The 1,067,631-nt window shown below is 43.9% G+C and overlaps 22 protein-coding genes, 2 long non-coding RNA genes, 1 other non-coding gene and 3 pseudogenes across 74 annotated transcripts in view; 19 read left to right on the forward strand and 9 right to left on the reverse strand.

Annotated features, from left to right (window-relative positions):
- LOC126936548 (roundabout homolog 3-like) overlaps positions 1-2,400 on the forward strand; it is a 5,243-nt gene extending 2,843 nt beyond the window's left edge. Inside the window, exons 3-6 of the mRNA XM_050759277.1 lie at positions 552-878; positions 1,194-1,351; positions 1,737-1,857; positions 1,954-2,400. Of these exons, the coding sequence (XP_050615234.1) occupies positions 552-878; positions 1,194-1,351; positions 1,737-1,857; positions 1,954-2,096 (749 nt within the window). The 3' untranslated portion in view covers positions 2,097-2,400. The remainder of the gene's footprint in view (positions 1-551; positions 879-1,193; positions 1,352-1,736; positions 1,858-1,953) is intronic.
- LOC126936549 (roundabout homolog 3-like) lies at positions 2,319-8,511 on the forward strand (the record flags this gene model as incomplete). Its single annotated transcript, XM_050759278.1, has 12 exons — positions 2,319-2,517; positions 2,804-2,928; positions 4,178-4,349; positions 4,680-4,885; positions 5,104-5,185; positions 5,491-5,656; positions 5,864-6,030; positions 6,572-6,702; positions 6,885-7,110; positions 7,326-7,447; positions 7,721-7,892; positions 8,042-8,511. Coding segments are annotated over 12 exons (2,238 nt in total), but the record flags the coding sequence as incomplete, so codon positions are not given.
- LOC126934791 (roundabout homolog 3) lies at positions 7,938-13,276 on the forward strand. Of its 2 annotated transcripts, XM_050755607.1 has the most exons (12): positions 7,938-8,227; positions 8,941-8,964; positions 9,047-9,089; positions 9,299-9,438; positions 9,714-9,908; positions 10,075-10,213; positions 10,380-10,592; positions 11,010-11,161; positions 11,284-11,394; positions 11,605-11,766; positions 12,239-12,423; positions 13,049-13,276. In XM_050755607.1, exons 4-12 carry the CDS (start codon positions 9,306-9,308, stop codon positions 13,058-13,060), a joined length of 1,302 nt encoding a protein of 433 aa, XP_050611564.1. In that variant the 5' UTR covers positions 7,938-8,227; positions 8,941-8,964; positions 9,047-9,089; positions 9,299-9,305; the 3' UTR covers positions 13,061-13,276. The 2 variants fall into 2 exon arrangements, with proteins under 2 accessions (XP_050611564.1, XP_050611566.1); XM_050755609.1 differs by lacking the exons at positions 7,938-8,227; positions 9,714-9,908 and adding an exon at positions 8,623-8,712.
- Positions 13,277-16,124: 2,848 nt separating this feature from the next.
- On the reverse strand, positions 16,125-30,198 carry ROBO4 (roundabout guidance receptor 4). Of its 4 annotated transcripts, XM_050755660.1 has the most exons (18): positions 29,649-30,198; positions 28,887-29,216; positions 28,488-28,645; positions 28,172-28,292; positions 27,759-27,886; positions 27,430-27,658; positions 27,053-27,165; positions 26,175-26,343; positions 25,790-25,975; positions 25,619-25,661; positions 23,548-23,684; positions 23,181-23,444; positions 19,629-19,736; positions 19,257-19,398; positions 18,876-19,112; positions 18,363-18,721; positions 16,947-17,153; positions 16,125-16,819 (listed from the first exon to the last, which is right to left on the reverse strand). In XM_050755660.1, the coding sequence occupies exons 1-18, from the start codon at positions 29,716-29,718 to the stop codon at positions 16,797-16,799; spliced, it is 3,024 nt and encodes a 1,007-aa protein (XP_050611617.1). In that variant the 5' UTR covers positions 29,719-30,198; the 3' UTR covers positions 16,125-16,796. The 4 variants fall into 4 exon arrangements, with proteins under 4 accessions (XP_050611617.1, XP_050611614.1, XP_050611616.1 ...); XM_050755657.1 differs by having other exon boundaries at positions 27,759-28,292; XM_050755659.1 differs by lacking the exon at positions 29,649-30,198 and adding an exon at positions 29,498-29,568 and having other exon boundaries at positions 27,759-28,292.
- A 14,789-nt stretch (positions 30,199-44,987) lies between these two features.
- HEPACAM (hepatic and glial cell adhesion molecule) lies at positions 44,988-588,771 on the reverse strand. 2 transcript variants are annotated; one of them, XM_050755709.1, is made up of 8 exons: positions 588,768-588,771; positions 61,360-61,451; positions 50,434-50,775; positions 49,435-49,716; positions 49,048-49,141; positions 48,483-48,556; positions 48,126-48,196; positions 44,988-47,183 (listed from the first exon to the last, which is right to left on the reverse strand). In XM_050755709.1, exons 2-8 carry the CDS (start codon positions 61,442-61,444, stop codon positions 46,881-46,883), a joined length of 1,251 nt encoding a protein of 416 aa, XP_050611666.1. In that variant the 5' UTR covers positions 61,445-61,451; positions 588,768-588,771; the 3' UTR covers positions 44,988-46,880. The 2 variants fall into 2 exon arrangements, with proteins under 2 accessions (XP_050611666.1, XP_050611667.1); XM_050755710.1 differs by lacking the exon at positions 588,768-588,771 and having other exon boundaries at positions 48,126-48,193; positions 61,360-61,881.
- LOC126934876 (putative cancer susceptibility gene HEPN1 protein) lies at positions 45,496-46,439 on the forward strand (annotated as a pseudogene). Its single transcript, XR_007719129.1, has one exon. The product of XR_007719129.1 is annotated as a putative cancer susceptibility gene HEPN1 protein (transcript).
- On the forward strand, positions 78,887-177,087 carry CCDC15 (coiled-coil domain containing 15). 9 transcript variants are annotated; one of them, XM_050755668.1, is made up of 18 exons: positions 78,887-79,137; positions 79,487-79,672; positions 83,895-84,044; positions 84,596-84,784; positions 101,716-101,829; positions 104,106-104,228; positions 113,341-113,487; positions 113,729-114,487; positions 117,354-117,473; positions 117,716-117,838; positions 118,857-118,964; positions 119,461-119,535; positions 119,848-119,970; positions 130,402-130,494; positions 131,643-131,746; positions 174,072-174,248; positions 174,566-174,714; positions 176,207-176,958. In XM_050755668.1, exons 2-18 carry the CDS (start codon positions 79,496-79,498, stop codon positions 176,326-176,328), a joined length of 2,853 nt encoding a protein of 950 aa, XP_050611625.1. In that variant the 5' UTR covers positions 78,887-79,137; positions 79,487-79,495; the 3' UTR covers positions 176,329-176,958. The 9 variants fall into 9 exon arrangements, with proteins under 9 accessions (XP_050611625.1, XP_050611626.1, XP_050611633.1 ...); XM_050755669.1 differs by having other exon boundaries at positions 78,897-79,137; positions 176,933-177,087; XM_050755676.1 differs by lacking the exons at positions 174,566-174,714; positions 176,207-176,958 and adding exons at positions 170,828-170,919; positions 171,574-171,614 and having other exon boundaries at positions 78,897-79,137; positions 174,072-174,225.
- Positions 197,161-223,573, forward strand: SLC37A2 (solute carrier family 37 member 2). Of its 2 annotated transcripts, XM_050755693.1 has the most exons (18): positions 197,161-197,519; positions 211,245-211,326; positions 211,666-211,759; positions 211,886-211,964; positions 213,544-213,679; positions 214,116-214,192; positions 215,007-215,173; positions 215,818-215,855; positions 216,151-216,303; positions 216,640-216,730; positions 218,200-218,262; positions 218,605-218,690; positions 219,189-219,237; positions 219,432-219,505; positions 219,761-219,839; positions 219,944-220,041; positions 220,321-220,385; positions 222,456-223,573. In XM_050755693.1, the coding sequence occupies exons 1-18, from the start codon at positions 197,461-197,463 to the stop codon at positions 222,469-222,471; spliced, it is 1,506 nt and encodes a 501-aa protein (XP_050611650.1). In that variant the 5' UTR covers positions 197,161-197,460; the 3' UTR covers positions 222,472-223,573. The 2 variants fall into 2 exon arrangements, with proteins under 2 accessions (XP_050611650.1, XP_050611651.1); XM_050755694.1 differs by lacking the exon at positions 211,245-211,326 and having other exon boundaries at positions 197,361-197,519.
- Positions 229,862-244,557, reverse strand: TMEM218 (transmembrane protein 218). 14 transcript variants are annotated; one of them, XM_050755746.1, is made up of 6 exons: positions 244,403-244,557; positions 243,757-244,095; positions 235,551-235,626; positions 234,949-235,135; positions 234,025-234,127; positions 229,862-230,559 (listed from the first exon to the last, which is right to left on the reverse strand). In XM_050755746.1, exons 4-6 carry the CDS (start codon positions 235,056-235,058, stop codon positions 230,425-230,427), a joined length of 348 nt encoding a protein of 115 aa, XP_050611703.1. In that variant the 5' UTR covers positions 235,059-235,135; positions 235,551-235,626; positions 243,757-244,095; positions 244,403-244,557; the 3' UTR covers positions 229,862-230,424. The 14 variants fall into 14 exon arrangements, with proteins under 14 accessions (XP_050611703.1, XP_050611698.1, XP_050611709.1 ...); XM_050755741.1 differs by lacking the exon at positions 243,757-244,095 and adding an exon at positions 243,324-243,382 and having other exon boundaries at positions 234,949-235,145; positions 244,370-244,557; XM_050755752.1 differs by lacking the exons at positions 243,757-244,095; positions 244,403-244,557 and adding exons at positions 234,267-234,344; positions 237,778-238,324 and having other exon boundaries at positions 234,949-235,145.
- On the forward strand, positions 244,703-574,681 carry PKNOX2 (PBX/knotted 1 homeobox 2). 7 transcript variants are annotated; one of them, XM_050755704.1, is made up of 14 exons: positions 244,703-244,886; positions 258,209-258,307; positions 375,392-375,462; positions 473,355-473,462; positions 493,046-493,154; positions 509,672-509,811; positions 527,491-527,662; positions 539,743-539,931; positions 552,062-552,191; positions 552,654-552,751; positions 553,607-553,726; positions 570,294-570,370; positions 571,244-571,422; positions 572,465-574,681. In XM_050755704.1, exons 5-14 carry the CDS (start codon positions 493,068-493,070, stop codon positions 572,689-572,691), a joined length of 1,419 nt encoding a protein of 472 aa, XP_050611661.1. In that variant the 5' UTR covers positions 244,703-244,886; positions 258,209-258,307; positions 375,392-375,462; positions 473,355-473,462; positions 493,046-493,067; the 3' UTR covers positions 572,692-574,681. The 7 variants fall into 7 exon arrangements, with proteins under 7 accessions (XP_050611661.1, XP_050611662.1, XP_050611658.1 ...); XM_050755705.1 differs by having other exon boundaries at positions 258,209-258,295; XM_050755701.1 differs by lacking the exons at positions 244,703-244,886; positions 258,209-258,307 and adding an exon at positions 305,869-306,016.
- On the forward strand, positions 418,294-418,399 carry LOC126936655 (U6 spliceosomal RNA). The gene has a single exon (XR_007719485.1). It is a non-coding gene; the product is annotated as a U6 spliceosomal RNA (small nuclear RNA).
- On the reverse strand, positions 588,004-639,256 carry FEZ1 (fasciculation and elongation protein zeta 1). Of its 4 annotated transcripts, none has more exons than XM_050755711.1 (10): positions 639,048-639,256; positions 632,531-632,886; positions 624,561-624,660; positions 606,270-606,383; positions 602,958-603,126; positions 597,982-598,253; positions 596,323-596,403; positions 594,510-594,585; positions 590,731-590,796; positions 588,004-588,360 (listed from the first exon to the last, which is right to left on the reverse strand). In XM_050755711.1, exons 2-10 carry the CDS (start codon positions 632,839-632,841, stop codon positions 588,344-588,346), a joined length of 1,206 nt encoding a protein of 401 aa, XP_050611668.1. In that variant the 5' UTR covers positions 632,842-632,886; positions 639,048-639,256; the 3' UTR covers positions 588,004-588,343. The 4 variants fall into 4 exon arrangements, with proteins under 4 accessions (XP_050611668.1, XP_050611670.1, XP_050611669.1 ...); XM_050755713.1 differs by having other exon boundaries at positions 606,270-606,356; positions 639,048-639,255; XM_050755712.1 differs by lacking the exon at positions 639,048-639,256 and adding an exon at positions 638,761-638,839.
- Positions 638,207-639,762, forward strand: LOC126934872 (putative uncharacterized protein MGC39545). The gene is given in 2 exon segments (XM_050755738.1): positions 638,207-638,533; positions 639,427-639,762. Coding segments are annotated over 2 exon segments (591 nt in total). The 5' UTR covers positions 638,207-638,246; the 3' UTR covers positions 639,731-639,762.
- Positions 639,763-684,196: 44,434 nt separating this feature from the next.
- Positions 684,197-699,808, forward strand: EI24 (EI24 autophagy associated transmembrane protein). Its single transcript, XM_050755722.1, has 11 exons — positions 684,197-684,379; positions 687,225-687,335; positions 690,008-690,153; positions 691,041-691,101; positions 692,263-692,329; positions 692,941-693,065; positions 693,744-693,863; positions 695,213-695,324; positions 696,308-696,419; positions 697,445-697,519; positions 698,657-699,808. The coding sequence occupies exons 2-11, from the start codon at positions 687,294-687,296 to the stop codon at positions 698,817-698,819; spliced, it is 1,023 nt and encodes a 340-aa protein (XP_050611679.1). The 5' UTR covers positions 684,197-684,379; positions 687,225-687,293; the 3' UTR covers positions 698,820-699,808.
- On the forward strand, positions 689,457-689,556 carry LOC126936667 (uncharacterized; annotated as a pseudogene).
- A 7,893-nt stretch (positions 699,809-707,701) lies between the features above and the next one.
- On the forward strand, positions 707,702-737,342 carry STT3A (STT3 oligosaccharyltransferase complex catalytic subunit A). Of its 3 annotated transcripts, XM_050755686.1 has the most exons (18): positions 707,702-707,820; positions 710,780-710,902; positions 711,976-712,036; positions 717,513-717,634; positions 718,022-718,167; positions 719,366-719,456; positions 720,817-720,923; positions 721,484-721,648; positions 723,270-723,450; positions 725,529-725,684; positions 727,482-727,573; positions 728,559-728,714; positions 728,957-729,145; positions 730,047-730,163; positions 730,281-730,383; positions 734,364-734,552; positions 735,999-736,114; positions 736,760-737,342. In XM_050755686.1, exons 2-18 carry the CDS (start codon positions 710,815-710,817, stop codon positions 736,796-736,798), a joined length of 2,118 nt encoding a protein of 705 aa, XP_050611643.1. In that variant the 5' UTR covers positions 707,702-707,820; positions 710,780-710,814; the 3' UTR covers positions 736,799-737,342. The 3 variants fall into 3 exon arrangements, with proteins under 3 accessions (XP_050611643.1, XP_050611641.1, XP_050611642.1); XM_050755684.1 differs by having other exon boundaries at positions 735,999-737,342; XM_050755685.1 differs by lacking the exon at positions 707,702-707,820 and adding an exon at positions 707,842-707,860 and having other exon boundaries at positions 735,999-737,342.
- Positions 737,343-740,093: 2,751 nt separating this feature from the next.
- On the forward strand, positions 740,094-774,888 carry CHEK1 (checkpoint kinase 1). 2 transcript variants are annotated; one of them, XM_050755687.1, is made up of 13 exons: positions 740,094-743,468; positions 744,208-744,290; positions 745,049-745,272; positions 746,647-746,711; positions 746,806-746,875; positions 750,835-751,023; positions 753,224-753,328; positions 755,254-755,349; positions 759,809-759,917; positions 760,107-760,284; positions 760,527-760,658; positions 769,903-770,004; positions 771,379-774,888. In XM_050755687.1, the coding sequence occupies exons 1-13, from the start codon at positions 742,854-742,856 to the stop codon at positions 771,472-771,474; spliced, it is 2,064 nt and encodes a 687-aa protein (XP_050611644.1). In that variant the 5' UTR covers positions 740,094-742,853; the 3' UTR covers positions 771,475-774,888. The 2 variants fall into 2 exon arrangements, with proteins under 2 accessions (XP_050611644.1, XP_050611646.1); XM_050755689.1 differs by lacking the exon at positions 740,094-743,468 and adding an exon at positions 743,680-743,991.
- Positions 750,972-756,921, reverse strand: LOC126934882 (uncharacterized). Its single transcript, XR_007719134.1, has 3 exons — positions 756,836-756,921; positions 755,187-755,379; positions 750,972-751,052 (listed from the first exon to the last, which is right to left on the reverse strand). It is a non-coding gene; the product is annotated as an uncharacterized LOC126934882 (long non-coding RNA).
- On the forward strand, positions 765,843-765,985 carry LOC126936761 (uncharacterized; annotated as a pseudogene).
- A 16,029-nt stretch (positions 774,889-790,917) lies between the features above and the next one.
- ACRV1 (acrosomal vesicle protein 1) lies at positions 790,918-799,730 on the reverse strand. 2 transcript variants are annotated; one of them, XM_050755734.1, is made up of 4 exons: positions 799,463-799,730; positions 796,556-797,014; positions 794,996-795,115; positions 790,918-791,302 (listed from the first exon to the last, which is right to left on the reverse strand). In XM_050755734.1, exons 1-4 carry the CDS (start codon positions 799,512-799,514, stop codon positions 791,178-791,180), a joined length of 756 nt encoding a protein of 251 aa, XP_050611691.1. In that variant the 5' UTR covers positions 799,515-799,730; the 3' UTR covers positions 790,918-791,177. The 2 variants fall into 2 exon arrangements, with proteins under 2 accessions (XP_050611691.1, XP_050611690.1); XM_050755733.1 differs by having other exon boundaries at positions 796,454-797,014; positions 799,463-799,638.
- A 52,247-nt stretch (positions 799,731-851,977) lies between these two features.
- On the reverse strand, positions 851,978-854,745 carry LOC126934881 (uncharacterized). The gene is made up of 3 exons (XR_007719133.1): positions 854,640-854,745; positions 853,778-853,918; positions 851,978-853,307 (listed from the first exon to the last, which is right to left on the reverse strand). It is a non-coding gene; the product is annotated as an uncharacterized LOC126934881 (long non-coding RNA).
- Positions 854,746-877,841: 23,096 nt separating this feature from the next.
- Positions 877,842-880,412, forward strand: PATE1 (prostate and testis expressed 1). 2 transcript variants are annotated; one of them, XM_050755754.1, is made up of 5 exons: positions 877,844-877,895; positions 878,203-878,238; positions 878,942-878,977; positions 879,264-879,386; positions 880,170-880,303. In XM_050755754.1, the coding sequence occupies exons 1-5, from the start codon at positions 877,844-877,846 to the stop codon at positions 880,301-880,303; spliced, it is 381 nt and encodes a 126-aa protein (XP_050611711.1). The 2 variants fall into 2 exon arrangements, with proteins under 2 accessions (XP_050611710.1, XP_050611711.1); XM_050755753.1 differs by lacking the exon at positions 878,942-878,977 and having other exon boundaries at positions 877,842-877,895; positions 880,170-880,412.
- Positions 880,413-909,910: 29,498 nt separating this feature from the next.
- On the reverse strand, positions 909,911-1,018,520 carry PATE2 (prostate and testis expressed 2). 2 transcript variants are annotated; one of them, XM_050755755.1, is made up of 11 exons: positions 1,017,963-1,018,520; positions 1,011,280-1,011,377; positions 993,364-993,427; positions 953,082-960,420; positions 952,704-952,954; positions 952,463-952,603; positions 914,197-914,393; positions 913,968-914,090; positions 913,798-913,821; positions 913,142-913,270; positions 909,911-912,786 (listed from the first exon to the last, which is right to left on the reverse strand). In XM_050755755.1, exons 8-11 carry the CDS (start codon positions 914,017-914,019, stop codon positions 912,650-912,652), a joined length of 342 nt encoding a protein of 113 aa, XP_050611712.1. In that variant the 5' UTR covers positions 914,020-914,090; positions 914,197-914,393; positions 952,463-952,603; positions 952,704-952,954; positions 953,082-960,420; positions 993,364-993,427; positions 1,011,280-1,011,377; positions 1,017,963-1,018,520; the 3' UTR covers positions 909,911-912,649. The 2 variants fall into 2 exon arrangements, with proteins under 2 accessions (XP_050611712.1, XP_050611713.1); XM_050755756.1 differs by lacking the exons at positions 952,463-952,603; positions 952,704-952,954; positions 953,082-960,420; ... (1 more) ...; positions 1,011,280-1,011,377; positions 1,017,963-1,018,520 and adding an exon at positions 952,028-952,307.
- PATE3 (prostate and testis expressed 3) lies at positions 930,031-933,627 on the forward strand. The gene is made up of 3 exons (XM_050759280.1): positions 930,031-930,169; positions 931,256-931,543; positions 932,507-933,627. The coding sequence occupies exons 1-3, from the start codon at positions 930,031-930,033 to the stop codon at positions 932,629-932,631; spliced, it is 552 nt and encodes a 183-aa protein (XP_050615237.1). The 3' UTR covers positions 932,632-933,627.
- On the forward strand, positions 949,192-1,049,828 carry DDX25 (DEAD-box helicase 25). Of its 2 annotated transcripts, XM_050755696.1 has the most exons (13): positions 949,192-949,195; positions 1,034,345-1,034,417; positions 1,035,052-1,035,118; positions 1,035,393-1,035,437; positions 1,035,914-1,036,049; positions 1,037,756-1,037,848; positions 1,037,961-1,038,063; positions 1,039,922-1,040,036; positions 1,040,892-1,041,069; positions 1,043,715-1,043,952; positions 1,045,321-1,045,483; positions 1,047,939-1,048,127; positions 1,049,549-1,049,828. In XM_050755696.1, the coding sequence occupies exons 2-13, from the start codon at positions 1,034,355-1,034,357 to the stop codon at positions 1,049,608-1,049,610; spliced, it is 1,452 nt and encodes a 483-aa protein (XP_050611653.1). In that variant the 5' UTR covers positions 949,192-949,195; positions 1,034,345-1,034,354; the 3' UTR covers positions 1,049,611-1,049,828. The 2 variants fall into 2 exon arrangements, with proteins under 2 accessions (XP_050611653.1, XP_050611652.1); XM_050755695.1 differs by lacking the exon at positions 949,192-949,195 and having other exon boundaries at positions 1,034,216-1,034,417.
- Positions 985,421-990,880, forward strand: PATE4 (prostate and testis expressed 4). The gene is made up of 3 exons (XM_050755757.1): positions 985,421-985,478; positions 989,935-990,051; positions 990,376-990,880. The coding sequence occupies exons 1-3, from the start codon at positions 985,421-985,423 to the stop codon at positions 990,495-990,497; spliced, it is 297 nt and encodes a 98-aa protein (XP_050611714.1). The 3' UTR covers positions 990,498-990,880.
- Positions 1,016,577-1,030,821, forward strand: HYLS1 (HYLS1 centriolar and ciliogenesis associated). 4 transcript variants are annotated; one of them, XM_050755731.1, is made up of 3 exons: positions 1,016,578-1,017,167; positions 1,021,535-1,021,583; positions 1,029,526-1,030,821. In XM_050755731.1, exon 3 carries the CDS (start codon positions 1,029,551-1,029,553, stop codon positions 1,030,448-1,030,450), a length of 900 nt encoding a protein of 299 aa, XP_050611688.1. In that variant the 5' UTR covers positions 1,016,578-1,017,167; positions 1,021,535-1,021,583; positions 1,029,526-1,029,550; the 3' UTR covers positions 1,030,451-1,030,821. The 4 variants fall into 4 exon arrangements, with proteins under 4 accessions (XP_050611689.1, XP_050611688.1, XP_050611686.1 ...); XM_050755729.1 differs by lacking the exon at positions 1,016,578-1,017,167 and adding an exon at positions 1,018,496-1,018,636; XM_050755732.1 differs by lacking the exon at positions 1,021,535-1,021,583 and having other exon boundaries at positions 1,016,577-1,017,167.
- PUS3 (pseudouridine synthase 3) lies at positions 1,023,660-1,034,082 on the reverse strand. 3 transcript variants are annotated; one of them, XM_050755700.1, is made up of 5 exons: positions 1,033,902-1,034,082; positions 1,032,999-1,033,198; positions 1,026,099-1,026,519; positions 1,025,416-1,025,981; positions 1,023,660-1,024,473 (listed from the first exon to the last, which is right to left on the reverse strand). In XM_050755700.1, the coding sequence occupies exons 3-5, from the start codon at positions 1,026,471-1,026,473 to the stop codon at positions 1,023,972-1,023,974; spliced, it is 1,443 nt and encodes a 480-aa protein (XP_050611657.1). In that variant the 5' UTR covers positions 1,026,474-1,026,519; positions 1,032,999-1,033,198; positions 1,033,902-1,034,082; the 3' UTR covers positions 1,023,660-1,023,971. The 3 variants fall into 3 exon arrangements, with proteins under 3 accessions (XP_050611657.1, XP_050611656.1, XP_050611655.1); XM_050755699.1 differs by having other exon boundaries at positions 1,032,999-1,033,330; XM_050755698.1 differs by having other exon boundaries at positions 1,032,999-1,034,082.
- Positions 1,049,829-1,067,631: the final 17,803 nt, after the last annotated feature.

Below are 1,067,631 nucleotides of genomic sequence, written 5' to 3' on the forward strand. Positions count from 1 at the left end.
TCACTCCCGTCTTCCCTTTCATAAGGGATCCCAGGCCAGTCCACATTCCCAATTTCACTGGGCTGGGACCTTGCAGAGGTCACCAATTGTTGGCTCCAGTGCACAGTTTGTGGTCGTTCACTGAGCAAGGACGATCCGTGAACCAGTGCAGGTAGGAGATGGAAACCAGTGGGTAGGAAGTGAGGGAGGGGTCTACTCTTCAAGTGGTGGTTCAGCCACTCCCGCTTAAACTTGGCGGGAGAGGAGATGGAGGTCTCTAAGTGGTACAGAAAGCCGGCCTAGAAGTTTATGTCCCGATTCCTCTACTAACCAGCCTGTCCGTAGGCATCTTCTTTTGAGACCAGGAATGCGGAACGTCTGCCAATAGGGAGATATTGGATCCTGCAGAGGGAGAGGGTAGGCGGGGAGGGGGTGGGGGTGGGGGCGGGGACTGAGCTCCAGCAGAGAAGCACAGGAGAAGGGACGACCAGAGGATTATCTTTCCCTCTGGAGCCTCAATCTGCCCCCACAATGTCCGGGTCTGAGCCCTCTGCGTCACCCCCTGTCCCCAGGGTCAACGGTAGGACCGGAGGACGCTATGCCCCGCATCGTGGAGCAGCCGCCAGATCTGCTGGTCTCCCGAGGCGAGCCCGCCACGTTGCCCTGTCGCGCTGAGGGCCGACCCCGACCCAACATTGAGTGGTACAAGAACGGGGCGCGTGTGGCCACTGTGCGCGAGGACCCGCGTGCGCACCGCCTGCTGCTGCCCAGCGGCGCCCTCTTTTTCCCGCGCATCGTGCACGGGCGCCGCGCGCGGCCGGACGAAGGTGTCTACACTTGCGTGGCTCGCAACTACCTGGGGGCAGCAGCGAGCAGAAACGCCTCGCTGGAAGTGGCAGGTGAGAGTCAGTTGATCGTCAGCTGGTTGCTTCCACAGCCCAGGGTAGGCGGGAGGGCACTGGGCAATCAGACCCAGAACCAGCCTCAACGACCTCAGCCCATTCAGCATCCTCCTTTGGGACCGCGACCTTTGATCTCTAATAGCCACACCACGGCCAGCCTGGATCTGACTCCAGGCTGGTATTTTCTCACCTGGGAACGAATTCCAGTCTGCGGTGATCAACCCCCTCTCAAGACACCACTTTCCTTGTGTACTCAGCCAGTTATGTCACTTTACACCCTGCTTATTCTTCCCCGCCCCCCGCCCCATCCAGTCCTCCGTGATGATTTCCGGCAGTCTCCTGGAAACGTGGTGGTGGCAGTGGGGGAGCCAACAGTACTGGAATGCGCGCCCCCCCGCGGCCACCCGGAGCCTTCCGTGTCCTGGAGGAAGGACGGTGCAAGACTCAAGGAAGAGGAAGGAAGGATCACGGTGAGGGGCGGGATTATGACTGGGGATCCCACCAGGAGAGGGGAAATAGGGTAGGGGCCTGGGACAAAGCTCAAAGGCCCAGGAAGGGCCTTGGAGGTTTCAAGGCTGGAGATTGAGATCAGGGAAGTAGTTCACCAGAGACTAAGAGTCAACAATACAGTGAGGGATAAGGAAGATTGAATTGGTATAAAAAAAGGGGCGGGGCATGATGCCCCAGGAACTTCCCATGTGATACGTGGGTCAGCTTCCTTGGCCATCTTTATCAGCTTGCTGTGAGGATCAAATAAACTTTATACATATGTATATACACACATATACACCATATATATATATATATACACTGTGATAGCTGAAACGGACCAAAGTTACCATTATTACTCTGCAGATCCGTAGAGGGAAGCTGATGATGTCACATACACTCAAGAGCGATGCAGGCATGTATGTGTGCGTGGCCTCCAACATGGCGGGAGAACGGGAGAGTGCGGCAGCTGAAGTCGTGGTCCTGGGTAGGCACAGGGAATTTTGAAATTATGGGAACAGGTAGCCTGGAGAGTAAGTAGCCCTACAGACACTCTGACTGTTCATTCACTACCACTCCATAGAGCGTCCCTCATTCCTGCGCAGACCAGTGAATCAGGTGGTCCTGGCTGATGCCCCTGTGAATTTCCTATGTGAGGTGAAGGGAGATCCCCCACCTCGTCTACACTGGCGCAAGGAGGATGGGGAACTGCCCACAGGCAGGTGAGAGGCCCTCTTCTGCCTATAGGAAGACCCAACCTGATCAAGAGATTATTCTGCCCTAGAAAACTGGAAGGCAGGCACATTGTCACTTGAGAGCACAGAGAAGTCTGTTCCCTAGAGCCTGTGGCCCCAGTCCTATCCAGTCCCTACCTCCATTGATTTGTCCATGGGTAACCAGCTTCTGTCCCTGCTGGGTCCTGCCTGTCTTTATGTACCTTGACCCTGGTGTCTGTCCTGGGGGAGAGAGAAGGGGTCTATAGCTGTGGCCAACCCAGCCTGGGGTGGGGAGTGGAGCAGGTATGAGATCCGGAGTGACCACAGCCTTTGGATTGGGCCTGTGAGTGCCGAAGATGAGGGAACCTACACCTGTGTGGCGGAGAACAGTGTGGGCCGCGCTGAAGCATCTGGCTCCCTCAGTGTTCACGGTGAGGGCTGTGCTTGGGACTGCCTGCAGCAGGAATGGTAGGAGGGAAGAAGGAGGATGGTTGGCAGGAGACTGAGGGAGAAAGGGCAGAGCAGGGCATGTGGGTGGGACACCTGAGACTTCTGCAAGGAGTGGGAGGAGGAGAACGCTAAACAGGCTGGACAGGAAGAGATGGATATCTGCTCCTATACACTTGAGCTAAGCTGGAGCTTCTCTCTCCTGTTCCTGCAGTCTCCTTTCTTAGTGCCTCTGACTCCCTGTTCCTTTTTCTCATCTTCCCTTCCCAGTCCCACCCCAGTTGGTGACCCAGCCCCAGGACCAGATGGCAGCTCCTGGAGAGAGCGTGGCTTTCCAGTGTGAGACCAAAGGAAACCCCCCACCTGCCATCTTCTGGCAGAAGGAGGGGAGTCAGGTGGGTGGCCATCTCCAAGGAGCTTCCCATCAGCCTTCCTCTGTGGCTCAACCTCCCTCCGCAGCTCAGCCTCCCTCCCTCTACATTCTGCAAACTTCTCTGTGGGACTTCTGTTTTATCTTTGGGAGCCCCCAGAAACCCTTGCAGGTTATTTGAGAGGATTAAATAACATAATGAATATAAAAGGCCTGGAACACATTGGGACACTTTTTAATAAATGATAATAATACACTTAGGTGGTAGAGAACAGTCCTGGATGGTAGTTTCTTAGAGAATCTTTCTGTTTCTGGCAAGGCTATCCTGAGGATGTAACAAACTCGATTTCTCTCTCCTCCTTTAGACGCCTTGAGCTTTGGCTTTGGACATGACACACTGTTCTGGAAACACTATTGAACCAAAGCTGCTCAGGGTAGAAAATTACTTGCTCTTCTATTTATAGTGGCCACAAGGGACTTTCACAAGGGAGAGCTCACAGTCATTCCTTTTGAACCTTGCAAACAAATCTCAAAATCCAGAAGCAGAATGAACATTAACTGAAGTTACAACATAAATAACTCTCTCTAAAGGAAGGGTAGGAATTTTGCTACTGGAAACAGGGTCAGCAAGATAAAATAAGTATGACAAGCTCCACTCTGCTGGAAAACAAGGCAACCTGCTACCTCATTCCAAATCGACAGCCACAATTTTCTAACATCTTTTCTAGCACCTGGGACTGCTGAATTCCAATTAGATTCTCACCCGAATAAAAACGGTGATGGTTAGTAGCGGGTGAAGCAGGTGTTAGTCAGGTCTCGGCATGGTGCCCTTTATCCTGAGGCCCAAACCTGCCTCCCTATCTAATCTAATGGATTATCTTCCATGGATCTATCTAATGAAAATCGTTAAAGCAGGAAGAAGAGGAATGTGTTTACCACAATGTGTTAGAAGACTTTCATATGATTCCTTCATGTGATCTTTCTAACTATCCTCTAAACGTCAAATTTGGGAAACAGGTTAAATAGCTTGTTCAGGGTTTCCCAACTAGTAAGTCACAGAGCTGGGAAGTAGACTCGGAAACTGTTGAATACAATTCCCTGATTTATTTTGTGAATAAATTTAACTACTTTGCCCAAGGTCACATCACTGCTGGAGACAGACAATGAACTAGAATCTTAGGAATTCTCTGAATTTTGAGATTGACAGGAATGGGGACCTCTCCCTGCCCAGTTGCCTGCTCATTCCCTACCCTGGTTCCTTGCTCTGTCTCCAGGTCCTGCTTTTCCCCAGTCAGTCACTTCAGCCAACAGGGCGCTTCTCAGTCTCTCCAAGAGGCCAACTCAACATCACTGCGGTGCAGCGTGGGGATGCTGGGTACTATGTGTGCCAGGCTGTCAGTGTGGCTGGCAGCATCCTGGCCAAGGCCTTGCTGCAGATAAAAGGAGGTATGTGCCCATGGAGATAGGGCTGGACCCATGGCTTGGGAGGAAATAATGGCCTAAAGTGGTGTGTTTCTCTTGGAGTCCATATACTATGTCTGCAAGAGGAAAGGTGTGTTCCTGAGGCATGTCCTTGAAGTTTGGAAACCAGCAGCAGAAGCCACTAATAATGGCTCGTCCTGGGCAGAGACTTAGATGATTATCAAAGCCCCCTCTGATCACCAGAAGTTTCAGAGGGTGGGGGAGGGAGGGTGAAGGAGTGGAGAATGAGGACAAGGGGCTGGCCGCCAGGCCCTAAGCTCCTCCCCTGAGGTGCACACGGTCTTCCTCTCTCAGCCTCTTTGGATGGGCTGCCTCCTGTCATCCTCCAGGGACCAGCCAATCAGACGCTGGTGCTTGGCTCCTCCGTGTGGCTGCCATGCAGAGTGACTGGGAACCCTCAACCCAGTGTCCGATGGAAGAAGGATGGGCAGTGGCTGCAGGGGGATGACCTCCAGTTCAAGCCAATGGCCAACGGTACCCTGTACATTGCCAACGTGCAGGTGAGTGTCATCCCTGGGGCCCTAGTAGCTGAGAATGGCTATCTGCTCCACATTCCTTACACAAGTAAGTACTCACTGGGCCTGTAGCCCCATCTTTACCCCTCTGTTCTCTCAGAGCACCCAGTGTCCAACATCTTCCCATCCTTCTGCTACCCGCCTCCACTCCCTCACTGGATCTTGCTGCACTCTGTTTGCCAGTGCTCTGCCCTCTCTTACAGGAGATGGACATGGGCTTCTACAGCTGTGTGGCCAAGAGTTCCATAGGGGAAGCCACATGGAGTGGCTGGCTTAAGATGCGGGGTGAGTTTTTTCTTTGTTCCCTTATTTTGATAATACCTTCCTCCAAACCTGCTTCAACAGGGAGTCAATACCCCCTCAAACTCTGGGATTAACTTTATGTCACAAATGCCATGGTTACGGTGGTGAGGATGAGGAGGACAGTAGTGGTGCCCATGGGAGGCAGATGTGAGTAGGGGTTCGTATACTATAGCCCACTCTGACCATCACCACTGCTCAGAGCTCCATAGCTCCCCTGGGAAGGAGACAGGTTCCACTAGGGTTATCCTTTTCCTATCCTTCTACTTAAAGATTATCTCCCACTGCAGAAGATTGGGGAGTATCACCAGACCCCCCTACAGAACCCAGTACCCCTCCGGGGCCACCCTCTCAGCCAGTGGTCACTGAGATCACCAAGAACAGCATTACCCTGACCTGGGAGCCCAACCCACAGACTGGGGCTGCAGTCACATCTTATGTGATAGAGGCTTTCAGGTATGGAGACAGTTTTGAACGCAAACCTGGAGAGTTAAAAGGAGGGGATCCTATACCCTTAGGGTCTTTGCTATTGTGAGGCGGGGTTCTCCAATACCCTCTCCCAAGGGGAAGACACAATGGTGGTTCATAGAGAGTGGATGAGATGGAGTAGGCAGGTTGGGAGTTCCTGGCTTAGGCAACCCTGTCATCTCCTTCCTGTTGTAGCCCAGCAGCTGGCAACACGTGGCGTACTGTGGCAGATGGCGTGCAGCTGGAGACACACACAGTCAGTGGTCTGCAGCCCAACACCATCTACGTGTTTCTGGTTCGAGCAGTGGGAACCTGGGGCCTCAGTGATCCCAGCCCTGTCTCTGAGCCTGTCCGTACACAGGGTAAGGTCAGAGTCCCTGGGCTCATGGGCATGAAATGTTACATCGTAGAGCATCCCTCTCCCCCAAAACCATGACACCATGGCAGTTCATAAAGTTCTTTCCTGCTATGCCAGGTCTATACTGGTGGCCCGGCCTGGAATAGGAGATCACATTTGCCTCTCATAGAAGAGACAAGGGAGGAGGAAGGCAGGGAGAGGGGAGGAGGGAAGAAGGAAAGAGAGAGGTATTCATGCATTTTGGCAGCTTCTGACTTCTGAGCCTTTCACCCATAAATAATATAGATTATTAAGACCAGAAGGGACCATGGAGGGGCCATCTTCATCTTAGAGATGAGGAACTGAGGCCTTTAAAGGATGCATGTGTAGTTATGCTAGCTGGACACCGAGGCCCACATCTGGAAGCTATTGCCCTGACCAGTCCCCTCCTGAGCATGGGGTGTGCTCTACTAAGTGGAGCAGGGCAGAGGTAGGACACGAGCACACTCTCAGTCATGTCTCCCTGTCCCTGGTGGCCTCTGCTGAGTGGGTTCTTTGGTCAACAGACAGCAGTCCCTCTAGGCCAGTGGAGGACCCATGGAGAGGCCAGCAGGGACTGGCTGAAGTGGCTGTGCGCCTGCAGGAGCCCATAGTGCTGGGACCCCGGACCCTGCAGGTGTCCTGGATTGTGAGTGTGGTATGGGGAGGAGATTCAGGGTGGGGAAGATTATGAGGCACATGAGGGCCTCCAAGTGTGAGTATGGGAGAGTGGGAGGTGAGTGGCTGGGGAAGGCCGCGTGAGTGGAGGAGGGGCTGGGCCTGGAGGGCCTGTATGGCCCCAGCCTCCCCCTCTGGTGTGCCTTGTCCTGTCTCCCACAGGTGGATGGCCCAGTCCAGCTGGTGCAAGGTTTCCGGGTGTCTTGGAGGGTAGCAGGCCCTGACAGAGGAAGCTGGACAATGTTGGACCTACAGTCCCCAAGCCAGCAAAGCACTGTGCTAAGAGGACTCCCTCCAGGGACCCAAATCCAGATCAAGGTGCAAGCCCAAGGCCAGGAGGGGCTGGGAGCTGAAAGCCTCTCTGTGACCAGGAGCATTCCTGAGGAGGGTAAGGAGGGCCACCGAACAGATGGATGGACAAGAGGGAAGAAAGGGTAGGGGTGGAGGGGGGATGAAAATTTGCAGGATGAGAGCAGGGTGAGTGGGTGGGGAGGAGGAATGGCTCTCAGTTCCCTAAGATGTAAGAACAGGGAATGTTGGGGTAGGAGGGGCAGCTTGCAATGACTATTTGTGTCCTTCTCACCATGCTCCACCCTGGCCCAGCCCCCAGTGGCCCCCCCCAGGGAGTGGCGGTGGCCTTGGGGGGTGATGGCAACAGCAGTATCACTGTGACCTGGGAACCTCCACTCCCCTCCCAGCAAAATGGGGTCATCACGGAGTACCAGGTAGAGGGACTGAGAAGGGACTGGATGGGAGGGCCAGGCTGGGAGGGAGAGGGAGGAACTAGTGGCTAGAATTAGGGTGGAGGAAATCTATTATAGGTTTGGCTTTAGGGTTGGGGATGAGTTTAGGGGAGAAGAGAGAGGTTTCCAAGTGTTGTTTCCAGGTTGAATTACATTACATCTGTCTAAGGCTCCTCTACCATTTGAAGCCTTAAGTTTGCCGGTGAGGCTAAGAACCCCATTTCTGACTCTAAATCCGGGACTCGGCCTCCCTAGATCTGGTGCCTGGGCAATGAGAGCCGCTTTCACCTCAATCGGTCTGCAGCAGGCGGGGCACGCTCCGCAATGCTCCGAGGACTGGTGCCCGGTCTCCTCTATCGAACCCTGGTCGCGGCGGCCACCAGCGCAGGCGTGGGCGTGGCCAGTGCCCCGGTGCTGGTGCAGCTGCGTGAGTCCACCGGAGGGCAGTGCTGGGGATCGTGGCGGGGGCGGGGCAAGCCCCCAACTGGGGTAGCTGTGCCTGCCAGGTCGAGAATGACTCTTTCCCAGTTCCAGGGTTTCGCGCCCCTCCTCCCCTCACCTCTCTGACCCCCACAGCGTCCCCGCCGGACCTGGAGCCCGGGCTGGAGGTGGGCGCCGGGCTGGCGGAGCGGCTAGCGAGGGTGCTGCGGAAGCCCGCCTTCCTCGCGGGCAGCGGCGCCGCCTGCGGGGCGCTACTGCTCGGGCTCTGCGCCGCCCTCTACCGGCGCCGGAAACAGCGCAAAGAGCTCAGCCACTACACGGGTGAGCGCCCGGCCCCTGAGCGGACGGAGCCAGGAGGGAGCCAGGCGGGCCATGGGGAGGGGCAGGGGCTTAGCCGCTGGCGAGTGAGGACCGGGTCGGGAGGAAGGGGTCTCACCTGGAGTTCAGCCTCTTGGGTAGGGGTGGGATACGCGGGGCGGCTCGAGTTGCTGCCAGGACTGGGAAGAGTTGCGGGCCAAGACGGGGCGGGACCTGATCTGGGGAGAGGGGTGACTTTTGCCCCTAAGACGCCGCAAGGAGGCCAGGCTTTGCAACCGTCTCCATAAAGAAGGGGCAAGTTCGCGGACTGAAAGCCCACTCCAAGGGCAGGGGGCGGGGCCTGGCTAGAGGGGGTGTGGCCAGGATCCCAGGCAGTAAATTGAGAGGCGGGATCTGAATGGAAAGGCGGGGCTCCCTGAAAAGAGGCGACCCGAGTTCTGCTACTCCCTAGTAAGGGACGTCTCTGGAGAGAATCTGAGGTGTCTGAGGTCAGTGGTTTTCAATCTCGGTCGGCTATACATAGGAATCACTTGGGGAGCTTGAGAAAAATACCGATACCTGAGTTCCACCCCCCAGAAATTCTGATGAAATCGATCCAGGGTGCAGCCTGAGTGGTGGAACTGGGACCGGGGCCGAGGAGTGGACAAGTATAGGGGTATTTCTGACCCTTCTCCTCATTTCCCCTCTTCTTTCTCCCACGGGTTCCTTTCTGGAAGCCTCTTTTGCCTACACACCGGCAGGTAAGCCATCTCTGCCCCATTGGGGTTCAGACCCCCCAGGAAGGGCCCTTCTCTCACACATTCTCCCCTTCATTTTCCCCAGTGTCCTTCCCGCACTCAGAGGGCCTCTCTGGAGCCAGTTCCAGGTAATTCTCTTAGCCCATCTCCCCAGGATGACCTCCACCGAGAGGCCACTCTTCTTCCTCCCCGCTGCCGCCCCAGGTGGAGGGAGCATGGCCACTTCCCACCCCAACGCCACCGCCACTGTCCCGCGACTCCCAAATATCGCCACCTCCCTTTCCTTTGCTGGCCTCTTCAGGCGCTCCGTCCCCAACGCTCACCTGCTCTCACTCAGGCCACCCATGGGCCTTGGCCCCGCCCCCTACCCATGGCTGGCAGATTCGTGGCCCCACCCATCTCGAAGCCCCTCAGCCCAGGAACCCAGGGGAAGCTGCTGCCCCAGCAATCCTGACCCGGACGACAGATATTACAATGGTGAGGAGTTCTCATTCCCTCATCTGGCTTCAGCACACTTCTCCCGACTACTGGGGCAAACTGAAGGGCGCCTGGGAGCCCAGTCTCTCTGAGGTTGGTCAGTCCCTGGGGAGGATGTGAGCTGGGGGAGCCTCTCTGACCTACCTCCACCCTGGTTTAGGATGTAAGGCTTGTGTGGAGGACGAAGTTGATCCCGTGGGATCTCCCTTTGCCCTCCATTCTGTTGTCCTCTATTTTTCTGTCTCTGTCCCCCGGGCCTCCCTCCTTCTCTGCAGAAGCAGGAATCTCCCTGTATCTGGCTCAGACGGCCCGGGGCACGGCCGCCCCGGGCGAGGGTCCTGTCTACAGCACCATTGACCCAGCGGGGGAGGAGCTGCAGACCTTCCATGGGGGCTTCCCCCAACATCCCTCAGGGGATGCGGGCCCCTGGAGCCAGTATGCTCCTCCAGAGTGGAGCCAGGGGGACAGTGGTATGACTCCAACTCCTGAAACCCCGTTTAGCCCTGACCAGGGTATTCCCAAAGAGGATCCTCCTCCCTGACCCTCTAGCACCTAGCCTGGCACTTCCTTCTGACCCGTCTCATCTCTGGCTCTTTCCTGCCTGTTGTCCGGGTGTCCCCATCCTATTCTCCTCAGGAGCCAAGGGAGGCAGAGTGAAGCTTCTGGGGAAACCTGTGCAGATGCCCTCTCTCAACTGGCCAGAAGCCCTGCCCCCACCTCCTCCTTCTTGTGAACTGAGCTGCCTAGAGGGGCCCGAGGAGGAGCTGGAGGGCAGGTAGGGATGCTCCCTGCTTCCAGGCCCACACACCTGCGGCCAGACCATGGGCTGCTGGGGGATGCAGAGAGGCCGGCAGAGGAAGGGGAAGGGGCAGCAGGGAGGCCAAAGGGAAAGTATGGAAGCAACTCAGCCCTTTCCTTCTCTTCTGCCTCTTTGACACTAGCTCAGAGCCAGAGGAGTGGTGCCCGCCAATGCCTGAGAGAAGCCACCTGACGGAGCCCAGCTCCAGTGGAGGGTGCTTGGTCACTCCATCCCGAAGGGAAACCCCCTCTCCCACACCCTCCTATGGACAGCAGTCCACAGCCACTCTTACCCCCTCACCTCCTGACCCTCCCCAGCCCCCAACTGACATGCCCCATCTCCACCAGATGCCCAGGTAGGGAGGTATATAGTACCTCACTCATTGCAAGCCCTCTACACATATCTACTCAGTAGATGACTGAGTGGAGGGAGGGATGGATGGATGGATGGATGGATGGATGGATGGATGGATGGATCTGGGGTACAGAAGTCTCAGGGCTGTGTCAGGGTGGAAGTGTAATTTGGACAGGAATAGGGAGGCTGACAAGATCTCTCATGCCCATTAGACTGGCTCTCGGTGGAGTGGTCAGCAAGCTTCCTGAGACATTTCAGATATGGCTCTCCTCATGCTTCTCTAGCTTGGGAGGACTTATGGGGGGACGGGTTGTGTCTCATTTATCTGTTAGGCTGGGTGTCTACCACAGTGCCAGGCCCATAGTAGGCACTCAGGTTTTGTGGAGGGAACAGATGCTGAGGCCTCTTGTCATTGCAGGAGGGTGCCCCTTGGGCCGAGTTCCCCTCTCAGTGTATCCCAGCCCATGCTGGGCATCCGTGAAGGGAGGCCTGCTGGCCTGGGTGCTGGCTCTGCAGCCTTGCCCCACCTCAGCCCCAGTCCTGCCCCTAGCATAGCCAGCAGTGCCCCAGGTAAGTCTGTACAACCTCCTTTTGTCCCCTGACCCCCTCCAGTGCTTGCTTCCCCTTCACCTTAGGCCCCTTTCCTGATCTTTGCCCTTACCCGTTCCTCTTCCCGTCTCCTAATGCTACAGGCAGAACCTGGCAGGGGAATGGGGAGATGACTCCCCCACTTCAAGGACCCCGTGCTCGATTCCGGAAGAAACCCAAGGCTCTTCCCTACAGGAGGGAGAACAGTCCTGGGGGTGAGGGAGGATGCACCTGGGAGATGGTGACAGAAATGGTGGGGGGACAGGCAGGAAACCAAGGGTGCACTCTGGGGGCTGGAGGAGGGAACAGGTGAACCCCAATCTTGGGCTGTTCGTTGGCAGCCTCCTGGTGCCAGGGAATGCAGGTAAGAGAAAGATAGTGACAGGAGTGGCAGGAGGCTCCACTGAAAACAGCTCCCTCCCCAGACTTGCCCCCACCACCCTTGCCACCGCCAGAGGAAGAGGCGAGCTGGGCCCTGGAGCTGAGGGCAGCAGGCAGCATGTCTTCCCTGGAGCGGGAGCGCAGTGGAGAGAGGAAAGTGGTACAGGCCATGCCCCTGGCAGCCCAGCGGGGTCCCCACCCGGATGGTAAGCAGGGCCAGGGCAGGCAGGAGGGCTGCTGCCACCAGAGACTGTGGGCTTTGGGACTGGGGTCTGATAGTAGACCAGCTCAGCCCTCCCTTTAGTTAGGTCCATGCATTTGATCCACATCAAACTCCCCTGTCTCTCTAGCTCTCTCTGAGCACAATCCCGTGAAGTCCCAAGTTGTGTTCATTCCCAGGATGGAAGCCCAGATGAGAGGACTGGGGTCTAGGTGCTCTGTCCCCGCTCCCTACAAGGCTCCCTCTGATTGGGAGCTTCCCCGCAGTGTTCTGAGTACCCGTGATGTCAAGGCCATGTGCCAGGCACTCTGCTGCTCCTCAGTCCCAGGCTGGCTGAGCTCTGTGCCTGCCCTTCCATCTTCTTCCAGAGCTGCGCTTGTGGTCAGGGTGGCAGGGTGGGTGACAGGGAAGTTCTGCTCCCTGCCTGCACCCGGCTGCCTTTCGCTCTTGTGCTGCAGAAGAGGCCTGGCTCCCGTACAGCAGACCAAGCTTCCTTTCCCGGGGCCAGGGCACCAGCACCTGTTCCACGGCTGGCAGCAACTCTTCCAGGGGCTCCAGCAGCTCTAGGGGATCCCGGGGCCCTGGCCGGAGCCGGAGTCGGAGCCGGAGCCAGAGCCAAAGGCCGGGACAGAAACGCCGAGAGGTAGGGGCTATAGATTGCAGAAAAATGAGGGGAGAGGACTAGGGAAGGGTGGACCAAGGGGTAAGGAAAACAGGAAGGTAGGCAAGGGCTTGTAGAGGAGTGTCAAAAGGAGGGGATCGAGAGAGTGAGGGGGAGGGAGGAATCCTGTAGAAGTGACAAGGGGACTGAGTGTGGTGGCTCATGCCTGTAATCCTAGCACTTTGGGAGACCGAGGCGGGTGGATCCCTTGAGCTCAGGAGTTCGAGATTAGCCTGGGCAATATGGTGAAATCCCATCTCTACAAAAAAAAAAATACAAAATTAGCTGGGCGTGGTGGTGTGCTCCTGTAGTCCCAGCTACTCTGCAGGCTTGAGGTGGGAGGATAGCTTGAGCCTGGGCAGTCAAGGCTGCAGTGAGCCATGATCACACCACTGCTCTCCAGCCTGGGCGACAGAGCGAGACTCTGTCTCAAACAAAACAACACAAAACAAAAGAAATGACAAGGGGTAAGGACAAGATGATACATAATCGAGGAGTCTGGGTCACCATAGGAGAACTGGGTTAGGAGAGAGAAAGCCCGAACCCCTCTTGGACTTGTTTGCCCTGGGCCAGGGTTTTACAAAACAGCATCTCTCTGTCTCCCTAGGAACCAAGATGACCCTTGTTGGGGCATTGAGAATATCAGGAGTGCCACAGGGAAGGGTAGTAGGGATGTCTTTTCCCTCCCAGCAGTGATGAGTGGGGCTAACTGAAGCCCATTGCTTTCCACGATTTCAATTGACTGAGAAGGCAGAGAGCTAGCTCCTCCCTTTCTTTCTCTTTCTACCTGAGACTTGTTTATAAAAAACAAAACAATAAAAAGAGTCTGATCAGAGCCCGGGGCCATGTCTGTCTGGTTCTGTGCAGAAGGCTGGGAAGAAGGCGACTACAGGGTCCTATATATCAGCACACACTGGTAGCTTCTGCTTCCCTTTCCACTCTGTCAAAAGTACTAAGTTAGGCACAATGGCTCACACCCAGCACTTCAGGAGGCTGAGGCAGGAGGATCACTTGAGCCCAGGAGTTTAAGACCAGCCTGGGCAACCTAGCAAGACCTTGTGTCTACACACACACTAACTAACTAAATACATAAATAAATTAGCCAGGTACGGTTGTGTGCACCTGTCATTCTATCTGCTTGGGAAGCTGAGGCAGTAGTATTGCCTAAACCCAGGTGTTAGAGGTTATAGTGAGCTATGATTGTGCCACTGGACTTCATCCTGGGTGACAGAGTGAGACCCTATCTCAAAAACAAACAAACAAGCAAACAAACAAACAAACACAAAAAAAACGAAAAAACACTAGGTGGGGACTGTACTGTCCTGCTTCTTAAAGGAGTAAGAAGCTCACTGTCCCCGAGTTACAACCATAGACTTTCCAAATGCCCAGTAATAAGACACATGTTCTACCTCTGGAAGGTCAAGCCAGGCCCTTCTTTAGTGCCCTCCTCTGGGATCTACTTTCCCACAAGAAAATACACCCCTCACAAAAAACTATCTTGAAAAACTCAAAGAAAGGAGGAGCTTATGGGAGAAACCCCAGGCAAGAAGGAAGAGCATGCTTTTTCAAACCCTCTGACTCCGTCACAGAGGACAAACAGGCACCTCTTGCTGGGCCCAGATGTGATTGGGTTGACAGGCACAGAACTGTTAAGACTTTTTTGTGGTGACTGCCATGGTCCTCGTCACCTCCTGCCCCGCATCCCGTGTACTCACCGGTGACCTGAGGTTTTGTTCCTTCTCACTTGCTCTACCCTTGACTCAGTGACTTCCCTGGACTCTCTGGGCTTGGCGGCTGCCCTCCAGGCCCAGGCCCTGACCTCGTCTGCCCCTTTGACCTCTAAGTGTACAAATCTCTCTGTCCCTTTCAGTCTGGCAAACAGGGTTGGAATGTTTTCAAAAGGAATTTTACCAGGAAGCTAAAAAAAAAAAAAAAAAAAAACCCCAAAACAACCCCCACCCCCCACCGCCTCACAAAATCCAGAAAACGAAAAGCAAATACAGAGGAACGGATGTGTATGTGGAACACTGATTCTTCCTCCTGAGACCACAAAAATCTGGCCCAGACTGTTCTGATTAATGTGATTCAGGAAGCCCCCAGTCCCCACGGTCCTGCCTCACTCAGCCTCTCAACTCCCAGTGGCCTCCAAGTAGAGCTGCTGGGTTTGAGGGATGAGTACCTCCTTTTAAGCTCTGCTTCCTGCGGCCCTGTCATGCTCTGTAGCATCCCCTCCAACTTGTGGATTCTGCCCCTGACCGAAATTTCCCGCCAAGGGAGGAAGATGCAGGCCTGCCTGCCCTCCAGCGCCTCCTGTGGCTCAGGCCCTGGAAGTCCTGCTTGGAGGTTCGTCTCTCTGTTCTGTTTTTTTCTTTGAAGGGTGTTCCCAAGCCAACTGTGACAGGTGGTTCTGCCTTTTGTGGAGTTTAGCAACTTTGTCTATTTTAAGAAACCATCTGGGATGGCTGAAAGCAGTTGTCTCCTCAGGATGGGTGAAATCAAGGGGTTAATTTGATCAAGTCGGCCTGGCCTGCTTGCTTTTTGGTTTTTCCCTTTTTCCATGACGCACAAGGCTTTGGTAGCTGAAGGAAACAATCTTCACCGGCTACTTTATGGATAACATTCATAGGTCACCATGAGAATGGCGCTACAGTCATTTTTCAGGAACTTGGGACAGCTCTTGTCCAGCACAAACCGATCGAGACCACCGACCTTTCAACTAGACCTCTGCAAGTACTCCAGGGGTGGCCTTTTGACATCAGAGGGCCAAAAACTCCACCCTCAGATCACAACACAACCATTTTCTTTTCTTTCTTTCTTTCTTTTCTTTCTTTCTTTTTTTTTTTTTTTTTTTTTTGAGACCGAGTCTCTCTCCGTCACCCAGGCTGGAGTGCAGTGGTGTAATCTCCACTCACTGCAAGCTCCACCTGCCAGGTTCGTGCCATTCTCCTGCCTCAGCTTCCTGAGTAGCTGGGACTATGGGCGCCTGCCACCATGCCCGGATAATTTTTTGTATTTCTTTTTTAGTAGATATGGGGTTTCTACTAACACGGGGACCACCCGTGTTAGACAGGATGGTCTCAATCTCCTGACCTTGTGATCTGCCTACCTCCACCTCCCAAAGTGCTGGGATTACAGGTGTGAGCCACCGTGCCCAGCCAGCACAACAATTTTCTACACATATATCCTTATGAAATGCCATGAACCCCAACTACACTTGGGCAGAACGAACCTATTACTTAAATTTTCCCCACTCCCAATCACCCTTCCCCATGCCTTAGACTATCCCACTTCCCTCAGCCATAAATATCCCTAAGGCTTATCTTGGGGAGGTGGATTTGAGAGCTGTTCTCCCACGTCCTCACTCAGCAGTCTTGCACATAAATCTTTCCTATTTTGCAAAACTTGTCACAGTGATTGATTCACTGTGTGCAGGCAGACGGGCCCTGGACCTGGCGGTAATATAAGTTGCCAGGACCAGCAGACCCTGAAACTTCCCACCCCTGCCCTTCCTATATTCTGCTTAAAATTTGGTGGATGAACCTATTCTTCCTTTAATTGCAGAACAGAAATGTGTTCTCCCTGAGTGTCAATGAATGCCTGATCCCTACCTAACGCAGGAAACTCTTGCCATCTCTCCAGGTGCTCCCCTAAAAATGGTGCTCCGAGGAATGATCTCACAGAACTCAAGTCTTGACCATTTTATGATATCAAATATCTTAAGCTCATAGTGACAACAGTACAAGGACGGTGCTTTGGACCTATGGTCTCACACTTCCCTTCCTTCAGCATCCTCCCTAGACCCAGCCTTGAACCCGTTGCTTGGCATGAGGTAGGGCCTCAGTGCCTCAGTGGCATTCATAATTATTTTCTTTACATGGTGAAGTTGGGAGAGAGTTGAGCTTTTCTCTAGAGGAGGGGCCCAGGTAAGGCTGAGAGGGGGCTCCGAGAAGCTCCTTCCTCCACAGCCCTCTCCCAGCAGCCACTGTTGTTCTCCATGAAGGCACCTCTGGCTCCTCTACTTCCTATGATCCAAATGGGTGGGGACAGCAGGAGACTGGGCTGTTCTTCAGGCCAAAGCGACCTGGTAGTGGGAGTGGATGGCACAGAGGAGAAAGCAGTGGCTAGGAGTCAGGTGGAGATGATGTTTTGCCCCCTGAGGGCTCCAGGTCAGCTTTGCTCTAATTTTGTTTTCACTTGTTTTCACAATCCTGGAGGGAGAAGTGTCCAGAGGCTTGGGAAGGTGGACCCCAACTGCGGAGAAACACAGGCCAAGACCCACACACCACAGCCCAGGTCTTGTGGGTGGACAGGAGAAGTGGTTCTGATTCCCGTCTGGGCAGTCTCAGGGACACAGTTCAGGAGTAATCTACAGGAGAAGCTGAAGGACAGTGGAGTTATCTTCCCTGCTCCTTATCTCCCTTCCCCAATGACAGGCTTCCTCCTGGCTTCTTCCCAGAGGCCCTCTGGTCAAGATGGACACATTAGCCAGGAAGACAGACACTCACCACCAGCCTTGGGCACAGGACAGTGGAGCTGACTTCTCTGGGAAGAGATCCGAGAGTCAGGGGACCAGGGAGGCATCCCCCTTCCCAGCAGCTGGGTGTGGTTGACCTCCATGTCTTCCAACCAGTCTGGCCTCCACTCCCACAGGGGCAGGGAGAGGTTGGGGGTCAGGAAGATGTCATCCCTTGGGGAGGGAGGTGATGAGGCATCTGTCAGGGAGGGTAGAGGTGTCTGTGGGGGGTTGACCTTCAGCCCCTAGAGGCCAGTTTAGTACAGGAAGCTTAAGACCAGCTCAGGGCATGTACCCAGCCCTAAACAAACCTAGCCCCAACTCAGCCCATCAGTCCCAGAGGCCACATCCCCAGGGGCCTGATCCATTTGTTTCTTTAGGGAGAAGTGATTGAACTGTTTCCTCCCAGCCCAGCTCTGGCCTTCTATCTGCACTGTCCTTGCACATCCCCATTCCCTGGGCATTCTTCTTTTGCCATCATGGGCACCTCTGTCCTGGATAATCCTTGCCCTCCCATTTAGCACAATCCTGGTTGTTTTTCTTGGGGGCAAAGGGTAGAGTTAGGGTTAGTAAAATGGGGATGGGGGATCTGATGGTGCATGTGGGGAAGGGACACCAAGCAGCCAGGACCCTGCACTACCTTCTACTGACATGGAGATAAAGGTCCCACTCTGCTGGGAATGTCAGGGGTGAGCCCAGTGGCTCCTCAGCCCCAGCCACTGACAGGGCAGGAGGATGGAATTGGAAGAGGATGGAGCAGCCTTTCATGGAGACTCAAGTCAGGGTAAGAGGGGAGTCCTAGAGGCAGGAAAATGGACCTACAGTTGGCTGCCTTTAGAACTGGACAATTTAGGCCAGGCTCAGCGGTTCATGCCTATAATCCCAACACTTTGGGAAGCTGAGGCGGGCAGATCACTTGAGGTCAGGAGTTCAAAACCAGCCTGGCCAACATGTAACCCCGTCTCTACTGAAAGTACAAAAAAAATTAGCTGGGCATGGCAGGTGCCTGTAATCCCAGCTACTCGGGAGGCTGAGGCAGGAGAATCTCTTGAACCTGGGAGGCGGAGGTTGCAGTGAGTTCAGATCATGCCACTGCCTGGGCAAAACAAACAAACAAACAAACAAAACAAAAACAAACAAACGAATTGGACAATTTGTCCTTGTTCTGTGGGTGACCTTGAGCAAACTAATAAAACTATCTGACTTAACGTTTCCTCATTGGGATAAGAGGGATAAAGAATATTCCACATAGACTTTCAATATTAAATGTATGCAAAGCACTTATCATAGTACCTGAGATACAGTAATCGTTCAATAAAACTAGTTGTTTTAACAACGATGACATTATGATGGTTGTTAGAAAGGCAAGGGGCATGAGTGAGGAGTAAGATGGGGAGACCTCACCTACCTGTGAAGACGCAGTCTGCCTCCCTGGGCTCTAGACCAAAACCAAAGCTATCCACTGCCACTGCCAGGGCCCGGGCAAAGTGGGCATCAGCGAGGAAGGAGCCATCGGAGGAGCTGACAAGGCTGGCTCTGGCGCTGGCAGCATTGTCCTCAGAGGCTGAGCCCCAACCATTGGCTAAGGAGCCCTCGCTGGGGGTGGGGGTGAGGCAGGGCCGAGGTGGGCACAGCAAGACTCCCCCCTCGGACCCCACCCCTCCTCCGGTCCTGTCCATGCCCGTGAACTCTGAGGCTGTTGGGGTGCTGATATACCCATAGGTGGTGGGGGGTGAAGGAGCTCTTGGCATGGGAGAGACGCTGTTCCTAGGGAGATGCAAAAGGGGAGACAGCAATGGTTTGGGTGGAATGGGGGTTGTAGTAGCAGAAAAGCCCCAGTTGAGGGAGGGCGGAATGGGTGGAGAGGCGCGTGCTCCCGTAGCTTTTCTGTAGTTCTTTGGCTATCTCTCAAGCCACTCACCTGGGAGTCTCCTCACCCTCACTGAGTTCCAAACACAGGGCTACCTCCTCAGGGGTCAGCACGCTGTCTTGATCCTCCCCCAGGGATGACAGTGAGGAGCTGGATAGGTGACTGGAAGCTGGGCTGGGGCCAGAGAGGGAAGAGGTCTGAGGGCTAGGGGGACTGCAGGGGCTAAGGATGGGAATGGGGGCTGTTGCCAGCAGGATGGAGGAGGGAGCCTGTGGTGCCACCGGAGGCCTGATCAGGGTGAGAGAGTGACGGCACAGTGGTTAGTACAGCTCTTCAAGTCCTTTCTCCCCTTCCCCAGCCTGTCCAATCCCAGTACACACTCCCCACACCCCCTCTCTCCCAGCCCTGCTTCCGGACCCCATACCCTCTTACTGGGTCTGTTGACTCTGAGTTTGGGGAGTTTCATGAGGAAAGAGGGGTGCTGGAGGGAGAGGACGAGTAACCAGCTCATTTGAGGAGCTGAGGAGTTTCGGTCCCAGGGCCCGCCAAGCAACCAGAGCTTGGGGCACAGCTCCTGAGGAATAGAAGCCTGGTGTGAGAACTGGCATCTCCATCTGCTCTGGAGCTCAGCCTGCCGACCCCCCCACCAGCCCCCTTAGCTACCTGTCCCCTACTCCATCCAACCCTCATCAGCCTCCTCAGGGAAAGGAGGATGAGCCTGTGGGAGGGGCCTGGGCTGGTGAGCCCCTGCACCCCTACACCCTATCTCGCCCCTTCACTTCCATTTCAGGGACCTTCTCTCACCTGGGCTTTGGGAAAGGTTCTTGGAACCTCTATTTCCCAACTCACAGGCCCGGAGCTCCAAGGGTTGGCTGCCCCGGAGCAGTGGGGAACTGTTGACATGCTGCAGCTCTGCAAAGAAAGGGTTGGTGGTTGCGGGGCCCAGGATGGACCATTCAGACCCCAGCTGCTGTCTCCATTTTCAGTCTTATTCAATTCAGCCTGCAGGACCCGGAACCCAGAGAAAAGAGAGGGAAACCCCCCTGAATCCCTTCCACACCCCCATCTTCATCCAGCAGCTGCGATAGGGTAGAAGGAGCACTAGGCTTGGAGTCAAAAGACCTGCCCAGCTCAGCTGTGTGACCTCAGCGCAGTCCATGTACCTTTCTGAGTCCCAGTTTCATGTGTAAACAACCACTTTGAATGATGGTCTTGACAATTAAGTAAAACAGATTGTGCCTTGATAGATACTTTAAAAAACAACTTCCTTTTCCTTGACTGTATTCATTCCAATCTTCCTGATCTCTATACCCTCACATTGCTACTCTCATGAATTTTGGCTCAGTAAGAAAAATACTCCTTCTTTTCTTGGAGAGAATCTATGAATTTCCATTTCTCACATTGCAAGTATCTCACATGGCTCTGGATAGCCCTGCTCTGGGAAACTCGACTGTCTCTCACTTGAAAGGTGGGGTAGACTGTCAGGTTGAGCTGAGTGAGTAAGACAAAAACAGGGATCGACACACAATGTCGGCTGTGACAGGAGACAGTTGGCTAGTAGGAAGAGGAACTTCAGAGTAGGAAAAGGTATTGGTCTTTGCCAGGGAGGCAATGCCCTGCCCATAGCTATTCAATACTTTTTGTTGAATGGAAGAACGAATGCATGGGTGATACCAGAAATGTGGATATAAACACACAGTGGGAAGAATCACCTACAAGATGGAAGCTGTCATCTGGCCCACATGGGCAGTGGAGAGACAGGGCTCTGAGTGAACTTTCACAATGGAGAAGCTGGAAATGAAAGAGACAGCCCCAATTGTGTGCAGTGACCTGTGATCATGCTTCTTGGTCAGGCCAGAATGCAAAAGGGATCTAAGTTTAAGCCAGACAGGAATAGGGTAATAGAGGAAAGAGATTTTTCCAGGACCAGGAACCTGAAGACCATCAAAGGAGAAAAGAAACAGCCTTTAGATTAGTGTCCCATGACCAGAAGCCCAACTAGGAAAGGGTTTCCCATCTTGGTGGACCAGGGACTAGGCAGGACCCTCAGGGTAGAGCTATCTAGTCAGTCTCGTATCAGAGATCTGGAGGCCACTATGGGCAGCTTCAGAGCAAGGAAGTGAGCCAGGCTTTGGCACTGACCAAGACCCCATTTATGTACTAGTGGCCAGACCTTCTGATCCTTTGGGATGGAAACTCATCAATGACTAGACTCCCTCCATCAAAGTTTCCTTTGGTACTTTGGCTGTTTGGTTTTTGTTGATTTTCTATAGCTTTCATATGACCCAGGTAGTCCTGGGAGCCAACTTCTGGGTTGGTGCGCCAACTCTGCTATCATCAGCTTCGTCTTGTCTAGTGCCTGGCTTCTTGACTAAGCTCAGAAATGTGAGCACAAGTTGGTTGACTGGTTTGAGTGGAAAGGGAAAGAAAACAGCCAGGTCTGGAAAAGGCCACTTTTATCCTAGCCTGTTTCACTTCCTCTAAGGGACCCTGGTAACAAAAGCCATCCTCCTACATTGCTTGGAGTTACTTGGACTTTAGTTTCAATTCTAATTGAATAAACTATACAAGAAAAATGTTATCAAGGTGAAAGGTTGAAACTCATTGGCCAAATTGCAATAAATATTTGTTTGAATAAAATAATGAATGAATGAGGTTATTCAGTGCATGTATCTGGCAAAGTGAGCAGAACTAAGGACCTGTTATGATGGACGAGAGACAGGAGGCTGCAATTGTGAGGATATCAGCACTAGAGAAGAAACCCCAACTAAGGCCAAATAATAAGAAAAAGGAACAAGCAGATAAAGGGGAGTGGGGGGCAATGGGAGAGGCTGCCAGTTTTAGAAGAGGAAGAAACAGCAGTAGAATCAGCTCCATGGCTCTGCAGAAGACCATAGCATGATCTTGCTGCTGCTGAGGTCCTGGGAGGTAGAGGTAGAATATCTAGTGTCCACCAGCCAAGGAGTTGCTGCGGTTGACCTATCCTGGGGACAGTGGTGAGATGGGGCTAGAGTGAGGAGAAACAGGGAGTGAAGTAAACCACAGGCTAGGAAGCTTCATCTCCAAATTGGAACCCTTCTTAAGAACTGGCTGTAGAAAACCACTCACCTCTTTCCAGTAGCATTACTGTTCTATGAGGGGCTATCCTTTCCATTAAAGTCGGTGTAGTTCTTCGTGGGAAGGCTGTTTTTCAAATGAGACTATTCAACCTCTTTTTATCTGGTGTTTCATTACCACCAAGGATTTATAATCCAATAGCTCTGAGGCAAAGCTGGTAAGAATGCCAGCTTCACTGATATTTAGAGTCATAAAATTCTGGATATTGAACAAGCTCTTAATTATCTTAATCTATCTTTGTCTTATTAAAAGTTGGATTAAATCCACTTAAAAAAAAAGACGTGGCTGTAGAACACTTGTTAGGTCTTACTTATCAGTACAGAAGACTCAAGAAGACAGCAGGTGGAGTGCAGGCCAATGTTCTGCAGGCCAGAAATAGGAAAAAATACTCAAAGAGGGAATCAGATTTCCTGAGGGAGCTCCAGAGAGACTCAGAATCGCCCTCAGAGGCAGACTGTCCTGCCTTCACGTTTGAGTCCTGTAGCTAATTACTTGCAGAAGTTTGAACTAGTAACTCAATCATTCTGGCCCTCTTCCTGTCTGTAAAATCAGAGAAATAGTAGCCAGCCAATCTATTGTGAGGATTAAATGAAGTAACAAATATAAGTAAAGCACCCAGTATATAGTCATTGATCAAGAAATGGAGGCTATAATTATTTTTTTCTGGAAAGTCAAAGAAGGCAGCTGGGAGTCAGGAGAGAAACCTCTCCAGAAAGGAAATGCCCATTCCTCTCTGAGAAGTGAGTTGGAAGTCGGTGCCCAAGCACACCTGTATATAGTACACCAGGAGATGAACTCATGGGAGCCTGAGGCTTCGTGGCAGCACTGGTCACATTCCTCTAGGCTCTAGCATTACTTGTATGCTAGTCAGCACTTTCGTTAGGCCCTGAACCCTTAGAAGTCAAGGGCTGTATCTGGTATCTCTTGTGTTCCCCATGTCTGGCATGCAGTGGTGCTTATTAAATGTTTGCTGAGTTGAATTGACTGCAGAATTAGGGCTCACTGCTGGTGTAGCCAAACTGAAACAAGAGGACAGTGCAAAAAGCTGAGGCTATTGCACCCCTAGCTGAGTGCTCTGGTGGTAGGAGAAAGAGGTCTTGTGTCCACCTGGAGAGAAGAATGGAAGGAGGGTATGGAGGTTCACCTCACTCCAGGCTTTGAGGTCTCATTCCCATCACATTCCCACTCCTAGGCCCCTCTACCACCAGCTCAGGCTACGTCTATTCTCCCTCTCCTTACCCTGCTTCTTTTTGGCCTTCCAAGCCTCTGTAGGTGCCAGAGACAAGCGTGGAGAAGAGAGTCCCCTGTGGCTGCAGAGGCTGTCTGAGCTGGAACAGGGGCTGGAAAGTCGGGCCAGCTGGGGTGGTAGGCGCCTGACAGCTGGGACCTGGGGACTTGGCCTGGCTGGGGGACTGGAGGGCAGCTCAGCGATGAGGGAGCCATAAAAAGTGCTGGTGTCTGGAAGTAGGGGCACGCCGGGGCTTCGGGAGTCCCAGGAGAGCACTGTGATATAAATGACAGGAGGAATTATGGTGAGCATGTCCCACTCTCCATCCCTGGGATCAATGCCCCCAGCTAGGCCCTTGCCCCCACTGAGCATGCTCACAGGAGCGACGACAGTCTAGCGGGTCCCGGGGGTCCGCCCCCAGCCTACTGCTGAGGCTGCTGCTGCTGCTCAAGTCCCGAGAGCCAGAGGTGGAACGCCAAGTGTCTGCCAACCACTGGGAGTCACTGTGATCCATCCTGGGGCAGTGGAGGGAGGGGGTGAGGCCGGGAGAGACAGGGAGAAGTGAGAACCTTATTGGCCAAGACCTCCTGTTCAGAGGGCAGCAGAAGAGGGCAAGGAGTTGGTGGTATCTGCTTTATCCTTACTACTGCTTCTCAGCTTTTCACAGACTCCTTAAGATCTCTGACCCATCCCCCAAACTCAGCACCCCTTTCTATTCCTGGATGAGGGGAAATCCAAGTCACCCAGAGCTGGGAGGTAGTAATGACAGACAGCTATGTTTACTGAGGTGAAAAGAAGACCTGAAGACAAATCTGGTTTGACAATCCCTATCTGTCACAGCTTAGCTTGGGTATGTACATCTGTTGTACTTGGGTAAATACATCCTCTCTAAGCCCCAGTTTTCTCATCTGTAAAATGGTAACAATAAGACCTTCTACACTCAAGGCTGATGGTCTGAGTTTAAATGGGGGAAATCTGAGATCACTCAGCTAGCAGAGCAGGAGCTTGCTCCATGGATGTTGGCCTCTGGCTGCCTGAGTGATCTTTTAAGAACAGGGATCTGAGCAAGGAGTTTCTCTGCATAAGACCTTCAACGGCCCCTCATTTACCACGGTAGAACCCAGGGACCTAGCATGGCTAACAGGACTCTCCTTGGTCTGGTTTCCAACTCCCTAACTATATCCTTTGCTCTGACCCATCTCTCACCCTATACCCGAGCTAGAACAAATGGTTTGTCTTTCCCTATGGACATATCTGGCTATTACTTGCTGCTTCATTGCTTTTCCCTCCACCCTCTTCTTACTCTCAGGGTACTGTGGAATCTTCTTTCTCCTATGTTTTTCCACAATGACCCCCTCCATGTGTCTTGTACCCACTTCTGCGTGGCCAGTACAGGATTGCACTCATATCCCCTCATGCCTGTCTCTGCCTACACTGAGAGATCCTGGCAGGTGGAGGCTATTCCAAAGGAATGAATGAACCAAAGATCAGAATGGAATCTCCCTCCAGGACAGAGCAGGAGTTCCCAGGGAAGCCAGAGAAAGCTTAGGGCAGAGCAGACAAAGCCAGGAGGTAGCTGAAAGAAAGAAGACAGTGAACTCAGAAAAGGTCAGAACACAACACCAGCCGGCTTGGACCCCTGCTCTGGGCTGAGGACCTGACAGTGAAATGGCAGCTCTAGGCCTGGATGTGCTGGCACACAGTAGGTGCTCAGTAACTTCTGTGGATAGATGCAGACCTGGAGTGGGAAGCCTCCCAGAGGAGATCTAATGAAGTAAAGAGCCAAGAAAGCAGACAGAGAGATGAAGCGGTTACTTAGTACAGAACTCAGAGAACGGGAGCAAGAAGGATGTGTTCTCTATCAGCACGATGTCCCAAAACTGCAGACTTGTCCTGGCAGCCAAATATACCGGAAGCAGAAGGGCCTATGGGCAGATCCTGTTTTTGAGAACGGTGAGGAAGAATCTATGATGTAGGCACCGAACAGCCTCTGCTGTAGCTGCGGGTGGATTATGATGCGGGCACAATGGCTCAGTGAGAGAATTACTGAGTGCAAAGGCACTACTTGGTAGACCTTGGGTGCACACATAAGATGAGACATTCGAGCTGGTCGTCTCATGCTGATTATTCTCCACCTAGCAGGGTTAGGCAGCAGGAGAGGTGGGGTGACAAGAGCCCTGGACTGGGGATTCAGAAGGCCAGTCTCTAGTTGGGCAGCCTTGAGCAAAGTCACTCAAGTTCTATGAGTTTCAGTTTACTAGTCTGTCAAGTGGTGTGATAGGAATATTAATGACAGAGAAATGAACTCTCAGTTGGAGTTACAGGAGAGATTCATGTACGAGAGTCCCAAACTGCCTGGCAGGTCGACTAGTCCTCCGTTCTTCTCTGTTGCAGCTCCACTGTCCCTTGCCACCCTCCCTTACTACAGACCTCCCCCTTCACCTCTCACCTGTGTTTTAGGATGGCGTCCTTACTGGTATATCTGTACAGACCTGGGAGAAGGCAGGAGGAAGGCTAAATCCAGAGGCTGGATCACCTGGCCAGAGATCCAAAGCCCCTGCACCAGTCTGACTGGATGCTGAGGAGGCCTGTATATGTGTGGGACCCCTCAGAATCTCACCTGGGCCCAGGTGCACCCCAGCTCGGCGCCGGCGGTGGATACACACAGCGGTGCCCAGAAGCAGCAGCCAGAGCACAACACCACAGGTGGCAATGACCTCAGGCCGCTTCAAGGTGGCCCTCAGCTGCTCCAGGGTCCAGGGACCATGCTCACTGGGTTCTCGGGTGGCTCGCTCCATGGCCTGCTCTGTATGGGATGCAGAGCTCAGGGGGAGGGGGAGTCGAGGCAGTGAGGGCCTGGCAGGCAAGGGGGAAGAGCTGGAAGTGTGAGGTAGGAGCAGGGAGAGAGGGAGGCAGGAGCAGGGAGACAGGGAGGCAGGAGCAGGGAGAGAGGAAGGCGGGATGCAGGCTGAAGGGTAGGGCGGGCCTGTGGGCACTGCTCTCACCTAAAAGGAGGCAGACAGGGCTACTGGGTTCCCCAGCTCCAGCACCAGTGACTGCAGCCACTTGCACACAGTAGGAGCCTGGCATGCGGGTGGCGATTTCCAGCTGGGTCTGCTCACCAACCACAGTCCAGTTGGCTGGGGGCAGTGACGTGTTGCCCAGGCTCCAGACCTGAGGCACAAGAAGAGGTGAACAGCTGCCCCAGGCACCATCCCAGAAGCTAAGCCCTTTGTCTGCAGATCAGACTCCAGGGATGTGGTTATTCGGCCCTGCCATCCACTTGGGGAATGCACCCAATTTCCTATTCCCCTCCTATTCTCCTAGCCAAGTGAGAGCTACCTCTCTCTAGATGAACAGAAGAAGGGCAAAAGCAATCTGCTAAAATACATGTAACATAGTAGTTCTCAAACAACAGCAGCCTTCCAAGTCACCTGGAGGGCCTGCTAAAGTATAGTTTGCCAGGCCCGTCTCTGAGTTTCTGATTTATTAGCCCTGAGAAAGGATCTCAGGGTTTGTGTTCCTAACAAGTTCCTGGGTGAGGCTGATGTTGCTGCTCTAGAAGTCACACTTTGAGCACCACTCCCTTATTCACAGCCTGGTTTGATCTAGTCTGTTTCTTATTCCTGTGGCCTTAGCCCCACTTTCCATGTCTGTACACTGGGGATAATACCCCAGGGTGGACTGTGAGGTGAAACGGGATCAGGGAGGTCAAGTGCTTGGCAGGGTCTGGCACAGTGGGTCCTTGCTCAGCAAAAGAAGGTTTTCTTTGCTTCTCTGCCCAGGTGCCTTTCTCAGTGCACAGAGCAAGGGTATGCAGAACTCTAGAGAAAAGAGATGTCCTGGCAGCACTAAGAAGGGCTATGTCAGTTTGTGGGGGTACCTGGTAGCCACGGATGATGCCATTGTGGTTTTCAGCAGGTGGTGGGACCCAGCTCACAAGGACACTGCCATTGCCAGGTTTTAGGGTCACCTCCTGGGGTGGGGCACTGGGCACTGGAGGGGTGGAAGAGAGGCTATGAGGGGCTCTGAGGGAGAAGACGCTAGGGAAAGGAGCTGGGATGGGGGACACAGAGTCAGAACCCCACCAAGGAGACAAGAAGCCTCTCGAAGCTCTGCTGGCCTGGCCAGGGCAGAAGGGAGTTCCAGAGTAGGACCCATAATCTCCCCCCAAGACTGAAGCAGAACAGTCCAGGGGCCCCCAGATAAGAAGGAGTCAGAGGGCATATTTGTTGGGTTCCAAAGGGATCAGGCCCTGACCTTTTTCCGGCAGCCTCAGGAGCAGCACGTTGCTGTCAGGGCCTCGAGCCCGGCCGGAAGATGGTCTCACTTTGAACTCATAGTCTTGGCCCCAGTGGAGGCCTCCAAGCTCTGCGCTCTGCCAGCCGGCCAGCAGCTCCTCTGCCCATGGAGCTCCCTGGTCTCCCGGGGCAGTCTGGGTCCTGAACAAGGCCGTGTAAGATTGGGCAGGTGCAGCAGGGCCGCTCACCTGGGAAGGAGTTGCGAGGAAGGGCGAGGGGTCAGAGAACTCAGGAACAGCCCTTTCTTGAGCTCTGGACTGGCTTTCACCCTTTGCACCTGGCCCTTACCTTCCAGCTGAGCCACACAGCCGGTCCAGGCTTGGGGCCCTTTGCGGGGTCCGGGTTCAGCAGTGTCACATTTTCCAGCTGAATTCGCACAGCCAAAAGCTCCACAGGCTCTGTGTAGTCCTGGGGCTCTGGGGGGAGGATGGGGCTGGGCTGGGGCCTACAGGCCGGAGTGACAGAACTGAGGTGTGGAACATCCCTCAGCCAGGGAGGAACCCCAGGGAACCCGAACTCCCAGAGTCTCCAGGTCTTGAGCATTCCGATTTCTACTCTAGCAGGGGGGAACCTCCCACTACATGAGACCCCCAGCACTTTGACCCTGACCCCACATACCTTAACCCCAGCCCAAACCAGAACATACCACCCAAACTGGAGCCCGCAGCCTGGCCCTGATTTTAGCCGACCCCTGTCCTTACCCTGGATGGACACCCGGGCTGCGCGGCTCTCCCTGTGTCCTGCGCTGTTGGTGGCCACACACATGTAGGCCCCTGAGTCACTCTTCTCTGCTCTTGCCATCAGCAGGGACCCCCCGGACACCTGTCAGGGCCAGGTTCACTGTGAAGTCTCCTACGTGGGGAGGGGCTCTGAGCTGGGGGGAAATTTGAGGTCCCCCTGCTCTCCCCTCCTTAAATTCTACTGGAGGATGCGGGGCTGGAGGGCAGGTCAGTCCCTCAGGGTGTGCCCAGGTCTGCCCAGGCCAGGATGAAGTGTGGGAGAGGGGGCCACACTTACCGTGTACCTTCCGGGCTGGAGGACCAGGGGTTTCCCATCTTTCCACCATGAGACTGTGGGCTCTGGGTGGCCCCAGGGCGGCCCACATTCCAGAGTTAACTGCTCACCCACCACAGCTACCATGTCCCGAGGCTGGATCTGGAAATCCTCCCGGAGGACTGTGGAGAGGATGGAAGGTGACAGGGAGCAGGGCCCAGGCCTCCTCTCCCTCCCTTATCACTCTTGCCCCCTTCTGCTTTGCCCACCTTCCTGGCCTCCCATTTTGGGCCAGCCCCACCCCAGCTTGCCCTCCCAAGCCTTGCAGCCCGGGCCTCTGCTCTCAGATGTTCCCTTGAACATTCAATTCATATGTCTCCACCCAGGTTTGCCCCACCCTGAAGCTCCCCTCCCAGACCTCACCAGCCACAGAGAGCCGAGCGCCTCTGCTGACTGCTGTGCCCAGCCGGTTGCTGGCCTCACATGTGTAGACACCAAGGTCTGTGGACAGGGCCTGGCCATCGTGGGCATGTCCCCGGGCAGGGGGCTGCAGCAGCAGAAGGGTCCCATCAGGCAGGAGGTGGTGTGGGTCTGGGGGCACCATGCTCAGGGGCTGCCCATTCAGCAGCCAGCGGATGGTGGGAGGTGGCTGGCCCGAGGCTCGGCAGCTCATCCTGGCAGGGCCAGGGCCCTGGAACAGCTGGTCTTGCGGGTGGACTAGGATCTGGGGCGGGGAGTCCTGAGCCATGCCTCCTGGGAGGGAAAGGGAGCAGAGCCCAGTCTGATCATCAGCAACACCCCAAATTCCTGGCACCCCCTCATCTGTCTTCTCTTGTGTGCGAGTTTGCCAGATGACCTGTACTCTGAACTACTGAAGGCTGCCCCTCAAAGAACGAGCTAGCTGGTAGGAGAGAGGGCCAGCATGCACAGCATACAGACCAGGGCTTGCATAGTATGTTCTCTCTCTCTCTCTCTCTCTCTCTATCTATCTATCTCTGGCGTGTGCGCACACGCACAAACACACATACACTTACACACGTTAATCATCATCATCATCATCGTCATCATCATTCTCATCTCTGGTCCCCCCACTGCAAAAGGGAAGTAAGCAGTCAGCAGGCCTCTTCTGCCCTGAGCAGGCCTTGGATGGAGGGAGCATGGGCCAGGAGAGGGAGAGCAACTCACCCATGATGAGCAGGAGCAGCAGAGGCCGGGAAGCCCGGGACCCCCGGAGGCTTTCTCCTCCAGAGCCCATGGCTACTCTCAGCCTTCTGTCCTTGTCCCGAGCACTTTGTCCTGCTGCTCTGAGCTCACAGCGAAGAGGGAAGGAGGGGCGGGGTGGGCTGGTGGTGGTTGTTTGTGACCGAGACTCTGCCCCAGGAGGGAAGCGGCTTTGAGGAAACCGATGCTTCCTGCCTGGCCCTCAGTGCCTTGGAGAACTGGGAGGAGACCAGAGGCGAGAAACTCTCTGACCTCGACCCTTTAGCTGTAACCTCCGACCCTAACTTCAGCGCTAAGCTTTATCTCATGATCTAGTCGGGGATTTCTTACAGGGTATCTTTACACTAACCATAACTCCAATCAGAGCCTTAATCCTCTATTTAAATCTTATCCCTGGATCCCAATCCTTATCCTTTTGCCACCTGCTAGAGAGGAATGAAAACCCCAGGAGTCTCAGGACACAGCAAGAAGCTGAGGACAGAGGGCAGTGGGGCTGCAGGCTGGGGAGGCTGAGTGAAGTGGAGCAGGGGTGGATTGTAACACCCTGGTCCATTTCCCCAGGGGCAGATGAACCAGAAGTTGGAGTAGAGTGGGAGACAGGAAGGACTCAGAGCCTCTGGGACAAGCTGGGAGATTCCCACAGGATGTGTCCATATTCAGCTCAGAGATGGATGAAATAAGCTTCTGTGGAGACCTTGGGCAAGTCAGTTTCCTTCTCTGTAAAATGGAAATAATAATAGTAGTTCCTACTTTGTGGGATAAAGTAATCATGAAACACATAAAGGATAAAACCACCGGCATCTGGTGCCTGACGCATTAAGAGTGATCCATAAAGCTGAGCCAACATTGTGTATTTGTTTTTAGGCCCATCTTATCACTGAAACTATTGGAGGATCCTCGGCAGGAGTATTTTTCAGGCCCTGGAAAGGCGGTTGGAGTAAAAGACCTTTTAAGAGGCTTTCCAGTCCCAAGAGCCTGTGTTCATGTCTGTAGCAGGCAGGCCTTGCAGCTTTTGAGCCTACAATGTCGGCTCTTGCCCGCTGCCCCCTTTCACCCACAACCTAGACAGAGGCCACACTCCCCTCTCAGATCCCAGCTCGTGTTTACCGGTCTCTTCCTTCCAAATCTGGAATCTCAGCCATTTCCTGGAGCTGTTCCCGGAAGGCCAAGGCCAGGCTCTGGGGCTCAGCGGAAGAGTATCCAGCCTTTGTTCCCAATTGTTCCTGGCTGGCTTCTCTGCAGGGCCCCTAACCCAGCTGACGCCCTCCCTTCCCCCCTCCCCATTCCCATCCTGGCTTCAGTGCCAGCCACAGCTTAACAGCCTGTCAAGTAGAAGGCTCCTTCACTCCTCTTTCCTCTCAAACTCAGACCAAGACTGACAAAGACAGAATTGGAGCAAGGAAACACCACGGTCTCTACAAACTGGGGCGTTCGCAGAGGCTAAAGAATAGGCAGAGTGAAAGTCATAGGGTGGCAGAGCTGGAAGGATAGGAATTGGGGCCAGGGAACAGAATGTCACTACCCTTAACACCTCTAATTCTGAAATCCCAGTTTTTGTTCTCTGGACCCAATTCCTATCCCAAATTCTGTGGGTGTGTCCTTACACTAACCATAACTCCAATCAGAGCCTTAATCCTCTATTTAAATCTTATCCCTGGATCCCAATCCTTATCCTTTTGCCACCTGCTAGAGAGGAATGAAAACCCCAGGAGTTTCAGGACACAGCAAGAAGCTGAGGACAGAGGGCAGTGGGGCTGCAGGCTGGGGAGGCTGAGTGAAGTGGAGCAGGGGTGGATTGTAACACCCTGGTCCATTTCCCCAGGAGCAGATGAACCAGAAGTTGGAGTAGAGTGGGAGACAGGAAGGACTCAGAGCCTCTGGGACAAGCTGGGAGATTCCCACAGGATGTGTCCGCATTCAGCTCAGAGTTGGATGAAATAAGCTTCTGTGGAGACCTTGGGCAAGTCAGTTTCCTTCTCTGTAAAATGGAAATAATAATAGTAGTTCCTACCTTGAGGAATAAAGTAATGAAACACATAAAGCACAGAACCACTGACATCCAGTGGCTGGCGCATTAAGAGTGATCCACAAAGCTGAGTCAACATTGTGTATTTATTTTGGGGCAGGCAGAATGGAGTCAAGTTTATGGGGTCCAGGATCTGTGAGGCCAGAGTGATGAAGGGGAGATTCATATGGACACTGAAGTCAGCTGAGGATGAGACAGGAAAGGATGTGGTGGGACTGGAGGATTTACTGCACAGAAGGCCAATTTGGGATTTCCCAGGTACAGAGTCTCCAAGACTGTCTGACTCCCTGACTGCCAGCTCCCCAAGAATGTCACTCTCAGCGGTCTGCCTTTAGACTCCTCTGCTTCTACGTTGGACCTGGGGAGACTAATTAAGGCTCGCTAACGCTTTAATGCCAACTAGATTTTACTCCAGTCTTCACAATGCAGAAAGATGGTAGGTTTCCCTCAGGGGAAAATAAGGCAAGTTTCAAAGGAATTCCAATCCATCACTAGCCCTGTCCTCAGCAGGGTGAGAAAGGAGAGGTGAGATGGCCTGTGTGCACCGCAGGGACAGAGCCCCAGAGGCTCCCGCAGCCTGAGGAATGGCCCCTGCCCCACGGACACACGCCCCCCGGTGCCTGGAGATCACCTTCAGCACAGCCTTGCCCTACTCCCAGGTTCTGGGGAACCAGGTGCTAACACCTGAAGGCGATTGGAGGGGCAGATTCCTCAGTTGTTCCTGCAGGACACTAGAACTTTTTCTCCAGGGCACTCAGAGTGACATGCGGTGGTGGCCGAGGGGACTTCCCAACAGTAGGGTATGTCTGGATGGCTCCCAGAGACTGCCCGGCTCATTTCCAGCAACCCGGCGCATCCGCATCCTCATTGTCTCATTTCCACAAACTGTGGAAGAGCCGACTGCATGAGTCATGGGGATGATGTGGCTTGGTGGGAGCCGCCTCCAATTGCTATTTCAGGGAAGCTCTGTTCTGGGGCTCTGGTGATGTGCAGTCCCGGTGACCAGTTTAAGCAGTGCCTTCCTTCACCCCTAGTTCCAGTGTTTTGTGTTTTCTAACTCCCCCTGCATTGCTTGTAAGAGGGAGAAGAGAGGGGAAGTACCAAGTGCCCTTCTGAGCAAACCTCCAGAGGAAACTTCTCTTCAATCTCTGGCTCCTGGCTTCTTTGGCTTTCTGCTCTGTGATCTCTGAAGATGCAATCTGAGACTCCTGCTGGCCAAGCTGGTGGAGAAAAAGGGATAAACTCAGGTGGGATTTGGAGTCAGTTACACTGAGGTTGAGATCCTGCTTCCACCTCTTATTGGCAGAGAGATCTTGAGTACGTCACATAACCTCTCTGAGTCCCACTTCCCTCATCTGTAAAATGTCTGCATGAGGTTTACAGACAGTACACATGGAAGTTCTTTGAAAACACTAGATAGGTGTGAGTTGTCCTTTGAGTGTTCTGGGATCAGCATGCCTGACCAACACAGCCATAGCCAATACCAGCTACCCCTTGATATTCTTTGTGGATTTGAGACTCACACTTTTTGCCTTCTTGTTTTTTCCCCTTCTTTGCTTGAGTCTGCTTGGTCTCAATCTATAAATTCTCATGTTTGTTCCAAGATGCCAACAGCTGGAGGGAAATTGAGTCAAGAGAGAAGACAGTAATGACTTCCTCTTAGCTGGCTGGAAAACTCGCCCTAAGGCCACTTCACTCTACAACTTCTATTCCCTAGTTTCTGGTCCCATCAACATCATGGGTGATTTTAGGTCCCTGGAATCTAAAATCACATTGAATACTCTCAATCCTACATTTTCACAACTTTCTCGACACCAGTGACTATGGCTCATACTACATTTTCTCAACTTTCTCAACACCAATGACTATGGGTCACACCTAGCTTAAACATTGCCCAGTTGGAGATTTCAAGGAGTTCTGACATCAATATTTAACCATTTTCTCCCATGTCCAGGAAGAAGGGGAGATCAGTTACTGTTCTTTGTGTTCACCCTGTCAATGCCCTCCAGTCAAAGACCATCAGGAACATACCTATTGTTGAACAAGTTGATTTACTCCTTGTAGCTTGAGAGAGTGCATGCCATGGAGAACTATGGAATATCTCAGTAAGAATGCTGTTAGAAAGAACCTATTCTAGGATTTGGGCTTTGATTGGGTGATTTCGAGGAGAGTCCAGGGAAGTGAGGCTTCACTCAAAATTGGGTGCTGTTGGGAAGAAAGGACATGCAATGATTCTTTGCAGAGGAGTGTCTTTGTAGTATACCAACTGGTTCTTTTTCTTGTATGTGTGGTATATCAAGTGGTTCTTTTTCTTCTTTTTCTATTATAAACAGTGCTGCTCTGAATCTTTATTTTATATGTCCCCTAGTATAACTGTTTAAGAGTTTCTCTAGGAAATAAAAGTAGGAGTAGAAATATCTGGGTCTTGAGGAGTACAAATATTCCACTTCAGATGAAATTAGCAGATTGTTTTCCAAGTCAATTGTAACAACGTCCTTGAGCCATGTCCTCAGAGCAGTTGGTGGACTTCTTAATTTTTGTGAGTCTACTAGAAGAAATGGTATTTTATAGTTGTTTAATTTGCATTGCCTGTTTAAAAAATAATGAAGCTGAGCATCTTTTCAAGGGTTTACTCACAGTTTAGGTTTTATCTTCTGGGAAATATCTACTTCTACCTTTTGCCCACTTTTCTATTGCTTATTTGTCTTTTTCTCAATAACTCTTAGGAGTTTTTATGTATTCTGGGTAATAATTCTCTGTGGAGTAAAGATGTTTTAAAAACAAGTTTGATCTCATATTTTATTTCTTTATAATATAACAGAAATTGTTAATTTTACTGTAGATATATTTATTAATATTTATTTTTATGTTTAGTGTATTCTTTCTATTTTTAAAGGAAACTTAATCTACACTAAAGTAAATACATTATTCCACATTTTCTTCTAAAAGTTTAAACATTTTACCCTACGATTTTTGAACTATCGCTAATTGATTATTTTATATGGCTTGAGGTAGGGATCTATTTTTTCAGATGGTAACCTATTATCCCAGCTTAATCTCAGTGACCTGCTATGATTTATTCATACATCAAATGTTCATGTATACATAGCTTGTTTCATTAGCCTATTGTCTATTCCTGCATGAATACCACACTTTGTATATTACTAGAGATGTAATAAGTTTTGCTATCTGGTAGGGTGTTTCTCCTCCCTCTTTCTTTTCCAGGAGTGTCTTGGCTATTCTTGGGTCTTCTGCTTGTTAAGTTCTTTGAAAATATTGTGAAATTTTTATTGGAATTGTTTGGAATCTATAGAAAGAACTAGCATTTAAGTCTTCATATTCAGGAACATGTATACCTCTTTTTAAATTTAGGTCTTCTACTTTACAAAACTTCTATAATAAAGTTTTATAAATCACAATATATAGATTTTACACATATTTTGCTATATGTATTCTTAGCGTACTTGTTATACATTGTGTTGCAGATTATCCATAAAGATAGCTGCAATAATCCCTACCATCCTGATGCATATCCATTTACAATGCTTTTTTCCTATCTCATGAAGAATAAAATTTATTTCCAGCCCCCTGAAGCTGGGCTAGCCTTGTGAATTGCTTTGGCCCACAGAATATAGTAGAAGTGATAACACAGAACTTTCAAGACTAAGTTTTCAAACTAATTTTGTTCTCTCATGATATAGTTTGGATGTTCATCTGCTCCAAATCTCATGTTGAAGTATGTATTAGTCAGTTCTCACACTGCTATAAAGAATTGCCTAAGACTAGATAATTTATAAAGAAAAGAGGTTTAATTGACTCACAGTTCTGCATGGCTGGGGAAGCCTCAGGAAATCATGGCAGAAAGGGAAGAGGCACATCTCACACGGCAGCAGGTGAGAGAGAGCAAGTGCGTGAAAAAGGAACAGTCAGACACTTATGAAACCATCAGATCTCATGAGAACTCAGTCACTATCAGTCACTGAGAACAGCATGGGGGACATGTCCCCATGATCCAATTACCTCCCACCAGTTCTCTCCCTTGATGCATGGGGATTGTGGGGATTACAATTCAAGATGAGATTTGGGTGGGGAACAAAACCTAAACATGAAAATGTAATCCCCAGTGTGGGAGATGGGGCCTGGTGGGAGGTGTTTGGGTCATGGGAGTGGATCCCTTACAAATGGGTGGGTGCTGTCCTCACGAATTCTCTCAAGATCTGGTTTTTACAAAGTGTGTAGCACCTCTTTCCCTCTCTCTCTTGCTCCTGCTCTTGCTGTGTGATGTGCTGGCTCCTCCTTCACCTTCCGTCATGGTTGTATGCTTCCTGAGGCCCTCACCAGAAGCAGATTTCTATGCCATGTTTCTTGTACAGCTTGCAGAACTGTGAGCCAATTAAACCTCTTTTCTTTATAAATTACCCAGCCTCAGGTATTTCTTTACAGCAATGCAAGAATGGCCTAACACACTGCATTTTGCCATTGGCCAAATTCTAGTCTTCCATTATAATGCTAATACAAATATTTGCCCCGGGTTATCTCACATTTTCTTTCATTTTAGTTTAGTTTAGTTTTTTTTTGAGACGGCGTCTCGTTCTGTTGTCCAGGCTGGAGTGCAGTGGCGCATTCTTGGCTCACTGCAAGCTCCTCCTCCCGGGTTCACGCCATTCTCCTGCCTCAGCCTCCTGAGTAGCTGGGACTACAGGCGCCCACCACCATGCCTGGCTAATTTTTTGTGTTTTTTAGTAGAGATGGGGTTTCACCATGTTAGCGAGGATGCTCTTGATCTCCTGACCTCGTGATCCACTCACCTCGGCCTCCCAAAGTGCTGGGATTACAGGCATGAGCCACTGTGCCCAGCCTCATTTTAATTTTTGTAGGTACATAGTAGGTGTACATATTTATGGGGTACATGAGATATTTTGATACAGGCAAACAATGTGTAATAATCACATCAGGTTAATGGGTATTTACCTTTTACCCATAAAAGTTTTTATTCTTTATCCAAATAATCCAGTTATACCCTTTTAGTCATTTTAAAATGTACAATAAATTGTTGTTGACTGTAGTCACCGTGTTGTGTTATCAAATATTGGATGTTATTCATTCTGCTTGATTATATTTTTGTACCACTTAACCATCTCCACTTCCCCACCTTTACCCTACACTACCCTTCTTAGCCTCTGGTAACCATCATTCTACTCTCTATCTCCATGAGTTCAATTATTTTCATTTTTAGCTCCCACAAATAAGTGAGAATGCATGAAGTTTATTTTTCTGTGCCTGACTTATTTTACATAACATAATCACCTCTATACTTCTATCCATGTTGTTGCAAATGACTGAATCTCATTCTTTTTTATGACTGAGTAGTATTCCCTTGCATATATATAGTATATGTACTACATTTTCTTTATCCATGTATCTATTGATGGACACTTAGGTTGCTTCCAAATCTTGGCTATGGTTAATAGTAATGCAGTAAACATGGGAGTGCAGATATTCCTTTGATATACTGATTTCCTTTCTTTTGGAAAGGAAAGATATATCTAGCAGTGGGATTGCTGGATCCTATGGTAGTTCTATTTTTAGTTTTTTGAGGAACCTCTCAACTGTTCTTTACAGTGGTTGTACTAATTTACACTCCCACCAACAGTGTACAAGGGCTTCCTTTTCTTTACATCCTTTCCTGCATTTGTTGTTACCTGTCTTTTGGATAAAAAGCCATTTTAACTGTGGTGAGATGATATCACATTGTAGTTTTGATTTGCACTTCTCTGATGATCAGTGACGGTAATTACTTTTTCATATGCCTGTTTGCCACTTGTATGTCTTCCTTTGAGAAATGTCTAGTCAGATCTTTTGCCCAAGTTATTGAATTATTAGACATTTTTCCTGTTAAGTTGTTTGAGCTCCTTACGTATTCTAATTATTAATCCTTTACCAGATGGATAGTTTGCAAATATTTTCTCCCATTCTGTGGATTTTCTCTTCACTTTGATAATTGTTTCCTTTGCTGTGCAGAAGATTTTTTTTAACATGATGTGATCCTATTTGTCCATTTTTGTTTTGGTTGCCTGTGCTTATGAACTATGACTCACTAAATCTTTGCCCAGCCCATGTCCTGGAGAGTTTCCCCAATATTTTCTTGTAATAGTTTCAGTTTAAGGTCTTAGATTTAAGTCTTTAATCCATTTTAATTTTATTTTCATATATGGCGAGAAATAGGGTTCTAGTTTCATTCTTCTGCACATGGATATTAGTTTTCCCAGTACCACTTATTGAAGAGACTGTCCTTTCCCCAATGTATTTTTTTGGCACCTTTGTAGAAATCAAGTTCACTGTAGATGAATGGATTTGTTTCTGGATTCTCTATTCTGTTCCATTGGTCTATGTGTCTGTTTTTATGCCAGTATCATGCTGTTTTAGTTACTATAGCTCTGTACTATAATTTTAAGTCAGGTAATGTGATTCCTCCAGTTTTGTTCTTTTTGCTCAGGATACCTTTGGCTGAAGAATGTCACTGATATTTTGATACAGATTGCACTGAATATGTAGATTGCTTTGGGTGGTATGAACATTTAAACAATATTGATATTTCCAATCCACAAATATGGAATATGTTTCCTTTTTTGTGTGTCCTTTTCAATTTGTTTTATCAGTGTTTTACAGTTTTCATTGTAGATATCTTTCACTTTGGTTAACTTAACTCTTAGATATTTTATTTTATTTGTAGCTATTGTAAATAGGATTACTTTCTTGATTTCTTTTTCAGATTGTTTGTTGTTGGCATATAGAAATGCCATTGATTTTTGTATGTTGATTTTGTATTCTGTCACTTTGCTCTTTTTTTTTTTTTTTTTTTTGGGTGCAGTCTTTGGGTTTGTCCAGATATCATCTGCAAACAAGGATACTTTGACTTCTTTCTTCCCAGTTTGGATGCCCTTTATTTCATTCCTTGTCTGATTGTTGTAGCTGGGACTTCCAGTAGTATGTTGAATAACAGTGGTGAAAGTGGGCATCCTTTTCTTGTTCCAGATTTTAGGGTAAGGGCTATCAGTTTTTCCACATCAGTATGATACTAGTTGTTGGTCTATCATATGACTTTTATTGTGTTGAGGTATGTTTGTTCTACACCCAGTTTTTTAAGGAGTTTTATTATGAAGGGATGTTGAATTTTGTCAAATGCTTTTTCAGCGTTGGTTAAAATGACGATAGGGTTTTTGTTCTTCGTTCTGTTGATATGATGTATCGCACTGATTAACTTGCATATGTTGAAACATCCTTGGATAAATCCCAGTTAGTTATGATTAATCATGTTTTTAACATGTTGTTGAATTTAATTTGCTATTATTTTGTTGAGGATTTTTGCATCAATGTTCATCATGGATATTGGCCTGTAGGGTTGTGGTTTTTTTGTTTGTTTGTTTGTTTGTTTTGCATTTTTGCATTTTTGTTGGATTTTGGTATCAGGGTGATACTGGCCTGGTAGGATGAGTTTGGAAGTATTCCCTCCTCCTCTGTTTTTGAGAATAGTTTGAATAGGATTAGTATTTGTTCTTCTTTAAACATTTAGTAAAATTCAGCAGTGAAGCCATTGGGTCCTGGGCTTTTCTTCGTGGGAAATGTTTCATTACAGCTTCAATCTTGTTACTTTTTTTTTTTTTTTTTAGACAGGTTCTCGCTCTGTTGCCCAGGCTGGAATGCAGTGCTGCCATCACAGCTCACGGCAACTTTTACCTCCTGGGCTCTAGTGATCCTCCCACCTCCCCACCTCAGCCTCCTGAGTTGCTGGGATCACAGGTGCACCACCATGCCTGGCTAATTTTTGTATATTTTGTACAGACAGGGTTTTGGCATGTTGTCTAGGCTGGTGTCAAACTCTTGGGTTCAAGCAATCCTCCTGCCTGGTTTTTACTCGGACCATGCTGGCAGTTGATAAGATTGTTCCCACTCAGATTAAGGGTGGGTCTGCCTTTTCCAGTTGACTTGCTCAAATGTTAATCTCTTTCGGTCACACCCTCACAGAAACACCTAGGAATAACACTTTACATCCTTCAATCCAATCAAGTTGACATTCAGTATTAACCATCACAGTGACCTTCTTTGTCTCTTTTTATAGTTTTTGTCTTGAAATCTATTTTGTCTGATATAAGTATAGTTACTCCTGCTCTTTTTTGGTTTCTATTTGCATGGAATATTTTTTCCATCTCTTTATTTTCAGCCTATGTGTGTCTTTATAGATGAAGTATGTTTCTTGAAGGCAAGGAATTGTTGGATCTTATTTTGTAATCTATTCAGCCACTCAACTTCTTTTGTTTGGAGAGTTTAGTTTATTTACATTCAATGTTATCATTGTTAAGTAAGGACTTATTTCTGCCATTTTGTTATTTTTTATTCTGGTTGTTTCATGGTCTTCTTCTTTTCTTCTTTCCTGTCTTCCTTTTAGTGAAGGTGATTTTCTCTGATGACATGTTTTAATTTATTGCTTTTTATATTTTGTGTATCTGTTGTATGTTTCTAAATTTGAAGTTACGATGAGGCTTGCAAATAGTATCTTATAACCTATTGTTTTAAACTGATGACAACTTAACAGTGATTGCATAAACAAACTAACAAATAAGTAAAGAGAAACTAATAAAAACTCTACACTTTAACATCATGCCCCTACTTTTAACTTTTTGTTGTTTCTACTTATATTTTATTGTAATGTCTTTGTCTTGAAAAGTTATAATTATTATTTTTGATCACTTCATCTTTTAGTCTTCCTACTCAAGATATGAGTAGCTTGCACACCATAATTACAGTGCTATGATATCCTGTTTTTTTTGTGTACTTACTATTACTATTGAGTTTTGTGCCTTCAGATAATTTCTTATTTTTTATTAATGTCCTTTTCTTTCAGATTAAGGAACTCTCTTTAGCTTTCTTATAGGATAGGTCTGGTGTTGATGAAATCTCTCAGCTTCTGTTTGTCTGGGAAAGTCTTGAATTCCTTCATGTTTGAATAATATTTTCACCAGATATACTATTCTGCAATAAAAGTTCTTTTTCCTTTGGCACTTTAAATATATTATGTCACTCTTTCCTGACCTGCAAGGCTTCCACTGAGAAGTCTGCTGCCAGGCATATTGAAGCTCCACTGTATGTAATTTGTTTATTTTCTCTTCCTACTTTTAGAATCCTTTATTATTCACCTTTGGGAGTCTGATTATTGAATGTCTTGAGTTAATGTTATTTGGGTTAAATCTGCTTAGTAACCTTCTTGCACTTGAATATTGATATCTTTCTCTAGGTTTGGGAAGCTCTCTGTTATTATCCCTTTGAATAAACATTCTACCTTCATCTCTCTATTTCCTCTTCAAGGCCCAAAACTCTTAGATTTTCCCTTTTGAAGTTATTTTCTAAATATCATAGGCATACGTTCATTCCCTTCTATTCTTCTTTCTTTTGTCTCCTATAACTGTGTATTTTCAAATAGCCTGTCTTCAAGCTCACTAATTCTTTCTTCTGCTTGATTAATTCCACTATTAATAGACTCTGATGCATTCTTTAGTATTTCAATTGCAGTTTTTAACTCCAGAATTTCTACTTGATTCTTTTAAATTATTTCAATCTCTTTGTTAAATTTATCTGATAGGATTCTGAATTCCTCTCTGCATTCTCTTGAAATTTCTTGAGTTTCCTCAAAAGAGCCATTTTGAATTATCTGTCCGAAAGGTCACACGCCTCTCTCTCTCTCTCTGGGATTAGTCATTGGTTACTTATTTAGTTCATTTGATGAGGTCATATTTCCTGAACGGTCTTGATGCTTGTGAATGTTCATTGATGTCTGGGCTTGTTTGTACCCTTCCTTCCTGGGAAGGCTTTCTAGGTATTCAAAGGAACTTGGGTGTTGTGATTTAGTTTTTGGTGACTGCAGCTGTATCTGCATTAGAGGGCACCCCAAGTCCAGTAACACTGTGGCTCCTACAGACTTGAAGAGATACCAACCTATGGTCTTAGATAAGATCTAGAAGAATTCTCTGGATTATCAGACATAGACTCTTATTCTCTTCCTTTTCTTTCTCCAAAACAGAGTCACTCTCTTTCTCCTCTCTCTCTCTCTCTCTCTTTCTCTCTCTGTCTCTCTGCCCCCCTTCTCTCTCTCTCTTTGTGTGTGCTGAGCTGCCTGGAGCTAGAAGAAGGGTGACACATGTACCCCTGTGGCCACCACAATGGAGACTGTGCTGAGTCAGACCCAAAGCCAGCACAGCACCAGGTGTCACCAAAGACCTGTGGTAACCACTGTCTGGCTACCACCTATGTTTGCTCAAGGCCCTAAGGCTCTAGAGTCAGCAGGTGGCAACGCCAACCAGGCTTGTATCCATTACTTCAGGATGCCAAGTTTCCAACAGTCCGGGGCAGGTCCACGGATGCCATCTGGGAGCCAGGACCTGGGGTGAGAAACTTTAGGAATCTACCTGGTGCTCTATTCTACTGCAGCTGAGCTGGTACCCAAGCCCAAGGCAATGTCTTTCTCATTCTTCCCTCTCCTTTCCTCAAGCAGAGTTGTCTCTCCCCTTGGCCACCACTGCCCCAGGCCCACGGTGAATACTGCCTGGCTACTGCTGATGTTCATTCAAGGATCAAGGGCTCTTGAGTCAGCTTTTGAATGCTGCCAAGCACAGGACTTTCCTTTCAAGGCAGTGGACTCCACTATGGCCACTGGGGCAGGTCCAGAAATGCCATTGAAGAGCCAAACCCTGGAATTGGGGACCCCAAGAGCTCACTTGGTTCTCTACTCCACTGAGGCCACACTGGTACCTAAGCTGCAAGACAAAGTCCCCTTTATCCTTCCTTCTACTTTTCTCAAGGAGAAGGAGCCCCTTCCCATAGCCACTGCAGCTGGAAAGGTGCTTGGTGACATCTGAAGTCAACATGTCTCTTAGTCTCACCCAAGGCCAATGGCAAGTTCTTCCTGCAAATTATTGAGGGTCCCTGGCCTCTAGAGTGAGCAGGTGATGAATGCTGCTGGGACTGGGTCATTCCCTTCAAAGCAATGGGTTTCCTTCTGGCCCAGAGTGTCTAGAAATGTTGTCTGGGAACTAGGGCCTGAAATGGGGGACTCAGGACTCTGTCTTATGTCCTATCCTACTGTGGCTGAGCTGACATCCAACTTGCAATACACAGTCCTGTTTACTCTTCCTGCTCCTCTCCTCACGCCACACAAAGGAGTCTCTTTCAAAGCTGCAAGCTGTGATGCTTGGTGTTGGCAGAGGGATGATGCAAGCACTCCCTTGGCTACACCAGCTGGTGTCTCACTAGATCATATGCCCCCCAAGTCCACTGGCTTCAAGCCCAGCACAACATCAGGAGTTCCCCCTAGAATTGCAGTCCTTGTGACCTAAACAGACTTTTAAAAGTTTCTTTAGGACCCCAGAGCACTTCAACCTATGGTCGTGAATCTTTTTGGAACTCAAGTTCCAACCATTGGGATGTGTAATTCCTCTCTGGCAAGGGCTGGTCTAAATGCTCCCTCCGTGGGTGCTGGCTGAGTTCTGCCTGGTGTTGTTTCTTGCTGTGACAGAGCAGCACTGGGTTCCAACGCAAAGCCCCACAATGACTGCACTATTCCTCCTGCAAGTGCAGAGATTCTCTCTCTGTTCCATGCGGCAGCTGCTGGGTGATGAGGGAGGGGTGGTGTCAGCAATTCAAGACTGCCTTTCTTACCTTTATTACCTCTTTCAGTGATATGAAGTTAAAACCAGGTATTGTGATCACTCATTGGATTTTTGGTTGCTATGAGGGTGCTTTTTTTGTGTGGATAGTTGTTCAATCTGGTGTTTTTGCAGGGAAGACAATCAGTGGAGGCTTCTATTCAGCCATCTTGCTTCACCTCCCTTGGTAATCTCACATTTAATGAGTGCTAAGTACTTTGAGCTCACTGTGCTTTTAAATTTTGTTTTACTTCTGGCTGCTTAAAAATTTCCCCATCTCTGGCCAGGTGCCGTGGCTCACGCCTGTAATCCCAGCACTTTGGAAGGCTGAGGTGGGCGGATCACGAGGTCAGGAGTTTGAGATCAGCCGGGCCAACACAGTGAAATCCTGTCTCTACCAGAAATACAAAAATTAGCCAGACATGGTGGCATGTGCCTGTAGTCCCAGCTACTTGGGAGGCTGAGGCAGGAGAATCACTCGAACTGGAAGGCAGAGGTTGTAGTGAGCCTAGACTGCGCCATTGCATTCCAGCCTGGGTGACAAGTGTTGACACTCCATCTGAAAAAAAAAAAAATTCCCCCATCTCTTGAAGCCAGCAATGCAAAACAAATATCATTTAAGCAGGACCTAGTTGTTTTGAAACAGGAAGACCTCTCAAACATCTAGTCTCAAGTATTTAGCAGAGAAGTTCCACATATCACTTTTTACCTATTGCAATCTGGCTTTAACCCCCACTACACGTCGAAACTACTTATGCCAAGTCACTCAATGTTTTAATTGTTGCCAAGTTTAACATGCGCTTTTAACTTATTTTCATACGTAAGCCCCCTGCCCATGCAGACCCGAATGCTCCCTTTTTCTTGAAACTCTTTTGTTCTTTTGATTGTGTGGTATAGTTATCTCCTATATATTCTCCTATCTTACTGGCTGTGCCTTTTTTAGCCTTCTTGGGGAGGTCCTTTTAACCTTTCTACACATACTGATGTCCTCAGAAATCTATCTGCAGCTTTCTTCACCTTCTACTTTGCATACTTTCCTGAAATAATTTCATCAACTGCTAGGCTCAGTATGCTGAATTCCCCCCATCATGTCTTGCACTTCCAAGCTTTTATACATGCTTCTCCCTCTGCTTGGAGTGTGTCCTCTCATACTTTTGAAAACCAGATTAACAAGTCTTTCTAAGAAAGACTCAACTCAGGTCTGTTCTCCAAGATGCCTTTGCTGACATCTAACCTACATGCTTCCACAGCACCTTGTATCTACCTCCGCCATTGCATTTTACACACTATATAGTAATCATCTGTTTACTGATTTGTCTTCCTGACATAGTTATGCTGTTCAGCAGTGTCTAGCACAGGGCCTAGTCCATGGTAGATAAACAAATGTTTGTTGAATAAATAAAAGAACATCCAAATAAGCAAATGAATGAATGGTTAAGTGATTCTGGAATGGACAATTTGGGGTTTGGAAAGAGGGTAAAGGATGTGAAAGAAAAGCAGAAGAAAAAACGGGAAATGACTGGTGTATTTAAGCAGCTTGTTTTGTTACCCTTGTTTACGTGGAATAAAGTTGTCATTTCATTTCATCAAAAGTTTATTGAGCATCCAGTATGTGCTAGGCACTCTGCTGGATGCTAGTAATACAAAGATGAAGATGAAAACAACACAAAAACAAACAAACAAACCCCAATTCCTTACTAACCCCTCCCCACCCCCAATTTAAGGCAGATTTGGCTTAAGCCTGGGAAGCTGGCCCCTCAGGGATTCAGCACCAGGTATAGCATGCTCTCATCTCACCCTCACCTTCACCTGTGCATCTCAAGGCTGACCAGCAGGTACTCCTTCTCCAAGTCCTGCTGCCTCTTCCACCTTCCTGAGAAACTTTCCCCTACATTCATTATCTCATTATGGATGAGGCACCTGGGAAGTTTAGGGGCACTGCGAAGGCACACCTGCTCAAATGAACCTGGGGAAGTGCCGAGGGACAGGGAGCTGAGACAGGCATGCTGTTGGGGTAAGGGCAGAGGGGGCAAACTAGAAATGTCAGTGCTTCTGGGGCTGAGACAAAACTTGACCTGGTGTGTAGGTGATGGGTAACGGGGGCCTTGGAATAGCTCCATGGGATGATGGAGAATCAGAGCTAGAGTTTAGGAGGTTGGGAATGGGCCAGGGATGCAGGGACCCTTGGAGGCATTAAGGAGGAGGGGATGGAATACACAGAGGGCCTCCTTCTCTTTCAGATTGGTAATTGCCCTCTCTCCTGACACAGTAGATTACTGCCACTCCTATGAATGCCACCAATAGGTGGTGGCATGGGCATGTCCTGGCTACACAGCGGCCCAGTCTCTTTATTTTGATGTTAGTGTGATTAGGGAGTCTGCCCTTGTTCTGTGCCCTGGGACCCGAGCATGTGGGAGCAGGGCAGATGGGTGGCAGGAGGCCAGGGGTTGGATCATGTTCCCCTGAAATGCTGGGAAGCAATAAGCCTCCTCCTCCCCCCACCATTTTTCTGGAGATTAGGACTTATTCTCACAGCTGGAGGAAGCTCAACAACTGAGGTTCCTGAGGACAATGATTGTTTGAAAGGCTTGTTTTGTAAGGAAGCCAGGACGAATGTATAAGTTAGATGAGCTAAAACAGTTCCTCACTTGGTCTAGTTTTCTGGGCCAGGGGAGTAAGTGGAATTCACTTCTCTATACGAATAAGCCCATCCATCTCTTCTGTTCATGAACAGAGACAGAAAGAATGCTTGGCATGACATGCCTCTGAGGGAGGCTCTGGGAGGAGGCCAAGCTGGCAGGTTCGGGTTCTTTGCCCTTGCTAGGGCCTAGGTCAGAGGGAAAAGAAACATACTTGTACCCTTCCCTCACCACCTCGTAGGTCCCCAGGTACAAGGTGCCCAGGGAAGAAGGCCTTCACAATGATCCCCCAGCTCAGAACAGCCCCTGCACACCCACTAACCGGCATCTGGCTTCTCCTTAGCTTCGTGCAGCTGTGGATTTTGGGAAAGTGGCCTCTCTAATCTGAGCTTGCCAAAAAAAAAGTGCCCCAGCACTCAGGCATTTGTTCAGTGGGAAGCGTGGCGGGTGGGAAACAACACAGCTCCCTGGGAAGAGCACAGGATAGTCACGGGCGGGTTAGGTTACTGATGTTAGTTTCCATAAAACGCTTTTGGGTGTTGGGCCAGAAATTTAATAATCTATGTGGTCCTAATAGGGCACAACCTATACCAAGTGAGAACACAGCCTGTAAACCGGAAGCAAATGCTCCCCGGTTTCACCACCTCAACACTGCCGCCTCCGCGCACCCGCCTCCGTCTGCGCATGCTCATACGCGTCCACACCCGAGACACCCGCGCCCCGCCGGGACCTCCCCTAGCCCCTAGTGCGCCGCGCCCCGGCTTCGCAGCCCCAGCCCTCCCCCCGGGCCGCTGGCCGCAGACCGCGGGCGCCTCTCAGGGGGTCCCGAGGCGGCTCAGGCGCTGATCTCCACCGGGCCGGCCTCGTCTTGCTCGCGGATTATGTGCACGCCCGCAGTCCGCAGTGTGCGCGAGGCGCTGCGCGAGCGGCCGGGCGAGCTCGGGGCCCGGGGCGGCGACGTGTGCGTCCGGCCGGTGGCTGGGGAGCGCGCTGGGGAGCGCGGGTAGCGGCGGGCGGAGCGGATGGGCAGCCCTGGCGAGCGGCCGGGCACTGCGGGCGACACGGAGTAGCCGGGCGGGCCGGGCTCCGTCGCGCTTCGAGGCTCCGGGGACGGGTTCTCCTCGGGCTCCGGGGAGTCCTGCAAGGACACGCGCCGCAGGGGTCAGGGGACAGTCAGCCCAGACTGGGAGCGCGCCTGGTGTTAGAGCTTGCTGGAATTCTGAGGGGAGGGACCCAGTTTCCCTCTGCACGCCCACCTCCTGGAAGGCTGCAGGCAGGTCTGGTTTTCCTGGCGATATGCCACACTGAGCATGGGGCCTCCTAGCACGTAATAGGTGTTCAGTAAATGTTGAAATGCGATGATTTGAGTGTTTTTCCCCTTTACTGTCCTCTTTCTACCCATCGTGGACAACCTGGGACAGAGTTAGTTGTGGAATACTGGGGAAATCACCAGAACTGGTGTCCAAAGACCTAGGTTTGAAACCTAGATCTGCCACTCATTGATTTGTTTAATCCTGAGCAAGTCATTTAATCTCACAGCCTTGTTTTTTCTAATCTCTAAAATGTGCATGACACAAATATTTCACAGGGTTATTCTGAGTACTGTAAAGCAGGGGTCCCCACCCCCAGGCCGAGGACTGGTACTGGTCTCTGGCCTGTTAGGAACAGAACGGCAGAGCAGGAGGTGAGCGGTAGGCTAGAGAGCAAAGCTTCATATGTATTTACAGCCACTCCCCATGGCTTGTATTATCGCCTGACCTCCGCCTCCTCTCAGATTAGTGGCTGCATTCAATTCTCATAGGAGCACAAACGCTATTGTGAATTGTGCATGCGAGGGATCTAGGTTGCGCGCTCCTTATGAGAATCCAATGCCTGATGATCTGAGGTGGAACAGTTTCGTCCTGAAACCACCCCCACCACCATCCATGGAAAAATTTTCTTCCATGAAGCCAGTTCCTGGTGCCAAAAAGGTTGGGGACTGCTGCTATAAAGGGATAGGAATATAGTATGGCTCCCTAGAACCAGGCATGTGGGAGGGGCTCACTGCATGTTTCTGGGCACCCAGCCCAGAGCTGCTCACCTTGTCCTTCAGGATGTAGAGTGCCATGGGGTTTTTCCGTTCCTGATCACCACTTCGAGGGAGGGTGTCTGCTGCACAGGGGAGAGAAGTGGGTGGCTGGCCCAGGTACAGATTCTCCCCACCAACCGGCACCTACTCTCTGTGCTTCCCAAATGGCCCGCCACAACCTCCACCAACATATCTGAATATCCTGGCTCCTACCTTGGCCAAACCTCTCCCTCCTCTGCAGTCTTCGTGCAGTTGGTGGGGGAAGGGTCCCTGCAGAGCTGTTTTCCTTGTCGCCCAGTTCTGCCTTTTCCCAGCAGCCCACTGATCTGAGTGTTGATGGGATGGGTGAATGGGTGGCTGGGAGCTCACCTTCTGGTTTCAGGCGGTCATCATTCTGATCCATGTATTCCAGGGAGTTTTGCTTCTCTAGCTTCTTCTGTTTCCTGTGAATCAATCCAGCCCCACCATGAGCCGAACTATTGAACATGAGCAGAAGATCTAGCGGGGACACAGGGAGGGATCTGATGGCCATAAAAGAGGCCTTGTGACAGGAAGATGGGCTGGGTACAGTTCATGAGCTTTGGAATGAATCACATCTAGCTTTGCACCTTGAGTCTGTCACTAGCGTTGTGACTGTGGGCAAGTCATTTAACCAATCCTAGTCTCAGTGTCATTATCCGTTAAACTGCAGATAATCATACTTAAAAGGTAGCCGGCTAATCACAGCCACAGTGCCTGGCCCCAGAAAAGGTGGTTGGCAAGCAAAAAAACTATTGTTACTGGTGCTGTGGTTGTGGGGGCTTGGGAGCACAAGATGCTGTTGCATACACAATGGAAGAATGGACCTCTTGGGAAGAGATGCAGAGCCCTGGGATGAAAGGCATAGGTTTGGGATGGATTGAAGGACTCAGGTGCTCAGGAGAGTTACCCAGACCTTTTGGAAGGTTTCCAGCAGGCACAGACTGTCACCAAGGTCACAAGGAGGAAGATGCCTCCTGTAGACAAGATGATGTAAAGGGAACTTCTTCCTAGGGAGAGAGAGAAGCAGAGAGGCAGGAGGGACTTCAAAGGGGCAAGGTGTGGTAAGCAGAACTTCTGCCATGGACGCAAGAGAGGGGGAGCCCCAGGCTGCATGCCTTGCTGATGCTGGTGGTGGAGCTTGCACAGAACCCACTGCCCACCTGTTGGTGTCCTCCATGGATAGTTGGCCTATCGCTGTCCCCCTCCTCCCAGTGACATTCTCTGGGATGTCCTCAGTCCCTCATGGTCACCTGCCTCTTGGGGCTTTGAGTCCTAAAGGAAAGCCTGCAGGAAAACTCACTGTATACGGTGATCTTGACAGGCAGGCTGCGACCCTGGCTGATGGGGTTCTCTACCACGCAGCTGTACAGGTCGTCGTCCTCCATAAGCACGCGGGTGATGGTGAGCACCTTTTGGTCCGGGGACAGGAGCATTCTCGAGTCATTGAGGAGGGGCTTGCCGTCCTTCAGCCAGGTGTAGCTGGGCTTGGTGCCATTCTCGTGTGAGCAGTTCAAGGTGAAGGCCTCGCTGAGTTCCAGCACAGTGGTTGAAGCCACCAACACCTGTGGCCTCGAAATGGGCACTAAGCCACAGGAATGGGGGAGCCTGTGAGTCATTGGCTAAGAAGTGTCTCCCTTCCCCTTTTTAGCTCCTTGCCTTCGAACACACCTTTAACGCTACCTTCCAACTCAATCTGTGGGCTGAGAAGACTTCAGACATCCTAAGTCCAGTCCTTTCCCATCACTTATTCATTTGTTTCACTGATTATTTATGGAGCACCAACTAGGCATAGTGGGTACAATGCTGAACAATGCAGACATGGCGTTGCCCTCATTCCCTCTTTCTAAATGCCTTCCCATGAACCCTGGGCTTTAATGTCTTAAACTGACCCAGCCAGGAAGATATTTTAGTTGGGCTAAGCCTGGGTCCTACTGTTTAGGTTCAAATCTTGGCTCTATCACTTCTAGCTGTGTGACCTTGGGCAAGTTATTGAACCTTTCAGTAGCTCACTTTCCTCATCTGCAAAATGGGGATGATGATATTAACTATCCCCAGATTATTATAAGCATTAAGTGAGTCAACATATGCAAAGCACTTAGAATAGTTTCTGGCACATGGCAATCACTCTACATGTTAGCTGTGCTGTGCCTGTCTGCCAACTTCTAACGTCCACTTGCCTCATTCTCAGCTCCCAAGTGCCTTTTGGGTTGGTTTTCCCTTGGTCTAGCTGGTGCGCTGGGCAGACCCTTCCCCAGTCCCACCTGCCAGTCTTGCCTCTTTCCCTGCCAGAGCACTTTACCATCTACAGTAAGGTTGATGGTCTTTTCCCCAGTGAAGGTGTCGTCGGTGATGGAGATCTCAACCTCATAGGTGCCCTCATCAGCCAGCTGCAGGTCGCTGAGAAGCAGGGAGCCATTTTCAAAGAGCCGGATACGATCTCGATAGTCAGGCCGCAGGGTGCCGATGACCTCCGTGCCAATGGACTGCACCACGGTCACTGGCTTGTCCCGCTTCAGCTGCCACTTCACTACAGGCCTGTCGCTGCTGGTACTGCTGTACTGCACAGAAAGCAGAGCCGACTTCCCCACGGTGCCATGGATCAGACGCACAGGGCTGGTGATGTTCACCCCCTCCAGGGGGTCTGTGAACAGAGGCCCATGAGGAAGAGGGAAGCGTCAGACCCTGGGCTCCTTAGCCCACTCCCAACTTTAAGTCTTCTGATCTCCCAAAGCCTCGCCCTCTGGCTCTTCACTCCCTGCCAATCCTGGCTTCTTAAGCCTGGGTGCTATCTCCTCCCCCATAGTAGCTCTGTGCACTTCTGCCCCTTTGTTCTCTCTCACAGCCATCTCACAGCCTTCAGTCCTTCTTCTACCTGGCCCTTTGCCTCTCTGGCACTTTGTCCATTGCCTTTCTCTTGTGGAAGAGTCTAGCACACCCACACCCTATGAGCTCCATTCGTAAAAATATTGAACGTCTCCTATCTGCCAGACACTTTTCTTTGTCTTTAGGATATATCAATGAGCAAAGCCGACAAAAATCCCTACCCCCATGAAGCTTATAAGTCATTAGACCTCTGGGTGAATTTGTCAGATCTTCTCGATTGGGGATTGGGAGGGTGAGGAGATGGTGAAAGCACGGAACACAGATTCACAAAGAAAGGAGTAGGTCATGAGACAGTGCCAGTAAAGGGAAAGCTTAGGGGCCTGAAGACAACTTGACCACTTTCTAGTTATACCAGGAGCCTCCCCTGTCTTTTTTGCAGATGCATGTAGTGTCTTACTAGGCCCACTCAGTGCAGAACAGTCCTGCAACTAGGAAGGTGGTTTTCGGAATTCACCCAAACTCCAGCCCAATCTGGACCCCTAGAAGAGGGATTTGGGATGGGCAGAACAAAGAGCTGAGAATCAGAAAAGCTTTTTCAGGCTGGGCTCTACCTACCTCTTACTGGCTATGTGGATTTGGGTACATAATCATTTTAAGCCTCATTCTTCTCATTTGTAAAATAAGGATAATAATAACAAGGCTGGGCACGGTGGCTCACGCCTGTAATCATAGCACTTTGGGAGGCCAAGACAGGAAGATCACCTGAGGTTAGGAGTTTGAGACCAGCCTGGCCAACATGGCAAAACCCCGTCTCTACTAAAAATACCAAAAAATTAACTGGGCATTGTGGCACGCTTCTGTAATCCCAGCTACTCGGGAGGCTGAGACACGAGAATCGCTTGAACCCGGGAGGCAGAGGTTGCAGTGAGCTGAGACAGTGCTGCTGCATTCGAGCCTGGGTGACAGAGGACTCCTCCATCTCAGAAAAAACAAAAACAAAAAAAACCCCAACAGCAACTGCCTTATCAAGTTCACAAGATTGGAAAGTACAATATGCATATTTGTCATTGTCATATAGCAGACAGAACACAAAACTGAGCAGAGTTTTGGGCCCTATTATTGATACGTGACTTAGGAGGGTCCCATCTCCTTGGAGCTCAGATTTCCCATAGATAAAAGGAGTAGTAGGCTGGATGGTCTCATTGGTTTGTTCCAGCCCTGTAATTCTGGGATTTTACCACTTGTCCAATGGATGCCCTATCCAGAGGGCATTTCAGAGACCTCTTAGGAGCTTTGGGACCTGAAAAGACACTGCTATTTGATGTCACCTAGCCTTGCAGAGCAATCCTACCACCCGAAGGAGGGTCTTCTGGAGAGGACGCCAGTTGGGAGCTGAGCTGAATTTAGCTGAACAGGCACATACATGCCAGATTCTCAGTCCCTCTGCACCCGCTGCCACTTTCTTTGGCAGTCATTCCCTCTGAAGCTCCCTCTTGCTTTCTCACCCTTATTTCTCACTCTGCTGCTGCTGCCGTTCAGTGCTGAGGAAACTGAGCTGTACCTTTTCATTCCTTATTTCTCTCCTTGTGCTTAGAGGGCCAGACCAAACCAAGAGGCAATTAAGCTAAAAGGTTGGTGGTGAAGATCAAAGCAAATTTTATTTACTAAACATATGAGATCAATTTTTGGAAAAAGTGCTTTGCTAAGTAGTAAGCTCCTCATCTTTGGAAATGGCCAAGGAAAGCCCAACTGGCTATTTTTACACTTTGCTGGGCCTCAGCTTCCTCCTCTGTACATTGAAGTAGCAGGACCAGAAGATCTCTAGGGACCTTCTTAGCTCTGACTTTTTTTTTTTTTTTTTTTGAGACAAGGTCTCACTCTGTCACCCAGACTGAAGTGCAGTGGCACGACCGTGGCTTACTGCAACCTCTGCCTCCCAGGATCCAGTGAACCTCCCACCTCAGCCTTCCAAGTAGCTGGGACAACAGGCATGTGCCACTATGCCTGGCTAGTTTTTTTTTTTTTGTATTTTTTGTAGAAACGGGATTTCACCATGTTGCCCAGGTGGCTGGTCTTGAACTCCTGAGCTCAAGCAATCCACCTGTGTTGGCCTCCCAAAGTGCTGGGATTACAGGTGTGGGCCACCACACCTGGCCCTAGCTCTGACATTCTACGATCCGCTACCTGCCAGGAATGTTAGAATGATAAAACCTTAAAAGTAGAAGAAACAGGTTGGACGTGGTGGCACATGCCTGTAATCCTAGCTCCTCGGGAGGCTGAGGCAGGAAAATCACTTGAACCCAGGAAGTGGAGGTTGCAGTGAGCTAAGATTGCACCACTGCACTCCAGGCTGGGCGACAGAGCCAGACTCCATCTCAAAAAATAAATAAATAAGTAAAATAAAGCAGAAGAGACAGCTCTACTGATTAAAGCTGAATGTGTGAATATCATATGCTTGCTGTTGAATGAAAATCTTAATTTGGGGCAAGCAAAATGAACAACATAAACTATTTTCAGACTTTTAAAAATTAATGATACTTTCTTCTCACAAAATCTTAAATAAAAACGGACAAATGAAATATGGTTCCATCTCACCTGCTTTGGTAGAAGAGGTGGTGGGGATGAGTCCTGTCCCCCTCAATAACCTAAGGAGCAACTAGGAATCCCTACTGGCTCTGTGCATCAGACTAAAGTCCATTTGACCACAGGATCCATAAGGTTTCTTCCAATTCTTAATTTTTGTGATTAAGAAATTAGGTCCAAGGCATGGCTTGATTTAGAAAAGCAAACTTTCAAATTTCCCTGAGTAGGCAAATAGGCTTTGGTATGTATAACAAGAGGTGGTCCTGAAAAAAGTCATGAGCTTTATTAAAGGCCACTGGGGTGATGATCAAATAGCTGGGGAACATCTACCTCCTTTCTTGGGACCCAATGTGCAGTAGTATGCTATTTAGGTGAGGGTTACATATGCAGAGGCATCCTGGAGTTTAGTAAATTGGTGTGTAAAAGGAAAATAAATCTTGGGGCTCCAAAATCACTAAGCTAAAGGGAAAAGTCAAGCTGGGAACTGCTTATAGCAAACCTGCCTCCCATTCTATTCAAAGTCACCCCTCTGCTCACTAAGATAAATGCATATCTGATTGCCTCCTTTGGAAAGACTAATCAAAAAAAGAAACTCAAAATAATGCAACCATTTGTCTCTTATCTGCCTATGACCTGGAAGCCCTCTCCCCACTTAAGAGTTGTCCCACCTTTCCGGACCAAACCAATGTTCGTCTTACATATGTTGATTGATGTCTAATGTCTTCCTAAAATGTATGAAACCAAACTGTGCTCTGACCACCTTGGGCACATCTCATCAGGACCCCCTGAGGCTGTGTCACAGGCATACGTCTTCAACTTTGGCAAATAAACTTTGTAAATTAACTGAGACCTGTCTCAGATATTCGGGCTTCACAGGTATAATGACCCCAAGCACCAAACTTTGAGGATTCTCATTTCCTTCTTCTACAGTCTGGACAGTGACAACCTCAAAAACAAGTAGAAGGGATTTCCCCTTTCGCTTCTATCTTCTGTGGCCTCCTGGAGCTTTCCTGGCTTTCACGCTCTCCTGTCCCATCCAAAGTCCTAGGAGCCTTTTCGCTATCTATTTCTCCCTGAGGCCTTTCTGCCCATTTAAAGTAGATTTGTTCTGGATAAGAATATTGGAGGAGTTATGGCCTACAGATTGCCTGAGGCCTTACCCTCCTTTAGATAAGTCCCCTCATCATGCCTGTGAACATGGGCATGTCCGTGGGTCAAAAGGGTGTATCACATGTGTTCATAAGTGAATGAAGGAGTCTTTCTTGAAAGCTGACAGAGCAGTTTGCTGAGCAAACACTGTTTCCCAAAAACTGTAGCCAAAATCATGCTCTGTATTAAGTTCAGGGTTCCACAACTTTCAAGGGACACAGAGAACTGGGACAGGAGCCAAAGCACGACACAGAAATGAGGAAATAGCTCACAACTAAGGTCCAGAGTGGAAATAAAAGGACTAGGACCGCTCAACCTTGAGAAGCGATTAACTTAATCATTGTCTCCAAGGCATCATAATGTAGAAAGTTTCTGTTCCCACCAGAGGCTGAAGAAAAGGAAATGAGAGCTCAGCAAGTTGTACCTTATCAACCTCAACAATGCAGTACTGGAGTAGGTTGTTGGGCACTCCTCAGGTAGGATTTTGAGCTGCTGTGATGCTGGGGAATGTCAAACTTTAGGGTATAAGAAGGCATCTGCAGATAGCCTTGGCTTTTCTTAATAGGGTAGTCCCTTAGAGAAATCACCATCCACTCATTTTTATGTGTTCCCTTTGCTGAGCCAAAGTTTCCTTTCGCCAGTATTTGTCTTAAATTTACCTTTTAAAAGTGCCAATGTGGGTAGTGCCAAATATGTGTTCTAGGACTTGGTCTATACACACCTTATCCATATTCCTAACACCAAAGGTTGCTGCCATGTCCCTTTTCATCTGAAAAGTTTTTGGTTTAGTTTGGGTCTGTCTCCACAAAGAAGTCTCTTCATCCTTTTGGCCGTCATAGATACCCTTCCTTGGGCTTTCTCCAACTGTATTATTTCCTTTTATGGTGTGGTAGCCAGAACTGCATCTAATAATCCAAGGGCAGAACACCTCGGTTTCCTAAAAGGAAAACATATTGTTTCTGCTTTTGGTTTTTAATATTATTCCTAATTAATGAGGATCTGAGAAAACCACCCCCTTCCTTTGCTGTTACTGTATAGGTGCATCACTTATTGTGTGGATATTGGGGCTGCTGTGTTGTATTCTTATGTTGTTATCCTGTTGAGGCCTACAAGTCATTTGAAGCGCCAGTTATTCAGGGATGTGAGAGAAAACCAGGAAACAGAAGCTGTGAAGAAGGCTTTTGGGATCCAGAAGGAAAGGAGCTGGTAGCTTTTTATCTACAATCTAAGGAGTGTAGATGTTCAGGAATGTGTACCTAGTTAATAGGTATCAAGATGGCACACAGAGATTTACCATGTTTGTGGACTGGAACAGTTACTCTTGTTAAGCTGTCAATTCTCCTAAACTGATTTACAGTTTAATACAATGCCAATCAAAATCCCAGGAGGTTTACTTTGTGATCTTGACACGAAGATAGACAAATAGATCAATAGAAAGTCTGAAAACAGACTTAAATATGATTGCTCAAATGATGACAAAGGTGATACTGCAGTGCAGGGAGAAAAGTTCTTTTCACAAAATAGTGCTGGGCCATGTAGGATAAAAATGAATTGACCCTTACCTCACACCTTACACAAACATTACCTTTGGATGGATTGCAGATCTAAATATGAAAGGTAAAACAACAACGTTTGAAAAAGAAAACAGACTACGTCCTTGACTTGAGGGCAGACACAGATCTCTTATAAAGGACACAAAAGTGGTAACCATCAAAGAAGGAAATGATACATTAGACTCAATAAAATTAAGAGCTTCTGTTCATCAAAAGATACTATTATGAAAATGAAAGGCAAACCATAAAGTGGGAGGAGATGTTTGCAATACATATATACTATAAAAGGCTCATAAGCAAAATATATAATTTAAACTCCCACAAGTTCACAATTTTAAAGAAATTAAAACAACACAATAGGAAAATTGGCACATTAATTTTAATAGAAATACAATTTTAAACTTTTTTTTTTTTTTTTTCCAGCGACAAGGTGTCACCCTGTTTCCCAGGCTGGACTGCAGTGGCATGACCATACCTCACTGCAGCCTCAAACTCCTGGGCTCAAGAGATTCTCTTGTCTCAACCTCCCAAGTAGCTGGGACTACAGGAACACACCACCACATTCAGCTAATTAAAAAAAATTTTATAGGGAAGAGGTCTTACTACATTGCCCACGCTGGTCTTGAACTCCTGGCCTCAAGCAATCTTTATGCCTTGACCTCTTAAAGTGCTGGGATTACAGATGTGAGCCATCATACCAACCTTAAACCAGAATTTGATACTGGTTCATACCCACTAGGATGGCCAAAAGGAGAAAAAGAAAATACAATTATTGGGAAGATATGGATCATCTGAAACTCTCATACATGTTGGTAGGAGCGTAAACTGATACATTCATTTTTGAAAACCGTTTGGCCATATCTATGAAAGCTAAACACACAAATACCCTATAATTAAGCAATTCTACTCCTAGGTGTATCCCCGAAAGAAATGCCCATATCTGTTCTCCAAAAGACATGTACCATTATAGGATGTATAATAGTAACAACTCTATTCATAAAGCCCCAACAGGGCTAAGTTGGTTGGGTTGGTTTGGAAACAACCAAAGTGTCTATCAAAGTTGAATAGAGAAATAAATTGTGGCATATTCATACAATGGAATACTATACAGCAGTGAGACCAAAAAAACTAAGACAACAACATAGATGAATCCTACAAACTTGATGTTCAGACATAGAAGATTGAATACATATGATACCACTTATAGAAAGACATGCAAAATTAATTTGCATTAGAAGTTAGGATACCACTATAATCCCAGAGGGAAGACAGTAGTAACTGAGATAGTATGAGGGTGATTCTGAGGTGCCAAAATGTTGTTTCTTGATCTGGGGGTTGATTACATGGGTTTGTTAACTTTTTAAAGGCTCGCCAAACTGTATCTTTATGCTAAATGTACTTTCTTGTATGTAATTTTTAATAAACAATTTTAAAAATGACAGCACCTGCAATGTGGGGGTGAACTTGGGGCTAAAGAGCATGGAACCCAGGTAAGAGACTTGTTTCTATTGGGTGCCTAGAGGATGGAATCTCTTGTATTCCAGACAATAAAACCATGGAAATCAGATTACCTAGATTTATGGCATGCTGTGCCTATGTCTGTCAGTTAATGTCCTGGTCTCTAGAAAATTCTTATTTGAACGTTTCATAAATTGGAATTTAAAAATTGGGAAATAAAAATGATGAATTTAGAAAAGCTTCATTTGTCCATGTCAGGGCCAGACTGTTAAAGACTGTGTGCTCTGTGACGCCTCAGGGCTAGCTTGGTAGTGTCTGCCATAGTACAAGATTAAGGTAAATCTTGGGGAGCCAGGGCCACATGGTCCAGTCTCCCCTTTAGTGCCAATCTTAAAAACTACATTTCCCAGCCAGCTTCCCTTGCTGTGAAGTATGGCCATTTGACTGAGTCATAGCAAAGAGAACTAGTGCAAGTGATACATATCACTTACAGACCTTGTTTAGCAAAGTCTTCCTTGTAGTATGTCTCTCCATTAAAAAAATAAAATAAAATTCTCTACCTGGAAGAAAAGAAGATAAACCTCATGGTGATCTTTGGAAGCACATGTCAAAGTTGATAGGGCTCCATTGGCTTGGTCCCTGAAAAACTTCATGGAGTAGAGTCCTTCCTCTTCCCAGGCCTAGTCTGAAACTACAATGGACTATCACATAGTTAATGCCAGGAACTTAAATTTTGGAATTTATTGTTCCCAGAAGCAGACATTTTCCTAAATAATATATTAGGGATGGGAGGGATTCCTTCTAGAATCTCAGCTCTTATTACTCTTTAGTCCACAGCAGTACAATGGCCTCTCCCAGCACTTACCTCTTATCTATCATAGGTCATTAACTAATATCCTATCAGCATAACTTACATTATAACTTTTTTTTTTTTTGAGAAAGGTTCTTGCTCTGTCACCCAGGCTGAAGTGCAGTGCCATGATCATGGCTCACTGAGGCCTTGACCTCCCTGGTTCAAGAAATCCTCCCACCTCAGCTTCCTGAGTAGCTGGAATTACAAGCGTGCACCACTAGGTCTGGCTAATTTTTACATTTTTATAGAGATGGGGTTTCACCATGGTGCCCAGGCTGGTCTCGAATTCCTGGGCTCAAGCCATCCAACTGCCTAGGTCTCCCAAAGTTCTGAGATTACAAGCATGAACCACCACTCCTGGCCACATTTAGAATGTTTTGATGTATTTACTAAGTTACATTTTTCCACATACAATATCCTTGATCACCTTTTGTTTTGTCCCAGTCTTACTGACTGATGTGATCTTTCTGTAATTTTTTCCCTACCATTTGATGACCAGAAAGAGTTTAGGGTCATCTCTGCTTTGTATATTTGTGTCATTCCTATTCTCAACTCACTATCTCCATACCTTCAGCTCTCGTTATTTCTTCAGCTCATTGTCATTTCACCAAAGCCAACAGTAACTTCTTAATTGCCTTATCCAATGGGCTCTTTCAGGTCTTTGTCACATTCAGTGGTGTTGGTTTACTCCTGAAAACTCTCAACTCCCTTGATTTTCTGGACAGTACCACAGGCTTCTAGTCCTTCTGTCTCTCTGACTGTTCCCTCTTTGTCTCCTTAATAGGCATTTCTTCCTCTGCCTTCCTCTACAAATCTTGAGGTTACATGATGTTTCATTTTCATCCCATGTTTTTCTCCTCCTAAGTAATATTATCTATTTTTATTGTTTTAACTCTCACCTATGGCCTGACAGCTGCCAAATACCTCTCTCCAACCCTGACCTCTCTGCCACCCAACTCCAGGCTATGTAACATCTTCACACGGAAGCCTCATAGGTATTTCAATCTAAACATGTATGATATTCATTTTTTTATTTAAGGTTTCACACAGCAATCCTCCCTCCCTCCCTAAATCCTCCTACTTCCTACAGGTCACTAGCTCCTGACTTTACCTCTAAAACATTTTCTCAGCGTGCCTCATTCCCTCTATCTTTATTATAATTTCAGTCCATGTTATTTCTCTTATTTCTCTCCTGATCTATTGCAATAGCTTTTTGACCTGTGTTCCCCTCAAATTCATACGTTGAAGTCCTAACCCCCAAGTACTTCAGAATGTGATCTTATTTGTCAATGGGGTTACTGCAGATCTAATAAGAAGGGATCATAATGGAGTAGGGTGGACCTAATCTAGTATGTGTCCTTATAAAAAGGGGAAATGTGGACACAGACATGCAAACACGGAGCATGCCATACCAAGACTGGAGTGATGCTGCCACAAGTCAAGGAATTACCAGAAGCTAGGCGAGAACCCTAAGGCAGAACCCTCCCTAGAAGCTTCAGAGAGAGCATGGCCCTGCTGACACCTCGATCTCCCACTTCTGGCTTCCAGGACTTTGAGATAATGCATTTCTATTGTTTAAGCCACTCGGTTTGTGGTATTTTGTTACAGGAATCCTAGAAAATGAATGCAAACTTCCTTTCTTATTTTATTTGCCTCCAGTTTCCCCTGCAATGGTCCCCTGCAGACTGAGTAAGCTATCTGAAAGGTATGTGTAACCCCGACAGTCCCCAAATTAAAAACCGCTCACTCCCCCACCTCTCAACCCCCAGATTATGAGTCTGGTTTACAAAGCTCTTGCCTAACTCAATTCATGCTTTTCTCTCCAGCAGTGATGAACTGCTGGGCTCCGACTAAACACTTGATGTTATTTCAAGCTGTTGACCTTTGCTCATTTCCCAACCCTAACACCCACTTATACTCCTACCTTTTTTCCCCATCTTTTAAAATTCAGTGCACACATTCCTTCTACCAGAAAACCTCCCCCTGATATTCCCACACCCTGTGTCCTACCGTATCAACCCCCACTCCACCAGCACCACCTTCCCGGATGGGGTAGGTGACCTTTCTCTGATTGCTTGCATTCTCTGCATAATTGACTTACGATAGTTCCTGCAGTTTAGTAAAAAGATCTCTGCATCTCTTTGCCCCACTAAGTTGTGAATTCCTCAGCACTCTGTAACTGTGTGTGTGTGTGTGTGTGTGCGCGCGCGCGCATATGTGTATGTACTCATAAATAGGTATACTTAAATAAGATCACTTCTCGAAGGATTGGTAGGGGGCGGTAGAGGAGGTAAGCAGCTATGGAGTGGAGTGAATTATGGATAGATGGGTATGGCTATCCCACACTAGGAGGCTCATTATCTCCAAAGATTCTATCATCTGCCTTACTCTTCCACACTCAGAGAGGCCCGAGTCGGGGACTGGGGAGGTACAAAAAGAAGATTTCCCCTACCCCCGCCCCTCAAGCCCCACCACAATCCCTTGGAAAGAATGCCGGACTGGCCCACGCCAACAAGTCATCCCATACGAAATGGCCCAGTGCCCGCCATCTAATGTACTGAATGCCGTGGGAGCTCCAAAGTCATGCAGCCTTTTGGGGGAAGGGGGCAGGGGCCGCGCGGGAGGCACACGGAATAAAGAAATATGCTCAACACTAATGCCTGAATTCCCTGAGATGCTTCCCACGGCAGCTGAGCTCTCCCCCACTCCCGCCCCAAAGGCATTCAGGCCCTCCACTCTCCCCTCCCTCTGCTGCAAAAGCCCCGGGTCCTTTCTTCAGACCCTTTCTTACCCTCTGGCCTCCTACCTGTCTGGATCAGAAGAAGGTAGACAAAAGGAGCGAGGTGCAGGGCCCTGGAGGCTCTGGACAGGGCTCCCCTTTCTCTCTTCATTTTGGATGGCGTTCTCCAGCTCTAGTGGAGACAATTAGCATGATTTCTCCACTCTGGGCACGTCCCCTTTGTACCACTCGGAGTTTCTCTGCCCGAACACAACCCTGCCAACTTCCCTCTGAATACACAGAGCTCTGTGTATTGCTGGACTTGTTCTTTCCTCTCCCTCAGACCTGGCATTTTCTAGTTTCCTAGCCCTACATCCCCAGTTTGGAAGCGGGTATCTGCTTAGGAGGTAATCTCCAACTCAGGTTCCCACATGGGGGGCGCCGGCAGCCCAGCAGTTGGTTGCTTGTCGGTGCTGAGCCCCACTACCTGGGGAGATGAGGATCTGGGCTCAGAGCACTGAGCTGGGACACACACTTAACTGGACTTTGTGTCCCAACCTACCCTGTCTCCACCTCACAGTCCTTCTCCCTGAGGAGGAGGGTACATGCCAGGACAGACCTCCAATAAGCTCTGAAAAGGGAGGGAGAAGAGCTTTTAAAAAACTGGGAAGTGAAAGACTCCAGAGAATTGCTGAAGAAATGGAAAACCCCTGTTCCATCCCAAAGGAAGAAGACTGGAAAACAGCTTGAATTCTATTATTTTTACACTTGTCTTTCTCTGGCTTGGAATTTTCTCTTCTATCATAGAACCACATAGATGCTGGAGACCTCTTTCCAGAAGCCACTCTGTTCATTCCCCTGCTTTCAGCCAATTTTCTAGAACATGTCAGAGCAAAATGAAGGTAATGTCCTAATAGCCAGCATCCTAGGGTTCTATTATCAGCTTAACAGCCTAGCTTTGCGCTCCTGTCTCAAGGCTGTGAAGAGGAGAAACACCCTAGCTCTACTCTGACCCCCATTCATGTGTTCACACCATTTCATGAGGGCGGCCAAGGGAATGGATGCCTAGTAACTGTGATCTTGGGATGGGCTTGCAACCTCTTTGAGCCTCCAATTTCTCATCTGTAAAATGGGGAAAATAATAGCTTTCTTGAGGGGAATTGTTGGGAGGATTGATGAAGAGTTGGTATAGAAGAGTACCTAGCAAATCTTTTGTTACAGAGATGATATTTTAAATTTTTAAAAAATTGCCTTTTCTTGTTTCTTTTTTCATTCATGCTGGGATCTTTATATTTTTGGGAGACCAAACTTCACAACTTCCTTCTTGATCATCCCTAAACCCTGGTCTTGGTTTTGTAAATGCAGCAATTATCTCTCTGAATATTCTTCAACTTTCCAGAACTGAAGCATTATTACATAGCCCTTCTGAGCCTCGGCAGAGGGAGAAGAGTTGGGAGGCACTGAACTTCACAGAACTCTCCGAAAACATTCTGAAATATATAAAGGGGATTCTTTTTGTTTTTTTTTTTTTTTGAGACGGAGTCTCGCTTTGTCGCCCTGGCTGGAGTGCAGTGGCCGGATCTCAGCTCACTGCAAGCTTCGCCTCCCGGGTTCACGCCATTCTCCTGCCTCAGCCTCCCGAGTAGCTGGGACTACAGGCGCCTGCCACCTCGCCCGGCTAGTTTTTTGTATTTTTAGTAGAGATGGTGTTTCACCATGTTAGCCAGGATGGTCTCGATCTCCTGACCTCGTGATCCACCCGTCTCGGCCTCCCAAAGTGCTGGGATTACAATAAAGGGGATTCTTTTTTCCTTTTGCATTTTGGTGTTTATGACTCAAGGCACCTTTCTTCCACTGGAAGAGCTAATGTTATTATAGCAGTACACAAAAAGAAAGAGTCAATATGCGGCTTCTGACATTTAAAATAGCATTTCAAAGTCCATAGTAAGATGAAAGGCTTAGCCAGTCTTTGTAAGGGACAAAAGAGTATTCTAATTTCTTTTATCTACCCCTTGACATATCATAGATCAGCCTGTGGACTAGATCTCAGAGTCCTTCTGGAGTGTAGATAAATGGCCCCTTGGCCTGTGATAGCTGGGCCTTGAGGCTTATGGATGGGAGTAAAAGGAGGATGCAGTGTTTGGAAAATAGAAAGCCTGAAGTCTGCCCTTGTTATCCTGAAGCACTGTGGAAAGAAAAATGTGCTAGAGGGAGACTAAGAGGATCTAAGTTCTCAATATCCCCACTTCCCTGCCCCAGAGGTGGCTCTTTATACCTGCACAGAATTTGCAAGGGTTTCTAGGTTTCCAGAAGCCCTTGAGGAGACTCAGAAGTGCCGAGAAGATAAAGAACTGGCAGGAAGCAGAAGACTGAGCAAAGGCACTGCCATGTACAGGGATTCTAAGGCCAGAGGCAACAGCTGGGGCCACCTACTGCTGTGCTGGGAGCCTCAGGTAGCTCACCAGGCCAGGAAAAAATGTTGACTCCGAGTAGAGACTGGTGGGAAACCTGAGAATACCACACAGGTCCACAGACACCGTCTCCCTCTGTTGCCACAAGGTTACTTCAGCCACAAGGTTACCCCAACTCTTATTAGAGAGGAGCTGGTGTTGGGAGAGGACAATTGGAAAGACTGCTTGAACAATTGCCTGAGCTGTCCAAGCAGAGACTGAGCTACCTAAAGACAGTGTGAAAATGGTTGGATCAGACTGGGCTTACTGAGATGGAGTGATATTTTCCTCTGCTACCCTGGGGGGTGAGAGGCTCATGTGGAAGATCACAGCAACTACAAAGACATAAAGGCATTCCCTTTCCTTTGTACGTCTGAATGTACAAGGAGCAATTTTGCAATCTTGCTTCCAGTGAATGAGTAGGCCTTTAGAAACTTGTAATCATCTACTTATGTGCCTTTCTCTCCTAACAAAGAGTTCTTTGATTTAAGAGCTGTCTTATTTGTCTCTCTGTCCATAGTACCGAATACAGGGCAGGAACATAGTAGGTGCTCAACAGGCAGTTGCCAAATATTGAATGGATAAGCCCTTGCCTTAGTTCCTTTACAGGGGCTTCTCAAGCAGCTGGACAACTGGGGGTTGGGGAGGGGGGTGAGCAAGGGAGTGAGGCTACAGTTTATGGACACATATGAGGCACCCCTTGGGAATTCCCAGAAATAACCGGGGCTCACTTTGAGTGGGGACACTGATCCAATAGGCAATTGACTTACAGAAACATAAAGTAACAGCCTCACACATGACACGGAGTGTTTATCTCAGCTGTCTTGGCTCGCCTTATGTTATCCTTCCTTGTGTTCTTTGAGTTTTTTCCTCTGGGTGTGTCTGTCTCATGTAATTGTTGATGATGCTGGCTGTTTTATTTTTTTAAAGGGATATTCTGACTATTAATGTCACATTTCTTTAATGTCAAAAATATATTTATATGTGTTAGTCCACATGTCCAATTTTTGGATCAGAAAGTGTGGTTATTGTGGCCATTTCCTCATGAGCCTGCAAGCCTTTCTGGAGCAGGGAACGTAATTCTTCATTCCTCTGGGTCTCCCCATGGGGCCCAATTCTGAGTTCTGCATAACGAGGCAGCTCCAACAATGGTGTCGGCAAACTGCTTGACTGATGGCAGTCATCCCTTGCTCAGCCAAGGCCCACGGCCCTGCCTTTCCTGAGCTCTCTGACAGATTCATTTCTGAGGGCACTGTCCTCTTCTGAGCAGCGTAGCCCAGTTCTCTTGGCCCCTTCGCTGCACACAGTTGCTTCAGAATACTCCTTATTTGGAAACCCCTCTGGGTCTCTGGAATCGACTTCTCTCCCCTGCAACAGCGGCAGCCCTGGCTGCTGGTCCTCACACCTCTGCACTGAGCACCCAGACAGAGCCCCTGCAGCTCAAGATGGAGCACCTCAACACAAATTCACCACCAGCAGAAACTCAGAAGTATCTGTCTCTAGAATGGGAGGAAGGAGGAAGAAGCTAGTGATTTTAACCGAATCACCATCCGATGCAAACCTCTGTGACAGCAGGCCAAAACAATAAATAAACAAACAAACGAAAAAGGAGGCTAAGAAATTGTAAAACTGAACTCTGTCTTCCAAGAACTGAAGGTCTTGTAACAGTCACAGAGCAGCGGACTCACTGTGCAGCAAGAGACACTTACGGTAACCTTGTCTCACTTCTCCATTTTTTCCGATGAGGAAACCAAGGAGTAGCAGGGTTAAGTAATTTGCCCAAAGGTAAACGGCTATCTACTGATGGACCCTGGACTCCCAATGTTACTTAAAAACAAATGAACAAGCAAAAATCATTTAAAAATTACTTAATAGTAAAGGCAAGAAAAAATAACACACACATGAATGACATGTGAATAAGTACCATTTTAAGTAATTCTACTATTAGAAGTAAGAGTGTCCCCACCCACCTGGCCTGTTCCTCTGTCTCCAGGGAATAATGATAATACTACAAGAGAGGTTTAGAAACCACGCTTACTAATAATATCCCATCAGTGGTGGCTTTTATGTTTAGCATGCCTCCTCCTCCCCTTCATTCACTTCCTGCTATTAATTGAGTTGTATCTGTCTCCTCCACTAAATCCTGAATCATTATTGGTAGCAGAACGAGAAAAAGCCTTCCAACTAATGGCACCAAAATTCCTATGAGTGAGGAAATTTTCTTTAGCGAGAAAGTTACCTTGATATGCCATATGAAGTAGAAGGTAAGATCTTGAGCATTAAGAGTCAAGGAACACAAAGATAAATTGCTCCTCGTTAGAAATAAAGAGGAATTTGGGGGCAAGGAAAGTACAAAGAGAAGAGAGATGAAGACAGGAAGAGGGGATGGTGGGGAATTGAAGAAAATTTAAGAGCAGCTTGCATTGTTACACTGTATACCTCCCCTCCTTTGTCTTCTTCAAAACTTCAACTTGAAGAAAACTTCTTCTTCAAAACTTTACTACACTCAAATGCAGTATGTGTGTGTGCTTCTAGCCAATAAAATATGGCAAAGGTGATGGGATAGGCACCCTCTTGATTAGGTTACAACATGGAAGACATAAACCAGAGAGAGATTGTCTAGTGTACTACCATGGCATGAGAGGCCCCTGTGGCAAGGAACTGCTGGCCTCCTCTAGGAGCTGAGAGCAACTGTCAGTCAACAGCCAGCAAAGGAAAAAAAACAAAAAACAAAACAAAAAAAGGAACCTCAGCGCTACAACCACAAGGAACTGAATTCTTCCAACAACCATATGAGCTTGGAAGAGGCCCCCCGCCACCAGGCTTCAGAAAGGAACTTGGACAGCTGACACCTTAATTGAAGTCTGGTGAGAGACCCTGAGCAGCAGACCTATCTAAGCTGTGCATGAACTCCTGACCCAAAGAAACTGTAAGAAAATAAATGTATTCTGCCAGGCATGGTGGTTCATGCCTGTAATCCCAGCACTTTGAGAGGCTGAGGCAGGTAGATGGCTGGAGCCCAGGAGTTGGAGACCAGCCTGGGTAACATGCAAAACCCTGTCTCCACAAAAAATACAAAAAATTAGCTGGGCATGATGGTGTGTGCCTGTAGTCCCAGTGACTCTGGAGGCTGAGGTGAGAGGATCCTTTGTGCCCAGGAGGTTGAGGCTCCAGTGAGCTGAGATTGTACCACTGCACTCCAACCTGGGTGACAGAGCCAGAACCTGTCTCAAATAATAATAATACATGTATGCTGTTTTAAGCGGCTAAATGTGCAGTACTTGTTATGTAGCATAGAAAATGAATACAATTAGCATGTGTGCATTTATACTGACAAAGAGGACTGAGTTCTAGGTTTGGTACAACATGGTATGGAAAAAGGACGGCATATGTAGAACTGTGAAATGAGCTCTAAACTGACTAATTCAGCTGAAGCAGGAGAACGGAGTCAGGGATGATCTTGAAAACCTAGGCCTTCAAAAATTTGAAGAAATATTGGTATCTTAATTTGGGTTTCCTCAGAGGCAAATCCTAAGTCAAGAAGTCAAATAGTTTATCCAAAAGGTAATTGCAGCAGAACCAGGTAGTATATTGGGGGAATGAAACTGGAAGGAAAGGAAGCCAGTAAAGGCTGCATATAAAGTAAATCACTATTGTGGGCAGCTACAGCTTATTCTTCCTGCGAGCCCTGGGTGGTAGTAAAGAATATGCCTCCTAGGGGATAGGGAGCTGGGGTATTTATCCACCAACTGCCATCAGATATGAGGTAAGGGGCTGCTTCTGAGGGGTAAGGAGAGGTTAATTTCTGAGGCTTCTTACCTCCCTGTTCTGTTTCTCTCTCTCTCTCTCTCTCTCTGTGTGTGTGTGTGTGTGTGTGTGTGAGAGAGAGAGAGAGAGACAGAGATAGTACTACTCTGCATTTGACACTGTTAACCACTATATATATATATATATATATATATATATATATATATATATATTTGCTTATTTATTTCTTCCAACCCTATCTTACAAACAAGAAAACAAACTTCTGAGAGGTCAGCAGCTTGTTGAGGTCACATAGCTGTTAAATGGCAGAATTTGGATTAGATCCCAGACTGATCACCAAAAAAGGTTTTGACCAACCCCTAATGCACCAGTAGGAAGTCCTCCTCCTGGTATAAGCTTTTACTGTCCAGGACCTACTCCCTGACTAAGCTCTGGATATGAATCAGCCCTCTCTCCCCACTCCTTGGACCTGCTGGTATTGGTGAAGGTATTTTCTTTTTCTTTTCTTTTTTTTTTTTTGAGATAGAGTCTTGCTCTGTCACCCAGGCTGGAATGAATGCAGTGGCATGATCTCTGCTCACTGTAGCCTCCGCCTCCCAGGTTCGAGCACTTATCTGCCTCAGCCTCCTGAGTAGCCGGGACTACAGGTGCCCGCCATCACGCCTGGCCAATTTTTTTCATATTTTTAGTAGAGATGAGGTTTCACCATCTTGGCCAGGCTGGTCTTGAACTCCTGACCTCATGATCCACCCACCTGGGCCTCCCAAAGTGCTGGGATTATAGGTGTGAGCCACCACGCCTGGCCTAGTGATGAAGGTATTTTCATTTTTATTTTTTGTTGTATAAATCTATATGCAAATGGTACTGGTGTTGTCTCTACCATAAGTTTGATTTCTCCTAAAGGACAGAGGACTCGGGAGGCAAACACCAGTCAGAGAATTTGTAGAGCTGCAGCACATTGCCTGGGAAACAACGAGTTTGTATGAGGCTTTGTGTTGAGAGGAGGCAGGCCCCAGCTCCTACAGCAACCTCTGAATAAGAGACAGATTAGCCAGCTCCCTTCGGAACAAAACAAGCTTTCTGTATGCCTGGACAGTGAGGAATGGCCCCCCTCCAAGAACCTTTTTTTTCTATTCGTTTTCTTTCTAAAGTTCTCCTAGGTGGTCCTACTCTGGGGGCCTCTGAAAAATATCAAATAGAAAGTAGAAATGGAGTCAAAAGGCACCTTCATCCTGAACATTGGTTTTGCTGGCTGCAGATTTCTGTAAACATGAAGAGTTACTCAGATGAAAAGGGTTCTGCAGAGATATGGTGTCTCCACAAGATGTGGAGTTTGTTGGGAGAAATACATGATCCCGGGGGTGGCATGGGGTCCTGGGTAAATTTTGGAAGGGCAGCAAGGAGGTGCTCCCATTTCTCTACTGAAAACAGGAGAACATCAAAGTCTTTTATACTGAGAGTAAATATTTGATTTTTGAATAGAATTCCGGCCCCCTCAGAAACTGAGAGGGACTCAGGCTTGTGTCCATGGTTGCTAAACGTGCTCTATTCAGCCACTCTCCAGAGGAACAAAGAGGAGAAATTAATTGGCATTAAAGGGCTGGAAAGATCCAGCTTTTGCTGACCTACTTAAGATGCAGCAAGGACATTCTGGAGAATGTCTCTGGAGATCTGTTCTTGTAAAGCTTCAGTGCTCAAATACAAACAGGTTGAAAAATCATGGGGAAGCCACAAATTACACCCCAACTCATGAAAGGCTTCATTGTTTCCCTTCTCCTAGATCCTCAGATGGTGTCGACCCACCAACCGTGTCAGGGGAAGGATTCGCCACACTCTGCCGTTGTTCACCCTCCTACCAAAGAGGGGGGCTCAGAAATGGGAATCAGCTGGCTAGCATCTGATAATTGCCTACTGTGTGAAGAACACTCTATGTTCCAAACATTAATAAGAGTGGTGGGATGTGGAAGAGGAGGAAGGCGGCACATTCAAAAGTAATAGACGACAGGATCCCTGGATCCCTGTCTAGGAGCTGAAATATATTATAGCCGGGAAGGCTGCGCCTACATCTATAAGCAAGTATAATTGATAAAATATTTGCATTACTCTTTACAAATTATCTTTTAGAGTATTTTTTATTTAACCTTCTAACAACACTATGCAGTGGGATTTTTTTTTTTCTTCATTTTTTCCAGGAGGATCGTGAAGCTTAGAGAGGTTAAATAACCTGCTCCAAGTCACACATTTTACAAGTTGGCACAGCCTAGACTTAACTGTGCTTCCTGTCTAGTGTTCATAATGCTGTATGCCTGAAAGAGGTTGCCTTTACATTTTACAAGTTGGCACAGCCTAGACTGAGCTGTGCTTCCTATCTAGTGTTCATAATGCTGTACCCCTGAAAGAGGTTGCCTTCAGTCAGGCCCAGAAGTAAAAACTAAGTAGGGAAAGGAGAGTTCTGAAACAAGATGTGAGAAAAGGGATCAGGCAGGTGACAGGACCGTCAAAAACAAAGCTTAGTCAGCAAGGGAAACAGAGCCCCCACTGGTTAGGCCAGGGACACTAAGAAGATAGATTTGTGATACACAGGATTCAACATGGGGAGGAACCACATTTCTTCAAAGAAGGCCCTAGCTAAGTTGTTAGCAGAGGTGGCTTGAAGACAGCCCCCAATTTTTCCCCTTGTTGCAGTACTTACAGGATTTGGCTTTGTCTAGTTTAAAGATTCTTGCCAAAGTCAGGCCTCCAAGATTCTGCATCTGGTTTGTTGCCCAGCAAACTAAGGAATGTGATTTGTCAAGATCATCTGGTTGTAAGTGCCTGAAGTTCAACTGGAGCTATCTGAAACAAACAGGGAAGAATTTCTTGCATTATGTAAGAAAATTTTTCAGGGAGCAGGAATAATTGGAAATAAGGCAGTATGCTGTATCTGTACTGCCAAATATAGTAGCCATTAATTAGCCCATGTGGCTAGTGGGACTGAGGAAATACATTATAAATTCCATTTAATTGTAATTAACACACGTATCTAGTGGTTAACATATTGGACAGTGCAGCTTGTCATGCAGGCAGGAGAAGAAGACTCTTGATGGAGCTAGTTGAAAAATAATCTTGGCAAAAGGCTGTGGCTTATGTCACATGCACAGCTCTGGATCAATCACTGTAGCAAGGAGACTAGAACACTATCCCAGGCTGGGCCATGTACTTAACCCCACAGTCACAGGTGGGGCCATTGCTAGAAAAAGTGGGAGAAGAGATGCTGGGAAGACAAATCAAAATCTTCTAAGGTTTTATGACTTCTATCTTGCTTCCTAAAAGATATATTAGCAAGCATTCACTGAAAGTCTATGATGTCTGATATATTTTACATGTGTAACATTACTTCTCACAAAACACAAACCCTGAAGGGTCAATTAATATTACATATGTTACATATCTAGAAATAAAGACTCAGATAATGTGACTTGACCACAGACAGTGAATTGCAGAACTGGAGCATAAGCCCAAGTTGGTCTTTAAAACCCCTTTCTCCACTGTAATATGCTATCCCCAAAGATTTGGGATATAGAAAATGTGACTCTTAATAGTAGATAATTTAAACAATTACAGCAGAACACACACAAATGAATAACCTGGCTTTCTCCAAATAGTTATCTAGAGAGCCTTACTGCTTTTTTTAAAAAATAAAATTCTATTTTCATTTATTTTTATTGTGGTAAAATATACAAAATATACAGTTTATCATTTTAACTTTTTAAGGTATACATTTTAGTGGGATTTAGTACGTTCACACTGCTGTGCAGCCATCACACTATCTTCTCCAGAACTTTTTCCTCTTATTTTCTCTTTTAAGGCCTCATGTCTTACACCTTTTAGGGGTTACATTTTTAAAATTCCTTTTCAAAAATTGCTGTTAGAGCCGGCAAGCTATTTTTTTTTTGACACGGAATCTCACTCTGGAATGCAGTGGCGCAGTCTCAGCTCACTGCAAGCTCCGCCTCCGGGTTCACGCCATTCTCCTGCCTCAGCCTCCTGAGTAGCTGGGTCTACAGGCGCCCGCCACCATGCCCAAGCTAATTTTTTGTATTTTTAGTAGAGACGGGGTTTCACCATGTTAGCCAGGATGATCTCAATCTCCTGACCTTGTGACCCGCCCACCTTGGCCTCCCAAAGTGCTGGGATTACAGGCATGAGCCACCATGCCCAGCCCTGCAACCTATTTTTAAAGTATCTTTAATGACTAGAACTTTTATACTTCAAGAGATTTTTTTTTTTTTTAAAGTCAAGCATAGAGTGAATAATGTAAGTAACAAGGATAGATAAAATAATGTTGGCTAAAACTAGCTTCAAAGGAAAAGTCTCTCCTGACCAACATGGCGAAACCCTGACTCTACTTAACACAAAAAATTAGCTGGGCATGATGGCACACACCTGTAATCCCAGCTACTCGGGAGGCTGAGGCGGGAGAATCTCTTGAAGTTGGAGGCAGAGGTTGCAGTGAGCCAAGGTTGCATCACTGCACTTCAACCTGGGCGACAGAGAATTTGTCTCAAAAAAAAAAAGGAAAAGTCTCCTACCTTAGTCAAGCTTCTTTGGCTTTTAAGAATAGATATCCCAGTGAAGTACCATCAGACAAGAGGCATATTGCATGAATACATAAGACCTGGATCTGGAATTGGAGGGCTCAGTTTTGAGGCCACTCCAGGAACCAGTTTTTGTAGGTAGCTCTGATTCATTCTGCTTGTCTCTTTTAGTCTCCAATATTTACCAATGGACTCATCTCAGAGCTCGTTTATGGTCTACGTTACAAATCATATAAAACCTAATGCAAATTTGCATTAATAATAAATAACTTTATTGGCTCATGTATTTAGAAAGACTAGAGATGGGGTAGCATTGAGGTAATTCAGAGGCTCAACAGTGTCAACAGGGAATAGAAAGAAGGATTTATTTATTTATTTATTTATTTATTTATTTATTTATTTCTGATAGAGTCTTGCTCTGTCACAGAGGGAGCAGACAGCCAACAAGCCCTTCCTTGGAAGATCTGGATAGTGCATCTCTCAACTATCCTAGATGAATATTTGGCAATATAGAGAGATGCTGAAATCCCTGTTAATTTTCTTTTAATCACACACCAAGAGTAAGGAGAAAAAGACTTCTGCATCCGTGGTAAAATTAGAGAATCTTTTGCAAAAAGTATACAGCAGATGCTGTTGAGAAAACTGGGCTTAACTGGAGCAATCTGCTATTGGTGCCATTTACAGTGAAATGCTACTGCAGAGACCTGGTCTGCACAGGCAAGCAGAAGGACTCCTCTAGTTATCCTAGTTAAAAAGGTTATTTTGAGAGGTGAATAAGGAGGAGGAAGAAAAAGGACAGTGCTATGGTCCATTTTCAGGAAATAGCCCAGAATATCAGTTAGCCCTAGAACACCCTGCTGAAACTTGGGAGAGGGGCTGAAAGTGGGCATGACTCAGCTGCCTGAGGCTTCATTCCCCAAAATCCAGTTCCCCTGAGAGTAGAGATAGGCAGGTTTCTCACTTCTATAGATGTTCTCCTTAGGCTATGCCCTGAGAACTGACATGTGACCAAGTTTTCTAATTTGTTACAGGTGTGGGTCAGCCAGCAACAAATAGGAAAGTAGTGACCAAAAATGCAAACTGCTCCCTCATGCTCATGAAACAATCGGTTCTGTATGGGGTGGACCGCTGCCAAGGACCCAATGACTCGGGGCTTTGTGCGGACATGTCCAGGGATCCCCCAGACACAGAAAAGGGATTATATCCAACTCTGATGAGGAGTGCTCTGGAGCAGGGCCTCAACACTTGGGTGCCAGCAGCATCCATTCTTTTAAGTTCCTGAGGAAGATAGACATTTCTAAGCAGTTTCCTTGATGAGAAACCAACTCTGGTTATATAGAATATAAGCATTCCTGAAGAGGTCAGAAAAGGGGAACAGGGCCTTAGATGTGAATTCTCTGGACATATCAAGAATGTAGATTTTTGACTGGGTGTGGTGTCTCACAGTTGTAATCCTAGCACTTTAGGAGGCCAAGGTAGGCAGATCACCTGAGGTCAGGAGTTCAAGACCAGCCTGGCCAACATGGTGAAACCCCCGTCTCTACTAAAAATACAAAAATTAGCTGGGCATGGTGGCGGGTGCCTGTAATCCCAGCTACTGGAGAGGCTGAGGCAGGAGAATCACTTGAACTCAGAAGGTGGAGGTTGCAGTGAGCCAAGATAGTGCCACTGCACTCCAGCCTGGGTGACAGAGCAAGACTCTGTCTCAAAAAAGAAGAATGTAGATTATGAAACCACTGGCCCAGTTGCTAGTGGGAGGCACAGACCTTGAGGTGGAGAGTTGAAGAAAGCAAGGAGATACCTAACAACACTTCTTCCCAAGTGTTGGTGTGCATGTATGTGTCTGTGTATGGAGGTGTGCAATTCAACCTCTCTGTTGCCTTCTCAAGTATTAGGTTGGTGCAAAAGTAAGTGGGGTTTTGGTACTAGCCACTGCAAAAACATACCAAATTGTAAAGACCATAAACACTATGAAGAAACTGCATCAACTAACGGGCAAAATAACCAGCTAGCATCATAATGACAGGATCAAATTCACACATAACAATATTAACCTTAAATGTAAATGGGCTAAATGCCCCAATTGAAAGACACAGACTGGCAAATTGGATAAAGAGTCAAGACCCATCAGTGTGCTGTACTCAGGAGACCCATCTCATGTGCAAAGACACACATAGGCTCAAAATAAAGGAACAGGAGAATATTTACCAAGCAAATGGTAAAGCAAAAAAAAAAGCAGGAGTTGCAATCCTAGTCTCTGATAAAACAGACTTTAAACCAACAAAGATAAAAAGAGACAAGGGTATTACATAATGGTAAAGGGATCAATGCACCAAAAAGAGCTAACTATCCTAAATATATATGCACCCAATACAGGAGCACCTAGATTCATAAAGCAAGTTCTTAGAGACCTACAAAGAGACTTAGACTCCCACACAATAATAGTCGGAGACTTTAACACTCCACTATCAATATTAGATCAATGAGACAGAAAATTAACAAGGATATTCAGGACTTTAACTCAGCTCTGGATCAAGCACACTTAACAGATATCTACAGAACTCTCCACCCCAAATCAACAGAATATACCTTCTTCTTAGCACCACATTGCACTTACTCTAAAATTGACCACATAATTGGTCGTAAAACACTCCTCAGCAAATGCAAAAGAACGGACATTATAACAGTCTTTCAGACCACAGTGCAATCAAATTAGAACTCAGGATTAAGAAATTCACTCAAAACCACACAACTACATGGAAACTGAACAACCTGCTCCTGAATGACTACTGGGTAAACAATGAAATTAAGACAGAAATAAGTTATTTGAAACCAATGAGAACAAAGACACAATGTACCAGAATCTCTGGGACACAGCTAAAGCAGTGTTTAGAGGGAAATTTATAGCACTTAAATGCCCACAGGAGAAAGCGGGAAAGATGTAAAATCGACACCCTAACATCACAATGAAAAGAGCTAGAGAAGCAAGAGCAAATATCAGAAGACAAGAAATAACTAAGATCAGAGCCGAACTGAAGGGGATAGAGACACGAAAAACCCTTCAAAAAATCCATGAATCCAGGATCTGGTTTTTTGAAAAGATTAACAAAATAGACTGATGATGGGTTGATGGTTGCAGCAAACCACTGTGGCACGTGTATACCTATGTAACAAACCTGCATGTTCTGCACGTGTATCCCAGAACTTAAAGTATAATAATAAAAAAAAAAAAGTAATTGCGGTTTTGGACCATGAATTTTAAGTGATTATAACTAGGCTCAAACACATTTTTATTAATCAAAATAGAACCATTACAATCAGCACCTTTTTGCCAATAGGAAATAAGTTCGTTTATTCCTGTAGTGTAAGAAGCTGTGCTTCGGGATTCGCTGAACTCTTAAAAAGCATTTTCTGCATCCTGCTGGTTGTAGAAGTGTTTTCCCTGCAAAAAGTTGTTGAGATGCTTGAAGAAGTGGTAGCTGGTTTGGCCACAGGTCAGATGAATATGGCGGATGAGGCAAAATTTCATAGACCAATTTGTTCAACTTTTGAAGGGTTGGTTGTGCGACAAGTACTCAGGCATTGTTGTTGTTGTGGAGAAGAACTGGGTCCTTTCTGTTGACCACTGTCAGCTGCAGGTGTTGCACTTTTCAGTGCCTCATTGATTTGCTAAGCATACTTCTCAGATGTGATGGTTTCACCAGGATTCAGAAAGCCACAATGGATCAGACGGGCCGCAGACCACCAAACGGTGACCATGACTTGTTTTGGTGCTCTGGGAAGTGCTGTGGAGCTTCTTCTGGGCCCAACCATTGAGCTGGATGTTGCCAGCTTTGTATAAAATCTACTTTTCATAGCACGTCTCAATCCAAGTGGAGAAATGTTTCATTGTTGTGTAGAACAAGAGAAGACAACACTTCAAAATGATAATTTTTTGATTTTCAGTTGGCTCATGAGGCACCCGCTTATCGAGCTTTTTCACCTTTCCAATTTGCTTCAAATGCCAAGTGGCCATAGAATGGTCAACATTGAGTTCTTCGGCAACTTCTCCTGTAGCTAGGAGAGGATCAGCTTCAATGATTGCTCTCAATTGGTCATTGTCAACTTCCGATGGCCAGACACTATGCTCATGATCTTCAAGACTCTCATTTCCTTTGCAAAACTTTCTTTCTTTCTTTTAAAATTGAGACAGAGTCTTGTTCTGTCACTGGAGTACAGTGGCATGATCTCTGCTCACTGCAACCTCTGCCTCCCAGGTTCAAGCGATTCTCCCACCTCAGCCTCCTGAGTAGCTGGGATTACAGGTATGTGCCACCATGCCCAACTAATTTTTGTATTTTTAGTAGAGAAGGGGTTTCATCATGTTGGCCTGGCTGGTCTCAAACTCCTGACCTCAAGTGATCTGGATGCCTTGGCCTCCCAAAGTGCTGGGATTGCAGGTGTGAGCTGCCACACCTGGCCATCCTTTGCAAAACTTCTTGAACCACCACTGCACTGTATGTTCGCTAGCAGTTCCTGGGCCAAATGCATTCTTGATGTTGCAAGTTGTCTCTGCTGCTTTACAGCCCATTTTGAACTCGAATAAGAAAACTGCTTGCATTTGTTTTTTTGTCTAACATAATTTCCATAGTCTAAAATAAACATAAACAGCAAGAAATAAGTTATTAGCAAAAAAAAAAGTGAGAAATGCCCATTAAACTGATGTATAACATAACCACATTTATTCAAGCATGTATTCCAACACGAAATGGCAAATTCCAACAATGCAAAAACCATAATTACTTTTGCACTCACCTAATAGTAGCTGTTTTTTGTTCCTTGCCCCTCTGGGTGGAGGTGGGATGGGTTTCCTTCTTGCTATGCAGTTACTCAGTGCTATTGCTAAACCACCTCCTCCCTTTTTCTTAACCTCACCTACAACTTTGAATCTCATGTCACCAGACTATACCATGCTTGGGTTTCCAAGTTATACTTATCCACCAACCTCCAAGCCTTTTCAAGATTGTTGCTTCTGGCTCTCTCCAACATCATTCTTGTTATATTTTTTGGTGATTTCGGTATCCTCATGGATCATCCAATCAATGCTCTGGTGCTCGGTTTCTATCCCTTCTCCAGTGATCTTGTTCTTTAACCTACCTTAGCTTTCCCTTGTTTGGTCATACCATAGACTTTGACAGCACCAATAAGCACAGCCTCTCCATACACTCAGCTCCAAGCATCCTACTCTCAGACCACAAGCATCCTACTCTCAGACCACCACCTCTTATCTTAGCACATTCTTTTGAGTATCCTGTTCTAACAAACCTTAGACCACCACAGGGACCTACAACTTCTTGACTCTACCAACTTTTCACTGTCCCTTACCTTCTACTTCTCATTGTATAACAAATGACCCTCAAATTTAGCATCTTAATACAACAAACATTATCTCACAAAGTTTCTGGTTGGGCGGTCTGGCTCAGGGTCTCTTATGAGGTCATCTTTAAACTCATGATGGAAAGAATTGTCTAAAATTGCTGTCTCCAATTCCTTCTCCTACTCTTTCTTGCCTAGCCCATCAGGCTTTTGCTCTCCAACTGCTCTAAAGACACTGCTCTTTTAAAAGTTATCAATGACTTCCACATGGTCAAATCCAATAGTCAATTTTCAGTCCTTACCTTATTTGATCTGTCAGCAGGATTTAACACAGATGGTCTGCCCTCAATGGAACATTTCTTTTTCACCTGGCTTTCAAGGTATCACACCCTTGTGGTTTTCTTCCTTGGTTTACTGATTAATCCTTCTCAATCTCTTAGCATTCTCCTCCTCTTTTTCTCAGCCTCTGTAATACTGAAATACCCTGGGGCTGTTTTAGGATTTATTCTTTCATCTGTCTCTATTCAACCCCTTGATGAGTCCATCCAGTCTCATGGCTTTCAATCTACAGGCTAACAACTCTTAAATTTGTATTTGCAGCCCACCACTCTTCGGAATTTTTTTTTTTTTTTTTAAATTCTAAAAGCCTCCGTTGAAGAGCACAGTGGCCTCTTCTATTATCTCATTTAAGTCTTTGCTGAAAAGTATCGCAGTGCAGCTTTCTCTGGACATTCTAATATTTCATCCTTCCCATTCCCACCCTGCCCGCCACACTCCCTCTCCGCGTTCTTTGCTTTTACTCCACATCACAGACATTTACTTACTCATTGTTTATTCGTTTATTTCCCCTCACTCTATTGTGAATTCCCTGAGCAGGGATATTTGTTTCGTTCATAGCTACGTATCTCCGGTGCTTGGAACAGCACTGGTATATAAAAAGCTCGTAGTAATGTATGTTAACTGAATGAATAAATTACCCTACAGAGATAGTCGAGTGTCTCTGGATTACAGCAGAGCTTGCAGCAGAGAGGGAGACCACTCAAGAGGCTGTGATGTCCAAATACAATAACACGTACGAAACAGCGTTGTAAAATGAGCTGCACAGAGGATGCGAAAAATTTGTTAGCTTAATTTGTCTCCCCAGGAAGCCGTGCCAGGCTCGCCTCCCTCTTTCATTCTTTTCCCGTGGTTCCCTCTACTGGGACCCCTGGCCCGCCCAGTCTGCCAGATCACAGGCCCAACGCATCCCTTTCCGGAGGGATTTAGGAGGTCTCGGCGGTGGTCCAGCAACTACATTCCCACCACGCCTCAGATGGCGCATTACCTAGCTACCGCGCATACCCAGACGTTCCCGCCCCCTCAGCCGGGCAGGAAGAGGAAGTGGAGATACCACGGACTCTCAAAACCCCACCTCTCACGCCTTCCCAGCTCCGGGAGGGGACGCGGAGTCCGGAAGGGGCGGGCATAAGGCTACGGAGGGGCGGGACGGAGCAGCCCGCCCCAAAGTGGCGGTTTACTTGAGGCGGTTACCTTAGTACACCGAGTAGACTGAGTCTGTGGCGAATTGCGGGCCGATTCCCGGCCAGTGCCATCTCAGCCGGAGTGGACCTCGGGGCCTCAGAAGCAGACTTTTATCTGGCCCGAGGCTCCCAGCCGTTCAGCGCGTCTTCCCATAACCGGATACCGATTATTGGGACTCTCAGCTGCAGACACAGGTCCCCGCCCCTCCCTCTTTCTCCGGTCTGCTGCTGTCATTCCTCCCTTCCCGCCTCGCTGCGCCCACAGCGGGGCACAGTCATCGTTCTGTCATTCCCATCCTTTCTCTTCCCTCTCATCGCCATTTCTTCTAGAAGGCAACTTAAAAACCTTTCCTTGCCTCTTTATGCTCATTTCTCTTCCCTTCTTTTCTTCCTTTTTCTCTAGAATACTTGTGTTTCCACTCCGTGCCAGGCTTCTGCCTCCAGGGCTTCTCTCCTTTTCATGGGCCTGTGGCTCATGTGTTAGGAGGTTGAACTTTTAATGCAGTCGTTTGAAGATTTTAAGCTTTTTCTTTCTCCTAACCAGGAGTCACAGATGCTGGGAAGTATGGCCCCAAAGAAACCTCGAAATACCACAAGGTTGCCCCTGGCTTTAAACCCCCTGAAGAGCAAGGACGTGTTGGCAGTGCTGGCTGAGAGGAACCAGGCTATAGTACCAGTTGGGGCATGGGTGGAACCTGCCTCACCAGGTAGCTCGGAAATCCCAGCATATGTGAGTGTCAGTTTGATCCAAATATGGTGGGGTTCCCCACCACCGTTTTTATTAGTCTTCTCTAATCCTGGGTGCTTAAAGATGAACAGTCCGAGGATGCTGTTTCTATTCTGCCATAAATAGTTTATGTTCTTGCATCAGGATTATAGAACAAACAAGTATTTGCCAAAACTTGACTGCAGCTTTAGTTGGCATAATCAAATGCTTATTACTCACCTACTATAATATATAGAACATAATCTACATGGAACAGGTTATATAGATATATATCTGTATATCAGTTTACGTCAGACTCTTGATTGCTTGCTCTGCCCAAGACATAGGCACTATCTACATCTTCCAGACACTGCAACTTAGTATGGATGATAGTTGGCATACTTTAAGTAACATTAATTGGTTGCTTAAGGTTTATGATAAATTTTCTAATGAGGATTCAGGCAAAATGGAGTAATAGAATAAAGGAGAAAGAGATGAACTTTGGTAATCTGAAAAAGTCTAACTAGAAATTCCACGGTTTCTGATGGTCTTTCACCAGACTGTGCCCCATAGCTATTTGTTCAAATTTAACTTGGCACTTACCACATTGTGTTATAGTAGATTGTTTATATATCTTTTCCTTATGCAGTGTGAGCTCCTTGAGCATAGAGAACAAATCTCATTTATCATCACATTCCCACTTTTATCTTAAATACTGCCTAATATAGACACTCATGAAATATTTATGAAAGGCACAAAATGTCATCTGTATGTGTAGACAAGGTGCTGAACATGGATGAAAAAAGGATAAGGTATGTTCCCTCAGTGTACTTGATCTCAGAGGAGAAATGAGACATGTTTAAATGTTAAAGCAATGCAATATACTATATTCATTCATTTTATTTATGTTTGCACATATGTATGTATATTCATTGATTTATTTCTACCCTGCCTATTTCCAAAAAGGATTTTAAGAGTCTAGGTGGTATATCTATACAAGTTCTAAGAATATAATGCTTAATCAAGAAGCTATGACATTGGGTTGATGTGACCCAGGAAAGTGTAATGAATAATTTGATCGGAGAAGGGAAGGGAAAGATTCTCCTATTAAGGAGAATGAGGAGAGTAAAAAGTAAGCAAGGTTGAGGATTCTAAGGGTAGATTAGATCGATTGGAGTGGAAAGTTTAGTAGGAGAATGGTCATTGACAGGATTATGGAAAATAGGGATGGTGGAGTACCATAGGAAATTTTGGAGAAGGAATTGACTTTTTAAAATATTTACAGGTGAATGTCATGATCAACCAGTGTTTTGATTAGATTAATTGCTTCAAAGGTTTTGAAGGATAGGGAGTGATTGGATCCTGGGGATAAATTAGAATATAATTATAACAATTTACGCATGGAGTATAGCATCAAAACTTTGTTAGGGGTAAGAAATAGAGAAGAAAAGCCTTGAAAAAGGATGGTTGAAGTGCTTGAGCCACGAGTTTTAGGCTGCAGTGAGCTATGATCATGCTACTGCACTCTAGCCTGGGAAACAGAATGAGACCCCATCTCTGGAAAAAAAAAAAGTGGAATGAGAAGGGATGAATGCAAGAAACACCCCACAAGTCTCGATAAGATTTGGTATAAAGATATTTTGGTATTTAAGTTGTTGACACCTTTTTAATTGCTCAAGTTATATCTGTATAATATCAGTAGTGTATCAAACTTTTTCTATGTTAAGAAGTATTGAATATCGTATTCACACACATTAACTCAAAATATTAAAGTCTTGGAACATGGATAAACACATCTCCTTATCTCCTTTTCCTGATTTAAAAATTTCTGATCAGTTCCAGCCAAAGGGAGTTTGATCAAGCATCTGATAGAACTCCTTATAGCTTTAGCATATCTAGTGTGGGTATCCACCCTTATTAATGGATATAGCTCTCTCAGCTCAAAATAAATGCTGAATAGTTACTTCTAAAGCTTGGCCCTTAGATCATTTCTGTTCTAAAGGGGAACTTCTACTCATTTTTCTCCCCAAAATTTCAGGAGGCCATCAGGATTCCTAAAAATGTCATAGCTTTAGACTACCTCCCCCCAATAATTATTAATAAATTAGCATCAAAAGACACTGCTGTTCTATCATCATATATGGGATTGCATTGTTTTATAATTTGTTCTGGTTAGCTTTTGCTGTGTAACCAGCCACCCCAGAACTTAGTGGTATAAAGCAAATAATACTATGTATCAGGAATTTGAGCAGGGTACAGTAGTAATGGCTTGTCTCTGCTCCATAGTATCTGGGGCCTTAGCTGGGGCTCAAATAACTGGACATGTCTGAGTCACCTTGACTATTTTCTAGCTATTGGTTGGAGCTAGAAAATAATCAAGCTGTCCCAGTCATGTGGCATCTGCTGGGCTGTAATGTCCAAGATGGCTTTCTCATTCATATAGCTGACACTTGGGCTAGGATAACTAGAATGTCTGGGTGCTGGCTAGATACATTTCTCTTTTCTCATGGGCTTCTCTATTTGACTAACTTGGGCTTCCTCACAGCATGGTAATCTCAGGGTAGTATGAATTTTTATATGGTGCTGACTTCCTTCAGAATGAGCACTCTAAGAACCCAGGTGGAAGTTTCTTTATGACCTGACTTGTAATCTTGTGGAGTAAAAGAGGAGCAGAGAAAATGGAGGTAAAAGAAAGAGGCTGAATGGCTTAAACTTGTCTGGGCCTTGAGTTAAGCTGAGTCAGTTGTTCAGGCTTCATTATGTATATATCTCTCCACTGGAATTTTTCTACCTAATTGTTCTTTGACAGTTGTACACTCTACTAGAATAGTTTATGGGATAGACACCTTGGAAATTTTAACTTAAATTGAAATTTGAATGCATTTGATTTTGAGAATTTAATGACAGCCTGTAAAATGATCAGAGGCACCCTTCAGAGTTAGAAGTCAGAATCACTGAGTTAGAAGGAATAGGTAGGAGATATGATGATGATTTTATTTAATTTGAAAATTCCTAGTGAAAGAGAGACATATGCAGTCTAGAGTAAAGCAGTGTAGAGAGGAACATAATTGTTGGAGTCAGAAACTTCTAGTTCTGCTACTAGTTAGCTATATTAAAATTACTTTATCTTCCTGAACCCCAGTTTCCTCATCTGTAACATAAGGGATAAGAATACCTACTACCAAAGGTGGTTTTGAGAATAGAGTGCTACAATGTAGTTAAAATACTTGTCACGTAATAGATCCATAATAATGATAAGTGCTGTTATGATGATGACTATGATGATTATTATTCAAAGCACTTAGAGGAGATAAATGCAGATCAAGAACTCAAGTGGGATAAAGTGTTCCAGATTATTTAGAACAAGCTTGTCCAACATGCGGCCATGGGCCACATGTGGCCCAGGATGGCTTTGAATGCGACCCAACGTAAATTAATAAATTTTCTTAAAACACTATGCATTTTTTTGTGATTTTTAAAGTTTATTTGTATGTTTTAGTTCATCAGCTACTGTTAGTGTTAATGTATTTTGTGTGACAGTTCTTCGAACATGGCCCAGGGAAGCCAAAAGATTGGACACCCCTGGTTTAGAATATGTTTTGGAATTCAGCAATTATATAAATATATATTGATTACCCTTATAGTCAAGGCTCTCTACTACATGCCGTAGGGGAAATAAAGGAGAATTGAATACATATCCTGTCCTCAAAGAGTTCATAATCTAGTAGGGAAGTCAAGAAGTACTATACTCAGTTAACATTGGTGAAATGAGAAGTGTTATAGCATAAGAGGGTTTAGAGGAAGAAAGTATTGTGGAAGGTACTGGGGAGTGGGTATTAAATGGTTGTGAAAACTGAGTAAGCCTTTACTAGGTGGAGATGAAAGGAAGGGCATGCTAGGTTAAAAATGGAGCATAATGCCGAATATGAAGACATTTTACAACATGACATACTTGCTGAGTGGTAAGTAACCTGGTGTGTCTTGACTATTTACTCCATTTTAGAAAGTGTGTAACATATGGTAGGTTTTATTTGGTTCATTAAGATTTAATGAGACATCATTAGTTCCAGTTCAATAAAAAATTTAAGATTTGATTTGAGTACTCATACATTCCAATTTTTTTGTACAGAATGGAATTACTTTTTTTCAGGATTGTATCCTTATCCTGACTGTTCTGTGTTTAAAACAGCCCTAATGGACAAAACTGCTGACATTTAAGTTCATTTTCTATCTTTCGTCTTTAAAGACATCAGCATATTTGATTGAAAAAGAACTAAAGGAACAGCTAAGAAGAAAACAAGAAGCTTTGAAACATTTTCAGAAGCAAGTTAAATACCGAGTAAATCAACAAATTAGGTTGAGAAAAAAGCAGCAGCTTCAGAAGTCTCATGAAAGAGTAAGTTCAAAAGTGAGCCTGAGTAAAGACTGAATGGAAAATATGTATGTTATGAGATAAGCTATTAGGCAGTAACAGAATTACTTTCCTTTGATTACATGCCTAATATAATCTGATGAACTAGTGAGGACAATAGACTTTTTTTGTAGAGAAATAATGTTTTATTCCTGTGTTCTGACTCCATTTTTTACTTTTACCAAGTAGTTAAAAGCAATGTCAGAAGTTTGGGTTCAGACTTGAGTTTGAATTCTGGCTTTGCCACTTAATAGCTATTGACTTTCGGGTAATTACTTTACTTCACTGATTGTAGTTTCTTCATCCATAAAATAAGGATATGATACTTCTCTCATAGGACTGCGTGAGAGTTAGATGAGATAACCTAAATTATTAGCACATGGGAGGTGCCTGGTAAATGTTCATTCCTCTGCCAGCTAAAGCCTCTCCCCTACCCCCCACCCCAATTTAAAATCTCTTGAACTGCTTTAGAGGCATTATTTGATTGCCCTGGATTGGGGTAGAATGTTACTCTCCCCCTTTCTTCCTTTGTGTAGGCAGAAAAAGAAGGCTCTGTAGCCATGCAGTCTTCAGCAGCACGCTTAACTTCCAAAAGGACAAGTGTTTTTCCAAACAATTTGAATGCTGCTATTGGAAGTTCTAGGTTACCTCCTTCCCTGATGCCTGGGGATGGAATAGAGGATGAAGAGAATCAGAACGAATTATTCCAACAACAAGCCCAGGCTGTAAGTACCTGTTCATTTTATTTTATGTCTATGATATTTTCCCCATCCCCTAAACTATAAATACGACATCTGGGGTATGAGGTAGGGATTAAGAGTTAGCACACTCAGCTTCACTTTTTATAATCACCTCTTATTTTTTTTAGCTTTGTAAAGTGGGGAATAGTGGGATAATGCTTTTTAAAAATTTTAAATATACATCTATTTGTGTTTGGTAAGACACTCTAAAATTATCTAAAGAAAGGTGCCAAAGTGTTAGAATTCAAAACTTATTAGAAAGCACTTTAGGTCAAGAACATGGATTTTCCCAGTTATATTGAAATTACATTCTAGGTAAGCTACTATTTGTAGTATACAGAGAGAAATAATTCTTAGCTTTGTTGCAAAGAAATTCAGTACACATAGGTGGCATTTCATTTATTATTTCTTTTTGTCTCATTTTTCTTATTGTTTTTTAATCTGATTATCACAATAAATGAATCTATAGTTGTAGGTTAAAGAATAATATAGTAAATTCTTAACATATCCAGAGTTTTTGGAAAAATGTAATTTTTATTTAATGACTCATTTGATATACCCAATATTTAAAAATTAACCACTGTGAGTAGATTCATCCATTCAAATTACTTGACTCTGTCCATTTAGCCCCCACTTTAGTATACCTGAGCTTTTGTCCAGTTGATACAGTCTTCAACTCTGCTTCAGTAATTGTTCTTCATCTTATTTAAGATGTATTCCTAGAAATAATGAGAGGAAGAGAGAAAATGTGGAAAATTATGAGTATGTGAAAATAAAAGCTGTGTTACTGCTTAACATATTTTGTCATAATTTAATTGCGCTATTAATATAAATAGGAAAAGCTTTAGAAGCACACATTATCATGTTGAAATACTGTTAACATTTTTTTCTTTGTCCACAACTATTTGACTCTTTCTTGTCATTGTTCAGTTTGTAATAATCATTTTTATTTGTTAGCAAATATTTATTGAGCCAGGCACTGCATAAAGTACAAGAAATAGAACATTGACTTAAGACAGACACAGTCCTTGCTTTCGTGGTGCTTGTAGCTATTAGTCCCACTGTAGTGATGATTTAACTTCACCTGTGTAATACATAAATAGAACTCATCAGTCAGCAGTATTTGCATATGCTATTTGTTATGGATTGTAGCGATACTAAGGAAATGTGAACTAGGACACTCCATGGGTTTATATTTTCAGGTAGAAATACAAAACTAATAGACCACTCGTTATATTATATAATAATATAGAGAAATTTTCTGTGTTTTGCAATAAAGTTGTGCTATGGGAGTTCAGAAAATTTTAAGAAAACAGTAGGGGAAGAATTCATGGGAGAGATAGAATTGAACTACACATTTTGAGTTGGTAAATTCAAGATAATTTGTTTTTCTTAGAGACAGAGTCTCACTCTGTTGCCCAGGCTGGAGTGCAGTGGTGCAGTCTTGGCTTACTGCAACCTCCTCCTCCTGGGTTCAAGAGAATATCCTGATTCTCCTGCCTCAGCCTCCCGAGTAGCTGGATTAGGTGCCTGCCATGCCTGCCACCATGCCTGGCTAATTTTTATATTTTTAGTAGAGATGGGGTTTCACCATGTTGGCCAGGCTGGTCTCGAATTCCTGAGCTCAAGGGATCCGCCTGCTTTGGCCTCTCAAAGTGCTGGGATTACAGGCATGAGCCACCGCACCTGGTCAAGATAATTTTTTCTTAAAAAACAAACAAACGAAAAGCCTAGAATCTGCAGTGAGCTTGGTGTATTTGGGAATAAGTGATGGAAACTTTCTAATTGATAGTTTGTAATGGAGAATAACCAAAAATGGGGTTGGATAGGGAGGAGGAAATCAGGTTATGAAAAACCTCAAATGTCACAAGATTTTTAAAAGTTTTTATAATACCCCTGCATTTTTTTTTTTTCTAGAAAGGATATGAACTACTGAAGAATGTTCAGTGACTTTGAGCCTGTAAACTTTGACCATATGACTCCATGACAATAGATGCTTTTTGATCTTACCACGTCTGTTGCAGTTTTAATCCACTAGATGTCACCATAAAACTAGGCAATGAGACAGTTCGGGCACGAACTCCCTTAGTTTATCTAGAACTGGTTGGGTAAATGGTACACATAATTCACTTTCTGAATGTTTAGTACACTGCTCAGTTTTCTTGTGTTGGTGTTATAGAAACATGGGATCTTGGAGTTGGAAGAGTTTTAAAAATTGATCTGACATATTGAAATATTTATGCATGAAACTGTTTGATGTCCGGAATATACTTAAATGATAAAAGAATGAGGTAAAGAAGGGAGTTATGGATGAAACAAGATTGGCTAGGATTTGATAATGCTAAAGTGAAGTATCCATATCTCTCCATGGTGGTTCATTGTAGTGTTCTGATTACTTCTGTGTGTGTTTGAAGTTTTCCATAGGTTTGAATTTATTTACACTTTTATTAAATGTTAGAAAAGGATATTATCTGGTCCTTTCTTTCTCCAAGGAATTCTATTCTTTTTTTTTTTTTTTTTTTTTACTTTAAGTTTTAGGGTACATGTGTACAACATACATGTTTGTTACATATGTATACATGTGCCATGTTGGTGTGCTGGACCCATTAACTTGTCATTTACCTTAGGTATTTCTCCTAATGCTATCCCTCCCCTGCCGCTGCAGCCCACGACAGGCCCCAATGTGTGATGTTCCCCGCCCTGTGTCCAAGTGTTCTCATTGTTCAATTCCCAACTATGAGTGAGAATATGTGGTGTTTGGTTTTCTGTCCTTGAGATGATTCACTCAGAATATGGTTTCTAGCTTCATCCATGTCCCTACAAAGGACATGAACTTGTCCTTTTTTATGGCTACATAGTATTTCTTGGTGTATATGTGTCACATTTTCTTAATCCAGTCTATCATTGACAAACATTTGGGTTGGTTCCAAGTCTTTGCTATTGTGAATAGTGCCGCAATAAACATACGCATGCATGTGTCTTTATAGTAGCATGATTTATAATCCTTTTGGTATATATCCAGTAATGGGATCGCTGGGTCAAATGGTATTTCTAGTTCTAGATCCTTGAGGAATTGCCACACTGTCTTCCACAATGGTTGAACTAGTTTACAGTCCCACCAACAGTGTAAAAGTGTTCCTATTTCTCCACATCCTCTCCAGTACCTGTTGTTTCCTGACTTTTTAATGATTGCCATTCTAACTGGTGTGCGATGGTATCTCATTGTGGTTTTGATTTACATTTCTCTGATGGCGAGTGATGATGAGCATTTTTTCATGTGTCGGCTGCATAAATGTCTTCTTTTGAGAAGTGTCTGTTCATATCCTTTGCCCACTTTTTGATGGGGTTGTTTGATTTTTTTCTTGTGAAGTTGTTTAAGTTATTTGTAGATTCTGGATGTTAGCCCTTTGTCAGATGGGTAGATTGCAAAAATTTTCTCCCATTCTGTAGGCTGCCTGCTCACTCTGATGGTAGTTTCTTTTGCTGTGCAGAAGCTCTTTAGTTTAATTAGGTCCCATTTGTCAATTTTGGCTTTTGTTGCCATTGCTTTTGGTGTGTCAGTCATGAAGTCCTTGCCCATGCCTAAGTCCTGAATGGTATTGCCTAGGTTTTCTTCCAGGGTTTTTATGGTTTTAGGTCTAACATTTAAGTCTTTAGTCCATCTTGAATTAAATTTTGTATAAGGTGTAAAGAAGGGATCCAGTTTCAGCTTTCTACATATGGCTAGCCCATTTTCCCAGCAGCATTTATTAAGTAGGGAATCCTTTCCCCATTTCTTGTTTTTGTCAGATTTGTCAAAGATCAGATGGTTATAGATGTATGGTATTATTTCTGAGGCCTCTGTTCTGTTCCATTGATCTGTATATCTGTTTTGGTACCAGTACCATGCTGTTTTTGTTACTGTAACCTTGTAGTATAGTTTGAAGTCATGTAGCATGATGTCTCCAGCTTTGTTCTTTTGGCTTAGGATTGTCTTGGCAATGCGGGCTCTTTTTTGGTTCCACATTAACTTTAAAGTAGTTTTTTCCAATTCTGTGAAGAAGGTCATTGGTAGCTTGATGGGGGTGGCATTGAATCTATAAATTACCTTGGGCAGTATGGCCATTTTCACGATATTGATTCTTCCTATCCATGAGCATGGAATGTTCTTCTATTTGTTTGTGTCCTCTTTTATTTTGTTGAGCAGTGGTTTGTAGTTCTCCTTGAAGAGGTCCTTCACATCCCTTGTAAGTTGGATTCTTAGGTATTTTATTCTCTTTGAAGCAATTGTGAATGGGAGTTCACTCATGATTTGGCTGTGTGTTTGTCTGTTATTGGTGTAGAGGAATGCTTGTGATTTTTGCACATTGATTTTGTATCCTGAGACTTTGCTGAAGTTGCTTATCGGCTTAAGGAGATTTTGGGCTGAGACGATAGGGTTTTCTAAATATACAGTCATGTCATCTGCAAACAGGGACAATTTGACTTCCTCTTTTCCTAATTGAATACTCTTTATTTCTTTCTCTTGCCTGATTGCCCTGGCCAGAACTTCCAACACTATGTTAAATAGGAGCGGTGAGAGAGGGCATTCCTGTCTTGTGCCAGTTTTCAAAGGGAATGCTTCCAGTTTTTGCCCATTTAGTATGATATTGGCTGTGGGTTTGTCATAAATAGCTCTTATTATTTTGAGATACATTCCATCAATACCTAGTTTATTGAGATTTTTTAGCAGGAAGGTCTGTTGAATTTTGTTGAAGGCCTTTTCTGCATCTATTGAGATAATCATGTGGTTTTTATTGTTGGTTCTGTTTATGTGATTGATTACTTTCATTGATTTGCGTATGTTGAACCAGCCAGCCTTGCATCCCAGGGAAGAAGCCACCTTGATCTTGGTGGATAAGCTTTTTGATGTGCTGCTGGTTTCTCTTTGGCAGTATTTTATTGAGGATTCTCACATCAATGTTCATCAGGGATATTGGTCTAAAATTACCTTTTTTTGTTGTGTTTCTGCCAGGCTTTGATATCAGGATGATGTTGGTCTCATAAAATGAGTTAGGGAGGATTCTCTCTTTTTCTATTGATTGGAATAGTTTCAGAAGGAATGGTACCAACTCCTCTTTGTACCTCTGGTAGAATTCGGCTGTGAATCCGTCTGGTCCTGGACTTTTTTTGTTTGATAGGCTATTAATTATTGCCTCAATTTCAGAACCTGTTACTGGTCTATTCAGGGATTCAGCTTCTTCCTGGTTTAGTCTTGGAAGAGTGTACGTGTCCAGGAAATTATCCATTTCTTCTAGATTTTCTAGTTTATTTGCGTAGAGGTGTTTATAGTATTCTCTGATGGTAGTTGGTATTTCTGTGGGATCGGTGGTGATAACCCCTGTATCATTTTTTATTGCGTCTATTTGATTGTTCTCTCTTTTCTTTATTAGTCTGGCTAGGAGTCTATCAATTTTGTTGATCTTTTTGCAAAACCAGCTCCTGGATTCATTGATTCTTTGAAGGGTTTTTTGTGTCTCTATCTCCTTCAATTCTACTCTGATCTTACTTATTTCTTGCCTTCTGCTAGCTTTTGAATTTGTTTGCTCTTGCTTCTCTGGTTCTTTTAATTGTGATGTTAGGGTGTAGATTTTAGATCTTTCCAGCTTTCTCTTTTGGGCCTTTAGTGTTACAAATTTCCCTCTACACACTGCTTTTAATGTGTCCCAGAGATTCTGGTACGTTGTGTCTTTGTTCTCATTGGTTTCAAAGAACATCTTTATTTCTGCCTTCATTTCGTTATTTGCCCAGTAGTCATTCAGAAGCAGAGTTGTTCAGTTTCCATGTAGTTGTGCAGTTTTGAGTGAGTTTCTTTTTTTTGTTGTTGTTGTTGTTGAGATGGAGTCTTGCTCTGTCGCCCAGGCTGGAGTGCTGTGGCTGGATCTCAGCTCACTGCAAGCTCCGCCTCCCGGGTTTACACCATTCTCCTGCCTCAGCCTTCCAAGCAGCTGGGACTACAGGTGCTCGCCACCTCGCCCGGCTAGTTTTTTTGTATTTTTTTTAGTAGAGACGGGGTTTCAATGTGTCTGCCAGGATGGTCTCGATCTCCTGACCTCGTGATCCGCCCGTCTCGGCCTCCCAAAGTGCTGGGATTACAGGCTTGAGCCACCACGCCCGGCCATTGAGTGAGTTTCTTAATCCTGAGTTCTAATTTGATTGCACTGTGGTCTGAGAGAGAGTTTGTTGTGATTTCTGTTCTTTTACATTTGCTGAGGAGTGCTTTACTTCCAACTATGTGGTCAATTTTGGAATAAGTACAATGTGGTGCTGAGAAGAATGTATATTCTGTTGATTTGGGGTGGAGAGTTCTGTAGATGTCTATTAGGTCTGCTTGGTGCAGAGCTGAGTTCAAGTCCTGGATATCCTTGTTAACATTCTGTCACATCGATCTGTCTAATATTGACAGTGGGGTGTTAAAGTCTCCCACTAGTATTATGTGGGAGTCTAAGTCTCTTTGTAGGTCTCGACTTGCTTTATGAATTTGGGTGCTCCTGTATTGGGTGCATATATATTTAGGATAGTTAGCTCTTCTTGTTGAATTGATCCCTTTACCATTATGTAATGGTCTTCTTTGTCTCTTTTGATCTTTGTTGATTTAAAGTTCTATTTTATCAGAGCCTAGGATTGCAACTCTTGCTTTTTTTTTTGTTTTCCATTTGCTTGGTAGATCTTCCTCCATCCCTTTATTTTGAGCCTATGTGTGTCTCTGCACGTGAGATGGGTCTCCTGAATACATCACACTTAACTCTTTTTTCAGTTTGCCAGTCTGTGTCTTTTAATTGGGACATTTAGCCCGTTTACGTTTAAGGTTAGTATTGTTATATGTGAATTTGATCCTGTCATTATGATGTTAGCTGGTTGTTTTGCCCGTTAGTTGATGCAGTTTCTTTCTAGCATCGATGGTCTTTACAATTTGGCATGTTTTTGCAGTGGTTGGTACTAGTCGTTCCTTGCCATGTTTAGTGCTTCCTTCAGGAGCTCTTGTAAGGCAGGCCTGGTGGTGACAAAATCTCTTAGTATTTGCTTGTCTGTAAAGGATTTTATTTCTCCTTCACTTATGAAGCTTAGTTTGGCTGGATAGGAAATTCTGGGTTGAAAATTCTTTTCTATAAGAATGTTGAATATTGGTCCCCACCGTCTTCTGGCTTGTAGAGTTTCTGCTGAGAGATCTGCTGTTAGTCTGATGGGCTTCCCTTTGTGGGTAATCTGACCTTTCCCTCTGGCTGCCCTTAACATTTTTTCCTTCATTTCAACCTTGGTGAATCTGTCAATTACATTTCTTGGGGTTGCTCTTCTTGAGGAATATCTTTGTGGTGCTCTCTGTGTTTCCTGAATTTGAATGTTGGCCTGCCTTGCTATGTTGGGAAGGTTCTCCAGGATGATATCCTGAAGAGTATTTTCCAACTTGGTTCCATTCTTCCAGTCACTTTCAGGTACACCAGTCAAACATAGATTTGGTGTTTTCATGTAGTCCCATATTTCTTGAAGGCTTTGTTTGTTCTTTTTACTCTTTTTTCTCTAAACTTTTCTTCTCACTTCGTTTCATTAATTTCACCTTCAATCACGGATACCCTTTCTTCCACTTGATCAAATCGGCTACTGAAGCTTGTGCATGTGTCACGTAGTTCTCGTGCCATGGTTTTCAGCTCCATCAGGTCATTTAAGGTTGTCTCTACACTGTCCATTCTAGTTAGCCATTCGTCTAATCTTTTTTCCAGGTTTTTAGCTTCCTTGTGATGGGTTCGAACATCATCCTTTAGCTCAGAGAAGTTCGTTATTACCGACCTTCTGAAGCCTACTTCTGTCAGCTTGTCAAAGTCTGTCTCCGTCCAGCTTTGTTCTGTTGCTTGCGAGGAGCGATCCTTTGGAGGAGAAGAGTCGCTCTGGTTTTTAGAATTTTCAGCTTTTCTGTTCTGGTTTCTCCCCATCTTTGTGGTTTTATGTACTTTTGGTCTTTGATGATGGTGACCTACAGATGGGGTTTTGGTGTGGATGTCCTTTTTTTTGATGTTGATGCTATTCCTTTCTGTTTGTTTTCCTTCTAACAGTCAGGTCCCTCAGCTGCAGGTATGTTGGAGTTTGCTGGAGGTCTACTCCAGACCCTGTTTGCCTGGGTATCACCAGTGGAGGCTGCAGAACAGCAAATATTGCAGAACAGCAAATATTGCAGAACAGCAATTATTGCTGCCTGATCCTTCCTCTGGAAGCTTTGTCTCAGAGGGGCACCTGGCTGTATGAGGTGTCAGTCGGCCCCTACTGAGAGGTGTCTTCCAGTTAGGCTACACAGGGGTCAGGGACCCACTTGAGGAGGCAGTCTTTCCATTCTCAGAGCTCAAACTCTGTGCTGGGAGAACCACTGCTCTCTTCAGAGCTGTGAGACTGGGACGTTTAAGTCTGCAGAAGTTTCTGCTGCCTTTTGTTTAGCTATACTCTGACCCCAGAGGTGGAGCCTACAGAGGCAGGCAGGCCTCGTTGAGCTGCAGTGGGCTCCACACAGTTCGAGCTTCCTGGACACTTTGTTTATCTACTCAAGCCTCAGCAATGGTGGATGCCCCTCCTCCAGCCAGGCTGCTGCCTCACAGTTCAATCTCAGACTGCTGTGCTAGCAGTGAGCAAGGCTCCATGGGTATGAGACCCACCGAGCCAGGCACGGGGTATAATCTCCTGGTGTGCTGTTTGCTAAGACCATTGGAAAAGTGCAGTATTAGGGCGGGCGGGAGTGTCCCGATTTTCCAGGTACCGTCTGTCATGGCTTCCCTTGGCTAGGAAAAGGAAATCCCCCGACCCCTTGCGCTTCCCGCCTCACCCTGCTTCAGCTCACCCTCTGTGGGCTGCATCCACTGTCTAACCAGTCCCAGTGAGATGAACCAGGTACCTCAGTTGGAAATGCAGAAATCACCCGTCTTCTGCTTGGATCACGCCGGGAGCTGCTAGACCAGAGCTGTTTCTATTTGGCCATCTTGGAACAGACCCCCCACAATTCTTTTTATGTTATCTCTATATATGGGCATCTAATTCCTGCCACAACACCTCCACTATTGGATAACTCACTACTTTTTCAGACTGGTCCTTTTATTTTTAGAAGACTTGAAATTATTACACCTGTTTTTTCAACATGTTGAGTCACAAATCTTCTTCCCTATAACTTTTATCCATTGGTCTTAATTTTGCCCTCTCAGGTAATAAAAAATAAAATACCATCTGAGAGCACTTCAAGTATTTGATTATAGTTATCATTTTTCTTTTTTGGGTTTCTATATTCCTAATGCCTTGTTGATTTCTTCTGAATACTATTTTGTTTTTCAATATTCTTCTGAAATAGGACCTCAAAAACAACACAATACAGTATTTCAAATATGATTTGGCCACTGTTGCTCTTAATCCATACCCCCACCTCACCCTCTACTTGATAGTACTTGGTATTACCTACTTGTTCAAAGGTCAATTAAGATTAGTTGCCTAAAGTTAGGAGCTAAAATTATAGACTGGAAGAAATTTCAAGTGCTCTTATAAAATAGAAGCAGTATTTTCTTTTCGTTAGGACTGATATTTATCTTTAGGGATTGAGTTTCTGTGATGTCCCTTGACAGCTGCATTTTGGTGAGGAATTAAAGAACAACTGATCATTGTTTTAGTCTTAGCATATGATAACTTTTTATTGATCTGTCCCTATTCGGTTTGCTACTGTTTTCTGGCATGGTTTATTCCACTTTTTGTTTCTCACTGAATCTTTTACTATCTTATTTCTATTTTTATTGTCTCTTTACAGTGCTAGTTTTCCAGCTTTTTAAAACCATGGAAATAATTACTTTTTGTAGTAAAGCTTTAAGTAATGTGAAATAGCCTGCTAAATTCTTGTAATCTACCATTGAAAAAACCAGTATTTCAGTCAGGCACTTTTGGCTGCAAGAACTCAGGCTAACCCAAACAAGGGGAAGTTTATTTTAAGAATACACATGGGTTAATAAGGGAAGAATCAGAATCTTATACAAATCCAAACTCCCTTCAGGAATGCAACTGGAGAGTTTTTCTGGATGTGAGGTAGCTCCAGTAACCTCAAGAGCATGAAATCTTTGATCTTCACACTCATATTTAATCAGTAGCTTGATTGATTCAGTTCTTGTCATAGGGTGACCAACCTGCCCTATTAGTGTAAGATCGAGGGGTTTCCAGCACATGGTACTTTCAGTGCTAAAACTGAGACAGTTCTAGGTAAACTAGTATAGTTGGTCCCCTTGTTTCTACGTGTATGCTTCCCTCTTATTTTCTCATTTTTCTACCACTAACTGGTATTGTCATCTCTTCATCATAGCTTCATAACTTTGGTATCCTTGAGGACCTGTTAGTCTCTTTTTTCCAATTTAGGACCTTTTATGTTCAGGTCCTCTCTCTAACTTTTCTCTGGATATTTCCTAGTTTATTATCTGAGGTAATGAATATTTATTGGCCCAGCTTGCCTTTTTGCATTAGGTCTACATTACTGGCCATCTTATAGATTGATAGCAATTGTGACAAAAGAAAGATAATGCAACTCGCTGCATTGCATTGGGATTCATGGGTTATAAAAAGTGGCTCATGTGAGTTCAACTTTTAATGTATAGTATTTTCTGGTCACTGAAAAGTCTCACACATTTAAAAATCAGTATGATATCATTTGCAAATAAACTACATCGTACTTGAATAAAATTCAACTTTGATTAGATTTTTATGGCATTAAGAATACACTTTAAATTGGTTTTGGTCTTCCATGACAATAAAGTAGGTGAAATTCTATAAATATTAGATCTCATCTATACTCTTTTCCCATGACCTACATAGTATTACTAATTGTCTCATTTATACATTACATATAAATTCTGTCCTATCCTTGATTGGCTAAAAAATTGCACAAACAAGTTAAAAAGAACTGAAGAATATATGAACAGTGTCATAGATATCCATATTTCTCAAATTTTATCCTTCATATTTGCTTGATGTTTTAAATTTTACTATCTAATCATTGTTTACTTTAGATTTTAAGATTTAAATCTTAAAATTTACATAGTACAATTTTTGTTTTGTTACAAAGAAGTGCTTTTGCTTATTGTTAAAGTTATGTTTCTGTGTGCAAAATAGACATTTTTTTTTGGTGTGCAGAAGGCATTGCATCAAGGCCTGTTTTTATTTGATATACTACTACACAACCCTTGCTCCAGTCAGCTAAGGCTAGGGAGGAAGTTGCCTAAGGCTACACCTTTAATAGGACTTGTGGGCCTGGCAGTATTCCTTAGAAGGTACTGTGATTTGGTTGTCTGGTATATCTGGGATATAGTCTCTAGGGGTCAGTGCAAGTGAAGTTTTGCTGTCATTGGTTTGTTAGGAGAACTAACAAACAGAAAGGAATAGCATCAACATCAACAAAAAGTACATACACACCAAAACCCCATCTGTAGGTCACCATCATCAAAGACCAAAGGTAGATATAAACCACAAAGATGGGGAGAAACCAGAGCAGAAAAGCTGAAAATTCTAAAAACCAGAGTGCCTCTTCTCCTCCAAAGGATCGCAGCTCCTCGCCAGCAACAGAACAAAGCTGGACGGAGAATGACTTTGATGAGTTGACAGAAGTAGGCTTCAGAAGGTCGGTAATAACAAACTTCTCCGAGCTAAAATGTAGGCTCATGTTCTCTAGGATATTCCTGAGGTCTGATATATGTACATATGTATTTATATATGCAATATGAGAACAAAAAATGCATTTATATGTTTATGTTGTTCATGGAGAGGAAGCTTTTTGAGAGAGATTGTCTGGGATTTTTTTTTCTCATTTTTTACACTGAGTTTTATTAAAAGTATATATGTACGTAGTTTGAACAAGTAAACAGTTGTGTGCATTGTTATTAAAAAAGATAAGTACTTTGCCCATTTCCTCATTTCTTTTTTTCTTTTTTTTTTTTTAATTATACTTTTAAGATCTAGGGTACATGTGCACAACATGCAGGTTTGTTACATATGTATACATGTGCTATGTTGGTGTGCTGCACCCATCAACTCATCAGCACCTATCAACTCGTCATTTACATCAGGTATAACTCCCAATACCATCTCTCCTCACTCCCCGCTCCCCACAATAGGCCCCGGTGTGTGATGTTCCCCTTCCCATGTCCAAGTGATCTCATTGTTCAATTCCCACCTGTGAGTGAGAACATGCGGTGTTTGGTTTTCTGTTCTTGCGATAGTTTGCTGAGAATGATGGTTTCCAGCTGCATCCCTGTCCCTACAAAGGACACAAACTCATCCTTTTTTATGGCTGCATAGCATTCCATGGTCTATATGTGCCACATTTTCTTAATCCAGTCTGTCACTGATGGACATTTGGGTTGATTCCGAGTCTTTGCTATTGTGAATAGTGCCGCAATAAACATACGTGTGTGCATGTGTCTTTATAGCAGCATGATTTATAATCCTTTGGGTATATACCTGGTAATGGGATGGCTGGGTCATATGGTATTTCTAGTTCTAGATCCTTGAGGAATCACCATACTGTTTTCCACAATGGTTGAACTAGTTTACAATCCCACCAACAGTGTAAAAGTGTTCCTATTTCTCCACATCCTCTCCAGCACCTGTTGTTTCCTGACTTTTTAATGATTGCCATTCTAACTGGTGTGAGATGGTATCTCATTATGGTTTTGATTTGCATTTCTCTGATGGCCAGTGATGATGAGCATTTTTTCATGTGTCTGTTGGCTGTGTGAATGTCTTCTTTTGAGAAATGTCTGTTCATATCCTTTGCCCACTTTTTGATGGGATTGTTTTTTTCTTGTAAATTTGTTTGAGTTCTTTGTAGGTTCTGAATATTAGCCCTTTGTCAGATGAGTAGATTGCAAAAATTTTCTCCCATTCTGTAGGTTGCCTGTTCACTCTGATGGTAGTTTCATTTGCTGTGCAGAAGCTCTTTAGTTTAATTAGACCCCATTTGTCAATTTTGGCTTTTGTTGCCGTTGCTTTTGGTGTTTTAGACATGAAGTCCTTGTCCATGCCTATGTCCTGAATGGTATTACCTAGGTTTTCTTCTAGGGTTTTTATGGTTTTAGGTCTAACATTTAAGTCTCTAATCCATCTTGAGTTAATTTTCGTATAAAGAGTAAGGAAAGGATCCAGTTTCAGCTTTCTACTAATGGCTAGCCAATTTTCCCAGCACCACTTGTTAAATAGGGAATCATTTCCCCATTTCTTGTTTTTTTCAGGTTTGTCAAAGATCAGATGGCTGTAGATGTGTGGTATTATTTCTGAGGGCTCTGTTCTGTTCCATTTGTCTATATCTCTGTTTTGGTACCAGTACCATGCTGTTTTGGTTACTGTAGCCTTGTAGTATAGTTTGAAGTCATGTAGCGTGATGCCTCCAGCTTTGTTCTTTTGACTTAGGATTGTCTTGGCAATGCGGGCTCTTTTTTGGTTCCATATGAACTTTAAAGCAGTTTTTTCCAATTCTGTGAAGAAAGTCATTGGTAGCTTGATGGGGGTGGCATTGAATCTATAAATTACCTTGGGCAGTATGGTCCATTTCCTCCTTTCTTCTTCCTCAAAAGCAACTATTTGAATTCTTTTATATTTTGGTGTTAATACTCATATTTCCAAGTAACATGCTAGTAGTATTCCTTCTTAATTAAAACAAAATTAGGCATTTTTATTGATTTTCCACTAGGAAGGATGAGGATTTATTCCTCTTGCTATCTGCTGCCACCACTACACATGCACTCTTTCCACCCCGTCCTCTCTTTATAGTTTTATTATAATTTTGCTGAGATCTATGTTAAGCATTTATGTTGTTATGACTATATAAACATTAATCACAACTGATCCATGAGTAAACTATGATTACTTTTCCTTCTATGTATGGCTTTTTGTTTTATCTGGAGTTATATTGATTTTTCATTTGCTAGGTATTCTATTTATCTAATTATGAGTAATTCATCTCCATCAGGGAATCTAAGCCTTAGTCAGAGATTTAATGGTAGTCTTTGTTAATAACAGTTAACAACTACAAAAGAATCAATAGTGTGCCTAAGGTTCTAGATAGAAAAGACTTTTGGTCAAATTTTATGTTTTGAATGTTGACATACATATAACATATGCACATATGCATATGTACATTTAAACATATATATGTAAGTATACATAAAAATGTGTATATGTATACCACAAACATTCACACAGTTACACATATATGTAATGACCACCATCATCTTGAAGAGAAATGTGCTTGTCTACTTGTTCATTTTAATTATTACATAATTTAATTTATAATATCCCTCTGGGTTCTATGTTTTTGTTAAATTGCTTGTTAACATTAACTTTAGTCTTTGTATTAGTTTCTGGTGACTGCTGCACATTAGTTCAAAGTTAATGACTTAAAAAATTACAGAAATTTATTATCTCTCCGTTCTGGAGGCCAGAAGTCCAGAATCAGCTTCACTAAACCAAAATGAAGGTGTCATCAGGGCTGTGCTCCATCCTCAGGTTCTAGGGGAAAGTTTGTTTTTTGACAATTCCAGCTTTTGGTGTCTGCTGGCATTCCTTTTCTTATGGTTACATCACATAAATCTCTGCATGCAATTTTCACATCACCTTCTCTTCTGTATGTTGAATCTCCCTCTACTTCTCTCATAAGGACACTTTTGATGGCATTTAGGACCCATATGGATAATCCAGGATTATCTTCTCAATGTCCTTAAGATCTCAAGATCCTTAACTTAATCACATTTGCAAAGGCCATTTTTTCTTATAAAGTAATATTTACAGGTTCTAGGGATTAACACCTGGTATCTTTGGGTGGCCATTATTCACCCTATGACAGTCCTCAAAGCATGTCATGGAAAAAGCCTTTCCAAGATTGAGGCTTGGTGAAGGGTTATGGTAACTGTAGAGAAACGGAAGAAAAATAGTGTATATTCTAGCTGCTGAACCAGTTGAAATATCCTGCTTAAGGGCCTATAATCAATGTGACTCTAATAGAGGTTTGGATTTGATGGGAAGTGAAAATTCCGAACCCCTATTTCAAATTTATTACAATGGGGATTTTTGAATCCTTGGTCACATGGTGCAGGGCAATAACACCTACCTTAAGTGGCAATGAATAAAACAGACATAGTCATGGGGCTATTTTTTTTTTTTATAATTTCAGCTACACATATCTCTTTTTGCATTGTGAACAACTCTATCTTGATTCTCTTTGGCCACTCGGCAGCTGAACAAATCTATAAGCCTTCCTCTTGGCAAAACAAAGAGTAGTATATTTCAAGCTGATTTCTCTGGGTAGAGGTATAGGCCCCTAGAAACAAGTATAAATAGAGGTGATGTGCTGTAAAAAATCCGGGCTGGTAGAGTGTTTTCATCCTTAGGTAATTATTAGCAAAAGCCATAAAGTTCATTTTATTTTTTTTTTAGACAGAGTCTTGCTCTGTCATCCAGGTTAGAGTGTAATGGTGCAATCTCGGCTCACTTCTGCCTTGATCTCCAGGCTCGAGCAATCCTCCCATCTCTCGCACCTCAGCCTCTTGAGTTACAGACTACAGGCGTGTCTGTAACCACGGCAGTTTTTTTTTTTTGTATTTTCTGTGGAGAAGTCATAGTCATCATTTCTCTTCAAGGGAGAATTGATATTATTAAACTTTCAGTGAATGGGTTAGTAGTGGTCTTGGCTTTGCCATAATTTTACTGACTGGTACAAGATATACTTTTCCTCCACGTGATACAGTGCTTATCTTTATTTTTTTATTTGTATTTTTATTTATTTATTTTTGAGATGGACTCTCTCTCTGTTGCTCAGGCTGGAGTACAGTGGCATGATCTCGTCTCACTGCAGCCTCTGCCTCTTGGGTTCAAGCAATTCTCTTTCCTCAGCCTCCTGAGTAGCTGGGATTACAGGTGCATGCCACCACGCCTGGCTAATTTTTGTATTTTTAGTAGAGATGGGGTTTCACCGCATTGGCCAGGCTGGTCTCGGTCTCAAACTCCTGACCTCAGGTGATCCGCCCGCCTCGGCCTCCCAAAGTGCTGGGATTACAGGTGTGAGCCACTGTGCCCGGCCTACAGTGCTTATCTTAAAAATGATATGTATTTTATTTCTTTGTTTCCCTAATGAGATATTCTTTGCAAATTTGTGAGATATAAAATAGGCTGTGCCTCTCTGAAAAATAAATAAAAATAGCTGCATACTGAAATTACTAGAGATAAGGAATGAACACGAAATCAACATTTAATATTAGTAGTCATTTATTAGGTGTTACTTAAAGTAGTTGAAACAAATTGGTTCTTTTGAGATGTTTGAATTTGTGTTCTATGTTAATTTAGGAAGGCTTCTTGGAGGAAGAGGAAGGGAGATTCAAGAAAAGACTTTAAGTAGCTATATATAGTCTTCAAATGTTGAGGGTGGAGAAGGGAGTCATGTAAATTGGGGATAAAAGGACTTTAAGGAAACTAGGAATAGAGTCTCCTAGCAAGCAGTGATGAAAACAATTAAGCGTATATGGAGCACTTGAAGAAGTAACTCCTTATTGAAAAAGGTGGATAGAAGGTAAGGAATGTGTCTGGTCAGTGATCTTCAAGTGTATTAATTCAGACTTTAGGTTCTCATATTTTTGTGTACATGCTTTATATAAAGTATACATAATTTCTTAAAGAACTGTTTGAGTAACCGCCCTTAAACCAAGTTACGAAGTACAATCTCTAGAATAATGACAATAATATTGTACCACACTATCAGCAGATCAAAGTCTCCTTTGCAAGTAGTCTTGTTGTCTTAGATCTGACATTTTTTAAATAATAGGGACCTGTTTTCCTGTTGGCATACTTGGCGCATTTGGTATTAAAACTTACCCTGCTTTTGTTTGCTTTTTTCCCCCTTTCCCTGGCAGCTTAGTCAAACTATGAAACAGGCACGTCACCGGCTAGCATCCTTTAAAACTGTGAGTGAAAAAAAGGGATCAGTGTTTCCAGATGATGGAAGGAAAAGCTTTCCCACCCGAGAGGTAAATTAATTTCTAATACATGATTTAAAAAAAAATACAGGTAAAAAATACAGATAAAGATTTACTTATATCTCAGCATAATTTAGAACTGTAAAATAATTGGAAATAGCCTTAAATACCCAATAGTAGGGGATGCTTGAGTAAATTTTGACATATCCATATGCAGTCTTTCTAAAAATATAATTTTCAAAGAATATCTGAAGATAAGGGACAGTGTCTGTGATATAAAGTTAAGAAAACAGTTGGATACGAAATTAAGAATGAGATGATCTTAATGAAAATATATGTATATATATTCAACAAATACTTATGGAATGTCTGTGATTGCAGCATTGTTCTAGAAACAGGACTAATAGTGGTGAAAAGATAGACAAAGATCCCTTAAGGAGCTTCTGTGCTAGTAGGGAAGCATATAATCAACAAGCAAATAAATATAGAATATAATTTCAAGTGATAAGTGCTATGAAGAGAAATGCAGCAAAATAAAAAGATGAAAAGACTTCCATGTGCATAGACAAAAGCCTAGGTAGAAATGGCACAAGAGGTTAATACTGATTATTTCTGGGTAGTAGTATTACAGGTGATTTTCTTCTATTTTTTATTTTTAAAAGTTGTCATAAAGTATGTTACTTTCTAATCAGGAAAAAAATTGATACTATTAATTTTTAAAAAGAAAAATTCTTTTGGTTCAAAACTTAAGTGAGAGTGTAGAGGTAGGCTTAGGAGGATATTTAAGTCTACACTTATAAAATGACATTGTTTTGGTGCCTACCTCAGAATTCACAAATTTGGATCCTAAATTTATGTGTTTTCCTGTGTGTACTTAGTTTTGGCATTAATTTCAATGTTTGATAGGCAGCATCTAGTAAAATAGACCATTAATTTATTTTTTAATTTTTTTTTGCCATCATCAACTGCCTCATTTAGTTCTTTCCCAGTTTTACTTCCTAATTAGTATACTCTTATATTTTCCTGGAATATACATATAATATATAAATATACTTATATGTGACATATGTATTTTTTATATATATAATTTTTGTATTTATTTGTGTATCTTGACACAACCATCAAAAATGTTTGTCTCATATGTGTTGGCAGTTGGTTGAATACTAAACTGTAATGTTTTTCTCTTATTATAACTAAGAAATTTATAGTTAAATTTAAAAAACAAGTGGACATAGATATGTGTCCACATATGACAACGTATCCCACATGCCTTCAGTATGGTTGTCTTTTTCTGGCTTTGCCTCATGGCTCCCCAGATAGAGTTTCTTTTGTACCTCAATTATTTTCAGATGTTGGTTTTGTGACAGTTTTCATACCTCTTGTGGTTTGGCAGTACAATGGTTTGGGCCATTAGACTGACTCCAGGGTTCTGTTAGATGAGGTGATTAGACACTTTCTACTAAATCAAAAAAAAAAAAAAACAGACAGTTACAAGATCTTAGAGATGGTCATTTATATTGTTTGGAAACATGCTCAGACCTTTCAACTGGTGTTTTTCCAGAAGGTGTACTATATTCACAGTTCTGACTGAAATAATTATCCAGTAGACAGGAGGATTAAGTCTGAGATAACATCTTTGTATAAACCAGTTTTATACGTCAGAGGTGCCATATAAGTGTAATTCTTTATTGTTATGGTGATAATGATGAATTCAGGCTACCTACTTGCTTCCAAGGAATGCATATATGTTTTTCAGGTAAAAATATGAAAAACAAATCTACTCAATACAATTGGGAATGATCTAAGAAATTGGGGAAATTTTTCTTATTACTTGTATCAAGTCTTTCCCTCAAATCTCAACAATTTTCTACCCTCTTAGTTGTGTGAAGTGGGAATTTGCAAGTCAGAAAGAACAATCTATGATTGGGTTGAACCCTGGTTTCATTTCCTTGTTAGTTTTAGTGACATTAGAACCTGTCTGGTTGTTATTGATTCGGATTTGGAGATACAAGTAGAACACATACTTGCTTGTACTCTGTCAGGTCGCCAAGACTAAAATCATGAGTCTTCTGAAATTGTTACTGGCTAGAATAGGTGCCAGTTGTCATTTATAAAGTTATTATATTCTCCTGTTTCATTCCATATGTTTTTATATGTGACTGCTTTGTTTGTACAGATGAAGTAGAACTCATGTTTTTTCCCTTTGTTGACTACCAAAACCTAGTAAGATAATTTTAGATCTTTCACAGAAACTCAACTTAGTCTCATGAATATGTTGCTTCCTCTAGACCTATTTATATTTGTAGTAATTTTTTTTTTTTTTCCAGAAAGTGCTTTCTAGGAAACCAGCATCCACTGGGATAAATACAGGAATAAGAGGAGAGTTGCCCATTAAGGTTCATCAAGGTCTTTTAGCTGCTGTACCTTACCAGAATTATATGGAAAATCAGGTAGGGAAATATAAAAAGTAGAGGGGAAAGATACTGGCTTATTAGAACTATCCACAGCTAACTAAGGATAGGATAAAGGGTTAAGATGTCCAATATTTTTTTTAATGGACTTTATTGAGATATAATTCATATACCATACAATTCACCCATTTAAAGCAATTGATTTTCAGTACACACAGTTTGCACAGGGTTGTGCAGCTGTACCACAATCTAATTTAGAGCATTTTATTTTTAATTTTTAAATTAATTTTTAAAAATAACTTTTATTTTAGGTTGAAAGGTACATGTGTAGATTTGTTATATGGGTACATTGCATGTTGCAGGGGTTTGGTGTACAGATTACTTTGTCACGTGACATTACCTAATAGGTAGTTTTCCCATCCTCACCCTCCTTTCACCCTCCACCCTCAAGTACGCCCTGATGTCTGTTGTTTCCTTCTTTGTGTTCATATGTACTGAATGTTTAGCTCCCACTTATAAGTTAGAACATGTGGTATTTTGATGTTCTGTACATGAATTAGTTTGCTTAGGATAATGGCCTCTAGTTTCATCCATGTTGCTGCAAAAGACATGATCTCATTCATTTTTATGGCTGCATAGTATTCCATGGTGTATATGTACCACATTTTCTTTATCCAATATACCATTGATGGGCATTTAGGTTAATTCTGTGTCTTTGCTATTGTTAATAGTGCTGCAGTGAACATATGTGTGCATGTATCTTTAAGGCAGAGCGATTTATTTTCCTCTGGATATATACCAGATAATGGGATTGTTGGGTTGAATGCTAATTCTGTTTTAAGTTCTTTGAAAAATCACCAAACTGCTTTCCACAGTGGCTGAACTAATTTACATTCCCCTTAGTGGTGTATAAGCTTTCCTTTTTGTCCACAACCTTGCCAGCATCTGTAATCTTTTGGCTTTTTCTGACTGGTGTGAGATGTTATCTTGTGATTTTGATTTGCATTTCTCTAATGATTAGTGGTGATAAGCGTTTTTTCACATGCATTGGCCATGTGTATGTCTTCTTTTGAAGTGTCTGTTAATATCCTTTGCCCTCTTGTATGGAGTTGTTTTTTGCTTGTAAATTTGTTTAATTCCATGTAGATTCTGGATATCAGACCTTTCTTTGATGCATATTTTCTCCCATTCTGTAGGTTGTCTGTTTACTCTGTTGATGGTTGCTTTTGCTGTGCAGAAGCTTTAGTTTAATTAGATCCCATGTGTCATTTTTTTTTTTATTGCAGTTGCTTTTGGCATCTTCATCATGAAATCTTTGCCTGTTTCTATGTCCAGATTGATATTTCCTATGTTATCTTCTAGTGTTTTGTACGCTTTTACGTTTTACGTTTAAGTCTTTAATTCATCCTGAGTTGATTTTTATATATGGCATAAGGAATGAGTCCAGTTTCAATCTTCTGCATATAGCTAGCCAAATATATCCCAGCACCACTGAATTGGGAGTCCTTTCCCCATTGCTTGTTTTTGTCAGTTTTGTTGACGATCAGATTGTTGTAGGTGTGCAGCATTATTTCTGGGCTCTCTATCTGTCCCATTGGTCCATGTATCTGTTTTTGTACTGATACCATGTTGTTTTGGTTACTGTGGCCTTGTAGTGTAGTTTGAAGTAGGGTAATGTGATTCCTCCAGGTTTGTTCTTTTTCTTAGAATTGCCTTGGCAATTCAGGCTCTTTTTTGTTTTCATATGAATTTTTAAATAGTTTTTTTCTAATTCTGTGAAGAATGTCATTGGTAGTTTGATAGGAATAGCATTGAATCTGTATGCTGCTTTGGGCAGTATGGCCATTTTAACGATATTGATTCTTTTTATCCATGAGCATGGAATGTTTTTCCATTTGTGTCATCTCTGATTTCTTTTAGCATTGTTTTAAAATTGTTATTATAGAGGTCTTTCACCTCCTTAGTTAGCTGTATTCCTAGGTATTTTATTCTTTTGTGGCTATTGTGAATCGGATTGCATACTTGATTTGGCTCTTAGCTTGGATATTGTTGGTGTATAGGAATGCTACTGATTTTGTATCCTGAAACTTTGCTGAAGTTGTTTGTCAGATCAAGGAGCTTTGGGCAGAGACTATGGGGATTTCTAGGTATAGAATCATATCTTCTGCGAACAGGGATAGTTTGACTTCCTCTCTTCCTACTTGGATGTCATTTTTTTCTTTCTCTTGCCTGATTGCTCTGGCTTATGTTGAATAGGAATGGTGAGTGAGGACATCTTTGTCTTGTTCTGGTTTTCAAGGGGAATGCTTCCAGTTTTGCCTATTCAGTATGATGTTGGCTCTGGGTTTTTGTTACAGATGGCTATTATTATTTTGAAGTATATTCCTTTGGTGCCTTATTTGTTGAGGGCTTTTAACATGAAAGGCTGTTGAATTTTGTGAAAGCCTTTTCTGCATCTGTTGAGATCATTCTGTGGTTTTTGTTTTTAGTTCTGTTTATGTGGTGAATCACAATTAATGATTTGTGTATGTTGAACCAACCTTGCATCCCAGGGATAGCTTTATTATGGTGGATTAGCTTTTTGATGCACTGCTGGGTTTGGTTTGCTAGTATTTTGTTGAGGATTTTTGCATCTATGTTTATCAAGAATATTGGCCTGAAGTTTTTTGTTGTTGTTGTTGTTGTTGTGTCTCTGCCAGGTTTTGGTATCAGGATGATGCTGGCCTTGTAGAATAAGTTAGGGAGGAGTTCCTCCTCCTCAATCTTTTGGAATAGTTTCAGTAGAAATGGTACCAGCTCTTCTTTATAACATCTGGTAGAATTCAGCTATGAATGTGTCCGGTCCTAGGCTTTTTCTGGTTGGTAGGCTTTTTATTACTAATTCATTTTAAAAACTTGTCATTGGTCTAGTCAGGGATTCAGTGTTTTCCTGGTTCAATCTTGGGAGGTTGTGTGTTTCCAGATATTTAGCCATTTCTCCCAGATTTTCTAGCTTGTGTGTATAGAGGTGTTCATCATAGTCTCCGAGGGGTTTTTTTGTATTTCTGTGGGGCCAGTGGTAATCTCCCCTGTGTCATTTCTGATTGTGTTTATTTGGCTTTTCTCTCTCTTTTTAATTAGTATAGCTAGTGCTCTATCTTATTACTTCTTTCAAAGGACCATTTCCTGGATTAATTGATTTCTTGTGTGTTTTTTGTTTCTCAGTTTTTATCAGTTCAGCTCTGATTTTGGTTATTTCATGTCTTCTACTAGCTTTGGAGTTGGTTTGCTCTTGTTTCTCTAGTTCTAGTTTGATGTTAGGTTGTTAATTTGAGACCTTTCTAACTTTTTGATATGGATGTTTAAAACTATGAACTTCCCTCTTAACACTGCCTTGGCTGTGTCCCACAGATTCTGGTATGTTGTATCTTTTTCCTCATTAGTTTCAAAGAATTTCTTGATTTCTGCCTTAATTTCATTATTTACCTGGAAGCCATTCAGGATCTGGTTGTTTAATTTCCATATAACTGTATGGTTTTGAGTGATTTTCTTAGCACTGATTCCTATTTTTATTGCATTGTGATCTGAAAGTGTGGTTGATTTTTGTTTTTTTTTTAATTTGCCGAGGATTGTTTTATGGCTGATTGTGTAGTTGATTTTAGAGTATGTGCCATGTGCAGATAAGAATGTATATTCTGTTACTTTGGGGTGGAGAGTTTTGTAGATATCTATAAGGTCCATTTGGTCAAGTGTTGAGCTCAGGTCCTGAATATCTTTGTTAGTTTTCTGCCTCAACGATCTCTTTTTCTTTTGGAGATGGAGTCTTGCTTTGTCACCCAGGTTGGAGTGTAGTGGCATGATCTTGGCTCACTGAAACCTCCGCCTCCTGGGTTCAAGCGATTCTCCTGCCTCAGCCTCCTGAGTAGTTGGGACTACAGGCACCCACTACCATGCCTGGCTAATTTTTGTATTTTTAGTAGAGATGGGGTTTTACCATATTGGTCAGGCTGGCCTTGAACTCAGTGATCTCTTTAATACTGTCAGGGAGCTGTTGAAATCTCCCACTGTTATTGTGTGGTTATCTCAGTCTCTCTCTCTTTTTTTTTTTTTTTTGAGACAGGGTCTCACTCTGTCGTCCAGGCAGGAGTGCAGTGGCATGATCTCAGCTCACTGCAGTCTCCGCCTCCTGGGTTCAAGTGATACTCCCACCTCAGCCGCCTGAATAGCTGGGACTACAGGTGCACACCATCATGCCTGGCTAATTTTGTATTCTTTGGTAGAGATGGGGTTTCTCCATGTTGACCAGGCTGGTTTTGAACTCCTCATCTCAGACAATCTGCCCACCTCGGCTTGCCAGAGTGCTGGGATTACAGGCGTGAGCCTTCGCACCTGGCCTGAGTCTCTTCATAGGTTTCTAAGAACTTGCTTTATGAATCTGGTTGCGCTTGTGTTGGGTGCATATGTATCTAGGATAGTTAAGTCTTCTTGTTCAATTGAGCTTTTTACTGTTATGTAATACCCTTCTTTGTCTTTTTTAAAATTGTTATTTGTTCAAAGTCTGTTTTGTCTGAAATTAGAATAGCAACCCCTACTTTTTGATGGTTTCCATTTGCTTGGTAGATTTTTCTCCATCCCTTTACTTTGAGCCTATCTGTGTCTTTTCATGTGAGATGAGTCTCTTGAAGACAGCATACCATTGGGGTTTGCTTCTTTACCCAACTTGCCACTCTGTGCCTTTTAATGGGGCATTTAGTCCATTTATATTCAAAGTTAGTATTTGGTGTGTGCAGATTTGATCCTGTCATCATGTTGTTAGCTGGTTATACAGACTCGTTTATGTGGTTGCTTTTTAGTATCACCGGTCTATGTACTTAAGTGTGTTTTTGTAGTGGCCAGTAATAGTCTTTCCTTTCCATGTTTAGCACTCTCTGCAGCACCTCTTGTAAGGCAGGTCTGATGGTAATGAATTCCCGTAGCATTTGGTTGTGTGAAAAAGATCTTATTTCTTCTTCACTTATGAAGCTTAGTTTGGCTGGATGTGAAATTCTTAGTTGTAAATTCTCTTCTTCAAGAATGCTGAATATAGGCCCCCAATCTCTTCTGGCTTTTAGGGTTTCTTTCTGCCAACAGACTTGCTATTAACCTGATGGGATTCTCTTTTTAGATGACCTGCCTCTTCTCCCTGGCTGCCTTTAACATTTTTTCTTTTATTTCAACCTTGGAGAATCTCATAACTGTGTGTTTGGGGGATGGTCTTCTTCTTGTGTAGTATTTCGCAGGGGTTCTCTGCATTTCCTGGATTTGAATGTTAGCCTCTTTAACCAGGTTGGACAAATTTTCATGGATGATATGAAAATATGAATACATTTTGCAAGTTGCTTGGTTTCTTTCCCTCTCAGGGATGCCAATGAGTCATAGATTTTGTCTTTTTATATACTTCCATATATCTTGGAGGTTTTATTTATTCTTCTTTATTCTTTTTTCTGTATTTTTGTCTCACTGAGTTATTTTGGAGAGCCAGTCTTTGAGCTCTGAGGTTCTTTCCTCAGCTTGGTAATTCTGTAATTAATACTTACGACTGCATTATGAAATTCTCGCAGTGTGGTTTTTCAGCTCTATCAGATAAGTTTGCTTCTTAAAATGGCTGTTTTGTCTATCAGCTTCTGTATCGTTTTATTGTAATACTTAGATTCCTTGGACTGGGTTTTGACTTTCTCCTGAATGTTGATATTTTTGTTCCTATCCATGTTCTGAATTCTATTCCTGTTATTTCATCCATTTCAGACTAGTTAAGAATTATTGTTGGGGAACTAGTGCAGTCATTTGGAGGTAAGAAGACATTCTGGCTTTTTGAGTTCTTGCACTGGTTCTTATGTTTGTGGACTGTATTCCTTCAGTCTCTGAAGTTGCTGTCCTTTGGATTTTTTTAAAAATCCTGTTTGATGTCCTTGGGGGTTTGATTCTGGTATAAGGTGGAGTCAGTTGACTGGCTTCATTTCTGGAAGATTTTAGGGGCCAGGACTCAGCTCATGACTCTTGGACTGTGTGCTCTAACTCTGGGGGACTGGTATTGGCCCTGGCTTTGTTCTCTGGTCCCTTAAGGTTAGGAACCTGCCACAATGGAGGAGCTAAGGTGTTCCCAGGCTGCTGGTCACAACACACTGATGGATGGTGCCAGCCAAAACACTTTTTTGGGTGGTGGCAGTGGGATTCATGCTTGTTTTTATGTGCCAGCAGCAGTGGCAGCATGGCAGGGTGCATGCCATGGTGGGATGCTGGCAGGTGCAGGGGTACTGGCCTCATTGTAGGCATTTGCAGTCGTGGTGGTTGCAGTGCTGCACCAGAGGATGGAGCAGTGGGGGTGGGGCCTACTGGCATCATTGTGCATGTTCACTCTGGTGGCAGTGTCAGCATGTCATGGGCTGCTCGCAGGCATGGGGCTGGTGCCCTCCATGTAGGCACTCATGTGCAGCAATGGCTGTGCAGGGCAGGGGGTGGGGCTACTCGTCTCCTTGCATGCCTTTGCATTGGCAGTAGCGGCACACTATTGCAGGCAGGGTGCACTCACATTGGCAGCAGTGGCATGTGGAGTGTATGCACACTGGTGGGGAAGGGGAGGCGAGGTCTGCCTGCACACACACGTGAGCAAAATGATGTTGGGGTTGCTGTGGGTGAGTGCATGCTGGAAAAGTGGCATGAGGGAGGATGCAGTGGGGGAAGGGCATAGGCAGGCTCATGCTGGTTGGTGTGGTTCGCTGTGATGGTAAGGCATGGTCTGCCAGCACAGGAGCTATTATGTGGGCCTCTGGGAGGCACCCCGGTGGGCATCTGAGGTTGTACTGCAAGCACGTGCAGCCAGGCTGGTGCCCTGGGAGAGGCTGGTAGACGGGTGCACTCATGTAAAACTGGCCCTGTCTCACGGACAAGATTGCCCTGCACTGTTCACGTCCAACAGTTCCTCTATGGCTAATGTCTCCTAGGGGAGCAAAGTGGGCCTTGGGGGATGGGCAGCCTGACCATGCCCCACTACAGATACTCCTGTACCAAAACCTCTAGGCTTTGCACTGGCTGGAATTCTACCCCACCACCTCTCTAAGCAGCTCTCCCTGATAGCACAAGTGTCGGTGGGGGTTGTGGCGTCTCCTGCTGCCAGGATTCCAGAGGTCTGTGGAGTAAGCAGGTCGCTCCTTACTTGTTCAATTCATCCCTTCCTCAGGAGCCACTGGGGGCCAGGGACGAGTCCTGGTGCACGGTAGCCCCATTCAAGGTTCCCAGCTTCCTCCCCTTTTGGCCCAGTGTCTGTGTCTTCCCTCTGTCCACTCTTAATGCCTTCCCTCCAAAGATCTGCTAGGAGTGTACCATCTTCCTAATGTTCCAGTGTCTCGGTAGCAGATGTTCCTCTGGGCTGCTTCTAGCCAGCTATCTTGCCTTTGGGATTTGCTCTAGAGCATTTTCTTCTCTCCTTAGAGAAACCCTGTACCTCATTCTCTCCTTGCCCTTAACCTCAGTCCTGGGCAACTACTGATCTACTTTTTGTCTGTATAGGTTTGCCTATTCTGGACATTTCATATGAAAGCTATTATATGATATATTGTCTTTTGTGACTGTTTTTTTCTCTTTGCATAATATTTTAAAGTTCATCCACATTGTAGTGGATGTATCAGTACTTCATTCTTTTTATTGATGAATAATTTATTGTATAGATGTACCACATTTGGTTTATCTGTTTATCAGTTGGTAGACTTTGGGGTTTTTTGGTGTTTGTGAATTATGAATGATTGTGTATGAGCAGTTGTGTACACATTTTTGTGTGGACATTCACTTCTTTTAGGACATTCATTTCTAGGAGTGAAATTGCTGGATCATATAGTAATTCCATGTTTAACATTTCAAAGAACTACTAAACAGTTTTCCACCAGCAATATGTGAGGGTTCCCATTTCTCTGTATCCTCTCCAACACTTATTATTGTCCTTCTCTTCTGTTATATCTATCCTAGTAGGTGTGAGTTGGTATCTCACTGTACTTTTGATTTGTAGTATATTTTCCTGATGACTCATGATCTTCAGTATCTCTTCATGTGCTTGTTGCCCAGTTGTATAACTCTTGTGGATAAAACGTCTATGCATGTGCTTTGCCCATTTTTAAAATTGAGTTGTCTTTTTGTTATCAAATTGTTAAGTGTTTATATATAAATTTATACATAAAATATATATATTCTGGATACAAGTTCCTTATCAGATAGTTGATTTGCAAGTATTTTCTCCCATTCTATAGACTGTTGTCTTACTTGATTAATAGTATTGTTTATGGCACAACATTTTTAAATTAGTCACTTCTTTTTTTCTTATGTTGCTTGTGCTTTTGATGAATTATCTAATAATAATTGTTTATCTTAAGATCATGAAGATTTACTCCTATGTGTTCTTTTAAGAATTTTATAATTTTTAGCTCTTGATTTTAGGTCTGTGATCCATTTTGAGTTAATTTTTCTGTATGCTGTAAATAAGTGGTTCATCTTCATTCTTTTGAATATAGGTATCTAGTTGTCTCAGCATCATGTGTTGAAAAGACTATTCTTTCCTCATTGAATTTTCTTGGTACTCTTGTCAAAAATCAATTGACTATAAATTTGAGGGTTTATTTCTGAACTTTCAGTTCTGTTGCATTGTTCTGTATGTGTCAGTATTACAATGTCTTGATTCCTTTAACTTTTGTGGTAACTTTTGAAATTGGGAGGAGTGAGACCCTTATCTTTGTTCTTCTTTTTCAAGAAGGCGTTTTGCTACTGTGCGTCCCTTGCATTTCCATGTGAATTTTATGATTAACTTATTAATTTCTGCCAAGGAAAAGCCAAGTGGCATTTTGATAGGGAGTGTTATAAATTTGAGAAATATTACCATCTTACCAATCTTTACTCTTGATCCATAAACATGTTATGTCTTTCCATTTATTTTGATCATCTATCATTTCTTTCATTTATCTTTTTAGTTTTCATTATACAATCCTATACTGTAAACATTTTATAACATTTGAACATTTGACTATGCTGACCTACTAAAATTATAATAGCAGTGACCTGAAGCCTAGAATTTTATTGCAATCACATTATGTCTGTAATAGCTACATTGTGTGTGTGTGTGTGTGTACGTTTTCATTGTTTTTTTCTTTAGGAACTTGACTATGAGGAACCTGACTATGAGAAATCTTCATCTCTTGTAACTGATGAGAAAGCGAAAGAAGATTTATTTGGGAGAAACCAGCAGGACCAGCAGGATATCCTTTCCGAAGATAAGAACGAACCTTTCAGCAGAGTTCAGGTAAAGCAACAAGAAATTAAATTAACTGTGATTTGGACTAGGTATTGCCAGTAATGTTGTATTGATTTAGGATTGTAGATTTAGCTTTTGTTAAGTTGGACAAAGATTATAATTTCACATTTTATTCTAGTAATTTGCTTCACTGCCATATCATTTTGAGATTATTTTAGGAATCTTTTGGAAAACCTAGAGTATTGCTACTAACTCACATTCTGTATTTGGTGTTTATGTTCACTTTTAGAAAGTAAAATTCAAAAATCCATTATTTGTTCTGATGGAAGAAGAACAACAAAAGCAGATACATTTTGAGGGCCTTCAGGATATTCTGCCAGAAGCTCAGGATTATCTTCCAGAAGCCCAAGGTGATTTGCTGGAAACCCAGGGTGATTTGACAGGAATCCAGAGTGTTGAGCCAGATACCCAGGCTGTTGAGCTGAAGGTTCAGATTACTGAGCCAGAAGGCCAGGCCACTGAGCCAGAAGGCCAGCCTATTAAGACAGAAACTCAGGGTATTATGCTGAAAGCCCAGAGTATTGAGCTAGAAGAAAGGAGTATTGTGTTGGAAACTCAGGATTTTCTACCCCCAAATCAGGCTTTTCTAACTAAAAACCAGGATGTTTTACTCAAAGACCACTGTGTTCTCCCTAAAGACCAGAATATTCTACTCAAATATCAGGACCAGGATTTCCTACCCAGAGACCAACATGTTCTCCCCAAAGACCAAGATATTCTACCTAAATATCAAGACCAGGATTTTCTACCTAAAGACCAGGATTTTATATGTAGAGACCAGCATGTTCTCCCTAAAGACTGGAATATTCTACCCAAACGTCAGGACCAGGATTTTCTACCCAGAGACCGAGGTTATCTTCCCAAAGACCAAAATATTCTACTCATATGTCAGGACCGGGATTTTCTCCCCAGAGACCTGCATGTTCTCTCCAGCGACCAGAATATTCTATCCAAATGTCAGGACCAAGATTTTCTACCAAAATATCAGGTAAAATAGAGTGGAAAGGAGACACAAGAAGAAGAAATAAGTTACTTAGGGTTTTGAGGAGGGATTTGTAAGGACTACAAGTATACCTTGGAGATATTGTGGGTTCAGTTCCAGGCCATTGCAATAAAGCAAATATTGGAATAAAGTAAGTCACACAAATTTCTTGGCTTCCCATTACGTATAAAAGTTATGTTTATATTATACTGTAGTCTATTAGTGTGCAATAGCATAATGCCTAAAAAAAATACATACCTTAATTTAAAAATACTTTATTGCTAAAAAAAAAAGCTTACGATTATCTGAGTCTTCGGCAAGCCATAATCTTTTTGCTGGTGAAGGGTCTTGGCTCAATGTTGATATCTGCTGACTAATCAGGGTGGTGTTTACTGATGTTTGGGGTGGCTGTGGAAGTTACTTAAGACAATAATGAAGTTTGCCACATCATTTGACTCTTCCTTTCATGAAATATTTCTCTGTAGCATGTGATAATGTTTGATAGCATTTGATCCACAGCAGAACTTCTTTCAGAATTGGAATCAATTCCCTCAAACCCTGCCACTACTTTATTAACTAAGTCTGTGTAACATTCTAAACCCTTTGTTACCATTTTAACAATGTTCACAGTAGATTCCATCTTAAGAAAACACTTTCTTTCCTCATCATAAGAAGTAACTCCTCATCCATTTAAGTTTGAACATGAGATTGCAGCGATTCATTCACATCTTCAGGCTCCACTTCTAATTCTAGTTCTCTTGCTGTTTCTACTACATTACTATTACTTCCTTCACTGAAGTCTTGAATGCCTCAAAGTTCATGAGTTCAAATCAGCTTCTTCCAAACTCCTGTTAAAGTTGATATTTTGACTTCCTCCCATGATTCATGAATGTTCTTAATGGCATTAAGAATGGTGGACCCTTTCCAAAGGGTATCAACTTACGTTGTCCATATCTATCAGAGGAATCGCTGTCTATGACAGATAGGCCTTAAGAAATGTATTTATAAAAAGCAAGACTTGAAAGTCAAAATTATTTCTTGATCCACAAGCTACAGAATGGATGTTGTGTTAGCAGGCATGAAAAAACAACATTAATCTCCTTGTAGATCTTCATCAGAGCTCTTGGGTGACTAGGTGCATTGTCAATGAGCCGTTTAAAAGGCATCTTTTTTTTTTTTTTGGAACAGTTGGTTTCAACAGTAAGTGTAAAATATTCTGTAAAACATGTAAACAGACGTATTGTCATCTTGGCTTTGTTATTCCCTTCACAAAGCACAAGAAAAGTAGATTTAGTACCATTCTTAAGGGCCCTAGGACTTTTGGAATGGTAAATGAGCATTGGCTTCAACTTAAAGTCACCAGCTGCATTAGCCAGTAACAAGAGAGTCAGCCTGTCCTTTGAAACTTTGAAGCCAGACATTGATTTTTTCTCTCTAGCTGTGAAACTCCTAGTCATCTTTTTCCACTATAAGGCTGTTTTGTCCACACTGAAAATCTGTTGTCCAGTGTAGCCACCTTCATCAGTGATCTTAGCTATATCTTCTGGATAACTTGCTGCAGCCTCTCATCAGCACTTGTTGCTTCACCTTGTGCTTTCATGTTATAGAGACACCTTATTTCCTTAAACCTCATGAACCAACCTCTGCTAACTTCCAACTTTTCTTCTGTAGTTTTTTCACTTCTCTCAACCTTCATAATGTTGAAGAGAGTTAGGGCCTTGCTCTGGATCAGACTTTGACTTAAGGAGATGTTGTGGCTGGTTTGATCTATCCATACCGCTAAAACATTTTCCATATCAGCAATAAGGCTTTCTTACTTACCATGTATTCACTGGAATAGATTTTAATTTCATTCAAGAACTTTTCCCTTGCATTCAAAACAAGGCTGTTTGGTACAAGAGGTCTAGCCTTTGGACTGTCTTGGCTTTCAACAGGCCTACTTCACGAAGCTTAATAATTTCTAGCTGTTGCTTTAAAGTGGGAGACATGTGGTTCTTTCTTTCACTTGAACACTTAGAGGCCATTGTAGGGTTATTAATTGGCCTAGTTTCAATATTGTTCTGTCTCAGTGAATAGGGAGGCCTAAGGAGAGGTGGGGGGTGGCCAGGTGGCAGAACAGTGAGAACACACACAACATTTATCAGTTAGGTTTGCTGTCTTATATGAGTGTGGTTATGGTGCCCCAAAACAATTAGGATAGTAACATCAAAGATCACTGATCACAGATCACCATACCAGATACAATAATAATGGAAAAGTCTGAAATATTGTGAGAATTTCCAAAATGTGACACAGAGACATTACGTGAGCACATGCTATTGGAAAAGTGACGCCAGTGGATTGACTTGACATATGATTGCCACAGACCTTCAGTCTGTAAAAAACACAGTATCTGCAAAGCATAATAAAACCAGGTATGCTGTATATTGTACCTGATTTGGAGATCCATACTTGGAAAAAATAGTTTCTTGATTGGTTTCTCAAAACTCCAAATCTGTTACTGAGTGTTATAGTATTACCAGCAGCATATTACTCCAAATAAACAATTTGCTGTTTCTTTTCTTTTTCTATCTTTAGTTTTTTAAATCAACACTCTACCCAGATTTTATGAACAATTTAACTTTTTATTTTTAATCTTCTTCATTAGGAAAAAATTTCTGGCAACAAGGAAGAAGAAAGAGAGCAACAGGAATTAGATTACTTAGGGTTGTGGTTGGACTTTTGTGCAATGGAGTGTAGTTTTTTGTTTTATTCCATAAGGTGCTCAGTTATATTCTGATCTTAGTTAACTCCAGAATTCTCACTAAAACCTAAAGTCTTAACCTGTCATTCTTAACTGAACAATTGGTATGTTGTGTTTATTCTTTTTTAGAAAGCAGATCTGAAGCAGCCAACATCCATTTTGATAGATAGGAGAGGGAGAGAGGCGCTTCCTCTGGATGTCCATCAGGATCTTCTATGCAGGCATCATCAGGCCTCCATCAGAGGCAAGGTAGAAAAGAAAAAAGAGACCAACAGGAACTGAATTATTTAGAGTGTAGTTTGAAGTTTTCAAAGGTTGTTCTTAGCTAAACTTTGGAATTGACAAAAAGTATGGGTTTCTCTTTTATTCCATAATGTCTTAAATTATCCTGAAAAAAACTACCCTTTGGCCTTCAATGAAGCCTAGAATATTATTGCTATCATGTTAGCCTTACTAGACAATTTATAGTTTATGATTATTTTCTCTTTTAGAAAGTACACTTTAAGGAGCCATACTCTGATATGACAGATGAGAAAGGGAGAGAAGACTTGTCTCTGGCAGATTATCAGTGTTTGCCTCCCAAATCCCAGGACCAGGATGACATCAGAAATCAGGTAGAGCAGAATGAAAAAGATATAAACAGGAAGAAAGTACCCGGGTTTTATACATCCCAACAACTGGTAATTTAGAATGAGGGACTTTGGAGCTAACCTAAGAAAATAGTGGCTTTTTTTTTTTTTTTTTTGATGGAGTCTTGCTCTGTCGCCCAGGCTGGAGTGCAGTGGCATAATCTCGACTCATTGCAACCTCTGCCTCCTGGATTCAAACGATTCTCCTGCCTCAGCCTCCCGAGTAGCTGGGATTACAGGCACATGCCAGCATGACCGGCTAATTTTTGTTTTTTTAGTAGGGACAGGGTTTCGACATGTTGGTCAGACGGGTCTCGAACTCCTGACCTCAGGTGATCTGTCTGCCTCTTCCTCCCAAAGTGCTGTGATTACAGGCGTGAGCCACTGTCCCTGGCCAGAATATAGTATTTTTTATTCCTTCCCACATTAGTGGGAAGATTATCCTAAGTCCTATTAGAACAGAGGAACTGCTCTTCAGGAGCATAGAGTGTTAAACCCTAAACAATTCAGTTTCTCCTGGTTTCCTCTTTTTTTTAATTTTTTTTTATTTTTCTCTTCTACTTTGTACTTCAGTGGTACAAAAGACCCTGGTCTAGGGAACTATATGAGTCAAAATCAGTTCTGTGCTTTCTGAGGCTGATGTATCATGTTCGTATCTTATTCCAGAATCAGTTGACTATTTTAATTTAACAAGATAATTATTCAGCTCTTACCAAAGCCAATAGTATTGCTGCAAGTATATGCCCCTACATGAACAATGTAGGATCTGGAAGATACTTAGGATTTGGTGAGTTCATCAGACTGTTCTGTCCATGATGGGATTAAGAATTAAGGTCTACATAGTTGAGCTAAAAGTGTAACATCTCCCTCATATCAAAATATATCAGAATATTTTTACCTAGTTTCATTTCTCTGGAGTTTTCACTGATGCTTATGATATTATGATTAGCATTACACAATTTTTTTTCTATTGTTGTTTTTCCTTTAAAACATGTTTCTCAAGCAACCTGCATCTTTTATGAGAGAAGAGAGAGTGAGAGAAGAATTGCCTCTGGACTGTCATCAATATGTTGTACCTAAAATCCAGGACCAAGACTCTCCTAGAGAACAGGTAGAACCGAATACAGTAGGAGGACTGTGTACTTTCTAAAAGAGGAACAAGGCTAAATTATATAACATTGAGGCCGAAGCCTGTCAAACCAGCTTGTTTGTGGGATACATAGAATTAAGGCCTCCAGAATTAAGCTAAGAGTATAATGTTTTTGGTTATTTCAAAATGTGCCAGAGTAATCTGGAATTTGTTTTAAAATACTCCAGGAGAAACGTTGGAGAAGAGATAGATTAAAAAGCAAAATGTTGCTAATTGTTGAATCTGTGTAATTGTTGAATCTTGAGATTCATTATACTTTTTTTTTCCTACTTTGAGGCATGTTTGGAAATTTTTATGTTGAAACACACACACACACACACACACACAGAGCTTTAACTGTGTTCTGTTATCCTCATCTAGTGTCATTACTCTGGGATTGTCACTGAAGTCTATAATATTGTCACTAGCCCATCATTTCTGCTTAGACAATCAGTTTTGTATTTTGTTGTTCCTTTAGAACAAGCATTTCAAACCACCCTCATCTTTTGAGAAATGGGAGATTGCAAGAGGAAATACTCCTGGAGTGCCATCGGTATGTTTCACACAATATTCAAGATCTAGTCTCTCCTAGAGAAGTAGAGCAGAATATATTGAGTAAGTAGCAGAGTGTAAATTGCTTTTTTTTTGGCCGAAGATTGACAGGGCAGTGTAACTGCTTCAGGAATTTAGCATTAAGGTCAGTAATAATGGGCAAAGAATATAACATTCTTTTGTTCTGTGATGTATCACACCATTCTGACCTATTGAAACTACTTCACTCGTCTTCACTGAAGCTTTTACTATTGTCACAGGAAGGATGATCCTGCTTGGATAATTTATGTTCAATGTTTATGTTGTCTTTTAGCACAGGAACTATGAGCAGACCTCACATGATATGACAGATGAGAGATGGAGAAAGGAGTTACTTCCAGAGCGCCATGGATATATTTTACATGAAATCCGAGATCCAGGCTCTGCCAGAGAGCAGGTAGAGCAGGGTATATTAAAGAGTAAGCAGCAGAAAGCAAATTAGTTAGAGTTTCAGTTGGGCTTATCATAGATTCATTACCAAAAAAGATCATGATGATCGTGTTATTTGTTTTTTATATTAGCAATAGTATTATTAATATTATGAATAACAGCTTACATTGATTGAACACTTACCACATCCAAAATGGTTTTAGAATTTTATATGAAGTATCTTGATTTTCATAATAACCATAGAAGATAGATACTGTTATTATCATTGGTTTATAGATGACATTTAAGATTGCTTTGCAGGTAGAGTTAAGATCCAGAACGGTGACAAGAAGTATAATGTCTACTTTTATGCCATAATATATCAGACTATTCTGACTTACTTAGATTACTTCAGGGCTATCATTGAAGCCTACAGTATTATCACTACTGAGATACCACTGCTCACACAATTTGGGAAGTGTTTTTGTATCTTTTAGAACTTAGACTTTAGGCAGCAGCCATCTGTTTGGTCGGTCAGCTGAAAGATGGCCAGAGGATTTGCTTCTGGGTGGCCATTACCACCTTTCACCCACGCACCAGAGAGATACTTCCGGCAGACGACAGGTAGAGCACACCATAGGGTATGAGCAGTGGAATTTAAACAAGATTGTAGGTACCTACTAAACTGGGAGTGGTCAGGCTGATCAAGAAGCACATTCCTGTTTTATTTCATACAGTGCAAAATGTGTCCTGAGATTATTATCCTAATCCTAAGATTATTTGAGGTCTGTCATTGAAACCTAGGGTATTTTGGGGAGCATTTATTGCCCATTTGAAAAACTATAATTTTATATGTATTTTTATAAAAGGCATATTTCTGATGGCCATTGTCCTTTACAGTGTGAGAGGGGAAGAAATGAGCAGTTCTGAGGGCGGGGATTATGAGGATCTTCCACCCCATGGCCAGGGCTAGATCGCCATCAGTAAGCTGGTAGAGCATAAGGCAGGAGCATCAAGAAATAAACTAATCAGGTTTGGGCTGGAGCTTGTTAGGTTCCTCTTGCCTAAGGTTTGGGGGCATTGAGTTAAGATCTGTAGTTTTTCAAGAAAATGTTACAATGTCCTGGCCTACTAAGATTTTTCTGTGGCTTAACTGAAGTTTGGTTTTTATCACTGGAATTTTACCCCTTTCTGCATAATTTTTATTTTCCGATTTTATGTTTTGAAAAACAAAGGCTTACGGCAACCAGCAGTGTTAGGCTGTATGAAAGAGCCTGGAGGGACATTTTCTCTCGGCCTCTTTACGAGAGCAGAATTCTAAGGAGGCGAAGAAGCAGAAAAGAGAGTTTGGGCTGAGGTTTTCAGGACTGAACTGCAACTCTTGGTGATTTGTAGTTTGGGTCTATAAGGTTGGCCTAAGGGTATGCTGCTGTGTTTTAGTCTACATTGTCATTTATACATCCTGAGCCCTGCCAGGCTCTTTCCTACCTCCGGTCTTTTGCATATGTTTTTTCCTCTTGTCTGGGTAGTCTTCCCTTTTTCCTTCATAAAGTCGGTCCCTTCTTATCCTTCAGGTTTCAGCTTAAATGTCACCTCCTTGGAAAAGACCGTCCTTACCACCTTATCAAAAATAGATCTCCTCTTTTCTGTTTTTCTCTATCCTTGCATTCTGTTTTTCTTTATCCTTGCATTCTGTTTGTTTCCTTTTCAGTGCAAAACAATTTGTAGTTAGTTACTAGTTTACTTGTTTTCTTATTGTCTAGAGATTTCCCACTAGCCCATAAGCTTTGTGAGAGAGGTACCATACCTGTTTTATTTACCATTATATGAACAGCACTTGGCACAGTGGCTGGTACCTAGTAGTCACTCGGTAGATATGTTTTGAACGGATTAGCCAATCAATCAAACATCTATTGAGCACCTTTTAGGTTTTAGCCATCGTTTAAATACTAAATATCAAAGATACAGTTGTGAGCAAGACACAACACTCAAATTTCAGGTAATCTAAAGAAGAGAGACTGATACATAAACATAATTATGAAGCAGCGTAATTAGCAATAGAGGACATATAGGGCATTCACAAAGCACACAAGAGGGGTACTTACTCCAGACTATTCAGTTCAGGTTACAGCTTTGGTGGTCTGAGTCTCTTGTCCTCCTGCTGTTACTGTCCCTGGAAATTTTCAACCCTGGAATAGCCTTTTCTCCTTTTTTTTTTTTGAGACAGAGTCTCACTTTATCACCTAGGCTGGAGTGCAGTTGTGCAATCTCAGCTCACTGCAACCTCTGCCTCCCAGGCTCAAGTGATTCTTGTGCCTCAGTCTCCTGAGTAGCTGGGACTACAGGCATGTCCTACCATACCTGGCTAATTTTTGTATTTTTAGTAGAGATGGGATTTCGTCGTGTTTGCCATGCTGGTCTCAAACTCCTGACCTCAGGTGACCCTTCCGCCTGAGCCTTCCAAAGGTGCTGGGATTACAGGTGTAAGCCACTGCGCCTGGCCATCTTTTCTCCTTCTACGCTGCCAAATAATCTAGCCTTTTTGAACAAAACACTTTAATAGTATAGATTTATACCATATTCATACTTAGGGTTTCCAGTCACAGCTAGGTTCCCAGGGCTGCTTAGTATTTTTTCTTGCCTATTCCCTACCACCTTGCTCTCCAGTGCTCTACACTGACTATTCTAAATCTTAAACACTCCTTAAACTTCTTGCTGCACCTGCATATTCTCAACTTTCATACAGAAAATAAAAGCTATCACACAATAACTGCCTTAACCATTTACTTTCTTTTTGTTGCTGTTATTACTTATTCTTACTATCTCGGAGGAAAAGTTTTCTCTTCAAGCCCCACCTGCTATATTCTCTGCTCTTCAAAGTTAATCACTGTCAAGAGTTGTATGCATCCTTTGAGTCCTCTTTATAAGCATTTATACACATGTAAATGTAGACACATTAAAAAATTGTGATAAAATATACATATAAAATTTCCCATTTTAATCCTTTTTAAGTATACAGTTCAGTGGTGTTAGGTACACTCACATTGTTGTGCAACCATCACCACAATCCATCTCCAGAGTTTTTTTCCATCTTGTAAAACTGAGACCGTATACACGTTAAACAGTAATTTCTCAGTCTCTTCTCCCCATGTCCCTGGCAACCACTATTCTACTTTCTGTCTTCATGAATTTGATTACTCTCGGTACCTCATGTAAGTGAAATCATACAGTATTTGTCCTTTTATGCCTGCCTTATTTCACTTAGCATAATGCTATGGCATATTATAGGAGTTACTTCCTTTTTAAGGCTGAATAGCATTCCACTGAATGTATATACTACGTTTTGTTTACCCATATATCCATTGACTCTTCACAATCCGTTTTCTTTGTTCTAGACCTTCCTATACAGTATGAATCCTGTTGTGTAAGGTTCCTTTTACTCAGCATAATGTTTCTGAGATTCATTCATGTTGCTGCATCAATAATGTGTTCTTTGCATTGCTGTGTAGCATTCCATTATTTGAATATATCACAGTTTGTTTATTCAATCTCCTATTGATGGACATCTGGGTTGTTTCCTGTTTGTAGCTATTTGGTACTGGGAATGGGGTGCTGCTACAACAAATATTGAAAAAATGTGGAAATGGCTAAAAAAAATGGGTAATGGATAGAGGTGAAGAATTTTGAGGCCCCTGACAGAGAAAGCCTTTATCATTTTTAAAATTATTGTTGTATTTTGAAACAGACTCTCACTCAGTTGCCCAGGCTGGATTGCAGTGGCATAATCATAGCTCATTGAAGCGCAAATGGGTGGCTCAAGTGATCCTTCTGCCTCCGCCTCCTAAGTAGCTAGGACTACAGGTTGTGCTACCCATGCTTGGCTAATGTTTATATTTTTGTGGAGACGGGGTCTTGCTGTGTTGCCTACTCTGGTCTTGAGCTCCTGGCCTCAAGTGATCCTCCTGCCTGAGGAGGCTGAGGAGGATCCCAAAGTGTTAGGATTGCAGGTGTGAGCCACTGCTCCTGGCCGTCATTTTAGAGAATATCTTCATTTTTAGAAGCAAAATATTGGTGGAAATGTGTACATTAAAGATACTGCCAGCTGGGCATGGTGGCTCATGCCTATAATCCCAGCACTTTGGGAGGCCGAGGTGAATGGATCACTTGAGACCAGGAGTGTGAGACCAGACTGGCCAACATGGTGAAGCCCTGTCTACTAAAAATATAAAAGTTAGCCAGGCATGGTGGCATGCACCTGTAATCGCAGCTGCAAGGGTGGCTGAGGCACAAGAATCACTTGAACCCAGGAGGCGGAGGTTGCGGTGAGCCAAGATCGCACCACCGCACTCCAGCCAGGGCGACAAGAGCAAAACCCTGTCTCAAAAATAAATAAATAAATAAATAAATAAATAAATAAATAAATAAAATAAAAAATAAAAATACTGCCAGTGAAGCTCAAGGAAATGAGGAACATGTTATTGGAAACTGGGGGAAAGGTAATCCTTGTTATTTAGTGGTAGGAAGCTTAGCTAAATTGTGTCCTACAGTTGTATGGAAGGCATAACTTGCAAGCAATGAACTTGGAAATTTAGCTGAGATTTGCAAGCAAAATGCTAAAGGTACAGTGTGGTTTCTTCTTGTTATTCCCCAGAGAGGCTGCCAAGGTCTGTCTGGAATCCCTCTCTCCATGTCGTGTACTAGAAATTATTGAGGCGGTAAGCTGGGACAATTGTAGTGCTGACCACATTTGTTTCCTGTCTATGAGAAATAATTATCCTGTGCTTCCGTATAGCCAGTGTTTAAAAACCATTGTCTTATAGATTTTTGTTTGTTTTTTGTTTCTTCAGTCTTCAGGAGGAAGGTAAATTCTGTTCTATTATTGTACTGTGGCTTCAAGCAGAAGTCTCTTTATTTGAATATTACTTAATTTCATTCTAATTGACCTATTATCTTTTTGGCTCTATCTCTTCATATTATCTTATAATGGTTGCTCTGAGGATTACAGTATACATACTAAACCTTTCACAGTCTACTTTGAGTTAATAGTTTACCACATTAAGTAAATGTAGAAGCTTTATAATCAGACAGGTCATTTTACCCTTTCCCCTTTATGTTAAAATTGTCATAGGTGTTCCATCTGCCTACACTGAAAACTCCGTTTTTTTTTTTGCCTTCAATAATCATACATGTTTTTGTGAAAAACTTGAGAGAGTCTCTACCTTTTTTTTTTTTTGAGACAGAGTCTCTGTTGCCTAGGCGGGAGTGCAGTAGTGTGATCTCGGCTCAGCAACCTCTGCCTCCCGGGTTCAAGCTATTCTCCTGCCTCAGCCTCCTGAGTACCTGGGATAATAGGTGCATGCCACCATGCCTGGCTAATTTTTGAATTTTTAGTAGAGATGGGGTTTCGCCATGTTAGTCAGGCTGGTCTCCAACTCCTGCCTGGTGATCCACCCGCCTCCGCCTCTCAAAGTGCTGGGATTACAGGTGTAAACCACTGCGCCCGGCCGAGAGTCTCTACTTACTGACTCTTTTTGTTGCTTGTCTTTCATTCCTGAAGTTTCAAATTCCTCCCTGGTATCATTTTCCAGCTAACTTTCTTTACCTTTTCTTGTGGTGCAGGTCTTGTAGCAATGCATTTGCTTAATTTTCTTTCATCTGAGAATATCTCTTTTGTCATCAGTCCTAAAATTTATTTTTACTGGATATGGATTTCTGGATTGACGGTTCTTTTCTTTCAGCACATTAAAAATACTGTTCCACTGTCTTCTGGTTTCCAGGCTTTGATAGCAAATTTATAATTATTTGAGTCATTGTTCTTCTATATGTAATATGTCTATTTTTTCTGGCTGCTTTCAAAACTCTTGTTATTTTTTGGTTTCCAGCAGTTTAATTATGATGTGTCTAGGCTTAATGTTTTTTAGTTTATCCCATCTCAGGTATGATGAACATTTTCAATCTGTAAATCTGTATCTTTGACCAAATTTGGGAAGTTTTTTGCCATTATGTCTTCAAATGTTTTTTATGTACCAATTATTTTCTCCTTTCCTTCTGCAACTCCATTGACACAAATGTTAGACCTTTTGATATTGTCCCACAGATGCATCATCGACATGCTGTTCGGTTTTTTTCCAGTCTTGTTTTTTCTCTTTGTTCTTCACATTGGATCATTTATATTGATCCAGTAGATTCAAGTTCGCTGACTTTTTTTTCATTCTTCTATTGAGTCTATCCAGTGAAATTTTGATTTCACGTATTGTGTTTTTCTGTCTCTAAAATTTGGATCTGTATTTTTAAATAATTTTTATTTTTGTGCTGAGAACTTCTGTATTTTCTTTCACTTCAATTGGGTTTGCCTTTTCCTCATAGATATAGTATTAATCACTGCTTTAAAGGTTTTGTCTGTTAATTCAACATCTGGGTCATGGTCACATCTTCCTGCTTTTTTCTATGTCAACTAACTTTAAGTTGTATCCTAGACTTTTTTTTTTTTGAGATGGAGTCTTGCTCTGTCATCCAGGCTGGAGTGCAGTGGCGTGATCTCGGCTCACTGCAACCTCTGCTTCCTGAGTTCAAGTGATTCTCGTGTTTCAGCCTCCCTAGTAGCTGGCATTACAGGCGTGTGCTACCACTCCTGGCTAATTTTTTTATTTTTTATTTTTAGTGGAGACAGGGTTTTGCCATGTTGGCCAGGCTGGTCTTGAACTCCTGACCTCAAGTAATCCACCTGCCTTGCCCTCCCAAAGTGCTGGGATTACAGGCATGAGACACCATGTTAGCCACCAGGCTAACATTTTTAATATTATATTTTGAGACTCTGGTTTCTGTTAAAATCCTCTGAAGAATATTGTCTCTTTTGTTGTTTATTCTAGCAGGCAGTCAGCCTGGTTAAATTCCAACTGTAAGTGATCTCTCCTGTGCACAGTGGCTCCAATGTTTAGTTAGTTTTCAAAGCTTTTAATATATTCCTATAGGTCTGTCCCATGCACGCACAGTTCAGGGGTGATTCTGAGATATGTGCGAGTTCACACACAGAATTAAGGGGTCCACTTTCTAGCTCACTTCTCTCTAGGTTACCCCCTACGCTCTCCAGATCCCAGGAGCTACATTTCCTAGAAGTCTTAGTTACAATCAATGAGAGCAAGAGAGAGAGCCCAAAGTGTGCTTCATCGTTGGCGAGTACTGGGAGTCCAGTTTTCTTTATTGAAAACAGAAAGTAATTTCATTTTTATTATAGAGAAGATAAGCACAAATGAAAAAGATAACCAAAATTTTAGAGATACTTCTCATTAACATTTTGCTGTATAGATTTTCAGACTTTTAGAGTCACAAAACAAGTAACTTTTAAAATAATAATAGCTTTATTGATGTAAACAATTTATTCTTGTTATTCATAGTAGTTGTGTTATATAAAGTTGTTACAAACACTGAATCAGGAAATACTGAATTTTTGCTCCTAGGGGAGATAACTGGGTTAGATTCCTGCAAGCCTCTGGTCATACAATTTTTGTTAGCTAATCACTACATAGCCTTATTTTATATATATTTCTCTTTAAAACACCTTATTTAATATACATGGTTGATCTGTTAACATGAACTCACAGCCAACAGCACTGTAACTCATGCTGGAATGAAGCTTATCTAACACGCATATTTTTTCCATAAGATACACCACTGCCTTTTTGTGCTTAGTAATAATAGATAGTACTTCAGCTATGCATGGGGACCATTTTAACAGTGAAATCACCAACATAGAACACAAACATGCAAACACGTGGCACCAAATAGACTGCAAAAAGGACACTTGTTTACAGCATGACAGCTGAAACAAAAAGGCAGAGTATCACCTTGGTCAGCCTCAGTTGGCAACATGCATGTTGGGTGACTCACATTTTTCACAGCTCTGTGCATGTCTGCAAAGGCCTACAAAAACACCTTGAGTACTGGGATTACACACAAATTTTAGTGAATAGGCAAATTTGCAAATATATAATATGCAAATAATGAATGATTGTAATTCACATACCATACAATTGACCTATTTAAAGTATACAGTGTTTTTAGTATTTACAGGGTTGTGCAAAAATCACAGGTTGTGTTTGTGGCATTAACCACAATCAGTCTCAGAACATTTTCATCACCCGCTAAAAGTCCTGTACCACTCCCCTTTTCCCTTTAGCCCCACCTCCAGTCCTAGGCAACCACTAAGCTATTTTCTGTCTTTACAGATTTGCCTGTTCTGGATAGTCTGTGCAAAGGAGACCATGAAAGATATGACCTTTTGTGACTGGCTTCTTTCACTTAGCAGATGTTTTCAAAATCCACTGATGTAGCATATAGCAGTACTTCGTTCCTATTCACTGCTGAGAAATATTCTATTTTGTGCATATAGCACATTTTATTCATCAAATGATGGAAGTTTGGCTTATTTCTTGGCTGTTAGGAATAATACTGCTGTGAACATTTGTGTACAATTTTTTTTTGTGGGCATATTTTTCACTTCTCTTGGGCGTATACCTCATAGTGGAGTTGGTGGAATGTATGATAACTGTGCTTGACCTTCTGAGGACCTGCCAAACTGATTTTTCCAAAGTGGCTGCACCATTTTTCACTCCCACCAGCAGTATGCGAGGGCTCAAATTTCTTTACATCCTCATCAACACTTGGTATTATCTGTATTTTTAATTATTGCCATCCAAGTGGGTGTGAAGTAGCACCTCACTATACTTTTGATTTGTATTTTCCTGATAGCTAATGATGTTGAACACCTTTTCATGTGCTTACTGACCATTTGTATATCTTGCTTGGAGAACTGTTAGATGCTTTGCCCATTTTGTAATTGGGTTATTTGTGTTGTGATTATTGAGTGTGAGAATTCATAATATGTTCCACATACAAGTCCCTTATCAGATACATATGATTTGCAGATGTTCTCCTGTCTGTGTGTTGCCTTTCACTTTCTTGGTGGTTTCCTCTGCAGCACAAAAGTTTTTAGTTTTGACAAAGTCTAATTTGTCCACTTTTTCTTTCATGGTTTGTGCTTTTATTGTCATATCTAAGAACCCATTCCCTAAGCCAAAATCATGAAGATGTACTCCTATGCATTCTTCTAAGTCTTATAGTATTAGCTGTTATATTTAGGCCTATGATCAATTTTGAGTAAATTTTTGTGTATAGTGTTAGGGAGAGGTCCAACTTCATTCTTTTGCATGTGCATAACCTGTGTCCCAGAATCATCTGTTAAAAAGACGTTTATTTTTCAATTGAATTGTCTTGGCACTCTTATTGAAAATCAATGCATTATAAATGTAAGAGTTTATTTCTGAACTCTCACTTTTATTCTATTGATCTATAGCATATCTATCCTTGAATTAGTACAGTTTGTCTTGATTATTGTATCCTTGTAGTAAGTTTTGATGTTAGGAAGAGTCCCCTAACTTTGTTCTTTTTCAAGACTGTCTTAGCTATTCTGGGTCCCTTGCATTTTCATAAGAATTTTAGGATCATCTTGTCAATTTCTGCCAAGAATCAACTGACATTTTGATGGAGGTTTATTAAATTTGTTGATCGATTTGGGGAATGCTGCCAATATTAGGTCTTCCAGTCCATAAGCGTGGGATGTCTTTCCATTATATAGGTCATCTTTCATTTTTTTTAAACAATGTTTTGTGTGTTTCAGAGTGTAAAATTCACACTTCCTCTGTTAAATTTCTCAGTGTTTTATTCTTTTTTAAGATATTGTAATTGTAAATTTTTTCTTAATTTACTTTCTAGATTTTTCTTTACAAGTATAGAAATACAATTGATTTTTGTATATTGATCTTGTATCCTGCAACCTTGTTGAAAGATAAATAACTTTTAAACTTTAGAGATTAAATAATTTTAAACTTTTTATTTCTAAAAGTTGGAGATCATCATTTGACCTATATAATGTCCAAGTAGATATACCAAGTTATAAGGCTTTCCCAGTAAACATGGGTGGAAATTAGCCTGTTTCCTCCATGCCATTCCAGTTGTTGATATCATATTTTCTCTCAACTCATGCACACTAAGAGGGTTTCATAAATTCAAAGTGATCATATGTAGAATTGAAATATTAAGGAATCTGGCTATTTATCCTAGATTCTATTCCAAGTACACTCATGACAGTGATTTCAAGTGACCACTTTAAAAGAATTTTCATTCTGAACATTTTAATTTTTTGTTTATTCCTATTTTTGACCTGAACCCTTTTCTTCGATTTATTATTTTGTGTTTGGTTAATTCCTTCTGAAATGGCTTCCTTTCATTCTTTTTTGATTTTATTCTTTATATCCCCCTTTTAATTTGTTTATTTATTTTTTGCTTCTTTATCCAATTGAGCCCAAGTTTGCAAAAGAAAAGACTAGATAAAAATATCAAAATGGCTCATGAGGTAGTTTTTGGTAATTTTGTCACTTTGTGTGACTGGACCTTCTAACAGGCTTATGATGGATATCGATCAGGATTGAGCACTGAATTCCAAGCTCCACTCGCATTTCAGTCTGGCGTAGATAAAGAAGAAGATAAGAAAGAGGTATGTAATGATACTGCTTTTGGACACCAATATTTCTACTATGATAGTATTAATATATGAGAAATTGGAAACAATTTGTTGTGTCCTAACACATAAAAGAGCTAATACCACAAATTTCATAAATAAAATAAAAGTTGCTTCACTCGTTATAATGTGTTGAATTTTTTTTCCAAGCTCCTATGAGTTGGGGTACATTGATATGAAACCAATTATTTGATACTAATAAATTTCTCCAGCTAATGTATATTTGCCACTATAACTTATTTAAAGGAAGATAATTACTTTATGGCTTTCTTTTTTTTCTCTCTCTCTTTTCAATCTAAAGTTAGTTTAAACCAATAGTTCTTAAACCTGGCCATGCACCAGAATCAGATGGGAAGTTTTTTTCAAAATACAAATATGCCTAGATCTAAACCAGATACACCAGATCAATATCTGAAAACGGAGGTTTAGGGCATTTTTGTTTTTTAAAAATACCACTGGTGATTCTGATGCATCCTCAGTATTGAGTATAGACCTTCAATAATTTTTAGCAAAAAGCCCTGTACTACTCTGGTATATACATAGACATGCTTTTTGCTCATTGAATAGCTTGTGTATTTAAAAGAGTGTATATAAATCCAGAGGTACGAACAGATCACATACAGTCTAGTAGGACTTGCTTTTATTCTACTCATGTTGTTTATGAGTCTGAGGCTTTATTATACCTCAGCCCTTCTACCCTCCTCTGTGCCATATTAGGCTAGGCTTAGAGTATGCTTTTGTGATACTGTTTTAATTTTGAAAAGTTAAAGTAACTGTTGTTCTGTTACAAAATATCTTCTACATTCTTTCTGTGGCCCTGCTTTTATGGTACTTACTACTTGGGAACACAGAATAAATATTTCAGAGTAACACAGAGTAAATACTTTCTCTGGTTTGCCTATTAACATATAATAGCTATGTGCTTGAAAATATAAAATTCTTGTGTATGTGACATCCTGAGTGACCACAGACAGAAGGAAATTAAAGACTTAATCCCATGTAACTTCTATATCATCTATTTTTGTTTGCTCGGTGTTTGTTTTTGTCTATGGTATAAGAATATTTTTCTTCCTTGGAAATTCCTCTGAAAGCAGAATCTTAGTAATTTTAACTTCTTTCCTTAGCGTCAAAAGCAGTACCTGAGACATAGACGACTTTTCATGGATATTGAGAGAGAACAAGTAAAAGAACAACAAAGGCAAAAAGAACAAAAGAAGAAAATTGAAAAGTAAGTTATTTGATCTGCCCTGTGAGCCTTAAATTGCCAGTTAAGATGTTTTTGGAAGATGAAGTTTAGAAAAAGGTAATGGTTTTGCCCTCTGATCCATGTTGAAAACAGCTGTTTTTAACGATCTGGGGGAAGTATTGGAAGATGGTGAAGAGCTATGGTTTGGTTTTTTGGTTCGATTTTCTATTAGACTTGATTTTTTAAGGGCAGTTGTAGGCTCACAGCAAAATTGAGCAGAAAGTACAGAGAGTATACCCTCTGCCCCACAAACGCTTAGCCTCTCCTACTGTCACTATCCTGCACCATAGTGTTACAATTTATTAGAACTGATGAACCTACATTAACACATTATTATTACCCAAAGTCCATAGTTTACGTTAGGGTTCACCTTTAGTTTTAGGCATTCTATAGGTTTTGACAAATACATAATGTCATGTGTCTACCATTATGGTATTACAGAGAGTACTTCCACTTCCCTAAAATCCTCTGTGCTTTGCCTATTCCTCCCTCTTTATACCCTATCCTGTGGTAACCACTGAACTCTCTACTGTCTCCGTGGTTTTGCCGTTTCCAGAATGTCATATAGTTGGAATCATACAGTACGTATGTAACCTTTTCAGATTGGCTTTTTATACTTAGAAATATGCATGTGCGTTTCCTCTAGTGCTTTTTTTATGACTTGATAGCTCATTTATTTTTAGTACTGAATAATATCCCATTATCTGAATGTATCACAGTTTAGTTGTTCACCTACTGAAGGACATATTGTTTACTACCAATATTAGCAAATATGAACAAAGCTACTTTAAAATCTATGTACAAGTTTTTGTGGGGGCATACTTTTTAGCTCATTTGAGTAAATAACAAGGAGTATGGTTGCTGAGGGAGTATGATTGCTGGATCATATGGTAAAAATATATTTAGCTTTATAAGACAATACCAAACTATCTTCCAAAGTGGCTATACCCATTTTGCATTCCCACCAGCAAGGAATGAGAGTTCTTGTTGCTCGACATCCTTGCTAGCATTTGATATTGTCAGTATTTTGGATTTTGGCCATTCTAGTAGGTATTTAGTCGTATCTCATTGTTTTAATTTTCACTTCTCTAATGACATATAATATGGAACACCTTTTCACATGCTTATTTGTCATCTGTATATCTTCTTTGATGATGTGTCTGTTCAGATCTTTTTCCAATTTTTTGAGTCATTTGTTTTTCTTATTGTTGAATTTTAAGAGTTCTTTGTATATTTTGAATAACAGTGCTTTATCAGTCTTTCGTAAACATTTTTTCCCCGGTCTGTAGCATGTCTTCTCGTCTGTTGACAGTATCTTTTGCAGAGCAAAATGAAGTCCGCCTTATCAGTTCCTTCTTTCATGGATTGTGCCTTTGGTGTTATATATATAAAAAAAGTCACTGCCATACCCAAAGTCACTTAGATTTTCTCCTGTGTTACCTTCTAGGAGTTTTGTAGCTTTGCATTTTGCATTTTTCTCTGTGACCCATTTTGTTAATTTTTGTGAGAGGTGTAAGATCTGTGTTTAGAGTCATTTTTTTTTGCATGTGGATGTCCAGTTGTTCCAGCAGCATTTGTTGAAAAGACCATCTTTTATTAATCGTATTGCCTTTGCTCTTTTGTTAAAAATCAGTTGACTGCATTTATGTGGTTCTGTTTTTTGGACTCGGTTCTCTGTTCTGTTCCATTGATCTCTTTGTTCTACTCCATCGATCTATTTGTCTTTTGCCGTACCACACTATCTTGATTATTATAGCTTTACTTACATATTTTTATTGATACATAATAATTGTACATATTTATGGGATACATGTAATATTTTGATACCATGCAATGTATATGATCAAATGTGTGATGTGTAATGATCAAATCAGAGTAATTAGGATATCTGTCATCTCAAACACTATGATTTCTTTGTGTTGGAAACATTTCAAATCTTCTAGCTGTTTTGAAATATACAATAAATTATTGTTAACTAGAGTCACCCTACTGTGCTACCAATAAGTAGAATTTATTCTGCCTATCTAACTGTATGTTTATACCCATTAACCATTAACCCATTCTTCATCCCCTCCTCACTTCCCACTCTCTGGTTAACTCTCATTCTACTTTCTACCTCTACGGGATCAGCGTTTTTAGCTCCCACATGTGAGTGAGAACTTGCGATGTTTGCCTTTCTGTGCCTGGCTTGTTTGATTTAACATAATGACTTCCAGTTCCATCTGTGTTGCAGCAAATGACAGGATTTCATTCTTTTTTATGGCCGAATAGTATTCCATCGTGTATATATACCACATTTTCTTTGTGTCCCTCTGTTGAGGACACTTAGGTTGATTCAGTATCTTGACAATTGTGAATGGTGCCGCAGTAAACATGGGGGGAGGTACAGGTAGCCCTTTGATACACTGATTTCTTTTCCTTTGAATAGATACCCAATAGTGGAGTTGCTGGATCATCTGGAAGTTCTGTTTTTAAGTTTTTTTTTTAAGAAATCTCCATACTGTTTTCCATAGTTTCTGTACTAATTTACATTCCCACCAACAGAGTATAAGAGTTTCCTTTTCTCTATATCCTCACCAGCTTTTGTTACTTTTTGTTGTTTTGATAATTACCATTCTAACTGTGGTGAGATGGTATCTCATTGTGGATAAGATAAGTGGTTGATCCCCAGGCACCCAGATGACAAACATGAGTGCCTGCATTGGCAGTAGTGGGTGAGGCAGTCCTGTCCTCAGGCCCTTTGGTTCTCTACCTGGGTGCTGGCGTAAGTGGGTGTGGCGTGTAGCTTTATAATAAGTCTTGAAGTCGGGTAATTTCAGTCTTTCAATTTTGTTTTTCTTCTTTAATGTTGTGTTGGCTTTACCTCTCTACATAAACTTTAAATAAGTTTGTCAATATCCTCAAAATAACTTGTTAAGATTTTTACTGAGATTGCAGTTAATGTATATATCAAGTTGGGGAGAACTGACATCTTGACAATATTGAGTCTATCCATGACCATAGATTATCTCGCCATTTTATTTAGTTGTCCTTTGATTTCTTTCTTCAGTGTTTTGTTGTTTTTGCTCCTATAGATCTTACATATATTTTGTTAGACTTATTCCTAGGTCTTCCATTTTGGAAATCATATAAATGGTATTGTGCTTTTAGTTTTAAACTCTACCTGTTCATTGCTGGTATATAGGAAAGTTCATTGCTGGTATATTTATATGGTATTATGCTTTTAATTTTAAACTCCACCTGTTCATTGCTGGTATATAGGAAAGTGATTGACTTTTGTATGTTAAACTTGTATCCTTCAACCCTGCTGTAATCACTTAGTAGTTCCAGTAGCTTGTTCAATGACTTTTTTGTTATTATATGATCATATCACCTGTGAACAAAGATAGTTTTATTTCTTCTTCCCTGATCTGTATGCCTTTTATTTCCTTTCGTTGCCTTATTTCATTAGCACAGACTTTCAGTATGATGTTAATGAGAGGGTACATCTTTGCCTTGTTTCTTATCCTAGTGGGTAAACTTACAATTTATTACCATCAAGTATGATGTTAGCTGTAAATTTTTTGTAGATGTGCTTTATCAAGTTGAAGAAGTTCTTCTCTATCAGTTGCATTTCTTTTCTTTCTTTTCTTTTCTTTTTTTTTTTTTTTTTTTTTTTGAGATGGAGTCTCTCTCTGTTGCCAAACTGGAGTGCAGTGGCGCAATCTCAGCTCACTGCAACCTCTGCCTCCCTGGTTCAAGCGATTCTCCTGCCTCAGCCTCTTGAGTAGCTAGGACTACAGGCTATGGGTTTTTACTGTGTTCCTTAGAGCTCAACCCCATTGTCTTGACAAACTTCATTGTGCCTACTGACTTATAAACAATGCATAAAAAGTTATAATGAGCCAGGCACGGTGGCTCACGTCTGTAATCCTAGCACTTTGGGAGGCTGAGGTGGGCAGATCACCTGAGGTCAGGAGTTTGAGACCAGCCTGGCCAACATGGAGAAACCCCATCTCTACTAAAAATATAAAATTAGCTGGGTGTGGTGGCTCATGATTGTAATCCCAGCTACTTGGGAGGCTGAGGCAGGGGAATTGCTTGAACCCAGGAGGCAGAGATTGCAGTGAGCGGAGATTACGCCATTACACTCCAGCCTGGGCAACAAGAGCGAAACTCCGTCTCAAAAAAAAAAAAAAAGTTATAATGAAATCTAATATGAGGATTTACTTCATCAGATGTTATTGACATACTATGCATAACGCACTAAACAAAGTGCTAATATGTGTAATAGTTTGAAATTTGTGAAGTGCTATAAAGTATAAGGCAATAACACTTTTATTTTGAAATACTGTATATAATACTATAACAAAATCGCTATAGGTTACTGTAAAGTGCTAGAAATGTGTTCAAATAGCATAATGAATAGTTTTTGGGGTCTTTTTGGTTTTGTTTTTTATAATTTCAACTTCTATTTTAGATTCAGGGGGTACAGGTGCTGGTTTGTTATATGGGTATATTGCATGATGCTGAAGTTTCTGGTACAAATGATTCTGTCACTCAGATAGTGAGTATAGTACCCAATAGGTAATTTTCAGCCCTTGCTTCTCCCCTCTCCCTCCCTCTAGTAGTCTTCAGTGTTTATTGTTTTCATTTTTGTGTCTATGTGTACCCAAAGTTTAGCTTCCACTTATAAGTAAGAACATGCAGTATTTGGTTTTCTGTTTCTGTGTTAATTTGCTTAGGATAATGGCCTCCAGCTACATCCATGTTGCTGTAAAGGACATGATTTAATTCGTTTATATGGTTGCATAGTATTCCATGGTGTATACATACCACATTTTCTTTATCCAGTTCACCATTGATGGGCACCTAGGTTGATTCTGTGTCTTTGCTGTTGTGAATAGTGGTGCGATGAACATATGAATGCATGTGTCTTTTTGGTAGAAGGATTCATTGTACCAAATAATAGGATTGCTGGGTCAAATGGTAGTTCTAAGTTCTTTGAAAAGTCTCCAAACTGCTTTCCACAGTGGCTGAACTAATTTACATTTCCACCAACAATGAATAAGCATTCCCTTTTCTGTGCAGCCTTGCAATTATCTGTTATTTTTAGACTTTTTAGTAATACCTGTTTTGACTGGTGTTAGATGGTATCTCATTTTGGTTTTGATTTGCATTTCTCTGATGATTAGTGATGTGGAACATTTTTTCTTTATTGGCCACTTGTATGTCTTCTTTTGAGAAGTATTTGTTCATGTCTTTTGCCCACTTTTTAAATGGGGTTGTTTTTTGGTTTGCTTGGTGTTTTTTTGTTTTTTTTTTTTTTTTTGAGATGGAGTCTCACTCTGTCCAGCAGCACATTCTCAGCTCACTGCAGCGTCTGCCTTTCGGGTTCAAGTGATTCTCGTGCCTGTCTCTCGAGTAGCTGGGACTACAGGCATGTGCCACCGCGCCTGGCTAATTTTTGTATTTTTAGTAGAGACAGGGTTTTGCCATGTGGGCCAGGCTGGTCTTGAACTCCTGACCTCAGGTGATCCACTCGCCTTAGCCTCCTAAATTGGGGGAATTACAGGTGTGAGCCACCACGCCTGGCCAAATTGTTAAATTCCTTACAGATACTGGATATCAGACCTTTGTCGGGTACATAGTTTGTAAATATCTTCTACCATTCTGTAGGTTGTCTGTTTATGCCCTTGATAGTTTCTCTTGCTGTGAGGAAGCTCTTTAGTTTGAGTCCAATTTGTCAGTTTTTGCTTTTGTTGCAGTTGCTTTTGAGGATTTAGTCATAAAGTTTTTGCCAAAGCTGATGTCCAGAATGGTACTTCCTGGGTTTTCTTCTAGGATTTTTATAGTTTGAGGTCTTACATTTAAATATTTAATCCATCTTGAGTTAATGTTTGTGTATAGTAAAGGTAGGAGTCCAGTTTCATTCTTCTGCATTTGCCTAGCCAGTTACCCCAGCAACATTTATTTAATAAAGAGTCCTTTCCCTAATAGGTCGTCATTGGACCTAAAAGTTTCCTAGTTCCTTTTCAATGCTATTTCATCTCAGTGAAAAAAAAAAACAAAAAACCTTTTAATTAGTAATCCATTTCTTCTCTTGTATTACTAATAAGTTTTCCTTCATCTTAATGGGCAGCTGTTTCTGTAATAGAAGTATTCTTTATTTAGAACAATTCATTTAAAAAAACAGTGACTGCTGGTATAGTAGCCATGTCAAAGGAAATATTTATTGTGTTATTTTAAGTGCTTTCACATGTATTTTCATTTATGTATAGTTTATTCATGGAATAATTGATTTAAACCTGCCTCTAATATTTGCGGTACTGGGCTCACGTTACAAATACAAGTTTATGTACCTTACATCTAAGTATTTAAATGTTATAAGCTGAGCTAAAAAAAAACTGTTAAATGACAGATATTCTATTGTCCTACCTTGACAAATATGATTTCATAGTGACTAGAAGGTCAGACTCAAATTTGTAATTCTTCAACTCCCCTGAGTTACTTGAAGTAACATGAGTGGCAGTTTGGGGAGAGTCAGCCTCCAGTCCACCTGCTTTCTATTCTTACTCATGCCTCTATTTTGTACTCAAAGAATTTTGGATACATGCTATGGTTCAACTCAGCCCAGATTTCCAAGTTCTAAGTATATGCCTTGTAAGTAGTCACCCCTTAATGTCCCATTGAGCCTAGATGCACACGAGAGTTGCAGTCTGCTCTGAGGAAGACAAAGGTGGGGAACAGAACTGTGTATACCCTAAAAATGGCCTTGGAAAGTTTGAGTAAAGAATTCCAGGGGCCTGGGTACTTGGAGCAGAGTATAGATGGGCAGTCATAGGCTTCAGGTGCATACCTTCCCCTAGTCGCTTAGTCTCTGAGGACTATGGGAAGAGATATGGTCAGAGACAGGCCAAAGTGGGACTATTAAAAATGTGGGTCTCGTGATAAGCTCTCCTCTCTTACCCAGGTCTAAGAGGGATTCTGCATTTATTCAGAAAACATTTATTTTTTATCTTCCATATCATAGGCACTGTCCTAGACTCAGATGATACAAAGATAAATAAAATTCATTCCTTTTCTTGAAGAACTCATAATCTTAAGTTGGGGAGGGAGGATGAGAAACAAATTATTCAAATTAGTAATATAATTAGTGCAGTTGCAGAGATAGGTACAGAGTCCATGTGAGCACAGAAGAAGGGGTTAATGATTTTATCTGGAGAGTTAGAGAAAATATTATACTTCAGTTGGGTGTGGGTGGATAAATACATGTTTTGCAGGGAAGGGGATAAGGATGGTGAATTAGGAAAACATACATAAACAGAGTCAAGGTGAGAGGAAATAATAGTAGTATTCATGCAGAATTTTGTAATTGACAAGGAGTATCATATATTATCTTGTTTAGTACTTTTCAACAACAAAGCAAACATTTATTGAAAACTTACAACATGCCAGGGACTGTCCTATATGCTAAGAATATAAAACTAGAATATATGACAGGATAGTACATATTTACAAATGGACTTAAGTTTGAATGTATCCCATATGAACTTCGTAAACTTAAGCAAGTAACTTCATCTCTGAGCGTCAATATCCTTAAATATATAATGGAGATTATAATATTGATATTCTAGTTTGTTGATAGCATTAAATGGAGAAATAGTACTTAACATTGTATCTGACATTTAATAAGATCTCAATAAAAAGTACCTGTTACTACCATGATGATGTAGTGGTGGTAGTAGTGATGATGATGAAGATTAATAGGATGAGCACCAAGAGAGGACAGACAGTAGGAGAAAAAGAGATAATAATTATAATGCTTAAAGTGAGGCAGGGATAGTCTAGGGAGGTCAAGAAATGCTTTATAGATGAGTTAATACTTAAGCTACATCTTAAGGATGTAGGATCTTAAGGATCCTTAAGGATCTTAAAGGATCTTAAAGGATGAATTGAAGTTTGTCAGATGGTCAAGGAGCTTCGTATGAAGCATAAGGTATGTCTGGGAAATAAAAATTTGGGGTGGCTAAACCCCAAGTGAAGTGAAGTGGCAGAGAATCTATAACGAAGTTGTTGAAAGATTTTAAGGCAAAAGTCCTATAATCTGACTAGAATCTCAGAAAGATCAGTCTGGCAGCTGCATATAGAATAATCTAAAAAAGAAAACTAAGGCAGAGTCCAGTTAAGAAGTTATTGTAGTAGTTGTGGGGGATGATGAGGGCACTGGGAACAGAGAGTGACATATTTAATAATATTTAAGAAGTAGAATCCATAGATTTTTGATAACCAAATTCTTAGTCTTGATGGCTTTGGTGTTGAGAGAGGGGTCAAGGGTAGTTTCTAACTTTTTTCTTAGATAATTGAATGAACGGTTAGTACCATTAACATAAATAGGGAATGTTCAAAGAACAGGTTTTTCGGGAAGCTAGTGAGTTCAGTTTGTGACCATGAGCTTAAGGAGCATGTGAAATATTAAGGGAGGTCTGATTTATATGCATGTGAAAATAACTAAAGTTCTGGGAACAATAGGAACTAAATATTTCTTAAGGAGTTTTCAAAATATGTTTCAGCGTGACATTGGATAAGGTACAGGGCTGCTGCTGGATGACAGAAACAAGCAGAGATTTTGGTGGTCTTAAGGAGCTGCAGTAACAAAATTGGAGACTCGAGGGTCTCAAACATTTTATCAGTTTTCTCCCCAAGACATTTGTCAAAGTCTAAGAAAACATGAAGGCTAAATGGAAAATATGTGGAAAACAGACTAAGAATCTATTAGTCTGTGATGACAAGGAGATGTAGAGTTCAGGACCCACTGGGTTAGGGGAGGGGAGAAAGGGCTCAATGTACATACCAGGCTTTCAGGTGAGCTAGGGAGAGCATACACTAAGAACATAGTCTAGCTGGCAATAGAATAAATTGTACCTAAATTACAAAGCAGCCTTGATTCTGCTGATGTCTGGACTAGATTAAGATGATGAACTGTGTACTTTGTGCCTAGCTGAGAAAAGTATGAACTTTCTCTGGTTATGGATAATATCATTTAGAGCCTCTAAAAAATTAAAACAATATTCAGTGTTCAATCAAAAGTTTCTAAGTACATACTTGGAACTAGATGTCCAAAAGCCAAGAGAAAGAAAAGACAACAGAAGCAGACTCCAGTGACACAAGATACTAGTATTAGTAGACTTTAAAATAATTGATGAATGTGCTCAGGTAACTAGAGGAAGAGATGGAGAAAATTGATGAAAATATGGAGAATTTCACCAAAGAACTGGAATCTATAAAATAGAATCAAATACAAAAATATAATCTTTTTTTTTTTTTTTTTTTTTTTTTTTTTTTTTTTTTTTTTTTTTTGAGACGGAGTCTCGCTCTGTCGCCCAGGCTGGAGTGCAGTGGCCGGATCTCAGCTCACTGCAAGCTCCGCCTCCCGGGTTCACGCCATTCTCCTGCCTCAGCCTCCCGAGTAGCTGGGACTACAGGCGCCCGCCACCTCGCCCGGCTAGTTTTTCGTATTTTTAGTAGAGACGAGGTTTCACCATGTTAGCCAGGATGGTCTCAATCTCCTGACCTCGTGATCCACCCGTCTCGGCCTCCCAAAGTGCTGGGATTACAGGCTTGAGCCACCGCGCCCAGCCAAAAATATAATCTTAAAATAAGAACTCACTATATACACAATGAGGTACCACTTCAGACTCACTAGATTAGCTTAGGGAGGGAAAGGCAACAAACTTAACAGTACCCGATAGTGGCAAGGATGAAGAACAGCTGTAACTCATGTATTAGTATCATATGTAGAAAAGAGCACAACCACTTTGGAAAACTGTTTAATATCTTATACAGTTAAATATAGACCTACTATATGACCCAACCAATTTGTGCCTAGAAATTTAAGAAAAGTGGAAACATTTGTAAAAACACTGAATCGTGACAGAATGTATTCCTATCAAGTGCCCATGGAACATTTTCCAAAGTTGATCTTACTTTGGGTTATTTTTCAGTCTGTTCTGTAACTTTAGTGATATTACACTAGAAATCAATAAGCAGTGTATTTCTAAAGGATCATGGATCAAAGAAAAAGTTATAATGGCAATTAGGAAATACTTTTGAGAAAATAATAATGAAGATAAATCATATTAAAACTTTTTAGATGTCGCTGAAGCAGTCCTTAAAGGGAATGTCAGAGCCTTGATTACAATTAATATAAAATAAAAAAGGCTACAAGTCAATGTTTTAACCTTCCATCTTAAGCTTGGGAAAAACTGCCAATTACATCAGAAAAAAAGAAGCCATAGGAATAAGTGCAGAAATCAGTGAAATTTAAAACAAATCCATAACAGAGGAAATCAAAGACAAAAGTTGGTTCTTTTAAAGATTTTGTTTTGCCAAGGATATATCACTTTTACTAATCAGTAAAAAGAAAAAACACAATTTACCAGTATTAGGAATAGAAAAGGAGCCATTACTACAGAGCCTACAGACATTAAATCACAATAAGAGAACATTATAAACAACTTTACATTTTAAAAATTTGAAAATTTTAATAAAATAAACTCCTATGGAGATAAAACAGCTAAAATGGACACAAGAAGAAATTGAATATTTGAGTAATCCCATATCACTGAAAGGAATAAAATCAGTTATTAAAAATCCTGAAAGAAAAATCCAGGTTCAGATTCAAGCTCATATATCTTCACTGGGGAATTCTTTTTAAATATATAAGGGAAAAAATAACAAAGTTTTACATAAATTCTTCCAGAGAATGGAAAGTAGAATATTTCTCAAATAATTATAGAGACCAGCATAACCTTAATACCAACGTGACAGGGACATTACAAGAAAGCAGCATTACAGACTAATTTTTCTTGTGAGCATAAATGAAAAAAGCCTCAAGTGAAATATTGGCAGTGATCTTTGAGGGGCACTGCTGCAGGCCCCTGTACTTGCAGCTTTTGCCTGAGCCTCCGCCTCTAGCCCCAGGGCAGCTTCTTAACCGCCCCTGAACTTCTCCCAAGCTGTGGACCAGATGGAAACAAAGCTTTTTGCAACAACAACAATCATACAGTGAATAACATACTGAAATAAAATATTTGAAGATGTTAAAGAATTGTCTGTGGATGATAAATCATTTTTTCCTATCTTTCCTGTATTTCTTAATTTCTCAAATATTTTATCACTAGTTTGTTTGACATTGGAAGACTAAGCAGTATCTGCATGATTGAGGGCCTCTTGCCGCTGAATATCCTGTTTATTGTGTATAAGAGGGTACAAGGACTCCTGAAATATTAATGTGGCATCCCACTAGTGAAAACAGATTTCCTGTGAGGTGTTTAGTATTCCCTTTGTGTATGTTTTTTTCCTCACATGCTTTTTTCCCCCTTGAAATATAATACTGTTGTTCTAAAAGCAACCTGACAAAAACTGTTGCAATACTAATGTAAATGACGAGTTAATAGGTGCAGCACACAAACATAGCACATGTATACATATGTAACAAACCTGCACGTTGTACACATGTACCCTAGAACTTAAAAAAATAAGTAAATAAAATATAAAAATAAACTGAGGTCATAGAAAGATTTGCGTATGCAAACTAGTTTGAATTAGACAGAAGACATTGTAATTGTACTTTATATAAAGAATAAATGGCCAATGCAAAAAGACAGTGGGAGAACTGCAAACCCACTGACCATGCTATTCATGTTATTTAATTAAAATGTCCATTAATAACTTCAGATATGGCATGAAAACAAACAAAATCCATGCTGTAGGGCGCGCCCAAGATGGCTGCATAGGAACAGCTCCAGCCTCCAGCTCCCAGCGTGAGCAACACAGAAGACGGGTGATTTTTGCATTTTCAACTGAGGTACTGGGTTCATCTCACTGGGGCGTATCGGACAGTTGGAGCTGGTCCGCGGGTGCAGCCCGACCAGCGAGAGCTGAAGCAGGGTGAGGCATCGCCTCACCTGCGATGCGCAAGGGGGAAGGAAATTCCTTTTCCTAACCAAAGGAAATTGAGACACACAACACCTGGAAAATCGGGTAACTCCCACCCTGATACTGCGCTTTACCAAGGGTCTTAGCAAATGGCACACCAGGAGGTTATATCCCACACCTGGCCCAGAGGGTCCCCCGCCCATTGCTAGCACAGCAGTCTGAGATCTAACTGCAAGGTGGCAGCGAGGCTGGGGGAGGGGTGCCCACCATTGCTGAGGCTTAAGTAGGTAAACAAAGCTGCCGGGAAGCTTGAATTGGGTGGAGCCCACCACAGCTCAAGGAGGCTGGCCTGCCTCTGTAGACTCCTCCTCTGGGGACAGGGCATAGCTAAACAAAAAGCAGCAGAAACCTCGGCAGAGGTAAATGCCCCTGTCTGGCAGCTTTGAAGAGAGCAGTGGATCTCCCAGCACGGAGGTGGAGATCTGAGAATGGATAGACTGCCTGCTCAAGTGGGTCCCTGACCCCCGAGTAGCCTAACTGGGAGATATCCCCTACTAGATGCAGACTGACACCTCGCACCTCACATAGTGGGGTACACCCCTGAGACGAAGCTTCCAGAGCAAGAATCAGACAGCAACACTCGCTGTTCAGCAATATTCTATCTTCTGCAGCCTCTGCTGCTGATATCCAGGCAAACAGGGTCTGGAGTGGACCTCAAGAAAACTCCAACAGACCTACAGCTGAAGGTCCTGACTGTTAGAAGGAAAACTAACAAACAGAAAGGACACCCACACCAAAACCCCATCAGTATGTTACCATCATCAAAGACCAAAGGCAGATAAAACCACAAAGATGGGGAAAAAGCAGTGCAGAAAAGCTGGAAATTTAAAAAAATCAGAGTGCATCTCCCCCTCCAAAGGAACGCAGCTCATCGCCAGCAATGGAACAAAGCTCGATGGAGAATGACTTTGATGAGTTGAGAGAAGAAGGCTTCAGTCGATCAAACTTCTCAGAGCTAAAGGAGGAACTACATAACCAGTGCAAAGAAAGTAAAAACCTTGAAAAAAGAATGTATGAATGGATAACTAGAATAATCAATGCAGAGAAGACCTTAAAAGAACTGATAGAGATGAAAACCATGACACGAGAACTACGTGACAAATGCACAAACTTCAGTAATCGACTCGATCAACTGGAAGAAAGAGTATCAGCTATTGAAGATCAAATGAATGAAATGAAGCAAGAAGAGAAGTGTAGAGAAAAGAGAGTAAAAAGAAATGAACAAAGCCTCCAAGAAATATGGGATTATGTGAAAAGACAAAATCTGCGTCTGATTGGTGTGCCTGAAAGTGACAAGGAAAATGGAACCAAGTTGGAAAACACTCTGCAAGATATCATCCAGGAGAACTTCCCCAACCTAGTAAGACAGGCCAACATTCAAATTCAGGAAATACAGAGAACACCACAAAGATACTCCTTGAGAAGAGCAACTCCAAGACACATAATTGTCAGATTCACCAAAGTTGAAATGAAGGAAAAAATGTTAAGGGCAGCCAGAGAGAAAGGTTGGGTTACACACAAAGGGAAGCCCATCAGACTAACAGCAGATCTCTTGGCAGAAACTCTCCAAGCCCGAAGAGAGTGGGGCCCAATATTCAACATTCTTAAAGAAAAGAATTTTCAACCTAGAATTTCATATCCAGCCAAACTGAGTTTCATAAGTGAAGGAGAAATAAAATCCTTTACAGACAAGCAAATGCTTATTTTGTCACCACCAGGTCTGCTCTACAAGAGATCCTGAAGGAAGCACTAAACATGGAAAGGAACAACAGCCATTGCAAAAACATGTCAAAATGTAAAGTCCATCGATACTAGGAAGAAACTGCATCAACTAGTGAGCAAAATAACCAGCTAATATCATAATGACAGGATGAAGTTCACACATAACAATATTAACCTTAAAGGTAAATGGACTAAATGGTCCAACTAAAAGACACAGACTGGCAAATTGGATAAAGAGTCAAGACCCATCAGTTTGCTGTATTCAGGAGACCCATCTCACATGCAGAGAAACATAGGCTCAAAATAAAGGGGTGGAGGAAGATCTACCAAGCAAATGGAAAACAAAAGAAAGCACGGGTTGCAATCCTAGTCTCTGATAAAACAGACTTTAAACCATCAAAGATCAAAAGAGACAAGGCCATTACATAATGGTAAAGGGATCAATTCATCAGGAAGAGCTAACTGTCCTAAATATATATGCACCCAATACAGGAGCACCCAGATTTATAAAGCAGGTCCTTAGAGACTTACAGAGAGACTTAGACTCCCATACAATAATAATGGGAGACTTTAACACCCCACTGTCAACATTAGACAGATCAACGAGACAGAAAGTTAACAAGGATATCCAGGAATTGAACTCAACTCTGCACCAAGTGGACCTAATAGACATCTACAGAACTCTCCACCCCAAATCAACAGAATGTATATTCTTCTCAGCACCACATCGCACTTATTCCAAAATTGACCACATAGTTGGAAGTAAAGCACTCCTCAGCAAATGTAAAAGAACAGAAATTATAACAAACTGTCTCTCAGACCACAGTGCAATCAGACTAGAACTCAGGACTAAGGAACTCACTCAAAACCACTCAACTACATGGAAACTGAACAACATGCTCCTGAATGACTACCGGGTACATAACGAAATGAAGGCAGAAATAAAGATGTTCTTTGAAACCAATGAGAACAAAGATACAACATACCAGAATCTCTGGGACACATTTAAAGCAGTGTGTAGAGGGACATTTATAGCACTAAATGCCCACAAGAGAAAGCTGGAAAGATCTAAAATCTATACCCTAACATCACAATTACAAGAACTAGAGAAGCAAGAGCAAACACATTAAAAAGCTAGCAGAAGGCAAGAAATAACTAAGATCAGAGCAGAACTGAAGGAGATAGAGACACAAAAAACCCTCCAAAAAAATCAGTGAATCCAGGAGCTGGTTTTTTGAAAAGATCAACAAAATTGATAGACCACTAGCAAGACTAATAAAGAAGAAAAGAGAGAAGAATCAGGTAGACGCAATAAAAGATGATAAGGGGGATATCACCACCAACCCCACAGAAATACAAACTACCATCAGAGAATACTATAAACACCTCTATGCAAATAAAGTAGAAAACCTAGAAGAAATGGATAATTTCCTGGACACATACACTCTCCCAAGACTAAACCAGGAAGAAGTTGAATCCCTGAATAGACCAATAACAGGCTCTGAAATTGAGGCAATAATTAATAGCTTACCAACGAAAAAAAGTCCAGGATCAGATGGATTCACAGCTGAATTCTACCAGAGATACAAGGAGGAGTTAGTACCATTCCTTCTGAAACTATTCCAATCAATAGAAAAAGAGGGAATCCTCACTAACTCATTTTACGAGGCCAACATCATCCTGATACCAAAGCCTGACAGAGATACAACATAAAACGAGAATTTTAGACCAATATCCCTGATGAACATCGATGTAAAAATCCTCAATAAAATACTGGCAAACCAAATCCAGCAGCACATCAAAAAGCTTATCCACCATGATCAAGTGGGCTTCATCCCTGGGATGCAAGGCTGGTTGAACATATGCAAATCAATAAATGTAATCCAGCATATAAACAGAACCAAAGATAAAAACCACAGGATTATCTCAGTAGATGCAGAAAAGGCCTTTGACAAAATTCAACAGCCCTTCATGCTAAAAACTCAATAAATTCGGTATTGATGGAACGTATCTCCAAATAATAAGAGCTATTTATGACAAACCCACAACCAATATCATACTGAATGGGCAAAAACTGGAAGCATTCCCTTTGAAAACTGGCACAAGACAGGGATGCCCTCTCTCACCACTCCTGTACAACATAGTGTTGGAAATTCTGGCTAGAGCAATCAGGCAAGAGAAAGAAATAAAGGGTATTCAGTTAGGAAAGGAAGAAGTCAAATTGTCCCTGTTTGCAGATGACACGATTGTATATTTAGAAAACCCCATTGTCTCAGCCCAAAATCTCCTTAAGCTGATAAGCAACTTCAGCAAAGTCTCAGGATACAAAATCAATGTGCAAAAATCACAAGCATTCTTAAACATCAGTAACAGACAAACAGAGAGCCAAATCATGAGTGAACTCCCATTCACAATAGCTTCAAAGAGAATAAAATACCTAGGAATCCAACTTGCAAGGGATGTAAAGGACCTCTTCAAGGAGAACTACAAACCACTACTCAGTGAAATAAAAGAGGACACAAACAAATGGAAGAACATACCATGCTCAATGATAGGAAGAATCAATATTTTGAAAATGGCCATACTGCTCAAGGTAATTTATAGATTCAATGCCATCCCCATTAAGCTACCAATGAGTTTCTTCACAGAATTGGAAAAAACTACTTTAAAGTTAATATGGAACCAAAAAAGAGCCTGCATTGCCAAGACAATCCTAAGCCAAAAGAACAAAGCTGGAGGCATCATGCTACCTGGCTTCAAACTATACTACAAGGCTACAGTAACCAAAACAGCATGGTACTGGTACCAAAACAGAGATATAGACCAATGGAACAGAACAGAGCCCTCAGAAATAATACCACGCATCTACAACCATCTGATCTTTGACAAACCTGACAAAAACAAGAAATGGGGAAAGGATTCCCTATTCAATAAATGGTGCTGGGAAAATTGGCTAGCCATAAGTAGAAAGCTGAAACTGGATCCTTTCCTTACTCCTTATACGAAAATTAATTCAAGATGGATTAGAGACTCAAATGTTAGACCTAAAACCATAAAAACCCTAGAAGAAAACCTAGGTAATACCATTCAGGACATAGGCATGGGCAAGGACTTCATGTCTAAAACACCAAAAGCAACGGCAACAAAAGCCAAAATTGACAAATGGGGTCTAATTAAACTAAAGAGCTTCTGCACAGCAAATGAAACTACCATCAGAGTGAACAGGCAACCTACAGAATGGGAGAAAATTTTTGCAATCTACTCATCTGACAAAGGGCTAATATCCAGAACCTATAAAGAACTCAATCAAATTTACAAGAAAAGAACCAAGAACCCCATCAAAAAGTGGGCAAAGGATATGAACAGACATTTCTCAAAAGAAGACATTCATACAGCCAGCAGACACATGAAAAAATGCTCATCATCACTCACCATCAGAGAAATGCAAATCAAAACCACAGTGAGATACCATCTCACACCAGTTAGAATGGCGATCATTAAAAAGTCAGGAAACAACAGGTGCTGGAGAGGATGTGGAGAAATAGGAACACTTTTACACTGTTGGTGGGACTGTAAACTAGTTCAACCATTGTGGAAAACAGTGTGGTGATTACTCAAGGATCTAGAACTAGAAATACCATTTGAGCCAGCCATCCCATTACTGGGGATATACCCAAAGAATTATAAATCATGCTACTATAAAGACACATGCACACATATGTTTATTGCAGCACTATTCACAATAGCAAAGACTCGGAATCAACCCAAATGTCCATCAGTGACAGACTGGATTAAGAAAATGTGGCACATATACACCATGGAATACTATGCAGCCATTAAAAAGGATGAATTCGTGTCCTTTGTAGGGACATGGATATAACTGGAAACCATCATTCTCAGCAAACAATCGCAAGAACAGAAAACCAAACACCGCATGTTCTCACTCATAGGTGGGAATTGAACAATAAGATCACTTGGACACAGGAAGGGGAACATCACATACCGGGTCCTATTGTGGGGAGGGGGGAGGGGGGAGGGATAGCATTAGGAGATACACCTAATGTAAATGACGAGTTAATGGTTGCAGCACACCAACATGGCACATGTATACATATGTAACAAACCTGCACGTTGTGCACATGTACCCTAGAACTTAAAGTATTTAAAAAAAAAAAAAAAAAAAACTGTGCTGCCGTAAAATTAGGAAAAGGTTTGTACTGTAAAGATTTGAAATTCACTTGATAATGAGGCCTGAGGGGAAAGAGTATAAAGCACTAGTACAAATAAAAGCAGCTCTTAGAGCTATCAAACATAAAATGTAGACTGAAGTGTAATAGCAGGAAGCCTATTTATTTTAAGAGTCCTTTTTGAGCTTACTGCTAAAACAACAACAACAAAAATCAAAACAAAACAAAGGATTCAATTGGATACCTAGTCAGTTTCTTATATTATACAGCTTTTCTACATGGGGGTAGATTAAATTAAAAAATAAAACTATAACAAAACTATGCCACAAAATATTTAATTCATTAGTACTATATTGTAATATTGAGAGCACAAGGCATACAGGTATTTTACAAAGAGGCAGGACCCATTTGACTTGGGAAAGGACAACAGCCCTGGCATTACTTATGCCCCACCCTCTACCCATTCACTCGGAGGAGGGTGCAATTAGAAAATCAAAATGAGTGACTATTCTTAATATTGTTGGGCATCAAATTAATTTAATGAGACTTTAGACTATAATCCAAAATAGGGAAGGATTTAGATTTTCTTTTAGAATAATAAAGACATAATTTATTGCATGATGGAGGTGATCTAATGGGAAAATATATCATATATAAAACATCTGGGAACCCTTGGTAATTTGGTCAGTCAGTTCCCAAATTGCCACAAGACATCAAAGAGCAAAGTTAGCTGAACTTGGGAAAATAACACCTGTTGGATGTACGAGTGTAGGTCTGTATGTGAGACTGTTTAAATGGTCTGTGTGTTTTTCCTTCAACTTTTCTTCTCCTGTATGGTCTCAATATAATAATAAATTTTAAGTAAATAAAAAAAAGTGTGTGAAATGGGGTTGGGATGCTTGGAAAAAGAAATCTTCATCAAGTTGTCTAGTGTGACTTTTAAGCAGAATTCTCTTTAAATATTTCAAAGAACTTTTCTATTTTTAATGTTCTTTAGAGCTGTAGTATAACAATTTCAGCATCTAAGCATGTTGATGCTCAGCTCAGGAAGTTCACTCTCTCACCTAGGCCAGATTTGTCTTATGATAGCCTAATCTTTTAGCTGTAATTGTGATCTGATCTGCATCAAAAGATCTTTTCAGTTCTGTATTGCTCATATGTAAGCATTTTACAGGCTAACAGGTAAAAGACAAAATGGAAATTTAGTCCAGTTCATTTAACTGAAGCCAACACACCCCTGCTGTGGGTGTTTGATGTCTAACCTAAATCTTCTCATGACACGCCTACCACATGGCATAGTCAGTGGGAGACTTTTCTTGAGCAATACTTCTGACCTTCTTTGAAAGCTTTTCTGCTAAAGGCTTTTGTTTTATCGCCATTTCCTACTGGATAATCTTTTTCTTCTTGGGTTTATACTCTTGACCTCAGAAAAAATATGAAGGACTGATTGCTTTACAGATGATATCAGAAGACTTAATCTTGTATTGCTAGTTGGCAAATAATTAAAAATTAATTTTGCCTTTTACTTATTGTTGAAACTAAATCATTTATGCCTTCTTTGCATGGAAGTTATATAATTTAACTTGAAGACAGAACCACCTTAGCAGCATTCTAAAATAATCATACATCTGTTTTATAAACAGTAATACTTTACCTCACTTAGTGGTTATAAGAATGAAATGATATGGTTTCATTCATTGATTTAGCAGCTATTTATTGAGCATCTGTTAATTGGTAGGGATGGTGCTAGACATAGGGTATGCAAGAAATGAAAAGACATAATCCCTATCTTCAAGAATCTAGCTAGATAAGTTTGACTAACCAATGGGGAAGTAGATAAATACTGTCATGCCCCACATAAAGATGTTTTGGTTAGTGATGGACTGCACATACACTGTTGGTCCCATAAGATAATAGTGGAGCTGAAAAATTCCTGTCACCTAGTCATGTAGCCATTGTAATGCATTCCTCATGTGTTTATGGTGATGCTTGTGTAAACCTACTGTGCTTCCAGTTGTGTAAAAGTATAGCACATACAGTTAGGTACAATGCATAATAGTTGATGACGATAATAAACACCTATATTACTAGTTTATATATTTACTGTCATATTCTAAAAGAAAAGTTAACTGTAAACCAGCCTCAGCCAGGTCGTCCTTCAGGAGGTATTCTAGAAGAAGGCATTATCATAGGAGAATACAACTCCATGAGTGTTATTGCCTCTGAAAACCGTCCAGTGGGACAGGATGTGGTGGCAGAAGACAATAATATTGATGATCCTGACCCTCTGTAGGCCTAGGCTAACATGTATTTATGTCTTAGTTTTTAACAAAATAGTTTAAAAAGTTTAAAAAAATTTAATAGAAAAAGCACATAGGACAAGGATACAAAGAAAGAAAATATTTTTGTACAGCTGTACAACATGCTTGTGTTTTAAGCTAAGAGTTATAAAATAAGAGTCAAGTAAAAAAATTCAGTTTATAAAGTTAAAAAGTTACAGTAAACCGAGGTTAATTTATTATTGAAGAAAGAAAATTAATTTTTGTAACTTTAGTCTAAGTGTACAGTGTTTATAAAGTCTACAGTACTGTATCATCATGTCCTAGACCTTCACATTCACTCACTACATGCTCAGTGACTCACCCAGAGCATCTTCCAGTCGTGCACGCTCCATTCATAGTAAGTGCCTTATTTAAGTATACTGTTTTTAATCTTTTATACTGTATTTTTGCTGTACTTTTTCTATGTTTAGATACACAAACACTTACCATTGTGTTACAGTTGCCTACAGGATCCAGTCCAGTAATGTGTTGTACAGGTTTGTAGCTAAGGAGCAATAAGGCTATACCATAAAAACAAGAGTTTTTAAGTTGTTGAAATTGTAAGAAAATATATTTTAAATCCAGTTTCCCTTTGATGTCACCTTATTTTCATTCTCTTCGAAATGTAAATATTGACATATTTTTTAGTCTAGGTTTGTGGAAGGACACTCTATGATGTTTTCATGACAAAGATGCATTTTTTTAAAGAATGTTATCTCCATAATTGGGTGACACATGACTGGAAATAGATCATTATAATACCATATATTTAGTATTATAAGACAATACAGCACATGGTTAAGAACATAGGGAGATATGTTTCCAAGTCCCAGCTCTGCCACCTACCGGCTGTGTGACTTTGAGAGTTACTTCTGTAATCCTCAGTTTCCTCTATATACAATGAGGATAATAATGATATATACCTCATAAAGTTCCTGCAAGGATTAAATGCGGTAACATGTAAATGTGCTTAGTACAGAATCACAAGTATAGTATGTGCTCAATAAATGTTAGCTGCTGCTTATCATTAGAAGGAAAAAAGTACAAGAATATGTGGTAGCACAGAGACTGTTTTAAAGCCAAAGTTGGGGATATGGGGTGGCGGACTTCCTGAGCTGAGTTTTGAAGGATTTGTGGGAATAGTATAAGACAAAATGGGAATTTGAGAGGGGAAAGGCTGGACAGGAATTCCAGAAAAAAGGAATAGCATTGCAAAAGCAGTGCTTCATGAAAGAATGTGACACCTCTGAATCTGATGTGATTGGAGCTAAAGGAATGGCAATAGGTGAGCCTGAAGAAATAAGGATAGACATGACTGTAAAGACCTTAGTATGTCATGAGAAGAAAATTTGACTTTATCTTAAAAACAGGGAGCTCAGTGGCATCGTGGGGATAAGATGAAATGACTGTTAGGAGGTTATTGAAATAATATATGTAGAGAAGAGAGGTGAAATTAATTTTTTAAAAGATCGTTATGTAGTAAGTCCTTCCTGTGTGTCAAGCACTTCGCATAGATTATCTCCTCTTAATGGACACAGTAATCCTGCAAGGTAGCAGCAGTTAGCATTCACTGAGTGCTTACAATGTGGTAGGCGTAGTGTTGAGTGCTTTAGAGGCACTAGGTTATTTACTTGTTTCAATAACCTTTTAAGGTAGATTTTATTACGCATTTCATTTTACAGATGAGAAAATGAGCCCTAGAGAGGTTAGGTAATTTGCCTAGGATTAAGGGTACATTTAGCAAGTGGCAGAACTGGGATTCAACCCCAGATTTATTTGACTTTATCACCTAACGTCTTTGAAGTTTATAACATGGCCTGCCACATAAGACAAGGCCAGGGAGGCAAAGAGGAGGAGGTAGTTTTAAGAGTGGTTAAGAGACTTGATAGGATTTTGTCAGAGGAGAATTCAAGGATAACTACCAGATTTATGGCATAGGCCACTGGGTACATGTTGTACTATAAAACAGATTTGCCAGGAAGGTGGTAGAGGTGACGAGGATAAGTTTAGTTTGGAGCATATTGTGCTTGAAGTGCTAAAAGGAAATCCAAGTAGAGAGTACTGGTAGGAAATGTTAAATTATTCCTATTAGTGATTTCTCTCTTTTTTGATACATTATATTTGTACATATTAGTACATATTATGTGAAATTTTGTTATATACATAGGATACGTAATGATCAAATCAGGGTATTTGTCATTTCTATGTGGGGGGTACATTTCAAGTCCTCTCTTCTAGCTATTTTGAAAGATACAATATATTGTTACTAACAGTAGTCACCCTGCTCTGCTATGAAACATTAGAATTTGTTCCATTTGAAGTCATAAGGAAGAATACTGTCAGAATCATGGAACTGGGAGACAAGAGAAAGGTTGAACAGAAAAAACAGGAACAGCAGGAAAAAAAGTTAGACTTCTAAGTTAGACCTTCATCCTGTTATATCAAAGAGGCAGATTTCTTCCACTTCCTTGGGAAGTTATTTTTCCAACAGGGCACCTCTTTTACTCCTGAAGTAAATAAGCTTGTTTCTTAATCTTAGAAGCAGAAATCCTTTTATTTGAAAGTATTGATGTTGGCAGATTTCTGTGATTGCTTTGGAAATAGTCCTTGCTTTTGGTTCTAGGTCTCTATTTCAACTTGGATTGAAGGATTAGTGCTGTGGCATTATATGAAAGACAACTAACAAGAGTTTTTAAGTTGTTGAAATTGTAAGAAAATATATTTTAAATCCAGTTTCCCTTTGATATCACCTATTTTCATTCTCTTTGAAATGTAAATATTGACATATTTTTTAGTTGTGCAAACACCCAGTATAGTACTTTATAAACCTGTTTGCAGTCTTTTATATTCTTAACCTCTCTTTTACTGAAAGCCTGATGCTGGTTTCAGAATACCTTTTGGCATGGCCAGAGAATCACTATAATTGTATTCACACCATTGCTCTAGGAGAAACAGATAAATTGACATATTGATTTCTGATCTAGTCTAGTTTCTATTGTGTATCAACTAAAACATGTATTTACAACAGAGGCTTTGAAGACATTGGAGAATAGAAACTTGTTTATGGAATAATTGTTTTTTAAATCAAACAAAGCAGTGGTTCTTAACCTGTGAAACTGACCAAAGCTGTGAATTTTTTTTCCTAAGAGAATACCTGTGAGACATCAAGTGGAGATGTCCAATTCGCAGGTAGATAAATAGGCTTGACTCTCAGAGGAATGATCTGTGATGGTGCTATAGCTTTGTGAGTTATAGATGGTAGTGTATAGTAACTGAAGCAGAGGGCATACATAAAATCACCTGGGGGGAAGGTATTGAGTAAGAAAAGGAGAAGGCCTGAAATTGAGCTTTGAGGAACACCTAGTGTAGAGCAGATGAGCTTGCGAAGAACAGAGAAGGATGGTCTAAGGAAGAATATGAGGAAATTCAGGGAAAGTATTGTGTCACAGAGGCTAAAGAACAGAACAGTCTCCGGAAGGAGGGAGTGGTTAGCAATAGTAAATGTGTCTGAGAGGGCAAGTAAAATTCGGACTGAAAAAATGTTCCATCAGTGTTTCTCAACTTTTTCTTAATTATGGTCCCCCTATTGAACCTTTTTAGACATTTTTTTCTGACTGCCACCCCAATATAATTTTAATACACAGATATAACTCTGTTTATGTACTGTGAGTTTTTGGAGAGCCACAGATTAATATCTAAGGGTTTTTTTTGCCTCTTTGGGGACAATATTACACCTAATAAAAATGCATGTACTGGATGGATTAAGTGACCTAGTGACTGGTGATTAAGGTCACCAGTTGTTTTGGTGGAGTGATGGTTCTTAAGGCCATATTGGAGCAGATGGATCTTAAGGCCATATTGGAGCAGATGAAGAAGTGAGGAAATAGAGACAGAAAATCTACTCACTCCTGAGATGTTTGTGAAGAGAGGAATATCTGTGAGGAGAGGAATAGCTACAAGGAGAGGGATGGGGCTGACTCCATCGTTTCTAGTAACCATTCTGTTACCAAGACCTATGGTGTTGACACTTGAAAAACAATGGTGACATGTTCCCTTAGCCCTTAGTTTACTGGTATAGAGAATAATTCATATAGAGAATTATACCAGTAACTAAACTTTTCTGTCATCATTGACTTGGCTCTGCCAAGTCAATTAAATTCCATCATTGAAAACTTCAATTTGATTCATTATTTACAGGAAAATCTTTTATCATTTACTTTTTTCCACAAGGTTGGAGTTACCAAACTTAACAAATATAAATGTCTTCAAAATGCTTACTCTTCTTTACTGGCTCTTATTGGAATAAGATCTCTATATATGCAGATCCCTAGCCAAGAGCACCTGTGATCTTAGGCTCGTCTTTTAACTTTTGTACTCTTAATAGTTTTCTTTCATTCTTTAACTTATTTTACACATGATCTTTTAAGAGAGCAAGATGACATATATTTTAAAGTCAAGTGTGATATGTTTATATGTCTGTTTTGGCCTTTTTCTATATTGCCTTCCTCACATTCCTAGTACACTGCTTTATATGCCTTTAAATCTTTATCTTCACTAGTATAAAAGCATCTCCCTCTGCCCAAGCTGCAATAATATTTTTCACGTCTCCCCTATTACAACTTTATGTTGCTTTTGAGTTTGAATCATACCATAAAAATGATGTTTATGTCCTGTACTATTTGAGGAATAGTCAATTAGGTTTACAGTTGTTGCTCAGGAAAGACTGGTAAATATGGTAGAGTAGTTGTAAGAAAATCTTTGTTTAAAGTGGCTTTGTCACTTTGCTAGAGATGGCCAGTGATTAGCTGTCAGAATCTGGACAGACTTGGTTTCACAAATACCACTTATTGTGTGTTTTTCCAATGCCTGATCTTTCAGCCTTCGTAGGATGTCTTCCTGGTTTTTAACTTATACCTGTGTTAATCTAACAAAATGGAAGGCTGTAATTCCCCTGGAGTCAATAGCCTGCCACAAATGGATAGAGGCCCAGAATTTTCACCAGCACATAACTCAGTTATGAGTTCTAGTCTTGAGTCAGTCATATTTCTTAACAAAAGTTCTTTACGTACTTTTTTGATGATTTTCTCACTGAGCTGCTTATTTCCTCTCTACATGTTAGTAGGAATTTTTAAATAGGTATACTTGACGTACAATACACTGTACATATTTAAAGGATTTGATATGTTTTTATGAATTTCTGTTTTTCAGTTTGTTCTTTTATGGATTGTGCTTTTGATGACTTATTTAACAAGTCTTTGCCTAACCCAAGGTCACAAAGATTTTCTTCTGTTTTCTTCTAGGAAGATTATAATTTTAAGTGTTACATTTACTCTGTGATCCAGTTTGAGTTAATTGTCATGTATGGTGTGAGGCTTATTTTTTGTATGTGGATACCCATTTGTTGAAAAGGCTATATTTTCTTCATTGCATTGCCTTTGTGTGTTTGTCACAAATCGGTTGTCCAACAAACAATAAAGGAGAAGATTGATAAGTTGGACTTCATCAAAATTAAAAACTATCAGGAAAGTGAAAAGACAGCTACAGAATGGGAGAAAATATTTATAAATCATATATCCAATAAGGGACTTATATCTAGAATATATAAATAACTCTTACAACTCAATAATAAAAAGACAATTAATCCAATGTAAAAGTGGACAAGGATTTAAATTAACATTTCTCCCAGGAAAGTATACAAGTGGCTAATAAGCACATGAAAAAATGCTCAAATCATAGTTATTGGGAAATGCACATCAAAACCATGAAATACCTGCTCATACTCACTAGATTGGCTATAATTTAAAAAAAGACAGATAGCAGTAAGTTTTGGTGAGTATGTGGAGAAATTAGAATTCCCAAATGTTCCTAGTGAGGAATGTAAAATGGTACAGCCACTTTGGAAACTTGCACCCCAGATGTCCAATAGCTGATGAATGGAAAAATAACGTGTGGCATATCTGTACAAAAGAATGTGGGCATAAAAAGGAAAGAAGTATGGCTATAATTTGGGTAGACTTTGAAACTCTTCTGCCAAATGAAAAGCGAATCCAAAAAGACCACATATTGTGTGATCCCATTTATATAAAATGTCTAAACTAGGAAAATCTATAGAGATGGAAAAATTAGTGGTTGCTAGGGCTACAGATGAGAGTGTGAGAGTGACTGCTAATAAGTATAAGCTTTCTTTATGGCATAATAAAAATGTTCTCAAATCACATTATGGTGGTGGGGAACTTTATGATATGAAAATTACATCTCAATAACATTAAAAATGAGTCATCCATATATATACATATTTATATATACATACGTACATTCATCTCTCTATATGCATTTATTCCCAACTTTCTCTTCTTTCATTGATATATTTGTCTATCTTTATGTTAATACTATGAGGTTCTGATTAGTCCAGTTCTATAATAAAGCTTGAAATCAGATAGTCTTAGCCCTCCAATTTTTGCTTTCAGAGTTTTCTTGACTATTCTAGGCCTTTTGCATTTTTGTGTGAATTTAAAAATTAGTGATTCCATTTCTACAAATAGCATTTTTAGATTTTGATTGGGATTATGTTCAATCTAGAAATAATTTGGGAAAATTTAGAATTGAAATCTTAGCAATGTTGAGTCTGCTGACCCATTAACATTTATATAGTCCTTCTTTAAGTCCTTTTTCTCAGCCGTATGTTGTCGTTTTCAGTGCATGGGTCACTCGTGTCTTTTGTCAAATCTATCCCCAAGTGTTTTATATTTTCCGTGCTACTATAAATAGTGCTGTTTTTTAAATTCCCATTTCTGGGAATTTTGCAGCCATTGAGAATGACATGCTCTGTAAATAGGTATTAGGTCCATTTGGTCTGTAGTAAAGATTAAGTCTAATGTTTCCTCGTTTTCTTCTGAGTAATCTCTCTAATGCTGAAAGCGGGGTGTTAAAGTCTCCAGCTAGTATTCTTTCTCTCTCTAGTTGTAATTATATTTGCTTTATATACCTGTGTGCTCCAGTGTTGGGTGTATACATATTTACAATTGTTATATCCTCTTCCTGAATTGACTCATTTATCATTATATAGTGACCTACTTTGTCTCTTTTTATAGTTTTTGTCTTGAAATGCATTTTGTCTGATATAAGTGTAGTTACTCTTGCTCTCTTTTGGTTTTCATTTGGATAGAATATCTTTTCCCATCCCTTTAGTTTCAGACTATGTGTGTCTATAGGTGAAGTTTGTTTCTTGTAGGCAACAAATTGTTGGGTCTTGTTTTTTAATTTGTTCAGCCACTCTACATGTTTTGATTGGAGATTTTACTCCATTTTCATTCAATGTTATTATTAACAAATGTGGGCTTACTCCTGCCGTGTTGTTATTTGTTTTCTGTTTTTATTTTTTTGGTAGTGGTCTTCTCTTCTTTCTTTCCTTCCTTCCTGACTTTTTTTTTTTTTTTATTGGTAGTATGTTTTAATTTCTTTCTGTTTTTTGTGTGTGTATCTGTTGTATGGTTTTAGATTTGAGGTTACCATGAGACTTGCAAATAGTATAACCTATTATTCTAAACTGATGACAACTTGACATTGATTTCATAAACAAACTAACAAAAAAGCAAAAAGAAAACTAGTAAAAACTCTACCCTTTAACTTTGTCTGCCTGCATTTTAACTTTTTGTTGTTTCTATTTATATCTTATTATGTTGTCTGTGTCTTGAAAAGTTATTATTTTTGATTGGTTTATCTTTTCATTTTTCTACTTAAGATGTAAGTTTACACAGCACAATCACAATATTATAATATTCTGTGTTTTTCTGCATACTTACTACTATCAGTGAGTTTTATACCTTCAGACGATTTCTTATGGCTCATTAACATCCTTTTCTTAATGTCAAATTGAGGACGACCTCCCTTTGGCATTTCTTATAGGACAAGTCTAGTGTTGATGAAATCCCTCTGCTTTTTTTTTTTTCTGAAAAAGTATTTCTTCTTCATGTTTGAAGGATGTTTTTGTGGATCTAGTATTCTAGGGTAAAGGTTTTGTTTTCCTTCTGCGCTTTAAATCTATGTTCTGCCACTTGGCCTTGGCCTGAAAGATTTCCACTGAAAATTCTGCTGTCAGATGTATTAGAGCTCCATTGTATGTTACTTGTTTCCTTTCTCTTGCTGCTTTTAGAATCCTTTTAAAATATGTTATTTGTTTCTTTTCTGTTGCGGCTTTTAGGATCCTTTTAAAATATTTGACCTTTGGGAGTTCAATTATTAAATGCCTTGAAGTAGTATTTTTTGTGTTAAATCTTCTTGGTGTTTTATAACTTTCTTGTACTTGAATATTGATGTCTTCTAGGTTTGGAAAGTTCTCTGTTATTATCCTTTTGAATAAACTTTCCACCTCCTCCCTCTGCCTCCTGTTTAAGATCAATAACTCTTAGATTTGCCCTTTCGAGGCTATTAGTTTTTAGATTTTGTAGGTATGCTTCATTCTTTTCTGTTCTTTTTTTCTTTTGTCTCCTGTGACTGTGTATTTTCAAATAGCCTTTCTTCAGGCTCACTAATTCTGTCTTCTGCTTCATCATTTCTGCTACTAAGAGACTCTGATGCATTCTTCAGTATGTCAGTTGCAGTTTTTAAGTTTAGAATTTCTGGTGTTTTTTTGTTTTGTTTTGTTTTGTGTGTGTTTTTTTTTTGTTTTTTGAGATGGAGTTTCACTGTTATCGCCCAGGCTGGAGTACAATGGCATGATCTTGGCTCACTGCAACCTCCACCTCCCGGATTCAAGCTATTCTTCTGCCTCAGCCTCCCGAGTAGCTGGGATTACAGGTGCCCACTACCACGCCCGGCTAATTTTTGTGTTTTTTTAAGTAGAGACGGAGTTTCACCATGTTGATCAGGCTGGTCTTGAACTCCTGACCCCAGGTGATCCACCTGCCTCGGCCTCCCAAAGTGCTGGGATTACAGGCATGAGCCATTGTGCCTGGTTGATTCTTTTTAATTATTTCAATTTTTGTTGAATTTATCTGATAGGATACTGAATTCCTTCTCTGTGTTATTTTGAATTTCCTTGAGTTCCTCAAAACAGCTATTTTGAATTCTGTGTCTGAGAGGTCACATATCTCTATCTCTCTGTGATTGGTTCCTGGTGCCTTATTTAGTTCATCTGGTGCCGTCATCTTTTTCTGGATGGTCTTGATGATTGTGGATGTTTATCAGCGTCTGGCTATTGAAGAATTAAGTATTTATTGTAGTCTTTGCAATTTGGACTTGTTTGTACTCATCCTTTTTGGGAACGCTTTCCAGGTGTTCAGTGATACTTGCGTGTTATAATCTAAGTTTTTGGTCACAGTAGCCATATCTGCATTAGGAGGTATCTGAAGCGCACTCACGCTGTGGTTCTTGCAGACTTGTGTAGGTACAACCTTGGTGGTCTTGGATAAGATCTGGAACAATTCTCTGGACTACCAGGTAGAGACTCTGTTGTTTTTTCTTAGACTCTCAAATAAATGGAGTTTGTCTCTGTGCTGAGCTGCCTGGAGCTGGGAGAGGGGTAACACAAACACCCTTGTGGCCACCACCACTGGGATTACTCTGAGTCTGACCTGAAAGCAGTATCGCACTGGGTCTTTCCCAAGGCCAGCTATAACTACTATCTGGCTACTGCCTGTGTTTCCTCAAGATCCTAGGGCTCTACAGTCAGCAGGTGGTGAAGCTAGTGAGTCTTGTGTTCTTCCCTTAAGGGTCGTGAGTTCCACCTGGCCCTGGGTGGGTCCAGAGATGCTGTCTGGGAGCCAGGACCTGGAGATGGGAACCTTAGAAATCTACCTGGTGCTCTATTCTGTTATGGCTTGAGCTAGTGCCAAAACTACTGGATAAAGACCTTCCCACTCTGTCCTCCCCTTTTTCCCAGGCAGAGGAGTCTTTCCATGTTTACCATCACCATGGGCTCATGGGGAGTACTGCCACAGTACTGCAGTGTTCACTTAAGGCCCATGGGCTCTTGAGTCAGCTTGTGGTGAATGCTACTGGACCTGGGACTCATCTTTCAGAGCAATGGGCTCCCCTCTGGCCCAGGGTAGGTCCACAGATCTTGTCTAAGGGCCAAGGCCTAGAATCGGGAACCCCAAGAGTCGATTTAAGGCTCTTCCCCACTGTGGCTGAGCTGGTACCTGAGCTCAAGATAAAGTCCTTTTACCTCTTTCCTCTTCTTTTCTCATATAGAAGGGGATCGCTCCTTGTAGCCACCACAGTTGTGAATGTGTGCTGGGTCACGCCTGATTATTCAGGGCCCAAGGGCTCTTTAGTCAGCAGGTGATGAATCCTGCTAGTACTGGGTTCTTCTCTTCAAGGCTGCATGTTACCTTCTGGTCTAGAGTCTGTCTAGAAATATCATCCAGGAGTTATGTCAGGCCTGGAATGGAGGCCTGACAATGCCCAGTGCCCTATCCTATTGTGGCTTAGCTGGTATCCAAGTTGCAAGACAAAGTCCTTTTTACTCTTTTCTCTTCTCTCCTCAAGCAAAGATAGGGTTCTATTTTGGAGCTGTGAGCTATGCTGCCTGGGGTTGGGGGAGGGGTGGCACCTGGACTCCCTTAGCTACCCCAGCTGGCATCTCACTAGCTGGCTTTGAGCCCTGAACAGCAATAGTACTTGCCCAAGAATTGTAGTTTTTGTGACCTACACAGCCTTTCAAGTTTGTTTAGGACCCCAGAGCACTTTAGCCTGTGGTGGTGAGGTGTGCTGAAACTGAAATTCCAACCACCTGGATGGACAATTCCTCTCTGGCTGAGGCTGGTCTAAATGCACCTTCTTTGGCCACCAGCTGCGTTCTGCCTGGTGTTAGCAGCACTGTGTTCCATTACAGAGTCCCACAAATGCTCTACCTCCCGACCCCCAAGTGCATAGATTCTCCCTCTACACCATGTGGTGTCTGTCGGGGAATGAGGAAGGAGTAGTGTAGGTAATTCAAGACTGTCTTTCCTACCCTCTTCAGTGCTTCTTTCGGCAATATGAAGTTAAAACCAGGTTCTGTGATTGCTCACCCGATTTTTGGTCCTTTGGAAGATGCTTTTTATGTAGATAGTTTTAAAATTTGGTGTTCCTTTGGGGAGGATGATTGGTGGAGGCTTCTATTTGGCTATCTTGCCCTGCTTCCTCCACATCTGAAATTCTGTACCTGTTAAGCAACTCTTCTTACCTCCAGCTCCTGGTAACTACCGTTTTATGTTGTTTGTTTGTATTTATTTATTCTTTAAATTTTATTTTATTTCAGTAGCTGTTGGGGAACAGATGACTTTTGGTTACATGGATAAGTTCTTTAGTGATGATTTCTGAGATTTTGGTGCACCCATCATCCGAGCAATGTACACTGTACCCAATATGTAGTCTTTTATTTCTCACCCCTTCCCACTCTTCCCCCAAAGCCCCAGAAGTCCATTCTATTATTCTTACGTCTTTGCATCCTCATAGCTTAGCTCCCACTTATAAGCGAGAACACACATATTTGGTTTTCCATTCCTGAGTTACTTCACTTAGAATAATAACCTCCAACTCCATCCAAGTTGCTGCAAAAGCCATTATTTTATTTCATTTTATAGCTGAATAGTATTACATGGTATATATAAACACATTTTCTTTATCCACTCATTGGTTGATGGACATTTATGTTGGTTCCATATTTTTGCAGTTGCAAATTGTGCTTCTATAAATATGCCTGTACCGGTGTCTTTTTCATATAATGACTTCTTTTCCTTTGGCTAGATACCCAGTAGTGGGATTGCTGGATTGAATGGCATTTCTACTTTTAGTTCTTTAAGGAATCTTCATGATGTTTTCCATAGTGGTTGTACTAGTTTATATTCCTACTAGCAGAGTAAGTGTTCCCTTTTCACCACATCCATGCCACATCTATTTTGTTTTATTTTTAAAGTATGACCATTCTTGCAGGAGTAAGGTGATATCTCATTGTGGTTTTAATATGGATTTCCCTGATAAGTAATGATGCTGAGCATTTTTTCATATGTTTGATGGCTGTTTGAATATCTTCTTTTGAGAATTTCAAATTCATGTCCTTTGCCCACTTTTCAATGGGATTATTTGGTTTTTTTCTTACTGATTTGAGTTCTTTGTAGATTCTGGATATTAGTCCTTTGTTGGATGCACAGTTTGCAATTATTTTCTCCCACTCTGTGGGTTGTCTGTTTGCTCTGCTAATTATTTCTTTTGCTGTGTAAAATCTTTTTAGTTTAATTAGGTACTGTATATTTATTTTTGTTTTTGCTGCATTTGCTTTTGGGTTCTTAGCCATGAATTCTTTGCCTAAGCCAATGTCTAGAACAGTTCTTTTGATATTATCTTTTAAAATTTTTATAGTTTCAGGTCTTAGGTTTAAGTCTTTGGTCCATCTTGAGTTGATTTTTTATAAGCTGAGAGATGAGGATCCAGTTTTATTCTTCTACATGTGGCTTGCCAGTTATTCCAATGCCATTTACTGAATAGGGTGTCCTTACCCTATTCAGTTGGCTGTAAGTATTCAACTTTATTTCTAGGTTCTCTAATTTGTTCCATTGGTCTATGTGCCTGTACCATGTATGTACTACAGGTACTAAGTATGTACGCATACTATGCTGCTTTGGTATCTATAGTCTTGTATAGTTTGAAATTGAATAATGTGATGCCTCCAGGTTTGTTCTCTTTTCTTAGTATTGCTTGGTCTATGTGGGCTCCTTTTTTGTTTTCGTATGAATGTCAGCATTCTTTTTTTCTATTTCTGTGAAGAATGATGGTGGTATTTTGATGGGAATTGCATTGAATCTGTAGGTGGCTTTTGGCAGTATCATCATTTTAACAATGTTGATTCTACCTATCCATGAGGATGGGATGTGTTTCCATTTGTTTATGTCATCTATGATTTCTTTCAGCAGTGTTTTATAGTTTTTCTTGTAGAGATCTTTCACCCCTTTAGTTAAGTATATTCCTAAGGTTGGTGTTTGTTTGTTTGTTTGTTTGCCGCTGTTGTGAAAGGGATGGAGTTCTTGATTTGATTCTCAGCTTGGTCATTGTCGGTGTATAGCACTACATTGATTTTATATCCTGAAACTTTACTGAGTTCATTTATCAGTTCTAGGAGCTTTTTGGATGAGTCTTTAGGGTTTTCTAGATATATGATCATATAATCAGCAAACAGTGACAGTTTGACTTCTTCAAGTTTAGATGTTATTTCTTTCTCTTGCCTGATTGCTCTGGCTAGGACCCATTTCATTTTCTAATTCTATGAATTTGACTGCTGTGTTAGGGTTCTCTAGAGGGACGGAACTGATGGAATAGATAAATATATATAAGGGGGAGTTTATTAAGTATTAACTCACATGATCACAAGGTCCCACAATAGGCCATCTGCAGGCTGAGGAGCAAGAACAACCACTCTGAGTCCCAAAACAAAAGAACCTGGAGTCCGATGTTTGAAGGCAGGAAGCATTCAGCACACAAGAAAGATACGGTCTGGAAGGCTAGGCTGGTCTTTCTTTTTATGTTTTTCTGTCTGCTTATATTCTAGCCTTGCTGGCAGCTGATGAGATTTTTGCCAACCCGGAGTAAGAGTGGCTCTGCCTTTCCCAGCCCACTGACTCAAATGTTAATCTCCTTTGGCAACACCCTCACAGACAGACCCAGGATCAATACTTTGTATCCTTCAATCCAAGCAAGCTGACACTCAGTATTGACCATCACAAGTCTACCCCTTGTCAACTTGAGCCCATACACATCTCCTGAGATCATACATAATCTTCAAATAAAGACAAAAATAAGATCCTAATTATGCCTAGCTTCAACTGTTCTTCATACAACCGGAAACACAAATCCCCAACCAAAATACTATTACATAAAGTTAACAATACTTAAATGCTGATGTGAAATCAATAAATCTATGTCACATGATAAAGGAGAGAGGAAATAAAATGAAGATATTTTATTAGTACAGGTGTATACTTGCACAAACATGTTTTTAACAAAAGAAGGAGGAAATACTCATGACAGTTGCAGTCCTTGTTTCTGCACTGGTCACATGATTGTAGCTGGTATGATGACCACCTTCTTCTACTTGCCTTCAGCAAGCACCTCAGAGGGTCTTGGTTTTTTCCTGGTGGGGTGACCCAAACCTTCACTCCTGAAGGGTCTGGGTCATTTGTAGTCCTGCCTGGATTGGGCTGTTGTAGTTTCCCATTGACCTTAATCACAGGGCATGGTAATACTAAGAGACGCCCTAATAGACCTCCTGTATTCCATGCATACTCCTTACCTCTGTTGAGGAGTAGTAGACTGATTTCATCTCGAAAGTCCAGGTCGGTCACCCCAGCCAACACTGTATCTCCCTTTTTAGCCTATTGACTTAAAGGCAGGAGGAGCCCAAAGTGTCCAGGTAGCCAGGTTAACTTCCAGTTGATTGTGTCTCCTGATGGCAGCATTCCTCTGGAACTAAGACCTCTAGGCCAGCAGAATGTAATATCGTGGGAACAGGAAGCAAAAATTTTGCTAGTGGATCACTAGGGGTGATGGTGAGTGGTGCCACCTCCACCCCTTGATTCCTGGACCCATTAATCCTGGCTATGGGAGGAACAGTACCATATATTGGAAGCTGATTCAGAGCATACACAGCCTTCTGGAGAACTTTGCCCCAGCCCTGCAAAGTATTGTCACCTAGTTGGCATTGTAATTGTGACTTCAAAAGGACATCCCATCGTTCTATCAATCCAGCTGCTTCAGGATGATGGGAACTGATAAAACCAGTAAATTCCATGAGCAGAAGCCCACTGCTGCACTTCTTCAGCTGTAAAGTCAGAGGTAATGCTGTGTAGAATACCATGACGGTGGATAAGGCATTCTGTGAGTACACAGATGGTAGTCTTGGCAGAAGCATTGCGTGCCGAATAGGCAAACCCATATCTGGAGTCAGTGTCTATTCCAGTGAAGACAAACCTCTGCCCTTTACATGATGGAAGAGGTCCAGTATAATCAACCTGCCACCAGATAGCTGGCTGATCACCCTGAGGAATGGTGCCATATTGAGGGCTCAGTGTTTCTCTCTTCTGCTGGCAAAGTGGACGCTCAGCAGTGGCTGTAGCCAGGTCAGCCTTGGTGAATGGCAGTCCATGTTGCTGAGCCCATGTGTAACCTCCATCCCTGCCACCATGGCTACTTTGTTCATGGGCCCATTGGGTGATGATGGGTGGCTGGGGAAAGAGGGTGAGTGATGTCCACAGAATGGGTCATCCTATCCACTTCATTATTAAAATCCTTCTCTACTGAGTTCACCTGTTGGTGAGCACTCTCATGGGATACAAATATCTTCACAGTTTTTTACCCCTCAGAGAGGTCCATTCACATAACTCTTCCCCAGATTTCTTTGTCACCAGTTTTTCAATCATGCTTCTTTCAAGTCCCTGACCATCCAGTCAAACCATTGGCTACAGCCGATGAGTCAGTATATAATGGCACATCTGGCCATTTCTCCTTCCATGCAAAGTGCACAACCAGGTGCACTACTCGAAGTTCTGCCCACTGGGAAGATTTCCCTTCACTGCTGTCCTTCAGGGATGTCCTGGAAAGGGACTGAGGTTCTGCAGCTGTCCACTTTCGGGTGATGCCTGCATATTGCGCGGAACCATCTGTGAACCAGGCCCTAGTCTTCTTTTCCTCTGCCAGTTGATCATAGGGAACTCCCCAAGAGGCCATTGGTGCAGGCTGGGGGAGAGAAGGCAGGGTGGCAGGAATGGAGACCATGGGCATTTGAGCCACTTCCTCATGCAACTTACTTGTGCCTTCAGGACCTGCCCAAGCCTGATCACGTATATACCACTTCCATTTGATGATGGACTGCTGCTTTGTATGACCTGCTTTATGGCAGATGGGTCATAAAGCACCCACTTCATGATAGGTAGTTCAGGTCACATGGTAACTTGATGATCCTTCAGTTTTCACCAAAGCCCAGTAACAGGCTAGGAGCTGTCTCTCAAAAGGAGAGTAGTTATCTGCAGAAGATGGCAGGGCCTTGCTCCAAAATCCTAGAGGCCTGTGCTGTGTTTCACCTATGGGGGCCTGCCAAAGGCTCCAAACAGCATCCTTATCTGCCTCTGACACCTCAGGCACCATTGGATCTGCTGAGTCATATGCCCCAAGTGGCAGAGCAGCTTGCTCAGCAGCCTGGACCTGTTGTAGAGCCTTCTGTTCTGGATCCCACTCTAAACTGGCAGCCTTTCAGGTCACTTGAAAGTAAGTATTAACTCACATGATCACAAGGTCCCACAGTAGGCCATCTGCAGGCTGAGGAGCAAGGAGAGCCAGTCTGGGTTAACACACCTAAATGAGGAATGTGTCGACACCAAAATCCAAATCGGCCCACTAGGCATTGTGTCTCTTTTGTGATTGTAGGAAGGAATATCTTGACAGGCCCCACACCACTGGACCCCTAGACATTTTACTGAGGTAGAAGTTCCCTGAATTTTAGTCAGATTTATTTCCCATCCTCTGGCATGTAAATGTCTCACCAATAAATTCAGTGTGTTTGCTACTTCTCGCTCACTGGATCTAATCAGCGTAATGTCATCAATGTAGTGGACCAGCGTGGTATCTTGTGGAAGTAGAAAGTGATCAAGATCTCTCTGAATAAGATTATGACAAAGCCAGAGAGCTAATACACCCCTGAGGTAGGACAGTAAAGGTATATTGCTGGCCTTGCCAGCTGAAGGCAAGTTGCTTCTGATGGACCTTACGGACAGGAATGGAGAAAAAGGCATTTGCCAAGTCAATGGCTGCATACCAGGTACCAGGAGATGTGTTAATTTGCTCAAGCAATGAAACCACGTCTGGTACAGCAGCTGCAATTGGGGTCACCACTTGGTTAAACTTATGATAATCCACTGTCATTCTCCAGGATCCATTGTCTTCTGCACAGGACAAATGGGAGAGTTGAATGAGGATGTGGCGGGAATCACCAACCCTGCATCTTTCGAGTCCTTGATCATGGCACGAATTGCTGCAATCCCTCCAGGGATGCAATATTGTTTTTGATATACTATTTTTCTAGGTAGAGGCAGCTCTAATGGCTTCCGTTTGGCCTTTCCCACTATAATAGCCCTTACCCTACCAATCAGCCAATGTGGGGGTTCTGCCTGCTGCTGAGTATGTCTGTGCCAATTATACATTCTGGCACTGGGAAAATGACCACAGGATGAGTCTGGGGACTCACTAGACCCACTGTAAGTCAGACCTGAGCTAAAACTCCATTAATTACCTGACCTCCATAAGCCCCTTCTTTAACTGGAGGACCACAATGACGTTTTGGGTCCCCTGGATTCAGTGTCAGCTCAGAGCCAATGTCCAGTAGTCCCCGGAACGTCTGATCATTTCCCTTTCCCCATTGCACAGTTACCCCGGTGAAAGGCCAGAGGTCTCCTTGGGAAAGGATGGGAGAAAGATTCACTGCATAAATTGTCGGTAATGTAGTGGGGTCCTTCCTCAAGGGGACCGGCCTCCCCTTTATCCAAGGGACTCTGGGTCTGTAAACTGGCTCAAGTCTGGAAATTGATTGAGGGGCCATGATTCTCTGTTTTTATACTTCAAATTAATCTTTTGTCCATTTGACATAGAAGTTTTCTGCTTATATAAATTAAGTAGGAATGCAATAGGCTTCCTGTCAGTTTCACTTCTAGGAACACCATGAGTAATCAGCCAATGCCAGAGCTCTACATAAGTCAGACTATTCTAATTGCCACTTTGCCTCTGCTGTCTATTACAGTAGCTACACCCACGTTGCCTTTGATGATTGAGTGCTGCCACTTGGCCCCTGCCACTTTGGAATCCAATTATTCCCATTGTATTTAAATTTTGTAGTTAAGTGACTGTGGTTCCCACTGTTAGATCTGACATACAGAGAAGAGCAATTGCAGGACTCTTCAAAGATGTAGGTGCTGCCCTTACAAATCTGTTTCGCAAGACATTGGTCAAGGTTATATCTTCTGGACCCTCCCAGTTGGGATGAGTAGGTCTAAAGTGACTAATCCACTCCATCATCTCAATCTCCATAAGCCTTTGGATCCCTTCCTGTACGTTAAACCAAGGGAGATCAGGCATTTCCAGCTCACTCACAGTGGGCCATCTTTTACTCCATATTTCAGCCAACCAAGCAAATAAGCTATTAGAACCTTTTTTAACTCTCTGAGCTGCAACATTAAACGCAGAGTCCCTACTTAGTGGGCGAGCCCAAATCAATAAATTCAGCCTGATGCAACTCTATGTTTCTTCCACCATTATCCCACACCCTTAATATCCATTCCCGTGCCTGCTCTCCAGATTTCTGTTTACATAAATTAGAAAACTCAAGCAGTTCTTTTCGAGTGTAGCACACTTCTTCATGGGTCACACTCTCAACCTGACCTCTAAGGGCCCACCGGGACTTTAATCCAGTTATAGGTCTAGAAACAAACAGGATTTTGGGGGTGGCTCCTGAGGAGAATCAACATTATCTTGCCTGGCAACTGCCTCAGGGGAGGCCATCACTGTTGCCTCATGCATCACAGGGTTTATCTCCTCAGACAAAGGTGGAAATGCTGATGGCAGCATGGGTTGGGGAGGGGATGTTGCCACTATCCTTGGGGATGGGGAAGCTGTTTCTTCTGGCAAAAAAGGTTCATCAGAGTTTACAGGCTCAGTGTCCCCAGTGTCATCAGGGTCCTCCCACACGTCCCCATTCTGAGTTGCAGGGTCCCATTCTTTTCCAATCAATGCCTTCACTTTAACAGTAGACACCTGTCAAGGCTGTGCATGCAACTTTCATTGCAGGTCAGCCACTTGCATGATAAGAGCTTATGTCTGATTTTCCACAATTTCAGGTCTTTCTCTACAGGTGATAAGACTCTTACTCAGGGCAATCTTAGAAGATTTGAGGCTCAGTATCTGCTTCTGAAGTCAGGAGTTAGAATCCGTGAGTTCATCATTTTCTTTCATCACTTTGTCCAGTGAACTTAGGAGTAGCCAACCAACTTCATTATGTTCCTTGATGCTCCACATATGGTCAAAGGTATTTTATATAGAGTCACTAAACTCCTTGCCTCTCACGAGCGATGAATTGCGAATGTCAAATGGATTTATTTGACATAACTCTTTACACAGTTCACGCCAAGGACTATCAGTGTTCTTCATACTATTAGAAGTAGAGTCCTTAGCATTTTTGGGTTTCATCATATTAAATAGCCAACTGCAGAAACCCCCAAACCAACAAAAGAACTCCATCTTTAATACTCTGTTCCTCTGGAACCACTCCTGGTACCAAAATCTATATTAGTCAGGGTTCTTTAGAGGGACAGAACTAATGGAGTGTGTGTGTGTGTGTGCGCGCGCGCGTGCATGCGCACACGCGCGCAAAAGGAGTTTATTAAGTATTAACTCACATGACCACAAGGTCCCACAATAGGCCATCTGCAGGCTGAGGAGCAAGGAGAGCCAGTCCTAGTTCCAAAACTAAAGAACTTGGAGTCCAATGTTCAAGAGCAGGAAGCATCCAACATGGGAGAAAGATGTAGGCTGGGAGGCTAGGCCAGTCTCTCTTTTCACATTTTTCTGCTTGCTTGTATTCTAGCCTTGCTGGCAGCTGATTAGATTGTGCCCACTGAGGTTAAGGTGAGTCTGCCTTTCCTAGCCCACTGACTCAAATGGTAATCTCCTTTGGCAATGCCCTCACAGACACACCCAGGATCAATACTTTGTATCCTTCAATCCAGTCAAGCTGACACTCAGTATTAACCATCACAGCTACTTTAGACCTTCATGTGAGTAGAATTATACATTATTTGTCTTTTTGTAACTGGCTTATTTCACTTAGTATTGTGTCCTTAAGGCTCATCCATGTTGTTTAATGTGACACAGTTTTATTTTTAAGGCTAAATAATATTCCATTTTATGTATAGAATATATTTTGTTTATTCATCCATCAGTGGACATTTGGACTGATTCTGCCTCTTACCTATTAAGAATTAGCACTGTTAGGAACATGTGTGTACAGACATCTCTTGGAGACTCTTGCTTTCTTTTGAATATGTACCCAGAAGTAAGATTATATGGTGGCTGTGTTTATAGTTTTTTACGGAACGTCTATGCTATTTTCCATAGGGGTTATACCATTTTATAGCTCCAACAACAGTGTACAAGGCTTTCAATTTCTCACATCCTCACCAACACCTGTTATTTTTTATTTTTTTGATAGTAAGTATCCTATTGGGTGTGAGGTGATCATTTCATTGTGGTTTCAGTTTGCCTTTTTCTGATGATTAGTGATGTTGAGCATCTTTTTGTATGCATGTTAGCCAATTTGTATATCATCTTTGGAGAAATGTTTATTCAAGTCCTTTGTCCATTTTTAATATGATTATTTTGGTGTTATTTTGTACTCTTTTTGTCATTTCAGATTTTTTTTGTGTGTTTCACTTTGGATGGTTTCTATTGTTATGTTTTCAGATTTACTTCTGCAATATCTATGCTGGTAGTATTCCCATCCACTGTTTTTTAAATCTCGAATCATAGTCTTAAAATTGTAGTTTTCATCTTTAGAAGTTTGATTTGTCTTTTTTATATCCTAACATTTGGAACATATAAAATATATTTGTAGTAACTACTTTAGTGTTTTTCTCTGCTAATTCTAACAACTGTCAGTTCTAGGTCATTTTGATTGATTATTCTCCTGATTGTGAGTTGTGTTTTTCTGCCTCTTTGTGTTCTTAGTAATCTTCGGTTGGATGCCCAATGTTGTGAGTTTTACCATGTTAGTTGCTGGATGTCTTTACATTCTTGAACCTGGTTTTGGCATACAGTCAAGTTCCTTTGAGGACTTGCTTTTATAACTTGTCAGGTGAGTCTGGTGCAGTACTCAGTCTAGGATTAGTTTTTATTCCCTACTGCTCAGATAAGATCATTCTGAATACTCTACCTAATGTTCTGTGAAATACAAGTTTTTCAAGTTTGATTGGTGGAAATAAGGACCAATTATTCCTGGAGCTATGTGGACTCTAGTCACTGTTCTCTTTTATTTTGGATGGTTCTCTCCCTAGCCTCAGGTTATTTCACCGCATACATACACCAATCAGTGCTCTGCTGTGTACCAGGAGACTCTCTGTTCATCTCTGGGATGCTGTCTCTGGGCAACTTTCTTCTCTCTGGTACTTTGTCCTGTGAACTCTAATTGCCTTTGTCTCCCTGCACTCTTAACTCCATCTCTTCAATTCATAGAGCCCATCAGGCTTCACTTCAATTTCCCTGCCCTGCGCCACTGCCTGGAACCTTCCAAGGCAGTAATCTCTGGCAGTTATAGGGTTTACTTCACTTGTTTCCCGTCTGTCAAAGAGCAGTGTCATTTGTTACCTGGTGTCCAATGTCTTGAAAACCATCATTTCTTGTATTTGTTTGATTTGTGTACTTTTTAAAACTTTTAAAATTTTTTTGGTGGCTTAAGATTGGAGGGCAAATGTGGTTCCTGTTACTCTGTTTTGGTCAGAAGCAGATTTGGTCAGAAGCAGAAGCCCTGTTTACTTGTAGTTTTAATCTGAAAAGACTGTTGTGCTACATTCTTACAGAAAAACTTTTTTTTTTGAGAATAGAAGTCTTGCTCTGTCGCTCAGGCTGGAGTGCAGTGGTGCAATTTCAGCTCACTGCAACCTCTGCCTGCTGGGTTCAAGTGATCCTCCAGCCTCAGCCTCCTGAGTAGCTGGGATTACAGGCCCGTGCCACCACTGCCTGGCTAATTTTTGTATTTTTAGTAGAGATGGGTTTTCACCATGTTGGCCAGGCTGATCTGGAATTCCTGGCCTCATGTTATCCATCTGCCTTGGCCTCTCAAAGTGCTGGGATTACAGGCATGAGCCACCACACCTAGCCTGGAAAAACTCTTCTAATAGTAGCTATTGCTCATTTCTCTTTGAGAGGAGATAAAGCAGCCAGCAGAAATTTTTGAAGATATCCTTGGGATATTAAACTGATTTCCTGACTCCTTAGTTTCTGGGAATTTCTTGAGTTATTTGGATAAAGAAGCTAATTTTAAATAATAATTTTAGGAAATTCCTAACCATGTTATGATTTTATTCTCAGAATTAAGAAAAAGAGAGAGCAAGAACGTTATGCTGAAGAGCAGAGGATCCTAAGAATGAACTTTCATGAAGATCCATATTCAGGAGAGAAAATGAGTGAGATATTAGCCCAGTTACAACTTGAAGAAATAAAAGGAGCCAGAGAAAAACAACAACAGAGAGAAAAAGAATACCTGAGGTAATTTGAAAAAGTCTTCATGATATTCTGGCTCTAGAGGAGACTTGGTAGAAAGTCATTGTTCTCATTTTCCTTAGAAGAGAATTGATTGTGTCTTTTCATACTTTTCCTCATTTAGGAGTTAATAACTTAACCAAATTTTTTGATTGCCTAATACTTCTTGGGTGTAGCCCTGCATTTTTCCCAGTACAAAGAGGAAATATCAAGGCTCAGAGATATGAAATAGATTTAACAGTTAAAGCTGGCTGTAAAGTCAGGATTCATGCTCACTTTCTTTCTAGTAGTTCACTTTGCCTGATCATACTTTATTTTTACAGATATGTAGAAGCTTTACGAGCCCAAATCCAGGAGAAAATGCAGCTGTATAATATTACTTTACCTCCACTATGTTGTTGTGGTCCTGATTTTTGGGATGCTCATCCTGATACCTGTGCCAACAACTGTATTTTCTATAAAAACCACAGGGGTAAGTTTCTTGAAGGAATAGTCAGGGCCTAATGGCAATAAGAAAAATCAATAAGAGTAGTGGTAGTAGTAATTTACCATTTATTGAGTGCTTACTATGTGTCAGAGACTGTTATAAACCCTTTTTAAAATAACTATATGAGGCAATGAAAAAATTATAATGAGTTATATTTCTCTTGGAGATCTGTTATCTTCTTGTCTCCATTTATGCTGGGGAAATATTTTCAGCTCATTCTACTGTAGAAGGACTTCAGTTCCAGGTCCTTTAACTGAAGACTATTAGAATTTGCCTTTTATGTAAGTTAGGACTCTATCCAGTTGAATTCCCTGTTACCCAAATACTTTAATGGTATGTAACATGGATGTATTACCATGTATATCCACATTAGATTGCTGGTTCTGCCAGGAGGGACTGAGGAAAATAAGAAACAGTATAAACTCTATCAGGAGCATCCCAGGTAGAGAAAACTTAGTCCTTCATATTGTCTTTAATATTTCTATTTCCTATGCATCCTTAAATACATTGATTTATATAGTGTAAAGATTATGTAGCCCTCATGTATACACTAGGAATACTGCCAGTATATATATTCCTAGTGCTTCATCTGTATGATATGAGTTTCTTACCAGCTTTATTTTAAAAAACACAAATCTAATTATGCCATATCCCTATTCTAAAACCTCTAGGGCTCCCCATTGCGGTATAAGATGCATGGCATATTTGGTGTATTTTCTCTCTGGCTCTGGGCCCTACTCCAGCCTTATCAAAGTTGCTATTCCCAGTATGTGCCATATTGTTCACTCCTTTTGCACCTGACATACTGAGTTCTCTGTGTTCTTTCCTTTACTCTTGTTATTTCTTCAAAACTCATCTTAAGTGTTACCACTTCTGGGAGTCTTCCATCCTGTCCTAGGTAGTTGTACATTCATTCCCAGCTTCATTCTATGATGACTTTTTTTTTTTTTTTTCGAGACAGTCTTGCTCTGTCATCCAGGCCAGAGTGCAGTGGCACGATCTCAGCTCACTGCAACCTCTGCCTCCTGGTTCAAGTGCCTTAGCCTACCAAATATCTGGGATTACAGGTTTGCGCCACCACATCCAGCTAGTTTTTGTATTTTTAGTAGATATGAGGTTTTGCCATGTTGGCCAGGCTGATCTCGAACTCCTGACCTCAAGTGATTCGCCTGCCTCAGCCTCCCAAAGTGCTGGAATTACAGGTGTGAGCCACTGTGCCTGGTCTATGATAACATTTTGTATATACCTCTGGTTTGGAAGTATTACATGGCAACTTAATTATTTTTGTGTCCATACTCTTTATTATCTTTTCTGTCCTCACAGAGTGCTTGTCATATAGTAAGTACTCAATAAATATTTATTCGATAGATAGTTACTTGTAAGACTCTTGGTAGAGAAGCAGTACTAATAAGATGGAGGCTGGTAGAGTTGTTTAGAATTTGACTTTATTCATTGCTGTGCAAACCTTTTTTTGCAGCATATACTCGGGCACTACATTCATTCATCAATTCCTGTGATGTCCCTGGGGGTAATTCAGCTCTTCGAGTCGCAATTCATAATTTTGCTTCTGCACACAGGCGGACTTTGAAAAATCTATAATAAGAATCTGAAATTAACTGGTATTATTTTGGCTTTTACTTAAAATCAGCCCTGAGAGATTATTTAAGAAAAGCTGTTCAAGTTATAAAATATATACTCTGGAAAGAAATACTGTCTCATGTAATAACTGTCTTTATAATTAGATTGTAATCATTGTTTTAATCTGCCTTGGAACCAAGATTGAAAGCTGACTTACTCGTCTCTTCTTTCTTGTGAACCATATGGAGCCTATTATTTTAAAATATGATCAGACAAGTAAGGCTTCTCTTACTTTGCTCTGCTCTGATCAGAGAGCTCATGTGAAATCTTTGAGATTCTCTCATTTATCATCTTTCTAAAACTGTGTTTTTGAGCTTGACAATACTGAAAATGTCTGGATGAAGCAGAAAAGAAAGTGATGAAATGTGTTTCTGAACATCAGTGGCCATCTATATTGCCATTACCTTTTCTAGATGTATATAAGAATTCAAGATTATAAGAATTTAAATTTGTTGCACTTTTTTTTCTCAAAATTTTTTCTCTTGTTTTTAAAAATATATTGCCTCTTTCCCCATTCAGTGACACTAGACATAGGAATTTTTAATTGTGTAATTTTCTGTTGCAGAAAAGGTAAATAAATCCTTTGTCTTTTGAATATCCTCTATGTGAAATAATTGTGAGTGACATTTGAAAAAGTGAATCTCAAGTCAAAGTGAGTAAATTCTTTATTTCCCTATTTTTAAAATCCTGGTGAATGACATGGCTACAGGGCAAATAAAATAAAAATTGCCGTAATTTTTTGTTATTTCCTTGCAATTTTTCCTGATACAAAATATGAAAAGGTTTAATATTATGATTGAATATACATACTGACAGTTTCTTTTTTCTACTTTCTCTGATGTACAGTGCTGAAGAAGCACTTAGGCTTGTGCTCAAAATAAATAAATAAAAGCCTAAACATCTAGCCAAGGCTTTGAAAATAATTAGAATTACATGAACAAGATTGAATAGTTATGTAACCAGATTATCTAGTTCAGCCAAAATCCTTGAAGTAATTATAACTTGATTCAGCCTTTAAGCATTGTATTTTTTAACAGCTCTATTGAGATATATCATTCACATATTATATATAATTGACACATTTAATGTGTATAATTCAGTGGTTTTTAGTATATTCACTGGTTGTGCAACCATAACCACTATAAAATTTTCACTCTAAAATAAGAAGCCCCCATGATCCAGCAATCTCATTTCAAGGTATATCTCCAAAAGAATTGAAAGTAGAATCTCAAACAGGTATTTGCACACCCATGTTTATAGTGGCATTATTAATAATAGCCAAGGTGGAAGCAACTCAAATGTCCATCAGTGGATAAATAGTAAATAATATATGATATATTCAATAAAATATTCAGTCTTAAAAAGGAAGGAAACCCTGTCACACACTGCAACACTATGCTAAGTGAAAAAAGCAGTCACAGAAGGACAAATACTGTCATATGCAGTACTTTAGGTAGTCAAATTAGTAGAGACAGAAAGTAAAATAGTGGTTGCCAGGAGCTGGAAGTAGGAGGATATGGAGAGCTTTGTTTAAGGAGTATACAGTTGCAGTTTTGCAGGATGAAATGGCTCTGGAGATCTGTTTCACAACAATGTAAGTACACTTAACACTACTGAACTGTACACTTAAAAAATGGTTATGATGTTAAATTTTAGGTTATGTGTTTTTACCACAATTAAAATTTTTTTAAATAGAAAATAAAGGAATCCCTCATACCCATTGGTAGTCATTCCCCGTTTTCTCTCCCAAAATGCCCCTCCAACCATAGACAATCACTAATTACTTTCTGCCCTATAGATTGGCCTATTGTGGACTTTTCATGTAAATGGAATATATCAGATGTGATCTTTTGTGATAGATTTTTTCATTTAACATGTTTTCAAACATATCTGTCTTGTAGCATGTATCAGTATTTCATTGCTTTTCATTGCTGAATAGTGCTTTATTCTATGGATATACCACATTTTATTTATCCATTTATCAGTTGATAGACATTTGAATTGTTTCTACCTCTTGGCTATTACAAACACTGGTATGACCATTTGTTTGCAAGTTTTTCTGTCGACATATATTTTCATTTCTTTTGGATATATACCTGGGAGTGGAATTACTGGGTCTTCTGGCAGCTCTGTTTAACCTTTTGAGAAACCGCAAACTTTTCAAAATGACTGCAGCATTTTACATTTCCACCAACAATATATAAGGGTTCAGATTTCTTCACATGTTCACCAACGCTTGTCATTATCTGTGTCTTTGCTTATAGCCATCCCAGTGGGTGTAAAGTGATATTTCACTGTATTTTTAATTTCCATTTCCTCATGGCTGTTAATGTTGAGCATCTTTTCATATACTTTAAGTCTTTCAGAGAACTGGCTTTTCAGATCCTCTGTTCACGTTGTAGTTGGGTTACTTGTCTTTTTATTATTGAGTTGTAAGTGTTCTCAGTGTATTCTACGTATAAGTTTCTTATCATATGTATGATTTGCAAATATTTTCTCCCATTCTGGGGATTGTTTTTTCACTTTCTCTGTGATTTTCTTTGCAGCACAAAAATTTTAAATTTTGACAAAGTCTATTTTATCTACTTTTTGTTTTGTGGTTTGTGCTTCTGTTGTCTTGTGTAAGAAACCATTACCTAATTCAGGGTCACAAATATTTACTCCTAAGTGTTCCTCTAAAAGTCGTATAGTTTTAGCTCTTATATTTAGGTCTGTAGGCCATTTTGAGTAAGTTTTTGCATATGGTGTTAGGTAGTATTCCAGCTTCATTGTTTTGTATATAACCAGGATCCCAACACTATTTGTTGAAAAAGACTATTATTTGCCCCAGTAGATTGAAAATACACATGAACTTCTATTTCTGAACTCTCAGTTGTGTTCCATTGATTTATATGTTTTACTTCACGCCAGTGCAATCTGTCTTGATTACTGTAGCTCTGTGGTGAGTTTTGAAGTTTGGAAGTGTGAGGCTTCCAACTTTGTTCTTTTTCAAGATTGTTTTGCTCCTCTGAGTCCCTTGCATTTTCATATGAATTTTAAGATCACCTTCCTACAAAAAGCTGGCTGGGATTCTGATAAGGATTACATTAAATCTATTGATGAATTTGGGGACTGTTGCCATCTGACTTATGAACATAGGGTGTCTGCCCATTCATTTAGATTTTCTTTCATTTCCTTCAACAATGTTTTATAGTTTTCAAAGCATAACATTTGCATTTATTTTCTTAGGTTTATTTCTAAGTATTTTATTCTTTGATGCTCTTGTAAATTGAATTGTTTTCTTGCAGATTGTTTATCACAGGTATAAAGAAATACAGTTTACTTTTTTGCACTTATTAGTTTTTTAGAGAAAACCTTAGGATTGTTTATATATAAGATCTTGTCATCTATAAATAGCCTTTTATTTATTTTCCTTGCCTAATTGCCCTGGCTAGAATATCCAATACAATGTTTTATAGAAATGGCAAACTGGACATCCTTGTCCTGTTTCTGATTTTAAGTGGAAAGCATTTAGTCCTTCACCACTATATAGGATGTTAACAGTGGATGTTCTTTTTCAAGTTGAGGAAGTTTCTTTCTATTACTAGTTTGTTGAGTGTTTTTATTATGGAAAGGTGTTGAATTTTGTCAAATACTCTTTCTGCATTTATTATTATCATGTATTCTTTGTCCTTTTTTTCTGTTAATATGCTTTATTACATTGTTTTCAGGTGCTAAATTACTTTGCATTACCAGGATAAGTTGTATTGGTTTTTATTTCTTTCTTTGGTCTTATACAACAATTTTATTTTGCTTGTTTGATTATACTATTTTTTTTTTTTTGGTTTGGTAATCTGAAACAGGTGAATTGATTTGTTTGACATCAAGTTAGTAGTAGAATTATGATGGGATTAGATCTTGCATTAGATTAGGAGTCTTTCAAGTCTTCTTTTAGCCTATGAATATAAATTTCATCTGAGAATATGTGTGCTTTTGCATTATAATTTGGTTATATGTAGACAATGTCTAATGATTTATGTTTGTGAAGTTAGAGAATGCTGAGTAGCAGCTACCAACGAGGAAACCTGAGTCTCATGACCCTTTGTGATGGTAATATGGTGAATCCTGTTTGGATTGGATCAGTGTACTTTGGAAAGGAGACTGGAATCTTAAGTGGTTTTTTTTTGTTTGTTCTGTTTTGTTTTGTTTTTTAGTTTACAAGTGTGTGAAATCAGAGTTGTATGGAAATATTCTACCAATTTTCTAGATTAGCAGGGGCCTATAAGAAAGAAGAGGTAAAGATAAAGAACTGAGCCAAAATGAGTAGATTTTGATTTGGGCAGTAGGAGTGCAAGGGGGACAGGATTAAATTTGAGTCCCGAATTTCAAACAGGGCAAATGGCAGGCATTTCAATTGAAAAATGATTAAGTAAGAATGAACATTTCCTAGATGACTGTTTCATCTTACTCAAACTTTCCTCAAACTTCCTATAGGTTTTTCCTTACCTTCACTACCAGTTGGTGACAGTGCTTCCTGTGTCACTGAAAAAATAAGCAATCAAAAGGAAACATCACAAGTTTCCACCATCATACCTACCCACCTACTTGCATCTGTTAATTCCTGTTAATGTGGATGAACTGTTCGTTCTCCTATCTTAGGCCTACCCTGACATGTGGCTAGATCCAATTCCCTCCCATCTACTCAAGGACATTTCTTCAGCATTTCTTCCCTCTCTCTTCTGCATCATCAGTTTTTCTTCTGACTACTAGAGTATTACTATCAGTTTATAAGCATATTTAATTTGGCCCATCTTAAAAACCAACCAACTAAAAAAAAAAAAAAAAGGAGAGAGGAAGGAAAAAAAAAACACCTTTCTTTATCCCACATCTTCCTTCAGCTGCCACTGAACTTCCCTGCTTCCTTTCATAACAAAAATCCTTGAGTTGTGCGTATTTGCTGCTCCTATTCCTCTCCTCACATTGTCTCTCAGGTGCATTTTAGTGAGACTATTTGCCTTTACCTCTTAATAAAAGTACCCTTATTAAAGTCACCCAAAACTTCCACACTGCTAAATCCAATGGTCATTCTCAGACTCCATCTTATTGTCTTACTTACTTACCTGTCAACAGAATTAAACATAATTAATCAATCTTTTTTTTTTTTTTTTTGAAGTACCTTATTACCTGGTTCCTACAACACTAGAGCTTTTTATTTTTCTTCCAACTTCAACTGGCTATAGCTTCTTAGGTTTTTTGTTTTTGTTTTTGTTGTTGTTGTTTTGCTGTTTCTCCCCCATCTTCAGTCCCTTAATATTGGAGTATCCTGGGGCTCAATCCTTGGACTTCTTTTCTGTCTTGCTTTTCACTTGATCTTTTGGTGATCTCTTCTTATCTCATGGTTTTAAATATTATCTATATACTGATAGCTCTCAAACTTATATATCTGGTCTGCAGCTGTTCTCTAACCTCCGGACTCATCTAACCCTGACTGCCTACTTGACATTTAGTTTTTCACAGATTTGCTCCTCCCACAGTCTTCCTCATATCAGTTAATAGCAGTTGCATCTTTCTAGTTATTGAGGCCAAAATCCTCATGAAAATCATTGACTCCCTCCTCCGCTGCTCATCTTTCATCACTCCATCAGCAAATCATTTCAGTTCTACCTTCATAATAGATCTGCAGTTCTCATGGCTCCCTTTGCCATATGCCTGATCCACCTACCATTCTCTCTCTCATGGATTATTGTAAGAGTTTCCCAAGTAATCTTCCTGTTTGCACCTTATGTATTTTCTCAATACAGCTGCCATACTTAATATTAATATATCCCAAAACCAACCTTCTGATCTCTATCATTGCACACACTCACCAATAAAACGAACCAACAAAAAAATGTTTTCCTTACTATAGTCTTCCCCATCTCAGAAAACAACAACTCCATCCTCTGTTTCTTGTGGCCAAAAAAAAAAGTGTGGAGTCAACCTTCATTCTTTTCTTAAACAACCCATATCCAATCCTTATTGGCTCCACCTTGAAAATATACTCAAAATGTAATTATTTTTCAGTGCCTTCCCCACTACAACCCTGGTCCAAGTCATCATGATATCTCATCTGAGTTCTTGCAGTAGCTCCCAAGTTGGTTTCTTGCTTCCATACTTGCCTCCTATAAACTGCTCTTAGCACAGCAGCCAAAACAGTGAAAATAATTAAGATCATGCCATTTCTCTGCTCAAAGCCTCCTTTGGCTATGCATTTTGCTCAGGGAAAACTGGAGCCCTTACAATGTCATACAGGCCCTACACAATCTGATGCCTGTTACTTCTGAGGCTTTATCTCCAACTGCCCTTCTCCTCATTCACTCTACTCAGCCACATTGACTTTATTCTTCTTTGGACATTCTAGGGACACTTTTACTTCAGGGCTTTTTCATTTGTTGTTTGCCTGGAGACATGTCTTCCTTAGAAAATTTTTGGCCACCTCCTTACCTCCTTCAAATCTTTGCTCAAATATGGCTTATCAGAGGGCCTTCCTTGACCATGCTATTTTTAAATGCAGTCTTCCCCCTGGCCCCCAAACGCAGGTACTCTATATCCCCTTTCCTTTCTTTTTCTTCATGACACTTATAGCTGTATGACATACTATATATTTTGCTAATGTTTATTTTCTCTCTGTCCCCACTAATTTGTGTACTTCATGAGGACAGAGATTCTTGTCTCTTTTTGTTTAATGCTGCAGCCTCAGTTCTTAAGGCTATGCCTGCTGTGTAATAGGCTCTCGATCAATACTTGTTAAATGAATCAATAAATTTGTCTTTAAAACATTCCAAATATTTCTACATGATTAGTACTTTTACCTAATATGCTGTTTACTAAAAAGGAATCATTTTACTTTGTTTTCCAGGTTTTCATTGCCATAGTGATTTGGAGCAAATAATTTGGTTTCTCTGGGCAGCACTTTCCTCTTTTGTAAAATAAGAGGGTTATACTAAGTGGCCTCCATCTACCCTATAGTTCTAACTTTCTAGGGATTTATTATTTGTTTTATAGTTTTGACCTCACTGTTTCTCATTTTTCAGTTCATTCGTTCTTCATGCTGATATGTGGAGTGATGGTAGGTTTTACTTGTGGACAGTGAGATAAGGGTGGAACAAGTTTATTCTCCTCTACTGTAACTCCAGGATTGATTGTGTTGTCTGAGTAGATGCAATTTCTGTAGGTCACAGTGGAATAGAAGGGCAGAACAGACGGCTACAGGATCATGTGGACATGAGCCCACCAAGAGAGGCACAACCCCATGAAAGCTTAGCTTTAGCTCTTACCTAGAAGGGAACTTTATTAATTTCCAGAACCCATAGCAAGAGGTGAAAATGTATATGTGATAGAGTTAATTCCAGGATTATGGTAGTAGCAGGGGATATATATGCTGTACTTTTCCTATAACAACAATCAGAAAGCACGTATGACATGTTTTCCTAGGCATGCAATGTGAAACAGCTTGCTCCAGTTGCTTTGACTTAGTAAACTTCTGTGTCCTCTCCCTTCCATTGTTCCTGGATATTACTTAATTGTCCAGGCCTCACCCTTACCTATTTAACACTTTTATGATGGACAGTCAACAACTTTATTGATGACCCACTGGGTACAGAGGCTAGAAACTCTTGCTTTTATATCTTCTAGACATTTAAGGTTTGATAAAGGAGGCAGCAGGTATTATTTTTCTGTGTTTATTTACTTAGATTCTGTTTTTAGAAGTAAAATATGTCCTTCAGTTTCTCTCTGAGTGTGGTGAGCATAATTTACTTGTGCCCTATCTTAAACATTTTTTCATGCTTCTTAGAAAAAAAAACATTTGGGAGATTGCAGCTGTTATAGAGGAAGAGAAAAGCAAATAGCCTCCTGGCATGCTGGACCCACTCTGTTGGGTGAAAGAGTTTAAATATGTTGGTTCAGATTTTTATAGTTCTCTTAAGGTGGAAATGAATGGTCCATCTCTGGTCTTGTTCTCTGTATTACTGACCACTGTTTGAGGTGAGCTGTATGGAAGCTCTCTAACATAGCTCACACCCTGCCAAGGAGAAGCCAAAGTGATTCCTTTTGATTAAAACAACGTGGTGTTGTACCACATGAGTTATCTTATATAGGCACCAAGATGAGCCTACTCCTGGTAGAAGTTACCACTCAATTCTTGTCATAGATTCTCCCCATGCTCAGATGACTACAACAATAATTAATGGATGAACTTGTTAAATATGGCCATCTGATGTAATGCAGTATGAATCTTGCAGTGCCTTCTATAAAGTATTTTTGCCAAATAAAATGTCGAAACTAAATACAATCAAGCTTGTCAGTCGTTCTCACTTGGTTTTTGGGAGAAAAGCCCTAATGTTCTAAGGAATCCATTGTATATAATAAATTAACTTCTCTCCTGTTGATCTAGAATGGTACTAGTTATTTATGAACCATCCTTGAGGGAATTAAGAACATAATCACTCAACTATTTTGTGGTTTAGATGATGATAATATGTAACGAGAAAAGCCGTGAGGATTCCATTTATAGGAAATACAAGGAAACAAGTTAGATTATGCCACGAAAAAGCAGAAATCCAGAATATGGGAAATTCTCTAGGAAAATTAAGCCAATTTGTTTGGCAAGTTAAGGGCTTGAATTTTAAAAATGAGGGGATGGCTCTAGACAAATGTATAGAGTTAGCAACCACTAAATATAATGTATGGACCTTGTTTGGATCCTGATGTGAAGAAACAGTCTGAAAAAAATAACTTTGAAGCAATCAGAGGAATTTGAATAGAATCTAAGTGATTCATTTTGTTAGGTACGTTGATGGCATTGTGGTTATATACAAGAAATATACAGAGATGGCTTCTGAAGTATATAGGGATGAAATTATGTTTGAGATTTACTTTAAAATAATTCAGTAAAATGGGCCAAAAAGATAGATGAAGTAAATGTGGCCACAGCTTGATGATAGTGAATCTAGGTGACAAGTTTGTGGAGTTTCATCATGCTATTCTCTATTTTTGTGTATGTTTGAGTTTTTTAAAGTTATTTACTTCAAAAAACTTAAATCTGAAATAATTTTATTGACTGTATAATTGTCTTCCTTTTCACTCTCCCAAATATTAGGAGATTTGGATGGGAAAGTAGTATCCCTTAGTTCTGGGACTTCTAACATAGTTATTATTAGGTGGTGACTAGAACCTAGAGGCTACAGTGGTTTTTGACCTTTCTATAAGAAAGACTGATTAAATAGAATTGAGGTTTATTCAAGAGACCAGAAGCTCCCTCGCATAGCTCACATCCTAAGTAATTAGATAGGCACATAGCTACCTGGTTTTATAAACTATAACTAGTGAATTCCAAGGCATATAAAAGTTGAGAAATCAGGGATGAAAGACCATGGAGAACATTAATGACAGAAAGAATGAAATGGTAATTTTGTAAAAGCAGTTTTGAAACCTTAGGGTGAGTTGGGGGTAAGAGAGAATATGTGATTCAATTCAGAGATGGTAAAAGTCCTTTGTATTTCTCTCTTCCCTCTGAATAGAGTCTGTAGAGATTGAAAAATTGCTCTTTCTTGTCAGCTTTTTCTTGCTGTCTTCAAAGGCCCTGTTTCTATGGGATAGTTTGTAGTGGTTAGGATTGTGTTCACAGTTTAAATTCTGGTTTTATCATATATCAGCCATGTGACCTTAAGCCAGTTATTAATATTTAGGTCTGAGCCTCAGTTTTATCATCTGCAAATTGAGAATAGTAATAGTACTTACCTCATAGAGTTGTGGTGAGGATTACATGAGAAAGTAGTTAGCATAGTGCCTGGCACATGGTAAGTACAGGAAGTGTTGGAAACTAATAATCAGAATTAGTATCTTTATTATCATAATTACTACCACTATTACATGTCCTCTGTCCTGCATATGTGAATATTACTACTCATTTCTCATAGTTCTTGCTTAACAGTTCAAGAGGGGAGGCCTTCTTCCCTTACATTGGCTACATGTGGAATCCTTGATGTTTCAGATATTTTAGCCAGAATAAGCTAGTTAGGCATAGGAACACAGGGACATCCGATTTGGCTTTTTCAGTTATTGCCTAAGAGAGGTTTTCTATGTTCCTAGGTTATGATGACATTAACATTTGATTTGCATTTGGCTATTTGATCTTATTCAGTGCTCCATCCTACACTGAGCCTACTTACCACTAAAACCAGATTTTTGTTTTGAAGGTAGAGGAGCAAAGGAAGAGTTTGCCCAATGAATGGGTGTGCCATTTAGATTGCAAATTAGCATGCCTTCTTTATTGCTAAACCTGATGGTTAGATGATGCCTGTGTTTAAATCCTTCCTGGTTCAAAGCTGTAGGTACCCTCATCTGACAAGTTACACCCATCTTATCACATTGCGAGAATTGAGTTATGGTTCAGCTGGAGGAAGAGGACATGTCTGTCCTTTTTTGCCAGGTGGGCACAGTGTTTTCTCTAATGAGTTCAAAGCATTTGCCATACACATGATCAATACCACTTTTTCTTTCACACATGAAGACGTTACATCCTACACATAAACCTTGACTCTGATATAGCTCTGTCTTTTAGGGCTTAGAGTGTTTTCTCACATGGCTGTAACTCCTTGTTCTTACCTTATAAGTAACTTGGGTCAGGGATGGTAGATAAGGGGGGATCCGAAACAGAGCTAAGACTAAGAGGGGGATAACACAGATACAAGGCAAGGACCAGGACTGAGCTAAGATTAACAATGAAAAACAGAGTTTGAAGTAGAGCAAGATTGGAACTTAAGCCAACACAATAGGAATCAGTAGTTTAGCTAGACATGGGTCTCTGAAAACTGTACAGTGGCTCACGTTGGAAAAATCCATTCATCAAGGAATGTAATCTGATGCAGGTAAACTATGATAGCTGGAGACTGAGTTAATGCTTTGTGAATATGTATTTTTATATGTATTACATTTTCTGAACCCCTGACCTACCTCTTCCTTTTCACCATTAGCAAAATAGAAAGGTAGAGATGAATAGCTGTTAATACAGCTTAGTTTGACTCCAGAAGTAGGATATAATTGGATCCATATCACTACTACCTGGCCCACTGAGGCAGCAGGGATAGGGAATTTATTCAGGTTGTGGTATAGCGTGTGGTATATAGTTCTGCTATAGGACACACAGGAAGTGGGTTGTGATGCTTATTTCAAGACACATTGCTTTGGATCCATGAGCCGTTTATCCCGGTTACCATTACACGTCATGCTTCTGTGTTTCCCAGGAGCCTTTCTTCAATTGAATAGTTGGGACTCTAAGCCTTGCCAGGTAGGATGATAGATTCACTGGGATTGGTTACAAGTTGGGTATTGCCCCTGCGTGAATCACATGGGACTGAGTCCGGCCTCTCCTTGGGGACTCTAGAAGCTGGCTAGGTCCATTACCAGGAGAGTCCCTTAGGATTAACAGGCCTTTTGTTTGCCTGAAATGTTCTTCAAATTCTCAGTCTTAAAATTCTAATAACTCTTAAGGCAAAGTACTAGTACCATCGTAACTATTTAGCATAGAAGTTTTCTGAATTATATGATAATGTTTATATATCTTAAAAGATAATTTTCATAAAAAGGTAAAATAATGACTCATACAGATATAAAGGTGAACATGCATTAAACATTTAATTCATGAGGGAAATAAGTAGATGTTTCAACTGGGTCCAAGAAAAAAGGAAAAAAATGCACAAATTTATATAGATAAAGGAATGTTGGATTGAATGTGCAAATGGAGGCAAAACTGATCTTTTTCACATTTATCTACAGTTTGCAGAATTGGTAAACCAAAGAGAACTTTAGGCTAAAATCAGATCACTTTAGAGGAGTGTCCTCTAGTTAATACATTATTTTCCACTGAAACATAAATTTTTTTCTACATCCTCTCCCATTTTGATCAAAATAGTCTCAAAGAAAGACTATGCTTGATCACAAAATAAGGCTAGTCTCATTAGAGTGGATCTCATTATAAGTACGGTAAGCATGTTAATTTACCATATAAGTCTTCTTCAGTTTACATTGCTGGAAGTTTTCATAAGGAATTTCAGATTTAACTTTTAAAATACTTGTTAACTGGACTGTGTATTTGTTCATAGTGCATCTGTTTTCAACGTGATTCGATTGTTAAATTTTGAGGGGTGTGTGTGTGTGTGCGCACGCGCCTTAAATTTCATTCTGTGCAGTAGACAAGGACTTGATAAGACAAGAACTTGAAAGAAACTGAAGTGTTTTCTGGCTTTTCTAGAGATATCTGGGCATGTCCGTTTCTCTCTAGCTGAAACTCTGTCATCATAAACTAGGAAGTACTTGTTTCAATTCATTACTAAGAAGGGGGAGAAAAGGTTTAGTAACAGTGATCAGAAAATACCAGACACGCTGGACATGGTGGCTCTCACCTGTCATCCCAAGGCTGAAGGGGGAGGATCACTTGAGGCCAGGAGTAGAGACCAGCCTGGGCAACATAGTGAGACCCTTATCTCTAAAAAAGCAAAAATAAAAAAAATAAATTAATTGGGCATGATGGTACATGCCTGTAGTTCCAGCTACCCAGGAGGCTGAGATGAGAGGATCACTTGAGCCCAGGAGTTCGAGGCTGCAGTGAGCTATGGTAGCACCACTACACTCCAGCCTAGGTGGCAGAGAAAGATCCTGTCTCTAAAACAAATTATTTTAATTAAAAAAAAAAGAAAGAAAATAGAAATTACTAGAGCATGCTTTGGCATACAGTGAACATTTGGATGTTACTTAATTCTGAAGAAAGAAACATTTGGGCTTGAGAATGAGTTTCTAAGAAGGTAGAGTGGATCAGCACTCTTTTCCCAGAAATTTCCATCTTGATCTTGATTCCTGAGTCTTGTAGCCTGTCCTTCATATATTTTACAATAAGGAATGCCAACCGTGTACTAGGAGCCAGGGCTCTCAGGCCAATGTTGAAGAGTTGTAGGGAAATTCTAGGATGAAGCTTTTGCTGGGACAAAGCAGATGGAAGAGTCAAGTTTTTCCAGATCTGGGGCCTACCTGTTGGGGCTGCTGTAGACATCTAGAGGCAGCAAGGATATCTTCAGGCTTTATTGTGTAGTGCTGTTTTGTTTATTCAGACCTTCTTTAATCTGACTAATAAAACTCTTCCCTTGAAGACCTTTCAGTCCTTGCCTGTGAAAAGCATCATAGTTCTTGAAGTCACATGCTTTTGATTTCTAAACCCATTTCCATTTTCATTTGTTCAACCTGTTCTCCCTGTTTCATTCCTCTTGCTTCATGATGTTACAATGAGAATACATTCCTAGTTGTAGACCTGAGGAGCAGTGTAAGGCAGGGAGGCATTCCCACAACTTCCTTGAGCCTATCTTAGGCCTAATGAAGCCTATCATAGGCTTAATTGGTCACAGAAACAGAGGTTAGTCCCACATGATAAGAAGGAATCTGCTCCTACAAATGGAGTGGCCCTTGGGGAGAGCTTCTATCTCATCTTTCCACCAACATCACTGTGTGAACCAGGCATGTCTGTTCTCTGCAAGTTAAATTTGTTTGTCTGAGTAATAGGAAGGAGTATTCTAGAGGTGCCGATGAAGCTGTTCGATAAAAGCGGAGTTACACCTTTAAAAAAAATAGCTCAACATCACTGATCACTAAAGAAATGCAAATCAAAACCACAGTGAGATACCATCTCATGCCAGTCCGAATGGCTATTATTAAAATGTCAAAAAACAGATGCTGGCAAGATTGCAGAGAAAAAAGAACCCTTTTACACTGCTGATGGGAGTATGAATTCGTTCAACCATTGTGGAAGACAGTGTGGCAATTCCTCAAAGACCTACAGACAGAAATACCATTTGACCCAGCAATCCCATTACTAGGTATATACCCAACGGAATATAAATCATTCTGTTATGAAGATATATGCACAGATATGTTCATTGCAGCACTATTCACAACAGCAAAGGCATGGAATCAACCCAAATGCCCATCAGTGATAGACTGGATAAAGAAAATCTGGTACATATGTGCCATGGAATACTATGCAGCCATAAAAAGGAACAAGATCTTGTCCTTTGCAGGAACATGGATGGAACTGGAGGCCATTATCCTCAGCAAACTAATGCAGGAACAGAAAACCAAACACTGCATGTTCTCACTTATATGTGGGAGCTGAATGATGAGAACACACAGACACATGGAGAGAACAACACACTGGGGCCTGTCAGAGGCGGGGCAGGGGTGGGGGTGGCACTGGCAGGGAGCGGAGGGAGAAAACCAGGAAGAATAGCTGGGCTTAATCCCTAGGTGAGGGGATGATCTGTACAGCAGACCATCATGGCACATATTTACCTATGTAACGACCCTGCACATCCTGCACATGTACCCCTGAGCTTAAAAGTTGAAGAAAAAAAACAAGTATTACAACTTGGAATCTAAGGCACAGTACTGAAATCTGTATTGCTAGTGAGGTACTTGAGTTACTATGGGCAGCTGACCATGCTGCTCCATAGCATATTCTCCAAAGGAAAGATTTCTACTTAAAAGGTGAATTTCTCCCATCCTGTTTCTGGAATTAGAAAACTGAGAACTACTAAAAGGAAATTAAAGTTGACATAGAGCTTTCTCTTTCAACTTTGTAAGACTTTTATAAACTAAGGATAGATTCACAGGGAGTTACAGAAACAGGTCAAAGAGTTTGTGGTTCCTTTACAGTTTTCCCCAGTGATTACATTTGACATAACCATAGTACAGTATGTCTGTGTCTGCTGTTTTATCACATGCATTGATTTGCGTAAACACCAATGCAAACAAAACAGAATTATTCCATCACCACAAAGACCTCCCTTGTGTTACCCCTATAAAGTTACACCCCTCTCAGCCACCACCTTCCTTAACTCCTGTCCATCTCTAATCCCTTTTCCATTTTTATGATTTTGTCATGTTGAGATTGTTATGAAATCATACAGTATGTGACCTTTTGAGATGGATTTTTTTTCACTTGGCATAATGCCATTGTGTCAATAGTTCATTTCTTTTTATTGTTGAGTAGTATTTCATGGTATGAATGTACCACAATTAGTTTAACTTTATTGAGGGGCATATTTGTTATTTCCAGGTTTTTGTTATTATAGATAAAGCTGCTATGGACAATTCATGTACAGGTTTTTGTATGGATGGAAATTTTCAGTTATCTGGGATAAATGCCCAGAAGTGCAGTAAATGTATGGTAAGTGTATTTTGGTTTCTTAGAAAAGTGACAGCATGTATTTGGGTAATGTTTTTTATCTCCTCTGCCAGGGGTTGGGGGGTGAAAGTCCAGGTTTCCTATTTGGCCTCTGTTAACATCCCTGGTGGAGGGAGGCAGGGCAGGGCACCTCATTACTGCTTGAAAGGGTGGGAGTTCTGGCTCTCCACTAGGCCTCCATTGATATTGCCCTGTATGGGCTCCTTACTGCTCCCCATGTGACCTCCAATGACACCTTGGTGGTTGGGGTGGGGTGCTCTTTACCATTGGAAAGTGGTGAAAGTCCTGCTTTCCCATTGGAGTTCTCTGATACCAGCCAGGCGGTGGGCGGGGGGGCACCCCTCATTACAGCCAGGTGCAAGTGGAAGTCTAGGTTCCCCACTGGCCTTTGCTGATAAGGTGGGGTGGGGCTGCAGTGTTTTCTGTGAGGTTTAGTTGGAGCAGGGTGGTTATTGCTAGGCTGCCCCTTCCTTGGTCCCGTGGCTAGACAGAGCCAGCATTTCTTTGAGCTTTGGTGTTCTGTCTGTGTCATTGGTGCTTCTGGATTTCCTGGCTTCTTCAGCACCCAGTCTGAGATATATGAAGCCAAAATCAAACCCAGATAACTCACCACCGTGTCTTTCCTTAGATCTCAAGGTCCCTCACTGATCTGTCTTCTCTCCACTTTTCAGAGTTTTCTTATGCTTGCTTTATATATAATGTCCATGGTTTTTAATGGTACTTAGCAAGAAGAATAGAGAGAAGTGTATCTCTTCTGTCTTCATCCAGAACTGGAAGTCTGACAAAGCCCCGTTAAATGGCCATTTCTCCTCTGAAAACATAAATCTGATCCTGTCTTTACCCTTCTAAAGCTGTCTTATAGCAACCAACTCTCTAAAGAATACAGTTCCAACCCCTTATTGTTGACATTGAAGGTTCTTCACTGTCTCACCACATGTAATAAGTCTCATCTTCTGCAGCTCCCCACCTTGCACACGTACTCACCAGCTACAAAGAATGTCTCATGCACCATTTCTTCAATGTACCGTGCTTTTTCATGATTCCTTGTTTTGCACATGCAATTTTCCGGTTCAACCTTTTTCCTCTTCGCTTGGTATGCACTTAGCTATTCTTCAAACCTAGTTCTTATATTGTCTACAGTAAGCCTTCTGAGAGTCTCCCGGAGTTATTTGATCAGTGCCACCATATGAACATTTTCTTCTTTATATAACGTATTTCTTGTTTGAGTTGATCTCTTCTGCCAAGTTGTTTGAAGTGGGATTATCTCTATACATCTCTGTCCCATTTGACTGTAAATTCTTTGGGATTAGGGACTATGTCTGACTTTTTTTTTGAGACGGAGTCTCGCTCTGTTGCCCAGGCTGGAGTGCAGTGGCTCGATCTTGGCTCACTGCAAGCTCCGCCCCTCCAGCTTCACGCCATTCTCCTGCCTCAGCCTCCTGAGTAGCTGGGACTACAGGCGCCCACCACCATGCCCAGCTAATTTTATTTTTTGTATTTTTTTTTTTTTTTAGTAGAGACGGGGTTTCACAGTGTTAGTCAGGATGGTCTCGATCTGTTGACCTGGTGATCCGCCCGCCTCGACCTCCCAAAGTCCTGGGATTACAGGCGTGAGCCACTGTGCCCGGCCTGTCTTTTTCATTAATGTATCCTCAGCACATAGCACTGTGCTTGGCACATAGTTGTCACTTAACAAATGCTATTTACTTATTTATTTATTGAGACGGACTCTTGCTGTGTTTCCCAGGCTGGAGCCCAGTGGCACGATCTCAGCTCATTGAAACCTCCGCCTCCTGGGTTCAAGTGACTCGGCTGCCTCAGCCTCCTGAGTAGCTGGGATTACAGGCGCGTGCCAGCACACCTGGCTAATTTTTGTATTTTCAGAAGAGACGGGGTTTCATCTTGTTGGCCAGGCTGGTTTTGAACTCCTGACCTCAGGTGATCCTCCCACCTTGGCCTCCCAAAGTGCTGGGATTACAGACAACAAATGTTTATTAAGCAAGTAAGTGAATGGTTACTTTCAGATACTAGAACAACTAAAAACTGTCCCCAGCTGTGTGACCAGGCTGAGACTACCTCACTTTTGTCATTACCATATATTCCTTTTAATTTTTCCTCTAAACAAGGTGACTTTGGGAAATTTTAATAATTTAACAATTTCTCCATCCTTCTCTTCTCTTCCTAAAGACTACTGGCTGTCAGGCTGTCTTTGTATATACCTGCTGTCACTACTGGTATCCTAAGGAGGTTGACCATTTGAAAGCAGGGCTGCCCTGTCAGTGGACTGATAGGTCTCCAAAGCCCATTCTTCAGGCCATTATGAACCATCAATCTAGTCTTCAGTACATTGAAGCCCCTACTTTTGGCCAGTTATATAAGGGCTGGAATGTTCTTTGCTAAGCATTCCAGAAGTTTGACTTCTATTGAGAAATAAAATATTTTTGAATACCTTTGGTCACCTTGCTTATCTATCTTTTGACTGTGTTAGCCGGGAAGAATTTAGTAGTAATTCTTAGTGAGATTTCAGCATCCAACATATTTAAGACAATAACTTCTTTCATTTTTATGACACTCTACTCAAGCCATACACACATCCTTGTCAACCCCAAATTATTCAACATGTATTACCACAAAACTTACAATAACTCAGTGGGTTAAGTTGTATATATATACATACATACACAGATACACACACAAGCACACGATATTAAGGATTTTGCAGGTCAAAAATTTATTTTGTTATACCCATTGGTCCTTTTTAAGAATTTTGATCCTTTAACCCCTGTATTTTGTTCTCATTTATGACAGTCATTGGTTTCTGTCAGCTGCAGTCAATATCTGACCCTAATACCAATATATTAGCTCCTGCACACGTAATTGCTCCATTTGCCAAACCTACTTAATATGGCCAGGCACTGTTACACTTTTTATATGCACGAATGTTTGATTCTTACAGCACTCTGTAAGGTAGGTGCTGTTACACACATTTTACAGAGGAGGGAACTGAGGCTTAGTGAAGTAGTAAGTATCTTGAACAGACTTGGTTCTAACTCCAAGCCAATGTTCTTTTTACTGCACCACTCTGCCTCTCAATAAAAGGGCCTAATATGAAATTGAATATTTAAAAGATTGAATAATTACAATTTATCCTAATATCCCAATTCTTACCCCCTTGATCAAGACTCTGGGTCTTGATTGTATTACGAAAAAATATGCTTTTCTCTGTTAAGACAGAAGTGGAAGGAGGCAAATATGTTCAAAAACTGATGCTTGTGGATGGGATAAAATTTTGGAGTTCTGTTACCTAGTGGCCTATTCTCATGGCATTTGTCCTCATAGACTTAAGCATTTGGATCCTTCTGTCTCTTTGAAAAAACAGGGAAGACACTTGTTGTTGTGTCTTAAAGGGCATAAAACACCAATTGGCTACCCCAACAGTCCTGTGGGTGGTCATGGAACTTGCTAGCAGTAGGGACTGTTATTTGATCGGTAAAATGGCTTCTTTCTCACCAGTGTCTTATACTGAACCATAGGAAGCATTTTTGACAGAGTATAAGGCTATCCATATAAGAACTGAGGATCTTTTCCTTTAGCGTTTGATTCAGTAGCTCCTCCCCTCCCTCTTTATTTCCTTCAGATCCTGTCCACATTCTGCAGGGTTTGAGGAGGTGGTTGTGGGAGGGGGACCTGATAATAACAAGAAGGTGAGTTGGGAGTGGTGAGGTTGTGTAGGTGAGTGAAGGCACTCCCTGAGGCACAATATCCCTCTTTGCCACTCCCCCAAGCAGTAGGAAGCAAAGAGATCGGCCAGCTCACCAACAGGAGCGAGCAGGAAAGAGTTCCATCATTGGTAGGAGTGTTCCCACTGCCACCCTGGCCCCTGAACAGGGATACTTGGCTGGAATTCACAGGAAGTAACTGTGACAAGGCAAGTCTGTTTCAGGACCGGCCCTGCTCCCAGCTACTTGGTGCACTGTGAACAATAGCCGTACTACCATGAGGGCATATTCCTAATGCCTTTCTGAGAGTCCAGCCTCAGACAAGCATGGTCTCCTGTGAGGCAGGAACACAGCTTCCTGACAAATGAGAAGGAGTGACCCTTATTCTTGGCTTCTGTCTGTCTCAAATGGAAAGACAGATGTTCCACACTACTGAAGTCTGGACAGCACCTCTGAAGCTCTGGAGATGGTCTCTTCCCTTCCTCTGGTGATGTCCACCTACTCCTGAAATGTAGCATCAAGGAACTTCAGCTGCTTGCTTGGCTCAACTGGATTCCAATTTTATCCTTCCCTTTAGTCCCTCAGAAATAAGCAGCGGAGAAATAATTCCCTTCCTGGGGATATCAGCTCATTCCTCTAGTGTATTTGCCACCCCTTAAAGGAGCACCTTAACCTGGGGTACTTGTGATTATTGACGCTAGAGTGGGTCCCTCCTAGATTCTGGGACAGCAGGTGTCTCCTGGGATTGTCCCAGGCAAACCAAGACATAGAGTCACCTTACCTAGCTGGATAATAGCCACCTAACTGACTTGTAAGAGTGAAATGAACATACCCCCAGGCACAGTGAGTGGTCTAATCAGGTTTGATTCAGTGAATCGCCACTAATGACACTGGTCCTTTGGTGTTTCAAGCCTCTGCACCTTATTTGGGCCTCCTTTCTACTTATTGCCTTTCTTCTTTTCTCTATTCCTTTACCTTTTGTCGTTGGCATGTTACCGTCTTCATTTCTGCCACTAGACCTATGCCCCTGACTGCCTGGGATTAACAGAGGCTTTTACAACTCTGCTTACCCTCTTTTTCTTGATTCTAGGGCTGGTACCAGCCAAGCCCATTATTCTGGGTCCTAATCTGTTTGGTGGAGTTGTTACTCCACTTCTCTGACCTTGCACATAGGGCCTGGGCACTCCTAGGAATTAGGGGCAGGGTGGGGTTAGGGTTGAAACCCATTTGCTCAGACACTCCTATTTTATGTTCTATTAACTTTATTCCTCAGGGGAATACTTCCCTTTGCAGTCCTTTGTAGTTCACCCTTGGGTTCATATACAAGATCTCACAATTATCAGTGGAAACATACCCTGAAATCTTCAGTTTAGAGGCAGTCACTTTCAGGACCACAGAAGTCTCTGCCTGGTGGCTGCTTGCCTCCAGAAGGCAGAGCAGGAGTGACTGCCACATTGTCATGGCGGGAGCGCGTGAGGGCTAGTGTCTGTGAAGTGGGGGAAGAGTGGGGTCCTGTGGAATATGAGCAGGGCAGGAAGCCCCAGCCTGAACCTGTGCTGTGTTTGGGCCAAATATTGTCGCCCCCCGCCCCCGCCCACGAAAAAAACTCCTGCGCTCCCAGAAGGTGCGAGTACTGAGATTAGTGTCATGCGGGGCCGCTGAGTGTGACTTCCAACCCTCCAGCATCTCGTGTCCCACTCGTGTCGGAGCCCACGGCTTTTCAGGACAGGAAGCGCTGCGGGGTAGTGCGGGCAGGCAGGCACGTCACACCGGACAGCGACCAGATTGCTGCTTTCGGTTCCCCGGCGGGCGGTGAGGCAGAAAGCGCAGGGCGGAAAGGGGAGCCCCAGCACTTCAGAGCTGTCGGGCTGTGGCCAGGAAGCAAAGCACCGGAGCGCTGCGGTGCCAGCGGCCGGACTAGGGATGACCGGCAGGTTTGCGCTGGACCCAACCCCGAGGGCGGTCAGGCGCAAGGGGGCGGGCGCTGCCGTACTGCGGCCGCGGGGTCAGGGCGGGCCGGCCGGCGGGGCATTTAAACCCCGCTGACAGCCAGTCCCGCCCGGGACACGCGCCCAGCTCCGAAGCCTCCTCCGTCGACTCAGCCTTGGGTACCGGTCGGGCAAAATGCGGTCCTCTCTGGCTCCGGGAGTCTGGTTTTTCCGCGCCTTCTCCAGGGACAGCTGGTGAGCGGGGCAGGGGACGGAGGCGCACCAGGACCTCCCGGGCTCGGGGCTTGCGGGGGGCCGCGAGGGGCCTCGGAGATCACCCCCAGATCGGCCCTGGCGTCGCCGCTTGGCCAGGGGTGCTGGCGGGACTTGGTCGCGGGCTCCTCCAGCGGCGCCCACCTCGGAGGTTGATAACCCTCCCTGCCTAACTCCGCCCGCCCTCCCCCAGACCCCGCGACGCTGACTCTGTGACACTGGTGAAGAACAGGCTGCCGGGGAGAGTCTCCGCAGGCCAGAGTTTTTGTTTTTAACAACCGAGAACTGTCTCAGAAAAGCACTGTACTGAGTAATTGCTCTCGGGCATAGGCTTCTGATGGCACCACTTAGACAACATTAAGAACGTACTAGTGGACTGAGTCAGGAGTTCCAGAACTCTTTAGTCAAGGAGCAGATAAGTTTTTGAGATTGCTAACCCAAGATTCAGCGGGACAGAATTAATCACACTGGACCGCATGAACTGGTGAGGGATGGCTGTCTTCTAGGTTCAGAATATTGTTGATGTTGTTATAGTGTTCTATCTTCTGGACATATAAGGAAGACCTTTCTCTTTCTTCTTAGGCTATATTAACCCATAACAACTTAGTAGATTCTGCTTTCATAAACTGAAATGAAACACTTATAAATATATTTTTCTCCCTACCTGACTCCTCAGAATTCAGAAACTCTCATGGAATCTTCTTGCTTTTCATGGCAATATGGTTATTTGCACGGGCTGAGTAAGATTTTTTTTTTTTTTTAACCAGTATATAATTAGAAAAATCGGTTATTCAACCAAGACCTTGCCTGGATGTTGTATTTCATCAGGATGTCTATTTAATCAGATACAACCAGCCTCCTTTAAAAACTGAGGTTCGGCCGGGCGCGGTGGCTCAAGCCTGTAATCCCAGCACTTTGGGAGGCCGAGACGGGCGGATCAGGAGGTCAGGAGATCGAGACCATCCTGGCTAACACGGTGAAACCCCGTCTCTACTAAAAAATACAAAAAACTAGCCGGGCGAGGTGGCGGGCGCCTGTAGTCCCAGCTACTCGGGAGGCTGAGGCAGGAGAATGGCGGGAACCCGGGAGGCGGAGCTTGCAGTGAGCTGAGATCAGGCCACAGCACTCCAGCCTGGGCGACAGAGCGAGACTCTGTCTCAAAAAAAAAAAAAAAAACAAAAACAAAACAAAAACAAACAAAAAAAAAACTGAGGTTCACTCTATGGAGCCAATACTAAGAAAACCCTCCCAAGAAAACGGGCTTACTGGGTTTCCAGGTTTACAAGCCAAAAGGAAGGTCACTCCCTGGCTAGCCCAGAAACTTTAGGATATTTTGGGGACCCTGAGAAGAGGAATTTGCCCAAATATATCAGTACAGTAGGTAAAACCTGGTGGAGACAGTTTCTTGACTCAGCTTCTAATGTCAGGACAATAAATAATTAAAGGCTTTAAAAAATCTAATCTAGGATTCCTCATGAAAACTTCCAGTCAAGTTTATTAACTTAACAAGGGCTATAGGGTAAAACACACTTGTAGTACCTATGTACATAATCAAGTCAAATTCAATGAGACCAGCTTTATCTTGTGATCAAGAATAATCTTTCTAGGAAATTTTAAAAAAATCAAAACAGGAGAGACTGTAGAAAAACAATGTATGTCCGTGGAAAACTATGCCTTGTCTAGCGGATAGTCCTCCAGGTTATCAGATTCCAGCTTTTAATTGACCTTGAGCTATTATAAAATTCTTTGAAGTGGTAGGTAACTGAGAAGTCACGCAAAATATGCCTGTGAAGATTATTTCAGTAGTCTTCCCTCACAACCTGTAGAAGACCATTTAGTCTCAATATTCCTAACCTATATATGAATATATTCTTTAGATTCTCTTTTTGAAATTGTAAAATATACATTATGTAAATTTTGCCATTCTAACCATTTTCAGTCTACATTTAAGTGGCATTAAGTATGTTCACATTGTCTCTCAACCATTACCATCATCCATTTCCTGAACTTGATCATGTTCCCAAACTGAAACTCCATACCCATTAAACAATAATTCCCCAATCCCCCTCTCTAAATTCTCTTTTGAACCGAAATCTTTAACATGGGTTCATTTTTATGTCTTTGTGAGAGTCAGAATTTTAACCTTTTTCTGAAAAATAACTTTTAACAGTCTCCAACTCAAAAAACACTAGGTAGATAATCTAAATTAGTGAAGAAGGCTAGAATTGATGAGAGCTCTCAACAATTAAAAAATGTGTAGGGTAGCCAATTGTCTCGTTTCGCCCAGGATTGAGAGGGTTGCCGACAAAAGACTGTTTCAAAACCAGGACAAATTGGCCATTTTAATAGCATCTGCTGTATCTAAAGGGGACTCCTCAATCCTGTTCATTTAATTTGGAAATTTAGGCCCAGTATTGCCACATCATCCATTTTTCTTTTCTTTCCTTTTTTTACTTATAGAGACAGGGAGGGGTGTGAGTGGGGAACCGGGGTGGGGGGGTGGTGGTGGTCTGGCAATGTTGGCCAGGCTGGTCTCAAACTCCTGGCCTCCTTCAATTCTCCCATTTTGGCCTCCCAAAAGTGGTGGGATTACAAAGATGAGCCACCATGCCCGGTCCACATCGTCTGTTTTTCAAGAGAAGTCTGGAATCTAGCTATTTTTGTTAAATTTTATTTGTAAATAATGGTAACTAACACAATATTTTAAAAACTGTGCAGACCAAACGGACTGCTCCAGTGGCTGACTGCCTCTAAGAGTGGCTGAAACCCCTCCACCACACCTTGCAGCCCAACATGTGGTCCCTGCGGTCAGGAAGAGAATCACTGTGAAGCCCCTCGCCCATTGCTGAGGGGCTGCCCTGCTCTGCTCTGAGAGCTGTGCCCTTTCCAGGCGCTGAAAGGCCTCCAGACGAGCTCCCAGGACCACTGAGTTCTGGCCTTGGCGTTCGAAGGCTAAAGGGGACCAAGAGGGACGCTCACAAACCCCAGTGGCCACCCCTTTCCTCTACCATCCCCTGGTCTCGGTTCCCCAGCCTGCGAGCCCAGGTTCCCCAGCTGCTCAACTACAGAAAGGCGCTCTGAAAGCGCCCTGGGTGTGTGTTAGGAGGGGAGGATGGAAACGGGAAACGCTGGAGGCATGCTTACAGTCCCAGCTACTCCTGAGGCTGAGGTGGGAGGGTCCCTTGAGCCCAATAGTGTGGGACTGTAGTGCACCATGATCATGCCTGTGAATAGCCAGTGCACTCTAGTCTGGGCAACACAACAAGATCCCATCTCTTAAAAAACAAAAAACAAAAACTCCCCCTCTATTCTATAACTGAATACAGAGCCCTTAAGAAGCATCAGAGTAAAATAAAAACTCTCTGTAGGTGACAGAGACTCAAAAAGTGTTGATTAACTTATTACTGATAATTTTCAAGAATGAATGATCTGATAAGAATTCATGACAAGAATAATGCAACTGACAAGGAAATTTGGTTGCTTCTGTGGTATGCAAAACAAAAAGATGCTAATCCAAACAACAAAAAAATCTAGACAATGTCTAACAATATAAGGCTAATTTCAAAAAACACAATGAACATGATATTAATTTATAAAAATGAACATGACTTTTACAGAGAAAAAATCTTATAATAGATAAAATTTCTGAGATATAATTTACACAAAATGCCAAGAATATCGACTGAAGATACTCAGTGAGCTTGAGGTAAGTCCTGAACATCTGTATTTTAATAAAACTGCATAGGAAAGGCTGATGTACAACTCCAGTTGAAAACCAGTGGCCTGGAAGATGCTAGATTTAAATTAAAGAAGGAAAGTTGCAGCCCAGTAACTTATTTTATTATTTTATTTTATTTTATTTTTTCGAGACAGAGTCTTGCCCTGTCACCCAGATTGTAGTGCAGTGGCACAATCATAGCTCGCTGCAGCCTCAAACTCCTGGGCTCAAGGGATCCTCTTGCCTCAGCCTCCTAAGTAGCTGGGACTACAGGCATGCACCACCACACCCAGCTAAGTTTTTTATTTTTATAGAGACAGGGTCTGGCTATGTCGCCCAGGCTGGTCTCAAACTCCTGGCCTAAAGCCATCCTCCTACCTTATCTTCCCACCTCATCCTCCCAAAGTGCCAGGATTGCAGGCGTGAGCCACTGTGCCCAGCCTCCAGTAACATTTTAAATAATAATTGAAATCGTGACTAGTAACACATATATACTGTTGTCATCAGGGAAGGCACCATCAGGGTGCTGATAAATAGAAACATGTCATGTACAGAGAGGGCATTGAGAAATCTGCACAACTCTCATATAGCATATAATTTCTCAAATATTTAGATAAATAGTAATATTTTACCAATATAGATTTAACCTAGAGAAGGCTGAGCATATCTTCTGACTTGACAATTATTTCTAAGCAATTGATCGATATTAACATATTAAATAAATCTAATTATTTCTAGCACCTCTCTTTTTAAAAGATGAAAGAACAAATCTTTGTGGTTTTCCAGGAGCCCTCCCTCTTTTTAAATTAAATATTCAAACTCATCAAGATTTTGCCAACTTTGGCAAAATTTTAACGCATTTAATTGCTTATTTTCAGACTTATTGTTTGCATGTAATATAATCTAAGACAAATCAAATTTTCTTTCTACAGACCTACAAATTTATCCATTCAGATTTGAGCTTCACTGTTCTCTTTCTTATTCTGGAACAACCAGTCATTTTTCTTATGTGTAATATTTTTCCTTTTAATAAACAAAAACAGGTTTCAATACGATATATACAAAGTCATACTTCTCTGCCACTATTGCACCTAGTAGAGTCTCATTCAAGTATATTGGTTATATCTTTTAACCAAAGTAACTAACATTTCAGAGAGAATGGGGAGTGGGGAGGGTGGATCATCATAAACCATCTAGAACACACTAGCATTCTAGAAGGCTCAGTAATACACATAACATGACTTTCTCTAGCCTCCAGCACTCTTCACTTTCACACTTCTCAAGGTGTGAATTCAGCTACTGTGTTCCCCAACATCTCTGGGATTTAAGACAGACCTGGGTTGAAATCCTTTCACCACTGTGAGCCTTGAGTTTGCTGAGCCCCAGTTTCCTCATCAGTAAAAGTCAGATGGGTTCTTGAGGATAAATGTGATAATATAAGGAAATATTCTTGACGTCTTGTGGCTGATTGAGGGTACTCAATAGGTATCCTTTTACTTCCTTCCAGATAAGTTTAGGTTTGGATTCCTATCAAACACTAAATGTCACGTAGTTCTTCTGTAGGTCCATTATTATGCTGAGCTCTGAGGCCTGCAAAGACAGTCAAGACAGGGTTCTACCTTCTTGGAACTAAGAATCAAGCCGGAGAGAGGGTGTGTACACATAGTCAGCAATTTTGGAAGGCTCTGCTCTGCTTATTGAGTGCCAAAGGATGACATTTCCCATGTGCCATGTCATTCAGAGGACCAGCAAGGGGAGTGCAGAAGTCGGTTGGGGAGATTTTGAAGAAAACGACTTGTTGAGCATTTAACACATAAAAGGTTAGATATTATGTGTATACATTGCCTGGCATACAGGAAGCATGGAATACGTGGCGGCTTTTACTATCATTATTAGTGATGATGATGTTATTATTACAGATACATATTAACCCAATTCACCTTTCCTGTGCTAATCAAAATACAGTCCAGGGTGGAGACAAATAAAAATAAAGACTTATAGTCTGAAAATGAGAAATCAAGTCTCTGTCACATTTAACTGCTTTCACATGTCCCCCATTTAAGAAGTGAAGAAGACGGAACAGGAAGCTGAAAGTGGATTGGCCCTGGGCCTTGGACTCCTCCTCTGTAAAATGAGGGTAATAATAATACCTGTATCACACGAGTGTTTTGAGGTTGAAATGAGGTACTATGTGTAAGGTACTTAGGTCAGTGCCAGGCTGATGTGAAGCACTGAGTAAACACTAATGATTGACTATATTCTATTTGCTTTTCCTACTACTTTGTGCCAGGCATTGTTTATTTGTAATTCTTGTGGAACTGCAAGGTGAATGTTAGCTTCCCTGTGGAACATATGAGTATAATGAGGCACAGAGCAGTCATGTAAGCCTGTCCAGCGCCACACAGCTGATAAATGACTGAGCTGGAGTTGGAATCAAGATTAGTCTGACTCGTAAGCCCATGGTCTTTCCACTGCCTTCCTAATGATAGCGTTGGGTGGGGAAAAGATTACATGGCCATTTGGCCTTGGACAAATCACTTAACATCTCCAATAAGGCTCAATTTCCTTATCTATGAAATGGAAATAATGATGTACCTATATCACAGGGTTTTGGTGAAGTTAAATGAGAAACTGCTTAAAGCACTTAGCCCAGTGTCTAGCATACTTGGTGTTGGCTAGGTGCTTATATATTTCTGTGAAGGGAGAGATTCATCTCCATTAGGAGAAGGAAGTCTTTGACTTGGATCTGGAGGTGTTCTGAGCAGAGGTCACAGAGCCGGCAAAGGCATGCAAGTGGAGACATGGCCCGTCCCCTGTCTATGAAGTAGTAACATGTAGCTCCAGCTGGCAGGAGCAAAGGGCACCCCTGGACAGGAGGCTTGGAGTCATATGGCGCCAGGTGTGTGGAGACAGCTGCAGACATCCAAGCAAAAGTCAGAGACGGCGGAGTTTCTGCCCAGGAAGATGTTGCTGTCCTCCTCCTGTTAGGCCTTCTTTGTCAGGATGATGATGAGTGGCTTGTCCATGGCGTTTCAGAGCCACAGAGCACCGGAGGTTCCCCAGCCCAGAGCCTGGCTGGTTCCTGCCTTTTGTGCCAGTGTCTGTGCGGGTGTGTCTGGGAGCGCCTGGCAGCATGGGAAATGACTGCGGCTGGTCCTTATGGGGCTGGGCCCATTTCCTGGGGCCCTCTGAGGGGACAGCCCAGAACGTGCATAAGAAAAGCCTGTGGGAGGAAATACCAGGGTGACCACAGCTGGATGAGCAGGAATGGGCAGGAGGGCTAATTGGGCAGGCAGGAAAAGCAGGAGCTGTGAGCTTCCCACACCTCGATCTTCCCCTGTGAGCTGGAAAAGGCCACAGCTGAGCTAGGACGGATGGTTCTGCCCTATGGAGTTAGCTAAGGGCTTTCACTGCCGGTTCCTGGTGCCCACCCTGAGGAGGACGCAAGAGAAAGACATTCAAACGCATACCGAGAGATAACCTGTGTGCCAGACACTTTCACATCCAGGATATCTCATTTAATCTTTATAACACTCTCGTTCAGCAGGAGTGTATGATCTTATTTAAAGGAAGATCAAACTGAGGCTTAGAGACGTACAACAACTTGCCCAATGTCACGTGAAGTGGCAGAACCAGAAATAAGGACTCAGCCAATTTTGCTTGAAGTCTGAGGTCCGTTTCCTTGTTCTGTGGGCTAGCTCTCTCATATCTTACTTTCCTGCTGACTGCAAAGAGGTGCATGGTAAGGGCAGCAGAAAGGGCTGCTTAAAATGAGCTTTGATGGGAAGAGGCTGCTTGGAATAGGAAATGAGGGCTCCTGGGGAGAACCTGGAGGCTCAGCCCGTGATCCCTACTCTGGCCCCCCAGAAGGGGCATGTGAGCCTGTGGAGGTCCCATCCCCCACCCCTCGTGACAGCAGCTTCTCCCCCAGCTGCTTTTTGGGCTTCCTCTTCCACCCTGCTGTTTCCTCTTTCCCTCCCTACAGTGGACTGGCGTGCACCTCACTGGCCTGGGGTGGGGCTATCTGACTCAGGCCCTGTGGGCTGGTCTAGAAGGTAGCAGCAAGGTTTTGAAATAGTCTGTATGGTTGGCCAAGGCCTTGTTTTTTCCAGTCAAGTTTCTGTATCAACTGAGAGCTGGGGTCGGAGTTGACAGTCCCAAAGTAACAGCAGAATTGAGGACAGACACCAGGCGTAGAGTCCCTGAAGCCCAGGACGTCCTATCTGAGTCACTAACAGACACAGACACTAAGTTGGTGTGTGTGTGGGGTGGGGCGGGGGTGGGGGGCCAGTGTTACTACTCTCCTGTTGGCTTTTGGCTCAGGTCTTGTCCCCTGGACCATTCCTGCTCAGGAGAAGGAAGGCCATCCTCCTACACCTCTAAGCAGGACTGCAGCTCTGCCATCATCAACATGCTTCCATCAGTGCTATTTACACAACCTTTCTTCAGAAGAGACACCGAGTTAAAACCTGTTGGCTGCCTCTTCTGAGCTCCACCAACACTCCCACCCTCCCCGTTATTCCGGCTGCTGATCAGAGCCCCTGCTGCAGCATGAAGCCTGTCTTCATTCTGCCTGACCATTCAGGGTCCCCTACTCAGCTTTCTTCCCAAAGCAAAACCATCTGTCCTGTATTTTCCTCTTTCCTAAAACAGATTGTCATCTGAGCCACCAATCTCTTCTCAAATGTCCTGAGTTCCTCGTGGCTCCTGGCCAATGGCTTCTTTCTCTGGGAAGGCTCTCGGGGCAAGCTCTGAGCCAACTTGATCTCTCTGAGCCAACTTGATCTCTCTGAGCATGCGCCCACGTCCCAGCTGGAGGAAGGACAGCAAACAGAGGGTTCCCTGAGGGGCTGGCTGCTGCCCTGAGAGAGCTTTGCGCCTCCCAGAGGGAGCCTTGTCCTGTCTTGCATGCTAAAGGCCTGGCTTAGGGCTCTGCCCCTGTGGTATCTGTTCCTGGCTGGCTTTTTCCTAGCAGGATATCTCCCAGTGCTGGTGGAGGGCTTGGCGGGGGGAGGTGGGCACTGTCACCATTGACCCCAGCCAGGTTCTTACTGTACCCAGCCCTCTATCCTTTTCAGATCTGCTTAGTCTCAGAACAGTCACATCCGAGAAGAGGCCACTGAGTCCATTTTCTCAGGACAAGTGCCAAAGTCACCTGTAGCCACAGCCAGTCCAGCCTGGGACGGGGGAGTGGCTAGGGAGCTACTGGGGAACAGGGGCTTTCTGACATCCCGGGAGCAGCGTCCCTCTGCTGGGCTGTTTCTTGGTTTTTGCTGTTGCAGTGGTGGTGGCAGTTGGTCTTTTGGGGGTTTTGTTTGTTTGTTTCTAATCTGTTGCTGCTTTGGGAGATGCCATTTCTTGATTTTTACCCCAGAAGCATTCCTAGTGCAAAGTCTCAACGAGGTCAATAAAGTTATTATCGGGCTTCTTCGAAAGAGTAGGTTGGACTGTCAGCTAATAGTTAAGAGATAGCTAGTCGACCTCTCTATCTAACTTGGTTATTCAGTAACCAGTATCCGGTGGGGGGAGGTGGGTTCTGAGAAGTGCCACCTCTTGCTAACAAAGTCTTTGAGGGCCATGAGACAGCCACCCCATCTGGAGCAGCCAGGGATCTTCCCCTCCATCCTTTGGTCATTGGCCTACTTGCCCAGCCTGGCCCAGCCTGGCCCAGCCCCTGGGTGGCATCCTCCCTGTCATAGCCACCCTGGGGCCAGCTAGGCAAGGCCTGACTCTTCATATTCTGTGCCCTGCTTCTTTTCTGGGACCTCTTGACTCATGAGGGAAGGACTGGTGACAGGAGAAGTGAAACCTGTGGGTTCTAAATGCAGGAGCGCATCAGCTGCCTTCCTGAAGCTAGTGTGAGCTTGGCAGTCTTGGCCTCCGTCTAGCCTAGCCCTTAGCCTGACCGAAGTTCCCAGTCTCCTGTGGACCATGGCACCTTGATCTTTCTCTTAGGAAGAGAAAGGGGAATGGATAGAGCACCAGACTCGGAGGAGGCCCTGACAATGGGGAATGGATAGAGCACCAGACTCGGAGGAGGCCCAGCTCCAACTATGCCATGCCCAGCGAGTGGTGTGACTTTGAGCTCGTCCCTCCATCCCTCTGGAGGCCAGGAAGGAAGTCCCAGAAGTGGCCAGTGCCAGGCCTAGTGTCACAAAACACAGCTGAGGACCCCCTGCACCCCCAAGACTCATGACTCTCCTGCTACCTTGGGTGTGTCAGGTTTTCTACCGGCAGATCATGGGGGACTCCAGGTGGTGGATTTCAGGGAGTTGGGGTCAGAGCTGACAGGGATATCAGGCCACCACCTGGAGGAGGGCAGGGCTGGAATCTTGGAACCTACCAGGTCAGGATGCAAGTGGGGACCCCTGCTGACATTCCTGTCTGCCCAGGGGAGCAGGTGGGAGGGCCCCAGGGCTGGAGTCTCCCCTATGTCCCACTGTAGGCTCCCCAAGAAGCCCTAGAGCCCACCACAGGCAAGGCCAGAGCTCTAGGAGCCAGAGAATCCTTATGTTCATCTAGACCCAGCTATGCACAGTGGGAGGTGGGGTGGAGGGTCCCAGGCTGGCAGCCACATCTCTGCCTTCCAGGTAAATCCAGGGCCTAGAACCTCCACTTCCCAGGAGAGTTTGGTTCAGCTCCTGACCCCACTTGGCTCCCCTAACAGAGCAATGTGGGCTGCCTCCACCCCTCCAGCCCTTCTTCCTCGTCTGAAAATTGGAAGCACACTAGCTGTCATCTAAGCGCTTGCTGGGCATCAGGAGCAATTTCAGACTGGTTAGGTGCATCTCACTAACCCATTAGTAGTTCTGAGAAAGGTGACAGACTCTGCTTTTCCGATGAGTAAAAAGATATAAGGAATGAAACCAACTTTTGCCTGATTCCCAAGTCCTTACTCTTTTCTCTTATAGACATCCACCACCTGGGGTCCCCTGTGATGCTGCCATGTGCCTGGGAGTGGCTGGCAGGATGAAAAAGGCCCAGGGAACTGGCCTTGAGCCTTAGTGAGGAAGCCTGTCTGCGCTTCCCACCAAAACCTACAGGGCACAGCCCTGGGTCTTCACCTGGCTTAGGCTGGCTGGGGTTCAGAGCCGCTGACCTGGGAACTCCCGCTCTCTTCAGTGGCTTCCCATCACCTCCACAGATAGCCTAAATGCCACAGCTTGGCATCTGAGGCCCTGTGCCATGCCACCTGAGGCCCCTGCCCTTCCCAGCCACCTCTGCTCCTCTGCTTGACTTAGTTTCACCCTTCAGATATCCCCACCGAGACAGAGTTCCCCAAACAGGTAGTGTCATTTCACACCTCCATGCCTTCGTGCACGCTGCTTCCTCTCCCTGGCAGTCCTCCCTGCCCCAGCTGTGCTTGGCTTGGCCTCGTCCTGCTTGTTTTTGAAGCCTCAGCTCCAGGAATCCTTTCCCGACACTGCTCCCTCCTTCTGGCTCGGAGTCTCTCCTCTGTGTCATCTAGGGCTCTCTCTTATAGTGTCATCACACCAGGTCTAACTGTTTCCCGGCTGACCTGTGCGCCCAGGCAGGTGGAGATCCCGCTCATAGATTCTCTTGCTAGTGCTGGATTGTAGCATGGTGCCTGGTGCAGGATGGGCACAGGGATGCATGGGAGAGCAGCCTCGCTTCGGCCAAAGAGAATCAAGATGTTAGAAATGGGCACAGCTCCTCCTACTGAGGTTGGCAGGGATAGGACTCCAGACAAAAGGGCCATGGGGCAAATAAGGAAGAATACCTGGGGCCACAAGCAGCGGAGTCGGGGAGGGCAGGCTGGAGTTGACACAGTGCAGCGGGGGGAGTGGGGTGGGAGGGGAAGTGGTGCTAGCAGCAGGCTGTGCCTCCAGGCCCCCATTGGCTCTGACCAGCCCTGGGAGGGCTCAGCGTGAGTGTGGAGGTGCAGTCTGGCTTCCTAGTCAACACCAGGCTACGTAGCCAGCAAGGGCTTCACTGCCGAGCCTGTGATGAAAGAACAGTCGTAGCTGGGGCCCCGAGGCCCCCAGGGATCTTTCAGACACTGAGAGGATCTGATTTGTCACCATGATCAGTGGTCAAACATCTTGGCAAAGGCCCTGGCGCGTCCATGTGGTCATGAAGGCTGGTCCCACTGACTGGGGGGCCTCAGCGGCAGTATAACCAGGGACCTGGGGACTGGGGGAGAGTCATGCTGTGTTCTCTTGTGGGACAGACAGGGTTGATGCTAGCAGCCATGTGTAACTGATGAGGAAACCAGAGGCAAAAAAAAAGGCTTAGGGATTCCCGGGAGGCTACACAGGCAATTAGTGAGAGGTGCCACGCAAAGCTTCCCGCCTCCCCCTGAACCAGGTGCATCCCAGGCAGGGCTTGGTGGGTGCTATCTGTAGGGCTGCAGGGTTCTTCCATCCATTGCTCTTTACAGAAGGCCAGCTGGACAACCTCTTCAAAGTCTCTCAGAGGATTGCCCTCAGATTCTAGAAGTCCCTGAACTAAGAGTCATGAGCCGTATGGCAATAGGTGGAACCTGGAAAACATTGTTGCCACAAGCTTGCCCATGTCAGTCACTGTGACAGGCACTTGGAGTAGCCCCAGCTTCCCTAGACAACCTGAGTCCCTAGAGGACCTCTCTGACCCACATGTGCACCTTTGGGAACCGGTGGTCCGAGAGGCTGGGGTGTGGAACCGCCTGGATTCCAGACTGCACTGTTGCACCTTCATGCCGGATGGGATGGAAAGGCACTGAAAGCATTTTAGCAGAGCCGTGGAGGGGGCAGGAGTAACTTCAGTCTCTCAAGAAGACAGACTGTGGGGACTCAGGTAGGAAGCTCAATCCAGGGGCAAAGTGAGAAGGAGCCTTGTAGCCCAAGCCCATTCAGGCTTCGCGGAAATGCCCCTTTATTTCCCAAGTGGTAGTGGGTGTTGCTTCATGCCACATTTGGGGGAAGTGGGTTTGAAGGAGGATTCTTAGGCAGAGGGAGCATCCAGTGTCCCCCCCTTGGGCTCTCAGAGCCAGGACAGAAAGAGCTTCAGGAGCCCTCCCACCCTTTTTCCTGACCTTTCTCCATGAAGTCTTCAGTGAGCCCTGGGTCTCGCCTAACTCCTGGCCCCTTCTCCTGGACTGGGGCTCCACTCTGAGGCCTATTTTCCATGCATGTCCTGGCTCCTGGCTGCAGCAAGGAAGCAGACAGTGACTCAGCAGGGCTCTGGGGTCCTTCCCCAGGCCTCAGGCTCGGGGAGCAGCCAGGGCGCAGTGGAAATGCTGAGTGCCACCCAACTGGACTGTTCTTTCCATCCTGGGCCAGGGCATGGGATGAGACGTGAGGAGTGGGAGACAGCACATGTGTGTGAGTCACAGATGGAAAGAATGGGCTGTATCCAGTGGGATGGACAGACTGAGACTAAGAAGAAGGCTTGGGTCTGTCACCGGCTGTCCCACTGCCACCTCTTTTCCAACTACCACCTGGCTGAAAGAGGTGCTGTGTCTGCCTGGTGGAAGCTTCAGAGAAGTGTCGACCTCATTTTAAAAGCAGACACTTCTCCTGACTGACTCAGTCTCCTTCCTACCGCCAATCATTTCAGACATGTGAAAACCACTCGAACTCCCTGCCCCCACCTCTGCTGCACACACGCACACACACACGCACACACACACGCATACACACACACACACGCACACACACACACACACAGGCGCCCTGACCTCAGGGAGGCCGACGAAAAGCAGAGGTGCTGCCAGCTGGTCAGAGCAGGCAGAGGTGCTTCCTGTGGGCTGGGGCTGAGCCAGCTCCAACAGAGGCCTCAGGAGTTGGGACCAGGGAGACAGGTCCCCTGAGCACCCTGGCCTCTGGGCATTTTTTCCCAGCCTCCCCTTGGCCTCTGCACCAAGAAGGAAAGAGCTGGTGGTGCCCAGGCCCTGGGACTGCCAGAGGGGACACGGGTCGGGGATGCTGGCCCAGAACTTCCAGCCGGGGCTGACTTCCCACTAACACAGATGCCGTCCCTTCCTGCAGGTTTCGAGGCTCCATCCTGTTGCTGACCTTCCTCATTTACACCTGCTATCACATGTCCAGGAAGCCCATCAGTGTCGTCAAAGTGAGGCTGGCTGGCAGCAAGGAGGAGTGCAGAAGCATACTGTCATAACCGTCCTTACCCCTTCCCATGGCCACCGAGGCTCCTTTTGAGTTTATTCCCTAAGACAGTTGTGTGGGTGGCTGTAGATGGAATAAGCGTGCAGGGCCCCTGGGCTGTGTGGATGCTGCTCATGGCTCTGATGTGGCCGCTTTCCCCTGCAGCCAGTTCCTGCAGGAGGAGGTGCCAGTAGGGGGACATGGAATCTGGTTAGGAGGCAGTGTCTCTGGTATGGTTGGGGCAGGTGGTTGCTTGCTCCCCTCTGGGTCAACCCCTGACCTGTGTGTCCCATTGCCTCTCCAGAGCCGTCTGCACCAGAACTGCTCGGAGCAGATCAAACCCATCAATGATACTCACAGTCTCAATGACACCATGTGGTGCAGCTGGGCCCCATTTGGTAAGCACAGGGCAAGGTGCTCTTCCCATTTCCCATTCCCTCTTCCTCGAGAAGGGGGTGTCCAGGGAGGGCTTCCTGCAGGGGCATCCATGCAGTCAGCTTTCTGTTCCTCCCATCTGCTTTCAGACAAGGACAACTACAAGGAGTTACTGGCGGGCGTGGACAACGCCTTCCTTGTCGCCTATGCCATTGGCATGTTCATCAGGTAAGGACAGAGGCTAAGCCTGTGACCAAGAGGAGGATTTAGAGCGGCTGCCTCCCCTTAAGGAACCTGGGGGCAGCTGGGTTGAAGCGAACTCCCACCAGGGAGTGATGGCTCCCCAACGTGGGAGTGAGATCAGGGATGCTGCACATACAGTCCACCCACAGCCATCCTCCGTGCCTTACCACGGTCGCAGGACTGCTCCTTCGCCTGGTAGACTCCCACTGGTAGCAGCTCTTTTGCCTGGAAAGGTTTTCCTGGATGTTGCCTTTGTGTCTGTTCACTCAGATAGCACAGTTGGTGGGTATGGACTGGGACCCTTTAAGGATGGCCCTGTGTGCATATATAGCTGGGAGAATCCCCGTCCTCTGCTGCATCCAAACCAGCGCGGGAAGCATGCTGTTCCTTGCCAGGAAGCCATGATCAATAAGGCTGCAAACTGCCTCCAAAGAGCTCACAGGCTAGTGGGGGCAATGGATGCATCGGCAGCTGGTGCTAAAACTGTGGCCGGCTCCATGACAGACGTGGCCATCGGGTGTTCTGGGAGCTCTGAGGTCGTTACTCAGTCCAAGCTGAGCTAGAGCAGAGGGGTCAGGGAAGGCTTCTTGGAGGAGATGGTGCCTGACCTGATGCAAGGGACTTGGGCACGGCGGAGCAGATGGAGACCTGGGCAGAAGGAATAGCAGGAGCAAGTAGGGCAAATGTGAAGAAGCAGCATGACCTACGGGAGGAACCGCGGGCAGGTGTATGGAGGGAGTGACAATGTAGGGAAGGTAGCAGCAGGGCTGAGGGCTGAGGGCTGAGGTCGTTTGCACATGAGGTCCACAGGCAGAGATGCATGGAGGGGTTTTCGCCAGGGCGTCCCATCCAGATGGGCATTTCTGAGAGTGATGCTGAGGGACCAATTTGACAACAGCCCAAGCTGTTGAGCTTGTGTTACTATAGTGGTGATAGAGGTGGAAAGAGGCGATGTACTGGAGTACTAGCTGAGAGGTAGCCCGGTGAGTCTTGGAGACTGAATGTGAGGGGTGGGGAGGAGGGACGGGAGTCTGAGGGAGCTCTGAGCCTGGCTTGAGTGGCCAAGGGGTGGCATTCACTCAGATAAGGGTAGCAGGATGATGAAGGGGTCAGGGCGGTTGGCAGGAGGAGGAAGAGGAATTCGGCTTAAGAGCACTGGGTTTCAAATGCCCCAGGGGCATCTGAATAAAGGAGGCACCTGGCTGCGACTGACTGTGAAGCTCTGGGAGACAGATCAGGCCTGAAGATATGCATGTGGAGCTATTTAGCCTATGGGTGGTTGTTACAACCATAAAAGTGATACAAAAGGCTGCTCCGAGAGGAAAATCCACGACAGGGAGCGGCTGGCCAAGCGAGGAAGATGGGCAGGCTAAAGTCATGGAGCATGGCCAGGTGTCACAGAAGCAGTGGGGGACAGAGGTTGGCCCCGTCACATGGCCACACAGAGGTCATTGGTGGGACCTTGGCCAGAGCCACTTCCTAGTGTGGTGGGGGCAGAAATGTGGCAGGGAGTTGAGGTGGACTCAGAGGAGCTTAACCGCAGATCCAACTTTCTCTTCCCCAGTGGGGTTTTCGGGGAGCGGCTTCCGCTCCGTTACTACCTCTCAGCTGGAATGCTGCTCAGTGGCCTTTTCACCTCACTCTTTGGCCTGGGATATTTCTGGAACATCCACGAGCTCTGGTACTTTGTGGTCATCCAGGTATGAGTTACCATCTTGCACTTGGGCCTGTGTTCCCGTCTCGGGAAGGACCTGGGAGACTGCCGCTCACAGCGGATGGGAGCCTGTGTTCCTGGCTCCCTGTCTGGTGCTCTCTATTACACTGCACTGGGTTCCACCTCCTGGTCCTGCTGCCCCCGCATTTATTCACTCAGAGAGTTGGCCTTGAGCACAATGCCGTGGTCACTTCTAATGCCTGAGAGGCTTGGTCTCTGCTTGAACAATCTTGAGCGAGAGAAGCCAGCTCATGACACTGGGGAGGTGTGGCATGTGTGTAAGGGAAGGGCAAGGTTTGTAGTGTGGGGTATGGAGGGCTCCTTGGCCATAAAATTGAACCTCCTCAGCCCAGAGTGGTCAGAGCAGGGAGCCAGTTGCTCAGCCCAGGTCTGCTCCCACCCTCCCTCCCCTCTCCCTGCAGGTCTGTAATGGACTCGTCCAGACCACAGGCTGGCCTTCTGTGGTGACCTGCGTTGGCAACTGGTTCGGGAAGGGGAAGTGAGTGTGACAAGGGAGGAGGAGTGGGAAGGATTGGGAGGGCTGGGGGTCCCGAGCTGGTCACTGTGGCCTCTGATGTGATTTCAGAGGGAAGGGTCAGAAAGCGGCCTCTGAGTTGCTGTTCACATGCTTAGCAGTGGCTAAAAGCAGGACTGATTTTCTCAGTGATGAGGCTTTAACCCATAGAGCAGGCAACCTTAGTTATGCTTTTTTCTAATAATAGATGAATTTCTATTTTCAACAAAGACAAAAAGCCTATAAAACGTTTTCCCCCCCTTAATTGGCTTGTGTGCAAAACAAAGTTGCTTCGGAGAAGGGATTTTCGACGTTGGCACTACTGACTTTCTGGGCTATTGGACCCTTGTTTGGGGACTGTCCTACCACTGCAGGCTGTTTAGTAGTAGCCTTCCTGGCATCTGCTCACTGGATGCCGTAGCACACCCCGAGTTGTGACCATCAAAAATCTCTAGCTGTTACCAGATGTCCCTGGTTGAGCACAGTGCTTTAGAGTGACATGGTGGGACAGAAAAGAACGAGGGCCGGGCCCCCATGCCCTCGGTGTGGCTCGAGCTCCCATTGGCACTCACTCAGGGAGCTGGGCAGGGGGAGCGAGACCGCAGGCCCTGCAGCCACCTGCTTGACACCACCCAAGGTCTCCCACTCCTTGCTGACTTGCAGCTTTGGGGCTCAGTCTTTGGTGCCTTGGGGAAGCTGCAGTTGGCCCAGCTTTAGAGCTTGGTTGGGGCCGTTGCTATGAACAATGTGCTTTGCTTTTTACTTTTTCTCCCTCTTCCTTTCTCTCCCTCCCTTCCAGGCGGGGGTTCATCATGGGCATCTGGAATTCCCACACATCTGTGGGCAACATCCTGGGCTCCCTGATCGCCGGCATCTGGGTGAATGGGCAGTGGGGCCTGTCGTTCGTCGTGCCTGGCATCATTACCGCCATCATGGGCGTCATCACCTTCCTCTTCCTTATCGAACGTGAGTGGGCCCCTCACTCTCCACAGAGCCCACAAGTGAGCCTAGAATGTCTCGATTTCTGGGAGAAGGCAGCTAGATCTACTGGAAAGATTGCTGGTCACAGAGTGGGAGGACCAGCCTTGAGACTTTGGACAATCCCTCAGAGCCTTTATTTTCTCATTTGTAAAATAATAATAGTAATAATAATGTCTATTTTGTAGGATTTTTGCAGGCTTAACTGAGACACCATAGTTAAAATGCCTGGCCCATAGTAGGTGCTTGGCAAGCACTGGTTGAATCTGAGAGGTGTGAGCAAGGAAGGTGGAGTTGAAGGGACATTTTTACAGTGACCAGGCTCTCCACTTGCTGCAGGTGGCTTTGTGCACTATCCAGGCCAGGTATGAGAGCCACTCTGTAGCTAAGAGTACTAAAGTCTAAGAGGCAGTAGTGACACAGCTGGTTGTTAGGAAAGCCAGGCCTAGAAAGCTGTCTCCTGAGCCCCAGGCCCTGCTCCCTTCTGCTGGGACACACACTGGCCACCTTAGGAGTTGGAGGTGGGGCCGGTTCCTGGGATGTCTTAGACCCAGTGCGAGGTGAGGGCCTGGCAATCACCTTGGGACTGGGGGGGTTGGGAAGCTTCTTAGAAGGCGTTTTTTTTTTTCCAGACCCAGAAGATGTGGACTGCTCCCCTCCTCAGCACCATGTGAGTGTGAGCCCTCCCAGCCCCATCCCTGCCCTCCAACTCCATCCAGAGTGCTGGACGCAGAGAGGCCTGGGGAGCTAGAGCAGAGAGTTCTGGCCCTCACTGACCTCACAGACCCAGTGCTAGGCACATGGGTTGGCCCTACAGCCTGATGGGTCTGGCAGGTCAGTCCAGCCCGAGATGAACATGTGCCTCCCCATCCTGGGGGCCAGTGTCTCTTGCCTGGGCTGCACCTTCAGCTGGTGGGAGGCAGCACACAGACGTACCCACATCAGGGCTCGTCTCCTCTGCTCAGGGTGAGCCAGCTGAGAACCAGGACAACCCTGAGGACCCTGGGAACAGTCCCTGCTCTATCAGAGACAGTGGCCTTGAGACTGTGGCCAAAACCTCCAAGGGGCCATGCGAAGAGCCTGCTGCCATCGACTTCTTTGGGGCGCTCCGGATCCCAGTAAGAAGTTTGTGGAATGGAGGAAAGAGAGGGGCTCTCCATATTTTTCTGTTGGCGATGAGGAGATGGGGTGCTTGGGTGATCTCTTTTTCTAGAACTTCTTTATAGGGGAGATGTAAGCTGGGCAGCCTGCCTGGGGAGGGCAGTGTGGGAGACTTGTCTCGAAACGACCTTGCACAGTGGTCATGTTGCTTTTATTGGGACTGGATGTGTTGGAGGCTGCCTTGTGTGGCAGGTGATGGAAAGTACTGGGGTGGTGCTGAGCACCCCTCGGGGCCACCACTGAACCCAGGACCTCTGGACCCCTTCCCATGTGCCCCCTGTTGCACTCCCCAGGGCGTGGTCGAGTTCTCTCTGTGTCTGCTGTTTGCCAAGCTGGTCAGTTACACCTTCCTCTACTGGCTGCCCCTCTACATCTTCAATGTGGGTAAGTCCAAGAGAAGGGGAATGAAGGGGCCTCTGAGGAGGCAAGGCCACCTCTGGTGGGAGAGGAAGCCCGTCGTGGTGATACCTGTGATTCCAGTATATAGACAGAATTCCTGCTGAACCTCTCCTAGAGTGAAAGGAGCTTGATTTAGTTCTTTATTTAAATGAAAGCTAAACCCAGCGCACTACCGCCTAGACCCTGACCCCAGCCACCTTCCCTCCGTTGGAACTGAGCTGAGGATTAGGAACTCAGAGCTCTGTTCTGCAATTCTTGCTGTCTTCTTCTCTAGCCCTTAGTGTAGGAGAAGCCCCCTCCAGGCTGCTTGGCTCATAGGTGGTAGGGTTGGGAGGTGCTAGGAAAGGCCTGCCTGCCGGATCCGTCCCCAGTCCAAGGAAGAGGGCCTGATGAGCGACCCCACTCCTTGTAGCCTGGTGGTGACCATGGTGGTCTCCCAGTGGGACCTCATGGGATTGATGCCCCTATGCCTGGGTCTGCTGGGCTGCACTGGTGTTCTGCCCTGTCTCACAGACCTACTCCCTGCTGCCCCTGCCCAGGGATGTACAGATGAGAAGAGATCACTTGAAAAAGGATGTTTCATGTCCACCTGGCCTGGGTCTCGGCTTTTCCATAGGTCGGGCTACCAAAGAGCAGCCCACCCCGCCCTGCCCAGCCCCCAGGAGCCTCCAAGCTCCACCAGGGCTGAGGACCTCTCACCCAGTACTGCTCCCTTCCCTCCCAGCCCTGGGGAGGAACAACAGCGCCTTGCCACACGTGCTTGCTCTGAACAGGATACTGTAGGAATTACTCATGGCCAAGTCTCAAGCCGTAGCTTGCCCTGCAGCTCTGTCGGGGCCTCTCTCTGTGACAGTGTGGAGTGCTAGGGCAGCTTCTTGGACACCGTGACTCTTTGTTTTGTGGCCTTGGTGCTGACTTCAGAGTATGAGGCAATCTCGAGGGTGGGGCTACAATCTCGGCTTCTGGACATTCCTTTTTTAAAACATGGAGCCAAGGCCTGTTACCTGAGGCCCCTGTGTCCCTGCAAGTCTCCTTCCTGGCTCTGTGTATGAGCACAGCCTCAGGTAAACGGGAGGAGCGCCTAGTGCTGCTAGGGCCCCAGTGAAGCAGAGAAAGGGCTGGGCTGAGCCTCAGGTTGCGTTCCAGGGGAAAGGTGGCCACGGGACAGCAGGCTTGGGGGCCAGATCCCAGGGCTTGCCAGGGAGGGCTTGTTCTGGGAGGTGAAGGTCATCCTGCAGGGGAAGAGGGCAGTACAGGACGGGACCAGGAGGGCATCTGTCCAAACTGCTGCACTCTCACCCTGTGGCCCTGGCCAGCCTGCTCCACACGTCCCTAGCTCTTCCTCGGAAAAGGGGGCAGTGGCCTGGATCATGCTCTGCGGGGCTTCTAGCTGTGACGCTCAAGGACGTTTGTCCTGAATCCCAGGTCTGACCACATACCTGTGTTTTCCACAGCTCACTTTAGTGCCAAGGAGGCTGGGGACCTGTCTACACTCTTTGATGTCGGTGGCATCATAGGTGAGGCCCTGCCCTGCTCTGCCAGCAGTCTCCCTTCCCCTCTTTTCTTGTGGGGTGCAGGAAGAAGTGACAGGTCCAATGGGCTATGACCCGGGTAGGTGGCACCAGAGGAAAAATGGCTCCTGGGTTTATTCTCAGTTCTGCTCCTGCCTGGCTGGGTGGGCCTAAGAAAGATGCCCTTTTGTTTGGTCTCCAGTAGTGATGGGCACTAGAGGAAGGGGAGGGCTGCAGACAAAGCAGCTCTGCTGGTTCTTGCTGGCAGGCCCAGGCCAGCACTGGGCACAGGTGAGGGGATGGGTGGTCCTGTCTGGGAGGCAGTGTGTGAGTGGGTGTGTGTTCCAGGCGGCATCATGGCCGGGCTCATCTCTGACTACACCAATGGCAGGGCCACCACTTGCTGCGTCATGCTCATCTTGGCTGCCCCCATGGTGCGTATAACCTCGAGGGTAAAGTGCAAATGCATGTGAGCAGGAGCCTGTGTGGGCCTCTGGCCTGTGTGCACGTCCACGTGTTACACACATGGTTGTCTCTGTGTACACGTGCACGTGCATCCCTGTGCGCACACGGGGGAGGAGAGGCGAGGGTCAGCAGAGGCACCTTGGAAAAAGAGCCAGACTGCAGACTTTAGAGGGAGATTCATGACTGTTTGGCCTTGGTAGAGAAGGAGACCACCTCCTAAACGTCTTGATCAAGGAAAGAAGAGATTGAGGTTGAATCTGAGAGAAGACTGTTGGGAGAAAGGGAGATGATAGAGTACCACGTTTTAGGCCGTCCATCCTGGGACATTTAAAGACCAGAGAAATCTGGGTATGCGAGGGAAAAGGAATAGGATGCCTTCAGGGCAGGAGACGGTTGTTCCAGACCTCAGGGCTCCAGGCTGGCAAAGGGATTCTGGGTGACTCTGCCTCTCCCCTCTCCTCTCTCAGATGTTCCTGTACAACTACATTGGCCAGGACGGGATTACCAGCTCCATAGGTGAGGAGGAGGTTGCAAGTCCTGCCAGGCCATGGGAAAGGCACTGCCTTGGGGGCCCCATGAGGCCAGCCCACGTGGGGGCACTGGCAGGTGGAGGGGCTGGGAGGGCTGAAGGCCAGAGGGTGCTCCTGCCCTGGGGCTGGGGCTGTGGGTGGTGCCTCCTCTCTGACTGGGCTGTCTCTGTGCCGTCCCAGTGATGCTGATCATCTGCGGGGGCCTGGTCAACGGCCCATACGCGCTCATCACCACTGCTGTCTCTGCTGACCTGGTAAGTGGGGCCACCTCCCGAGGGCCAGGAACCACTCTGGGGGCTTGGTCATGGCCACCATCTCCAGGTCCATTTCCCACTGTCTCCCATCCCGCAGAGGAGAAACCATCAAAGTCCTTCAGAATGTACCATGGGCCCCTCTCCTCTCAAGCCCAGACCCCAGTCACCACCTTCCCTGAGTCAGCCCCTCTCCTGTCCTGGTTCCGCTCCTGCAGCCGCTTGGCTGGGCTTTCCCACTCCACTGTCTCTCTCCAGGGCACTCACAAGAGCCTGAAGGGCAACGCCAAAGCCCTGTCCACAGTCACGGCCATCATCGACGGCACCGGCTCCATAGGTCTGTGACTCTAGCTCTGTTGTGGGCCGGCCCCTGGGCATAGTGCCCTCCGGTGGGCAGGGGAGGTGCAGGTCCCCCTGCTCACGAGGCTGTGCTCTATTCAGGCGCAGCTCTGGGGCCTCTGCTGGCTGGTCTCATCTCCCCCACGGGCTGGAACAACGTCTTCTACATGCTTATCTCTGCCGACGTCCTAGCCTGCTTGGTAAGAGTCTTGGGGTACACAGATAGGTATTGAGGGATGCTCCGTCCTGCGAGGCTGCAACCCTGGAGGTCCAAAGCATTGGCCATTGGGGGTTCTGGGGTAATGAGAGCAGCTGCCCTTTGCTCAGAAGCACTCTCCCTTCCCCCGAGTGACCCCTTGCCAAATGGAAGTGTGTCTCTCCCCCTTCTCCACTGCCAGTCCACGGGTCACCTGGCGCTGGGCACTCAGTGCTCAATGCTAACGGTGCCCTCCCTTCCCTCTGCGCCTTGTGCTCCACAGCTCCTCTGTCGGTTAGTGTACAAAGAGATCTTGGCCTGGAAGGTGTCCCTGAGCAGAGGCAGCGGGTGAGTCCTCCGGGGAGCTGAAGTTGCCCCCCTCTGCCAAAGCCACTTCTCATGGGAATCAGCCCAGGGCTCAGTTTCTCCAAACGCAGGCTGAGGCTCCTCCAGCCCAGACCTGAGGAGCACTGAGCCAGTCCCTGGGTGGCCCCGCCCTGCTAACCTGTCCCCTGTTGTCCCCATGTGTCTCCATAGCTCTAGTGTGGTCCTAACCCACCAGCGATAGTATTTCCCTCAAGTCCCATGACTTTTGTGAGTATTTACTTCGAGTCTGTGACTCAAGCGCCATTTGAATGGGGGCTGCATGCAAATCCTCTGTCCTGCAGTATGACTTTTTCCAACTTTCTCGTTTTTCTCGGGGGCCACTTGTAAAGACTTTCAGCCTCAGCAGAGCATAGTGCGTGGGAAGCGTTTGCCAAGGGGTCTGAGATGCCACAGAGGTTGGCGGCCTCTTCCCTGAGGGACAGTGTCAGAACTTTGGACGTGCCCTCTGGGGACAGAGGAGGCAGAAATAGGGAAACCAGTTTCCCTCTGAGCTGAGACTGAGTTGCAAGTGCCTCCTGAAGTTCAGAAACCAAGGTCATCTGGCCCCTCTGCCTGGGGTATGCAGAAAAACAGCAACTACCAATCAAAGTCTCTGAAACAAACGTGAATCAAACATGGGTGCTGGCCTGGTGTGCTCTCTGCCTCCTGTCTGGTGGTGGTGGATGTGGTGGTGGCACCAGTAGGTTAGTGGCTGAGGCTGCACAGTGCTGGTGGTCGGATGGTGGGCGGCCCTCTCCCGCTGGGCGTCCTGAGCAGGAGCCTCGTGCTAACAAGGAGGCCGCTAATGAGCTGGCCGGAGCCGTGGACCTGGGCTGGATGGCAAACGTGAGGAGGAACCCCCTGGGTCATGGTAACCAGCACGCATCCGGGGACGCACTTCCACTTAAGGAAGACACCACGCAGGGGAGAGAAAGTGAGAGCAGGAAGACACACGACACAGGAAGCACACAGAGCACCTGTCCTGTCCTGCCCTGCCTGTCCTGGAAGGGCAAAGTTCCTGTGCCTGTGCTCCTTGGAGCCAGGCCTGAGGGTGGGAGGGGAAGAAGAGCAGCGGAAAGTGAGGAGTATTTAGTGAGCAACTGCTCGGTGCCTGGAGTTGTGTCTGGCTTTCGATGTGTGAGCTTGCCTCACAGCAGCCTCTCATTGGAGGTGAGAGGCAGAGACTCAGAGCTCGGGCACAGCCTAACACTGAACCTGGGCCTGGGGGTTGTTTGCTTTTCTCTGGGCTGCCACCACTGTCCCAGGCTGGTCCTTCTCCACGGGGAGCCTGTGTGTGAGGTGTGCAGTGATTTGTCAGAGCAGACAGAGCACTGGACTTGGAATCCAAAAACCCCTGGACAGTCCCGCTTTCTCCACTCACTCCATGAGACCTTGGGCATAGCATCCAGATTCTCTGAACTACCACATCTTTATGTATGAATGGGGATGCTTATCCCTGAATACCCGGCAGAACTGACCTGAGGCTGAGATAAGATGGGATATGTGATGTTGCTTTGTAAAGCTGTCAAATGTGGCATGAACATTGTAAGGTTTTAATTTCTTTCTTTTTTTTTTTTTTTTTTTTTTTTTTTTTTTGAGGCAGAGTTTCACTCTTGTTGCCCAGGCTGGAGTGCAGTGGTACAATCTCAGTTCACTGCAACTTCTGCCTCCCAGGTTCAAGTCATTCTCCTTCCTCAGTCTCCCGAGTAGCTGGGACCACAAGGCAAGCGCCACCACGCCCGGCTAATTTTGTATTTTTAGTAGACAGGGTTTCTCCATGTTGGTCAGGCTGGTCTTGAACTCCCGACCTCAGGTGATCCGCCCGCCTCAGCCTCCCAAAGTGCTGAGATTACAGGTGTGAGCCACCGCGCCCGGCCAGGTTTTAAGTATTAATGTGGCTTAATATTTCCTGCCTGAGAGGTCTAATTACAGAGAACTGAGATGAAAGCAATGACGACGGGACCCTGGGACCCTGTCTTTCCTCTCCCCAGTCAGCAGGAGCTTATGAAGTCGTCTCACTTTCTCTTCCGCCCCTCTTTCCTCTTCATGCAGGTATAAAGAAATATGAGGCCCCAGTTGGAAGAGCAGCATGGAAGGCCCCAGTTGGGTCCCCAGTGTGCTCCCCATGGGCAAGACAATGAAAACTTCCACAAGTAAGGGAAGCAACCCCTCTTAACTGAACATCAGCCAGCCCAGTCCAGACCCAGGGCTGCCTAAGGACACAGAGATTCTCCATGGGAAGGGGACTGCCAAGCATGAGGAAGTAGAAGATTCAGGGGCCTGAGCTCTGGAAGCTACAAGCAAAGGGCATGGGACTGGGGCTGAGTTGTGTCTCCATTTTGATAAGGGAAGGATATGCTCAGACTCTTGCTTGTTCAGATTCCAAGACAGAAGGCTTCACAAGGCCAAGGCCTGGAAAATGTGCATCTCTCCTTCCCATGTTAAATTTTAATCTCTGTAATCTGCCTGTATCTGTAGGTGGGCATCTCACTCCGTCAAAGGAGCCCAGCCTCTCTTTGTCCCTCTATCCATGAAACAGTCTTCTCTGTGCATTTCCCCAAGCTGGGCCCTCTTCTACCCTCCATTTAGGCCTGTTGATAGCTCCCTTACCTGCCCATCACTGCTTTCTCCAGGGCCAACACTCGGGCGAGGCAGGGGAGCTGCCTTCAGTACATAATTTGAGGGGGCACTCCCTCTTGGGCACAGGCCGGCCCTGAGTGCCTCCCTTGCCTCACTCTGATCCTGGCCCCGTAATGTCCTCAGTGGAAGGTGACTGGGGGCCAGTGCTGTGGGGAGAGTAGAAAGAGGAGTTGGCATGACTAAAAATACCAGTATGTGTATTAAGTATTTTGAGAATGAAATGCCAAGGAGTGCCTACTGTATGCCAGCTCTGCTCTAGGAATGGAGTAGACAATGGACACAAGAAGGACTTACGCCCTGAGCACAAGTGCCAGCGGTGACAAGACTGGCAAGATGTGAGGGCATGCATGGTTCATTCAGGCAGTTGCTGCAGGTGTGGTCGCCTGGCGCCATCTGCCGCTCCCTTTTCCACTTTTCTGTATCCTCCTTCCACCCCAAGTCCTGGATCACTCAGTCTTCTGGCTAGCTCTTGGCACCTCCATCTGACCCTAAAGTTGCCCATTGGCACCAATAGATTCCCTTTGACCTGCTGCACCCATGCTCATCCTTGTTGGGGCTTAGCTCAGTAGTGAGTGGGGCTCGCATGGGCTGCCGAAGTGGGGTCCCAGGACCACCAGGGGGGTAGGTTAAAGCTGCTGACAGTGGGCATTCCTGAGGGGGATGCTCAGGACACTGATGATGTATGGGCAAACTGGGAGCTTAGAGCGCCATACAAGATACAAGCCTTGCATTTCCTGGGATGTGGTGGCTGGTGCATTAGCCAGATACACACCCTTCCACGCTGGAGCAGGCTGCACAGGCGCCAGTGGCAACCAACAGGGAAGGCTCCTCCTGCCTGCAGTCACTTCAGCTCTGAGCGTAGGAGTCAGCCAGGGACTTCCAAGTCCTCAGAGCCCACAGGGGCAAGAGCTATACTCTGGCCTTATGTTCAGCATTCACGAAAGCTGCTCTCCGCTGCTCTTTGACATTGAGAATGAAATGAAATTAGTTATTCATTTAATTTAACTTCACATTTGGTCTCAATTAAGCTTAAAATGTTCTTCCTTATAGATGCTCCAATAGCACTTGTAATTAAGGAGCTTAAGGAGAAGCTGTGTTGCTTACATGAGCCACTAGATGGTGACCCAATCCCATCATACAGCCCAGGGTGGGCTGTGGTTCCATCCTGCTTCCCAGAAGAGAGACAGGAGCAGGCGCCTTTTGACTTTTCAGACTTTCAACTTGCTTTCTTCTTCAGAGGGCAGGGGAAGAGGAATGGGTCTCTGGAGGTCTTCTCTTCGCCGGCTCACTGCTTACTAACTTTAAGCCTGTTTCGTCATCAGGAAAATGATGACATTACCTACCTCATAGGATTGGTATGAAGGGAGACAAACATCGTCATCACACTCCTGCCCTTGGAGAACTTGTCTAGTTAGGGGATAAGTAGGAAAATACACGGCGACAGTGGCTCCAGGTGAGAGCTACGCTGTTCATTAGTCCAGCCATGCAGGAACAGGGCTGGCAGGAGGGCGATTCCAGGGGCAACGGCAAGAGTCCTTCTTCCTTATGAAGGCAGAATTCTCAGGACTTGGATGATTCATTTGATAAGGTAGTGAGGGGTAGTGGAAGAGGGAGGAAGTTAACATGAATACTTATCCAACTCCTACGATGTTAGGCCTTAGAGACTGAAAACCAAACAAATGGCATTGGCTCCTACCGGCAGGTAAGTGTAGCGCTAGATACATGCAAAAGGCATTGTGGGAGCTCAGGGTCTGGCCTCAGAAATGAGGACTTAGGCTGTGGGTAGGGAGTTGGGAAAAATACCGAAGGTTGGCGGAACCCCAGCCCTGAGATCTGCCTGTCTGCACCCATCTCCCAGGTCCCAGGTTGCTGGCCCTGTTTGGGCAGCTCTGGGCACAGCCTGTTCACCAGAGGCCTGGTACCTGCCTTCTCCCTGGGTCTCAGCACTCACACGGGGCCAATGCAGGAGCATTACGTTAATTAGTTATTCATTTAATTTAACTTCACATTTGGTCTCAATTAAGCTTAAAATGTACTTCCTTATAGATGTTACAATAGCACTTGTAATTAAAAAGCAATAACTCTCTGCGTTTCTCCCTTAGAGATCCACTGGGAAGCTGGGCGAGTGTGTGTGGGGTGGCTTGGGGAGGAGGAGGAGGCAAGAGGCAAAGAAAAGAAAGGGAAAGAAGCTCTTGGTCGGTCCTAACACCATGAGGCCACAACTAAGACTGAGGCTGGCAGGAGGAACTCAACACGTCCTGGGTGTCTGAGTGGGGGTGGGAGAGTTGCTGTTGGGAATCCTGAGACGTAACAAAGGAGCAGACCTCCTACTGAAAGGTGTGGAGGTAGGGAGGGTGGCCGATGGGGGTGGAAGGAGGCCATGCTTAGAGTTACAGAAGGGGCCCTATATTCTGTGGTAGGTACAATGTGCCCCCACAAGATGTCCACATCCTAATTTCCAGAACCAGTGAATGTTACCTCACATGACAAATGAGATTTTTGCATATGTGATGAAGGCTCTTGAGATGGAAAGACTGATGGGTGGACCCAGCGGAATCAGGGCTCCGTGTGAATCAGAGGGAGGCAGGAGTGATGGGGATAGGCAGATGCCGCTCTGCTTATCTTGAAGACTGAGGAAGGGTCCACCAGCCAGGGGGACGGGGGTGGCCTCTAGAAGGTGGCAAAGGCAAGGAAAAGGGTTCTCCCGAGTCTCCAAAGCCTTTCCTTTACCCCCGAAACCCATTTCTGGTTTCTGACCTCTGGAGCGATAAATGTTAATTGTTCGAAACCAGTAAGTCTATGGCAATGTTACAACAGTAATAGGAAATTGATAATATTCCCAGTGTAAAACTGGGGTATGACCAGTTTAAAGGCAGGAAAATAACCACAAGCAAACAAAAGAAATCCCCAAAGCTTAAAACAAGTGAAGGGGCTGGCCCCGTAACAGTTAGGCACAGCGTAAGGGCTACTGTGTGACGACCTCACCCAAGAGTTTTCCGAGGGCAGGACTTGGACTAAATGCACAGACTGTATCATCCCCAGCATGATGTGATGAAAATGATTAAAAACACACTTTCTCATTCTGTCTGTGGCACTGAGCCTGATTTCGATCCCAGCTCTCATTTCTTTGGTGGCAGGAAACTGAGAAAAGGTCGGGGAAGCGGGGGTTGAAGGGGGGATAGGGACTCAGAATTTTTTTTTTTTTTTTTTTTTGCATAAACGGTCACCACCAATAATCTGCTAGAGACAGAGGTCAAGTAGAAAACAAAACAAAAATTCCTAGTGTGTGGCTTTGATTCTGCCACTGGCACCTCTGAAAACCAACCCAGTCTCAACCTTCCAGCTGAATGGTGCTTACAAGAGAGGTGGCCGTGTTCTTGAAACTTGAAAACCTAGTCTACTAGCAGCTCAGCTGTTTAGTAGCTCTGAGCAAGGGGAAAACCAAAGTCTAACAGCAGAGACCTGCCAGAAACACGGGGCTAACGCGTGAAGCTCTCTCTGAGGCCTGCGTGCCTGTTCACGCTTTCCCCCAGACTCCTGCACAATTCCTAAGGTTCTGGTTTTTCCACCAGGCTCAGCCGCTTTTCCTTGGTATTTCTATCAAGTGGATTTTCACTGCCTGCCCTTGCCCCTCCTTTTCCTTCGAGTTTATCTTATGGAGCGACACCCTATAACAGAAAGTAGTCAGGCTCTTAGACTCTAGAGCCAAACTGCCTGACTTCGGATCCTGACTCCTGTTTACCCCTACCACCCTGTGCCTGTTCCCCATCTGTGAAATGGGGATATGAAGAGTACCTACTTCATAGGGCCAATATGAGGAAGACATAGTACTGACAACACACTTAGAAAAATGCCTAGCATATGTTTGCTAAATGTAACAAAAATTGTTATTTTGACATGTGGAACCGTAGACTTATTTCCAAGTATTGGGATGGAAATAGAGATTAAAGGTTGAACTTTATGAACTATAAAATCTCTTCCAATCCTGAGTTCTTATGCTCCTATGAGGATAATCAACACTTTTCCAGATTCGTTTCCATACGGTTCTGATTCTCACATCTGGAAATTCATTTCTATGTAACAGCCAGATATTAAAGGTTTAAGCAAAGGAATGATGATTGAATGTTTGTTATTTCTACTAAAAATGATCATTAGAATCCTTTAATGAAACTTTTACCTTTTTGGGTATGTGTTAGGAAAATGTCAGGTAAAAATAACTAAGAAACACTATTAACCAATGTAAAAATAAGGAGTTACTTGAAAGCCAAAAGTGATCTTTAAACTATTTGAGAAATGAGATGTCAGGAATCCTGATGTCAAGTTGGAGCCCCACTTCTAATTAACTGTGAAACTTTTTAAATCCCTTGTCCTCTCTGCCTGTTTCTCATCTGTAAAATAATCACAGCAGGTTTCTTTACACATTGAGCAAAAAATAAACCAGAAACACTTCAACTGCAACAACCATGAAATAGAGTTGATACTAAAGTTTCTGTTAAATAACAGAACAAAAAATGGATTGCTTTATGTTAGAATAAAAACATTTAAAAATAAATTGGATGCCCTCCTTCCAGGATGGAGAGAGGAAGACAGTCTAGACACCTCACAGCCTAGTTCTCTGATGGGCTTACTCCACCAGGACTAGTGCTTTACACCCTACAGGCTACATGCTGAATGAACAGCAGGATGCGAGAATGAATGGCTGTGTACTCCCTAGTACCTGGACATTGCTATGGTAATTCTGATGCAGTTTTACATTAAATTTACATTGTACACAAAGAATGGTAGCTTTACTTCCATTTTTATAAGTGAAAAATTTAAGGAACTTATCAACAAATCACCCATTGTGATTTCCATTGTGGGGATAGGGTGGTGTCCTGCTAACTCAGCTTTTGTCAGGATACAATTTTAAGAAGCTAAGAAATCACCTATTTTCTTATATAGAAACCGAGATTTACTCTCCCTCTCCACCTTCTAAACAGTGGGGATCACCAGTCTACCACAGGATCCCCTCTGGGTAGGGAAGAGTGGAGGAGGGAACATGCTCTAAGGCCACTGATCGCAGAATGGTTCTGAACACTAAGATGACTTCTGTCTGTGTTTAAGGAATGACCTCTGAGCCCTGTCTCCAAGAAGGCCACGAGCATACAGGATACCATAACAGACATTGACTATAGGGTTATCCCATGCCAAACTCTCAGTGAAATTCATTTTGAGCCCTCTCAGCCTTCTACGTCTTATCCCAACCCCGTGGGGATTTTTTGCATAACTGCACTGAGTATGCAGGTAGAAAGAAATCTATCATTCATTTCACCACAGCTGGTAATTACAGACTCCAGGTCTGTAGACGGTAGGTCAAGTCAAGCTGAAATAAACTTTGCACAGAGTATTTCTTTTTTGCCTAAAGCCAATCTTTAACATATAAGCCTGTCACTTACATCAGGCCAAAAAAAAAAAAAAAAGAAAACAGTAGTATTAAGGATAGAATTTAGTTTCCAACCTTAATATACTTTCCTCCATCTAGATAGTCACCCAAAACCTCACAGTTATTATCCATTGATCTAATAGTTGAGTAACTTTTGGGGGGAATAAAAAAGGTGGATTCATGGTCAGGAACCTATAAGAGTTTTCCCGGAGTTACTTTTTTAGCAAGGCTCTCAGAAGAAGGCAACAATTGGCAGCTTGTGTTTGTTAGGAGCCAAGCTTCCACTTGGGCTACAGGGAGACTCACAGAGTAACACAATAGCATGAGGATCCCAGCTTGTCTCACTTCCCTCAAGACTTACGCATTCTTTTTTCTCTCCCTCAACCTGCTTAGAGGATGTTTCTTCTTTTCTTACCTGTGTGCCCTAGGCCAGATTAGGAAACTATTCCCTTTGAAGTTTTCTGTACAAAGCCTTATCTGCAAAGTTTTTACAAACTAAGTAGGATAAAGGAAATGGTTCGATGTAGGGATAACTATACCTGCCCCTCACCAGCCCATGACTCTCAATGGTTACCTGTTCTTTCTTCTTGGAATTTAGAGCTTAGTTGCCTCTGGGGTGGCAGGACTGGGTACCTTCTCTACCCTGAAAACAGGACTGAGGAAAGAAAGTGAAGGAACAGTGGCCTTAACCTACCTCAAGCTCTCAGAGTTCCACAAAGCCTCGTGTGTTTTCTTTCCGAGACAAGCCCTGGGGCCTGCCACACCTGGGTTTGCACACTGGCTGTCAGGTGAAGCTTGGGCAAGTCAGTTGATCTCTTTAAGCTTCCGGTTTTTCTACTTTAAAGTGGGGATGATAAAAATGAGACTGTTGTAAAAATTAAATAAATTAAACCTCAAAGGAATTAGTGTGCCACTGGCATAGAGCACGTACTCCATCAGTGATCTCTTTCCAACTTGTTTTCTTGGTTCTTAATTTTAAGCCAGAAGACTCTTTTTCAAATGGCTCTGGGAAGTCAGGATCAGACTTCCAAAGTGGAACCTGACCAGAGCCCCTCCATTTAATGCAAATTTCATTTGGTCTCGGAGATGAGATAAGTATAAAGATATCTAATGTTGAGAATATACCTTCCTCACTAGCTTTGGAGAAAGGGCTACAAAGATGAAAACAGAAGACACCCCAAAATGGACTCATGGTAATTAAATAAGGCACACAGAGCCCACTACATCATAGAAGAAAAAAACCTATAGATACATGGCAAGACCAAACAACAACAACAACAACAACAACAACAAAAGACAATATTTCCATACCTTTTCTCTAATCCCAAGGAAACCTAAAGATACTTGATTCAAAAGGCCACGGTCAAGAGTTCAAAGTGAAAGTCAGCCCTTTAGCTATTATTTATTGCTTTATTAGAGCAGAGGGAAGTGACACTCATTGCCTTTATAGAGCTCTGCAGAAATACATGCACAGAGTGGTCAATGACCAACATTTGAGTAAGTCTTCCAAATTATCACATTAAAATAACCTTTCGAATTTGAATGCCTCTCCTTTGCAAACGACCGCAACTTCATAATGAAGAATTTTATATATTATCAAAAAGAACCAGAAGCCCATGTGCTCCTTTCCCCAAAATCCACTCACTAAGGACTTGAGTGAAAATCCACTCTAAGCAGATCACTGTTACTATTTCCCTTTCAAAACAGTTGGAAATCCTAAGGTCCGGGTACTAAGAAGATAGCAATATCCTTCTTAAGCTGGTAAGAATCTAGCCCCACAGGGACAATTTGGCAATCCTGTTTCTGGAAGCCAGGACTCAGGAGATTTGTCTTCGTGATGGACGGACACTCCTCCAGTCTTACGGCAGGAGGGCTGTCAAGGCTCTGAATAGTGTCTTTCTGCTCATCGATGTCATCACAATGAAGGAGAGAACAGGTTTTCGTTTTCGCGAAGAGTGGTCAGTAGGAGCGCAGTGGTTTGGCATAGATGGGCTCCAAAACATGATGGATTAAAACCAAGAAGAGGCTTCCAAGGAAGATGGCGCTAAGAAAAGCCAGCAGGACATAGCGGCCAATGAAAAAGTCATCCACAATCTGGAGAAAGAAAACATCAAAATGAAATTACTACCAGTTAGGCACCCTGGCTGGGTTAATCTGAACTCTGTGATGAGTGGGCCAAGAGCTAGTTCATGAGTGTAACTTCCAGTAACATCCTGCCCTGAGTCTCCTCTGTACGTGGAGAAAAAAGAATCTTTTCCTCAACTCCCTGAGCAGAAGACACAGGTCAAGAAGGGATCAATGAGGTACAGGGAACAAATGGCTCAATTTAGGAGGTTGGTAGACACTTTGAAGTCCCTGGATGAATTATTTTATATTCTGAAATCCATTATCTGAAAGAGTTAATGAGAAGCTTTTGCTGGGTCCTAGAAAGGCACATTTTTGTTGTTGCTAAAACACATTTTATTACAGAGAATTTTAAACATACATAAAAATGCAATAGTATAATAAACTCCCATGTATCTAAGACCCAACCCCCAAAATCATCAATCCATTGCCATTTCAGGAGGGTTCATTTTCAAAATGAAAGGTGACTTAACTTTAAAGCTGTCAGCGGGAGAGTCCCTTGCCACAGGGCAGGGAAAATGGTAATTTACCTGAGATACTAAAACACTAAGAGGATAGGTAACTTGCCCCAAAGCAGACAATGGGCTGCCTGGCCTTACACTCGAGGCCCCAAAGATGTTGGTCTTTGCTGACAAAACCCTGTAATTGGTGTTGGCGCTACCCACTTGTTCACTGTCCCCTTCCAGAGACCCACTCTCCCCAGATCCAAATGGTGGTGCTTAAATTTGAGCAGGAAAAAGCAATTTAATCTACAGACCTAATGGAGCAACACCACCAACCAAGTGGCTGACTGACTTCACAGGTTTGAAATCCCAGTACCTAGGAGAGAATCCAAAACACCTGAAAGGCAATTATGGTAGACAGAATAACGGCCCAAAGATATCCACATCCTAATCCCCAGAAATTGTGAATAAGTTAGATTATATGTTAAAGGAGAATTAAGATTGCCAATCAGTTGCCCTTAAAAAAGGCGGGAATAACCTGGATTATCCAATCCAGGTGGACCCAATGTAATCACAAGGATTCTTCTAAGTTGAATAGGGAGGTGGAAGAGAGGGTCAGAGCAAGAGAGGTGAGGATGGAAGCGTCAGTGAGGTGTGATGTCACTGGCTCTGAAGATAGAGCAAGGGGGCTGTCAGCCAAGAAATACGAGCAGCCTCTAGAAGCTGGAAAGGATAAGGAAGTGGATTATCCAATAGAACCTCCAGAAAGGAATGCTGCCCTGCCAACCCCTTGGTTTTAGCCCAATGAGACTGATTTTGGACTCTAACCTACAGAACTGTAAGATAATACATCTGTGTTGTGAGCCATTAGTTCACACGATTTGTTACAGCAGCGATAGAAAACTAACACAGCGGCCATACGCAAAGCACCTCTCAGACCCAAGCCCTGGTGGGATCACCGAGATCCAAAGACACCTCAGCTGCTCCAGAGATTACCCCAACAGTCAACTTACAACAAAGGTCAGTTTGATAAAACAGCTCTAACATAACTTTGACCTTGGCTCCGGTACTGAACAAGTCTCTTGCGGGCCACATGTTTGCTCGTTCGACACGTTTCACTTTTTAATTAGCCAATTAGCAGGCCCTGGGTGCAGAAGGCCCAGGCCATGTATTATTGATACCGCATTGAGCCAGGCTGCTGCAAAGGCCAGCTCTCAAAACCTGAAAATTAGAACTCCAATTCTGTCGGCCATGCTGACAAAAGTATTTTGCTCAAACCCCATTCTTGCCTCCTGGGTCTGAAACTCATATGACAGAGAATAGAGGGATTGATTTCAAAAATGTGTTTGCTCTGTGCCCTTCTCCCAATGTTTATATCTGCAGCATCCAAAAATGTGGCAGCCTATATCACTCTCCCCCTTAAAAGACAAGGAAAGCGACCGGATTCAGTGGCTCACATCTGTAATCCCAGCACTTTGGGAGGCTGAGGCTGAGTGATCTGAGGTCAGTTCGAGACCAGCCTGGCCAACATGGTGAAACCCTATCTCTACTAAAAATAAAAAAATTAGCTGGGTGTGGTGGCACATGCCTATAATCACAGCTACTCAGGAGGCTGAGGCAGGAGAATTGCTTGAGCCCAGGAGACGGAGGTTGCAGTGTGCTGAGATCGTGCCACTGCATTCCAGCCTGGCTGACAGAGCGAGACTCTCTCTCAAAAAAAAAAAAAAAAAAAAAGATAAATGAGGTGGGAATTTGCCCCGGCTCACACACGTGGTACTCAGACCTCCAGAGTATTTTCCAAATACTGACAACAAACTGGCATCAATGGAAATAATTCCTTAATTGCGTGTGGTAAGTACTATTTCCCTTGGAGTTTAATTTCCTTCCTCTTGCCATAGTTAATCCTAGAGTGTCAATTTTAGTTCAAAAGTTACACGTATATTCTTGTATACTGTTGTCGTCTAGTGTCAAAATGCTAACCCATGAGCTCTCTGGGACTGCCCTGGATATTCTGTTGAGTTCTCAACGATGAAGATTTTGAAGACGGACCTCAGCTTGAATCCTTGTTCTGCCTCTTGCTATGTGGCCTTGGGCAAGTTACCTTAACCTCTGACAGACTCAGTGTTCTTACCTACAAAATGGGGATAATAATGGTACCTATGTCATACTACTTAGGGCTGTCCTGAGGTTTAAATGAGACAATGCAAACAAAGTGTTTGGCACAGGACCTGGCACACAGAAATCCCTTAAAGAATTTTAGCTATTTTCATGCCTATCACTTAAAACATCAAAATGAAGCTTAAGAGGAAAGCTGTGAGAAGGAGTAGTGGGACAGAAGAGGTCAATGCCATTGTCAAGATCCCATGGGTCTGAGACCAGCCAGGCATGGCAATGCCATGGTAAAGAACTCCAGAGAAGGACTCTGAGAGAGATGATAAAAATCCATTTAAAGACGTGGGTGCTGGCAGGTATGGTCCCAGGCACGAGGACCAAAGAACTCCCAGAAGACCGTTGGGAAGATTCTAGCACATGCAGTTGGAGAAGCATGTCCTCAGCACCCTCAGGGCACCACATCAGTTTCAGTCCAGGATCTGCGGTTAGGAGCCCAGGCTGCCAGGAATGGGAACCCTTCCACCTCGGGCGCAGGCCTGTGACTATCCTTATTTCATTTTCTTTTTTTTTCTGTCCGCATGGTACGATGTGGCTTTCCCACAGGCTGTTTTCAACTTGATGCAAACTGGAGATGAGACCAAATCAGGCAAATAACTGCCTGGTGGGCTTAGAGGTGGAATTCAGAGTAAGATTATTTTCCTGAGTGAAGGGGCAGGGAAACTTAAAACTCTCTCTGAACGTTCCCTACCATTGGTTGAACTTTACATTTCTGACATCTTGGGAAACCCGGTGTCAGAGAACATCGAGGGCAGGATGGACATACAGATGAAGAGAAACAAGAGTTACAGCTCAGGAGGCAAAACAAAACCAACAGCTTTACCTTAACTTCCACCTCCGGGGCTGGGAATTCACCAGCTCGTGGGAAAAGCAACAGAACTGACGTGATGATCACAGCACCGAAGAATAAAAAAATGACAGAGAACCTGGGGTCAAAAAGACATATATTAAAAGCACTGTTTACAGTTTTTTCTCTGATCAGTTAGGTCTGGAAAGACTCTTCCTTGGAGCCAATATTCTATGTTTCAGTCCCTTAACAATGTCCAGAGACCTGCTGTCAATAACCTCTTCATACCAAAGTCCTTCTTCCTAGACAGGCACCAGCTAGGTGCATTCCCGTTTATTCTTGGTAATTCCCAATTCCTAGGAACGGAAATGGGTAGTTTTTATTTTTACTTCTGCCCAAAGTCATAATCGAGAAAAACCAAAGCATCCCCTCTCCACCTCCACTTCTGTTGTTTTTAGAACAGAATACTTCAGAAAATTCTACAACTCTCTGCTTCATACTAACACTATCTTGGTGCAACTCTACAGTTTTTTCAGAGTCGGTTTATGGCCTAACCCTGTTCTGAAGGCAACGCGTGATATAGCAAGCAGGCCCAACTCATCACATGTTGCTTTAGTTTTCCTGGGTCCAGGGCTAGAGCCTCGGGGACCGGACCAAGCCTCTGCCATAAATCTGAACAATTCATAAACACACACACGTGCGACCTCCAGAAATTCAATCAGCAGTGAAAGCAGAATTTCCTGCCACAGTTAGAACTCAAGAACACCGCTTCCTTCTCCCATCTCGGCTTCCAAGCATAAATAACACAGTTCGTGCTTATAAAAAGAGGTTAAAATGCAACTCATTCAAACTGCCAGTAATTACAAAACTGATCTCTTAAATTCTAAATGTTTAATGAGCATCAGCGATTTTGCCTCTAATTGCTTTACCTGGGACTCCCAGCTGGAAAGAATGCCTTACCTCGCCGCCCCGGAGGCCCTGGACAGCAGCACACACAGCAGCAGCACTGACACCCACAGCAGGGCTAAGATGAACACGCCCGCACCGACTCCCAGCACAGTGCCAGCCATCCCGCGGGGAGGCAGCGGCGGCCCCCCGCCCTGCGCGCCGCACGATCAAGTGTCCTCTGTGCTCCAGCGCCGCCTTCCTGCCACACACTCCCATGAAGGCATTCAGACAAATACAGAAAGCCTAAACTCAGTACAGGGAATTTTCTGATGATCAGTGTGTTAGGAGGATTACTCAGTACAGGTCATTAATTTTCAGAAATGTCCAGGCCCAGAGTCCCTTAATGGAAACTGGAAATGTAGAAGCCAAAGCCTTTCTCTTTGGCGGGGACCGAGAGGCGTGTTTTCTGCTCTGCACTCAGAAGGTCTTTCTGAGGGTTTCCCTTCAAATTCGGTACCTGAGTTCTACTTTGACCTCTTCCCCCAGCCCACGGGAGAAAACGGAACCCTCTCTTGATACAAAACCCTAAGAACTGTTAGAAGACACCGGGGCATGGGAAGGAACTCCAGGGCCAAAGCAGAAGTTGGAGCTCTCAGGTGTGAGCTTTGACTCACCAGGCAATCGATCACAAGACAGTAAGTTCTCAGTCTATTGTCGAGTTCTTATTCAAGAGGACGAAAACTCTCAGTCCTTAAACAAGAGGAACAGCCATCACTATATTTGAACATTTATGTGTGCTAAGTGCCATGCAAACATATCTCATTCAATCCCAGCGTGAAGCTTCTGAGAAAAGTATGACTATAGCCATGTTACAGATGGGTGAAATATAAGCGCGATGGGGTACCTATTAGTTTCCTAATTAGCGGCTCAAAATAGAAATTTGTCTTCTCACAGTTCTAGAGGCCAGCAATCCAAAATAAAGGTGTCAGCAGGGCTGTACTCCCTCCAAAGGCTCTAGGGCAGGGGTCCCCAACCCCTGGGCCATGGACTGGCACTGGTCCATGGCCTTTTAGGAACTGGGCTGCACAGCAGGAGGTGAGCAGCAGGCAAGCCAGCATTACTGCCTAAGCTTCGTCTCCTGTCATATCAGTGGCGGCATTAGGTTCTCATAGGAGGACGAACCCTATTGTGAACTTCATGTGCGAAGCATCTAGGTTGCAGATTCCTTAGGAGAATCTAATGCCTGAAGATCTGAGGTGGAACAGTTTCATCCTGAAACCATCGCCCTGCATCCGCCTGTGGAAAAACTGTCTTCCATGGAACCAGTCCCTGGTGCCAAAAAGATTGGGGATGGCTGCTCTAGGGGAGAATCCTTCCCTGCCTCTTCCAACTTCTGGTAGCTCCAGGTACCGTTCATTGGCTTTTAACTCACAACACCAGTCTCTGCCTCCATCTTCCCATGGCATTCTGCTGTGTCTGTCTTCACCTTTTCTGGCTCCTGTAAGGGTACTTGTCATTGGATTTAGGGTCTGTACAAATAATCTAGTATTATCTTGAGATGCTTAACTTAATTAAATCTGCAAAGACCCTTTTGTCAAACGAGGTCACAGTCACAGATTCCAGGGGTGAGGATGTAGACATATATTTTTGGGGAGCACCATTCGACTCACAGCAGAGGAACAGCACACCGCACTGCCCCCCCTGGCTTTCCTTTTCAGCATCGGAGACAAGTCTTAAGCAAACACACTCCTCAAGGTTGCTGGTTTTCTTTACCCTCATGGCTTAAATACCACGAAAACAGTAGCTATGAGAAGTTATAAAGTTATGGGAAAGGAGGGTCTAAGTATGAACTGCTAAAAAAATACATTTATTGAATCAACATTTATGATGTGCCTGCCATGTAAAGCACTGCGCTATAAGCTGGGGATGCCAAAGGTGAATAAGGTATCTTCTGACAGAAGCTCAAGGTCTATTGGAGAACACTGTCCTGAAAACAAGTGTCCATATTACATTCTGAGTGATGGTAAAAGCGAAGTGCAGTGGGAACGGCAATAGTGAGAGGGGCTTTACAAAGGAAGTACTCCGCACAGGCACGTTTAAGAAAGAATCAGAGTGAGGGGAGATGGGACCTGGGGCCCACCTGCATGCCTAACTTCTCTGGGGAGCAGTCTGCCCCCATTAGGGCCACATGGGCACCATCTCAGTCACTCTAACACGCCCAGGGTTTCCCCATCTCTGGGTCTTTGTACTTGCTGTTTCCAATGCCTGGAACTAACTCTCAACCCGAAGCACGCCTGCTACTATTTGTAGGACTGGCTTTCCTCAGCCTTCTGATTTCTGCTTAAATGTCACTCCTCAGTGAGGTGTTCCCTGAGTGTCTTCTCTAAAGTAACCCTCAAACACTGACTCTCCATCACTCTATTTCCTTCAGAGCACTTTTCACAGAACTAGTTAATATTTTCATTTATTTGTTTACAAGTTTATTTTCTCTCTCTCCAACTAGAATAGTAAACTCCACGAAGGCAGAGACCTGGTATCTTTCTCACTGTGGTAACCCCAGTTCTTAGCACAGAGATTATACACGACAAGTATCTGTGGGAGGAATAAATGACACAGTGCTAACAAGTCCACAAACATCAGGTGAGGGAGTGAAAGGATCATACGGAGTTTTAGAAAGATGACTGTAACATCTGGTCAATATGCTGGACGGAAGTTAACAAGGGAAGTGCCTCATACAACAGCAAACACAGAAATGTTCAGTAAAATGGAACAAGAAGAATTTAGTACACAGCAGAGCTTGAAAACAATAAAGAAAAATCATTAAGTGCTATAAAAAAAAATGTAACTCAAGGCCTGAGCTGAGCCTAAAAGTCTATGGGGGTACTGTTGCCTGATACAGACCTTCAGGGTGATTCTCTTCAAGGCAGATAAGGTCTCAAGCCCACAATGGCAAAGAACTCGCAATGGGAACAAGGCAGAAAGCTGGGCCCTCACAGGGCTGACCAGCTCTTGAAATAGGGTCTAAAAAATTTGCTACTGACTTAGCTGGAGGAAAGCTGGCTGAGTGCTTCAGGCCACAGGTCAAAAAACAACAGCCCAAGAGAAATCTGATTCCCCACCCCACATCATATCCATGTGTGAGATTCAATACTACCAGTGTGATACGGGAATCCCAAATAGAAAGATTAACATGAAAACTAGACTAAAAGTGAGAACCCACTGGATCCCAGCAGAGACAAAACTAAACCCACAGGCTGGCATGTAAGACTCCCTCAAGAGTAAGTGTAAAATAAAGATGTTTTCAGACATACAAAGGGTGAAATGTAGTTCATCTCTCATGGATCCTCAGTGGAAGAGCTACTCAGAGACATATTTCAGCAAGAAGGAAAATGAACCAAGAAAGGAGGTATGAGATGTAGGAAGATTGGTGAGAAAAATACTAAGAAATATTGACAGTAAAGAGTTCTGTAATAATGACAATTTTTGAGGGGTTAAAAGTCAGAAAGAACTAAATATTACTCAACAGTTATTTGGTAGATGGAAAAGGATAGTTCAAAGTTAAAGCATTCTACAGTTATTTTGTTTTGGAGGAGGTATATGTTTTTTAAGCTAAGTATACAAGTTTAAAAAAACATAGGTAAACAGCAAGCAACAGAAATAGAAAAAATAGCTCTATACTAGTAAAGTGAAAAAAAAGTAAAGAAAACAGAAAGTGGGGCAAGGGTCAGTGGTAGTGAGGTAGGTGGCAGAACAAAGAATAAGCAAGGAAAATGGAAAATACAAAATAAGATTGTAAAAATGAGCCCAAATACAGCAGTAATCGTAGTACAAGGAAACATTATATTTGGCTACTAAAAGAAATTCTCTTAGATTTTTCTTTTTAAAAATAGCTGTGTACAAAAGTTCTACAGAAAGTATAATGAGAGGCTGAAAATAAAGAGATTGAGAAAGACATGCAAAGCAAATATTAACAAGACAAAAACCAGGGAAGGAGGGAATAGGGAGATCATCAATGAGTATAGAGTTTCAGTTTTGCAAGATGAAAACGTTCTGGAGCTCTGTTTCACAACACCGTGAATATACTTAACACTGCTGATCTGTACTCTTAAAAATGGTTAAGACAGGAAATTTTATGTTTTTTTGTTTTTGTTTTAAGCCACAGTTGAAAAAAAAAACAAGCGAAACAAAATAAAAGCTACTGAAGTAATATTAGTACCAAGCAAAATAGATGTAAAGCTCTGAAAAATAATAAGAACAGTCACAAAAGGAACAATTCAGTAAAAAGATACAACTTGAAACAAATGTGAACCTAACAACAAAACCTCCAAATATATAAAGCCAAAACTGACAGAAGTACTATAATAAATGGATAAAACCACTAATTTAGTGAGAGATTTTAAATATGTCTCAGAAACTGATAGATCAAGCAGATAAAAAAGAATAAACACTTGAGAAAGAGGATACCTGAATGAGAATAAATATGTAAAAAGGTGCTCAACTTCATTAGTCATCCAGAAATTGCAAATGAAAACCAAATTCAGTAGCTTCATATACCCACCAGAATGGCTAACATGAAACGACAGACAACACCAAGTGTTGACAAAGATGTGGAGTAACTGGAACCTTCATATACGGCTGGCAAGGGCCGTAATTTGTTAACCACTGCTTTGGAGACTATTGGAAGTATCTAATAAAGCTAAATATAAATGCACCCTACATCCAGCTCTTCTATTCTTAGATGTATTCCCAACAGAAATGCACACCTAAGTTCAAAACAAAGATTGCAGCCCTACCTGAAATAGCTAAAACATTAAACAATCCAAATATCTACCAATAGAGTGGATATAGTACTCTACAATCCATTCATACAGTATATAAAGCATTATGTAGTATAAAGCAATGAGAATAGTATAAAGCAATGAGAAAGAACACACTATAACTATACTCAACAATGTGGATGAATTTCACAAATATTGAATGAAAAAAAAGCTAGAGGCTAAAGAGTTCATAGTATATGATTCCATTTATATAATGTTCAAAAACAGGTCAAACTAATTTTAGGCGCTAGAGGTCAGGGGTTTGGTTGGCTTGTGAAACATAGTGACTGTAGGGGGTTCAATGAGATGCTGATAAAATTCTGTTTCTTGATCTGGGTTTTGGTTACCTGGCTTTATTCATACGGTGATGTTGTATCTAACCATGCACTTAGGATTTATATACTTTTCTGTATGTGTATTACCCTTCACTAAAATGTTTACTTTACAGAAAGAATATCAAGAGATGTGTCAGCCAAGTGTAGTATACGGACCCTTATTTGGTCCTGATTCAAACAAAGCATTGCAAAAACCTTTTATGAAATGATTGGGGAAATCTGAAGAATATCCAGATAATTGATAGTATTAGGAAATTACTGTTTGTATTTTCAGTGAAAAAACATTATTGAAAAATATGCTATTATTATGTTGTTAAAAGAGTATGATAAAGATATATGCATACACACATGTAGCACATTACAGATAACAGAAAAGGGTTTCTGGGAGCTTTCTATTATCTGAGTGAGAGGAGGTGAAGGGGCTGGCATAAAACACGACTGGTCATGAGCTAGTTGTTGAAGCTGGGTAATGAGTATGTAGATGTTTGCTATCCTGGAATTTTCTATACATCTGAATATATTTGAAACTTTCATAACAAAAAGATGTGGATATGTATATGTATATCTGTATAAATATGACTATAACAAAAGATGTATATGTATATCTGTATAAATATGACTATAACAAAAGATGAGTAAGATTTGTATAGCTAAAATTATAAAACTTTATTCAAAGACAAAAAAAAAAAAGAGAGAGAGAGAGACCTGATTAGAGAAATAAAGCAGACCTGAACAGTAAAGACCTGGGTAGAGAAATAAAGCAGACCTGAACAGAGAAATAACCTGTGTTCCTGGATGGGATGGTTCAATTAAAAAATCTCAATTTTCCTTAACCTATAAATTCAATGCAATTCTAACCAACGTCTAAAAACAATTTTTTGTGGAACTTGAAAACAGATCCTAAATTCATATGGAAGAGCAAAAACCCAAGAATAGCCAAAACAATTTTGAGAACTAGGATGGCAACTTGCCTTTCTTGTTACCAACTGCCGCAAGACACATTAAAAAACCAAAGTAATTAAAACAGTGTGATAGTGGCACAAAGACACATGGCCCAGTGGTATAAAATCAAGAACCCAGAAACAGATCCGTGCATTTGTGAGAACTTCCTATAAGCACAGAGCTGGCTTTATGATTCAGTGGGTAAAGAACTTCATAGATAGTGCTGGGACAAATGATTCTCCAATAGGAAAATAATAAAACTAGATCTCTGTATGATATACAGAAGTCGATTTTAAATGGAAAGTAATTTGTAATGAAATAGCATATGTTTAAATATACAAATGTTCAGGCTGACTACACTAGAATACATAATGAAGTACAGTAGTCAGATGCTTGCACCTAAACTTAGAATCACCACAAACGCAAAAGCTTCAAATGCAGACTATGCAGGTGTGTTGTTCTGGCAACTCAAATACCACGAGCTGTGCTGCCTTCAGTTATGTGATTTGCTAGAGTGATGAACAACTCTTGTTAAAGTTCCAAACCACAAATAAGTATAATTTTCCTCTGATTTACATTAGAGCTGCATTCCTGGAAATTTTACTATATTAAACTGTGCCAAAAAATACATTATGTTTATACAAAAACTGGAGTTTGGCTCTAGACTCAGATAATTATAAATGAGTATCCTGTGGGATACTCAAAAGTTGCACAGGATACAGGACAATTCTTCGTTGTGAGGACTGTCCCATACATTACAGAACATCCAGTATCCCTCATTCCTGATCTGTAAACCCCAGTAGTGCCTCCAATCAAAGAGTAACAAAATACATCTTCACAAATTCCAAAACACCCTAAAACAGGCAGCAACATCTCTTTGGGGAACCACTGTTCTAGAAAGTTCTTGCATAAAGAGACATGTACAAGGTGTTTATTGCAGCTTTGTTTACAATAGCAAAACATCAGGAAAAAATTTAAATGTCTATCAATCAGGGAACAGATACAATATTATATATTCATAATGAATATTTAAAACGAAATTGATCTGTATGTATTGATGTGAATATATCAAAAAAACAATGTTGAGTGACAAAAACAAGTTGCAAAATGGAACCCACAGTATGATACTACTTGTATTTTTTAAATTAAATACAATTTAAGCAGTAATATGTATTGTTTCTGACGTACATATATACGGCAAAAGTATAAAAACATGGGCATAAATGATGTATGACAATTTCAAAAGACTGTTTGCCTCTGGAGAGGGAGGAAGGAAAGGGAATGGTGTTGGGAGTGGAAATAAAAGGGATCTGAACTAAATCTGTGATGTTTTATTTCTTTAAAATAAAAAACTTGAACGGGTGTGCCAAAATGTTAATATTTATTAATCTGATTGGTGAAACATAGATATTATACTACCCAATGTACTATTTTCTGTTTTTAAATTTTTTGTGATAATTTTTAATTTTTAAAAAGGTAATGGGCAGCAGAATGCATATGAATTGGGTGATCAGTTAAGAAACGCAATTCTCCAGATAAGAGATGAGGGTCTGAACTCCAGTCTTAGCTGTGTCAAGGGAGAAGGTGTTAGAAATGACACAAGTTTCTAGCTTAGTTGTCTGACCTGATGGTACTGCCCTTAAGAAAACAACTATTTAAATTTAATTTGTGCTATTCTGGATATTACACAAATAACCTAGAAGACTTGGATCAACTCTAACAGTTAGAATAGAGGGCAAATGGTAGTTGAAGCTGGCTGGCACCATTAGAAATGTTGCCCTTCAATCCCCCTTAGTAGCTTAAGAGTTCATGAGACATTGGTTTACATATGGTATGGCTTTAAAGTAAATAAGATAAATATTCCCAAGCTCTTTTAAGAATGGAGCTCACAACTTTATAAGCAAACTATACATTTTCTTACAAAGCATAGAAAAGAAGAGCTGGGTATAGTATAGAGTGCTGCTATAGGGGAAGAGAGAACATCTAGTCATTTTCATCTTATTTCAATGTGATAATATCTGTGATAATTTCCCATATTAGAATGGCTAAATTATTGTTATTGAGTACAATACAATAAAATATTAAAACGGAAGTGTTTTTATTTACTGTTCACGCCATCAGTAAACCTTCTTTGAGAAGTGATGGCTTGGCCAACCTGATTTCAAGGGTAATTAAAGCAGGTAGATTGGAGTGGAAAAAAATAATTTAAATTTGAACCGTTCAGCAGCTGACAAGAGCAACTACAAGGCCAATGTTTTCCTTCTGTGCTCAATGCTGTGAGGTTTTTCTCTGGAAAGAGTTTGTTCAAAACCTTTTAGATGTGTGTGTTCATTTAACGATTGTTTCTACATACCCTTTCATCCAGCTGTCAGAGAAAATAGGAATAAATTGACTGATCCCTGCACAGGTAACCTAATGGATTAAAAACACAGTACTCATCACCAGGCTGATCATCATGAGTGAGAATACTAACGGCCACTATAAGATGACTTACTACCTAAGACAAATGTGGATTCCTCAGAGGGTAATGTGGCCTAAGTGCTGCTGCTGGTGGGAGATATCTCACCCATCCCCCGATTTTCACACTGACTCAAGCCCTTGAAAGCAACAGAAAACAGTGGGTTACAGGAGTGAAGTGCTCTTCTGGAACAGTTCTTTCCACTTTGCTTTATAGCTGTTTTCCAACCCTTCAAAAATAACTGGGCGGTTCCTTTCACACTTTTATGTATCTACTTTAAATACTTCACTATCTTTTGAATTTTAAAATATTAGAATAACGCCTCTACCTTTGTAATGAGATAAAATGCAAGCCTGGGAAAAAAATCAGTTGCCAAGCTCCCAAAATGCCACCGATGTAGCATCTGCTCTTAACACGTTGATAGAAAAGGAGGATCAGTAAACCTAGGTCTCGTCCTTGCATCTCTCTCCTGGACGGTGTTGTGGGTTGGAACGGCTGCAGAGCCTCGGTCTCTCCGCTCTCTGCATCTCACAGCACTGCAGCCTGGGAACACTCTACTGGAACTCTAAGCTTCTCCCCAACTCTGTTGCAGATTCAAACTGGCGACAGGAAAACGATACCCCCCATGTCTCGTCTTCAGAATGTTCACCTGGCCACCTCCCAGTAGCTGGAGAGGGATTAAGGTCTTGATCATAAGAGATCTGAATCAGGCACTGACACTTTCTTTTCTTAAGAGTATGAAACACAGAACAGCCCTTCCTTCTCTGCCTCACATTAAGTATTTATTAGCCGGGCCTTGGGGCCAGATCAGCTGTAAGGGCGGTCTGCGAGGTCCGTGCACCGCCGTCCGCCCACGCCTTCTTCCAACCACCTCAGCCCGACCCGCCACTTTTCTCCCTTCTCCGCAGCCGCCCTGCTTTCCTCACCTCTGCCCGCCTCACCTGGATCCCACTGTCCACCCAGGCAGTACTCACACCTCAGATTCCGGCCGGTTCCAGCCCACCGGGCTCCAGTTTACTTAGGGCGAATCACAAGTGGGCTTTCATTCAGGTGATTTAACATTCACTAATCAGCGTCGCTCTCTCAACGCCCAACTTCTTCCTTATTAGCTTACGCCTAGCGCGGCTCCCGGCAACGCCGAGCGCGGTGGGTTGGCTCTTCACCCTTTGTTACGCCCTCCGATTGGTCGGTGCCTGTCGGCCCTTGGCCCGACCTCAGTTCGGTTGGGTAGCAGCGGTCCGAGCTGCACGCCACACCCCCCCCATGTCAATCACATAATCTCTCCGTAACTCGTTGGGCCATTGGTCAGTCTAGCCCGAGGGCGGGTTGTTGGGCGGAAGAGAGAGGCTTCTTCCGGCCCACTCGCTGTCACCATAGAGATTGCGCATCCAGGCAGCGAAGCGGCGGGGCTGGGAGGCTCAGATCTCAAACTCCGGAGAGCTGCACAGTTGTCTAGACGTAAGTGCGTTTTCTGGGGTCTGATGAACATCTCACTCCCCAACCCACTGGCTCGAGTGGGGCGCAAGATGTGGGGGACAAGTCAGCTTAGGCCCGGTCATTAGGTGCCCCAACAACCCTCCTGGAGGGAACTGAGGACGAAGTACCAGTTATAATAACAGCACGCTTCATTTATCTTTATCTCGCCTTATTTTATTTGGCATTTAATTCTTCCATTAGCCTTGCGAAGCAGACTAAGGCAAGGATCATTCTACCCACGGGACAGACTGGGGAAGCGGCCCTGGGTCCATCAAGTAAACCCTCTGCCGCCAGGCTGCTGGAACTGGAGTTGGCCCACGCTATTGGCAGACTGCTGTTACCTTACTGCCAACTAAAGCTTGCCATGACTTTGCTTTGAGGCTATGGCCTGTTAGACCAAAAGATGCATCAATCAGGACAACCAAAGGAAGTAGGACAGACAGGCTACGTGCTCCACCACTGAATCAAGAAGGGAAAACAAAAATCAATACCAAATTGGAGAGTTGCACCGTTTGAACCTTTGACCCTAAACAAAATTCAGAAATACCATGAAGCAAACTATTCAATCTTAGAGCACTGCATCTCTGATTGAAGGAATTCTCCTGAATCACAGCTTTATGAACCAAAAAGAAGAAGATGCTTGAATTTCATCAACTGCACGTCTCAAATTTATTCTACTTTCAAGGCTTCATTTGCAGTCATATAACATAACCAATGATTTGTTGTGTGTTTAGCAACTTAACATTACTTGGCCCAGTGAGAAGCTCTGTGGCTAAGAAATCCATTATTTTGATGAATTCATTTCACTGGAATTGAGTGTTGACTGCAGCTATGTTCTGTCAGGAACTGTGAAGATATACCAGAAATGAGATGTGACTCCTGTCTTAATAGCCTGTGGTTTTGTAATGTTAGGTCAACAACACATGAAACAACTAGGAAACACTTTAAAACAAGATATAACAATGGGCCAACCCTATTGTACAATTAATTTCTCCAAAATACAATAATACTTCATATTTGCAGATCATTTTGTAGTTTCCAGAGCACTTCTTCCCTTGTATTATTTGGGGGATATTTTGTTATGGCTGGAATTAGCATGTATGTCTTTATCATAGAGCTAGAACTAATGCTGGGTCGTAGCATATGAGTAGGAACAGGAAAGGTGGAACAGAATCCAGGGAGAGAGAGTAGTTTGAGCAAAGAGGCCAAGGCAAGAATGAGCACTGAGTATCTGGAGAATAATATGGAGACAAATGATGGAAAGTAATGTGTAGACTAGTTGGTCAGAACTGACTCTGAGACCTTAATATTTTGGAGGAAAGTGGTCAAAAGTTCAAAGTTTGAGATTGGAAAAGTTAACTTTCTTACACTTCTAATGTTCATACTGGCTTCAGTTAAGCTATAAATTAAAAATGGGCTTGGCTCAACAGAACTTGAGTCCTGTCATATGGCTTTTCTCCTTAGGTAGCATGAGCTTCACCATTTGCTTTACCACCTCCACCAACTACCAGTCCCTGCACTCCATCCAGCCACACAGCCATATTGTCTGGTCCATCAGCAGCGCAGCCAAAGTCTATGCAGGCCTCAGGGGCTTGGGCTCCTGAACCTCAGTGTCCTTCTCCATAAGCTTCTGGGGTGGCTGGGGGTCTGGAGGCCTGGCTGCAGGGATGGCCAGGGGTCTGGAAGGAATGGGGGACATCCAAAATGAGAAGGATACCATGCAAGGCCTGAATGACTGCCTGGCCTTCCTACCTGGACAGAGTGAGGACTCTGGTGACTAAAAGTCAGAGGCTGGTGAGCACAATCTGAGAGTACTTGGAGAAGAAGAGACCCCAGGTCAGAGTCTGGGGGCATTACTACATGACAATCAAGGACTTGAGGGCTCATATCTTTGAAATTCTGTGGACAGTGCTTATGTTGTTCTGCAGATTGAGAATGCCCGTCTTGCTGCTGATGACTTTAGAGTCAAGTATAAGACAGAGCTGGCCATGTGCCAGTCTGTGGAGAGCAACGTCCATGGGCTCCACAAGGTCATTGATGACACCAATGTCAGTCGGCTACTGCTGGAGACAGAGATGGAGGCTCTCAAGGAGGAGCTACTCTTCATGAAAAAGAACCAAGAGAAGGAAGTAAAAGGTCTACAAGCCCTGATTGCCAGCTCTGGGTTGACCACGGAGGTAAATGCCCCCCAATCTCAGGACCTCAGCAAGATCATGCAGACCTCCTGGCCCAGTATGATGAGCTGGCTCAGAAGAACTGAGAAGAGCTGGACAAGTACTGGTCCCAGAAGACTGAGGAGCACACCACAGTGGTCACCACACAGTCCACCAAAATAGGAGCTGCTGAGATGACATTCATGGAGCTGAGCTGTATAGTTCAGTCCTTAGAGATAAACCTAGACTCAACGAGAAATCTGAAGGCCAGCTTGGAGAACAGCCTGAGGGAGGTGGAGGCCTGCTATGCCATGCATATGGAGCAGCTTAGTGGGGCCCTGCTGCACCTGGATTCAGAGCTGGCACAGGCCCAGGCAGAGGGGCAATGCCAGGCCCAGAAGTATGAGGCCCTGCTGAACATCAAGGTCAAGCTGGAGGCTGAGATTGCCACCTACTGCTGCCTGCTGGAAGATGGGGAGGACTTCAGTTGTAGTGATGCCCTGGACAGCAGCAACTCTGTGCAAACCATCCAAAAGACTGTCCAGGATAGTGGATGGCAAAGTGGTGTCTGAGACTAAAAACACCAAAGTTCTGAGGCACTGAGCCAGCAGAAGCAGGGTACCCTTTGGGGAGCAGGAAGCCAAGAAAAAGTTCAGAAGTCGTTGGATGACAAAAATAAATAAATAAATAAAAGAATGGACATGAATGAGGAGATACTCCAAAGCTTTTTACAGTTTCCTGAATGGATATAACATTATTAGGTTTTCTCTCTCTTAAGAGGGGACCCGCCTCCCAAGTACTTCCCAATTGCACCCCCTAACTAGGAGAGGGGTGTTATTAATAGTTTTCTAATTAAATGATATCATACCCTCTCAATGAGATTGAAAGAAGTGCTGTCATCTTAGTGCTTCATCTTTGCTGTCTCAGAATCAAAACTGTGTCCCTCACTCTAAAAAAGACTGGTTATTTGATTATCTAATTTTTCTCTTTTAAAAAATTGTCTTCCCTGGATGGGCATGGTGGCTCATGCCTGTAATCCTAGCACTTTGGGAGGCCAAGGCAGGTGGATCACCAGAGGTCAGAAGTTTGAGAGTAGCATGGCCAACATGGTGAAACCCCATCTCTACTAAAAATACAAAAATTAGCCAGGCGTGGTGGTGCACACCTGTATTCCCAGCTACTGGGGAGGCCAAGGCAGGAGAATCTCTTGAACCCAAGAAGCGGAGGTTGCAGTGAGCCAAGATGGTGCCACTGCACTCTAGCCTGGGCAACAGAGTGAGACTCCATCTCAAAGAAAAAAAAAGTCTTCCCCATGCCATGTTATACAGCACCACTACACATTGCTCCACATCTCTACTGTGTATGTATTCTTCATACTATACTTGTAGAATGCACATAGATGGCATATATGAATGCAAGCCATGTTCTTAACTTATTTTGTTCTCTCCTAAACAAAAATATCAAAGCAATAATGACAAAAGCCAGTGTTTCATTTCCTCCTCAAATGTGTACAATCACTCGTTATGCTGCCTAGCAGAGGGTAAGAGTACAAAGAGGCCACTAGCGTTAGCAAGGGCATGGAATGATTTCAAGAGAAGATGTAAAGTTTTCTTGCTCATTTTATAGGTATCAAAACTTTTTCTGCCAGTGAGCCCTGAATTTTTTGTACACAATTTCTTGTGTGATTATGTTAGCATTTCTACAGGTCTGAAAATGTAGCAAAAACTAAAGTAATTGTTGGTTATTGGCTGAGGCTCAAAAACTACTAATTTTGCTAATTGAGAAACCAAGTAAACAAAAATGTCCTCAATGGCTATTGTAAGTAGTTGAAGGCAAATTACTGACCTTCCAAGGCCACCCAGAATTACCACCTTGATTTTCAGGATCACAGTATTCATCTGATGTTATAGATCAAGGGTTGGGAAACTATATGGCCTGTGGGCTTACTCTTAGCTTGTACAACCTGCAAGCTAAGAATGATATCTACATTTTTAAATGCTTGAAAAAAAACAAAAGAAGAAAAGCGCTTTGTGATATATGAAAATGATATCAAATTTAAATTTTGATTTCCATAAGTAAAATTGGACTGGAACCCAGGCATACTCATTTGTTTATGTGTTGTTTGTGTCTCCTTTTGCTTTATAACAGCAGAATTGAGTAGTTACCACAAAGACTATATGGCCCATAGCCTAAAATATTCACTATTAGGCCCTTTAAGTAAAGGTTTTAATTCTTACTACCTTAGAGATTCCTAATGAATCATGTCTGATAAACTGTTGGAATTGAAACAAACTTTGGAAATCATTTAGTGTTAAAGATCTCACATTGATAGAGCTATGCTACCTCTTGCTTAAAATCGCATAGTCAGTAGATGGAGGTGGTATTAATACTAGAACCCCAGTTCCCCTGGTCCTGGGTTTTTTCGTCCAGACTGCGTCTTTCCTCATGTAGAGTTTATTTTATGATGGGATAGGTGTTAGATAGGCTGGAAGCAAGGAGAATTCATCAAAATTTTTCCAAGTTTTGATCTCATGTCTTATTTACACAACTGCAGTGCAGCATGCATCAATTTATGAATCCTTGGGCCTTCATTATTTATTTCAGCTCATTTGAACTGCCTTCTGTTTTCCATTTTTCTTACTTCTCAGAAAGTATATGGCCATCATAAAGAAACTTTCTCACTTTTATGCTCCTTCTCTCTTTAAAAAAAAATGTTTTCTCTTTCTCCTTCTACAAAGGATTTTGGAGGTGACTGAATTTCTATTCCAGCCTAAAGTTCTTAAAGGAAGTGAGGATGGTTAGAAAATAAGAGGGCACCTAGCTTTGACGTTGGAATCCATGATGGGCCATATATATGGAGAGGAGAGGGAGCGTCCTAAATTTTGTGTGTAGTGTACATGGGCATATATGGGCTTTTCCAGGGAGAGTATTCATAGGTCACATAAGATTTGTAAAAGAGTCCATGACCCTAATAAGATTTGGAACTATAGATGTAAAGGAGATGTATTTTGAGGAGAAAGCCGCCCAGATGTGTGGTGGTGGAGATCCACCCAGGTTCCCAGGACTGTCAGACCTCACCCAATGTGAGGGGAGAGCTCTCTGCCCAGTTACATCAGCCCACCCAAGTCTTACCTTTTCTGCCACTTATAGAGATGATAAAAATTCATCAAATTCACAGAATGATTGAACTCAGATGGTGATGAAATCTCAGTATAATTCTTTCCAAAGAAGGTTCTGATTCATAGAAACTGCAGAGGAACTAATTTTATGAAAATAGCAAATGGGATTGTTTCATTGAAGCAAGCGGGAGAGCAGGAGCTGATGCCAAGCAGGAAGATGCAAACAACCACATTGTGCAGAGCTGACAGCTCCAATCTTGCCGCTTATTTATTAAATGTCTTTCCGCTGTAAATTATTAAGCCTGGATTTTTTGAGATGTGGGAGCTGACAGAATAAGACAATAGAACGGAAAGCAAACCTGGAAAGCTTCCTTCAGTTTTAATGCAGTATTGTACTTTCTGAAAAGCCTTTGCCCCGCTCTGGTGTTGGAGAAGGGGGAGGATTCTCTCTTTGGTGGGACTCAGAGATGGATGAGACAAGTAACAGGCTTTTAATTTCTGAATTATTTGCCAGTTCTTACAAAACAGAATTGTTTTCAGAGAAAATTCAACCTTTTGGCTCAAAAACTGAATGCCAGATATTTTGTCTATTCTCTGAAAGGGCTGTTTCAGATGAGGAGCTTGGTTTGCCTTAACATTATGAAGTGCTGAATTATATGTTTTAGGGCACTCAGTGGCCACAGGATTGGGTTCATTTGGCTTATTGGGTAGCTGGGAAGGTGTCTCACTCTGAGAAAGAGTTCTAAGGTCTATTTCTTTTTTTCTCTTTTCTTTTCTTTCTTTTTTCTTTCCTTTTTTTTTTTTTTGAGGTGGAGTCTTGCTGTGTCGTCCAGGCTGGAGTGCAGTGGTGTGATCTCAGCTCACTGCAACCTTTGCCTCCCGGGTTCAAGACATTCTCCTACCTCAGCCTCCCAAGTAGCTGGGATTACAGGCATGCACCACCATGCCTGGCTAATTTTTGAATTTTTAGTAGAGACAGGATCTCACCAAGTTGGCCAGGCTGGTTTCGAACTCCTGACCTCAGGTGATCCCCCACCTTGGCCTCCCAAACTGCTGGGATTACAGGCATGAGCCACTGCACCCGGCCCTAAGGTCTGTTTCTTAAGCTGAAGAGTAGGAAAAGACTGATGGACAGAGAGGGAGTTGAACTCTATGCTGGGCATCATTTGAAAAGCTGGAGTTCTGGTAAATGGGAGAGTAGCTACTTTATGTGAATTTTAGGTTCAATTTTAAGTCCTCTGTTTCCCTGACAGCATAATGGAGGGCAGTGGGCCATATTTCTTGGCCAGGCACCAGGCAAGTAACAGTATGTGCGTTAGTATGGATGCATAAGAGGAGGGCCCTTCATTCATTGTGTGTCCATTCATTTGACAAATATTTATTGATTGTTACTGTGTGCTTTGAACTGTTCTGGATAATGGGGAGAAAGAATGAACAAAACCAAGTCCTCCTCTCATGGAACTTACATTCTGGTGGGAGAAGCCAGATAATCAACAAATAAATGTATCAGCTATCTGCTGGTTTTCAGTGCTGTGAAGAAGCAAAGTGAGGAAAAGGAATGAAGAGTGATGAAGGGGCATGTAGGGTAGGAGGGCACCATTTTATATAAGGTGGTCAAGGCAGACCTCTCTGATAAGGTGACATCTTAGCAGTGACCTGAAGGAAGTGAGTGAGCTGGCAGCTGTTTGGGGAACAGCTAAAGGTCGAGCAGGCATAAGAGGCCCTGAGACAGGCAGGCACTGGGTGTACTCCAAGAACTGCAAAGTTCAGGGAGGATCTCCATAGAGGGCCTTGTGGGCCACTGAGGGAGCTTGGACTTTCTTCTGAGTAAGATGGGAAGTTGAAGGAGTTTTGAGCAATGGTGTGACAAGATCTGACTTACCAAAAACCAAAAAGAAAATGTAAAGCCCAAAAAACAGTGAATGCAGTCTATGGTCAGGGGGGCCTAATTCCCATAATACCAAACCCTTGGATGATTCCTCCCCAGTATGTGGAATGGGAAGGCTCATTTCAGTTCTTCTTTGCAGGGCGGGCAGGATTTCTCTTATCTGTAAAATGACATCCTTTCCTGGAGAGTGCCAAGGGTGATGATAATCTGGGGTTAATGTCCCTTTGTTCTATAGAAGAGGAGGAGGATATAAAGCCATCAAACATCAAAAGAATCTGTCCCCATTGGCCCTGCCCAGCCGCTGTGTTTGCCATCTGGGCATCTTTTCTAGGGAGCAGATATCAACTGACTGGCCAGAGGAGGATTCTGTGAGTTCTGATCCCTTCAGCTCTTGCAAAGGAGATTACCTGTGCTTGAGAGGCAAAATACCAGGCAACAGCTAGGAGGATCTATATTGCAAACTCGGCTGGAGCCTACAGAGAAACATTTGGTCGCGGGGGTTAGAAAACTCATGATACTTTATGGGAAAGTGTAAGAGTCTTAGAAGAACTACAGGGTTTCTGTATCAGCAGATGTCTTGAGGCATCGTTACAGCACATGACAAGGCTGAGCCCGCACTTCATTATGAAGTTTGAAGTTCACTGTGCAGCTGGAAAGTATTCCCGTTCAGGTGGGTTCACAGCAATGACCACTTTCTATCTGTTCTGTCTGACAGAAAGGTATTTCAGAACAAGGTCAAGCTGAAGCTGTGAGCAGTGTGACCACTGTTCTTGAGCTCTGAGTAAGAGGACATGGCCAGACTCAGAACTGAGAGATTTTAAAATATGGGGACGAATCTTATTTGAGCTCTCAGTTGCTCAAACTGAAAAGCTTTTTTACAGATCAGTGCTGTATTCTAGGACTGAAAAACCAAATAATTGAGATGGAAATCTAAGAGCTAAATCAGGATTAGGAATAGAATATTCTCAGAAGCTCACAAATTCCTAGGTGTGGCCCAGCTTGGGAATGTAGTCTCACAAATATTCCACTTTTTTTCCTTTCTTTTCTTTTTTTTTGGGGGGGGGCGCTGGGGGACACTGTCCATAAGGAGGAGAAGAAGCCTTGAAGATTTCAGTTCTGGGACTTTCTGCCCCAGAACCCTGCTTTGCTAACCTCTGTGGCACCATGCCAAACAATTCTCAATGGAAAATATTGACATTATGAGTTTGCTACAAAAACTCAGAGGCCTTGAAGGCAGTAGATGTGATTTAAATTAATAAATGATGATACATGGACTCACTGCTTTGATTACATAGCCAGTGAAGCCCCCAGGTTGAGACAGTCAGGGGGCATTAGCCAACATGTAGGCAGGGGACAGGGAGAAGAAAGGAGGGGAGTGACAAAGGGCAGGAGACTTGAGCAATGAAGAGAATGAAGCCAAAGCCCCTAAAGAAAAAAGGAAGCCCAGTGTGCAGTCCTTTAGGTGGTACATGGTTGAGAGGGATCGCCATGCCTTCAACTGGTCAAGATTTCCCACACCCTCTATTTCTGAAGGTCATTGCCCACTGGGTAGACTCCAGATTCTGCGTGACCCCTTGGTCATGTTTTGACCTAAGGAATAAAGGCCTGATGCAATTCACTTCAAAAGCTGAGCATTCTCCCATCCATCAGGCAGATTCTAGAAATGGGGGATAGGGAGATAAGACACAGCCCCTTTCTTCACATTGTTCACATTCCACTGTGTGACGCAAACAACAAAAACCAAGAGGTAGCAAATTGAGGCTGCTTCCTAGGTACACAGGAGGAAACTAGAGGGCTTGGGGATGGCTTCCAAGGTGACATTTCTAAGGTGACACAGCCTCTCTGGATGAATGCAGATTAGCCAAAGTGAGCGAGCGGGAAAAGGTTCCAGGCACAATACTGAGTGGCGTGAGAGAGCATGGCAGAACAGGTGCTGGGCAAGCAGAGTGGAATGTGTTTGGTATGGGACATACTGGAGCCGAAAGCAGAGGAGGGAGTAGAGGCAGATGACCAGGAAGGAGGTCATTGGATCTAGATCACAACAGCTTGAATAACATGGTAAGGAATTTAGACATTATCTTGCAGATTCTGTTGAACCACTAAAAGATTTTACAAAGGAAGGTATTTATGCTTCATAAAACAAAACAAAACAATAAAAAGACTATTTTTCCATGAATCTCTTATCTAGTCTTTGGCCTCTGCTTGAGCATGTTCAAGGTTGGGGAGCTCCCAACCTCCCAAATCTGCCCACTTCCCTGTTGGATGACCAGAAATTTTAGAAAGTTCTTTCTTACACTGAGCCAAACTCTGTCTCCTCACAATTCCTATTCATCCTGTCTAGTTTTACCATTTGTAGCAACACATAAAAGGCCATTTAAAAACAACTGAAGATGTCTCTCAAACTTTCCCTTAGTTTTCAGTTTTTCAAGTGTCCAGGTTTCCACAGAGCTCCCTCATTCTTTGTCTATTTCATTGTTTCTAGACTCCTTTACCAGTCTGCTCACAGTTTTCTGGAGGAACTGTGACTTATCAGTGTATCTTTTAGAATCTTGTGCTAGAATGACTCATAATCCTTTAAATCAGCCCTGAAAGGCGTGAAGTGCAGTGATGCTACTAGGATGCTTCTTCTGCGCTGGACGCCTATGACCATTAGTGATTCCAATGTCCTTAGATTGTTACTGGTCACATCTCACTGCTTTTAAAGCTTTTGATTAACCAAAACTTCTAACTCTTCTGCACATTAATTGCTGCTGTGTCAAATCTCCACCATACTTGGTATGTGCAATTTATTTTTAAAATTTACATATAGGCCTTTACACTTACTTAAATTTTACCTTGTTTTACCTTGTCAGTTGGAGCCCAACATGTGAGCCAGTTAGATTCTTTTTTTTTTTTTTTTTTTTTTTTTGAGACGGAGTCTCGCTCTGCCACCCAGGCTGGAGTGCAGTGGCCGGATCTCAGCTCACTGCAAGCTCCGCCTCCCGGGTTCACGCCATTCTCCTGCCTCAGCCTCCCAAGTAGCTGGGACTACAGGCACCCGCCACCTCGCCCGGCTAGTTTTTTGTATTTTTTAGTAGAGACGGGGTTTCACCATGTCAGCCAGGATGGTCTCGATCTCCTGACCTCGTGATCCGCCCGTCTCGGCCTCCCAAAGTGCTGGGATTACAGGCTTGAGCCACCGCGCCCGGCCAGATTCATTTTTAAGGTCTCATTTTTGTTTCCTATGATATCAGTATGTCTCCTTTCACATCTGATAAAAATTCTTTGTATGTTTTAATCCAAGTCACTAATAAAAATGTTGCCTTGGATAGAACTTGGTAGCATTGGAGACCTCCTTCCAGTATGAGTATGTGTTCAGGCAGCTTCAATTTTCCTAATGACCCACTGTATAACATTATTCATAATGTTGAAGATTTAGTAAACAGTCTGTTGAAATCCTGAGAGATTTATTAAATATTCTGTTTAAATGAAGTTACACTGTATTTGGTATTTCCTCTCATTCACATCAATAAACATATATTGGTTGACCTCCTATCTTCTAGATTCTTTGTTAGGTGTTGTAGAAACAAAAATGACAAAGATACTAGTTTTGTCTTTAAGAGGTGACATCTAGCAGAGATGACAGACATATATACACCAGATTCAAATTAATATAGGTATAGTTAATGTATGTGTTACCTCTAATTTGCATTAAAGGCATAGATATATATGATAGATATAAATATACAACATAATAGATAATGTAACATCTCATATGTATTACATTATACAGTAGCAGTATAAACAAAGTATATTGAAAACCTAGAGAAAGAGGAGATTAATTCTTCATGGTGAAGAAAGAGAAAGGAGGGCTTCACACACACACACACACAAAGTGACATTTGACTGAGCCTTGAAAATACAGAGTTTTTTAGGCTGGGCATTGTGGCTCATGACTGTAATCCCAGCACTTTGGGAGGTGGTGGATCATTTGAGGTCAAGAGTTCAAGACCAGTCTGGCCAACATAGTGAAACCCTGTCTCTGCTAGAAACACAAAAAAATGAGCCAGGTATGGTGGCATGTTCCTATAATCCTAGCTACTCAGAGGCTGAGGCATGCTAATCGCTTGAACCCAGGAGGCAGAGTTTGCAGTGAGCTGAGATCACGCCACTGCACTCCAGCCTGGGTGACAGAGTGAGACCCTGTCTCAGGAAAAAAAAAAAAAAAAAAAAAAAGGAAAGAAAAGAAAATACATAGGGTTTTCATGAGATAAGTAGAGAATGGAGATAGGAAGAAATTCCAGAGTGGAGAAATAGGAGAAGCAAAGCATGGAGGAATGAATGTCTTCAGTATGGTTCAGAAACAGCAAATATTCTAGTGTGAGTTAAGTACCAGGTTCAGGGAAATGTGTGTCAAGAGATGAGAAAGTGTGTGAAGGGTCTTGAATGCTAAGATAAGGAATTTTGACTTTATCCTGTAGGTGAAGGGTTTAGCTAAGTCAGAAGTATTTAAGCAGGAGAGTAAGCAACATGATCAGATTTATCAACTTCACAACTCTATTGCACAAGGAAATAAGTTCAACATAGCAAAACTTATTCTTAGTGAACCCACTTTGGTTCTAGCATGAATTGACCACTAAACATCTGATTAATGAGTACGTCAACCTTTTTTGTGTGTGTTTTGCCCTGCTATTGTGTTTTTCCTGACTTTCACTTTGACCTATTGGCCTCTTGGCTTTATTTTTCCCTTAGGCATCTGGGTTCTGCATTCCCTTGGTTTATTTGTCCGCCCACAGCTTGCTCTGACCTTTATTATTTAACGTGTCCTCTGACTTTGGCTTACCTACAGGATTCAGAGCCACGGCAATTCCTTGACCTCAGTCCTGGACTTGCCTCTGCTTTGGAATTCCCACCTGATTTCAGTTGCCCAATTCTGCTGTGACCTCTGCATTCTGTCCTGCCTTGGATCTAACCTGGTCTCATCCTTTGTGTTGCTGTCTCTGCCTCAGTTCTTCTAGTCTAGCTCCTTGGCTGCAAGTTGGACACACTGTTTACTCACCTGGGCTCCAGTACTGGCAATAAAATGTAACCTGTCCTTTCTAGAAGCTGTGGTGTGGTTGAAGAGATAGTGCTAACATGCAAGAAAGTATAAGTTCTAACTGATTGCCAAACTGGACTTGCTAACTAAAAGTGTTATACGAGCTTAGAGAAAGACTGAACTGGGAAATTCAAGACCCTTAGGAGGATTGTTCCTTTCTAGGCAACTTCCTTTCTGAAAGGTTTGGATATCTGGAGCACGGGCATTTCTTCGGAAGGAGAAAGGGAAATGTAAGGCAGGACTTCCTCTGGACTTTCCTATCATTGGCTCCAAAGCTGCCTATCTTTGAGGAGCTACCTTGTCGGTGCCATCTAGTGGCTGCTGCCACCAGAAATCCTACCCGCCTCAAGGAGAGAGCAATTTAACGCCATTTCCAACTTAAGCACCATATCTACAGGGCGTGAAATTAGTTCCAGCAAGCAGCAAATTTGCTGCTAATAAAAATATTTAGCGATTCACTTGTCTTTAAATCAGCAGCAGAATATTCTTTTACTTGCATCAGTGCTTGTTTCTCCCAATTCTAATATTTGATAATCAAGCCTAGACGTGTTTAGCTAAAGCTATGAAACAGCAAGTTCTTCAGCTCTGCAAAAATTTTTTAGTTTCCTGAGCAAGAATTTTTATTTCCTTTTTTCTCTTCGTCAGAAATAGGCCTGGGTGTTCCTTGGATCATAGAGATGGAGCACTTCCAGTGATTTGAGAGTCTTAGAAATAAGTTTTCATTCTCTTCTGTCTGCCAACATTAGCTCCTGCGTCAAATGATTCTTAGAAATAAGTTTTCATTCTCTTCTGTCTGCCAACATTAGCTCCTGCGTCAAATGATTCTCCTGCCTCAGCCTCCCGGGTAGCTGGGACTACAGGCGTGTGCCACCACACCAGGCTATAAACACTTCTTTACTCTGTCTCAGTGCCAAACTCATTTCAGTTCCTTTTCTGTGTCTTTTAGCCTCTACACCGGAGCTAGAGTTCTCTGAATACCACAGAGATATTGTAGAATGCTAAAACTACTTTTCATTAAACTTGAAGAATATTTATTGGGCACTTTCCATGTGCATCCATTGTTCTAGGTCCTGTTTGGGGTCAGAAGTGTTCCAAGAAGCCTAGCATGATAGCCAGATGAGAGACTGACATGGCAGATGACACCTCTTCTCCAGGTCGCTGAAGCAGTGAGTCAGATAGACTTCTGTGTATTTTTCTTCTCCTTAAGGAGCTCATAGAAGGAACAAAGTGCGTCAGACATTCTACCCTTCATCACTTCATTAGTCTAAGAGTCTCTGTTTGAGCAGATCACTAGTTCCAAAGTCCAAATAATTTTTTTTTTTTTTTTTTTTTTTTTTTGAGATTGAGTCTCCCTCTGTCGCCCAGGCTGGAGTGCAGTGGCACACTCTTGGCTCACTGCACCTCCCCATCCTGGTTTCAAGTGATTCTCGTGCCTCAGCCTCTGGAGTAGCTAGGATTACAGATGTGTGTCACCACACCCAGCTAATTTTTCTATTTTTAGTAGCGATGGGATTTTGCCATGTTAGCCAAGCTGGTCTTGAACTCCTGGCCTCAGGCAATCCGTCCACCTCAACCTCCCAAAGTGCTGGGATTACAGGCATAAGCCACCATGCCTGGCCCCAAATAATCTTTAAAAAGAGGATAGTGGTCCTGTGGGAACTCTGTCTTCTGCCCCAGAGGAGCCCTGGCTGGATTATCCTTCTTTAGCTCCTGGCAAGAAATCAATTTTGATCATCCTGGTAGGAAATCAGGATACAGGACAGCTTCAGACAGGAGTACCACATCCTTCTCAGAAATCAACCAACGTGAGATGCTGAGTGAAAGCTGGTCTCTTGGTTAAGAGAGGGGTGTAGGTAGGGCTGATAGCAAGTAGTTGGAATCAAAGACTCAAACTAAACCTGCTAGCTAACACCAGCTTCACTGATGGAGATACCAGAGCAGATAGGTTGCAGAGAGGGAATGACATTTGACAATGGTCAAGAGACCAACATGGAGGTTCTCATTGGAGCCTCCAAAATGGAGGCTCTCCAACAAGGAGCTACAATGGTTTGGGGATCAGAGCATCTGGGCTCTATTCTTGGCCCTTTCTCTCAAGTTCATAACTCTAATACAGCCCCTTCTCCCCTTTGGCATCAGTTTTCTCATCTATAAGAAGGTATAATAAATTTTACTCCCCATCCCAGGTCCCCTTACTGCAGTATGAGAAGGGTGGGATAGGGCCTATTTTAAAGGGTTGTGAGAGAGTCTCCAGAGGGGGCTGTGATGAACATCTGTATTCCTCATGGAATGGACAGCCCAGGAGGATGGTGCATTTAAGTAAGACAAAGCAAGACTCTTCTGATGGTAAGGGATGTAAGACCAGTAAATTGGACCATGTGCCCTGGATGATATGTAATTCCCCCATAGTGCTCTAGCCTCAAAATCCCAAATATCTGTTACTCAGTGAGCATCTCCCGAAGCTGCTAATGTCAAAAACCTTGATTTTACTGTAAAGTGATGGAAATCATTAGCTTCAAATTACTGGGGAAATATAAAAAGCGATTTGAGGAATAAACTCTATCAATTACATACTTAAGCAAGAACTAGACTCAAGATCAGGAAAAAAATAAATAAATAAAACCAAATACTTTCATAATCAGAATAAAAGATGTTCTCCAGTCCTGATCCCGTCTTTCTCTTGTGTCCACATGTAATCAAGAAAGACTTTCCGAGAGTGAATATCCAAGGAAACAGGTAACTTGGTGGATGCAGATTGAACCTAAGGCATCTAAGATGGAGCAGAGCACAAGGCCACTGGGGACCAGGGAACATAAGCCGCAGATAAAGGACCTATGAGAAGAATTGGAGAGAAAGGAGGGAGCTGGGAGATGAAAGCCCTGGGGACTTCTGTGAGTCCCTGGACCCTAGAGGCAGAGCTGCCAGAGGCTGAAGAGAGGAACGAGGAGACCAGAGCAGGGGTGCAAGCTCTTTCTGCAGGGCAGCCTGGTCCGTTGGCACTCTCCCCGTTGCTTCTCATCTTAATGTCCTTTAGGTCAGTGGTTTGCTTCTCCATTTCCCATTCTAGCAGCTTTACCTTGGCCAGCTACCACACAGACAAGAGATTGCTAGCCTACGGCCCTCCTGCTGTCGGGTGCCAGAGTTGGGTCAGAAGTCATGCAGGTTCTGTGGATGAATTAAGGTGTCTAATTCCCCTATGTTTCTCAGGCATTTCTCATGACAGCATGAATCATGGGCCAGTCATCAGGACTCCCAGTCATCAGGATTCCCAGAGTTCTTGCATTGATGCACATGAAAGGTAGTACCTTAGCAGCACCTCTGCAAAGTCCTGATAAACTCAATCCTAGGAGGTTGATAATTCCAAACCTAGGCTGAGCAGAGCACATAATCAGGGATCAGAAGTCAAAAAGGCCTTTATGGATAAAACGAATAGTGCTCAGAGGCATTCACTTATTCTGCCATCTCAGAAAGGTACATGGGTAATACGTTGGTTCATAAAACAGGCTGGCCATCTGCAGAATTTCTAAGTGGTTAGATTGCTGATCTTCATTAAAACTAGTTGTCTCAGAGGTCATAGATCGGGTACTGTAGTTAGTTTTTCTTTAAGGAAAGCTTGATCATCTCCCTACTCCTTAGCATCAAGGATATAGATTATTGAAATCAAGACTGGACATTGCGTGTAAAGGGGAGAAGATATGTGCAGTACAAGACTGTCAAAAAAAAAAAAAAAAAAAAAAAAAAAAAAAAAAAGCCTCTGCTGGGACACAACACTCCAGAATGGGAAGGTCATTTGAAGACTGTCAAAATGAGAAATAGAAGCAACTTTTAGAGGTCCCTTAAAGGCAGCATGGCATCCTAATAATAATACAGGTACTCTTGTCCAACTGCTTCAGTTGGAATCCTGGCTCTACCCCTTACTGGCTGTGTGATTTTACTTTACCTCTCTGTGTTTCTGTTTCTTCATCTGGAAAACTAGAAAAAAAGTTACCTACCTCAAAGGTTAGTTTAAGAAAGTAAATGTAAGATATTAACACCTTTAGTGATTGACCCATGGCAAATATTTGCAAAGCTCCTCAAAATGAACCATACTATTTATTTATATAAGCTCTCTCTCCTTAATGTAACTAAAAAACTTTAAAAAAAAAAAAAACCAATTAGATTGACTACACATTTATACTATTTAAGCTTGAGGGGCAGGCTATATATCTGCTGGAAACTTCTTCTACCTATTTCTTGTTGACTTTTAGTGAAATTCTCTTAATAATTGTTCATCTAAAGAGCATGGTTTCCCAACCTTGGCACTATTAACATGTTGGGCAGAATAATTCTTTCTTGTGGGGGCTTTTCTGTGTACAGTGATCCCTCCCTTAGCTGCATAGGATATGGTCCAAGACCCCCAGTGGATGCCTGAAGCCACAGACAGTACCAACCAACCCCTATATACATACTATGTTTTTTCAATCTGTTAACTAAGACAGCTACTAAGTGACTAATGGGCCAGCAGCAGATACAGCTAGACACACTGAGAAAAAGGATGATTCATGTCCCTGGCAGGATGGAGTGGGTTGGTGCAAGATTTCATCATACTGCTCAGAACAGCTGGCAATTTAAAACTTTTGAATTGTTTATTTTTGGAATTTTTCTTTTGTATTTATTTATTTATTTTTTATTATACTTTAAGTTCTAGGGCACATGTGCACAACGTGCAGGTTTGCTACATATGTATACATGTGCCATGTTGCTGTGCTGCACCTGTTAACTCATCATTTACATTAGGTATATCTCCTAATGCTATCCCTCCTCCCTCCCCCACCGCACAATAGGCCCCAGTGTGTGATGTTCTCCACCCTGTGTCCAAGTGTTCTCATTGTTCAATTCCCACCTATGAGTGAGAACATGCGGTATTTGGTTTTCTATCCTTGCAACAGTTTGCTCAGAATGATGGTTTCCAGCTTCATTCATATCCTCACAAAGGACATGAACTCATCCTTTTTTATGGCTGAATAGTATTCCGTGGTGTACATGTGCCACATTTTCTTAATCCAGTCTGTCATTGATGGACATTTGGGTTGGTTCCAAGTCTTTGCTATTGTGAATAGTGCCACAATAAACATACATGTGCATGTGTCTTTATAGTAGCATGATTTATAATCCTTTGGGTATATACCCAGTAATGGGATGACTGGGTCAAATTGTATTTCTAGTTCTAGATCCTTGAGGAATCGCCACACTGTCATCCACAATGGTTGAACTAGTTTACAATCCCACCAACAGTGTAAAAGTGTTCCTATTTCTCCACATCCTCTCCAGCACCTGTTGTTTCCTGATTTTTTAATGATTGCCATTCTAAATGCTGCGAGATGGTATCTCATTTTGATTTTGATTTGCATTTCTCTGATGGCCAGTGATGATGAGCATTTTTTCATGTGTCTGTTGGCTGCATAAATGTCTTCTTTTGAGAAGTGTCTGTTCATATCCTTTGCCCACTTTTTGATGTTTTTTTTTTTTTCTTGTAAATTTGTTTGAGTTCTTTGTAGGTTCTGGATATTAGCCCTTTGTCAGATGAGTAGATTGCAAAAACTTTCTCCCATTCTGTAGGTTGCCTGTTCACTCTGATGGTAGTTTCATTTGCTGTGCAGAAGCTCTTTAGTTTCATTAGATCCCATTTGTCAATTTTGGCTTTGTTGCCATTGCTTTTGGTGTTTTAGACACAAAGTCCTTGCCCATACCTATGTCCTGAATGGTATTGCCTAGGTTTTCTTCTAGGGTTTTTATGGTTTTAGGTCTAACATTTAAGTCTCTAATCCACCTTGAATTAATTTTCGTATAAGGTGTAAGGAAGGGATCCAGTTTCAGCTTTCTACGTATGGCTAGCCAGTTTTCCCAGCATGATTTATTAAATAGGGAATCCTTTCCCCATTTCTTGTTTTTGTCAGGTTTGTCAAAGATCAGATGGTTATAGATATATGGTATTATTTCTGAGGGCTCTGTTCTGTTCCATTTGTCTATATCTGTGTTTTGGTACCAGTACCATGCTGTTTTGGTTACTGTAGCCTTGTAGTATAGTTTGAAGTCAGGTAGCGTAATGCCTCCAGCTTTGTTCTTTTGGCTTAGGATTGTCTTGGCAATACAGGCTCTTTTTCGATTCCATATGAACTTTAAAGTAGTTTTTTTTTCCCCCAATTCTGTGAAGAAAGTCACTGGTAGCTTAATGGGGATGGCATTGAATCTATAAATTACCTTGGGCAGTATGGCCGTTTTCACGATATTGATTCTTCCTATCCAAGAGCATGAAATGTTCTTCTATTTGTTTGTGCCCTCTTTTATTTCATTGAGCAGTGGTTTGTAGTTCTCCTTGAAGAGGTCCTTCGCATCCCTCGTAAGTTGGATTCCTAGGTATTTTATTCTATTTGAAGCAATTGTGAATGGGAGTTCACTCATGATTTGGCTCTCTGTTTGTCTGTTTTTGGTGTATAAGAATGCTTGTGATTTTTGCACATTGATTTTGTATCCTGAGACTTTGCTGAAGTTGCTTATTAGCTTAAGGAGATTTTGGGCTGAGATGATGGGGTTTTCTAAATATACAATCGTGTCATCTGCAAACAGGGACAATTTGACTTCCTCTTTTCCTAATTGAATACCCTTTATTTCTTTCTCTTGCCTGATTGCTCTAGCCAGAATTTCCAACACTATGTTGTACAGGAGTGGTGAGAGAGGGCATCCCTGTCTTGTGCCAGTTTTCAAAGGGAATGCTTCCAGTTTTTGCCCATTCAGTATGATATTGGTTGTGGGTTTGTCATAAATAGCTCTTATTATTTTGAGATACGTTCCATCAATACTGAATTTATTGAGAGTTTTTAGCATGAAGGGCTGTTGAATTTTGTCAAAGGCCTTTTCTGTATCTATTGAGATAATCCTGTGGTTTTTGTCTTTGGTTCTGCTTATATGCTGGATTATGTTTATTGATTTGCATATGTTCAACCAGCCTTGCATCCCAGGGATGAAGCCCACTTGATCATGGTGGATGAGCTTTTTGATGTGCTGCTGGATTTGGTTTGCCAGTATTTTATTGAGGATTTTTGCATCGATGTTCATCAGGGATATTGGTCTAAAATTCTCTTTTTTTGTTGTGTCTCTGCCAGGCTTTGGTATCAGGATGATGTTGGCCTCATAAAATGAGTTTGGGAGGATTCCCTCTTTTTCTATTGATTGGAATAGTTTCAGAAGGAATGGTACCAGCTCCTCTTTGTACCTCTGGTAGAATTCGGCTGTGAATCTGTCTGGTCCTGGAATTTTTTTGGTTGGTAGGCTATTAATTATTGCCTCAATTTCAGAGTCTGTTATTGGTCCATTCAGGGATTCAACTTCTTCCTGGTTTAGTCTTGGGAGAGTGTATGTGTCCAGGAATTTATCCATTTCTTCTAGGTTTTCTACTTTATTTGCGTAGAGGTGTTTATAGTACTCTCTGATGGTAGTTTGTATTTCTGTGGGGTTGGTGGTGATATCCCCTTTATCATCTTTTATTGCGTCTACCTGATTCTTCTCTCTTTTCTTCTTTATTAGTCTTGCTAGCAGTCTATCAATTTTGTTGATCTTTTCAAAAAATCAGCTTCTGGATTCATTGATCTTTTGGAGGGCTTTTTGTGTCTCTATCTCCTTCAGTTCTGCTCTGATCTTAGTTATTTCTTGCCTTCTGCTAGCTTTTTAATGTGTTTGCTCTTGCTTCTCTAGTTCTTGTAATTGTGATGTTAGGGTGTCAATTTTAGATCTTTCCTGCTTTCTCTTGTGGGCATTTAGTGCTATAAATGTCCCTCTACATACTGCTTTAAATGTGTCCCAGAGATTCTGGTATGTTGTATCTTTGTTCTCATTGGTTTCAAAGAACATCTTTATTTGTGCCTTCATTTTGTTATTTACCCAGTACTCACTCAGGAGCAGGTTGTTCAGTTTCCATGTAGTTGAGAGGTTTTGAGTGAGTTTCTTAATCCCGAGGTCTAGTTTGATTGCACTGTGGTCTGAGAGACAGTTTGTTATAATATCTGTTCTTTTACATTTGCTGAGGAGTGCTTTACTTCCAACTATGTGGTCAACTTTGGAATAAGTGCGATGTGGTGCTGAGAAGAATGTCTATTCTGTTGATTTGGGGTGGAGAGTTCTGTAGATGTCTATTAGGTCCGCTTGGTGCAGAGCTGAGTTCAATTCCTGGATATCCTTGTTAAATTTCTGCTCGTTGATCTGTCTAACGTTGACAGTGGGGTGTTAAAGTCTCCCGTTATTATTGTATGGGAGTCTAAGTCTCTTTGTAAGTCTCTAAGGACTTGCTTTGTGAATCTGGGTGCTCCTGTATTGGGTGCATACATATTTAGGATAGTTAGCTCTTCTTGTTGTATTGATCCCTTTACCATTATGTAATGGCCTTCTTTGTCTCTTTTGATCTTTGCTGGTTTAAAGCCTGTTTTATCAGAGACTAGGATTGCAACCCCTGCCTTTTTTTGTTTTCTATTTGCTTGGTAGATCTTCCTCCATCCCTTTATTTTGAGCCTATGTGTGTCTCTGCACATGAGATGGGTCTCCTGAATACAGCACACTGATGGGTCTTGACTGTTTATCTAATTTGCCAGTCTGTGTCTTTTAATTGGACCATTTAGCCCATTTACATTTAAGGTTAATATTGTTATGTGTGAATTTGATCCTATCATTATGATGTTAGCTGGTTATTTGCTCGTTAGTTGATGCAGTTTCTTCCTATCATTGATGGTCTTTACATTTTGGCATGTTTTTGCAGTGTCTGGTACTGGTTGTTCCTTTCCAAGTTTAGTGCTTCCTCCAGGAGCTCTTATGGGGCAGGCCTGGTGATGACAAAATCTCTCAGCATTTAATTGTCTGTAAAGGATTTATTTCTCCTTCACTTATGAAACTTAGTTTGGGTGGATAGGAAATTCTGGATTGAAAATTCTTTTAAGAATGTTGAATATTGGCCCCCACTCTCTTCTGGCTTGTAGAGTTTCTGCCGAGAGATCTGCTGTTAATCTGATGGGCTTCCCTTTGTGGGTAACCCGATCTTTCTCTCTTGCTGCCCTTAACATTTTTTCCTTCATTTCAACTTTGGTGAATCTGACAATTATGTGCCTTGGAGTTGCTCTTCTCGAGGAGTATCTTTGTGGCATTCAAATTTCCTGAATTTGAATGTTGGCCTGCCTTGCTAGGTTGGGGAAGTTCTCCTGGATAATATCCTGAAGAGTGTTTTCCAACTTGGTTCCATTCTCCCTGTCACTTTCAGGTACACCAGTCAGACGTAGAGTTGGTCTTTTCACATAGTCCCATATTTCTCGGAGGCTTTTTTCATTTCTTTTTACTCTTTTTCCTTTAAACTTCTCTTCCTGCTTCATTTCATTCATTTGATCTTCAGTCACTGATACCCTTTCTTCCAGTTGATCGAATCGGTTACTAAAGCTTGCGTGTTTGTCACGTAGTTCTCATGCCATGGTTTTCAGCTCCATCAGGTCATTTAAGGACTTCTCTACATTGGTTATGTTAGTTAGCCATTCGTCTAATCTTTTTTCAAGATTTTTAGCTTCTTTGCAATGGGTTCAAACTTCCTCCTTTAGCTCAGAGAAGTTTGATCGTCTGAAGCCTTCTTCTCTCAGTTCGTCAAAGTCATTCTCTTTCCAGCTTTGTTCTGTTGCTGGCGAGGAGCTGTGTTCCTTTGGAGGGGGAGAGGTGCTCTGATTTTTAGAATTTTCAGCTTTTCTGCTCTGTTTTTTTTCCCATCTTTGTGGTTTTATCTACCTTTGTCCTTTGATGATGGTGATGTACAGATGGGGTTTTGGTGTGGATGTCCTTTCTGTTTGTTAGTTTTCCTTCTAACAGTCATGACCCTCAGCTGCAGGTCTATTGGAGTTTGCTTGAGGTCCTCTCCAGACCCTGTTTGCCTTCGTATCAGCAGCAAAAGCTGCAGAAGAGTGAATATTGCTGAACAACAAATGTTGCTGCCTGATCGTTCCCCTGGAAGCTTTGTCTCAGAGGGGTACCCGGCCGTGTGAGGTGTCAGTCTGCCCCTACTGGGGGGTGCCTCCCAGTTAGGCTACTTGAGGGTCAGGGACCCACTGGAGGGGGCAGTCTGTCTGTTCTCAGATCTCAAACTCCATGCTGGGAGAACAACTACTCTCTTCAAAGCTGTCAGACAGGGACATTTAAATCTGCAGAGGTTTCTGCTGCCTTTTGTTTGGCTATGCCTGTCCCCAGAGGTGGAGTCTACAGAGGCAGGCAGGCCTCCTTGAGCTGTGGTGGGCTCCACCCAGTTCAAGCTTCCAGACTGCTTTGTTTACCTACTTAAGCCTCAGCAATGGTGGGCGCCCCTCCCCCAACCTTGCTGCCACCTTGCAGTTAGATCTCAGACTGCTGTACTAGCAATGAGGGAGGCCCCGTGGGTACAGGACCCTCTGAGCCAGGCAAAGGATATAATCTCCTGGTGTATCATTTGCTAAGATCCTTGGAAAAGTGAAGTATTAGGGTGGGAGTGACCTGATTTTCCAGGTGCTGTATGTCACAGTTTCCCTAGGCTAGGAAAGGGAATTCCCTTACCCCTTGTGCTTCCTGGGTGAGGTGATGCCTCACCCTGCTTTGGCTCTTGCTCAGTGGGCTGCACCCACTGTTCTACACCCACTGTCCAACAAGCCCTAGTGAGATGAATCCCCTACCTCAGTTGGAAATGCAGAAATCACCCATCTTCTGATCTTCTGTGTTGCTCACGCTGGGAGCTGTAGCCTGGAGCTGTTCCTATTCCGCCATCTTGGAACCGCCCCCCAGAATTTTTCTTTTAATATTTCTGCACCACAGTTGACCATGGGTAACGGAAACCATGGAAAGTAAAACTCACGGGAAAGGAAGGCTACCGTATTCTGTATTGTAGGGTGTTTAGCAGAATCCCTGGCCTCTGCTTACCAGATGCCATGTCCCTTCATGACAACCAGACATGTCTCCAGACATTGCCAATCATCTCTGGGGGGCAGGGGGCAAAATCACCCCTGGTTGAGATGCACTATTTTTCATCTTCCTCAAGCTTGCAATCTCACCTTCAGAAACCCACTTTCTGTTGATAATTATGTCTCCTGTTTTCCTTAAAAAGACGTCATCTGATCTAGGTTTTAAAAATATCCCTTTCTTCCATTCAAAATTCTTCCAGATAGTCACTCATCCCTTCCTCTTCTCCTTTAGTCTAGAATTGCCCTCTTTTTCAAGATGAATCACTGCACGTCCATCTTTCATTAAAGTCCATCCCAGCCGTGCTGGCCTCCCGCTGTCAGTTACAGTGCTTCTCTGCTTCTTAGTCATCTGGCTCTACTGAGCCTTCACTTCAGTCTAGACACCATTTCCACATTTTTCCCCAAACACCTTTAAGACCTTTAGTTATCTTCATTAAGCTACTAGCCTTTTTTTCCCTCCATTTAATCATCATGTTTCTCTGAAAAATAGACATCAGCAACAGCTAGTCTTTGTGGAGCACTTACAATGTGCAGGTGTCATCAGGGAGGTGTGGCTGCTTCAGCCCCCATGGTATCCTGACTTCTGCATTAACTGGCTTTCCACCCTTGCCCAGCACTGTTACTTTCTCAATGATCACCCAACTGCCCAATCCGGTGGCCTTCTCTTGGTCTTCAGTTCTTTACCATCTCTAAAGCTCTTAACACTGTTGACCACCCCTTGGTTGAAACTGTTTCTTCCCTAGGATTTTAATTTATCTGGGATTCAATTTGGTTAGCTGAAAGTTGGAGGATTTAATTTAAGTAAGTGATTTCTAAGACCTCCTTTGGTGCCTGAATCCTATACATTTAAAATCCTCTCGGTTTTTGTTTGCCAGACAGCTGCAATCAGAATACCGTACTTCAGAACCCCAGAGGCTCAGCAGAGGGGCGGGCAGAGGGGCGCCCCCACCACCGGGCACTGCTGAGGTGACCTTTATCTAGATCTTCCGTGCAAGCCTCTTCTTTGCTTTTTTCCCCAACCACTGTTATTATTCAAACACAGGCTGAAAACCACAGAGTGATTTCCTTTGTTTATGTGTGTTTTATGCTTCCCTTTCCCTTGCTGTCCACATAATCAGCTCCCAAATCCAGCTTCCAGAGTGTGTCTCAACTCCATCTCCTGATTTTCATCTCCAGCAGCCGTTATTCAAACCCAGGACTCCTTATTACCCTTTTAAAATTACCGTTTTCTTACAGCATTTAATTCCATATTTTCTAAAAAAATCCTGCTTCTAATTCTTGATTTCCACCCCCCAACTTTGATATTATCTTTACCTTCTTCCTCTGGAAGATGATAATTTAACTTTCTAACAATTATGACACATACACACACACACACATATATATACACGCATATAACACATACACATGTATACACACACAATGCATACCACACACATATATGCACATATAAGAAACATACATATATGCATATAACATGCAGTGCATTTCTACACATACAACACATACAAATATATGTATATAACACATATAGACACATATAACATACACAACACATACACATATATACACACATGACACATACATATAGACACATGTAATACGTATATATAATACATACATATATACTCATATAATACATACATACACATAGCACACACATACATGCATATAATACATACAGATATGCATATAACACATATATACACTTATACATATATACACATCTAATACACATATACACATATAATACATGCACATGTACACATATAATACATACATATATACATAATACATATATATACACATATAATACAAATATACACATGTAACACATACATCTATACACATAAAATGTATACATATATACACATATAACAAATACCATATATATACTTCTCCCTCAATCCTCCTAATTTAGTTACTCTATAATTTTTGGTCAAATTGGTGTTCAGTATTCATAGTATTGTAACTATGGAAATATTGCTTGTAACTAAGTCATGTGGTATACTATGATGACATTTCCTCTCTTGTATGTTTTCTTTTCTTTTTTTTTTAGTTAATACTGGTTCTTTGTTCATTTGCTTAGTTTTATAGGTACTTATCGTTGTGTGCCCCAGACTTTCTAGGAGAACTGTGACTTGTCTCCATTTTGGTCATGCACATCAGATAATTTCTCAGTTTGCCATCAGTTCGGTTCCATCTTATTTTGTCTGTGGCTACGCCACCTGGATCATCGATCCTCTTGCTCCAGTCTAGACTAGTCTTCTCAAGGCCTGTAGCACTCCTCTGCATCAGCATTTTGGGAATTCCCTTCCTTCCTCTCCTAAATGAGCCTCTTGTTTCTCAGATCCTGGGACTCTTTTTTCTTAGTTTACTCCCTTATTTTGGAAGCATATCTTCTACAAGTCTTCACAGAAAGGATTCACTGGGGTGAATATTTTTTAGTTCTTGCATTTTTGGAAGTGTCTTTGTTCAACTTTACAGCTGATTAATAATTTGTTAAGGTATAGAAATAGTAGTTAAAAGTTCTTTTCCCTCAGATTTTAAAAAATGTTATTGTTTCATTATTTGTGTATCTAGGCCTGTATTTAAGAAGTCCAATGCCATTCTGATTCTTATTCTTTAATATGCGACCTTTTTACCTCTGGAGTTTTTAGGACTTTCTTCTCTTTTTCTTCCCTTTTTTTCCCTCCTTCCTTCCCCTGTCTTTTGCTCTCCCTTCTTAATGTGTCAGCTTTATTGAGATATAATTCCTATACCATCTAATTCACCCATTTAAAGTGTACAAATGGTTCCTGGTATATTCACAGATTGTGCAACCATCCTGACAATCAATTTTAAAACATTTTATTACCCCCCAAAAGAAACCAACCTCATACCCACACCCATTAAGCAGTCAGTCTTCATTTCCCCTCAGTAACCCCCAACTCCAGGCAACCACCAGTCCACATCCCATCTTGATAGATTTGCTTCTTCTAGTCATTTCTTATAACTAGGATCATATAGTATGCACCCTTTTATTACTGGCTTATTTCACTTAGCACAATGTGTCAAGGCTCGTCTATGTCACAGCTTGTCTCGGTACTTCATTCTTTTGTTTTGCCATTAATTAGGTAATGGACATTTGGTTTGTTCCACTTTTTCACCATTATGAATAATGCTTTCATGAATAGATTTTGTTTTAATCCCTGATCTTCTGAAGTTCAACAGTGGCATTCCTTGGTGTCACTTTTCCATTCGTTGAGCTGGGCACTGAACAGTCCCTCTCAGTTTGGGGAACGGTAGCCTTTAGTTCTAAGAAGTGTCCTAATATTGCTTCTTTGATAATTTCTTTCTATCAATTCTCTCTTCTTCTTTTCTAGAACCCCTAAAAGTTGGATTTCAGAACTCCTAGACTGGTTCTCAAATCTTATCCCTTTTCTGTTCTTCTTTTTTTTTTTTTTCCTATTTTCTGGGAGAGCTCCTCAACTCTTTTCCAACTTTTCTATTTAATATTTTATTTTAATATTAAAAAGCTCTTTCTTGTTCTTTGTTCTTTTTCATAGCATCCTTTTGGGGGAACACAGTGTTGTCTCTTGATTCTCCTGAGATTGCAGTTGTTCATTCTATTTTTGAAGTTGTTTTTTTCTTTCTGAATGGTCTGTTCCATCAAAGTTCTTTTATTTTGACTCCTGTCTTTCATGTTAGAGATTTCCCTCAAATTTTTAGTGATCACTACCTGTTATTAGGATTTAAAAATGATGCCCTAAAGAGCAGACTGGGATTGTGTGTGTGTGTGTGTGTGTGTGTGCGTGCGCGCACGCACGTGTTTGTATAGGGCTTGGTCTTGGTGACTAGTGGGCCTTACAGTTGAGTGACTGGACAGGGATCAGGCCCTATAGCCGAGGGCCCTTAAATGTCAATGTTGGTCAGTGTTATCTCTTGAGTTAGTATGTTTCCCAATAAAGGAGCTCTCTTCTGCCTGAGGAGGTAAGCGTAAGTCTGCCTGCTGGCATCTGGGAAGCCTGGCTAGAAAAGGTAACTATGGGATGTCACAATTCAGTATAAAATCTTCTTAATCCCCTGGTTTCGGAATGATGCCTCACCTCCACTGTCAGCTGCCACATGTCTCTGTGTGTGGACGTCCCTCTAGTTCAGTCTCCCCAGGGAGTCCTGTCATCTGCTGGGGAGGGGGGTGGGCGACGGGGAGAAGGCAGTTACCTGACTCCCTGTCTCAAGCCTCATCCAGGTTTTTGGCCTTTGGAGGCACCTGGGGAATTCCAAATCAGATTTGTCAGCCTCTCTCATCAGCTGTTTCTCCTCTCCCATCATCTTGGTCTTTGAAGACTTACGTCTTTCTGGTTCACTTATTGTCATTTTGGTTGGGTTTTCTGAGAGTGTACAGATAACAACCAGGAGTCCTCACTGCTTCTGACTGAATTGTCCCTTCAGGCTCAGGCTCAGTTCCTTGAAAGTTGATTCTATTTTGACCCAATCTCTACATTTCTGCCAGATTAGTCTTTCTAAAGCACAGCTGTAATTATATAAATCTTCAGTTGAAATCCTCCACTGCTTCCCCTTGTGACAGTAGAATCTTAACATTAGACAAGGCTGTACAGCTTCCTTGTGCCTGCTCACTGCTTGAGGCACGAATCCTCTGTCCATAGTGGCTAGTCGTGGAGCCTCTGCTTGGACATTTCTAGTGAAGAGCTTACTTCCTCACCAGCTCATCCATTCTATTATTGCACAGGTCTGTTTGTTAGAAGGTCCTTTCCTATATGGAACTGAAATACCACTCTTGAAACTTCTAATTATTGACCCAAAATTTGACCTGTGATCTTCAAATTAAAAGTCGACTCTCTCTTCCTCATGATAGCACATTTTACAATTGAATTAATGCTACTGTGTGCTCCCCGGATATTCTCTTCTTCTAGCAAAAAATCCCAAATTCCTTCAGCCATTTTTTATCTGGCATTGCTAATTGGATAATGTCCAAAATAACCACACTCCTATATTTAGGGCCCTCTGTGATATGACTCCAACCTCCTCTTATGACATCATCGCTCATCTTCTACTTTTGCCATGCACTCCAGGCAAACGAATTGCCTTTTCTCATCTTTGTTTACATCCTGTTCTTTTCCTGTGATACCCCTCTCATCTCTTCCTGCTAAAGTCATTTCCATCAAAAGACAAGGGCTGATGATACATACCAAACTGTTATAGTAGTTATTTAGGGGGATGGAATGGGATGGATGAAGGAGAATACTGATATCTTACTTTATATATTTTTTCAAAAGGCAGTACAAGTGTTGATAATCTTATTTTTTAGGCTGGTCAATGTATTTCCCAAATACATTAAAATTAACTTTAAAAAATCAACAACAAATGCTAGCTCTCAGTTGTAATTCATTTCAAGAGCTGTAGAGCCCTGGAAGCCTTCTTTGATTCTTCCCTCTGGAGTGAATTTCCTTACTCCGACACCCAAAGCATCTGAGGAGTGACCTTCTTATTGCTGTCATCACGCTACACTTTTATCATAGGTATCTGTGTGCAAGCCTTACCTGTCTAGCAGGCTGCAGGCTCCTGGAGACTAGAGATTGTCTTACTTACTGTGGAAGCCCCTGCCTTATGTGCTGCAGAGCAGGAGCTCCATACATTTTTGTTGAAAGACTGAATCAGTGAGTTCGCATTATAATTTTTTTATGCTCCTTCAAACATGCTCCTCTATATTTCTTTAAATAAGAAGAGGGAGAATTCTGGGCACTCCAGCCTGTGGTGAGCCATTCCCATAGATCACTTGGCCTCTCTGGAGGCACAGGAATTCTCTCTGCAGCCTCTCTGCTTCAGTGCCTGGGTGTGTGAGCTCACCAAGACTCTCGGAAACGCTGACAAGGGCGAAGGACTCTGGAAGTGGGGTTGGGGGAGTGGAGAGGAGGTGGGCTGAGTCAGGGCCCAAGGAAGTGAACATGTCTCCACCACGGAAGAGTATGGAACCCGTGACACCTGAGAGTGAGCAGAGGGGAGAGGCGGGATGCATGGGGGGTGGAAGGCAGGGCCTGATGTCCAGCTTTGTGAGGCAGAACAAGCTGCACCCCAGATGTGAGGAGCCGGTCCCCACAAGTGCCGGAAAGTGCCAGTCCTGCTCCTATGGTGCTGCAGCCAATAGCAAGACCAGGATCTCTGTCTCTGCTGAATCTTGGGTTGTTCCCTGCCTGAGGTGGAGACACGTTCTCTGTCTCTGTCTCTCTTTCTTACACACACACATGTCAACACACACACCACTCTACCCCACCACACATACCCCACACCCTTTTGCTTCCTCCTTCCCTGACTGAGCAGGATGGAACCATCTCTCACAGCTCCTTGCAGCAAGAATAGACTAGGGCCAAAGGAGAACCACCCCCCACCCCTCAATCCCCTGATGCTTGAAGATGTCCCCAGTTACAAGGACAAAAAAATGCGTCCTTGACCATCACTTGTTTCCAAGTCTGTTACTTTGTCACCAGTGGCATGTGGGCAGAAGATTAACTGATGTTGAGCTACAAAGTGAACAAGGGAGGGACAGCTTGCATATGGTCACAGGTAGATGTTATGTTTCCCATCTTTTTATTTTACATTTTGGACTCGGGGGACACATGGTAGAGTTGATTGTACTCCTCATTTGATGGTGTGTTGTCATCATTGTTGATAATTTACTGAATTCTTGTTTTCCCAAGTTCTTATTTTCCCCATCCCGTTTCTGTTCTCCTTTCCCACTAAAGGCTCTCACTCTTGATGATTTAATGTGTCTTTTAGACGGGGCTCTCTGGAATCAAGTTCTGAGATGGGAGTGACAGGCAGATGTACTCATGAGTGCCCTCCAGAGATACACTTGTTGGGAAATAAGGGAGGTCGGATTGCACTGGAGGGGAAGGGGATCCCCCTGTGGTTGCAGCTGAGCTGAGCCTTTCATTGTTTTTGTAAACTGAAGTAAAGGGGGGACTAGTGTTTTATATCTTGGAATCAGCCAGTGACCACGGGCCTTTCCCTAGGAGACGCATAACCTTAGACGAAGCAGCTCCTTGTGGCTGAGCAATTCCCCTGAGGGACACTGCCTCGCGCCTCAGTGCAAATATTCCCAGCAGCCAAGGACTCAGGTGGATGGGCCTGAAGCGGGGCTGCGGGTGAGCACCACCTCATCCACTGTAATGTATGTCCTTCTGATCCACCTTCTTTAAGTTTATTCTTGAGATATGTATACTGCTGCTTTGTGTCTTTAAAAAAGTTACATAATTGGTATCATGCTAGAAATTTATTCTCACTCCCCATTCTTCCCAAATCTGATTTGGAGCCTCATCCATGTTACTGTACATGGATCTATCACGTTCCTTCATACCACTGCACAGTGTTTCACCGTTTCTGTTTACTGCATTTCACCCTTCCATTCCCCTGGTGAAGAGCACCCAGGTTGCCACCAATACTTTGCTACCACCATCGGCAAGGGATGAACATTTCTGTGCTTCTGTGCCAGTTTCTCTAGGGCATATAAACCCACCACGAGGCAATGCTGGGTCATAGGCTATCCGCATTTCTCCTTCCACTGTGTTCTACCAAACGGTGCTCCTAAATAACTGCTCCAGAGTTCACCTTCATCAGCTGTTCCTGGTGAACATCTTTGCTAGCACTTGGCATTATCAGGCTTTCTAACTTTTACTGATTTGTTAGATGTAAAGTGGGATCTTATTTTTGTTTTGTGTTTTTCATATTACTTGTGAAATTAAGCATCACCTCAAATACTTATTAGGCTTTAAGACTTCCCTTTCTATGAACTACGTAATCACATACTTTGCTCATTCTTCTATTGTTTCCCATCCTTTTTTTTTTTTTTCTTATTTGTTGGGATTCCCTGAACAATTGTTAGTTGCAAATGTCTTCTTCCAGGCATTACCCATCTGTTAACTCTGTCGATGGTGTACTTCACTGAACAGAAGTCCTTAATTTGGGTGTAAAATTCATCCATTTTTCTCTTTATGGTTTTGCTTTTGGATCTTGTTTAAAAAATCTTTTCCTGCTTCAAGGTCACAATATACTGTCATATATTTTCTTCTATTAGTTTATGGGTTTGCCTTTCATATTTAGGTATAGAATCCATATAGGGTTTATTTTCATATCCAGTAATAAGATAGATATTCGAATTTATTTCATCACTTATAAAATACTTCATCTTTTCACCCTTTGATTTATGATGCCAGATTCACCATATGCCAGATTTTCATGCACACGTAAGTCTATCTGCACTTGCACATTGTACCAGCCCATTTATCTGTTCTGTGCCTACCACACTCTTTCAATAACTCTGTTCTTGTGATATTTCTTAGTGTCTGGTATAGTCTGATTCTCCTTTTTGCTCTTTTTTTTTAAGTTGACTTGTATTCTTCATCACCAATTTTAAATGATTGTCAAATTTATCCCCCCCTCCTCAGTCTACCGGGATTCTTATTGGAATGAATTAAATTTACAGACTATTTTGGGGGAATTGGCATTGTATAAAGTCATCCCATTCATAATTATGAAAGATTCTTTCATTTATTCAGGTTTTCTTTTATGTTTTCTAATGGGGTTTAAAATCTTTCTCTATAAAAAGTGATATATATTTTTTGTTAGACTACTTCTCATATGCTTTACAATTTTGTTGCTATTGTAAATGATATGCTATTTTACATTGAATCTTTAATTTGTCTTTACTTGTAAAAAAGGATTGTATTTCATTCTCTATTGGTAAGATAGTTTGATATTTCATGCACTAGGCTATAGAATACAAAAATAACCCAATAGTTGAGCAGCCTCTTACCTTTTGATGTCAAAAAACCAACTACTCTGAAATTGCTGCTGCAGTCTGGGAATAACAAGTGTCTGAATTGCCTCCTAAGATGTCACGAATTTATATTTCCATGCTATTTTTTCAAAACATGCTTACTTGGCACCAATGCACACCCTAGTCCCCTCCACTTCTGCTTCCTCTCCTTCAGAGAACTCGGCCCCTGAAATGTCTGATTGAATTGTGCCTGCCTGCGTTTTACTTAAGTAGGTCCAACCTTGAATGCAAAACTGCTGATTAGAAAGTTGGGCCAGGCCAGAGCCGGAAAAAACTGACAAGTGTCTTCCCCATTAAGTGATATCATTTCTGTCTCGTTTCTCCAACTAACTCAGAAGGGGCTCCTGGGAGGCAAGAGAACAGAGGAAGCAGAGAGGGGGCCTGGACAGAACAGAAAGGCCTATGACTAACACCTTCATGGAGCATGGATGGTCAGACTGCCCAGAAGGGTCTCTGAGCTAAGCCAGGTACCACTGGGCTAAGTACAGGTTCCTTCCTCTATCCTCTTCCTCCTTCTCCTCCCTGATGTCTTCTTAGGTTAACCATGACGGAACTGACAGCTCTTTGGTCTCAGTGAGTTCAAGCATGCAAATCCAAGAACAATATGCCTCAAAGTAGACTGCTTACCATTTATTAAGATGTGATGGAAAAACACTTTTCTTAATGGTTTCTAAATGGTTAAATTTTTGACATAGTTATTCCACACCCATTATCTTGTTTGATCTGGAGATAATGGGTGTGGAATAACTAGTGCAAAACTAATTTTTTTTTTTTTTTTTGAGACAGGGTCTTGCTCTGTCGCCTAAGCTGGAGTGCAGTGGCATGATCTCAGCTCACTGTAACCTTTGCCTTTTGGGTTCAAGTGATTCTCCTGCCTCAGCCTCCTGAGTAGCTGGGACTATAGGTGCCCACCACCACACCTAGCTAATGTTTGTATTTTAGTAGAGATGGGGTTTTGTCATGTTGGCCAAGCTGGTCTCAAACTCCTGGCCGCAAACGATCCATCTGCCTCAGCCTCCCAAAGTGCTGGGATTACAGATGTGAGCCACCGTGACAGGCCTATAATCCCTGTTTTCAAGTTGACACTGAGTAAGTCACAGCCTTGCCCACGCTACCTAGTGAATTATGTGAGGATTAGGTCCCTGAGCACTCAGACCTTCTAGGCTGAGTTCTTCCAGCCTCCCATTGTTTCTCATATTTGATTAATGTTCACACCGTTTTTAAAAAAGGGAGAATATTCCCCCAGATATCTAATATTGACCTACATTATTTATATCATAGTGTAACCTAAAAAGTACAAACCAAAACTAGGTAACTTCCCAGTGTTTGTAGCTGTATTATAACTATGAATTAATTGAATGGGAACAAAATTCTAAAGCCAAAAAAAATTAAGTTAATGATATGAGTCCAAATTGAACCATTACGTAGTTTTCCTGAAATGAAGGCATTGCTGTGGACGGGCCCGTGGCCACGGCTGCTCTGCTGCAGGCCATGACTCCGTGGGCTCACCATTCTTCCCTGGTCCAACTCCTGCAGAACCTTCATTTCTCTAAAACACCGTGACACCGGTGGGCCTGCACTTGCCACAAACACATCACTGAAGGGGTGAAGCTGCCTCTGTCTTTTGCCCTTTCAAAGTTCATTCCTTCCTAAGGAAAAGGCAATTAGCAATTCTTATTAAACCTGGCTTTCCTTCATGAACCATGGTGGAATTAACCCTTTGCATCATGGGAGAGAATTAATCATTTCTAGATTTGGGGTCGTTTTAAAAAAGTGATCAGATGTTCCTCTTTGGGCAGGGGGTGGAAAGGGGGAAGATAAATACTGAAGAATTCAATTTGGCTGTGTGAAGGCCTCGTCTCTGACAAGTAGTTAATCTATTTGTTGATACTGTGAGAGCAGAGGCTCCAGCAGGGAGAAAATTAAAAAACGCTCAGCGCCAGGTGCTACTCTGATGAATCTCATGCAATTATTTAACAGGACACTGCTTGCTGGGTAGACCTTTTTTTATTGTTTTAATTTTAGTTTGTTCTCTGTTATTTGTCATATCATTATAAAAGTTTTCTGAATTAAGAAATCCTTTCAGTCTACCCTTTTTCATTCGGCCACCATTGATTTTTTTGCTTCTGTGTTCATAACTGAGTTTGAAATTAATGTAGGATTATTATTGATTTATGTATTTATTTATTTTCTTTCCGCTTGGAATGTAGCAGCTTAGAGGCTGGATTCTGAATAGAATTTGAAAGAGCATCCACTGCAGGAGGAGAGTTTTAGGTCAGGGAAGGATTGTTTGGAGTTATGTGAACTGGGAAGGACTGGAGAAAAGTGTTAGTTACACTCCTCAGAAGGACTGAGGCAAGCTGCTCTCCCCGGGGAGAAAATTCTTATTGGTTTGGTTTAGGCCTCGCTAGCCTCTGAGACTCCTGTGGATGTAGAAAAAAGGCAGTTTTTCCCTCTGGGGGAGTCGCTGTGATCTTGCCGAATTCTGGTTCCCTCCTAAAGGCACTGGCAGAGATGAAGCTTCGGCCAAGCTCCCCCGTGGCCCAGGGTGCCTGCAAATGACGCTGCTCTCCTAACCCCAGCTACAGCTGGGACACACTGATTGGACCTGGGCATGGGTAAGGCTCCATGGTATGTTGTAAGACTCCGACCTCTGAGGTCCATAAGGGTGCCCTGGCCTCACCCAATTTGTGACATAAGCCTTTTTTTTTTTTTGTGGTCACCACCCCAATCCCTTGGACCCAGGAATAGGGATGCCAGACAAAATACATGCTAGCCAGTCAAACTTGAATTTCAGATAAATGATGAATGATTTTTAACATGTTAGTGTAGCGTACCCCGAAGATCACAAAAGACAGATGTATGGCTCTGTTCCTCTCCACCCTGCTCTGCACACACACACAGAGCCAGAGGCTTGCCCCCTGCTCCATTTTCCCTTGAAGCCTCTAACCTTCAGCAACCTTGATTCCTTCCTCCTTCAGTCTCCTTGCCTCCAGCTGGGAAGCCAGGCTCCCCGCTGCTCAGCACTGCTGGTGATGCTTACAGGCCAGGGTAAGGGTCCACATGGAGGCCCTGGCCTCAGGCCCCCCGCTGCACCCCGCTGCTGATACTTGCAGGCTAGGGGAAAGGTCCATGTGGAGGCCCTGGCCTCAGGCCCCCTGCCCCACTCCAGTTCTTGGCCCTAGCGTTATTCTGTTTGAGGAGCCTGTGGGCCTTGGCCTTAGCTCTTTCCACACTCCACCCCCACCTTCACCCAGACAGCTGTCCCTTGGCCCGCCTGCGCACCTGCCATGTGGTCTGGAATGGGGAGGGCGCTCCTGGAGAAGAGCCTTTGTGGGCTCTCTGAAAAGCACAGGGTCAGGCAGAGACCCAGCGTGGGTCCCAGTGCTGCAGCTCCTGCTGCAGTTCTGGAGAGCCTGCGTGGCCATTCTTTTGGCCGGTGGCCACTGCTCCTGGATTTCTTCATTCTCCTTCAGAGGTTCCCGTGAAGACCAAGGCATCGGCTCGTTTACCCTCACTGCTGCGTCCCTGCTTTCGCCCTCCTTCCCCGCCTCAGCTACCATCTCCCTTCCTCTATCTGGGACAGGATGTAGGGTTTCCATTCCCTTGAACACACAGGTCATTGGGGTGGAGGGGAAGTCACCAAATTTAATTTAACGAAATCTTCACAACCCACCAGTTTCAGTTTAGTGTGTTCTTAAGGCAACAGAGGAACAGATAGAAGGGAGAAACGAGCGTGTGGAGAGCCATTGTTATTTGGGAAAGAATTCAACCAGTTTTCACTCCCTTCCCCCTCCCTCCTGCTTTGGGCAGAATTCTGCTAGCTATTTTCCAATCCGGTTGTGTGTATAGACACACCACAGCTTCTTTGATCCCCGCCTTTCCTCCTAATAGACAAACTGCTGCCAAAGCTTCCAGCTTCTTTCTCCATGGTGACCAAGCCCCTCATTTCCATTTAATCTCAGCCTCCACCTCCCCTGTACCCCACCCCCTCCTTCATGTGGAGCTGGTTATTTCCTTTCCCTTCTCTCATTTCTCTCCCCTTCCCCCAGCAGTTCACAATCCTTTTCAAAGTTTCAGGGGTAAATATCAATGTGTCATGGTTTCTTCCTTTCTCCCCAGCCTGCCTCTTTCTACTCTCTACTCCTTTTCTCTGGTGGCTCCCAAATCTTTGCTCCTTTTGGCTCTTCAAACACATTCCTCTTAGTTCCCCCTCAAATTCCCTTTCCTGCTCCAGTCTCTGGCCTAAGAGATGTGAAGATGCAGAGGAGGGAGGCAGGAGGAAGGGGCTCTCCATCTCCTCCCTCGTCCTCTGTCTCAGGGCTCTACCTGCGCTCGGGTTCACGTGGGAGAAGAGGAATCTGCAGCACCAGCCCCTGCCCGTTTCCCACAGCCAGGGTGGCCAAGCCCTCAGGGCTCTATGGGACAATCCTCAGCATCTGCTGCTGCTGCTGGAGCCTTCTCAGGGTGTCCTTTACTGGCAGACAGGCTTTACACACAGGTGAGCAGAACTTGCCACCAGTGAGAAAGCTGGCCGTCTCACACCTTGCCTAGTTTGTGAAACCCAACTCATTCCACCAATGTCGCCTCACGGACTGGCTTTGGAAATTCCATTAATAGCTCCCCTCTGGCCTTGAAGCCTTGCTACCCTAATCCATCAATGACCATTTCACAACTGGGGAATGATATCTGTCCATGTACTCACTTTTTATGGTCCGGTCCTTTACAGCCTACACACATTCTTCCCAAAGATCGCTTACTCGATCCTCATGATAATGAAATTCCAACTGTGCAGAGGGAAACTGAAGCTCGCAGAAATTAAATACGTTACCCAAGTATCTGAACAAAGAAGTAATCGGTGGAGCCAGGACAAGAACCCAACTCATCCCATTCCTAGTTCCTTCCGCCTCCCTTCTTCAGGGGTCTGCTGGAAGGAAGTAGGGAAGTGGGAGGCCGCACGCTCCGGCACAAGGCAAAGGGGTTAACAGGAGTGCGTTGACGTTTGTCCTTCTGCCAAGTCCCCTCACGTCCAATTTACATTGTTATACAATGCTGATTCGTACCATTCTTGTTAATGTTTCTTTATAGATGTTTTAGTTATGTCTGCCCCATATGTGCATCTGATATTTTTCGTAGCCTCTGAGCTAGCTCCTTGCTGCACAACTACCCTGGGAATCAGAACACGTTTCCGCATGCAGCTCTTTGGTGAGAGTGACTTAGGGCCCCTCGAGGGGCATGAGAAAACGATTTTGATACCGTGAACACTCGGGCAGGTAGAAACCCAACTTATTCCAGCTTTTCCATCTTCCTGCCAGGCCCTAGCCGGACTTCCCAGCCTCCTCGTTAGCCTCTGTGAGAAATTAAAGCCCCAATAATCAAATCAACCCTTGTAAATTCTCTAAAAGCCGCTCCAGAGCACCAAGGAGCCAGCAAAACCCAGACCCAAATCCATGTCAAATTTCATAGATATAATTTAAGCAGGGATCAAAACCCACACTAACCTAGTAACTAAGGCTGCTCAAAATGCACTTTATAGTCCATCTGCCTCTCTGCTTCAGGGAGTCTGTATTAAATTTATTGCAAAGTAAAACAAATAAACCCAGGCAAAGGCAAGATGGAAATCTGCATACTGTCAGAGAATTAGCAGCCCTCTCGGGTTAGGAAGGCTGCCTCTCAATTTGCATCTCTAAGGAGTTGTGACTGGGCTGGGGGCTGGGATGGTCGGGGCAGGACGGAGACTCGGAGCAGGCCTGCCCCCTGCTGGCTGACTTTAGAACTACAACCCTCTGGCCGCGGGGGTGGGCGCTGCAGGGCTCGCCTCACCAGCTTTTGAAAGAGAATCTGCAGCTGAAATAAATGTTGAAAAGGTGTGGAATTGGAAGAGCAGGTAGTAGAGAGAGGGGAGGAAAGAGCTCTGTGGGGAAGAGATCCTCATTTCTAAACGTAAGGCTTGAGGAAGGAAGGCGGGAACTTGAAGTGGGTGGCTGTAGAAATTCAGAGCTGTCTTTTCAGTTGTAGGAACAAGAGACCGCGGTACATTTCTTGACTCCTCTTCCCCTTCTTTTCCTTCTCCCCCTCCCTTGCCCTCCATAATCACAAAACGCATAAGAAAGACCGCAGTGCAGGCGGCAGGGGTTCTTGCATGGCACTGTTGGCTTTACTGTGTGACCCTTGGAGAGAGCTGTGCCTTAGACCAGCGTGAGGCCTTGCTTGAAGGGTGGTGCTGGCGGGTGGCGCCTGTGTGGCTGGAGAAGGGGTGCTTCCTGAAATTCCGCTTCACCGCAGGCCTGGCCCTGCTCAGTTGGCTCACCTGCGAATAGACAGGGCCTCTGAGGCTGCTTTCAGAGTGAGTATCTGAATTTGATGACTCTGGTCCGAGAGCTCAGGCATCAATCACAGACTTTGCAAGGAAGCTCCAAGGATCCCCCATACTCTCCTAGGATATTCCCATCATACCCTTCAGCGCTGGCTCCAGTGGTACCCTTGCTAGGGAGAGGCTTCCCCTGACTTCTTTAGGCAGAGATGGGCTGTCTTCCTTGTACTCCTTTTATAGGTAGGTAGATGGCAGGTAGATAGGTAGACAGATAGATGTAGGTATATTGATATACTTGTAATCACACTGTAATAATTTATTTATCAACTCCATCCCCTTGAATGCAAAGTCCTTGAGCTCCATGGACAAGGGGAAGGAGTAAGGCCTGGTGAGTGTCATGGCCAATATCAGTATCTACCCACTCCCCAGTTCCTGCTTTTCCCAGCCAGCGCCTGAAACACAGTATGTGTCAAATAAACGAAAGAATTAATGAATGAAGAGTAAAGTGGCAGGCCGAGCTCACGCCTGTAATCCCAGCACTTTGGGAGGCCAAGGTGGGCGGATCACGAGGTCAGGAGATCGAGACCATCCTGGCTGACGTGGTGACATCTTGTCTCTACTAACAATAAAAATTAGTTGGGCGTGATGGCACGCACCTGTAGTCCCAGCTACTTGGGAGGCTGTGGCAGGAGAATCGCTTGAACCCGGGAAGCTGAGGTTGCAGTGAGCCAAGACTGCACCACTGTACTCCAGCCTGGTGACAGAGCGAGACTCCGTCTAAATAAAAAAATAAATAAATAAAATAAAGTGCCAGAAGATGATGAAGATGTGGCTGCACAGATGACCTAGAAACCTGGCTTTGCCCTTTGGCTTCCTATTGTATCCCTTATTCTTCGATTACCCCCATCATGGTCCTAGCTTGTCTGCCTCCTGAGTGGTCCTCAAACTCTTCTGCTTCTCCTCTTTTCCCTCAAGAGGCAGCCCTGCTAAGTGTGAACAGCAGAGACCATGGCATCAGGAAGACCTCAGTTCTAGGTCAGGAAGACCTCAGTCCTGGCACCCATGCTTAACCTAGCCAGGGGAACCTAGTCAAGCCTTAGTTTCCATCTTTTTGTTTGTTTGTTTGTTTGTTTTTGGACAGCACAGCATAGTGGTTAAGAGCATAGACACCCAAGCTAGACTGCTCGGGGTTTTTTTGTTTGTTTGTTTGTTTGAGACAGGGTCTCCCTCTGTCACCCAGGCTGGAGTGCCATGGCGCAATCTTGGCTCACTGCAACCTCCACCTTCTGGGTTCAAGTGATTCTCCTGCTTCAGCCTCCCAAGTAGCTGAGACTACAGGCGCCCACCACCACGCCTGGCTAATTTTTTGTATTTTGGTAGAGATGAGCTTTCACCACGTTGCCCAGGACGGTCTCGAACTTCTGAGATCCGGCAGTCTCGGCCTCCCAAAGTGCTGGGATCACAGGCATGCGCCGCCGCACCCAGCCAACTGCCTGGGTTTTAATCCTGCCTCCTCCATTTGTTATCGGAGTGGCCGTGGGCAAGTGACTTTTTAATCTCTCTGTGCTTCAGTTTCCTCATCCATAAATTAAAATTAATAGAATCTACTTCATAGTGTTGTTGTGAGGATTAAAACAGCTAATACACATAAAGCCCCTAAAACAACACCTGGGACATGGTTAGCATTAACTAACGCAATAAACACTAGCAATTATTAATAAAAAGCAAAGGAATTTCACAGAACTGAAGGCAAGCACCAGAAGAGGCAGTCCCAGAAGAGGCTTTGAAAGGAAAGGAGGAAGCTTATGGATGAACAAGCAAAGCATTTCCACAGGGAACACATGCAGTGATGCTGAGGAATGATACAGCCAACTCGGTGGCAAGGAAAAGCTCACGACTTCTTGGAACCTGCAGAGCCCAAGTTGGCATTTTTTTCCAGCAGAATCAGAAGCATCAATGAGGTGAGTCCGAAGTGTTGAAAGGTAGAGCAGCTTGTTGGTCTCTGGGATCTTCAGGGTGTTTGCTTATGAAATGTCACCCATGCTGCCGCCCCCCCCGACCTCCTCAGCCTCATTCCACCCCTTCTTCCTCTTATCCTCCTCGATCCATCCATGAAGAAACGTGTTCAGGTCCTCTAATAGAACTTGCTCCTCCTCACTCAGGGTCTCCACACGTGTAGGCGTCCTGCCCTGAGTACTCTTTCCTGTTTGCACCTGTTAATCCTCCCTTCAAGTCTATATTTGAACGGCAGGTTCTCTGGAAAACCTTCCCTCCCCCTGTCGCCTGGGTGGGGCGGCCCTAATCTGTGGTCCCATAACGCTGTGCCCTTCCCTGCTTACCCCTGTATCAGTCAGCTCCAGCTGTGTAGCAAAATACCACAGACTGTGGGGCTTAAACCACAGACATTTATTTTCTCACAGTTCTGGAGGCTGGATGTTCAAGATCAAGGTGCTAGCAAGGTTGGTGTCTGGGGAAGCCTCTCTGTTTGGCTTGTAGGTGGCTGCCTTGTCCCTGTGCCCTCCCATGACCTCTTTGTGCACAGGTTGGGAGAATGAGGAGGAGGGAATCTCTGTTTTTTCTCTTTTTATAAGGACACCAGTCCTATTGTATTAGGGCCCCACCCTTGTGACTTTTTTAACCTTAATTACTTCCTTAAAGACCCTGTCTCTGTGGGGGCGCAGTGGCTCACACCTGTAATCCCAGCACTTTGGGAGGCCGAGGCAGGCAGATCACCTGAGGTCAGGAGTTCAAGACCAGGCTGGCCAACTTGGTGAAACCCCGTCTCTACTAAAAACACAAAATTAGCTGGGCGTGGCGGCAGGTGCCTGTAATCCCAACTACTCAGGAGGCTGAGACAGGAGAGTCACTTGAACCTGGAAGGTGGAGGTTGCAGTGAGCCGAGATCGCACCATTGTACTCCAGCCTGGGCAACAAGAGTGAAACTCCATCTAAAAAAAAAAAAAAAAAAAAATTAGCAGTGAAGGTTTCAACATATGAATTTGGTGGGGGATGCAATTCAATCCATAACACCCCATTGGACAATAAATTCCATGAGGGTAGGACCTTGTCTATGGCTATGTGTTCCCAAGCACTGAGGCTTCACCCTATCGCCTCGTGATTCTCTAATTTCTGCAGTACCTGCTCATAGCAAGGGTGCAATAAATATCTGTTGAGTGAATGAATGAATAAGTCAATTACTTGTGATGACAGCAGGAGTTTGGGAAACATAAGAACTCATAATCTAGTTTGAGGTTCTCTTTTTACAGAAGAGGAAACTGAGGCATGAAGATCCTTGCTAGTTCATGGCAGAATGAGAGTTGGCAGTCTGATTCTCTGTCCCTCCTGCTGCTCTGAGTCCATGCTTTTTTCATTTGGACCAAGAGCTGTCAGACAGCTATATAAAACTGCTGGTAAAAAAAAAAAAAAAAAAAAAAAAAAAATCCTTGTCCAGAGTTTCCTTAGACAAAAAAAGTCTTTGGGGTGGCCATGGTAGCTCACGCCTGTAATCCCAGCACTTTGGGAGGCCGAGGCGGGTGGATCACTGAGGTCAGGAGTTTGAGACCAGCCTGGCCAACATGGTGAAACCCCATCTCTACTAAAAATAAAAAAATTTGCCGGGCGTGGTGGCGGGTGCCTGTAATTCCAGCTGCTGGGGATGCTCAGGCAGGAGAATCACTTGAACCCGGGAGGCGGAGGTTGCAGTGAGCCAAGATTGCGCCATTGCACTCCAGCCTGGGTGACAGGCTTAAAAAAAAGAAAGAAAGAAAGAAAGAAAAGTCTTTGGTTTTTCATTGACAAGCAAATGAAACTGTCTCTCTGATGAGGGTCTCATCTTATTCTAGCAACTTAGTCTGGTAGGACTAAGCAATCTGTTAAGGCACTTGAAATGTGTGTCCTCCTTCACCTCTTGTTGGAGACCTGGAATTTGGTCTGGGCGAGGGCAGGGACTTCCTTGCCACAGGCTTTGATTCTGAGCTGACTACCCAGGTGTGCGGCTCTTTAGATTCCTGCCTCTCTGCTAATGGGTTTTCTTAACTGTTTGTCATTTGCTTATGCAAATCTACCTCTTTCTGCATTAAAATGAACCCAATTATAAAGTGAAATTTCACAATTAAACCACTTAGTGAAGGACATTAAGCGACCAGAAGGAATTGATTTGTAAAAACTTCAGCGATAATTACCAAATGTTTCTGAAATGTGACTAAGTTCTAGGTTTTTCTTTAAACAAACACACATACTTGCACATTTTCATATGTGTACTGCACAGACACTTGCACATATTTTCACACACCTGGTTTCCATCTTCTCACTGTGGGACTTGTTCTTGCTCCTTCTCTGGGTCTAAATTTTCCCCAAATAGAGGAAATTCCACCAGCCATCAGATCATGTCTGCAAAGTTCTTGGAAACCTTCCAAAAGAAATGGCCACTGGGCCGAGGAAGCTGGGGTGGGCAGGAAAATAAAAGGCATAGTGGTTTTAATAAAGTCTCTTGGCCACCTTGGTGATTGATTGATATATTTTGGCATTTGCTTCCCTGCTCTGCTGTAATCGATAGCAGTTGTAGGAGGGGCAGGAAAGGGTGGGAAGGTGGGATGGGGGCAGTATTGATTGATCTTTACAGGAAAGAGGCTTGCCTGGTGATTGCAGTGCTGTGGCCACAAGAAACAGGACCTCGTGGTGCCAGGGAAAGTCACTTTCCTTGTACCCCCTCCCTCCCCTGCCAGGCAGGGTGGCATGGCGTCCAGAAACTTGGAGATGGATAAGAATACATCGGCATCCACCTAAAAACATTAGCCATGCTGGTGTTTGGGAGAGCTGAAGTCACACTCACCTCTCCACTCGCACCCTCAATTAGAGCGCAGAAATCACAGTCTCCCGGGCTGCTGCAGGACAGGGTGGAAAGCGTCTTTAAGGGTGAGGAGGTGATGAAATGCTTATGGGTTCCAGGTTACATCTATATCCCGGAATGACTCCAACTCACTTGGCAGCATGCTGCTGCTCAGGCCATATAATGTAGAGGTGACTTCAGCGCAGACTCTGGAGCCAGCTTGCCTGCGTTCAAAGCTGTCCTTCCACTTCCTGTGCCACCTTAGATGGGTTCACTCGCCTTCCTTGTACCTTGATTCTCCCATCAGTAAAATGGAGGTGACAACAGTACCTATTTCCTAGGGTTGCTGTGATAGTGATGAGAGTTAATGCTTGTAAAGGACTTGGAAGGGCCCTGGCAGAAAGGAAATGCTATGTATTAATATATGTTGCTATTATTATCTGATGGTGGCGAATACCCACGCTGGCATCCATGATTTATGGGTGGAAACTTAAAGACACAAGTTTCTCTAATCAAACAGGGTCATCACAGCCTTTGCCTTCTGGTGCTGAGAACAAAAGGCTCAGGACTTCGCATCTGCTAAATAATTCTCTTAGTACATCAGCCTATTAGCTACAGGATTTCTCAACCCTTTAGATTAATACGTTTTCCTCAAAGCTTTCAAAAATAGCAGAAAAACAGGAATAACTTGGATTGGGAATGATAGTTTCAGTGTCCAAGATGTACGACTAAGACAGATGTTCATTTATTTAACAAACACCAAACTCCTACGAAGTGCAAGACAGTGTCAACTGATGTGATGGTTTCCATCCGTGAACCTGAACTTAGTGCAGATACATTCAGATGTGTAATCACGACTCTCTGCAATGTCATAAGTAGTTTTCATGTAACTGGAGATCCCTCTGTCAGAGCAACATGCTCGAAATAGAAAATGGTTTAAGAAGCATTTGCCATGTAACATTTTTGTTGAAAACATATTCATCTTTGAAGCATAGTTGTATTTTCTTCTATTGACATGGCTTTATGCTTGGTTTTTAGAAATTCATTTTAGCACATGAAGTGACTTTGGGGCTTATTTTCTTTCTAATCATAGAGCTGGATGCCGTGACTAATGGCAGCTGGCAGATTGGCAAGTGAGTACTGAGGAACCCAGGTTGAGGGGTTCCATGACAGGCTCTGAAGAAGTGAGAACTGGAAGGAGCCCCAGGGATTATTGAGGTCATCCCTTTCATTTGAAAGCTGAGCCCAGGGTGGTGGAATGGCTTTTCACAGCTGAATTGGAACCCAGGCCTCTTGATTCCGAGCATGGTGCTATTTCCCGTGCTGTGAGCCTGTTGTTGATGTCCTCCCAGCTCGGCAGCAGGCCCTTTGCCTTCTTCAAATCGCCTTCTGATCTTAGGTTTCTGTATCAGGCTAAGTTATTATCTGACAATCAGTTCAGGTCCATGAAGATGCTCTGAGTACTTGACTTGGTGCCAAGCATTGTGTTAGGGCCGGGATATAAAAATAAGATGGGGAACCTACCCAGGAGACTGTGATAGATGGTATTAGTGCGCCCAATTATGTGCTGCCTTGCCCTGTAAAAGGCTTATACTTATCTGTGACGTTACAGAGACCTATAAGTCACATGACCAGGTCTGACGTCAGATCTGGTCATGTGGCTTGCTTTGGCCAATGAAATTTGAGCGGAAGCTTTCTACTCAAAGCCTGAGCGGGAGGTTTCAGGGACTTGTTGTGGTCCCACTGCATTTTCTCTTTTCTATCTTCTAGAAGAATGGCATGTCCAGAATAGGGCCAGGCCTCTCCAGCTGGGTCCCACAATGAAGAGAAGACATGGAATGCCAGTGCCACAGCCGACGTGTAACATAATGAGAGATAAACCTTTGCATGGTGAGCCACTGAGATTTTATGGTTTATCCTGCAGCATAACCAGCATAAGCTGATGGCCATAGAGAGAATCACACATCAGTTGGAGAGACGGTTTATTTACAACCGAAACACAGGGTGATGGATGCTTTGCTAGATGCGTACACAGAAGATTCAAAAAACAGGTGAAAAGAGGGAATAACTCTCTCTTTGGGAAGGAGGGATCAGGAAAGGCTTTCTGGAAGAGGAGATAGATTGGAGGTGTTTAAAGGTTGAAGAGATGTCCACCACACTCGGTGATTAGAGCTTTATTTATTGAGGCACTCTAATCAGAGAGGCCAGCATGCACAGACATGAAATATCACAGCAGATTTGAGAATTGGCTGTACCATCCATAGCTCTAGGCTAGGGTCAGGTTTCTTTATCTTTGTAGTCTACTGGCCTCCAACCACTGCGTTGGGTCCCCAAGGGGTATCTGCAGAAACGCGGATAAAGATGCATCGTTTATTTTGGTCAGAGCTTTGACCACAAATCCTCATCTGATCCCACACCCTGAAAAACCGAGCTGAGATGTGTGCAAGCCATGTAGACTCTTTTATAAAAGTTTAATTTTTGTTTATCAAAGAATATAGTTTGGAAATCAATAGTGGCCTTGCCTTACCTCTGCACGCTCCCAAGTCCTGCCCCAAGGCAGTCGCCATCAACTCTTACATCTCATTTCTTTTTTGTGTATATCACTGTGTTTCTATATAATATGCTGATATTGTTACTACTTACTTGACCAATTTTAGGAATTATTTATCGATTTACTGCCATGTAGAGAACTTAATTCTCTCATGGTGTTCTCTCCCAATTCCATCCTTGTTCTTCCCCTCCTCCTACTTCTTCAACATAAACTTACTTTTTTGTTCAATCACTATTTGGTGTTTATATGCTAATGACTATGCAAATATAATTTGCTACCAAGTCAAGTAGCACACTGTGACCTTTGTCCTTTATCGTACAATCTATTGTTTTTCCTGGAATTTACTTTCTGTGCATTCAAGTTCATTTGTTTTATTTTTTCCCCCTATAGTATCCCTCCAAGAATCTTGTGTTTTTCTGTTTCAACCTGGATTAGCTGCATAGGAATGCTGTTTAACTGTCATCCAGAGGCTTCAATTTACTATCATTTTGAATTTTTCCTTTATTGTCTTCCTGTGGTAAATACCCTATTTCCTGAATTCCACGTATTCTGTGTTGCCCTATAGTCTAACTTTATTAAACCCCATCCTCCAATAACTTCCTAAGATAGGGTGCCTAGGAGGTCATTTTCTTGAGTCATTGAATATCTGAAAATATCTCTAGACTACTGTGATATGTGACTGACAATTTATTTGGGTATTGGATTTTAGATTAAAGAACAGTTTCTTTCAGAATGTAAAAGGCATTTCTCTGATATCTTTTAACATCTGAGGTTGCTCTTTTTAAAATTTGATGTTTTTATTCTTGTTTCTTTTACCTGTGTTTTAGGAACTTTTAAAATGTTTCATGTTCTAAAATGTCATGATAATGAAGTGGTGGGCATTGGTATATATCTTTTCTATTCTTTGTGCTGGGCTCATTAGGAGACTAATGTCTTTTTTTCCCCCTCTCCTATTATCCATCTCTTTACCATTTTGCTTCACTCTTTGAAAGATTTCTTCAACTTTATCTTCTAAACCTTACATTCAATTTTTGAAAAAATTTTAGTTATATTTTTAATTTCAAAGAGGCTTTTAAAATTAAAAATTTCTCTTTTCATTGTAATCTCTTCATGTTTTATGAATACAATTTTTCTTATTTTTGAGAGTGTTTTTGAAGCATTACTGCTCTTTTGAAAGTTTCTTTTATTCCTTACAAGAGCTCTATTGCTCCAGTCCTCCTTTTTTTTGTTTTTTTGTTTCAGTTTCCCTTTTCCATGTTTGCAAATTTCTTTAAATATCTGGTGATCCTCTGTTTGTTCATATTTAAGAAAGAGGCACTAAAAGTTGATTTTTGGGAGCTTGGGATGTAACTGGGCAGTTTATTGACCAGTGGGCTTCTTGTAGGTTATTGGGTCACAAGCCAACCTTTTTATTGACATGCCTTCCATACCAGTAACTGCAGTTCCCTCTGGGGCTGTACAACCCTTCCAATCTACTGGCTAAGGTTGGTGGTGTTGGGGAGCTGCTAGGAGGCCGGGGAAAGGATGGAAGGGCACTTGACCTCTTGAGCATGCAGACCTCTCCTTAATTCTTTTCACTTTCCACCATACTTGGTGTTCCCGAATCCAGTATTGTTCTTATTCAGTTTTTTCAAATAAAAAAGTTCATTTCCTGGAGACAGAGGAGACTGGCTGAGTGGCTGTGTGGGGTGCATGGAGCCCTCTTTTAAAAACTGACTTCCCACCATCCTCTGCTGTCCAGCCGGGAGCCTGACCCTAGGCCACTGTGCTTGGTGCCTCCACCCCTCAGGGTTCTACAGAGTAGCTCAGCCCCACCACAAGCTCTGGGCTTGTGACTTCTTTCTGTGGAGCCAGTTACCATCTTTCTTTCTTTCTTTCTTTCTTTCTTTCTTTCTTCCTTTCTTTCTTTCTTTCTTTCTTTCTTTCTTTCTTTCTTTCTTTCTTTCTTTCTTTTTTTTTTTTTTTTTTTTTTTTTTTTTTTTTTCCAGAAAAACAAGGGTGGAACTCTCTCGTCCACTGTTTCTATGTTTATTCTTTCCTCTCCCGTTCCTGTTGCCTTTGGTGATGACCTTTGCAGTTTCCAGAGGTTGGGCTGGTGATTCACAGGCTTCTCTGGGATGACAGCCACAATGCCAGAGAAGAAGGTGGGGGGTGACCAGCGCCATTCTGCATGTTACAGCACTCTGGGCGTTCCTCAGTCCCACTGGTGGGCTCCTCTTCTGTGAGTTGTCCTTTCAGTATTGGTGTTCCTCTGGCTGCTGCCGCATATGGACTCTTGCACCTTTTGCATGAGATGAAGCCTGGGACAGGCCCAAGGTCTGCTCCCTGGCCCCTTTCTCTGAGTGCACGTCCTGTTGTTGGCTCCTGAATTAGACAGGAGGAGGCAGAGCTGGATGGCACCAGCTGCTCAAGGACTCGGGGCTTCACCTCCTTTGGGCCCCACCTGGAGCCTGTCTGGCTTTTGGTTTCCATGACCCCAAACACAAGGGGCTTCCAGTTTGGCCCAATTACACCAGCCTCCTGGGAGGGCAGAGAGGTAGAGAATACCCCTTTTCTTGGTCTGGTTCTGTTCACTGATTCCAAAATTAGTCAGACACTGCTCATGGTGTTGAAATCATACTTGTGAGCACAGCAGACTGGATCTTACCTTCATGGAAGTTACAATCTAGTTTCAGAAAAGATAATAACAATGAAACAAAAACACTCTACTCCATCGTATAGTGGCCTCATTGGGGTCACTCCGCCATCTGTGTGTCCGGGCGGTTTTTTTTCTTTTTTTTCTTTTTTTCTTTTTTTTGAGACAGGGTTTTGTCCTGTCTCCCAGGCTGGAGTACAGTAGTATGATCATAGCTCACTGCAACCTCAACCTCACAAGCTCAAGTGATCCTTCTGTCTCAGCCTCTCGAGTAGCTGGGACTACAGATGCACACCACCATGTTTGGTTAATTTAAAAAAAATTCTTTTTTTGATCGAGATGGGGCCTTGCTAAGTTGCCCAGGCTGGTCTTGAACTCCTGGCCTCAATCATTCCTAAAGTGCTGAGATTACAGGCATAAGCCACTGCTCCTGGCCCCATGTGGTTCTTATCCAATTCTTGAGCTCCTTTTTATTAAGACAGGAATGGGAGGAGTAGGGGAAGTCATGGAGGAAGCAGGGAGCTTTTGAGTAGGTGGCCAGAACACACAACACTGTTTCATGCCTCCATGCATTTCCACCTAGACAGACGTTCCAGACGAGATCGGGTGCATTCAGAGTGGGATGGCTGTAGACTGGACTTTCCATTCCTTGTCATCTTGGCAAATTCCATTTGTTCCTCAAAACTGTTCCATAATCCCTTCCTGTGCAGTCTTCCCTAACCCCCTTCCCTCTCAGCATTAACCCCACACTTTCCTGTACTCCTTCCTGACTGTATAATCAGCCGCTCCCTGAGGTAGGCGCTGCTCCAGGTGCTGAAGGTCCCCCTGGAGCAGTGTGTGGAGAGCAAGCGTGAGCTTTGGGGCCACACCAGTTCAGGTTGAGTCCCAGCTCCCCCACATGCTAGCTTTGGCATAAGCAAATGAATTAACCTCTCTGAGTCTCAATCTTCTCAGCTGTGAAATAAGAATAGTGGAACCTATCATGAACCGCTGTGGTGGTGAAGTGACTACAAAGCGCCCAGTGACAGCAGCTAATTGGCACTCTAATGTTGGTTCCCTTTCTTTTCTCCCTTTAAGGAGTTCCCAGTCTGAAGAGGGGAGAAAAGTAAACAAACCAATAAATACAAGAATTTGTCATAGGTGCTAAAGGTGATAAAGAAACGTGAAATAAGCAATCATGAATAACAAGCATGGATTTATGAGTCTGCTGCACTAGACCATGAGAGCCTCAGGAGCAGGGCCACATGATTCTGTTCTTTTCAGCCCTGTGCCACTAGCACCTGGCACAGCCCCTGGCACATAGTAGCTACTCACTAAATGTCTGAGCAAATGAAATGGGAATGGCTCCTGCTTTACCTGATCGCAGTCTGATGGGCAGAGCCTGCCCAGCTGTTCCCACTTCAGAGAAGGGAAAAGTATAATTTATCAGCCAGCTGGGATGAGAATCTTCACTCTTCACTAGAGGCTAATTTTTCCAAACATTCTCACAGTTTGGGACATGAGCACTGCCCCACCCCTCTTGTATTGTGGGAACAAGGTACCAGAGATGAGGGGTGACTCGACTCATCCACTGTCCTCCTGTGAGGCCAGCCTTTCTCGGTCTCTCTGAGCACCCAGACATGCAGACCTCCACTGGCTTATCCATCCTATTCAAATGAGTCTGTCTCCCAAGAACCAAACATTTTCTCTCCCTGGCCCTGGCTTGAAATGAAACAACTTAGCCCATAGACAGTTTTATGGTCCCTCGCCCTCCATTCCTCTTGTCGAGCTGCGCTGGTGAGAGCCCAGCCCAGGCTATGATTTATACAGCTCTCCCAGGCCCCTGTTGGATTCTGAGTCTGGAACAATGAGACAGGGCTATCCATCACCCCTCTGCTCATGTCTCCCTGGACTCATTGGGAAGCAAGGAGGGGTTGGTGGCAGAGAAGACAGCCTCAGGGGTCCTGCCCAGAGAGCATTTGTCACACTGATGGAATGCACAGGGCGGGGGTGGGGTGGGACAGTGGAGGCTTTTTATTTCACCCTAAGCCTGCCCTGTGACAGCCGGGATGGAGTGAGCCTGGGACGGGTGAGAATACACCTGGGGGTGGGGGTGGGGGTGGGTGCAGGAAGAGAATTAGAGCTCAAAAGTTGATCCCCACTGAGGATGCTGCCCCCACGCCTGCTCCAGCTCAGAATGCAGTAACTGCCTGGGTCAACACCCTCCCTGTGCACCCTCCCTGTGCAGCATAGTCCCCAGCGTCAGCAGGCATGCCACACAGATAGGTGTTCACTCACTGACTACATCCCCTTTCCCCCTTAATCTGTCACCTGGCCTTGGGATCAGAGTCATTCGGAGAAGTCCTTACACACTGTGTGACTGTGTGCTTGTGTGTCCCTGTGACTGTGTGGTTGTATGATAATGTGTCAGTGTTTCCATGTGACTTTGTGACTGTGTGATTTGTGACTGTGTGACTGTGTGTCAGTGTTTCTGTGTGAACTTATGACTGTGTGTCTGTGTGATAATGTGTCAGTGTTTTCATGTGACCTTGTGACTGTATGAGTGTGTCTGTGTTCTGTGTGAATGTGTGTCATTCTGTGTCTGTGTTCTGTGTGGATGTGTGTCAGTGTGACTGTGTGTCTGTGTGACCATGTGACCATGTATCAGCGTCTCCATGCGACCTTGTGATTGTGTAATGCTTCTGCATGGCTGTGTGTTTGTGTGACTATGTGTCTGTGTTTCTATGTGACCATGTGTCAGTGTGACTATGTGTCTATGTGATTGTGTGACCATGTGATCATGTATCAGTGTTTCCATGTGAACTTGTGACTGTTTCTGTGTGACTATGTCAGTGTGATTGTGTCTGTGTTTCTGTGTGAACGTTTGTCAGTATGATTGTGTGACTGCATGCCAGTGTGACTGTGTGTCTATGTGACCATGTATCAACATCTCCATGTGAGCTTGTCACTGTGTAATGTTTCTGTATGACTGCGTGTTTGTGTTTCTATGTGACCATGTGTCAGTGTGACTGTATATCTATGTGATTTTGTGACTGTGTGTCAGTGTTTCCATGTGAACTTGTGGCTGTGTTTCTGTGTAATTGTTGGTCTGTGTGACTGCATCTGTGTGTCATTGTGAACATGTGTCAGTGTGACTGTGTATCAGTGTGACTATGTGATTGTATGACTGTGTGACCATGTGTCAGTGTCTCCATGTGACCTCGTGACTGTGACTATTTCTGTGTGACTGTTTGTGTGACTCTGTGTCTGTTTCTGAATGACCATGTGTCATTGTGACTGGGTGTCTGTGTGATTGTGTGACTCTGTGATCATGTGTCAGTGTTTCCATGTGAACTTGTGACTGTATTTCTGTGTGAACATGTGTCCGTGTGACTGTGACTGTATTTCTGTGAGACCGTGTATCTATGTGATTGTGCGTCTGTGTGACCATGTGTCAGTGTTTCCATGTGAACTTGTGACTGTGTTTCTGTGTGAACACGTGTCAGTGTGACTGTGTGTCTTTGCCTACCTGTCCATATGTGATGAGTGCATACCATGCGTGTGTTTGCAACTGTGCACAGGTTCACAGGAGTCCGAGCAACAAGACCTTTCTGAGAGTCAGGCATTTACATTCTTGAGTGGGTGACCCAAGGGAAGCCATGACTTTGGGTTCTGTGAATAATTCAATGCTCTAAGCCTGGGGCTGAAGAGGTGCCACCCAGCCAGGAGGAAAGGAACCGGGACCCTGTACATGATCTTCTGTGCTTTCTGACCTTGCTCACCCAAGGCAGAAAGGAGCTCGTTATGTGGTGATTGTCTGTAAGCAACTTGAAATTGCCAGTTTTTCTAGGAGTCCCCACCCTTTGGTTTGGGAGCCTGTCCCACGAAAAAAAATTGTGGTGGGGATGGGACCCAGAGCTGTGAGAACAGAGAGTCCGTGTACCCCGACCTGTGCAGAGGGAAGGCTGCGATGCATTGTCTGCCGCTCTGGCAGGGTGCACATACCCTGGAGACAGCGTTTTGGTTGTCAGGAAATTAGAGGCTTTGTTCAAAGCCAAGAAAAAAAAATTGATTCCCAAATCCAGGAGCTGAGGAAGAGAGAATTCCAGGGCTGTAGTGCGGTTGTGTCTTTGTTGTGTCTTTTTCGTTTAGTGCTGCTGAAGCAATAACATGTAATGACCTGAGCGTTGCCGCCTTTCTGCTGCCAGCTGCCTCCAGCGCCTGGGAAGTTGGCTGACCTGAGGAGAAGCCAAGGGTGGCTAATGAGTCATTAAGAGTCTTTATCAAATTAGGATTATAATCCATCTCAACATGCAGAGGAAAATGTTTCAAATTATCTACTTTCTTAATTGCAACTCAAAGATTTGGCAGGAAATTATCATGAGAGATAATGTCTGGAAATTGATGGATTGTGCTGATGTGTGTCTAAGCTTCCCTAACTCTAATAGCTGTAGAACTCATCCACACACACACACGTACATATGCTTACACTGACACTTTGTATACACAAACACCCCTGCTATCCATACGTGTTCAAATTACTGCCCAGGCAGACACATACACACTCGTGCACACACAGATTATGTCTGCATAGCAGGTCAAGAAATTTGCATTTATTAGTTAATTTGAATAGGCTGAGATTGTTACCAGATGCTGAGAAAATGAGAGATTGGGAAGGAGAAGGTAGGATATAAAAGAAACACTTAGTCCTTGCCTTCATGAAGTTCAAAAGCTGCTTGAATTTTAAGACGTATTTGAAATTTAAGAACATGTACAAAGCAACATACAAATGTATACTACTATGGTGGGAATGTGATCACATAAGCTCTGGGGACATAGGACATAGGTGTCTTGAATTAAGTAGTTTCTGGAGTGGTTGAGTTTTGATTTGGGTGTGGACATTACCACTGGGTATTGTGAAAGTAGCCAATGGGAATAAAGGTAGAAAGGGATGTACCAAGTCTGTCAAAAGGACCACACAGGCAAGCAGTGACACAATATATACCCAGAGTCTCTGAAGATGGTTGAGGCTGGAAGACAAACCCTGATTTGTGTTGAGAATCCAAGTGGATTCTTACTTGACTGTTAAATTGGGAGAGATTGGAACTTCACCCTTTCCACGTCCCTCCTACTAGGCCTCAGTTTCTCTGCTGTAAAATATGGATGTGATCTGAAGGCAGAATTAGGCTTTTCCACATCTCTCATGGCCCCCGAAAACCTTTAAGATTTCTGTGAGTTCAGGGATTGTGATTTACTCATCTTCATAGCCCAATGCCTTCTATGTGCCTGGACAGCCTAGATGCTGAATGGGAACCAATGAGCTGGTAGGTTTCTTAGAGGCTATCAGTGTATGCATGCTGAATGAGTGAATCAGTGAATAAAGGAATGGATGAGGGGGGCAAGGGAGTGAAAGTTTATGCTTTATGAAGGAGCAATTCAGAATGGTGGTTTGGAGTGTGGGTTCTGATGGCAGCCTGTCTGAGTTCATGCCTGGCGATAAGTCCCTTCACTTACCTAAGCCTTAGAGGGTGCTGTGGAGACCTGATAAACAATGCATGTTCGGCACTCCGCATGGAGTCTGGCACCCAGCAAATAAGCAACACATATAAGCTATTATTATTGCTGTGGTTTTGTTTTGTTCTTCCTTGCTAAGTAAACCGTGGTCCCTATGCGAGGTAAGCTGGGGGTTTCTTGTTCCCCCATTCAGTCACTCTTCTTCACTGTCCCCTTCTAATGCGATAAGACAGGACCACCTTCTGCAGGACATGTGGCCTTCACCTCTTCCCAGGGTTGTTGGTTGCTCCTCTGAGCCCTGCAGTCTGGCTGCCATGGGGCCCGGCTGCCAGAATGAAGTTGGGAGCCCAGCCATGCAAAATCCTCAGCTCAGGAGGCTTAGAGTTTGGATGCAGCATCAAAGGCAGCAAATGCTGATAGGGTTCCTTCCTGGGGACAGGGCGGAGAGGGTCCACTGGGTGAGCAGAAGGATGCAGATGGTTCTGTGTGAGGCGGTGGTGATGCGAGTGGTGAGAATGGAGATGGGGCTGAAGGAGAGTATGATGGCAGCAGGAGTGACAGTTGTGATGGCTAGGAGGGTGCTGAAAAGGAGACAGGAGACAAGGGGCTCAGGGATGGATCCTTCAGTCCAAATGGGAGAGGTGGTTTTTGTTTGGTGAGAATAACACTTTCAAAACTCTATGTAACCCTGGGCAGGGGTTGGGGGTGGGGAGTTCTTAGCCACCTCTGCAGTCTGACGGAGGCCCTGAATAGCCTAATGATCTCCTTTCATGCTGGTCCTCTGTGGGGTCGGCAGAAGCAGAAGAGATGGAGGAGCTGGAGAGCTGGAGTGATACATGATAAATAATAAAGGTTTCAGCATCCAAACATAGCTTCTACCAGAACAAAAACGAAGCCTGGAAGGGAGACTTCAATAAATGGAATGCAAGTCACATAGTAATTTTAAACTTGCTAGTGGCCACACTGAAAAAGTAAAAGAAACAGGTGAAGATATTTTTAACGGCCTATTATATTTTTATTTAACTCCATGTATCCAAAATATTACTATTTTAATATGTAACACATATAAAATAATTCTTAATGAAATGTTTCACATTCTTTTTTATAGATGAAATTTTCTAAATTTATTACACACACAGCACATCACAGTTAGGTCTCGCCACCTTTCAAGCACTCAGGGCCTGCATGTGGCTAGTGGCTGCTGTAGTGGACAGCACAGGTTTAAATCCTTCTTTCTCAAATGTTTTTGGCCAAACTTTTGGGATGGCATTTCCCAGAAATGACTCTTTTTGGAAATCATCATAACATTCTCTCTTGTCTTCCTAAATATAGTAGAAATATTCTCTCTTCCAATCTCTCTCTTTCTCAGTTCTTTCAAGCTGGCTGTGATCCTTCCCACCCCTTGCTAGAACCTAGAAAGAACTTTGAAATTACTCAGAAATCTTCTTTTTCCTTTCCTGCCACCCACAGATCCTCTTATCTGGAGCTAAGGCCCGGACAGCTCCCACCTGAGAGCTGGTATCTCTGTGTGTGTGTGTGTGTGTGTGTGTGTGTGTCTGTGTGTGTGTCTGTGTGTGTGTGTGTGTGTGTGTCTCTGTGTGTGTGTGTCTGTGTGTGTGTGTGTGTGTGTGTGTGTGTGTGTGTGTGTGTGTGTGTCTGTGTGTGTGTCTCTGTGTGTGTGTCTGTGTGTGTGCGTGTGTGTGTGTGTCTGTGTGTGTGTGTGTGTCTGTGTGTCTGTGTGTGTGTCTCTGTGTGTGTGTGTGTGTGTGTGTGTCTGTGTGTGTGTGTGTGTGTCTGTGTGTGTGCGTGTGTGTGTGTGTCTGTGTGTGTGTGTCTGTGTGTCTGTGTGTGTGTCTCTGTGTGTGTGTGTCTGTGTGTGTGTGTGTGCGTGTGTGTGTGTCTGTGTGTGTGTGTGTGTGTGTCTGTGTGTGTCTCTGTGTGTGTGTGTGTGTGTCTGTGTGTGTGTCTGTCTGTGTGTGTGTCTGTGTGTGTGTGTGTGCGTGTGTGTGTGTCTGTGTGTGTGTGTGTGTCTGTGTGTCTGTGTGTGTCTCTGTGTGTGTGTGTGTGTGTGTCTGTGTGTGTGTGTGCGTGTGGACTTGGGGTGGGGTGGGGAGATGCTTGGGATAAGTAAGGGATGGGGAGGAGACAGTGCTTGAAGAAACTTCCCCAAAGTGCATCAGCACCATAAAGAAGATGGGTTTTTAAAAAGCTTTGGGGATTATATTGCGCCTATATTAGAGGAGCTGGTTAAAGGCATGACCCAATTAATTGCCTATCGTGTGCCCAAAGGACAGGCTGCTGCTTCCCCCTGCTTCAGAGGGTGGGAGTGGGATGAGGGAGCCGAGAGGCTTTCCCAGGGCCAAAATAAATAAATAAATAAATAAATAAAAATTCTGAGATGGGCGAGGGGCCTGGACATCCCAGCTTCCAGCTCACAGCAAAATCCTGGACCCCCACTCCGTTATGGAGGAGTTCTAGCATCTGAGTTTTTATACCTCTCAGGTCCCCCCTGTCTGCCCACCCCTTTCTCCAAAGGATGTGCCCTTCCTGCATTATTTCATCAGGAGCAGAGCCTTCTTCACTTGGCCTTGGCTTCCCCCCTCCCTGCCACAGCCCCACCTGGATCCAGGGTCAGGAAGGAGGCCTTAGGTAGAGAGAAGGTCCCCCTGCCCTCATTTCCTTGCTGCCATTATCCATGTTGCAGCCCTCAGGGCCTGTGGCAGCCTTCTCCGTAAACAATATCTCCCTTCCTCAGGCCAATTAAATCAGCACTATAATAAAGGCAAAGGCAAAGGCAAATGCAAAGCACTGGGCAGCCCTGGGTAAAGGGCTATTAAACCTAATGCTGCCATTCATTTATTGAAGAGCCTCCCATGTGCCAGGGACTGTGCTAAGCTTGTTACATTTGTGATTTTATTTAATCCCCATGGTCCCATGAGTTGGATTCTATTATCATCCTCATTTCACAAACACAGAAACTGAGACTTGGCACTCGCCGGTAACGTCCCAGATAGCTGGCCATTTCATTACAGGGTGGAGAGCTGAGCCAGGGCCTGGTGATTCCAGAGCTGGTGTTCTCTTTTGGGGGATCCAAGGATCCTTTGAAGAGAGGTGATATATCTGTGAAAGCTTAAAAGCAGATAGGATTCGGAAGATAGGAAAAGGGGGAATGAAAACCCAGGGCTGAAGGAAGAGCGTGAGCAAGTACAGGAAGGGCCCAGAATCCGGAATGTGTTCTGGGGCCCATGAGCTGGAGCAGGAGTGCTGGGTAGAATGGAAGTTCCCAGACCTCACAACTGCAGTGGCTTTTAAAATAAGGGCTCCAAGACCTTTCTCCAGACTGATTTCTCTAGGGGTGGAACCCGGAACCCTGAATTATAAAGAAGTTCCCCCGGGGGGTTGGGGTGGGGGTTCTGATGCAGGGTGGGGGTTCTGATTCTGGAAATCACTAGAAGGTAGAGTTGGAGAGGTGTTAGCAGGAATGCAGGAGATTAGCCTGAAAGTGAATGAGGGCCAGATGAGGAGGATGAACTTGAAGGCCATGCTAAGGAGTGTGCCATTCAAGGTTCTTCTTTTTATTATAAGGCCCAGTAACTTTTCAGGTGAAATCCTATAAGCAATGGAAAGCTACTGATGATTTTCAGGGGAAACCAAGGTGTGATCCAACCTTTGTTTTAGGAAGAACATCCTTCTGCAAGTGTACAGGAGGGATTGGAGATACTGGAGGCATTTAGACCATTTAGAAAATAATCAAAATATTCCAGGTGGCTGGTGACAAGTCTGTCAACTAGGACTGGAACAATGATGGAGAAATATGTTTCATTCCGTTCACTCCAACAAGCATTTCTTTAATATGTTTTCTGGATTGTGCACCAGACCAGGTTTTAGGGATCCTAAGATGAAATCAGATATTGTCCCCATCTTCAGGGAACTCACAATCTATCAATATTCATTAAAAATAATTAAGTTGAGAGTGAAGGGAACTGGTAGTTGGGGGTATAATGAACTAAATTGTGCCCACCACCCAAATTAATATGTTGACACCCTAACCCCCAAGGGTGACTGTATATGAAGACAGGGCCTTTAGGGAGGTTAAGCGAGGTCATAAGGGTAGGCCACAATCCAACAGGACTGTCCTTATAAGATGAGGGAGAGACCACCAGAGCTGTCTCTCTACCTGTGTACACAGAGAAGAGGCCACGCGACGGCACAGTGAGAAGGTGCCATCCACAAGCCAGGAGGAGAGGACTCTCCAGAAACAACTCTGCTGGCACCTTGATCTTGACCTTCCAGCCTCCACAACTGTAAGAAAATCAACGTCTCTTGTTCAATCCATCCAGTGTATGGCATTTTGTTATGGCAGCTTGAGCAAACCAATACAGCCAGGTCTTAAATTTTTATTCATAGTGTGACATTGGCAGAATTCAGTTGGGCCGTTGATCACCCACATTGGAAGCTTGGAGGAGACAGCATGGGCTGGTGTGGGCTGCTGATACCACAGATAAAGTGCGGGTAGAGTGAGAAGAGGGCCCAGAACCAAACAGGAACTCCAACATTTAGGAGTGATAACTAGGATTTGTAGAAACTTCTATTTGTTTATAATGTCAGTGTGTTGACGGTTTATACAATACAACATGTACATTCATCTCCATTCTCTTCTTCATCCTCAGAGGGATGATGGGGAAGAAATTGTAGAGTATCTGTAGTGCATTCTTAATTTCTACTCTATCTCTTCTCTACTCATTGACAGAGCCAGAACTGAGATGTGGAACTCAAGGAATTTGACGTACTGACAACTCATTTGTTCATTAATTATTTACTAGCTTGTGTCTTCTGTTGATTCCTGTATTATCGCTACTTAATGTTTTACATATTGGTGCTTTGTCTTCTTCAACAAATGAATGCTTCTTGAGGACAGGAGCCATAACCGGAGCCTCTTTGCTTCTGCTGTTTACTCTTAGTGCTAGCACACAGCAGAGCTTCTGGTGGGTGCAGGGAAAATATTTGCTTTCCGTGATTATAAAAATGATGGTTATATTTTGGATAATCATTTTTTAAGCTCTTGCAAATGACAAAAATAGTCAAAGCAAGATATATTTACTTAAAACTACGATGTGCAGTTTAAAGCACCAAAAAGGTATTAGTGAAAATCATAATATTTAAAGACTCCAAAAATTTTAATAGCTCGTGGCAATGGAGCTCCCATATCAGGAAAGTGTTGGGCATTGAACTAGATTTCAGAAAACGAGGGGTGTGACAGGTGTAAATCAGTGATGCAAGGCTGTTGCCTGCGGTCCTATTTATGGCTCACTGACACCTCTCTGATGGAGTGAATTCAGCCTGATTTTCCCCTCTGACTCGGCAGGCTGTAGCAACTCACTGGGAGCCATGGGAAAGAGAAAAACCCCTCCCTCCAGAGGTCCTGGGCAGAGACAAATGGATCTCCCCTCCCCCTCCCTTATCTGAAGAGGGCTTCCCTCTGAGAGTTTATGGCAGCCTGACCTCCAGCCTCTGGGTTGGAGAATCTGGCCGCTTCTGTACCACATAAAAAGGGCAAGTGCATTCATTATTATTATATTATTATACAATGTATAATATATAATAGCGATTATGCTGTCAGCAGCCAGAGACTCTGATCAGATCAGAGGCTAGGGTGACATAAATCCACCTAGTGAAGTTTTTGGAGGTTGTGTGTGAAGGTGAGAGGATTCTACTTGGTCTATAATGGGGGCTACCACTGAAGAGTTTCTCCCACAAGCAGCGGTGGAGGGTGGATTTGGGGGTACTGGGAGGATCTGGACAAACAGTAGTGTGTGTATCTGGGATGTGATGTAAGCAGGATCTCAGCTGCCTCTCCTGAGCCAGGCAACGCTAACAGCTCTCATCCTTGCCCATGACGGAGGCAGGTGAGCAGCGACCCAGAGGCCTGAGAAGAGCTCAGGGTCAGCTTCGACTTCTTGAGTCAGATTCTTTACTGAAAAGCCGGTGGCTGGGTTTCACTTTCTGCTTTCCCGCTTATGTTGGTGTCTTTGTCTGGGCTTCATCCAGGCCCCCTGCCTGGCCTGGGGTCAGAGGATCAATGGCTGCCTGACTGGCTGAAAGGGCTCCTCTATGGGGAGCAAGAAACAAACTTCCAGAGGCAGAAGGGGTTCTCTTGTCCCTTTATGCGGAGGGCCATGTGCTAAGTTGTGGAAGCAAGCATGCGTGCTCTGGTGTGTGGCTCTTAGTAGGACTGTGATCTCTGTTGAGTGAACGGAGGCACTTGTGGGTCTACACATGCCTGCTTTTGTCTTCCACTGTAGACAGCACATAACGAGCCCATTTCCGCCCTGATGTAGATGAAGCCACCCCAGCAGGCCCAGGCTGAAACAGCCCAGCTGGTCTCTCCCTATATGACTGCACCTCTGCCCCCAGAACTCTGGGAACTCACTGAGTTTCTTGAGGACTTTTTATTAGAATGAAATAGCAGTGGCTTAGAGCAGGCTTGCCTGACATTTGCAAAGAACTACTATACTGACAAAACCTCTCCACTCTTTCCTCTCTCCCTCTGCCCCACCTTGAACCAGACATCCCGGGAAGCCCCCAGCAGAAAAAGCTCTTGAGACCAGGAATAACTAACCAGAGTGTCATCTGAACACCTTTTCTGGGGCCAGGGTAATGAGAATTATTCAAATGCAATCATAAAAATGAGGCCAGCCAGGCAGGAAAGGGGGAGGGGGAGTGCTGGTGGAAGGAAGGATTTCTTGCCCGTTTTAAGTTTCATCATTTCTGGGGAGTTCTCTTGGGGTCCACAGAAAATCTCACCTCATCTCAGTCCCCTCAGCACCGGTGATATCTTGGAACTCGGCCCCGGTTGTTCGCTAAGGGGGACTTGGCTTGGAGGAGGGAGGGTGCTCCTGAGTTCCTGGGGGTCCACCGCGCTCCCCATCCGAGGCTCCTCGCGAGTGAAGCCGCTTCTCCAGGCCGCCCGCCTCCCCGCCTCAGGAGCAGGCCCGCGCCCGCCGCCCGAGAGCCTCCAGTAGAGGGAGACACTCCAGCGGCTCCTCCGACTTGGCAGCGGCCGGGCCGGGAGTGGGTGGGGGTGATGGGGGGTGGGGAGAAAGGGGGAGTGGGGAGAGGGGAGGTGTGAAGGGGGGGTTCGGGGGGCGGGTCCCTGTGCCGCTGACGTCCCGAGCAGTGCTGGGAAGTATAGGCTGTGTTGTCACGCCGGTGTCAGTCTGATGAAGATTGGCATCAGGTAAGCTGTCATTCATTTCCATGTCAGAGACGCTTTTGCAGGCGGCGGCGGCGGCGCGGCGGCGGCTGCTGCTGCGGGCGGCTGCCTCAGAGCGCGTGTGTTTTATTCCAGTCCCCAAGCCAGAGTATTATTCATTGCGACAGGGCAAGGAGGAGAGAGGGAGAGAGGGAGGCAGCAGGGAGGAGAGAGAGGGAGGCAGCAGGGAGGAGGGAGGCAGGGAGCAGCGAGGGACGGCGGGAGCGTACAGAGAGAAGCTGGGGAAGCGCCGGGAGAGCGCGGAGCGGAGCAGCGTGAGGGGCGGCGAGGCCAGGCACGGAGGCTGCGAGAGCCCCGCGGGCCGCCCGCTTCCCTGCCCGGCCAGCGCTCAGACCCGCTGCCGCCGCCGCCTCGCCGCGCTTGGGCCCGTGGCCGGCCGCGCATTGTCCGCGGGTGCAAGGAGCCTGGCTGCGGACTCGGATCGCCGCGGGCCCAACCCCGTAGCTGGCGGGCGGGGAGCTGTGCGCCGGGAGCGCCAGGGGACCCCAGAATAGGAACAGGCACGCCGGCCGGAGACCGGGTGCCGGAGGCTCCCGGCTGGGCGCTCCGCGGGGCAAGGCTGGGAACCGCGGGCAGGCTCCAGGTTCTCTTTCTCCCGGCTTCGGGCGTCCTTGGGGCCGGCGCTTATTCGGCGCCACTAGCCTAGAGCTGCTTTCCAGCGGCTGGAAGCGGGAGCGGTCCCAGGCTGGGGCCGGGTGACCGAAGGAGTGGAGGAGCCGCGGCCGCGGCCGGCCGGGCCTGGAGAGGCAGGGCGAATGGGGGTTTGCGGGCGGATCGGTGCAGACAGGGGAACACCGGCGGGGTCCGGGCAGCCAGGAACTGAGGGACTACGCGCAGGGACCCTCACCCAGGGAGGAGCGAGAATGTGTAGGGTCACCGGCTTTCCGTGATTGTTGGGGATCTTTGGTGAGGCGGGCGTAGGGGCCCGCGCGAGGCTTGGGAATCGGGAGCCCTTCTGGCTCGAGAACTAGGGGATGAGTTCGTAAAAGAGGGGACTGAAAGCGCTCGGGAGCGGAGAGCTGAGGGGGATGGGTCAGGGTCCCGAATCTGCCGCGCAAAGTTTGCATTTCTTTCGGGTTAGGTGACGGGGCTTTCCTGGCTCCCGATTCCCAGGAAGAAACGAGCGAAATGGGCCGCCCTTTCCCGGGGCTCTTCACCGCGGAGCCGGGGGTTTCCGCGCGGTGGGTAGACTCTGGTTGGGAACTGAGGGGTAGACGCTTTGTGGATCGGCCCTGAATTAGGGCTGGGTTTTAGGACCAGGCTGGAGTTTGGTTTATAGGATCCAGACTGTTTACGGAATCGGGATTGAAGGGCCGATAAGTAGTTTACACGCCGGCCAGAGCAGAGTGCTGGAGGTCGGAGTTGGGGGCTGGAGAAACGGGTGGCGTTTTTAGGATTCAGTAACAGGATCACAGCTTTTTCTTGTGGTCGAGGCTATTGGAATTTGGGGAGGGTCGCACGCGGGGGTCCTGGACCTCTGCGTGTGAAAAAGTGTTTAGGTAAGCGACGAAAGTAGTTGATCTGAGCCGTGGCAGGGGAGCCCCGAATTTTTGCTGCTTCCCCCCGAAAGTGTTTAGGAGGAGAGGACTTGGGCCACACAGGACCCGGTCCTAGGAGAGCGATTCCGGGAAGCGGACAGATCGAAGAGACCACCTGGGCGAAGCGGCAGGGCAGCCTCGCCGGGCTGGAAGTGGATCGGAGGACCCGACCCAGGCGGCTCAGAGTGCTCCAGGAGCCACTTGGGTCTGCGGGTGCAGCGCGGCGGGGCGGGAACGGTGGCCCCCAGGGGCCGCGGCCTGCGATAAAGGCGGGGAAGTGGGGGCAGCGCTAGCAGCGAGGTGCCGCAGTGGGCCGGGAGTCTGGGCTGTGGCCCAGGGTAGGACTGGTTCGAACTCCAGTGCCCTGATTGGAGCCGCTTCCTGTGCTTACCCTCGCCGGGCTGAGAAGCCCACAAACCCGGCCTTTGGTGCGCCCGGGGGAGAAGGAAGCTTGGGGTGCCCTACTGTCATCTCTCCTGTCCTGAGACTTCAGGATATTGGCTTTTCGGGTTTCAAATGCTCTATAACTGGTGGAAGCCAAAAGCTTCGCATTTTAGGCAGATTAGACGATCTTCCCCGCCCCAGATCTGAGAATGATGGTGTTCAAACATAACACGGTCTATTACCTAAAGCCCCTGCCCCTGCCCTCCTGCTCTCTCTGCCGTTCTGGCCTTCTGAGGCCCCAGAACCTTGGTGGAAGCGAGGAGGGAGGGTCCCGTTTCTGGTCTCATAATCTCCCACTCCGGCTGCATACCCATAGCTTAGGCCTAGCTCTGGGGTGTGGGATGGGAAGGGGTCCCGACCAGGGAGGTAGGTTATTCTCTGGGCATCTAGAGAAAGAGTGTGTGTGGGGGGGGGAGGAGGGTATTGAGGGGAGGAAGATTTGAGATTTCCTCCTTTTAATATTAAATCCACCTTCCCAGCCCCCTGCACCCTTGGCAGGGAGAGCCAGACAGCCCTTACAGGACACGGAAGACGCACGACCCACGACCCACGAGTGGCCTCGGCGGCCCGGGGCGCGGCGACTGCCGCCGCGGAGCTCCAAGGCTGTTGTTTTGCAGGCTTGGAATTCGTGAGAGCTCTCTCCCGCTGAGAGCCCGAGGGGGGAGGGAGCCGTGACCCCACGGAGACTCCCTGGTCACCGCCTCCTCTTTGTGAGCGGGAAAGGCATGAAAGCCAAGAGAAAGAGAGGCTGCTCAGAATGAGGGGCAGGGGGTTACTGGAGGGAGATGGGCCCGACCACCGCTCACAGTAAAATGCCTCGTGCGAATTGCACTGAAGTATACCCAACTTGATACTGGCTGTTTTATGATCCTCTCTGGGAGTTTACTGCTCTCTGCTTTAAAGTCTATAGATTGCTTTAAGTTAATGAAAGTGCTGCTTTCAAAAGGGGCTTTTATTGTGCGGCAGTGGCAAATCCAGTACCTCCCCTTTACTCTTCCAAAATGGGTCTGTTTAAAAAGAGGGAGCTTGCTGGAGTTCCCACATGGACACAGCTTGGGGGAGGTTGCCATGTGACAATGGAATTAATAAAAGTTAATGTCCAAGTGATTCTGTAAGACGAGTTTGCTTCTTTTCCAGTCCGGTTTCATCTGTTCATTTTTGTGTTGCCTTTGGGCTGTCACTGAGTCTGCCTTTAAATGTTGCTTGGTGCCTCCTCAGCAGCCTCTCCCAGCATTGCTTTAGGTAGGCCTGACCCTGTTCAATTAAACCCAAACTGGATTTCAGGATTTCAGCCCAGCTGCCAATTCCAACTGCAACTAAAATATTTACTCGGGGCTGGAGGAGGGGCTCGCCTCGCGTTTAGTAAGATAAACGTGTTTAAATGGCTGGGAACCTTGAGAAGGAACAAGGCAGGCTGGTTTTCAGTGCTTTTTGCTTTTTCAGTCTGTTTGGCACAAAAGGTGAGATGACAAGGTTTTTGACTAGGTCCTAACACAGAAACTGCAGTGGGCTCAGGCTGTGGCTTTGACCGCATGTCATAACCATTTAAACTGTGGTTAGTTGTTCAAAGCTCAAAGCTTCTCCAAGCTGGGTTTCATTAACTCTACACCAGTTGCCTGGAAGTTCAGTAGCAATAAATTGTATAAACACATTTGAAGTAAGTTAGTGATGAAATAAGGAGAATTACTGTCTTGTGAGTGGAGAATCCTGAATTCATGGAGTTCTAGCTTAACTGGAAACATACCTCCTCTCCCTTGGCCTTGAAGTTTATGGGTGCACCAGAGTGTGTGTTAAATTTCTTTCTGCCATGTCCATCTTCAACCTGGGCTGTAACTCATTAGAGACCAAGGCATGCCTAGAAAGCAAAACGGCTGGATTTTAAAGGGGTCTCTATTAGCCTGGTTTAGGAACCAAACCAGACCGATCGACCTGACTTCCTTACCTTCCGCGAATCCAACGTGCAACGTAAACAGCAGCGGAGCAGGACAAAATTAGATGTCTAAATGTTAGAGTCTTAATAATACTGCGTTGTTAGCATTTGAATTTGTTTTTATTAAAGAAACAACCAATAAAATTTATAGGCTTCCAACATGTTGCAAGACTTCCTTGCTATTTATTTAGTTCCCCCCTCCCTACTTTCTGAAATTCTATCTCTAATCTCAGACTTTTGTTCCCGATTTATTTAATCTGGAGCACATTTTCTAAATTAGTTCGAGGAGGGTGAGAAAGGCTGTTATGAGTTTTCCTTTTTCCTACGCTGTGTGGCACAAGGACTGCGATGCTGTAAGATATATATAAACGTGTGATGCAATTGCTGGAGGTGACGGCATGTGAAGCCAAGTGTCTGGATCAAACAAAACGCAGATCCGAGTATGGAGAGGGTGAAAACGATGCTGCAGAGGAAAAACTGAGGAAGTTCTAATGGAAAATGAAATCATCATGAACCACGTTAGCCTGAGTCTAGCCAACACACCATGCTTTGTATAAAACACTTCACGTGAGATCTGTGACTTATTGAAGATTGAATTATATTGAGAAGCAGAATTTAGAGGGAGGAGCTCCATGGGCTGGGTTCTATCCAGGCAGCATGGCCAGGATTGTTGTGATGGGGATCTGCTAATTTAATTAAATCTAATACCTGATGGGAAAGGGAGGAAGGAGGGAGGGAAGTGGTGGGCAGATAATCAAGGTTGGCAGGTCGGCATGCTGAGCTAGTGTTTAGGCTGAAATTTAGTGGCCTGGTCTCTTTTCACTCTGTTATTGCCTGGGCTGCATGACTCCAGGGGTCATCTAGCTTCTGGGCCTTGGTTTCTTCATCTGTAAAGTAGAATGTATCACACACAGTTCTCACTAGGGTGAGAGGATGGGCTCGATCAAGCACAGGCTGCGCTCTGAGTAAAGAAAATGGGAGACAGAGGCTTCTCAGCAGCAAAGTCACATTCTTCGGTGTGTTTTCTTTCCTCGCCTGGCTCCAGGACCTTCCCCACAACTCTCAGCAGTTCTTAGGCTATAGTAAAGCGGCTGGATTCCTGCCTTGCATTACATCCTAGAATTGGAAAGGCCTGCTGTGATTCCAAAAACCATTTACACTTTACCAAGAGGGGCAATTTTGGCTGAGCTGGGGGATCCAGCCCGCTTCTTCCAAATGGTGTTACCTGGAATAGCTTTCACGCATCAGATGAATGCAGAATCTGACTTATCAAAAATGCAGTCCCTTCTCTTTATTCCACTGGGAAGGCAAGACTTGAGCCCTGACTGGTGTGTGTGACATCTGGTTGGCTGCGGCGGGGGGTGGGTACTGGTCTGGAGCTAGCCATGGCCTGAACCTTTCTTAGCAGTCTCTGCTGGCAGATCAAAGCAGATTCTGGGCCAGAAAGCCCAAGAAGTTACACCCGGCACTTACACAAAACTGTGTGCGCGCTCATAGACTCCTTCTGTTCCGGTGTCTGATTTGTAAAAGCTAGCTCTGATCCTGGAGACGCGGCTCCGGTGGAATGCTTGTCTTTAATTCTCCCTAGTCTGTGGGGATTCCTTGGGGTAATTTTTCCTCCGCATATCCTTCTCAGCCAGTCACGGGCAACATCTTAGTCTCCATTTTGATTGGGGGTGGGAGACAGGGCTGGAGATTGAGGGAGCAACAGTTGGAGGCACAGTCTTTCTAACTGAACTCCAGCTTTTCCTCCCGTCCAGAACCCCCAGGAGAGAGGGAGAAGCAAGCCTGGGACAGCTCAGTTAGTCTCATGTGGTCAAGCAGAGCTTGAGAAGAGCTTGCTGCAAACGTGTTGTCTTCAGGGGGATCTGCTGTTTGGCTTGGATGCCTCACTGCAGGCCCGGCCTGCCTGGGTTTCTAATTACAAGAAGGACGTTTCTGCTAAGACCTATCTCACTAAAAACACATCCCTGCGTGTAATAAGAAACCCTAAACCAGGCAGGATATTTTAAAACTGAAGCAACGAAGATTAGATTAAGTCTCCACCAAACAGCTTCGTTCTTGTATTATTTTTGGCTGGAATGTGGAGAAAAGCAGCTGGCCCTGGGGCCCAGAGCAGACTCTGGAGGGTTCGGATAGGGCTGGGGTGGGTGGCGTAACTGTTAGTTCTCTGCTCAGTAGGAACCTGGCCAATTTGAGTACAGCTCAGTCAAGGCAGTGGGGGTGCCCAGTGCGGGAGGGGGAAGGCTGGGGTGGAGGAGGAGCCAGATCCAGATGGGCCAGAAAGCGGCCACAGAAGCAGCAGGTCACAGGGCACTGAGGCTTGTAAATCCTCCACCTCATTAGGATGTAGTCTTTTGTGTTCAACTTACGCCTCTGCTCACACCCCCATCCCAAACCTAGTAAACATGGCTTTTGGAGGAACATTAATAGACAGGATACTTTTCTAGGTGGAGAGAGGGAACAAATAGTTGTTGAAGATTCTTGGAAATAGAACCGAGTAATCTGGCATCATGGGCAGGTGTCCTGCCATGCTGGGGAGGGGCAGCATGGCATTCATCCATTCCCTTTGTTCTTCCATTCAGCAAATATTTATAGAGTGTCTTCTATGTCCCCAGCACAGTCCTAGGCATTGAGGAGACAGCAGCAAAAACAAAGCAAACACATTGCCATAAAGTCTGTCTTCAAGGAGCTTGCTTGTGGTGGGGCAGTGTTGAGTATGGGCTTTATTTAGCATCAGGCAAAACTTCATTTAGAGCCTAGCCCTGCTCTTACCTATCATATGGATCTAGACAAGTTGCTTAACATCTTCGATCCAGTGACCCCATTTGTAAATTGGGAAGTAAAAGCACATAGCTCGTAGGACCGTTGAGAGGGCATCCGTTAAGTCCTAGCACGGTGTCTGGCACAGAGGAGAGGCTCAATCATGGTTTACTCTCCTCTGTCATGTTATTTTGGAGCTGATGATCCAGTTGGAGGATTATCCCTTTCCCTTTCCTTTTGCTTCCCCAGAACCTGGCTTGGGCCCTTTCCCGGGTCACTGGTACCTTCAACCAGCATTGCACAAATAGCCAGTCAATGCTGTGGCCTGGTGCTGCCCGCTGTGCACAGCCCTGGCAGCGGCTGCAGTAGAAAACAGGTATACAGACCCTGAGGACACTTTGCGGACGAGGGGTGTTTGGGGTTCACGGTAGAGGGGGCACATACAACACACAGACATGAGAGATGATGGACAGAGGTGACGTGGAAAAAGCCACCAACCAGGTGTTAACCACAGGAGGCAACAGTGGGGCAGGACGTGGAGTGACCAGGACAGAGTGGAGTCACAGGGCAGACTTCTGGGGGGAAGGGGGTCTCTGCAGAGTGTTAGAGGAGGACTGGCTGAGCGGCTGGCCAGCGGGGAAGTGAAACATGAGCCTCCTAGGTCATGGTGCTCTGCGCTGTCCTGGGGACTGCAAAGGAGCAGCCTGGACTAGAAGGAGGAACTCAGCCCCCTCTGCCTATCCCAGGCGGCCAGAAGTGGGCTGTCCCTGCCCCAGGAGCGCCAGGTAGGCCTCCTTGTTGGGGTCCAGTTTCCCTTACACACCGAGGGATTTCCGAGCCGGCCTTTCCATGTTGACTTCTCAATGGGTAGAACTTAGACCAGTGAGTTGGTGCATGAGGCAAACAAACTCGCTTCACTCCTTGTTGCAACATGGCTTTCTTACCTAAGATCCCCTTTTTCCCTAAGCAGAGAGAGCAGAGACTCTAAGCCCACATCCAGCCCTCTTCTGTCTCAGGAACAATGAAGCTGATCGATATCAGGGTGATCGGGATGGTGGAGAGAATGGGGTCGGGACTGGTAGTTTAAGGATGGTGGATTCCACTGTGGACTCGGCCGCTGACTGATATGTGACCTTCAACAAGGGACTTACCTTCTCTGTATGTCAGTGTCCTCACTTATCCAGTGAGGAGCTTGAACTTGCCCCCAGAGGTCCCTTTCTACTCAAAGTTCCAGGATTCTGGGTTTCCTCCCAACTGGATTGCTTCGTGGCCAGGCAATCATTAAAACCACCGCCACCGCTGCAAATCCAAGCAAAGAATCATGATGACATTCAACAGATGGCAGAGGCTTGGCCTCTGTGGTATAGAGTCTTAAGGGCAGTGTGGGGGGCTGGGGATTGGTTCTGACCCTTCTGATGGCCTGCCTGGGACAAATGGATGTGTCCTAGCAATAGGGGTTGGCTCCATGAGGCAGCAATTTCAGTCTGAAGACTCACTAGCTTCTTCACAAAAAGCAACGTTTACTTTTCTTGTTGAGACAGCGTGGGGCTAGGGGAAGCAATACGGGCTTTGGAGTCAGATTCTGGGTTCTGACCCTGGTTCTACTACAGCTAAGCAGTGTGCACATCACTTAACCTCTCTGAGCCTCCATTTTCTTGGCCTTATAGGTAAGGATAGTAATACTACTAAGCATATTTAAAGCTGCTGTGAAAACTCTAGAAGAAAACATCTGTAAGTGATTGGCACTTGGCAAGCTCATGGTGAATAAATATTAGTCTTCTCCCCTAATAAAGCTCATTCTCACGTGCCCTTGTTTGAGCCTCTTAGCCTTGTGAAGCAGGTAAAATGGGCATTGTATCATTTTATAAGTAAGAGAAACTGGGGCTCAGGGAGTGGCTAAAGTGGCAGGTGCAGGAAGTGGGTGCAGATGTATCTGTTTGTAGTGATGGAACACATCATTTAGGGTAGCCCAGGCCTATCTTCTGCGATGATGGTTCTTCCTTTAGCCTTCTGGAGACAACACAAGCCACTCCTGAGCTCTACCTATTCCTCTCCCGGGATCTTTCATAAAAGAACCAACTGAACTCATCTCCTCCGTTACTCAAATCTTTGGCAAATGCTGGAAAGAGCTACTGTTGTGGAAACCAAAATCTAGAAGATCTATTTTTTACTTCCACAAAGCCATCAGTCTCAGGTGGGGCTGGGAGGGCCCGCACTAAGAGGTAGAGGTAGATTTAGGAGCAGGGGGTATCTCATGGCTGTGAGTGGGGGCGCTGGAGCTGCAGTGTTGCCTTGGTCTGCCAGCCCAGGTGTAAGCTGAACCCCTGGGTGGAAAGAATTCCCTCGGGGGCTCATGCCCGTGGTCATCAGCTCACAATCCAGACAGATGTCAAGCCCGACAGACACCAAGGGGAGTTTAGCCTGTTAGTGGTAGCATCTGTCTAATTCCTATTAGGTAAGAGGAGGGCACAGTCTCTCTGGGTTCCAGGGTAGCACAATGGGTCTGTGCTGGAGTAGTGGCAAGTGAGCTCCACCCCAGAGCTTCCCCTCATGGTCCTCAGTCCACAGTGCATTGTTAAGGAATGGACGCTCCTTTGTTCCAAGTCCTGTGCTAGGTCTGAATGTGATGTGACCTCCTCCTTCTGAGGAGCTGTCCTACCTTCCTCCCAGGAGACCTTCCTCTGTGGAGATTGTCAGCTCTATCTCCAGGTCCAGGGCAGGGAGACAAATGCCCAGAGAGTCAAGTATATGCCCCAGGCCCAGGGTCGACAGGTGCTTGTTCTCATTCTCATTTCCTCCCTAGGAATCCACCTGTCAATAGGTGTGGCCTGAACCCACTCTTTAATTAGTGCCCATTAGCATGCTGTGGGGAACACTCGGTGGCCTCATCCTCTAGGAGCTACATATTTTTGATGAGGAGACCAAACAAAACGCACGTGAAATTGAGAACAAGCTTTGACCTTGACTCATCTCTTAGCTTCTCTGGATTACAGAATCCTCATTTTATACAATAAGCAGGTTACCCTTGACTCTCTTCAAGGCCCCTTTCAAGTCTATTCTTCTACAACTGTATGGGCTGTACATGCGAGGTCCATCAGGCACCATGAGTTTGTAGAAGGTGATAGCACACCAGAGAACACTCAGCCCAGCAGTGGGAAGGCCTGTCTACCTCCAGGCAGGTGAGCGGGTGGGAAGATATATTGCAGAGGTAGCTGGCTTCATTTATTTGTCTGCAGGGGCTGGGAGAGTGCTTGTTGAGAGGGACCCTGCGGAGTCCCCCAGCTTCCAGGAGGGTCATGGGGACAGAAATCAGGCAGGAGAGCCCGGCAGAGTGGGAACTCAAGACCGCTGCTCCCCTGTGACCCACACAGTGGTGGTGGAGGGAGCTCCTCTCCCGGCCCCTCTCCCACTCTGCCCCCCACCCACCGGCCCTGGGCGGAAAGAACTGGTTTCATAGTAGGGCAGCGGTCTCCTGGGGCCCTCTTGACTTGTGAGACAGATTCTGGAGGAAAGCCAAGGAGCTCGAAAGGATTCCTCCAGCCTTCCCTGGAGCCTGTTTCCAAGGAACCTGACTTAGTCTCCTGCACTGGCATAGCATCCCTTGAGAAGTCACCTCCATTCATGAGAGCCTCTTAGTGGCAGCAAGATGGAGGACTGCTAACTCCTGCTGACTTCCAGATTGTAGGGGAAGCCCCTTTCCAAGCTGGACATCTGGTCTCCTGGAATACTTTTCAAAGTCATTTCCATTGGGTTTGAGGAGAAGGAAGGAAGGAAGGGAGGAAGGAAGGAGAGCTTCAATCCCAGGCAGTCCTCCACAGAGCACCACTGGCTGCTGGCAGGGGTGATGGGAACTTCCTAGCATTTCTGCTGCACAGAGTCCTGGTTCTGGTGGCCCTGGCCTGGCTGTGGTGGAACTGGGCTCTGGGGAGAGAGGCTGCCACAGCTAGCTTGCAGGTAAAGGCAGGAGAAGGATGTTCCCTGAGCTCTGTGATTTCTGGGTAGCTGTGCAAGACCTCCAGCATGAAGGCCACAGACGAGTGGAGGCTCCTTTGCTGTGTGGTAGGCTCTGTGCCGGGCCCTGTGCTGGGGGCTGTCACCGCTATTTTGTTGAGTCATCAGTGTAGACCCAAGAAAAGTGAGGCTCAGAGAAGGTAAGAGAATTTGCCCAAGGTCACCCAGCTATGAGTGAGACAGGCCAGTGTAGAACAAGCAACAGGTATGGGTGTGGGCCTTGATAGAGCCCTCTGCTCACTATGGGACCTTCAGAGCTGGCCTCACTTTCCCCGTCAGTCAGCTGGTGGCAATAACACCTACTGTCAGGGCTGTGGGGAAGATCAAGTGAGTGAATGTCTGTGGATGTGTTATACATGTTGTATAAACATAAATGACAGCGCCTACACAGTGCCTTGCATGTAATATGTGGGGGAGAAAATTGGGTGGCACAGACTATATGTTTCTTATTAGTTTAAAATAGAGTATACACACAAATTCACACGCCTTCTCGTACTCACTCACAGCGTGATGACAACCATGTTTAGGTGATTCAAAGCTGGCAGGGTGGCTTTCCATGACTTCCTTGTGGCTGTGGCAGGCATGAGTTCCCCTGGGATCCCTGAGCACCCGGTAGTTTTGCCAATTCAAGCTCAGAGTCAACCAGCTGGGACTGGGGCCTCCTAAGTGCCCGTGGTTGTTCTCATGTAGGTTTTCCCATCTAATCCAGTGTGGGAGGCTGTCAGGGGCCTGGGGTGAGGTGGGGGTTGGTCTCCACCAGGTCCTGTTGGCTTGAAGCAGGCCTTGGTTCCCTTCTTGCTAGTCACATTCACTAGATAGATTTTTACTGAGTGCCTTCTACGTGTCAGACCCTGCGGAGGCGCTAGGGATATGACCGTGAACTAGACAGATGGGTTCCTGTTGGGAGGGCTCACAGACCATGGGAGAGGAAGACATTCAAGTTCTGTGGGTAATTAGTTGAACCACAAGAGCCATCCAAAAGTCCAGGAAGCTGTGAGGGCCTCAACAGGGAGCATGACCTACTGTGGGGGTCCGGGGGGTTTTGGAGGGCATCCTGGAGGAAGGGAGCTTCAAGCTAAGGCATGAAGGGAGACTTCCCGTGCACTAGGTAAGAGCAGGCACAGGAACTCTAGTCACCTCGGGCTGGCCTGGCCTGACCTCATGCTGAGTTTTGTCCCTCCTGTGGGGCCCTTCCTAGGGAGAGTGTGGACCGGCCCCTTCTTCCCCAGTGCCTTGTTTTCCATCCCAGGCAAGGGCAGAGCAAGGTGAGAGGAAGACAGTCGGGCACCAGGAGAATGCTGCCAGGGGTTCTGCTCTCACCCGAGCTTCCCTGTCGCATCACAGAGCAGGATGCAATTCCCACACCCCCTGTCCCCCTCGTCTGCCATCCTATGCTCCTTGAGGACGTGGTTTTCAGGGAGCCTTTAGAAAATTCAGGCATCCCTTCCGCATTCTTCCTACAGCCCCAGTTAGGGCCCTGGTGATACCCTAGGGCTTCCTCGCAATGCTCATGCTCACGGTTTACCTAAGTCTGATTTCTGGAAAGCCCTCATGGGCGGCAGCTGTGATGGGGGGAGAAATGACTCAGCCCATTTTGCTCAGCACCAGCCACAGAGGGACAGTGTCTTCTGAGGACTTGGTGCAGTGACCAGGGCTGTGTCTTCCCTTTGGAAACACTGAGGGAAATTCGTGAATATTTTGCCGTCTTGTAATTTGGAGGGGGGCAGTGAGGAGAGGCAGCAGAGGGAGGCTAGAGAAAGACTGATGGATTTAAGTGACAAGAGCTATAAATCCACAGTTACATGGATATGAAAAGGAAAGCCAGTGGCCTCCTGCCTAGGGTTCGGGCATCGTCAGAGTTAGCAAAAGGTACCTGCTTTGGGCTCAGGCAGGCAGGGGTTAAAGCCCAGCTTCTGCTGCTTGCTGGCTATGTGATCCTGCGCAACTTCTTAACCTGTCTGAGCCTTAGTTTCTTCCATTTTGTGAAACTGGAGTAACAATGTCCCTGTGCAGAGGATTCAGTGAGGTAACAGTAAAGATCCTGCTCCAGTCCTGGCCACGGAAGGTGCTCATATGTGTGAGTTCCTTTCCCGTCACTTCCTTCTCTCTCCCCACCGTGCTGCACGGGACCCAGGTACCCCTTCAGAGGCAGGAGGCAGGAGGACGTGCGAGCAGGAACGCTGTGGGCTGTGGGCCTCTCTGGGGAACACAGCTAGAATGGCTGACTAAAGATCCTGAGCTGGCTGGGACAGCAATGTCAGAGCCTGGGGAGGCTTCACAGAAGCAGGAGAAGCAGTGCTCTGGGTGTCCTGGAAGAACCAGGCAGCACAGGTGGCCTCAAGGAGGGCTGTGAAGCAGGGAATCTTTGTAACTGGGAGTAGGAAGGAAGGGAGGGAGAGAGGGAGGAAATGAACATTTGTGAATTGTCTACTGTGTTTTGACATTGAGCGAGGTACATTAATGCTCATATTTTTGATTTTATAAATTTAGAAGCATAGAATCTTCAAGTCAGAACATCTCAGAACGAGAAAGGACACATGAAACCATCCATCCATCCATCCATCCATTCCAACCATCGTATTTTATATGTGGGGAAACTGAAGCACAGAGAGGGACAGTAACTTACCTAAGGTCACACAGGAAATCAGTGGCAGAGGGTTAGAAACTGTCCAGGGCATGTGGTGGCTTACACCTGTAATCCCAGCACTTTGGGAGGCCGAGTTGGGGGATCACCTCAGGTTGGGAGCAGCCTGACCAACATGGAGAAATCCCGTCTCTACTAAAAATACAAAATTAGCTGGGCGTGGTGGTGCATGCCTGTAATCCCAGCTACTCGGGAGGCTGAGGCAGGAGAATCGCCTCAGGAGGTGAACCAAGAGGTGGAGGTTGCAGTGAGCCGAGATCGTGCCACTATACTCCAGCCTGGGCAACAGAGCGAAACTCTGTCTCAAGAAAGAAAGAGAGAAAGAGAGAAAGAGAGAAAGAGAGAAAGAGAGAAAGAGAGAAAGAGAGAAAGAGAGAAAGAGAGAAAGAGAGAAAGAGAGAGAGAGAGAGAGAGAGAGAGAGAGAGAGAGAGAGAGAGAGGAGGGAGGGAGGGAGGGAGGGAGGGAGGGAGGAAGGAAGGAAGGAAGGAAGGAAGGAAGGAAGGAAGGAAGGAAGGAAGGAAGGAAGGAGAAAGAAGAAAGGAAAAGAAAAGAAAGAGAGAAAGAAACTGCCTAGGGCAGGGCAGTTGGGGCAGAGCATAGTCTTTAGAATCAAAGACTGGGCTTAACTACAGAAACACTTGCTATATGACCCAGGAAAACTTGCCTCCTGAGCCTCAGTTCTCTTATCTGTAAAATGGTACAGTAATTCTCAACTCAAGTGGCAGCCAGGACAACGAAAGGAGATAGCCGGTGTAAAGTGCGCGGTGTGGTGTCGGGCTCGGATGGCACAGGTCCTTTGCCTTCAAGCCTTGCCCTCTCCCATGTGTTTCATGGCTCCGGCCACACCTGTAGAACCAACCAATGAACCCTGTGTTTGTCCCACCGTGTGTCCCCTGGGCTTAATGAACAGAAGGCCTGAGGATTTATTCATTCTTTCATTCACTTATTCCTCAAGTATTTATTAGGTATCCTGAGCATGTGCCCAGCATTATCTTGGTGCCAGGGATGGAAAGGTGAGCAAACTCAGGTGGCTTCTATCCTGATAGGGTTCACAGTTAGATGGCAAACAGAGACGTTACTTTTTAAAAAATCACACGAATAAATGTGAGAATATGAGTGACACACGAGCTTTGAGGAGAAGAGCCTAACACTGTGGGAGCGTTCTTCAACAGGAAGATTTTATCTGGAGAGAGCAGGGCAGGGCCTCCCTGGGGAGTGATGTTTGAGCTGAGCCTGAAGGGAGATAAGGCAAAACTGAGAAAAGATGGAAGGAAAATCGCGTCCCAGGCAGGGGGAACATAGGGTTGAAGGCCCCCAGCAGGGAGGAAGGGCTGTGCCTGCAAGGGCTGACAGGCAGCCGGGGGGCTGCAGCAGAGGGGCGGGTCAGGTGTGAGTCACTGAGCTGTGCCTTAGAGGAGCTTGCGGGAGAACCCCTGGAGTCTGACTCTGAAGCAGGGCTGCACCTGCGGGGAGAGGTGGGTAAACTGAGTCTGAGATTCTGACATGGAGACCAGGCCAGCATTTGGCTATAGTCCTGGACAGAGAAACAGATGTTTCCAAGCCTCAGTTTTTCTGCCCCTAAATGAACATAATGACAATAAAAATTATAAATAGATTGCAGATCCATGATGGTGGGGGTGGAGGTAAAAATGAACAAATGCATTAGGTATTTTGCCCTCAGCATATATGTGAATGGCATCAAATTCATTGACGTTAAAACTTAGATGATCTGGGTTTGTAATTGAACAAAAGCCAAAGTCCACCCTGTGGCTGAATCTCCGCCTCCCCAATTCATGTCCTGTCACTGTCCTGCTCACTCCAGGCACACAGGCCTTCTAGACGCCCCTGTTGTAACTGAAACAGCCATGCATGCTCCTGCCTGAGGGCCCCTGCACGTACTGGTCGTTCTGCCGGGAGCGCTCTTTCCCTGGATATCTGCATAGCTTGCTTGCTTGCTTTTTCAGGTTTCCCCTCCAATATCATCTTCTCAATGAGGCTTTCCTCATTTCCCATCTAAAATGAAATCCCTTTTGTCCCCTCCCTGGCTCTCCCTTTCCATCTTTATTTTTCTTTAGAGCGCTTGTTGGATTCTGTCTCTTTTTTTTCCCCCTCTGCTCTAATCTGGAATAGTACTTGGCTGTAGTAAAAGCCCAGGCAATGTTTGTGGAATGAATGAATGAGTGAATGAATGGGGAGAGCTGTTTGTTCGTGAAATGATGTGTCAGGTTCATTCAAAGAGGCTTTTACCCTTACTCTGAAATTGACTCATGGAATGTCAGAATTGGAAGGAACTAAGTCATTGGTCTTTGAGCAACTCTCATTTAACAACTGAGTAAACAGAGGCCCAGGCAGGTACTTCAGGGGCTTGTGAAAGGTCACAGAGCTTGGAGCCAGAATGAGAACCAAAGCCTCTGGGATTTACTCCAGGACTCTTCACGAAGCTTTGGCTTTTTTGCATGACACAGCTCCTGGGGAAAAAGGGGGTTTGCTCTGTGGTCTCCAGCTTCCCGGTGTTCTGCTTCTGGGGCCACATGGCCTGAAGGGCTGTAATTTCACTCCAAGATCTCTGGCACTGCTCCTTGGGCCACCATGCGGGATGTTGGTAAAGGCAGCTATTGGCAACTAACAGGCAGACATACTTCTCTCCCAGGAGGTAAAATGAATGTTTTCTGTCAAGGTCAATCTACAGGAAATGATTATTTAGCTCTGACTTGGTGGAGTCTGCGTAAGGTGGAGAATGCAAGAAGTATCAGATTCTAGTCCTGCACTTCAGGAACTTCTAGTTTAGCTAGGGAGACAATGCTTACTAACATCAATGCTAACATTCAAATAATGCTAGCAAACATTAACTAGTGCTTACCGCATACCAGGCACTGTTCTGAAAACTTTATGACTATTCACTTATTCAGTTCTCACTATGACTCTATGGGGATGTTGCCATACCTCTTTCACATTTAAGTAAACTGAGGCACAGAGAGGTTTAGCAACTTGTTCAAAGCCACACGGCTAGTAAGAGGAGAAGCCAGGATTTGAACCCAGGTGGTCTCTCACCAGCACCTATCCTCTTATACATTAAGTTAAATAACAGCACAAGACAAGAATGCGAGATGCATTACAAAGCAGTAGAGTGAGGTCAAGGGAGGAGGTTACACTGCAGGCTGGAGTAGTCTGGGATGGCTTCCTGGGGGAGGTGCTGCCTGAAGGAAGCAGAATGTTTGGATAGCAGGAGAGAGACTTTGCCCTCCTGGTTTTCCATCCTCAGGTGGAAGGGAACTGTGGTTAGGAGTGTCTGATGAGGGACTTGTGGTAGGGAGGAGTCTCCTCCCTTAATATATACATTTGGGAGCAACAGACCTGAACAAGATCATTTACCAGCTGCCCAGTGAGGGCTGGGAGCAGGACTTGGCACTGGTCTGGCCTCTCTCTCCCATAGAAATAGTTCCCCATGGGCTTGTGTCATGGGGGCTTTGCCTAGCTTGGTAGAGGAGTCTCTTGGTGAGCCCCTCAGGATCTAGCCTTCTTAAATGTTTGGGAGATTCAGAGAAGATCCTCTAAATGGTCTCCAAAATGCCAAGATGGCTGCTCCTTCTGTAAAATGGGCCAGTAACCCCATGCTATGGGGGTGCAATGAGCATTTCATGGCTTAATGTTTTTAAGGAATCTGGCCCATTTGCCTTCCGTTACAGACTACTTCCTTTCTCTGTCCACCTCCCACAATCCCCAGTTCAGCCCAGACTGGCTACCCTCAGTCTTAGCTTGGAGCTGGGACACAGTGAGGTTTCTTTGATCGTGTGACCTGGCTTTTTGGGGCTGCACTAGGGGACAGGCCTAAAGCTGCTCTCCTCAGTGGAGTTACTGATAATGTCCCTCAATTATGTTTGCATTCTAAAACTACATTTGCTTTGTTTTGGAGCCATAAAGCACGAAGAAGTCTCAGTCGGAGGTTGGCTAACCGTCCCAGTTTGCCCACAATTGTAATGGCTTTCACACTGAAAGTCTGTGTCTGGGGTCCCCCTCCCCGTCTCAGGTAACCTGGGCAGGCAGTTTGTTGCCCTATGAGTCAGGAGAGAGGGAGAGAGTGTTGTGGAACTGAAGGCTCATGCACCCACTAAAGCCTGTCCCATTGCCCCCTCTATGTGGCTGAATCCCCCAGAGACAGGCAGATAGATGTCTATGGAAGATCTAACTGAAAGGTAAAAGGCTTTGGCTTTAGACGGACCAGGGTTCAAATCTCCCATCAGCTGTGTACCATCACCTTGACTTTGGCCGAATGTCTTAAGTTGAGCCTCAGTGTCCTCATTTGTAAATGTGGGGACTGCAATAACTATGTCATGGTGCTGTTTTGGGACTCGAATGGCCCAAGGCAAATAAAGTACCTGGCATATTACAGATGTTACATACAACAGGCTAAGCCATCTGAGCCATTACTTTTATTCCCCGTGTTGGGTTTGGATGGGAAGAAATAGCCTCTTTGTCTTAGGAAAGCTGGGTTGTGAAACAGGCCTCCCCAGCTCCTCCAAATTCATGGCACCTCGCCCATTTCATAGCACTGTCCTGGCCTGCCAGCAGCTACAGAGAAGGGCCTGGGGAAGGACCCTTGGATTTTTTTGTGGGGAGAGAGGTGAAGATAGGAGAACTGCCGTTGTCCCTGCCCTCAAGGCTGGGCTGAGGGCCAGAATCCTGGGGCTTTAAGTGTGTCTTTTTCCCCTTTCCCTGGCTTATTTGACTTTCTGGAAAATAGGAAGGCTCATTACTGTTGGGAATCAATGAAACTTGCAAGAGGGACCGCGGAGAGCCTCTGGTTAAATTTGGCCTTCTCCGATATGAGGACCTTGATGCCCAGGGAGGTGGTAACTCATCCCAAGATCAGCACCCAGGCTTTCCCGGCCCCTAGCCCAGACACCTCCTGGTTCAACAGGCTTGGGAAGTCCTTTCAGCTCCAAGGGACAAGGCACATGGTGGCTGTAGCATGCAGTGAATCCTTTTTCTGAAAGTAGCTTGCCTGCTTTGAGGATTATTGGTGACGTATGTTAAATCCCTGGCCAGCTACCCTCTGCCACTTCAGCCTACTCTCTGAGCCACCTCTCTCTAATGGAGGGTGAGCTATGCTCATAAGACACTGACTGTTTTTTTAATTAACTTTTTTTTTACATTGACTCTTTTAAATGATCACACTAAACTAAGAAGATAAACACCATTTCTAAAGACATTCTAAAATTCACAAAAAGGTGATTTTTTTCAGAGCGAATATTTTTCTGGATTAGCCACTACAGCTGACCTTGCTGAGCTGAGGGCATCAGTAGATTTCATGTGCTCAATGAATGGAGTGTTCGTGAAGTGCCAGTGTGGGCAGGGAACGCTTGCATCCAGAGTGGGGAATGTGAATGGGCTATTACTCTGAGCAAATGTGATCTGTTTCCTGTGGGAGTTTCTTCTGTTGCCTGTGGACCCTCCATTTGCCTCAAATACATTTTCAATTTATTTAGCGCCCACTGTGTTCTAGCCACCATGGAGGGAGATAAAAGATGACAAGATTTGGTCTCTACATGAAGGAGCAGACAGTTTGAGTGGGGAGAGAAGCATGGAAACCATGGAAAGTTTAACAATATTGAAGGAGTTACGTCACGATACCCGAGGGCAGTTCCTCACAAGAGATGTTACAGGACAGAGAAGACTCATTCCCAAATGAGCGACACTCATAAGAGTGATGCTCTCAGAGGAAGGACAGAAAGTGGACTGCAAGGATAGGGGAGACTTCTGGAAGAGGTGGATGGTGTGGCAGACCCTTGACACTCATTCCCCTTCAGCAGGCTTGGAATGTGGGGATGACTATCCCCATTTTCACATATGGCAAAGGCCCAAGCCACACAGCTGGTAAGTTGAGATTTGGAATTCAGACCCATCTGCATCCAAACTTTTTCCATTAGAAACCCTATCTCCCATGAGCCAGGCTTTGAAGGTTGGGTGGGATTGAATAGACAGAGAGAGGGGAGCCATAAACAAGAGTGTGTGTGAGCAAGATAATGAGCAAAGACCCTACTGCGTGGTGGGGCACTGAGTCCACCCGGGTGGAAAGAAGAAAGCAGCCTGCTCTAGGGGAGCATAGCCCGCAGCACTGGGATCCTTGCTGGTTAGAGGCTGGAGCCTCTGGACCCTGCCTGTGCTGATTGCCATTCCCTGCCCTCTGCTCAGAACCTCTTCTCACACCCAGGAGCCTCTGATTGCTTTCCTGGCCTTGCGTTGGAGGCTGGCTAGGCTGGCATCTGTCTCCCAAGAAGACCTAGTAAATCCCCAGTGATAATAGGAATGACAGCAAAACCATCCCGCATCTGTAGAATACTTTTCCATCTACACAGTCTTTACACTTGAAACCAGAAACAAACCGTGAAGAAAGACATCATGATGGGTAGGCAAGGTCCAGGGCTCAAGGAACTTCTGCTCAGACCTCAGAGGACAGGCCAAGGACAAGTGCCCTGGCGGGTTACTCACTGTTTACCATTTCATGTATGGTACCTTGCACATAATAGGTGCTCAATAAACATGCGTTGAGTCCCACCCTGTTTGCAGGTACCTGGTTCCAGCACCTCTGCAGAAAGCAAGCAGCATCCCTGACCGTTGCCTCCTGGCATTTGTTCATTGTCCTCAGCCCTGCAGCTCTGTGCCCAGTGACTCCATGTTTCAGCCCGAGTCAAGGCTGTTGCAAAGCCTGTGTACATTTACAGTTACTGAGTTTGAGCTTGAAAGAAGTCTGGTTTCATTTGTTTGGTTGGGCTCTCTGAGTTCAATTCATTTTACATAAGAAATTACATAATTAACTACACTCTACCTTTTCTATTGTCCTTTTCTTGGTGGTAAAATACGCATAACATAAAATTTGCCATTTTAACCATTTTCAAGTATGCAATTCAGTGACATTACATTCACACAGTTGTGCAAACTCCACCATATATATTTCCAAAACATTTTATCACTTCAGACAGAAACTCTGTACCTAATAAGCAATAACTCTGCATTCTGCCCTGGTAACCTCTCATCAACTTTCTGTCTCTATGAATTTGACTATTATATATGCTTCATATAAGCAGAATAATAATATATTTGTCCTTTTGTGTATGGTTGTTTCACTTAACATAATGTTTTTAAGATTGATCTGTGCCGTAACATGTATCAGAATTTCATTCCTCCTTATAGATGAATAATATTCCATTGAATGTAGACGCCACATTTTGTTCATCCATTCATCTGTTGATAGACATGTAGGTTGTTTCCACTTTCTGGCTATTGTAAGCAATGCTGCAAGTATTGCATATCAATACTTACATTGATATGCAAGTATCATTTGAGTACCTGTTTTCAGTTCTTGTGGACATATACCTAGTAGTGGAATCGCTGGATCACATTCTAATTAATTCTAAGTTTAACTTTTTGAGGAACCACCAAACTATTTTCCACAACAGCTGCACCATTTTACATTCCCATCAGCAATGCACAAGAATCTCAGTTTTTTCACATGCTGACCAACATTTGTTATTTTCTGTTTTTTTTTTTTTTTTTTTTTTTTTAATTGTAGCCATTATAGTATCTCATTGTGAAGATAGAATGTGAAGTGGTATCTCATTGTGGTTTTGATTTTCATTTTCCTAATGTTGAATGATGTTGAATGTCTTTTCATTATTAGACATTTGTATATCTTTTTTGGAGCAAGATCTAGTCAAATTCTATGCCCATTTTTAAATTGGGTTGTTTATGTTTTTGTTGTTGTGTTGTAGGACTTCTTTATATATTCTGGATATTAACCCCTTATCAGGGAAAATACGCAAATATTTTCTCCCATTCTGGAGGTTTCTTTTTTACTTCATGATAATGTCCTTTGGAACAGGCACAGTGGTTCATGCCTGTAATCCCAGAACTTCGGGAGACTGAGGCAGGCAGATCACTTGAGCCCAGGAGTTTGAGACTAGTCTGGGCAACATGGTGAGACTCTGTCTCCACAAAAAAATAAAAAATTAGCTGGGCATGGTGGCATGTGCCTGTAGTCCCAGCTACTCAGGAGGTTGAGGTGGGAGGATAGATTGAGCCCAGGAATTTAAGGCTACAATGAACTGTGATTGCACCACTGCACTCCAGCCTGAGTGGCAGAAAGAGACCTGGTCTCAACAAACAAACAAAAACAAATAGATGTTGTCTTTTGATGCACAAAAGTTTTTAATTTTGATGAAGTCTAATTTATATATTTTTCTTTTGTTGCTTATGCTTTTGGTGACATAGCTAAGAATCACTGTCAAATCCAAAGTCATGAAGATTTATCACTTTTATTTTCTTCTAAGAGTATTGTAGCTTTAACTCTTATATTTAGGTTGTTGATCCATTTTGAGTTATTTTTTGTATGGGGTGTGAGGTAGGGGTCCAGATTTATTCTTTTGCATATGGAAATCAGTTTTCTCAGCACCATTTATTGAAGAGATTGTTCTTTCCCCATTGAATGGACTTGCCCACCTTGCCGATGATCAATGTGGCCATAGCTGTTTGGCTTTATCTCTGGACTGTTGACTCAATTCCACCAGTCTAGATATCCATCCCCATACCAGTATCATGTTGTTTTGATTACTGTAGATTTACAGTAAAATTTAAAGTTGGGAAGTGTGAGATTTCCACATTTGTTCCTCTTTTTCAAGACTATTTTAGCTATTCAAGGCCCCTTGCAGTTCCATTTGAAGTTGAGATTAACTTTTCCACTTTTTTCAAGAGACTGTGGAATTCTGATAGGGATTTCTTTGAATCTGCAGATTGTTTGTTAGATGTATTGACATCAAAGCAATATTAAATCTTTCTATCCATGAACATGGTATGTCTTTTCTTTTCTTTAAATCTAATTTCAGCAATGTTTTATAGTTTCAGTATACAAGTCTTTCATCATCTTGGTTAAATTTATTTCTAGATTTTAAAAAATATGCTATTTTAAATAGAATTGTATTTTTAATTTTCTCTTCGGCTTGTTCACTGCTGGTATATAGAAACACAAACTGTATACTTTGCTGAATGCTTATTAGTTCTAGTAACTTTCTTGTGGATTCTTTTGGATTTTCTATATACAGGGTCATGTCATCTGTGAATAGAAAACAGTTTTACTTTTTCCTTTTCAATTTGAATGCCTTTTATTTCTTTTTTCTTTTTTTTCCCCAATTACTCTGGCTAGAACTTCCAGCCAATATTGAACAGCAGGTGAAAGAGGCATCCTGTCTTATTTCTGATATTAGGAGGAAAGCTTTCTTTCTCACCACTGAGTATGATGTTAGCTGTCTACTGCCCTTTTGATGATGGGTCACTCTAGTGGCCTGGACCAGGTGGGAATGGAGGCACCCATCTGATTTATTACCCAACAAATGGGTTTCTCCTGATGGAGAATCATATTTGGAGTCTTGTTCAGAGCAAATACCCACTAATCAGAAAATACCAATTTCATGGGGGCACTAATCACACTGTTAAAATGTCAGCTGAACTGAAGCTCAAACATTTGTTAAGCTCCTACTATGTTGCAGGCACTTTTATTACCTCATTTGATTCTAAAACAGCTCTTGGAGACAAGCTTTTTATTACTACCACCCCCATTTTAGAGGGGAGGAAATGAATGCTAAGAGAGTGAGGTGATTCATACAGCTGGTAAGTGTTCATAGGAAGTTAGGTGTATGTGGCAAGTTTTCTGATTTGTAAATGGACTTGTTTTCTATCCAGTCATTCTCAAGGGGAGAGAGGACTGCACGCCTTTGTGGAGTGAATCAGAACCTCGCTGGGGGTGGGTTGGAGAACTAGGGAAGGCTTTCTTAAAGATACTGCACCTCTCAGCCTGTTCTGATAGATCATGTCTTCTGGAGTCTTTCACTCCCATTAGAAATTCATTGCTGCAAGGATTCACTGTGACTGACAAGAGCTTGCTGCAACTCTCACGAGTGTGCCATGGTAAAAAGCTTGTGAGTCACTGCAAACTATAGCATCTTCTTTCTTTTGTGATGTTGGTGTTAACAGATGAGTCTGAGAGACATGTAGAGTTGATTCTATCAGAAGGTTCCAAGAGGTAACTGTTTCTGAGGATTGGGAACAAATTGTTGGCAGCTCAAGGAGAGCTTCTGGCCCAGCAACTTTTGTCCTATCCCAAACCCCTGTGCTGTTAACTCGCTGGTAATCAACACTCTCAGGGAGATTAGCTTTATCAAGTAACTGCAGCCACAGGTACTTGGATAATTCATAGCCAATGGTTAGTTTCTGCCTCAAATTTCTGGGTCACTGGAGCTGTGTAAGATCCTATTCTGGACAGTGATATGAGACCCAGCTAGTGGCCTGTACATCCCTCCTCATGCACCTTTTTTTTTTTTTTTAAGTGTGAGCATGAGCCCAGAACAGAGTCCCCATGAAAGGACGTGGCACCCTGCAGAAAAGTCCTGAGGTTTTCTGGGAGTCCTGTGCTGGTGCTAATTCCCAGTGTGGACAGGACACAGCAGGAGTTGGTGGCTGATGGTCTGATTGGAAGACACCTAAGCACAAAAGTCCCAATCAACTTAGGGCAAGGGAAGGCTGAGTTTTTGCTCTCTTGATATTTTGGGGTTGACTTTCCTCTTTCTTTTGTTCTCATCTGCTGCACTATGGTCAGAAAGAGGGGTAGAAGGTGAATTAAGTTCCCTGCTTCTTCCATCCAGCTTGGAGCAGGGTTCACTGAGTTTCCTCTACCTGTCTGGCCATTCGGTGCCACGTTTATGTTTTCAGCCCACATTGGAGTCATTGGTTCATGATGAGACTTCCTGGGCTGCAGATGGCCCAGGGGATAGGAACAAGGCCACCAAGAGATACTTCTATTGAAATTCTAAGTACATATATATAAACAAACAAAACCAAGGGGAGAGGGGTAGCCCTGCCCCATTACCTTAACAATCAGTCCTCTTTAGATTAAACTCAGAAGGTCTTTGTTGTCTCAATTCAATTTAACAAATATCTGTGTCATAATTTAGATAAGATGCAGGTCTTCTCTTTGATAAAATAAACATCTGCTTGGCCACTCAACTGGAGCAAACTCCTTCCAGAAACAGATTCCTTTCATCCTTCTTTCTCTGCACTCTGTGTCACTTTCTTCCGCCATCCTCCCACCTGTCCCTGTCAACTCCAAAATTTTTTCTGTCTTCTAGGTTTGAAATCTTGCAATCCCTCTTTCCCCTCCCTCTCCTTCCTTCCCTGATCTATATAATACCATACATCCCTGCTTTCCCTGGATGGCTCTGGTTTAAATCTATTGTCCTAGTATAACTGTTAATAGCTCTCTTTTCATTCTTTTTTTGAGACGGAGTCTTGCTCTGTCGCCAGACTGGAGTGCAGTGGCACGAACTCAGCTCACTGCAACCTCCGCCTCCTGGGTTCAAGCGATTCTCCTGCCTCAGCCTTCTGAGTAGCTGGGACTACAAGTGCATGCCACCATGCCCAGCTAATATTTTCATTTTTAGTAGAGATGGGTTTTCATCATGTTGGCCAGGATGGTCTTGATCTCTCGACCTGGTGATTGTCCCGCCTTTCTTTCCCAAAGTGCTGGGATTATAGGCCTGAGCCACTGCGCCCGGCCTTCTCTTTTCATTCTCAAAAGTGTCAATTTGGGCAATAAATTAAATGGTGAACCAAACTATCACCTATCAGAGGCTGAGGCTGTCCTCCTATCCATGCCCAGCATCTCACTGCTTTCCCAGTGCCACCAGCCTAGCTGAGATGCTGTCACCTCTTGCTGGCTCACTGAGAGTGCCTTTTCTCTGACGTCCATACTTGTGCCACTTCCGATTCATTCTGCAGATCATGGCCTGATTAATTCTCTCAAAATACGATACTCCGCTGCTCACCCTCTTGGTTCCTTATTGTTTATGGGATACGAATCAAACATCTTAGTCTGGCACTTAAAACCCTTTACAGCCCAGCTTCTGCTTTGGTCTCCCTCTTTCGGTTTCTCAGCATGAAGTCTCATTTCCACTCTAATTGGTTGATACTCTGTCCCCTGACCCTGTTCTGTGATGGCCACCTGTGAACATTTGCTCTCAAAGGTCCACTTACCTGGGCTCTCACTCTGGCTGTTCCCACAGATGCAAATCCATGCCTGCATCCTTCAAGCCCAGCAGGGATTCCCATTTTTTAAATACAGTGCTCTGTGACCAGCCCATCCCTCAGCACTCTCTCCTCCTCTGAACTCCTTGGCCTAGAGCAATTATTGTCTGCACAATTCATTTGGCATCTAATCATGTACTGCCTCATGACTTTTCATATATTGTTTCTTGAACTAGGGCTGGAATTATTTGATGTAATTTCACTTTTTGTTCTCATGTGCCTGTCTCCACAGTCAAACTGCAGGTTCCTTGAGGACAGGAGCTGCATCTTTTTCATCTTTTCATTCCTTATGGCACCAAGTGCCTAGTAGGTATAACATAAATACTTTCCAGAAAATCTTAAGAGGTATTCATTTAGGAATCTTGGGACTGGAAAGACCCTTAAATAACGTAGCTTAAACTCTTATTTTGTAGATAAACAACAACAAAAACATGAAGAGACAAGAAGTCAAGAGACTTGGCCAAAGAGACCCAGCTAATGCAGATGGCAGAGGCAGGATTTAAGCACAGATGTTGTCATTCTAAGTCCAGGACACTCTCCAGTCACCACAGGCTACTGCCTGTGTGTTGATTTTATTTTGTGAGTGGATTGTATTCATTTTCAAAGGTGCGTAGGAATTTAGAAAGCAGAAGAAACCAAAGCGAGCAAGCCAGGAGTGTGGCACAGCCTCAGCAATGTCCCAGAGGTGCAAACTTGTGTGGCATAACTCTGAGGCCACAGCAATTAGGCCACCATAATTTCACTCTAAGAGAGTGGTGGGGGTGGCGGGTCAGGGAAGACCACAGTCTCATGATTTGGGGATTGAGCAGTAGACGTCGCAGTGCAGTCACCTGCCAGTGCCTCAGGCGAGCATCTCATCACTAGACTCCACTGTTGGGAAGTTGTGGCGTGGCATGTGTTTTGGGTGGGGTGTGCACTGGGGGTGGCCAGCTCAGGAGGGCTGGACGAGGACATAGGAAACGCCTTTTCAGAGGTGGCTGGGACGACGTACTTGCTTTGGGTTGTGATGAAACCCGGCTGCATTGGCGTTGAAAAACGTCACCGGTAATGCTGTTATATATCCCTTTCAACTTTAATAAGGTGTTGCAAAAACTACAAAAATACATATAACTAAAACCACATTTCACCGGAAGCTTGATCTCGAATCCCTTTCTACTGCTCCAGTGTGGTGCTTCGCACTGTCAATAGAGCTGTTAAAACACAATGGAAAGTGGGTAATTGTGCATTATATGGCTTTTGTTTTCCGTGATGAAATATCGACATCTGAGCAGAGAGAGGGATTATTGTGGCACAGGGCACTGTGAAGAGACGTGAGGGGCAGGCTGGGGACTTGCGGCGGGGGGAGGGCTGAGGGCAGAGGTAGAGGGAGCAGGAATCTGGCTTCTATTCCAGCAGGTCTCTCTGAGTTTCGGTTTTTCTCACCATAAATGTGGGGAAATTCATACATCTCACTGATGTGAAGAGGCTCTGAGCTGATCACCAGGATTGGCAGAAGGCTCGGGGGTCCCGGCAGAGCCGTGCAAAGCCAGGGCAGGGCTGCGCACTCATTCACAGGCACTGGGGCTGAAGAATGTGTCTGAAGGCAGCCTGGGAAGATAAGGGCAAATTAAGTCAGGAAACAGGCACTGCAATTGTTTCCTGGGGAAAGCTGGGCCAGCGTCCATCCTGTGTCCTGCTGGCGGGAATTCATAAATGATGTCCTTTAACCTGACGCTGGGGGAGCCTGGCAGGAGCTGGGTCTGGGGAAGGTGGAGACCCGCAAAAGTGCCTTCTGCTTAGAGCACACTTGTTCTTCCCACAAGTGATAACAACAATTAAATAATAACAGCTGCCCTTTATTGAGTCTGGGATGGCAGGTGCTTACATATGTTTTCTTAATTCTTTCAGCAGCCCTGGAAGGGAGGTGTTCACCCATTTTCTGGATGGGGAGCCCAGGCCAGGTGGGAGGACTGTCTGCCTTGTCCCCCAAGTCTCAGCCTCCCTGTTTCAGAGGCCACAGGCAGGAAAGGACATCTGGGTGGCACACAGGAAATCATGGCCAGCCAGGTCGGGGGGCTTGGTTTCACTTGTTTGGGGGAAAGAAATCAAAAGAAGCTGGCAGGGAAACCAGCTGTGAATTCTTCGTGAGCAAGGGACTGTTTGCGCGTGGGGAAGACTGCCCTGAGGTGACGTGAAGGCAGTGCTGGGGTCATCTGGGACAGTCCCTTGCCTCCACGCAGGTGAACCACTTGCTAGGTGGGACCCTCAGGGTCACTTCTGTCAGCTGTGCAGCATTGCGGGCTCTGCCATTGAGTTTGAGGGACGACCTGTCTCTCTAGATAGATTACATTTGGTTTGCTCAGAAGGCATTTATAGCTTTATAAAGCTCTTAAATTGGCTCTTTTCCCCCCTCAAAACATTTCTCCAAGCTTACAAGGCCAGTTTTAGAATAGCAATTACCAGCTCCAATATCCCCCAGCAAACTCATGCTGTGCTGTTGTATATAAACTGCTTGGGACATTTGTAATGCTGCCACACAGCGTATCTGCGCCGCAGAAAGCCCCCCTCTGCCGAGGAATGCTGCAGAGGCCCTTTCTCGGCTCTAATTTATGGGCCACATAAAACTCTGTGAAGTTGCCCTGCATCTTTCTGAGGCAAAGTTGAGGTTTTTTACTGTTTCAAGCTGCTAATTTTTTCCATTTAAAGCAAGCCTTCTGTCCGTGCCAGTGTGCATGTGTGCATACAAGTTGGCCACTTTAATTTATGTGCCGCTTTCTCTCTGTGTAAGGCTTATAACTTACGAATGTCTGCATGAAATACAGAGTTGCTCTTCCTGTTACAAGAGGCGTGGATGCTTTGTCCTATGTGTGGGATAACCTGCACCCCACCCCGCCTCAAACCCGGGGACAAAGTAGCCTCCGTGCAGAGAGGGGCATTGACCTAGGAACATTGATGGGACTCACCCTGTGAACGAAGGCCCAGTGTCCTCACCAGTAAGAAGAGGGGCTTGATGAGAGGCAGCATGGTGGGGTGCAGGCATAGGAGGTTCAGAGCAGGGGACGAGGATTTAAGGATAGAATGGAGCACATTCCAGAAATGCTGCCTTGGACAAACCATGTAAGCTTTCCAAGCCTCAGTTTCCCCATTTTCCGGATGGGGGTAGGATTATAAATTTCTCACCGTAGTGTTGTGAGTACCAAGTGTGCTAATGACTGCAGAGGCCCTTCCTCAACTAAGGCAATATTGAAGGGCTGGTTGGGAGCTATTCCAAGCTCTGAGCTGCCAGCAGGGCCCCATAGGAGGGGCAATGACCAAGAGCAATGTGATGTCTCTGGGCTTTCCAAAGTCAAATCTAGGCGTCTTTGTGTGAGCCCTTCCTCCCTGGTCTCTGCTGAGCCCTGTGTGGAGAGTGGTTGCGTAGCGCAGGGCAGGAGAGCTCTGCACATGCTTCTCCTTTTCCAGCAGGGCCCTCTGGGCTGGAAAGAGCTCTCATCCCTTGCTAAGAGCAGTTGGCATCCACTTCCCCACCCCAGGCCAGCTCCCACTGCAGCCTTTCTTGAGAGCAATAATCCTCTCCTGGTCTTTGCTGATGCTTCTCATCAGAAGATAACACAGCGAGTCTTTTCAGGGTCTCCTGAGAACCTGGAAGATATTGAGCAGGTGCTGGGGGATTCACAGGCAAGGAGGTTTGTAACTCCTAGTCCCCCACCCCCACCCTGCCTCACAGGAGGGTCCTCACCCTGTGTCCTCACAGCAGGACCCTTACACCTGGGGAACTGGGCCCTCCTGCCCCTGTGTTGGGATCACACTGGCTGACAGAGAGGGGCACTCAGCCTCTCCTGGGGTTTTGGTGAGCCCCTCACTGCAGAGGACCCCAAAGGCCCACTCTTGCTTCAGTGTCCCCGAGGCCTCATTCCTCCTCTTAAACTGCTTGCTGCTGCAGTGCTCCCACTTGGATATTTTGCCATGAATGTAAAATGCCACGAGTTAAAACAGACTCATTCAATACATTTTCAGTGAAGGGAAAGATGCTGCCGTCCATTGAGCACCTACTATATGCCAGGCTGCGGGCAAGGTGCTGTGTATACTCCAGCTAATTTAATCCTCACCACAAACCCTCCAGATAATAACTAACCTGCATGCAGCACTTCCAACATGCCAGGCACGACTTTGAGCTCTTTACATAGGTCCTACCTTCCTGACGCTCTTAGGAGGTGGGCTCTATTGTTATCCTCTTTTGTATTATAGACGGGAAAACGTCTATAATATATATAGCATGGAATGCTTAAGGAACCCATCCAACATCACACAACCAGTAGCTTGGGAAGATGGGGTTAGCACCCAAGGAGCCTGTTTCCATGTCTGAACTCTTAACCACACCACAAGAAACATGGCTTCTTCAAGGAGGGCATTCATTATTACTGTGTTGTAATTGTACCCCACCTAAACTTACCTTTAGATATAAACACTGATTCTCAGACTAGAAAGAAGCTGAGCCAGAATTTGAACCCAGGCTGGTCTGCTCCAAAGCACCTGATCTTTCCATTATGCCTGTATCCTCTTGCTTACTGGTTCAAGACATGTGTTTTTCCTACCCTCAGTTCATAATCTTTTAAGCAAGTAGGTGATATTATAAAACTAAAAGTTTTTAGGAACATGAGGATGGCTTGGAGCTGGGAGGCCTGAGAAGCAGGAGGAGGGGTGAAGACTTCCAGCAGTTGGCAGTGAGTGGGGAGGTGGGCAGGTCCTGGGGATGGTCGAGGGTCCTGGTTAGGGTCAAGGCCAAAAGAGGAGAGGTTTGAGAGCTGTTCTGAAGAACCAAAAGAACAAGGTGATGGAGTAGGTATTGGAAATCTGGTATAGGGGAAAACCTACACGCTGAAGACTCGGTGAGCTGACATACTACTCATGAAAGTGAGAGTGAAGTTCTCATGGGCCAAGGGTCTCTTTTTTACAACACTGAGTCTGAGAAGCCAGGGAAACGGCCAGTGGGGGAGTCCCGTCAGCAGATGGCAATGCCTGATAATTTCTCCAACACTGGTTTTGAATGTCAGGGTTCTTAAAGTGTTTGTGCCATGGTCTCCTTGAAGATCCGATGGAATGATGAATTCTCTCCCAAGGAATACGTACACACACACACACACACACACACACACACACACACATATACACACAAATTCATTGACAATGTCCTAGACACAGAAACTCCAGGTTAAGGATGCTGGGTTTACAGCTTCTGGCTGGCCCCCTCCCCCACCATTTAGGTGGCTTCTGGGTCTGCTTGGGAAGCTGGGGAACCAGCATTCTGCATGGCTTGGCTCTGTCTGTAGGCATTGGCCATGGGGATCTGTGCCAAGATCCTTAAAGGGGCGACTTTTGCACACAAATCATGGAGCTGGCAACAGTACAGGTGAGATTTCCTCTCGGACCCTGAGCCTGCTGGAGTGTCAGCATGGCCGTTTTCCCAGAGCTTGTGTATTCCCAGGGCAGCCGGGAAGGGTCTCTGAGGTCTGTGCATCTTTTCTCTCAGTCACTGACTCTTGCGTGTGCTGACTGTGTCTGGGGCTGGGCTGGACATTTTGCTGGTTTCTCTAGGGCTCCCTGAGGCCTATAGCTTAGGATAGGTCCTGAAACAGGGCCTGAGCCAGGGAAACCCTCTTCCGTTGAGCCCACTTTCTGTCCCTGTACACCACACCCCAAGTGATCGGAAGCCTTTCCATCATGGGGTCTCCCAATATCCCCACCAAGAATCTCCATGCTGTGTGTTGCTAACCAGGCTTTTATGGGACAAGGGTGGAAGGGCCACTGTTACAGAGAGTGCTGGTATTCAGAGGTGGTGCAGGGGATGAGGAAGATCTGAGAGCCAGTGAAGCCAAACCTGGGTCAAACCCTGCTCCAATTTCACCTGTGACCTTGGGCAAGCTACCTCACCTCTCTGAGCCTGAATATCCTCATCATTAGAACAAAGGCATTGGATTCGATCATGCCCAAGGCCTCATCCTTGTTAATTTTCCATGATTCTAAGTATTGGTAGAGAACCACAGCTTTCCTGTAGTGGCTGCAGGGAATTAAGTATCCCTGATGATTAGCGGAGATAAAAGGGTCCTCTCCCTCCTGAGCAGGGGCCCTGGTGCTTTATACTTTGAGAAGAGGCCTTTGTAGCAGTGCCTGGTATGTGGATATGAAGAAGGCACTTCCCTGGGATCACTGGATTTTACTCTACTGGGTGAGAATAGGGTAGCCATAAGTGATGTGGCTACTTAAATTTAAATGAATTAAAATGCACTCTCATTAGAAAGTCAGCTCCTCGATCTCACTAGCCATATTTCACGGGGTCAGCATCGCTGCAGAGAGTGCTGCTGTTGGAGTCGGCCCCAGCCAGGACCCCTGCTTCTCTGAGGGGACAGAGATCTCGCTTAGTCGGGGCAGGTTGGTGTTTGGAGTAGTTGAGTGATGACTCTCAGGGAGATCTTGGTCCTGTGTAATTCATTGCATCTGAGCCTTAGCCGGGAGGGTCCCATGCTGGGGACCCCATAACAACACAGCTCTGCCTCAGACCCCTTCTCTGCCCCAAAGCAGAGGCAAAAAACAAACAAACAAACAAAAAAACACAGCTGAGGCTCTGACAGGGTTGCCGTAGTGGTTAGTTGGAGAGTCCCCAAGGGGAAGACACACATCCCCCAGGGTCCTGGGTGCAGCTGCCGGTGCAGAACTGGTAGGACTCCTGGAATGGCGTCCTGGTGATCTCAGGGTGGGTCATCTCGGTATCGGCTCCACTCTGCCCTTCACACAGACGTGCTGCAGCCACCTCTTTGGGCCACAACTGCAGCCAGGGGTTGCAGATTAGAGGCCCTAGGGAAGCTGGTGGTTACTCCCTGCAAACTGCATTAGCAGCATAATCCTTGTCCTTGCAGGACCAATGCGGGGAAGCAGCTGAGCTTTCAGGCAGCCTTCAGGGGCAAGGCCTTGGGTGGAAGAAGCTTGAAAAGGGCTGATGGTCCCTTGTCTGTGTTTCCCAGCGCCACAGTCTGGGGTGGGCCTGGTAGCCCATCCTCTTGGGACTTGCTGGGGCTCTCACATCTACTCACCAGAAAAGAGAGTAGCAGAGAGACGATTTGTGTCAGGAGCCCAGCATGGAATCCTCACATGGAGAAAGTCAAATGTTCCACCATCATTTCTATAGCTGATTTCTTTCCCCTGAAGAAGACGATGAATTCTGTGTCTAGATGGGTTGCTCCTATAAGCTTTTCGGATAGAAAGGCCAGAAGGCAAAGGTAGGGGTAGAGGGCCATACGACATTGCACCCCATCAATCAGTTTCAGCCGTGGGTCCCCTCTTTACCTGAGGGTAAGAGGGATGGCGCATGGGGACAATTTCTCCCTTTGAAACTTGCTTTCAGGCTCTCCTTCCATATCTTCATTCCCCTCCATGGTAGTGAGGTAATTTGAGTGCCTCACTATATTTTCCTTCAGTACAAGTGAATTTGGAAGACAGGTTTTTCACAGGGTAGTAAAATAATCAGTGCAGGCTCATTCTTATGTACACTTCCTTGAGTTTCTGACCTGTGATAACAGGGGCCTCTCTGAGACCATTGGTGGTCCCAACCCTGTAGATCTGGCCTACAGGCCCCTCAGACATTGATGCCCTCCTTATTGCCACCTGCTCCTCCTCTGATTTTTTCTTTTGCAGATTCTACTCCCTCACCTGTCTCCTCATCCCCCTCTTCCTCCTCCTCCTCCTCCTCCTTCTTCTTCTTTTTTTATTTATTTAGTTTTTTTGGAGACGGAGTCTCACTCTTGTTGCCTAGGCTGGAGTGCAGTGGCATGATCTCGGCTCACTGCAACCTCCACCTCCCGGGTTTAAGCGATTCTCCTGTCTCCGCCTCCTGAGTAGCTGGGATTACAGGCATCCGCCACTACGCCTGGCTAATTTTTGCATTTTTAGTAGACACAGGGTTTCGTCATGTTGGCCAGGCTGGTCTCAAACTCCTGGCCTCAAGTGATCCGGCCTCCTCAGCCTCCCAAAGTGCTGGGATTCTGGCGTGAGCCCCCATGCCCAGCCTTCTTCCCTTTTTTCCTCCTCTTTGGTAGTTGATCTCACCTGTTGCCCCAGCCCAGCCCCAGGTGGCATGTGATTGTGCTTGTGCTCAGCTGACCAGCCCCAGCCCCTCTGAGAGCTCTCCAGGCTCCTAGACTGCTCTGAGGAGGTCAAAGAGCTTCAGTGAGGGGGGAGAACGGCTGCTCCCACCATTGCCCAGGTAGCCCCTTCTCATGGCAAAACATTCCTCGGTTCTCACCTTCACTCAGGTCCAGGTGCCCCTGCCAGCCCTGTACCCGCATTCAGTGCTAATTAAATATATTATCCATGTGAGAAAAACCAACTCAGGAAGTTAAATCAGTTATTGCAAAAGAAAACAGTGTGGCATATTTTACTGTCCCAGATCAGCAATGTGGGCTCCTGAGCTGCTCAAGATTTCCTGGGTTGGCCGGGCGCTGTGGCTCACACCTGTAATCCCAGTACTTTGGGAGGCCAGGGCTGGTGGATCACTTGAGGTCAGGAGTTTGAGACCAGCCTGGCCAACATGGTAAAACCCTATCTCTACTAAAAATACAAAAAATGTAGCCGGATGTGGTGGTGGGCGCCTGTAATCCCAGCTACTCAGGAGGCTGAGACAGGAGAAATCGCTTAAACCCAGGAGGTGGAGGTTGCAGTGAGCCAAGATTGTGCCACTTCACTCCAGCCTGGGTGACAGAGCAAGACTCTGTCTCAAAATAAATAAATAAATAAATAAATAAATAAATAAATAAATAAATAATAAAAGACTCACTGGGTCTCTCCTTGCTATGCGTATGAACTGGGCAAGATAGAAGCAACATCCACTCATTGAATGAATCCTGGTCTTGGAGCCAAACCACCTCAGTTCATCACCCATGGCTGAGAAGCTTGGGCAGGTATCTCCTCTCCTCTGTGATTCCACTTTCCCATCTATAGACAGTGACACCAGTGGGCTCTTAGGGCTGTCTGGGCTGAGAGCACCTTGTCTTACCTTCAATGTACAACGTCAGAGCCTGGCCGCTGGGCTTTTCCCCAGATGGTAACCGGGGTAGGGACCAGAGGGTCCCACTGACAAAGCATTTTGTTCTCTATTGTCACAGCCATTAGTCCCATGTAGAAATAAGGCCAAGGGATGAGGAGAGAGTCACTCCCAAGGGTCGGAGGCAGGGGAGGGAGTAGAAAGGACCAGGCCAGCTTGATTTCCTCCCCCTGCACCTTAACTTGTGCCTCCCCAACCTACCCAATCTCACTGAACAGCAGCAGAATTCACCAAGTTTCTGTAGTCAGAAACCTGGGCCCTGGCTTTGACTTTGACCCTTCCCTCATTTCCTCACAGCCCAGTGGTAGGTTCTGTGAATTCGACCTGTGATGTAAGGTGTGAATCTTGGCCTGACCATGGCTCTCCGTGCCCCGTGCCGCCCCCTGAGCCCAAATCTCTGCCACCGCTTGCCAGGCTCATTGCAGTGCCTCCCGCTGGTTCCCAGCCTCCCCCTGGCCCTCCGTCTCTTCTCTACACTGAAGCCACAGCCATCACCCATGCCCGTGTTTCTCCTGTACCGAGGCCACCACAGTCTGCAGTCACATATTTATTTATGTGATGTGGAGTTTAATGTCTGACTTGCCCATGAGACATGCTGCAGGAGATCAAGGGCAGGGTCTGGGTTGATTGTCACTGCATCCCCAGTGCCCTTGATGAGGAACAGTTGAGCAACTGAGTGAATGACCCAGGCTGGGCTCTTGTTTCCTCGCTGTCTCTAGCCTCACTTCCAAAGGGACGCCCCCTCTAGACCACGTGATCTTCATGTGCAGGGGGTCTCTGCCTTTTGTATACTGCACATTGAGGGACTTGGTAAAGCTTTGGTGAATGAATCGTGAGGCTGTGAAGTAGAAGACTTGACCGGGATCCCTAAATGCAGACCACTGTCCTCAGATTCAGCCTGGGGCCACCTGTGCCATCATTGCTCATTTTAGCTCCTTCTCACTTATCTCCCAGGGCCTTGGTTTCCATGAACCCTTTCTGACCTGAGAGCTTAGGCTGGGGCTGAACCCAGACTGCTGCTTGGTTATGGCCATTCTACTCACAGGAGGAAGCGGGGTCTTCCTTTCTGCTTTCTAGCGGGGTTTGGGAGCTAGAGGAGACATGCAGGGGCTCTGTGTGAAGCCCCTCACTGCTGATGCCTAGAGCCTTTGGCCGGATGAGCTCTTCAGAACCTCTGTGTCTTCTGGAACTATGTCCTTCCCAGATATTGCTTTCTTCCTTGGCAGAAAAAAAAAAAGCAGCCTCCCTCCAAAGTTCTGGGGTCTCACAGACGACATGGAAAATGTCCACAAGGAATGGCCACAGAAGAGCAGGCCAAGTCCTGCAGAGAGAGTCAAGGCCGGCTGGAGAAGGTGCCTGGCACTGGTGATTTGCTGCCTGTGTCCCTCTCGGAGCTGGAGTTTCCACCTGTGAAAGGGAGATTGCGCCACCTGTGTGGCTGCCAAGCTAAGGAGTATCTGACAGATTCACGGGAAGCAGGAAGCGTGCCAGCTGGAAAATGGTGATTTTTCATCCGACACCATCAGGAAAGCCCCAGACTTCACCCCCTCCCTCTCTCCTGTTATTAATGGCCATGTGGACCAAATTCCTCAGCCTCACTTCCTTCAAGGTTTTCTTCCAGAGCCTTATCTCAGGCACTCCTGGCTCCTTTTAGTTTCTTTCCTGCTGGGTAGGCATTTCCCCCAAGAGCCCAGCGAGTTTAGCATCAGGCCAGGTTGGGGAAGAATGTGGGCTCAGCTGGGAGGCTGGGGGTCGCGAGCCGCCTTGTGGCTGCTCCATGGGGTCTGGCGGAGCCGCAGCCTCTGGCTGTGACATACAGCCCCCTTCATGAAGCCAGACAGAATTAAGCCTTTTGTTTCCTGTTTGCTAGGCCGGCTTAAAGAAAACACAGAGGGTCGGTGCGGCTAGGGCTCCCAACAAGACGGCCTTTGTATTCATTTAATTAATCAGTTAGCTGAGGGGAAGGAGAGGGGGAAAGTTCATGTTATAAATACATGTTTTTCTTTGGCTTCCCCTCCTGCAAAAGACACGGCCTGAATGGCATCCCCAAGAGAGCCCCCATCTCGCTGTAGACATGCTGGGGGCCGGGGCCAGCCAGGCTGCAGCTGAGACCCTCCTTGCCCCTTTGCTTGCCCTGCCCCCTGCAACCCTCACCAAGGGGCCTTATCCCTGAAGGCTGTGGGTCCTGGGGGAGTATTAATGCTGATGGGGTGGGTAAGGAGTGGTGGCCACTCCTACAGCCCATTCTTCCTCTTTACCTCTCCCCTCAGACCCCACACCCTCCAGGGATGAGGTGGCTGCACTGCCACATGGTGAGGTGTCTGTCCCCAAAGAGGCCTGGGCAGTTGGCAGGTGCACCGTGGAGAAGTCCAGGTACAGAGGGAGAACGGCTGAAGCTGGCACCAAGGTGTCCAGACTGACAGAATGCTGAGCACTGGCAGGGGACACCGAGGGACATCCGGCATCCTCTATCCCACCTTCCGTAGTGCAGGGGGAGGAGCTGTGGAATGTGCTCCTAGGGCTCAGGGGAGGCTGTGAGTGGGGGGGTGAGTGCTCTGGGACAGATAATTTCATCACCCCTTCAGGCTCCACAGAGCATTTTTAAAGCTTTGTTTGATGATATTATTTAAACAATTATTTTTTTCCTTTTAGAGATGGGCAAATTTACTCACTATTCTCCCGCCTTTCCTCTCTACCCCCAGCTGCCAGGTATTTTTAGAGTTTAAAAAACCTTTCATTATGAGGTAAAATATTTGCAGTCCCTGAATGTATGGCCCTCGGAATAGAATTTCACCGTGGTAAATTTTTCCTTATGTGCTCTTCATTTTAATTCTTATTGGAATCTCTGGTATCTGGGGACCATGGTGCTAGGCCTTCCGACTATGCAGCTCAGAAATTCCCCAAATCTAACCAAGAGATACAGAGTTCAGGCTGGGACCTCACCTCCGGCCTCTAAATATTTATTTATACGAGATAGGCTAGAGTGCAGTCCAGTGATCACGGCTCACTGCAGCCTCAACCAGCTGGGTCCAAGCAGTCCTCCCGCCTCAGACTCCCAAGTAGCTGAGACCACAAGTGCACTCATTTAAAAATTTTTGGTAGAGACAAGGTCTCACTATGTTGGCCAGGCTGGTCTTGAACTCCTGGGCTCAAGCGATCTTCCTGCCTCAGCTTCCCAAGTACGGGGATTACAGGCGTGAGCCACCACGCCTGCCTTTCAATATTTGTTCAACTTGCCTTGTCTGGACATCAGGACAATTACAAGTGGCCCCGCTTCCTTCCTGTAGCTCTCCCTTCCTTGGCCCTTCAGGGAAGTCAGCAGAGCCAGGCAATGGGCAGAGCTGTACAGTGTTCTTTGGGGACAGGACTGCAAGGCCTCAGTTTTCTCTCTCCCTCCTTGGAGGACATTCTTCCCCTCTCAGCCACAGAAAGAGGTCCACAGTTTCAAACCACAAACCCAAATGCCCTCTCTCTAGCGGCTTTTGGGAGCAGAGTCGAGCCAGGCTGAGCCCTGGCTAGGGTGGTATTCTCCTAGCAAAACAGCAAAATGCCTGGAGTCATGCGTGCCTTGGGTCAGCAAACTGTTCAATTTACCTCACTGCATGGTGCCTGGAGAGTGTGTCCGCGTGTGCCCACGTCCCCTGAAGCAATGGGTAAAACTCAGGACTCCAGAATCTCTGTGTCATCTCTGGGGGACTCTTGTATTAGCTCATTCTTCCCAAGCTTCATTTTCCCAAACCATGCTTCACTTTCGCCATCTGAGTAGAGAGAAGTACAGCCCTCTGTGTTCCTCTGCTCAGAGGGTGGGGCCTGGTGCCCTTTGTTTGGGGCTCCTGGAACTGCCTTCCCCAGAGACATATGGAGAGGGGGAAGGCAGGGAGACAGGTTCGACCTAGAGAACAAATTTCCTTCTCAGAGTTGTTTGAATCCCAGAGACACCAGAGCTGGAAGGAATCCCAGTGACCAGCTGAACGGGGTGAGAAGCAAAGGCGTGCTCCTTTCCTGAAAGAGGAAGTGTAGTTCATGGCTTGGTGGCAAGTCGGGTAGCAGGGCCTTGGTTTTGGAGTTAAGTCTACGGATAGAAGGGGTGATTAAAGCTGTGTTTCTCCGGTGAAACGCCGTCTCTACTAAAAATACAAAAAATTAGCTGGGCGTGGTGGCGGGCACCTGGAGTCCCAGCTACTTGGGAGGCTGAGGCAGGAGAATGGCATGAATCCGGGAGGCGGAGCTTGTGGTGAGCCAAGATCGCGCCACTGCACTCCAGCCTGGGCAACAGAGCGAGACTCTGTCTCAAAAAAAAAAAAAAAAAAAAGCTGTTTCTCAAACGTTAAGGTACAATACAAAGGAGCCACCTGGGCACCGTGTTAAGATGCAGATTCTGAATCAGCACGTCTGAGTGGGCTGAGATTCTGTGTTGAACAGGCTCCTGGTGACATGGATGCTGCTGGTCTCTGGCCACACTGTGAGTGGCACATGGCTAGTGGATTTAGCAGTGCTGTGCTTGCTCAGTAAAAAGTCATCAATGTCCTGTGGCTCAAGCTCCCAGTTTAATCCCATTGTCATAGGTTGAACGATGCATCCCAGCTGCCTGGGACTCTTCTGGTTTTATCCATGTGAGTTCTGGGGAAGTTGATGGCTTTAATTCCAGACCTCTCTTCCAAGCCTACCTGCCTTAAAGGAGCTCGCTTATCTTGTAATGGGTCCTTCCCCTGTCACATCACTCCCATTTCAGTTGTGAATGGCCACATTCCCGGTCAGAGACACATTCCCAGTCAGAGACATTCTAAGGTTTGCCTTCTATTGTCCTTCTCCCTCTGCTGACTCCTTTTCTCCCGCTATGACCCTCTCTCCCACTCCTCCAGGCCCAGCTGAATCTACCCCTTCCTTACCCTGCTCTGAGCTCCTGGGGTATACCTGTGCTTGGTGCTTAGCAGAGACTGGTGTGATTGGCTCTCAGAGAACACTGTACACATCTTACAAAACTAGACTGTACACTCCCAGAGGACGAGCGCCATGTCTGATCTTCCTTCGTATCCCGGTGGTACCTTCCACACAGCGGTTCTTGACCCTTGGAAGGTAGGGACTCTTGCTGTTGCTACTCTAGTCCCAGAACTCAGCATCTTGCTGAGCACAGGGCTTGTGTCCCTTACACGTTCATTACATGTTACTCCTAGAAAGGAGTGAGTTAGAAGATGCTCCATACGTATTTTAATCATGGATCCTTTTTGAGGTCTGAGTTCTTGGCATTTATTTTGTATCCATTCTGTGTCTATTCTGCTGATATGCCTGGTACATAGTGGGGCTGGACATTCTTTTTAATGAAAGTGTGTTGTTGGGTGTGGAGTCCCTTCCAGGGAGGACGGTGGGGAGCAGGGGAGAGCTGGTGAAAGGCCAAGTCTGAACCCAGGCCCAGATGGGGTCTTTCCCCACAGCCATGTTCTTCACGCAGCACATTCCTCAGTGTCTAGCAGGCCAGGCAGGCCACTTCTTGATCAGGGAGGACATTTTGGCATTTATGCATACTTTGTGACCTCTGCTTCCGAATTCATAATTGTAACTATGTTTTATTACATCAAGTAAAAATTCATTTCAAAGCCATCAGGTGACTCTCTCACTAGGGGTGGAGCTAGGATAAGCAGAGACTGGGTTACAACCCTTTCAGCCCAAATATTCTGTCTCTCTAAGTAGCCCCTGTTTTAAAATGTGTTTCCCTGCTTCTCTCTTATGCCACGCCCTGCCCCAGACATACACGGCAGCCTCATCTCAACTTCCCCAGAGTGTGTTAAATTAAATCACTGTACATTTATTGGGGACTTAAGATCTACAAGATACTTAAAAAGATGAAAATACACGTGTAACGTAACCCCTAACTTCCATCTTCAAGGACTTTACCCTCTAAATGGAAAGGCAATTTATGAAAAGAAAAGTAACAAAAAAAGTTAAATAATGAAGATTACAATGCAAGAGACGTCACATGATGAAACAGGATTAATTAATCACTGAATGAGTGGCGCAGATTCTATGTGCTGAGGGAATTCCAGGAAGAAAGAGAAGGCTGTGCACTGGGGTGATCTGGGGTGATCTGAAATGCCCGGGGCCTTGGTTGGGGTGGGATGGAGCTCAGCTCAGTGCATGTTTATGGGACACTCACTGTGTTCCAGGCACTGTGTCATACTCTGCAGGTGCAGAGACAAAGGAGACACAGTCCCCACCCTCGAGGAGCCTACTCTCTAGTCGGGGCGTGGGGAGAACCGAGAAGGAAACTTTAAGGGCAAGGGGTGTGGGCACCCTGGAGAGGGATAGTCGGCTCAGGCTGATGCTGTTCGGAAGGTTGGCAGGAACCAGTCCTGGTGCCGTCTAACCTGACTTGAGCAGAGAGTAGTTAGGTCAAAATGTAGAGGAGGGGGTATTAAATGAGAGATTACTTTGCACAAACGCGTGGAGGCATGAACCAGCATGGTGTGTGTGCAAAAAGTAAGCAGATCAGGATTCTGGTTCAAGGAGTGGCAAGAGATGAGCGGGAAAGCAGCCAGGGCCAGGTCACAGAGACCCTCGAATGCCTTGCTAAGGAGTGTAGAGTTCTTATCTAGCCAGTGGGGTCCCCTGAAGAGGCCGCATGAAATAGTGGCTGAGAAGCAGCCAGGTGCCCTGCTTTACCACTTGTGAGCTGGTGATCTTGAGCGAAAAACGTCATCTCTTGGTGCCTCAATTTCCTAATCTGTTAAGAGGGCGAAATCATAGTACTTACCTCATTGAGGTGTGATGACTGAGTGAGCTAATCAGCATAACAAGTTAACAGCCATCTTGGAGCAAAGACAGCACTCAGTAAACTGCAGCCAGCATTAGCATGAAGGGATTTCAGCTGTGAGTGACTTAGGTTGTGTTTTAGAAGGATCACGTTGGCAGTACAAGATGGCTGGATGAACGTGGGCAAGACCAGGAAGCCAGTGAGAGACCGATTGCAGTACTGCAGGCGAGTGAGTCTGAGGGCCTGGGCGGAGGGGTGGTGCTGTGAGAGAGGGAGGGTCTGGGTTCCAGAACTAGTTAGAAGGAAAAATCTTCAGGTACGGGGGTGGGGGACTGATCTGTATGTGGGAGAGTAAGAGAAAGGAAGGACTCCAGGGAGACTTCCAAGTTTTGACCTCATTCTAGGTGGGTGGTGGTTTCAATAACTGTCACAGGAAACATAAGAGAAAAATAGGTCTTCCGGAAGATAGATTCTTGTCTCTCTCTCTTTCCCTTCCTCCCTTCCATCCTCCCTCCTCCCTTCCTTCTTCATTTTTCTTTTTTCTGTCTTCTTTTCATACTGAATTCCAACATCTATGGAACGTGTAGCTGGAGACGTCTAGCAGGAAATTGAATACACACATTCAAGAATATGGCTGGAGATAGAAATGTGAGCGCCGCTAGCCCATGACAGGTGAATAAGCTCTCCCAGAGAGCACGTGCAGAGCGGGAGGAGCAGCGGGCAAAAGCAGAATCCAGAGGAACACGGTGTTTAAAACATGATGCGAGAGAAACCCCAAGAGACACAGAGAGGGTAGGAGAGTTAGGAGGAGAAGCAGGAAAGGGTGGCATTGCTGAACCAAAGGAGTAGAAAGCTTGATGATGAGAATGAGAGTCAGCTGAACCAAGGACCGAATTATCCAGTAAGGGAAAGAGTAAGAGAGTATCCCTCCGTTTGTCGGCATGAAAGCTACTGGCACCTGGGGAGAGAGGTTTTAGTGGCAAGTCAGGGTGGAAGAGATTGGAGAGGGGTATGGGTGGTTGGGAGGTGAGGAAGAGGTGGGAATAAGCATGTCAGGGGCATGGCTGGCTGTGGACCTGGCTGTGCCAAATGACTCTTGAATGGAGGAGGAGGCCTCTGGTTGTCAGCCATCAGTCAGCAAAGCCTACATGTGGTCCTTGGATTGAAACCTGCTAGGGAGACTTAATTTAGTCATCCATTTTTTAAATTCAACAAATATTGATTGCATAACTACTATGGATTTTAAAATGCACTGAATGGAATTCTGTAATGAATGTGTCTAATAGAGGAGATAGGACAAATATAAGTAGCTGTAATGCAAAGATGAAAGGTATCTTAGGCAACATGCTATGAGTTTGGATGAGGAAACATTACTTCTCCCTGGGGTGACCAGGGAATGATTCATGGATGAGAATTGCTTTTGAGCTGGGCTTGAAGGAGGAGTAGAGTTCTAATAGGCATCAGTGGAAAACAGGCATTCCAGCAGACAGAAGGGATATGCAAAGGCCCTGAGGCAGGTAAATTTGGAGTGTAGTCATGGGACCTGAAATACACTAATTTACTGAGAGTGTGGCCACAGCACAGAGGTAGAGTGTAAGTTGAGCCCGGAAAGTTAGATTGGGGCCATGTCTTGGGAGGTTTTCCACGCCAGGTGTAGGAATTTGCTGTTTATTGTAAAGCCCACAAGGAGCCATTGCAAGTTTTTGATGTAAGAAGTAACAAGAAAAGACTTTGCACTAGAAAAATCTTGCTGACACTAATGTGTAAGGCAGATCACAGCAGAGAGGAGTGAGTGAAGAGACAAATGTGATGGTCTGAGAGTGAGAAGTAATGAAGGATTTAGCAAGCATGTTGGTAATGGGACAGGAGAAAGTGAATATGAGAGACACATGTGCAAACTGGGCCAGTTAGAGCTTAAAATGTGCCTGTGTGGGAATGTGTGGGGTCTCGGTTGTTTGCAGATTCAGGTGAGAGGTAGAAGAGAGTTTGAATGGTCGTGAGGGATAAATAAGAATTCCCAGATTTGTACAGCTTGGGTGGTTGGAAGAAAAGGGTACCATTAACAGAAATAGTAAAGAATCAAAGATGAGCAGGTTCAGGGAGCGAGAGGGGACGTGTGCTGCTTTCTGTGGACGTGTTGAGTGAAGGAGGCCTGTGACTGAGAAATGGTCACTTCTCGGGTGGATGGAAGTACTTGGCCACCTCAATGGCAGCTGCACTGGAGTTGTGGGGCCAGTATCCGGGTTTCAGGAGAGAACGGGAAGTGGGGAAGTGGCAGCTGTGAGCACTAATCGCTCTTTCACAAGTTTGGTGGTGAAAGGGAAGAGAGAGATGGGAGGGATGTAATTCCAGAGGGCTAAGAAAATAACTAAAAAATTACATAATTCTTTACATCCATATTATGAATTGCAAAGCACTTCAAGTCTCTTGTCTTACCTAGTCTTCACAACATTTAAGGGAGTCAAGGTAGGGAGGCTTTAAATCCACTTTACAGATGAGGAAGCTGAGTCTCTGAAATGGGCAGGGCCAAGAGGTGTCACAGGTGAGATCCTGCGTTCTGGGCCAGGGTTCTTTCCACTTCAGTATAATGCCTGTGGGTCTGGGTACACTTTGTATGTTTGTAAATCAAGGCAGGTAGCCCAAGTAGGAGATTGAAAGTACACATACACATGTGCGTGCACACACACACCTGCACACACACACCTGCACACACACTCTCACAACTGATAGGCATCACTATGGGATGGAGGGTCAGAGACCAGGTGGGGTCAGCCTGGGAAGAAGGAGGGTTCTGCTTTTGGGGTAGTAGGAAAGAAGAGGGAGGTTAAAGAGAGCATGCTGAGGAAGAAGGAAAGAAAATTAGGAAAACAGAAGACACAGAACCAATGGCTACAGAAAACACGAATGAAAAAGTTGAAGAACATTCATAAAGCAACAGGGTAACACAGTGATAGATGGGGCAGGCTGGAGGGGGAGGAGGAGGACGACAAGCGAGGGCTGCAAGATGTAGATCAGAGCCATCTTTGTTGTGGATAAATAAATAAAGAGGCAAAAGGGCCCCTCTCCCAAGGCCCTGAAAATAGAAACCTCAAAAGCAGGAGGGAGTCGTGCAACCCTCATACCCACCCTGATGTCGTTCTTCACGCCCACCCTCGGGTCCACTTGGTCTTTGCTGCAGTTCTGGGCTGGTATTGCTCTTATTTTATCCCTGGCCCCAGAAGAAAGACCAGATCAGCACCTGCTCGAGGTCAGAGGTGGCCCGGGACGCGCGCTGACCATCACTGGAGGTGAAGCAAGGCAGTGGCGGTGTGGGGGACTGAGCCCTGCACAGGTCGTGTCTCTGGCAGCAGGAGAATGAAGCAATGCAGTAAGGGTTCTGCCAGCCTCTGGCTGGAGAATAGAAGGACAGCTTCTTGTGCAGAAAGAGGATCCCGCAGAGGTGACCTTTCCCTCTGAATCCTTTGATCTGGGAGTCCTGGAGAGTCCATCCCATGGGCCAGCGGTTCTTAGGAACTCATTGGCAGTCCTGAATTTTGCTCTTTGTGTTGGAGGGAGTCTGGCTAAAACCAAAGCCTCACTGACTGGAATTCCAGGAATCTGCCCCTTCTCTGTTTGGGGATGTCATCTCACCCTTTAGGGAAGGAGCCCATGCTTTTCTTGCTCTGAGGCCAAAGCCTGCATTCAGGGCACAGGAAGGCAATGATGCCTTGAAGGTTCCTGCTCTTCCCTCTGCCGTGGGCACAAATGTGGATGCAGGTGCAGTGTTGGATGATGTTTGACGGGGTGCAGCACAGCGAGGCCCTCCCTTCACTGCCTGTGGGGAGATGTGAAGAATGTGCTCCCTCTGAGAAAACCCCGTGGTCTTTGGTTCAGAGTTTTCAGGGTCTCTGGCTATGGCTGCGTTCACTCAGGGAGGTCAAGGGTTTCTGTTCGCCTGGGACTGAGGGGTTTCCTGGAACATAGGAATTTAGTGCTAAAACCCAGAAAGTTTCAGACACACCAAGACGAGTTGGTCACCCTCACTGTCCCGCCTCCTACTTGTGGGAAAGTGCAGAGTTCAGGATCTTCAAATTCCACTGGGCAGAGTCTGAGTTTTCTTCGGGAGCGATGTGTCCTTTCCAGGGGTAAAAGGGTAAACTGCACTGGGGTGTCCTGTTGTGTAGAAGTGGTTTCAGGATCTGGGTTGAAACCTTCTTTCTGTCACTTTCTACACGTGCAAGTTTGGGTGAGTTACTTTATATTTCTGGGCCTCAGTGTCCTTATCTATAAAATGTGAATAATAATGTTAATCTTGAAGGAAGGTTGTTGTATGGAATGAATGAGACGATGCTTGTCAGTCAGGTGCCTTGCACAGTGCACAGCACTTGGAGAAAACAGTGAACGTCAGTTCCCCTGATTCCTCCCTCTCCTTCCTTGCACTGGAGTGATTCCCATTCTGCAGCTGGAGAGGGTGAGGCTGGTGAGCAGGGATAGTTTCCTCTGGGTCAAAATGACAGTCGGAAGCAGAGACCCCCAACAGACTTCTCACTCCCAACTGCAGCTTCCTACTTTGGAGTAGGCAGGGGTTTCTCAATCTGGAACATTACCTGGAAGAGAGAGAAGGATGAATTTTTATGTATTCCTTTATTTGTTCAGTCATTCATTCATTCTAGAAATATTTACTGAGTACCTACTATGTATCAGGCGCTGTTCCGGGTGCTGGAAATACAACTGTTGACAACACACGTAAATATTTTTCCGTCATAAATTTTAGATCCTGGTTGGGGACATATAATAAACATCTATATAATATAATGTCAACTAGTAATAATTGCTTTGAAGGGAAAACAAAGCAGGTCTCTGGCAGAGAGCACCTGGGTCCGGGGCATTATTCTACTGGGGTGGTCAGGGAAGGCCTCTCCGAGCTGGGTCCTGGAAGAATGCGGCCTGGGTCTTCCGGGCCTGCCCTCCTGGCCTAGCTGCAGCTTCCAGCTCAGGCCTAGCTGCCCGGGGTGGAGCCGGCTGCTCAGGAGAGAGCTAGTGGCTGCTTTGGGCTGCAGGGGGAGGTGGGAATGCAGCTGTTTTGATCAGTTGTCCTTCCTTGGTGCTGACTCCTCTGCTGATCTGAGCGTTGGGAATGGGGGCGGAAGCGGAGCTGGAGAATCAGAATTGAGGGTCAGACTGCAGTTGACAGTGATGTAAACAGGCTGCCCTGCCCTACTTGGAGACACACTACATGTGGGGACAAGTCACAATGTATTTGCTTTCCTATATGGCTCTATTTCTTTGGCATTGCCTTTTCCTTTAAGAAAAAAAATACACCCCTGTTTGGATTGTATGCTAAATGATTTATGAACATTATTCTTCTCCGTTAGTTCTACCTGTGAGAGCTCCAGCCCTTGCAATCCTTTTCATGTTGATTAAGTACATTTGAAAGCAAGAGGAGACTGTCTGAAATTGCTTCACAATATAGACTCACGGCTTCCCTGGACCCAGGAGGGATTCCTCATCTTCCCTTTGAAAGAGTTCCTTTGCAGCTGGTTAAGCAGGAGATCACTCTAGAAACATGTAACCAGTCTTATGTGTGCCAAACGCGGTAGACGGGGAGCATTCTTTCTGGAGCTGGTAATGGTGGATTTGAGATCCTGGAAATCTCTGGGCAGGATGTCCTCTAGGATTAATCCTTCTGGTCCTCTCCTCCCCACCCAGGTGTGGTTGTGCCTGACGTTGTACCTGACGTGGCCCTGACAGGTCAACACTGGACGGGAAAATAGGAGGCAATTCTTTTTTTTTTTTTGATGGAGTCTTGCTCTGTTGTCCAGGGTGGAGTGCAGTGGTGCAGTCTCGGCTCACTGCAACCTCCGCCTCCCGGGTTCAAGCGATTCTAGGAGGGGATTCTTAAAGAGCCTGTCAGAGCTCAGTGTTACCAGGGGACTACACTAAACAGGGAGGGAAGAGAGGAGAGGGAAAAGGAACTTCACAGCTGGGCTTTTTATATCCCTGGGCTGCTAGGTGGTTCCTGTGGAGAGGAGGCAGGATCCATGATCCATAGACCCAGCCCCTAGCTGGAGGTCCTCTTGGCTGGTTCTACAGTTAGGACCAATGGCCTTCCCTAGTTGCTCCCACATCCTTTGTTTATTTGTTTGGTGGAGATCTTGTGGGTAGATGGCAATTAAGGGGCTAGGCTCAGAACTCACTTGGACTTGGCCCAGGTCAACCTGGGAAGTAGACTTCAACAGATTGTGTGTCTACCTCATATGGAGCCTCTTACACCGCCATCAGGCCCAGGGCTCTCTTCCCCAGATCTTTGGGTCAGGGATGAAATAGTACAATTTTCCCTGAACTCCTAGCCTCACCACTGAAATTGTGTGAAGTTGCCCTCACTCTCGGCCTCCTTGGCCCACAGGCACTCCTCTGAGATGCCTTCAGCCCCCTGTCTTTTAAATCCAGGCTCTAAAATTTTATTCTCCACCATCTTCAAAATGCTGTCATCCTTTGTGGCGTCGCTTTGTGTCTAAGCCCCAAGTTTCTTCACATCTGTCATCTCTCCCTGCCCTTTGCAGAGAGTGTGGAGCTCGCGTCTGCATCAGACATTAGACAAGCCTTGGCCTTCATCTTACCTTTGTTGTTTACCTATGGGATGACTTTGGAAAAGTCGCTTTGGATCCCTGACTCTCAGATCCCTCATCTGTTAAATGGGAATAAGACCATTTGAGGAACAGAAAATATGCTGGTTTTGAAAAATGCTTTGTAAGCTGTCAGTGCCACTGCCTCCTCAGGACAGAAGATTTTTGTGGTGGTGGTTGTTGTTTGAGACAGGATCTCTCACTCTGTCAGCCAGGCTGGAGTACAGTGCACAATCAGGGCTCACTGAAGCCTCTGCCCCATAGGCTCAAATGATCCTCCCGCCTCAGCCTCCCGAGTAGCTGGGACTACAGGCACACGCCACCACGCCCGGCTAATTTTTGTAATTTTTGTAGAGACAAGGCTTCCCTATGCTGCCCAGGCTGGTCTTGAACTCTTGGGCTCAAGTGATCTGCCTGCCATGGCCTCCCAAAGTGCTGGGATTACAGGCATGAACCACTGTGCCTGGCCCAAAAGTTAGAAAACACTTAAAATGTGAACATTTCAAATTCTACCACAATTCTGGCTACATGCGATCTGGGAGGAGGGTGAGATGGTGCGCACAGAGGAAAAAGCCCCAAACCACGTGTGTGGAAAGTAAAGACAAGGACTGCCTCTGCCACCCCGACCTCAGTCCTCGCAGGAGGGCCAGGGAGGGGCTTCCAGCACCTACTGCATGCCAGGTGCCCGGCTTGGCCTTTTGGCTCGACTATCTCACTTCCTCACGAAAACCTGGAGAGGATGTTATCTCCATGGGGGCAGATGATAGGACTGAGACCCAAAGAGGTTATGTCACTTGCCCAAGATCACAAAGTTAGCAAATTGTAGCATGGGGAATCAAACCCAGCTCTGCCTGGCCCTGAGGTCCAGGCTGTGCCATCCCATGTCAGGACCCACCTCTTGGAGGCTTCGAGGAGAGCTAGGCTGTCATCTGAGTAGGCTCCATGAGTGGCCACCTCCCAGCCCCACCTGCCCTTGAACCTGAAATTCTACCATTCCCAGTTTATTCGTCAGAGCTCAGCATTTCCTCTTGTGATTCGCTCTTGCTCTCCCTCTCACTCCCTTGCTCTCCCCGTCTTTTGAATGCCCTACTCAGAGGGGTTGCTCTGGGGCATGGATTGGTGTTGTCAGCTCCTTTTCCTGGCTGAGAGTGACAGCCAGAGTAAGAGGTCTAAACTGTGTACCTGGGAGGACAGCTGATCCTGAAAAGGGCAAAAAGGAAAGGCTCCTCTACCTAAGACAAATCTTATCCCCTTCTGAGTTTTGCCTGGACTGGCCCTGCCTAAGTGCAAGTTGAGCCACACCCTGGGGACCAGCCTGTGAGGTCTGCGTCCTGCTGTCAGCACCTCCTAGTTAGCATCTGCACCTTCAATCCGGTAACACAGCCCCTGCCTGAGGGGTGGAGGGGATGGGGTACAACCTCTCTAACTCCTTGTCAACCCTTAGACACAGAGTCCTCCCCTCTCCACCCTCCTTCTCTTTTTCTCTCTCTTCTCTCCCCTCCCCACCTTGATGTGGACAGCTCAGCCCCTCCAAGGCTTCTGTCCACTCTGAGAACCCCTCTCTATCCATAGTGGCTCAAAGGGCCTTTTGAGCGGGGAAGCAGGCAGCCTATGGGCCTGGGAGGAGGGATAAAGGCGTGAGATCCCCCGAGGGCCTGCGGGGTCAGGGGCTGTGTATCTGGTGACTTCTGAATGCAAGGTCCAACAAAGAGAAATCTGTGGTGGGAGAGCCTCCGCGAAGGAAATAAAATCTCCATGAAAACAAACTTTTGTTGGACGCTTTCTCCTCTTGTTTTGGCAGCGTTGCTAGGTCCTGGGAGGGGAAGGCCACGTCTTCCGGAGCAGTTGGGAGGCTCTCGGATTGTCCAAATATCAGCTTGCTGCAAGAAGGCTGTTCTTCCCCCACCAGGAAGACGGGGCTTGGGAGTTAGTGCAGTAATCATTGGTTTTCTAATCAAGGCTAGAATGGCTGAAAGGCTGGGGGCCATTGAGAGGGCTCACGACTGTGAGTTTGGCGAATCAGCACTGTGTATGTTACAGTTCCGTGACTCAGGCTGACCTGAGATCCATTCGTGCCTTACTTTTCTCGCCTGTAAAATGAGCATAACTTGCCTAAGGTCATCCAGCTAGAAAAGCAGGGGCAGGCACAGGATATAAACTGCTATTTCCATGCCGGGGGCAGTGGCTCCCACCGGTAATCCCAGCACTTTGGGAGGCTGAAGCGGGCGGATCACCTGAGGTCAGGAGTTCAAGACCAACCTGACCAACACGGTGAAACCCCGTTTCTACCAAAAACACAACAATTAGCCGGGCGGAGTGGCGCGCACCTGTCATCCCAGCTACTCGGGAAGCTGAGGCAGGAGAATCACTTGAACCCGGGAGGCAGAGGTTGCAGTGAGCCAAGATCAAGCCATTGCACTGCAGCCTGGGCAACAGAGCGAGACTCTGTCTCAAAACAAACAAACAAACTAACAAACTAACTAACTAACTACTATTTCCCATTACCCTCTCATAAGTTAAAAGCAGAGACTGGAAGTAAGGCCCCGGCAAGACCGGATGATTAGGTCTTCTTCAGGCCTAGGTGGTCACTTACAGCGCTCAGTCGTTTAGTCTCTGCGTCTGGTTTTGCCAACACGAGAGAAGCCAAGGAATGGGTAAAGAAGGGCCTTGCAGTCCATGCTTGCTGCTGACTTGAATTGGTCAATTTCATTGCTTCTCCAGATTGATTTCAGAACACTAGGTCCTCAAAAGCTTTAAAGAATACAGAAAATGAGGCTTACCCCGGCTGTGGAGATATTTTTACATTAAACAACAATATCTCTTTTTCACCTTGGGTCAGGTCCCATGAGATTAACTCCTTTTGTCCTGCTCAAGGAGAAAATCCTTAACTACAGCTGTTGTCTACCAGGGCTTAGAGGACTTCAGAGCCATGAGTAGCCAGAGGACTAAGGCAGGGAGAGGCCTGACCTGTGGTTTCGAGTCCGTCTGCTCCTGACAGGCCACAGTGTGACCCTGGGCCCTTCTCTGGGCCCCATTTGCCTTCCCATAGACAGTGTCAGATGGGGTAAGTTGCTTTTGCCTCCACCCAGCAGGGAGAGGAGAGAGAAACTCAGGGCAGTCCTGGTAGCAGGGCGAGTCCTGGCAGATGCTGAGGGGGCCTGAGAAACCCGGCTGGGGAGGCAGCGAGGCTGAGAACCCAGCCTGCCCCTTCTCCCCTCGTTCCCTCCCCACTGCTTTCCCTCTTCTTCAAAAGTGTTGCTCCTATGAGAAGGGGTGTGTGTTTTCCCCTGTGCTCTGGATGTCTGTGAAAACTGAGAGACGCCCAGGCAGAGGCGCCTTTCCCAGAGTTCTCTCTGCCCCAGCACTCTGGATTGGGGAAGCCCTGTCCAGGGAAGCCCACTGCATTTGTGAAGGTGCTTCCTCCCTCCCTCCTCCCCCCTGCTGTCCCTTCAGCAGTCTAGCCAGGTCAGTCAGGGGCTAGTAACAGAGCTGGTGCCACTGAGGTCACGTGGCTGGCCTGAACAGCCTGCAACAGGGGGGCCTTGTTAAAGGCGTATTAATAGGTGAAGACTCCCACTGTTGACCACACGCGGAGTTCACATGGGGCATGTTCAGGCTCGGTGTGGCCAGGATGTGCATGTGCATGAAAGTAGGCAGGAGGCCAGGCTGGGAAAGGCTCCCTGTCCCCTCAAAACACACACACACACACACACACACACAGTCTCTCTCTCTCTCTCACACACACACACAAATTCACACCCAGTCATACACACAGAGTCACACTCACACACATGCAGGAACACCCACCCGTGGAGTCACACACACAGGAATGTGCACATACACCCCTCCAGACAACAGCACGCTGGTGATAGGAGAGAAGCCTTTTCTAGGAGCTTCTCTCTCCACTCTCTCATCCCCTCCTTTCCCACTCCTGGATCTCTCTCCTTCCACGCTCCTCTCTGGTCACCTTATTAGGCTTAATCAGCAGGGATCACAAGTCCTAGATTTGCCAGACCAGCTCTCACTCCATGTAGTTTGCAGGCAACATGCGACAAGGAAAAGAACTCAGGCGGGAGCCCAGTGGGGCTGGGTTCAGATCTTCACGCTTCCACGTAGCCAGGATCATGGCCATGGACATTCACACTAGGCAATTGTTAACTCCTCTAAGCCTCACTGCAAGGCCAGCTACAAATACTTCCTTGTGGGGTTGTTGTGAGGAATGTGCGTGGAAACAGGTGGAGGCCACCTAGCGCAGGCGGGCACACAGGAAGTGACAGTGCCTAGCGCAGGCGGGCACACAGGAAGTGTCAGTGCACATCGGCTCTCCCTCTGCGTGATTGCCCCATGAATATATTTTTGCTGTGTGGTCCTCATACTGCTGTTTGAGCTGGAAAAGAGACCCACCCTAGGGAAGTGTTTGGGGTCTACTTTGCGTGGACTTTTCCGCATTTACCTAGGGAGGTGGTTTTGAACCTAGGAGGGGGAATAGTATAGCTGTCATTTACTGAGCACTTTCTATGTGAGACAATTACACTAATTTCATCTTCACACTGGCCTCCTGATCCCTCCATCACAAATAAGGAAACTGAATTGCAAAGGGGTTAAGTAATTTGTCAGAATTCATGAGCTAGTAAGTGGCTAGGAACCCAGCTCCTAACCTCAACTTTCTGTTGCACTAGATGATTTGCTATGGCACTGGGGACCCTGGCATAAGCCCATGCTGAGGCAGATGGCACTGTTTGATCTGGTGATTCAGCAGGTCACCTGCTTCTCCTCTTAGAGCAGGCAGATTTGGATAGGGCCTTTCTTCTAACTGCTCTTTAATGTGATGTGGACTTGGGTGGGAAGGCTTGGTTCTGAGGAGCTGGATGCAGGAGGCCTGAGGGGGCATCTGTGGGAACAAACAGGATGAGACGGGGAGCTCCATTCAGGTTTGCAAACCCCGTGAACACCAGCTTGTGCTGGCCCCCGAGCTGGGTACTGGGGATGCAGAAGTGAATAAGACCTTGTCTCTGCCTTCAAGGAACTCATGGGGAAGTGAGTGGGGTGGGTGCTCGGCCCTGTAAAAACATGCATGGACACTGGGGTTTGTGCAGCCGTAGAGAAGACTCTGGGTGCTGCATGGCAGTGAGGGGGCGGGGACAGGAACTTGTTCCGAAGTTTGCTTGTAGGAGGTGATGCCAGAACAGGCTGTCCTGGGAATTAGACAGCAGAAAGAGGAAAAGGGTGCTCAGGGCAGGAGGGACAGGCTGAGCAAAAGCGCAGAGGTGTGAGCAAGGCTGGGTGGTGTAGGCAGGGACAGGGTGAGAGCTAAGACACTTGGATGATATCTTGCAGGAGATGGGGAGCTAGTGCATATATTTAGATGGGGAGTGGCACTGCCAGGTTTATATTTTAGAATATTGGCCTGAGCAGCAGTGCGCATGGATTAGAGGGGACCAGACCTTTGTAAGAAGAGCAGTCAAGATGTGTATCAGTTAGAAAGCCTTAGACTGTAAGTAGCAGCAAATCCAACCCCAAAAGGCTTAAAGAGTGAGGCATTTCGTTTCTTATGTGTTACAAAGTTCAGTACCAGAACTGCTCTAGGGTTGGAGAAATTCAGGGGATCTATGACATCCACAAGCACCCAGTTTCTTTCTCTGTCATCCTCGGGATGTTAGCTCTGTTTTCCACCTGGTTTTCCTCTGGGTCACAAGATGGTAGTGGCAGTTCCAGGTGTCACACCCATGTCCAGGCTGGCAATCAAAAAGGGTAAAGCACGTCAACTGCAAAATTATAGGGAGCAGTGGAGGCTGCAGCCAGTGGGAGAATGTTGGTTCTCAACCTGTTGGCATTCAAACTAAGAATTTTTAAACTACCATCAAAAATTATAAGCAGCCTAGGCATGGTGGCTCTCACCTGTAATCCCAGCACTTAGGAAGGCCAAGGCGGGCAGATCACCTAAGGTCAGGAGATCGAGACCAGCCTGGCTAACATGGCGAAACCCTGTCTTTACTAATAATACAAAAAATTAGCCGGGGGTGGTGGCACGCACCTGTAATTCCAGCTACTTGGTAGGCTGAGATGGGAGAATCTCTTGAACCTAGGAGGTGGAGGTTGCAGTGAGCCAAATTGACGCCATTGCGTTCCAGCCTGAGCAACAAGAGTGAAACTCTATCTCAAAAAAGAAAATTATAAGCAAAGTTAAGAGACAATGACAACCTGGGGAAAAATTTTTACAACTCATATCACAGGGCTATTTTCCCTAATATATGAAGAGCTCCCCAAAATTAACAACAACAAAAACACAACCCAGTAGAAAAAATAATAGGCAAAGAATGTGAACAGACTATTCACAGAAAAGAAAATACAAATAGCTTTTAACATATGAGACAATGGTCAACCTTGCACATAGTAAGAGAAATGCAAATTCAAACTAACCTGGGATACCATTATTCATTTATCTTTTAAATGGGCAAAAAGCCAAAAAATTTGATATCACATTCTATTGGCAAGGCCCTGGGGAAACACTGTCTTATGGTGTAAATCTGCACAACCCCTTTGAAAGGCCATTTCGAATACCATCAAAATGATAAATCATATGCCTTTGACCCAGCAATTTCATGTTGGGGAAATGATCCTAAAGACATTCTTGTACATACAGGAAATGACATATGTCTAAGTACATTCTTTGTAACATTATTTGTAATAGCAAAAGATTGGAAAGCACCCAATATCCATCAATTGAAGACCAACTTACTAAATTATGGAATTTCCTGACAATGGAATACTATTCATTTAAAAAGAGAAATGAGAAAGTTTTCTTTGTACTGATAAAGATCTCCAAAATATGTGTAAAAAGGTAAAAAAAAAAACTCACCAAGTTTCATAAAAAGTGTGTCTAAAAAGGGAAAAACAAGAATCTGTATTTGTGTTTGCTTAGACAGGTGGGAGACAGGAATGGGAGGGAAACATTTCAGTGTTTACCTTCTTACACTTTTTGATTTTTGAACCATGTTCCATATTACCTTTTTAAAAGCAAAACAAAACAAAACACAAAAACACTGTGCAATTCCCACAAAATGTCTGGGGCTGCGTTCTGCCAAGAGCGGCTGATTTCCAACCCCTGGGCTCCGAATTACACAGTGGCAGTGGAGACAGAAGGGATGGATTTGAAAAGTCTTTTTTAGGCGTGGAATCCCCACCGGTGTGGTGTGGGATTGAGGGAGAAGGCAGAGGCAGCATCGGAGATGGCACCATTGTGAGATGGGAAGGCCGGAGAGAAGCATGTTGGGGGAGAAGGAAACAATGGCAGGTCACTGGGGCAATCGGCCCAGGGGAATCATTTCACCTCTTGAATCCAGTCTCTGCAGTTCTCCCGTCACACCTTACCTAGGATCCGACCTTGTTCTATTTCCCCATCCATCCATCCATACACAGAAGCAGTATTTCTGACTACAAAAGCAGAGGGGACATTCCTCCAAAGTTTCAAAGGCCAGCATCTGTAGCACTAGGGACAGGGCGGAGACCCAACCAGTGGACACAAGAGCAAAATCCTACATTCACTGCTGGGTCAGTGCGGCTGCTGGGTCAGTGGGTCCCAGAGAGAGGGCAGGACTTTGTGTTCTGCTCCCATTTCTGTTCTAATTCTAATCCCAGCACTTTGAGAGGCTGAGGCAGGCGAATCACCGCCTGGCCAACATGGTGAAACCCTGACTCTACTAGAAATACAAAAAATTAGCTGGATGTAGTGGCGGGCGCCTGTAATCCCAGCTACTTGGGAGGCTGAGGCAGGAGAATTGCTTGAACCTGGGAGGCGGAGGTTGCAGTGAGCTGAGATCGCGCCACTGCACTTCAGCCTGGGTGACAGAGTGAGACTCTGTCTAAAAAAAAAAAAAAAAAAAAAAAAAAAAATTCTCACCATCTAATTGGCTCCCCAGCTGCTGCTGGAGTGGACTCTGGGGCTGTGAGCCTGGCACTGGGGCATCCCAGGAGACAGTGGACTATGTTCTACTGGGGTTAGTGTCCACCCAGGGGCACCTTGGTACTGATGGCAGTGGGAGAGGTGGATGGGAAAGGGAAGCCAGGTGAGGGGAACTCTAGGCAAAATGAGCTTGAGGTGTGTGGCATCCATGTGATAAGTGCAGTGTGTTTGGGGCACATCTACCCCCTTTGGTGAGAACAGCAGTCTACTAAGCAGCCTACCATGCTCCAGGCCCGTCTGCAGAGTTGGGGGCCAGACTGAAAAGTGGACCTGACAGCTGACGGCAGCCACGTTGTTTGGTGTTGGAGGCATGTAAGTCAGTATGTGAGATGCTGCCACACTCTTGGTTTAGTTGTAGCTGGAAAGGATTAGAGGACAATTAATAAATCATATAGTGCCCTGAGTTTAAGTAACTTGTTATTATGGGCTGCATATATTTATTACGCTTCACTGAGCAACACTGGCACATTTCCTTCGACTGTCACACAATTTGTATGCAATTTGTTTCAGTAGGGTTTTTTTTTCAAATGCACATATAAATTATTAACCTGCATTCTTCAGGGCAGATTGCTGGAATCCCTCCTCCTCCCCCACCACCCCCTGTGGGTCTCATAAAAACTTCCTGTCCCCAAAAATGACAGTAGTGCCATGACCTACAGCCTACTGCCTGCCCGGCTGGGGAGGGGAAGAAGAATCACTTGCTGTCGCCTGGTTGGGCACCTGAGGCAGAGACCTCACACGGTTAGGAAGAAATCGAATGTGTATTTTTGGGTGATTGGCCGGTGCCTGGAGAGGAACTGTTGATGAGAATCACGCCTTTCAAAACTGCGGTGAAAAGAAATCAGGGGGACAAGCAGAATCGGCCCTTGAACAAAGCTGAGAACCTGTTGACCTGGACGCCGGAAGCACTTCAGACACTGATGGCCGCAAACTGTTCCATGTCTGAATGAGGAAGCTGAGCCCACAGAGGGGTGACAACTGCCTTGGGGCCACGGTGATGGGTCCTTCCTCATCCTGAGCCACACCCCTTGCTCTCTTCCAGTGGGGAATTTTTTCTGGGACTGACATGGAGGCCTTTCCTTCAACCTTTCTCTGAGGTGCCCTGGGGGGGATCTTCTCCACATTTTTTTCAGGCTTGAGGCTATGTTGTCTTTTTGTTTGTCTTGGCGGAGCAGTTTGACGTTTTCATAATGTGATATTTTTAGTTGAACCCCGAATGAGTATAGCCCCTTCTCACAAAAATTTTCACCTAAGTACCTATGGACTAGGTTAAAGAACAGTCTGATTGTCTTGCCTCTGCTCTTTCCAGATGCCTTTTCTAACATCTGTACAATGTGCATCTGTCAGGCACCTAATGTGTAATAGGTGCTCCTGGTGTGTGTGTGTGTGTGTGTTGCATCAAAAGGTGTCTCTGCTTTCATCTTGCTTTCTGCATTGTTGGGGTGACCCAGCAACTGGAGGAGTCCATGAGTGTTGAGTGAATGAACGAGTCTAGTCAGGAGTGAATGCAAGCAGCTTCTGAACACACCAGACAACCTACAGGAAGAGCCTGGCAGCCTGGAACCACCAAGAAGGATTCTCATCTGGGATTTTCTAGATGGCTAACGGTTTATTTCAAGTACCCTGAGGATGTTGTAAATATTACGAGTGGACATCCTCCCTGTGTTCTTGAGTAAATTAGCTGGAACATGATTGAGCCTCATTTAATGACACATTGGGTTGCCTTTTAGCTCACTCCTTGGCCAACCTTCCATGCCTCAGTTTACCTTTTGGGGAAGCCCACACTCTTCCTCTTTCAGTCCTTTTTTTTTGAGACAGAGTCTCGCTCTGTCATCTAGGCTGGAGTGCAATGGCGCAATCTTGGCTCACTGCAACCTCCACCTCTCTGGTTTTAGTGATTCTCCTGCCTCAGCATCCCGAGCAGCTGGGATTACAGGCACCCACCCCCATGCCCAGCTAACTTTTTCTATTTTTAATAAAGATGAGTGTTGCCATGTTGGCCAGGCTGGTGTCGAACTCCTGGACTCAAGTGATTCACCTGCCTCGGCCTCCCGAAGTGCTGGGATTACAGGCATGAGACACCATGCCAGGCCCTCTTTTAATACTTCTAATCAGCTGAGGCTCAAGGTACCAGGTTACTTAGTCTGTTAGCAATATGTGTAAAAGCAGAGGAAAGACGCCATCAGCAAGAGCCTGAGAGTTTTCTTTTTGAACAAGGTTCATAAACTTTAACGCCAAGATTACGTGGCGTGTACTTTGACTTCCAGAAGATAAACAAAACAAAACAAAACTGCCCTCTTTCCTCCAGTATTTTTATACTATGTTGAATCTAGGAAGCTATTGAATAGCTAAATCACATGCTGGTGAGGAAGGCATTTTTGGGTTAGAAACTATGACATTGCTGCTGGGAGGCTGTGAGTGAAGGCCACAAGGGTTGGTAAAGGCATGGTATCTCCTCGTTGGCTTTCAAGAGGGTCCCACTGAAAGTTCTCTGATTCAGTTATTTGAAGCCACAAGAAGGCAATTTAGTGACAAGAAGGGCCTCTTGTTACTGGCGGTCTTACACATGAGTCTTGACAAGGCAGCGGCTGCCGCGGCCTTACCCACACAGCTTTTCCCCTTTGCCCCTGGACGCTGCTAGCTCTTCAGTTGGTCAGAAACACAGCTGCCTTTGTGTCTTCTACTGATGGGTGTCTCCGGCGGACCTTCCTGCAGCCCAACAGAGGGCTCTTCCAGCAAGTCCTGCCTCAACAGGGCCTTCCCTGGCCCCTCCATGCCTGGGGAGTTGCCCCGGCCAGCCCATCCAGCCTGTGCCACCTGCAAGCTCTGTGGCTGGCAGGTGCCAGGTGGAGACTGTCAGCTGCTCAGGAGAGAGACTGTTCAAGGTAGTTACTGCTAGCGAGGGATCCCATTTTATCTACCTGCCATCAGAGTAATCTGTCCTCTGCTGGAGCCCCTTGGAGGAGCCATGCGCAGGTGAGGCAGACAGATGGCCATGCAGCCAGGGCGACTCCGGGTTGGAGATTGAAGCTGCCGGCCTTGCCCAGGAGGCGGAGGCCTGTGCTGTGAACTCAGGAAATCTCCCGCCCCTCCCTCCCGTGTTTATGGTGAAATCAGGCCTCCCTCAGAAAGGCAGTTTTCCTACTCCGTTTGTTCTCAGATTGGTGTTATACCCTGGAGCCAAATTAGTGGCTAAGAACAATTGGAAACAAATGCTCTTTCAGCATCCTGCTGTGATCCTAGATCCAGGTGGGGACACTGGCTGTCTTCTCCACTGAGCCACCCCTCCGCAGAGAATCAGCCTCCCAGAACCATTCAGCACAGCCAAATTCCCTCATAATCAGCCAGCACCGTACACATCTGCCTAACCTCAGTGAAACAAGCTGGAGCCTTGTTAAGTTATTTATGAAACAATATTCAGGACCACCCCCGGAGGTGAGTTAGGGAATAATGAATGGGAAGTGCCGTGGTGCCCTTTGGAGAGGCCTGTGGCAGGCCTGCTGGAGTGGGGACCATCTCCCTCCCCCGGGGGCTGGGTGCTGGGTGCTCCCTCCAATGGCTTTCGGTTGGCTGCCTGGACGGCACCTTTTCTGAGATGCCAATGACTGTTAGCTTGGCTTGGATTTGATAGCGAAATTCCTTCTACTCCCTCCAGCACTGGTCTGAGAAAGTGTGGCCTACCCCTGCCATGCCCCTGTCTGGATGTACCTGCCCCAAAGGGGAGTTAATAGAAGGTTCTGAAATACCTGGTGGGGGGAACCCGCCCTGCAGGACCTACATAGCTGCTGAATCATACTTAACTCCCAAGTCAGCTGGTTGTCTGTCCCGTCATTAGACTGTGGGCTCCTTGAGGGCAGGGAACTGGAATTGTTGTTCATCATTGATCCGCAGCCTAGTGAAGGGTCTGATGCTCAGAAAACATTTTGTAAATGAATGAAGGGAATTACTGGTGTGGCTTCCAATCCTGGACTTCTCCAAGTAAGTCTCCACCACTCTCTGAACAGTTTCTTCAAATGTGAAATGAGGAGGTCAAGATAGATGATCTCTAAGAGTCTGCCCAGGTCCAACCATCTCACTCCTAGCACTGACTTCTGCACTGAGCTGCCCCCGACTCCAGCTTCCCGACCCACTGCCTCTGGGCTGGCCTATTCCTGGAGGGCACAGCCCATGGTAGCAATGTCCCCTCTGGCCTGGCGACCCTGGCTTAGTCATGATGCAGGACTTCCAGTCTGGGGCTGGCTCTCTGGTGCCAAATACCGTCCTCTGCCTGTGCTGTTTTCCCCTGAGTCAGTCACTTTTCTCAGTCACACAGTTGAAAATTTCCTCCGAAGTAAAGCCGGATGCAAAATGAGGACTTGTTAGCACAAAGAGAGGTGTGTGTCTGCTCTGGGCTGCACCTCCTGGGTAGGTTGTATTTCTTTTTTTTCTCTGAGCTAGACCCTTCTCCACAAGGGGAATTAAAGGCCTCTTCATCTCCAACCAAATGAGGGAAGCCCAGGGATCACCCTGTGGCACTTTCACATCCCTTCCTCGCACTGCCTTTGTTCCAGAAGCAGAGGAGCAGCTTCTCGCCTCCTCCTTTCGGCCTGCTGCAGAATTTCTCTTGCTTCCTGTGAATCAACAACAGCAATATTTACTTGCACAAGACACATAATATTAACTTTTCAAAGTATATGATTATTTCATTTCATTTTTATAATATGTCTGTGTGGCAAGCAAGGCAGGAATAAACATCTGGATTTATTTGACTCCCCAAAGATTTACTGGTGTCTGGTCCAAGATTTCTTGGAATTGTAGAACTTTCTGGCTGAATGTGAACCTAGTGAGTGTCTTCTCCACTGATTTTTAACCTCTCAGGGGATGTGGACAGCCTTGAAATCTTGGTAAAATCTGTAAACCTCTCCCCAGAAAAACTTACACACAAATACTATTCTGGATAAAATTTCCAGGGATTTGTGGACCGCTACCACCTTAAGGTTCTTCTTGCTCTGGTACAGCCACTGGGTTGAATAGATGAGGAAGCTCAGGCTCAGAGAGTTAGGGCAATGTGCACAGAGTTGTAACACTATCAGGACAAGGGCCGTCTCCTAGGTCCTGTCTACCTGCTTTCCAACACGCCAAACCATTACTGCTGTATCACATTAGGTGCCCAAATCCTCTCATCTGTTTCTCTTCCTCCTATTCCCCTCTTCTTTTAGATTTCCTGCTTATTGTTTTATTGCTGTGGATATACTTCTAGACGGTACAACTAGGAGTGTAGATACTCTCTTATACTCTTAGTTGGCCCCCTCTCTTACCCTCACGAGGCTTTTTTTTTTTTTCCAAATCCTAAATCATTGCTCATTTTTCCAGCATCAGCTTTCTGGAGTTGCCTTCCCTGTTGGAGGCTGGCCCAGCCATCCCATCCTCAGGAACGTAGGCCCTCCTCCCTGGCAGCCTCTCCCCTGACTTCTCTCCACTGGAGCTGGGAGGCTCTGGGTTCCTTGCTCTGTCTGTCAGGCCTTGGCTCCCTTATCTTCTCCTTGGACTGATGAGCTGCTCCTTCCCCTACTCCTAAAGATCTCAGGCTCTTTATTTTTACTATTCTTGATAGAAATTGGGAGACATTAGTGGTGGCATATATACATATTTTTTAATTGTGGTAAAACATACATCATATAAAATTTGCCATCTTAAGCATTTTTAAGCACCCCGATAGCTCTCAATGACACCCTGTACAGGCTGTCCTGGAGTCACCTGGGGGAGGGAGGGAAGGGGTTGCTAGATGGTGCATGTCAGTAATGAGCCTTAGTGTTTGGTGACATTAAGTACGTTTGCATTGTTGTGCAACCATCACTGCCATCCATCCACAGAACGCCTTTCCTCTTGCAAAACTGCAATTCCGTACTCATTAAGCAACAACTCCCCAGTCCCTCATCATTCACCTGAACCTCTGGAAACCACTAGTCTACTTTTTGCCTCTGAGTTTGACACTCTCGGTACCTCATACAAGTAGAATCATATAGAGTTCATCCATGTGTGAGAATTTCCTTCTTTCTTAAGGCTGAATCATATTCCATTGGATGTAGACACATGCATGCCACACTGTGTCTGTCCATTCGTCTGTTGATGGACACTAGGTTGCTCCCACTTTGGGCTGCTGTGAATAAAGCTGCTATGAACAGAAGTGTACAAGTATCTGCTTTAGTCACCACTTTTGTTTCCTTTGAGTATATAGTACGTAAAAAGTGGACGCACATTTTTAAGGTGTCTTAATTATTCTCTGCTGTCCCTTAAGTCAATATTCATTTTCTTCACTAACGCCTTTTGAGCAATTACTGACCTTACTGGGTCTGTGGCACCTGCCGCAAAAGGCACTTTCTCAGAGAGCCCCGGGGGAGCCACAGATAGCAGAAGAGACTTTCTACCAGGCTTGAAAGGCTCAGGAGGCCCCTTGCTGCCTCCATTGCTGGTCCTGGCTGGAGCTAGTTTGGGTTAGACGAGGGTTAGAACCCAGCTCAGCCATGTATCAGCGGCATGGCACAACCGTGGGTAGCGTACTGCACCTGTCCCCTCCTTTATTTCAAAATCAGTTAAACAAAAAAGATACAATAGCCTTAACATTCTAGAGCAACTCAGTCCTGCACAACCTTCCATGATGACAGAAACATGCTCTGTCTGAGCCGTCCGGTATCACAACCACTAGCCACGTGTGCTATTGAGCACTCGAAATGTGGCGAGTGAGACTGAAGACTGAATTTACATTTCATTTCGTTTTAATTAGTTAGAATTTGAATTTTAAAAGCCACACGTGGCCATTGGCTACCTGACTGCACCATGCAGCGATAGAGGATGAAAATGGGTGGCAGTCATGCAGTCCATAGAAGGGGCTCAGCAAGCCCAGTGTCTGGCACATAGTAAGCCCTCAATAAATGTTTGCTATTATTAGGTCTTATGTGTCTTGCTTTCCGGCCCACCACACCTGATGGCTCTCAATGACACCCCACACTGGCTGTCCTGGAGTCACCTGGGGGAGGGAGGGAAGGTGTTGCTGCATGGTGCATGTCAGTAATGAGCCTTGCACTGAATGTTTCTGGTCTGCTACTTTCCCTGGAGGGTCATGTGAGCTGGAGTGGTATGTGGCCTGCTTTGCAAGTGATTAACATGGTGTAAGCAATCTGCATAGAGAGAAAAAACCCTCGGTTGGTATTCCATTATTCTATTAGAGTTTCAGAGCCAGGATTAAGTGGACATGATTTCTTCCTATGGGCCATTAATTTTGTTTTATTGCTGGTCTGATGGCCATTACCCTTTTTTGCCAATGCATTCCCCCATTAGGTTTGTACAATTAACAAAATATGTGCTGTTAGGGCTTTGATAGGAGGAGTGGGATGGAAATAAAGGGAGGGGGTGCAACCGCTACAGAGTTGGGGGTGGGGAAAGTGTCTGCAATGAAGGGAGGCCTTCAGCACCTGCCTTCTGGTCACTGGCATTCCTGGGAAACTGCAGTAAGACCTTTCCCCAGCTCTTCCCCAACTAGGAGTGGAGGAGTTGCCCAGGTGAGAGGAAGGGACACTTGGTGGGTCCATGTGGGAGCAGTGCTGGCATTTCCTGGCCCTCCTCCTCCAGCCTGCAGCTGAGTACGGCACAGCTGAGAACATAATGCGACGCCCCCACCACCCCCACGCTATCACCTTGAACCTGATACTGCTCAGCAGGCAGCGTCAATCAGCCTCTAGGTGTCTGTCCCCGAGACTTCCAGGGGCAATACCTGCCTTCTCTCTATGGGGCAAACAGGAGGACATGTGCCCAGTTAAAAGGAGGCCGCTGATACTCTATGTCTTCCAATGATCGACATGTGGAAATGCAGAATTGGCATGGTTAGGCCATACAATTTCTGGAGAAAAGTTAGGAATCCAGATTTCTAAATGTGAAATTTCACAAGGTTTAGATGTTGGCAGAATTTATAAGAACACTGGACAGGCAAGAGTCAGCCTTGGGGCTGCTAGTTGGTGACCTCTGCCAGTCAACGAGGAGTCATGGAAGGGTATTAAGGGAGACGTGGACATGATTGAAATTGTGTTTTAGAAAGATTCCCAGGGCAGGGGTGGTAGGGTGGATGGGCAAAAACAGATTGAGGCTGGAGACAAGGAGAGTTGGGTCAATGCCAATGGGATGGGTAGAAGAGCAGCGATTCTTGTGAGGGAGAATTAGCAAGTCTTGGGTCTTGGTGTTTTAGCACCACAGAGGATGTCCATGGGGCTAGGGAGGCTTGCCTGTGAGCAGGCCCACCCTCATGCTCGAGGGTTTACCTCTGCTGAGACCAGGCCACTCTGTGAGCCCACACCACTCAGTGTATGTGAGTCTTTCTGTCCCAGGCTTGTAGGGTAAATTGCTTGCTTCTGCCTAGCATAGAAAGGTCATAAGTGTGTCCAGTTCTTTCTCCCATATGGGATAAATATTAAGGTTAACCCACCAGTGCCAACATTCCTAAGAGGACTTCATGTTCATACTTATACTGACAGGTCCAGGCCCAAGAGTTGAGACTTGGCCTGGGCAGGGCCGGAGGAGTGTCACAGAGGGACCCTTTCCAGGTCCTTTGCAACTGGGTGCCCAGCACTGCCTGTGGTCCACGGGGCTGAGGACTAGTGTGGAATTAGCATCCAGGCCCACTGGGCTTTGTGGAAAGCTGTGTAGTACCCTCAGTGCTGGATACATAAGAGTCTCAGAGCCAAGAAGTTAGCACTAGGTAATTATATCTATTTAATTACGCGGCTATTGTGTCATTTAGAGCCTGCTGTTCAGAGTTCACAGTGCCTGACTGACAACCTCATGGAACAAGTGTAAGCAACTGCAAAGCGTTGTCAGGAGATGAGGGTATAGAGGTGGAACAGAGCAGGGACTCAGTGAGATATGGTGGGAGCTGCAGATATGCTGTTGGAGGGACGAATGGTCCATCAGGTGTTTGCTCCTGGAATGGCCTATCTCAGTCAGATTTTTCCACCCAAGTTTTGTTTCTCTTTTGGAAGCTTGGCTTATAGGCCTACAGAGGGCTTTGCAGAGGACAGGAGCATCCAGAGAGACTCTTGGTGTTCAAGAAGGAGTTGTCACAATTTGGTCCCCATCCCCAAAGTCTGGCTTGGGAAAGAATAGGAAAACGTGTCATGGGCAGCAGGATGAATGCGGAAGTCCTCAGTCTTCTGGATTTGCCTCTCTTTTTCCTATTGAGTTGCAGCCATTTCTTAATTAAGTTATTAATATGTCCTGGGCACTGCACAAAATGCTGTACATGCACCATCTCATTTAAAGGTGCTACTGTTAGCACGCTTTTAAAGATGAGAAAATTGAGGTTCATAGAAGCTAGGGTTAGGTAAATGATGGGTCTGGCTTGAACCCAAAACTGACTCCAGCATCTTTACTCTTAACCTCAATGATATACCATGCTAGCAAGAGACTTAGCGCCCTCCCTGAAGGGTTAGTTTGGGCACTCTCAGAGATTGTCAGATGTAGTTTTTTTTTCAAAGATCTAGTAGTTTAACTCTATCACTTTGCAGATGAGGAAACTGAGGCATACAATGATTAAAGTTCCTTTTCCAAGATCAAACAGTAAGTTAATAACAGAGTCAGGGCATGCACCCGTGTCTGGCTGGCCTCCGGTCTGGTGCTCTCTGTGTCAGACCTATGGCTTTGCTAAACCCCCAGCTCGTCTTCCTCTTTACCTGGGTATGCTTCATAGATGCCTGCACAGCTATCCTTGAGGATGCAGAGACAAGTTCTATCACGCTACCTCCTATGGGAAGCTTTCTTCTATCCCTCTCCCCACCTCTTTTCCAAATAAGCATGACCATCCAACTCCCTCCTCATTTACCATTTCATAAATTCACTCATATCTATAAATGTGGATTGCCAATCTCATTTATGATTCCATTTTATTTTCACGATGAATAAGACAAGCCTGAGTTCAAATTCTGGTTGCATTATTGCACAGTTGAAAGGCTTCGCCATGATTATTTGCCTGCGTGGATCACAGACAGCTGGCTTTTGAAGGCCCTAAAACATGAGGCACATGGATGGTTCCCCAGCAGGCATCCATGGGGTAGTGCCAGTCCAGGAAGACCTTTTCAGTGGTACATACTGATGAGTGAAACATAAGTACAGTGTGTAGAGACTGCATGTGCCTACACACACAGGTGTATGTGTGCAGAGAGAGAGAAAAATGATGCTGTATTTCTCAAAGGATGGCTCTTTATTGTGAGATTTTGCACTCTTTATTTTGGGGGAGTTGAATTATTTCATGAAATGATGGTGAGAGAAGATGCTGTTAATATTTTATCAAAATACAAGTGTGTCAACACTATCAGTCTTCGAATGCTGTTCAACACTTTACTGATGGCTGAAACCCAAATCGGGGAAACATGCTTTGAGCAGCTTCTCACCCAGTGCAGGATTCTCCTCTCAGTGTTGGGAGTTCACTACCTTCCAAGGAAGCCTCGCTCATTTCTGGATGGTTCTCATTGCCAGAGAATTCTTTCCTGTGTTGAACTGCAGATTGGCTTCCGCTAACATCTAAAGTTAGTCCTAATCCTATCCTCTAGAGCAACACAGTCCCCGTCTCACATAGTTTCTTCAAATATTTGGAGGAATACCATGTGGGAGAAGGATTGTATTGCTTTAGTCACTAGAGCAAGGACCAGTGGTTGAAAGGGACAAGGAAGATACATCTCTAGTTTTTTCTCCATTATCTTCTGCCTCATGGCCTCCTAATAAATAGTGAAAACAGCCACAACAGGAAAGATAGCTAACATTCAGCGAGTGTTTATTTTGTGTAAGGCAGTGTTCTAAGAACCTTCCAGTATATTAAGTAATTCATCCTCACCGCCACCCTCAGAGGAGGAGTTAGCATTAGCCCTATTTTATAGATGAAAAACAGGCATGGGGGCATTAAGTAATTTGCCCATGGTCAAACCAGAATCGAAACCTGTCCAGTGTGATTCCAGAGCCTATCCTTTGAACCACTAGACTTCTAACCCACAATTTAACCACTAGACATCTTCTCTCTCCTCTCTTTTCTACTTATCATTGTCAAAGTTCTTAAAATATGCTAAAACTACATATAGAACTAATACAAACTGGTAAGTTCAGAGTGGAGGAGATCATTCAACCCTCAGTTGGGTACCATATGGCTATCACTGCAAGCTATGATCACATTTAGTGAGTTTGGCAACAATATCACACCCTGGCTCATTTTGAGCTTGGATTTAAATCAAATAATCCAAGTCTTTTATTTTTTTTTTTTTCAACCTGGGTCAGCCCATTCTGGTTTTTTTTTTTTTTTCAATACATGTTTTAAATGTAAGAGTGGGATTTGGTATATATATTCCTGTCAAATCTTTTCTACAAAAGAGTCTGTAAAAAAAAAAAAAGTGGGTTTGCATGTGGACGAAGGATATACTAATTTTATGGTTTAGAGTAATGAAATTATGGGCATTTTTTCTTTATTTTCAAAATTATTTCATTTGTAGTTGTCATGATGTTACTGTGAAAGAAATAAAAGCCAGTAAAGGAAAAATGGACTTTTCACTTTTGGCCTGTTCTTTCAGCTTGCTAAAAGTTTTCTAACAATCTTGAATCTATCCCTCCAGCACAGTAGCTGCTTTTCTCAGCTTTTCATCATGTGCACCTGGAAAGTCTGCCATATCTTCTTTCAAGTCACAGGTGTCTCAGACGGACAGTCCCAGAGGGCAGGGATAGAACATACAGCTCCATGTAATTCAATCTAGAGACTTCATGTGCCAAGCTCATATCATGCTCAGTAGTAATATGTAAGTAGTTTAGAATAATACAAGTTGGAACCCATTGCCAGGCGAGGGTTGGTTCTGAGGTGCTGGTGGTGGCCTCTGGTTGGAATGATAAGAGTCCACCATTCAACATTTCAGCAGATATTTATTGAGAACCCAGCACATCCTGGGCACTCTGCTAGGTTCTGGGGATAGAAAGATGCAGAAGACATGGTCCTTTTCCTCAATGGTTTGTAGTCCAGTGGTCTGGTCCTGCCTCTGAGGCATATCCATGAGCTATGAGTCTTGATCATGCAGGTGTAAGGAGACAGCCCCGGAGGAAATGCCTTTGCCTCAAGGAAGTCATCATGAACAAGAGAGTCAATTTGGTTTCCTCAGCACATCTCACTACACCCCATCCCTGAATCTTCTAACTGAAATTCCACCTTCTTCCAAAAAGGCTTGCTTGTCTTAATTAAAGGGAAAGTACTAAAGAGGGCGGGGACATGTGAGGGTTTACATTATGTCAAGTCCTTGTTGAACAACCTTCCATGTCTCTGTGATCCCACAGGCTAGCCTGCCCTCTATTGCCTGACACTGAAACCTCCGAATGCTCTGGCCCCGCCTTGCTGAGCTGGCATTATTCTCTCCTCTAGTGTCTTTCAGGCAGACAAGTCTCTGCATCATCCCAGGACCATCCATGCTCTTCTGCCCCTTGGCCCTTGCTCAGATAGCCCCCTTCTTTGGAATGCCCTCTCCCTCCCTCCCACCAGCCAATTCTTGTCTGTCCGGTCCACCAAGACACCATTCAAATTCCACCTCCTCATGAAAACCCCTTGAATGCTGCAACTCTTGCAGACTTCCTGTCTCTGTGGAGAGAGAATAGGCATCGCTTCTGTACACTTTAGCACAACTTTGTATACAGTCTGGCCTTATTGGGGGTTCTTTTATGTGGGTGATCTCCCTTCCCCAGCAATGTGGAGGCAGTGCTTTTATAACAGAACCCATAGATTTTATTTCTGCTGCTTCAGCATGTGTGGATCACAGAGCAGACAACTGATAAATATGTGGTGACGATTTTTATTTTTACAAAATTGTTTTACTCCAGAAAGAGAATTAAAAGCAGGCAGACTTTTTTATCTTTCCAGTCCTGCCCCATCATTCTTCTCCATGCACATTTTTCTTCCTGCCTTATTGGACTCTTCACCTTTACTTGCAAGTTCTCGTCTGCAGCAAGACTTTCATATTCCTGCAGGAGACAACAGGGTCAGTGTTGTTGTTTGCTTGCCTTTGCAGCCTTCCCTGTCTAGATTGCAAAGTTTCATAGGAGCCTTTCTGCTCTGTTCCCCTGCATGGGGTATTCCAATAGGTAGGAGGCACCCGTAAATGATTATTACCTTGGTCAGCTCAGGGCACTTGACAACCATGAGCCTTTTCTCTCCTCTGGTAGCCCTATAGGGAAGGGAAATACAAGTCCTAAGAAATGGAGGCACCAAGCAGGTAGAGGAGGGCGTGAACCTCTCACTGCCCTGATTAGGTCTCTAAACAATAATGGTTTTGCACCAGGAGTCCCTTGCTAGGAAGCTTTCTCACTCAGCACTGCGGGCACATGGCTGCCAGCCCTGGCCTTTTTCCTGAGCCAAACCCACCTCTGGGTTTACCCCCATCCCCACCCTGGCTTTCACTTCTGCAGCATCTTACACAGTCTATAAAGATGTTTTCTTTCATTGGCAGGTGAAGTCTGGAGCAGGACTTCTGAGGCTTTCTATCCTCCATGCCGCTCACTAGAAAAGGGGCTGTGAACTGTAAGTAACTTTGATTGGCGTTTTCCATGCTGACTCAATAAGGTTAGGGGTTAAAGACCAGCCCTGAACCTGATCTTTAACAGCCATGCATTGTGCAAGAGAAACACTCAACAAAGAGCTAGTCAGAATATAAAATACAGTGGAGCTCTAATTAGATTATGTCTGAATGTGACAAAGAGGCCCTGTAATATGACATCCTATTTAATTAGACTATATTGATTGTGCATTAAGGTGGACTCGATGTGTTACATGTGTCATGAGTGCCAGAGAAGGAAGCTGTTGAGTCTGCAAGGCCGACCCAGACCCCAGCCACTATCGCCTGTGGGCTAAGCTTGGGAGGCAGTGAGGGGAGGAAGTGGCAACATCAGTCCTCAAACTGGGCCAAGTTTATAGCCTGCACTTGCTTTTACATCTGGTTATTTCTGGGGAGGCATGAGGGAGGGAAAAGGAAATGCTGCTGACCGCTTCCCTTCCATCAGCCCAGTAAAAGCTTGACCTCTTACTTAGGCTTATTTGCTCATATTGGTTCTCCCCACTTGGCAAAAGTCTACCCACCTGTGGGACCTGGCCTAAGTCCAGCCTCCTCCATGGAGCCTTCCTTGGTAATGCCAGCTGGAAGTGATCTCTTCCCTGTCTGAAATTCCGCAGCATTCACACACGCTGCCCCTGCCTGTGTCCCCTGCGTCCGTCCCCACCTCTGGCTGTCACATTACCATGCCCTCTCCAGCGAGGCCGTGAGCTCCTGGCAGGTAAAGTCCAGGATTCCTACTTCTCAGTCTGCCCACTGCACCCTCAGCCTACTCGCTCTTTAGTAAGGGTTACCTGGATGACTGAGTTGCCCTGGGCGGGCAGTTTCCCCACCCTCCTTATGGGGCTACCTGAGGCTGAGCTGCTGCCGCCACGACTTTGATAGTACATTGGCTTCCAACCAGTCCATGGAATTATAAATGATTAACCGTTATCAGCGCACATCTTCACCTCTGTGTAAAAATAGATTGACTGTAATGAGTATTTGAATAAATCATAAGAATGGCCGCCCTGTGATCGGCTAACATCCTGCCGATGGCTGCCTGGTGAGTGAGCAGGGCGCCGGGCCTCCCGCCTAATGGCCTGCGATTCAGCGCCGGTCGCCTCTGTGATTGACGGGCCTGGGCTCCCAGGGCACCTCCTCTGCAGCCCTGCTGAGGAGCAGTCAGATCTCCAGGCCAGGGTTTAGGGGGAAGGGTACCTTCCTCCATCCTGTTCCAGGAAAGCCTGCCTAGGAGGTAGGGCGGGGGTGGGCGGAGGGGCAGACTAGAAGATAATGACCTTTGTGAGAATCGATGTCTCCTCGCATCGGAGGTTAGAGGGACCTCATAAGTCAAGTATGAGGAGCAAGCTGAGCGTGAACCTTAATGAGAGCTGAGAGCGTGGGGGGAAATAGGCCTGCGCATCCCCCCGATCCCTGAGGGCAGCCGGGCACCTCGGCTCTGGCCACCACACCCAGGAAAGCTCCCTGGCAGGGACACAGTCTTGGGCCTACAGAGAGGAACCAGGAAACACAGGTTTCTTCAGGTCTCAGGGCTCTGAAATGGAAAGATTCAAATGACCTTTCAGGGAGTGGTTTACCAGGGTGGCCTCAGGCATGGGGATCCTACCTTTTGGAGTGAAAGGAAAAAGAGCAGACGGGGAGGCAGGCTCAGGGTGATAGGGACCAGTTGAAGAGGGAAGAGTCTAAAAGTCTGAGGTTTCAGAGACAAGGCCAGTGAGGGCTGGATTTGAGAGGGAAACAGCAAATATTCCAAGTTAATTCCAGTGGTGTCCCATTTCTAGGCTATGTAACAAATCACCCATAACAGAATGGCTTAACATCATTTATTCTGCAGGTCAGGAATTCAGAAAGGGCATGGTGGGGCAGCTTGTTTCTGTGCCATGAGGTGCCACCATGGAATCTCAGTGGGGGCAGCTCAAAAGCTAGATGCTGGAATCATCCAAAGGCTTGTTCTGTCATCATTCTGGGCTTTGATGCTAGCTGTTGGCTGAGAGATTGGCTGGACTGTCTTGGCCAGACCCATGTGACAGCTCCATGTAGCCTGAGCTTCCTCACAATATGGCGGCTTGATTCCAAGAGTGAGCATTCAAGAGACAGCAAAAGGCAAGTGGAAGCTGTGTTGCCTTTTATTACCTACCCTTCGAAGGCAAGCTGCATCACAGCCACTGCATTCTCTCACCTGAGGCAGTTGCAAAGGTTCACCTAGGTTTAAGAGAAGGGAACATAAATACCACCCCCACTCCATCTCTCCAAGGAGTATCAACATCACATTGAAAGAACAGCATGAGGAATAGGATGTATCTTGTTGCAGTTGTCTTTAGAGAATACAGTCTACCACGATTAGTACTCATCAAGTTAGTGGTCTGGCATAGCACAGCCTCATCTATTTCCCAGAAAGAATAAAAGGAACCCTTCTTTGGGGGTGATTTGTTCACCCTAGAAAGACAGGCTGAAGAACCCCCTGCCTTAGATAAATTAAACTATCCCTTAATTCACAGAATGTTTGAGTCAAAAGGGCCCGCGGAGGCCAGGCAAGGATTCCTTCCTGGGCAGGCCATGCTGATGTTAGCAGGTCCTGCAGCTGGTAGAAACTTGGACCTCAGGGTCCATCTCAGCAAGACTGAGTTGGGTCTGTGACCCACATCTTCAAGTGTCAGGTCTGGAGGAGTCCTAGACTGTGAACTAGGACTCCACAAGCCTTGAGCCCTTCATTCACATCCAGGGCTCCCTGGACCACCATCCCCATGGACTTCCAAGCTGGGGTAGGCTTCACACAAAGATTAGGATGTAAGATGCTCTAAGGGGCTGTGCTGTAGCTGGGGAATTCGGGGCAGCCCCTCCTCACTGACCTCACATCCCCTGCTCTCCTTCCTTCCCGTCTGCCACATATTATGTCCTGGGGAGGCTGTGCCCTTCAAGAACTATAGTTTCTTTCCTTTGCCATTTTTCTGACTCAGATGCAGCTAAATCCTGGAAGAGGATCTGAGTGTCCTGGGTGCCTTGTTGTGACTTAAGGGGATAGAAAAAAGCCCAAGCTACCAAAGAGGAGAAACAACCAGCCCGTATCCCCAAAGGGCTGAGATCTGAGAATCGCTAACACCGAAGGGGAGGGGGCAGGGACGAGAGGGGTGAGGGGACTTGGTCTTGATAAAAAGTGCTGGAGTTTGGCGGGAGAGTCTTGGATTCTTCCACTTATTGGACACTTACTACATACTAGGCATTATGCTAAGCACTTAACGGTGCGTTCTCTCACTGAACCCTCACACTGTGTTATGGGATGCTGTTATTATCTGTATTACAGAAGAGGAGAGGAGGCTTAGAGAACAAGAGGAATACCCTAGGAAGTAACAGAGTTGAAATTCAACTGAGGATTCTCTATACTTGAGACTTATACTGTTCTCTTGTGTGATACTCAGTTTACTCCTCTGTAAATGGAAATTCTGATGGCATCATCCCCCGTGTTACCTTCATTTCTAAGATTCTAAATGTGCAGATAAGATTTTGGGAACTTGTTTAGATATATCTAAGTGGGCCTACTTTATAGAGTTGAGTCTAGGTGAAAGTACGGAATGGTTTCCTGTTCTGTCCCCTTTTGTGAAACTTAGGTCAGGAAGCTAACATTTAATTTGGGTACGTGAAGGAAACAGATGGAAACAGACATAAAGATCATTTAGATTTTCAAGGCTCCAGCTTGGGAAAGAATGTTGGATTTGAAGTACAAAGATCAGGTTTGAAGCCCAGCCTTAGCACCCCTGTGATCCTGGGCACATCTCTTTGGCCTTTGGCTTCTTCGTCTCTGGAATGGAAATGGGGTTGTATATACTTCTCAGGACTGCTGTGAGGACTCACTGCGATCCAGCATGTGCACGTATCTGGAGCCATTCTTGGCATACAATAGGTACTCACTAAGGCTCCAGCCATCACTCACCCAGTAAATAAATAAAAAGTGGAGTTGGAAAGAAAGACTATTCCTTTCCATTGCTTGTGACAGAGATGGTCAAGAATCTTGCCTTTAACTGTACTCTCCATAAAAGTTCACTCATAAACTATTGATATTTTAATAATACACATTAGCATCTTGCCCTTTGACAAATGAATATTGAATGAGCAATAAAGAGGCAAAACACTAGCCAGGTATACTGCTGCAGAGAAGCTGGGATCCTGGCTGGCTGTCCAAGGGAATGCCCCCTTTCCAGAGACCTTGTAACTCACCCCTCACCCCAGTGACCCGTAAGGAAACAGCTCTCAAAAAGAGCTCAGAAACCGGCCGGGCCAGTCTGGCCTGAGTAGGGTTTGTCTTCATTTTTTCTTTCAGTGGGCTGGAGGGGACTTGGAAGGAGACAGAAAAGGTCATTAAAGAACCACTAAAAGGGTGGATGTTTTACCCCATGTGAAACACTTTGGATCTTCCTATTACCTTTGGGAAAGGTGGAGGTTTCTTCTTCACGTACTCTCTTCTCCGTAGATTGCATCTACAGACAGTCAGACAGTGTGCCCACAGGAAATCAGGCAACGAGCGTAAAAACAACAGACTCGATCCACCCCACTCGACCAGATCTTGATGGGAACCTATGCTCGAAGGGTGTGTGCTAAGGTTTATCAAACAGAATTTCCTGCCTCTTCCAGCTTTGCTCCCAGCTCCATGGTCCCAGCCTCCAGGTTCTCATGGCCTCCGTCTAGGCTGGTAGTCCTTGAGTGTGTAGAGAGCAGTGACAGGGGCTTTTCGCTGGTCCGGCTTAATTGGTGTGATTTAATGGCGTTTCTGGAGGATTCAGATTCAGGCTTTCCAAGCTGCAAATCTGCTTTCTAAATGTGGAATTTTTGTGGAGTGGTAAAAAATAATGGCTGTTCTGTGATTCCTGCCTCCTGAGCTAGGAGATTGCAATTTACATTATGCAAATAGACATTATGCAATCAAGGCACTTTAGCAGGAATCTGGCGGCAGAGAGGCCGATTGATGAGATGCCGAGGTCTGCAGCCCCAACTGGAGGCACCCCAGAAGAGTGAGATGGAGTGGGGAGGGGGTGGACCAGGCAGGGGAGGAGGCAAAGAGTCTGCTCCCCTGGCCCAAGGAGGCCGAGTGGAGCGGGCCCAGTGATGAATGCATCGGGGAGCTGCCAAGGCGACTGTCTCAATTAATGGCTTTGTTTAATCATACCCCCTGTCCAGAAGAGTATTGTCTTACGGATAATTTCGTTTGCCTAACGAGATTTTGCTAATTAAATCTCCTTTCAGTTGGTGTGACTATGCCTGCAGGAGAGGGGGCTATTTGGAGTCTTCTCCATAAACCTTTCTGGAGAGTAGCTGGGAAGGAGGGATGGGAGGCAGGAGAGAGAAGAGATGGAAAGAGAGAGACCCTTTCCTGCTGCAAGCAGGGCAAGAGGCTTTGAGCAGAGTTTGGAAGCTGCAAGGTGGCTGCCACCACCCAAATCTCCTTTCTTCATCCACTGAAATGCAGTTCCAAATCCTTGTCCAGCCCAAAAAGGTTTCCCTCTTTTTTCTTTCTCTGTGGTGCGTGTCACTTCCACCATTACCCATTCTCAGGTTCTTCTCAAATCCTCAGAGGGAGAACTGGGAGGCTTATAAGGAGGTTCTGAAGGGCTTCCAAGCACTGCTCCCAGTATCCCTGGCTGTGGGGGAGTGTTGTGATGGTATAGGATCCCCTCCTCTTGCCTTCACAGTTAGCCAGCCAAGCTGGCTCTTCAGAGAGGAAAAATTGCTCCAAAGCTAGCCATTTCTCCAGGGATAGTTGCATGAATCAAAGAGGAAAATACCTTGTTAGACTCATTTATCAACAGAGCTAGCCAAGGAGAGCCTCCTGTATCCGGAGGAGCCTAGCACTGTGCTTGCAATAGCTGGAGCCTAATTAATGCTGCTGTGATATGCATCCATGCCATCCCCATGCTGGACCACCTCCAGTGGTTCTTTGCTATCCACAGGTTGAAGTTCAGCTTTCTTGGCCTGGCTGACCATGAGCTCCACAGTTCAACCCTGGTCTACTTTTCTAACTTCATCTCTCACCCTGCAGCTGCTCCCCATCCCTGTAAATACAGACACTCAGATGCACAGGCACACTCCTACAGCTGATACCCCAAGTACGCCAGATTGCTCAATCTCCCCTGACGAATACTCTGTGTACTTTTATGCCTCAATGGCTTTGCACATGCTGCTTATCTGGACTGTCCTCAGCCTGGGCAGCCCTTGCTCATCTATCTCCTCTGTGACTTCCTCCTTACAGGCCTTCCCTGCCTCCCTGATTCCTATGCTGCTGCATTCCTTTGCCTGTAGACCATCACAAGACTCAAACACAATTATTAGTCTATCTATCCAAGTGAACCATTGAATGCCATTCTTCTTTCAATCCCAATACCTTGAATCGTTCCTGGCCATAACAGGCACCCAACAAGACTGATTAAGAGAAAGGATGGGCCTGGCGCGGTGTCTCACACCTGTAATCCCAGCACTTTGGGAGGCCAAGGCGGGCCCACCACAAGGTCAGGAGTTCGAGACCAGCCTGACCAACGTGGTGAAACCCTGTCTCTACTAAAAATACAAAAATTAGCCAGGCATGGTGGTGCGTGCCTACAATCCCAGTTACTCAGGAGGCTGAGGCAGGAGAATCGCTTGAACCCCGGAGGCGGAGGTTGCAGTGAGCTGAGATTGTGCCACTGCATTCCAGCCTGGGCGACAGAGTGAGACTTCGTCAACAACAACAAAGAGAGAGAAAGGATGAAGGATGAATGTATGATTCAAGGTGAAGAGGGTGAAGTGATGGAGAGGCACTCTCCAGTTAAGCCCCCAAGCTCCAGGATGGATGGTGAAGGTGGCAGGCGATGGGGGGGCGGGTGGGGCAGGAGACTGATTTCTCCTGAGACCATGAAGAGGTAGCTGCCCATCCATTCATTACCTTCATTTCACAGGGTAAGGAGGAGCATCTGTGGTTCCCCATCTATGTGGGGGCCCTGTGCTTGGTGTGTCACTGTCTCATTTCGCACATGCTCACATATGAGGTGGGTACTATTTTTGCAGAGGGAACTGAGGCTCACCTGTTGTCATCGGAGGACAAGGCAGTGTTGGTCTGTAACTGGGCCCACTGAGGAACCCCAGGAGCATCTACCTGTAGGGAGGTAAAAGCTCCTATACTTCCCAGTCTCCCGTGTTCATGCCCCTACCCGCTCATCCACCCATCCATCCTTGCTGGAAGCTAAACTGCTCTGGGAGTTTGCCCTACTCTCTCTCCCCAGGACCCCAGGGTTCATACATGTTCTGGGATGCCGGCGTGTACCTGCCTGTGTGTGTGTGCATGTGCTGGGGGCCTGAGTGGTGCACAGGCCCTGCAGGGTGGCCTCTGGTTACTGGTTCTGGACTGCTGCCCAGCTAGTGGGGGGATGTCGGGGGTGGAGGAGTCTGCATTCCATGCTGGGGATGGAGCAGCCCAGGGGAAATGGCTCAGGTCTTCCTGTGCAATGTGGGGCAGGGATAGGGGAGGGCGGGTTGTGTGTGAGTGTGTGAGCGAGGCGGTCTTTCAGGAGAGTGCCTTTGTCTCCTTCTTGGCTTCTGAGTTTTAGTACTCTGCTTGTTGTTCTTTGTTGGGGCACGTCTGTCCATGGCCTATGTCTTCATCTAGGCTTGCAATCATCCTAATGTCCCCATCATGCTCTACTGAGCCTATAGTGTTTCTAGATATACAGTAGGTGCTCAACAAATGCTCGGTGAATGCAATGCATAAGTGAAGGATTGAACAAGTGTGCATTTTGGTGTCAGACAGACTTGGGTTCTGTTATTTACTTAGCTGGGAACTTGGGATTTAATTTTCTCATCTAGAAAGCAAGAATGATAATATTTCCTATTCTTTCTCGAAGGGTTGTTGGTGGAGGATTAAAAGAGATATGTGAAAGTGTTTTATAAACTATAAAGCACTGCACAAATATAAGAGGTTATTACTAGAATGGTTATTACACTCAAAGTGATCACTGTGTTTGAAAATTGAGGATTCTGTTTTCAGGAATGTAAAATCATCTAGGCCTGATTTGAACTCTGGGACTTGTGGAGCAATGGTTATAGGAACTGATTCTAGATTTGGCCAACAGTGGGAGCTTTCAGGGCTTGGAGGCTCAGCCCAGAGGCCCCTGCCCTCTCCCCTTCCTGGTGGACCGTCCCTGGGGTGGGAAGATGAGTCTGGGAAAATGGGCCATCTTCAGTTAAGTCACCTGTCCCCCAAGTGGACCCATGGAAATGGTCTTCCTGAGTCTCTGCCATTGTCTGGACTCCATGCCTCGTTATCTTTTCATATGCTGTTCTCTCTGCCAAAGACACTTTTTGCCCTTTTCTCCACTGGTCTTTTCACCTCTTGTGCCATAGTTGCTGCACTGTTTCCAGGCACCCAGGTTACCAAGTTTACTGCCATGAGGGAATCTATCACAGTGTACCTGGGACTCTTAATGCCTGCCTGCCTTACCAGTGTGCACTGCCAGGGGAGGTACTGGGCTTCACTCATCGCTGGAGCCCCAGAGCCAAGTGGATGAACAGATGGAAGGATGAAAGATGAAGGGAAGGGTCGGAGCTTGGTAACTGCACAAAATTGGAGCTTCTGAAGCACCCTGAGCTACAGGGGAAGGCAAGGAAGAAGTTGTTGCAGAGAGATCAGTACTGCCTTGCAAATCACACCCACATTTCTGAGATATTTCCCAACCAACCTCATGCTCCAAATGTCAGCGAGGCTAATCTTCCTCGGGGTCACAGGGTCTGGGGACCCCAGTGCCCTGTAGGTGGGTGCCTGGCCCTCAGCCAGCTGGGCAGTGAGGCCTACATGCTGGATCTGCGTCCTGAGAATGGAGAGGCATCTGCCTGTTGCCGACCTCTCGAGGCGAGCAGTTCTCACCTGGGGATGCAGATGCTGCCTCCCCTTATCTCCAACCCTTCCAGATCTGTCTCTTGGTGGGGTTGGCCCCAGCTGGCAAAGAATCTGCTATAAACCCTCCCAGGTACCTGGCTCCCTCGCCTTCCCCCTGAGTTGGAGGCATCTTGTGTCTTGCCTGTTCTGGGCCTCTCCCCCCATTGCCCTCCCACTCCCAGCCCCAGGCAGCCTCAGCAAAGTGCCAGGGGACTGGGAGGCTTTTCATTACCAAATGCACTGAACCTATTTGTGAGTGTTTTGCAAAGTGTTTAATCCAAGGTGTTCCCTCAATTAAATTAGTGCAAACATCTGTGTCCCACATCCACCTCCATTTGCATTCTGTGCCATTTATTACAGCGGGAAATTGGAAGGCACCTTAGGAATACTTAGGACCGAATTAGGCTAGGTTGGGGTGGGCATCTGGGGGAGGGCAGGGTGCTTGTGAGACTGGTCTACAAAGTGGATCCTTTGCCAGGCTGGGACTTGGGAGGACCCACTTCCTGGTGCAGGAGACCACACGGTGGGTGGTGTCTGGGCTTGAGACCACCTGGTCTCGTGGGGAAGACTGGGTGAATTTAATTAATGCTGCCACTCCCCACCTGGGACCATGTACCTGCAGAGGCACGAGAAGTTCACCGTTGCTGTTTTATGACTTTAAACCCAATTTTTAAAAAAGTGTATCAAATTAAAGTGACCTATCTGGGACTCTCCCTGGGGGAGCCCTTCCATGCTGAAAGGTGTGTGTTTTATCCTGAAACTACTCAGCTTTGGTGGCTAGCTGAGCATGGCTGGCAGCTTCTCTTCCCGTATGCCATGTGATCCCCATGACTGTTAAGTGTTATACTTTAGGAATCCTACTAATATACCAGTCTAGGAGGCATCAGAGAATAGTTTCTGCTGTGTGACAGGCCTGTGCCAAGTGCTTCACATGCACTGTCTGTGGTCACCCTCCACCAGCCCTCTGAGTCATGATGAATTAGGGACTGGAGCTCAGAAAGGCCAAGCAACACATTCATTGTTCCACTGCTAGAAAGCAGAGCCACCGGGATTCAGACCTGGGTCTGCATGATGCCAAAGACTATGTGCTTTCCACTGCACTTGGAGGTCTCTCTCAAATGAAGCAATTGGACTAGGCTTTGAATCAGGAATGGTGCTGCCTCCCCAAATCCCCTGACCGGCATGCCCTGGCTAGGTTGTACAGTGGCCCTGGTCCTAGCCTGCCCCATTAAGATGGCTTATCCTGGGACTTCTGGGGACCTATGATGGGTAAGCTCAGGCTGCTGCTGACTCACCAGGAGAAGGGGAACCCTGGGTTTTGAGGGATGGGACAGGGAGCAAAAGGAAAAGAAGTTTGAGGAGTGAAGGAGAGGCTCGTAGGCTGCTGAAGGGACCTTAGTGGTTACTGAGTTTCTCAGTACTGAGTGAGGAAACTGAAGTTCAGGCTGGACTGGAACCCAGGACTCTAAGGGTGAGTGCTATCTTTCTAGATGTAAAATGTAAAATGAGATTGGAGCAAGAAACTGGGGTGGAAAGGGGATAAGAGGCTACTGTGGACCCCAGACTTCAGGAAGAAGAACCTCACCAATTCCTGGGGTTCTACCTAGAGATGTCCAGGGAACAGGAAGAACAGCCAGGAGGTGTCTTTGTCGTTTTGTGCTCCTGTAACAGAATACCTGAGATGGGGTAATTTATAGTAAACAGGAATTTATTTCTAACGGTTGTGGAGGCTGGGAAGTCCAGGATTAAGGTGCCGGTGTCTGGCAGGGGCCTTCTTGCTCTGTCACAACATGGCAGGAGGCATCACATGGCAGAAGGACAAAAGAGAGGGCCAGAGAGAGACAGCAAGAGGGACTGGGACCCACTCCTGCAATAACAAACCCACTCCCGTGGTAAAGGTGGCACACTCATGACCTAAACACCTCTTAAAGGCGCTGCCTTCTAATATAGTCATAATGGCAATTAAATTTCAACATGAGTTTTGAAAGAGACAAATGTTCAAACTATAGCAGGAATATTCCTGGGACACCCTACTGGTGCTCGTCTCTGCCTTCCCCTTCCCCAGTTTGCCCTGTGGTCTAAGCAAGACCACAGCATCTGGAGGAAGATGGTACAATGGAGGGACATTGAATTTGAGCTCAAATGTCTGCTCTGCCACTTCCTCCCTCTGACCAGCTATGACCATGTCTTAGCCTTAGTTTCTCCATCTATTAAAGAATAATAATGATCTCACCCCACAGGATTGTTGGGAATATTAAGGGAAATGTTAGGCATGCTTGACCGTAGAATAGGACTCAGGACATCACTGAGCATTTTGCTTTTTCTTCCACAGCTCCTGTCTACCTTCCCCTCTTAGGCCCTGTGCTATGATCCTGGGCATTAGGGAGGCTGTGGAGGTGAGGATGGGCAACCCCTGCTTCAGCTCACCCTCCTCACTTTCCCATTCTCTCTCCTCCCTCTCTCTTCAAAAGACTTTAATAAATGCATCTCAGTGTGTGGCACTGCCTGGGGCTTTGTAAGAATAAATTGCTTATCCCAGTCCTTATTTCCTAGAAATGACAATCTATAATAAAAATGCACGTATTAAGCACTGGATGTGTGTAGTACCCAGTGCTAGGCACAGCAGGGTCAGCCTGAAAGCGACCCCCAGGGCCTCTTGTCTCCTCCCAGACCCCAAAAGTTTCTGCTTTCTTTGGAATTGGCAGATCCCAGAACCATCTGCCTTTCCCAGCAGGATTTTGGGTTTCTGTGCCCCTTTGTGCCTCTCTGCTTATCCACACGATGTCCTCTCTGCCTAGAATGCCCTCTACACACCGTGTTTACCTGGTTGGAACTCAGTTTCTTGATGAGGAGTGCCTCTGTGACAACATCTGTGCTGGGCTCATCTTCCTTGAGCGCACAGTGCCCACTGAGCATCCTCCTGGGACTCTTCCTCACCCTGGGTTTCTCTTCTGTCTCTACCAGAGGTGCCTAGTTCTGGTGAAGGGCACTAGAGGTCAAAGTATGATGTCCTAGAGCCAGCACAGGCCCTGGGGTCATCTCTTCTGCCTTGCCTGCAGGGCACATCATGCCCAGTCCCTCCACAGCAGAAAAGAATGCTGGGCATTGGAATGCCTTCCCCTCTCGTTAGCCTTTTGCACTCAATAAATGCTTGTTTTGTTGGACAACTTCAGCAGCCTCCTTCACTAGCATGCTTGAAGAGAGGTTGTCAGAGCAGCAGCCTCCCTCTCTAATTTCCAGGGTGTTTAGGCTGAGAGCCCTTCCATGTCTCTGTTACTTGCAATTCTAGTAAGGATTTGCTCTCTCCCCACCCAGCTTCAGGATATGTGATCTCCAGAGGTACGAAGGATAGGCAAAGAAGAATGACCCTTAATGTATTGCCCCTGTATCTTTGCCAAGGACATTTCTTTTTCCCAAAGTCTGTTTTTGCTCTCCACGTGGCCAAATTCTTCCCATCCCCCTAGCTCTTATCCCACCTCTTCCACAAAGTCTTCTTAAGAAGATCCTTCAGGGGAAAGCAATTTCTTCCTCCCAGAGCCCCTGGCCTGAACCTCCTGCCACTGACCATCCCAGGTATGTCTGTGTCTATCCTTTTCCCCTGGGCCATGTCAGTCCAGGGTCCACGGCTGATGCTTCTGTAGTCCTCGCTCAGCCTGGCCTGCTCTTGGCAAGTGCTGAATTTGCAATAGATGTTTCCCAAATGAACAAATGAACAGGACTATTTCTTGTTTGTCTCAGAGGGAGGTGTCTCAGTTTTTCTCTCATCCACTGCTTGGAGCTTTCTTCTCCAGGGTTCTAATGAACCTGAAGGCGATTTGTCACTAGTTACTGGAAACTAGATGCTGTGGCCAGCAAAAGAAAAACAGGTGTTAAATTATCTGCTTGGTATACTGAGCAGACTGGAATTACTTTTGCACAGCAGCTCTGTCAGGTCCCAGGACACTGATACTCTACAGGCAAAGCTTCCAAAACAGAGTAAGCAAGATGGGCCATTGGAATAAGAGAAGAAAATCTTGCAACTTTACTTACTTGTATTTTTAAAAAATCTTATTTTACTTAGCTTTCTATTTTTGAAATGTGTTTTATAAGACACATCATATACTGGTAGAGTAGTGTGGCTTATATACAATGTATATATTGTAACATACAATATAGATGTATTATATACAAGATATATATGATATATATGACCTATATTATATACAACACACATACATATATGATGTGTGTTCTTTATAGTACATAGATGTATTATATGTGTTATATATATAATACATGTTATATATAATACAGTAGTGTGGCTGGTATAAAATGTGTATATTATAACATATAATATAAATGTATTATATATATAACATGTTATATATACATGTTATATATATAATACATTTATATGTTATATATATTACATTTGTTATATATATACAAATATATATATTTTATTATAGATTGTCATTTCTAGGAAGTAAGGACTGGGATAAGCAATTTATCCCAGTTATATATATACAAATGTTATATATAATACATTTATATTATATGTTATAATATATACATTTTATACCAGCCACACTACTGTACCAGTATATGGTGTGTCCTATGTGATGGGTCTCACTATGTTGCCCAGGGTGGACTTGAATTGCCCTCAAGTGATCCTCCATCCATATAACATATATAATATATGTATATATAACATATATAACCTACATATTATATATAATATATAACATATACACACGTTTATATGTGTACATCTTGAGGGTGCATTGTAAATCTTTACTGGTAGAGTTTTGTAAACATATGGGGATCCCATTCCCCTGGGAATCCCCAGGTCCTAGGACACGGCAGGCATTTGCAAATACGTGTGGCTGAACTCATACTGATTTAAATGGATATTATTGGATACTAATGGATACTATTGGAGAATCTTTTAAAGTTTTAAACTTGGCTTTGATTTGGTCCTCAGTGATTTACTTCTAAATGGTATACCTAGAGAACCCTGGTGCAGCAAATAAACAAGAATAGTCAGCCCTCTGTATCCATAGGTTCCACATCCATGAATTCAGTCAACAGCAGATGAAAAGTATTTGGAGAAAAGAAAAATGGATGGCTGCCTCTGCACTGAGCATGTGCAGACTTGTTTCTCGTCATTATTTCCTAAACAATATAGTATTACAACTATTTACACAGCATTTGCATTGTGTCGGGTATTATGGGTAATCCAGAGATGATTTAAAGCATATGGGAGAATACGTGTAGGTTACATGCAAATACAGCACCGTTTCATATCACGGATTCGAGCGTCCATTGATTTTGGTATCCGAGTGAGATCCTGGAACCAATCCCACACAGATACCAAAAAACAACTGTATGTGCCTACTGTATACCGGGTTCTAAGATAGGAACTGGAGTAATGAAATTAAAATAAAAAATTTTTGGCTGGGCGTGGTGGCTTATGCCTGTAATCCCAGCACTTTGGGAGGCCAAGGTGGGCGGATCACCTCAGGTTGGGAGTTCAAGACCAGCTTGATCAACATGGTGAAACCCCCATCTCTACTAAAAATACAAAATTAGCCGGGTGTGGTAGCACATGCCTGCAATCCCAGCTACTCAGGAGGCTGTGGCAAGAGAATCACTTGTACTTGGGAGGCAGAGGTTGCGGTGAGCAGAGATTGCGCCATTGCACTCCAGCCTGGGCAACAAGAGCAAAACTCTGTCTCAAAAAAAAAAAAAAAAAAAAAAAAAAATTTAGACATGGGAGTCTCACTGTGTTGTCCAGGCTAGGCTTGAACTCCTAGCCTCAAATGACCCTCCCACCTCAGCCTCCCGAGTAGTTGGGACTACAGATGCATGCCACCATGCCCAACTTGTAGTGATAAATTTGAGGTCCTTCACCTCAAGTTATGTATATTCCTTTTTTTCAAAAACAAACAAAAATGACTAAACAAGAAATTTTTGTAATGTAAATTTTCAAACAGATTTCAAAAAAGAGAACAGTAGATCACGAACTCCGTGTACTCATTACCCAGCTTCAGCAGCTATCAGCCCTTTCTCTTCGGTGGGGGTCTTTGGAAACAAGTCCCAGGCCTCGTATCATCTCCTCTGCAAGAGCTCCGATGCGCACAGCCTTTTAGAGAGAGGCAGACTTCTCAACAAATGCCGTTGTGTTGCAGGAGCTGTGCCCCACTGGCAAGACCTGGGCCTAGCGCTAGTCCGGAGGGATCACTACTCCCTGGGGAAAGTAGAGAGAGGTCAGGAATGATTTTTATATCGAGGGCGTCTAGGCTGAGTCACTAGGCTTAACTTCTAGGCTCCTGTGTTGAAATTTCAGAACTACAGAGGTGACCTGCCAGATAAGGACTGAATATGAGAGGAAGACACACCTATTGGAGGAGACTGCAGGTGTCCACAGAACATAGATGGAGCACTTATAGCTCTCACAGTCCGCCTCCCTTTTCCCACAATGGGGAAACTGAGGCTCAGAAAGCTGAGGCCTCCTCCCCACAGTTGCACAACTGGAGATCGGCAGGGCGGAATGGGGCTGGGCCCAGGTTCCTCCCTCTGCCTCCCCTCAGCATAGGGGGGAACCCCGTCTGTGCCAGGCTGGGCTTGCCTTTTTCACACACCCAGGTTTCTGTCACCGGGAAAAGCATATGCTGATCGCCCAACAGGCTCTGGGCTGCGGGCGCCCCTCTGCCCCCCAGCAGCTTCTGGAGGGGGCCAGCGGCCTGTAGCCCCCGAGTCATCACGGGAGACATGTGACTTCTTCTTTCTTCCTGTACAAGTTGAACACTTGCCACCCTGCTGTCTGTTTTTCCTTGCTAAGGTTCAGTTCTAATTATGTTGATTTTCTTCATCCCACCCCCTCCTGGAAGCTTATTAGGTTGAATATTTTTATTTATTATCATTTCGCCCAACTCCTGCCAGCATTTCCAATTACTCTCCCCGCTTCCTTGTAATTGTCTTTCTGTAATGGCTCTGAAACAATTGCGCTAAATGAGGTGTCTCCTGGAAGATGAGAGTCTCACTTCATTAAAGGCTAATGTATTCTCAGCTCCAGCTCTGTGGGGCTAGCTTGGAAGGAAGACATTTAAACAGCTTCTTTTATTTTATAGGGAGCAACTTTTCAGCGACAAAGATGTCTGTGGGGTGTATGTGTATGTGTGTGCGTTGCCTGGATTTTAATTTAAAGAAAGTTTATGAAATAATGTAAGTCCCTTTATTGATGAGACTGTTCTCAGCGAGCTGAGATCTACACAGAGGGGGTGTAGGGGAGAAGGAGGGGAAGGGGCAGTCGATTCTGAGGTCCGCCTGCCTTTCTGCTGTTTCCCAACCCATCCTCTCTTGCTCTGTTCCTGCTGGCTCAACCCCCAAATGGATTCATGCCTCCATCCTGTGTCTCTACCTCCTCATTATATGCTCAGATTCCACTGTGGTGATGGCCTCAATGATGTGTTATTTTGTATCAGTCAAGTTTTTTTTAGTTTGTATATCCTATCTCTTCATTGTTCATTCATTTGTTCTACTGTCATTCATTCAACACCTGCCCATTGCCCACTCTGTTCAGGCGTTATTCAGGTTAGAGACATGCCTTTTGGAGCTTATAGAACAGTGGCAAATAGACAGAGCTAACAGTAAGCAGGCACCTCTAGCACAATATGTTAAGTGCCTCCAACAGGCAAGGCCACAGCACTCTTCAAGCAGTAAGGAGGGCACCTCGTGAAACCTTGTGGGATCAGGGCTGATACCTGAAGTGGCCAGGGAATGAGTGGAGGGACTCCAGGCAGAGGGAGCTTCGTGAATCATGTCCTGGTAGCCAGAGAGGGCTTGGCTGATGAGGTGAAATGCAAAACTTTCCACCTGTCAGGAGCATCCTGTGGGACAAAGGCTGGGGGAAAGCTGGGGCTGGAGACTCTGGAGGGTCTTGAAGGACGTGGAAGAGTTTTAAGCGGGAGATTGATCTGGCCAGATCTGTGTTTTGGAAAAGAGAACCCTGCTTCAATATGTGGAATAGATTGGAGGAAGGCAAAAAAGAAACGAGGCACGGAGACCTCGCAGGAAGCTGCTGCCAGAGGTTATGATGACCCACCTGAAGCCGGAGGCAGTGGAGAGAGAGACCTGTGTACCTGTATGAGATGTTTCAGATGGAAAAATGGCAGGCTCACAAAGGGGAGTGGCGGGAGGGAGAGGGGCACCAAGGATGGGCTCTAGGTTTCTGACTTGGGCAGCTGGTGAATGTTGAGTGGTGGGGTCCTGAAAACAAGGACAAGGTGTGGTACCCAATGAGAGGTCGTTGTAGCTCCCCCAGGCTGTGGGATGACCAGGCACAAATCCCAGCAGACATTGCCCACCTCGGTCACTGTCACCACAGGACCTCTACCAACCCGACCTTTGGGTTGCAGGTGGCATCAGCTCACTCCTTCAGAGCGTAGTAGACAGCTGCATCTGTCGAGTTCTTAAAAGCACCTGGATGCTGTCAGCTGTCAGCTGAGCAGGTCACCGATTGGCTCCAACTTCTGTCCCAGGCAACACAACTCATACCAAGGGCTTCGGGTGTTCACCAGCAGCTCCCAGGGACAAAGGCTACCTCTTCTAAGGGAGTTGTCATTGCACAGTCAAGAACGAGTAGGGAGGCCCTTCCTGGTATGTTTGGGTTGGAAGTGAAGAATTTAAGTACAACCGAAAATATCTTTATGCTTCTGAGGCATTTGCTTAGGGTCCCTGGAAGCTTGCCCGCACCATTGGTGGTGATAGCAATAAAAATTGTAATAAAACTTTCCACATTTATCAGGGCCTACTCTTGTCCCAGACACTCTTTGAAGCACTTGCATGATAGCCTTCCAGTCCTATCACGTAGATATTATCATTTTCTCTGTCATAAAGAGGAGGGAACAGAGGCAAAACAGGGAGAAGTACACAGGCTACTGGGCCTGCCCTGTGGCAGTTGCCTTCTCAGAATGAAAGAAGGAAGGAGAGAATCCTGCTGGCAGAGCGTGTTTGGGTGTGAGTGAGGAGGAGAGGAGGGTGGCTTGGCCCTGCCCTCCGCTTGCTGTTAGCTGCTCCTCATGCGCACGTGTCCTTCAGGGTCCTATGCAAATGCCACCGATGGCCCCAGGCGGACCTAGGACTTCCTTCCTCCCTGGTTCCCAGACTTTGTACATTTCTCAGTGATAGCTCCGCTGATTTGTCATGATTCCTTGGCATGGCTGTCACCTCATTTCTACCTTGGGTTTCCCCAAGGAAGGATGCTGGCTCACTCCTCTCTATCCTTGGCACCCAGCACAGAGCCTGGCACCCAGTGGGCTTTCTATGAATAAATAAATGCTATTAGGGAGGCCAGGATGCTCAGGAGGGACGCTGGAGGTCGGAGTCAAAGAGGACCCCCTGGTTCCCTTCATCACAGGAGCAGCAAGGCGTCTAGATATGCCCCCGATTGGACTCAGCTCTTCCCAGGGGCCCACTTGGTAATAAGGGGCAGTTGTCAGGAACACAAATCTCTCGTTGCACTCTGGGGAAGTGTGGGGGTTGGGATAAGTGCTCCTCCTGGGTGGGAGCATCGAAGGAAGCCGCGTCTGGCTGGATGTTTATCCTGATGAGGTGCTTATGTAACACCAGGCTTCCTCCGGCTCCCAGGGACTGAAGAGCGCACACACCAAGGAAACAAACAAATGGAGATGCGAACCACTTGTGCCATTAGACAACTGAAGGGAAGAGGTGTACACATCTGACGTCCTCAGCAAAAATTTAGCACCAGGGCAATTTCCAAACCACTTTTTACAAAGAAAAAAATGTCTCTTTTATATTCCAAGTGTAAAAACTCACCAATGGCTTCCATGTCCCTGAATCTCAGATGCTGCACTGATGGCCATTTGCCAGGGCTGCAAAGGGTAAATGGGGTTCCTGGAGGTTCTACCCACACCACCTCCCTGCCAAGGGGCTGGTGCCACCTCCTCAGCAGCTCCCTCCTCACCCAGTGGGATCAGCCTGAGGTCAGCGAGGGGAGGAAAAAAAGGGAACGCAGTCCCAGGTCTGAACCAGGAGTCCTGGTCTTGAGATCTGGTCACTAAATGGCTGTGTGACCTTGGGCAAGTGGCTTACCCATTCGGAGCCTCAGTTTCACATCTGCACAATGAAGAGAACAATCAGTTCTGACCCGCCTAACTCACTGGCTTGTTTTGAATACCTGTACCCTGCACAGGTTGTGTAGGGGATCACAACCGCATTGTGACACTGCCTGTCATCCAAGCTGGGTCACAGCTGAGCCCCAGGTACAGGTGAGTAACATGGCGTCCCCTGCCTGCTCTAGCCAACCTTCTTTTCCTCCCGCTCCAGAGCTGAGCCCTGTTCCCGCCTCACCTTCCGTAACACTCATGACAGTGTCCAGCTGAATTCTAAGTCTGAGGTTCCAAGGGGCTCTTGGAAACAGCAGATGGGGATGGAAAGTGGCCTGCACACTGCTGAACAGTGGATGGTTTAGGGTAAGAAGTCTTAGAATCCTGGAATGGATCTAAATGGAAAATCACTTTACTCACCTCCTAAACATGTGCTAAAGACCTACCACACACCGGCATTGTGCTAGACATTGAGGATGCAACAGTGAATGATACACAGCCCCTGTCCTTTCAGAGTTTGCTGTCTAGCAAGTATTCCAGATTAATGCCCATTTACCACCATTTTATAGATGAAAAAATAAGGCTGCCCAGAAGGCAAAGTGACTATCCTGGCCACCTGGCTGGTTCGTGGCTTTAGCAGGATCAAACATCTGCATTGTGAAGATGAAACGAGTGAACGCACACCCAGGGCTCAGAGCTGTGCCTGGACCCACCCAGTGAGTGTTCTCTACGTGTTTCCATTGTTCTCTATGTATTTCCATGACATCTCCAGACTCCAGGAGCATTTCCGTGATGCCACAAGACCCCTCGTTGCCCTGAGCTCCAGCCTCACTCATATCATGAAGCTGGGCATTTGAGATGAGCCCAGCCCACCCCCAGGATGAGACTGACAAAGGCAGGACAGGGATGACAGTGGGTCCTGAGGCCCTTGACCCTGGCTCTTATGGGAGCAACCTGGGCATTTTGTTCTTTCACTCAATCAATGCTTATGGAGAGCTTGTCCCATGCCAGGCACTGGGGCTACAGTGCTGAATGGCACCAACAAGGCCCCGGCCCTCAAGGAATTTCTGTATTAGTGGGGAAAGGGATTGGATAATCAACTATAAATAAACAAATGAACCAGATATTTTCAGAATGAGACAAGAGCTGTCCAAGTCACATTCAGGGTGACTGACTAGAGAGTAACAGGGTGGTTGTTTGAAGGTGGTGGGGGGTAAGGTGGGGGACAGGCTTTGTGCATTTCTGGAAGTCGCCCTGCCAAATGAGCATGGTTCTGGAGAGACTCTGCCCAGCACCAACACACCAGTCTCCCAAGCTCAGCATTCCAAATAAAGGTAATCAATACTGAGACAGTCTCTACCCTTCCCAGCCCCTGGCCCACAGCTAGAAGTCATGCATCTAGTGCAGGCTACCTCAGTTTTCACCAGTATCCCCTTGGAGGGCTCCATGGCCTCCTTTCATCAAAATGTGGAATCACGAGTAAAAGAAATAGAGAAAGACCAGGACTGTTCCTCTGATGCTCCTCGGGCCTGAGTTCTCCAATCTCAGGAAATGAGGGAACATAGCCTGCTGGGAAGATGGTGGGGATGGACTCCAGGCTGATTCCCAGAACGTCAGGGTGAAACTTCCAGAACTGAGAAGCCACAGAAAATATTTTATTCCAGGGCAATGGCAACAGCTGGGGAACTACAACAGCCTCCCCATTCCATGAGCAGGGGAAGAGCCAAAACACAGTTTCCAAGGCACTTCAGGGCCCAACTTAACAAAGCCAGGAGCCTGCCTAGGACATCAGTCAAGCAGAGATAAAAAGGGGGCTTCCGGGACTGAGTTTCTGTGTATGGGTTGCCCGCTGAGTCTGTCTCTTCAGAAGTGCATCAGAAGCACCTTTAGAAGAGACATTTGACTCAGAATGAAGTGTCCTCCTTCCTCTGGGACTGTTCCCCACCACCCTAAACCCTGGGCAGGCATCTCAGGTGAAAATCGGGAAGAAGGGAGGCTTTCCTGACCAGGTAGTACCCACTGTGTGCATTTGGGGGGAGGGGAGGGCACCCAGACTCCATCCAGAGAGTACCTGGTGCCACTAAGCCAGTGCTGGGGTTGCCAGGCCCCAGGTTCCCACTTATCTCTGGGGATTGGTGGTCCGCGGTGCCTCCCCTGCCAGTCCTTATCCTTGAGCCCCTGATCCTCAGAGCTCCCTTTTGTTCACCAACCCACTGACTTGGCAGCCCCCGAGAGACCATTTTTTTTCCGGATAGCCACTTCCTGGTTTCTCAGCAGATCAGTCCTGCTGCTCTTCTCTGGCTCAGCTGCTGTAGTGGCTGCAGATTTCTTAGTAATGATCTTCCTCCAGGAGCAGGGGAGAGAGAAGCTGCTGCTTCCACTGCAGCGCCTCTGTCTCGGCTGCCAACATCAAAGCTTTCCTTGTGGCTTTGGTAGAATGTTGAGAATTGCGAGATAATTAAGTTGCATTTCTGTGCATTGTTTACTGTTGTTCTCAACCAATCACTATTCCATAGGGGCTAATCTGTGTAGGGTTTGCTTTTTTTGTTGTTGTTGTTTTTTTTTTTTTCTTTGCAGTGCTTGTTTGTACCACATTCTTCATTATGCTTCAGTTACAATTTTAATTTTACTATTATTAAATCTTCCCCAAAGCTGTACTATTCTGCGCCTCTGAGCTGGAATTCCTGATTTGGGGACTGTTTGCATCTGGGCCTGTTCACAAATGATTGTTCTTGTTTACAAAAGAATATACATTAAAACTCAACACTAGAGGAATCCCTGCTCCCTTCCCTCCTCGCTGTCCCCGCTGGCTCACCTGCTCTTAGTTGGTAGGGGAGAGGGGAGAGGGGAGAGGGGAAGCAGGAACCATCTGGTACTTTCTGAGATTATGCTGTTGAAAGAACATCTTCATGGCCTCCAATGGTCAAACCAGCCTCCAGTGGCCAAAGAAGTCGAGTGCAGGGTCCGGCCAGTGAGCTGGAGGCTGTTTTCAAGGCCTGCCCGATCCCAATAGGATACCTCCATGTTTATTCCAGCAATGGTTAGGAGTACGGGCTTCGCAATCAAACAAATCTGGATTTGAAATCCAACTTCTTCACTTACTAAGAATCTGACATTGGGCAGTTAGTAACTTCTCTCAGCCTCAGTTTTCCCGCTGTAAAAATGAAGAAGCAGCAGCTGATTATCCTGCCCACAGGTAAGGATGAAAAGGGATGACATTTTAGAATAGTACCTGCCATATGGCAAGGACTTAGTAAAGGGTAGGTAAATTTAGGTTGCCGTTTTCATCATCATTGTCTCTCTAGCATTCTGTCTCCTGTCTGTTTTGCTTCCATTTTGCTGCCCCTCTGAAGCTTGTCTGCTCACTTAGGCTTTGCATGAGAGGCTCAGGCCTGCCTCTGGTCTCATCACTAAGCCAGTGGTGTGGAGTAGGAAGCACTTTCAGTGACTGTTAATGGCAGGGATTTGTTAACCTGCTTCCCAAGAAGGAAAAGTGGCAGGCTTCAGGGCACCTGAGCTCGCAGAAAGAATTCAGCCCTGCCGCAGTTGAAGATGGCCATCCCTGGGGTTTTAGGACCCCAGAGCCAGCTGCCAGCCCCCTACTGCCTTATTGTCAGGCCCCAACCCTGGTAGAACCAGGGCAGCCAGTCACCAAAGCTTTTTCCTGCCACTCCCACCCCAGCACCCCTGCAACCTCAGCTTCCTCGTAGACTTTCCTTAGCTTCTTTCTTCCTGTCACCCTGTCCCCTCAAGCACCACACACATACTAAAACCATAACTTTTTCCCCCTCTTTCCCATTATCTCTAACCCATATACTCCGGGAAGTTTAATTTGTTCTCGGTAGTAATCACCATTAACTAGAAATTGTCTTTCTCTGTGTAAACACGTCATTAGTGAAGCTGGTTTTCTGCAGGGTCCAGATTTCATTTTTATTAAAATGAAACACTTTCAGGCGCCTCACTGTGTCCAAGGAAAGAGAGTATAATTTTAACCCATTGGGTTGGCCACAGATAATTGGGCTGGCATTTGATTGGACGATTAGGGAAATATCTTCTTTGCATGCAGTATAATTTGCATTTTTTTCCCACTTATATGAAGCTAAGTCATGCTTTCGTACACAGGCAGTTTTAATGAGCATTATAAATCCTAATGAATATATTTTCATGTTCATTTTATTGGCTTGTTTTTATTACTAGAGGTCTGAAAAACAGGGCCAGAGAGGGAGCTGCAGAGGAAATGGCAGGGGAGAGAAGCACTGTGGCCCTCCTGCCCCCTCCCCTGCTGCTGCCCTGGCTGCCAGAGGGTGGATGACTGGCAGGGTGGGGTCACCCAAGTCCTCTTTAACCCAAACCAGAAGTTGCTGTGGGTCCTCTGGGGATGCAGAGAACATGTCTCTTGCCTTGGGGCCAGAGGAGCTCCTGCTGCAGCCTCAGTCTCAGCTACAACAGTGACAGAAGCCGTGAAAACAGCAAACCCTAGTTCATCGTGGTCTGCCATGGAAGAGGGAGTGAAGTATTTCTGCATAGTGTCGGACATGTACTAGGATCTCAATGCAGGTTAATCAAATGGAATCTGATTGAATTCTTCTTCACAAGGAGCCAGCCACCAAATCCAGAGTATTCATTCTCGATCATGACACTGAAAGGCAATTAACAAGTGTACAGAGCATGAATTTTTCCTGGATGATTCAGGAGGTTCTTCAAAATCCAGGGTCTTTACACATCATTGTGAGTATCAATTCTAGGTCCCAGAGTTTTGCTTATCTTTAAAATGAGAGAATACATTCATTCATGCATTCATTCATTCATTCATTCACTCATTTAAGACGCATGTTGGATACCCACTATGTTCTAGACACTGAGCCAGGACATGTATAAGGTAATCCCTGAGATTTCTGCCAGCTCTGACAATTTTTTTTTAATTCTGTAATAAGTGACCAATAAAGTGAGATTTTTGTTCCAGCTTGTGGCTCTGGTTCTAAAATCACTCCCTGAGTGATTTTAGACTTGGGTCTCTTTCCATTAGTCACCCTAAGTACCTCAGTTGTACCCTGGCCCCCCTGCATATCAGCAGTCCCAGGCATCTACACCAATGAGGCCTTTTGTCCCTGCTCCCCACACTGAGGCTGACCTGTGGACTTCTGCGTGGCCCTTTACCTTTGCCTTCAGCTGAAGGGCATCCTTGGCTTGTCTTCCTTTGGGATCCTGGGAATGGCCCACCTGTCTTGGCTTTGAAGGCCTGGTCCACACTGGGCCGTGGACTCTGCTATGGGCAGGCTGGCAGGGGGTCTGCTATGGCTCACACGTTGTCTGCTGACTGACCTACTGTGCCTCACCACACACCCTGTTTTCTGTTGACCGTCCCAACCCCATCCTAACTCTCCCATCCCACCCCCATTCTTTTTTTTTTAATTCTTCATTTTTATTTTTTCACTTTTATTATTTATTTATTTTTTTTTTTTGAGACGGAGTCTTGCTCTGTCGCCTGGGCTGGAGTGCAGTGGCGCAATCTCGGCTCACTGCAAGCTCTGCCTCCCAGGTTCACGCCATTCTCCTGCCTCAGCCTCCCGAGTAGTTGGGACTACAGGCAGCCACCACCACGCCTGGCTAATTTTTCTGTATTTTCAGTAGAGAAGGGGTCTCAATCTCCTGACCTCGTGATCCACCCGCCTCGGCCTCCGAAAGTGCTGGGATTACAGGCGTGAGCCACTGCACCCAGCCTAATTCTTTTTTTTAAAAAAAGAGACAGGGCTCTGCTCTGTTGCCCAATCTGGAGCACAGTGGCACAATCACAGCTCATTATACCCTCCAGCTTCTGGGCTCAAGTGATCCTCCTGCCTCAGCCTCCCTGACAAGGACTACAAGCCCATCACCATGCCCGGCTAGTTTTTCTTTGTTTGTTTTTTCTAGAGATAGGGTCTTGCTATGTTGCTCAGGCTGGTCTTGAATTCCTGGCCTCAAGTGATCCTCCAGCCTCAGCCTCCCAAAGTGCTGGGATTATAGGTGTGAATCATCATGCCTGGCCCAATTTTTGTTTTATGGGTTTTTGTTTGTTTTGTGAGACGAAGTCTTACTCTGTCACCCAGGCTGGAGTGCCGTGGCACAATCTCAGCTCACTGCAAGCTCCACCTCCCAGGTTCAAGCGATGCTCCTGCCTCAGCCTCCTAAGTATCTCCTAATGATCCTCCAGCCTCAGCCTCCTAATATCTTCTTTGCATGCTGTATAATGTGCATTTTTTCCCCACTTGTATGAAGCTAAGTCAGGCTTCTACAGGCACATGCCACCACATCCAGCTAATTTTTGTATTTTTAGTAGAGATGGGGTTTCACCATGTTGGCCAGGATGGTCTCGATCTCCTGACCTCGTGATCCGCCCATCTCAGCCTCCCAAAGTGCTGGGATTACAGGCGTGAGCCACCGTGCCCAGCCTGTTTTATGTTTTTTTAAATTGGAAAGGTGTTTGATGCTCACATAGGTTGGGAGTTTTGAGGATATTTCAGAAGTTAATTCAAGTAAAGACGAGTTCAGTTGCCTTTGCCACCATCTCTTCAAAATGGCAGCTCAGTGCTTGGGGGTAACATCTCCCCAGGAGCTGCAGGTTTTCATCAGTTGCATGTGGTAGGTCAGTCCCGTTTTCCTTTAAGACTATATCTTCTGCCACCCCCACCCTTCCATGCACACACACACACACACACACACACACACACACGGCTGAGGACGTCTCACTGTGGCCTTCAGGACAAGTTTACGTTTTCCTACTGTACAAGAGATGTTTACTGAACAAACACCACATGCTAGATTCTGTGAGAAACAGGAGAAACTAGCAAAGAGGCCTTATGGAGAAGTGGGAAGGAAGCTGGCCCACAGTGGAAGGCCTTGGTGAATTTCTGACTTTGCTACTTTCTGCTTTGTAGCCTCGAGTAAGCATTTCGCCTTCCTGGGCCACTTTTTCCCCATCTATAAAATGATAATAATAATTACCTATGGCACAGTAGGTGATAGGGATTTAAATGAGATACTGATTGTGCTAACGACCTGGAAACTGTACATACTGGTCATTTCTCAGGTGGAATGTGACCAAGTTCCAAGGCGATTTGGATCGTGGGTCCTGGGTTATAGCCTATGTCTTGTCTTGGAAGGGCTGGAGAGGGGGTAAAGGGATGTTTGCTGTCAGGATGGGATGTTGCTGCCTCCTGGAGTCAGATATTTATGTTATCTGTCTTTTCCAAAGAGGAGAAACAGAGAAAGGGCTCTGGCTGGAGTTCACCGCTGGGATGATTTCGTAGATCTGGTTTCAGCCTCACCACCACAGAAGACCATGATCGCAAAGTGAGTGTCTGCACTTTGCCTTAAGAAATGAGCTCAAGTTGAGGCAATGTGCAATTCAGGCTGCCCTGCGGCTAAGCACTGATCTGTCTCTGTTGCATGTGGTAGATCAGCCCTGTCTGCCTCTGAGACTGCAAACTTCTGGACAGGGGTCCTTGTGGAGACTTCTTCCTCATGCTCCCACCACACTCACAGTGGTAGGCTCAGGGTTGGTCGTTTGTTCAAGAACTGCCTTTCAGTGACCTCAATGGCCAGAAGCAGGAGCACCAGTGATACTCTCAGCAGGGCATCTCACCCCCAAGTCAAGGCTAAGTGTCTGCAACTAACCAGCTGGTCTTGCTCAGAAGGGAGAGCATGGCCAGAGGGAGCAGAGCATCATCTCCAATGCCGCTCTTTCCAGTCTGCAAACATAATAGAATTAACTGGCCTGAGACACCAAATTTTTGTCAAAAAGGTGGTGTAAGTGCAAAAGCAATCTGCTGGCCCGTTGCAGAGCCAGGTCTTAAATTACAGAGTGTAATGGTGTTGGCACATTCCGAACTGTTCCCGGAGTCCCTTGGCATCCCTGGAGCCAAGGCTTCACAGAGAGAGCAACTTCCCAACAGCCCAGGAGGGCGCGGGGAGATGCAGAGCAGCCCTCCAGTCCCCTGCAACCAACTATTTTAGGGCAGCTGGAGGGGAAGAGCACTAAGAAGGGTGTTAATTCGTGACGAGCCATGGTGGGGCTCTGGAGGGGAGAAGTGGGCCCACCTGCTCACAAGACGCCTTTGGTGTCAGATCCAGCTCTAGATGAGGAAGGGCTGAAGAGTAGGGGCCAGACAGTGGCGCAGTGGAGGCGGCGGGGGGTTCTTTCCGCAGCTGCGTCTCCCCTTGGGCCGGAAGGAGTGATGACTCTGGAGAGGTGGGGATGAGGGTCAGAACAGACCATGAGGAATGAAAGGAAGCTTGTGTTCTGGCAGCCACGCGTGAGGATGGAGGACTGGTCAGGCACTCAGGGAGGGTAGTGCTATCTCATCTCTCTGACTGAGGGGGTGTTTGCTTAGCGTCCCATTGCAGATTAGCCCACCTGAGTCTAGAAGTGCCACATCATGGTGGGAGGCAGGCTGGTGTGTTTGTGCTAGGCCACTCAGGGAGCTTGAGGCATTGTGGGATGGCAGGAGATGCCTCCCAGAAACAGACTGTAATACCCACTCCACCTTTGCCCTGCTCCCCCAAGCAGCCCTCCCACCCTTCCTCCCTCCTTCTCCTTTCTGATGCAATCCTCTCTCTGCCCCACAGGCTTTGTGCTGGGAGGGGCTCGGAGCTCGCTGGGGGAGGGAGGTGATCTTATCCTTTCTTTCCACTCATTCTGGGCACCTCATCACCTCTCTTTTTTCTTTCTCTAACTTTCTCTGCCTCTCCTTACCTCTGTTTCCCTCTCCCACACGTACCCTCCTGCTCCCCGACTCACACACCCTCCTCTTCCTCTCTACGTATTCCTCTTTCTATTTCTATGATCTGTTTCCTGGTGCTCCTTTTGTTCAGTCATCAGTGCCCTGCCGCCCTCCCTGAGGTTGTGTCAGGAGTGATGCTGGTTAAATGCTGCTGTCTGCACTGGGCAGGCTCTGTAGTGTGTGCTGAATTGCTGCAGGGAGGGCCAAGAGCACAGCACAGAGGGCCTGAACCAGTGGTGTGGCACTTCTAGACTCAGCTGGGTGCCAACCCCAGCTCTAGCATGCCCTGATTGTGTGACTGGGGAACAATTCCTATTTTTCCTTGGGCCTCAGTTTCCCCAGAAGTGCAATGGGGAGGACATTGCCCTACCCTTCAAGGACGTGCCTTGGTTCATAAAGGAGACCTCCTCTCTCTAGAGCCAACCTCCCCTACTCCACCCCACCCCACCCCCATCCTACCCCACCCCCCTCCTGCCAGGGCAGGCTCAGCCGCTCCCTTCCCGTCCATAGCAGTAGGGGAGGCCGCATGAGGAGGAGCGGGGTGGGAGCTAATGGAGGGGATCTGCTGGCGGGTCTAGTTTAGGCAAACAGCAGGGACTGCTGGCGACGGCTCCAGCCCCCACTCCCGCGGTAACAGCTGCAGTCCAGCTGCTGGCATCCCTGCTGGGGGAGCGTGCTAAACCTCTCCGGGGTCAGCTCTGTGGTATGTCGGTTTCCATAGCAACCAGCCAACGGGCCACTTTCTCAGAACAATTCCCCTACTCAGCCGGGTTCTGGACTTAGCTCAGCCCAAGGGCATGTGGCTGAGCAGCAGAGCGGGAGGGGGAGAGCTGCCGAGGGCCAGACTGGGCCCCACAGAACGTGGCTATCTCAGTCCGGTCTTCGCACGGAGGGCGTGGAGCCGAGGACGAGCCATGCAGACTCTTCCGGCGCTGGCTCTGCCTGGCCTCTCTCTGTGCCACGCCGACTCCACCGCCCGTCCACAGACTGCCCAGCTCGGCCCGGTTGGAAGAAGTGTCAGGTCTTTGTCTGAATCTGGAGAACAGCTGCATTGGCTGGGTTCAGGGCTGGGAGGACAAAGTCCTGGAATGGCGTATAAGGGGGTGCCGGGAGGGGCTTTTCCTGGCTTCCTTCTCTGCACCCTTCCATCTAGCTCTTGCAGGACCATGGGAATCCCAGTGATCCCAGGGGATAGGGGGCTAATCAGTCCTCCCCCACATTTAGAGGGTGGGAGAGGATCACCTTTCTCAAGCCCCTACCGGAGTTAACTCCCTGAATGTGAGCAGGTTGGTGCCATCCCTGACACTGTTAGGAAAAGGGTAGAGGTGAAGATCCATTCTGGGCGCTACAAGGGACCTCGATCCACTTTGTGGATAAGGAACCGGGACCCAGTGGAAAATGGATTGCCTGGGGGCCAGGGTGGGTAGGGGGCAGACGGTAGCTGCTTCCCAACCCCTCTCCTCTCCTGGGCTGAGCTCAGCATATGCTCCCAGGAAACTGGATGGTGCTAGAGCTCCTTCCCCAGATCCCTTGGAATGCAGCTCAGGCTATCATGGGCCTGGGGTCCTGGGGAGTTTGTCACTGGAAGGGATTTCATTTTCAGAAAGGAGCCATTTGCAAATTGGGAAACTGAGGTCAGGGATAGTGTCTCTTTAGGCCTAACAACTGCAGGATTCGATGTTGGGGCGGGGACTTGGCTTCCTGAGAGGTCATCTGGGTGGTCCCTGCTAAGACCTGGGAGGCATAAAGCGTTCTTGGGCGGGGTGGCGGGGGCGCTGCCCAGCTGTCTTGATCTTCTACTCTGTGAAATTATTCCTCCCTTTCAAGAGGCCTAGTTCTCCCTTCCCCACCCCCCACTCCATTTACCCCCATCCCCTGAAAAGGAGGAGACAGATGTCCTTTCTTCCACACATCACAGCTGCAGCCAGACACAATTTCTCTAAACCCTGGGAACAGGTGTGGAGTAGTTCTAAGTCCCCTAGGGATGTGGGGGACTCAAGAAGGCGGCCAATTTTAGAAGCTGCATGGGTTCCCATCCTCCCCTGGCCCCATCTGTGAAATGGGAGGACTGCTCTAGGTAAGCACTTCCTGGAGTGGGCTCTGTGGGGGTAAAGAAAGTCCCAAAGCTAAGCAAGCTTGGGAAAGGATGTGTGAACACCTTGTCTTTAAACAGTTACAGGACTTATGGCCGGGTGCGGTGACTTAAGCCTGTAATCCCAGCACTCTGGGAGGCCAAGGCGGGTGGATCACGAGGTCAGAAGATGGAGACCATCCTGGCTAACATGGTGAAACCCATCTCTACTAAATATACAAAAATTAGCCGGGCATGGTGGTGGGCGCCTGTAATCCCAGCTACTTGGGAGGCTGAGGCAGGAGAATAGTGTGAACCCGGCAGATGGAGCTTGCAGTGAGCCGAGATCGTGCCACTGCACTCCAGCCTGGGTGACAGAGGGAGACTCTGTCTCAAAAAAAAAAAAAAAAAAAGGAAGAAAGAAACAAACAAAACAAACAAAAAAGAGAGTTACAGGGCTCGTTACAAGTTTAAAGACTTTAACCTAGGGCTTCCTAGGCTAAAGGATGCTCACGCCAATTCCTGCGACACACTTGACCCACTCCTTCTTCGGTGGATGCATCCTTGACACTGTTCTCTGCCCCACGGCCTCCGCTGCCACCTCACCCTACTGGCTGCTCAGTTGTGCTTGGGTCTTCTCCATCCCAGACCTTCAGAGAGCCCGAGCAGAGGCGGGGCAGTGCAGGGCTGTCAACCGGGTTTCTGAGGGGACTAAGACCCTCAGCTCAGCCCCCACCCCAACGGTCCCCAGAGGGTTGCGGGTCATCTGTGGCTTTTCTGCTTCACAGGGTCAGGTAATGACTCTAGAGAAGGAGAGAAGAAAATTCTGGCCACCAAGGATCTCATCAGGACGATCCTGAAGTGGGAAGCTTACAGAGGAAAGGCGTTCCTCTCCTCCTCACCGTCTAAACTCTCAGAGAAGTCACACGTCACATTCCGCAACCCTCAAACTTCCCAAAGGCCCTGAGTGTGCATTCTGCCCGCCCATCAGGAGACAGCTGTGGTGTGATGGAAAACGTGTCAGCCATGGAGGAAACCTGGCCCCCCCAGATCCATAACTGGCCAGGTCTCTGCCCCGAGGCAGGTCACTTCACCCCTATGCACACTTACCAAATTTCTCGAAGCAAGGAATAGTTCCTTTCTCACTGGGTTCTCATCAGAGTTGAAGATAGGATAAATGTGACAACGGCTGGTATGGAAGAGTAGCTCAGAAAGCATGAGCAGAGAGGGATTCACCACCCCTCCCCAGCCAGAGGTAAGATTTCTCTGATTTTAGGAGGGAGAAAACTGAGGCTCAGACAAGTTAAGTCACTTGCCCAAGGTCACACAGCCGGTCACCCCCAGTCCTTTGCCGTTCCGCTTTGCATCATTTCCAGGAAGATGCCTTTGAGATGGGAGGCATCGCACTAACTTTTAGGGGCATTTAGCGAATGTGATGTCCTCGACTCTTGAACCGTTCATCCTCCCCGCTAGTAAAATGCCTGAGAGACAGAGGCTGGAAGACAGCCCTGCTTTTTTGAAGGGGCGGGGTTATGGATGTGTGGAGGCAGGAAGCGGGTATTAATTCTTGTGAAAATAGCTTTAAAAAAAAAAAAGTAGGCTTCTGCACTAAGACAGTCTCATTTCAGTTTGCAAAGAGCTCCTCCCAGTAAGAAGGGAGAACATTTTCTCCTTCTGGTTCCTGGCCACGCAGACCCTCGATAGGCCCTGCCACCATGTCCCTCTCACTCAATGTGTACAGCCACAGGATGCTGAGCTGCTGTCCCTCAGCCCTTTCCTTATAGCAGCAAAACCAATTCACATGCGAGGCCTGGAGATCAGGACAGGACTCACGGCTTCCTCCCTACTTCCCACCCAGGTTCTAAAGTCATTTTATTTAGCACAAGGAAATGAGGAAAGAACAGGGGAAAACGAGGAGAAAGAACAAGCGGGCCTATCGTGTCCTCCACATTGTGCTAGGGCCTTAGGAATGTGCCTTCGGCGAACACCGTATCTCCCTTTTGATTTTTCTGTGGGTGAGACGGAGGCTGTTTAGAGGCCATGGGAGGGAGGGGTTTTGTCCCTGCTGATTGCTCTCACCACGTCTGTTTCCGTCACCAGCCAAAGCATGGACCCTGATCGGTATCTCCATTTGGCTAACTCACCTTCTCTTCTGCTATCGCCTTTCCTCCCTCCATCATTTGAAAATGTCACAACCTGTGAGGTTGGGAAGCATAGGTAGATGTTTGGTCAAGCTGGAACAACAGTTCTACCAAACTCCTCCCCCTGTGCTCGTGTGTGTTCCTGTACTCACGTGGCTTTAAGTCCTGTCCTGGGATAGTGCTCGTATCTGGAGTGAATGGAAGGGTCAGGAAGGATGTGCTTGTCCTGGAGACTTGTAGGAGAGGAGCTATTATTGCAGCTGTTCCTCCTGAGCTCAGTCAGGTTTCCCCCTGCCTGGCTGGGCCGTCTCTTTCCTTGCCCTTTCAGTAAGAGGCTGTGGAATTATGTGAGGGAGAGGAAGAAGCTACTGCTTAGAGGGATTCTGCTCTCCAGGCCTTAAGTTGGGGCGCTTTCTAGCTCTGCTCTTCTCATTTAAAGGGATGGCCTGGCTCCAGCAGGTACCTGTAAGTAGAAACAACAGACAACCCCAAACATCTCCTAGCGCCAGACTGACAGCTCAGATTTCTACCACCGGCGAGGTTTCCTGCTCAGCTTTCTGACGCAGGGAGCCTGTGTGTGTGTGTATGCACGTGTGTATGTGCACGTGTTGTGCATGTGTGTGCATGTGTGTGTGTATGTGTGTGTGCATGTGTGTGTGTATGCACGTGTGTATGTGCACGTGTTGTGCATGTGTGTGCATGTGTGTATGTGTGTGTGCGTGTGTGTGTATGCACGTGTGTATGTGCACGTGTTGTGCATGTGTGTGCGTGTGTGTGTATGTGTGTGTGCATGTGTGTATGCACGTGTGTATGTGCACGTGTTGTGCATGTGTGTGCATGTGTGTGTGCGCATGTGTTGCGCATGTGTTGTGCATGTGTGCGCATGTGTGCGCATGTGTGTGCGCATGTGTGTGTATGTATGCACGTGTGTATGTGCACGTGTTGTGCATGTGTGCGCATGTGTGTGTATGTGTGTGTGTGTGTGTATATGCACGTGTGTATGTGCACGTGTTGTGCATGTGTGTGCGTGTGTGTATGCACGTGTGTATGTGCACGTGTTGTGCGTGTGTGCGCATGTGTGTGTGTGTATGTGTGTGTGTGTTTTCTCTGCTGATTTACAGGCTCTTTTTGGATTGGTAGATCTGTGAGGAAGAGTAGGACTGGAGTCAGGGAATTGGCTTCGATCAGAGGCCTGATGAGAACAAGGTGCTCATCAACACTATTTAGGAAGGTGTTTTGTACAGGAATTTGTGGCAAGTGATGGGAGGGTGGTAGGGTCTGAGAAGAAGGGGGAAAAATGCCACAGTATCTGACAACTTAAAACTCAGGGGGTCACAGAAATGTTGGGGCTTTGAGAAAACTTTACCAGTAACTCTCTGCTGAGGGTCTCTGGCCTGAGGTCACTGAGAATCTCAGAGGGAAAACAGGAGCGAGGACACAGCGGGCCCTCCTGGGAGCAGATGCGGTGCTTTGGCCCGCCTGCCCCTCCCTGCTCTCATCTCAGAAAACGGCAGCCCCCCACGCAGACAGGCCACTCGGAAACCAGGGAGTGGGGTTAAAAGCATCTCTTAGCCCAATGTCCCCTTCTCCTCTCACAGGCAGTATTTTGGGAACCACGTGCTGTAGAAGCTGCATTAAAACAGTGGAAACATTGTAATTAAATGGGGAGACCTTGGGTCTGTCACATGATCTGGGTGTTCTCCTGTATAAAACGAAGGCTGATAACAGCTCCTTGACCACCTCACAGGACTCTGGGGTCAAACGTGGAGTGGGAAAGTGCTTTATAAGGGAATTCAGACGTATAAGCTGTTCTTAGGAGGGCAGTTTGCTCACCTGCTTAATGCTGGGCTTGGGGCAATGTTGAAGCTGGGAGCTGGTGTTGGAGATTCGGGAAGTTAGTTCTCCCTTGCTTCCAAGTCAATCAATGCTGGCTTTCAGTGATATTATTGAAAGCATATAAAGCTGGTCTGATTGGCCTTAGAATAAAAGCTTCTGAAGGGCAGGGGGGCCTGGGGCTGTGTGTGACAGAAGTCTCTTGTTTCAAGGAGACATCAGTTCAGTGGTGGTGTTCTGCCTGTCCCTGTGAGGTCTGGGCTTGGACAAGCACTTTAAACCCACAAATTGGCTGCATCATCTCTGAGAATTCCATGACCCTTTCTGGGGTGGGGGCTGAGGAGGCCAGGAAATGACTTTGGTCCCATTAGTCATTCTGGCGCCAGCAGGCCAACAGCAATGGCTTCTTGTAGGGGAGTTGGGAGAGATGCCCATGGCGGGAGGGTGCCCTGGGGGTGGGGTGGAGGGCAGGGGGGCTGCTGTTCTCATGCCCCTTTTTATCTAGATACTGCCAAAGGTGGTCCCTGGAACAGTGACCACAAAGTGTCTCAGGGGAGGAAGAAGGATGAAAGAGATGGGAATTCTTGTAAATTTTTAATCTGAAAAATAAAGAATGAATTAGAATTAATGCAGGTATTAAATATTTAAACTTTCTATACTCACTTTCATTTTTAACATATTCCTTCCTCAAAAACCTCGATAACGCTTGTCAGATTTGTTCTCAAGATGTCCCCCTCTCCACCTCCCCCCAGGCCCAGCCCCAAAGTGAGACCACAGGTATTCATCATCCTGATGGAAATGCTCATTTTATTTCTCCTACAGGAACCGTCTGATCTCTCTCTTTATATTTATGCTTTCTCTCTATGGCAGTGTAAATAATTAATGCTGTTATAAACATATCCTATGCAAAATATATATTAGAAAAAATAACTCTTTAATTTGGCATGTCATTTAATTCCATTTTGTAATCATAGCACATGGGCTACAATTAATGCCAGGGCTGAGGAATCCAGCCTGACTGCTGACACTGGCAGAGGCAAGACCAGGTCTCCCAGACTGACGCCCTCTTCGACCCTCAGCTGTTTCTTCTTTGTGTGCTTTTGGTTGATGGATGGAGATGGTGCCCACTGTCCAGGGTGAGGCTGAGAGTGAGTCTGGAAAAGAAACAGGAAACTTACTTCTATCTTCAATAGAATGGGGTGAGGGTGGTCCAGGTCTCTTCAAGTGCACTTGGTAGCATTCATCCAAAAGGATGCTGGGACATTTAGCTATAGGACATTTGGTACATCTTCATGGGATGGGAGGCCGGCTGTCCTTGGACTTTTGGGGAGTTCTCACAAGGACTGGTTTGGGGCACAATAGCAAGGAGTTTCCTGGAGGTTGGGTTTTATGCATGCGTTTATTTAACAAATATTTATTGAGTGCTTCATATGTGCCAGGCATTGTGGGCACTGGAGATGCAACAGTGAATAAGACAAGAAATGAAGATGAGAATATCCAGTTTCTGAATATTCCACCATTGCCTCTGCTCATTCCTTTTTCCATTCAATGATCTTTCTGGCTATCTTAAGGAATCCATCTATCAGAGCCACTCCCCGATCAGGTTTTTAGAACTCTTGGTTAGTATTTGAATAACTCAGTGTTCCTGGATTTACCAATTCCTGTGAGTTTAGCACAACCTCGCAAATAAGATTGCAACTACCAGCAGCCCTCTCTCCCCGGGAGGAATCCTGCTAACCGAATGACTGGCATTGGCATTCCTTTCTCCTGGACTCCAGGTGTCGTCTTCCCTCTGCAGGTGGGTGAATGGCTCTTTTGGGAGACTGCAGGTCCTGCCATGACTGGTGTCCTGCACTGCTGATCCTGCCTCTGTGTGTCATCTCAAGGGCCCAGACTTGGGGCTGAAGCTTTGGAGGTTTGAATTTCAGCTTTCATGTGGCATTTGTCAGCCTTTCCCCCTATTGAATATCTTCCGTAATTGTCCCACGCCTGGCGCCATTCAGTGTGTGTTCCCAAGCTAAAAAGCCCTCATTCACTTGTGGCTGAGGCTCTCATTAATTCTTTCATGGGGTGGAGAATAACGAGGGGACAGCTAATGCACTCGAAAAAAAAATTGATTTTGTAGTTAGCAATTTGCCACTCTTTGTTTGGAAAGCCAGTGTGGACTCTTCAGCCTATAATTCCACTGAGGAGAAAATTTAAACAATTGGCACCCAGGCCCCAGCTCACCTTCCCAGAGAGGCTCTGATGCACTCTGCATTTCATGTTTCCCAAGATAGGATAGCGGGAGGAAACTTGGAAATCATCACCAGCACCCTGCTCTTCTCCCTTGACTCAGGCTCCTGGACCAGGCATGGGCTGATTCAGGAGGTGGAGGTCTGTCTGACTTGAAAGGCCTATGGGAGGAGTTTCCAGGCATCTCAGAGGCTCTTGATTGGCTGGGACCAAAGATGCTGAACCTTAGCTGTCTTCGGGGTGACACAAGAAGTTCTGCAGGACTAACCCCTGTGATTCGACTTCTGTGTCTTTCATGGGGGCTGATGAACCTGTCTGTGGATTTGGAGGGAAGATGTTTGAATGATTTCACAGCTCCCTGCCCCATCATCCTGTCCTCTCTGCTGGGATAGCCATGGGACTGAATTCTACCCAGACTCTAGTATACATTCTGGCGTTTCTTCTTAGGAAGGATTTAAGGAGCTCTGAGTTAGTTTTCAAACTTTGCTGCAAGTCCAGCTTGGCCATGTTGCTCTGCTTCTAAAAAAGTTCCATTTGTACACTGTGTCAATCTGACAAGACACTCATAATCTCTTTCTGGACATCTCCATTGCTGAATGCTCCCTGAATACAGTGTTCCATGCTCTCCTTTCTTGAATAGATCTTCTCTCATAATTTGCACCCCGATTCCTTCCCTACCTCCATCCCAAGGCAGAGTGCATATTTGGGTCAGCTCTCAGCCCTACTCCTATCTTCAACTGTTCGTTCAGTATTTGCCATGCTGGCACTGTATCTCAGAGCACTCTGCTCACCTGGTTTTCAGAGGAGTCTCAGTTCCTGTGTTCCAGAAGACACTGGTTTCAGTTCTATCTAGACCTTCAATGTGTGTCCTGTCACGAAAATAGCAGAGTTGAGGGAAGGAGAGCAGCAAATTGATGACTTTGTCAAGAAAAAAAAAATCCCCCAAGGTCCATAAGGACTCCTCCTTGGGCCTTGCTCCAGCTCATAGCCCAGATGCTTTTCCTGGCTCTGCTCAGCCCATGATACCCAGAAATGATGTGACTCCAGTTGGAGCCATTGATGAGCCAGACATACGGATGGGGAAGCCGCCTTTGCCCACCCCCTATGACAGATGCATCATTGAGTCCCTTGGCTCTGTTAATAAAACCTGCCTTTATTTTCCTAATGCCCAGTGCCTGCAGTGGCAGGGCCATAGGCCTCTCAATGCCACAGTGACAAATCACAGAACACTATAAGCCCAGAGCCACTCGGTGCCTTTTATTAAACCTGACAAATATCCAATAACCCTGGCCTCATGCCTACTCTCCTACATCATTTGATACAAATTGCATGGAGGCTTGGAGGGAGGAGTGTTTCAAATTGGAACTAGAGCTGGTGATGACAGTGCTCCTGGCTTCAAAGGGCAGTGGGGGTGTGAGGAAAGCTCTCCAGGTGTTTTTCCATAAGTCTGTCTCAGCATGACTGATCCTGGATCCTTAGGTAATTGATTCACTGGTGGAATGTCTGGTTCTCAATGAATCATGATAAATGGCATTTGTGAAGCCCTTTACCAATTGCTAAGCACAGGCACACATATCATCTCATTTAATGCTCACATCAGCCCTGAGATGAATGCTCTTGTCCCAGTTTTACCATTGAGAGGACAGAGATGCAGAAGGTTTGACTTGTTAAGGTCACACGATTAATATGGGACAACTGGGGCCCAAGCTCAGATCTTGATTTTTGTATCCCGTGTTCCTTTGACTTTATTTCCTTCCATGCCCACTCTCCCCTTCTCCCTCCATAACACGGAGGATTTGGGCCTTGTTCTACCCAGGACTTGGAGTAAGGATTAAAGAGATGTTCTTTACGCTTTGATCGTGTCGAGTAAAGAGGGCACAGGGACAGCTCTCCCACTTCCTCCAAGAGGAACAGCCTCCTTCTTTGTGGGGTTTCCCGTTCTTTATTTTTCCCACAGTCTCCTGGTGCCTTAAGCGCAGGTCCTGTTGTGAACAGGAGAGGAGCGGCAATGAATCAGTGCTTTTTTGAAGCTGTTTTCCAGAAGTGAGAGAACTGACTTCTCCACCTGCCTCACCACACCTTGTTTCAGGCAGTGACAGAAGCAGCGTTGAGCACTTACTGTCAGGTCTGGCTGCAGCGCAGGGAGAACAACCTGCAAAGGGAGGCAGCCAAAGCCCCTACTGTCACTGCCCATCGCTCAAGAGCTTAAGCAGCCAGCTTCCTGCACCAGTCTTGGATGGAGGAAAACTTGTAGTCTGCCTGCCTAAAAGCCCACCCGGCTCCCTAGGAGTCCAGGATGAGAGGCCGCTTATCAGGCCAGGAGAGACTGGCTGTGCTGGTCAGGAAGGCAGTCTGTGAATGAGCGCGCTCCCCAGGCAGGCTCAGCGTTCAGGGATGGGTGTTTACCTTTGCAGCCTACTGTGCTTCTCGCCACTTGAAATTCTCCTGAGAACCCAGAGGAGCAGCTGAAAATATCCCAAGTAATATGAAAATGAGTGAAGGCTCAGCACACACAGCCCAGCTTCTGAGCAAACAGCTGAAAAGGCAGGCGGCAAAACAAGAAAAGGGAAGGATGCAAAAGGAGGATGGGCAGATGAGAAGGTGGATGGGGCAGGGGGAGGGGGGCAGGAGGAGGCGGGTCAGAGCGAGGGCTCTGGCTTGTCTTCTGTCCTGGAGCTGCCTCTGCCACCCACCTCCCTATGGGGTGAGGAAAGCAGTGCCAAGAAAAAGGTTCTCAACTTTGGGCTGGATGGAGAGACTTTTTGGTGGAAAATGCCTCGTGGTCTTGTGAGTTCTATGGTACTTTTCTACAGTGAGGGGAAGTTGGAAGTCAGGGTAGGTCTGGGCACTTTGCCTTCCCAGGAGTTGGGAGGCCTGAGTTCCAGACCCAGCTGTCATGGTGTGACCTTGGGCAACACCCCATGTTTGTGAGTACAGTTTCCTTACTGGCAAAATAAGAAAATTTGACTAGATGACTTCAGGGGGATCTTCTTAGCTCTAACATTCTAGAGCTTTTATTTTGTTTTGTTTTGTGTTTTACTTTTACCATAACTGACAAAGACTTGCATACATATTTGACTATTGTTGAGCTGTGCTAACCGCCTTTGGAAGCTTATCTTCCGAGGCACATGGACACGGATGGTCATGTGGGTAGGAACCAGCAGAATAAGAATCTTCTTGGATATTCTGAGTGAGGCCAGGCTGGGGCCAAAGACGTAGCTTCCCACCAACAGCGGTGAAGGTAGCATCACACTGGCTGTGGAACCACAGGTTAGAGGTGGAGGACCTCAAATTTATTACTCAGTGTGTATTCTGTGTCTAAAGCTGTGCTAAGCACTTTGCATTTATTCTCTCATTTACTTTTATACCAATACTTTGAGCTAAGGCTTATTATTATCCCACTTTTATGCCTCAGAGCTGTAGAGTAACTTGCCCATGGTCACATAACCTGGATGTCACTCAGGCCTGAATGATGCAGGGGTCCACACTCCTAGCCACTGCACCACACATACTTTCAGAACCTTATGGTCTCAGGGAAGGACGTGATGAGCCTGAAGGGTAAGGGATGTCGAGCCCCACATCCCAGCTCCCTGAGGGGTTGTGTTCGCTCCGCCGAGCACAGAACAGAGTCCCTATATATGAATCCATTGCCTCCGTTGTGCCATCCCTGTGCAGAGGAGCCCTGCCAGCTCGTATCAGACAGCAACGCATGAAACCGTGGCCCTTTGTTTTGTTTTTCACCTTTTATAAACTAGAGAACAAACTACAGCAACCATAGTGCCAAGAAGGCAGGCAAGGATGCATGAACAAGGAGCACATGGGGATGGAACATGTCGGCTGCAGCAAGGAGGACTTGACATGGGGCTGGGGGCTGAGCAGGCCCAGGCCAGGATGCTGGGCCATGGCCTTTGTCTACTCTCTTAGTTGCTAAGCTTCCTCATAAAATATTCTAGGATCTTGGAAGGCTGAATGGCCACCTGTGAGGAATGTTGGAATAAATGGGAACTCTTGCTGTAGGTGGAAGGTCAGATCAGGGGCGCTAGGATAACACCCAACTCCAAGAGGCTGCACATCCATGTGCGTCTATTATGTGCTGATTATGAGCCCGGTGTGGCAGCAGGCCCAGTCCTGGGGCGCAGAGATAAGTAAGACAGCACATCTAGCCATAAATTGCTTCCTCCAGGCAGGCAGTCAACAAATGCTAGATGCCTACTGTGTGCAAGGCTTTATTGTAGGTTCAGGGAATAGTGCCAAACAAGACAAGGGTCCCTGCCATCAAGGATTTCATATTCTAAGTAGGGAGGAGGAGAGTAAATAAACAAGGAAGCAGACATGGAAATAAGAAAATGTTAGGTCCTGACGAATGCTGGGAAGAAAGTAAAGCAGTTTCCGGCGGGAGAATGCCTGGGCTGAGTGTTGGGGAAGGCTCTCTAAGGATGGCATATTTGTACCAAACCTCATGGCTGAGAAAGTGACAGCCATGGGTAGATGGGAAGGAGAGCACCTCAAGCGGAGGGAAAAGCAAAAACCAAGTCTCTGGGATGGACCTGAGCCAGTGTGCCTGGGGAATGAGTAGACAAGAGGGAGAATGAAGAGAAAGGAGGTCAGGGAGGCAGAGAGGGTCTTAGGAGGCCACACAAAGGCATTTGGGTCTTACCTGTCTTGGGTAAGCCATGAGGACTGTAAGGGGGAGAGTGAGAAGAGCTAAGTGTGCTTTAGAAAGACCACTCTGGCTGCTGAGGGAGTAAAGGCGGCTGGGGGAGGCTTTGTTGGCTTAGTCTTGGCCATGGCAGTGGAGATGGAGCAGAGTTGTGGGATTCAGGTGGTTGAGGACTTCTTGATGGATTGAATGTAGTTGAGGAAAGGAAGGAACCAAGACTGATTTCTAGATTTTTGGCACTTGAATGGAGAGTTTTACTTAGATGGAGGAGGCTTGGCAGAAGAGGGTGTAGGATTTGAGGGGAGAAATTAAGAGATCTGTTTTGAATATGCCAAGCTCAGGATGCCTTTGAGACACTGAAGTAGAGGTGTCGAGTAGACAGTTGAATGCAGACGTCTGGGTGTCTGAAAAGAGGTTCAGCTGGAGACAGGGATGTGAGAGACCTGCGTGTGTAAGAAGGTCCTTAAAGCAATGGGAAAAGATCACATAGGGAGAGAGAGAGGATGCAGAAAGAGAGAGTGAAGGAGATGCTCCAGTATTTTTAGGAAATGCCAACAGAGGAGACTGAGAAGGAGTGCTTGCAAAGTACGGGAAAAACCAGAGGAGCGCAGTGTCAGGGCCTGGAGGGGAAAGTTTTTTGAGATCAGAAATTGACCTGCTGTGCCAAATGCTGCTGGGAAGTCAAAATGAGGACAAAGAATTGACCATTTACTTTGGCAAGATACAGTCCTTAGTAATCTTGGTAATTAGTCATCAGTGGAGCAGTGGGTAATAAAGCCTGATTGGGGTGGGTTGAGGAGAGAATGGAAGATGGGAAAGGCGAGACAGTGAGTGTAGATGACTCCTTTGAACAGATTTACTGTGAAGGGGAGCTCCAAAAGAGGTGGAAAATGGAGGAGGGACTAGGGTTAAGGGAGAGTTTATTTAAAGGAGGATGATATGGAGGTATGTTTATATGCCAGTGGAAGTGATCCAGTTAAAGAGGGAGAAAAGTCCTTGAAATGGCACGGGAGAATGGGTTCAGAGCCCGGTGAAGGTATTGACCTTGGATGGGAGCCAGGACTCTTTTTCTATAGTAATTGCAGGATGGCATGGCCTGAGTATTTTAGTTCTGAGACAGACACAATAAAGGGCTTGTTGATGGGAAGATGGGGTAGTTCTCATCTTATAGAAACCTGTTTTCTCTATGAAATATACTGCAAGGTCATCAACTGAGAATGGGGTGGGGAGGGAGTGTAGGAGACCTGGGGAGAGAAGGAAGTGTGAGGCGTCCCCAGAGACTGGGAAATTGAATTTTCTAGGGAAATGTGGTAGGTTTTTCTGACAGAGTTGAGTGAGATTTGTGGTCATGTTTGAAGTGAGTCTAGTCAGCAAATTTGTATCATTTTTCTCTAGTAATGTTCAGCTGCTCTGGTACAGGCCCTGAATAAGTGGGTAGGACACCAGGGCGGGAGTTCTGCTAGACTAAGACAATGCAAGGAGAGCTGCAAGAAGCCCAGGTGGTCAGCATGGCAGTAGCTGAAGTGTTGGACGTTGGAATCAGAGCCAGGCAAAGAGAGAAGTGAATATATGCAGGTAGTGATGGAAACGGATCATAAAAAAATGTTTTTAATGAAGTGGGGTTGGAGAATTGCTGGAGTAAGTAGGGGTGTCAGAGTAAGCTAGGGTGGCAATGATCAGAAAGTGGGAAGCTGGCAATGTACATTTCATGGGTGATTCAGTTAGTGGTGTGCCAAGGTCTAGGAAACAGCCACGTGAGTGGAGCAAAAGCTCATGGGATGCCAATCACAGTGGGAAGAAAAAAATAACAAAGTCTCATTGGAGCTAGGAAGGACAGCCAGTTAGAGGCCAGAGTATCAGACAGATCATCTTCATGGATTTTGGAGTTTCCAATGATGCTGGCAGAAATAATAATGGAGAAGGGGTCAGAGACCTGGGTGCTAAGGTCATCCATGAACGAGGGGGAACGTCCAGGAGGTTGGTAGACTGACAGCATTTCATACGCAGGAGAGGTCATGAGGTCTGATGACAAGTGCTTCAAGTAGGTGAGCTTGGGTTCTTCAAAGAAGAAAGAGAGATGGTTTAGAAGCTGCAGTGGGGTGCTCGCTCCAGCAGCACACAGACCAAAACAGGAGTGACACTGAGAAGATTAGCATGGCCCTGCACAAGGATGACACACAAAGTCATGAAGCGTTCCATATTTTGTATGAAAATACAGTTAGATAGAAGGAATAAGTTCTAGTGTTTGATAGTACAGTAGGGAAATTATAGTTAACAATAAATTATTGTATATTTCAAAATAGCTAGGAGAGAAGAATTATAGCGTTCCCCACACAAAGGAAAGATGAATGTTTGAGGTGATGGATATCCCAATTTTACACTGATTTGATCATTTCACATTGTGTATAGATAACAAAATCTTACATGTACCCCCCAAATATACAACTATTATGTATCAATGCAATTTTTTTTAAAGAAACTAGCTGGGTGTAGTTGCTCATGCCTATAATTGCAACACTTTGGGAGGCTGAAGCAGGAGGATCGCTTGAGCTCAGGAGTTTGAGACCAGCCTGAGCAACATGGCAAAACCCATCTCTACAAAAATGCAAAAAAAATTAGCCAGGTGTGGCGGCCCATGCCTATAGTCTCAGCTACTCAGGAGGCTGAGGTGGGAGGATCACTTGAACCCAGGAGGTGGAGGCTGCAGTGAGCTGTGATTGCACCACTGCATGCCCACTTGGGCAACAGAGTGAGACCCTGTCAAAAAAAAAAAAAAAAGAAAAAAACTGTAGTGGGAAGCAGGGAAGACACACCCACCTCCCACTTCTGAAGTATATGAGACATAAGAGACAAAGCTGTCCCCAACAGAAAGGGCTTCTGAGGAAACAAGTCCTTAAGGGGAAGTCTGGGTTTCCCTTAAAGCAAGAAAGTGAAGGAGGCAGTCCGAGAGACCAGGATCTCCAGAGGGCATGGCCAAAGGCAGTGGGGACAGCCTGGCACTGAGTGTCTACCCAGCAGTGCATCAGCTAGGGCCCTCAGACTCCCGATGATGGCTCAGGCGAATGGGAAGCCTGATGAGCGCAGTCCTGGAGGGCACAGCAGTCTGGAACTGAGGACCTTGGGATGGCTGGGTCTTGGCTTGTGATGGAGATGGGTGCCTTCAGTTGAAGATCGAGGGAGGGGCCGACTTGCTGGATTAGTACAATTGGTGACTGAATATCAGGATGTTGGACACAGCCCACCCTGGAGGTGTTTGGCTATTGGCATCCAGTAATGGCAAGTGAGAATCAGATCACAGGGAATGTCAAAGAAAGAAAGGCATTTAGATATCCCTTGCCAGCTCTTATTTTTCAGATGAAGAAACTGAGGCCCAGAGAGGTCAAATAACTTGTCCAAGGTCATCACGCAAATGAGTGGGAAGAATTTATTCAGAACAGAGGCAGGCATAGAGTTTGTGGATGCTGCTGGCTTAAGGGTGGGTGGAGGCGCAGGAGGCTGGCGGATGTCCGTTTTCCCAGCCTGGCTGAGCCGGGAGACCACTTGGTCTGGCTGTATCTATTCTCTCCTCATGGTCGCCATGTTTGCCCCCAACAAGGGCATGTGCCTGGCTTGGCAGGACTATTGGAAACCGGAGAGCTTAGACTCCATCCCTGTCACCCCTGTGGCACCTTGGTCAAGTGCCCTGGTTCATCTGGTTTTCACATCTCCTTTGTGATTGAGGGCATGCCTGCGTGGCAACATGTAGGTGTCATGGCCTGTGAACTGCCGTGAGCAAGATTGTGCCTGGACCTCTCAGGACTGGCCTGTGGTATCTGCTAGAGGGGGCTTCTGTCTGACCAAATGACTGAGTCGTTTACCAAGTATCTACCCTGCACTCAGCCCTGCTTCCATGAAGATCAAAACCTAGCAGGGAACATCAGACTGGACCTGGAGACTCACATAGCAGGGAACATCAGACTGGACCTGGAGTCTCGAGACTCCTGGTAAAGGAGACTCGAGAACTATTTTAATTCACTGGCTTCACATGTCTGATGAGGAGAATGAGGCTATGGCAGCACCAGAGTGAGAGCTTTACCCTGGCTGTGAACTCCTGGTCTGAAGCTGTGGCTGCTTTGCCTCACCTTGCCATTAAACTTGCAGTGTCTGCCCCGTGGCCCCAGCATCTGAGGGGCATCTGGTGGGCCCTGCCAGGCTCCTTCCTACAGAGCACCTCACAAGCGGGACACGGGAGTCCTGGCCCCGACTCCTAGGCCAACAGCAGGCATCCAGTCTATGGTGGTATCTGGGGGTCCCTTTTGCCACCCAGAATAGGATGCCAGTGAACATGGCCCCGATGAGCTGGCTCCTGCCTTTCAGCCCTTCTCTCCTTTCAGCCTGCGCAAGTGTTAAATACAGCATCAAATTAAGCAAAATTAAATACATTTCCATGCAGCATTTTTCTCTTGACTAAATCAAACAATGCGGTTGCCATAGCAACAGCCTCTTCTGAAAAGGTCACCTGCAAGAAACTGTGTTTTAGGTACAACTCAAGGAGATTATAGAGGATTAACTCATTTTATACATATATATTAAATATATATTTTTTTCCTTTAAAGGAACTGCTATGAAGAAATAATATCCAACTGAGCTGGAAGATACCCACAGAAAAAATTTTAAGTCCCCGATAAAGGATTTTTTTTTCCTTTTTTTTTTTTTTTTTTTTTTTTTTTTAACCAGCATGCAGTGGGGTGATATCTGAAATGGCGACTCTGTTTTTACTTAGCTTTAATTAAACCTCAGTCGGGGCTGAGAAATGTGGTGAAGCGAGATAATTGCACTATTCCCAGTACAGTTTTTAAACTCCAGCTTTGATATGCACCTCGTGACAGCCTGAACCTGCACCCAGACTCCTGGGGCTGCTTGAAGCTTAGCTTATAACCACCCCTCTCAACCTGTGTGCCTCTGGGGAACAGTGTTGGGGACCTTGAATGGGAAGTGTAGGCTGGGGGAGGTGGGAGCCCTGGTCGTCTGCCCAGGGGCAAGGAGAGGCTGCATCTTCCCTAAAAAGTTCATCTCTGGCACTCAGGGGTTCTCCACTGGACTTGAGAATCCAAACTGTCAGGGAAGGATGAACACAGCCAGTCTAACTCAGAAAGAGAATGGGGAGGTCTTCTCTAGCTTTTCCTGTAATTGTGAGAGGAACTGGAATGTCTCCAGGAAACCCTTACTGGATGTGAGTTAAAGCGGGCAGCCTGGTGTGGGTTCCTTTGTGAGTGTCACAGGCAGGGTGAGGGGTAATGCATGTTACTGTTCAGTGCTCTCCATCAAGAACTGGTGCAGAGTTCCCCCAAGCAAGAAGGTCTAGTTTCATCCGTTCGCAGGGCCCCACACGGTCTGCCCAGCCTGCCCAGCAATGGCACAGGTGTGGCAGGGCTCTGGCTTTCACGGTGCTAGGGTGATGGGCATCTGTGGCTGAGGTGTATAAGGAGTATGTCTGCCCCCTTGCCACTCACCCCCTAGTTCTGCCTGCTTTCCAGGAGGCCAAGAGTCTGAGGGTGTCCAGGTGGAGGGTTCAGATATACAGGGAAACAGGAAACTGGTGACTTGAGTGACCGCGCTAGATCCTGGACACCAGATGGACAGCTTCTCTGGAACCAAAGGTGGATCACACTCCAAAGACAATCCAGAATTTGCTGGGCGGGGCTGACAGCTCTCACGTCAGGGTCTCATGTGGCTCAGCTCTGTCTGGAGCTCAGGCCACTTGCTAGGGCCATGCCTCCCCTCTGGGCCTGCAAGAGCTGGTGGCCAGCACCAGCTCAGAGCCACCTCGGGAGGAAAGAAATCGGACCCCTGGAACGTATATGCGTGGTAGGGCCATGTGTAGAGCAGGCCCAGCTAACACAAATACTCTTAGAAAAATGTTCCTTCAGTGCCTTCCTGGTGGCTAACCTGCCATCACGTGAAATGTCTTTCTCTTTCTGTCCTCAGATCCCCAGACTCCAGGCTCTTCTCTTAATTTATCCCAGTGCTAGACAAGGTGGGCTTGTGTGGTGCAGCAAAGACGGAGGAACTTGTGTGATAGGCAGGCCTGGATTTGAATTCTGGCTGCCACTTACCCGTTGATTGCCTCTCTTTCCTTATTTATCAAATGGGGATAATAATAGCTACTGTCTTAAATAATAGGTCCTCACAGGGTTCTTCTGAAGACTGAATGAAATGACCTGAGAGAATGTAGCCGGATAACATAGGTGCTCAATGGATGTTTGTTGAATACTGTATTGCAGGAACATGCCTTTTGTACAAAACAAACCATGTGTTTCCTTTCCTGTAAAATCCTGCTTGCCAGCCGGGGGCCAACCACAGAGCTTAAAGAAGGAACAGCAATTTCTAGCTCTAATCCCCTAATACAATCACTGGAGGTTTTCTTGAACTCTTAAGAAAAGCAAATCTACCATTATCCAGGGAAGAATTTTATTTTTAGATCAACTCAGCCCTCTGAACTCACATGAACCTTAAAAGAAGATCCTCAAGTGCCTAGCCAAACTGGAAAGAGCTAGGAAAAGACCATCGTTCCAAGTGGAGAGGGCTGACGTTCGAGTTACTCAAATCCGGCTCATTTCCCCTTTAGGACAAGGTGCAGCTGCTGCTGCCATGGCAGTGCTGGTGTGGTGTCTGTCACTGAGCAGGGCTTTAGCCGTGCCGCTTTTCTTCTCTTGGGTGCCATTGCTCAGCTTGTCAGATAAGATCTCCCAAGTACCTTCAGAAGACACTTGGCAAAGAGAAGCTGTCTGCCAGCTCCAAGCCAGGGGGTGTCTGTGCATAAGCTTTGGAGTCAAACAAAATTAGGTTTGAAACCAACCTCTGCCAATTTTTAGCTGCATGGCCTTGGGCTGGTTACTTCCTACTGAGAATCTTAGTTCCTGCCTGTAAAATGTGAATATTCTGTTTATCTCACAGTGTCATCATCAGCTTTAAATGAGATAATACTCATAAAGTGTTCACCACCAGGACGGGCAAGTCCCAGTCTCTCAATCTGTGGTGTCTGAGTCACCTGGAGGTGACTCTTTGAAGATCTTGTTAAAGCACAGACCGCTGGGCCCTACCTCTGGGGTTTCTGACTCAATAGGTCTGAAATGGAGCCCTGGAATTTCCATTTCGAACACGTTCCCAGGTGATGCTGCTGGTACAGGGACCACAGGTTGAAAAGCACTGGTCTCTGTCATCCAGCAAGGGAAATATTTGACCAAGATCCATGACATTTGAGCTTTATAGGTACCCGGCTTTGTCTACCAAAGCTTCCAAGTGGGTGTAGAGGACCAAATTTAGACTAGTGCTGTCTGGTAAAATGCTTTGCAATGATGGATTTGTTCTATGTCTGTGCTGGCCAATTTGGTAGTCACTATTCACATGTAGTAATTGAACACTTAAAATGCATACAGCTGAAGGAATGAATTTTACATTTAAATTTCACATAGCCAGCCATGCACACTGACCCATGCCTGTAATCCCAGCACTTTGGGGTGCTGAGGCGGGTGGATCACTTGAGGTCAGGAGTTCGAGACCAGCCTGGGCAACATGGCAAAACCCCATCTCTACTAAAAGTACACAAATTAGGTGGGAGTGGTGGCACATGCCTATAATCCCTGGGGAGGCTCCCTGGGGAGGCTGAGGCAGGAGAATCAATTGCTTGAGCCCAGAAGGTGGAGGTTGCCATAAGCTGAAATCACACCACTGTGCTCCAGCCTGAGCAACAGAAGGAGATTCCATTTCAATCAATCAATCAATCAATTCCATATAGCCACATGCAGCTAATGCCTACCACCAGATAGCACAGACAAGATTCTCATAGACAGGGCTTAGTGAAGGCGTAACTATTAACCAGGGAAATGAATGGGTAAACGGGTGACACCTGAAGAACGGAGATTAGAGTCAAGACAAGCATTGCAGCCACCTGCCCCTTCAGTGTGTTCTCTCTGGAGAATTTAGGAGCCAAGTTGAAGCTTCCCCCTCCTCTCCTATACTTCAACATCTAGGTATACTGCTCCCTGGAAGAGGCAGAAACAGTTGAAATATATGATGCGTAGGGTTTGAACATCCAAGTGGAATAAACAGTGATGGACCTCTTAGGGACAGTGGCAGGGTGGAGATGTGCCAGGGCCATGGCCTGTGTGTTTTCAGGATACAATAAAGTAAAGACGTTTGGAAGGAAGTAGAAATAAGAGAGCAGTGTGATTTGTTCTGGGTTGGAAGATGGAAGAACAGAAGTGTCAGTTAAAAAGAAAACTTTTGACCCAAGACAAGACTAGGGACAATTTGAAAGAAGGGAACTCATTCCTTCGGGTGGTGGGGAATGGGGAAGAAGGGAATCATGTTTGTGTCCAGGATAGAAAGGTGCTTGCTAATTTGAGGCATTTCTGAAAGTGGGAAATGAGTCAAGTATTATAATACTATTCAACAGTCACCCTGACAGTGTTTGTTCTAAAATGTCTCATCTCACACCAGGCCTACTTCACTTGGGAAAGTGATATAACATGGCAGTTACGATCATTGGTTCTGAGAGTCACAAAGATGTGGCTCGAAATTAGCCGTGCCACTTATAAGCTGTAGGACCTCAGGCAAATAATGTAACCTCTCTTGCCTTGGTCTCTCTATCTGTAGATGGAAATAGTAATGGAACACACCTAAAGGGTTGTTTTGAGAATTAATGAGATAGTGGATCTCAGGTGCTTCATGTAATGCCTGGCACATGGCAAGAACTTTGTAGCGGCCATCATCTCTTATTACGGTGAATACGCCACTGACTTCCCTCCTAGTCTCTGTAGCAAGTACCCCCATGGGCTGTCCCATTAGGGCAGTAGGAGGGCTCTGCCTCTGGGAGCCCTTACCTGAGAGTCTCAGAGTGTCTTATCCTGGACCCTTTGCCGAGGTAGAGGTGACCTCTCAGCCCGCTGCTCCTCAGGGGTGCGCTTTTACTCCACAACAACAACCAGGATAGATGGTGGTGCGTGTTAGCGCCAAGACACAAGAAATAGCATCGCCAGAGAACCAACTTAAGCCTGGCCTGATTTAGTACAGAGAAAATGACAGCTGCTGTGCTCGGCTGGCTTCCACCCAGCAGAAGGCTATTTTTTGCAAATAAAATGGTAAGTTGCTAATCAGAAAGATAAATTAAGAAGCATTAAGATAATGATGGTCTAATCACCGTCCACACAGAGAATTGCTAGAGTGAATATCCAGGCTACCGAGTGCTTGAGCGCATTTGGTGATTATTTGTATTATGAAGGGAATGATGAATTCCAGGCCTGGAATCAATTTAGCTTAGGAAACCCACAAGACCAGCCTCCTCAGAGAGAGGACACTAGGGACTTCTGGAGGTCACTGGGCCCCCTGCTGTCCTCCACCCCCAGCTCTGAGCAGCCTTTCCCAAACCATTCTTGATTTCTGGCTGTTTCCCTACTGAGGTTCCCTGGCTTCTATGGGGGCACCTTTTGGTCCACCTTTTTAGATACCTAATAAGCTTCTGCTTGCTTGGGGACTGATTGGGTGGGAGGCTCTGTTCTACCTTGAGAGCACAGAAAGAGCCCCATCTGGGAGCAAGTTGCCACAGAGCAGAGAAGGGGATCTGGGCTTCCCTGAGCCTTTCTGTGGGCCATTGGGCAGAAATGCTGTCCCATAGCATCATGGTGCCTAGAGCAATCAAGCCGTGGAGGCTTGCTCTTCTGATCCTTTAGCTGAGAACTCAAGGCTGGGGGGTGATTTGTCCAATATCGCAGAGACAGAGCCTGAACCAGGACTCAGGCTGGTGCTCCTACACATGGCTGCTGCTTCGAAAAGGGCTCTGGTGCTAAACTGAGGAGTGTTGAGAAAACACACCCCAGATTCCCAGTTCTCTGCTGAAGCTTCATTGAGAATACGGATATTGAAGGGTATTAGACATGAGACGGAATAAATAGAGAAGGCCCAGTTCATAGAGTCTTGACAGTTAAAGAGTTTAGATTTGATCTAATATCGGGCTATACATTATTTAACTTATCTTAAGCTTCAGGGTAGCCTCAGCTGTATCTTCATCTGTAAAATGGGGATAATAAATGGCCTAACCTCTAGGTTTGCTATGAGGCTTAACCAAAAGCTGCATTTAAAATGCTGAGCTTCCTATCATTCCTATTACTGTGAGTAAATGCAGTAATGACAGTAGTAGAGGTGGCTAAAGCTAGATTCTAGACAGTGGCGTGCTGGAGCCAGCTCGTGCCAGCTTGCAAGAGCTGATTGTTAAATTTTCAGAAATTTTGCAAGCCAATGGTTAAAAACAGCCATATTAACATTAAATTACACAAATTTGCATTAAATAAATTCTATTAAAAACAAAGGTAATAAATACTCCAAGCTCACGGCTTCCTAAGCACTTCACTACCATCCATGCCCTTGAGGTTTTTTCCATCATCTCTGTAGGGTGGAAATCCTGGGTGACGGTGTGCTGCTGTGCATCTCTTCCCCCGTCACATTCAGCAACTTCACATCAGTAGCTTGAAACTGGCCATGGTGAGAACGTTATTCCAGAAAGCCAACTGTTAAATATTTACCAGCATACTACTGGTCCTGGTGTGTAGAACATAAGTGAGAGATGGGGCAGTGTGAGGCTGCATGAAGGACTGTAAGAAAGGCCCCAGCTCAGGGCGGAACACAGAATGCACACTCCGTTCATGACGGAGGTACTTGTGGACGCACAGGAAGAAAGGAATGGGAAAAAACAGATCTGGGACCAGGGCATGGAGGCTCACAGGTAGCTTAAAAATGGCACAGTTGGCCGGGCGCGGTGGCTCAAGCCTGTAATCCCAGCACTTTGGGAGGCCGAGGCGGGCGGATCACAAGGTCAGGAGATCGAGACCACAGTGAAACCCCGTCTCTACTAAAAATACAAAAAATTAGCCGGGCGAGGTGGCGGGCGCCTGTAGTCCCAGCTACTCGGGAGGCTGAGGCAGGAGAATGGCGGGAACCCGGGAGGCGGAGCTTGCAGTGAGCCGAGATCGCGCCACTGCACTCCAGCCTGGGCAACAGCGTGAGACTCCGTCTCAAAAAAAAAAAAAAAAAAAAAAAAAAAAATGGCACAGTTGTCACTAAAGGAAATAAAGAGGGCTTCACAAATTTGAATTCCTGAAAACTTGCATGTCAACAAAGGTTTAAAAAATCAGATCATATCCTAAAAGTATTAGGAAGCTCTCACTGAAAAATCCCATGGTAAATCATATTGTAGAGAAAAGAATCCTTTTGGAACATAAACACTTTCTCTCTGACAAAGTGAATTTGGGGTAAAAATGGATTTTTGCCCAATTTCTTCAAAGTAAGTTTTGCTAGCCTACGTAAGCCTATTGTGCCTGATGTGGGCACAGTGCAACCTCTGTCCACCCCTTCGCCACCCACTGAGGTTGCAGGGAGAAGGGGTGCTGAGCCCTCCTCCCCACTGCCAGGCCTCGTGTCACCTGCTGGGCCCTGCTAGCCCCCAGCTGGGTCACCTGCTGGGCTGGGCGGAGCAATGGCCAGAGCAGTGCTTTGCAGCCTGTTCTTCCTCCCTTGCCCCAAAGTTCCTTGTGAATCTGGGCTTGGATTCTGACTGGGAAGGACATCTGCACCCGTGGACCTTGGTCCCTTCTTGTTTCAGGTCCTGGCATTGCTGTTTGGCCAGAGTCTCCCAGGCCTGACTTGGTCAGAATGTGCAAGGAAGAACAGCGCATGTTGTGTGTGCGCACGCAGTGTATGGCCTTAGGTTCTTCCTGGTCTTCTCAAGAGGGAGAGCGTTGCTGATCCTTTTACCCAGGAAAACGTGCTGCACATGGGATCCTGCAGCTCACTTGATCCTCCAGCTTCTGAGGTCTCTGATGCCTGTGACTTTGCCGGCTGAGGAGGCCCTCTTTGTCTCTGACCTTTCTCGTTCTCAGGCACTTGCTGTTGACAGTCTGACCATATTAATCCTCATCAAGTACATATTTTATTATCCCCATTTTGTAGATGAGGCAACTGAGGCACAAAGAGGTTCCTCAGCTTGCTTAGGGTTGCGTAGCTGGTAAGTGGTAGAACTGAGGCTCAGCTCTAGAGCTGTCTGACCCCAGAGCCCAGGCTGAACCAAAACACAGTGCTATTTAGAAGGTGGCCATTGGAAAGAAAAGTAGCAACCCCTTGGGGAGGAATCAGGTGAACCCCAGCTCTGCTAGCCTGACTTAGCAACTCTGGGAAACTCATAGTAAAGACCAAGCCCCTTCACAGAGCCACAGTGGCTGCAACCTGGGGAAAGGGTGTGCTAGCAGCCAAATGATCTAAGGTCCTTATGGAAACAGAGCCTGAGTCCTCTGTCCCATGTGGCGGGAAGGAAGGGGTGCCTAGGGCCTCACCATTTCCTCTTCCGTCTTTAGCTGGGGCAGTCACTCCCTCCCAGCTCCTTCGAAGCTTAGGCCTCAGGCAGACCCTGGAGCAACATGTGGTGTTGGGCTAGTTCCCGGCTGAGGGGGTTGGGGAGGAAAGGGGCTGGAAATTCCTGAAGACTCAGTCTTCTGGGGAACAAATGAATCTTCTTCCTCCCAGGTCTCCTTGGCAGCTGCTGAGCTGCAGAATTTATGGAAGCCCTTCACGCTTTGTGACAGACTGCTAATGAAAGAGAGGCCAGGCTTCTGCGTCTGCCTTCTTTGGTTTCTAATTTGTCCAGGGATTCTATCCCCAAGTGGGGGCAAGCGACTTGGAAGCCAGGGGGGCCCTACAGAGCCCTGCAGCCTGTCAGCAGGGCTTGGCTCCAAAGGCCCATGCTGAGGGCCACCCAGGGGGCAGAGGGCTGCTCCCAGCTCCAAGTACCTGCCAGGGATGTGAAACATGCTCTGGGATTAATGGGAACCAGATGGGCAGGACAGCCCCTCCACCTGGCCTCCACTGGAGAAACGCTCAGATTTCTGGCATTGTGTTGAAGCTTTTCTTAAGAGTTCTCTGAGACTGTTTTTCTGCTCCAGGCCACATGCCCAGGAACAGAAGCCGGGAGTCGTGGACCTTTCTGTCCAAGTGAAAAGATGAGGAAATTAGGAGGGGCCTTAGAGCTTGCACCATGTGAGGGTTTTCAACACAGGCTGCACATGAGCATCACTGGGGAGCTTTTGAAAACTACCTGGGCCTGAGCCTCCCCGAGATCACTACGTAAAAATCACTTGGGAAGGGGTCCAGGCGTTGTTTCATTTTAAAAGCTTCCCAGATGTTCTGATGTGCTGCCCAGGTTGAGAACCACTGAACTCTTCTCCATCACAAACACTTCCGGATTGAGGCCGCAGTCAGCCCGAGGTCACACAGTGAGAACTGAAGAGCCTGTCTCCAGCTCCCAGCTCCAGCTTGTTCTCCCACACGTTCTTTCGTGTCCTCATGGCCCATCGAACCTGCAAAGCACCAATTACAGGTCGTAGTCACCCTTTTATGTCTGCCTTTTCAATTTTCCTTGCCAATTTGAGGCCCTCCCCTCCTCGGAACCAGCATAGGCGCATCTCCTGTAGGAAGCACTGCTGACCACCGCGGCGACTTTGGCTTCTCACGTTGTGCACCATCCCCAGCCTTGCTACTGCAAGTGTGGCCTGAGGACCAGTGGGACCCGCATCATCAGGAAGATTGTGAGAAATGCCTTAGCATGTCTCCACTCAACCCAGACCTCCTGAATCTGAATCTGCATTTCAGTGAGAGCCCCAGGTGCTTTGTACGTATCTCATAGCTGGAGAAGCACTGATATTTGTTGTGAAACACACACGCTCTATCAGATTCATTTGTGTAGATTCTGTCTCCACGGTAAAATCGCCTTCTTAAGAAAGGGGACCACGTCTTATGTGTCTTGCACATAACATATAACAACATAGCACAGTGCAAAGCACTAGCAGGTGCCTTTTACCAGTTCATTGGCCTGAGACAATCTCTCACAGCTGCTGCGGTGTAGAAATCTCCAGAGGATGGGCAGTGTCAGGAAATCCTCGGCCTTCAAGCTGAACCCATAGTAGACCGGGGCCCTGTTGACCAGGGGAAATCTCTTAGCTCCCAGGTGGGAGACTCCACAGTGGAATGAGACCCAGAATGGGGAGAAGGAGATGAGCCTCCCCTCATGACTGACTCCATGCCATGCGCTATAGTAGGATACTGCTCTCTTCCCACCTCCACCACTGTGATCTGGGTAGACAACGCAGCATTGTCCTTCAGTTTTCTCCAAAATGGGAATGAAAGTATCAACTCCACAAGCCTTCCGAGGTCACTTTGAATTTTGGGCATCTAGAAGGTATTCAGTAAATGCTTTGAATGAGGATCAAGGGAGAGCATGGGTGCACTTTGCTACCTGTAACCTTCTTTATATATCAGGTCATTTACTTATTCTTCCCTTTCCAGTTTTTTGGATGAGCAAACAGAGACTTCACTGTCATCCGTGAACTTTCAGGCTGTGGGTCAGATTTGACCAAACAGTTGCCCCTGGAGTTGCAGCTGGAGTCTCCGTGGAGGAAGGGATTACTCCTAAAAACAAACAAACAAACAAAAAAACCAAAAAACAAAAAGCAAATGTTACCAGGCCAGAGCAAGGATATAGCCCAGCCAGGTCCTGATGGAAGAGGAGATAAAGGTGAGACAGAATCACTGTTCTAAACTAAAATTGCTGCTCACCACTGGCGTGTCACTCGGTGCTCATTAACGGTGTAAGCACCTTCACCAGAGGCCCGTGCAGCCTGGAGGCTTCATCCTTTGCCCAATAACTGTTAATCAGCCCACAGCAGCAGCACCAACCCTGTGAGGGCTGGGTCTTTCCTGGCAACCACAATCTGTTTCTATTTCATCTAAAAAAAATAAAATGGATAGGATGTTGTATTCACTCCCACCCCCAGCATGAAAGAGTAGAGGATCAGAGCTCCTTCCCAGCCCCAGCCCCACCTCCTATGAAAAATTAACCAGCTGCGCTGAGTGAATGAATCCCTAAAGGGGAATGAGGTCTCTGATGTGAGCTGGGCTGGGTTCGGGGAGCTACAAAAATCCTCTTGGTCATTAATTCTCCAGCCCCTGGATCCTTGGAGCAGCCGCGGACAGGTGTTACAGCATGCTGATTGGCCACCCCTCCCAAAGCCAGCTCTGCCCAGCAACTGGTGGAGTGGAGACGGCCTTGGTCAGGTTTTTGATGTGATGCAAGTTCTGTGTGCTTTGGGGGAAATGGAGTGGCTTGAAGCACACTTTTTGTTTACTTCTGTCTCCATCTACTCTTCTGTGGGCTTCCCAAAGACAGGGACTGAGGGTTTTTTGCATCTGAATCAGAGTACCCTCTAGATCAGACACAGCAGTGACTGTAATAAGGGAATGAATAAATGGGTGAGTGAGTGAGGGCTTGACCGTGATCCAAGAGTCTACTCCACAAGCTCGATTCAGGCCTTGGGACACTATTCACTTGTTCATTCAGTCAGTCAATAAACATTCATTACGCAGCTTGGTAATGAGGAGCGTGCAATTCATTCATTCTTTAGTCTCAGTCATACATTCATTCAACAAACACCAGGTCCTGGGCCTTGTCCTAGTGTCAGGAATAGAGATGAAAATGCTCATTCTCTGCCCTCAGGATGCTCACAGTGTGGTGAAGAAATGGGTCAGTAACTTGAAAATAACAAGATGCCTGTGGTAACAGCCTTGAGAGTGGATGCCTGAGGTTCTATGGGAGCCAGAGGAGAGCGCCCAGCTCCACTGAGGAGACAGAGCAGGGTGTCATATGGGGGATGCAGATATGACACAAGGGTGAGTAGGAGTTAACCAGGAGAAGCTGATAGGAGAAGAGTGTTTCCAGCAGAGGGAGCGGAGACAGATGCAGGACTACGCCCCGATACCATGTCATGGCAGTGGCAGAGGCAGAACACCAAGGGGGCCTTTTCCCACTTCTTGCCCTGAGCTGCCCCGTTTTTCCCAGACCCAGCTCTGGCAGGCTGGTTCTGCAGAAGAATAGGGGACAGGGCCACAAGACTTCAATCAATTGTCATTGCTCTCTGGGCCTCACTTCCCTTGCGTGTAAAGTTGGAGGCAGATGAGTAGACCCTAAGAATCACTGCTCCCCATGCTGCAGGTTTGCAACGGTCCTTCTCTCAGCAGCTGGCTGGGTACTTTGGGGAGCGGTATGGAGAGCTGGTCTCACTGGACTTTATTCTAATGCTCCTCAGCTCTGAACTCATCCCCTTCTTTCCACTCCAGGCCAGGCAGGCAGGCTCGAGTGTGCTATGTGAGCTCCCAGGACAGAGGTGCACAGAAGTCTGTCTCCTAGAGCACAGACTGAGTCATCTTCTTACATCTTAGGCTAGCCACTGTGCAAAACAGCTTGGTGGTTCCTCCAAAACTGAAACCTAGAATTACCATTCGAGCCAGCAATCTCACTCCTACATATAATCCCCAAAGAATCAAAACTAGGGACCCAAACAGATATTTGTACACCCATATTCATAGCATCATTATTCATGGTAGCCAAAAGGCAGAAACACCTCAAGTACTCATCAACTGATGAATGGGTAAAGGAAATGAGGTGTATCCCTACAGTGGAATATTACTCAACCATCAAAAGGAATGGAGTGTTGAAATATGCTACAGCATGGATGAACCTTAAAAACATGTGTTAAGTGAAAGAGAACAGACAAAAAAGGACAAATACTGTATAATTCCACTTATATGAAATATCTAGAATAGACAAATTATAGAGAAGAAAGTAGATTAAGGTTACTAAGGGCTGGGAGGAGGTAGAGATGGGAAATTACTGATTTAAAGGGTGAAGAGTTTCTGTTTGGGGTGATGGAAAAGTTTTGAGAAGAGATAGTGGTGATGATTGCATAATAGTCTGAATGTAATCATGGCACTGAATTGTACGTTTAGTGGTTAAAATGGCATATTTTATGTCATGGACATGGTACCACAATTTTTAAAAATCCTAGGTTAGCTTGTGCAGAAGACCCACCAATCATACTTCATCTAACAGCCGCTCTCTGGTCCGCCTCCCCAGCAGGCCTTTCTCCCCTGCTTAGGTCGTCTCTCAGCATTGAGTTCTGCCAGACTGGTGTGTTTCATTTTTGTTTTTATTTCCTGCGTCTGCATCTGCTGCCACCAGAATCTATTATTGCTCTCTGGGGCTTGTGCCCCTGACAGCGATTATTTGTACATGTAAATCAGAAAGTCAGGGACAAAGCTTTAATGACAGTCTCTTTGGAGTGGCGGTGGCAGCAGCAGGAGACGAGCCAGTGCCAGTCCTCACTGGGTTCCCTCTGGTGTGATGCTGGGTGGGGTGGGGGTGAGGGGGCTGACCCTATCCGGTCCAGGTTCGGGGAACTCTTTCCGGAAGTAATGTTGATACTGGGTTCTGGGGGCACTGCCTCTGTTTCCTTCAAAGGCAAGATCCATTCGTGTATCCTCGGCTCCTGCTACAAGGCTGGGTTCCTAGTGGGTGCTTCATTGAAGACTGATGGAATGGGGCAGGTCTAGCCATGTGTGGGAAGGCAGCTTTCATTCATGAGGCCGGCCGCAGCTACCCCTTCCTTTCTCTCTTCCCTTTGCTGTGTATCGGGAACATTGTAGTCCTAGAGAGAAGGCTGAGGTTTCCCTCAGACCATGTCCACATTGCCCTATACCTGAGAAGTGCTTGCCCTAAAAGAGAGTAAGTACCACCTTTCAAGACCGGAGATATTCATCCCCTCTTGACGTGCATGTACAGTGTGGAAGTGGAGGTCCCAGAGAACCAGAACCCACAAAGTGGGAGACTGTGCATGTAATTTGCTTGGTGATTTGCGGAGAGCGTTGCAGTCAGCCTAGACCACCTAACCTTGTTCACAGGCCAACTCCAAAGGGAAAAAGCAAGACAACGAACAGCGTGGTAGAGTGTGCTGCCATTTATGTCAATAATGCTTGTACATGCATAGAATCTCCCTGGGAGGCAGACATACAGATTATAACAGTAATTGCCTCTGGGGGTGGGGTGGACAAATGAGGGATTCAGGGTCAGAAGTAGAAATATCTACACACACACACACACACATACACATACACACACAAATATATACATATATATCTATAATCCATACTGCTTAAGTTCTGTACCATATGCTTTTAATAACTTAATCACAGAACAAATTGTAATTTTTTATGCAAACCCTTGTATGTGGGCAGGTGGATGACTAATGGGGCAAGCGGGTGAAATGTAGCTCTCCCTACCTCTGATTTCTTAGTGTTTTTCAGAAGGAGGTTGGAGAAGCAGAGAGTGGCTCTCCTGTCCCTGGGGAGCTCACTGCAATGTTAGATGTTACCTGAATTTCTTTCTTGGGAAGAGATCTTCCTTTTTCAATAGTCTGTTTCCTTGTCCTTTGTCTGGCCTGACAGACACCCCAGGTCTTGCATGTGGCAGCCTTGCCATCTAACCCTCTGGGCATCTAAGTGGTTATTGCTCGAGCTTTCCGGAAGACATCCCTATTTGTCTTTGCAAATCTTGTCTCTTTAAACTCAGGGAAGAATCAGGCCTCATTGATGATCAGCCTCATGTGAAGTTCCTTTTTGTTGGAGTAGTTGATACTCACAGACACAGTTACACACAAACACACACACACTTGCTCACACACACTCACACTCACACACACTCACACACACTCTCACACACACTTTATCCCTGAGGAAATGCAACATCTCCCATCTCGCTCTTACTGCTTACTCAAATGTCTTCAAAATGGCCGTAGATATTACCTTTAATCTTATTTCTCGCAACATTGATCGAAGGAGGAAAAAAAAATCCAGAATGCTTTGGAACATTTTTGAGCAATGAAAAACTGTGTTAGGAAGGAAGTCTCAACTGAACTCTGCTGTAGACTGCCACTAATGTTATAATAATATTCTACTCAAATAACAAAACTTCCTAACATCACTATTCTATTTAACTTGTCATTTCAGACTATTATTTCCATGTTAACTACAGGAAATTAACACATTACGCAGAAACACAAATGATTCCTGCTAAAAGTTGTTTTCCATATTCCTGTTAAGGAACCCGTTGTTATTGCGTTTTCGTTTCCACAAGTATTTAGGGGGTATCTCCTCTGGGACACCCAGAAGCCTGAGGAAAGCCCCCCATCTTATGGAGCTTGATGAAAAGGCATGAACCAAAGCTGGAAAAGACATTCTATAGCTAGGTGGCCAGAAGAGAGGTACAGAGAGGAATCCAATTCCGCATGAAAAGAAAGGAGAAGTCAGTACTGAGTAGAGAAGCTGGGCGAAGTCAGGCTTGGAGAACTTGGAATTGGGTTGTAGAGGATTTAGGGAGGTGGGAGTAGGGGACAGGGTTGGGTGGAGAGGCAGCATGCAGGGCATTGCCAGTGAGTAGACAACATGAGTCAGCCCTCCACAGTGGAAAGATTAGTGTGCACAGGGACACAGTGTGGCGAGATGGAACAGGTGTGGGCTTGGAAGTACAAAGGCCTGAGCATCAGCCCCCAGTCTGCTCCTCATTAGCTCCATGACTTTCAGTAGTCAGGCTTATGAAGAGTCCACTTCTTCATCTGCAATATGAACAGGTTAATATCTGCCATGCAAGGCTGTTATATAGATTACACGAGATAAAAAACAGCACAAAGTAGATGCCAACAATTGCTAGATCCCTTCACCACCTGCCTTGCGTGGAGTATTGGGGCTTTCTGAGAGTGAAGGGTGAGGCATGACTGTGGAGCGGAGTAAATACCAGGCGGAGGAACTGGAACTCTGCCTTGTTAGATATAAGAACCCACTTGGAGTTTTTGAACAGAAAAGTGAACTAGTCAGGGTCATGCTTTAGCCGGGTCAGTTTGGTGGCCTCCTGGAGGGCTGGCCGGACAGTGAAGCTAGAGGCAGGGCCACAGCGTGGTGCTGCCGACATTGAGCCATGAGACATAAAGGAACATTTCATATATACACACACGTTTATGAGAGGAGGAGCGAACCAAAGATGAGCCTTAGGGCTTGGAACCAGAGTGCTGGGACAACCGTGATGCCCCTGACAACAAGGAACAAGGCAGCCTGAAAAGTTGAAGGAGGGGGAAGGTACTGGTACAGTTGGAACATGAGGTGACAGCTGGGCGTCCAAAGGAAATGTCCAATTGAGATCAAAGTCCTTGGGAGAGTGGTCAGCTCTGGGGATATAGATTTGAGAGTCAAGCATTCATGTGGATCAAATCTATGTATTGCCCACGTGTGTGTGTGCATGTGTCCATACATGTGTACACCTGTGTGTTCCTGTGCAAGTGTGTGTGTGTGCCTGTGCACATGTACCACTCTCAGAGCCGGAGAGCAGAGTGAGGGCTCAGGAGTGGCCTTTGCTGGATTCCTGTGGTTGAAGGATGAGGGCACAGTGAAGTGGAGGACACAGCGGGAGAGGAGAGCAGCTGCAAGGAAGCTTGGGGGTGTCACCAGAATAGGGTAGACCCTAGCATCAGATGTGATCTTCAGTGAAAGGACAAGGAGGCCTGAGACGGGGTCATGGGATTTGGCAAGGAGGTGGCCTTCGAAGAGGGCAGTTTCAGAACTGGGGCCCGCATGGACTGCCCGCATGCTGACCACCCATAGCCTTTCTCGTCTGTACCGTTTCAGCATCTGCTGGTCTATTCTTTCATAGATGGCTATCTTCTGTCTTCCCTCCTTCCGCACCGCCGGTAGCTCGCCCCCGTTCAATATGTTAAAAGCTCTTCAAGAATGTTCTTCTGTCCTCTCTGCCCCACAGCACGTGGAAGGCAGCCTTTCCGTCTCAGTAAAGGGCAAATCCATACTTCCAGTTGCTCGGGTTAAATAAGGTGGGGGTCCCCCTGACTCCTCTCTTTCTCTCACACTCTCCACCCATGGTGTCTTCAGAAATCTCGCCAGACCCAGCTTCTTCCCCCATCAGTGTTTCCACTTTGGCCCCAGTCCCACTGTCTCCTGCCTGGATTATTGCAAGAGCCTCCTGACTTCTTCCCTTCTTCCCACCTTTTTTTTTTTTTTTTTTTTTTTTCAGTCTGTGCTCAACCCAGCAGCCAGTTTCCATTTAAAATGAAAATCAGATCCTGCCACTTCTCTGCTCAAAAACCGCCAGTGTCTTTCCCTGTCATTCAGAATGAACACTCAAAGTCTACTCCATGGTCTGCCGGCCCTACCCAGTCCAGATCCCCGCCAGTTCAGCCATGTCTGCTGCTCACTCTGTTCCAGTCGCACTGGCCTCCTTGCTGTGCACCTAACACATGATCCCACCTGGGGCACTCTTCCTCCACATGCCCACATTGGTCACCTCAAGTCTCTGTTCAACTGTCATCTCATCATCAAGGTCACCTGATGACTACCTTACACGGAAGAGTGAGCCCCTCTCCTTCCCTGACTCCTGGGCTCTTGATCCCTTTAATTCTGGTTTATTGTTCTGCATGCATCTCATCTCCATCCCACATATGCTATGCATGTGCTTATTTATTTATTTATTTATTTTTATTTTTATTTTTTGAGACGGAGTCTTGCTCCATCACCAGGCTGGAGTGCAATGGCGCGATCTTGCCTCACTGCAACCTCTGCCTCCTGGGTTCAAGCCATTCTCTTGCCTCAGCCTTCCAAGTAGCTGGGACTATAGGTGCACGCCACCATGCCCAGATAATTTTTGTATTTTTAGTAGATACTGGATTTCACCATGTTGGCCAGGATAGTCTCAATTGCTTGACCATGTGATCCGCCCACCTCGGCCTCCCAAAGTGCTGGGATTACTGGCATAAGCCACCCCGCCCAGCCATTTATTTATTATCTATCTTGCCCAATGAGAAGTTGTCCAATAAAGACAGGGAATTTGTTTTGTTCACTACTTTAAACCCAGTGCCTACAACAATGCCTGGCACATAGCAGGTGATGAATAAATATGAGTTAAATGAGAGAGAAAAGAAACTAACATTTACAGGATGCTTACATGCTAAGTTGTGCCGTAGCATCTGCACTTACGTCAGTTACTTTTCACAACAATCCGTAGAGGAGTGTTCTTCCCATTATACAGATGAGGAAACTAATAAGTAGAGATATAGATTAATATTTACATATTTAAACTGAGAGTTCAGAATGGAGGCAGGTAGCAGGGAGTGAGTAGATCATTTGACCTCAATTGGTTCTCATTCACCGATCCATAAAATATTTATTAACCACCTGAGTATGCCAGGCCTTCTGCTAATTTCTGGGGATCTACAATCGAATAGAAAATAATTCTTGATCTCCAGTCTAGTGGTGGCAACAGCCATTTAAACAAAAGCTTAGAGCCATGTACTATATACTAGAAGTAGGAACTCATTAGTCTGAGAGCACGAGTAGGAAAGTGCTTCATTCTGGAGAAGTCAGAGAAGGCTTCCTGGAGGAGGTAACATTTGAGATGACTCTTTGTGAATGAGTGCTGTGCATTTAAAGAAACTGGCTGTTCCTGGAAGGATGAAGACTAAGCTCTTGTGTTTGGTGTATGGGCCCTTCACCTTCCTCATCAGCCTCATCTATGGCCAGCCCTTCGTCGTAAACACAGACTTCTCATTACATCCTGCATGCATTATGCTATTTCCTGCCCTTGCAAATGCTGTTTCGTCTGTCTGGAACACAGTCTCTCTTCCTGCACACCATTTTTATTCCTTGAGGCTCAGCTCAGCGTCATCTCCTCCCCAGGATTAGTCTGGTGCCCATCTTTGAGCCTCATATCACCCTTTCCATAGATTAGCTCATTGTCACATTTCCATAACTCCCTGCAAACCATAACCCTTCTGAGGACAGTCTTAATCACCTTTGTTCTTGCTGGTGGGTGACATCATGGGACCTGTCATATAATGAACAATGAACATACAACTGATGGTCCAAACCGAGCCTGTGCTAGAGAGGAAAAGAGACCTTCGGAGCTTGGGAAGACCCAGGCACAGTGAGGGCACTGGGCAAGCAGTAGGTTGAGTAGGCCAGGCTGAATAAGCTGGAGGGGGAGCTCTGGTCCCTCAGAAGGTGGTGTTAAGGAAACAGGCAGAGGCTGTTGGTTACCCCTGGGGTTGTGGAGGTTCAGACAGGGGAAGATGAAGGGCCTCGCATAGGAGACTCTTAAAGCTGGGCATTGGGAGAGCCGGAAAAGCCAAGCATCCCACTGAGTGACAACCTTTGTGGCCACCTTGTGTATGCGTCACCGGGGATGGAGGCCCACACAGGGTACCCTGGAAGCTGCACGTTTGTCACAGGTTTGCGGGAGCCTTACCTGCTCCCTCCCTGCACACCTGGGCTGGCTCACCCCTCAGCCTGGCCACCAGAGTGGAGGGCTTTCTAAAACTGGACTGAGCTCCAAAGCAACAGCCCTGACTCTGGGGTGGGTGAAGTAGAACCTCAGCTTCCCTCCGTGTTCCCTCAGCTCCCCAGGAGCATTTATTTAGCCTGAACTGTGCACAGACAGGCCTCCAGGCCCCCAGTTCTGAGCAGCTGAAAGGCCAGCCCTTAGCACAGTACCAGGGACCAGACAAATACGTGGGATGAATGAATGAATGAATGAATTGATGGATGGCTGGATGAATGAATGAATGAATGAATGAATGAATGAATGAATGCAGCCTACACTGCAGGGCTGTCAGAAGAAGCCAAACGGTAGCCTCAGACTTTGGCTCCTGACCTCGAAGTATTCCCAGCGTCTCCGCAACCCATGTGGCACATTTGTAGGGCAGGCCTTCTTCGTCCCTTTCTTGTTCTAACCTGACCATTGGTTATCATGTCAGGAGTCCAAGAGACCCCTGTCACCTTCCTCCAGATCATGCCCTGTGTTAGGCTATTGTTGCATTGCTACCAAGAAGTACCTAAGGCTGGGTAATTTATAAAGAAAGAGGTGTATTTGCCTCACAGTTCTGCAGGCTGTACAAGCATAGTGCCAGCATCTGCTGGGCTTTGGGGGAGGCCTCCGGGAGCTTTTACGCTTGGTGGGAGGCAAAGGGGGAGCAGGCATGTCACCTGGCAAGAGCAGGAGCAAGAGAGATCGGGGAGGTGCCACACACTTTTACACAAGCAGCTCTTGAGTGAACTACCAGAGTGAGAACTCACTCACTGCCATGGAGAGAGCACCAAGCCATTCATGAGGAATCCACCTCCACGACCTGAACACCTCCCACCTGGCCCACCTCCAACACTGGGGTTACATTTCAACATGAGATTTGGAAGGGACAAGCATCCACACTAGGTCACACTCTAAGCCCAGCTGTGGTCTGAGGGTGTAACTCTGCCTCGCCTCCCTAGACACGAGATGAGGAGCCAGGTACATGAGCCCCTCAGCTGCCTCGGGGGGCAAATGGAGAGCTGACCAAGGCCGGGGAAGGGCAGAGTGGCAGAGGAAGCTGTGTTCTGGGCATCGGGAGAGGTGGGTTTGGACACTGGCAGTGCCACTACTCCTGACCTTAGACAAGCCATTGGCATCTCTGAGCCTCAACACACTTGTTGGTTTAATGGGGTTAATTATATCTGCCACGTTGGTCTCCAAAATTGTTGGGAAAAATGAAAGGATGTGTAAATGTTTCACAAACCGTGCTGGTAGACGTCTGAAGTTGTTCTCCCGAGGTCCTCCTTCTTACCCGATTCGGAGAGGGTGAGGGTTGGGGATAGGGCTGGATCCCCTCGCATCCCCCCATCGGGCTGCTCTGCTTTCCTGGGCCTCGGTTCTGGGCCAGAAGTGACCATGGGGCTTCCCAAAAACTGTGGAACAAACCAAAAGCAGCCTGATCTCTTCTCCATCTCGCCGTCTATTTCTGAGACACCCTGTCTACTGCCCCTCACGGCAGGGCTATGCTTGATGGAAGATGAGCCTTGGGCCTGTGGGTGGATGACTGTCCTTCTCCACAAATGGTTGGCACATGGTTAGCCCTGGCTGGTTGTCCAGGGGTGGAGTCACCGGCCTGTCAACTGGCATCCTGCACCTGTCTGGCCTTCCGGGCTGTGTGAGAGGTGGGAGAGGGCACCAAGGAGCTGAAATAAGGGCTCCCATCCTGATTTTGGAGTGGCTTCTTTGGAGAGTCTGCTTTTGAAAGAGCAAAGCTGGCTGAGCCTAAGGCTGGAGACTTCTCTTTTCCTACCCTCTTTAACTCTCTTTTGACCCCTCCCTACCAGGCAATGACCACTACTACTAATAATAATAGCAATGGCAGCTGGCAGTTTTTGAATACCACGTGCTTGGCACTGTGCTAAACACGTTACATGTATTATTCTATTTAATCCTCTCTAGGGATATTATTATCCCCATTTTACAGATGAGGCCATTGAGGCAGAGAGGGGTTATGCAGCTTGCCATAGTTCTCCAACTGGCAAGTAGTAGAACCAAGATTTAAGCCCTGGCATTTAAGTTCCCCAGCTCAGACTCTTAATCACCATTACATGAAAAGGAGGAAAGGTGTGTGCGTGCACAGAGAGAGAGAAAAAGAGAGACAGACAGAGAGACAGAGACAGAGAGAGAGAGAGACAGAAAGAGACAGAGACAGAGAGAGAGAGAGAGAGAGAGTAGGGTGCAGGGGAGGGGAGGGAGGGAAAGTTGAAAACACCTGCTTCTGAAACCACATATTGTTTATCCCAATAAACTCTCCCCAGATCCCAACAGGCAGAGCCCTGCATTTTTTCATCTATAGGGAAACCTGAAAGCTAAGCTCCCAGACTCAGGAAAAGCTACTTGGAGCCAGAACACACTACTTGGTACGTTGCAGGCCTTTAATGTTTTGTAGATGACTCAGAGGATGGATGGACAAATGAATACGCTTCTGACCTAGGTGTCAGGAGAGGAGGTCTTAAGCTCTAGCAGGATTGCAGTGTGTGGCCCTGGGCAAGTCTTGTGCTCTATCCTCTGTCCCCTCCTCCAGGAAATGAAAGTGCTGGTAATAGATGCTTATCTCAGCCCCAGGCCAAAATGTGCTGTACAAGTTGAGAATCTGAACTTGAAGGTGTCACTGGCTCTGCTAACCTCCAGGGCTCTGGGCTGGCTCTGGTTCAGGGAGCACCGTCTAGATCTCAGATCAGATGCTGCCAATCCACTGCTGGGACTGCCTAGGAAAGAACTCCAGGCAGTAGGGACAGAAGGACAGACAGAAACTATCTGGGTCCACCCTGGACGCCTCAGGTGTTCCAGATCCTCCAGTCCATATGCCCCGGGGGCAGGTAAAGCCAGGCTGCCGTTTGCCTTGGATAGAACTCTACCCAAAGACTCTTGGGTATTGACAGGGCCTCCCAAGCAGGGTAGACTTCTCCTGCTTGCAGGAAAGAGTGTAGTATCTGATTTCACTTCCCACAGCTGGCAGCGTCAAATCGATATTTTTCCGTGGTGCAGACAGAGTAAAGAGAGAATAAAGTGTTGAATTGTTTGGCATTATCAAGGATTTCAGCTCCCCAGGACTCCTGCATAAAGAGATGGAAATTTTAGCCACCAGAGCCAAGAAACACACACAAGTATATGAATTTGTTACATATTATCTTTCCTTCTTCCAAACAGCCCTGGAAATGTCAAAAGATCATCTTTGTTTCATTAAAAATTAAAAAATTAAAAAAGAACAGTTGGGGTTTGCTGGACTCAGCTTGGGCCCAAGGCAGGTGGTGCCAGGCCAGTAGAGAGGAGACAGAAGTGATTTTCCAGGACAACCTTCCAGGGGCAAAGCCATCTTCCTAATTCTCCCTTTCTGGGTGTTGATTTCGCAGATGTAATTTAAGCCAGGAAAAGCTTGCTCTTGTACATTTGCCCTGACCCAGTCATTTTGGCCAACATTTACTAAGCACCTACTATATGCAAAGTTCAGGACATGGTCCCTCTGGAGATCCCAGTGTGTGTTAGCGAGAGCATCGCTGCAAGGAGCTCAGGGCCAGCACTTGTGTGACTGGGGCTAAGAGCAGCATGGCATCTCAGGCACAGCTCCCCAGCTGCCCGGAGAATCCAGAGCCCATGGAGGGGCTACGCTGCCTGGAGGAGGTCCAGAGAAGCCTCACAGAGAAGGGGACATCTGGGAGGGGCCTGGAAGGATGAGTAGACTCCCACAGAGGAGGGGAGCTGCAGCATTGCAGGCAAAGAGAAGAACAGCATGGGTGATGTAAATTGAAAGGCCACATTCAGCCTGGACCTAGAAGTTAGGCCTGGAGAGGTGGAGAGGACAGAGCTACCTCTCCGGCCATGCACTGACCAGCCATTATCTGACCAGCCCCTGACAATCAAATGAGTGACTGAGGCCATGTCTAGTCCACGATCTGCTACGCACACTCTCCTCTGATGCTGATGAGTACAATTTCCACCTTCAGGTTGCACACTACCCCTCACCGCCTTTAGCCAGCTGGCCCAGCTCACCTGCTGCTGGGCTCACAGGCTTCTAGAGAGGAAGCTGGCTGTCAGGAAGCTCTCGGCCACCCCCATGTACTGGTGGGGCCATGCAGCCACAGGGATTGAGTCAGGCCCTCCAGAGTATTGGGGGTGTTTAAAACAAGGCTGTCCCTAATTCCACCCCGTTGCCAGTAGTCATCAGCCTCACGTGCATCCCACACCTAACGGGGAAGCAGAGAGCAGGCCCTGCTGCCAGCCCTGAGCCCCCAGTTTTTCCTCTTCTGGCTGGATGCCCTTCAAAGGGAGGCTCTGTGTTCCTTCCTCTGTGCCCTCTCCACCTCTTTTCCCACTGCAGCCTCAGAGGGCAGAGACAACTCAGGGAATACAAATACCTGAGCTGGGAGAATCCTTGGAGGCAGCAGAACCATCCAGTGCAGCCTGGTGTGCAGCTCCAACCTGCGCCCTAGCTCGCTGCTCCACATGGCGGCCCATGTCATGGCTAGTCTGTTCTTCCTTCTGCTTCCTGAGAGCTTAGGGCCCCAGCCCTCTAGAAGGCCAGAAGCCACAGTGCCTCTATTCCTCCACGTCCGCAGGAGCTCTTCTTGCTGTTCCCATGCTGGGTGCTGAGAGCCAGGTGGGAAAATTCCCATCACACAGACCCCTGTGTCTCCACACCCTCCAAAACCTGACCCGCAGCTGGGACCCCAGGCCACAGAAATAAACATAACCTAAATCCAGGTGCTTTTGAATTTTGCTTTTCAATTTTCATAGCCTTTTCACATTTATTTTTCTTATGGCCTCCAACCACCCTGAAGGGAAGCAGGCAAGTGTTACGTCACCCTCACTTTTACAGACGAGCACACGGGGGTACAGGCTGAGGAATGTGTCTGGGGCCACACAGCTAATTGATGGCAAAGCCGGCACTGGGCCCAGCCTCTAAGCTTCTGGTCACAGCCCCAGCCCCACCGCCACATTCCCAGGCAGGCTCCAGGCTCAGGAAAGGATGTGGGGTTCAGGGTGGGTCTAGATATGTGGATGGTGAGCTCTCCGGCGCTGCCTGGGTCTCTTCCCCCGTGGATCAGGGAGTTCAGACTCATGGCCTTGGAGATTCCTGTCAACCCCAGTGTTCCTTGGCTCCATGACTCCATCACACTTGCCCTCCTCCTTATCAGGAAACACCCCCTTCAACATTTCTCTTTCCACTTTTGGGACATACTGGCAGAAATGGAGGACAAAGCTTTATCAGCATTGTAGAACTGGAGAAGGAACTGGGTTTACACAGAGGGACAGGCACTAGAAAGTGACATAAAAAAAGAGAGCACTCCCCCTTACCAATGAAGGATGTGTCATCTAAGGGGAGGGACAGGCTGCCAGGCAATCCTTTGTAGGCTAAAAAAATAGAGGGAGGCTTATGTTTTCATGTCCATTGCAAAACCGTCTCCTTCCATCAACGAACATTCTCTTCTCTGCTTCCCCCAGATAGACACATGGCCAGCCTGAGCTAGGAGGCAGTCACTGGGGCTTCCTATAGGCCAATCTCAAAAGGCTTCTTTAGGAATGCGGGGATGTTGCTGGGATCTGGACGCCACAAGGGACGTGGTTGGCGGGGTCCCTCTGACACCTGCAGGGAGCTTGGCCTGATGGATCCGAGAAACACCTCAGGGCCTCCATAGAGAAGGCTGTTGGTGGGGAGGGGGGCTGCTTGGAAATGGATCCACTTGGGTAGAAACCCAGAAGAGATGATGTCCTGAACTGCAGCCCCAGCCCCAGGGGCCCCTCTCGCCCAGTTCTGGCCCTGAAAAGACTTTCCATTCCCCTTCCCTGGAAACCCCCTCACTTACGGGAAGCTGGGTGTTATCTTAAGGTCTATAAACGGCCTGCCTGCTTTTCCAGCTGGAGCTGTTCATTCAGAACAATTAGCATGCAGTTTAGAGCTGGATGGAACATATGGCAGAGGGGGTCCCCAGGAGCCAGCGTGTGGCAGCCCGAGAAGGAGGGGAGCAGCCTGAGAGGCACGGGAAGGGGCGCGTGGGAAGGGGAGGGCTCCCTGCCTGCTGCCTGGTCCAGGTACACCTGCTTTTAATCCTGGAGGGAACAGAACCAAGGGCTGGTGTGAATTCTTTATGCATCTCAGGTCACAGATGCATTAAACGTCCCCTAAATCAGCATTTTATATCAAGAGACTTGCAAAGCCCCTAAGCCCTGAGCCATGTCCTTCTCTGGAGAGCTTCAGGGCAAATACCCAGGGGTCTGCACAGGATGCGGGTGGAGGTACTGAGGAGCTAATGTCTCCCTAGTCACTCATGGGCATTCATTTATTCAATAAATATTGACTGAGGGCCTACTATGTGCCAATTACTGTCCTGGGCATTAGAGATACATCTGTGAAGAAAACAAACCAAGATCCCTGGCCACGTGGAGCATCAGACAATAAACATAACACATAAGTAAACTGCTGGGCGTGTGAGCTGGAGTTAGCCTCGTGAAGTCAGCCTGTGAGGTAGTAGTGTAATTTCCTCCTTACACGCAAGGAAATGAAAACCGAAAGGGTGTCTAAAAAGCATGTTCAAGTTCTCTGAGCTAGTAAGTGGTGGGATCTGGATTTGAACCCAACTGGCCCAATGCCATGCACTCACCTTGTCTTGAAGATGGACAAGACAGCCAGCTGAGCAAGCTCCAGTTGACCACTCCAGATGGTCTGGGTGGGCAGTAGAATCAGAGGCTCCAGAGCAGAAAGAGCTCTTGAGAGACTGCCACTCTGGCTTCAACCTGTTACAGTGGAGTTACAACCTCTGGAGTTGTGTCTAGTGACCTGTGTAAGGTCATACAGCCAGACCAAGTGTGATAGAACTGACTCCTGGAGGCCTGACTTGCAGGCAAGGGTCCTTTCTACCCAACCACACTGACCGGCTTAGCGCTTTCAGCAAGACCACAAGTGGCTCTCTCAAAAGAGCCAGCCTGCTGCCAGCTCCCTGGACCCCTTCATGCCTCAGAGAGCACGCATACACCCTCCAGCACCCCCTACCTGCCCCAGGTCAGAGGCACTCGTCTAGACAGTGGCTGGTTCTTGGGCAGCCACACCCCAGGCAGTGATCCGGCATAGCTGGAGGGGGACCACTCAGCACACGGCATCCACTCCGGCTCACATTTTAATGTGCTCAAAGAAATGGCTGTAAACAGGTGTCAGGTGTCTTGCAGGGTCAGGAGCTAACCAGCGCCCTGTCTGGAAGAAAAATTGCAGTAACAGCATCGGGAATGACTGCAAAGGTGGAAGGGAGGGGAGAGAAGAGGCAGACCGACCGAAGTGTGGTGGTTATGACACTTAAATTGGATCCCAGGGCAGGTAAAGAACAGAGCTATAAATCCAGCCTCCTGAAAGAATATTCCGGAGGTAGGAGACACAGGCTCACTTAAAATATGTCTGAGATGAGAACCAAAGATCGTTATTTTTGAGCAAGGATATAAAATGCTAAACACTGCCTTTATTAGTCCTTTTTAAAAGCCAGGTGTAAAATACTGCCATTCCCAAGATTGTGTTTTTCCTTTTTTTTTTCTTTAATGGCAGAAATTAAAATCTCCTTAAGCCATTAGCCATCCCTCCCCAAGGTGAGCCCCCAAAGCAGCTCTACCAGGGGCCTCTCCCCTCACCCAGGAGGCATGGTGGCCATTCACCAAGTGTCTCACACCCCTTCCCACCCCTCCCTCACCCCCCCTGGCACTGAATGGCCACCCGGCAGCAGGTGGCTGAAAAGGCTGGGAAGTTTTATGGGTCTGCCCCAGTAGGCCCTGTCTCCCACCAGTTGCCAATTTGGTCGGTTGCTCCCCACTCGCAAATACCTAACGCTAAAGATATTCCACCCACTGGAGCACCGCCAGGGCAGCCCCCATCCCCCAGGGCGCTCACTGATGCAGGTTTAGGTGCCATTGAAGGCCACATCTACTCCCAGACCTGCTTCTCCTGGGCTGACTTTTCTTTCTTCCTTCCCACTCTGTCCTTTCTTTCTTTCTTTTTCTCTTTCCATCAAAGGCTGGTGCTACCAGAGAAAAAGTTCATAAAAATGTTATGTCCACCATAAAACCCCTAATGTGGCATTCTGCATGATCCATGCATTAACATTAACATTTCCCAGACAGTTATTGTGAGATAATGGTCCCAGCTATAATTCAGCAGTAACGTTCCTTCGAGCAAATGTTATGGAGGAATAAATGACTTGCCGAGTGTGCTGCGGCAGTGGGGGTGGAGGAGAGGTGAACAGCTTGAAAATGCAGACTCTGGACCCTAGAGACCCCGGCACAGCTGTGGAGGGGTCTGGGCTCATTCTAGGTTGGACCATGGGCTCTCTGGGGACTGAGAGACCAGGCCCCACTACCACCTCCCCCATTTTCGTTTCACACAAATCGTATCTTTCCTCCCAGGGTTGCATTCAGAGAATTTGCCAAGAGAGTGGATTCAAGGCCACAGGGTTCCCAGTAGGGCTGAGAGGGTGAAGAGGTGCTTTGGCATCTTAATCAACCTCTTCCTCCCCGTTTCTCCTTCTCTGTGGGCCCAGCGCACTTTACACTCACCTCTGCTACAGCACTTATCACCTTGTCTTTTTACTATTTGGTTTTTGTTTCTGTGTCCCTTGACATACCTGTGCCCTCCTTAAGAGCAGTGTGTACATCATAGTCTTCTTGGTGACCTAGCACAAAGCAGATATTCATTTGTTGGAAATAAGGATGGATGAATGGACAGATGAACGGATGGATAGTAGTCTGAGTGACGACAGTAGAAAAAGATACAGAAATGCAAGTGGACCAGAAAATGGACAGGACTTGACATTAACAATATAGGGAGGCCGGGTATGGTGGCTCACACCCATAATCCCAGCAGCTCGGGAGGCAGAGGCGGGCAGATCATCTGAGGTCAGGAGTTCTAGACCAGCCTGGCCAACGTGGTGAAACCCTATGTCTACTAAAAATTCAAAATTAACCAGGCGTGGTGGTGCACACCTGTAATCCCAGCTACTCAGGAGGCTGAGGCAGGAGAATCGCTTGAACCAGGGTGGTAGAGGTTGCAGTAAACCGAGACTGTGCCATTGTACTCCAGCCTGGGCAAAAAGAGTGAAACTCTGTCTCAAAAAAACAAACAATAACAACAACAACAAAAAAAGAACAAAGGGGGACACACCCCAAAACATTTATTGAGTGAAATCATAAATGTTTGATCCTGAAATGTGCCTTAGGGATCTGCCACTGTATTCACTTTACTCTTCAGGAAAAAGAGGCCTAGAGACGATGGTGAATAGGCCAGAACTAGAACTCTGGGCCACCAATTTAATGCTCTACCAGCTGCCATCTTGCCATTAATATGCAAAGCTAAACATATATATGCAAAGAAACTCTTTCTACCCTCAAGGAGTTTGCTCCCTAGTGGAGGAAACACATCAGCACAAATGCAACTCACCATAGTCAAGGCAGATTACAATGAGTGCCGCCATGGACAATGTCTTCAGTTTGGAAACAAACAAAGTACCGCCAAGGCTGTGGGCCTTGGAGGATGAGCAAGACCCATAAAGGCACACATTGAAGGAAGGGAAGGGAAAACATTTGAGACAGAGGAGGCAGTGTGGGCAAAGGCACAGAGATGACTGGAGACGAGAATCTCCCACAGATATTTAATTTGTGCAGTATCAGCTGGTGTTGAGCGTGTGGTCCCGGGAGACCCTTGGCCACTGGGATGGCCTTCCTTACAATGTGCCCTATTACTGCTTCTTGCTGCCCCTTCCTGCCGAGTTTCAGCTTGTGGATCACGCCCTTGGCCACGATGGGTAGCTCTTTGGCTTATGTGTGGGCTGGGCCTCAGCACTGCTCAGCCAGCTGCCTCGGAGCTCAGGAGGAACCACCCCCAAGAATGGCAGCACCCCCAACCCTAGGGCTTTCCTTTGCCCCCTCTGCTGAGTCCTGCTTATGCTCCGGGGAAGACTCAGTGGGAGCTGCATTCCTCCAGATGTGTTAGGAGAAGTACAAGAGAAGATGCTGGCTCTTTTCCAAATGCCACATGTCATGACCACCATGATCTCTCCCAAGAGCAGCTCCCCAGAATGCAGGGCCAGATTCATTACACCAGCAAAGGAGACGGCGACCTCCACAATGTGTTCACAGGACTCGGGGGAGGCTTTGCCCCAATCAGAAATATCTTCCCCACTCAGGAGTCTCATAATAACCTAGAGCTGGAAGGGGCCGTGGAGGTCACCTGGTTTAACCTGCCGTGCTGTGATGGAATCTCTGATTAGGGAGGCTTTTCTTCTCTTCTCACAACTCTTGGTGATGGCAGCTCTCCCATGCTGGGTGGGTTCTCACTAGTAGGACTCCCTCACGTAAAGGAGAAATTGGTCTCTCTGTCCCTTCCACCCTCTGTCCTAGTTCAGCTCTCGCGCCTGCACAGTGTAAGACCAACCCTCTTCTGCATGGGAGTTCTTTAAATATTGAAGATGACAGTCATATCCCTCCCGCATCTTCTGTTCTGAAAGTATGTACCTTTCTTCAGCATCCTAGTCTTCCTCCACAGAGGCACTCCATATGACCAATGTTCCTCTTATGGAGTACGCACGCTCTTCCTGTGTGGTCTGAACCATTGACTCCTTCATCCAGACACCAGTCTGTGGTCATCTCGTAGTCATTCAGCCTGAGATTGCAATTACTTCCTCTTCCCTTCCCTTCCCTTCCCTTCCTTCATTCCTCTCTCTCTCTCTCTCTTTCTCTGTTTCTTTCTTTCTTCCTTGCACATCACAACACTGGTACCTATTGAATTTTCATTCCAACATTCCTTTTTTTTTTTTTCCCACATGACATGCTTTCAAGTTCCATCTCCCTCACCCATACAGTTTGCATTTTACTCTAACAGTATCCATTTTATTTATTTATTTATTTATTTATTTATTTATTTATTTATTTATTTATTTTTTGAGAGAAGTCTCACTCTTGTCCCCCAGGCTTAAGTGCAATGGCTCGATCTCGGCTCACTGCAAACTCCACCTCCCGGGTTCAAACAATTCTCTTGCCTCTGCCTCCTGAGTAGCTGGGATTAAGGCGCCTGCCACCATGCCTGGCTATTTTTTGTATTTTTAGTAGAGATGGGGGTTTCACCATGTTGGCCAGGCTGGTCTCGAACTCCTGACCTCAGGTGATCCGCCCGCCTCGGCCTCCCGAAGTGCTGAGATTATAGGCGTGAGCCACCGTTCCCAGCCTCTAACAGTATCAATTTATATTTCTGTCTACTCCACATCATCTTCTTGCTTTCAGCCTGTAATTTCTGCCTCATGAGCTCTTTCTCAATCTTAATTCTCTCTGTAAACACATTAACTATTTCTTTCAGTGTGTGGAATGATCAGCACACCTTCTATAGTGTTGTGCAAATCTTTGGCAAAAATTCTCAACAGTATAAAGCTGGTTACTTCAGCATGAAACAGCTCCTTCCAGACAGAATTCTATTAACCAACATTGATTGGAGACAATCACTCACCTAGCTAAAAACTCCTCCAGTTCCCCCATTCAAGCTACTCTTCCTCATCCTACCCAGGAAGATATCATGGAAGACTTTGTCACACTGCTTACTGAAAGCAACATATTTTTCAGAATTTTCCTTATGCCAGCCTAGGAATTCTGTGTGTGTGTGTGTGTGTGTGTTTTTTTAAAGGATAATAAAGTTGGTTTGACACGACTATTTTTCAGTGAAGCCATTCTGGTTCTTGGTCATCTCTTCTTTCTTTCATAAATAATCCTATTAGGTCGGGTGCGGTGGCTCACGCCTGTAATCCCAGCACTTTGGGGGGCTGAGGCAGACGGATCACAAGGTCAGGAGTTCGAGACCAGCCTGACCAACATGGTGAAACCACGTCTCTATTAGAAATACAAAAATTAGGCATGGTGACGCGTGCCTATAATCCCAGCTACTCAGAAGGCTGAGGCAGGAGAATTGCTTGAACCCAGGAGGCGGAGGTTGCAATGAGCCGAGATTCTACCACTGCACTCCAGCCTAGGAGCCAGAGCGAGACTCTATCTCAAAAAATAATAATAATAAAAAATAAATAATCCTATTTAGAATTTTCATGAGCAAGTAATGCCAAACTTACTGTAACATAGCTTCCAGAACCCTGATGCTTGCCACTTTTTGAAAAGAGGGACAATTTTTGCCTATTTCCATCTCTGAAAGCTATTTGTTTTCATCAGTTCACAAACAGCTAACAGTGGTTTTGCAGTCCTGTTCTTTCCATACTCCAAGATATAATTTGCCCTTGTCCACAGCCTTGAGTTTATTTAAAGCTATGAGATGCTAGTTTACGATCTCCTCACCTATCTCAAACTTGAACCCTTTTAAAATCATCTTTCTGGTTTGATGATTATTGTCCTTGAAAAAAACAAAGCCGAGTGGGAGTTCAATCGTTTGCTTTCCTTCTGTCATCTGGTAACCTCATCTGTCTGCCCCGGGATGTAGCTGCCTCAATCCCTTATTTTTTTTTTTTTTTTTTTCTTTCCATTTTGTTTCAAGTGTTGCTTTTTAAGAGGGCAGGGAGAGAATGTGTGTGGTATGGGGGAGTCTGGTGGGGGAAGGTGGTTTTAGACTCCAGTTCACTCTGGTCTTTGGCCTTCCTAGCACACTTCTAACAGGCCCAGGCTACTCTTTTGTGTTGCTTTTTACTCATCCATGCCTTGTTCCATCTTTTGTGCATGTACTTTTAAATCATCACAGAACTCAGATTTGAAAATTCAGACTAAGATGTGATGTCCATTATATTTCACATTCCTCATTAGAAAGACACGGGTTAGACCTTGCCCTCTTTCGCCAACACTCCTTAGAAATAGCATTAGCAAGGAAATCCAGCCCCACCAATCTTTCTGATCACCTCTTACGCCCAAGGCGCAGTGCCAGATACTGCAAGTGATACAAAAGGGAGCAAGAATGGTCCCCGCCTTAGACACCATGGAGGAGGCAGACACACAAGTTGCTATAGCCCTGGGTAGAAGGGACAAGGGTTAGAATTCTGGTGTATGCAAAGTGCTGAGAAAGCCCCCAGGAAGGAGAGCACATGTCTGCCTGGGAAGACGCAAGAAAGAGACATGAAGGAGGGTGACATTGTAAACAGTTGTGGATCAGAGATGCAGAGAAGGCTGTAAATTCCTCATGGAGGACACAAAGGTAAAGATGCACGATGGTGTTTGGGGAACAGCAGACAGCTCTGCGTGGTGATTGTACAGTGGATTAGGGGTAGAATGTAGCCCCGAACACTCATGTCAAGCTTTCTGCTCTACCCAGCGTCCTGTCAAAGCCTTGAGCACAATGCCCTCACATAAACTCAGCAGCACCTCCTCCAAGCCTATTCTTCCTCCATGATCCCTAAAAAAACATTTAAAAACAAAAATTGTGACACCACTGCCCTCCCAGTGAATTGAACACTGAGCTTAGAATCAAAACATCTGAATCTGCGCTTAAACCTGGGAGGTGGAGGTTACAGTGAGTGAGATCATATCACTACACTCCAGCTTGGGTGACAGAGTGAGATTCTGTCTCAAAAAAAAAAAAAAAAAATCTGAATCTGAACCTCAGATCCAGCACTTTAGATTGGGCAGTCCTTTAGGTTCTCTGAGCCTCTATTTCTTCATCTGTAAAATGGGAAAACAGTGCCTAACTTTCTTCCTACAAGGGAGAGTTGTGATGATTAAATGAGAGCTGGACGGGGGCACTGCTTTGTAAGGAGTGGAACGCTGTGTGGGGGTAAGAAGGATGTTTAGTATGATCGGGTCCCCAGATCTGTGCACCACACAGTAAAAAATTCTTTTGGATGAAACTGAAGTTTCCTGAAGCTCACTATCAAAAAAAAAAAAAAAAAATGCCTGGTGGAGGGGAGGACCAGGAAGGCCAGAGGCAAAAGGAGAGTGTGGAAGCCACAGATCCAAGCCCATTTTGGTTGGGGCTAAAGCTGGCTGATTTTGAGACTCTCTTCAAAGCCGTCTGAGTTCACACTGAGCACCAGGTTCTGTGGGAAATCGCCCTGCTGTGCCCCAGGCAGGCTGTGAGGTGAATCAGGAACATTCCATAAGGTGGTGTGTGGTGTGTTGAGGCAGGAGGGCCGGGGCAGCGGGTGCTGTGGCTCTGCGGATGACTGCAGGGGCAGACCTACCACACCCTGCCTGCCGCCCCCCGAGTGTCATGCACTGCAGGCATTCTAAGCACAGAGACAAAACCACCTACCTTGAGGAGCTCCATGGAATGGAGGACGCACCTGCCCATAATGCCAATTCAGCAGGGTCAGCAGCACCATACAGGTGTGCTCAGGTGATGGGAGCACAGAGGCAGAAATTGCTGTCCGCCAGAGGCGCCAGGATGCTCAGACAAGGTCTCCTAGGGAAGATACCGAGTTGAACCTTAGGAATATGCAGTGGCCCAAATAGGTAAGGTAGGAAAAGGCATCTGGGACAGAGAAAACAGCATTTGCAGATGCACAGAGGCATAAGGAAGGCCTTCGCTTGCGTGCAGCGTGAGAGGTGCGGGGGGTGGGGGCTGCGGAGGAGGCCAAGCCCACTGGAGGGCCGTGTCATGCTATCGCCTTCCACCGAGGGCAACAGGGAGCTTAGACAGCAGGGATGGGAAGCAGAGAGTATTTACGGTGCACCGAAGAAGAACTTTCAAAGAACGGTGTCTTTGAAAGTAGAAGGTGAGAGAAGGGAGAAAGTGGAAAGAGAAGTCGAGGGCACCCCCAGGTTTGTTTCTTGAATGTCTGCAATGGCAGTGCCATTCATCCAAACTGAGGAACATGGAAGAAAGGAGCAGACGGAGGGTGGCCAGGAGGGAGCTGCTGGAGCTCCTAATGGGGCCTGGTGAGTTTGGGGAGGTTGCTGTGGGATATCCAGGTGACATCCTACCTCATTCAGTTCTGCATCTGAACTCTCCTATCCCAAGTAGAATTTTCTCTTTCAACTGAATTGGGAGCACCTTGAGGGCAGAAACTAGGCCTGACTCATCTTTGTTCCCCTCAAGGAGTTCCTGGAATCCTCACAGAGCTCCTGCTGGCTGTGGACACTGCATGAACTTGCTAATGCAACTCCACTTCTTTACCTTGATTTCCTTTTGCACTTGAAGATAAAGCTTCAAAGGACAGCATCCTGGAAAAGCACGTATACCCAGGAGGCAGACAACCCTGGCTTGAGTCCTGTCCATGCCCTTTCCCAGCTGTGATATTGAGCACATCGCTGGGCCTCCTCAAATCTATGCTGTCTAACGTGGCAGCTGGTAGCCACTAGCTACGTGTGTCTATTTAAACAAAAATAAAAATGCAATGAAATTAAGCATTCAGTGACTGGGTCACACCAGGTTTGAGTCAAGTGCCCAGTAGCCGCACAGTGTCCATGGGATTGGAAAATACAGACAAAAAGCATTTCCATCACCACAGAGAGTTCTATTGGACAGCGCTGGGCTAAGATGCAAATGGGTGTTAGTACTTACCGCACAGGATGGAGTGAGGGCCTGTGAGTTCTGTGTGTAAAGCACTGGGCATGATGCCAGGCACACAAGAGACCCCCAGTAAGCAGTGGCCATTATTATACTGAATGAATTAGAGGAAATAGCTGAGGCCCTGGGCTGCCACAGCAGCATCCGAGACTCTCCTTGAGGATTCAGGGCTGCAGAGCCCTGTGGGTGTGCAGAGGAGACCGGCCCTGACTCTGGGGACAGTTGATGAAGGGGCTTCACCTTGCAGTTGGAGAATTTGGGGTTAGTATCATGGCCAGCTCGTCGTGAATCACCAGAGAGAGGCCCCTGGGGGATTTCAGTGATCTCAGAGCACCTGCAGTGGGGTGCCCTCACTGCGACATCACTTGCTCGCAATGTCACCATGGCCAGTTTGGATCTGCTCTGGGTCCTGGGCTGCAGCAGACAGGTTGGGAACCAGGGTGGGTCAGGGAGGGGAGCCCTTGCTCTGAAGTCCATCTGCATCTTAATGGTGGGGAAGACTCAGAGCTCAGAGCGTCCAGATGGCCCGGCAGTTTCTCTTCCTGGGGGCATGCTGCTTCCCCGCATGCTTTTGCTCCTCTGGTGTGCTCTGCATGTCAGGGGCCAAATGGGCAGGATCCATCACTGACCTGCACTCAGTGGGGAGGGGACAAGGCTTCGTACTTCAGCTCCCCGAGAGCCGGGCTAGATGCCCACAGCTGGGAGCAGAGGAGGCAGTGCAGCCCCCAGCTCTGGCTGTGCTGCAGAGAGGCTTCCCCTTGGCAGGGGCCATCCCAGAAACCCTCACCTTGCCTACCACTTCCCCAGCCCTGCCCTGCCCTGCCCTGCCCCCGAGAGGACAGCAAGCCTGGCAGAGATGTTCTGATGAGGATGCTCCTTGGACCCAGCCCCGGGGCAGCCCTGGCTGGACACTGGATTACCCCTGAGCAGCAGCCTCCTTACGGGAAAAAGAGAATATTCACTTTGGTCAGGAAAGAGAGTTGGGAAGGGAATTTTCATACAGCAGAAGCCCCAGGCAGGCTGGGTTCTGGCCAGAGGCTCTCACTGCTCCCCTGTGTGGCCAGCAAGTCACGCCCCTCTGGTCTTCCCAACCAAGAGCCAGACAGGGTCATCTCTAAGGGCCTCTCCTGCCCTTGGTTCTACCACAGGATGGGCTGCAGTTACCCTCTGGCTGAAGCCTGCTTGGTGGGGGACAGGAGGTTCACATGGGCCCAGCCCTGCTCTCCATAGCATCCCCCTCTCCCCACCTCCTTCCTTTTCTCCTCCCTAGTAGGATGGATGGAGGCAGTGTGGAGAAATCCGAATAACTAATCAGAGTCCTCATTAACCCCCTGCCAGGATGCTCAAACATTCACTTTGCTGTTTGTGAAGCAGAAAAAAAAAAAAAAAAAATCTCTCTCTGCATTAAAATTGATGTGTTATTAATCCCTGTGCTCCCAAACTGGTGGGCGGCTCTGCCTCCTGCCCGAGGCCCAACGTATGGGGTCTGCTACCTTGGGCCACTTGGACTTTCTATTATTTATTGGCCCAGTGCAGAGAGGCCTGCTCACACGGAGTGGGCTTGCTGCCAGCACAGAGGCAGCTGTTTTGTTTTCTCCCTGGCCTGGCCGGTGGGAGGCCTTTGCTCAACCCCACCCCAGGGTGCAGCTGCCAGGCTGCCTTGCTGGGCAGGGAGGGCTGAGTGCATGGCAGCTAATGGTGTGTCTCTCACCAGATCTGAGGGCATGGTGACCCGCTCTATGCTTCAGATGAGCCAGCCTGGGAGTGGGCAGTGGTGGCTGGGCTAGAAAAGCCTTAGTGTTTGGCTCAAGTGCTGACTCTTTCTGTACACCTGAGACCACAGTGCCCCCATGCCCCATGGCCTCCCCAGTGCCACCCCCTACCCAGGGCTTAAAGCTGTTCTCTGGCTCTACACTACAAGCAGATATCCCCACATTTACACCCCCTGTATAAGAGTAGGAATCTACAAATATTTATCTTGTGCCTGACCTTGTACCAGGAGCTGTGAGGATTCCAGGACGTGTAAGGCTCAGTCTCTGTCCTCCAGGAGGCTGTGCTGGTGTGGAGGCAAAGATGTGCATACATAAGAGGACACCATGACAACAGCAAGGGAAGGACGGAGGATGGACCCCGGGGAGTGCTAAAGGCTCCTTTGGGTTCTCATGGAGCCCACGACGGTGTGGGAAAGAAGCGTGGGGGAAGTGAGACCCATTGTGAACCCCTCATTTCCAGCCAGTTGGTACTGGCTCACCCCTATTTAGTGGTCATCCATCCGCCTGCCCTAATGTGGACATCTCTGCATCTGTTGCCTGTCTTGGCCTGAGAACCCCCATCCAGTGCCGGGGCCTGTGTGAACTCCCTCATATGGCTTTCTATGTGCTGGGCCCCTAAAGACAGCTTTGCATGGAAAAGAAGCTGAAAGTGCAGGGTAAGAAGAAAGGGGAGTTTAATCCCTAGCTTCATCTGGAATTACCTTCACTTACTGCATCGAGAAATGCTCAGAGGTAGCCTTCCCAGTCTTTGACTCGGTTCCTGAGGGTGATCATTCCATCACAGGCACACCTGGGAGACATCACAGGTTGGATTCCAGACCACCACAATAAAGACAATATGAAAATAAAGCAAGTCACATGAATCTGTTGGTTTCCCAGGGCATATAAAAGTTATGTTTACACTATACTGCAGTCTATTAAGTGTGGAATAGCATTATGCCTTAAAAAACAATATACGTACCTTAATTTAAAAATACTTCGTTGCTTAAAAAATACTTAACGATGATCTCGGCTTTCAGCGAGTCATAATTTTTTTGCTGCTGGAGGATTTTGCCTCAGTGTTGATGGCTGCTGGCTGATTAGGATGGTGGTTCTGAAGGTTGGGGTGGCTGCAGCAACTTCTTAAAATAAGACAACAATGAAGTTTGTTGTATCGACAGACTCGCCCTCTCATAAAAGATTTATCTGTAGTATGTGATGTTGTTTGATAGCATTTTATCCACAGTAGAACTTTTTTCAAAATGGAAGTCAATTCTCTCTAACTTTGCTGCTGCTTCATCAACTTAGTGTATGTGATATTCTAAATCCCTTGTTGTCATTTCAACAATGCACACAGCATCTTCTCCAGGAGGAGATTCCATCTCAGGAAACTGCATTCTTTGTTCATCCATAAGAAGCAATTTCTCCTCCATTCAAGTTTGACCATGAGATTGCAGCAGTTCAGTCACGTCTTCAGGCTCCACTTCTCATTCTAGTTCTCTTGTTATTTCCACCACATCTGCAGCTATTCCCCCCACTGAAATCTTGAACCCCTCAAAGTCATCTACGAGGGTTGAAATCAACTTCTTCTAAATCCCTGTTAATGCTAATTGTGACCTCCTCCCATGAATCATGAATGCTTTTAATGGCATCTAGAATGGTGAAAATTTTTAATTTTCTTCTCAGATCCATCAGAGGAATTGATGTCTATGGCAGCAAGAGCGTTAACAAAATGTACTTCTTAAACAATAAGACATGAAAGTCAAAAGTGCTCCTTGATCTATGGGCTGCAGAATGGAAGTTGTGTTAGCAAGCACGAAAACTACATTAATCTCCTTGTACATCTCCATCAGAGCTATTGGGTAACCACGTGCATTGTCAATGACCAGTAACGTTTTGAAAGGAATCTTTGTTTCTGAGCAGTAGGTCTCAACGCTGGGCTTAAAATATTCAGTAAACCATGCTGTAAACAGATGAGCTGTCACCCAGGCTTTGTTGTTCCACTTGTAGAGTGCAGGCAGAGCAGATTTAGCATCATTCTTAAGGGTCCTAGGACTTTTGGAATGGTAAATGAGCCCTGGTTTCAACTTAAAGTCACCAGCTGCATTAGCCAATAACAAAAAAGTCAACCTGTTTTTTTGTGAATTTGAAGCCAGACACTGACTTCTCCTTTCTAGCTGTGAAAGTTCTGGATGGCATCTTCTTTCAACATAAGGCTATTTTGTCTACATTGAAAAATCTGTTGTTTACTGTAGCCTTAATCAATGATCTTAGCTAGGTCTTCTGGATAACTTGATGCAGCTTCTATAATACTTCAGCACTTGCTGCTTCACCTTGCACTTTAATGTTATTGAGATAGTTTCTTTCTCTAAACCTCATGAACCAACCTCTGCTAGCTTCCAATTTTTCTTTTTTTATTTTCTTGGAGACAGAGTCTTGCTCTGTCACCCAGGCTGGAATGCAATGGTTCAATCTCGGCTCACTGCAACCTCTGCCTCCTGGGTTCAAGTGATTCTCCTGCCTCAGCCTCCTGAGTAGCTGGGATTACAGGCACCTGCCATCATGCCTGGCTACTTTTTTTTTTTTTTCCCTGCATTTTTGGTAGAGACGAGGTTTTACCATGTTGCCCAGGTTGGTCTTGAACTCCTGACCTCAGGTGATGCACCCGCCTCAGCCTCCAAAAGTGCTGGGATTACAGATGTGAGCCACTGTGCCATGCCCCAACTTTTCTTCTGCAGCTTTCTCACCTCTCTCAGCCTTCATAGAATTGAAGAGAATTATGGTATTGCTCTGGATTAGGCTTTGGCTTTAGAGAATGTTGTGTTTGGTTTGATCTTCTATCCAGACCACTCAAACTTTTTCCATGTCAGCAATCAGGCTGTCTCACTAACTTCTCTATCATGTGTTCACTGGAGTAGCACTTTAAATTTCTCTCAAGAAATTTTCCTTTGAATTCACAACTTGGCTGTTTGACACAAAGGCCTAACTTTTGCCCTATCTCAATGATATGGTTCAGCTCTGTGTCCCTACCCAAATCTCATTTCAAATTGTAATCCCTGCCTGTTGAGGGAGGGACCTGGTGGGAGGTGATTGGATCATGGGTGGGCTTCCCCCATGCTGTTCTTGTGATAGTGAGTGAGTTCTCATGAGATCTGATGGTTTATAAGTGTCTGGCGGTTCCCCTCACCCCTTTCTCCTGCTGCTATGTAAGACGTGGCTTGCTTCCCCTTCCCCTTCCACCATGATTGTAAGTTTCCTGAGGCTCCCCCAGCCATGCTGAACTGTGAGTCGGTTAAACTTCTTTTGTTCATAAATTACCCAGTCTCAGGTATTTCTTTATAGCAATGTGAAAATAGACTACTCAGTTTTTGATATGCCTCCCTCACTAAGCTTAATCATTTCTAACTTTTGATTTAAAGTGAGAAACATGGGACTCCTTCTTTCACTAGGACATTTAGAGGTCACAGTAGCGTTATTAATTGCCCTTATTTTAATATTGTTGTGTCTAACACACGACATTTATTAAGTTCACCATCTTATAGGGGTACATTTTATGGCACCCCAAAATAATTACAATAATAACATGAAAGATCACTCATCACAGATCACCATAACATATATAATAATGAAAAAGTCTGAAATATGGTGAGAATTACCAAAACGTGACACAGAGACATGAAGTGAGTACCTGTTGTTGGAAAAATGGTGCTGATAAACTTGCTCAATGCGGTGTTGCCATGAACCTTCAATTTGTAAAAAATGCAATATCTGCAAAGCACACCAAAGTGAAGTGCAATAAAATGAGATGTGTCTGTAATATTTTTAAGTGCTACCAGGTGCTAGGGTTTCAAGATGAGCAAAACAAGTCTGGACCCTTGTCCACATGGAGTTTACAAACTAATGGAGAAAACAGATGTTACTCAAATAATCACAAATAAATATAATTACAACATTAATTAAATTCTAAAACTGAATTAAGAAATGCATATAACAAAGGAGCCTTACCTGAGAGGTCTCTGTAGCTCCCCTGAGGAAGTGATTCTTGAGTTGAGATGTGAAAGCAAAGCAGGCTATTACTAGTTAAAAGTGAATGAAGAAAGAGTACCTTCCAGGAATGTGGTTAGCTTGTGCAAAGGCCCTGTGGTGGGAAGAAGCATGGCTTGTTTGAGGGAACAAAGGCCTGGGTGGATGGAGGCCAAACAGCAAGCTAGATGAGGCTGGAAAGGTGGGAAGGGCCAGACTGATCTTCTAGACCATGGTAAGGCTTTTGACTTTGATCTCAAGAATGGGAAAGCCATACCGTTCTTGAAACAAGGGAGGTATAACCAGGTAGTAGAATATTTGCACCTTCAAAAAGATCTTTCCTGCTGTTTAAAGGAAAACAGATGGAGCGTGTCAAGAATGTTAAATGGGTCATCATATCCCTTGCTGTTTCCTGTCTCCCATTTTAGTGAGCAGAAGTCTATGGAATGTTCCGGTGCTTTATGAAAGGAGACGCATATTTAAATTCTGGTTACCCAGTATTCAGTCTCAAGTGGGAATCTAGGAATCCACAGAAATAAGCTATAGCCCTTGAATTAGCACCCCTCCTTTTCTAACACAGCAGAGATTCAGGAGGTTACGACCACTTTGATCATTATAGACCCAGGACTGAGATGTACATGGTACCCTGTAGAACAAGAGATACACCCCAGGATCTGTGAGACCAGATGTCAGGAGGGAAAGCAGGAGCTGAGAGGATGAATGGGCTGGGCTTGGAGGAACAGAAGGGTGGGTTGCAGGGGAGCCAGAGAAGCAGAAGGGTGAGTACCTGGTGTTCCAGGTACTGAAACGCCCTGTGGAGCTAGGCATACAGGCTCCATGAAACACACACAAGCCTGCAACCTCCATTGGCTGTAAGCACCTCCTCTCCATTTAGCTAATGGCTCCTCTGTCCTCTGTTATTCCAGCTTGCCACTCTTAAAGAAACTGCTTGTGTGTAGCTTAGGACCAGAGCCTTCTTTCTTTCATCTCCACAAATATGAATTGATCACATTCTCTGTGTAAAGATGCTCTGAGGGTCAAAAAAATCCCCACACTGCCCTTGCCCTTAAGCATGCTGCCTCCTGGAGGGAGCTGGATATGTAAACAGTTAACCCTTAGGAGGCAGGATGACAGAAGCACTCCGTGCCGGCAACCACACAACCTGCTTTGCCTGGCATGGTCTCAGTTGCAACCTGCAGTTGCTGTGTAATTAGTCACTGTGCTCTCTTTCACTCTCAAAATTACTCCAGTTTGAATGATATATTGTGGGGTCATCCTAACAATGTGCCATGGCTGTAAAGAGCTATGAGCAATTCTTTGTAGCAATTCAGGAGGCATCACAGAGTAAATAATATTTGAGCTGAGTCCTTGAGGAATGAGCTGTATTTCAACTATTAGAGTATGGAAAGAGGTCATCCCAGTCTTGGAACAAGCAAAGGCCTGGAGGTATCTAAAAGTGGAATCTGTATAGGAAAGGGTGAGTATAGTTTAACTATAACCCAGAGCAGAGATCAGCAAACTTTTTCTGTAAAATTTCGAACAGTAAATATTTCAGGTCTTGTGTTGCAACTGCAATCATCCCTCGGTATCTGTGGGGAACTGATTTCAAGACCACCCACGGATACCAAAATTCACAGATGCTCAAGTCCCTTATATAAAATGGTGTAGTATTTGCATATAACCTACGCACATACTCCTGTATACTTTAAATCTCTAGATTACTTATAATACCTAATACAATGTAAATGCTATGTAAATAGTTGTCCTACTGTATTGTTTAGGGAATAATGACAAGAAAAAAAGTCTGTACATGTTCAGTACAGATTAAATTTTTTCCCGAATATTTTCTATCTGCAGTTGGTTGAATCCGTGGATGTGAAACCCACAGATATGGAGGGCTGACCATGTTCAACGCTGTCATCACAGCGGGAAGCAGCCATAGACAGTAGTAAACAAATGGGTGTGGCTGTGTTCCAATAAAACTTTAATTACAAATACAGGCAGCCTCAGTATTTGGCTTGTGAGTTTATGTCTTAGTCCTTTTGGGCTGCTATCACAAAATACCTTAGACTGGGTAATGTCTATAACACTGGAATTTATTTCTCACAGTTCTGGAGATTGGAACTCTAAGATCAAGGCATCAGCAGATTCAGTGTTTAGTGACGGCTCCTTTCTCATAGACGGGACCTTCTGCGTATCCTCACACAGGCGCTGGGCAAAAGGAGCTCACTCGAGTCTTTTTTATAAGGGCACTAATCCCATTGATGAGGGCAGAGCTCTCATAAATTAATCACTTTCCAAAAGGCCCCATCTCTTAATAGCACCACAATGGGGATCAGGTTTCGATACGAATTTTGTAGAGGCACATTCAGACCATAGGGTGTGGTTCGCCAGCCCCTGACCTAGCGTCCTTGAAGGAGGGTCATAGGCTGGAAGTTAGGTAGGGGCCACATCATGAAAGGTCTCAAATACCTGCACTAAAGATGTGTCTTATTTAAAAAAAAAATATATATATATATGTTTTTGAGCATAGGAATGGGTGATCTGAGGTCCTAGGGTTTATTTTCAGAGTTTAGAGGGTACTGGAGAAAAATGGGGAACAGCAGTGCAGCCGTGCAGAAAAAGGCCTAGCTTTGGGAGGCATATGCAAGTGCTGGTAGCCATCCCTCTAGACTCTCCCCTTTTGTTCTACAGCCCCCTCCACTCTCTGTCCTCTTCATCATTATGAGAGTGCTGAGGGGCCTTGTCCTCTCTTATGCAGATACAGTCACAAGGTGCTGTCCTCTGCATTTTCCATGGAGTGAAGCCCATTGATGACCACCTTCCCCACCCCGCCCAAGATGCCGCTGCTGTCATAGGGGTTTAATCCTGATGAGCCCGGTGGCTCCTGGGCAGCATCACACCCAGAACTCCCCATGGATGATGACACCCTCACTGCTGAATCACTGTGACAGATGCTTGGCTGCAGAGCTGGAAGGGGGAGCAGTTAGTCATCCGCTATACCCCCTGTGTCCCCCAGATCCCCCAGAGTGTGCAGATCACCTTTCCATGGAATATCCCAATAGATCAACTTGAGATTTCAATATTAATTATTTTTGTGACCTTACCTGAGACAGTTAAGTCTCAGTTTTGCTTATTCTGTCTGTAAAATCGGTATATTGATACCAGCACTACCAACCTCACAAAGTTACAGTGAAGCATAAACAAAAAGTTAATGGATGGGATTGGGCATGCTTTGGGTTGTACATATCATCTTGCAGATAACAGCAGTATGTAAAGTCTTATTAACACTGGACCAAGGCAGAGCAAGGAGTCCCCTGATGCAGACCATGGTGGAAGGGATCATCTGGTCCTAACCTCACTTTGCAGATGGAAAAACTGAGGCCCAGAGCAGTGACATGCTGATGCAGGAGACTTATGGATAGAAGCCAGGTGTCTTGGCTCCTGGTGCATTTGCAGCATCTGTGAGTTTCTTGGTGCCAATTTTGTAAGAACAGGGATCCTGGGCTCTGCTTTGAGCCCAGGTCAAAATCACCATGGCTGGAAGGTAAGTCCTAACTTTCAGATATCCTTTCAAATCCCAACTCTTCACAAACAGCCTAGGGAGAAAGGCATTTTAAATAAAATCCTTTTTACCATCCCTACTTCTGAAATTCATTTCTCAGCAGTATCTGAATGAGAATTTTACAGACATTTCATTTCCCTTCCTTGTTGCCTTCCTTTGCTGTCCTCCAGGAGCTGGTTATGACTGAAACGTCTGCAAGGCACAAGGTGTAAATCTTCCCTGAGTGGGAACTGGGCCCCAAGGTGCAGGTCATCGGATTGACACCATCTCCATATGTGGTGTGGTCATCGTGGGAGGAAATAGAGCCTGAGAAGGGCAGGGAGGCACAGAGAGATTAATTTCTTCAATGTCATGCTTCCTCTGCATTCCTTAATAACGAAAATTTACATGTGTGGGGAAAATCACAATTTCCCCCGGGAGGCATGGAAAGGAAAGTCAGAGAGAGCCTTCCCACTGTTTGGCAAGTGGGTGTGAGCCTAAGGCTCTGTATCCATCTGACTTGGAATCTTCTGGCTGCTTACTGTGTGTGGCATGACCCTGAACTGGAATCTGTGCCTTTGTGTGTCTGTGACAGCATTTCTGGGAGTGTGTGTGTGTGTGTGTGTGTGTGTGTGTGTGTGTTGTCACTGCTGTCTTTGTGACTATGTAGAGCAATGTGTGTTTCTTTAAAAAAATATATTTCTCATTTCCTGCATAAATTACTCCACGTAAAAGGCCATCCGGAGCTCAGTTCCTCGCATCCTTTTTCAATAAAGCAATATTATCAGAGCCTGGTCCCAAAACTAGTCCCAAGAGAGGCTTTTCCTAGATTCTTTGTCAAATGAAATGTCACCGACTCACCAAATGATGAGAAGAAGAATTCTTCTTGTTTATTTCCCAAGAGAGGCAGAACAGAAGCAGCTCAGCCTCTTTACAGCTTTTCCAGACTAGATAGGCAGGTGGGCAGGTGCCCAGGAGCTGTTCTGACGAGGCCACAACAGCACCTTTGGACTCCACCCTTTCTCTTCACCCCTTAACCAGTTTTGTGTCTTTGGGCCAGTCACTTAACTTTTCTAACCTCAGTTTTCCCTTTTTAAAAATAGGACTAATAATAACTACTTTCCAAAGTTGCTGCAAGGCCTCAGTAATAAATTGGATAATATAGTTCTTCGTAAAGGAGATCAGCATGTGGTGTGTTATACACTCCACATGCCCTCTGCTGAATATATACATGTATTTACTCCTTTGTCCAGCAAATACGCTGAACACCTTATATGTACAAAATACATCTTAGGCTCTGGGGAGTTCTATAGGCTTGAGATTCCAATTAGGATTATATAATTGAGTGGGGTGGCAGAGTGGTACCCAGATGATCACAATGTGGCTGGCTAAGGGTGAAGAGAACTGTGCATAGGATGCTCTAAGCTGCTGGAACGGTCCTTGTGCAGCCTGTGGAGGATGCAGCAGCCCCCAGGGAGATGGATCAGGAGGGAATTGCTGAGCTGAGATGTGGCCATGGAGATGGAAAGGAGGAAAATGTAGCTCGCTCTATCTGGTGGCAGAGGCAAAAACAAACAGATTGTACCAAGATGCACTGACCTTCACCTGCTTCTGGAGAGAGCCATTGGTGCTGGGGAACCTGCCTTGGAAGCCAGAGTCATCAAGCAGGCTGGCTCGGGGAGAGAGCAGGGACTCCGAGGCTGAGGGTCTGACCACTGGGGAAAGGGATGGGAGGGGAAGATTGAGAGAAGGAGGCTGAGCTGAGTTTGGTAAGGAAAGTAGAGACAGGCAGGGCCTTGCAGAGGTGTTCAATGTCAAAGTCTTCCGATGGGGCTGAAGGTTCCCCAAAAGAAATAAGAAATATCCTGCTGGGCAAGTGAAAGGCTTTTTCTAAAGTCCCTTTCAAGTGGGCTGGTCTTAGCTGAGTTAAAGCAGACATTTGCTTTCCATGATGCATTCCTAATTACCAGTCTCTCCCCCAGGCCCCTTTCTCCAGAAAGAAAATTTCTGACTGGCCAAACGCTGCCCAGGTCTCTTGACTGCATCTGTCATTCCTGCTTATCCATTCTTTCCCTCATTTAATAGATGCACGTTGAGCCTGATGCTAGGCCAGGACTGGAAGTGCACGGTGAGGAATACAGAATCCCTGCCCTCTGGAAACTCAGAGCTTAGTGGGAGGGACACACCTAGGAACAGATAATTCAGTGACACAGCCTGGAGTTCATGGCTAAGGACTTTGGACTTTGTCTTGGAGATATGGTCCCAGGTATTAGGGGAGCAGAAAGGAAGGAATGACAGACGCTCTGTATGGGGCTCAGTGGCCCTGAGAGAAAATCTAATAGAGCTGAGTCTCAGAGGATGAGTAGGATTCTGCTAGATGATCTAAACAAGTTATTATTGCTATCGTTGTCACTAATGACAATAGTCATCATTTATGAAAGGTTTAGTCTACGTCATTGCCAAGCCCTTTGCTATCTGCTAAGCATATCACATGTCTAATGTAATACCATCAAATCCTGTGAGTTGGGTATTATTGTAACCATTTTACAGAAGTAGGAAAACCGTGACTTATACAGCTTGGAAGACGGGAACCTAGGATTGGAATTCAAGGTTGTCTGACTTCACCTTTCCGCCCATTGTATTCTCTCTCCCACATTCACTTACTATTAGTGCAGGAAGCATGCAAAATAATACATAGTTTAGTCAACAGCTCTCAATTCAAGAACACGTTGAAATATAGAGAACTGTGATACCTTTGGTAATTAATAATAATAACTAAATAAGCAAACCATCAACTGAACTGGTTCAGCATTGATCTGATTTAATATTTTCTAGTAGTGACTCTTCTTCATGTGACAGGAACAATACTTTCCATGATCTCCATGGGCACAGTACTAACCTAGGTACGTATGGAAGGAATAAGAGAAACATGAAAGTCTCACAATCCAAAGCTTATGATGACATTGAGGAGATTAAAATTCATGCACAAAGCAGGGGCTCACGAAATTAAGTAAGATCAAGGGTCGGTAATAGGGTGAGGGGCAACTTGCCGAGGCTGAGTTCATTCGGCTGCAGAAAGGCAGGACTTGAGCTGGTCTTTGCAGGTTGGAAGGGACCTGGACAAAGGAGGAAAGGGAAGCATGGCAGGTGGGCCAGGAGGGCCAGGGAGCTCACACGGGGTGTGCTTGGCCATGAAGCAGTGGCAGCCTGGCCTGGCTGGAGAAAAGGTTCAGATTTGAAAGTAGTGGGGGGTTAGGTAATATTGGTAGGATCAGGCTGATAATGAAGGGGAAGAATGGAAGCTAAGAAATCTCAATTTTGTCTTTTAGGCCCTGGCAAGCCATTATAAGCTTTTGAGTAGAGGAGAAACATTATAAATAAGTCAATGAATTATTTTGGCTTCCAAAGAGCCCCTCTTTCTAAAGGATTGGCATCTGGTCTCTTTGAGATCAGCCTCATTGCTTTGGTGAAATTTGAGGCTTTCCCTGGGATGACAATTGAGTTTAACAGCTGGTCAAGCATCGCCAGAGAATGAGACCAGAGAATGTCACACTGTCAGGCCCAGCCCCTTGTTTATCGATGGCAATGATGAAAACCAGTATGATGAGGAGGAAACAGAATTCAAACTGGTGGCATATTTCATCCAACATCACAGAGCAAACATGTGGCAAAGCTGGTCCTGGCTGCCACGCCTCCATGGCTCACCCCTGCCAGCAGGGAGGTGAAGCCTGAGGATTCACAAACATCAGCTATTAGGGATTGCTGGGGTGTCCGTGTAGGCAAACCACACTTTCATCGCTGCACTCATGGAAGAAGTGGCCCTCGGTGGGCTCCAGAGTGAGAAGAGATTCTTTTTTAGGCTCTTGGGCCAACTGGGGCAAGAACCTTGGCATTTTATGCTCCTGAGATAGACACCAGAGTGGGGTAACCTTCCCAGAGTGGACAGGGAACAAGCTTTGGTTTGGGTCTCTGGCCACAGATTCCAGAGGCTCAGTCTTCACCTATCCAACTCATCTGCAAAAAGCCTAAGCACAAGTTGGCAAAACAAGCAAAGGTGATCTGTGGAGAAGCCAGCTCATGTCTGTAGAGGGGTCCAGTAGAATGAACTTAGATAGGCAGAGAGAGGCCTGTGGGAGCCACAGTGCTGGAGGTGGGGAGGTCGTGAGGACAGAGGAACTTTATCTTCAATCTGAAGCTCTTGCTTCCTTTCTTGTCCCCCAAACCATCTGGGCCACTGGGTCACACAGCCCCGTGTCTTCCCATCCGTCCATTTCTCTCTGACTTCCTGTCTGCCTCTGCGGCTTGGCCCTGCCTGCTGTGCTGCTTCTTAGCTTTCGCAGAGGAAGAGCTCTGCATGGTGACAAAAAGGGGAGTGTTGGGTCCCTCTGCCTGCAATCTAGAAAGGGGCACACAGCTTGAGTGTGGAGGGCAAGTGGCGGATTGGAGGCTGGGAGGATGGCTGCGGCCATCAGGGGTCTCCTCCTCCCTGCCAGCCTGGCTCTCTGTCATGTGAGTGGTCCCCCTTGTGCTTTGCGGAATCGCTGGCAGTGACAGGAAGGAGATTACAGACTGTATTTATGCCTTGTAGCTTTCTGTAGGCTGTTGGGAAACAAGTAGAACTTGGCAGTTATCAGTTCTGGGAAGGAGAATTCCAAGTATATTGTAGCCCTGAAGCGGTGCCCTGCATGGGGGCGTGCTGGTGTCACCTTGGATAGTCCTTCCTCTCTCAAATGTGTTTTATCAATCCCTGAGAGGAGAGCAGGGTCAGCTTCTTTCCCTAATATTGCAGTGATTCCTCTCTGAGGAGTTCTAGCTCCTCTGGGTCGTCTTGGGATGGGGACAGCAGAGGCTCAGCTAGAGCAGAAAGACAAGGAACACATGGCTACAGCAGGATGTCAGAGGGAGCCCTGGACCCCCAGCACCAGTAGGGACACAATGAAGGAGACAGAGGTTGGAGTCAGGCAGGGCTTCCTCCCCTCCCCAACCCTGACCCTGGCCCTGAGCCCTGCTCCGGCCATTGTGGGATCCGGAGGCTGACAGTCAGAAGCAGCATCACACACACATTGTAGGTGACAATTATTTCTTTACCTTCTGTTTTGCCCACTAGACTGTAAGCACCTAGAAGACAGGGAGAGAGCAGGGGAGAGAGAGAGAGAGTGAGTGAGAGAGAAAGAGAGACAGAGACAGATAGTGTGTGTGTTTTGTCTTTGATGCCCAGGCACCAGCACAAGGTAGATTCTTAATATATGGGGACTAAATTGAAGCAATTTGTACCTTCCCAGAAAAGGGCAGGAGGGAGTAGTAAAAAGCTACCGAAGAACAGATCTGCCATTTGCCAAGTCAGCCTCAGACACCTGGAAAAGGCTGATGTTAGCAAAGCTCCCAGGATTGTCCCACCCTGCCACTCAGGGCACAGCCACCTCTGCCTCTCCTTCGGTGAGTGCAACATTAATTTAGCACTTACTACTGCAAGCACTCTCTTTGGATTGGTAAGAAACAGAAGGGCAAAGAGAAGCAGAGAGCTTGGGAGAACCAAATGTCTGGAGTCAGAAGATACACCACTTGCTGGCTGTTTTCTTAGGCAAGCCCTGTGCTTGACTCTCCTAAGCCTCGTTTTCCACGTCTACAAAATCAGAGCAACTACCTGGCAGGGGAAGGGCGCCTCTCATATGCTGCTGACGGACGTAAATGGGTGTGACCTTCCTGCAAGTAATTTGTAAAAATCCCTTAAGATGAACACACCTTTGGACTTGGCAATTCCACATCCAGAAACGTATCCTAAGAAAATTGTCAAGTCTGGAGTAAGAGTCCGCTGCAAGAATAGTCATTACATGTTTATAATCGCAAAAACTGGAAATAATCTAAACAACAAATGTGAAGAATTTGTCTGAGTAATTATAGTATACCCATAAATGGAATGCCATAATCATTAAAATTATATTTTCCTCCTACATGAAAAGGTGTTTATGATATGTTGTTAAATATAAAAGGCTATTTAGTGAACAGTATGAAAATATGATACTGCTTTTAAAAAAGAAGCATTTTATTCCAAATATTAACTGTAGCTTATATTTGTATTGTAGGATTGCTACTAACTTAACATTGTTCCTCTTATTTATCTATTTTTTACAAGAAGTATTTGCTATTTTTTAAAGGTAACACAATCGTCATATTAAAATACCTATTTTTACAGGTTTTGCTTTAAGAGTTAAAGAAGATATTACATGTGAAAGTACTTTGTGAACTGAAAAAATTTTACAGATTTAAGATAGGACTTCTGCCCATGAGAAGCTTATAGTTTGGAAGGAGATGAAAGATATCTAAGATAACCATAGCATGAGACAGGATGTGACTAGAGCTTTTAGAGAATGACAATCAACATGTTATTTGGAAGCACAGAGGAGGAAAAATTGCTTCTGGCTGTGGAGGCAGCAGCCAGAATGTTTGCGTGAACAATGAAGAATGATTCCGGTAGAAATATCTGATCAGATAGAAATATAGAATCGGGCATTGAGGGGAGTGGGAAGTTGTGGACAGGTTTGGAGAATGGCAGGTGTTGTGAGTGGTTGGAGAGTAGAGAGCCACTGGTGCAGGGTGGAAGATGGGTCTAGAAAGGCAGTCGGGACCAGCTGCTTTCTAGACAATGGGCAGACGTGTGTTGAAGGCCTTCTCTGAGCAGGAATCTAGACAATGAGCAGACGTGTGTTGAAGGCCTTCTCTGAGCTGGAAGTCATTGTACTTCTGGCGGGGGTGGTGCCACAACTGTAAGCCCATTTACAGGTGTGAGGCACTCACGCTGTGTCGGCAGTGCCTGGCATGGACGAGACCTTGAAGAGCATGAATGAAGTCACCTATCCCGGTAGCTCTGCCTGGAAGCAGCAGTGCAGGGTGCTCTGTGGGGCCGATGGTGGGAAGGAGGAGCATGGCCGGGAGAGGGGTCCTTTGTAGCTTGTGCCGCTGGGGATGGAAAGGAGGGAAGATATCTTCAGGCCTGCCTGGAAGAGGATGAGAAGTGGGATAGTGATGGAGGAGTGAAAAGGAGATGAGGCTTGGAGGAGGGAGGAATCAGGCATATTGCCCAGGTTTGCTGCTGGGGTGGCCACAGAACTGGGAGTCAGTCACAAAGTTCACAGACAAGGTCACATGGAGGAGAAGCCTGGTGCAGGGAACAAGCTAGGAGTAACTGGACCACGATGATGCCTGTGAGCTGGTCCTGATCTCTTGGGCTCTTCCCAGGGGCTGCCCAGGGCAGGCAATGGCTGGTGTCCCTTATTTGCTCTTGGGAGGAGCCTGGGGTGCAAGAAAGGGAGAGGTTTTTGTTTTAATCCAGAGAGCTTTTGTTAATGGAAATTCACAAACCACCCTGCTTATCCTTGCTTCCTTCAGCTCATCCCACCTCCCGGCACCCTCGACTTCCTCTCTCCTGCCACCAGGAATTCAAACCTCCTTCAGGATCCCGGATGCTATCTCTCTGCCACCCTCACCTCCCAGCAGTGCGTGGGCGCGCGTACACACACACACACACACACACAGACACACACAGACACACACACACAGACACACACACACACAGACACACACACACGCACACGCACACGCACACACACACGCACACGCACACACACACAGACACACACACACACACAGACACACACACACACACACAGACACACACACACACACACAGACACACACACACACACACACACACACACACACGCACGCGCATGCACACACACACACACAGACACACACACACACACAGACACACACACACACGCACACACACACACACACGCACACACACAGACACACACACACAGACACACACACGCGTGCGCACACACACACACACACGCACACGCACACACACAGACACACACACGCGTGCACACACACACACAGACACACACACAGACACACACACACGCGCGCGCACACACACGCACACGCACACACACACACACACACGCGTACACACCAGAAGGGAGGATGAGAAAGTCTTGTTCAGGCAAATATCTAAATTTCCACCACCCCACCACCACCACCCCTTGCAGCTCCTGGCCTGGGCCACTGTTTCGCTCCTCTTGTTGTCATGTCACCAGTTAATTACATTCTTTACTGAGGTGCAAATGTGTTTTTACAGGGAGAGTAAGATGGTGTTAACTAGGAAGGAACTGTTAATGTTAAAGATGCATTTACCTCTGGTATAGGGCTGGCCTTCCTGGCCAGCGGTTCTCCCGATGCTGCTCTGAAAGTGCAGCCAGGCCTCAGAGCAGCCCCCTCCCCTGACCCCGCCATCCTGACTCCAAGCACAGCCTCACTGAAGTCCAATTAGCAACTCATCCACAAGGAGAAATTGATGGGACTGTTTGAGAAGTGTCCAGTCAGACCTTATGGAAGTGCTGACCACCCAGCCTCCATTCACCAACATCGTGGTCCATTTCAAATATTGACAAACAAAATTAATTCGCTTTAATAGAAAAATAAAAATAAGTTGTGCAGCCAAAGCCACCTTGAGGTCACAGGTTGTCCTTTAGTGCTAAGTGCTGCTTTGGGTCCATTCCCCTCCGACTCTTCCTCCCTTCTGCCCTGGACACCTCCCCACCCACCCTTACCCCCAGTGTCTCTCCAGGTCCCAGCCGAAGGCTGCTATCATTTGCATCCACACACCTGACAACTCTACCACTGTCCCCCCTTCCTCTGAGTTTCACCACAGCCTTAATACAAGATGTCAGCTGTGGTCTTCCCAGCACCACAGAAATCACTCACAGGCACCTGCCCGCACTTGGGGGAGAGGGCCGCAGGCACTCCTGGTGACAGGAAGCCAGATGGGCAACAATAGGGCGTGTTTAACAGAGACCAGGGCTTGGCTACAGTGACTCCGTGGGCCTCAGTAACCACATTGAGAGAGAGTTGAATGGAAAATACAGGAGAAACGGCTGCAAGGGAAGTTACAGAATAGAGGACATCCTGCAGAGGCCTGGAAAGGGGAGAGCAGAGCCTGGGAGCCCCTCTTCTCTGACCACCCCTGCAATTCTTGCCTTCCCTGCTGAGAGCTGCTCTACGCTTTTTTGCAGGTGCTTTGGCTCTAGCAGACAGGAAGAAATTCTGGCCCAGCTGGAAGTAGAAAGAGGGGAGTGACTCTCCTGAGGACCATCTCAGAGACCCCTGGGATCACCTGAACAGTAAGAAATGCTCTTCTGTCCTTTAACATATAGTTACATGTTATCTTTATGTAACAAGGAAAGGTTATCTTTCCTTCTGAAGACCTCTAGAACCAGCTCAGAACATGAGCTGACACTTAACATGAACAACCTTGAAAGCCAGTCATGGTATGATTATTCTCAGGTCTTTATGTCACCTCCTTAGCTCCTTGAGGAGGAGCCTTATTCCTGTCTCTTTTCATCTATGTATTCTGTGAACAATAAATGGCTGTTGATACCGATAGGTGGGGCCTTGCTTAGTGTCAGGATGATGATCACATTTGTACCACCCTCCGGAGCAAACATTATCACCCATGAATGACCTGGTGGTGGGGAAGGGGGGTCCTTAAAAATGCAGTTCCAGGACCCTAAAGCCAGAGCTTCTGATGCTTTGAGTCAGGATTAGGACTCAGGAACCTGCACCCCAAGTGTTTTTGAATGGAAACTGCATTCCAGGTGTTTCTGATGAACTCAGGGAAACAGTTCTTTTGAATGTATAAAGCATTTTGAATAAAGAATCTCATTTAATCCTCTTATCAGATAGGGTTTTTTGTTGTTTTTGTTTGTTTGTTTGTTTGTTTTTTTATCTCGGCTCACTGCAAGCTCTGCTTCCTGGGTTCATGCCATTCTCCTGCCTCAGCCTCCCGAGTAGCTGAGATTACAGGCACCTGCCACCACACCAGCTAATTTTTTGTACTTTTAGTAGAGACGGGGTTTCACCGTGTTAGCCAGGATGGTCTCGATCTCCTGACCTCGTGATCTACCCTCCTTGGCCTCCCAAAGTGCTGGGATTACAGGCGTGAGCCACCGTGCCTGGCCAGATAGGGTTTTTTTTTTTAATCCCCTTAAGTAACTTCATGATCTCACAGATGTAAGTATCAATATAGGCAAAGATTTAGAAATGCAGTTATCCAGAACAACCCTTTCCTCTTTCCAGTATGCTATGATAAAGGCTGGATGTGCTATGGTGAGATTGGGCCCCAACTCCAAAGGACCTTGCCCAGGATTTTGTAAATTTCCCTGATGTCTTAGGGCCACCATGACCTTACATCAGACTCCATTTCGGTGGCAGAAATCATTGCTAAATTCCTCACAAAGCTAGTTTCCCTGGAGAGAGGGAACAAGGGAGAGTTAACCACAAAGATGAATGTCCCTTTGCCCAGCTCCCCAGGCAGCTAGTCTATTCAGAGGACCACATGTCTGAGGACAGACTGGCAGCAATGCTTGTGCTTCTTCCTGTCTGGGGAGCTCTGTGTTCTAGGTCAACGAGGGGTGCGCGGCATGGGAGAGCTGTGGCTCCTCGCCATGGAAGCCGAGGGGAGGGTATCTAAGCGGGTCAAGACTTTGCTGAGTGTGGATTGAGCGACGCCCGTTTCGGGGGCAAGTTGAGCCTTTTCAACATTTGGAGTCTATGTGCAGAGTGATGTCACAAGGAGTTCACTGTAGACGGCAGCTGTGGACAGGGCTTGAAGAAGATGGGAAGAAGGTACAAAAAGGGACAAGGGTTCTACACCTGGTGAACCTGTATGAAGTGTGTTGATGCCCAAGTTCAGTGGCTTTCTCTGGGACTGAGAATAGAACTGAGGTTCTTCCTGCTGAACCCTCCTGTAGAGTCCTGTTTCTCTGCAGGCTGAGGCTGCGGATGCTGGAGTCCAAAGAAGACAGTCTGAGCCTGGGAGAATGGAGAATGGAGGTGTTCTTGCCATCACCTGCAGGGTAGAATATGGGTAACAGGGTTGATGGACTGCTAATCCTGCTGTGAATTATGTCTTCCTGTGGAATGGAAGGCTTCCACAGATGGGGTAGAGGCAATCTCAAATATCACCCCTGACCTTCGCCCTCTCACTCCCGACACACACACACACACACACACACACACACAAACCACTGAACTGTCTTGCCAAGTGAGTGACAGTATGGTCTGTTCTAGGGACTAAATACAGTTGACACTATTGCTTGGATGGGTGCAACTGGCAAGGACAATTTTTGCAGCTAATGCTGGAAGTGTGGCAATCAGAGAAGCTGCCAGCTGTCTCACTTAAATTCTTAGCTCTCTCGCTCTCTTTTTTTAAAATCGTTTTGCTTACATAATCCACCCCCTTTTTATTTTCTAATTCTCTCCTTGCAAAGCTGGCACCAGAGGGGAAGGGCTGGGGTGGAGGGGGTAGCAATTACACATCAGTTTGGGGAGCATTTACATTTTGCAATTACAATTTAAAAATAAGTCTCGTTAATGATCTCCACGTGTAAACGACAAACCCTAACTGACATATATACTCTCCTGGGCCTGCCTGCTTCTCCCAGAGTCAGGGCTCAGTGGCGGCAGAGGTGCCTAGGGAGACATAGGTTGGGGGCAGGTGTCTGAGGGGTGGCAAGAGCAGGTCGTATGCCTTTGAGGTTGGTACAGGACAGATTCGGGACTGAAAGCTTGGAAATCAAGAGTCCTGGACTCCAGCTCCTTCTCCTCCCTGCACTCACGCTAGGTCCTAGCCCATCTTCTTCCGAGCCTGGCACTGTGGGAACTCTGCTGGGGGGAAAGGGAGTCCCAGATGCTGATATCCTCTGAGGTGGGGATTTTCAAAGTCCTGTTGGGCAAACATAAACCCTAGTTCTCAAGAGCCAGCCAGTGTACCTGGATAGGCATGGACTGGGTAAAGGAGCCGATTCCATACTCAGGGTTCAGGAAGGGAACAGCATTTGTTGTATCCCCATTTAGGAGAGACATTTCTCCTTTTCTCAGTTGGTGAACACAGAGTTATTGGAGCCCTCTGGTTCCTTGAGGAAACTTAGGCTTTGGAACCAGACCAACCTAGACTCCAATTCTAGCTCTGCCATTTGCTGGCTGTGAGATTTGGGGCAAGTTATGTAACTTAAGTTTTCTTTTCTTTTTCTTTTCTTTTTTCTTTTTTTTTTTTTTTTTTTTTTTTTTTGAGACAGGGTCTCACTCTGTCACCCAGGCTGGAGTGCCGTGGCACAGTCTCGGCTCACTGCAACCTCCACTCCCAGGCTCAAGTGATCCTCCTGCCTCAGCCTCCTGAGTAGCTGGGGCAACAGGTGTGCACACCTCCACGCTGGACTGATTTTTTTTTTTTTTTTTTTTTTTTTATAGAGATGGTGTTTTGCCATGTTCTCCAGCCCGGTCTGTAACTCCTGAGTCCAAGTAATCTGCCTGCCTTGGCCTCCCAAAGTGCTGTGATTACAGGCATGAGCCACTGCGCCCAGGCACTTAAGTTTTCTTACCATCATTGTCTTTCTGTAATTGTGGTCATCATATTTACCTCATGGGGCTTCTGTGCAGATTAAATGAGAGAATGCACAAGAAGGCACCTCACACAATGTCTGGTGCATCAGAAATGCTCAGAAAATGCCAGTTCCTGTGCAAGCCCCTCCCCATCAGCCCCAAAGCGCCCCCTTCTACTTATATTAAAACTTCTTCTTTCCCATTACCATGGACGCTAGGGAAGGGCGATGTGGTCTGATTTGTCCAGGCCTCCCCTCAAAGTCAAGCCATCTGCATCCTGAGCAGCTCCTGAATGGGCCCCCTCTGAACCTCCTGTAGGATTCTCTGCAGGCCATGGTTTCAGGCCCCCAGGTCAGCCTTCAACTTGTCTACTGTTTCCTGATGCTGGCTGTTCACAAAGCCCAGTTCTGTCTTTTCTGGACATCATAATTCAACCGCATGACCTTTTATTGGCCACTGCCCCTCTCTGGGCCCCACAAGTGTTCCTTCTCTGTGAACGAGGGAGGACTACAGGCTCTCTGAGGAGTCTTTCAGGCCTGACATCCTGCAGTCCTTGGATTCTCACTCCCCTCTCTGCTTCCCTCCACCAGATATTTGTGTAGAAAGCTGTTCGTCTCTTATGCAGCTTCATTCAGGCCAGACTTTGGACTGAGCACTTATAGTCAAGAACTTAGAGTTATTACTTGAAATATGTACAAAATAGTTTTTAGCCACTGCAAAAAGAAGTATTAATTTTAAAAAATTAGCCAGGCATGATGATGCACACCTGTAGTCCCAGCTACTCAGGAGGCTGAGGAGGGAGGATTGCTTGAGGCCAGTAGGTTGAGGCTGCAGTGAGCTATGATTGCTCCATTGTACTCCAACCTGGGTGACAGAGGGAGACTCTTGTCCCTAAAAAACAAACAAGCAAGCAAATAAGAGGCATGCATCTTACAAAGGGAAGAGGTCCCAAGCAGGCCAGAGGGCCCAGGGCAGAGGACACAGAAGTGGGTGCATGGTCAGAAATCTCCTTGAAGGTAGGGACAACATCTTATCAGTTTTGCTGCTTATTGTAACACAGTTAAATGTTATGTTTTAAGTATTGTTCTAAAAACTTGCTTTTTTAACATAGGTTATATGATTGATAGCTTTCTGGGTCAAAACAAATAGATCTACTCCATTACTTTTAACTGCTGCATAGTTTTCTGTTACATAGATGTATAATTATTTATTTATTGTAGTTATTTTTTAAATTAGAAGTATGTGTGAGGAAAAAGCAAACAGCGTAAAAGATACCAAATGAAAACTCTCCCTTCCTACCCTCACCTCTCCCCACAAGGCTCATGATCCAAAGTCAACCACAACAGCTTCCGCCTTTAGTGATTTGATGGCTGAACACTTATTATATCAGATACTATGCTTAAGTCCTTTTTTTCTCTGTTTATCTATTTATTCATTAACTGTCTGCTATGAAAGTTGAGGAAATTAGCACACATCCTCCCCCTCCAATTTGTGTTAGTTCGATAAGTTTTTATCAAATTACATTTGATATTATCTATTTTTAGTTCATAGCATTGAATATGCTATATAACATATATATACCATATATAACATATACTATATATTAATAAGTATAAATCTTCTAAATCTTAATAATGTAAAATAATAGTAATATACTAAATAACACATACCATATAGCATTATATATACTATAGAGATTATGTATTATACTGTGTAGCACTACATATTATATATAATACTAAATAATATACAATACTCTGTAGTATATTCTCTATATAATATAGTATATAGCATATATCATACATAATACTGTATACTACATGATATATAATATATAATACTATACACTATATTATATGGTATACTACATAATATATGCAGTATTTTTAAATCACATATAAATAGTATATTATAATATACATTATATAAGTATGGAATATTATATATTAGCATATATAATCATATGTAGTATATTATGTGCTATGTACTATAATACATATGTATGCTACGTACTATATATAATTATATATTGTATAATATATACGATCTATAGTATGCCATATACTTTCATACTGTATATAACATACTATATATAGTACTATGTATTATATTTTGCATAATAATAAATTATCTATGATTTTTACCTTGGTAAGATTTAGAAGATTTATACTCTGTTACATTGCTATAGTTTACCTCTGTATTCTATAGGTGATTATAAGATGGAAATCTGTTTAAAAGCATTAAAACCACTGTGGGCATGGCAATGTCATTCAACTGCAGAACTAAGCAGTGTGAGTGGCCCGTGGCTGCTGTGGAAGAACCTTCTGAGCCCTGTGGTGCCATGACTGGTGCCCTGAGCAGCTGCTCTTTCTTGTTCGGTGTTCTCCACCTCTTCAGATTTCTTCGTTTGCTGGGCTACAACCTCCAGTCATTTTTTATATCAGTGAGTGGGAAATAAACTCTGAGTTCTCACATGTCCAACACTGGCATTTGTCTTCACACTTGACTGATAATTGTACTGCGCTCAGAATCCCAGGTTCAAAACCTTTTTCTCCTAGAACTTGCTGACATGGCTGCACCGTCTCCTTGTTTCTGATCGTGCAATGAGGATCCATGGGAATGTGTGGTTCTCTCTTCTTTTCCCATTAAAGTTCCTATTTCACCACCATGTGTTGGGGCTTGAGGTTTGCTTTGTATTCTCCTTTCTTAGTGCTGGAATCTTTTAAGTCTGAAGTCACCTGTCTGCTTCAGCACAGGGAAATCTCCATTTTGCTACATTTTCATATCTTTTCCTTTGTCGTCTCTATTTTCTCCTTCTGGGATGTCCATTGTCCTGCACAGTGCCCAACACAGAATAGGTGCTCAATAAATGAGGCCTGGATTTGCTACTTGGGACCTGGGTTCTAATTAGGGCCCTGTCTCCAACTTGCTGTATGGACTCGGGCAATTTTCCTTATTTGTCTGGGGAAGAAGTCAGACCTCATGATGACTTAGGACCCTTCCAGCTCTGTTGGTCATCTGACAATCTGCTCTAATGCCTGGAGTTCCCACTGCTTCTGGAACTGGAGAAGAAGTGTTCATTTCCTGAGGAGTGAAGAAAAGGCTGAGGCTGGGTTTCAGGGCAGCCGCAGCAGCCAGCTTCTCACTGTGGACAGCTCCTTTGGACCCTCCATCTCCCCAGCATCCGCTCTCTGTCCCCCTTGGGGAACTCTCTGCCTGACCTTCCCCATCATTCTGAAATGGGCTTCTTCACCTCCCTGTCTCCCTCTGCCCATCTCCCCTACTCCCCACACTTCTCCAGCTCACGCGCACACAGCTTCTGCTGGGGAAATCATCCCTGACCGTGGCAGTGCCTCATTAAGTGAGCTCTTTTTCTCACGTTTATGAACTGCAGGACAAAGAGGCAGCAGACTGCTCTTCCCAGTGCCACAAAGCAAAGCCTCTCACCTGAGACAGCAGCAGGGATCGTCCCCAGCCCCAGGCAAACTTGTGCCCTTGGGGAGTCATCTTAGAGGAGTAGCCCCGTTTACTTCTCCTTCCCATCCCAGAGCCTGGCTCTGGGAGCAGACATCTCACATGCAGCACCCTGCCTGCTCAGATCAACCTGCTCTGGACAGAACTCCTGATCTGGAAGTACAGACACTTTCTTCCTTTTCCCTGGACGGGCTCGACCCTGGAAGAGCCAGACTAACAAATGCTCAGATCCCAGAGGATTAGTCACTGTTCTAAGCATCCTAATTGGTCCCCGAGGGCCAGAGTCCATTGTGCAAAATTGCCTTCTTCTCCTCCTCTTCTTCCACCCCCTGGTCCTTGCCCTAGCATGAGAGATGGTGTCCATCTCACTGGAGAAAGAAGAGGGCAAAGCGAAGGCATGATCTTGAACATCGAGACTACGAAGATTCTGTGCCAAAGGCCGGACTCTTCCTTTCCACCCAGACCATAATGATAGGAAATGGGTTGCATTGCAAAAGTCGGAATTCAGCTTCACTGTGAGTTATAGTTTTCAGACCCATTTCTAGTATTCAAAGACTCCGATGCTAATACGAAACACTCCTCCTGTGTGTCTGAGGGCAGTGGAAAGGGCCAGCACATGACTAAAGTTTTCCCTGTTAGGAGCCAGAGAACCACAGCCCCTTTCCAAGGCTGGAGGTTGAAGGGGACAGGCCCTGGCAGAGAACAGCCTGAGCCAGTGGGAGGTAGAACACAGCTCCATCCTTGCACTTCTGTTTAATAGCTGCCTGTCTCAGAGGATGTGGGTAATAACGCTGCTGCTGGCTCACCGGCTGCCCATTCAGACTGCTGCCTGGAATCTCTCTGGGCTGAGAGCAGAAGACTCTGAAGTGAACTGGAAGGGGGACTTCTGTGGCACAATGATAAATCTTGGACTCAGGAAGATATGACAAGAGAGGGGATGCCCCCTGATGCTGGGGTGCCCTGACTTGAAAAAACGAATACTGCTCCACTGGACACGCTAACCCAAGATACAGCCAGCTGCCTCTTAGCCTGTGCGTCATGGACAGATTTCATTCCAGAACAGGGACTTCTTTACAGCTGTGGGTGGTCCCTGGAAAGCCAAGGGTGTGTGGGGAAAGGCCAAGTAGAGACCGTCACAGAGAGCAGGCTGACTGCATGCCCCCTTCTACTCCACTTCACTCCTCCTGGGCCCCAGCAGGGCCCCTCAGTCCAGTATGACAAGACAGAGACACTGACGGAATCCCAGTCAATGTGATTCAGAGCCCTGGCCCCAGAGCCGCCAAGAGCAGGGTGAGGCACAGGCAGCCTGGCTTTCGAACACACCCCGTGCGTTCCCGGAGCTCTGCTCCCAGACAGTCACGACACATGATCAGATTCCAATTATACATCGCCTTTGAGATGCAGTCTTCAGCCATATATTTCCATCATTTCATGTTCTTTAATTTTGTTCCTTCTCCTCCTAATTGAACACACAGTCCAATGAGTCCACGATGAAGACTCAAGATTTGCCGCTTTCAGCTCGCTTAACGTTTTCCATCTTTGTCTCAGTCGTATCATGTTTACGAGATCCCTACTTCTTATTGCTGGGATCAGCACTTCCATTTTTCCATCTCCCGCTCATTTTTATAAAATAATAAGAGCGAAACGCAATGAAATATTTAACAAAATGTGTACACATACTGCTGGAGCAGGATGGCAGGACTGACGGGAAGAACTTCCCCACCGTGGGAAGGCACAGAGTGTGTGTCCATTAACTGATGTACAAAAGCCCAGGCTCGGCAACACAGAAGACGTTTAGTGGTGTCAGTATAGCATGATGCTTGGAAAGTCAGGGCCTAGGAAAGTCGAAGGATAGCCAGTATTCGGGGGCCCAACTCTAAACTGGCAGCTTGGTTTTACAGTCAGCCTCACCTTTTCTGACTTCGCCAGTTTCTAGGAGTCTCAGTCCTTCCCTGCTATTTCCTGCCCTCACCCTGAGACTTCCAGTTAACCCTGCAGACTCTGGGATCAGACTGTGTGTAACATCTGGAAACTTTCTCAAAGCCCCAGTTTGCTCACCCACGAATGGGAACAACCGTAATGCCAACACCATCTGGTTGTTAAGAAAAAGAGACCAGGTGATCCGTATCTGCTGTTAGTGTCATGCCTGGGGCACAGGGAGGGCTCAATAAGTGGCAGTTGTTATTAATTCTATATTATTGTCTCACTTATATCCTAATTGGCTCCAGGAACTAACAAACTTATTCTCACTGCTGTGTAAATGGCTGCTGGGACTTAAAGGGTTATGCTTCTTGGATTGGCTTGTTTTACATTTTAAGAGCAAGCCAGGTCAGGCCCGGTGGCTCATGCCTGTAATACCAGCACTTTGGGAGGCTGAGGTGGGTGGATCACAAGGTCAGGAGTTCGAGACCAGCCTGGCCAATATGGTGAAACCCCACCTCTACTAAAAATACAAAAATTAGCCCGTCGTGGTGGTGGGCGCCTGTAGTCCCAGCTACTTGGGAGGCTGAGGCAGGAGAATCGCTTGAACACAGGAGGCAGAGGTTGCAGTGAGCCAAGATCATGCCACTGCACTCCAGCCTGGGCAATAGTACAAGACTCCATCTCAAAAAAAAAAAAAAAAGTAAGCCTGCCAGGCACAGTGACTAATGTCTGTAATCCCAGCACTTGGGGAGGCCGAGGCAAGTGGATCACATCAAGAGACCGAGACCATCCTGGCCAACATGGTGAAACTGTCTCTACTAAAAATACAAAAATTAGCTGGGTGTGGTGGTGCACGCCTGTAGTCCCAGCTATTCGGGAGGCTGGGGCAGGAGAATCACTTGAACCTGGGAGGCAGAGGTTGCAGTGAGCTGAGATCGCGCCACTGCACCCCAGCTTGGCGACAGAGCAAGATTCCGTCTCAAAAAAAAGGAAAGAAAAAGAAAAGGGTTAAGCCAAAGAAATTAAACTATAACCATGTATATATATTGAAGCTCCATAAGGAGGTAGACTTCGTGGAGTCATATTGCATAGGCTGCCCCTTTTCCCCCAGTGAACATGCAAGGCAGAGCCATGATCTTGTCTGCTGGGGGAACAGGGGCCAGTGGGCAAGATGGGACATGCGGGTGAGGAGCAGATTTTCCGTAACACAGAAACACGCATGATGATCATTCCTGCCATGATTTCCCACGTGTAGTCCTGGAGTGGAAAGGAAAGGAAGTCTTCATGGAACAGTAGGCTTTGGAGCCAAGGGTCGATGAAGGGAAGGCACGGCTGTGAAATACAGAACCCACCTTGCTGGTGGACGAGAAACACAGCAAGAGGCACGAGAGCATCTTAGGTTGGGCAATGGAGGGAGTGTCTGCTGGGATGTGAGTCTGGGTGGCCGTGCCACTTTCTCTCGCATCATGGCTGTCATCTTCCCTTCCCCAGGGCTGGCTTTCCGCAGCTCAGGAGCACAGAGCCAGTGTACCCACCCTCCTTCCAAGGGGGTGGCGAGGACCAAGGGTGCAGCAGCCTGGCTGGGCAGCCTTTCCTCCTCTGGCCGATCCCGTTGCCGTGGGCTCTATTTAGAGCTCTTGTTTCTTGTGAGCTCTGCCTGGGCCACCACGAAGGCACAGGAAGGACACACGCTGGCTGGGTACGGGAGTCTCAGGAATGAGTGGATTTTCAATGATCAGTTGAATGCACAAAGCCACTTGCTTCCACAACCCTGACTCTTGACTTTTTTTTTTCCCTAAAGGCAAGTTTTACAAATTGGAACAAGGTGTCATCTAGCCAGAGGATACGGTGCAGTCCTCAGAGAGAAAAGCGGCCTGGCCGCCCCTCTTAGCTCCTCTGGCTCCAGGAGAATCGGAGGTTGCACCAGGGGTGGAATGCATAGGCTTCAGCATCCCTCGCCTCCATGCCCTCCTTCCCCCAGCAGCCCCCCACTCTGGCCACCCTGCCCACACCTTACATGGTCCCCACGCCTGCTTTCCTCCCCCACCCCGCCATTCCCAGGGAGTGTCAGCGCCCTCCTGACTGCCTCAGAGAGGAGAGACTTATGAAAGGGAGGGAGCCCAGGAGGGCCTCGGGAGGTGGCTCTGTGCTCTTCCACCTGGGATCCCAGCGCTGGAGCTGTTTGTCTGTCTCTGTTGAGTTGTGGGCCTCAGGGGCCCGGCCTGTGTTGTTTTCTCAGCTCGGTTCCTGAGCAGCGGCTGCTGTCAGCTCTTGACAAATAATAATAAACCTGGGAATCAGGTTTGTCAAGGGGGACTTCAGTCCCCAGGTTCATTTTTAGATATGTTTCTCTGTGTGTATGTGCAGACCAGAGAGTACATGATAGTGGCTCTGGGGGAGGGGCGGGCCAGGGCTCCCAGGTGCCCCAACACTCCACCCCAGCCACCACCGTGGAGGAGCTGGAGGGCTCTCCACTGTCCCGATCCCTGGAGGTGCTTGCATGTTGAAAAAAAAAGAAATAATTGAATAAAAGGCCTCAAGCTCTCTCCTTTCCCTGGGCCTCCCCACCTCTCCCACTCTTGTTGTTTGGCTAGAGATGAAGAGGGCTGGAGAGAAAAAAAAAAAAAAAAAAGGGCAGAATCCCCTCTCTAGGTTAGAAGGTTCCAAGGGGGCCGCAGGCTGGGGGCGGGAGCTGGCTCAGAACACCCCAGGGCAGCAGCTGTGGCCTCCCTCCTGCCTCCATTCCTGGGGCGAACAATAGGGGGAGGGGCTCCTGGAATGGGAGACTAAGTTGAGCACCACTGGCAAAAGCAGGACCCAGGTGTGGTGAGTGTGAAGTTTGGGGACACACTAGATGGCCCTCTGGGGCAGAGCAGCACCCACTTTTCAGCAGACAGGACCCACTGGAGGCCATTGCTGCCATTCCCCTGCCTCCAGGTAGGAAAGGCACACGCCACTTCCGTGAGCAGAATGCAAGGGCTGTGCTCCCCCTTCCAGCCGGCATGCTTTTTTTTTCTTTTTTCTGTTTTTTGTTTTATTTTGTTTAAAGGAACCAAAGGGGGAAAAATTGCCAAGTTGTAAAGTGCTTAAAGAGGAGATGAGAATCTTCATCAAAATGCTAAAAGCTGGAGGGGAGAGTAATGTGAGAACTCTTGCCTGCTATTTATGGGATTGATTCTCAGATCAAGAAGAAGCAAGCAGTTGGATGAAAGGAATTATTGTTAAGCTCCTCGGTAGGAAGATCTAATGGACAATTGCCGCTATCAGGGGGAATTAAATTGCTGTTTCAGTTTGTAAAATATATCAGCGGCTTTTTGAAGCCAGAAAAGGTGTGACAGCGAGGCAGGGAGGGCGGTGTGGAGAGGCAGGAGCAAGACCAGGAAGAGGGCGCCCCAGCAGGGCGGGTGTTGCTCCTCTGACTCCCCTGCTCCGTGTTGTGAAGCCCAGTTAAAAAAATAGCTGAACTGGGGACTCGAGGAGGAGAGGCTGCAGGCCTGGAACTCTGGCTTCTGTGTGAGTCAGAGCGGCATGGCCATCAGCAAAGGGCAGGACGGTGGGGCTCCTATCTGGGAAACCTGGTCTGGCTGGAGTTCAAGGAAGGCAAGTCCTGTCCATGGAGGAGGGAACGGCTGAGGAGGGTGATGGACCCAGTGCTGGGGCCTGTCCCCAAACACTGCTTTGTCATGCTGCTTGTGTGCCCACTAATCCTCCCCATAGTGAACCGTGGACACAGAGGGACCCGGTGTCCTCTCCTCCAGGGTGGGTCTCTAATGTAAGCTTCTGCTCATCTCTAGGCTGGGGTCAGTGAGTGCATAGGTTGGCCCGACCACATTGGGGACATACTGTTACTCCAAATAAAGAACAAACAATAAAATGGTCTTGGGAGTGGAGAAGGGAGAGGAGGTTGAGGCCCTTGGAAATAGGACCACAGGCCATTTATGGGGAGGCCACGCTCCTTGGGATGGAAACTGGGGGTTGGGGGAAGGGTCTCTGGGTTCTCTGGTCTCACAGAAGGCTCTTACCTTTTCCAAAGCGCATTCACTCCATGTGGCATTTAAGGGCTGAAGGAGGATTGAGAGAGAGAGAGATTTGCACATCTCTCAGAGAGTCAGAAGCAGGCAGTCCTAGCCAAAGCTCATGCTGGCTTCCGCTCTGTCCCCACTCTGTTCCCCGGACACCAGCATTGTGATATTAGGGCATGACCTGGCACCACCTCCCAAGTTGGCTTCCCAGAAGGGTGGCAAATGACAATTAGTGCAGAGAGCTATGGGTGGCCAGAGCGTCTGCTTGTCTGGGTTGTCATCTCTGCCTCCCCGCTGAGTATTCCAAGGAGGACCTGGAGGGGCAGCAGGGAAGCAGGTGTTCTGGCTGTGACATTCTGCAAGGACTTGGGCTCTGTGCCGGGTGCAGTGTGCCCTGGGACCTGGGTCATTGTGGAGTTGCAGCTTATTTTTGACCTCTTAGCTGGCCTTCAGGACACTAAGGCCTGAAGAACAAGAATGTCAGACCTGAGTGCAAATCCCACTCAGTTCCTCTGCACCTGTCCCTCCTTCAGTAACAGATAGGCACAACCTGTCTCCCTGGTTCCCAGGCCCCACTCCGAGACTGACCTCATCAGACTGGAGGATCTCCATGTCGCCCCATCAGCCCAAGATCAGAAAGACAGGGAGAAAGCAGCACCCACTCAGCCCCACATTCCTGCTGTCTGAATCCTCAGGGTCCCCAGCTTCCTCTCAGCGCCCACTGCCCCTGGGTTGAAGAGGCAGGCGAGGGTGTTTGCCGTGCTGTGAGGTGGGGCAGGCACTGGGGAGCTTGCTCCTCTTTCCAAATTCCTTAATCCTCCCCTCCAGGAGCCTCCACTTCTCCCTCTTTTGAAACATTTCAATACGACAACTGATTTGGAGGTGACAAACCCCTGCTCACATGGTCAAGCTTCCCAGCCCATGGTGTGTCCTCTCTCTTCCTTCTGTCCTCCTCTGCCACCACAAATTGACCTCACCCTTGTCACTGCTCAGTTCTCGGTGCCAAATCCATCCACCAAGCCTCAGGGACCACCGAGCTCCAGCAGACACCCCGCCTCCAGCTTGTCACTTCTAGCCCTTACTGGTTTTTGCAGAGAAACCTGGTGTGTGTGTGTGTTTCTCTGTGTGTGTGCTCGCGTGCACCCACACGCCTTCGCTTCTTTAGATAAATCCACAGAGTCACATGAAATCAGTGACAGGTTGACACCGTTATTTCAAGATTCATCGCTGTGAGTTGCCAGCAGAGGAGACCTAGCCAACTCCATTCCACCAGCAACACTTTTTTTTTTTCCAGGCATAATTTATAGCACTGGGGTGAATTTGTTTCCAAAAGATGAATATCACACTATCAGCAACAGCTGCCTCTCATTTTTATTTGTTTTTAAATTTGACTCAAAGTCCAATTCTCCATACATATCCCAAGCTGCAAATCCTAAGGCGACTGATTACATGATTTAGTAAACAGGTTATATTATATAATGCAATTAAAGCAGGGCCCTGCGACGCCACCTACAGGCCACTTCTGGGAAGGGAGCTGGGCCAGGGAAGATCATTTTGGACGCAGGGCTGGGGCTGAGGGAGAAGAGACGGATTGCGCCAGGGTTGAGAAGGCTGCCCCAGAGGGAGATGTTGAAGCCAGCCAGGTTACTAATGCAGCTTTTCGGTCCCTCCTGCTGAGTTCACTGTGTTATTTCAGCCTCCTGCAAATCTGTCTAGACGTCAGAACCCAGGCCTGGGCAGTTGCTCAGAGGGGACAGCCTGGGGTGGGGGTGGAGGGGTAACCTGGGGGCGTCTGGACTGAAGGGAATGACAGCTCCTGGCTCGCTGGTCTCAGGGGCCTCCTTTCCACTCTCCAACTAGATGGGAGGAAGAGAAGTCAGGCACTGGCTGGCCTTTAGAAAGAAGCTACAATCCAACTCTTTCCGTTCCATTCAACAAGAATATGTGCAGTGCAAATCCTGGGCAAAGGCTTCCCGAATATTCTGGGGAAATCCCTTCATTTTGCAGTCTGAGAGGGAAAGTGACTTGTACTGGCTACAGAATAAGTGGTAGATTCCACTGGATGTGGAATCCAGACTTTTTTGCCCCAAGCCCAGGCTTAGATCATGGGAACTGAGAGCTGAGGGGTGGCCCTGTGAATTCCCTCATCCAATCCCAAAGTTTACAGATGGGGAAATTGAGACCCAGACAGGGGATGGGACTTCCACAGCCCCTACTTGTCTCAAGGGAAGGAAAATCATGAACACGCTGCTTGTGTGTGTCAGAGGACAGACCAGAAGCATTCCTAGGGGGCCTCAGGAGTGCCTCTTAGCTGCTATGGAAGGAAGGAAGGGAGGAAGGAAGGGAGGGAGGGACGGAGGGAGGGAGGGAGGGAGGGAGGGAGGGAGGGAGGGAGGGAGGGGAAGGGAAGAAGAAAGGGAAGGAGGGAAGAAGGGACAGGAAGGGAGGAAGGAAGGGGGGAAGGAAGGGAGGAAGGGAGGAAAGAGGGGAGGAAGTCAGGGGCCAGAAGGCAGGTGGACCCAGGGCCACCATCCCCTCCATCCCTCTCTCTGAACTCCAGCACTCTTCAGATGAACGAGGCTCTGGGCCTGAAAGATTCCAGCATCTTTAAAGAGTTCTTCTAAGAGGGTAACATCGCTGAAAAGCAGTTTCTGGAGAGAAGGGACTCACTTTCCCGGGGCTGAGAAAGAAACTTGACCAGAGGGAGTGGGGGGAAGGGCGTGAAGGAAGAAAACAGGACTGTCAGATTCCAGGAGGGTGGGAGTGTCCCTCCCCTTGTCTTTGTGCCAACCATGGGCCCAGTCTCCAGTTTGGGGCAGGTGGGTGGGACAGTGAGGCGCCAAGTGAGCTGGCCCTACTTCCCCTCTCCCCCATCAATTTGTCTCAGCTAGGGTCAGGGGCCAGGAACAAATGCTGTCAGGCCAGCTGGCCAGAGAGTTCCCAATTAGACTTTGTGTCTCATCCTTAAGGCCCTGAGCCCCCAACCCCGGCACCCTGGCCCAATTACTGCCCAGCAGCATTAACCCCTTGGTGCCCCAGGCCGTTAATGGAATGTTAATTGGTCTAATGGGTTTCATGTCAACAAGTCCTAATGAGCTCCTTCCTAATGAGCTTGGTATTTTTTTCTGAGCCTGTTTGTCAACACACTGGATTTGGGGCTCCAGACTGCCGGCCTGGTGGTACAGGGCTGTGGGGGGAGTGGGTTGAGGAGGCTGAGGGAGGCGGGTGCCCAGGATTGCCCATCCCATTTCCTAAAGGGGTGTGCTTTTATGACTCTGCATCCACTGACCCTGCCTCGCCGGCTCCTGGGCTCTCTAACATGGCATTTTAGTTTCTTCTGATGATATCAGAGACACAAATGATTTCTTCTTGGTTAACATTGTGGGGTCGAGTGTTGCGTTAGAATTTTTCCCTCCTAGATGTCTTATCATAAAGGTTTTCAGCACTGAACAAAACAAATCAAAAAGCAACCTTTCCCCATGAGCCTGTTCACGATGGGAAATCTCTCCGTGGGAGACGCTCCTGTCTGGCCTCCATTTGCAGTCTTGCCTGTGCCCCCCTTGAATGCCCAGGTGTCTTGTGACAGAGCACTGGGGCCTCTGGACAGGGCCAAGCAGCCTCTCAGAGTCCGTGACAAAAGCTCTGAAGCCCAGAGGTGGGTTTGCAGGGGCTCAGGCCTGCTGCTCCTCTCCCTCTCCCAAAAAAAATGCAAAAAAGGCAGGCTTCCCCCAAAGGGCCAGGACCCCTGCTGTGGCTCAAGGAGTTCCCCCACACCCCACTGCAAAGTCCCAGCCAAGTCCCAGATAAGGCGAGTCAGATCCCCAAATTCCTCTCCAGGATGGTTGCACGTGGCTTCTCAGGAACCGGGGAAGTGCATGTGTGGGTGGAGAGGTGTGAGGCAAAGAGCCAGCTTCCGGACATGGGTGCAGGGTCCTCCCGCAGCTGAGCTCCCGGAGTGTCAAGTTGCCAGAGGCTTCTGTGCCTGAGCGAGCAGAGAAGGAAACTTAAGCCTCTGTTGAAAAGGCCTCCTGTTCTCTTGCAGGAGAAGCCCCCAGAGGGTAATGGGGCAGTGGCCTAGTGGCCTATGGTGACCCCAAGGAGGGGGAGGGTCCAGGGCCATCTGGGTCTTCAGAATATTATTCCTGTGTCTTCTTCCTAGGCGGGTCTGGCCCTGCTCCACAGCCTGGTGGGCTCAGGACTGAACAGTCTCCTCTCAGCCTCACAGGTGGTTGTCTCTGGGTGCAGACCACTCTTAGCCAGCCCTCCTTACCCCCAGACACGGCAGCCCTCCTGCTGCTACCAATGTTTCTAGGGACAGCGCCTCTGAAATGACCCTGCCTTCCATTCATTGGACGGTGAACAAAAGAATGTGAATGAAAGGCGCCTCTCTGTAGCCTATGCCCCCTCGTTGAGCTTCCTTTGTTTTGCCTTCATTATGACTTTCTAATCCATGGAATGAGGTTACCAAAAGACCCAAGCCGGAGGTTAAAGAGAACTAGTTGCCCCTAAGAGGGGAGAAAGCCCTCCTTCCTGAGGCGGCTCCCACGCTGACTCTGCCCCCAGGCTCCCTCTTCTGGAGGCTGCAGGCACTACAGTGCTATAGCCCTTCACGAGTTTCCCCTGCCGGTGAGCATCTGTGATCCGTGCTCTGAGATCCCACCATCCTGGTCCTTGGGCCCTATCCAAAGTTGCCTTCTCTGCCAGAGTTCCAGGGAAGGCTATGTTTCATAGTCCCCTGAAACATTCCTATTTCCTTTATTTTGTCAGGGTCCAAAAAAGAGAAACTCCACCCACTTTAATATCTCAAAAGTCTTAATTCTGGAACTTCCTTCTGATGTCTCAAAGAGTCTGTATCTCCCCCACACACACACACACCTTTTTCCCTCTGCAACCCTCACTCTGCTCTTGGCTCTCTGGGATGCCGACCACCACGCAGACAAAAATCCAGCTGTGAACAGAGGCCTTGGTTCCCCTGCCTGAAGAGAGAGGCTCCCCCAAGGCCCCCTCCTGCGTCCCCTTGCAAAAGGAAATTGGATCTCAGGGACTAGTGGCGTGTGAGATGGGCGAGGCGCTGCGTGCTGTTGTGAAGATATCCTGGTGGTCCGTCCAGGTGGGGGCGAGCAACAGGCAGTGAGGCCGATGGAACCAGCCCGCAGTTGGCGTTTTTAGCACTGGGGGAACCATCCCTCCCTGTGCCTTCTCCACCCACCTCCACCTCACTTTCCTCCTCCTGTAGGACCATGACCCCCCTCTCCTAGCCATGCTCCTTGGAGAGAAGACCTTGCCTCATTCATCTGTCTCACCACACTCCTCACTCAGCTCTCTGCACAGAGTTGGTAGTTGGTAGACATCTATTGAGTGAAACACGCATTTCCAGTGCTTTTTGCAGAAGGTCAAAGTGTACTTGGTACCTTGGAGACTCAGGTCAGGTCAGAGTAGCTCTTACTTCCCTTTCCTGAGAAAGAACCAAATGAATCACACACACACACACACACACACACACACACACGACCCTGGAGGCCAGCCCCTTTAGTTGATAGCAGCTCCAAAGCACTCTCAAATTCCCACAGAATTCAGGTCTGTGAACATTTTGGAAGAGCCTGGGAAGGGCCAGGCTGGAAAAGGATGAAGCCCCGGGTGCTCGAGGGAGAGGTATGAGTGCTGTGCTCACAAAGGTTTCTAGACCAACAGTGCCCTCCACCCAGGAGAAGAACGCGTCCTGCACTCCACAGAGGCTCTTAGCAACCTCCTACCCTACAGTGGACAGCCCCGTATCAGGCAACTAGCCTGTGGCTTCTAGATCTAAATATTTCAGAGCATCTACTGTAGCACAACAGCTCTCTGGGCATTCTGTTTCTTGGGTGGCACAGCTGGGCTATCTCCACTTATGGCACCACATCCTAGTTCAAGAGGAAGTCTTGAGGCTTCATGGGGACAGCTCGCCTGCTTACTGGTGATGGGGAAAAGGTGGGGGGAACAGTGGAGCAGACCCAGAGCTGGGAATCTGGAGGTGCTGCTTCCATCCCAGCTTCACCAGCAAGTCCCCCAACCCCCGCCCTCCCATACACAAGTCACCCTTGGCCTCTGTCTTCTACCAGCCAAAGAGGCAGGTAGCCCATTTGGCTCTGACAGCTCTTCCCGCACCCACACATTCCGGTGACCATACTAAACCAAGGCTGAGGAAAGTCCTGCTTAATAGGATATGCAGGCACATCTGTGGACACGCCCATAGTCACAAGCCCGCGCCTGGAAAAGTACAGGAGTGGACGGCATTCCCTGCCTCTTTCCCTTCCTCAAGGCCTCCAGGCAGCCACCCTGGGGCTGCAGTCTGAGGAGGGGTCCGGGGCCCCGTGTCCTTGCCACCACTAGGAGGTGTGGTGAGCCCTGGGGAGGGGCGAGCTCAGCGCTTGAGGACCCTGGGGCTCTGTAGCTGGCCTGGGGCCCTCCTGCCCCTGTGCGCGCTGTGGCTGCTCCAGAAAGCCTGGGGAACAGCGGGGCCAGGAGCACCCTTATCAGGCTGGGACTCAGGGCCCTCCTGGGGAAGGAGGGGTATCCAAATGGTCTCCAGTCCCACGTGCTCCTACCAGGCAGGCCTCCTCCCCCTTAGGACCCCTCCCCACATGCACAACAGGCCTGAGCTGATGCTGAACAAAGCGCCGCTGCAGGGGTACCGGTTGTTTTACATATGATTTGAATATTGTTTCTTTCAAGTCAAAATAGCACAGCAAGCCCCTCCCCACCCAGGCTTCTCCCTTAGCTCTCATTTGTTGCCCTGAAGGGCGTGCAACCCTTGCTGCATCCGGCCGGCCCAGGTGGCCCAGCGGGGGACACAGGGAGCTGCTGGGTGCCCAGGGCGGGCCTGCTCGGCGGTGTTAACGGTGCGGCCCCCTTTCTCCTGCCCACAGGTCCTCCATGTGAATCAATCCCATGATGCAACATGCCTCCCCAGCCCCCGCTCTGACGATGATGGCCACGCAGAATGTCCCGCCCCCACCCTACCAGGACAGCCCACAGGTGAGTGCGCAGGGGCCGCTGCCTCCCACCATGGGGGAGGGAGTGTGGTGGCCTTAGAGCCCCAGCTGCAGGCTGGGATATTCCAGGGGCGGACGGGCAGAGCCAGGCCTCCCACAGTCATGTCCTGGCGGCACTCCTGGCTCTTCCCCCTCAGCCTGGGGAGCGAGAGTCCTGCAAACATAGACCCCAAGGGGAGCCACCAGGTTCAGAACCCGGGACCTAGGACTGGAAGCTAGAGTAATGGTCACAGTCCTGTCCCCCACCCCACCCCTCAGACAGCAGAGAAGCCCAGCCAAACCCCTTTGTTGTGACTGGGGCAAAATCCACAGCTGGGGAGACCCAGGTTTTGAGTGGAACCGCCCTCTGAGTGTTTGAGAAACTTGCTACTCAGAGGCTCCTGAGTGTCAGGCCCGCGTTCTCCGTCACTTGGGCTCTTGTCCTCCTCTGCCTGCCTATCGGGAGAATCTCTGTTCTCTTCAGAACTCCTCTGGGCTTCTACTTTTTAAAAGCCAAGATTCCTTCTGTATACCCCACAACCCCTTTCTTCTGGTCCCCAGCTTCCACCCCTCAGCTCAGACACAGCTGCCCCCCAAGATCTTCTGCACCCCCTACCCTGATTGCCACTCCTGCAACAGCCCCTTCTCAGCAGTGCCTTCTCGCTGTCTTCATGCTGTCGGCCCTCCTCCTCCTGGAAGCCTGCCCAGCTTGTGGGGGCTGCCCTCCCACATCCTTGAGACCAGCCGCTTTTCCTATTTGCTTCCCCCAGGTGCTCCTCTTGTCCACCCTTGGTTCTTTGGAAACTTTGAGTTTTGTGTCTGTGCTTTCACAGAAGCCTTCATTCTCTGACGCCTCCCTTCACACTCTCCTGTCAATATGAATTCGACAATTATTTATTGGGCACCTGTGATGTGAAATGCACCCAGCTAGAATGTCCATCCTCACATATGCCCATGTGCAGCAGTTGCCCGCTGAGTGCTATGGGCAGGCTACCATCTGCACTCCTCCAGCAGCCACTCTCTGCCTTACCCTGCCATCCCTCACTCATCAAACACAGCGGTTCTCATGGGCTACATGGAAAATTTGTGCAGCATGAAAGGGGTCTTAAGATGCAGATGCTGGGCTTGTGCTCACTATGGTCCTGATGCCCCCAGCCTAGTGAGAGCATATAGTAGCTGCTTTATACATCATTGTCATCCCCCGGGAGATTACCAGATGCTCTGGGGCCTCTTTCTAGCGTACTCAGCATATGGAACCCCTTTGACTGCTCTGCCCTTGAAGGTCCAAAAGCGCTGGTCCTTCACCCATGCTGAGCACGTGTCTACGGCCCCACTCCCACATATCAAATCACATTACTTCCCCAGCTCTCCCAGCCTAACCCCATCCTCAGTGAACCCACTGCTCATGCCAGTAGTTTCCATGAATAAGCCACAAGGTTGAACTTGGCCTTTACATGGCTCTTGTATTTGAAAGCTTCCAGGCATTCAGCACTATGTCAAGTCCCTTCCCTCTGTAGTTTCAGCTCCCGAGACAAAGTTCAGAAGGAGCCCTCAACTGATGGGAACCTTTTGCCTCCCAAGAAAAAAGTGAGAGAACGAGAAGCTAGGGGCCAGAATAGGGGCAAGATCTTCCTTCTTTGATAGCAGCAGATCCGTTCCCACTCTGCTCAGCCAGCACACATCAGTGCCCACATATCGATTCAGTGGTGGGAACTTGGGCTCCACTTGTTTTGTAACTGGATTCTCTCGTCAGAATGGGGAACAGAGATGGGGACCCTTCCTGTATTTAGCAGGTGGTAGCTGCCAAGGCCCACACCTCCATACCCAAGACTCAAGGATAGACCAGGGCAGGGCTGAGAGGTCAGAGAACACTGCGTTGGCATGACTGATGGCGGCCGCTCCCCTCTCACCCACCCCTCCCTGTTTTGACTGCCTGGGCAGCTGGGAGAAGTTTTGGTTTGGCGGGGATTAGCGGGAGAGCTGCAGCAAGGGCCTGTGTTGAATGCTGATCCAGAAGCCTAATTTAATGATCAGCATACAGCTGGATTAATACATCCCAGCTGTTGAGGGACGGATGGAGGTGGGCTGCAGTCCTAAGGTGCTCAGCTCCCCAGAAGTCACCACTAAGCTGCTCTAGCCTTTGTGAGGTAGAAGGGAGACTCCACTTCCCTATCTAAGGTCTTAGACAGAAGCCAGATACAGGGACTGCCCGAAGGCTCTCCTCTCTGAGGATCCTCCAGACTGTCACCATTTAAAATCTTCACATTTAGAGCAAAGGAATAATTTGCCCTGGGGAAGCTGCCATCTATTTGTAACCCTGGCAATCCATGAGTGAAATATCTGACGAGAAGCATCAGTGTCCATGGTGAACTGACCAGGTCAAGGTGTCAGGGTCTTCATGGCCTTGACGAAGCCACTAGGCTATGCCCAAATTGCCATTGGCCTTCCCCAAGCTGAGCTGGTTCCCAAGGAAACTGAGCTGGATGTGGGGCTAAGGGAGAGGAGCTCGGGCAGGGGTGGAGTTGGAGGGATGGGGGAGCTGGTGGAGGCCTCCAGAACAAAGGCTTCTGACTCTAGGGGGAGAGGCTGTTCTCTCCGGAGAGGGCTGGTATTTGAGGGCCTTCTGCCCACTCTTTCGGGCTTCTAGGAGGGGCTCCCTTGTAGGAATAGCTCTTCCATGCATGCCTGGCTGCTGGCACTTTCCGCAAACTTGCATTGGACCCCTGACTTCTTCCCTTTATCTTTTCGAGATATGGACCCCAGCTTCCTAGGGGGAGACTCTACTGCATTTCCCTTTAGAGTGTTCATATCCCCGAGAACCAGCCACTCTCTGAGACTCCACATCTTCAGGGAAGCAGACCCTGATGGGGACATGGGTCAGGCACACCAGGGAATCCTGTCCAAAACAGAGCTCTCAGGAAACAAGGCCCACTCCCTCCTCATTCCTTTAGGTCTAATCTCATTATGTTTGGACCACGTATGACTTGTTTCCTCACAACTGGGCAGCTAAGCACACTTCTCCATCACCTCTTCAGAAACCCAGTTTCTTCCACAGGCAACAAATGGACAGTCTCTGATACCAAGTCCCCCAAATGAAAAAGGAAGCGAGACGCAGAGCCCTTCCTCTGAGACCCATGCGATCGTTTTAATAATGTTCCCGTTGTGCTAAGGGCTAGCAATGCCGAGCATAATCTATTCAAATGCACAGGAGAATCTCACTTTGGAAAATTAGGAATCTGCATTAAAAAATTCCCAAGCCCCGGACCTTCTTTATAATAAATTAGAATTTTTTTTCAAGGCAAGTTCTTAACTTGGCAATTTCATTTTTGAAGTTTGGGGAATAAAGTTATTAAAAATGAGGAAGGCCTTTTTTTTTCTTCCCATTTTAGTAGAGAAACATTCATGGTTATGGCCTCGTGCTATTTGGGCACAAGCCAAGTGATACAATGGTTAAGCGGCTTCTAGCCCCTCGGTTCTGTTGCAGTCCATCCTGGAGAAATTTTGCGATTGTTTGTAAGGTCGTCACTCTGTTGATTGTGCACCGAAGGATGACTGTATGTTTAGAAAGTGCAAAAGCAGGCTGGGCACGGTGGCTCATGCCTGTAATCCCAGCCCTTTGGGAGGCCAAGGTGGGTAGATTGCCTGAGGTCAGGAGTTCGAGACCAGCCTGGCCAACATGGTGAAACTCTGTCTCTACTAAAAATACAAAAAGTAGCCAGACATGGTGGCACACGCCTGTAGTCCCAGCTACTTGAGAGGCTGAGGCAGGAGAATTGCTCGAACCCGGGAGGCGGAGTTTGCAGTGAGCCAAGATTGCACCACTGCACTCCAGCCTGGGAGACAGAGTGAGACTCCATCTCAAAAAAGAAAAAAAGAAAGTGCAAAAGCAACAGCCCAGTGGAACCCTCCCTGTGACCTACTTCTTCCTTCTGTTAGCTTCCTGCTAAATTCTGCCAGAGTAGCAGCACCCTCTACTGTCTTAACTACAGGACCCCAATTCCAGCATGCTGTAACTGGGTCCTTGATGCAGACCCTCACTTTGTGCCCTGAAGAGGTAGGGTTAAGTCACCAGGGTGGTGTAATTCTACCATGATTGCCTAATGACCACACTGTCTCTAGAGAGACCTGGATGTGAAATAGGCGTGTGATCCTCAGTTCAGTGCATTGTGTTGATTCCAGCATCACCCCGCTTCTGTTCTGCATCTCTGCCATAGTGGCCTGGCTGTCAGCTGGACTTTCACAGCCCTGTCCTCCCACTGCCCCAGCATCCCCACTGACCCTTCCATTTGCTACTGTTTCTTTCCTCTCCTGCCTTGCTTAGTATCCTAGCAAGTGTCACTCCAGCCTCCCTCCCAGAATTTTCTTGGGAACACACGACCACCCTGTCACTCCTAGGAAAATACCTCTGATTCGTGTACTCTCAGAAATGTCACTCGAGACCTTCCTGTAACACCCATATGCAACATCACCCACCAAGCGAAGTTCTCACTTCTGTAGCTCCATCAGCCACTCTGGGGAGCCATCCGGGTTCACTAGCGAAGGCAACCACTTCACTCCCCTCACCTTCCCACACACAAAACACACTCTCATTATCAGCACCACCCCCCACAACTTTTCCTCAAACGCAGACACATACCTACCGTTCCAAAAATAGCTTTGCCCTTGGCTTATTAGCAAGATAAATATTGTATCTATTTGAGTATGTATTCAATGTTTAGGATGTTCAGTCTGCGTGTCCCCTGCATGTCAGCTGCATGAGCATTGGACTAGAAAGCAGAAATCCTGGTAGATCCTAGTCTGGCCCACTAGGCACAGCCCCTGTCGATGTGAAACTAAACTCAATGGATAGTTTAGGAACAAATTGATGGCTAGGTAGCTAGGTGCTTACGTAGCATTACTTGATGATTAGTGGCATTAAAAGGGTTTTGGCAGTTCACCAAGGATGCAGCCTCATTTTTGACCAGAGAGAGACAAGACAGGCAGTTAGAACTCCCTGTTGAGATCCGCTTTGGGAGACTCACTTTGGAAGGAAGTCAAGTGTTTGCTCAAGGTCCTTTGCAAAAGCTGCGTCCCTCCCATTCCCGCCACCCTGATCCTCTAGCATCTCTCAGAGTGGGGAGAATGGTGTCTGGGACTCCAGGACATGGCACTGAGATCTGGGGTCAACACAACAGTGTCTCACTTACCCTTCAAGAGGAAGGCTAAAGCTGGGCCAGCCACACTGAGGAAGCCAGACCCGTCTCTCTGGACACCGTCTTTCCCTCCCTGTCCCAGCACCATCCCCACTCCAGGTGGGGCCAGGGGAGGCAGATATCCTGGGGAAGCTGGATGGGATTTGATCAGTCATTAGGATCCCCATGCTGGTTTAATTAACTGGAGGCAAAAGGGGGTGGCTGGGGCCCCTGGCTGTGAATGGCCTCCATCCAGTCCGTGCAGCGGTGACAGGCAGAAGCGGGTTCAAATGTTTTCACACTCGCTTTACATTCCTCTCATCTCTTTAAGGGCTGGAGCCCCCTGCCTTGCAGGTCCCTCTGCTCAGCTGCCTGTGAAACACATTCGCTTTGCAGCAATAGAGTTCATTCAGCAGCTTTGAAAGTTCCCCTAAGCCTTTTCTGTGATGGTGATTGATGGCTCCCTCTGCCCCTGGGGGCAACACCCCAGGGACCATATGGGGACCCACCTTCCCTTGCTTCGACTCACCAGAACAGACTCTTCTCTTTCTTTTTTCTTTTCTGCTGGGCCTTTCTTCTCTTTGTGCGCAGTGGCTTCTCTCTCTGCCTGCTTGAGCCACCCATGTCTTTAAGCTGGACACATCCCTGCACTCCCACTCACTCAAGACCTGGACTCTTCATTGTGTAAAAGGCAAAAACAACCTGCAGGTCCGACGGGGCCTTTATGCCCATTTGGAGGTGGTGGGTTGTCAGCATGGCTTTAAAGCTGGGGGAGAAACACTCTACTGGCCTGGGCTAGGTTTTTTATTTGATGAACTTACTATATTCTGATATTTACCAAAAACAGAGATTTTATTGTCTACCCCCTTGTCCCCAAGCAGGACAAATGCCCTAAACAGCTACAAAAATAGTTAATGGCCCTGGGATACAAAGCCTAAAATAAATCAGGGGACAGGCCATCCAAGTCAGCAGCGGGTCTGGGGAGGACCTTACGTGCTCCGCCTCCCTTTCCTGCACCATTAGTCTTAGTTGGTCTTTGGAAAGCTTTGGTGTGTGTGCGGCCTGGCAGGAGGCGGGTGGATGAGTTAGGGCCCCGGGACGCTCGCTGTTCTTGAAGTCTGTGATCTGAAGAGGAGGATGGAATGACTCAACCTCGTAGAAATTCAGGAATCAGGCCTTGTAATAAGAATTTGTATAATTCATCAGCTCCACTGCTGGTGAATTATACAAATTCAGGCAAGTAATTTCAGAGCTGTTTCTTTCATTCACTCATGCATTCGATAAACATTGAGTGTATCCTGTGGACTGTGCGGACATTGTGCTGTGTACTGGGTTGCAAAATCAACGGAGTTCCTGTCCTCTTGGAGCTTAGAGTCCATATGGGGCCTTAGTTTCTGTGTTTGTAAAATGAGAATAACTCTGCCCTCCCTGCTTTGCAAGACTGTTGAGGGTGTGGTTACAAAAAGTACAGTGGTGTTCCTCCACCCGCACCCCAATTTCATTCTTCACTCAATCACCTGCACATCTCTAGCAGCCCAGATGGGATTGAACCTTAATTACTTTTTATTAGGAACATAATAGGCATGTCAAATAGGTTTTACCAGCTATGAACACCCCCTTACACACATGATACACAGAGATGTGCACACACTGGGATTCTGGCGTGCCCTCTGAAAGGCCTATTGGAAATCACTGGTTTGGGACTATTACAAAAGGGAAGGATCTTCCAGAGGGAAGCAATGGGATGGGCAGGGGGCCATCAGTTCCCAGGAAAATGCACAAAGCTGGGAAGTGGAGTCCACAACTTTCCTCTTCTTAGCCTCCTGTCAGTGACAGCTCATTCACTGGAAATGCAGTTAGGAGCAGTGAATGTTCCATGAGTCACATTTTGTAAACCACCTCTTACAAACCCTTTTAAAATTAATCAGCTAACCAAAACCCGCATTGTACACCACTGAATAACTCTTCTGTGGCCTGTTCTATCCATTTGGCCCAAGATCAGAATGGAGGTGACCGAGGCCCACTGTTCCGAGAGCCTCTTTGAGCTACGTTGGGCTGCCTGGCTCTGCTGCCGGCCCTTCCTCTCCCTGGGCTAACTGGGTTGGGGAATATTTTGAGGAGCCCTCTTTGGCTTCTCCCAGGCTTTGAGATCCTGGAGGTCTTTAGCACATCCCTCATCATTGTCTCCTTGGGGTCATCCTTCGCTCATTTAACACGTGGGAGTGCACCGCGGGCAGGCATGGAAGCTGGGAGACCAGCCCACTCATGAGATGGACAAAGGGCCCGATGTTGGGGTGCATTCAGATGAGGCAGGAGTCCAGTTTTCCGAGGCCTGGGGAGGGAGGAGAAGCAGGAAAGGTTTCTTGGAAGAGTTGAAGCTGCATCTGGGTGGGAGGCAGGCTGTGGGGGACATGAGGACAGTCCCTGCTGAGGCAGCTATGGGAGCAAAGGCAGGAAGGTGGACACCATTGGAAAGGCAGGAGGGTAGACACCATCGGGCGTGCTCAGGCAACCAAGGGTAGGTCTGAGGCGATAGGGTAAGGGGAGGAGGGCTGGGCAGGTGCAAGGCTGCGAATCTGTGAGTAGCTTCCAGGAGTTTTGAAAGTTCCCTCAGCTTTTTCTGTGACTGTAATCGAAGGGTCTCTCTGCCCCTGGGGGCAACACCGTATGGGGACCCACTTTCCCTTGCTTTGACTCATCAAAACAGACTCTTCTCTTTCTTTTTTCTTTTCTGCTGGGCCTTTCTTCTCTTTGTACACAGTGACCTCTCTCTCTGCCTGCTTGAGCCATCTATGTCTTTAAACTGGACATATCCCCGCACTCCAGCTCGCCTGAGCAGGCCCAGGTCTGGAGCGCCCTGGACTCTGTGCCCCACAACATTGTTCATGCCCCCTGCTGCCTCCTACCTATTAAGGCCAAACTTGGTGTTTACCAAGTGACCTCAAGCCCTGACCTCTTCGCGGGTCCTTGGCTTCTCTCCTGGTTGCCAGGAAACTGATCCGCACCTGGCTCGCCCTGACCTGGAGGGAGTGCCAGCCCTGCCGGGTCTGCCTGAAATCTCAGCGGCCCCTAGAGGGCCAGGCCTGGGCAGCCCCAGGGAGCCAGAACACAAGGTTTTGGCAGCTTAAGGGGGCCCTCCTGGGGCTGGCTGGCGCCCACTCTGCCATGTCAAATGGAGGGCTCAGAAGAGGGAATGTCCTCTTAGGAGTGTCTGTGTTTTTTTGTACTTTTAGTAGAGATGAGGTTTCTCCATGTTGGTCAGGCTGGTCTCAAACTCTTGACCTCAGGTGATCTGCCCACCTCGGCCTCCCAAAGTGCTGGGATTACAGGCATGAGCCCCCGTGCCCGGCATAATCCCAGCTATTCGGGAGGCTGAAGAAGGAGAATCACTTGAATCCGGGAGGTGGAGGTTGCGGTGAGCCAAGATGGTGCCATTGCACTCCGGCCTGGGCAACAAGAGCAAAACTCCATCTCAAAAAAACAAAAAGAAAAAGGGAAAAAAGGAGTGTCTGTGCTGAGAAGATGCAGGCTTGGGTGTTCAGCGTTTTTGGAAAGAGACCTTGTGGGAGGTGTGTGGGGGTTTAATGGTCATAACGAGCAAGACCGTATGCGGAGGAGGGGTGGCGGGGGGCATAGGAGGTGTAGGGGCACTGGGGCTGGATCTGACCAGAGGGTGGGATTTGGATTTGATTCAGAGGAGAAATCTAGCAAAAGGAAGCATTAGAATTGCTTAGAAACCAAGGTTTGCTGGGCATCTGCTGCTTGCAATGCACCCTCACATATGGTCTCACAGTAGCCCTGGGAAGAGATATTAATAGCTCCATTTTTATCTGATGGGGAAACTGAGGCCTAGAGGAACTGAGTCCTTGCCTTGGGCATGCCACTCAATTCCAAGCTGGTAACGCGTAAGGTAACCTTCTGTGACACCACGGGCCCCCTGTTCCTGCACTGGAACTCACACTTGCCTACTTCCCAGGGAGCTTATGCAGAATGGGTTCCTTCAGCAGGGGTGGCACCCATACTGGCAGGACCCCCAGGGCAGCCCACATGAGAGAAACAACAGCAGCCAGCTCTCAGGGTGTGGGCTGTAGGGTATGTGGATTATATTAACAATAACCGCCATATGCTGAATAGCTACTGAGTGCCAGCTACTTTGCATATAATTGTCTCATTTAATGCTGCACACCCTGTACCTTGAGTATAATTATTCCCATTTTATAGATGAGGACCCTGGTTGAGAAAGGTTGAGTAACTTGCCCAAATCACACAGGCAGGAGAGAGCCAAATACAAAGTAGAGATTCATCCCAGCACATCGTGCTCTGTGCCATTGTCTCCAGCTCTGGGCTGGACACCCAGTTCCCCCCAGTCGGTTATATGGTCAGGAACTGTAGACTTATCTTTTGTGGCCTGAGGATTCCGGGTCAAGGAGGTAAATCTGCAGCTAAAATGGTAGCATTCAATCGGACCTACCCACTCCGTACCAGTCATTCCTGATTCAACAGATATTTCAGATACTCTCTCTACCAGACACTGAGGCTATGACAGTAAACAGAAAAGCCCTGGTCCTGCCCTCAAGGATCCTACAGTCTAGTGAGGGAGGGAGGCGAGTGAGCAGACAGGTCGCAGCGGCATGCTGAGGGCCACGCAGGCCTGGGGGAGAGGAGCCTGACCCGATTCCGGATGCTCCGCCATCATCCCCTGGAGGAGACAGCCCTCCCCATCATGGCGGTGGGAGGTAGGAGGCACCTCGCCTATTTTTCAGATGAGGAACCTGAAACCCTGGAAGGTAAAGTTACATCTTTAAGGTTGTAAGTGGTAAGGGTGAGATTCAAAACTAGTTCTGTCTGAAACGGACGCTTCTGCTCTCCCCAACGCCAACCATCTTCTATGGGTGCTGGAAAGACCTTGGTGTCAGCCTCACTTCTCAACCATCTGCTCCCACCTCCCATGAGCAAGATAGGAAGTCTGAAGGGAAGTTGGCAGGAGGCGGTAGCTGAATGCAACTTGGGCCTCCAGGCTCCAGAAGGCTTGAAGCCCCTGCAGGCAGGTTTCCTCTGGGCTCTCAGCCTCCAGGCTCCTCGTAGCTTCGGAGGGAAGTCGACCCAGCTTTGAGCCACCTTTGGTTAATAAACCAGCTGTGCCTTCCTACCTGGGTTCCGCGTGGGAGAACTGTTTCTGGCACCATCATTGTTGGGAGAATGATTTGAACTCGTAGGGGAGAGGTTTGTTGAGGGAGTGGGACAAACTGGAACCAGCAGTGAGGACGGGGTGGACGAGATAGAGACTTAGAACACGTGCAGAGGCGGAGTGAAGTTTCATTCTAATTTGAGCCCCCCACACCTCCTGCCTCTTTTTTCACAGAGTGGGAAAAAAATCTTTCCATTCTCCTCGTCAAAGAAAAGTAATTAAATGCTCCAATTCATATAGTACGATTAGTCAGAAGGCCCTCTGTGGGCTTCTGTTTTCTCATCTGCGAAATGGAGATGATGATAACCTACTGTGCAGGATTATTGTGAAACATGAAAGCCCACATAGCGTTTTTCTCTTTTTTGTTTTTGTTTTTTTTTTGTTTTTTAGAGACAGGGTCTCGCTCTGTCTCCCAGGCTGGAGCACAGTGATACGACTGTAGTTCACTGAAGCCTAGACTTTCTGGACTCAGGCATCCTCCTGCCTCAGCCTCTGGAGTAGCTGATGCTACAGGCACACACCACCACATCCAGCCTATTTACTTTACTTTTTGCAGAGATGGGTTCTTGTTTTGTTGTCCAGGCTGGTCTTGAACTCCTGGCTTCACGCAATCCTCCCGCTTCAGCCTCCCAGAGCACTGAGATTGCAGATTACAGTGGCGTGAGCCTCTGCACCGAGCCCAGAAATATTTTATTAGCTTATTAGAACAAAACATGTCACTCTTCCCTACAATTGGAAAAAGATAGTGCTTTACAGAAAAGAAGAATCTGTGGGGGTTTTGGGTGTCATTGAGGGCAAGTAAGATCTTCCCAGCACCCCTTAAAACACACCAGGGAGCATCTCCTACTCATTTTCATGAGTAGAAGACCAGACTGCCAGCGTGGCTGGATCTCTCAGCCCCACCCAGATTTTACACACCTGCATATACATCCGAAAACTCCCAACTCTTCCCACTCCCTTTTAGAATGGGAAAAGAAAGAACCTTCAAACCAAGAATCTGATTCAAACCAAGAATCAGGGTTTCCTTAGCTGCAAGCTTAAGGCAGAACTGGTTCTGGCTAGATGGCAGAGAGAAGTCCAGTGGTTATAGCATCTACAGGAGGGAAGTGCATGGAGGTGATGGCCCCAGGGCATTTGCCCCAAGAAAGAACTCTAGGCCAAGAGAGGACATGGGAAGCACAGAACCCACTTCAGCCTCCCAAAGCACTGGGATTGCAGGTGTGAGCCACTGCACCCACTCCAGAAATATTTTATTAGCATGTGTGTAGGTGCTGGCACAGTGTCACGTCTGATAGGGGCCTCCACAGGGAATGCTGCCTCCTGCCCCACCAGTAACCATTGTCTGGTTCTCTTGATTAATCAGCACAACATGCAGAGTGAGTATTATCTCCTGCATTTTACAGATTAGGAAACCAAAGAGATCAGGAAACTTGTCCCAAAACACGTAGCTAATAATTGGCAGAGGAGCATCAAACCCAGGGCCGGATCCTCTGCTCTTTCCATTCTCTGAGGCTTTTCTGATCTCCCAGGCAGTTCTCAGGACATTGTTCAACGTTGCCTGAGCTTCCCCTGGTTGAAAAGGGACAGTCCTCCATGCCTGCACTGATGCCTACCTGTCCCTTTCCCTAGCGGGCTGCCAGGGCAGGGTCTCCAGAGTGCTCTGAGGGCTCCTTGGAGAAAAGCTCCAAATCTGGAGTGGCCAGTTCTGAGACCAGCTGTGAATGCACCAAGTGGCCTCCTGCAGTGGATAAGATGAGTTTCTTCCCATTGCCAGACCAAAAAGAATGGAAGAAAGCTACTTGGGGAAAAACTGAAATTAGAGATGTGCTAGTAAATATTTAACAACTTGCTCTCTGAGAGTGGGGGTGGGGAGTGCCGGGGCAAGCCCTGATTTGCAGCATTTGCCAATTTCCATGGTGTAAATGCTCCCACCACGGCCAATTTCAAGCTCCCAATGTGATGTCAACCAATTTGCAAAATTTCTGAAGATTTAACAATTGGCTTTCACAGGCCAGAACAAGGTGGTTTCAGCCCACTGCTTAATAGCCACGGCCTGCGCCTGGTTCACACCTGAGCCTACTTTTTAGACTGTGCTACCCAGTAAATTCCCCCCCAAAAATTCAAGTTATTCCCATCCTCCTGGCCCCCAAGCCCTGTGGACAGCTGCAGGTCCTCTCCCTTTGAGCTCCAATTCTTGGGAAGTGGATATTTCTGGCTAGAAAAAGAAACCTATTTGGGGATAAACACTCATTCTCCAAACCTGCAGGAAATGCACAGTTTGCTGACTTGGCCCCCATGAGCTATATAAATTTGAGTCATCGTCCTCCTCAGACCAGCTCTGCTGTCTTCTTCCCATACTTCTGCCAGTCACAGCCTCTCAGCTGGGGCCTCTTAGGACACTGGCAAGTGACCGCTTTTGATTTACATTTTATTCTGAGGTTTCCTCTTTCACCCACCAGGGCCTTCCCCACCCACCTTTCCCCGAACTCCTGCCTAGGAGGGGGACTTCATCCTGCTTCATCCCTCCTCATCCCAGGAGCTCAGCTAACAGGAGCCGTTTGTGGATTCCTTCAAGGACTTGAGGAAACTCACTCCTAGTGGGCAGAGCAGAGCACACTCTTCCCCCTACATGTCACCCTCAAACGAGCTGTGCAGATGTAGCTATGCCTTGCTTTATGGCAGAAGTACATTCCGGAAATCTCGTGTTTAATAATAACAACCTCTCCTCCATCTGTGAAGCGCTCTAGAGTTTCCAAAGCACTTTTACATACTACACATCGTCAAATCCGAGCCTCACACCAGCACTGTGTGGTGGGTGGTGATTATTAAAACACCCTCATGGTGTCTGAGCCTGTTGGAGTTGGAGGGGACTTCAGCTATCATGTAACCCAGCCACCCAGCTGAAGCTCCCATGTTCTCCACAGTGGCCCAGCTGGTCAGTCCGACTCTACTTGGCCTCTGCAGTGGCAGGAAATTCACCTGGAAAGGGAAGCAGCCCATTCCAGCCTTAAAGAGTTGGGGGATTGGAAAAGTATTATTTAGGTTGTCTCCTTGTTATAGATCAAATGCATTGCTTGTAGTTCAGCCCTTCAAGTCATACAGAACTGATATAATCAAATCCCCTCATTCAGATATTCAAAGGGGGCTTTCATGTCTCCTCTTCTCCCCCATCCTCCAAATCTTGCTTATATATTCCAGGTTCCTTCAAATATTCCTCATACAACGAAGTACCGAACCCCTTTACCATCCTGGCCGACTCTGCTTTGAATGTATTTTCACGTACTTGTTTAATCAGAGTAGTGCAAGACCAGAAGTTTCTGCATGCTGTGAGCAATGCCTCTGTTAATGCATCCTCAGCTAGCATTAGTTTAGGTTGGATTTTTTTGACAAACACATTACACTTTTGATACACTGAGCCAGCTGTCAACTAAAACACGGCTATTAAGCCATGTTTCTCCCTCCCTGCACTTCAATATTGGTTTTTCTTGGCCCAAATGTTAAAAGTGTTAAAGTTTAACTTATTAGATGAAGATTAATCTTATCAGATTTAGCCCCTTGCCAAAATCTGTAAAGATCTTTTGGATCCCAGTTTCACGGCATTCGTAAATTTGTTGAGCATTTTTTTAGACGTTCTCTAAATCACTGATTAAAGTGCTGAATAAGAGGATAAGGAGGAAGCATGTGACACTCCTTTGGAAACCTGCCCCAAACATATCTATCCTTTAATTGTCATCCCTTGGGTGTAGTTTGCTAATCCATGCAATTGTCCACCAGGCTGCGTCTCTCCACGTTTTCTGCCAGGCTATCATGGGAAATACCTTGCTGAGGTCGCTTACACCATGTTTTCCTGATCTGCAAGCTTAATGATCGTGTCAGATCCACAAACTGAGCTTTCTGATAGCAGTCTCTCATCTTTGTGATCCCAGTGCCCAGCATGGTGCCTGGTACATGGCAGGGACTCAAGAAGTATTTGAAGAAATGATCAGTTGCGTTAGTGAATGAAGGGATGAATCTGGCCCAGATAAGTGTGAAGATGACTGGGTTTTAGTTTTTTTCAGAATTCACTTTCTTTCTCTATTTTGAAAATTGGAACAGCATTTGCTTCTACTTTCTTTCTTACAGCACCTCCTTAATACTCATGAATTCCAAAAGGTCACCAATTTTCTTACTGATGAGAAAATAGGAGCTTAGGGCCGGGCGCGGTGGCTCACGCCTGTAATCCCAGCACTTTGGGAGGCCGAGGCGGGCGGATCACAAGGTCAGGAGTTCGAGACCACGGTGAAACCCCGTCTCTACTAAAAATACAAAAAATTAGCCGGGCGCGGTGGCGGGCGCCTGTAGTCCCAGCTACTCAGGAGGCTGAGGCAGGAGAATGGCGTAAACCCAGGAGGCGGAGCTTGCAGTGAGCCGAGATCGCGCCACTGCACTCCAGCCTGGGCGAGAGAGCGAGACTCCGTCTCAAAAAAAAAAAAAAAAGAAAATAGGAGCTTAGGAAAGTTAAAGAATTTGCCCAAGGTCAAAGGCTAATAGGGGGAGACGGTAGGATTCAAGCAATTGTCTTCTGGCTTCCAGGCACCATGATGCTATGTCTAGCCTCTTACCCACTGAGATTGGAAAGGCTCCCCCAGATCAGCCAACAGTGGCAAGGGTATTTCTGCCTAATAAACAATGATACAATCTAGGAAAGCAGGTACATTTCTTTTACAGTCTCAATCTCATTCACCATCCATCATTCATCTATTCATTGATTCAACAAATATTTATTGAACACCTACTAGTGCCAGGCTATTCTGGGCCCTACGAATTCAACTGTTACAATCACTCCATGAGTTTACGTTTTAGCTGGGAGTGAAGAGAAAATCAATAAGCACATAAATATAGAATATGGTCATGGTAAGGGCTATGAAGAAAAATAAAGCAAAAGGCGGAGGGGCTGTATGGTACTCCAAAGAGGTGGCATCTGAGCGGAGATCTAAATGAAGAGATCTAAATGAAGACATGCAAATGTCTTGGGGATATATGCACCAGCAATGCTTGTATTCACAGAAGTATAATACTTTTTCTTCCAGAAAGCAGGGACCTAGATTCATATGATGAACTTTGCAACTATAAAATATCTGATTCTTTCAAGGCACGTTCATTCATTTATTTACTCACTCATTTTCTCCGCAAGTATTTTTAATAAGCATCAAACTTTTTACTAAGTATGTGTCAGTTGGAAGCTGTCTATGAAGGAGGGAACAAGGCCTCAGAGGAGAACACAGATAAGTACATGAAGCCCAACACCACATGTGGGGAGAGCTACCATCGTACTATGGACAGGGTGGTATAAGAGATCAGTTGAGGCTTATCATCATTCACACTTTTAGACATTTCTTTGACTGAAGGAAATAAAAAAGCATGAAACTCCATAATGATGGTTTTTAAAAAAAATTAAATCGTTGAACCATTTCTTTAAACAAAACCTTAGATAGAAAATCTAATAGATAGTATTAAAAGGAGTTGCTCTGGTTGGTACAAAATTGCCGACCTCGGGACACCTTCATAAACATGTCACAGATTATGAAAACCCCTGCCCTAAATATTTGTTATGGCCAAGAACAAGAATCTGTCCATTGCCCACCAAAGACTGCTTGTCTTGAAGTGGCCAGGTAAACCAAATTTGGAGAGCCATTCAGTCGTCAGTCAAAACCCCTGGGACCATTGCCTGTGGCTTGCATTAAAGGGAATAAATAAAGCTGTGTCCAAATAACAGCTGATTCAACTCCTTTATTCCTGCTTTTCAAAGTCATCAAATCAACTGTATGATGGTCCAAATGACTCATAAGCACAATTTAAAGGGTTCATCCTATTGTTTTTTTCTCCTTCTGGGCAAGGGTTACCATATTTGCATTAAGAGTCATCTCTTTTCAGAGTGTGCTGGGCATCTCCTGGTTTTGGATGGCCTGAAGTTGTTTTCTAGAACATGCTCATTTGAAGAAAGCCAGCTTTTCTCCCCACTGTAGCACACGTACGAATGGATGCTCATTGTGTGCTCACAGTTCTCTTGCCCACATGCTGTCTTCAGGGTACAGCACAGGCCAAGGCAGACCTCACACTACAGCCTGGAGACCAGTACCTTGGCCATGCTAACCCACCATCTCCCCTTTCTTCTCTCTGCAGATGACGGCAACCGCCCAGCCACCCTCCAAGGCCCAGGCTGTCCACATCTCTGCCCCCTCAGCTGCTGCCAGCACACCTGTACCCAGTGCCCCCATCGACCCCCAGGCCCAGCTGGAGGCTGACAAGCGAGCTGTGTACAGGTAGGAGACACTTCAGCTGTGTCTACAGCCCTCAACCAGCTTCAGGCCCAGCTCAGTTGTGAGTGAGAATGCAGGCCAAAGGGTGGGCTCAACAGAGATGACGGCCAATAGCTATTCTCTCTCGGCCTCCTTCTCTCTCTACTTAATCCAGGAACCCCTCAGCTGGCCACAGTGACTCTAGCTTTCTGGAAATGTCTAGGGAGGGATATGGAGGCCTAGGCAGCATCTTCCAAGAGCAGCACTTCCTATCTCAACCAGGCAGATGACCCCTAATGGGTATCAGAAACCCTCCGCTCAGTCAAACAGGCAGCTGCCTCAGGACCCTGTCCTCGCCCTGTGCCCCATTGTTGCTTTCCCTCCATCAAGCCCACCAGAGCTTGGCGGACCTCTGACCGCACCCTCTAGGACTTGGCAGTCCACAAACTTTAGGAGGCATGAAAATCACAGCGAGAGCTTGTTAAAACACGTGGTCTGGGCTCCATCCTCAAAGATGCCAAATCAGTAGATCAAGCTATAGGAAGAGGGATATGCATTTTTTAAAAGCATTCCAGGTGAATCTGATGCGGCTGGTTATTGGACCACACTTGGATCCGTGGTAGTCTTTGTTTTTAAATAATAGGTATTGGGTGTGATTGTAGGTTATGGCACTTTTCCCCAAGAAGGGGAGTTTGCTAAGGACAGGCAGCTTGTTTTGTCTTGTTCTGCATCTGCCCCACGCATCCAGGGCTGAGTCCTGAATGTTGCAGAGGGTGGGATGGGGCTCAGGGAAATGCCTCTCTCCTTGATGAACTCCTGTTCTTGTACATAGTTGGGGAGGAAGATGCTGTCACCTGAGAACAGGCCTGAATGAGGTTCTTACAGGGACTTTGGTTATCATATCCACTAAGAATATGATAACCCAAGGTGGGGACTAAGGTGCCCAAGTCTGCACTCAGTATTGAGGCTGGACCCTTGCTCACATTCCCTTGTGGGAGCTTATATGTTCACATGCATCAGCAAGCATGGCTCGCCTCTGGCTGGGCACACACTGCAGCAGGTGCAAATGCCAGTAACACGTGGAATGATTCACCCAAGACTAATGAATAGGAAGATTTATTTCTTTCTGACTCCTCCCCCACCACCCCAATGACAGCGCCTTTATGGTAATGGTGGTAATTAGGGCTGTTATTCTCATTCTCATCGGCATTATTTTTAGTTCCTCAGATAAGCCAAATGCCTCTAATACCAACAGTTGGGAGTCCAGAGCAGTGGCCTCTGATCACGGATCCTGGCACTGGGGGCCTCCTGGGCCCAGCAGAGGGACAAAACCAGCACCCGTGCCCTGACCTGCGAAACACATAGGCCAGGCCCGGCTGCCTGCCGGTGGAGAGCTCTGGCTTGGGCCCCAAAGAACTCCAGGACCAGGTCATGGTACCTGTCAGGGAGACTGTAAGAAAGGTCAAGCTAGCCACCCCAGTGTGGGATGGGCCTCCTTCCCTCGGCCTTTCCCTCTTTACACTCTCTTATTGAATCCTTACTATTCCTATGTGCGGGCTGTGCTAGACTCCAGCAGAAGGAGGGCCAAGGTACAGGCTCTTCCCTCCGTCTCTCCAGGCACCGTCTCATGTGCAAACAAGAAACCAGAGCTACGTGGTCAGAGCAACGGGGAAGGCTTCACAGAGAAGGCAATATTTGAGTTTGGTCCTAAAGGTTGAGTAAGAGACCCCACTAGGTGGAGAAATGAGGTGGGAGAGGACCTTTCAGGAATAGCCAGTGGCCAGAGAAGCTGGCAGTGGAGAGGTGAGACTGCACAGCCACCTGTAATTAACCCGGGCAAGGTGCGGTGGGCTTGTGCTTTTGTGGGGAGCATAAGGAGGGAAGGGAGTAACATGGCCTCTGAAAACCGCCCAACAGCCTGATGACATATGCTTGTCATACTCTATTTGGAGCATTGCTACTCAAAGTATGGCCTGTGGACTCGCAGCATCACATCACCTGGGAGCAAATTAGAAATGCAGGCTCTCAAGGCTCACTCAGGCCTAAGGACTCACAATCTGAATTTTCACAAGATCCCAGGGGATTCCTATGCATACTGAAGACTCACCTCGCAGCTGCTCAGACCCCTGGGACAGCGGCCTGTAGTGAGCATAGATCATGGTCGAGAAAGACCCCCAGATGAGTGGTGTAACAGACAGTTTTTAGAAACCTAGGTTTGAGTCCCACCTCCACCGTGTCCTAGCCTCTCCGAGCTTTCATGTCCCGATGGAACTTAAGCAGCAGACTTGATAAGAATCAAAGAGATGGCCCATGGAGGCACCTGGCCCCGCGTCTGGCACCAAACAGATGGGTTTATTAGGTCCTCACCAATGGGAACCATGGGTTCCAAAGCCCTTCTCACAATACCAGGCACGTACCCTACCCAGGCCAACCTGCAGGAGAGGTGGGTCACCGCTCCCATGGGAGCCATCACATGAATGTCACTTGAAATATGGCCTAGACCTTTCTGCAATTAACACTTCTTCCTACTCCCCTTCCCTCCTGGGCTTTATCTTCTCCCACGGGGCTGACCACCTGCAACCCTTGGTGTTTGCCCAAAGTATGTCTGCAGCTGTCTGACGTGGAAGAGGGAATCCCAGGCAAATCCCGTGGCTGCCCCAGCACCTCAGGACACCGAACTGACAGCAGCAGCATGCTGGCTTCCCATCTCTCCAGTCCTGCTGCTGCCTCCTGGCCCGGCAGCCCCGGGATTGTCTCCTACAACCACACCTCTCCCATTAGTACCAGCCGCCCTCTCTGCAGCCATTGCCCCGGGATGACCGGGGAGGGAGCTCAGCCTCCTGTAGGGTCAGGTAATTTTAATTAGATTTGCCTGCCTGGGGCAGCCTGGCTGCTCCAAAGCACATCGGGGAGTCGGCATTTCATGTCAATAAATGTAACCAGACCCTTTCCATTCAGATGAGTGCCCCACACCAGCTTTTGGGAGCCCCCATCATGGCCCCTCCTAGAACCACAGATGAAGGAAGAGTGAGGGTGGCCCCTCCCTGCCTAGGGCCCTGCTGGGTGGCAGAGGGACAGTGTGACAAAGGGGAGGGAGCCTGCCAGTGCCCGGGAGGTTTTATTTGTGTATGAGGATGTGTTAATGAAATGTACTAGTTCCCTTCTGATGTGGAAACTGTGGGGTGGGGGATGGAGGGCAGCGTCTGTCTTTAATTGGATCATACCAGAGCATCATCTGGACTAATCAGCAAAGCAACCAGGGGCTCCCGCTCAGATTAATGATTGCAGTCTAATCCGAGCAGATCCCATGATTGGATACACATCGCGGGTAATTGTGTTTGTGGCCCAGGAGTAGCGCTGAGAGGGGGTCCAAAGAGGGGAGGCCAGTGGAGTGAGGGACCACAGGTTTGAACCTCCCAAACCTCAGTTCTCTCCTCCCCCAGCCCCCACCTCAACCCTGGGGTTTTCTCTCAAAGAAGTTCAAGCTTAGCTTGAACCACAGTGCCCATCTGCCCATGCTGGTGATGGGTTCGATGTTAGGTGCTGCCTAAATCGGGGGATTAGGTTGCCGGCAGCGCAGAGGCAGGGCCAAAAGGGTGAGGTTAATCCAGCTTTCCCTCCCCCTCCTCCCCTCCAGTCTCCTTCGTTCCCCTTTGAAGTGAGTGGGTTCCCATGGAAACCATGGTGTCCTGAGGAGCGGGAGAGGGGCAGGAGCTAGGCCTGGCCAGGTGCTGGTGGGGGAGGACGTTGGCTTTCCAAAGACTGCTCTGCTAAACCTCTGAGAACCAGGGACGTGGAGGTGCTGACGTTGTTGCCCATTATTGATAAGGAAAAGCTGGGCTGGAGGCATGAGCAGTAAGAAGACAGTGAGGGCAGTGGCGCTTTGCCTTTCCATTACGAACCCAGAGAGTGGAGCTGCTGGTCAGGGGTAGAGGGTGAGGTGGCCTCCGGACCCTGCCTGTCTCCTTTGTGGCATTACTCACGATTGAATTAACTGAGTTAGCATTTGGGTCAACCTTATTTCTGTTTCCCTCACTATACTGTTAGCTCCGGAGGACAGGGTCTGCGTCTGTCTTGCTCACTGCTGTATCCCTAGCACCTTACATGATACCTTAGAGTCAGCAGCTTAGACGAAGTAGCTACTGCATCAAAGCTTGTTGGATGGCTTCATTAAATAGGTTAGGGAACACCCCATAAATTATCATAGTTCTAGGTTGATGTGCTGGCAAATGTCTCTTGAGGCGGGGAAGGGGAGCAACTCCGATCTGTAGCATTTGCTGATCCCCATGATGTAAATACTTGTACCATGGCCCATCCCAAACCGCCCACCTGATGCCACTGAGCAGTAGGGAAGACATGAGCAGGGCGGGCTCTCACTGGCCTCAAAGCCCAAACCCCACACAGGGAGCCAGGTTCCAGGTGCACAGTCTCTAGATTTACATGGGTAAGCCCATCTTAGAATGGTGTTACTGATACTTCCAGCTGCAATCCTACATTCTTGGTCTGCACTGTCCTGTCTGGTCCACTCCTGGGTTCTAAATTTGAAATGTTCTCTCTTAATCAGTGAACTCTTGGAACAGCACCCGGTGTGGATGGGTGTTTTATAAATGTCTGCAGTGATGATTTTCCACCTGAATGCCGAGGCAGTCTGTCTCTTTCCATCTGCTTCAACAGCGCCCCACCTTCACTCCAAACTTCTCCATCTTTTCCGAGTGGCTTCCAAACCTCTCCTGGTCTATCAGCGAATGATCTTCCTCGCAGCTCCAGAAACCCTGCCTCAAACCATTCTTCTGCTTCCTCCTTAGTTTCTTAGCTCTGAGAATCTTGCACTTTCCACATCATGTGTCTAGTTCTTTCTGTCAGTCTCATCTCCCACACATCACAAGCTCAGAACTTCTACCCACATGGGACCACCAGAGAGCTCATGCTCAAGTCCAGCTCTGGTTCAGTAAAAGCAATGTGAGCCCTGTTTACAATGCACTTGTTTCTGTCTCATGCAGACTGGATGGCAGAATCCACACTTGTGGGGGGAAGGAACAGAGCAGGACAGTAGGCAGTGTTCAGATCGCTCCCTTGAGACTATCCTAAAGGTCATGGAAGTTCCCAGCATGATCCTGACGGCCCTATAGCTAGAGGTGCAAATGCAGCCATGGCCCTGTGTTGGGCAGTGGGAAATAGAATCATGCTCTAGAAATAGACTTGGTGAGAACTAGCTTTGTCACCTTGGGCTAGCTCATCTCTCTGGGACTCTGTTTTCTCAACTGTCAAAAAGAAAACCTATAGTAGCTAGAATACAATAAGATAATATCTGGCATACAGATCAGTGTTTTGTAGACTGGGATATTTTAAACAGAGGAGCCAGCATACGTTGCTTTGGCCCATTCAGGATGTGAAGTCTGGTACATTCAGGGGGGCAGGATTCAGGGTTACGAATCCTGGACTTAGGCTGCCTGGTTCACACTCTAGCTCCATCACTGGACACTAAAACTTTCTGTGCCTCAGTTCCCTCATCTGTAAAACGGGGCTAAAAATAGTACCATCTCCTTATCTAGATTGTCATGAGGTTTAAATGAGATAACGCAGGTAATATGTTTGGTAAAGAACCTGGCAGGAGGTCCACGTTCTGTGGGTGTCAGCCGCTGTTGGACGTATTGGTGTCAGGCAGGAGCTTGTGAGCCAGGAGGTAAATGCTGAGAGGCGGTGCAGCAAGAGGCAGGGCTGCCAAAGGTTTCCAGTCAAGTGATCTTCGCTCTACAATTCAATTAATTATTAACTGAGCTCCAACATGTGTAAGGCATTGTAAATTCGGAAAGGGGTCCTGTCCAGGGACAGAGGGAAAGATAGGCACAGAAAGTAGCAGCGACATAAACTTGGCACACAGTATGGGCTCAAAAAAGTATTTGTGGATTTGACTGCAGAGCTTCTGGCCTACAGTGTAGCGTGGGAGAGTTGCACTGCTTTTCCCAAGGGAGGTGAGCCCCAAGAGAATGACAGCCATGCTACGGCGCCTGGGGCTGGGCTGGTGGATGGGGTGGGAGGAATCTCTCCAGGTTTGAGGCTGGACAGATAGGCTGGGTCCTGTGTGACTTCCTCTGTAGCAGCTGCCTGGTCAGGACCCTGGGAACTGGCACTTCCTAATGAAGTGTCTTTGAGAGAACTCTTCCACCCTGTGACCAAAGAGTGTGCTGGCTCCTGTGAAGCTGACCCTGGGGCTTAACCCTCTGCCTTCCCTGGCATTGGGCTTGGTCATTCCTGGAATGTGCTGGGTGAGGTGGCCTGAGAATGGTGTGGGAGACATGCAGCCATTCCAAGCAGAGAAGCTGGGACCAGATGCTTCGTGCCAGGGCCTCTGGACTACTAGGTGCTGTGGGCAGATGTTCCAGGCTGTGTTCTTGGCTGGGCTTTGTGGGATGGGGGTTCTAGCAGATAGTCCCTGCTTTTTGAAGCAGCTGGGTTCACTGGCACCTGAGGTAACATCTCAGCTCCTGACTAGAGTCAGAGGGGTGATCCTGCTGGAGTCATAATCTGAAAAGTGAAACCATGCTCAGATTTCGTCTGTACCAGGCAAAGCCCATTCCCTGCCCTTTCTACGGCATAATAAGGCCTCCTGCGCCAAGCCCAGCCTCTGCGACTGCTGCTGACAGGCCCAGAGGCTGCAGCTGTCTTGCTCAGGGAGCAGGTGTGCTCCGGAGGGATGGGTCCTGCTGCTTCCATGGCTCACCGGCCTGGCCTAGGCATTATCCAGGGTCCCCGCCAAGACAAACCCCATTGAAAAGAGATCCACGAGTCCTGAAATCTGATGACTTTTATCCTCACAAGGCTATGTTAGGATTCAGTGAGATAACCAATGCTAACAGCTGGCAGTGCTTGGCACACAGAAGTCTCTTGGTGAATGGTAGCTACCTTCATGAAGAAGGACTACACCAGGTCTGTCGCCCTTACAAGAAGGAAGACAACCAGCAATTGGGCCTCCTGCAAGTGCAAATGATGTGGGGTGGGGTGGGAGGAGAACAGAAAGCTGGGGCCATGAAGGTTCATGTGGCCAGTGCCTTCTCACTGGGCCTGAGCTAAGCCAGCTTGCCCATCTTTTAACCATAGTGCCACTTGCTGCTTTTCCCAAGCGCTGATCCTTTTCATGGTTGAGTGGAAAGAACCTGAACTGAGACTTTAGTCTTCATTCTGACTCTACCGTCGAGCAAATCATTTAACTTCTTTAGATAAGCTTTCCTATCCCACAGGGTAGGCATCAAACGAGGAAAGGAGAGATCTGTAAAAATGGTAAGGCCTCTCCAAACACACACAAGTATTATTACAAGAGGAGGTTCTTTTAGAAACTCACCAGATGAAGCGGATTCTCTCATACAGCAACAGTCTTGTGGCTCCCAGGGTAATCCTGGCAGCTCAGTTCTTGGACCCCAGGATGTGTATGACTCAAAAATAGTAGAGAAAAGGGGGAAGGCAGGTAAAGTGAGTCCAGTAATTGCTCACAAGTAGTACATGGGAGAGAGGGGAGAGCACACGATTTGGAGTTTGAATACCTGGATTTTAAATCTCAACTCAGTTACTGCATAGCCTGATGCAATCATTTAACCACACAGCACAGCCATTTGCTAGTGAGTGAAATGGGAGTGAGAAGCCCATTGAGGTATCAAAATGCAATAAGCACATGTAAGAGCACTTTACAAAGTGCCACTAAGTGTGTGTAGGTGTGTGTTTAGTCCTTGACTGTGACCAAGACAACATGGTTAGGGCTCACCTCCTCACAGCATCTCTTCCCCTTGAAGTTCTTTCTCTAGGGGGGACTGGCTGAATTTCTGGTAACGGATGGAATCTCTGACCGCCTTTCACTAGCTGCCTAATTTCAGGAAAGACACTTGTCTTTTCTCTTTTGTTTCTAACTTTTATTTTAGGTTCGGGGTGCAGGTGCAAGTTTGTTATACAGGTAAACTCATGTCACAGGAGCTGTTGCACTTCTCTTTTCACTGCCAGAGTCACCTCGCCTTGTTATGAAGGGGCTGGACACCACATCCCCACCAGGTCTCACGTGTCAGGCTCTTTGTATTTTTGCCCTCGCAGAGCAGTTTTAACTTTCAATGTGTTGAGATTTCACATAGATGTGTTTAATGTGCCGGGAGGAGTGTGTGTGTGCGTGTGTCTGAAGGAAGGAGGGCTGAGCAGACTGCGACCTGCCCTGGGCCCCACACTTGCCGGGAATGGACCTGTCCACCCACCTGGGGGAGGAGAGCTGGGCTGGAGCCCAGGAGCCCTGACAGATGCAGCTCCAATTTAGAAACTCAAAGAAGTCCTCTCCAAGGCAACCCAGGCGAACACACCGCCCACTGGGCAGGACTAAAAATACACCCGCATGGTTTCAACGTCACACCTGAAGTAAAAATACATCCAACCAGGGGCCGCTGGCTCGCTCCCACCCCGCTCTGTTCTCTCCATCTGGTGCTTCCACGGGGAGGAGAAGCAGAGGGCTGGACAAGCACCTTCCTCCCTACTCCCTCCCCTCCCTCTAAGACCTCACCACCCTCTCCGCAGGCACCCCCCAGCAGAGCCCCGAAGAAGGCAGGTCCTTTCGTAGCAACTGTGGCTAGAAGCTGCCAGATGGCAAAATCTGTTCCAAGTCTCCCTAGTATGGATGGATTCTGAGCCTGAAAGAACTTGAGGATTGTGTCTCAGAACCTTCATTCCTATAGTCATTGCTTACTCCACTCATTCATTCACTCATTCCCATTCACTGATTCGTCAAAAATGTATTGATCCTCTGCTGTGTGCCACACACTGTGCCTAACCCTTTCGAGTTCAGAGAGAGAGAAAATGTGGTCACCGACTGGAGGAGCCCACCATGCCTTGAGGAAGACGGACCTGTGCACAAACAACTGTGCTTAGTAGGGTTTAAGAAGTGTCATAAAATAAATAAAAATAAATTTCTGTTGGCAGTCCTTTTTTGGTAAAAAGAAAATGAGGCTCGAAGTTCTGATAAATTGTGAGATGTCCCTCCCCCTCCTCTTTCTGGGCGTCTATTTGAATTGGCATGTGGGTTTGTTTTCCCAGCCAAATGAGTCCGTGGAGATGGGAATATAAATTTATTGGAGTGGATGGTGTCAATGTTGCCCTGAATTTAAAAAGTGCCCACGCACCATTCCAGGGAAATGGAGCAGGCATTAATTGATAGTTTACTAAGTGCCAGATACTCTCCATGTTTCTTCATTTAATCCTTATAGGAACCTGCATGAGAGGTGTTATCCTTGATTTAAAAGGAAACTGAGGCTCCAAAAATTCAGTAACTTACCCAAAGTGTAGCTTATTTCAGACCACCCGGCTTCCCACCCTAAATTGTGAGTGAGGTTAAGGAAGAAACCCCTAGCATTTGCTGTGAGGGCTCAGAGGAGGCGATGGTTTCTCTTGCTGGAGAGACCAATGAGGGGAGCCCTGCACAGAAGGCGTGTTGGCCTGGATGCTCAGGTCATTGGAGGGGACACGAAGAGACACAGGAGCAGGGAATTGAGGTGGAAGGAGCAGTGGGAAGAGAGGCACGGGCACAGGAAAGCATAGGGCAAAGATGGGCACAGGAAGCACAGAAGTTTGCTTTCCATGGGCTGCTGAAGTTCAGTAGTGACCATTCCAGAGACCAGGGTCTGCCTGCCCTCTCTCCCTCCAGCCACCACCTTTCTCTGCTGAGTCCGTCTACAGGGGTGTCCAATCTTTTGGCTTCCTTGGCCCACATTGGAAGAAGAATTGTCTTGAGCCACACGTAAAATACACTAATACTAACAATAGCTGATGAGGAAAAACAACAACAACAACAAAGCAAAAGAAAAGTCTCATAATGTTTTAAGAAAGTTTACGAATTTGCGTTGGGCCACATTTAAAGCCATTCTAGGCTCCATGCCACTCATGGGCTGCGGGCTGGACAAGCTTGGTCTAGGAGAGATGCTGAAAAGAGGCTGAGGCCACATGATGAAGAGCCTGGAGTGCCCATCTGCGAGTGCTGGCTTCATTCCACTGGCATCCAGGAGAAATTTTACTGCACTTCTCTGAAAGGGCACTTGTTGTGGGCCTTCTGCGGTGAACAGATGCCCCAGGAAGGGGTTGGGGATCTGTTCGGGAAAGTGGTTTCTAGGATATTCTCTGGTTCTGAGATCCCAGTAGTCTCTGGCCTGGGTACTAAGAAATAAAGGCTCGGCCGGGCGTGGTGGCTCACACCTATAATCCCAGCACTTTGGGAGGCCGAAGCGGGCGGATCACGAGGTCAGGAGATCCAGACCATCCTGGCTAACACGGTGAAACACTGTCTCTACTAAAAAATAAAAAAAAAAAAAAAAAAAAAAAAAAAATTAGCCGGGTGTTGTGGCGGGCGCCTATAGTCCCAGCTACTCAAGAGGCTGAGGCAGGAGAATGGCGTGAACCCAGGAGGCGGAGCTTGCAGTGAGCCGAGATGGTGCCACTGCACTCCAGCCTGGGTGACAGAGTGAGACTCCATCTTGAAAGAAAGAAAGAGAGAGAGAGAGAAAGAGAGAGAGAGAAGGAAGGAAGGAAGGGAGGGAGGAAGGAAGGAAGGAAGGAAGGAAGGAAGGAAGGAAGGAAGGAAGGAAGGAAGGAAGGAAGGAAGGAAGGAAGGAAGGAAGGAAAGGCTCAAAACACTAGTCCTCAGGCAGTTTCTGGAAAGGCGAGCTTTTGGCAACTTGACAGCCACTGTGTGTCAGTAGGGCGTAGGTTGGTAGCCAGAGTGCCACCAATCCCTGCGTGCCCCACCTCACCCCACCCCACCAGCCAACAGCCTTGTGTCCTCTGAGTGGTGGGACCCTGGCCAGGCCTCTGGTCCTGCTGGCCCATGCCTGAAGATGTCCACCAAAAACTCTTGCTCTCCTCCCATGCATTCCACCTCTGGATCATCCATCCTTGGCCCAACAGGAAGAGACAGAGGCTCTGTCTCCCCTGTCCCCATTGGAAGAAGCAGCACGGGTTCAGGGATGGGTTGGGCACTGACCCTGGGCTTCCCTCTTCCCACCCCCAGGAGGGTGAGAATGGCTGTAAGGCAGGTGCAGAGGGAGCCGGGGGGCTCCAAGGTCAGTCACAGGAAAGGAGGTGGATGGCCCAGGCAGGCAGCCACACACTTCGCTGGACCCATAATTGAGGTCTGCAGTCCTGGCCAAGGTCACAAGGGAAGGGACGGCTGAGAGGCTTAGAAGGGACAGAGTGGCATGACTGTGAATCACAAAGTTTATCACCCGGAAAGAGAACTCAGCATTCACGTCTCCCCTTGCCGGTGACCACCCTCGCCCCCGCTCATGGCTGGTGCTGTTTCTGTCTGCATATCCACTCTCTGTGCCTTGTGTTTTGCATCTTCGCCTCTCCGAAGCTCTGTATTTTTGCATTCTTTCTAACTTCTTTTCTGTATCTGCTTCTGTTTCCACTCTTCCCCCAAGAAGGAAGAAATGTTTTATTTTTTTTTAAACCCAGGTGGTCCAAAAAGAAAGAGAAATGAAAAAGGACCCAACTATTTTTTTTTTTTTTTTTTTTTTTTTTGAGACAGAATCTCAATCTGTCGCCCAGGCTGGAGTCCAGTGGCACCATCTCAGCTCACTGCGACCTCCACCTCCTGGGTTCAAGCAGTTCTCCTGCCTCAGCCTCCCAAGTAGCTGGGATTAAAGTCACGTGCCACCATGGCTGGCTAATTTTTTGTATTTTTAGTAGAGACAGGGTTTCACCATGTTGACCAGGCTGGTCTCAAAATCCTGATCTCAGGTAATCCACCTGCCTCAGCCTCCCAAAGCACTGGGATTAGAGATGTGAGCCACCACGCCCAGCCAAGGACCCAGCCATCTTTTTTTTTTTTGAGTCTTTTTAATAAAAAGAAATTAGCTACAGCCACATAGGGGAACTATAAGTTATAGATGAGCATAAGAGTTACCAAGGAAGTTGTGGGGTCCATTCCAGAAGGCCTTTAAAAAATGTTAGGGCAATCTGTCAGCCCAATTTATGTTAAGAATATCTGTCTTGAGGTGTGGAGGAATACGTGGGCTTTGATGAATCTTGCCTGCCCCGTGATGCTCTCAGAAGCTTTGGTCTTGATTGAGGGGTCTCAGCCTTTCTGTTGCTAAGAGAGAGGGTGGTACTAGCCTCTGCAAAGGGCTACAGCCAACATACTGCCCTGTCTCTAATCACCTCTCCCGGGGACAGCTGCACACACCTTGGCCCCAAACTGGGCATTCCAGACCAGCAAATTTGGGTGATGTAAAAAACACGAAGGCAGAAATGTCAGAAGTAATTAAACCAAACGATGACTTAAACCCCTGTAGAAATCAACACATCCGGTTTAATCACCTTCTTAAGCTAGCACAAGACTGCAATTCTATGGAGAGGGGTTCTTTATTTCTTTGGATCGTTAACAAGAACTGCATATCTTGAGTTTGATTTTAGTTCAGATGCTCTTGGGGAGAGGTGATGAGGGTAGGGGGTGGAGGGTGGGATGGGGGACTCAGAAAAGAGAAAAGAAATAATAAAACATTATTCGTGATCATCTCTCCTTCCCCTCTCCCTGAGCTGAGCCACGTCTCCCTCCTGCCTGCCTCTGTCCGCACTCCTGGTGAAGGCGCCCGCCCTCCCAGCACCCAGGCGGAGGCGCAGTGCTGAATGTGCTAAATTAGGCCATTAGAGAAATTCATTTCTCTTTATTAGTCTGTGTCAAATCCTTTTTATTAGTGGCTGGAAACGACCTCTCTTCTGCAGTAAAATGTCATGCCAGTTCACTCCTTTTATTTGTTCTGCACTGACGAGGCTCAAACTCTCACTGAATTAGTGCAGAGAGATTTATTTCCTCCAAATTTTGAACGGCTTAAGAGAGATTGGGGTGGAGGGGGCGGTCGGGAGGGAGGTGACGTGGAGGGAGAAGAGTGAAGAAGGGGTCTGGGAGGGAGAAGGTGAGCTCTTATGGAGGTCACATGTCCTCAGCTCTTTGGATATGAAGTCTAATGACCATTCCTTACATCCCGCTCATCGTCATCGACACTCAGCACTGGAGACCAAGTGTCCACATCCCTGCTTCTAGCCCATGGAGGATATGGACCCAGAGCGGAAGATATCTGGACAGCGGGAAGAAGCACTCCTGAAAAACCATGTTGTAGTGGGACAAACTGAGGCTCAGGGAAGGCCAAAGTCTCTCTTCTAACTGGGAATCCTTCTCCCCACCCATCCCTGGTTCACACAGGGCCATTTGTATTGCAGGTGGCTTTGATGGCAGCTCTCATGGGCCCTGCCCTCAGGGTGGACCCCCAAGCCTGCAGTCAAGACTGCTGGGAAGAACTTTTTCTAAGTGGCTGCCAGCCTCCTCTCATGCCTTAGGGGGTGATGTTGGAGGGTAGCTTAGAAAATACAGGTCAGCCTTTAGGCAGGTACAGACTGGGCACCTGGGGAAGGGTAAGTGACTCTCCCATAACTGTGCTGGAAACAGCTTGAGAGAAGCCCAGGACCATGCTGCAGCCACAAAACCCATGGAGTCGCTGGGAAACAGCCTATCTCTCAGGGCGCAGTGCAGTGTCTCAGGGATCCACGTGCATAAGGTAGAAGGTAGTGTCTGGGTTTATCAAGTGAGCCAGGTGGATGGAGCATGGGAGCCACAGGCGCCCCACTGACCATGACCATGGATCACAGGAAAAGTTGTGGGTGATCTCAGGTGCCATCTGAGCTCTGAGAGACCAACAGGGCTCTGGGATGAGGTGGGAGGAACCAGATGCTGGAGTCAGGGGAGGCTGGGATAGGAGAAGAGAGGATCTGGGGGCTGACAGTACTGCTGTCCGTCCTTCAACCCTGACTGCTCAGTCCTCAGGTTGCAGAGCAGCTGGAGAGAGGGTGCCAGGCCAGTACCTGTGAAGTCTGCCCTGTGCTCCATGGGCTCTTAGTTAACTTGGAGGGAAGGATGGGCAGCATGTTCCTTTCTTCTGAGACAGCAGGAGCCACAGAAGCCTCCCCCAGATATGCCCCCACATACACACGCATAGCCATTCTGGGGAGATCCGACACCTGGAAGTGAAGGAGGTTTAGAAGACAGACCCTGGCTGGGGTTCTGCAGAGGAGGTGCATGTTCCCTGGCGTATGTGACAATGCCTCCCACCCGATCCCTGCAAGCCCAGCTCTGTCACGAGGTACCTCATGATGTGACTCCTGCTGCCTTTTCAACCTCATCTCCCTCCACTCCCCACCTGCCCACCTGGCTCCAGCCACACTTGGCTACATTTTGTTCCAGAAACGTGCAAGCTCATTTCTGTCTCAAATACGTTGCTTTTTCTCCTGCTGGAATGCCGATCCCTTAGCTCTTTGCATGACTACGTCTCATCATCCGAGGCTTAACTTAAATGTCACCTCCGCAGAGAGGCCCTCCCTGACCACTCTAAGAAAAGCTGCTCCTCCCTGCAGAAGCAAGGACAGGAGCAGAGGAGATCACCCTTCTCTCCCTACCCAAAGCCTAGTGCTAGTAGCTGGGGGACACAGTCGTGGCAGATCTCTCTTCCTTACCCCACATGCCACTCATACTGTGTACACAGAAGACACCATCCCTGTACACATACACACGTATTGCATACAAACAGCACAGAGAACAGGCACACTGTGCTCACAGCACACAAAATCAGCACCCCAGTTACATACACTACCCATCTGTGCATATATACAGCATTAGCACAACACTGTGTGTGCACACAATGAAAACACACAGGACCCCACACAACACTTGCTCTCATTGACAGCCTGCATACACCCTTGGTGCACACACATGCATATGCACCTGCACGCACACACACACACACACACACTTTGTCCCCTCCCTCCAACTAACCAGTGAGAAAGGAATGTGCGGTGACCGCAGCTGCCATGGGGTTGGGGCGGGGGCTGCACCCCCACCACCTGGCACGATGCTGTGGATTATTAGTTCCTGGTAATTTAGTGCCCTTGTACAGAGTCGATTTGTGCCTTTCATTCCTAATTGATCTAGTGGCTGTTTAAATGGCAGCAGGCATCTGTTGAGAGTAGGGAGGTTCATAAGGCGCAATAATTCATAACACCGTCTGGAATTTGCCTTTCATGTCCCTCAGCTAAGCCACTGCAGGCTCTGCTTAAATTACAGCCACTGAGGCTTTCTTTGGTATTCCACTCAGGGCCAGGAGAATCTTGCATTAAACTGGGATCAGGTTAGATTAGACTATAATATGCTGCAGTATTAGTGGCTGCAAATGAAGACTTATACTGGAGTTTAACCCCTTCACCTGGTTTTCTCTTTGTCTCCAGCCGAATGTCTAAGCTAACCCATTGTTTTCCCTACCAGCTTCCTGGTAGATCTTTCTCAATGGATCTTCTGGCAATTTGGGGCAGCGAATAGGCCACCCTTAAATACTGACACTTTTTTTCTGCAGACTGCACACCCAGTCTGCAGCCCTGGGGCCCAGCAGTTTAGGCATCAGCTTCCAAAAAAACCAGGGTCGGGGAGAGAGTGTGCAGGGACAGGCTCTGCCAAGCTTAGCAGCTCCTCTGGAGCAGAAATTTCTCTTTTCCTCCTCACCACCCCTGAGTCTGAGTAGAAAGAGCCATAAAATGCATGTGAGTGTGGATGGGGGGACACACTTTCTGTCTTTTTATCCAAAATTGTTAGAATTCCAAGATGGACAGGCTCCTAGGGGTTCCCCCACCCACTTGCAAATACCATATAGGTTAGACATTCAGTCCTTCTCTGTGTGCTCAGTCATGGGGTGCTGGAGGGGAGACCATGGTCTGTTTGCCTTACTTACTGTGTTCTCGGTAGGATGCGGTGGCTCACACCTGTAATCCCAGCACTTTGGGAGGCCAAGGCAGGCAGATCACTTGAGGTCAGAAGTTTAGACCAGCCTGGCTAAAGTGGTGAAATCCTGTCTCTGCTTAAAAAAAAAAAAAAAAAAAATTAATCGGGCATGATGGTGGGCACCTGTAATCCCAACTATTTGGGAGGCTGAGGCAAGAGGATCACTTGAACCCTGGAGGCAGAGGTTGCAGTGAGCCAAGATCATGCCATTGCACTCCGGCCTGGATGACAGAGCAAGACTCCGTCAAAAAAAAAAAAAAAAAAAAAAAAAAAAAAAGACTTACTGTTTCAGTATGGTAGCCACTAGCCACATGTAACCTCTTAAATTTAAAGTAACTAAAATTAAGTAAAATTAAAAGTTCAGAGTCCTAGTTACATATTTCAAGTATCCATTGGCCTCACGGGATTAGTGGCTGCCATATGGGGCAGTGGAGATTGCAGAACATTCCCACCATTGCAGAAAGTTCTGTTGCACAGCACTGGCTAGACCATCCCCTTGGGCAGAGGCATGGGGGCCAGGTTCAGGTCCAACATACATTCCTCCTTCTTGCCCAGCAAATGGGACTACGTCCAAAAAAATAAAAATACAAAAATTTTAAAAACCTACATTGCATAGTCCCAGGAGTCTGGGGAGACAGGACAGAGAGGGATGTGCAGATGCATTTTTGGAACTGCAGTGGAAGGGAATGGGGCTCTCTGGAGTCCGGTGTCAACAACCCACGCACACATACTGCAGAAATAAAGGTGCTGTGGACTCATACACACAAATACGCCTACACACATAGCATATATATTTACCAAATACTTTTTGGTAAATCCACATACATCTGACTAGACTTTAGACATATAGCGATAAGTAAGGTGAGCTAGGCTCCTGCCCTCATGTAGCTCACAGTCTAGTGAGGAAGGCAGACAATAAAACAAACAACTCAGGGACTATCAGTATAGGTTTGGCGGTGGGGGAATGGAGGTCAGGAGTCAGAAAAGCTTTTAAGAGTTGCCGATCTCCAAGATAAGATCCAGAGAGCCATTTAGGTAAACACTTTGGCTCACATATAGATGTCGTAGAACCCCCCGCCCCGACCACCACACACAGTCTTTTCACTCATCGATTCCTTCATTCACCAAATATTTATTAAGTGTCTGCTATGAGCATGCATACCAAGGTCTTAGGGATATCAGGATCACTAAGTCAGGTAGAGTCTTGGAGGAAAACAGTGAGCAAATGATTTGCATCACATAGTGATGTAAATAATCATTGCATCATTGTGTGATGACCTAACGCACTGGGGTATCTGACCTAAACTGAATCTACCAAGACTTAGGACAGGTGGAGACATCCGCCCACCACGTGTGGATGAGTCTTCAGGCTCACGTATGTCTCCTGCATGCACTTGCAAGCACAGAAGTGTTTGTGCACATCTGCCACCCTTAGCTGGCTCCAGAAAGCCAAGAATGGATCTATGACCTACCGCTAATGTTCACATCCAGGACTTCTCTGGACACTCCCCACCTTTCCTTCCTAGGTTGACTCTGAGCCAGAAATGGACACCTACTTCTTGGAAGGTTTATAACCCTTCATCCCTCCCCAAATATTCATGCAGTTTATCTGACCAAAGAGAAAAGGTAGGAGCCCAGTGGGTAGGGACAGGAGCCTCTTAAGCCCAGAAGCTGGAAGAGCAGACCCTCCTTGCCAAGGCACAAAGTGCTGCCATCTAGATTGACCATGGGGACTGGGGATGTTATCAAGGAGTGGGACCTTGGGAGAAGTTATGGGAATGTGGGCAGGGGAGTCTGGTGGCTTCTGAGCACAGGTAGCAGCACGGTCTCTGTGTGTGCGCATGTGTGAGCTCTTGATGTCCCCGCAGGCACCCTCTTTTCCCGCTCCTGACGCTGCTGTTTGAGAAATGTGAACAGGCCACCCAGGGCTCTGAGTGCATCACCTCCGCCAGCTTTGATGTGGACATCGAGAACTTTGTCCACCAGCAGGAACAGGAGCACAAACCCTTCTTCAGCGATGACCCAGAACTGGACAATCTGGTAAAGACCCTCCACCCTCTGCCCTGGCTAGAGTCTTCCTACCCTCTGATCCCCTTCAAAATGCCCCAGAAATGATCCTTCTATTAATTCACCAACAAAAGATTTTGAGTGTCCACCTTGGGGCATGCACTAGATGCACCAGTCTTGCCACCAAGAACCATTTTTAAATGACTTAAACCAAGAGTTCCATGCACAGGCTTTGCTGCCAAAGTTCTGCCCATCTCTGCCCAGGGTGGCACTAGCATCTTAGCACCCATCCTTTTACAGTGCAGACAGGAGGAAAGAAGGGTCGTAGCAGCCAGAATATCTGGGGTAGCTGTTCTGAGTCCCGGAGTCCTGGCATGTTAGCAAATCTGTCTTGGGCTGTCCAGAGAGGAGCTAATAGTTGATGTGCTACTGTATGGAGGATGAAGGTAACTGATGTTTGAGCACATTAACCGAGAGAAAGACCTGACATCGATGTGCTGAGGAGACCAGTGGAGGACCGGTTCATTCTGGGGACAGGGTAGATCAGGCTCCCAAACCTAATTTGTCAACTAGATCATGACCAGTTTTATAAAAATACATATTTCTAGGCCACACCACCTGGGAATTGTGATTCAGTGGGTTTGGTGGGAGCCTGTGAATCTACATTTTAAAAAGTTTCCTGAGCAGTTGCAATCATCATTAGGTTTGGTGACCACTGGGTCGGATGACATCTGAATTCTCATCTAGTCCAGGGAATTCTGTGGAGAGAGCAACAGAGAGGTTGCTCTGTTTGTCCATTACTCTAACTAGTCATCTTGGAATTATTAACCACAATTCTTTGTTTTTTGTGGGTGGATTACCCAGATTATGCACAGTGAATTTGGAAACTCTGGAAAACTCTCCCCAACAAATTGATTAATGATGGTGCTGTCTTCTTGCATTTAGAGTTTAACTGGTACCTACTTTCAAAAGGGAAACAGAATTAGAAAAGAAAATGTGGTTCCAGAAAGGAAGAAAACACACCACACACACACACACACACACACACACACACACTCTGCATCTGCAGAACAGGTGTAACTGGCTTTGGTATTCTGTGCTGTGAATTATCCACACCACTGCTTCTCTCAAGAGCTGAATATGTGACTGGATGGAGTCCAGAAGAGCTGCCAGGAGAGCCCACCCTGGCCTGAAGCTTCGTGAAGTGTCACGATGGGTGGAATATTTGAAGAGCGGAGGAGGCCTTGCTAGAGGATAAGCGCTCACTTGCTGTCGGGAGGGTCAGTGAAGGCATCTGAGAGCCCCAAAGCCACCTTTTCTCATCCTGGGGCATCCCTTTCCCTGGCTGGGATTGGCAGTCCCCTTCCCAGGAGGCAGGTCACTGTCTCTCAGGTCCCCTGGGAAAGCTGCCCTGTGCAGGTGCTCCAGTTGCAGGCTGGTCTTGCTCTGCCCTGTGCTCTGACTGATCAGAACCACAGACTGCAGTTGCGGAGCAGATCCTCGCAACCTAGACCCATGGTAGCCAGGGGGCCAGGAGATGCCGCAGCCATTTCTGTGGGAGCTGGGATGGACCTGGGAAGCAGGGCCCACTCCCCTCATTTGGCACAATAAGAAACTGAGTCCTAAGTAGGCAAGGAAATATTGAAAAGTAAACTGGGTAGCTAATGTGAAATAATTTATACCTTCTTAAGAGGGAGGAGTCCTGGGGGAACACATTTCTCATGCCCTGCCCACAACGACCTGCCAGGTGAGCTCCGGAAGACCCACCAAGGGCAGCCTCCCATCCTAGCTCAGCCTGGAAAACGCCCAGGTGGCCATCTCCATGCTCTCTCCTGGCCAACATGACGTGGGTTCCCCAGAGTTCTGTTCACTCAAAGAATCATATTTAGAATCAATTGAACAGAACTTGGTTGAGTGTCTGCCATGTGCCAGGCCTGACCCAGGGACATGGATGCTGTGGAAGCTGCCCTGGTGGCCCCATACTGCCAGCGTTCCCTGGTCTTCCATCTCAGGCACTGGGCTGGGAGTGTCCAGCCAGTGCAGCAAAGCTTGGACATTCCATCTACTTGGGTGCACCTGATTTACCTAGTTGAGTTAGCCATGGTCAATGACTGGTTGACTGGCTGATTATGTAAATGGAGAATTTGAAAGAGCGCTCTCTGAGCCTCACCACTACTATCTGTGTGATTTGGATGACTTAACTCCTTTGAAGCTCGGTTTCCTCATCTGTAGATCTAACACACCTATCTCGCGTAATGGTAATACAAAATTAATGAGATGGCTCTGGGAAATGGCCTTTAAAAATGCCTGGCATCTGGAAGGTTAGTCTCAAGTGCAGGGCCCCTCCGACAAAGTGCTCCAGTTCCTCAACCTCACATCCTGGCCACCAAAGAGACCATGCGGCCGGGACCCTGAAACGTGATGTGGGGAGTCAAGCAGTGCCCCTTGCTACCTCCACCCCTGGTCCTGTGTCAGGAAGGGGGAGATAAAGAGGCCAACTGCAGGAGCCATCATTAGAACAAGAATCATGTAGCCAGCACAGCCGAGATGCACATAATTAGAAATTAGAAAAAGGTCAGATCGCGTCATTATCAGCTCAATCAAGCTGCCGAGTGCCACAGCCAGTTAATTTGGCATCTGTATTTTTTACAACCCCGCACACGTAGCCCAACGGACTGTAACTCTTTATCCGGACAGATATACTGCGCAGCCGAGCAGGGACATAAAATGAGAGACCCCAAGCAAATGAGCTGAGATAATTGAGAGATTTATTTTTTATATATATGTGTGTCAGGGCGGCTTTCCTTTGCCCTTGAATATTGACTTTCACAGGGATTGTCAGGGCACTTGGGTCCCCAAAAACTTTGTCCCTTGGAAGTTCTTCTCTCCCCCAGGGTCCTCAAGCCCCACTCGGGCCCTGCTTTCTCTCAGGCCCTGTAAGCCTGTAGTCTCCAGCCCCACCAAGCCCCCGATTTGAACTCAAATCCTCCCCATCCCCATCTGGCCACCTCCCTGTCCCCCGAGCAAGTTGCCCTGTACCACACTCCCCTATGTCCCACAGTCACCCAGGGCTGCCCTGAAGATCAGAGAGGTTCTCAGATTGTAGATTTCAGCAGGAACCTCCCTCCCTGCATTAGCCACCTGCTCCCACAGCACCCCTACCAGAGAAGAAACAGATTCATGAACCATTAGAGGGAAAAGCCCTAGAGAGGGCCGGGCACAGTGGCTCACCCCTGTAATCCCAGCACTTTGAGAGGCCAAGGCAGGCAGATCACATGAGGCTAGGAGTTCGAGACCAGCCTGGCCAACACGGTGACACCTCGTCTCTACTAAAGATACAAAAATTAGCCAGGTGTGGTGGTACATGTCTGTAGTCACAGCTCCTCAGGAGGCTGAGGCATGAGAATTGCTTAAGCCCAGGAGGCAGAGGTTGCAGTGAGCCGAGATCATGACACTGCACTCCAGCCTGGGCAACAAAGTGAGACCATCTCAAAAACAAACCAACAAACAAAAAGCCCTAGGGAGAAGCACGTCCTACCTCCGTTTATAGCCTGGGATGTAAGTTCACAGAAGGAAGTGACTTGCCAGGACCAGAACCCAGGTCAGCTGACTCCTGATCCTCCGCTCTGCCCACAACATCACACCACCACTCCTTCACTTGCAAATAAAAGTGCCCCCGATCTCTCTTTCCCTGCACCCATACTGTAACTCCCCATTTCCAGAGGATGAGGGTGGCTTTCCACCCTCATGGTGGTCAAACTGCAGTGCCCCTGACTGGCTCCCCTGGGAAAGGCCGGCTCCATCCTTCACTCCCTCCACTCCGATTCCCACAGTCACAGGGGCTCACCAGGCCAATTCCTTAGCTGGGCCCACAGATCCCCTCCTCAGGCCCACCAGCCTCTGACTGGCAGTTGGTAAAGTTTGTAAAATTTGCAAGTTCCCCAAAACCCTTTGAAACGTAAAAGCTTTTTGTTTTATAAAATCTGATTTACGGGCCCCCGGTGCAGGGCCAAGGTTTTATATATTATGCAAGATTTCAAACTGTGGCTGTAAAAAGTACGGTTTCAGTTTCATGCATGGAATTTTTTTATGTGTAAATTTTTTAACATTTATGGGGCACGTTTTAATGAGACTCTGGTGTGGCTCGAGGGACAGATTACGGCTGCCTGACCACAAAGCCAGCTCTAAAATGGGGCCCCCCAGGCCCCTGGGCCCACTCTGAAGAGGCAGAGCCAGAGGCCGGAGGCTGTGGATAAGGAGGCACGTGAAGGAATCAGGCCAGAGCTCTGGGCCCAGAGGCCTCAGGCCAGCGGCATTCAGAGACTTAGCCACTTTGGCCTTCAGTCCAGGCTGTCTTTGCCTAGACAGGAGCAGAAAATCCCACAGACATCAGGAAAGGGAAAGGAAATGGGAATCATCAATGCTAGTAATAATGAACATTTATAGAGCACTTACCAGCTGCCAGGTACCGTTCCAACTATTTTACATGTATTATCTTATTTAATCCTCTTTCTAAACCCACAAGGCACATGTTACTATTATCCCCATTTTAAGAGGAGGCAACTGGGACACGAGATGCAGTCACCACCATGCGGCTGGTCCATGGCCCAGGCTGGAATCAAATACAGTGCAAGACTCGTGCTCCATAACCACACCCAAAGCAGCACTGGAGCTAATATCTTCTTCCGTCTTTCTCTGGGCCAGGTCTTGTTTTACATTTTCTTCTAGCCACATCTCATTTAACCCACAGTGCAACTCGGAGAAGTCACTATTATTATCTTATTTTCCAGGTGAGGAAAGTAAAGTTTAGAGATTATGTCAATTGTTCAAGGTCTCGCCATAGGTGGAAGACCCAAGATACCCAAGACCTAAAGCCCTGAGTGTCTTCTTTGCTATTTAATTCTCACAAGAGCCCTGTGAAGTAGTTGTTATTATCCCCATTTGACAGAGGAAGCAATCAAGGACTGAGAACCCTGTAGCCAAGAAATTACAGAGCTGGGATTTGAACCAAGTGGATCTAACTCGCGAAGCCCACCCTCCTTCCTCGGTGCCACTGCTTTCCCAAATTCTGAGGCCATCAGGAGAGTGCCAGGTTATTGACTCAAAAATGATTTAACTCGTCTTGTGTGATGGTTTCCATAAAATATTTGTTCTGTCTGCAAACCATCAGGCAGTTCTCCAATCACTGATATTCACCTTTTTTTCATGTCCCATTTTTTGTTCTAGTGACCCCGCACTTCCAACTGGTCAGGCCAAGCTGGCCTGGTCTGGAAAAATTCCTGATTAGATTTGAGCGTTGGCAGCCACAGTGACCCACAGGAAATATCATAGCACGTTAAGGAATGTGTGTTTATAAATTCCTTCTTCTGTCCATGAGGGAGAATTGTTCCAGCTTCCCAATTTGCAGAAAGGAAGGAGAGGGTGAAAGGAATGTGCCTGCAAAACAAAGATGCCTCGCTAATTCCTGCATGGAGCTGAATGGGTTCCATAATCTCTGAGCCTCAATTTCCTTATCTCTAGGAGAGAGACAATATTGCCTGTGTCCCTGTGGTGACGAGACTCAAATGAGATAATGGAGAGAAAGCATTTTGTAAATTGTAAAGTGCTGTGTATACAAATGTTTTGAAAGGCAAGAAATTATTATTATCAAGTGGAAAGGCCACGATCCTGCAAGAGAAGCAACCACTGAGAGAGGCATTTGATAATGGAGGGAGGACCACACTGGTATGAGGAACTGACATTTCTTGAATGGCTACTATATGCCCAACACATTTGCATACATGATCTTACTCAGTTTTCACAACAACTCTAAAGTGTAGGTATTATTGTCATCCTAAATTTTGCAGATAAAGTTTAAACTACTTGTTCAAAATACCCAGGCAGAAAATAATCAGTGTGGGACATCAGACCACGTGGCTTTATAGAAAATAGGAAGCCCCATTTTTGTGTGCTTTGCTGGAACTGTGAGACTTGTGTACAGTGGTAGGAGACTAAAATGTGAGGTTGCGTTTGTTTTGCTTTTCTGACAGAGACTTCGTAGAAAAAGAGGGCCGAATCAGTATTTTGAAAGAGAAGGGAGGGAAAGAAGCTGAAATATGGAGCTGGGGAAAGGAATGAAGGATGCATTCACCGCATTTGGTGGTGATGTTAAATTAAGTGGCACTGTTATTGCTCTAGAAGATTTGGAATAAATTTTCATATGACCCTGATCATTTAGAAGAATAGTTTAATAAATCAGAGTTTTCTAACTTAGAGACAAAAATCCAAAATTGTAAACACAGGTAGAGGATGATTTACTAAACACAAATATGGAGGCAAAAAAGACCCGGGGAGTTACTGTTTTTTCACTGGCTGAATGTAGAATAGCAGTAGAAAAGCCAGTGGGATATCAGACGTTATTAGAAGAGATTGTTTTTACAACTTGCATGCGTTTGGTTTACTGTGGTTTATAAAGCATGGTTACATCGTTATCTCCTTTAGCCCCTTTCAAATCTTGTGAGTTAGAGATGAACATTATTCCCATTTTACACGTAAAGAGACTGAGGCTCAGAGAAATCATGGAATTTCCCCAACGGCACTCACTTAACAGAGAGTGGGCCCGGACTGAAATCCAGGCTGCCTGACAATGAACCCACAGCGTTCCTGCTCTGCCAGGCAGCCCCCCAGTATTGATGGTGTTGCCTACCTTTCTAATATTGAACAGGTCCTACATATTCATTGCTTCAGAATACCATTATGATTTACTCTACCTTCTTAAATCTTTAAACCAATTCCATTAGCCCATAAAAAAGTAATCCTTCAGCTGCCTTTTATTAGACCAAAGGATAGGTCCACTTTTGGTGACTGTGCACCAGACCTGGTTTAAACATGCTATGCGTGTATTTTATTTGAGCAAAGCTCTTCTGAGTATATTTTACTTTTGTTTTACTTACCTGTATTTTCTGATTTTATAAAGTAAGTATAAATTGGTTATGTATTTAAAATAAATGAATAGATATGTGCACTTTTCTGTGCGTATGTATGTATGAATATATGTATGTGTGTGAGAAAGAAGGAAAAAAGAAAAGGAAAGAAGGGAGGGAGGAAAGAAGGAAGAGGGGAAGGGAAAGAGAAGAAAGGTTTAAGGAATGACGATCGTTTTTGTCTAGAGAAGAGAAAGGCCGGGCGTGGTGGCTCATGCCTGTAATCCCAGCACTTTGGGAGGCTGAGGTGGGCGGATCACAAGGTCAGGACATCAAGACTATCCTGGCTAACATGGTGAAACCCCGTCTCTACTAAAAATAAAAATAATAAAAAAAAAATTAGCCGGGTGTGGTGGCGGGCACCTGTAGTCCCAGCTACTCAGGAGGCTGAGGCAGGAGAATGGCGTGAACCAGGAGGCAGAGCTTGCAGTGAGCCAAGATCATGCCACTGCACTCCAGCCTGGGCGACAGAGTGAGACTCTATCTCAAAAAAAAAAAAAAAAAAAAGTTAATTGACCAACTTGTTCAAGTCAGATGGCTGGTCTAATATGTGGCATATAGTAAGACTTAATACTTGTTTAATGAACAAAATAAAATTAAAAGAAGTTGTGTTGATAGAGGTCCTAGAAGTTCCTGGATGTTCTTGGTACCTACAGAAGGCACTTTACATTAAGGCGGGAGAGATTTTGATTGAATATAAGGAAAAGCTTCTTAATCAGCAGATTAAGAGAATATGGAGATGGTCCGAGGCAATAAGGTCATCTCCCAGGGACCAGGAGAGGCTGGAGGAGAAGATGCAGCCTGTGTCCTGGTGAGTTTGGATGGTGCAGCCACCTAGAGGCTGGTCCAGGTCATCGTATGGGGTTCATTCTAACACCATCAGGCATGAATTGAGGGCAGAAGTCCTGGTAATGTTCAGAGAGTCAGAAAACATAAGGGACCTGACAGTCCAGCCCTCTCCATGTGCACATGGAGAAGCAGACACCTGTGTTGGTGAGGTGTTCCGACACCAGGGGGCTGCGCCAAGAGTGAGAGATGGGAGATCAGAGCAGTCGAGAAAAGGCACATTACCAGGAAGGTTCTGGAAATCCTAAACTGTAATGTCTCAAAAGCTATTTGGCTTCCTAGAACCCCATAATTGCTGTCACTGAGTCACTTTCTCCCAAACTATGCACCCTTTACACTGTCACTTCCTCTACCTACATAATCCTGAGAGTCCGTATTGAAAGACAAGGCACACAGGTCAGGGGTGGGGCAACCTGGCTTCACATCGCTCACCAGTTGTGTGACTCTAAGCATGGAAACATAATATTTTTGGATTTTATTTTCTTCAAATGCAAAATATGAGCAATAATGGTAACTACTTAATGAGATGGTTGTGTGGAACAAATAAGGCCTGGAATGGGCTTACCACATTGCCTGAGACACAGTATGAATAAGAAACGTTTGGGTATTATTATCAATCCAGCAACACATATCTGTTAAGTAGGTTATCCTGTGCTCATTAGACTGAGAGACATAGACCAAGATGTTCATGGCCAAAGTCAAGTAGAACATTAGGCAAGAATAAATCTTTATTAAGTACCTAACTCCACTTTGGGGTCCAAATGATCCATTCTAAAGTCACCATTCTCCTCTTTGCTTAGGATGGCTCAGTCTCCCTCAGTCTCAGCCCCACGGAGGTGGCACTTCTTAGGAGGAGACCCTGTGACTGAGCCCTGCATGACGACACACAATCACTGCTTTCTGTCTTTGAGTGACACTTGGTCTAATTTAGTACTCCAAAAACCTTTAATTAGTTGAGCACAATCCCTGCTCATCAGCCAAGCCACAGGCCCAGCCCAGGGAATGTGGGCTCCCCACTTGAAATGCCAGTAAGGCACAGAGAAGGGTGTAATGCTGGCTTCAAGCCACACTGCTCTACACACACCTCACAGTCGCAGTTCTCTGGGAGAGATTTCTTTCCTTGTTTTCATCCCTTTTTACACTGTCCAGACTCTCCTCTAGGCATCCAGGAGCTAGCCAAAAGCTAGGAGGGTGGGATTAAATAGAGATCCCATATATTGCTTGCGTCAACATAAATGGATCTGGAAAAGCAATAAGCATCACCTTCCTCCGCATTTTTTTCTTTTAATTTTGATATAAATGTAGATTCACATGCAGTTATAAGAATTCACACAGAGAGCTCCTGATTCACATCTTGTATAACCCTAGCACAATTTCACAGCCAGGAACAATCCACCAACTGTATTCACATTTCACCAGTTTTACATGCCCTCGTGTGTGTGTGTGCGTGTGTGTACATGTAATTAGTTCCACATAAACATTGTTATAGCAAGGTACAGAACAGTTCCTCCCTCCCTCCTCCACTCCACCGCTGTCAACCACTAATCTGTCTTCCATCTCTATAATTTTGTCATTTCAAAAATGTTATGTAAATGGCATCATATAGTATATAATCCTTTGAGACTGGCTTTTGTCTCTCAGCAAAATTTCCTTGCAATCTATCCACATTGTTGGGCATATCAGTAGTTCGTTCTTTTTTATTGCTGACTTATATTCCATGATACGGATGAATTAGTTTCTTTATCCCATTCACCCATTGAAGTACATTTGGGTTGTTTCCAATTTTTGACTATTAGAAGTAAAGCTGCTTTGAACAATTTGTATACAGGTTTTTGTAAGAACGTATGTTTTTATTTCTCTGGGATAAATGCCCAAGAGTACAATTGCTGGGTCACATGGTATGCACGTATTTAGTTTTGTAAGAAATTGTCATACTGTCTTCCAGAGTGGCTGTACCATTTTACACTCTCACCAGCAATGTCTGAGTGTTCTAGTCTCCAGTTCCTCACCAGCATTTGGTGTTGTCATATATATATTTTTTTATTTTAACCATGCCAATAGGTGTGATATCTCATTGTGGTTTTAATTTGCATTTCCCTAGTGACTAATGACATTGAATATCTTTTCATGTGCTGATTTGCCATCTGTATATCCTCTTCAGTGAAATGTATAATCATGTCTTATGACCATGTTCTAATTGGGTTGCTTGTTATTTTACTGTTTTGTTTTGAGAGTTCTTTATATATCCCAGATACAAGTCCTTTGTCACATATTTGGTTTGCAAATATTCTCCTCCAGTATGTAGTCTTTTCATCTTCTTCACAGGGTCTTTTGAGGAGTAAACATTTTTAATGTTAACAGGGTCCAGTTCCTCACTGGATCATCTTTTTTTTTTTTTTTTTTTTTTTTTTTTTGAGATGGATTTGCGCTCTGTTGCCCAGGCTGGAGTGCAGTGGCTTGATCTCGGCTCACTGTAACCTCCACCTCCTGGGTTCAAGCGATTCTCCTGCCTCAGCCTCCCAAGTAGCTGGGACTTCAGGCATGCAAAACCACCGCTGGCTAATTTTTGTATTTTTAGTAGATATGGGGTTTCACCATGTTGGCCAGGCTGGTCTCGAACTCCTGACTGCAAGTGATCCGCCTGCCTCAGCGTCTCAAAGTGCTGGGATTACAGGCATGAGCCACTGTGCCCAGCCTTCATCATGCTTTTGGTGTCAACTCTAAGATCTCTTTGCCTCGGCCTAGATCCTGAAGATTTTTTCCGGTTTTTTTAAAGATGTTTATAGTTTTATGTCTTACATTTATGTCTGTGATCCATTTTGAGTTAATCTTATCTAAGGTATGAGGTTTAAATCAAGATTCAGTTTTTTTACATATGGATGTCTAATTGTTCCAGCACCATTTGAACAACCCCCTGTTGAAACGCAATTTGGCAATATTTATCATAATCCATAAGAACGTGCATAGCTTTTTTTCCTGTCACTTCTGGGAATTCATCCTAAAAAATAATGCAGGAACATTAAAAAAAAAGCAATAAGATTAGAAAATATTCACTATAACATTTTTTATGAAATTGAAAAATTGGAAGTAATCTAAATACCTAACAATAGGGGACTGGTTAAGTATGGCACACACATGAAATAATATGCAACATTTAAAAATATATTTACTCAATAACTTTCACCCATTCAGCAAATGTTTACTCTGTATCCATATGTGTTGGTGCTGAAGATAACATGGTGAGCAAATTAGACATCATCCCTGCCTTCTCAAAGCTCACAGTCTAGAAGAAAGGATAGAGAAGACAATTCTGGCACTTAGAAAAATAGGTTTGCTAAACTAGGGGAAAAAAACAACAAAATTGCATGCACAAGGTTATTGAAACTTTGTTAAAATATATGTGTGTGGGGAAAAAATCATCATTCTTTAGGGTGATTGGATCAAAGACAGATTTTTTTCACCCTGCCTTCCATACCTTCCATAGTATTTTCTTTTTATGATAATAACAGCAGTAAAGAGCAAAGCTTCAATTGCAAAATAGCTTCTTGCCATGAAAAGGTTAGGAATGTCCATTTGAAGAGGCAGCAGGCTCCCGTACAGCAATCCAAAGGGCATGGAAAAGGCCACAACAGACAGTGAGGTAGCTGGTGCCCAGCTAAGTCATGTTGGATTATTCAGTCCATCAGCAAGTATCCACAGAGCGTCCACACGGTGACTGGTATCCCATGAGGCACTCAGAATGCGTGTTTAAGAATAGACAGTCCCTGAGCTCTAGGGGCACTTATAAGAAATTCTGATCTTCGTCTTCCTCATGCTTGCCTGGTCCTTCACACCTCACAATGTGCTACCAAGTATACACCCTCATACAACACTCACAACAAACCTGTAAAGTTGTCAGGGAGAATATAGTTATCCCCATTTGTTAGACACTAAGGCATAGAGAGCTTAATTAACTTGCGCAAGGTCACACAGATAGTAAATGACAGGCCCGGGACTTGGACCTGGTCTTCCATCACTAAGGCCAGTGCTGTTCTCAGAATCCCACAACTGCCTCAAGAAAGCTGTGACAACAGAGGGCTCAGAGCAAAGAAATAGTCAGCAGAGAGCCGTCACTAGAACTGAAGTCATGGGGATGAGAAGGCACTGCCTACCGCTTCTGGACCTTTTGGCCAAGATCAAGTGTAGGAAGCATGAGCTAGGGCAGGGGATGGGCTCCCCTCCCCTGGGGTAGTGGGGGCTGGGGGTCCAGGCAGTGAGGGGAATGGGATGCAAATACCTGGGCTCACCTCTCCTCCCTCTCCACAGATGGTGAAGGCAATCCAGGTCCTGAGAATCCACCTGCTAGAGCTGGAGAAAGTCAATGAACTCTGCAAGGACTTTTGTAACCGTTACATCACCTGCCTCAAAACCAAGATGCACAGCGATAACCTGCTCAGGAATGACCTAGGGGGGCCCTACTCCCCTAACCAGCCCTCCATCAACCTTCACTCACAGGTAACACGCAGAGCTGGGTCCCATCTCTTAAGCCAGGCTCCTAAGCCCAGCTCTGGAGCCAGGCGTGAAGGAAGGTCCCCTGGTGACCTTCATTGGGTTAGACTCACTGGGTTCCTTTGCCATGAGGGCCCTCCTCTGGTGCATTCCTCTTCATATCCATCAGGACACCCAATCCCTTTTTTACACACACTCTGCCCTGCCAGGGCATTAGTATTCCCTTGAAAATGACCAGATCGGAGAGGGATCCAAAGTCATTCCTGGCTTCCTGGCCCAAGGTATCCCCCAGAATGAGCACCAGCACTAAGGAGATGGAAACTCTCCCGGAGGATGAGCTGGGACTGGGCTCAGACATCCCAGCCCCACAAGCTTCTTAAGAGGCTGTGGCTTGCTGAGCCATCTGCGTTTCTGGGAACGGGCATTTGGGGAAAGCAGTCATTCCCTGAATCCTGCCCACCTAATGGGTGAAGCCAGCTTCCCATGGGCCTGCTGCTCCCTGATCATTCTCCAGGCATTCACGCTACTCTGGCATCTCTGTCCCCCTAAGGTTCAGGGCCATGGTCAATGTCACCTCAAACCACCCTGTTCCCAGGTTCCCCTGCCACCTCCTTCCTGAGACCTGGGAAATGCAGAAATGCTGACTACACACTTTGGGCAAGAACGGGCTTTCCCCTCCAGGGCAGGATATTTTCCCCAAACCTACAAACAAAGAAAGCTGCCTGGCAATACCTTCCCACCCAACTCATGGGCATCTGCGTACGCCACAGGCTTGAGACTTTGTTTCCCTTCCACTGAGCTCCCGAGTCCTGGAAGACACCTGGAGAGTCCCCAAGGAGTCCTCCGTAGCCTCTTCTCATTAAACAGGCACGGGGATGCAGGTGAACTTTCTAGAAGTGAGTGCCGAGCGGTGCTGGAAGTAGTCCCAAAGAAAGACTGTGACATTTTTGTCCCTAAACCCCTAAGGAACCACCCATGTACTCTGTCTCCCCAGATTGGTAGAGTCAGGGGAGGGGACAGGCTGCTTCTAGAAGGCCAGCCTCGCTTTGCACGTCTTGAAAACAAGCACAAAAGATACACTCGGTATCACATCCAACCCACCCCAGTGGGCTCTTTGAGACTCGGTAGTGAGTACTGCCCAGGACGTAGGGCAAGAAGTTTACTTCCTCTTCCTCTCGCTTGAAATCACCAAGTCACTTTATTACAGATCTAAAAACACCCGCCCAGGCTTCTGCCTGCTAATATTCTCTTGAAATAGACTCATTCCTTCAGAGTCTTATTGTACTTTCCCTTATGATCAAAATTAGCAAGAAACTTGCATAAAAGAGGACAATAATTGCTCAACGAGCATCTCGTTTGTAATTTATTAGTTTCTATTATTGTGGGTTACCATGGTGACGCTGCGCAGTCCCGGTGATGGGAGAGATGCAAGATAGGAGCTGAGGAGGCTGTGAGGCCTCGCCAAATGGAGATGCACATTTTTATCAGTAATTTTCATGAAAATAATAAGTGAGGAGTTAATGAGATGGAAAGCCATCCTGTGGCTATTGTGAATTTTTTTTAAGTGTTGATCTAATTAGAATGCATCGGTCAGGAAAAGTAATGAGGATTTAGTGCCTCACAGAGATGTGAGGATCATATCAGAAAATTAGCACAAGTCTTTGGAAATAATCAGGTCCTTGGAGAGGCACTGGATTTCCCCTCCTGGGCCCTCCAACTCCACCTCGGGCTCTGGAGCTGGGGGTGCACCAGGGTAGTGGGGGAAGGAAGGAGGGGCAGAGGGCTTAGCAGCCACCTCAACCCCCGCAGGGTTGGAGGTCTGAGACTGACAAGTCAGTCTGCAGAAACAGGGTCACTGGAGAAGTGGGGTTTGCAGAAAAGGATAACTTGGGCTCTGGATGGTGAAGGTCTCAGAGATGCCGTCACCTGCAAAAATCAGTCCCCCTGGGGAATCCCAGCACTCAGCCTTCTCAGCTTTGAGGAAAGGGGAAAGAATTTTGATTCCTATCACTGGACGCATCAGATCTCTGCCTGGAAGTGAAGCTGGCCCTGGGGTAGCCACTGCAGAAGGGCCCTTGATCAGCTGGGAAAGAGGAATCAGACAATTGGGCGGTGGGGGTTGGGGGATGCGAGGCACTGAGAAAGAGAAAAGGCGCTTAGTGAGGTATTCCTACTTGGTATTACTCAAACTCTGTCCCTGCATTTTCTGTGACTGTCACTGCCTGCTTTGTTCTGACTTCAGGGGTAAATACAGTGATTACACATAGGCTATGGCAGGAGCTTCCTAACCTGCTCTCCTGGCCATCCCTCAGCCCACCTGCACACCCACGCATCTCTTAAGCCTCTACTGCTGGATTCGTCTTTTTACCTTTGCTCATGTCATTTGCCTGCTCAGAAACCCTGCTTGCCATGCCCCTGGGGGTGGGAGGGAGGGCCTTCACTTCTGTTCACCTGACATTCAAGGCCCTCCTAGGTCTGGCTTCAGCCTTCCTGGCTGGGCCAATCTGACTGCTCGAGGTACTGTGACCATCATTCCATGCCTGTCTGTTTGGGTGACACCTCCCCCCCAACCCCATCATCTCCGCACAACCAAACCCAGCTTCTTCCCCATGGGTAGGAACAAGGCTGCTCACCCAGGAGGCCTCCCTGATACCCCATCCAGAACGGATGCTTCCTGCCCTCCACTAATCACGGCAGCTTGCTGAGCCATCGATACGGCAAAAGTCACTGTGACTTTATATTACAGATGCTTGTGTTCATCTCATTTTCCTATCCTAGATAACACTGTTTGAGCAGAGACAGTATTTGACATGTTTGAAATCACCAAATCACCTTATTATAGACCAAAAACAGCCATTCCCAGCCTCTGCCTACTGATAGTCTCTTGAAATAGACTCATCCCTTCAGAGTCCTAGTGTACTCTCCCTGTGACCCCAGCAGTGGCTACCACAAGGTCTTGTGCAAGATAGATGGCCAGGAAGTATTTACTGAAATAAATAATGAAATGAGAGAGAGAAAGTTGGGGGGCCAGGGGCAAGGGGAAGCCAAAGGAGGAAAGGAGAAATAGGAAGAAAAATAAAGGGAAAGAAAGCCAGATATGCAGGGTCAACATTCGGGAGGGAGGTAGAGACAAGCTGAAGAATTGGAGGAAAAGAGCAACAGTTTGACAGGGAGACACACAAACCCAGGAAAAGGGAGACGAGACTGAGAATGACGGGGCAGAAGGACGGACGGAGAGGGGAACAGCAGCAAGAGTAAGAGCAAGTGAAAGGACAAGATGTGGCTCAGTATGCAGCCAGGGTACGAGGAGGCGGGAAAGTCAGTAGGATGTGCTATGTGCTGCTCCTATTGTATTACTCAAACTTGGCCCTGCATTTTCTCTGACTGCCACTGCCTGCTTTGCTCAGGCTTCAGGGGTAAATGTGGTAATTGCACATAGACTATGGCGGGAGCTTCCTAACCTGCTCTCCTGCCTTCTCTGGCCATCCCTCGGCCCGCCTGCACACTCACACATCTCTTAAGCCTTCCCAGGACAGGCCCCTGTCATTGTCGCACTAAGGTAGGGGCGGGGACTTGCATGGGCTCTCCCAGGAAGGAGAGGCCCAGGGCTGCTAAGAATCAGGGACCAGAGACTTTCAGTATAGGAGGCAGGTCTTGGGTTCAAGACATAGGAGCCTTTATGGGAGAGGAGAGAGAAAAGGAGCTTGTGTGTGTGTGTGTGTGTGTGTGCGCGCGCACATGCGGGCACATGCATTCGTCATGGTTCACCCTTAATCCCCCTGGCCTGAAATAGCCTCACTGAGCACCAGCCTGGCCTGGGGAGGGGTATCTCCCCTCTGGAACATGATCCTCTGGATCAACATTCCAGCCGCCTGCCAGCTTTGTTGCAAACTGCTGGCTCATGGTTTTCCCTGTGTGCTAATCATCCAGCCTTGTGTTGCAAAGCGGGAGACATTTTTGTTTTCAACTTGGTACCCCCACTCCCAGATGCTATGCTGTGTCCTTCATCTAGATGGATGGGTTGAGTGTTTTCCTGCTTGGCCTTCTATTTCTCTGTGTGAGTCTTCTCTGCTGGTCGGAGTGGAGGTGGGAAGTAAGGGAGACTGTCCTACCAAGCAGGAGACTAAAGCAGACTTTCAAAGACCTGGGCCACAGCTAGATTTTCCCCTCCCTAGGAACCCATCCTGTGCTGCAGGCACCCAGTGACACCCAGGCTTCCTACTCCTCAGAGCCCAGGCTTCTTGTCGGGGCAGCATCCTCTGTAAGGAGACTGGTTCTAGACCTGACTCTGGGTTCTCCTGTCCTTCCTAGAGGGCGCAAACAGAACTATTCCACCAGAGAGACCTTAACTCCCGCCTCACTCAAGTATTAGTTTGACCTGAAATTCATCCTTTTTTCTCTGTGGAGATTTAAGCCTCAGCTCGATTCCAGGCAAATTGGATTGAATCATGGTTCTCATTCAATCACCAAGCATTTGGGGGGCACTCACTGTGTGCACTGTGCTAGGTTCTGTAAGAACAGACACGAGCCCTTGTCCAAGAAGAGCTCCCAGTCTCAGGGGGAGACAGCCATGAGTCACAATGAGGATCTAGATAAATCACATCAGCCTTGAAATGCTCAGGGTCAAGAGTATAGAGGAAAGGAGCAGCCGAAGAGATAGGGAGAGGAGCTGCAAGCAGGGATTCTGGATTGGGCGATCCACACGTGTGGCTTGAGGTTGCCCCAGTCTCTACCCAGCACCCTTCATCCTTTCTCAGAGAGGGACCAAGTCCCAGACTCAGCCCTCACACCTTCATGGCCACTTTGTTCCTGCTCCACAATAGGATAAACAAACCTCAGTACAGAGTAGAGAGGCCAACAGGAGGATTTTGCCCATTATTTTTGGAGAAGTTACAGATTCATTGGCCTTGGGAGGGCTTCCTGGGGGAGGTGGCATTTCAGGCTGGCTTGGCGAGAGTTGGTAGCCTATTTGGCAGCCTTTATAAAGGTGAGTGTTTCCAGTGTAGCAAGAAGTCTGGAAGAAGGCAAGAAACAAAGACAGCCAATCAGAATCCCTAGAGAAGAGATGGGGTGGAGGGCGCTCATTCATTCACGCATCCTGCATCCATTCAGGCACCTCTGGAGCCTGCTGAGTTCTGGGGATATAAAAATGGATGTGACACAGTCCCAGGTCTCCAAGTGTAATGATGGAGTACCTTGAAGTCAAACATGTGGGAGTTCTGTACTGGGGTTGATAGCGGTGGCCAACTGCTAAAGACTTTAAAGGTAGTGGAGAATGTAGGCGACAGGGTCAGGGCTGGAGACAAGTCCACTGAGTAGCCACATCTTGTATTGGTCCAAGAAGAGCTGGCAGAAGGAGCGGAGCCAGTGAACATTTATTAAGCTCCCCTCTGTCTCAAACATGGTGTGTTCTAGGTGCTTTCCACAGATTATCTAATTTACTCTCCATGACAGGCTGCAAGGTACACATGATTTTCTCCATTTTACATCCAAGGAAAGAGAATCTGAGAGAAGTGAAGAGCCTGGCTCAAAGTCATACCCCTAGCAAGTGGTGGAGTCCGGGATGGGCCACTCCAGAGCCGATGTTCTTCTTGCTACATGGGGATATGTTTTTGTGACACATGGGGAGAAGAATCAGGGGTCTTGGGACCTGGGTGGGGAGGGATGACCCTACCTAGCTATTGGTCAGGGGGTTAGGGACTACAGAGGAAGCAGCCAATTGCTAGGAAGCAAGAATTTGGATTTGCTGGTAGACTGGAAGTAGGAAAATGAGAAGGACAAAGTTGTGGCCATTCTGAGATGCTAGGCCCCGCAGCCGGATGCGACGCTGCAGCTCTGTGCCTCCCCCGCAGAATAGGAAGGGGGCTAATCAATACATCCCTACCTGGGAAGGGTGGCACTTGCCTATTGACCTCTAAGGAATTTTGGATTTTCCAGATTGGCAGGGGGCCAAGGGGATAGGGGGCCATCACCTCAGCCAGGACCCTAGAGGTTCTGCCCAGTGGCTAAGCATCCTGAGGACAGGACCCCGGAGAAGACTGGATGGAGCTGGGGTAGGGGGATGATCTGCTCTGGACAGATTACTACTTAGATGGACGGGGGCATCTCTAGACTGAAGCGGCATAAAACGAGCCACACTGCCGGTCACAGGCATTAAAGTTGTCTCTTCTGTGGGTTCCTCACCCCCAGCCCGGCAGCCGTGGAGCCCGGAGACCAGAGGGCGGCCCTTGCCGCCAGGCTAGTGAAACCTGAGCACTTCTCCCGCCTGAGAAGGAATGTTCCTTAAGAGCAGCAGCTGCTGCTTGTCCCCACAGGCCAGAACTGCCTTTCCCTTGAGACCAAGGCCCCCAACAGGAGTGGAACAAGAACAGGATTAGGCGGCTTGTTTACATGTGCTCGGCTTTCCCGAGTTTGGGAATCTGGCTTTTCTTGGTCTAAAACAGGGCCCTGGCTCTGCCAGAATGGGGATGCTGCCGGGAAGGGGTGTCTGGGGACAGGGACACCCTCCTAAGGCACATTTGCGCAGGCACACACACACACACACCCCCAACAGGAATACACCCACAGCCTTAGGCCAAAGTCAGGCCACACATGTATCTAGCATCTACCATGCAGTTAATTAACATTGTGCTAAGCAGTTCCGGGAATTCAGAGAAAGACCCCTCTTTCCCTCAAGAAGCCTGCAGCCAAGCTAGGGAAAGACGACGCCTGCGTAACAGAGAACCATTCTGTGGTGTCCAGTATGTAAGGCAGATGGGAGGCTTTGAAGAGTCCAGAGGACGGCTTGTGGCTGTGCCCTGGGGAGGTCAGGACAAGCTTTCTAGCAGAAGGGAGACATTCAGAACCGACCTCCACCCGCCACCAGCCCCGGCAGGGGAGCCGCCAGCGCGGGCCTTCTGGGAGGCTTTGGTGAGTGTGGTCTGAGCCGGTGGATCAGCGGAGACCCCTAGTGGCCAGGGGGAGGATGGCAAGTGGCTGGGTCTGGCTCCACGGGGCACCCCACTCCCGCCACCGCCTCACCCTTACCCACCCTCCCACACAATCCTTAGGAAATGGCATTGGCTCTTTTACAGTCCTCAGCTGGAAGGATCTTTGCCAGGCCACCCAGTTCATTCCCTTGTCTCACAGGTATCCAAGTAAGATAAAAATTCCATCTATTTCAAAACAGCTTAAACAGAAACTTTTCTGTCATTTATTTCCTTCACTCCTTCAAGTATTTGTCCCATTCTGGTTTCTTCCAGGAATTCCTTCCTTGAGTGGAAATGAAGTCTTCCTTGAGTCTCCCAGGGCAGCTCAAGCCCTTTCCCTATTGACAGTGAAGCACAGTGGCCCACAGAAACCGACAGCTCTTCCTGGGCTGACGTCAGACCACTGTCCATTCTGGGCCCCTGCACCCCCCGCTTCCAAAAGTCATTCCACAGCCTCTCATCATTTCTTAGTAAGGCCTTCCTTTGGAACAAGTCATCTTTCTGCTGTTCCGAATGCAATTTGGAGTAAAACTCCCCCGATAACCACTGAGGTCTGTAAAGAATGAGTGGCGGCCGCAGCTCCAGGGTGTTGCAGCTGCCCAGAGGATGGTGCTCAGGAGGCACCAGTTCTCTGCCATTCCAAACTCTGCCATTCCAAACCCAAAGCCCTGCCTTGCTTTGCCCCTCCTGAGAGGCTCTTTGCTTCTGAGTTTCAATCCACAGAGCACAAGGAACAAGAGTAGGGCCGCTTCCGGGGGTGCCCGTGGAGCCCAGCGTGTTGGTTTTCATCTGATTCCCGGGCTTCAGGCAGTTCCCAGAGGCTTGGGGACACCACGGCTGTGTTCCTAGCAGAACAAAACAAACAGAGTTCTTGGGCTGAGTAACCAGCTCTCATCCCCAGGTTCCTGGACAATTCCAGCAGGGATGGGAGGCTCTGGGTGCTGAAAAACATAACTAGAACTGTACCAAACGCTCCTCTCACCTCCATCTGGGTGCTAAGGAGCCTAGAGGGGAGCAACTCTGTTTGCTTCTAGACACAGTGGCATCTACCTGGGTTTGGAGTCTGATGAACCCCGAGGGGAAGCTGTCAAAAAGCTAACAATACTGTGTACTTAGCCAACATGTGCTCCCTACGGGGTTTCCACTGCTGCTCTGGAAGTTCCTTCCTCAGAAAAGAGAGTCAGAGCCCCTTGTCTCCATTCTATGGTGCTAGAGACTAAGCCTCAACTGGAAATCGCAGCCAAGTGGAGTTGTGGGGCTAGTCAGAGACAACGCTTAGGATCCTGGAACTCGGCCATTGCCCGGGAACATCAGACAGGGAAGCATGTAACAAGGTTTACACAACTCTGCCTGCGTGCGCAACCCCAGCTGAACTCCTTCCATTGCTAAGTAAAGAACTCAAGTGGCTTGAGGGCTTCTAGGACAGGTTTTTAAATCCCAACTGTGCCACTCCCTAGTTGAGTGACCTTAGCCAAGGGAAGTGGGAAATAAATTATTGGATGGCTAAATGTGCCAGGCACTGTGCTTGCATTGGAGCCTGTCTGACCCCGAAGCACATATCCTCTCTGTGTGAGCACTCGTCCTGCACTCAGAGCCAGAGGCCTTAGGCTGGAGGCACAGTTATTTGACTCTGGGAAGTCACTTCCATTCTCTCTGGGCCTCAGTCTCTCTTCAGGCAAATAGGACAGTCTGTCCTGCTGATCCTATGGGGTGATGGTGACATTAAAATGGAATAGCGTGGGGGAAGAATGCTCTCTAATACTCAGTGTGTATGGTAAGTGGTCTTTTTCAGACCCATCTGATCTTTGGGACCATCACAAGGAGGTTTTTAAAAATATAGATTACTAGATGGATGAGGGTCTGATCCAGTGGCCCTGAGAATCTGTGTCCAAAAAAAAAAAAAAAAAAAAAAAAAAAGCACGCTCAAGGCTGGTTTGTGGAGCAGCTCATGTTTACAGACGTAAGGGATGAATATCATTTCCCCAGACCTCCGGGATGCCAAAATTTTGCTTCCTTTTCCCTGCCCCACCTAAGACGTTGCCAGTCCTAGCCCTGCCCTTGGACTCTGTCTCTGAAGGTTTTTATTTTATTCCTTCACTGATAGACTCTGGCTGCCTCTCAGCACCTACCAGCCAAAGACCCAGAGAAGGGAGAGAAGGGTAGGAAAGAGAAGGCTCTGATCCAATGTGTAAATTGCCTTTAGTTACCCAAACTGGGTAAATTGGCATGGAGGGAATCCAAGCCACAAGGTGGAGAAGCAGCCAGGGTCTGAGTAAGCAGACGAAGCATCCAGGTGGTGGCTCACCCTCTGCCTTTGGCTAGGGAACAATGTGTGTTGGTTGAATCCCAAGGGGCACATCTTGTATTTATTTTACTGACTTTGCTTGTATTTTTCTAACCTTGTTGGGTACTTTTTTTGGGGATGAAGAAAGTCTGGGATAACTTTTTATGTTTGAAATTCTCAAATATCCCTACCAAAAGAGGCACATGCTAGCATGGATGATTCCAAACAAGGGATTATTGAGAAGTCACTTCCACTGGTTTTAAGGTGAATGGCGTGGAGGTACCCACTCTCCCATTAAATTCACCTTCAAGCCTGGTGTGGTGGCTCACGCCTGTCATCCCAATGACTCAGGAGGCTCAGCTGGGAGGATTACATGACCCCAGAAGTTTGAGACAAGCCTGGGCAACATAGCAAGACTCTCTACCCTGTCTCAAAAAAAATTTTTTAAAAAGTAAATTTACCTTCTGAGTTTGCTTCAGCTTCAAATATATTATCAGCCCTGGTTTACATACCATGAGAATGGTAGGCTGGGATGTTGGAACAAGGAGAACTCAAACAGCAGTCTCATCACTGAAAACTCAGGCCTTGAGGGTCCAGGTGTCACATGCACTGTATACATAAGGAGATGAGGCCCGCGGAGGGGTGGTGACGTGATTGCCTTTCCTCCAGTGCCCGCGCTGCTTCTGGACTTCCGGGTTTTCGTTGTTTTTATCTGTTCACCTTGCCTGCAGTGATGATTGGTTAACCTGCAGGATTCAAGGAGCATTTGCAGTCCAGAACCTGTGTAGGGGGCATTTGTGGGTGAAGGAGAGCTGTGTTCTAGTCCTCTGGCTGCTAACCAGCTGTGTGGCCTTGGGAAGTCCCGGGCATCTCTAAACCTTATTTGTACTTCAGGGAGGGGAAATGTGTGGCTTTGAGGGGCTCTTCCAGTTTCTAGGCTTCTGCATGGCAGACTCCATTTTAGACTGCAGCTGCAGGAACGGAAGGCCAAGAGCTCTGCTCAAAGTATAAACCTCACGGGCTAGGAGGCTCCCACGGGGCCCCAGGAAGGGGAAGCCAAGGCAAGAGCTGCTCCCTCTGTTCCCCAAGGTCACAGCAGCAGAGGTGAGCTCAGAATAGAAGCAAGGCCTCCATCGCCCCACCCACCCAGAGAAGCCAGACCAGGAGGCCCGTGCGGCAGGTGGGTGGGAGGAGGGCGTGCTTGGCTCCTCTCCTCCTGGCGCTGCTTATTTATAGGCAATACTCCTCCAGCTCTTGGGCCAGAGACAACCCGGGAGAGTAAAAAAGGCAGCTCTGGAGGAGACGCCAAGGGGGATTTAATCAGCTGAATCGAGTGAGATGTATAAATCAGTGCCGACTTCCACTTCCTGACAGGCTCTGCCAGTTTCTGTGTCGTCAGGGTCTGGGAGGAGATTCGCCATGGCTGTCCCCCAGGGCTGCAACACTTTGCCTTTGTCTCTTGCTACAGGTAGGCAGTCACTGGCTCGAGGTTTCCTCCAAACACAGATTTCTGGGCTCAAAACCCTAGACTTGCTCTGGAGGCTGGAGACCTAAGCTTCTTCAAGTCCTAAAACAAAAACTGGGAAGCTGGGGACCTCCTTTTTTCCCCCATTTTGTCTATTTCCTTGACCATTTACCTGTCTCTAGATCCTTGCAGTTCACGCCTTATGATTCCAGCATTTGAGCATGGGAATGTCACCTAAATGGCCATTGAACCTGTTAACTGGTTCACGCCCGTCTTCAGATGAGGAACCATGGCTAGGAGGAGCTAAGAGACCCAGGCCAGCCTCCTGAGGCTCCCACACTTCACTCGCTGCCTTTTTTGTCTTCTCCAAACCTAGAGCCCCTAACCTCTCCCACATCCTATTCCTTCCTCACAAATTCTCTCCAAGCACCCAGCCTCCCAACGCAGGCTCCCTAGAAGGCAGGGAGGGCTCCACAGCAAGTCCAAGGACTTCTTTACCCAGCTGTTAACTGGGAATGGTGAGGGGAGCAGAGGGCCAGGAAAACATGTCTTAGCTGCCTGGGCTAATGCAAAGAAACGTGGCAAGGGTTCCGTGCTGGTTGGCAGTGTGGGGAGAGGGGAATCTGTTTCCAGTGGAATCCTGTGGGGATCCTGAGGAAGAGAACAGAATCGATGTCATATGCCATAGGTGGCTGAGGTTCATATGAGACACCCTTAGGAGACAGCTTATGGGAAGGCTAGGGCAGCTTTCACTTGCTTTCTTAACATGGATTTTAGTCTCCTGGGCTAGGTGCTAAGGATACAAAGGTGAGAACTGGAGGCTGCTCTGTGTGTGCAGCCTAGTGTGATGGGCCTGTGATGGAGGGTGTGTGGAGAGGAGCCGGGGGATGGGAAAGCATCAGGAGACAAGCGTGGCTGAAGGAGGAGCAGGTGCCGACCAGGTGAAGCCAGTTTCTCAGTCCCGGCTGCGCAGTGGAATCACCTGGGGAGCTTTTAATAACCCAGAGCCCATTGAATGTGATGGATCTGATCAAGAAAAAAAAATCCAGAGCCTAGGACACACTCCTAACCAATTAAATGAGACTCTGAGATTGGAACCCAAGCATCGTTACTGGAGATTTCTAAGTATAGCCAAGGAGGAGACCATGGGTTATCAGATAATTTGTGCCTTAGGTTTTCAGGGCAATGGAATGGTTAAAAGGGTGACTCTTTTGGGTTTTTTTTTTTTTTTTTTAATTGAGCCCTCTTATTCACTCTTTCTAGGAAACCATGAGAATTGCCTTCTGGACCTGGGTCTGGGGAGGAGCTACAAGGAGGGAGGGGGCAGGCAGGAAGGGGAAAAGACAGAAGAGGACTCTGGGGCTGTAGGGTCTAAGCTCTCAGTGACATTGTCACAAACCACGCCTCCCTCACTGCCAGGACCTCCTGCAGAATTCCCCCAATTCCATGTCTGGAGTCTCCAATAACCCCCAGGGAATTGTGGTCCCAGCCTCAGCGCTCCAGCAGGGCAACATCGCCATGACAACCGTCAACTCACAAGTCGTGTCAGGTCAGTGCAAAGACCGGGAAGGGGGATTGTGGGAATTCCCCGGGAGGAGAAAGGGTGGTCCCGAGGCGGTTCCAGGGGTGGGGGGTGGGGGTTGTCCCCCACCGAGGGAGGGGCTCCCAGCTCAGTTTCTTGACTAAAGTTTTCTGTAAGTTTGTAGACAGTTAGCACCAAGACCCAATTGTGATGGTTTAGAACAAATCTGGGTCAAAATCTCATGAGCCCCTGAGAGGACCAAGTAAGGCTGTTGTCCCTTCCCTGAAGCACCTCCCACCAAAGGCTCTGCCCTAGGCTGTAGACACCATCCCCCAGCCACCCATAAAGCAGAAGAGCCATAGCTCGCTACCCAAGGGCTCCAAAGTAGAGGGTCTTTACACGTGAGTGCCAAGTGAACTGGGAACCCTGCTTGCCCTTGCTCCTACCCACTCCCATGGCAGGGGACCCCAAAACTGGTTGTCTCCTCAGGTGGAGCCTTATACCAACCGGTTACCATGGTAACCTCCCAGGGTCAGGTGGTCACCCAAGCAATCCCCCAGGGAGCCATCCAGATCCAGAACACACAGGTGAGTGTGTGTAGGTGTGTGCACATGTGCATGGTGTGGGCTAGGGCACCTGTGATCGCTTCTTATCTGCCAGGCACTTTACACGAGTGACTCATTGAATCCTCATCATCCTCTAAGAGGTATCATTACTCCTACTTTACAGATAAGAAGCTGGGTCTTGGAAAGGTTTTATCAACTCCTGGGATTTTGCTGCCTCCCTCCTGGGGTTACATCAAAGGATCCTGCACTTCCTATTCCTGTCTGCAGACTGAGCCGCTGTGTCCCTCAGTGGTAGAGAGTGCACACACAAAGGAAGAGTAGAAAGATCGGAAGTCAGAGTCTGGGATCTGACATTAACTCTGGGATCTCGGATAAGTCACCTAACCTCTCTGAGCCTCAGACTTCTTATTGATAAAAGGGGGATTAATAGCAACTGCACACAGCCTAGCCAACCTACAGGGCTGCTGTGAGAATGAACCACGGTGATGGATAGGAAAGTGCTTTGCAAACTGTAAAGTACCACAGAAATGCTGATAACTACTTGACGGCTTATGGCAAATTCATATCTTCTACTGTTCTCTCTGCATGGCCCTGTTTCCTCTGTCTTTCTCTCTCTCTCTCTCTCACTCTCTCCCTCCCTCTCCCCCTGCCCCATCTCTTCCTCCTTGTCCTTCTTCCCTTCTCCCATCACCTGAGCCTCACCTCCACTCTCTGAGGGGCTGGCATGGGGTGAGAGGGAAAGGCGACCTCCCCAGGGCCCTAGGAGTGAGCCGGGAAAGGGGCTGGCAGCCGAGCCTGCCGTCGCTATGGCAACAGGTCCCTAGCCGCTGGCCTCACAGGCTGCTGATGCTGATTTTCTCTCCACGTGCCCTGAAGGTTAACCTTGACCTCACCTCCCTCCTGGACAATGAGGATAAGAAGTCCAAGAACAAACGAGGAGTCTTGCCCAAGCATGCCACCAATATAATGCGTTCTTGGCTCTTCCAGCATCTCATGGTGAGTGTGTGTGTCCTGGGGGTGTGGAGTCACGGCATGGGGTATGAATAACCCACCACGTGGGTACCAGACTCTGCTGTCGGCTCCAAACCCACAGACAGAGGGCGTGGCCTCAGGGAGCGCTCTCTGATAGGGATGACATCTGGAGGCCAGGCCGGGGGGCTCAGGTGGGACCTAAAGCTGGGAGACTATCTCTAGTACCTGCTACTGTTGCTGTCTGGAAAAAATGTGGCAACACATGGGGTAATGGGGACAAGCGCATGCCGAAGAGTCAAGTACTGGGCAGATGTGTCACACTGTTTCATGAACAGAGAGAGGGTCGTCGTGGGGAGTGGGTGGTTTCTGGACCAGAGCCCTCCCCCTGCCACAGCCACGCTCACTGTGCCCGTCTCCCATGGGAGAACGTGTTGACTCTGCCAGGACTCCTGAGTCCTCCCCGCTGGGTGAGCCAAGCGCTGTGTGGTAGAGATGGGGGCCAAGGCTGGAATCCTGGCTCCTCACGTCACAGCTCAGTTCCAGGACACAGCACTATTTATTTCATAAGCCTCAGCAGCTCCTTTTATAAAATGGCCCACTCTCTTGGGTTACAGTGGAGTGTTGATACAGTGCACACTGTGTGATGGTTGCTGTGTGTCTGTGTGCTGCGTTAGTTGCAAAAGACAAGCCTTTGGTGGAATGTCAGGAAAGGCTTCATAATTGCAATCCCCTAACACCACTTCCAAGGGCTGTGGCCGTAAATAAAGGCCAATGACTGTGCCGAGTGTGTATAGGCTGGTGTGTGTGTGTTCTGGGGTGGGGAGGTAGGTGCTGTGACCACAGGCTGGCTTCCATTAATCTGTGAGCTCCTGCCCTGGCATGTCAGGACAGACAGACAGACACAGGTACAAGACAAATTCCAAGGGACTGAGGATCCATTGGCTGGAGAACTGTGGGAAAAAACAGGAGGAAGAGGAAATCCTTCTCCAGGGAGGAGAAAAATCAAATGGGCCATGGAAACTAGTGAGTCCGTCAGCAGCCCTTTATCTGAAATGGGAGAGCTTTCAGAAGCCATGGAGACCAGGCCTCAGTGGTTCTCAGACTTTAGTGGCAGCAGAAGACTGACTGGGTCTTGGGAGCTCTGATTTGGAAGTGCTGGACCTTCCTGTGCGCCCAGGAGGCTGGAAGGATCACCTCCTAGCAAGCGATGAGAGCCGGAGCTCGGCATCTCCCCAGAAGTATCCCCTCGCCTCTGGGGGTGTGGGGCTGCCCCAGTGGTTTGCTGAGTGAGTACATTTTGAAAGCACTCACTGGTTTGAAGACCTACAGTTTCCAGATGAGAAAGCTAATTTGGAGAGGAGGGGCTGGAATGCTGGAGTTAAGGTGAGGAGAGGACGCTGGAGGGACTCCTGTGCCTACGTGATGAGGCCAGAGGCCCCGCAGCAGGTCCAGCCTCAGGTCTCTATGGAGCAGCTCTGAGTCAGTGGCTGGAGTGCACAGGGGGAATGCCCAGGTCTCCTGCCTTTCTGGTTTTCCAAACTGCCCGAGAGCCAGGGGGCTCAGATGGACTCAGTGGCTTGTGGGTCCAGTGTCCATGCCACAGCTCCCAGCCTACCTGTGGGAGGAGGGGCTCCCTAGGGAAGGACGCATCTTCTGTGTGCTGACCTGGCACAACCGAGATTAAAGCACCACCCTCTCCCAACAGCTAGTGGAGCTAACTCTGGCTCCACTCATTGTGGTGGGTGACGTACAATGCAGGGTCACAGGTGTGCTAGAAAGCTCATGGGCTTTTGAGGCAGCTGAACCTGGGTTCAAATCTCAGTTACCTTTTACCCTGCAACTTGGCCACACTCGCCTCTTAGGAAGACTGATGAAGTAATGAAAGATTGCCAGGACCCTGGCACACTGAGTTGCTTAAAAAATCCTTCCCCACCTCCCACCCCCATGCATTTTTGAAGACTGTTGTGAACATACCTACAACCTCACTTCTGAAGGGGGAAAAAGGCAAGAGGAGAGAGGAAGCTGCAAGGCAGATTCCCCAGCCCAGGAGCCCAGGTGTCCAGGTCAGCACCTGCTCAGTGACGCCCACCCCCCATCTGTGGCCTTCCCCTTCACTACCTTCCATTCCCCACTTGCCGCTCACCCCTGGGAGTCATTAGCCTGAGACTGGAGGGTCACCCATCTTTGTCCCTCCTGGCCGTGCCTGGCCTCTCACCTGGGACCTCAGTTCATGCTCCGCCCTCTCACCCCCTTCCTCGTGAGCTTCCCTGCAGATCTCGGGGTCCTGTTTTTCCATGGTCACTTCCACCCAGACTTGGGAAGGCAGAGGAAGGGGAGGTGAAGAGAGGAGGTAGTAGCTGAGCACAGAGCAAGGCAGGACCCAGGCTGGCTCTACAGAAAGCACCAGGGATGGGGTAGAGGACTTGCCGGAGGGCATGAGGAGGGGCTTTCTGCCCACACTTTGCCACCCACCCCTGTTGCCTTCTCTGGCCTGGCAGTGTGTACAGGTGCAGGTGCCATTCATGACATGCTTAACATTGGCAGAGTCCTCCCCCAGTTCATCACAGTGGCCTCTAGAGAGGCAAGGGGAGTGGCCACTGGGCCTCTAAAGTCAGAGCTCAGAACTTTGGGACTGAGGAGGAGAAAGAGAATGAGAAGTCCAGGCTGCTTTAGGGAAACAAGCAGACCCAGCTGTCCTTGGCAGGCCACACCTGGGCCACACAGCCATGCACATGTGGACACACCCTCACCAAACCCCAGCTGCTTCAGGAAAGAGGCTATACAGGCTCTTCATAACTAGGCACAGTAGAAAGAAGACAGGATTTGAAACCAGACAGATCGAGGTATGAATTGAGGCTCTCCCACCAGCAGTGTGATTACCCTGATTCTATTTCTTGGAAAAAAAAGAAGATAATACTTATTTCCCATGGTTGTGAAAATTCAATGAGAAAACATATATAAAGAGCCAGGCCTAGCATATAGCACTTAAGAAATAAGTTCCCTTTGAATTTTTTAGAACAATGGACCAAGAGCAAGTTTTGGAGGCTGAAGACCCAAAATTTGTGAATATTAATCAGAGGTAGATGGCTGATTTGTTGTTTTCATCTATAACACCTACTGATTTTACTCTCATTGACCCTAAGGGTAACTGACAATACTGTGACTTACCCGTTCTTTGTGTAGATGTGTGTGCCTCTCTTGTATCTCTGACTCTGTCATAAATTTCTCAAAAATAAGGATCATACATTATATTCCTCTATGAGCCCTACAGCATTGATTCCCAAGGTATGAAGCTTTACAGGATTTATGAGGTCTCGCGCCCCAAAAGAGGTTCCATGGTGAAATAACTTTGGGCCAATCTGAGTTATAGAAAGTTTAGACTTTTTTTTTTTTTTTTCATGGTAGGGTACAGAGTCTCACTCTGTTGCCCAGGCTGGAGTGCAATGGCACGATCTCGGCTCACTGCAACCCCCACCTCCCAGGTTCAAGCGATTCTCCTGCCTCAGCTTCCCGGGTAGCTGGGATTATAGGCACCCACTACCACGCTTGGCTAATTTTCATATTTTTAGTAGAAGTGGGGTTTTACCATGTTGGCCAGGCTGGTCTCGAACTCAACCTCAAGGGATCTGCCCACCTTGGCCTCCATAGTGTATTCTGTTTATTCTTACAGGACGAAGGGGCATGGTGAATTTGTAAGAGGGGTAAGGTTCGAAGCGTCTCCCAAACTTACGTGAGCGCTTTACATCCCCTCTTGGTGTTTTCACTGTTGCTCTGAGGAACAACTCTGAGACTGTAATTCTTGAAAAATGCAACTCTAGGGAGACACTGTGTCAGGTCAATAGGAGCTGCTCAGCTTTGGGAAAGAAGAGCAGAAAGGGTAAGAAGTAAGGACAGACCTAAATATGCCATCGATGTTCTCACATCCAGTGCAGTTGGGACAACTAATCTGTGGTTGATTGAAAAACTTAGTTTAAAAAAGAAACAACCATTCCAAAGAGATACTTTAATTTAAAAGATGGACTTATCGTATACATTCATTTGCTAATCTTTTGATACAGGACTAAGGTCTTTTTCTGATTGTGAGTCATCTTCCTTGCATAAACCTCTCCTATAATGTAACATCTATAAATTCCACCTCAATGGAAAGTGGAATTACAACTTTGATATTTGGGAACCAATCTGTCCGCGAGATCTTTCCATATTTTTATTATGTATTCCAATCCTTTATGTTTGTCTCATCTGATCCTAACTATTCAGCATTTGTAAGCAAATTTGGGCCTCAAGACTTTTGAAAACTTTCTACTTATCAACAGCGACTCTTTTTGTACTCATATTTCATTGGTTTACAGAAGAGTTTGTTAAATTACAGAAATTTACATACTTTATTAATAATAACATAGAACTGGCATAAACCAGTCTGGATACGAGCACTGCTAGCTTTCAGATAAGCAGATAGTGTAGCTAACAGACATTCTACAAAACAGCTTTCTCATCTCAAGCATTCAGAGTGCTGCAGAGAACAATTCTAACGATTTACAGAAGAAATGGACATGCCATCAATTAATCCGGAAACTTTGCTAAATAGGGATTGGTTGTGAGAATGTCTGTAGTAAATACTGGTTGTTTCTGTTGTCTTCTTTCCCTGGGGTATAAGTCTGTATTCTTTGGTTCCCTTTGTCCTATGTCTGGGGCTTCTTGTCATTTCTACTGTTCAGCCACAAAAAAGTATTCAGATGATAGAAGGCTCCTGAGATGGAGGTGAAATCCCAGAGCCTTTTTGCTGTTAGGCTGCAGTGAGATTGGGATGGTCTCATCCATTAGCTGTTCGCCTCTATGTCCCTGAAGAATCCAGTGACATTTTCTTGCTCTTGCATTTGGCTGAAAGAGGCTACACTCCTGCTGGAAGCAATCATTCCATAGCAGACTCAGGTCGGTTGAGAGCCCATGGCAGACAGTCCTTCTCTTGGAGGGTGGAGAGGTAGGCACTGTTCCTCCTCCCCAGCTTCTACTCCGCCCCTTCTGCTCCAGATCCTGGAGTCTTCCTGACCTGCCACGTGATTCTGCTCCTTTCCATCCCAAAATATGGCATCTGTCTGTGCTGCTGCCAGCCAAGCACATGAGCCGCTTTGCAGAATGTGCTCTGTGTGCGGGAGATCCTGGAGACCAGGCCCCAGCAGGCCCTGCCATCCGCCAGAAGAGCTGCTCCTGCATTAACCACTGCAGCGTGCCAGGTTCTGCACTAAACGCTTTAACGCATCATCTCATTTAACCCACACAACCACCCTAGGAGGAGGTAATACGATTCACCTCATTTTACCAGTGACAAAACTGACACTCAAAGAAGGCAAAACTTTTCTCAAGGTCACATGGATGAAAGGTGGCACAGGATTTGAACCCTGACCTATGCAACTGGAGGCTCTAGTCTCTTACCCACCACATTGACCCAAGAAACCACAGACATCTCTCAGCTCCCATTGCAAAGTCTAGGTAAAGCAAAGAGGAATCCCAACTCTCAGTGGAGGCGTGGAGCCCCGTCCTGGGAGAGGTGTAGGGATTTTACATGCCCAGTCCCAGTCTTCAGACCTCGCAGTGATGCTGCCTTTGACCTCTCCCCCACACCATTCATCACATTCAGAAGCCTGACGTGGCATCCAGCTGCACTCTGCCATCCACCACCCCATCTTCCATTCAGCCACAAGGAGCCAAGGGCTCGCTCCAGGGCCATCCTGTGAACTCTGCTGTGGTCACAAAAGCTGAGTTCACAAAAAGCACCCAGGGCCTTCTCTGTGTGACTTTTTAAATAGAAACATAATTCACATACCATAAAATTTGCCCTTTTAAACTGTGGAATTCAGTGGCTTTTAGTATATTTACAGAGTTGTGTAATCATCACCACCATCTAATTCCAGAATATTTTCATCACCCCAAAAAGAAAGGCTGTACCCATTAGCCATCACTTGCCAGCCCCTGGCAACCACAAATTTACTTTCTGCCTCTATGCATTTGCCTATGCTGGACATTTCACATAAATGGAATTGTGGGATTCTCAGGCCTAGCTTCTTTTACTTAGCACAGTGTATCAGTACTTCATTCCATGTTGTGGTTGAAGGATATTCCATGGTACAGATGAACCACATTTTGTTTCATTTATCACTTGATGGACTTTAGGGTTGCTTTCGCTTCTTGGCTCATAAGTCCTGCTGCCGTGACGGGTATACTCTGCATGATTCTGTGCCTGTTGTTATCTTAGACTCTGTCAGATGCCCATCTATCCTTCCTCCAACCTGAGAACTTCATATGCAGGGTTCATTCTCGCTGGGGGGAGGCAGAGCAGCTGCACCCCAGGAACAGCATGTGCGCTGCACAGGGCTCCGGGCCAAGGAGGGCACGTGGAGGTGAAGCCCAGCCAGTTGCCTCTGTGCCTTGGTGTTGCCTTTGGTCACTCCACATTCTTTGCATGCCTCGCTACCTCCCCTGCACAGAGCATCGTGTTAAGTCTTGAAGGGATTACAGTCAGCCCTCTGTGTCTATGGGTCCTGAGTCCCTGGATTCAACCAACCTTGGATTGACAATGTATTTTTAAGTGGATGGTTGTATCTGTCCTGAACATGTATCACCTTTCTTCTTGTCATTATTCCCTAAACGACACAGTATAACAGCTATTTATGTAGCATTTACATTGTATTAGTTATTGTAAGTAATCCGGAAATGTTTTAAAGCATACGGGAGGATGTTTGTAGGTTATATGCAAATACTACACCATGTTATATCAGGGACTTGAGCATCCATGAATTTGGTATTCACCAGCGGTGCTGGAAACAGTCCACCACGGATACTGGGGGTTGACTGTACCTAGCTGTATCCCTGTCAAAGGCCCATCTACAGGACCCATCCACACGCCTGACATAGGAATGGCAGTGTTTCTTAGAAACCACACAGCCTGTGGAAAGGACGTGGTACCTGCAGCAGGACCTGGGTTGAGTTTCACCACCCCCTCTACCGAGCTTGTCAAGCTGGGGTGAGCTTGACCTTGTTAAGCGTCCGTTTCCTCTGCTATAAGACAGGAGCCACAATATCCAGCTCATAGGTTGTTGTGAGAATAGAATAAGCAGCTGGGCATGAAGGTTCTTTGTCCCCATACGGGCACCGCTACTGGTACAAATGCCTCCAGTCTCACCTTGGGAGTTCCCATAATTGGCTTTGCCTTGGAAAATGCTGAAAGAAACTGCAGAACTTTTGGGGAACCTGTGGAGGACAGCAAGAACCCCTGAAAAAACAAGAAAATGGCTTAGGGAGACTGGCCCATTCTTGTTCCAAAATATCTTGTCTGCTACTTTTTCCTTTAACTTCCTCATACTGTCTGAAATTCCACTTGCATACATATTTTTTTAGGATTAATTTTTTTAATGAAATTCCACTATTAGAGACCCATTTTAAACTATCTAATCCCTGTAAAAAGCAATGACTATGAAAGCCTGTGAGGCCATCATTGATTCACAGCTTAGTATGAATTAGTTCAAAAGCTTGCTTTTCTATTCCTACTCAGCTAAGATCAGCTTCATGGGAAGAATGGGGCCAGGCACAGTGGTAATCCCAGCACTTTGGGAGGCCAAGGCAGGAGGATCACTTGAGCCTAAGAGTTCGAGACCAGCCTGAGCAACATAGCGAGACCTCTTCTGTTTAAAAAAGAAAAAAAGAAAAGAGGGCCGGGTACAGTGGCTCACACCTGTAATCATGCCAGCACTTTGGGAGGCTGAGGTGGGTGGATAGCCTGAGTCTAAGAGTTCGAGACCAGCCTGGGCAACATGGCAAAACCCCATCTCTACCAAAAATACAAAAAACTAGCCAGGCATGGTGGTGGGCACGTGTAGTCCCAGCTATTCGTGGGCCTGAGGTAAGAGTTTCATTTGAGCCCAGAAGGTCAAGGCTGCAGTGAGCCCTGATTGTGCCAGTGCACTCCAGCCTGGACAACAGAGTAAGACGCTGTTCCCCGCCACATTTCCCCCCCAAAAAGCTGAGTTTTTTATTTAAAAAAAGAAAAAAAGAATGGGGGCCAGGCACGGTGGCTCATGCCTGTAATCCCAGCATTTTGGGAGGCCAAGGCAGGCAGATCACAAGGTCAGGAAATCAAGACCATCCTGGCTAACATGGTGAAACCCCATCTCTACTAAAAATACAAAAAATTAGCTGGGCGTGGTGTTGGGTGCCTGTAGTCCCAGCTAGTCAAGAGGCTGAGGCAGGAGAATGGCTTGAACCTGGGAGGTGGAGCTTGCAGTGAGCTGAGATCGCACCACTGTATTCCAGCCTGGGTGACAGAGCAAGACTCCATCTTAAAAAAAAAAAAAAAAAAAATAGGAAGAATGCCAGTGCTTGTTGGTGGTAGAAGATGAAGGTTAAAACACTTTCTAACAGCATTTTGAGGAGCCAAGCCAGAATGGGGTGCCAGAGGAGAAGTTTCTAGCAATTGCTCTCAACCTCTCTAAGCCTCTCTATCTTTTAAGAATCTGATGAAAGCTTATTTAGATCATTGTGAACATAGTTTCAGGGCATTTGACCCTGAAGTCGGGGGGGCCAGAGGCCTGAGATTCAGCATGCTGACTATAGGGTGACACAGAACCCAGGGGCTTGTGAGAAAAGGAACTGTGGCATCGTGTCAATAGGGCACAAAAAGGAGACGCTGAAGGTTCACATGCATCAATCATGGAGTCTTCCCCAGTCGGGTTCTGACCCTGAAAGCAGAGATCAGTTTCCCGCCTGTCCTTCCTGAAGCCCATGGACCCCTCCCCACTTGAACACAGACCTTTCACCAAAGTGACTTTTAGGACTAGCCAGGAAAACTGCCTGTTTTTAGAATAACTTCTGTCTATGAAAAAAAAACATGATCTAGGTTCCAAATAATGTAACTCTTCACAAACACCCAAATTTCAGGTATGAGACATGATTTCAGCACTAAGGGGGTTGATCATATAACTGGGGAAATAAATGATACACGTAAGCCAGGAAAGGTCAACCCATGACGTAATCAAGTGCTATTATACAAGCACGGACACTCGAGGGGCTCAAGAGCCAGAAGAGTGGGTCCAGGCCGTAGAATCAGGTTGCAAAAGGTTCTTTGACATCATGTTCAGAGGGGGCAGGCAGGATGGGGAGATGTTTGTTCCAGTGACAGACATTAACAGGAAGCATATCATGTGAGGAGCGGCTGAGGGGTCTGGGCATATTTTTCTGCAGAAAAGAAGGCTTGGGCAGCCTGTTCCTTTATGGCAGCGTGGGGTAGCACACGGAGCAAGGACTTTGGAGGCAGATAGGCTTGAAGTTGGTCCAAGCTGTAATTTTACTTACTGTGTGATCTGGAACAGGTTAATGAACTTCTCTGATCTTGCTTTCCTCTTTATAAAATGGAGATAGAAATGCTACCTGTGATGAATAGGACTGATAATAAGTTAGAAAACACAGCGCCTGGCGGGTGGCCATGAGTTCAACAGAAAGGCCTTCCTACCCATCAGAGCAAAGGGCTATGCACTGAGCGATGGTGGCCTTGCAGGCCACTGTCTGACACTTTTTATGTCAGCATGCATAGAAAATGATAGCAAACCCACTAGGCTGCTTACACCTGGAGACCAGCCAGGGAGCTCTTGCTGCTGCAGACTCTGCAAGCCACACCCAGGCTGAGGACACCGCTGTCTGCACACTTATACCTTATTGGGGTATGCTGGCTGAAAGGGGCTCCTGCCCTGTGGGAGAAGCTGGACACAGGGACCCTGAGAGCTCTGTGTAATATGGAGATGTTGGTTAACAGGGTTTGGTTGGAGAAGCTGGCATTTGGGCTGGGTCTTGTGAAGATGGCTAGGATTCAGGATTGGGTAGGAAGAGAAAAAGGAGGGGTCATTTTGGATGACAATTATCTCTTAGATAATCATCAATGCCACTATGATTCTTATTGGCCAAAGGGAGTGAGCCCTCGCTCCAGGTTGTTGTCATCAAATCCTCTTCACCCCTTATTCTCATCTTGAAGCTTGGGAACAATGCGGCCCCTTACCCCAGCCATGACTGTTTTCATTCCAGACGCTGCTCAGGCATCTGTGCCTGAAGGCCTTTAGTGTAAGGCTACCAGGAGGCAGGAGGTCAGGCCAGCTGGGTTCTTGGTTACATTTCTCTCTTTGTCCCAGAGAAATGTCCCTCAGACTCCTGCCTGTGGTGTGAGGGTTTTCCCTACCCATCCTGCACTGTAGGGGTCTAGAGAGAAGCTGCCCTCCAACTCCCCAGGAGTGATGGCTGACCGTCAGAGGCATCCCCTGGTGTAGCGCTGTCCCAGGGTGTGTGCCCCGCTGGCAGTGACTCCCCTGGGAAGGAGGAAGATTGACGCTTCTCCATCCAAGACTGAGCCTTGTCGACAACAGGCAAGTCAGCTGCAGGGTTGGATGGAGGAGCTGAAAAGGGAAGGTGTGCAGGAGACCCCTGGGTTGCACTGAGCCCCAGGACACTCCAGAGGGCCTGCAGCTCTAAGAGAGTCCACCTGAGAAATGGCTGCAGGAGATTTACAGCCTCACAGCATTCCCCAAGAAGCTTAAGACCCAGGTTAGGATAAAATGTCTCCATCATAGTACACAGGGGTTGGGGCAGGCAGGAAAAAAAAAAACCCCATTTGAAGAAATGAGAGTATTTGTACGCTCACAGAAGGGGCTGCTGGGAGGCTCCTGCCATCTGCCAGGAAACAACCTGTGGCTTCTTCAGAGACACAGCCACATGCGTCAAGCCACAGGTTTATTTTATTTGTTATTTATTTAGCAAACACTCACAGAGTATGCTAAGCACTGTTCTAAATAGCTTTCACGTATTAAGTCATTTACTGGTACTGATCAGTTTAGCTACACACACACACACCTATATACATATATATACATACATATATGCACATATACTCATTTAATTCTTATAACAACCTTGAAGCAGGTGGAATTATCTCTCCCATGTTACAGAAGAAGAAACCAAGTAATTTGCCCAAGGTCTCACGCTGGTTAGAGACAACACAAGGATTCAAACCCGGGCAGTCCGACTCCAGAGTCCATGTTCTCACCTACTTCTAACAGTACTGCCTCCAAGTCTTCTTTAGAGAGGTGACCAGTGTGCCTTAATGGACTCTTAAGTACCCCCTTTTTCTCTTCCACATCCTCTCCAAATATACGTTCAACAATAATTGAAAAAGCAGCATTATTAGTAAGTAGAGCAACCTGCTTCTAGGTGGAGCTCCTGGGGGGCCCCAATCACTGATGTTTTCCCCACTCCCCTCTAACCCGCAGATGCCCACAGGAAATGGTGAGAAGCATCAGTTACTCCAAAGACCCCATGTTTGTTCATTCAACAGATACGTACTGAACACTTACTACCTGCCACACGTATTTCCTTGGTGCCAGTGAAGTCAGGTTGAAAAGAAAGACATGGTTCCTTTTCTCAAAACACTTGCAGCCTGCCTCTTGGGATGACAGGTAGTTTAACTACACAGATCACCCTTGTAGTAGGAAGAATCCTAGACAGGGCAAGCGCTCAGAGCTCATAGAAGGGGCATCCAAGAGGGCTTCACTTAAGCAGGGATGGGGATTGGGGGAGGTTAAGAAGGACCCATCTTGCTGGCATTGTGAAGGATAGATTGACACAGAAACCGGAGGGAAAGAGAAGAGTTTTGAGATTGCAGGAAGGTAAAGAATGGGACAGCAGTGTATTTTCACAGTGGAACACTACACAGCGATTAAAATGAACAATTACAGTAAAACAGAACCAGCGTGGATGAATGATTCCATTTACATCAGGTTCAAAAACCTGATGTCAACAGGGCCATCATGTTTAGGATGTAACACAGATAGTAAAACTGTAAAGAAAAGCAAGAAAGTGGTTACTGTAAAAGTCAGGAGATCTTTGGAGAAGCGTTTGGGAGGGACAGAAGGGGGTTTGTGGGGTGCTGGTAGTATCCTATTTTTTGACCGGGGGTGGTTACATGGGGTTTGCTTTTCTTTGTACTTTTCTGAGCATTCATGGTTTTAAGGGGAGCAGGGATAAAAATGAGAACAAAAATGAAAGAATGGAAAGCCTGAACAAGGACAATGACTACAGAAAGAGAAGTTTCTTCGGTGACTTATTGTGCTTCTCTTTATTCTAAAAGGCTTTTTCCCCCCCATTTTAACATTTCTGAAATTGGGTACATCCCACCATCGATGGCCTCTTAGATGTGATGGAATGTGGGCATTTTAGGGCTCCCCACCATCCTGGCTGCCTTCCTCTGGGTCTCTGGCCTTTCTAGAGTGGAACCACCCCAGAGTGGTGACTGGCAGCAGCCTGTGGCCCCACAGCCGTCAAGAGGGAGAGGAAGGGGAAAAGCGTGTGGTGGCCTCTGGTGCTGTGCTGCTGATGGCAGGAAACCTAATGGAGGCTCACTGGTCTGAATCAGGCTCCAAGCCCCGCTCCACCAGTGTCTGTTGACACTGACAGACTGCGGCTTCCCATCTGCTATGTCCCTTGGTGACCTGGCCCACCTCGTGGTGAGATCTGCATGGCTAGGAGGTGGAAGGACAATTGCCAATGGGCCGTGTGTGAAAGAAATGTCCAGGGACCTGTGAACCAGCACTGGCTTAGCTTCCTTCTGAACCATGTCTGGGCAGAACTCACTCTTTCAATTGAAAGATGCTTTTAGCGTCAGTTTAGTCCAGATGAGAGTTGCGTTATGGGGCTGTGTAGGGAGGTATCAGAGAGAGATGGGAAAGAGTTGAAGTCAGATTTCAGAGGAACTTCCTGGTGGCAACTACAGTGCCGTGAGACACCTACTTGGTGTAAATACCATAATTCCCTTCTCTAGAATCCTTGACTATTCAACTAGATGATGCCTGGAGGCTTTAGTGCATCGCACAGAGCGAGTCAATGGAGCACACAGGCTTACCCTGCACTGTCTCGTTAAATCATCCCCATGTCCAAGAGGTAGGCACTGTTTTGCTATTCCCATCTAAGGATGGAAGACATAAACAAAGGTCACTTGCGTGTGCCAGGGTCACACAGTGTTAAGGGGGAGTCAGGACTCGATCCCATCTCTGAAGGTCCTTTACTCCCTGGCAGCACTGCCCAGTCGTGTGAGGCTCCAGCTGTCCCTGAGAAGGCTCTGTCATCTAGTGTGTTCTGTACCTCTTTTTCTTTTTTTCCCCTTGCTTTTCATGAGCTGTAGATCCTTCTTTTTCAAGGAAGGATTGTCTACTTCCAGAGAGCTACTGTCTGGGCCCTTCTCTTCCAACTCCAGGGAGTTCCCTCCAGTAATGAGCAGAGAGCAACCACTGTGGCTTGATGGTTTGCCGTGATCTCATTTGATTCTTCTTCCCGTCCTTGGCCCCAAGCCTGGCCAGTTGTGCTAAAAGTAGCACTGACCCAATCGTGGTCTGTCCAGGGGCCAGGACTATTTTGACTCTGTCCTCAGGAATCATGTGGTCTGAGGTGTGTACAAGCTGGACTGCTCCCATGACCACTCAGATGTGGTGCCAGGAATGTTCTGGCCGACACACCTGTCCCCAAAGCTGCTAAATGCTGCTACTTACCCCGTGGCCCCCCGCGTGTGTCCTGGGATACCGGTTCCAGGAGGGACAGGCGGTGACGACCTGCACCAGGGAGCGGTTAGGGGCTTTATATCCTCGTACGTAAGAGAGCGACCAGCCGGTTTTGGGTGGCACTTGCTTCTCATAGCTCCCCATCAGACTGGAGCATGTTAATCTGTGTATTTGTGACATCCACTCCGAATGGGGGCCCAGCAACAGAAGCCTCCTTAGAGACAGCAAACATTATTCTTCCAAGGAAGGCTGGAGGATTTCCTTCTCTGGAGGCCGTTAACAGTAGAAGAACTTTTCATCCTACTGGCTTAAACATAAGTCAAGTCCTCGTGCAAGGCTCCTGCCTGGAACATCATCCTCTCCTCTACTAGAATGGCTTTGCCATTCTTCGAAGTCCAGCTGAAATCCCCTTCCCTAAGGACTTTCTTCTTTTGTCACCAACCAAGGGTGCTTAGCACGGACTTCCCATTAATAGAGAGGCTTTTTCCTCCTTTTATCCTTTCCGTCTAGTCTGTGGGCTCTTAACTTCGGATACCTTTTGCTTGCCGGCACCCAGGATGCAGCAGATGCCCTGCATTTGTGGGCTGGTGAACCGGCACAGCCAGGACGGCCGCTAGCTCTGCCCAAGAAAACAGTTTGCATCTCCTTATTGTGCTAGTTCATTCCTCAGTTCCCTACACAATCCAACATTGGCCTCTTTGCCTGTCTGCAAACTGTGCCTGGTCTGCACACTGGGAATAAACAATGTCTAATAAGATGAGGTCCCTGCCTGAGAGAAGCTCATGGCCTAGTGGGGGACACATATCTTGCTGTCTAGTGGGTGAAAAGCAATCATTCAGAGGCCACCATGACCAGCTTTGCCTCAGGGAGTCGGGAAGGGCCTCGCAGAGGCTGTGATCTGTGGCAGGCCCTCACAGACGCTCAGAAAGGCACGCGAGGACAGGCAGGAGGAAGCGCGCTCCAGACGAGGGCCAGCACTTGTGAGGGCATGGAGGCATGAAAGGCCCTCGGGCCCGGGAAGGCCAAAAAGTCACCATATTTTTGCTGCATTTTGTCTACAGACCAGCTGGCTATGGAAAAGGAGGTTGCTTGGCTCTTTCCCACAAATAGAGAGGTTGGAGCCAGGCACTAGGGCTTGACCCCACAAGGTGTCAGAGTTCTCAGAGTCCCTACCCCCCTGCCCCCTGGGGCCGTCTGCACTCCCTCCTCCCGTCCTCCCTCTGCTCCTTCCCAATTCGAATAAAATTGCCTCCTGTAAGGCTGATGTGCCTTCTTTCTTGTTAGAATCTTCATATTGTATGAATCCCAAGTCCCAGCTGCCTTGGCAGGGTGGTCAGGGTCAGAGGTTTGCATTAAAGCAACACATGGTCCTGATCACTTCATTTGGGGGATGCTGAGGCAGGGAAGAGGCTGCTCTCCTTTTCCACCGGTAATGAGAGTACCGCCAAGGCTGCTGATCGCAACCTTTTCCTCAGAAAGTTTTAAGCACCTTCCAACACTGATAATAACAGTATTGGTACCTTTTATTGAGCGTTTTGCAAGTGTAATTTCACTTATTTGTTAGATGACTTGATGATGTATAGTTAAGTGATACACCTGAGATTTCATAGCTAGTCATAATAGAGCCAGATTGTGAGACCTCCCATCTCGGGGACCCTAGACACCTCAAGCACCACTTTCTAATACCGCTCCAATCAAAAGGAATGATTTTAGCCTGAGGATGCTGGATGGCTTGATCTTCTGCCATAAGAGCCCCCAAACCTCCTCTAGCTTCCAGGACAAAACTGTGCCTTATTCAGATGTTCGCCACACCTTAATTGCACGCCTGCTGGGTGCCAGGCACTGGGCTGTGGCCTGAACAAGTCCTAGGAATGCATAGACTCAGCCATCATGTGGCCTCCCTCCTGATGGGGTCAGGGCCCTCTTCCCACTGACACCGAGAGCCTTTTCATCCTTTAATGTGACCTGTTCTGTCTTCCCCACCGCTCTGGCCAGCACCTATTTCTCTCCTCCTTCTTAGCCTCTACAGTGCTCATCACCCAAACCACAGCATCGAGTGCTCTGTTTTTGCTTTCCTTCACTCAGCAGGCATTTGTATGTCATTTGTATGTGGAAGGCACTGGGGATATATTCAGTATCCTGGTGCCCTCATGAATCACAGTCTGAGAGAGGGAGACAGACGCGTAGTCAGTGCACGGGCTACAGCATGCGGGGGACTGGGAGAGACACCTGCCCCGCTCTCTTTCTCATCTCCACTCAGTCCTGTAAAGTGGCATCGCAAAGCAATGGAAGAAAGACTGGACCCCAATCAGAAGATCTGAGCTGGTGCTACCATCTGGGGGACACTGGAGGAGTCATTCCGTCTCTTCATCTGCAAAGTGGGAATAACAATGCCTAACCTGCCTACCTTTCAGAGTTTTAATGATGTGCTTTATTAAATAAAATTATGATTTTTTTCATGAATAAAATGCATGAAAGCATTTTACAGGTTATAAAGCACTATACAAGTAGTACTTATTATATTTCCCTTCTGTCTCCTAGCAATGCCTAGCATAAATCTGGGCACATAGTAGATATTCAGTAAATATCAGTTAACTTAGATTGATCCATTCACCCCGCTTATCACCTTCTATGGACGTTTGAGGCCACTGGAAACCCTAACACTGACAATGCCTGCTGGGGACAGCAGTGAGGATCAAGTGAGAAGGATGTGCCTTGGAAGCTGTCAGTACTGAACCATCCTGGTCTTGGGAAACCTCCCTGGTTCCCCATTGTGTGGGCTCAGTTGCGGGCTGGCCAGTCTGGGATGTGGAGTCTCAGGCATGGGGCAGCCTTCCTCCAAGCCCTAGGTCCATTCTCTGTGGGGAGCAAACGTGACACTTCCCCAATTTTGGTTCCCAAACCACTCAGGCTGCCTGGCTCAGGATAGTGTCCATGGCATGGGCACAGTCTCTCGGCGGGGCCAGACCAGCATGTGCCCAGCCCTCACTAGCCTCCGCCTCTCGTTTCAGCACCCCTACCCCACGGAGGACGAGAAGAGGCAGATCGCAGCCCAGACCAACCTCACCCTCCTGCAAGTAAATAACTGGTGAGTTTACACCATCTGCACACAGGCTGCCATATCCAGGGGGCACCTTCTGGGCAGGGGAATGCGTAGCAAAGAAAAGAGACTCCAATGCCAGGATCTGCCTCAATCTCAGCCCAGCTACCATGCCAGTCCCGCCATTTGGGCTAGAAGCAGAAAGCAAGAATCAACACTGGCACCTGTGGCTTCATCTGCAGCTTCTCAGCGCCCTCTGCTGGGACATGGTGTCAGGCACATCCCTGGAAGCTCCTTGAGGAATAGAAAACCCACGCCCACCGAAGCCCCCAGCCCACCTGCACTGCAGAGAGAGACAGGATTGCCCGCACCCGTGTGCTGGAGGCCAGTGCTCATCCGGTCTACCCCACCCCCATGTGAACTGAAACTGAAACGTGCTGCAAAGCTGGGAGTGGGGAGAGGGAGGAAGAGTAGCCATTCTGACCCCACAGGGATGTCAGCGTTCCCAGTCTCTGTGCCTGGCTGGGCTGTCATGGGGAGCTCAGAGAGTGCGGTCTGGCCGGATGGAAGTAGACCCGAGTTGAGGGCCCTGATCCAAGCCCTCGGCCCTCTGGAGAGAAGTCAGAGGTTAGTGCCTATGACTACCATGCTCTCCTCCCCTGTTCATCCTGGAAGGTCTTGAACAAGGATTTCTGGCCCCCCATGCATTCTTCCCATACGACTTTGCAGTTTCCAAGCCCCGGGAGATTTCATGAAGTTCTCAGTACCCAGGGCCCTTCTCCCTGCCGGGCTTTTACATCCGGGACGGGAACCCCGATCTGCTCTGTGAAATGGAGTCTGAAGGCAGCTTCACCCTCCCTACCCCCACCCCAAGGCAATGCAGGCGGTGACTCACCAGGTCTCCACTTTACCTCTGGGCAGGTTCATCAATGCCCGGAGGCGCATCCTGCAGCCCATGCTTGATGCCAGCAACCCAGACCCTGCTCCCAAAGCCAAGAAGATCAAGTCTCAACACCGGCCCACCCAAAGATTCTGGCCCAACTCCATCGCTGCAGGGGTGCTGCAGCAGCAGGGCGGTGCCCCAGGGACAAACCCCGATGGTAAGAACTGGGGCTGAGCGTACCCTGGACAAGGCCTGGGGGTGCTTCTGGAGCTTCTTTAGGTCAAGCTGTGCAAAGATTCAAGGGCTGTCTCCTTACCTGGGCTCCCATCGCTGCTCTGTCACAGCAATTATCCCTCCCCAAAGCCCTAAAGAAGGGGCTGTTTTTGAACATAATTTAACAGACCAGATGCACTCTCATAAAGACAAGTGGCAGCTGGTGGTCACGCAAGTCAGTGACTGCTCAGCAGAGCCCCCCATGTCTGCACCCATCTGAGTTCCTTAGCACCAGTCAGTATCTGCGCAGCTCCTCGGGAGCCAGGGCCATCTATAAATACCAAGGCAGGCAGCTGGCTCGGGAACAGAGGCTAGGAAGAGCTGTTTTCCCAGCCTCTCCATCACACCCTCCATATACACTTTTCTAATTGCCAGTCGCCTAGTGCACAATGAATAATTCAGTGAGCCAGACATTTTATAGCTTGGCACATGAAGATAGCTCTGCATGGGGAGTGGGGTGTAGGTGTGTGTGTGTGCACACATAACCTCATGCACACGTGTATGCGTATGGTTGCACACAGGTTCCTTTGTGCTAAGCCATCATCTTATGGGTTATGATGGGGGAAAAAAAAAGATTTAGGGGACTAGACCAACCTGGGAGAGAATCCCAACTCTGTCATCACTGACAATGTCATCTTGAGCTAATGACTTAACTGTCTGAGACCCTGTTTCCTCCTCTTTAGAATGGGGATAATAATACCTACCTTACAGAATTGTTAGAAAGTCAAAAGTGGTCAACACATAAAGAAAATGCTCAGTGAATGGTGTCTGGGAGTGCTGCTTCCTGAGATGGGGCAGGAAGTAGCTGACAAGTGAATGGATGGGAGACTTCATACCAGGGCATTGTCCAGCTCAGACTTGGGCAGCCCTAGAAAGGAGAAGTTCACTGCTCTATGAGCCAGTCCATTACACCCTGTCCAACACAGAGGTGCTGGCCCTGACCGGCAGCCCCTGCCTCGTCCTGACCCTTGCTTTCTCTCATGCAGGTTCCATCAACCTGGACAACCTGCAGTCCCTGTCCTCAGACAATGCCACCATGGCCATGCAGCAGGCTATGATGGCTGCACATGATGACTCATTGGATGGGACAGAAGAAGAGGATGAGGATGAGATGGAAGAGGAGGAGGAGGAGGAGCTGGAGGAGGAGGTCGACGAGCTGCAGACAACGAATGTCAGCGACCTGGGCTTGGAACACAGTGACTCCCTGGAGTAGTCGGGCAGCCCAGATGGCACTGATCATCGAGCAGGAGAGGAGTGTCGCCGGGAGGCCTTCAGGGTGGGGGGGAAGGGGACGTGGGCAGGAAGCACCGAGGGAGTTGGGCCCTAGCTTCCCCAAATCAGTAGCTTGAAGAAAGGCAGAGGAGACACCTGTTCCTTCCCAACCACCGAGCTTCAACGAGGACCCCAGTCCCACTTCCCCGGAACTGCCAAGGACTCTGTTTGGCGGGGCCAGTCGAGCAGCCTGTATGGAAAGACAGCAGTGAGATCTGGACTCACCAAATCCCTGAGGACAGACGGCACCCATGGCCCCCACCCATGGAAGGACTTGAGTCGTTTACAAGCCCTGCACTGTGAGGCAGATTGGTGCTGTTCACAGAGTGGGCCTTTGCTCCGGGGGCAGACTTAGAAGGAAGGGGAGAGACAAAGGGGGACTGAGTTTCATCCCCAGAAGGTTCTCAGCTCCTTTGACAGACATTCAAGGGCAGGAGGGAGCCCCAAAGCATAACCAGTGGCCAGAGGAGTGGGAGGGCCTGAGGCATCACATCTTGCAGATCAGAATGGGATAGAATCCACCGGGCTCCAGCTCATCCCTCCAAGGCCCTGTCTGTGTGCACAGCAACCATGGACATGGAGAGAGGGATGGGAGGCACAGTCCCCTTCACTCTCTCCTGGAAACAAATTGTAAGCTGGTGGGCTCAACCTGTGGGAGGTTAAGAGGAGTCCCTTCTGGGTTGACTCCAAGAGCCAAGGAGATGGCAGACCCTGGGCTAGGAGCCATATCAAGGTGACTTTGAGGCCACAGCTGTCCCTAGGTGGTCACAGAACTCAGCTCCTGTAACAATAGGACAATGGTGTTTTACCCTAGATGCTCCCACCCTCAGTGCTCCAAACCCTCCATAGACCTTCAGAGAAGGTGAAAACAGCTTATCTGGGAATCTTTCCACCCAGCGGGTCGCCACAGCCATCCCTCTGCTCCCAGGCTGGCTCCATCAGCCTCCAGCTTCCTTTCTTCATTCTGTCCTTCAGGGAAGGCAGAAGAAACATTGGAAGGCATCTAGTCCAGTGGGAAGCCAGGGGTTGGAGAAGGTGCTATATCCCCCTTCCCACCAATATCCAAAATGTGGGGGAGGGCCCAGAGAATGGCACCCAAGAGCCTGCGGGGGTGCCCACCCCACACACCCTGCTGTTCTAACCCTGCTGTCCACAGCCCTGGAGGAACTGGGGCCCCTGGAAGGAGGAGGAGGCTCTCCACTGTCCACCCTAACACATACCCTCCCACCCACCTTCCAGACCCCCTTGGTTGGCACCCTCTCCTCCTGTTCCCTCTCACCCCATGGCTGTGAATGACAGGACTGGTCACATGTGTGTTTTCCATTGGGTTTAATTTAATGGACGTGCAGTTTCATTTGTAAATTGTGCATTAGCCATCTCCTTCAGTGGCAGGATGTGAGTGGCGACCTGGCTCAACTGGAGGGGACCCGCGGGGCTTCCCCTCTGGGGCTTCCCCTCCCCCACCTGCCTGGGGTAGAACAAAAGGATGGTCACTCTTCCGAGGTCTCCCTGAAATGAATGTATTTCTCCCCCAAAAGAGCTGATATTTAATGTTTTAATAGGGATTTTTGAGAAACAAATAACCGTATTTATAATCTGGGTGATCCAATCATTTTTTACTCCCTTTTGATGCCATACATAGAGGAAAGTCTAGCTTTTTTGGCGTGAGACTTTTGCAATGTGCAGTGGGATAAAATGCATTTCCTTTTCTGGTTCGTTTCTCTTGTTCACACACACACCCCCCCCCCCCATTCCACTCACCACCTGGACAGGTGTCCCCCAGCACGGGCACACTGGCACACAGGTGCCCACATCTCTTCCTCCCAGCCCCTCCACCTGCCTAATGTTATGCAACCTCCTTCTGATGTATCCACCAAACCAGTACTGAATGTGGCCGAGACGTTTTCAGTAAATCTTATTACCTACCGTAACCCTGGTGCACAATTCTCTTTCTGTGGTTGCTGTGGCAATCCTTTGCTCTTTTCATGGGACCCGAGGCCAGACAAAATTTGGAGGCCTCAGTATACACCTGACTACCCAGGGAAGGGGACACGGTAGATGTGCGTCCTGCGTGAGCTCAGCTGCCCTGTCTGGGGAGGAAGAGCCAAGTTCGGCACACTCACCTTGTGTGTGGCCAGTTGTAAGGCAGAGCTAGGGAGAGAAGAGAAGGAAGCTCTGCACTGCCCTCTCCTGGCAGCTTCCCCGACGGCAGCGGAAGCTCGGAATCCGGTCCCTCATGTCCACCATACTCCACCTCCCTCAAAGGCTTCTGCCTTCCCGTTTCCATCCTCAGCCCACGAGGGATATCTTTTTTTTTTTTTTTTTTTTTTTGGAGACAGAGTCTCGCTCTGTCACCCAGGCTGGAATGCAGTGGCCGGATCTCAGCTCACTGCAAGCTCCGCCTCCTGGGTTTACGCCATTCTCCTGCCTCAGTCTCCCGAGATGGGGTTTCACTGTGTTAGCCAGGATGGTCTCGATCTCCTGACCTCATGATCCGCCCGTCTCAGCCTCCCAAAGTGCTGGGATTACAAGATTTCATGATTGAAGCTGGTGCCACCACGGCCCCACACCTAACCTCAGTGCCCACTGTTTCCTGATGAGGAGGTGAAAGTCCCAGGCAGCGGGAGGGAGAGGCAGTCTTGGCTGCGGCCTTTCACCCTGGAGCTGTGTCCAGCGGGGAGCCTGCCCTTGAATCCCAGGGGTCAGCACCGTAATCCCCCAGGCAAGAAGAAACTCAGGGGCAGCTGATCTCCCCACAGAAGTGAGTGGCAGGCCTTCTTGTCACCTCCAGACGAGAGGGTACCTTCCTCAGTCACCCTTGCTGAGAGGTCTGAGGCATCTGTTTAGAAGCAGGAGGGGAGTGCCTTGTTCACGTTCAGGAATTCTGGAGAGTTTGCACGTACTGGCAGATCACCCCATGGCCAGGTGGAAGATAGGGAAGCCAATGGTTGGTTACACAGGCAAAGTGGGCTCCGAGCAGCTCTGGTGGAGTTCCCTGCATCACTGCCCTCAGGAGCCCAACCTCCCTCCCCATCCTCACACCTGGAGAGAGTTCTGCAAACTCAACAGAAACCCCGCCTCTCTGGGCAGAGGGAGAAAATCTTAGGAACTGCATGATCGGAACCTCACCTCCAGAGCTGGGAAGACAACAGTCCTTTAAGACAGAGGTTTCTAAGGAACACACTGTTGAAAGATATGCTACCAAAAAAACAAAAAAAAATCCATGCCCAAATTAGCCTAACTGCATATTCTATTTTGCTAGTAGAGTTTCATCATACACATTATTACACTAAAGGCTCTGAAAAATCCTGCAGGAAAGAAACCTGTTTAACTTTGTTTCAGTTGTTCCCAGATTTGCTCCAACTCCCTTTTTTTCAAGTAATATCTATTCAAGTTATACTGATATTCCACAAAACACACTTTAAGGAACACTATTCTAAAGAAATTGCAGAGTAGCCTGTCCTACACTCTCCTCCCTAAGTTTTTCTGTCAAGTTCTACCAGCCATCTTTTCAACCACGCTGCCAACTCAAAGTGGGTTTTTTGTTGGTGTTTTGTTTGTTTGTTTGTTTGTTTGAGACAGAGTTTCGCTTTTGTTGCCCAGGCTGGAGTGCAATGGCACGATTTCGGCTCACCGCAACCTCTGCCTCCCAGGTTCAAGCGATTCTCCTGCCTCAGCCTCCCGAGTAGCTGGGATTACTGGCATGAACCAGCATGCCCAGCTAATTTTGTATTTTTAGTAGAGACGGGGTTTCTCCATGTTGGTCAGGCTGGTCTCAAACTCCGGACCTCAGGTAATCCACCTGCCTCAGCCTCCAAAAGTGCTGGGACTACAGACATGAGCCACTGTGCCTGGCCTTTTAAAATTATTATTATTATATATTTATTTATTTTTGAGACAGGGTTTCACTCCCATCACCCAGGCCAGAGTACCATGGCACAATCTCAGCTCAATGCAACCTCTACCTCCCAGGCTCAAGTGATTATCCTGCCTTGGCCTCCTGAGTAGCTGGGACTACTGACATGCACCACAAGGCCCAGCTAATTTTTTTGTTTTGTTTTTGCAGAGATGGGGTTTTGTCATGTTGCCCAGACTGGTCTCCAACTCCTGAGCTCAAGAGATCTGCGTGCCTCAGCATCCCACAGTGCTAAGGTTACTGGCATGAGCCACCACTCCTGGCTGAAAGGGGTTTCTGAAATCACCTGAGATGTAGATAGTTGTGTTTTCAGGAGCCGACAACCTCTCTCTGTGCATGACCCAAATGCTACCCAACCCATAAAGACACGCCATAATCCCTGTGGAAATACGAGAGATGGATGATAGGGTGAGGGGTAGGGGAAGGTTTCCTTTACCCCAAAATAGAACTCTGATATCAGGGCTCTGGCAACGACTCAGACTGACTTCTGCCCCCTACCCTCCCCCCACCCCACTGCCGACCCATCAGGAAAGACCTTTCAAGTTCAGGGATCCTGCTCATGGGAGTTGGTGGCCAGAGCTCAACTTCCTCGATCCAGGATCCCCTCTCCTGCTTTGCATGGGGCCCCATGAGGGCAATGACCGCCACACTGCAACCTGCTCAATTCATTGCTGATGAGTCATTGATTATCTCAGCATGCTTTTCTCCAGCCCTGACTCTGTCCCAGGCACTGTTTTACAAGGATACACCTGCGGCTAACAAAGACCGAGTTCTTTACTTCGGGGAGTTTACATTCTACTAGAAACAACTGAGACTGGTCCAGGTGCGGTGGCTCACAGCTATAATCCTAACACTTTGGTTGTCTGAAGTGGAAGGATCACTGAGCCCAGGATTTTAAGACCAGTCTGGGAAACATAGCGAGACCCGCCCCCCCCCCCCCCCCCCCGCCCCGCAATATCAACTATTTTAAAATATATATACATGAGAAAAAAGAAAACAATTGAGACTGAAAGAGTGCTCGTAGCATCCCTGTAATGACTATAACTATGATCCCATCCTTTGCACGGAAATCTCAAACTTCATCATTCAGAGCTGCAGCTTTCAGCTCCACTGCGAGGTTCAGTTTAAATTCAATTTTCAGACCTGTTTTGAGCCATATATTGTTTTTTTTTAAAATTATGTGCCAACATTTAAAAGTTCGAAGGTTAAACATTAAAAAATCAGATTCCTGGCTTCTCCTGAAAAATCAGACAATCAGGCAACTTTGGACCTATATATTCCCACTCGGCCATGATTGAGTGTAGTTGAATTAACTGCTGCCCCCTAAGGCACGTTCTCCATGTCATCAGGACATTTGCAGCCCCTGTGCTCTCCCCAGCACTGAGGCTGAGGGTTCATTGCCCATTTACTATTGGCTGTCACTATTTGGGTGACTGGTGGCTTAGTTATGCTTCACCCATGCCCTTTTTTTTTACTCCCTCTCACTGCAATATCTAAGTGGTTATTTTTAAGAAGGGAAATATTCATCTCTACTAATTACTCCATAAAGAGTAAGAAGGGCTGGGCGCAGTGGCTCACGCCTGTAATCCCAGCACTTAGGGAGGCTGAGGCAGCTAGATCATGAGGTCAGGAGTTCGAGACCAGTCTGGCCAACATGGTGAAACCCCATCTCTACTAAAAATACAAAAATTAGCTGGGCATGGAGGCACATGCCTGTAATCCCAGCTACTTGGGAAGCTGAGGCAGGAGAATCGCTTGAATCTGGGAGGCGGAAGTTGCAGTGAGCCAAGATCGCACCGTTGCACTCCGGCCTGGGCGACGGGACGAGACCCCATCTCAAAAAAAAAAAAAAGAGTAAGAAAACAAGATAGTCCAAGAGGGAGAGCCCTGCCTTTGGTACAAAATATTGGAGAGAAGATATTTGTTTGTGGGCATAAAGATACTCCTACCTTTCACAGCAAAGTATACCTGTGTCTTGTATCCAGATATCTTCACTCACACATTTTCTTTTTTTTTTTTTTTTGAGACGTAGTCTGGCTCTGTCACCCAGGCTGGAGTGCAGTGGCGCGATCTCGGCTCACTGCAAGCTCCGCCTCCCGGGTTTACGCCATTCTCCTGCCTCAGCCTCCCGAGTAGCTGGGACTACAGGCGCCCGCCACCTCGCCCGGCTAGTTTTTTGTATTTTTTAGTAGAGACGGGGTTTCACCGTGTTAGCCAGGATGGTCTCGATCTCCTGACCTCGTGATCCGCCCGTCTCGGCCTCCCAAAGTGCTGGGATTACAGGCTTGAGCCACCGCGCCCGGCCCACTCACACATTTTCTGCCTACCTTGCCTCCCCAGGCAACAGTGAGGCTCGGGGCATAAACATCATCAGGGTTGCTTGTTATAGACACAATGTAGGTTCCACAACCAGTGTTTGCCTCAGATAGCTAGGCAAGACGCTCAGATGTGGAGGAACATTGCTCTCAGAAAATAGTTTTCAATTGTTGGCTGGGCATGGTGGCTCAGGCCAGCACTTTGGGAGGCAGAGGCAGGCAGATCACTTGAGGTCAGGAGTTTGAGACCAGCCTGGCCAACACGGTAAAACCCTGTCTCTACTAACAATGCAAAAATTACTCAGATGTGGTGGCACGCACCTGTAGTCCCAGCTGCTCAGGAGGCTGGGGCATGAGAATCGTTGAACCTGGGAGGTGGAGGTTGCAGTGAGCCAAAATAGCACCACTGCACTCCAGTCTGGGCAACAGAGTGAGACTCTGTCTCAAAAATAAAATTTTTTTAAAGAAGAAAATGATTTTCAATTGTCGTTTCAAGCTCCTTGCTTTATAGCTGCTCCTTTAACTTCCTTTAGCCAGATAGGCTACCACCCTCAAGCCAGTGATTCATTCAATACTAATTCCCAGGTGCCCACTATGTGCCTGGTATCCTACGAGGGACAAAGGATGATGAACTTTGCAGAGCATCACAGACCAAGGGACCGAGCACCAAGGACTGACAGAATGGCGGTCACCTCACACACTGCATTTCCACTTTGGCACCTTATTTCCATCCCACAGAGGAAGCAGATTTTATTATACCACTTTCTAGTGTATCTTATACTTTCTATTTCTCAGCCTGTCTCTGGGCCAATCTCATTTAGCCCCTTTGCAAATTAAATGCATCTCATTAAATCGAACCCATTTAGGACAATGCCCTTCAGGTGTGTGCATCTTAGTACATCTTTCATTTTAAGACAAGTGTTTGATTTATTTTTCATCTCATTACGCTCTTTAAAATTATGTGCATCTCATTACACTCAACGCACTGAGACAACTTATTTCTGGTATAGACATTACACCCAGTATTATCAGGCAAGAATATGATTTTTTTTTCATTTCATTACAAGCCTTACAATTTATGTACATCTCATTACAATCAGCCATTTAAGACAATTCCCTTCAGTTATGTGTATCTCATTATACCTTTTCATTTTCACATGTTTTTCATCTTATTATTCAGAGAATCTACTACAGGTGTGTATACCTCACATCCACCTGTTATTCCTGTGCATTTCTAGGTTCTAGAAATTCTAGCTGTTTCCACTGATGTGTTGCAAAATTTTTATTCTACCAAATTCATTTAAGGCCAGCTCTGCTCATCTGTGGACCTCCCCCGACCCCTTTGCACAGGAAAGAACACTGGGCTCCCCTAGATGTAGTTGAGATTCGGCCCGTAACTTTCCCTTACACATAGGGACCATCGAAAGCAACTTCCCTCACTTGCATATTGAGGGGATTAGAGGAGACGGCACTAGGAGCCCCTTTGGTTGATAGTACATGAAGCTCTAGTCCTGTGGATGACAGCTTAGCAGCTTCTCAGCTTCTCCTGAGAATGCAGCTGCTCTCCTTGGAAGTCACCCACCCTGCTGGAGAAGCTGACATTGACATCACTGGCCAGCTTCCAACAGCCAGACAGCTTCACACGTCTTGCTTCCTTTTCGACTGGATAACACTGAATCATGTGGGGACACATTTTGGAAGGAGGTGAAATATTAAATAACTGCTCTGTTATAGTGGAATCTTCCCCACCTCCAAACCCAATGGTGTCTTCAATCTCTCCTCCAACCCCTAACCCAGGGATTCTCAGCTGGTGTGCACTTTAGAATTGCTGAGCAAGCTTTAGTTGCAGGTGCCCAAGTTCTATTCTCCATCTACTGAATCAGAAACTCACAGGGTGGGGGCACAGGTAGGTGCACTTTTAACAGCACCCCAGAGATTTTCAACCTGATTCCACGAAAGGACCAACAGTGAATCGCTCTGAGCGGAAAACACCTGATGCTTTCAGTATTGCTTGTCTCCGCTGAATTTGCATCTTAACAAGAATCCAAGCCTATAGTTAAAAATAAAAAAATCATTTCTCAGCCCTGAAAAGGGTACTGTGGGTCAGTAAACCCACTCACCCACGCCATATAGGAGCCCACGGAACACTAAATTGTCATCTCTTGGCCAGGCACAGCGGGTCACACCTGTAATCCCAGCACTTTGGGAAGCTGAGGCAGGAGGACTGCTTGAGCCCAGGAGTTTGAAACCAGCCTAGGCGACATAGTGAGACCACCCACCATCTCTGCAAAAATAAAAAAATATATATATAGCCAGGCATGGTTGCCCGTGCCTGTAGTCCCAGCTACCCAGGAGGCTGAGGTGAGAGGACTGCTTGATCCCGGGAGGTTGAGGCTGCAGTGAGCCATGATTATGCCATTGCACTACAGCCTGGATGACAGAGCAAAACCCTGTCTCAAAAAAAAAAAAAAAAAAAAAAAAAAAAGTCATTTCTCTTTACCTTACACTGCCCACTGCCTCCCAGGGCAAAGAAGGCCAAATTGTTACACAGAGCCAACTGATCCCTGCAACTTCCACCCAGTGATCTGAGTTCTGCCTTCTGCAGACAGTGGGAATAGGTAGGAACCCTCTAGACTGCATACTTATGGTCTTCAGGGCTTATGTAATTTGTGGGAGCAGCAGTTTAGGAGATCTACAGGGCCTTTCTCCAACCTCTTCAACTAATCCTCATGTTCCCACCTGTCTCGCCTATCTATAAAGCACAGGAGGCTTCCCTGAGCATGTCTGCGGTGGTCTGTGTGTTTTTCTTCTGTGAACCCACCCATCTCTTTGCCAGTGGAAACAGAGTCTGTTCTCTAAGCTCAAAAATAAATGTGACTTTTCACTATCCCTCCTCCACCCCTTCCCTTGAATGAACCTACTGAGGAACCAGAATACACTCCCACTCTTGCCTCTTCACTTTGTCTTCTTGTCCGGATGTACTTGGAGGCTGCTAGTTCCAGAATCCGCAAGTACCAGGGCTCCCTGGGCTACCACTAAGCAGGATTTAATGAGGATAAAGGGTAGGTGTAAAGCCAGTTTTAGGCCGGGCATGGTGGCTCATGCCTGTAATCCCAGCACTTTGGAAGGCCGAGACTGGCGGATCACTTGAGGTCAGGAGTTCGAAACCAGCCTGGCCAACATGATGAAACCCCGTCTCTCTACTAAAAATATTTTTAAAATTAGCAGGGCGTGATGGCGAGCAGCTGTGATCCCACTTACTCAAGAGGCTGAGGCAGGAGAATCACTTGAACCCAGGAGGCGGAGGTTGCAGTGAGCCTAGATCATGCCACTGCACTCCAGCCTGGGTGACGAGCAAAACTCCAAAACTCCATCTCAGGAAAAAAAAAAAAAAAAAAAAAAAAAAAAAAAACTGTTTTAGGGGAACAGGCTGTACCTGTCTTGTTTTGATTTTGTTTTCAGGTCTTTTGTGCCTGTTGGATTGAAAAAATGGTCACATCCCCAAGGCTAAAGAGGCAACAGAACCAGCCCTTACTCTATGGTTTTTGAAGTTTACTAGGAAAAAATAAAAGTCACACTTCATTGAGCATTTACCACATATGCCAGACACTAAAGATTATTTAAAACAACTGTGGGAGAATTACTAGCGTTATTAATATTAGTATTCCCATTTTTTAAATGAGGAAACCAAGGCTCAGAGAAATTAAGTACTTTTCTAAAAAATTATTTAGCTTAATATGTATCTAGAGCTGGATTTGAACTCAAGGCACAAAGCCCATGCTCCTTTTAGGAGATAAGCTGCCTCCCCAATCGTTGGCTGACCCAGGCTAGCCTTTGGAGTCACGGAGAGAGGCTCCCTCTTTCCTCAAATCCCAAGAGGTGCTTGTATCCCTGCACCTGCCTATGCCTTTCTCCTCCAAGGTCCCGGATGAAACAGCATCCAGGGATGTGGGCTTCAAACCCCAGCCTGCTTCTCCCACAGCAGAGCGCCTACTCTGTCACCCACCAGCTCCTGACTTGACCATCTGCATTTCGGGGAGAAGGAGCAGGACTCACGTCATCTGAACTTAAGAAATTGCTCTTCATACTATTCAAGTAGCTCTGCTATGGGAGGGGGTCAAGAAGCAAGTCATGGAGGAGACGCTGCTGCCGGGATAAAGGAGGGGTCAGTAGCACGGCCTTCGGCACTGTTGGTGATGGTTGTGCAGATGTGTTTTCGAGATTGGTGTGTGTCAGGAAATGTTGAGTCCCAGTGACCTGTTGGTGATGACAACTGATATCCAAACCTTCTCTCCTGACCTGTGCAGCTGATTCCCTTCCTTCTTGTTTGGAAGGCAAGGACAGGTTCTCAGTCTTGACTGCCGAGAGTAAGGGCAAAACAGGTTGGAAGATGGAAGAAGACAGACAAAGCGAAGGAAGTTAATTCCTGAGAGACAGGCGTAGAATGGGGCCCCAGGCAAGAGTCGGGGGAGTCAACGGAGAACACAGGACAAGCCAGAAACCTTGGGGTGTTGTCAGATCAGGCAACACTTTGACAGGAAAAGACAAAATGACCCTGTTGGAGGAGGAGAGAGGAGAGGCAGAAGTGGAAATGCCCTGGACTGGAATAGAGACACCGGCCTCCTCTGTAACTTGCTTCTTTGGTTCTGTGATTCATATTCCTGTTCTCTGGGAGGCTGGGAGTGGAAGAGAGTGAGAAGCAGGATACAGGGGTAGAGAAAAGAGAAAGGGAGAAAGAGAGAAACTAGATGTGCATGTGTCTCTGGGGTTTTTCAGACAAAGCTATTATCAAAATGCCAACCAGCTCCTGCCTGGCTGATTTGCATATTCCATGCTGTGCTCTTTGAAGATGAATATGCATGAGGGCTTGGGCGGGGTGCAGAGCTGCTGGGCTGTGGGCTAAGGTGGCTCATTGTTCTTTTAGAAGAAAGGCTTTAGTAAGAAGCCAAAGCACCTTCCCAGCAAGCAGAGTGGCCTCCGCTTCCCTTCCCCGATGAAGGGAAGAGAGAAACCTCAGGCTCAGACAGAAACCCTAACGACCATTCTCTCATCCTCTCAAGGAAATAAATAATCAGGTGCCATCAAGAATGCAAGTATCTCTTCTCCAAGAGTAGCATTTAATTACTCTCCTCTCCACGCATACTAATTATGCAGGCTGACTGGGTGATGATAGTCACCTCTCCTGGTTTCCCTGGAAACGAGGCTGCCACTCCCCATTTCTTGCTTCTGCTGCAAAGACAGCTGGGCGTCCTGGGGTGCTTTTTGCCTTTGACCTCTGGTGAGACCCCTAAACCTCTCAGTGACTGGGCTGTGGTGGGAGTGCCTGCGACTTAGTGGGTGCTCAAAAGAGGCTTGGGCATGGACTTGGTGAGGTCCATTAAGACTTGGGTTATAATTAACCGTAAGACACCTGGAGGACCAGGTCTTCTCATTAATGGTCTCCATCCCTTCTTCACAGACTTAGGGTCACAAAATGCTCCCTCTGGGTTTTCTTTCTGAAGGATCACATTGGTCTCCTGAAGTAGAGATGAAAGGATAGGGACTGCTGGAATATTCCATTTGAAAAATAGTTTTTCCTGCATGATCATTTGTTTCAATTACACATAAATAAAGGCCTCTGGCACCACGGCGGAGTTTTCTTTGTTGTTTTTGTTTGAGACGGAGTCTCGCTCTGTCGCCAGGCTAGAGTGCAGTGGCGCAATCTCGGCTCACTGCAACCTCCGCCTCCCAGGTTCATGCCATTCTCCTGCCTCAGCCTCCCGAGCAGCTGGGACTACAGGTGCCCGCCACCACGCCCGGCTAATTTTTTGTATTTTAGTAGAGACGGTGTTTCACCATGTTAGCCAGGATGGTCTCAATCTCCTGACCTCGTGATCCACCCGCCTCAGCCTCCCAAAGTGCAGCCTCCCAAAGTGCTGTGATTACAGCATCCCAAAATGAGCCACTGTGCCCGGCCTTTTTTTTGTTTTGTTTTTTGAGACAGAGTCTTGCTCTGTCGCCCAGGCTGGAGTGCAGTGGCACAATTTCAGCTCACTGCAACCTCTGCCTCCTGGGTTCAAGCGATTCGCCTGCCTTAGCCTCCCGAGTAGCTGGGACTACAGGTGTGCACCATCACAGCCGGCTAATTTTTTGTATTTTTAGTAGAGAGGGGGTTTCACCATGTTGGCCAGGCTGCTCTCGAACTCCTGACCTCAGGTTATCTGCCCACCTCGGCCTCCCAAAGTGCTGGAATTGCAGGCGTGAGCCACCGTGCCCAGCCCTATGGTGGAGTTTTCTTACCAGAACTTGACCAGACTAGGCCTAGCAAAATCCTTCAATTGATGGGAACATACCTCATTTACAGGCTGTATTTGCCAGACAGACCTCTGACTTACCTAGGAGGGCTCCCTGCAGACCTTGGCTCTCCAATACACTTTGCTGAGTGCGGACGTCCTAGACCGGACTTGAGTTTTGCAAGCAAGACTGACTGGGGCCCGAAAATCAGTTAATTCTTGAGACTCTTCCCTGAGGTTTCCACAATCCAGAAAGACCAGAAGAGGGAAAAGCCGAGGGAAGACAACTGGGTTCACCTGATAATCACACTATCCACAAATTCCCTAGGTTCAGCATTGAAGAGTCAAGGATTCAGCAACTCCGAAAACCCAGGGCAGAGCTTCTCCAGTCCTTGATGAAAATACCAGGTGCAGGGAGATTTAGCTTAATATGTAGTAGAGCTGCATTTGAACTCAAGGCACAAAACCCAGGCTCCTTTTAGGAGAAGAGCTGCCTCCCTTTTAAAGGGAGACCTTGTTAAAATGCAAATTCTGACTCAGCAGGCCTGGGGTGGGGCCTGAAATTTTGCATTTCTAACAAGCTTCTAAGTGTGGTCAGTGCTGCTGGCCTGGAAAGCACACTTTGAGTAGGAAGAACACAGGCAAGGGCAATGCACAACCATGAGGAATTGATTTCATATTCCCCTTAAACTCCAGATAGGACAAACAAGAGAGAAAAGAGGAGCCACTGTTCTCCGCCTGCCCTGCTCACCTCCTCCTAGCCTGAGCGTATCCCTGACACTCGAGATTTATTTTTAACTGCCAGCAGCTTTGATTAGCTTGTCACAGCCGCTTCAGACACCTGCTGGCAGGATAAATTGGGGGAAAGGAGTGGCTGACCCAGATCTGACAAATCAAGGCAGGAAGAAAAGCTCTCGGGAATTCGCCGCTTCCCCTTTGCTGAGGCTGGTGAAAAACCCCATCACCAGCAGAGTGCTAAACTTGCTAATGACCTCACACCACTAGTGACCCTGGGCATGTTCAGCCTTAGCACCAGTGAATTGCAGAACTGAATCCACACCCTTTTGTCACAGAACTAGTGGTCACTTCCATGCGGCTGTGGCAGCCAGGGCTCTATCTATGCAGAAGTTTTGCTCTGGGCAGATGCCTGGATTAGAGCTTTACTCATTGTAGCAGTTTTCCCGGTGGGATAAGTCCCCGTCACCCCAAGCTGAGATTGCTAGTGTTCTGCTTCTAGAAAAGCAGAAGCCCAGCTGGGTGCGGTGACTCACGCCTGTAATCCCAGCACTTTGGGAAGCCGAGGAGGGCAGATCACCTGAGGTCGGGAGTTGGAGACCAGCCAGACCAACAGGTAGAAACCCCATCTCTACTAAAAATACAAAATTAACCAGGTGTAGTGGTGCATGCCTGTAATCCCAGCTACTCGGGAGGCCGAGGCAGGAGAATTGCTTGAACCTGGGAGGTGGAGTTTGTGGCGAGCTGAGATTGCGCCGCCTGAGATTGCACTCCAGCCTGCACAACAAGAGCGAAACTTCATCTCAAAAAAAAAAAAAAAAAAAAAGAAAGAAAGAAAGAAAGAAAAGAAAAGAAAAGCAGAGGCCCAGGAAGGGAGGCAGGGCACTGGGAGTGACTTCTGTGTCCCCTAGATGGATTCCGTGGCCTTCTGTGGAACTGTTGATGTGATAAAGTATGGCTTTCTCTGTGGCATGCTTAGTTCAAGCAGACACTAAACTCCTGGGAATCAATGGAAGTCGCACTGGATAAGAAACCCAAATGCCAGCCTGACTCTCCCACTTCCTACATGGCCTTGGGCCAGCTACTGAACATCTCTGCTGCTTAGTTTCCTCCTCTGCAAAATCAGGATCATACTAGTACCTGTTTACACGTGGGGTGCCATGATGTGTGCTAATGCATGGTGAAACCAGTGCAGGCTACAACAAGTGCCCCAGTACAAGTTTTTGCTTTCAGAGGAGGATATGGGAATTGGCAGGCTCAATGTCTTTCGAGCCAGAAGATGGAAGCCAACAGAATTCAGATTGTGGTGAGATGGAGCCAGCATCCGGGATACGAGGATGACGTTCACCTGCTGGCTGGTCAAGGCTGGCAGCTGCCTGCCATCAGTGCTGGAGACAGCGCAAGGAGTCAGAGCTGCTGTTCATGGGAGGCTGTGGGAAGGGCTGGGGATGGCACTGCAAAGTCAAAGGACACTGTTGCCAGGGGTCGTTGCGGACAAACAGGGAGTGGTAGCCTTGTCAAGTGCAGGAAACAAGTTGCAGTCCCCTACATTGGGAAAGCTCGGCAGAGCTGACTCCCCGCAGGCCCTGAGCCTCCAGGTCCCCGTGGAGTGCCTGGGGAGGGTCTCCAGGGCCAGCCTGGCCATCCCACCAGGAGGTCTGCAGCTGTGTGGCTCCTCCGTGAGGCCCACTTTCTATGTGCTAATTGCACACTCTCACCCCGGTCTCACACCCCCTCTGACCAGCTCCTTTCTGCAGGCCCTGGTGCAGCTCCCTTGAATGTGGCTGAGCAGCAAAAACTGAGGTTGCAGAGGGTCTCCTTCTGCTTATACCATATGCAGCCCCACTGTGTCCCATGATCCCACCACCACCCACAACAGGGCATGTGCCCGGTCCCTAAACACAGCCTCGGCTGCCACGGGCCACAGGCCGGCAGTGAAGAATGCTATACAGCCCGTCTCTAGAGTCTGGAACAGAGGCCTAATGAACACCACACTCCAAAGCACGTGAAGAATATTAATTAAATGAAGGTTTTATTTCAAAATTAGTCTTACAGTATAAGCTGTTTTTGAGGGCTGGAGCCAAACTACATAATGAGCAGTGAAAGCGGCTGCCTTCCCCTCTCCCGACACCGCAAGGGGAGGCACCATCACCGGCCCTGCCCCATCATGCATCCAATGGTTACTAGCACTAGAAGCCAACAGCAAAGGACCCCGCGCGTTTGCTCATGTTTAATCCGGGTTAAGCTATACACGTTTAAATACACGTCGGAGGTTACGTGGTGTCATGCAGTCCCTGTGATGGAATGACTCTTGTTCAGTGACCTCCTGCAGCGAGGCTGCTCCAAAGGGCAAGGTTAGGTCGGGCAGAGCACTGGAACGAGAAGAGAGGAGCGGACAGCAGTCAGAACACAGCTGCAGGCCGGGACCTCCGAGCCCAGGAGAGCCCTAGCTGAGAGCAGTCACACCAGCTCCTGAGTGGTGACAGCCCCGTTTAGAGCTTAGAATAAAGGAGAGACAATGGCAGGTGGTTGCTGGCTATAATAACTAAGCGTGTAGTCTCCGGGGCCTGAGTTCAAATCCTGGATCTGACCATTACTAACTACATGACCTTAGGGAAATTAACTTCACCTTTCCATGCTTGTTTCTTCATCAATACAATAGAACGTACCTGCACCTAACCCCAGGGTTGTTGAGAGGCATGTGGCAAGTGCTTAGTAAATATTAATTACTTGTACAAATTCATTGACATTTCAGTGGATCATGAGGGATAAAGTCTAGCCCCCAGACTACCAAATTTATATAACCTGTTTCTATAATCTTCCTTTGAGAACCTCCTTTGAGAAATATGCTGCTCTTTTAAAATCTTTGCGTCACAAATCCTTTTTATGTGTGTTTTTGTTTGTTTGTTTGTTTTTTGTTTTTGAGACAGAGTCTTGCTGTGTCACCCAGGCTAGAGTGCAGTGGTGTGATCACAACCCCCAATGCAGTCTCAGACTCCTGCGTTCAAGTGATCCTCTCACCTCAGCCTCCTGAGTAGTTGGGACTACAGGCACACAACACCACATCTGGCTGATTTTTTTTTTTTTTAATTGAGACGAGGTTTCACCATGTTGCCCAGGCTGAACAAGTTATTTTTAATGTTTACTCTAAGTTCCTCCTGCTGAAATGTAAGATTAGTCCTTCTGATCCTTATAGAAACAGTATAGCTCAGGGTTTCTCCACTATAGGTCCCACAAATACGGTCCCTCTGCAACTGTGCATAGTTTTGTGTGCATGCAGGACAAAAAACAATAAAATAACGGATCTGGACAGTGAACAATCCTCAATGGCTATTAACATCACAAAAGGAAAGACAGTCAGACAATGTACGTCACCCCATGGAAGTCCGGAAACCTATAACCACTTATAATGTAGTGCTTATCAAAAAATCTGAAGCTGAATCTGATCAGGCTTCCAGTTCTATCAGTTCACAGGCAATAAAGAAGACAGGAGAACATATTGAATTATACCATGAGGATGAAACTAGCAAAAATCCACAATGAGGAAAATCTATGGCACAGACAACCTAGTTTCTCCAACAAATGCATTTCAAGACATGGAAGAGAGAAAGGAAACGGAACCTCCATATATCAAAGAGATGTAAGAGACATATCATTATCTAATTGCAACATACTGATCTCTATTGGCCCCTGATTCAAACAAATAAACTGAAAAATCCTTTATGGGAAAAACAGGGAATGCTGATTGGATAGTCAGTATTAAGAAACTCTCGGCTGGGCACAGTGGCTCATGCCTGTAATCCCGCTTTGGGAGGCCAAGGCGAGTGGATCACCTCAGGTTAGGAGTTTGAGACCAGCCTGGCCAACAGGGTGAAATCCTGTCTCTACTAAAAATACAAAAATTAGCTGAGCATGGTGGCGGGCACCTGTAATCCCAGCTACTTAGGAGGCTGAGGCAGAACTGCTTGAACCCAGGAGGCGGAGGTTGCAGTAAGCTGAGATCGCACCATTGCACTCCAGCCTGGGTGACAGAGCAAGACTCTGTCTCAAAAAAAAAAGAAACTCTTAATTTTTTTTAGTTGTGAAATGGTATTGGGGCTATGGTATTGGGGTATTGGGGCTTCCTCAAGAGTTCCTATGTTTTAGAAATGCATACTGAAATAGTTATGAATGAAAAACTCTGACAGAGATTTGCTTTAAAATAACATGGGAGGGGAGAAGTTGGGTAGAGGCATAAACGAAATAAGCCTGGTCGGGACTTAATAACTGTTGATGCCGGCTAATCAGTACCTGAGAGTGTATTATGCCATTCCCTCTACTCTGCTCTTGTATGTACAACCAATTTCCATAAGAAAAGGTTAAAAAGTTATATAAGGATGTAGTCAATTATGTCTCCAGCTTCCTTTCAAGTGCTTGAAAAGTATTAAATTATCATCGGGCTTTGTTTTTCCCAACTAAATACTAAGTAGCTCAAACTCTGCAGAATTTTCACAGTAAGTCCTTTGTTGGTTTGCTGCTCCAAGGAAAGTCACTCTGGTGACTGGGGGTGATGGAATCTCCTCCTGCGGCCTCCTGGCAACACCCAAAGGCAAAACCTATTACTGCAAAGCCTCACAATTGTCCCTGATTTCCCTGGCCCCTGCCTGGCCTGGTCTGGAATGGACAAGCTGGAAAGGTTCCCTGACGGGAGCAGGAGCTCCAGAGAACCCCTTCTGTTCCAGGAGGCCTGGGGCTGCTCTTACCTTTTAAAATGTAGTCCGTTAGCAAAGTAGGCACCTTCTCATTATCCTCCTTCATGGCAAAGAGAACTAGGAAAGGAGAAAGAGAGGAGCTAAGATACTGTCTTAGCCTGGTCATGAGGCTCACTTCTGGGGCCACATGACCTACTAGCCCAGAGTGAGAGACAAATGATTCAAAGGAACCAGACATTTATTGACTATTGAGCAAAAGTCTAGAAGCCTCTATCAAGGGTCAGCATTTCAGGGGCAAGGGCTAAAAACTACCTATCCGGTACTATGTTTGCTACCTGGGTGACAGATTTAGGTTCAGTCGTAACCCAGACCTTGAACCCAGGAGTTCAAGACCAGCCTGGACAACATGGCAGAACCTCATTTCTAGTTAAAAAAGAAGAAAAACAGCTGGGTGTGGTGGCACATGCCTGTAGTCCAAACTACTTGAGAGGCATTGTGCAATATACCCCTGTAACAAACCTGCACATGGTGATAGAGGAGAACACAGCAAGAACCACAGTGTTTGTCTCTAGGTAGTGGATCTATTGGTGACTTTCTTTTCTTTGTTCTTTTTGAGACAGGATCTCGCCCTGTCACACAGGCTGAAGTGCAGTGGCGTGTTCTCAGCTCGCTACAGCCTCAAACTCCTGGGCTCAAGTAATCCTCCCACCTCAGCCTCCCAAGTAGCTGAGACTTAAGGCATGTGCCACCATGCCCAGCTAGTTTTTTTTTTTTTTTAAGTAAAGATGAGGTCTTGCCATGTTGCCCAGGCTGGTCTTGAACTCCTGGGCTCAAGCAATCCTCCCCTCTTGGCCTCCCAAAGTGACCTGTGATCATGCCACTGCACTCCAACCTGGGCAACAGAGTGAGACTCTGTCTCAAAAACAAGAAAAAGACCAGCCTGGACAACATAGCAAGACTTTCTCTCTAAAAAAAAAAAAAAAGAAGAAGAAGAAGGAAAGAAGAATAAGAGAGAGCTATATGTACAAGACATAGTTATCAGTGAAGAAAGAAGGATACAGAACATGTATTAACTTTATAATTAAATTCTAATGTTCATAGAAGAAATCTAGAATAATAATATATGACACTGTTACGTGGTTATCTCTGAGTGTAAGACCACAGGGCGTGTTCTTTTCTATGCTGCGTTTCTGTAGGGTCTGGCTTTTCTCAATGAGCATGTATTACTTTCGTAAGCCGAGAAAACACTAAAGATCAGCCGGAACTGATAGCTAGGGTCAGGAGGAGGCTGCAACAGTGGGATTCCCACTTCATTTCGATATCTTTGTCCTCCATTGATTACCTTGCCTAGTTTCAAGACAGGGTCATGAAACTCGAATCCAAGAGTTAGGAGTGAGTGAGGAAGAAAGTCCAATGGTGGCGTGAGTCAGTGGCCAGGTCCAGAAAAAGAGACTCAACCTGAGGCCATTGAGGGGGTGGTTTGTTTCTGTTTTATTTCTTCTGTATCTTTAGACATGTATTCATGGCAGCATAAGTGGATTTTAGGGGGTCCTGGTTTCTTCTGTTTTTTTTTTTTTTTTTTTTTTTTTTGAGATGGAGTTTCGCTTTTGTCATCCAGGCTGGGGTGCAATGGCATAATCTCGGCTCACTGCAACCTCCGCCTCCTGGCTTCAAGCGATTCTCCTGCCTCAGCCTCCCAAGTAGCTGGGGTTACAGGCGTGTGCCACCACATCTGGCTAACTTTTTGTATTTTTAGTAGAGACGGGGTTTCACCGTGTTAGCCAGGCTGGTCTCGAACTCCTGACCTGAGGTGATCCACCCGCCTTGGCCTCCCAAAGTGCTGGGATTACAGGCGTGAGCCACTGTACCCGGCCTGTTTTCGTTTTTTCTGCATTTTTAGACATGCTTTCATTTCAACTTAGTTGTCAAGAATACTTTGCAACTGAGCACAAGCAGACTAAATGCCACACCACGAAGACCACGTAAAAATACAATAATTGCACTTGGCGATACGTATCTAAATTAATCTCCAAAATCTAAAAGTTACAAGGATTGTCTAGTCGCAGAAGCTGGTCTTTGGCCTATGTACTTAGTTCAAAGAGTAGAAGAGAGGAGAGGCATTGTTCACAAATTCATATGACGATCTGCCACAAAAGAGAGGCTTCATAACCTACAGGAGAATTGGTATTCAGAAAAGATGGCAGTTTTTCTTCTAAAAGCAATAAAATGTTGGAACATAGATAGAAGAGATAGCCATAAAAAGAACATTATCAAAGTGTTAACTAATGTGACTAAAATCATGACACAAAATTTTATAGTCAGTATAATCTCAACCATGTAGAAAAGATACAAAAAATTATGGCTGAAAAGCACCAAAATAGTAACCACAGTGGAGTGGACAGTGAGTTATTTATTTTTCTTTGTTTGCTTTTCCATATTTCCAAAGTAGTCTAAATGATGGATACACTCTAGCTATGATTTTTTTAATGAACTTAAAAAATGTAAACAAAACCACTCAAAATAGAAAAAAGTCTGTTTCTTAATTAAAATGAAAAGATTTCACACTGAATTCCTGAATGGGTACCTGCAATAAATTAATAGCTATTTATTTTTTGAGCTATGATAGAATACTTTACACATATCAACTTTCATAATTTGTCCAAGTTACTTTCCAAATCTAACTTGTGTGAAAACACAAATACCTATAAATGTCAGTTCATCTGTGTTTTCTCCCTTTAAAAAAAAAGCGCATATTTATGCAAATAAAGGAGTTTACAATGAGTTAAGGACAAGTCACTGTACTTTGATTTTAAAATTCCTGATTCTCAAGGACACAGTGTCTATGCCAGAACCTCCAGCTTTAGTCCTCCAAATTGATTTAAAAAAAAAAAAAATGAAATGTTTGGTCACCTTCAGCAGTAGGGCCCGGCAGATATCCATCCTCCTCAGCTGAACAGAAGCTCAACTTCCCTTCCCGGGGGTATCCAGTAGCCCCAGACTGGCCCCTTCCCTCCAGAACATGCTGCAGTGGGCGGGGCCTCGTTAGCTGTCACTCTCTGCAGTGCACAGTTGCCAGGGAAATGGAATTCCCCTTGTGATCCTCTGGGCCTGTCACCACATCTCAGCCTAGGACTTTTCTCTTCCTAAAAGGGCCAAGCTGACACTGATGGCTAACACCATGTGCCCCCCAGCCCTTGGCGGGTCCTACTGTTTGATGTATATAAACAGTTACTGTCTACAAAAGGCTCTTTGTTACACACTGTTTTCCCTCATAGCTCAGAATGGTTATTAATATTTGACAACAGAGCAAAGTGGAGGAGAGGAGGCAGTCACTTCCTGGAAGGAAAGCTAGACTCTATTTTTTCCAGACAGCCTTACCCCATCCAAGAAACCTCGCTTCTCATTAAAATTACAGCCAGACCCACAGACTGGGCGCCCTGCTTCAAGGGGCACAAGTGCCGACCAGGCAACCTCAAGTTGCAGGGAGAGAGAAAACAGGGAGGCAGAGGATGCCAAGCCTTGAGAACTGCGGGGGAAAATAAAAACGTCCCCTGCACCAGCACCCCAACCTCTTTCACAGCTCTTCCCCCCTCCTGCCCCCGTCTCTTCCCCCGTGGGAACCAGGGGAAAGAAAGACAGCTCTGGTTATGAGTGCAGACTGTTTTAATTGTACACTGTGCAGGAGGATGTGACGCAGTAATTTGGAGGGTATTTTAGCCCATCGAAACCTACTTTGAGGAGTCTCGGGGCTGCGGCACCGGAGGTACAACGTACAGGCAGGAAGGGAGAAAAAGGAGCCGCTGATCTGGCTGAGAACAAGAGGAACTCACTGTTTGTCAGCATCTGCAGGTCTTCCACTGACGGAGGGGAGGCTTTCTTCTCGTAAGGAATGACTGTGTTCAGATACTGCAAGACAAACAGCACGCAGGGGGCTTGAGACAGAAGACACGCTTCCTCTGGGCTGAAATTTAGCCTTTCTCTAAGACACACACTCTGCAAATCTGACCTTCTCTGAAACATTCATGGTCACTGGCACATCACTGTTTCAGAACTTCTTCTCCATCTTTAGGGGATGTCTCTTTAAAAGTAAGACTCTCCCACATTTAGCCAGGAAAACTTCTCTCCATTCCAACTTCTAGATTCTTCCTACACTACAGACTTCTCTGTTATTTAGGAATCCTGGGGAGCTTTTTCTCCTTCAGACTGAGAGCAGAGAATATCTCCAAGGGGATTATATTTTCTTATTCTTTGCAGAGCAGTTTGAGAAGGAATTCTTTCTCTTTTGTCAAAAAAGACATGCAAGAGAACCTCAACCCCGCCCAGGGTCTCCGATGTCAGATTTGCTCCCTCTGCTGGATGTCAGGTGCTCCTACAACAAAACCAGCACCAGGGCCTAGTGGGCTGTCAAAGGAGCCTCAAGGAAGCCTGAGGTGGTGAGTGCCAGAGCTCTAGACCAAAGCTAAGAAGCTCAGTTTTTTTTGTTTTTTTGTTTTTTTTTTTGAGACAGTCTCGCTCTGTCACCCAGGCTGGAGTGCAGTGGCGTGATCTCGGCTCACTGCAACCTCTGCCTCCGGGTTTAAGTGATTCTTCTGCCTCGGCCTCCCGAGTAGCTGGGATTACAGGTGCCCGCCACCACGCCTGGCTAGTTTTGGTATTTTCAGTAGAGTTTCACCATGTTGGCCAGGCTGGTCTCGAACTCCTGACCTCAGGTGATCCACCTGCCGCGGCCTCCCAAAGTGCTGGGATTACAGGCGTGAGCCACTGCACCCGGCCAGAAGCTCACATTTTAGTCTCGGCTGTGCCACTGGCAGTGTGTGTGGCTTTGGAAAAATGCCTTGGATCTCCGGTACATAGTTCTCGCTGCCATAAAACAAGAGGACTGGGTTCAATGCTTCTAAAATCTCTTCCCGTTCTCTAGAATCTCTAGAGTTCTAGAATTAATCTAGCACTTAGAATTCAGCTACAAATATGTTTAAAACATATACACTTTCACGTGCACTCATTCCACCATCTCATACTTTCTGTTCACGTGCCAGCCATGTCTATTAGATTATACACTCCATGAGGACAGGGACTTTTCACCTTTGCACCTGTGGGCCTAACAACAGAGCTTAGCACATAGCAGCCACTTGATAAAAGTTGTGAATGCTGTCTTAATAACCAGAAATGCAAGCTACATCACAAGGAAATTACTGAGCCAACAAAAAGCCACAGCATCGGTTACAACCAGAGCTGGGCAGCTGCAGAGGCAGTCTTAGTGGGAATGGCTTGGCGGGTAATCCAGTGTGATGGACAGTTAATTAAACTCTGGATGGGATCTATCATCAAACGGATTCCCTTTTAATGCATTTCATCCTTAAAACAACTTAATTCTTAGACCTACAAGCAGTGTTGAATTTTAAGTCTTGCCCATGTCCTAGAACCCTAAAGCTAAAAAAAAAAAAAAAAAAAAAAAAAAAAAAAGTTCACCTTTTAAATAGATACTCTCTGTTCCTCCTTAAGAGGAGAAGAAAGTGTTAGGACCCCTAACCCCCTAAATAAATGCTGGGATAATTCTGGCGAGTCACTGTCCCCCTTCGTTGTTGGGGAGGCCAAGCTGCCGGGGTCTAGGAGGAGAGCTTGGAGCAGGGAGACTGCGCGTACCTGTTTGTCACTTCCTGAGGAGCCAAAGGTCTGGCGGATGCCACTCTGCAGAATGTTGGAGATGCCTTCCATGCTGAAGCGCTGGGGGAAGAGAGAGACTCAAGAAGGGCAAATGCTTCCTGCTCCATCATCACCACACCCAGAGACCTCTCGGCTACCAGGCTGTCCCAGATAACGCCCCAGGGTTCTTGACTAGAGAGTAAGTGCAAGACATTGGCTTACAGAGTCAGGCCAGAAATGAAGCCTGAGCTTTGCAAGAATAAATAGAGCCTCAAGAACTCTTATCTTAGTAAGTCCCTCAGGGCTACAAGACTCCTCTGCATCCCCCAGTTTCCCTCCTTTTATCCACCATCATGCAAATAGAAAAATAAAGCAGTTCAGTCAAACTTAGATGAACCATGATGCAAAGATCTTAGGGGAAAACAAAATGTTCAGCTATCAGAAAAGACTGTCTTAAAGCAACTGTCCTGATCTGAGAAGATTTTTCAAAATGTACATGCGGAGGACTAATCCCATAGGTCTGTGATAAAGCCTCAGGAAAGGCATTTTGAAAAAGCTCCTTAGATAATTCCACTGAGCTCCCCCAATTAAGAACCTCTGGTGGCCAGGCGCGGTGGCTCACACCTGTATTCCCAGCACTTTGGGAGGTTGAGGCGGGCAGATCACAAGGTCAGGAGTTCAAGACCAGCCTGAGCAACATGATGAAACCTCATCTCTACTAAAAATATAAAAATTAGCTGGGTGTGGTGGCAGGCGCCTGTAATCCCAGCTACTCAGGAGGCTGAGGCAGGAGAATCGCTTGAACTTGGGAGGTGGAGGTTGCAGTGAGCCAACATCATGCCACTGCACTCCAGCTGGGCAACAGAGTGAGACTCCATCTCAAAAAAAAAAAAAAAAAAAAAGAACCACGAGTTTGGAACATCTTGTCGATAGAACAATAAGACATCTGGGGCCAGGACCAGTGGCTCACACCAGTAACCCCAACACGGGCAAATCACCTTAAGTCAGGAGTTTGAGACCAGCCTGGCCAATATGGTGAAACCCATCTCTGCTAAAAACACAAAAATTATCCGGGTGTGGTGGCGTGAACCTGTAATCCCAGCTACTCAGGAGGCTGACACAGGAGAATCACTTGAACCCAGGAGGCGGAGGTTACAGTGAGCTGAGATTGTGTCATTGCACTCCAGCCTGGGGGAAAGAGTGAGACTCAGTCTCAAAAAAAAAAAAAAAAAAAAAAAAAGGGCATCAGGTCATTTTCAATCACTGAAACACCCTAGCACACCCTAAAGAGACCAGTCAGGACTGGAACCTGGGACACGAGGAAGGATTTGGACCCAGAGTTCCGAGGCCCATCTCAGGACTCCAAACACGAAATGCCCTCACCCCACTTTCTCTAAGGTCTTACCTACAGAGAACATACGCCAAATTCAATTATTTCCTAATGTTTACAGGCTGTCTTCCCGGGTTAGACTGTGAGCCCTTTGGGGGAGTGGAGGAGACGGGTGATACCTTCCCCCTTTCTGACCCCCTGTCACAATGTGCTGCTCACCACCGCTGCTCAGTAAATATTGATGAGTCCCCTGCGGGGTTGGTAGGGCACTGAAACGGGCAAGGTTCAAGGTTGGAAGCACCCAGTCTTCCGCCTGGTTGTTCACATACCTTGAGAGGCATCTGGTTTCCCTTCTCTATCCGGCTGCTCTGCAGGCTCAGCCCTTTCTCTTTCCGCCTCTTTTTCATCAGTTCTCGCTGCTCCTTCTGCTTGTTCTGAACCTCAATAAGCACCGTGATAAAGGAGTTCTTCACTTCCTTCTCAAACTCCAGCTCGTCCCGGCGGGCCAGCTGCTGCACCAGCTCCTCCGAGAAGTCGCGGATGGCACCCTCCACCTGGTCCAGCAGCTCGGTCAGCTCAGATCCAGACATGTGCCTCAGCCCTGCAGGGGAAGACGGTCTCCCGCGTAACACCTGCATCCACACCAGAGCTCGCTGGGGAGCTCCTGGGGCCACCACCAGTCAAGATGGGACTGCCCCTCTGAGGATGCCCCTTCCAAATCCTAACCCAAGAAAGACCTTCACAATTTAGGGGTGCGCCGGGAAGGCGGAGGCCTGTGTACTGACTGCAGAAGAGAACACCCCTCTCAGGAAAGAAAGGAGGAAGAAGAAACAGCCCACAAGGAAGTCTGTGGACTCTGTCCTCAAAATGGACATGGACAGACAGATCCTTTGTTCCACTTGCCATCTGTCTCCATAAGATTCCTTGTCTGAAGTGGGTCAAGAATTGGGGATGGAAAAGTGATGGGATGGAGGTTTTTGTCATCCATACTGAAGAGCAATAGAGACGTTGGTGCTTATTCCCAAGAACTGATCAAGATATAGTGTACGGCCAAAAAAAAAAAAAAAAAAAAGCCGACCATCTGAGCCCTTCTTTACATCTCTAGTCCTGTGTCACAGCACGTGTATTCAAAAATACGTGAAACCTGGACGACTGGCGACATGCATGAAAAAATAAAGCCTAGCAGCAGTCGGCTGCTTTCAGAGGAAAGAAAAGGGAACCTGAGATCATGGGAAACAGATAACTTTAATTTTAAGAAGTCCCCTAAGACTTCTTTCATTTAAAATAGATTTGGATATTTTATTCCAAATTTTTCGGTTTACATATTGTATATTTTCATAGTTGAGATTATACTTGTATGCGGGTCTAAATCATGCTTTAAAACTTTGTACACCTCAGGCCGGGCGCAGTGGCTCATGCCTGTAACCCCAGCACACTGGGAGGCTGAGATGGGCAGATCACCTGAGGTCAGGAGTTCAAAACCAGCCTGGCCAGCAGGTAAAACCTAGTAGAGGCAGGATTTTACCTGCCTCTACTAAAAATACAAAATTAGCCAGGCATGGTGGTGCATGCCTACAATTCTAACTATTCGGGAGGGTGAGGCAGGAGAACAACTTGAACCTGAGAGGCAGAGGTTGCAGTGAGCAGAGATCATGCCACTGCACTCTAGCCTGGGCAACAAAAGCAAAACTCTGTCTTAAAATATAAATAAATAAATAAATAACTTTTATACACTTTAAGCATTTTCTGATTAAAAATTATTTTAAACATTAAAAAAAAATTAAGGCCAGGTGCAGAGGCTCACACCTGTAATCCCAGCACTTTGAGAGACTGAGCCAGGTGGGTCACCTGCGGCCAGGAGTTCGAGACCAGTCTGGCCAACATGGTGAAACTCTGTCTCTATTAAAAAAAAATATATATATATATATATATATAATCAACATTGAAAAAATAAAATACACTTGGGAAACATCTTTTAAAATGTGGCTCCATCTAATGGCATCTTTTCACAGCAGGGGAGGAAGGATTGATTGATTTTTAATGTTTAATGTTTGTGGGTACATAGTGGGTGTATGTGTTTATGGGGTACATGAGATGTTTTGATACAGACATGCAATGCACAGTAATCACATCATGGAGAATGGGGTATCCACTCCCTCAGGCATTTTTCCTTTATGTCACAATCCAACCAATAATCTTTTAGTTATTTTTAAATACACAACGTCTAATGGTATCCTTCACTTTCACCTCAGAATCCATTTTCCTCTTCCTCTTTGTTTATGCTTCGCCGAGTTATTTGCTGACTTGGTTGGGCTTTTCCCTTATTCTGCTCTTTGGAGCTGCCCTCTCCCCCTTCTGTTTTTTTGCCATTTCACTCTGCATTTCAGCTGTTTTCACAAGTCTTTCGCTGAACGCGTCTATCTTTGGGACCTTTGTGTGGCCGGGAAAGGCCTGACTGGGGCAGTGGGGAATGCAGCGAGGCAGCCAAGTCCAGTTCAACACCAAGCAGACTCTCTGCCGGCCACCTCCTGCCGCTGCTATTCAGAGCCAAAGTCTGACTTGCAGGATGCAGGCCTCCAGATTCTGCCTCTGCTTCGACCACTTCTAACCCGTGGTTGACCTTTCAACCCTGATCAACCCACCTTCTCCCTCCCTTGTTTCTAAGTTCCCATCTCCCCATGGGTGGATCTGCTCCTAGGATGAGGCTCCTCTTGCAGCGGGGCATCGATACCCTATGGCTGATGAATTTTTTGCCTTTGTTGTGTTACACTTTTTCTTTTCATGCTTCATCCAGCCATTTCTTGTGCACAATCATAATTACTATCAACCTGTGTCAGAGAGTTAAGAGGATGGCCTCTGGAGTTAACCTACCTGGCTTCAAATGTTGGCTTCACCCCTTATGACTTGTGCATGGTCTAAGCACAAATACAAATTTTAAATGAGAGGCTTGATTCTCCCTGTTGAAAATAAGGGAAAAGACTTTTCCTCTCCCCCATCTCCCTTTTCTTTCAGAATTTCTTCTACCTGTCCTTTTCAATCTCTCAAAGATTTAGATTAAATCTTTAAAATACATGTATGTTACCTTTATGTTAAATTATTGTCATGGCTAAATAAGCCTCTTGTTATTCTTGCAATTCAGGAGGGTTTCTTCAAGGGCCTGGGGGTCACTGCTTTGAAATATAATCATCAGACTGGACGCAGTGTCTCATGCCTGTAATCCCAGGACTTTGGGAGGCTGAGGCAGGTGGATCACAAGGTCAAGAGTTTGAGACCAGCTTGGCCAACATGGTGAAACCCTTACTCTACTAAGAATACAAAAATTAGCCAGGCATAGTGGTGCATGCCTGTAATCCCAGTTACTCGGGAGGCTGAGGCAGGAGAACTGCTTAAACCCAGGAGGCGGAGGTTGCAGTGAGCTGAGATTGTGCCACTATACTCCAGCCTGGGCAACAGAGCAAAACTCCGTCTCAAAAGAAAAAAAAAAAGAAAGAAAGAAAAGAAAAAGAAATATAATCATCAAAGAATATAATGCTCAATCTCTCATTGTTCTGAGCAGAGGGGCCTAACTCCCTTCTGACTTCAAATCGCAAAACGCACTCAATGTAATGGGTTCCATTTATCCACTTTGCTATACAAGACTGAGACTGCTTTCTGTCTTTGCAATCTCTTTAGAGAGTTGTCTGTGATGTGGCTCCCATCCTGGTTTAATTCTTACTCAATAATAAAATAGTTTTCTAGGCCAGGCGCAGTGGCTCACACCTGTAATCCCAGCACTTTGGGAGGCCAAGGCAGGTGGATCACCTGAGGTCAGGAGTTTGAGACCAGCCTGGCCAACATAGAGAAACCCCATCTCTACTAAAAGTAAATTAGCTGGGTGTGGTGGTGCACACCTGTAATCCCGGCTACTCAGGAGGCTGAGGCGGGAGAATCACTTGAACCCAGGAGATGGAGGCTGCAGTGAGCTGAGATCACGCCACTGCACTCCAGCCTGGGTGACAGAGCTAGACTCTGTCTCTAAAAAATAAAAAATAAAATAAAATAAAAATAGTAATAAAATAGTTCTATTTATCATCTGTCTTTGTGGAGAGGTTTTCTGCACACAAGGAGATCTCATTTCTAATCGTATCTGATCTAATCTCATTCTAACAGTGGCCTCGGACAAGTCATGTAACCTCTGAAAGACTCAGTTAGCTTGATCCTAATGGGGTTGGTGTGAAGATGAAATGAGATTAGGCATAGAAAGTCTTAGAATAAGGCCAGGCGCAGTGGCTCACGCTTGTAATCCCAGAACTTTGGGAGGCTGAGGCAGGCAGATCACTTGAGGTCAGGAGTTTGAGACCAGCCTGGCCAACATGGCGAAACCTCCTCTCTACAAAAATATAAAATTTAGCAAGGCGTGGTGGCACATGCCTGTAGTCCCAGCTACTCAGGAGGCTGAGGCTTGAGAATCACTTCAACCTGGGAGGTGGAGGCTGCAGTGAGCTAAGACCACGCCACTGCACTCCAGCCTGGGTGACAGAGAAAGACTCTGTCTCAAAAAAAAAAAAGAAAGAAAGAAAGAGAAAGAGAAAGAAGGAAGAGAGAGAGAGAGAGAGAGAAAGAAAGAAAGAAAGAAAGAAAGAAAGAAAGAAAGAAAGAAAGAAAGAAAGAAAGAAAGAAAGAAAGAAAGAAAGAAAGAAAGAAAGAAAGAAAGAAAGAAAGAAAGAAAGAAAGAAAGAAAGGAAAGGAAGGAAGGAAGGAAGGAAGGAAGGAAGGAAGGAAGGAAGGAAGGAAGGAAGGAAGGAAGGAAGGAAGGAGAGAGAGAAGGAGGGAGGGAGGAAGGAAGGAAGGAAGGAAGGAAGGAGAGAGAGAAGGAGGGAGGGAGGGAGGGAGGAAGGAAGGAGAGAGAGAAGGAGGGAGGGAGGAAGGAAGGAAGGAAGGAAGGGAGTCTTAGAATAAGTTCTGGCACATGGAAAGCACTTCAAAAATATGAGCTGTTATTACCCTTTTTTCATTGATTTTATGGTAGCATCATTCATTGCTTTTACATAGTAGTTCAGATTTCTTCTGCTTATTCTGCCTTAGTCTTTGGTTAGTTTTAACATTTAAATTTTGCTCGACTACCTTATTTTTTTCTCAAAAATGCAAACTTCTCTCCTGATGTAAGAAAGAAAGAAAGAAAGGTATTGCTGACTGCCTAGATCTGCAAGGCTCTGCTCTGAGGCAGTGATCAGGGTTCTATTAGCCATGTACAAAGTGCACAGCCCAGAGCCTGGCCCCGAGCAGGTGCTTCCTCCTCAGCCAGCCCAGCACCCAGGGCCCTCACCTTCATAGGACCAGTTGTTGTTGAAGGTCTGTGTCAACGCCTGCATCTCCTGCAGGAGAACCGAGTCTGCCTGGGAGGAGGTTTCTCCTCCATCCTCTTCTTCCAGAACCTCCTCTTCTTCCTCAGGGTCTGGGGAGTTCTGCATCATCTCCTCAATCTCCTCAATTACCTGAAGAAGGTACACGAGAGAGTGCTAACTCTGTTCTCTGCTAGAGGGGCATTCTGGCTTTAATTTTGATCAGTTAAGGATGTTTCTAATTAGCTATCTGAAATTTTCTAAAGCAATATCATTTTTTTTTTTTTTTTTTTTTTTTTTTTTTTTTTTTTTTTTTTGAGACGGAGTCTCACGCTGTTGCCCAGGCTGGAGTGCAGTGGCGCGATCTCGGCTCACTGCAAGCTCCGCCTCCTGGGTTCACGCCATTCTCCTGCCTCAGCCTCCTGAGTAGCTAGGACTACAGGCGCCCGCCACCGCGCCCGGCTAATTTTTTGTATTTTTAGTAGAGACGGGGTTTCACTGTGGTCTCGATCTCCTGACCTTGTGATCCGCCCGCCTCGGCCTCCCAAAGTGCTGGGATTACAGGCTTGAGCCACCGCGCCCGGCTAAGCAATATCATTTTTAAATAAATACTGAATAATAAAAATAGTTCCAACCAAAGGCTTGCACACACTCTTTCTTTAATGTAAAGCACTCTTTAATGTAAAACTTCTTCCAAGAGCTCCATTTAGATAAATGATTTATTGGAAATAAGCTACTCTTTCAGGAAGCAAGGCAGAGCTGCCTGGAAGGGAACATTTACTTCAATTTGCTGAGCTCTTTATTTCTAAGTGGGAAAACATTTCATTCACCCAACTTTAACACAAAACCCAGTCCATTAATTGTCATAATACATGTGACTGGAAAAAACAGTGTGCTTCTAGAACAACACAAAATGGGGAGGAAAACAGCTATTTCTCCAAAAATCACCTAGACAAGAACTGAAGCTGCCCAGCAACAAATGAAAATAGAGATAATGAAATAATAGAAGGATAGATAGAGTCTAGAGAGCAGCAAATAGATAAGAATCCCAGCTCTAATCTAGACTATTGACAGGAGCCAGCTCCCAGCAGTGGAGGGAAAATTAGATATCTGCCAAAAGGAACAAGAGTGAATTACTAGCTGGGCATGGTGGCTCACGCCTGTAATCCCAGCACTTTGGGAGGCCGAGGCAGGTGGATCACTTGAGCTCAGGAGTTCAAGACTAGCCTGAGCAACATGGGGAGACACCATCTCTGCAAAAAAAAAAAAAACAGAAAAATTAGCCAGTTGTGGTGACGTGTGTCTGTAGTCCACGCTACTTGGGAGGCTGAGGTGGGAGATTGGCTTGCACCCAGGAGGTGGAGGTTGCAGTGAACTGAGATCGGTCCACTGGACTCTAGCCTGGGCAACAGAGCCAGATCCTGTTTCAAAAAAAAGAGTGAATTACTTTGTACATTAATTATTTACAAATAAAGAAGACTGCTGCTGAAAGCAGGTCTTCAGATGAGTTTTGTCACAACCTTCACCTTTGTCTGTTCTCCATGGATGGACTAAATCTCCAAGGCCAGCACCGTAGTCTTTGAGGTGGTTTCCTCACAGTGGGCTGGACCGAAGGTAAGGGACTTCGGGATCTCCTCCTTTAGAATAATTTCCATTCTTATTCCCAAGCCTTTTCACCTCTACTCACAAACTTAGGAGATAGCCAGTCTTTGACTACTGAAACCCATTTCACAGAATGCAACCAAATGACACAAATCCCTCTCAGGATCTGATGCCTGAATGTCCCTTTCTCTAAGAGTAGTTATAATTGAGTTCATATCATTGAATTGTAGTTCCTCCTACAAGTCACAAGAATAGCTATTAGCCCCTATTTTTAAAAATCTGGTTCTCTTTAGTCTCCTAATCTTCACCTGTTTCAGTTTCCACCTTTTTATCACAGATATGAAAAAGCACCTTTGTTGCTAAAAAGCACTTTCTGGCACTGAATGCTCCCAGTGGAGCTTTGCAGAAAGACTTTGTGGAAACTTGTGTAGTGTTTAGCTCAAAATAAGCACCCATAAATATTTGTTGACTAAAACATTGAATAAGGAATCCGGAAACTGAACATTATCCTCTCTAAGTAATAAATTATTAAAGCTATGATGATCTCAGTTGAATGCGAAGCACTCTATCTTTTTTCACAAAGCCAAAGTGGCTCTAGGACTCCTTTTGGAAGGCTCAAAATTTTGAGTGTTCTATGAAATGTAAGAAAATATCCATCACACAAAAGCCTCATCTGTCACTTCTCTTTTTGGAAAAGCAGGTGTTTGGGACCCTTGTTTAAGCGTCTTGACTCCAAGTACAATGAATTGCAATACGAAGGCTTAGCAGGAATCGAAGCTACTAAACACTATGCCTGTCTCTGGCTACTATCAGAGACTGACCCCAACTATCCCAAGTGTCAAGAATGACATTCATGTTCACTGCAGGTGGGCAACCTGAGGCAGAAAGAGAAATGAAATCCCTTATCAAAAATACTCTGAGTTGGACAGGCACCGTGGCTCATGCCTGTAATCCCAGCACTTTGGGAGGCCAAGGTGGGTGGATTGCTTGAGTCCAGGAGTTTGAGACCAGCCTGGGCAGCATGGTGAAACCTCATCTTCACTAAAAGTACAAAAAATTAGCTGGCCATAGTGGTGCATGCCTGTAGTCCCAGCTACTTAGGGGCCTGAGGTGGGAGTATCGCTTGAGCCAGGGAGGTTGAGGCTGCAGTGAACCCTGATTGTGCCACTGCACTCCCACCTGGGTGACAGGGTGAGACCCTGTCTCAAAATGAAAAAAAAAAAAAAAAAAAAAGCCAGGCATGGTGGCTCGTGCCTATAATCCCAGCACTTTGGGAGGCTGAGGCAGGTAGATCACTTGAGGTTAGGAGTTTGTGACCAGCCTGGCCAACGTGGTGAAACTACATGTCTACTAAAAAAAATTTATAAAAATTAGCCAGGCATGGTCATGCATGCCTGTAGCCCCAGCTACTTGGGAGGCTGAGGCAGGAGAATCACTTAAACCCGGGAGGCAGAGGTTGCAGTGAGCCAAGATCATGCCATTGCACTCCAGCCTGGGTGACAGAGCAAGACTCTGTCTCAAAAATATATATATAAAGAAAAAAAGAAACAAAAAATACTCTGAGCCATCAGCACAGGCGTCACATGACCACATATCTTTCTTCTGCCTTAAACGGATGTAGCAAGTGTGTTCTCTTGAACTTTTTCTCCATCAAAAGAACGAAAGGTCCCAATAACCTGGAGAGATACTCATACCTGATCTGCTGTGAGCAGAGGCTCCTCGTTGATACCAGAATCATTCTCGCTCTTCTCATTGAACTCTTCCTCTTCTTTCTCATGGATCTGGAGAGGAGGTGGGGAGATGGAATTCTGGGTGACTGTCAGCAGAAGTGGGATTGCCTCTAGTCTCAAGAATGGATGATACTGACTGGGAGGCCACTCCAGCCAGCTGCTGTCTAAACAGTGGAGCTGAAGAGGTGTCCAGAGTTTCATCCAATTCCAAACATATCTTTGCCCCATCACTGACTCCAGCTTGCCAGAAATCCAGCATGCTGCACTGAATACAACTTGGCAGGAAAAGATGATAGGGGCGTGGCCAGCACCATTCTGACTCAAAGGGAATAGCACTGTTTTTTAACCCAAAGACGGATCATCCTGGGGTGAACAAGGCTCCTTCTCCAGGTAAGTGACACTGCAACAAACTGCAGCAAAGGTGCCCTGATTTTGTTAAGGAGTTCCAACCTGGGGGTTTCTTTCCAGATTTCGTGTTACTAGGCATTTTAAGGAATAGGTTGTTCTAGTCCAAATAATGATGACTTTCAGAATTTGATGAAATGCCATCCTGTTACTGGAATCCAGGCGTGATATCATAGCTGATGGCAGATGTAAGAAATCTACCTGGGACATGCCACTGAATAACCTGACCGCATGAACTAAACAACAACAAAACTATGAAAGAGAAACCCATTTATCTCATTTGCCCTGTGTCTCTATAATTCCATAATCCCAAGTAAGATTCTCAAAGTTCACAGCCATCAGAATTCTAGATGTTCAAATCTAACAAGATAGTCAAAGCATATCTGGCTCAACTGACCATATCCCAAACTGCCATAGTCTGGCACTTACATTTGTCCCACAGAAAAATTAATCCCTGAACACCTCACAAGCTGTATGTCTAGAAGTCTGATTTGAATGTCATCCAAGGGGGAGGCAGGAGGTGTCTCTAGGAAATCTCTCTGCTGAGTCACCTCTCATCCAGGAATGAATCCTCCTTGCGCTCCAGTAGCTGGCACACTGACTGGCCCCTTCCCTGGGGCTTGTATTCTGCCTTTTCTAACAGGAAACAGCCCAGCGCCAATCCAAGCAATCATATCAGAGGTAGCTATCCTCAGAAACTTCTCCCGTCTTCTGTGAGCTCTGCCTTGGCAGACATCCCAAACAGAGCACATCGTCTTTTATCTCCATTTGCTTAAAACCAGGACTATGTCATTAAAAAAGAAAAAAAATTAGGCAAATATATCTTAAATGCCACCCGTGCTCAACCTAGATATGGGGTAGGACAGGGAGGTAATGGAATCATCTGAAGGTCCATGTACCAGATGGTGACATCTATTTCCGCTGTCAAACCCACATGCTCCTCTCTCTGCCAAGTCCACCACCTGCGGTAGCCTCGTGGTTTCCACCGCTCCCCACTATGCAGAACAAAACTCCTGGAGCTACACTTTGTTCACAACTACACTCATGTGGAAGAACTTTCTTCAGGCCAGAAAGTCCTGCAGTAGAAGTTAGCCCAAAATTAAGAGAACAAAGATACATTTTTTTCCTCCAGACCAAAATTAGGGGAGAAAAAGGAAGAAATTTATCAGTATGTTCCCAGCCCAAGTTAGTGTGAGCCCAAGTTAGGCTCATCCTGGGAAACGGGTTTATTTTTTATAAGCATCTAACAGCAACTGTTAGTCTATAACCAGGATTTGGCAGGGGGTAGGGGGTGGTGGGCACTAAGTCTATATAAAAATGGCATGTTTACATTTTCTGAAATGTGGCTGATTTTAGTGGGTTTAAATCCCTGACTGTTAATATTGCTTCTTTCAACTACACCATCTCCTCCTTCCCCAAGGTCCTCACTCCCTGGGGAGTTCCAGGAAGAAAGCAGGGAGGAAGCTTCTAGGGATAGATCCTTTTTGCTGCTCAAATGCTAATAAGCCTGGACTGTGGCCGGAATGATGTGCTGGTAGAGCTTCCCTCCCCTCCCCCTCTCAGACACAAAGCCTCCAGGTCTGAATTGTCAGGCTTGGGAAAACAGAGATGGGAAAATCAATTATAAGCTTATGAAAGGTACTGTGAGTTCCTACTATTATGGGAACCATGCTCATCCCTTGTTTTCTTATTTCTCAGAAGTCTGCCACTAAAAAATAAAATAAAAGGAGAGGCATACACAAAATACTGCCAAGAAAACGCTGGCTCCTTCCCTCTGTGTAGATTACCCCCTCATCCCTGGGCTTCCCCACCTCCATCATGCCCCAGCCTCTTCTCCCTCTCCAGTGTTTGATTCTGATCCTCTCACCCCTCCCATCCTCCCTAGATCTGGTTCCCACATTTTCTGTCCATCCTGCTAGACTTTGCTCTGTTCCAACAGCATCCATCACTTCTGCACAAGCCCTCGCCTCTTTACAGGCACTGTTTGACCTCCCTCCCCTCCTTGACCAGGACAGTATCCCTCCCTCCCTCCCTCCCCTCCTTGACCAGGACAGTATCCCTCCCTCCCTCCCCTCCTTGACCAGGACAGTATCCTGTGCACAGGGTGGAGAGCTGGAGGGGAAACAACAAAAGGGGGACAAAGAAAGGTTTTTGAAAACTGACAGCCCTTGTGCATATAAATACTGTTGATCCTAGCATCAGACACAGACATAGAAATTGTGGTAGAGAGTTCCTTTAGTCCCTTGTGTGGCAGTGGGGAAGCTACCTGTCAAAAATAACTTCAGGCCAGGTCATTTGGGGTTGAATTTCCTTGTCAGCTAAAACTGCTAGTTGTTACCAGGTGTGGTGGCTCACACCTATAATCCCAGCACTTTGGGAGGCTGAGATGAGAGGATTGCTTGAGTCCAGGAGTTCGAGACCAACCTGGGCAACATGGCGAGACTCCATCTCTACAAAAAATAGAAAAATTAGGCATGATGGCACACCTGTAGTCCCAACTACTCAGGAGGCTGAGGTGGGAGGATCAATTGAGCCATGGAGATGGAGACTGCAGTGAGCCGTGATTATGCCGCTTCACTCCAGCCTGGATGACAAAGTGAGATCCTGCCAAAGAAAAAAAAAAAAAAAAAAAAAAAAAAAACTTGCTAGCTGTTTGGATACTATTGAAGTGAACCATGCTCTTCCAAGAAAAGTCATTCTTCCAAATGACTTCTTCCCAGAACTGAGAAGATTTGAATCCAGAAAGGGGTCTGGCCATACCATTCAGCAGGCTGTTTCTACTGAGAAGATTTGAATCCAGAAAGGGGTCTGACCATACCATTCAGCAGGCTGCTTCTACTGAGAAGATTTGAATCCAGAAAGGGGTCTGGCCACAGCATTCAGCAGGCTGTTTCTCCCTCCTGCTTTTGGTGAGAGTGTGCCTCTAGGACTATAACATGAAAGCTTAAAACTTGAAAAGAAATGCAGAGAACCTTCCCTGAGGCCTATAACATTGCTAAATCTTGCTGCACAGTAAAGTATTCTGAATGATGATTAAAATTATGTGGAGTCCTTGATTCCAACAAAGACTATTAACCAGTGTATTTTATTAAAGTGTTTCAAATGACCCCATTCCTAGAAAAGGTAATTTTTACAGCACATTTAGCCCTTTGCATAATATTTTCCTCCCCTTACCACTATTGTTTGACATGAGTGGTTGCCCCCCGACAAAAATTAAGAGAACAAAGATACATTTTTACCTTCAGACAAAAAGTAAAAAAAAAAAAAAGAAAGAAATTCACCACAACTGTGTCCCATTCTTTTTTTTAGACACAGGGTCTCACTCTGTCACACAAGCTGGAATGCAGTGGCACAATCATGGCTCACTGCAACCTCGAACTCCTTGGCTCGAGTGATCCTCCTGCCTCAGCCTCCCAAGTAGCTGAGACTATAGGCAGGTGCCACCACACCTGACTAAGATTTTTTTTGTTTTAAATTTTTTTAGAGATAGGGATCTCACTGTGTTGCCCAGGATGGTCTCAAACTCCTGGCCTCAAGCAATCCTCCCACCTCAGCCTCCCGAGTGGGATTACAGGCATGAGCCACTATGCCTGGTAACTATGTCCCTTTTATGCCTATGAACAACCAGGAAACATCTGCGTGGATTAAGTCAATGGCTGTGCATTCCCATAGGGAGATGCACCAGGGCATGCAGCCAACACATATTTGTTGAAAGAATTAATGAACGACTGAAAAAGAGAGGACTGAGAGCAGTACTATCATCTAGATTCAGTCCACTTCCACAGGTAACTTAGCTATTTAGTCACCTGGAAAAGAGGAAGACATGACTGGGTATGGTGTCTCATGCCTGTAATCCTAGCAATTTGGGAGGCCAGAGTGGGAGGGTCACTTGAGCCCAGCCTGGGCAACACAGTGAAACTCTGTCTCTACAAAAAATGAACAAAATTAGCCAGGCATGGTGGTGCACACCTGTAGTCCCAGCTACTCGGGAGACTGAGGTGGGAAGATTGCTTGAGCCAGGGAGGTGGAGGCTGCGGTGAGCCATGACTGTTGCCACTGTACTATATAGCCTGGGTGACATAGTGAGATCTTGTCTCAAAAATATGAAAGACATAATTCACTGTCCTGGACTTCCAATTTCCTCTTATCCAGACAACCACCGTCTGCTATTAAATAAAGGTTATAAGGTAAAAGGAGACTGTGTTTTACATCACAGGAACAGAATAGATTGATAAATTGAAAGCCCCAATAAAAGTGGTAAGTTGTGAGAAAAATAATAATGACTCCTACAGACTTATTAACTCAAGCAAATTATTTTGACCTAAAAATGTAAATGTACATTTATTTATTCACCAAGTTCCTAGTATAAGACCAAGCTTACAATGAAACCCTGAGGAGAGTTCCACAGTCTCTCTTGCACCATCCACATAATAACTTCTTTTTTTTAAAACAGTCTCACAATATCACCCAGACTGGAGTCCAATGACATGATCGAAGTCCACCGCAACCTCCACGTCCTGGGCTCAGGCAATTCTTTCACCTCAGCCTCCCAAGACCATAGGTGCACACCACCACTCACGGCAAACTTTTTCATTTTTTTGTAAAGAGTGAGTCCAGTACTCCCTCTTTATCTTTACCCAGGCTGGCTTCTAACTCCCAGGCTCAAGTGATCTTCCTACTTCAGCCTCCCAAAGTGCTGTGATTACAGGTGTAAGCCACCACGCCCAGTCACTAACATAATTTTTAAAATGATTTCCTGTTTCCATTTCTTTATAGTAGAAGGTGGGTACACAGGAGATTGGGCACACATTTATCAGCCCTTCCTCCTCAAACCCTACTAAAATGAGAGTCACAGGATCAAAAAAGAATAACCCAAAAGGGACAAAGTGAACAGGAAAAAAGACAACAGCAAGAGAAATGCCAGAAAACAGATGCCGGCCCAGCAGGCTCAGCAGGGTTACACTTGGTGAGAGGAGGCTGCCCAAGGTAAAGGGGGTCACACTGCAGATGCTGAATGGCTTAGGAATTGCAGACCCTGAGCGGCAGCATGGTGGGGCTACATAAGGAAGATTTGCTGGTATCCTTCATAAAGAATACTGAGACCCAGGTGTCTTCTTCCAACCCAGATAGAAAGGGAACTGCATCCTCTCAGCTCAAAAGGACTATAGACTTCACTCTGAGCAGGTTGAACTAGAGGCTCTGGACTCAGAGCACCAGACCACCTAAAAGTGAGGGTGAGGGTTCTTACCAAAAACAGAGAGAGGATGTAAGACTCTACAGACCGACTCACCAGACAGACCCCTGGCCTCCTTCCCTGATTAGGCTCCAAGGACACTGGCAGTTGGTTTATTCTGTCCATCAAGCCATTGGAGGACACCTCTCTACAGATACTATAAGTCTACAAATACATGGCAACTGTCAAGATCTCCGAACAAGATGCATAGGTCCTTACTGGCACTGTGATCCAGCAAGAAACAAGCCCTGACCCCATAGCCTTCTAGGGCCTCACTTCTTTTTTTCAAGGGTTTCGCTCTGACACCTAGGCTGAAGGGGAGTGGCTCAGTCTCAGCTCACTGCAACCTCTTCCTCCAGGGCTCAAGCAATCCTCCCACCTCAGCCTCCTGAGTAGTTGGGACTACTGGCGCATGCCACCATGCCCAGCGAATTTTTGTAATTTTTGTAGAGATGGGGAACTTGCCATGTTTCCTAGGCTGGTTTCAAACTCCTGAGCTCAAGCAATCCACCGGCCTTGGCCTCCTAAAATGTTGAGATTATAGGCATGAGCTATCACCAGCCACTTTTTTTTTTTTAATTAATGTTTTTAGAGACAGGGGCTTGCTCTGTTGCCAGGCTGGTGTGCAATGGTGTAAACATAGCTCACTGTAGCCTCAAACTCCTAAGCTCAAGCAATTCTCTAGCCTTAGCCTTCCAAGTAGCTGGAATTACAGGTGCATGCCACCAGGCCCAGCTAACGCTTTTTTTTTTTTTTTTTTTTTTTTTTTTTTTTTTTTTTTACTTTTTGTAGAGACAGGGTCTCACTATGTTGGCCAGGCTGGTCTTGAAAATCCTGGGCTCAAGTAATCCTCCTGCCTAGGCCTCCCAAGTAGTTGGGACTATAAGTGCACTCCATTCACCATGCCTGGCTACCTTTTTGCATTATTTTTTTTTGGTAGAGTTGTAGAGATGGGGCTGGTCACAAACTCCTAGGCTCAAGGGATCCTCCTGCCTTGTCCTCCCAAAGTGCTGGGATTATAGGTGTGAGCCACCATGCCTGACCATAAGGCCTCACTTTTAAATATGAAAAGATGCTCAAGGATTGCCAGACATTTGAGAATAACCCCCAACATGAAAGACAAAAATGTATAGAGGAGGGAAATCAAAAGCAACAGAGAGAGCAGAAGAAACCTCTTCTAAGAAACTGCTATGCCTGCCTTCAGAGGGATAACAGAACACCTTTCTTCCTCAAAACGTGTTCTATTTATCAGAATTAATTTAAAAACTACGAAGATGTAGACTTACTAAGACCAGAAAAAAAAAAAAAAAAAAAACACAAATTTTGTAGAAACTGGAAAGGGCTCTTAGAAATTAAAGGTATGATAGAAAATTTAGACTTTTCCACTGAGCTGAAGGCTGAGAAAGTTCCCTGGAGAGTGAAACAAAATAAGCAGATAGAATATGGGAGGAGAAAAATATTCAGAAGATCAGCTTCAGAAGTCCAATACTTGAATAAAAGGAATTCTAGAAAGCAAAAACAGAAGAGATGGCCCCTTTCAGCCATGACAGAGAAACTAGTATTGGACTTACCCCTCCTACCATAAACAACTACGATCTGGACAAAATCTATGAACCAATTGTTTTCAGGCACTGGACACAGGCAGTGCAAGGCTGTGATCCTTGAAAGAAGGGAAAAACATGAAATAAATGAAATAAATAAATGAAGGCTGAAGGAATCTGTCACCTGTGGCTCTACACTACAAAACATGCTATAAAAAGTATTTTGGGTTGAAAGGAAATGATGGAAAATCAGGATCTTCAGGAAAAAATAAGGAACACCAGAAATGATAAATATGTAGGTAAATATTTTTAAAGAATCTTTTTTTTGCTTCTTCTGATTTTCTTAAAAGACAACTAACTGTCTAAAGCAAAACTAATAACTTTGTGTTGTGGAGTATATAATGTAGATTGAAATAAATATATGACAATTATAGCACAAAAGATGGAAGGAATAGACTTTATACTGTGACAAGTGTTTTACATTTTATGTAAAGTGGCACAATATTAATTCTAAATGGACTATGATAACTTAATAATGTATAGTGTAATCCCAGAGAAACCACTAAAAAAAAAATACGACGAGGTATAGATACAAATCCAACAGAAGACATAAGATGGAAAGCCAAAGAATATTTGATTAACCCAAAAGAAGGCAAAAAAGGTGGAACGGAGGAACAACGAAACAGCAACAAAACCAGATGGGACAATCAGAAATGAAGACAATACGCTTCAACACAAATTATCAATATTATGTCAAATGTCAGTGGACTACACACTATGCAAATAAACTAAACACAATAATCAAGAAGCATAAATTGTCAGACTGAATATAAAAACAAGATCCAACTATATACTACCTGCAAAAACACACTTTAAATAAAAAGACAGAGACAGGCAGAAACTAAAAGGATTGAGATAGACACACACACACACACACACACACTTTGCAAACAGTATGCATAAGAAAGCTTGAGTGGCTACATTCATATCAGACAAAGTAGATTTTAAGATAAGTATTACAGAGAAAGAATGACATTTCATAATGATAAAAGGATCAACTCATCAGGGAGATGTACTCAGAGCTTCAAAATATATAAACAAAAATCAACAGAACTAAAGAAATAGAAATAAATGCACAATAATGGTTGGAGATTTTAATAAACCTTTCTCATTAGTTGACAGAATAAACAGACAAAAAATATCATTTGGAACACAGAGGAATTCAACAATACTATCAACCAAGTTAACCTAGTTGACATTTATAGCACATTACAACCAACAATTGCAGAATGCGCATCATTTCCAATGGCACATATTACATTCACTAAGATGTACCATATGCTGGACCCTAAATCAGTCTTAACATATTTTAAAAGATTTAAGTCATACAAAGTATGTTCTCTGACAAAATAAAATTAGAAATCAGTTTTTAACAAGATAGCTATAAAACTTCCCAAGCACTTTGAAATTAAGCAGCAAACTTCCAAATAACCTGTGGGTTAAAGAAGAAATTGCAAGAAAAACTTAGAAACTATGTTTTTAATTGAATGATGAAAACCTACTCAATCAAAATATGTAGAATTCAGCTAAAACAGTGCTTAAAGGGAATTTTATAGCTTTAAGATTGTTTTAAGTTTAAAATATGATCAAATTTCCTTCCTTAGGAAGCTAAAAAACTGAAGGGCAAATTAAACTCCTGCTAAGTAGCAGGAAGGAAATAATAAAGCTAAGAGAGAGAATCAATAAACTAAAAAGTTAACAAACAGTAAAGGCAATCAAAGAAATCAAAAGTGGTTCTCTGAAAAGATTAATAAAGGTGATAATCCCACAGACCAGCTGACAAGAGAGAGTGAGAGAGGGATGGAGGGAGAGAGAACACAAATTAACAATGTCAGGAATAAAAAAGGGAACATCACTATAAATCTTATAGACATCTTCAATAACAAAACAAAATTATAAACGAATGGTCAATACATTCAATGATTAAATAGATAAATTCCTTGAGAAACATAACTTATCAAACCTGACTCAGTAAAACTGAATTTGTAACTGAAAATCTTCCACAGAGAAAACCCTAGGCCCAGATGCTTTCACTAGTATAGTCTATCAAACATTCAAGTTAGAAATAATACCAATGTAATACAAGTTCTTTAACAAAGTAGAGATAGGATAATTTCCAACTTATTTTATGACATTAGAACAAAATAAAATTTCAGGAAAAGAACATGATGCAAAAATCTTTAACAAAATATTGGCAAATCAAATCTCACATTATATAAAAAAGATAAAATATCATAACTAAGTGGGGTTTATTTTAAAATAAAATGCTGGTTTAATATTTGAAAACCAATTAATGTAATTCATCACATTAACATGACAAATTGATCTACGTGTATAAATTGATCTGTAGATTCTGCACAATCACAGTCAAATTTCCAGCAAGATTTTTTGCAAAAATTCATCCGCTGATTCCAAGATTTATGTGGAAATGCAAAGAACCTAAAATAACTAAAACAAATTTGGAAAGAAAAAAAAGGACACAGTTGGAGAACTTATATTACTTTATTTTCAAGACTTACCATAAAGCTATAGCAATCAATACAGTGTGGGATTGGCATAAAGATAGACACATTTTAAAATAAATTAGGGATGTTAAAAAAAGACACACACATATATATCATTGAAACAGAATAAATAATTCAGAAGTAGATCCACACATACATGATCAATTGATTTTCAACAAAGATGCCAAAACAATTTAATGGGGAAGGGATAAGATTTTCAATGAATCGTACTGGAATAATTGAATAGCCATATGCAAGAAAATAAATCTTGAAGCCCAGCACTGTGGAGTGCCTCCGTAGTCCCAGCAATTTGGGAGGCTGAAGCAGGAGGATGGCTTGAACCAAGGAGCTCAAGACCAGCCTGGGAAATAGCAATACTTTATATCAAAAATTTTAAAAAAATGAGACCTGACCCTTACCTCACACTATATACAAAACTAATTTGAAGGCTGGGCACAGTGGCTCATGCCTGTAATCCCAGCACTTTGGGAGGCCAAAGCGGGTGGATCACTTGAGGTCAGGAGTTTGAGACCAGCCTGGCCAAAATAGTAGAACCCTGTCTCTACTAAAAATACAAAAATTAGCTGGGTATGGTTGCAGGCACCTGTAATCCCAGCTACTCAGGAGGCAGAGACAGAAGAATCGCTTGAACCTGGGAGGTGGAGGCTGCAGTAAGCCAAGACTGAGTCATTGCACTCCAGTTTGGGCGACAGAGCAAGACTCCATTTCAAAAATGAAAGAAAGAAACTCATTTGAGATGGATCATAGACCTAAATACAAGAGCTAAAATTATAAAGCTTCTAGAAGAAAACTTAAGAAAAAAAATCTTAGTGACCTTGGGTTTAACAAAGATTTCTTAAATACAACATAAACACAAAGTATAAAAAGGAAAATATCAATAAATTGGACTTCATCGCATTTAATTTTTCTTTTCTTTTTTTTCTTCTTTTTTTTTTTTTTTTTTTTGAGACAGAGTCTTACTCTGTCACCCAGGCTGGAGTGTGCAATGGCACGATCTTGGCTCACTGCAACCTCTGCCTCCCGGGTTCAAGCAATTCTTTTGCTTCAGCCTCCCTAGTAGCTGGGATTACAGACATGTGCCACCATGCCAGGCTAATTTTTTTTTTTTTTTTGTATTTTTAGTAGAGACAGGGTTTCACCGTGTTAGCCAGGATCGTCTCAATCTCCTGACCTCGTGATCCGCCTGCCTTGGCCTCCCAAAGTGCTGGGATTATAGGCGTGAGCCACCACGCACAGCCTAATTTTTCTTTTTGAGAGGGGGTCTCACTATGTTGCCCAGTCTGGTCTTTAACTCCTGACCTCAAGCGATCTGCCCACCTCAGTCTCCCAAAGTGCTGGGATTATAGGCGTGAGCCACCACACTCAACCTTCATCACATTTAAAAAACGTTTGCTCTTCAAAAGATAATGTTAAGAAAATTAAAAGGCAACCTATAGACTAGGAGAAAATATTTGTAAAACATATATTCAACGAATAATTTTTATCTAGAATTTATAAGAAACTCTCATGGCCAAGCACGGTGGCTCATGCCTGTAATCCCAGCACTTTGGGAGGCTGAGGAGGGCAGATCACGAGGTCAGGAGTTCGAGACCAGCCTGACCAACATGGTGAAACCCTGTCTCTACTAAAAATACAAAAATTAGCCAGGCATGGTGGTGTACATCTGTAATCCCAGCTACTCAGAAGGCTAAGGCAGGAGAATCGCTTGAACCTGGGAGGCAGAGGTTGCAGTGAGCTGAGATCACACCACTGCACTCCAGCCTGGTCGACAGAGCAAGACTCCGGCTCAAAGAAAAAAAGAAACTCTTACAACTCAATACCAAGAACACAGACAATGTACTAAGAAAATGCACAAAAGATTTGAAGAGGCATTTCACCAAAGAAGATATACAGGCCAGGCACAGTCACGCCTATAATCCCAGCACTTTGGGAGGCCAAGGAAAGTGGATCACTTGAGCTCAGGGATTCAAGACCATCCTAGACAACATGGTGAAATCTTATCTCTACTAAAAACACAAAAATTAGCTGGGCATAGAGGTGTGCACCTGTGGTCCCAGCTACTTGGGGAGCTGAGGTGGGAAGATTGCTTGAGCCTGGGCAGTGGAGGTTGCAATGAGCTGAGATTGAGCCACTGCCCTCCAGACTGGGCAACACAGCAAGACCCTGTCTCAAAAATACACACACACACACACACACACACACATTGTAAATAATCACTTGAAAAGATGCTCAATATCCTATGTCACTAGAGAAAAGCAAATTAGAACTGAAATAAGGTATCAATTTTGTTACTACCCATGAAGATGTCTTAATTTTAAAGACTGTCCATAGCAAGTGTTGGTGAGAATATGGGACAATCACAGCTCTCAAACTGGGAAACAGTTTGGTAGTTCCTTAAAAATTTAGACATGGGAGTTAAATGATGAGAACAAATGGACACACAGAAGGGAACAATACACACTGGGCCCTGCTGGAGGATGAAGGGTGGGAGGAGGGAGAGGATCAGGAAGAATAACTAATGGATACTAGGTTTAATACCTGGGTGATGAAACAATCTGTACAACAAACCCCCATGACACCAATTTACCTATGTAACAAACCTGCGCATGTACCCCTGAACTTAAAATAAAAGCTAAAAAAAAACAAAAAAAAAGTTGAACATACACCTACCATATGACTCAGCCATTCCACACATAGGTTTTTATCCAAAAGAAATGGAAACATATGTTCACACAAAGACCTACAGAAGAATGTTCACAGCAGCTTCATTTGAAATATGCAAAAAGTAGAAAAAATAACTGTTCATCTATAAGCGAATGAATAAGCCACTGGTGACATATCCATACAACAGAATACTACTCAACAATAAAAAGAAATGAACTGTTGCTATACTTAAAAACATGGATGAATATCTAATTATACTGAGTTTAATAAGCCAGACAAAAGAAAATGTACATATTGCATGATTCCATTCATGCAAAATTCTAGAAAATGAAAACTAATCTACAATGACAGAAAGCAGATAAGTGGTTGCCCAGAGATTGGGCAGCAAGAGAGAGGGATGATGAATATGTTGAATATCTTGATTATGGTGATGGTCTTATAGATATATGCAGATGTCAAAATTTACCAAATTGCTCACTGTAATATGTGCAGTTCATTATATGCCAATTACCTTTCAATAAAGATATGGGGAAAAACAAAACAAAATAAAATAAAATGGTAATACATCATGATGAGGTTGTGTATATCTCTAGAATGCATGGTTGAGTTGACATTTGCAAATTAATTTATGAAATTCATCACATTAACATCATAAAGGAGAAAAGCTATATAATCAACTCCACAGAGGCAGTAAACAGAAATAGTAAATCTTCAGAAAAATAATAAGAAAATATCACAATTTAAAGTCATGAGCTTCTAGGTTGAAAGGATTCACTGAGTATAACATAATGAAGGGGAAAAAAAAGACTTCATTCTAAAGCACATTATTGTAAAATTTCAAAAGAGAAAGGAAAAGGAGAATATCCTAAAAACTTCCAGAGAGAACCAAAAATGTCATACAATAAAGGAGCAGGAATCTAAAGATGGAGAACAGAGTCAGCCAAAAGGACTGAGAATCAGAACAGATTTGGGGTTTCTCAACACAACCTAATGCTAGAAGAGAACAAAGCCCTCAGAATGCTAAACAATAATATTCTTATATATCCTAAAAACCATTTCGTCTGTACCCCTTTCTCAAAAATATGCTGAAGAGTTTGGTTTGTTGTTGTTTTTTCACCAAAACAAGGAACTATATCTAGAAAGATGTTTTAAATATGGCAACCCGAGGACAGGAGAGGAAGACAAAAGAATCCCCAGCATGAAGGCAAGGATGTCTTCCAGGCAGCAGCTGTGCAGCTGATCTAGCGAATGACCAGACCAGTTGGTAGCAGAAAGATGAAAGGTACTAACTGGGATGTTTTCAAGAAAAAAAACATGGAATTGACACAATACAGTATCTGATGCCTTTAAGCATTGTGTTATTTATACTTTTTAATTTTCTGAAAATTTTGATTTTTAACATGTTAAAGACCTTTCTGGTGCAGAGAGACTGTACCTTCAAGATTAGCCAATTCTGGCTGGGTTCAGTGCCTCACACCTGGAATCCCAGCACTTTGGGAGGCCAAGGCAGGCGACTCACTTGAGATCAGGAGTTCAAGACTAGCCTGGCCAACATGCAAAATCCTGTTTCTAACAAAAATACAAAAAAAAAAAAAAAAAAATTAGCTGGGCGTCATGGCACATTCCTGTAATTCCAGCTACTTGGGAGGGTGGGGCAGGAGAATCACTTGAACCTGGGAGGTGGATGTTGCAGTGAGCGGAGATCATGCCACTGCACTCCAGCCTGGGTGACAGAGTGTGACTCCGTCACAAAAAAAAAAAAAAAAAAAAAAAAAAAAAAAAAATTAGCCAATTCTTAGAGATAGCAAAGGGCTCAGCAAATCTTCTATATGCAAACTAACCAAAGCCAAGCCCTGCCCCCTCTACCTGACCTCTACATCCCAGGAGGCAGAGTCCTCTGCCTTAGTCATCCCAGGGTCAGGTACTAGGCACTAAGGACCATCCCTAGTGTTTACAGCTTGCAGAAATTACTCAAACTAGCCAGTCCTAAACTGTTTACCCCGTCTTGCCATTCCTGAGGCACTGGCCTGGCTCTTCCCTGGCTACTTCTGCCTCCAGAGAACACTGGAGCTTCCCCATGTGGCCCCACATGGCCCCACATGGCCCCACATGGCCCCACTATAAAACTGGAGCTATATGCAAAAAAAAAAAAAAAAAAAAAAAAAAAAAAAAGGCAGCTAAAAGAAGTGCAAGCAGTTGCCTCTAGGAGCAGGGAAAGGCAAGAAGGCAGGGGTCTACTGTTTTGGTGGGTTGTTTTGTCTTGTACTTACAGTGCATTACTTTCAAAGCATTAATTAACTTTTTAAACTATGTAGATGTGTTACTTTGATTTTAACAAAAAATTACTCTCTTTGCAGTCGTAATTCATTAGTTGGTACAATATTTAATTAAATTTCTGAGTGCAGTCACAAGGACAGCACAAACAGGTTTGGGAACAACTGATTCTCAAAAATGGACCACTTGGTCAGGTGCAGTGGCTCACACCTATAATCCCAGCACTTTGGGAGGCCAAGGCAGGTGGATCACCTGAGGTCGGGAGTTCAAGACCAGCCTGGGCAACATAGTGAAACTCCATCTCTACAAAAATACAAAAATTAGCTGAGCATGATGGCAGGTGCCTGTAATCCTAGCTACTCAGGAAACTGAGGCGGGAGAATTGCTTGAACCTGGGAGGCGGAGGGTGCAGTGAGCCAATGGGATCACACCATTGCACTCTAGCCTGGGGAACAGAGTGAGACGCCGTCTGAAAAAAATAAAAAATGTATTTAAAAAATGGACCACTTAAGTGGATGTATGAGGGTTGATGAGAGAGAAACCTCACAGCTGTGCATAGTCAGCATGCCAAGTGCTTTTGGTCGTATGTTTTACAGAAGGACTACAGAGCACTGGTTAATCTGGTAAATCGTTTAAACTTAGGACAGTTAATAGAGCTCCTACTGTAATTAATCCAGATAATAAAAGAGGATGAAATAAAACAGCCTTAATCCATCTACTTTTGCTACCCTGTCCTTTTCCCATGGGTTAGATAGAAGAAATACTACAAGGAACAGAGCTCAAGCTCATCCTTCTCAGGGTCATTCAGTTTGCCCGGAAATATTAACCCTCTTGAGGGAAATCTGGAAATTAGGATAAATTAAAGCCCTTTCGAAGGGCAGACTATCTTACATATCCTTTGGCTTAATCCACAAAATGAGTTGGAAAGGTGTCAAAAGAGATAACAAAGCAAAATCTGCCTTTCGTACTATGATGGACCTGATTTAATTTCAGTAACTAGATTTATTCCATTATTGCCTCCATCTCCTTTGCAGTTTGCGTAAGTCCTAAGCACTATACCTGTAAGCATTACAAGAGAAAATGCACAGCTGAGATTTCAAAACAGGACCTGAGACACGGACTCCTATGTCTGTGCTGAGGAGGCTTGCAGGAAATCTTGGTTTCAAAGTCACCATCTTACCTGCTGCCGTCAATGAAGCCTTCAGGTTTTGAGTACCTTAGATTGCTAATTACTAGAAAAATGGAGAAGGATATATACAGCTACATTTTCAACAAATCAGTCAACTGCTGATCTCTTTGCTGTGCTATTTTGAGCAATAATCTACAAATATATTGCAGCGTAAGGGGAATCTGTTTCTTGCTCTTTTACTTGGACTCAATTCTGAAACACTTAGAAAGATTAGATCCATCCAACTCTATCACTTGCTGAGCCCACAGGGCTGTGACAGCCCTTCCTGACGATAAATTGTCAAAATTTCCTTCACAGCTGAAACTAGAAAACCAAGTGAGGCAGAAATTGGCTTTTAACATAGAGCCATTAAATGATTTTTACCTTTTGCTGTGCTCTGAATGTTTATGTCCCACCCACCAAATTCATACGCTGAAATCGTAACGCCCAAAGTGATGGTATTAGACAGTGAGACCTTGTGGAGATGATGAGACCATGGAGGTGGGATGCCCACAGGTACCTTTCTCAAAGAGGCCCAAGGGAGCACTTTAGACCCTTCTACCATGAGGAGACACAGTGAGAAGGTGCCGTCTGTGAACCAGAAAGCAGGTCCTCACCAGATACTGAATCTGCCAGTGACTTGATCTTGGACTTCCCTGCCACCAGAGCTGTGAAAATCAACTTCCGTTGTTTATAAATTACTTAGTCTAGCCCAAACTGACTAAGAAACCATTCCATATGTAGATTCAGATGGGAGGGGCAATTTGGATCTTCTGAAAGGCCACCCCCTTTATGGCCTTTGCAAATCAACTCAAAATAAATATCATCTTTATTCTTCAGAAGCCCCTAGGCTACTTTCTTCCTTGGAGTCAGTAACTCATGGAGTGTGACTCTGGTCCAGACACATAAACGTCCCCTTGGTTGAGTTTCATGAAGAATTCTAGGCCAGCATGGTGGCTCACGCCTGTAATCCCAACATTTTGGGAGTCTGAGTTGGGTGGATTGCTTGAGCTCGTGAGTTTGAAACCAGCCTTGGTAACATGGCAAAGCACCATCTCTACAAAAAATATAAAAATTAGCTGGGCATGGTGGCATATGCCTGCAGTCCCAGCTACTCAAGGAAGGGGTGGGGGTAAGGCTGGAGGATCACTTGAACCCAGGAGCTCAAGGCCGTAGTGAGCCGAGGTTGTGCCACTGTACTCCAGCCTAGGCGACAGAGTGAGACCCTGTCTGAAAAAAAAGAGAGACTTCTTCCCCATCGTGTGGCCACATTGCTAATATCTGGGCCCTACCTCTGGCCATTGTCAAGTGCAAGATCCATCAGCACTTGTTCTCAGCACTGTTTTTGGTGGGCCTGAACTGTTCATTTAAGATGGGAAAATCTAATTTTTTAAAACCATCATTGTTTGAACCCAAGAGAAGCCCATGACAGTTTTCTCCTCTTATGTCAGGCCACTTTATTCTTCATGTTGTAGTACACAGGTTAGAAGTATTGAAAGTAATGGCAGGCCAGGCATGGTGGCTCACACCTGTAATCCCAGCACTTTGGGAGGCCAAGGCGGGCAGATCACGAGGTAAGGAGATCGAGACCATCCTGGCTAACACGGTGAAACCCAGTCTCTACTAAAAATACAAAAAATTAGCCAAGCATGGTGGTATGCACCTGTAGTCCCAGCTACTCAGGAGGCTGCGGCAGGAAACTCCCTTGAACCCGGGAGGCGAAGGTTACAGTGAGCCAAGATCGCACCACTGCACTCCAGCCTGGGAAACAGAGCAAGACTCCATCTCAAAAAAAAAAAAAAAAAAAAAAGGAAAGGAAAGGAAAGGAAAGGCAAAAACCACAATTACTTTTGCACCAACCTAATGGAAGTGATCTGTGTTTATGCTTTTCTATAGATAACCATTCCTATCACTTCAGCTATATTGGATGTCTTCCTTATCTTATTTTTCACCCTCCTCCACAACTCCTACCTTCCCAACAATTTTTTTTTAAATTGAGATGGGGTCTCACTGTGTCATCCAGGTTGGAGTGCAGTGGCATGATCTTGGCTCACTACAACCTCCACCTCCTAGGCTCAAGCAATCCTCCCACCTCAGTCTCCTGAGTAGCTGGGACCACAGGCAAGCGCCACCATGCCTGGCTAATTTTTTATATTTTTGGTAGAGATGGGGTTTCACCATGTGGCCCAGGCTGGTCTTAAACTACTGAACTCAAGCAATCACCCACCTCGGTCTCCCAAAGTGCTGAGATTACAGGCATGAGCCTCCATCAACAATTTTGAGCTTTATTACACAGTGAGGAAGACTGTTGAGTTACTGAATGTTTTTCTAACTGAATTCCACATCTTCTCAAGCCCTGTTAAACCAGGGGCCCCAGAGAGGTACCTCAGTGTCAGAGCAGTTGCCATTCAGAGCCTCGATGTTTGGATCCCTCCAGTCTTCTGACAGTGAAGGGATGTAATTGTCTGTCAGAGCATCCCAGACCCTGTAAACAAAGAGAAGCTCTCATTAACACACATCTGTGGCCTGGCCCCGCCTGGAGGAAGGAAGAGCTGGGCTGGGAGAGGAGAGAGGCTTCTGTGTGTGCCAGGCTGAGATCATCTGCCTTCCAGCATGCAGGGGCAAAGCAGCTTAAAAACTGAATCAGAGGCACATCCAGGGGAGAAAGTCCATGGAGCCTGGCCAGGGGCTTCAGTGTGAAAGGTGTTTGCTTGAGGGAAGAGGAATTTCCTACCATTGAGATACAAATGGCAGCGTCTATAATCAAACCGCCTCTGGCTCTGAAAATACATCTGCCCCTCATCCAAATAGCTCATGTTTCTGAATCTAAGAGATGCCCATGTTTCTTTTCCTATGGGCAGAGAGAGAGAGAGAGAGAGACAGAGAAAGGGAGAAAGAGAGAGGAACATAGAGACAGAGAGATTTGGGCAGTTTTTCTGGCTGAATCTCATTAAGATCAGAATCATTATCTAGTTTACAACCATTTCAGTTTCAGAGGTCTGCAATCTAAATGATCAGGAATTCCCTCCTTGACATCTAATGTAGGTAAGGGAATAATGCCAATGCTATGAGTGCTTACTTGCTACCCAAAATGTTCTGTCAAACCCACGGGTTGCTGGATCCTGCCCTCTAGCAATGTCGAATCTAAATCCTGCATTGTGTCATTCCAACATCACGGACACTCTAAGGTAAATACTGTGTATAAAAGAAACCAATAAATACACCTCTGTCTACACAATTCATTTTTAGTGGGGAAAGATGGGGCTACATTTATTACATTTCTTTTTAAAATTCTGATATGTACATTACAAGAAAGAATTTCTACAATTCTTATTCCTTATTTCAGAAAAATTTCTTAGGAAAAAAAAGGAGGGAGTTCGGGGAAAATTTCAGAGTCACAAACACTCACACATCAGGAAGATACATGAATTATTCAACACCAAGTGATTAATGTAAATCAGTAAACAAAGCCCTTAAGATAATGACTGCCATGGAAGCCAATGGCACCTGAATTAATATTAATGAGGCCAGGCGCGATGGCTTACGCCTGAATCCCAGCACTTTGGAAGGCAAAGATGGGCAGATTCCTTAACTCCAGGAGTTTAAGACGAGACTGGCCAACATGGTGAAACCCTGTCTCTACAAAAAATACAAAAATTAACCGGGAGTGGTGGCATGGGCCTGTAGTCCCAGCTACTCGAGAGGCTTGAAGTGGGAGGATAGCCTGGTGCCTGGGAAGAACCTTAGGAAGTCGAGGCTGCAGTGAGCCATGATTGTGTCACTGCTCTCCAGCCTGGGTGACAGAGCAAGACACTGTTTCAAAAAACAAAACAAAAACAAACAAACAAAAAACGAAAACTAAAATATTAGATAATGATAAATTAGGGCTCTATGCTGCAATCTCCTTCAGGTGTCTATGCATGTCAAACACAAATTATACCTGTGAGAACAAGATTTTAAAAACAAGCAAGTGTGTATATATATATACAAGCGCACAGATACTTGAAATGAGAAAGTAACAAGGGCACTATTAACTAAACAAAATGCCCATATATCACATCACATTCCTGATTTTGTTTATGTCAGGAATGCAGCATGATATATGGGTGTATAAGCAAAAAGACTTTCTTAGCGCACAATGCATATAATTGGTGATGGAACAAATAAAAGGAACCCAAGAAAACACAATTTAATGGCAGCGCTTGGGGCATCTGCTTATTCATTATTTTCCTACCATTACAAGAAAACACTCTGAAGAGAACTCATCAAGTACTCATTAGCCATCTACTCAGCAGGATTCCAGAGCAGACTTCTTAAACCATGGGTGATATCCTAATCTCCATCAGGCACTATTAGAGCTGCATTAATCCAGGCTAATTCTAAATCCAAGTGCCATTAGCATTCTAGAGCCAAGAAGCAAATAGGATTTGCTTTCTCCAAGACAAAACTCCAAGGCACCACACCCGCTGGAAAGGTCACTGTAGGACTGCTCTTTACAGCACTGCATTACATTCTCTGCTGCAAGATTGAACATGCATACAGGCACTGACCTTCAGATTCGTCCCTGCAGGAAGCGCCTGCAGAAATGAAATTCAGCAAAGCCCAAAATAGGCAGGAGCCTTTAGTCTCTCTCCCGGGCTGGAGGGAAGCTGAGAACTTTAACGAACTACACACTTTCCAATGACCTTGAGACTATTTACATCCTTAAAGTGATAAGCAGGAGCTCTCTCGGGATCACTTAGAGTGCCTGCTTTTCTCATCTGAGCCTTTGCTGATAAGCTTTGAATTTTATCTTCTGAGTCTAGATTTTTAGTGACAATTCCCTAAACTTATTTTCTCAGGATTTCAAGCCATCCTCATTCTCTTTCATATTTTGCCCAGGTTTCCTTTTTCCTTGCTGACATAACTTTTTATCCTTTGAAGTTTATAAACAAGCTTTAAGATAAAGCAGCTTTCATCTCCTTGTAATCACTTGCATACCCTTTCCATACTTATCCAGTGTCCATTTAACAATAACAATATCTGTCAACACTTGCTGGGCACTTACTATGAGCCAGGTACTATTCTAAACTGGATTCTAAGCATGGATTAATTCATTCATTCTTTACAACACTTATACAAGGCAGATGCTAATGAGAAAAAAGTTGAAACATAGTAAAGTTAATTCACTTGTCTCAGCTCACACTGCCAGTAATGGTAAAAGTGGGATTTGAACTCAGGCAGCAAGGCTACAGAGCCCATATTCCTAACCACTTAACAATTCCAACTCTTTATGAATTATGTAATTGGCATCGGCATGGGCATCAGAATAATATACCAAGTTCCTAATCATAACCTAGGAGAGCAGTTTAGAAACTGGCTCTGCGTGAAAATTAGCTGGGTGTGGTGGTGCACACCTGTAATCTCAGCTACTTGTGAGGCTGAGGCAGGAGAATCGCTTGAACCCAGGAGGGTTGCAGTGAGCCGAGATCGTGCCATTGCACTTCAGTCTGGGCGACAAGAGTGAAACTCCATCTCAAAAAAAAAAAAAAAAAGAAAAAAGAAAAAGAAAAGAAAGAAAAGAAAAGAAAAGAAACTGGCTCTGTGTGAAAAACCCATACCTACAATGATCCTGAACATTGTGCTTTCATGGATCTACAGAAGGAGGAATGACAAAGGTAGCAGGGGTGCATGGCCACTTTCTGTGTAAATCTCCAGCGCAGGGAAGGGCACAAGGAAGGCACAAGCAGAACGCTGGCAGCCAGCAGCCTCAGCGACAGAGGAGCCGATGCAGCCAGGGCAGGGGAAACAGCTTTCTCTGAGGAAGAGGACGGGAAGGGCTGTCTATCCCATCATATATCCCATTATTAGCAGGGTTCTTGGGAGTGTGCATCGCCCCTTTTGTGAGTACCTGGAGGTGGACTGTAAAGTTTTACTTCCCTGAGAAGCATCCTGCTATTTACTCTTACCTTGGGGAAAGAAGACTTTGAAAGCTATCTCCTCTATCATTCATCAGAGAACAAGATCAAACAGGTTGCCTCAGTTCCTATCATTATGCTTCCATGACACCTGAGATTCAATTTGCTCTCTCCATCCCTATATAACAGAAAAGGCTTTTTCAGATGCATATTTTATAGCTTGGGCTTAGGTGCCTACAGAATGGACCTAAGTATCTTTCGCCACAGAGAGCAGGGGCTTTGGGAAAGGCTGCTGGCAGAGTATGAGCAAACCCAGTGGAGGAGGGTGGAGACTGGGGGGTGCCAGGACACGTGTACAAATAGCTCCAGGGCCTAGAACTGGCAACATAGCCATCAGGGTTCTACCAGTCCTGACACACACGCAAACCCTTATACACCTATTTCTGACAGTATGGCAGGCAGCTTAAAGGGCTTATTAGAATTCTAACTTACTGACATTTCCCTCAAGCCTGGCTACTTCCCTTGTCTAGTGTTTTGCTGGTGTCCAGTCATGCCAATACCCACACCCACATGTGTATTAATTTGAGTACACTTTTATACTTTATGTTTAGAAAGTATAAATTGTGGCCGGGCGCGATGGCTCACATCTGTAATCCTAGCACTTTGGGAGGCTGAGGCGGGCAGATTGCCTGAGCTCAGGAGTTCGAGATCAGCTTGGACAACATGGTGAAACCCCATCTCTACTAAAATACAAAAAAAAAAAAAATTAGTCCGGCGTGGCGGTGTGCGCCTGTAGTCCCAGTTACTCAGGAGGCTGAGGCAGGAGAATTGCTTGAAACCAGGAGGCGGAGGTTTCAGTGAGCCAAGATCGTGCCACTGCACTCCAGCCTGGGCAACACAGTGAAACTCTGTCTCAAAAAAAAAAATAAATAAATAAAAGAAAGTAGAAATTATTATTAGCAGCACATTAATGCCTTTGCTCAACTTTCTAGATGTCTTCAAATGCTTAAATAGAATCAATACTATATCTGCTTTCTATAAGGGGTAACTGAACCTCTAAAAAGAGAATTAAATTTTCTAAAAAATCAGTTATGTGTAACTTTCCCTAGCTCACTATTTGGTATTGACTTGTCTTCAACATGTAGTATATCTGCTGACAGGCAGTTTATTGTCTGCACTTTCTTTTTAACATCACCTTTAACAATTCTGTCTGAAGAACAGGAAACAGCCATTGCATGGTTAGCCGCTCTGTCTTAAGGGTTACATTGTAAGAGGGCTGACAGGGATCCCCAGTGACGTAAGAGGTAAGCTGAGAGCCATCCATTTCCATTCTGTAGTGGCCCCTAAGAGGCTCTGACCTCCAGCCCCAATCTCTTATGGCAAAGGAAGAGGGTGATCACATAGACACAAAGAAGAGATTCTGGGATGTTTCCTGATTTCAAAACCAAAAAATATGTATTCAAATCTGACTCTCCTTTAATGCCTAGAACTTCCATGCCCTGACAAATCAGAGATAAGTTGACAAATCTTAGCCAACTCTCCTCTTGGTTAAATAGTTCCAAATGAAGACTAAAGAAAAGAAAGCTTCTAAGGGAGTCACTACATTTGTTCTATGATTTGTGCTGTCTTTAAGGAGGCAGTTTAACCACGTATTTCCCTGCTTTTGTTTTAAGCTTCTATTATTTACTTCTAACCCATCCATAGCACTTTTAACTCATTTGTGGATGAAACAGCCCACTAAATACTAGACCTGAACAAGTTTATGACAATAACATTAGAGCTTTGTTCAGAAGTGTAGTCAGGTGAGATATTAAATCATCCTTTTCCTTTACTTAGCCATAATTTCAAAGTTGAAATATTTGGATAGTGTCTATGAAACAAGGTGTGTAACAGAATTCTGATTTTTATTTTAAATTGTAAAGAGGGGTTAGAACTGAATGCCTGGAAAGTGCTGTATTAATTTTTCTCTTCCCAGCTTCCTCCCTCTACACTGTCCCCAAATTATACTTTATCTTGAAGGAATTATTCAACCTTTGGTCTCTTAACCGAGGCAGTCAATGAGGCAGTCAAGTCAGAAAAATCAGGCTGAGAAGGCCAATAATCCCATGTGATGGTAATTAACATTGAGTGGCCTCTTCTAATGTGCTAGAAGACAGTAAGAATCTGCTCATTGGGCCTTCATCCTTAATGAGGCAGAGGAGGGGTTTTGATAAGGAGGAAATTATTTGTTGGAAGCAAAAGGAATGGGACGCATCTTGAAATGTCATTTTCAGAGCACATCCTGGGTGAGGTAAGAAATTAGGTTCTTTACAAGTCCTTAGCCTCACTTCATCAAGATTGAGCTCTGGAGGTTTCATAGATGAGGACCTACACAGTCAACCAGGGTTAAGTGACTTGGCCAAGGTCACACAGTGAGTTAGAAAGAGTACCAAAATTAGAATTCATAGTCTTTGTGTTTCCAGTTCATTGGCTGGTGCACTCGAATGAAAAAATGTTCTGCATAATAAAGCCCCAGAGCCATTCTTTTTTGACTTATAGATGTTGAGCAGATAACAGGCTCAGAATCTAAAAAGAATCTGTTTGAAACTTAAAATTTAAACACATAGCCCACAGTTATAGTACTGGTCAGCAAAATGAAATGCTCTCTGTGATCATACCTTCCGGCCAGCATTAATTAAAAAGAAAAGAAGGAAATGGTGTGGGCTTAGAAATACATTACATGTACATACAAGGCTACTAGCTATTATCACTCATCTAGTTTATTCAAATTCAATATTTCATTCAAAAATATTATTTGCTCATTTACTACAAACCGAGCACTGTATGAGACAGTGGGGCTGTAAGAGTGAATAAGACAGATATTTGTTCCCTCTATGTGTAGAGGTAGAGTCTTACAGCAGTCATCAAATAAGCAACCCTCTCCCAAATACAGCCAGGTTCCAATCCTCTAGTACATGCCTCTTACCCCATGATTTGTGGGCCATTCTTCCCACTCAAATTCACAAAAAGGGAAACAAAAGCACAGGTGCTTCAGACTTCCCTGACCTTTGACATTTCTTGTGTGCTAGCTAAAGAACAATGGATGCATATTGTATCTCTGCAGGGAACTCATGTAGACAGTAGTCCCCCCTTCTCTGCAGTTTTGCTTTCCCAGGGCTCGGTTATCTGCTGTATAGTACAATGAAATATTTTGAAAGAGAGAGAGAAAGAGAGACCACATTCACATAATTTTTATTACAATGTATTGTTATAATTGCTGTATTTTGCTGTGAGCTGTTGTTAGTCTCTTACTGTGCCTAATTTATAAACTGAACTTTATCATGTGTACGTACATACAGGAAAAAACATTAGGGTTTGGTACTAGCAGCAGTTTCAGGCATTAATTGGGGGTCTTAAAACATATCCCCCACCATGGGCCGGGCGTGGTGACTCATGCCTATAATCCCAGCACTTTGGGAGGCCAAGGCGGGCAGATCACGAGGTAAGGAGTTCAAGACCAGCCTGGCCAACATGGTGAAACACCATCTCTACTAAAAATACAAAAATTAGTCGGGTGTGGTGGTGCATGCCTGTAGTCCCAGCTACTCAGGAGGCTGAGGCAGGAGAATCGCTTGAACCTGGGAGATGGAGGTTGCAGTGAGCAGAAATCATGCCACTGCACTCCAGCCTGGGTGACAGAACGAAACTCCATCTCAAAAAAAAACGACACACATCCCCCGAGGATAGTGGGGAACCACTGAATCTTTACTAAATGCCTAAAACATCCTTCTTTAATTTGTGTAACATATCACCCCCTTCTCTTTCTAGTCCCTTCTGAAAGAGTACTTTTCTCAGATCCCTTTTCTTGACTACTATTAAGACCCTAGAAGTAGCTAGCAAGTGATACAAGGAATCTGCATACTCAAAGGCCACATCACCTAGTTTCCACCTTTACTTTGTCCAGGGTAGCCCCCTGTGCTCTCAGTTCAGTTTAGATGCTTTCTTATGTGGACATATCCTAGCATCTGTAGATAACTCTCCAGGCCTGAGGGGCTGTCAAAAATTCAGGATTTTCAAAATTCTGGTGTTTCTTGAAGCAAATTGGTCCAATAACATAGATTCATCCATCATGGTTAATTAATTTTTTCTGGACTTTATTTCTAACATCTCGCTGAATTTCCACTGATATAAAGAAAGCTCAAGATAGACCCTGAAATTTACTGTGCTCCTGACATTCCATTTTGTATCTAGGAAAACCCTCATTCCTCTAAGGTTTCAATTTAAGAAAGTTCTCCGCAGGGGACTGTAAAAGGACATATATAGAGCTATGACAGCAAGTACCAGGGCACTGCTCCGCTGACAACACGAAAATGAAAGTAATAGGCCATAAACCTATAGACAGAAACTAGCACTATGTCAAGGAGCCAAGGACTACAGGGCTCTCGACTGAAGCAGGAGAGGGCAATTAAGACTTCTTACTCCTCGTCCTGAAGGGTCTCCTCCTCCTCTTGGATCTGTAACTGGTTCTTCACGGGAGCTAGGTTCTCGGTCTTGGCATTGTAGTTCCGAAAGCAGACATTGAGCTTCTCATCAAATTCATTCACGAGGTCCTCCATGGACTTGAAGCTGATTATTTCGGAAGAAAAATTCTCAAGCTCAGAGAGGGAGGGGTCCTCGAGATGGTGGGGAGATGAACCATAGAAACACCGGGGTTTCTCCTCCGGGTCCTCCGAGCAGCAGGGTCGAAGGTCCTCAAACTCTTCATCCAGACTCACCAGTGGGGCCTCCATTCTTGCTCAGCAGGAGAACAACAGCGACTTTCAGGATGAGTTTATCTAAAAGAAATGAACAGCATAATGTGAGTTTAGACCAGGCTGATCTAAATAATAGAGTTAACTTTAGAGACACACCTGCTTCCCATTCCCTACTCCCAAAAACAAGGTACTGGTTAAGTACGAAGCTCCCGGACAAGATCATGTAGGTTTGCATTCTGTTCTGTCCTACCAGCTGTGACCTCGGGCAAATGATTAACTGCTCTGTGCTTCTTATTCTTCTCTAGATATAATACTGAAACCACCTCAAAGGGCTGTTAGAAGACTAAAGGAGTAAACACAGGTAAGTGCTTAAAACAGTGCCTGGAAGATAATAAGTGCCAATATTGTTGAATACTTTCTGTTGGTGTTTTAGTAGTAGTATTATTATTACTGTTACTATTATCACAGACCCACATCCTTAACTACGTGATCTGAAAGCTGAAAATTCTCCATTTTGGCAGCAAAATGTGACATGATCTAAACTCATCTGGCAACTAAACATGACCAACATGAATATAAAGCTGCTCGTGGCTTTAATTGATCCCATTTCGTGTGTTTTGCTGCAGAAATATTGATTTTTTAATTACAAAGATTGCTATCCCAGATCCCACTGGATGAAATGCAGAATGTACACCCTATTACTACCTTCCAAAATCTGAAATAACCTGAATTCCAAGTGCCTGGCCCCAGGGGTTTTGGATAAGGGTTCATGTACCTAGATATTACTACCCTTATCAATAAATAATAGAAACTGATAAAACATTGGCTGGGTGTGGTGGCTCACGCCTGTAATCCCAGCACTTTGGGAGGCTGAGGTGTGAGGATCATTTGAGCTCACTCAGGAGTTCAAGACCAGCCTGGGCAACATAGTGAGGTCCCATCTCTATTTTTTATTTAAAAAAAAAACTAATACAACATCAGTAGAGACTTTCCAATAAGTGCCTGCATTGTTTTTGTTTTGTTTTGTTTTGTTTTTGAGACATAGTTTCACTCTGTCGCCCAGGCTGGAGTGCAGTGGTGTGATCTCAGCTCACTGCAACCTACACCTCTGGGTTCAACCAATCCCCGTGCCTCAGCCTCCCAAGTAGCTGGGATCACAGGCGTGTGCCACCACACCGAGCTAATTTTTGTATTATTAGTAGAGATGGGTTCACCATGTTGGCCAGGCTGGTCTCGAACCGCTGACCTCAGGTGATCCACCAGCCTCAGCCTCCCAAAGTGCTGGCATTACAGGCATGAGCCACCGTGCCCAGACAAGCACCCGAGGCTTTCCCACACATAGATCATATGCCTAGGAGCAGAGGAATAGACTAAATCATCTATTATGCTGTATCCTGTAAGAAACAGACCCAACTACCCATGTGCTCCAAAGCCATACTCCATAACCATCTTGAGCACTGCACCCTGAAACGCTGCACACACAGACCTCCCTTCAGTTCCCACCAACTGTGGGACCTCTACCCCTCATCGGGCCCTCTTCATACACCGCTTCCAACTGTGATTTATCCATCTGTGTGTACATCTGGGCCCCATTCAATTTTAACTTAAATTCCTCGAGGACACAGAAATCCTCTGGATATCTTCCCTGGCTCCAAATATACACTGCCTACCCTGTGGCTAGGCAGTCAGTCAATGTGTGCTCATTGAAAAAATTATCTGTCTCCCACATACAGTTTTCCATTTTCAATTTCAGGCAGCACAAGCATTGCTGACTATCATACCCTTCCCTACATGCTCAACAGAAAGGCAACCAAGCTTTTCTGTTCGGTCTATTGGGTTATTGATATAGTTAGGTGCTCAAATTGGAGGCGCTTCCTGAGAAGAACCAGACAGACAGCAAAATTCATGGATTTTGCCCCAGGAGTGCCCATTCTCCATCTCTACCTACAAAACTAAAACTCTAAATAAGCAAAGCAAAGGACATGCCAGACAAGGACACTACCAGTTTGCACCAGGATTTTGCTGGGATTAAGTTGATTATCACTGCTTTAAAACATATTCAGAGCATTTACTGTTTGCAAAGGCAACATGATAGGACCTTTGAATACAAAAATAAATACAAGTAGCACCATATCTTGGAAAGAAGGCAGGCTCAAGAGCCAACAGATCTGCCAGTGGCTTGCTAAGTGACAAGCATCGTTGGGCCTGATTTCCTCATTTGTTTTAAGGAAGGTGTTGGTACAGCGTTAACATATTTAGGAGTTAATTTTAATAAATCAATAATTTAATCATATTGATTGAAATTATATGTTTATTTAATCCAATATATCCAAAGTGTTACCATTTCAAAATGTAATCCACAAAAAAACGAATGAGGTGGTTTTTATTCTTTTTTATACTAAGTCCTTTGGAATCCGGTGTATATTTTCCATTTACAGTACATCTCGCTTTGGACTAGCCACATTTCAAGTGCTCAACAGCCAAATGTGGCCTGTGGCTACCGCAATGGACAACATAGCTCTAAAGCAAACACAAGTAATTGCCCATCAGGGGTTCTTCATCTTCAGTACATAGACCCCTGCGGGCTCTTTGAAGGTAACTATATTTCAGTGAAATTGGTTTCCTTTACAAGACTAAGTATTTTATTTTATGCATTTAAAAACATTATTTTGAGAAGGAGCCCATAGACTTCTCCATACCACCAAAGGAGTTCATAGTGCAAAAAAGATTAAGAATCCCTGAGCAACAAAAAAGTGAGATTAGAAAAGATGGCAGAATGAGGTAGAGAGTACAAAAGGTTTTACAGCCCAGGAATTTGTGTTAAGGCAGTACTCTGTGATGGTTAAGAGCATAGGCTTCGGGTTCCTGTCCTGGTCCTATCACTCCTAACTGGGAGACTTTGGGCAAGTTATCAGCCTCACTGTGCCTCAATTTCATCATCTATAAAATGGAGTTTAAAACAGTGCTTCCCTTGAAGATTACTTTTTGGACTAAATGAGATCATCTTTGAAGTGATAACTACAATGTGTGGAATATAGAAAGCATCCAATAAATATCAATCATTCTAGGAAAAACAAAGCTGGGCACGGTGGCTCACACCTGTAATCCCAGCAACTGGAGAGGTTGAGGCAGGAGGGTTGGTTGAGACCATGAGTTTGAGGCTATAGTGAGCTATGATCACACCACTGTATGCCAGCCTGGGTGACAAAGTGAGACCCTATCTTAAAAAAAAAAAAAAAAAAAAAAAAAAGTAAAAAACAATTCTAGGAAAACCAGGATAGCTTACTTACATAGAAATGTGATGCGGAGGCTGGGCACGGTGACTCATGCCTGAAATCCCAGCACTTTGGGAGGCCGAGGTGCGTGGATCACCTGAGGTCAGGAGTTCAAGACCAGCCTGGCCAACACGGCGAAACCCCATCTCTACTAAAAATAAAAAAAAAAAAAAAAAAAAAATTAGCCAGGCATGGTGGCAGGTGCCTGTAATCCCAGCTACTTGGGAGGCTGAGGCAGGAGAACAGCTTGAGCCCAAGAGGCGGAGGTTGCAGTGAGCGGATATCACGCCATTGCACTCCAGCCTGGGCAACAAGAGCGAAACTCCATCTCAAAAAAAAAAAAAAAGAAAAAGAAAAGAAAAGAAAAAGAAAAAAAGAAATGTGATGTGGGAGTGCTTCAGGTAAAAGCAAAATTATCCCTGCCATGATATTCTCTGTGCAATGCTTCAATGTGCTTATCAAACAAGAGAACTATGCTGAAAGGATTTTAGCATCTTTTTTACTAAGGCTTTTTTTTCAATTCATTTGTTCAAAGGTTCCTGGATCATGGGTCCCATTTTACAGAGACATGAAAGCTAATCAGATAGTGTTGCAGGTATTTACACTGCCTTTAAATGTGTACTTTTCTCTGGGAATGACAGGGGAGAACCAGGTGGTGACACCAGTGGGGTTTCTGATTTGAAATGACACAGTCTATAGGATTAACCAGCAACAAGAGGCCAATCCAACTAGAATCTAGGACTAAGACTGAGTTTTGAGTGTTGGCAACAGGAAGAGGTGCTGAAAGCACCTATCCTCAGCCCGGGCAGACTGTAGAGAAAATGGATTCATCTAGAAAATTATAAAAGACAAAATGAATATCACAGCTCTAGGGTTCAGACATATGCTCATTTGAAACAGTCCATAATATAGACTGATTGCTTTTTGTCAACTCATTACCCAAGAGCCAAGAAGTGCTGCATGAATGACCATCTGGAGATGAAGTTAAAGCGAAAGCCAGTGCTGGGAAACTAAAGTCACTCAACATCCAAACTGAACCCAGCATTTGTGGAAAGACCCCAGGCTGTGGCACAGGAGATGAGAGTCAGGCCTGCTGACTGGCCCCACTATAGCCTCTAGGAGGGCTCTGTGGATTGGGGCTGGCAGCACGTCCTTAGATGGTGACCCTGCCTTCCTTCCTTTAGCCCACTTTCTTTCACCCTCCCCTCTTCGCGGAGTGCTTTCATCCTTCAGTTAAAATGTCTGAAACAACCTTATCTTCCATCCTGGCAAGCTTGCCCCGTCCTCATTCATAGCTCATCTGGGAGCCCTCCTTTCCTTAAAGAAGGATTAATACAAGTGATAGTTTATTCCCCTTAGACTTCCAAGATTAAAAATAAATAAATACATACATGAAAATGGCAGAAAGAAGGAACCATGGGAGGGTCGCCTTTTCTTTCTCTCTTTACCACAGAACAGAGCGCAGGACTATAGTTGGATTGTCCTACAATCTATTCCATTTATTTTCACTCCCAATAGATGGTGTAATTTGGAAAAGAAAAGACACTCACGGGGCTTAACAGAGACCCAGTAGGAAACGCGTAAACGTCTCCCTGCAGCACAATGATGCACTGGCTGCAGCTCCGGGCTGCGGTACAAATGCTCAGTCCCTGCTTTGCTGAGCTGACCCGAGTGGAGCGGAGCGGTGGAGATCTCACCACGCTAACCCCGCTGGGCCTGGGCACCTCCACACAAGCCCCATTCCATCTCCTTCTTCCCATTACTTGCTCCATAGATCAATTGATTCCGTGCCTCGTCGTCCCCCATGTCCGTCCCTAAAACCTGCCCTACACTGATCCACCTTCAGATTTCCCACTGCTCCTCCGCGGAACCCAGCCAGTGTGCATGTTTGTGCACATTTTGACAGAAAGGGTATTTCGTTGCATATGGATCAGCAACCCCTTCGCGGTTCTGCTTGCTACCCTCCCCCTCCTCCCGCTGCTCCATTCACCTCCATCTCAGATCTCCCTCCTCCCCCCGGTCCGGTGGGGTAAAGAAAGGCTCCTCCAGGCAGCACAATGGCTGGCGCTCCGAGGAAGCCGGACTCATCCCGCGCAGGCCGCACACACACTCCACTGCCCTCCTGGTCAAACAAGCCCGGACACGGGAGAGGGGTGGGAGTCGGGGATGCCTAGCGGCGGGGAGGGAAGGGATAGGCAAAAGGGAAGAAGAGCGGGCTGTGATACCCCCTCGACGCCGTCAAACACTGCTCCCCGCGCTCCAGAGCCGGGGGCCCACCCGACGGCAGCGCGCCCCGCCACCGCGCCGCCGCCCCGGTCCCTTCTCCCGCCCGTCTGTAGTAAAACAATCGCTCCCCCGGCGTCTGCGGCCGCTGCCAGCGGTTCTGACACTGCAGGAATGCGCGGACTGGGGAAGGCTCAGCACTCTGGGGAGGGGCACGAGCGGGGTCGGGGGTAAGTTCTTAGGGACAAAGATGATGTTGGGGCGTTTACGGTGACTGGACCAGATAACGGTCCCGGGACCAGGCACCGACCCACTGCCCCAGCGCGATCGGGCGGCGTTCCCTTCCTCCCCCAGCCCCCATACCGCGCCGCCTGCCTTCACACGCGCGCACACACGCGGGCACAAACACGCGGACGGACACACACACACACACACACACACACACACACACACACACCCCAGGCCTGGCTGGAAGGCCGATGCTGAGATGATACTGGAGGAGCCCATCATCCCACATCTCCCGGGCCTGGCGCTGCGTCCCAGCTGCGCTCCCTGAAGGGCTGGGCAGGAGAGCGACGGCCTCCCGTTGTTCCTTTCCAATCCCAGGATGGGACGGGGTGAGGGACGCTGTGGCGACCCCAGACCGTCCTGTCAGAGAATCCCGGGGCCTCCTTACCACCCCCACCAGACCCCACCCCCAGCAGTGGGTCGGGTCCTAACTAAAGTCGACCCCCGCGACGGCACCTGTGCGGGTCCTGGCGGAGGGAGGCGGATCCCGGGGCTCAGCCGGACACCCCCATCCACGGGCCGCGGGAGCGGCCGGAGCGCAGCGCAGCGCAGCGGAGAGCCAGCTAGCCAGCGAGCGCTCCCCCCGCAGCTCCGGCGGCGCCCGGCTCCGCTCCCGCCTCCACCCCACCCCCTCCCTGCGCTCGTGCCCGGGCTCCGGGGGCGCGCCCGCGCTCGGGCACCCACCCAACTGGCACGCGCGGGAGCTGGACGTCATCCCCTAGTTAACATTCATAGCCTTCCTCTGAGCACGTGGGCCTGCCTTTATTAATATTTATGCATTTCTGTTTCTCTCCTCTTTAACATTGGTCTTTCTGCTTCCCTCATGAATATTCAGAAGCTCCAAGATGAGCGCGTGCAATAACTATCAACATGGATACCTCGCAGAGCCTGACACTAGCTTCTGGATAAAATGCAGGCGATGGCTGCTGGCGGATGCCGGCAGACACACTCAAAGGCCCTCTTGGACTTTCTGAGCTGCCCATTCTCCTCTACTGGAGGCTGAGGCGGGCAGGCCCAGCGACGTCTCCCAGCCCCAACTGAGTTCCGACCTCAAGCCAAAAGTGAGGAGGCCGGCAGGAGAGCTTTTCTCGCCCAAAGATGCGGGGTGGGAGCTGGATCCAGCTGAAAAATCTGAGTGAGAAGGTTTCAGGCCCAGGAGGACTTGAGATAATACAGGAAAATTCAAGAGGCTGAAATAAGAAGGGTCCCTGGGGTCTTGTGAAAAATTATTCATTTATCATGTCTACTGTGTATAGGCCTGTGCTTATAGAAGCTGTCAATAAAAAGTCTCATAATTCATGGATACACACAACTAAGAGCACAAGAACTGTAATTATCGAAGGAAGGCACTGGAAAAAGCATGTCGGCTTGGAGAACCCCAAGTACTTTTGTCTGATTACAAAGTACCTCTGGGCTGAACTAAGAACTTCAACTGGAAGGGGCAGGGAGCTTCTCTTTTGCTGGTTTATGCATTCATTCCACAGACATTTCAACCATGAGAAGGATGGAAACAGGAATAATGTCCCAATGAGATGAGAAGAAGCGTTGGCCTATTTGCCTTTGTGGGAGCAATAGACAGAGGATGTCTTCCTGTAAGAAATCATAAGGCCAGGCACAGTGGCTCACACCTGTAATCCCAACATTTTGGAAAGCTGAGACAGGAGGATCACTTGAGGCCAGGAGTTCAAGACCGGCCTAGGCAACATAGTGAGACCACATCTGTACAAAAAAAAAAGTAGCCAGGCATGGTGACCCATCCTGGTAGCCCCAGCTACTCTGGAGGATGAGGTGGGAGGATCGCTTGAGCCCAAGCAGTTGAAGCTGCAGTGCACTCCAGCCTGGGCAACAGCAAGACGTTGTCTCAAAAATAAATAAATAAATAAATAAATAAATAAATAAATAAATAAATCACAAAGAGTAGCTGGTTAAAAGATCCCTAAATCTCCTTTCTTGGGATTATACCCAGTTTTGTGACCTTAGGTTAGTTAACTTCCCTGTGGCTCATTTCCTCATCTGTAAAATGAAGAAAATAATAGTGCCCCACTCTATTGTGGCCTGTTGTGGGATTAAAGGAATGAATATAAGTAAAGTACTTCCAGGTATATTAGAAGGCACTATACGTAGGTATGTGTGTGTGTGTTTTTATATATATATGTCTTGGCTAATTTGAGGCCATCTTTTGTCTAGATCTTCAGAGCATGGGACAAACAGGTTTGAGAGAAGCTTGTGAAGTACTGAAAGTGATACAGAACTTGGTCTTGAACTGGTGACCTTGTTAGTTATCCTCTCTGAGCCTTAGTTTTCTCATCTGTAAAATGGTGATGCCAATATCTGCTGTTGGATGCCAATGTCTACTACAAAGTTGTTGTTATGCATATTAAGTAATATAATGCGTGCAAAATGCTTAGCACAGTGCCTGGCATATAATAAGTAACCAATTAGTGGATTCTGTTGTTATTTTTGTGAGGCTATGAAGAAACTGAAAGTTGAGGACATCTAGGCTAGGTACCTGGGATGAGAAATCCCTGAACATTAGCCCAGTTATTCTTTCAGCAAACACTTATTTTATTGTAGTAAGATATATACAACATAAAAATTACTATTTTAACCATTTTAAGTATACAAGTCACTAGTATTAAACACATTCACATTGTTGTGTAACCACCACCACTATTCATCTACAGAAATTTTGTTATCCATACAGAAACTCTGTATCCATTAGACACTAACTTCCCAGTACTCCCTTCCCCAGCCCCTGGTAACCACTATTCTAATTTTGTCTCTAAGAATTTGACTATTCTAGGTACCTCATATAAGTGTAATCATACAATATTTGTTTTTTGTATCTGACTTATTTCACTTAGCACAATGTTTTCAAGGTTCATCTCTGTTGCAACAATGTCAGAATTTCCTTTCTTTTTAAGGTTAAATAATATTCCATGGTATGTATATACTACATTTTGTTTATTCATCTGCCCATGGACATTTGGATCGTTTCCACCTTTTGGCTATTGTGAATAATGCTACTAATTTGTCATGAGATTAGAGTGAGAAAGAAAGGATAAAAAAAATAATGCTGCTATCAACATTGGTGTACAAATTCCAGCAAACATTGGTTGCATTCTATGACCTAGGTTAGAAGTTGGGGAGCTAAAATGAAGGCATGCTTTCAGGAGGTTCCATGTTTAGTACGTTGATTTCCAAACTCTGCTGCTTAGAACCTGTGGTGGATTGAATGGTGTCTTCCTAAAATTCGTGTCTACCTTCAGTAGGTAGCATGGCCCTGCTGACAGCTTGATTTTGGACTTCCAGCCTCCAGAACCATGAGATCACACATTGCTCCATAAGATCATTTGTTATGGCAGGCCTAGGAAACTAACACAAATTTTGGTAGTAGAAAGTGGGGTGCTGCTGTAGCAAATACTTAAAAATGTGCAAGTGCCTTTGGAACACGGTAATGCAAAGAGGCTGTAAGAATTTTGAGACACATGACAGAAAAAGCCTATATTGCCCCGAAGAGACTGTTGGTAGAATTACAAATATTAAGGGCAATTCTAGTGAGGCTTCTATGGTCATAGAGAATACATATGATAATACATGTATTATCATAACAAAATAGAAATATGAATGTTAAAGGTGATTCTGGCAAGGTCTAAGATGGAAATGAGGAACTGTTGTTAGAAACTGAACAAAAGAGAAACTTTTTTATAGAGTGGCAGATAACTTGGCTGAATTTTGTCCTGCTGTTGGAAGGCAAGTAGAACTTATAAGCAATGAACTTGTATATTTAGCTGAGATTTCCAGGCAAAATGTAGGAGATTTGGCCAGGTTTCTCCTTGTTGCTTATAGTAAATTGCAAGGAGGAGTAACTCACTCCTAAGTAGTGAGTTACACAGGAGACCAACATGGTTTCTGAGAATTTTATACCAACAGAAACACTGTCAGCCTGAAATGAAAAGGACAGAGATAAAATGAAGGACAAGTCTTAGACCTCTGAAATTCCACAGGCAGAAAATAGGCTGATGCATGTTCTTGGCAGCAAACAAGGATTATCCTTCAAGAAAAAGAAAGAATGACTCTTAGGATGGAGCCCATTGCCTTGGATCCAGAGGAAGGAGCATCGAACCACAAGGGATTTTTCTCAGGCCTTGAAACCTAATGGAACTTCCCCTGCTGTTCTGCAAGCTTGCTTTAGGCTAATGAGCCCCTGTTTCCTTTCCATTTTCTCTCTCTTTCAAAAATGTTTAAAAAATTTTTTTTTTAGAGATGGGGTCTCACTATGTTGCCCAGGCTGGTCTCAAAGTCTTGGCCTCAAGGGATTCTCCCACCTCAGCCTCCCAAAGGGCTAAGATTATAGGCATGAGCTACGGTGCCCAACCCTCCTTTTCTCCCTTTTGCAAGGAGAATGTCCATCCAATGTCTGCTCTACCACTGTATTTTGGAAACAGATGATTTGATTTCTAGTTTCAAAGGTCCACAATGCGAGAGGAATTTTGCCCCAGAATATATCACACCTAGAGTTTCACCCATACCTGATTTAAATGATGAGATTTGGAACTTTTAGAGTTTATATTTGTAATAGATGAGATTTAGATTTAGAGCTAATGCTGAAAGGGGTTAAACCTTAGGAATGTTGGGATGGGGCCAGGCACCGTGGCTCACGCCTATAATCCCAGCACTGTGGGAGGCCAAGAGGGGCAGATCACTTGAAGTCAGGAGTTTGAAACCAGCCTGGCCAACATGGTGAAACTCTGTCCCTACCAAAAATATAAAAAACTAGCCTGGTATGGTGACGTGTGCCTATAATCCCAGCTACTCGGGAAGCTGAGGCAGGAGAATTGCTTGAACCTGGGAGGCAGAGGTTGTAGTGAACCAAGATCGTGCCACTGCACTCCAGCCTGGACAACAACAGAGCAAGACTCCCATTTAAAAAAAAAACAAGGCCGGGCGTGGTGGCTCAAGCCTGTAATCCCAGCACTTTGGGAGGCCGAGGCGGGCGGATCACGAGGTCAGGAGATCGAGACCATCCTGGCTAACACGGTGAAACCCCGTCTCTACTAAAAAATACAAAAAACTAGCCAGGCGCGGTGGCCAGCGCCTGTAGTCCCAGCTACTCGGGAGGCTGAGGCCAGAGAATGGCGTGAACCCGGGAGGCGGAGCTTGCAGTGAGCTGAGATCCAGCCACTGCACTCCAGCCTGGGCGACAGAGCCAGACTCCGTCTCAAAATAAATAAATAAATAAATAAATAAATAAATAAATAAAACAAAAAACAGAACATTGGATGGGATTAATATATTTTGCATGAGGAGTAGACAAGAATTTTGGGGGAGCCACAGGGTAGACTGTAGTGGGATGGATAATGTTCCCCAAAAATACATGTCTACCCCAAACTTCAGAATATGACTTTATTTGGAAATAGGGCCTTTGCAGATGTAATTAGTTAAAATGAGATCATACTAGATTAGGGTGGTCCTGAAATCTAATGACTTGGTGTCATTGTTAAGGCAGTCCTAAAAAAAACCAGTATAGAACCCTAGAAAGAGTCAAGGATGTAATTCAATATTCAACATACTTTAGTACCTCCTGTGTACAAAGCACTGCCAAAATTAAGGATGCAGCAATGAAGAAAATAATTTATGTCAAGCACTGGCACATGACCTAGCATATAGTATGTGCTCAATAAGTGCTGACTGTGTGTTGTTAGGGGTTTCAGGGATCCTCCTTAGGGCTGATAGAGCTATTCCCACCTCCCTATCCCTTCAATCAAAGTTAATCTAATTTTATTTTTACTCATACTAAAAGTTTCTAGAGCTTAACAAAGTTTCAACTGGGTGCAGTGGCTCACGCCTGTAACCCCTGCACCTTGGGAAGTCGAGGAAGGAGGATCACTTAAGCCCAGGAGTCTGAGACCAGCCTGAGCACCATGGTGAAACCTTGTCTCTACTAAAAATTAAAAAGTAAAAATTGACCAGGCATGGTGGTGCACTCCTGTAGTCCCAACTACTTGGGAGGCTAAGGCAGGAGGATCGCTTAAGCCCTCAGAGGTGGAGGTTGCAATGAACTGAGATGGCTCCACTGCACTTCAACCTGAGACACAGAGCCAGACCCTGTCTCAAAAATAAATATCTAGCTGGGTGTAGTGGCTCACCCCATAATCCCAGCACTTCGGGTGATCAAGGGTGGCAGACCTTCTGAGCTCAGGAGTTCCAGACTAGCCTGGGCAACATTGTAAAAACCTTGTCTCTACTAAAAATAAAAAATAAAAATAAAAAGTTAGCTGAGCATGGTGTTGCACACCTGTGGTCCCAGCTACTCTGGAGGCTAAGACGGGAGGATCATTTGAGCCTGAGAAGCAGACATTGCAGTGAGCTGAGATTGCACCACTACACTCCAACCTGGGTGACAGAATGAAACCCCATCTCCAAAATCATAAATAAATAAATAAACAAATAAATAAATAAAATACACTAAAGGAAAATGTACACATGAAAAATAAAGGAAGAAAAAAACATCCACAGAGAAGCTGATTATTTGATAGAATGACTTAGGCATTGAAATAAAAGATAGTGGGCACTGAGTAAATATTTGTCAAATAAATGAACCAAAACATGCAAAAGGAGATTTGGGTTCTGGGGTCTGATTCCACAGTCATTAGCTATGTTTCTTAGTTAACTTCTCTCATATTTTCTCCTTCTGGGTTTTTTTGTTTTTGGTTTTTTTTTTTTTTTTTTTTTTTTTTTTTTTTTTTTTTTTTTGAGGCAGAGTTTCACTCTTGTTGCCCAGGCTGGAGTGCAATGGCACGATCTCGGCTCACCGCAAACTCCGCCTCCCAGGTTCAAGCAATTCTCCTGCCTCAGCCTCCCTAGTAGTTGGGATTATAGGCATGTGCCACTACGCCCAGCTAATTTTGTATTTTTAGTAGAGACGGGGTTTCTCCATGTTGGTCAGGCTGGTCTCGAACTCCTGACCTCAGGTGATCCACCCGCCTCGGCCTCCCAAAGTGCTGGGATTACAGGCGTAAGCCACTGTGCCCAGCCCCTTCTGGGGTTTTTGTGAGTGTTGAACCCCTTATGTACAAGCTGAGTGCCTTGAATCTAGTTAGTGCCTTGAATCTAGTTAGTGCCTAATAAAGAAACAAGCTACTATTTGCTAAGTAAGGAAAACTGAGGACTGGTGCCATGTAATCCCAGCACTTTGGGAGGCTGAGGCAGGGGGACTGCTTGAAGTCAGGAGTTGGAAACCAGACAGGACAACAAAATAAGACCCCGTCTCTACCAAAAAAAAAAAAAAGAAAAGGAAAGAAAGAGAGAGAAAGAAGCCTAGACAAAAAAAAATGAGATCCTGTCTAAAACACACACATGCAGACACACACAGACACACACACACACATGAAATAAAAACTAAGGCTGAGTCATAGCTACAAACTGCTGCTTTTTGGGGATACAGAGTAAATCATTCCTGGAATCCCATCAATACCACTCTAGGGGCTGATTTCAAGGCATTCTGATTTACTTGATAATACCACTCTAGGGGCTGATTTCTTTTTTTTTTTTTTTGAGACGGAGTCTCACTCTGTAGCCCAGGCTGGAGTGCAGTGGCCGGATCTCAGCTCACTGCAAGCTCCGCCTCCCGGGTTCACGCCATTCTCCGGCCTCAGCCTCCCAAGTAGCTGGGACTACAGGCGCCTGCCACCTCGCCCGGCTAGTTTTTTGTATTTCTTAGTAGAGACGGGGTTTCACCGTGTTAGCCAGGATGGGGCTGATTTCAAGGCATTCTGATTTACTTGATAACCTTAGAACATATGGAATATTTAAAGCTTATCTAGCCTGATCACTGACCTGATGCAGAAACCAATATCCCTCCCAGACTGGGAGGATAGCAACACACCTATGGGAGGATAGAAACACACCTATAGTGATGAGAAAATTGACCTCATAGGGTCACCTAGTTCCTCTTTTAAAAAAATGGCTTTCAAATCTAGAAATGGCTTTTTTAAGATTAGAAATTCAGTGATAGTGTGCTATGTATTGTGCTTATTTTATTTGATCTTCCTTAGAAAGACCCTTCTTGATGAAGCCAGTTTTCCATGAGACTCTGGAAATGAGCTGCTGAGGCTTTATTGAAAACCCGTGTCAATCACAGTGCAGCAAATAAAAATGAGCTCATACCTACCAACATTTTAAGACTATTTTTCCATCACTGGTAGTTCTCAAACTCCAACACTTAATTCAAGCCTTATTCATTTCCATCCTTAATATCCAGGGTTGATTAAACTCCCTGATTTGTTTCCACAAGGGAAATGGAATATTCCCCAAGATTCAAAATCTATTCATAGCCTCCCAGTCAGCAGGTAATTACTCCCTACCACATGCCCTAAGAACAAGATCATATTACTTTCAAAGAGAATTGGCAGTAGTATAAAAATGGACAATAAATCAATTCCAAGAATAATTATAAATTTCAGAATGCTCACCTCTGTTACCTGATAAAAACATAAAATACACAAACTAGTTGACAAATAGAGTAAATGAAAGAGATCACTTAAGATACTGGGAATTCCAGGCCGAGGTGGGAAGATTGCTTCAGCCCAGTAGTTTGAGGCTGTAGTGTGCTATGATCTTACCTGTGAATGCCCACTGCTCTCCAGCTTGGGCAACATAGTGAGACCTTGTCTTTAAATAGGAAAGGAAGACTTGGCTGGTGGGGAGGGTGGGAGGAGGACAGGAGGAGGGGAGGCAGGGAGTAGAGGGGAATGGAGGAGAGGAGAGGGGAGTGGAGGGACAAACTGGAAATTCCCATACAAAAACCTTGTCAAAAAGAAAAAGAGGTAGAAAGGGCCAGGGGTTCTGGCTCATGCCTGTAGTCCCAGCACTTTGGGAGGCCGAGGCAGGAGGATTGCTTCAGCCCAGGAGTTTGATACCAGCCTGGGCAACACAGTGAGACTGCATCTCTACAAAAAGTTTTAAAAAAAATAAATAAAAGAAATATATATATATACACACACATATATATATATATCAGAAAGAGGAAGAAAGAAAAGAAGGAACTGGAAATTCCCATAAGCACAAATGTGTTGACAATTGTTTTTTCTACACAAGAAGAGAATTGGATATTTCAAAAAAAAGGATAAACCTCTGGAATCTGGCTGTTCAATAGAAAAAAAAAAGAAAAAGAAAGCAAGAAAGCAAGAAAACAAGAAAGAAAGGAGAACCACAAATTGTAATAGGAATGGAAAATGAGGTCCCCACTGTGGGAAGCTTTTAGATCTACAGTGGTCCAGGAAAAACAAACAAACATATCATTAATCTTCAATTATCTGTGGCTACCAAGTGATTCATTAGCACAGATCAGCATATGCCCTGGGTGAATGAGGGAAGGCATAGGCTATTATTGTTTTATTATTCTCTATAGGAAATAGAGCCCAGTCGACAGTGCCATGGTGGGGGGCAGAGGGCAGCACTCTTGAGATGGCTCAGCTCTGTGAGCTCACTTTTAAGTTAGATTTTTATTCTTCTTAAGACCCCCCAGTTCAAGCAGGAACTTTATCTCTGCAAACCCCTGAGGACTGACTCCCACTCCCCTCTATCTCAGACTAATCTCTATTTTCTGCTATCCCCAGGATGCCCTGGTAATCAGGGTTGTGATTTAGAAATGAACTTGAGGAAATAGAGATGCCAAAGAACGTTAGCATTTCACCGCACCAGTCCACCCACATAAAAATCACTTCACTACCAGCAAATCCCCAGGGCCCAGCAAGCCATGCAAATACTGCCCAGGGCCACCTCTGTCCTCTTCAAGGCCTCAACTTTGAGTCATGACTGCATTTTCAACCCTGTGAACATGACGAGCAAAGAACCCACATTTTCCCCAAAGTTCACTTAGCCAAGATTTAAATAAACCAATCTCTTCCAGTCACATTCTACGAGGTGAGAGCCTAACAACACAGAACACCAAGTCCCAAAGAAGAGGTATGCTGAGCCAGGTTGCTCTGACAAAGATTCTTTGCTTGACCAATGTTTAGTTGGGCTCCTGAACCTTCCCCTAGGTGGACCTGTACACTTCCGTATAAAATCCAGTTTCAGCAAGAACCCGGTGAAAAAAGTTTAGCAAGAACCCTCTACCCTCAATATCTGATCAGGGTCCTCATCCTCTACCACCCCCCAGGTGATGTCTGACCACCCTGGCCTATCTTCAGCAAAAATCCTGTTAGGTTGATTTAGCCAGCATCTCCCTTATCCCTGATATTTCCACCTAGTAATTTTTCATCCACTGATCCTTGTCCTGTTGTTGGCTATAAATTCCCACTTGTCCATCTATTTCAGAGTTGAGCCCAATCTCTGTTCCCCATTGCAGAATCCCATTGCAGTGGTCCCTATGCTTATTGCCGTGGTCCTCAATAAAGTTTATTCTACTGTGCTTTAACAAGTATCACTGAATAATTTTTTTCTTCAACAGTTCCCTTAAGAATACATAGAGGAAGCCGGGCGCGGTGGCTCACGCCTGTAATCCCAGCACTTTGGGAGGCCGAGGCGGGTGGATCACAAGGTCAGGAGATAGAGACCACGGTGAAACCCCGTCTCTACTAAAAATACAAAAAATTAGCGGGGCGCGGTGGCGGGCGCCTGTAGTCCCAGCTACTCGGGAGGCTGAGCCAGGAGAATGGCTTGAACCCGGGAGGCGGAGCTTGCAGTGAGCCGAGATCGCGTCACTGCACTCTAGCCTGGGTGACAGAGCAAGACTCCGTCTCAAAAAAAAAAAAAAAAAAAAAAAAAAGAATACATAGAGGAAGGGCTGAGTGCAGTGGTTCATGCCTGTAATTCCAGCACTTTGGGAGGCCGAGGTGCATGGATCACAAGGTCAGCAGTTCGAGACCAGCCTGGCCAATATGTGAAACCCCGTCTCTACTAAAAATAAAAAAAAAATTAGCTGGGTGTGGTGGCACGTCCCTGTAATCCCAGTTACTCAGGAGGCTGAGGCAGGAGAATTATTTGAACTCAGGAGGCGGAGGTTGCAGTGAGCCGAGGTCGCGCCATTGCACTCCAGCCTGGGCAATGGAGCGAGACTCCATCTCAAAAAAAAAAAAAAAAGAAGAAGAAGAGTATATAGAGGAAATGACCAGGCGTGGTGGCTCACACCTGTAATCCCAACACTTTGAGAGGCTGAGGAGGGCAGATCACCTAAGGTCAGGAATTTGAGACCATCCTGGCCAACATAGAGAAACCCCGTCTCTACTAAAAATACAAAAATTAGCTGGGTGTTGGTGGTGGGCACCTGTAATCTCAGCTACTTGGTAGGGTGAGACAGGAGAATCGCTTGAACCCAAGAGGCGGAGGTTGCAGTGAGCCTAGATTGCACCACTGTACTCCAGCCTGGGCGACAGAGCAAGACTCCATATCAAAAAAAAAAAAGAAAAAAGAAAAAAGAAATATGTACAGGAAATGATATCCTGAAAAACTCTTGACATGGTATGGCATTGAAACTAGGTTTTGGAAAGCTATGAGAGAAAACAATTCATTGTTGGATGATCAGATACCCAGGGGCACATGAGAAGTGAACTCTGGAGTGCTTACTGCTGTCTTAGAAAAGCCGTTGGGCAGAGAACAAACATAAAACCAAAAGTTTTGAGAGGCTTGGCATCTATGATCATTCAAAGTCTGCTGATTTTGTAGATTGGCAGAGTCAAATAAATCCAGATTCTTTCCAGGGTAAGAATTTGTTATTTGGGTATAATGGTTGGACATGAATGCAATGCAGAATTTATAAATCAAAGAAAGCTCATTCGTGACCTATTAGAAAAGAAAAGATTATCCCAAAATCTGATAGTGGCACCTTTCTTTATAGCTAAAAGAAATGAATAGAAATTATTCTTAAATCCTTTTGTAAACTTGTTTCGAACAGAAAAAAAATGATCCACATTAAGTAATCCAGGTCTCTACTAATTGCAAGACCAGAAAGAATTCCCAGTTTAGTGTTCCACATAATTGTGTGATTATGGCAGATCTAATATCTAGCGCATTAAAAGAGAGGAAAACTAAAGATAAGGGAGAAGAAGAAGAATACATGACCTTAGTAATTGGGAAAAGTTCCATAGGCTAGGAGCCAGGAGTTTTGGACTTAAGTGTCAACTTTACCATTAGCTAGCTTTGTGACCAGGGAAAATTACTTAGGTTTTCTAAACCTCAATTTCCTCTGGTATAATATAAAGGGCTTATAATAAAATCCTTTCCTGGCTATAAATTTCATGAATCTAAACTCTTTTCTTTCAAAAACTGATCCCCAAACTGCCCCCAATTTTGTTTAAATTGACCCCAAATTCACTGAGTTATCATAGATTGTTTTTTAATATCTTTGCCTTTGTTTTCCAATTTGTAGACTCCTATATATTTCATAGGGATACTGTGAGAATGTGAGATAAAACAATACTTAGTTACACAAAATCCTAGCTAGAAAGCGAAGAAAGTGAAATCTATGAATTAACTTCAATTCCATTTTATTCAGAAATTTTCTCTAGCCAAACCTCAATTGCTACTTAAAAAGAAAAAGTTCATGACTTACATCCATTGGATATTCTTTAATTTCCCATTCTAGGATGCTGGGTTTGCCAAATAAAAATATGGGACACCCTGTTAAATTTGAATTTCAGATAAGTGATGAGTAATTTTTTAAAAATAAATATCACACAGATATTGCATTAGGACAGTTTCATACTAAAAATTACTCATTGTTTATATGTAATTCAAATATAACTTGGCATACTGTATCTCTATTTTATCTGGTGTAGGGGTAAAGAAAATTTTTTCCTCCTCCTCTGAATGTTTGAGTCCTTAATTCTGCTGAAATAAACTGACAATAGACATATTAACAGGGAAAAAAAAAAGCATACAAATTCATTAGTGTGCAAGTGTGCATGGGAGCCACAAAATATGAGATTCAAAGAAGGGCCAGATGGTTGAAGCTTAAATACCCTCTTCATAGGAGAGAGGGAAGTGAGGGATGTAGGCAATTTTAGAAGAAGAAGAAATAAGTTTTTAGGAGCACTGAGTGGGCCCAAAGAGCAGACAATAGCCTAGTACAAAATTCCCCTGGGCTTTGTGAGAAGTGTCAACAAGTTACAGGAAGGCTGGGGGCAGAACTGTACTGAGAACAAAGGCCATCTTATTATGCAAATAAAATATCTCAGATTAGCCCTTAGAAGAATAAGTGGTAGGAATAAGTGAAAAGTCTGTCAAACGGTGGTGTCCTGGGCATAGAGACTTTTACTTTTCTTTCCTTCAATACAATTAATTGAATACATTACATTAATGTATGTAATGTAATATAATACATTAACCTTCTCTAGTTAATGTAAATCCCAGGAAGAGGGCCCGAGACAATTGCATTCCTTCTGGATGAACTCCCATCAGTCAGATAAGGGAATTCCTTTTTTTTGTTTGTTTGAGACAGTATCTCACTCTGTTGCCCAAGCTGGAGTGCAGTGGTGTGATCTCAGCTCACTGCAACCTCCACCTCTCTGGTTCAAGCAGTTCTCTGCCTCAGCCTCCCGTGTAGCTGGGATTACAGGCACCTGCCATCACACCCTGCTAATTTTTGTATTTTTAGTAGAGACAGGGTTTCACCATGTTGGCCAAACTGGTCTTGAACTTCTGACCTCGTGATCGACCTGTCTCAGCCTCCCAAAGTGCTGGGATTACAGGTGTGAGCCACCACACCCAGCCTTTTTGTTTATTTGTTTGTTTTTGTTTTTGTTTGAGACAGAGTCTTGCTCTTGTCACACAGGTTGCAGTGCAATGTCCCAATCTTGGCTCACTGAAACCTCCACCTCCTGGATTCAAGCAATTCTCCTGTGTCAACCTCCTGAGTAGCTGGGGTTACAAGCACCTACCACACCCAGCTAATTTTTGTATTTTTAGGAGAGACGGGGTTTCACCATGTTGGCCAGGCTGGTCTCGAACTCCTGACCTCAGGTGATCCACCCATTTCAGCCTCCCAAAGTGCTGGGATTACAGGTGGGAGCTACCATGCCCAGCCAGATAAAGGAATTTCAGAGATGACCTCTCACTGCACTTCCTAAGGGAAAAGAGGGAAGGAGAAGGTCACAGAGAGAGCTTTATTCTAAGACTTATTTATAAGACCTTTCAATCTCCTTTGTTCAAAGCACTCAGCCTGCCAAAGCTTCATATTTTGGGATATCATTTTCTGAGCCCCAGCACTGGTGACCCTTTACCTATCCTTACCTTGGTGGAGATATGTAATTCCTAAATAATTTGTGTCAGTGATAATTAATTAAGTTGTGTACTTTTTAGTATATATATTCTGTCTCAATAAAAAAAAGTTTGAAACATGGCCAGGTGCACTGGCTCAGGCCTGTAATCCCAACACTTTGGGAGGCCAAGGCGGGTGTATCACTTAAGCTCAGGAATTTGAGATCTACCTGAGTGATCTCAAATAAATATTTGAGATCTTAAAACATGTATTTCAAGGTACACAGTGACTCAGTGGATTTACATCTCAAAAGTTGAGCCAGTGCTTACCTTAAAATAAATATCCTCCTGTATTCACCTGTATTAGTCTCTCTAGTCCTCTGTGTCCCACAACATTTCTTGGAGAGCCAGCCAGGAGAAGTGGAGATGGCAGATTTACTGTCTCCTTTGCCTGTGGGGCTGGAGCCCCAGGTCAAAGGAAACCTGTGACCCAGGTGCCACCAGGAGAACTTCAGCTCGGAAAGGAAATCAGCTCTCCCATGACCCGGCGCCCCTGCCCAGCAGCACAACAAAACTTGAGAGGCTACAGGACAATTCCAGAAACAGTGCGCTTCAGGAACTGTGGTAAAGTATTGAGGCCCAAGGCAGGACCCGTCCCATAAGGACAGAAGAGGAGCCTGATCATCTCCAGGGGTGTGACTACTAATCCGACCCAGAGGGGCTAGGGGCGGCAAGAGTGGCTCGCCAATTCGTATGAAAATTCACACTCCAACTGACATAGGACATGAGAGTGGCTTGCAAAGTAGATTAAGAAAAATAAACTAAAGGTAGTGAAAGTGGCTCGCCACTCCAATTGGAAACACAAGAACAAAAGAGCATCAGTTGCTCTTTTGTATTTCCCATTCCTTTACCTGATCATACCATGTAGGCCATTAGATCTGATAAATCATTAAATAAAACTTGATCAATACATACATACAAAAACATGTACACAAATGTACATAGCAGCTTTATTCATCATAACCAAAAAAGTCGAAACAACCTTTGGGGGTCAGAAAATATGGCACTTTGAAATGCTGAGTACTTTGAACTACAGAAGCAGCCTCTGGCCGAGTACAATGGCTCACACCTGTAATCCTAGCGTTTTGGGAGGCCAAGGTGGGAAGAATCGTTTGAGCCCAGGAGCCTAAGGCCAGCCTGGGCTATATAGCGAGACCCTGTCTCTACAAAAAAATTTAAAAATTAGCTGGATATGGTGGCACATGCTTGTGGTCCCAGCTACCTGGGGGGCTGAGGTGGGAGAATCACCTGAGCCTGGGAAGGTGAAGCTGCAGTGAGCTGTAATGGTGCCACTGCATTCCAGCCTGGGTGACAGAGCAAGACCCCATCTCAAACAAAACAAAACAAAAGCAAAAAAATTTTTTAAAAAAAGGAAGGGGCCTCAGAACCAAGGTCTCTCTGACCTTTCCCTGCTTACTATCTCTTGATTCTCTTTTTCTCCCAAAGCTTAGGGAAGCACTTTCTCTGATATTTCCTTTATCTGACTAAGAGAAGTCCCTCCAGAAGAAATGAAGTGTTATGAACCCGCTCCCTGGAATCTATAGGATCTATAAGAGAGGAGACTAAACGTCTCCACATCTAGGACATCATGCCCCTGAAAAGCCTTAAGACAGACTTTTCACCTGTGCTTCTGAGAGCTACCTGAGACTTCTTCTGCATAATAAGACAACCTTTGCTTGCAGTGCTCCTCCTCCCCTCACTCTCCCATAACTTGTTGCCACCACCATCTAGGAGTCTTCAAGCTTCTAGCTTCTAATTCTTTTTTTTTTTTTTTTTTTTTTTTTTTTTTTGAGACAAGGTCTCACTCTGTTGCCCAGGTTAGGGTGCAGTGGGTTCAATTACAGCTCACTGTACTCACTGCAGCCTTGACCTCCCTGGTTCGAGTGATCCTCCTACCTCAGCCACGTGAGTAGTTGGGACTACAGGGGCATGCCACCACACCCAGCTAAGTTTTGCATTTTTGGTAGAGGTAGGGTTTTGCCACATTGGCCAGGCTGATCTGGAACTACTGGGCTCAAGCCATCCTCCCACCTCAGCCTCCCAAAGTGCTGGGATTACAGGTGTGAGCCACCATGCCAAGCTAATTCTTTCTGTAGCTCACAATGCTATTTAAGCTTCAACCATCTGGCCCTTCTTTGTGTCTCATATTTTGTGGAACTCCTATATGTATGCACGTAATAAATTTGTAAGCCTTTTTTCCTGTTAATCTGTCTGCTGTCAAGTTTATTCCAGAGATTATCAAGCCTTTAAAGGGTGGAAGGAAAGTTCCTTTGACTCCTACAAACCCAAATGTCCATCAAGGGATAAATGGATAAACAAATTGTGGTGCCAGGCGCGGTGGCTCAAGCCTGTAATCCCAGCACTTTGGGAGGCCGAGACGGGCGGATCACGAGGTCAGGAGATCGAGACCATCCTGGCTAACACCGTGAAACCCCGTCTCTACTAAAAATACAAAAAACTAGCCGGGCGAGGTGGCGGGCGCCTGTAGTCCCAGCTACTCCGGAGGCTGAGGCAGGAGAATGGCCTAAACCCGGGAGGCGGAGCTTGCAGTGAGCTGAGATCCGGCCACTGCACTCCAGCCCGGGCTACAGAGCAAGACTCCCGTCTCAAAAAAAAAAAAAAAAAAAAACAAACCAAATTGTGGTATATCCATGCAATGAAATGTTATTCAGCCATAAAAAGAACAAAATACTGATACAATGCTACAACATAGATAAGCTTGAAAGCATTATGTTGAGTGAAAGATAGCAGACACAGAAAGGTACATGTTATATAATTTCATGTACATGAAATGTCTACATAGTGTCAACTGAAGAAAACGAGACAAGTCTCAATCATTTTGGGAGATTTATTTGCCAAAGTTAAGGACTCATCCTGGAGACAGGTCTATGCCTTTCTCTAAAGATGATTTTGAGGCTTCAAATTTAAGGGGGAAAGTGTGGGATATTGAGAAGCACACAGTTTTCACATAAGTAAAAGGGGCAGAGGAAAAATGTGGGGAATCTGCATGTTACATAAGATAACACAGACAAAATGGGGTAAAGGAAAAATCAGATACTCATTTGTGTCTGGCAGGCCTGTATCTGTAAAGATGACCTAACAATTTGCATTGCCATAGTGACATTTTAACAGCTCACTGAGAATTTCGCCATATTTTGCCCACAAGGAAATTCCTGGTAAGCAGTTAAAACATCACTATGGCATGCAAATTGATAGATTATCTTTACAGGTGCAGACCTGCCAGACACAAATGCATATCTGATTTTTTACTTTTCCCTTTGGCTGAATGACTTTGGGGTCCCAAACTGTAATTTCTTTTCACAATAGAAACATAAAGTAGATTGGTGGTTGCCAGGGGTTGTGGAGAGTGACTGCTAATGGATGTGTGGTTTCTTTAGTTTGGGAGGGGAGCGGGATAATGAAAATGCACTAAAATTAAATTGTGGTAGATAGTAAAAGTAAGTAGTTATGTGATTGTTTCACAACTCTGTGACTATACTAAAAGCCACTGAATTGTGTACTTTATTTTTATTTTTATTTTTTTTTGAGACGGAGTCTGGCTCTGTCGCCCAGGCTGGAGTGCAGTGGCCAGATCTCCGCTCACTGCAAGCTCCGCCTCCCGGGTTCACGCAATTCTCCTGCCTCAGCCTCCCGAGCAGCTGGGACTACAGGCGCCCGCCACCTCGCCCGGCTTATTTTTTTTTGTATTTTTAGTAGAGACGGGGTTTCACCGTGTTAGCCAGGATGGTCTCGATCTCCTGACCTCGTGATCCGCCCGTCTCGGCCTCCCAAAGTGCTGGGATTACAGGCTTGAGCCACCGTGCCCGGCCAATTGTGTACTTTAAAAGGGTGGCTGGCTGGGTGTGGTGGCTCATGCCTGTAATCCCAGCACTTTGGGAGGCCGAGGTGGGCAGATCACCTGAGGTTGGGAGTTTGAGACCAGCCTGACCAACATGGAGAAACCCTGTCTCTACCAAAAATACAAAATTAGCCAGATAGGGTGCCACATGCCTGTAATCCCAGCTACTTGGGAGGATGAGACAGGAGAATTGCTTGAACCTGGGAGGTGGAGGTTGTGGTGAGCCAAGATCGCGCCATTGCACTCCAGCCTGGGCAACAAGAGCACAACTCCATCTCACACACACACACACACACACACACACACACACACACACACACAAAAGTGGCTGGATGCTATGGCTCATGCTTATAATCCCAGCACTTTGGAATGCCAAGGCAGGAAGATTGCTTGAAGTCAGGAGTTCAAGACCAGACTAGCCAACATAGTAAGACCCCATCTCTACAAACAAGTGTTTTTTTTTTTTTTTTAAATTAGCTGGGTGGGGTGGCACACACCTGTGGCCCCAGCTACTTAGGAGACTAAGAAGGCAGGAGGATCACTTGAGCCTAAGGGGTAGAGGCTGCAGTGAGCTATGATCACACCACTGCACTCTAGTCTGTGCAGCAAAACGAGACTCTGTCTCTAAATAATAAATGAAAAGGTAAATGTTACGGTATGCGATTATATCTCAGTAAAGGTGTGATTTTTAAAAAGTCAATGCATCTTAAACAAATAAGCAAACAAAAGCTTAGTCAGATCTCAGGTGATGCTACAGAACTACCCAAACAGATCCATTTCTGAAGAGCAAGTAGTGTTAACAAGAGCAGCCATTTATGTGCTTACTATGTAAGGAGTGTTACCGAACAATACTGTTTATTAAACTTTTCACCTCATTTTATTTGCACAATGACCTTATAAAGTATGTATGATTACCCTTTGTTTGGGAAAATGAAAAAACAGGCTCTCAGGGATGGGATAATTTGTTCAAGGCTCACACAGCTAAGAAGGGGTAGGGCAGGAGTTCTAACCCAGAGAGCAGTCTGACTTCAAAGTTCAGGACAGCCACGTTCCCACCATGTTTGTCAAAAAAAAAGCCAAGACTGAGCCAGGTGCTGTGGCTCACGCCTGTAATCCCAGCACTTTGGGAGGCTGAGGCGAGCAGATTATCTGAGGTCAGGAGTTCGAGACCAGCCTGGCCAACATAGTGAAACCCTTTCTCTACTAAAAGTACAAAAATTAGCTGGGTGTGGTGGTGGGCACCTATAATCCCAGCTACTCAGGAGGCTGAGGCAGGAGAATTGCTTGAACCTGGGAGGCAGAGGATGCAGTGAGCCGAGATTGCACCACTGCATTCTAGCCTGGGCACCAGAGCGAGACTCTGACGCAAAAAAGTAAATAAATAAAAATTTAAAAACTGACAAGGATTTTAGCTGAGTCTAAAACAAGTACTGGCAGGGCTCTGCTAATCACCCTGCTGTTCACTCCTTCTTCTGCCATAGTTATTTGTCCCTAATGGGTTTTTGTTTGTGTTGGGAAGAAGCTTTTTCTTCCACCAACTAGGAGGTAGTGTGTGTTTGGGGCCTGGGGGACTGCAAATTAATTGATGATAGATCCACAGGAGAAAAGACAAGGATTATTTACACATGCATGGGGGAGTACTCAGTAAAGGGTAATCCCTGGCAACAATAGCCAGGGGTATGTGTGATTGCACCAGCTTAACAAAAGGGAATGGTGGTTAAGACTTCAGTGGGGGCCGGGCGCGGTGGCTCAAGCCTGTAATCCCAGCACTTTGGGAGGCCGAGGCGGGTGGATCACGAGGTCAGGAGATCGAGACCATCCTGGCTAATATGGTGAAACCCCGTCTCTACTAAAAATACAAAAAATTAGCCGGGCGAGGTGGCGGGCGCCTGTAGTCCCAGCTACTCGGAGGCTGAGGCGGGAGAATGGCGTAAACCCGGGAGGCGGAGCTTGCAGTGAGCTGAGATCGCGCCACTGCACTCCAGCCTGGGTGACACAGCGAGACTCCGTCTCAAAAAAAAAAAAAAAAAAAAAAAAAAAAAAAAAAAAGACTTCAGTGGGAATGTATGGAAGATTCTATTGGGCTTTTTTATTCTGATGCTAATGTACAGTCTTCTTCCTGGCTGGAAGCTGAATTAGACCAAATCTGGGGATTCTCCCAAACCTGAAACTCCCCTGAAGGGGGGTTAATGGCAGCTGTATTTTGGGAGGCTCTGCCTTAGTCAGATCGGGGAAGTCCAGATATGATTTCTATCTGCATCTGCTGCAGCTCAAATGTTTTCAGTTTAAAATAATCTTTTTATCTGTCTGGGGGTTTCTTTGTCTCTTCATTTGTTTGTTTCTGCTTTTACTATATTCCCAGACATTCTCAACATTATTGCAAAGATTTTTTTTTTCTTGCTTTAGGTGCTGCCTGAAAATGTCCTTGTCCCTAGATGTCTTTAATAAAAGGTTCTTGGGCTCCAGAGCCCGAAAAAGCTCTGGGTGGTATTTTGCCTGCAACCAAAGCTTGACGTCAGAATTTGCACACGTGTTGTAGGATCCTTTACTCTGTGTCTCCAGCCCCTACTCTTTTCTTGGTGCTCCTGAGTTATACTTCAGAACAGAAAAATATCAATAGGTCTAGATCTTAGTTCCACTTTTGGCTCCCAGCCCTGCTCTAAGGCCCACCTCAGCTGAATTAAGGAGTGAGGTTTGAACTCATCAGGGGATTCTCCTTGGGGCCAGCTGGCTTCCTTTCCTCCTTTTTCTCTTCTGAGCAGGAAGGAAGGCTGCTTTCCCCTCCCCTATTCCTAAGGACTACTTCCCACCTCTTCCCTTCCCTCCGCCCCACCAGCTGCCTTTCTTATGGCTGCCAGGTTGCCATGCCAATAAGGTTCCCATGGTTACCAGGAAGAGCTGCTGCATTCCCACAGACAGCTTTTATCTACCAAAAGAGAAAGGGAGACTAAATTGCTCCTAGGGCAAAAAAAAAAAAAAGGAGGGGAGGGACAGAGTTGGTCTTAGCCCAGGAGATTCTGCAAAAGGGATCTTGTTAGCTCTGATATCTCCAGGCTGGACCTTGAACCAAATCCTGCTGCATCTATTCAAGTTCTCCTTCCCCTACACCTAGGGAGAGAGGCACCTGGCACTAGTTCAAGTCCATTGTTTTGCCTTGCATGGGGTCCACATAGACACCGCATTGTGAGCATCATGTTAATACGTAAATACACTAATACATCTGTGCTCTTTGTCTATTAAGGAAACTGGCAAAATGCAAGCCATGCCCTGCTGCCTCTTAAGTTGGATAACTTGTCAGAGAAACTGCTTTTCTCCTGCTGGAGTTTCTCCCTGGGTAGGCTATCTTAGGCCATGCCACATTTTTTTTTTTAACTCAGTTTGTTTTTCTCAAATAGAAACAATTATATGTTAGTGTAAACTTAAAAAATAAAGTAGCCGGGCATGGTGGCTTATGTCTATAATCCCAGCACTTTGGAAGGCCAAGGCAGGCGGATCCCCTGAGGTCAGGAGTTGGAGACCAGTCTGGACAACATGGTGAAACCCCATCTCTACCAATAATACAAAAATTAGTTCGGCGTGGTGGCACATGCCTGTAATCCCAGCTATTCGGGAGGATGAGGCAGGAGAATCGCTTGAACCCAGGAGGCGGAGGTTGCAGTGAGCAATCACGCCATTGTACTCCAGCCTCGGCTACAAGAGCAAAACTTCATCTCCAAAATAAAATAAAGTAAATAAGAAAAAAAAAATCATTCACAATTCCAAAATCAAATTATTTATTTCTTCTTTTTAAAATATACAGTTTTTGTTGTTACTGGTTTGTCTCACATAGTTGTAGAACATCATTTTTGAAACACAGTTTCCTTTATTTGGGATTTTTTTATTGACAGCTATACCCATTTTTTTATTGATAGCTAATAAAAGCAGAAAGTTCAACATAAGAAAATTCTGTAGATAACGTCACTGTTGTAGAATCTTTTGAGATGTTTTTCAGACTGACACCACCTAGACTCCTGACTCATGACTCAACTGGTCCTGTAGCCCTCAACCCAATTGCAGACTCAGCACACAAAGGCCATTTTCCACACCCCTATGATTAATTCCCCAACCAATCATCAGCACTCATTCCCTAGCCCCCTGCCCACCAAACTATCCTTGAAAAACCATAACCTTTGAGCCTTCCAGGAAACTGATTTGACTAATAACTCTGTCTACCACATGGCTAGCCCAGTGTCAATTAAACTCTTTCTTTACTACAATACCACAGTCTCAGTGAATTGGTTTTGTCAGTGTAGCAGGCAAAGTGACCCCATCAAGCAATTTAAAAATGTCCAGAATAGGCATCTATAAAGAAAGCAGTGTTTGGGCCAGGTGTGGTAGCTCACACCTTTGTAATCCCAATACTTTGAGAAGCTGAGGCTAGTGGATCGCTTGAGGCCAGGAGTTTGAAACCAGCCTGGGCAACAAAGCAAGACTTTGTCTCTACAAAAAATTTTAAAAGTAGCTGGACAGGATGGCATGTGCCTGGGGTCTCAGCTACTTGGGAGGCTGAGGTGAGAGGATTGCCTGAGCCCTGGACTTGCAGGCTGTAGTGAGGCACGATTGCACCACTGCACTCCAGCCTATGCGACAGACTGAGATCATGTCTAAAAATGAAATAAAATAAAGAGAAAGTAATGTTTGCCTAGGGTTAGGGCAGTGAGATAGGAATGGGAGTGATGGCTAATGGACAGTTTATTTTGGAGGCAAAAAACATGATCTAAAATTAGATCATTAAAGTTATTTATGCATATTTTTAAAAATAAAATAAAACTAGATCATAGTGATGATTGCATAACTCTTTGAATATGCCAAAAACCATTGAATTATACATTAAATTTTTTTTTTTATTGTTTGTGGAAACACAGGGTCTAACTGTGTTACCTAGGCCAGTCTTAAACTCCTGGCCTCAAAGAATCCTTCTGCTTTCCAAAGTGCTGGGATTACAGGAGTGAACCACTGTGCCTGGCCTGAATTATACACTTTTAGTGGGTGAAATATATGGAATGTGAATTATATCACAACAAAGCTGTTTTGAAAAACTGAAAATAAAAAATTAAAAGGATGTATTTAGGTCTCAGCAAATTATTGAACTCTAATGGCTCTAATAACTTAACATGAAAAGTCAAACAAAGCCTATTAACCTGAATCTGTAATTAAGATTCAGAGAAATTCCTTTAAACCTTTTCTAATTCTTGGGCTCAGCAAATTCAGTCCAGAACCTTTATTTTTAATTCTGCCATGAATGTATTGCTTCTTTAATTTCCTGGATCTTGTCAAGATAAAGGACGGGATAAGGGAGACTGCTTTTCTAAACATTCATGGAAGGGGAATCCCCCAACATCATGCCATGTTGTCCTGGGCAAGTAATTACTTTTTGGCTTCAACTTCATCATATCTAAATGGGGACAATAATAAATATAAGTTCTAGGCCAGATGTGGTGGCTCACACCTATAATCCCAACACTTTGGGAGGCCAAGGTGGGCAGATCACCTGAGGTCAGGAGTTCAAGACCAGCCTGGCCAACATGGGGAAACCCCAAACCCCGTCTCTACTAAAATACAAAAATTAGCCCAGCATGGTGGCATGCGCCTGTAATCCCAGCTGCCTGGGAGGCTGAGGCACGAGAATTGCTTGAACCTTGGAGGCAGAGGCTGCAGTGAACCAAGATTGCACCACTGCACTCCAGCCTGGGCAACACAGCAAGACTCTGTCTCAAAAATAAATAAATAAATAAGTAAATAAATAAGTTATGTTAGCATTTGGAAGAAAACTTGGAATAAGCAAAAAAGACAAATTGGGTTTCTTCAGTGGAAAACAAGCCATTGTTTAGAGTAAACCCGAGGTATCAGATACATGTGTTCTCTGTCACCAGCTCCTGGCACAGAGCTCTCAAACCTCTTGGCATTTCCTAAATGATAGGAATGTCTTCTGTTTTTCATAACAAGTTCCTCACTATGTGCACGATAGTTCAATTTTACCTTCTTTGGAATTTATCCTTGTCAAGAGAGAAAATTACAACAAATTTAAAGATCTCAATTAGGGTTATTGCAATTCCATAATCAGACAACACATTAGTCCATAAAGTAGAATTAGTGTTCCAATGAGTGGAGCAGAGGAGGTTCACTCTATAGACAGAATAAAGGACTGAAGAAAGCAAAAACAAAGATCAAGGCCCGGTACACTAGACTCAGGCTTGTAATCTCAGCACTTTGGGAGGCTGAGGTAGGCAGATCACGAGGTCAAGAGATGGAGACCATCTTGGCCAACATGGTGAAACCCCATCTGTACTAAAAATACAAAAATCAGCTGGGCGTGGTGTCGCAAGCTTGTGGTCCCAGCCACTGAGGAGGCTGAGGCAGGAGAACCGCTAGAATGTGGAAGGTGGAGGTTGCAGTGAGCCCAGATCACACCACTGCACTCTAGCCTAGTGACAAAGCGAGACTCTGTCTAAATTAGAAAAAAGAAAAGGGCCGGGCATGGTGGTTCATGCCTGTAATCCCAACACTTTCGGAGGCAGAGGCGGGCAGATCGCGAGGTCAGGAGATGGAGACCATCCTGGCTAACACGGTGAAACCCCGCCTCTACTAAAAATTATAAAAAATTAGCTGGGTGTGGTGGTGGGCACCTGTAGTCCCAGCTACTCGGGAGGCTGAGGCAGGGACAGGGAGACAAAATAGATAATTGACTGGTTAAAATCAGGTTACTTCATTTTACTCTTTTTTGTAAAAATTAAAACAGAGGGGGCCAGGCACGGTGCCTCATGCCTGTAATCCCAACACTTTGGGAGGCCAAGGCAGGTGGATCACCTGAGATCGGGAGATCAAGACCATCCTGACCAACATGGAGAAACCCCGTTTCTACTAAAAATACAAAATTAGCCAGGCATGGTGGCGCATGCCTGTAATCCCAGCTACTTGGGAGGCTGAGGCAGGAGAATCTCTTGAACCCGGGAGACAGAGGTTGTGGTGAGCCGAGATCACGCCATTGCACTCCAACCTGGGCAACAACAGCGAAACTCTGTCTCAAAAAAAGAAAAGAAAAGAAAAAAAAAACAAACAAAAACACAGAGAACTTCATTATCATGCCTACTGAAGATGGAAACTGGCCTTTTGCCAGTGGTTCTCCTCCAGTACAAACTCAAGAATTTAAAAATTTTTTATTTTTTTAAATGAAACTGGCCTGTTTGGGAAACTAGTCTGTAATCTTTTTCTCCCAGTTTCTCAAAAGACCAAATAACAAGTCAGTTTCAATCTGGTGAGCTTAGATGACTTCATTTTAATTTTTAGTTTGGTCTGTTAGGGCCTAGTGGAGGAATTTAGTCCAAAATGATAGCCTCCTATAATTTTTGTTTAACATCTTTTAACACTATTATCTTTCTGTTTCTGGTAAAAGAAGAAGGAGCAGTTCTAGACCTTGACTTTTTCCAGTGCTCTGCAAACCTTCTCAGTTAAATTGAGAGGGTAAACATTTACTTCAGGAAAGGTTTGAACATAGACTCATTTTAGTTTTCAACTATGCCTCTATACATCAAAAAGCACATCAAAAGAAATTTGCCTTTCAATGTTAGATATGGATAGTAATTACTATTTACATTTACTCAGTAATTTATATATTTCGGGCACCATTTTAAATATTTTATTTGCATTATTCCTATGAAATGAATGCTGAGAATGGCAGTCCTCTCCTCTTTCCCTCAGCCTGATCACTGAGAACCAAAACCATACTAGATTGCCTACAGAAAGACTCTGCTGAGCACAGAGGAGATCTACAGGAAAAAAAAAAGACTCTGCTACTTCACTGTCTTTTTAGCATTTCGTACTTTTCCTGACCTGCCCAAGCAAATGGTTAGATTCTGCATTACAGGAATTTCTTAAAAGACCCATCAACTATTCAACAGAAAGCATCAAAAAAGCATCAATAGAGAGCCTACACCTTACAATTCTTTGAATTATATTATTTTGCAATAAAAGAAAATAAAGCGCTAATACATAATATAACATGCATGGACCATGAAAAACATTATGCTAAGTGAAAGAAGCCAGCCACAAAGGACCATATATTGTGTGCCGAGGTGCACGCCTATAATCCCAGCTACTTGGGAGGCTGAGGTGGGAGAACCACTTGAGCCCAGAACTTTGAGACCGACCAGAGCAAAATAGCTAGACCCTGTCTCTAATTTAAAAAAGAAAGTAGGGTCCGATGTGTTGGTTCATGCCTGTAATCCCAGCACTTTGGGAGGCCAAGGTGGGCAGATCACCTGAGGTCAGGAGTTTGAGACCAGCCTGGCCGACATGGTGAAACCCTGTCTCCACTAAAAATACAAAAAAATTAGCTGGGCGTGGTGGCACATGCCTGTAATCCCAGCTACTCAGGAGGCTGAGGCAGGGGAATCGCTTGAACCCAGGGAGTGGAGGTTGCAGTGAGCTGAGACTGCACCATTGTACTCCAGTCTGGGCAACAAGAGTGAAACCCCATCTCAAAAAAAAAAAAGAAAAAAGAAAGCAGATTGGTGGCTGCCTAGCGGTAGTGGTCATGGGAAGGGTTTGGGTAAAGGGGGAATGACCACAAATGTATAGGGGGTTTCTTTTTGGCATGAAAAATATGTTCTCAAATTTATAGTGATTGTTGCTCAACTCTGTGGATATACTAAAAACCACTGAATTGTATACTGTAGATGGGTGAATTGTATGGTATGAGAGTTACATCTCGAAGTTATTTTTTGAAAAAGTATTCTTTAAATCCTTCTTAAGGCCCGGCATGGTGGCTCACACTTGTAATCCCAGCACTTTGGGAGGCTGAGGCGGGTGGATCACCTGAGGTCAGGAGTTCAAGCCCAGCCTGGCCAACATGGTAAAACCCCATCTCTACAAACATGCAAAAATTAGCCGGGCATGATTGCAGGTGCCTGTAATCCCAGCTACTCAGGAGGCTGAGGCAGGAGAATTGCTTGAACCCAGGAGGCAGAGGTTGCAGTGAGCCGAGGTCACGCAACTGCACTCCAGCCTGGGTGACAGAGCAAGACTCCGTCTCAAAAAAAAAAAAAATTCTTCTTAAAATTCTTGCCTTGTTGTTTCCACCAATCCTAGACCATTGTATGGGACTCATAAAACAATATTCTAAAGTATGGTGCTGATATGGTTTGGCTTTGTGTCCCCACCCAAGTCTCATCTCCAACTGTAATCTCCGTGTGTCAAGGGAGGGACCTGATGGAAGGTGATTGGATCATGGGGGCGGTTTCCTGCATGCTTTTCTCAGATAGTGCATGAGTTCTCATGAGATCTGATGGTTTAAAAGTGGCAGTTTCTCCTGTGCTTGCTCACTGTCTCCTGCCACCATGTAAAACGTGCCTTGCTTCCCCTTTGCCTTCCACTGTGATTGTAAGGTTTCTGAGGCCTCTCAGCCATGTGGAACTGTGAGTCAGCTGAACCTCTTGCTTTATAAATTACCCATTCTCAGGTATTTCTTTATAGCAGTGTGAAAACAGACTAACAGGTGCTTTGGTATATTGAGCACTTGTGAAATCAAAAGAAATTAGAAGATCTTAGAAGCTGCTTCAGAATCAAAGGCCTTCTAACCTTCTCTTGTTCCTCTAGCCCCAAGCACAGAGAGAGATTCCCTCTGAGATTTCTTTACTTGAATAAGAACATTTCAACTTTTTTTTTTTTGTGAGACACAGTCTTGCTCCATTGCCCAGGCTGGACTGCAGTGGCACAATCTCAGCCCACTCTAACCTATGACTCCTGGGTTTAAGCAATTCTTGTGCCTCAGTCTTCCGAGTAGCTGGGACCACAGCCACACACCTCCACACCTGGCTAATTTTTTGTATTTTTAGTAGAGACAGGGTTTTGCCATATTTTCCAAGATAGTCTCAAACTCCTGGCCTCGAGTGATTCACCCATCTTGGCCTCCCAGAGTTCTAGGATTACAGGCATGAACCATCACACCTGGCCTGACTGAAGAAATTTCTATCCAAAAGAACTGCAATTGTTTTAAGACCTCCTGTCCTAAGAATCTCATTAAAGAACAAGGAAAGGTTAGCCATCAGAAGAAATTTCTATCCAAAAGGACGCAATTGTTTTAAGACCTCCTAGCCTAGGAGTTTCAACCAGGAAAAACTACCAGAAAAGTGAAGAGACTAAAAGTCATCACCATGCCTACACAGACTCCTCCTCTATTCTTCTGAGGACAGCTCCAAGAGCTTACCTGGGAGACGTTATCTGCATAAGACAACCCTTGTTCACAGTGCAGTTCTGCCCTTCATCTTCCAAAACTTTGCCACCACCTCCCCAAGAACTCAGAGGAACTTTGTCCCAGTCCATTGTCTCTTCTTTGGGTTCATTAAGTTCTGTCAGGCCTCTGAGCCCAAGCCAAGCCAAGCCATCCCATTCCCTGTGACTTGCACGAATAAGCCCAGATGGCCTGAAGTAACTGAAGAATCACAAAAGAAGTGAAAATGCCCTGCCCCGCCTTAACTGATGACATTCCACCACAAAAGAAGTCAAAATGGCCGGTCCTTGCCTTAAGTGATGACATTACCTTGTGAAAGTCCTTTTCCTGGCTCATCCTGGCTCAAAAAGCTCCCCCACTGAGCAACTTGTGACCCCCACTCCTGCCCACCAGAGAACAACCCCCCTTTGATGGTAATTTTCCTTTACCTACCCAAATCCTATAAAAGGGCCCCACCCTTATCTCCCTTCGCTGACTCTCTTTTCGGACTCAGCCTGCCTGCACCTAGGGGATTAAAAAGCTTTATTGCTCACACAAAGCCTGTTTGGTGGTCTCTTCACATGGATGCGCATGACAAGTTTCACTGAAGATCATTTGCCACCCCTCAAAATCATCTATACATCTCCTTTTCCTCTCCCCTGTGAAGAGGATTTGCTTTTTTCTTTCCTTCTTTTTCTATTAATTTTAAAGTTCCATGGTACATGTGCAGGATGTACAGGTTTGTTACATAGGTAAATGTGTGCCATGGTGGTTTGCTGCACCTGTCAACCCATCACCTAGGTATTAAGCCCAGCATGCAACTTTTCTTATTTATTTATTTATTTATTTTGTTTGTTTGTTTGTTTTTTGAGACGGAGTCTCGCTCTGTCGCCCAGGCTGGAGTGCAGTGGCGCGATCTCGGCTCACTGCAAGCTCCGCCTCCTGGGTTTACGCCATTCTCCTGCCTCAGCCTCCCGAGTAGCTGGGACTACAGGCGCCCGCCACCGTGCCCGGCTAATTTTTTGTATTTTTAGTAGAGACGGGGTTTCACCGTGGTCTCGATCTCCTGACCTTGTGATCCGCCCGCCTCGGCCTCCCAAAGTGCTGGGATTACAGGCGTGAGCCACCGCGCCCGGCCTATTTATTTATTTATTGAGACAGGGTCTTGCTGAGTAGGCTGGTCCATTTCCTGGGCTCCAGGGATCTTCCTGCCTCAGCCTCTCAATTAGCTGAAACTACAGGTGTATACCACTGCACACCTCTGAAGAGCTTATTTAAGCCTCAATAATCTCGTCCTTGTTTGAGTCTCATATTTTGTATGACTCCCATTCTTATGCACATTAATAAATTTGCATGCCTTTTCTCATGTTAATCTATTGTCAGTTAATTTCAGCAGAGTCAAACCTTTGTAGGGAGAGGGAAATATTTCCTTCACTCCTACAGTTGTATTATGATTCCTACTCAACCCTTATCAAGAATCCTGTATTGAAAGAAATGCCTTAAACCAAACTTCCAATTCTCAATAAAAAATGTTTTAATATTCAGTGGCCAGTTACTAGATCAATAAATTTTGGTCTTACCTTCCCCTTCTGAGAATTCCCAAAGCTCTGTTCAGGTGGTGTTCTTCCTTACTGTGGTAAATAGTAAACTCAGCATCATGCTATCAACAGATTGGGCTGGTAGTGTTTGGGAAATGGCTATTAGTTTTGTTTTTTGGTTTTTGGTGTTTTTTTGAGATGGAGTCTCGGTTTGTCACCCAGGCTGGAGTACAGTGGTGTGATCTCAGCTTACTGCAACCTCTGCCTCCCAGGTTCAAGCAATTCTCCTTCTTCAGCCTCCTGAGTAGCTGGGATTACAGGCATGTGCCACCATGCCTGGCTCATTTTTGTATTTTTAGTAGAGACAGGGTTTCACCATGTTGGCCAGGCTGGTCTCGAACTCCTGACCTCAAGTGACCTGCCCACCTCGGCCTCCCAAAGTGCTGGGATTACAGGCTTGAGCCACTATGCCTGTCCTTGTTTTTTTGTTTTTTTGTTTTTAACTGTTAAAATATATATATAACATAAAATGTTACCATTTTAACCAGTTTAAAGTGTATGGTTTAGTGGCATTAAATACATCACATTGTTGTACAACCAGAGCCACTATCCAACTGCAGAACTTTTCATCATCCCCAACTGAAAATCTGTAGCTATTAAACAATAATATCCCCTTACCCCCTTGCCCCAGCCCTGGGGACACCACCATTGTTCTTGCTGTCTTCATAAATTTGACTATTCTAGGTACCTTATATAAAAGGAGTCATACGGGGCTGGGTGTGGTGGCTCACGCCTGTAATCCCAGAACTTTGAGAGACCGAGGCAGGTGGATCATGAGGTCAGGAGATCGAGACCATCCTGGCTAACACGGTGAAACCCCATCTCTACTAAAAATACAAAAAATTAGCCAGGCGTGGTGGCAGACACCTGTAGTCCCAGCTACTCAGGAGGCTGAGGCAGGAGAATGGCCTGAATCCGCGAGGCGGAGCTTGCAGTGAGCCGAGATCACACCACTGCACTACAGCCTGGGCGACAGAGCGAGACTCCGTCTTAAGAGGAAAAAAAAAAAAAGGAGTCATACAATATTTGTCCTTTTGTGTCTGGCTTCTTTCATTTAGCATAATATTTTCAAGGTTTATTCATATTGTAGCATGGATCAGAATTTCTTTTCCAATTCCTTTGAGGCTTTATGGGATATTGTGAAATATATATTTGGTTTTTGTTCCTGTCTCCTGTCATACAACTCCTAAAATCCTTGGAACCTCCAAAGTCATCAGTGTCTTTATGTATACTATTGAGTTGACTGGTGACTGGCGGGCCCTGGGTAACTTCAGGATGGGGGCTGGTCACTAGAAAGACCAAAGCATCATTAGAGGGTTGGGACTTTCAACTTCACCCCCAAACCTCTGGGAAGGGGTGAGAGGTTGAAGGTCAAGTTGATCACTCATGGCCGATGATTTAATCAATCATGCTTACACAATGAAGCTTCCATAAAAACCCAGAACAGCTGGCTTCAGGGAGCTTCTGGATAGCTAAATGCATGGAGGTTCCTGGAGGGTGCCATACCCAGAGAGAGCATGGAAACACCATGTGCCTTCCCCCATAACTCACCCTATGCATCCCTTTATCTGTAACCTTTGTAATATATTTTATAATAAACCAGTAAATGTATTTCCCTGAGTTCTGTGAGCTACTTTAGCAAATAAATCAAACCCACTGAGAGGGTTTTGGGAAGCCCAATGTATTTTTGACTGGTCAGAAGCACAAGTAAAACAATATGGAGCTTACAACTGGTATCAGAAGTAGTGGGCAGTCTTGTGGGATGGAGCCCTCAACCGGTGGGATCTAATGCCATCTCCAGGTAGACAGTGTCAGAATTGACAGATGGGATCTAATTAAACTAAAGAGCTTCTGCGCAGCAAAAGAAACTACCATCAGAGTGAACAGGCAACCTACAGAATGGGAGAAAGTTTTTGCAATCTACTCATCTGACAAAGGGCTAATATCCAGAACCTACGAAGAACTCAAACAAATTTACAAGAAAAAAATCAAACAACCCCATCAAAAAGTAGGCAAAGGATATGAACAGACACTTGTCAAAAGAAGAAAAAGAAGACATTTATGCAGCCAACAGACACATGAAAAAATGCTCATCATCACTGGCCATCAGAGAAATGCAAATCAAAACCACAGTGAGATACCATCTCACACCAGTTAGAATGGCGATCATTAAAAAGTCAGGAAACAACAGGTGCTGGAGAGGATGTGGAGAAATAGGAACACTTTTACACTGTTGGTGGGACTGTAAACTAGTTCAACTATTGTGGAAGACATTGTGGCGATTCCTCAAGGATCTAGAACTGGAAATACCACTTGACCCAGCCATCCCATTACTGAGAATATACCCAAAGGATTATAAGTCATGCTGCTATAAAGACACATGCACATGTATGTTTACTGCAGCACTATTCGCAATAGCAAAGACTTGGAGCCAACCCAAATATCCATCAATGACAGACTGTATTATGAAAATGTGGCACATATACACCATGGAATACTATCCAGCCATTAAAAAGGATGAGTTAATGTCCTTTGTAGGGACATGGATGCAGCTGGAAACCATCATTCTCAGCAAACTATCACAAGAATAGAAAACCAAACACCGTATGTTCTCATTCACAGGTGGGAACTGAACAATGGGAACACTTGGACACAGGAAGGGGAACATCACACACCGGGGCCTGCTGTGGGGTGGGGGGAGGGGTCAGGGATAGCATTAGGAGATATACCTAATGTAAATGACGAGTTAATGGGTGCAGCACACCAACATGGCACATGTATACATATGTAACAAACCTGCACGTTGTGCATATGTTCCCTAGAACATAAAGTATTAAAAAAAAGGAAATTATACAATATCTAGGATTTGCATTTAAAAGACTCTCACAAACCTTAGGGTGGGGAGGATAAATGAAAGAAGATTCATAAAATGTTGAAAATTGTTGAAGCTGAGTAAACAGGGTTCATTTAAAAAAAAAAAAGTGGGATCTGAGGTAATTTTTTTTTTTTTTTGAGACGGAGTCTCGCTCTGTCGCCCAGGTTAGAGTGCAGTGTCTCGGTCTCGGCTCACTGCAAGCTCTGCCTCCTGGGTTCACGCCATTCTCTTGCCTCAGCCTCCCAGGTAACTGGGAATACAGGCACCCGCCACAACGCCCAGCTAATTTTTTGTATTTTTAGTAGAGACAGGGTTTCACCGTGTTAGCCGGGATGGTCTCAATCTCCCGACCTCATGATCCACCCGCCTTGGCCTCCCAAAGTGCTGGGATTATAGGTGTGAGCCACCGTGCCAGGCCATAGATTTGCTAAATTCTTTAAGGTAATAAACTGCTTCTTTAACCTTTGAAAATTGTTCAACTTACCTGCTTTGGAGCCATTAGATTCTACGTAAGGCCTGAGGACATGTGTAGTTAGCCATTCCGCCTGGTAATGCTGGAAAGAGTCAGACTTTATGTGTACTTCTGTCTGGTGTCCTGGGCTCCACACCTAGTACATAATTACAATTACTTACTTACCAGAGTTTTCATTAAAAAAAAAAAAATTGGTAAGAGTTAACATTGTAACATGTAATTGAGACTTGTGGGAAAAAAGTTTTATTTGAAAAGTGTGTGAGGAAACTGAAATGCGCTTTTACTAAAAGATTACAAGAAGGCATGGGAATGTAAATTTTTGCCTAGTCTACAGGGTTAAAGGATTGTTTTAAATTATGTAGGATAAAGCTAAAGGTTTGAGCAAGTTGTGGAAGGTTTGTGAAAAATTAATCTTGTGAAAGAAATTCTATGTGTGAACATATTGACTAAATTTAAATTGAACATTGGAATGAAAGCCAAATAGGGTTTTCTGAGAGCACCGATCTACTCTTTAACAACAATTTGTAAAGGGTTATACAAGGTTTATGAGAATCTCACCTTATGGTCAAATTGATTAAGACTGAATAGCTGTCCATTTTTTGCTAACGTTTGGCCAGGTGTGGTGGCTCACGCCCATAATCCCAGCACTTTGGGAGGCTGAGGCAGGCGGATCACGAGGTCAGGATATCAAGACCATCCTGGTTAACATAGTGAAACCCTGTCTCTACTAAAAATACAAAACAAAACAAAAATTAGCTGGGCGTGGTGGCAGGCGCCTGTAGTCCCAGCTACTCAGGAGGCTGAGGCAGGAGAATGGTGTGAACCTGGGAGGCGGAGGTGAGCTGAGATCGCGCCACTGCACTCCAGCCTGGGCGACAGAGCGAGACTCCATCTCAAAAAAATAAAAAATAAAAAAATAAATAAAGACTGAACAGTTTTTTCTATAATGTTTTATTAAAAAATTGAGTTGACATTAACAGTGCACTTATACAAGGATGAAATTTGGCTTTCTCTCTTGAACTAGATTTTCATGTAATATTAAAGGATAATGAAAGATTTTTGTTTGCCTTTTGAATAAACAGGCAAAACAAGGGAATGACAAGAGACAGATTGTTTGGAAAGCTAAATCTTCCCTCCATCAATTAATAAAGGTTTTTGCTTTTTGAAAATGTTTGAGTCATCATTTTGACTAAATGAATGACTTATTGTGACCTGGAATCCTACTTTATAATATCAAGTGTTTTAAACCTTTAACATGTTTGACAGGCCTCCTGAAATCAAAGTTCATCTTCAAAATTGTCTCTCCTGACCTCTAATTCTGGGATATTACACAGGGCCCCTGAAGCATCCAAAAGAGAGGTAAACAGGATTTTGACATGCTAAATTAGATGGGAAGCATTTTATTTTATTTTTATTTTTGGAGATGGAGTTTTGCTCTTGTTGCCCAGGCTGGAGTGCAGTGGCGTGATCTTGGCTCACCACAACCTCCAGCTCCCGGGTTCAAGCGATTCTCTTGCCTCAGCCTCCCAGGTAGCTGGGATTACAGGCATTCGACACTACCCCGCCCCCCGCCCCCTGCCAATTTTGTATTTTTAGTACAGGCGGGATTTCTCCATGTTGGTCAGGCTGGTGTTGAACTTCTGACCTCAGGTGATCCACCCGCCTCGGCCTCCCAAATTGCTGGGATTACAGGCATGAACCACCGCGCTCGGCCAGGAAGCATCGTTAAAAAAAATGATAATGGGCCAGGCATGGTGGCTCACACACCTGTAATCCCAGCACTTTGGAAGGCCGAGGCGGGTGGATCACGAGGTCAGGAGTTCGAGACCAGCCTGACCAACATGGTGAAACCCCATCTTTACTAAAAATACAAAAATTGGCCTGGTGTGGTGGCATATGCCTGTAATCCCAGCTGCTCAGGAGGCTGAGGCAAGAGAATCACATGAATCCGGGAGGTGGAGGTTGCTGTGAGCTGAGATCCTGCCATTGCACTCCAGCCTGGGCAACAGAGTGAGACTCTGCCTTAAAAAAAAAAAAAGTTTGGCCAGGCGTGGTGGCTCACGCCTGTAATCCCAGCACTTTGGGAGGCCGAGGTGGGCGGATCACGAGGTCAGGATATCGAGACCATCCTGGCTAACACGGTGAAACCCTGTCTCTACTAAAAATACAAAAAATTAGCTGGGCGTGCTGGTGGGCGCCTGTAGTCCCAGCTACTTGGGAGGCTGAGGCAGGAGAATGGCGTGAACCCGGGAGGCAGAGCTTGCAGTGAGCTGGGATCGCACCACTGCACTCCAGCCTGGGCAACAAAGCGAGACTCCGTTTCAAAAAAAAAAAGTCATATTATGTTAAAACCTCGGGTTTTTTTCCATAGGAAATTTGGGTTACTAAATTAAAATGGAGCACAAAAAATGTTTTTGGTGAAGTTTCTAAAACACAAGGATAAGGATTTTGCAAAAAACAAAAAGTGTGTTTCTTTCTAGTTAAGAAACAATTTGAGTCACTTTAAGCTGAACGAGAAAGTATACAAGTAAAAGTAATGGTTAAAAAACAATTAAGACAGGGAAACAAGTTCTATCTCTAAGACCTGTGGCTTCCAAGAAGACAGTCAATGTGGGTGAACGGCAAAATGAAGTAACTATTAAAACCAGAGGGTAGGCTGAGCTCGGTGGCTCCCATCTGTAATCCCAGCACTTTGGGAGGCCGAGGCGGGCGGATCACGAGGTCTGGAATTCAAGACTAGCCTGGCTGATATGGTGAAACCTCACCTCTACCAAAAATACAAAAATTAGCTGGGCGTGGTAGTGGGCGCCTGTAGCCCCAGCTACTTGGGAGGTTGAGGCAGGAGAACTACTTGAACCTGGGAGGTGGAGGTTGCAGTGAGCTGAGATCGTGCCACCGCACTCCAGCCTGGGTGACAGAGCAAGACTCCACCTCAAAACAAACAAACAAAACAAAACAAAACAAACCCAGAGGGTATAATGTAAAGGAATGGTTCCACTTTGTAGATTGGTATCATCAGTTTCTTAAAAAATCTTTACTATAGTGGATTGTAAAAAGAAACAATTTATGGGCAAAATCCTTAATTTTAAATGCTACAGAATTGAAAAAGTTGTTTGGATTAATGCAGAGCCCACAGCTCACTATTGAACAAGCACTGATAAGTATATGTAATCCAAATGCACAGGAGGTTGGTTATTCCTGAAAGAATGATCAGCTACTGGACCAGACAAATGCCACTGTAAGGTCTGTTTGCCCTATGAAGGGGACTACCCAGCTCTCCCTATAAAATACCAAGTGAAGTCCCCCAGATGAAGCAGTGATTGAATAATATGCTTCATATGTGAGCACTGACTGGCTTTATGATAACTGGGATATCCTCCCACTGAAGATGCCTATTACCCAGGTCATGGGAAATTTGAGGATTAAGAGGTCCCCTTTTACATGAATTTCCCTCCTGCAGAATCACAGGACTGTTTGAGAAACTTTATCAAATTTGCTGTTCCTGGCCAGGTGTGGTGGCTCATGCCTGTCATCCCAGCACTTTAGGAGGACAAGGCGGTCAGATCACTTGAGGTCAGGAGTTTCCAACAAGATGTTTGTTTACCTTGGAAATGCCCTTCATAAGCCAAACAGCTCATGAGAGCTGTCTATCAGGCACTGCGGAATTTAGCAGCTCCTCACACACATAGTTAGAATTAGTCCTAGGGAGAAAGAGGCTCCCTGCTTATGAGTATCTCCTCCTTGTATCCCCAGGTGGCAAGATTTTATTTTATCATGGAACTCTTTTGGGCACCATTATTTCAATTAGCATAGGGGTAGCTTCAGTTAATGTTTCGTAGCAAGGCAGTATACGCACGTTAAGTGGAAATTCTCTAGTCCAGTAGTTGTCATTGGGAAGTACTCATAAGGGTTTTTTGTTTTGTTTTTTGCCATTATCCCCAATAAACACTCCACAAAGGGCTATGAAGGGGATGATTTGTCCCAACTAGCACTCTACCTTCTACCCTATACTTTGTGGGCTCAGGTGAATTTACTATTTCCCATTAACATGTCCAACTAACATTTTTCAAAAGAGGAGATACACATGCCTTCGGTTTTATAGTACTAGGTAAGGGAAACATCCCCCAGCTAGATACGATACCCATTTTCATAAGACATTTAGGTAAAGGGATTACAACTACGTTACCTAAACCCTGTTTAAACATCTTAAATTTCATAATTCTATTAACCTGTACATTTTTATGTTCTATCGCCAGATGATTTTACCTTTCCTGGCAAAAAAAAAAAAAAAAAGGGCTTGGGTTCCCAGCAGGGAGTTGCATCTGTAAGACCCATAAGGAATGGCAATCTTTTGTTGCTGTTGTTGTTGTGTTTTTTTGTTTGTTTGTTTGAGACAGAGTCTCATTCTAGTGCCCTGGCTGGAGTGCAGTGGCACAATCTTTGCTCACCGCAACCTCCACCTCCCAGGTCCAAGTGATTCTCCTGTGTCAGCTTCCCGAGTAGCTGGGACTACAGGTGTGCACAACCACACCAGGTTAATTTTTGTATTTTTAGAATAGACAGGGTTGCCGGGCGCGGTGGCTCAAGCCTGTAATCCCAGCACTTTGGGAGGCCGAGGCGGGCGAATCACAAGGTCAGGAGATCGAGACCACAGTGAAACCCCGTCTCTACTAAAAATACAAAAAATTAGCCGGGCGCAGTGGCGGGCGCCTGTAGTCCCAGCTACTCAGGAGGCTGAGGCAGGAGAATGGCGGGAACCCGGGAGGCGGAGCTTGCAGTGAGCCGAGATCGCGCCACTGCACTCCAGCCTGGGCAACAGCTTGAGACTCCGTCTCAAAAAAAAAAAAAAAAAAAAAAAAAAGAATAGACAGGATTTCACCATGTTGTTCAGGCTGGTCTCAAACTTCTGACCTCAGATGATCCACCCACCTCTGCCTCCCAAAGTGCTGGGATTACAGGCATGAGCCACCATACTGGCCAACACTTTGGTTTTTTTCTTTCTCTCTCTTTTTTTCTTTTAGCAACCACAGGCAAAACAAAGAGGAGCACTATTTTAATAATGACAATATACAACCTAAATTTAAATGAGAAGACTTTTGTGATCCATAATGGAACACAAATAAGGTAAAGGAAAGGGTATGGAATTGGGCATTAGACAAACCTGGTTGGAGTTTTTTTTGTTAATAGGAAGGCATGGAATTTAAAAAAAAAAAAATCAGCTACAACAGCTACTCGGGAGGCTGAGGCAAGAGGATTGCTTAGGCCCAGGAGGTCAAGGCTTCAGTGAGCCATGATCATGCCACTGCACTCCAGCCTCAGTGTCAGAGTGAGACCCCATCTCAAAAAAATAAAATAATAAAAATAGTGATAATTTTTAGTTACAACACTTAAATAGTTGTTGAAATAATAAATATAAAAGGCTTGGTATAGTAGAGGCTTAATAAATCATAGTATCTGTCTCCCCTAGAAGATTCCAAGGCTGGAAGCTAGGAGATCTGGCTCCTAATGATGCAGGATTTTTCTTGGCCCCTTAAACAAACTCATGGAAGGAGGCACCTTGTCGACTAGGCCCACCACACACAACCAATTGTGGGAGGGAGCACATGAGCGAGCAAGTTCAAGATCCAGCCAGCCACTCTGGGCACTGGCACAGGAGCAAGCTCTGTGTGGGGCCTGTGGCCAGACCAGGCATGTCACCTCAAGAGGAACATTGCAGTGCCCAGGTGAAGGTGCCCATGACCCTGAAGCCTCAGAGTGGGTGTTACAGTGCTCCTTTAGTTTCATCATTCACAAACAGCAGTATGTTAGTAGCTCAGTTGGCCCCTTGCCTTGTCATGTGGGGCAGCTGCCTTCCGCTGGCTAGGGCAAAGGACCAGTGTGACAGTCTTTCTGGGTACCTGTACTTGGTGGGTCCCAAGCTCTTGTCCGGTGTCCAAGAAGAATGAGGTCACATGGAGGACTGAAGGATGGCAGGCCAGGTGTGGTGGCTCATGCCAGTAATTGCAGCACTTTGGGAGGCTGAGGTAGGTGGATCACCTGAGGTCAGGAGTTTGAGATCAGCCTGGCCAACATGGTGAAAATCCATCTCTACTAAAAACACAAAAAAATAGCTGGGCATGGTGGCGGGTGCCTATAATCCCAGCTACTTAGGAGGCTGAGGCAGGAGAATCGCTTGAACCCAGGAGGTGTAGGTTGCATTGAGCTGAGATTGCACCATTGCACTCCAGCCTGGGCAGCAGAGCAAGACTCTGTCTCAAAAAAAAAAAAAAGAAGGATGTTGAGGGCAGAGAATTTTTTTTGAGTGATGAAAACGACTCTCAGCAGAGAGGGGAGCTGGAGAAGGGACAGGAAGGACAGGTCATCTTCCCCAAAGTCAGGCTGTTTCCTGCTCTACTGACTGAGTCTGGCGTCTTTATAGGCACAGGACGGGCAATATGTGCAGATTGGTTTGTGACTACACAAAAAAGGTTAAAGCAAAGACGTCACTCAAAGGTGGGCATGACAGTGTAGAAAATCAATCAGGAAAGGGTAGGTATATGTAAAATAGGTGGAGGGTGGGGATCAATCAGAAGAAAGGATGCCAAATGGGAAGACAAGTTCTCAATCTGGTCCGAGGACTTAATTTGTAGCTTGGTTTTCAAGCTTTAAACTGTTTTTGGCTTGGAGGTAGGGTTTCACTGGGGACCCACCCCTAACTGCCTAGGCATTTGGCTGTCTCCTGTCACTATCACTAGATCTAGTATTGTTACCATTTCACTAAATCATATATCCATAGAGTTAGAAAACACCTTCATATATATATCATTTATTTCAGCAGCCTGTGTTAAAGAAACTAAGGTTTGGGCCGTGCGCGATGGATCACGCCTGTAGTCCCAGCACTTTGGGGGTCTGAGGCAGGCGGATCACAAGGTCAGGAGATCAAGACCATCCTGGCTAACATGGTGAAAATCCGTCTCTACCAAAAATACAAAAAATTAGCCAGGCGTGGGGGGCAGGCACCTGTAGTTCCAGCTACTTGGGAGGCTGAGATGGAAGAATGGCATGAACCCAGGAGGCAGAGCTCGCAGTGAGCCGAGATCGCGAGACTCTGTCTAAAAAATAAATAAATAAATAAATAAATAAATAAATAAAAGAAACTAAGTTTCATAGCTTAACTGGAGATCATGTCTTCTCAGTTAAGTGCTCTGCCACAAACTTCCTCATCTGTGAAATGTGGAAAATAATACCATCCTCTACTTGTCCACAAATAGCATCTAATCATACGTAAGTATGTGAGAGCTCTTTAAAAATGCAAGGTATTAATTATTATTGGTTTTTATTTTAAATGTGGTTATATATGTTGATATTTAAAAGATTTCCTCCCATGAAGTAAGCCAGAATAAACTCATACCTACGAAATTCTGTCTAAAATCTTTTCTAAATTGACACTCTTGAGAAAGAATAGAGCTTGGAGGAAGAGCTAGTATTATAATTAGTAGCACAATAATCAGTTTATCATTAAACCACTTAGGTCTCTTTGTAACAAGATTTCTAAGCTTTAGTAGATGGATTCCTTATTCTATTTTATTTTATTTTATTTTATTTTATTTTATTTTGTTTTATTTTTTGAGACAGTCTTGCTCTGTCACCCAGGCTGGAGTGCAGTAGTGCAATCTCAGCTCACAGCAACCTCTGCCTCCTGGGTTGAAGTGATTCTCATTCCTTAGTCTCCCAATTAGCTGGGAGACTAAGGCGTGTGCCACCATGCCCAGCTAATTTTTTGTATTTTTAGTAGAGACAGGATTTCACCATCTTGGCCAGGCTGGTCTCGAACTCCTGGCCTCAAGTGATCTGCCTGCCTCAGCTTCCCAAAGTGCTGAGATTACACGCATGAGCCACCGTGCCCAGCCACTTATTTCATTTTATTTTTTAAATTTATTATTATTATTATTTTTTGAGACTGAGTCTTGCTCGATCACCCAGGCTGAAGTACAGGGGTATGATCTCAGCTCACTGCAACCTTTGTCTCCTGAGTTCAAGTAATTCTCCTGCCTCAGCCTCCTGAGTAGCTGGGACCCCAGGCATATGCCACCACACCTGGCTAATTTTTGTATGTTTAATAGAGATGGGGTTTCGCCATGTTGGCCAGGCTGGTCTTGAACTCCTGACTTTGTGATCTGCCTGCCTTGGCCTCCCAAAGTCCTGGGATTAAAGGCATGAGCCACCGTGCCCGGCCTTATTTTATTTTTTAATATAGTTTTATTTTAGACAGGGTCTTGCTCTGTCACCCAGGCCGGAGTGCAGTGATGCAATTACAGCTCGTTACGCCCTTCACATCCCTGGCTCAAGCGATCCTCCCAGGTAGCTCACGCCTGCTGGGATTACAGGTATGAGCCACCGTGCCCAGCCTGAATTTTCATTTTGATTAAAATAAGCAGCTGGGCATAGTGCCTCATGTCTGTAATCCCAGCACTTTGGGAAGCAGAGATGGGAGGACTGCTTGAGCTCAGAGTTCAAGACCAGCCCAGGCAACATGGCGAAACCCCACCTCTACTAAAAATACAAAAATTAGCCTGGTGCCCTGGCATGTGCCTGTAGCCCAGTTACTTGGGAGGGTGAGATGGGAGGATCAATTGAGCCCTGGAGGTTGAGGCTATAGTGAGCCGAGATCATGCCACTGCTCTCCAACCTGGGTGACAGAGTGAGACCCTGTCTCAAAAATAAAATAAAATAAAATAAGATAAAAAACTCAAAAGAAGAAAAAAAATCATTTAATTATAGTTCTTTGTAATAAATAGTTGAAGAGATTTACTCATTTGGGCAAAAGGATATTTTAATAATGTCTCCTCTTTATAATGTCTTTAGTGGAGAAGTAAATGAAGGGATAGATTTATGAGAATGGGACATTTGCAAGGCTATTCCTAGCTCTGTTTTTAGTGAAAATGAGATGCCTGCCCATGACTGAAACAAACAAGATAAAAGGCCTCCTCCCTATTGGAGTTTCCATACAGAAATCTTTTTTTTTTTTTTTTTTTTTTTTTTTTTTTTTTTTTTGAGACGGAGTCTCGCTCTGTCGCCCAGGCTGGAGTGCAGTGGCTGGATCTCAGCTCACTGCAAGCTCCGCTTCCCGGGTTTACGCCATTCTCCTGCCTCAGCCTCCCGAGTAGCTGGGACTACAGGCGCCCGCCACCTCGCCCGGCTAGTTTTTTGTATTTTTAGTAGAGACGGGGTTTCACCATGTTAGCCAGGATGGTCTCGATCTCCTGACCTTGTGATCCGCCCATCTCGGCCTCCCAAAGTGCTGGGATTACAGGCTTGAGCCACCGCGTCCGGCCCCATACATAAATCTTAGATTGATCCTTTACTTCCGGGCTTCTACTTACCTTTCGTGACTCTTCTGAATCCTTCATTCCCTTCTCTAATCTTGTTGGTTTTAATTTTTAGTATTCTCTTCCTTAAAGAGCACATAGGTTTCAGCAGGCTAGGAGTGGGGAGTAGTTTCTGGAATGTGGCTGGATGCTGGGCTAGGGTGTAAAGGTCAACGCCTCTCCAGTGCACGGAACTGGAGGAGAATCAGGAACCCTGGGTATTTGTTCTGCCACTGACCTTAACATCCGGGCTTCAGGTTAAGTCACTTAACATCTGGGCTTCTGATTCACCCCTAGTGGAGGTTGCAGTAAACAGCTTTTAGTTGTAAAAAAAAATCTGAGTTCTAGGCCAGGTGCGGTGCCTCATGCCTGTAATCTCAGCACTTTGGGAGGCTGAGGTGGGTGAATTGAGGTCAGGAGTTCAAAATTAGCTGGTCGTGGTGGTGCATGCCTGTAATCCCAGCTACTCAGGAGGCTGAGGCAGGAGAACTGCATGAACCCAGGAGATGGAGGGTGCAGTGAGCCAAGATTGCGCCACTGCACTCCAGCCTGGGTGACAAAGCAAGACTCCATCTCAAAAAAAAAATCCTATTCTATTATTATTTTTTCTTTTTTTTGAGACTGAGTCTGGCTCTGTCGCCCAGGCTGGAGTGCAGTGGCCGGATCTCAGCTCACTGCAAGCTCCACCTCCCGGGTTTATGCCATTCTCCTGCCTCAGCCTCCCGAGTAGCTGGGACCACAGGCGCCCGCCACTTCGCCCGGCTAGTTTTTTGTATTTTTTAGTAGAGATGGGGTTTCACCGTGTTAGCCAGGATGGTCTCGATCTCCTGACCTCGTGATCCGCCCGTCTCGGCCTCCCAAAGTGCTGGGATTACAGGCTTGAGCCACCGCGCCCGGCCAAAAAATCCTATTCTAATAGGTGATCCTAACACTAGTAGCTCTAAGCACAGCCAGAGTGGTGGAAAAAGGAAATGGAGATGGATATAACAGGTTGGGAATAGGGGAGAAAAGGTTATAGGTGAGGCTTGGTGTTCTGAAGGATGGGAGAATATGCCACCCCAAATTATACAACTTTGGGGCAAGGATTATTATTATTTTTTGTTTTGTTTTGAGACGGAGTCTCACTCTGTCAGCCAGGCTGGAGTCCAGTGACGTGATCTGGGCTCACTGCAACCTCCGCACCTGGGTTCACATGATTCTCCTACTTCAGCCTCTTGAGAGTAGCTGGGATTACAGGTGCCTGTCACCAGGCTTAGCTATGCCCAGTTAATTTTTTGTATTTTTAGTAGAGATAGGGTTTCACCAAGTTGCCCAGGCTGGTCTCAAACTCCTGAACTCAGGTGATCCGCCTGCTTTGGCCTCCCGAAGTGCTGTGAGCCATCCTCCCGGCCCACAAAGATTATGTTTAACTAAAACCATTTAAAAAACAAAAACTAGGCGGGGCATGGTGGCTCATGGCTGTAATCCTAGCACTTTGGGAGGCCGAGGCAGGTGGATCACCTGAGGTCAAGGGTTTGAGACCATCCCGGGCAACATGGTGAAACCCTGTCTCTACTAAAAATACAAAAACTTAGCCAGGCATGGAGGCAGAGGCAGAGGTTGCAGTGAGCCAAGATCATGCCATGGCATTCCAGCACTCTAGCCTGGGCAACCGGGCAAGGCTCCTTCTGGAAAAAAAAAAAAAAAAAAAAAAAAAAAAGATTGATAACTTCCGGACAGGGCGGGACTTTCATCCTTATCCCCCGTCGCTGGGAGGGGAAAGGGGCTGAATGTCAAATGGATCACCAATGGCCAATTGTTTAGTCAATCGTACTTATTTAATGAATCCTCCACAAAAATCCAAAAGGACAGGATTTGGAGGGATAACTTAACACAAAGACATTCCTGGAGCGTGGAGTGTGGGAGGAGAGCATCAAAGAAGACTCCTGCCTCTTCTCATACAACTGATCCTATGCATCTTTTCATCTATACCCTTTTTAAGATCCTTTCTAATAAGCCAGGAAAGGTAAGTATTTCCCTGAGTACTGTGAGCCACTCTAGCAAATTAATGAAACCCAAAGGGTGGATGGTTGGAGCCCCAGCTTGAAACCTGTTGGTCAGAAGCTCAGGGTACCTGAACTTATGACTGGTGTCTGAAGGGGAGAGTAGTCTTGGGACTGAGCCTTCAACCTGCGGGATCTGAGGCTATCTCCAGAAAATACATCACAATGGACTTGAATTAGGGCACACCCAGCTGGTGTCTCCTGCTTGGGGTGTGGGGGAAAACCCCACACATTTGATCACAGAACTCTTCTGTGTTGATCATGTTGGTGTGAGAGCAGAGGAAAAACGGTTTGAGTTTTTCCTCACAGCTTTTCTCTTGTTAATCTCTCATGTCAGTTTAATGCTCAGGCCCAGAGGAGAACCCCTAAAAGGGGAGAGGTAAAACTTTGCCTCCTTTCCAGTTCCATGCCAAGAAACTGCCCTTCCTGCGGTAGAACTGGACTTGTGGGATGGAGATGAGAACAGTGATTCTCTATCTCGTTTCATCTCAACCACTCCTTTGCCATCAGATTACACACACATAATGCAGCCGAATTGGATGGGAGCTTGTCCTATCCTGGATCATTGTGAGTGAAGCTTGATTTAAACCCGTCATTTCTTAGTAAACTTTACAGAAAATCTGCAATCAAATAAACCAAGGTGCCCTCTGTATTTTATTGCGCTCCTGTTACTAGTATTTCACAGGATTTTAGAAACGCAAGCAGCGCTATGGAGTCAATGGGGGAGGGCAAAGAACAGGAGAGATCTGTGAGAACGGGATCGGGGAGGAGGCGACCGGGAGGGGTGAGGGGTCCTCTCTGCCGCCAGGCGGAGCTGGGAGCCGGGCGACCCCGCACGCAGCGCGAGGAGCGACCCCGGACTGACTACATTTCCCAGTCTCCGTCGCTCCGCGCGGCCCGCCCCTCAGCTCTGGGCCCCGCCTCGTCGCGCCGGCTGCTTCTTCGCGCCGGCCCGACTTCCCAGCGGCCCCGTGCGGCCCGGGCATGCCCAGTGCGGGCGCAGCGGCCCCGGCCCTGGAAGCGCCCCGGCGGAGCGGGCCCGCGGTGGGCGAGGGGCCGGGCTGGAGCCGCGGCGGCGGAGCTGCGGGTAGGTGCGGCATCAGCCAAGCCAGGCCTCGGGACCGCCGCGCCGCCCATTCTGAGTGGCAGGGGCCGGGAGGGCAGGCAGGGCCCCAGCGTGGGTTGGTGGGGCTACCCGCGAGGACCCCTTGCGGGAAGGGGCCGGAGGGAGCGGGACGGGACCGGGCACATCCCCGGGCGAGGCTTCTCCAGGTGGGGCGCGGCTGTCTTTAGCTCCTTGTGTGACCGGAGGTGTGCGTGGTCCGCACCTCGTGCACAGTTGTGCCTAAGGAGGGAGACCAGTTTTCAGCCGAATTGCCTAGGAGCTGTGGGGAGATGGGCCCGAATGGACCCGTGGACTCAGAGGCAGCCCGTGGAGCCCCGTGGGAAGTGAGGATGTTTACCTTCCCTGTACCTGGAGTGGGCTGCGACAGCTTCCTGCTTGCCGAGACTTGGGTTTAGTGACTTACAAATAAAAGTGCAGGACTGTGCCTCAGCAGATGCTTATTAGCTTTTAATGAGTGTTAGGAATTTAATGTCATTTGTATTTCCAGGTTTGAGAGGTTATTTGTCCATGGGATGCTCGTGTTAAAAAAAAAAAAAATTGCAAAGCTTAAAAACAAGTCGACCGAGGTAACATTAGGACACCGGGTTCTGAGGTTCACTGTAGCTACCATTCATTTGCTGTCAGTCTGGGCAAGTCATTTAACTCCTGAGACTCGGTTCTCTCACCTGTTAAATGAACCAGATTCATCTTCATCTGTCTAGCTCAGCTGTAGGATTCCCCCTGTGTCATTCAGTCTCTGTGTGTGATCTCAAATTGTGGCAAGTTATTTTTCCCCATGCCTCACTTTTTGTTAGACTGGGTAATTCACCAAATATTCCTGTAGGAAGAATGTTAGGATCTAAGTATAAAAGTGAAGTGATTTACCCTTCATAGGCCACTCTTAGTCAAGAGGTGTCCTGCCACTTGGTACATGCAGAAACCAGGTGTTAGCTGGTCACGGATCAAATGACACAGCTGTTGTGGACTGAGGCAGAATGTTTCAGGTTCCCTGTCAGTACCCTGTGAGAAATCCAAGCCAAGTAATGGGCTTCCCTAAACCTCCCAGCTGGCTCACTTTAGTGGGGTTGTGTTTATATAGAATTTTAAGTGTTTTTCATGCTGTTGTGCCCTATTAGATGCAAGAAACCTATGAAGAAGTTTAGTACCCTTAATTTCCAGATGAGCAAGTGGCAGGTTAAGGCAGTGGATCTGTGAGTCTTTACAAACTAGTGTCGTGCATATCACTGAGCATTTGCTAGTCGATCTCAGCCGCCCTCACCTCAACCCTGAGAACACGTCTGTATGGCTGTACCTCGGCGATTGGAACTCTGAGGTCTTTGTTTTCAGGACGGAATAGTGGGAGTATTAACAGAAGCTTCTCACCCTAGAGACTTCTTTCCGAAGTGAGCCCATCTGTGTAGGATTTGACCTAAGGAGCAGAGGGTATATACAGTGTTGGGCAAATTGCCTTCCTACTGCCATATCCCCTGCTCTTCCAGTTCTGAATGGCATTAGTCCAGCTGGGTCAATGAGGAGCAGTTTGGTGAAGTGGTTAAAGGTCGGGGAAAGTGTGCTTATATTTTGAAATTTAAGGTTTGTACAAGCTGCTTGTGAAATTCTGTCTTTGTATTATGGTCATACCTCTTAAACTGAGAATACTGCAACTTGGTTTAGTGAGTGTTGAGAACTTTAGAATATCAAGTTCTTAAAAAATGCATGAAAGTGGGTTTTCTATTCATCTTAGAAGTCACCATAGATTAAATGAGAGAATAGTATATTAAATTTATACACATGAACTCTCAAGTTCTTAATTTTTGAAACTAGATACCCCATTCACCTGAGAAATAAAATGGGAAAGCCTTACTGTTTTAAAGACTGTTTATACATATGAACTTGAGGCCTAGTTTAAATTCCACTATTTATTGCATGTTTATTAAAATTATATCTGTATATATTTAAAATTAGAAAACATAGAAAAGACCAGCTGGGCGTGGTGACTCATGCCTGTAATCCTAGCGCTTTGGGAGGCTGAGATGGGTGGATCACCTGAGATCAGGAGTTCGAGATCAGCCTGGCCAACATGGTGAAACCCCATCTTTACTAAAAATACAAAAAATTAACCAGACGTAGTGGCAGGTGCCTGTAATCTCAGCTACTCGGAAGGCTGAGGCAAGAGAATCTCTTGAACCCGAGAGGTGGAAGTTGCAGTGAACCGAGCCGAGTATTGCACTCCAGCCTGGGCAACAAGAGCAAGACTGTCTCAAAACAAAACCAAACCAAAACAAAAAGACCATTAAAAAGACCTATTTGGAGGTTTTGGTAGCCAATTTCATGTCATACCTTAAACCTTACTGTGTGCCCGAGGGCTCTGTATGACTGAAGCACGTATGTAGTAATGTTTGTAAGAACTTTTATCTTACTCTTGTATTTTTATTCAAGTATTTGAAGGTATCCAGCAAATATAAAAATTGCTTAAGATACTGAAATGTAATTATCATCCATCTCCAAACCCTCAAAAGTGCTTAGAATGTGTAGGAGGGATAGTTAGGGGCATTGAGGTTCAGAGGTTACTGGTCAAGAGCACATTGTAAAAATGTAAAATGTAAAAATGAAACGGTGTAAACTGTAAAACCGCTTGTAAAAATGAAAGGGTAGTGAGTGGTTTAGAAAAAAATTAGGGATTTTAGGTTTCAGCTGTACACGAATAGCTTCACTTGATTCACTCTATAGAGCTACAAGTATGTGAGGTCATCATGTGGAAATGTGCAGGAAGTAACTTATCTTTAAAATAAATATTTTGCCCCCATTATGTTCCATCTGTTTCCAGATCCTTCATGATGAGAGATTTGGGGACACTTCTCTCTCCTCTGTGTAGCTGATAGTTTGGTGGTGAAGAATGGCTGACAGTGTCAAAACCTTTCTCCAGGACCTTGCCAGAGTGAGTACATCTTGTTTATAGGAATTCATCTCTTGGCCTTTTTATTTTGCTGAAGGAACCATCTAGGAAATCCTGTAGGGTTTTTGGAACTTTTATCATATTTCTTGGGCTCTTTACATACAGGTTATTATTCTAGACCACACTACTCAGAGATAGGTATTGTTCTACATCTTGTAGACACTCTTGCTTGGAAGACCTCCTCAGTGGATGTCTCCAGTATTGGGTTGGAACCCTGGTCACCTTGGCTTCAGAGCTTTTTTTTTAAACTTTTTATTTTGGAATGTGTTTAGATTCACAGAAAAGTTATAAGGTAGTATAGAGAGTTCCTATATATCCTTCATCAGCTTCCCTTAATGTTAACATATAACCGTGGTACATTTGCCAAAACTAGGAAATGAACATTGATACAGTACTATCACCTAAACTAATTAATTCAAATTTAAATTAGAGAACTTTTTTTTTTTTTCTCCCCAAATTTTTCGTATATTTAAAAAATTTTTAAAGTAGAGATGGGGTTTTGGCATGTTGCCCAGGCTGGTCCCAAACTCCTGGGCTCCAGTGATCCGCCCGCCTTGTCCTCCCAAAGTGCTGGGATTAAAGGCATGAGCCACTGCACCCAGCCGGAACCTTTTTTCTCCCCATTCTACAGACTGTGCAGGTGAGGGGGATACTCTAGGAAAATGCCCTGTAAAGATCTGGTTAGGACCCAGTCATCCAAATTACCAATAGCACAAAAGTCTGCTACTTTTAATGTATGTCTGAAGCCTAATAATGTCCCAGTTGTAACCCCCTCTTATATATCCACTAGCATGAGAGAGGCCAATTCTTGGAGTGGGGAGGTTCATTCTTTAGTGAGAGAGTTTAAAAGGTTACCTTTATGGCCCGGGGAAGTGGCTGACACCTGTAATCTCAGCACTTTGGGAGACCAAGGAGGGAGGACTGCTTGAATCCAGGAGTATGAGGCAGCAGTGAGCTATGATGGTACCAGTGCACTCTAGCAGGGCAAGAAAGTAAAAAGGTTATTACTTTTGAGTAAAAAAGAGATTGAAAGAGTATCCTACAAGGTCTAAAAAGACTTTATGCATATGATGTACTATTTTTTTTTTAAGACAGAGTCTCACTGTGTCACCTAGGCTGGAGTGCAGTGGTGCAGTCTCAGCTCACTGCAACCTCCACTTCTTGGGTTCTAGCAATTCTCCTGCCTCAGCCTCCCAGGTGGCTGGGATTACAGGCACACATCACCACATCTGGCTAATTTTTGTATTTTTAGTAGAGATGGGGTTTCACCATGTTGGCCAGGCTGGTCTTGAACTCCTGACCTCAGGTGATCTGCCCGCCTCAGCCTCCCAAAGTGCTAGGATTACAGGTGTGAGCCACCATGCCCAGCAGCATATGATCTACTTTTAACATCTTTACCTTGTTGTCTTGCCATTTATGGGCTATAAAATTTCAACCCTCCCAGCCTGGACAACATAGCAAAACCCCCTCTCTACTAAAAATACAAAAAAAATTTAGCCAGGCATGGTGGCACATGCCTGTAATCCCAGCTACTCAGGAGGCTGAGGCAGGAGAATCGCTTGAACCTAGGAGGTGGAGGTTGCAATGAGCCGAGATCATGCCACTGCACTCCAGCCTGGGCGACAGAGCAAGACTCTTTAAAAAAAAAAAAATTCAACCCTGTGTTGGTTCTACAGTGTGCTATTTACATGTTTCTCTGCCCCACTGGACTGTAGATGTCTTAGAGGTGGGGATCCTATCATCCTAGGATGTCCTAGGCCCTCAGCCATTTGAACTTAATTATCTTAGATAGTTGGAGTTTCCTGAGTTAAAAGCAAAATCAGGAGTAAAAATTACTTAGACAAAAAAGATCAAAGGCACACTGTGCCAATTTATGCTCCTGTCAACAGATAATACATCAACTTGCCCATTTCTCTGTATTCCAGCTATTATTTCTAAAATTCGTTTTGTCTGATAACAGTAGGCGAGAATGCTATCCATTCTTAAATCCAGCTTGGCCATTGCTTCCAGAATAACTTTTTCTGCCTTCTCATGAAGTTGAATGCCCCAGTGCTAACACTCTACTTGGGCCATACATCTGTTGTGGCACTTATTAAACTATGTGTGCTTGCTTCTGCAGCACATGTACTAAAATTGGAACAATACAGAGATTAGCGTGGCTCCTGTGCACGACACACAACTTCATGAAATGTTTCATATTTAAAAACATTTTTTTAAAAAACCTTCAATGTAATTTTTTGGTTTACTTGTGTGCTTCTCCTACTAAGTTATAAGCTTCTCGAACACTTTATATGACAATATACAGCTTATTGAAGATACTCAGTACATGGGTGGGAGATGGATGCATGAGTGAATTCTTAGCCTTTGGGAGGCTGAGGCAGGAGGATTGCTTGAGGCCAGGAGTATGAAACCAGCCTGATCAACATGATGAGACCACCATTGCTACAGAAGAAAAATTTAAAAGCCACGTGTGGTGGCGCACATCTGTATTCATAGCTCCTTGGGAGGCTGAGGCAGGAGGATCATTTGAACCCAGGAGTTGGAGGCTGCAGTGAGCTATGATTGAGTCATTGCACTATAGCCTGGGTGACAGAGCAAGACCCTGTCTCAAATAATAATAATAATGATAATGATAATGATATCCTTTTCTACAGGGAATCAAAGACTCCATCTGGGGTATTTGTACCATCTCAAAGCTAGATGCTCGAATCCAGCAAAAGAGAGAGGAGCAGCGTCGAAGAAGGGCAAGTAGTGTCTTGGCACAGAGAAGAGCCCAGAGTATAGAGCGGAAGCAAGAGAGGTAAGGAGTGCATGCCTGATACCAAAATGTCCAAGGGAGGGAAGACGCTACATAGTGACTCAATGTTTCCGTACCACTTCATTTCTTTTGTGCTTTTTCCCAGAAAAATGTTGCAAGTGATTCCCCCCCCCTCCCCCCGCCGACATTGACTTAAACTAGGCTCTAACAATCATCCTTGCTAAAAATGTCATGGTGTTAAATCAGAATGCTGAATAGAGAACCAAAAAATATTATTTGGTTTGATAGATACGTCTAGGGAAGCCTGTGTGGATTTATGTATTAATAGAAGAACCCCAGCCCCACACTTTCTCTTTTAATCTTTTCCAACATCAGACTTTAAATTATTTTTCTTTTAAAAGCTGGTTTCCCAGAAATATATATATATATATATAATATGTGTGTGTGTGTATATATATATATATGTACATATGTATCTTTCTTTGGAGACAGAGTCTTGCCCTGTCACCCAAGCTGGAGTGCCGTGGTGCAATCTCAGCTTACTGCAGCCTCTGCCTCCCAGGTCCAAGCAATTCTCCTGCCTCAGTCTCCCAGCTAGCTGGAAATACAGGTGCACACCACCACACTTGGCTAATTTTTTGTATTTTTTAGTGGAGACAGGGTTTCACCATGTTGGCCAGGCTGGTCTCGAACTCCTGACCTCAGCTGATCTGCCTACCTCAGCCTCCCGAAGTGTTAGGATTACAGCCATGAGCCACTGCACTTGACCATTTTTTTATTCTTTTCTCATTGACTGACATTAGAACATTGGGAGAACATGAGGTACTGAAAAATAATACAGTACCCACAAAAGATATAAAACAAACTACTGAATGACAATTAGGAAATAACTTATGCCTTATAAACTAAATACATGTGATCTTTTCCAGTGAGCCACGTATTGTTAGTAGAATTTTCCAGTGTTGTGCTTGGAATGGTGGAGTGTTCTGGGTAAGTTCTTCTTTAAATTCCAGGGGCCTTACAAGCATCTTCAGATTGTTGCTGGGTTGATAGCTATGAACTGTTTTCTTGAAACACTAAGACAAATAGCTTTCATCTGCTGATGTACACTTAGGAATATAACTCAGGAGTCTGTGCATCTGCAGCGATTTTATTCCCACTCGAGAAAGCACACTTGTATGTAAGCAAACGTCACAGTTAGCCCTGAATATACACTTGTATTTTTGTTTCTAAAATGACTCATTCACAAGTGTTATAGGTAGCAGTTTCTCTTGACGCTGTCTAGACATTTTAAACTGCTAACAGCAATTATGGGGGATCAGGGGAAGGGCAGATACGGCTAGACAAGAACAAGGTTCTCCCTGCTTCTGCTTATGGTGATCAACAAGAACTAATTTGCATTGAAACCTATAGCAGAAAAGATTGCCTACTATTAACTGAGAACCCCAGTGCAGGCTTAACTGAAATTTGGGTACTTTGAAGAATGGATAAATATTTCTTTTGACTTAGAATTTAATTCATCACATCTTAATCTAAACAATTCACAGATGTTTTCAGATGTTAGCTTTAAATTTAATTAATATGTATTCCTGTGTACTTAGTACATGCCTGTATTTTGGCCTGAATACTACTTGAAATGTTCCTCTATGCCCCCAAAAGTTTCATTGTTTTATAGGTAGTGTCAAGTTTGTATCTCAATTGGAGTGTTGGGAAACAGAAATAGATCCAGTTTTGATGCTTTTTCAGGCCTCCTGATTTATTTTTTTATTGTTTTGAGATGGAGTCTCACTCTGTTGCTCAGGCTGGAGTGCAGTGTCATAATCTTGGCTCACTGCAACCTCTTCCTCCCGGGTTCAAGCGATTCTCCTGCCTCAGCCTCCCCAGTAGCTGGGATTACAGGTGTGCACCACCACACCCGACCAATTGTTGTAATTTTAGTAGAGACGGGGTTTCACCATGTTGGCCAGGCTGGTCTCGAACTGACCTCAAGTGATCCGCCTGCCTCGGCCTCCCAAAGTGAGCCACTGCACCTGGCCTAGGCCTCCTGATTTATAAAAGGCACTCCCATCTATGAAATCATTACACTAAAACTTGAAGCTCCTGTTTTAAAGACTGGATTTTGATGTTTGCCTTGTTGCTTCTTTTCTTTAGTTCAGTCTCCTCTTGTTTTATCGAGTATTTATTCCTGTGCTTCAGTCAGTAACAGCCCGAATTATCGGTAAGTATATACCCCGCTCCTTTACTGTTGGGGACGGAGTAGGAGATGATGTTTCAGTCTCCCTCAGTTTACTGAACATTTCCTGTGTACCAGGAGCTTTCACTGTTTATTTTCTTTTTTGTTGTTTTATTCTTTTTAAAAATGTATATTTAGTTATTCTCCTAGAGCCTTCAGATGAGATTGTTCGCTGTTTTTTAACTCAGGCCTTTCAGCAGCCCTTTATGATGGATACTGTTATTCTATCCATTATGAATGAGGAAATGGAAGATACCTAGGTTAAACCATTAGTAAGTGGCAGAGCTGAAACTGAAACCCAGATGGTATCCTGCAAATAGTGTACTGGTAATCACTGTGGCATCTCGTTACCATCATGTAAGCAGATTTGTGTCAACATAAGCAGCACATATCTATGGCTTCTTTGAATTGGAATTGTGGCTAGAATGTGGTGTGTCCTTTATGAGTTAGACTCACTGAGATGGGTATAGTGATGTGCTGGCAAGAACTAGAAAGATCCAGGAGGAGACAGAGAATAGTCACGAGATGGGGGTTCCGCATTTGGTCTTCTGTGTTTCCATTTCTCCATTTCTAATAACTCGTTTTCTCTCTCTTAGGTGACCCATCACTACATGGAGATGTTTGGTCGTGGCTGGAATTCTTCCTCACGTCAGTTTTCAGTGCTCTTTGGGTGCTCCCCTTGTTTGTGCTTAGCAAAGTGGTGAATGCCATTTGGTTTCAGGTAGGTCCAAGGCAGAATGGAGTCTGGGTCCCGCAGCATGGTTGGTTGACAGGTGACAAGTTTCAGCCTGTGAAGTTAGTGGGCATATAGGGGGACCTGTTTTTCAGCCTTAATGTTTCTTAGCCAAGCAGCCAGTAGGTGATCTTTGTGTTCTTATAGAATGGAATTATTGTCTCAGCATCTCATTGGCAGATGTCTGGTGCCTCTTTTTTTTTTGAGACAGAGTCTCTGTCGCCCAGGCTAGAGTGCAGTGGTGGGATCTTGGCTCACTGCAACCTCTGCCTCCCGGGTTCAAGCAGTTCTCCTGTTGCAGCCTCCCGAGTAGCTGGGACTACAGGCACGCGCCACCATGCCTGGCTAATTTTTTTTTATATTTTTGTTAGTGACAGAGTTTCACCATGTTGGCCAGGCTGGTCTCAAACTCCTGACCTCCCAATCTGCCCACCTTGGCCTCCCAAAGTGCTGGGATTATAGGCGTGAGCCACCGCATAAGGCAGCAATCCTCCTACCTTAGCCTCCTGAGTAGCTGGGACTATAGGCACATGCCATCACACCCAGCTTATTTTTAAATAAGCCTTTTCTTAACTGGCATCTCTAGTGGCAGACCAGTGGTCTTAGCTTTGGGGATGTATATCAAGGCCATTTAATTCATGTTTTGGTACACTTTCTCTGTTACAGGATATAGCTGACCTGGCATTTGAGGTATCAGGGAGGAAGCCTCACCCATTCCCTAGTGTCAGCAAAATAATTGCTGACATGCTCTTCAACCTTTTGCTGCAGGCTCTTTTCCTCATTCAGGTGAGACTGACCTTCTGGGCATATGGGCAGCTTTATTAAAAAGAAAAACTGTTTCACTAGTGGGAGCTTCACAAAGACAGAGTATTATATTTATGCAGAGTATTATATATATGCTGGTGGGAGGTAATGATTTTTAAATCTTTTTTTTTTTTTTTTCACAGAAATGAGAATTTTAAAATTACATTATAAAATTATAAGAAACATGAATTTACCTGCCCTTTTCTGCTACTCTGGTTATTCTCCAGTCCTGCCAGGTGGAAACTGTTTTTTTCTTTTTATAGTTATGCCTAACTTTTTTTTAAAGAGACATGGTCGGCTGGGCACGGTGGTTCATGCCTGTAATCCCAGCACTTTGGGAGGCCAAGGCAGGCGGATCACCTAGGGTCAGGTGTTTGAGACCAGCCTGGCCAACATGGTATAACCCCGTCTCTACTAAAAATACAAAAATTAACTGCGTGTAGTGGCACATGCCTGTAATCCCAGCTACTCCGGAGACTGAGGCAGGAGAATCACTTGAACCCAGGAGGCAGAGATTGTAGTGAGCCAAGATCATGTCATTGCACTCCAGCCTGGGCAACAGGAGCAAAGCTGTCTCAAAAAAAAAAAAAAGACAAGACAGGGTCTTATTTTATCACCTAGGCTGGAGTACAGTGGCACAATCATACCTCACTGTAGCCTCAAACTCTGGGCTCAAGCAATCCTTCTGCCTTAGCCTCCTGAGTAGCTGGGACTACAGGCACATGCCATCATGCCCAGCTTATTTTAAAAATTTTGTTGGCCAGGCGCGGTGGCTCAAGCCTGTAATCCCAGCACTTTGGGAGGCCGAGACGGGCGGATCACGAGGTCAGGAGATCGAGACCATCCTGGCGAACACGGTGAAATCCCGTCTCTACTAAAAAAATACAAAAAACTAGCCGGGCGAGGCGGCGGGCACCTGTAGTCCCAGCTACTCGGGAGGCTGAGGCAGGAGAATGGCGTAAACCCGGGGGGCAGAGCTTGGCAGTGAGCTGAGATCCGGCCACTGCACTCCAGCTCGGGCGACAGAGCCAGACTCCGTCTCAAAAAAAAAAAAAAAAAAAAAAAAAAAAAAAAATTTGTTGTAGAGTCAGGGTCTCAGTATGTTGCCCAGTCTGGTCTTGAACTCCTGGCCTCAAGAGATCCTCCCGCCTCATCCTCCCAAACTGTTGGGATTACAGGAATGAGTCACTGTGCCCACCCTGCACCCGGCCTTTTACAAACTTGAGAGGCAGCTAGGAAGCTGTCTCAGACAGTGATGATTGGAGAGTGGCAGGTGAATGGTGCTAGGTTTCCGAGGCTTGGGATTAAGATTTTCCATATTTGTTCTTCAGGGAATGTTTGTGAGTCTCTTTCCCATCCATCTCGTCGGTCAGCTGGTTAGTCTCCTGCATATGTCCCTTCTCTACTCACTGTACTGCTTTGAATATCGTTGGTTCAATAAAGGTAAGTTCATCTAAAGAAGTCCAGAAAATGGAGGCCCAGTTTGAAAATGCTACTGCTAAGCAGACTTCTTAAACTACTCAATAGTCAGGCTCTTAGCAAACCTTCCTTTGAGGGAAGCAGCCTCATTGGCAAGAGGGAGCTTACCTTTGGCTTAGTGGGTTTAACTCTCAACTTTGAGGCTGGGGGATGTGGTAGTATAGCATTATCTTTTTGATGCTTAACATGGTATATCTCTGACTGGGTTGTAAGATGGCATAAATGAGCACGAGTTGCTCTAAATTAGAGAAATCAAATTGATGTCAGCATCTGGATCCTTTTGGGGTTGTTTTAGAAAGACCTTCAAGTATTTACCAGGGTGTGCGTGGTTGAAAGAGGTTAACTGATACTTACAGAATGGCATCCTTTTGATTTGCTATCTTGTTTAGTTCCAGACTAATCCTGACAAAGGATGCTGGTGCTGAAATTCTTAATTCACTTAGCCTGTCAGCTTTGAAGTTATGATTATGGAATTCTAAAAAACTTTGCATGCTTTATATCGGATTTGTACACTTCTAATTTATATGCTATAACTCTGTTCTAAATCTGTACCTAGGCTGGGTGTGGTGGCTCACACCTGTAATCCCAACACTGGGAGGCCGAGGCAGGCGGATTGCCTGAGGTCAGGAGTTCAAGACCAGCCTGGCCAATATGGTGAAACCCTGTCTCTACTAAAAACACAAAAATTAGCCAGGCGAGGTGGCGGGCACCTGTAGTCCCAGCTACTCGGGAGGCTGAGGTGGGAGAATCGTTTGAAATCTGGAGGTGGAGATTGCAGTGAGCTGAGACTGCACCACTGCACTCCCACCTGGGCATCAAAGCAAGACTCCATCTCAAATAATAATAATAAATCTGTACTTAAAGCTCATGGTTTGTCTACCATAGTTATTTAGTCACTTGACTAAAAGGAAATAGAATATCTAATTGTATTGGCTTTCTTGTTTTAGGAATTGAAATGCACCAGCGGTTGTCTAACATAGAAAGGAATTGGCCTTACTACTTTGGGTTTGGTTTGCCCTTGGCTTTTCTCACAGCAATGCAGTCCTCATATATTATCAGGTAATTTGGCTAGAGGGATTTGAAGGAGACTAGTAAAAATAAAAATTCATGAAGTCAGTACCTTTTGCTTGCTTGGTTCTGTTTCGCATTCCACACTGTCATTTGTCCGTCAGGAAACCTGCAGGGTGTTTCTGCATTTGTTAGCATGAAGATCTAGTCTGAATGTCCCTATATCCCATTATCCCGTATTATTTTTCTATGTTGCCTCCTGGAGCAATTTTTCTTTTTTCTTTTTTTTGAGACAAAGTCTCACTCTGTCACCCAGGCTGGAGTGCAGTGGCGCAATCTCAGCTCACTGCAACCTCCGCCTCCCGGATTCAACTGGTTCTCCTGCGTTAGCCTCCCAAGTAGCTGGGATTACAGGCACCCACCATCACGCCTGGCTAATTTTTGTGTTTTTAGTAGAGATGGGGTTTCACTATTTCGGCCAGGCTGGTCTTGAACTCCTGACCTCAAGTGATCCACCTACTTTGACCTCCCAAAGTGTTCAGATTATAGGCATGAGTTACCACACACGGCCCTGCAGCAATATTAAACATGCCCAGTGCTTAAAAAAATCTTCTTGTTCTTTTTGAAAGATGTGTTTGATGGGCTGGGCGCCACGGCTCACGCCTGTAATTCCAGCACTTTGGGAGGCTGAGGTGGGCAGATCACCTGAGGTCAGGAGTTCGAGACCAGCCTGGCCAACATGGTGAAACCCTGTCTCTGCTGAAAATACAAAAGTTAGCCGGGCATGGTGGCGCACACTTGTAATCCCAGCTACTTGGGAGACTGAGGCAGGAGAATCGCTTGAACAGAGGAGGCGGAGGTTGCGGTGAGTTGAGATCTTGCCACTGCACTCCAGCCTGGGTGACAAGAATGAGACTCCGTCTCAAAAAAAGAAAAAAAAAGTTTGAAATATTGAGGTTTCATCAAGCCATAATATTTACACTGGAAGCAAAAGAACTTGGAGCTTCTGTCTTCTTCAAAGTCATGGCTGTTATGAAGGTGACTAATTATTTCTTTTTTTTTTTTTTTTTTAACAGTGGCTGCCTTTTCTCTATCCTCTTTCCTTTATTCATTATCAGCGCCAATGAAGCAAAGACCCCTGGCAAAGCGTAGTAAGTATTAGCCAGTGATGAAGTTTTTGCGGTGTAAAGGATTGGGGCTGTAACACCACAGTTATGTCAGTGAGGCTTTAAAAAAAAAAAATTCTCACATTGTAGGAATATCTTAATGTAAGGTTTAATGAGACAGAAACACTTCTGGTATATAACCCACACTTTTCTCCATGCATATATGCACATGAGTGTGTGTGTGTGTGTGTGTATATATATACACACACACACACACTCTTCCAAAATTGACCTCATTATACATATTCAAGTAGAGGGCCGTATGACCTGGCCACATGAGTTTATTGATAACACTAGTAAAATATACCTTAAAATAAGTTTTTAGCAATAATAACAATAGCATTCTAAAAGTTTTATCACTTCAAAGAAAAGCTCAATCAATCTTTGATCAATTTTGGTTAAGTCAGTGTGGATACTTGTATTAGAGACTTAGGTCTGCTTTGGGTTTTTGTATGCTCTTGCTATATAGCAGAGCTCACTGTTTATCTTAAGAGGAATATTTGACTTTGTTTTGAAACTCTTCTTCCTGCAACCACAGATAGCATATGACACCTTCAGACATAGCTTGAAGCCTGTACCCCGAAGTGAGCCATAGAAAAGTACTTCTCAAATCAGAATTAATCTAAAGTATAACTATTTCCTGTAAGAGCCATAATACTTCAACGCTGGTGACTGCATTACATTCATGGCAGCAGCAGGGCCCAGTGCATTCTTTTTTTTGAGACGGAGTCTCGCTCTGTCGCCTAAGCTGGAGTGCAGTGGCGCGATCTTGGCTCACTGCAACCTCCGCCTACCAGGTTCAAGCGATTCTCCTGCCTCAGCCTCCTGGGTAACTGGGATTGCAGGTGCATGCTACCATGCCCTGCTAATTTTTTTCTCAAGTGATCCACCTGCTTCAGCCTCCCAAAGTGCTGGGATTACAGGTATGAGACACCATGCCCAGCTCCAATGCATTCTTTAGTTGCTTGTTCCATCCGTGTATCTAATATCTGTATTTCCTTGATCAAGTTTCATTTGTCTTGTCTTTCCCTTTGTAGTTTTAAATTTAATGTCAAGTTGTCAAATAACAGAAATAATTCTGAGTAACTGGGGAGCTAACAGGTTGGGTTTCTTGCCTTTTAGTCTCTTCCAGTTGCGCCTCTTCTCCTTGGTGGTCTTCTTAAGCAACAGACTCTTCCACAAGACAGTCTATCTGCAGTCGGCCCTGAGCAGCTCCACTTCTGCAGAGAAGTTCCCTTCACCGCATCCATCACCTGCCAAACTGAAGGCTGCTACAGGCCACTGAGTTGCCTGCCATCCAAAGGGGATGGGCGGGATTGGAAGAAAGCTGTGGCAGCTCTTTTCCCTGTTCACCTCCCCCTGCCAGGGAAGGCAGGACCCACTCTGCCAAGGGCCCTCTGCGTATTCCCTTCTCTCTGAGGAATTGAAATTTTTGTCTCTGGTGCACGTAAGGCAGAATGTTCCCTGACACCAGTGTGTGGATTTTTAACATCACCGTGAGTCTGAAAGGACCACAAGTTTTTCTGCAGCTATTTTCTAGCATTTGCCAGTCCCTGTGCCTGGACTGATTTGAATACTTTGTTTTTCTCCCTGTGCCATTTACCCTTCCACCTTTCCATCCTGCCTTCTACCACCCTTGGATGAATGGATTTTGTAATTCTAGCTGTTGTATTTTGTGGATTTGTTATTTTTGTTGTTTTTCTGTGAAGCACATACATTGGATATGGGAGGTAAAGGAGTGTCCTAGTTGCTCCTGGTCACTCCCTTTATAGCCATTACTGTCTTGTTTCTTGTAACTCAGGTTAGGTTTTGGTCTCTCTTGCTCCACTGCAAAAAAAAAAAGAAAAAAAAACCCTGAAGAGATGAGATAGGAGGAAAGACCTCACAGCCAGTTCTGCTGGGTTTTGAGGAGTGATTTTCTTTCTTCCCCTTGAAGGGGAAAAAGCTATTTTCACTGGTACATTTAAAGTCCCCCAACTATGGGGAGGTACCAATTCTGGACAAGTGCCACTGCAACAACACTAAACCTGAACTTTTCAACTCCGTTGGGGGTGGGAGGCGGTGGGCAGAAATTTACTATTGGCCACTGCCAGGTCTGTTTCATATTTCAAAGGAATATTGGGTGCTGCAAATAGGAACTGAAGGGGTAAATGTATTAAACCTGTGATTGGTTGTTTTCCTGTCATTTTAAGAGACTAAATGTGGGGGGCAGATGTCAAAATACTTGTACAATTTTAAAATGTCACAATTAAACGTGAGCTGGTTTCCCACAAAGTGTGTAATGGTTGAATTTGCAAATCATGATCTTGAGAAATGTATTCATGGAATATAAGACTTTGTCTTGGATAATTTAGTAGTTTTGAGGAATTAGCCCTGTAAAATGTTCCCTGAGAAAGGCTGGATTATATGATTATAATCACATTTATATTTGGTGGAAGACTCAGATTGTTATTTGTTCTAAAGTCTATATGTACATTGCTACTGTGTATTCATGCAGTGGGAAAGACCCTCCTAGATATTGGTGTATTGAATATTAATCGAGGGAAGCCAGTAAACATCTGGTTAACAGAGACCTTTACTATGTGCAAGACAAAATATGGAATTAAAAATTGTTGCTGGGGCCAGGCGTGGTAACTGATGGCTGGGATTCTAGCACTTTGGCAGGGGCCAAGGCAGGAGGATCACTTGAGTCCAGGAGTTCGAGATCAGTCTGGGCAACATAGTAAAACCCCGTCTCTATTACATATATAAGAGGTTAGGCCGGGTATGGTGGCTCACGCCTGTAATCCCAGTACTTTGGGAGGCTGAGGTGGGTGGATCACCTGAGGTTAGGAGTTCAAGACCTGGCCAGCACGGTGAAACCCCATCTCTACTAAAAATACAAAAAATTAGCCGGGCATGGTGGCACATGCCTGTAATCCCAACTGCTCAGGAGGCTGAGGCAGGAGAATCACTTGAACCCAGGAGACAGAGGTTGCAGTGAGTCGGGATCATACTACCGCACTCCAGCCTGGGCAACAAGAGCAAAACTCCATCTCAAAAAAAAAAAAAGTTAAAAAAAATTGCTGGGAGTTGTAAACCAAGTTTGAAGGTTTATGCAGTTGATGGAAGGAGGGTTTTTAAATGGTGGGCATCTTGGACGTGAACACTTTCCAGCTTCGGCAGAAAAAATTGTAAAAGACATGGTTTAAAGTAAGGTATACTCCCAACATTCTCCTATGACATCTCTGGTCATTTAACAATAGTATTGCAGAGAACTACTTCCAGATTGCTAATGGGTGTGGTTTGTAGAAGACCAGTATTTCATCAACTTGTGATGAGTGATTGCCTTATTTAAGCTTAGTTTCTTAAAACTAAGTTTTAAAAAAGTAGGCTTAGTTATTTAAGCAATCACATATTTGCTTCCTGAAATTTGTATCTGTACCATTTAGAAGCATCTCATAAACTATCAGGAAAAAAAAAAAAAGAAACATCTCAGTTTAGTTTAAAAGGGTGAAGGCAGCTGGGCATGGTGACTCACACCTGTAATCTCAGCACTTTGGGAGGCTCGAAGTAGGTGGATCATGAGGTCAGGAGTCCAAGACCAGCCTGGCCAACATGGTGAAACCCCATCTCTCCTACAAATATAAAAATTAGCCGGGCATGGTGGCGCACGCCTCTAGTCCCAGCTACTCGGGAGGCTGAGGCAGGAGAATCACTTGAACCTGGGAGGTGGAGGTTGCAGTAAGCCAAGATCACACCACTGCACGCCAGCCTGGGTGACAGAGTGAGACTCTGTCTTGGGGGGTGAAAAAAGGGTCAGGGAAGTTGAGTGGATGAAGGTGTATGATTTTTATCCCCAGGACTGTGCCTGGCTATCGAAAATGTGTAAAAGTTTAAATGACTGGAAGTGAGGAACCTCCAGAGTTTTATTAGCATAGTTGAGCAGTCCAGCCTTTTGTACAAAGGCTAGATTAGGCTTATCTGCAATAAGAGAAATGTGACAATCTCAAATGAGTTATAAACACAAAGCAATGTAAATTTTTCTTGCCTTTCACGAGGGTATTGTCACTGAGAGCAGTGATTAGGAAATGGGTCAAAAAGAGACTAGACTCTATTTTTGCCAAGTTCAGAATACCTGTTTGAAGCAGACTAATAATTAGTAACCAAAAACAAGGGAGCTCACAAAACTAAAAATGAATATTTGGTTGAGTATGAATCACAAAACCAGTAGGATCTGAGGAATTGTTCCCAGAAGCACTTTTTAAGGGATAGACATCACAACTTGGACAGGTATATGTAATAGAAAACACAACCCTTTTTATTCTATCTATAGAGCTGAGTTGTCTGTTATAGCAACTCTCAAAATTAGAAAGTAGATGCTTTAGATCTGAGTACATTAAGTCTACTAGAAATTTAAACAACACATTCATGTACAGATGTGTTAACTGCTCTGCACTTAATAAAAGGATAGCATCTATGAGAGAAAAAGCAACTACAGTTGTCTATTCACTGTCTCATTTTCCACCCACAAATATTACTTTATTTTCTGATTATAGCAGTAGCACGTTCATTATGCTCCTTTATGTGTGTTTACCTCCATTATTGAGATTGCTTTGGTGAAGGTTATCTGTTCATCGGTAGTGGGGTGGATAGATAGTTTAGCAGTCATCCCACCTTTTATTAACATATTCTGGGCTGGGTGCGGTGGCTCATGCCTGTAATTTCAGCACTTTGGGAGGCCGAGGCGGGCGGATCACGGGGTCAGGAGATGGAGGCCATCCTGGCTAACATGGTGAAACCCCGTCTCTACTTAAAATACAAAAAATTAGCCGGGCGAGGTGGCACGCGCCTGTGGTCCCAGCCACTCAGGAGTCTGAGGCGGGAGGATTGCTTGAACCTGCCAGGCAGAGGTTGCAGTGAGCCGAGATTGCGCCACTGCACTCCAGCCTGGGCAACAGAGTGAGACTCCATCTCAAAATTTAAAAAAACGATATTCTGCCTAAGTTGTATAACCTATAGGAGTTAAAAGGAGGCTGACTTCAGGTCAGTGTAATTTACACATTTGTAACAATGAGAGCCATACACCAGTACAAATTTTGGATGGACCTAAAATGAGTTTGCAAAAGCACTGAAGGATCAAGTGAGGGAATTATGACTTAATCATGTAACAAGTACTGAGCAAGGGACTGGGGACTCAAGGGTGAACCAGAAAGATATGATTACTGCCTTCTAGGACCTGACAGTCCAGTAAGAGAAACTGACAAGCAAATGAATATGCAAAAATTTCAAGAATTACATGATTAGCTATTTTTCCATAGGTCTCAAAGCTGGATAAAACACTGGAATTCAGGGAATCTTTGAGTAAGATGAGCAATTAGGCCATGTGTTCAGCCTCTCCTTGTACTCATTCTGATTTCAAATTTAAATGTTCTGTAGTGCTTTGAGACCTAGAGAAAAAAAAAAAAACAATGACCATTTAATCATTTAGGTAAGTTCCTCTAATCATTCCTCTTCACGAGGAATCAACATCGCAATCAGCTCAGCAGCTTTTCCAAAACACAAATAACAACACCTGGCTCTGGAGGAAATTTAAGTAATTGTGGAAACAAAAGGTAATTTAAGAAATTCTAATTAACTATTTTCACAGAGATTTCAGAAGCTACTGCATCCACAAAATAAGAACAGATTATTGTGAAAAGAACAGAATAGGAAAGCTCTTGGAAATTAAAACAGTTACGGAAATTTTTAAAAATGAGATGGCTTATAAAAGTGACACTGGCCAGGCCCGGTTGCTCAAGCCTGTAGTCCCAGCACTTTGGGAGGCTGAGGTGGGCGGATCACAAAGTCAGGAGATAGAGACCATCCCGGCTAACACGGTAAAACCCCGTCTCTACTAAAAATACAAAAAATCAGCTGGGCGTGGTGGCGGGCGCCTGTAGTCCCAGCTACTCAAGGTCTGAGGCCGGAGGATCCTTTGAGCCCAGGAGGTTGAGGCTGCAGTGGGCTGAAATTGTGCCACTGCACTCCAGCCTGGGTGACAGAATGAGACCTTGTCTCAAGGAAAAAAAAAAAAAAAAGTGACACCGAGGAGGCTAAATTAGTGAACTGCAAGATAATATTGAGGAAATCTTCCAGAACATACGGCAAAAAGATCAAGAAAAAGTTAAGAACAGGAGAGCCTTCCAAGAACCAGGAGATAAAACATTTGTCCAACAGCAACTTCAGAAAATGAGAATAGAAAAATGGAGATGAATAAAATCAAAGAACATTTCCTGAACTGATTATACAAATTTTAGCTTTCAGACTGAAAGGGCCTGCCAAATGTAAAGCAGAAAAAAATGAAAGAAGACAAAACACATAGATGAAATCTCTAAGGAAAGACAATTTATCAGAGAGGGAAATAGATTACCCATAAAGGAATGTGACTCGGATTGGCATCAGGTTTCTTAAGGCACAGTGGATCACAGACAATATAGTCACAATGCCTTGAAAGTGTGCTTTTCTGTGTCTGTGTGCAATTGGGGTGGGTGGGTCCCAATTTTGTTCCTAAAATTCTAAACCTAGCCATGCTATTAAGGACAAAATACAGATATTTTCTAACACGAAACGGCAATGTTTGCTTCCATTCAGCTTTTCTAAAACACTTACTTAAAAGAAAAAACTCATCAAAAGTGAAAAATAAATCTAAGAAATAGAAAGATGTCTTATCAGATGATAATCTATGGGAAAAAAAAAAAAAAAAGAACGATGTCTTATTAAGACAAAACACCCAACCAAATAACATAAAACAGTGGAATCCAGAAGCGCACTCAGGGGAAATCCCAGTAATACAACTTTGCACACACTTAGAAACATGGGTTCTGGAGAGAACAGCTTCAAGAACACAGATACTATTACTCTGGTGTGCTACAAATGAGACGAAGGCATCAGTTTTGTTTATCAATGATATACAAGAAAGATAAACCGATACTTTAAGAAAGACCAAAAGCTCTACAAAAAAGTTCTAACTTCTACATCAAAACATTCCTTTTAAGCAACTGATGAAATAGTAAAAGCATTGCTTTCTGAAACAACCAGTTCAAAACTTTTGGGCTTATAAATCAGGAGGGAGGAGGATTAACTGATACACTATAGTTCATGTATAAACTGTAGGTTTATTTTATTTATTTATTTATTTATTTAGAGACAAAGTTTCACTCTTGTTGCCCAGGCCGGAGTGCAATGGTGCGATCTTGGCTCACCCCAACCTCTGCCTCACAGGTTCAAGAGATTCTCCTGCCTCAGCCTCCCTAGTAGCTAGGATCACAGGCTTGCACCACCACACCTGGCTTTTTGTATTTTGAGTAGGGACAGGGTTTCTCCATGGTGGTCAGGCTGGTCCTGAACTCCCGACCTCAGGTGATCTGCCAGCCTCGGCCCCCCAAAATGCTAGGATTATAGGTATGAGCAACCACGCCTGGTCTATTTATTATTTTATTTTAGAGACAGGGTCTGTCTTACTCTGTTGACCAGGCTGGAGTGAAGTGGTGTGATCATAGCTCATTGCTGCCTAACTTCTGGGCTCAAGCGATCCTCCTGCCTCAACCTCCTCAGAAGTTAGGATTACAGGCCAGCACGACCATGCCCAGCTAATTTTTAAAAATTATTTTTTGTAGACACTGCATCTCACCATGTTGCCCAGGCTGGTCTCCAACCCCCGGCCTCAAGCCATCTTCTCACCTCAACCTCCCAAAGTGCTCGGATTACAATCTTGAGCCACCACGCCTGGACCTCAAGGTTTGTTTATAATAATTATAAAGATTTTCCTATTAGTTTGTTTTCCTTTGATTTTATTCACAAATAAGCCTTTCCTCATGGACTGGTATCAAAGACTCATCCTAAAAATAGGCTTAGATTTTCAAACTTTGTTCTTTAACAGTACATTGTGACTTTCGAAAAGGTTGACTTAATTTCATCACTTGGAAGCTTAAATGTATTCTCTTTAAGAAACGTGTTTAATACTTTCTCTTTTTTTGGTGATGGAGTCTTGCTCTGTTGTTCAGGCTGAGTGCAATGGCGCAATCTCAGCTCACCGCAACCTCTGCCTCCCGGGTTGAAGCAATTCTCCTGCCTCAGCCTCCTGAGTAGCTGAGATTACAGGAGTCCACCATCGCGCCCAGCCTACTTTGAAAAAATTAATAAAAACTCTAACATCTTAATATTCTTTTTCTTTTTTTGAGACGGAGTTTCGCTCTTGCTGCCCAGGCTAGAGTGCAATGGCGCGATCTCGGCTCACTGCAACCTCTGCCTCCTGGGTTCAAGCGATTCTGCCTCAGCGTCCCAAGTAGCTGGGATTACAGGCGCCCGCCAACACGCCCAGCTAGCTAATTTTTGTATTTTTAGTAGAGATGGGGTTTCACCATGTTGGTTAGGCTGTTCTGGAACTGCTGACTCAGGTGATCCACCCGCCTCGGCCTCCCAAAGTGCTGGGATTACAGGCGTGAGCCACCGCGACCGGCCTTAATATTCTTAGGATACTACTTACAAAAAAAAAAAAAAAAAAAAACAAAAACTTGAACACAATCTTTCTAATTTTAATTCCCCGCCCCCCACGCCCTGCTTTTTTTTTTTTTTTTTTTTAAGAGAAAAAACTTTTTTTTTTTTTTTTTTTTTGAGATGGAGTCTAGCTCTGTCGCCAGGCTGGAACGCAGTGGCGCGATCTCGGCTCACTGCAACCTCCGACTCCCTGGTTCAAGCGATTCTCCGTCAGCCTCCCGAGTAGCTGGGATTACAGGCACGCGCCACCACGCCCGGCTAATTTTTGTATTTTTGGCAGAGACGGGGTTTCGCCATGTTGGCCAGGATGGTCTCCATCTTCTGACCTCGTGATCCGCCCACCTCGGTCTCCCAAAGTGCTGGGATTACAGGGGTGAGCCACCGCCCCCGACCAAAACTCTTATTTTGAAGAAGCATTTACTTCAAGTTCTGTAATTCCTTCAGGCTCAGCTTCAGTTTCCTTTTTTTAAAGTAAAATTACATCGAACACTTACTATTAAAAACAAAACAAAAAAAAGCAGATCTATTGAATCATAACGTCCTGGGGCGAGCCTGATCATGTGAATTTTTAAAAAAATGCATGTGATTCTAAAGCACTGATTTAAATAATGACCTTTCAATAAGCGGTAGGTTCCGTTCAGGGGAGAGTAAATAGGAAGCTGCGTGAGTGGCAGGGGCAACAAGTTGGAAGAGCTGCGGGACGTTCCCACTCTCTCTGGTGTAGTCTTGGCTCACCAAGGCGCGCAGGGAGTAGAAGTGCCTGAGGATAAAGGTGTATACGTGCGAGCCTGAGATGATGGAATTGCCGCTGAAACTTCGTCCCCTTCTCTGCCCTCAGCAACGTTATTGGGGGTCGGGGAGCGCGTTGGGTGCGGGAGAAGACAGACAAGTTAGAATAGGGAGAGCGGCTCCTGGCGGGTATCTTACAAAGGGCTGGACTAAGCATGGCCGGGCTGCCTCTCGGTCCCCCGAGGAAGCCCGTCTGCTGCTGGCGAAGGCTGTGCCTCCGTGGCGGTGGCTGTCTCAGCCGGCAGTGGAGACGCCTCCAGCTTAGCCCCGACAACCCCTTTACGCCTAGGCACGCTCTTTCACAAAGCTAGGGGCTGTGAACTCTGCCAAGGTTCCCAGGTCCATCGCAGTTACCAGAGCACTGTAAAAGCTCTTGAGCCAACTATCAGGCACATCCTGCAAAAGACGCAGTCTGGACCAGGAAGCGTTTGAAACGCTTCCCTCCTCTCCATTCACCTTGTATTACGTAACAATTTCTACCTTAAAAAAGAGGGAGACCAGCGGCTCCGCATTCCGAGTTACTGGGACTTGGAGCAAGGGCCTATTTCAGCGTAGTTTCCGCTTCTTGTCACATGACGGGAGTCAGCGGGCCACTGCTTTCCACCGCGACTCCCCGTGGGTCCGCCGACCGACACGTCACTCCTCGGCCCTCAACCAAACTGCTTGGGGCACGTTCTTTCCGCGCTCTTGACTCCTACGCGCCGGCCTATGACAGCTCGGCGGGAGCACGCAGACACGCCTCTAGACTGCTAAGCGATAGCTGTAATGACCAATTAAAAACTGGAATCGCGGTTCGGTTTACGCCTCCGAGTTTGACAGACAGTTCCCAGATCCTATCGCTCTCCCGAAGCGTCGAATTGGCCTGGAGCCAGCCAACGGGGGAGCGGTCGGGGAGGCGGACCCGGCTGCTGCCAGGGTTGGGTGCGCCGCTGAACGGATGGCAGAGGGAGCCCAGCGGATCGCCTAGGAAAGCCGGCCAGGTGAGAAGGCCATAGAACGTAACTTGAAAATCAGCGGCAGGTGCAGTCCATGGCGTTGGTGGGGCTGAACGAAGTGTGCACGGGGCAAAACTCTAAGTGGGGATGGAGAGCAGAGCTTAGGGCCTTGCAGAGGAGGGGCGTGGGGCGTGGTGTGGGGGCTTCCTGGATGGAAGGATGTGAAGGTCTGGGGAGGGAAGGTAAGGTGGATCTTGGGGACAGAGCGTGGGAAAGACTGGGTCCTGGGACTGGTTATGGAGGGGAGGGCGCGTAAGATGCTGGGGTGATGAGGGTCGCGCTGGGGGGTGTCAGAGGTGGTCAGTTCTTTGAGGGCGGGAAGAAGAGGGAGGTGGGACCCGCTGGAGGGACCAGGAGGGAGAAGAGAGTAAACGATTGTGAGAGGGTGTGGAAACGTGTGTAGGGAAACGGGGCTGGGGAAATTGCAGTCTGGGAAACTACAGCTAGGGTGGCAGGAGATGCCACACTTTGCAGAGCACAGTTGAGGAGAGCAGATTGGTAAGTGTTTTAAGAAAGGTGTCTTTGCTCTTATTTGCTTGGCCGTGTGCGAAAGTGACCAAAGAGCACGAGATGAAATCTCCCTTACGGCCCTGCCCTAAATGACTAGCTCCTTTACTCAGTTTTCAAGTAGAGGTCCTAGCAGTCTCATTTTGGTGTGCGGCTCATATCAACGCAGTGGTGTTAAGTTTGTTCCTATTTCAGGCATTCCAGAAAACAGCTGCAAACCCTGAGAGATATGGCTGGTTTGCTGACCTCCTGGAGTAGTTAGGCCTTTATTTTTAGTTTCAAAATAAGATTTCCCTTTGGGACTATACTTAAACACATTTCTAAAACTGCTCTTCTGGGACAGTTAATTATAGAAAACATGCTTGACTTCTCAGTGTTGGTGCCAGCATTCTATAAGCCTTCCACCTAGTCCAGTATGTGGGGTTTTTTTTTCTCCTTTATTCTAATAATAGTGGGAAAAAAGATTCATGGGGGAGGATAGACAACGGTTTGTTAACAGATACATAAGTACAACTAGATAGGAGGAATAAATTCTAGTGTTCTATAGGATAACTATGATTAGGAGTATAATTAACAAAAATACACAATTTATTGTATATTTTCAGATAGCTGGAAGAGTGGATTTTGAATATTCCTAAGACAAAAAAAATAAATGTTTGAGGTGATGAATCTACTAATTATCCTGACTTGATATTACACATTATATACATGTACAGAAATGTCACACTGTACTCCATAAATTGGTACAATTACGTGTCAATCAAAAACAATAAAAGCAAAAAGTCTTGAACGATATCCTTTGTTATAATCCTTTGTTATAACTTAGCCCTTGATCACGTTGTAATTTAAGAAGGTAGGGCTGGGTGTGGTAGCTCACGCCTGTAATCCCAGCACTTTGGGAGGCTGAGGTGGGCGGATCACAAGGTCAAGAGATCCAGACCACCCTGGCCAACATGGTGAAACTCCCTCTCTACTAAAAATACAAAAATTAGCTGGGCATGGTGGCGCGCACCTGTAGTCCCAGCTACTCAGGAGGCTGAGGCAGGAGAATCGCTTGCACCACTGCACTCTAGCCTGGCGACAGAGCGAGACTCTATCTCAAAAAAAAAAAAAAAAAAAAAGGTAGTACTGTCTAGTACTGTCTTATACAAGAATAACTAACCTATGGTAGATTAATGCTATATTGCTATATAAGTAATTCTTATCTGTCATGTGATTTCCATTTTGAACTGTCCACAGTTCAAACATTTTAATCTACTTTGTTTGCAGTTCAAACATTTTAATCTACTTTGTTTAGCCCCCGACTCTTCTGCTTCAGTAGGAAAAATTCGTTTTCTTTCCCTCTAGCTTATCATCTGATGCCATCAAATGTCTGTGTGTAATTTAATCAGTCTCTTAAATCAGCATTGTCAGTTACAGAGATGCCTTGAGACAGATGATTGGAAACGGGTATTGATCTGAGCAGCTGTTACAGTCTGATATATGGGATTGAGAGCGCAGTGGGTCTGTGTTTGTGTACCTCCTCCTCTTCTTGAGTGCATGATTGTACCTGCCTTAGTTATCAGTTATGCTCTTAGTTGACCCGACAGCCCCACTGGGATTTGGAAAAGAAAAAAGTTTATAGCCATTCAGTTGAAGTTTAAATTTAGGGCTCGAAATTGTGTTGATTCAGTCGTGACCTCTATTTTTCCTCTTACTGCTTTCACTTTTTCTTTCTTTTTTTTTTTTTTTTTTTTCCTTTTTAAAGAGACGAGGTCTGGCTCTGTTGTCCAGGCTGGAGTGCAGTGGTGTGGTCCTAGCTCACTGCAACCTCCAACTCCTGCCTCCGTCTCCTGAGTAGCTGGGACTACAGGTGCAGACCACCAAGCCTGCATAATTTTAAACAATTTTTTGTGGAGATGGAGTTTCACTGTATTGCTCAGATTGGTCTTGAACTCCTGGCTTCAAGTGATCCTCCCTCCTTAGCCTCAGAAATTGCTGGGGCTTGCACTTCTGGTCTCGATATTTATTTCCTGCTTTTTCCCCCCATACAGTCCTGTCTTTTCCTGAGTGCTCTCTTTTGCCATTTTATTATTTTTCAGTATTTCCAATCTTTCCTATTTATTTTTTCATCTCTTCCTTGTACTATACTATTGCTAATTGTGCTTATGTACTTGTTAGCTGTGAAGGAGTTAGCTGTGAAGGAGTGGGAAATAGAATTATGGATGGTTTATTCTGACCACTCTATTTTAGTCTTGACACATAGACCTGACTTGTGCCTACTTCCTTGCAAGTTGATCATACTTTAGGCCAGGCTTGGATATTAGTATTAGCTTTGACCCTCTCTGGTGTTTTTGCTAGCTTCTATGTCCTTTATGATTCCCTCTCATCATAAAATATGAAAATCTAGTAAATTGAAGGTGTTCAATATCTTGTGGTCTTGACTTTTTCATTTTAGCTGATCGTCGTGTGTGGCCACCCATTCATGTTAAGATGACTAAATTCGGATTTTTGCGATTGTCCTATGAGAAGCAGGACACACTTCTGAAGCTTCTCATTCTGTCAATGGCTGCTGTATTATGTGAGTGTGCATGTGAACCTCCCTTTCTTTGGGGATAGAAAGAGGAAAGTCTAGAAAAAAATTGAAAATCGCTATCTTTAAATGCCTTGTTCTTTTTAGCAGATTGTTATGTTTTTCCATTCCTCATCAGTATAATTTAATGAAGGCAAAATAGAAGGAATATAAAAGTCAGGGCTATGGGCCACGCATGGTGGCACACGCTTGTAATCCCAGCACTTTGGGAGGCTGGGGTGGGTGGGTCACTTGAGGCTGAGAGTTTGAGACCAGCCTGACCAACATGATGAAACCTTGTCTCTACTAAAAATACAAAAACTAGTTGAGTGTGGTGGTGGATACCTGTAATCCCAGCTACTTGGGGGGCTGAGGCACGAGAATCACTCGAACCTGGGAGGCAGAGGTTGCAGTAAGCCGAGATTGCACCACTGCACTCTAGCCTGGGAAACAGAGCGAGACTGTCTCAAAAAAAAAAAAAAAAAAAAAAAAAAAGAGGGCTATGATCATCTGTGAAAGAATGGGAAGCATGCTTTGCCAATTCTATTTTCTCACAGGGCAGAAAGTGATATTGGGGACCCGTGGATAACTGATTTTTGTAAAAGACAAGTATCTTCAATTTAGGTGCCTCCTGTCATATTTTTGAAAGTCTCTTGAGTGTTTACTCTGTATTTTAGATTTTCTGGCTCTTCATGAGTCCTAGGTATAATTTTGCTTGCCATACCTATTACTTGGCTCCAAGGTTAAGGTTAGTTATGTGTGTGTGGTGGGGGAGTCAACGTGTATAAAAGATGACCATGTAAGTTGAGTTTGGTATTAGTAGGTGAATGTAATGTTATAGGCTTTTATGATTAGTTAACTGTGACCTATGAAAGTGGAAAATGTAGATGCCATTGTCAGGGGAAAGTTAACTTCTCTTGTTTCCTTTATGTGGGGAGAGATGGAATAAAGACTTTATTCAGGGATTATTTTGTATTTTCTGTGACCTCTCTACTGGATAATACTGTCTTCATTATAATACTATATCTGCTGTTCTTTCATGGCACATTACCAGTAAAATATTAACTCTCTGGTTTTTGCAGCTTTCTCCACTCGTCTCTTTGCTGTCCTGAGATTTGAAAGTGTTATCCATGAGTTTGATCCGTGAGTACCTTTGCTTGATCTGGTATTATTTACTTTGGGAGGCATTCAGGTTCATGGGTTTTGGATTCAAATTTCAGTCAGGCCTGAGTGATACAGATGTGTTTTCAGTACATTTAAGGGAAAAAAAAAAAAAAGCTTAAACTCTTCCAAAGGATATAATTATCTCCTTTTAAAGCATATATGTTGGAGTCCAGGCACAGTGGCTCACACCTGTAATCCCAGCACTTTGGGAGGCGGAGGTGGAGGGATCACTTGAGCTTAGGAGTTCGAGACCAGCCTGGGCAACAGGGTGAAACCCCATCTCTACAAAAAAAAAAAAAAAAAAAAGTGTTGGAATTGACCAAGTAAGTCTCTGAAACTCAAAAAATGTGAGAGGCATTGCTAGTATGTCTGCCTATCACTTAAGATCTGGCTAGGCTAAGAATTCTGGCTGCTCAGTTTGGTAAAAGTTTGTGATGCAGACTGAAGGAAAGGGTCCTGGTGTGTATTCCAGGCTCAGAAGAGAATCACAAATGATGGACTTGAGATTCATGACATTTTGCTGTTTGCTTGTTTGTTTAGCAATTTATGTAATAGAAATTAGGCTTCTTAGTTAAATTCTAGGGCAATGAAAAAACTCAAGTTATCAGTTTGATTAGGAATTTTGTTCATTAGATGAAAAAGATATGGTGGAAGTTCTTAGTGGTGTTAATAACTAGCATTTACTAAGCATTCATTTTGTTCCAAGCACTAATTTACAGATTATCTGTAAATCCTTTCAGCAACCCTTTGAAATGTAGGTACTATTATTCCCTTCTTAGAAATGAGGAGACTCCACTGGGCACGGTGGCTCACGCCTGTAATCCCAGCACTGTGGGAGGCCGAGGCGGGTGGATCACGAGGTCAGGAGTTCGAGACCAGCCTGGCCAACATAGTAAAACCCCATCTCTACTAAAAATAGAAAAATTAGCTGGGCGTAGTGGCATGTGCCTGTAATCCCAGCTACTGTGGAGACTGAGGCCGGAGAATCGTTTGAACCCAGGAGGTGGAGGCTGCAGTGAGCCGAGATCATGCCACTGTACTCCAGCCTGGGTGACAGAGCAAGGCTCCATCTCCAAAAAAAAAAAAAAAGAGAGAAAAGAAAAAAGAAATGAGGAGACTCAGGCCGGAGTGATCATCTAAGGTTGCATATTCAGTACATGGAGGAACCATGATTTGGATGTTGGTGTGTCTGACTCGAAACTGGAATCACTGTGTTCTATTGCGTAAAGTTAAGGCTTATAACAAATTTGGAGGGCCAAAATTTTAGGTTCTTGAAATATTATTGATATCTTAAAAATAGTATATTTAATCTTGTGGAGTATTGATTGAAAATACCTGCATCTGTTTGCAAATTTATGATTTTGTTTTGTGTAGATACTTGAAAGCATTTTGGAGGCATTACAGTATTCTGTTTGGGGCCTCCCAAATTGAGTTTATATTTTTTCTCATGAATGAGGAAACATGTCCTTTTGTTTTTTCTTTTTTTGTTTGAGATTGGGTCTGACAGTGTCACCCAAGCTGAAGTACAGTGGTGTGATCACGGCTTACTGCAGCCTTGACTTCTGGGGCCCAAGTGAGTCTCCCACCTTAGCTTCCCAAGTAGTTGGGACCACAGGCATGTGCCACCATGCCTAGCTAATTTAAAAACAAATTTTTGTAGAGATGGAGTCTCACTATGTTGCCCAGTCTGGTCTCAAACTCCTGGACTCAAGCAATCCTCCCTCTGCGGCCTCCCAAAGTACTGGGATTACCGGCATGGGCCTCCATGCCCAGCCGCCTTTTGTTTCTTGATCCCAATCTGTTAGGCTTCTTTCTCAGACCCTCTGAATGAGCAAATATTGATGTTAGATAAGCAAGAGCATCTGCTTTGTTGTCAAGAGCTGTTAGGAACTATAAGGGACTTGACGCTTCCTTTTGCAGAGGAGGAAACTGATTCCCAGAGTGGTGAATGCAGTCCAGATCTATTCCTACTAACTTACACTTCCTCTCTCACTCTGCCTCTCCTACTGGTAGGTAAAGGACACAATTCTGACACATTGATGTCTGCAACCCTCATCTCTTCTGTTTCTGACAGTCACCAAAACAACATCAGTGACAAACTGAAGGATAGAGATTTCTGCCATCTCTTGCTTCTGTTTACTTCAGCTTTCAAAACTTGACTGACCAAGGAGGAAATAGGGTTAGAGAGGTGGGCAGAGAGAACGGTTAATCATGATTATCCAAAGTAATTAAACTATCTCTAGTTTGAGACTCTTTTTGTTTATTTTTGTCTGTCTTCCTTTTTTTTTTGGAAACAGGGTCTTGCTGTGTCACCCAGGCTGAAGTTCAGTGGCTCAGTTATGGCTCATGCAGCCTCAACTTCCTGGGCTCAAGTGATCCTCCTGCCTCAGCCTCCCGAGTAACTGGGACTACAGGCATGCACCACCACACCTGGCTAATTTTTGTATTTTTTGTAGATTGGGTCTTGTCATGTTACACAGGCTGGTCTCAAACTTATGTGCTCAAGCGATCCACCCACCTCTGCCTCCCAAAGTGCTGGGATAACAGGCATGAACTACTACGTCGGCCTCTAATTTATTTTTATTTATTATTATTAATTTTTTTTGAGATGGAGTTTTGCTCTTGTTGCCCAGGCTGGAGTGCAATGGCATGATCTCAGCTCACCGCAACCTCTGCCTCCCCGGTTCAAGCAATTCTCCTGCCTCAGCCTCCCGAGTAGCTGGGATTACAAGCATGCGCCACCACATCTGGCTAATTTTGTATTTTTAGTAGAGACAGGGTTTCTCCATGTTGGTCAGGCTGCTCTCGAACTCCCGACCTCAGGTGATCCACCCACGTCGGCCTCCCAAAGTGCTGGGATTACAGGAGTGAGCCACTGCGCCTGGCCTTATTATTATTATTATTAATTTTATTTTTTGAGACAGAGTCTTTTTTTTTTTTTTTTTTTTTTGAGACGGAGTCTCACTCTGCTGCCCAGGCTGGAGTGCAGTGGCCGGATCTCAGCTCACTGCAAGCTCCGCCTCCCGGGTTCATGCCGTTCTCCTGCCTCAGCCTCCCGAGTAGCTGGGACTACAGGCGCGCGCCACCTCGCCCGGCTAGTTTTCTGTATTTTTTAGTAGAGACGGGGTTTCACCGTGTCGGCCAGGATGGTCTCGATCTCCTGACCTCGTGATCCGCCCGTCTCGGCCTCCCAAAGTGCTGGGATTACAGGCTTGAGCCACCGCGCCCGGCCTTGAGACAGAGTCTTGCTCTGTCACCAGGCTGGAGTGCAGTGGCATGATCAGGGCTTACTGAAGCTTCAACCTGCCTGGGCTCAATTATTTCAGCCTCCCGAGTAGCTGGGACTACAGGCATACGCCAATAAGTCCTGCTGATTTTTGTGTTTTTTTAGAAACAGGGTCTTGCAGTGTTGCCCAGGCTGATCTTAAACTCCTGAGCTCAAGTGATCCACCTGCCTTGGCCTACCAAAGTACTGGTATTACAAGTGTTAGCTACCTCATCCAGCCTTATTTCTTTTTAAATGAGAAACTTAAGAGAAGGACTTATATATTTGGGGCCTAAAGAACTATCTTTCCATTTATAGCTCTTAAGCATTTTATATCAAATATTTTTCATGTTGTCTATGTATCTGTGTATCTTTCTATATTTTTTTGAGAAAGGGTCTTGCTGTGTTGCCCTGTCTGGAGCACAGTATTGACATCATGGCTCACTGCAGCCTTGACCTCCTGGGCTCAAGCAGTCATCCCACTTCAACCTCCTGAGTAGCTGGGACTATAGGTGTGTGCCACCATGCCTGGCTAATTTTTAAAAAATTTTTTGTAGAGATGGGGTCTCACTATGTTGCCCAGGCTGGTCTTGAACTCCTGGGCTTAAGCGGTCCTCTCGCCTCAGTCTTCCAAAGTGCTGGGCTTACAGGCATGAGCTGCCATGCCCAGCTGTAATCTATTTTTATGCTACTCTACAGGTGACATAAGAAGCATTTTAGATAACTGCATGAGTAGACCTTGTTAAAAGCTTAAACACTGATTAAGAAAATTGTGTTATGAAGTAGGTTAAAGTTTTTTCATCCTGCATATGGTGGTATACCAACATCTTTAAAGATTCTCATCACTCAAAATTATCCATGTATCTTTGTGTGCAGTATAGATTTTTTTTTTTTTTTTTTTTTTTTTTTTTTTTTTTTTTTTTTTTGAGACGGAGTCTCACGCTGTTGCCCAGGCTGGAGTGCAGTGGCGCGATCTCGGCTCACTGCAAGCTCCGCCTCCTGGGTTCACGCCATTCTCCTGCCTCAGCCTCCTGAGTAGCTAGGACTACAGGCGCCCGCCACCGCACCCGGCTAATTTTTTGTATTTTTAGTAGAGACGGGGTTTCACTGTGGTCTCGATCTCCTGACCTTGTGATCCGCCCGCCTCGGCCTCCCAAAGTGCTGGGATTACAGGCTTGAGCCACCACGCCCGGCCTAGATTTTTAAAAATATGTTCCTGTCACTTGAAAGCCAGAATCTGGCCAGGCATGGTGGCTCACGCCTGTAATCCCAGCATTTTGGGAGGCCGGGGCAGGTGGATCACCTGAGGTCAGGAGTTTGAGACCAGCCTGGCCAATATGGTGAAACCCCATCTCTACTAAAAATACAAAAATTAGCTGGGCGTTATGGTGAGCGCCTGCAATTCCAGTTACTTTCAGGAGGCTGAGGCAGGAGAATGGCTTGAATTCCGGAGGCTGAGGCTGCAGTGAGCCGAGATTGCGCCATTGTGCTCCAGCCTGGGCAACAAGAGCGAAACTCTGTCTCAAAAAAAAGAATAAGAAAGCCAAAATCTATTAGTGCCTACATCTCAGTGGCTTTGTCTTCATGGTGCTTGAATTCTCTGACTGGTCCTAATGCCTACCACATGTCAACTTGATGAAGTGCCCTATTTGATTGCTTGGTTATAATGTTAGGTTCTAGTTTCATTTCCCTTTTTTTTTTTTTCTGAGACGGAGTCTTGCTCTGTTGCCCAGGCTAGAGTGCAGTGGTGATCTCAGCTCACTGCAGCCTCCACCTCCCAGATTCTAGTGATTCTCCTGCCTCAGCCTCCTGAGTAGCTGGGATTATAGGCACATGCCACCACGCCCAGCTAATTTTTGTATTTTTAGTAGAGACAGAGTTTCACCATGTTTGTCAGGCTGGTCTCGAACTTCTGACCTTGTGATCCACCTGCCTCGGCCTCCCAAAGTGCTGGGATTACAGGTGTGAGCCACTGCACCCGGCTCATTTCCTTATGAGAGAAGCAGTGCTTTAGTTGAGATAAGCATGGAAATAGAAGTGAACAGACTTATGGTAGTATAAAATGATTTTCATGGCATAATTTTTGATGCTAAACTGGTTTTTCATTGAGTAATGCTGAATTTCTCAATGGTGTATCCTGAGGAGCAAAATTCACCACAAATTCACAATAAAGTTTATTTCTTGCTATAGGTACTTTAATTATCGGACTACCAGGTTCCTGGCTGAGGAGGGGTTTTATAAATTCCATAACTGGTTTGATGACCGGGCCTGGTACCCTTTGGGACGAATCATTGGAGGAACAATTTACCCAGGTGAGGAGATCAGATATGTTTTTTAAAAAAAAACCAAAAAACAAAACCAGAAATATTTGTATGGTAGAGAACCAGTTTCTTTTATTTCTAATAGCTTTGTCTTGTGACACTTGTAATTTCATCCCGATTACAGGTTCCTAAAAGTGCATCTTATATAGACAGGAGTACGTTTGTAGTAGAGTGGAGATGGGTGGTTTTTATACGTTCTAGACTTCAGATTTGAATCCTTATGAGAGAAATTTATAGGCTTACTGCAGTTGCTATGTTAGTATTTCTGGTGATTTGTCAAGATTTACGTAGTCACTTTATTGTATCTGGGCTTTTCCCTTTCTTTTTCCCTTAAGTTCTGGTAAGACAACCTAATGGAGTTTCTTCTTCCTGTTACAGGTTTAATGATCACCTCTGCTGCAATCTACCATGTACTCCATTTTTTCCACATCACCATCGACATTCGGAATGTCTGTGTGTTCCTGGCCCCTCTCTTCTCCTCCTTCACCACCATCGTCACGTACCACCTTACCAAAGAGCTCAAGGTGAAGGATTTGGGGTGACAGGAGGCTTGGGAATGAATGTTATTGAGCCTCTCTAATAGATGCTGGAGGGCGGGGGACAGAGCCTTAGAAAGGCAGGGAGCCAGAGGGTAAAGACAGCTTTTACTGGGCCAAATTAATTGGGTTCACCCCAACCCCTTTCTGGAATATGTGTTTTTTTTAATCATTAGCAACTGTCCTCATGAGAGTACAGTTGAAAGTGAAACATAAATTGCTACATAAAGAAGAAAACATTTAAAATGCAAAATGTGAGGTTTAGATTTTGAAGTCCTCACAATGTAAGGGAAAGGAAAAAAACACCAACATGAAACATTCCAAAATGGTTAGTTTTTCCTACCAGGAATGTACTCGGCAATTATTTGTTGATTTAAAAAAAAATTATTTTAAAATTCTTAAGCCACTTGGCTTCCTTAGTAGACTCCATAATGCTGACTTTCTTTTTCCAGGTTTCAGCATTGCTGACCTTGGCTCCCTGGGTGCTATTCTTAGTTTGTGCTGTGGTATTAGAGAGACACCTGAGAGGTGATAAACTACTAGGGGGTTTGGGAAGCCTGAATTTAGTTTGGAAAACTTTTCCATCCTTCTCCTTGCTGCCCTTTCCCAAATTTGACTCTTTAAACAGACAAGTCTTTATTTTTTGGAATGTGGCTTATATCCGTTGTTCCTTTCTCCCAAACTCAAAGGGTGCCTGGTGATACTTAAGCTTTATTGCCTAAGCTCCTGGCGTTTTCAGTTTAGGTAGATTATCACTTACCTTTGTTGGCTTTTTAACCGAAATAATAATTTTCTTCCTTTGATTGTCCTTGCATGGCTTTTAGAGGTGTGACTGGTGTTCCAATGATGTACAGATATTGTTAGGGTTAGAGACTTACAAGCTTGGGGAGATTGGTAGCCAAACAGCCCATTCTGGGACAGTATTGATGTTTGACATCTCACTTGATTTGTCTGTCCTCAGCATATGTGTTCTCAGTGTCAGGTTTGGTGTCACCATGGGGAATTGGTCATGAAGTTTTTAGTTTTCTTGTGCTGTGAGCATTTCTGGCATTTCTGACATCTCACATCTACCTTCAAAATTGTTGGACTGTTTTCTGGGTCCATTATAAACAGAATGGACTAGTGGATCCTCTATTTCTCAGCATTGTATTGGTGTTAATGTCTCATTATCCTTTTTTTCTTACAGGATGCAGGGGCTGGGCTTCTTGCTGCTGCCATGATTGCTGTAGTTCCTGGATATATCTCCCGATCTGTTGCTGGCTCCTATGATAATGAAGGTAAGACTTTTAAAATGCTGAAGAAGATCTTCTCACCTGATTATCCAACAGAGCTTCACAACGTGCAATCTATTGTTTAGCAATAATAAAAGTGGTAACTGGGTGAGAAGATTAGAAATGGGCAGGAACGGATCTTGGACAAGTTCATGTTCTCTTCCCATCATCCTTTCCAGAAAGGTAGTTGGTAACTTTTCTTACAAGTCTTTGGTTTATCTCTGCACTCATAAGATAGTTAACTGTTGTTTTAACATTATAATAATTTGCTTTATTTTCCTACATAAAGGGAATAGATGTCCTTAAAATTTTAATGACTTATTGACCTATTTTCAATTCAACATACGTTTGTTGAATGTTATTGGGAAAACATAGTATTAAGTGTTAGATAGATAACGAATAAGATTATTTTGTGCATAATTATAAGAAATTAAAGAGATAGATAATGAATAAGGTTATACTGGCCCATAATCTATTAAGGAAGATTAAAACGGACATGTAAATATAACTCCAGGGACAGGAGATGATACTATGTGCCACGATAGAAATTTGAACAGAGTATTTCAGGAATGTAGTGACAGATTAATTCAGATTTGGGGCTGAACTTGGTGGCTCACGCCCTGTTATCCAGTACTTTTGGAGGCTGAGGTGGGTGGATCATTTGAGCTCCAGAGTTTGAGACTAGCTTGGGTAACCCTGTCACTATAAGAAATTAGCTGGGCATGGTAGTATGTGCCTGTAGTCCCAGCTACTCTGGAGACTGAAGTGGGAGGATCGCTTGAGCCTGGGAGGTTGAGGCTGCAGTGAGCTGTGATTGCAGCCTGGTAATAGAGCAAGACCCCATTTTTTTTTTTTTTTTTTTTAATGAAAAAAAAACAAAAGCAGATTCGGGAATCAAGGGAGGCTTTTTGGAAGTGGTTGAGGTTCAACTGGGTCCTGAAGTTGGGACTTCATTAGGCAGATATCAAGGAAAGGGGCAGTTGGGGCATGAGTATTAGCTTGTGTTAAGACGTAGAGGCAGGATGATGAATGATAATATAGGATGTCTTTAGAACTATACTTGAAGCAGTATGTTTAGTGCTTGGAAAGAATGATAATAATGGCCAATATTTACTTAATGTTTATTATATGCCAGGTACTCTTCTAAGTGCTTTACAGGCATTAATTATATTTGTTTTCAGAACACTTTTATGAAGTAGATACTATTACTTCTTTTTACATGAAACTGAAACAAAAGGAGGTAGATAATTTGCCTAAAATTACACTATTACTTGGTAGTAGATGCAGGCAGTCTGTTCCAGAGCAGTATTCTTAATCACTTTACTAGCCTGGCCTCTTGTTGAATTTTGATGTGTGCTTTCTGCAGGGATTGCCATCTTTTGCATGCTACTCACCTACTACATGTGGATCAAGGCAGTAAAGACTGGTTCCATCTGTTGGGCAGCTAAGTGTGCCCTTGCTTATTTCTACATGGTAACTTTTTCTACATGTTTTTAATTTTTAAAGTTCTCTAAATACTGTATTTCCTATTGGTACCTATTGTTTGACCAACTTTCTTTTCTGGTAGGTTCCCCTAAACTTTTTCTTTTCCAATATATTTTTTCTGTTCATACTTATGTATATGTGTAGACTTCCTTAATTGCTTCTACTTGCTCGCATATCCCTAAATCCTCTGTATGACCTTACAGTAGATTGCATTTAGATTCATTCTGAGGCTTGGGTCCCTCTCGTTATGTGATCATGACATCAGCAACCACGAGGGAGCAGGGGATTGAGTTATAGTGATGGATTTGAACTTGATTTTATATTTTCTTTTTTAAAATTTATTTTATTTTATATAACCTGTACATGTAAGGACTTGATTTTCCTCTTTAAAAATATCAGTTATTTGAACTCTTTAAGCCATTTGGCATAAATAAAGTTGTAGTTACTATAAGTGTTCTTTAAAAAGTTACAGGTGATATCCTACAATATAGTGGTGGTGGTCTGAGGAGGCGTACTCAGAGGAACTGTTTTTTTCTATTCCATCATAGGTCTCGTCATGGGGAGGTTATGTGTTCCTGATCAACTTGATTCCTCTCCATGTCCTGGTGCTGATGCTCACAGGCCGTTTCTCCCACCGGATCTACGTGGCCTACTGTACTGTTTACTGCCTGGGCACTATACTTTCTATGCAGATCTCCTTTGTGGGTTTCCAGGTGAGCCCTTGACTAAGTAGGGTTTTCAGCTTCTACTTTTTCTATGCAGCCCCAACTAGACTGATTTATCTTAGATTCTGTTAAGAAGAGTATGACTTACAGCTTTTATATTGAACTACTTGCAACAGAATTATTGGTCATTAAAGTTTACATCCAGGAGTGTGCTAATATTTGCACCGTGGAGTTTGAATTTCATGGCTCTTACTTTGGCTTTAAGTTTGTGGGAAGGGGAGGGATATTTAGTTGAGTAGAGTTTAGATGAGTGATCAAAGTTAAAATTTCCAGTTCTTTTAATGCAGATGGCCCCATGTAGTAGCAGAGAATCCTGATCTTAATGGTATCTAATTGTAAGTGCTTCAGGAACGAAAGCATAAACCTTTAACCACAGTGCTCCATAGGGTTAACAGACAACTGCTAAATCAGAGAATAACGTGGCATGTTTGATTTCTTTTGTGAAATTATCATGAAAGTGCAAACCTTATTTAGAGGTCAACAAGTATTTCTTTACTGATCACCTACTGCAGATTGTTCCCAACTTACGAAGTGTGACCTAGGATTTTTTGGCTTTAGAATGGTGTGACAGTGATCTGCATTCAGTAGAAACCGTACTTCCAGTACCCATATAAGTGTTCTGTTTTTCCACTTTCAGTACAGTAGTCAATAAGTTACATGAGATACTCAACACTTTATTATAAAATAGGCTTTGTGTTAGATGATTTTGCCCAACTGTAGGCTAATGTTAAATGTTCTGAGCATGTTTAAGGTAGTCTACGCTAAGCTGTGGTGTTCCGTAGGTTAGATGTATTAAATGCATTTTCTACTTACGATATTTTCAACCTAAAATGGGTTTATTGGGATGTAACCCAATCATAAGTTGAAAAGCATTTGTATATGCAGTTTGCTAATCACTTGAAAATGTAAAAAGAATAAAAATACAGTTATGGTCCTTAAGGAAGTTTTGGTCTTCTTGCAGGGAAAGAAATACATGCAGCTGTCTATATGCGATAGGCTACTGTTCTGGAAGTGTGGTTCTTGAATCAGCAGCAGCAGCAGCTAAGAACTTGTTAGAAAGAAATGCAAATTCTAGAGCCCCAACACAGACCTACTGAATCAGAAACTCTGGAGGTGGGGCTCAGCAATCTGTGTTTTAACACTCCTACCCCCTTGGTGATTATGATGCCCACTAGCGTTTGAGAACCACCCATTTAAGGCAAAGAATGATTAAGTGCTAGAAGAGAACTAATGTGACATGGAACATAGAGAGGAGTGATTGATTTCAGTTTGGCAGGTTAGGAAGAGATAATATTTGAGTTGGACCTTGAATGGTGAGAATTTTAGTGGATGGGAATTTGGAGAAAATTACAGTCTAGGCTAAGGAAATAACCTGAGCAAAAGCCAGATATGTGACAATGATAGTGTATCTTATGCTTTAGGGGGCTCCAAATATTCTGTAGAAAATATGGCTGGTGAATTAAACCCTTCCCTAGATTGGCCCTGAGTCCTTTGGGGCCTCAGAACTCATTTGATCGTTTAGTTTGAACTAGATAAGAATAATGCAGGCCTGCACTGGACTTACTCATTTTTTTCCTTAATATTAACATACATGTCCTTTTACCTACAGCCTGTCCTTTCATCAGAGCACATGGCAGCCTTTGGGGTCTTTGGTCTCTGCCAGATCCATGCCTTTGTGGATTACCTGCGCAGCAAGTTGAATCCACAACAATTTGAAGTTCTTTTCCGGAGTGTCATCTCTCTGGTAGGCTTTGTCCTTCTCACCGTGGGAGCTCTCCTCATGCTGACAGGTAGGGAAGGATCACAGCTTTTTTTTTTTTTTTCTTTTTTTTTTTTTTTTTTTTTTGAGACGGAGTCTCGCTCTGTCACCCAGGCTGGAGTGAAGTGGCTGGATCTCAGCTCACTGCAAGCTCCGCCTCCCGGGCTTAGGCCATTCTCCTGCCTCAGCCTCCCGAGTAGCTGGGACTACAGGCGCCTGCCACCTCACCCGGCTAAGTTTTTGTATTTTTAGTAGAGACGGGGTTTCACCGTGTTAGCCAGGATAGTCTCGATCTCCTGACCTCGTGATCCGCCCGTCTCGGCCTCCCAAAGTGCTGGGATTACAGGCTTGAGCCACCGCGCCCGGCCTCTTTTTTTTTTTTAAGATGGAGTTTCGCTCTTGTTGCCCAGGCTGGAGTGCAGTGGCACAATCTCGGCTCACTGCAACCTCCGCCTCCCAGGTTCAAGCGATTCTCCTGCCTCAGCCTCCTGAGTAGCTGGGATTACAGGTGCCCGCCACCACGCCCAGCCAATTTTGCATTTTTAGTAGAGATGAGGTTTCTCCATGTTTGTCAGGCTGGTCTCAAACTCCTGACCTCAGGTGATCTGCCCGCCTTGGCCTCCCAAATTGCTGGGATTACAAGCGTGAGCCACCACGCCCGGTAAGGCTCAGAACTTTTACTATTAAATGCAGATGGGTACAGACATAGAGTAAACTCCAAAAGACAGGGTATTTTCTGACCACAAAAGATTCTTTTTTTCTTATTTCTTTTTTTATCTGAAGCATGTACAGTCCCACAATTTTACATTCAATCCACTTTTCAACCCAGTGTTTGGATTCAGCATAGCAGAGAATGTCTTGTTGGAGCTGCTCTTAATCACACCTGGCGAAAGGACTATATCTTACCTTGCAAATCTTTCTCCGTTTTCTTTCTTTTTTTTTCTTTCCTATTGGTTGGGTGGGAGAAGCCATTATATTGCTTACCATACCCTCCAAGGTGGCACTCATCTAATACCATGGAAACTAAATCATGGCTGTTTAGTTGGTTAGAAAGCCAAATTTTCCTTCTTTTTTTTTTTTTTTTTTTTTTTGAGACGGAGTCTCGCTCTGCCGCCCAGGCTGGAGTGCAGTGGCCGGATCTCAGCTCACTGCAAGCTCCGCCTCCCGGGTTCATGCCATTCTCCTGCCTCAGCCTCCCGAGTAGCTGGGACTACAGGCGCCCGCCACCTCGCCCGGCTAGTTTTTTGTATTTTTTAGTAGAGACCGGGTTTCACCGTGTTAGCCAGGATGGTCTCGATCTCCTGACCTCGTGATCCGCCCGTCTCGGCCTCCCAAAGTGCTGGGATTACAGGCTTGAGCCACCGCGCCCGGCAAAATTTTCCTTCTTTTTCCCTACTTTGATTTCTCAGAGATTAATTTGATTTTGCTCAAGTCTATCTATTGACTAATTCAGAGCAGGACTTGAGGATATAGTTGATTTAATCTCTACAGTTGGCCTTGCTTTGACCAAATTTGGCCTAAAACCCTTTCAGGCAGCATTTTCTGCCTCTATTCTCTCCAAGTTTATATACAGCCTGGCTTTATGCTGCTGGCGGTGCTGACAAAAGTACTCCCAGGTTTGAAAGAAAGGAAGGAGTGAAACTCTCTAAGTATTTTTTTTTTTTTTTTTTTTTTTTGAGGCGGAGTCTCGCTCTGTCCTCCAGGCTGTAGTGCAGTGGCCGGATCTCAGCTCACTGCAAGCTCCGCTTCCCGGGTCTATGCCGTTCTCCTGCCTCAGCCTCCCGAGTAGCTGGGACTACAGTCGCCTGCCACCACGCCCAGCTAGTTTTTTGTATTTTTTTTAGTAGAGACGGGGTTTCACCATGTTAGCCAGGCTGGTCTCAATCTCCTGACCTCGTGATCCGCCCGTCTCGGCCTCCCAAAGTGCTGGGATTACAGGCTTGAGCCACCGCGCCCGGCAAAACTCTCTAAGTATTGGTGGCAATTAAGCAAAAACCTAATCCTTCTCTGTCACTGAGAATCTTATTAAAATGGGAAGTTGTGATTAATTTGGATCAGATATTTGTTTGAAGAGTATGTGTGGAATATGTATTGCCTCTTTGCTGCCAGGAAAAATATCTCCCTGGACGGGGCGTTTCTACTCACTGCTGGATCCTTCTTACGCTAAGAACAACATCCCCATCATTGCTTCTGTGTCTGAGCATCAGCCCACAACCTGGTCCTCATACTATTTTGACCTACAGCTCCTCGTCTTCATGTTTCCAGGTATGTGGCCTTGTGTTCTGAAATGGCCTTGTTCGTAAGAATCACGATTTGATTCCACATTTGCAAGCGACCCTCATTCGTGTTTTGTTCTTCTTTGCCTGTTTATGTTGTGTAACACAGAGGACAGCTAAGCAAATTTTCTCATGTATGAAGCTGAGCAGAAGTCAGAAGTTCAGCAGTTGTAGATATTGGCAAGTTCAGCCTCACAGTTTTCTGTTCATTTGTCATTTGTGTTATAAGTTAAAATTTAACCGTAATTTCTACTCAGGGTTGGTTTTGTTTGAGTACTTCTATCATAATCCTTCCCCTTTACCCTTGTTTTTCCTCTTGGCAGTATTGAAGTCCTATAATGAGTACTGCTGATTGTAAAGCCTCATCAATCTCTTAACTTCTGGCCAATCCAGATGTGTTTTAGAATTTACCAGTGTTAGTGGTCTTTTTCAAATAATTTACTTTTTTTTTTTTTTTTTTTGAGATAGAGTCTTGCTCTGTTGCCCAGGTTGGAGGGCAGTGGTACGATCTCAGCTTACTGCAGCCTCTGCCTCCTGGGCTCAAGCCATCCTTCCACCTCACCCTCCGGAGTAGCTGGGACTATAGGTGCATGCCGCCATGCCTGGCTAATTTTTGTATTTTCTTTTGAAGAAATGGGGTTTCACCGTGTTGCGTAGGCTGGTCTTGAATTCATGGGCTTAAGCAGTCTGCTCACCTTGGCCTCCCATAGTGCTGGGATTACAGGTGTGAGCCACTGTGCCTGGCCAACTTGTACTTTTTTCTTATTGTGAAAGTAATTTGTATATTGTAAAAAATATATATAAATAAATAGAAAAAGTTGCTGAGCACAATGGCTCATGCCTATAATCCTAGCCTGTTAGGAGCCTGAGGTGAGATCACTTAAGGTCAGGAATTTGAGATCAACCTGGGCAACATAGTGAGACCCACATCTAAAAAAACAAAAACAGGCCTGGAGTTGTAGTTCACATCAGTAATCCCAGCACTTTGGGAAGATGAGGTGGGAGGATTGCTTGAGGCGAGGAGTTCAATACCAGCCTGGGCAATATAGCGAGACCCCTGTCTCTACTTAAAAAATAAAATAAAATAAAATAATGCACGCACACACCCATACCGACACACATACACACATATAAAATAAATAAAATTAGCTGGGCAGGGTAGTGTGCACCTGTAGTCCCAGCTACTTGGAAGGCTGAGGTAGAAGGATTACTTGAGCCCAGGAGTTTGAGACCAGCCTCGGTTATACAGCAAGACCCCCATCTCAAAAAAGGTAAATATTCAGGAGTTCTTATCACCCATCTCTAGCCACTGTTAACATTTTGATGTATATTTATCAAATAAGAATGAGATCATAGTTTTTTCCCTGATTTTTTTTCACTTCATAAAGAATCAAATTTCGCTGTTACTTAGTATTATTTTATAGAAATACTTAAAATATATCATTTATTAGTGTTTTTAAGTACAGAGATGTGTCAAGATGTGTAAGAAGGCAAGTAGTCCATAATCTCACACAGCAATATTTTAATATATTCCATTTTATAAATATACTATAATTAGCTCCTTGTTGTTGGACATTTAGGTTGTTTCTGATCTTTTGCTACTTTAAAGTGTGCTGCAGTGAACATCTTTGCATGTTTCTATGATTGTTTTTTCAGGATAAATTCCTGGAAGTGGAATTGCTGGGTTAAATGTGTGGAATCATCCAGTCGTATAACGAAGACACTTTCCCTTGTAGGTTTCAACCTACAGGACTCAGCTGCTTATCTCTCCTTCCCTCTTTTGTAGTTGGCCTCTATTACTGCTTTAGCAACCTGTCTGATGCCCGGATTTTTATCATCATGTATGGTGTGACCAGCATGTACTTTTCAGCTGTAATGGTGAGGACTGCCCTCGGTCTGGTAGACTTTTTCACTCTAACTCTGAGGTGCTTTTTTATCTGCCTGGCAGAATTCAGAAAGTACTGATGACTGTGCACATGCTTCCCTCTGAGCATTTGAGGGAATGAGTTGTAAAGCTGCTTGCTCTTGTTGATCCTTCCTAGGAATGTATGGGACACTCATACATTCTGGTTGTGGGGTCCAACTTTCTTGGATTCATAACTTGGTATTATAGAAGCACTTTTGCACTTTTTTGGATAATATGACCCTGGGTGTCTTAAAACGGGAGATGATAGTTTTTTCTTGAAGGCGTGGGAGTATTCCCCAGTGCTAGATTGTTAAAAGAGAGGAGGGATTTTTTTTTTTTTTTTTTTTTTTTTTTTTTTTTTTTTTTGAGACAGTTTCACTCTTGTTGCCCAGGCTGGAGTGCAATGGCATGGTCTCAGCTCACTGCAACCTCCGCCTCCTGGGTTCAAGCAGTTCTCCTGCCTCAGCCTCCCGAGTAGCTGGGACTACTGGCATGCGCCACCACACCCGGCTAGTTTTGTATTTTTAGTAGAGATGGGGTTTCTCCATGTTGGTCAGGCTGGTCTTGACTCCCGACCTCAGGTGATCTGCCCTCCTTGGCGTCCCAAAGTGCTGGGATTACAGGCGTGAGCCACCGTGCCCAGCCAAAGAGGAGGGATTTTATATATTGTAGTAAAATAGTGCTTCTCATACTTTTTTGGTCTCAAACCACAGTTATGAAATATACTTTATATCATTATTATTCAAGACACATATACATATGTGCATGCATATAATTGAAATACAGTTTAAGAAATATATGCTTGTACTGTAACTATTTCAAGTATTTTCTCTTTCACTTTTTATGGAAGTCATGTTTGATGAAAACCCCTAAATTGATGTCTTGATCTACTAATAGGCTGAAATCTGTAAACTGTGTAACACTGATTAGACTGATCATGTGTCCTGTCTCTGTTAGGTGCGTCTAATGCTAGTGTTGGCACCTGTTATGTGCATTCTCTCCGGCATTGGAGTCTCCCAGGTGCTATCCACATACATGAAGAATCTGGACATAAGTCGTCCAGACAAGAAGAGCAAGAAGCAACAGGATTCTACCTACCCTATTAAGAATGAAGTGAGAAGCAATGTTAAGAGTAGAGTTGGGAAACTCTGTGTGTGTGTGTGTGTATGTGTGTACGTGGGTGGTGGGTGGTGGGAGGAGTAAAGTGGAGCACTGTCATAGGTGGTCAGAATTAACTCATAGAGCCTCTGACTTGATCAATCTCATCTCTATTAATGAATGTGTCTAACAATTTGTCCTGTGTTGTACGAATTTAGTTTGATTAACTACACAATTAATTCTTTTTCCTTGTTTAGGTGGCAAGTGGGATGATACTGGTCATGGCTTTCTTTCTTATCACCTATACCTTTCATTCAACGTGGGTGACCAGTGAGGCCTACTCTTCTCCGTCCATTGTACTGTCTGCCCGTGGTGGGGATGGCAGTAGGATCATATTTGATGACTTTCGAGAAGCGTATTATTGGCTTCGTCACAATACTCCAGAGGTGAAGATTTGGGAGGAGTGGGAATTGTGGGTTAGGGGCAAAGGGGGAGGAGACATTTGATGTTATAGTGAATCATATAGCTTTTAGATGGGTGGAAAGCTTGGTGAAATTGGAACTTTGCAACTCTAGTCTTGAATGAGCCTTAAAGGTGAACCGCCATTCAATTCAGGGATCTTTTATAGTTAACGCTTACTAGTAATTATCTAGACTTTGCATGGACACTTTTATTGATATGATGATTTTTAACAAGAGGTAGAACATCCCAGTTATAAAAGAAGAAAAAAGTTATAAATAATACATGTTCACTTTAGAAAAATCAGAAAATTGAAGCAAGCAGAAAGATGTAAATCTTGTGTAAAGTGATCAGCTTATAACTGCTTTTAACATTTTAATTTATACCTTTTGAGAATCTGAAGTGATTTCCTTTACAGTAACTATTAAGAATATCATTTCTGAGACAATTTGTTAGGAATAAAAACTTTTAAGAGTCTTAATTCTTGCCCATCATATCCTGTGATTTGAGTTTCCACCCCATCTTTATAATAAGTGATTTTTGTGATTCTGTTAAAAGGCTATTTTAGAAAATTATCGAATGACACTAGGCTATTGATGTGGCTATATTGCACAGTCTCCCACATTCCCACCTCATTATGTTTGTGTAAAGTGACCTGGGATGAAAGTGTAGGCAATGCTGGTTTGTTATTTGTGCTGAGATTTTATGATCTTATATAAATGGAAGACCACGTGCCAGGATTTATTTTCTGGTTTGACATGCATTACTTTGTGAAGAAATTGATTAGTCAGCCAGGTGTCACTTCTGTCAGACCAAAGATGCCTTCTCTATTGCATTTGACTTTTAGAGACAGAAGCTTGTTATTTCCATTTCCCATTCTACTTTCAGGATGCGAAGGTCATGTCCTGGTGGGATTATGGCTATCAGATTACAGCTATGGCAAACCGAACCATTTTAGTGGACAATAACACATGGAATAATACCCATATTTCTCGAGTAGGGCAGGTAAGATAAAGGGATCTTTGAGTGTTTGGTGTGCAAGGTCTAGCGGGAAATGTGTCTGCATGAGGGGATAATATGACTTGGGATTTTGCTCTGAGAATTGTACATTTGTTTTTCCAGGCAATGGCGTCCACAGAGGAAAAAGCCTATGAGATCATGAGGGAGCTTGATGTCAGTTATGTGCTGGTCATTTTTGGAGGCCTCACTGGGTATTCCTCTGATGGTAATATACTTGATTCTATTTCTAGCTGTAGGACATAGATTCTAAGAAAACTAGATGAATCTCCTAGTTTTCTGTACTTTTACTAATATTTTACTAAGATATTTTTCTTTCAAGGGAAGTTCCTAAGTATTTGCAACTTGAGGTTTGGGTATTTTGATTTTTTTTCTTTTTGCAACAAGAGGACATAAAGGTAAACAATTCTTGTGTAGGTACAGCATGCTATATGATTGTCTAAGGCATAGAAGTAGTTCCACAACCAGTAATAAAAGCAAGCTGAACATCAGGCTCATGACAATGAACTTAAGAATTAGCATTTTTTTAGTGGTTTTAAGCCATATAGTCATCGACCAGCTTAGCAATGTTTCATATGGCCTGACATAAAAAAAAGAACATTTTTTATATATCTATATATAGTACATATAAATAAAAGTATGTGTAAAATGGAGGTTACCATGTGCCCTATGATTATTGGCACAAAGATTTTTAGAAGAAACACCCAAATATAGTTAGCTGCCTTAAAAGTTAATGTAATGCCTGTTTATACTTTAAAAAGTTAAACAGTTCACAGCTGGGTGTGGTGGCTCATGCCTGTAATCCCAGCACTTTGGGAGGCCGAGGCAGGTGGATCACATGAGGTCAGGAGTTCATGACCAGCCTGGGCAACATAGTGAAACCTTGTCTCTACAAAAATTAGCCAGGCGTGGTGGCACATGCCTGTAGTCCTAGCTACTCAAGAGGCTGAGGCAGGAGAATCGCTTGAACTTGGGAAGGAGAGGTTACAGTGGGCTGAGATTGCGCCATTGCACTCAAGTCTGGGCAGCAGAACGAGACTGTCTCAAAAAAAAAAGTTAAACAGTTCTGAAGGTTTATAATAAAAAGTGATAGTTCACTGCCCCAAAATCTAAGCCCCCTTAACATCAGTCCCCAGAAGCAATTATTCCTGCAGCTATTTCTTCTAGTACTTTACGTGCATATTTCTAAATACTGTGTATACAGTTTCCCCTCCATATCTGTGGGTTCTGCATCTGTGGGTTCAACCAACCACAGATGGAAAATATTTGTGGGGAAAAAAATCATAATACAACAATAAAAATAGTACAAATAAAAAATATAGTATAACAACTATTTACATAGCATCTACACTGTATTTAGGTATTATAGGTAATCTAGACATGATTTAAAGTATATGGACAGATGTGCATAGGTTATATACAAATACTACACCATTTTATAAAAGGGACTTGAGCATTTGTGTATTTTGATATTCTGGTGGGAGAGGATATATAAGTTAGACTTTTTATTTTTTAAAGAAGATGATAAGATAACCATTGAAAAATAATGCAGAGACTGGGCGCGATGGCTCACTCCTGTAATCCCAGCACTTTGGGAAGACTCTTGAGGTCAGGAGTTCAAGACCGGCCTGCCCAACATAATGAAATCCCATCTCTACTAAAAAAATACAAAAATTAGCCGCATGTGGTGGCACATGCCTGTAATCTTAGCTACTTGGGAGGCTGAGGCCAGATAATCACTTGACCCTGGGTGGCAGAGGTTGCAGTGAGTAGAGATTGCACCACTACACTCCAGCCTGAGTGACAGAGCGAGACTCCATCTCAAAAAAAAACCAAAAAACAAAAAATGCAAAACACTGTTACTGTCTAGATCCATGAAAACATGTATGTGAAGTTATAAAAGAAGATAGTGTAGTTGTCCCTCTGTATCCATGGAGGAGTGTAGTTGTCCCTCTGTATCCATGGAGGATTGTTTCCAGGACACCCCCACCCCTCACCAGGATACCAGAATTTGTGGATGCTCAGGTCCCTTATATAAAATGGTTTAGTGTTTGTATATAATATATACACATTCTCTTACATACTTTAAATCCTCTCTAGATTGTAATACTAATCCCTAATTCTAGGTAAATGGTTGTTAATACTGTGTTGTTTAGGGAACAGCGACAAGAAACAAGTATCCATCTTCATTACATATGCCGTCATCTGTTTTTTTGTTTTGTGAATATTTTTGATTAGAGGTTAGTTGAATCTATGGATATCAAACCCACAGATATGGTAGGCCAACTGTTTTGATTACTTTGTTACACTGAATTTATTTTTCAAGGTCGAATTATTAATTGGGCTTTACTAATAGGAGTTCTGTAACATTTGAGAAGTATAGTAAAAATAAAAAGTTGGGCCTGGCCTAACTTATTTTTTGTAAACAACAGTATCTTTTGAGCAATGGGCTTCCTTGATGCAGTTCCTATCATCATCATCATCATTATTATTTTTGAGACAGGGTTTCACTTTGTCACCCAGGCTGGAATTCAGTGGTACGATCTCTGCTCACTGCAGCCTCTGCTTCCCATGCTCAAGTGATCTTCCCACCTCAGCCTCCTGAGTGGATGGGACCACAGGCACACACCACCATGCCCGGCCAATTTTTGTACTTTTTATAGAGATTGGGTTTTGCCACATTGCCCAGGCTGGTCTTGAACTCCTGTGTGCAAATGGGCCACCCACCTCAGCCTCCCACAGTGCTGGATTTACAGGTGTGAGCCATCACACCCAGCCATTCCTATTATTTTCACTCTTCCATTCATAGAGCTTGCGAGGTTTTTGTTTCAGACATACCTGCCAGGCGGCTACAATCCTATTGCTCTGTGATAGTTGAGCTGAGGTTCTGGGGGTTTATTTTTGTTCCTATTTCTGACGCTGTGATCTAGGCAAGTCTCTGTGCCTCAGGTTTTCCATTTGTAAGATGAAGATAAGAATACATTCACTGAACGAAGACAGTAATATTCATTGGATGTTTACCATGTGACAAACAACTTATTAAATGCTTTACGTGTTGTTACTCATAATAACAGCCCTATTGTTGTAGATACTCTTATTTTTCTAATTTGACAGATGAGAAAACTGAAGCACAGAGAGGTTAAATAACTTGCTCAAGGTCACCTAGCTAGAATTGGCAGTGCTGGAATTCAAACTCAGGCAGTTTGGATCCAGAGTCTGTTCTTAACCACTGTGATATCCCCTAGAACTCTTTGCAGTAGTACAATAGGAATCTTATTTATTTATTTATTTATTTTTATGGATTAGAAATATTTTTAATACTAACCATCCAGTGAAACATGTAGCAACTGATTTCCCTAAAGCCTATGCAAGCAATACAGTGAATGATGAACCCTAAAAGAGATATCATGAGTTGATGGAAGTATCAGTATTTATCAAGCATGGGAGTGTGTTTGACACAGAAATGTTGACTTCTCATATACATGCTTTGGAGGTCCATAACTTTGCAACTGTTGGTCAAGAAGGAGAACATTCATGTCTTGTCTACCTTTTTGGTAAAGCTACTAGTACTCTTTAGATCAGTCCTGCCCACTGTCTAATAGAAATAACGGGAACCACGTTATCATTTTAAGCTTTATGTTAGTCATATCAAAATAAGTATAAATAAGCAGGTGAAAGTAATTTTAATAATTTTATTTAACTGAATATTCATATTAAAACATTATTATTTAATTTAACATGTAACCAGTATACCCCCTTTTAGGGTTTGTTTTTTTACTAACTTTTCAAAATCTAGTGTGTATTTCATACTTACCTAGTGTGTATTTTATACTTACAGTACATCTTAATTTGGACTAGCCACATTTCAGCTGCTCAGCAGCTATATGTAGCTAATTGCTACTACATTTGATAGCCTAGCCCTAGCTAATCTATAGGACCAAATTCAATTGTGGCTTAAGTCTGGACTAGTAGCATAGGATTTCAGGAGTATAATCATTTCTCAGAAAAGTTGTATATTTTGATGAAAAATGCGTTGCTCGTATGTTGTCCTCACTATTTTTATAAATTAGAGTTAAATGATACCAATCCCCATTTAAAAAATGTTGAGGAATTTTCTTAGAAATACTAACCTGCTTTAACTCCAGCAACCTTTGTGATGCAGCAGTTCTTTTTTTTTTTTTCTCCTAGATATCAACAAGTTTCTTTGGATGGTCCGGATTGGAGGGAGCACAGATACAGGCAAACATATTAAGGAGAATGACTATTATACTCCAACTGGGGAGTTCCGTGTGGACCGTGAAGGTTCTCCAGTGCTGCTCAACTGCCTCATGTACAAGATGTGTTACTACCGCTTTGGACAGGTTTACACAGAAGCCAGTGAGTGATTCATAATAATATTAACAATAGTAATAATAGTGATTACTAATACACAGTATTTTCCATATGCCAAGCACTGGTAAGTGCTTTGTGTCTGTTAACTCATTTAATCCTCACAGCAACCCAAAAGGCATATACTGATATTATTGTTGTATTATCTTTATTGTTTGTATATTTTTTTAAGATGGGTTTTTGCTCTGACACCCAGGCTGGAATGCAGTGGTGTAATCATGGCTCACTGCAGCCTTGATTTCCTAGACTCAAGGAGTCCTCCTGCTTCAGCCTCTGAGTAGCTGGGACTAAGGTGCACACCACAATGCCTGGCTGTTTTTAAACTTTTTGTAGAGATGCAGTCCCACTATGTTGCCTGGGCTGGTCTGGAACTCCTGAGCTCAAGCAATCCTCTTATCATGGCCTCCCAAAATACTGGAATTACAGACATGAGCTACTGCACCTAGCTATTGTTATTTTTGTTTTCTTTTTTTTTTTTTTTTTTGATATTAAGTCTTGTTCTGTCACCCAGGCTGGAGTGCAGTGGCACAATCTTGGCTCACTGCAGCCTCCACCTCCCAGGTTCAAGCAATTCTCCTGCCTCAGCCTCCCAAGTAGCTAGAATTACAAATTACAGGTGGACTCCACCACCCCCAGCTAATTTTTTTTTTTTTTTGCATTTTTAGTAGAGACGGGGTTTCACCATGTTGACCAGGCTGGTCTCGAACTCTGACCTCAAGTCATCCACCCACCTCAGCCTCCCAAAATGCTGGGATTACAGGCGTGAGCCACCGCACCCAGCCTGTTATTTTATGTATGAGGAAATTGAGGTACAAATAGGTTATTTAACTGTCCAGTGTCACACAACTAATGGCAGAGTCAGGATTCAAACCGTCAAAGACTGGCTGGCTCCAAATTCTGTGCTTTTGACCATTACTTTTTATTGTCCTTAAGGGTGTTATAGTGAAGACAGGAACAAAAGGGTGAGAAAGTGACTTTTCATATCTTCAGATGACTATGTTGAGAGTTATTTGATTAGGTTAAGTCTCTCCTTCTGACTTCAATTTCTTGGTTCTGCACTAGGGAGAATTTCTGACATGAATGCAGGTCTTTGACTTCTGGTAGGCTTCTTTCTCTGATCCATGCAAGGGTTGCTAATGTGTTAGAGGCTGTGGATGACAATCCTCAGGAATAGAGGGCCTTGGAAGTTGGCTCCCTATGTCTGTCTTATTAGAGATAAGACATTGGCAAGCATCATCTTGCCTGGTACTTAAGTTAGAGTAACACTTGATTTGCCCTTACTACCTGATGCTCTTTTTTGCGGGCTCTACTCTCACCAAATTGCAGGCTGAGGAATAATCATTCAATTAGTAGATGGTGTACTGAATCCATATACTGTCTCTATAGGAAATTAGCAGTGTAGAAAGAAGTGTGTTCTTTCTCATCCCTCTCTAGAGCGTCCTCCAGGCTTTGACCGTGTCCGAAATGCTGAGATTGGGAATAAAGACTTTGAGCTTGATGTCTTGGAGGAAGCGTATACCACAGAACATTGGCTGGTCAGGATATACAAGGTAAGCAGATGCTATATGTCTCAGAAAGCAACTTTTATTTTGCAGATTGGTTTCAGTGCTTATAAAATGGGCCACATATTTCTCAAGTAGGGAAATTTCTCATGACACCTGTGTTTGAAAAGTAGCTTGCAAACTCACTGAAAATTTTACTTTTTATTTTAGATTGTTCTTAGAGAGTAGATGATCCCAGTCTGCCGTCATTTTGGCAGTTGTTGCAGTAATATTTTTCCACCTGGGGCTTGACTCAACCAGTTTCTGTGATTATCAGGCTCACGGGTGGGGAGAGTGCAGGAAATAGAGAAAAAGTTCACGTTTGTATTTAACTACATTTTCTTCTCTCTCTGAAGAACTTAAGGTTTATAGAGTCACATAGAACCACATAGGAGTATATCTCTCATAAAAGAAAAGATTGAGAACCCTTGATCTATGTGGAGGGTAGATCAGTAATATTGCTCCTCCCAGAGGTATTCCAAAAGGCTAAGCAGAGAGAATCTAGTCTCTAATCAGTGCTTGTTTATTCACAGCCCTAAACCAGCCTGTAGAACCCAACATAATCCTACCCACTCTGGGTGAATCCATTTTAGTAGAAAATTTCTCCAAAGTTGATCTGATTGTAAATATTAAACTGACATCTTTATGTTGCAGGTAAAGGACCTGGATAATCGAGGCTTGTCAAGGACATAAATGTCACGTCCAGCTCTGATATGCTTCGCACTGGGCACATCACATTTAGGACGTTGAAGATTTTTTTTTTTTTTTTTAAATATGCAGTTTGTAAGAACAAAGCTGGACGGCATTAAAATTGTCTGAAAGTTTTGTCCTGGGCAGTATGGGCTGGGCCAAATGAAATGATTTTTATAATTCTAAACAGGTTACCAAATGAAATGTCATGGCTTTACTTTGGTCAATTAAAGGGGGGAATTTTTTTTTTAAATGTGCCTTATTTGTTTTGACTGACAACTGATTTGAGGAAGGCAAAACTATCCTAGGTTGCCAGAAGGACATAAGCAGACCTTGTCCATTCTCTTAGCTCCCTAAATTACCAAATAGAGACGTCTTTCTCAAATCAGGAAAACTATCAAAGACCAATTCAGATCCTACATCTACAGACAGTTTTGTCATACTCTTTGCATTGCAGCACCTAGTACAATTCCTTGCAAATAGCGTGGCTCAATAAATTTTTATTGAATGAATAAATGTGGGACCAGAAGAGTGCCTTTCTGGGCTAGAAAGGCAGGTGTGTTGCTACCATGTCTCTGTTCTCCATGTCTCTTATCCTTAGATGCTCTCTGACTTTATAAATCAGCAGTTTTGAAGACTCAAGACAAACAGTGAAATTATTGGTTTATCAATGGAGAGGAAAAACTCTTCCAGCGTTACATATAGAGCTTGATGGTCAGTAGGTGTTTTTGAAATCAGCTTAAATATAATCATACGTATCAATTTGAAATTGAACTTTTCAGCACTCTCACTTATTCATGACACAGGAATGACCCTTTACTCAAAACTCTTGTGGTTATTCAAAGGTGAGCTTCTTTTTCCCTTAGTCTTAGCGTATTTGTTGCTATTGTATATTGCTAACAAGTTTAATTACCTAATTTTGAAGCTCTTTCCAAATAAGATACAAATTAAAAAGGGAAGCATTGCTAGTAACAGGTCCCTAGAGAGCAGCGCCAGCCTGCCTGCAAGAAAAGAGAGGAGACACTTCTTAAAAAGTTTTAAGCCTGGGCAACACAAGTAGATTGTTTCTATGAAAAATAAAAATTAGTCAGGTATGGTGGTATACACCTGTAGTCCCAGCTACTTGGGAAGATGAGACTGGAGGATCACATGGGCCTGGGAGGTTGAGGCTACAGTAAACTGTGATTGTGCCACTGTACTCCAGTCTGGGCACTAGTGAAATCCTGTCTAAAAAACAAAATAACTTAACTGGAAAGCACAGTGGTCCTTGAGGACACTTAATGTCAGGACAAAGAGCCTATGACATATATCACTGATGTATATGAACCCTAAGTCATTAATAAAATAAAAGCTAACTGTTTAGTGTTACCCATTTAAGGAAACAGGAGGAATTGTGTAACTTTTAGATTAGTCATAGTGGTGCTCCTAAAGGATACGCTGTTGTATATTTGTATAGCCAGGGCACTTAGCCTTCCAAACTAATTCATATACCATGTTCTTCAACTGTGGGTGAGGTTTTAGACTTAAGATTTGATTTACTATATGTAAATACATTACTTGATTTATATAAAGAATTCATCTTTAGTGGAAGAGGTTATTCTGAATTATTTATCAATATGATTAATACCAGTTAGAAATTATTAATGATCTTCCTTTATACTATAAATAGGATAACCTTTTAACTTGTCTCTATAGTTGTTGCTCTGAGGATCTTAATTTTACTTTCTAGGCTACATGAAGCTATCTTTTTTAAAAGTGTACTTTTCATTTTCACTGTTATTGTGCACTTAGTATAAAAAACTCAAATCTAAGCCAGGTGCAATGGTTCATGCCTGTAATCCCAGCACTTTGGGAGTCTGAAGTATGCAGATCACTTGAGCCTAGGAATTCAAGACCAGCCTGGGCAACATGGCAAAATCCCATCTCTACAAAAAATACAAAAACTAGCTGGGTATGGTGGCACATGCCTGTAGTCCCTGCTACGTGGAAGGCTGAGGTGGGAAGATTCCTTGAGCCTGGGAGGTGGAGGTTGCAGTGAGCCAAGATCACATGCACTCCAGCCTGGGAGAGAGAGTGAGACCCTGTCTTAAAAAAACAGAACAAAAACTCAATTCTAAAAGGCAGTAATGCTATTTTCTACTCCCTAGTGGCAACCACTTTAAACTCTGATTCTCACATTACTTACTTTCAATACCATAAATAATTGCTTTATTTTTCTATGTTTGGTATTTCAATTTTAGGCATCATGTGTAGAATCTGTGATAAGGAAACTGTAGAATTAGCTTTTTCACCATCCCATTACTTCTATGAACAGACATATTTGTGCTATCTATTACAGTTCTTTTTTTTTTTTTTTTTTTTTTTTTTGAGATAGAGTCTCGTTCCCTGTCTCCCAGACTGGATGCAGTGGCGTGATCTTGGCTCACTGCGGCCTCCGCCTCCCTGGTTCAAGCAATTCTCCTGCCTCAGCCTCCTGAGCAGCTGGGATTACAGGTGTGCGTCACCACTCCCGGCTAATTTTTGTATTTTTAGTAGAGACGGGGTTTCATGATGTTGGTCAGGCTGGTCTTGGACTCCTGACCCCATGATCTGCCCGCCTCAGCCTCCCAAAGTGCTGCGTGAGCCACCGCACCCGGCTGAAATTCTTCTTTATGTTCCATTTGGATTGGTTTACTCTCAAGGTTTGCTGCACACCTCTTGGGTTGATCTGTCTTTTCATTGTCACATTGTGTGTTAATCTCCTGACTTCTTTCTTGATTTATCACCTTTAAGTGCCTTCCTGAGAAAATGTGTGTGAGAGAGAAATTTCTTGAGAACTTTTCGTGTCTCTTGTCATATTCCATTGATAGGTTGGCTGGGTACAGAATTCCAGATTGGGAATGATTTTTCCTTAGGACTAGGAAGGCACTGACCTATCTTTCATATGTTGAGAAATGTAATGCTGTTCCAATTTTTTTTTTTTTTTTAATGTATCTATTCCTTCTCACCTTCAACCCAGACCTCTTAGGATCTTCTCTTTATAATACTTTGAAATTTTCCCAATGTTGTGTCTTGAGTGGGTCACCTATTGTGCTGAGCAGTTTGGAATTTTATGTATGGAAAGTCAAGTTCCTCAGTTCTGGAAAATATTCTTGCGTTATATATGCAAGATATTAAGAGAGGAAAGAGGATGGAAATCCCAACCCTCTTTTTCTTTCTGGAAAATAGTTATTTGGATGGTGGACTTCCTGAATTTATCTCCTAATAGTCTTATATTTTACTCTTCTATTTACTCTTCTTCCTTCTCAGAGATTTCCTCAACTTTATTTTCTAATCTATCTATTTAAAATAGCTTCCTTTTTTCGTTTTTTTCTTCTATATTTTTAATGCCCAGAGGGGTTGGGTTTTTTGTCATTGTTTGACTATTCCTTTGTTTTGATGTCTTTCATATTAAAGACTTTCTCAAATTCTTGCTAGTCTGCTCCTCTTTAAGAGTGGGACCCTAGGCTGGGTACAGTGGATCACACCTGTAATCCCAGCACTTTGGGAGGCCGAGGCAGGCAGATCACTTAAGGCCAGGAGTTCGGGACCAGCCTGGCAACGTGGCAAAACCCTGTCTATACTAAAAATACAAAAATTAACTGGGTATGGGGTACATACCTGTAATCCCAGCTACTGGGCATAAGAATTGCTTGAACCCAGGAGGCAGAGGTTGCAGTGAGCAGACATCATGCCACTGCACTCCAACCTGGGAGATAGCAAGACTCTGTCTCAAAAAAAAAAAAAAAAAAAAAAAAAAAGGCCCCCAAAAAAGCTGATTGAAAAGTCTGTTTGTAGGGGTTGATGGGGATTAATAATGTGGGTTTCAGTCTACTGTGATCTGGCTGGGCTGTTACACTGGGAAATCCATGATACTGATATTTTAGATGTTTATCTTTTACATAGGTAAGATTCCCTTGAGAAGGCTTGCACATTCTCTTACTCAAGGATGTAAGCCAGGCAGTCAGCTTTCTGGGAGTAGAGTAGGGAAAGAAGTTTTAACAGGCTCAACCTTCAGTGGATAAAACTTAAACCCTCCATTTTCAGTAAGGTGCCCAAGCTTTTAACTGTGCCTGATGGTCTTCAGTTCACATACTACGCATTTACCCACTTAAATCTTATACGAGCTTTGGGGAGGGACAGTTCCTTGGTTACACAGAAAGGGAAGGGATACAGGGATCTATTTGCTTTTTATGTAGCCTTTAAACCTACCCCTTTTAGCCCCATTTTTACCTCCATCTTCAGTTACCTGGTGTCACCAGTTCAACTTGAGCTTTTTGAGAGATCTGTGATGTTAATTCTGCTTTCCATTGCTAGCTTTGGGATTGATCTTCATTACCTTTCATCTAAAGGCTTTCTACTTTCCAAAATGTGACTCATACTCTGTTCTTATGGGTTCTTTTAAATATTGGTATCCTTTACTATTAAAATATTTTAGTAAGCTTTCAGAAGAGAATAGAGGCTATTTCCATGTATTCTGTCTTTCACTGGTATTCTGCTGGAGTCTGTATATCTTATTTTTTTCAGGCTAAAAAGACTCCCATCAGACACACAGGAAATTTGCAGGTCTTCCTCTTCTTCATACTCTTTGTTTTCAGAACACAGTGAGGAAACAAGAGAAAATGGGATAAATGATCTAAAAACTTGCTTTTATTTTTATACCAGGCCCTGTGGCTCACTTTTGTAATCCCAGCGACTTGGGATGCTGAGGTAGGAGGATCACTTGAGCCCAGGAGTTCCAGGCTGCAGTAAGCTAAGACTGCCCAGTTGCACTCCAGACTGGGTGACAGAGCAACACACCCTGTCTCCAAAAACAACAAACTGTAAAAAGATTACATAAAGCCTAATCTGTGATGTCATGATTCAAAACTATACACATAAGCATTTTGAGAGCTTTTTCCTTGATTTTTTTCCTGATTTTGCTTCTTTAAAAGAAATGTGTGTTTTTGTTGTTGGTTGTTTGTTTAGAGGGAGTCTTGCTCTGTCGCCCAGGCTGGGGTGCAGTGGCACAGTCTCGGCTCACTGCAGCCTCAGCCTCCTGGGTAGCTGGGATTATAGGCATTCGCCATCACGCCCGGCTAATTTTTGTATTTTTAGTAGAGATGGGGGTTTCATCATGTTGGTCAGACTGGTTTTGAACTGCTGACCTCAGGTGATCCACCCGCCTCAGCTTCCCAAAGTGTTGGGATTATAGGCATGAGCCACCGGGCCCAGCCTTGAGTAACATTTTATACTTGTTTTACTTTGTTACTATTATCATAATAGCTAGTTATGCTTAGTGTTTATATGCGGCCCAGTCTTAAGGACTAAGAAAAAATATATATATAAAATAAACATAAAAATATATATACACACGGAATTATGCTGTTGCCCAGGCTGGAGTGCAGTAGTGCTATCATAGCTCACTAACCTCTAACTCCTGGACTCAAACGATTGCTCTGCCTAGGCCTCCCAAGTAGCTAGGGCTACAGGGACACACCACCAAGCCCAACTAATTCCTAAAATTTATTTGTAGAGATGGGGTCTCCCTATGTTCCCCAGGCTGGTCCTGAACTCCTGGCCTCAAGCCATTCTCCTGCCTCGCCTTCCCAAAGTGCTGGAATTATAGGCAGGAGCCACTGCGCCCGGCCAGTGCTGGAGAATGTAATGGAGATGATCCTGCCTATCCTTGAGTTCCAGTCTAGTTTACTGTCAGAGAATACTTATTTCAATTTTTCCTATTTTGTTCTCGAGTCTCTTTCCTCAGATTTACTTTTCTATTTAAATGACGTTCGCGGCTTTTAAATTTGCATTGTAAAATTTATTTTGGCTCTCCCCGCCTGTTTTTTGCACATTAAAAATGAAAACTTTTGTAGAACTAAGGTAAGCAGATGGTCTTCCTGCAAAAAGATTGGGCTGAACTAAAGCATTGCTTTGGAGCTGGTTCACAGAAAAAAAGGCAAAACTGGTTATCCCGACTTCAAGCTCCAAAATAAACTGCTTTCTTTCTCCGGGAAGTTTCCCCCGCCACACACACTTGACTGCGTGGCCAGTCCTTTCGATGCCTCTCGCTCCCAACACCGAGTTCCTCTCATTTCTTCACAGTCAGCTCTCAGCTGCTGCTGCTAGTTTCTCGGCTCCAGCACCACGTGTACACCACTCTGAAGTTCACAAAGCACTCTGCAGCACTGACTGTGATCCTCACAGTCCTGTCCGGTGGCCTCCCGCAGGTGGTAGTGCAGCTTTTCAGGCCCAGAGTGGCCAGGAGCTAAGCCCGCAGACCCGCCTGGAAGCGCAGCGCGGACAGTCGCGCGACCCCGCGGCATGGAGGCCTGGGCTTCACCCAGAGGCGCTCGAGCACCGCCCAGCCGAGCCTCACGCCGGATGCCACTTCATATTTGGGCCCAGAGCCCAATTCGCACCGATGCGGTCCGCCGTCCTTAAACCTATTCAGCCAGAATCTCTCCCCGACTGTAAAGCAACTCTGGGCGGGAGCGGCAACCTCTCGGCGTCAGTCTTTTGGAGCCGCCGACATTCAGGGAGGCAAGACCCGGGAACGCGCGCTGTCTTGCTTTACGGCACGGGTGCGCGAGTTTGCGGCAGCGTGACGCCAGCAAGTTTTGGCGGGAAAAGCGCTGCATTTGGATTCCTGCAGTGGTGGGCAAAGGACAGTCCGGTGAGCAGGGGCGGCCGGTAGAGTAGGAAAGGCTTCTAAAGAAGGAGTTCGGGGTCTAGATTAGCGAGGGAGGGCACGGTGGGAGAAAGTTAGCATTGACTAGCGCAGGGGATTGGAGAGACTCCTGCGGAGGGGCGGTTTCGGAGGGTGGAGGAATGGTACCAGGAGATTCCCGTTGTAGAGAGGGGGCAGGAGGGACTAACACACTGCTAGCTAAGAACCCCAAGGAAGGGTCCCAGCCCTTCCTTCCGCCTCTCGGGGCAGTTTGGCCCCGCCCCGGCCTCTGGGACGGGTGGGGGTGTGGGTGGGGATGGGAATTGGAACTGAGCAATTGGGAGGAGGCGCTGCCGCAGGCGTCTTCTGCCCGGTTCCGCTCCCTCTATCCCCTTTCTTTCTTCCCCAGACCCCCACCTGTCCCTCCTCCTTCCCCAGTCGTTCACCGGAAAGCATTTGTCTCTCACCTCTTCACCACAACGATTAATTTCCTCTGAGGCCTGAGGAGGGCAGAATTTCAACCTTCGGTGTGCGTGGGAATGGCGATTGTGATTTACACGACAAAATGGCCAAGTTTAGAATAGTTCTTCGTGGTTGAAAGACTTGGATAAATGTAGATGAGATATAAGGGGAAGGCAAGAGCTGTTATTTTTCGTGGGGAATCCTGGGGAGAGGCGGGGCGCAGTGGCTTCACAGGTGATCTTACACTCACTTTCCATCTTTTCTGGATTCCTGCCTTTTACAGCCGAGCTCCGGTGGAGTCATGGCAGTGCCCTTTGTGGAAGACTGGGACTTGGTGCAAACCCTGGGAGAAGGTGCCTATGGAGAGTGAGTTCTTTTAACCTTGCCTTTGTCTTCTGAGTGCATATTCATTGTTTTGGAGTCTCATACTCTGGTGATTTAGAGAGTAGATGTTTGAGATCCAAGATTTTTGGCAACTGAAGTTACACAGTCTTTTTGCTAGGATTAATATTTTTTCCTTCCCTTAAAAAAAAAAAAGTTTTCTTTGTAAAGAGCTGGAAGGGACACGAAGTTACTGTTTTCGTGCCCACACATTGCTTCTCAGAGTTTAAGCATCGTGATTAATGAGCAGACTCTGGAGATTGCCTGGTTTCAGATCCTTGCTCTGTCACATACTGGTCATTGTTTTGTGATCTTAGGCAAGCTTCCTAATGTCATTGTGTACCTCTCCTTCACCACCTTCAGGGTGGCAATAATAGTATCTACCCCATAGGAGCTTAGGACAGTTACACAAGCACATATAATATGGGATTAATGCTCTTAAAAGTATGTGAGTAGAACATGTATATATGTGATGTGGCTTAGAATTACCTCAGTCTATTTTATGAAGCGTTTATTAAATGACTTGTGTGACAGCATAATGACGTGTTTGGAGGGTTAGCTATTGTATTTCACATTTTAGAAAGGAGTAGTGTCTGTTGAGAACATAGCAGAAACCACTTCCTTGGTTTCTCCTTTGTGGAAAAAGTAATAAAGGTAAAATAGTTTTGGATGCGTCATGTTTAATCTTTGGAAGTTTTAGAAGAAATGGAATTCTATAATGTTAAAACTTTTTTCCTTTTTAGAGTTCAACTTGCTGTGAATAGAGTAACTGAAGAAGCAGTCGCAGTGAAGATTGTAGATATGAAGCGTGCCGTAGACTGTCCAGAAAATATTAAGAAAGAGATCTGTATCAATAAAATGCTAAATCATGAAAATGTAGTAAAATTCTATGGTCACAGGAGAGAAGGCAATATCCAATATTTATTTCTGGAGTACTGTAGTGGAGGAGAGCTTTTTGACAGAATAGGTATGGAAGAAATTTAAGATAATTATTTTAAACAAATTTTTAAATTTGTTTTTTAAATCTTGGGCATGCTATTTGGTCGTTGTCCTTTCAAAATTGCTCATGCAACAGTGAAATTGGAATAAATTATCTTTAAAAAATTTTTCCTACTGGTATTAATACATAAAAGCATATATAGAGTCAATGAAAGAAAACTTCTTTCCCAAGTTATATAAGTGATTTTGGTTTAAGATTGGTGTCTTACAGAATTTAAGAGTGACAAAATGTAGTTTTATGATACATCATAAATGCAGTGTATCCTAAATGCAATGTATTGCCTACACAATTTTTTCTTTGTAGACATTCTAGTTATATGAAATCATTGTATACATTTACAGATCTAAAATAGCATGCTGTTTCCTCTTGGTTCACATGAAATAATTGAGAATTTTCTAGGATTGCTTTTTGTATATTAAGTAAATTCTGTGTTTGCTATTAATACTTAAACATTCTATGTAGAATCAAAGGACCGATATTTCAGAACACTGAGAAGTACATAAAATAAATCTGGATGTAAATTTATAATTTAAAGCTATTGTATTAACAGTTAAAAACTGATAAAGAGGTACTAGGATCTCCAGTGTGACTCAGGAGAGAGTTGAGGGTAAAAGAAATGGAGTTAATGAGAGAGATCAAAATATAAAAAGATAACTGATAAAAGAATTTTCATAATGAAACTGTGTTTCATGAAGGACCTCACAGGCATTCGTGGTTTTGTACTGTGAGACTATATGAAGTTTAAATCTGAGCCAGGTGTGGTGGTACATGCCTGTAATCCTAGCTACTCAGGAGGCAGGAGAATTGCTTGAGCTCAAGAGTTCCAGGTTACAGTGAGTTATGATCTCACGCCAGGGTACTCCAGCCTGGGTGAAAGAGCAAGACCCTATCTCTAAAAAAAAGTTAAATAATGAAAGAAGTATAATCTCTAAAATATTTAGTGAAATTGGCTTATATTTGCCCAGACTTCCCCTTTGGCATTATATTTCAAGAATGAGAAAAATAATTAGCATAGCATTTAGAAGAAATAGGGGAGAATTTGAAGGTTACTGAATCAGGGTTAGTATAAGAGGAAGCAGGGGCTTTCAAGGCATGGCTTACATTCTTGACTTGGATATGGGTTTTTCTCTTTATAATTTTTCTGTAATACTACTTTTGCCATCTAACAGAGGTAAATGTGAGTTAAGCCCTCTATGTGTTAGTGGACTCCTGAATCTTTTGTTGGCATTTGCTTCTCTTTGCCTAAGTACATTTGTAAATGTCTAAGCTTCAAATTAAGAAGCTATGTGGTTGCTACCTGATTATATTTAGTCAATAAACTTACTTTCATACTTGTTTTAGAGCCAGACATAGGCATGCCCGAACAAGATGCTCAGAGGTTCTTCCATCAACTCATGGCAGGAGTGGTAGGTATAGTTGTCCATGTCCCTTTTATTTAAAATTAGTATGAATACATTACATTACCAAATTCTGGTGTGTTTCCCTCTGCATCCCTCTTAGGTTTATCTGCATGGTATTGGAATAACTCACAGGGATATTAAACCAGAAAATCTTCTGTTGGATGAAAGGGGTAAGTTTAGCATTTTATCACTGGTACCTAAGTTATTTTAACATAGCCATACAAGGCAAAATCAAGTCTTTTGCATTACTGGAATTTCCAGACAAAATCTGAAAAATCAAGGAAATTTTGGAGACTTAGTATATTTGGAAATCACAAGTCTCATTATGCAATACAATTGCGGATCAGGTAGAGAAACCTGACCTAGGTGCAAGCCTAGCTCACTATATGTATAAGAATAATTTTTTTTTTTTTTTTTTTTTTTGGTTACAGGATCTCACTCTGTCGCCCAGTCTGGAGTACACTGTATTATCAGGGCTTACTGCAGCCTTGACCTCCTAGGCTCAAGCGATCCTACCACCTCAGCTTCCCGAGTAGCTAGGACCAGCTACAGGCATGTGTCACCATGCCTGACTAATGTTTAATTTTTTGTAGAGATGGAGTTTCCTTGTGTTGCTCAGGCTGGTCTTGAACTCCTGGACTCAAGCAGTTTACTGGCCTTAGCCTCCCAAAGTGTTGGGATTATAGACATGAGCCACCATGCCTGGCCAAGAATAGTTTAAAATAATTCTTTAATGCATTAATAAAGGGAAGTTCCTGTAGAATACCCTGGACCTTAGTCTTGTCCTGTTCACTCTTTTTTTATGTATGACTTGGATAAATAGATAAGAAATTTAGTTATATTTTCTGGATGTCATCAAATTGAGAAGGATGGATAGCGAAAGCTTTAGCTTATAGGGTCAGAATCAAAAAGAAATATCAGCTGTATGAGGCAGTTTTTGTCTGGTTTGATGTTTTATTCTTAGAATAGTGCTTAACAAATGGTTGGCTTTCTTTTTTTGAAACAGAGTCTTGCTCTGTTGCCCAGGCTGGAGTGCAGAGACATGATCTCGGCTCACTGTAACCGCTGCCTCCCTGGTTCAGGTGATTCTCATGACTTAGGCCCCTGAGTAGCTGGGATTACAAGCCTGAGCCACCACACCTAGCTAATTTTTATATTTTTAGTAGAGACGGGGTTTTGTCATGTTGGCCACGCTGGTCTCGAGCTCCTGGCCTCAAGTGATCCGCCTTCCTTGGCCTCCCAGAGTTCTGGGATTATAGGTGTGAGCCACCGCACCCAACCTATACATGCTATTTTCTTACCTGCATATGGATTTTACTTTTTACCCCTTTACTTTGAGTTTCTATAACATAAAAATCTTTATTTAAAACTTAAAAAATTCAGATACACAAAAATTCTTATGTATAATATTATAATGAAATGTTAATAGATATGTATCAATCCACCTGGTTTAAAAAGACAACATTATTTGTATATAAGGATGCTCACAGTGGCAATGTTTTTAATATAGCAGAAAACTAAATAACCCAAATGCCTATCAACAATAAATTATGAAATGGATGCCTTATATCTACAAGCAGTGACATGGATGAATTTCAGGTATATAATGATGTAGAGCAAAAAGAGACAGTTGCAAAAGAATTCATATGGTCTGATTCTATTTATACACAGTTTAAAAATATGTAAAACCTAGTATATTGTTGGAGGATGTTTTGTTTTGTTTTTTTGGAGATGGAGTCTCGCTCTGTCGCCCAGGCTGGAGTGCAGTGGCGCAGTCTCGGCTCACTGCAAGCTCCGCCTCCCGGGTTCACGCCCTTCTCCCGCCTCAGCCTCCCGGGTAGCTGGGACTACAGGTGCCCGCCACCACACTCGGCTAATTTTTTGTATTTTTAGTAGAGACAGGGTTTCACCGTGTTAGCCAGGATGGTCTCGATCTCCTTACCTCGTGATCCGCCCGCCTTGGCCTCCCAAAGTGCTGGGATTACAGGCGTGAGCCACCGCGCCCGGCCTATTGTTTGAGGATGTAACCATGGAGGAAAAAAACACACAGAAAAGCAAGGGTGTTGTAATAAAACCAAATTCAGAATAGTGGTTACCTCTAAGAAGGTAAGGGAGGGAATGTATGTAAGAAAGTATTTACAGATTTCAAAGGAAATAGAACATTGTTTTCTAAAGTGAGTGGGTGTTTATTACATTGTTATTCCTTATATCTTGTATTAGTATACAAGATATAATTCTTTGTTTCTATTTAATATTTAGGAGTCTTTTTAAAAAAGAAATAAAATGTTACCAGTATTTAATGCCCTCCTGTTTATTTCATCACAAATATATTCTTCCTTTCTTTTTCTAAGAGCTAAACATATTCCTAAATTTAAATTTTATTATGTGCAATTCTGTAACATAGCTCAGTATTATGTTGCAGACATAACAAAATGAAGTCAAAAGAATATTTTAGTTATCCATTAGTATTTTAAGTGATTACTACTTATAAGTAATTTGGAACTCAATCTTGGTGGTTTGTCCAGATAGTGTCATATTTAGCTATTAAAAAGATAACTGGATGCAGTTGCTCATGCCGGTAATCCCAACACTTTGGGAGGCTGGCGTGGGAAGATTACTTGATCCTAGGAGTTTGAGACCAGCCTGGACAACGTAGACCCTGTCTTTATGAAAAATGTTTTTAAAAATTAGGCATGGTGGTGTACACCTGGAGTCCTAGCTACTGGGGAGGCTGTAGCAGGAGGATTGATCGCTTCAACCTAGGAGGGCAAGGCTGCAGTAAGCCGTGATCACGCCGCTACACTCTAGTCTGAACAGCAGAGTGAGACCCTTTCTCAACAAAAAAAAAAAAGGATAGTCACAGTAGCTACCTCCTCAGTCAGAGGTAAACATTTCATTGGTTTACATATTGTGTGAATGTACTTGATTTTTAAAGAATCAGTCCCCTATTTTGAGACATTTAAGTTGCTTCTAACTTAAAAAATAAAATAGGACAGTGATGACTTTTATCAATTTGTGTAAAGGGCCAGTATAAAAATTGGGTCATGCTATAATATTTTTTACGCCGTTAGCCTTTTTGTCCCACTTACGCACGATTTCATGTCAGTATGTATAGATATACCTTGTTGATTTTTTTCAAAACCTACCTCCACATTTTCCATTGTGCAAACATACTGTAAGATTTAATCATTTATTGATGGACATTTATTTACAAATAATATTGCTATGGATATTCTTATGTTTGTGAATTTACGAGATTATTTCTATGGATATAGAAGTGGGAATTGCTAGTTCAAAGAGTGAATGTTTCACATTTTAGTATGTTTTGCCAGATTGCCCTCGGATAATAGAAGGCCTTTTCTAACTCTTAAGACCGGGTTAGATTCCTTTTCTCTAAGATCTTGTAGTGCTCTATATTTTTATAACCTTCATAACAGTTTTCTATTGTCAGTCTTCACTGATTTATCTGCTACCTGCATTGGCTGGCATAGTGTCTGTCACTAAGTTATAGTAGATCTTCACTAAATATAAGTTAAGTCCTGCCTGCAGTTTTTGTGTGTTGAAGATGGGAAGTTAGGGTGTATGTTTGGTCTTCTGAATTTTTTTTTGTACAGAATTTTTCCTCTTTTTCTCAGACTCCCTACTTTGAAAAAGAAAAAAATTATTGTGGTTTGTTAAATTTTGGTTTGTCTTCACATATTTTCTTCTGCCAACTGGGTTTGCTTGCTGCTGAGAAAGTTGTGCCTAACGTATTACTGATGTTTCCTTCCTGCCTTCCACCCTACCTGATGAAGGGCCTTGCTTTGCTTTCAGCTCAGGTTTAGAGTGCTCTTTTCCAGAAGGGCAGCACCTTCTGACTCCAACCTCTTGCTTTAATCTGGTCCAGACTGCTTTGCATGTTGGTTATACTTCTTTTAAGTTAATAGAAGAGATGAGGCCTTTTTCTACTTTTAGCATAGATGATGATGTATATTTTTTTAAATTTGGTCTATTTTGCTTATTTTAAGAGAAGTTCTACAAATCTTAAGTAACACTAGTGATTTTTTTTTTCAATAAAACTTAATTCCTGTAAGTATATCTGTTTGCAAAACATTTTTATTCAGTGCCGTCTTTTTTTCTTTTGGTTTAGATAACCTCAAAATCTCAGACTTTGGCTTGGCAACAGTATTTCGGTATAATAATCGTGAGCGTTTGTTGAACAAGATGTGTGGTACTTTACCATATGTTGCTCCAGAACTTCTGAAGAGAAGAGAATTTCATGCAGAACCGGTTGATGTTTGGTCTTGTGGAATAGTACTTACTGCAATGCTCGCTGGAGGTAAGAGCTCTTTAATCATGGTAAAATTCCTATAAAAAGTCGGATTAGTTATACTGAAATAAATGAAATAAACCAAGGAATTCATATTTATATAATAGTTTTTGTTTTCTTTTTAAGAGACAGGGTCTCATTCTGCTGTCCAGACTGGAGTATAGTGAGCTATTATAGCTCACTGCAGCCTCAGACTTCTAGGCTCAAGCAATCCTCTGGCCTCATTCTTCCAAGTAGCTAGGACCAGTGGTGCTTGCCACAAGACATCTGGCTAAGTTTTAAAAATCTATTGTAGAGATGGGGTCTTGCTATGTTGTCCAGGCTGGTGTTAAACACCTGGTCTCAAGCAAACCTTCTGTCTTGGCCTCCAAACTGTTAGGATTAAAGGCATGAGCCATGGCACCCAGCTTCTAGAGTAGTATTTTAATAGTCTCTTGATCAGTTTAGGTTGCTGTAACAAAGTATCATAGACTGCATAGCTTATAAACAACAAATTTATTTCTCACAGTTCTGGAGGCTGAAAGTATGATATTAGGAGTGCCAACCTGGTCATGTTTCAGCGAGGGCCCTCTTCCTGATTTGCAGATGGCTGTATTCCTGTGCTGTCTCATGGTGGACAGCCAAGAGAGCAGAAGCAGGTCCTATTGTGTTGTTGTTTTTTTTTTAAGACCAGAGTCTTGCTCTGTCACCCAGGCTGGAGTGCAGTGGTATAATCTCAGCTCACTGCAGCCTCTACCTCCTAGATTCTAGCAGTTCTGTCCCAGCCTCCCGAGTAACTGGGATTACCAGCACGCATCATCAATCCCAGCTGATTTTTGTATTTTGACTAGAGACAGGGTTTCACCGTGTTGGCCAGGCTGGTCTCAAACTCCTGATCTCAAGTGATCCACCCACCTCAGCCTCCCAAAGTGCTGTTTTTGGTTTTTTTGTTTTTTTAAAATGACCAGATGTTGTGAGACATTGTGTCTGTTTTTTGTTTTGTTTTGTTTTGTGTGTTTTTTTTTTTTTTGAGACAGGGTCTCACTCTGTTGCCCAGGCTGGAGTGCAGTGGCACAATTCAAGGCTCCCTGCAGCCTTGACCTCCCAGGCTCAAGCGATCCTCCTACCTCAGTCCCTTCAGTATCTGGGACTACAGGCGTGTACCACCATGCCTGGCTTATTTTGTGTGTGTTTTTTTTTTTTTTTTTTTTTTTTTTTTTTTTTTTTTTTTTTTTAGAGACGGTCTTGCCATGGTACCCAGGCTGGTCTTGAACTCCTGGGCTCAAGTAATCTGCCTACCTTGGCCTTCCAAAGTGCTAGGATTACGTAATTAGTGCCCTATGAAGGCATAATATTGGCCAGGCACACGAGCCCTTATTAGACACTAATAAGGTCTTAATAAGAGCACTAATACCATTTTTTTGAGGGATCCCATCCCCAGGACCTAATTACCTCTCAAAGGCCCCACCTCCAAATGCCATTGCATTGTGAGTTAGGATTTCAGCATGACTTTTGAGGGGGACACAAATATTTATTACATTGCAAATAGTAACTTATTTATAATCCCAAAGATTTTTTAAGATGAGGCATGCATAGTTACGAAATTTCACAACACTTATCTCTCCTATGAATCACGTAAACATTTTTGAAAACAAGACTAGGGCAAGAAGTGATTCATCTGTTTTTTTTTTATTATTTTATTTTTTGAGACAAAGTCTTGCTCTGTCGCTCAGGCTGCCGTGCAGTGGTGTGATCTTGGCTCACTGCAGCCTTGACCTCTCAAGTTCAAGTGATCCTCTCACTTTAGCCTCCTCAGGAGCCAGGACTACAGAGGCACACCACCACGTCCAGCTACTTTTATTTATTTTTTTGTAGAAATGGGGTCTCACTATGTTTCCCAGGCTGGTCTCAAACTCCTGGGCTCAAGCAATCCTTCTGCCTCAGCCTCCCAAAGTGCTGTGATTACAGGCCTGAGCTACCAGGCCTGCTCTGATTCATCTATCTTTGAAGTGCCTCTAAAGTTTCTAAGTTGGGATTCTCTTTTTTTTTTTTTTTTTTTTTGAGACAGAGTCTTGCTCTGTCACCCAGGCTGGAGTGCAGTGGCCAGGTTGGGATTCTTAGTTTGAAAACCATGTTGAATTAATTCAAAGGAAACTTTTCATGGATTTATATTACCATTTTTCCTTGAAATCTGAACATTAAAAAAAACTGGGACTTGCTTTGTTTTTAGAATTGCCATGGGACCAACCCAGTGACAGCTGTCAGGAATATTCTGACTGGAAAGAAAAAAAAACATACCTCAACCCTTGGAAAAAAATCGATTCTGCTCCTCTAGGTAACGGATTATCTTGAGTGAAAGAGTACTGATTTCTTGAAGTCTTGTGCTATTTGAATTTTTTCTTATTTTTTTGTTTTAAACTTAGAAATAATTCATGAATCTTGTAGATAAATTGGTAACTATAAGTAAAAATTAAGGAAAAAATAACTCTTTCGTCCCAGAACTCTGCCATAGATTTTTAAAAATATTTTGGGGAGTGTATATTCAGAGCAACTTGAATCTGTGCTCTTAGGTGGCTTTTTACTTAAAAAAAAAGTTTTCACATGTGCTATACTTTGTTACAAATAAACTCATTTGTTGCTTAATTATAGGGATGCACTCTAACAGTTGTTTCCTTAGGTGAGTTCATCATTGTGTGAACATCATAGAGTATACTTACATAAATCTAGATAGTACAGCTTACTATAAATCTAGCTATATGGTATAGCCTATTGGTCCCAGGCTGCAAACCTCTATAGCATGTTACTCTATTGAGTACTGTAAGGAATTGTAACATAATGGTATTTGTGTATCTAAATATAGGAAAAGTATAGTAAAAATACAGTGTTATAATCTAATGGGACTGTCTGTTATACATGTGGTCCATTCTTGACTGAAACATCATTCATGTGGCCCATGAGTATGTAAAATGAATATATGTATATTATTTATATGTGTTTTTATACAAAATGAGATCACACTAATATTTTGTAACTGCTTTTGGTTTTCATGTGCAGTGAACATTCTTCCATGACTATAATTGTAGGTCTACATCATTGTTTTAAAGGCTGTGATGATATTCTGCCATGTGGATATGCCTTATGATACTCTTTTAATCACTTTGTTGGAGATTTTTCTAAATTTTCACAGATACAAAAGAGATATAAGTATCTGTGTAACTTAATCATGACACATACCCTTAAATTGTTCATTGAAATCCCCAGAATCAAAATTGCAGCATCAAAGATGTAGTTTTTATTATTATGGCTTATTTTGTCAGATTGCTTCCTGAAAGTTCGAACCATTTCATCACAGTCTCATCAATTTACATTAAAAAAAAAAAAAAAAACTAACAGGCCTTTAAATGATAGTCTTTTATTTTTATTTTAAATTTAATACTAATGAAGTTGTATACACTTTATTTATATGTTAGTTTTTTGTCTATTTTGCTCATTTTTGTCAAGCATATTTTTCTTACCAGTTTGAAGTTTTGTTTTTTTTTTTTTTTTTTGTAACATATTGACCTTTGCACTTGTTACAAATACTTTTCACAGTTTATCATTTATTTTCATTTTGTTTTGCTATATTGACATTCAAATCTATTATCTTGTCCTTTGTGGTCCCTGACTATAATGTCTTTGGAAAGGTCTTCTACCTCTACTATTTAAAAGTTCCCTATTTTTTCATTTAATGGTTTTATGGCTTCATTTTTACATTTAAATCTTTGGTCCATTAGGAAATAATTTTGATGTAGGGAGATATATGAATTTTTTCTCAAAATCAAGATACCTTAGGATGGTTAGATTACTGTCTCTTTAAAAGTTATTGGTAAGTAAATGTTCATTATAAAACTGAATAAGGGGGTCACGTGAGAACATGACATTGAAGTAATGAAATTCAGTATTGAAAACGGATATAAGGGGGTTTCTGTATCTTTTTGTTAATCTTGTCACATGAGGAGAAACATTTCCACCTGGCTCTTGTTCTCAGTTGCAAACATTTGAGAATCAGATCAAGGGAAGACTATTCCAAGATATAGACAGCAGCAGAGAAAAACCGCATGAAATTAAAGCAATAATTTAGTAGCTTTAATTCTTTCTCTTCCCCAGAAATAATATTTAGACATGAGTAGGCCAACAGAAAATGTGTTTCTTACCGCAAGCCATAGGCTTCTCGAATCTCCATGACGCTTTCATGAATGTTGTCTTAATGTTTGTTTTTAGCTCTGCTGCATAAAATCCTAGTTGAGAATCCATCAGCAAGAATTACCATTCCAGACATCAAAAAAGATAGATGGTACAACAAACCCCTCAAGAAAGGTAATATCCTTAAACTACATGTTTGTTTTTCTGTGGAAGAAAAGGTAATTGCAAAGTCATTATCACAAATCAACAACACATGATGGCTATGATCTCTGTCCTCATGGAGATTATAATGTCTAGTAGGAAAAAAATATAAAAATAATTTTATTAATAATTATAAAAGGGAAAGTCAGGGTACTATAGCTAAGTGTTTGACCAAGTCTAAGGGACAGGGAAGACTTCTTCCTGAAGAAATTACATTAAATCTAAGATTTGAAGATTAAAGGGAAGCTAGCCAGGCAAAGTAAGTGGCAGATTTGATTCTGAACAGGGGAAGCAGTATTTGAAAACTCTTAGGTTTTTGAAAGTCTGATGCATTTGAGAAACTTGAAAGATCAGTATGGCACGAGCCATGTCTGCTGTGTTCATCATTGCATCGTCAGTGCTTAGCACAGTATATGGTGCACCATAGGCACTCATTAAATATTTGTTGAGTGAATGAGTGAACAGGGAAGTGGGAGAGGAAGAGAGGTGTGAGATGAGGACAGAGAGGTCACTAGTGGCCCGTTTGTGGAAGAAGACCTTGTAAGCCATGTTAAGGATTTGGGGCTTTAACTTAAGACCACTGGGGAGACCTTTGGGAGATTTTAAGCAAGAATATGACATAGTCATATCTTTGGTTTAAAAATATCTCTCTGACGACCTTCCCCCCCGCCTCCATTGTTTTTTATGAATAGGGAAAATTCAGGGTACCATAGGTTTTTCTGCTAGTTGTCTAGTTGTGGTAAGATGGTGGCTTGGAGTAGGTTAGGGCAGTGGTATTGGAGAAATGAGATGATCCCAAAGAAATTTAAGAACTAGTATTGATAGGACTGTTAGGCTGTGAATGGGAGGAGAGAGGACAATGACTAGAGATTATGAATGAGAAACATTCAGAGAGTTATTAAAGAAGAATTAATATTTAACTCTGTTCTCATGGACAGAAAAGAGTTAATGTTTAAAAATTCATTCTTCTTTAATACCTCTCTGCCTGTTTCTTTCTTGTTGTTCTAACTTAAAGTCCAATTCTCCCCTGAGGACATTGCTTCCTCTGAAGTGGTAGGTATTTTCTTTCCCATACCCTCATGTCCTTTGATCTGGATATGGCACAGGTGTCCTCCTTATTTTTCATTGTTACTTTCTCCCATCTTCCTGTATGTCTCTCCCCTCTAACTTTTGAACCCCCAATTAAAATTTCTGCCATACTATCATAGTCTGCATAATGACCGTTGATGTAATTTTCGTCATGATTCTTGGTGATTTAAATATTTATTTGGATGATCCTCCTAATATCCTGACTTCACTGTTACTTGACCTTCTCTCCTGTAGTGATGTTGTCTTTGAATGCTCTGCACTGATCACCAGTATAATTTTTGTGACTTCCTCCCTTAATATTCTGACTTAAACAGTCCTTTGACTCTATCTGGACTTGCAATTAATTAATTCTATCTCTTCAGTCTCTTACCTGCTCCCTCTCTAGGTCCTTGATTTCATCTTTACCTATCTTAAATCTTTAGGTTAGTCATTATAAATGACTGCTTTGCATTCATCATCTTCAATTTCCTTGTCCCTTTCTCTCTTCATCATATTTAGTGGGTAAAACCCAGTAAGTAGTTTCTGGGTTTAATCTAGTAGTTTTCTACGTACTCCACACTTGTACCTGCACAATGGTTTGCAGCAGGAGAAAAATACCCAAAAATCTTCACTTTTTCCAGTATATTTACGTTCCATGTGCTACCTGCTTGTAGCTGTTTTGGTTATTAGATTGAAAGAACATATATAGGGTTTGGTACCATTTGTACTTTCAGGCATCCACTTGAACATATCCCTCTGTGGATAAGTGGGGACTACTGTAGTCAGTTCTCAGACCTCTTGTTTTATCTCATCAGTATTTTATACAGTTGATCATGCCCTCGTCCTTTAACACTTTCTTCGTTTGGCTTCCAGGCATTACACTCTTCTGATTTTCGTCCTTCTCACTGGTCACTCCTTTTCAGTCTCTTTTGATGGTTTTCTTTCATCTACTCAGCCTCCTACTATTGGAGTTCTGTAGGGCTGAATCTATGGATCTCCTTTGTTTTCTTCTCCACACTCACTCCGTTAGTAATATTACTTGGTTTCATGGCTCTAAATAAAACTGTATGTTGATAGTCGTCACATTTATATCAACCTAGACCTTTCCTCTAAATTCCAAACTTACATGTCTTAACTGCCTTCTGAACTTTCACTTGAATGTTAAGAGGCATCTCAAACTTGATGAATTCCAAACTGAGTTACTGATCTTTTCTTTTCAAATCCATTCCTTTTCAAAGTCTTTCCCTTGTTGGTTAATGGCAACTGCATTATTCTTGTTATACAGATCAGAAACCTTGGAATCATCCTTCGTTTTTCTCATTCTCTTTTACTTCACATCCAGTCCACCAGGTAATTCTGTTAACCTCTAAAATTCTAGAATCTGATTACCTTTTTTCACCTCCACGGCAACCCTGTCATTCCAAACTACTATGATATCTTTCCAGAGTGTTCTGATTTAAAAATAAATTAGAATATGTCACCGTTCTACCCAAAACCTCCAATGCTTTAGTTCTCACCCAGAGTGTAAGCTAAAGTCAGTTGATGACCTGTGAGTTCTTACACAGTTTTGTCCCTTACATTACTTCTCTGACCTCAATTCTGCTTTGCTCCCCCTTGATCATAGCTATATCAGTCTTCTCATTGTTCTCCAAGTGCTCCAGGCATACTTCTACCTCACTGTTTTTGTAACGACTCTTCCCTATGCCTGGAAATGCTTTTTCCAACGGGACTTATTTGCATGTCTTATTCTCTCACTTTCTTTGGATATTGACTTCAATGTCATCTTTCCAATAAGCCTTTCCTGGCCATGCTATTTAAAATGATATCCCCTTCCCTCTAACACATTTCTTAAATTTTTAAAATTTTCACTATCTTGTGGACATATGCAATCCAACACATTTCTTCATTTTATTTTCCTCCATTGTACTTACCATCATTTAGCTTATTTTTAACTTTATTTGAATTTATTTTACGTTATTTTGTCTCTCCTCAGTAGAATGTAGGATTTAAGAGATCAAGGATTTTTTTCTATTTTGCTCACTGCTGAATACCTAATACCTAGAATAATGCCTGGCACAGAGAAGACCTAATAAAATATTTGAATGGATGGAGTAATAAATAAAAAGCAGGTTTTAAAAAAAAACCTTAAGCATGTTTTAAAAAAAAAGAAACTTAAGCCTGTTTAAGTGGTTTGGGTATAGATCCTGTAGAGAGGAAGAGGCTGACAGTCTAAGAGAAAGGGAATAAGTAACAGGATCAAGATCCCTGAGGAGGTAGAAGGGTATAGACTCCAAAGCACAAGTAGAGAGATGAACATTCGATAGGAGAATGGAAGGGATGAAACGATGTATAGTAATACAAGTAACTTCGATTTGATAGGGATAAGTTGATGTAGTTTCTGTCTAGTGGCTTTCTCTGAAATGGAAGGTGGTAGTGTAGGTACTGGATGGTAGTCTTGGGAATTACAGAAAAGTGTAGTTTTGAAAAGATCCTCGTGGAGAAAAGGAAAAGAAACTAGAGAAACAGAATTATCTGGCAATATTGAAGTTTGGCTAGGGATTGTAACCATAAATTTACAGTGGTGTCATTTTCCATATAATATTCTTCTTTGTAAAGCTTTTCCAGGGAATCAAAGAATTTTGGCTAGAACAGATTCATAATGTTTATTGCTATTGTCATAAATTATTTTTTATTTTAAAAAGTTCTAGTCCTTTAGCCAGGTCTGTCGTCTTCATAGAACATTGTTCTGTTACCCACAAAAGATGCCATTAAGATTGTGACCTGGGCCAGGCACGGTGGCTCACACCTGTAATCCCAGTACTTTGGGAGGCTGAGGCGCGTGGATCACAAGGTCAGGAGATCAAGACCATCCTGGCTAACACAGTGAAACCCCATCTCTCCTAAAAATACAAAAAAAAAAAAAAAAAGCTGGGTATGGTGGCGGGCGCCTGTAGTCCCAGCTACTCAGGAGGCTGAGGCAGGAGAATGATATGAACCTGGGAGATGGAGCTTGCAGTGAGCCGAGATCACTCCATTGCACTCCAGCCTGGGCAACAGAGCAAGACTCCATCTCAAAAAAAAAAAGATTGTGGTCTGCGCATACTCCACACTTTGAACATGCCTACAGGTCATACTTAGGTATTGTAAAATACCTAATTGGACAAATGAGTCTTAGTAATTTTATAAGTTGGCCACATTTTTTATAAAATCATATAGGAAGGCTTTGTTTTATATCTTATAAAAATTTTGTGTTAAATAAAAAGATTTAGACGTAGTTTTACTTCTTCAAGTTGCCAGTCGAGTTAATTTAAAAACATATTTGCGTAGAAGACTTGAAAGCATTTGTATTTGTTTTCTTTTTTAGGGGCAAAAAGGCCCCGAGTCACTTCAGGTGGTGTGTCAGAGTCTCCCAGTGGATTCTCTAAGCACATTCAATCCAATTTGGACTTCTCTCCAGTAAACAGTGCTTCTAGGTAAGACTGATAAAGATTAAGTAGTTTTTGATTGTAGTATCCCCCATGAAGAATAATACATGTATGTGTTTTTTCATAATACTCGACATTAATGAACATAATACTGTAAGCATGAGAACTTTTGTGTGATATAAGAAAGGCCTGATAGATTTTATTTTACGTATGTTTCCTTCTGTCTTAATGCCTTAGTGAAGAAAATGTGAAGTACTCCAGTTCTCAGCCAGAACCACGCACAGGTCTTTCCTTATGGGATACCAGTCCCTCATACATTGATAAATTGGTACAAGGGATCAGCTTTTCCCAGCCCACATGTCCTGATCATATGCTTCTGAATAGTCAGTTACTTGGAACCCCAGGATCCTCACAGGTGAGGGAATTTCATTTTTTTAATAAATAATGGCAGCTCTTTATTTTTTATTGTCTTAAAGTCCTTTTTTAATGTGTAAGTCTTAGATATATAACTTTTAAATCACCTGTATTTTTTTGTCAAGGAAGAAAGAGAAGAGGGAGGCCTTCATGCAAAAGAATTTTAAGTCATACTAAATAGCTATGATATTACTGTCTTTAGTCATAATGGATTTATTCAGTTGTCTTCTGTTTGACATGTAGAACCCCTGGCAGCGGTTGGTCAAAAGAATGACACGATTCTTTACCAAATTGGATGCAGACAAATCTTATCAATGCCTGAAAGAGACTTGTGAGAAGTTGGGCTATCAATGGAAGAAGAGTTGTATGAATCAGGTGTGTTTCATTGATTTTCATTATACCTTTTCCTGAAGAAAAATTGAAATATTTGAGTAAAAGCTATCATTAGTATATTTTTTAAATACAGGCGGTGGCTCACACCTGTAATCCCAGCTCTTTGGGAGGCCAGGGTGGGCGGATCACCTGAGGTCAGGAGTTTGAGACCAGCCTGGCCAACATGGTGAAACCCTGTCTCTACTAAAAATACAAAACTTAGCCAGCATAGTGGTGCATGCCTGTAATACCAGCTTCTCGGGAGACTGAGGCAGGTGAATTGCTTGAACCTGGAAGACGAAAGTTGCAGTGAGCCGAGATCCTGCCAGTGTACTCCCGCCTGGGTGACAGAGTGAGACTCTGTGCAGTGAGCCGAGATCCTGCCAGTGTACTCCCACCTGGGTGACAGAGTGAGACTCTGTCTCAAAAAAACCAAACAAACATAAAAATACAAAGTAATTAGTTAATTTGAAAAAGAAACTAAATGTTGTCTACCTTAAGAAATAATATTTTTTTTAAGTTTTGTTTATTATTTTTTTTATTTTTAGCCACTGTGCCTGGCCTAAAATAATATTTCTTAAAAGACCTTTTAATTGTTATTAAAAATGTTAGGGAGCTGGAATCATTATTTTCTTAAAAACTGTATGTACTTAAACTGTAGACAATAATGGTTGACTGCCTACCATGAAAGACGAACACATTAGCAATCCCACACTTTCTTGCATCTCCCTTGATTGCACCCGTCAATTTTTATTGTTTATATTATTAGAACATAGTTATAACATTGGTATTCTAAACTGTGTTTAAGGCTTTTCAAAAAAATGTTAATGTCAATGAAAAACAAATAGGGAGCTGTTTTATATTGAAGGAGACTAAAGAGGCCTGATAGCTAAGTGCAGTGCATGGTCTTTCACTAGATCATATATTTGGAAAAAATTTAAAAAACTACCACGGACATTATTGGAACAATTGGAGAAATTTGAATATGGACTGTATATTAGGTAATGTTTTTGTATCAGCATCAGATTTCTTGGGTGTGATCATACTGTGGTTTGTAGCAGAATGCCCTTGTTCCAAGGAGAAACATGTGGAAGCAAAGTTGAAGTGAAGTGATATCTTCTTTCAGCTTAAAATAAAAAAAAAAATAAAGGGCAAACAATTACATAAAGGCAAATAAACACCCACATATCTAGTAGATAAGGCCAATGAAGAGTATATGGTTATTTATTGTATTCTTCTTTCAGTTTTTCTGTAGATTTTTCAAAATTAAAAGTTAGGGGGAACTGTTACTGTGTAGAAATCTGAGGTCAGCCTGATAGTCTTCTTACTCACATAGGTGATTCACTTTTTCTCAGGTCGACTCAGAGATAAAATTTTCTTAACGTAAGAATCATCACTTTAACCATTTAAAAATGTAAAATGCAGTGCTTTTTAGTATATTCACAAGGTTATGCAACCATCACCCCTAATTCCAGAACGTTGCATCACCACAGGGGAAAAAAAACAAAACCTCTGTACCACCTAGCAGTCACTCCTTATTCCTTTCTTCCTCCATTCCCGAGCAACTTCGAATCTACTTTCTGTCTTCAGGGATTGCCTCTTTGGACATTCTATACAAATGGAATCATATAACATGTAGTCCTTTGGGTCTGTCTGCTTTCATTTAGCATAATGTTTTCAAGGTTCATAGCATTTATCAGTACTTTATTCCTTTTTATGACTGAATAATATTCCATTGTGTGTATGTACTGCATTTTGTTTATCCATTCATCCATTGATGGACATTTGGGTTGTTTCTACTTTTTGGTCTTTATGAATAATACTGCTGTGAACAATCTTGTACCAGTTTTTGTGTGACCATATGTTTTTAATTTCTTAGATATATATGGAGGAGTAGAATTGCTGGAGCATATGGTAACTCTTCATTTAACTTTTTGAGAAACTGCGAAATGATTTTTCCAAAGCACCTGTACCATTTTACATTTCCATCAGTAATGTAAGAGAGTTCCAATTTCTCTACATCCTTGCCAACACTTATTGCCTCCCCTTTTTGCTATAGCTATCCTAGTGTGTATGAAATATTATCTCATTTTGCTTTTGATTTTCCTTTCTCTAAAGACTAATGATCTTGAGCATATTCTTACATGCTTATTGGCCATTTCTTTATAACAGTATCTGGATCTTTTGTCCATATTTTAACTGGATTGTTTTTATTGTTGAGTTGTTAGAGTTCTTTGTACATTCTGGACACTAGAACCTTGTCGGATACCTGATTTGCAAATACCCCATTCTGTGGGAGAAATCTCCCATTCTTTTCGTTTTCTTGTTAGTGTTGTTTGATGTACACAAGTTTTAGATTTTGATGAATTCCAGTGGATCTATAATTTCTCTTTTGTTGCCTATGCTTTTAGTGCCAAATTTAAGAAACTGTTGCCTAATATAAAATTGTAAAGATTTATACTTTATGCTTTCTTTTAGGAGTCCCAGCCTCCTGAGTAGCTGGGACTACAGTCTTAAAGTTTAGCTCTTACGTTTAGGTCTTTGTCCATTTTGAGTTAATATTTGTATATAGTATGAGGTAGGGTCCAAATGCAAATGTTTGTATGTGAATATTCAGTTTTTCCAGCACCATTTGTTGAAGACATCTTTTCCTATGAGATGATCTTGGCACCTTTGCTGAAAACAAATCAGTCATAGATGTATGGGTTTATTTCTGGACTCTCAATTCTTTTTTTTTTTTTTCTTTTCTTTTTCTTCCCCGATGGACTTAATTCTTTATTTCATGGATCTATATGTCTATGCTATGCCACTACCACACTGTTTTGATTACTGTAGCTTTGTAGTGAGTTTTGACATTAGAAAGTATGAGTTGTCCAAGTTTGTTCTTTTTTTCAAGGTATTTTGGTTATTTGTGGCCCCTTGTTTTTCTGTCTTTTAGGATTATCTTATTTCTGCAAGAAAAAAATTTGGAATTTTAAAAGAGATTACGTTGAATCTGTAGATTAACCCGGGGAATATTTCCATTTTAGTACAGATTGAGTATTCCTTATTCGAGGTGCTCGGGACCAAAAGTTTTGTGGATTTACATTTGTTTGGATTTTGGAATATTTGCATATACATATTGAGATAACTTACAGATGAGACTTAAGTTGAAACATGAATAATTTTATTTGTGGTTCATATATACCTTATACAGATAACCTGAAGGTAATTTTATACGTTTTAAATAATTTTGTGCATGAAACAAAGTTTGTACATTGAACTATCAGAAAGCAAACTTATCAGGTATGAAATTTTCAATTTGTGGCATCATGCCAGCACCCGAAAAGTTTTGGAGTTTGGAATATTTTGAATTTCAGATTTTAGATTAAGGATGCTAAACTTGTAATACTAACTCTTCCAATCCAATAACATGGGGCCTTTTTTTCCATTTTTTTATGGTCTTTAATTTCTTTTAAGAATATTTAGTAGTTTTCAATGTTCAAGTCTCGCACTTCCTAGGTTAAATGTAATCCTGTTTATTCTTTTTTTTTTTTAAATCCTGATGCTGATGTAAATGGAATTTTTAAATTTTATTTTCAAATTGTTCATTGATAGTATATATGCAAATGAATTTTGTGTATTGATCTTGTATCCTGAAAATTTGCTGAATTCATTAACTCCAGTAGTTTTTTTGACCAATTCTTTAGGTTTTTTTATATATTAAGATTACATTATTTGGCCGGGCGTGATGGCTTACGCCTGTATTCCCAGCACTTTGAGAGGCCAATGCAGGTGGATCACGAGGTCAAGCATTTGAGACCAGCCTGGCCAACACAGTGAAAGCCCATCTCTACTAAAAATACAAAAAATTAGCTGGGCGTGGTGGCAGGTGCTGGTAATCCCAGCTACTCGGGAGGCTGAGGCAGGAGAATCGCTTGAACCTGGGAGGCAGAGATTGCAGCGAGCCGAGATCGTACCACTGCACTCCAGCCCAGACGATAATGTGAGACTCCATCTCAAAAAAAAAAAAAAAAAAAAAGATTACATTGTTTATCAATAGAGATACAGGAGATTGTTTTACTTTTTTTTTTTTAAACCTAGATGCGTTTTAGTTCTTTTTGTTTAGTTGCCTTGGCTAGGACTCCCAACATTATATTGAACAGAAATAGAGTGGACATCTTTGTCTTGTTCTTGATCTTAGGAGTAAGTTTTGAGTCTTTCAGCATTAAGTATGATGTTAGCTGTGGGGTTTTTGTTTTTATGATGAAAGAGTATTGGATTTTGTCAAATGTTTTCTCCATCTATTGAGATAATCATGTGGATTTTTTCCCTTTTATTAATATAATATATTAATACCTTGACCTCTTGTGCCCAAGTGATCCTCTCACCTCAGCCTCTTAAGTAGCTGGGACTACAGGTGTGCACTACCATAACCAGCTAACTTTTAAAAAATGTTTTTGTAGAGATGCAGTCTCTGTGTTTACCAGGCTGGATTTGACCTTCTGGGCTCAAGTGATCCTCCTGAGTAGTGAATACTATAGGTGTGCACCACCATGCCCAGCTAAATTGACAGTTTTCATCAGTCTGTTTATTTTGTCTAATGTTAGTATATCTATATCAGCTCACTAGCTATCTTGTGTATTTTCCTTTTTTTAGATAGAGTCTCACTATGTTGCCTAGGCTAGAGTGTAGTGGCTACTTGCAGTACGATCATAGTGCAATGCAGCCTCAAACTCCTGGGCTCAAGTGACCCTCCTGCCTTGGCCTCGCAAGTAGGTGGGACTGCAGGCATATACCACCATACCCAGCTACCAGCTCTCTTTTGGTTATTGTTTCCATGCTCTGTTTTTTTTTTTTTCCTTTTCCTTTTAGCCTATTTGTGTCTTTCAATCTAAAGTACCTTAGCCAGGTATGATGGCTCACACCTATAATTACAGCACTTTAGGAGGCTGAGGCGGGGCAGATCACTTGAGGCCAGGAGTTTGAGAACAGCCTGACCAACAGGGTGAAACCCCCATCTCTACTGAAAATAATTTAAAAATTAGTAGGGCGTTGTGGTGTGCACCTGTAACCCCAGCTACTGGGGAGGCTTTAGGTGGGAGGATAGCCTGAGCCATGGGAGATCGAGGCTGCAGTGAGCCGTGATCTGATTGCACGACTGCTGTCCAGCCTGGGTGACAGAGCAAGACTGTCTCAAAAAAAAAAATCGCTTCTCAGCCTTTTGGCTAAGATCAAATGTAGTATCTATTCCTATCAGTTTAAAGTGCCTTAATTTATCTTCCACTTTTTGGAAAGGTAGTTTTGCTGGATATAGAATTCTTAATAACTTTTGTCTTTTAGCACTTTGATTATGCCACTACTGCCTTCTAGCCTTTGTGGTTTCTGATGAGAAATCAGCTGTTAATCTTACTGAGGATCCCTTTTATGTGAGACATTGCTGCTCTCTTGCTGCTTTTGTGTTTCTCTGTTGACCACAGTTTGACTATGATGTATCTTGGTGTGAATTTCTTTGTTCATTCTATTTGGAGTTCATTGAGCTTCTCGGATATGTAAATTAATGTTTTTAATCACACTTGGGAAGTTTTTGGCCGTTATTTCTTCAGATTTTTTTTTGTACCTAACTCTCCTCTCCCTCTTGGACTCATTATGTGTATTGTTGGGATACTTGTCGTACCACAGTTCTTAGACTCTGTTCACTTTTCTTTATTCTTTCTTTATGTTCCTTAGGGACAGTTTTGGTTGCTGTTTTTCCTTTATATGGGCCATACTTTGTTTCCTTACATGCTTTGTAATTTTTTGTTGAAAACTGGACATATCGTGGCAATATGTGGCAACTCCAGAAGTCAGAGTTTCCCCTCTTGCCAGTGTTTGTTACTGCTTGATGTAGTTGTTTTTTTTAGTGATGTTTTTCTTTTTCTTTTTTTTTTTTTTTTTTTTTTTTTTTTTTTTTGAGATGGAGCTTCACTCTTGTTGCCCAGGCTGGAGTGCAATGGTGTGATCTCGGCTCACTGCAACCTCCACCTCGTGGGTTCAAGCGAGTCTCCTGCCTCAGCCTTCCAAGTAGCTGAGATTACAGGTGCCTACCACCATGCCCGGCTAATTGTTTGTATTTTTATTAGAGGTGGGGTTTCATCATGTTGGCCAGGCTGGTCTCGAACTCCTGACCTCAGGTGCCACCCGCCTCAGCCTCCAAAGTGCTGGGATTACAGGTGGGAGCCACCGCACCCGGCCCTAGTGATTTTTCTGATATAATTTTTTAAAGTTGGTATTGTTTGTCATGCATGACTGTGCAGTTTCTGTCCCATTAGTTGTAGTGGTCAGCTAATGATTGGACAGAGATTTCCTTAAATTCTGTGTACCAAAAACAAAAAATTCTGCAGAGGGGTTCTGTATTTGTGTTGGGGCACACCTGCAATACTCAACCGAGAAGTTTACAACGTTGCTTCAGCCTTCACTATCTGCCTGTGCAAAATGCAAAGTTAGGGCATATGTAGAGCTTCGGGGTCTTCTCAGCTCTTCCCTAAGCACGTGGACTGCCCTGGTCATGGGTGTGTCTTTTTACATTCCCAGGAATATGTTGGACCTTTTCAGAGTCCTATTGCTCAGAAACATCTCACTCCCTAACCTCTTCTTCCAAACGTCTTGGGTAGTCTTTGCCCCAGTTGCTATCATTGCTTCAGGCAACAGAGACTAAAGCATTTTCCTGTAAGTGTTTTCCACAAATGCTACCCAGGAGCAGCTTTAGCGCAAGGTGAGTTACAGTTACAAAGTCGAAATAAAGACAAGCCTTTTTTTCTTGAGATGGAGTCTCGCTCTGTTTCCCAGTCTGGAGTGCAATGGTGTGATCTCAGCTCACTGCAACCTCTGCCTCCCAGGTTTAAGCGATTCTCCTGCCTCAGCCTCCCAAGTAGCTGGGATTAAAGGCACCTGCCACCACACCCTGCTAATTTTTGTATTTTTAGTAGAGACAGGGTTTCACCATGTTGGTCAGGCTGTTCTCGAACTGCTGACCTCAGGTGATCCACCTGCCTCGGCCTCCCCACGTGTTGGGATTACAGGCATGAGCCACTGCACCTGGCCAGGACAAGCCTTTTGATCAGGTCATTTTAGAGGGTCAGATCGGTTTAAGATAGTTTGTAAATGAGGTTTATTCTGCTCCTACCTGGACTTATACCTGAAATATGGACCGTTATTTTCAAGGCTGCTACTGAGTGAGGAGCAGGGGATGGGAACAGGGTAAGTTACAATACCAGAAAGCTCACTGTTCTTACTGAGTTTCACTTGTTTTGAATAAGTTGCTGCGAGCTTTTAGTTAGTTTACAATGTTCTGAAAAAGTTGATTCTGACAGGTTTTGGCAGGTTTTTAAAATTGCTTTTGTGGAGTAATGGACTTCTGGAGTTCTTTTCTCTGCCATTTTCATTGACCTCACTCCTTGATTCACTCACTCTCAGTTCTTTGAAGTTTTTTTTTTTTTTTTTTTTTGTCTTTGAAGTTTAAGAGCTTAATTCAGATGTGTTGAGTTGAATATCTTGTGTTAATTTTCCCAGAACATAGTATGTTATTTCAGTGCTGCACAGTCATGGTATAGTTGTGTGTTTTCATAGTTTCTTGAAGTAAGAATTATTACAAATACTTTTTTAATTTGGGCTGTGTTTTTCAGGCAGATCTACTGATCTTGATCGGGCTTATTCATCCAGCTATAGTCATTTGATGTCTTTACTGTGGCTGGTGGTCTAAAACATCCTTACTCCCATGTTTGGAGTCTTGGCACTGGCTGTTAGCTGAGCCTTTCTTTCCGCATCATTCAGCTAGGCTGAGCGTCTTTACATGCCACAGGAACGTTCTAAAAGACTGAAAGTGGAAGTTGCAAGGCCTCTCAAGACCTTTGCCGTCTTCTAATTGCTGCTCTAGCTTTTCAGCCACAAGTCAGGCCTTTTTCTTTCTAACGTTTTAATAATCTTGTTTTTCCTCCCATTTTATTTTCATCTTTGATTGTTTCTTCTTTCAGTGGTATATTGGTACAGTACAGTAAGTTTTGTTGCTATGAGTTCATATACACTCAGTCCCTAGGAGCTGCACCCCTGTTGATGGATTGGGTTGGGGACATACATACCCACTGGGAGAAGAGAGGCTCTGGAATGAGTGAGATTATCAGCATACTTAATATTACTCCTGTTATGGAGGTAGCCAGCAAGTTTTTTTTAATTGATACAATTATACATATTCATGAGGTATATAGTGATGTTTTGATTCATATAATGTATAGTGATCAGATCAGGATAACTAGCGTATTAATAATCTCAAACATTGGTCATTTCTTTGTGATGGGAACGTTCAGTATCCTTCTAGCTGTTTGAAACTCTATTATTGTTAAGGATAGTTATCCTACAGTGGTCTAGAACTTACTCCTATCTAGCTGTAATTTTGTATTATTTCATGAATCTCTATCTTTCCCTCCCCTCTCCCCTTCCTAGACTCTAGTATCCTCTGTTCTGCTTTCTACTTCTATGAAATTAACTGTTTTTTTGTTTCTACATATGAGTGAAAACATGCGATGTTTAATTTTCTGTTCCTGGCTTATTTCACTTAACATAATGTCCTCCATTTCTACCCATGTTGCTGCAAATGACAGGATTTCATTCCTTTATATGGCTGAGTAGTAGTTCATTGTGTATATATTTATCATATTATCCTCATTTGTTTGCTTGGCTTTTTGTTTTGTTTTTTTGAGACAGGGTCTTACTCTGTCAACCATGCTGGAGCACACTGGCACAATCATAGCTCACTGCAGCTTCAACCTCCTGGGCTCAAGTGACCCTTCTGCCTCAGCCCCGCTGAGTAGCTGGTCCTACAGGCATGCACCACCATGCCTGCTAATTTTTTGGAAATTTTAGTAGAGATGAGGTATTGATATGTTGCCCAGCTTGGTCTTGAACTCCTGGGCTCAAGCAATCCTCCTGCTTTGACCTCCCAAAGTGCTGGATTATAGGTATGAACCACAGTGCCTGGCCTACTCTCATCTCTTGTTGGATATCTAGGTTGATTCCATATCTTGGCTATTGTGAATAATGCTGTAGGGATGCAAATGTCTCTTCCATATAATTTCCTTTCCTTTGGATGACATCTCATTAGTGGGATTGCTGGAACATATAGGTAGTTTTATTTGTAGTTTTTTTGAGGAACTTCCATTCTGTTCTTCATGATGGGTTTACTAGTTTATTATCTACTCACCCATGTGGCTTAACCTTATTTTTGTTGTCTTAGGTTACTGTATCAACAACTGATAGGAGAAATAATAAACTCATTTTCAAAGTGAATTTGTTAGAAATGGATGAGAAAATATTGGTTGACTTCCGGCTTTCTAAGGTATTTTTATGTTTTATTGTATTTTTTCTGTGGAAATATTTCTATGTGAATTTTTTTAATGGCATCATGTTTGTATATATGTGACATTTGTAAATAGAAGGTTACTTGCTTTTTTCATTTAGTATTATAACATGTGTTTTTGTTATATGTTTTTCCCAAACATTGTTTTTTTCAAATGACGTTTTCCTTGTTATAAAAGGTTTTGTTGGACGTGGTGGCTCACGCCTGTAATCCCAGCACTTTGGGAGTCCAAGGCGGGCAGATCTCGAGGTCAGGAGTTTGAGACCAGCCTGCCCAACATAGTGAAACCCCATCTTTACAATAAAAACCAAAAAATTAGCTGGGCATGGTGGCGGGCTCCTGTAATCCCAGCTACTCAGGAGGCTGAGGCAGGAGAATCACTTGAACCCAGGAAGCAGAGGTTGCAGTGAGCTGAAATAGTGCCATTGCACTCCAGCCTGGGTGACAATGTGAGACTCTGTTTCAAAAAAAGTTTCTGCTTTTGTGAAAAATGTAGACAAGCAAAAAATGAGAAAATAAAAATAATTCTAAATTTTCAGTGATCACCATTAATATTTTGAAGCATTTTAATATTTTTCTTAATTTGTCTTTTAATAAAGATTATGATTTGTTGCAAATATTTCATTATAATTTAATGAACCTTTACCTGTTACAATAATTCTGTGATTGATATTTTATGCATAGATTTTTGTTCATATTTCTGATGATTTCTTTAGAAATTGATTCTAAGATTATAGTTTTACAGCCCTTGATATATAAAACCAAAATAACATTTTTCTCTATTTTCTGAGAGATTGTGTGTGACTCTAAAGAGGGTTTGAGGAGTAGCTGCTATGTTGGAGCATTTGCTGCAGTACTCTTTGTATTAGAGATTTGCTGCAATACTGTTTTTCAGATGCTTGCTATGGAATTAAATTAAGGTCATAGTATAATGAAATTCTTCTCATAACTAAAGCTGCTGGTTTTGTTCAATAGTGTTATGACAACAAGACTTCAGTTTAGTTGTATAGCTTATCGTTAGTTTCCAAACCCTCACTGCCTATGGATTGTAATGACTTAGGTCCAGATATACCAACACCTGAAACAGATAGGATGCCACCTTTATCTGCTATCTGAGCTCAGTGCAGTAGGAACAGTGATGGGCATGAAACCACATCAGAATTATTTGTGTAACAATTTTCTCTGCCAGGATATTTGTTCTTCCTAAACAGGCCTAAAAGAAAATTGTAGCCAGACATATCTAAGGATGTTTGTCTCTTGTTACCACTAAAAAGAGATTGATTTTAGGGCATAATCTTATTTTTGTTTTTGTTTTTGTTTTGACATTATTTTTTAATATTATTTCTAATATAGGGTGATGGATTGGAGTTCAAGAGACACTTCCTGAAGATTAAAGGGAAGCTGATTGATATTGTGAGCAGCCAGAAGGTTTGGCTTCCTGCCACATGATGGGACCATTGGCTCTGGGGAATCCTGGTGAATATAGTGCTGCTATGTTGACATTATTCTTCCTAGAGAAGATTATCCTATTCTGCAAACTGCAAACAGTAGTTCCTGAGTGTTCACTTCCCTCTTTAGCCAAACATCTTCCAATTTATTTTGTTTGTTCTGCATACAAATAATACCTATATCTTAATTGTAAGCGCAACTTTGGGGAAAGGATGAATAGAATTCATTTGATTATTCATGTGTGTTTAGTATCTGAATTTGAAACTCATCTTGTGGAAACCAAGTTTCACGGGACATGAGTTTTCCAGCTTTTGTACACACATATCCCATTTTTATCAAAACATTTTGTTTAATCCAAAAAGTACATATTTCTTCCATGTTGATTTAATTATAAGATGAACCAATAAAGACATAATTCTTGTGACTTTTGGACAGATTTATCAGTCTGTGAAGCGAAGCCAGCTTCAAAACATATCCCCAAGATTTGTACTTATATTTTCAAAAGGGCCTGGCCAGTTATATAAACCTGTTTTTGAATTATAATGATTAATTAAAATTGCAAGTAGGCATTATTTCCAGTGTAGTTAGTAAAATAAATACTCGGCCTTTCAAGGAGAAGTTGAGCATAAACTCTAGTGTTTAACCTTACTCTAAAAATTATTGTTGAACATCTTAAATATTTTTCTATATTTTCTACTTTCATAGCCATATTTTAGCTAACCTTCTGAACTTACTAGTGACCAAGCTTTTAGGTGATAAAGAATAAAAGAGGGAAGGGAAGAGTAAGGAAGCTGTAAGAAAAATAGTTCTGATTCTTTGTTCCTTTACCTATTAGACTTACAAAAACTTTGTTTTTCTAATAAAATCTGTATTAACTTTGGAGTATATTAGGTTGAAGCCTTGGCCCGTGCCTGTAGTCCCAGCTACTTAGGAGGTTGAGAGAGGAGGATCACATGAGCCTAGAAATTTGAGGCTGTAGTGAGCTATGATTGCACCACTGCACTCCAGCTTGGATGAATAAACATTTTTAAAATTATAAAACATTATAAACTTAATCAGTTATTTTAATCTGAAGCCAAGAACATGTAGAATGTTATGATTAGAGTTTATCACATATTAATCTATACTGGCAAATTGTGTTACTGGAGTATACCCATAGGAGGAATAAATTTGAACCTGTTTTATTTATTTGAACTATTTAGGGTATGCCTAAGAATTGAGTCAGTATAAATTCTCAAATATGGGAGAAGTTTTGTTCTTGAGAATTATCTGAGTCAGTATCTTTCAAAAACAGTTCAAGTCACTGACTTGAACCTCTTCTGTGAACTCTAGCCTTTTACTTACTTTACATTTCCACTTGAATGTCTAGTAGGCATCTCATGACCAAAAACAGTTTTTGATTCCTGTTCTCCAACCTGTTCCTCTCGTAGTTTTCTCCTTCTCAGAAATGTTACTTCAGCTCCTCAGTTCCTTAAACCAAAACCCTAGGTCATCCTTCATTTTTTCCCCCCATTTTCTACATTCAATCCAGCAGAATCTATTCAATTTAACAAATACATTCAAAATATGTCCCACTTCACACCTCTGCTAGTACCACTCCAGTTGAAGGCACTGTCATCGCTCTGTTTATATTACTTATCCCTCAGCAGTTTATATTCCAGAAAAGCAGAATGGTCCTTTTAAAATGTCAATCAGATATCCCTTGTCTGTTCTCAATTCACATGGCTTTTTATCACACTTAAAATAAAATTCAAAACTCGGTGTATAAGCTATACGGCTTTGTGTGATCTGTCTCAGTGTATAAGCTATATGGCTTTATGTGATCTGTTGCGGTGTATAAGCTATACAGCTTTATGTGATCTGTCTCCTGGCCACTATTTTGGCTTCATGTGCCACTCCACTCCTTGTTCATTCTGCTCTAGCCACATTGGCTTTGCTCTTCTCACAAGAAAATAAGCACATTCCTTCCTTAGGGTCTTTTCACTTGCAGTTCCCTGTACCTAGAGTACTTTACTTCCAAATATTTGTGTGGCTTGTGCTTCACTTTAGGTATCTGCTTAAATGTCACTTCCTCTGCAAAGTCTTTCCCTGACTTATCTAAAATAACAACCTCCTCTGTCTCTCCTTTTCCTTTAGTTTTTCATCATAATACTTCTTACCTGACATAGGATATTTTTGTTTATTAAATTTCTGCTTCTCCCATTGGAATATGTAATATATAAGCTCCTAATATATAAACTCCTTGAGATCAGGGACCCTTTCCTTCGTATTCAGTTCCGTATACCCAGCACCTAGAAATGTGCCTGATAATATTACAGTATAGATTAAATAGCTGTTCAACAAAGAAATCAGCACTCAGTTGATCTGATCTATCCTCAGCATATATCTGGAAGCTGTCTATGTCTGTTTTCATTGTTGGCCACTCCTGTTTAATCTCCTTAATCTCCTCCCTGGATTTCTGTGATAAAAACTAGTCTTTACCCTTTCACTTTTGCCATTGCCAACTCCCTTCTTCTGAAGGAATCTTTTCTTTATATAACCCCTAAAATTTTTTTTTAATATAAATTTTCCTGTGGCCCTCTTTTTCTTAAAAACTTAAAATAGCTTCTTATTGCATCTAGGCTAGAATCTAAACTTTCTGCTATGACTTAACCTGGCCCTCCATAATTCACCCTCTGTCCTTTTTGCACATAGGATTCGAGGCAGAGTTGCCTGCCTTCTGTCTGCTAAGGCACATTTCCCTCCAGGGCCTTGATGCTTAGTGGTCCCTGTGCATGGAACCCATTTCAGTAGTTTGCACGGCTGACTGAGCATTCACATCTCAGCCCCAGTGTTTCTACAACTGAGTCATTGTCACTTTATTCTATTTTCTTCATAGAATTGATCACTGTCTGAAATTATTAATTGCCTGCCTCCCCAACCAAAATGTAAGCTTAGATTTTGCTATTCCTTTTCATCCTTGTATAACTTATATAAAAACAGAACCTGGAATATAATAGGTACTAAAGAAATATTTGTTGACTGAATGATTGAATGTTGAATAAATGAATAAATTAATTGACCATCCCATGAGGAAGATGCCACAGAATATTGTAAGGGGAAGATGAATAGATGGATAGTAAACTGTTTGCATGGGGAATTTGTATAGAATGGTGGGAAAATTTCAAGTTTCAGATTTGGATTAGCTCTGACATTTATCTGAACACTGGCAATTGCCTCAGTAAAGAGACTGATAACAAGTACCTTTTAGAGTTAATCTTTAATGCTTTAATGTGTACGAAGAGTATAGTGTCCTGTTTTACACAGAAAGGCATTCTGTAAATATAAGTTGCCTTAATTTTCCTGTAATGTTCATTATATTGTTGTGGGAAGGTATTTACTCCTATTATTAAAAATAAAAATGGGTAGAATTTACTACCTGAAGATAACAGTTCAAATTTTGATAGAAAAATCAACCTATGCTTGTTTGTGTGTGTGTGTAGTGTGTACAGTGTGTGTGGTTGTTAAGCATAATTATATAAAAGTACCTAAAATATGAACAGTTTAATGTGCAGTTGTAAAGTTAACATTCACTTAACCACAACTCAATTGTAGAAAGATCATTTATAGACCCTTAAAAACTTCTGTATGCAGTCTCCCAGCCACAGCTCACTTCCTTCTCCCAGAAATAATCACAAAATAGACTTTGGTGATAATCCTTTCCTTGGTGTTTTTTAGAGTTTTCTCAGCTATTTATGCAAATAATATCATTTAGTTTATGTATTTTAAACAGATAAAGTTTTTATTAATGAACTTTATATGATTTTTGCTGTATTTTTCATGTGTTGATTTTTCTTTATAGCCATGCTTTTGTGCATATTGAATTCATTCATTTTAATTTTTATATAGGATGGTATTTATGAACATCCCACTAACTATTCTGCCGCTGATTGATATTTGGATTGTGTACAGTTTGATGCTATTATAAAATTCTTCTAAGAACATTCTTGTACATGTTCATTTCGTTTCGCTAGGTCCTAGAGTCTAAGGTATATATCCAGAAGAGGAATAGCTGGGTATTAGGATAGAATAATGGCAAACTATTTTCTAAAGTGATTGTACCAATTAGTGTTTCCATAGGAGAAAAGTGTACAGTTACTGGAAAAACAGTTTGGAATGATCTAAAGTATAAGAATGTTCATAGCTACAGAATGTGTTTCTAGTATTCCAAATGTTCACCTACAGTTGGTGTGGTCAGTATAAGTTGTTGTTTTTGTTTTTATTGTGTTTTTTTTTTTTTCCTTTGGGACAGGGCCTCACTTTGTTGTCCAGGCTGGAGAGCAGTGGTACAAACATGACTCACTGCAGCCTTAGCCTCCCAGGCTCAAGTAGTCCTCCTGCCTCAGCCTCCCAAGTACCTGGGACTACAGGCACGTGCCACCACACCTGGCTAATTTTTGTATTTTTTGTAGAGACAGGGTCTCACCATGTTGCCCAGTCTGGTCTAGTTTTAACAAGTTGTTGCTGTGTAATGATATATGTGTGGTGTTAATTTGCTTATTCCTAAGTTTAAATGAGGTTGAGCATTTTATGACATGCCTGTTCTAGTCTTTTGCTTATTGTTCTAATTGCCTTTACTTTTTCTTAATAATTTCAGTTCTTCATATGTTCAGCATACTAGTCCTTTGTTAATTTACATATGTTGAATATATATACTCTCCCATTCTGTGGCTTATTGTTCCTTTCTTCATGGACATTTGTAATTTTAATGTCCTATGTAGACCTTTCCTCTGTCTAGTGTTCTATATTTTGTATTAAAGGAGTCATTCACTACTCCAACTCATGAAGATTTTCTTGCATGTAATCATGAATCTTCTTAAAAGCTTTATGGCTTTTGCTTTTTTTGTTTGTTTTTTTAAGACAGAGTCTTGTTGTGTCTCCAAAGCTGGAGTGCAGTGGCACAATCACAGCTCACTGCAGTCTCGGCCTCCCTGGCCCAAGTGATCCTTCCACCTCAGCCTTCTGAGCTGGGACTATAGCCATGCACCACCATGCCCAGCAGATTTTTTATTTTTTGAAGAGACCAGATTGCACTGTGTTGCCCAGGCTGGTTTCAAATGCCTGGGCTCAAGCGATTCTCTTGCCTTGGCCTCCCAGAATGCTGGGATTACAGTTGTGAGCCACAATGCCTGCCTGGCCTATTTTTTGGCTCGTTTAGGTCTATAATTCATCTGAAATTGACTTTTGTGTAGAATGTGAGGTAGAGATTAGGTTTCATTTTTTTCTTTCATATGGCTATCCAGTTTAACACTGGTTATTGAAAAGATCATTATTTTTTCACTGTTCTTCATTGATATCCAATCAAGTGTTCAAATGTTTTAATTATTTTTTATACTTTGTATTGAATCAGATCCAAATAAAGTTTAATAATAATAATCGATTGTTGTCTTTTAAGTTGCTTTTTGTCTATAAGTTCCTTCTTTATTCCCTTCTTTTTTTTCTCTTGCAGCTTATTGGTTGAAGAATCCAGCTGGTTTACTCTATGATTTTCCTGAATCTAGATTTGTGGGTTTGATTGCTATGATAGTTTCAGGTCTTTCTTCTATCTTCTACATATCCTATAAATACATTCGAGATACTAGTCCTGTGTTAATTATATCTTGTATATAGGCATTTTATAAATTTCCTAAGTACCATTTTTCTTCATGCCACAAATTTTTATGTGTACTATTTTTGTTATCCAGCTCAATTTATTTCTGATATTGTTATGACTTTTTTCTGTATTTTTACATTGTAGTTCTCAGGTCTTCATATGATTTATTTTTTGATCCAGAAATTATTTAGAATTATGTTTCTGATTTTCCAGGCCTGTTTTTATTTAAAAATTGTTTTTATTGACATATTCACATACCTTAAAATTCACTTTTTAAAGTGTTGTACCCCCTTTAACGTGCACTTCTGTGGTTTTTAGTATGTTCATAAAGTTATGCAGCCATCACCACTCTCAAATTCTAAAACAATTTCATCACTTCAGAAAGAACCTCCACTAATTAGCAGTCACTCCCCACTTTTTCTTCCTCCAGTCTCTGGAAAATACTAACCTACTTTTTGTCTCTATGGATTTGCTTATTCCAGACATTTCATATAAATAGAATTGTATAATACATGTGTGCCTTCTTTCACTTAATGGTTTCAAGATTCTCCATGTTGTAGCATGTATCAGGACTCCTTATGGCTGAATAATTTTCGTGTGTGTGTGTACTGTACATTCTGTTCATTATTTGGACATTGAGTTCTTTTTACTTCTTGGTTATTGTGAATAAGGCTGCTGTGCACATTCTTTTACAACTTGGTGTGTGTCCAAGTTTTCTTGGGTATGTACCTAGGAGTAGAATTGCTTGATGGTGATAGTTTCTACAATTGTTCGGTACAGGCTTCTATATATCTCCATGTAATCAACTGAGTTAATCATATTCAGATCTTATGTATCCTTACTGCTTATTCAATGAATTACTAGAGAAGCATGTTCAAATTTACTATAATTTGGATTTGTGTATTTTTACTTGTGGTCCTCTTATTTTTTTTTTAAGAGACAGGGTCTCGCTATATTGCCTAGGCTAGACTCAAACTCCTAGGCTCAAGCGATTGTCCTGCCTCAGTCTCCCAACTAGCTGGGACTACAGGTGTACGTCACCATGCCTGGCTAGGTTCTGTTAATTTTGCTTTATACATTTTGGGACTATTTCCTTAGGTTATATACTGATGCATACTTGTCATATCTTCTTAGTGAATTAAACCATTTATTTATTTAGAAGTAACTTCTTTATAGATATAATAATACTTTTGCCTTATTCTTTATCTGGTATTAATCTAGCCCCACTTGATTTCTTTTGGCTAATATTTATATGATTTCCATGAAGGATTTATTAACCAAAAAAAGAAAAAGTTTGTGTGGCATAACTTTTTTGAGATGGAGTTTCACTCTTGTTGACCAGACTGGAGTGCAATGGCATGATCTTGACTCACTGCAACCTCCGCCTCCTGGGTTCAAGCAATTCTCCTGCTTCAGCCTCCCGAGTAACTGGGATTACAGGCATGCGCCACTACACCCGGCTACTTTTTGTATTTTTAGTAGAGATGGGGTTTCTCCATGTTGGTCAGGCTGGTCTCAAACTCCTGACCTCAGGTGATGCACCCACCTCGGCCTCCAAAGTGCTGGTATTACAGGCATGAGCCACCGCACCTGGCCTGGCATAACTTTTTGTCTTTTTACTTATACCTTTCTAAGTCATGTGTAAAATGTCCCTCTTAATTATTTTTAAAATCCAATCTGACAGTATTTGGTTTTCAATGGACCATTTATTCCATTTGCTTTCACTGTAATTACTGATATATTTGGATTTATTTCTATCATCTTACTTTGGTTCCACTGGATTTGCATTCTTTTCTACTATTTTCTTGCCTTCTTAAAAAATTTTTTGTCTTGCTTAGTATTTTATTTTTGAGACAGGGCCTCACTCTGTCACCCAGGCTAGAGTGCAGTGGTGCCATCTCAGCTCCCTGCCACCTCTGCCTCCCAGATGCAAGTGATTCTTGTGCCTCAGCCTCCCCAGTAGGTGGGATTATAGGTGTGTGCCATTATGTCTGGCTAATTTTTGTATTTTTAGTAGAGACAGGGTTTCACCATGTTGTCCAGGCTGGTCTCAAACTCTTGGCCTCAAGTTATCTGCCCACCTTGACCTCCTAAAGTGCCGGGATTACAGGCGTGAGCCACTGTGCCCAACCTTGCTTAGTATTTTTTTAAAATCATTTTATTTATCCTCCTCTACTAGTTTGGAATCTATATACTTTTGTTTTTTTTTTTTTGGAGGGTTACTCTAGATATTACAATATGCATACTAATTATAGTCTGAGGTCAGTCTCTTGTCCTTTCTGACAAAGATCTTTACACTTTTATAATTTATATACGATTGTTGTCTATTTTGATAATATATATGTGTTTCTGTGTAAATGTATGTACATACATGTCTTTGAAGAGATAGTAGATTTGCGTATAGTTATAAGAGTTAATACTGAGACATCCTATGCACCTTTTACTCAGTTTTCCCCACTGATATCCAATAAAATAATATAACCAGGATATTGGCATTGATAAGGTCAAGATAGGACATTTCCATAACCACCAGAATTCCTCATGATACCTTTTATAGCCACAGTCACTTTCCTCCCACTTCCTGGCAACTACTAATCTTTTCTCTGTTCCTATAATTTTGTCATTATAAAAATGGTATCTTAGCCTGTTTAGGCTTCTAGAACAAAAACATTGTAAACTGTGTGGCTTATAAACAACGAACATCTATTTCTAACGATTCTGGAGTCTGGGAAGTCCAAGGTGCCAGCAGATTCCATGTCTGGTGAGGCCCTCTTCCTCATAGATGTCACCTTTTTACCGTGTCCCCACATAGTGGAAGGGGCAAGGCAGCTTTTTAGGGCCTTTTTTTTTCTTTTTGAGATGGAGTCTCGCTCTCTTGCCCAGGCTGGAGTGCAGTGGCCGGATCTCAGCTCACTGCAAGCTCCGCCTCCCGGGTTTACGCCATTCTCCTGCCTCAGCCTCCCGAGTAGCTGGGACTACAGGTGCCCGCCACCTCACCCGGCTAGTTTTTTTGTATTTTTTAGTAGAGACGGGGTCTCACCGGGTTAGCCAGGATGGTCTCGATCTCCTGACCTCATGATCCGCCCGTCTTGGCCTCCCAAAGTGCTGGGATTACAGGCTTGAGCCACCCTGCCCGGCAACTAGGCCCTTTTTTTTTAAGGGCACTAATTCCATTCAGGAAAGTCCTGCCCCGTAACGTAATCACTTTCCAAAGTCCCCACCTCGCAATACTATCACATTGGGAATTAGGTTTCAGTATATTAATTTGTGGGGAAGGGAATATGAGCATTCAGACCACAGCAGTTACATAAATAAAATCACACAGTATTGTACCTTTTGGAACTGGCTTTTTTCACTCAACATAATTCTCTGGAGATTCATCCAGGTTGTTAGCCTGTATCAAATTCATTCCTTTTTATTGCTATGTGGTATCAATGGTATTATTTAACCATTCACTTGTTGAAGGACATCTTTGTTATATCCACTTTTTTGCTATTGTGACTAAAGCTGCTACAGATACCTACAGACTTTTGTGTGAATATAGTCTTTATTTCTCTGGGATAAATGTACTGGAGTGGCACTACTCAATTATATGGTAGTCATGGGTTTAGTTTTTGAAAAAACTGCCACTCATTTCCAGAATGGCTGTGCCATTTTATATTCTCACCACCAATATATGAGTAATGCAGTTTCTTCACATCCTCACCAGTGTTGTCACTATTTTTTATTTTAGCCATTCTGATAGGCATGTAGTAATATCTCATTGTGATTTGAATTTGCATTTCCCTAGTGGGTAATGATGTTGAACAGCTTTTCATATACTCGTTTGCCATCTATGTATCTTTGGTGAACTATCTCTTCAGTGTTCTGATTAGATTTGTTTACACTGAGTTTTTAAAGTTACTTATGTAGTCTAGATACTAGTCCTTTGTCAAATATGTCGTTTGTAAATACAGTCTCCCATTCTGTTGCTTATCTTTTTATCCTATTAACAGGGTGCTTTATGGGGCAGAAGTTTTTAATTTCAATGAAATCCTATTTACCAATTTTTTCTTATATGGATCATGTTTCTGGTGTCTATCCTAGAACAAGCCTAGATTCTGAAGATTTTTTCCAGCGTTTTTTGTTAAATTTTTACAGTTTAAGACTGAAGCGTTTCAAATTAATTTTCATACAGGTATGAACCTTAGATTGAATTCCATTTTTTTGCCTCTGAATCTTAAGTTGCTCCACCATTTGTTGAAAAGGCTATCTTTCCTCCACTGAATTGCTTTTTTTAAATTTAATATTAGAGAGCAGTTTTAATTTGTATTTATTTTTGTATATTTATGTTTCTTGTTAATTTAAGTTCCTTGTAGATTCTGGATATTAGACCTTTGTTGAATGCATGGTTTGCAAATATTTTCTTCCTTTCCATAGATTGTCTCTTTACTCTGTTGATAGTTTCTTTTGCCATGCAGAAGCTCTTTAGTTTAATTAGGTCTCATTTGTCAATTTTTGTTTTTGTTACAATTGCTTTTCATGTCCTCATCATAAAATCTTTGCCAGGGCCTATGTCAAAATGGTATTTCCTGGGTTATCTTCCAGGGTTTTTATGGTTTTAGTTTTATATTTAAGTCTTTAATTCATCTTGACTTGATTTTTGTTTGTGGTACAAGAAAGGAGTCCAGCTTCAGTCTTCTGCATATGGGTAGTCAGTTATTGCAGCATCATTTATTGAGTCCTTTTTCCATTGCTTGTTTGAATCCACTTTCCATTTGAGTCCTTTTACCCTTGCTTGTTTTTGTCCACTTGGTCAAAGATCAGATGGTTGTAGGTGTGCAGCATTACTTCTATGCTCTCTATTCTGTTCCACAAGTCTATGTGTCTGCTTTTGTACTTAGTGCTATGCTGTTTTGGTTACTGCAGCCTTGCAGTATAGTTTGAAGTGAGGTAGTGTGATGCCTCCAGAATAATAGCCATTTTAACAGGAGAGATATCTCAGTGTGGTATTGACATGCATTTCCCTGCTGATTAGTCATGTGGAACTATATATATATATATATATATATATATTTTTTTTTTTTTTTTTTTTTTTTTTTTTTGAGACGGAGTCTTGCTCTGCTGCCCAGACTAGAGTGCAGTGGAGCGATCTCAGCTCACTGCAACCTCCACCTGGGTTCAAGCAATTCTCCTACCTCAGCCTCCCAAGTAGCTGGGATTACAGGCGCCTGCCACTATGCCTGGCTAATTTTTTGTATTTTTAGTAGAGACGGGGTTTTACCATGTTGGACAGGCTGGTCTGGAACTCCTCAAGTGATCCACCCATCTCAGCCTCCTAAAGTGCTGGGATTACAGGTGTGAGCCACCACGCCTGGCCGAACATTTTTTCATATACCTATTGGCCGTTTGTATGTCCTTTGAGAAATGTCTGTTCAGTTCTTTAGCCCATTTTAAAATCAGATTTGTTTTATTTGCTACTGAGTTGTCTGAGTTCCATATGAATTCTGGTTATTAGTCCCTTGTCAGATGGATACTTTGCAAATATTTTCTCCCATTCTGTTGGTTGTCTCTTCATTCTGATTTTTTTGTTTGTTTGTTTGTTTTTGCTGTGCAGAAATGTTTTAGCTTGATATAATTCTGTTTATTTTTGCTTTTGTTGCCTGTACTTGTGATGTCTTCCACAGAAAAACCTTTGAAACCCAGACCCGTGTCCTCTTAGTGTTTTCCAAATGTTTTCTTCTAGTAGTTTTATAGCTGCAGGTCCTACATTTAGACCTTTAATCCATTTTCAGTTGTTCTTGTGTGTGTGTGTGTATGGTGAAAGATACGGATCTAGTTTCGTTCTTTTGCCTATGGATATCCAGTTTTTCTAGAATCATTTATTGAAGAGACTGTCCCCAGCGTAGATTCTTGGCATCTTTGTTGAAAATGAGTTAGCTATAAAAATGTGGATTTATTTCTGGGTTCTCTATTCTGTTTCATTGGTCTACACATGTATCTGTATTCCGGTATCGGTCTGTTGGTTACTATAGCTTTGTAGTATAATTTGAAGTCAGGTGGTATGATATCTCCAGCTTTGTTCTTTGTTGTTGTTGTTTTGGTTTCTGTCCTTGATGTTGATATGTCATGTTTATTGATTTGCATATGTTGAACTATCCTTACATCCCTGGGATGAATTCTACCTGATCATGGGGAAGATCTTTTTAATGCATTTTTTTTTATTCTGTTTTATAGTATTTTGTTGACGATTTTTGCATCTATATTTATCAGGGATATTGGCCTGTAATTTTCTTTTTATGTTACGTCTTTGCCTGATTTTGGTATTATGGTAGTGCTGGCCTGGTAAATTCAGTTTGAAAGTATTCCCTCCTCTTGGCTTTTTTGAGTAGTTAGAGTAGAATTGATATTAGTTGTTCTTCAAATGTTTGATAGAATTCAGCAGTGAATCCATCAGGCCCTGAGCTTTTCTTTGTTTTTTTTTTGTTGTTGTTGTTGGTTGTTTGTTTTGTTTCTTTATTATTATACTTTAAGTTCTAGGGTCATGTGCACAACGTGCAAGTTTGTTACATATGTATACATGTGCCATGTTGGTGTGCTGCACCCACTAACTCGTCATTTACATTAGGTATATCTCCTAATGTTATCCCTCCCCTGCTCCCCACAATAGGACCCAGTGTGTGATGTTCCCCACCCTGTGTCCAAGTGTTCCACTTATTCAGTTCCCACCTATGAGTGAGAACATGCTTAAGTGTCAGACCTAAAACCATAAAAACCCTAGAATAAAACCTAGGCAATACTATTCAGGACATAGGCATGGGCAAGGACTTCATGTCTAAAACACCAAAAGCAATGGCAACAAAAGCCAAAATTGACAAATGGGATCTAATTAAACTAAAGAGCTCCTGCACAGCAAAAGAAACTACCATCAGAGTGAACAGGCAACCTACAGAATGGGTGAAAATTTTTGCAATCTGCCCATCTGACAAAGGGCTAACATCCAGAATCTACAAATAACTTAAACAAATTTACAAGAAAAAAATCAAACAACCCCATCAAAAAGTGGGCAAAGGATATGAACAGACACTTCTCAAAAGAAGACATTTATGCAGCCAACAGACACATGAAAAAATGCTCATCATCACTGGCCATCAGAGAAATGCAAATCAAAACCACAAGATTTTCTAGATTCCTCAAGGATCTAGATTCCTCAAGGATCTAGAACTAGAATTACCATTTGACCTAGCCATCCCATTACTGGGAATATACCCAAAGGATTATAAGTCATGCTGCTATAAAGACACATGCACACATATGTTTATTGCAGCACTATTCACAATAGCAAAGACTTGGAGCCAACTCAAATGTCTATCAATGACAGACTGGATTAAGAAAATGTGGCACATATATACCATGGAATACTATGCAGCCATAAAAAAAGATGAGTTCATGTCCTTTGTAGGGACATGGATGCAGCTGGAAACCATCATTCTCAGCAAACTATCGCAAGGACAGAAAACTGAGCTTTTCTTTGATGGAAGACTTTTTATTACTGCTTTGATCTTGCTACTCATCATTGATATGTTCAGGTTTTCCATTTCTTCATGGTTCAATCTTGATTGGTTGTTTGTATCCAGGAATTTATCCATGTCTTCTAGCTTTTCCAATTTTTTGGCATATAGTTGTTCATGATGACTATCATGATGACTAATGATCTTTTGTGTTTCTGTGGTACTAGTTGTCATTTTTCCTTTTTCATCTCTGATTTTATTTATTTGGGTCTTCACTTTTTTTTTTTTTTTTTTTTTCTTTTCTTTTTTTTTTTTTTTTTTTGATTTCTTGCATCTTGTTGATCTTTTCCAAAAAACAACTTTTTGTTTTATCTTATGCACTTTTGTCTAAATTTATTTATTTATTTATTTATTTATTTATTTCTACCTTGATCTTTATTTCTTTGCTTCTCTTAACTTTGGATTTGATTTTTTAAAAAAAAAATTCTTTTAGTTCCTTGAGGTGCATTTTTAGGGGTTTTTTTCTATTTTTTTATGTAAGCATTTATTGCTACAAATTTCCGTTTTAGCGCGACTTTTGCTGGATCCCATAGGTTTTGATGTAGTGTTTCCATTTTCATTTGTTTTAAGAAATTTTTAGTTTTACTTCTAATTTTTTTTTTAACTTATTGGTCTTTCAGAAGCACATTGTTTAATTTTCATGTATTTGTACAACTTCCAAAGTTCCTTTTATTGTTGATTTCTAGTTTTATTCCAGTGTGGTTGGGCAGTATACTTGATATGATTTTGACTTTTTTGAATTTGTTGAGACTTGTTTTGTGGCCTCTCATATGGTCTGACTTGAAATGTGTTCCATATGTGATGACAAGAATATGTATTCTGCAGTAGTTGGAGGAAATGTTCTATCAATGTCTGTTAGATCTGTTTGGTCTAAAGTGTAATTTACCTCTGATGTTTCTTTGATGATCTGGATGATCTGTTCACTGCCGAAGTGGGTCTTTGACGGCCCCTAATATTACTGTACTGCAGTCGGTCTCTTCCTTTAGATCTAGTAATATTTGCTTTATATATTTAGGTGCTATGGTGCTGGGTACATGTATATTTACTATTTTTATTTCTCTTGCTATATTGACCTCTTTAACAATCTGTAAGGGTGTTCTTTATTTCCTTTTACAGTTTTCACTTAAAGTCTATTTGATATAAATACAGGTACTCCTGCTGTTTTTTGCTTTCTGTTTACTTGGCATATATTTCTCCAACTCTTCGCTTTCAATTTATATGTATCTTCGTAGTTAAAGTGAGTTTCTTGGGGGCAGGATGTAGTTGAATCTTGATTTCTTTTTTCAATCCATTCAGCCAACTTCTTTGTTGTTGTTTTGGTTTTGTTTTGTTTTTTTTTTAAAGAAAAATTTATCTTTGTTATAGATTAAAGGGTACACATGCCAGTTTATTACATGGGATAATTTCACGATGCTGAGACTTAGGGTCCCAGTGATCCTCTCACCAAGCCAGTAAGCATAGTACCCAACAGATCTTCAGCCCTTTCCCCTCTCTCTCTCTCTCTCCTAGCTATTGATCCCCACTGTCTATTGTTCTTATCTTTACATTCATGTATACTCCATATTTAGCTTCCACTTACAAATGAGAACATGTTGTATTTGGTTTTCTCTTCTTACATTAGGTCACTTAGGATAAAGGCCTCCTGCTCCATCCATGTTGCTGAAAAGGTCATTATTTCATTCTTTTTCATGACTGCATATTATTCCTTTGTGAATGTATACCATATTTTCTTTATCCAGTCCACCATTGATGGGCACTTAAGTTGAGTCCATATCTTTGCTATTGTGAATAGTGCTGCATTAAGCATATGGGTGCATGTGTCCTTTTGGTAGAATATTTTATTTTGGGTGTATACCTAGTAGTGGGATTTCTGAGTTGAATAATTCTATTTTAAGTTTTTTGCAAAATCGCCAAACTGCTTTCCATAGTGGCTGAACTAGTTTGCATTCCCAGCTACAGTGTTCCCTTTTCTCTGCAGCCTCGCCAACCTCTGTTGTTTTTGACCATGCTGTTTTGATTACTGTAGCCTTAGAGTATGGCTTGAAGTCAGGCAGTGTGATGTCTCTGGCTTTGTTCTTTTTGCTTAGTATTGCTTCTGTTATTCAGGCTCTTTTTTGGTTCCAAATGAATTCAGAATAAATTTTTCTAATTATGTGGAAAATGATATGAGTATTTTGGTAGGGATAGTGTTGTCTTCGTAATCACTTTGGTATTATGGCCATTTTAACTGTATTGATTTTTCCAATCCATGAGCATGGAATATTTTTCCATTTATTTGTGTTGTTTCTGATTTCTTTCAGTAGGAGAACTTGTATTGTTTACCTTCTTGGTTAGATGAATTCTTAGGTATTTCATATTTTTTATGACTATTGTAAATGAGATTCTGCTCTTGACTTGGTTCTCAGCTGGAACACTATTGTTTTATAAAAATGCTAGTGATTGTTGTACATTTATTTAGTCAATTCCAGGAGCCTTTTGTCAGATTCTTAGGGTTTTTTATGTATGGACTCATATTGTCGGTAAGAGAGATAGTTTGACTTCTTTCCCTATTTGAGTGACTTTCATTTCTTTTTCTTGCCTCATTGCTCTGGCTAGGACTTCCAGTACTAAGTTTTTTGTTTTTGAGACAGAGTCTCACTCTGTCACACAGACTGGAGGGCAGTGACATGATCTCAGTTCACTGCAACATCTGCCTCCCAGATTCAAGCAATTCTTGTGTCTCAGCCTCCCAAGTAGCTGGAATTACAGGTGCGTGCCACCATGCCCGGCTAATTTTTGTATTTTTGGATGAGACAGGGTTTCACCGTGTCGGCCAGGCTGGTCTCTATCTCATGACCTCAAGTGATCCGCCCACATCAGCCTCCCAAAAAGTGCTGGGATTACAGGCGTGAGCCACCACACCCGGCTGATTTTTAAGTTACTATTTTCATTGTAAGGATTAGTCCAAATAATGTATCCCATCATTAAGTCTCAGTTAAGTCTCATCATTAAGTCTCAGTTGCTAGTATCTAATTAATTCAATATGTATTTCCTTAGAATAAAAAGACCTTCTCATAGACAACCTAGTTTAGTTAACAGAAATGAGGGTATTTAACATTGATATAACACTATTGTCTAGTTCAAGGTCCATATTCAAATTTTATCAGTTCTAATAATGTCTTTTTTTTTTTTTTTTTTTTTTTTTGAGATGGAGTCTCGCTCTGTCGCCCAGGCTGGAGTGCAATGGCACGGTCTCGGCTCACTGCAACCTTCTGGGTTTAAGTGATTCTCCTGCCTCAGCCTCCCGAGTAGCTGGGATTACAGGTGCCCACCACTACGCCTGGCTAATTTTTGTATTTTTTTGGTAGAGACGGGATTTCACCATGTTGACCAGGCTAGTCTCGAACTGCTTACCTCGTGATCCACCCGCCTCAGCCTCCCAAAGTGCTGGGATTACAGGCATGAGCCACTGCGCCCGGTGGTGCCTAGGTATATTTCTTTGTATTTATCCTGGCTTGGGTTTATTGAGCTTCTTAGATTTATAAGTTTATGTTTTTCACCCAATTTGGCAAAATTTAGTTATTATTTATTTAAATGCCTTTTTCTGTCTCATCTCTTTCTTATTGACTACGATATCTTATTATTTATGTTCCACAATTCATTGAAGCTTTATTTTCTTTAATTCTTTTCCTGTGTTCTTTAGATTCGATAGTTACTATTGATCTGTCTTCAAATTTGGTGACTAAACATGGTCTCCAATATGCTATTAAACCATGTGGGGATTTTTCTCAATTATTGCACTTCTTAGTACAATAAATACAATAATTTCCATTGGTTCATTTTTATAGTTTCAGTATCTATGTTAAGATTCATTGCCTGTTTATTCATATGACACTATTTTCCTTTACATTCTTGAATGTAATAGCTGTTTATTGCCTTTGTTCACTTTATTCCAATACCTGTGATTCATTTGGGGGTTAAGGTCTATAGACTGCTTTTTTTCTTGGCTATGGGTCACAATTCCCTGCTTTTTCTATGTATAACAATTTTTTATTACATAGTAGACATAGTAAATGAGGAATTGTAGAGATTCTGGACTCTTTATGTTCCCCTGAAGAGTACTGACTTTTGTTCCATTAGGTCTGTCTCCTTTAATGTGGACAGAAGCTAAAATCTCTGCCCTGTTTTTTCAGCTTTCAGATTTTTTTTTTTTTCTTTTTTTTTTTTTTTTTTGAGACGGAGTCTCGCTCTGTCGCCCAGGCTGCAGTGCAGTGGCATGATCTGGGCTCACTGCAAGCTCCACCTCCCGGGTTCATGCCATTCTCCTGCCTCAACCTCCCAAGTAGCTGGGACTACAGGTGTCTGCCACCTCGCCCAGCTAATTTTTTTTTTTAATGTATTTTTAGTAGAGACAGGGTTTCACCATGTTAGCCGGGATGGTCTTGATCTCCTGACTTCATGATCCGCCTGCCTCAGCCTCCCAAAGTGCTGGGATTACAGGCGTGAGCCACCGCGCCCGGCCCTGATGTTATTGTTTTTGAGCCTCTTGGAGTCAGTGACCAGACAAGAATTTGGTCAGAGGTTATCCTCACATTTAGAGGCTTCTCTGTGGCTGTCTTCTTTTCGGGAGTACCCCCTAATTTTGCAGCTGCTCTGCTAGCCCCAACCTATGTTCTCTGAAACCTCAAACCAGTGGCTTTTTGCCAGCCTGTGATGCATGGATTGAGAAATAACCTCAAGCATAAGCTCACACATCTTCTCTTTTTAGTGGTTTGGAGGAGCTTTCAAATCATTTTTTTATGTTTTGTCCAGAACATATAATTGTTATCTGTGAGAGGGTTACTTCAAATTATTCCACTATAAATGGAAGCCAGAATTTTCCTACCCTTAAATTTTTTTTAAGATGAGTCTCACTGTGTTGCCCAGGCTGTATTTGAACTCCTGGGCTCAAGTGATTATCCCACCTCAGCCTCCCAAGTAGGTAGGCCTATAGACATGAACCATCATACTCAGCTAATTTTTTAACTTTTTATAGAGATGGGGTCTTGCTGTGTTGCCCAAGCTGATCTCAAATGATTTTCCTGCCTCACCCTCCCAAAGCACTGGGATTACAGATGTGAGCCATCATGCCTGGCTCCTTAAATTTTTACAACATGTTTGAACTTACATTTTTCTCTCATCACCTATACCTAATAGACTATTATCTTCTCCCTTCAAAACAAGAGAAATTAGTGTTGACGATGTTGGCAAGCTTTCATTTCCCTTCTGGCCAAGTTGAAAATTCATTTGGGATTTTAGTTCCTGGTTTGGGGATTTTATTTTTCTATACTATTTTATCTAGGGATATGAGTATAAGTTCAAAATAATTTTCATTCGGAAGTTTGAAGATGTTCCATTTTCTTCCAGTTTACCATTATTGCCAGTGAAGAGCTTGTTACCAGTATATTTTTGGGAAGGGGTCATGATGTGTATATATGTTAAAATTTTAAATTTTATATATGGTAAAATTGACTTGACTTCTTGTTGTACTGTTCTAAGAGTTCTTAGAACCATTCTGGCTACTTTCATTGTGGTGGAGACGGCTTAGATTTAGGTCATGCAGATTTGGTTGTGGAATCTGCCTATAACTCTCTCTAGCTCTGTAACCTTGGTAAATTTGGAACAACAGGGAGTATGAATAAAGGAAACATCTCTGTGTCACATTTCCTTATTTGTAAAAAAGGATGATGCCATCTTTGCTGTCTACCCCTTTGGGCTCTTTCCTGAGGATCAGATGAGACCATGTATGTGAAAACACCTTGAAGAACATAACACTTATATGAGTGAGGGACGGTTTAGTATTTCCATTTGCCTTCCTGTCCTGAATAGATGATTCAGTAACATTGTGTGTGAAAAAAATTATTTAAGCATTATGAACTGCTATAATATATAGCAAATAAGGAATCATTGTACTATTACTACATTAGTAGTGGACTACTGAAGACTGGAAACTCTCAAGAGCCAAAGAAGTGTTGAGTTTTTGTATGCCATAATAAATGGAAGAGTGTGTAGGGATGGAAAAGTAGGGGTGTCAGAAGTACCTGCAACGTTTTTTACACCCTGTAAAAGATTAATACCTACTTTGCATTCCTCTTTGTTGTCTCTGTCCTTGGAGACTCCTTTACTTTCATAAATATAGAATGCTTACAAAATGCACCCACTTTAGTGTCAGCATGGAAGGAAGCTGCATGTTGACCCTACTACTAGATTAATGGAGAAAAAAAAGTCTATCTTGAGCCTGTGTGCTTTAACGATGTGAAATTTATTGAAAAAAAAAATCAGGAATATTGAGAGATAGAGTTGGAGCAGGGAAGATAGGACAGAGAAGAATGGATAAAAGCATGAATAGAAGAAGAAAGATAGGATGTTTGAACATCCTAATGCTCAGGCAGAGGCAGACGTGGTCAGTTGTTGACTGGGGAAGGAACTAAATATGAAATGAGCCAAATAGAATGATAGAGACTTTTTACTGCCTGAGTCAAAACAAGCAAAGGCCCAGGCTTCTAGATCTTATTACAGAAAGATTGATTCCGACAGCATATAATTTGCATCCTGGTTCCATGGGAGAAGAGGTTCATAGATGGGCACATGTTCTCACACCCTTGAACCATGAATTGGAGTTTTCCACCTGAAAGGAACAGAGACAGACTAGTGAGCAGAAAACTGTCCTCTTTGTCTTCCAACCTTAGCCTTTATCTGTGATGCTCAATGTCTCCATGCAGGATGGCCAAGACCTCCACTTGTACATTATCCCTTCTCCTCTTCTCTTTGCTTCCTCTGGGACCTTGCCCCCCGTCAGTTGCCCACTCCTTTCTTATCAGTATCTTTCAATGGACTCCTTTTGGTTTACAAGGATACAAATTTAAAATACTTTCTCTTAATTGTGCTACTCTCCTAGCACTATCCTTCCTTTCACTACAGCCTTCCCAGAGTCTGCCTATCCCTTCACCTTGGCCCCTCACACCCGGAATCATGACCCTACTATGCTGAAACTTCTCTCTCAAAGGTCATAGAGATCTATTCATCAAATTCTGCAGCCTTTTCTCAGGACTTTTTTTAACCTCTTTGCTTGCATATCATAGTGTAGACTACACCCTGTTTCGTTTTTTTTTTTTTTTAGATAGTCTTGTTCTGTCGCCCAGGCTGGAGTGCAGTCATGCAATCTCGGCTCACTGCAACCTCTGCCTCCAGGGTTCAAGCGATTCTCCTGCCTCAGCCTCCTGAGTAGCTGGGACTACAGGCGCACCTGGCTAATTTTTGTATTTTTAGTAGAGACAGGGTTTCACCATGTTAGTCAGGCTGATCTCGAACTGCTGACCTTGTGATCCACCCGCCTTGGCCTCCCAAAGTGCTGGGATTACAGGCGTGAGCCACTGCACCTGGCCTGAAACTATACCCCTTCTTGATACTCTCTGCTCCTGACGAGGTCTTCCCCACTGCTCATCTACTCCTCTGGATCCAATTATTTCTGCTCTCCCAAGTTGAATTCTCACATTACCAGCTAACTGATGATCACCTCCATGCCAATATGTTAAGGGCATCTAAAACTTACTGCGCCCAAAATGAAACTCATTACCTTCCTCCCCAAACCTGCTTGTTCTTGTGAGTTTCCTTTATATACTTCTTATACCACTCCTTCAAAACCTCTGTCATCTCTGATTCTTCCCTTTGCTTTTTCCATCCAATTTGTTGTGAAGTTCTGTCAGTTCTACTTGTAATCTAGGTTGTTTCTGTCACTCAGTTTCCATTTATCAAACATTTGGCCGGGAGTGGTGGCTTATACCTGTAATCCCAGCACTTTGGGAGGCCATGGTGGGTCGATCACTTGAGGCCAGGAGTTCGAGACCAGCCTGGCCAACATGGTGAAACACTGTCTCTACTAAAACTGCAGAAATTCGCCGGCCTTAGTGGCAGGCGCCTGTGATCCCAGCTACTCAGGAGGGTGAGGCAGGAGAATCGCTTGAGCCTTGGGGGCAGAGGTTGCAGCGAGCTGAGATCATGCCACTGCACTCCAGGCTGAGCAGACAGCAAGACTCCATCTCAAAAAAAAAAAAAAAAAAAAATTAAGGGACCTAGTAAGGAACTATGCTAGACTCTGGAGAATGCAAAGATTAATAACATTTGATGTCAAGAGCTGAGAGAGATTAAAAAAAAATAGCGAATTATGACATGAAATGGAAAAACCATGTTATATGCTATGCTGGCAAATAAGTGATTAATTTTGGTATTTTGATTAAGGGGGGCATATTATCAAGGAAATTCTTAGGAAGGAAGTGATATTGAACTAAGCTATGAAGAACTGGTAGCATTTTGATTAGTATAGAAGGGAAAGAGGATAATTTCAGGCTGAAGCATAATTGGAGAAAAAACATGAAAACATGAAACTGTTCAGGAAATGGTGACTTGCGTAGCTGGAGTAAGTGTAGAGTGTAAACAGGGATGCAGAATGAGTGAAAAGACATGGGAGAGATGTTAATACGTCTTTCCATCAGTCACTCCTATTACCTTTTACTGAAACATTACAATAGCCCTTTAACAGGTTCTCTTGTGTCCACTGTAACTTGCTTCTAAGGTAATCTTCCTGAAGATGCGCTTTGACCAACCTGGATGGGCTATTGGCTCTGCCTAGTCCTAGTAACATGTCCAGGCAAGCTGTTTCTCTTTTCTAAATTTGTTCCCTTTCTGTTAACAGAAATAAAAAATTCCTACTTTGTGAGGATTAAATGAGAAAGTGTATTTTAAAGTGTATATCATACTGTCTGGGAGCAATAAGTAAAGGAGAACTATTAAATTCAAACTCTTTTTAACTGACACTGAAGCTCTTGTATCAACTGGCTCCAGTCAACCTTTCCAAGTTTATCTTCTATGTCTCTGCTCACCATCCTCGAAAAATTCTTTGTTCTTTTTCCTATTTACATCCTGCACTTTTCTGACTTTTGCTTTCATAATTCCCTGTCTCTGGAATATCCATCAACCATTGCTGTATGACTAAATCAGTATCTCTTTAATCTTGACTGCACATCGGAATTGTCTAGGAGCCTTTTAAAAAATACTGATGCCTGGATTCTATCCCCAGAGATTCTGGTTTAATTGCTTTGGTGTAGCCTGAATATTAGGATTTTTTAAAAGCTGCTCAGGTGATTGTAATGTGCAAACAAGATTGAGGACTACTGGCCCAAATCGTAAATGTTCCCTCAAAGCCTTTTCTGAATACCACCTTCTCCCCATACTTCTCTACACCTCTAATCTTCCCTTTCCCTGAACTCTCTGCACTTTATACGTGCCTTTCTTAAGACACCATTTTCTCCCTTGTGATATTATTTCTTATTTCTTACATTATAACATAATAATCTCTTTGTACACAGTCTATATTTGAGTCATCTTTCTGTAGGGGCTCATGGTACGTGTCATTAATGTTTTCCGAGTGATGGTGGATGAATGCATGCGTGTAGAAATGAGGAAATGACATTTCTAGTGAGGGAGAAGAAAAACTACAAGAGGAGTCAGGCAGTGTGGTTCCTGGGATGGAAATAACCAGGATCCCTTATTTTAGGGATGAGGAACTGAGAATACGGGTGGAGAGGTGTGGGAATATACTCGGACAGGTCTGGTAACCTGTGAACACAGACTTGTAGACAGTTGTTTATTTGTTTATCCATTCAGTATTTACTAAATGCCTACCATATACTTTACATTGTGCTCGGTCCCAGGAATATATAGCTGTAGCTTACAGTCAGTGTCTCAATGGCTCATGGAGCAATCGACACATTGCTTTAATAGGAAGAGACAGCTAGTCTCCCTGTCTTCTCTTAGGCCTAATGGGAAGGGCATGTATCTCTTCATCTCAACCTGGGATTCTATTCTTTATTTTCTTTCTTTAGTTTTTTTTAGTTGGAGTTTCACTCTTGTCTCCCAGGCTGGAGTGCAATGGCATGATCTCGGCTCACTGCAACCTCCGCCTCCTGGGTTCAAGCAGTTCTCCTGCCTCAGCCTCCAACTAGCTGGGATTACAGGTGCCCACCACCACGCCTGGCTAGTTTTTGTATTTTTAGTAGAGATGGGGTTTTACCATGTTGGCCAGACTGGTCTGGAACTTCTGACCTCAAGTGATCCTCCTACCTTGGCCCCCCAAAGTGCTGGGATTATAGGCATGAGCCATCTCACCCAGCAAGGGATTCTGTTCTTAGTCCTTGAAAAAATAAAGTTCTGAATCTTCAGGTTCCTTGATTCTTTCCTGGGCCCCTGTCACTCCAACTGCCCCCTATCAGAAGTAAGTTGATGTGTTCTTAGGCAGAGATTGCCTCATGAAGTCCCCATATACCTTCGAAGATCTTCTTTAACATGCATTGCTGGGAATTCTGAGTGATGCAGGTTCCCTCTCCACGAAGACATCTTCCTTGATCATTCATATAAGCACATGTGTAGCAATTTAATATTGTGCCTGAAAATTTAAGATAAGCCTGATGACATTTCCTTGTGGACCAGATGTGTAGCCGTGATTCACATCTGGGAGGGGTAATGGGCAATAGGTGGCATGGATACTACACATTTATTTCTTAGTTCTTGTTGGGGATCTGAGGGCCCTGTGTCTGATAGACCTGTGCCAGAGAAAATTCCGTCATTCTTACTTCTTCATCTCTGACCCTCATTGCTGATGAATCCCAAATGTCTCTCTCTAATATTTTTACCTCAGTCCATATCCACATTGACTTCCTGGGCATTTATCGTTAGATGCCCTCTGTCATGTGACACCGTAGGAGTAAAACCTATGTGTGATTTTCATCTCCCTTTTGTACTCCCCACCATACTCTCACCCACAAGGCACAAACACTTGGAGTCATATTTGACCGATTAATAAGCTATGTTAGAATGCTCTAACATTGCAAACCCCGTGAAGAGTCTGCGTCCTTCTCCATTTTCAAATTGACCTTACTGAAGGTCACTAACGGCACACTCTTTGAAATACGTCCCATGTTGTCTCTTTTACTATCTCTACTGCTAATCCCCCAGTTTGGGAAGCATAAAGAAGGGGAAAGATGATGGGCTTTGCACAGTCTTAAGTTTGAATCCAAGGTGTGCCACTTTCTAGCCATGTGACATTGGACATATTACATTTGCCTCACTTCTTTCATCTGAAAATTTAGAATAATGATATGTATACAATAGAGTGAAATGTGAACTATGTCTGTTAATAACTTGAGGCATCAAACTTTAGGTCTTGTTTTCTTTCCCAGAACAAACCCTTTTAATTAAGAGCAACAGACTAGCAGTTGTCCTAGGAACTCATTTCGGGATCTAACAGAAAATAGCTTTACATTCCAAGTTCAAACAAAAAGAACCACCAGCTGCACACATCTCTTTACCGAATTTGTAAAGTTATAGCATTCTAGCATGGTTTAAGAGGCAGGATTAGCATAAAGCTAATGAAGGTTAGTCTTCAGAACTCCGCGCTTTCATGAGCCCCTTCCAGGGAAGTTGGAAGGGCTGTGTATTCATAATTTCTTATGGAGGGTGAAGTTGGAGGGGTGCTGGCATTTTGTATTTGTTTTATTTTTCTTACAGAGGGCCCTCCATATCGTTTAGCTTTCAGGCTCCCACAAAACTTAGATCCTGCCTCTTGGTATGATTGTGAAGAAACCTAGAGAGTCTTTGAGAGAGCTATTTGTGAAGTGTTAACAATTCCTTCTTCTGCACTCCTTCCCTAAAATTGGGTTTTCTTGATGTGTTCCCCATTTCCCACCTTAAGTCAATGACTGGCACCCATCCCAACGTGGCTCACCTGTAGATATGCTTGAAATTGGTGCACCTGAAGGCTGTTCCCCTGAAGGCTTTTCACTCAAAGCATGCTCACCCAAAGACTGTTCACCTGAAGCGTGCTCACCTGAAGGCTGTTCACCCGAAGGCTGTTCACCTGAGGCGTGCTCACCAGAAGGCTGTTCACCGGAGGCATGTTCACCTGAAAGCTGTTCATCTGAAGGCTGTTCACCTGATGCATGCTCACCCAAAGGCTGTTCACCGGAGAGGTGTTCACCGGAAGACTGTTCTCCTGAAGGCTGCTCACCTACAGTGTGCTCACCTTCTGCATGTCCAGTCGCAGCAGGCTCACCCGAAGCATGCTCGCTCTCGGCGTGTTCTCCAGGAGTGTGCTCAGCCACAGTGTGCTCTCTTGAACCATGCTCACTGGAACCATGCTCACTTAAAGTGTTCAGGCCTGAAGCAGTCTCATATAAAGCCTCAGCATCAGAAGGGTTTTCAAGTGAAAAGAACTCACCTGAAAGCTGCTGAACTGAAGTTTGATGATCTATGGAGCCAGAAGACTCATCAGAATGACCTGATGTTCCTGGGACGGAGAAGGAACAGAAGAGAGATGGTGAAGCTGAGAGAGACACTGGGATAAAGACTATCTTCCTATGAAGTTAGGCTAATGTTATGAGACTCCTAGGTTTCCTATGGGCCTAGATCAGGCACCTGAAGACTGCAGATGTTGGGAGAAATCAACTAAGTACCCCAAAAGGCCATGGAGGACAGAAGTGTTTAGTGAAACACAAAGAGGCCACCTCTGGGATTGAAGGGAAGAATCTTAAGTTCCCCAATATTAAGAACTACGTAGGAGAATCCACTCATCCCTGTACCAAAAGCACCTGAAGGAAAATGAATGTGCCTCCCTGACAAAGTCAGCATCAGGAAGTCAAGGTAACATCACTGATGGAATCAGAAGTTCACCACCAACCCTCCCTCTCATTCCTCTACGGGTGAAAGACAAGAGTGGAGATAGAAGAGGGAGAGAGAAAGCAAGTAGTTTTCAATACCTGAGTATCTGTAACCTAAATTAAGGGTGGAGGAGTTAACCTTTGGACAGGGTAAACTTTAGAAGATGACAAGTATGAGCCCACAAAAATTATCAGATGGGATTAAGTCACCTGTATTTGGTAATGTCAAGTTTTTTCTCACACTCACTCCCCAAGCCATGTAGGTTGGGGATTCAGAGGTCAAAGTTGCTATAAGCTATTAAGATTAAAAAAATCTAGGCATATTTTATTTTTATATATATATATATAGACACACATATGTATGAATTGTATCCTTGTGACATACCATTTACATTCACTTCATGGAGTTGTCCTGAGTACTTAATAAGATCAATTAATTGTGAAGTGCACCATTGCCTAGTACTCAATGAATTTTATTTTTCTTTTCTTCCCACCGCACACTGAGAATTACAGAACTCTTAGATGGTTATTTTTTTCTGGCCAATTTCTTCTACCTTTAATCCGTCTCTTTTTTTTGTTTTTGTTTTTGTTTTTTCGTTTCAAAGATAAGAGTCTTGCTCTGTTGCCCAGGCTGGAATACACTGCCACGATCTCGGCTCACTGCAACCTCTGCCTCCCAGGTTCAAGTGATTCTCCTGCCTCAGCCTCCCAAGTAGCTGGGATTACAGGTACACGCCACCACACCTGGCTAATTTTTGTATTTTTAGTAGAGACGGGGTCTCGCCATGTTGGCCAGGCTGGTCTCGAACTCCTGACCTCAAGTGATCCACCCGCCTCAGCCTCCCAAAGTGCTGGGATCAAGGCATGAACCACCGTGTCTCTCATCATTGACTGTCAGACAAATATTCCTTAAGTGTATTTAAATGAACAGAAGCAGCAAACAGGTAATTTGATTATCATTCTTTAATTAAACTGAACCACCTAGAGTAGACAAGTAGACTACAACCACCAAGTTATTTAATTCTAGCCAAAAGCTGAGAGGAATTACTGGATCTTTGAGGCTGAGGTAGTCTAAAACCCCAGAGTACTCAAACTTTAAGAATCTTGTGATAGATACATTTTTCTTGGCACAGTGCAGTACTTATAATCAATGACATTCTAAATGACTAGGGTGAGAATATGTTGATAAAGGAAAGGTAAGATTTAGTAAAGCTTTTAGGAGGTTTTTATTTTTTAAACTTATCACATAAATGCTGTCTACTTGACTGATTTTTCAATAATTAACAAAAGTTTTGATAAAGCGTTTCTGATATAGGAAGGAGCATGAAAAATCATGCTAATTTCTTGATCTTATAGTTTATGTCTTGTGTCACCATGTGACTGGGACATACTATCACCTGGTAGCTGTGTATCTACGTTTTTGAGTCAATTTTTGAAGGTCTAACAAAGCAAAAAGCAAAACCTCTGACACTCATCATTATAGAAAATACATTGTTATTTCACTAAAAGCCCAGAGCTCATGGCCTCTTTCTTCTGTAGGAGGCAGGAGGGAACGTAGCACACCATGAATGGGGGATCCCGAAAGAAGAGGTGATACAGAAAACTGGATTGATAGAACACAGCCATGAAGAAGAGGCTTATGAAGTCTCTGGCCGATAGCTCTGTCATGTTCTGAGATTGTTTTCTGAACACATGACATCTTCCCATCTCTGTCTGTCCTTGGCACATTAAACACACAAGGATCCCTCACATTTAATTGGTGGGACAGACCTTCATTGGGCTTCCTCAGAACCCCTAAGCCTATTCTTTCATCTCATGCAGCATCAGGTATAAATGTTGAGTGGCTAAAATAAGTAGAAACAAGACTGTGCCAGGCCAGTGGGACCCTCTGACTGTAAAGCTGTGACTAGAGAAATCAACTGGTTCAGGAGCTCTCAGAGTTGGACTTGTTTAGCTGCTCTTGATTCTGACTCAAATTGGTTTGGATGACTGAGAGACTGGTCTTCCTTCTTCAAGGCCTGAAATGTCTTAAGGGAGACCCCTTTTGTATTTACCTGAAGCCTAGATCGAACACTCACCTCTGGCAGATCCAAGGAGATAAAGACTCATTAGTAAGAGAAACATGTTCATCTCGGTTTAGGAAAAGAGGGGATCCTAGTGCGGGCCACAGCTTCTTCACAGAGCTATGAAGCAAACTGCGAGCAAAAGCTCCCAGTGCTGAAGCAGAGCTTCTGGGAATTCTAGAACCTCAGAAGTAGCCCATGTTTCTTCACAATGGGTTGGGCTCTGAGATTCTTGTGTAGCCTGTTCAGGCAAGTTGGCCCTTAGCAATCCATTGGTTATTTCACTAGTGAAGACCAATGAGTATTTTCTGTGTGCAGGGTGGTGTGTTGGGGCTATGTGCCCTATCTTTAAAAAAAAAAAAAAAGTATTACCAAAAAGCATATTTTTTTTTGTAATAAAGTTTAAAAGATATCTACTCTCTTTAAAAGTGATTTTGATGATGAAGTGTGATTGTTGATTATTTTCTGTTTGGCTTTCTAAATCAGCCTTTCTTGGCTCTGATCTGTACCCTGGAAGGCTGACCTCTGTTGACTTTATCACCTGAATGCTAGCTGAATTCGGCTTCAGATTGGGTTTATACAGGACTGGAGGGGAGAAGAGAGAGGGAGAGGAAGAGGGAAGGGAGGAATGGGGAGAAAGAGAGAGAGATTGGAGTATTTGTTCTTCCTATTCCCTTCCTGCCACAGTTGACACTGGCTGAGACTACGTGACAGCTTCTGTTGGGTGTCCTCTCTTCCATGGCTTCAGCTCTCATCCATGCTATAGTAATATGTTTTTCTCCCCCTGCCCTCTTAGGCCTAGGGATGATAATGGTTTCCTGCTGTTGCTAAGACCTGGATGCCCAAACTTCCCTCTTTTTTTTTTGTTTCCTTAGCCTTGCCCACTTCTGTAAATAGTCTTTTCATACAGAGCTTTATCAGCCATGGTTTTAGCAGGAATCAGGTGGCAAACTCAAATGGGTAACTGAGGAGAGTTTACACAGATACAGGCAGAGTAAAGAAGTCAAGAGACGGTAGAAAGCTGTGTTTCGAGCTGCAACTTCTACCAAACGGGTGACCAAGCTGAGAAGATGGATGCAGTGAGGCATCCACTTGGTGTAAAACTAGAACTCATGGGGGATCGAGTTTCAAAGATCTGGTAGCTTCCATTTCTTGCCACTTCTCTGCCCAGCTCTCTTGGACAACTTTGTTTTATATACCACTGAATGCTAAATCTAGAATAGATGTACTTATTGTTACATTTTGAAAGGAAGGTGAGGGTTAAAGAAAGAGAGTGGCAGCTCTACATCAAATCCAGGCTTTCTGTCTAGCATAAGACCTACAGAGGTGGGGGACTAGCTTAATGCCAGTGCCCACCGCTTCTTACAGGCTGGGGTACTTGTAGGTATAAGCAGGACGGGTCTGGGCAATATGGCTTGCTGCCCGGGAAGATGTTGGTAAGATGTTCCCATAATGAGGCAGTTTGGCCCTTGTTCCCACAGAATATGAGGCTGATGTTCCTTGGACTTTTTCCCAGCAGAAGGTGATAAAGTCAGGCAGGCAGTTGGACAGGCTGTTTCTAAGGGCCCAAACCCCCGTGGAATGCTTCACTTTAGCCAAGGTCTGCAAAATGGTGGTGGGGCGGGGAGTTACAAAGTGATGCAGTTTGGATTAACACTTTATCACTGTTATAATTATTTGTTTCGAGTTTGTACCCCGCATTGGACTCTAAGCTTAAGGGCAGAGACCCTGTCCTGATTATTGTTGTAGTCCTAGTACCTAGCAGCATGCCTGCTAAGCTTTTCCTGAATGAAGGAATGAATGAATTGCCTTTTGGGGCCTCTCTCTGCCTCATAGAGGAGAATTTATAGAGAATCATGTAAGAGAATCTATAGAAAAGAATCTGAATTAAGGTTCTTGGTCAGTTGAAGAAAGCAAGATCTTGGACAAAAGTTTTCCTGTATCTTGCATGTATACCTAGGAGTATAATTGCGAAGTCATTTGGTAACTCATTAACATTTCCTGAGGAATGTCCAGACTGTTTTTCAAATTGGCTGCAACATTTTACATTCTCACCAGCAGTGCCTGAGGGTTTCAATGTTTCCGCATCCTGGCTAACCATTGTTATTACCTGTATTTTTTGTAATAGCCATCCTAGTGGGTGTGAAGTGGTATCTCATTGGGATTTTAATATGCATTTCTCTGGGAGGCTGAGGCAGGAGAATCGCTTGAACCCTGGAGGCGGGTGTTGCAGTGAGTCAAGATCATGCCACTGCATTCCAGCCTGGGCAACACAGCGAGACTCCATCTCAGAAAAAAAAAAAAAAAAATATATATATATATATATATATACACACACACACACACATATGTGTGTGTATATATATATATGCAAATCTCTGGTGGCTAATGATATTGAGCATTATTTCACGTGCTTTTTGGCCATTCTTTTATATTCTTTGGATAAATGTCTGTTCAAACTCTTTGCCCATTTTAATTGTGCTTTAAATTGTTGAATAATGAAAATTTTTCATAATGTATTCTAGATACAAGTCCTGTATCAGAGATATTATTTTGAAGACATTTTCTTCCATTCTTAGATTGTCTTTTTGCTTTCTTGATGATGCCTTTGAAGCAAAACATCTTAAATTTTGATCACGTCCAATTTATCTATTTCTTTGGTGCATGGCTTATGCTTCTGCTTTCGTTTTAGGCAACCATGGCCTAGTCCTCTCTCTCTCTTTCTCTCCCTGTCTATCTATCTATGCATTTTTCAGCATGTATTTTATACAATATAATAACATGCAGTGGGTTTATTTTAAATAACAACTCTTTCTTGGGTAGTCAAAAGTTAGGATTTGTGTGGAAATGTGGGTCCTGGATTGGTCCCAAATTTCTGAGGAGTCAAAGCAATAACACCAGCCCATCTTCTTGACTGTCATCAAACTCTTGTAGATCACAACAGCTCTGGGATGGAGTGGGTTGGACAGTAAGAGATCTCCTTATCCCCCCAGAGCAGAGCCACCAGCACCAGCATCGTGTTTATCACCCTCAGGAAACGAGGTCTTCCCAGCAGGAGACCAGCTCCATGGCCCAACTTTAGCCTCACCCAACACTGGTAGGTGACGGGACCACGCATGGGCAGAGCAGCTCAATTCTCAGTGCTGTGATAGACAGGAACGCTCCGGCACTGCTCCCTGCTCCTGGGGGTGAACAGGGCTGCCTGGCAACTCCCTCTATCAGCTGGGCTCCTGGGAGTGTTCCCCAGCGCAGGGCCTCTACGTGTGGGGTGGTCATGGAGCATGGGGTGATGCCAAAAGGTATAGAGGGAGGGACACTGTGGAGGGATCTGGCTGCTTGGCCTTGAAACCATACACTGATGTCACCTGAGAAACTGACACAAAGACTTGGAGTCTGGATTTTTCCAGTGCTTTCTGCCCTAGATTCATATCCTTCCCTGCTGTCTACATCACTCATCCATGCGCTGAACCCACCTCCCACTATCCTGGCTTCTGAGCAGTGCGGACAAGAGAACACAAGGAAACACGGTAGAGTGGTTAGTGGTGGTGTGCGTGGTGGAGGTCCAGGCAGCGGTAGGGGGAGTGAAAGTGGTGGATTGTGCTCATGGAGTGGGTGGAACAAGCCAGACAGATGTCATAACCTGCATGCAGGTGATTTATGCTGATGGTTCCAGAATCAGCAGCTCTTCCATCCAAATATACTGTGTGCATAACTGAGGAGGAGGATGACACCAAGTCCCCATGAGAACATATCGTAAGGGATGCACAGCCAGGGCGGCAATTTGGGAGTGGATGGAAGGCCAGTGGTGAGGGCAGCCCATTCATTCCCTTGCGAAGTAGCATCCCCCACCCCTTTTTTGTGGTTGCTATGATTTGTCCTTGGGCTGGAGTGAGAGAAGGGAATCTGTGGTGGGAGATGGCAGCTCTGGGGCCTGACTTGCCTTTGGGCAAAGACAGCGATGCTCCTTGTGTAACATTGGGGTGGGGGACAAATGTCTCTGGGGAAGGAGGCATTTGTCGCACGTGCACGTGTGTGTGTGTGTGTGTGTGTGTGTGTGTGTTGGGGTGAAGTTAGGACTGCGGACTGGGCCTAACTGCACAGGCAGAGAGAACAGGTGTCACTGCATGTCAGCTGTGGTGCCTCCCAGTTCCAACATTAAATCCAACTTTCCTTAAGTGGAATTAATATTGTCAGCAATGAAATGGAAGAAACATATGCAAATAATGGAGCCAAGACTTATATTACTATACTGTGTTAGATATTGTGCTAAGAACCTAATTTTCAGTGTAGATATTTGTATATTTTTTCCTTACATCCATTCTAGGACTTAAGAACTGTTATTATCTTCTTTCCTTGATAGAGAAAATTGAAATAGACAGAAAAAAGGTAACCTGGCAGGGCCTCAAAATTTTAAAAAGCGGGCACCAGTCTTCAAATCCAGACATGTCAGATTCTGGAGTTTGTGTTCTGGCCAGGGCACTCCTCTTGTGAGTCTCACTGTAGACACATCACCGGAAGATACGGTGGGGGTTGGCGTGGGCCTGGAAGCTTGTGGTGGGTCTGGACATTCCCTGTCTGGTGTGGTCAGAGGAGGGGGTTCCTGTAGTGGGAGAGAGATTGTGCCTGGTGACCTCTGAGTAGGTTGGTCCTGTGATAAACCCTGGGGACTGGGACACTTTGGGGTGGTAAAGGGGCTTAATCATGAAGCATGGACAGAGGCAAGAATTAGGATGAACAGCTAAGTCTCTGCCAACTTTGTGAATCTGGGACGCAGCCCCACATGATTCTCAGGGTAAATTTAATATATAAGTGGAACTAATTTTAGTCTTTGAACATCTCCATGTATGTTCTTATGCAATAGCTGTCATAAACATTTCCTAGTGGAACCAACTCCCAGAAATGCGTAAACCCAGGATTTTATTTTACAACAAACAGCCAGGACAGAGCAGATATACCAGGTTAAATTGTTCCATTGGAAAGGATCCACCACTATATTTTCCAGAAGAAACACCATTAGGATGTTCAATAAGCATAAATTTCCACTGGAAAATTTGACCAGATCCTTATTTTCTTTTTCTCAACCTCTCTTCCTGTATTCTCCGGCTAATAATATTTTTTTCCAAAATCATATTTTGTGTTATATTTGTTAATAACACATTCTTTAAGTCTGCAAAAATCACAGAGAGGTGTTAGTAAGTTGATGCATCAAAGAAATTTATTCTTTGGAATCTGCAATAATTTGTTTGTATGCCATCTCCATTGTTTTCTACACCATCCATAGCTCCTTTCCTGGCACAATTATGACGGGGTGACGTACGACTGGGAATCATGAGCGCCCCTGGCATTCCTCAGCCACTGTGTGCGAGGCATGCTGAGCATCCTGGTAACAGGGGAACACAGCAAAGTGAGTCAGTTTGGGGTCTGGGTACAACATGGAACCACTCATTCATGCACCCCACTCCTCCAGTGCTGCAGTGCAAGCCTGTCTTCCATGGATGGGGAAGGGGAGCTCTCATGCATCACAGCTGTGCACCCAAGGTGTAAACAGCAGGCAGGCTCTCTGTCTATGGGTGCGTGGGGGTTCTTGGCCCTTCCTCTCCAGCAGCTGCTTTCTGCTCCAGCAGACCATCCTGCATTAATTCACAGGTGGTATCATCCTTTACCTACCAGTACGTATCCTCTGAGTGCCTGCTCTGCCCACTCAGCACATGCTGTGCAGAGCGCTCTGGTTCACTGAAGATCTGACTGTTAAGGTCAACCCATGAAGGGTTGTCTAATGGAGCAGAGAGCCTGCCACTCCCACCTGGATTATTTTCTCCAGCACCGAAGCTGAATAACCCTGGTCTTGTTCCATGCTCTTCCTCTCCTTGGCTAGATCTCAGGAGTGCTGAGTATCTAGAGGCGTGATTGTTTTTATCAAGCATGATGAATCAGCTAAAGACACTTTAGAGAATATCAGTAGAAAGTTGTAATTAAAAAAAAGTGAAAAGTATTTTGTACTCTAAGTGTCTTACCTGTCACACCCTAGTCCAGGCCCTACAGGTAGTGTGTGTGAAAATTCTGAGCCTTCCAGCCTAGTGCTAGAGCAGTAAGTGAGAGCCTCTATCTACATAAACCCAGCTTGATTCCAATACCTCTGTGTTTCAGCGACTGAAAAATAAGGGTATCAAAAGTAGCAGGAATTGTTTCTTACTTTGCAAAATAATCTATCACCTGTAAGGCCTCTGTTACTTTTGTTGTTTACATAGCATTTGCTGTGTACTTGATGTGTTTATGATAGACTCAAGACATATCTTAAGTGAGATATTGAATGGTAATAGCAGATGCAGATCCTGCTATATAGATAATACTGAATAAGTATTTGCTATTGTGACTACTCCCAGCATTGCCAAAACCAGTTCAGTAATGGGAGGGCTGTGGTCCTGATCATAAGCTCAAACACAGAGAGGGTTGAAAGAAAAGTGACAGACCTGGACTTCACCTATGAGGAACAGGAGGGGCTTCAGGGATGTCCTTTATTCTTGGCAGCTCCAAAGGGGCTGGCTCTGTGGAAATCTTTCCCGAGCCTGGGCAGCGGTGAGACACCCACTGGCAAGTGTGTAAAAGGAAGCTTCTGCCCACAGCCTGGGAGCAGCTCAGTCCAGACTCTCCAGTCTGCTGTCATCTGCGCACTGAAGCAACCTGTCTTAGCCTTTCCTGAGCACTTAGCTGCCTGGTTCCAGCCACCTGCTGTGTCTTTCTGGCCTCCTAGACTGAGATGGACAAGTTCCTGCTCATGCTCCTGCTGCTGGGGGTTTCTCCTCTTGTGTTCTTCCAAGGTGGGAGTGAGCTCTGGGCTGGCGGGGGCAGGAGGTGAGGACAGGGGCGAGGAGAGCTGGGGAGCAGGCTGAAGATGATGGTCTGGCCAGCAGGGGAGGAGGTCAACACCAAGATTCTGGGATGAGCTGACCAACAAGAACTGGAGGCGTCTCTCTGCTGTCCCCACCTCAACTCCTACCAGGGCAAGAGGTCAGGCCTCTTCCCAAGGTCTCACTCACTTGGGAAAGTCAAGGCTGGCCTGTGCTTCTCAACACGGGGCTTTGAGGCTGTCTGGCTGGGATTGTGTGGCAGAGCCAATGATTGCTCAAGGCTGTCTATATAGAAGCAACCTAGGGACAGTGGTCTGGTAGGTAGAAGTCACTGGAGGGCTCATCCTAAACCAATGTTTCCATAGCAAATATCTTGTACAATCTTTCCATGGCAAGTTTCACTTAGATATGTTTGGATGTCAGATACCTCTTTAGCAGGGTGTGGTGGGAAATTTTGGGAGAATGCCTCCCTTCCTTGAAGCCAGCACAGTCTTTATGCCTCTTTCATTTTCCAAGAGATCATCAACCTCAGAGAAGTTGTATGTAGAAGCTCTGATTGTGTTCTGCATAGTGGCGCCACTGTAAAAAGGATACCTTTTCTTTTATTTTCAATAAAATTATGTCACTGTACCAAATCTCCAGCTCCTTAAGGAACTAATGGACAAAATCTGATGGGAACATTTCCACCTTCTAAGATTATGCTGGGAGATGTTCTTAGGGTTATTAATGCCCTTGAACTCCTGGGCCCTAATAGTGGCCTACCCCACCTTGGTCTCAGCCCATTCAGCCCTGGGCACAGCCTTCACGTTTATTTTCCACAGGTGATGCCACAATGTGCATGGTGTGCAAGCTTTTTAAGAGGGGCCATTGTCTAATAGGCAAGGGCAACTGCACTGTGAACCGTGGCTCTGGATGCAGAACCAGGGATTTCTTCGTTTTTGCTGAGAGAGGTAATGCTGTGAGCCAGTCTGAGAGAGCCTTGCTGGGTGGTGAATGCATTCGGGGACCAGACGTGGCATGGATGGGGAAGGTCTCCCCACTTTGAGGTACAAGTATTGTTTCTGGCACTAAATGTGAATGCCTGTCTTCCAGGCGGGTGGTTCTATAATCACACGGAATTGGACTGCTTAAACACATGTGTGCCTTCACGTATGTATCTTACGGACCTGAAGGTTTCAACCTTTTGCTGTAAAGATCAACACTTCTGTAATAGAAATAAAGGACAATTAACGACCAGGAGGACTGACTGACCAACACTTCCTTGGCAGTGGTGGTATGCCCTTCACCTCTTTCTGTGCCAGTATCTCTGGTGTGCTCCCCCTCCCCACGTGCTCCTGCTGAGCCTGCAGGATCCTGGAGTGCCCTCCAAGTATCCCTCCTCACTTCTCTCTGGGCTACTGGCTCCATCCTTCTTGTGCTAAACACTCTCAGTTCACCCTCTGATGTTGTTTCAATGTTTGTCCCCTCCAAATCTCATGTTGAAATGTGATCCCCAATATTGGAGATGAGGCCTGATGTTTGGGTCATGGGAGCAGATTTCTCATGAATGACTTGATGCCCTCCTCACGGGAGAGTGAGTTCTCACTGTATTAGTTGACATGAGAGCTGTGGTTTAAAAGAGCCTGGCACCTTCTCTCCTTTCTTGCTCTGTTTCTTACCATGTGGCCCCTCCTGCTCCTCCTTTGCCTTCTGCCGTGAATAAAAGCTTTCTGAGGCCTCACCAGAAGCCAAGCAGATGCTGGTGCCATGTTAGTGCAGCCAGTATAGCCATGAGCCAAAATAAACCTTTTTTCCTTATAAATTACCCCGTCTCAGGTATTCCTTTATAACAATGCAAAGCAGATTAACCCTCGCTTCATTCTCGTCTTCATTCACGTCTGCTCATCTCCAGCAGCCCTGTGTCACTTGCATCTCCTCAGCCCTCACCATTCCTGCATTAATCTGACTGACTACCCAGTTTCCAGTACCGACAACTTAGAAGTGACTATAGAGGGCACGGAAAGGTGTTAGGCTCCATTTCATACACCAGGAGGCAGAGGGGTCAGGGGAAAACTCAGGAAAACATGTCCACTTGGCAGAGGGACAGAGAGCTTAACGTCCAGGAAGGTATCAAGGCCTGGGGCAGACCAGTGGGATCATTAGCTTTAGATACCACCTACACACCCAGAACCTACTGACAGCCTGTTATGAGATGGAAAGAAGTCTCCAATGAGTTGAGTGAGAACAGGGGTGGATGAATCATAGACACTAGCGACCACCCAAATACAAAGGCAGTGAAGGTCTCTCTCCAAAAGATTGTTGAGTGGTGGTCAGAGAAGTAGGAGGAGAGCCAGCATTCAGCTGCATAACTGTCTGCTCGGACAACGTGGAGTCCAGGGTAGAGCAGCCTTACTGGGGAAGTGGGACAGAAGCCACATTTCAGTGGATGAGGAAAGAAGAGTCTGAGACAGGAGGAAATGGTGAGTAAGCGCAGCTCTTCCAAGAAGTGTAGGAAGAATGGAGAGAGTGGAGTCAAGTTTTAAAGAAAGAATGAGTTTAATATGTTTTTAAGTAAAAGAAGGTGTGTCTTCTCATTTTTTCACATTCCTTTAATGTAAAATTTCTTTTGTTTTGGCTATAGGAGTCTTTGTCATCATCTGATTATCTCTCTCAATGCATAAACATTTTCTCCCATTCTATAATTAATATATCCTGCAATTTTGTCTCTTTCTGTTTCTTTTTCTTTTCATGTCTCTGCCCTTAGCTATTTTTTTCTTTGTCTTTCTTTCTGCAGTTCATTTTGCAAAAATGGAAATTATTATTTGCATTTTAAAATTATTATGTTTCCCATTTAATATTTAAAACAAAGTAAATGGAGTATTGTTATATTTCTGTTGAAAAGACTAACAAAAATGAATTTAATTCATTTTCTGTGGCTTATGTTTAAAATTTTTTCCTAACTCACTAGAAAAATGTTCTAAAACTGTACTTTTCTTTAAGAATGTCAAATTTAAATATTATCCATAGATTTTTTTCTGGAAATTTGAGATGAGATAGGAGATGAAAGGAAAAGCAGGTTAGATGAGGCATTGTGAGGTAGGCCCTAAGTCATAACTTTGTTAGTAAATGTTAAAATATCAGTAATAACCATGACAGTGTCCATTATAATAATCCTAATGCAAATATTCCAGCCTCAATTTATCTGGGTCTACCTATGCCTGATCTCACCAGAAGAAACCACAGATGGATCATGGTGATAAAGGCAGGGCCGAGAGGGCTTTTTGTTGTTTTTTCAGTTGACTTTTATCACCTCCCAGCCATTAGGATGGTTACTATCAAGAAGGCAGAAAACAGCAAGCGTGGGGGAGGAGGTGGAGAGATGGGAACTCTTGTGCCCTGTTGGTGGAAATGTGAAATGGTGCAGCAGCTGTGGAAATCAGTGCAACGTTTCCTCAAAAATTAAAAATAGAATGACCATATGATCCAACAATTCCACTTCTAGGTGTATATCCCAAAGAATTGGAAGCAGGGTCTTGAAGAGATATTTGCACATGCATATTCATAGCTGCATATTCACAATAGCCAAAAGAAGGCAGCAACCCGAGTGTCCACCGACAGATGGATGGATAAACAAAATGGGGTTTATATATCCTGTATAATTTTATTCAGCCTTAAAAAGGAATGAAATCCTATCACAAGCTGTAGCATTATGCTAGTGGAATAAACCAGCCACAAAAAGATAAATACTTTGTGGTTCTACTTATATGAGATATCTAAAGTAGTCAAACTCACAAAAACAGAAAGTGTTAATAAAATGATGGTTGCTGGGGCTGGGAAAGGGCAAAAGGAGTGTTGTTGTTTACTAGGTATAGAGTTTCAATTCTGGACAATGAAAAAGTTCTGGAGGTTAGCTGTACAACAATATGAATAAACACTACTGAACTGTTTATTTAAAAATGGTTACAATGGTAAATTTTATGTGTTTTTTACTACAATTAAACATTTTAGATACTCAGGGAAAACGGCAGATAAGAGGCAGGACTAACCACTTGGCTGGACACAACAGTAGGTGGAGACCCACATTGTGAACTTTTGCTCCATGAACCACCATAGGAACGCACCAGGAAAGCTGAGAGAATCCACAGGCCCTTTGAAAAAGGTAGATTGCTGCTGCAGGCTCGGTGGGACAGCTGAGGAACTGGGACAGCTTGCTTTCTCAGTTGAGAGGCTTGTAGCCTGGGGCAAGTTCTCAGACCTGCCCAGAGGCTGCCTGGAGATAAACTTAGTGCTGTTGGTGGGGCACCGTGGAAGTGAGACTGGCCTTTCAGGCTGCAGGCTGCAGGGAAGCTGAGTGAGGCCTGTGGCTGGAGGCTTTCCCCCACTTTCCTGGTGACCTGTGTGGCACAGCAGAGGCAGCTATAATTGCCCTGGAAACATAACTCCATTGGTCACCCCCAAACCCCACAGCAGCCATAGCAAGCCCCATCCCAGAAGAGTCTGAGCTCAGACATGCCTAACTCTGCCCCCACCTGATGGTCTTTCTCTACCGACCCTGGTAGCTGAAGACAAAAGATAGCTCTATGGGAGCTCTATGGTCCTATCCACCATCTGAGAAACCTGAATACTTATCCAAAGGCAACCCTAGGGCAAACTTGTATCCTCCCTATGAAATGCAGCTGATGCATTCTTGAAAGTGCCACCTTCTGGCTGGAGACCAACCAACACAAAACCAGTGCACTTATCAAAAATACAACCAACGACCCTCACAGAGTCCACTTCACTGCCCAGCTACCTCCACTGGAGGAGGTTTCTCCATGGCTGAGAGACCTGAAGATGGATCACATCATATGACTCTTTGCAGACACTCCCCAGTACCAGCCTGGTGCCTGGTAGCTCTGCTGGGTGGCTAGATCCAGAAGGGAAATAAGAAACACTGCAACTTGGCTCTCAGGAAGCTACATCCCTAGGGGAAAGGGGACAGTACCACATCAAGAAAGTCTGAGAAACTGCCACAGCCCAGAAGAGGGTAAGGAGATATGATGAGTAAAAACAATGTGTTGCCCTGGAAGTTCTCCTCCAGACAATGTTAAGTAAGACACTAATGAAATTTGAATATGGTGTGGAGTGTAGTTACCAATAATAGACAAATCAAAATTGGTTCATTTTTTGTGGACAAAGAGACCATTCTAATGTAAGCTGTTAACAATAGGGGGCACTAATGGGGAGTATGAGGAAACTGAGCTATGTCTGAAATTTTTCTGTAAACTTAGAATTACTGTAAAATTAAAAGTTGCTTAAAAAAAAACATTCAAAACAATCATTAAAGAGAAATATTATGGAGGAGGGCCCAAGATGGCCAAATAGGAACAGCTCTGATCTGCAGCTCCCAGTGAGACCAACGCAGAAGGCAGATGATTTCTGCATTTCCAACTGAGGTGCCCAGTTCATCTCACTGGAATTGGTTAGCCAGTGGGTCCAACACATGGAGTGCAAGCAGAAGCAGGGTGGGGCTTCACTTCACCCAGGAAGTGCAAGGAGCTGGGGGACCTCCCTCCCCCAGCCAAGGGAAGCCATGAGGGACGTGCTACCCAGCTGGGTTACTATGCTTTCCCCACAGTTTTTACAATCTGCAGATCAGGGGATTCTTCCGTGTGCCTACACCACCAAGGCCCTGGGTTTCAATTACAAAACCTGGCATCTGTTCAGGCAGACACCGCACTATCTGCAGGAGTTTTTTTTCATATCCCAGTGACGCCTGGAACCCTAGCAAGATAGAACCATTCACTCCCCTGGAAAGAGGGCTGAAGCCAGGGAGCCAAGTGGTCTCACTCAGTGGGTCCCACTCCCATGGAGCCCAGTAGGCTAAGAACCACTGGTTTGAAATTCTGGCTGCCATTCAGCAGTCTGAAGTCAACCTGAGATGATTGAGCTTGGTGGAGGGGAGGAGGGTCTACCATTACTGAGGCTTGAGTAGGTGGTTTTCCCCTGACAGTGCTAAGGAGGCTGGGAAGTTTGGACTGGGAGGAATTTATCACAGCCCTGCAAAGTGGCTGTGGCTGGACTGCTTCTCTAGATTCCTTCTCACTGGGCGGGGCATCTCTGAAGGAAAGGTAACAACCCCAGTCAGGGGTGTACAGACAAAACCCCCATTTTCCTGGGACAGAGCACATAGGGGAAGGGGTGGCTATGGGTGCAGCTAAAGCAGGTTTAATCATTCCTGCCTGCTGGCTCTGAAGAGGGCAGCTGATCCTGACAAGGGGGATTCTTCCAGCACAGCACACCAGCTCTGCTAAGGGACAGACTGCCTCCTCAGGTGGGTCCCTGACCCCCATGCCTCCTGACTGGGAGAGACCTTCCAACAGGGGTCAACAGACACCTCATACAGGAGAGCTCCAGCTGGCATCAGGCTGGTGCCCGTCTGGAGCAAAGCTTCCAGAGGAAGGAGCAGGCAGCAAGTTTTGCTGTTCTACAGCCTCCACTGGTGATACTCAGGTGAACAGGGTCTGGAGTGGACCTCCAGCAAACTCCAGCAGACCAGCAGAAGAGGGGCCTGACTGTTAGAAGAAAAACTAACAAACAGAAGGAAACAACATCAACATCAGCATAAAGGACCCCCACACAAAAACCCCATCCAAAGGTCATCAGTGCAAAGATCAAACATAGATAAATCCACAAAGATGAGGAAAAACTATTGCAAAAACGCTGAAAATTCAAAAATCCAGAATGCCTCTTCTCCTCCAAATGATTGCAACTCCTCTCCAGCAAGGGCACAAAACTGGATGGAGAATGAGATTGACAAATTGACAGAAGTAGGCTTCAGAAAGTGGGTAATAACAAACTGAGCTAAAGGGGCATGTTCTAACCCAATGCAAGGAAGTTAAGAACCTTGATAAAAGGTTACAGGAACTGCTAACTAGAATAAACAGTTTATAGAGGAACATAAATGATCTGATGGAGCTGAAAAACACAGCACAAGAATTTTGTGAAGCATATACAAATATCAATAGCTGAATTGATCAAGGAGAAAAAAGGATATCAGAGATTGAAGATCAATTTACTGAAATAAGGCATGAAGACAAGATTAGAGAAAAAAGAAAAAAGAACAAAGCCTCCAAAAAATATGGGACTATGTAAAAAGACCAAATCTATGATTAATTGGTATACCTGAAAGTGACAGGGAGAATGGAACCAAGTTGGAAAACACACTTCAGGATATTATCCAGGAGAACTTCCCTAACATAGTAAGATGGGTCAATATTCAAATTCAAGAAGTACAGAAAACACCCCTAAGGTACTCCTTGAGAAGAGCAACCCCAAGATACACAATCATCAGATTCTCCAAAGTTGAAACAAAGGAAAAATATTAAGGGCAGTCTGAGAGAAAGGTCAGGTTACCTACTAAGGGAAACCCATCAGACTAACAGCAGATCTCTCTGCAGAAACCCTACAAGCCAGAAGAGAGTAGGGGCTAATATTCAACATTTTTAAAGAAAAAGGAAAAGTACAAACAAAGCCTCTAAGAAATACGGGACTACGTGAAAAGACCAAACCTATGATTGATTGGTGTACGTGAAAGTGATGGGGAGAATGGAACCAAGGTGGAAAACATACTTCAGGATATTATCCAGGAGAACATCCCCAACCTAGCAAGACAGGCCAACATTCAAATTCAGGAAATGCAAAGAACACCATTAAGATACTCCTGGAGAAGAGCAACCCCCAAACACATAATTGTCAGATTCACCAAGGTTGAAATGAAGGAAAAAATGTTAAGAGCAGCCAGAGAAAGGTCATATTACCTACAAAGGGAAGCCCACCAGACTAACAGTGGATCTTTCTGCAGAAACTCTACAAGCCAGAAGAGAGTGAGGTCCAATATTCAACATTCTTAAAAGAATTTTCAACCCAGAATTTCATATCCAGCCAAACTAAGCTTCATAAGTGAAGAAGAAACAAGATTTTTTACAGACAAGCAAATGCTGAGAGATTTTGTCACCACCAGGCCTGCCTTACAAGAGCTACTGAAGGAAGCATTAAATAGAGAAAGGAAAAACTGTATCAGCCACTGCAAAAACACACCAAAATATAAAGACCAATGACACTATGAAGAAACTGCATCAACTAATGTGCAAAATAACCAGCCAGCATCATGATGACAGGATCAGACTCACACAAAACAATATTAACCTTACATGTAAATGAACTAAATGCCCCAATTAAAAGACACAGACTGACAAATTGGATAAAGAGTCAAGACCCATTGGTGTGCTGTATTCAGGAGACCCATCTCACATGCAGAGACATACATAGGCTCAAAATAAAGGGATGGACGAAGATCTACCAAGCAAATGGAAAGAAAAAAAAAGCAGGGGTTGTAATCCTAGTCTCTGATAAAACAGATTTTAAACCAACAAAATCAAAAAAGACAAAGAAGGGCATTATATAATGGTAAAGGGATCCATGCAACAAGAGCTAACTATGTAAATATATATGCACCCAATACAGGAGCACCCAGATTCATAAAACAAGTTCCTAGAGACCTACAAAGAGACTTACACTCCCACATAATAATTGTGGGAGATGTTAACACCCCACTGTCAATATTAGACAGATCAACAAGACAGAAAATAAACAAGGATATTCAGGACTTGAACTCAGCTCTGGACCAAGTGGACCTAATAGACATCTACAGAACTCTCCACCCCAAATCAACAGAATATACATTGTTCTCAGGACCACATAGCATTTATTCTAAAATTGCCCGCATAATTGGAAGTAAAACACTCCTCAGCAAATGCAAAAGAAAGAAAATCATAACAATCTCTCAGACCACAGGGCAATCAAATTAGAACTCAGGATTAAGAAATTCACTCAAAACCGCACAACTACATGCAAATTGAGCAACTTGCTCCTGAATGACTACTGCGTAAATAAAAAATTAAGGCAGAAATAAAGAAGTTATTTGAAACCAATGAGAACAAAGAGACAATGTACCAGAGTCCCTGAGACACAGCTAAAGTAGTGTTAAGAGGAAAATTTGTAGCACTAAATGCCACATCAGAAAGCGGGAAATATCTAAAATTGATGCCTTAACATCACAATTAAAAGACCTAGAGAAGCAAGAGCAAACAAATTCAAAAGCTAGCAGAAGATAAGAAATAACTAAGATCAGAGCAGAACTGAAAAAGGTAAAGACATGAAAAACCCTTCAAAACATCAATGAAACCAGGAGCTGGGTTTTTTAAAAGATTAACAAAATAGATAGACTGCTAGCTAGACTGATAAAGAAGAATAGAGAGAAGAATCAAATAGACAATAAAAAATGATAAAGGGTATATCACCACTGATCCCACAGAAATACAAACTACCACCAGAGAATACTATAAACACCTCTATGTAAATAAACTAGAAAATCTAGAAGAAATGGATAAATTCCTGGACACATAAACCCTCCCAAGACCAAAACAGGAAGAAGTCAAATCCCTGAATAGACGAATAATAAGTTCTGAAATTGAGGCAGTAATTAATAGCCTGCCAAAAAAAAAAAAAAAAAAAAAAAAAAAAAGCACAGGAACAGATGGATTCACAGTCGAATTCTACCAGAGGTACAAAGAGGAGTTGATACCATTCCTTCTGAAACGATTCCAAACAATCGAAAAGGAGGGACTCCACCCTAACTCATTTTATGAGGCCAGCATCTTCCTGATACCAAAACCTGGCAGAGACACAACAAACAAAGAAAATTTGAGACCAATATTTCTGATGAATATTGATGTGAAAATCCTCAATAAAATAGTGAGAAAACAAATCCAGCAGCACATCAGAAAGCTTATCCACCATGATCAAGTTGGCATCATCCCTAGGATGCAAGGTTGGGTTCAACATACACAAATCAATAAATGTCATCCATCACATAAGCAGAACCAATGACAGAAACCACATGATTATCTCAGTAGTTGCATAAAAGGCCTTTGATAAAATTCATCATTGCTTCATGCTAAAAACTGTCAATAAACTAGGTATTTATGGAACATATCTCAAAATAGTAAGAGCTATTTATGACAAACCCATAGCCAATATCATACTGAATGGGCAAAAACTGGAGGCATTCCCTGTGAAAACCAGGACAAGCAAGGATGCCCTCTTTCACCACTCCTATTTAACATAGTATTGGAAGTTCTGGCCATGGCAATCAGGCAAGAGAAAGAAATAAAGCATATTCAAATAGGAAGATAGGAGATCAAATTGTCATGTTGACGACATGATTGTATATATTAAAAACCCCATCATCTCAGCCCAAAAGCTCCTTAAGCTGATAAGCAACCTCAGCAAAGTCTCAGGATACAAAATCAGTGTGCAAAAGTCACAAACATTCCTATACATCAAAAATAGACAAGCAGAGAGCCAAATAATGAGTGAACTCCCATTCACAAATGCCACAAAGAGAATAAAATACCTAGGAATACAACTTACAAGGGACTTTTAAGAACCTCTTCAAGGAGAACTACAAACCACTGCTCAAGAGAATAAGAGAGGACACAAACAAATGGAAAAATATTCCATGCTCATGAATAGGAAGAACCAATATTGTGAAAATGGCCATACTGTCCTAAGTAATTTATAGATTCAATGCTATTCCCATCAAGCTTCCATTGACTTTCTTGGCAGAATTAGAAAAAACTACTTTACATTTCATATGAAACCAAAAAAGACCCCATATAGCCAAGACAATCCTAAGTGAAAGAATAAAGCTAGAGGCATCACACTACCTGACTTCAAACTATACTACAAGGCTACAGTAAACAAAACAGCATGGTACTGGTACCAAAACAGATATACAGACCAATAGAACAGAACAGAGACTTCAGAAATAACACCACACATCTACAACCATCTGATCTTCAGCAAACCTGACAAAAACAAGCAGTAGGGAAAGGATTCTGTGTTTAATAAATGGTGCTGGGAAAATTGGCTAGCCACATCCAGAAAACAGAAACTGGACCCTTTCCTTGCATCTTATACAAAAATTAACTCAAGATGGATTAAAGACTTAAATGCAAACCCCAAAACCATAAAAACCCTAGAAGAAAATATAGGCAATACCATTCAGGGCACAGGCATGGACGAAGACTTCATGACTAACTGAATCCAACGGCATCTTAAAAGGATCTCATTTACTTAATCTTTACTTATATCTTTATATCTATATCCCCATTTATTTAAGAAGAATGTTGCAATAGTATTCTCTCAGTGGTAAGATCGTGGTATTTTAGACTATTCTTAGTATTCTGTATTTTTTAAATGTACATATAGTTATTTGTGTAATGAACGTTAGTTTCAACTAAAAATATCTGAAAACAAAGGTGAGCTTTGGATGAACTCTCCGATGACGAACAGGCAAGGATTGAAGCCTAGGTCCTTATTACTTTGAATATCAGATTCATTGGCCTCTTCCATGCTGTGTGAATTGATGTGCTCCACACAGGACTAGTTTGTCATTGCAAGTTTTAATGCCTGCAAAAGTAATGAAGTAAAAGACATTCAAGCATCCAAAGCATCTATTGAACACAGTAGATGCTTTGGATACTTGAATGTCTTTTACTTCATTACTTTCGAGGCAAGAAAGTCTTGACAAATGACTGAGCTGTATCCCAGGTTCCCTAACAGATGTATACTTGGCCATGGGCACCTCATGGATAGATTCCTTTTCCACGCTGGGGTTTGGCTGCCCTCAGAAGCAATAATATGAAACCTACCTACTCATAGTCCTGTTTCTTTCATGAACTCAGATAAACATTGACCTCTGAAGCTACAGAGAGTATCTAGGGCTCAAGAGAGAGCTAATCTTCCAGAGGAGTTTAATCAAGATTGCAAAAGGAAATGCTCTGAGGGCTTCAGGTGATGGGTATCTGTTCAGCATATGTAGTTCCTCTCCGATGAGTGATCAGAGATGGCATTGGAGATAAATGACTTCAGGGTTTGATTGAGCCAGTAACAGAGGTACATAAAGAAAACGAAGCTAACAGTGGTCCCGGGGACACTAGAGCAGCAATGATGTGTAAAGTCTCTTATCTGTACCCTGGTGCACACTGGCATTCACTCAGTCTTCACTTTCCTGGGAAGATAAGAAAGGATCAGAATAAAGACAAGTCCCCAGGACCCACAGAAGATCTGAGAGTGGCTGAGAGCAGGACAAGAATTCTAATTCTAGATAGCCCTGGGAAGAAGTAGCAAGCTTGAATTTTTGTGCCATGGTTTCAATTAACAAAGGTTACAAATCGTAAGGGAACTACTGCTTTAGCTCTGGGGTGCATCTCTTATCACATCTGGCATAATCTAATCCATCTTTATTCTCCAGTGAAGTCTGACTCCCACTCAAACACTTTTTCTTTTCTTTAATCTTAATCATCTTCCAGGCTCCTCCACACTGAGAAAGCCTCCCTTCTCTCTGCCTGTGCATGTAGGAGTCCGTTGTGTACACATCTTGATTCTGTAGTGATGTTCTCCTTGTATTGCCTATCATCATTTTTTCCCTCCTATTAGTAAGAGAGTTGACAGAGAAGGGCATGTTTCTTTCCTATTTCTTTTTACACATCCAGTCTTACCATGTGCCAGTGAGGTAGATAGTGTAGTGTGCTTTCCACAGAAATTCACTAATGGTGAGATTATCCTTAGTTCACATCCAGTTGTAGCAGCCTAGAGCAATGAAGGGTGAGAAGAGGCAGAGAAGAGGAATGGATAATGGAGGAGGGATCCTAGCATTGACACAAGTGAATCGCTTAGATTGAGATCTGACATCTGGCTGTCTTGTCCCTTGGCTGAGTACATTGTAAAATGGTTGGGAGCCTGATTTTAGCAGCCAGTGCTCCACGACCTGCCAGCTAAGGTGCTATCTGGTCTGTAACAGAATCTGTTTTGAGAATTAGCCAAGGCAGAATAAAAAACCTGCTGAAGTTAAGTCTCTTTCTGCTGTGCATAGAAATTGGCAAATCATTGGAAAGCGGTTTGATGTTGGTTAATGAATCAGCCTGGGTTTAACACTGACATAGATTGAAGCAGAGCCTATATTTTCCCCAGTTCTTTGGGTTCTATGAGCTCTAACTGCTCTCTGAGGAATGAGGTCCAGTTTTACACATATTCCTCTTACTCCATTTCCCTAGTTGTTGGCCTCCACTGGGGATCTGACATGACCTCTAAGCTTTATTTTGTCCCTAAATTATGGTTTATCTGTGGAATGAGGATACAAGGACTCCTAGTCAGCTTAAGAACTATTCACCCTGATTATATCCCTGGGGCTTCAGTCTAGGCTCTGATAATCCAGAAAATGCTCTGTGTTCTCCGTTTTATGTGCTGATCATTGCAGTGGGCAAAAAAATGCAAGTGAAAAGCCATAGGAGATCTGGCTTTGTGCACAGTGTTCAGACCCCCTGTCTGACAGTCAGTTGTTCCCTTGTCTAATGGAGGGAGAGAATTAGATTATCTTCCTGCTGAGTTTGTGGTTCTAAGACTTATCTGTCAATACCTGGGGGCAGGGGGCAGGAACCTCCTAGGGCAGATCATTGGCACGCTTCCCAGTCAGTTAGGGTGATCTCTGCTCTCTTTGCGTAATGACAGTGATGCTTCATTTCTCCCGTCAAAGCGGTCTTTTTTCCTGCAGCCTTAGCTTTTCAATGTAGTATATGTAGTTGTGTGTGTGTGTGTGTGTGTGTGTTTTAAAAAAAAAGCAAAATGTCAGCATGAGATGCTGACATGCTGTACTGAAGATGATGAATCCTATACATATAAAAAAATCATTGCTTGGCCATTGAGTCATAAGTGTGTTCAGCAACCAGGGGGGTTCTAGTGGAGAATTGTGGTAAATTTCCCTTTTCCATCAGGACTTAAGAAACCTTTTTTAAAGACATGGTGCCTGTACAAAGGAGTCCATCCAGGTCAGAGATGAGTCCTGTGATGGGGTCATCATGATTAGGAAACCTAAAATTGAGTCCAGGGTCGCAGGGGACCGAGTAGCCCGGAGGTGTTCCCTACAATCTTTCTTATCCTTTCTATCCTCCTGAGAACCCTAACGTTTCTGTGTTTTAGGATCCAGAGGCTCTAAACTCTTGGGTCTTTACATGTGCTGTTTTCTCACACTACATCCTGGTGGCCTCTGCTCTGCTTGTCTCATGCTGTTAAAACTTGTGTCTCAGCTTAGAGTCACCTGTCCTGAAAGCTTTCTTTGGCCTTTCTCCTTATCCACATGACCCACAACCCTGCCTATGCTTCCACAGGCTCTGTGCCATGTCCATCTCATAACATCTACCATTATGTGCTCTAATACAATAAACTGAGTTGTCTCCCTTCCTTCATTTTTTGAGGCATTTAAGAAGAAATGGTGTGAATTATTTTTTTTTTCTTTTTGAGACAGCATCTCACTCTGTCTCCCAGGCTGGAGTGCAGTGGCATGATCTTGGCTCACTGCACCTTTCACCTTCCAGGTTCAAGCGATTCTCCTGCCTCAGCCTCCCAAGTAGCTGAGATTACAGGCACCCGCCACCATGCCCAGCGAATTTTTGTATTTTTTTGGTAGTGACAGGGTTTCACCATGTTATCCAGGCTGGTCTTGAACTCCTAACCTCAGGTGATCTGCCCGCCTTGGCCTCCCAAAGTGCTGGGATTACAGGCATGAGCCACTGCGCGTGGCCTGTGATTATTTTTTAAAGGTATGATAGACTTCACCAGTGAAGTCATTTGGTTTTATGTTTCTCTTTTTGAAAGATTTTGGGTTTTGGTTTATTCTCTTCACCTGTTATAAGTTTATTCAGAATTTTTATTTCTTTTTGAGTCAGTTTTGGTTGCTTATGTGTTCCCAGGAATTTACTCATCTCATCTAGGTTATCTCGTTTGTTGGTCTAGTGTGTTTATTGTATTTTCTCACGAGCATTTTTTTTTTAATCTCTGTAAGGTCAGTAATAGGTTTCCAACTTCATTTCTGGTTTTAGTAATTTGAGTCTTCTCCCTTTTTATCTGTCAGTCTAGATAAAGGTTTGTCAATTTTACTGATTTTTTTTTTTTTCAAAAGAGAAGATGACAACTTTTATCATTATTACAAAAGCAAATTTAACTTGTCATTTGAATAATTGCATGAGCAGACTAAGGGCTTAATCCTCACACAGGCACTAAGTCAGGCACAGTAGGGAGCTACAAATCATAAGAAAAATATTTATTTCCTACCTCTTCCATGCCCTGGAATTAGGCTAAAACACTGAGCAAACCTAATCAGTTCCCTTTAATCCTCTTTTTTAAATTAAAAAACAAAATGAGATCCAGATATTAACCTGCTATCTAGTGAAAACTAGTCACTAACTCCTGGCCTGAGAGATACCCACATTTCCTTTAGAACAAACAGAATAACTAATAGGTATGTAAATTTCTGATAGCCCAATGTGTGAGTCCTTAAAATGCAGACCTTGCAGGCTCCGACCTCTTTCACCTACTGCATGTGGAGGAAATGGAGGTGAGAACCTGGGGAGTGCAAGAGCTCCAGCTCCCACGCACACACACTCTGCCCTGTGCAGCAGGAAAGGAGCTAGCAAGGCCTTGGACTGACATCTAAAGCACTAAGCTGATGTGCCTGGCAGAGGGAAGCACGAAATATCATTCCACCTGTGCTGTCCACAAACCTGAGGTTTCCACATCATTGTAAAGGGCGCAGTGGGCTGGGCACAGTAGCTCATGACCGTAATCGCAGCACTTTGGGAGGGTGAGGCAGGCAGATCACCTGAGGTCAGGAGTTTGAGACCACCCCGGCCAACATGGTGAAACCCTGTCTCTACTAAAAATACAAAAATTAGCCAGACATGGTGGTGCATGCCTGTAATCCCAGCTACTCAGGAGGCTGAGGCAGAAGAATCGCTTGAACCCGGGAGGTGGCGGTTGCAGTGAGCCGAGATCGTGCCACTGCACTCCAGCCTGGGCAACAGGATGAGACTCCATCCCAAAATAAATAAAAAAATAAAATAAAATAAAGGGCACAGTGGCAAATGTCACAAGGCAGAACAATTAGCATCTCAAGGATCACTTAAGGAATCCTGGTGTTTTCTGCCTAATCAGACACAGTGCCAATGTGATTTTCTCTTATAGTATAACTGACATTTTCAAAGTACATACTTTTGATTTCATCGATTCTCTCTTTGGTTTTTCTATTCTCTGTTTCATTTATCTGAACCATAATCATTATTATTTTCTTTCATCTGCTGACTTTAGTTTACTCTTCTTTTTTATACTTCCTTGAGATAGAAGGATAGGTTATTGATTTGAATTCTTTCTCTTTTTTAGAGTAAATGTTTATAGTTATAAATTTCCCCATGCATTACTTTCATTGCATCCCATAAGCTTTGATATATTGTATTTTTGTTATGATTTAATCTCAAAGTATTTATTAATTTTCCTTGTAATTTCTACTTTGACCCTTTGGTTGTTTAAGAGCATGTTGTTTAATTTACACATATTTGTAAATTGTTCAGAATTGCTTCTTTTATTGATTTCTAAATTGATTTCTTTGTGGTCAGACAAGATACTAGTATGATTTCAATATTTTAAAATTGACCGAGAGTTGTTTTGTGGTATAACATACGGTCTATCATGGAGAATACTCATGTGTGCTTGGGAAGAAAGTACTTTTGCTGCTGTTGTTGGGTGGTGTTTGATCTAGTTGCTTTACAGTGTGTTAAGGCCCTCTTTCCCTTGTTTATGTTTTGTCTGGTTCTTCTATGTATAACTAAGGGTGGCATATGGAAGTCCTCAACTATTATTATTTTATACTACAATTCTGTCAGTTTTTGCTTTAAAATTTTGGGGTCTGTTGTTAGTCATATATTTTCATAATTGTTATATCTTCTCAATAGGAGGAAAGTTTTATCATTATGCAATGTTCTTTTTTTGTCTCATAACAATGATTACCTGAATGTCTATTTTGGCTCTTCTTAATCACTCCAGCTCGGTTTTGGTTACAGTTTGCACGGAATAACTTTTTCCATCCTTTTACTTTCAACCTATTTGTAACTGGATCTAAAGTGAGTTTCTGGTATACAGTATATAGTTGGGTCATGGTTTTTAAATCAATTCTCCCAATCTCTACCTTTTAATTAAATAATTTAATCACTTTAAATTCAATGTACTTTCTGATTTAAAAAAAGTTTTAGTTCTGCCATTTACCTATTGGTTTACTATTTACCTCATTTCTTTTTTGTTATTAAATTTCTGAATTACTGTGTTCTTTTGTGCTAGATATTTTCTAGTGTATCACTTTTGTTCTGTTCTCATGTCTTTTATATATAGAGGGAAATATATATATTTAGTTGTTTTCTTACTGTTTTTCTTGGAGATTATAATAACATCTCAATTTATAACAACGCAGTTCAAATGAATACCAACTTAGTTTCAATCTGTATTAAACATGTCTTTGTAATCTGATGCTCTGACATTGGGGGCCTTATTGAACATGGAGAAACTGCCCCCACCCAGGGCTAGCCACTTCCTAGGGCTAGTAAAGGACTCGCCTGCAAGCACACTGTTTATACGAAAACCAGCCAGTCCAGAGTGCACACACCCCACCACCTCCTGTATCGAGATCGTACATCCTGGGCCTCTATTTCTCTGCCCTAATCACTCTCGGGTCATGTGCCTGGCAATGTCATCGTTTTGTGAAAGTATACAAACCAGCCCATTCTAAACCTGCTTACCCTGCCTTCCCCATTCCTTCCCATAAAAACCACAAAACAGGTTCTAACCCATGTGTTCCCCTTGCCTCCTGACTGTCCCTGGTGGTGTTACTCCAGGCGTCCCTGCATGGTTGTGGCGTGCTCCGTCCTCTCAGAAACTGAGTAACGAACTATGTTTTCGGGGGCAATCATCTTCGAATTTTTTGGCCTCAACTTTCCTGAATAATGACAAAACTTACATTTCAAAACAATTGGCACAGTGAGTAGGGTTGTTTGCCCTAGATTTGCCAAACATGGAATGGAACGGAATGATAAGCTGCTGGGTCGGCTCTTGGTTTACAAACTCGTTTCAGCAGCAGGCAGAAGCCTCCTGGGAAGGTGCTGCCACCTGCTGGCACACACTTGAACTTGGTGTAACTGCTTCGTCAGGTGTTGCTATAGATTTCCATTCTAAATTAAGAACTCAAAGTTGAGTCTTCTCTGAGTTCTGCTCTCAGCTGTTACTTGCCTAGATTCCAGGAAGATGGACTCCTGGGGCTCCCATTTTCTGACTGACTAGCCAACTTGATAAAAGTCTCCTCTGAAGGGAGCAATCAATGTGTTGCTCCCCTCCAACTGCCAAGGCGCAGACTTGATTAGTGGGCAGGGCAAAACTGGTAAGTGGTGGGGCAAACTGAGTTGCTGCTTTTCTGTGCATTTTAGCATACCCTGTTGAGTAGAGGCTGAGTGCTCTACCTTTGCAGACAAGATCTTAACGACATCCACCTTTTCCCACAAGTGCAGGAACGACATGACACTGATGTCATTCTCCTCCAAGGAGACTTTTTGGACACACTTACTAAGGACATCATAAAATGTTAGTAATTTTGGGGTTATATCGACAACATACTCCTCATTTACAAATTTTACGTAATCTTGTAATAATCTCTTGCCAGATGCCATGGTGCTGGAAAGAGGCCACCCCTTTCCAAAACCTCTTGGCTGCCTAGGGAGCCCCGTGACATTAACTGAGTAAAAGCACTGGGAGTTCATTAATCTATAATGCGATAACATTCTAAAAAGTAAGTATACAGAAAGATTTATAAATGTATTGCAAACAATAAATATCTCAATTAAAATCATATGACTGTGGATTAATATCAGTATTTGGCAGCATGTACTTGAGTGAAAGATATTTTTAAAAACAAAATAAATAAAATCTTATTATCAAAGATTAGCATTGACAGATGAAATTTACAATCAATTCGAATGATAGGGAATACTAATTTTGAACCCCAAATAAGTGAAATGTTACTCCCCAAAAGAATTTTATTCTTCTTAGTAGCAGACTTTTATAACAAAATTTATACTCAGAGTTTATTATATTTTGAATTTCATTAATAAAAAATTTGTGGAAATTAATTATATGTGTACCTATAAAATATTGCCAAATTTGGTAACTTACTTCAATTTTGCCTCTTTGCCTCCTGCCCTTTTACAGGAAAAGCTTGTCAGCTCCTTTTATATGATTAGTAAATATGGGAAGTTGTCCAATTTATTTGACAAAGGAGCATAAATGAAAATAATGTCAATCCTCTTTAAAACATGAAAAAAATTAAATTATATGTTAGTAAATAAAATTTAGAAGACTATTTAAAAAGTTAGAAATTATCCTAAAGATAATTAAACATTAAGCACAATGCCTTCTATTAAAATAATGTCTAAAGCCACTAACCATTCTTGTCTAACATAACAAACCAAACAAATACACAGGAGAGAAAAATCAGAGGTATAAAAATTGGAAAGGAGGAGAATGACTCATGAATTGCAGGTAATAATTATATATTTGAAAGTTCTCAAAGTCTGAAAGTCCATTGGAATGCCAAAAAAAATCAAGACAGAGGTTGAATACAAAGTGAAGAATCAGAACTTTTCTGATTCTTTTCTTGTTTTGCCAAGAGCAGTGAAATAAAAAATAATAATAAAAGTAAAAATATTCAGAATTTTTAAAACTATCTAAAAATGAACTTTATGTGAAAGATGAAATAGGACTTAAAACGAATTTAAATAAATTGAAAGTTGTAACATTTTAATATTTTGCTGGGAATATATAATACGCTAAAAATGACTCTTCTCCATAAGCGAATCTGGTACTTTGCTCAATGCTCTAAAATATCTTCATAGTAGATCTGGAAACCAGTTCAAGATCTAAAACTATGAAGAAAACACCCAAGTTAAGAAAAAGTCACATTCAAGGCTGGGCGCGGTGACTCATGCCTGTAATCCCCGCACTTTGGGAGACCGAGGCAGGCGGATCATGAGGTCAGGAGTTCGAGACCAGCCTGGCCAACTTGGTGAAACCCTGTCTCTACTAAAAATATAAAAATTAGCCAGGTGTGGTGGCAGGGGCCTGTAATCCCAGCTACTCAGGAGGCTAAGGCAGGAGAATTGCTTGAACCTGGGAGGCGGAGGTTGCAGTGAACCGAGATCACGCCACTGCACCCCAGCCTGGGTGACAAAGCAAGACTCCATCTTGAAAGCAAAACCAATAAAACAGACGTCCAACCTCCAGAACCCAGTGAGCCCAGATTGCACCACTGCACTCCAGCCTGGGCAACAGAGCGAGACTCTGTCTCCGAAAAAAAGAAAAGAAAATTGGGCATTTGAGAAAGTGGCCCTCCCTCCTACTCTTTGAAGATTGGTGTGAAAGACAACTAATTTGTGGTCCTCCACACCTTGGGATCAGCCCTGAGTGGAGGCTCATGGCCTTCTCAGATATTTTCCAGATGTGCCCTGTCTAGCCATGTGTTGTGTACATTTTAAAAATTTTCCCTCATATCTAAGGCTGCTTTTAAATGTCTTAATTTTCCAAAGAGTCTCATTCCAGCTTCTAAAGGGCTTGGATATTCTATCATATTCCTCTGCCCATACTCTCTTGCCCTCAGGCATTCCTGGTTCTATAGTCCCCTGCAGTTTTCACCACCATGACACCACTACTGCCTTCTGCTGCTCCCACCAGCCTGAGATCCAAACTATGTCACTGTTCCTTATCTTCATGTCAATTCAAGCAAGATGGAAACCACTAGTCTCATTTATGAGGCCTCCACTCTCATCACCTTATCTAATTCTACTTACTACTCAAATGCCCCACCTTCTAATATTGTCATATTGGAGAGTAGAATTTCAACATATGAATATGGGGGAAACAAAAACATCCAGTCTACAACACATGGTTCATTCAAAGGAACGTAATACATCTCCAAAAACCATCCCTGAGGAAGCATATGCCTTAGATTTGCTAGAAAAAAAATATTTTAAAAAATTGTTTTAAATATGCTCAAAATGCTAATGGAAGGCATGGACAAAGAACTAAAAGAAATCAGAAAAACAATATATGAATGAAATGACAATATCAGCAAAGAGATAGAAATTGTTATAAAGAATCAAATAGAAATGCCAGAGCTGAAAAATACATTAACTGAATTGAAAAATTTGCTGGAGGGAGTCAGCTGCTGATTCAGGAGGACAAAGAGAAAAATCAACAATCAGGGAGATAGGTAATTTGAAGTTATTCAGTCTGAGGAGTAAAAAGAAAGAAAATTGACCAGTGCCTAAGGGACTTATGGGACACTGTCAAGCTGACTATTTGAAGTATAATAGCCAGAAACTCCCCAAATTTGAGGAAAGACACGAATCTACAAATCTGAGAATCAAAATGTCAAAATAAAGACAATCCTGAAAGCACGAGGGAAGTAATTTATCACATAAAAGGGATCCACAATAAGACTATCATCAGCTATCTCAGCAGAAACCTTGCAGGCCAGAAGACATTGAGACGTTATATTTAAAATGCTGAAGGCTGGGCGCAGGCTCATGCCTGTAATCCCAGCACTTTGGGAGGCCAAGGCGGGCAGATCATGAGGTCAGGAGATCGAGACCATCCTGGCTAACACGGTGAAACCCTATCTCTACTAAAAATACAAAAAATTCACCGGGCGTGGTGACGGGTGCCTGTAGTCCCAGCTGCTCAGGAGACTGAAGCAGGAGAATGGCGTGAACCCAGGAGGCAGAGTTTGCAGTGAGCCGAGATTCCGCCACTGCACTCCAGCCTGGGCAACAGAGCAAGACTCCATCTCAAAAACAAACCAAACCAAAAAAAAAAAAAAAAAAACACTGAAATTTCAAATAAACTTTCAACCAAGAATTCTGTATCTGGAAAAACTGTTCTTTACAATAAGGGATAAATTAAGTAATTCTCAGACAGATGAAAGCTGATAGAATTCATTAGCACTAGATTTAACCTGTAAAAAATTCTGTAGTCTTTTGAGTTGAAATGAAAGTTCTCTAGACAGTAACTTGAAGGATAGTTTTTCTGGACATAGAGATCCATTCATGTTCTGCATAATGACATTTTGGCAAACAATGGACCACATATACAACAGTGGTCCCACAAGGTTATAATTGCACTGAAACAGAAATGAATAGCTGAAGAGGCAAAAGAAAGAAGTACCGAAGAAGAAAAAGAACTCCCCACAAAATCCACAGTTAACGGTTTAGTAGAAGCTATGGCAGACCTCAAAAAGCCGTATAAAAATTTTGAAATATTGGATCCCAAAACTGAAAGATTTTGATTAATAGGGAGGAATGTTCATGATGCACCACCTGCTTACAAGCAAATCTATGGCGAAACAAACAAGCAAGCAAACCATCATGGACATATTTTTGAAAAGAGTGACACCTCCTCAAGAATGTCAGGTAGATCCTTCAGGAGGTACTTCAGAAGAAGGCATAGTTACCATAAGAGGTGGTGACTCCATGCATGTTATTGCCCACGAAGAACTTTCAGTGGAATAAGATGTGGAAGTGGAAGAAAGTGATATTGATGATCATGACCCTGTGTAGGTCTAGGCCAAGGTGTGTGTTTGTACCTTAGTTTCTAACAAAAGTGTTTAAAAATAGAAAAAATCTTAGAGAATAAGGATATAAGAGAAATATTTTTGTACAGCTGTACAATGAGTTCATGTTGAATCTAAATGTTATTACAAAAAGTTCAGAAAGTTAAAAAAATGAAGTTTATTAAGTTAAAAAAGCACTATGAGCTAAAGTTAATTTATTATTAAAGAAGGAAAAATTTTTAAATAAATTTAGTGTTGCCTATGTGTGCAGTGTTTATAAAAAGTACAGTAGTATACAGTAATGTCTTAGGCCTTCACATTCATTCACTATCACTGGTGAGCCACTCACAGCAACTTCTAGTCCCATAAGCTTCATTCATCGTAAGTGCCCTATATAAGTGTACCATTTTTTATCTTTTGCATTGTATTTTTTACTATACCTATTCTATGTTCAGATACACAAATACTTATCATTGTGTTATAATTGCCTACAGCATTCAGTACAGTAACATGCAGTACACGTTTGTAACCTAGAAGCAATAGACTATAACATATAGCCTAGGTGTGTAGTAGAATATCCATCTGGATTTGTGTAAGTAAACTCTATGACCTTCTCCTGGCAATGAAATCACCTAATAATACATTTCTCAGAACCCTTCCCAATCATTAAGCAATGCATGACAGTACTGGTTGTTTGATTATAATGTGTCTTAGTGTGGGTCTCTCTTTGGGTTTGTGTATTTAGAGTTTGTTGAGTTTCTTCGATTTGTAGAACAACGTATTTTCTCAAGTTTAGGAAGTTTTAAGACATTATTTCTCAATGTACTCTCTTTGTCTCTTTCTCTCTTCTTCTTTTGGGATTACAATAATGCATATATTGGTCTGCTTGATGATTTTTCACAAGCCTCAGTTCACTTTTCTTTATTCTTTTGCTCCCCAGACTCATTGATTTAAAATGACCTATCTTCAAGTTTGTTGATCTTCTGCCTGTTTCAATTTTCTTTTGATCCTCCCCAGTGAAGTTTTCAATTTAGACATTTTTTTCAGCTCCAATTTTTGTTTGGATATTTTAATATTTTCTCTCTTCTTTTTAATATTGTTGTTTTGTTTATGTATACTTTTCTCAATTTCTTTTAGTTTTTTGCTGTGTTTTCCTTTTCCTCTTCGAGCACATTTAATACAGATGTTTTAAAGTCCTTCTATTAAGCCCAATGTCTGTGTTTCTTCAGGGAAAGCTTCTAGAGACTTATTTTCTTCCCTTGAATGGGCCATGTTTTCATGGTTTTTTGTATGCCCTGTTATTTAAAAAAATGGACTTTTAAGAAAACAGCCACTTTGGTCTTTGCAGACTGACAGAAAAGATATTTATTAATTAGCAGGGAATGTTTTGATCCTTAGTATAAACCTGGGTTGAAGACTTAAGGTTTCTTCAAATCTATGCTGGCTGTGTGTCTTCCTTGGGTTTGTATATGTGCTTTTTTTCTATTCTTCTATATACACAGCTGCTTTTAATGTTTTCATTTCCCAAAAAGTCTCCCTCAGCTTTTTCCTGGGCATTTAAATGTTCTATTATATTCTTTCACCCACAATCTCTTTCCCTAGATGTCCATAGGTCTAAAGTCACCTTGCTGCTATCATGAAAAGTGACCGCCACTACCTTCTTTGGCTGTTTTCAGTCTTAGTTCCTAGACATGCTGCCTTCCAGCATAAAAATACGAACAGAGTAAGGCCTGCTGTTCTCTCTCCAGGTGAGGGAAGGAAATGAAAACTGGGCTGCTTCTCCCATTGTCATCATGTTGAGGAGAGAATAGCAAGAACAAATGAAAACACCACAGATATTTTTGCCATTTGAATGTAGTTTTTTCTTGAGTGAGTGTTCACTTGATTGCTATGTGTCTTTGTTTTCCAGAGCTCTTATATAATTATTTTAGCTAGTCTCTAGTTGCTGTTGATGTTTTAATGTTTTCATGGGTGAATGAGGGTGTGGAGCTTCCTAGTCTGCTATCTGGCTAATGTCAGTTCCTAGACCATTTGCATGCATTTAAAAAAATATGCTTTCATTTTTAGAGCAGTTTTAGGTTCACAGCAAAAATTAAATAGCATGTACAGAGAATTTTCATTTACCCTCTGTCCCTAGACAAGCATAGCCTCCCCACTTCCAACATCCCAGAGTTGTACATTTGTTACATTCAATAAACCTATGTTGACACATCATTATCACCCAAAGTCCATGGTTTCTATTACAGTTCACTCTTGGTGAACTGTACATTCTGTGTCATTGTAGAATGCCACTGTACATTCTATGGATCTCGACTAATGTGTATCTACTATTATAGTATCATACAGTGCAGTTTTCCTTTCCCAAAACTCCCCTTTGCTTCCTTTGCTTCACCTATCCATCCCTCTCTTCTTGACTCTTAACTGTCTCAATAGTTTTGGCATTTCATACATCATACAGTATGTAGTCTTTTCAGATTGGCTTCTTTGAATTAATAATATGCATTTAAGTTTCCTCCATGTCGTCTCGTGGCTTGATTGTTCATTTGTTTTTAGTACTAAATAATAAATATTTCATTGTCTGAATCCACCACAGTTCATTTATTCCTTCGCCTATGGAAGGACGTCATGTTTCCAAGTTTTGGCAATCATGAATAAAGCTGTTATAAACATTCCTGGGTAGGTTTTTGTGTGGATGCAAATTTTTAACTTTTTGGGGTTAATACAAAAGAACACAATCATTGGGGTCATACGATAAAATTATGTTTTGTTTTGTAAGACACCACCAAATTTTCTTCCAAAGCATTCATACCATTTTCCATGCCCACCAGCAATGAATGAGAGTTCCTGTTGCTCCACGTCTTCATCAGCATTTGCTGTTATCATTGTTCTGTATTTTGGTCATTCTAATAGGTGTGTAGTGGAATCTCATTTCTGTTTTAATTTAAATTTTCCTGGTGACATATGATATGGAGCATCTTTGCCATCTCTATATCTTCTTTGGTGAGGTTCCTGTTGAGGTCTTTAGTCCATTTTTAAATGAGGTTGTATCCTTTTTTTTTTTTCTTTTTTTTTTTTTAATTTATTTATTGTTATTATACTTTAAGTTGTAGGGTGCATGTGCATAACGTGCAGGTTTGTTACATATGTATACTTGTGCCATGTTGGTGTGCTGCACCCATCAACTCGTCATTTACATCAAGTATAACTCCCAATGCAATCCCTCCCCCCTCCCCCCTCCCCATGATAGGCCCCGGTGTGTGATGTTCCCCTTCCTGAGTCCATCTCATTGTTTAGTTCCCACCTATGAGTGAGAACATGCGGTGTTTCGTTTTCTGTTCTTGTGATAGTTTGCTAAGAATGATGGTTTCCAGCTGCATCCATGTCCCTACAAAGGACACAAACTCATCCTTTTTGATGGCTGCATAGTATTCCATGGTGTATATGTGCCACATTTTCTTAATTCAATCTGTCACTGATGGACATTTGGGTTGATTCCAAGTCTTTGCTATTGTGAATAGTGCCGCAATAAACATACGTGTGCATGTGTCTTTATAGAAGCATAATTTATAATCCTTTGGGTATATACCCAGTAATGGGATGGCTGGGTCATATGGTACATCTAGTTCTAGATCCTTGAGGAATCGCCATACTGTTTTCCATAATGGTTGAACTAGTTTACAATCCCACCAACAGTGTAAAAGTGTTCCTATTTCTCCACATCCTCTCCAGCACCTGTTGTTTCCTGACTTTTTAATGATCGCCATTCTAACTGGTGTGAGATGGTATCTCATTGTGGTTTTGATTTGCATTTCTCTGATGGCCAGTGATGATGAGCATTTTTTCATGTGTCTGTTGGCTGTCTGAATGTCTTCTTTTGAGAAATGTCTGTTCATATCCTTTGCCCACTTTTTGATGGGGTTGTTTTTTTTTTCTTGTAAATTTGTTTGAGTTCTTTGTAGGTTCTGGATATTAGCCCTTTGTCAGATGAGTAGATAGCAAAAATTTTCTCCCATTCTGTAGGTTGCCTGTTCACTCTGATGGTAGTTTCTTTTGCTGTGCAGAAGCTCTTTAGTTTAATGAGATCCCATTTGTCAATTTTGGCTTTTGCTGCCGTTGCTTTTGGTGTTTTAGACATGAAGTCTTTGCCCATGCCTATGTCCTGAATGGTACTACCTAGGTTTTCCTCTAGGATTTTTATGGTATTAGGTCTAACATTTAAGTCTCTAATCCATTTTGAATTAATTTTCGTATAAGGAGTAAGGAAAGGATCCAGTTTCAGCTTTCTACTTATGGCTAGCCAATTTTCCCAGCACCATTTATTAAATAGGGAATCCTTTCCCCATTTCTTGTTTCTCTCAGGTTTGTCAAAGATCAGATGGCTGTAGATGTGTGGTATTATTTCTGAGGACTCTGTTCTGTTCCATTGGTCTATATCTCTGTTTTGGTACCAGTACCATGCTGTTTTGGTTACTGTAGCCTTGTAGTATAGTTTGAAGTCAGGTAGCGTGATGCCTCCAGCTTTGTTCTTTTGACTTAGGATTGTCTTGGAGATGCGGGCTCTTTTTTGGTTCCATATGAACTTTAAAGCAGTTTTTTCCAATTCTGTGAAGAAACTCATTGGTAGCTTGATGGGGATGGCATTGAATCTATAAATTACCTTGGGCAGTATGGCCATTTTCACGATATTGATTCTTCCTATCCATGAGCATGGTATGTTCTTCCATTTGTTTGTGTCCTCTTTGATTTCACTGAGCAGTGGTTTGTAGTTCTCCTTGAAGAGGTCCTTTACATCCCTTGTAAGTTGGATTCCTAGGTATTTTATTCTCTTTGAAGCAATTGTGAATGGAAGTTCATTCCTGATTTGGCTCTCTGTTTGTCTGTTACTGGTGTATAAGAATGCTTGTGATTTTTGCACATTAATTTTGTATCCTGAGACTTTGCTGAAGTTGCTTATCAGCTTAAGGAGATTTTGGGCTGAGACAATGGGGTTTTCTAAATATACAATCATGTCATCTGCAAACAGGGACAATTTGACTTCTTCTTTTCCTAACTGAATACCCTTGATTTCTTTCTCTTGCCTAATTGCCCTAGCCAGAACTTCCAACACTATGTTGAATAGGAGTGGTGAGAGAGGGCATCCCTGTCTTGTGCCAGTTTTCAAAGGGAATTTTTCCAGTTTTTGCCCATTCAGTATGATATTGGCTGTGGGTTTGTCATAAATAGCTCTTATTATTTTGAGGTACGTTCCATCAATACCGAATTTATTGAACGTTTTTAGCATGAAGGGCTGTTGAATTTTGTCAAAAGCCTTTTCTGCATCTATTGAGATAATCATGTGGTTCTTGTCTTTGGTTCTGTTTATATGCTGGATTATGTTTATTGATTTGCGAATGTTGAACCAGCCTTGCATCCCAGGGATGAAGCCCACTTGATCATGGTGGATAAGCTTTTTGATGTGTTGCTGAATCCGGTTTGCCAGTATTTTATTGAGGATTTTTGCATCGATGTTCATCAGGGATATTGGTCTAAAATTCTCTTTTTTGTGTGTGTCTCTGCCAGGCTTTGGTTCAGGATGATGTTGGCCTTATAAAATGAGTTAGGGAGGATTCCCTCTTTTTCTATTGATTGGAATAGTTTCAGAAGGAATGGTACCAACTCCTCCTTGTATCTCTGGTAGAATTCAGCTGTGAATCCATCTGGTCCTGGACTTTTTTTGGTTGGTAGGCTATTAATTATTGCCTCAATTTCAGAGCCTGCTATTGGTCTATTCAGGGATTCAACTTCTTCCTGGTTTAGTCTTGGAAGAGTGTAAGTGTCCAGGAAATTATCCATTTCTTCTAGATTTTCCAGTTTATTTGCGTAGAGGTGTTTATAGTATTCTCTGATGGTAGTTTGTATTTCTGTGGGGTCGGTGGTGATATCCCCTTTATCATTTCTAATTGCGTCGATTTGATTCTTCTCTCTTTTCTTCTTTATTAGTCTTGCTAGTGGTCTGTCAATTTTGTTGATCTTTTCAAAAAACCAACTCCTGGATTCGTTGATTTTTTGGAGAGTTTTTTGTGTCTCTATCTCCTTCAGTTCTGCTCTGATCTTAGTTATTTCTTGCCTTCTGCTAGCTTTCGAATGTGTTTGCTCTTGCTTCTCTAGTTCTTTTAATTGCGATGTTAGAGTGTCAATTTTAGATCTTTCCTGCTTTCTCTTGTGGGCATTTAGTGCTATAAATTTCCCTCTACACACTGCTTTAAATGTGTCCCAGAGATTCTGGTATGTTGTATCTTTGTTCTCATTGGTTTCAAAGAACATCTTTATTTCTGCCTTCATTTCGTTATGTACCCAGTAGTCATTCAGGAGCAGGTTGTTCAGTTTCCATGTAGTTGAGCAGTTTTGATTGAGTTTCTTAGTCCTGAGTTCTAGTTTGATTGCACTGTGGTCTGAGAGACAGTTTGTTATAATTTCTGTTCTTGTACATTTGCTGAGGAGTGCTTTACTTCCAATTACGTGGTCGATTTTGGAGTAAGTACGATGTGGTGCTGAGAAGAATGTATATTCTGTTGATTTGGGGTGGAGAGTTCTATAGATGTCTATTAGGTCTGCTTGCTGCAGAGATGAGTTCAATTCCTGGATATCCTTGTTAACTTTCTGTCTTGTTGATCTGTCTAATGTTGACAGTGGAGTGTTGAAGTCTCCCATTATTATTGTATGGAAGTCTAAGTCTCTTTGTAAGTCTCTAAGGACTTGCTTTATGAATCTGGGTGCTCCTGTATTGGGTGCATATATATTTAGGATAGTTAGCTCTTCCTGTTGAATTGATCCCTTTACCATTATGTAATGGCCTTCTTTGTCTCTTTTGATCTTTGATGGTTTAAAGTCTGTTTTATCAGAGACTAGTATTGCAACCCCCGCTTTTTTTTGTTCTCCATTTGCTTGGTAAATCTTCCTCCATCCCTTTATTTTGAGCCTATGTATGTCTCTGCGTGTGAGATGGGTCTCCTGAATACAGCAGACTGATGGGTCTTGACTCTTTATCCAGTTTGCCAGTCTGTGTCTTTTAATTGGAGCATTTAGTCCATTTACATTTAAGGTTAAGATTGTTATGTGTGAACTTGATCCTGCCATTATGATATTAACTGGTTATTTTGCTCGTTAGTTGATGCAGTTTCTTCCTAGCATCGATTTACATTTTGGCATGTTTTTGCAATGGCTGGTACCGGTTGTTCCTTTCCATGTTTAGTGCTTCCTTCAGGGTCTCTTGTAAGGCAGGCCTGGTGGTGACAAAATCTCTAAGCATTTGCTTATCTGTAAAGGATTTTATTTCTCCTTCACTTATGAAACTTAGTTTGGCTGGATATGAAATTCTGGGTTGAAAATTCTTTAAGAATGTTGAATATTGGCCCCCACTCTCTTCTGGCTTGGAGAGTTTCTGCCGAGAGATCTGCTGTTAGTCTGATGGGCTTCCCTTTGTGGGTAACCCGACCTTTCTCTCTGGCTGCCCTTAAGATTTTTTCCTTCATTTCAACTTTGGTGAATCTGGCAATTATGTGTCTTGGAGTTGCTCTTCTCGAGGAGTATCTTTGTGGCGTTCTCTGTATTTCCTGGATTTGAATGTTGGCCTGCCCTACTAGGTTGGGGAAGTTCTCCTGGATGATATCCTGAAGAGTGTTTTCCAACTTGGTTCCATTTTCCCCCTCACTTTCAGGCACCCCAATCAGACGTAGATTTGGTCTTTTTACATAATCCCATACTTCTTGCAGGCTTTGTTCATTTCTTTTTCTTCTTTTTTCTTTTGGTTTCTCTTCTCGCTTCATTTCATTCATTTGATCCTCAATCGCAGATACTCTTTCTTCCAGTTGATCGAGTCGGTTACTGAAGCTTGTGCATTTGTCACGTATTTCTCTTGTCATGGTTTTCATCTCTTTCATTTCGTTTATGACCTTCTCTGCATTAATTACTCTAGCCATCAATTCTTCCACTTTTTTTTCAAGATTTTTACTTTCTTTGCGCTGGGTACGTAATTCCTCCTTTAGCTCTGAGAAATTTGATGGACTGAAGCCTTCTTCTCTCATCTCGTCAAAGTCATTCTCCGTCCAGCTTTGATCCGTTGCTGGCGATGAGCTGCGCTCCTTTGCCGGGGGAGATGCGCTCTTATTTTTTGAATTTCCAGCTTTTCTGCCCTGCTTTTTCCCCATCTTTGTGGTTTTATCTGCCTCTGGTCTTTGATGATGGTGATGTACTGATGGGGTTTTGGTGTAGGTGACCTTCCTGTTTGATAGTTTTCCTTCTAACAGTCAGGACCCTCAGCTGTAGGTCTGTTGGAGATTGCTTGAGGTCCACTCCAGACCCTGTTTGCTTGGGTATCAGCAGCAGAGGCTGCAGAAGATAGAATATTTCTGAACAGCGACTGTACCTGTCTGATTCTTGCTTTGGAAGCTTCCTCTCAGGGGTGTACTCCACCCTGTGAGGTGTGGGGTGTCAGACTGCCCCTAGTGGGGGATGTCTCCCAGTTAGGCTACTCAGGAGTCAGGGACCCACTTGAGCAGGGAGTCTGTCCCTTCTCAGATCTCAACCTCCGTGTTGGGAGATCCACTGCTCTCTTCAAAGCTGTCAGACAGAGTCGTTTGCGTCTGCAGAGGTTTCGGCTGTGTTTGTTATTGCCCTGTCCCCAGAGGTGGAGTCTACAGAGACAGGCAGGTTTCCTTGAGCTGCTGTGAGCTCCACCCAGTTCGAGCTTCCCAGCAGCTTTGTTAACCTACTTAAGCCTCAGCAATGGCGGGCGCCCCTCCCCCAGCCTCGCTGCTGCCTTGCCGGTAGATCACAGACTGCTGTGCTAGCGATGAGGGAGGCTCCGTGGGTGTGGGACCCTCCCGGCCAGGTGTGGGATATGATCTCCTGGTGTGCCTGTTTGCTTAAAGCGCAGTATTGGGGTGGGAGTTACCCGATTTTCCAGGTGTTGTGTGTCTCAGTTCCCCTGGCTAGGAAAAGGGATTCCCTTCCCCCTTGCGCTTCCCAGGTGAGGCAATGCCTCGCCCTGCTTCAGCTCTCGCTGGTCGGGCTGCAGCAGCTGACCAGCACCGATCGTCCGGCACTCCCCAGTGAGATGAACCCAGTACCTCAGTTGAAAATGCAGAAATCACCGGTCTTCTGTGTCGCTCGCGCTGGGAGTTGGAGACTGGAGCTGTTCCTATTCGGCCATCTTGCTCCGCCCCCAATCAGGTTGTATCCTTATTGCTAATTTTTAAGACTTCTTTGTATATGTTGGATAACAATTCTTTATCAGATGTCTTTTGCAAATATATTCTCCCAGTCCATGGCTCACCTTTTCATTCTCTTGACAATGTATCTTGCAGAGCAAAAATTTTTAATTTTAATGAAGTCCAGTTTATCAATTATTCTTTAAGGTATTATGCCTTTGGTCTTATATATAAAAAGTCATTTTATATAGCCAAACCCTATGTCATCTAGATTTTCTTCTATGTTATCTTCCAATATTTTATAGTGTTTCATTTTATATTTAGGTCTATGATCCATTTTGAGTTAAATAGGAAGAGTGTAAGGTTTGTGTCTTTTCTTTTCTTTCTTTTTTTTTTTTTGCATGGGGACATGGAGTTGTATTCTACTTTTAACATGCACTCAGAGTCCTTTTTAAAGTAAGCAAAAACCTATTATTCTAAAAATATCTCAAAGTGAAAATCAGTCCTAGATGATGGAAAGGCAAGGATTTAAATCTAGGCCCTTATAACTGAGTCTCAATTTTATTCTCTTTTTCCCATGCTCTGTGAATTGATTCTCTTCACATATGACTAGTTTGCTATTTAATGTATTTAGTGCTTGTGCTTTTGTTATCTCAGTAGACTTTTACAGTGTTTGGTAGTTTTTATTTTATTCCTTGGGTCTGGAGGGCAAGAAAGTCCTGTTAAATGTCTGCACCATGTCCAATATTTCTTGACAGGCCTGTACCTGAGCCATGTACTCTTCACATCTGGAGTCTTTTTTTAATTTTGAGGTTAGCTTTGACCTAGTGTGGGTTCTCTCAGAAGTCACTCTCTGTCACAGTCCTGCATCCACAAAGGACTTTTTGTACCTAGGGAAGTGTTACTCTTCCTGAGGGGCTGATCGGGGGAGAGAAGGGAATGCTCTGTGACATTAAGTGTGGGTGGCGTTTTTCAGTACAAGTTATCTAGTTACCCTCAAGTGAGTGATCAGTACAGGAAATAGAGTGCTTCAGGAGGCTGGGAGAAAGGAGTCCATGGTTTCAATGTTGGAGAATAGATGTGGATAAAGAAGTCAGAGAATGCCAGCACATCCCAGAGACATTGGAGTGGCACTAGTGTGCAAAATATCTTACCTATCCCTGGACCACCCTGTTGAGTCACTAAGTCTTCATTCTTCTAGCAAAGCGAGAAAGAGCTAGATGGAGACATATCCTCAAGTCTGATAATGCATATGAGTTGTGGGGAAGAGGAACCAGAAGTCCAATCCCAGAGAATCAAGGCATCAACAGCAAGATGATTAAAGTAGGGAACTGCTGTAGTGGCTCAAAGGGTCATTTTATATCCCAGTTGCTATCATCTCCAGGGGATTTAACCTTCTCTTGATATTCCATCTTGTATTCTTTAAATTTGACCATTTTTAAGATGTAACTCACCCCCACATTGTTGAGAAAATCCCGCTTGGATCACCCTGTTTGTACTGGAGTCTCTGGGGAACACAGCTTGACTCTGTAGTGATCTCATCTTGATTTATCTACAATCTTTCCCCACTCTCTGATTAAGTGGAAAATTGCTTTAGTAGAAGAATATTTCTTCTGTATCTCATGTTCAACACCAGGCATAACTTGCCCCAGTAAGCAAGGCACTTAGTGTGCTGTCCACAAAAATTTGTTAACTTGAGAGTACCGTCCTTGTCACCTGTAGTTGTGGCAGCCTAGAGCAATGTCCTAGGGCAGGCAGGAGGGAAATAATGGATAACGGAGGAGGGATTTGAAGTGTTGCGGTGAGTGGAAAGTTTAGATTTGTTCTTTTCCCTTCCTCTCTTGTCCCTACTGGTCACTATCCTTGGCTGAGTGCATTATAAAGTGGCTGGAAGGCTGATCTTAGCAGACAATTCTCTACCACTAAGCAGTTCCAATGCTACATGCTCTCTTACAGAATCAGCTTCAAAAATCAGCTGAGGCAGAATGGAAAAACTACTGAAGCTGGGTCTCTTTCTGTTCTGCATAAAAATTGGTAAATCTGGCTGGCCGCGGTGGCTCAAGCCTGTAATCCCAGTACTTTGGGAGGCCGAGGCAGGCAGGTCACGAGGTCACGAGATCGAGACCATCCTGGCCAACATGGTGAAACCTCATCTCTCCTAAAAATACAAAAAATTAGCTGGGCATGGTGGCACGTGCCTGTAGTCCCAGCTAGTTGGGATGCTGAGACAGGGGAATCACTTGAACCCAGGAGGCAGAGGTTGCAGTAAGCCGAGATCGCGCCACTGCACTCCAGCCTGACAACAGAGCAAGACTGTCAAAAAAAAAAAAAAAAGGTCAATCTTTGAGAGATGGTTTGGCAATGATTAACTTATCGGCCTAGGCTTAACCTTGGCATATTTAAGCAGAACCTATCTGCTTGGATTCTGTGAGCTCTAACTGTTCTCTGAGGAATGAGGTCCAGTTTCACACACACAAGTCTGCAGCCCTGGTCATCTTGTTTCTTAAATTCTCTTACTCCGCTTGGGTCCTTCCTTAGCCCTTAGCCTTTACTGGAAATCCAATTTGATCTGTAAGCTTTACTTACCCCCCTAAATGATGGTTATTTGTAGAGTAAGGCTGCAGGGGCTACTGGTCAGCCAGAACTGTCCGTCTCAATCACACCCCCGAGGCTTCAGCCTAGGCTTTGATATCCATAGAAATGCTCTCTGCTCTCCATTTTATATGCAATTCCTGCAGCAAGCAAGAAAATGTAAGTTGAAGGTAGTGTTGAGTCTCGCTGCCTGCCAGGAAAGAATTAAGTGTCTCCCCAGTTCCTCCTGCTCAGGCTGAGGTTCTAAGATGTATTAATGTCTGGAACTAAGCCCAAGGGCAGAACATTGATGGAGTTCCCAGTACATCTCTACTGTCTCTAATGCTAGGAAATTACGCACTTGGAAGTGAGATGCGATTCTAGAGATGGACAGCACAGTAGCCCCTCCCTCTCGGCCAGACAGGCACCAAACAGAGTGATGCTTCCCTTCTCTACTCAACAGTTTTTCTTCTTGCAGCATTAGCTATACGGCGCAGTGAATGTGAATTCTACAGAAATGGGAATTGCTGGAGTAAGATGCGAACATGCGAAGTTCCTAATGGTTTCTGTGTGTCTATTAAAATATATTCTTTTTTAAGTCATGGTAAGTGTGTTCTGTGATCAGGGCTTCTGGTGGAATATTGTGGAAATTTTCTTTTTCAGGGCTCAAACCACCTTCCTTTAAGACAGGATACTGGATGCAGGGAGTGAATCTAGATCAGAAAGAAAGGTTCTGAGCCTTGGATGTTGTCATTCTATTTTGGGGAACTCTAAAGTTGAGTCAAGGGTAGTGGGGGACTAGTGGACTGGGACTATTCCTCACCATTGTACTGACCTCTTCATGAGTCACCTGAGCCCTACCCTCAGTGTTATTCCAGGTCTAAAGGTGCTTAAATCTTAGCATCTTTACATATGCTTTTTTTTTCACAATGCATCCTGGTGGCATCTGCTCCACTTGCATAATGCTGATCAAACTTCTGTCTCGGCTTAGAATCACCTGCCCTGAAAGCTTCCTTGGACCCTTCTCCTTATCCACATGACCCTCTCTCCCTGCGCTCCCACAGGCTCCCTGCCATGTCCATCCCATAGCATCTACCATGGTGTGTTCTAATTGCCATCATTCCCTAATCCCTGCTGCTTGAGCGCAGGAACTTGATGTTGCTCACCACTCTACACTGCTACTCTTTACTGCTGAGCCTGGAACTCAGGTTTTCAGCCTGTGTTTGGTGCCTGTCTGGCTGAGAGGGAGGGGTTGCTGTGCTGTCCATCTCTAGAACCGCATCTCACTTCCAAGTGTGTAATTTCCTAGCATTAGGAAGTCTTGGGAGAAGCAGCCATGACAGGATGTTGCTTCTTCAGGGTAGCAGGGCTGCTTTATGGCGTTGTATCTTCTATGGAAATCCCCTTTCCTGTAAAATATTCATAGCTCATTGCAGACTTGGTTTTGGGGGAAACAAACCTGTTTCTGCTTTTCTCTTCCACAGGAATATTCCAATGAGGATGGAGACTATGTGATGAGCTGTTGCCGTAATGATGAGACTCTGACTAAAGGCATAATATGGTGGATAACCTGTTATAAAGCACAGAATTTCTGCAATTCCTTCCCAAAGCCATATGCAATTACACAGTGTGAGACTGGAGTCAAATTGTATTGCCACCTCCTCCTTTTCCCCACGCTTATCCCTGTTCTCCTCTTCAAAGTTCGTATTTATCCTGGACTAAAGTGTTCCTTAAGCATCACCTGGGGAAGTCAGTTCCTTTGACTTTGTCTGGCCCATGTGCCACACAACACATTTCCTTAAGCCTGTTCCCAGCCGCTACTGCCATTAGTATGCATAGAACTGTTTCTGGGTTTCACAAATACCTTTGTGATGCAGAAGGAAGATGATAGCACAGACAAATGGACAAGGATGTTGTAGACTTTGAGAAAGGAAGAGAGAATTGAACCAAGGTGAAAGCGAGACATTTTTAGTAAGCTTTGTTGAGATACAATTTGTAGATCGTATGATTCACCCATTCAAAATTTACAATTCAATGGTTTTTAGTATATTCACAGAGTTATATAACTACCACCACAATCAATTTTAGAACATTTTCTCCCCCCAGTGAAACCCTGTATTCATTAGCAGCCAGACCCCATTTTTCTCCAAACTCTCCAGGCCTAGGAACTCACTAATTTACTTTCTGTTTCTATAGATTTACTTATTCTGGACTCCTTAGATGAATGGAATCATACACTACATGATATTTTGTGACTTGCTTCTTGTACTAAGCAAAATGTTTTCAAGGTTCACCCATGTTGGTGTTAGTTCTTTTTTATGGCCAAATAATATTCCATTGTATTTTATTTATTCATTGATCCATTGATAGTTATTTGTGTTATATTCAGTTTGGGTCTATAATGAATAATGCTCCTGTGAACATTTTCGTAATAGTGTTTGTGTGGACATGTTTTTTTCCCTCTCTCTCTTCAGTAAATACCTAGCAGTGGAATTGCAGAGTGATACAGCGATTGTATGTTTAACGTTTTGGGGAACTGCCAAACTATTTCCGAAGTGCCTGTTCCATTTTACATTCTCCATAACCAGACCTTTTACTCTAGTGGTTTTTTCCTCCTAACTTCCCACTTCCCTTCCTTTCTACTTTGCTTTTTAGATTGTTTTCTTTCTTTCTTCCTTCCCTTCATCCTGCCTCATTATCTCCCTCCCTGGCTTCCTCTCTTCTCTCCTTCTTTTCCTTTGTCCCTATTCTCTTCTCTTTAGTTATCTTCTATATTCTTTTTCACGACTATTGCTCCTTATTCCCACTGAATATGTATTTTAATAAAAATTTTAGAGTATCATTGGAGATCTGGAAGTAAGGGGTTGGTGAGTAGAGCTGGAGAGCTTAGAGGTACACATTAAAGGGCCAGACCATTTAATGTGTATTAAGTTGACCCCCACTGGGCCTGGAGAAGACTCTTGGGTTCATTATAAATATGTGGTCAGTGATAATGGGGCAAGACATCAATTTGGATTCATGTACTATGGTGCACTAGTTGAGATCACAAGCTCTGGCTTACGCTGCCTGAATTTAAGTCCAAAATGAAGCACACATTTTCTGGGAAAGCTCTGGCAAATTAGCCTGACCCTGTGCTTAGCCTACTTAAATATAAAATCAGCTTAATGTAAACCACTTGCTTTAGAGTGTAATGGAGTTTACATGAGATAATCCATGAGAGTGCTTAGAAGAGTGTCTGGAACCTACCGTGTGCTCCATAAGTGCCTGCTACAGTTATTTGTGGGAACAGAGTAGTGGGAGGTTAAAATAAGATATTGCTGAGAAACAGAGAAAATCCATAAACAGTGCTTATCTTAGTATGGTATTTTCCTCTATGACAGACAGTGACAAAAGGATTTGAGTGCAAGGTGGCGATCCTGGGAAATTGAAGCATAAGAAACTAATTGACTTGCCTAACTAAGGTCACACAGCTAGTGAGTGGCAGTGGTTATTTTGGAAAGCAAAAAGCCTACCTCCAAAGGTCACTGGCTTAAACATTACACTGTGCTGCCTCTCACTTTGTGGGTGAAGGGGTCAGTTATGCTCATTCATCAATCCCCTCAAGAAGCTTTGATGTATACCAAGTGCATACTAGGCCCTGTTGGTCATTCAGAATACAGCAGGAGATGAGACATCACCTATTTTCTTGTGAGCTGTCTCAAGGGAAAGAGATAGTCTAAAGAGAATGACATACATCAAGAAAGTACGTGCAATCCCACATAAATGGTGCTAGATATGAGCACTTAGGTATGAGGAGCTAAAGGAGCAGCTCCTTTGAGTAGTCACAGTAGATTTCAGAAACTCAGTCATCTTACTGTAATTCACCAAATCATCCAAATAAAGTTACTTAATATCTACTTTGTGCAAGGCACTGAGGGGATGAGTGTAAGGAGCTTCCCTATGTGAAAAATAATAAATCTATTGCATGCCTTTCTAGAGGAAGGAAGTGGCTACTCTTGCCACCTAGAAAGAAGGGTTATTCTGAATGCTCAGGTCAGTTGGGGCAGGGGCCAGAAAGAACAGTAATTTAACTGGGTTTTGAAGAAGTCAGAAGCCACAAAGCAAGAAGGAGTGAAAGAGCATTATAAGCCTAGGAAACAACATGTACCAGGACAGTAAGGAATATTAAAGCTCACTCACCAGATGGCAGCAGATGGATAAGAGTCAATCAGATAGAAATGGTAGAGGGAGTCCAGAAGATGAGCCTGCTCAGTTAGGCTGGGATAAGGTCCTGAAGGATTTGGCCATGTGTATCCCCTTTCCTCTCCTTCGTTCTAACAATTTATGCTCCCAACTCACGCACAGCTCTGAAGTATTTCCCCCAGTGAATATATATCTTCGGTGACAGATGTTACGATGTTTCTCTGTAAGACATTTCACCCCTGCAGTGATGTGTGTGTTACACTTGTTTTTGATGCACCACAGTGCTCAGCTGTAGCACATGGAACTACACATACATATTGGAAAACACGATGGATAATCATTGTCCAGGAATATGGATGTACAGGAAAGAATGCTCCCCGCCCTAAAGCAAAGCCGTTGATTCCCTCATAATGCCTCTCGATTATGAACATTGGCTTGTTAACAGGTCTTTTTTCCCAGAGAAGTGACTATGACAGTTCCTGTGGAATTTGACTGGACACCTATTGATTGCTTTCATAGGCCCCATTTCCATTCACTCTTCCCAAGAGCCCCATATGTTTCCAGGGAGGTTGAGTCCACCTCAGGCTCCACAAGTGGAACAAGAACTAAGATATAGACAATCATCCATCTTCTGGCCAAGAGATTTGTTTAGAGACGAGAATGGGACTTAAGCTGATCTGAAGGGAGAAAAATTCCAACATGAAGGTAGTCCTTCTTGGATGATGTTTTCTGCAGCTGCTGTAGCCATTTCGCTACTGTTAAAGAACAGAGGTCGAAGGACTGCTCTTTTTCCAGGATGAAAACAGCTGAGAGAATCACAGCAAAATGAAGTCCCAGAGCTCCTGGACTAACCCAATTCTAAAGTCCTCTATCCCTTTGATTTCCAGAATTGTCAGATAAAAAAATCCCCCAAATGTTTAATCCAGAATATGATGGTTTTCTGTTATGTAAAATCATGAATTGTGTTTGATAAAGAAGTTAACTCAGAACATGTTTTAGAAAGCAAATAGTACAGTCCCCACTCAGTATCTGGGAGATTGGTTTCAGGACACTGCATGAATACCAAAATCCACAGATGCTTAAGTCACCTATATAACCTACATAGTTTATACTTTAAATCCCCTAGATTACTTATAATACCTAATACAATGTAAATGCTATGCAAATAGTTATGATGTGTTGGTTTCTTGTTTGTATCATTTTTTGTTGTATTGTTATTTTGTTCTGAATATTTTCAATTTGTAGTTGAGCGAATCTGCATCATGACCCTACAAATACAGAGATTTGACTGTACATACCAAGGTAGCCCTTTGAAATTCCAAGAGGGCTCAATTTGAAAGCACTCTCCTATCTCCTTCTAGGCTTCTTAGATATTACATTTCATCTTATTGATTTGACTTAACTTGCCTGCTTCACACTATGTATATGCTTCTTTTCTTTATGTATATGCTATATGCAGCTATCACTAAATTAACCTCCTATTTAATGAAGATATAATTTATTAAAATAATATTTTTAAGAACAAGAATATTTTATGTCTTTAGAATACAATATGAATAATAGATATCCTTTTTAAAGAAAAGAACACATGGAATTTGAAAGAATCCCTTTTTCTAAAGGGAATAATATTTTAGTAAAATGGACACTAAAGGAAATTACTTGGAATTTAAAACACTTTGTTCATTGTTCGTTAGATGCAGGTATAAGATTACACTTCAATTTCTGAAAAATGTTAAATAATCTCAAATAGTTATAACCTCAAAATTACATTAATAATTGCAATTACTTGGAACTACTTGTAATTACATCATTACAAGTAAATGAAGAATATTCTTCTATGTTCAGAATACACTAAATATACAATTGAACTAATACTAAGAATCTTTGAGCCAGGCACAGTGGCTCACGCCTGTAATCCCAGCACTTTGGGAGGCCGAGGTGGGCAGATCACAAGGTCAAGAGATCAAGACCATCCTGGCCAACATGGTGAAACATGGCGAAACCCCATCTCTACTAAAAATACAAAAATTAGCTGAGCACCTGCAGTCCCAGCTACTCGGGAGCCTGAGGCAGGAGAATCGCTTGAACCTGGGAGATGTAGGTTGCAGTGAGCCAAGATCACACCACTGCACTCCAACCTGGTGACAGAACGAGACTCTGTCAAATAATAATAATAATAATAATTTTTGGATAAATATGGTGCCTTTCAGTTTTACTCACAATAACTGAATAGAACTAACATATATCTCCATAGTATTTCAAATTTTTATGGATTTCACAAGTAGCATTTCAGAAAAAATATCTGTTAGTGAGATTATTGACAAATTTTATTTATAAACCTTGGTTCGTGTTTACATTTTCCCAGGTAACAACATAGGGACAGTAAATTTTATGTGTTCTTTATTTTAGTTTTGCTGCAACAATCTGAATTTTTACATGATAAGTACGCTGAGCTTGTATCTCATGGTTTGCTTTTTGACAAGGTACTGTTGCCACAGATATAAGATATATGATCACTTTTAGAAGAAAAACCAACCAAACTACATAAATACTTTTATGTTTATTATAAAATATTGGTTTGTAGATTTTTTTCTCTAATGTCATTATCTGGTTTGACATCAGGGTAATGCTGGCCTTGTAGAATAACTTAGAAGGTAGACCCTTTATTTTACTTTTGAAAGATTTTGAAAAATTTGTTTCATTTTTTCCTCACATTTTTATTAAAAGACGCCCTGAAGCCAGAATTTTTCTTTGTGGAAACTTTTTTTTTTTTTTTTTTTTTTTTTTTTTGAGACAGGGTCTCACTCTCTCACCCAGGCTGGAGTGCAGTGGCATAATCTGGGCTCACTGCAGCCTCCACCTTCCCCATTCAAGCCATCCTTACATCTCAGCCAACTGAGTAACTAAGACTACAGGCGTGAGCCACAATGCCTGACCAAACTATTTTTTTTTTAGAGATATGAACATTTTAGAAAAATTAAGAAGATAATACATAGAGTTCCCATGTACCTTGTACTCAGCTTTCACTATTATAAACATCTTACATTAGCATAGTACATTTGTTACAATTTATGAACCAATATTGGTACATCATTATGAAATAAAGTTAGTAGTATACTTGGATGTCCTTAGTTTTTACCTGATGGCTTTATTTTTGTAGTCCAGAATCTCATCCAGGATACTACATTAAATATAGTGGTCATGTCTCCTTACGCTTCTCTTTTCTGTGACAGTTTCTCAGACCTTACTTGTTTTTTATGACCTTAACAGTTTTGAAGAATATTTGTCAAGTATTTTGTAGGATGTTCCTCCATTGGAGTTTTCTTTTTTTCCTGATTAGACTTTTTTGTTTCATGTTTTGTTTTTTTTTTTCATGATTAGGCAAGGGTTATGAGTTTGGGGGAAGAAGACCACAGAGGTAAGTGCAGCTTTCATCACGTCACATCAAAGGTACATAATATGAACATGATTCACCACTGCTGATGTTGACCTTGATCACCCAGCTGAAGTAGTGTTTATCAGGTTTATCCACTGTAAAAATTACTCCCCCACCCTTTCCACACCGTATTCTCTGGAAGAAAATCACCATGTGCCACCCACACTTAAACAGAGAAGAGTTATGCTCCCTCCCCTTGAGCATAAATTACTTAGAATTCTACATAAGAGATTGGTCTTTTCTCCCTCACTTATTTATTTAATAATTTATTTATTAAATGTATTAGTCAAGGCTCATAAATACTTATTTTGAACACTAAATAAATAGCTTCAAGCCATGTGAAAAATGCTGAGAGACCTAAGTATAAGATGCTGAAGAATGATGCCCCCATCCAGGTCAAAGCAGCCTCAGGAACTCTGCCATGTTACTGTAATTTATTCAATTACTAACATAAACAGTTATGTAACATCCAATTTGTTCCAGACACTGCAGTGATTACACAGGAGATTGAACCTAGATTATCTAGTGGGGTAAATGCCATCACAATGAATCATCACATATCAATAAGATTAAGTGCTCAGAGGAATGAAGAGTCTGCTTGGGGAACCCAAAGGATGCCATTATTCTGCTTACTTGGATTAGCTGGAGAAGGGGTCATAGAAGATTGATATTTAACTGAATCTTAGAGAAGGAATAAAAACCTACCAGTCACAGCAAAAGGGAAGGAAATGCCAAACATACTTTTTAACATGTGCTAAGGCGCTGACACACATGAGGGGGTAAGTGTGGAGAGTAGAAGGAGTATAAGAAGATAAAGCTGCTATGAGAGATTGAAGCTAAGTGTTGGGTGATATGCTTTCTTCTTTATTCTTTTTTTACTTTTTTCTTCTTTATTTTCTCCAAATTTAGGGTTCCATTTTATGTACATACTGAGATTGTCCTAGATTTGTGAAACTGTTAGGGTGATCTTCAACAGAAAACTGACCAGAATGGAGATTATCAAAGGTCACTTTAAAAATGGAGGTTCTGTCTGTGACTGTTTATTTCATCCAGGACAGTAACTCAAGCAGGCTACTTCTCCATTTGGATAATATGTAGGAGCATGCAGTGGACAACTCTGTAGGACCCAGGAATGATTTCCCTTCCCTCTTCCCAGTGATGTCAGATTGATATCCAGGACCCATGGCATTCCACGTAAGGTATGGTATGTCATTCCAGTCTTCACGGGAGAAACAAAGACCATGGCTCAAAGCATCACCACATTTTGGATTTCTAGTTTGTTCTGAGATAGGCATGTGACCCAAGCTGGACTAATCAGACTCTAATTGTAAACAAGCACCCCCATTTTTCTAAGAGAAAGAGAATGAGGGTTTTAAATTATTGTTTTTCTTCTTTTCCCTTTCCTCCTTCTCTTCAGTTCTCCACTTCCTACTTATCTCTTTAGAAATGCAATTATAACCTTTCTCTTGCCTTCACTAGACACCCCTACAGGGCAAGTTTATCTAACCGCTGCTTACTTAAAAGCACCAGAGGCAGAAACTTCTCCCACCAGGACATTGCTTCAAGAGACAATAGTCAATTTACAACCTAAAACGTGGCTGCTATGAAACTCTCTCCTACCTGGAGAGTATCTTGAGACAACAGCCACTTTACAACCTACTTCTACCCATGATGGCACCAGTTCAATCACCCAGCAGATAAGGCACCAAAGTGAGTCATGCAGACCCCCACCTGCGCGCCCCCGCCCCTGCATGCCATTCGTGTCAAGTTCTCCTCTTTAAAAGCCCCTGCTTTTTGCCCCAAAACTGAAGCAGCACCCTTAAGGGAGGAATCCCATACTTCTTTCCCTAAGCTGGATTTGGAATACTAAGTCACTTTCTTTATACCAGACCTTGCTTTTGTTAATTGGACTCTGCAACTGGCAAGTAACTGAACCTGAAATACAGTTACATTATGATTTCAGAAAATTTACAGATCTTTTGAAGTCACAGACCCAAGTGTAAGCACCACTGAATTAGAGTTAATCCCCTGGGTTTGGATGACAAACTAGGAACATGGAGAATTTCTTCCTCTGGATGCTGTAGGGTTCAGGTATGGGACCCAGAACTGCCAAAGAGATTTTGCTATGATGAAGGAAGGCAAAGAGAAGTCTGAACCCATCCAGAAATAAAAACAGACCTAGAAGAATCCCAGAAAAATAGAGATGCTGATGAAGCCGTCCTTATGGTCCTATATCCTGTTGGACTTCTTGTGTTATTTAGCTGAAAAATTTATTGATTGTTTAAACTGGCTTTGTTTTAGCGAATGATATCTATACAATGGCAAATTAGGAAGCTCTAAGCCCTTGTTGCTTTACAGAATCATTAAAAAAACAAGCATAACTTGTCAGAACCAACTATGTTGGGGCTCTGGAAAATAGTCAATGGTTTACAGAAACCAAGTAAATGCCCTATCAAGAGAAAAAAAAAAATCTGGCCAGGCGCGGTGGCTCACACCTGTAATCCCAGTACTTTGGGAGGCTGAGGCAGGTGGATCACTTGAGCCCAAGAGTTTGAGAACAGCCTGGGCAACATGGTGAGACCCTGTTTCTACTAAAAATACAAAAAATTAGCTGGTCGTGGTGGTGTGTGGCTATAGTCCCAGCTACTTGGGAGACTGAGGTGGAAGAATCACCTGAGCCCAGGAAGTCAAGGCCGCAGTGAGCTGTGATCACGCCACTACACTCCAGCCTGGGCAACAAAAGTGAGATGCTGTCTCAAAAACAAAAAAGTCTTTAAAATGGTAGAAACATTTTGTGGCATTTTTACTCACCCTTTTCCCAGCCCTTCCCCAGCAAGGCAGCCGTCTGGGTCTTGAAGCAGCAGCAGGCCAGTTCCCAGTTCCCTCTTGAGCCAGAGGGAGCAGAGAAAACCTTATTTTCTGTTTTTTTTTTTTTTTTTTTTTTTTTTTTTTTTTGAGACGGAGTCTCGCTCTGTCGCCCAGGCTGGAGTGCAGTGGCCGGATCTCAGCTCACTGCAAGCTCCGCCTCCCGGGTTTACGCCATTCTCCTGCCTCAGCCTCCCAAGTAGCTGGGACTACAGGCGCCCGCCGCCTTGCCCGGCTAGTTTTTTGTATTTTTTAGTAGAGACGGGGGTTTCACCATGTTAGCCAGGATGGTCTCGATCTCCTGACCTCGTGATCCGCCCGTCTCGGCCTCCCAAAGTGCTGGGATTACAGGCTTGAGCCACTGTGCCCGGCCGAAAACCTTATTTTCAAATTATTGTGTACGTTTATTCTAACTTGTCAGAGGGATACCTGAAGGACTGATGTGAGTTGTTCACTTGTGTTTCACCTAGCTCAGAACACCAGCAGGAACAGCAGTGGGCAATGCTTCTAAATACTGCAAGGGAGACTAAATACCCACAGACCTGTGGGGCAAGCGATTACAGGTTGAGACATACAAAAGACTTTAAGGCCTGGAGGAAATGCTGCAGTGTGATTCTTAGGAAAATTTGAAAATTAAGAAGCAGGCAGGTGGATCACCTGAGGTCAGGAGTTCAAGACCAGCCTGGCCAACGTGGTGAAACCTCGTCTCTACTGAAAATACAACAATTAGCTGGGCATGGTGGTGAGCGCCAGTAATCCCAGCTACTTTGGAGGCTGGGGCAGGAGAATCACTTGAACCCCAGAAGCAGAGGTTGCAGCGAGCCGAGTTCACGCTGCTGCACTACAGCCTGGGCAACAAGAGTAAAACTCTGTCTCCGAAAAAAAAAAAAAAAAAAAAGAAGCAAGCACATATGCAGGTGAATTTCAAAAGTCATACGCATATACACATAACCAAGGCAAAACACACATTCAGAAAAAACTAAGAAGACCTTAAGCTTTCACTTTGGGTTGACCCCTAGGCTCAGAACAAGCCGAGCTAAATGTGGAAGGAAAGGCCAATTTCCAAGTGTGGAAAAGCCACTTCTGCAAAGACTAGAAGAGATGGGTGTGTATGTGTGTGTGTGTGTGTGTGTGTGTGTGTGTTGGCTTTTTGTGTGTTTGTTGTTTAGCTTCTGGCATTCAAAAAAAAGCCAAAATATTAGCTGAACATGAGTCAAAGGAACACGTGACTTCAGTTGAGCATCAAAGGATTTCTCTTTTCACAGAGCTAACGGTAAATTATGGGTGACTGATACTAAAAATGTGACCAACATCCACTTCTGGGGAAGAGCTGTCTTGTTACTTGGCAAACTCTAGGGAAAGGTAGTTGGGGCGAGAGGGTCAAACTCAAGCAATCCTCTTCAGAATTTATGTTCCTTAATGCTTAAGTACTACAATAACCAGAAATTTTTCCTTCCCCTTTCCTCATCATACCTCCCCATCCTAACCAGCCCCAAGGCAGAGGACCCCCTTGCGGAAAGCCAGGCCATTTTTGTTAGGGCACCCTATTTCTGGAACATACCCAGGCCTAGAGTATCTGGGACCTAACAGGATTTAGGAAATAATTTAGGGACTTTGTCAGACCATTCTCTACTTGGTGTCCTGTCCTTCTTATCTGATCAACCATAAAAATAGTCTGTGATTCCCCTTGTGTATGGTCATGCTATTCATTAGAGTTGTTACTGTTACCCATTTGGGGTGTAGACGTTCCAGCACAGTCTGATCCTCTTTCCCATCCCCCTCCCCGGACTCGAGGTTTGGCTCCCAGCCAGAGCAGCAAAGTGGCATGCTTTTCCCATTGGCTCTGACGCAGGCCCTGGCAGCATTTCAAAATCACCTCCTTCCTTCTTTATTCACAACTCATTTCTCCCTGGCTTCCCGGCTCTCAAAAGACTGCGTGAGCGGGGGTTAAGAGTGAAGGCATTTCTGGATCTTGATATTTGTTCAGGAAGGAACAGGCAGGACGTGGTCAGAAGGAGGTTTCTGCAAATCAGCTGAGTATCTCAGGCAAATTTCTGTAGGGGGATGGAACTGAGTGAAGCATTATCTTTTCCGGGCAAGCTATTGCAGTAGTTGCCATTACAACAGAAGAACACGTTTTTCTCTCTCCTGGCAAAGCGTATATATTCCACACATCTCTTTGGACAGCCCAGGACTGAATATTGGTACACGTATTCTGAAGAGAGTAGGAGAGTAACAGAGGCTTCAGGTTAGATCTGGGATGGGACAGGGGATATGGCTGAGTAAGCCGCCCTTCTCTTCCCTCCCCTCCCCTCACGCAGAGGCTGAGACTTGAAGACCCTTCCACAGAAGGAGCAGCCTTCCCCCGGGGCAACTCACCCCTACCTCCAACACATTTACAGCAAAGGAGCTGTCTCAGCCATGCTGTATTAGGAAATAAGTCACTGAAAATCAGAGACCGGTGGGGAATCAGGAGATCACTTATTAAAACCCAATCATTGTACAGATGAGAAATTGGAACTCCGGGAAGGGAAGTAACATGTTCAAGACCATCAAGCTCTGAGGTAAAGCCAGAGCTGGCGGCGCTGGAGAATTCTGACTCCAGATGGAGCGCTTTTTTCCCCCCCAGGTCGAGTGATAAAACTCAGTCTCCCATCCCTCCCCTTACTCCTACCCCTAACTCACCTCCAGTGAAATGTTGAATATACACCTCTTTGGTCTGGCATGCAAAGTCAGGATGTTTGGATTGACAGGAACCTGGATTCTTTCTGCAGGTCTTGTCAACAAATTCACCACAGGAGGTGCAAATTATAGATCTTGTAGGTTCTGAATATTATGTCAAAACCATAGCATAAGACCAGGGGTGGCAGGTAGTCAGGGAAGAGAGGACAAATACTGATGAAGGTATCTGGCTTGCTATCCTGGACCTTCCAGATTTCCCTAGCCAGACTTCTGGGGACCTCCAAGGACCCTCTCTTCTAGATATATCTCAGCAGAGCCCAGGTCTATCAGAGAATCTGGTTTTAGGCATCATGGGACTACCAGGAAACCCTCTCCCCTCCTCTTTACAGGCACAGCGTGTAGCTGTGTTTCTGAAGGGGACACTGCGCTGGGTATTTCATTGCTGGTAGCACTGGGCAGGTTTGACTGAGAAAGAAGACCCAGTATCCATGGGAAAGGAAAGAAGGGGATTTGTCTTCAGAGTTACTTACCAAGACCTGAACCCCTGTTGAGAGAAAATCATGTTATTGCTCTCCAATTTACACATCCATAGGTGCTGAATTATTTTTTTTATCACCCCTTCCTTTCAAGCATCCCTCCTCACACCATTCCTGTAGTTAGAGTTTGGTGGGCAGCAGCAACAGCAGGGTCCCCAGCAGCAGGTCCTCCATAGTGGGGAAAGGTATTTGCACCAGCCACAGACTCAGGAACCTGGACTCAATAAACACTGGCCCTATAGCTCCTGCCCCTCAGGATCAGGACTTTCAGAACATTGCTCCCTGACCCCATCACCTTGCTCCCTTTGCCTCCCTACTGCGGGACTCACCCTTCATGGGAGACCAGCACAAAACCAGGAGAGCTCCTGGGAGCAGGAAGAACAGGAGCCGGTACATATATGCTGGAGAAAGCATATATGTACTAGAGGGAAAGAATGAGGCAGCAGGCAATCAGCTGCAGAAAGGGCTCAGTGATGGTGCACCCAACAGGATGTGGGATGGAGGTGAAGCTGCAATTTCCTCCCTAGTTTCCTGTGAGGTGTGTGCTGGGCTATAAAAGCTGTAGTTTAGTTACCTGTATTGGGAGGCCCTGCCTAAGAGAGTGGGTGTTCTGCTTCCTCTCCCTATTCCAAAGTCAACCCACGGCCTTGATCAAGAATTTTGTATAGGGAAGAGGTAACCCTAGCATCAAGGGAAGATGTTATAGCTTCATGTCACAGGCACACAAGTGCATGGCACCCCACATGCTGTGTTGGGATTCCTGATTCAGCCATATCATACAACACTGGGCTGATGAAGGGAGAGACCATTCAGGTGAAGATGAGGAACAAGCTCACCTCAGAGTTTCAGTATGCCTGATAAGAATGGAGTTGGAGACTACAAATCCATAAACAGGTCCAGCACAGGGGACCCAAGATGTAGCCATAACCGATTGTTCCTAGTGGTGACCAGCAATAGTATAGGGAATCTAAAAACAGTATACTCACCAATCCACAGCTGGGACAAGTTGAAGGCATGAAAAATTAAGGAGAGAATTGGCAATCAATTTGCAACCATTCAATCTTACCTATGGAAATATAAACAAAGACATTGTATTAAGGAAACCACGGCACCTACACAAAAGGAAGGCATCTTAAAGGTTGCAAACACCCCAACATGTTTTCTTCTTCCTGCATCATTTTCTCTTCCCTCTAACACTCGTTGATTAAGTCCACTTGTTCTTCTTTCCCATGTCTTTTGACTAAATTATTTTTGAACAATTTCTTTCTTTTTTTTTTTTTCTTTGAGATGGAGTTTTGCTCTTGTCACCCAGGCTGGCTGCAATGGCGTGATCTCAGCTCACTGCAACCTCCGCTTCCCAGGTTCAAGCGATTTTCCTGACTCAGCCTCCTGAGTAGCTGGGATTACTAGCATGCACCACCATGCCCAGCTAATTTTTGTACTTTTAGTGGAGACAGGGTTTCACCACGTTGGCCAGGCTGGTCTCGAACTCCTGACCTCAAGTGATCCGTCCGCCTTGGCCTCCCAAAGTGCTGGAATTACAGGCGTGAGCTACCATGCCCAGCATGGACCATTGCTGTAGACACAACCCAAGTCTAAGCTTCAATATGTTTAGCTAGGCTGAAAGAAGCTTATTTTGCTAGTTTTCTAGTTTGTTCTCTTTTCAAATATTTCCACCTCTACATAGATGAATTAAAAACATCTCTCTTCAAGCCTATTCTGAGGTCTACAGCTATAGAACCCAATTCATTTCAGAAAATTTCACACTATAGCCCACCGAACAAGACTAAAGGTAATTCAGAGTAGAAATCAGTCACCATTGACTAGGATGAGAGAACAATAGCTTATACAGGAGATATAATGTAAGGAATTGTAGGACTTAGCTAAGCAAAATTAAGGTGAGTGGCATTCTCTAAGAGAAAGGTGCATGCAAAGTTCTAGAGATTTGCAGGCTTTCCATGTCACAGATTAGATTCTTCTCTTGTAATGTCTTTATCTAGTTTTGTATCAGTGTAATGTTGGCCCTATAAAATGAGATATGGCGAAAATAACTGCTCTTCCGTGTTCTGGAGGACTTTTTATAGAATTGGTATTGTTTCTTCCTTAAATATTTGATGGAGCTCACCAGTGAAGTCATCCGGCCTTTCCCTATGAGAAGGTTTTTATTTGTATTTTTTTTGTGTGTGAGAGGTTTTTAACTACAAAGTCACTATCTACCTAAGGCATATTTATTTCTTTTGGGGGGACCGTTGGTTGTTAGAGTCTTTAGGAACTGCCCATCATCTCTCATAGTAAGTACCATACTAAGCACCTATATGAGTTTGTTTATTATGGTTTGGTGTTGTAAGGACTTAATGTATTACAGTACTGACAACGGAGTAAGTGCATAGTCATTATTGTTATCAATATTTTCTAAAGAGAATAAAAATCTTTGACTAAGACAAAAAATATTCCAGGTTAATTTCACTCAATTATCTATTCTGTAGAATGACAGAAATTCAAAAGACCCAACTACTAACACACACCTAGAAAGAAGTATCGACATTTTCTATGGTTTGAATGTCCTCTCCAAAACTCATGTTGAAACTTCCTCCCCAGTGTGGCAGTACTGAAAGATGGTGAGTTTAAGAGGTGATTGGATCATGAGGGCTCTGCTCCTGGAGCTGCCGTGACTCAGGCGGCCCCAGATCTGGCTCATGCCATAGCTCCAGAAGGTCTAAGTCCTAAACCTTGCTGGTGTCCATGTAGTGCTAATTCTGCAGCCTTGCAGAAAGAGAAGAGCTGCGGAGAGGCTTTGCAGCCTCCGCACAGATTTCAAAAGATATTGTCAGAAGTCTGGGCCCCCAGGCAGAGACTTGTCACAGAGAAGGATGAACTGCAGATAAGCCCCCACTACAGCAATGCTGAGCAGAAATGTGGGGTTGGAGCTGCTGCAGAGAGTCCCTCAGGGAAATGCCTAGTGGAGCCATGGGAGCAAGATGACCACGAAGAGTGTTCACTTGGGTAATATCTAATGGAGCTTTGGAGCAGGACTGCCATCAAAACTTTAGAACTGCAGAGCTGCAAGCATGCAATGCCATCCTGCAAAAACTGGGTGGACTGAGTTCAGTCACAAGCCACAGGGGTCTTGAGAACCCAATCCCCATACCAGTGTGCAGTGGTTGCCAGACATGGAATTGAAAAAGACTATTCTGGAGTCTTAAGACCCAATGTCTGCTCTCTTGGGTTCCAGACTTGCTTAGAGTTTATTACCCCTTTCTTCTTGTCTACTTCTCCATTTTGGAATGGGAATATACATCCTAGGCTTGTCTCACCATTGTATCTTGGAAGGAGATAACTTGTTCTGATTTTACAGGTTCACGGATGAGACTCTGGACCTTGGACTTTGGGCTTTTGAGTTGGTGCTGCAATGAATTAAGACTTTGGGGCTATCAGGGTGGAATGACTGTATTTGTATGTGAGAAGGACATGAGTTTTGCGGGGCCAGGGGTGGAATGCTGTGATTTGAATGTTCCCTCTAAAATTCATGTTGAAACTTAATTCCCAATATGGCAGTATTGAGAGGTGGCCCCCTTAAGAGATCACTGTTCAAAATGGGTTATCATGGGAAGGGAGCTGGTGGCTTTATAAGAAGAGAAAGAGAGAAGTGAGTGAACACATTAGCACACTCAGCCCCTCATCATGTGATACCCTGCACTGCCTCAGAAGTCTTCAGAAAGTTTCCACCAGCAAGAAGGCTCTCACCACCTGCCTCTACCTGTGAGAAATACATTTCTGAAAGAAAGTTGGGATGAAAATGCTAGAGATAAGAGCATGCAGACTTGCAAAAGAAGTGGCTTATCCTAGGACCCTGCCTTTTAAGGAAAAACACCTCTTGTGTTTTTGTGTCCTGCAACTACTCTTTCCCCATTTTAAATTACCCCATTCAGGTATTCTGTTACAGAAATGGACAGTAACAGAAAATTGACTGGACCTAAAACAACGTTGAACCTTGGGGGCCTTTCAATGTACCCCTTTTCTCTTTTCTTGGCTAATGTAATCTTTCAAACAACAAGAAATCATTTTTTTCTAAGACTGTCCCTATATCCCACATATGGATATAGTATGTCAAATAAGTCCTCTCCCACAGTTCAAGGGATTAGCTAATGATCAGTTCTGCCCTCCTTTAGTGGCTCTAGTAAAGGGCCATAGTTGAAAAGTCAGTGTCCTGTATTCTAGTGAAAATTCTTCCAAAGATTCTGCTATGATCAAGAAGACCCTTGGTGTGAGCATCACAGTAAGTTATACTGCTTCCGTCCCACATGTCCTCTAGTTCTGGATGGCCAAGGTCATTCCTCCATTAATTCTGATGCAGGTCTTTGAATAAAACTCTGAGAAATTAACACTAGAATATTTTCTGCTAGAGGTATCATTATACCCACTTTACAGTTTTGGAAACTGAGGCTAAGTGATCTGCCAAGGTCAAAGTACTAGGGAGCAAAACTAAGATTTGAACTTGGGCCTGTCTCAACAATCCACCTAGCTATTAACTGTTGTGCCAGCACCTGCCATATGTAAAGCACCCAGCTCAGTATTTCAGAAACAACAGGGACCCTTCCAGCATTTTTTCTACTTCCTCTTTTTTTTTTTTTTCTGAAGCGCATATATAACTCTCTGATGTCTGAGCAGATGTCAGTAAGTTGAATATTGAGATACTCTGGAGCACTGTTTTCTACATGGAAAGCCATAGAGGCAGAAAAGTGTGCAAAAAACCCAGGGATGTAACTGTTGGTGAGAGCAATTCTAAAACTCAGGTACAAAGGAAACTCAAATACAAAGGAAACTCAAGTACAAAGGATGACCCTGCTTTGCTTTTTAAAAGGGGGAGGAGAGAGGCCTGCAGCTTACTGGTTAAGATCCCCTCATGAGCCACGCATGTCACCTTTGAATCCCTCTTAATAGCTCTGTAATCTTAGACAAGCAAGTAACTTCTCTAAGGTTCAATTCCCTCAGTGGTAAAATGGAGAGAACAGTATCACCTCCATCAGGTTGTTTAGATGAGTAATTGAGTTATGTTACGTAAAGCAATTACAATAGTTCCTGGCATGTATCTAATATTACTAATCAGTGTACAATGGACCGAGGGCAGAAGAAAGGGCCACTCCAGGATGTGAAACATGCTAGGAAATTGCCTGTGACTGTCTGGCAGCAGCATGAGAAGCAGGATCAAGCAGAATTGTGTAACAAGATTATGTTCTGGTGACAGAACCATATTTACAGTTTTAGCCAAGAGCCGAGTGCTTGCTGTAGCCTCACCTGGCACTGTCGGGGCACCTTGCCCATACTATGAGCTCCTACAAGTTTGAGGATTAGGTGATATCATCCCCATGTATAAGTAATAAACTAAGACAATAAATGAAAGAGCTGAGATTTGGGCCATAGTCTAACTGGTTCTACTGCTTACGCTCTTCACAATGCTGGATACCACGTTATAGGTAAGGCAGTAGTGGTAAAAGGCTTTGCACCCTGACTTCCTGTCTAAAAGAAAGTTGGGATGAAAATGCTAGGGATAAGATCAGGCAGACTTGCAAAAGAAGTGGCCTATCCTAGGACTCTGCCTTTTGAGGAAAAACACCTCTTCTGTTTTTGTGTCCTGCAACTACTCTTTCCCCTTTGAGCCCCTCGAACAGCTTTCCTCTTTAAGCCTCATTGCCAATACGCACTCCCCACTCCTAGCTTTTGTTCTTCTGTAAGAACCAGGGAAGGACTGCTCTCATGCCCCATATGCTAGAAGTTGGTCGTTTCCACAAGCATTTATTTCCTGGGAAAGAACTGGGGGCTCTGGAAGCAATGCCTAGAATGACAGGGAAAGGGCTGACTACTGGATAAAATTCAGTGGGCTCAAACTCCTGGATTCCAAGGACCAGAACAACGGTAAGGAGACAATGCAGGAGCTGCTTGATAACAGCAGCCAACATTTATAAAGTTATTGTATGTACATTATCTATCTTGTTGTACGCTTGTTCCCAACCATAAGCCCGTGAGGAAGGCAATGTGGTGGTCATTTTCAGCATGAGGAAGCAGAGGTCTGAGAAGGTGTGGCTTGAGGGTTTCAGGACTCCAAGCCCAGTGCTGGGTAACCACACCTCACAACCTGCTCAGTCTTAAACATAATTTGAGACCGAGGGGCACACTGGAAATGAATGTGGACCTTTGAAATAGTGTTTATTGCCCAGACACAGCCTGACACTACCCCAAGATCAAATTTCTCCCTACCTCATACTATTTATGGCGGACTCTCTGAGAAACAGAGAAGGAAGAGGATGAGTGGGGAAAATGCAACCTTCTTTAGCCAGGAGAGAAGTAACTCAGCAGGAATCTTCTCAGAAGTCCAAGTCTGAGGCTTGACCAACTGCCTTTGAACTCAGGGCTCTAGGTCTGTGTCCGCATCCACCAGCCCTCAGTGAATCGGAAACTCAGGAGACATCAGGATCACCACACGAGAGGGACTATTTCCTCTTCCAGCTCTTAGGGCTTCCTCTGGGCACCAGAACTTAAGCTGTTGCTATTGCTAAGAAAGAAATTTGATAAACTAATTCATGGTCTGGGGTGACATCAGCAAGATGCTGAGCAGAAACTTCCGGCACTCTCCCCTCCACTAAAAGAAAAAAAAAATTTGACTCAGGGTCCCCCAGGGAATATTCTAAGTTACTTAAGACATGTTTAGTGTGAATCTCAGCATTCTAGGACTTTGTCTTAGAAAACACAATGCTGAAGGGTGGAAGTTGTTAACACAAAGGGTGACTCTGAGGGTGGAGGATCAGGCTGTGTGGCATCTGGGTCCAGCCATAAAATGTAATGACAGTAATCATGATAAAATAGCGACCAGGTATTGGACATTTATTATGTGTCAGGCACTACGCTACAGTTTACATGTCTTATTTAAAGATCATAACAGCATTATTATCCCCATTTTCAGATGAGAAACAGGCTTTTTGAACAAGCTTGAAATGCATATTCGTATGGAGATTTAAAAAAACGGCAGTCTGGGTCTCAGAAGAGGAAGTAGAGAGGAAGATGAAGATGTGTGGGCCATCAGCCTGTAGAGGGTATTTAGAGCTATGTGATGACGTAACTGGAAGAGATAATAGGGCAAAAAAGGCAAGGACTGAGCAAGTCATGTAAATGATATAGCCTCAGGTTTTTTGTACTATAAAGAAAAATTTTTAACCTGAAATTCAAGCCACCAGGTATTATTATAGTTAACATTGTTGTTGTTATTGTTGTTTTGTACAACTTTTATGCATCTGCCTGCATAGATGCTGTGCCACATAAGTGCAGTGCTTTATGTCTGGTTTTCAGATTGTTGCCTATGCTCTGGCTGAGCTGCCTGCTAAGAATCCTCCTGAATGAATGGAGTTAGATTTGTGCCTGCTGATTGTCTTCTGAGGAGCAGCTCGGAGGACAAGAGGGCCTCAGAATGAATGAAGTGCCCAAAAGAAGGCCGCCATGCCAACACCTCAACAAGCCAGAGTGGTGACCCTGAATGGTGGGAGGTGGGACAGGGGACAGAATAGTAAATGACTGGCAAGTAGTGAGAACCAAAAAATAACTTGACAATTAAAAAAAAAAAAACCATATCAAAGTTCAAATTATGCCCCAACTGTACTTGTGATACTAAAATTTTCACTACTCCATCAATTTTAAAACTGTGGAGACTCAGGTACTTCAGTGGTGCCCAAGTGGAGAGTTTCCTTAAGAGTGCCTTTGGACATGCATCCTAGCTCTCTATTTGGGGGAGAAGGTTTTCTGGGATGGGGAAGGGAGTGTGGAAGTGTTACTAAAAATTTCACTTTCTTACAGCGTGTGTGAGCATACAACCTTAGAAAATTTCTAAAACTTGGAGAAAAGGCTGCGTCCTTTTATAACCTTTGATTTTTTATCATTTTGGCATAAGATTCAGCCTTTGAAATTATAAGAGCTTTTTTTTCTTAGTATTATTACATCTTCTAAATGTCCTAGTACTCTTTCTTCTCCACCACCCTCCAAATGCTGCCAAGAGTTCTGGTGCCGCATCGTTCCAGTGCCTTGTTCCGTCTTCTCACCTGACTGAGCTTTTCACCTCTCATCTGCTGCCCATCTCACTTTAATGATAAAAATCTACCTCAGCTCAAGGCTCCAAGAAGATGATGTTCTATTCCCCTAACCCCATGCACTGAACCCAAGCTGTTTCTGGAACAATGGTCCCGGGCTTATCAGGACTACTGTCTGAACTACTGAACTACTCTCTCCACACCCACCTCCCACCCGGTCTAGAGCTTCAAGAAGCTCCCAGAAAGACTCACTACATTCTTGCCCGTCCTTGAGAACAGGGATTCAATCTAACTTCCCTTGGCACTTTAGGTCATGGCCAGGGAAGGTATTTCTTTCAGGGCCTCTTCTTCTTGGTTTTAGTTCTACAAACTTCCTTCTGCAGTTTCATCATTTTATTCTTTTCTTTCAGCCTTTTTTCAAGTTTAGTGCTTAGAAAAAATCTCCTTCCAGCTTCCAGTGCCTTATTCTTTCATTCCTGCAAGTAGTTCCAGCATCCCAGCTTCTCCTTCCTGCACTCAGAGGAGCAGAGCAAATGAGTTCTCTGCCTTTTGCCCTGCACAAACCCAAGGCTCACAGGACTCTATTTTAATTGATTCAATTCAGCAAATACTTACATATTGAAAAAGAATGGGCTCCAGGTGAGCAACACAGAGGCCATAACAAAAACAGCAATAGCAGGAATGGAGAGGAGAATGATAGTAGTGACGTGATGAATGCTGAATAGACTAGACTCTGTCACTGGTTGAATGTGGAACAAGGGAGGAAAAGGAGTCAAAGGTAATGCTGACTGTATCCATATCACGGCTCTAGGCTAAGCTATGGGAACACAAAGGAGGAACTGAGTCAGAGGGGGAGTGCTGAAAAACAAACATTTATACCAAGATGTGAGGTTGAGAAAAAGTCTTCTAAGCAAGGAAGGAAGTGGCTTAATCATAAGACCTAAAATCAGACTTAATCATAAGACCTAAAACTGTAAAATTACCAGAAGAAAACAGAGGAAAAAAATCTTCTTGACATTGGTCTGGGCAATTACTTTTGTATATGATCCTATAAGCACAGGCAATAAAAATAGACAAATGAGACTGCATCAAATCAAAATGCTTCTTTACTGCTAGGAAACAACAGAGTAATGAGACAATCTACAAAATGGGAGAAAATATCTATAAAGCATTTACACCTGACAAGGAGTTAATATCCAAGATTTAAAAGAAACTCAACCAACTTAATAGCAAGGAAACAAACAACCTAATTAAAATGAGCAAAAGATCAGAATTGATATTTCTGAAAAGAAGACATACGAATAACCAGAAAGTTATGAAAAAATGCTCAATATCACTAATCATCAGGGAAATGCAAATCAAAACAACAGTGAGATATAACCTCACACTTTTATTAGAATTGCTATTATCAAAAAGACAAAAGGTAAGTTTTGGGGAGGGTGTGGAGAAATGGGAACCCTTGTGCACTGTTAGTGGGAATATAAATTAGTATCCTTATAATGGAAAACACTATGGCGGTTACTCACAAAATTAAAATAGAACTACCATATGTTCCAGAAATCCCTCTTTTGGGTACATATTCAAAGGAAATGAAATCAGTTTCTCAAAGAGATATCTGCAATTTCATGTTTATTGCAGCATTATTCACAGTAGATGAACTAGGAAATCAACCTAACTGTCCATTGAAAGGTGAATGGACAAAGAAACCGTGATGCACATGCACACACACATACACAATGGAATACCCTTCAGCCTTACAAAAAAGAAGAAAATTCTATCATTTGTGACAACATGAATGTATTTGAAGGACGTTATGCTAAATGAAGGAAGCCAGGCACAGAAAGACAAATACCGCATGATCTCAATTGTATGTGAAATCTTAAAAAGTTGAACTCGTAGAAGTAGAGAGTAGAATGATAGTTACCAGAGGCTGACACACTGAGGAGGAAAGGAATGAGGAGTTGTTGATTAAAGGGTATAAAGTTTCAGGTAAATAGGAGGAATAAGTTTTGAGATCTATTGCACAGCAAGGTGACTATATGCAACAATAATGTATTGTACATTTCAAAATAGCTAAGAGAGTAAATCTCAAATGTTTCACTATAGAAAATAATAAGTAAGCAAGGTGATGTTAATTAGCTTGATTTAATCACCCCACGTTGTATATATATATATCAAAACATCACATTGAACCCCACAAATGTATACAATTATGATTCATCAATTTAAAATAATATTAATAAAACATTAGTGTGAGGAAGGAGAAGGAAGAGAGAATATCAAAAATTACACCGTGTTTTCAACTTCACATAAATAAGCAACAGGTAATTAGAAATAGTTGTGTATAAAATTGCAAAAGCTTGTTTCTTGATATTACACTCAAGAATAATAAAAATTTTTTGACATGTACTGAAAAAAAGAAAAAACGTTAAGCAAAAAATAAAAATAAAGACATAACAGCAGACGTAGTAAGTACTGCATAAATGTTATTTATAGCTTTTTAAATGTACGTATGTTTTGTGTACTTCATATGTATTTGATATTTCTCAATGCAAAGGAGCACAAAATTAAAAGATATATGATAAGTTAGAGGTGTCAGTGGCTGGGACACTGCTACCCTTTGAACATGCCATGTTTTGTCTGTCTAATGGGTGTTTGTTGTTCCACACACTAGTTATAGAGGCACTGTATGAACACTCTGGTACTGAAAGGCATGCTGACTCTTCACGGCCATTTGTTATTGCCACCACAGTGTGATTTTAATCCCTCTATGTGAGGATGGAATGCTAATCAAAGCTTTAACAGGATGGAAGTTTGAACTCAAGTGACCTCATTCTTTTTTTTCTCAAAACTGAAAATCTTCCCTAAGCTTCCAAGATCAAAAAAGGAAAAAATACTTATGTTTTCTGTGGCTTGGAAGTTCTTCTCAGTGAGAATTCATCACCTACAAGCAACATCATGACCCTGCACGAGTGGCTACCAACACCCAACTTATTCTTTCTCTTTTTAAGTTGTTTATTTGAGAAGTACAAAATGTATATGGAGAATTTCCTAAAACACATATGAACAATGCAAGGAAAAATTATTAGATTCATACACAAAACATTTTTGAAACAATTTTACTGAGGTAGAGATTACATATATTAAAATGAATACATTTAAGTGTAGATTTCATTGTGTTTTGACAGTGTGCACAACTGTGTAACCACCACCATAATCAAGATATAGGACATTTCCATAATCTCAAAAAGCATCCTCGTGCCCTTTGCAATCAACATCAAACCCTACCTTCCATCCCTTGTAACCACTCCTCTACTTTCTGTCACTAAGATAAATTTTGACTACTACAGTGTTTCAAACAAAGAGAATCAAGCACTTTTTGTGTGTATATTCTTTCACTCAGTATAATGCTTTTACCTGAGAGGAAAGAAAACACATGTTTCCACAAAAACCTAGAAAGAAATGTTCATAGTAACTTTCTTTGTAATATCCTCAAACTAGAAAGAACACAGATATTCCTCTAAGGGTAAAAGGGTAAACAAAGTGTGGTACATCCATACAACGGAATACTATTCAGCAATAAAAAGAATGAACTATTGATACTTGCAACAATTGGATGGTTCTCAAGGCTATTACGCCAAATGAAAAAATCCACTTCCAAAGGATTGCATACTAAATGTTCCCTTTATGTGGTGATGGACAGTTATGTATCCTGCTTTAGTGATTTTACACAAACCTACACAACTGATAAAATTTCGTAGTAATATACACCAAAAAAGTATGTGTAAAAACTGAAGAAACTCAAATAAGGTCCATAAGTTAATAGTTAATAGTATTGTACCAAGGTCTATTTCCTGGTTTAGAAAATGTATTGGTTATTGAAGATGTTATCATTGGGAAAACTGGGTAAAAAATACATAGAAGCCATTTTTTGTAGCTTCTTGTGATTTCAAAACAAAAGTTTCTGTAATAACTTGTTTGGTTTCTTTGGATCTTAGTTTTTTTAAATTATGATATTTTCTTGGAGAAGTCGTACAGCTTGCATTAGATTGATTCCTAGCTACCTCATCTATTTTACACTCTATGGTTTTTAGAACTTTATTTTCTAACGTATTTTGCTAGACAATTCACTCTTTATTCCCTTTCATCTGGCTTCCCCTTCTTTCCTTTACTGTTCTCACTGTGGACATGAATGAGCTCTATGTCCTCAATCATACTGTCACCTTCTAGGTTTCATTTTAATTGATCTCTTAGTAGAATTTGGCACTGAATTTGTGCATCATCCTTGATGTCTCTGGGTGATTTTTTTATGAACCTCTTAAGTACCAAAGGTACTGCTGGCCCAAAGATAACACATCTGTGTCCCTCTGGATTCAATCAGAACAGCTGGACTAATGCTCATGCATTCAGGAAGATTGACCATGGAGGAAGATTCTTGGAGTTTGTGTTTGGTGAACTCCAGGCTGAAGCACTAAGGAGGTTGGCAGTGTAGGGACTCTGTGGGCCTGAGGAACCAAAGAAGATCACTTTGGAAATCTTTTCTTTCTTCTCTACGGTAGTTGTTGAATGGATACATTTGTCCTCCAGTCTTTTTTTTTTTTTTTTTTTAGTTTCAATTAACATTTTTATTAAAAATGAGGTTGAAAATATCTTTGTATGCTTAAAATCTATTTGCATTTCCTCTTTGTGTGAATTGCCTGTCCATATTCTTCACCTATTTTTCTTTTCTTTTTTTTTAAATTATACATTAAGTTCTAGGGTACATATGCACAACATGCAGGTTCATTACATATGTATACATGTGCCATGTTGGTGTGCTGCACCCATTAACTCGTCATTTACATTAGGTACATCTCCTAATGCTATCCCTCCCCACACCCCACGACAGGCCCCAGTGTGTGATGTTCCCTTTCCTGTGTCAAAGTGTTCTCATTGTTCAATTCCCATCTATGAGTGAGAACATGCAGTATTTGGTTTTCTGTTCTTGCGATAGTTTGCTGAGAATGATGGTTTCCAGCTTCATCCATGTCCCTACAAAGGACATGAACTCATCCTTTATTATGGCTGCATAGTATTCCATGGTATATATGTGCCACATTTTCTTACTCCAGTCTGTCATTGATGGACATTTGGTTTGGTTCCAAGTCTTTGCTATTGTGAATAGTGCCGCAATAACCATATGTGTGCATGTGTTTTTATAGCAGCATGATTTATAATCCTTTGGGTATATACCCAGTAATGGGATGGCTGGGTCAAATGGTATTTCTAGTTCTAGATCCTTGAGGAATCACCACACTGTCTTCCACAATGGTTGAACTAGTTTACAGTCCCACCAACAGTGTGAAAGTCTTTTGTTCCTATTTCTCCACATCCTCTCCAGCACTTGTTGTTTCCTGACTTTTTAATGATTGCCATTCTAACTGTTGTGAGATGGTATCACATTATGGTTTTGATTTGCATTTCTCTGATGGCTAGTGATGATGAGCATTTTTTCATGTGTCTGTTGGCTGCATAAATGTCTTCTTTTGAGAAGTGTCTGTTCATATTCTTTGCCCACTTTTTGATGGTTTTTTTTTTCTTGTAAATTTGTTTGAGTTCTTCGTAGGTTCTGAATGTTAGTGCTTTGTCAGATGAGTAGATGGCAAAAATTTTCTCCCATTCTGTAGGTTTCCTGTTCACTCTGATGGTAGTTTCTTTTGCTGTGCAGAAGCTCTTTAGTTTAATTAGATCCCATTTGTCAATTTTGGCTTTTATTGCCGTTGCTTTTGGTGTTTTAGACATGAAGTCCTTGCCCATGCCTATGTCCTGAATGGTATTGCCTAGGTTTTCTTCTAGGGTTTTCATGGTTTCAGGTCTAACATTTAAGTCTCTAATCCATCTTGAATTAATTTTTGTATAAGGTGTAAGGAAGGGATCCAGTTACAGCTTTCTATATATGACTAGCCAGTTTTCCCAGCACTATTTATTAAATAGGGAATCCTTTCCCCATTTCTTGTTTTTGTCAGGTTTGTCAAAGATCAGATGGTTGTAGATGTGTGGTATTATGTCTGAGGTCTCTGTTCTGTTCCATTGTTCTACATCTCTGTTTTGGTACCAGTACTATGCTGTTTTGTTTACTATAGCCTTGTAATATAGTTTGAAGTCAGGAAGCGTGATGCCTCCAGCTTTGTTCTTTTGGCTTAGGATTGTGTTGGTAAGGTTGGCTCTTTTTTGGTTCCATATGAACTTTAAAGTAGTTTTTTCCAATTCTGTGAAGAAAGTCATTGGTAGCTTAATGGGAATGGCATTGAATCTATAAATTACCTTGGGCAGCATGGTCGTTTTCACGATATTGATTCTTCCTATCCATGAGCATGGAATGTTCTTCCATTTGTTTGTGTCCTCTTTTATTTCGTTGAGCAGTGGTTTGTAGTTCTCCTTGAAGAGGTCCTTCACATCCCTCATAAGTTGGATTCCTAGGTGTTTTATTCTCTTTGAAGCAATTGTGAATGGGAGTTCACTCATGATTTGGCTCTCTGTTTGTCTGTTATAGGTGTATAAGAATGCTTGTGATTTTTTGCATATTGATTTTGTATCCTGAGACTTTGCTGAAGTTGCTTATCAGCTTAAGGAGATTTTGGGCTGAGACAATGAGGTTTTCTAAATACACAATCATGTCATCTGCAAACAGGGACAATTTGACTTCCTCTTTTCCTAATTGAAGACCCTTTATTTCTTTCTCCTGCCTGATTGCCCTGGCCAGAACTCCCAACACTATGTTGAACAGGAGTGGAGAGAGACGGCATCCCTGTCTTGTGCCAGTTTTTTTTTTGTTTTTTTTTTTTTTTTTTGAGATGGAGTCTTGCTCTGTCGCCCAGGCTGGAGTGCAGTGGCCAGATCTCGGCTCACTACTAGCTCCGCCTCCCGGGTTTACGCCATTCTCCTGCCTCAGCCTCACGAGTAGCTGGGACTACAGGCGCCCGCCACCTCGCCCGGCTAGTTTTTTTAGTAGAGACGGGGTTTCACCGTGTTAGCCAGGATGGTCTCGATCTCCTAACCTCGTGATCCGCAGGTCTCAGCCTCCCAAAGTGCTGGGATTACAGGCTTGAGCCACCGCGTCTGGCCTATTGTGCCAGTTTTCAAAGGGAATGCTTCCAGTTTTTGCTCATTCAGTATGATATTGGTTGTGGGTTTGTCATAAATAGCTCTTATTATTTTGAGATACATTCCATCAATACCGAATGTATTGAGAGTTTTTAGCATGAAGGGCTGTTGAATTTTGTCAAAGGCCTTTTCTGCATCTATTGAGATAATCATGTGGTTTTTGTCTTTGGTTCTGTTTATATGCTGGATTACATTTATTGATTTGCGTATGTTGAACCAGCCTTGCATCCCAGGGATGAAGCCCACTTGATCGTGGTGTATAAGCTTTTTGATGTGCTGCTGGATTCAGTTTGCCAGTATTTTATTAAGGATTTTTGCATCAATTTTCATCAGGGATATTGGTCTAACATTCTCTTTTTCTGTTGTGTCTCTGCCAGGCTTTGTTATCAGGATGATGTTGGCCTCATAAAATGAATTAGGGAGGATTCCCTCTTTTTCTATTGATTGGAATCGTTTCAGAAGGAATGGTACCAACTCCTCCTTGTACCTCTGGTAGAATTCGACTGTGAATCCGTCTGGTCCTGGACTTTTTTGGTTGGTAGGCTATTAATTATTGCCTCAATTTCAGAGCCTGTTATTAGTCTATTCAGGGATTCAACTTCTTCCTGGTTTAGTCTTGGGAGAGTGTATGTGTCCAGGAATTTATCCATTTCTTCTAGGTTTTCTAGTTTATTTGCATAGAGGTGTTTATAGTATTCTCTGATGGTAGTTTGTATTTCTGTGGGGTCGATGGTGATATCCCCTTTATCATTTTTTATTGCGTCTATTTGATTCTTCTCTCTTTTCTTCTTTATTAGTCTTGCTAGCGGTCTATCAATTTTGTTGATCTTTTCAAAACACCAGATCCTGGATTCATTGATTTTTTGAAGGTTTTTTTGTGTGTCTCTAACTCCTTTAGTTCTGCTCTGATCTTAGTTGTTTCTTTCCTTCTGCTAGCTTTTGAATGTGTTTGCTCTTGTTTCTCTAGTTCTTTCAATTGTGATGTTATGGTGTCAATTTTAGATCTTTCCTGCTTTCTCTTGTGGGCATTTAGTGTTATAAATTTCCCTCTACACACTGCCTTAAATGTGTCCCAGAGATTCTGGTATGTTGTATCTTTGTCCTCATTGGTTTCAAAGAACATCTTTATTTCTGCCTTCATTTCGTTATGTACCCAGTAGTCATTCAGGAGCAGGTTGTTCAGTTTCCACGTAGTTGAGTGGTTTTGATTGAGTTTCTTAATCCTGAGTTCTAGTTTGATTGCACTGTGGTCTAAGAGACAGCTTGTTATAATTTCTGTTCTTTCACATTTGCTGAGGAGTGCTTTACTTCCAACTACGTGGTCAGTTTTGGAATAAGTGCGATGTGGTGCTGAGAAGAATGTATATTCTGTTGATTTGGGGTGGAGAGTTCTGTAGCTGTCTATTAGTTCCACTTGGTGCAGAGCTGAGTTCAATTCCTGGATATCCTTGTTAACTTTCTGTCTTGTTGATTGGTCTAATGTTGACATTAGGGTGTTAAAGTCTCCCATTATTATTGTGTGGGAATCTAAGTCTCTTTGTAAGTCTCTAAGGACTTGCTTTATGAATTTGGGCGCTCCTGTATTGGGTGCATATATATTTAGGATAGTCAGCTCTTCCTGTTAAATTGATCCCTTTACCATTATGTAATGGCCTTCTTTGTTTCTTTTGATCGTTGCTGGTTTAAAGTCTGTTTTGTCAGAGACCAGGATTGCAACCTCTGCCTTTTTTTGTTTTCCATTTGCTTGGTAGACCTTCCTCCATCCCTTTATTTTGAGCGTATATGTGTCTCCGCACATGAGACGGGTCTCCTGAATACAGCGCACTGATGGGTCTCGATTCTTTATCCAATTTGCCAGTCTGTGTCTTTTAATTGGAGCATTTAGCCCATTTACATTTAAGGTTAATATTGTTATGTGTGAATTTGATCCTGTCATTATGATGTTAGCTGGTTATTTTGCTCGTTAGTTGATGCAGTTTCTTCCTAGCATCGATGGTCTTTACATTTTGGCATGTTTTTGCAGTGGCTGGTACCGGTTGTTCCTTTCCATGTTTAGTGCTTCCTTCAGGAGCCCTTGTAGGGCAGGCCTGGTGGTGACAAAATCTCTCAGCATTTGCTTGTCTGTAAAGAATTTTATTTCTCCTTCACTTATGAAACTTAGTTTGGCTGGATATGAAATTCTGGGTTGAAAATTCTTTTCTTTAAGAATGTTGAATATTGGCCCCCACTCTCTTCTGGCTTGTAGAGTTTCTGCTGAGAGATCCGCTGTTAGTCTGATGGGCTTCCCTTTGTGGGTAACCCGACCTTTCTCTCTGGCTGCCCTTAACATTTTTTCCTTCATTTCAACATTAGTGAATCTGACAATTATGTATCTTGGATTTGCTCTTCTTGAGGAGTATCTTTGTGGCGTTCTCTGTATTTCCTGAATTTGAATGTTGGCCTGCCTTGCTAGGTTGGGGAAGTTCTCCTGGATAATATCCTGCAAAGTGTTTTCCAACTTAGTTCCATTTTCCCCATCACTTTTAGGTACACCAGTCAGACGTAGATTTGGTCTTTTCACATAGTCCCATATTTCTTGGAGAATTTGTTCCTTTCTTTTTACTCTTTTTTCTCTAAACTTCTCTTCTCGCATCATTTCATTCATTTGATCTTCAATCACTGAGACCCTTTCTTCCAGTTGATCGAATCAGTTACTGAAGCTTGTGCATTTGTCACGTAGTTCTCGCACCATGGTTTTCAGCTCTATCAGGTCATTTAAGGACTTCTCTACATTGGTTATACTAGTTAGCCATTCATTTAATCTTTTTTCAAGGTTTTTAGCTTCTTTGAGATGGGTTCAAACTTCCTCCTTTTGCTTGAAGAAGTATGATCGTCTGAAGCCTTCTTCTCCCAACTCGTCAAAGTCATTCTCCATCCAGCTTTGTTCCATTGCTGGCGAGGAGCTGTGTTCCTTTGGAGGGGGAGAGGCGCTCTGATTTTTAGAATTTTCAGCTTTTCTGCTCTGTTTTTTCCCCATCTTTGTGGTTTTATCTACCTCTGTTCTTTGGTGATGGTGACGTACACATGGGATTTTGGTGTGGATGTCCTGTTTTTTAGTGTTCCTTCTAAGAGTCAGGACCCTCAGCTGCAGGTCTGTTGGAGTTTGCTGGAAGTCCACTCCAGACCCTGTTTGCCTGGGTATCAGCAGTGGAGGCTGCAGAAAAGTGAATGTTGCTGAACAGCAAATGCTGCTGCCTGATTGTTCCTCTGGAAGCTTCGTCTCAGAGGGGTACCTGGCCGTGTGAGGTGTCAATTTGCCCCTACTGGGGGTGCCTCCCAGTTACCCTACTCAGGGGTCAGAGACCCACTTGAGGAGGCAGTCTGTCCGTTCTCAGAACTCAAACTCCATGCTGGGAGAACCACTACTCTCTTCAAAGCTGTCAGACAGGGATATTTAAATCTGCAGAAGTTTCTGCTGCCTTTTGTTTGGCTATGCTCTGTCCTCAGAGGTGGAGTCTACAGAGGCAGGCAGGCCCCCTTGAGCTGCGGTGGACTCCACCCCCTTCGAGCTTCCTGGCCACTTTGTTTACCTACTCAAGCTTCAGCAATGGCGGGCGCCCCTCCCCCAGCCTCGCTGCCGCCTTGCAGTTAGAACTCAGACCGCTGTGCTAGCAATGAGGGAGGCTCTGTGGGCATGGGACCCTCCGAGCCAGGCACAGGATATAATCTTCTGGTGTGCTGTTTGCTAAGACCCTTGGAAAAGCATAGTATTAGGGTGGGAGTGACCCGATTTTCCAGGTTCTGTGTGTCACAATTTCCCTTGGCTAGGAAAGGGAATTCCCTTACCCCTTGTGCTTCCCGGGTGAGGTGATGCCTCGCCCTGCTTCGGCTCTCGCTCAGTAGGCTGCACCCACTGTCCTGCACCCACTGTCCGACAAGCCCCAGTGAGATGAACCTGGTACCTCAGTTGGAAATGCAGAAATCACCCACTTTCTGTGTCACTCACATTGGGAGCTATAGCCTGGAGCTGTTCTTATTCAGCCATCTTGGAACCTGATCTGCCCTCCAGTCTTGATTAATTCAAATTAACATATCAATTCAACTTAACAATTATTTATTGATAGTACTTAGTCCCAATAAGTGCAAGTTTGTTAATGGCATTATTATTGCTTAATAATGTGTTTATTTCACTTTAATACAGAAGAATATTTTCTCTGGATATACAATTATATGTTGGCATATTAAAGATATCATCCCATAACGTTTAGCCTCCTTCTTACTGAGAATTCAGCCGTCAATCTAATGTTCTTTGGAATGTATTATGTCCTTTGTCCTCTGGTTGCTTTTAACATTTTATGATTTTCTTTGACTTTCTGAAATTTTACTATCATGCTGCATTTTTTGTTCTTCTTGCTTAGGGCTTTTTGGGCTTCTTGAATCTCTGGGCTGATGTTTTCCATCAGTACTGGAAAGTTCTCCATCATAATATTCATATAACTAAATATATATTACAAAAAAAAAGCTTTATACAAAACCATGAATAATTCCTAGAATGCATACTGTATGATTCCATTTACATCAATATTTAAAATAGGTGGCCAGGCATGGTGTCTCATACCTGTAATCCCAGAACTTTGGGAGGCCGAGGTGGGTGGATCACCTAAGGTCAGGAATTCGAGACCAGCCTGGCTTATATGGTGAAACCCTGTCTCTACTAAAATACAAAAATTAGCTGGGTGTGGTGACATGCACCTGTAAACCCAGCTACTGGTGGCATGGGTGGGGGGTGCTGAGGCAGGAGAATTGCTTGAACCCGAGAGGTGGAGGTTGCAGTGAGCCAAGATCGTGCCACTGCATTCCAGCCTGGGCAACAGAGTGAGACTCCATCTCAAATATAAAAAATAATAAAACAGGCAAAAATATAGTGTGGTAAAACTACAACAGAAAACAATGGTTAGAATTCATAAAAGAAAGAATAGTGTTTCCCAGCAGATGAGGAAAAAACAATGTATTTAGAGAGGACCACTTGGGATGGGGAGTTTTCAGTGGTTTGAGCAATATTGAACTTTCTGACCTGGTTTGTAGTTACACAATTTGAATTAAAATAGTTCAAAATATTAATTTAAATCTTATGCCTTTTCTGGTATGTGAATTATATTTCACCAATATGAAAGTCCCACACCTATGCACATGTACACACACACAGAGGAAATAACAAGGGAGAAACTGCTTAGGCAAACTGGCCACAGATAGCCTCTCTAAACATAGAAAGAGCATTTTTATTGTCTCAGAAAGACACTTTGCAAGTATGTAGTAAGCTCACCAATACTGGCAGCTACTTGCCTCCTTGAGTGCACTGGCATTTTGAGAGGAAGTCTCTGGAGTGGCCTTCACGTACTTGTGAACTTACCATGCAAAGTAGGGGAGGAGTCCCTAATTTCTCCTTAGCTGAGGTCACCTTTAAAAAGAATTCTCAGAGGGATAGCTAGGTTTGTTGGTACAAAATATTAAAATCCAGGACTTTTATGTAATCTGCAAGCTCCAATAGGAACGATAAATAAATTATTGGTTACTTCTTCACTCTTGAATCCCAGACCTGCCTCCCTGGTCACTTTAATGTCCAGGATATCTTCTCCAACCCTCAGTACAATAGAAAGAAATTATCTGGGGAACTGTCAACATATTGAGAGATTCTGAGATTCACAGAAATTCTTAAGAGATGGAAAGTTTCATGGTAGCAAAGAACGTACACAGAAAGGCTCCCCAGAACCATAATGGCTCCTAGAAACTCTTTCTTGGATCTGCCCATATTGTCTGAATATTTCCTCCATCTTTCATGTCCCTCAAGAGGATAGAATGACTCTGATTTCATCTAGTTTAAGTCACCCAGAGCTATGCTGTTCACTTGCCTGAGGGAAAAGAACAGGCTATTCTGATCTGACCATTCCTTCAAAGCCTGACAGAGAAGAACTGGCCCCTCTCCGCACACTACTAGTGTAAGTCCTGTGGTATTAGGAAAACTCCAGGAGCCTGGCCACTGGTGCTGCAGCGGAACCATAACTGTGGTTCATCTGGTTTACCCTCCTCATATGTAAGGTCTGCCTAAGCTGAGATGTCTTTCCTCAAATCCTGGTATTCATCACTAGCCCAGTTAATATATTCAAAATGATTATTATGTAAAAACATCTCAGTTACCAGTGAAACTCAGGATGTGTTGCTGTATCCCTCTGTGAAGCGTAGATTTATTTCTTTTAAAATTAATAACTGATTGGAAGGTGAATTTCCATTCAAAAATCATCATTTTTTTTTAATTTGCAGGATAACATTGGAGATGCAAACTAAAAGTTCTCAGCCATAATCTAAACATCTTCTAATCGCACACAGAGACGTAACTAAGTACCCCATCACTCTCAGCGTTGCCAGGGCTTACTCTTCTGGACTAATTGAGTCTCCCGAACTCAGTGCTAGAGAGGAGGGATCATGAATAAAGGGCTTTACAAAGTTCCACAGCGTTCAAAACAATAAGGCAAAAGGGATTCCTGAATACTTTTTGGCCACAGGTCTGGAATTTATGACATAAGAAGAATTTGGTGGTGGGGACTCCCTTAAGGCAAAAAGTAAAAGGATTAGTGTCACAAAGAAGCAGAGTGAGACTCAGTAAGAAAATCAGGTATCAGGGCCAGGAGGCTAGGGAGTATTCATACATTTGAGGAGATGTTAGGGGTAAGTCGAGAAAGGAGTTCAAATATAAGCAAGGAATACAGGTGGATCAGTACAAATCATTGGCTGGGAGGAGGAGATTTCTGCTGTAGGGGAAGTGGTATAATAACATTATAGAGGTGTAATTAGGTAAGGAGACGTTTCTGACAGTGCGGAAGAACAGAACATTTCCTTCTTTCTTATGGGTGCCATTAGGCAAATAATTATGGGGTTCCTAGAAGGAAAGGAGAGGAAATCTCAAAAGGCAAGAGAAAGGAATGTAAAGATGCAAGGGAAGATGCTAAAGTTCAGGGAAATGAGAGCAAGGAAAGGAAGACTTCTGTCCATGAATACGCAGAACACAAAAATCGATGCTGTCATGTGTGCATGCGTGTGTGTGTGTGTGTGTGCGTGTGCGTGTGTGTGTGTACTCATGTGCATATGTGTGCACAAGTGTGTATGTAGTACATTAATACTTCATGGTGTTATTTTAAAACTTCATCAGCGTAGTCAGTGCCAGAAGGGAGATAGTATATAAGTCTCTTCCTCTGTGCATGGAAATGCCAGTTTGATCTTAAACATGTGATAATAACCTCCAAAATATCATGGATGCAAAAGTCTTTTATACATTACTCTCGCTGTCCCCAACCACTTCAGCCAACATCTTGCTTAGACCACCATCCCACTTGGCTGTAGACCTGCATTGTGCCCTGCTGCAACCTGCTTCCTTCCAGTTGCTACTCTTCTTCTCATATAGAGAAGATGCTCCTAGCAATATATGCTTTGCCCTAAGCATGGGCACAGCCTTTTCTGTCGGTTCTCTACAATGACAATGAAGACTAAGCTGCAACATTCATTACAACGCACTGAATGCATAGCAACAACTGAAGGAAATGAACAGAAAACTTAGAATGAGATACTAGATATGGCTCCTCTTAGAATCTACGGGTTCAATCCCCTGGCCTGCCATCGAGTGAGAAGGACCAGCTTACCTTTCTCCAGATGAAGTAGTCTTAAATCTCTCTCTCCCAACTAAAGTCTAAGTCGCAGCCACGAGGAAGCCCCAAGAAAGGAAAACAGTTTCCTCCTCGCTTTCATTTTCTACCCTAGGGTCTGCTTCTTTCCAGGATGATTGACAGTGAGAAACTTTACTCTCCTCATGGGAACCCTCTGTATGCCTCTGAGCCTAACCTTTCTCTGTATTCCTAGAGGTATGTATTTCTAAGTCTGTGTTCAGCCTTCTTTTTGCCTTTCTGCATTCCAATGATTTATACTTATATATTCTCTCAGCTTTAATCAATGTCTTGATGTAGATGACTCTCAATTCTACCCATCCAGCCCAGTTTTTATCTTTGCATTCTTTTACAGTATGGTATAGTGAAAAGACCATAGAACCTGGCATCTGAGTGGTAGAACTGGAATAAATCAGATTCAGGATTGACCTAGCCATTCCCTCTCCCGCCAAGTTGCAAGGGAGAGAAATTACAGAGACATTGATTTCCCTAGGAGCAGCGTATGCCTTCCAAGAGCTTCCACAACGTCCCCACCCCTAACCTTTCGCAGGAAAGCCCAACTTTGCAGGGGTATAAATAGGCACTCTTGAATCTTCCTGCTATAGCCTGGCCCTCCCTCTTTCCAAAATGGACAAGTCCCTCTTGCTGGAACTCCCCATCCTGCTCTGCTGCTTTAGGGGTGAGTCCCTAGGGTTGACAGCTGGTAAGAATCCTGAATTTAGGAACAAGTGAGAGCACTCATGGCAGAGGCCTTCTCATGGAAGTCCTATCGTAACAGAAACATGATGAGCTTCTGCTCTAATGTTATGCCTTCTACCCGGGGTATGTCATATCCCCAGGACCTTAACTAAAGCTCTTCTCCCTTCCTTTATGGGGGGAAAGAGGCAGATTAGAGAGGAATCGAGTGGATTTCACAGAAGCTTTGAGATGGGGTTTGGAAAATGAAGTCTGCAGACAGTGTATCTTTTTTTTTTTTTTTTCAACAGCAGTATCTGGATCACTTTTCAAGAGAAAATTTGCAGGTGAGTAGAAATAGATAAGTGGTATGAGAAGGGGCAGGTCTGAGGAGGAAAAGATGTGTGGGGTGAGGTGAGCACCAGGGGCTAAAAAAAAAAAAAAATAGAAATAGACCTTGAGTTCCAACACTCAACAACCTCTTCCAGCAGGACAGAGCTGGGATGGGAGCTGATTTTAGATTTGACAAAATAACATTAGCATCAACGGACAAGGTCAGGAGTGAGTGTCAGTGAAGGGCAAGGAAAAGGGAAAGGAGGAAGTGGAATGTTGGCTTTTCACGTGTTGCTTGGCCAAATCTAAAGCATGACAACTTCAGGAATTCCAGGTTGTCCCCATTGTCAGATTCCAGGCACCCACAGGTAAGAGTCAATTAAGACTCTTACCTTAATTGTGCCACACAGAGTCAATTAAAAAGAAGGAATGAAGCAAAAAAGCATGTGCACTTATCTTTCTCCTTCTGGTCTGTGCTGCATCCTATAGGAATGGTTAGATGAATCTGAGAAGCCTCGAAGAGGTGAAGAGATTTAGAAGGAGAGAAGAGGTGCAGAGATGCCCAGTAGGTGACTAGTCATTAGGGGGACAGAGGTCCTGGAATGGCTCCAATTTAAGAGTACAGGATGGACCCCAAAGGGCAGATTATAACAACCCAATACAAGAGTAAATCTCAGGCACATTTCAGATGTGTTTTCTTTCTCTTTGCCAGTACAGACAATGAAATAGCTACTGTGGAAGCTGAATTTCCTCGTAAGTATGAAGAGGACCTGCCGATCATCTCAGTCTTGATACTGTTTCACTTTTCCTTGTTCCTCCACCTTTCTTTCCCCTCCCATTTTTCAGGCTAACGTTCCTGAGGCCATAAACCTCAGTCACTCTCGTGGCTTAGCGTATTTCCGCAGAGGAAGATGTTCATGCTTGATGGGCTCTGGCAAAGTCCTCTGGCTCCAGGCAGACTTCTAACCCAAAAAGGGAGAGGGGTTCTTTTGTGGTAGTGCCATTGTTTCTCAATCTCTCTCCCCACTCTCTGGCCAAGTGACAGAAATTGTTCAGTGTAGGATGTGCCACCTCCAGTTCCCGGGAGAAAACTGCTCCAGAGGAAGAGGAATATGCACAGCAGGAACAGAAGAGGCCTGCATGGTTGGAAGGATTTCCAAAAGTAAGTTGTGGGTTGGGGAAAAGAAGAATGGGTAGAGGAAGTAGACAGGGACATATCAGCCACAGGGGAAAGGGGAGACCTTACTTTACTTTTACTATAGGCAGTCTCACACCTGGGATGGCTGATTCCTTCATCCGCATCATATACCGTAATGAAAATTAGATGGAAGTGGTCACTAAGGAGGGTGGGGGCCTACAGCTAAGGAATTAGTATTTTGAGAAGCCTGAAGAAAACAGAGGAGAATAAATCGAGGTGAGAGAATAGGTGTAATCTATGTCCAATGGGTAACAGTGAGTCGTTGAGAGGAAGGGGCTTTTGGTCCTTGTGCCTCTTGTGCCTGTCTGGGTTTCCTTACAGTTGGTTTTAAACTGTGGAAATAGAAGCGCCAGCGTCATCAGTAGACTGTGGCTGAATTGCCCTGGATGGTTAAGACAAGACATCATGATTTCTCTTTTTCCACCCTTTGTGCTAAATTGTCTCTTGGCATTTATAACCCTCACTTAAATCAGTGTTAAGATTCTCAAGAGAAACACCCAGCTTTGGCATTCCCTGAATTACTGTTCTTCTTACTGCCCTACCCCCAGTAATCATTTTAGACTGCTCCATCGCTGCATTTCTTTTGGGAAGCCCCCGACTTGCAACATCTTCCAGTTCTTTACATTTGAATAACGGAGCTTTGAACTACACAAGATTCTCTCTATATGTTGGTGTGGTCTGGAGAAAAGTTTTTTTGCAGAAGTTTCATGGCCAGGCTTTCTGATCTGTTTTTAATCCCTTCCACAGGGGACGGTAGTCCCTGGTTAACCTTCAAGGACTGCCTGAAGAACTGTGCTGACGTGAAAGGCATAAAGTGGAGTGTCTATTTTGTGAGCTTCAGCTGCTGCAGGAGCCACGACCTGTGCAATGAAGACCTTTAGAAGTGAATGCTTCTTCTGTGACTCCAATTTCTGGGTGAGGTTGTTGCCTCAGCCTCTTCACAATGACTTTCTTTAAAAAAATCTCTCTCACACACACACACGCACACTACAGAAGAGGATTGCAAAGACATGGCTCCATCTTCTGCACATGAAAGGAAAGTCCCTCTCCTTTTCTAGTCTCTGTCTCATCCCTTAAAATAAGTAAATAAATAACCTTGAGAGCAAGAACAAGATCAATATATCCTGCAGGTTGCCATAAACCCTTGCGCTTTCACTGTATAGCCAGTTTGTTCAGAAAAGAGGGAAAAGGATAGTTTAATTTCAAAAAAGAATCCCTTCCTCTTTCCTCTGCTGCTTTCCTTCCTTCTGTGGCAGGGTATTTTAATATTTTTCACATTTTTTTTCTCTCTGTGTTATCTTTCTTATCCCACTCCAAAGAAAGCACATAACTGTGGTCTGAAGGGATGGGGAGTAGCAACATAAAAAGAAGTGGCTCAAGTCTTCTTGGAGTTTGTTCATGAATGTTAATCCCAGGGTGAGGAGAAGATTGGGACATGGAAAGGAAGCTGCACCAGAACCATGAACAGAGAAAGATTGTCTGCCTTCTAGAATCAGATCTGTTTGGGACTAGTGGTTGGAGAATAAAAGCAGGAGAAGTCTATGAGATTCCAGAGATAGTACCTGCATCCAGCTTCCCTGGCAAACTCACAAGGAGGCATCAACTTCTAGACAGGGAACAACTGCAGGATACTTCCAGGGGACAGAACCACCAGCAGGAACACAAATATTCCCATGCCTAGAGCACGGCATGGAGGAAGCTGAGAACTGTGCGGTCTGAGGAAGCCATTTGAGTCTGGCCACTAGACATCTCATCAGCCACTTGTGTGAACAGATGCCCCATGACCCCAGATGCTTCTCCCACCCTTACCTCCATCTCACACACACTTGAGCTTTCCACTCTGTATAATTCTAACACCCTGGAGAGAAATGGCAGGTTGACCGAACATGTTCACAAGAGTAGAGGCTGATTTCTAATGAAACTTGTCAAATGAAGCCCAGAAAGAGTGATGAATTATATTATATTATATAAAAAAAAAATAAAAATATAAAGAAAGCTACCTTTCTTCTATACCCAAATTGCGTATCCTTCTTTCTCTCTCCTCCAACCTCTTCGTAATTCCTTTAACAAACATATGTTCAAAGCCTACTATGTTCCAGGTACTGCTAGACCCTAGTATGTATACAGCATCATAATCCCTATCCTCATGGAGCTTAAACTAATGGGAAAGACAGATCTTAAGTAAATAATAATAATAGCTTCCACTTATATGACAATTACTATATGAGAAGCATCGCTATAAACACTTTTTATCTTCTGACTCAGTTACTCTTCACACAAATCTGAAAGTCATACTACTCTCCATGTGGGTCAGTCAGAAACCAAAAACGGCACCAGTTATTTTTTACAGAGGCTTTAAAATTAAGAGTGGTTAACCAGGTATTAAAGGACACAAAAAGCCAAAAGGAGATATTGAGTTAACAAAGACAGAAACTGCAAGAAACACCTAAAACCTGTAGGTCTAGGGAAACACAAGGAAAATGTTGGACATCCATACTTCTAAGGTCTAAGGTAATTAAGGTAATTAGACTAATTAGACCTTAGAAGTGCGGGGAAAGGAAGTGCAGCTGGAGGATCTCTTGAGCCCAGGAATTCAAGGCTCTAGTGAGCTATGATTGTACAGTGGCACTCCAGTCTGGGTGACGAAGGAGGATCCCATCTCTAAAATTAATTAATTAATTAATTAAAAAGTGTGAGGGAGGGATCCCTTGGAACTGGAGCCCAAACATCTCAGGAACAAAGGACCTCCGTGAAAATAAAATGCGTACCTTTAGGGAAGGGGAACTGTTCAGATGGTGCTGGTATCTCTGTGGGGCACCAGGAAGCTGGTTCTGAAAGTGTGGGGGGAAAACCATGGAACAAAACCAACTGTAACTCTGAAGCCAACTGCCACTGCCCAGGTAAAAAGCTGTTGAGAGGAAGAGGAAACAGAAAAAGATGCATCTCTTGTCCAGCTTGCCAGTCTCCCTCCAGCACCCCCTATTGGCAGAATTTAACAAGGATCTAGCTTGCAAAAACCACCATCATAAAGCAGAATATAGAAATGTGAACTTAAAACTGAGAGACAATCATTTAATACCAGTTCAATCACGCCTTTGACCTTTCAACATCTGTGCATACCTTTTTATGTGTTTGGACTCCATTAAACAAGAAAGGCAACTTCTTGCTTTTGCCTAAAGAGATGCATTATCCATGCTTGTATGGATACAAGTAAAGATACTCTTATTTTTTCACTAAATAAGGACACAAGAGTCCTAAAGTCATCTCTATCTCAGAGTGATATCCTTGATATTCATTTCCATGCAATATTAAATACTCTTGAAATTCAATCAATTCCACCTGTCAACTACCGTCAATAATTTTATGTAAAATAACAAAGAGATAGAGGAAAACAAGAAGAAAATACGACAAGAAAGGAAAAAGATACGCCTAGGTACCCAGTGTTTGTTTGTTTTTTTAACTGCTAATGAGGCTGCAAGCAATATTTATAACTTCCTTCTTCTGCTACCAATTCTATATTTTGTTTTCCACTACTAGAACCTCACTGGGTCAGCATTATCTATCTGGTGGGATGATGAAAATCTTCATTCTTGAAAGGTTCACATTTTCAATGGCCTGGATTTGTTTTTTCAGTTTCAGAGCTTTATATTTACTGTAATTGGACAGGAAGAATAAAGTAGCACTTCAGAGAATTTCCTGTATTCCAGACACAGTCATCTCTACCTCATTGTGCAACAGCCATGCAATTCCCTTTTAATAATGGGGGTCAGTTTTCTCAGCCTGTAGAATAACCTCTATGCTTATATTGTGGCATGGAGGCATCAGGAGCCCAAAATGGTCTTAGCATTCAAATCAACTAAAGTATTGTTATGTTCCGTAGTGGAAGCATTTCTCCCTTAGTAACTAAGACTTCCAAATTAACAAAAATCAGTTGCAGGAATGGGAGAATTTATTCCCACTTCTACATCTTGATTCTTGGACTTGTGTACTCTGACTATGGGAAAAGCAGAATTATATATTAGTTGCTGGTTCTAAGCATATATTGCATTCTAAGATATAATCTAATCTTTTCAGAGTGTTTGCCCCCAACTTATAGTTAAATTGAGATTTCATCTGACCATTCATTCCATTATTCCATCAGGCTGGTTGCTTCTGATGATGGGGTGCATGGTAAGATAAATGATTTCCATGGGCATGAACATATTGCTCTACTTCTTTGTGGTGAAATAAGTTTCTTGGGTGGAAATAATTCTGTGTTTAAAACACATTGATGGAGAATAAAGCATTCCCTAAGTCCACAGTTAATGATGGTGGCAGAAGCATTATTAAGAGGAACATCCATATCCACAAATATCTGTTTATTCCAGTGAGAATAAATTCTAACCATGACAGAAGTCAAGCTATTAGCAACTAGCCATGAATTAATGTAGACCCGTCCAGACGAAATGGATGAGACACCCTTGATTGTGGTTTAATGCTTAGGGAGTCCACTTCCCAGTTGTTGCCAGAATACCCATTTGTAAATGCCAGTTTCTTCTGTCTCAAATCAGTTCATTATTAAACAGAAAACTAAGAGGCCACAGGTGTGCAATAGAAGAGAGAAGGCAATGGAGCAGAACTACCTGCTCATGCAATTAACTTGTGCCATGCTGGCTGGCTTGAACCTGTTCTCTTGTTGCCTTCTCCTTAGTGGCAGATTGCTATTTAACACGCCCAATCTATGGATTCATGACCCAGAAAACCCAGTTCATGATGGGCAGCTCAGGTATCATGATTACTTGATGATCCATTGTTAGAGAAACTGATTAGAGAAGATTAAATTACTTGCCAAAGTCATATAAATAGAAAATGACAGAGGCAAGAGTCAAACTTAGGCTGCTTGTCTCAAGTCTTTACTCTTAATGATTACGCACAAATAACTAAGAAATAACTATAACAGGTGTAGGAAAAAATACAGGGTGATAAAAACAGAAGACAATGCTAACTGGGGTCTTAGGAAAGCTCTTTCTAAAGTTACGTTCAAGCTTAGAACCGTGGGCTAACCTATTAGGTCAGGGCAAGAGGGAGACGGTCGGGGGCAACCATGTACCAAAAGCACCTTCCTTCCAGGTAAAGGGAACAGGAGGTGCAAACCATCTGAGGAAAGAAGTTCCCTGCATGACCCCTTCCTTTGAGTGTTGTTTCTTTTTTCTCGTGAATTCAATGATTCTCTTTAGCCCTTTAGAAATCACCGTGGCCCCTGTGTTTTTTGTTTTGTTTTGTTTTGTTTTGTTTCAAGGTACATCTGCCTTAGGTTTAAGATTCAGCTTTCTATTTTGGAGGATAGTAAACTCTCTCCTCATACACAGACTTATGAGATTATAAGAACAGAAGGCATGCCGGGTGCAGTGGCTCACGACTGTAATCCCAGCACTTTGGGAGGCCGAGGCAGGCAGATCACCTGAGGTCAGGAGATCGAGACCAGCCTAGCCAGCATGGTGAAACCCCATCTCTACTGAAAATACAAAAATTAGCTGGGCATGGTGGCACGTGCTTGTAGTCCCAGCTACTCAGGAGCCTGAGGCAGGAGAATTGCTTCAACCCAGGAGGCGGAGGTTGCAGTGAGCCGAGATCACACCACTGCACTCCAGCCCGGGCAACAGAGCAAAACTCTGTCTTGAAAAAACAAAAAAACAGAAGACAGGCTATTTGGCCCCCAAGAGATAAAGATATAGCATGATCTCTGTCTCTGTCTTCTAAAGTCAGTCCTAGATAAGCTCTGAAACTGGGTTTCTATAAATCAACAAAACCATGAGAAGTTTGAGAAGTTCTGGCTGGAGGTGTTCAGTCGTCTGAAGCAGTGTGTTTGTGCCAGGGTGGGTCCGTGGGTGGTGGTACTGTTGGCCATAACCTTGGCGTATTAGAGAGCTGTCTAAATTCTGTGCTCACTTATCTTCTACATCTCTGTGGGACTATATCACCTGTTACTTCAACACAGAAATTGGCATGGCCCAGACTATATTTTTGGGGCAAGAGTGCAAGGAATATTGTCAGGTCAGAAGTTATGTGTCTGTTCATTTCAAAGCCCCAGGAGTTGCACATTACAATTTAGTAAAACTGCCTCATTCCAATGCTACTTCCCTTTAAGGGTTTAATGATAAATCTCGAATAAAACAGTTGTTTGGTAATACGTATGTAAACGGGAGTTACTGACTATTTCATAGTCCCTGGAAACCACCTCTTTAGGGCTAATTCCTTCCCCACTCTTTGAACTCACCAAGACTATTGGACTAGGATCTGGCCTTTCTAAAATCCATTTTCAGGTGGAGATTTTGATAACCCTGGAGGAATAGAAATCCACAGACAAAAAAATAATTATAAACTGAAGAGTACAATTATGCTTTAAAAAGCCACTAAATTAGTGTACTAAACAAGATGTACTATCTGAAGCCAAATTATTAGAAGTAGGAATTCAAAATAAGAATGAAAATTTATTTACAGATAATTAGAAGTATAAGTTGAAACAAAAATCATCAAAAAGAGATAGGTAGGAATATTTGATATAAAGTATAATCAATAAAATAAAGAACAAAATAGATGGAATATTAAAATAGATCTTAAAAGATGAACAGAGATAGGCAGTTGGAAGATCAGAATGAGGATATCTTCCAGAATACAGTAAGAAAGAAGAGGACTTAGATGGGAGATTTTTTATTATTGATTCAATTTCCTCACTCATTGGTTTATTCATATTTTCTATTTCCTCATGATTCAATTCTAGGAGGTTGTATTTTTTCTGAAAATTATTTATTTCCTCTGAATTATCCAATATGCTAGTGTATAACTGTTTATAGCAGACTCTTACGAACCTTTGTATTGCTGTAGTATCAGTTGTAATGTCTCCTCTTTCATTTCTAATTTTATTTCTTTATTTTTCTCCTCTTTTTCTTATTCTAGCCAAAGGTTTGTTGATTTTTTTGTCTTTAAAACAAACTCAGTTTTATTGATTTTTTTCTATGTCTTTTCTGGTCTCTATTTTGTTTATTACTGCTCTGATCTTTATTATTTCCTTCCTTCTACTAACTTTGGACTATGACCGGAGAACAAAAAGTTCATAGAATACAAGTTAGAGAAATAGGAGAAAACATTCACATATTGAATGTATGAATACCAAAGACAACGACAAGCCTTTAAGCATATCCAGTGAGAAAGAGCCATTCATCTACCAAGGAAATTATGCATAAAGGGAGAATGAAATGCCAAAGTTCAAGTACCTTAACAAGGAAACACAGAACATTCTTCAGAAAAATAGTTACGTTTAAGAGTTATCCCAGCACTTTGGGAGGCCGAGACGGGCGGATCACGAGGTCAGGAGATCGAGACCATCCTGGCTAACACGGTGAAACCTCGTCCTCTACTAAAAATACAAAAAACATTAGCCGGGCGAGGTGGCGGCGCCTGTAGTCCCAGCTACTCGGGAGGCTGAGGCAGGAGAATGGCGTGAACCCGGGAGGCGGGGCTTGCAGTGAGCCGAGATCATGCCACTGCACTCCAGCCTGGGCAACAGAGCGAGACTCCGTCTCAAAAAAAAAAAAAAAAGAGTTATTTCTAGGGTAGAAAATTATTAGTCAAAATATCCAGTTTCATAGAAGATTGCAACAATCTTTGATGTCTAGGTATTTGAAAGACCCTTTTAGTAAGGAAAAAACATAAGTAGAAGATACATTTTTACACACTTCTCTTCCTAGATAGGAACATAAGAATGATACTTTTGAATGTTCTCAATGTACCTATTTATCAGAATCTGCTTTATAACAGAAAATACTACATGTTTTATGCAGTTGTAGAATATTTTCTCATTCTTATCTTTTTTAATCCTTTTGGATTTATCTAATATTTCTTATTTCATTTATATTACCTAATAGTTCTTAAATTATATATTCTTTAATAATTCTTTTAGTAGTCATAATTGGGGTTTTATAGTCTACCTTAAATTAGTGCATTTATCACCTATTAGCAATATTAAAATCTTGTAAGAGTTTGACTCCAGGTTAGAAAAGAAATGTTTTGGGTGGCTGGCAAGATGGCCGAATAAGAACAGCACCAGTCTGCAACTCCCAGCAAGACCAAAGCAGAAGGTGGGTGATTTCTGCATTTCCAGCTGAGGTACCCAGTTCATCTCATTGGGAATGGTTAGGCAGTGGGTGCAGCCCATGGAGGGCAAGCAGAAGCAGGGTGGGGTGTCACCTCACCCAGGAAGCACAAAGGGCTGGGGTACTCCCTCCCCTAGCCAAGGGAAGCCATAAGGGACTGTGCTTTGAGGGACTGTGCTATCTGGCCCAGATCTACAGTTTTTCAAGGTTTTTGCAACCCACAGTCCAGGAGATTCCCTTGGGTTCCTATATTGCCATGGCCCTGGGTTTCAAGCACAAAATTGGGCTGCTGTTTAGGCAGACACCGAGATTGCTGCAGGAGTGTTTTTTTGTACCTCAGTGGCACCTGGAACCCCAGCAAGACAGAACCATTCACTCCCCTGGAAAGTGGGCTGAAGCCCTGGCTTAGTGGGTCTCACCCCTGCAGAGCCCAGCAAGCTGAGTATCCACTGGCTTGAAATTCTCACTGCCAGCTGTTGGGAACAGGCCCCCAAATCTGCCCATAAGCTAACCCCAAAACTGGCCATAAACAAAATCTCTGGAGCACTGTGACATGTTCATGATGGCCATGATGCCCACACTGAAGGCTGTGGGTTTATCCAAATGAGGGCAAGGGACACCTGGCCCACCCAGGGTGGAAAACCGCTTAAGGCATTCCTAAGCCACAAACAATAACACGAGCGATCTGTGCCGTAAGGACATGTTCCTGTTCCAGATAACTAGCCAGAGCCCATCCCTTTGTTTCAGCCCATCCCTTTGTTTCCTGTAAGGAATGCTTTTAGTTAATCTATAATCTATACAAACAATGCTTATCATTGGCTTGCTGTCAGTAAATATGTGGGTAAAACTCTGTTCGTGGCTCTCAGCTCTGAAGGCTATCAGCCTCCTGATTTCCCACTCCACACTCTATATTTCTCTGTGTGTGTCTTTAATTCCTCTAGTGCCACTGGGTTGGGGTCTCCACGACCAAGCTGGTCTTGGCAGTCAGCACAGAAGTCTGAAGTTGACCTGGGATGCTCAAGCTTGATAGGGGAAGGGGCATCTGCCATTACTGAGGCTTGAGTAGGCAGTTTTTCCCTCACAGTGTAAACAAAGCCTCCAGGAAGTTCGGACTGGGCAGAACCCACTGCAGTACAGCAAAGCCACTGTGATTAGACTGCCTCTCTAGATTCCTCCTCATTGGGCAGGGCATCTCTAAAAGAAATACAGCAGCCCTAGTAAGGAGCTTATAGATAAAACTTCCATCTCCCTGAGACACAGCACCTGGGGGAAGGGGCAGCTGTGGGCGCAGCTTCAGCAGACATAAACGTTTTTCCCTGCTGGCTCTGAAGAGAGCAGTGGATCTCCCAGCACAGCGCTTGAGCTCTGCTGAGGGACAGACTGCCTCCTCAAGTGCGTCCTTGACCCTCATGCCTCCTGACTGGGAGACACCTCCCGCCAGGGGTCGACAGACACCTTATACTGGAGAGCTCCAGCTGGCATCTGGTGGCTGCCCCTGGGACAAAACTTCCAGAGGAAGGAGCAGGCAGCAATCTTTGCTATTCTGCAGCTTCTGCTGGTGATACTCTGGCAAACAGGGTCTAGAGTGGACCTCCAGCAAACTCCAGCAGACCTGGAGAGAGGGGCCTGAGTGTTACAGCAAAACTAACAAACAGAAAGCAATAACATCAACAAAAAGGATGCCCATGCAAAAACCCTATCCAAAGGTCATCAGCATCAAAGAGCAAAGGTAGGTAAATTCACAAAGATGAGGAAAAACCAGTGCAAAAAGGTTGAAAATTCCAAAAACCAGAATGCCTCCTCTCCTCCAAAGGATCACAACTCCTCACCAGCAAGGGAACAAAACTGGATGGAGAATGAATTTGATGAATTGACAAAAGTAGGCTTCAGAAGGTGGGTAATAAGAAACTCCTCCAAGCTAAAGGAGCATGTTCTAACCCAATGGAAAAAGCTAAGAACCTTGACAAAAGGTTACAGAAACTGCTGACTATAATAGCCAGTTTAGAGAAGGACATAAATGACCTGATGGAACTGAAAAACACAGCACAAGAATTTTGTGAAGCATACACAAGTATCAATAGCAACATTGATCAAGTGGAAGAAAGGATATCAGATATTGAAGATAAACTTAATGAAATAAAGCATGAAGACAAGATTAGAGGAAACAATGAAAAAGAAAAAACAAAGCCTCTAAGAAATATGGGACTATGTGAAAAGACCAAACCTATGATCGATTGGTGTACGTGAAAGTGATGGGGAGAATGGAACCAAGGTGGAAAACACACTTCAGGATATTATCCAGGAGAACATCCCCAACCTAGCAAGACAGGCCAACATTCAAATTCAGGAAATGCAGAGAACACCATTAAGATACTCCTGGAGAAGAGCAACCCCCAAACACACAATTGTCAGATTCACCAAGGTTGAAATGAAGGAAAAAATGTTAAGAGCAGCCAGAGAAAGGTCATGTTACCTACAAAGGGAAGCCCATCAGACTAACAGCAGATCTCTCTGCAGAAACCCTACAAGGCAGAAGAGAGTGGGGGGGCCAATATTCAACATTCTTAAAGAAAAGAATTTTCAATCCAGAATAAAATTCAACACTGCTTTATGCTAAAAACACTCAATAAACTGGGTATTGATGGAACATATCTTAAAATAATAAGAGCTATTTATGACAGATCCATATCCAGTATCATACTGAATGGGCAAAAACTGGAAGCATTCCCTTTGAAAACTGGCACAAGAAAAGGATGCACTCTCTCACCACTCCTATTCAACATAGGGTTGGAAGTTCTGGCCAGGGCAATCAGGCAAGAGAAAGAAATAAAATGTATTCAAATAGGAAGAGAAGAAGTCAAACTGTCATTGTTTGCAGATGACATGATTGTAAATTTAGAAAACCCCATTGTCTCAGCCCCAAAACTCCTTAAGCTGATAAGCAACTTCAGCAAAGTCTCAGGATACAAAATCCATGTGCAAAAATCACAAGCATTCCTATACACCAATAATAGAGAGATAGCCAAATCATGAGGAACTCCCATTCACAATTGCTACAAAGAGAATACAATACCTAGGAATACAACTTACAAAGGATATGAAGGACCTCTTCAAGAAGAACTACAAACCACTGCTCAAGGAAATAAGAGAGGACACAAACAAATGGAAAAACATTCTATGCTCATGGATAGGAAGAATCAATATCATGAAAACGGCCATACTGTCCAAAGTAATTTATAGATTCAATGCTATTCTCATCAAGCTACTATTGACTTTCTTCACAGAATTAGAAAAAATTACTTTAAATTTCATGTGGAACTAAAAAAGAGCCCATATAGCTGAAACAATCCTGAGCAATAAGAACAAAGCTGGAGGCATCATGCTACCTGACTTCAAACTATACTACAAGGCTACAGTAACCAAAACAGCATGGTACTGGTACCAAAACAGATATATAAACCAATGGAACCGAACAGAGACCTCAGAAATAACACCACACATCTAAAACCATCTGACCTTTGACAAACCTGACAAAAACAAACAATGGGGAAAGGATTCCTTATTTAATAAACAGTGCTGGGAAAACTGGCTAGCCGTATGCAGAAAACAGAAACTGGACCCTGTCCTTACACCTTAAACAAAAATTAAATCAAGATGGATTAAAGACTTAAACGCAAGACTTAAAACCATAAAAACCCTAGAAGAAAACCTAGGCAATACCATTCAGGACATAGGCATGGGCAAAGACTTCATGACTAAAACACCAAAAGCAATTGAAACAAAAGCTAAAATTGACAAATGGGATCTAATTAAGGAGCTGCTGCACAGCAAAAGAAACTATCATCAGAGTGGGATGGTAAGGGTGGGAGGGTAAGGGTTGGAGGGGCGTGAGGGATAAAATACTGCACACGGTACAGTGTACTCTGCTTCAGTGATGGGAGCACCAAAATCTCAGAAATCATCACTAAAGAACTCATCCATGTAACCAAACACCACCTGTTCCCCATAAACCTATTGAAATAAAAAACTAAAATTAAAAAAGTGTTTTGGCTTAGAGTCTATATTGTCTGATATTAGTATAGCTGCTTCTGTCTTATTTTGATTACTATTTGCATTGAATATTTTTCCATTCATTCCCTTTCAACCTGTGCATGTTCTTGGATCTAAAGTGAGTGTCTTATATACAGCCCATGGTTGGGTCTTGTTTTTAAAATTCATTCTGCTAATCTATGTCTTTCATTTGGGGAGTTTAATCTTTTTACATTTAAAGAAAATACAGAAAGAAAGGATTTACTTTTGCCATTTATTTTGTGTTCTGTTTGTCTTTGTTTTCTGCTGGTATAACGGAAGGCCACAGACTGAGTAATATACCTTTTTTAAAAAAACTTATTTCTCACAGTTCTGAAGTCTGGGAATTCTAAGATCAAGGGGCCACATCTGGTGACAGCATTCTTGCTGTGTCACATCATGATAAACGGCATAACGTGGTGAGAAAGTGGGTGTGTGAGACAGAGAGGAAATTAAGGCACACTAATTCTTTTTAACAGGAGGCTATTCCTGCAATAACTAATCAACTTTCATGATAATGGTATTAATCTATTCGTGAGGGTAGTGCCTTCATGAGCTAATCACCTTTTAGAGGCCTCACCTTCCAATACTGTTACATTGGCAAGTAAATTTCAACATGGGTTTGGAGGAAACATTCAAATCATAGCATTCAGCCCCTGGCCCTCCCAAAATTTATGTTCTTCTCACAAACAAAGTACATTCATTCCATCCTAATAGCCTCAAAAGTCTTAACTTGTTCCAGCACCAACTCAAAAGGCTAAAACCCAGAATCTCACCTAAATCAGATAAGGACGAGACTCAAGGCACGCTCCAACCAGAGGCAAATCCTCATTCAGCTGTGAGCTTGTGAGATTAACAAGTTATGTGCTTCTAAAATACAATACTGGGACAGGCATAGTATAGAAATTCCCATTCCAAAGGGGAGAAATACAAAGAAAGAAAGGGGTAACTGGTCCCCAGTAAGTCCAAAACCCAATAGGGAAATTATTAAGTCTTAAAGTTGGAGAATAATCTCCTTTAACTCCATTCTGGGCACACTGGGTTTGGTTTATCAAGGCCTCAAACATCCTTTCCACTATGGCTTTGCTGGGCTCAGTATACCCAGAAGCTTTCATAGACTGGAGTCTCATGCCTGCAACTCTCTCAGGCTGGTGTTGCATACTGACAGTGCTACAATTCTGTGGTCTTTGGTTGGTCCATTGCAAAGGCTTTTAAACTGATATCAATTCAAGTTCAATCACATACAATAACTCTACTCCTTTATAGTTCTGCCACTTTATGTTATTGATGTCATAAATTATATCTTTCTGTATTGTGTACCAATTAACATCATTTATAATTATTTTACTCATTTTCTTTTCACCTGTATAAAATAAAAAGTGGAGTTACAATCCAAAATTATAATAATATCAGTTTTGATATTTGCCCATGTATTTGTTTTTACTAGACATCAGCATATTTCCATAAGGTTTCAAGTAACTCTCTAGCATACTTTTATTTCAACTTGAGGAACTTCTTTTAAAATTTATTGAATGGCAGGTCTAGTGGTAATAAACTCACTCAGCTTTTATTTATCTGAGAATTTCTTACTTTTTTCCTTACTTTTGAATAACAGTTTTATCAGATACAGAATTCTTAGCTGACAGTTTTTTTCTCTTTCCATTCTTTAAATATACTACCCCACTGTCTTCTTGCCTGCAAAGTTTCTCATGAGAAATCCACAGATAATGTTACAGAGGATTTTTGTGTGTGTGCCAAGTTACATTTCTCTTGCTGCTTTCAAGAGTCTCTGTCTTTGGCTTTCAACAGTTTGATTATAATGTATCTTAGTATGGATTTCTTTGGGTTAATCCTACATGGAGTTTATTGAGCTTCTGGATTGGTAGATCCATGTCCTTGCCTCAGACCTGATCTTCCTCTAGCATCTCAGAGCAACCCCAGGACCTTGCTCTGACTGCTTGCCTGAATCTCCAAACCCCCAGAAACTCCCGACCCTTCATATCCTTCTGTATAGCCAATCCACATCAGCCTGCTGACCAAGCCCCATTTACCCTCCTCCTAACTGCCCTCCAAACTTTCTAGCCTCAGACAGCCTTGAAGGTACCATGGAAGGCACTATTATGCATAAAACAGAGGAGTTAGGCATAGAAGTGATATAGTAAGATGCCTTTAATTTACACAGAAGAAACAAGACTCAATTAAAAGATCAACCCAAATAAAGGTGGAGGAAGACCCTGATTCATGCCCTTTCAGTTATCAGGCCAGAGACCATGTTGGTAGGTGAGGGAACCATGGAGTATGAATTGGGGGTCAGATACGAATTCTGAGTCCTTTCCTTTCATTAGTTCAGTTCCTGCCACATGCCCGGCATAGGGCATAACTTACTGAGCTTGGTGAAAGGAGCCCTATAGCCCTGCTCCTATGGCTTTGCCTCGCCTGAGTCACCAGGATGTCAGTCTCTGAGGGTGAGAGGGCTTTCTTCTGAGTCTCTCCCTCCAGCCTCATTTCAGCTTGCCAGCCTCCTGCATTCCACACCCTCAGTGTGACGGTAGCACACCACCTTTGGGAGTGACGAGCATAGGGATGGGGGATTCCTGCAAGTCACTGCCAAATAGCAGTTCTGGAGCTGTTTCCATGGCTGCAGCTTCAGCAGATCTCCTCACTTGCCCTTCCCACTGCAGGCTGCTGGGACACTGACAAGTCAGGCTGGAGAGGAGGGACTGGATGCTGCAGCTCCCTGGCTGTGACCTCTGCCTGTCCCCCCCTACCTGAGAAAGCCTTTGTGTAAGGCACATGAGAGTGATAGTATTGACCTTTGGTTCACAAAAATTTATTATAAAAGTGATTCAGGAAGAATAGGAAGTGGTGCTACCCAACATGATATTGTGGGATCCATTATCTCTGTATTCCCAGACCGAGAGTGATCCAGGCAGACGCTCACCCCATCTGCCAAAATTAAAAGTGTTGTATGCTATGGCTGATGACAGATTGTTGAATACATTCTTTTTTCTTGTTTTCAACAGTAGCTTAGATCCCCTAGCCAGGGTAGATGTCAGAAACTTCAGGCCTCAAGAGCCACTCTCAGAGGTCACATGCCCAGGGAGGGCAGTGAGCTAGGGTCTACAGCTGATGCTCTGGTATGGGAAGGGAAAGAGCCTGGCAGTGGGGTGGCTGCAGGAGCGGCCTGATAAAGGTCAACTACCACTAAGGCTTAGATTTGGCTTGCATGTTGGAGTGGGCAGGAGATCAAGAACAGTTTCTTCTAGATGTCCTTTGGGGTCAGAGGCTCAGGTTCAGAGCAGACTATCTGGTTTTTCTTGGTGGGTGAGCAATTAGGACATTCACTGAGCTTTACTGTTGAGATTCAGTGAAACTAGACTCTGATGTACAATTCTGGGTTGCCACAGACTGAGGAAATATCTAGAGAATGCATAGAGATTCCAAGAAGCTCAGGTGAAATGTCTAGAGAGCCTCTCCTAGTGTCTCTTCCCCTTTTCCAGAGTTCCCAACTCTTGAAGATTTGCTGGCAACTCAGAAGTGTCGTTGTAGCTGTTCCAAACATCTAGGAAAAGGTAGTCTTCTGTAGGTTGTTGAGGAGTGAGGAGGTTGTGGGAAAAAGGAAGGAGAAAGCCTAGAGGGACTGGTCAGTGTTCTTGGGATATAACCTATTCTGCACCCAAGTCCAAGTCAGACAAAATATCCCAAGCTGTAACACATTGTGACAGGAAATTTATCACTCAGTTGTTTCCTGAGGCCCCAGATGATGTAAACTCACAGATAGCACTCTATTAGATGAGAAGGTCAAGAACTCCTTTACTTACACCACAATGAGTGGAAGGAATCAGGAACCAGGCAAGAGAATGATAGAGAACGTCATGCTCAGAGGAAGGGAAGGCAAAGCAGTGCCTGATACTGCCTTACTGATTATCTACCATACTGATGATCTTAATGATTACTGATAATCAGGAAATTCTTCAACTGCTATCAAGATTTCTACTGCTTGACCTCCAAGGGTTTCACATGCTGCTGCCATTGCTGCCTCTGCCTCTCTTTTTCTGCCCTCTTTTACTAGCAGTGCCTTTGCTATCTTGTTCAATGAAGTCAATTCCTCACTGAATCCTAGCTGTGGGGTAGAAGAGGTAGAGAACTGGCTAAGAATAGTTCCTTTACCTCTATGCAGAGGCCATTTAAGATGAGAAGTTTCTTATCATTTAGACACTCACTTGTCTGAATTTAAAGCAGGAACTCTGAGGGAGGTTTCCAATGCATCAGATAAGGAAATGACCTAGAAACCATTGCACTGTGTTTCACAAAATTGTATGCATCTGGAAGAACGACCATCCTGCCACCCCCTTCCCCTGCATATGTAGCAACACATACACAACCACCTCGCTGATTCCTCGTTTACTTGGGGGACGTAATAAAATGTGATCCTCTTGCTATCCCTATTCAAACAGAGAGAATGACATAGAAACCTCCTGTCTAAAATAGTAGTCTTCCCAACGCCAAAAAAAAAGAAAAAAAAAAGGTAGTAGGTTCAAACTTCAGCTCAGACTTTGTGAAGTCAATCATTGAGTATCAAATTACAGAGGTTTTGCTGCTTAAAAGTGTAGGACCCATGGTCTCATTCTTATGCCCCTGAACCTCTGGGCAGGGCTTGAAGCAGGAGGATGAATAATTAAGCCTGTTTATGCAAATTTCATCCTCACGGTTGATGGGCTTATTTTAGGTTCTAATTTACTCAGCAAAATATTTATCTCTGTAAATTGATGTTTGCATTTGGGATAAGCCAGTTTCCAACTGGATACCCCATGATGGAAGAGGCATTGTCTCACCTTGTATTGCTGGGAAGCTCTTGAGAGGAACAGGAGTCCAAGAGCTGAAACCAATCCTTGCTCCTTGCACAATTTGGAGAGCTAAAGCCCATGCTAGCCTGTCCTCCTGAATAACTTGCCCCCCCAAAACCTGCAGCAATGTTTATCAATTCCTTGCTTTGGAAGGAAAATTCCACGGGTTACTGAGTACCACTCTCAGACTTCTGGGAAGTGGACAGGCCTTACCTTATTCCTGGGTTCATTCCTTCAACAAGTGTGTATTGGATGCCTGCCACCTGCTAGGTATTGAGAAGTGGCTTGAGGTACTGAGAATACTACTTACAACAAAAGAGATAAGTGAAAACAATGGTGTTTTGCATAAAGATTCAGAGACTTGGGGATAGAGGAACTAAGCTAGGACCTGGGTTATATCCACAAGAGGATCACCTGAGATAGATTTCACTTTCCTTCTCTTTCCATCGGACTGTGGAGTCATATTGAATGTGTAGTTTGCATTTTAGTTCTACCTTTGCCAGCTGCTCAGTAAGTCTGATACATTTATACATCCCTGAATGATAGTACTGTTGGAAATAGAGAAGCTGGGCCCTCCTAGTTAAATTCTTTACTGAGACCCATGTCATGGCAGCAGCATCATATTTGGGATAAAACTCCCTACAGTTTCTAGCTCTGCCACTTATGAGACTTTGAGAAAGTAACTTGACCTCCCTATGCTTCATGAGGTTATAGAAAAAATAAAATGGGATAATGTGCATAAATGGCTTAGGTCAGCACTTGGCACAAGAAAGTGCTCGTTATCTATTTAATATTAAAATTATAATCATAATAAATTTTATTATATCAAGAAGGACAGTTGTTGAGTCCCAGAGAGTGACCTGTTGTAAATGAACCAGGGCTTGTGATGGAAATGAGATGTGCAGTTATAGCATTGAAGTGAATCATGAGCAAAATAAGACTAATCTTTTCCCTCAAATGTGCTTGCAAGAAGAGTGCTTTGAAGGGGGAGTTTTCAGGAAGTGTAGAAACTGAATTCGAAGAGGAGTATTTTGAACTGCTGCTGGATCAAACCACTGAAACGTACAGGCTTATCCTCCTTTGGGGCAGAGGAGCAGCCAAGCATAAGAAAGAGCCTGTAGGTCTGGCCCTAGATCCTTCCTGTGGGTTCAAAGCAGCTAATGCCTTGGGGTAGATGGCCAACATTTATCAGCCTGGGAATAGAAACCTGATTTCATAGATAGTATTAGAGAAAACATATTCACTTTCTGACCACCTCAGTAGGAAAAAAAAAATTCTTTACTTATATGAGGAGGTTAAATGAGTTATTGCAGAGGCAATAATTTGGAAACGGGAAACATGGGAGCCCGGTTTGGAGATTCAGGACCCACTGGAGAAGACGTCCAAGGTTTTTAACAGTGAAACATTATTGTAGAAGCTTACATTTCATGAGATACAAAAGAGTTCCTGGAAAATTCTCACTGTTAACACAGTTAATTCAACAAGAAGAAGAGAGAAGAAATACTATGTTGGTTTTGTAACAAAAAGACTCAAACTCTGTAAAATATTTGAAGAGATTTATTCTGAGCCAATTATGAGTGACCATGGCCCATGATGCTGCCCTCAGGAGGTCCTGAGAACATGTGCCCAAGGTGGTCGGGGTGCAGCTTGGTTTTATGCATTTTAGGGAGACATGAGACTTCAATCAAAAACATTTAAGAAATGCTTGAGGTGGGGGCTTCCAGCTTCTAGGTAGATTTAAAAATGTTCTGGTTGACAATTGGTTAAGTTTATCTAAAGACCTGAGATCAACAGAAAGGAAATGTTTCGGTTCAGAGAGAGGGTTGTGGGGAGCAGGTTTGACTGTGCTGAGGAAGCTCTCAGCAGACTTCAGAGGGAGTAGGTTGTAAAATGTTTCTTGTGGGCTTAAAAGGGTACTTAGATGATTATTTCCTGGGTCTTGAAAGAAAGAAAAAGTGGGGGAAAGCGGATTCCCTATAGAAAATGGATTATTCCCAAAAGAAACATCTTGTTGCAGGGTAATTTCAAGATATGGCAAGAAAATATATTTGGGGTGAAACAATTTTGATTTCCTTCCTTATTTGTTATGTGACGTGCCAGACTCAGGTTGGAAAGCAGGCCACATTATACAGGGTGAAATCAAATCCCTCTGGTGAGACTTCACGGTTTGTAGGGCAGATTCTCCAGGCCCCTTAGCTAGGATTTGAGCAAGATTTAAAAAAAAATCAGAGTTAAGTTCTCAGTTTGCAGGAAAGATAAGAAGACTCTCAAGTTGGCATTCTGAACCCAAGCTCAGCCTTGTCGGGAGGTGCTGAAGTAGGTCCGGCCAAGCAGCCAAGGGCCTGCGGGCAGGACCTTAGAGGCCTCTGAGACTGGGAGAAGTGGTAACAGGAAAGGTTTATTTTATTTTTGATGTGATTTTTCTCTTTTATGTCTTACAGTAGCCATCCTGATGCTAGTATAACCTGGGTATCTCTCTATTCAGGAGTGAAACAAGATTTGGTACAGAAAAAAAAAAAAAAACCCTAGAATAATACAGTAATAAACAGGGTTTGAAATTTAAAATCTGATGATGCAACATGATTGCAGCCTCTTAAGTTGGGGAATTATTGTGAGAAGGGATTTTCCAAACTCCTTTTATCTTTCACCTATTATATCAACAACTGAGCCTGAGACACACATATCAAAAAATAGCCCCATGATTTAGAGGGGATCTCTCAGCCCATTAGTCTATGAAGCCTGAGTGGCTCTATGTTAGAAAGAGAGAATGGGAAGTGGGGGATGAGTGAGTAAAGATAGCAGAATGTCAAAATTTCTCAACCATTTGTGTCTGATAGGTGGAGAGAAAGGTCACTGTACTGACTGAGGAATTTATTCTGATTACAAGAATTGAAGTTTCTATTACACAATGGGGGCAAGAAAGACAATATTTGAAAATCGGAGAATTCACTGGGACACCTTTTATTACTCCTTTGCCTAATAGTCCTGTTCATTAGAAAACTGTAACGATGCAATAAGACAAATGAACAAGCATCCAATCCTGCAGGGTATGCCCCCAGGTGGAGAACCCCGCCCAGCTAAGATGCTACAGAAGTAAGAGCATGGGGTGGCAAGTGTAAGAGGGCCACTTTGACTGTCAGCTCAGACATCCCAGCCGGTTAAGGAAGTGGAGGCTAGAGCAAAGATTTTTACATTGTTTAGTCATTTCATTTGCCTTCCTTGAACTCCACGGCTTTATAGCAAGAGCCCCGATGGTGGCTGCTTCGTGGTCTTTTTGGTGACAGAATGATGAATTGCTATCACCTCTCAAGCATATGATTGTAATGAGAATTTGTGCATTCTTTCACCCAGGTGAAGAAGAATGGATGCTCAGAGGCAAAACGGGTGGGGTGTGCTGGGCGTGCTGGCTTTCCTGCATTTACCCCTTTCACACCCATTCCCTACCCTTCTCCAGCCTGCTCTCTGCCCCATATCAAATATGGCTTATATCACTGGGCCCCCAAAGCCTCTGGACTCTGTTTGAATGACCAGTGGGAATAGTGCAGGGTCACAGGCTTTGGTCTCCTGGTTCCCGCTGCAGGACTTGGCTTCAGGCTGGCTATGCTCCCAACAAGAAGTCGCTGCTCAACACACTTTCTTCCCAGTCCCAGCAACATCCTTTCCACCTCATCCCTTTAGGTTGAGGGTGGTGAAAATCCAACCTCCTCTTGCTCCAGATCCCTGAACTCTCCTTGTGGTTCCCTTATTCCCTGCATAACCCTGTGTGATGAGGCCCTTCATAAAAAAAACTTGTCGAAATGCTTATTGAACGTGCCATCTGTTTCCTATTTGAACCCAAAAAGTACCAACATGTTTCTCAAGACTGGCTAGAACCTTGAGACACGCAGGCAATACAGAAGAAGGTGCGCTGCCCAAGGTGGACGCCGCAAAGTACTCAAACAGGTGTTTTCAGGAGTTCCAGGACCAACACACAATGAGGGAGATTTGACCCGTGGGCTCGACTGTTTAACTGAAAGTATGATGAGTATCTTAGGTTTGGTTACCTAGAAGTGGAATCTGAGATATGAATTCTAGTGCAAGTGATTCACTGGAAAAGCACTTTCAGGAATAACTTGTAAAGGAGTAAAGAAAGCAGGGAGGGCAGGCGGAGAAACCGGGCACATACGTGGTTTCAGCTGAAGCATCAGGTTGATCCCACAGAGCACGCCAGAGGATAACTGACAGCACAGGCTCATCCCGTCTCTAGGCAAAGGGGCATCCTCTTGTGTCCCTGTATCAGTCATTTTTGTGTGTCACCCACAACAAGAGGCATTTCTAAGTGAGGTGGCTCCCCTAATCCAAGAGCAATTCTCAAGAGAAGGGTGTCACTGGTAGCTATTAGTAGCTAATATTTATAGCACTGCCAAGTAAAGAGGACCTGGACAGGGCTCCAACTGCATCTATTAGAGTCTATACCTTATTCACTGAGATCAACTTGTTTCTCACAGTAAAAACTAATCTATCAAGGCAGTTTCCCCATATTAGCCAAAATTTCTTGAAAATGTTTTAATAGGAAGAACTACTCGCCACTGCTGCAGTTGGTCAAGGGGACATGAGGTATATTTATTATCTCCTTCCTCACCCACACCACTCTCACTTCTGCTGGTCTACGTGACTTGACAGGTGGGATAACCCAGACCTTTATCCTTGAGGGGTCTGAGCTCCTGGTCTGTATGAACTTACGAGACTATGGTGTTGTACTTTCCTATTCACATTTCACACGGGGCAGGAGAATAACAAAAGATGACCCAGTGGGGCATGTTTATGAATATGTTTGTCTGAACACCAAATATACACCTTCCTGCCTTCATATATAGTAGCAGTCTACCTTCTTGTGATGTTCAGGACTAATTACTCCTTCCAGCATAGTAACTGCTTTCTGTCTGTTAGTCTACCGGCACAAGGAGCTCAAATTGTCCAGGAGGCAGCCATAGCTTTAAGTTTTGTGAGACACCTACTGAGTCACCTGATGAAAGGGTTTGTCTTCTGGATATCAGGACATCTAGAGGCACACAATGTCAAGCTGCAGGGCAGCAAACACAAATCCCCCAAGTCGTTTCCCAAATGGATCTCCAAACTTGTTGCAGTGTTTCCAAACTCACGTTTCTATCTGTCGGGGGCACTACACCATATAATGGTCATTGGTTTAATGTTCCTGGGTCTGAGAACTGGCTTAGGTATGAAAACTAGCCAAGGGATTGTGACTTGTCATTCGACAGTTGAAGCCTATATTCTGCTCATTCATTTTTTTATTTCTTTTGATCATATCTATTAAGCACTACTTTCAGAGGAGCACACAACTTGTTCCTAAGAAAACCATGTTTTATTCGTTATCTCTGTAGAGTTCTAAGGGCCAGGATTCTATGGCTACCATCCGGTCTTGCTACCCGTTACAGAAATTTTGCCCACCTTGAATCTGATGATTAAATGCTGACACCTGGCTCTTCCTAGCTCGCGATCCTATCTTCCCCATTCTTAGGGAGCCCAATTCTGTGGCAGCACCTCTTTCCATCAGCTCCAACCTACAGAAGAAAGTCACTAGTGATCTTCTCAATTATGCTGACAAATCCTTCACCTGCAGATTTTTACTTCCTTGATACAGGGCAGCAAGTAATGCTTCCAAACTTACTTAAGTGATTTACTCTAACATGCTGAATTCTAGGAGCCTTTTGTTCCCTTCTTCCACAATCTGACAAGGCAGTTTTTGCATTTCTACTTTATTTAATGTGGGCTGACAATTTTTCCAGCTTCTCAAGAGCCATCCATTGGTGGATCAGTAACAGTCTCCAGTGCACTTATCATGGGAAAGTGCCACACACAAAAAATTCTCCCTTATTTGGTTTCATATTCCATCCTTATCAATCCAGCACCCTCAGGATTTACTTCCGAGTATGTTCTCCCAGTTTTAGCCAGAATATGTTAGCTAGACTCTTCAGCTCCTTCAGTGTCAAACCGATCTCCTCCCTGAAAAAGAGCAGCACTTCCCCAGTTGGTCTATGATGAGCTTTGACCCAATTCATTGCTCTGGTTGCCAGCAGAGAAAGTACGGGCAGATCCTGGGAAAGTCAAGCATTATCCCGTAAGACATTTTTGTGGTCTTTCTATGCTGTTCTAGCAAAAAGACTGCTATCTTCTTGCATGGTCATTGGGACAAAAGAAGAATTTCAGGGCTTAAGGAGTTAAGTATACTAATCCAGATATCCCCATTATCCCAAGTCTCAGAGTCACACTCCTTCCTTATGAGGGCCCTGACTTTGGCTCAGGAGGCTTGTCTGGGCTAAGAATTTCATTCTCTATAAAGTTATCCAATCCTGAGAGTTGAATGCCATGCCTCATTATCAGTTGCAAGAAGTAAAGATATTTCTAAATGCTGCCAAGAAAGGCCTCTGACTCACTTTGGTCTAAATTGGATTAATAAATATGAGCCTGCCATTTTCTGTCTTTGGTGCTCCAGTCGTGCTTAGCAACAGTCGTCCAATGCCACAGTCCTTATCATCACTGTCATCTCTGTATTTCCCAGGAGGCAGAGATACCCACAAGCAAATGCATCTTCTTCCACCTCTTCTAAGTCCAAGTTCACCACAGTTGAAAGTTTTAACAATCACACTGCTACCACACATCAGCAATGTCAGTACTCCATCTACCACCACAGGGTACTCATTGGCATTTAGCCAGTTGAACAATCCAATGGAATATTCCTTATTACGGCCTGCTTTTTGTGACCACTCCTGTTACCAACTGTCTTTGGCCAGGTTCCCCAGAAGCAGAACCTGAGAAGAGGATTCTGGTGCAAATGACACAGTGAGGAAGTGCTCTCAGGAGAAAACTATAAGGGAATGAGGCAAACAGGGTACAATGGGGTGATGCTTGAAGAAGATATGCTTCAGGTGAAGTCAGGCTTTGTCCAAAAGATAAGTCTGGAACATAAATGACACTATACCCAGCCCCAACTTGTGCAAGTTAACTTCCCTTTTATTTGCACATATCAGTCAACTGTTGGCTGTGGGGCACCCTTGGAGAGAGGGCAAACCTCCCAGTCATTTCAGGTGAGAAGCTCCTCCTGTCCGAGAGCAATGCTCAGAAGAGTGCAGCCATGAGTTGTTAGCAGGAAAGAAGCAGAGTTTCTTAAGGGCTGTGCTGTCAGTAGCTGACTGCTTAGCCATAATTCAATAGGGAGTTAATAACGTGGAGAACAGTGAGAGAGTACATTTTTATGTAACTTTGTAAGAAATAAGAACAAATTCATAATGTGTTAAAGTTATAACAATGGCTGCTAGATAAAGCAGAGGATGGCTACACACAGAAGGAAAGGAGACAGCTAGTCTCGACCATCCTTGCTTATGTCTTCCAAGCCTCCTTCCAAAGGGATCTGTGAGGGCCACAGCCCCTGTGTAGCCATGTTCTCCACGACACGACCATATGGCCTTTCCCACTACAGCAGGCACCTGATGCAAGTGCAGACAAATGTGTAGACTAGCAATGGATGTACAAAAGTATAACAAATAATGAGCTGGGACAATCAGATCATTTCTCCCAGGAATTTCAACTGGCGTATCAGAAAATAACCCATTATGAGCAGGGCCAAAATTGTAAACACGTCATGAAATCAAGGTGGGTCGAAAGCAAGCCAAAACCAAGAGTATCACGAAGATACAAGAGGATAGGACATTTGTAAAATAAAGAATTATATTAGAAAAAAAAATCAGATGCAGATTTAAAAAAGAAAACAGCTGATTCTGGCTCAAAGAAATATATATGTGAAGTTTGAGTAATGGAATCATTGAAATCAAGGTTCAGCAATTTTTAAAAATATTTCTAACTTCTCATTCACTTTTAGCTTTTTAAATTCTATAACATTTTTAGATTCACAAATTGTGAAGATAGCACAGAGAAGATATTGTGAAGATAGCACATACCTACACCGAGTCCTCTAGCCCCCACCATCGTTAACATCTTACATGACTATAATACTGTTGTCATGATTAATGAATCAATATTGACACATTATTATTAACTACAGTCAATATTATATTCATATTTTTTGACTTATACCCAATGTCTTTTTTCTATTGAAGGATACGATATTACATTTAATTGTCGTGTCTCCTTAGGCCCCTCTAGATTACTATGGTTTCTGAAAAATTCATTGTTTTTTTATGACTTGGAGTGTTTTGAAGGGTACTGATGAGAGGTTTTGTATTTGTCTGATACTTTTCTAATAATTATACTGAAGTATGCATTCTTGGGAGGAAGACTAAATCATACCAGGGTATTATTTACATAGTTTATCATATAACTTATAACTCAGCCTTGATCATTCAGCTGAGAATCTATTAGGCTTCTCTACTGTAAAGTTATTCCTTTCACCCCCTTTTCATACTATACTTTTTAGAAAGGAGTCACTGCACTGCCCACACTTAAGGGATTATTTTATACCTCATTGAGGGTGGAGTCTCTAAATAATTTCAAATTCTGCATAAAATATTTGTTTATTCTCTCCCATTTTTTTTCTATCATTTATTTATGCATTTATCTTGTATTCATGCTAATGTATTTTAATCTTTAGGCTTATTTATTTTGTCATTCAAATTGATCCAGTTTGGGCCATTGGGAGATCTCTCAGTTTGTTCTATTTCCCTCTGATCTATCCCATCATTTAATTTCCTGCCCCAGTCCTACAATCAGCCATTTTTCCAAGGACCTCTGGTTTTTTTTTTTTTTTTTTGAGAATGGTATTAGACACCACAGTCTGGGTGCTAGGGGTTCTCATTACTATTGCTGTCATTGTACCCAAGCCCTCATTTGACAGAGCAAGGAAATATATGTGTGTATAATAACTCATAAATATACATATTTATAAATATTTCTATTTCATTTATATACATATTTATAAATAATCTGTATTTATATGTAACTAAATATGAATTCATGCTGATATCTAATTCATTACCTCGTGGATCATTCTAGCGTTTTTCTGTTGCTTATCTGTAACTTCTAACTCCAACAGTGAGAAACCTGGCTTCCACCAGCCCCCATTCATTTGCTTAGGAGTTCAATTACAGTGTATCTGTATAGCAGTATCAGAATTATTAACCTATAACCTTGGAGAAAACAACTTTACCAACTAGAGTGCAGAGCTTGTATACATTTTCTTTTGCCTTTAAGCTTATAGGCTCCAGTCATTTACAAAGTTACTCAGATCAGAAAGTTTTCCCCCAACCCAACTCAGAGAGATTGTTTCACACATTTGTAACAGTTAAATCATTTTTGTCACATTCTGTATTCCTTCCTGGAATCCCCTGACTTCCTAAATGATTTTTAAAAATTCTCATACATTGGTTCATTCTTTGTGCAGTAAAGTTCTATGGGTTTTGACGAGTGCATAGTGTCATGTATTTACTGGTATAGTATCATACAGAATAGTTTCATCACCCTAAAAAATCTTTTATACTTTACCTATTCAATCCCTTTTTTCCTCTTAATCCACTGGCAGTCACTGATATTTTCACCAACCCTATACTTTGGTCTTTTCCAAAATGTTACAAAATTGGAATCAGAGTACACATGTTCCCAGACTTACAATGATTTGACTTACAATTTTTTAAAAAACTTTAAGATGTATGAAAGCAATAAGCATTCAGTAAAGGCCATACTTTTAGTACCCATACAACCATTCTGTTTTTTACTTTCAGTACAGTAGTCAATAAATTACATGAGATATTCAACAATTTATTATAAAATTGGCTTTGTGTTAGATACTTTTGCCCAACTATAGGCTAATATAAATGTTCTGAACACATTTAAGGTAGGCTAGGCTAAGCTACGATGTTTGGTAGGTTAAGTGTTTTAAATGCATTTTCAGTTCACAATATTTTCAATTTACAATTGTTATAACAGGATGCAACCCCATCATAAGTTGAGGAGCATCTGTACATAGCCTTCTCAGACTGGCTTCGTTAACTTAGCAATATTTAATTAAAATGTATCCATGTCCTTCATAGCTTGATAGATCATTTCTTTTCATCATTGAGTAGCATCCCACTGTTTGGATGTACCATAGATTACATATCCATTCACCTATTGATGGGTATCTTTGTTACTTCTTGTCTCAGGCAATTATGAATAAATATGATTTTAACATTTGTGTGCAGGTTTCTGTGTGGGCAGAACTGTTCAAATTGGTTGAGTAAATATCTAAAGGCATGATTACTGAATGACATAGCAAGAGTATAATCACCTTTCTAAGAAACTACCAACTGTCTTCCAATACAACATTACCATTTTGCATTCCTGCCAGCAACAGGTGAGATTTCCTATTGCTCTATATCCTTGACAAAAATTGCTACTGTTAGGGTTTTTTTATTTTTATTTTTTTGATTTTGACCATTTAAAATGTATAGTTGCGTAATATTGTTGTTTTAATTTGCAATTCCCTAGTGAGATATGATGTTAAGCATATTTTCATATGCTTATTTACTACCTGTATATCTTTTTCTGTTCAGATTTTTTGGCCAATTTTTCTGGCCTTCTTTTATTTTTATTATTTTTTTAAATTTTACTTTAAGTTCTGGGATACACGAAAGAATGTGCAGGTTTGTTACATAGGTATACATGTGCCATGGTGGTTTGCCGCACCCATCAACCCATCATCTAGGTTTTAAGCCCAACATGCATTAAGTATTTGTCCCCTTGCCCCCCACCCTCCGACAGGCCCTGGTGTGTGATGTTCCCCTCCCTGTGTCCACGTGTTCTCATTGTTCAACTCCCACTTATGAGTGAGAACATGCAGTGTTTGATTTTCTGTTCCTGTGTTAGTTTGCTGAGAATGATGGTTTCCAGCTTCATCCATGTCCCTGCGAAGGACATGGACTCATTCCTTTTTATGGCTGCCTAGTATTCCATGGTGTATATGTGCCCCATTTTCTTTATCCAGTCTATCATTGGTAAGTATTTGGGTTGGTTCCAAGTCTTTGCTATTGTAAATAGCACTGCAATAAACATGTATCCATGTGTCTTTATAGTGGAATGATTTATAATCCTTTGGGTATATACCCAGTAATGGGAATCCTGGGTCAAATGGTATTTCTGGTACTAGGTCCTTGAGGAATCACCACACTGTCTTCCACAAGAGATGAACTAATTTACACTCCCACCAACAGTGTAAAAGCGTTCCTATTTCTCCACATCCTCTCCAGCACCTGTTGTTTCCTGACTTTTTAATGATCGTCATTCTAACTGGCGTGAGATGGTATCTCATTGTGGTTTTGATTTGCATTTCTTTCTCTAATGTCTGCCCTTCTTTTAGAAGCTAAGACTTCTGGTATGATGTTTGATAGAACTGGTGAGAGAGGACATCCTTGCTCTGTTCTTGATCTTAGGAGGAAAGCGTCCAGTTTTCATTGTTAAGTACAGTGTTAGTTGTGGGTATTTTTATAGTTGCTCTTTATCAAATAGAGGAAGTTCTCCTGTATTTCTACCTGTCTCAGCGTTTTTATCATGAAGGGATGTTGAATGTTTTTAGTGCCTTTTCTGCGTCGTTTGATATGATCATGATTTTTTTTCTTTAGTTTCATGTTGTGGTGGCTTACATTTGTCAACTTTTAAATGTTGAACCAATCTTGCATACCATAAATTAATCCCACTTGGTCATGGTGCATAATTTTTAATACAATTATGTATTTAATTTGCTATTTTTTTGAGAATTTTCTCAAGTCGGTCTATACTTTCCAACTCTCTGTTGAAATTTCCTCTCTATCCATTCATAGCTATCTTTTTTTTCAGTCCCTGAGAATATTTATAGTAGCTGTTTTAAATTCCCTGTCTACCAATTCCAACATGTGGATTATTGCAAGGCCTTTTTATATTGAATTTCTGAGGCTTTGTCCACAGTTTTATTTCTATGAGGAAAAATATATGGGCCAGAAAACAGCATGATGCCAGTTTCCAAAACTGGGTAGTACATCCAAAACCCGGAATTTTCCACTGGTAAAATTGCAATTATTTTAAAAGTTTATAGATTGAGTGAGAAAGAGAAGTGACGTGATGATAGATGAGAGATAAACAATAAGTTTTAAATAAAAACAGAATTTCAAAATTTTCTTTTTTTCACTGAATATATTTTAGGATGCTTTCATGTCAATAATTTCACAATGACACTATCATCACTTCCTATGGATGTTTTTCAGCATATGGATGTATCTTGTTTGATTTAAGTAATTTTGGTTATTTCTACCTTTTCACTTTCATTACCAACACTGCTGTGAAACTTCTTCACGTTTTTTTTTTTTTTTAACTTTGCCTCATTCTTTCCCCAAAATTAAGTTTGTAGTAAGAATTTTGGATCCAAATATATGCCAGTTCTTACAAATACTGCTATTTTCTTATTTGCTTTCAGAAAACCACTTATATTCCTATCAACAGTGTACATTTTCATCTTTGGCAATATCATAATCAGAAGTTAAAATTTTTTTGTTGACTTAACTTGCATTTCCAAAATTAAAAATAAGATTGGATATTATCATATGCACTAACAATGTATATTTCTTCTGTGAATTACTTGTTAACATCTTTGTTTATTTTTTAGTTGGAGAGTTAATCTTGTTTTAATTTATATGAACGTGCTATTGGTATACTAAGGAGGTCAACCATTTATCTGCCTTATTTATTAAAAATATTTTTTCCATGAAGTCATTTATCTTCTTTTTTTGATGGTTTTGACTCACTAAGTATTTATTTTTGTATGCAGTCAAATCTGTTGATCTTGTCCTGTTTTGTGATTGCTGTCATAGTTAGAAAACCTTGTTTACCATTAAATTACATAAATATTTATAAATATTGCTAATATAAGAGTGGACACAGAATGAGAGAGCACTTTGGAATTATACAGATATTGGATCAGATTCCAGCTTTGCCATTAACTAGCTGTAACATATTGTATTTTTCAGAGATGGCTGCAACAATAGCTCCCATACCACAAGATCTTCTACAATTTTACTACTCTCTAATCAAAAGATTAGATTTAGAATCTGGCCAGGCTTGTAACTCACTTGTAATCAATAGAACATGGCAGAAGTGATGAAGCATGACTTCCAAGGTTAGGCCCTAAAATGAGACGCAATTCCTATCTTGTCAGCTATACATTTACCTTTAGAGCTTTAAGCTACCATGTAAGAAGTTTGGGACCCCTATGTGGTGAAGGGGCCTGGGCTGCATGCAGAGTCTCCATGTAGGTGTTCTGACAAGAGCCCCAGGTGACATCACAACTTATACTACCATCAACTCCAAAGACATGTGAGTGGAGACACCTCCAAATGATTTCAGTTTCTAGCTCTTTCATCACTTTCAGTCTTGGAGTCTTCCCAGTTAAGGCCTTAGACATCACAGCACACAGACAAACCTACTGTATACTTTCTTAATTCCTGATCCATGGCACTAGTGAACACAATAATTTGTTATGTAGCAATAGTAACTAGAAAGCTTAATTGTGTGACATTTGACAAGTTACTTAACCAGTCTGTTCTTCAAGTTTCTCATTTATTGAACTGTCTTGTAATAATAGCTACTTTATGGGAAGTTAAGGTTACATGAGATCATATATTAAAAATGCTTGACGTGTGCCTAGCACATAACTACAAGTTCAAATAATGATAGCCACAACAAAAAGCAAGCTTTTCTTTATTACATTTACATGCGTAATACACGTGAAATTTATTTTGGTTGAATAGGTAAGGTTGTGTGAGTTATTTACCAGTCAATTACAAAGTAACAGATCGTTAGCCAAAGTATCGTCCTTTAAAAAGATATGTGAAGAAACAATTCTCTGTATAATTATGTATATATATGAAAGAAGAACATGTGCATATCAGAGGATAAATTCTTGGTGTTTTATCATGTGGGTAAAGAAATTTTCACCTAACTTTTGCTACGTTTGTTTGATCAGGTTAGAAAATGGAACTGGGAAGAATATCCGAAGATAGGGTAAGGCACAGAAAATATTCTCCAAGGTTAGAGAAATGTTATCTAGTCGGTAAGGAAGCCTAAGAAGAAAGATTATCCTGACTCAGGAAGAGTTAGTTTAGACACTACACACACTATTACTTGGAAGTGCCAAAATGTAACTTCGTTTTCTAACCTGAACTCATTTTGTTTTAGAGCTCTGTTCACAGTGAGACAAAACACTTGGTCTTGTCAGCTTAAAACTTAGAGAATAAGGGAATGAAGGGAAGTTAGGGGGGAATTACTAACAAAAACATGGTCTCAGCTGAAGACTAGCTTTAGTTGGATCCCGTGGAAAAGCTCTGGGGTACAAACTGCACCACAGACTTAGTTCTACCTTAATACAAGGGGCCAGCCATTCATTGGCTGAGGCCCATATGCAGGTGGTGAGTTTAGCATCTGGGCAAGGCTGCTTCTATTAATATTTAGTAGAGAGAAATCTCCAAAGAAGTCAGTAACTGTGAGTTGTCATAAGTCAACACATGATGCAACTGGGTGCACTTATCAGCAAAGGGGATTTTGGAAGCCACCAAATTCAAATCCAAATCATCCACTACATAAAGACAAATTCAACGCTATAATGCTGAGAATGCCAAAGTGTGCTCTTGAAACATAAAGATTTCATAATTAAAACTCTCTGCGTGCTCCACAAAACCAAACTTTGGCTTTGTTTAACATTGATTCAAAAATATTTTTAAAGTCTATTTTGAAAACCAAAGCTAAACAATATTTTCTTTTCTTTTTCTAGACTGACTTCTACCATCCCCATGATTCAATGGGGAGAGAGCTCTTACAAAACCAGAGCCCATAACTCAAACTTAAAATATTCATGTTACGTTAGCTTTTCTAGTTTGCTTGTCTACCGTGAAACAGCTGTCTTCATGTATCTTTCATCCTGACTCTTCAAAATCCAAATTGAGAATTCCTCAGAAAGCATTATATTCTCAGACATAGACAAAGATAGGGTATACCAGACTACTCAGATAGAAGGTTGGTTGGTTCATTGTAAGAATTTTATGTGGCATAATATAAGAGAAAGAAGCTCATGGAAGACCAGGACCAAGAACTGCAGTCAGCCTCATAAGGACAGAAACACCAGGGTTAGTGTGTATCCAAGGAAAACGTGCCACGTTGGCCACAGGTGTGCTCCAACATCAATGCTACTTAGTTTCTCTTCCTATCTGTTTCTCTCTGTGTCTGCCTGCTTCTCTTTCCACCACTGTTACCCCTATATGCTGCCTTTCTCACACTTTCTGCATACTCATAACTTCCTCTTACACAGGGCACTCTGTTACTTGAATGCTACCTCATGGTATCTATTTACATCCTATTATCTTCAACTACCATGCCACCTGCCACATTATCAGCATTTTGTTTTCTCAGTCCCATGAGAAGAACCTGACTAGCCATCCTTAAAAAAACACTCTGTTCCCAATCTAATCACCTAGTTCAACCATGTGCCCAAGGCTGCCTGGCCGGCCAGGGCAATTATAATTCAAGCCAATTCTACCCACAGCAAGTTATCTCTCAGATCTTAGTTTTTACCAATTGAAATGCCCCCTGAAATTTTCTCTAATGCCTTATCCCTGTCTGTTCAGGTTTTTTTTCTGCCCTGAGGTTCCCCCAAGAGCTCTATCAGAGAAAGACTTGGCCCATGCCGCCAACACACTGGGAAGCTGGGGTTAGCCCTCTCCAGAACCCATGGGCAAAAAAAGACAGTGCCAGAAAGTGTCGGGGCTAATCCAAAGAGAATTCCAACTGAGAGAAGAGTGTAAATGAGGATACAGGATACTCACAGAAATCTCAGTACAAATTGGAGATTATTATGGCTCAAGTGTTCACATTTTCATACAGGAGATAACAAATGACTAAGTCTGAGCTTATTCATGGCAGTATCACGTAAGGAGAGCAAAACCCCTCCCACCTGTGAGTGACAGGGATGTGCAAAGGGTGAGTCTAGGGCTCCATCATCACTAGGCTCTGCTGCCCGCACTGCGTCTCCTTATGCCTGCTTGTCTTTTCACTATGAGCTGGCTTTCTCACTCTGTACCATTGCATAGAAGAAGAGAGCAAAATTCAGGTTCAGGGAAGAGAAAAAAAAGGGTAGTGGTTGAAAAAGAACCCCAAATCCAGGAGATACACAGAGCTAAACTCCCTCAGGGAGGTTGCAGTAGTTACTATGATTACAACAGATGAGCTCTGCCCTCTTCGAGAACCCCAAGAAGTTGATGTCCTCACAGTTGGTCATACACGACAGTTTTGAATAATGATACAGGCTCTGCCCTGAGGAGGTAAAAAAGAGGAAATATGATCATAATGACCTCATTTCCTTTCACTGCATTCTTAGGAGTAATCTGTTTTTGTGCCCTCACTAACCTTTCTCTAGGCCCAAATGAGTTCCAAAGCTGAGTCTGTTCATTGCTGACCCAGAGAGTAGATTTTATTCCCTGCCAGGTAAGGGACATCAGCCTCTTTTTCACCCAATATGGTCTTTAGGAAAAGTCTGTCTTTGCCATCCCCTCATGACCACCCCATACTCACCCATCCCATTCACCCACTCACTCTGAGGGCAAAAGAACACCACTGTTTCTCAGGGATGGTGGTGGTGATTTTCCAGTCACTCTATACTCCACATTACCTGTAACTGTAAGGACGTAAAAGTTCTCAACTGCACAGGACTGTTTAGGCTTCAGGGAGCAGGATGTCATGACATCATAGCATAACCCGAGATGATATTTTTTACATTTATAACACATTATTTCAGTCGCTGTCAGATACAAAAAGAGGTGCTTAGAGGATGCAGTCTTGAGAACATTCTCTGGGGCTGGGGGCTTCACTACAGGAACTTACTCTTGCCTAGTGGTTCCTAACATTTTTTGGACCATGGACTCCTGGTAATCTTGAGAAAGATAGGGATCATCATGCTGTGGTCCTCCCCATGTACACATTAATACATTTGTACACATTTTCTCCAATTAAAAAAATCTTGTGAAAGATAACCTGTGCAAACATAAATCAAATACTGTATACGACTTCGGGAGGTCAGGGTTCTCATGAAATTTATCCATGGACCTCCAGTAATGAACCCCTTATCTAGCCTGATGATTTTGCCAAGTAATAGGTAAAAGAAAGTAAAGTGGATCTTAGCCTCCTTACTCTAAGAAATGGACAAAACAGGTCTGGCAGGAGGCAAAACCCCTAGGATTCTATAATAAGAATGGATTACAGGGCTCTCTGAAGATGAAGGGAAGGTTCATCTGAAGACCAAGGACTTCAGACAAGCCATGATTGTACCTTCTACACGGTCATGAAGTTCACCTGTGAAAAGAAGAAAAACCTTCCTTGTTATAATCTCACATACATTTGCCACTGCCCCAAGAGCCAATTTTGAAAACTGCCTCTTCCCCCAGCATCTGTCCATCTCTTAACCAACCACCAGCTTCCCCTCTGTCTCCAGGACTTACCCCAATATGGGCAGAGCAGAAAGATTGTGCTCAGCAGAAAGAGAACAAGCATCCTGGAGCTTCTGTCGGGTGCAGCTTCCTCTGGAAGGAGCGAGTTGTTCTTTCGTGATCTGAGCTAGTCATCTAAATTATATAGTCATAAAATTTCAGGGACAGATAGTATGACAATGTTCCCAGAGCCAAACCACCATATCTGATTGGTGCACAGCATTCTAAAGAGGGTACTCACTTTGATTTTGTGCAAATCCTCTAATGAAAATGAAATTGTAATGTTCCTGATTCACCAGACCTGCTCCTACTTCAATATTGCAAAGTTTTAAGAAGTATTTTCAACTTCTCATTTTAGATTCAGGGGGTACCTGTGCAGGATCGTTACAGTGGTATACGGCTAGATGCTGAGGTTTGGGGTACGAATGATCCCATCACCTGGGTAGTGAACATAGCACCCAACAGTTAGTTATTCAGTCTTGTCCAGTCCCTCCTCACAATGTTGCAGATTTTAGTACATCTGGGAGGTATTCTTTATAGCTTCTTGTGTTTCATCCTCATTGAGCAATTTAACAGCAAGTCTTATCCATTTTACCTACTAACTTCTCACATGGGTTTATTACTCTCTGTCGCCACTGCCATTACCATAATCCAATCTATCATCCTGTCTTGCCTGGACAAAGCAATGGCCTTATTTTTAGCCTCCATGCTTCTCCCCTGCCCCTTCAAAATCATTTCTTCATAAAGCAGTCAGAGAATAAGTCATAGATGCCACACCCCTGCTGAAAACCCTCTGATGACTTTTTATTACCTTTGAAAGAAAATCCAGAGTTTTTATCATAGCCATCAACGGCTTCCTCATTATGAGCAATGGCCTCCTCTCCAATCCCCTTTCTCTCCACTTTTCCCTTGCTCACTCAGGTCTTTGCTCAAATGTCACCCCCTCAGACAGAGCAGCATTTTCTGCTCAATCTCTAGAAAATGACAGCCTTCATTTCCTACCCTTTCCCCTGTTTTATGTTTCATAGCAGTTCTCATTAGCTGATCTTACATTCCTATTGGCTCACTTTTTTACTCCTCCACTAGAACAAAGCAAGGGGTTTCTTTGATTTATCATGGCACACTTGGCATCTAGAGGCTGGGAACAAAGGAAATGCCTAACAAATATTTGTGAGAGGAATCAAAAATGTTCTTCCCATATCCTGCCTTGCATCCCTCCAGTCCATTCTCCACAGAGCATCCAACTTTATTAGACTGGTTTTTTGAACTATAATAAAGATGAGAAATGAGACTTTCTACATTCCAGCAAGGGTTCCAAGATAGTAGGCAGCGAGTGTTTCACATTTCACAGGAAAATGCTATGCTACTTAGGCAGATTTACAAAGAAAATCAGTGAAACTGTGTTTAATATCCTGGACTTGCTGTCCACCTGGAGGGTATAAATAAACAGTGAAGTGCCAGAAAATAAAATGGAAGGAGTTTCTATAGTCTAGGGTGAGGGTTACTTTTCTATATATGGCTCAAAACATAGAACCATTAAAAAAATGATTACTTATATTTTTAAAAAGTCTTCTACATAAATGGAAAACCAATCATTAATCCATAAGAAAAGCCCAAATAACAAATAAACCATTAAAAATATTTGCAACTCGTATCTCAGACTAAGGGCTAATCTCCCTATTATACAGATATTCCAGAAAGTGATTTTTAAAGGACTAACAATTCAAAGGGGAGAGAGGCAGTCAATAATAACGTCATAGTTCACAGAACAAAAAAACCAAAAATGCTTCTTAAACACATGAAATATGGTGAACCTTACTCCTAATTTTAGTCATGTACATTAAAACTAAATTCAGATATTAGTTTTACTTAACAGATTGACAATCAGAATTTGATAACACAACTGTGTTGGCAAGATTGGAGTAAAACCAGCACTGTCATACACTGCTGATAGGTCTGTAACTTCATATATCAGTACAGAATAAAATTAGACAATAGCTCTCAAAATTATAAAAAAATTGTCATCTTAGCCCAGTAACTGCATAAGAATTTTCTTGCACATTTGGCCTTGTTTCTAGGATTCTTCAGGGAAAAAAGTAGATAGATGAATAGATGACAAATACCTTGTAAGTTCCTGTTGATATTTTCAACTGAAATTTAAGACTGCAAAGTTTTAACTTTATATTACAACTGTACCTCTTTTGTTTTACACTGAGAATTCTACTTCTCAAGGACACAGAATTAGAACAGAATTAGAATGATATATATGGTATATAAGATGTAAGACAGAATATTACATGTATATGAATTATAATATGGAATATACAGGATAGAATGAAATTAGAATTCAATAGAATTAGAATGTCCTATAATCAATCATTTGCTTTATCCCACATTAAACACCTACAAGCCTCAGCATAACAATACCGTCACTAATGGTGGTTACTAAAATAGTTGTAAAATTTTGTCTATGCTCTTTATTTTCTCAACCACTACCACCTGCATTTTTTTATGGTTATACAATATCTAATTATCCAACTCTATGGTCACTACATACTACACTCTCTGCCTTTTAATCTTTACTTAGTCTTTGTTCTACTAGTAAGTTTATATTTAAACTTGACCATCAGCCCATATGTTGAGGTCTCGCTAGTCATTTTGTCTATCTGAAGTACTTTTTCTTGATTCATTGTTCAGAAAGAAATTATAAAAATAATAATTCTGAAATTCTGGTATGTCAAAAAACTTTATGTTCTTTACACTTGAAAGTAATTTTCTGTCCCTTATAAGTTGTACGATCTTTTGACTTAAAAGCTCAAAGGATTTTTTTTTTTTTTAAGTTCACTAACTTTACAAGACCATGTGTTTGTTTTGATCACTCTAAGTCAGTATTCTCAGGTACACAGTGTGCTGTTTCAATGGGAAGTTTCTGTTCTTCAGAAAAGTTTTATTATGGTTATTAATTTTTAATACTTGTCTGTTCTTTTTCTTTTTTTTCAAGAGCTTCTATCATTTGTATAGTGAATCTTTTTTATTTTAAAAAACTCACTTTTTATGTCTTTAAATTTCATTATTCATTTATTTTAGATTTTAAATTTTTCTTCTTTTTCACTTTCTCTTTCTCTTAATTTAATATTTCATTATTTGCTCTCATGCTTCTTATATTTTGTATGGGAGAGCAGTGCACCATGGGCCCAGAGCATCACTGCACGTTCTTGCTGGGGATGCCAAAAATGTGAGGCTCTGGCTGCTTTTCACCCAGGCCATATCTCAGGGTTATGTTTGCAGTGAGGAACCTTGAAGAATGCGGTAACAAAGAGTAGGGTTGATTCCACTTAGTATACAACTGGTAGATTCCTCTAGTACAGTGTTCCTAAGCTTCACCACAAACCCACAGTGTGACAGCATTGACCTGGGCCTCATATATTTCCCAGCATGAGACTCAGGGAACCAGAGGAGTACTGCAAATCAACATGAAGCGCTGGCTTCTGCTTTTGCTGTGAGTGCTAAAATCCTTTGTTTTTGGTTGTTGTTGTTAGTTTGTTTTGGTTTTGTTTGTATGTTTGTTTGTTTTTGAGACAGAGCCTTGTTCTGTCACCCAGGCTGGAAAGCAGTGGTGCAACCTCTCACTGCAACCTCCACCTCCCAGGCTTAAGCGATCCTCCTGCCTCAGCCTCCCAAGCAGCTGGGATTAAAGGCATGCACCACCACGCCCAGCTAATTTTTTGTATTTTTAGTAGAGATAGGGTTTTGCCATGTTGGCCTGGCCTCAAGTGATCCGCTTACCTCAGCCTCCCAATATGCTGGGATTATAAGCAGAGCCATTGCACCTGGCCTTTTTGTTTTTAACCCAGGGGTTTTGTTTCTTCCACCAGCATCCATCAAACAATAACAGGCTAGCTTGGTAGCTTGCAAGTAGGATAAAATCCAGACCCTTAATAGTCCTTAACAGTTTGAGAGATGAAGATGAGATAATGACAGACACCATTTCTCTGGAAGGTAAAGGACAAGGGCTCCCACACGACAGGACTAAGAGATAATAGAAGACATCCTGGAATCCAGTAGCAAGTGCTTGCACCCAAACTCGTGGGAGGTAAGGGAACCCCAGCGTGTTATCTGCTTGTATTAGTTCTCTATTGTTGCATAGAAAATTACTATAAGTGTAGTGGCTTAAAGCAACACATATTTTATTATTTCACAGTTTCTATAATTCAGAAGTTTGGACACAGTATAACTAGATTTTCTGCTCAGGGTCTCACCAGGCCGAAATCCAAGTATCATCCAGGGATATGGTTCTTATCTGGAGTCCAGGACCTAACAACACATTCCAACAACCCTGAATCACTGAATCCTGCCAACTGCTATGTGACTGAGATTGGAAGCAGATTCTTTCCCAGTTGAGCCATGAAAGAACTATGTCCTAACCAACAACTTGATTACAATCTGGGAGAGACACTGAACCAAAGGACCCAGCTAAAACCCACTCAGATTCTGACCAACAGAAAATAATAAATTTTACTTTTTCAAGTCATTAAGATTTGAGAAATTGGTTACACAGCAATACATAACTGTATTAGCAGAAAGCACCAAGAATTACAGGACAAACTATGGCAGCTCATGTGGAGACAAAAAGAAAGAGCCTCAGATGCTGGGAGGCCTGTGTGGGTGAGGCAAAGTGCCACAGGCGACAAAAAGCCTTCCACTTCTCCAGTTATCCCTCCAAGGCAGCTTTCTCCTCCTCCCTGCGTATTCTACACCCCTGAGAATAACCAACTCCTTGTAGCTATTGTAACCCCAGAAGTCTGCATTAAACAATTTGCTCTTTTTCCTGTAGGGAAAAAAATTCAAAGGATAGAGTCTAGGCAAAACTTGCAGTGGAATCCAAACAACAGCTACAGGAACCCCTACAGCTGCGTTGGAAGCTGTAGGGCCAGCTGTGTCTCACTTTTTACCTGGAGGGCCCCATAATCCTAATGACCTCTTCTAGCTGCACACGTCTGTGACTGCTGATTTTGTCACCCGGAGACTCTAGGAACCAATAGACAACCTCCACCCAGAGACATTCATTGGTGTCACCTCCCTGACAAAGCTACATGCCTTTTGAAAAGTATCTATTGACATGCTATTAAGCTTTCATGAAAATGGAATGCCTAGGAAGAATCAATATCATTAAAATGACCATTTTCCCAAAGCAGCACAATTCCTATCACATTACCAATGCCATCTTTCACAGAATTAGAAAAAGCAATCCTAAAATTTATACGGAACCAAAAAAGGGCTCAGATAGCCAAAGCAACCCTAAGCAAAAAGAACAAAACCAGAGGCATCACATTACCTGACTTCAAACTATACTACAAAGCTATAGTAACCAAAATAGCATGGTACTGATATAAAAATAGACACATAGGTCAATGGAACAGAATAGAGAACCTGGAAGTAAAGCCACAGACCTATAACCAATGGATCTTTGAAGAAGTCACCAAAAATATGCACTAGGGAAAGGACACTCTATTCAATAAATAGTTCTGGGAAAATTGGCTAGCCAGATGCAGAAGAATCAAACTGGACCTCTACCTCTCATCATACATGAAAAGTAACACAAGATGGATTAAAGACTTAAACGTAAGACCTGAAACTATAAAACCCTAGAAGAAAACCTAGGAAAAACCCTTCTGGACATTTGTCTAGGCAAGAAATTTATGACCAAGTCTTCAAAAATAAATGCAATGAAAACAGAAATAAACAAATGGGACTTATTAAACTAAAAAGCTTCTGAACAGCAAAAGCAACAATCAAGAGAGTAAACAGACAACCTATAGAATGAAAAAAAAATTTCCAACAAAGGGCTAATATCCAGTATCTATAAGGAACTCAAGCAACTCAACAAGAGAAAAACAACCCCATTAAAAAGTGGACAAAGGACATGAACAGACACTATTCAAAAGAAGACATACAATTGATCAACAAACATGAAAAACTGCTCAACATCGATAATCATCAGAGAAATGCAATTTAAGACCACAATGAGATACCATCTTACACCAGTGAGAATGACTACTATTAAAAAGTCAGAGAAGAAGTAGGGATAGCCAACGGGTACAAAAATATGTTTAGGTAGAATAAATAAGATCTAGTCTTTGATGGCACAACGGGTTGACAATAATTTACTGTATATTTTAAAATAACTGAAAGAGTGTAATTGGGTTATTTGTAACACAAAGAAAGGATAAATGCTTGAAGTAGCGGATACCTCATTTACCCTGATGTGATTATTATGCATTGTATGCCTGTATAAAAACATCTCATATGCTCCATAAATATATACACCTGTGATGTACCCACGAAAAAATAAAAACTTTTTATTGAAAAGTTGAGAAACAACAGATGTTGGCAAGAATTTGGAGAAAAGGAAATGCTTATACACTGTTGGTTGGGAATGTAAATTAGTACAGCCTTTGTGGAAAACAGTATGGAGATTTCTCAAAAAACTAAAAATAGAACTACCATATGATCCAGCAATCCCACTACTGGATACATACTCTAAGGGAAAGAAATTATTACATCAAAAAGACACCTGCACTTATATGTTTATCACAGCACCATTCACAATACCAAGGATATGGAATCAACCTAAGTGTCCACTAACAGATAATTGGATAAAGAAAATGTGGTACATACATACCGTGGAATACTACTCAGCCATAAAAAATAATGAAATTTTGTTAATTGCAGCAACATGGATGGAACTCGATCCCATTATCCTAAGTGAAATAACTTAGAAACAAAGTTAAATACCACATGTTCTCACTTCTAAGTTCACTATTTGGGTGATGGGTTCACTAAAAGCCCAGACTCCACCTCTACACAATATATGCATGTAAGAAATCTGTACCTGTACCCCTTAAACCTATAAAAATAAATTTTTTTTAAGAGAGGAAAACAAAAAATAAAATTGAATGCCTGACCCAAGAAAGCCTTGTAACATTCTGGACTGCTATTTCCTTTTTGGGGTGGGAAAACTCAGACTCAATAACCAACCAGGTGGCCAGGGCCCAAAACCCTCAACAAGCAAAGGAAATTGTACATTCAGGAATGCAGGTGGCCTGGCCTGAATAACATCTCAGCTTTGATGTAAAGGTAGCAGCCATTCCCCTCCTCTACCACCCGAAGTGAACCTACTGGCTCAATGGATCCCTTAATTTACAGAGCTTTCTGTAATTGCACGGGCCTGAGTCACTGAGAATGTAAATTAGTACAACCTTTGTGGAAATCAGTATGGCGATTTTCCAAGCTGAAACCCAGTGGTATCCATCCCAGCTATGCAAAACTCAACGTATATGTGGTTTCTCTGCTCAGTGGGCAAAACTCAAGGGTCTGTTCATAACTCTGGCCAATACTTTTCTTAAAGATCCTTGTTGAATTTTTACTTAACATTGGCCGTTGACAATATCCAAGCAACCTTGTCTGCTACTTGGAAGACTAGAGACTAGCAGATTAAAGATACCCTTTTGTGAGGATGCAAAACAAATTAGACCATTTGCTTCACTCGTGTAAATGCCCATGGTAAGGGCTCATTCCCTGGTGAGACCAACTGGAGTCCAGTTGCTGATAAAATTGTCACCATTGTCACCTAAATCATTGCACTGGACATGACAATGTATCCACCATTATGGACTAAACACAAAGTGAAGAACTATATTTCTGATGTAGAAGCTACCATTGCGTGCCAGACTTCTTAACTCCTGCCAAAAAATGTCCCAACCTATTTGTCTCACAGCAGAGGAAGCCACTTTACATGGGGCATTGGCCCTGCCTACTTGTGACAGGTTAGTTGCATCAGACCTTGGCCTCACTCTCAGGGCTATTTCTTGGATTCCTCCACTGTTCACTGGTAGATAGAAACTAAATAACGACTCAAAGGAGCATGCCAATTCATAAGTATAGAATTAGCTGATTTTATTATTGAGCAAAGCAAATACCCCAAATGCCTGCCAGTAGCCAGCAATTGGCTAAAGCCAATTTTCAGCTTTGTTTATCTGATTAAAGTCACCAGCTGTTATGCAACCATAAACAACAGATATTCAGTTTGCATCAGTAGTTACATTGATTTTACACTGACATCCCGTTTTTCATGATTCTTTATCAGGCTACTCTGACTCTTCATAATTCTCTATAAGTGCTTCCTATAGTTGCCCTTGACAGTGTATCTTGCACATATGATTGGTCACATCTTTCAACATTCACCAGTAAGGTTAGAATAAATTCAGTTTCCTGATTATCAATCCTCCTTTGATACTCCTTTATACTGCCAGATTTTCTGTACAGTTTGCATTGCAGTGTTAATTTCTCTTTGAGCTGTTTTTCATTTTCTGTATATCCAGCATGTTCAAAACAGTTTACATAATGGAAAATTAATTAATGTTATAATATAATGAATTTTTAAAATGTTAAGCATATTAGCTTTAGGTGACTAGCACTGGAAAATATCATAGCAGTTTGCAGAGTCAAAGCAGAGTATTGATTAGCTAGCCATACATAAGAATTCATCATACAAAAAATTTATTCTTAATCAACATACGTAACAACATTACAAATTGATTAGTTTTGGTAGGTTATTTTTCTGAGAGCCTTATGATTTAAAAGCTATTCTTCAGTTTTATTTTACTTTTTTCAGTCGATAGCTAAAAGAAAACCTGCTTCTCTACTTGCAACACTTCTGACACCAAATTTGTGAGTTTGCTATATCAAGCAATTCCCCAGTTTTCTGCAGACATCAACTAGATGTCCTACAATTTAATTCAATTCTGACACTACCCAGATTTAATGCAGACACCACAGGTTAAGGGTTCAGTCCCACAAAGACTGCCCCCAAATTCAGACCGTAGTTACAAGTACTGGGTGCCCAGGGAACCCACATTTCTGTCCAACTTGGCTACAAATCAAGAATTCTCACAACTCCTTCATGTTTACTACTCTGCAAACATTCTCTTAGAACTCATGGAAACACTATACTTACATTTACAGGTTTATTATAAAGAAACAGATGAACAGCATGTATATGTTGAAGTACATACGGTGAGGTCCAGAAGGGTCTTGAGCACAGAATCTTGTGACTCATGAAGTTAGGGCACGCCACTCTTCCAGTATGTGGATGCATTTGCCAACCTGAAAGCTCTGAGCCCCACAGTTTAGGAATGTTTATGGATGCTTCATGATACAGGGACAATCAATTTTTAACTCAATCTCCAGTACCCTTCCCATCTCTGGAGGAAGTTCCAAGCTTCTAATCATGGCTTTGTCTTTCTGGTGAGCAGCCTGCATCCAGGAGTCCACCAAGAGTCACCTCACTAGAACAAAAGATTTGCCTGTCACCAAGAAAATTCCAAGAGACTAGGAGCTCTGTGTCAGGAACCAAGGCAGACACCAAACATTTATTCTTACATCACAAAACCTAATATATTATCATCATTAATGACTTGTTAGTCAAAAGCCTTGATTTGGATATTTTCTTGCATGGCCCAATATACTTCTTGAGTATATCTACCAATTCTGTGAGTGATATTCCCACAGGTTAAACCAAGGTTGATAGAAAGAATCCTGCCTTCTCAAGCAATGTTTCTAATATAAGACACACATTTGCCACCAAACACTTATCAGTAATTAAAGTTCTATTATGCGGTACTCTTTGGAAATTACATATAGAACTATTGAACTGCAAGAAACAGGGTATGGCTTATTTTAAACCTTGGGTACAAATCCATCCAATCAGGTGCCATCTCCAACACTTGGGGTTACATTTTGACATCAGATTTTGGTGAGGACAAGTATCCAAACTATATCAGAGACTAACAAATTAAAACACAGGAGAAGATACAACTAACCAATATCAGTACGAAACAGGGAATATAACAATAGACCTTGCAGACATCAAAACAACAATAATAAGAGAAAAGCAAAAACAATTCTATACACATAAATCTGATAATTTAGACTAAATGGAACAATTCCTTGAAAAACACAACTATCACAAGTCATCCAATATGAAATAGATAATTTGAATAGCCCTACAATTACTAAGGAAATGGACTTTTTAATTAAACATGTCCTGTAAAAGTAAAACACAAAAGCCATAAAACCTTTTTTTTAAATAGGAAAAAAAACTTCAGGATCTAGAGCTAGTCAAAGAGTTCTTAGACTTGAAATCAAAAACATAATTTATAGAAGAAAACACCGATTAACTGGGCCTCCTCAAAACTAAAAACCTTTCTCTGTGAATACCCTTTGAAGAGGTTGAAAAGACAAGATACAAGGGAAGAAAACATTGCAAACCTTTGTGTATCTAACAAAGGACTTGCATCTAGAATATATAAAGAACTCTCAAGACTCAACAGTGAAAGAACAAATAAGCCAATTATAAAATGGACAAGAGACATGAAGAGGCATTTCACTGAAGAAGATATACAGATGTGAAAGAAGTAGAGTCATACATAGCTTAACAACAAGGGTATGTTCTAAGAAGTATGTCAATAGATGATTTTGTCCTTGCGCAAACATCATAGAGTGTACTTACACCTAGATGGTACGGCCTACTACACACCTAGGCTATACGGTAGCGCCTACTGCTCCTAGGCTCAAAACTGTACTGCACACTATTGAACCAAATGCTGTAGACAATTGCACAATGCTAAGTGTCTGTGTATCTAAACATATAAAAGGTACAGGAAAAAATATGCTGTAAAAGATAAATGGTACACCTGTTTAGGACACTTGCCACAAATGCCAGCTTGAAGGACTGGAAATTACTCTGTGGTGAATGCATGTGAAGGCCTAGGACATTACCATTCACTGCTGTAGACTTTATGAACACTACAGTACATTTATTTTAAAAAAATTCTTTCTTCAATAATAAATTAACCTTAGCTTACTATAACTCTTTTACTTTATAAACTTTTTAACTTTTCTAACTTTTTGACTCTTGTAATAACAGTTTAAAACACAAATAGATTTTACAACTGTAGAAAAATATTTTTCTTTCTTCATAACCTTATTCTATAAACTTTTTTCTGTTTTTAAATTTTTTTACTTTTTAAACTCTTGAAGAGGATGAAAAGGCAAGATACAGGGAGAAAATATTTGCAAACCACATTTGCACACAAACATACATATTAGCCTAGGCCTACATAGGGTCATGATCATCAGTGTCACATCAATATCATCAAGAGGTCTTCCACCTCCACATCTTGTCCCACTGGAAGGTCTTCAGGGACATTAACATACACAGAGCATGAAAACAATGCCACCTTCTGGAAAACCTCCTGAAGGGACTGCCTGGAGCTGTTTCACAGCTAACTTTTTTGTTTTATAAGTAAAATGTGTACACTCTAAAATAAGAATGGAAAGCCTGTGTAGTAAATGCATAAAACAGTAACAATCATTTATTATCAACTATTATGCACCATACATAATTATATGTGCTATATGTTTATATGACTGGCAATGCAATAGGTTTGTTTATAGCAGCATCACCACCAATACTATGGCTCTATCACTAGGCAATAGTGGGATTGCTGGATCAAATGGTAGTTCTGTGTTTTAGTTCTTTGAGAAATACTCATACTCTTTTCCATAGATGTTGTACTTATTTACATTCCCACCAACTATGTAAAAGTGTTTCCTTCTCCACACCCTCACCAACATCTGTTGTTTTTTGACTTTTCAATAACAGCCAACTGCTTCAAATTTTTAAAAAAAATTTTATTGCTTTCTTTTTTCTTTTTTTTGCTTCAAATTTTTAAAAGAAATATCAAGCAAAGGGCTAATATCCAGAATCTACAAAGAACTTAAACAAATTTACAAGAAAAAATCAAACAATCCCATCAAAAAGTGGGCAAAGGATATGAACAGACACTTCTCAAAAGAAGACATTTATGCAGCCAACAGACACATGAAAAAATGCTCATCATCACTGGCCATCAGAGAAATGTAAATCAAAACCACAATGAGATACCATCTCACAACAGTTAGAATGGCAATCATTAAAAAGTCAGGAAACAACAGGTGCTGGAGAGGATGTGGAGAAATAGGAACACTTTTACACTGTTGGTGGGACTGTAAACTAGTTCAACCATTGTGGAAGACAGTGTGGCGATTCCTCAAGGATCTAGAACTAGAAATACCATTTGACCCAGCCATCCCATTACTGAGTATATACCCAAAGGATTGTAAATCATGCTGCTATAAAGACACATGCACACGTATGTTTACTGGGGCACTATTCACAATAGCAAAGACTTGGAACCAACCCAAATGTCCATCAATGATAGACCAGAGTAAGAAAATGTGGCACATATACACCATGGAATACTATGCAGCCATAAAAAAGGATGAGTTCATGTCCTTTGTAGGGACATGGATGAAGCTGGAAACCATCATTCTCAGCAAACTATCGCAAGAACAGAAAACCAAACACTGTATGTTCTCACTCATAGGTGGGAATTGAACAATGAGAACACCTGGACACAGGAAGGGGAACGTCACACACTGGGGCCTATTGTGGGGAGGGGGGAGGGGTGAAAGATAGCATTAGGAGATATACCTAATGTAAATGACGAGTTAATGGGTGCAACACACCAACATGGAACACGTATACATATGTAACAAACCTGCACGTTGTGCACATGTACCCTAGAACTTAAAGTATATAATAAAAAAATCAACTATTCTGTTTGAGAAGGAAAATGAGTAATAAATTGTCCCTTTGTTGCAATCCACAAACCCTTTCTAACATAGATTACTGAAATTTGCTCATCGCGTGGAGCATCTTTCATTTAGCAAGCTGGTAAAATGTATGAGAAGCCACAAGAAAAGGGTTTTGTAAAAACAGCAAAACTGCATTTCAAAGTGTGCCATTTTTTTTTTTAATTGAGCTTTCTTATCAGGAAAATAACCCACATCCTGAATGCATTTCTAGCACATGCAGAAATAAGATGCTCTTTCATTTTATCTGGCCTCACACTTCCATTCACAAGAATGTTTTCACAGAAATAAAACCAGGATGACCTTTGTGTCCTAACAAGTTCAAAGATGCAAATGAAATCATTTAATTCCTGATCTTTCACTTATTTCTGTTGGTAACAAAGTCTCAGGCACTGCTAATACTCACAGTTTGTTGACAATATTCAGTAGAAAAAGAAATTATTCACATCAATTAGAAGTTAATAAAAAATAAAAATATACATTTATCTATCAGAGTTCATGGAATTCATGAAACTAAGAGGACACTAGACCTATATTGGTAAACCTTGCTCAGGAATGGAGGTAAGGAGCTAAAAATAATCTGATACTTGCATGTATAAAATCAGTTCATAAATGTTCTGAAAGAGCTTTTTGCAACTTTTTATTATTCATTGTGATTTTTCATCTGAAGCATCATATTAACAGCAATATGGTGAATGAAACGTGAATTTTAGTGACACTGATCTAGGTTTGAATCCCAGCTTTGCTCTCCTTGATACACACTTCATCACCATGTTGTCACCAGGGCTCCCTGAGACAATCTATGTAGAAGGGCCCAGCCTTGTGCATGGCACATAGTAAGCATTCAATACACGCTGGTTTTGTTTCTTTTTCCTTCACCTCTCTCTCCACCAGCAACTGGAGGTAGGAAGGGCTAGATGTATACTCTAGGTGTTTTTCCTGGGCCCTGCAAGTAGGCACTCCTCCACCAGATATTTTTAAAGGGCCATTATCTCCTACTCTGTTCCTCATATACACTCTGAAAAACCAATGCTGCCCCTGGGAACCCATGAACAAAGTAGCCTGATCCCTGACTCTATGCCAATTCTATTCCCCTAAAATAAAAGGCAGCACTGAGAAAGACAAGTTCACTGGACTGTTCATCTGTGATATCACGAAGATCTCAGCCACCCACCCTGGAGCCAAGAGAGCCAAGAAAGACCATGAACACGAAGACATGATGTTCTGGTTCCTCTCCTCAGAGCAGAACAAACAGCATCTATTCAGAGTGGAGGGCCTTCTAGGCATGGGGGCACATCAATTTGGGTGCTGTGGCCAATGGCAGTGGCATCACAGACAGTGGTATCATGTGCCAAGCAGAGTGCTAGGAACTTCAGAATAACAGAACCTGCTACCCATCTTCATGATGTATGTCATGGAACCACAGAATGTTAAAGTTCTAAAGGGTCCTTAAAATGATTAAAACCTGATATTACAGATAAACAATTTGCTAAAGACACAATGAGTTATCTAGTGATCAGGCACAGGTCTCCAGACTCTCAGGAAAATGCTGTTTCCATTGTGCCACACTACCTCTATTAATAGGTTCTAACACCTTCTCTCCCCTACCCCATGATAAATGAAGAAAGAAGTTGTTTTCAAGAGAAAATGTGATGGATGAGGTACTGTGGGAGGCTGAGAAGTAGGTCAGAGGACTCCAACATTTGGGTAGAGTTGCAAAATTCTACAATCTTAACTGGAAATAATTGATACAATGGAGATTCAAAACACAATTGGCCTTTCAGAAGGCATCTGCCAAGGAGAAACTTGAAGAAAAGAAACTGCAAATCCATTTCAGTTTAACCAGAATGTCTGCTTCTTTTGCTCTGATTCTAGTACTGCTCCTTCTCTTTATTTTCTTATGTTTAATTTTTATTTTTATAGATTCAGGGAGTACATACACAGGCTTATGATATGGACAGATCATCGAATGGTGAAGTTTGGGTATCTAGCGTATCCAACACCTGAAGAGTGAACATTATACCCAGCAGGTAATTTTTAAATAGAGGATAAAGCAGAGAAAACAAGTGACAAATGAAATGCCCTAATAACTTGGTAAGCCCAGGCTCCAAAGGCTCAGAAGTTTGTCTTCTTGATAAGCCTGGGAATGTTCTGAAAAATGCTATCCAGTGTTCAACACCCTCTTTTAAAACATGGCAGAGTAGAAAACTAGATCCAAAGGCCTCACAACCTTACTCTCCATTCTGGAATCAATTCTTTCAAAGGAACCAGTTCCCTCTTGTGTAAGTCTCTAGGACTTCTTGATCTCTTCTTAGGCAAAGGTGGGCTCCATACTCTGTTTGTTCATAGAGAAGAAACATTGTAAATTTTGTGACACTTAATAAAGGATCATATTTTACCCAATCTTCATCTGATGTCTAAAAAATGTCCGACTCAATATGTTTCAATGATCATATTGTTCCTACAACTAAAGAACATGTTAAAGCAGTTTAGTATGGAATATTTCTAGTATCTCTAACCAAGTGCCATCAGCCATTGGCTGGTGGTTTAGGAGACTTAGAATGCCAGGAGTGGCCATGGTTTTCTAGTACTTTACCCATAGCGAATCTTAACTGAGTTAGCTTTCATAAAGACAGACATTTAAATTATGAACAAAAAACTAGCCAGATTCAAAATATAAATTTGCTAAAGATCAAGTCATGGAATAATTCTAGAGAGGATTTAATGGCTCCACAAAGTAAATAGTCCCTGGCCTTGAAGGACAGATTTCTTGTAAGTAAAAGTTCGGGACTGAGAATCAAACGTTCTAGGTGGAAGGTCAAGCTTGGTCACAGACTATATATCTTGTCCTCTCTCACTCTCTGGTTTCTTACCCATAATGTGAGGAGCCAGGTGAGCTTGTCTGCCTTATTCATTGCTTGGTGTCACTCATGTAACTGTGCTGGCATATACAATTTCTCAACAAATATTTGTTGAATGCATGAATAAATCTCAGAGAGGCACTGAATCACGGTGGTGAAACGTGTGGACTCTAGAATTAGGAAGTCATACTTCGAGTACCAGCACTATCAGTCACTGGATATGTGACCGGGGATAAGCTTCTGGAACCTCAACAAACCTGTTTCCTCCTCTGTGAAATTGGGATAAGAATAATAATATCAAAACTGTATGTTTTTTCAAAGGTTAGCTCCATGCAAACCTCAACATTTATTAATTTTCTTTATTCTCTGCGGTGAGGAGGACAGCCAATGAACTTGAGCTCCAAGAGGAAACCTTGTGTGACTGGCTCTCCCCAGGCATGAATAATTACTAGCCTATGATGAAGAAGAAGGTTTCCTCTCTGGAGCCTACAGACCTGTGCTTACAGCCCCTAGCGTCTTTTTCCTGCACAAGAGATTTCCGGGTCAGGATGAACAAATACTTCTTGTTCCTCTTCCCCCTTTGCTGCCTCATTGTGGGTGAGTCCCGGACCTGAGGGGTATACTTGAGAGACAGGATCTAGGGAGCTCCAGGGAAACTACAGGTGTAGCATGTGTCCATGCAGGGCTGAGCTTTGGCCACTTTTATGAGCCAGGGGAAGCCGGCCTCCAGAATGCTCCTTTGCCTTTCCTGCCAACTCTTCCATCCTTTTCAACCTCCTGCCATTCTCCTCCAGGTGGGCAGGCCTCTGTCCTGCCCTTTTAACCCACTTTCTCCCTTGGTCCCTACCATTCATTCCCCATAGTCCCAAGCCCTGGCAAGATTTTCCTTAGGGCATCCTTTTTATTTGTAAACCTATATCCCATTTGTTAAGGGAGCTGTCAGTCTATAATGAATAATTTTCAGTTTATTTTAGGACTGAACAATGGCTTTTCATACCCTTTTCAGAGACTTTATATTACAACAAGTAACTCTATGAGAGGAAGTACTGAATGCTCTGGAATCAGACAGATTTTTTTCATGGTTTGTGGTCACAGTCTCGAACTCTCTGTACCTTTGGTTGCTCATTCAAGAAATAGGGACAATGGTGCCTGCTTACAAGGCTTTTGTGAGGATTAAATCAGATGCAACTTGAGAGAACATGGCCCAAATGGGATGCTCAATCATTGCTTTCTTTTCTCATTCAGGTGGACCAGGGATTTTTTTTTAAATTGAACCTGTATTTTGAATAGCTCACCCCACAGAACCTCATAAAAGTGTCACTTATGTTACTACTATTGATGATGCCTTTATGTAGATTCAGATTGAAGCTCAAAATAACAGAATATATCACCTAACGATATCCAAGCAGCAATATACAACACAAAACAATGGCAAATGTTAGAAACCCAGTAACAGTAACAATAGCTTGGATGAAATATTTTAAAGCCCTCACCCTCCTTATCACACCCATATCTCTAGTAGGCCAGGCTAGCATTCATAGCACCATTTTTAAGCTAGAGAAATCAGTGACGTGGAAGCAAACTTTTTGCTTAAAGTTATCCGGGTTAAAAGGGCTAAAGTTGGGATCAGAATCCTTTTATTCATATGGTGACATTTTCTTTTTATTAAAACTCTGAAATGAGGAGTTCATAAGAGCTCCAACTGTTTACTGCCTAAATACCCCAACCAGGAGCTCTTCATCTGCCTGCCCCCTCCACTATTCATTCCCCACCTCCATCGAATATTTCCAGCTCCATCCCAAGTCCCCACTTTTGCCTGGTCTCACACCATCTCTGTGCTCTCTCCAGCAGTGACATCACTTCGGTGCATAACATGCCACCTTCGCACACGGACAGACCGCTGCAGAAGAGGCTTTGGTGCCTGTACTGCTCAGAAGGACGAGGCATGCATGCTCTTAAAGATCTACCAGGGTAAGTTAGAGGGTCAAGGAAGGTATTGTAAGAGTCTTAGAATCCTTAGGATAGTGCTTCAGCAATTTCACATCTTAAGAGAAGAACCAGTGCAGAGTGCCCCTGAGCACAGATGGTAGCACAGGTCCCTGTGCATACAGACAGAAGATGATTTCAGTCAATGAGACAGGAGGGAGAAGTTGGGATTCTATATTTCCAAGAAAATTGACCAACCAGATTTTTTTTTTTTTTGGTAATTGACACATAACAATTGTTAGTATTTATGAGTACATGTGATATTTTTATACAAGCCTTCAATGTGTAATGATCAAATCAGGGTAATAGGGATATTAATCAACTCAAACATTTATCATTTCTTTGTATTGAGGACATTCCATATGTTCTCCTCTAGCTATTTTGAAACATACAATAAAGAAAATATGGTATATACACACAATAGAATATTATTCAACCATAAAAATAAAGCAGAAACACAGGTAAGCCTCGAGGTCATAATATTAAACGAAATAAGCCAGGCACAGAAAGACAAATATCACATGTTCTCACTCATGTATAGGAGCTAAAAAATAGGTTAATGTCATGGAGGTAGAGACTAGAGTGATGATTACCAAAGGCTGAGAAGAGTGGTGGAAGGAGAGGATGAAGAGGGGCTGGTTAATGACCAAACTGATTTTGACTTGGAAGACACTAAATCACTAGTTGCCAATCTAGCAAGAGAGAAAAATGAAGCAGCTACACAGAGTTGAGGATTTTCAGGGACCTCAGGCAAACAACCCCTGCAGCTGACCAGTGACCTCTGTATCTCTCTGCCTGGGCGCTTTTAGGGAGTATAAGCTGGGAAGCCATCCCTCAACTTACCCTGATGCCTGATTAAATTTTCACCAACAGAACTAGTGCTGGGTTTTACTCACCTTGGAGAGCTTAAATCAAATGCTTATTTTCTGTGGTTCTTTCCTATTTTAGGCAATACTCTGCAGATATCATACATGGTGTGTCAGAAATTCTGCAGAGACATGACATTTGATCTCGGGAATCGGACTTATGTTCATACATGCTGCAACCACAATTACTGTAACTTCCAACTCTAAGATATTTGCCCTCCTGAGGTCTCGTTTTGGAATGTCCCCAGTGTTGCTCATCCTTCACAATTCTGAAGCCCTTGCTTTCCTTCCTTGTCTGTCCTGACAATACCCCTGCCCTCTCATTAACCTAAGAAGACTAAGCTAGTGTCATCCTTTCTGGTGTCTTCAGCTTGGCTTCTCCCTCAGTCAGAGAATAGTGGTTCTGAACAATGGATTTCTCCTGTTATCAGGAATATTGGCATTGCCATACTCCAAGAAACCTGCCCCAAGAGTTCCTGTACAGTAAAATTTAAAGCAGGGACATTCTAGAATCCTAATTGGCTTAACTAGTTCAGGTACACCAGAAAGCCTTCAGCTAAAAATTCACAACATTTTTATCTAAAATTCCCATGTGTCAGGAGAATGATTAAGCAGAAATAGCAATAAAATGGATGACAGATACTGAAGATTTTTCTCTATGGACACCAAGTTATTTCTACCAGCAGGCAGTGCCCACTTCAAACTCAGCCATTGTGATTTTCCTGGCATTTACAAACTACATCCTTACACTGTTATTAGGAGATAGCAAAAAAGGGACTTCCTGGCCTCTGTGACGTTCACTGAGCTCTCACACAGCCGCTACTACTCCTATGGAGATGTACATTCAAGGTGCATCAGAACTCTCATTTCTTCCCCTCCCATTCCTAAACCTTCTCTCTTCCTTTCCTCCTTTGCCATTCACCTTTACTATCACCTCCCACCTCCATTATCACCTCCCCATTGCGACACAAACTCTCCCTGTAGAAGCAGGAGGTCCTTTGAAGCTTTGCCCCATGTGTCAGATGACACCTGAGGCATATAACCTAGGGTGGGCTGCCTTTCAGGATCCCTCAGCAAACGGAGGCAAACATAGTCAAAATACCATCTACCCTATACAGCTTTCTTGAGACTTGGGGGCCTGGCTCAAAGAGATTTGTCTGTTGTTTGCTGCCCATCTTTAAGTAATAAACAGACTTCACATAACTTGTTGTGTGTCGGTGTGTTCTGTCTCATCGAACTCAGACAAATAGGTAACTAAAGCATGATGGAACTAAATAGTAGCCCAAGATATAGTGGGACTCCTGTTTCTGGCGATGGGCAGAATGCTGATTCCTGTTATTCTCCAGAAAGTGGGAGTCCTTGCTTGGGATTGGTAATGAGCATTGCACTTCTATATTCATGAAACAATTATGACTGTTCTGGAACTTATTATAAATGAAATCACACAGAAACTATTCACTTAAACCTGGCTTCTTTTGCTCACTATAATACTGTTTTAATTTTTAAATTTTTAATTTTAGTAGGTACATAGTTGGTGTACATATTTATGGGGTACATGAGATATTCTCATAAAGGCATGCAAAGCACAATAATCACATCATGGAGAATGGGGTATCCATCCCATCAAGCATTTATCCTTTGTGTTACAAACAATTTAATTATATATTCTTTTAGTTATTTTTAAATGCACAATTAAGTTATTATTAACTGTAGTTGCCTGTTGTGCTATCAAATACTAAATATCATTCATTCATTCTATTTTTTGTACCCAATAACCATCACGACCTCCCTTCCAACCCCCCACTATCATTCTAAACCTCTAGTAACCATCCTTCTAATCTCTATGTTCATGATGAATTCAATTGTTTTGATTTTTAGATCCTACAAATAAGTGAGAACATGTGATGTTTGTCTTTCTGTGCCTGACTTATTTCACTTAACAGAATGACCTCCAGTCCATCCATTGTTGTCATTGTTGCAAATGACTGGATCTCACTTTTTTTTATGGCTGAATAGTACTCACTTGTGTATATTTACCACATGTTCTCTATCCATTTATCTATTGATGGAAAGTTAGCTTGCTTCCAAATTTCGGCTATTGGGAAGAGTGCTGCAACAAAGAGTGCAGATATCTCTTCAATGTGCTGATTTTCTCTCTTTTAAGTATACACCCAGCAGTAGGACTGCTGGGTCACATGGTGGCTCTATTTTTAGTTTCTTGAGAAACCTCTGAACTGTTCTCCATAGTGGTTGTACTAATTTACATTCCCATCAACAGTGTGTGAGGGTTCCCTTTTCTCCACATCCATGCCAGCATTTGTTACTGCCTGTCTTTTGGATATAAGTCATTTTAACTGGGATAAAGTATCTCATTGTAGTTTTGATTTGCATTTCTCTGATGATAAATGATGTTCAGAACACTTTCATATGTCTGTTTTCCATTTGCGTGTCTTCTTCTGAGAAATGTCTATTCCAATCTTTTGCCCATTTTTGACTGGATTACTAGATTTCTTCCTATAAAGTTGTTTGAGCTCTTTATATATCCTGGTCATTATTCTCTTGTCAGATGGGTAGTTTGGAAATATTTTCTCCCATTCTGTGGGTTGTCTCTTCACTTTGTTACTATTGTTTCCTTTGATATGCAGAAGTTTACATTGATGTTATCCCATTTGTCCATTTTTCCTTTGATTATCTGCGCTTATATGGTATTGCCTAAGAAATTTTTGACCACAACAATGTCCTGGAGAATTTCCTAAAAGTTTCCTTACATTCATTTAATGGTTCAAGTCTTTAATCCATTTTGATATGATTTGTGTATATGGTGAGAGGTAGTGGTCAAGTTTCATTCTTTTGCATATGGATATCCAGTTTTCCCAGTGCCATTTATTGAGGAGTCTGTCTTTTCCCCAGTGTATGTTCTTGGCATCTTTGTCAAAAATAAGTTTGCTGTATGTGTGTGGATTTGTTTCCGAATTCTCTATTCTGTTCTATGTGTTCTATGTATTCTGTTCTATTCTGTTCTAGGTCTATGTGTCTGTTTTTATGCCAGTACTATGCTGTTATGGTGACTATATCTCTGTACTATAATTTGAAGTCAGGTAATGTGATTCCCCCAGTTTTGTTCTTTTTGTTCAGAATACCTTTGGATATTCTGGGTCTTCTGTGATTCCACATAAATTTTAGTATTTTCTATTTTGGTAAAGAATGTCATTGGGATTTTGATAAAAATTGCATTGAATCTGTAGAATGTTTTGGGTAGTATGGACATTTTAACACTATTGATTCTTATAATCCATGAACATGAAATATAATTTAATTTTTTAATGTCTTCTTCAATTTCTTTCATCAGTGTTTTATAGTTTTTGTTGTAGAGATATTTTACTTCTTTAAGTTCATACCTAAGTATTTAATTTTTTCTGTGGCTATCATAAATTGGATTTCTTTCTTGGTTCCTTTCCCAGAATGGTTGCTATTGGCATACATAAATGTTACTAATTTTTGAATGTCAATTTTGTATTCTGCAACTTTATTGAGTGTGTTTATCAGTTCTATTTTTTGGTGGAGTGTTTAGGTTTTTCCTACTACAAGATCATATCATCTGCAAACAAGGACAATTTGAATTCTTCCTTTCCAATTTGGATGCCCTTTATTTTCCTCTCTTGTCTAATTGCTCTAGCTAGAAATTCCAGTACTATGTTGAATAACAGAGGTGAAATGGGCATTCTAGATCTAAGAGGAAAGGTTTTCAGGTTTTTTTTTCATTTTTTATGATATTAGCTGTGGGTCTGTCATATATGGTTTTTATTATGTTGAGGTATGTTCATTCTATACACAGTTTTTTGAGGGCTTTGAATATGAAGGGAATGTTGAACTGTATTAAATGCTTTTTAGCATCAGTTGAAAATATCATATGCTTTTTTGTCCTTCTTTCTGTTGATATGGTGTATCACATTGATTGATTTGCATATGTTGAAGCATCCTTGCATCCCTAGTACAAATCTCACTTGGTCATGATGAATGATCCTTTTAATGTATTCTTGACTTAGGTTTGCTAGTATTTTGTTTGGGATTTTGCACCAATATTCATCAGTGATATTTACCCACAGTTTTCTTTTTTTGATGTGTCTTTGTCTGGTTCTGGTATCAGGTAATATTGGTTTCGTTGAACAAGTTTGGAAGCATTCCCTTCTCTTCTATTTCTCAGAATAGTTTGAGTAGATTTGACATTAGTTCTTTAAATGTTTGGTAGAACTCAGCAGTGCAACCATCAAGTCCTGGGCTTTTTTTAACTGAGTGACTTTCAATTACTGTTTTGGTCTTGTTACTTTTTACTGGTCTCTTCAGGTTTTGAATTTCTTCATGTTTGAATCTTTGCAAGTTATATGTGCATAGGAATTCATTCATTTATTCTAGATTTTCCAGTTTATTGGCATATAATTGCTCATAGTACCAACTAATGATCCTTGGAATTTCTGTGGTATCAGTTGTAATGTCTCCTATTTCATCTCTAGTTTTAATTATTTGGGTCTTCCCTCTTTTTTTCTTAGTCTGGATAAAGGTTTGTCAATTTTGTTTATCTTTTTAAAGAAATCAACTTTTGGTTTCATTGATCTCTTGTATTTTCTTCCATCATTTCAAATCCATTTATTTCTGCTCTGATCATTATTTCTTTTCATCTACTAATTTTGAGTTTGGTTTGCTCTTGCTTTTCTAGTTCTTTAAGATGCATCATTAGGTCATCTATTTGAAGTTTTTTTTTTCTTTTTTGATGTAGGCACTTATAGCTATAAGTTCACCTCTTAGTACTGCTTTCACTGTATTCCATAGGTTTTGGTATGTTGTCTATTATTTGTTTCAAGACATTTCTCAATTTCTCAATTTTTTTCATTGACCCACTGGTCATTTGGAAGTATATTATTTAATTTCCATGTGTTTGTATACTTTTCAAAATTCCTCTTGTTACTGACTTCTAGTTTTATTCCTTTTTGCTCAGAGAAGATGTTTGGCATTATTTCAACTTTTTTGAATGTTTTAAGACTTGTTTTGTGACCTGCCATAGGACGGATCCTTGAGAATGATTCATGTGCTGAGAAGAATGTGTATTCTGCACCTGTTGGATGATATATTTCATAAATATCCATTAGATCCATTTGTTCTATAGTGCAGATAAAGTCTGATGTTTCTTTATTTTCTGTTTTGATGATCTGTCCAATGCTGAAAGAGGGATGTTGAAGTATTCAGCTATGATTTTATTGAGATATTTCTCTTTAGCTCTAATAACATTTGCTTTATATATTTCATGCTCCAGGACTCTGTCCTGGTCTGCAAAGTCTTCACTAAAAAGTCTGCATCCAGACATATTAGAACTCCATTGTATGTGATTTATTTTCTCTTACTGCTTTTAAGATTCATGCTTTATCCTTGACCTTTGGGAATTTGGGTTAAATCTGTTTACTGTTCTATTGTCTTCTTGTATTTGAATATTAATCTCTCTCTCTATGTTTGGGAAGTTCTCTGATATTATCCATTTCAATAAACTTTCGATCACTGTCTCTTTTTCTACCTCCTCTTTAAGGTCAATAACTCTTAGATTTGCCCTTTTGAGGTTGTCTTCTACATCTTATAGGCATGCTTCATTCTTTGTTTTTGTTGTTGTTGTTGTTTTTTGCATTCTCAGCCCATGCTGCTTTATTGCTAAAAAATATAAATACACAGGTGCAGAGTTTCCAACTCTTTTAACAGTTCCTTTTTACACCAAAGAATTAAATTTCTTCTTCAAAAAACCCAAAGATGCATAGATTAAAAAGCAAGCTGCCTTTTGTAATACTTCAAATAATATTCAATGAAATTCTTTTTAACATTATACACCAACAGTGCAATGGAGAATATGAAGGACAGCAAATAAACACAGTGAGCAACTCTTATTCTTACAAGGCAGTAAGTAAAGTATAATGTGAAGGACAGTCTAAGATAATCTTTCTGGTTATAAGAGATGGGTGGTTTTAAGATAAGTGTCAAGACTGTTACTGTTTAACGATTGAAGATAATGTATTACTAGGATACCTTTCTTACCCCTGGGAGAAAAATATTTTTTCACTGATGGAATGACATATCATCACCAAGGGAGAAAAAAACCTGAAAACTGTCAGTAACTAAGATACCTATTCTGACTTTAAAGAAGGTATAGGAATTAATGCAGAAATCCTTCTTTCTTATTCTTTTCTTCTTTTGTCTCCTCTGACTGTGAATTTTCAAATAGCTTGTCTTCAAGATTACTTATTCTTTCTTCTGTTTGATCAATTCTGCTATTAACAGACTCTGATGCATTCTGTAGAATGTCCATTGCATTTTTCAACTCTAGAACTTCTAATTGATTCTTTTAAATTATTTCTGTCTCTTTGTTAAAGATGTCTAATAGAATTTTGAATTTCTTCTCTCTGTTATCTTGAATTTCTTTGAGTTTCCTCAAAACCACTATTATTTGGGAGAAACTGGCCAAAACACAGTGGCTGCGGGACTCATGCAAATCTGAAAGCCAATAGGGCAGGCATTAAACCTTAAAGTTCCAAAACGATCTCCTTTGACTCCGTGTCTCACATCCAGGCCACGCTGATGCAAGAGGTTGGCTCCCAAGGCCTTAGGCAGCTCTAACCCTGTGGCATTGCAGGGTACAGCCCCCCTCCCAGTAGCTTTCACAGGCTGGTGTTGAGTGTCTGACTTTTCCAGGCGTGTGGTGCAAGCTGTAAATGGATCTACCATTCTGGAGTCTGAAGAATGGTGGCCTTCTTCTCACAGCTCCATTAGGCAGTGCCCAGGTAGGGAATCTGTGTTGTGGCTCCAACCCCATATTTCCCCTCTGCACTGCCCTAGCAGAGGTTCCCCATGAGGGCTCCACCCCTGCAACACACCTCTGCCTGGACATCAGGTGTTTCCATAGATTCTCTGATATCTAGGCAGAGGATCCCAAACCTCAATTCTTGACTTCTGTGCACCTGCCAGACCAACACCACGTGGAAGCTACCAAGGCTTAGAGCTTGAACCCTCTGAAGCCATGGCCTGAGCTGTAACTTGTCCCCTTTAGTCACAACTGGAGCAGCTGGGATGCAGTGCACACAGCAGGGGTCCCTAGACCCACCCCAGAAAACTATTTTTCCCTCCTAAGCCTCTGGGCCTGTGATGGGAGGGGCTGCCATGAAGGGTTCTGACATGCCCTAGAGACATTTTTCCCTTTGTCTTGGAGATTACCTTTTGGTTTCTTATTACTTATGCAAATTTCTGCAGCCAGATTGAATTTCTCCCCAGAATTTTTTTTTTATTACATTATCAGGCTGCCAATTTTCCAAATTTTATGCTCTGCTTCCTCTTGAATGGTTTGCCACTTAGGAATTTCTTCAGCCAGATGCCCTAAATCATCTCTCTGAACTTCCAAGTTCCATAGATCTCTAGGGCAAGGGCAAAATGCTGCCAGTCTCTTTGCATAGCAAGAGTGACTTTTACTCCAGTTCCCACAAGTTCCTCATCTCCATCTGAGACTACCTCAGCCTGGACTTTATTGTCCATATCCCTATCAGCATTTTGATCAAAGCTATTTAACAAGTCTCTAGGAAGTTCCAGACTTTCCCACATCTTCCTGCCTTCTGAGTCCTCTAAGTCTCTAGGAAGTTCCAAACTTTCCCACATTTTCCTGCCTTCTTCTGAGCCCTCTAAACTGTTCTAACCTCTGCCTGTTACCCAATTCCAAAGTCACTTCCACATTTTTGGGTATCTTTACAGCAATGCCTCACTACCTGGTACCAATTTACTGTGTTAGTCTGTTCTCATGCTGCTAATAAAGACATACCTGAGACTGGGTAATTTACAAAGGAAAGAGATTTAACTGACTCACAATTCTGCAGGGCTGATCGGCCTCAGGAAACTTACAATCATGGCATAAGGGGAAGCAAACATGTTCTTCTCCTTCTTCACTTGGTGGCAACAAGGAGAAGTGCAGACTGAAGCGGGGAAAAATCCCCTTATAAAACCATCAGACCTCAGGATAACTCACTCACTATCATGAGAATAGCATGGAGGTAACTGCCCCCATGATTCAATTACCTCCCACTGGGTACCTCCCACGACACATGGTGATTATGGGAACTACAATTCAAGATGAGATTTGGATGGAGACACAGCCAAATCATATCAGTCACAATCAATGGTATTTTAATGTGTTGTTGAATTCAGTTTGTTAGTATTTTCTTGAAGTTTTTTTTTTTATATAAATATTCATCAGATATGTGAGCCAGTAGTTTTGTTTTTCTGATATGTCTTTCTCTGGTTTGGTATCAGGATAATACTGGCCTCATAGAATGAGTTTGGATGTATTCCCTCCTCCTCTAATTTTTGGAATAGTTTGAGTAGAATTGGTATTAGTTCTTTAAATGTTTGACAGAATTCAGTAGTAAAAATATTGGGTCTCATTCCTTACTTTACTGGGAGACTTTGTGTTATTACTTTGATCTCATTACTTATTATTGGTCTGTTCAGGTTTTGGATTTTTTCTGATTCAATTTGATTGGTTGTATGTATCTAGGAATTTGTCCATTTCTTCTAGAGTTTCCAATTTATTGGCATATGGTTACTCCTGTTAGCCACTGATGACCCTTATCCTTTCATTTTCTGCAGTATAAGTTCTAATGTCTCCTTTTTCATTTCCAATTTTATTTATTTGAATCTTCTCTCTTTTTTCTTAGTCTGGCTAAAGGCTTGTCAATTTTGTTTAACTTTTCAAAAAAACAACTTTTTGTTTCATGAATCCTTTGTATTTTTTAATTTCAATTTCATTTATTTCTACTCTGGTCTTTATTAATTCTCTTCTTCTGCTAATTTTGGGTTTGGTTTGCTCTTGTTTTTCTAATTCTTTAATATGAATTGTTAGTTTGTTCATTTGAAGGTTTTTAAAATGTAGGCACTTAGAGTTGTAAACTTCTTAGTACTGCTTTTGCTATATCCCATAGGTTTTGGTATATTGTGCTTCCATTCTATTTGTCTCAAGAAATTTTTCAATTTTCTTTTTAATTTCTTCATTGACCCACTGGTCATTTAGGTGCAATTCAGGAGCATATTGTTTAATTTCCATGTATTTGTATAGTTTCCAACTTTCCTCTTCTTACTGATTTCTAGTTTTATTCCATTGTGGTCAGAGAAGATGCTTGCTATTATTTCATTTCTACAAAATGTTTTACAACTTGTGTTGTGACCTAATGTATGATGAGAATGATCCATGTGCTAAGAAGATCAATGTGTATTCTCCAACTCTTGGATGAAATGTTCTGTTAATATTTACTAGATTCGTTGATCTGTAGTGCAGATTAAGTCTTACGTTTCTTTGTTGATTTTCTATCTGGAAGATCCGTCCAGTTCTGAAAGTGGGGTGTTAAAGTCTGTAGTTATTACTGTATTGAAGTCTATCTCTCTCTTTAACTCTAATAATATTTCCTTTATATATCTGAGTGCTCCAGTGTTGGGTGTATAAATATTTAAAATTATTATAGCCTCTTGCGGACTTGACCTCTTTATCATTATACAGTGATACAATGATATCACTTCTTTGCCTCTGCTAGTTTTTATCTGGAAATGTATTTTGTCTTATATAAGTACAGCAACCCCTGTTCTTTTCTGGTTTTCATTGGCATGGAATATCTTTTTTCATCTCTTCGTTTTCAGTCTATGTGTGTCTTTGTAGGTGGAGTGTGTTTCCTGCAGGCAACAGATCAATGAGTCTTGTATTTTCATCCATTCAGCCATTGTATGTCTTTTGATCAGAGAGTTTAGTCCATTTACAGTCAATGTTATTATTGATAAGGACTTATTCCTGCCATTTTGTTATTTGTTTTCTGGTTGCTTTTTGGTCTCCTCTTTATTCTTTATTGCCTTTCTGTGTTCCCCTAGTGAAGGTGACTTTCTCTGGTAATATGATTTAGTTTCTTTCTTGCTTTTTATAGATTTTAGTTTCTACTTTGCTATGCCTTTTCTTCTTTCTTATTTCTTTGGGTTTTTTTGTCTACTATTTTGAGTTGGGTGTATTGGTTGTTTCTTTTCCTTTTCTTTTTATGTATATTTAATACTATGAATTTTTCTCTGAAAAATGCCTTGGCTATATTTTACAATTTCTGATATTTTATGTTTCCCTATACTTGCTATTAAGAAGTTCTGCATTTTTGTCTTAAATTTTTCTGTTTACATAAGAGTTACTAAACACTATGTTGCTACATTTCCAGCTTGCAGTGCTTTGTTGGATTGGTTTTTAGCAACTAGTTTATCGCACTGTAGTAAGTGAATATTGCTTATGTTAATTCTATTTTTGGAAGTTATCAAGTATTTCTTTGAGGCATTGCGAAGGTTTCTCAAGTTCAGATATTTGAAAGAATCACCAGACTTCATAGAACACACTTATTCTCTGTGGAACATATAAATTCATAGAGCATACTTAATAAGGTCTTTATTTAAAGATAAAAGACACTGCAGCAAAGGAAACAGTGCAGACAAACACTGGGAGATCTGAGAGAAATCCCATGCACAAATTCTACAGTCATTTTTTTGCACAGAGACCTCACTCTGTCTTTGGATTGTGTAATCACAGTCTGTGTGGGGAATCTTGGCTTCAGGAAACATCAAAGAGTTACAACATGTCAGTCAGACAAGATGAATAAATTCCAGAGATCTATTGTACAGCATGGTAACTATTGGTAATAATAATGTATTTTATACTTACAAATTGCTAAAAGTAGACCTTAAATGTTTTAATGACAAAACATAACAAGTATATGAGGCAGATAAGTTAGTTAATTTGATTTAACCATTTCACAATTTATACATATATCCAAACATCATATTGTACTATCTTCCTATCTTTCTTCATGATGTGATGATTTTTTGCAGTGATATGCCTTGATCCCTTTATCTGTGTGTGTGTGTGTGTGTGTGTGTGTGTGTGTATGAATCTACTACAGACTTTTTCTTTCTGGTTACCACAAGACTTACATAAAACATTTTATCATTAGAACAGTCTATTTTAATCAGATTAAATCTGAACTAGCTGCATACAAAAACTCTACATTTTATCTTCTTCTTCCCTCACATTATATTTTATTGATGCACAATTTACATCTTTTATACATTGTTTACTAATTAACAAATTATTATAGTTATAGTTGTTTTTAATGTCATTGTCTTTTAACTTTTTACTAGAGTTCAAAGTGATTTATGCACTACCAATACAGTATTAAAGTATTCTGAATTTGACTATATTCTTACCTTTATAGTGAGATTTATACTCTCATATGTTTTTATGATGTTAGTATCCTTCTTTTTCAATTTAAGGCACTCTCTTTAGCACTTTTTCTAAGGCAGGTCTAGTGGTAATAAACTCCTACAGCTTTTGTTTCTGTGGAAGTCTTTATGTCTCCTTCATTTCTGAAGGACAGTTTTGCTGAATATAGTATGTTTGGTTGACAAGTATTTTTTTTTTTTCTTTCAGCATTTTAAATATATCATCCCACTCTCTCCTGGCCTGCAAGTTTTGTGCTGAGAAATCAATAATAGTCTTACAAAGGATCCCTTCTATGTGATGAGTTGATTTTCTCTGAATGCTTTCAAAATTTTCTTTGTCTTTGACTTGAGAATTTGATTACAATGTGGTCATAGAAGGTTTTTTGTATTTATCACAGCTCTTTGGAATTTGTGGATCTGATGTTCATTTAATTCTTCAGATTTGTGAAGATTTCTATCATTATCTTTTTTTTTTTTTTCTTGAGATAGAGTCTCACTCTGTAGCCCAGGCTGGAGTGCAGTGGCATGATCTTGGCTCACTGCAAGCTCCACCTCCCAGGTTCACACCATTCTCCTGCCTCAGCCTCCCGAATAGCTGGCACTACAGGCGCCTGCCACCATGCCTGGCTTATTTTTTGTATTTTTAGTAGAGATGGGGTTTCACTACCATATTAGCTAGGATGGTCTTGATCTCCTGACCTCATGATCTGCCCACCTCGGCCTCCCAAAGTGCTGGGATTACAGGCATGAGCCACCACACCCAGCTTCTATCATTATTTCTTTAAAAAAAAAAAAAAGGTTTTCTGTCTTTTTCTTTTGCTCTGCTTTCTAGGACTCCCGTAACATGTGAATTAATTTCCTTGCCAGTGTCTTATATGTCCTGTAGGCTTTCTGCATTCTTTTTAATTCCTGTTTCTTTTTGTTTTTCTGATTAGGTAATTTCAAATGACCTGTCCTCAAGATTACCAATTATTTATTCAGCTTGATTGAGTCTGCTATTGAAGCTCCCAATTCAACTTCTTATTTCAGTCATTTTATTCTTCATTTCTAGAATTTGTGTTTGGTTCTTTTTCATGGTTTTATCTCTGTTGAAATTCTCATCTTGTTCCTGTACTGGGTTTTCCTGATTTTGTTTAGTTCTGTGTTCTCTTGTAACTCAGTTTTTTAAAGACAATGATTTTAAATTCTTTGTCAGGCAGTTCATAGATCTCCATTACTTTAGGGTCATATACTGACACTTCATGTTTTGCCTTTGCTGGTGTTATTATTATTATTATCTTTCATGATTCTTGTGGACTTATGTTGGTGTCTGTGCATTTGAAGAAGTATGCACTTCTTCCAGTCTTTACAGACTGGCTCAGTTAACACATACAAGGATTCTAGGTATGCTGCCAGGCAGGGTCTATGAGCAGGCTTATTACATGAGTCCTTAGGAGAGCTGGTTGGTGCCTAGGTTAGCAAGTGGAAGATCTTGGTGCCAGGTTGGTGCCTGGGTTACCAAGTAGAAGATCTTGGTGCCTGGTTCTAAGAGGGTTGGCCTAACAATGAGGTGAGCCAGGTGCCTGGGTCCACAGGAATTGGCCTTGTCCTGAGTCCACTGGCCTTATGCCAGGGTCCACTGGGGCATGCCTGGTGCCTGGGTCAGAGGCTATTCTAGCACTGGAGTGGGCATAAAGCCTAAGCCCATAGTGGTGGATCTAGGTTCTGATCTGAAGGTATCATCTTGAAATCTGTTCTGGAAGGATGATCCTGGAGACCGGATTCATGTGGACCAGTCCAGTGCTGAGGTCTCCTCAAGTGGCCTTAGACCCTGGATCCACTGAAGCAGGCCTAGAACTTGGTGCCACTGGAAACTAGGGCTATAGGAGTCAGCCTGGCATTGGAGTGGACCTGGAGCCTGGGCCTGTGGGAGCTTGTATAGAACCTGAGTCCACAGGGGCTAATATGGCATTGGGGCAAACCTGGAGCATGGAGTTGCAGGTGATAGCCTGGAATCTGGGCCTGCAGGGAATAGTCTGAGTCCTGAGGCCACAAGGGAAAGTCTATAGTCTGGATGTTGGGGGACAGACTGATGGTTGACTCTGTGGGTGCAAACCTGGAGCCTAGGTCCATGGAGGCTGGCCCAGAGCCTGAAGCCATGGAGGAGAGCCTGATACTGGCATTCATGGGGTATGGGGAGTGGCTCATACAGGGTCTGCAGTGATATTGGGTGTTTATTTCACTCTCTTTACCCCATGCAGATGGTATCTCTCTCCATGTTGTACTGCCTGGGCTTGGGGGAGAAGTGATATGGGTAATGTGAGACTATTCTTCCCACTCTCTTCAATCCATCTTTTCTATTTGTGTACTCCACGAAGGTTCTATAATGTCTCACCTGAATTCCTTAGCTCTTGTCAAGGTGTTTTCATGGATGGATAGTTGTTTAAATTGATGTTTCTGCAAGTGGTGACCATTTAAGGATCCTATATGGTCATCTAGCTAGTCACTTTTCCATTAGGTCCTTTTTAATACATTCTATTTCTCTGTTAAAATTATTTATATTTTCATCTTGCCCATCTTTTTCTCTCATTTAATATATCTTAATAGTTATTTTGAAGTCATTATGCCATAATTTCAACATCTGGTCTGCTTCTATCACCTATTTTTTCCTGCTTCTTCATACGTCACATAAATTTTTATTATATTCCCAACATTGTAGAAAGCATTATCTTCCCCTAGAGAGAGCACACTCTTTCTTTGTGAAGCAGATACATGGAGGAATTTATCACCAAGATCACATCACATTTGAGCAGGGTCAGGACTATTTTGAAGCTTTGGTTGGTTTAAGTTCAAAAAGTCTCTCTGTCTATGGCAAACTTGTTCTTCTGTCAACTGTGAAAAGTCTTGGCAGATATCTTTAAAGTTCCTATTCGTCTCTGCTCACCTAAGAAGGGGGTCTTCCTTTCTGGAATTTGAGTTTCTTTTCATTCTGAATCCACACACCTCTCATATCAATTTAAAATATTTGACCATTTATACAAAAAATTAGCCGGGCATGGTGGCGTGTGCCTGTAATCTCAGCTACTCAGGAGGCTGAGGCAGGAGAATTGTTTGAACCCTGGAGGCAAAAGTTGCAGCGAGCCGATATCGTGCCACCTCACTCCAGCCTGGGTGACAGAGCGAGACTCTGTCTCAAAAACATAACAATAATAACTATTTGACTATTATTTTATCCATCTTTCTAGTTATTTCAAAGGCATGCATTGTTTCCAACAACTCACCACATTATAACCAAAAGCCAGAAGTAACAGTATTCATTTCTGAAATGTTTTCTACAAGTATTTTCAAACATATCTCTTAGAGTGTTTTTGTTTGTTTGTTTTCTAGCCATCTCCATTCTAAGTTTTTCTACATATATTTTCTCAAATTGTATTTAACACAACCAAACTCTAAGCTAAATCATATACTTTAGATTGATTATAGTTTGATTGAAGAGCTACTGTTTCTAGTACTACAAAGAATGTCTCTTTTCTGAACTACTTGTTACTGATACAAGTTAATATGATGCCTCATTTCTGAACTCTTTCCTATGTGTTTCCTAAAAACAGAGATTTTTTTTCTTATAACTACAATACAATCATCACAGTCACAAAATTAGTATTGACAAATAACTATCATGTAATCCACAGACCTCATCCAAGTTTTATCAATTTCCCAGTAATACTTTTCATAGCAAAATAATTCAATCTAGGATCATGATATTGCATTTATTTGCAGTGTCTCTTTAGTCTCCTCTAATCTGCAATAGGTTCACAGTCTTATTTTCATGGCTTTAATACTTTTAAAATTATAAGCTGATATTTTATATAATTTCCCTCAAATTGGGCCTGCACAATGTGTCTACATGATTAGATACAGATTATAGATCTTTGACAAAAATTTCACAAAAGTGGTGCTGTGTTCTCAGTGCATTCTATCTAGGAGCACATAATCTTATCTCTTTACTAGTGATGTTAATTAATTACAATTAAAATGATTTCTCTTCTATAATATTACTTATTTTCCCTTTGTAATTGCTAACTATTTTCTGGTGAGGTTCTCAGACTTTGTGAATGTCCCAGTATCTTTCCATTTTCACCAACAAGTTTTATCACCTACTAGTTTTATCATCTGTTAACACTAATAAGTTAGTGATAATCTTAGCATTTTTGCCTGAATTGATGAATTATTTCTTAGCATTTTTGTCAGATGGTGATTTTCCAACTTCAATACTCCTTCAATGTTTATTAGAAGAAATCTAATTTATTATCTGGCAATCTACTATAAGGAAAAGTTTTTTCCTCTCCTTATCTACTTATTTGATTACATAAGTACAAACTCATCATTCCTATTTTGTTCAATGAGTCATATTGATCATTATGACATTTAGTTTGATGTTCAATTTGGCCAGTGAGAGTCCCTTTAAGCTTGATTCAATACCCTTTCACCTTTGCCATCATTCTTTGAACACTTACTTATTTCAGCCCTGGCCTAAATATTCCAGGCTCATTTTGTATTTTCCCTGCAAGGAGTCCTACCTACTTCTTCTTAATGGGCAAGGATATTTAGAAACCAAAATACAGGTGTTAGGTGTGCCCATTGCTATTGTGGTGTTACTGCTCTATGTCCACTCCATGTTAAAAACTACAGAATACGTGTACATACAGAAACATTATATTCTTGGCCAGGCGCGGTGGCTCATGTCTGTAATCCCAGCACTTTGGGAGGCTGAGGTGGGCGGATCATGCAGTCAGGAGATCGACACCATCCTGACTAACATGGTGAAACCCCATGTCTACCAAAAATACAAAAAAATTTGCCAGGCATGGTGGCAAGTGCCTGTAGTCCCAGCTCCTTTTGAGGCTGAGGCAGGAGAATGGCATGAACCCAGGAAGTGGAGCTTGCAGTGAGCCGAGATTATGCCACTGCACTCCAGCCTGGGCGACAGAGCTAGATTCCATCTCAAAAAAAAAAAAAAAAAAAAAAAATATATATATATATATATATATATATATATTCATATTCTCTGATAATCTCAGTCTTTAAACCCTGCTGAATTTTGTTTCTACTAACAGTTCCTTTCTTCCTAAGGATCAAGTTCTATTTTGTGAAAGGAATTTTAGTGACATATTCCCATATATCTGAGATATCCAAGGCTTAGGGAACCCTGGTGGACCCTTATTTTGTCTATGGCATGTTCCCTTTGCTATCCTAGTGTTACGTGCTTTTGCAAAAGGATTTATAGAGCTTCATAAACTATACTGCTGCCTCCAATATGTCCTAACTGAAAGTTCAGAGTACTATATTGGTAGTTCTAAGCAAAGCCTTTCAAAATTAACCCAAGAATTCTAAGGCAGTCAACTTCAGCCTTCATGACTCACAGCCTCTTTTCAGTTGCTGTTCACAGCAACTGGGAGCTGTTTTCCCTGACCGAGGGCCGGGGGCAGGTTACCCTGCCCCAACAAATCTGCATTAAAACCACAATATATAAGCAAATAGTACACTAAAAGCCCAGACTAATATATTTCATGTGACATAACTGCACTTGTATCCATAAATCCACACACACACACACACACAAATGTTTGAGATGGTGTCTCACTGTCACCCAGGCTGGAGTGCAGTAGTACAATCACAACTCACTGCAGACTCAATCTCCTGGGCTCAAGCTATCCCTCCACCTCAGCCTCTCAAGCAGCTGGGACTACAGTGCATGCCATCATGCCCAGTTAATTTTTGTATTTTTTGTAGAGACGGGGCTTCATCATATTATTCAGGCTGGTCTTTAACTCCTGAACTCAAGCAATTCACCTGCCTTGGCCTCCCAAAATGCTGGGATTATAGGCATGAGACACCAGGCCTGGCCAAGAGGAAAAAAATTAACAAAAATAAAAATAAATTTTTCACTTAATTACGGATCATTTAAATTATACACAGAGAAGGACAGAGCAAGATGGTAGAAAAGAAGCCTACACCATTTGTCCCTCTAGTAGGATCACCAAATTTTAACAACTACATACACACAGAAAAACACCATCACAAGAACCAAAAATCAGGTTGTTCGAACAATCATGGTACCTGGTTTTAACTTTATATCACTGAAAGAGGCATTAAATAGCGTAGAAGAGATAGTCTTGAATTGCTGAAACCACCATTCTCCCATCCTTTGGCAGTGGCCACTTGGCACAGAGACGCTGTGCACTTGGGGGAGTGAGATCACAGCAACTGGGGGACTTGGCATTGAACTCAGTGCTGTCCTGTCACAGAGGAGAGTAAAGCCATGCTGGGCTTAGCCAGTACTTGTGTACAGAGGGAACAATTTGGACCAGCCATAGCCAGAGGGGAATCACCCATCCCAGCAGCTAGAACTTAAGTTTCTCAGCAAGCCTTGCCACACTGCAAGCCAAAGTGCTTCGGGGTCCTAGGTAAAACTGAAAGGCAGTCTAGGACACAAGGACTGCAATTTCTAGGGAACTCTGGTGCTGAGTTGGGCTCAGAGCCAGTAAATGCCATGAATCATTGCTTTTTTAGAACCTACTGCCAGCATCTTCATTCTGTCCATTTAAACTAATTAATCAACCCTGCATGAAAGAATCTACTTTCTATTTCTCAAGATGTTAAAGTATAGTATTCATTCTAATATTATAAAATTTGGGAGAAATCCCATCATACACATATTTAAAATATGTTTAAATTTATTTGTAGATTTAAATATTTAATTCTACTTATGTAAATATAACATTACACAAACTAATAAGCAGTCATAATCCTGGATATCAATAGGGATGAGACTAACCTTGGGATAATATTACATATGTGTGTATATAATTATAAGCTAAAAAATACGTATCATAGTGCCTGTAGATTCTAATACATAGAATGGCTAAAATCATTTTTAAAATATAAAACTAAAGTCAACCAATAACAATTCAGCCATTATTGTTGTTTCATAACTTATTTTTGTTAAGAAAACTACAGTGATGATCTGAAAGTCTTATCTCTCCTTAACATTTTTTGTTACAGGGCTGTGCCAATAGATTAAAAACAATCAGCTTTTATCAATGGATATGTAGAATACAAGGTGATATTTGAATATTTTTGAGGACTGGGCATCCCTCACATGCTGTCTTAATTCATTTTCTATCACTACAACAGAACTGGGTAATTTACAGTGAACAGAAATTTATTCAGCTCATGGTCCTGGAGTCTGAAAATTCCAAGAACACGATGCTGGCCTCTGATGAGGGCCTTCTCACTGCATCATAACATGGCGGAAGATCAAGCAAGAACACAAGACAGAAAGAAGAAATCAGGCCAAACTCATCCTTTTTAGCAGGAGCCCACTCCTGCTCATGATAACAGCATCCATCCATTCACGAGCTCAGCACCTCTTAAGTGCCCCACATCCCAATATCGTTACATTAGCAATGGAATTTCAACATGAATTTTGGAGGGGGATATTCAAACAACAGCACATGCTAAGAGACAGAGTAAGTGGAAAACACTCAGCCAAGTGTGATCAAGGAAAAATGATTAAAACTTTGTAGCTTAAGCCGTGTTGTCAGGAGAAGCTGTGCAGTAGTTTCCCAAAAATGGTGACAAGCACTGTGACTCTCACGTCTAGTACATTGACTAATTTCTTTCACATAAGTCAGAGTTTCTAATGCTTTCTAATTTCACATTGACTTTCCCAAGCCCCTTCTTAATATAAGCCCTACCTCCAACCGCCCCCCGCATCAAATACTTTCCTACTCTCCTCTCAAATCATTCTCCCAAAATTTCTGGTAACTTTCTCCCTATTTTTATCCAATCTGCTTTCTCCTGATATTCCCCCAGAAGCTCTACCATAAAAACTACTTTGCTTCCTTTGCAAAATACTTTAGAATTCTAACTTCAGGCCAGGTGTAGCATCAGAACTTAAGGGCAAGTGGAGACTGCCAGGTGGTACCAGGTAGCAAAGACCGAGGAATCCAACCAGAAGGCAGAGTTGAGGTTTTTCTGACCTAGATATTTACCCTTGCCTGTTAATGGAAACAGGGACACTGGAAAGACAGAGCTTCCATAGGTAGATATGCTGGAATAGAGAAGAGAGTGGTTTGGGGGAAAATGTAAGATGATGGTATTACCATTGGGTAAAAAAAAGGGCCAAGGCTACAAGGAGATATAGTCTAACAACCTTAATCATTCATAATTTTATGAATCATACACTATTTCATCCTGAGGCTCTGCTCCAAGAACCCTCGTAATATCTAAATTATCTCTGCCAGTATTACACCTGTTTTCATTAATGCAGCAGGTCGTTTCTCTCAGAAGGTCGTGGAATACTTGGAGCATTCCCTCATCACAGGGCCTGCAAGACAGTGTTGTATAACGGAACAGATACCTCCCTAAAGGGAAGAAAGGCAAATGTGGTCAGTCTGCCACATTTCATCACCTTCCTAGCAATGACCTCTCTCCAGCACCTCCTCAGTTTTCTGTAGACTGGACTAAGCCCCCAGACTGTGTCTGCATTTGGTCTGTGTCTCTCTAGCCATGACCAGGCAGAAGACATCTGCCTCCCACACAGGCCCCCGTACCCAGGTCTGTGTGTGGTGAATCCCTCTTCCCGCCCTCTCCCATGATTCCAGATTCCCTCCACAACTTGGCTCCAAGCATTGTGGGCACCACTGGTGATATTTTGTGTCTCTCTGTAACACCACCCCCCACCTACCTGTAGTGAGATCACTAAAGTAATAGTGATCTGTGGCACAACTCCTGTTTTTCGAATATAAATTAAACTTCCAGCAACTTTTCATGCCACCGTGGCAAATGGATCCATCAAAGCGTTCACAGGAATTGCAAAATCGAACCCCTGAAAAAGAGAGGCACTTTAAAGAACAGCACTAGGGAAAGTGATTCTGCTTCAGAAGTCTCTTCCCACCCGGAAACATTTATATCGAAGTGGTGCAAACCTCATGAGAAGAAAGTTGACACTAGTCCTGGCCTCTGTCAGGGGACCTTACTCCCTTGATTGGGTAACAGCTATGACCCCCAAAGAAGTCAGGGACCCTCCCAAGTCTAGGCAGGAAAGAAGACACTGGAGTATTGAGTGGGGAGGGGACAATGTGTAGAGAACTCAAGAATGTCTCCCTCACTGTGGCATTATTTATCCAAAAACGACAAACCAGCTACACCGTACATTTCCATGTCAGGACTCTGTCTCCTGTGAAGAGAAGAAAAACTTTCTTAAATGATTTCACAGCAGCCCCAAAACCCAAGTGTAGAAACCCCTTTCTCCCACTCCATACATTCTCTCACCACCCATTCGTGTGTCCCTCTCCAGAGCTTACCCTCATCCATGAAGAGCACTGCGAACATGCCCAGTAGAAGCAACCGGAACATCCTGGGGCCTTTTCCTGAGAACATCCCAGTGAGAGGTTCCAGCTTTATTTATTCTCATCACCTGCCCTCAGGCATCCCACTAGAATCGCAGAATCATGAATTTCAGCTCAAACCACCTGAATGCTCTCTACAACGTTCCCAGAACAGGGTACATCCTGTCTTTGTTTGCATTCCTCCGGCTACTTGGAATTCAGCCCACCCAGACACCCCGTTTCATTTTATCATAAGATATTAATTCATATTGGCATAGAATCTCTTTGGTTATGTTTTCATATGTTGGTCTACACAGAACATTTCTAACTCCACATCCACATGACCTCCTTTCACATATAATACAGCTGGGATCACTAAGCACCTATGAAAGAGTCCGTCCTTTTCAGGCACCACACCACCCTGGGTTATCGCCTCAGCATGACCTCCAGTGGGACTTTGCCCCTCACAGTGAGGCATCAGGAACAGAGCCCAATACTCCAGATATGGTCTGACTGCTCAGTGTAGAAGACATCGCTGATGGATAGGATGAACAGGACAGGCCAGGAAAAAGTGGGGAAAACACATGAAGACCATCTCAGCTTCTCTTGAGCTTTATTCATCCATTTTTGTCAAGGAAGGCAGACATGATAAATGATTCCAGTGGGAGAGATTTACACTGCTGTTATGGGGAGGAAAAGGGAGATCTATTTGGACTGATCTTTGGAAAGGGTATGTAGAGGGAAAGTTAGAGAGGAAAGTTAGGGAGATTAGTTTTCCTATTGGTTCTCGGACTTTTCCTTACTTCCTCCAGAAGATGTCATACTTTCCTGCCACCCCTCTTTCTGCTCTCAGCTGCCACTTTCTCCATGAGGCATTTCCTGGCCACCATATACATAAAAGACCAAATCTCCCTAACTGCACTTCCTTGTCCCTTCCCTCCTCGGTTTTTCTCCAGGGTACTTAACTCAATTTGTGCTCCTATAACTTTTCCTTATGTGTGCATTTTCTTTCTCTTCCCTCACAAGATGAAAACTCTATGGACACCCAGGTTTCAAGGGTTGCATTCATTGCTTTAACCACAGTACCCGTAATTATGCCCTGCACACATCAGATCATCAGACATATTTGAAGAAAAGGTTAATAGCGTTACTGGATACCGGTAACCTGAGAGGCACAAGGGAAGGGTACAAAAGTCTTTATATTGACAGTCCCTAATTCCACTTGACATGATGAAATTCTTAGCCTTAACCTTGCAGTTGGCAGTCACTACAGAGAAGACAGGCAATGGTAGTGGCAGATTTCCTTGTGGTGAACACTGAGTGAGGGTTGGGCCCATTTATCTGAGTGGACTCATTCCCATAGCTCGACATGTGCTGCATGCTACATGTCAAGTACGATCCCTCACATAATCCTGACTATGAAGGCACTCCCCACACACCTGGGATGGAAGTCCAAGTATGCTGCCCACTTGCTGTGTGACCCTCAACATGTTACTTAGCCTCTCTGTGCCTCTGTGACCTAATAGGTAAAAATAAAACCATCACAGGTATATCTGAGGTAGTTGTTAATAAATTTACACAAGGGAAAGGGGAGAAAATAAACATTTGTTAAGGCTCTACTTGGGGTTAGACATTCTTCTGGGCATGTTACTCACCTGACATCTTTGAATTTTCTGAACCACCTTGTGGTTTAGAAGTAGTTGACCTCATCTTACAGATGATGACCAAGGATTCTTGAAGTTGAAGTGTTTTTCCTAAGGTAACAAGGTGTGCATCTGTCTGATTAAACAGGACATTATCAATCCATTTCACCACAAGGTTTACAGTCTGGAGAGGGGTTCCCAGAGCTGGAGCTCCAGGTGGGTCTACCTTAGAATCATCAGGACAAGGGGGGGCGGGTGGAGAGAAGTAGAATGAGTAAGAAACGAATCTCAATCAAAGAAAAATGGGTCTTTCTCTGTCTGGCAGAGACAATACTCGTCAGCAAAATCCCACTGAGACTAAGGGGTTCCAAAGCATGACTAAGATCTAGGATTTATGTGCCATTGTCAGAGAAGCAATTCCCATGGGGACCACCTTTATGGATCGTGCATTTGGAACATGTGAGACACAGGCAGCAACCCATGACCATAAGCCCCAGAGCGTCTGAGCTGGGAACATCAAGCATAGGCCTCTAGGCCTTTTCCCTGGCCTAGGAAGATACTCCTGCGTAATGACTTGGGCACCCAATTATTACACAGGTGGGTGTGAATCACAGACTCCACCCAACCCAAGTCTCTCTCTTATAGTTCATCCAAGGCATTTTGAACAATGTTTTCCCAGAATAAAAGTAACAGAAATTTTGAAGATACTTTAAACTTACTGATAAGTGAAAATCCCCATTGCTCCTAATTCTGAGAAAAGCAGTGTGACTACTTCACCACAGCTGCTTCCAATATAACTTCTGTACATGTATCACACAACCCCATGTTAATAAGCACTATCATGGTTAACATCACACATGTGATACTCTGATTTTTGCACTTAATATTTTATTGTGGAATTTGTCCCCTTAAAATCACTCTGCCTCCTATAATGTGAGGCCCAGAATTGGGCAGGAGATTCAGGAGCCCATCACCTGATAAACTCCTGTGAAAAGGCTGATGCCCCAGTTCTGACTTCCAGCTTCAGCCACAGCTTCAACTGGCTGCTCAGCCTATCGACACCTCTCACTCTACCAGCCTAATGTGGACTGCAGAAAGGCCTTGGACCCTTGGGGTCACCTCTCCCTCCCAGAGAAAGGAGGCTGTGTTGTCCAACTTGCCCTTTCTTCCCCACCTTTCATATCTGAGCCTCCAGAACTTTCCCAGCCCTGCCCCAAGTCCTCTCCTGGGGCCCAGAGCCTGTACCTTCTCCCCTCCATGCCTGGCTCCTGCCCAAGACTTTGACATTCCTCTCTGCTCCTTCCTATACCAGGAGTTATAGTCCATGCTGCCCTGCCCTGCCCTGTCCTGTCCTGTCCTGTCCTACTCCTGTCCTGCCCAGAGGCACAACTTGCACCCATCCTTTATCCCTACAGAGAGAGGAGAAGGTGGTAGATTTGAGACCAAATTAGGCTCCTTGTAGTCACCCCAGAGTTGTGTTCACTTTGCCCCTTTAGGAAAACGAAGGAAAACAAAATAAAAACAAAAGTCCCCAAAAGAAAGCTTCCTGCACTCAGCAAGATACCACTTCTGCCAACTCCAAAGGAGAAGTGCCCCGGTCCTGCTCGGCAGGGAGGAGACCCAAAAAGCAGAATCACCATGGTTCCAGTGAGTCAGCGAGACGGCGGAGACCGGCCTGATGGCCGGGCTCTATTACAGCCTCCTCACAGGCAGAGAAAGGGAGCATGTGGCCAGGGTATAGTCACATTTCTTCTCCATGACAGTTTCTTCTCCATGCCATCTGGTCTGTATCAGACTAGACATCTGTATCTCAGACTTGACAGGATTTAGGGGCCTAGACAACTAGGTCTCCTGACACTTAGGCCTGCCTCAGACCCAAGCTCCCTCTAGCAGCCAAGAGAAACCCCAGGGCATTACCCTGCCTGTCTTGATACCCCCCAGTAACCCTTGACCCCCCCTCATCTCTTTCATAGCCAATCCACATCAGCCTGCTGACCAAGCCCCATGTACCCTCCTCTTAACCGCCCTCCAAGCTTTCTTCAGACTGCCTTGAAGGTACCATGGAAGGTGCCATTTTACCATATGCATAAAAGAGAGGAGTTGGGCATGGAAGCAATATAGCCCAATGCCTTTATTTTACACACAAGAAACAAGGCTCAATTAAAATGTCACCCCAATAAAAGGCAGAGGAAAACCATGACCCAGGTCTTCTTCGTCATCAGGCCACTGACCATGTTGGCAGGTGAGGAAGCATGGAGTATGAATTGGGCGTCAGATACGAATTCTGAGTCACTTCCTTCCATTAGTTCAGCTCCTGCCACATGCCTGGCATAGGGTATAACTTACTGAACTTGGTGAAAGGAACCCCATAGCCCTGCTCCTATAGCTTTGCCTCATTTGAGTCACCAGGATGCCAATCCCTGGAGGGTGAGAGGGTTTTCTCCTGAGTCCCTCCGTCCAGCCTTATTCCAGCCTTCTCACCAGCCTCCTGCCTTCCACGTGTGATGGTAGCACACCACCTTTGGGAGTGATGAGCATAGGGATGGGGCATTCCTGCAAGTCACCACCAAATAGCAGTTCTGGAGCTGTTTCCATGGCTGCAGCTTCAGCAGATCTCCTCACTTGCCCTTCCCACTGCAGGCTGCTGGGACACTGACAAGTCAGGCTGGAGAGGAGGGACTGGATGCTGCAGCTCCCTGGCTGTGACCTCTGCCTGTCCTCCCCTGCCTGAGAAAACCTTTGTGTAAAGCACATGAGAGTGATAACGTTGATCTTAGGTTCAGACAAATGTGTTAGAAAGTTATTTGGGGAAAAGGAGGGCCCACTGCCATGCAACATAACTTTGTGGGATTCATTATTTCTATTTCACCAAGTAAAAGTGAACCAAATACTCTGCCATCTATTCTCCCAAAGGCCAAAACGTAAGGACATAACCGAGGTAAAATCATGAAACACTTGGTATTTGGGATTCCCAGGAGTCACACAGACTCACTAACCAGAGAGTAGGTCTTCAGTCAGCACTGGCCACTCTCAGCAGTCACTTGTCCAGGGAGAGGAGTGACCCAGGGCCTATAGCTGATGTTTTTGCATGGGAAGGGAAAGACTTGGCAATGGGCTTGTCTGCAGGAGCGACTTCTGAAAGGTCAACTACTATCACAGATGAGATTTGGCTTGCATGCTGGAGTGGGCAAGAGATCAAGAACAGTTTCTTCTAGATGGCCTTTGAAGTCAGGAGCTTTCAAGTTCAGAACAGATTGGTTTCTCTCAGATGGGTGAGCAGCTTAGAAGTTAGCTGAACTCTGATTCACTAAGATACAGTAAGAGCTCGACCTCTACAACCCAGGGTAATCTAAAGACAGAGATACATTCAGAGGATTGTGTAGATCCCAAGAAGGAGCTCCACTAAAGGTTCTGGGGATGCTCACCTTGTATCTTTCCCCATCTGCAGGCCTTCCTTCTCTTGGGGATTTTCTGGGAGCCTCTAAGTGCCTTGCCAGATTCCAAACTCCTAGGCATAAGTGGTTTTCTTCTAGGAGAATGCCTATAGCAGCCATTCCAGGAGTATTAGAGGAGAACCCGTTCCCAGATCAAACCCACAGTCAGGCACAATCACCAAGATTTTGAATGCTAAGTCAATTCTACCAATCCCACTCTGCTTTTCCAAAGGCCTTATCTTGAGTACTCTCATCTCTTTCTATCTCAGGATGACAAAACTCCTCAACGCTTCCCATAGCAAGTGATTGAAAGAGGACATCAAGGTCAGAGAATGGCCCTGATCACAAAGGGGCACAAGCCTTAAATGCTATAATAATGACATCCGTAACAACTCCCGCTGTGCTGCTTACCCTCCTGGGCCTCACCCAGTGATACTATTACAACCTCTGCTTTTTCTCCCTGCCTCTACCTTTCTGACCTTTCTTTCTTGACAGGGCCTTTCTCTCTAATAATATAGCTTTTCCCACTGAAACCAGGGTGCAGCAAAGGTGGGATTAAAGACAGTGTTTGTCCCCTTGCTTAACTATGGCTAGAGGGGAAGAATTCTAACCCACAAATTGTTCCTATTATCATAAATAACAAGTTCTACTCTAGGTCAAGAAAGCCATCTAAGTGTCAAAACCATTTACTGTTTGGACAGCTGAGTTTCATACATTTAAAGCAGCTGTCTTGGGAAATTTGGTTGCATAAGAAAGAGGGGATGGTCTGATAACTATTATGTTGAGTCACAAATGTTTGTGCACCTGGAAGAGCAGCTCCCCATGCCTACCTTTCTGATCTGTGATGTGCGAATAAGAACTATCTTGTTCCTTCCCTTCTCTCAGGTAGAATAGTTAAGAATATCCAGATACCGTAAAGTCGTAAACATCCATACAACCCTTTATTGTGGTGTCACCAGTAAGAAAGGAGCAGGGCAAGAGAAGTGGGGTCCTCTGCACTTTTTTCCACTGAGTCCCACACCATGACAGCAGCATCTCATCAGGAGAACATCATGCTTCAGACCATCTGGTTTCCAATCCCAGCTCTGCCTCTTACGGATTATGTGATCGTGCCTAAGTTGGTTAACTTCTCCATGCCCATACTAATTATGTATAAAATTATACTAATTATATACTTATATGAAGTATAATTATTATTTTTAAAATAATTATACTAAGCTCATGGGAATTTTGTGATGATAAAATGGGATGACGGAGGAACAGTGTCCACAACAGGAAAGTGTTCACTGGAGGTTTCTGGTTATGATTAGCATATGGAGAGTCAGTAGCCAAAGAATACCAGGAAGTGTCTAGGATCAAATTGAATAGAGGTTGTATTAGTTTGCTAGGGCTGCCATAACAAAATACCACAGACTAGGTGGCTTAAAAAACAAAAATTTATTTTCTCACAGCTCTGGAGGCTGGAAATCCAAGCTCAGGGTGCCAGCGGGGCTGTTTTCTCCTTTGCTTGCAGGTTGCTGCCCTCTTCCTGTGTCCTTACAGGGTCTCTCCTCTGTGAAAGCACACTCCTGGTATCTTTCACTCTTCTTATAAGGACACCAATCTTATTGCACTAGGTCCCATCCATATGCCCTCATTTAGCCTTAATCACCTCTTTAAGGCCCTATCTCCAAATACAGTCACATTCTAATGTATTGTGGGTTACAAGTTCAGCATGTGAATTTGGTGGCAACACAATTCAATAACAGGGATCCTGGTTGGAGCTAAGTTTAGCATGGAACATCAACTACAGTGCTTAACTGGCATAAACATGGACCTAATAATACAGATTACCTTTGCTCTCAAATATACTCACAAGAAGCACAGAGAAAGCCTGGACAGCAGTAGTTTGTATTGCTTGTAAATGAAGTCACTGAAGTGTTGGAGGCAGTCAGCCCTGAGGCAGAGGGGCAGCCAGGCATGAGAGAGAGCCTCTGGAGCCTGGATTGAGCGCTGCCTACGGTTTCAAAGCAGCCTTACACAGAGTAGCAGAAATTCACATGTTCATCGAGTACACATGGACATACAGAAAAGGAAAAATAGACACGAGGACCTACTTGAGCGGGGAGGAGAGTGAAGATCAAAAAACTGCCTATCTGGTACTATGCTCATTACCTGGGCGACAAAATAATCTGTACACCAAACCCCGGCAACACGCAATTTACCTATGTAACAAACCTGCACACATACTCCCTGAACCTAAAAAAAAAAAAAAAAAAAAAAAAGTTAGAAAGAAAAAAAAATAAATTAACATATTCAGTTTCTAACTGTTAGAAAGAAAAAGTTCTCTGCCTGGGTATCGAGGCTGGAAAAATGGTTATGGAGGCAGAGAAAAGGGAGCCACACAATACAGTTTGGGAATTCAGCACATGTTGGTAAAAGTGATGGCTGACGGTTTTCATAGCAAAACATCATTACAGAAACTTAGATTTCTAAAGAAGAGCTCTAAAAAATCTCACTGATAATTTAAGAGAAGAAAGAAAGAAGAAACATTACATTGGCATGAAGCTGAGATGTGCTCCAATCTTGTAGTATGACATTCTATCCCATAAAATCCACCCCTTACTGCTCAAATTAAGATTTCAAGCATTCTTCTCATTTAACTATATATAGGAGTGCAAAAGACTTAATGTTAGTAGCTGACTGCTTAACAATAATCGAAGAAAGTTTTAATAATACGGAGAATATCATGGACTTCGAAAGTGCATTTTTGAATGGCTTTGGGAGGCCGAGACGGGCGGATCACGAGGTCAGGAGATCGAGACCATCCTGGCTAACACCGTGAAACCCCGTCTCTACTAAAAATACAAAAAACTAGCCGGGCGAGGTGGCGGGCGCCTGTAGTCCCAGCTACTCCGGAGGCTGAGGCAGGAGAATGGTGTAAACCCGGGAGGCGGAGCTTGCAGTGAGCTGAGATCCGGCCACTGCACTCCAGCCCGGGCTACAGAGCAAGACTCTGTCTCAAAAAAAAAATAAAATAAAATAAAAAATAAAAAATAAAAGCCTCCATATATGAAAAATATTCATATAAAATATTTAAACATTCATATAAAACAATGGGGGTAGAAGGCAATAAAGAAAAAAAGCCATACAACAGAAACTAGCAACAAAGTTGTAACCGTTGTTTCTGGGTCTTCTAAGCCTTCTAAGGAAATCTGTGCTGCGTACAGTTCTTGGATATTTAAGCAGTCATGTCCCACACCACAGGAGCATATGACCCTTTATAACTTCATAAAATGGAATTCTATAGAATGGAAGATTAGGAAGAGAAACAAAAATAGAGCAAAGTTTTTAAAGTAGTCTGAATCTGCTCAAGGAAATATTTTATGCTTGAAGCAAAATCTCTTGGGGCCATTGAAAACCACATTCGGAAATTAATCATGTTGCATTACTTCCCAGCCAAATTACATTTCATATTTTTAAACATGTTTAAGCTTCCATTTACATTTTTCATAAGATATTATATAGTTGTTGCAAATTTTAATCAATACAAAAATGTGAAAAAGAAGTTGATGTTCTTGCCCACCCACCCTCAAATCACACACTTGCAAGATAACCAGTTTATACTATTGTCACACCACATTACATCAGTTGAAATTTTAGTTCCTGAGCCAACCACTATAACAGGAATCCTTTCAGTGAAGGAGTGGGGACCCTCCAGCAGCCCTGGCCTTTAAAACACTGTCTCTCCCGCCCCCTTCTGGACAACGCTTTGACGGCCACAGGATGAGGCTGCTCTTGCTAGTTTATTTCAGCAGAGAAACAGGCTCTGCCTGCCTCAAGGCTTTCATTCTTTCAGCAATATTTATTGATCCCACTTCTGGATTCCAGGCACTGTCCTAAGAGCTGGAAAAACAAAGATAGATATGATAGATGAGGTTTCTACTGTCATGAAATGTACAGGCAAGTAAACAAGTAAAGGAATAAAGTGTAACATATGCTATGAACAAACCCAAGAGCATACTGGCAAGGAGAACTACGAAATACAGCTGCAAGAAATCATAGATGACACAAACAAATGGAAAAACATTCCAGGCGCATGGATTGATTAGAAGAATCAATATCATTAATATGGCCATACTGTGCAAAGTGATCTACAGGTTCAATGCTATTCCTGTCAAACTACCAACATCATTTTTCACAGAAATAGAAAAAACTACTCTAAAATTCTAATGGAACTAAAAAAGAGCCCAAATAGCCAAATCAATTAATTCTAAGCAAAAAGAACAAAGCCAGAGGTATCACTACCCAGCTTAAAAAATACTACAATGCTACAGTAAGCAAAGCCGCATGGTACTGTTACAAAAACAGACACACAGACCAAGGGAACAGAATAGAGAACCCAGAAATAAAGCCACACAACACACCTACAGCCATCTGATCTTCAAAAACGTCGACAAAAACAGGCAATGGGGAAAGGACTCCCTATTCAACAAATTGTGCCGGGATAACTGGCGAGCCATGTGCAGAAGAATGAGAGGGTACTTGTGCAGGTTTGTTACATGGGTATATTGTGTGATGTTGAGGTTTAGGGTACAAATAATCCCATCACTCAGATAGTGAGCATATTACCCAATAGGTAGTTTTTCAGCCCATGTCTCCTTTCCCCTCCCCTTTCTAGTCGTCCCCAGTATCTACTGCTCCCATTTTTGTGTGCATGTGTACCCAATGTTTAGCTCCCACTTTTAAGTGAGAGCATGTGGTATTTGGTTTTCTGTTCCTCACCTACCTTTCACCATATACTGATTTCCTTTCTTTTGGGTACATGCCCAGCAGTGGGATTGCTGGATCATATGGTAACTGTATTTTTAGTTTTTGAGGAACCTCCAAACTGTTCTTTATAGTGGTTGTACTAATTTACATTCCCACCAACAGCATATGAGAGTTCTTTTTTCTCCACATCCTTGCCAGCATTTGTAATTGCCTGTCTTTTGCATATAAGTCATTGTAACTGGGGTGACATGATATCTTATTTTAGTTTTAATTTGCATTTCTCTGATGATCAATGATGTTGAGCAAGTTTTATATGCCTGTTTACCATTTCTATGTCTTCTTTTGAGAAATGTCTGTTCAAATCTTTTGCCCATTTATTGAAAGGATTATGAGGAATTATCCTGTATAATTGTTTGAGCCCTTTATATATTCTGGTTATTAATCCTTTGTCAGAGGGTTAGTTTACAAATATTTTCTCCCATTCTGTAGTTGTCTTTTCACTTTGGTGAGTGTTTCCTTTACTGTGCAGAAGATTTTTACTTGATGTGATGCCATTTGTTTATTTTTGCTTTTTTGCCTGTGCTTGTGGCGATTGCTCAATAAATTTTTGCCCAGACCAGTGTCATGTAGACTTTCCCCAATATTTTCTTGCAGTAGTTTCATAGGTTGAGGTATTAGATTTAAGTCTTTAATCCATTTTGATTTGATTTTTGTATGTGGGGAGAGACTGGGGTGATTCTTCTGCATATGGATATCCAGTTTTCCCAGAACCATTTATTGAAGAGATTGCCTTTTCCCCAGTGTATGCTCTTGACAACTTTGTCAAAAATGAGTTCACTGTAGGTGCATGGATTTGTTTCTGGGCTCTCTATTCTGTTTCATTGATCTATGTGTCTATTTTTATGCCAGTACCATGCTGCTTTGGTGACTATAGCTCTGTAGTATAATTTGAAGTCAGGTAATATAATTTCTCCAGTTTTGTACTTTTCACTCAGGATAGCTTTGGCTACCCTTGGTCTTTTGTGGTCCCATATAAATTTTAGGATTGTTTTCTCTGTTTCTCTGAAGAACGTCATTCATATTTTGATAGGGATTTAATTGAATCTGTAGATTCAGCAAATTTGTAGATTGCTTTGGGTAATACAGACATTTTAACAATATTGATTCTTACAGTCCATCAACATGGAATAACTTACCTTTTTTTGGTATCCTCTTCAATTTATTTCAACAGTGTTTTACAGTTTTTATTACAGAGATATTTCACTTCTTTGGTTAAGTCCCAGGTATTTAATTTTATTTGTGGCTATTATAAGTGGGATTACGTTCTTTATTTCTTTTTTAAATTGTTCACTTTTGGCATATAGAAATGCTACTGACTTTTGTATATTCTTTTTTTATCCTGCGACTTTATTTAATTTGACAGTTCTGATAGTTCTTTGGTGGAGTCTTTAAGATTTTCTAAATGTAAGATCATCTCATCTACAAACAAGAATAATTTGACTTATTTCTTTCTAATTTGAATGTCCTTTATTTCTTTCTCTTCTCTGATTGTGCTAGCTAGGACTTTCACTACTACATTGGATGACAGTGGTGAAAGTGGGCATCCTTCTCATGTTCCACTTCTTAGAGAAAAGGCTTTCAGTTCTTCCCCATTCACTATAATACTAGCTGTGGGTCTGTCTACAGCTTTTATTATGTCGAGGTATGTTCATTCTATAAACAGTTTTTTGAAGGTTTTTATTATAAAGGAATACAGAATTTTATCAAATGCATTTTCAGCATCAATTGAAGTGACTGTGTGATTTTTGTCCTTCATTCTGCTGATATGCTGTACCACACTGGTTGATTTCCATATGTTGAACTATCCTTGCATCCCAGGAATAAATTCCACTTGGTCATAATCAATGCTGTTTTTAAAGTGTTGTTTAATTCGTTTTTTCCAGTATTTTGTTGAAAACTTTTGCATCAATATTCATCGGAGTTTTTTGGTTTTTTTTTTTTTTCCTTTGATATGTCTTTGTCTGGTTTTGCTATCGGGGTAATTAGTAGCTTCCTAGAATGAGTTTGGAAGTATTCTGTCCTCCTCTATTTTTGGGAATCGTTTGAGTAGGATTGGTATTAGTTCTTCTTTAAATGTTTGGTAGAATTCAACAGTGAAGCCAATCAGGCCCTGGGCTTTTCTTTCCCGGGAGATGTATTTTTTTTTTTTAATTGCTTTGATCTTTTTATTTGTTATTGGTCTGTTCAGGTTTTGGATTTCTTCATGGTTCAATCTTGGTAGACTGTATGTGCCTAGGAATTTATCCATTTCCTGTAGATTTTCCCATTTGTGGGCATACAGTTACCCATAGTAGCCACTAATGATCGTTGAAATTTGTGTGGTATCAATTGTAATGTGTCCTTTTTATCTCTGATTTTGATTATTTAAGTCTTCTCCCTTTTTTTTCTTTGTTAGTCTGGTTAAAGATTTGTCAATTTTATCTTTCCCCAAAACCAACTGTTTCTTTCATTGACCTTTTGTATTGTTTTCTTTATTTCAAATTTATTTATTCCTGCTCTGATCTTTATTATTTATTCTACTAATTTGGGGTTTGGTTTGCTGTTGCTTTTCTAGTTCTTTAAGATGCATTTTTAGGTTGTTTATTTGAAGTTTTCCTTCTTTTTTGACATAGGCACTTACAACAGCTAGATATTTCCCTCTTAGTACTGCTTTCACTGTATCCCACAGGTTGTGGTATGTTGTGTGTTGTGTTTCCATTTCATTTGTGTCAAAAAAGTTTCCATTTTCTTCTTAATTTCTTCATTGACCTACTGGTCATTCAGGAGCATATTGTTTAATTATCATGTATTTGTATATTTTCCAACATTCCTCTTATTTTTGTTTTTATTCCTTTGTGGTCAGAGAAGATGTTTGGTATTATTTCAATTTTTTAAAAAATGGTTTAACATTTGTTTTGTAACCTAACATATAGTCTATCCTTGAGAATGGTCCATGTGCTGACGAAAAGAATGTGTATTCTGCAACCATTGGATGAAATGTTCCCTAAATATTTATTAGGTCTATATGGTCTATAGCGCAGATTAAGTCTGATGTTTCTGTGTTGATTTTCTGTCTGGGAGATCTTTCCAATGCTGAAAGTGGAGTGTTGAAATCTATTGTATTGGGGCCTCTCTCTCCCTTTAGCTCTAATATTATTTGCTTTATATATCTCTGTGTTCCTGTGTTGGCTGCATATATATTTACAATCATTATAGCCTCTTGCTGAATTGACCCCTTTATCATCATATAGTGAGTGACCTTCTTTGTCTTTTCTTGCTGTTGTTGTCTTGAAATCTATTTTGTCTGAAATAAGTATAGCTACTCCTGTTCTTTTTTGGTTTCCATTGGCATGGAATAGCTTTTTCCATGCCTTTCTTTTTCATCTTTGTGTGTCTTTACAAGTGAAATGTGTTTCTTGTGGGCAACAGATCATCAGGTCTTATTTTTTTAATCCATTCTGCCACTCTATGTCTTTTGATTGGATAATTTAGTCTATTTACATTCAATGTCATTACTGATAAGTAAGGACTTACTGGCCGGGCGCGGTGGCTCAAGCCTGTAATCCCAGCACTTTGGGAGGCCGAGACGGGCGGATCATGAGGTCAGGAGATCGAGACCATCCTGGCTAACACGGTGAAACCCCGTCTCTACTAAAAATACAAGAAAATTAGCCGGGCGAGGTGGCGGGCGCCTGTAGTCCCAGCTACTCGGGAGGCTGAGGCAGGAGAATGGCGTGAACCCGGGGGAGCGGAGCTTGCAGTGAGCCGAGATCGCGCCACTGCACTCCAGCCTGGGGCACAGAGCAAGACTCCACGTCAAAAAAAAAAAAAAAAAAAAAGTAAGGACTTACTCCTGCAGTTTTATTTGTTTTACGGTCTTCTCTTTCTTCTTTTCTTCCTGTCTTCCTTTTAGTGAAGGTGATTTTCTCTGGTTATATGACTGAGTTTCTTGTTTTTTATTTTTTGTGTATCCATTGTGTGTTTCTTGGTTTGTTCTTACCATGCAGCTTACAAATACTATTTTATACCCCATTATTTTAAGCTGAAACAATGTAACACTGCTTGCATAAGCAAGAAATAAACAGGCAAAAAGAAATCTAAGTAAAACTCTGTATCTTAACTTCATTACCCCCACTTTTTAACTTTTTGTTGTTTCTATTTATACCTTATTATACTGTCTGTGTCTTGAAAAGGTGTTGTAGTTATTATTTTTGACTTGCTCATCTTTTTGTCTTTCTACTTAAAAATAGTTTATACACCACAATCCACATTATAATATTTTGTGTTTTTCTGTGTACTTACTGTTACCAGTGAGTTTGGGCCTTCAGGTGATTACATATTGCTCATTAACATCTTTTACTTTCTGATTGAAGAATTCCCTTTAGCGTTTCTTGTAGGACAGGTCTGGTATTGATAAAATCCCTCAGCTTTTGTTCATTTGGGAAAATCTTTATTTCTCCACCATGTTTGAGGGATATTCTCACCAGATATACTATTCCAGGGTAAAAGGCTCCCCCACCCCCCTGCTCAGCACTTTAAATATGCCATGCCACTCACTCATGACCTATAAGGTTTCCATTGTAAAGTCTGCTGCCAAATGCATTGGAGCCCCATTATATGTTATTTACTTTATTTTCTTGCTGCTTTTTGGATTCTTTCTTTATCCTTAACCTTTGGGAGTTTGATTATGAAATGCCTTGAGGTAGTCTTCTTTGGGTTAAATCTGTTCGGTGTTCTATAATCTTCCTGGGCTTGGATATTTACATCTTTCTCTAGGTTTGGGAAATTCTCTATTATCCCTTTGAATAAACTTTCTACCCCTATCTCTTCCTGTACCTCCTCTTTAAGCCCAATAATTCTTAGATTTGCTCTTTTGAGGCTATTTTCTAGTTCCCTTAGGCATGCTTCATTGTTTTTCATCCTTTTTTCTTTTGTCTCCTCTTACCGTGTACTTTCAAATAGCCTGTCTGTCTTCAGCTCACTAATTCTTTCTTCTGCTTGATCAATTCTGCTATTAAGAGACTCTGATACATTCTACAGTATACCAGTTGCATTTTTCAGCTCCAGTATTTCCACTTGATTCTGTTTAATTATTTCAATTCCTTTGTTAAATTTGTCTGATAGAATTCTGAACTTCTTCTCTGTGCTGTCTTGAATTTCTTTGAGTTTCTTCAAAAAAGCTATTTTAAATTCTCTGTATGAAAGGTCACATAACTCTGTTTCTCCAGGATTGGTCCTTAGTTTCTTACTTAGCTCATTTGATGAGGTCATGTTTTCCTGGATGGCCTTAATGCTTGTAGATGTTCATTTGTGTCTGGGCATTGAAGAGTTAGGTATTTATTGTAGTCTTCTCAGTCTGGGCTGGTTTGCACCTGTCCTTCTTGTGAAAGCTTTCCAGATATTGGAAAGAACTTGGATGTTGTTATCTCAGCTGTATCTGCTTTAGGAGGCATCCCAAGCACAGTACTACTTTGGTTTTTGCAGACTCGTAGAGGTTCTGCCTTGATGGTCTTGGATGAGATCCAGAAGAATTCTCTTTATTACTGGGCAGAGACTCTTGTTCTCTTCCCTTACTTTCTCCTAAACATACAAAGTCTCTCTCTATGTGTTCTGAGTCACCTAGAGCTGGGGATGGAATGACACAAGTACCTTTGTGGCCACTGACACAAGACTGAGCTGAATCAGACCTGAAGTTAGCACAGCACAGGGTCTTGTCCAAGGCCTGCTGTAACCACTCCGTGCCACAGCCTATGTTCACTCAAGGCCCTGGGCCTCTACAATCAGCAGGTGGCAAAACCATCCAGGCCTGTGTTCCCTTGAGGGTGGCAAGTTCCCCCAAGCCACACATGGGTGCAGAGGTGCCATCCAGGAGCCAGGGACTAGCGTCAAAAAGTTTTAGAAGTCTACCTGGTATTCTATTGTCCTGCAGCTAACTTGTCACTCAAACCACAAGATGCAGTGCTTCAAACTCTTTCCTCCCCTTTTCAAAAGCAGAGGAGCCTTTTCCCATTGCCACCAACACTACAGACCCACCGTGATTACTGCCAGCTACCATCCATATTCCTTTAAGGTCCTAGAGCTCTTCGGTCAGCTCGTGGTGAATGCTGCCTGGCCTGGGACTCACCATTTAGGGCACTGGGCTCCCCTCTGGCCCAAGGCAGGTCCAGCAATGCCATCCATGAGCCAAGTCCTGGAATCAGGGACCCCAAGAACCCACCTGATGCTCTACCCACCTGTGGCTGAGCTGGTACCTAAGGTGAAAGACAAAGTCCCCTTTACTTTTCCTTCTTCTTTTCTCTAGTAGAAGGAGTCTCATGCTGGTAATTTTTACTAGCTTGAGTTATATGAAAATTCCAAAATGAAAGCAGCCCGAATTTTGTGTTCACGTAGTATACATAATAACACCAACCACTGAAGTTCCAAAGATTTCTTTCAATTCCTTGAATCGTTAACTTTTTTCTTTTACAGAATGCTCTCACAGAAATGTCAGCATCATTTTTGATGATTTAATGACTAGATAATATCAAATATTGGTTGAGTAGTTACTCTATGCCAAGAAATTTCATGCATTATCTCAATTCATCCTCATAAAAATCTTATGAGGTAGTTACTATTATCATTCTCATTTCTCATATAAGGAAAATAAGCCTTAGAAATATTTGTCAAGCAGCCACGGGGGAATGTGGCAAGATGGCCGAATAGGAACAGCTCTGGTCTGCAGCTCTCAGTGAGACCAACACGGAAGAGGGGGTGATTTCAGCATTTTCAACTGGGGTAGCCAGTTCATCTCATTGGGACTGATTAGGCAGTGGATGCAGCTCACGGAGGGTGAGCAGAAGCAGGGTAGAGCATCACTTCACCCAGGAAGTGCAAGGAGCCAGGGGACCTTCCTCCCTTAGCCAAGGAGAGCCGCGAGGGACTATGATACCCAGCCCAGATACTACGCTTTTCCCACGGTTTTTGCAATCCACAGATCAGGAGACTCCTTCATGTGCCTACACCACCAAGGCCCTGGGTTTCAAACACAATACTGGGCGACTGTTTGGGCAGACACCAAGCTAGACGCAGGAGTCTTTTTCATACCCCAGTGGTATCTGGAACCCCAGCAAGACAGAACTGTTCACTTCCGTGGAAAGACAGCTAAAGCCAGGGAGCCAAGTGGTCTCGCTCAGTGAGTCCCACTTCCACAGAGCCCAGCAAGCTAAGAACCACTGACTTGAAATTCTCACTGCCAGCACAGCAGTCTGAAGTTGACCTGGGATGATTCAGCTTGGTTGGGGGAGAGGCGTCTGCCATTACTGAGGCTTTACTAGGCGGTTTTCCTCTGACAGTACTAAGAAGGCTAGGAGGTTTGGACTGGACAGAATTCACCATAGCATGGCAAAGCAGCTGTAGCCAGATTGCTTCTCTAGATTCCTCCTCACTGGACAAGGCATCTCTGAAAAAATGGCAGCAGCCTCAGTCAGGAGCTTATAGATAAAACGTCTATCTTCCCTGGGAGAAGGGGCGGTGGTGGGCACAACTTCAGTGGACTTCAACTTTCCTACCTGCCAGCTCTGAAGAGAGCAGCTGATCCTGACAAGGAGGATTCTCCCAGAACAGCACTCACACGCTGCTGACAGACTGCCTCCTCAAGTGGGTCCCTGACCCCCGTGCCTCCTGACTGGGAGAAAGCTCCCAACAGGGGTCAAACTCACCACATACAGGAGAGCTCTGGCTGGCATCAGGCTGGTGCCCCTCTGGGACAAAGCTTCCAGAGGAAGGAGCAGGCAGCAATCTTTACTGTTCTGCAGCCTCCACTGGTAATACTCAGGCAAACAGGGTGTGGAGCGGACCTCCAGCAAACTGCAGCAGACCTGCAGAAGAGGGGCCTGACTGTTAGAAGAAAAACTAACAAACAGAAAAAAATAACATCAACATCAGCATAAAGGACCCCGACATAAAAACCCCATCCAAAAGTCATCAGCCTCAAAGATCAAAGGTAGATAAATCCACAAAGATGAGGAAAAAACAGCCCCAAAATGCTGAAAATTCCAAAAACCAGAATGCCTCTTCTCCTCCAAATGATCACAACTCCTCTCCAGCAAGGGCACAAAACTGGATAGAGAATGAGATTGACAAATTGAGAGAAGTAGGCTTCAGAAGGTGGGTAATAACAAACTCCTCTGAGCTAAAACAGCATGTTCTAACACAATACAAGGAAGCTAAGAACCTTGATAAAAGGTTACAGGAACTGATAACTAGAATAACCAGTTTAGAGAGGAACATAAATGACTTGATGGAGCTGAAAAACATAGCATAAGAACTTCGTGAAGCATACACAAGTATCAATAGCCAAATCAATCAAGTGGAAGAAAGCGTATCAGAGATTGAGAATCAACTTACTGAAATAATGCATGTAGACAAGATTAGAGAAAAAAGAATGAAAAGGAACGAACAAAGCCTCCCAGAAATATAGGACTATGAGAAAATACCAAACCTATGATTGATTGGTGTACCTGAAAGTGACAGGGAGAATGGAATAACGTTGGAAACCACATTCCAGGATATTATCCAGGAGAATTTCCCCAACCTAGCAAGACAGGCCAACATTCAAATTCAGGAAATACAGAGAACACCACTAAGATACAACCCCAAGACACATAATCATCAGATTCTCCAAGGCTGAAACAAGGAAAAAATGTTAAGGGCAGTCACAGAGAAAGGTCAGGTTACCTACAAAGGGAAGCCCATCAGATTAACAGTAGCTCTCTGCAGAAACCCTACAAGCCAGTAGAGAATGGGGGCCAATATTCAACACTCTTAAAGAAAGAATTTTCAATGTAAAATTTCATATCTAGCCAAACTAAGCTTCATACATAAAGGAGAAATTAAATCCTTTCCAGACAAGCAAATGCTGAGGGATTTTTGTCACCACCAGGCCTGCCTTACAAGAGCTCCTGAAGGAAGCACTAAGTATGGAAAGGAGAAACTGGTAACAGCCACTGCAAAAACACACCAAAATAAAAAGATCAATGACACTATGAAAAAACTGCATTAACTAATGTGCAAAATAACCAGCTAGCATCATGATGACAGGATTAAATTCACACATAACAATATTAACCTTAAATGTAAATGGGCTAAATTTCCCAATTAAAAGACACAGACTGCCAGATTGGATAAAGACTCAAGACCCATCGGTGTGCTGTATTCAGAAGACTCATCTCACATATAAAGACACACATAGGCTCAAAATAAAGAGATTGAGGGATATTTACCAAGCAAATGGAAAGCAAAAAAGGTAGGGGTTGCTATCCTAGTCTCTGATAAAACAGACTTTAAACCAACAAGCATCAAAACAAAGAAGGACGTTACGTAATGCTAAAGGGATCAATGCAGCAAGAAGAGCTAACTATCATAAATATATATGCACCCAATACAGGAGCACCCAGATTCATAAAACAAGTTCTTAGAGACCTACAAAGAGACTTAGACTCCCACACCATAATAATGGGAGACTTTAACACCCCATTGTCAATATTAGACAGATCAATGAGACAGAAGATTAACAAGGATATTCAGGACTTGAACTCAGGTCTGGACCAAGAGGACCTAATAGACATCTACAGAACTCTCCACCCAAAATCAACAGAATATACATTCTTCTCAGCACCACATAGCACATATTCTAAAATTGACCAAATAATTAGAAGTAAAACACTCCTCAGTAAATGCAAAAGAATGGAAATCATAACAGTCTCTCAGACCAAGTGCAATCAAATTAGAATTCAGGATTAAGGAACTCACTCAAAACCACACAACTACATGGAAACTGAACAACCTGCTCCTAAATGACTACTGGGTAAATAACGAAATTAAGGCAGAACTCAAGAAGTTCCTTGAAACCAATGAGAACAAAGAGACAACATGCCAGAATCACTGGGACACAGCTAAAGCAGTGTTAAGGGGAAATTTATAGCATTAAATGCCCACAACAGAAAGCTGGAAAGATCTTAAATCAGCACCCAACATCACAACAAAAAGAACTATAGAAGCAAGAGCAAACAAATTCAAACTCTAGCAGAAGACAAGAAATAACTATGATCAGAGCAGAACTGAAGGAGATACAGACACAAAAAATCCTTCAAAAAACCAGTGAATCCAGGAGCTGGTTTTTTGAAAAGATTGACAAAATAGACAGACTGCTAGCTAGACAAATAAAGAAGAAAAGAGAGAAGAATCAAATAGATGCAATAAAAAAATGACAAAGGGGATATCACCACTGATCCCACTGAAATACAAACTACCATCAGAGAATACTATAAAAACCTCTATGCAAATAAACTAGAAAATCTAGAAGAAATGGATAAATTTCTGGACACATACACCCTCCCAAGACTAAACCAGGAAGAAGTCAAATCCCTGAATAGACCAATAACAAGTTCTGAAATTGAGGCAGTAATTAATAGCCTACCAAATAAAAAAAGCCCAGGACCAGACAAATTCACAGCCGAATTCTACCAGAGGTATAAAGAGGAGCTGGTACCATTCCTTCTGAAACTATTTCAAATAATGGAAAAAGGCGGACTTCTCCCTAACTCATTTTCTGAGGCTGGCATCATCCTGATACCAAAACCTGGCAGAGACACAACAAAAAAAGAAAATTTCAGGCCAATATCCCTGATAAACATCAATGTGAAAACCCTTAATAAAATACTGGCAAACCGAATCCAGCAGCACATCAAAAAGCTTATCCACCATGATCAAGTCAGCTTCATCCCTAGGATGCAAGGCTGGTTCAACATTCGCAAATCAATAAATGTAATCCATCACATAAACAGAACCAACGACAAAAACCACATGATTATCTCAATAGATGCAGAAAAGATCTTTGATAAAATTCAATACCTCTTCATGCTAAAAACACTCAAACTAGGTATTGAGGAACATATCTCAAAATAATAAAAGCTATTTAGGAAAAACCCATAGCCAATATCATGCTGAATGGGCAAAAGCTGAAAGCATTTCCTTTGAAAACTAGCACAGGCCAAGGATGCCGTCTCTCACCACTTCTATTCAACATAGTATTGGAAGTTCTGGCCAGGGCAATCACAAGAGAAAGAAATGAAGCATATTCAAATAGGAAGACAGGAAGTCAAATTGTCTCTGTTTGCAGATAACATGATTGTATATATAGAAAACCCCATCGTCACAGCCCAAAAACTCCTTACGCTGATAAGCAACTTCAGCAAAGTCTCAGGATATAAGATCAATGTGCAAAAATCACAAGCATTCCTATACACCAATAATAGACAAGCAGACAGCCAAATCATAAGTGAACTCCCACTCTCAATTGCTACAAAGAGAATAAAATATCTAAGAATACAACTTACAAGGGATGTGAAGGACCTCTTCAAGGAGAACTACAAACCATTGCTCAAGGGAATAAGAAAGGACACAAACAAATGGAAAAATATTCCATGCTCATGGATAGGAAGAATCAATATCATGAAAATGGCCATACTGCCCAAAGCAATTTACAGATTCAATGCTATTGTCATCAAGCTACCACTGACTTTCTTCACAGAATTAGAAAAAAAAAAAAACTACTTTAAATTTCTTATGGAACCAAAAAAGAGCCTGTATAGCCAAGACAGTCGTAAGCAAAAAGAGTAAAGCTGGAGGCATCATGCTACCTGACTTCAAACTATACTACAAGGCTACAGTATCCAAAACAGCATGGCACTGGTACAAAAACAGACACACAGACCAATGGAAAAGATCAGAGAACTCACAAACAAGACCACACATCTACAACCATCTGATCTTCAACAAACCTGACAAAAACAAGCAATGCGGAAAGGATTCCCTGTTTAATAAATGATGCTGGGAGAACTGACTAGCCATATGCAGAAAACTGAAACTGGACCCCTTCCTTACAACTCATACAAAAATTAACTCAAGATGGATTAATGACTTTAACATAAAACCTAAAGCCATAAAAACTCTAGAAGAAAACCTAGGCAATACCATTCAGGACGTAGGCATGGGCAAAAACTTCATGACTAAAACACCAAAAGCAATTGCAACAAAAGCCAAAATTGACAAATTGGATCTAATTAAACTAAAGAGCTTCTGCACAGCAAAAGAAACTATCATCAGAGTGAACAGGCAACCTACAGAATGGGAGAAAATTTTTGCAATCTATCCATCTGACAAAGTGTTAATATCCAGATTCTACAAGGAACTTAAACAAATTTACAGGAAAAAAAAATCAGAAAATGGGCAAAAGATATGAACAGATACTTCTCAAAAGAAGACATGTATGCAGCCAACAAACAAAAAAAGCTCATCATCACTGGTCATTAGAGAAATGCAAATCAAAACCATGATGAGATACCATCTCACCCCAGTTAGAATGGCGATTATTTAAAAGTCAGGAAATAATAGATGCTGGTGAGGCTGTGGACAAATAGGGACACTTTTACACTGTCGGTGGGAGTGTAAATTAGTTCAATCATTGTGGAAGACAGTGTGGCGATTCCTCAAGGATCTAATACAGAAATACCACTTGACCCAGCAATCCCATTATTGGGTATACACCCAAAGGATTATAAATCATTCTACTGTAAAGACACATGCATATTTATGTTTACTGCTGCACTATTTACAATAGCAAAGACTTAGAACCAACCCAAATGCCCATCAATGATAGATTGGATAATGAAAATGTGGCACATATACACCATGGAATACTATGAAGCTATTAAAAAGAATGAGTTCATGTCCTTTGCAGAGATATGGATGAAGCTGGAAACCATCATTCTCAGCAAACTAACACAGGAACAGAAAACCAAACACCACATGTTCTCACTCATAAGTGGGAGTAGAACAATAAGAACACATGGACACAGTGAGGGGAACATCACACACTGGGGCCTGTCATGGGGTGGGGCACAAGGGGAGGGAGAGCATTAAGTATTTGTCCTAATGGCTTAAAACCTAGATGACAGGTTGATGGGTGCAGCAAACCACCATGGCACATGTATACCTATGTAACAAACATGCACATTCTGCATATGTATCCCAGAACTTAAAGTAAAAAATAAAAAATAATAATAAAAAATAAAAAGAAGAACCCTATCCGATTAGGGCCCCACCCTTATGACATCATTTGACCTTGATTATCTGCTTAAAGGCCCTGCCTCCAAGTACAGTCATGTTGGGGGTAAGGGCTTCAGCACATGAATTTTGGAAGGACACAATTCAGTCCATAACAGAATGAATATTAAGTGGAATTATTGCTCATTTGTAAGGGATAATGTTAGCATTGTGGTGATGTAAGAAACATCTAATTTTTTGAGATGTATTCTGAAGTATGTAGGAGTAAAATCAAATGATGTCTGAGGCTTTGCTTTTAAAAACTTTAGAAGAAAGGAAGGGAAAATGAAAAGATGAGAAGGGAAAGGAAGGAAAGAAAAGGAAGGAAATCAGAGCATATATGCCCAACTCTTGATAATTGTTGAATCTTGGTAATGGGTATATTGCGGTTCATCGTATCTCTTTACTCCTTCGTATGTTTGAAATTTTTTATATTAAAAGGTCTATTTTTTGTTTTGAAAAAAAAAAGAGAAAGATTTGTTTAAGGCTGAAAAGCAATATTCAGTGATAAATTAGGACTTTAATCAAGCCTGTCTGTTCCTAAAGTTAAGATACTTAACAACTATGCTACATTGCTACACAGAGAGTTAGATGAAGTATTTTTTAACCTTTCGGTAAAATGTAACTGATTCTTAAAAGAAAGAGTTGCTATAATTTTTCCACAGAAATTATATGTGGCATATCCCAGATAAATCTTTTGGGTTAAGCAAATTTTTAAATTGATTAACTATAAATATTAGAATACCAATGTCTGGTTTGTATACCTTCCTTTATTCTAAGACTTGAAGTTTGAGTGATGGATGTTTAATAAATATTTAACCCTTCTTTTTTATTCATCATTGTAGTAAATACTCTTGAATCCATCTGTTTATATTTAAAGTGTGTTTCTCACAAGTACTATATTGTTGGTTCTTATGTTTTTATCCAATCAGAAAAACTCTGCCTTTTAATTGGAGTATTTAGACTATTTATATTTAATGTGATTATTGCTATTGTTGGATTTAAATCTATCATCTAACTGTTCATTTTCTATTTGTACTTTTGTTTTTGTTCCCTTTTTCTTCTAATATTTTCTTTTGTATTGATTATTTCTAATTATTCCATTTTATTTCCTTCATTGGATTATTAAGTATAACTCTTTGTTGTTATATTTTAGTGGTTGCTTTAAGTTTCATAAAACATAGGGTTTAACTTACCACAGCCTGCCTTTGTACTAATTATGTTTTTATTTTCTGTGTTTATTGATGTTTTGACCTCTGGGCCTAACTGATCCTAGACAGATTGTCCTGTCAGAGCAAACCAATGTCTAGAGATAGTAAACAACTTGTCTATGAGTTACACCTTTCATACAAAAACCAACCAATCCAAAGCTCATAACTCCAACCACCTCCTTTATCAACCTCTTATACTCTGATTCACCATTTCCCTGCCCTAATCACTGAAGGGCCAGGTACCAGACAGCTAAAGACAGCCCTTACACTTCAGAACCTGCTAAAATGATGCAAACTAGCCAATCCCAAGCCTACTTTCCTGCCCTGAATTGCCTTTCCCACAGAAACAACAATAAAGGCTCCTGTCTATGTTTTCCCCTCACTTCGTCTCCTGACCAGTCCTGGTGCTTCTCTATGTGCCCCTCTATGTGCACCCCCTGCATAGTGTTCTGTGCCTCTTGCTTCTTGGTAACTATGAGCAAAATCTTTCTTCATGATAGTAATTTTTATATCTGCATGCCTTACCATATCTAAGTAAAACAAATTCTAGGTATTTTTTTAGTAAGCTTCAAGTTATATTAATCATCACAAATATGGTAAAAGAACATTACAACGTTCAACTTCCATTTCTCTTCTCCTGGCCCTTGTGCTATTGTTGTCATATTTTACTTAAACACATTAAGAAATTTTATAATTCCTCATTATTTTTTGTTTTGAAAACTTAACATTTTGTCAAAGAGATTTAAAACTAAGAAATAGTTGTTATACCTATCCATGTAGTTACTGTTTCTGATGCTATTCATGCTTTTGCATAGATCCAGATTTCAGTCTGATATCATTTTCTTTCTTCTTGAAAGACATCCATTAACATTTCTTATAGAACAGGTCTACTGATGATGAATTTCCTTTGGATTTCATATTAGAAAAAGTCTTTATTTTACCCTCATTTTTTAAAAGATATTTTCTCTGGGTAAAGAATTCTAGGCTTACGGGTCTTTTTTTCCCCCAATACTTTGAAGATGTTGCTTTTCTGTCTTCTGGCTAGCATTGTTTCAACAAGAAATTTATTGTCATCTTCATTCCATGGTATGTAATGTGCCTTTCCCTCTGGATGATATTCAGATTTTTCTTTTTATCACTGTTTCAAGTAACTAGGTTATGATGTGCCTTGGTGTGGTTTTCTTCATGTATCTTGTGTTTGGGGTTTTTAAACTTCTTAAATCTGTGGGCTTATTGTTTTCCTCAAATTTGGAAGAACTTGGGCCATTATCTCTTCAAATATTTTTTCTGTTCTTCCCTTTCCTTTTTTCTAATTACATGTGTATTATTCCTTTTGAAATTGTTCTGCAGTTCACCAATGTGCCGTTCATTTTTTCCCAGTTTTTTCTTTGTTTCATTTTGAATAGTTTCCATTGCTATGTTTTCAAGTACATCGATAAGCATCCTCTCCCCCAGTATCATTTGATCTCTCAGTCAACCACTCTGCCCCACTCTATTTCCACTCTATATTACGTTATCTATAACTGGACAGACCTGAGCAACCATGCCCAGTAGGCACAGAGGTGCAAAACAAACATCCTGAGAGCTTTGTCATGTGCAGCTCCCTGTGGAAGGTGCTGGCTGTTCTCCCCATATGATCATTCTTGGGCTATTTACCTAATATCACAGAATCATAAAATCCCATAGCCACTTACAATCCCCAAAACCAAGCCACCCTACCTGAGTTCCCCACAGCATTCCCAGGACAATGCTTACTCTAATCCTCCAGCTACTAAAAACTTATTACCCAAAGGCCTCCATTGTATATTTTGTTCAATTTATTATAAAATTCTCCCCAAAGTTGAGCTGAAGTCTCTGTCCCTATAATTTCCACTTATTAATTTATCAACTTTGTTATTCAAGGAACCATCATTGATCACATACTAAGTGCTAGACTCTCCATTAGTCTAAGACACTAATTGATGACCTCACAGAACTTGGAATCTAGTTTAAAAGACCACACATACATCAACCACAGCTGGCCATAGAGGCTTAAACGACAGGCCTTCAAATTAAACTACCTGATCAGGTAAGGCTTCCTTGAAGAGGGAGTGGAAGAGCAGGACTTTGAAAGCTAGTGAAGAGTTAGCTAAATGAAGAAGGGAGTTGGGGAGGGTGCCAAGAGAACACAAAATATCAAAGCATAGATTTGTCAAACAACCCAACAGACTGTTAGAAGAGAAGGTGTTTGCTATGGCCCAAATAAAGGATAATAGGAATATAGATGGGCAAGAAAGCCAGGCAAAGAAAGACATATCTTACTGGAAGTGATTGCTGATGGGTAACAGAAGGGCTGAAGGGGATGGTGCAATGATTGCGCCTCTGAGAATATGTATTAGGCTAAATAATGACCCCCAAGGATTTTTACATCTTAATTTCTGAAACCTGTGAATGTTACCTTATATACAAAAAGGGCTCTGACGTTCTGATTAATTTAAGAATCTTGAGTTGGGGAAGTTATCTTGCATTATCTCAGTGGCCCTAAATGCAATCACAAATGTCCTTATAAGAAGGAAGTAGAGAATTTGATTATGGAAGAAAAATAGGCAATGTCATGATGAAAGCGGAGATTGGCGTGATATGCTTTGAAGATGGAGGAACAGGCAATAAGCCAAGGAATAGAGGAGGCCACTAGAAGCTGAAAAAGTCAAGGAAACAGATTCTCCATTCAGAGCCTACAGAAAGAACCAACTCTGTTGATACTTTGCTTTTAGCCCCATCAGACTTCTGGCCTCCAATACTTCAGGAGAATAAATTTGTGTTGTTTTAAACCACTAAATGTCTGATTTATTTATAGTAGCAATAGCAAACTAATACATAGCACTTAAGCCAAATATTACAGAATTGAATTTCTCATTTACTATGGTGCAGTTACAGGAAATCAATAACAAAGGACTCCAAAGGTTGGGAAATATAGCAAAAAGCACACTCATCTGCCTCAGTGATGACTTCTAGAAAGGATATCTCCTTTTACCTCAAATATAAGTTTGCTATACACTGTCATGGGTTCAAACCCTCTGCTACCTGCTAGCTGTGTGGCCTTGAGTAAGTTACTGAACCATTCTGAGCTTATTATCTCATCTGCAAAAATGAGACAATTGTACATATCTCATGGGGTTTCTGTAAAACAAAGGATATGAAAGGAGGAAAGGTAGGTAATTCATATTAAGATCCTAGAAAGTGCCAAGTACCAAACACCCAAGAAGAAGGACATGGCTGAGGTGGAAACAGGGAAGATCTTAATGATGGTTATTTTGAAATGAAATCCAGATCTGTTAGCTAGGGTAGATGTCAAAGGCTTCATCCAGCTGGTGCCACACACAGACAAGGGCACCTGGGCAAGGAGAACAATGAGATAATGGCCACAACTGGAATGAGGAGCGGGTAGGAGTGACCTTGGAGACAGCAGTTGAAAGGATTACATTTTACCAAGAAGACTGAGATGTTTAAGGGGCAAAAATAAAGAAATCTTATTCCAGAAGGTTTTTTCTAAATAAAATTGAAGGATATGGGATGAGGTTAGAAATGGACTGTTTCCCTAAAGAGTAAACAGCAAGGACATTATTTGAGACATATCTGAGAATAGTTGAGACATAGTTCTAGCTCTAATACTAAAAGAGCTAACGTTGGCCGGGCGCGGTGGCTCAAGCCTGTAATCCCAGCACTTTGGGAGGCCGAGACAGGTGGATCACGAGGTCAGGAGATCGAGACCATCCTGGCTAACATGGTGAAACCCCGTCTCTACTAAAAAATACAAAAAAAAACTAGCCGGGCGAGGTGGCGGGCGCCTGTAGTCCCAGCTACTCGGGAGCCTGAGGCAGGAGAATGGCGTGAACCCGGGAGGCAGAGCTTGCAGTGAGCTGAGATCCGGCCACTGCACTCCAGCCTGGGCGACAGAGCGAGACTCCGTCTCAAAAAAAAAAAAAAAAAAAAAAGAGCTAACGTTAAGAAAATATCCAGAAAATGCGTGGAGATCCCAAGAAGGACCTCACCCAAAACATCTCTGGAGAAGCCCTTCTTGCATCTCTTCCTGCATCCCTAAACTTCTAATCTCCAAGAGATTTGCTGGGAACCTCCAAGAGCCTATCTAGATATTCCCAGCACCCAGGCATAGGAAATATTCAAGGTTTCCAAGGAGTGAAGATGACAATGCTGGACGTTAGAAGCCTAGGAGAAAAAACAACCCTTGGCTGGGCATGGTGGCTCATGCCTGTAATCCTAGCACTTTGGGAGGCCGAAGCGGGTGGATCACCTGAGGTCAGGTGTTCGAGACAGGCCTGGCCAACATGATGAAACCCCGTCTGTACTAACAATACAAAAATTAGCTGGGTGTGGTGGCAGGCACCTATAATCCCAGCTACTGAGGAGGCTGAGGCAGGAAAATTGCTTGAACCCAGTGGTTGGAAGTTGCAGTGAGTCAAGATCGCACCACTTCACTCCAGCCTGGGCGAAAAGAGCGAAACTCTGTCTCAAAGAAAAAGAAAAAGAAAAAACAACCCTTGCCCAAGCCTTAAACCGTGGAAAAATTTTTCAGTATTGGAGTAAGCTGTATCAGTATACCTACATATTACATAAAACTCTCTAGAAATCTTTGAATTCTGAGATTCATATGTCATCCCATTTTATAAGTCATTGTCCTAATGATGAATAGACACTCTTTCACTTAGTATGCATAAGAAATTTCTAGGGAACCAGAAATCTGATAGTATTGCTGTATTAGGCCATTTTGCATTGCCATAAATAAATACCTGAGGCTAGTTAATTTATAAAGAAAAGAGCTTTTATTTTGGCTCATGGTTCTGCAGGCTGTAATGAAACACAGTGCCAGCATCCACTTCTGGAGAATCCTCAGAAAACTTATCATCATGGAAGAAGGCAAAGGGGGAGCCAGCACATCACAGGGCAAGAGAGGGAGCTGGAGAAAGGGAGGGGAGGTTCCAGGCTCTCTTAAACAACCGGGCCTCACATGAACTCATAGAGTAAGAATTCACTTATTACCACAAGGTCAACATCAAGCCATTCATGAGGGATCCTCTCCCATGACCCAACGCCTCCTAGCAGGCCTCACCTCTGACATCAGGAATGACACTTCAACATGAGATTTGTAAGGGACAAACATCCAAACCATATCATTCTGTCCCTGGTCCCTCAAATATCATGTCCTTCTCACATTGTAAAATACAATCATCTATTCCCAACAGTTTCCCAAAGTGTTAATTTGTTCCAGCATCACTCAAAAATCTAAAGTCCAAAGTCTCATCTGATTCTCTAAGCAATTTCCTTCAACCTATGAGTTTATAAAATCAAACACAAGCTATTTACTTCCAAGATACAATGGTAGTAGAGGCATTGAGTAAACATTCCCATTCTGAAAGGGAAAAATCAGCCAAAAGAAAAGGACAAGAGGCCCATCCAAGTCTGAAATCCAGCAAGGCAGTCATTAAATCTTAAAGTTCCAGAATAATCTCCCTTGGATCCATGTCCCACATCCTGGGCATGCTGGTGTGAGAGGTGGGTTTCCAAGGCTTTGGGAAGCTCTGCCTCTATGGTTGTGCAGGGTGCAGCCTCTGTGGCTATTCTCACAGATTGGAGTTGAGTAGCTGTGGCTTTTCCAGGCTCAAGATGCAAGCTGCCAGTGGCTCTACCATTACGGGATCTGGAGGGTGGTGGCCCCTTTCCACAGCTCCACTAGGCTGCTCCCCAGTCGAGACTCTTGTGGGGGCTTCAATACCACATTTTCTCTTGGCACTGTCCTAGTAGAGCCTCTCTGTGGGGGCTGTACCCTTGAAGCAGGCTTCTTCCTGAGTACCCAGGCTTTTCCATACATCCTCTGAAATTGAGGTGGAAGCTGCCAAGCCTCCTTCAATCTTGCATTTTGCACACCTGCAGGCTTAGCACCACGTGGAAGCTGCCAAAGCTTATGGCTTGCACCCTTCAGAGCAATGGTCCAAGCTGTACCTGAGCCCCTTTGAGCTGAAGCTGGAGCTGGAGTGGCCAGGGTGTGAGAGCAGTGTCCCAAGGCTGCACAGGGCAGAAGGGCCCTGGGCCTGGCCCCCTGAAAACATTCTTTCCTCCTAGGCCTCTGAGCTTGTGATAGGAGGAGCTGCCTTGAAGATTTCTAAAATGCCTTCATGGCCTTTTTCCCATTGTCTTAGATTTTATTAGCCAAGAGCTATTATCCAATAAAAGGTATTATTATGTAATAATGTATTATTGGATAATAGCTCTTGGCTCCCTTTTAGTCATGCAAATATATCTAGTGAGTAGTTCCTCCATAGGCCACTTCAGTTCCTCTCCTGAAAACATTCATTCCTTCTTTGCCACGTGTGAATTTTCCAAATTTTTATGCTCTACTTTTTTTTTTTTTTTTTTGACTGAGTTTCGCTCTGTCACCAGGCTGGAGTGCAGTGGTGTGATCTCAGCTCACTGCAACCTCCGCCTCCTGGGTTCAAGCGATTCTCCTGCTTCAGCCTCCCAAGGAGCTGGGACTACAGGCATGCACCACCACACCCAGCTAATTTTTGTATTTTTAGTAGAGACGGGGTTTCACCATATTGACCAGAATGGTCTCAATCTCTTGACCTTGTGATCCGCCCTCCTTGGCCTCCAAAGTGCAGGGATTACAGGCTTGAGCCACTGCGCCCAGCCTCTACTTATCTTTTAAATGTAAGTTCCAACTTTAAGTTATTTCTTTCCTCCCATACGTAATTATGGGCTGTTAGAAGCAGCCATATCACATCCTGAACACTTTACTGCTTAGAAATTTCTTCTGCCAGATAACCTAGGTCACCATTCTTAAGTTCAATCTTCCACAAATTCCCAGGGCTTGGACACAATGCAGCCAAGTTCTTTGCTAAGGCATAGCAAAGGTGACCTTTGCTCCAGTTCCAAATAGCTTCCTCATTTTTATCTGAGACTCCTCAGCCTGACCTTTACTATCCATATGTCTATCAGTATTTTGGTCACAACCACGTAACAAGTCTCTAAGAAATTCCAACATTCCCCCATTTTCCTGTCTTCTAAGCCCTCCAAACTCTTCCAACCTCTGACCATTACCCAGTTCCCAAGCTTCTTCAACATTTTCAGGTATCTTTATAGCAACACCCCACTTGTATCGATTTTCTGTTAGTGAATTTTTGCATTGCTATAAAGAAATAGAGAGACTAATTACTAAAGAAGAGAGATTTCATTGGCTCACAGTTCTTCAGGCTGAACAGGAGGCATGGTGCTGGCATCTGCTCCTGGTGAGGGCCTCAGGGAGTTTGCAATCATGGTGAAAGGCAAAAAAGGAGTTGGTGTATTACATGGCAAGAATGGGAGCAAGAGAGAGAAAGGAACAAGAGAGAGAAGGGCAGGGGAGGTTCCACACTTTTTTAAACAACCAGCTCTCACTTGAACTACAAGAGCAAGAACTCACTCATTACAATGAGGATGGCACCAAGCAATTCATGAGGGATCTGCCCCCATGACCCAAACAGCTCCCATTGTGCCCCACCTCCAACATTATGGATTACATTTCAGCATGAGATTTGGAGGGGACAAACATTCAAACCATATCAATCACACTCACACACACATGCAGACACACAGAGAAAAAAGAGTGAGTAGAGACTGTAGTCCCAGCTACACTGGAGGTTGAAGCAGGAGGATTGCTTAACCCCAAAAGTTTGAGGCTGCAATGAGCCCCTGCACTCCAGCTTGGGTAACAGAGTGAGACCCTGTCTCTTAAAAAAAAAAGTGGGGAAAAGACAGATACGGGGCACGGAAGGCAGTGGGAGGATGAAGAGTCGGGGTGGAAATCTAATTCCACTTTAGCCAGAAGCATTCCCTGACACTGCTCACCAGCCTGAACTTTCCACATTAGTATAGACTTATGGCTCCCTAAGAGAAAGGAGTGGGGAAAGGACAGTTCTGCCTCGTGCCTTTATCAGGGACTCCTCCCTCCTTTCTATTTACTGGCTGTGATCCAACATCTAAGCTTTATAAAGCAAGCTAGTGGCTGTCTTTTCCAATACCTCACTCAGCACACCTTCTGTCGCCCGAACAAGCATCCAATGAGGAAAATGAACACACTGCTCCTCGTGAGCTTATCTTTTCTCTACCTCAAAGAGGGTAAGTTTGAACAATGGGGGTGGAGGGAGGCAACTTAGGGGTGCTGTTCTCTAAACCTCTACTCTCCAAGTCTCACTCACATGCTCCAGCTCAGACCTGAAGACTCAGTACAACCTGAGTTTCAGGATGTCAGAGAGATCATATACAACATACTAATCCAGAAGAAAATGTACTGATTGCAGGGAAACAGGACAGCAAATTTCTGACTTCATATTAATTGACTTTTCATCCACACTTATCTCATTTTGGTCCCTTACTTTCTCAATACACTTTTCTCCTTTATTCTCTCCTATACTCTCCTAGTTTTCCTTTCCTCTGGCTACTTCTCAGAATATTTCGTAGGATTCTTTATTCTAACCGATCATTAAACACTGGGATACCTCAAGGCTTTATGCTATCCAGTCAGACCCTCATCTATATCAACTTATCCACTTCCACGGCTTCAGTTATAATCTACATGCTGAAAATGCCCAGTTTTATATCCTAGCCAGATTTCTATTCTGAGCTTTAGTCTTTCATCAATAAACACCTCTTACACTTGGAAGTCACTCTTGAAATCTCCCTCTCCCTTAACACTCACTAAAAATTAGTGAATGATTCCTACGCTTTCTACCTATCAAATGTGATTCAAATATGATTATATTTCTACCTTATATTTCTATTTTGCTACCTTTTGACACTTAGTAAGAAAGAATAAACCATAAAAGAATTATAAGAAAATGTGACATAATCTGTTTAGTTACAAGCTTAGAAATGAGAAAGGCCTTTCTAACTATGACTCAAAATCCAGAGCTCTTAAAAGAGAAACTGACAAATTTGACACATGAAAATCAAAATATTCCTCATGGCAAAAATAAAAAATGTAACTCACATCACAAACAAATGGCTCATATCCCTGATATGTAATGCCTCCTTTAAAAAAATCAAAAAGGAAAAGGCCAACAACCTAATAGAAACACGGGCAAAGTATGTAGATAGTTCACACAAAAGAAAATTTAAATGGTTATTAAACATATAAAAAGTGCTCAATCTCACTCATACTAAGAAAAATGCAAATTAAAAGAACACTGAAATACCATTTTAGACCTATCAGATTGGCAACATCCAGGAGTTTGGTAAAATACTTGAGTATTAAAGTTGTGGTGAGACAAGAATTTTCCAAGCATTGATAGCAAGCGAATATATAGTTCATCTCCTCTGGCAGGCAATTCGGCAATACCTATCAAAATTACGAAAGTGTTTACTTTTTAATCCAGCAATTCTGCTGGTATGAAACTATGTTACAGATATACTCCAACACAAATGAAATATTTTCAGCATTATTTATTGCAGCAAATAATATCAAAAAGTGCAAATAACTTAAATTCTCTTAAGAGACTGATTAATTAAAGCATGGGACACTACAATGGAACACTGCACATTCAGTACACATTATTCAAAAAATCGAAGTGCAGAGTATGTATAGTATACTGCCAATTATGAAAAGGGGTTAAAAAGATACACGTGCATATTTATATTTGCTTGAATAGACTGAAAATCAATCTAAAAGATATAAAAGAAATGAATAAAACTAGTTTCCTTTATTTGGCAGATGAAAACTGGATAACTAGCTGGCAAGAGTGGGAGATCAACTTTACATAACATTCTTTTTCTATTACTTACTATTTAGTCATATCAACGTATTATCTATTTCTAAATAATGTATTTTTAAAATGTTGAAGTTGGAAATACTCAGAGATTAAAGATCAGAGAGACAATTATTCGAAGGGCATTATCAGTGTACTGCGCAGCCTGCTCCAACTCCAGTGAGAGAGAGAAGCCTCATGAAAGTTGCTTCAGGGAGAAATTGATAGTGTCCTCTGGTGTTTGGAAGGTACAGTGGGCTTGAGGAACCTAAAGGTGAGAGGGAGCCTGAGGCTACAGCCCTGAAATGGTGGAACTGAGAGACAGCTGAGCTGCATTACATACAAGCAGGGAGGATATGCACACATTCCCCTGGATCTGATCTGGGCCATGCCATATCAAGCAACTCAGAGTCTTGAGCTGTTTAAAGTTCTATCCAAGAGGACTGTCTGGAGGAACAAGGTATTCTAGCAAGGTGCGGGCCACTAGCTTCTTACAGCTGAGAGAAAATATAACCACCAGCTGCAGGAAATACACCATACAGCAGTGGACTTGAATATTTTTGTTGGGGAAATCCTGAAGAACCCACAAATGTTTCCCTGACTCAAGGAACTCAAGAAAATGAGTTCTCCTGGCTCAAGAAAATGAGTCAGCTTTTATTAAACACAAAGTCCAAGAGACTGGGTTTTAAGTAACTACCATGGACAAAACACGATGGCACCAGAGCCAGTCCGATGAAATCTTTCCTGTCCTTTACCTGTCCCCCTCCCTCTCACCACCTGAAATGGGTCAGAATATCACTCATAAGCCAGAGGTGAGTAGGAGAAAACCAAGAAGAGAAATAGAGAAAAAGTCAAAGCCACCCTCTCCTGCCCATTACAAACACCTAAGCAAGCCTGAGCTATGTGTCTGTGCATACGTGTGTGTGTGTGGGTGGGTGTGCATGGGCATGCATGCAGGGAGAGTGGGTTGCTGGTGAGAAACGTGGGCTTTTAATGAAATAGAGCCATTTTATTATTATTGCATGGGACTCGATGCATAAATTACTGAACCCAAATTATTCTTATGCCCAAACGTGATGGCAAGACTTTTTTTTTTTCTAAAAGTACATAGACAAGTTAGCAGCCTTGCCTGAAATTACCTGCAGGACTAGGAGAACTAGCTTTAGAAAGAATACTCAAATGGGTGGTGGGCAGAAGAATAAAATTGTTTTCTGTTTGCCCCTTTTAAGTCCCATATTGACCTGCTAGATAAATGTAAATAGGATCAGATTACTTCCTTGCTTAAAATTTTCAATAAATTCCCATTGCTCATGGATCAAAAACCATACTCATGTCTTTGGCCTTGGAGGGCTCAGGAAGTTGAATCTCTGCTCACCTGCCCAGCCGTGTCTCATAGCACAACCCACTCCATTCTGTGCCCCAGTTACCTTAGCATTTTTGTTCCTCAGCAGACAAGCTTCTTTTCATTGCTATTCCCTCTGCCTGAAATGTTCTTCACTCTGCCCACACCACACCACCCGCTTACATGGCTGACTCTTACTTATCATCAGGCCTCACCTTACAGCCCACTCCCCACAGAAACCTTTCTTGGCTCTCTAAGAACAGTTAGTTCTTCCCTCTTAAATGCTCTCATTGCATGTTTAACTATTTCTTGATATTACAATACAATTGTACTTATTTGGAGGGATTGTTTAATGCCTGTGTCTCCAGCATGTATGTAAACACTTGTTTATCTTTGCATTACCAGCACCTAAAAAATGTCCAAAATGTGGAAAGTGCTCAAAAATCAGCAACTAACATCATCCTTTCCCTCTAAATAAGAGGAAAAGAGAAGGATGTTCACCCTTACCACTTTAATTCAACATTGTTGAGTGAAGGGAAAATGAATAAACTTTAGGGTTACGCAGAGGCAATTGGATTTATCATTAAGAGGTTGTTAGCAAAAAGACAGTCTTGATGGAATAGTGAGAATGGAATTCAGAATGAAGAGATGCCACAAGACCATTCCCAAAATTGGACATAAATCAATAGCACTCAAGTTCTCCTGGGCTCCATATAAGTTCTGATTCTATAACCTTGGAACGTCTGAGATGAAGATTGAAATACTCTACTTTCTTTCCCCATCATCACTATCACTTAGTTCTTAAATCTAAATTACCCATAGGTTCCAATGTCATCTCCCTACCCTGCATCTCCTCTCCTCTTACTTCCTGGTCACAGGGACTCCCAGATCAGCTCTCTCTCTGCCTGGTTGCGGTTATTCCCTGAAAAAAAGAGAAAGGCCAGACCAAGCCAGATGGAGCTATCAGAGGGTGTAATCTCAGTCAGTCCACTCTAAACATGCCATTTTCATTCCTATCTCTGTGTTCTCCCTCATTATGACTACCTATCTGGAACACCTTCTCTGCCCATCCCCTGCCCCCACCTACCCAAGTTTAACCTACATCTCAAGAGCCCGCTCAAGTCTTTAGCTAAAGTATTCCCCTATTTTTCCAGCCCACAGTAATCTACCTGTTGCTATACTCTTAATCTGCACCACAGGATTTATCTGGTTGACTATATATTATCCTTGCTGTTCTTTTATTATTTCACATGTTTATCTTGCCTTCAAATATAAATGGACCCTATTCAGGTCACAGAGACTGTGTCTTATCTTTTTTATCCACCTCCTAGCTTAACTTACAAAGCTAAATTAATCAGGAATTCCACAAATACCAGCTAATGGAGTGAGTGGACAGTATAGTCAATATGCAACCTCTCACTGATGCTGAAAACTCACTTTCGATTGTCCCATGATCCAGCCTGAATATTCTATTTTCTCCACCCTGCAGTTATGGGTCTGAAGTGTAATACCTGCATATACACAGAAGGATGGAAGTGTATGGCAGGCCGAGGCACTTGCATTGCAGAAGAAAATGAGTTATGTTCAACAACAGCCTATTTCAGGGGTAAGTGGGGCTCATGAAGACTCTAAAAATGCCTGCAAAGAACCATCACTCTTGCTAGTGCCTGGAATAAAGAACTCAATATCATTTAGTCCTGCTAGGAGGTAAGGCAAGGAATAAAAGAGGGGGCAAGAAGGGATAATTTTCAACTTCGCACTGTGTAGGGTTTGGTATCCAGAGCCAGTCACAGTGGCGATTGGGAACATGAACCCAGTAGTCAAGGAAGGAGACCCAGTGTTAAGTGCTATTCCTCTTGGTGGTGAGTTTTAGTACATCACTATTAAGGCAATCTCCTCCAGCATTTATAACAGGCTTCTTCATTTTTAGGAAACAAACATATGTACTCAACACATATGTGTAAGTATAAGTGCAAGGAAGAGAAGTACTCCGAAAGAGGCCTGTTGAGAGTGACACTGTGCTGTGACAGAAACTTCTGTAACATCTTCTAATGGAGCTTAGGAACTTGCAGAGGATCATCTGATCAAGATCCAGAATCAAGACCAACCAGCATGAACTCTGTTATTTCCCACACCAAATTCCACACTGGCCTAAGATCCCAGAGAGCGCCCCAGGGGCTGTGTCCACACTGCAATGAAGGGGCTCCCCACACCCAACCTCCACCACTAGATCCCTAAAACCATGAACATTGAAGCAAAATCCTCCATGAGCTATGCTTACTGTTTTGTCTTCTCCTGGTTTCTGATTTCTATCCCTGTGGTAGGCTAAATAATGGACCCCCATATATTTCTACATCCTAATCTCTGGAACCTGTGAATGTTACCTTATATGGCAAAAGGGACTTTGAAAATGTGATTAAGGATCTTGAGAAGGGGAGGTTACCTTGCATTATCTGGGGGGCCCTAAGTGCAATCAAAATGTCCTTGTATGATGCAAGTAAAGGGAGATATGACGCAGAAGAGGAAAAGATGATGTGATGATGGAAGCAGAGATTGGAGTCATGTGCTTTGAAGATGGAGGAGCAGGCCATAAGCAAAAACTAGGAGGCCATTAGAAGCTGACAACGTCAAGGAAATAGGTTCTCCCCTCAGAGCCTTCAGAAACCAGCCCTGCCGACACCTTGATTTAAGCCCTATAAGACTCATTTTGGATGTCTGGCCTCCAGAACTTTAAGGGGGTGTTGTTTTCAGCCACTAAGTGTGTATTGTTTTAAAACACTAAGTTTGCAATAATTTATTATAGCAGCAATGGGAAACTAATACAATCCAAATAAACTTCTAGGAATTCAAATCACTGTTAAGCCTGAGTACCCAGGGGTCAGTCTAGGTGACAACAGCATCCACCACTCAGGGCCTGCGCTGACCTGCAGGAAGACAGGATTACAGAGCAAGTGCTATGAATGAATGTGGAGATCAATTTATGGATTTTAAACTTCACGACATGCTGCAGATAATCCTTTAGGTATATCTGTGGTAAACGGTGCCTCGCTATGTTCTGAAGCAGTCAAACATGATGTCCTAATAGCTCAATTTGTCAGTTCCTCATTAGCTCGTGTACTCACTAAAATTCTTTTAACAGGTAATGCCCCTGTATTAGTCTGTTTTCACACTGCTGGTAAGGATATACCCAAGACTGGGCAATTTATGAAAGAAAGGGGTTTATTGGACTTACAATTCCACGTGGCTGGAGAAGCCTCACAATCATGGCAGAAGGTGAAAGGCACTTCTCACATGGTGACAGACAAGAGAAGAGAGATTGTGCAGGAAAACTCTCCCTTATAATAACCATCAGATCTCGTGAGACTTCCTATCATGAGAACAGCACAGGAAAAACCTGCCCCCATGATTCAGTTACCTCCCACCAGTCCCTCCCACAACACGTGGGAATTCAAGATGAAATGTGGGTGGGGACACAGCCAAACCATATCAGTCCCCTTCTTAAAACTCTCCTCTTTTAGCTCCTATGACTGTAATTTGTAGTTCTCCTACCTCTCTGAAGTATCCTCAGTGAGGGTCTCTGGGGACATTGTTTTGATTTGTTACTGCTTTTATATTCAGATCTTTAACCTATGTGAAGCCACCTTTGTAATATTGCCTTAAGTAAAGATCCAGTATTATTTTTCTCCATAGAATGAGTCAGATTTTTTAACACCATTGACTACAAAGTCTATCCTTTCTCCATTCACTTGTTATACAATTTTTATCATTAATTATAAAGGAAAAAAATCACTGTTTTTTCTACTATACTGTCTCACACACAACACTTCTGACACAAAATATGTGGAGTTTTCCACACCAACAAATTATCCAATTCCCCAGTGCACACTGACTGCTCTAAAATTTAACTCAATTCTGACACTAATTGTCTAGAGTTAGTTCAGATCCCACAGACAAAGGGCTTAGTCCCACAAGACTGCCCCCCAAATGCAGATGCCAATCACAAATTGTGGGTCCTCAGATTATGCACAACTTAGGTCCAAATTGGAAATTCCCACATTCCCCTCCTCAAGTTCAATAATTTGCTAGAACAGCTCACAAAACTGAGGAGATAATTTGCTTACGATTACGGATTTATTGCAAAGGATATATTAAAGGACACAGATGCACAGCCAGATGAAGGGGTACATAGGGCAAGGTCTGCAAGGGTCCTGAGCACAGGAGTTTCTGTCCTTGTGGAGTTTGGAACGCACCACCCTTCCAGCACACAGATGTGTTCTTGTTCACCACGCAGTAGCTCCAAAAACCCTTTTAATTAGTAATTTTTAATGGCGGATTCATTGTATAGACATGATTGATTATTAATAAATGATTGGCCACTGGTGATTAATTCAGCCTCCAGTCCTCCCTTCCCCAGAGGTCGAGAGGCAGGGCTGAAAGTTCTAACCCTCTAATCACATGGTTGATTCCCTTGGCAACCAGCCCTTATTCTGTGGTTATTTAAAGGCTTTGCAAAAATCACCCCACTAATATAAACTCAGGCATGGTTGAAGGATTTGTTGTAAGACATGCAAATGCTTCATGAACCAAGGACAAAAAACCAAATATTACAATACAAGTTGCTCCTGTTGCTCTTATCACTTAGAAAATTACAAGCGTTTTAGGAGCTCTGTGCCAGGACGTGGACAAAAACACCAAAATTTACAGTTTACCCTTGAACGATATGTGGGTTAGAAGGGCTAACCCCTGCACAGTCTAAAATCCACATATAACTTTTGACTACTCAAAAACTTTACAAACAGCCAATTAATACTTATTTTGTACACTGTAAGTACTATATACTATATTCTTACAATATTCTAGAGAAATCTACAGAAAAGAAAATATTAAGAAAATCATAAGAACCAGGAAGTACACTTACTATTCATTAAGTGGAAATCATCTTCATAGACGTCTTCATCCTCATTGTCTTTACATTGAATAGGCTGAGGAGGAAGTGGAAGAGGAGGGGTTGGTCTTGCCATCTCAGGGGTAGCAGAGGCAGAAGAATCCACATCTAAGGAGACTCTCAGAGTTCAACCCTGTGTTGTTCCAGTATCAATTCTGTATTTATTATATCACAGTATCATATACATACAAATATGTTTGTGTGTGGCCATGTGTGTGCATGTATATAAAATTTTCCATTCTAGGCTGGGCACATTGGCTCACGCCTGTAATACCAGCACTTTGGGAGGCCGAGGCAGGCGGATCATGAGGTCAGGAGATCGAGACCATCCTGGCTAACACGGTGAAACCCTGCCTCTGCTAAAAATACAAAAACTTAGCCGGGTGTGGTGGCAGGCGCCTGTAGTTCCATCTACTCAGGAGGCTGAGGCAGGGGAATGGCGTGAACCCGGGAAGCGGAGCTTGCAGTGAGCCAAGATCACGCCACTGCACTCCAGCCTGGGCAACAGAGCAAGACTCCGTCTCAAGAAAAAAAAAAACTTTCCATTCTATTCCGTTCTCTATTCATGCTATGGTCTGAACGTTTGTGTCCCACCAAAATTCATATGCAGAAACCTAATAACCAGTGCAATAGCATTAAGAGGTAGGGCCCTTCAGAGGTGATTATGTCATAAGGATGGGGACCTAATGAATAGGATTGCTGTCCTTATGAAACAGGCCAGAGGGAGCTTGTTTGCCCCTGCCACCATGTGAGGACACAGCAAGAAGGCATCATCTGGAAAGCAGAGGGTGAGCCCTCACCAAACATGTAATTTGTTTGTATCTTAATCTCAGGTTTCCCAGCCCCTAGAATTATAAGCAATAAATTTGTATTGTTTATAAATTACCGAGTATATGGTATTTTTGTGATAGCAGCCCAAACACACTAAGACAATTTGTTTTTGAATGAATACTGTGCTATTTTTTTTTTCTATAGTTTTGTAAAATGTCTTTAAATCTGGTAGGGAAAGTTCCCTCATTGTGCCATTTCTTTGTCTGTTGGCTCTCAGTTCCATTCCTGCCCATTACTGCTCTTCTCTGAATTGCAGGAAATTCGAAACCAGCCTGCGGCTCTGGCAGTGGCAGCAGCAAACAACTGCAGGAGACTGCCAGCTAACATAATAGAACATTGATTTTGTATCCTAAGACTGTGGAAATTGCTTTCAGCTTAAGAAGCTTTTAGGTTGAAACAATGCAGTTTTCTAGATATGGAATCATGTCATCTGCAAACAAAGGCAATTTGACTTCCTCTCTTCCTATATGAATACTCTTTACTTCTCTTGCCTGATTGCCCTGGCCAGAACTTCCAATACTATGTTGAATACGAGTGGTGAGAGAGGGCATCCTTGTTTTTTTGCCAGTTTTCAAGGGGAATGCTTCCAGCTTTTGCCCATTCAGTATGATATTGGCTGTGAGTTTGTCATAAATGGATTTTATTATTTTGAGGTATGTTCCTTCAATACCTAGTTTATTGAGATTTTTTAACATGAAGAGATGTTGAGTTTTATTGAAGGCCTTTTCTGCATCTACTGAGATAATCACGTGGTTTTTGTCTTTAGTTCTGTTTATGTGAATTACTTTTATTTATTTGTGTATGTTGAACCAGCATTGCATCCCGGGAATAAAACCTACTTGATCATTGTGGATAAGCTTTTTGATGTGCTGCTGGATTAAGTTTGCCATTATGTGAGGATTTTTGTATCAATGTTTACCAGGGATATTGGCCTAAAGTTTTCTTTTTTTGTTGTATCTCTGCCAAGTTTTGGTATCAGGATGGTGCTGGCTCATAAAATGAGTTAAGGAGGACTGGCTCCTTTTTAATTGTTTGGAATAGTTTCAGAAGAAGTGGTATCAGATCCTCTTTTTACTTCTGGTAGAATTCAGCTGTAAATCTATCTGGTCCTGGGCTTTTTTTTGGTTGGCAGTCTATTAATTACTGCCTCAATTTCAGAACTTGTTGTTCGTCTATTCAGGGATTCAGCTTCTTCCTGGTTCAAGTCTTGAGAGAGTGTATGTATCCAGGAATTTATGCATTTCTTCTCGATTTTCTAGTGTTTTTTGCATAGAGGTGTTTATACTATTCTCTAATGGTTGTTTATATTTCTGTGGGGTCAGTGGTGATATTCCCTTTAATATTTTTATTGTGTCTATTTGATTGTTCTGTCTTTTCTTATTAGTCTAGCGATTGGTCTATTTTATCATTCTTTTTTTTTTTTTTTTGCAAAACCAACTCCTGGACTCATTTACTTTTGAAATTTTTTATGTCTCTTCTTAAATTCTACTCTAAGCTTGGTTATTTCTTGTCTTCTGCTAGCTTTGGGGTTTGTTTGCTCTTGGTCCTCTAGTTTTTTTAGTTGTTATGTTAAGATATTGATTTGAGATCTATCTTTTTGATGTCAGCATTTAGTGCTATAAATTCCCCCCATAACACTGCTTTAGCTGTGTCCCAGAGGTTCTGGTACATTGTGTCTTTTTTCTCGTTAGTTTCAAAGAACTTCTTGATTTCTGCCTTAATTTCATTATTTACCCAGGGGAACACACACTGGTGCCTGTCAGGGGTTGGGGGACAGGGGGAGGGAGATCATTAGGAAAAATGCCTAATGCATGCTGGGCTTAAGCCTAGGTGATGGGTTGGTAGGTGCGGCAAACCACCATGGCAGGTGTTTACCTGTGTAAAACACCTGCACGTCCTGCACATGTATCTCAGCATTTAAAATAAAAATAAAATAAAATTTCAAAAAATATTGTAAGCTGATTTTATACCCAATGTATTTGTCAGGGTTCTCCAGAGGGACAGAACTATATATATATATATACTTTAAAAACTCCCATATATATGTGTATATATATGTGTGTGTCTGTGTGTGTGTGTGTGTGTGTGTGTGTGTAGATATCTATATGGGAGTTTTTTAAGTATTAACTCACAGGATCACAAAGTCCCACAATAGGCTGTCTGCAAGCTGAGGAGCAAGGAGAGCCAGTCTGAGTCCCAAAACTGAAGAACTTGGAGTCTGATGTGTGAGGGCAGGAAGCATCCCGCACAGGAGAAAGATGGAGGCTGGAAGGCTAACCCAGTCTACTCTTTTCACATTTTTCTGCCTGCTTTACATTCTAGCTGTGCTGGCAGCTGATTAGATGGTGCCTTCCCAGAATAAGGGTGGGTCTGCCATTCCCAATCCACTGACTCAAATGTTAATCTCTTTTGGCAACACCCCCAGACACAACCAGGATCAATACTTTGCATCCTTCAATCCAATCAAGTTGATACTCAATATTAACCATCACAACCAGCAACCTTTCTATATGGATTCCCCTTATTATCCCATATAAATGCTATATCATCTGCAAATTATTTAATCAGAACACAATTTCTTTTTCTTTTCTAGAATCATTGAAAAAAGTCACCTTTCCTTAGGATTTGTGTATTTTCAAAGTTATTTTCCTTCATTATGCTGAAAAATTATATTGTAGTATTTTTGTATCCAGTGTTGCTGTTGAGAATTCTGAATTGAATCTGATTTGTGTTTCTATTTAAATGCCTATTCCCTGTCTCTGAAAGCAACTAAAATTTTCCCTTCATCACATGCTCTTTAATCTCACCAAACTGTAAGTGTAGGTTCTGCCTCATGTTTCCTGTTTTGCACTCTATGCACCCGTTCAATTTCACTTACTTCATTTTCTTGTTATTTTTATTTTGGGGAGTACATAGTAGGTGTATATATTTATGGGGTACCTGAGACATTTTGATGCAGATATGCAATTTACAATAATCACATCAGGTTAAATGTAATATCCATCACCTTAAGCAGTTGCCCTTTGTGTTGCAAACAATCCAATTACACTGTTTTGGCTATTTTTAAACATAAAATTAATTTTGTTTAGATGGAGTCTCGCTCTGTCACCCAGGATGGAGTGCAGTGGCGCAATCTCAGCTCACTGCAGCCTCCGCCTCTCTGTTCAAGTAATTCTCCTCCCTCAGCCTCCCGAGTAGCTGGGATTTCAAGTTTCCACCACCATGCCTGGCCTTTTTTTTTTTTTTTTTTTTTTTTCATACTTTTAGTAGAGACAGGGTTTCACCACGTTGGCCAGGCTGGTCTCGAACTCCTGACTTCACGTGATCCACCCACCTTGGCCTCCCAAAGTGCTGGGATTACAGGCATGAGCCACCACACCCAGCCACATTATTTTTTTCTATATTCATCCTGATATGCTATCAAATAGTGGGTCTTATTCCTTCTTTCTATTTTTTGTACCATTAACTATCTTCACTTCCTCCACACCCACCTCCTGCCCCACCACCCTTCCCAGCCTCTAGTAACCATCCTTCTACTCTCTGTCTCCATGAGTTCGATTGTTTTAATTTTTAGTTTCCACAAACAAATGAGAATATGTGAAGTTTGTCTTTCCATGCCCGTGGCTTATTTCACTTAACATAATGACCTCCACTTCTACCCATGTTGTTGCAAGTGACAGGATCTCATTCTTTGTATGACTGAATAGTACTCCATTGTGTATAGGCATCACATTTTCTTTACCCGTTCATCTGTCGATGGACACTTAGGTAGCTTCCAAATCTTGGCTATTGTGAATGGTGCTTCAATAAACTCGAGAGTGCAGATATCTATTCAATATACTGATTTCCTTTCTTTTGGATATATTCCTAGGAGTCGACCCAGTTCTGCTTGGATTGGAAGACTTAAGGCAGTTTCGATTATTCTTATGTGCTGAATAATAAATATAATGTTCTGATGTCTTTATGATTAGTTGAGAATAATCAACAATTGATGAACATAGGTATGAAGGTAAAATGGATCATATAGTAGCTCTACTTTTAGTTTTTTGAGGAACCACCAAACTCCATAGTGGTTGTACATTCCCACGAACAGTGTACAAGGGTTCCCTTTTCCTAATATCCTCACCAGCATTTTATATTGTCTAACTTTTGGGTAAAAGTTGTTTCAACAGAATGGGATGATATCTCATTGTAGTTTTGATTTGTATTTTTCTGGTGATCAATGATGTTGTGCACCTTTCATATGTCTGTTTCCCATTTGCATGTCTTATTTTTGAGAAATGGCTATTCAGATGTTTTATCCATTTTTATATTATTGTGTTTTTCCTTTAAAGTCGTTTGACCTCTTTGTATATTCTGGTTATTAATCCCTTGTCAGACAGGTAGTTTGCAAATATTTTCTCCCATTCTGTGGATTGTCTCTTCACTTTGCTGATTGTGTCCTTTGCTGTGCAGAAGATTTTTAACTTGATATAATCCCATTTCTCCATTTTTTGTTTGTTTGTTTGTTTGGATTGCCTATGCTTGTGGGGTATTACTCAGAAATATTTCCTCAATACGATGTCCTGGAGAGTTTCCCCAATGTTTTCTTGTAGCAGTTTTACAGTTTCAGGTATTCGATTTAAGTCTGTAATCAATTTTGATTTGATTTTTGTATATGGCAAGAGATGGGGGTCTACTTTCATTTTTCTGCATATGGATATCCAGTTTCCACAAGACCATGTATTGAAAGACTGTCTTTTCCCCAGTGTATGGTTCTTGACACCTTTATTAATAATGAGGTTGCTGTAGGTGTGTGGATTTGTTTCTGGGTTCTCTGTTCTGTTCCATTGGTCTATGTGTCTGTTTTTATACCAGTACCTTGCTGTTTTGGTGACTATAGCTCTATAGTATAATTTGAAGTCAGTTAATGTGATTGCTCCAGTTTTGTTCTTTTTGTTCATGATAGCTTTGGATATTCTGGATCTTTTGTCGCTCTGTATAAATTTTAGGATTTTTTTTTTATTTCCATGAAGAACATCGTTGATATTTTGATACAAATTGCATTGAATCTTTAGATTGTTTTGGTAGTATGGACATTTTAAAAATATTGATTCCTGCAATCCATGAACATGAAATATATTTCTGGTTCTTGGTGTCTTCTTCAATTTCTTTCATTGGTGTTTTATAGCTTTTATTGTAGAAATCTTTCACTTCTTTTGCTAATTCCTAGGTATTTAATTTTTTCTGTGACTATTGTAAATATTATTTCTTTCTTGGTTTCTTTTTCAGATTGTTCATTGTTGGCATATAGCAATGCTACTGATCATTGTGTGTTGATTTTTTTATCCTGTAACTTCACAGAATTTTTTTATCAGTCCTAACAGGTTTTTGATGGAGTCTTTAGGTTTTCCAAATATAGGATTGTATCATCTACAAAGATAATTTGACTTCTTCCTTTCCAGTTTGGATGTCCTTTATTTCTTTCTCTTGTCTGATTGCTCTAGTTAGGACTTCCAATACTATGTTGAATTATGGTGGTGAAAGTGAGCATCTTTGTCATGTTTCTGTACTTAGAGGAAAGGCTTTCAGTTTTTCCCGTTCAATATGATATTAGCTATGGGTCTGTCATACACAGCTTTTATTATGTTGAGGTGTGTTCCTTAGACACCCAGTTTTTTTAGGGTTTTGTCATGAAAGGATGTTGAATTTTATCAAACGCGTTTTCAGCATCAATTGAAATATCATCTGGTTTTTGTCCTTCATACTGTTGATGTGATGTACCACATTGATTGATTTATGTATGTTGAATTATCCTTGCATCCCAGGGATAAATCTCACTTGGTTATGATCAGTGATATTTCTAATGTGTTGGTGAATTCAGTTTGCTAGTATTTTGTTGGAGATTTTTCCATCATTATTCAACAGAGATGTTGCCCAGGAGTTTTCTGTTTTTGATGTGTCTTTGTCTGGTTGGGTAATGCTAACTAAAAATACAAAAATTAGCTGGGCATGGTGGCGGGAGCCCGTAGTCTCAGCTATTTGGGACGCTGAGGTGGGAGAATGGCTTGAACTCAGGAAGCGGAGGTTGCAGTGAGCCAAGATCACACCACTGCACTTGAACCTGGGAGGCACAGTGAGATTTTATCTCAAAAAAAAGGATTGGTGAGCCTGACAAGAGAACATTTGAAATTATCCAACCAAAAAAGGAAATGGGAAAACAAAGAAAGAAAGGAAAGAAAGAAAGAAAGAAAGAAAGAAAGAAAGAAAGAAAGAAAGAAAGCAAGCAAGCAAGCAAGCAAGCAAGCAAGCAAGCGAGAAGCAGACCAGTGGAAATTATGGGACACCATAAACTTAACAAATCTTGATGTAATAAGAGTTCCTGAAGGAAGAAGGGAGAAAAAATTTACAAAGCATATTTAAGAAAATAATGGATGAAAGTTTTCCAAATCTGATGAAAGGGGATATCATTTGGGTACAGGAAACTTGGAGATCACCATCAAATTCTACCCAAAGAGGAGTACTATAATAAGACATATCATAATCAAATTATCAAAACTTAAAGGAAAAGAAAGAATACTTAAAGCAGTAACAGATGGGAGACATACTACATTCAAGAGTGCCCCAATATGGATTTCAGTATATTTCTCAGCAGAAACCCTGCAGGCTGGAAAAGAGTAGAGTGATGCATTCAAAGTGCTGAAGGAAAAAGTCTGCTAATCAAGAATACTTTGCCTGACAAATCTGTCCTTCAAAAATAAGGGAAAAATTAAAACTTCCCCAGATAAACAAAAACTGAGAGAATTCTTCACCACTAGGCTTACTTTATAGGAATTACTAATGGGAGTTCTTTAAGCTAAAATGAACAACCACTAACTAAAAACAAAACAAAAAAAAGTAAAAGACCCAGTTGCTATAAGTAATAGAGTCATACTCAGAATTCTGTCACATTATAAAAGAGATGTGTAAAGTAATTCCTACCATGAAAGTTAAGAGACAAAACTATTAAAAATAATTGTACCTACAAAAAAATTATAAGGGACAAAAATTACCAAAATAAGTAAATTTTGATATCAAAATCATAAAAGGTGCGTGAATGGAATGAAAATGTAGAGATTTTGCATGTGATTAAAGTTAAGTTGTTATTACCCTAAGGCTGCCTTGCTATAAGGATAAGATATTTTGTGTAGGCCTCATGGGTAATCACAAAGCAAAAAACTGTAATAGTTGCATGACATATAAAAAGAAAGTATTCAAAGCATACCACAACAGAAAACCATCAAACCACAAAGGAAGACAGCAAGAAAAGAAGAAAGAACCAAAGGACCTACAAAACAATCAGAAAACAATACTAAAATGATAGTAGCAATTTGTTAACTGTCAATAATTACCTTGAATGTAAATGGATTAAATTATCCAATAAAAAGGCATACAGAGGCTGAATAGATTGAAAAAACAAGATTCAACTATATGCTTGTAAGAGATTCACAGTGCTAGTATGGATGTACATAGATCGAAAGAGAACGAATGGAAAAAGGTATTCCACACAAAATGAAAATGAAAGAGAGTAAAGATAGCTATATGTAGACAGAATAAACATTAAGTCAAAAACTAGTTTTTAAAAAAGATACTCTCCTTATCTGGTAATACGAATTAATTAATTAGTTAAAAAGACAGAGATCATTACATAATGATAAATGAATTCATTCACCAAGAGTATATATAAGTTGTAAATATATACAAACCCAACATCTGAGCACCTAAATACATAAAGCAATTATTAAATGATCTGAAGGGAGAGATAGACGGCAATACTATACTAGTATTGCATTTTCAACAGTGAACAGATCATTTAGACAGAAAAGCAATAATGAAACAATGGACTTGAATTACACTTTAGACTAAATGGGCCTAACAGACATACAGAACATTCCACCCAATAGCATCAGAATACACATTCTTCTCAAGCATTCACGGAAAATTCTTCAGTATGATGTTAGTCCACAAAACAAACTTTACCAAATTTAAGAGAATTGAAACCACACCAAGCATCTTTTCAGATCACAGCAACAATAAAATAGAAATCAATCACGGAAGAAATATTGAAACACAACTCTGTGGAAATTAAACAACATGCTCCTAAACAACTAAAGGATCTCAAAAGAAATTAAAAAAAAAAAGAGTAAAAAAAATACCTCAACACAAAAATGGAAACACAATGTATCAAAGCTTATGGGATTCAGCAGAAACAGTCTTACGAAAAACATATATAATGTATATAATGGTAAATGCTTGCATTTAAGAATAATCCAGATAAACAACCAAATATTACACCTCAAGGAACTAGAGAAAGAAGTAAGCCTAAAGTTAGTGTAAGGAAGAATATAACAAAGATCAAAGCAAAAATAAATGAAGTAGAGACTATAAAAACAATAGAAAACAACACACAAGACTAAGAGATGGTTTTTTGGTTTTTGTTTTTTGAGATGGAGTCTCGTTCTGTCACCCGGGCTGGAGTGCAGTGTGCGATCTCTGCTCACTGCAACTTCCGCCTCCTGGGTTCAAGTGATTCTCCTGCATCAGCCTCCTGAGTAGCTGGGACTACAGGCACATGCCACCACACCTGGCTAACTTTCTGTATTTTTAATAGAGACAGGGTTTCACCATGTTAGCCAGGATGGTCTTGATCTCCTGACCTCATGATCTGCCTGCCTCAGCCTCCCAAAGTGCTGGGATTACAGGCGTGAGCCACTGTGCCTGGCCTAAGAGATGGTTTTTTAAAAAGATACATAATTTCAGCAGACTAAGGAAATCACTAGACTAACCTGGAAAAAAAGAAAAATTCAATTACATAAGATAAGAAATGAAAAAGACATTGTAACCAATGTTACAGAAATACTAAAAATCATAAGAAACTACTATGAACAAACATATGCCAACAAATGGGATAATCTAGAAGAAATGAACAAATTCCTACACAAATACAACCTACCAAGACCAAGTCAAGAAAAAATAGAAAATGTGAACAGATAAATAATGGCTAAGAAGATCAAATTAGTAATAATAAAAACATTTCATAAAAAAAAATTTCAAGACCAGAGAGTTTTACCACTGAATTTTTTCCAAATATTTAAAGAAGAACTAACATCAGAACTAACGTCTTCTCAAACTCATCCAAAAAATCAAAGCAGAGAGAAAACTTCCAAATTCACTTAACAAGGCCAGCATTACCCTGATACAAAATCCAGACAAGAACAGTAGGAGAAAGGAAAAGGACAGACAATATCCCTGATGAATGCATATGCAAAAATTCTCAACCAAATATTAGCAAACTGAATTCAAGAAAACATTAAAAGATTTATTCACCATCATTAGGAGGAGGTTCCAAGATGGCCAGATAGGAACAGCTCCAGTCTACAGCTCCCAGTGTGAGCAATGCAGAAGATGGGTGATTTCTGCATTTCCAACTGAGGAACCGGATTCATCTCACTGGGGCTTTTCCAACAGTGAGTGCAGGACTGTGGGTGTAGACCACAGAGCATGAGCCAAAGCAGGGCAGGGCATCACCTCACCTGGGAAGCACAAGAGTTCAGGGAATTCCCTTTCCTAGCCAAGGGAAGCCATGACAGATGGTACCTGGAAAATTGGGTCACTCACACCCTAATACTGCATTTTTCCAATGGTCTTAGCAAATGGCACACCAGATTATATCCCTCACCTGACTTGGAGGGCCCCCACCCACAGACCCTAGCTCACTGCTAGCACAGCAGTCTGAGATCGAACTGCAAGGTGGCAGCGAGGCTGGGAGAGGGGCGCTCACCACTGCTGAGGTTTGAGTAGGTAAACGAAGCATCCAGGAAGCTTGAACTGGGTGGAGCCCACCGCAGCTCAAGGAGGCCTGCCTGCCTCTGCAGACTCCACCTCCGGGGGCAGGGTATAGCTGAACAAAAGGCAGCAGAAACTTCTGCAGACTTAAACGTCCCTGTCTGACAGCTTTGAAGAGAGTAGTGGTTCTCCCAGCATGGAGTTTGAGACCTGAGAACGGACAGACTGCCTCCTCAAGTGGGTCCCTGATCCCTGAGTAGCCTAACTGGGAGGCACCACCCAGTAGGGGCAGACTGACATCTCATACGGCTGGGTGCCCCTCTGAGAAGAAGCTTCCAAAGAAACGATCAGGCAGCAGCATTTGCTGTTCCGCAATATCTGCTATTCTGCAGCCTCCACTGGTGATACCCAGGCAAACAGGGTCTGGAGTGGACCTCCAGCAAACTCCAACAGACCAGCAGCTGAGGGTCCTGAGTGTTAGAAGGAAAACTAACAAACAGAAAGGACATCCACACCAAAACCCCATCTGTATGTCACCATCATCAAAGAACAAGGTAGATAACACCACAAAGATGGGGAGAAACCAGAGCAGAAAAGCTGAAAATTCTAAAAATCAGAGCGCCTCTTCTCCTCCAAAGGAACATAGCTCCTCACCAGCAACAGAACAAAGCTGGATGGAGAATGACTTTGACGAGTTGAGAGAAGAAGGCTTCAAATGATCGGTAATAACAAACTTCTCTGAGCTAAAGGAGGATGTTTGAACCCATGGCAAAGAAGCTAAAAACCTTGAAAAAAGATTGTACGAATGGCTAACTAGAATAAACAGGGTAGAAGAGACCGTAAATGACCTGATGGAGCTGAAAACCATGGCATGAGAACTACGTAACACATGCACAAGCTTCAGTAGCCGATTCGATCAAGCGAAAGAAAGGGTATCAGTGATTGAAGATCAAATGAATGAAATGAAGTGAGAAAAGAAGTTTAGAGAAAAAAGATTAAAAAGAAACGAACAAAGGCTCCAAGAAATATGGGACTATGTGAAAACACCAAATTTACATCTGATTGGTATACCTGAAAGTGATGGGGAGAATGGAACCAAGTTGGAAAACACTCTTCAGGATATTATCCAGGAGAATTCCCCAACCTAGCAAGGCAGGCCAATATTCAAATACAGGAAATACAGAGAATGCCACAAAGATACTCCTCGAGAAGAGCAACTCCAAGACACATAATTGTCAGATTCACCAAAGTTGAAATGAAGGAAAAAAATGTTAAGGGCAGCCAGAGAGAAAGGCCGGGTTACCCAAAAAGGGAAGCCCATCAGACTAACAGCAGATCTCTTGACAGAAATTCTACAAGCCAGAAGAGAGTGGGGGCCAATATTCAACATTCTTTATTTTATTTTATTATTTTTTTTTTTGGGATGCAGTCTCCCTCTGTCACCCAGACTGGAGTGCAGTGGTGCAATCTCGGCTCACTGCAAGCTCCGCCTCCCGGGTTCATGCCATTCTCCTGCCTCAGCCTCCCAAGTAGGTAGGACTGCAGGGACCTGCCACCACGCCTGGCTAATTTTTTTGTATTTTTAGTAGAGACGGGGTTTCACCATGGTATTGATGACCTGACCTCATGATCCCCCACCTCGGTCTCCCAAAGTGCTGGGATTACAGGCGTGAAACACCCTGTCTGGCTCAACATTCTTAGAGAAAAGAAATACAATCCTTTCAACCAAACGCCGAGAGATTTTGTCAAAATTTCAGCTATCCAGCCAACCTTAAACGATTCCCTTTCATAAGTGAAGGAGTTATTTATTAAATACAATCCTTTTACAGGTTGTTTATATAGGACAAGCAAACGCTTAAGGCGCGAAATTCAAACAAAGCTTTAGGCGCGAGTAATTGGGTTTTGTCAGGTGTCTTGTTCCACCTTATGAGGTTTTTTTCCTGCGGGAACTTACAAGAAGCTCCTGAAGGAAGCACTAAACATGGGGAAAGGAACATGAGGCCGTACATACCAACCACTGCAAAAACATGCCAAATTGTAAAGACCATGGATGCTAGGAAGACACTGCATCAACTAACGAGCAAAAGAACCAGCTAACATCATAATGACAGGACCAAATTCACACATAACAATATTAACCTTAAATGTAAATGGGCTAAATGCTCCAATTAAAAGACACAGACTGACAAATTGGATAAAGGGTCAAGATCCATCAATGTGCTGTATTCAGGAGACCCATCTCATGTGCAGAGACACACAGAGGCTCAAAATAAAGGGATAGAGGAAGATCTACCAAGCAAATGGAAAACAAAAAAAAAAGCAGGGGCTGCAATCCTAGTCTCTGATAAAACAGACTTTAAACCAACAAAGATCAAAAGAGATAAAGAAGGACATTACATAATGGTAAAGGGATCAATTCAACAGGAAGAGCTAACTATCCTAAATATATATGTACCCAACACAGGAGCACCCAGATTCATAAAGCAAGTCCTTAGAGACCTACAAAGAGGCTTAGACTCCCACACAATAATAATGGGAGACTTTAACACCCCACTGTCAACATTAGACAGATCAATGAGATAGAAAGTTAACAAGGATATCTAGGAATTGAACTCAGCTCTGCACCAAGCAGACTTAATAGACATCTACCGAACTCTCTACCCTAAATCAACAGAATATACATTCTTCTCAGCACCACATGGCACTTATTCCAAAATTGACCACATAGTTGGAAGTAAAGCACTCCTCAGCAAATGTAAAAGAACAGAAATTATAACAAACTGTCTCTCAGAGAACAGTGCAATCAAACTAGAACTCGGGATTAAGAAACTCACTCAAAACCGCTCAACTATATGGAAACTGAAAAACCTGCTCCTGAATGACTACTGGGTACATAACGAAATGAAGGCAGAAATAAAGATGTTCTTTGAAACCAATGAGAACAAAGACACAACACACCAGAATCTCTGGGACACATTCAAAGCAGTGTGTACAGGGAAATTTATAGCACTAAATGCCCACAAGAGAAAGCAGGAAAGATCTAAAATTGACACCATAACATCACAATTAAAAGAACTAGAGAAACAAGAGAAAACACATTCAAAAGCTAGCAGAAGGCAAGAAATAACTAAGATCAGAGCAGAACTGAAGGAGATAGAGATACAAAAACCCCTTAAAAAAAATCAATGAGTCCAGGAGCTGGTTTTTTGAAATGATCAACAAAATTGATAGACCACTAGCAAGACTAGTAAAGAAGAAAAGAGAGAAGAATCAAATAGACGCAATAAAAAATGATAAAGGGGATATCACCACCGACCCCACAGAAATACAAACTACCATCAGAGAATACTATAAACACCTCTACGCAAATAAACTAGAAAACCTAGAAGAAATGGATAATTTCCTGGACACTTACACTCTCCCAAGACTAAACCAGGAAGAAGTTGAATCCCTGAATAGACCAATAACAGGCTCTGAAATTGAGGCAATAATTAATAGCCTACCAACCAAAAAAAGTCCAGGACCTGATGGATTCATAGCCAAATTCTACCAGAGGTACAAAGAGGAGCTGGTACCATTCCTTCTGAAACTATTCCAATCAACAGAAAAAGAGGGAATCCTCCCTAACTCATTTTATGAGGCCAGCATCTTCCTGATACCAAAGCCTGGTAGAGACACAACAAAAAAAGAGAATTTTAGACCAATATCCCTGATGAACATCGATGCAGAATCCTCAATAAAATACTGGCAAACCAAATCCAGCAGCACATCAAAAAGCTTATCCACCACGATCAAGTTGGCTTCATCCCTGGGATGCAAGGCTGGTTCAATATACACATATCAATAAATGTAATCCATCACATAAACAGCACCAAAGACAAAAACCACATGATTATCTCAATAGATGCAGAAAAGGCCTTTGACAAAATTTTACAGCCCTTCATGCTAAAAACTCTCAATAAACTAGGTATTGATGGGATGTATTTCAAAATAATAAGAGCTATTTATGACAAACCCACAGCCAATACATACTGAATGGGCAAAAACTGGAAGCATTCCCTTTGAAAACAGGGCAGTAGTCCTTTTAGGAAAGATTAGGGAATGCCATAGTAATATATGGGAATATAGCACAAGGGAATGCTGTTTTCTGTCATTTTCTAGGAGCAAAAAGCCTTTCTCAATAATCATTTCTCTACCCTCCCTCTGGGAAACACGTGGTGTTTCTAGGTCAATAGCGCCACCTAGTGGAACAGGAAGCCTCTCCATGAGGCACCTTGTCGATCCATTGCTACAACACTCTAGCCTCCCAATTCTCCTCCCTTTTTGCACCCCTATACTAGAGACCAGGCTTTATGCCACTTCTGTGAATGGGAAAACTCCACCTTCAACAATTAGAAGTAAAATGTCCTCCAAAGCCAAATTTTAGTTCTGATACTGCCCCATCAGTAGGAAAACCGCCATTAGGTCCCTAAGTTCTTTTAAGGCACCCATTCTGCCCCCAGTTAAAACAGTACTTAATTAGCAAGGAGATTTTAAGTCCAGAAGTTAACCAGAACCATTCTCTAAGGGTAAACCATTCTCTAAATACCTGAGATTGGGTAATTTAGAAAGAAAAGAGGTTTATTTAGCTCAAGGTTCTGCAGGCTTGGAAGTTCAAGGACATGGCCACCCTGGCTTCTGGTGAAGGTGTCATAACATGGCAGAAAAGGTCAAATGAGAAGAGAACAGGTACAAAGAGAGAAAACCTGAAGAGCATCCAGGCTTTATAACAACCACTCTTATGGGAACTAATCCATTCTTCTGAGAACTAATCCAGTGTTGCCAGAGTGAGAATGCAAAGCCATTTCATGAGGGATCCACCCCCAAAACCCAAACACTTCCCACTAGGTCCCACAGCCCAACATCACCACATAGAGGATCAAATTTCAACATGAGTTTTGGTGGAGACAAACAAACCACATCCAAACCATATCCACCTTATACAAAAATTAACTCAGAATGGATCACAGACTTAAATATATAAAATGTAAAACTATATAAAACTTTTAGAAAAAAATGAGAAAATTTTGGGGATTTAGAGCTAAGTAAAGAGTTCTTAGACTTACCACTAAATGTATGATCCATAAAAGGAAAAATTAATTAGTTGGATTTAATAAAATTTAAAAGTTTTGCTTGGTGAAAGGCCCTACTAAGGGCATAAAAATACAACCTATAGATCAGGAGAAAGTATTTTCATACCACCTGTTTGGCAAAAGACTAGTATCTAGAACATATAAAGAACTCTCAAAATTCAACACTAAAAACATAAATAAAATTAGAAAATGGGCAAAAGACATGAAACGGTTCACTAAAGAGAATATTCAAATGATGAATGCATGAGATTTTCAACATTATTAGCTACATTGAATTTAACGTAAATTAAAACCACAATGAAATGTTACTACATACCTAGGGAGTGGCTGAAATTAAAAGCTGACAGTATCAAATGCTGGCGAGGATGCACAAAAACTGGATCATTCATACACCACTGATGGGAATGTAAAATGTACATGGAAAATAAATTAGTTTGGCAGTTTCTTTTAAAACTAAACATGCAACTACCATATAGCCAGGCAATTGTACTCTTGGGCATTTATTCGAGAGAGATGAAAACATATTCACACAAAAATCTGTATGTGAATGTTTATAGTAACACTGTTTACAATTGCAAAAAAAAAAAAAGTGGAAATAATCCAGATGTCCCCCAGCGGGTAAATGTTTAAACAAACTGTGATACATCCATGCCATGGAATACTGCTCAACAGTGGAAAAGAACAACCTGGATGAATCTCCAGATAATTTTTTGAGTGAAAAAAATTCCCAAAAGTTCTATACTGTATGATTCCATTTAAATAGGAAGTCAGGGTGGAAAGATATTGGGTGTAGATATAAAATGGCAACATGAGGGAACTTTGTTCTTTATCTTGACCTTATCAATGTTAATATCCTTGTGTGATATTGTAGCATGGTTTTGCAAGATGTTACCAGTGGAGATAATTGGGTAAAGTGACAGAGGATCTCTTATTTCTAAAAATTTAAGAAGTAAGCCAGATACAAAGAAATAGGATGTAAAGAAAACCTCATTCATGAGTTCATGTCCTTTGCAGAGACATGGATGAGGCTGGAAACCATCATTCTCAGCAAACTAACACAGGGACAGAAAACCAAACACTGCATGTTCTCACTCATAAGTGGTAGTTGAACAATGAGAACACATGGACACAGGGAGGGGAACATCACACACTGGGGCCTGTCAGGGGGCGGGGAGCAAGGGGAAGGAGAGCATTAGGACAAATAACTAATACACGCGGGGCTTAAAACCTAGATGATGGTTGATGGGTTCAGCAAACCACCATGGTACATGTATACCTATGTAACAAACCTGCATGTTCTGCACATGTATCCCAGAACTTAAAGTAAAATTTTAAAAAAAGAAGAAGAAGAAATACAAGAAAACCTCATTCACAGTCTGGCGCATCTAGTCTTCCTTTTATTTAGAATAGTTGATTCTCAATCCTGGATGTTGTTAACTCCCACGGTAGACTTTTGGTGATGTCAGGAGCCATTTCTGATGGTCACAATGGAAAGAGTGCTGCTGAATCTAGGGGGTAGAGGCCAGGAATGCTGCCAAACATCCCAAAATGCACAGAACAGCCCCCATAACGAAGAAGTGTCAAGACAAAAATGTCAATAGTGCTGAGGTTGAGAAACCCTGATTTACAACATTAATATCTTTCACTCTATCCCTCCCAAATGAGGAATCTCATTGATTATTAGTAATTTCAGGACAGGAACTAAGTGAAATAAATTACTAAGTGAAAGGAAGTAACTAAATGTTTTTCTCCTGAGGGATAAAGGCTAAAATTACCAAAAATGAAAATAAATCAAAATTAATTCAACCAAACTTGATTTTCATTGTACATGTAGCAATACTAGATGTTATGAATAACAACAAATATAACACATATGCTGCCCCAAAAAGCTTGATATTCTTGAGAGAATAAGACACATATACTTGGAAAAGTAATAACAGTAAGGCAAAATATAAGTAAAAATGCTTAATATGTAAATAAGAATAATTGAGAATAACAAACTTGAGTTGCCGTTAAACAATAGATTTAAGAAGAAAAGAATTTTAGAATAGAAAGCAATTAACAATATCTCATTTAACTATTGATTTTGTAGGTGAAATAGCTGAAACACAGACTAACTTACCCAAATTATTAAAGCAAATTACTGAGACCAGAACTCTAGTCTCCTGATTCCTGTTCCTTTGTTGCCGCTTCCTGTATAACACACTGCCTTTGTGATTGCTGGAAAGAGACATAAACACAGAAGGCCCTGTATGACTATCAGTGGAAATGTACATCATCTCTTCATCATCATCATCCTGTAGCAATGCTAGACGTTGTGAATACTAGATGTTGATTCTCAATCCTGGATATTGTTGACCCCATGGTGGACTGGACATTTGGTGATGTCTGGAGACAGTTTTGATTGTCCATCATCATCGCAGCTGACATTTGAGTGTTTAGTAAACATACTGGTGAAGGTCTCACATTATGAAATATCAGAAAGTAAGATTGGAAAGAGCAGCTCAAGAAGAAAAGAATCAACAGAATAATAACAGTCTCAATCTAAATGTTGTAGGTGTTAAATGACAAAAGCAAGTGCTACAGAAATTTCAACGATGGTCAGATTCCAATGGCTGAAGGGTAGTTAGGCTTGGTAGAAGAGGTGAGTTGGAGCTGAGAATTCAACAGCTCCATGGGATTCGGAAGGAGACGAGAGGACAATCTAGATAAAGAAGGCAGTGTAGGGCACAGAGTTAAATAAGCCAAGTGGCTTTCAGGACAGCGAAGAAACAAAACTAGCTAGAATAGAGGACTTGAGTAGAGGGGAAATAAGACTGAAAAGGCAGGATGGCTCCAGGTTGTGCAGGAACCCAGGGAAACTGAATTTACTCTGGCAAACATAAATCACTGCAAGTGCTTAAGCAAAATAACTTGATTAAAGTTTTAGGAAGATTCATCTGGCAATGATGTAGGATGGATTGAGCCAAAAGAGATATAAGGGAAGGCAGGGAGCTATTCATCTAATAAGAATAAGAATGAAGAATAACTCCGAAATCCGTAATCAAAATGATCAAACTCACCCACTATTGAGTTGTTCCCTCAGAAGTGGAACTTTTTTTTCGCCCCCAACCCTATTAAACCCTGCTTTACTGGTCTAGAATCCAACGGTGGGGTTCCCATGGTGCCTGAATACTATACAGTATCTATAATGTATTTAGTTATTATTACTTGGCAGACACTGTGCTAACATGCACTTTTTAATTTAATTCTCACCACAACCCCATAAAAGAAATTGAGTTAGTGAAACTTTTTTCCCCTCCACTCTCACATACCACTCAACACAACACTTGCGACACCACATGTATGGGAGTTATTTCCCCACACACCAAGCAATCAACTCTGCAGTGGACATCAGCTGGGTGTCTTCTAGTTCCATTGTGATTCTATCTACTTCGAAATAGGGTCAGAGCTGGAAGAGGTACCTAGGGCAAGCATGTGAGAGAGAGGGGGTATGAAGCTTCCATGCCCTCTCTGGGCATGCCACCCTCAAGGAACCTCTATATGTTCAACTATTCGGAAGCTCCCCACAAGCTATCCTTTTAACTTTTTATGGAAACTGTATTGCATAGGCATGATTGATTACATTGGTCATTGGTGATCAACTCAGTCTGTAGCCTCTCTCCCCTCCCTGGTGACCGGGACATAGGGCTGAAAGTTCCAACCAATTCTAATCATGCCTTGGTCTTTCTGGTGACCAGCCCCCATCCTGCAACCAGTCATCTCCCTAGCATTCAAAAGCCACTCTTATCATTTAGGAGATTTCAAAGGTGAGATTTCTAGCCTAGGTGAGATGTCGCCCAGGCTAGAGTGCAGTGGTGTGATCATAGCTCACTACAGCCTCTACCTCCCGCGCTCAAGCATATTATCCCCATTTTGTAAGTGAGAAAATTTAGTCAAAGAGAGGCTAAGTAACTTGTCCTTTTCACAAACTAGGGAGTAGAGAAGGCAGAATTTGTGCCTAGATAATGTGACACCATAATACGAGCTTATATTCTTAACTATACCATGTAAACAAAGTATGGGAGGCCATTGTTTGGACTAGCCTCCTGCATTAGGTCCCAAGAGACCAAACAAACCAGAATGAAGTCATTCAAATAGGTGCCACATAATCAAACTGACATCTGAAACTGAGGCTATCCTTTTGTAACATTATAAGACTAATGCAAAGATTCGATTACTCCGCAGTTCCCCATACACCCAGTCTTAGTAGCAGCTCCCCCCCCCTAATGCCAAATAGAAAAGCAGCAAGGCCCTAGGAGGATTTGAAAAAAGTTCACTGCTTTATGGTGGCCATGGATTAAAGGACTGCCAAAGAAAGGGAGACTGCAGGCCAGTTTTCCAAAAACAGAAGATTCGTAGCAACCAATCAGGAGTACGGTTTACCTAAGCTAGCATGATGAGGATGTTCCCTGTTTTAACACTATAAGGAAAGAAATTCTGAACCGACCAATCTACTTTTTGTTCCATTTCTGCTTTCTTCTACCCTTTTCTGCCTATGAAGCCAAACTCTTCTACTCACTTCATCTGAACACTCATTCTATTTTATAAAATGAGGTATTGTTTGATTCTGGAATCACAAGTAAGAGCCAATTTGAACTTGAAGCTAAATTTGCTGTAACTGTATCTTTCGATAACCATGTCCTCCCATATTATTAAATGTGTTACTGAAAGAATCCAAGAATGAAATAATTAGGACTGAAATAGTAATCAGTAGCAAAAAGGGAATGGAAAGGAGAGTAATAAAGCTTAATAATGTAATGTTTATTAGAAAAATGAGGATGAGAAAAAGTAAAAAATGATTAAATGTTGGGAGTGATCAATACCACAGATACAAACAGGGGAAATCACACGGTGAATCCAGAGGGGAAAGATTAAGTAATAAAAATTTCAGATATTTGGGAGGCCGAGGCAGGCAGATCATGAGGTCAGGAGATCGAGACCATCCTTGCTAACACAGTGAAACCCTGTCTCTACTAAAAATACAAAAAAATTAGCCAGGCGTGGTGGCAGGCACCTGTAGTACCAGCTACTCAGCAGGCTGAAGCAGGAGAATGGCGTGAACCCAGGAGGCGGAGCTTGCAGTGAGCAGAGATCGCGCCACTGCACTCCAGCCTGGGCGACAGAGCGAGACTCCATCTCAAAAAAAAAAAAAAAAAATTCAGACATGTTGCATTCGGGAGGATGAAAAGACATCTATGTAGAGACGCTAGAATACAGCTAAGGTAGATATTAGAAACTCAGGAGAAAGGTAAGGACTAGAAATACAGATTTTGAAATTACTCCATATAAAATGGATAGTGGAAGCAACAAAACCATTAAGCTCTCCAAGATTTAAAAAAACAAAAACAGAAAGGATCAACACTTGGGGTACAGCAATAGTTGAGAGGCAGAAGAGAGCTGGGAGGAGCCAGGACAAGGTACCCTGAGTTCCACGAATGAGAGTTTCAGGACAGGGCAGTGAACACACTTGGTACCACACAGGCTGCCTTCTTTCATTCTGTACTTTCTCCCTGGAAGACCTTGTTCTTACCCTTTACTTAAACCACATCCACCTACATGCAAATGAGTCATACATCCACATTACTAGGCCATATGTTTCATCTAAGCTCCAAGCTCAGTCCTCATTCTTTTTTACTTCTTCAAAGTAGGTTAATAACTTGTCCTCATCACAAACAGGGAGTAGAGGAGGCAGATTTTGTGCCTAGATAATATGACACCATAATATGAGCTTATATTCTACCTACTTTTATCTCCACCTGGAGGCCCCCAGGGTATCTCAAATTCTACATGCCCAAAATCTAACTCTGTATCTCAAAACACGGTTTTCTTCCTGTATTCTCTATCTCAGAAAACAGAATCCAGTTGTGCAAACAGGAATCCTATGAATAATCCATGACCTGCCTCTCTTTCACATCCCAACCCCAGTCAATCCATTTCAAGTCATCATGAGTTTTAGCAACTAACTATCTCTATCGCCTTCTTGAAATCTCTGGCTATTATCCTCCTGGCCTAAGCTACCACAGTCTTCCACCTGGAATAATGTAACTCTCTCCCACTTGGACTTCACATATAATCTTCCCCTCTTCAAATCCATTCTCCTCAGTGCTGCCAACAAATAACTTCAAATGCAAATCTGTATAGCCCTTATCTGACTAAGTCAAGCCCCAACCCTGCTTAAAACACTTCAGTTTCTAGAGCTCTTATCAAATCTCTTGCCTTGGCCTGCAGGACCTGCACGACTTGACCCTTGCCTATCTCTCAGTCTCATCTCTACCATTATTTTCTTTGCTGGTCTTTATGTTTCTTGACTCTTCCATTCTCATAGACCTTTGAGTATGCTATTCCCGCTACCTAGCAAACTCCTTTCACCCTCTTCACTTCCCTCCACGTCCTTTCACCTACTTATCCTTCAATTCTTGGTTCAGTGACACTGTGCCAAATCTCCCTATTATTAAATGTTCTCATTGAACCATTTGCCTCTCCTTAGCATTGAACACAACTGTAATTTTATAATACAGTTGCCCCTTGAACAACACAAGTTTGAACTCACAGGTTCACTTATATGTGAATTTTTTTCAACAAAAGGCAATGGAAAATACAGTATTTGAGAAATGTGAAACCTGAGTATACAGAGGGCCAACTTCTCATATAAGTGGGTGTGTAGGTCTAACTTGAGGACTTAAGTATGCATGGATTTTTGGCATATGCAGGGGCCCTGAAACCAATACCCAGATTACACTGAGGGACAACTGTAATTTGTGATTATTTGATCAGTGTCAATTTCTCCTATCAGACCAAAATCTCCATAAGGGCAGAAATTGTGTCTTTTTATTCACTATCAAATCACCAAGACATAGCACAGTACTAACCACGGGGGTTCATTAAATACTTGCAGAATTGATTATCAAATACTTTTAAGAAGTAAAAAAGAATGAGGGCTGAGCAAGACAACTGGAGCTGACTATCAAGATCACTGGTGACCTTTGAAAGTACAGTTTGAATATACTGATGAGGGGAGAATCCAGAATGTAGGGACTTAAGGAGCAACTGAGCAAAGAAAATAGGGGAGAGAGGATGGGCAAAAAGGCTGACAGAAGGGAGCAGCAGTGTCAAGGGAAAGCTGGTTATTTTCATGTTGTTATTCTTTATGCCATTATTGTTCTGCCTTCAATACCGAGAAGACTTAAACAGAGAAGAACTGAAAATATTAGAGACAGGATGTAATCAGTCAGATAAGGGAGGACTATAGTTGAAGAAGTTTGTCTGAAAATGTCAACAAAGAGGTGAGGTAAGCAAAGATATCATAAAGGAGTGGTTAACTTGGCCGGGCGCGGTGGCTCACGCCTGTAATCCCCACACTTTGGGAGGCCGAGGCGGGTGGATCACCTGAGGTCAGGAGTTCAAGACCAGCCTGGCCAACATGGCAAAACCCCGTCTCTAATAAAAATACCAAAATTAGCTAGGCACGGTGGCACGTGCCTATAATACCAGCTACTCAGGAGGCTGAGGCAGGAGAATCACTTGAACCCAGGAGGCGGAGGCTGCAGTGGGTCGAGATCGTGCCATTGCACTCTAACCTGGGCGACAAGAAGGAGACTCTGTTTCAAAAAAAAAAAAAAAAAAAAAAAGTAGCGGTTACCTTAAGCATGATGATATAACCAGTTGAAAGCAATATCTGAGTGCATAAAGAAGTTGATGAGTTGATAAACCAACAACACCTAATTAGGGAAAGCATATGGAAGAGAGCTGTGTTGCAATCAAAAGGTAAGGAAGCCATGTTAAACGACACCGCTTAGATGTAATCAGCAAAATCCAGATTATGGGAGATTGTACAGGACCAATCACCTTGTTCCTTTGACAAATAAATTGCAAGGAAAAAAAAAATGAAGGAGAAATTTAAAGAATAAAAGAAGCTTAAGAACATATGGATTTGACATATCACATGGATTTGACTGGATCCTGACCCAGGTAAGCAGACTAAAAAAAAAAAAGACAAGCAGAAAATTGAACTCTGGATATTTGATGATAGCAAGAAAACATATTAAGTACTTCAGGTGTGATAATAATATTATGGTATGCTTTTAAGACGTCCTTTAATTTTCCAGAGATTATACTGAAATATTTAGATTTCAGATACTTTGTATTTGCTTCAAAACAATACAAGACAAGGTATGTGGTTAGTGATACAGAAATAACAAGACGGGTCATAAGTTAATCATTGCTGAATCTGATATTGAGTTCACCGGGCTTCATTATGTATGGCTTTTCAAAATTTGTTTGAAATTTTCCATAACAAATTTTTAAGATGAGATTTGGTTTGCAGAGTAAGATTTTCTTCTATATACTCTATTTTAAGTGGTCTTGGTTAAAGTTTCTTGTTTAAGGTTTGACCTGGGTTCAGTAGATTTCTGGGAACCACAAGCATTATTAAATCAGATCTAAGAAAAATTGGAGGACTAAATAATCCACAAAAAAACCAGGGTTGGGTGGAACACAAGATACCACTTGAAATATGAAATATGCAGGAGTAGATCCTTCAAGTTGCTATGTATTAAAGGTTTTCAAAGATCAACATTTAATATAAAGGATAACAAGAAACTAATTGGGGCAACGCACGGTGGCTCACGCTGGAAATCCCAGCACTTTGGCAGGTGGAGGCCGGCGGATCGCTTGAGGTCAGGAGTTCAAGACTAGCGTGGCCAATATGGTGAAACCCCGTTCTCTACTAAAAATACAAAAATTAGCTAGCTGTGGTGGCAACACCTGTAGTCCCAGCTACTCAGGAGGAGCTCAGTGCGCCGGGGCTTCATACAGCCGCTCTGTCAGGCCCTAGGGGCACGTCTAGAGCGCCCACGCAGACGGTTGGAACCATGCCCTGAGCGCCTTCCCCTCCCGGCACCACTGGCCCCGCAGCAGCCAGCAGTTGAGAAGGGCGGAGGCTGATTCCAATGAGGTGGCAGAACGTTAGGCGGCCTCTCCAAAATCCCAGCTACCTCGCCGTTAGCCAAGGTTTGAGAGTTTTCTCCTTCTCTTCGAGGGCCCAACCTCCCTTCCAGACTTACTACACCGTAGGCATCGCAGCAACAACTGCTGCCTGCACGCCTCAGCTAGGCGGGCTCGGATATCCATTTTTAGCGCAGCATGCGAAATCCCGGGCATGCTCCCGCTTGCGGAGAAGGCCAAGAGAAAATGTGCGCCAATCAGGATGCAGACTTGGAGGACGTTTACCCTCAGGACCAATAAGAGGGACGGTGGGCGGGGCTAAGGGTACCGGTTCGCTCTCGGGATTTAAACCTCCGCGGCCGGCGGTTAACGGCAGGCTCGGCGCGTGGGGGGAAGTGCGCCTGCGCCAGCTACGCGAACGCTAACCGAATCTGCGGTGCTCTGCCGGCGGCTGGCAGGACGCGGTGTAGAGAGAGTGGACTTCGGCGACGCGGGTAAGCCAGGCGAAGGCCGGAAGCGGCGGGACGCGGGGACCTGGTGACTGCCGGCCCACTGCCACGGGAGCTCTCGCTCCTTTTCCCACAGTCGGGATGGTGCAGAGTGGCAGCTTCCCTCCCTGGTTTCCAGGTCCTGCCTGGCGAGCAGTCCCGAACCTCTGCGTTCCTGAGGAAGGCGGCCCGGGCAGCGTGAGCTACAGGCGCTGTGCGCGGCGGGCCGCGGCCCCTGGAGGTAGCGGTGTGCGCTGGCCGCCGCCGCCGTCTTTGTCCTGGTGGTCTCCCTTAGCTTCTGGGCCGCGCCCCTGGGACCAGGCGGAGGCCGGCCACGGCCCCGGGACTGGAGCGGAGTCCCGAAGGCCGCTGGCGATCCGGGTCCTAGCCACGCCCGCGGCCAGGCGGGGCGACTGCGAGCTTTGCCATTGAAAGGCGGAGCGTGTCTTGTCGCCCTCTAGCTGCAGCTTTTGTGAATTGCCGCATGGAACCGTCCAAGGTGTTTGCCCACCCCGAAATGGAAGTAAATCTTTTCTATTCTAAACAGTCTACAATCTCACTAAGCATGCAAAGGAAAACATTAAGATATCTTTTTAGTAAAAGGCGAAAGATTTACACGATCTGAAGAGAAACCGAGACGGGCGGATCACAAGGTCAGGAGATCGAGAGCCTTTTTAGTGAAACCTAAAAAATACAAGGTGGCGGGCGCCTGTAGTCCCAGCTACTCGGGAGGTGAGGCAGGAGAATGGCAAGTGGAGAAAGCTTGCAGTGAGCTGAATGCGGCACTGCACTCCAGCCTGGGCGACAGAGCGAGACTCCGTCCCTTTTTAGATTGGTAAGATTTTTCAGTACCCAATGCTGGTGAGAAAGTGGAGAAATAAAAGCAAGCACTTTTATGCCCTGTGTGTTGGGAATAATCCGTTTTTTCTAGAGGGCAGTTTGGCATTATAAATCAGAAATCAGGCCGGCCGCGGTGGCTCACGCCTGTTATCCCAGCACTTTGGGAGGCCGAGGCGGGCGGATCACTTGAGATTGGGAGTTCGAAACCAGCTGGCAAACATGGTGAAACCACGTCTCTACTAAAAATAGAAAAAAAAATTGGACGGGCGTGGTGGCGGGTGCTTGTGCTCTCAGCTACTTGGGAGGCTGAGGCAGGAGAATCGCTTGAACCTGCGAGACGGAGGTTGCAAGTGAGCTGAGATCACTGCCTGGGCGACAGAGACTCGACTCAAACAATAATAATGCCAAACTGCCTTCTGGAAAAACGGATTATCCCCAACACACAGGGCAGAATAAGGACGCTTGTTTTTATTTCTTCACACACTCGCCAGCACTGGGTATTGAAAAATCTTACCAATCTGAAATGGTGTCTTAATGCTTTTATACACATTATTGAGATTGAACATGTTTTCTGTTTATTAATTTTTGTTGTTGTTTACAAACAGACTTTGACTTTGTGCCCAGGCTGGAGTGCAGTGGCCAGATCATAGCTCATTGCAGCCTCAAACTCCAGGGTTCAAGCGGTCCTCCTGCTTCAGCCCCCATAGTACTGAGACTACAGGCTTACGCCACCACGCCTAACCTTTTTTTCTTTTTCTTTGAGAGATGGGGGTCTTGCTGTGTTGCACAGGTTGGTCTTTAACTACTTCCCAGCCCCAAGCGATCCTCCCACCTCAGCCTCCAAAGTGCTGGAATTACAGGCATGAACCACTGCGCCCAGCCTGTTTATTAGTTATTATTTCTTTGGTAAAGCATCTGTTTTTTCTCCCTTATCTTACTGATATGTGTACCCTTTAATAGCTTTCTAAGAGGAATTCAAATTACTGATATTTAAACCTGTTACAAGTATTTCTCCCAGTTTGTTGTCTCTTTTGCCTTCATTATGGTATTGTTTGCCTTTGTGGTAGGATGTTTTGTTTTAATACTATGATTCCTTAAGCTGCTTGCTTACCTCCCTAGAGGTAGAGAAATTTGTTATAACTGCAATAGCCTCCCTGTAACAGTCTACTGACCCAGTCCCTTTATCTCAATTTAAAGTCTTCGCCCCTTCTACCCTTGAAATCCTTTTGATTGTAAGTAGCTAAACCTAGGATGCTGAGTCACTGAGATTTTTGGAGAGAAGATATCATTAGGTATTTTGGTCAATGTTGTCTGTGTTTACAAAATACAAGTTGCTCTAGCTTTTATGTGAAAGTTTCCCTGTAAAGAGAAAGGATTGTTCTATCTTTTATATTACAAAGAGAAGGAACTGACAGTTACCTATGGACCTTATTAAAGTTTGTATTTTATTTGTTTGCAAACACCATCTTCATATGTTCAAGGAAAAAAATAGGAGTGTGACACAGTTGAAATGCAGAGGAAATAACACATTAATCACTGTATAGTAGGACACATGCCATTAAAACAAAAAAAAAAACTAGCTCTTGGCTTTACTGCCAAAAGTCTTCCTGGCCCAAACAGAGTCTCACAAATGGTTATTTATGTATAGATATATAAAAAGTGTCATTTAAATTTCACAACCTATTGAAATAATTCCTTTATTCTAACATTTATTTAGTCCCTACCATGGGTCAGAGACTTTGGAATTTGTACAAATGCTGCCTAAGAGAACAAGTAATTTTGCAAAGTTGCATTTGGGGGCTTCCCATTTGTTCCACCTGTGATGACTGTCTTGACTTTTTCTATGGCAACTACCAAAAATGTAGTCACTAAATTCTTACTCTTCTAGATCGGATAGTATAATCTAGCCAAACTTGAAAGGATTTTACTTAAGATCTAAGACCCTGATCTTCTGATTCCTTTACTTCTACACAGTATCCTAACAATGACTTTTGGTTAGTGCATTTTGTTCCATGTATCACTGCTTCAGAGTTAATTTTTTTAAGCTCTATTCTTCTTTTCTAGGTTTTTTTTTAATTGAATGTAAATGCCAATCAAGATACATTGAAATAAGGTAAGAAATTCAGAAAAAAACAACTTTGGTTTGCACTTACATGTTTTATTCCACCATGATCATTGATTACATGAAAAAGAGGATCTTTAAATCAAAATCAAAGGCCAAAGTAATTATATTTTAAGAATACTCAGGGCATAATGAAGTGTTGATAGACTAGGACCCAAAAAGCAGTGATAATGATTCAAATCCAGAAGACTTGGATGATACAATGGGCAATTTTGAATAAATCTTAAGTAATTTTGTACCACTATTTCCCCATCTCTAAAATGGGGATATTTTCTGGTTCCCTCTCTGCTAGGATATAACAGCTATTATAATGTACTTTTCAGTACTACAGGGTCACGTCACCTTTTGTATGCTATTTTACTTCCTAAATCTGGAACTTTCAGTGAAGTCTTATTTCTGTGGTCCACCCCCTGCTGGGCTTCTGTAGAAATTATGGAGTATTAGTTTATGATTTATATATTAGTATTGTTTTTTTTTTTGTTTTTTTGAGACGGAGTCTCGCTCTGTCAATTTATATATTAGTATTGTTTTTAATTGTCCCATGTGTTATTTGCACTAGCAGCTGGAGGATAGATAACATATTTGTATACCTGGAGTCTTGAGCATGGGTAGGAAATAACTAATTATTGGTTGGTAAGTAAAACTTTGGATCTCATAAACATGGTAGAAGTGTAAATTAGGGAATCAGGGTCTTAGATCTTAAGTAAAATCCTTTCAACGTTGACTAGATTGTACTATCCAATCTAGAAGAGTAAGAATTTAGTGACTACATAAGTCAAAACAGTCGTCGTAGGTAGAATAAACAAGAAGCCTTCAAATGTAAGTTTGTAAAATTACTCGTTCTCTGAGGTAGCATTTGTAAAATCTCCAAATGTGGATAACACACGCTGCAATTATGAAAATTATTATTGAGGAAGAAGGTCTGAGTTCAAATTTTGATGTTTATTATTTTTATGGCTGCAAAGCATAATGTATTTAAGACAACTTTGAGTTCTTTTGAATAAATACTGGTGTTCACAAGTAATATTTTGAGGGTCACTTATTAACTTTGTTTTGAGAACAAGCAAAGCCCCATCTCATTTTTCCTCTCTCAGTATGTGGTACTACCAGCCACTCATTTTGCTCACATCTGAAACTTAGGAGTTATCTAGAACGCCTCCCTAGTTTTGAACAGCATATTCACTGAGTTCTGTTGTTTCTACTTTCTTAATCTGAAATTCATCTACTTCTCTCCGTTCGCCTCACTAAAAGTCTCTTCTAGGCCATTTCATCATCCATTGCCTCCATTACTCCAACAACCACCTAATTTGTCACAATGCCTCCAATCTTGCCCTCTTCCCATCCACAGAACACTCAGAGCAATATTTTTGCCACACAATTCTGTTGGGCATGTAAATTCTTTCAGTGGCCCTGCAAAATCTGAGCTTTTTAAGGAATGCCTTTGCTCTACAAATGTGACCTTTGCTTACCTTTTTAAACTACGTTCTTGTCACTCTCAAGCCATATTAAAGAATTCACAGTTGCCTGAATGCATATCCTGTCATCTCTAACCCTTTATACAAACTGTATCTTCTGCCTTCTGACACACTTAAAGTGGTTTTCCTCACTTTAACTGGCTTCCACTTGTTCTGTAAGATTTAGCTTTAATATCTCCTCTATAAGAACTTGCGTATAGTCACTAGCCCAAGGCTTGGCAAACACCATGGCCCATGAACTATGAGTGCTTTTTACATTTGTAAAGGATTGTAAAAATACGTATGCAATGGACGTCATTTGTGTTTCACAAAGCCTAAAACATTTACTCTTTAATCCTTCACAGAAACATTTACCAACCTTTGCACTAGATTTATATGCTTTGTAAGATAAGGTACTGTGCTTTATTCATTTAGTTAACTTCCAGGTAGGTGCCTGGCATTAAACCAATTTATCCAGTCTTTAATTAAATGAATTTAATATTCTTAAATTCTGTCTTAGAAAATAAGACACTCAGGTGAAGCAGTTTATGAAAATTCAGATGAGTAGTGAATAACTTATCTGCTTTGGGGGAGAAAAACACAACAAATTAGATACTTGCAGGATTACGCTTTAATTAATTTGAATACAAGGCACAGGTTTCCAGGTGTACGTAAATATGTCTCCATTTTACGACTGCTTTTTGCTTCTTTAGTCTCTTAATCCTTTTGGACCGGGATAAGAGAGTATTTGAAATTTCTTATTAAAGCAATAACTTCCTTAATAGGGCTTTAGTCTTTTTGCTTTTTTTTTTTTTTTTTTTTAAGAGCTGATCATCTGAATTCCTAGTACTTGCAAATACATTTTTTTTTCCTTTCTGTCCACCTACCGTTAGGTGGTTCCTAGATCCTGGCAAATTGTCTATGGTTAAATGATGCTTTTAATTTCTGTGTCAACACAGACCCTCTTTGTTGGTGTCTCCAAATTAGTATTCTCTTCCTCTATTATGTCATTACAGTCCCTTTTGGCTTTTGTTTCTTCCTCATGGAATAAATGTGGGTGCTCAATTCGTCCCCTACGTACAAAATGCTGAATCCGGGATTCCAATCCTTGGCATTTAGGACGGTCCATGAGGGGCTTATATGTGCGCATCTTCACTCCTTCTACAAAGGCACTGGTCTGCTTTATGACAGAGGGCTTAACATTTCCCCATTCTGTCATTCTATCCATCTTTGGTCCAATTCCACATGGTACTGCAACAGAGTCCAGTCCTTGTAGCATACTATACAACATGTGAGTTTTGACAGCATGATTAGCCCACAGTTGTTGTAGGTGGGTAATATTGAACTCCTGAGCCTCCTGGTCATAGATCCACTTGACATTTTCAAACTTACAGTCATATAAGACTAGAGGAAATTCTACAGCCATACTAGAGAAAAAGAGAAAAGAAAAAGTTTGAGAATACATAGCAGCCATCTAACAGTTCTTTAAAATCTAAGGGTTAGTTGCATTAAGGGAGCTGGGTAGGAGGTCACAGTTGATGTTAATATTGACTAATAGCTGAGAAAATATCTCACCATCCCTAACCTTGAACACCTTTATTACAATAATGAAAAATGCAACAAATCAGACCAACCTGATCTATGTTAGGTAAATGTCAGTGCTAACAAGACATGGCTCCATCATACTGCTATAAAATTAAAAACAGCTGGTATTTTTTCCAAATTTGTTAATAGCATTGCAATTTTGTGTAGTATAGGTAAAATTATTGGTATCTATCTCAGCCTGTTCTCAAAATAAAAATCTTCACTATTCTTTCTTTCCTACCGTTTCAGAAATATGAAATTAGGAAAAATTCAGAAGTAGAGTAGGATGACTACTCAGTAATATAAAACAAGCAAGATTTAATATGAATAGTTTGTTCATTTTAATTTTACCACATCCTAACAATAATACCTCAACATAAATTCAGAAACAACAAAGATGTAGAAATTAATGTCCTTTTACTTAAGGAGCCTGGTCAAAACACCTGTCTCTTTACTCATGGGATAGAACAATGAGAGGAAATTAGAATATACTGCTCTCTCTTACGTGTTCGTAACATTCTACAATTCCGATTAAAGCTTCATGAAGGCAGAATCAGTGACCATTATTTAGATAGTTACGGGGGAGAGGAGGATATGCTATTTTTTTCTTTTTTTTTTGTTTTTGTTTTTGAGACAGTCTCCCTCTGTCACCCAGGCTGGAATGCAGTGGTCCAATCTCAGCTCAGTGCAACCTCCGCCTCCTGGCTTCAAGTTATTCTTTGCCTCAGCCTCCTGAGTAGTTGGGACTACAGCCATGCGCCATTTGTTTTTTGTTTTTAACTCACCTATATTGAGGCTTCTGGGGATTTTTCTCTATATTCAGCAGCTCATCAATAATCTCTGGCTTCTCCATTCCTTGGCCAATCAGAAAGAGGATAGCCATCATACATCGGACTTGATGATAAAGGAATGCCTGGCCAGTCACTTCAAACTGACATAACTGGAAAGGTTCTTGCCATCTCCCCTCACCTGGGCTCTGGCCCACTAGCCGTACTTGAGCAGACAGAATAGTCCTCTGAAAATTAATCACACCATTGGCTACATCCATTTTACACAAGTTCCTGAAATCATGGGTGCCAACATACTTCTGAGCTGCATAATCCATGGCTACAATATCTAAATCAGCACGAGGGAAAAAATAGCGGTAAGTCCGCTCAAGACAGCTGAACCTAGCACTGAAGCTTGGTTCTACAGGGGCCCAGGCCAATATACGGATGTCTGGAGGGAGTACCCGATTGAGAATGTGGGTATAACGGATCTCTTCAGCAGTAGCATTTGCTTCCTCTTTTACATTAAAGTCCTCAGAATCCCTGCCCCTTGGAAATTGAGAGCGAAGGTCAAGTGAAATCACCTGTGGAGTTAGACAAAGATACTGGGTTTTAGAGACACAAATAATCTCAGTACCCAGTGTGTATGCCTAGAATATCCTAGTATTGCTTGCTTTGAGAAACAGCGTATTGGCCCTTACCTGTCCAAAGGCACTAACTCCTTTGTCTGTTCTCCCACATCGGTGATAATTGGATGTCTGTCTGCTTTCTACCAGTCGAGTCTTACTTAGAGCCTCAAACAGTTTCTCTTCAATGGTATTATTTGTGTTTTCCTGACTAGCAAAGCCCTGGTATCCCCAGCCCATATAGGCTATTCTTAGGGCTACGTGTCTTCGGCCATGAGCACTGAAATCAAATGCACGCTTAGTTTTTCCAGCTCCTGATGAATTTTTTCTAATGTTTGAGTCCTCCTTATTTTTGGCCTGTTCCGTTCTAAGTCTTTGCACCTCTTGCTCCAGTTCTTGTACTCTTTTTAGGAGTTTTTCAGTCTGGTTTCTGTCTGTGTCATCAGCCATGATACAACAGCCCCAGGAATAAAGGAATCATACAGGTCCGCCCTGTCTGAAAAGAGAGCAAAGGGATACAACAGTTTCAGTGCCAGTTCCTTTGATGATATTCCAATGGTATATAAAATTTAACGCCCAAAGAATATACTTTTGCTTTTCCAGGGATACAAGCCTTAGCTTTATTGTGGGTTGATCATCCATAGATACTCTTTTCCATCCCTTCTGGCCAGTTCACAGACGTAAAGAACTATTATTCAGCTGTCACTATTAAGGTTTCATTAAAGCAGTCAAAATTTAGGGAGAATGTCTATAGATTTCATTTCTCTATCTTCACTGAATTGATTGAGGACTGATGTTACAAATAGTTTTTCTCTAAAACATTTCCATTTGATTTCTCATTGTATTCAATTCTCTAGTCATAAGATTTCTTTATGTGGGCTACTTATGTCTGCTCTGGGTTTCTACTGCTTTCCATTATTTCAAATAAATGACTTGTATGTTCCATCATCTCATATTCGTTAGATGAATATTAGGTGGTGCAGTAGAAGCTAGCCTAACTGAAGAAGCTTACTGATGGTTGTATTTCACATTGGAAGTAGAAGCTAGAGACAAGATTTTCTCACTTTAAGCCTTTTTGATGGGAGAAAAAAAGGTAATTAAGCACACTGACCCCTTTTTAAAGCTGAATTAAATGCATATTAGATTTCCATACCTCTAATAGTTTAAAAAGACAGTCTGATGTAATGTAGATGTCAGTGTGGAAATTCCTGTTATATTTCAATAATCTGAGGACAACTATACTACATCCTTAAAATTGGGATGGTCCTAGACAATCTGTGACTGATGGTTACTTTAGTTAGAGAAGACCATCTCCACATCTGTTCTAAGGCTATGTTATCTAAGTGTAGGTAGCTTAGTTTTTTACTCTGAGTTTCTGTATCTATAACAGATTAAAAGTTTAAACTGTAAAAAATGAAACTGAAAGTACTAGAAGAAAACATGGAATAACGTTTTTCTTAAATTCTGGAGTAGGAAAGGCATTTCTAAGCAAAACAGTCTAGAAACCCAGAAACTGTAGAAAAACAAAAATGTGACCTAAAAGTAAAAATTTCTCCCAGCAAAAAATAAAGTCAAAAGGCAAACAACAAATTGAGAAGAAAAAAAATAAGTGATGGTGAAGTGCTATCTTCCTTAATATGTATTTCATGAATATATAAATCAGTTTTAATGAAAAAGAAAAAAATCCAGCAACTTGAGAGTCAGACGGACAAAGACCAAGCATTTCAAACAAAAAGAAAAAAGCTTATAAAAATATTTGTTAAAAAAATTTCTAAATGCTCAATTTTACTCAGCTGAAGTAAATGCAAAAGGATATGAACTATTTTTCAAGGAAGTGACTGCAAAGACAAAGTTTGATAGTATACCACTTTGGAGAGGGAATAGAGAAACAAGCTCTGTTAATATATGGTCAGTACAGCTTCTTTGGAGGTAAACATTTTGGCAACAGCTCTTAAAATTGAATATACACATACCTTTTGGCCCACATCTCCCATGTCTAGAAATTTAACCCATTCATATGCTTGCACAAATAGATAAAAACTTGCAAGATATTCGTTTTAGCATCAGTAAATCTATAAACCTAAATTACAACAGTAAGGGAATGGCTGAATAAATGTATGGTATATTCATACATTGGAATTCCGCGCAACATAAAATGAAGAAGGTCGGCCTGTTCTGATATAGCTGGATAACCAAGATTATCTTTAAGGTTCAGAAGAGTTGTGTAGTGCTCTCCTTTATGGTATAAAAAAATAAATGTACATGTGAATATGGAAAATTTCTGGATAATCATAAGAAATTGCCTTTGAGAGTAAAAATTGGTGGGGGAGGGAACGTCCTTGCTTAAAATTATCATGTGCATGTATTAGTTTTTCGGTTTAAAAAGAAAAACAGTGGGGACACAGGAAATAGTGGACAATAGATACCTATCTCAGATCCAGTCAGGAAACTAGCATTGGGTATGTGGCTGATTGATGTGGGTAGTATTTATTTATTTCAGACACTAGAATAAACAGATTTAGCTGGCAACTGAAGATGCGTTAAAATTACTAAGACAGCTGGGCGCGGTGGCTCACGCATGTAATCCCAGCACTTTGGGAAGCCGAGGCGGGTGGGGTGCCTGAGGTCAGGCATTTTGAGACCAGCGTGGCTAACATGGTAAAACCCTGTCTCTACTAAAAATTCAAAAATTAGCTGGGCATGGTGGCCCACGCATGTAGTAGTCCCACTTACGCTGGAGTCTTAGGCAGGAAAATCGCTTGAACCCGGGAGTGGAGGTTGCAGTGAGCCGAGATCGTGCCACTGTGCTCCAGCTTAGGCGGCAGCAAGTCTTCATCTCAAAAAAAAAAATAACTAAAGCATAGAAATTATATGTATGCATATATATATATACACATTATATGTGTGTGTGAGAACACAACACTGCTTTTGTGATTTTTTTTTTTAGATCACTCTTTTATGGTTAAAAGCGGGGACTCAGTCTGAAGCCAAACTGCTTGAGTTAGAATTTCAGCTCCACTACTTACTAGCTGAGTAACCTTGGGCAAGTTATTTAACTTCTCTGTGCCTCATGTTATTCATCTGTGAAAAGCAGATAATCCCACAGCTGAAAATTACATGAATTAATAAATGTAAAGCACATAGGACAATGGCAGGCACATAAAATACTCCCTAAGTACCTGTTACACAGTGTACATTAAGCAGTATGCCCCATATCATGTAGTTTCAAGCTTTTCTTATGCCAGAACTATACTGTCCTGTTTTAGGACCTGAAGATGGCAAAACAGTAGAAAGCAGGAGTAAGAGTGGAAATGAAAGCAGGTAATAGATTGCCTAGAACTGAGTTAAGGCCCCTCTAAACTGTTCTGATACTACCCTGTATTGAATTTATGATTGCCTTAGCCATTCTTTCTCCACTTGACTGCTATAAAATAGAAGGGAATGAGCAATTTATGAGCTGGGAATTTATTATCAGAAAACTGACCAATGTTATCTCTTGCAGAAGGTCCTACAGTGTAGGGGAAGCAATGGAAGAACTTCTACCTGATAGACAAGTATGGGCTAATATGGATCCAGAAGAACGAATGTTGGCAGCTGCTACAGCTTTTACCCACATCTGTGCAGGGCAGGGTGAAGGAGATGTTAGGAGAGAAGCCCAATCTATCCAATATGATCCCTACAGTAAAGCTTCAATAGCCCCAGGAAAGCGACCTACTCTTCCTGTGCAACTACAGTACCCACATGTAGAAAGTAATGTCACTTCAGAAACAGTCTCTGAGGCCTCCCAAAGACTCCGAAAGCCAGTGATGAAGAGAAAGGTGCTGCGTAGAAAGCCAGATGGGGAAGTATTAGTAACAGATGAGTCGATTATCAGTGAATCAGAATCTGGTACAGAAAACGATCAGGGTCTCTGGGACTTAAGACAAAGGCTGATGAATGTGCAGTTCCAGGAAGACAAGGAATCTTCATTTGATATTTCACAAAAATTTAATCCACCACATGAATACCAAGGAATTTCTCAAGATCAGCTCATTTGCTCTCTACAAAGAGAAGGAATGGGCTCTCCAGCTTACGAACAAGACCTGATTGTTGCCAGCAGACCAAAGTCCTTTATTCTCCCAAAGCTGGACCAGTTAAGCCGAAACCGGGGCAAGACAGACCGGGTAGCCCGGTATTTTGAGTACAAACGGGACTGGGACTCAATACGTTTACCTGGTGAAGATCATAGGAAGGAATTACGCTGGGGTGTCCGAGAGCAGATGCTTTGTCGAGCAGAACCCCAATCCAAACCTCAGCACATATATGTCCCAAACAATTATCTAGTACCAACAGAGAAGAAAAGGTCTGCACTCCGTTGGGGTGTTCGTTGTGACCTTGCAAATGGTGTCATACCCAGGAAGCTTCCCTTCCCTCTTTCTCCTTCTTAAATCTTTTTAAACTTCTTTCACAGGATTGTTTGAGATAACCCAGCTCTTTATATCGTTCCTTTTAAATAGAAACAATTGTCTTGAAAAGCTCTTAGAAACATCTTACGGTAAGGACTTCACCTATCATTGGTCTTTCCTAGCTATATATCACATTGGTATCAGATACTTCCAAATTGCCACTCAAATCCAGCAGTTGCAAGATAAATCATCAGAAAGAACAACAGACCTAGTCTTTCTATTTTTTCAAATTAGTAAGGGCCCTTTGTGTCCTGTAACCTTTTTTACCTATCATTGTGAGTTGCTGTGCTTTAATGTGTGTTTTTTAAGTTGCTGGGCATTACACTTATCAATTAAAGTATTTTGGAAATTCATGAACTTGAACATTATTTAATGAAATACTTGCCTAAGATGATCTTGAACCTGGGCTATGATGAGAGCTCATAAGAAGGAACAAAAACCTGCCTTTTACACAGTCCTCAAGGATGGGAGAGGTTAACAACAGAGCCCTCATTACTAAAGGTATACAACAAATCCAAGTAGTTTTATTTAAATAATGCCCCAAAACAGTACCATATAACATAAAGGATTCAAACTTGTTTTATTTCAGAATTACTTAAAAAATATTTTGCCTGCCAGCTGTTTTTCTGGAATACCATGCTTTTTATAATTTGCCCAAGATTTCTGTAGGAATTATGCATCACTTGGAAGACTATTCCTACTCCAGTAGAATTTCAAACTAGTAACATTTGGAATCAGATGCAAAATTAAATACCGGTATGAACCTACTTAGCCTATGCGGGTGCAGATCAAAATATGAATTCTGCTCACCTTAAATTGTACTTTATCTGTTCTTGATATTTCTAACCCAACGGGCACCATCTAAAATCTAAAAGTTGTCAGTTTTAACACCAGAGGCCAGAAGAATGATGGCACAGTTTGCTTGTTCACAGAGAAAAAGCTTTAACATAAAGGTGAATGACCTTGACCGTTACTATCTGCGAAAATCACTTTCCCTATAACATTTAAAGCCACATAATTCACATATTCACCCAGTTCTGTTAGGCATTTTTCAGGAAAAGAAGTAATCAACCACTCAGATGCATGTAGGATATACTCACCGCAAACAAGTAGAAACTGCAAACTGTCCACCAACAGTGGAATAGTAAATGTTTTTAAAGATATTAGAATATTCAATAGTCATTGGGAATCTTGGGGAAAGTAATATGGGAAGGTGCAAATTAAGTGAAATATAAACACAGGATGATCTCAGTACACACAGGGAAAGATCAAAACCTAACTCCTGAGTAGTGGGATTAAAGGTAATTTGTATTTACACCTCGGCTTTTTATGAGGTCAAAAATTACATGGTGATTTTAACATGCAAAACACTCCAATTATTTATTTGGATCTCAAAAGTCCAGTATTACCAAAGTCTCCAAAGTTAACTAGTTCATCTCCCCTGCTAATTAAAGGACTAGGCCAGAGAGTGAGTCTAGTTGGTTATAAGGCAGATTTGTGGCAAAAACAGGACTTGGTACACTACAGTGCTTTTTCCAGCACACCTTATCCTTCTTGAGGGTGAAGTGCAGTAGTTCCCAAGCAGATGTTTAAGGTAACACCTTGGCCAGGGCTGCCAAGTGACCACAAAGAGGGAATTCGTGTGTCCCCTAAGCACCAATTACAAACTAAAACAGCCATCACTAGATGTTCCATACATTGGGCCGGGCGCCGTGGCTCACGCCTGTCATCCCAAAATTTTGAGAAGCCAAGACGGAGGATCGCTCGAGACCAACCTGGGCAACAGAGCGAGACCGTCTCTACAAAAAATTAAAAACTAGCCTGCCAAGATGGCGCGCGCCTGTAGTCCCAGCTAGTCGGAGGCTGAGGTGGAAGGATCGCTTGAGCTCAGGAGGTCGAGGCTGCAGTGAGCAGTGATCACGGCACTGCACTCTGCCTGGGGGACAGTCTCAAAAAAAAAAAAAAAAAAAAAAAAAAAAAGGTCTAATCTCAGGAACCAGTGGGTTAACACAAATAGCATTCCTCTTGATAAACTTTATATTAATCCAAAGGGAAGAAGAGGGAGTACTGTCCAAAGGATTAGCAGACACGCACTATGATCACTAGAAAGCAATCGTGCTCTGTGTGTAAGGCAATCCCCAAAATAATTTGAAAATTGCTGCCACAGCCTCCCACATAATCCTGGGTTCTCAACTTCTACTGTTTTATGAGCATCCAGTTCTAAGTGGGGCAGCAGAGCACTTTTGTACTTCACAGTACAAGGACCACTGAAGCTCCCGTCACAACGGAATTAAAGACGCCCCGACTGCGGCGAGTTTCCGCCGGGAGCTCCAGAAAGTACCAGGCACAAAAGAAAAATACATGGTCTTAAGCGATGTCTCATTTCCAGACACCAATGCTTTCCTGAAAAGGCCAAAGTATGTGAAAGAGGGCAAAAAGAAGACAACAGACAACCGTTCAGCAGTGTGTCCATTTGTCCCTTCCCCTGTGGAACCCAGAAAGTAACCCACCCCAAAAATCCCACACTTACTTTCCGGTAGCCGGCCGCGCTGCGTTTCCCAGACAGGAAGCTGTCGCTGTGCGTCTTCTGCGCAGGCGCCCGAGCCCTCATGGGAAGTGTAGTCCACGTTTGTGGGAAATGTAGTTCTGAGAACCGAGCTTGCTGCTAGAATCTACCTCAAGTTTTCTAGTCCAACTACCGTTTCTCCACCAATAAGGGAGAATCTGGGCCTGTGGCAGGACAGCAATAAAAGGAGGAATTCTAGTGCTACGCTAAACTAATAGAAAAAAAGGTAATTTTTCAAATGTCTGCTATCCTTATACGAAAACTAAAACATTGAAGATGCTGGCTCGATTTTGTACCTAGTTAAATGAGAAGAAAGTTACCATTGAGAGACGAAAACATTTACTATTAGAATTAAAAGCTGAAATGAATATGATAATCTCAAAACAAACGACTAGGTGCCCTGAGAGTGGCCGCACAGAGCCGGGAGCGTTGCTTCAGCACCACGGAGAGATCATGACTGCAGTTTCGTGTGTTTTTGTATTTTCGCCCCCAATTCCAGAAATGCTGATCAAAATCTCAAAATTACAATCAGAAAACTGGGGGGCGGGGGGGAGGGTGGAATTTGGTTCTTTCTTCCAAATTGAGCAGTCATTAAATCATTAGTACCAGGGATCCAGGGATCTATCCCGTATTATGCAAACGCATGTAGGACGTAGAGATTATACCGAGAGGAAATGTTTTTAACAAGAGACCACATTTCAAATAAAAGGTTTAAAAAGCCTATGTGAAACATCACAGGTATCTAGGGCAAGAACAGCAGTTAGAGCTTGAACAGCTCTGCTTCCTTTCCGCAACTGTGCCCCCGAGGTCATTCGTCATATCAAATTCATCAGATATTGTCTCCACTTTTCTAAGCAATTCGCTAACCTTTCTGACATCTTGTGATGCGAAGGCGGAAATTTCCAGGAAAATGGGCACCGGGCGTAAAGCGCGGCGGGGGGTGCGGAGAGCTCCTGCCTGGAGGGCTGTGTGCGCGGCTGGACGCCGGGCGGAAGCGGGAACGGAGGCTGCCCCCTCCGCCCCCGGGTCCCTGCCCTTTAGTCCCGCTCTCTGCCCTCCGCCGCGCTCTCTGCCCTCCGCCGCGCTCTCTGCCCTCCGCCGCGCTCTCTGCCCTCCGCCGCGCTCTCTGCCCTCCGCCGCGCTCTCTGCCCTCCGCCCCACGCCCCACCCCGCCCTCCAGCGCCTGCGCGCCGCACCGCGGTGGTCGCGGGCGCGGACGCGTGCCCCCCTGCGGAAGCCCATTGGCCAGCGGATAGAGCCAGCACCGCCTCGCGCCTGTGGTGGAAGCACGTGCTGGGGGCGGGAGCAGCGATCGCAGCCATGGCGTCGTTACTGTGGGGAGGCGACGCAGGGGCGGCGGAGAGCGAGCGGCTGAACAGCCACGTAACCGCCACCGAGTCGGGGGGTGCACAGCCGCGGGGGTGGAGCTCCCACTCGCAGAGGGAGATCGGCCGGGAGGGGAGGGAGAGCCCGCGAGCGTTCGAAGCGGGGCGTCAGATGCTGGAGGGGAGATGCGGGAAGGGTTTGGAAGAGGGCCACAGAGGGAGACCCCGTCCCCACCCCCACGAGAGGCAAGACCTTTGGTTAGAAAGGGCAAAAATGACGACCCCTGGAAATCCAGGGTGGGAACGCAGCTCTGGTAGTCCCAGCTGGACCCCGAGTTTTCTACTCTGCCCATTTGCTCATTAAGCCTCAGCTTGCTTCCATCCATTTGCCAGCGCACTTTCCTAGCCTTCCTCCCCTTGTTGGTGCCGTGAGCCCCAAGTACTGCCCAACTCTAAACTAGAGGCCTAGGAAAGAGAAACTTCATGTACAGGGAATACAGAAAATCTCCAATTTTAGGATAATTCATACAGGAAACCTAACTTCGAAAGCAATCTGCTGCTACCTAATATTGCAAAGGAAGCAATACCCGGGTGTCCTTCCCTGAATCCCTCCCAGCCCCTGTGGTAGGGAAGCACTGGGCTGCTTGAGGGCTTGCATCCTAATATTGGTTGAAATTTGTGTCTCTCAATAGTTTTCAAACCTCAGCCACCCCCGGAAGAACCTTCGGGGTGTCAAGAGTACTACAGTCCGAAACATAGGTGAGTGCTGTTAGGGCAAAGCAGAGCAACCTTAGTGATTAAAAAGCATTGCTTTGCTTTCATCCCGTCCCTGCCAAGTGAGATAGGGCGAGTTCTTCAGTGTGACACTCAACACTCTCCATTACCTTCCCAATCATTTCGTCCACTCCTCCATGAAATGACTCTTCTTGCCAGTAGACACTGAAGAGTCAGGAAGAAAAAATTGAATAGTCTCCTTTACATTTCTGCTCAGCATTTGTCTTTACTTGTATTGTTTCTCCTCCATCCTTTCCAGATGGTTCTATTAATAACATCAAAGAAGATGAAGAAGATGATGTAGGTAGGAGATGAATTCATTTGCATGTATCTACTAGCATTCTGTTTCCATTTATAACTTTAATAGTGTGAGTGAATAATATAATCTCAATTGGAAAATGCCTGTCTTTGCTCCTGTTTTCTTATAGTGACTATCAGGAGACACACTAAATTAGGAAGAAGGTATATTTATTTATAGGAAGTTGAAATGGAATATGCAGGGATTGGGTTCAGAATTTCCAGCTGTCAAGGATTTGGTCTCATGGAGATGGCCATAGGCTACTTTGAAGTTAGAGGATAGTGAAGTAACAGAGCATAAGAAACTGAATCCTCATAAAGAACGGATTCTCAGTGCTATATCATTCTTTCTGGAACCTTCTTTTAGAAGAAAAATGAGCATAGGTGCAATTGCTTGGTATGCAACCACTGAAAGAGAAAGAACAACTTATTTGTTGTCATTCAGGAAGCTTGATGTCCTCTTTTTTATTTTTGCTTTTCTAGTGGATTTGGCAGCTAATTCACTCTTAAACAAGTTAATCCGTCAGTCCTTAGTAGAATCCAGTCACCGTGTGGAAGTTTTACAGAAGGATCCCAGCTCTCCACTTTACTCAGTAAAGACATTTGAAGAGCTGCGGCTGTGAGTATTTTTACTCTTTTAATATGGGAAAAATGCTGAAAAGCACAGAACAAACGAATCTGCTTATAATAAAAACCATCATGATCTCCTCTTTGTTTTCTGATACTGAATATTTTGTTTTTGTTTTTTGAGACAGAGTCTCACTCTGTCGCCCAGGCTGGAGTGCAGTGACATGATCTCGGCTCACTGCACCTCCGCCTGACAGGTTCAAACGATTCTCCTGCCTCAGCCTCCCAAGTAGCTGGGACTACAGGCATGCACCACCATGCCTGGTTAATTTTTGTTTTAATATTCAGTATTAAAGTGAGATTTGCACATTTCCATGCAATCAAAATATAACTCAGACCGGGTGCAGTGGCTTATGCCGAAAATCCCAACACTTGGGAGGCTGAGGAGGGCGGATCACTCGAGGGTCAGGAGCTTGAGACCAGCCTGGCTGACATGGAGAAACCCCGTGTCTACTAAAAATACAAAACTTAGCCGATCATGGTGGCACGCACCTGTAGTCCCAGCTACTCAGGAAGCTGAGGCAGGAGAATCGCTTGAACCCAGGAGGCTGAGGTTGCAGCAAGCTGAGGTCACACCACTGCACTCCAGCCTGGGTGACAGAGCGAGACATTGTCTCAAAAAAAAAAAAAAAAAAAAAAAAAAAAGGAAGAAGAAGAAGAAAGGATGTTCTAAAGAAGAACATTAGGATACCCAAGTTGCCTGGCAAATTGAGAACATTTTTGATAGTTAAGATATTTTCATCCTGGGATAGAGAGCTAAGCTAAGCACTGCCAGATTGCCCCTCTCCGTATCAGAACCCAGATTCTAATGACCCAGACATCCTACTTCACCCACTGTAGATAAGTTATAAGCTTTTACTTTCCTGATTATATTTTGTTTCAAATGGTCTTAAACTGAGTAACTTTCACAAACGGGTTTGCATTCCTTAGGGATTTATCATTTGACGCTAAAAAATGTATTTTAACAGAAAGAAAAGCGCTGAAGCCTACTTATGTAAAGGGTAAAAATCCAAAATCCTAGTTCCCAGACGTTTTCTAAGTGGTAGAAAGCCTACCCATGATTTAAGACGGGCTGCCAGCCCTCTACCAATTAAGCACACACAAATGTGCATGCCATTAAAAGTTGAAGTGTTCTAGTTCATTTGATTTATCCTCGTTTTGTCATTTTTCTTAAGACCCTCAGGAAAGCGGCATTTTGAAACATTGCCTCAGAAGGATAAAGTAATATTGTGTTTTCTACTCCTAGAAAGAACTTATCTAAGAATCACCTAAATAAAAATTTATCTTTTCTGAAAATTACTGTCAAAAATGTCAATATCATTCGTGAAAAGGAACTAAACAGTAAATGTCACTTAGTTTTCTGTTTAGGCAGAAAATATAACTCTCTCAGCAAATGGATATATTCTTTTTATCCGATGAGTTTTTCCTTTTTTGCTTCGTTCAACAGAAGGTTTGGCTTAGGATCTTTACCACTGTCCTTCGCCTAGACTTATGGCATAGCTTATTGTTTTAGTGGTCCAGCTCTACAGGTGTGATTGTTGATGTTTGGAAGTTGAGGTATGAATGATCTATCTCCAAATACTAGTTTTAAGCTCAGTGGCAAGTGACTTAATTTAGAAATGCACCTTTCAGGTATGTATTTCTGATGCTACTGACCAACTATAAGCTGTGTTTGATTTTTTTTTTTTTTTTTTACAGAAAGGAAGAGTTACTAAAAGGAATCTATGCAATGGGATTTAATAGGCCATCCAAAATCCAAGAGATGGCTCTCCCTATGATGCTGGCACATCCGTGAGTTTCCAGGGTAGTGGTATTCTAACTTGGTTATGTTTACTTTCTTATTTTCAGTTTATGTCCACTCTCTTGTATTCAGTTTAGCCCAGTGGTCTTCTCTTTTCTGCAGACCCCAGAACCTCATAGCACAGAGCCAGTCGGGAACAGGAAAGACAGCGGCATTCGTGTTGGCAATGTTAAGCAGAGTTAATGCCTTGGAATTGTTCCCACAGGTAAGGCAAGGCTGAGAGAACACTGGGAATGCTTGCACTACCAGTGCTAATTTAGTAATAGGTGATATTCCTGTGCAATAATATGGTTACTACGGTGATAAAATATTTAGAAAAGACATAAAATCATAGAGCATTGGGCAGCAGTATGGGACAGTGATGGAGAGGACAGGCTTTAGAGTCTTGAGTAGTTTGAATCCGAACCTCCCACTTACTAACTGAATGTCTTAGGCAAGTTAGTAAATCTCAGTCTGTTAATCCTTGTCTGTAAAGATAGCATCTGTAAAGGAATGTATCATAGTTGATCTGTTCAGCCTTAAATCCTAATACCTAGCACAGTGCCTGGCTTGTAGAAACCACTCATTAAACATTGAATAAAGTCATCATGTGGATTTAATGAAGTAATTTACATTTTTAGCACAGTGCCTGGCATAAGTTAAGCATGCAGTAATTACAGCCATCTAGCTGCAGGACCAGAAGGTCATGTAGTCCACCTCACTTTAGCAGAGGAGGACGCTGATGCTTGGAGAGGGAAGTGTCTTTTTTGAGGTCCCCAGAGAGTGGCTGAGTCAAGACTGGCACTGGTACCCGGTTTACCATTTTCCTAGTGTAGTTTCCACTCGTGAAAAGTATCTGGTCGTCTCCCCCTATTTGCCTGACAAGCCGAGTACCCATATGCATTAAGTGCTGTGGGGAACACCAAGGCACTCTCAGTTAGCTTCCACTCTGATCAGCCAGGTCAGCTATAGGTAAGGCAAAGGAAATCTTACGCATTTTAGACAAATTCAGTGAAATTTATGATTAGGGTTTGATATTATCAATAAAAATTATGTAGGGTAAGTTATGCCTGAGCACATTTTGAAAAATGTGTGTGAAAGGTGTTTTTAGCACTTTGGCTATGTTTCCCTATCACAGATTCCTAATTGACACATGTAAGTGCATTAGGTATCACCAGTTTTTTCCATCAGCATCTTTATTCATCAGCAACCATCATTTTTATGGAGTATGGAGTAACAGAGTTTGGGGGAATATTCTTCCCATTATATATATTATATTATATTATATATATCATATTATGTGTTATAAAGATATAGATAATATAAACAGATTGGATCAAGCAAGGAGTGTTCCCAAAATAGGCAGTCTTTTTTGTTTTTTTCTTTTTGTTTGTTTTTGACATGGAGTCTTACTCTGTTACCCAAGCTGGAGTGCAGTGGTACAATCTTGGCTCACTGCAACCTCTGCCTCCTGGGTTCAAGTGATTCTCCTGCCTCAGCCTCCCAAGTAGCTGGGATTACAGGCGCCCACAATTACGCCTGGCTAATTTTGTTGTATTTTCAGTAGAGATGGGGTTTTGCCATTTTGGCCAGGCTAGTCTCGAACTCCTGACCAGGTGATCCACCCACCTCAGCCTCCCAAAGTGCTGGGATTACAGATGTGAGCCACTGTGCTCAGCCTCAAAAATAGACTTTTAATAGCAAATGAGAGCTATGGGATAGAGCTCAAACTGTAATTTGCCTTGCATTCATTGATTCCCAGCTTCCCTACATCTCATTCTTCCCCCTCCTATGCCTCCCCGACCCCAAAAAGGGTGACTAGTAACTTGTGTTTCTAAATAACCCTTTAGAGAGGAATATGTAAAAGGTAGCTGTTTCTCCATTCCTCAGCCCCTTCCTCTTCTCATACTCAACATTCACATCAAATCTGTCAACTATTAAACTGTATCCAATTAAAAATATTTCATTCAACGAAAACCTTCAATTTCCTTTCTGTGTCTCTCCCTATACAAATTTTTCTTATAGTTGACATTTGAAAGATGCTTTTAAGAACCTTTCTCCCCGCTTCTCTCTCTATCCCACAGTGCCTCTGCCTAGCTCCTACTTATGAATTGGCTCTGCAAACTGGCCGTGTGGTTGAGCAGATGGGAAAATTCTGTGTGGATGTTCAAGTGATGTATGCCATTCGAGGGAATCGAAGTACGTACCAGTAAGCCAGTCCTGGCTGATTTTTCAAATCCTGGCTTCACCGCTAATAAGCATTTTATATAACTTCTTGGCATTCTCATCTCTAAATGAGGGAAATAATAGCACTCATGTCACAGAGTTGTTATCAGAATTGAGATAACGTTGTTAAAGCATTGTACGCAATGCCTGGCACGTAGTAAGGACTCACTAAATGTTAGCCACATCATTTCCACATCCTGCAAGAGGATGTATAGTCCTTTGTATAGTCCTTACTTCAAGACTTGGTTGTTTTGTGCAGGACAGCTTTTATTTTTGGATTTTCATTAAACTATTATAAGCTTATCATGGAGAAAAAAACTTTAAAAGACAAAAAGATGAAAAGATAGAAGTGAAAATTGTTCTTCATTGCCCTCCAAAAACGTAATCCCACAGATCACATAGTAAACAGGCAAGCCTTTGTTTTTTGCTTTTTTTTTTTTTAGCTCATACAAGCACATACAAATGCCCATATTTATATTTGTTTTCACTGAGTGTTTACAAAAATGGGAGCACTTTTTTTCATACTGTTTGTTCCTTTGACTAGCTGCCCAATATTTCATAATTTATTTAATGTAACCTATTGATGGACATTTTGGTTATTTTCTGTTTGGGGAAGTGCCATGTTTCACAGTTAAAGTTAAGATAAAGTCAGAAATTTATCCTAAAAATTTTGCAGAATCAGAAACCACAGTGACCCTCAGGGTTTCCACTTGGAAAATTATTGCAAACTGTGTTTTTGCTTATGAGCTTTATGTTGCACTGCCCTGAACTGTGACCTGTTGGAGTTGTTTGCATCTGAAGGAGTGCTTAAAACCTTTTTCTCCCCAGTTCCCAGAGGCACCGACATCACTAAACAGATTATAATTGGCACTCCTGGGACTGTCCTAGATTGGTGTTTTAAACTAAAATTGATTGATTTGACTAAGATTCGTGTGTTTGTCCTGGATGAAGCAGATGTGATGATTGACACTCAAGGATTCTCAGATCATAGTATTCGTATTCAAAGGTAATCTTCAGAGTCCTCCTCTCTTCCTCAGCCTTCTGTCCAGATGGGGAATTTCATTTGTTTACTCCTCCACATGATCTCTTTATTGCTTAACTCCTCACCACCTTCACCTCTAAAATAAATTTGGGTTTTTACATTATTTTCACCAGTTCAGGAGTCCCTCAGACTGCTATAGTTTTCCAGCTTCTTCAGTTTGCAATCTTGCCTGAGTGCTTTACTTTTGCAACACAGCTTACCGATGGACTCTATTAATATACAGTGCATCTGCACCAAATTTGCCAATATGTTCTATATTTTGGCCAAAATTCTGCAGAGGATCTGTTAAAGCCTGGTGAGAATACAATGGATAATTGAGATAGAGTAGAGGACACAGTAATGTGGGATCAGGAGGCTGGTAATCTAGTCCTGACTTTCCCTCTTAATTTGTAAAAAGCCGTGTCGTTTTCCTAGGCCTCTCTATCAGGATCACCTGAGAGATTTAAAACTACAGATTACCGGACCCAGCCTCAGACTTACTGAATGAGAGTTTCTGTAAGTGGGATTTAGGAATCGCGTATTTTTTAATGAAGTATTACATACTCAATGTTAAATTCAATTAGTATTGAAAGACTTGTAATGAAAAACAGTAACCCCTTGCTCCAACCTGAAGAGAATACTTCTTTTCTGATATTAACCTTCATACCTTTAAATAATATTTTCATACTGCTGTTTCCTGATGTGTAGTCATTGTCAACTAATTTCCCATTATAGGAAGTGGGAATTGAGTTCTTTGAAAACACCACCCATTCTACCTTTCCTATCCCCCATCACCTCTCTGTAATTATGCCATGAATTAGGTCACATTAACTGTCAGTATTGATATCATGTGACAGTGTAAGTATTGTTCACTGCTGAACCAAACAGCATATTATTATAATTACGGTTGCCCCTCTGTATCCACAAGGGATTGGTTCCTGGAACCCCTGCACATACCAAAATCTGTGGATGTTCAAGTCCCTGACGTAAAATGTTATAGTATTTACATATAACTTATACACATCTTCTTGTGTACTTTAAATCATTTCTAGATTATTTATAATGACAAGAAAAAAGTCCGTATACATTCAGTACAAGCACAATTTTTTTCCGAATATTTTTGATCCACAGTTGTTTGAATCCACAGACGTGGAGCCCACAGATACAGATACCACTAATATAAAGGGCTGCTTTTCTTGTAAAGCTTTTTCTTCTAGAAGTAATCATTGCTTTTGCTTTTTTTTTTCATTTAGTTAGTATCACTGTGTAAGGATCTTTAATTTTCCCATAGCTATTCTGTCATATGTGTCATATGTCTGATATCTCCAAATAGTAAAATAAAATTTAAAAATCCATCCATTTCTCGGCTGGGCACGGTGGCTCACACCTGTAATCCCAACACTTTGGGAGGCTGAGGCAGGTGGATCATAAGGCTAGGATATCGAGACCATCCTGGCTAACACAGTGAAACCCTGTCTCTACTAAAAATACAAAAAATTAGCCGGGCGTGGTGGTGGGCGCCTGTAGTCCCAGCTCCTCGGGAGGCTGAGGCAGGAGAATGGCGTGAACCCGGGAGGCGGAGCTTGCACTGAACGGAGATCGCGCCACTGCACTCCAGCCTGGGTGATGGAGTGAGACTCCATCTCAAAAAAAAAAAAAAAAAAAAAAAAAAAAAAATCCATCCATTTCTCTTTTTTCCTGCCGATATTCCAAGCTCCCTCTGTCCAGCTTCAGTCTGGTGGATCTGCTGTACAGCTGTCATCATGGGGTCTTTCCTTTGCTCACTTAAGTTTTAAATCTCCTATATCTTGGGTCGTTTCTCTTGGAGTACTTCCTCAGTATGCTGGAGTATATTTTCTAATGTCTTCCTGAAAAATAATATAAAAGAGATTTATTTTTCAGCCCTTACATGTCTGAAAATGTCCTTATTATACCGGTAAATTTGATCTTTTGGCTAATAGTTTGCCTGGATAGGAATCCTATGTCATTCTCTCTCTAAATTCAGAGAAATGTTGAAAACAGAAAAGTTTTTAAAAATAATTATATATATAATTAATATCCTCAGCTTCTGCTGTTGTTACTGAAAAGTTTAATGACACCCTGATCTCCAAGCTTTTATTTATGACCTTTTTTTTTTAAGTCACTGTATTTTCCCCTGTTGCTTCCCTTTAATTTGTATCTAGTTCTTCCCATTCTGAATCAAGTTAGTTGTGGCTGTTCTTTCCCTCCCAAGATATATAATGCCTGCTGTCAAATAACTGGCTCTGTTTCCTTCGTCTCCATTTACCTTTGTGTGAGATTATAACTATAAAGAGCATCTAGTCTACCCCTCTTGTGACTGTGTGAGTCTGCCTCTCCTAAAGAGGAAATTGGCGTGAGAAACCTCAGACCCTCCAGAATATATATCTAAACTTTGCCCTAAGCTCTACATTCTGTTTATATACTTTTCTAAATTCTTGGTGGCAAGGAGGGGCAGGACCTTGGCTATCTGCCTGGAGATACAGCTGGTCGTTGCAGGCAGCACCTCACGTGGAACGGGTGCGTGCAGCGGCTGATGGCAGTGGCATGAAGTGCTTGAAGAAGAGTGACGGGGTGGCAGCTGGGTGACAGCCTTCTCTCCTCTGTCACAGAGCTCTACCCTCCGAATGCCAAATGCTCCTCTTTTCAGCAACCTTTGAGGACTCTGTGTGGCACTTTGCTGAACGAATCATCCCTGACCCTAATGTTATCAAGTTACGCAAAGAGGAGCTTACCCTGAACAACATCCGGCAATATTACGTGTTGTGTGAGCACAGGAAAGACAAATACCAAGCTCTGTGCAACATTTATGGCAGCATCACCATTGGCCAGGCCATCATCTTCTGCCAGGTACACTCTGTGGGTGTGTCTTCATCGTGCCAGATATGTCTACAGGCAGAGGTGGGGGACGATAACAAGCGCCCTATAGCCAGGCACGATGTTCAGCACTTCTTGTGTGTCTCCAGTTTAATCTTCAGAACAGCTCTAAATAGAAATTACCTGTATTTTATGGGTGAAACGTAAAAAGGTTAATGGAATAGGATCTTCAAAGTGATGTTAAACACGGGGCCTTCTTTTAGAGGGACTGCTTCTAACACTTCCCCATTTCAGTTTATGTTTATTGTACCTTGTACAGACACCCTTTATCCGGTGAAGGATGTTATTCATTATTAACAGCACCCCATTTTTATGTTTGCTTTTTGCCTTCTGACATTCTCATGTTCATGTGTTTTATTTTCTCACTACCCCGTAAACACTCTAAGCTTCATGAGAGCAGGGTCTCCTCTCTCTCATTCACTCCCATATCCACTGCACTAGACCAGCACCTGTCTGGCGCGTGGACAGCACCAAAAACATATTTGTAGAATAAAAGAAAGCTCTGCCACTGGCTAACCATGCAACCTTAGGCAAGTTACATAACATTTTTAAGCTTTGAGAGTTTTGTCTGTTTTCATTTTATTTATTTATTTATTTTTTATTTTTTTTGTGATGGAGTCTCACTCTGCTGCCCAGGCTGGAGTGCAATGGCGTGATCTCAGCTCACTGCAGTCTCCGCCCCCTGGGTTCAAACGATTCTCCTGCCTCAACTTCCCGAGTAGCTGAGCCTACAGGTGCCTGCCACCACACCCGGCTAATTTTTGTATTTTTTTTAGTGTAGACGGGGTTTCACCATGCTGGCCAGGCTGGTCTCGAACTTCCGACCTCAGGTAATCCACCCGCCTCGGCCTCCCAAAGTGCTGGGATTACAGGTGTGAGCCACCGCACCTGGCCTGTTTTTAATTTTTTAAATGAAACTAGGTTGCTACTTCATTAATTTGTTGTGAAAACACATGACCCTCACAGTAATGCACGTAAAGATTTTAGCCAGATGTCTGGCACATGGGAAACAAGCACTCTTAGAGTGTCTGTTGTTGCCATTGTTACATGATATCATTTTGTCATCATAGCACATGTGAGGTAGATGTAGCACATTTATCTCTGTTTCATGGGTGAGAAAGCCAGAGGTCTGACTGGTGGAGAGGATGTGGCGTTAGAAGCACAGACAGGGGGGAGGATGCCATGCCACATTTTAAGGCCCTTGAGGACTGAGGGAGAGGTGAAACTAAACTCCTCTGCAGCCCTCTCCTACCCCCGCCCTGCATGCATGGTGTCACAAGCACAGCTAGGCTGCTCTGCTTAATCTTGGGGTGCTGTGGTGGGTTTTGCTTTTTTACATAGACTCGTCGAAACGCTAAGTGGTTGACCGTGGAGATGATACAGGATGGCCACCAGGTGTCTTTGTTGAGCGGGGAACTGACCGTGGAGCAGCGAGCTTCCATCATTCAGAGGTTTCGGGATGGGAAAGAGAAGGTTCTCATAACAACTAATGTTTGCGCTCGAGGTGTGTGTTTAAAGTCAGGTCTTGAGTTCTAATGTGCATATGATAAGATGCATTCTTTTTAAGTGTGTAGTTTTGTGAGTTTCGACAAACATGCAATCATGCAGCTATCACTGTCATCAAAAAATAGAGCATCTCCATCTCCCCAGTTTCCTCACACTCCTTTTCAGCCAGTCTCCCTTCCCATCCCATGGCCCCTGGCACCTACTGATCAGATTTCTGTCTCCATATTTTTGGAGACACAGAATCAAATCATACTATATATAGCCTTTGTGTAACTTCTTCCACCTGACATAATGCTCATAATAATACTAATGAATTTCATTAGTATTATTACATGCACCAGCAGTTCATTTCCTTTTAATTACTGATAGTATTCTATTGATAGTTCATCTGTTCACCAGTTGATGGACATTTGGATTGCTTTCAGTTGGGGCTATACTTAACAAGGCAGTAATAAAAATTCATGTGTAGGTCTTTATTTAGAGATATACTTTCATTTCTCTTGGGTAAATATCTAGGAGTGGGATTGTTGGGTCCTGTGATAAGTATACATTTAGCTTTATAAGAAGCTGTAAAACTCTTCCAGTTGCCAGCAATTGCTAACGTCACTCTTAATTTTAACCATTCTAGGAGATGTATGCTGGGATCTTATTGTGGTTTTAAGTTGCATTTCTCTGATAATTAATGATGTTGAGCATCTCTGTGGAGTTTCTAATTTTAAAAGTGTTGACTACTGGTGAAAAAAAAAATCCTTAGTTTTTTCAAGAGAAGGGTCTTCCTACATTCTTCATCCCTCCTAAATCATTGCTTGGACTCCATACTCAGACCACATTTCCTGGTTAATTCTTAGTTTAGCACACAGAACTGACAACCTGCCGTGCTAGGAGTAGATGCTGAGCTCTGCTCTTGGGAAGAGTATCCTGAAAAAAGGATGAGGTTCCTATCCCTTAGGAGCTCACAGCCTAGGCTCTCACCTCTCTACACTGGTGCTATTCAATAGAGCTTTCTGCAGTGATGGAGATGTTCTATTCTCTGCTCTTCAGTTGGTAGCCACTAGCCATATTGGCTCTTGAGCACTTGAAATGTGGTTTGTGTGATTGAGGAACTGAATTTTTCCACTAACCATATTGGCTCTTGAGCACTTGAAATGTGGCTAGTGTGATTGACAAACGAATTTTTAATTTTATTTAATTTAAATATAGCCACATGGTGCTAACGTTTACCATATTGGACAGCATAACTCTAGACCCTAGAGGAAGGAAGGCACAGAGAGCTCCAGGTCAAGGCACAGTGCAAGGAGCGCGAGGATCCTGACCTGGACAGCTTGTTAATGTTGAGAAGGAAGGCACAGCGGGGAGGGGAACTGCAGAAGTCTTCCGAGGCAGCCTTCAATCTGAAAGGTTTTGCAGGGCGGGTGCGGTGGCTCACGCCTGTAATCCCAACACTTTGGGAGGCCGAGGTGGGTGGATTGCTTAAGGTCAGGAGTTCAAGACCAGCCTGACCAACATGGTGAAACTGCGTCTCTACTAAAAATACAAAAATTAGCCAGACATAGTGATGGGCACCTGTAATCCCAGCTACTCAGGAGGCTGAGACGGGAGAATCACTTGAACCTGGGAGGCAGAGGTAGCAGTGAACCAAGATCGTACCACTGCACTCCAACCTGGGTTACAGAGCGAGACTCCATCTCAAAAAGAAAAAAAAAAGAAGAAGAAGGAGAAGAGAAAAAGAAAAGTTTTGCAGGAAGGGTAGCAGTTCAGTTGAATGAGAATTTACGTTTGTTCAGGAAATGGCCAGACCTTGACTGGAGTGTGGTATTTGTGAGTCAGGAGAGAAAGAGATGAGTCTTTAGGTGGTTTGAGGTCTTGAATTGCTTGTACTTTTCCTGTACAATTTGGGCAGTGGGTTTTGAACACAGGTGTGCTGGACATTGCTCTGGTGACCATCATAGGAGAGATGAGGGGAGTAGGGGAAGAGAGTGGTGAGAAATCAGTCTGGAAGTTGGTGTAACCACTGAGGTAAGGGCTTGAAAAGACCTGACCAGAACAGTAGCCATGAAATGGAGCAGAGCCAGAGCCCCATGATGGGTAAGCGGGTGTGAGACTACGGGGCCTGCTGGGGACTTGGGACAGCAGGAGCAGAGATGAGAAGGTGGCTCTGTGGGCTTGGCAAGGGCACCTCTCCACCACACACACACACACACACACACACACACACATGCTTTGTGTATATTTACATTTCTGTAGCATTCTCTATGGACACTCTTATGTAGCATCAAGACATCACAGCATGCAAGCAAACTTCCTAACCAAAGTACCTGTCTCAATTACATACGCCCAGGTTGGATTTCTAAATTTTCTCTATAAATACGAATTCCCTTGGCAAACATGGTACTTGAATGGCCCGTGTCCTGAGGAAAGCCTTGCAGGACCCTGTGGTGTTTTTCCTCTTCTAGGGATTGATGTGAAGCAGGTCACGATTGTTGTGAACTTTGATCTCCCTGTAAAACAAGGAGAGGAGCCAGACTATGAGACCTACCTCCACCGCATAGGGCGGACAGGGCGCTTTGGGAAGAAGGGCCTTGCCTTCAACATGATTGAAGTGGATAAGCTGCCCTCGCTCATGAAAATCCAGGACCACTTTAGTAAGTAGCACCACCCTCACAATATGACCTGTAGACCTGCCGGTCTGACAGCCATGATGTGTGCTGGAGAGCTCATAAGAGTAGTGGCAGCAGAATGCATGAACTGGAAGGCCTCTACTTCACAGGACCACGGTTCTAATATGAGACAGATGATTAAATAGTGCTTGTATGGTAATTAAAATTATTTTGATCAAGTAGAATTAATATGAGCTCAGGCTGGGTGTGGTGGCTTACACCTGTAATCCCAGCACTTTGGGAGGTCAAGGTGGTCAGATCACGAGGTCAGGAAATCCGGACCATCCTGGCCGACATGGTGAAACCCCATCTCTACTAAAAATACAAAAATTAGCTGGGCGTGGTGGTGGGCACCTGTGGTCCTAGCTGCTGGGGAGGCTGAGGCAGGAGAATCACTTGAACCCGGGAGGCAGAGGTTGCAGTGAGCTGAGGTCGCACAACTGCACTCCATCCTGGCAAAAGACCTAGACTGCATCTCAGAAAAAAAAAAAAAAAAATAGAGCTCAGATTTAGATGTTATAACTCATTCTGCAGTCAGAATTTCACATCTTGTGAAGGCAGAGCAGATTGTGGAGCAGATTTTCACATCTTATAAAGAAATCCCCTAAGCAAGTAGTAACATCCTTTAAGATTCTCTTCAGTTCTCTTTTACTTATGCTTTTTCCCTCCTCTTGCCCACCCTCCCAAGCGGGAAAGTCCTAAATTCTGAAGTCTGTGACTTCAGCCCCCCATCTAAACAAGGCAGGCTCTGATGACGGCCTGCTGGAACTCTGGACTGGCGGATTTCTCTGATGGAAACTCCAAAGGTCCCATGGCTCAAATTGTCGCATGCCCCAAAGCCCATGGATCTGGCTGGGGAGCAGGGGAGGAGGAACACCTGCCAGGACAGTGGTACTTAACCTTTGTAGAAAGCAATAAGCGCTCTCCCCAGGGAAGTGCACACAGGCACACACATGCCATTTGGAATATAATTTTCATAGGTTGGTAGACTGACTGTAGCACATCCACTGACCTTTCAGGGAAGTAGGTTAAGTGCCCCTGTGTTAGGCTAACTGGGGAGGACAGGGTGAGGAAGATGCATTAAGGCCACTGTCGCTATGGTGAGCTCCTAAGGCCCTGGTCTCAGGAAGTGACTGCAGTAGAAGAGCCTCAGTCCCTCCCAGGCTCTCCTCACTTCCACTCTGGCCTTCTTTGCCCCAGCATATCTAGATACATACATTTCATGGTCTGTGGCATTTGATGCTGTTTGAGTTAGTATTGGTCAGTGACTTTGACACCCTTCCTTCCTCATGTTCCTATATCAGGGCTTTCTATACAAGGTATCACTGTCTTCAGAAATCTGGATGGAATGAAGTTCCAGTTAGACCCTGATGTAAGACTGGTTCTGTTCTCTTTCGTTCTTTTAGACAGCAGTATTAAACAACTCAACGCTGAAGACATGGATGAAATTGAAAAGATTGACTATTGAAGAAAGAACTTTATTGTTTGTGCAGTATCCTAGTTTATGTGAGAACATCTCAGTGGGTTTTGAAGGTAGTTTTTTTATGTTGAGGCTTTTTCAACATGAAATTGTCACAGATGGCAAAATAAATGTCACTGTACTTAGTGTTAAGACATGAGGTCTTTTTGAAACCAAATTGATGTGAAGCTTGTGATCCTTTTGAATAAAAAAAAAAAGCAAGATTATTTCTTATTCTAATCTTTGTACAGGTAATATCTCAATGTGGGCTTCTGTGTGTTTTTGGATTTGGTTTTTACAATCTGAGCAGATCGTGCCTCTTGGGAGCATCTTCCTGTGTCACGAGGGGGCGGTAGAGCTTCGCTGATTTTGGAAGCTGAGTGGGTAGGAAAAAGCCCGGTGTCCTCAGACCTCATTCACAGGCGCCCTTTCCAGCCATTTATGCCTTTCTGCACTCCTCACCTTAAACTCCCCCATGCATGCACGTGCGTGTTCTTAAGTGAAAGTACAGATTAAAACTTTTAAAAAGTGAAACCATTAGGAAGAAAGACTATTTTGCTTCTTTAATGTTTCAAGGGACATACAGAATTTCAGAATATTTTTCTATTTTGCTTCTTACTGTCTTCAAATTAGAGAAGATTTCTCCCTCATCATTTATTTCATGGTCTCTAAAAGTGTGGCTTTAATATGGGCATTTCTTTTTTTTTTTCTTTGAGACAGAGTCTCGCTCTGTCACCCAGTCTGGAGTGCAGTGGCCGGATCTCAGCTCACTGCAAGCTCCGCCTCCCGGGTTTACGCCATTCTCCTGCCTCAGCCTCCCGAGTAGCTGGGACTACAGGCGATGGGCATTTCTTAAAAGCAGTTGGTGGAGGGTAAAAAAACCCCACATACCCTATTAAAGAAGTAACATTTCAGAGAGCAAAATTTTTTTTTGTTTTTAAGCATTTAAAGGTATATCTGAGAATCCTGGACATTTTCCCACAAGTCCCATTGAGATACGTTTTAATTTTTCGTATTTCCTACTCAAAAGTAAAGTGTAGTGAGCTTGAGAAAATGGGGTAAATGAGAGTCTCCCAGAAAGCTGAAGCAGATCTTGCAGCCAGAGCACCGATACCAGCTCTGTCACGGCACCAGACTGCACCAGTGGCTGCAGTGAGCGCCCCTGTCACCGGTGGGATGGTGGTTCCTGGCATATCTATTTTGATATTCCTCTTCCATGTCACCCTGCCCGTGTTTTCTCCCAGAAAGCAGGGCTCAGAAATACATAAAAATCATCACGTGACTGGGTGCAGTGGCTCGCACCTGTAATCCTAGCACTTTGGGAGGTCAAGGCGGGCGGATCACAAGGTCAGGCGTTCAAGACCAGCCTTACCAACATGGTAAAACCCCTTCTCTACTAAAAATACAAAAATTAGCCAGGGGTGGTGGTGCGTGCCTGTAATCCCAGCTACTCAGGAGGCTGAGGCAGGAGAATCACTTGAACCTGGGAGGACGAGGTTGCAGTGAGCTGAGATCATGCCACTGCACTCCAGCCTGGGCGACAGAGTAAGACTCTGTCTCAAAAAAAGAAAAAAAACGCTGCCTCATTTAGCAACAGATATTTATTGCGTACCCTTTATGGTAAACACCAGGGAAAAGGAGGTGAGTGAGATACAACAGCCATGTTGGAATTCAGAGCCTAATGGCAAAGACCTAGAATGAGCCAGCATGATAACAGACTGTGCAAAAGCAAGCGGGCCCAGGTCACTACTGTAGCACAGAGGAGGGACCCTAGTACCATCTAGGCCAGCTTCGAGAGGAGAGGACACTCAGGATCTACTACAGGAGTGCAGGGTGTATTCAGCTGTGCCTTCTCAGCGTGGACTTCCCAGCAACTTTCTAACCTGAGTCTATGAGAGGAAGTGTTCCAGACACAGCTCATCATAATTACCTGGAGAGCCTGGGGAACAAAATACAGATTTCCTTCCACATGCAGATGAAACCAGACTCTCCGAGGGCAGAGCTCAGAAATACCCACTTCCATAAGGGAGCCGCAAGCACAGGTAGAGCAGTGGTACTGATGACGGCCGTCTCAGGGGGAGACCCTCAGGCAGAAAGGCCCTCGGGGACAAAACTTGTAAGACGTGGAACGCCTGCTGCTCGGTGTCCATTCTGGTTCTCCTTATCCTACATCTGCCCTCCTCTCTGGACTGGAAGCTGGTGATCACTCTTGTCCACTCAATACCCCTAACACAGTGCCCAGTGCATCCTAGGCGCCCAAGGAACTTTTGTCTTTATTGAGTAAATTTTTTTTCTTTTGCCACTTCCTCATTCACTAATAATTTTTTTTGAGGTTTTCCATCCTAGTTTTGAACCCCAATTATATGGCACAGGATGAATGAGCGTGGTAAGTGTATCCAGATACTTTGTTCTCTTACTATTCGAGAATCGATTTGGACTTTCCACCATGCTCAGCTCAGCCTTGGGGTGTCCTAAACAAAACTTCACCACTTCCCTTTCCAGTTCAAACTCTGGTAAGATCTCCGCCATTTACCCTCACGAGTGTCCTCAGTAATTTCTGTTGGGCAGCTGTTCCCACGGGTCTGCATGCATTGGGCATTTTTCTGCATTCCCCTTTGCGCCCTCCTCGCATCCCTTTGTCTCGCCACCTAGGAGGCAGCAAAGCCATCCTGTGTCACAGCTGCATTAACACGAACTGGCTAGTTTGGTGAGTCAACAATCCAAAGGCTGTTTTCTGCAGGGTGCAGTTCCTTGTCAGAGCTGTAAGCAATTTTCCCGTCTTCCTGCATGGCTTGGCCAAGGTCATCTCTCTCAATGCCTGTCTGAGGACAAAGTAGATAAAGAGGCAAGGAAACACCAGGTGATTTCAGTGCAACTGTGAGCTGGGTTAATCAGCTGTATATTTCTTGGCACCAAAGACTAAACCAAATCCATTAAGTTGACCTTGGCCAGCTTAATACTGTTAGCATAGTGAAATTCATGATTACGTAGAGCAGGACTGTGATTTCCAGTGGGTGAGTGAACACCTCGCCTGGAACACGGCTGCTATGATGTTAGGTGCTGGATCTAAGGCAACCATTAATAATAGGAAAGGCAAATGAGTTGGTCATAGTCTGGTAGAATGTGTGACAGCTGCTTCTCAAGAGACATTATTGCTTTTGGTCATGAGAAAGTGTTGATCCTCCTCAGCAAAGCTCGGTCACCATGAAAGCTGCTGGCAGTCTCTGCACATATGACCAACAGTGGAAAATCTTAGAGGAGTGATGGGGGCGGTGGATGATGAGCAGTACCTTTCCAGACACCAGAAAGACAGGCTGGTTTTGTCAAGCCTTGGCTTGGTTCCTGGTCCTCTGAGAGGCTCAGTCTCCATCCCTTTGATTCAAGTCAGGACCTAGATTAGAAAGAGAACCCATGCAGAGCAGTCCAGCTGTTGGGATGGGCCTGCACTTTGCTCTCTGAACCAGGGGGCATTACTCTGTTCTCACTCACATTGTACAGACAGCCCATCATGCTCAGCCTTGCAGGAGGGTCTTCAGGAGCCCAGCCGTCTGGCACATACTGCTTTTCCCAAGGGACTAACAGAAAGGTCAGATCTGCTTCAATCCTAACCCTCTCACTTCAACTCTCCATTACTTCTGGGGAATAATGATGTATATCCAAGACCCTCATATCATATTAACCCACAAACTATGAAATCATCAGTCTTGTTCTATGCTACAGGGAATCCAACTTTTTGCTCTAGAAAGAATCCAAGAGGCACTCAACCCCAACATTTTCTATACTTTCACTAATCCGTGGCTGAGAGAATTTGACGTTTTTCCCTTCTCTCTCCCTCTTTTTTTTTTTTTTTTTTTTTTTTTTTTTTTTGAGATGGAGTCTCACTGTGTTGCCCAGGCTGGAGTGCGGTGGCATGATCTCGGCACCTCAACCTCTGCCTCCCCGATTCAAGCAATTCTCCTGTCTCAGCCTCCAGAGTAGCTGGGGCTACAGGCACATGCCACTACGCCTGGCTTATTTTTGTATGTTTTTTAGTAGAGATGGGGTTTCACCGTATTGGTCAGGCTGGTCTCAAACTCCTGACCTCAGGTGATCCACACGCCTTGGCTTCCCAAAGTGCTGAGATTACAGGCGTAAGTCACTGCGCCCAGCCTCTCCTCATTTCTGTCTGCTGACTCCTCTTCCTGTTCTGCTGCTCACATCCCCAGGTTGATGTTTTCACTCTCGGGGTTCTGCCTTATCCCTTGCCACCTTCCTGTGCCACCGGGGTCCCTCAGAAGGATGTGCCTGGACTTCCCACACCCTCCTTCGCTGCCCCTCACTGTGTTGCCTGGTGTCTGCCAGGAGAGATGCTGTTTGAGCCATTGGCTGATTTCTCTTACTGCTTTGCAAACTATCAGTTTTAAATGTGGGTGGGGCTGAAGCACCATTCTCCATTTTTAATGTGGATTTTCCATCTCCCTTTAAACATTAAACTTTTAGATTCTTCTAGCGAAATACAGAAAACACACCTGAACTGGGATGATTCTTGCCTAAGAGATGTCCCACTGTGTTTGGCAAACCCACAGCGGGTCCCACGAGCCCATGTCTGGAACTGCCTGGCCCTGCTTTACCAGTTTATCAGACTTCCACTTCTGCTGAGGTTAGAAAGAGCCAGAGGCTCTGATACAATAAAAATGAGCTCTGAAGAGGGGCTCTCTCCCTCTTATATTCAGAAGAACTGAAAGTTTTAATAAGTCTCTAGAGAAGCATGACAACTATCTGTAGCATTTTTCTTTGGGAATTAACCTTTGCCCGTAATTATTTATATTCAGTAGAATAACCATGGGTTTCTCTATTCCAGTTTCTAGAATATAATTTTCATAAATGAGGGTGGTCTCCTATTTTGAGCTTAATATTTTTCTGTTGCTAGAAAGAATGGTACTGCCTCACTCCAGTTCCTTAAGTTTGTGATCATGGCTTGAAATCTCTGCTTTCGGTTACATTCCTCTGAATAATAGTCATGTATAATGGCCTCAGGCATGATTTAGAAGGCACAGACTGAGCAGGCCGCTTTGTGAGGTGGTGAACTCCCCATTCCTGAAAGCATTCAATCAATCAAGATGAATAGTTACTTGTAACAGATGCTGTAGTTCTGGTTCTTGAATTACCAGGAGTTGGAATAAAATGATCTCAGAGACTCTGTCCATTCTAAGATACCATGTTTCCATGACCCTACACAGAATAGCTACACAGGTGGAGGAACATGAGTCAGAGAAGCTTTGCACAAAAGAAGATTGTTTTCCACAAATGAAAATGGGGTGATTAACTTCTAATTGCACCCTGTCTTAGTTTTCAGATGCATTGGTTCCTTCCCCATGTGACCATCTCTTTATATCAAGCTTATGCTGAATGTGGATTATTTTTAATGTAATGTTCACATTGTAAAAGCAATGAAACAGCAAACAAAGTAGAGCAAAATATCAAAAATCTAATGACTTTATCATAAAAATTATCAGCTTGATACAGTCCTGTTCACTTTAATATAAACATTTGTGGTTAATTATAGTGTTATATCTTTTTAGTTGAAACATTCAAGTGTTTTTTTCATGTTGCCACACAGTCTTTGGGATTAATATGCATGTAGCTGTCTTTGTCGAACATTTATGGGATGTTCATTTTTCCAAAGCTTAAATTATAAATCATACTGCAGCAAATACCTTCTCGCCCAATATTCCGAATTATTTCTTAAGATTAGAGACATTAAGTGCAAGTACCAGGTCAAAAACTAGAAGCATTTTAACAGATTCTGTTAGGGCTACATTGCATTCAATAGACTGTGGCTGTACTAATATATAGTTTCACACCAAATTCACCTCACCTTGACCAGCAAGGGATATTTTCATTTTAAAATTGCTTGGTAACTTTTTTGGTTTATGTTTCTCTTCAAACAAACAAGATTATATTTTTTAAAGTGGTTCATCATTTGAAAAGAATCTGTAGTGTTTTTTGCCCTTTTATCTTGTGAGATGTTAATGTTTTCTTTGTCCAGTTGTGTGAAATATATGTGTGAATTTATTTTTCCAAATAAAATAAAGACATTAACCTTCTATTTTACTGACAACATATTGTCTGTCTCAGTCTGATTGCATTTTAAAATGTGTTATAGTTGTTTCACACAAAATTATTTAATTTTTTGTAATGAAATATATTAATAATTGATTCTCTACTGGTTCTAGAATATTAGCACTGCTCTAGAAAATATGTTTAATTTTATTTTTAGTTATTGTGATTTTTATCTTTAAAAAGATACTCAGCTTTAGTCCATCTGTAATTTGTTCTGGTGTGAGGTATATCACTGAGAAACCTCTATTTCCTATTCTTATATCTCCCTTATCATATTAAATTTCTACATACCTCAAAACACATAAAACAAGATTCTGGGTATCTACTTAATTCCAGTTTATTCTTGGGCCAACACCACAGTTTTGTGTATTATTGTTATACAATGTGTTTTGTTTTAAGGACTTGCTCCCCCTCCTGGCTGTTTTCATTATCTCTCATATTTGAAAAAATGTCATTACCAGTTTATTCCTCAAGATTAGTTTTAGATCCATTTAACCAATTTCCAAAAGTTCCTTTGATATTTTATTTGATGGCATCCATTTGGCAGGAGTAATGTATTCAGTGCATACATTACTTTGTGGAGAATAGATTTCTTTACAGTTTTGAATCACATGCTGGATCTTCCTTGTCTCAAAAAGGTCAGGAGATATGCTAGGAGCAAATCCCCTTAGACACCTGAGCAAGAGGCTGTGCTAGCCGAGGGGAGAGGCAGGGAGGGTGGGTGCTGAGGTGGTCTCCAGGGGCTCGCCTGATGGAGGAGGACCTGGCAGCAACCTCGGGCATTTCATTTCTGTGCATCCCCACATGCCAACTTCTCTGCCAAGGGTCCGAATTCTGCCAGCCAAGAGCGAGTGCACTTGACAGGAGGAAGCTTAGGCTCGAGTCCTGCCTGCCCATGAACCTGCTCTGTGGCCATGGACAAAGCCACATCGCCTGCCCTGGCCCCACCTCCCCAGGATTCTTCCAGCTGTTCAGTCCTATTCCTCCCTGACACCACGGTGCTATCATGCTTCAGCCTCTGACAGGCCTAAATGGCTTGAAGGTAGAGACCATTTGTAATGGACCTGGCTCTCTGTCAGGCCCAGCACCCAACCCAGTTCCTAGCACTCCCCAGATGTTCCACAACTATGGGAAGAGGGAGGGAAGGAGGAAATTGTGTAACCCCAATTCGTGGTAGAGTTTTGTCTTAGCTAATGTGTTTTACAGCAGGGGTTCCCAACCCCCGGGTCACTGACCGGTACTGGGCTGCCCAGCAGGAGGTTTGTGGCAGGTGAGCGAGCGAAGCTTCGTCTGTATTTACAGCCGCTCCCCATCACTCACATTACCACCTGAGCTCTGCCTCCTGTCAGATCAGCAGCGCCATTTGATTCCTATAGGAGCACAAAACCCTATCGTGAACTGCGCGTGCGAGGGATCTGGGTTGCGTGCTCCTTATGAGAATCTAATGCTGATGATCTGTCGCTGTCTCCCATCACCAAGATAGGACCATCTAGTTGCAAAAAAACAAGCTCAGGGCTCCCACTGAGTCTACATTATGATGAGCTGTATAATTATTTCATTCTATATTACAATGTAATAATAGAAATTAAAGTGCACAATAAATGTAATGCACCTGAATCATCCCAAACCCATTCCCCCCACACCCCTGTCCATGGAAAAATTGTCTCCCACAAAACCAATCCCTGGTGCCAGAAAGGTTGGGGATCTCTGTTTTAGAGCACTCTATCTCAAACTTTAACATAAATATGATCCACTGGGGATCTCGTTCACCTGCAGATTTCTGGCTTAGTAGGTCTGGGGTGGTGCTGCCACTAGTTTCCAGACCACACTTTGAGTAGCAAAGTTTTAGATCACGGATCTAGGTGAGGATTCTTGGCTGAAAAAAAGGAGAGTGGGGTTAGGCGGTTCTAGAATCCTGGTCACAGTTATGCTTTAAAGCTATGTGTACAGGTCAGGTGCAGTGGCTCATGCCTGTAACCCCAGCACTTTGGGAGGCCGAGTCAGGTGGATCACCAGAGGTCAGGAGTTCAAGACCACCCTGGCCAACATGATGAAACCCCTTGTCTGCTAAAAATACAAAAATTAGCTGGGCGTGGTGGTCCCATCTACTCGGGAGGCTGAGGTACGAGAATTGCTTGATCCAGGGAGACGGAAGTTGCAGTGAGCCAAGATCACGCCACTGCACTCCAACTTGGGCAACAGAGTGAGACTCAGTCTCAGAAAATAAAAAAATAAAAATAAAAGGTATGTGTATAGGCAAGAAACTTAGAAACACAAAGCCATTTGACAAATTATAGGGCTGATAAGAGTGTGGGTGACTTTCTTTCACGTGTTCGTTGCTATAAAGTGTTTGCAAAGAATAAAAACTGCAAAGAAAATCAGCAAATGGGAAAAAAGGAGTTAATTTCAAGCCACACAGAGGCCATGTGGGGCACACCACTCACTGCCTCTTCCTTGAGCTGCTCTGTACTGCTAGAGCAAGGTTTCCTTCTGGCTGGGAGGTTTTCAAAATGTTTTCAAACAGCTTGCTTGAGTTTGCTCCAGTTGAGAAGCATCTGAGGCTATGATCACAGCCGAGGGTGATATGTAACAAGCTGTCCCACCTCTGATGCAAATGCAACCTGCAGAGATATAAGAAAAGCCTTCATTCCCCAGCCAGGGCCAACACACAGGCAGACCAGGTGACCAGTGACACCCTCGGCACCCACTAAGAACGGTAAGAAAAATCAATTTAAAAGTTTGCCTTTCTTACTAAAAGAATTTTTATGAGGCCAAAGCGTTGACAAGTTTGTCATTCCCAGAATCTGCTAACACCCTCCCCCTAGCCCCTTAGATTTTTTAATACTTTTCCTCTCCTCATTTTTAGAGGGGAGGAAAAACCATCTTGAACAAGCAGAAAGTTTTCTCCAAGCTGTTTGGCCGTGACTCTGAGCTCTAGGAAAGATTTATGTCTTCGTCCTCTGGCACTGCCTAGCGTTAGCTCACTTAAAACAACTGAATATATGAGTTCACTTTATCCTGTCAAAGTAGAACCTAGGGCGGCATGGTACCCAGCTGGGGTCCACAGGGACCCTGAGGCAATGTTCATGTCTCAGTCACTTATGCTGAGCTCAGCCGTTTTTATGTCTGTCTGAGATCATTAAAATGAGGAGGGCAGGGAGCAGAAAGCCCTGTGGAATGAATGGTGTGATGGAAACACCACTAGAGTTTACAGGGCTCCACCAAAATCATGGATTTAGGGGTTCACTTAAAACGCTGCCTGTCTCCCATCGTCACCCCTCCCATTAGTAGTCCTTTGGACCGGAGCAAGGCCAGTTGCTTGGAGTTTGAGCTTTCTGGAGGGCGCCTCCAGAGAAGTTTCTCCATGCTGATGATCCCAATAATATTTTAGTTTTCCTTGTTAAGTCATTTGTTTTCTTTGCTGCTGTCCCACTACCATTGAGACTAGGCCCTGTGACGGGGCCTACTGCCCCTGAAAAAGGAACATGGATTCAGTCCTGGATGGCTTCTCTAGGCCAGACCCAAGTCCACCCACCTCACATGGGCACAGGCTCAGGATTTGCCAAGCAGCTTTGATATTAACTTAAGGCAGCAAGATTAGAAAAGGCACTGCTGCCCCACAGGACTGCACTGTGCAGCCTGAGCCCGGGGAGGTAGACAAGCTGGGGGCCCAGGGTCTGTGCCTGCCCATCCCGGGGACGGTTGCGGGACCCTCTGCTCCCCAGCCCAAGCCTGCTTCCCTTCCAGAATCCTCAGGCTTCAGCCAGAGGGAGCGGCGGTTTCTGTTTTAAGGGTGGGGACCTGGGATTCCCATAGCCCCTCACAATTTCTTGGCATTTAAAGGTGATAGAGCCTGTTGCCTAGAATGAGAATAGTCCAAGGGAAGGGACTGTGCCTTCCTCCTGGGGAAGGATGGAAAGGAAGGAGCTAGTTAGTTGTTAGTTAGTTGATCCTCACACATCCTGAAAAACATTCATGGAAATGTAGTAATGCCATTTTATAAACAGGAAAGCTGCGAAGCTGGATCTGCCATCACACAGTGGAAGTAGAATTTGACTGGGGCCTGTCTGAATCTCATTCTTGGCCCTTTCCTGCATCAGTACTGCCCAGACCTCAATCATTCCCATAGCACCATCACCATCTTTGCCAATCTTCATACTACATACCGCTACATGTATATGTAAATATATTCTTAAATCTACTCATTGTTTAAAAACATAAAAAATATGTTTATATAAAAATATAAATATATTCTTAAATCTACTCATTGTTTAAAATATAGTTTGATGTGCTAGTTGCATTTTTCCAATATGCATTAAAACAAATAAAAGAATCGTCCATCCACGCGTCACTAGCATGCTGCCCAAAGTGCATCTCTCCCACTAGAGCAGCAGTTCCCACGATGTGGTCCCCAGATCAGCGGCAGCAACACAGCAGCACCTGTGAACGTCTTAGAAATGCAGATTCTCAGGCCCCACCACAGACCTGTGAATCGGAAGCTCTCGGGGTGGGGCTCAGCAATCTCTCCCTCAAACTCTTCTGTGACCCTGATGCCTGTTAAGGTTGGGAGCCGCTTTGCTAGAGTGACCACTTAAGAGTGTCCTGGTCATTTCACCTGTGTGCCTCCCAGACCCTCCAGCCACACCCTGCTCACCCCACCTCTGGCCTTTGCCAGAACCATTTGCCCCTCCTGGATTACTCTGACCTCCTCTTCTCACAGTGTCATTATGAGGACAGAGCACATGAAATCAGACTCAGCCTTTCATGGCTGAGTTCGGAAAGACAGTGATTATAATGTGATGAACATCTGCGTCAAGGAAAACACCTTGAAATTTACACATGAGCATGCAAAGCTGTCAGAGGTGTTTGAACCACAGCAACTCTGCCTCAAATAGGAGCTGGGTAAAATGAGGCTGAGACCTACGGTGCTTCATTCCCAGATGGTTAACGCATTCTAAGTCACAGGATGAGATAGGAGGTCGCCACAAGATACAGGTCATAAAGACCTGATGAAACAGGTTGCAGTAAAGAAGTTGGCCAAAACACACCAACACCAAGATGGCCACAAGAGTGACCTCTGGTCGTCCTCACTGCTACACTCCCATCAGCACCATGACAGTTTACAAATGCCATGGCAACGTCAGGAAGTTACCCTATATGGTCTAAAAAGGGGAGACATGAATAATCCACCCCTTGTTTAGCATATTATCAAGAAATCATCGTAAAAATGGGCAACCAGCAGCCTCAGGCTGCTCTGTCTGTGGAGTACTCATTCTTTCACTTCTTGCTTTTTAAATAAACTTGCTTTTGCTTTGCACTTTGCTTTTCTTTCTTGTGTGAGATCCAAGAACCCTCTCTTGGGGTCTGGATCAAAACCTCTTTCCTGTAACAAAGTGGCAGTGCTTGCTTATTTTGCTGTGACTCCTCGGGCCAGGATTCAGAAATGGTGGAAAGGACCTAGCAAATAAGTGAGTTCCACATTCCCTAGAGCTCTGCTGTCCGGCAGAACTTTCTGCAATGATGGCAATGTTTCATATCCACACTGTGTTGGGAGACAATTCCCCATGGGTCTTGTGCATTTCTACACATTTTTTATATTTTTTTAGGCAGAGTCTCACTCTGTCGCATAGGCTGGAGTGCAGTGGCACAATCTTGGCTCACTGCAACCCTCACTTCCTGGGTTCAAGCAATTCTCCTGCCTCAGCTTTCCGAATAGCTGGGATTACAGGCCCAGGCCACCATGCCCAGCTGATTTTTGTATTTTTGGTAGAGACGAGGTTTCACCATGTTGGTCAGGCTGGTCTTGAACTCCTGACCTCAAATGATCTGCCCTCTTCGGCCTCCCAAAGTGCTGGCACTACAGGCGTGAGCCACCGCGCCCGGCCGCATTTCTACACATTTTGTAAGCAGAGGCACTGCCTTTGTTCTGGACACCTTTCAAGGATTTTTGTGCTAATATGTAACCAGCAGTCTTGGAAGACAATGTCTTCCTCCAGCACAAAGGGCAGGTGCTCACTGCACATTGCAAAAGAACCAGGTTTCCTAAACTCGGGGTTCCTTTCTTGTATGGCAACCCACTGTGCGTGTGGGTAGCATTGGGCCTCACTCATGTTGCCCTGTGGGAACTGGAGCTCAGGAAACTAGAGCAAGAAAATGCTGATACTCTGGTTACTGGTTACTGATATTGCTATAAATAATAAAGTTCTTTGTCTCTGACCCAGGAGTCTCACGTCTTCTGCCAGCATCCATGAAATGGTCAGACTAACTTGTTAGTTTGCAACTGTGGTAAAATATGTGACCCTTCATATTTCTTGATACATCATCTAACACATGCATTGAGCACTTTAAACGTGGCTAGTGTGACCAAAAAAATGAAATTTTAATTTGATTTTAAATAGCCACATGTGGCTAGAGGCTACCATATTGGACAGCACAGTTTAGAATGCTCAGGCATAGACTGGAAGAGCCATTGCTCAGGGCTGCTGTAGAGGGAGCTGTAGGATTGACACTTAGGTGATTTCTAGGTTGTTTTCAGTATTTGAGTTTTGATTCTGTAGCTCTAGGAAGAGTAGCATTGTGGAAAGGCCTAGGGTAGAGAGGTGCCCTTTCTTTTTATTACATCCAGAGAGGTTTCCTGGTATTGTTGAGAGATGAAAGTAAAGCAAAATGGGGGCTGAGTTTGGAGACTGGAGATGAGATGTTTCTGGTATAGAATTTAAGCCTTTTGAAGGAGGCTCAGAGGCCAGAGAGAATATATGGCCACAGAAGATGAGCAAACCAGGGGTCCTTGAAGAATTTACTCAGCTCTGCCCTCCCTTCCTTCCCCCAGCTTGAGAATCTCCCCCATCTCCTCCTGGCTGGCCCAAGTCTCCTTGGACCCCGCTTGGCTTCCCAGGCCTCTGCCCCTCTCACCTCCTGGCTCAGAACAATCTCCTCTTTGATTGCTGGCTCAGGCCCCACTGACTGTCAGGTCATCTGTACCTAATCAGGAGGAGCAGGGGCCTGAAGGATGATAAACGGGGCTTCTCATTTCAATAAAGTTTGTGCAGAATATTAGAAACAGCTGTGGGACTTGGCTGGCTGTGCCAGAACCTGTGGGGGCCTAGTGTTTGGGGGAAGAGAGTCGAGATGGAGAACACCAGGGCAGAAGTTTGTTTAAAGGGTGCTTTGCTACCTAGGGCTGGCAAAGCCAGTAAGCTTAGTTCAACACCAGCCCCTGCCCGGAGCCCTAGGCCTGGACCAGCCTGGAGAGTGCTCTGGAGTTGGAAGACTCAGGGCGCGGCCAGGCAGGTCTGGATTACCCAGCAGGCGTTTATTTACCTTTATCGTCATTTATTTTACAAATACCACATAGATTTCTCTGCAGATTGCTTTTCTCACCTAACAAAACATTGTGCAAATCCCTCTAATTTATTCTTTTTAAAAAAATCATGGTAAAATGCACATAGCATAAAATGTACAATCTTACCCATTTTCAGGTGTACAGTTCGGTCGTGTTAAGTATATTCACATTGTTGTGGACCCCATCTCCGGTACTTTTTCTCTTCCAAAACTGCAATTCTATATCCATGAAACAACTCCCCCTTTTCCCTCCCTCTCTAGCCCCTGGTAACCACCCTTCCACTTTCTGTCTCTGTGGTTTTGACTGCTCTCATCTAAGTGGAATCCTAGAACATTTGTCTTTCTGTAATGTATTGTTTTAAAAGTTGTATAACATTATATTATATGGGTATATATATGTATATCATTCAGTCAATACTAATGGTTTTGCCACTACAAAAAAAATGCTATGTTTTTGTATGCATATCCTCAAATACTAAAGCTTGCTTTTTTTTCCCTATAGTATAATTTCTAAAAATTACATAGCTCAGTCAAAGAGATGTATATTTTTAGTTTTCGTATATTTTACCAGGTCCCTTTCTCAAAAGTCTGGGGTAATTCACATATCCACCAGCTGTGATTAAAGGTGGTTTCTCCCTCATCTTCTCCAGCTCTCGGTATGATCATTCTTATTAAGTTTTGCTATTCTGATAAATAAAAAGCAGTATCCCATCTCTAAAATTTGCATTTCCTTGACTCTTAGTGAGGTTCAGCATCTTTCCATAAATGTATTGTCCATTTGGATTTTCTCTTCCATGAATCACCTATTTCTATCTTTTGCCTATTTTTCTACTAGTTATTTTTCTTTCTTATTGACAGACAGGATTTTTGTGTACCAGAAATTAACTCGTTATTGGTGGTACATATTGAAATATTTTCTCCAGTCTATAGTTTGTCTTTTGACTTTATATATGGTATCTTTTATCTTTCTGGGGTTTTTTGTGTGTGTGTTTGTGTGTGTTTTGAGACAAAGTCTCACTCTGTTGCCCAGGCTGGAGTGCAGTGGTGCGATCACAGCTCACTGCAGCCTTGATCTCCTGGGTTCAAGCCATCCTCCTACCTCAGCCTCCCAAGTAGCTAGGACTACAGGCATGCACCACCACACCTGGCTAATTTTTGAATTTTTTGTAGAGGCAAGGTTTTGCTGTGTTCCCCAGGCTAGTCTCGAACTCATAAGCTCAAGCGATCTGCCCACCTTGGTCTCCCAAAGTGCTGGGATTACAGGTGTGAGCCACAGCCACTGCACCCAGCAATATCTTTTTTTTTTTGTAATATAAAGTCTCACTCTGTTGGCCAAGCTGGAGTGTAGTGGCGAAATCTCGGCTCACTGCAACCTCCACCTCCTGGGTTCAAGCAATTCTCCTGCCTCAGCCTCCCGAGTAGCTGGGACTATAGGCATGTGGCACCATGCCTGGCTAATTTTTGTATTTTTAGTAGAGATGGGGTCACTATGTTGGCCAGGCTGGTCTTGAACTCCCGACCTCATGATCCCAGTGGTATATTTTATCTTTCTAAAATGTAAGCATCTTATGTCTCTCTTTTCCTGTGTAGCTTCTGGATTTTTCTATTTTATTTAGAAAAATCTCTTCAAACTCTAGATCATATAGTCTCCTAATATTTTTGCTCATGAAACTGTTTTAAATGTTACATTTAAAACTTTCAGCTCTCTGAAATTTCGTTTTAATAATTTAATGAGGAAGAGATCTTAACCTTTTTTTTTTCATTCAGACATAGAGCCAACTGTGCCTATACAATTTATTAAAGAAACCATAGTTGAATCCACTGGTTTGAAATACCACCTTTATTGTACCCTATAATCCATACGCACAGGGATAAATTTCTGAACTTTGTTCTATTTCTGCCCCACGGGGCTATTTATCTTGTCCTGTACTTTTAATGTACGATTTGATGCCAGTAATTTTATAGTTTTCCTTAGGCCACTTATAATATTTCTTTGCTGCTGTTGTTTTCATCATTACCATTATAAAAATTTTTCCAGCTGTCAGAGCCTGGGAATGTCAGTAACTTCAAAACAGGCCAGAATAAAGCCAAGAAGGGGAGGGATGGGCCCGTTCCTTACCTGCCCAGGTGCCTTTCCAGGAATCAGCAGAGGCAGTGACCAGACAATGATATTGGGTGAGCACCCACTATGCATTCAGCATTGCTCTTACCACTAACGACAAGGCTGAAAGACCAGAACTTCCAGCACCGCGGTAACAAGGTTCTTATTTCTCAGCTCGGGACCTGTATCTTCTATAGTCAGTTTTGCAATGTTGGGCTTGGACCCTGCCAACTCCATTTCTGCTTTGCCCATCACTACAGGGAGGCTGCAAGCGGGACAGGAAGTGTGGATAGGCTCCTTCCTGTTTGCATCTGTGTGTTCCCTTTTAGGGCACCCCAGCAACACATCTTCACCCCAGGAACAGCAGGCCCTTCCTGGAGCAGCACCTGGTCCAGTTTGCAGTGTTTCCAACACTTGCAGCTTCATCATCCCCCGCACCCAAGCCCTGCACCCCTACCTGAGAGACCCCAGCACCAGCTGGCAGGTGCCCCTTCCACAGAGGTCTGGGTGCAGGAGTCCTTCCTTCACACCCAGAGACCCCAGCTCCCACTGAGTTGCGCCCCCTCCTCAGATGTCTGGGTCACAGGCTCTGGAACCCTCCTTTAAAAATCTTCCTTAGGGTTCTCCAGCCCTGGAGTGGTAGCTGCTCCTGCAGTTGCAACTCCCAGGAAGCCTTACTCTTCTCTCCTTACCTAATTAACAACTTCATACCTCATTACCAGTTCCTTATGCTGAATTCTCTTTTCAAACTAACTGGTGTGTGGTTTCTGTCTCCTGACTGAACCCCAGTTGACATAGGTAATGAGGAATTGAACTTTTCTGGGAAGTGAGGGCTGCCTCTCTTGGCCGCCCTGCTGAGAGCTCCCTTCCCTCCTCCATTCCCAGAATTATTTGGCTGATGGTCACCAAGGAGACGGCTGACAATTTCCAGTTGCCAAGCCTCACCCTGGAGCTCTACAGAGACATTATGGAAACTCCCCACTCCTTCCTGCTCCCCAGCCAGGGAACTTGGAGCATCTAGCCAGGTTGGGTGGAGGGCACTGGGAGGGGAGGTGACAAGCCTGAAGATGGAGAGAGCAACTAGAAGTTTCCCTGGGCCCTGGCTTCCCCGACAGACCTCAAAAGTCTGGCCCACCCTTGAAGGCTACGGCCGGCCTGGTGGGCATCCCCTGTACTGCGTCCAGACAGACTCCTACCAGAGCCCTCCAACCAGACCTTCAACAACGGAGAACTCTCCCTATATTGTCATTCCCAGCCTGGTAGCAGCACCATTGCCAGATGGGGCAGAACCCAGGAAGAGCCTGGGAACTGAAGTGCTAGGAGTGTTTCCTGGGGGAAGGAGCTGCAGCTGTCCTGAGCACTCTGCTCATATCAGATGGCACTCAAATGCACTGAGAACTAGTGCCACAGCCCAGGAAACAGCAACAACAACAACAATGCTAACAACAATAATAGTAGTGGTGTAGAAGGTGTGACTCTTACTCTACAAACTTAGGTGCACAAAAATATCCATTTCTCTATTTCACTAAAATCAAGTAGAGTTGAGTTCATTCCTGGGGCTCCTGCCTTTTCTCCAGTGTCCCACCAGCACTTGGGGGCTTTTTGCTATGTTTTTAATGTGTCCCCAAAATTCAAGTGTTGCCAATGTGGTAGTATTAAGAGATGGGGTCTCCAAGAGGTGGTTAGGCCATGAGGGCTCCTCCCCTGTGAATGAGAGTAGCTGCCCTTATAAAAGGGCTTGACAGAGGAAGTTTATCCCTTTTTGCTCTGCTGCCTTCCACTGTGTGGGGACATGGCCTTCGTCTCCTCTGGAGGCACCATCTTGGAAGACACCATCAGCCCTCAGCAGACACCGAACCTGTTGGAGCCCTGGTCTTGGACTTCCCAGCCTCCAGAACTGTGAGAAAACAAATTTCTGTTCTTTATAAATTACCCAGTCTCAGGTATTCTAGTATAGCCTCACAAATTGACTAAGAAATTTAGGAGGAACAAAACCAAGGGAAGGCCTCTAACTGCTGGTCCATCGTGGTGGTTGTTGGCCTGCTCATTGTCCAAGCCTTCTGTGGGCCTGTGCAGTCAGCAATAGCTCTCCAGTCCTGTACGCTCTGGGGTCCTGGCCTGCTGTCTCCAGACTGTTCTTCTCCCAGGTACCTAGTGACCTCTGACCTATCCCCAAACTCAGGAAAATCTCTTCCTCTCTGTTCCAACTGCCCCCAAAGGCACTCTCCTTTCTCCTTCTCAGCCCTTCCACCACCCAGCACACCTCACACAACTTTTACGAAATTAGGAAGATGTTAACGTCTATGTCGAGCAGGTACAGCTTCTTCCCTCCAAGAATCCCCGTGGCAATGCAGGGCTAGAGGCCTGGTGAAAGCAGCATCTGGTGTATTTTTGTGAGGTAGTTTAAGATAATCCAAAGACATTGGGACATCTCATTGCTGAATGTTTTAGTATTCATTAAAAAATAGAAACATTGTCTTACACAA

This window comes from Macaca thibetana, chromosome 14 (genome assembly GCF_024542745.1).
Source record: "Macaca thibetana thibetana isolate TM-01 chromosome 14, ASM2454274v1, whole genome shotgun sequence".
In the NCBI taxonomy this organism is placed as follows: Eukaryota; Metazoa; Chordata; class Mammalia; order Primates; family Cercopithecidae; genus Macaca; species Macaca thibetana.

Coding starts and splice junctions, on each gene's coding strand:
- LOC126934791 (XM_050755607.1), top strand. CDS start 9,306: ATGGGCCTTGGCCCCGCCCCCTACCCATGGCTGGCAGATTCGTGGCCC. Junction 10,214..10,379: donor GAGGAGGAGCTGGAGGGCAG/GTAGGGATGCTC, acceptor CTTTGACACTAG/CTCAGAGCCAGAGGAGTGGT. Junction 11,395..11,604: donor GAGGGAGAACAGTCCTGGGG/GTGAGGGAGGAT, acceptor CTCCCTCCCCAG/ACTTGCCCCCACCACCCTTG.
- ROBO4 (XM_050755657.1), bottom strand. CDS start 29,718: ATGGGCTCTGGAGGAGAAAGCCTCCGGGGGTCCCGGGCTTCCCGGCCT. Junction 19,737..23,180: donor GAAGGCCAAAAAGAAGCAGG/GTAAGGAGAGGG, acceptor CTTTCTTTGCAG/AGCTGCAGCATGTCAACAGT. Junction 19,113..19,256: donor ACTCAGAGTCAACAGACCCA/GTAAGAGGGTAT, acceptor CACCCTGATCAG/GCCTCCGGTGGCACCACAGG.
- HEPACAM (XM_050755709.1), bottom strand. CDS start 61,444: ATGAAGAGAGAAAGGGGAGCCCTGTCCAGAGCCTCCAGGGCCCTGCAC. Junction 50,776..61,359: donor CCTTCTTCTGATCCAGACAG/GTAGGAGGCCAG, acceptor CTCTGTTCACAG/ACCCCCTGGAGGGGGTGAAC. Junction 48,197..48,482: donor TGACCGCCTGAAACCAGAAG/GTGAGCTCCCAG, acceptor TCCCCTGTGCAG/CAGACACCCTCCCTCGAAGT.
- CCDC15 (XM_050755668.1), top strand. CDS start 79,496: ATGCTGGGAAGTATGGCCCCAAAGAAACCTCGAAATACCACAAGGTTG. Junction 79,673..83,894: donor GCTCGGAAATCCCAGCATAT/GTGAGTGTCAGT, acceptor TCGTCTTTAAAG/ACATCAGCATATTTGATTGA. Junction 117,839..118,856: donor AGGATGACATCAGAAATCAG/GTAGAGCAGAAT, acceptor ATGTTTCTCAAG/CAACCTGCATCTTTTATGAG.
- SLC37A2 (XM_050755693.1), top strand. CDS start 197,461: ATGCGGTCCTCTCTGGCTCCGGGAGTCTGGTTTTTCCGCGCCTTCTCC. Junction 211,760..211,885: donor GTGCAGCTGGGCCCCATTTG/GTAAGCACAGGG, acceptor ATCTGCTTTCAG/ACAAGGACAACTACAAGGAG. Junction 214,193..215,006: donor AACTGGTTCGGGAAGGGGAA/GTGAGTGTGACA, acceptor CCTCCCTTCCAG/GCGGGGGTTCATCATGGGCA.
- TMEM218 (XM_050755752.1), bottom strand. CDS start 235,058: ATGGCTGGCACTGTGCTGGGAGTCGGTGCGGGCGTGTTCATCTTAGCC. Junction 234,345..234,948: donor AGGGCCTCCGGGGCGGCGAG/GTAAGGCATTCT, acceptor TTCCGTTCCTAG/GAATTGGGAATTACCAAGAA. Junction 234,128..234,266: donor AAGGACTTTGGTATGAAGAG/GTTATTGACAGC, acceptor TTTTGACCCCAG/GTTCTCTGTCATTTTTTTAT.
- PKNOX2 (XM_050755704.1), top strand. CDS start 493,068: ATGATGCAACATGCCTCCCCAGCCCCCGCTCTGACGATGATGGCCACG. Junction 539,932..552,061: donor CCATCAACCTTCACTCACAG/GTAACACGCAGA, acceptor CCTCACTGCCAG/GACCTCCTGCAGAATTCCCC. Junction 571,423..572,464: donor CCCAGGGACAAACCCCGATG/GTAAGAACTGGG, acceptor TCTCTCATGCAG/GTTCCATCAACCTGGACAAC.
- FEZ1 (XM_050755711.1), bottom strand. CDS start 632,841: ATGGAGGCCCCACTGGTGAGTCTGGATGAAGAGTTTGAGGACCTTCGA. Junction 603,127..606,269: donor CTCTGCTCACAGCAGATCAG/GTATGAGTATCT, acceptor TACCTTCTTCAG/GTAATTGAGGAGATTGAGGA. Junction 594,586..596,322: donor CCTCAGGAAGTGACAAACAG/GTACGCGCAGTC, acceptor TTTGTCTTGCAG/TATCTGAACACAGTCATTCC.
- EI24 (XM_050755722.1), top strand. CDS start 687,294: ATGGCTGACAGTGTCAAAACCTTTCTCCAGGACCTTGCCAGA. Junction 687,336..690,007: donor TTCTCCAGGACCTTGCCAGA/GTGAGTACATCT, acceptor CCTTTTCTACAG/GGAATCAAAGACTCCATCTG. Junction 693,066..693,743: donor TGAATGCCATTTGGTTTCAG/GTAGGTCCAAGG, acceptor TCTCTGTTACAG/GATATAGCTGACCTGGCATT.
- STT3A (XM_050755684.1), top strand. CDS start 710,815: ATGACTAAATTCGGATTTTTGCGATTGTCCTATGAGAAGCAGGACACA. Junction 719,457..720,816: donor TGGCTCCTATGATAATGAAG/GTAAGACTTTTA, acceptor TGCTTTCTGCAG/GGATTGCCATCTTTTGCATG. Junction 730,384..734,363: donor CACTGGGTATTCCTCTGATG/GTAATATACTTG, acceptor TTTTTCTCCTAG/ATATCAACAAGTTTCTTTGG.
- CHEK1 (XM_050755687.1), top strand. CDS start 742,854: ATGCCTCTCGCTCCCAACACCGAGTTCCTCTCATTTCTTCACAGTCAG. Junction 760,285..760,526: donor GAACCCCAGGATCCTCACAG/GTGAGGGAATTT, acceptor TTTGACATGTAG/AACCCCTGGCAGCGGTTGGT. Junction 760,659..769,902: donor AGAAGAGTTGTATGAATCAG/GTGTGTTTCATT, acceptor TTGTTGTCTTAG/GTTACTGTATCAACAACTGA.
- ACRV1 (XM_050755733.1), bottom strand. CDS start 799,514: ATGAACATGTTTCTCTTACTAATGAGTCTTTATCTCCTTGGATCTGCC. Junction 797,015..799,462: donor TCTCCTTGGATCTGCCAGAG/GTGAGTGTTCGA, acceptor TCTCCGTCCCAG/GAACATCAGGTCATTCTGAT. Junction 795,116..796,453: donor AATTTCAAGCATATCTACAG/GTGAGCCACGTT, acceptor TTAAATTTTCAG/GCACAATATTAAATTGCTAC.
- PATE1 (XM_050755754.1), top strand. CDS start 877,844: ATGGACAAGTCCCTCTTGCTGGAACTCCCCATCCTGCTCTGCTGCTTT. Junction 878,239..878,941: donor TTTCAAGAGAAAATTTGCAG/GTGAGTAGAAAT, acceptor TTGCCAGTACAG/ACAATGAAATAGCTACTGTG. Junction 879,387..880,169: donor GGTTGGAAGGATTTCCAAAA/GTAAGTTGTGGG, acceptor TCCCTTCCACAG/GGGACGGTAGTCCCTGGTTA.
- PATE2 (XM_050755755.1), bottom strand. CDS start 914,019: ATGCTTGTTCTCTTTCTGCTGAGCACAATCTTTCTGCTCTGCCCATAT. Junction 913,822..913,967: donor TCTGCTCTGCCCATATTGGG/GTAAGTCCTGGA, acceptor TTCTTTTCACAG/GTGAACTTCATGACCGTGTA. Junction 912,787..913,141: donor TTACGTCCTTACAGTTACAG/GTAATGTGGAGT, acceptor TTACCTCCTCAG/GGCAGAGCCTGTATCATTAT.
- PATE3 (XM_050759280.1), top strand. CDS start 930,031: ATGAAGAAGAAGGTTTCCTCTCTGGAGCCTACAGACCTGTGCTTACAG. Junction 930,170..931,255: donor CCTTTGCTGCCTCATTGTGG/GTGAGTCCCGGA, acceptor CTCTGAAATGAG/GAGTTCATAAGAGCTCCAAC. Junction 931,544..932,506: donor GCTCTTAAAGATCTACCAGG/GTAAGTTAGAGG, acceptor TTCCTATTTTAG/GCAATACTCTGCAGATATCA.
- PATE4 (XM_050755757.1), top strand. CDS start 985,421: ATGAGGAAAATGAACACACTGCTCCTCGTGAGCTTATCTTTTCTCTAC. Junction 985,479..989,934: donor TTTTCTCTACCTCAAAGAGG/GTAAGTTTGAAC, acceptor TCCACCCTGCAG/TTATGGGTCTGAAGTGTAAT. Junction 990,052..990,375: donor AACAACAGCCTATTTCAGGG/GTAAGTGGGGCT, acceptor CTTCATTTTTAG/GAAACAAACATATGTACTCA.
- PUS3 (XM_050755700.1), bottom strand. CDS start 1,026,473: ATGGCTGATGACACAGACAGAAACCAGACTGAAAAACTCCTAAAAAGA. Junction 1,025,982..1,026,098: donor GAGTTAGTGCCTTTGGACAG/GTAAGGGCCAAT, acceptor CTAACTCCACAG/GTGATTTCACTTGACCTTCG. Junction 1,024,474..1,025,415: donor CCCCAGAAGCCTCAATATAG/GTGAGTTAAAAA, acceptor CTTTTTCTCTAG/TATGGCTGTAGAATTTCCTC.
- HYLS1 (XM_050755732.1), top strand. CDS start 1,029,551: ATGGAAGAACTTCTACCTGATAGACAAGTATGGGCTAATATGGATCCA.
- DDX25 (XM_050755696.1), top strand. CDS start 1,034,355: ATGGCGTCGTTACTGTGGGGAGGCGACGCAGGGGCGGCGGAGAGCGAG. Junction 1,034,418..1,035,051: donor GCGAGCGGCTGAACAGCCAC/GTAACCGCCACC, acceptor GTCTCTCAATAG/TTTTCAAACCTCAGCCACCC. Junction 1,036,050..1,037,755: donor ACATTTGAAGAGCTGCGGCT/GTGAGTATTTTT, acceptor TTTTTTTTACAG/AAAGGAAGAGTTACTAAAAG.